This window comes from Schistocerca serialis, chromosome 11 (assembly GCF_023864345.2).
Source record: "Schistocerca serialis cubense isolate TAMUIC-IGC-003099 chromosome 11, iqSchSeri2.2, whole genome shotgun sequence".
NCBI classification, from domain to species: domain Eukaryota; kingdom Metazoa; phylum Arthropoda; class Insecta; order Orthoptera; family Acrididae; genus Schistocerca; species Schistocerca serialis.
Window position 1 is genome coordinate 29,683,504 of NC_064648.1, and position 1,153,433 is coordinate 30,836,936.

General features: G+C 45.0%; 1 protein-coding gene, 2 non-coding genes and 1 pseudogene across 3 annotated transcripts; 3 read left to right on the top strand and 1 right to left on the bottom strand.

Moving 5' to 3' along the window:
* Window positions 1-7,881: 7,881 nt before the first annotated feature.
* On the top strand, window positions 7,882-8,451 carry LOC126427146 (speckle-type POZ protein-like). The gene has a single exon (XM_050089372.1). The coding sequence runs from the start codon at window positions 7,882-7,884 to the stop codon at window positions 8,449-8,451; it is 570 nt and encodes a 189-aa protein (XP_049945329.1).
* A 6,114-nt stretch (window positions 8,452-14,565) lies between these two features.
* On the top strand, window positions 14,566-14,640 carry Trnas-cga (transfer RNA serine (anticodon CGA)). Its single transcript has one exon. It is a non-coding gene; the product is annotated as a tRNA-Ser (tRNA).
* Window positions 14,641-567,299: 552,659 nt separating this feature from the next.
* Trnat-ugu (transfer RNA threonine (anticodon UGU)) lies at window positions 567,300-567,374 on the bottom strand. Its single transcript has one exon. It is a non-coding gene; the product is annotated as a tRNA-Thr (tRNA).
* Window positions 567,375-1,075,348: 507,974 nt separating this feature from the next.
* LOC126427463 (5S ribosomal RNA) lies at window positions 1,075,349-1,075,466 on the top strand (annotated as a pseudogene).
* Window positions 1,075,467-1,153,433: the final 77,967 nt, after the last annotated feature.

Below are 1,153,433 nucleotides of genomic sequence, written 5' to 3' on the forward strand. Positions count from 1 at the left end.
AATGGGGTTCCACAAGGGTCAGTCTTGGGTCCTTTGTTGTTCTTAATATATATTAATGACTTGCCGTTCTATATTCATGAAGAGGCAAAGTTAGCTCTCTTTGCTGATGATACAAGTATAGTAATCACACCTGACAAACAAGAATTAACTGATGAAATTGTCAATACTGTCTTTCAGAAAATTACTAAGTGGTTCCTTGTAAATGGACTCTCACTGAATTTTGATAAGACACAGTACATACAGTTCCGTACAGTGAATGATATGACGCCATTAATAACTATAGACCTTAATCAGAAGCATATAGCTAAGGTAGAATATTCCAAATTTTTAGGTGTGTCCATTGATGAGAGATTAAATTGAAGAAATACATTGATGATCTGCTGAAACGTTTGAGTTCAGCTACTTATGCAATAAGGGTCATTGCAAATTTTGGTGATAAACATCTTAGTAAATTAGTTTACTACGCCTATTTTCACTCATTGCTTTCATATGGCATCATATTTTGGGGTAATTCATCACTGAGGAATAAAGTATTTATTGCACAAAAGTGTGTAATCAGAATAATAGCTGGAGTCCACCCAAGATCATCCTGCAGACATTTATCTAAGGATCTAGGGATATTCACAGTAGCTTCTCAGTATATATACCCTCTTATGAAATTTGTTTTTAACAACCAAACCCAGTTCAAAAGTAATAGCAGTGTGCATAACTACAATACTAGGAGAAAGGATGATCTTCACTATTCAAGATTAAATCTAACTTTGGCACAGAAAGGGGTGAATTATACTGCCACTAAAGTCTTTGGTGACTTACCAAATAGTATCAAAAGTCTGACAGATAACCAACAAGTATTTAAGAAGAAATTAAAAGAATTTCTGAATGACAACTCCTTCTACTCCATAGAGGAAAGTTGTTATATTAACTTAAGTATGTTGTTAAATTAACTTAATTATGTCATGTATTGGAAAATTTGACTCGTTCCACATCATTACGAAATATCGTATTCATGATCCATGGAACTAGTATTAATCTAATCTAATCTAGATCACGTAACTAATGAGGAGGTACTGAACAGAATGGGGAGAAGAGGAATTTGTGGCACAACTTGACTAGAAGAAGGCATCAGTTGTAGGACACATTCTAAGGCATCAAGGGATCACAAATTTAGTACTGAAGGGAAGCGCGGAGGATAAAAATCGTAGTGGGAGACCAAGAGATGGATACGGTAAGTGGTTGCAGTAGTTACTCGGAGATGAAGAGGTTTGCACAGGATTGAGTAGCATGTAAAGCTGCATCAAACCAGTCTCAGGACTAAAGACCACAACAACAACAACAACGCTATTATTGTAGGAGGTAATAAAGTGAGTACATTAGAAAATTTTATTATGAAAGTTTATGATCAGAGTTGGATCTGGCAGGGTCATGTTTGCAGTGCATTTTCTTTGCTTTCGTTATTTGTTATTTGGTAACAGAGGTGCATGGGCTGGAGTGGAAGTGAAAGACGTAGGACACAACAGTGGATCAATATATGATCCAGTCACATTAATGTAGCCACCGCCTGTGTCCGACGTCACTCTACAAAGAAACACCCACAGACGGGGGGCGGCGCCTCTAGCCGTGGAGGGCGTGCAGCACGTGCCGGGGGATGCGGGGAAACAGTGCAGTTTGTCTGACGTCATCTGTTGGAAGGCGGAATAAAGAAGTAGGAAAACAAGTTTTAGGCTCCTCTGTAAAAATCCTTGCTGAAGGACGGCAGCCGTATCTGGGTTACAAGGTTTCTGTTCACTTGAGTATCAGGTACACTCTTGTGATCCATAAAAGTAGTTCGGTACGCAACACATCTGCTTCCCATGACAGGTGACGCTGCCAGTGGGTGGTCTGTTTTTGACGTGTTAAGGGTGTGCACAGACACTGAGGTCTACGTGACATTATTTTTAAACGGTATAATACAGCAGCTTGCGTTTGTAATCCTCAGCTACCACTGCACGTATAGTGTTCAGCTGTTGCTCTGGCAAGTACACGCTTCAGATGCCTCACCCGCTGAAATCTTCTGCTCACGTGTTAACAAGAGACTGCTTCGTCAAAAGTCGGGAGCGACTACGCTTGATGAAGTCTGGTATATTCGAAACAGGATGTAATTAAGTGTCTGACGCCCAAGTGCAGTTCAGCTTGAACTGTTGATGCCAGAGATCTGAGGTCTGTGGTCTACATTTCCAACCTTTTATATCCCCTGAGACCACGTCCAACCGACAACTTATGTTCTCCCTACCATATTGGAAATGCGTAATAAATACATTTTCGTTATCTCCTATACTTCCAGCGCCAAAAGAATTACAAATTTCACACGGAGTATGTGTTCTGTTTAGTCCGACCCACATCATAATGTCCACTCTAGCGAAACAGAACCCGACAACAACCACCTGAAATACGACCACACCAGTTCCCCAGACAGACAGATTGCTACTATTGAGGTTCAGATCCAGACAGAAATGTTCATCCGTGCAGTGCCGAGTTTGTCAGATGCAGGATGCCTTCTGACTTGTCGCATTCTGTGCAACGAAATGTCCGTGCGGCAGTCACCGTTGGCGTTACGTAAACCCACTCGTGTGACGCCCTCCTGATTTCACAGTGTCTCACCTGATGGAACCCACTCGAGATACGAGACAAGGAGATAAACGCCACTCCGTTACAATCACGCGAGGTCACGCGATGGCGTCAGGTGTGAGAAGCTGCCCGCCTACGGTATATGAGGGGAGGTCGGATGTCCCAGCGCACACTGCGACTCCGGCGCCTCAGAAACAAAGACCAGTTCGTGACGTCACTCTTCCCTGGCTCCAGGGTAAGTAGAGGCTCTGCGGGAGCTGCTTGTCCTGTCTACTTTCGCAGTACCTCGATGTACTGAGCTGCCAACGGCATTGTCCCAGTGGCAGCACCGGTTCCCGTCCGACCACCGAAGTTACGCGCTGTCGGGCTGGGCTAGCACTCGGATGGGTGACCATCCAGTCTGTCGAAGGCTGTTGGCAAGCGGGGTGCACTCAGCCCTAGTGAGGCAAACTGAGGAGCTACTTGACTGAGAAGTCTCGGAAACTTGAGACGCGGCCGGGAGAGCTGTGTGCTGACCACATGCCTCTTCATATCCGCATCCAGTGTCGCCTATGGGCTGAGGATGATACGGCGGCCGGTCGGTACCGTTCAGGAGTTGTTTTTTTTTTTTTTTTTTTTTTTTTTTTTTTTTTTTTTTTTTTTTTTACATACTGAGCAGGCTGCTCCGCTGTGCTGACAGCCCTCAATTCCGCCTCCAATGTTTGACGGAATTTAGTCTGTATGTAGTGGCTATGTACTTAGCAAAGGAATACAGTCAAAGCCCGTACTACAGGCAATAGTTGCCACCAAACTGATGCCTGCAAGAAGTTGGTAATCATTATGTTCATGTTTGCGGAAATTTGCTGCTGCCCTCTCCTGCACTCGTACTATTACGTATGTTTCCTCTTCGACCACTCGTATAATCTTGCAAACTGGACATATATGTTTATTACAATAATAGCTTCCTGTTTAATCGTAAACTGTCGTACATGGACACTGGACACAATAAAACTGCATGTTATTCAGATGTAGATGTAGAGCTTCTCGATTTGCGATTTAATTTCTATACTCTTTCATTAAACGATTTTCCTTCATTTGAGTGACTTCCGTTTGCACTCTTGTCTTCTAGAAAATTAAATACAGAAAATTTTATCGTAAACTATCTCTGTTAGCCACACAGACACCAAGTAGTCTGTCTCATATATGCTTTCTTTCGCTCGCTTTCTTCGAGCACTCCTGGACTGCAGAACTACTTACTTCACAGAAACAGCTACATGATAACAGACCTTACTTAGTTTATTTCCAAACAATTCCGCAAGTGTTCCGTGGCATCAATCAAACCGTTTAAAATAAATCAATTATTACACCAGGAAAGTCATGAGTATCAAAAATAATCGTTTAGTCCAGTAACTGGAACACCTCTGCCCGGTGCGTAATCTAGGACGGGCAGCGATCTGTGGCAGATCTGACGACAGACTGCAGCTGTGGTGCAGGCACGAGAGCTTCCGAGCTCAGCACCCAAACACTGAGCACGGCCTCCCCGTGTCCCTGTGTTGACCCGGCGACACCGACGGTTACGACTGCCGTCGGCACACCATCACCGAGTTTTCACCGTGGATCGACAGAAACGTGTCGCCTGTCGAATGAATGGCATTTCTTGCTACGTCAGGTTGATGGTCGGGTCCCTACACACCGTCATCCAGGCAAGGGGCTGCTTGAAATGTCCACTGTGCCACAGGCGGTGGCCAGTGAGAGCGAACTCATGCTGTGGAGCACGCTGGGTTGGGCTTCCGTGGGACCTGTGGTGGTACTCGAAGAGACCGTGACAGCAGTGAATCACTTGCATCCCTCCACGGCTGAGGCCTTCTATGGTGGTGATGACGTCTTCCGGCAGTATAACTCTGCGCGACACGAGATCAGAATCGTGCTGCAGTGGCTTGAGGATCGTGGCAGTGAACTCAAATTGATCTCTTAGCCGGCAAATGCCCCTGACCTGTACCCACTGGAACACGTATCGAGCGCCAGCTTTGTGCGCACGCACCACCGTCCCGTATCTTGCGGGAATTTGATGACCTGTGAGTAGGCTTCGGGTGCCACATACTTCTGGAGACCTGTCGAGGGCTTGTGGAATCCGTCTCAACAGAAATAGCTGCTGTGCAGCGTTTAATAGTGTGTTGCTCCACTTTTCAAACAGGTGGTCTTAGTGTTTTGGCTTGTCGGTGTACATTCCTGCAAGTTGGAAACGTTTGGCAGTAACATTGTCTACTCCTAGGACTGTGTACTCTCTCAGGTTATTCAGAGCTACCTCAAATTCGGCCTTTAAAATCGATCCACCAATAGAAACTAGTTGTAGTGAGTGAATAGAAAGTTACCATCACACTTAAAGGTCATCCCGACCACCTAATTTGGACACTCTATACATTGGTAACGAGTAGTACTGTAAATCAGACTTATTTAGTGGTGCTGTGATATGAGTTACCTAATGATGGCTCGTAAGTAAGTTGGAAAGAACACATGTTGTCTCTGAGGGACTCACATATCGTCTTAAATGTGGATAGGTCTTATCATATTGGGCTATGTAAGGAGTGTTGAGAATAATCTGTCTGCTACCTTTAAGTCATTCTTCCCAGAAAAGCACCCCCATTGACTTATTACGCAACCGAGTAAATCTGGTGGGTAAATCATTGAATAAAGCGTTAATATAGTTCATTCTGCCTTGGTTGAGTTTTTCTAGACTTTTCACATGACAATATGGAAATGAAGTTTCTACCCCTTTTGTACCTTATTGTGCAAACGACGTGCACTGAAACCAATAGGGAATTCCTCAAACTACATTATTAAAGATTTGGGGCAGACCATATGTGGCATCATTCTCACGTGGGATATTAGACACTGATCAGCCAGTACATCATGAGCACCTACCTAACAACCTGTACCTTTGTCGCAGATAACAGTGGTGACACACCATGGCACGGAAGTAATAATGCCTTGGTAGGTCGCTGGAGAGAGTTAGGTGACCTGCGTGTGCAGATGTAGTGTTAATTCTCAGAAATTCCGCGGACGGTGGTAATGAGATCTGATTCAAATTTATCCATGTTATATGCTAGTTGTTTGAGGTCTGCAATTGTATTATAATATTATGTGGAATAATTTTATACTGCTGCAGTCACTTTTTACTAATATTTTGCTAGGACAATGAATTTCGGCAGCATGCTGCCATCATAAGGTGCATTATACAGTTACTTATACATCAGCTGATAATGTAGATAACCATCAGCTGATGTATAAGTAACTATGTAACGCACCTGATGATCTCAACATGCTGCCGAAATGCATTGTCCAAGTAAAATATTAGTAAAAAGTGACTGCAGCAGTATAAAATTATTCCACATAATGAGATGTGATGTCACATTCAATCACATCCCAGATGTTTCAGATCAGGTTCAGATTTGGCGAGTGTGGGGGCCGGCACAACAATGGGAACTCTCCTCTGTATTCCTTGAACCACTGCGTCACATTCAGAACCTTGTAACACGGTACATTATCTTGTTGAAAAATGCCAGTGGCATCGGACAATATTATCATCAAGGGGTGAACAAGGTCTGCAACCAGTGTACATTACTCCTTGCCCATCAAGGTGCCTTGTCCGAACTCAATGGACCATTTGACGGCGACATAAATGTTCCCCAGAGAATAATGGAGCCACCGCCAGTTCGTCTGCATCCTGCAGTACAGGTGTTCAAATTGGTTCAAATGGCTCTGAGCACTATGGGACTTAACTTCTGAGGTCACCAGTCCCCTAGATCTTAGAACTACTTAAACATACTAACCTAAGGACATCACACACATCCATGCCCGAGGCAGGATTCAAACCTGCGACCGTAGCGGTCGCGCGGATGCAGACTGTAGTGCCTAGAACCGCTAGGTCACACGGTACAGGTGTGAAGGAGCTGGTCTCCTAGAGCACGACAGACTCGGGTCCTCCCGACAGCACGACGAGGAAGGTATCGTGATTCATCAGACTATGCAACACTGTGATACTGGGCCAACATCGAACACCGACAGTCACGTGCCTGCACCAGTCGTAGTTGCCCAAGCTCTGGTGTTAATGTCAGGACACGCATGGGTCGTCGGTTGTGGAAGAGTGTTCTGCGCAGCTTGTGTTCAGACGGGCAGAGTTGCCCAGCCTTAAAGTCTGATATCGGTTCCACCACAGATCGCTGCCTGTAGTGTTTTAACAGTCTGCCCAACCTATGATGTGTCTCATGTGTCACGAGGGTGACTGCCCAACCCCACGACATCTGAAGACCGCTTGATCTCGGTTTCACCACGGATCGACGACACTCACCACTCCTCGAACACCCGAGAAGTCTTGCAGTTTCCGAAACGTTGGTGCTGAGCCTCCGGGCCATCGCAATCTGCCGTCGGTCAAACTCCTTCTAAATAATGGTTCAAATGGCTCTGAGTACCATGGGACTTAACTTCTAAGTTGATAAGTCGCCTAGAACTACTTAAACCTAACTAACCTAAGGGCATTACACACATCCATGCCTGAGGCAGGACTCAAGCTGGCCGGAGTGGCCGTGCGGTTCTAGGCGCTACAGTCTGGAACTGGGCGACCGCTACGGTCGCAGGTTCGAATCCTGCCTCGGGCATGGCTGTGTGTGATGTCCTTAGGTTAGTTAGGTTTAATTAGTTCTAAGTTCTATGCAACTGATGACCTCAGAAGTTAAGTCGCATAGTACTCAGACCGTAGCGGTCGCGTGGATCCAGACTGTAGCGCCTAGAACCGCTCAGCCACCCCGCCCGGCCAAACTCCTTCTACACGCAGACGGCACACTCACCGATACCGAGTGCACTGTGCGTGTGACTGACTGGTGGTCATTCCTTGCCGGTGGCAGTGGACTGGTTTGTATCAAAAAATGGCTCTGAGCACTATGGGACTTAACATCTAAGGTCATCAGTCCCCTAGAACTTAGAACTACTTAAACCTAACTAACCTAAGGACATCACACAACACCCAGCCATCACGAGGCAGAGAAAATCCCTGACCCCGCCGGGAATCGAACCCGGGAACCCGGGCGTGGGAAGCGAGAACGCTACCGCACGACCACGAGATGCGGGCTGGTTTGTATCGATAGTAGGTCTGCGGTCGTAATGTCCTGGCTGATCAGTGTATTGTCGTAGTTTATATACAACGAACAACAAACTGTAGCACAGAGTAGGTGATCAGTACACAGCATCCTCCGTGCTTCTACGATCGACAGGCAGAACTGAATCGGGCGACAGTCCTCCACAATGGAGCCGGATCGGACAGTCTCGGAGCCTGCTCCTGCGAGTTTGGGCGCCCTGCTGAAGGCCGGGGACGGCGACATGGTGACTCTGGTGGCGGGCGACACGCGGCTGGTGGCTCACAGGGCTGTGCTGGCCGCCAGGAGCCCCGTGTTCGCCGAGATGCTGCGCCGCGACGCGCTGGAGGCCAGCGGCGGCCGGGCCTCCGTGCCGGACGTGGAGGGCGCCGTGCTGCGCCAGCTGCTGGACTGCCTGTACACCCTGCAGGTGCCGCCGCTGCCCGGCACTGCCGCCCAGCTGCTGGCCGCCGCAGACACGTACGGCGTGTCCGTCGTGAAGGCGGCGTGCGAGCGGCAGGTGGCCGCGCAGCTGAGCGTCCAGACAGCGGCCGCCGCGGCCGTCCTCGCAGTCCGGCACTCCTGCCACAGCCTCGGGCAGGCCGCCGTCGCCTTCATAAAGGACAACCTGGTCGCCGTGATGGCCAGCCCGGGCTGGGCAGACGCGATGCGCAGCCAGCCCGAAGACTTGATCGCAGTGAGTCGGCTGCTCGCTGAGCCACCGGCAGAAACCGGGTAAGCTGAATAAACGTCACATCTCTGTGTTGTCCATTTCCCTGTGTGTCTGTGTACATTATGTGGTCAAAAGTATCCGGACACCAAGCTGAAAATGACTTGCAAGTTCGTGGCACCTTCCTTCGGTAATGCTGGAATTCAGTATGGTGTTGGCCCACCCTCGATGACAGCTTCCACTCTCGCAGGCGTACGTTCAGTAAGGTGCTGGAAGCTTTCTTGGGGAACGGCAGCCCATTCTTCGTGGAGTACCGATGTCGGTCACTGAGGCCTGGCACGAAGTAGACGTTCCAAAACATCCCAAAGGCCGTCTATAGGTTTCAAGTCAGGACTCTGTGCAGGCCAGTCCATTACAGGGATGTTATTGTCGTGTAACCACTCCGTCACCTGCCGTGCATTATGAACAGGTGCTCGATCCTGTTGAAAGATACAATCGCCATCCCCGAATTGCTCTTCAACAGTGGGAAGCAAGAAGGTTCTTAGAACATCAATGTAGTCCTGTTCTGTGATAGTGCCACGCAAAACAACAGGGGTGCAAGCCCCCGTCATGAAAAACATGATAACAACATAACACCATCACTTCCGAGTTTTACTGTTGGCACTACACACGTTGGCAGATGACGTCCACCCGGCATTCGCGATACCCACACCCTGCCATCAGATCGCCGCATTGTGTACCGTGTTCCATCAGTCCACATAACGTTTTTCCAGCATTGAATCGTCCAATGTTTGCGCTCCTTACTCCAAGCGAGGCGTCGTTTGGCATTTAGCGGCGTGACGTGTGGCTTATGAGCAGCCGGTCTCACCTCTCGTCTAACTGGCATAGTACTTGCAGTGGATCCTGATGCAGTTTGGAATTCCGAAAGAACAGAAGCCGTATCGATATAAGTATATAGTTCTGGCAACAACTGCCATGACCTTCTTCTGTGTGGATGCACACATATTCCCCGAACTCTTACGGGACTTGGAAAGAATGAGAGTGCTGGGGTGAGACACTACGAATGTAGTGTGTGGACATACAAGGTGAGAATGTGGGTCTCGCGGGAGGTGGGCGTGGGATAATCCCTGCACTCGCGCTATCCTCTGTGCCGTCGGTGGCTCAGATGGATAGAGCGTCTGCCATGTAAGCAGGAGGTCCTCGGTTCGAGTCCCGTTCGGGGCACACATTTTCACCTGTCCCCATTGATATAGATCAACGCCCGTTAGCAGCTGAAGGTATTAATATAATTCTAATTTCGTCCTAGACGGCTGCAGGTCATCATGTTCTTTCGGGCAATGCATGAAGTCGGCGTTGCAAAACATACCACAGGTGTTGTATGCGATTCAGGTCAGGAACCTGTGCAGCCCAATCCACCACAGCGATATTTTTGTCGTGTAACTACTCCGCCACAGGCCGTGCAATATGAACAGGTGCTCGATCGTGGTGAAAGATGCTGTCGACATCACTCAGTTGCTCTTCAACTGGGGAGCAAGAACGTGCCTGAAACACCAGTGTAGGCCTGTGCTGTGATAGAGCCACGCAAAACAATGGCAGCTAGCAAGCCCCCTCCATGATAAACACGGCCAGACCATTACACCACCGCCTCCGAATTTTACTGTTGGCACTACACACTCTGCCAGACGATTTGCACCGGGCATTCGCCGTACCCACTCCTGCGATCGGATCGCCACATTGTGCACCCTGATTTTTCACTGCACACAAAGTTTTTTCCACTGTGCAATCGTCTAATGTTTACGCTCCTTACACCAATCCAGGCGTCGTTTGGCATTTACCGGCGTGATGTGTGGCTTATGAACAGCTGCTCGACCATGAAATCCAAGTTTTCTCACCTCCTGCCTAACTGACATAGTACTAGCAGTGGATCCTGATGCAGTTTGGATTTCCTGTGTGATGGTCTGGATAGATGTCTGCCTATTACAAAATGGTTCAAATGGCTCTGAGCACTATGGGACTCAACTTCTGAGGTCATCAGTCCCCTACAACTACTTAAACCTAACTAACCTAAGGACATCACACACGTCCATGCCCGAGGCAGGATTCGAACCTGCGACCGTAGCGGTCTCGCGGTTTCGGACTGTAGTGCCTAAAACCGCACAGCCACTCCGGCCGGCCTGCCTATTACACATTACGACCCTTTTCAAATGTCGGTGGTCTCTGTCAGTCAACAGACGAAGTCGGCCTGTACGCTTTTGTGCTGTATGTGTCCCTTCTCGTTTCCACTTCACTGTCAGATCGGAGACAGTGGACCTAGGGATGTTTAGGAGTGTCGAAATCGCTCGTACAGGCGTATGACGGAAATGACACCCAATCACCTGACCACGTTCGAAGTCTGTGAGTTTCTGCAGAAGGCTCCACTCTGCTCTCTCACGATGTATAATGACTACTGATGTCGCTGATATGGAACACCTGGCAGTAGGTAGCAGCACAATGCACCTAATATTAAACATTTACGTTTTTGGGGATGTCCGGATACTTTTGATCACATAGTGTAATTTGCCATATCTGACGTTTCCATGACGTAAATAATGACCTGTACAAATATCAGTTGCAGGGAAGCAGGTAGTCAGAGTAATCGTCATTCCCGTATCAGTACTACAGTTTTGTGTGTTGCGTATTTCTCTATCACTTTCTTGGAAGATGCATGCAGTATGCCTATAACAAATATAACAATGCTAGTTTGTTCTCCCCTAGTAGTACAGTGGAAACTGTACGACTTTTAAGAAATATCCTAGGCTCCACGAAGAACGTTCTCATTTGGAGCTTGTATGGAAGGCATCCAGCAAAGAAAATGATGTGAGCACATGTACAGAGGAATGTAGCTGCTTACACCACACGGCCACTTCACAAGACAAGACATAAACATAGTCCTCAGAGCAACACACGGTACTGGTGTTTGCTTTCCATTTTCTTCCTCTTTCTGTTCTCTTGTTCCTCAGGATGTGTGCCATACTTTGTTACACACCATTCTATTAGCGACAGGGAAAAGGTTTTAATGGATGGAACGATATACTTGCTTCTTGGAGGAGCAGCCATCAAATCTGTACCCACCTGCCTCACTTAAATTCATCTGTACTGGTATTAATGGCCGTCTGGTAATTAAACAATGTATCCTTCTAACAGAACTTTCCCCATTCTATCAATTACAGCTACTGATTAATATCCGACGTCACTATTGGTCGGTCCTTCAAATCCAAGTACCTTTGTTGTATACCAGCTCACAGTATACATACTCTTTTCAAGTATAGTGTCTATTAATTCTCACAATCTTTTTATGTTTCAAATATGTTTAAGAATTTATTCAGTACTTCATGAGCCCTGTAGAAAACTGGAATTTTTGTCTTTGAAACTCTGTTGCCTACAATGTGTCACCTATTTCTCATTTAGTTGTATCTTATCTTTTAATCTTCTGTCACAGTCTCTAATTTTGGCGTTACACTACAAAGAAAAGCAATGTTAAAAACAAAATGTATTAATAATAAGGTATATTGAAAGGGGTGCCGTGGTGCTGTGTATTAACTTCAAACGCAGTTCTATCCTCATTCACAAATAACGTTTGGAAGTGATCTAGATAGTTTTAAACAGAATCCATACGGTAATCTGTAACGGTCATCTTCTTCAGTGCCTCAGCCTTCGCACACCACTGCACAGTAGTTGTCTTCCCGCTTACAACAACACCCGTCTCCTATAAAACTTCCCATTCACATTGTCTGCATGTCCACTCCTGGCTTTGTCCAGTACCAGTCATAACTAGCCTGCCAGAAGAAAGTGTCAGAAATCACAAACGATAAAACAGACACTCCCATATCACAATTTCAGACGTGAAAACTGAAAATTGCGGCACGTCCAGTAAGGTAATCGCCTTTTGACACATGGACATCTCAAATGGATGCATGCATAAAATACTGCCCCTACACGACGCATGGTCCACACAGCTATTAAGACTTCTTTCCACGGCTACGTCTCCACGATGATTAGCCGCATTCGTAAATTCCATGTTTGATGCCAACGTCATCGAAAATTCTTTCAAAGTTCTTTCCACTTGTCAGCATTGGGCATACCAAGTTAGCAGAGTGACTTACTTAACATAACTGCTTAGTCCAATATTTCTGCTCTCTGTCTGGACTACATGCCAGTCCCGTGTCTGATGTCTTCTCCAAACACAACACTAATGTCAATATAATAAACACACACACACAGAGAAATACTGTCCATTGATTATCTTTCAGCTTCCTGGCATTGGCCTGTATCGTATCCTCATTGATTGGAATCACAGCTGACTTAAAGAACTCACATTGCGAGTCTTTACAGAAATACACTTTCCACGTTGCCTTGCGTAGCCTCTTTGTCATTATTTTCACTCACATTGACTCCCTCATTCTGCATGATACAGGCTGTTTCAAAAATGACCGGTATATTTGAAACGGCAATAAAAACTAAACGAGCAGCGATAGAAATACACCGTTTGTTGCAATATGCTTGGGACAACAGTACATTTTCAGGCGGACAAACTTTCGAAATTACAGTAGTTACAATTTTCAACAACAGATGGCGCTGCAAGTGATGTGAAAGATATAGACGACAACGCAGTCTGTGGGTGCGCCATTCTGTACGTCGTCTCTCTGCTGTAAGCGTGTGCTGTTCACAACGTGCAAGTGTGCTGTAGACAACATGGTTTATTCCTTAGAACAGAGGATTTTTCTGGTGTTGGAATTCCACCGCCTAGAACACAGTGTTGTTGCAACAAGACGAAGTTTTCAACGGAGGTTTAATGTAACCAAAGGACCGAAAAGCGATACAATAAAGGATCTGTTTGAAAAATTTCAACGGACTGGGAACGTGACGGATGAACGTGCTGGAAAAGTAGGGCGACCGCGTACGGCAACCACAGAGGGCAACGCGCAGCTAGTGCAGCAGATGATCCAACAGCGGCCTCGGGTTTCCGTTCGCCGTGTTCCAGCTGCGGTCCAAATGACGCCAACGTCCACGTATCGTCTCATGCGCCAGAGTTTACACCTCTATCCGTACAAAATTCAAATGCGGCAACCCCTCAGCGCCGCTACCATTGCTGCACGAGAGACATTCGCTAACGATATAGTCCACAGGATTGATGACGGCGATATGCATGTGGGCAGCATTTGGTTTACTGACGAAGCTTATTTTTACCTGGACGGCTTCGTCAATAAACAGAACTGGCACATATGTGGAACTGAAAAGCCCCATGTTGCAGTCCCATCGTCCCTGCATCCTCAAAAAGTACTGGTCTGGGCCGCCATTTCTTCCAAAGGAATCATTGGCCCATTTTTCAGATCCGAAACGATTACTGCATCACGCTATCTGGACATTCTTCGTGAATTTGTGGCGGTACAAACTGCCTTAGACGACACTGCGAACACCTCGTGGTTTATGCAAGATGGTGCCCGGCCACATCGCACGGCCGACGTCTTTAATTTCCTGAATGAATATTTCGATGATCGTGTGATTGCTTTGGGCTATTCGAAACATACAGGAGGCGGCGTGGATTGGCCTCCCTATTCGCCAGACATGAACCCCTGTGACTTCTTTCTGTGGGGACACTTGAAAGACCAGGTGTACCGCCAGAATCCAGAAACAATTGAACAGCTGAAGCAGTACATCTCATCTGCATGTGAAGCCATTCCGGCAGACACGTTGTCAAAGGTTTCGGGTAATTTCATTGAGAGACTACGCCATATTATTGCTACGCATGGTGGATATGTGGAAAATATCGTACTATAGAGTTTCCCAGACCGCAGCGCCATCTGTTGTTGAAAATTGTAACTACTGTAATTTCGAAAGTTTGTCTGCCTGAAAATGTACTGTTGTCCCAAGCATATTGCAACAAACGGTGTATTTCTATCGCTGCTCGTTTAGTTTTTATTGCCGTTTCAAATATACCGGTCATTTTTGAAACACCCTGTATCATCTAATTCCAAACCGGAGATTTTCATTTCATTGACTACAGAGACACAACAGAACTTTTAATTACACTGGCGTAACAACAACTAAGTGAAACTTCCTGCTAGATTAAAACTGTCCCCTCACAGCTTTACTTCTGCCAGTACCTCGTCTCCTACCTTCCAAACTTTACAGATGCGTGAGTCGTGCTTCGGTAGCTCAGTTGGTAGAGCACTTGCCCGCGAAAGGCAAAGGTCCCGAGTTCGAGTCTCGGTCGGGCAGACAGTTTTAATCTGCCAGGAAGTTTCATATCAGCGCACACTCCGCTGCAGAGTGAAAATCTCATTCTGGAAACATCCCCCAGGCTGTGGCTAAGCCATGTCTCCACAAATATCCTTTCTTTCAGGAGCGCTAGTTCTGTAAGGTTCGCAGGAGACCTTCTGTAAAGTTTGGAAGGTAGAAGACGAGGTACCGGCAGAAGTAAAGCTGTGATGACGGGGCGTGAGTCGTGCTTGGGTAGCTCAGTTCGTAGAGCACTTGCCTGCGAAAGGCAAAGGTCCCGAGTTCGAGTCTCGGTCGGGCAGACAGTTTTAATCTGCCAGGAAGTTTCATATCAGCGCACACTCCGCTGCAGAGTGAAAATCTCATTCTGGAAACATCCCCCAGGCTGTGGCTAAGCCATGTCTCCACAAATATCCTTTCTTTCAGGAGCGCTAGTTCTGTAAGGTTCGCAGGAGACCTTCTGTAAAGTTTGGAAGGTAGAAGACGAGGTACCGGCAGAAGTAAAGCTGTGATGACGGGGCGTGAGTCGTGCTTGGGTAGCTCAGTTCGTAGAGCACTTGCCCGCGAAAGGCAAAGGTCCCGAGTTCGAGTCTCGGTCGGGCAGACAGTTTTAATCTGCCAGGAAGTTTCATATCAGCGCACACTCCGCTGCAGAGTGAAAATCTCATTCTGGAAACATCCCCCAGGCTGTGGCTAAGCCATGTCTCCACGGTATCCTTTCTTTCAGGAGCGCTAGTTCTGCAAGGTTCGCAGGAGACCTTCTGTAAAGTTTTGAAGGTAGGAGACGAGGTACTGGCAAAAGTAAAGCTGTGAGGACGGTGCTTCCGTGAATTTCACACTCAAACCAGTGCAATGGCTACTGCAACACTACTTACTAACTGCGCTTCTGATATCCCAGTCGCTAACACATCGGTATGAACACCGTTTGATAATAATGGCACCATATGAGGCAGATATAAATGTTATTGCCATTTAAATTTCTTGATGGATTTTGTCCTGATATATTTATCTGTGCTGTCTATTAGTTGCCATATCACCCTGACAAAGTGTTGATTCTTGTACGTACCTCTCAGCTGTATTTTATTTTGTACAATATTTTGTTTGGTGTGCGAAGGACTGCAAGAGACAACCCAGCAGAAACTGTTTCTAAACAGTTTAGGTAACAAGTAATTGTACCGTGTTACATTCTTTGTGAGGAGATAAATGAATACAACGTTTTTATGTGTACTTGAAATACTTTCCTATTATAGTAAAGAATTTGTTGACAGCTGAAATATTTATTCTCTGTGTCCAGGAAGATGCGTACTTACTCCATAACTATTTATGCTACAGGGTGAATGAAACGATCACTGAGGCTGGTAACATCTTATTGGAAGAAATTTACCAACAAGAACTGACCAACGATAAGCTGGACATCACTGTGGACAATTCGACGCACATTGCTGGAAGTGATTCTGTGGGACAAGAATTTTGTACTCGTGATAGCTCATTTTGTATTAGAAACAACTGCGGCTTAAAGGAAAAGGAATTCAAAGAGTTCACCTGTAGTTCATGCCAGCAGACCTTTTCATCTGGACATAAGCTTGACGCTGACGGTGTTCATCCAACTCCACATACCTGTACACGGTGTGGTGAGGTATTCTCCAATAATGGTAGCTCAATCACGCATTCCACGAAGGCGCCAGAACTTAATGAAAAGGGATTTCCGTGCGACAGAATCACTAATGTATTTCGTAACACCCAGTCTCATGAAGTAGTGTGTGATGCTGAGAGATCACACAGATTTGATTCTCCTAACAAATCCTTTTCTACTGCAGGTAACGTCAACCTACAGGCATCTGATAATCATGAGATACCCATTACTCAATCAGATCATCTCAAGAAACGAGCTGTAAAACGTACTAGTCGAACTGTCCACAAATGTGATACTTGTGGGAAATCCTTTATTAAGTCTAGTAAGCTCAAAACTCATTTACGAACACACATTGCCAAGAGAACATACAAATGTGAAGTTTGTGACAAATCCTTTACCAACTCTAGTTATCTCAGAAAGCATACTTTAATTCATTCTGGCAAGAAACCATACAAATGCGACATTTGTGGAAACTCATTTACTAGATCTGATAGTCTCAGGAGGCATTTCTTAAAACATATTGATGAGAGACCATAAAAAAGTGACATTGTGGGAAATCCTTAATTAATTCTGGTAATCTGCAGTAGCATACCCTAATAAATGCTTGTGGAGGACCAGAAAAAATCCTGGAAATATATTTGGGTGAAATGCAGTTCATTGTCTCGTAATCTGAAGGTCAGTGCCACAGTTCATAAGAGAGACCCCACAAGAAGAACATATCAATGACGTAAACCATCTCACTATCGTAGAGACAGGTGTCAGAAATAAGGATGTTAACTGCAATGAAAGATTTAATACTGGTTTCCGCAGCCTGTAGATCATTGTTCATTTTGGGGAAACCAAATAAAGCCTTCGATATAAATCCCATATTAAGGTTTGTAATTTGTGTGATAGTGCAATTCTTTGTAGTGTAGGAGATTAAGAGATTTGGTTGTTTTGAAATATATTGTTTTGTTTGTGTTCTAAATGAAAAATGTGCTGAATAGTATTTACAGTAATGTATATGTCTCATATTAAATATGGAAAGGCAGATCATTGATTTAGAGATATTTCTACTTTAAGTCATAAAATTTTACTGCTTGCAGCATTTTAGAAACCTGAATTAACTATTTGCTTCATTCTTGAATGAATATTACTATTGCTAAACTATTAAGATAATGTCCAAGTTTTGTACAAGACATGCAAGCCCTGAAATATACCCATATGCTCAAAATTTCCAATAATATATGGATATAGTTGCTTTGTACTTTAACAAATTATATTAAAGTTATTCACTATACAAATACAGATTCCATTTATACCATAATATTAATGAAACGATGAGAAGATGATTTGCAGTAAAGTATAAGGGGATCAGATATAACACGAATTAAAATTTTTCTTGTTGTGGCATAGTACCCCATATTGATATTATCAGACTGTATTTTTTTAAAACTTTATGTATATTTTTATGTAAGTTTGTAAGTTCTGTGACAAATGTTGTGTATGTAAGTATTTTTATCATACCCTTTTTTATATTTTTGTAAATATATCTCCACATTATACTTCCAATGATAGTTTCACGAGTTTTTTTCACAGTTGCCATGACAACTTACTGTGATATGCACACACTAATTTGAAATATCAGGGCTGTGATGACATGAAAGGACTCCTATATTGTTGCCAATTTACATTAAGGAATGATAGACCGGTTCTTTTAATGTTGCTAGCATAAAGCTTAAGTAACTGTTCCTTTTGTATGTAATAAAGAAAAACATAATAATTGTCAGGATACTTTTTGTCATCTTTGGAAAAATAGAGGGAATTCAAAAATTCATTATGAAGTTTTAAATTTATTGTAATTTTCTAGTGGTAAGGTAGAAGATTTTCCTTCTCCTATTAAAATGAGGAAAGAACTAGCAATCACCTAAAGATTTCCAGTGGCAACAAAAAACAAAGAGGTTATTTACAGGTAAAGAAGAAATACAATGCCACATTTTTCTTCACCAAGATCCTGCCGTTTATTTGGAACAGTATTTAAGAATTACGACTTGCCATGTACTCTTCGGATTTACTGTACCATGTAAGAGTGCTTTGTATAAAAATGCTAAAGGCATGTCAGGTAGACAAAAGAAACTGCTCCGTAAAACTAAAGTGGTTTTCTAATAAAACTAGACTGTAATATAATAATTAGGTCTGTCAATATCAAACACACAATAATGAATGTCTGACTATTGCTGGTGTATTAGTTTTTATACAGTAATAGTTTCTTTCCTGTTACACACATTTCTTATTGTTGTGGTATGTGTTCAACATAGGTACCTCTCTCTACCTTGCTATAACAAAACTGACTACACATGTGTGACTCTACAGACATAGCTGTCAGGTTATCCTGGTGCCTGTTCTGCAGACTCGTGGCTCATACAATCTCATAGCTGGCTCACAGTTAATCACACCTGCAAATTAAACACAAATCAAAAGTAATTCTCATTTGACAAGGACAGGCAGTTACACAAGACTTTATTTACATACACTATATGTTGAATAAAAATTTAAAAAATGTGGAGGGAGGGGGGCGGGGGTTGTGGTGTGTCCACTGCACTGATTCGCCAGTGTGACGAGGAATATGCTTGGAAGCGTGGAAGAAAGTGCGTGTACGCCTGGTCTGCGTTGAAGTGTTCAGCGTGAGAGTCCGCCCCTCTCAGGAGGAATCACGTATGCTCCGGAATCTTCTCTGCGACACGAGACGATTTGTGTGCTTCAGTCACTGTAAGGGCAATGCTTGCCGTAGCTATTAACAGCTGCGTCAAATGTGAACAGGTCTTGGTAAAGGAGTGAGGTAAGTACTTCTTCTGTCTCAGAGTGGACATTGATCTGAACATGTGGTGAACTGAACTTCCCCAAAGGACTGACCCCTGGAATCGAGTCCCAACACATCACAAGCAGAAGCGCGGCAGGCTCGTTACTGGGCTTAAACGGCACAACATGCTGGATAATTCCAAACTCAAAACCCACGTAACACGAAGATGATAAAGACTGGGAACAGACAGGAAAGCAGGGCTCGGAAAGAAAAAAAAAATTGGAGCTGATAGGTCACGTTGGGTGTCATTCATTACTGCTAAGATATATGTTACGAAGAAAGTAACTTGCAAATGGAACTGAAATATTTGAAGGCAATCTTGTCAGTAATATTGCATATTTGAAATAAATTAAAGGTACCTATTGAATGATCTGATTATAATATGAATGTTTTTCTCAAGGTTAATATGATGCAGAACGCTCAGCTGTATTGATTGAGGAGTAATTGTAAAAATAAGCAAATGGAAGTGAATTGCAACAGAGAAAACATGGGAAGGTGTTATCTGACACTATTAAGTATTGACATATCGAAAGATACTGACATCATGGATCAGACTTAACCCATTACTGTCCAAAACTCTATCGGATCATTATTTGCAAACTTTTATACATAAATACGTAACATTGAGTGATTAATTGAATCAAAAGTTGTTTTGAAAATTTTCAGTTTATTAGAACAAAAACTACAGCCCGTCCCATTTTTGGGACATTGGCCAAATGCAATATCCAAATTGACAACCTTATTCTCCGTGCATAATATTGTAAGAAACAACACAAACAATTAATAAAGAATGCTTTAATATTATTGAATGTGTATTCAGTAGGAAATGAAGCAAAACAACTGTCGTGTACACCAACATTGCACCTATCACAAATTTTTTTTTTTCTTGCAGTAAGCACATCTCTTCTGTGTTATACTTGGCACAATGAAATGATTTCCTGGATCTAGTCGTACATCAGTGCTCACCCGTCCTCCCATCAATTTGCTTCCTTGTAGTCCCCTGCGTTTTGGTAATGATCCTGTTTTCTTTGATAGGTAAAACATCACTATTCTCCGTCGGGCATCCAAAAGTGAGAGCTTCTCATTAGCGTTAGCAATTTGGAATGCACGCCATGTGTTTACTATGCAGATATCTATTATCTGTGTGAATAATGGCCACCACCATTTCTTCGACCTTATCTTCGTCCTATAAAGTGATATCTGCTTGTCCAGTAGATCTACGCCACCCATATGGGCATTGTATTCTTCAGTGAGATGTGGCATTGTAACAGATGTTTCCTTTTCCTTTGCCCTTGAGTATCTTTTAGTGGAACTCAGAGCAGTAACAGTACTGTAATTTGTCGCTACACATACTGGTTTGTTGTCACTTCATTTCACAACCAGAACTTCGTTCTCTTTGTCAAACATGTAGTCACAGAATCCTCGTTCCTTTTCTTTTGCCATTCTTTTCGAATCAATCAAAGGACATGCATTAGTTCGGATCTCTCTTATTGTTCCTGTAGCCTTCATTTTACTCTTTCCGACTGTGATCAGTGTGTCAATACTGGTGAAAAAGTTGTCAAAGAAAAGCTTATAATTCGGATACTCTGATTCTGGAATCATGCTGGTAAGTTCATTTATTACCCTCGCACCTAAAGGCTCCTGTTTGTCGTTAGTCTTGCCACAGTATGGCGAAAAATTATAAAGAAAGCCATTGGAACTTGTAAGACACCAAATTTTATATCCAAATTTGATGGGCTTTCCTCTCAGAAACATTTTAGCTGAATGTTTGCCATAATAACGTACCATCATTTCATCAATTGAGAGTTTTGAATGACATACGCCAAATTTACCAAATTCCTTTTTCAGCGTTTCAAAGTACAACCTCAGTTTGTACATCTTGTCATTTCTGTCTATTTTGAAGTTGTCATTGAGATAAATGAATGTCTTTATTTCCCGAAACCTATTTCTTGACATGCAGTTGAAGACTAAAGGAACGCCGACTTCAGGAGCCTGTTCCCAGTACATATTCTCGTGGGGAAGCTTATGATAACCACTCAGAAGTAGTGTGCCAATAAATGATTTTAGTTCTTCTTTGGTTAGCAGAAAATTTATTTTGTTGGGTTGGCAAGCATAGATTTCGCTTTGTTCAATAATAGTGTCCACTACTTTCTCAGAAAAAAAAGTCCTCAGACACCTGGGGCACTGTCTTATTTGCTAGACATTCCGCACCATAATGTTCGTTGCTCTTCCCTGGTTCACTGGTGTTTGTGTACGTTGGTTGACATTTATACTACTTACATATATATTTTTTTGTAAATAACGTACCACTTTCTGCTCCATCTCCTAACGCTTTCCTTGTTTTGGCTTCTGGAGGTACAACTGTAGCATTAGCTTCATCTCGGCTGGTTATGAGCTCTAAAGTACCGGCTACATCGTGTACAACAGACTCATTGTTCAGTACATTTTCGTCAATGTCTTCTTCATCTGTTATTACATCTGCATCAGGTGGAATAATCGCCAGTTCTATGTCATCATTTTCATAGTCACTCTCTTGATGGTCTGCTAGAATTTCTTCATGTGTCTTCATATGTCCACGGGGCACGTTTTTATCCTGTTGGAATCGTAAAATTCTAATAGAATATGAAAAAAGCAGATATAAAGAATGTAAAATGCAATTCTTCTCTGTATAATACGTGTATACAAGAATAGGGCACATCAACAATAAAAGCGTTACATGCCATTGTCCCATTATTGGGACGCATAAACTATACCGATATTGCACTTACTTGAAAAAATCTGAAGTATACTTCATCCATATGTCCATAAAAAACACGCCCAGACAACTAAATCACACCTCATTGTCGTCCAGGAACTACCAGCAGACATACAGTGCTGCCAAGTGCGAGAACAAAAAAATCGGCAAGTTTATAATTTTCCTGACGTGAAGTACTTAGAAAAAAGATATTTATTTTAGATTTACAGGCATTATAGCAGTTAGTTGAACCTACAGGTACAACAATAAAGGCTAAAAAGCTCCATTGCTTACGTAGAAATAAGTAAAATATACGCGCCCTAAAAAAGGAACAATGGCCAGTAATGGGTTAAATTCTAAGGATTTTTCATTTGTTGAAAAGTGTATGCATATAAATACTCGATTTGTAAATTTCGTTACAGAATTTTGTGAAGATGAATGCTGCGAATGTCGTAAAATGGGATGGAGGCTGACTAATATAATTTAGTATTTTTGTGTTAATGAAGAATTATTAATGGCTATTTTGACACGCAAGATTCCTAAATGTGCATTTAAAGCAGTAATGACAATATTCTCTGGTATGCAGCCGGATTATGTAGTGATTTTGACGTAATATTTCTACGGACGAACCGACCGCCATCTTCAGGTGCGTATGCCGATGCACGGACTCGCCGGAAATGAGTTCTCATCAGAGGCCCCCGGCGCGCAGAGCGGCTCTCCTCAGACGCAAGTGAACTAGCAGCGCAGAAGTGGAGAAGTGGACTACAAGTAACTGACTAGAGAGCAATGATTTAGAAAGGTACGCATAAGGTACTACCCCCGCCACCCCCTCCCACCCCCCCTTCCACCTTGGTGTTGTGAGGATTAATGCGCCACACAGTAACTGGGCCGTTCCTTATCGCTGAGCGAAATAGCTTACCTCGACATCTTGGAACATGGACGCACATCAGTTACAAGTATATCGTCAAGTTGGACCACCGCCACACTGTTGGCTATTTGTTAACCAGGTCCTGGATGGTACCTTTCCAGACAGATGGATCAAGAGAGATGGCCCGACATCACAGCCACCATGTTCACTGTGGTGTCACATGGTGAAAATATACCATGTAAAAAATGTGTAACAGATATTGAAAATTTAAAACAGTGTATCGTAAGCATGCAAACAGCGATTAACACTTTAAAGAATGATTTAGGGAAACTTCGAAATGGAAAATACCGAACTGTTAAGTTATCTGAAATCGAGTGCACCAATCAAAACTGTGGTGTCACCGCCAGACACCACACTTGCTAGGTGGTAGCCTTTAAATCGGCCGCGGTCCGTTAGTATACGTCGGACCCGCGTGTCGCCACTGTCAGTGATTGCAGACCGAGCGCCGCCACACGGCAGGTCTAGTCTAGAGAGACTTCCTAGCACTCGCCCCAGTTGTACAGCCGACTTTGCAAGGAAAGGTTCACTGACTACATACGCTCTCATTTGCCGAGACGATAGTTAGCATAGCCTTCAGATACGTCATTTGCTACGACCTAGCAAGGCGCCATTATCATTTGGTATTAATCTTGTGATGCATGTACCGTCAGACCGATGTTCACCAATTATGGATTAAAGTTAAGTATTCCAGAAGCTACGTACTTTTTTTACTAGACTCAACTCCTTTAACTGTTCCAGACCTCACGCCAGCCTGCGTGAGCTTAAACGCGTGCCTTTCGGCTATCTCCTAGTGGCTCGGCTGTCTTGCCAAGTCACAACATTCACCATATACAATCTAACTTGACTTTTTATGGGTTAATTTCGAGGATAGGGTTCAGTTCATCCGTTTGTGATGTTGCCGTGTGAATACAAGAAGCTATGGAGGTGGTGGTGGAAGAGTTGCTGACCAAAACATAGACGAATTGACTGTAGCCTAGATGTTCTACAGGCAAACAGCAGAACACATTGGGAAGTGTATCTTCAAAATAGCTTTACCTATGGGAATCCCTGCTAGATCAAAATACGCTGTTTGTAACAAATTATAGCTTATAAATACTTGTGAGCTTTTCCAGTATGTTTGAACAAAGACTTGAAAAGCTTTAGAGAAACCTCAACCACTGGACAGTAGAACAGGAACAGAAAAACATCGAAGTTTCCACAGCGCAATGGAGTCCAGATGTTTTAGCAAAATCAAATGAAGCCTTTGAGAACGTGCTGTGCAGTCGGGATATTGTAAAAATACTGGAACAGGAGTGATACGCAAGGTAGTAGTAGGACGCCATAGCTGAAAACGTGACGCCCTATAAAAGAGAGGCTGCAACGCTAAGAATGGTAGTTGAGGAAATGAGTAAGGTTTGTTATCCCGCATAAACGATACAGAACGTGATCTTCATGACAGAGAAGAGAAAGCTTATTTCATACGAAGGGAGACGAACGACACGGATACGAATACTTGAAATGTTTAATGACCAGTGAACATAGAAGAGTCAAAGCCACCAAGTAGACCAAACAACTGGAGAGGTAAGTGAACGCTGAGAAGCATTTGTACTCTTCAGCTGGCTGTCACAGCTTCCGACGACGAGACGCATGGCGATGACGTGGGCCACAGCACACCGCGGCAGGGAGCGAGCGGTGCAGCGCACGGAGGAGCAGCCACTGTGCGTTAAATGCTGCGAAATACCCCGCACTTCTGTCCACACGACATCACTCGCACTCAGGAGTTGCTCTCTGCGGCCCTGTCTGCAAGACACAAGCTCTACACTACTGGCCAGTAAATTGGTACACCAAGACGAAATGCAGATGATAAACGAGTACTCATTGGACAAATATATTATAGTACAACTGACATGTGATCACAGTTTCATGCAATTAGGAAGCATAGATAATGAGAAATCAGTACCCAGAACATCCACCTCTGGCCGTAATAACGGCCTCGTTTCGCCAGGGCATTAAGTCAAACAGAGCTTGGATGGCGTGTACAGGTCCAGCTGCCCGTGCAGCTTCAACACGATACCACAGTTCATCAAGAGTAGTGACTGGCGTATCGTGACGAGCCAGTTGCTCGGCCACCATTGACCAGACGTTTTCCATTGGTGAGAGATCTGGATAATGTGCTGGCCAGGGCAGCAGTCGAACATTTTCTGTGTCCAGAAAGGCCCGCACAGGACCTGCAACATGCGGTCGTGCATTATCCTGCTGAAATGCAGGGTTTCGCACGGATCGAATGAGGATAAGGGGCCACGGGTCGTAACACATCTGAAATGTAACGTCCACTGTCCAAAGTGCCGTCAATGCGAACAAGAGGTGACCGAGACGTGTAACCAATGGCACCCCATACCGTCACGCCGGGTGATACGCCAGTATGGCGATGACGAATACACGCTTGCGATGTGCGTTCACCGTGATGTCGCCAAACACGGATGCGACCATCATGATGCTGTAAACAGAAGCTGGATTCATCCGAAAAAAATGACGTTTTGCCATTCGTGCACCCAGCTTCGTCGTCGAGTACACCATCGCAGGCGCTCCTGCCTGTGATGCAGCGTCAAGGGTAACCGCAGCCGTCGTCTACGAGCTGATAGTCCACGCTGCTGAAAACGTCTTCCAACTGTTCTTGCAGATGGTTGTTGTCTTGCAAGGAGACGTGGCTGCTAGATCCGTTACAGCCATGCGGATAAGATACCTGCCATCTCGTCTGCTAGTGATACGAGGCCGTCGGGATCCAGGACGGCGTTCCGTATTACCCTCCTGAACCCACCGATACCATATTCTGCTAACAGTCATTGGATTTCGACCAACGCGAGCAGCAGCGTCGCGATACGACAAACCGCAATCGCGATAAGCAACAATCCGACCTTCATCAATGTCGGAAACGTGACAGCACGCATTCCTCCTCCTTACACGAGGCATCACAGCAACGTTTCACCAGGCAACGCCGGTCAACTGCTGTTTGTGTATGAGAAATCGGTTGGAAACTTTCCTCATGTCAGCACGTTGTAGGTGTCGCCACCGGCGCCAACCTTGTGTGAATGCTCTGAAAAGCTAATCATTTGCATATCACAGCATCTCCTTCCTGTCGGTTAAATTTCGCGTCTGTAGCACGTCATCTTCGTGGTGTAGCAATTTTAATGTGCAGTAGTGCATATACAGACGAAGCCAATTCCAAGGACACGTCTGTACACAGAAGTCCAGAACTTGGGCTCGGAAAATCAGCACACACATCAACCGGTACCACTCCACTCTGCAAAGGTGACTATGTGCTTCCGGTTCACGGCATACTTTACCGTAGGGCCTGAACCGGATAATCGAGATTCAACGAAAACAGGAAGGACTGGGCCTACAAATCAACTGGCCAATATTTCATGCGAATAAAAATGTACTGCTAAGTAAATAAATGCCGTGTGGCGAGGGCCTCCCGTCGGGTAGACCGTTCGCGTGGTGCAAGTCTTTCGAGTTGACGCCACTTCGGCGAGTTGCGCGTCGATGGGGATGAAATGATGATGACAAGGGCAATACATCACCCAGTCCCTGAGCGGAGAAAGTCTCTGACCCAGCCGGGAATCGAACCCAGGCAGTTAGGTATGACAGTCTGTCGCACTGACCACTTTTTTTTAATTTTTTTAATCACGGCCCCTGGTTTACTAGACCAGTGCTCTGCCACTTTGTTTTTCTTTTTTTAAATAGGTTATGAAACTGAATTGCATCTTGAAGACAATGTTAGAAAATTGTAATCCGAATTGATTACGGTGAAAATAACTCTCTCTATAATACTATTGACTGCTTTAACGGAACACAAAATATTCTTCCATTAGAATTTAAACAAAAATGAGAGAGAAGCAAAAGTAAAAATTAAGAGAGGAAATTAAACGTCGTCAGTGATGTACGTCTTATGCATGAGAATAGTTTTTCCCTACTATTCTTATGCTGTGGCATGACTCCTGTTACTTCTTGGGAAAACATGCTTTTTCGGGGTTCTGTTGAGGTCTTCACGGCCACCGTTTCGGCCCCGGGGCACACGAAGTTCCCACCGTACTTCACCCTCAACAGCAATCCCCTACTTTGGCAGTCTATCTTGTTCGGTCGATTTCATATTATTTAGGTATTAACCGATGCCTTGTTTTTGAAACAAAATTTGCATCATATCCCCGAACTTCTTTTTATGATCTTTGTTCCGGTATATTTTGAAGTATTCGTCTTTCATATATTCTCGATATTCTTGTAGATTGTCATTGCCTTTGTTGTTAACAACATAATTGACAAAACTTCAGAATAGCCATAAGATGCTATTGTTTTTTGTGGTGGAAAGGAAATTTCTTCTGGGAAGAGTATATCGTTTAGTGTGATTTCTCTTTCATCGGTCCGTTTGAGAAAAGCCACTTGCAATACAATGTCATTCCAAATATTTTTGTATCCATTACAGATGAAGCGATGCTTTAAGGAGTCCAAATTGTGACATTTTGGGCACACATTGGTTGCATGTAGTCCTATTGAATACAGTTTTTCATTGGTACTAATGATGTTGTTGGCAACTCTGTACCATGACGCTTGCACTTCCGTAGTCAGTGTTTTGTTATTTATATTAGTCCATATTTTTTCCCAGTTTTTGTTGAGATACTTCAGCTCCATTTTATTTTGGTTTTCGCGTGATTGTAACTTCTCTACTATATATTTACTTGTCCTCTTATTTTTGTCTGTTAAAATGCATGTCAAGTAGCTTAATTCTACATAAAATTCGTTAATATGCTTTAGGTTGTAAATTATGTTGTGAACATCTACTGGCGGCTGCATGCTTCCGGATTTGAGAAGGTCAAATAGAGCGGCAGTTATGCTGTTCGGCTGCGTCTCTGTAAGTTTTAGCGTTCTTTCAGTGAAGAGGGCAGTGTTTTTCCTCCGAAGGTCTGTCAGCCCTAGGCCTCCGCTTTCGGGTCTCGATGTAGTCGTTCCTACTGCTAGTCTACAAATATGGCCTTTCCATACGTATCGACAGATTGTGCTCATTATAGATTTCGCTATGTCTGGAGGTCTTGGTAAAATCTGAGCGACATATGCAGCTTTCGAAAGAACAGCACAGTTTATTAGTTTAATTCTTTACTTGATATTTAAGTCTCTCGTTTCATGCAGTATTAAGCTGCCTCTGATTTTTCCTAACAACTGTTTCCAATTAGCAGCCGTTGTTGTTAATGGGCAACTGTAAAAAGTTATGCTCAAAGTAGTGTGACGGTCCACCCTGATGGCCCACGGTAGCTGCACATTGTCAAGACCACGGAGATTTAAAAAGGAACTTTTCGTTTCATTTATCCTCGCACCACTTGCCCTGCTATAAAGCAATAACTTGTCTCTTAGCTGGGCACAGTCATCATCGCTCCTTACTAGAGCTCCCACATCGTCAGCGTATGCATTTGTAACATTCTTTAGCCCAGCTAGTGTTATGTCTTCTAAGGTTGTGTTCAAAAGCCGTAAAAGGGGTTCCAGAGAAACAACATAAAACAACATGGACAGAGGACTTCCCTGAGGAACTCCACTAGATATCAATACTTCATTAGTATGATTATAGTCCATTGATCGAGATTTTGGTTTGTATGCCTCTGACGATATTCATTAAAACCGCTAAGTTGCCATCATTGAAGCCTATGTGTTTCAAGTTTCTGAATAGATATCCGTAGTTGACTCTGTCAAACGCTTTAGCAAAATCAATGAAGTCAATGCCTCCATTCGCTGACGATGATGAGAAAATATAAATAATGTCTCGATATTCACATACGGTCTTAAAAATGGTACGTCAAGGGAGACACGTCTGGTGGCATCCAATGACTTTTTCTAAAATCGGTCCCATCCGTTCTTTAATTACACCTGCAACCACCTTGTAATCTGAGTTCATTAGACTGAGCGGCCTCATTTTAGTAAGACCACTCAGCTACCAGGGGCGGACAGCTGCTAAGTTAAAATTTAACTTAAAATCAAAGTAACAGATACTGCAATTTGAATCTTAAGGCCACGTTTTAAAAGAAATTTAACATGCTTTTAATAACAATAATAATAATAATAAAAGGGCCAGCTACGTAAAACTTCAGATTAAATTTGCAATTTAAATCTAGAGAGCACAGTTTGGAGCAATATAACATGCTTTTAATAGTACACACTTCAAAAAAAGTTTTGCATTACCTCGGTTCCGAGAGTTCCGGAACCTGTACAGAAAATTGGAATACAAATCAACATAAACATCATTTCCACCCTTTTTATTGCTCATGAAAGCCACACATTGCATGTTGTACCTCCATGCAGCGAGACCTTCAGAGGTGGAGGTCCAGATTGCTGTACACACCGGTACCTCTAATACCCTGTAGCACATCCTCTTGCATTGATTCGTCGAGGCATCAAGGCACAGTTGGCCCAGATTGTCCCACATCTCAACGGATATTCGGTGTAGATCCCTCAGAGTGGTTGGTGGGTCATATCCTACAAAAACAGCCCTTTTCAATCCCAGGCATGTTCGATAGGGTTCTGTCTGGAGAACATGCTGGCCACTCCATTTATCCTGAAGGAAGACATTCACAAGATGTGCACGATGGGGGCGCGCATTTTCGTCTATGAGGACGAATATCTAGCCAGCATGCTGCCGATATGGTTGCACTAACGGTCGGAGGATGGAATTCAGGTATTGTACAGCCGTTACGGCGCCTTCCATGACCAACAGAGGCGTACGTCGGCCCCACATAATGCCACCCCAAAACAGCAGGGAACCTCCACCTCGCTGCACTCGCTGGACAGTGTGTCTGCGGCGATCAGCCTGACCGGGTTGCCTCCAAACACGTCTCCGACGATTGTCTGGTTGAAGGCATTGGCATCATCGTGATGCCAATTCTGAGCGGTCCATTCGCCACGTTGTTGCGCCCATCTGTACCGCCCAGCATGGTGCCGTGGCTGCAAAGATGGACCTCGGAATGTACGTCGGGAGTGAAGTTACGCATCATGCAGCCTATTGCGCACAGTTTGAGTCGTAACACGACGTCCTGTGGCTGCACGAAAACCATTATTCAGCATGGTGAAATTGCTGTCAGGGTTTCCCGAGTCATAATTCGCAGGTAACGGTAATCCACTGCAGTAGTAGCCCTCGAGCGACCTTACCGAGGCATGTTTTCTACAGTTCCTGTCTCTCTGTATCTCCTCCATATCCGAACAACATCGCTTTGGTTCACTCCGTGACGGACACTTCCCTTCTTGAGAGCCCTTTCTGGGACAAAGTAACAATGTGGAAGCGATTAAACGGCGTCTAGGTATGGTTGAACTACAGACAACACGAGCCCTGTCGGACCCCGTCCGTCTAATAGGCGCTGAACATGCGTGGTTGTTTACATCTTTGGGGGAGCTTAGTGACACCTCTGAACAGTCAGAGGGACTGTGTCTGTCATACAGTATCCACAGACAATGTTTATCTTCAGGAGTTCTGGGAAGCGGGGAGATGCAAGAGTTGTTTTGATGGTTCAAATGGCTCTAAGCACTATGGGACTCAGGCCATTAGTCCACTAGTCTTAGAACTATTTAGACCTAACTAACCTAAGGACATCACACACATCCATGCTCGAGGCAGGAGTCGAACCTGCGACCGTAGCAGCAGCGCAGTTGCGGACTGAAGCGCCTAGAACCGGTCGGCCACAGCGGCCGGCCTCTTGTTTTGATGTGTGTATTAATAACAAAAGGGCCAGCTACGTAAAAGTTCAGGCGAAATTTGCAGTGTAGATCTTAAAGCCACAGTTCGGAGAAATGTGACTATGAGGTTACTCTTTTTAGACTACTGTAGTCAACGAAGCAACACTTAAAGCTCATCTTATGTAAGGTGTCGGCGTTGCGTCGTTGCAAGAGGTGACTTGAGGTGGTAATTTTTAAACAAACAGTCGGATGGCATATCGGTCCAGGGTGAAGCAGGCTAAACAGGGTGCGAGCAAAGTGAAGCGGCAGTCCATACAATCGGATGAATTGCGTGGTCACTAACCAACGATCGGGCAGCCACAAAGTTGCCCCTTTGCACAGCCGGAGGCCCGCACTAGCTGGAGGACGCGGCGAAGCAGGCCCTGAGGTGTCAGGTCAGAGGGGTGTTCTGAACACAATTTCGACACAAAGCAGCTCAATAGGCTGCGGAGTGGAAGGGGTAGGCATTAATAGAACAGGGCATCACCATTGACTAGACACATTTATAGATCACATAAGTCAGGTATTACAAATCAGTACAAATTACAAAATAATATTCTTTTGCTTTAAGTCTCTCGAACATTGAAACAGGCAAATAGCAATCATTTAACTGAAAGCCTTTTAAGAAAGCAAGACTAGAAAATTTGAATGATGAGTTAAAATCATATTTAAATAGGCTCTGACCGAGCACATATTTTAAAACGAAATGCTTCCTTTAAGGAACCAGCGATCAAAATTAATTATATAATCCTCGACAACCATATTACATCCAAGACATTTAAGATTAAACAGAAATATATAACATCAGAGAGCTGCAGTCTCAAGTTTTCAGCAGCACGTTTCAGATGGACTGCACTGCAAAAGTCCCTCAGAGGATCTCCCCACACGGGAAGTTGTGGCCGCAAATGACAAAATATCAACATCATTCCATGTACAGACCTAAAACAAACTAAAAGCTCTCTTAAGTTTGGTACAGTTAATTCCCTTTCAACATAACACACATCACAAGTCTAGCCCTACGACGGCACCGACACCCCGCAATTTAGCACGCAAAAAACTACAGCGATGCACTCATCACGTATCATTACAAAATCCAAGAACAGAGAGCCGGCTCCCCAATAGCGGAACATTTAACCACGCGCAGCGTGCTGGTTTGCGGGATGCTGATCTCGCCCTTAACCTCAACACCAGTTCAAATACTAGTCAGCCTAGAATCTTGAACCACCATACACATTCCTTCAGTTACTGCATAGAAAGCCAATGTGATAGGCAAACAGACCAGCATATGATAAAAGCTTAAGCAATTTCCTTACTAGACAACCCCTTATAAATAGTAGCCGTAAATATTTTTTAAGCGTGAGCACGCCTACAATCAATAGACAAACAACGCCAATCATAAGGACAGTAGCACATAAGCAAGTAGCAATAGTAACATCTGCTTAGATTCGCTACAAATCAGCGCGTGATTTAACACACCAGAGAACAGTCTTTACAACATAACCATCAATACAATAGCAAATTACTCACACGTTTACTCCCCCACGATTTCGATTGGCAAAGCCACAGACAAAACGTGGAGAACGTATCACTTAGGCCAACATAATGGTGCTCCCTCAGTTACCCCAAGTAACTGACTCCCTTAGTTGCACAGAAAGGAACCAGACCTAAAGAAACCACCACAGTTTTCGCCTCTAAATTGTCACAGTACAAGTGAGACTCAATCGCAAATGTAATTTTACATCACCAGTTGCCGTATAGTCAATACAAGCGCCTGATTTTCACCCGTTTATAACGGCATGCAGCAACATCGTGCGGAAAAGAGCGTAGACACAAGCTCTTACCAATTCTTTTCTCCGAAAGCAGCCACCGCAACTCTCGGGAACCACTGCGACATCCAATGCAAAAATCGTTACTCCTTCACACAAATTACAGGACGCCCGCTTCTCGCTGGTTGCTACGGCGCCTTCCGTTCAGAGCGATAGGTCCGGTCCCACACGCGCTGCGTCAACCCGACAGCCGCCTTCCACCACGTCCCGGAGCACACCCCCACAGGACCTCGCCTCGTTACTCCTCGCGTAGGCCCCAGAAGGCGCTGCTTACCGCCCTGACCGTGGCAGGAAAGATAAACCACCAGAGTGGCACTGTCGATATGAGCCGCCACCGCTCAGGCCCCACCAGCCTACTGAGACGCCCCACACACCACTCGTCAAACAGGTACTTTCGTGTGTGGGACGGGTGCGGCTATCGCAGACCAACGTGGCTCAAACAGCCCAACTCAGCTGTCACGTAGGAAGCCGATGTCACCAGAAAAACTCCGCTGTCTCAGACCGATCCCTCCCAGAAACACCACTCGGCCAGCACTCCCTCCTAGGCCGACTTCGACCAAAGATGCTCGCTGAACAAATAGTAAATCGATGGTGAACTCGAGCCAGTGGGGCCAGACAAGACCCGAGCAAAGGAAACTGTTGGCGCCACGGCTCGGGGTCCTATTTTCTCGAGGAGATGAGCCCTTCGGATTGTGTCACCTGTGCCGTCTCCGGTGAACGCCACGACAGCCTTTAGTGCAGGTGTGGGTGGGACCAAGCGAGACGGCGCTGCGCCGTACATTGCATTGCCGGTGAAGCGGCTGCTGCAGGTGCTTCCCGGAAACTGTAGAGTCGTCAGCCGCCGTTCTCCACAGCCTGGCCGTCCACGTCGCCTAATTTTAACCCGCGTGACTTCTGGCTGTGCGGTTGTCTGAAAGATGCCGTGTCCAGTGCTCCAATTAGGAGCGCAGCTGAATTGAAGGCACGCACTGCGCAACGCATTCCTAACGTGACTCCCGAGATCCTTTGGTCTGTTGCGGAACATGCTGTTTGTCGATTTCAACGTGTGGCAGGGAACGGTGGACAGCGTATGGAACGTATCTTGCGCCAGTCTCACGACAACTGGACACCGATGCCAGTTTATATTTCATGCGGTATTCGGCCCAAGGACCATTAAAAACCTTTTTTTTCCTTTATTGTTATTTAAACACCTTATACAAAGGTGGGCCGGCAGCGGCAATGTTACGCCGCTCTTCAGCCACAGATAATTCAAATAGAAACAAGGGAGACACAGAAAAACAAAACATAATGCTGGACAAGAAACAGTAGACTCATGTGCAAGAAACACGGAGCCGTCCACAGGTGTGGCAAAATAAAAACCTTTAGCACTTGTACACGAACACTGATGACTGAAACGACACACGTGGAGCGTGGGCGGTAAAACACTGAAGCACTAACACGACGGCACACACAAAGAACCGCCGGCCCTTGTGGCTGAGCGGTTCTAGGCGCTTCAGTCTGGAACCGCGAGACTGCTACTTTGGTTCAAATTCAAATGGCTCTGAGCACTATGGGACTCAACATCTTAGGTCATAAGTCCCCTAGAACTTAGAACTACTTAAACCTAACTAACCTAAGGACATCCCGCAGCTCGTGGTCGTGCGGTAGCGTTCTCGCTTCCCGCGCCCAGGTTCCCGGCGGGGTCAGGGATTTTCTCTGCCTCGTGATGACTGGGTGTTGTGTGACGTCCTTAGGTTAGTTACGTTTAAGTAGTCCTAAGTTCTAGGGGACTGATGACCATAGATGTTAAGTCCCATAGTGCTCAGAGCCAGTCAGAGCCTAAGGACATCACACACACCCATACCCGAGGCAGGATTCGAACCTGCGACCGTAGCAGTCCCGCGGTTCCGGACTGCAACGCCAGAACCGCGCGGCCACCGCGGCCCGCAGACTGCTACTGTAAGATGGCAAGAACTATGCCCCTTACATGAAGTCATTAAGGATCACCTAACTCACGTTGAACGAGCAGTAGGGCTGAACAAAATGACTGACAAGGCACAGTACATCTTGTAGAGGGTATAGTATGGACGTATTGGAATAATTAATGTCGGGTGATGGTTTTAAAGTAAGTCACACGACATGAAAACTTTGTGGAAACGAGTCGATTTACTGGACGCTAGTTTACCCCAGGGAAGTATTTAGAGTTGACCATGGCCGGCCGGGGAGCGCCGAAGGGAAGCGACAATAGGCGGCTTAGGGTGGCTCGAGCTCTGAGAAAGCGGTAACGGAACGCAGCCTCCAGCCGCCTTAAGATGAGTGACAGTGAGTGGGTGGTTGACCCTGACTCCATGCTGCTGTACCAGGAAACAGACGGAGAACTTTACGCCTGTTGATAAATGTCCGTCATCCCGTTTTCTGTGAAACATGCGAGAAAGCCGCACAAAGCTACGGTGGAGCAGTCAACAGAGGTCAAAATATGCGTGTTCGTGACTATAGCAACTTCACGGTCAATTCACGGTCTGCAGAACCTGAAGCAAATCAGGTGAAGAGCGACAGCATGAAATACGCCAGCCTCCGATGGGAACGTAGGACCGAGGAATTTGAGGTACTCTCCTGGGAGTCAGAATTCTGGAAAACTTGGTGTTTGTGCAGATGCTAACCTTGATGGGTGGCCTGGGGGGGGGGGGGGGGGGCTAAATACGAGGGTTATTCCAAAAGTAAGGTCCGATTGATTGCCAAATTGAAACCACAGTGAACATCAGAAATGTTTTACTTGTAACAATTAGCTACACCTTTCAGCTACTTCTCTACGTAGTCGCCGTTCTGACTTAGACTTTTGTCATAGCGTTGTACCAACTTTTCAATAGCCTCATCATAGAAGGCAGCCGCCAGTGCTTTCCGCCAATTCTCCACGCTGGCCTACACCTCGTTGTCTGTGTCAAAATGTTGTCTTCAAAGACAGCGGTTCATGTGACCAGAGATGAAACTCAGGGGGAGACAATTGCGGACTGTATTGTGGGTAATCTCACATTTCCATTTGAAAACGATGCAGGAGCATCTTCATTGCCCCTGCAAAATGCGGCTGAGAATTGTCGTGAAGACGAAACAGCACGACAGTTATGTAATGCTGCATTGCTTCAGGCGAAATTTCTCACCAGGCCCTCGTACTTGGCGGCAGACACTATTTTCTAGACATCTTTATGCACTCACTGCGAGCTCAGAAATGAGAAGAGCGACGTGATGCTAACTGGGGTTATACTAGAGACACTACCCAACACATCTGTGCAAAGCTTTATCGGATTTTCATAGTCGTTTCCATTTCGCGACCGATCGGACCTTACTTTTGGAATAACCCTCGTAGAAGAAGTTGAGAGGAAGGGAAATTTTGTGGGAATTTGTTCACGTCCCAGAGCAGGCATTGGGCGGCGCTGGGAAGCGACGCATAATTAACGCGACTTGCGCTGCAATTGGCGTAAGTGATTTTGCTGGAGGCGAAACCGAGGCAAAGATCGGACTGGCAGAAGTCTCAGTAGAGGTCTTCCATTCCCAGATTGCCTAGAGTGCAGACGTGGCGTTCTTGACTCAGTTTGCCTGAGAAAGAGTGAGCATCTCTACAGTTTAGGACTTCGCAAAGGGAACGATTGGGCTTGGAGATAGGAAGTTTTGGTTCAGCTATGTAGTGAGCAAGATAGCTAGGAGTGAATAGACGAGTGCAGCCTTGTAGCACCACGAGGTCGGCCGACATCCACACAATGACGCTGCTCCGCCACGTTGAATTCGGCCACTGATTAATTTGTTGGATCACGTCGGCAAAGTTTCCACGAGGTTTTCATGGGCCGTGTACTGTAGAATTCTTCTCGCACTTTGCATTACGCCTGGGTCAGTTGATAGGAATTACTTTTGAGTTATTGAGCTTTACTCCACACAAACGCAATTTATTACCACTGCCTGGTAGGAGAGTCACGTAATGTGATGATTGAAGGTCATGAGTCAAAATAAATTTGTGATAATCGACTGCATCTGTTTTCAATCAAGTAGTGGAAATCGCAAATCACGTTCTTAATTAATTTTATGTTCAAAATTTGCATCTGGTGTTCAATAGCTGCATATAACATCAATGTGCACCCCTTTTTAATTAAATGTGATCAATTCTGAATCAATTAATGTGAACACTACCACCGCAGTTCAATCAGGAGTCACATGGCCTTATTAATTTCTTTGCGTTATCCGATATTGCGGCAGTTTTGCACTCTCTGTTGATCTGTTAGTCAATTAGCTGGGGTGAACACACGCCAAATGCAGATAAGTGACGGGTGGGGTGTTATGATCTCAGGCGCGCGAATGTTCACTAGACGTGTATGAGTCCAGGGACCTGCCGAAAGGGGAAAAAATGGTGGAGGAGGGTGTAGATGCCAGTGGCAGAGGAGATGGGAGGGGGAGGGAAGAAGTTAGGGGATAGGGGAAGTCCAGGGGGGAGGAGGGGGGAGGAAGGGAGGAGGGAGAGAAGGGAGAGAAGGGAGAGAGGGTGCCCTAAGGAAAAAACACAGGGTGTGGAAGGGGAGGATCAAAGTGAATAGGAGGGGTAGATGGGGGGGGGGGGAGAGGGCATCATCAGGGAGGGGGAGTTGGTGGAAGCCACCTTGGGCGAGGGTGTGGAGGGTGGAGAGATGGAGAGCAGGTGGGATGTGGGAATACAGGCGCGGCAGCGGACGGGGGTGGGAGAGGATGGGAGAGACAAGCGGGTGAGGGGGATCAAGTTTACGAGAGGTGTAGAGGATCCGTATCCGTTCGAGGAAAAGGAGGAGGTGTGGGAAGGGAATAAGGTCATACAGGATCCGTGTGGGGGAGGGGAGACGGATGCGATAGGCGAGGACATTAAAAACCGATATCCTTTTCCTTTCTCCACTGCTTTTGACCTTGGCACAGTTAAAAATCATCTTATCCCACCTGATGTGATTCAACCTCTCCGAGGTGGTACACGAGGCTGGCAGTCATGCAGACTGAGCAGCATGGACGGTGTAACGTGCAGCTCAATCTATATTAATCGTATTGCGATTCATCTGTCATTTGCAGCTCATCCCATTTACGTTAAGACGCTTACAGCGCCATTATTGTTAAAATTTACGTCAATTTTGTTCCGTGACTCCTCCCCCCCCCCCCCACCGCCTCCCCCCTGCGTCAATAATATTCTGTTCAAATCTGATATCATTCTGAGCAGTCGTTCTTATACTACGGCGCTTTGAAACTACAAGTCTAATTATCGATACGCTGTGTATGCTGAGGATGTCTGGATGTAGCTCACAGTAGACAATGTTCGAATTTCGTGGAGTAATGGCAGTGTCAAAATTACGTCATTGATGGTAATACTGGACACTAATAAATCAACACAACATGGAGACGGAATTTCTTAGAACGCCGGCAGCATACGTACTGAAGGATAGTAAAAAATTTTCAAATGTGTGTGAAATCTTATGGGACTTAACTGCTAAGGTCATCAATCCCTAAGCTTACACACTACTTGTCCTAAATTATCGTAAGGACAAACACACACACCCATGCCCGGGGAGGACTCGAACCTCCACCGCGACTAGCCGCACAGTCCATGACTGTAGCGCCTTACACCGCTCGACTAATCCCGCGCGGCAAGGATAGTAACGGAGGCGAACGTAGCAGGTAGGAACTCTACGTGCTTAACATTGTTTCAATACAGTATAGAAAGAGATAGAAGGAATACGTGGTAGGCATGGGAAGAACGAGTGTACTGAAGACAGCATTGAACTATAAAGTAAGTCTTAGTTGTGCACAATAGCTATTTATTTTGTTTTCAAAAAATGGCTCTGAACACTATGGGACTTAACATCTGAGGTCATCAGTCCCCTAGAACTTAGAACGACTTAAACCTAACTAACAGCACACAACACCCAGTCATCACGAGGCAGAGAAAATCCCTGACCCCGCCGGGAATCGAATCCGGGAACCCGGGCGTGGGAAGCGAGAAGGCTACCGCACGACTTTTGTTTTCTTTGAAATTAATTGCAAACAGCTGTATCCCGTTATCCTTACTACTTAATCGATTACAGAGCTCTAAAATATTCATCATCCGGCACCTAGGATATTATCAGAAAATCAGTCCAGTCACATACATAACCATTAATGTGATAAACATAGATTCACAAAGACGTGCAGACAACAGCACGAAATTTTGTTTGGGCAACTATGTTACAATTTTTTGTACACATCAGATATTAAAAACTGAAATATAATCAGAACGAATTGATGTATAGTTACCTGTTAATACCACTGAAATTCAAAAATTAGGAAGGGTGAGGGGTGAGGAGAAGTGTAGAATGAGGATGGAGAACGTACCATCAGTAGTTGTACTAACTAGATGTGACTGGTCGTATACAGTCGCATACTCTGAATAATTGATAGCCATAGGCGAGAGATAATCGTAATACTGTAACGTTGAAAAAATTGTGCCGCTACAGCGTCGGCCCCGGAGCTGAGTGGTCGCCGGCAGAGTAGCTCAGCGTGTTCGGTCAGACGATTGGCTACGCTCTATAATAACAAACTGAGTGCATGGACCGACGAACGACCTGAACGGGTGTCGTGAGACCTCAACCCCGAACATATACAACGAACAAAATGAGGTCAACAAAGAATTAAAAAAAGAAATGTGGTCAGCGCGACAGAATGTCAATCCTAAGGGCCCGGGTTCGATTCCCGGCTGGGTCGGAGATTTTCTTCGCACAGGGACTGGGTGTTGTGTTGTCCTCATCGTCATCATTTCATCCCCACCGACGCGCAAGTCGGCGAAGTGGCGTCAGATCGAAAGACTGGGCGAACGGTCTACCCCGCGGGAGGCCCCAGTCACACGACATTTACCATGGTTCTTGCTGTTATAGCGCGCTATAGTCGTATGATAAAACTTACCTCATCGTGGTAAATGCAACAAACGTCGACACAGAGTGTTGGTGTAAGCAGTGACCACTGCGCATGACTAGGCGAGGTTATCTTGGTGCAGTTGATTTTAAAACAATGATAAGGAGAAGGGACAGGATGAGAGGACATCTGTTAAGACATCAGGGAATAACTTCGAGGGTACAGGGTGGGGCAGCAAGGGCATCCGGCCACGCCTTCAAATTAACACGCCAAATCCGATTTAACCACGCCAATCCCGCGCAAAATGAGGGGCAAAGGCGCAAGCGATAGAATAAATGTGTTTGCTGCAGTTCTTGTTGCAGAGGGTAACGACTGCTGTGTTTCTCCAGTGGACAGAAATCTTTTTAAGTGACTGCCAGTCTGCGTCGGAAAGTAAACACAAGTTACACACTGGAAATTTCTGCTGTTATGAAGCTTTCTATATGTACCCACCTCTGGGTTTCTGGCGCGGCTCATGTTTGTATCTTCCTGGTAAATATGTTTCTCAATGATTGCGAGCAGCTTCGAAGCAATCTCCTCCTCCATTCGAATCAAATTGCGAAACAAATCTCGATCTTGAAATGTCTGCGATGGAGCACGTTATTTCAGAGTGCTGGTAGCGAATTTAACATTGACAGTACGGACACTATGCATGTGCAAACTGACATTGGTCATAAGGTCGTCTGCTCCGCTAGATACAGTTTGAAACGAGACTCGTCCGACCAGGCAACATGTTTCCAGTCATAAACAGTCCGATTTCGGTGTTGCCGGCCCAGGCGAGGCGTAAAGCTTTGTGTTGTGCAGTCGTCAAGGGTACACGAGTGGGCCTTCGGCTCCAAAAACCCATATCGATGACGTTTCGTTGAATGGTTTGCACGCTGACACTTGTTGGTGGCCCATAACTGAAATCTGCAGCAACTTGCGGAAGGGTTGTACTTCTGTCATGTTGAACGATCTCTCCAGTCGTCATTGGTTCCGGCTGCTGCGATGTCGCAGATTTGATGTTTTGGTGGGTTGCTGATACTCACGGTACACTCGTGAAATGGTCGTACGGGGAAATCCCCACTCCACCGCTGTCTCAGAGATGCTGTGTACCATAGATCGTGCTCAGACACGTTGAAACCCACTTAAATCTATATAACCTGCCATTGTAGCAGCAGTAACCGATCTAACAATGCGCCCGACACTTGCTGTCTTACATAGGCCTGCTGACCGCATCGCCGTATTCTGCCTGTTTACATACCCCTGTATTTGATTACGCATGGCTATACCAGTTTCTTTGACGCTTCAGTGCAACAGGAACATCAACTTTCACCACGTAAAATTACCGTTATGTGGTGATACCCTAATTGGCAAAACCTTTACACACTGAAGTCGCCAGTGGAGGATAATAAACCGTAGTCTGACACAAAGTGTTTTGCAGAGATTCTCAGTGCCATGTGAGCCGCAGCTGTGTCCGGCTGTTCGAAAAGCGCGCCAGCCGGATGGCTTTCGCTTCGCGCCTGGTGTTTGCGGTGGCGCTTTCAGTTTGGCGCGCTGTTTGGATCGCTACCGCCCTCTGGCCGGAGGTGGAGCAAGGGTAGGGTCGCGTGACGATCGAGGGGTACGTGCCGGGCGGTGACCGAGAGAGGTGGTGGCGCGAGCTGGGCCCTGCTGTTGGGGGTCGCCACGTGCTTCGGCCGACCTCTCGGCTGTCAGGGGCCGAGTCTGCCTCACCAACATGTACGTGGCTGGCTTATGAAGCTGAGAAGCCGTGGTCCAGGAGATCAGCGCGTGGCACCGCATGTCTTCCCATCGGCCGTTGAAACCACTGGCAGCGGTTGGCTCTGACGAGCATAAGGAAGTGCGACGTGTTCCCGGTGGTCTGGTGGAGTCCGAGAAGTTGAGTACTGTCTTTATGTAACATTTTCAAGTTCTAGTGAAGTGTATGAGTTTCTTCACCACTGGTTTTGTTGGTGTCTTCCCACCACAGCTTTCTTTTGCCTGTCCACGGGAATGTGGTATTTGCTTCTTGGTCGGGCCGTTTCATTCACACCTTGATCGGGTGATATACGGTCGGTGTCGCGAGTCTCTGTGGTTCGGAGTCTGTGCAGGCACCGCCCTTGCCACACCTTCTGGTTTTGGGTAACTCGGGGAGACGGTGACTTGTAATGCAAGTTTTGGGGCTGATCTGCTGTGGCCCTGTAGACCACCAGTAACCATTCCTCCTATTGTGATCTGGGCCCCTTTACACGTGTCACTCCCTCACCGAACTAAGGAAAATTTTTTTGGGAACTGCCTTTAATGTGAAGCTTTGTGTGCTGGCTTATTCACGTTTGTTGTTGTTGTGGTCTTCAGCCCTGAGACTGGTTTGATGCAGCTCTCCATGCTACTCTATCCTGTGCAAGCTTCTTCATCTCCCAGTACCTACCGCAACCTACATCCTTCTGAATCTGCTTAGTGTATTCATCTCTTGATCTCCCTCTACGATTTTTACCCTCCACGCTGCCCTCCAATACTAAATTGGTGCGCCCTTGATGCCTCAGAACATGTCCTACCAACCGATCCCTTCTTCTAGTCAAGTTGTGCCACAAACTTCTCATCTCTCCAGTTCTATTCAATACCTCCTCATTAGTTATGCGATCTACCCATCTAATCTGCAACATTCTTCTGTAGCACCACATTTCGAAAACTTCTATTCTCTTCTTGTCCAAAGTACTTATCGTCCATGTTTCACTTCTGTACGTGGCTACACTCCATACAAATACTTTCAGAAACGACTTCCTGACACTTAAATCTATACTCGATGTCAACAAATTTTTCTTCTTCAGAAACGCTTTCCTTGGCATTGCCAGTCTACATTTTATATCCTCTCTACTTCGACCATCATCAGTTATTATGCTCCCCAAATAGCAAAACTCCTTTACTGCTTTAAGTGTCTCATTTCCTAATATAATTCCCTCAGCATCACCCGACTTAATTAGACTACATTCCATTATCCTCGTTTTGCTTTTGTTGATGTCCATCTTATATCCTCCTTTCAAGACACTGTCCATTCCGTTCAACTGCTCTTCCAAGTCCTATGCTGTCTCTGACAGAATTACAATGTCATCGGCGAACCTCAAAGTTTTTACTTCTTCTCCCTAGATTTTAATTCCTACTCCGAATTTTTCTTTTGTTTCCTTTACTGCTTGCTCAATATACAGATTGAATAACATCGGGGAGAGGCTACAACCCTGTCTCACTCCCTTCCCAACCACTGCTTCCCTTTCATGCCCCTCGACTCTTATAACTGCCATCTGCTTTCTGTACAAATTGTAAATAGCCTTTCGCTCTTTGTATTCTACCCCTGCCACCTTTAGAATTTGAAAGAGAGTATTCCAATCAACATTGTTAAAAGCTTTCTCTAAGTCTACAAATGCTAGAAACGTAGGTTTGCCCTTGCTTAATCTAGCTTCTAAGATAAGTCGTAGCGTCAGTATTGCCTCATGTGTTCCAACATTTCTACGGAATCCAAACTGATCTTCCCCGAGATCAGCTTCTATCAGTCTTTCCATTCATCTGTAAAGAATTCGCGTTAGTATTTTGCAGCTGTGACTTATTAAACTGATAGTTCGGCAATTTTCACATCTGTCAACACCTGCTTTCTTTGGGATTGGAATTATTATTATATTCTTCTTGAAGTCTGACGGTATTTCGCCTGTTTCATACATCTTGCTCACCAGATGGTAGAGTTTTGTCAGGACTGGCTCTCCCAAGGCCGTCAGTAGTTCTAATGGAATGTTGTCTACTCCGGGGGCCTTATCTTGTAACAACTGACAGGTGTAATATAAGTTATTAAATTGGCAAGAGACAACTATTTTAACTTTAGTAAAAACTAGGTACTTCAAGGTTTTTTTTAAGGAACTGATCTTATATATACAGGGTGTTACAAAAAGTTACGGCGAAACTTGCAGGAAACATTCCTCACACACAAAGAAAGAAAATATGTTATGTGGACATATCTCCGGAAACGCTTACTTTCCATGTTACAGCTCATTTTATTACTTCTCTTCAAATCACATTAATCATGGAATGGAAACACACAGCAATAGAACGTACCAGCGTGTCTTCAAACAGGAAATGTTCAAAATGTCATCCGTTAGCGAGGATACGTGCATCCACCCTCAGTCGCACGGAATCCCTGATGCGCTGATGCAGCCCTGGAGAATGGCGTATTGTATCACAGCCGTCCATAATACGAGCACGAAGAGTCTCTACATTTCGTACCGGGGTTGCGTAGACAAGAGCTTTCAAATGCCCCATAAATCAGGTTGAGGTCAGGAGAGCGTGGAGGCCATGGAATTGGTCCGCCTCTACCAATCCATCGGTCACCGAATCTGTTGTCGAGAAGCGTACGAACACTTCGACTGAAATGTGCAGGAGCTCCATCGTGCATGAACCATATGTTTTGTCGTACTTGTAAAGGCACATGTTCTTGCAGCATAGGTAGAGTATCCCGTATGAAATCATGGCGGTTAATCGAGGAAGTACAGTACATACTGACGAAACTAAAATGAGCTCTAACATGGAAATTAAGCGTTTCCGGACACACGTCCACATAACATCTTTTCTTTACTTGTGTGTGAGGAATGTTTCCTGAAAGTTTGGCCGTACCTTTTTGTAACACCCTGTATAATACGTTTAAAATCTTATTACTGGGAAGTTGTTAACGTCATACCTTGCAATATCCTTTAGATAGACAAAATTTGCCAGCTGTTTAAAAGATCTTTTATTGTTGTCTTTTGTATATATATATGAAGTTTAAAATCTTACTATTGTTGTTAACGTCATACCTTGCAATCTCCTTTTCATAAAGAAAATTCGTCAGCGATTGGAAATTGTTTTGAAATTGCGTTTTTAAAAAAATACCAGACTTAAAAATTTATTATTGATAAGGTCTTTAAAATAAAAATGGTATCTTTAGCAGTGTGTGTTATTTCACCAGCACCTCCTAGCCCCTACTTCCAGGATAACGTTTTGGATTAACATGTGTACTTGAGTTGTTGTTTGTGAACCGCCCTGATTGATGGTTCACGATGTATTACTCAAACTACATATTTTCTTAATACACTGTTATTTCGTAAAACTACTGGTGATTCCAGTGCTTGAGGACAGGGTGTGAACTACGTGAAACGTTCTTTTCCAGACGGATACAGGCGATTCGCCATCTCATTAATAGCAGACGCCGCACTGGCGCGCTCGTCTCCAGGCACAGCGGTGTCAGAGTGTCCGTCCCACCCATGGAGGTCACAATCTAACCCACTCCGTACACAGACTGGATTCGAACCTCCAACTCCGCCGAAAGCGGACGGACGAGATGGGACGCACCGTGGCCGAGCTGTGTCGTCCGATGTTGTCGGGCGGCTTCTGGCGGCGGCGTCCGTCGACCGTTGTCGGTGGGACTGTGAACGCAGCCCGAGGTAGGAGTCAGTGGCGAGCAGCTGCCGGGACCGCCGGCTGGCAGCGACACGCGTCCGTTCGCGAGACGGGCGGCGGAGGGTCCAGCCTCCAGCGTGCAGCGTCCAGCGGCGGTTCTGCTTCCAGGCGGGCCCCGCTGGAGAGACTCCGGCGGCAGACAAGGGCAGCCGCGGAAATTGGCCGGTGTTCGCGGAACCGCGCACAAAGCGCTCCTTCTGGGAACCGCGCGGGAGGCCGTAAAACGCAGAGCAGAGGCGGCCACGCCCCCTCTGCGGTTTGCGCTCAGACCGCCCCCCCCCCCCCCCCAGCCACTGTCCAGATCTAGCCTGATGAGTCGAAACGCTACGAGGTATCGCTGCCACAACCGACTGTAAGCATTTTCAAACATTCTCTACTGAACATGCGCGGTTTCCTGACAGTTTCGACGGTCAGAAACCTTTGGATTTACTCGAGCGTATATAGTACTGGCCATTAAAATTGCTACACCACGAAGATGACGTGCTACAGACGTGAAATTTAACCGACAGGAAGGAGATGCTGTGATATGCAAATGATTAGCTTTTCAGAGCATTCACACAAGGTTGGCGCCGGTGGTGACACCTACAACGTGCTGACATGACGAAAGTTTCCAACCGATTTATCATACACACACAGCAGTTGACCATCGATGCCTGGTGAAACGTTGTTGTGATGCCTCGTGTAAGGAGGAGAAATGCGTACCATCACGTTTCCGACTTTTATACAGGTTGGATTGTAACCTATCGCGATTGCGGTGTACCATATCGCGACATTGCTGCTCGCGTTGGTCGAGATCCGATGACTGCTAGCAGAATATGGAATCGGTGGGTTCAGGAGGGTAATACGGAACGCCGTGCTGGATCCCAACGGCCTCGCATCACTAGCAGTCGAGATGACAGGCATCTTATCCGCATGGCTGTAACGGATCGTGCAGCCACGTCTCGATCCCTGAATCAACAGATGCTGACGTTTGCAAGACAACAACCATCTGCACGAACATTTCGATGACGTTTGCAGCAGCACCGACTATCAGCTCGGAGACCGTGGCTGTGGTTACCCTTGACGCTGCATCACACACAGGAGCGCCTGAGATGGTGTACTCGACGACGAACCTGGGTGCACGAATGGCAAAACGTCATTTATTCGGATGAATCCAGGTTCTGTTTACAGCATCGTGATGGTCGCATCCGTGTTTGGCGACGTCGTGGTGAACGCACATTGGAAGCGTGTATTCGTCATCGGCGTACTAGCGTATCACCCGACGTGATGGTATGGGGTGCCATTGGTTACACGTCTCGGTCACCTCTTGTTCGCATTGACGGCACTTTGAACAGTGGACGTTACATTTCAGATGTGTAACGTCCCGTGGCTCTACCCTTCATTCGATCCCTGTGAAACCCCACATTTCAGCAGGATAATTCACGACCGCATGTTGCAGGTCCTATACGGGGCTTTCTGGACGCAGAAAACGTTGGACTGCTGCTCTGGCCAGCGCATTCTCCAGATCTCTCTCCAATTGAAAACGTCTGGTCAATGGTGGCCGAGCAACTGCCTCGTCACAATACGCCAGTCACTACTGTTGGTGAACTGTGGTATCGTGTTGAAGCTGCATGCATGGGCAGCTGTACTCGCCATCCAAGCTCTGTTTGACTCAATGCCCAGGCGTATCTAGGCCGTTATTACGGCCAGTGGTGGTTGTTTTGGGTACTTATTTCTCAGGATCTATGCACGCAAATTGCGTGAAAATATAAGTACATGTCAGTTCTAGTATAATATATTTGTCCAATGAATACCCGTTTATCATCTGCATTTGTTCTTGGTGTAGCTATTTTAATGGCCAGTAGAGTGTTATGCGTAGTCCATTAAATTTCGGGCCTGCAGCTGCGCCTATAAAATTTCTTCGACTGATATTTCGACCGCGTATCGTCCGTCTATCGTGCAAGACCGACGGCAAGGTGCCAAGCGCGGCCTTACATGCTCCACAGCGGCGGGACTGCGCATCCGGGTCACATACGTTGGTCGGCAGCAAGGAGATACGCTACACTCGCGCCGCCTGTGGCGGAGGCGTACAGACATTCGATTCGTTTATCGGAGCATGTTGGGCGGCGGTGATACCATAACGACTTCTCTGTACTTTAATTATGCCAAGAGCCGAATTCCATGCATTTGAAATATTTTTGGCTTAGTCAGCCATCATATTAGGCTCCAAGAAGCTGTTCCCAGAGCAGTGGAGGTGCAAGAAGTATATAGATGACGAAATGTGGTGTGAGGTACCTGTGACAGATGTTGGATTCGGTACCATTACCGTGAGAAAGACCGCCTGCATAATGCTACTGCTCTGTGATTGGCTGCTGTGTTCGGAGCAAGGGCGCCAAAACATTAAAGTATAGTTGTTATTGCCGGCCGGAGTGGCCGAGCGGTTCTAGGCGCTTCAGTCTGGAACCGCGCGACCGCTACGGTCGCAGGTTCGATTCCTGCCTCGGGGATGGTTGTGTGTGATGTCCTTAGGTTAGTTAGGTTGAAGTAGTTCTAAGTTCTAGGGGACTGATGACTTCAGAGCCATTTGAACCATAGTTATTATTATTAGTTAAACTGCACATTGGAATGACTTCACTTTTTAATGCAAATATCTCTCAACAGCTGACTATCAAAATTATTAAAAACAATTTAAATCATAAACAAAAGACTGACCAAATTGCTGACGAAGCACTTCGGAATCGTTCGGGTCCCGCCTTTTGTGGTATCGCGCGCGAAGTTTTTCGGGCTGTTCGTCACTCTGGATTGGGCAGTCGAGAAGAAGAGACATGTTGTCTGTCGTAGGATGTGTTTCCAATTTCTATTTAAGTTCCTGTTCGTCACTCTGGATTAGGTAGTCGAGATATACAGTCATGTTGTCTGTGGCAGGGTGTGTTTGCCAGTATTCAGTATTAAAAGATTCACTCCGGTAGTCTTGAGGCACAGACACGTGCCACAAAAAGAGTAAAGATACATTTTCGTAAACACTGTGTTTGACCGTGTACTTTGCTGTATCAGAAGGTGTTGTATTAAGACCATGTAGTCTTTTCGTGTGCCTATATTAAAATACGCGAGGGGCATCCCGAAGAAGTGATGCATTATTTCATAACAGAACCTCGATAAAAGTCAGTTCCAGCTTGAAGATACAGAACCTACGACCCGCTTGCTGTTTTCTGCGCTGGGGACATCAACCTGAAGACAGCAGGTTAGTGAACGATAACAGAACCTTCGTATTCCACACAGTGCAGTGGAAACAACTGGGCGCCTGACGTGTACTGCATGCACAGAACACATGCGCTCAGTGACACGTCGTCTGCAGTAATGCAGAGGAGGTAAAGGAGGATCATCGTTATTAACACCAACAATCAATAATTCTTCCTTTCTTGCCGTACTTTGTCTAAATTAAAACCACTATCCCTTTTTATTTAATTATTAGCTCATCTAATCTCTATAGCTTCCTTGAAGCCAGAATCGCGAAAGGAAGAGGTGGATGGTAGAATGTTCACATTACTGTACTTCATGGGATGCCCTTTATCAATACAACTTTCGGCGACAGCTGACTTGTCTGGCTGTAATAAGCCTGGTGTGTCTTCGATGCTCCACACATCTCTCATGAACGGTGCGTGCTGTTTGACCCACGTACGACTTCCCACAGTTTCCGCGAGCAGCAAATCGTCCTTTACAGAGCCGAGTAACGCTGCAATCTTCGTGGGAGGCCGGAAGATCACCTTAACACAGTGTTTCTCGAGAATACGGCGTATCTTCTAGGAAAGAGCACCCACATAGGGCAGAAACGCAGTTGATCTGAAGGACTTACTATCTCCTTCCCCGTCACATACCTGCATTCCACGTTTTACATCGAATTTTCTACGAATTGGTTGCGGAGAAAATCCATTCGCTTTAATCAATCAATCAATCTCTTTATTCATCCGTTAACAATATACATTGTATGTATGTAGTCAATTACACTACAGTTTCTTATTTTTAATTCGTTTCAAAAACTTGGATAATAAATACAAATATTTTTTATCAGTATATATAAATAATATTACTTTCCCGTATTTAGATATTCTTCAATGTTATAAAAACTATGTGTTAGTAAAATTTTTTTAAGATTTACCTTGATTTATTACATTCTTTAATTTTCTTTACTTTAGAAGGGAATGCACTAAAAAGTATTTTGGGCTGGTAGTTTACACTTTTTTGGTAGAGTGCTCCTTTGTGGGTGCCTCTCTGAAAATCATCCCTGTTCCTTGTTTCATGGTTATGAATCTGAGTATTCCAGAATGAGATTTTCACTCTGCAGCGGAGTGTGCGCTGATATGAAACTTCCTGGCAGATTAAAACTGTGTGCCCGACCGAGACTCGAAATGGGGACCTTTGCCTTTCGCGGGCAAGTGCTCTACCATCTGAGCTACCGAAGCACGGATCACGCCCAGTACTCACAGCTTTACTTCTGCCAGCATCTCGTCTGCTACCTTCCAAACTTTACAGAAGCTCTCCTGCGAACCTTGCAGAACTAGCACTCCTGAAAGAAAGGATATAGCGGAGACATGGCTTAGCCACAGCCTAGGGGGTGTTTCCAGAATGAGATTTTCACTCTGCAGCGGAGTGTGCGCTGATATGAAATTTCCTGGCAGATTATAAGTTTGGAAGTATGGAAGGTAGGAGACGAGGTACTGGCAGAAGTAAAGCTGTGAGTACCGGGCGTGAGTCGTGCTTGGGTAGCTCAGATGGTAGAGTACTTGCCCGCGAAAGGCAAAGGTCCCGAGTTCGAGTCTCGGTCGCGCACACAGTTTTAATCTGCCAGGAAGTTTCAATCTGATTATTTAATGTTGAAAATTCCTGGTGAGTTTTCAGAAAGCATATACATTCGTAGATGTATAAGCTAGGAAGAGTCATTTATGCTCTTGAGGTATGTGACCTCTTCTTGCAAATTATCTTTATCTATGCACTAAGATCTTAAGGGCACCCCTGGTCTATGAAGGGTGGCGGCAGCTACTGGCATGTATACATGGATTCGTGTGTGTTTGTTTACGATTTACGGCACGTCCTAATGCACCATCGACTTTAGGGCGAACGCTAACATCCAAAATGGGCACGCAGCCGTCTTTTTCTACTTCCACATTAAGTTTGAATCTAGCATGGATAGAATTCAAATGCTGAAGAAATCGATTAACTCATGCATTCCCCGCGGTCATACTACAAATGTCCATTATAATTATCCGGGCTGTTATGCCGTGGTCGGTTGATGAATTCTGTGTCAATTCCCAACGTATCGTGTTGAAGCTGTTTGGGCAGCTGTACCTGTACACGCCATCCAACCTATGTTTGACTCAATACCCAGACGTATCAAGGTCGTTATTACGGGGAGAGGTGGTTCTGGGTAGTGATTTCTCAGGATTTATGCACCCAAACTGCGTGAAAATGTAATCACATGGCAGTTCTAGTATAATATATTTGTCGAATGAACACCCGTTTATCATCTGCATTCCTTCTTGGTATAGCAATTTTAATGGCCAGTAGTGCATACTGTTAAGCAGTAGTCAGAATGCCCAACTCCTTAAACAGATGTCTACAAGATGATCGGTGGGTGAACACCACATATTATTCTTACAGAATGTTTTTGGGCAATTAAGACCTTCTTTCTTAATGATGAGCTACCGCAGAACATTGTTCCGTATGACATTACTGAATGAAAATAAGCAAAATATGTCAACTTACTGATTTCCCTCGCCCCAAAATTTGTTCTGATTCCAAGTACAAATGTGGCTGAACGTAGTTGTTTTAGGAGTTCCAAAATGTGTTTTTTCCAATGTAAATTCTTATCAATATGGACACCTAACATTTTTGGGGTTTCTACCTCATGTATTAGTTCATCACCACGTGTTAGACGTACGAGTGGTGCAGTACCTCTAGAGGTGCAGAACTGAATGTGATTCTTGTCTTTGTGAAATTCAGGCTGAGACAACTCTCAGAAAACCAGTCAATGATACTTTTGAGAACTTTGTCCACCATTTCTTCCATTTCTTTGTGTATACTACGAGTGATTACAACACTGGTGTCATCTCCAAAAAGAACTAATTGTGTTTGTTGTACGTTAGTCGGTAGACCGTTTACAAATATGAGAAACAGTAGTGTATCTGAGATTGAGCCTTGGGGAACCCTATGCAAGATTACCCCCCAGTCAGAATTATGTCCCTGGATTCTGTTGGTTGAATTACTACTAAGTTCAACTTTCTACATTTTTTTAGTTAGATAAGACATGATCCATTGGTTGGCTATACCATCAATCCCATAAAACTTCAGTTTATCTTGGAGTATACTATGAATCAAATGCCTTGGTTACGTCACAGAAAATACCTACCGGTGCTGTTTTGTTATTTAATGCTTGTAATATCTGATGTGTGAGCATGTAAATGGCATTCTCAGTACAGCAACCCTTCTGAACCCAAACTGTGATTTGCTTAGGATATTGTTGTTGTGAGATACTATTCTAAAATATATCACCTTCTTAAAAATTTTGGAAAATGATATCAGCAGTGAAACAGGTCGGTAGCTACTGACGTCTCTCTCATCTCCTCTCCTTAAGAGGGGTTTAACAACGGCATGTTTTAGTCTCTCTGGAAAAACGCCTTGAGTTACTGACACATTACATATTTTGGGGGAACAAATCTTTAGTACTCTGTTGGAAACACCATCAAAACCAGGAGAGTTTTTTATTCTTGAGAGAATACGACCCTCTCAATTTCAGAAGTAGATGTTGGTGGTACATTCGTGTGATGTAATTTTATGAGAATTACTTCTTCAACATATTGCTGTAATCTTTCTCTTGAACTGTTGGTCCTTATGCTTTCTACTATGTGTAAGAAATCATTATTAAATACGTTTGCTACTTAAGATTTGTCATTTATAACCCTTCCATTCCATTCAATAGTAATGTTATCCTCTTCTGTGGTTGCTTCACTATACCATACTGCCTTAAATCTGTTCTCAGACATACTGGTTTCTGACATTAAGTGCATGTTTCTTGGTTTTTTAACAATCTTTCTTAGTAATTTTGAGTAGCTTTTGTAGAAAGCAACTACCGCAGGGTCCCTACTTGTTCTTGCCAAAAGATACGTTTCCCTTTTCCTTTCACCAGATATTTTAATGCACTTAGTGATCCATGTTTTTTTACATGGCTGTTTAATGTCCCTTCTGGTTAGCTTATGCCGAAAGCTGATTTGAAGCACTGATATGAATTTATCATGGAATAGATTAAATTTTATGTTGGCATTTGGTTCTTTATAAATTTCATCCCAAGCTGTTTCTTGTAAACTACACTTAAAAACATTTTCCCTGTAGTCATTAACGATTCTAACTGACTTCGACTGAGGTGAATCCACACTGTAAGGCAGTATGTCATTTACCCTGACTAACTGTGCATCAAGATCAGAGAGACCATTTGTCTCTGGGTAAACAGTCATTCTCTCGCTTCGTGGCCCATCAGAGAAACCATTATCAATTAGAGACCTACTGTATTTATCCACCATTTTTCCTGTCAGAATCCCGTAGAAAATCTACACAGAAGTTGTAACTAACCTGTTACTACGGGTTATTACGTTATTATTGGGAATGGAAATACTTATTGCTTATGAAATTAACGTGGGAAGAGTAGGGTCGCCACCGACTCTAACCATACAACTAATGAAAGGTGTGGTCGAGTCGGAAAATAAATTAATTTTATTACAGACCAAAAACTCACAAAAATGCATACGGTGTGATGTCGCTCATAGGGGATACGATGCAATTAATAGTGTTCCCCGTGCACTGTTCACGACAATCAAACATTTAAAATAAAAAAGCACATGCAAGAACACAGTGCAGAAGATCAGCTCCCAGCAACACACCTGAAAATAAGCCTTAATTTAAGGCATTTGTCTTAAAATAAAGGGAAACTAATCACTGGACCTGTGCGTAAGGAAACGCGTTGGATGTGCTAACAGGAAAGCTACGAGGTAAGTGGCTTAGGTGCAAAAACGTAACCTCGGAAGACAAGAGGAAATTGTGGATAAAATCATTTATTTGTAAGACATGGATGTGATGCATGTACACAATTCCTGATAACATTGAGGAAGCGCGTCGATACGTTCACCGCTATAATCTACACCTGAAATCATTGGTGTGAATCATTCATACAACTGCTGTTGCCTGATAACTGATCACAATAACTTGTGGAACGGTACACGTTTCGCAGTACTCCCGCGTGCCCACGTGGTTTGTGGAGAAGCAATTTCTAGGTATCGTGGCCAAGCTGCAACAATATCACATCACGCAATCACGAACAGTTAACATTCTTTAAAACAAACTTGAGACCGGACAGTTAGTGATGCCGGTAGCCCAACAAACTCTAATGTTCTACCACGTGGTCGGCTCCCCACGGACGAAAGATACATAAAGCAAGGAAAATTTACGAGGAGGCAAAGCTATTACTATGTAGAAAAATGAAAGCGTATACAGGCGCAGCTGAAGGCAAACAGACATTGATACAGAAGCGAGTGCCCACTTCTTATCGACACCTTTGTGTGGCGCTCTTCCGGCGGATCCAAGTCTGCTATAGAAATTTACTAAAAGAAAAATCTGCCAGAGTTTTGCATTCCTTGCTGCGACAAGGCAAAGTAATCTTTCAGATTTGAAAAGCGATACCAAAGGCTAACAGCTCTCCCCTCGCCAAGTAACAACGCGCCACTTGGTCAGTCTAACTCACCCTTCTTCGACTGGAGCACAGCTGTGGACGCTTCCCGTACCGGCGGCAGACTGCCTCCCTTTTTCCTCTCCAGCCTCCAGAAAACCGAAAGATGCCATTTCCGCCACCAACCTAACGCAGGTGGAATTCTCACAAGTAGCGCAAACCTCTTTGCCTACCTGACCACTATGAGAGTTGGCTATTCTGTGCAACTGCTGCTGAATCTGTGCGACTATCGCAGACTTTGTGCAGCAGACTACGCCACCGTCTAGCAGCGTGACAAACAACCACAGTCATTCAATCACACCACTATGAGAGTTATGAGAAAAGATAAACAAGGATAGAAAGAGAAATACTAGTGAAAATGGGCCACCGGACTAATGAAAGGTGGCTACAGGACCCTTTCAAAGTCACCACAGACTATTAACTGCTCGCTGATATCTGAGAGGCAGAACAGTAAGGAATCCAGGATCCTCATAAATAATTCAAAATTTCCCAGTGGGGATCTATATACTGTTACAAATGAAAGTGATCGTTTTTTCAGCATTGATTCACAAGCATATACTTCTATGTGCTGATCACTGTCAGTGCTTTTGAACTTGTTTTCTGCCTTGATATATGCAACCACTCCTCATTTTTCCGTATTAGTTCTGCATGAGTAAGCTGCTAGACTGTAATCTTTTATATGTAACGTATCTAACCCTGTGGTTATGTGGTGCTGACAGGCACAGGATTTCTATCTTCTCCTCTAAATTTTGCAAGCGGGAAGAAGCTCTTTTAACTTATAACGCAACCTCTAATATTTAGGTGGAATAAGATAACCTTACTTTTCTGTGCATTTTTTTGGGGCTCTTCTGTTGCAGTGTTGGGGCGTGTCTGAAACTTGATTCTAACGTGAAAAAGGTGGCCCTCTGACACCAGGGACTGAACTGTGTGATGGTGGCCCCCTGTACATTTCCAGCCAGAAGTTCAGCCAACCTATATTTCCCTCTCCTAGTCACGTGCATGCCATGTCTAGCACAGGGTGACACAGAATGACGGTGACAGCACTGCGGGTTCGTGGCACTCAGCGAGTCAACAGCCCGCCATTTCACTAACCGTGGATCAGTGCAACGGACAACAGCGTGCGTTATCCACAACAATGTTTTACAAAAACAATGATAGTTTGGTAGCGGTGCAGATGGAGTTTCCGACGTTTTTATAAGTAAGGAAATCATGATGCTGCTCCGTCGAAACACGCGATAAAATGTTGGATTAATAACTTTGAAGAGACTGGGTCTGTCCTCAAGCAGAAACCGACAGGACGACCGAGAAGTGTGCGTTCTCCAGCGAACAGTGATGTACGCGAGTCTGTCTTACAGAGCCCACGGCTTTCAATTCGTAAGCAGGCAGCAGTGGTTGGATTGTCCCGGGAGAGTGTTCGCACAATTCATCACCTTCATTTAAAATTTCACCCGTACAAACTATAGATGGCGGAACAATTGAAGGACAACGATTACCGGTTGCGATTAGGATTCTGTCAGCAAATGATAACAAGAACGAACAATGACGACGAATTTCTGAACAAGTTGTGGATATCACATGAGGCACATTTTAATCTCACAGGCTATGTGAATAAGCAGAACTACCGTTACTGGGCAAACACAAATTCTAATGACGTTCGTGGGCGCCCTTTACACGCTAGTAAAGTGACAGTATGGTGTGGTCTTTCATCACATGGGATTATCGGACCGTATTTTTTCGCAGATGAACAGGGAAACACAATAGCTGTCAATGCCGATCGTTACGTGGAGATGTTACGAACTTCCGTTACACCTGCGCTGAACAAGTTTCCAAACGTTTCAGAAGCCTGATTTCAACAGGACGGAGCGACATCACACACCGCAAGGCAATCAATGGCATATGTGCGAGAATTGTTTGGGAACCGCGTGACCTCACGATTCGGTAACATTCCCTGGCCCCCTAGACCGCCAGATTCATCCGTTTGTGATTTTTTTTCTTGTGGGGCTGCCTCAAGAGCAAAGACTATACGACTTGACCAAGAACCCTGGATGAGTTAAAACAGAGAATTCGGGATGAAGTTCACAGTTTCCCAGGTGAGATGTTGCAGCAGTCAATGAGGAATCTCGACAGCAGATTTCACGAATGTATTCGTACAGGAGGACACCCTCTAAAGGACGTAATTTTTAAAAAAATGATAAATGCCATTAGTGTTTCGTAAATGGCAAAGTTATAAGGTTTTAGGAACTATGAATGTAATTTCTTTCCTTCATCACTTCTAGTTTTGTTGGATTATGGAAATGTTACCGTTTTCCTGATGGGACCTGGATAAACTGAAACAACCAGAGGTTGTAGAGAGCTTCAGGGAGAGAATTAGGGAACGATTGACAAGAATGGGGGAACGAAATACAGTAGAAGAAGAATGGGTAGATTTTGAGAGATGAATTAGTGAAGGTAGCAGAGGCTCAAGTAGGTAAAAATACGAAGGCTAATAGAAATCCTTAGGTAAAAGAAGAGATATTGAATTTAATAGATGAAAGTAGAAAATATAAAAATTCTGTAAATGAAGTAGGCAAAAAGGAATACAAATGTCTCAAAAACGAGATCGACAGGAAGTGCAAAATGGCTAAGCAGGGATGGCTAGAGGACAAATGTAAGGATGTAGAGGCGCATATCACTAGGGGTAAGATAGATACTGCCTACAGGAAAATTAAAGAGACCTTTGGAGAAAAGAGAACCACTTGTATGAATATCAAGAGCTCAGATGGCAACCCAGTTCTAAGCAAAGAAGGCAAAGCAGAAAGGTGGAAGGAGTATATAGAGCATCTATACAAGGGCGATGTTCTTGAGGACAATATTATAGTAATGGAAGGGAATGTAGATGAAGATGATGTAGGAGATATGATATTGCGTGACGAGTTTGACAGAGCACTGAAAGACCTGAGTCGAAACAAGGCCCCCGGAGTAGACAATATTCCATTGGAACTACTGACAGCCTTAGGAGAGCCAGGCGTAACAAAACTCTACCATCTACTGAGCAAGATGTATGAGACAGGCGAAATACCCTCAGACTTCAAGAAGAATTTAATAATTACAATCCCAAAGAAAACGTGTTGACAGATGTGAAAATTACCGAACTATGAGTTTAAGAAGTCACGGCTACAAAATACTAACACGAATTCTGTACAGACGAATGGACAAACTGGTAGAAGCCGACCTTGAGGAAGATCAGTTTGGATTCTGTAGAAATACTGGAACACGTGAGGCAATACTGACCCTACGATTAAGGAAAGACAAACCTACGTTTCTAGCACTTAGAGAAATCTTTTGAGAACGTTGACTGGAATACTCTCTTTCAAATTCTGAAGGTGGCAGGGGTAAAATACAGGGAGCAAAAGGCTATTTACAATTTGTACAGAAACCAGATGGCAGTTATAAGAGTTGAGGGACATGAAAGGGAAACAGTGGTTGGGAAGGGAGTGAGACAGGGTTTTAGCCTGTCCCCGATGTTATTCAATCTGTATATTGAGGAAGCAGTAAAGGAAACAAAAGAAAAATTCGGAGAAGGATTTAAAATCCATGGAGAAGAAATAAAAACTTTAAGGCTCGCCGATGACATTGTAATTCTGTCAGAGACAGCAAAGGACCTGGAAGAGCAGCTGAACGGATTGGCCAGTGTCTTGAAAGGAGGGTATAAGATGAACATCAACAAGAGCAAAACGAGGATAATGGAATGTAGTCGAATTAAATCGGGTGATGCTGCGGGAATTAGATTAGGAAATGAGACGCTTAAAGTAGTAAAGGAGTTTTGCTATTTGGGCAGCAAAGTAACTGATGATGTCGGAGAGGATATAAAGTGTAGACTGGCAATGGCAAGGAAACCGTTTCTGAAGAAGAGAAATTTGTTAACATCGAGTATAGGTTTAAGTGTCAGGAAGTCGTTTCTGAAAGTATTTGTAGGGAGGATGCAGGCCTTGTATGGAAATGAAACGCGGACGATAAATAGTTTGGACAAGAAGAGAATAGAAGCTTTCGGAGTGTGGTGCTACAGAAGAATGCTGAAGATTAGATGGGTAGATCAAATAACTAATGAGGAGGTATTGAATAGAATTGGAGAGAAGAGAAATTTGTGGCACAAATTGACTAGAAGAAGGGATCGGTTGGTCGGGCATATTCTGAGGCATCAAGGGATCACCAATTTAGTACTGGAGGGCAGCGTGGAGGGTAAAAATCACAGAGGGAGACTAAGAGATGAATACACTAAGCAGATTCAGAAGGATGTAGGTTGCAGTAGGTACTGGGACATCAAGAAGCTTGCATGGGATAGAGTAGCACGGAGAGATGCATCAAACCAGTCTCAGGACTGAAGACAACGACCCTGCATAACCCCAACTCCTGATTGTCGCAACGGGCACTGCACTCATATGAGAATTCATTTCAGTCGGCAGTAACCTGCTCTAATCAGAGTTAGCGAGGCTCACAGCAGCATTAACCCAGGGCCGGTAATGTCGCCGCAGGACCTACATGAAACTCACATCTGTGTGTGTGTGGTTGATGCTCCTGTGTCAACCCTAAAGCTGTAATTACTGTTCTTAGCCAGGCTGTTTCCTGCTCCACCTACTGTAACGACCTGACCCTGTTTGCCTAAACCTTTGCACAGTTTTCCTATGTCCCCTGTCACCAGGTTGAGGCTAGCGCTTGGTTCCACAATACCTGTGACCTGGTCGGCTGCTCCTAACTTTTCCTGCGCCGCCTGGCCTACACCCTTCCCGCGGCTTCTACCTAGCACCAAGGCTCTTTGGCTCCTACTCTCTTTTGGTAGCGACCTACACTCCTGACTAGACGCCTGCTGCAGCCTACTGAAACCTACAGCTCTATGAGGCTGTTCCCGTCCTACTTCAGGTAACAAGCCAAATTTATTCCATATTGATAGCTCAACTGTAGAAAAAGTTGATGAACTTAGAATGAAGGCTTTGACGGCAGGTGTTGTCATTTCCGGGCTGAGATGCCGTGGTCCATACATAAGACTCTCCCCTGACGTTTCACCTTGGACTGCAGAAGGCATTCTCCGAGGATCCACGGAGGATGCCTTCCGCAGTCGAAGGCGAAACGTCAGGGGAGAGTCTTATGTATGGACCAATGCATCTCAGCCCGGAAATGTTAAGTGATGAAGTTGATGAGCTGTTGCCCTTTTTCCCATTGCTAGTTACCCTTACCCAGTTCCCACAACCTTTTCCCCCCTTCAATCTATATAGTTCCAATTTCGCGTGATCTAATTCAGCCTGAAGGACACAAATCTTTGCCTGTATTTTTTTTTTTGGTCTCGCTGAATTCCGCATTCAGTTAAACCACTACAGTCGCCCCAGTGAGATTCCATCCCACAATCTACACATACCACACCCTCTTTGAGTATCCTACGGTAACATTCACACTTACCACGCATTTCATGGCAGACTACACGCCTAAAGACAGAATTAAATCAGTTAACACGCTTCACATCACACGTATGTTCGTTATTTATAAGCAGCAAAAATTGGGCCTAGCGTTTAGCGCATCAGTTGTTTTATAAAACGTAAAAAGTTATTTATTTCCGCTCACAAAAAGCACTCAGCAGTCACTTAAATTCAATATCAGTTAAATAACGCAATCACAACTGAATGTTATAAGCCCCCCCCCCTTCCCCCCGCTGTTCCTGATCTATATAAGCGATTTAGGAGAGTAACTGAGCAGCCGCCTCAGATTGTTTGCTGATGATGCTGTCGTTCATCGTCTAGTAAAGTCATCAGAAGACGAAAAGAAATTACAAAATGATTTAGGAAAGATATCTGTACCATGTGAAATTTGACAGTTGATCCTAAATAATGAAAAGTGTGAGGCCATCCACATGAATACTAAAAGTAATGCTTTAAATTTCGGTCACACGGTAAATCAGTCAAATCTAAAGGCCGTAAATTCAACTAAATACCTACAAATTACGAACAACTTAAATTAGAAAGAACACATAGAAAATGTGGGGAAGTCAAGGCAAAGACTGCGTTTTATTGGCAGATCTACTAAAGGCACGGCTTACACTACGCTTTGTCCGTTCTCTTTTAGAATACTGCTGCGTGGTGTGGGATCCTTACCAGATAGGATTAATCGAGTACATCGAGGAAGTTCAGAGAAGAGCAGCAAGTTTTGTACTATCGCGACACAGGGTAGAGAATGTCAATGACGCGATACAGTATTTGGGGTGGACATCATTGAAAGAAACGTGCTTTGTCGCGGCGACATCTCGTCACGAAATTTCAATCACCAACTGTCTCCTTCGAGTGCGAAAATATTTTGTTGACGCCGACCTACTTATGGATAAAGGATCGTCGTAATAAAATAAGGGAAATCAGAGCTCGTACCGAAAGATAAAGGTGTTTGTTTTTCCCGCGCGCTGTACGGGATTGAAATAATAGAAAATTTAAATGCGAACATTTTTGGGTTAGGCTTTACCGGGACTGTTACTGACATTAAATGAAACAACAAGTTTACTGTTACCAGTCACCGTTTTATTTTTTCCACGACGCGTTTCGAAGGTTTAAACCTCCATCATCGGGTACATATGTAATACTAACTAATGTAAATCCACCCGATAATGGAGGTTTAAACCTTCGAAACGCGTCGTGGAAAAAATAAAACGGTGACTGGTAACAGTAAACTTGTTGTTTCATTTAATAGAAAATTATTGTGAAGGTGGTTCGACGAACCCTTTGCGAGGCACTTACGTGCCATTTGCAGAGTAGCCATGTAGATGTAGATATCTGTTACCTTCAAAGTGACCGCTAACATCCTAAGTTGTTCACGTCCCTTACACACGCTACCAGGTCTGACAGCAAGACTCAACACGAGCAACACCAGGGAACTGTAGGGTCTGTACTACCTGCCACCGGAAACTGCTGCTCTCACCATTTACGTGTCCGCCTTTTGTGCGTCTACGGGCTTACATCGCCACCCGACCAAGTCTTGTGCACGCTTCACACTGTTGCGTCAGCCGGTGTACGTTCATAAGCAGAGCAGACACGAATTGAAAATGTTCTTAGTGATGAAACGTAGAAGTCCACTGAAGTAGACGTCTTTGACAAAGGGCGGATTTCGCAAAATTACGCCGTCGGCTGTTCGTGTGATGCAAGTGGCAATTCGTGGACGTTCGTTGTATCTGATTGAGCGATAGTATAAGGGGCGCGCAAAAAAAAAAAAAAAAAAAAAAAAAGAGCGTGGCGTGTGTAACGAGGTGTGACCAGGGGCGTGGAAGTTCACAGCCTGTTGCTAGAAGGCTCGCTTGCACGTCACGTGACCATACAGAGCTAGCAGCAGCATGCGTCAGCCGTCCAACGCTGTCAGTCGCATCCCAACCAGGCGCCAAACGAAGGGCAAAGAGGTGTTGTCCGCTTTCTGACAGTGGAAGGAGTCGGAGGAACGGACATTCATCGACGAATGTCACAAGTCTATGACAACACTGCACGTCCCTACGTCCCTTGCAAGGGTCAAGGCGTGGTACAAGCGAGGTTTGGAGCACCACACTGAACTACCGATGACACCGTCCAGCTGGTGGATGCGCTCATTACCCAGGACCGCCGGGTGAGACAGCGAAAGCCGCAGCTCCCGTGGTCGGACTGAGCGTCAGAGGTGTTCACATTATCTTGAAGGAACGACTGGACACGCGCCAAGTGTGGCTGCCCCACAGTCTTCAACCACACTTGGAAGCACGTCAAATGGCCCACCGTCTTGCTCATCTGCAGCGCTATGCTCGGGAAGGGAATGCGTTCCTGGCACGAGTGGTGGCTGGAGGTGAGCCACGGTGTCATCACTTCGAACCAGAATCGAAACCATAAAGCCTGCAGTGGAAGCATGCGGGGTCACCACCACCAAAAAAAGCTGAAGCCATACACACGAGTGCAGAAAAGGTTATGCTGACGTTCTTCTTTGATCAAGATGGTCCCCGTCTGATTCACTTCCTGCAGCAGGGGACAACAGTGAAGGCAAACCTTGATCACCCTTAGCCAAGCGATCAAATCAAAACGACTGGGCAGTCTCATTCTGCTCCACAACAGTGAGAAGCCCCGTACGGCAAACACAGTCGCGGCACTCCCGTAGAAGTTCAAATGGGAAGTTGTCGGCCACCCTCCTACTGTCCGGACCTCTCTTCCTGTGATTACGTCATTTTTGGTCCTCTTAAAAATGTTCTGAGGGGCAAACCATTCACCTCTGACGACTCTACGAGCGGAACTGGTTAACATCGCAGCCCCGGGAATTTTATGAGACAGCCATTCCCCGCCTTGTGTTACAGTGGTACAAGTGTCTCAACAGCCAGGGTCTGTACTTCTAACGTACAGGTACTGCTTTCTGTGATTATGCCTCTTGGTCGTTTCTTTTTGAACGCCCCTTATTATGACAGCAAAAGAAATTATGACGACTGATTCGTAATATCTGACATAATTAAATTTTCCTTGAGGCATTTGAGACTCATCTTCAATAATGACGGACTCTGAAGAAGCGAATCTCAATTTGTCCCGTGAGCCAGTGGTGCAGTGGCTAGCATCTGCCTAGTAAACAAGGAGACTTAGGTTCAAGTCCTGGCTGTGGCACAAAGTTTTAATTAATTTTTTCAACTTATACCATTACCACGGATTGTAAATGTTGGCATCTCTGCCTACATTTTCCCACGGTGACGCAATGACGTCATGAAGTACGAGTGCAGCAGGAACGGGGTCGTCGACCTTGGTCCGTGGATCGATAGAAACGTGTCCGCAGTCGGATGGCTAACGTCACGCGAGGTTGGATGCTGATGTCCCGATAATACGTCGTCCAGGCGAACGGCTCCTGGAAACATGTTTTGCGCCACGGCCACAGACTGGCAGCAGGGGGGGGGGGGGTTGGGTGTGGAGGGGAGGTTGGGCGGCACTACTTGCTGTGGGTTACATTCGTCTGTCCACCTGTAGCAGTAATCGAAGCTACCATGACAGCTGCGTGTTGCATGTACTATATTGCAGACCACGCGTATCACTTCACGCCTGACGCCTTGCCGATTGTGAGCCGAGGTAAAATTTGCTGTTTTCAAGAGCGCGCTGCAGCGCGTAGTGTGAAGCAATCACCCTCCGTTTCTGGCGGTGGCGCCACTGTGGCAATAGCAGCTTTGGTGTCTCCCTCTGGTGGGAAAGGGGAGAGGTTGCCTGTTCACGTGCATTTGAGGGGCGCTATGAGCTCGCTCGCAGAAGAGAATCGAAGCATTTGAGATGTGGTGCTATAGACGGATGTTGAAAATTAGGTGGACTGATACGGTAAAGAATGAGGAGGTTCTACGCAGAATCGGAGGGGAAAGGAATATGTGGAAAACACTGATAAGGAGAAGGGACAGGATGATAGGACATCTGCTAAGACATGAGGGAATGACTTCCATAGTACTAGAGGGAGCTGTAGAGGGCAAAAACTGTAGAGGAAGACAGAGATTGGAATACGTCAAGCAAATAATTGAGGACGTAGGTTGCAAGTGCTAGTCTGAGATGAAGAGGTTAGCACAGGAAAGGAATTCGTGGCGGGCCGCATCAAACCAGTCAGTAGACTGATGACCAAAAAAAAAAAAAAAAAAAAAAAAAAATGAGCTCGCCAGTGGGTAGTCTGGGTCAGTCTCTCGTCCACAGCTTGCTAGTCTGTCTCTCGCCCACATTTGTTAGGCAGTTAGTGTCTGTCTGTCGTTCGGAGTGCTAGTATGTCTGTCGTTCGGATCAACCATTAAAGCCGCCAAGATGAGAGTCTTTCCACTCCGCCAGTAAGAGAACTCAGCGAGTGGTTGCCCTGTCGGGGCTTAGTTCCTGCACCTGAGTCTGCACGTTAGGCCGCCAGTCTGCTCGAGTTGCTCAGGCAACGGTCATTGGCGGTTGGATCGATCGGTTGGTCGGTCGCGCTCTGAGACACGAGACGACTTGTCCGTCTTGAGCGTCGGCGCATGTGAGGTCCCCACATGAGTCCAGTGGGCCGGGCCGTATAGCGAGGGGTAGTGGCTTCGCGGTCGACACGAGAGCAACAGGAGTCAACCCACGACGTCGGTCTGGCCGGTGCGAGCTGCGACGCCGTGAGTCGGGAGATCGGCGCGCCTTCCTGCGTCTGTTGGAGCGGCTGGCAGCGGACGGTTCTGGAGAGCGATTTGGGGGTGCTGCGCCAGGTCTTCTCGAGTTTATTAGAAGTGAAGTGATTGATGATATGTTGTTTGATTTACTTGTTAAATTCTACTTGTTTTCTTGGTGAGGTCACCAGCCGTTTTGCTTTGGGGTCGTCCCACCATTCTTCTCCGTTGCCAACCCGCGGGAAGGTGGTGTTTTATAAATTGGGTGGTCCGTTTTTCCCTTATGGAGTAGGGGCGGGTTAGAGCAACCTGCGGTTCGGGTTGTTCGGTAATCTCCCTGTCAATCTACCGTACGTTAGTAGCTGCCTCTGTCATGTTTGTCGGATTTTGTGTGTTAAGGAATTTATTGCTTGGAGTGTAACGGCCTAATACATGAAATATGTTTTGATTTTTGGAAACATGAACTTGAGAGGCTGTATCTGTTGTTTGGTCACCCTTGAAGAATTTTGTATAACATTGCATTTCATGGGCTTTTATTTAAATGACCAGTTTAGTATATAAAGTTGCGACCCCTTCACTGTAAGACTTTCCTTAGAAGTTAAAATCAAGTTGCACCTTTGGTGGCAAGGTTAATATTTTAATTGTTAGTGTTTTGTACCATTTCCATCCCTCCAAAGGGGGGGGGGGTACATAGTTTGTGTGCTAGTGTACATTGTTAAAACTCTTAGTTTAAAGTTATCTGGTGTGTTGCAGATTTGCAGCAGTGTAGTCTTTCAGAGGCTGTTGTGAGCGGTCGTAACTACGGCCGAGTCAAAAGGGAGCGGCAAGGTTCTCTGCCCGAAAGCTCGTACAGTCAAAACTTGTTTCTTTCTGCCTCTGAATAAATTGTAACTTTGATGTTTAGAGGGTGCTTTCTAATTGTAATTTTAAATATGTTTTTTTTTAAATGCTTTTAGGCACTATTGAAGTGAATAAAATACCCATTTGTTAAAAGGAATTTGGTTATGATTTCATTAGTTACTCCCTGTCAACTACTTCCATGCTTACATATTGTGATTAAATATGATAATGTTCTTAATGAATCGCTAGTGAATAAAATAAATTCTTAAGAATATTCCTTGAAAATAAATCCACAATTCAGATGGCATTGGCAATTTCCAGCAGGATAACTGACTGTGCCACAAGGCGGGAATCGTGCTACATGGTTCTAGGAGCGTGACAGTGAACCTTACGTTCACGTCTTCACCTCCAAATTAGCCCTGTTTTCACCCGATGAAGCTCATCTGGGACGCTGTGGGGTGCCTGCTCCGACCCCGCAAGTGGCCGGTCAGTGATTTGCCGGGCATCTCGCGCCACGTACTTCTGGAAACGCACCGAGCACTTGTCCTATCGGTGCCACGCAGAATGGCTGGTGTCCTACCTTGCGAAGGTGCACGAACACGGTACTGGAAAGGTGGTCACAGTGATATGGACCAAGAATCTACAGGCTGCCAACTATTGTGAAGTGGTTCTACCAGTTATTGACGTTTCTCATCCATTATCAGAAAATGTATCGCGAAATTACACTCCCGACAGCACCCCCTAAATCCGGTTTACACCGGTGCGAATGGAGGTAAACACAGCTAACGGGCATTCGTAGGCAATTCTCCAGTGTTCGCTAACATCCGCCTGTTACCGTGAACGAGCGTCTACGCCTGACGGAACGGCAGAGAACACGAGATAAAGAACATAGTCTATAAACACCGCGTTATTATTTTATAGCGCTAATAATCGCCACACAGGATACGATACTGTACACGAGGGCATCCTCAAAAGCAATCCCGCCGACTATTTTATGTGAGAACCCTTCAAAAATTTTGAATAAAAAACTTTATTAGCATTTTACATCTTTATTCTTCGTGTGTACATGTTTATTTCTCAGCATAGTCAACCTGTCGACTAACACATTTCATCCAAAGAGAGACCAGGTCGTTGATATCATCACCGCAGTGAGTTTGTTGACGGACGCTATAACCGATCTTTTAAGTGAGAACAAAATTATCACGATAATATCGGGAATAATAGCATTGAAAAAGTTTTAATTAAAATTATCGATATATGATCTCTCATCAGAATGGTGCCCGCAGCAAAGTAGCGCCTCAGGGAAGTCAAAGAGGGCTCGACGCGGCTATTTTTGTTTCTAAATTGCACTACATAAACCATCCGGGGGTGTAGTTGGTACTCTTGTCTTGTTTTCTGTGCTCTGAATAAGTCCACGCAGCTGAGGAGTGCGGTATAGCTGGAATTTCCGTGTGATATGCTACGGAAGACAGCAGGGCATTTTTGTTAAACTGCAAGAAAACTGAATATAGTTAATTCACACGGGGCAGACTTTTGCCGTAAGGTCACGGACTAATGAAAAGTAGCGCTCAGTATTAAGTTCTATTACAAGCCAAATAAACGATAATAGGATTTGTGCACTATACGAAGCGACGTTTAATTGAATATAAGAGCCGGCCGCGGTGGTCTAGCGGTTCTGGCGCTGCAGTCCGGAACCGCGGGATTGCTACGGTTGCAGGTTCGAATCCTGCCTCGGGCATGGGTGTGTGTGATGTCCTTAGGTTAGTTAGGTTTAAGTAGTTCTAAGTTCTAGGGGACTTATGACCTAAGATGTTGAGTCCCATAGTGCTCAGAGCCAATTGAATATAAGAATGGAATTGGAAACTTAGCTTTGTGAAAGTAAAAGCGTAAGAGGTTCGATTGATTGTATCGAAGTACAGTAATCGACCATAGTCCTTGCTATAATGTTCTTGAGTGATGAGCTATAAAAATCACGGGCATTTTAGTTGACGTAATTGCTGAGAGTAATTGTAAGATCAGCCCTCCTTTTCCCTATATACAAAACGCAATCATTCGTGATCAATTAATCATTATTAAATGGTGTTAATAAAAATACTAAAGAGATTTCCACCATAGCGGGTGTATTAGTAAACAATAACTAACATCCGAAGACGTTATTAAGTACCTTGCCGCGCGGGATTAGCCGAGCGGTCTGAGGCGCTGCAGTCATGGACTGTGCGGCTGGTCCCGGCGGAGGTTCGAGTCCTCCCTCGGGCATGGGTGCGTGTGTTTGTCCTTAGGATACTTTAGGTTGGTAGTGTGTAAGCTTAGGGACTGATGACCTTAGCAGTTAAGTCCCATAAGATTTGACAAACATTTGAACATTAAATACCCTGCCCTCGGTAACGCAGCAACAAATGAAGGGTGATAGACTGTGCAAAGAGTGAACATGAATTATTATTATGAAAACCCGAAATTTAGTCGTCGTTACAGTGAAGATGTTTGTGGTTGCTCCATCTGATGTGAGATATAACGAAAAGTCGGGCGTGTACAATTGATAACGACGGCGGTATCTGATGTCAGATAAGTCGGGCAGAGTGCATGGACAGATGGCGGCTACGAGGCACCGCTTACATCACTGTCAGTCTCAAGTTCTCCAAGATATTCTTCATGTTTTGTGAGCAGATGAAAATCGGTTGGGGGTCACGTTGGGGCACTGTGTAAGCTTTCTACAAAAATTTATCTACAAATGAAGATAATGACTATTCTTCTTTCAAAGACTTTCTCCTAGCGTAACGTGTGCTTCAGATGTCGTATTCGACCGCTGAGCAATACAGATTGCTGGTTCGCCCTGCGGTGCCCATGTGAACAGCGTCACGAAACGGGAATTTGAACATTACTGAATTTTGAAATAATGAAAACTAATCTAACTGAATGCCAAAAATAGGTAACTAACTGCACACTCAGTGACAAATATTTTACTAAAATTCACTACTGACGTACATTATGAAAGCTACGTGGCGTGATGTGCAATTCCTGACTCGGGATGACCACAAAAATAAAATACTGCTCCACTCAGGAGAAAACTGACTGTTTGAGATTAACTACACAGTGTCCGCCCCCAGTAGCTGAGTGTTCAGCGGGAGAGAATGTCAATCCTAAGGGCCCGGGTTCGATTCCTGGCTGGGTCGGAGATATTCTCCGCTCAGGGACTGGGTGTCGTGTTGTCGGAATAGTCATCATTTGATCCCCATCGACGCTCAAGTCGCCGAAGTGTCGTCAAATCGAAAGACTTGCACCCGGCGAACGGTTTGCCCGACGGGAGGCCCTAGTCGCACGACAAATCACCTCCACAGTTCACTGTAAATTCATCTTCTTGCTTAGCACAACACCTGATAATTCCGGCTCCAAACTGTTCCCTCATACGAATGTAAAGTAATATCTGGCCTGAAATAAAACTTATTTACCTCACCCCAGCATGTTGTTTTGTGTCTGGTGCAGTGACGTTCTGGAAGGCGTTAGAAATCATTAGATGCGGCGGCTAAAGAAAAACTAAACTGCACACTACAAAATGTGTTTGTCGCTTCTCACAAACAATCTGTGGCTTCGTCTGGCGTCAGGTGCAATGCACACACTACGAAATATTCACAACTTTACTAACAAGGGAACCTCCCCATCGCACCCCCCTCAAATTTAGTTATAAGTTGGCACAGTGGAAAGGCCTTGTAAAACTGAACACAGATCAGTAGAGAAAACAGGAAGAAGTTCCGTGGAACTATGAAAAAAAAAAATAAGCAAAATATACAAACTGAGTAGTCCATGCGCCAGATAGGCAACATCAAGGATAATATGAACTGAGGAGCGCCGTGGTCCCGTGGTTAGCGTGAGCACCTGCAGAACTGGAGCTCCTTGGTTCAAGTCTTCCTTCGAGCGTGAAATTTTACTTTTTATTTTCAGACAATTATCAAAGTTCACGCACTGACACATAATCAACTTCGCTCTCCAAAATTCCAGGACCTGTTCAGATCTGCTTGGAGTTATGCAGGATTTGACGCTCTACACACGGAAAAATTTGAAAACGTTAAAAACATATGTTTTGACGGAGCACAGGGAAAAGTGTGGGACTGTGAAACTGTTCGATCCATTTGTTGCTGTTTATGTGACAAACTCTTTATGTTTTCATCACTTTTTTGGGAGTAATTCTCACATCCACAAGAAAACCTAAATCGGGCAATGTAGGAGAATCTTTTTACCCATTCGCCAAGTGTACAAGTTAGGTGGGTCGACAACATATTCCTGTCATGTGACCCACGTGCCGTCACCAGTGTCGTATAGAATATATCAGACGTGTTTTCCTGTGGAGGAATCGGATGACCCATGACCTTGCGATCAAATGTTTTCGGTTCCCATTGGAGAGACACGTCCTTTCGTCTACTAATCGCACGGTTTTGCGGTGCGGTCGCAAAACACAGACACTAAACTTCTTACAGTGAACAGAGACGTCAATGAACGAATGGAGAGATCATAACTTTGCGAAAATAAAGAAAAACTTTTCACTTGAGGGGAGACTTGAACCAATGACCTCTCATTTCACAGCAGCTCGCGCTAGCCACCTGACCACGGCGCTCCTGAGTTCAGGTCTTCCTTGATGTTGCCTATCTTCGCATGGACTATTCAGTTTGTATATTTTGCTTATTTTTTCGTAGTTCCACACAACTTCTTCCTGTTTTCTCGATTGATCCGTGTTCAGTTTTTCAAGGCCTATCCACTGTGCCAGCTAAATCTGAGCGGGGTGCGATGGGGAGGTTCCCTTGTAAGAACGATAGCGGAGGATTTTACTTTAAAGAAAGTCGTTCCTGGAAAACTGAAACTCTGCTCATTGTCAAAAAAGTCGGTGCAACATAACGAGAGTTCAACAATGACGAAATTCTCTCAACACAAGAGTCACAGACATCCCAACCAGTTGCGTTTATGCGACGTAATGAAAACAAAGAGATCATATTGACACTAATAGTGACTGTTATTAGTTATTTGGGAGACAACGTCTCCTGCAATTAATAGTTCTGAAAAACCAACGTTTCATTATTGAGCATGCATACGTATACCTTGAACAATTCAGCCAAGAAATGTTCGCCATCAGCAGAATTAAAAAGAAATAATTCCAAACAAGTTTTCAGGTCTACAATGAATGATTTCTCTCAGATTCACAAATATCGAATCTTCTTCTCTAAAAACGCAACTGCTCGCTACTGCGACTCAAATAAGACTGTACCAGGGCTGCACAACCGACAGGCGAACCACAGATAAACTTGACCACACAGTCAAGGATGTTACACGCTACTCATTCACCTCTGTCCCAGTGCAGTAAAGGTGAATTATTCACTATGGCAGAAGACGTACGGAGACCTTGCAGCTGTACGGAGGACGATCGGTGTCAGTGAAGGCGAGGCGTCGCAGTGCTCGTGTGTGTCGTCTGCCACTGTCCTGCGAGGGCGCTCCGGGTGTCGACCAACTCTCCGATTTCGCGCTTTCAATTTTCTGAGGGTCTCCCGCTGACCAACAACTGCCGTGTCACGCGCTACACAGTGGAGGGTTGCAGCGAAGCGGGCCAGCCGACCCAGTACTGTGCATCCACATCTAATACCACAAACGATGGCCTGAGGACAGAACAAAAAAGTTCGGAGGCATTACTTTTCGGGACTCCTTCGTAATTAGAGCCACAGCGCAAAACCTCGATATTCAGACAGGATTATTTTGCACAGCATGCGGACTGGTTTCTACGAAATGCTCAAAGAGTAGTAGGAAAAGAAGAATTTAGGTGTCTGAGTTTGTATGCAGATGTGAAATTCGTGATTGTAGCTCCAGCTTTCCTCAGTTTTATTCCACAACTTCGCACCTGTGTAGGCTGACGCTTCTCGCTGACTTCTCAGTACAGCTGAAGTGGCAGTTTAACAGCAGATGCGAACAACATAACCTGAAGGACGGCTAGCATTTAGCCTCTCATTCCTGGCAGGTGGAGACATCTGCATTAGTGATTATTTCGCATTTCAGAAGCTGCTTTATATCGGATGCTTTCTGATATCCCCGGCAGCTGTAGTGGGACGAAATTAAGCGTCACCCATCCACCAAAGTCAGCCCAGTTTGCAGGTGACTATAAGTTTAATTTAGTTTTGTTTATGTGTTTTCTTATTATTTGTAATAAGATGTGAATTATCTAAAAGTTTTGTATTTTTTTTATGTGTTTCATGTACGGAGAGATCGGCGCAACGAACGGGGACAGCATCTTCGTTGCCGCGACCAGAGAGGAAATTGCTGGCCGCTATACGTCGCGGGTCGACAGCCAAGGAGCAACAGAAGATCCTGGAACCGAGTTGTTGCGTCGTGTTTCTAAAAAATTAAAAATGAATTTTTATACTCTTTTTGTACAACAATGACATCAAATAGATCTTAGTCTTATTGAAATGTTAGTCACTGTCTGTCAACGCTCAAGTTCACATCTGTATGTGTAGGAAGCTAATAAAATAGTGTATGCTACTAAAGTTGAAACACGTCTCTTGAAGATTTATTTATGAAGAGTTATGTGAACGGATTAATAATATATTTGACAAGATTATTGATTCAGACAGCGTTGGCCGAAACTTTGAATCTAAAAAGTTTATTTAATGTGTGATTCTGATATCGATTAGGTCAAGATAACGTGTGTCGATATAATTTTCTGAGGAGAAACAAACGAAATTTAAATTCGAAAAAGTTACGAAAACCAATTGGCCCAAGTGAGGTAATTCTTTGCATACGACTCAACGGATGTTTTACAGTTTCGTTCAAGAACCATCCTATGACAATTTAAAAGAATATGAATCATTTTTGAAAGTGGGTTGTAACTGACGTAGGTAACGAAGTCTGCACATGGTCATACATATATCAAACGAAAACCTAATACGTCGTTACACCACACCGTGGCGACCTTAGAAACAGGACTTGTGTGCAACTAAGGCACACAGGTACGAAACAAGAAATCAAGAGTCCTTCGGAAGTCAACGCGAGTTTTCGTGGAGCCTTCACCAGCCAGCGGCGACTTCGCGGGTGTGGGCATCTGACGGAGCGCAGCCAAGCAGTACGGTCACGCAGTGGTTCCACGAGAAGGCGCATCTGTTGGGCAGCAGCTGAACGCTGCAAACCTCGACAACTCTTTTTCTCCCTAGACTAATAGGCCCAGTACGTCAGCTGCGGGGCGTTCCTCCGGCTGGTGTTAGAGGTGTTGCTGAGGGCTTCGCCTGTCTACGGCGGTGCCGGGCGTGGTTGCAGCTAGCGACGTTTCCGGTGTTCGACTCAGCGTCCTGCCGGTTGCGGAAGCGGGGTCGCAGCATCTCAGCGGCTGCATCGACGGCTGTTACATCTGCAGCCCATAGCAGCACACTGATCATCGAGAACTACAAATTACAATATTAGTGTCCGGTGAGTTTGTTTCAAGTTGGAAGTGGAGTGTTGTACATAGGAAGTGTGCTTTTATAGGATTGTTGATTACAAGTCTGCGTGTGTAAATAGTTAATATCTTACAATAATGTCGGGAAGTGAAATGTCAGACGAAGAGCAATCTATGTCCGATAGGAGCATGAGATCCCTTTTTAGGGCGATAGCCAAATTAAAACAATCTAACGGGGATTTCCTAGCTGAATTAAAACAGTCTAACGAAGAATCTACTGCTAGATTAAAAGAGGAATTAAAACAGTCTAACGAAGAATCTATGGCTAGATTAAAACAGTCTAACGAAGAATCTATGGCTAGATTAAAACAGTCTAATGAGGAATCTACTGCTAGATTGAAACAGGAACTAAAACAGGAATTAAGACAATCTAACGAGGAATCTACTGCTAGATTGAAACAGGAACTAAAACAGGAATTAAAACAGTCTAACGAGGAATCTACTGCTAGATTGAAACAGGAACTAAAACAGGAATTAAAACAGTCTAACGAGGAATCTACTGCTAGACTTAAAGGGGAGCTAACAAAATCAACAGACAGGTTGCAGGAATATCTTAATGAAACCAGTCGAGAATTAAGTGATAAAATAGAGTCTTCTAAAGTTGAAATGCAGGAAAAATTAGTAGGACTTAGTAATAAGATTGCTGATAATTGTAAAAGGTTAGAAGAACATATCCAGGAATCGCGCGAGGAAAAAGCTCGCATGCGACATGATATTACTGACTTATCCGAGAGACTAGATAGTGTCAATATCTTAGTTGTAAATGAAATACAGGAAAATAACGATATTTTACGAGATGAATTTTCTATGCAAACAGAAACTGTTCGCAGAGAATTATTGAAATCTATTAAAGAGGTCTCTACCAAACCTGTAGAGATTTCTTCAATAGATAATGTAGAATTAGAAACATTAACTCATCAAGTAGAAAAGGACCATACCGAAATCGAAAACATGAAATTTTTAATTACTGAGATATGCAGTAATCTTGAGACTGCCAAAGATAATAATATTGACGAAGGTACAGAGCGTTCACATCGTGAACACAGTGAAGAATCGATATTAGCTAATCGCGTATCCAATACAGAAATGCGGATACAGGAAATTACGAAACGGTTATCGGAATTAGATAATAACGCGAACATTTCAGGTAGCAGAGGTAATAACATAATCAGAGACAACAGTCGCATCGAATTTGCTAGCACGGACGACAACAATATGAATAAGGCAATCACGGCAAGCCAATCCGATGCAACTCCGTCTCTGCAATCTAAACAAAATCCGACTATTTCTCTCGCAGAATGTCTGGATGATATAACGGCAAATTCAAATGTAGCAAGTCGATTTCCTGTATTCAAACCAGGAGGCGAACTTCATCCTATAATCTTTATAAAAGCTTTTGAAACATCATTATCTCCTAAATGGAGTAATGAAAAACGCATTCAATTTGTAATAGGACATTTAGAAGCAGAAGCTGCGGAATGGGCAGTACTGCATAGAAATGAATTCAGGGATTGGGATGATTTTGTTAAGCAGTTTAAACAAAATTATTGGTCAAGACGAAAACAACAACACTTAACTTTAGAGTTGTTAGCCCCTCCTCCATATTCTAAACGGTGGAGAGGTTATAGGAATTATTTTGAATGGAATTTAAACCGTGCTAAATTAATTGAAAGTCATCTAATGCGAGTCCTAATTAGTGGATTACCGTATTACATAAAGGAAAGAAAAATGTTATTCTACGAATTATACAAAACCTTAATAATGGGGACGAAGCAGTTAACACCCGGGGTGTGTGGTTATATTTTAACGACTTGTTGTATTGGAAAGCACAGTGGGAACACCAGAGATGGAAAATCTGCATTCCGAAAACTGTTGTGGACGAGTTAATTACTTATATTCATGAAGGTTACGGGCATTTTCGGAATTCATAAATGTATTAAACATCTAATGAAGTATTATTATTTCAAAAATATGTCACGTATTGTGAGAAGTATTATTAGGGCTTGTGAAACCTGTCAAAAGGTTAAAGTTAATAACAAATCCAAGCGTTATAAATTATATGCTGTAATTCCTCGAGGTTTGTGGGATCTACTGTCATTAGATTTTTTCGGCCCTCTGCCTCGGAATTCAGGAGGATTAACATATGTGTTTGTTGTAATGGAATGTTGGTCCAAACATGTGAAACTATATACTTTGAAACGAGCGAATACAGCAAGCGTTATACGCTGCCTCACCCGAAATTACTTTGTTAACTGGGGCATTCCTAAACGACTTATGTCTGACAACGGTAGTGCCTTTATTAGTCAAAGATTTCAAGATATGATAAGACAATATGGAATCAAACATATCTTAATTTCGAAATATCACCCTCAAAGTAATTTAGTAGAAAGAGTCATGAAAGAATTAGGACGATTATGTAGAACTTATTGTGCACATAAACATACTCGGTGGGCCAAACTAATGCCTGAATTCGAAAAGATATTAAATGAATTGCCTCACCTAACGACGGGATTATCACCTATAGAAATTTTAGGCAAACGAATTATAGGTGAGCCTTTACTAGCTGCTTTACCTTGGCCACCAGTAAATGAGATACAACAATGCATTCCAGACGAAAAAGTTTGCGAACAGATTGTAAAAAATGCCGAACGGAGAATTAAAAGTTATAATCAACAGGCTATAGAACCCTCATTTCAGGTAGGAGATCTTGTGTTAGTACGATCTCATCCTAAAAGTTCTAAGATCGATAAGGAATGTAGAAAATTCTTCTTTATCTTTGAAGGTCCATATGTTGTACATAAGATTGTACATCCCAAAGCATTACTTCTTATGGAACCTTCATCAGGTGTAATTAAAGGATTATATAGTGTTGATCAAATGAAACCCTTCATTCCTAAATAAGTTAATAATTAGTATATGCCACACACGGAAGAGCATTCATAGTTTATTCATGTGAAGTTTTTCGTGATAGTTACGTATTATTTTAAAGAATGAAACAGAAAGCTTAAACAAGTGTTCTACAATAATCTACTGGTACTTCAAAAAAAGAGAAAGATAACCAAAAGGGGGATTTATATGGAGGAAATTTTGCTCTTAGGTCAAAAGGAATTTTGCATATTTTAAATTTACTCGGATAGTAGGAACCAAAGGGGATGGTTAATAGTTTTAGGGACCATGGGCGTCCAGAGCTATATGGCTCACGAGAACATAGCAGAGTGCTTTTAATAGAGGTTTGTAACAGTGTTAATATAGAACACACCCAACGGGGCTCTCTCGCTTGTTTCTCCTAAATAAATTGCCATTACCCAACAAGGTGTCCGAAGGTAAAGAAAGCCGTGCCGAGATTCTAAAAAAAGTTTTGCTTGATTTCTTCTTGACCTCAGGCATAAATAAGGCATTAGGGAAGAGAATGACGTAAAGTAAATAGTACTATTAGTTATTGTGAGAAACTTATTAGTAATATACATTCTTGAAAAGAATAACTCTAGTAAATAAATGAAACTGAAACTAATCTATCACAATTTGAACGCTCTGTCCTAATGTACAACGTTAAAGAACGTACTAAATTAGTATTTATTAGCAACTATTAACTGAAGAGGAGCAATCTCCCTATATTCGGCTACGAATTACCATAATAGCACAATTAAGAGTAAATGACAAATAGTCACAACAATATCGTATTAAAAGGATTAAATCTATCTAAGAGCAAGGGCTCTAGGTTACGTAAAATGTGAGGAAAATGTATTAACAGTTAAATATTGTATATTGAACAGTTTTAATTCCGGTTAAAACCTGACAAACTGAGCTTGTGGGTGGGGTATGTAGTGGGACGAAATTAAGCGTCACCCATCCACCAAAGTCAGCCCAGTTTGCAGGTGACTATAAGTTTAATTTAGTTTTGTTTATGTGTTTTCTTATTATTTGTAATAAGATGTGAATTATCTAAAAGTTTTGTATTTTTTTTATGTGTTTCATGTACGGAGAGATCGGCGCAACGAACGGGGACAGCATCTTCGTTGCCGCGACCAGAGAGGAAATTGCTGGCCGCTATACGTCGCGGGTCGACAGCCAAGGAGCAACAGAAGATCCTGGAACCGAGTTGTTGCGTCGTGTTTCTAAAAAATTAAAAATGAATTTTTATACTCTTTTTGTACAACAATGACATCAAATAGATCTTAGTCTTATTGAAATGTTAGTCACTGTCTGTCAACGCTCAAGTTCACATCTGTATGTGTAGGAAGCTAATAAAATAGTGTATGCTACTAAAGTTGAAACACGTCTCTTGAAGATTTATTTATGAAGAGTTATGTGAACGGATTAATAATATATTTGACAAGATTATTGATTCAGACAGCGTTGGCCGAAACTTTGAATCTAAAAAGTTTATTTAATGTGTGATTCTGATATCGATTAGGTCAAGATAACGTGTGTCGATATAATTTTCTGAGGAGAAACAAACGAAATTTAAATTCGAAAAAGTTACGAAAACCAATTGGCCCAAGTGAGGTAATTCTTTGCATACGACTCAACGGATGTTTTACAGTTTCGTTCAAGAACCATCCTATGACAATTTAAAAGAATATGAATCATTTTTGAAAGTGGGTTGTAACTGACGTAGGTAACGAAGTCTGCACATGGTCATACATATATCAAACGAAAACCTAATACGTCGTTACACCGCACAGCATAGGCGAAACTCTTCAAGGATATTGTTAAACGACCTACCACGAGGATAACGTCAATAAAGTATGATTAATGAAATGTAAAATATCGGTACGAGCTGACACACACGACTTGGGCTACTTCATAAAATCTGCTACACTACTGGCCATTAAAATTGCTACACCACGAAGATGACGTGCTACAGACGCGAAATGTAACCGACAGGAAGAAGATGCTGTGATATGCAAATGATTAGCTTTCCAGGGCATTCACACGAGGTTGGCGCCGGTGGCGACACCTACAACGTGCTGACACGAGGAAAATTTCCAACCGATTTCTCATACACAAACAGCAGTTGACCGGCGTTGCCTGTTGAAACGTTGTTGTGATGCTTCGTGTAAGGAGGAGAAACGCGTACCATCACGTTTCAGACTGTCATAAAGGTTGGATTGTAGCCTATCACGATTACGGTTTATCGTATCGCGACATTGCTGCTCGCGTTGGTTGAGGGCGTTGGTTGAGGTCCAATGACTGTTAGCAGAATATGGAATCTGTGGGTTCAGGAGGGTAATACGGAACGCCGTGCTGGAACCCAACGGCCTCGTATCACTAGCAGTCGAGATGACAGGCATCTTATCCGCATGGCTGTAACGGATCGTGCAGCCACGTCTCGATCCCTGCGTCAACAGATGGGGACGTTTGCAAGACAACAACCATCTGCAAGAACAGTTGGACGACGTTTGCAGCAGCACGGACTATCAGCTCGGAGACCGTGGCTGCGGTTACCCTTGACGCTGCATCACAGACAGGAGCGTCTGCGATGGCGTACTCGACGACAAACTTGGGTGCACGAATGGCAAAACATAATTTTTTTTCGGATGAATCCAGGTTCTGTTTACAGCATCATGATGGTCGCACTCGTGTTTGGCGACATCGCGATGAACGTACATCGGTAGCGTGTATTCGTCATCGCCATACTGGCGTAGCACCCGGCGTGACGGTATGGGGTGCCATTGGTTACACGCCTCGGTCACCTCTTGTTCGTACTGACAGAAATTTGAACAGTGGACGTTACATGTCAGATGTGTTACCACCCATTGCTCTACCCTTCATTCGATCCCTGCGAAACCCTACATTTCAGCAGGATAATGCACGACCGCATGTTGCAGGTCCTGTACGGCCCTTCCTGGATACAGAAAATGTTCGACTGCTGCCCTGGCCAGCACATTCTCCAGATCTCTAATTGAAAACGTCTGGTGAATGGAGGCCGAGCAACTGGCTCGTCACAATACGCCAGTCACTACTCTTGATGAACTGTGGTATCGTGTTGAAGCTGCATGGGCAGCTGTACCTGTACACGCCATCCAAGCTCTGTCTGACTCAATGCCCAGGCGTATCAAGGCCGTTATTACGGGCAGAGGTGGTTGTTCTGGGTACTGATTTCTCAGGATCTATGCGTCCAAATTGCGTAATAATGTACTCACGTTTTAGTTCTAGTATAATATATTTGTGCAATGAATATCCGTTTATCATCCGCGTTTCTTCTTGGTGTAGCAATTTTAATGGCCACTAGTGTACTCGTACATTAGAGAGTAGATAGCGTGATCCAAGGTCGACCACTGTTCTTTAACATCAACGACGTACTGGTAATAACGGTAGGTTTGTTACGTAATACAGCCACCGTGAAAGCAACCAATGAGAATGATAAGGTCTTCGCTATATTTTAATCAGAATAATAGATACTGGGTGATTATAATTGGAGAGCATCTACTCAACGAAGTCCAGTGTTGGCTATAGTTATCGTGTGGCAGCTAAACTTGCTAGGTATTCTAATGCATTAATGCGGAACGGATATACGCTGGAAAAAATAGTTCCACTTTTGGCCACCGGGTGCCATTCTGCCGCAGTGAATACAAGAAAGTCGTATAGAAACGTTGCTGTATGTAATGCACTAGGATCGGGATGTGTGCAGAAAAGGTCAAACAAGTAGGAAAGGCATAATGTTGACGTCACTATCAACAGTTTGTTCAGTATGAGCACTGGAGACGTCGACAAAATGTTGCACACGTAACGCGAGGTGATCGGCGACTGCTCGCAAAGAGTTTCAATGCATTTCTGTACACTGGCCTTCAGATCAGCTATAAACCAATCGTGTCCCTGGTACACGCGTTCTTTCAGATGTCCTCAAAGCCAGAAGTCATGTGAGCCCACATCAGGTGATCTTGCAGGCCGTGAAACTGCAAAATTTCTGGAGATGACAGGTTTGTGAAAGCTTGCACCAAGCATACCTTTGACTGAGCGAGCGACATGAGGTGTTGCCACATCTTGCATCAAAACAGTTGTTTCCACACAGTTGCGCTGCCCCAAAACGGGAATCACAATCTGTACATGGACGCCGCGATTACCTGCATACGTCACGGTACGTCTGGCTGCCCATGTGGGTGTTTTCTCTTCGGAGAAGAACGGACCCAGACTGAAGCTGTTTGTGAACACAGTCACACATGGCGACTGGAATAGCTCTTCGAGCACAACACGCGGCTTGACAACCCCAAACTGGGCAGTTCTGTCCATTGACTGCTACCTGTAGTGTGAAATGTGCCACGTCAGCTCCACAGAGTATTGCTGGCCACACGCCATCAACTACGATCGACGCCGGAAAGAGAAGAGCAAATTCAGAACGTTGCTGCGGACCTGAGGTTTCACCTGCTGCACCGTCTGAACCTTGTACGGGGGGTTTTAGCGCTTTATAATATTTATTACATTAAACTTACAGATATGAGCATGAAAGGCAACTCAAAAAGTTTTACCACGACCCTTATAAGTGTTCAATGTGAGCACCATTTGTCACACGCCACACACCAGGTCTATAGCCGAGTTCTTCCCAAACGTTGATAAGTGTGTCTTCAGTGATTGTAGCAACAGCTGCTTCAATCCGGTTTCTTAATTCAGGGAGGTCTGCTGGTGGCCAGAGACACGTACATACGATCCTTGATGAAGCGCCAAAGGAAAAAAATCGCTTGGCGTTAGGTCGGGTGAACGTGGAGGCCGTTCAGGGCCAGCCCTGTCACTGGGCCCCTTGCGGCCTATCCAGCGCTTGGGTACAGTCAAGTTCAGCCAAACGCGTATTTTGCTATGCCAGTGAGGTGGCGCACCATCTTGCTGGAAAATGAAGTTCTCTGGCTCATCTTCTTCCAACTGAAGGAACAGCAATTGCTCTACGGTAACACTTTGCCGTAATCTCGTTGCATTTGTACCACCTCGTGAGGATTTTCTGAGCCCCAGATGCCCACATTGTGAGTGTTAACAAGTCCACTAAGGTCAAAAGTCGAGTCATCACTGAAGACAATATGATCCAGAAAATCTTCATCGCCGTGAAACAACATTTCGTTTGTGAAGTTGGTACGTAATCCATGCTCTGCTGGCCTTAGAGCCTGTAATAATTGTAAACGGTAAGGACATAGTTGTAAGCATTTTCTTCAAACTTCCCAAGCAGTCGACACGGGAACTTGTAATTGACGACTAGCCTTCCGGACTGACTTCTTTGGGCTACGAGTGAACGACGCTCTCACTCGCTCAACAGTCTCTTCACCAACTCTTGGTCGTCCTGTGCTCTTCGCATTACAAAGGCAGCCAGTGTCTTCAAATTGATGATACCATTCACAAATGTTATTATCACTTGGTGCATCACAACCGAACTTCAGCCGGAACGCACCTTGCACCGTAACTACAGGTTCGGTCTTTGCAAACTGCGAAAAACACAAAACGCTTTCTGTTCACTAGTCGCCATCTTCGCTACTTGAGGCGGAAACATTGCGCGCTGCACATGCGCACTGGTGCCAAACACAACTGTTTGGCTTGCTCTATCATTTGACACATCATTTATAACTGTAAGTTTGATGTAATAAATATTGTAAACCGTTAAAACCCCGATATTCATTTATTAAACACCCTTTATAATACAGAGCAAAAAACCTTCCGTACTGTTGATTAAGGGTTGGACATAGCCCAGCCGGTTGGCCTTGCGGTCTGACGCATGGCTTTCTGGAGTGAGAATGAGCGCCTGGTCCCTGTCACGAATCCGCTCGGTGGACTTGTGTCGAGGTCCGGTGAGCCGGCCAGTCTGTGGATGGTTTTTAGGCGGTTTTCCACCTGACTCAGCGAATGTGAGCTGGTTCCCCTTATTCCGCCTCAGCTGCACTATGTCGGCGATTGCTGTGCAATTAAGTTCTCCACATACACGTACAAACATAGGGGTTAAACTCGTCTGATGTGAGACATTTCCTGGACGGGGGGAGGGTCCACCGGTGGCTGAATCGCACATTAACCCTGGGGTCAGTGTGGAGTGGCAGAGGGGTGAAGTGGACCGCGGTAGTCGTCGTGGGACTGTGGACCGCTGCGGCTGCAGTGGGGACGGAGCCTCTCTGTCGTTTCTAGGTCCCCAGTAAACATACAACATAACAACAACATACGGGGGATGGACAATACTCGTGACACTGCATCAGCACTAGTTCTACACGGGGCACATGCTGCTTACAGCAACAGCAACCCTGTTAACATCTTCCATCGGGACAGGACGCCTTCATCTTCCAGGTACCACACCAACCTCACCCGCGCTTTCTAATGTCTTTGTCATCTTCTTTAAAGAGGTTAATGACGTCGGACGTCGGAGCACCGAGTCGGCGATACTCTCTCAATGCAGTACCGTAATTGCTGCCGTTCACATAAATCAGTTTCACTAACAGATGTGGTAGCTTTCTTCGATAGCCATACTGTTCATTCATGCTATAAAAAACCCGTCTAAAAAGGCCTTGGAAGGCCCAACGGCACCGACCGACCGCCGTGTCATCCTTAGCCCACAGGCGTCACTCGATCCGAATTTGGATGGGCATGTGGTCAGCTCACTGCTCTCCTGACCGTATATCAATTTACGACACCGGAGCCGCTGCTTCTCAATCAAGCAGCTCCTCAGTTTGCCTCACGACGGCTGAGTGGACCCCGCATGCCAACAGCGCTCGGCAGACTGGATGGTCACCATCCAAGTGCTAGTCCAGCCAGACAGCGCTTAACTTCGGAGATCTGACGGGAACCGGTGCTACCACTGCGGCAGAGCCGCTTGTCAAATAGCCGCGCCGTTGGCAGAGGAAGACACGGCGCTCGGTCAGTACCGATGTGCGCGCCTGGTCCTGTGGATGGAGTGCCTTTTCAATAACGAGAAATAGTTTTTCGTTTCGTTCCCACCTGATGTAAGCATCTAACGGGTGTATTGTCCTTTTTCCGGTTGGATTTCTCGGTGCTTTGGAGTTTCCATATTTCTTTGCCTTCAGCACTTGCGCTGTACATCTCTTGCATCGCTGAAGCACGTGAGATACAAGGGGTATTCAATATGTAATGCAATACATTTTTACGTCGACCAATTTCTGTTGGAAAGAAGCAGATTTGTTGTGGAGAAATCGTGGAATATTTCCGCGTCAGGTCCTATCGTTTCATCAAGTTCCAGTAGGTGGCATCTGTAATGGAAGAGTGTTCCAGGCAGAAAGCTGTCATTGAATTTCTCTTGACGAAAACCGGGGCACGGCGGATATTCATAGGCGCTTGCACAATGTATATAGAGAGCTGGCAGTGAACAAAAGCGCGGGGAGTCATTGGGCTAGGCGTCTACGATCGCCGGAACAAGGTCGCGCAAGCCTATCGAATGTCCCGTGTGTCAGCCCGCTGCACACAACTGCGACTCCTGCATCGTTTGAATGTGGGGACACTTTCATTCGAGGTGGTCGACATGTCACAATCAGGCGGTTCTGAGCTGCACATCTCTGTTGGTAGTGCTGACACACTCGTCCTCCAGTTGAAGTACTGACAGGTGTGTGCCCTCTGGAAGACCGTAGTGAGCAACGAATGACCATCTGTGTGGAGTTGTTTGCGTGCAAAGATGTTGATCGTGACAGTTTTTTGACGAACATCGTCACTGGTGATGAAACATAGGTTCACCACTTCGAACTGGAGGCAAAAGGGCAGCTCCAATGTCCACTGAAGAAACAGTTCAAAGCCGCACACTCAGCTGGTAAAGTCATGGCGACGGTCTTCTGGAAGTCTCAAAGCGCTATTCACTTTGATGCCAACCCTGGTGGTGGAACCATCAACTCTGAAGTGAAACTGAATAAACGGCTCCAGCCTGTTTGTCACTACAAAACTGCAAACTGACTTCTCCTTCTCCATGACAACGCAAGTCCTCACAATAGTCTGCACATTTGAGAGAAGCTGACAAGACTTCATTAGACTGTTCATCCTCCTCCAGCCTACAGCCCACACCTCACACTTTCCAACCTCCAACTGTTTGTAACATTGAAGGTCGCAGTCCACAGGTAGAAGTACGTGGATGATGGGAAGGTCACTGATGCAGCGAGACGTTGGTTCCGACATCGACCAGTAGAGTGGACATCGACCAGTAGAGTGGTATTGTATGGACATATAGGCCCTCCCAACAAGGCGGCCTAAGGCAGTCGTACTCAATCTGGATTATGTTGAAAAATTGAGTGGGGAATAAAATTATGTACTGCACTCCTGAATAAAAACAACTTCCAGAAAAAAGTGGTGCATTACCTATTACGCTTGTTTTGTTGTCACAGAGCTGGTCAGTGGAGGTTGCAAGTAGCCAGTTGGATGAAGTGTTCAGAGCTGTCAGTGAAGGACAGATTCCAGTCTATTGTGCGGATATTGGAATACTTCTGACAGTGGTTGCACTGCTGGGCATCTAATTATTGACGTTGACTGTAGTGAGAATCTAACCGTCTCTCACCGTTCGAAGCGAGGCTGCCCACCCTTATTTACAATGTGTAGTGTGTGTCGGTGTGTGTGTGTGTGTCCGTGTGTGTGTGTGTGTGTGTGTGTGTGTGTGTGTGTGTGTGTGTGTGTCAGTGCAAAGTGCAGCAACGCGAAAAAAAATCTATGGAGCAACAGATCGCATAGTTTGTCTCGTGAAACAGGTCGCCAAAGTTCGGTTTACACTGAGAAGAACACAAGTGAACCAACGTAGCCGAACGGTTATTCTAGCTGGTGTTAGCGGTAGACGAGCGCCAGCGAATGGCGTACTTTGGCATTCGCTTTGGTTCCCTCGTGTGACTTATCCTGCTTTTAGCGAAACCTCAACGAAATTTCTCGTCCTCTCCACATAGGCTCTTGCAGTACAGACAGCTTTCTTCCACTTCTTTATCCACTCGTACTTTGCTGTTGTTGACCTGAGTTGCGTGAGCGATGGAGCGATCGGAAGAGAATGTAATGTTGCTGACATGAGAACTTGGCGTTCAATAACTAAAGCAACACTTTTTTTCTGAAAGTAAGTTGGTTTTATTCAAGATTTCAATACACGACACTATTTCCTACTCTTTTAGCCATAAGATTCGAAATTTGTATAAATTACTAAAGGTACTCATAACGAATGACAATATTTTCCAAATTCAATTTTTGCACCTTCTACAGGCAATCTCTTCCTATTTCTTTATCTTCTTTACAATCGTTTTTCTTGAGAATAAAACTACTTTAAACATCTATCACAAGAATAAATTTGAAGTATATTTTTAGTTAATTGTTAACTAATTAATCTAGATACATTTTTATCAAACAATAATGAAAATTACTTTTATCTCTAATTAAAAGAAGATTAACATGTTTTTCTTGTTTATTTTTACTGTGGTAAAGAGGATAAATTTTTCATCACATGCATAAACACTAATTGTAATACTTGCTTATTTTCAAATTTGGAATTGAACAGGAAAATAAATTTTTTCTTTTTCAAAAATTTCATCTAATCCTTTTTTAATATTTTTAAATTTACTTACTCTTTCTCCATCACTATCTGCTGGATATGAAGCTGATTTTATTGAATAAAGAAAATATTTTTGATGTATATTTTAAAATTAATTATAGGTTTTTGTCTTCACTTTCTTTTGGTGAATCGATATAAGCAGAACCAAAAACTGGATTGTGTCTATTAACATTTAATTCTAAGTTATTATATACAATAAAGGCCAACCAAGATTTTTCTTTGTATTTCTTCCATTTAAGTTAATATTTTAATTGTCAGTTTTTGACAGTAATCATGTAAATTAATTAATCTTAATAAAACTTCATTACTTATATTAAAATTCAGTTCTTGAGTTTCGATTTTATTTTTAAAATTGCAATCAAATCAATTTAATTGCTCTTCATTGTATTAAAATGTTCTTTAATCTGTTGATTACTTATTTAATTTGATTAAAAAATTGTTGTGGTTCAACAATATTTGTTCCATAACTTATTATTCTCGAATTAAAAACAGAAGCTTTTCTAGAAATTCGTTTAGGTGATTTTAAAAAATCGTCATCATCAAGAATATTGAAACCTGGTAAATTTTTCAGATAATTTTTTATTAAATTTCCTTGATATTTATCTACTACAAGCTTTTGAAAATAGATCTCATTATCTGTATTATTAATATTACCCTAAAATCTATTGATAAGATCGATGAATTGTTGCTTATTAGGTTTAGAACATTTTTTATCTTTTATAGATTTTATGAAGTTACTTTAAATATCTTTTATTCAATTTGTAATCGCTATTATTAGTATTGCAAGCAGGATTTAGAATAAGATATTTTGGATAATTCTGTAAGTTTTTTGTTTTTCAAATTCATGGAAGTTCTTTTATACTTTTATATCTTCAGTCTCTCTTCTTCATTTCTTTGAAACTAAAATAATCAATACTTCCTAGAAATCTTATTTAGTTACATTTGGTTAACCAATTTCTTTACAATAATTTTCTGAATCTATATAACTCAATCCCTGATTTTAACTACATTAGTTTTATAAGTTTTTAAATAACTCAGCTTTGGAATATATTTTGTTTTAAATTTTTACTTATATAGGAAAAACTTAGATTTTTTATTTTTAAACGGTTATGGTTGAAATGAACCTTTGAAAATTTCAATTAGTGATGTACATTGCTCTAACTGCTATGGGATTTAACATTTGAGGTCATCAGCCCCCTTGACTTAGAACTGCTTAAACCTAACTAAACCTAAGGACATCACACACATCCATGCCCAAGGCAGGATTCGAACCTGTGATCGTAGCAGCAGCATGGTTTCCGATTGAAGTGCCTAGAACCACTCTGCCAGAGTGGCTGGCAATGATGTAAATACATGAGGTTTGGCAGAGCTTATTTGACAAATAGAAAAATTTATTAGCGTTTTATTTTTTAAATAAATGATAATTTGATATGTGGAGATAGGTACACACACTCTTATAAAGCTTATTTACAAAGAAAAAATTTATTAGATTTTTATTTTTGAAATAAATGGAAATTTGATTTGTGGATGTAGATGAACATAATCTCATGAAGTTTATTCATTAAGGAAAATTTTATTAGATTTTATTTTTTAATTAAATGAAAATTTCGTTTGCAGATATATGTACTTTTTATTTGGGGAAACAACATAACCAAAGTCTTGGTTTCATATCGCATAATTTTAAATGGGTGAAACAACAAAACTAAAATCTTGGTTTTAAAGTGATAAATTTTAAAAAATATGCTCTTTGCACCAGAACCAGCATACATATACTACTTGCATGATATGTATGCTATTTAAATAAATGATGTGCATATATGTAATCTCAAACTGTGTTTGTGTTCTATTTCATATCTCTTTCATTCAACTATTACACTTATTACAATCGTGATTTCAATGATGCACCTATAATCATGCAAGTGTGTGTATGTGTTTCTGTATACGCCTGCTACTTGTCAGTACCTGACTCAGTGTCCTGACATTGTGGATGAAATGTCCTCGTCACAAGGACTTTATATTAGGTGAGAAGTCCTGTGGAGATATAAAAGAAGACCTGAATGAGAAGAATGGAGTACTCCGTCCTGATAAGTAGTTATTGTTGGGCCATCCAATTGTGGCAAGACTAATGTTCTCATGGTGCTGCTAACACACATAGATGGAGCCAGACTTGAACATGTTTGTGTATTTTCAAAAATACTGTTTCAGCCCAAGTATAGCTACACTGAAGCACCAAAGAAACCGGTATAGGTATTCGTATTCAAATACAGATATATGTAAACAGGCAGAATAAGGCACTGCGGTGGGCAGTGCCTATATAACACAACAAACGTCTGGTGCAGTTGTTACTTCCGTGACTGCTGCTATAATGGCAGGTTATAGAGATTTAAGTGAGTTTGGTTCAAATGGTTCAAATGGTTCTGAGCACTATGAGACTTAAATTTAAGTGAGTTTTAACTTGGGGTTATAGTCGATGCACGAGCGATGGGACACAGCATCTCCGAGGTAGCGATGAAGTGGGAATTTTCCTTTATGTCCAGTTCACGACTGTACCGTGAATATCAGTAATCCGGTGAAACATCGCTGTGACACCCACATGTCCAGCATTGCCCTAGAGTGGCTCCAGGAACACTCTTCTGAGTTAAAACGCTTCTGCTGCCCACCAAACTCCCCATGCATAAACATTGTTGAGCATATCTGGGATGCTGTGGAAAAAAAGTTCAAATTCTAAAATATTTCTGTTTTGGTTGCCAAATGGGAGCTGATGTGTTTTACGTAAGCCATACATATTCCTCAATCCCATGTCTGCCTCCATAGAGTAGCGATAGCGTTACTACCTATCAAGCAGAGGACCCGGGTTCAGTTCCCGGGAGGGGATTAGGTGTTGTGTGCCCTTCATCATCATTTTCATCATCATTGACTCGCAAGTCACCGAAGTGGCGTCAACTAAAGAGGACTTGCGATACGGCGGCCGAACTCCCCCGAATAGGGTGTCCCACCCAACAATGCCATATAATCATTCCATTTTTTTTCATTTCAATCCGAAATCAGTTGGTCAGATATAATGTAAACCTCATTATTGTTTCCAAACAAGAAATCTGAATTTAAAACACATTTACCAAGCCTGTCGTTCAGTGATTTTGTAAAGATATGTGCTGAATGCTGGAATTATTCACATGTGGGTGTCTTGTTATTGATAAAACAAGAAAACAATCTGAATTTAAAACACATTCACCAAGCATATGTAAGAACAGACAGTTCATTCAGTGATTTTGTAAAGATATGTGTTGAATGCTGGAATCATTCAAATGTGGGTTTCTCGCTATTGATAAAAAAAAGTCAATGATAGTAGGCATAGGCGAAAGTTGCAAGAATTTCTAGATTATCTCCTGGTAAGGGAGATGAGAACATTAGACTGTGAGTAGATCAGTATACGCTGCATATTGGACAAATTTGCAGGCGTGTTTAGTTCTCAACCCGAGAGAATGGGTGTCCATAGACAGGCTTCTTAGCATGAAAGTGCTGAAGGAGGGGAATGTCTACTCAGTCTACAGAAATTCAAGGATCTGCCGTCAATTATCATAACAGACTGCTCAAAACAGAACGAGTTAATTGAATCTGGACTTATAGATGTACGAACTGAATTTGAATCTTCGCCAAATTTTCTGGAACACACTGCAATGTATGCTCTAGTTGTACATGACCGTGTGATTAACTAATGCCCACTGACTGGTGATGTGGAATAATCGGTACAAACGAACAGGTGCTGCGCCATACCCAGTGCATTCCACATATTTCAATATGAGAACATCATTACAGACGCCCAGGTAGACCGTTCACATTTAAAGAAGGTCCCTTCGTAATGTACACAGAAGATATTGAAATAATAGTGACATTCTCAGCAAACTGCAGCCTTTCAAGGATGCTATGCTGCGTGTGCTAAAACTTGGAAGAGTACAATGTGGTTAACACGTTTCTACCATGTTATTCACTGAGATGATCCTGGCATACCCTATAAAGATATGGTGACGGCCCTTCGTTTATTTGGCCACATGGGTACCACCAACTACTGTGAAGCGGAAGGACAAGATTTCATAGATGCATCGAATCTACAAGTTTGCTGCTATTAAAGACCTGGAATTCTCAGTGTGTCCTGTTCTCAATCGACTCAAGAAGAGGATGTATGAAAATAATGTTGCTGTGTCTGCTGACGAAAATTTAAAATTACTTTTATTTTGGATGAGATAAATGAAGTTTTACACCATAATATGTGTGCACTTTTGTTTCTTTACCGATGTCGCCCTTATCTTGTAATTTAGTCCACATTTTGCGCCTGTGATTTTGCTCAAGCACTGGCAATATAGTTTTAGACGAGGTACTGGCAGAAGTAAAGCTGTGTGGACGGGACGTAAGTCGTGCTTGGATAGCTCAGTTGGTAGAGCACTTGCCCGCAAAAGGCAAAGGTCCAGAGTTCGAGTCTCAGTCCGGCACACAGTTTTAATCTGCCAGGAAGTTTCATATCAGCGCACACTCCACTGCAGAGTGAAAATCTCTTTCTGGAATTTTAGACATGTTTGCTGTATATCTCAGAAACGGACATGGTCACTTGCTATCTGCTCCCATAACCCAATACGGGCAGCATGGTAGGCAGAGTCCCATGTCAGCAATTCATGTATTTTGTTTTTCTCTATCTTAGTGATCTCCCTCATGCTTCAGACTAATACCTTGTGCATCTTGCACAGCACTTTTATATATGTTTGTGAGGGTAGGGATTTGTGAAATAACAAAGACGTATGATAGTGAATAACAATTTTTTTTTATTTAGACATAAATATTCACAGTGGTATTTACATTCACAAATCTTATTGTTTTTACAGTGTACAAATTGATACTGCTTTTATATTCACAGTTCTGGTTTTTTACACACACACACACATTCAACGTTATTGGTTTTACAAGTAGTAGAAATAGGTGAATTTTTTTAAACTATATATTGCAATACTGATTCAGTATTCCTACATCACTAACAGTGCTAGGTGAAAATTTCTACATTACATTGCACTGATTACAGCTATTGCAAAGTGGGTGGCTCTAAGATGTCCATCCCAAACATCTGCACTAAAATAAAGTGGGTGGAGCTCACAATTAAAACTAGTAGGACTTGGACAGCTAGCGGTAGGTGGGACTCGGGGCAAGTAAGGCTAGCAACCTGCTTCCCTGGTACTTTAAATATGATGCTGGCAACAATCAGAGCAAAATGCCTCGGACCTTTGGAGGTGACGGAGTCCCGCCTCTAACTGACAAACCAGGGACTCCCAAGATACGACTTGGCAAACAAATGGTAATGAGATGGGGAGCTATTAATATCAATGGGGGCTACTCTGGGAAGAAGGTAGAGCTGGCAGAGGCTGCAAGTAAGATGGGGCTGGACGTTTTAGCTGTTAGTGACATTCGGGTAAGGGGTGAGAAAGAAGAGGAAGTGGGAGAATACAAGGTCTACCTGTCAGGAGCCAAAGCAGGAATAGCACAATGGGGTGTAGGGCTTTACATCAGGAAAGAAATGGAACCCAGCGTAGTTGCAATAAGGTATGTAAACGAACGACTGATGTGGATAGATTTGACAGTGTCTAGCAAGAAAATTAGGATTGTGTCAGTATATTCGCATTGTGAAGGGACAGATCAAGATAAGATGGATCGCTTTTATGAGGCACTCAGTGATGTAGTTGTTAGAGTAAAGGACAAGGACAGTGTTCTGCTCATGGGTGATTTTAATGCCAGGATTGGAAATCGAACAGAAGGGTATGAAAAGGTTATGGGTAAATTTGGAGAGGATATGGAGGCCAACAGGAACGGGAAACAACTCTTGGATTTCTGTGCCAGTATGGGCTTAGTAATCACAAACTCCTTTTTTAAACATAAGAACATTCACCGGTATACTTGGGAAGGCAGGGGAACCAGATCTGTCATTGACTATATAATAACAGATCAGGAATTCAGGAAGGCTGTGAGGGACACACGTGTATTCAGGGGATTCTTTGATGACACTGATCATTATTTAATCTGCAGTGAAATTGGGATTGTGAGGCCGAAAGTGCAGGAGGTCAGGTCCATATGTAGGAGGATAAGAGCGGAGAAACATCAGGATAAGGAAATCAGGCACAAGTACATAACAGCGATCTCAGAAAGGTACCAGTTAGTTGAATGTAGTCAATTACAGTCATTGGAAAAGGAATGGACAAGGTACAGGGACACAGTACTAGAAGTGGCTAAAGAATGTCTTGGAACAGTAGTGTGTAAAAGTAGGATGAAGCAAACAGCTTGGTGGAATGATACAGTCAAGGCAGCCTGTAAAAGGAAAAAGAAGGCGTATCAAAAAAGGCTACATACCAGAATCCAGGTAGACAGAGAAAGTTATGTTGAAGAAAGAAACAAAGCCAGACAGATAATTGCAGCATCCAAGAAGAAATCGTGGGAAGACTTTGGAAACAGGTTGGAGACTATGGGTCAAGCTGCTGGAAAACCATTCTGGAGTGTAATTAGCAGTCTTCGAAAGGGAGGTAAGAAGGAAATGACAAGTATTTTGGACAGGTCAGGAAAACTGCTGGTGAATCCTGTGGATGCCTTGGGCAGATGGGGGGAATATTTTGAAGAGTTGCTCAATGTAGGTGAAAATGCGATCAGTAATGTTTCAGATTTAGAGGTAGAATGGGATAGGAATGATGATGGAAATAGGATCACATTTGAGGAAGTGGAAAAAATGGTCAATAGATTGCAGTGCAATAAAGCGGCTGGGGTGGATGAAATTAAGTCGGAACTCATCAAATACAGTGGAATGTCAGGTCTTAAATGGCTACACAGGATAATTGAAATGGCCTGGGAGTCGGGACAGGTTCCATCAGACTGGACAAAAGCAGTAATCACACCAATCTTTAAACATGGTAACAGAAAAGATTGTAACAACTACAGAGGTATCTCTTTAATCAGCGTTGTGGGTAAAATCTTCTCAGGTATTGTTGAAAGGAAAGTGGGAGTATTAGTTGAGGACCAATTGGATGAAAATCAGTGTGGGTTTAGGCCTCTTAGAGGTTGTCAGGACCAGATCTTTAGCTTACGGCAAATAATGGAGAAGTGTTATGAGTGGAACAGGGAATTGTATCTATGCTTTATAGATCTAGAAAAGGCATATGACCGGGTTCCTAGGAGGAAGTTATTGTCTGTTCTACGAGATTATGGAATAGGAGGCAAACTTTTGCAAGCAATTAAAGGTCTTTACATGGATAGTCAGGCAGCAGTTAGAGTTGACGGTAAATTGAGTTCATGGTTCAGAGTAGTTTCAGGGGTAAGGCAAGGCTGCAACCTGTCTCCACTGTTGTTCATATTATTTATGGATCATATGTTGAAAACAATAGACTGGCTGGGTGAAATTAAGATATGTGAACACAAAATAAGCAGTCTTGCATATGCAGATGACTTAGTTGTGATGGCAGATTCGATTGTAAGTTTGCAAAGTAATATTTCAGAGCTAGATCAGAAATGTAAGGACTATGGTATGAAGATTAGCATCTCCAAAACGAAAGTAACGTCAGTGGGAAAGAAATATAAACGGATCGAGTGCCAAATAGGAGGAACAAAGTTAGAACAGGTGGATGGTTTCAAGTACTTAGGATGCATATTCTCACAGGATGGCAACATAGTGAAAGAACTGGAAGCGAGGTGTAGCAAAGCTAATGCAGTGAGCGCTCAGCTACGATCTACTCTCTTCTGCAAGAAGGAAGTCAGTACCAAGACTGGGTTATCTGTGCACCGTTCAATCTTTCGACCAACTTTGTTGTACAGGAGCGAAAGCAAGGTGGATTCAGGTTACCTTATCAACAAGGTTGAGGTTACGGATATGAAAGTAGCTAGGATGATTGCAGGTACTAGTAGATGGGAACAATGGCAGGAGGGTGTCCACAATGAGGAAATCAAAGAAAAACTGGGAATGAACTCTATAGATGTAGCAGTCAGGGCGAACAGGCTTAGATGGTGGGGTCATGTTACACGCATGGGAGAAGCAAGGTTACCCAAGAGACTCATGGGTTCAGCAGTAGAGGGTAGGAGGAGTCGGGGCAGACCGAGGAGAAGGTACCTGGATTCGGTTAAGAATGATTTTGAAGTAATCGGTTTAACATCAGAAGAGGCACCAATGTTAGCACTGAATAGGGGATCATGGAGGAACTATATAAGGGGGGCTATGCTCCAGACTGAACGCTGAAAGGCATAATCAGTCTTAAATGATGATGATGATGATGATGATGATATTGTGCATAGCTTTATGAAAATTGGAATTATTCATTAATTTACAAAAATCTTTTTCCAAATAACTAACCACATCTGCCCTCTTTTCAGTATTCAATTCAACATACCCCTTCAACCAGGGGGAGTGATTGAAGAAGATAACATGGGTGATTCTACCTGGCTCCATCCATAACCTGAGGCGCTGCTGGAGGTTACGAAAATGAATTATGTACCTCTGCTTGTGTCCAACAGTGCTTGTGTTAGGGGTAGTGCTTCCTCATGGAACTTGTTGCTCTGGACATAAAGGGAAGTCGCTTATCATTTCATGCATACTAACAGAATATATGAGGTCTGCTTCTAACACATAGCATACATCACAATCTGCCGCAAGTCCCATTATTTTTCTACCTAATCCCTCTAATTCATTTTCAGGCACACATTGAAACCCACCAACTGGCAGTGGCTGCTTCATTGCATGCCTGCATAAGTAATTCACATCCAAATGTAGAATATAACTTGAATTGAGGGATGCATTGAACCCGTAGATGGGTTATTTGCCTTGATGTGTCTATGGATATACTGACAAACTCACCCAGGGATCCCGTGTTCAAAGAAAAGAAGCATATCAACGGTGATCAAAAGTTGGATGCTACTCCTCATTTTCTTGATCATTGTGCTCCAGGACAAGGAGATGATAAGAAATAAAAGGCAGAGTTCAGAGAGTAAGTGACCATGCATACACTGTGGAACTTTTCAAAAATATCAGCAAGAAAGTCCACATCAGTGTCCATGTATAGTCTTGTATATTCACCCAGACATTCACGGTATGCTGATAAAATGGGTATGTGTGACTAATGCATGTGTTGTGAGCTGCACCACAGAACTTTCCCATAAGATGACAGTGGTCACTAAAAGGAGTTTCAGCTTTTCTATCTTACGACAGCCCAGAAAGATGACAGGTAACTGCATCATTGTATAATTTTTTATCCTCCTCCAATTCTGTCTTGGGGATGTTGGTGCTGTAAAGCCTGTCAACGTCCCTTGAGAGTTTTCCAAACTCAGTAAGCAACCAAACTGCAGGATTATTCCTGACAGAAGATACGTAGCGGTTAAGAATAATAGGGCAATACACTTTGGTATTCTGCCACATGCAGTCCGTGTTTTTGGGCAAAGGTGGTATGTGAGGCTAAGGGGTTCCTTCCAAAGTGGGTGATAGGGGCAAGAAGGCATTCGAAGACAGTGTATTAAAAAAAAGGACATCACTCATGGTGGTGAGCCTTCTTGAATTTAATGAAGTTGTTTTCTTCCGACGGAATAACAACATGTACCAATTCCTTCGATTCACAGTCCATCAGATGTCTTTTTAAACACTTTCCTTCTAAAAAGTGCTTAGACGCCAGAAGCACATATGTCCTTCACCCTTGTGTTGATTCATCTGGGAAGCGAGAAGGCCTTTCATCCATACATAATGCTGGTTGTCGCCTTCTGAGAAGAGCAGCATGTTCACATGAAGCTCATGCTCACCCACATATTTCCAAAAAGGAGTGGTCAACCACAGCACACTTTTTCTGCTCGTCTAGCCTGCCTTCCTTCTACGGGCCATAAACATGAATTAGTATTTCAGGATTTTGTGCCTCAAATTTTTGCACATCCTGAATCTTTATGGGAACTCCATATGTCAAACTTATAGCATCCACGAATGTTAAGACCTATTTGGTATCGAGGTGTGTGCTGTGCATGTTTTTGTAATTTCTCTGGCAAGACACAATTGACCATGGAAAACAAGCATTATCCTTTTCATTTTGGACATTAATACATGCCTTCTTATCGGCTATATCCTTAGACAGTTTGATATAACTGTACCCTCCTTTTAATGGATACTGGGCATGAATATGGATGTTGAGGTGCGTAAAACGCCCAGCTTAACCCGCAGGGCAGGACAGGTAGTTTAAACTGTGGAAAGGGGCCAAAATAAGAGGCTGTCCGTTACACTCGAAAATACAATTTTATTATTTGATCAAATATTACAAGAGCCGAAAAAAACAATTTTTTAAAAAAAAACACAGCTTTAATCTTTGTAATTTAATTACCGGCTGAAAGCCACTTTAATTTAAAACGCAAGCATAATCATAAATTTAGAAGGCTAGCCTTATCTTACAACAGTTCCTTATTTATGCTGAAGGCCCAAAGAATCTGAGATTTTGAGAGCAAACAATTTAAATTCAAAATCGGCTGAAAGCCTAACACTTAAGCCTAAACAACATTAAATTGTTTTTTCAAAAAAATAAGGCCTTATGTAAAACGGTTCTTAATTAGACAAAACTCAACCAAAACAGAAATTTAAAAGGCAGAGTCTTATCTTGAAACAGTTCTTTAGTTAGCCATAAGGCCCAATGAATCAGACGCTTCAAGAGCAAACAAGTTAAATTCAAATCGGCTGAAGGTCTAACACAAAACTTCATAACATTAATTTTTTTAAATACCAAAGACCTTACGTGAAACAGTTCTTCAGTTTAGGCTGAAGGCCTTAAGAGCAAAACCACTCAAACTGAAAATCGGCTGAAGGCCCAATACTTAAAATTCAACAAACTTAAGACCTTTAAAATGGCAAAGGTCTTACGTGAAACAGTTCTTTAAATTAGGCTGAAAGTCTAAAGAATCTTACGCCTTAAGGGCAAAACAACCTTAACTAAAAAAAAAAAAATATCAGCTAGAAGCCATACAAGTACAAACAATAAGAACAAATAAAAAAAGGCAGTACACACAAGGGCGCTCAGATGGTCTAGGGTCGGCCTGGAATCGAAACACTAACTCTCGCTCAGGTGAGACAGGCAGTCGGGCCAAGCATTCACGATCCGACGACAACCCGGTCAACGGACCCACTGACAAGATAATTTCCGCTTCACCCGACCACGGCACAGCAGGGAGTTCAACGGAACAACGTAGAGGATATTGGTGCCCACAACTGTCAAACTACACACTGTGCTGGACAGCAACAACAGGATGAGGAAACTACACCGCCTGAAATTTACGTCAACGGCCACGTCAGGTAAACGGAACGTTAACGGCTACAAGGCAGAAGATTCCGCTGGCGCACTTCAAACAAAATACAGTGAAACTCCACCGGCAGGTGGCTAGAATTTTCCAACTTGAAAACCACGTTGTTACTCGCGGGACTATCCCAACAGCCGACAACGAACTCAAAACGACACAACGTGAACAGTCTTGACTTGCTGGTAGATTAAATCAAAACTCAACTTTCGTGTCCAGGGTCGGTGGGCCACGGACCTTATAGCGATGGGAACAGCGCCACACACTCTGACACTGCGCAGAGACCGCCAGCGGCCCCAGCCAAACTACGTCCCGCAGCGAATTCCTCGCTGCTCCACGTCAACCGACCGACTGCCCAGGCTCAGAAACGGTGAAAGGACAAAATGTACGTCGGTCGATGAGACGACCAACCGACGGTCGTCCCACTCCAATCTGCCTCCGTCGGAGAGTTCACGTGTGTCGCCAGCGGTCGGCGGGCACTGGCTGCCGGCGCCTCACCGCCGCTCCGCCCCCGACTCCACTGCTGCTGCGCCCCGACTGCACTGCTGGTCCGTCGCCAACTGACTGCCAGACACACGACCAACCGGAAATACTGTCGGTGGCTCTCAGCGATGGTACGGCAGTGCACTTATCGATACGTGCTGCTGCTGCCGCTCACGGGCAAGCAAGGCAGGAAGTTAGTGACGCCAGTAAATGGAATAAGAAAACGAGGCGGCAGTGCCGTAATAGAAGATGACAAACAATAAATGGCATGAACACGAGCCGTGCGCGGCTCATTGTGGTATTTCGCTGAGTGCTTTAGCGGACCCTCTAACTTCAACCTACGAAATTTGCGCCAGTATGGCACCCAAGGTGTATGCACAATACCACTCAACGATTGACAATGCCATTATCACCCCAGATGTAATGCATTTCTATTTAACAGTATCGTGCTGTTTGGGTGGGTGAATCAACTCGCAGCAGAGAACTGTGGTACATTCAACGGCATTATATTTCAGATCATGTAGGGCTCTGAGAAGCTCCGTCTCCAGCAACAGGAAGCGTGCTTCTAGAATCGTGACTGGATCACAATACCCCACTGCCTGGACTCGAAATTCTAGAGAAAGAGATACGCTCCTCAAAGGCCCAAGTATTCAAGAAGGGTCATGACGCCTATAATGTGATGTCCTCCGTTAACTGGACAGGAGAGAGCACTACCACGGGTTCATTACTTTTGACACCACAACTAGGAGACGACTGCGTCCACCCAGTGGATGACGGTGTTGGAGAGGAGATGCCTGCTAGGGTGAAGGGTTTGTGCCAAAGCGCACATGCCTTTCGTTGCCGGCGAGTGTGAATAGTTGGAGCCGGGGTAGCATTAGGTGGAGTCGGTGAGGCCCAGTGGGGCGTGGGGTCCAGCAATGCTCGTGCTGGAGCCTTCACCATCGCCATTCTGGGAAGTGGCCGATCGTTGCTGTTCTTCTTCTTCTTCTTCTTCTTCTTCTTCCTCCAACTACCGACGGACGCTAGAATGTACGCGGTGTACATGAAGTCCAGGAACACTTTCAATATTACTTATTGCACAAGAACCAAACATTGTACAGGTATCATACATACACTCCTGGAAATGGAAAAAAGAACACATTGACACCGGTGTGTCAGACCCACCATACTTGCTCCGGACACTGCGAGAGGGCTGTACAAGCAATGATCACACGCACGGCACAGCGGACACACCAGGAACCGCGGTGTTGGCCGTCGGATGGCGCTAGCTGCGCAGCATTTGTGCACCGCCGCCGTCAGTGTCAGCCAGTTTGCCGTGGCATACGGAGCTCCATCGCAGTCTTTAACACTGGTAGCGTGGACGTGAACCGTATGTGCAGTTGACGGACTTTGAGCGAGGGCGTATAGTGGGCATGCGGGAGGCCGGGTGGACGTACCGCCGAATTGCTCAACACGTGGGGCGTGAGGTCTCCACAGTACATCGATGTTGTCGCCAGTGGTCGGCGGAAGGTGCACGTGCCCGTCGACCTGGGACCGGACCGCAGCGACGCACGGATGCACGCCAAGACCGTAGGATCCTACACAGTGCCGTAGGGGACCGCACCGCCACTTCCCAGCAAATTAGGGACACTGTTGCTCCTGGGGTATCGGCGAGGACCATTCGCAACCGTCTCCATGAAGCTGGGCTACGGTCCCGCACACCGTTAGGCCGTCTTCCGCTCACGCCCCAACATCGTGCAGCCCGCCTCCAGTGGTGTCGCGACAGGCGTGAATGGAGGGACGAATGGAGACGTGTCGTCTTCAGCGATGAGAGTCGCTTCTGCCTTGGTGCCAATGATGGTCGTATGCGTGTTTGGCGCCGTGCAGGTGAGCGCCACAATCAGGACTGCATACGACCGAGGCACACAGGGCCAACACCCGGCATCATGGTGTGGGGAGCGATCTCCTACACTGGCCGTACACCACTGGTGATCGTCGAGGGGACACTGAATAGTGCACGGTACATCCAAACCGTCATCGAACCCATCGTTCTACCATTCCTAGACCGGCAAGGGAACTTGCTGTTCCAACAGGACAATGCACGTCCGCATGTATCCCGTGCCACCCAACGTGCTCTAGAAGGTGTAAGTCAACTACCCTGGCCAGCAAGATCTCCGGATCTGTCCCCCATTGAGCATGTTTGGGACTGGATGAAGCGTCGTCTCACGCGGTCTGCACGTCCAGCACGAACGCTGGTCCAACTGAGGCGCCAGGTGGAAATGGCATGGCAAGCCGTTCCACAGGACTACATCCAGCATCTCTACGATCGTCTCCATGGGAGAATAGCAGCCTGCATTGCTGCGAAAGGTGGATATACACTGTACTAGTGCCGACATTGTGCATGCTCTGTTGCCTGTGTCTATGTGCCTGTGGTTCTGTCAGTGTGATCATGTGATGTATCTGACCCCAGGAATGTGTCAATAAAGTTTCCCCTTCCTGGGACAATGAATTCACGGTGTTCTTATTTCAATTTCCAGGAGTGTATATCATTTTGAAGAGAACCCCTGAAATTTTTTTTTCATGTATACCTCCACAGCATGCATCTACATCTACATCTACATACATACTCCGCAATCCACCATACGGTGCGTGGCGGAGGGTACCTCGTACCACAACTAGCATCTTCTCTCCTAGTTCCACTCCCAAACACAACGAGGGGAAAATGACTGCCTATATGCCTCTGTACGAGCCCTAATGACTCTTATGTTATCTTTGTCGTCTTTCCGCGAAATGTAAGTTGGCGGCAGTAAAATTGTACTGCAGTCGGCCTCAAATGCTGGTTCTCTGAATTTCCTCAGTAGCGATTCACGAAAAGAACGCCTCCTTTCCTCCAGAGACTCCCACCCGAGTTCCTGAAGCATTTCCGTAACGCGTGATGACCAGACCTACCAGTAACAAATCTAGCTGCCCGCCTCTGAATTGCTTCTATGTCCTCCCTCAATCCGACCTGATACGGATCCCAAACGCTCGAGCAGTACTCAAGAATAGGTCGTGTTAGTGTTTTATAAGCGGTCTCCTTTACAGATGAACCACATCGTCCCAAAATTCTACCAATGAACCGAAGACGACTATCCGCTTTCCCCAGATGCTTGTCCCACTTCATATCGCTCTGCAATGCTACGCCCAAATATTTAATCCACGTGACTGTGTCAAGCGCTACACTACTAATGGAGTATTCAAATATTACGGGATTCTGTTTCCTATTCATCTGCATTAAGTAGCATTTATCTATATTTAGAGTTAGCTGCCATTCTTTACACCAATCACATATCCTGTCCAAGTCATTATGTATCCTTCTACAGTCACTCAACGACGACGCCTTCCCGTACACCACAATATGATCAGCAAACAGCCGCACATTGCTACCCACCCTATCCAAAAGATCATTTATGTAGATAGGAAACAACAGCGGACCTACCACACTTCCCTGGGGCACTCCAGATGATACCCTCACCTCCGATGAACACTCACCATCGGGGACAACGTACTGGGTTCTATTACTTAAGAAGTCTTCGAGCCATACACATACTTGGGAACCAATCCCATATGCCCGTACCTTAGTTAGGAGTCTGCAGTGGCGGACCGAGCATAGTTTGGTAATTGGCCGACAGTCAGCGCTAGTCGCAAACATCGCGAGTTCAGGTGCAGAGCGGCCTTTCTGTGTATTGGAGTTCGACGAAAACAAGTCTGCTACAGCTGTTCAACGGATGTTTGGTACCAGATACGGTAAGAAGTCACCAACAAGGAAGGCCATTTACCACTGGCACGACAAATTCGTTATGACGGGTTGCTTGTGCCCGGCAAAGAGAAACGGACGTCCCATTGTGAGTGAAGTGAATATGGAATGCGTACGAGAGACATTCATAAGGAGTCAAAGAAATCAGTGCGTCGTGTATCCCGTGAACTCGAAATGGCTCCAACGACAGTGTGGGAAGTCCTGCGACAGAAGCTGTCTGAGAAACCATTCAAATCTGAGTTAGTGCAGAAGCTCAATGGGGACGACAAAGGCAAGGGTTTCGAGTTTTGTTTGCAGTGGATGGGGATGGCATGGTTGATCGCTTAACTTTCCACACTAATGGGAAAGCGAACAGGCATAATTGTCGAATGTGGGGTGTAAACAATCCACACAAATGCGTTGAATTTGAGCGTGATTCCCCAAAGTAAATGTTTTGTTTTTTTTACCCTGTCATGTCGAATATTGTATGGGCCATTCTTCTTCGCCAGGAGCACTGTCACTAGATATTCCTACTGGCGGCAATGGCTGATACCGTGATACAGTTGCTGAAAGGTTCAAAGAAAACTTGAGTTTGATTTCAAACACGTACCCGAATTATACGATAATAGTTGGTGGTGACTTTAATTTACCCTCGATATGTTGGCGAAAATACATGTTTAATTCCGGAGGTACGCATAACGCATTCTCTGACAATTATCTCGAGCAATTAGTTCATGAGCCCACGCGAATAGTAAACGGTTGTGAAAACCTCTTAGCAACAAATAATCCTGAGTTAGTAACGAGCATCAAAACCGATTCAGGGATTAGTGAACACAGGGCTGTCGTAGGGAGATTGAATATTGTGATCCCCAAATCCTCGAAAAATAAGCGAAAAATATACCTATTCAAAAAAGCAGATAATAATTCAGTTGACGCCTTCGTAAGAGACAATCTCCACTCATTCAAATTAATAATATAAGTGTAGACCAAATGTGGCTTGAATTCAAAGAAATAGATTTATACCAAATAAATTAATAAACGACGGAGCTGATCCTCCTTGGTACACAAAACGGGTTAGAACACTGTTGCAGAAACAACGAAACAAACATGCCAAGTTTAAACACACGCAAAATCCCCAAGATTGGCGATCTTTTACAGAAGCTCGAAATTCAGGGCGGACTTCAATGCGAAATGCTTATAACAGTTTTCACAACGAAACTTTGTCTCGAAACCTGGGAGAAAATCCAAAGCAATTCTGGTCGTATGTGAAGTAAGTTAGCGGCAGGAAACAATCCATGCCTTCTCTGCGCGATAGCGATGGACATACCATCGAAGACAGTGCTGCCAAAGCAGAGTTGTTAAACACAGCCTTCCGAAATGCCTTCATAAAAGAAGACGAAGTAAATATTCCATAATGCGAATCGAGAACAGCTGCCGACATGAGTAACGTAGAAGCAGATATCCTCGGAGTAGTGAAACAACTTGAATCACTTAATAAAGGCAAGTCTTCTGGTCCAGACTGTATACCAATTAGGTTCCTTTCGGAGAATGCTGATGCATTAGCTCCATACCTAACAATCATATACAACCGTTGGCTCGACGAAAGATTCGTACCCAAAGACTGGAAAATTGCACAGGTCATACCAATATTCAAGAAAGGCAGTAGGAGTAATCCACTAAATTACAGGCCCATATCGTTAACCTCAATATGCAGCAGGATTATAGAACATATATTGTGTTCGAACATAATGAATTACCTCGAAGAAAACGGTCTATTGACACACAGTCAACATGGGTTTAGGAAACATCGTTCCTGTGAAACACAACTAGCTCTTTATTCACGTGAAGTGCTGAGTGCTATTCACAAGGGATTTCAGATCGATTCCGTATTTCTGGATTTCCAGAAGGCTGTACCACACAAGCGGCTGAAATTGCGTGCTTATGGAATATCAGTTATGTGACTGGATCGGTGATTTCCTGTCAGAGAGGTCACAGTTCGTTGTAATTGACGGAAAGTCGAGTAAAACAGAAGTGATTTCTGGCGTTCCCCAAGGTAGTGTTATATACGCTTTGCTGCTCCTTATCTTTATAAACGATTTGGGAGACAATCTGAGCCGCCGTCTTAGGTTATTTGCAGATCATGCTGTCGTTTATCGACTAATAAAGTCATCAGAAGATCAAAACAAACTGAAAAACGATTTAGAGAAGATGTCTGAATGGTGCGAAAATTGGCAGTTGACCCTGAATAACGAAAAGTGTGAGGTCATCCACATGGGTGATAAAAGGAATTCGTTAAACTTCGGTTACACGATAAATCAGTCTAATCTAAACGCCGTAAATTCAACTAAATACCTAGGTATTACAATTACGAACAATTTAAATTGGAAGGGACACATAGAAAATGTTGTGGGGAAGGCTAACCAAAGACTGCATTTTTTTGGCAGGACACCTAGAAAATGTAACAGACCTACTAAGGAGACTGCCTACACTACGCTTGTCCTTCCACTTTTAGGATACTGTTGCGCGGTGTTGGACCCTTACCAGATGGGACTGACTGAGTACATCGAAAAACTTCAAAGAAAGGCAGCACGTTTCGTACTTTTAAGAAATATGGGAGAGAGTGTCACAGAAATGATACAGGATTTGGGATGGACATCATTAAAAGAAAGGCGTTTTTCGTTGCCACGGAATCTTCTCACGAAGTTCCACTCACCAACTTTCTGCTGCGAATGATAAAATATTTTGTTGACATCGACCTACATAGGGAGGAACGATCACGACGATAAAATGAGGGAAATCAGAGCTCGTACGGAAAGATATAGGTGTTGATTCTTCCCGCACGCTATACGAGGCTGGAATAATAGAGAGTTGTGAAGGTGGTTGGATGAACCCTCTGCCTGGCACTTAAATGTGATTTGCAGAGTATGTAAGTAGCCTGTTTAGGTTTTTATGTTGGTAACACCACGTAGCGCTCTATGTGAAAATCACTGACTGTGCTGTGTGCAGTCTGTGGCTGGTTCGCATTGTTGGAATATTCGCTATTGTAGTGTTGGGCAGTTGGCTTAAAAATAGAGATGGGGCCCCTCCACGCCCGCACCAACGTGGTGACCAAACCAAAAGTTCTACTGTCACCTCCGTAACCATGTTAGTTGTCTAGTAAGTGGATCACAGGGTGCTGGGCTGTGATGTTGTCCGTGCGTCTGGGTAAGGCTACTCATTAACACGGTCCATCAGGTGATAGAAAGTGGACGAAACGCGAGTGAGGGTAGCGATTTGAAGAGCAGAGGGAAAAAAGTGCCATGGCTCGTGCCGTGGGAAAAAAACCTCTGCGACAGTGGGATGGGTAGTAAGAGCAGTAGTGGCTTACTAGCTGCGATAGTTGATGCAAGACTGGGTTTGTTAGTATGGGAATCATGCATCATTACCGTGGCAGACGATGGCGATGTATCCCAGTTTCTGCAGCCGCTGCATTCCTGGAACAATCAAGATCGTTGTATAGTAGTGGGAGATCGGCCATAGATCATCTCACTGTGTGGGGGATGTGTGGAGCTTGTCTGCATGCAGTGTACGCTACGGCTTCCCTGTGTGGTGCCAGTTATTCGGCAGTGTATTCCAGCTGGATATCCAGTAATGGCGTCTGATTAACAGGGGCTCGCCTGTGCCGTTATGTTTGCGTATGCTTGGCCATAGATGTTAGGTCCTTACAAGTATGTCCTTTGGTCTTTTATGTTTCCATCTATGGTTGTGGTCGTAGTTCCCCAGATTCAGAATAAACGGGTTCTGCGAGTGGTTCAAATGGCTCTGAGCACTATAGGACTTAACATCTATGGTCATCAGTCCCCTAGAACTTAGAACTACTTAAACCTAACTAACCTAAGGACGTCACACAACACCCAGTCATCACGATGCAGAGAAAATCCCTGACACCGCCGGGAATCGAACCCGGGACCCCGTGCTCGGGGAGCGAGAACGCTACCGCGAGACCACGAGCTGCGGACAGGTTCTGCGAGTGTCTGGAGTTTCTGTATAGTCTTCTGGTGAGTTTGTGGATTACCTCCGTGAGAGTCTCAAGTCGATATCCCCGGAGAAGGTCCGCGATGCGCGTTAACAGCGCGTAGCGTTGCGCAGTTGGAGGTGAGCCGCCAGCGGTGGTGGATGTGGGGAGAGAAATGGCGGAGTTTTGAGAGCGGATGATCTGGACAGAGACAGTAAATTTGTAAGACTGAATGTCATGAACTGATATATATATATATATATATATATATATATATATATATATATATATATATATATAATGACTTTTGAACACTATTAAGGTAAATACATTGTTTGTTCTCTATCAAAATCTTTCATTTGCTAACTATGCCTATCAGTAGTTAGTGCCTTCAGTAGTTTGAATCTTTTATTTAGCTGGCAGTAGTGGCGCTCGCTGTATTGCAGTAGTTCGAGTAACGAAGATTTTTGTGAGGTAGGTGATTCGTGAAAGTTATAGGTTAGTGTTAGTCAGGGCCACTCTTTTGTACGGATTTTTGAAAGTCAGATTGCGTTGCGCTAAAAATATTGTGTGTCAGTTTAGTGTAAATCAGAATAAGTAAAAAGAGAAATGTCTGAGTACGTTGTTCTGTCCAGCTGTTTGAAAATCAGATAATGTAAGGGGGTCTATCAGCACAGTAATTCATTAATTTTTCTAAGGGGACGTTTCAAGTATCCATGTGGATGTAGATGTAGATGCCTCAAATGCAATCTTCGACTCTCCATTTGTCTTTCGGCGTGATAGTGCTCCACTCCATTTTTATCGTGAAGTTCGTGGGTACCTGAGCACGGAGCTGCTACGTCGCTGGATCAGCCGTGCTGTAGAAGGGGACAGCTGAAACGGCCACCCCGATGACCAGATAACACTCCGTGTGACTTTTGTCTGTGAGGATACACTAAAGAGCTGGTGCATGTACCGCCTCTACCGCGTGGTGTAGCAGAGCTCCGGGAGAGAACACGGGGAACGACTCCCACAGCCGGCGATGCCGTGCTGGGAATTCGGTTACCGTATTTACGTCTGCCTGGTCACTCATGGTTCGCATATCGAATTCCTCTTCAAAATGGAGTGTGTATGACATCTGCACAGTGTTTAGTTCTTGTGCAATAAGTAACTGAAGCCGACCTCAAGGAAGATCAGTTTGGATTCCGTAGAAATACTGGAACACGTGAGGCAATACAGACCTTACGACTTATCTTAGAAGAAAGATTAAGGAAAGGCAAACCTACGATTCTAGCCTTTTTAGACTTAGAGAAAGCTTTTGACGATGTTGACTGGAATACTCTCTTTCAAATTCTGAAGGTGGCAGGGGTAAAATACAGGGAGCGACAGGCTATTTACAATTTGTACAGAAACCAGATGGCGGTTATAAGAGTCGAGGGGCATGAAAGGGATGCAGTGGTTGGAAAGAAAGTGAGACAGGGTTGTAGCCTATCCCCGATATTATTCAATCTGTATATTGAGCAAGCAGCAAAGGAAACAAAACAAAAATTCGGAGTAAGTATTAAAATCCATGGAGAAGAAATAAATGCTTTGAGGTTCGCCGATGACATTGTAATTCTGTCAGAGACAGCAAAGGACTTGGAAGAGCAGTTGATCGGAATGGACAGTGTCTTGAAAGGAGGATAGAAGATGAACATCAACAAAAGCAAAACGAGAATAATGGAATGTACTCGAATTAAGTCGGGTGATGCTGAGGGAATTAGATTAAGAAACGAGACACTTAAAGCAGTAAAGGAGTTTTACTATTTGGTGAGCAAAATAACTGATGATGGTCGAAGTAGAGAGGATATAAAATGTAGACTGGCAATGGCAAGGAAAGCGTTTCTGAAGAAGAGAAATTTGTTAACATCGAGTATAGATTTAAGTGTCAGGAAGTCGTGTCTGAAAGTATTTGTATGGAGTGTAGCCATGTATGGAAGTGAAGCATGGACGATAAATAGTTTGGACAAGAAGAGAATAGAAGCTTTCGAAATGTGGTGCTACAGACGAATGCTGAAGATTAGATGGGTAGATCACATAACTAATGAGGAAGTATTGAATAGGATAGGGGGGAAGAGAAGTTTATGGCACAACTTGACCAGAAGAAGGGATCGGTTGGTAGGACATGTTTTGAGGCATCAAGGGATCACCAATTTAGTACTGGAGGGCAGCGTGGAGGGTAAAAATCGTAGATGGAGACCAAGAGATGAATACACTAAGCAGATTCAGAAGGATGTAGGTTGCAGTAGGTACTGCGAGATGAAGAAGACTGCACAGGATAGAGTAGCATGGAGAGCTGCATCAAACCAGTCTCAGGACTGAAGACCACAACAACAACAACAACAAGTAATTGAAAGTGTTTCCAGGCTTTATGTACACCACAGCGGCCTCCATTGTCTCTCGGGGAGCGATGGGTGCTTCACCTGGCCGAGCACGCCCCTCAGGCTCGTCTCCCGTCTGCCCCCACGACCACCACTGTAGGAACACATGCCACAGCTAACTGTTGTGGTGCTGGTTGTGAATATGGTGCCTCTATAACGTAGGAATAACGAAAAAAAATTAAGTCCGAAGATCAAGAATTAAAAATAAAGAAACATAAGGCAATAAGGCATAAAAAAGCAACATTGAACTTACGATGTAAGCTTCACTTCAAACTTCCGGGCTGATAGGCCGTGGTCGAAGTATAAAACTCTCTCCTGACGTTTCGTCTCCGACTGCGGGAGACATCCACGGAGGTAAAGCTGTGAACTGCGAAGAGAACTCGAGGAAGCGCTGGTTATATAGGCAGTACAGAGGGCACCACTGTCGATCTGAACAGTAAGGACTATCATGGAAAAATCAATGATATTTTGGTTCCCTCCAATTACAAAAAACAAGATATGAAGATTTTAAGAATGACAAATCGACTGGTGAAAGCGTCTTCATTTGGCTCCGACGATAAGAAGCTGCTTTGTAAAACAGAAGCGTACCCACCTGGACTGTATGGCTTACCCAAAGTTCATAAACCTGGGATTCCGTTGAGGCCAATTGTCAGCGCTATAGGCGGACCAACACACGAGTCAGCTAGACACCTTCCCTCAATGCTGCAGCCTTATGTTGGTAGGACGGACATAAAAACTCAGCTCATTTCATTGACAAGGTAAAGGAAACGAGCGTGGGCCCGGATGATATCCTCGTCAGTTTTGACGTTGTGTCGTTATTTACCACGATTCCGGTAAACGAAGCTATCTTATGCATAGCGGGTATTTTTCCTACCGATATTGTGGCATTATTCCGACACTGCCTCGCCACAACCTACTTTCAATACAATAATAACTTTTATGAACAGATTGACGGGGTGGCTATGGGCAGTCCTCTCAGTCCTGCTGTGGCCAACTTACGAGCTGCATTCAAGTTCTAAGGTCTCCGATTTTTTTTCTCCGGACTGGAAAGAGATAGAAACATGCGCATTGTTTTAAGATGAGGCCGTGTTCATTGTCAATACGTCTCAGAGATGGCAGCACCATACGGCAGTTGGAATTTTACCGCCAGCGACGAGAATGAGAACTGTTTTAAATACTTAAAATGGCGACGTTTTCCTTACTTGAACAGCGTGAAATCATTCGTTTTCTGAATTTGCGTGGTGTGAAACCAATTGAAATTCATCGACAGTTGAAGGAGACATGTGGTGATGGAGTTATGGATGTGTCGAAAGTGCGTTCGTGGGTGCGACAGTTAAATGAAGGCAGAACATCGTGTGACAACAAACCGAAACAACCTCGGGCTCGCACAAGCCAGTCTGTCGACATGGTCGAGAAAGTGGAGAGAACTGTTTTGGGGGCTCGCCGAATGACTGTCGAACAGATCGCCTCCAGAGTTGGCATTTCTGTGGGTTCTGTGCACACAATCCTGCATGACGACCTGAAAATGCGAAAAGTGTCATCCAGGTGGGTGCCACGAATGCTGACAGACGACCACACGGCTGCCCGTGTGGCACGTTGCCGAGCAATGTTGACGCGCAACGACAGCACGAATGGGACTTTCTTTTCGTCGGTTCTGACAATGGATGAGACGTGGATGCCATTTTTCAATCCAGAAACAAAGCGCCAGTCAGCTCAATGGAAGCACACAGATTCACCGCCACCAAAACAATTTCGGGTAACCGCCAGTGCTGAAAAAATGATGGTGTCCATGTTCTGGGACAGCGAGGGCGTAATCCTTGCCCATTGCGTTCCAAAGGGCACTACGGTAACAGGTGCATCCTACGAAAATGTTTTGAAGAACAAATTCCTTCCTGCACTGCAACAAAAACGTGTACTGTTTCACCAAGACAACGCACCCGCACATCGAGCTAACGTTACGCAACAGTTTCTTCGTGATAACAACTTTGTAGTGATTCCTCGTGCTCCCTACTCACCTGACCTGGCTCCTAGTGACTTTTGGCTTTTTCCAACAATGAAAGACAGTCTCCGTGGCCGCACATTCACCAGCGGTGCTGCTATTACCTCAGCGATTTTCCAGTGGTCAAAACAGACTCCTAAAGAAGCCTTCGTCGCTGCCATGGAATCATGGCGTCAGCGTTGTGAAAAATGTGTACGTCTGCAGGGCGATTACGTCGAGAAGTAACGCCAGTTTCATCGATTTCGGGTGAGTAGTTAATTAGAAAAAAAATCGGAGGCCTTAGAACTTGAATGCACCTCGTATTTATGGAGAGTTTTGAACAAGGGGAGTTGCAGACTGCCAGTCAGAGCCAGCCAGATGGTATCGCTATGTCGGTGACACGTTCGTAGTATGGACACACGGAGCAGACGAGTTGGATGCCTTCCTGACACATTTAAACAGCATTAATCCGAAAATCCAATTCACTATGGAGACGGAAAGGAATGGGCAATTCAACTTCCTGGATGTGTCTGTGATTAAACGACGGGACGGAACGTTGGGCCATAAGGTGTATAGAAAGCCCACACATACTGATCGTTATCTACACAAAGATTCAAACCACCACCCTAGACAAAAAAGAGGTGTAATGAAAACTTTGGTAGACAGGGCGCACAAACCTTTGTGAACCTGTTTATTTAAAAGATGAGATTGAACACCTACGGTCAACTTTCGTGAAGAATGGCTATTCTAGCAAGGATATAGATCGAGCACTTCGCTCTAGGCAGAGAATCCGGAGTAACGACGAACAACAGTCGCCCAAGGGCAAAGTTTTTCTTCCGTTCATTAGTAAGGTCACAGGTCGTATTGGGAAAGTTTTACGCAAGTATGAGGTGCAAACTATTTTCAGACCCACCAGGAAAATAAAAGAATTTTTAAGGTCGGCAAAAGATGCACGCCACCCTTTAGCTACACCGGGGGTATATAAAATTCCTTGTAGTTGAGGACAGGTTTATATCGGTAGCACAAAGAGAAGTGTGAACAACCGTCTTGTAGAACACAAGAGGAATTGCCGCGTGGGTCACGCGAATAAATCGGCCGTAGCGGAATATGTTTACCAGGAAGGTGATCATGAAATAAAATACAGCGAGACGAGCGTCATATCAAAAACCTCGCATTATTATGCACGCTTGTATAGAGAGGTTGTCGAGATTGATAAACATCGTAATAATTTTAACAGGAAAGACGAAGGTGTTAAACTGGATAAAATTTGGGTGTCAACGTTGCATCGCAAGCGTGACGGTCAATTACTTTCAATCGTGGTTGGTTGGTTGGTTGGTTGGGGGGAAGAGACCAAACAGCGAGGTCATCGGTCTCATCGAATTAGGGAAGGACGGGGAAGGAAGTCGGCCGTGCCCTTTCAGAGGAACCATCCCGGCATTTGCCTAGAGCGATTTTGAGAAATCACGGAAAACCTAAATCAGGATGGCCGGACGTGGGATTGAACCGCCGTCCTCCCGAATGCGAGTCCAGTGTGCTAACCACTGCGCCACCTCGCTCGGTTTCAATCGTGAATGTTGGCGTTCCCAGAGACAATCTGATAGCCGACGCCACGTGATCAACTGTGGCGCCCTCTGCACTGCGTATATAACCAGCGCTTCCTCGAGTTCTCTTCGCAGTTCGCCGCTTTACCTCCGAGGATGTCTCCCGGAGTCGGAGACGAAACGTCAGGAGAGAGTTTTATACTTCGGCCACGGCCTATCAGCCCGGAAGTTTTAAGTGAAGAAAAGCAACATTCCAGGCTAATAATAATTACACGCTGCAACGATGGCGTTCCCGTTAAATTTCCTTTCCCACTTTGGGTCCAAGGACTGACCAGTTCAGTCGGGCTTTCTGGTAGTTCTCCCATCCAGCACAGTATTTCCTCATGGTCTTCCAAGAGGGCGAGATTGCACTGCCTTTCACCTTCCTCAACAACCGCCATCTTGTGCACCCACTCTGTTATTTCACCTTCGCCTTATGCCCATCCATCTTTCCCACTGATGCTACCCACAGCAATAAAGTATTGAATGTAATTATTTCTTGAATATGTTAGAGACATACTCAGAAAATCCTACTGAAATACAAACAGAAAATCGTATTCTTTAGCTGAGTTGTAGGTGTATTAGCTGCTGTCGCGGCTAATCCGCACATCAGTAGCAGACATATTGCGCGAGAATCTGTCATGCAGTGAAACACCTTGTAGTAATATCGGTAGAACATTACGTAGGAAATCAGCATACATTGCACCATTCAGATTGCCATCGATAAAATGGGGCCAATTATCCTTCCTCCCATAGTGCCGCACCATACATTAACCCGCGAACGTCGCTGATGTTCCACTTGTCGCAGCCATCGTGGATTTTCTGTTGCCCAATAGTGCATATTATGCCGCTTTACGTTACCGCTGTTGGTGAATGACGCTTCGTCGTTAAATAGAACGCGTGCAAAAAATCTGTCATCGTCCCGTAATTTCTCTTGTGCCCAATGGCAGAATTGTACACAACGTTCAAAGTCGTCGCCATGCAATTCCTGGTGCATAGAACTATGGTACGGGTGCAATCGATGTTGATCTAGCATTCTCAACACCGACGTTTTTGAGATTCCCGATTCTCGCGCAATTTGTCTGCTACTGATGTGCGGATTAGCCACGACAGCAGCTAAAACACCTTTTTGGTCGCCATCATTTGTTGCAGGTCGTGATTGACGTTTCTTTGTTTATACATGCGAAGCAAACATTTCAAAACAATGTCAATCGGTAGCTTAAATTATAATTTCCTACTGTACATGTGTATATTCAGCCTGTGATATCCATTCCAGCAGATTGTTTACCAATTTATGTATGACACATGTTGAAGCACGCTACTGTGCAGTAATCTTTCTGAAACTGTTCCTTAAATAACGTAACTATCCGGCGAACGGTTCGGACACTTGGATGATGTCATCCAGGATACCGAGCAGCCTACATAGCACGCGCCCGTTGGGCATTTTGATCACAATAGCCATACATCAACACGATATCGATCTTTTCCACAATTGGTAAACGGTCCATTTTAACACGGGTAATGTATGACGGAGCAAATACCGTCCGCACTGGCGCAATGTTACGTGATACCACGTACTTATACGTTTGTGAGTATTACTGCGCCATCCATGACAAAGCGAAAAAAGTGGTCCAACTAAAACATTCGTATTTCTTTACGTACTACACGAATATGTAATAAAAATGGGGGTTCCTATTTTAAAAAAACGCAGTTGATATCCGTTTGACCTATGGCAGCGCCACCTAGCGGGCCAACCATAGCGCCATCTGGTTTCCCCCTTCAAGCTAGACAAGTTTCGTTCTTCGTAGTTTTTTCGTTTGACGCTTATTTCGTGAGATATTTGGCCCGGTCAGTATCAATGGATCACCCTGTACATTCATATATGCGATGTACAACCTATCACATCATACCTAATAATGTTTGTAGATCACCGAAAAGTATGTGGACAGGTTCTTGTCAGGTGCGATTTTGTAGCCACAGTACAATGTATAATCGAGTGTATTTACATTCATTTACTTTTACGCGATGTCCATTCCACGTGCAGTTGCGAAAGTATTCTGTCTTGTGCGCGATTGTACTTAAGACAAATTGTTTAAAGCAACATTTGTGTGTGCATTGAGGTGTCAAAAATTCTAGCTTATTTGTTTATACACGCGAAGCAAACATTTCAAAACAATGTCAATCGATAGTTTAAATTATAATTTCCTACTGTACATGTGTATATTCAGTCTGTGAAATCCATTCCAGCAGATTGTTTACCAATTTATTTATGACACATCTTGAAGCACACTACTGTGCAGCGATCTTTCTGAAAGTGTATTTAGAGACATATTCAATTGTGCTTAACAACTCCTGAAGCAGCCAGTGCTCAAAGACCGGGGAAGGCTGTGGTATTTCCCACAAAAGCGCGCAAAGTGCCTAAGGGAGGAAGCCTGGATGAAGACTGAGAGACTTCACAAGTAGCCATGACCTTTTCGGAGTCTGTGTTCAAGTGTGGTGGTATTCCTCGGGATAAAAAGTTTAATTACATCCAAATTGTTTAAATATTCTTGCTTTATCTGCAAAGCTCTCTCTCTCTCTCTTTCATTGTGCAATGCTACGTTTAGTTACTGTGACACCTTCAATTTCTAAACTGTGTGAAGTATTTCACACAATGCCAAAATTGTTTAAACAATATACAATATACCTTGTTATTCGTTTGTTTCTTTACTATCCCAAACTAGTTTCGGCGACAAATATCGCCATCATCAGTGGGGTTTTTAAATCAAAAACATGCAGAAAATAGCATGGTTGTACAAACACAGTAAAATATTATTACATTTTTACTATTCGTCATTTGCAATATAGTTTTCTATGTATAATTTCATACTAAATTGTTTATTGTATGTTACAGCACGTTTCAAGCAATTATTGGCGCTCTTTGCAACATATTTTCTGTGCTCTTTTTTCTTTCTTTTGCAGTTTTTTACTTAGCGAAGATGGTTGCAGATGACATGATGTTCGCTAAGTAAAAAACGGCAACAGAAAAAAAGAGCACAAGTAATACGTCGCAAACAGCGCCAGTAATTGCTTAAAACATGCTGTAACATACAATGAATGAGGTAGTATGAAAGTATACATAGAAAACTATATTTCAAAAGACGAGTTGTAAAAATGTAATAATATTTTACTGTTTTTCTACAACCATGCTATTTTCTGCATGTTTTCGATTTAAAAACCCCACTGATGATGGTGATATTTGTCGCCGAAACTAGTTTGGGATGATAAAGAAACAAACGAATAACAAGGTATTTTGCGTTAAGGTGGGCTCAATTTCTGATATTTTTGTTTTCCTATGCAAACACGGACCAAATGGAAGAGTCCCATGATAAAATGATTGACTATCCAATATAACTGCAAATTGTTTAAGTATTCCAACTACAGTGCTCAGTGTTTTGTGTGCAACTGTATTTTGAGTAGTTTTGTGTTACATATTCAGTTTGTGAAACGAATTGTTTAGTTAATATTTCCTGAGGCACATCTTGTGACATTTCCGAAATATGTGTGTGACAATGTTCCACACATTGCTTAAACACCAGCTTACTGAAGCACTTCACGTCCAATGGCAAGGGGTACCTGCGTGTCACAGAGAGAGAAAGTGCTGCACCGAGTAGTCGGAAGGCTGAGGTACTGCCCCGCTCGACAGGAGGTGCTTTGGACAGCCCTACGGCTGCATGGCTCTGGTGGACGGAGCGCGTGGGAGAAAGTTTTCCACATATGCTTAGCGCAGTCTGTGACAGTGTAATTACACTATACAAAATAAAAAACCTTTTTTTCGGGTACAGACATAAAACATGGTGGACGTAACTAATTTGGACTCGCTGAATCTGAAAATGCAGTTATATTTTCGCCATCACCCTCCAATTTTTTGTAAGGGAGGTTTTTAAATGCCTATATCTAAAAACAGAGACTAGGGTGGTCTACGCTAAATTCAGACAATACCCAACATACTTTACACTGTAAAACTATCTTACTCTAGTGTCATGGGTCTAATGTACATTTTTACAAGAAAAATTGCAACATTCATGTGCTCCATAATGATGCTGATGGTGGAGGGTTGAGTCGTTTTGATGACCCTTCTGTGGGACATATATATCATTCACATTTCAAAAACCAACAATAGTCACTTAACATTGAAGGGTTCCATCTACCTTTATAGCGGCTTTCCATTCGCAAAATGTCCTGATGGAACCTTTCTCCGTGTTCGTCACTAACCGCTCCCAAATTGGTAGGGAAGAAATCTAAATGAGAATGAAGGAAGTGCATTTTTAGTGACATTCTGCATCCAAGATTTTTATAGTCTAAGAGAGGAAGCAAATATTCAGAAATGAAAAGAGTGGCTATGGACAGACAAAAGTGGAAGAGGCTTAACCCATGACAAGACCAGCTGTAAGGGAGAATACCATACATACATAAGAGAGTCCCCACTGATACGTCATTGCTTTCTGCTCTTGTATTCCCTAGGAAACCTTCAATGACATCATTAAAAAAATGCCAGGCTGCAAGTTCTAACTGACTTAATTTTTCTTCGAAGTCCTTATCATGCATTAACTTCCTAATTTGTGGCCCAATAAAAATCCCCTCTTTCAATTTGACGTCACTTAATTCAGGGAACACTTCACGCAGATACATGAAACCATTAGCATTTTTGTCAATTCCCCTTACAAAATTCTTCACAAGGCCGAGCTTAGTATGCAATGGGGGAAGGAAAAGATTTTTAGAATCGACCAAAATTCACATGTTTCATATTTTTCTCTCCCTGGAGCCAATTTCCCTCATGGTGGCCACTTTTTCGCTGTATAATGTTTATCTGTTGCACGGCTGACCCAAAGACAAAGGAAACAGCAATACTTTGTGAAACCCCTTTGGAGACCAGTTAGTAAACCCATCACCTTAAGATCACCACATATTCTCCAGTTTTCTTCATTATAATTTACAGCTTCAAGTAACTCTGACAAATTAAGGTAGTTCTCTTTCATAGTCGCAGAGCACCCTGCAGGTACAGATGGAAACGTGTTACCACGTATGCAACAGTATAGCCTTCAGACTTATCTTGGAAGTGTCAATAAACCAGCGCCACTCAGCAACATTTTTCTGGATGTGTAACTGTTTCATTAATCCTACTACATCACTACAAGCACAAACGTTGCCCACCATTCCATAATACGTCATCAGATCTTTCTTACGTTGCCTAAAGTAAGTAATTCTTGTTTCTTCATGAAGCAAGTTCCATCCCTTAAGACGTGAAGATAAAATTTCTGCATGTTCCTTGGATCAGTATAAATCACGAACTATGTCATTCAAGTCTGCTTGTGTAATTGAATGTGGTGTTTGTTCTGGAAAGTGCTCCTCTTCACTTGATTGACATTGTGGTTCCCCAGTGTTTGTAGATTCATTGTCAGAACTAGGAACTTCTTCCCAGACTAGTGCAGGAGTCAGAACTGGCAGGTCTTCACCGCGGGGAACAGGTCTGATTGCTGAGGGCAGGTTGTGACGTGATCAGGGGGTGGGGTAATTAATTTGATACCAAAAGTGGGCCAGAATCCGCTTCATTGCACTACTTACACCTACCTGGTGCACATCCAAAGTTAGTTGATGGCTCTTCTTATTTTTTGGTGAAAAGTCAATTTTATTAGTCAAACAGAGGTAGCAATCATCAACACGATTTTGAGGCACTCGCTAGATCATTGGTATGCCAAATGGTAAGTGTTCTATTTTTCCTTTCAGCCATTGTGTTAGTTTAAAATTGCACCTAGTCTAAGTTATGTGAGGTGCCCAATCTTTATCCTCGTCTCCCAGTTGGCATTTGAAGTACAAATGATACGAAGTCTTCAGTAAGTTAGAAATTGGTCATCTTTGTTTCCTTGTCGTGAATTCACTACATATATAACAAAATGATTCGGGATGGTTTGTACATCCACGTTTTGACTTCTCGATGTTGTGTTTTCAACGCCTACAAAACATTTTTCTGTCGAATGAACTTAGCCAGCTTAATTCCTGAAAAAGGAAAGAAAAATTCAGAGACTTGCGTTAATATAGAAGGAAGAGTAAGCTAATTTATGTGACTGGAGGGTTTAAATACACAATGTAAAATACATGTTACATTTAAAAAGTAATTCACATTAAAGTTAAGAACAAAAAAGTTCACTGCACCAACTTTTATCACACTCCTTTCAACCACAAAGCACTTAAAAATCATACAGTAAATTCAACTATGTTATAAACTTGCAGGTCGTAACTTTTAAACGTGACGTGATGGACACTTTCTGATTTCACATTTTATGTCAATTTACAATTTAGAATTAAGTTTTATATGTGCTTTGTCTGTACCAAAACCACTCTTGGCTAGTGTTACTATTGGAAAAAAATGTACTGCAATTGTATAGCATCAGCTAAATTGTTTAAACACCAGCATCGATTTTGAGGCATATTGCGATTTCAAGAGTAAATAGGTCATGAGGTTCTCTCAGTGGAGCAGCTCGACGCAGGCTGAGCGGATTTCCTGCCACCTTTTCCTGGGCTGTCATTCTGAATTACGTCACAGCAGGGGAGGGGGAGGGGGGTGGGAAGTGAGGGGGCTGGGAGTTCTCTGAGGGAGAGCCATGTGCCGGTTGTGACATCATCAGGGGATGGGGTAATTAATTTGATATCAAAAGTGGGCCAGAATCCGCTTCATTGCACTACTTACCTGGTGCACATCCGAAGTTAGTTGATGGCTCTCCACCCAACATAACGTGCTGCATTTCCTCCCAACCAAAGAATCCTCAATCGAGTCACAAATTCCGGTTGATACCGCATGTGTCCATACTTCAGATAGTAAACTTACATGTGGTACTGAAGCAGATGATTTTCGGAAATCAAGAAAAACAGTATTTACCTGAGTGACTTGATCCGTGGCTTTCAGGATGTCATCTGAGAAAACTGTGAATCGGGTTTCACATGGTTGACCGTTTTCGTGATCCCTGTTAGGAAGTCATTCAGTTGGAGGTATCCCAGTACGTTTGAGCTTGGAATATGTTTTAAGATGGGGTGTCAAGGATAGCGGACGGTAGTTCTGTGGATCACTCCTGCTACGCTTCTTTTTGGAAATACATGATAGGCTCTGTCAAGTGTTGCTTTAGGAAGGTGCTTGGTCATTGTCAGGTGGATGAAGAAAACCTAAACACCATTTTGATAGGAACAGATGCTGCAGTAAGCTCAGGACCCATCATTCAAAGAGAGGGTGATACGGCACTGATGCCAGCTAATTTCATTAAATGGTGGCAAACCAGTAACTGTTCCGTGTGAGCCAGAACGAGCAACTTGCCAAGGAGTTCCGACTAAAACAAAAGGACAGTGAGAACATTCAGCATAGCTGGGAATACCTCACGCTGCTGAGAAGCTACCACGAAATGGAGGGATACCCCTCAAGAGGAAGGCCAGGACTTGGAGAAGTCGTTTTGCTTCAGGAGGATGTCAAACTACAGAGCAGTGGCGGAAGTGGTGCGTCCCGACCGAGCTGATAAAACGAGATGTGTCATTGTCCGGCAGCTGGATGGGACGAAGGTCTGCAGCTGGTGATGGCCCTCGAAACAGAGCAGGGTGGAGAGGGTCTCAGGGAATAAGAGGCTCGCACACCGTGTGTTGGTGCTACGTACACTTTCAACAGCTGTCTCTTATTCCCCATTCATTATTGTAGACGAGAGTGACCTGTGCTTCCTTCCAGTTGCAGGGCACGGTTATATTTTCAAGAGAGCCACAGCAGATTACTGTTAAATGATGGGCTAATTAAGCCACAATTTCACTACAGTATCTGACACATATTCCATGGAGGCCTTAAGATTTTTTTCAGTTTCAACGAGTTCAGCTGTTTCACTTTGCTGCTGCTGAAACAATGTTTTGTTTGTTGTCAACAGGGAAAAAAAAATCACGCAAAAGCGCCCAACTCATAGTTGCTAGAAAACAGACGAAGTTCGTTGCCGTGAGTCAACCCTAGGCAAGTCCATCATCATGTTTATCCAGCGCTAATTCCAATTGTAGTTAATGGCTGCGTCCTCAGTAATCACTGACCGAGAGAAAGAGTGCGTGCTTTCGGCCGCAGCCTCCAGTTGCGTCCAGGTGGCGAGATGCGCGTCCGAGCCTCCAGAGCTCCGGGCCTGCGGGCTCCAGGCTGCGGCGCTGGCCGCTCTCCAGCATGCAGATGGCGCCCCCCCCCTCCTGCCCCCCCCCCCTTTCTCCCTCCCCCTCACCAGCGGGAGCTGACCAGCGGCCGCCTCACACCCCTTGCCTCGCTCTTGCCGCCTGCCTACCTAGCTAGCCCTTCCTCGCTAGCCCTTCGGCTCTTCCTTGCTGGCCCTTCCTCCCTTCCGTTCCAGCCGGCGCTGCTCGCCCGATCGATGGCGCCGTATCTCGTCTCTCCAGACCGCCGCGGCTGGAGCTGGAACTCTCCAGAGCCTGCGTCAGCCTTCCCGCCACCAGCCAGCCCGAGTACTGCTGGCTGGAGGTTGTGGAAGACAGTGGTCCGTCACCTGCCTACCCGTGCCCATTCTTTCTCTCGGTCATCAGTCTTCTGTCTCCAAGAAGCAAATCAGGGTGATTCAGAATGACGTTCTAAAAATTTAGGGACACTTCCTTACACGAAAATAAGAAAAAAATTCCCAGTAAACAGGGCCTCCAAAATACATACGCCAAGAGCGATGAGCACTTGCTCTTATTTGATACTCAGACACACATCTCCTCTGGTGCAAGCACTCCGTGTTTTGAGAAGAGGCAATATGGACCAAACCGACAAAACATGGCCAGTAAAGATGTGTTTCACAATATCGAAGATGAATAAGTGCTTATAGCTATTAAGGTATGCACTGTAGAGACCATTTTTGCTGGACATTTTTCTGTTTTTTTGTGCCTACTGCCTTCTTCCAAAATATGGAAATAGAGAGCTTGCCGAAGCAGAGATGTTTTCCACAGCATCGAGGATGAAAAAGCGCTCGTTGCTGTTAAGATACATACATTAGAGCCTACGTTTAGTGCACTTTTCTTCTTGTTTTGGTGTAAGGAACCTGTCTTAAAATTTTTAAAACGTCATTCTGAAACACCCTATGTATATGCAATATTTTTTTTTTCTTTTTTCATAATGTAATACAACAATATAGTTGTTCAAAGTCTCCTACCTTTCCAATCTCCCACCTACAAATTCCTCTGACTCCCCCTTCCCATGTTGTTTTCTGCCGTCCCCTTATTCTTCTATTAGTTCACATCCACTCAATCATCGTATTAAGCAATCTGTCCTCGCGTAAATGCTTCGATTGTACCCATTACAGAGGCGGCTCGGTTGATTCCCTCACGCGCATCTTCGTTTTTAATTTTATCGCGTAGTGTCGACTTACGGCAACACCTCCAAAATTTCGCCTTCACTGGCAAGAAGTTCCTCTTAATTCTTCCAGTTACTTCCCACATTTCTGCTCTACTCGTCGCTATACTTCTTACAATACTTACAAATATCCTAAACTTCGTTTCTGATCTAATACCAATACTCCGTAAAATTCCATTCAATTGTTTGGTTGCTTGTCTGCCTTCGACAGGTCGGTGAAAGACGCAAGACACGCTTTTGTAACCTCTACTAAAAAACTAAACTTCGTCCGAACAGGCCTGGGAAGGCCCAGCGGCACCGACCAGCCGTCGTGTCGTCCTCGGCCCACAGCAGTCACTGGATGCGGATACGGAGGGGCATGTGGTCAGCACACCGCTCTCCCGGCCGTAGGTCACTTTACGAGACCGGAGCCGCTACGTCTCAAATATATCCTGTTTGTCTCACAAGGTCCGAGTGCAGCGCTCGGAAGACCGGATGGTCACCCATCCAAGTGCTAGCCCAGCCCGACAGCGCTTGACATCGATGATTTGACGGGAACCAGTGTTACCACTGCGGCAAGGACGTTGTCTTTTGTAACGTATGGGGTGCATAAAATACTGTGTATTTATGGGAAGGTTTATATTGGAGCAACGAAAACAAGTGTTAACAACCGTCAAACCTATCCCAAAAGCAACTGTCGTCTGGGACACACTGACAAATCGGCTGCAGCGGGACAGATTTTTGAGGGCGGTGACCGTGAAATACAATTTAATGAAACGAGCGTGCTAGCTAAGGCGTGGCGTTATTACGCACGTATGTAAATCTACATCTACATCTACATCTACATTTATACTCCGCAAGCCACCCAACGGTGTGTGGTGGAGGGCACTTTACGTGCCTCCCTTTTCTGTTCCAGTCGGGTACGGTTCCCGGGAAGAACGACTGCCGCAAAGCCTCCGTGCGCGATCGAATCTCTCCAATTTTACATTCGTGATCTCCTCAGGAGGTATAAGTAGGGGGAAGCAATATATTCGATACCTCCTCCAGAAACGCACCCTCTCGAAACCTGGACAGCAAGCTACACCGCGATGCAGAGCGCCTCTCTTGCAGAGTCTGCCACTCGAGTTTGCTAAACATCTCCGTAACGCTATCACGGTTACCAAATAACCCTGCGACGAAACGCGCCGTTCTTCTTTGGATCTTCTCTATCTCCTCTGTCAACCCGACTTGGTACGGATCCCACACTGATGAGCAATACTCAAGTATAGGTCGAACGAGTGTTTTGTAAGCCACCTCCTCTGTTGATGGACTACATTTTCTAAGGACTCTCCCAATGAATCTCAACCTGGCACCCGCCTTACCAACAATTAATTTTATATGATCATTCCACTTCAAATTGTTCCGTACGCATACTCCCAGATATTTTAAAGAAGTAACTGCTACCAGTGTTTGTTCCCCTATCATATAATCATACAATAAAGGATCCTTCTTTCTACATATTCGCAAAACATTACATTTGTCTATGTTAAGGGTCAGTTGCCATTCCCTGCACCAAGTGCCTATCTGCTGCAGATCTTCCTGCATTTCTCTGCAATTTTCTAATGCTGCAACTTCTCTGTATACTACACCATCACCCACAAAAAGCCGCACGGAACTTCCGACACTATCTACTAGGTCATTTATATATATTGTGAAAAGCAATGGTCCCATAACACTCCCCTGTGGCACGACAGTGGTTACTTTAACGTCTGTAGACGTCTCCCCATTGAGAACAACATGCTGTGTTCTGTTTGCTAAAAGCTCTTCAATCCAGCCACACAGATGGTCTGATATTCTGTAGGCTCTTACTTTATCAGGCGACAGTGCGGAACTGTATCGAACGCCTTCCGTAAGTCAAGGAAAATGGCATCTCGCTGGGAGCCTGTATCTAATATTTTTTTGGTCTCATGAACAAATAAAGCGAGTTGTGTCTCACACGATCGCTGTTTCCGGAATCCTTGCTGATTCCTACAGAGTAGATTCTGGGTTTCCAGAAATAATGATACTCGAGCAAAAAACATGTTCTAAAATTCTACAAGAGATCGATGTCAGAGATATAGGCCTATAGTTTTGCGCATCTGCTTGACGACACTTCTTGAAAATTGGAACTACCTGTGCTCTTTTCCAATCATTTGGAACCTTCCGTTCCTCTAGAGACTTGCGGTACACGGCTGTTAGAAGGGGGCAAGTTCTTTCGCGTACTCTGTGTAGAATCGAATTGGTATCCCGTTAGGTCCAGTGGACCTTCCTCTGTTGAGTGATTTCAGTTGCTTTTCTATTCCTTGGACACTTATTTCGATGTCAGCCATTTTTTTCGTTCGTGCGAGGATTTAGAGAAGGAACTGCAGTGCAGTCTTTCTCTATGAAACAGCTTTGGAAAAAGGTGTTTAGTATTTCAGCTTTACGCGTGTCATCCTCTGTTTCAATGCCATCATCATCCCGGAGTGTCTGGATATGCTGTTTCGAACCCCTTACTGATTTAAAGTAAGATCAGAACTTCCTAGGATTTTCTGTCAAGTCGGTACATAGAATTTTACTTTCGAATTCACGGAACGTTTCACGCATATCCCTCCTTATGCTAACTTTGACGTCGTTTAGCTTCTGTTTGTCTGAGAGGTTTTGGCTGCGTTTAAATTTGCAGTGAAGCTCTCTTTGGTTTCCTAACTTTGTTGTTGAACCAAGGTGGGTTTTTACCGTCCCTCAAAGTTTTACTAGGCACGTACCTGTCTAAAACGCATTTTACGATTGCTTTGAACTTTTTCCATAAACACTCACCATTGTCAGTGTCGGAACAGAAATTTTCGTTTTGATCTGTTAGGTAGTCTGAAATCTGCATCCTATTGCTCTTGCTAAACAGATAAACCTTTTTCCCTTTTTTTATATTCTATTTACTTCTATATTCAGGGATTCTGCACCGGCCTTATGATCACTGATTCCCTATTCTGCGCTTACAGAGTCGAAAAGTTCCGGTCTGTTTGTTATCAGTAGGTCCAAGATGTTATCTCCACGAGTCGGTTCTCTGTTTAATTGCTCGAGGTAATTTTCGGACGTACAGAGAAGCCAAAGAAATTTATAAACACCACAATAATTTTTACAGAAATGAAGAAGGTTTAGTCAGGTAAGACACGGCGGTCCACTTTGTACCTCCGATGTGACAGTCGATTATCTTTGATGGGGAGTAACGAAGTCAGTCAGACATAGTTTGACTGTCGAGTGGTGGTGCCCTCTGCGAGCTGTACATGAACGGGCCCTCCACGGCCCAGCAGCCAGCCGTGGGCTCACCTCGGATAAGGTTGCCCTCAGCTGGCAACGGATCGTCAGGACGGAGAGTTTCTGCTCTTCCACCACGGCCTCTTACCCCGAAGGTTTTAATCAATCGCGAATTAGTGCCCAGCGATTATAATGAACCCACACCTGGGGTGTATTCGTTTTTAAATCGATAGCTTACATTAGACCATTAAAAGACACATTAAGAAGTACCCGTGGTCTAGGGGTAGCGTTTTTCATTCATAATCAAAACGTCTTCGGTCCCGGGTTCGATCACCGCCACTGCCTAAATTTTGATAAATAACCAGCATTGGCGGCCGAGGACTTCCGGCATAAGAAGTCAACCTCATTCTGCCAACGGCCTTGTCAAAGAGGGCGGAGGAGCGGATAGAGGTTCAGGGCACTCTCTTGTCCTAGGGGTGGGAAATTGCCCCTAAAGGCGGAAGAATCAGCAATGATCAACGACATGAGGATGCAGAAGGCAATGGAAACCACTGCATTAAAGACACGTAACGTGTATCCACAGGACATGTGGCCTGTAATTGAAGAAGTGTCATGATGATCTCTCCATTGGCAAAAGATTCTGCAGTAGTCCCCCATAATAATCAACGAAAGGATAACGTTCTACAAGTCGGGGCGTGGAATGCCAGAAGAACGTGGTAGGGAAGCTAGAAAATCTGAAAAGGGAAATGCAAAGGCTCAATCTAGATATAGTAGGGGTCAGTGAAGTGAAGTGGAAGGAAGACAAGGATTTCTGGTCAGATGAGTATCGGGTAATATCAACAGCAGCAGAAAATGGTATAACAGGTGTAGGATTCGTTATGAATAGGAAGGTAGGGCAGAGGGTGTGTTACTGTGAACAGTTCAGTGACCGGGTTGTTCTAATCAGAATCGACAACAGACCAACACCGACAACGATAGTTCAGGTATACATGCCGACGTCGCTAGCTGAAGATGAACAGATAGAGAAAGTGTATGAGGATATTGAAAGGATAATGCAGTATGTAAAGGGGGACGAAAATCTAATAGTCATGGGCGACTGGAATGCAGTTGTAGGTGAAGGAGTAGAAGAAAAGGTTACAGGAGAATATGGGCTTGGGACAAGGAATGAAAGAGGAGAAAGACTAATTGAGTTCTGTAACAAGTTTCAGCTAGTAATAGCGAATACCCTGTTCAAGAATCACAAGAGGAGGAGGTATACTTGGAAAAGGCTGGGAGATACGGGAAGATTTCAATTAGATTACATCATGGTCAGACAGAGATTCCGAAATCAGATACTGGATTGTAAGGCGTACCCAGGAGCAGATATAGACTCAGATCACAGTATAGTAGTGATGAAGAGTAGGCTGAAGTTCAAGACATTAGTCAGGAAGAACCAAAACGCAAAGAAGTGGGATACGGAAGTACTAAGGAATGTCGAGATACGTTTGAAGATCTCTAACTTTATAGATACAGCAATAAGCGCAGTAGGCAGTACAGTTGAAGAGGAATGAACATCTCTAAGAAGGGCCATCACAGAAGTTGAGAAGGAAAACATAGGTACAAATAAGGTAGCTGCGAAGAAACCATGGATAACAGAACAAATACATGAGTTGATTGATGAAAGGAAGAAGTACAAACATGTTCCGGGAAACTCAGGAATACAGAAATACAAATCGCTGAGGAATGAAATAAATAGGAAGTGCAGGGAAGCTAAGACGAAATGGCTGCAGGAAAAATGTGAAGACATCGAAAAAGATATGATTGTCGGAAGGACAGACTCAGCATACAGGAAAGTCAAAACAACCTTTGGTGACATTAAAAGCAACGGTGGTAACATTAAGAGTGCAACGGGAATTCCACTGTTACATGCAGAGGAGAGAGCAGATAGGTGGAAAGAATACATTGAAAGCCTCTATGAGGGTGAAGATTTGTCTGATGTGATAGAAGAAGAAACAGGAGTCGATTTAGAAGAGATAGGGGATGCAGTATTAAAATCGGAATTTAAAAGAGCTTTGGAGGACTTACGGTCAAATAAGGCAGAAGGGATAGATAACATTCCTTCATAATTTCTAAAATCATTGGGGGAAGTGGCAACAAAACGACTATTCACGTTGGTGTGTAGAATATATGAGTCTGGCGACATACCATCTGACTTTCGGAAAAGTCCGAAGACGGCAAGAGCTGACAAGTGCGAGAATTATCGCACAATCAGCTTAACAGCGCATGCATCGAAGCTGCTTACAAGAATAATATGCAGAAGAATGGAAAAGAAAATTGAGAATGCACTAGGTGACGATCAGTTTGGCTTTAGGAAAAGTAAAGGGACGAGAGAGGCAAATCTGACGTTACGGCTAATAATGGAAGCAAGGCTGAAGAAAAATCAGGACACTTTCATAGGATTTGTCGACCTGGAAAAAGCGTTCGACAATATAAAATGTTGCAACCTGTTCGAGATTCTGAAAAAAGTAGGGGTAAGCTATAGGGAGAGACGGGTCATATACAATATGTGCAACAACCAAGAGGGAATAATAAGAGTGGACGATCAAGAACGAAGTGCTCGTATTAAGAAGGGTGTAGCCTTTCGCCCCTACTCTTCAATCTGTACATCGAGGAAGCAATGATGGAAATAAAAGAAAGGTTCAGGAGTGGAATTAAAATACAAGGTGAAAGGATATCAATGATAACGATTCGCTGATGACATTGCTATCCTGAGTGAAAGTGAAGAAGAATTAAATGATCTGCTGAACGGAATGAACAGTCTAATGAGTACACAGTATGGTTTGAGAGTAAATCGGAGAAAGACGAAGGTAATGAGAAGTAGTAGAAATAAGAACAGCGAGAAACTTAACATCAGGATTGATGGTCACGAAGTCAATGAAGTTAAGGAATTCTGCTACCTAGGCGGACGGAGCAAGGAGGACATCAAAAGCAGACTCGCTATGGCAAAAAAGGCATTTCTGGCCAAGAGAAGTCTACTAATATCAAATAGCGGCCTTAATTTGAGGAAGAAATTTCTGAGGATGTACGTCTGGAGTACAGCATTGTATGGTAGTGAAACATGGACTGTGGGAAAACCGGGACAGAAGAGAATCGAAGCATTTGTGATGTGGTGCTATAGACGAATGTTGAAAATTAGGTGGACTGATAAGGTAATGAGGAGGTTCTACGCAGAATCTGAAAGGAAAGGAATACACTCCTGGAAATTGAAATAAGAACACCGTGAATTCATTGTCCCAGGAAGGGGAAACTTTATTGACACATTCCTGGGGTCAGATACATCACATGATCACACTGACAGAACCACAGGCACATAGACACAGGCAACAGAGCATGCACAATGTCGGCACTAGTACAGTGTATATCCACCTTTCGCGGCAATGCAGGCTGCTATTCTCCCATGGAGACGATCGTAGAGATGCTGGATGTAGTCCTGTGGAACGGCTTGCCATGCCATTTCCACCTGGCGCCTCAGTTGGACCAGCGTTCGTGCTGGACGTGCAGACCGCGTGAGACGACGCTTCATCCAGTCCCAAACATGCTCAATGGGGGACAGATCCGGAGATCTTGCTGGCCAGGGTAGTTGACTTACACCTTCTAGAGCACGTTGGGTGGCATTGGATACATGCGGACGTGCATTATCCTGTTGGAACAGCAAGTTCCCTTGCCGGTCTAGGAATGGTAGAACGATGGGTTCGATGACGGTTTGGATGTACCGTGCACTATTCAGTGTCCCCTCGACGATCACCAGTGGTGTACGGCCAGTGTAGGAGATCGCTCCCCACACCATGATGCCGGGTGTTGGCCCCGTGTGCCTCGGTCGTATGCAGTCCTGATTGTGGCGCTCACCTGCACGGCGCCAAACACGCATACGACCATCATTGGCACCAAGGCAGAAGCGACTCTCATCGCTGAAGACGACACGTCTCCATTCGTCCCTCCATTCACGCCTGTCGCGACACCACTGGAGGCGGGCTGCACGATGTTGGGGCGTGAGCGGAAGACGGCCTAACGGTGTGCGGGACCGTAGCCCAGCTTCATGGAGACGGTTGCGAATGGTCCTCGCCGATACCCCAGGAGCAACAGTGTCCCTAATTTGCTGGGAAGTGGCGGTGCGGTCCCCTACGGCACTGCGTAGGATCCTACGGTCTTGGCGTGCATCCGTGCGTCGCTGCGGTCCGGTCCCAGGTCGACGGGCACGTGCACCTTCCGCCGACCACTGGCGACAACATCGATGTACTGTGGAGACCTCACGCCCCACGTGTTGAGCAATTCGGCGGTACGTCCACCCGGCCTCCCGCATGCCCACTATACGCCCTCGCTCAAAGTCCGTCAACTGCACATACGGTTCACGTCCACGCTGTCGCGGCATGCTACCAGTGTTAAAGACTGCGATGGAGCTCCGTATGCCACGGCAAACTGGCTGACACTGACGGCGGCGGTGCACAAATGCTGCGCAGCTAGCGCCATTCGACGGCCAACACCGCGGTTCCTGGTGTGTCCGCTGTGCCGTGCGTGTGATCATTGCTTGTACAGCCCTCTCGCAGTGTCCGGAGCAAGTATGGTGGGTCTGACACACCGGTGTCAATGTGTTCTTTTTTCCATTTCCAGGAGTGTATGTGGAAAACACTGATAAGGAGAACGGACAGGATGGTAGGACATCTGCTAAGACATGACTTCCATGGTACTAGAGGGAGCTGTAGGGGGCAAAAACTGTAGAGGAAGACAGAGATTGGAATACGTCAAGCAAATAATTGAGGATGTAGGTTGCAAGTGCTACTCTGAGATGAAGAGGTTGGCACAGGAAAGGAATTCGTGGCGGGCCGCATCAAACCAGTCAATAGACTGATGAGAAAGGAACACGTTATCATTTGTCTACAGGAGAACGGCGAATACCCCAGGCATTGTCGGGTTACTGCGACGCCGGACATACGAGAGTTGCCTAGAAATTGACGCACCACATTTTTTTTTCTCAGCCGAAAACAACGCTACGAATGGAAAACATTCTATTCTTTCGCTCGAGCCTTGTCCCACAGTTACGCAGGGTTATCCATCGTTAATCAGGTTTGGCATGTTAATGTTTAAGGGGTGGCCGGTTGCCCTTCCGCCGCCACCACGCACCCCCCGGGACGGAATGAGTGTACCCCAACCGTCTGCGTCGAGTGTAATCCGTGGAATAGTGCGAATGTGTTCAGACGACTGCGAGCCGTGTAACTGAGGCAGAACATGGAGACCAGCCCGGTATTCACCTAGCGGGATGTGGAAAACCGCCTAAAAACCACATCCAGGCTGGCCAGTAGGATTCGATCCGTGGCCGGCGCGCCTACCCGAGTCAGGAAGCAACGCTTTATTTAGCCTTCTCGGCTATCTTGGCGGGTCTACGAATGCAAAATATTACGTATGTGTTATTTGAAGTCTCCTCAGCGAACGCGCCAAGTTCCCGTCACTTCCGACAGATAGCGTAGCTGCAGGACAGTTTCAGAATGGTGTCTTTTGGTGACGTACGTTACAAGCAACGCGCCGTCATTGAACTTCTCATTGCAGAGAAAGGAACTGTGGGGAATATTCACGAGCGCTCGTGTAAAGTCTGTGAGGCATGTGCTGTCGACAGAAGTACGGTTAGTCGCCGGGGAGCTCCACGAGTTGTAGCGGTCGGGGAGGCCGTCCACGGCCGTCACACCTGACACGGCAGATGTCGAGGTGAGGCCGGAATTCCCGACGCGCGGCCTCCACACTCGCACCCTTGTAACAGCCCATTAGGGCAAAGGCACGCTGCTCGCCGTTCCATTGCTCCGTGTTTAGTGTCTGCCGAATGGCGAGGCAGTGCGAGCACCCATTCGGCACCACCCACCTCTCACGCCGTTGCCAAAATTCCCATTGATTTCAGTCGCCCTGTATTTTGAATACGAACCGGATTGCAGGCTGTTAACGAAGGCTTATCTTAGAAGCTAGATTAAGGAAAGGCAAATCTACGTTTCTAGCATTTGTAGACTTAGAGAAAGCTTTTGACAATGTTGACTGGAATACTCTCTTTCAAATTCTGAAGGTGGGAGGGGTAAAATACAGGGAGCGAAAGGCTATTTACAATTTGTACAGAAACCAGATGGCAGTTATAAGAGTCGAGGGCGGTGAAAGGGAAGCAGTGGTTGGGAAGGGAGTGAGACAGGGTTGTAGCCTATCCCCGATGTTATTCAATCTGTATATTGAGCAAGCAGTGAAGGAAACAAAAGAAAAATTCGGAGTAGGAATTAAAATCCATGGAGAAGAAATAAAAACTTTGAGGTTCTCCGATGACATTGTAATTCTGTCAGACACAGCAAAGGACTTGGAAGAGCAGTAGAACGGAATAGACAGTGTCATGAAAGGAGAGTATAAGATGAACATCAACAAAAGCAAAACGAGGATAATGGAATGTAGTCGAATTAAGTCGGGTGATGCTGAGGGAATTAGATTAAGAAATGAGACACTTAAAGTAGTAAAGGTGTTTTGCTATTTTGGGAGCAAAATAACTGATGATGGTCGAAGTAGAGAGGATATAAAATGTAGACTGGCAATGGCAAGGAAATCGTTTCTGAAGAAGAGAAATTTGTTAACATCGAGTATAGATTTAAGTGTCAGGAAGTCGTTTCTGAAAGTATTTGTATGGAGTGTAGCCATGTATGGAAGTGAAACATGGACGATAACCAGTTTGGACAAGAAGAGAATAGAAGCTTTCGAAATGTGGTGCTACTAACTAATGAGGAGGTACTGAACAGGATTGGGGAGAAGAGAAGTTTGTGGCACAACTTGACCAGAAGAAGGGATCGGTTGTTAGGACATGTTCTGAGGCATCAAGAGATCACCAATTTAGTATTGGAGGGCAGCGTGGAGGGTAAAAATCGTAGAGGGAGACCAAGAGATGAATACACTAAGCAGATTCAGAAGGATGTATGTTGCAGTACGTATTGGGAGATGAAGAGGCTTGCACAGGATAGAGTAGCATGGAGAGCTACATGAAGACCGCAACAACAACAACGAAGGAAGGTACGACCATATGGAATAAGTTCCCAGGTATGTGAGTGGCTCGAAGACTTCTTAAATAATAGAACCCAGTGTGTTGTCCTCGACGGCGACTGCTCGTCAGAGACAAGGGTATCATCTGGAGTGGCCCAGGGGAGTGTGATAGGACCGCTGTTGTTCTGTGTATACATAAACGCCTCAAAAATGGTTCAAAGGGCTCTGAGCACTATGGGACTGAACATGTGAGGTCATGAGTCCCCTGGAACTTAGAACTACTTAATCCTAACTAACCTAAGGACATCATGCGCTTCCGTGCCCGAGGCAGGATTCGAACCTGCGACCGTAGCGGTCGCGCGGTTCAAGACTGAAGCGCCTAGACCCGCTCGGCCACACCGGCTGGCTCATACAGGATGGGCAGTACTCTGTGGTGGTTTTGGCGATGATGCCGTGGTGTACGGCAAGGTGTCCAAGTTGAGATACAAAACGATTTAAGCAAAATTTCCAGTTGGTATGATGAATGGCAGCTAACATTAGATGTAGGCAAAAGCAAGTTGATGACGGTGATCAGGAAGATGCAACCTGTAATGTTCGGATGCAGTATGCATAGTGTCCTGCTTGACACAGTCAAGTCGTTTGAATACCTGGGCGTAACGTTGCAAAGCGATATGAGATGGAATGAGCATGGCAGAACTGTGGTAGCGAAGGCAAATGGTCGACCTCGATTGATTGGGGCAATTTTAGGAAAGAGTGGTTCACCTGAAAAGGAGCCCGCTTGTAGCACGCTGTTGCGACCTATTCTTGAATACTTCTCCATTTTCTGGGACTCGTACCAGGCCGGATTGAAGGGAGACATCGAAGCAGTGCAAAGTACGGCTGCTAGATCTGTTACCGGGGGGTTCGAACAAAGTTGAGGTGTTACGGAGATGCTTCGCGAACTCAAACGGGAATCCCTGGGTGGAAGGCGGCGTTTTTTCGGGAAACACTGTTGAGAAAATTTAGAGAACCACAGACTCCCGAACGATTCTAGTGCCGCCAACAGACATCGCGCGTAAGGACCAAGAAGATGAGATACGAGAAATTAGGGCTGATACGGAGGCGTACAGACAGTCGTTTCTCCCTCGCTCTGTTTGCGAGTCGAACAGCGAAGGAAATGACAAATAGTGGTACACGGTACCCTCCGCCACGCACCGTACGGTGGCTTGCGGACTGTGCAGATGTAGATGCAGAACCATGTCCGGGATCGTACCACTTCCGCGCTACAGCCGTTTGAAAACATGTTTGCTAGGCAGGTATGCAACAGGGTAACAGGGTAGTCGTGGTGGGGGAAAGGAGGGGGGGGGGGGTAAGTCACGTCGGCTGATGTCATCTGACGTCTGGCCGATGTCTATGACCTGGTTCGAGCCTCATTCACTTGTGTGTGAGAGTCAGGGGTTCGAGGTACGTGGTTGAGTACACGTTTGCGGAATACACCGACACGATCCTCCTTATGAATGGCGGAGCTCAGGGTAATGGAAGAGCTACTCGTCCCCTTTATCAAGATCGTCCTCCACAACGTCCGACTCCATTGCGTTCCCTTTCAGCCACAGTTACGCAGCGGCTTCTGGAAAGGGTGCCTTCACCGTCACCAGGCAGACTCTGGTGCTCCAAGGAGCCGCAAACTGGAAGAGGCCCACCTACTCCATCACGTTGAAGAGAACCCGTCAACGAATAAACGAGAAATTTCTTTGACTATTAAGGACCGGAACTGTGAAATGAGCGATATCCTGATCACACCTAATTAATTACACTACAGGCCATTAAAATTAGTACATCAAGAAGAAATGAAGATGACAGACGGGCATGTGATTACATTTTCACGCAGTTTGGGTGCATAGATCCTGAGAAATCAGTACCCAGAACAACCACCTCTAGCCGTAATAACGGCGTTGATACGCCTGTGCATTGAGTCAAACACAGCTTGGATGGCGTGTACAGGTACAGCTGCCCATGCAGCTTCAACACGATACCACAGTTCATCAAGAGTAGTGACTGGCGTATTGTGACGAGCCAGTTGCTCGGCCACCATTGACCAGACGTTTTCAATTGGTAAGAGATCTGGGGAATGTGCTCGGCAGCAGTCGAACATTTTCTGTATCCAGAAAGGCCCGTCCAGAACCTGCAACATGCGGTCGTGCATTATCCTGCTGAAATGTAAGGTATCGCATGGATCGAATGAAGGGTCGTATGTTCAAAGTGCCGTCAATGCGAACAAGAGGTGACCGAGACGTGTAACCAATGGCACCCCATACCATCACGCCAGGTGATACGCCAATATGGCGATGACGAATACACGGTTCCAATGTACGTTCACTGCGATGTCGCCAAACACTGATCCGACCATGATGATGCTGTAAACAGAACCTGGATTCATCCGAAAAAATGACGTTTTGTCATTCGTGCACCCAAGTTCGTCGTCGAGTAAACCATCGCACGCGTTCCTTTTTGTGATGCAGCGTCAAGGGTAACCGCAGCCACGGTCTCCGAGCTGATAGTCCATGCTGCTGCAAGCGTCGTCGACGGCTGTTGTCTTGCAAACGTCCCCATCTGTTGACTCACGGATCGAGACGTGGCTGCACGATCCGTTACAGCCATGCCGATAAGATGCCTGTCATCTCGACCCCTAGTGATACGAGGCCGTTGGGATCCAGCACGGCGTTCCGTATTACCCTCCTGAAGCCATCGATTTCATATTCTGCTAACAGTCATTGGATCTCGACCAACGCGAGCAGCAATGTCACGACACGATAAACCGCAATCGCGATAGGCTACAATCCGACCTTTACCAAAGTCGGAAACGTGATGGTACGCATCTCTCCTCCTTACACGAGGCATCACAACAACGTTTCACCAGGCAATGCCGGTCAACTGCTGTTTGTGTATGAGAAATCGGTTGGAAACTTTCCTATGTCAGCACGTTGTAGGTGTCGCCACCGGCGGCAACGTTGTGCGAATGCTCTGAAAACCTAATCATTTGCATATCACAGCTGTTCCTCCTGTCAGTTAAATTTCGCGTCTGTAGCACGTCATATTCGCACTTTTCTTTATTCAGGGTCAATTGTCACTTTTTGCACCATCCACATATGTTGTCTGAATCATTTTGCAATTCGTTTTGGTCACCTAATGACTTTACAAGACGATAAATGACAGCATCACAATAAAGATGTGTTTTCGAAATATCTTTATTGTTTGAAGCAGCACGTATTCATGGAGCATAGGTCGTATTTAAAGGCTATCAAATACGAGTTTCAACTATGTGGCGAAATCTAGTAGAGGTTCTCCCAGAACTCGATACGAGCTCGAAAGTCGACAGTAGGTCCCACAATCCTTAGAAAACCAATTGGGCGTATACGCGTCATTCGTCACAGGGGAGTGTGAGCGAAGTGATTCTATCAAAATGGCTCTGAGCACCGTGGGACTTAACATCTGAGGTCATCAGTCGCCTAGAACTTAGAACTAGTTAAACCTAACTAACCTAAGGACATCACACACACCCATGCCCGAGGCAGGATTCGAACCTGCGACCGTAGCAGCAGCACGGTTCCGGTCTGAAGCGCCTAGAACCGCTCGGTCACTGCGGCCGGCAATCTTGTGTGATTTCCTAATTTATGCAACATGGTACACTGACTTTTAGCTGTACTACAGTAAGTAATGTTGATTACATGTGTATTCTTATGTTCCAGAAGTGAAGGTCAATATTCAGAGACGTGACAAGAATGATCATTCGACACTAAAATGTCAAACAAACATGGGCTCTGAAACGTATACCTTAACAACTATGAGCAATACTTGATCTTCGATACTGTAAGACAAAACGCTTCTACTGCAAGCTTTTTGCTTTCCATATTTTGGGAAGTAGTAGTACGGACCAAAACAATTAAAAAAAGTCCACTAACCATATGCAATAAAATGCGTATTTGCAAAGTTGTGAGCACATCTTCATTAGAAGACTTGTGCTTCAAAGTAGCGAAGATGGAGAAGTGATCATAACTTTTAAGGTATCCATTTTAGATCATATGTTTGGTGGACATTTTTTTCTTGTTTTGGTCGATACTGTCACTTCCCAAAATACGGAAAGCAAAGAGGTTGCAGTAGAAGAGAGTTGTTTCGCAGTATCGAAGATGAAGAATTTGTCATAGCTCTTAAGGCATGCGTTTCAGTGCCATTGTTTACTTGATTTTCCCGGGTTCCCGGGTTCGATTCCTGGCGGGGTCAGGGATTTTCTCTGCCTCGTGATGAGTGGGTGTTGTGTCCTTAGGTTAGTTAGGTTTAAGTAGTTCTAAGTTCTAGGGGACTGATGAAATGGTTCAAATGGCTCTGAGCACTATGGGGCTCAACATCTGTGGTCATAAGTACCCTAGAACTTAGAACTACTTAAACCTAACTAACCTAAGGACATCACACACATCCATGCCCGAGGCAGGATTCGAACCTGCGACCGTAGCAGTCGCGCGGTTCCTGACTGAGCGCCTAGAACCGCTAGACCACCGCGGCCGGCGGGGACTGATGACCATAGATGTTAAGTCCGATAGTGCTCAGAGCCATTTGAACCTTTTTTTTACCTGATATTTTTTTTGTTACGAATGATCATTCCTGTCATATCCCTGACTACTGACCATCACTTCTCAAACACCCTGTATTTATAACTCTAACAGTTACGTGTGTACATATTCAGCAAATTGATATTCCCTGAACCGAATATTAATGCCAGATGGTATGACACATAAATTTGTGCCGTCACTGTTGTTGTTTGATCTCTGCCGCTCGATCCAAGATTTTCTTTTTTTTTTTTTTTTTTTACCGTGTGTCGGTTTCTGTGGTGAAATTGTCTTCGTACAGGGACTCTCGCTACAAGTGTGCGTCGCTACCGCCCGCACACAATGCCGTGCGACTTTGTCGCTAGGTGCGTAGGACGCTTTAGATCTACATCAGCATCTGCATCTACACGACTGCTCTGCAAGTGCTCGCCAGAGAGTACGTAGAAACACCGTCACTCTGTTTCTCTTCCGTCTCACTCTCGAATAGCACGTGGGAAAAGCGGACACCTCAGTCTTCCCGTGCGAGCTCTGCTTTCTCTTGCGTATTTTATCACTATGCTCGTTTGCTGACTGCGTAGGTGGGTGTCAACAGAGTATTTTCGCATTCGGAGGAGAAAGCTGGAGATCGAAATTTAGTGAAAATATCTGTTGGCAAAGAAAAGCGCCTTTGTTTCAGTGATTGCCACCCCGAGTCGCGTGTCATATCCGTGACACTATCTGCCCTGTTACGCGACAACATAAAACGAGCTGCCCTTCTTTGAACTTTTTCGATGTCATCCATCAATTCCGCGCGGGATTAGCCGAGCGGTCTCAGGCGCTGCAGTCATGGACTGTGCGGCTGGTCCCGGCGGAGTGTGTGTTTGTCCTTAGAATAATTTAGGTTCAGAAGTGTGTAAGCTTAGGAACTGATGACCTTAGCAGTTAAGTCCCATAGGATTTCACACGCATTTGAACACTTTTGATCTTCCATCAATCCTATCTGGTAAGGATCCCACACCTCGCAGCAATACTTCAAAAGAGGACGGACAAGCATAATGTAGGCAATGTCTTTAGCAGTTTTGTTCAAATAAACTTAACTCCGCCCGAACAGACGATTAAGGCCCAAACGGTACCGACCGGCCGCCGTGTCATCCTCGGCCCACAGGCGTCACTGGATGCGGATACGTGGGGGCATGTGGTCAGCACACCGCTCTCCCGGCCGTAGGTCAGTTTACGGGACCGGAGCCGCTACTTCTCACTCGAGTAGCTCCCCAGTTTGCCTCACGAGGGCTGAGTGCAGCCCACTTGCCAATAGCGGTCAGCAGACCGGATGGTCACCCATCCATTGGCTAGCCCAGCCCGACATCACTTTGGTGATCTGACGGGAACCGGTGTTACCACTGCGGCAAGGCCATTGGCTTAGTAGATTTGTTGCATCTTCTAAATGTTCTGGTAATAAAAACGCAGTCTTTGGTTTTCCTTCCTCACGATATTTTCTATGTAACTGTTCCAATTTAAGTAATGGCTATGTGTTTGCTTGAATAGGCAACCTTTCAATTCGTATGATATTTCCTGTAATGTAAATACAAAAAGATTTTTTCAGCGCTCACATAACAATGCCCCAAGGTCAACTGACACTTTTCGCGCCCTTCGGACATCGTGTCTAAATCATTTTGCAGTTGTTTTTGATCTCATGATGGGCTTACTAGATTTTATGTGACGGTAAATGACAGCACCATCCTACAAACAAACTAAGATGGCTTCTGAAATAGCCGCCTAACTCCTTCATATGGATTAAAAACAGCAGATGGCCTGTAAAACTGCCTTGGGGAGCGCCAGGTAGCACCTCTCCTTCAACCGATGACTTTCTGTCAGTTAGCTACTAACTGTGTCCTTTGTGACACGCAATCACGAATGCAGTCGCACAAAACTGAGATCGTATTCTATAGCCACACAATTTGATTAGAAGTCACTTGTGACGAACGGCGTTAAAAACTTTCTACAATAATAGAAATATTCAATCATTTTGACATTTCGTGTCCGTAGCACTCCTTACTTCGTGCAAATAAACAGTCAGATACGAATCAAAAGCAAGATTTTTTTTCTGAATCCTTTCTAGTTGTGTGTCAATAAATTGCTCTCTCTGAGACATACAGAATGTTGAAACATAATATAGGTAAGTTGCAAAATCTCACCGGAAACTGATAACAATGATGCGACGATCAGTTTGGTTTAGGGAAGGTAAATGTACACTACTGGTCATTAAAATTGCTGCACCAAGAATATATGCAGATGATAAACGGGTATTCATTGGACAAATATATTATACTAGAACTGACATGTGATTAAAATTTCGCGCAATATGGGTGTATAGATCCTGAGAAATCAGTACTCAGAACAACCACCTCTGGCCGTAATAACGGGCTTGATACGCCTGGGCATTGAGTCAAACAGAACTTGGATGGCGTGTACAGCTACAGCTGCCCCTGCAGCTTCAAGACGATACCACAGTTCACCAAGAGTAGTGACTGGCGTATTGTGACGAGCCAGTTGCTCGGCCACCATTGACCAGACATTTTCAATTGGTGAGAGATCTGGAGAATGTGCCGGCCAGGGCAGCAGTCGAACATTTTCTGTATCCATAAAGGCCCGTACAGGACCTGCAACATGCGGTCGTGCATTATCCTGCTGAAATGTAGGATTTCGCAGGGATCTAATGAAGGGTAGAGCCACGGGTCGTAACACATCTGAAATGTAACGTCCACTTTTCAAAGTGCCGTCAGTGCGAACAAGAGGTGACTGAGACGCGTAACCAGTGGCACCCCATACCATGACGCCGGGTGATACGCCAGTATGGCGATGACGAATACACACTTCCAATGTGCGTTCACCGCGATGTCGCCAAACATGGATGCGGATAAGATGCCATGCGGATAAGATGGCTGTCATCTCGAATGCTAGTGATACGAGTGCTTTGGGATTCCTGTTCCAAGATGGCCGCCGAGTAAGTGACGCCAGAAACCATTTCCAGAAAGTTAAGTGATTTAGACAGGAATATAATTTAGTTTAACGCCGACAACAAATTAAATACGTGCATTAGTGTATCGTTTAGTCTTGCCGTTAAAGGTTTGACTTTTCTTTGCGTATTTTTTCAGAAAACACGAAAAGATCGTAACTTCGCGAAGTCGCGCTTAGGCTTAAATTTTGTAAACGTGTTTGTTTCTTGTTTCACGGTAATTTAACTAGTTTCTCGGTAACAAATAAGTAAACTACCGTAAATAGCGTATAACTTCATTGTTTTAATACAGATTTCAGAAAAACAGCGTAACTTTATATCAGAAACTTGCCTATATACATTTGTTTATAGGCCTAATTCTCGTAACGTTTTTGGAGAATCAGTTAAAGTATCTCGTTTAATTGACCTTTTTTTCATTCCATCGAGTGAAATATATAATAAATAGCGTATACCTTCGTTGTTTTAATACAGATCTCAGAAAAACAGCGGAATTTTAAATCAGAAACTTGCTTATATACATTTGTGAATAGGCTTAATTCTTGTAACGTCTTTTTTGATTTTCGGTAATTTAATTGATTTATTCTAGCTAAAGTATTATTTTTGCCATGAGTGAGAAGTGCCTGACTTGCCGTGGAATTGTTAGTTCCGGGGTTTGGTGTGATGGATGCAGTAGTTTTTTTCACTGGGGGGACTGCAGTGGCGTGGGTGTTGGGAAAGTGGATCAGGCTCATCAGTGGTTATGTAGGATTTGCAGCAGAGATAGGAAGATAGTGGAACAGGAGGGGAAAATTGCTGCCCTTCAGGCTGAGCTAGATCAGGCTAGGGAAGATCTGGACAGGTTAAGGAGGGAGAAGGGCAAAGAGAGGTGGGAAGTGGCAACAGGTAGCAGAAGGAACAGGCCTAGGACTAAGTCTGACAGTTTTGTGGTGAATGTCAAAAATAAGTTTGACCTGTTGCTTCAGTTAGAAACTGATGAGCCTCAAGCAGAGGTAGGTGTAGACAGGACACAACAAACTTTCAATAGGAAATTGAAAAAGAATGTAGGAAAGTCATCGAAAAAAAGGAAGTTTTGTTGTTAGGCAGTTCTCATGCCAGAGGTGTAGGCCAACTTCTGCAGGAGGAATTAGGACCAGAATACCAGGTCACAAATTTTTTCAAACCAAGTGCTAGTCTGGATCAGGTGACAGAGGATTTAGGTTCACTCTGTAAAGGATTTACCAGGGAAGACACCGTGGCTATTGTGGGAGGGCCAGGGAACAGCATCGACAGAGATCCTGGGTACAGTATAGAGTGTGACCTGGTAAAGATTGCGTCAGCATCGAGACACACCAATGTTGAATTTGTATCTGTCCTGAGACGCCACGACCGGCCTCATTTGAATTCTTCTGTTGGGAGAGTTAATTTGGAGTTGGAACGGCTGCTTGGATCGGGTGCGGGGGCTCATATTGGTGTGGTTCCTGTTGATTATCTCAGTAGATGGGACTATACCAGGCACGGCCTGCATCTCAACAGGAAAGGGAAGGGGAAACTGGCTGGGGTAATAGCAGGAAATTTAAGGGGGGGAGGCACTGCCATGAATGGTAAAATACCAGTGGTTACAGGTGTTGGAGCAGCACCTTTTTTAGGATAGGTAAGACAGAAAGATGTCAAGTTCTACGAGAGGTCAGGATTGAAACAAATCTTCAGTTTAGGAAAGAAATTAAACAGCACAATTCTAGCACATTGGATCACCAATCACAGCTATCAATTATAAATTTTCACCAATCACCAGAAATTTTATCTCCACCAAGTTGTATCTCAGTCCTAGGTAATTCCATTGATGAATTAAAGTCACCCAACCCAGTTGACATAATCTGCCTCTCTGAACACCATGTGACCACTGGTATAGGAACTAGGCCTAAGCACAATGAGAAACTCAGGCAGGAGAGTACTGCAAATGTTGGAATAAGGAAAGGTTCTCATAAAAGTATAATTAAAAATAATGTAAGTATATTTCATCAAAATATTGGGAGTTTAAAGAATAAAGTAGATGAGCTTCTGGTTTGTTTAGAAGATTTAGAAGCTGAGAATGAAATAGATATACTATGCCTGTCTGAGCATCACATTGTTACTGATATGGATAAGGTAAATGTAAGTGGTTATAAGCTCTCTGCACATGTAATGAGAGAAAATATGGAGAAAAGAGGAGTTGCCATATATGTCAAAAGTTATCATTGTGCAAAAAGTATAGAAACAAAAAAGTTTTGTGTAGAGAAACATATAGAAGCATGTGCCTGTGAGCTTAAATTAAATAAAGGCACATTTATAATTGTAACTGTGTATAGGTCCCCATCAGGAAATTTTCATCTATTTCTGAAAAATTTGGACTCCTTGTTGTGCTATCTGTCAGACAGGGGGAAGCATATTATTATTTGTGGGGACTTCAATGTAGATTCTCTGAAAGAGGGTAATAGGAAAAATGATCTTGAAGTATTACTCGGTTCTTTCAATTTGACACCCGTTATTGATTTTCCTACTCGGGTGGTAAAGGATAGCAGCTCACTGATAGATAACTTCTTTATAGACCAAGATAAGTTTAACCAGATAAATGCTCAGCCTGTTGAGAATGGTCTTTCTGATCATGGTGCACAGCTAGTTACATATATGACATAGCTCCAGTCAGCAATACTAAACAGTCCTCCAAAGCAGTACGTTCAGTCAACGATTTAACAATTGCAAATTTCAGGGAAAGCCTACAGCAGTTAGACTGGGATGAGGTGTACCGTGAACCTGATGCCAATTTAAAATATAATTTATTTCATGACATTTTTGTAAATGCATTTGGAAACTGCTTCCCCAAGAAAATAGTTAAATATACTAGTAAGAAACCTTGTAACAAACCATGGCTTACTAAGGGTATAAAAATATCTTGTAACCAGAAAAGGGAAATGTATCTGACAGCAAGAAAGAGTAGTGACCCAGAAACTATCAAAAATTATAAAAACTACTGTGTTATATTAAGAAAAGTTATTAAAAAATCCAGGAGTATGTGTATCATGTCTGAAATCAGCAACTCTGATAATAAAATTAAAACAATTTGGAATATTATTAAAAGAGAAACAGGTCAACCAAGAGCAGAGGAAGACAGTATTACCATCAAATTGAATGAAAACTTTACGAACAAAAAGTCAGAAGTTGAAAATATTTTTAATAATCATTTTCTAAATGTTGTGGATATAGTAGGATCCAGGTGTTCATTAGAAGATGCTAGGCTGTTAATGGAAGAGGCCATACCTATGCAATTTGATACAATTGAAATCTCACCCACTTCTCCCTCTGAAATTAGGAAAATAATAAACTTGCTTAAAAGAAAAAACTCACATGGAATTGATGGCATTTCCAGCAAAATACTAAAAGCTTGTTCTCAACAGATAAGTAAGATTCTCAGCCACCTGTGTAATAGCTCTCTGGAACAGGGCATTTTCCCTGATAGACTGAAATATGCTATTGTTATACCTTTGCATAAAAAGGGGGATAGATCTGATGTCAACAATTACCGTCCAATCTCCCTTCTAACAGCTTTATCCAAAATTTTTGAGAAAGTAATGTATTCAAGAGTAGCTTCACATATCTGTAAAAATGAAGTACTAACAAAATGTCAGTTTGGTTTCCAGAAAGGTTTTTCAACAGAAAATGCCATATATGCTTTCACCAGTCAAATTTTGAATGATCTGAATAACTGAACACCTCCCATTGGGATTTTTTGTGATCTCTCAAAGGCTTTTGATTGTGTAAATCATGAAATTCTGCTAGACAAGCTCAAGTATTGTGGCATGAGTGGGACAGTGCACAAATGGTTTAATTCGTACCTAACTGGAAGAGTGCAGAAAGTTGAAATAAGTAGTTCTCGTAACATGCAAAGATCAGCACATTCCTCAAACTGGGGAACTATCAAGAATGGGGTTCCACAAGGGTCAGTCTTGGGTCCTTTATTGTTCTTATTATATATTAATGACTTGCCATTCTATATTCATGAAGAGGCAAAGTTAGTTCTCTTTGCTGATGATACAAGTATAGTAATCACACCTGAGAAACAAGAATTAACTGATGAAATTGTCAATACTGTCTTTCAGAAAATTACTAAGTGGTTCCTTGTAAGCGGACTCTCACTGAATTTTGATAAGACACAGTACATACAGTTCCGTACAGTGAATGGTATGACGCCATTAATAAATATAGACCTTAATCAGAAGCATATAGCTAAGGTAGAATATTCCAAATTTTTAGGTATGTCCATTGATGAGAGATTAAATTAGAAGAAACACATTGATGATCTGCTGAAACGTTTGAGTTCAGCTACTTATGTAATAAGGGTCATTGCAAATTTTGGTGATAAACATCTTAGTAAATTAGCTTAGTACGCCTATTTTCACTCATTGCTTTCATATGGCATCATATTTTGGGGTAATTCATCACTGAGGAATAAAGTATTTATTGCACAGAAGCGTGTAATCAGAATAATAGCTGGAGTCCACCCAAGGTCATCCTGCAGACATTTATTTAAGGATCTAGGGATATTCACAGTAGCTTCTCAGTATATATACTCTCTTATGAAATTTGTTATTAACAACCAAACCCAATTCAAAAGTAATAGCAGTGTGCATAACTACAATACTAGGAGAAAGGACGATCTTCACTATTCAAGATTAAATCTAACTTTGGCACAGAAAGGGGTGAATTATACTGGCACAAAAGTCTTTGGTCACTTACCAAATAGTATCAAAAGTCTGACAGATAACCAACAAGTATTTAAGAAGAAATTAAAAGAATTTCTGAATGACAACTCCTTCTACTCCATAGAGGAATTTTTAGATATAAATTAAGAAAAAAAATATTAAAAAAATAAAAAAAATAAAAAATAAAAATAAAAACACACAAAAAATAAAGTTGTTATATTAACTTAAGTATCTTGTTAAATTAACCTAATTATGTCATGTATTGGAAAATTCGACTCGTTCCACATCATTACGAAATATCGTATTCATGATCCATGGAACTAGTATTAATCTAATCTAATCTAATCTAATCAGCACGGCGTTCCGTATTACCCTCCTGAACCCACCGATTCCATATTCTGCCAACAGTCATTGGATCTCGACCAACGCGAACAGCAATGTCGCCATACGATAAACCGCAATCGCGATAGACTACAATCCGACCTTTATCAAAGTCGGAAACGTGATGGTACGCATTTCTTCTCCTTACACGAGGCATCACAACAACGTTTCACCAGGCAACGCCGGTCAACTACTGTTTGTGTATGAGAAATCGGTTGGAAACTTTGCTCATGTCAGCACGTTGTAGGTGTCGCCACCGATGCCAATCTTGTGTGAATGCTCTGAAAAGCTAACCATTTGCATATCAGAGCATCTTCTTCCTGTCGGTTAAATTTCGCGTCTGCAGCACGTCATCTTCGTGGTGTAGGGATTTTAATGGCCAGTAGTGGAGCAGCGAGGCGCTTCTAATTCAGGCATAGCTTAAGAAAAATCGAGACCTGTCGAAACACAGCTAGTGGTGTGACGTAGTCGGTCGCATCCCGTACGCATCGCCGGACCTCTGGAACACTTAGAAGTGAGCATGCCTTTCCCAGCAGGACCCACTGTCTCGCCGTCTCGTTCAACCATGTCCAAGCGCTAACCCTCAGATGCCTATGAGGCTAAGGTAGTCGGTCAGATTTAGCTTGCAACGGCCGTATTCAGTCAGTTCACACCAAAAATATTCTAACAGTTCGCAGATGTTGATAAAGAATAATTTTGAAAATTTTCCGTCGAATGCTGGAACAGGAGTGACTCAATAGGCGTTTTTTTCGCTGCTGGTGTGCGCAATTATTCACACAAGAACTACGTTCGTTCTTAGTGGCACCCACTGGCGAACAATATTACTATATGAACTATTGTTAACGCCACCCATTAGAGTTGTTATATATTTTTGGTTTAGTTAGTAACAGCTACACAACAACGGCAAAAATCAATGTGAGCGTGGAACTACACTGAAGAACCAGACAGACTGGTACACGTGCGTTATACGTGTAGGGCCCCCGCGAGCACGCAGAAGTGTCGCAACACGACGTGGCATGGACTCGACTAATGTCTGAAGCAGTGCTGGAGGGAAGTGACACCATGAATCCTGCAGGGCTGTCCATAAGTCGATAAGAGTACGAGAGGATGGAGATCTTTTCTGAATACCACCTTGCAAGGCATCCGAGATATGCTCAATATTTTTCGGGTCTGGGAAGTTTGATGTCCAGCGTAAGCGTTAAACTCAGAAGAGTGTTGCTGGAGCCACTCTGTAGCAGTTCTGAACGTGTGGGGTGTCGCATTGTCCTGCTGGAATTGCCCAAGTCGCCGGAATGCACAACGCACATGAATGGATGCAGACGATCATACTAGATACTTACGTACGTGTCACTTGTCAGAGTCGTATCTAGACGTATCAGGGATCCCATATCACTCCAACTGCACACGCCCCACACCATTGCAGAGCCTCCACGAACTTCAACACTCCCGTGCTGACATGCGGGGTGCATGGATTCATGAGGTTGTCTCCGCACCCCTAAACGTCCATCGCCTCTATACAATTTGAACCGAGACGTCCGACCAGGCAACAGATTTCCAGTTATCAACAGTCCAGTGTCGGTACTGAAGGGCGCAGGCGATGCGTAACGCTGAGTGTCGTGCAGTCATCGAGGGTACGCGAGTGGCCCTTCAGCTCGCGAAGTCCATATCGATCATGTTCCACTGAATCGTTCCCACGCACTGAAATCTGCTGCAAATTGCTGAAGGGTTGCACTCCTGTCTCGTTGAACGTTCACTTCAATCGTCTTTGGTCCCATTCTTGCAGCGATGTCGGAGATTTGATGTTTTTCAGTACTTCTCACATTCACGGTACACTCGTAAAATGGTTGTACGAGAAAATCCGCACTTCATCGCTACCTCGTAGATGTTGTGTCCCATCGCTCGTGCGCCGTGCATAACACCACGTTCACACTCAGATAAATCTCGATGACCTGCCATTGCAGCAGCAGTAACCGATCTAACAACTGCGCCAGACACTTGTTGTCTTATATACGCATTGCTGACCGCAACTCCGTATTCTTCCTATTTACGTATTTCTGTATTTGAATACGCAAGCCTATACCAGTTTCTTTGGTGCTGCAGTGCATAACTGCGACCACGAGCGTGGTTGGGGCTCGAAGTCAATAAACAAAGTAAACGGTATGGCTTCAAATGGCTCTGAGCACTATGGGACTCAACTGCCGTGGTCATCAGTCCCCTAGAACAGCTTTAAGTCCTATAGTGCTCAGAGCCATTTTTTGAAAGTGATGAAAAATTGCATGATGTGTTGAATGTAATGAACAATCTAATGGGCACGGAATATCGACTGAGAGTAAATGGAAAAACGACGAAAGTAAGGAGAAGAAGCAGTAATGAGGACAGTGGGAAACGTAACATCAAGGCTGATGGTCATGAAGCAGATGGAAAATGGAAATGTCGTGTGGCTAGGGCCTCCCGTCGGGTAGACCGCTCGCCTGGTGCAGGCCTTTCGATTTGACGCCACTTCGGCGACTTGCGTGTCGATGGCGATGAAATGATGACGACAAGGACAACACAACACCCAGTTCGTGAGCGGAGAAAATCTCCGACGCAGCCGGAGCCAAGAGAAATCTACTAGTATGAAACGTAGGCCTCAATTTGACAAGAAATTTATGAGAATATGAGTTTGGAGAACAGCACGCCATTGCTACACGGATTTTGGGAAAACCGGAAGAGAAAACAACGGAAAGATTTGAGATGTGGGTCGCGCTGCAGAATAATGTTGAGAATTAGGTGGACCAGTTAGATAAAGAATGAGGAGGTCCTTCGCCAAATCTGTGAAGAGAGGAAAGTATCGATAACACAGACAAGAAGAAGGGACAAGATGACAGGATGTGTTGAGGGATCAGGGGATAGCCTCCGTGTTAGTAGAGAGGGCTGTAGGACGTAAAGACTGTAGGAGGAAAAGAGAGATGGTACTACATCGTCTAGGTGACTTCTGTGCGGTTCACAATTGCGTACCTCACAGATGGTTCACCGAACGACCTTCAAGCTATTTCGCTACCGTTCCACTGTCGAACACTGCGCGGGAGAAACGTGCACATAAACCTTTCCGTCTGATTTATTTTGTTTAGATGATCATTTCTCCTTATGTTGGTGCACGTCGAGAAAATATTTTCACATTCCGAGGGAAATATTAGTGATGAATTTTGTGAAAATATCTCGCAGCATCGGAAAACGCCTTTGTTTCAATGCTTGCCACCCAAACTCGCGTACCATATTCGTGTCACTCTTTCCCCTGTTTCGCGAGAAGAAAAAACGTCCCGCCCTTTCCTGAAATTTTTCGATGTCCTATCTGAAATAGATCTAACACCTCACAGCAGTACTGCAGAAGAGGGCGGACAAGCGTAGTGAGAGCACTCTTTAATCGACCTATTGTACTTTCCAAGTGTTTTGCCAATTAACCCAATGTTTGGTTTGCTTTCCCCACAGCAATATCTGTGTGATCGTTCCAGTTTACGTTATACGTAATTATAATCTCTAAATACTCAGCTAAGGTTTTATGTTTTTTCTAGTAACCATACACATATCCTGCCTAAATCATTTTGCTATGAGTTTTGATCAACTGATGACTTTACGAGATGGTATAGGACAGCACCATCTGCAAACATTCTCAGAGGGCTGTCCAGATTGATTCCTAAATCGATTATATATATAAATATATAAATATATATAAATATATATATATATATATATATATATATATATATATATATATAGTAACACCCAATATATATATATATATTGTAACACCTTTTTGTAACAGGGTGTTACAAAAAGGTACGGCCAAACTTTCAGGAAACATTCCTCACACACACAGAAAGAAAGTATGTTATGTGGACATGTGTTCGCAAACGCTTACTTTCCATGTTAGAGCTCATTTTATTACTTCTCTTCAAATCACATTAATCATGGAATGGAAACACACAGCAACAGAACGTACCAGCGTGACTTCAAACACTTTGTTACAGGATATGTTCAAAATGTCCTCCGTCGCACGCAATCCCTGATGCGCTGATGCAGCCCTGGAGACTGGCGTATTGTCTCACGGCCGTCCACAATACGAGCACGAAGAGTCTCTACATTTGGTACCGGGGTTGCGTAGACAAGAGCTTTCAAATGCCCCCATAAATGAAAGTCAAGAGGGTTGAGATCAGGACAGCGTGGAGGCCACGGAATTGGTCCGCCTCTACCAATCCATCGGTCACCGAATCTGTTGTTCAGAGAAGCGTACGAACACTTCGACTGAAATGTGCATGAGCTCCATCGTGCATGAACCACATGTTGTGTCGTACTTGAAAAGGCACATGTTCTAGCAGCACAGGTAGAGTATCCCGTACTAAATCATGGCGGTGAATCGAGGAAGAAATTAAAAGGAGCTCTAACATGCAAATTAAACGTTTCCGGACACATGTCCACATAACATCTTTTCTTTATTTGTGTATGTGGAATGTTTCCTGAAAGTTTGGCCGTACCTTTTTGTAACACCGGACCCGTAACACTTCCTTGGCGAACGACAAATATCATTTATGTTTTACTTGATGATTTTCCATCAGTTACTACGAACCTACACAAAAATCACCAATCCAGTCACACAACTAAAGCGATACTTCGAAGGGGCTCAGTTTGATCAGAAGTCGCACTGTGAGGAAAAGTGTGAAAAGTCTTCTGGAAATCTAGAATTTGAGATCCTCTGTTGACAGCACTCATTACTTCGTTTCACGAAAGCAATGTTATTTGAATCCGTGTTGAGTATTTGTCAATAAATCGTTTCCTTCGAGGTAAGCAATATATGTTATAAAAGTAGGTATAAAATGTGTATGCCGCTGAAACTTAAAAACGAGTCCCGGTACGATCAACGGAGGTATATGGACTGAGAGTTAACCGAGAAATGACGATAGTAAGATCTCCCACCCATGAAGATGGTTCGCGTTTTCACGGGCTAGGAAGCTTCACCCTCTAGAAATTTCTAGAACATTCCAGAATATTCGAGAGTACTCGAGAACAGCCGGCCGTTGTGGCCGAACGGTTCTAGGCGCTTCAGTCTGGAACCGCGGTCGCAGATTCGAATCCTGCCTCGGGCATGGCTGTGTGTGATGTCCTTAGGTTAGTTAGGTTTAAGTAGTAAGTCTAGAGGACTGATGACCTCAGGTGTTAACTCCCATAGTGCTCAGAGCCATTTGAACCATTTGAACTCGAGAACATTACAGAACGTTCGAAAGTGTTCGAGAGTATTCCAAAGCATTCCAGAATGTTCCGAAATGTTCTGCAATGACCCTGGAGTTATGGAATGTTTGGCAATAGTCTGCAACATTCAAAAAGTTTCCAGAATGTTCGGGAACATCCCGTAACATCCCAGATCGTTGTGCAACATTCCAGAATACTCTAGAATGTTGTGAAATGTTCTGGAACATTGTGGACCATTCGAAGTCCTTTTGGTATGTTCTGGAATTCGTCACTGGTTGGGCTACCGACTGGTAGGGCACATAAAGCAAGACCCATCGTGGGTTCGAACGTCAGATTCTTGTCGGTGATGAAGGGACGAGCCGAAAAAGTAGTGCAGTGAATGGAAAAAAAGTCTTGATTATTTTGATGAAACAGCAGATATCTAGGTATTTCTGTGTGCTCTATATGTGACATACGTATATGTGGGCAGAGCCGTGGGTAAAACCTGGTGCACATATCACTCACAATCTGGAAAGATACATAAGACTGTGAGGCAAAGTAAAAGAGATTGGGAGAAAGGAGGGAGAGAGAGAATGGGAGAAATGGGGACGAAGATACACTGGAAAAGGTGGGATGGAGATATAGAGAGAAGAGGCAGGGGAGTAGGTATGAAAGCAGAGGATGAGTAGGAAAGCGATGTACAGGGTGGTCCATTGATCGTGACCGGGCCAAATATCTCACGAAATAAGCGTCAAACTAAAAAACTACAAAGAACGTAACTTGTCTAGCTTGAAGGGGGAAAGCAGATGGCGCTATTGTTGGCCCCTCTAGTTGGCGCTGCCATAGGTCAAACGGATATCAACTGCGTTTTTTTAAAACAGGAACCCTCATTTTTATTACATATTCGTATAGTACGTAAAGAAATATGAATGTTTTAGTTGGACCATTTTATCCGCTTTGTGATATGTGGCGCTGTAATAGCCACAAACATACGGCTCACTATTTTAGACGAACAGTTGGTAACAGGTAGGTATTTTAAATTAAAATATAGAACGTAGGTACGTTTCAACATTTTATTTCGGTTGTTCCAATCTGATACATGTACCTTTGTGAACTTATCATTCCTGAGAACGCATGCTGTGACAGCGTGATTACCTGTAAATGACACATTAATGCAATAAATGCTCAAAATGATGTCCGTCAGCCTCAATGCATTTGGCAATACGTGTAACGACATTCCTCTCAAAAGCGAGTAGTTCGCCTTCCTTAATGTTCGCACAAGCATTGACAATGCGCTGACGCATGTTGTCAGGCGTTGTCGGTGGATCACGACAGCAAATATCCTTTCCCCACAGAAAGAAATCAGGGGCGTGCGGGCCACCGTATGGTGCTTCGACGGCAAATCCACCTGTCATGAAATATGCTATTGAATACCGCTTCAACCGCACCCGAGCTATGTGCCGGACATCCATCATGTTGGAAGTACATCGCCATTCTGTCATGCAGTGAAACATCTTGTAGTAACATTGGTAGAACATTACGTAGGAAATCAGCATACATTACACCATTCAGATTGCCATCGATAAAATGGGGGCCAATTATCCTTCCTCCCATAATGCCGCACCATACAATAACCCGCCAAGGTCGCTGATGTTCCACTTGCTGCAGCCATCGTGGATTTTCCGTTGCCCAGTAGTGCATATTATGCCGGTTTACGTTACCGCTGTTGGTGTATGACGCTTCGTCGCTAAATAGAACGCGTGCAAAAATTCGTCCCGTAATTTCTCTTGTGTCCAGTGGCAGAACTGTACACGACGTTCAAAGTCGTCGCCATGCAATTCATGGTGCATAGAAATATGGTACGGGTGCAATCGATGTTGATGCAGCATTCTCAACACCGACGTTTTTGAGATTCCCGATTCTCGCGCAATTTGTCTGCTACTGATGTGCGGATTAGCCGCGACAGTAGCTAAAACACCTACATGGGCATCATCATTTGTTGCAGGTTGGGGTTGACGTTTGACATGTGGCTGAACACTTCTGTTTCCTCAAATAACGTAACTATCCGGCGAACGGTCCGGACACTTGGATGATGTCGTCCAGGATACCGAGCAGCATACATAGCACAGGCCCGTTGGGCATTTTGATCACAATAGCCACACATCAACACGATATCGACCTATTCCGCAATTGGTAAACACGGGTAATGTATCACGAAGCAAATACCGTCCACACTGGCGGAATGTTGCGTGATACCACGTACTTATACGTTTGTGACTATTACAGCGCCATCTATCACAAAGCAAAAAAAGTGGTCCAACTAAGACATTCATATTTCCTTACGTACTACACGAACATGTAATAAAAAATGGGGGATCCTATTTAAAAAAACGCAGTTGATGTCCGTTTGACCTATGGCAGCGCCATCTAAAGTGCCAACCATAGCGCCATCTGCTTTCCCCTTTCAAACTAGACGAGTTTCGTTATTTGTAGTTTTTTGTGTGATGCTTATTTCGTGAGATATTTGGCCCGGTTACTATCAATGGACGACCCTGTAGAGAGAAGGAAGAGGGGGAGGGAGATATAGAAAAAGGGCAGTGGAAGAAACATAGAAAGAGTGTGGAGGGAAAGGGAGAGAAACATAGAGGAGAAAGAGGAGGAATGATCTATAGAGAGCAGGGATGGAGAATGAGAGAGGAGAATGATAGAGAGACATGGAGCGATGGAGAAAGGAGGGATATATCGTTTATAATCAAGTTTTGAGTTGAATATTACAATGAATTTGTATTTTCAAATATTTTTCTTAGCCGGGCGCCGTGACCGAGCGGTTCTAGGCGCTTCTGTCCGGAACTGCGCTGCTGCTACTGTCGCAGGTTCGAATCCTGCCACGGGCACGGATGTGTGTGTTGTCCTTAGTTTAGTTAGGTTTAAGTAGTGCTATGTCTAGGAGACTGATGGCCTCAGATGTTAAGTCCCATAGTGCTTAGTACCATTTGAACCATTTGAATTTTATTTTTCTTAATTTCTATCTACATATACATGGCTACTCTGCGGATCGCACAGAAGTGCCCGGGAGGGTTCATCGAACCAACTTCACAACAATTCTCTCTCGAATTCTGTCACCTAAAGATTTGCACATATTAACGCATATTTATTTGCCTCACTGTTTCAGAATTTCTGCACTGTTTTCACAAATATATGTAAATGAATTTGTTTTCAGTTTTACATTGGAAGAACAGTTTGTTTTTATCGTTTAGTTTTCAGTAGGGGGATGGAATAAATGAGCGAACGGGCAACGCCGGGCGGGTTTCTCTGGCAGTTCACAATGTTTGAATACAGCATACCTGAAAGTTGCAGCGCGTAGTCAGAGACCCATGTTGTTAACCAATTGTAATAATACAAAGAATGTTTATTTTTTGTGCAAAGATACTCTTTTTAAATGGAACAATGCCTACTGACATTAACAGAGTAGGGTAAATTAGAAAGTCAGTGGTGTTTGCTGCAGGATTCTAGTATGAGTCGTTTACAAAGTATTGTATTTTGAAAAGTTTCCACACCGTCACTTGTACAGTACCTGCGGTAGCACACATTAAAGAGCAATACAAGTGCCTGCAATAGTAATGTGGGCTGTGACATGAACGAAACAATTCAGCTTCACAGGTTGTGTTCAAAATGACCACATGCAGCAACAATAGAAGCTTCCAGTCTGCTGTGGAACGACCGCTGCACGCATGCGGCGGGTATGTGTGAACAGGCTGCATTCATATGTCATTGCATATCGTCAGGTGTAGTTGGTATGTCCTTGTAGACAGCGTCTTTGAGCTCTCGCCACGCAGAAAAAGTCTGCAGGTGTCAAGTCCGGGGAACGCACTGCAAGTTGGGGATTGGGCTGGCCGAGGTACAGGTCCTCTGTGTCGAGTCAGACGATTCGGAAACAACTCCTGAAGACCTGCTGTAGTATTTTGTGCAGTATGGGCTGGGCAACCATTACATCGATATCACAGGTGTCCTCCTTGTCTGGAGGGGAACGTCTTCTATCATCTGTGGCCCGTTAGGGGGCTGCAGTATTTGTGAGCGTTCTGTGTTCTGTCTGTGAGGAACGGGCCTGAGCCATCTCTCTCTTTTACTGTGCTGCCACTGTTAATTCAGTTACTGGTGTCGCTGAGTTGCTGCCTTGTCTGCCCCTGAGCGGCAGCACCAGCGCTTATGGATACACGCCCTGCCGTATTATCTTTGCTGGACTGCTATTAGTTCCCGGCTGTCGTGTATTGGGGGGGGGAGTTCGTATCAGGCAGTGAGTTGGAACGCGCCAGTAGTGGAGTTCGGAGCTGGCAGTCGGACGGTTGGGACGCGGCAGGATTCGGTCGGGCTGGAGCGGCAGAGAGGTTCGGATAGCCATGATTCGCCCGACCGTTGCCGGCACACGTGGTTTCAATAGGGACGGTCTTGATTGATCGTCGGTTGGTCGTCTTCGACGTGGATGCTCGCCGATCATTTAAGGGTTGGCACTCTGTGTGTCTCAACTCGTGGGTCGTCCTCGTCACTCCATAGTCACTGCTTTTACCATTGGTACCTGTGATATTGCGTGTAGCTTGTGATGTCGGCTGCCCAGTTATTTCAGTGCTGTCTCCGTGCTGATGTGTAGCAGGTGGTCGGTTGGCGCAGTCGCGTCGTAGCACCAGTGGGGCACGCAGCGCCAGGGAGGCGCGGATAGGCATTACTTACGCGACGACTGCCGACACACATGTTTTGCGTGGGGACGGCTTTGGTTGACCGTCGGTCGGCCGTCTTGTTAGACGACGTGCATTCGGCTGGCGATTGGCTCTGAGCGCCGGCTGGTGGTTCGTCCTCGTTATTGCTGAGTCACTGCCGTGAGCATCGTCTAGGCCTCGTCCAGGTGTACGTGGGGCTGTGTGCAGTTTATGTGATTTTCACTGACAAGTTTATTCAAGTGTTGCCGGCGCACTGCCTCTGAGTTAGTCGGTCGTTTGGTTAAACGACGTGGGTTTTCGAGTCGGCCACCCCTTATTGCTTGTCTGGGATACGTTCTCGTTTGGTTCCACGGTCTCTGCTGTCGGCATCGTTGGAAGTTTGGTGCAAGTGTGGAGCATTGGTCTGTTGACGGTCTGTCGGGTGGGTTGCCGTCGGATTGAGCGTGGTCGGGCCGACCGCCTGCCTCACCTAAGTGAACGTTACTGTTTCAAGCGCTGGCCGACCCCCGAAACTTCTGAGCGCCGTTCGCTGCACTGCCTTTTCTTATTTTCTGTTGTGCGTATTTGTATGGCTCATAGCCGGTGGTTTTGAATTAAAGTTGAATTGTTTTAAGTCATGGACCTTCAGCCGCTTTAAAATTAAAATTCTTTGCTTGTCAAGTGTAAGAGTGTTTGGGCTTTCTCCCTGATTAAAAAATTGTTTATAGATAATGCCTTGAGTCTTCTGCCTACTAAACATTATTTTAGTTGTGTTTTAAGTCATGGGCTTTGAGCCGTTTTGAAATTAAAGTTTCTTGCTTGTCGAGTGTTACATTGTTTGAGGCCTTCAACCTAATTTAAGATAAGGCTTTGTTGTGTACATTTATTTTACTTTGAGTTTTAAGGCATGAGGCCTTGAGCTGTTTATAAAATAAAGTTCTTGTCTTTGAAGCATGAGACTGTTTGGGGCCTACAGCCTAATTGGAAATAAGGCTTTCTGCTGTGTGTTTTTTTTTCTTTTTTTTAAATTTCATTTTACCTTGAGTCTTCAATCATGGGCCATCAGCCGTCTTTAAATTAAACTTGTTTGCTTTTCAAGTGTCAGATTTGTTGGGCCTTCAGCCAAGTTATAGAACTTACTTGTGTGAGGCCTTCTGCCTGCTAAATATTCTGCTTTGGATCTTAATCTTAAGTTAATGGCTTTCAGCCGTTTTTAAATTTAAGTGGTTGTGCTCTTAAGGCATAAGATAGTGTGGCCTTTCAGCCGATAACTAAGTTCAAAGATTTGTGGTGTAATGTGTTCGAGTGTAACTGACAGCAGCTCATTTTGGCCCCTTTCCACAATTCCAACTAGCTGCCCTGCCCTGCAGGGTGTCTCAGGGCCTATGAGCTGATGGTTCACTGCCGCACACCACACGAATGCTGACGTTGCACTTGACGAAGCCAATGTGGATTGTCAACAGACCAATACTACATGTTTTGGCAGTTTGCCTGGCTATGACTGGTAAATGTGACTTCATCACCAGACAAGATCAGCCTACATCATACGACTGGAGTATGCTGTTCTAATGCTTATGTGGAGAAGTTAACACGATTCTCATAATCGTTTCCGTGTACCTCTCGATGGAGCCAGATGTGGCGGGCATGGGACCTATGTCTGTGGCGCATGCCTGACTGATGACACTTCATCCTACGGTTTCGCGAGGGCTAAAGTGAGGCTCAGCCGCAACAGCAGCAAGAACATTAATTTCCTCCTCGTCTGGTGTTACTTGTTTCCTTCTGTTACGTTGTCTAGATGTGAGACTTCCACTTTCAAGTAACTGGTTCAAGAGGTTGACTTGTAACTGCCGAGATGCTTGACGTCTGTTGGGATACCTTGGCGCATACACTGTACAAAAACGAACTGCATTATATCTACAGTCCCCGTATAACATGACCTTGTCGGCTTTTTCTGCATTGGTAAGTCCCAGCGACCACTCAGGACATACTGTTGGCCCCTCACTCAATAACTAACTATCAAATCGTTGTGCACTCAAGGAACACACAAGAAGCAAACAAATGTTGACCACGAAACAAACAATACTTATCCGAATCTGAGAAAAAAATTAATATTTGGGTCAACAATTGTAAAACTCTAATTCCTCTCTGTCAAATCTCACCTTTTGAGGCGAGAGGGAGAGTTTTAGCTTTAGCGAATGAAAATTTAAGAAATAAACAAGTATTTTTTGTTTATCCGTAACCATTTTCCACGCAAAAATGAGAACATAGATTTTCTTGAATTACAGGGCCAGCTACCAAGAATGAAAACAAATGTTTAAGACAAAATGTACGCAGTCTTTTATGTAGAATCTGATTCTGCAATACAAAATGGGGGTTCCCATGTGAAATTTTAAAGTTGCCTCCCGCCGTACCCCCATAGGGCTTGGGTGGCGGGCTCATTTTAGCACCAGCAGATGTCCCCCTCGAAAATAATCAACTGTGCTTTCTACATTTACCTTATTTTTCGAGTAATTCTGGGTTGTCAACTTAAAATTTACACCCTGTATACAAAAGTAGAACTGAAATAATTTTGTAGTACGTAGTACTAAGAAAAAAGTAAACAAACGAAAAACACAGATAAGCTTTCTCACAGCCTTCTAGACTCAAAAAGGGTGCAAATGGCTCTGAGCACTATGGGACTTAAGATCTGAGGTCATCACTCCCCTAGAACTTTAAACTGCTTAAACCTAACTAACCTAAGGACATCACACACATCCATGCCCGAGGCAGGATTCGAACCTGCGACCGTAGCAGTCGCGCGGTTCCAGACTGAAACGCCTAGAACCGCTCGGCCACACCGGCCGGCCTTCTAGACTCATCAGCACTTCGTTTCGACTGTGGGAACGAAAAATTAACGCACGAAAATTTCTAGCCTATGGCGGCCGGCTTCCACTCGTCCTGTGTTTTGGGGAGGCACGGAGGCGCCGCACGTGACGTCACGGCGTGGACAGCCGTCGGCAGTCACCTCAGGCCGCGGCTGTTAGTGGCAGGTGCTACTGGGACGGCAGCGGTACTCCGTACCCATCCTACACTGAGGCGCCAAGGAAACTGGTACAGCCATACGTGTTCAAACTCAGAGATATGCAAACAGGCAAACGTCTATGTAACACAAGTGTGTGGCGCTACAACAGAAGGTTATCAAGATCTAAGTGGGTTTCGACGTGGTGTTATAGTCGGCGCACGAGCGGTGGGAAACAGCATCTGCGAAGTGGCGATGGAGTGGGGATTTTCTCGTATGACCATTTCACGAGTGTACCTCGAATATAAGGATTCCGGTAGAACATCAGATTTCCGACATCGCCGTGGCCGGCCGCAAGAACGGGACCGACGACGACCGAAGAGAATCGTTCAACCTGACAGACGTGAAACCGTTCCGCAAATTGCTGCTGATTTCAGTGCTGGGCCATCAGTAAGTGTCAGCGTGCGAACCATTCAACGAAACATCACCGATATGGGCTTTCGGAGTCGAACGCCCACATGTGTATCATTGATGTCTGGACGACACTTACTTTACCCTCGCCTGGGCCCGTCATCACCGACATTGGACTATTGATGACTGGAAACAGGTTGCGTGATGGGACGAGTGTTGTTTCACATTGTATCGAGCCTATGGACGTGTATGGGTGTGGAGACAACCTCAGGAATTCATGGGCCCTGCATGTCAGCAGGGGACTGTTCTAGCTTTTGCAGGATGTGTAACTGTGTGGGGCGTGTGCAGTTGGAGTGATTTTCGGCCCCTGATACGCCTAGATACGAGTCTGACAGGTGACACGTAGGTAAGCATCCTGTCTGATCATCAGCATCCATTCGTGTCCACTGTGCATTCCGACAATGCCACACTTCCCACACACGCACAATTGCAACAGGGGGGCTCCAGGAACACTCTTCTGAGATTAAACAGTTCTGCTGGACACCAGACTCCCCAGACATGAACATTATTGAGCATATCTGGAATGTCTTGAGACGTGCTATTCTGAGATCTCCATCCCCTCGTTCTCTTGCTGATTTATGGACAGCCCTGCAGGATTCGTGGTGTCAGTTCCCCCCAGTACTACGTCAGACATTAGCTGAGTCCCTGCCACGCCGTGTTGCGGCACTTCTGTGTGCTTGTGGTGGCCCTACACGATATGAGGTGTACCAGTTTCTTTGGCTCTTCAGTGTATTTAAGGGTGTTACCCCCCATGTAACACCCAGTGTGTTACCTTCCATGTCCTCCCCCCATGAACCATGGACCTTGCCGTTGGTGGGGAGGCTTGCGTCCCTGAACGATACAGATAGCCCTACCATAGGTGCAACCACAACGGAGGGGTATCTGTTGAGAGGCCAGACAAACGTGTGGTTCCTGAAGAGGGGCAGCAGCCTTTTCAGTAGATGCAGGGGCAACAGTCTGGATGATTGACTGATCTGGCCTTGTAACACTAACCAAAACGGCCTTGCTGTGCTGGTACTGCGAACGGCTGAAAGCAAGGGGAAACTACAGCCGTAATTTTTCCCGAGGACATGCAGCTTTACTGTGTGGATAAATGATGATGGCGTCCTCTTGGATAAAATATTCCAGAGGTAAAGTAGTCCCCCATTCGGATCTCCGAGCGGGGACTACTCAGGAGGTCGTTGTTATAAGGAGAAAGAAAACTGGCGTTCTACTGATCAGAGCGTGGAATGTCAGATCCCTTAATCGAGCAGGTGGGTTAGAAAATTTAAAAAGGGAAGTGGATAAGTTAAAGTTAGATATAGTGGGAATTAGTGAAGTTCGGTGGCAGGAGGAACAAGACTCCTGGTCAGGTGAATACAGGGTCATAAATACACAATCAAATAGGGGTAATGCAGGAGTAGGTTTAATAATGAATAGGAAAATAGGAATGACGGTAAGCTACTACAAACAGCACAGTGAACGCATTATTCTGGCCAAGATAGGTACGAAGCCCACGCCTACGACATTAGTACAAGTTTATACGCCAACTAGCTCTGCAGATGATGAAGAGATTGATGAAATGTGTGATGAGATAAAGAAATGACTCAGATTGTGAAGCGAGACGAAAATTTAATAGTCATGGGTGACTTGAAACTCGACAGTAGCAAAAGGAAGAGAAGGAAACGTAGTAGGTGAATATGGAATGGGAGTAAGGAATGAAAGACGAAGCCTCCCGGTAGAATTTTGCACAGAGCATAACTTAATCATAGCTAACACTTGGTTCAAGAATCATAAAAGGAAGAAGCCTGGAGATACTGGAAGGTATCAGATCGATTATATAATGGTAAGACAAAGATTTAGGAACCAGGTTTTAAATTGTAAGACATTTCCAGGGGCAGATGTGGACTCTGAGCACAATCTATTGGTTATGAACTGTAGTTTAAAACTGAAGAAATTGTTAAAAGGTGGAAAATTAAGGGGATGGGACCTGGATAAACTGAAAGAACCAGAGGTTGTAGGGAGCTTAACACTGAGTTATTGACAGGCAGTTCCACAGGGAAACCTTCGGTGCACTTAGGTGCGAGCCTCTGGCGCGCCTGCCACAGGTTGTCAGCAAAGCAGCAGCTCTTTCGCACGAATACAGTGTATTTATTTGAAGTGCTTTGGAGTGAAGTAATCTGCCCATATTCCTGTGGTAACGCATCCTTTGGGCACCTTCCATCCATATATCATTAGCTCCGAGGAAATAAAATTTGGTTCCTCGGAACATAACGCTTGCCGAATCGCAACGTAACACTACGCTACTTCTCGAATGATACACTAATTTGTTTCGTTCGTTTGCACTGCATGTTTGTGAAGCACAACATAAAAATGTTCGAAGCAAAGAGATCTCTGGCACCAGCTACGTGTTAGAAACCAGGCGCATCGACGGAGTGAACACCGCACCTTATTGTTGTTGTGGTCTTCAGTCCAGAGTCTGGTTTGATGCAGCTCTCCATGCTACTCTATCCTGTGCAAGCTTCTTCATCTCCCAGTACCTACTGCAGCCTACATCCTTCTGAATCTGTTTAGTGTATTCGTCTCTTGGTCTCACTCTAGGATTTTTTACCCTCCATGATGCCGTCTAATACTAAATTGTTGATCCCTTGATGCCTCAGAACATGTCCTACCAACCGATCCCTTCTTCTGGTCAAGTTGTGCCACAAATTTCTCTTCTCCCCAATCCTATTCAATACCTCCTCATTAGTTACGTGATCTACCCATCTAATCTTCAGCATTCTCCTGTAGCACCACATTTCGAAAGCTTCTATTCTCTTCCTGTCCAAACTATTTATCGTCCATGTTTCACTTCCATACATGGCTACACTCCATACAAATACTTTCAGAAAAGACTTCCTGACACTTAAATCGATACTCGATGTTAACAAATTTCTCTTCTTCAGAAACGCTTTCCTTCCCATTGCCAGTCTACATTTTATATCCCCTCTACTTCGACTATCATCAGTTATTTCGCTCCCCAAATAGCAAAACTCCTTTACTACTTTAAGTGTCTCATTTCCCAATCTAATTCCCTCAGCATCACCCGACTTAATTCGACTACATTGCATTATCCTCGTTTTGCTTTTGTTGATGTTCATCTTATATCCTCCTTTCAAGACACTCTCCATTCCGTTCAACTGCTCTTCCAAGTCCTTTGCTGTCTCTGGCAGAATTACAATGTCATCGGCAAACCTCAAAGTTTTTATTTCTTCTCCATGGATTTTAATACCTACTCCGAATTTTTCTTTTGTTTCCTTTAGTGCTTGCTCGACATACAGATTGAATAACATTGGAGAGAGGCTACAACCCTGTCTCACTCCCTTCCCAACCACTGCTTCCCTTTCATGTCCCTCGACTCCTATAACTGCCATCTGGTTTCTAAAATAATTGTAAATAGCCTTTTGCTCCCTGTATTTTACCCCTGCAACCTTCATAATTTGAAAGAGATTATTCCTGTCAAACTCTTCACGCAGTATCATATCTCCGATTTCATCTTCATCTACATCCTCTTCCATTTCTATAATATTGTCCCCAAGAACATCGCCCTTGTGTAGACCCTCTGTATTATCCTTCCACCTTTCTGCTTTCCCTTCTTTGCTTAGTACTAGGTTTCCATCTGTGCTCTTGATATTCATGCAAATCCTCTTTTCTCCAAAGGTCTCTTTAATTTTCCTGTAGGCAGTATCTATCTTACCCTTAGTGTTAAGTGCTCTCTACATCCTTTCATTTGTCCTCTAGCCATCCCTGCTTAGCCATTTTGCACTTCCTGTCAATCCCATTTTTGAGACGTTTGTATTCTTTTTTGCCTGCTTCATTTACTGCATTTTTGTATTTTCTCCTTTCATCAATCAAATACAATATCTCTTCTGTTACCCAAGGATTTCTGTTAGCCCTCGTCCTTTTACCTATTGGAGCCTCTGCTACCTTCACTATTTCATCTCTCAAAGCTGCAACTAGAATTAATCTTGAACTAGGTCAGGCTACGATGACATATCCGGCTAATGTGACGTAGCAGGCCTATGGACGGAGCCGCCTGCACTGAGCTGTGTGGAAACGTCGGTTGCTCGACGAGCTGCCATCTTCCGTCTCGGTACTCTGAACGAAAATCTTAATAGCCAACTTTCCAGCTTTTTTACTTTTATTCACATTTATTCATTCATCAGTACTGTAGGTAATTACATGTTTGAGAAAAGTATAAGCTATCTTGTAGCGCATACTTTTAGCTATGTTGCGAGAGGTAGAAGGTTCTGCTAAACCACGCAGTAGTTGAACGTTTCTCGAATGAATCAAAGAAGGCGATTCAGGCCACAATGACATACCGTGTGTCACGGTAAGATGACACAGTATGTCATCTAACCCTCATGTGCGCACTAGTTATGTTCTGGGTGATGTCTGATATCAATTAAGCTATTTATTTTATGTATCTGTTCAAAATTAGCAGCTGTGGGTCACTCTATCATAAAATAAATAAAACATTAAACATGAATCGATAAATGTGCGATGATACACAAATGCAATGGATTTTCATGTGCCAGATATAAGTTCGTGAATTTCCCCTTTCAGATGGCAAGCTGTAAAATGAGGAAGTCGTCGATGCGGCAGGCAGAGGCGAGACGGGATGTCTGCGGGCGTCGAAAGGATTCGGAGTTCTCCAGGATTCGCCTGGAAGACGGACCTGCCACACGAAGAAAATCCTCAGTGGTGTCCAAAGTGAACTGGGTTGATTGCAGCCATCTTTTAGCACTGGACTGGACCGTGAACTGAAACTATTCGAGTCGCGCACTCAAATTTTAAACATTTTATTAGCTGTGATCCAGCTACCGTACGCTATTTAATTGCAGGGGCAATCTTCATCAGAATAAGAAGTTACATGTGGTACATGTAATCACACATTGGTTTAAAACGTCTGCTCTCGTCAAATGACCTTTCTGATTGACGGGAGCACTGTGACTACACGTGATATGTGCAACTTTTCATTCTGATGAAGATTCCGCTAGTGGAGTCGAAACAGTGGTCAACTGGCAAAATTTTGTACAACCGAAGTGGCTGTATATATATCCTGCAATTATATGGGTGTCGCCATGTTTCGTATGGCTGCGAAGTACAGGAGACCCCTTGCGTTCGAAACAGCCGCGAAAGTCAAAGCGGAAACTTACTTTTGGAAAAGAAAAAGATCATTTTAGCGACAACAGTGACACTTCCGAAGACTGTCGCCGTTTGGAACTTTACTCGCGTTCAAAACGCGGAGAACACTGGTTAAAGTTCCAGCAGAGTAATTTGTGGGCACACGTTGAATGTGCTGGAGCAATCCACGAAAAAAAAACTTTATTTATGATGTCTGCAAAGATATAGAATTGGTAAGAATTACTTTTTTCGAAAACGGAACTGATTTTCTTTTTTCATCGATTAGCATTCGTAATTCTACTTTGTCTTCATTTTTTGTATGACTGAACTGAGAAATCCCAAGTGATGTTGTTGGAGAATTTTTACAGGAATAGTTTTCAATTTGTTCTTAAGTAAAATTTTATTAAAATATCAAATATGAGACTTTTTTTCAATTTATTACGTTGTCTTACGCCTATGTCGTTTCTGCTGACATCCGTCTACAACGGCACGTTATCCAGTATGTCAAAAACGCGTGGTTTATATTGCTTTAAAAACATGGCACCAAGATAGAGAAACCTACAAGTGAATCAATCGCGATCCTGATATAAATTGTATCCAACATCATTGTTTGTGAAGCAATAATGACCTAAAAACAAATTGGTTCGTCATTTAGGCGGACTTCCCCTACTTCCATCCGCGCCGCTTATATCGTCATCTTGGCGGTCTTCATTCATTAGTCAAGCTGGACCTGCATTCGAGAGAGCGACGGTTCAAACCGGCGTCCGGCCCTCCAGATTTCGGTTTTCCGTGATTTTCCTACATCGCTTCAGGCAAATGCAGGGGTGGTTCCTTTGAAAGGCCAAGGCCTACTTCCTTCCCCACCTTTCCGCAAGCCGATGGGTTCGCTGTCTGGTTCCCTGCCCCAAATAAAGCAACCAACCCTTCAGTGGTCGCGTCCTCCTATTAATGGGGATGTTCAAAGCGGCTCTCGCCGCCCCCGCAGCAGTCTTTGAGGCTACGATACTACACGTAGCGCGCTGTTTGATTACTAACAACGCTGTTCTGAGTTTTTTCTTGGGATTTTTTATCTGGTACTACACTGATGCGCCCAAGAAACTGATATAACTATGCGTATTCAAGTACAGAGACGTGTAAACAGGCAGAATACGGCAATGCGGTCGGCACCGCCTATGTAAGACAACAAGTGTCTGGCGCAGTTGTTAGATCGGTTACCGCTGCTACAGTGGCAGCTTATCAAGATTGGAGTGACTTTGAACGTGGTGTTATAGTCGGCAAACGAGCGATGGGACACAGCATCTGCGAGGTAGGGACGCTGAGTTCCTCGTACGACCATTACACGAGTGTACCATGAATAGCAGGAATCCGCTAAAACATCAAATCTCCGACATCGCTACATCCGAAAAAAAACCCTGCGAGAACTGAATCAATGGCGACTGAAGAGAATCGTTCAAAGTAACAGAAGTGCAACCCTTCCGCAAATTGCTGCAGATTTCAGTGCTGGGCCATCAGCAACTGACAGCGTGCGAACCATTCCACGAATCATCATCGATATGGGCTTTCGTAGCAGAAGGCCCTCTTGTATAACCTTGATGACTGCACGATACAAAGATTTACGCTTCGTCTAGCCCCATCAACACCGACATTGGACTGTCGATGACTGGAAACATGTTTCCTGGTCGGACGAGTCTCGTTTCAAATTCTATAGAGCGGATAAACGTCTACTTGTACAGAGACAACCTCATGAATCCGTGGACCCCGCATGTCAGCAGCGGCCTGTTGAAGCTGGTGGACACTCTGTAATGGTGTGCAGAGTGTGCAGTTGGAGTGATGTGGGACCCCTGATAAGTCTAAATAAAACTGTGTCAGGCGACTCGTACGTAAGTATACTGTCTGACCACTTGCATCGATTCGTGTCCATTGTGCATTGCGACGGACTTGGGCAATTCCAGCAGTACAATGCGACATCCCACACGTCCATAATTGCTGCAGAGTGGCTCCAGGAGCACTCTCCTGAGCTTAAACGCCCCCGATGGCCACCGAACTACCAAGACATGAACGTTATTGAGCATATCTGGAATGCCTTGAAACGTGCTGTTCAGAAATCTCCACCCCCTCCTACTCTTACGGATTTACATACTGCCCTTCAGGGTTCATGATGTTAAGTCCCTCCAGCCCTGCTTCACAGATTAGTGCAGTTCACGCCACGTGAAACAGTTCTTAGTCAGCAATATCAGGAGTTGTGCTGAGGAAGTAGATTAATTTACAGAGAACGATGTAGTCAGTATGAAACAGTTGTTTTTCTTCTGAGTGGAGAAATATTTTACTTTCGTGAAGATTCCGAGTCAGAAATTGCACTTCAGGTCATGCAACTTTCATAACGTACTTCAGTATTGAGTTGCAGTTTAATATTTTTCGATGAGTACAAAGCTAGTTACTTCTGACATGTAATTAGATTACTTTTCATTATTTCAAATTAAAGTTTGGTTCACGACATTGTTCACATGCGCAACACAGAATCGAGCAACGGTCAGTATTGCTCAGCAGTTGACTACGATATCCGAAGCACACGTTCCGCGAGGAGAAAGTCTTTACAAAAAGGAATATTCAGTACTTTCACTTATAGATAAATTTTCATAGAAAGCTTACAAGCTGATCGAGATGTTGGCTTCACAATGATGACGTCATGCGGCGGCGTACACCGTGTACGGTCTAAGCGTGACGCGCGCGCGCAGCGAGTAGTGGTTTTCTGACCAGAAAGTCGCACGTTTAAAACGGGCTCGAGAGAATGGATTGCCGCTTTTTTTTTTGCTCGCAGTGTGTTTTTGTCGCGCCGTGTGAGTGTAGCAGCTTTAATAGCGACGGAGGGCGAAGCGGATGTTATGAAAAGTGCGCCGCTCTAGGTCAGGGGCGGCGTGCGGCGAGGGAGAAAGTGCCGGGGTCGGCGGGGGCGGAGGAGGGATGCCGCCCCCTGGCCGCCCCCGCGCTGGCGGCTGGGGGGGGGGCGGGGGGCCGGGGGGCGCCTGCATGCAGATGAGGCGAGGGGGTGGTCGGCTGCGCTAGCTGACCAGCGTCCACCAGGAAGCGGAGGCGGAGGAGCAAAGGAAGAAGAGGGAAGGGCGGAGGGAAGAGGCGACGGTTGGCGAGGGGAGCGGGGGGGGGGGGGCCGAAGACGAGGCAGGGGTCGATGGCGGCGCCGGCCGCAGGGCGCGCGGTCGATACCGGACCACACCCCGCGGAGCCGAGCCGGAGGCCGCGCTGTTTACACCCCGCGCGCCTTCTTCTCGCCTCTCACTCTCCTTCTTCCTCGTCTCGACGTCACGGCACGGGCAAAAACACGCCGTCCCAATAGAGTTGCACAACTACGTAGGCTACCGCAGACTGCTGTACCGAGCGGCGACCACAGCAGTTTCCCTAGTAGCTCGCACCCGCATTACCTGTATGTTGCGCGTGTAGCATACCTATCAGGCGTTACCTCGTTACGATCGCTTTCTTTATCAATGCGATCAGTGTCTCACTAGACTCCCTCAAAAACAGAAAGTGGTGAACCATCTGGAAACTCAGTAAGGACATACGAGGGTTGCACAGAATGTAATGTGCTGTATTTTTTTCTTCAACAATTTCCTATTCAACTTAATAACATTTACACACACACACACACACACACACACACATAGTGTTTTATCTACACACGCTATTTTTCCTCGTAATCTCCATCCCGTTGTACGGCCTTCGAAACAAGGGCGTTTATGCCCTGTCGGTACCGATCATTCTGCTGGTGGCAAAGCCAGTGCTCCACTGCGTGCACCATCGAAATGTCATTGGCATGTCTTTCACGAATGGCCCAAACAAGTGGAAGTGCGAGGGGGCCAGGTTAGGGCTGTAGGGTGGATGGGCTAACACAGTCCAACCCTGTTTTGCCATGTGTTCGGCAGCCCTCTACTGGTGAGGGGCCGAGTGTTATCGTGTTGCAGCTAAACATCTCCTGGGTTGGTGTGGCGTCGAACTCGCCTGAATCGCATCTCGACTTATGTTAACGTGTTGACGTGTGCTTGTGTATTAATAGTACCGCCTCTTGGCATCACATCAATGAAAATTACACCTTCGCAATCCTAGGACACGGTGATCGTGACGTTATTGGCAGAAGCAGTTGCTTTGACTTTTTTCCTTCTGTGGGAAGTGGGAATGGCGCCGATCCATTCACTGTCGCTTTGTTTCAGGCTCAAAATGGTGAACCCAGGTTTCGTCACCCATCGCAATTCGGGACAAGAAGGCCTCGCCCTCAGCTTCAAAACGTTGAAACAAATCGTGACAAATATTTTTTCTGTGCGATTTGTGATCCATCGTTAGAAACTGTGGGAGTCATCTAGCACTAACTTGTGAATATCCAAGAAGGTGGATACTTTCATCCAGACTTTCTTTGCCAATTCGCAGATGCAGCGCCAACTGCCGAGTCGTGGCGCGCCCTTCCTCGCGAGTGACGCCACCGGCTGGCTGCGACACGTGAGGTGTGACAGCCGGGGGTGGCCCCGCGGAGCTCCGCCGAACCGCCTTCTGATCACCTCACCCTCCGAGCTCAGCGACTAACTGCGCTTCTGTCGACAGCAGGTGCTCCATGGACTTTGCAAAAGCGTTTGTCAATATTCCCTACACTTTCTTCCTCTGCAGTGAGAAATTCAATTACGGCTCGTTGTTTGTAACGTACATCACCTACAGACGCCATTTTGAAAGTGTCCTGCAGCTACGCTATCTGTCGGGAGTGGCGCAAACTTGGTGCGCGCACTCACGTGACTTCAAATAACACTTACGTGACGTTTCGCATTCGTAGCATTGTTTTCGACTGAGAAAAAAATGCGATGCATTACTATCCCGACAACCCTCGTATGTAGAGGGCCAGGTAACGTACGGATCATTTTTCTTCTACATAGTTATTCTCCTGGCTGTGATATAAGAATAAACAGTATATATAGCAAAACTGAAACTGTGAATGTTTAATTCAGGTTTCATTCGAATATTGATTTGTAAAATGAAACAGAGGTATATTACAGTAATAAATAAATTTAACATTGCAGGTTTCTCACCTAGCGCTGGAAAACGCAATTTTCTCACCAAAAACGTAAAATACAGAAAAAAAACAAATATATATCATACATGCCTTCAGTACTTCGTCGAACTTATGTCTCTGCCTGTACACAGTATTTACATCAAGAGTAATTGAATTTCTCGCTTAAAAGTGTAGAAGTTACACGATAAGCTAATTTTTATTACTTATAAAACGTAATTTATGTTCTGTGAGGAAACTGAATAACACAATGGACTAAGGCCGAATGATGTGTCGTTCTAATACCAACCAAACAAACAAAAAACAAAGAGAAGTCGCCTGCTCCCATTTTCTCTCTTATGCGTTTATTAACGTTTCTTTCCCCACCAGTTCTACCAACACTGCCGGTCATCCTACCATTTATTACGTCATTTATTTGTGCACCAAAACTACTAGACCATAGTTTTCACAGAGCGCAACTCGATGTGCGACTGAAATCTCCTTGGGCGTCAGGTCGAGCCATTATGTAAGACACAGCGTTCGGGATAGCTAGGACTAACAAGGACGAGCGGAGATTCGTGACGTCTTTCTCCACATCTACATCGGCGCGAGAATACTGAAGATTACTTGCGTAGATAGAACAATTAAAGAGGAGTTACTGTATCTAACTCGGGAAAGAAAGAAACCGAGCGGTCTAGGGCGCTGCAGTCATGGACTGTGCGGCTGATCCCGGCAGAGGTTCGAGTCCTCCTTCCGGCATGGGTATGCGTGTCCTTAGGGTAATTTAGGTTAAGTAGTGTGTAAGCTTAGGGACTGATGACCTTAGCAGTTAAGTCCCATAAGACTTCACACACATTTGAACAAAGAAAGAAAATTGTGGCGCAACTAGCTAAAGAAGAATAGATCGGTTTATGCAACGGATCCTAGGTCATCAACAAATCGTAAATTTGGTAATGGAGGGAATTATGTGTATGTGAGTTGAAGAAAGTGCTTGCGGAGAAGGAACTGCATCAAACCTGTCTTCGCGCTGAAAAATACAACAACAGCGCTTTTGTTAGATCCATTCATTCGTCTACACCTAAAACTAGGTTTCCTTCATTTGTTTTACAGGCTTCCAGTTTGTAAAGTAAAAATTCGTCTATGCAGTGGACGAATTTTTTAGGTTAGATTTAAAAACTTTGTTTGTTACTAGTCAGACATGATGAAAATTTTTTGTTGATGCGTACTGAACTCCTGCGTGAGGCACTGATAGCTTTAACAATGCATCATCTTTTCCTTTAGTGTTGTCACTATTTTGACGGATTCTTCATGACAACTTTCATCAGCGAATGTACGCATATTGTGGTGGTGCAGTCAGAATGGGTAGCTACATACGGAGATACGTACAGCTAGTGAAAAGTAAATCTTACCATTACTGCTCGCTTTCATGAAATCAGTACGGTCTCAGTAAGTGAGGGAATGTTGTCTACTACAGGTATTTCGTTTCGTCTTAGTTCTTCCTGTGCTCTGTCAAATTCTTCTCGCATTTCCACTTCCGGCATCTCACTTTGATCTACTTCCAACTGCATTACGCCACCTTTAAGCCCATTTTCCTTTGCCCTTTCCATGTAATCCTTCCATATTTCAGTCTTCCGTTGTTTGCTTACAACTGGCTTACCATCTGAACTATTGCTATTCATAATTCTTCATTTCTTTTCTCCAAAGATTCCGGATCATCTTTTGGTTGCTTCATTTACTCCTTTTGTCAATGACATTCAATATTTCGTGTGTCGTATAAGGATTTCTCGTGGTGCTTGAGTTTTTGGGTATTTCATCCCCCGCTACATTCATTTCATTCTTCAAATGCATCAATTCAATTGTATTCCTTTCGAGTTTTCGGTCGGTACTACCCTAATGCTCCCTTCAAAACTCTCATCAACCTGTGGCTGTTTGGATTCGCCCAGGTCCCACCTACTTCACTCCCTACTTGTCTGTAGTTTGTTCGTCCTTAATGCACATTTTATAACTGATAAATTAGAGCGTATCTTCACTAGGAGATGACTACTGGTTTAAAATCTGAATTTCTTGGCTTTTCGAAAGGCATTCTACTGACAGTCATGATAAAATCATACGGAGTATCTTCACAAATGTATGTCTGTTTCGGTGAATGTTTCACCAATAAACTGAGCAGGTTATAGTGATTGGCATATTTTCAACAGACCTCGAAGTAGTGCTGTGTGTACACAAACGAAGAAGAAAGGCACCTGTGATGGTTTCAGTACATAACCAACAATTCATCAGGCAGGATCAGCAGGAGTATGAGGCGGTACACTGACGAGGTTATTGTGTGTAGGAAGGTGGCCTTCAAATATAATATATATATATATATATATATATATATATATATATATATATATATATATATATATATATATATATGCGGCAGTATTTTGACACCTTACAAAGATTCCGTCCCACTCCTATACAAAAGATTATAAACTGATGAGGTATCTACTGATGGGACTGGAACCGTTTATTAAAGGTAATGAATATGAGTAACATCGTCAAGTAAACCTGCATGCTAATAGTTGCAGTTCACTTATTTGTTGGGTGACGAACTTTTATATGGAATAGCTGCGTAAGCTTACAAGGAGAGGTCCCCAGCGGTCGATGCACTTTTGGAAAATACCTACACGGTGATGTAGGTCCGGATCCCATGTATCACACACTGCAGCCTTTCGGCCTGGTAGTCCTCGTTTACGAGTAGTTGACGAAAAAAATTCGAAATTTTGTATAATAGTAGCAATAAGAAAATTGAAATATGTCGTCTGATTGCGTGGTTTAATGAATAGGATAACAGCCTTGCATGCAGTGGGTTATGGGTTCGAATGTTGTCAAAAGCAGTAAATCCCTTTTATTTTTAATTCTTTATCGAAATGACTTTGATTATCGTTTTTAATCACTTAATTGATTTAAATGTAATTTTTTAATTCCATTCCTTTCTTACATAATTTTAATCATAATATCTACTTTCTCATTTGCTCTCAGGTTTCGTCATATCACTCTTTCTGCACTAGAAATCATTCTTCATTTGTTTTTAGTTAATTTTATTTATTAATTTCGAAATAATTTCTTTTGTTTTATCATCCGATTTTTTCCATATTATTGAGTTCATTACATCTATTTCTCATTTTGCTTGAATATCGTTTTACTTATAAATTGTCTTTCATTTAAATATTCATGTGCGTTATTTTGTCCATAGTGCAATAGATATTTGCGATGGTTGCCCAGAAAGTAACGCATCGCATTTTTTTCTCAGTCGAAAACAACGCTACTAATGCGAGGTCTCCTGGGTGAGCGAGCCACGTTTCCGTCACTTCAGACATATAGCACATAGCTGCAGCACACTTTGAGAATGGCGTTTGCAGCTGATGTACGTCAGAAGCAACGTGTCGTCATTGAATCTCTCACTGCAGAGAAAGAAACAGCGGGGAATATTCACGAACGCTTGTGCACAGTCCATGGAGCATCTGCTGTCGACACAAGGGCAGTCAGACGCTGAGCACGGACGGTGAGTTGATCAGAAAGCGGGTCGGCGGAGCTCCACGATTTGCAGCGGTCGGGGAGACCGTCCACGGCTGTCACACGTCACATGTCGTCACTCGCGTCGACAGACGTATTACGACTCGGCAGTTAGTGCTACATATGTCGATCAGCAAAGGAAGTGTGGATAAAATTATCCGCATTCTTGGATGTTCAAAAGTGTGGGCAAGATGGGTCCCGCAGTGTCTAACGGTGGATCACAAAAAAAAAAAAAAAAAAAAAAAAAAATTGCTCTAGGCACTACGGGACTTAACATCTGAGGTCATCAGTCCCCTAGACTTAGAACTACTTAAACCTTACTAACCTAAGGACATCACACACATCCGTGCCCGAGGCAGGATTCGAACCTGCGACCGGAGCAGCAGCGCGGTTCTGAACTGAAGCGCCCAGAACCGCTCTGCCACAGCAGCCGGCGGTGAATCACAAATCGCACAGAAAATAACATTTGTCTCGGTTTGTTGCACCGCTTGGAACCTGAGGGGGAGGCCTTCTGGTCGCAAATTGTGACAGTTGCTGAAACCTGGGTTCACCATTTTGAACCTGAAAAAAGCGACAGTCGATGGAATGGCGCCGTTCCCACTACCCACAGAAGAAAAAGTTCAGAGCGACTACTTCCGCCGGTAAGGTCATGATCACCATGTTCTGAAACATGAATGTGTGATTTTCATGGATGTGATGCCAAGAGCCGGTACCATTAATTCAGAAGCGTATGTCAAAACATTAACATACACGTCCTTGTTTCGCGCTGGAGGAAGGTCCTAGAACGGGATGGAGATTACGTGGAAAAATAGAGTGTGTGGATAAAACACCATTCTTTCGTGTGCATAATTCTCATTATGTTCAATAGAGAGTTGCTGAAGAAAAAAAAAAAAACGGTGCATTACTTTCTGGGCAATCATCGAAGGTTATGTTTTAAATGTTTGTGCGACATTTACTGCGAAAATTTTTTTTTTACGTCTGGTAACAAAATACAATTTTTGCACCATTGCACAAGTGTAAATAGATTATTTCCCCTAATGTTTTTTGACTCGTAGACCGGAATTTTCTTTTAATTGAGTATTACCAGGGACATTCAATAATTAAAGAGACAAACAACACTTTTTCTACTTTTCAACATTTATGCACTTGTTCCAACGGGCTACAGGCTTTTTTATTCCGGCTGCAAAGAACTCTTTTATCTTGATGTTTGAACCAGCTTCTCACCACCTATTTCACGTCCTCGTTGTCCTGGGACGTAATGCCTCCTTCTGTGCACCACACAAATGACTAGGTGCAAAATCAGGACTGTGAGGGGGATGAGGCAGTAATCCCCAGTCCATTTTGTCGATGGTTTCTTGGGTTAGTTGAGCAATATGAGAGCGCGCGTTGTCTTGCTGGAGAATCACACCTCTCCTCTTAGATCCACGACATCTCTCTCTCATGGCTGGCTTCATCTTGTTTAAAAGCAAATCCGAGTAGTATTGGCTGTTCATTGTACGCTGCTCTTCGAGATAATCACAAAAAACTGGACCTTCAGCATTCCAAAACACCGTTAACATGTTTTTTCCTGTTGATGCTTGCGTTTTGAATTTTTTCTTTACAGGTGAACTGGTGTGCTTCCACTCCATGCTTTGTCTTCTTGATTCTGGCTTATAGTAGTTTGATCGCAAGTTAAAATTTTGTTGGGGAAGTGCTCACCTTCTCTTTCATAACATTCCTTTAATTTAACTCCGTGGACACTCTCAACCTTGTTTCCTTGTTTAGCCGCATCAACCCCTTTGGGACCCGTCTTGCGCTTCTTTTGCTGTTCTTCAGCTTGTTACAGATAATGTTAGGAGCTGTACCAGTAGTAACTAGAACCTAATCAACTATCATTTCCACAGTGACACTGCGGTCGGCACAACTAATGTCATCAATTCGACTTTCAAGTCGAGGAGTTGAAACTGCAACAGGTCGGCCTGAACAGTGTTCGTCAGTCGCTGAGCCGCGACCATTTTTGAGCTGCTCCACCCAATTGTGAAAATTGGCACGGTTCATACAACCTTCACCATGAACCTTGGACATTCTACAGGATATAATCACTGGTTCTCCCCTGCAGCAAGTGAGAAACGAATAACAGAACGTTGTTCAAGTAATTTGGACGCTTCAGGCGCACTCGCCATCTTGAAATGTATTTTTGAGGTTATAAACAAAATAATGTTGATACATCAGCTGATCAGGGATCATGCCAGTGATGCCAACTTTTATAGCCATAAAAGTACCAAACATGCCCTACTAACAGTTTTTTTGCCCAGACCAATTTGTCCCTTTGCTTATTGAATGATCCTCGTATAATAGATAAACATAATTAAATTCGTATTGACAAAGATACCGATTCGAAAAGTAATGATGTAAATAAAAAATTAAATAAATGTAAGAAGTTTATAAGGTGACTAAAATGATGTGGCAAAGGTATGGAAATAAAAAAAATTACGCTTAAGCCAATTAACTGTATGAAAATAATGATCGAAGTAATTTCGATAAAGATTTTTATAACAATATAGCTTAGCTCATGAGATTTGAAACCATAACATCGTGCATGCTAACCTGTCAGCCTATCCATTACATAATATAGTGCAACTCTTTTTTATCACTGTTCAATGTGTGTGTGTGTGTGTGTGTGTGTGGTGTTTATTCCAGAGACTGGTTTGATGCACCTGTCCATGGTACTCTATCCTGTGCAAGCTTCTTCATCTCCCACTACCTAATGCAACCTACATCCTTCTGAATCTGTTAAGTGTACATCTCTTGGTCTGCCTCTACGATTTTAACCCTCCACGCCGCCCTCCAATACTAAATTCGTGATTCCCTGATGCCTCAGAATATGTCCTACCAACCGATCCCTTCTTCTAGTCATGTTTTGCGACAAATTTCTCTTCTCCCCAATTGTGTTCAGTACCTCCTCATTAGTTGTGTGGTCTACCCATCTAATCTTCAGCATTCTTCTGTAGCACCACATTTCGAAAGCTTCTATTCTCTTGTTGTCGCCGGCCGCGGTGGCTGTGCGGTTCTGGCGCTGCAGTCTGGAACCGCGGAACTGCTACGGTCGCGGGTTCGAATCCTGCCTCGGGCATCGGTGTGTGTGATGTGCTTAGGTTAGTTAGGTTTAAGTAGTTCTAAGTTCTAGGGGACTTATGACCTAAGATGTTGAGTCCCATAGTGCTGAGAGCCATTTTTCTCTTGTTGTCCGAACTATTTATCGCCCATGTTTCACTCCATACATGGCTACACTCCACACAAATATTTTCATAAACGACTTCCTGAAATTTAAATGTACAGTCGATGTTAACAAATTTCTCTTCTTCAGCAATGCTTACCTTGCCATTGCCAGCCTACATTTTATATCGTCTCTGCTTCGACCATCATCAGTTACTTTGCTCCCCAAATAGCAAAACTCATTTACTATTTTAAGTGTCTCATTTCCTAATCTAATTCCCTCAGTATCACCCGATTTAATTCGACAACATTCCATTATCCTTCTTTTTCTTTTGTTGATGTTCATCTTATATTCTCCTTTCATGACACTGCCCATTCCGTTCAGCTACTCTTCCAAGTCCTTTGCTGTCTCTGACCGAATTACGATGTCATCGGCGAACCTCAAAGCTTTTATTTCTTCTCCATGGATTTTAATTCCTACTGCGAATTTTTCTTTTTTCCTTTACTGCTTGCTCAATACACGGACTGAATAACATCGGGGATAGGTTACAACCCTGTCTCACTCCCTTCCCAACCACTGCTTCCCTTTCATGCCCCTCGACTCTTATAACTGCCATCTGGTTTCTGCACAAATTGTAAATAGCCTTTCGCTCCCTCTGTTTTGCCCCTGTCACCACAATTTGAAAGAGAGAACTCCACTCAACACTATTGAATATCACACAAAATTTCGAATTTTTTTTTTTTTTTCGTCAGTTACTCGCAGACGAGGGCTCGGCAGGGAGAATGGCTGCAGTGTGTGATACGTGGGGGTCTTCCACCTACGTCACAGTACTGATAGGTTCAGAACGTCTATCGCACAGCTGGGGGCATCTCCTAGGTAGTGGCACCGCGGACGCAGGACCAAACGGCTGGCCTAGCGGCTGTGTGAGGGCGGCGGGGCGGCGGGGGCGGCGGGGGCGGCGGGGCGGCGGCTGCCCCGCACCCAGGCGCGGAACAGCGTACCGACGCGGTCGCCGGGCCCGCCGGGGGCGCCAGACGCCGAGTTCCGCTCGGGGCGCAAGCGTTGAGTGAGTGGCGCGGGCTGCTCCGCCGCCGGCAGGTGCCGTGCTGTCTCGCACGCAGATCTTTTCAAACAACTCCGTGGCCACCTGGAAGCGGCCAGGGTACAGGCTGGCGTCTCGAGCCCGTACACCACACTTGTTCCCTGCAAAATTTTGAGTCGGACGTTCCGAACTGGCACATTTGCTTTCGTAGCAGGGATGCATATTGGAAAAAACTTGAGTGTGACTGGCGGGAGCCGTTTAGTATGAGGAGACAGAGAGTATGCACCATGGGTTCTAAGCTATAAGTTGCTCGTCCGTACCTTGGAGGAGGGGGAGACTTTGTGGTAAGTTGCCATGGAGCAGAACTGCTGAGGTCATCCCTCCCTAGCCTGACGCTCTACTTCATATAACTCAAACTAACTTACGCTAAGGACAACCCACACACACCCGTGGCCGAAAGAGGACTCGAACCTCCTAGGGGGGGGGGGAGCCGCGCGAACCGTGGCAAGGCGCCCTTGGACCGTGCGGCTACCCCGCGCAGCTAAGAGAGCTGAGCAGGCGGTTTTAGCTACGGGATTCCTGTTTCACTCTGGAAGCAGCAGAAGACCCTGCCTCAGCTCTCGAAAGAACAGGAAGGTTTGCTTGTCTTTGCTCCCGAGAGCACAGAAGAGTTCTGTTTCAGCCTCACTTCGAACCAGAACTTCTCCCTTAGAGATAAGTTAGGGCCCTGTATTTTGCTTTGTATTTAAACACGATACTGTACTCCCCATTGTGCTGGAATTCACGTCTTACAATACGGCGCTGCGGTCGGCGACGCTTGTATAAGACAACAAGTGTCTGGCGCAGTTATTAGATCGGTCCCTGCTGCTGCTGTGGCAGGTCATCAAGATTTCAGTGAGCTTGATCGTCGTGTTACAGCCGGCCCACTACCGATGGGACACAGCATCTCCGAGGTAGCGATCAAGTGGGAATTTTCCCGTTTGACCGTTTCAAAAGGGTACAGTGAATATCAATAACACCGTAAAATGATAAATCTCCGACATCGCTGCGGCCAGGAAAAGATCCCGCAAGAACGGAACCAACGACGACTGAAGAGAATCGTTCAACATGAAAGACGTGCAACCCATCCGCAGATTTCTGCAGGTTTCAATGCTGGGCCATCAACAAGTGTCAGTGTGCGAACCATTCACCGAAACATCAACGATATGGGCGTTCGGAGCCGGAGGCCCACTCGTGTACCCTTGATGACTGCACGACGTCAGAGCTTGACGCCTCGCCTGGGCTCGTCAACACCAACATTGGGCTGTTGATGACTGGAAACATGTTGCCTGGTCGGACGAGTCTTGTTTCAAATCGTATAGAGCGGAGCGACGTATAGGTGTATGGAGACAACCTCATGAATCTATGGACGCTGCAGGTCAGCAGGAGTATGTTCCAGTTGGCAGAGGCTTTTTAATGATGTGGGACGTTTGCAGTCGGAGCGATTTGGGACCCCTGATACGTCTAGATACGTCTCTGACTGGTGACACATACGTAAGCATCCTGCATGATCACTCCATCCGTTCGTGTCCATTGTGCATTTGTACGAACTTGCGCAATTCCAGCAGGACAGTGCTTCACCCCACACGTCCAGAATTGCTACAGAGTGCCTCCAGGAACACTTCCGCTAGTCTCTTTATTTTCCCATACATGAGCGTTATTGAACGTATCTCGAATGCTTTGCAGCGTGCTGTTCAGAAGAGATCTCCACCCCCTCGTACTCTTACGGATTTATGGACAGCCCTGCAGGGTTCGTGGTGTCAGTTCCCTCCAGCACCACTTCAGACATCAGTCGAGTCCGTGCCACGTCGTACTGCGGCACTTCTGCGCGCTCGCGGGGGCCCTCCACGATATTAGGCAGGTGTACCACTTTCTGTGGCTCGTCAGCGTGGATGGAAGTCTGCTGTCTGAGGTCTTAACTTTTCAGCTGTCATCGCATTTGCGGGTCTGCAGTTTTCTGACCCACGGTAGTTGCATGCGACCATCACGATGCTGTAAACAGAACCTGGATTAATCCGAAAAAATGACGTTTTGCATTCGTGCACCTAGGTTCGTCGTTAAGTACACCATCGCAGGCGCTCGTGTCTGTGATTCAGCGTCAAGGGTAACCGCAGCCACGGTCTCCGAGCTGATACTCTATGCTGCTAGGAACGACGTCGAACTGTTTGTGCAGATGGTTGTTGTTTTGCAAACGTCCCCATCTGTTGACTCAGGGATCGAGACGTGGCTGCACGATCCATTACAGCCGTGCGGATAAGATGCCTGTCATCTCGACTGCTAGTGATACGAGGCCGTTGGGATCCAGCATGGCGTTCCGTATTACCCTCCTGAAGCCACCGATTCCATATTCTGCTAATAGTCATTGGATCTCGACCAACGCGAACAGCAACGTCGCGATACGATAAACAGCAATCGCGATGGGCTACAATCCGACCTTTATCAAAGTCGGAAACGTGATGGTACGCATTTCTCCTTACACGAGGCATCACAACAGCGTTTCACCAGGCAACGCCGGTCAACTGGTGTTTGTGTATCAGGAATCGGTTGGAAACTTTCCTCATGTCAGCACGTTGTAGGTGTCGCCACCGATGACAACCTTGTGTGAATGCTCTGAAAAGCTAATGGTTTGCATATAACAGCATCTTCTTCCTGTCGGTTAATTTCGCGTCTGTAGCACGTCATCTTCATGGTGTAGCAATTTTAATGACCAGTTGTGTAAATTGTACAGTGAACAGTAGTATTTCTCCTTCCAGTTGTGTTATAGTTTACCCTTGTTCCTTCTTTCACTGGTGTGATTATTGTTTTAATTTGTGCTCTAATATTAGCCACAGGGGCTATTTATGATTGAGAGGGCCAGATTTTAAGATCGAGTTAACCTGAACTTTGCATTAGCGCACATTAACACTATTAGCTCTCCCTACCCGCTTACCTCGACACTCCACAGCTGAGAAGTAGAAAAGAAAATCACGCTCGTACCAAACACACAATAACAAACGAACGAAGACTCGTTAGTAATGTAAGATCATGCACACAACATACAGAAGGATGGCTGTGTGTAGCCAACTACGAAATTATTTGCTAACAGTTTGAACATTCCACGTCATTTAAATGCACTGCTGTCGACTAATATTGCAACACCAGAAGTAACGAAATTTTCCCATGTATGCAGAAACACTTTAGTTCGAAGAATAGACGACTAAATTCGTAGCTGGTTTGGGGAATGTATACGAAGCGAAATTTAGCACGCCCAGATACCACATCTAGCAGAACGACGACTCCAACCCGTATGAGCGATGACCCGAACTTTATTTATTTATTTAGCGTGTGGCTTACAAAATTATTTTTTTACAAGTGCAATCATTAAACTGATACAAGAGAAGAAAAAATTATGATAAACAGTAAAATATATACAGAGCGGTCAGAAACAGTCTGAAGAGCTTGTAAAGGTATGTCAGGGAAGGTTGTCCTAAACAATGATTTTAGGAAAAAAATTCAATACGATGCACCATTGCAGGGTTAATTAGCACTGAAGTTAGCCTACGGGGCCGCGGTCCGCTCAGATTGAACCACCCCATCTGAGCCGGCGTCGCCAAACGTGTTCTTCGTTTGCTTTCCTAAAACCAGCGCATACAAAATTGGACACGGGACGGTGGCAAAGACCGATCGTGACCCAAAGGCTGAGCGGCCTCGGGCGTTGTGACAACAGCTGACACTCACTGTATCCGAAGGCCCGCTTGAAAATACTAACGGGAAAAAAATCGCAACATCAAAAATACACTCCGTAACGTTCGTCTAGTTACCCATTAGACTGGACGTGGTGACTTGATGTTGGTCAAAACCGGCTATAAGTCGACAATGATGCCGTTATCAACGCCTCACTGAGTTCGAGGGACGTCATGTAATAGGGCTACGACAACATGGATGTTCCTTCTGCGATATTGCAGAAAAACGTCCGGTCCAGATGGTATACTAATCAGGTTCCTTTCAGAGTATGCAGACACAATAGCGCCTTCCTTAGCAATCATATAAAACCGCTCTCATGACGAAAGGTCTGTTCCTAAAGAAAGGAAAGTAGCACAGGTCACACCAATATTCAGGAAAGGAAATAGGAGTAAGCGATGGAATTGCAGAACCTTATCACTGACCTCAATTTGCAGTAGGATTTTGGAGCATATACTGCACATTACGAATCACCTTGAAGAAAATGACTTATTGATACATAACCAACACGTATTCAGAAAATATCGTTCTTGTGCAACAAAGCTAGCTCTTTACTCCCATGAAGTAATGAGTGCTGTCGACAAGGAATCTCAGATCGATTCCATATTCCAAGATTTCCAGAAGGCTTTTGATACCGTGCCTCACAAGCGACTATTAATCAAATTGCGTGCATATAGAGTATCGTCTCATTTGTGTGACTGGATTCGTGGTTTCCTCTCAGAGAGGTCACAGTTCGTAGTAATAGACGGTAAATCATCGAGTAGAAGATCTGGCGTTCCGCAAGGTAGTGTCATAGGCCCTCTGCTGTTTCTGATTTACATAAATGATCTAGGTAATAATCTGAGCAGCCCCCTTAGATTGTCTGCAGATGACACTGTAATTTACCGTCTAGTAAAATCATCAGACGTTCAATTCCAATTACAAAATGATCTAGACAGAATTTCTGTATGGTGCGAAAAGTGGCAATTAACACTTAAAGCCGGCCGGGGTGGCCGAGCGGTTCTAGGTGCTACAGTCTGGAACCGCGCGACCGCTACGGTCGCAGGTTCGAATCCTGCCTCGGGCATGGATGTTGTGATGTCCTTAGGTTAGTTAGGTTTAAGTAGTTCTAAGTTATAGGAGACTGATGACCTCAGAAATTAAATCCCATGGTGCTCAGAGCCATTTTTAGCACCAAACAAAGAAAAGTGCGTGGTCATCCACATGGATACTAAAAGAAATCCGATAAATTTTTGGTATACGATAAATCGCACAAATCTAAGGGCTGTCAGTTCGACTAAATACCTAGGAATTACAATTACGAGCAAACTTAAATTGGAAAGACCGCATAGATAATATTGTGGAGAAGGCGAAACAAAGACTACGCTTTGTTGGCAGAGCATTTAGAAGATGCGACAAACCCATTAAAGAGACAGCCTACATTACACTTGTCCGTCCTCTGCTGGGATATTGCTGCGCGGTGTGCGATCCTTACCAGGTAGGATTGACGGAGGACATCGAAAAAGTGCAAAGAAGGGCAGCTCGTTTCGCGTTATCGCGCAATAGGGGTGAGAATGTCACTGATAAGATACGCGAGTTGGGGTGGCAGTCGCTGAAACAAAGGCGGCTTTCTTTGCGGCGAGATCTATTTACGAAATTTCAATCACCAGCTTTCTCTTCCGAATGCGAAACTATTTTGTTGGCGCCTACCTACGTAGGGAGAAATGTTCAGCTTAATAGAATAAGACAAATCAGAGCTCGAGCGGAAAGATTTAGGTCTTCCTTTTTCCCACGCTCCATTCGAGAGTGGAATGGTGGAGAAGTAATATGAAAATGGTTCGATGAACCCTCTGCCAGGCATTTAAGTATGAATTGCAGAGTAACCATGTAGATGTAGACGTAGTCACCGTATACGGCTGCTGGCAGCGATGTTCACGAGGATTTTCGGTCGCAAGAAGACCGGCCTCTGGACGGCACTTGGTACTACCGAGAGGGAAGACCACCGTGTTCGTCGCACGGCCCTGGCACATCGTACCCTGAGCAGCAGTTGACATCACAGCCACGCAACGAGCTGCTATAAACCCGTTGTTTCAGGAGCAACTCAGAGCCGCAAGCCCCTAGCGTGCTTCGCGCTGAACCCAAACCAGCACCATTTGTGACTTCAGCGGTGTCCAGTGAGAGAACATCGGAGGGCGGGGTGGAGGTCTGTTGTGTTTTGTGGTTCTGCCTCAGCGCCAGAGCTGGCGGCGCATTCCTTAGAAGTCAGCCAGTTGAGGACCTGTAGCCACACCGGACCTACGCCTGGAGTTACGGTACGGGGTGGGATTTCGTATGGCAACAGGGGCGCTCTGACGCCCCCTGACTGCAGACCTGGGCGTCAGGCTGTTGTGCTGACATTCATCAACAGCATTCCAGGGGGAGTTCTCCAGCAGGATAACGATCGCCCACATACGCTTACATTCACCTGTCATCTTGTAATGTCACTCACTTAAATACTCTACACTAATTATTTTTTGATGTTTCCATTTTCCTTCTGTCAGTGCATGTAAGGGCGCCCCCTCTATGCCACCTCATATGTTTCCAAAACAAAACAAAATGTCAAAAATGCAAAGGGCCGGAGTTCTTCTTCTTCACGGGCTCACACAGTGGGCAGTAATACAGAATTCATAAGTATAAACAAACACCACATTCCACACAAATTTGTGGTTTTTAAATGACACATACATTTTTCTTTCCACGAAAATGAAAACTTGCGGTACAACTAGTGACAGCAGACTTACTTTACTGTCTCAACCCCATACATTCCGAAACACGTAGACTTGAAAAGTACGGAAATAGCGCAACAATTCCTTCTGCAGTGCACAGAACAAGGTTAGCATGTTAGCCGGCTTCAGGAGAGCCCAGGCAATTCGCATTACGGCAGGACTGTAGCTCCGTTTCCATTGTTTAAAATCTAAGTATTTCAGAACGTATAAGGTTTAGAGCAGTGAAACCAAGTTTGCCATCACTAACTGTACGTCTAGTTTTCATTTTGGCATGTATCATTTTAGAAAATACGTATCATTGTGTTTAAAATGGCGTTTGTTCTTCTAGGAACCCTGTACCCCTGCCCAGTTGTGAACCACTCACATAGGTGCATCCCTGGACAATTGCATTTTTCACATTTCGTTACACCGCCTCTCATTCTCCTCCTCTTCCACCCCTCCCCCTCTCTCTCTCTCCATTCCCACCACCTGCTCTGTGTCTCCTCCTCTTCCACACATCCCTCCCTCTCTCCATTCCAACCACTTGCTCTGTGTCTCCTCCTCTTCCACCCCTCCCTCTCTCTCTCCATCACCTCCTCTGCATCTCCTCCTCCTCCATCCCCCACTCTTTCCATTCCCACCACCTGCTCTGTGTCTCCTCCTCCTCCACCCCTCTCTCTCTCTCTCTGCATTCCCACCATCTTCTCTGTGTCTCCTCCTCTTCCACCCCCTCTCTCTCTTCCCTTTCTCCACTCCCGGCACCTGCTCTGTGTCTCCTCCTCTTCCACCCCTCCCACTCTCTTCCTGTCTCCATTCCCGGCACCTCCTCTGTGTCTCCTCCTCTTCCACCCCTCCATCTCTCTTCATTCCCACCACCTGCTCTGTGTCTCCTCCTCTTCCACCCCTCCCACTGTCTCCATTCCTGGCACCTCCTCCGTGTCTCCTCCTCTTCCACCCCTCCATCTCTCTCCATTCCCACCACCTGCTCTGTGTCTCCTCCTCTTCCACCCCTCCCTTCCTCTCTCCATTCCCGGCACCTCCTCTGTGTCTCCTCCTCTTCCATCCCTCCCTCTCTCTCTCCATTCCCACAATCTGTGTCTCTTCCTCTTCCACCCCTCCCTCTCTCTTCCCTTTCTCCACTCCCAGCACCTGCTCTGTGTCTCCTCCTCTTCCACCTCTCCCTCTCTCTCTCCATTCCCACCACCTCCTCTGCATCTCCTCCTCTTCCACCCCTCCCTCTCTCTCTCTCTCTCCAATCTCACCACCTGCTCTGTGTCTCCTTTTCTTCCACACCCCCCTCCCTCTCTCTCTCCATTCCCACCACCCGCTCTATGTCTCCTCCTCTTCCACCCCTCCCTCTCTTTCCCTCTCTCTCCATTCCCGCCACCTTTTCTGTGTCTTCTCCTCTTCCACGCCTCCCCCTCCATTCCCACCAACTCCTCTGTGTCTCCTCCTCTTCAACCCCCCACTACATCTTCTCCAGCCCCTCTCTCCGACCATCTGCTCCTCACCCCTCTCCCTGTCAATCTTCTCCTCCCCACTCTGTCCATCTGATTCTTTTCCCTTTTGTTCCTCTCCTCCTCCCCCCACTAATACCTCCTTTGTGTCCTCTTTTTGTCGATTTCCTGTCTGCTCATCTCTTCCTCCTCATCTCTGTTCATGTCCTCCGCCTCCTCCTCCTATCTGTGCCTATCTCACCTTTTGCCCTGGCTATCTGTCCATCTCCTCCTCCTCCTTTTATCTCTACGTTATCACACTCACCCCATTAAGAGGCAAGTGGTTCTCAACCCTACATTACTTCTTTCTAATTAATACATGAACCAAATTTGGCAGAAATTGTTCCAGGGTTTTCTGATGCTTTTCTTATCGTGGCTTTTCTGGCAGACTCAGATGTCAAATTGTTTCATACATATATAACATATTTTATCCTATCTGCAAACACATTTTACCTGTATGTCTAACGAATTTCGCCTTGGAGTTTCGTTTTCGAGCAGCTTAAACTTAATGACGCCACATCTCCTGATCTATGTGCTGTACAATGGTGTAGTTTTGCACGTACATCCAGTGGTGTACGTGCCTACTGCCTGCAATATGTATTGTGAACGGAGTGTGTAATAAAGAAGTAATAAATTAAAATGTCATGCATGATGTTGCAGTTTTGACATTATATTTGCTGAACTATGTGTTGCACAATGACATATTTTTGTAGGGGCATTCAGTGGCAAGAGTGGGTTACGTCTGAGAAAAGTGTTCCGAATAGTTTTGGTAGTAAAGAAATAGTACATTTAAACGTCTTGGATGATGCGGTAGCTGTTCACGCATTCAGTCTTCATGGCGCCATTTCTTTTGAATTAAGTGTCGTTCAATGATGTATATGTTTTTTTTTTTTTTTGGTACATTCAGTGGTATGTGTGGATACTGTGTGTAAACTGTGTCACGAATACAATTAGTAGTAAAGTAGTTATAAATTATAAGGCCATGCTTCATGTGCCACTTTTTCTGCGTGAGCAGCGAAAATATAGTAAGAAACGACGGTTTTTCCTTTCTTCTTTTTGTAGAGGGAGTCCCCGAGAAAAACTTTCGTAAAGATTTGAAATTATGTGCAAAAGTTAGTTGCAAGTCTCATTCGCAAACACAGGATAACTTAAGTATGGGTACACTGGTGTCGTGGTCTCCACAGATTTTTCACCCCACCCCCAACCCATTGACAAGTAAGTGGTCCTTACCACCACAGGAGGAGATGTGGAACATACATCCATATGTACATCCATTTTTATCATACAGGGTGCTTCAGAAGTGATGGTCAATTCACTCACGGATAGTACAGGGCAGAAATAGCTAGAAAGCTGCAATAAACATGAGTTTGCAAATCATCCATTGCCAGGGTATCGCATTAATTCGAGTTGGGAACCAACTGTAAACACTCCTAGATACACTGTATTTACGTTGGTATCTCAAGGTTTGGGATCGACTATATGTTTGTTTACGTATGTGAAGCTATTAGCCGAGCGGTTCTAGGCGCTTCAGTCCGGAACCATGCTGCTGCTACGGTCACAGGTTCGAATTCTGCCTTCGGCATTGCTGTGTGTTAGTTAGATTTAAGTAGTTCTTAGTCTAGGTGACTGATGACCTCAAATGTTAGGTCCCATAGTGCTTCGAGTCATTTGAACAATTTTTTGCAGCTCTTGCCTTTCCCCCTGTGTGCACTTTGCCGCACCGGCCTCGGAATCAGTTACTAAAGTGGAGGCAGCATGGTCAGAGGTTACACCAATGAAGAGTATGCTGGCATGCCCTTCATGTATGCCAAAGCGAATGGTAATGCCCTTGAGGCTGCAGGATTGTATGATGAACCTTTGAGAAACTGGGTGTTTCTCACACCATGTATGACAAGGTCGATCCAGAGCCATAACACCTGATGTTGAGGACGGGGTGTTACAAAAAATGGCTCTGAGCACGATGGGACTTAACTGCGAAGGTCATCAGTCCCCTAGAACTCAGAACTACTTAAACCTAACTAACCTAAAGACATCACACACATCCATGCCCGAGGCAGGATTCGAACCCGCGGCCGTAGCGGTCGCGCGGTTCCAGACCATAGCGCCTAGAACCGCTCGGCCACCCCGGCCGGCGGGGTGTTTCATTTTTTACCTTCCAAACTTTACAGAAGGTTCGCAGGAGAGCTTGTGTGAACTTTGGAAGGTACGAGACGAGGTACTGTCAGAAGTGAAGTTGTGAGGAGCGGGCCTGAATCGTGCTTGAGTAGCTCAGTTGGTAAAGGAAAAGGAAAAGAAAATGAGTTATACAAGGATACATGAAAAGAATAGTTCATAGAAAGTTAATACAGCAAGAACTAGGAGACAGTGGTACGTGATATTGCCATATATATTCATCCATAGTTTTCTGACATCTTGTCAAAAACTATACATAATTAAAGAATAGAAGTATTTGGAAAAGTGTGTGACCAAGGCACTAAGGTAAATAAATAAGAACATACACTATTTTATTGAAGTGAAAAAATAGGCTCAGCGAACCTAAGAGATTTAATATCTTGAGCAGATAGAAATTAGGTAACAACCAGCTAAGTCACCGTGCATTATGATTGTAATACAATACAGAGACATGAAAGAACAGACTGACTGTTTCCAGTCATACCTGTTGGGACTTCCAGTAATCAACCCAGATCAGAAAGCAAACAATGTTTTCACATCAATACCGGTGGTACTATTTTTTTATAGGACTGTTAGAATATTATAGGACCATTATAAGAAGTGACAAATGAGGAACAGCTGTGCTATAAGGGGAAATAACAGTCCTGTGAAAGTAACTAATTTATCTGTGAGACTTTGTATTCTTTCCTGAGATTAATGTGATTACTGTGTAAATAAAGTTTGCATTTACACATTGGAATTTTATGTTAGTTTGTATAAGAATAATTTTGTCAGCTGTATGTTGTGCATATTTCTGCTCTTGCTCTATTTTATATGCAAAATGGTATTAAAATTACAGTCTGAATGGTTGAAATAAAGAAGTATTTAATAAAAATTTAAAAAAAAAATGGTAGAGCACTTGCCCGCAAAAGGCAAAGGTCCCGAGTTCGAGTCTCGGTCCGGAACACAGTTTTAATCTGCCAGGAAGTTTCATATCAGCGCACACTCCGCTGCAGAGTAAAAATCTCATTCTGGAAGAAACTTTTAATTTTAAAATGGCTGAAGGCCCATAACTCAAAACACAACTAAAATAATTTTTAGTAGGCAGAAGCTCAAGGCTTTATCCTTAACCAATATCTTAATCAGGCTGAAGGCGCAAAAAATCTAACACTTGACAAGCAAGGAACTTTAATTTTAAAGCGGCTAAAGGCCAACGACTTAAACACCACTAAAAACAATTCAACTTTAGTTCAAAACCATCGGCTATGAGCCATAGAAATACACAGAACAGAAAATAAGAAAAGGCAGTGCAGCTAACGGCGCTGAGAAGTTTCGGGGGTCGGCCAGCACTTGAAATACTAACGTTCACTTAGGTGAGGCAGGCGGTCGGCCCGATCATTCTGGATCCGACGACAACCCAACCAGCAGACAGTCAACGGACCCACCGACAAGGTGACTTGCACTCCACTCGACCAGCACACAACCGGGAGTTCAATGCAAAACGTAAAAGGCACGAACACCACAACCAAGCACACATCAAGCTGCCAAAACTACACGCCGTGCTGGACAGCGACAACACGGTGAGGAAACGACACTGCCTGAATTTACGCCAACGGCCAGGCCAAGTTACCGGAACGTTAATGGCCACAAGGCAGAAAATTCTGCTGGTGCACTCGAATTGCAAATAACCAATTGCAGTTAGACTGCAGCGGACGGTGGCTAAACCTTCGCCAACTCGAACACACACGTTGTTGCTCGCGGGAACGTCCCAACAACCGACGACGAAAACCAAACGGCACAATGTGAACAGTCTCGACTTGCTGGTAAATTAAATCCAAACTCAACTTCCGCGTCCAGGGTCGGTGAGCCACGGACCTCGCAGCAATGGGAACAGCCCCACTCACTCCGGCGCTGATTAGAGACCGCCAGCAGAAGCGGCCAAACTACACCCCGCGGAGATTTCCTCGCTGCTCCACGCCAACTGACCGACTGCCACACATCAGCACGAAGACAGCGCTGAAGTAACTGAGCAGAAGGCATGACAAGCTACACACAGTATCACGGACACTTGCACGAAGGACAAGACAATACTAACGGCAGCGGTTGTGCCAAAACAAGGACGAATCACGAGTCGGCACACACAGGCAACCCATAAGCGATCGCCGGCCAACGTACACGTCGTCCGACAAGGCGACCGACACACGACCGACCGAGGTGGTCCGCACTCATGTGCTGTGTATTGGCAACCCTACGGTCGCAGGTTCGAATCCTGCCTCGGACATGGATGTGTGTGATGTCCTTAGGTTAGTTAGCTTTAAGTAGTTCTAAGTTCTAGGGGACTGACGACCTCAGACGTTGAGTCGTGCTCAGAGCCATTTGAACCATTTTTTTGTACTGGGAACCGTCGGGTGAGCCACCGCTGTCCGCACCTCACTGCAGCCTCGCCCCACGTTCTAAGACTGCCACGTCCCAACTGCACTGCTACTGCCTCTCAACTCACTGGCAGATCCGAACTAACTCCCAGCAAACGACAACCGGGAAGTCATAGCAGTGAGCAAACATAATACACCAGGGCTTACATCGATAAGCGCCGCTGCTGCCACTCACGGGTTGGCAAGGTGGCAACTCAGTGACACCAGTATTTTACACTACTGGCCATTAAAATTGCTGCACCACGAAGATGACGTGCTACAGTCACGAAATTTAACCGACAGGAATTAGATGCTGTGATATGCAAATGATTATTCACAGCATTCACACAAGGTTGGCATCGGTGGCGACACCTACAACGTGCTGACATGAGGAAAGTTTCCAACCGATTTCTCATACACAAACAGCAGGTGACCCGGCGTTGCCTGGTGAAACGTTGTTGTGATGCCTCGTGTAAGGAGGAGAAATGTGTACCATCACGTTTCCGACTTTGATAAAGGTCGGGTTGTACCCTATCGCGGCTGCGGTTATCGTATCGCGACATTGCTGTTCGCGTTGGTCGAGATCCAACGACTGTTAGCAGAATATGCAATCGGTTGGTTCAGGACTGTAATACGGAACGCCGTGCTGGATCCCAACGGCCTCGCATCACTAGCAGTCGAGATGACAGGCATCTTATCCGCATGGCTGTAACGGATCGTGCAGCCACGTCTCCATCCCTGAGTCAACAGATGAGGACGTTTGCAAGACAACAACCGTCTGCAAGAACAGTTCGACGACATTTGCAGCAGCATAGAGTATCAGCTCGGAGACTGTGGCTGCGATTACCCTTGACGCTGCATCACAGACAGGAGCGCCTGCGATGGTGTACTCAACCACTCGACGACGAACCTGGGTGCACGAATGGCAAAACGTCATTCTTTCGGACGAATCCAGGTTCCGTTTACAGCATCGTGATGGTCGCATCCGTGTTTGGCGACATCGCGTTGAACGCACATTGGAAGCGTGTATTCGTCATCGTCATACTGGCGTATCACCCTGCGTGATGGTATGGGGTGGCATTGGTTAGACGTCTCGGTCACCTCTTGTTCGCATTGACGGCACTTTGAACAGTCGACGTTACATTTCAGATGTGTTACGACCCGTGGCTATACCCTCCATTCGATCCCTGTGGAACCCTACATTTCAGCAGGATAATGCACGACCGCATATTGCAGGTCCTGTACGGGCCTTTCTGGATACAGAAAATGTTCGACTGCTGCCCTGGCCAGTACATGCTCCAGATCTCTCACCAACTGAAAACGTCTGGTCAATGGTGGCCGAACAACTGGCTCGTCACAATACGCCGGTCACTACGCTTGATGAACTGTGGTATCGTGTTGAAGCTGCATGAGCAAGCGGTACCTGTACGCGCCATCCAAGCTGTGATTGACTCAATGCCCAGGCATATCGAGGCCGTTATTACGGCCAGAGGTGGTTGTTCTGGGTACTGATTTCTCAGGATCTATGCACCCAAATTGCGTGAAAATGTAATCATATGTCAGTTCTAGCATAATACATTTGCCCAATGAATAACCGTTTACCATCTGCATTTCTTCTTGGTGTAGCAATTTTAATGGCCAGTAGTGTAAATTAACTTAACGAGGTGGTAGCACAGTAAAAATAGGATGTCAAATGAGATGTGGCACGAACACAAGCCACGCACATCTAAGGGTGCACTTTGATTTCTGTTAGCGCTGACATCTCGATGCAACGCCATTGCTCTCAGTCGTTATGTGAACGCCGTCAGCCACTGCGTTGTCTGTGGTGAGAGGTAATGCCTGAAATTTGATATTCCCGGCATGCTCTTGACAATGTGGAACTCGGAATATTGAACCTCCTAAAGATTTCCGAAATTGAGCGTCCCATGGTTGTAGCGCCAACTTGTAGTCCGCATTGAGAGGCAGTTAATTACCGTCGTGAGGCTATAATCACTTCTGAAACCTTTTCACATTAGTCACCTGTATACAAACGACAGCTCCACCAGTACACTGCCCATTTGTACCATGTCCATGCGGTTCTACCGCCACCTGGAGCCGGCCGCGGTGGTCTAGCGGTTCTAGGCGCTCAGTCCGGAGCCGCGCGACTGCTACGGTCGCAGGTTCGAATCCTGCCTCGAGCATGGATGTGTGTGATGTCCTTAGGTTAGTTAGGTTTAAGTAGTTCTAAGTTCCAGAGGACTGATGACCACAGATGTTATGTCCCATAGTGCTCAGAGCCATTTGAACCGCCACCTGCACCTGTGCACGGCTTTTGTCAGGTCAGTGTGAGATTCTCTTGGTGGCAGGATCTGTATTTATCCCTTCTGAAACAACTAGAAGATGTTTTGAGTGGATATTTGTACTGTATACATTATTGGGGACAGTAACGTATTGTGTTTGTCGCATATATTTTTTTGGGTGCCCAGCTGTAGATATCGTATACGAATGAAATACGTGGTATTAAGTATCACCAAGTTCAGATGTAAGTTCGTACTGAGTGCTGCATTTAAGACTGGTGTCGACTACTACGGTAATGGAATTGGCCACACACTATTCAGAAACATTTCAGATCCCACCCGGGCCTAACGACACGTAGAGGAAAGGTGCCTAATGTGAGACACACGTTTGTAAACCCCTGTGAAAGACCTAAAAGTAAGTGCAATTGTATTTTTTGTTGTGGTAATAATATCTTGCATTAATTAATTTTATCATACAATTATCGTATTTGTAATAATAAACAATCTTTCAGAGTAGTTATTAAATCTTCACAAACAAGGCATTTCGTAGAAATGAGATCGAGGTTTCCTGATATGAGACAGTAATAATATTCTGCATTACTTATTTTATTACAGAATAATGACTTATGAATAAACAATTTTTACAAGCTCATTCATTTCTGTTATCCTTCACTAACTGCATAATACTTAGGTTTATATTTACGTCAGCCGGCGGGGTAGCCGAACGGTTCTAGGCGCTACAGTCTGGAACCGCGTGACCGCTACTACCGCATGTTCGAATCCTGCCTCGGGCATGGATGTGTATGATGTCCTTAAGTTAATTTTTTTTTTTTTTTGTCATCAGTCTACTGACTGGTTTGATGCGGCCCGCCACGAATTCCTTTCCTGTGCTAACCTCTTAATCTCAGAGTTGCACTTGCAACCTACGTCCTCAATTATTTCCTGTATGTATCCCAATCTCTGTCTTCCTCTACAGTTTTTGCCCTCTATATTTCCCTCTAGTACCATGGAAGTCATTCCCTCATGTCTTAGCAGATGTCCTATCATCCTGTCCCTTCTCCTTATCAGTGTTTTCCACATATTCCTTTCCTCTCAGATTCTGCGTAGAACCTCCTCATTCCTTACCTTATCAGTCCCCTAATTTTCAACATTCGTCTATAGCACCACATCACAAATGCTTCGATTCTCTTCTGTTCCGGTTTTCCCACAGTCCATGTTTTACTACCATACAATGCTGTACTCCAGACGTACATCCTCAGAAATTTCTTCCTCAAATTAAGGCCGCTATTTGATATTAGTAGACTTCTCTTGGCCAGAAATGCCTTTTTTGCCATAGCGAGTCTGCTTTTGATGTCCTCCTTGCTCCGTCCGTCATTGGTTATTTTACTGCCTAGGTAGCAGAATTCCTTACCTTCATTGACTTCGTGACCATCAATCCTGATGTTAAGTTTCTCGCTGTTCTCATTTCTACTACTTCTCATTACCTTCGTCTTTCTCCGATTTACTCTCAAACCATACTGTGTACTCATTAGACTGTTCATACCGTTCAGCAGATCATTTAATTCTTCTTCACTTTCACTCAGGATAGCAATGTCATCAGCGAATCGTATCATTGATATCCTTTCACCTTGTATTTTAATTCCACTCCTGAACCTTTCTTTCATTTCCATCATTGCTTCCTCGATGTACAGATTGAAGAGTAGGGGCGAAAGGCTACAGTCTTGTCTTACACCCTTCTTAATACGAGCACTTCGTTCTTGATCGTCCACTCTTATTATTCCCTCTTGGTTGTTGTACATATTGTATATGACCCGTCTCTCCCTATAGCTTACCCCTACTTTTTTCAGAATCTCGAGCAGCTTGCACCATTTTATATTGCCCAACGCTTTTTCCAGGTCGACAAATCCTATGAAAGTGTCCTGATTTTTCTTTAGCCTTGCTTCCATTATTAGCCGTAACGTCAGAATTGCCTCTCTCGTCCCTTTAGTTTTCCTAAAGCCAAACTGATCGTCACCTAGCGCATTCTCAATTTTCTTTTCCATTCTTCTATATATTATTCTTGTAAGCAGCTTCAATGCTTGAGCTGTGAAGCTGATTGTGCGATAATTCTCGCACTTGTCAGCTCTTGCCGTCTTTGGAATTGTGTGGATGATGCTTTTCCGAAAGTCGGATGGTATACCGCCAGACTCATGTATTCTACACACCAACGTGAATAGTCGTTTTGTTGCCACTTCCCCCAATGATTTTAGAAATTCTGATGGAATGTTATCCATCCCTTCTGCCTTATTTAATCGTAAGCCCTCCAAAGCTCTTTTAAATTCCGATTCTAATACTGGATCCCCTATCTCTTCTAAATCGACTCCTGTTTCTCTCTCTATCACATCAGACAAATCTTCACCCTCATAGAGGCTTTCAATGTATTCTTTCCACCTATCTGCTCTCTCCTCTGCATTTAACAGTGGAATTCCCGTTGCACTCTTAATGTTACCACCGTTGCTTTTAATGTCACCAAAGGTTGTTTTGAATTTCCTGTATGCTGAGTCTGTCCTTCCGACAATCATATCTTTTTCGATGTCTTCACATTTTTCTTGCACCCATTTCGTCTTAGCTTCCCTGCACTTCATATTTATTTCATTCGTCAGCGACTTGTATTTCTGTACTCCTGATTTTCCCGGAACATGTTTGTACTTCCTCCTTTCATCAATCAACTGAAGTATTTCTTCTGTTACCCATGGTTTCTTCGCAGCTACCTTCTTTGTACCTATGTTTTCCTTCCCAACTTCTGTGATGGCCCTTTTTAGAGATGTCCATTCCTCTTCAACTGTACTGCCTACTACGCTATTCCTTATTGCTGTATCTATAGCGTTAGAGAACTTCAAACGTATCTCGTCATTCCTTAATACTTCCGTATCCCACTTCTTTGCGTATTGATTCTTCCTGACTAATGCCTTGAACATCAGCCTACTCTTTATCACTACTATATTGTGATCTGAGTCTATATCTGCTCCTGGGTACGCTTTACAATCCAGTATCTGATTTCGGAATCTCTGTCTGACCATGATGTAATCTAATTGAAATCTTCCCGTATCTCCCGGCCTTTTCCAAGTATACCTCCTCCTCCTGTGATTCTTGAACAGGGTATTTGCTATTACTAGCTGAAACTTGTTACAGAACTCAATTAGCCTTTCTCATCTTTCATTCCTCGTCCCAAGCATATATTCTCCTGTAACCTTTTCTTCTACTCCTTCCCCTAGAACTGCATTCCAGTCGCCCATGACTATTAGATTGTCGTCCCCCTTTAAATACTGCATTACCCTTTCAATATCCTCATACACTTTCTCTATCTGTTCATCTTCAGCTTGCGACGTCGGCATGTATACCTGAACTATCGTTGTCGGTGTTGGTCTGCTGTCGATTCTGATTAGAACAACCCGGTCACTGAACTGTTCACAGTAACACACCCTCTGCCCTACCTTCCTATTCATAACGAATCCTACACCTGTTATACCATTTTCTGCTGCTGTTGATATTACCCGATACTCATCTGACCAGAAATCCTTGTCTTCCTTCCACTTCACTTCACTGACCCCTACTATATCTAGACTGAGCCTTTGCATTTCCCTTTTCAGATTTTCTAGTTTCCCTACCACGTTCAAGTTTCTGACATTCCACGCCCCGACTCGTAGAACGTTATCCTTTCGTAGATTAAGTTAGTTAGGTTTAAGTAACTCGAAGTTCTAGGGGGCTGATGACCTCATAAGTTAAGTCCCATAGTGCTCAGAGCCATTTATACACTCCTGGAATTGAAAAAATGAACACATTGACACCGGTGTGTCGGACCCACCATACATGCTCCGGACACTGCGAGAGGGCTGTACAAGCAATGATCACACGCACGGCACAGCGGACACACCAGGAACCGCGGTGTTGGCCGTCGAATGGCGCTAGCTGCGCAGCATTTGTGCACCGCCGCCGTCAGTGTCAGCCAGTTTGCCGTGGCATACGGAGCTCCATCGCAGTCTTTAACACTGGTAGCATGCCGCGACAGCGTGGACGTGAACCGTATGTGCAGTTGACGGACTTTGAGCGAGGGCGTATAGTGGGCATGCGGGAGGCCGGGTGGACGTACCGCCGAATTGCTCAACACGTGGGGCGTGAGGTCTCCACAGTACATCGATGTTGTCGCCAGTGGTCGGCGGAAGGTGCACGTGCCCGTCGACCTGGGACCGGACCGCAGCGACGCACGGATGCACGCCAAGACCGTAGGATCCTACGCAGTGCCGTAGGGGACCGCACCACCACTTCCCAGCAAATTAGGGACACTGTTGCTCCTGGGGTATCGGCGAGGACCATTCGCAACCGTCTCCATGAAGCTGGGCTACGGTCCCGCACACCGTTAGGCCGTCTTCCGCTCACGCCCCAACATCGTGCAGCCCGCCTCCAGTGGTGTCGCGACAGGCGTGAATGGAGGGACGAATGGAGACGTGTCGTCTTCAGCGATGAGAGTCGCTTCTGCCTTGGTGCCAATGATGGTCGTATGCGTGTTTGGCGCCGTGCAGGTGAGCGCCACAATCAGGACTGCATACGACCGAGGCACACAGGGCCAACACCCGGCATCATGGTGTGGGGAGCGATCTCCTACACTGGCCGTACACCACTGGTGATCGCCGAGGGGACACTGAATAGTGCATGGTACATCCAAACCGTCATCGAACCCATCGTTCTACCATTCCTAGACCGGCAAGGGAACTTGCTGTTCCAACAGGACAATGCACGTCCGCATGTATCCCGTGCCACCCAACGTGCTCTAGAAGGTGTAAGTCAACTACCCTGGCCAGCAAGATCTCCGGATCTGTCCCCCATTGAGCATGTTTGGGACTGGATGAAGCGTCGTCTCACGCGGTCTGCACGTCCAGCTCGAACGCTGGTCCAACTGAGGCGCCAGGTGTAAATGGCATGGCAAGCCGTTCCACAGGACTACATCCAGCATCTCTACGATCGTCTCCATGGGGGAATAGCAGCCTGCATTGCTGCGAAAGGTGGATATACACTGTACTAGTGCCGACATTGTGCATGCTCTGTTGCCTGTGTCTATGTGCCTGTGGTTCTGTCAGTGTGATCATGTGATGTATCTGACCCCAGGAATGTGTCAATAAAGTTTCCCCTTCCTGGGACAATGAATTCACGGTGTTCTTATTTCAATTTCCAGGAGTGTATTTATGACTTCTGGGGCAAACAAAATTGTCTTCTGTGACACCGCAATCTTCATGAGCCCCGCGATAACGCCCGGTACAGAACAGACACTCTGCGTCATCGCCATCACTGCTGTCTGAATCCCCACTGTGATCAAGATTGACATCGTATGCCGAGTCACTAGATGATTCTTCTGCTTTAGGTCTACGATTTTAAGGTTTTCCACTCTTCTCGCCAAATCACTTTCTGGGTGCTTTCTTAGTTTCAGCCTCTGATTTCTTCTGTTTAGATACTTGCAATTGCTTCACATAAGGAGTTCGAGTTAGTAGCGCAGCAGAGCAATAACGCGGTGTTTGACGTGTTTGACTATCTCCAGGTGGTTTTGCGACGTGTGGGAGAAGTCTGGTGTCTGCCGGGCTGACAGCTTGACCATCACCGTCAGTAGTTTCATTTTTGTTTTTGGCATCTCTTTCTTGAAGAACGTCAGCACGGCGATGAAATTTTTATAAGTACTGTGAACGGAGTACTTTGATTTTGGAGTAATACTGATCAACTTCTGAGCAAAATGCTGCCTTGGAAGAGAGTTCGAGAAAACATTCCAATATCCTGTTTATGATAATTTAATCGAATTAAAATAAACGCATTTGCGAAAATTTTACTGCAATAAATGATAAAATATTCTTATCTCATGATAGTATTGCGTAAATTACGTACAACAAACCGTGAGAGAACGAGTTCCCCCAGTATTCGATAGGTATCGCAATATGCGACACTGTCGCGCATTTGGATCCCCATACTATGGCATATTAGGAATTTTGCCATCTTACACAAAGAATCGCGCACTTGCTAACAACTTTCGTTGGAAAATGAACCTAATTCCAGAATGAGATTTTCACTCTGCAGCGGAGTGTGCGCTGATATGAAACACCCTGGCAGATTAAAACTGTGTGCCCGACCGAGACTCGAACTCGGCACCTTTGCCTTTCGCGGGCAAGTGCTCTACCATCTGAGCTACCGAAGCACGACTCACGCCCGGTCCTCACAGCTTTACTTCTGCCAGTATCTCGTCTCCTACCTTCCAAATTTACAGAAGCTCTCCAGCGAACCTTGTAGAACTAGCACTCCTGAAAGAAAGGATACTGCGGAGACATGGGTTAGCCACAGCCTGGGGGATGTTTCCAGTATGAGATTTTCACTACGCAGCGGAGTGTGCGCTGGTATGAAACAAAGGTCCCGAGTTCGAGTCTCGGTCGGGCACACAGTTTTAATCTGCCAGGAAGTTTCATGAACCTAATTGTCAATAATTATAGATAATACAGTCACAAATAACACCGATGTCGCAAAAACTGCAAACAAGAAATTTTGTATCAACCTCTACGTCCTGTGTCCGGCTCGACTATGGCGCCCTATTCGCTGTGTCGTCGTCTGGCTCGCAATAGTGTTTAAGAAACTCTCCACCAGAGTGCAACCCCTAAGGTGAGCACAGTTGGGGTGCCTCGTATCAGGGAACTACCTCATAACAGGCACCTTTCCTCCGTGTTTTCGACACTTCCGGTCGCTTCTGGGCGCCAGGCGCGCCTGCTCCTTGGCCGACGTCAGCCTCGACAGCCGCGAGCGCCACCGCCCCGGGTGACCCGGCGCGCACGTGGCGGCCGCCACCCCCGATCGAGCGGCGCCGCGCCTCCGCCCCCGCCGCCCCCGCCGCCGCCCTCGGCCGCCCTTCACACGTCCGCCGGATGCAGATCGCCCCTCGCCCCTTTCGCTCTCCCCTTCCGTCACCGGCCTGCCGCCCCCTGCCGCTGACCGCCCCTGCAGACGCCGCGCTGCGCAGTTCTCCGGAGATCTCTGCACCCGGCCTACCGACCGGCGCTAACCGCCGGAGCTGGCAAGTCGTAGCCTTCTCCCACATTCCACTCCACTCGTCTCGAACCCCGGCAGCCTGACGCCGTCTTTTATCTCTCCCTGACTTCCGTCTCGTCACGTTCCCCGCCAGCTCTGACTGAAAGTAACATCTGGTATGCTCCAGGGAACCATATCGCGACGCCGTTTATGTAACCGTGAGCGTTGTATCCTGCAACAAGTTTAAAATTTGCCAGCTCTGCAATAGCTTCCCGACACATTGCAAAATAAATGCATAGAGTGTACAGTACAGCCGGCCGGTGTGACCGTGCGGTTCTAGGCGCTTCAGTCTGGAACCGCGTGACCGCTACCGTTGCAGGTTCGAATCCTGCCTGGGGCGTGGATGTGTGTGATGTCCTTAGGTTAGTTAGCTTTAAGTAGTTCTAAGTTGTAGGGGACTGATGACCACAGATGTTAAGTCCCATAGTGCTCAGAGCCATTTTTTTGTACAGTGCCTAGACCGTATACACTGAAGGGCCAATGAAACTGGTACATATGACTAATATCGTGCAGGGCCCACACCAGCATGCAGAAGTGCCGCAACACGACGTGCCATGGACTCGATTGATGTCTGAAGTAGTGCTAGAGAGAATTGACACGTCCAATCTTGCATGGCTGTCCATGAATACGTGAGAGTACGAGGGGGTGGACTTCTGAACAGCACGCTGCAAGGTATCCCAGATATGCTCAATAATTTTCACATCTAGGGAGTTTGCTGGAGAGCGGAAGTGGTTGGAAGAGTGTTTCTGGAGCCAGTCTGTAGCAATTCTGGACGTGTGGGGGACCGCATTGTCCTGCTGGAATTTCCCAAGTCCGTCGGAATGCACAATTGACACGAACGGATGTAGGTGATCAGACAGGATGCTTTCGTAGTGTCATCTGTCGTAACTAGACGTATCAGGGGTCGCACATCACTACAACTGCGACCGCTCCACATCATTACAGAGCCTCCACCAGCTTGAACAGCCGCATGCTGACATGCAGGGTCCATGGATTCATGTATTCCATACCTGTACACGTCCATCGATAAAATTTAAAACGGGACTCGTCCGACCAGGCAACACATTTCCAGTCATCGACGGTACACGAGTGGGCCTTCGGCTCCGAATGCCCATATCGATGACGTTTCGTTGAATGATTCGCACGCTGAAACTTGTTGTTGGCCCAGGACTGAAATCTGCAGCAATTTGCGGAAGGGTTGTACTCCTGCCACGTTGAACGACTCTCTTCAGTCGTCTCTGGTCGCGATCTTGAAGGTTCTTTTACCGACCGCAGCGATGTCGGAGATTTTATATTTTACAGGATATCTGATACTCACGGTACACTCGTGAAATGGTCGTACCCCATGCTGTGTCCCACCGCTGGTGGGCCGACTATAGCACCATATTCAAAGTCAGTTAAATCTTGATAACCTGCCACTGTAGCAGCAGTAAGCCGTCTAACAACTGTGCCAGACACTTGTTGTGTTATACAGGCGTTGCCGACCGCAGCGCCGTGTTATGCCTGTTTACATATCTCTGTATTTGAATACGCATGCCTTTCGCGCGTCAGTGTATGTAATCTCTTACCGTTGGAGTAGCCAGCAGGAAATCTTCTGTTCTACCATCATACGATGTCGTGAGATGTTTTTCTGATGCTGTGTGGTCCTCCGTAATCAGGAAGTGGGGATGGTTGCGTACCCCATTTGTCCAAAAATAAATAAATAAATAAAAATAAATAATAAAATGCACATCTGCCATGTTGTGTTCTAATTGTTTAGTGTTGACCGTGTTTCGTGTGGCAATTCGAATAGCGGTGGTTTTGGGTGACACACGGCTTATTATTATTTTGTTTTCTAGGCTATTCTCGATTCTTAGCGTTAGTAAGGTTGAACTTATCTTGCACAGAGACCAGCGCTGTTATTATTCGTTACAATCTAGAGCGGACGTCTTGATCCACATCCACAACCGTATCTAGTAGATACATATTCGACAAGCCACCGTACGGTGCGTGGGGGAGGGTACTTAGTACCACTACTATTCATTTCCTTTTCTGTTCCCCCACAAACAGAGTCAGCGTGGAATGACTTTCCATATGCCTCTGTATCAGGCCTCACTTCTCGTATCTCTTATCTTCACGGTCCTTACGCGAAATATACTTTGGCTGCAGCAGAATCGTTCTGCAGTCAGCTGCAGTCCACTAAATGTTCTCAGTAGCGTTGATTCAAAAGAAAGTTCTCTTCCCACCCCCCACCCCTCGGGGATCGAAATTTGGGTTCCCGAAGCATCTCTGTAACACGTGCGTGGTGTTCGAACCTACCGGTAACAAATGTAGCAGCCACCCTTTTAAATGCTGATACAGTAGCTCCCTACTTAGCAATCATACACAATCGCTCACTCACCGATAGATCTGTACCTACAGATTGGAAAATTGCGCAGGTCGCACCAGTGTTTAAGAAGGGTAGTAGGAGTAATCCATCGAACTACAGACCTATATCACTGACGTCGGTTTGCAGTAGGGTTTTGGAGCATATACTGTATTCAAACATTATGAATCACCTCGAAGGGAACGATCTATTGATACGTAATCAGCATGCTTTTAGAAAACATCGTTCTTGTGCAACGCAGCTAGCTCTTGATTCGCACGAAGTAATGGCCGCTATCGACAGGGGATCTCAGGTTGATTCCGTATTTCTGGATTTCCGGAAAGCTTTTGACACAGTTTCTCATAAGCGACTTCTAATCAAGCTGCGGGCCTATGGGGTATCGTCTCAGTTGTGCGACTGGATTCGTGATTTCCTGTCAGGAAGGTCGCAGTTCATAGTAATAGACGGCAAATCATCGAGTAAAACTGAAGTGATATCAGGTGTTCCCCAGGGAAGCGTCCTGGGACCTCTGCTGTTCCTGATCTATATAAATGACCTGGGTGACAATCTGAGCAGTTCTCTTTAGGTTGTTCGCAGATGATTCTGTAATTTACCGTCTAGTAAGGTCATCCGAAGACCAGTATCAGTTGCAAAGCGATTTAGAAAAGATTGCTGTATGGTGTGGCAGGTGGCAGTTGACGCTAAATAACGAAAAGTGTGAGGTGATCCACACGAGTTCCAAAAGAGTTCCTCAGCATTTTCCCAATTTAATTTCTAAATCGCGATGATCCTTACCATCCTTAATCCACATACTACACACGTCCTTGTCCAGAGCACGATTTACAATCTGCTTAAACTTTGTCAATAATTCTTGTATGTCCATCACATTGGAATAAAATGATGTCACTTGATTGTCTAAGTGAAATGCTAACAACTGCTTCTCCGCTCTTTCTAGCAGAAACAGTCTCCCTGCCTCCTTAACTCATTTATCAACTTTCGTAACGACAGTCGCTATGATCGCGCCATGATCACTGATCCCCGTCTCTATACTGGTTGTTGTTGTTGTGGTTGTTGTGGTCTTCAGTCCTGAGACTTGTTTGATGCAGCTCTCCATGCTACTCTATCCTGTACAAGCTTCTCCATCTCCCAGTACCTACTGCAACCTACATCCTTCTGAATCTGCTTAGTGTATTCAACTCTTGGTCTCCCTCCACGATTTTTACCCTCCACGCTGCCCTCCGATGCTAAATCTGTGATCCCCTGATGCCTGAGAACATGTCCTACCAACCGATCCCTTCTTCTAGTCAAGTTGTGCCACAAATACCTCTTCTCCCCAATTCAATTACCTCCTCATTACTTATGTGATCTACCCATCAAAACTTCAATATTCTTCTGTAGCACCATATTTCAAAAGCTTCTCTTCTTCTCCAAACTATTTATCGTCCATCTGGTTTCTGTACTAATTGTAAATACCCTTTCGCTCCCTGTATTTTACCCCTGCCACCTTCAGAATTTGAAAGAGAGTATTCCAGTTAACATTGTCAAAAGCTTTCTCTAAGTCTACAAATGCTGCAAACGTAGGTTTGCCTTTCCTTAATCTTTCTTCTAAGATAAGTCGTAAGGTCAGTATTGCCTCACGTGTTCCAACATTTCTACCGAATCCAAACTGGTCTTCCCCGAGGTCGGCTTCTACCAGTTTTTCCATTCGTCTGTAAAGAATTCGCGTTGGTATTTTGCAGCTGTGACTTATTAAACTGATAGTTCGGTAATTTTCACATCTGTCAACACCTGCTTTCTTTAGGATTGGAATTATTACATTCTTCTTGAAGTCTGAGGGTATTACGCCTGTCTCATACATCTTGCTCACCAGATGGTAGATTTTTGTCAGGACTGGCTCTCCCAAGGCTGTCAGTAGTTCCAATGGAATGTTGTTTACTCCCGGGGCCTTGTTTCGACTCAGGTCTTTCAGCGCTCTGTCAAACTCTTCACGCAGTATCATATCTCCCATTTCATCTTCATCTACATCCTCTTCCATTTCCAGAATATTGTCCTCAAGAACTTCGCCCTTATATAGACTCTCTATATACTCCTTCCACCTTTCTGCTTTCCTTTCTTTGCTTAGAACTGGGTTTGCATCTGAGCTCTTGATATTCATACAAGTGGCTCTCTTTTCTCCAAAGGTCTCTCTAATTTTCCTGTAGGCAGTATCTATCTTGCCCCTAGTGAGATAAGCCTCTACATCCTTACATTTGCCCTCTAGCCATCCCTGCTTAGCCATTTTGCACTCCCTGTCCATCTCATTTTTAAGGCGTTTGTATTCCTTTTTGCCTGCTTCATTTACGGCATTTTTATATTTTCTCCTTTCATCAATTAAATTCATTATTACTTCTGTTACGCAAGGATTTCTACTAGCCCTCGTCTTTTTACCTACTTGATCCTCTGCTGCCTTCACTATTTCATCCCTCAAAGCTACCCATTCTTTTTCTATTGTATTTCTTTCCCCCGTTCCTGACAATTGTTCCCTTATGCTCTCCCTGAAACTCTGTACAACCTCTGGTTTAGTCGGTTTACCCAGGTCCCATCTCCTTAAATTCCAACCTTCTTGCAGTTTCTTCAGTTTTAATCTACCGTTCATAACCAATAGATTGTGGTCAGAGTTCACATCTGCCCCCGGAAGTGTCTTACAATTTAAAACCTGCTTCCTAAATCTCTGTCTTACCATTCTATAATCTATCTGATACTTTCTAGTATCTCCAGTCTTCTTCCATGTATACAAACTTCTTTCATGATTCTTGAACCAAGTGTTAGCTATGATTAAGTTATGCTCTGTGCAAAATTCTACCAGAGAGCTTCCTCTTTCATTTCTTACACCCAATCCATATTCACCTACTATGTTTCCTTCTCTCCCTTTCCCTACTCTTGAATTCCAGTTACCCATGACTATTAAATATTCGTCTCCCTTCACTACCTGAATAATTTCTTTTATCTCATCATACATTTCATCAATTTCTCTATACTTACGCCAACGCAAAGGCCCGGCCTGTTTGTAACTACAAGGTCTAAGACATTTCCACTGCGTTGAGGTTGACGTACTACTAACTGCTCAAGACAGTTTTGGAAAACGTCTTCAGAAAGAACTTCGCAAGACTGTCCGTCTGCCCCCAGCAGTTAATCTATAGACGTCTCAGTCTACTCGGCAGGTTAAAGTCGCCTCCAACCAACTTCATAACCTGAGTGTTTAAGCGCTGTTGACAGTAGACTTCCTTTGGATGAGTCTAGAACTATCACACCGGAACCGGGTCACCGGTAAAAACATCCAACAATTAACCATACCTGTCATACGCGACTACATAATTCCACTGTCTCTTTCAGTTTCGATCTGAATAGAGACAACATTTTTTGCAATTGTAATGAACACTCACCCACCTATGGCGTCTGATCTGCCTTTCCGACATACATTTCATGACTGGCTAAATATCTCAGAGCTTTCTTCGGGTTTCAGCCAGTCCTCGGTCTCGAGAGTAATTTCAGCGCGAGAACTTCCCTGGAGGGCGGAAAATTCGGGAACTTTGTTACGAATACTTCGATAGTTTATGGATAAAATTCTGACAATGGAAGAGTATTTACTCTAATCGCAGTCTGATGTCTTCGCTATTCACGTAACGACTGGCGAGTGTTCATCTGAGTACCTCTAAGGGTAGCGCACACCTGACCAACACAGGTCAAACAAAGCTTTGAGTCAGCCCGGTTCCCAGAACTCATGAAGATAGACGTTGACTGTGGATATTGTATGACAGACACAGTCCCTTTGTTCAGAGATGTCACCACCCAAAGATGTAAACAAGCACGCATGAGTAGCGTCTATTAGACGGAGGGGGTCCGACAGCCCATCAGTTCCTGTCATTCAACCAGGAAGGAGGTACACGCCTCGTGTTATCTGTAGTTCAACCATGCCTAGACGGTCAATACCACGATTCGATCGCGTCCGCATTGTTACTTTGTGCTAGGCAGGGCTTTCGACAAGGGAAGTGTCTAGGTTGGTCTGAGTGAACCGAAACGATGTTTTTCGGTCATGGAGGAGATACATAGAGACAGGGACTGTCGATGACATGCCTCGCTCAGGCCGCCCTAGGGCTACTACTGCAATGGACGACTGCTACCTACAGATTATGGCTCGGAGGAACCCTGACAGCAACACAACCATGTTGAATAATGCTTTTTGTGCAGCCACAGAACGTTGTGTGACGACTCAAACCGTGCACAATAGGCTGCAAGATGCGCAACTTCATTCCCAACGTCCATGGCGAGGTCCATCTTTGCAACCACGACAGAATGCGGCGCTGTACAGATGGGTCCAATAACGTGCCGAATGGACCGCTCAGGATTGGCATCACGTTCTCTTCACCGATGAGTGTCGCCTTCAACCAGACAATCGCCGGAGACGTGTTTGGAGGCACCCCGGTCAGGCTGAACGCCTTAGACACACTGTCCAGCGAGTGCAGCGAGGTGGAGGTCCCCTGATATTCTGGGGTGGCATTATGTGGGGGCGACGTACGCCGCTGGTGGTCATGGAAGGCCCCGTAACGGCTGTACGATACGTGAATGCCGTCCTTCGAACGATAGAGCAACCTTATCGGCAGCATATTGGCAAGGCATTCGTCTTCATCGACGAGAATTTGCGCCCCCATCGAGCACATCTTGTGAATGACTTCCTTCAGGATAACTACATCGCTCAACTAGAGTGGCCAGGATGTTCTCGGACTTGAACCGTATCGGACATCCCTGGGATAGATTGAAAAGGGCTGTTAATGGACGACGTGGCCCACCAAACCCTGTGAGGGATCTACGCCCAATCGCCGTTGAGGAGTGGGACAATTTGGACTTACAGTGCGTTGATGAACTTGTGGATAGTATGTCACGACGAATACAGACATGCATCAGTGCAAGAGGATGTGCTACAGGGTATTAGAGGTACCGGTGTGTACAGCAATCTGGACCACCACCTCTGAAGGTCTCGCTGTATGGTGGTACAACATACAATGTGTAGTTTTCATGAGCAATAAAAAGGGCGGAAATGATGATGCAAAACTTTTTTGATGTGTGTATTAAGCGGAGTTCTACAGATCCCCACCCAATAACGCACATCCAGAAAAGGATTGGTATATTTTTATTTTCTATGATATTCTTCTACTATTGATGAGAAAATATATGCGACGTAGTTGAGGATGTGGAATAAGGTTTGGATCTGGCAGCCATTTTGTAGGTGTTGTTTTAATAACGCTAGCAATCATTCTCGTGGCGTTATTTTCTTGTGCATATGGTTTTTTTAGCCAAGTAGGGCACAATATTCAGCGGTTGCGAAGACAAGACCCAGGGCAGATGACGGCGATGCTCTGTGCGTTGTACCACGTAGCTTTTGAATGACGGTTTTTGTTTTCAGTCTTTCGGCCGTTTTTGTTAGATGCTCTGTGAAAGATAGAATACCTTGGTTCTTTTTATTATGAGTGAATGCAGTGCCTTAAAACTGTATACCGAGTTTTTTTTTTTGGCAAGTTTATTATTTTGCGGAAACAGGAAACCTGATGAGAATAAGCGATAAAAATGGTCAAGTGTGTGTCAATTCCTAAGGGACCAAACTGATGAGGTCAGCGGTCCTAGACTCACACACTACTTAAAGTAACTTAAAGCTAAGGACAACACACACACACATGCCCGAGGCAGGACCCGAACCTCGGGCGGGAGGGGCCGCACGAATAAGAGAGAATGAACCTCCATTTAACATATTCTCAGACGGAAAAAAGATAGGACAGAAAAAAAGCTTTCTGTATGTGGGAAATTTAATGACATGGAACAGAAGCTGCTCGGAAGAAATAAGGAGGAGTGTTTATGGGCGACCGAGAGCATCTGAAATGGTGGAGCGGCTAGTGACATCTGCAATGCAGCTGAGGGAAAGATCTGCTAAATGTTATGTCTGGAATGTAGCGTTACACAACTGTGAATGATGGACAGTTGAAAGAAAAGAAAAAAGATTCCAGAATAAAATTCAGTCTTCAGTTTCACACACATTTTTATTTCGCTTTACCGGCTTTGACAAATTAATTTGTTATCTTCAGAAACCCACAAAATTAGGGATATTGTAAAGCATTAGAACTTGGCCATACATTTATCTAGAGCATTGGAAGTGTACTGCAGAAACTTTCTTAGTAATGGTTGAGAACTTACCAAACCTTCTTCACAAAAACGTAATACCATGGTATGTCCAAAAATGTACATGTTGTACGTTGTTATTGAAAACACAGATTGGCAGACTGATAATTTGCAGTGAGTGAATCACATTTATGTACACGTCACTCGGTCATGCTAGCAGTGCGAAAGGTAGATAAAAACATATGAAAAGTGTATGTAAAGTACGTAATGAAGTTCTGTGTAATACACGTGAAAAAATATGGCGCGTAGTTGTACCATCTAAAAAGAATCTGCTAATTTTCACATTTAGTACGAGATACTATACAGTCAAAATGGTAGCGTCTGCCGGCCGCGGTGGTCTAGCGGTTCTAGGCGCTCAGTCCGGAACCGCGCGACAGCTACGTTCACAGGTTCGAATCCTGCCTCGGGCATGGATGTGTGTGCTGTCCTTAGGTTAGTTACGTTTAAGTAGTTCTAAGTTCTAGGGGACTGATGACCACAGATGTTAAGTCCTATAGTGCTCAGAGCCATTTGAACCATTTTGGTAGCGTCTCTTTTTCAATGTAAGCTGATCATGCAACAAATCTTTTGTAGGAATGTTTATATATTTCAAATTCTTCCGAAAGGTTCATTTTGTACCCACGTCAACTGACGACTGAATTTTTTTCTGAAATACATACTACAGCTGCTGAGAAATAAAAAATGGTTCAAATGGCTCTGAGCACTATGGGACTCAACTGCCGTGGTCACCAGTCCCCTAGAACTTAGAACTACTTAAACCTAACTAACCTAAGGACATCACACACATCCATGCCCGAGGCAGGGTTCGAACCTGCGACCGTAGCTGCAGCGCGGTTCCGGACTGGAGCGCCTAGAACCGCACGGCCACCGCGGCCGGCAAGAAACAAAAGCTATGAGTAAAGTAGAGAAGAAAGATATTTCGCAGATTTTAAAATGTGGGTTTGGAGAAGAATGCTTAAGGTGAAGTGCGCTGACAGACTCAAGAAATAATGAAGACTACAGGGGAGGAAAGTAGGTTATTCGAATTAATCAGAAAGAGGAGTGCAACTTAGTTGGCTCTATGATCTCAGCACTAAGGTGTAAGTACAATCGATAGTAGCAATTCTCATTACTTATATTATTCGCATTAATTACGTAAACGACCTGAATTTCCTAGAGCACACTTGAAATGTTCCAAGTAGGGGTACCTCTTTATATTGGAATGCCATTACAGAGAGAGTACGATGTAGCTATGCATTCCACCTCTCGAAAACATTATATGTTCGAAAATGCTGTCGCAAATCGACGTTAATGATATGGGATCAGATCACCCCTATTTTCCTTCTTCATCTTTCCAGTCTTTAGGTACAGGTGTTTCGTCGAGCGAGTGGTTGTATATGATCGGTAAGTATTGAGCTATTGTATCAGCATACCTAATTGGTATACAGTCTGGACCGGAAGACTTGCTTTTATTAAGTGATTTAAACTGCTTCCTTACATTGGTAGTTGTTCTTGGTTCGAATTCCGGAATATTTATGTTGTCTCCTTTGGTGAAGGAATTTCGAAGACTGTGTTTACCGACTTTGCTGTAGAGGCGCCGCCATCGGTGATATGAGCGTCGGTATCGCACAGTGAGGGCGCTGACTGCGTCTTGCCGCTGCACCAGAGGTTCTTTGGATTTTCTTCCAGATTTCGAGTGAGAGCTCCGTTGAGGAAGCCAGTAAACGCGTCTCGCAATGAAGTCCGCGCTAAGTTTCCAGCTCCAGTAAAATCTTGGAGATTTTGTTTCAATTCGGTATGCTTCTGCAACACTTTTCTGACCCGTTCTGAATACCATGGCGGATCAATACACTCTCTTATAATTTCTTCGATGTAAATCTCTCAGTTGCAGCCGGTACTGTTTCTTTAAATTCAAGCAAAACCTGGTCTGCACTTACTTGGATTGGAAGGAATGGTTGAAGTCAAGCGAATTTTTATCCGCTTTTTTAAATAGCAACAGCAACAACTTTTTGGGACTCCATTATCAAAGAATCCGTTGAAATACGCATCGCGAGAAATCTGATGAACCGTGACAGTGGTTACCAACTGAATAACGCGTGGAATACCCTCATCTCCGAAATTCGCTCGAGACGAAGACGCCAGAAGACTTCGATAGCGGCGGCCATCCACAATACCGGCGGCAGCTGACTACTGCAGTCCCACCAGCGAGGTGGTCGGTGTGGCCCTTCTGTCTCCGCGACTGCAACGCATGCGCGGCAGTACCATCAGCACACTATACAGGGTGTTACAAAAAGGTACGGCCAAACCTTCAGGAAACATTCCTCACACACAAAGAAAGAAAAGATGTTATGTGGTCATGTGTCCGGAAACGCTTACTTTCCATGTTAGAGTTCATTTTTTACTTCTCTTCAAATCACATTAATCATGGAATGGAAACACACAGCAACAGAAAGAAGCAGCGTGACTTCAAACACTTTGTTACAGGAAATGTTCAAAATGACCACCGTTAGCGTGGATGCATCCATCCACCCTCCGCCGCATAGAATCCCTGATGCGCTGATGCAGCCCTGGAGAATGGCGTATTGTATCACAGCCGTCCACAATACGAGCGTGGAGGCCATGGAATTGGTCCGCCTCTACCAAACCATCGGTCACCGAATCTGTTGTTGAGAAGCGTACGAACACTTCGACTGAAATGTGCAGGAGCTCCATCGTGCATGAACCACATGCTGTGTCGTACTTGTAAAGGCACATGTTCTAGCAGCACAGGTAGAGTATCCCGTGTGAAATCATGATAACGTGCTCCATTGAGCGTAGGTGGAAGAACATGGGGCCCAATCGAGATATCACCAACAATGCCTGCCCAAACGTTCGCAGAAAATGTGTTGATGACGTGATTGCACAATTGCGTGCGGATTCTCGTCAGCCCACACATGTTGATTGTGAAAATTTACAATTTGATCACGTCGGAATGAAGCCTCATCCGTAAAGAGAACATTTGCACTGAAATGAGGATTGACACGTTGTTGGATGAACCATTCGCAGAAGTGTACCCGTGGAGGCCAATCAGCTGCTGATAGTACCTGCACACGCTGTACATGGTACGGAAACAACTGGTTCTCCCGTAGCACTCTCCGTACAGTGACGTGGTCAACGTTACCTTGTACAGCAGCAACTTCTCTGACGCTGACATTAGGGTTATCGTCAACTGCACGAAGAATTGCCTCGTCCATTGCAGGTGTCCTCGTCGTTCTAGGTCTTCCCCAGTCGCGAGTCATAGGCTGGAATGTTCCGTGCTCCCTAAGACGCCGATCAGTTGCTTCGAACGTCTTCCTGTCGGGACACCTTCGTTCTGGAAACCTGTCTCGACACAAACGTACCGCGCCACGGCTATTGCCCCGTGCTAATCTATACATCAGATGGTCATCTGCCAACTCCGCATTTGTAAACATTGCACTGACTGCAAAACAACGTTCGTAATGAACACTAACCTGTTGATGCTACGTACTGATGTGCTTGATGCTAGTAGTGTAGAGCAATGAGTCGCATGTCAACACAAGCACCGAAGTCAACATTATCTTCCTTTAATTGGGCCAACTGGCGGTGAATCGAGGAAGTACAGTACATAGTGACGAAACTAAAATGAGCTCTAACATGGAAATTAAGCGTCCACATAACATATTTTCTTTCTTTGTGTGTGAGGAAGGTTTCCTGAAAGTTTGGCCGTACCTTTTTGTAACAGCCTGTATACGAGTAAGGCGGAGTGGAGAACGTCATCATACCCCCCATCTCCGGACGATCCAAGCTAAGGCACGTTCCCGACTCCACATCCTCAAACTCCTCTCTCGCCGCACATGGGGTCTGGACCCCTCCATCATCCTCCACACTTATAAATCCCTCATCTGCCCTATCCTCTGCTATGCCCGCCTGGATCTCCGCCCCTCCCACCAACTATAAGTCCATCCAAATCCTGGAACACCACGCGCTCCGCTTCGCCTATCGCACCTGTCTCCCATCCCCCTGGCGGATCCTCTTCGACTTGATTCCCATCCCGCACCTTCTCTTTTTCCTCGAACGGATACGGATCCTTTACGTCTCCCGCAAGCTCGATCCCCCACACACGCTTGTCTCTCCCATCCTCGCCCATCGCAGCCTGCTGCCGCGCCTGTATTCTTGCATCCCACCTGCTCTTCACCTTCACACTCTCCATACCCTTGCCCAAGGTGGCTTCCACCAACTCCCCCTGCCTGATGATGTCCTTGTCCCATCCATCTACACCTCCTACCAGCTCCCCTCCCGTTCCGCCTTTTCCCCCAGGGGTCCCTCTATCCCTTCTCACCTTCATTTTCCCCCCTCCTCTCTCCCACATCTCCCACTTCCAGCCCCCTTCCCCAGGCTTCCAAACCCCCTGCTCTCCCTTCTTTCTCCTACTGGCTCCACCCCACTCCTTCCCACCCTCCTACGTCTCCCTCCTTTGACCTGGTGGCAGCCCCCCCCCCCCCCCGCCCCGTTCGTCAGTGTGAGTGCTTCGCTGATGATTGTCGCCATCCACCTGGATGTCTTCGTCTGTTCAACTGGTGCCACCCTTCATGTACAGTGCCTTCCATCGAACGACATCTAATTTATTGTGCACTGTTCATCATGCTTTTAACATGCTTTTTATGTTTTCTCTGTGTCTATATCTTGTGTCTCTTGGCCGAAAAGCGGCGTATGTAGGCCGCTGCCGGCTCGCCTCACCTGAGGCTAGAAATAACAACAGAGGAAAAAAAAAGTCTTCGTCAGTCCTCATTCGGCTCACCTGAAGATGGCTGGCAGTTGTCCAGCCGAAATATCGTGGAATGAAGTTTACGACGACTGGCTGCAAGCCCGAAATCTTTTTGAACAAGTCTTTCAGTTGTTAAAATCACACCTGAATTAGCTATAAATTAGAAAAACTGCAAGTTTGGACTCAGTTTGGTTAGTGCCATTCCTTATGAGACTTAGGTGTTACTGTCAAACGTTAATACAGCAGAGATAGGGACTTGTACAGTCTGTTTGCGTCTACCATCTATGTTTTGGCAGGACGCTACAAAAACGATTGACTACTGTAGTACTTCAGAGAACGGAAAACAAGAAGGGAGTTGACAGACAAATAAATAAAGAGGTTAGAAATGTGTTGAAGGTCATTTTGGAGAATGGATGCCGCACTACGAGCTAAATTCCCAAATGTGACCTGGATGGACAGTCCCTAACCAATGTACAGCGACAGTACCAACTTACGTACCTAAAACGTGGACGTAGAATGCTCAAAATTCAGTCTGAAAGGGTCTCGGAACGGTACCGACCGGCCGCCGTGTCACCCTTAGCCCACGGGAGGCACTGGATGCGTGTGGAGAGGGGCATGTGATCAGATCGTTGTCAGTTTTGGTGACTGGAGCCGCTAATTTTGAGTTACGTTGGCCTCACAAGGGCTGAATGCAGTCTGCCTGCCGAGACCGCATGGCATACCTGGACGGTCCCCTACCGAAGTGGTAGCCAAGCGCAACAGCGCTTAACTTCGGTGATCTGGCAGGATCCAGTGTGACCACCATAGTGAGGACGTTGGCACGAATGCTCAAACGACCCAGAACAGCTGGCCCAGCGGCCGGTGGAAAGATGAATGATAGGCATAACAGAAGGAGAAAGACAGCCAAACAAGCGGGTAATGTCGGAGTTGACGACGTGGCTACCACCCAAGGTAGGAAGAAATTTAACAGGCACCACATTCGTACATCATATACTGCTAGCGCCTCCTGACTTACTTGTTGAAAAATATCCCATTTCTGATGATCCCTACAGTTTTTACCCTCTGGAACTTCATGTAGTACCATGGAAATTATTTCGTTTATGTTTTAACAGACGTCTCTTCTCCTTACCAGTCTTTTACTTCTTTTCTTCCTTCGTAATTTTCATCTCTCTTCTGTAGCACAGCAGCTCAAACGATTCGAATTCCCTCTGTTCCGGTTTTGCCGCAGTCCGCGATTCACCATCACGCAATGCCGCGCTCCAGACGTACAATGTCAGGAATTTCCTCCTCAAACTAAGCCCTGGGTTTGATAACAGTCGACTTGTGTTGGCCGGGAATGCCCTCTCCGCCTGTGCTAACGCGATTTACATTTTTTCCTTGCTTCGTTCGTCGGTGTCATTTTGCTTCCAATGTAACAGAATTTCTTCACTTCATCTTCTTCGTGATAACCAATCCCGACGTTACTTTAGTAATTCTTCTGTTTACTCTCAGTTCATATTCAGCGCTACAGAGACGGTCCATTTCGTTCAGCATGTCTTATAATTCTCCCTCATTTTCACCTTTTATAACATTGTCACCAGCGAATCTTCTCATTGATATTCTTTCACCCTGAATTTTAATTCCAGTCTTGAACTTTCCTTTTATTTCCGTCCTCGCTTCGTCGATCCATAGACTGAACCACAGTGGGGAAAGATTTCATTCTTTTCTTACGGCCTTTTTAATCCGAATAGTTTTATGTTGGTCTTCCACTCGTTTGTTTCTTCATGCTTCTTCTTAACATTGTACATTACTCCTCTTTCTCTGTAACTTAGTCCTCTTCTTCTCAGCGTTTCGACATCTTGTACCATTTACGCTGTCGAACACTTGTTTTAGGACGAAAGATCTTGTGAATGTGTCTCGATCCTTCTTAACTGTTGCTTCCATTATCACGTTAAGTATTTATTACGCAATACTATTTTGTGAATAGTTTGCGCGAAAGCGGCTGGTCAATAACGGTACAATATTATAGCACAATATTTATGTGCGGAGCGCGTCAGTCAGAATTCTGCCTTCGTAGTGAACATGTTGGCACGACGATGTTGCAGCCGTGTGCATTGAGATTCGGCTGCTTGCCTTGCAAAACGCGAGCAGAAATTATGTGCAACGGCTGAAATTAGTGTCAAAGGTTTCCAGCAAATATCTCATTGGACCAGGGGCTCATTCACTGCAACATACATTTATAAACTACAACAATAGCTATTTACAAGTGAACTGAATAATGTATTGTGTACATGTACTGTTTAGTATGTATTTCTCTGCCGCAACAACTGTTGCAAACGGAATAAAACAACTATTTAGTGGTCACTGAATGAAAGCTTACAAATAACCATATACCCACGGTGTGTGCAAGGAAGAAAAACAACACGTAATCTCCCTCGACAGTGGTTTTCTTATTTGCCAGTTTTGAAAACACACCATGATCTTCAGATTCCTCTGCTATTGTCGACAATATCTGGCGTTTTCAAAAAGAGTCAGGTATTAAACATACAGGGTGAGCACCAAGTCTTTCCCTGATTAAAACAATTTATTACAGAATAACCGTTTGACATAATAATTTACATTTGATGCCGTTACACAGGTTACTGTTACTAGTTTTTTTTAGGACCAGGCTGAAATAAGTGTCAAAGGTTTCCAGCAAATATCTCATTGGACCAGGGGCTCATTCACTGCAACATACATTTATAAACTACAACAATAGCTATTTACAAGTGAACTGAATAATGTATTGTGTACATGTACTGTTTAGTATGTATTTCTCTGCCGCAACAACTGTTGCAAACGGAATAAAACAACTATTTAGTGGTCACTGAATGAAAGCTTACAAATAACCATATATCCACGGTGTGTGCAAGGAAGAAAAACAACACGTAATCTCCCTCGACAGTGGTTTTCTTATTTGCCAGTTTTGAAAACACACCATGATCTTCAGATTCCTCTGCTATTGTCGACAATATCTGGCGTTTTCAAAAAGAGTCAGGTATTAAACATACAGGGTGAGCACCAAGTCTTTCCCTGATTAAAACAATTTATTACAGAATAACCGTTTGACATAATAATTTACATTTGATGCCGTTACACAGGTTACTGTTACTAGTTTTTTTTAGGACCAGGCTGAAATAAGTGTCAAAGGTTTCCAGCAAATATATCATTGGACCAGGGGCTCATTCACTGCAACATACATTTATAAACTACAACAATAGCTATTTACAAGTGAACTGAATAATGTATTGTGTACATGTACTGTTTAGTATGTATTTCTCTGCCGCAACAACTGTTGCAAACGGAATAAAACAACTATTTAGTGGTCACTGAATGAAAGCTTACAAATAACCATATACCCACGGTGTGTGCAAGGAAGAAAAACAACACGTAATCTCCCTCGACAGTGGTTTTCTTATTTGCCAGTTTTGAAAACACACCATGATCTTCAGATTCCTCTGCTATTGTCGACAATATCTGGCGTTTTCAAAAAGAGTCAGGTATTAAACATACAGGGTGAGCACCAAGTCTTTCCCTGATTAAAACAATTTATTACAGAATAACCGTTTGACATAATAATTTACATTTGATGCCGTTACACAGGTTACTGTTACTAGTTTTTTTTAGGACCAGGCTGAAATAAGTGTCAAAGGTTTCCAGCAAATATCTCATTGGACCAGGGGCTCATTCACTGCAACATACATTTATAAACTACAACAATAGCTATTTACAAGTGAACTGAATAATGTATTGTGTACATGTACTGTTTAGTATGTATTTCTCTGCCGCAACAACTGTTGCAAACGGAATAAAACAACGATTTAGTGGTCACTGAATGAAAGCTTACAAATAACCATATACCCACGGTGTGTGCAAGGAAGAAAAACAACACGTAATCTCCCTCGACAGTGGTTTTCTTATTTGCCAGTTTTGAAAACACACCATGATCTTCAGATTCCTCTGCTATTGTCGACAATATCTGGCGTTTTCAAAAAGAGTCAGGTATTAAACACACAGGGTGAGCACCAAGTCTTTCCCTGATTAAAACAATTTATTACAGAATAACCGTTTGACATAATAATTTACATTTGATGCCGTTACACAGGTTACTGTTACTAGTTTTTTTTAGGACCAGGCTGAAATAAGTGTCAAAGGTTTCCAGCAAATATATCATTGGACCAGGGGCTCATTCACTACAACATACATTTATAAACTACAACAATAGCTATTTACAAGTGAACTGAATAATGTATTGTGTACATGTACTGTTTAGTATGTATTTCTCTGCCGCAACAACTGTTGCAAACGGAATAAAACAACTATTTAGTGGTCACTGAATGAAAGCTTACAAATAACCATATACCCACGGTGTGTGCAAGGAAGAAAAACAACACGTAATCTCCCTCGACAGTGGTTTTCTTATTTGCCAGTTTTGAAAACACACCATGATCTTCAGATTCCTCTGCTATTGTCGACAATATCTGGCGTTTTCAAAAAGAGTCAGGTATTAAACATACAGGGTGAGCACCAAGTCTTTCCCTGATTAAAACAATTTATTACAGAATAACCGTTTGACATAATAATTTACATTTGATGCCGTTACACAGGTTACTGTTACTAGTTTTTTTTAGGACCAGGCTGAAATAAGTGTCAAAGGTTTCCAGCAAATATCTCATTGGACCAGGGGCTCATTCACTGCAACATACATTTATAAACTACAACAATAGCTATTTACAAGTGAACTGAATAATGTATTGTGTACATGTACTGTTTAGTATGTATTTCTCTGCCGCAACAACTGTTGCAAACGGAATAAAACAACTATTTAGTGGTCACTGAATGAAAGCTTACAAATAACCATATACCCACGGTGTGTGCAAGGAAGAAAAACAACACGTAATCTCCCTCGACAGTGGTTTTCTTATTTGCCAGTTTTGAAAACACACCATGATCTTCAGATTCCTCTGCTATTGTCGACAATATCTGGCGTTTTCAAAAAGAGTCAGGTATTAAACATACAGGGTGAGCACCAAGTCTTTCCCTGATTAAAACAATTTATTACAGAATAACCGTTTGACATAATAATTTACATTTGATGCCGTTACACAGGTTACTGTTACTAGTTTTTTTTAGGACCAGGCTGAAATAAGTGTCAAAGGTTTCCAGCAAATATCTCATTGGACCAGGGGCTCATTCACTGCAACATACATTTATAAACTACAACAATAGCTATTTACAAGTGAACTGAATAATGTATTGTGTACATGTACCGTTTAGTATGTATTTCTCTGCCGCAACAACTGTTGCAAACGGAATAAAACAACTATTTAGTGGTCACTGAATGAAAGCTTACAAATAACCATATACCCACGGTGTGTGCAAGGAAGAAAAACAACACGTAATCTCCCTCGACAGTGGTTTTCTTATTTGCCAGTTTTGAAAACACACCATGATCTTCAGATTCCTCTGCTATTGTCGACAATATCTGGCGTTTTCAAAAAGAGTCAGGTATTAAACATACAGGGTGAGCACCAAGTCTTTCCCTGATTAAAACAATTTATTACAGAATAACCGTTTGACATAATAATTTACATTTGATGCCGTTACACAGGTTACTGTTACTAGTTTTTTTTAGGACCAGGCTGAAATAAGTGTCAAAGGTTTCCAGCAAATATCTCATTGGACCAGGGGCTCATTCACTGCAACATACATTTATAAACTACAACAATAGCTATTTACAAGTAAACTGAATAATGTATTGTGTACATGTACCGTTTAGTATGTATTTCTCTGCCGCAACAACTGTTGCAAACGGAATAAAACAACTATTTAGTGGTCACTGAATGAAAGCTTACAAATAACCATATACCCACGGTGTGTGCAAGGAAGAAAAACAACACGTAATCTCCCTCGACAGTGGTTTTCTTATTTGCCAATTTTGAAAACAGACCATGATCTTCAGATTCCTCTGCTATTGTCGACAATATCTGGCGTTTTCAAAAAGAGTCAGGTATTAAACATACAGGGTGAGCACCAAGTCTTTCCCTGATTAAAACAATTTATTACAGAATAACCGTTTGACATAATAATTTACATTTGATGCCGTTACACAGGTTACTGTTACTAGTTTTTTTTAGGACCAGGCTGAAATAAGTGTCAAAGGTTTCCAGCAAATATCTCATTGGACCAGGGGCTCATTCACTGCAACATACATTTATAGACTACAACAATAGCTATTTACAAGTGAACTGAATAATGTATTGTGTACATGTACTGTTTAGTATGTATTTCTCTGCCGCAACAACTGTTGCAAACGGAATAAAACAACTATTTAGTGGTCACTGAATGAAAGCTTACAAATAACCCTATACCCACGGTGTGTGCAAGGAAGAAAAACAACACGTAATCTCCCTCGACAGTGGTTTTCTTATTTGCCAGTTTTGAAAACACACCATGATCTTCAGATTCCTCTGCTATTGTCGACAATATCTGGCGTTTTCAAAAAGAGTCAGGTATTAAACATACAGGGTGAGCACCAAGTCTTTCCCTGATTAAAACAATTTATTACAGAATAACCGTTTGACATAATAATTTACATTTGATGCCGTTACACAGGTTACTGTTACTAGTTTTTTTTAGGACCAGGCTGAAATAAGTGTCAAAGGTTTCCAGCAAATATCTCATTGGACCAGGGGCTCATTCACTGCAACATACATTTATAAACTACAACAATAGCTATTTACAAGTGAACTGAATAATGTATTGTGTACATGTACTGTTTAGTATGTATTTCTCTGCCGCAACAACTGTTGCAAACGGAATAAAACAACTATTTAGTGGTCACTGAATGAAAGCTTACAAATAACCATATACCCACGGTGTGTGCAAGGAAGAAAAACAACACGTAATCTCCCTCGACAGTGGTTTTCTTATTTGCCAGTTTTGAAAACACACCATGATCTTCAGATTCCTCTGCTATTGTCGACAATATCTGGCGTTTTCAAAAAGAGTCAGGTATTAAACATACAGGGTGAGCACCAAGTCTTTCCCTGATTAAAACAATTTATTACAGAATAACCGTTTGACATAATAATTTACATTTGATGCCGTTACACAGGTTACTGTTACTAGTTTTTTTTAGGACCAGGCTGAAATAAGTGTCAAAGGTTTCCAGCAAATATCTCATTGGACCAGGGGCTCATTCACTGCAACATACATTTATAAACTACAACAATAGCTATTTACAAGTGAACTGAATAATGTATTGTGTACATGTACTGTTTAGTATGTATTTCTCTGCCGCAACAACTGTTGCAAACGGAATAAAACAACTATTTAGTGGTCACTGAATGAAAGCTTACAAATAACCATATACCCACGGTGTGTGCAAGGAAGAAAAACAACACGTAATCTCCCTCGACAGTGGTTTTCTTATTTGCCAGTTTTGAAAACACACCATGATCTTCAGATTCCTCTGCTATTGTCGACAATATCTGGCGTTTTCACAAAGAGTCAGGTATTAAACATACAGGGTGAGCACCAAGTCTTTCCCTGATTAAAACAATTTATTACAGAATAACCGTTTGACATAATAATTTACATTTGATGCCGTTACACAGGTTACTGTTACTAGTTTTTTTTAGGACCAGGCTGAAATAAGTGTCAAAGGTTTCCAGCAAATATCTCATTGGACCAGGGGCTCATTCACTGCAACATACATTTATAAACTACAACAATAGCTATTTACAAGTGAACTGAATAATGTATTGTGTACATGTACCGTTTAGTATGTATTTCTCTGCCGCAACAACTGTTGCAAACGGAATAAAACAACTATTTAGTGGTCACTGAATGAAAGCTTACAAATAACCATATACCCACGGTGTGTGCAAGGAAGAAAAACAACACGTAATCTCCCTCGACAGTGGTTTTCTTATTTGCCAGTTTTGAAAACACACCATGATCTTCAGATTCCTCTGCTATTGTCGACAATATCTGGCGTTTTCAAAAAGAGTCAGGTATTAAACATACAGGGTGAGCACCAAGTCTTTCCCTGATTAAAACAATTTATTACAGAATAACCGTTTGACATAATAATTTACATTTGATGCCGTTACACAGGTTACTGTTACTAGTTTTTTTTAGGACCAGGCTGAAATAAGTGTCAAAGGTTTCCAGCAAATATCTCATTGGACCAGGGGCTCATTCACTGCAACATACATTTATAAACTACAACAATAGCTATTTACAAGTGAACTGAATAATGTATTGTGTACATGTACTGTTTAGTATGTATTTCTCTGCCGCAACAACTGTTGCAAACGGAATAAAACAACTATTTAGTGGTCACTGAATGAAAGCTTACAAATAACCATATACCCACGGTGTGTGCAAGGAAGAAAAACAACACGTAATCTCCCTCGACAGTGGTTTTCTTATTTGCCAGTTTTGAAAACACACCATGATCTTCAGATTCCTCTGCTATTGTCGACAATATCTGGCGTTTTCAAAAAGAGTCAGGTTATAAACATACAGGGTGAGCACCAAGTCTTTCCCTGATTAAAACAATTTATTACAGAATAACCGTTTGACATAATAATTTACATTTGATGCCGTTACACAGGTTACTGTTACTAGTTTTTTTTAGGACCAGGCTGAAATAAGTGTCAAAGGTTTCCAGCAAATATCTCATTGGACCAGGGGCTCATTCACTGCAACATACATTTATAAACTACAACAATAGCTATTTACAAGTGAACTGAATAATGTATTGTGTACATGTACTGTTTAGTATGTATTTCTCTGCCGCAACAACTGTTGCAAACGGAATAAAACAACTATTTAGTGGTCACTGAATGAAAGCTTACAAATAACCATATATCCACGGTGTGTGCAAGGAAGAAAAACAACACGTAATCTCCCTCGACAGTGGTTTTCTTATTTGCCAGTTTTGAAAACACACCACGATCTTCAGATTCCTCTGCTATTGTCGACAATATCTGGCGTTTTCAAAAAGAGTCAGGTATTAAACATACAGGGTGAGCACCAAGTCTTTCCCTGATTATAACAATTTATTACAGAATAACCGTTTGACATAATAATTTACATTTGATGCCGTTACACAGGTTACTGTTACTAGTTTTTTTTAGGACCACTTGCGTCAGTCAACCTCAGCGTGTGCTCCCTTGGTAGCTCGGAGAATGTCGAGGCGCTATTTCAGTTCCCGACAGGTGTTTCGTAACATGTGTTCGGTCACGTGGACGTCAGCAACTGGTGTGACGAAGACTCTGCCCTTGACATAGCCCCAGAAAAAAAAGTCAAGGGGCGTAACGTCTGGAGAGCGAGGTGGCCAGGGTGTTGGACCTTTCCTTCCAGCTGTGGGACTTTGGTAGTGCATGATTTCCTGGATGAAACATTTCCGGATCGCTGTACTGGGAGGAACTGTCCAACACCCTTGCCACCCCGCTCTCCAGACATTACGCCCCTTGACTTTTTTTCTGTGGCTATGTCAAGGGCAGAGTCTTCGTCACACCAGTTGCTGACGTCGACGAACTGAAGGCTAGGGTACAAGCTGCTCTGGGTGCTGTGACCGAACACATGTTACGAAACACCTGTCGGGAACTGGAATAGCGCCTCGACATTCTCCGTGTTACCAAGGGAGCACACGCTGAGATTTACTGACGCAAGTGGTCCTAAAAAAAAACTAGTAACACTAACCTATGTAACGGCATCAAATGTAAATTATTATGTCAAACGGTTACTCTGCAATAAATTGTTTTAATCAGGGAAAGACTTGGTGCTCATCCTACGTATCCTCCAGTAGACTCCACGATCGCATCATCATTCACTTTTTCCAGTTCCTTGCCGAAATTTTGACGGGAGCGAATTGAGTCTCACCAGGACGTATACTGCACAGTAGTACCCTTACACTGTGAAACTTACTGCGGAATCGGTTCGAATCCTGCCTCGGGCATGGATGTGTATGATGTCCTTAGGTTAGTTAGGTTTAAGTAACTCTAAGTTCTAGGGGACTGATGACCTCAGAAGTTTAGCCCCATAGTGCTCAGAGCCATTTGAATCATTTTTAAGCTGACTCAGTTCAGTGTTTTAAAGCTCGGCAGCCTCCCTTAACACACTGCACGAACCGTCAGCACCGCCGATATTATTGCGCAATGCTGAGTATCGTGCAATAAATATCGAGCGTGTGAGCGCCTCTTGAACTCACAGCTGTCTTTCTTGTGCCTTTAACTTTCCTAAAACCGAACTGGCCGCCATGTAACAGATCTTTGATTTTGTTTTTCAGTTTTCTGTACGTTCACTGGTGTACGCTCAAAACCTGTCCTAATTTAAAAATAATTAATTAATATCCATTTCGATGTGAAATAAACGAATATCGCGTTTAAAATGTCTACTTGGCTCTCACTCCCTTGAAAACACAGGAATTAATTTTACGGTACGAGGACAATTTATAATGTTGGTCATTTCTTAATGTCTCAAATATAGGATGTCAGCAATGAGTGCGCCATATTTTGCCCCTCGAGAACTCACCACGCTTACATAAACGTTCTTTGGTTCTGTTTAAAGAACCTACGTGCTCTTCTGCCTCAGTAAATTTTTGTCTTGGAAGTCCAATTTTCACAGGCAAATAAGAAATCAAGCACAAACTTTTGTCAATCCCCGTGGGTGCATAAGACGTACCCATAACATAAATTTTCCTAAGAAAAATTTTTTTGCTTACGTTTCGGATTAAGATGCCACGTGAACGTGTTAATAGCGTGAATAAGTTCTGCTGTGTGCCCGGTGAAGTGACTTCAAATTGTTCAGATGGCTCTGAGCACTATGGGACTTAACATCTGAGTTCATCAGTCCCCTAGAACTTAGATCTACTTAAACCTAACTAACCTAACGACATCACACAACACCCAGTCATCACGAGGTCATCAGTACGAAAGTTAAGTAATCGAAGGTGTTGTTCAAGTTTTGGAAGCAGATGAGAATCGGATGGGGCCAAGAGGGGCCTCTTTGGAAGATGATGTATGGCAGTGAACCCGAGGCGTCGGATTGTTGCAGACGCCGCAGCGCACCTGTGTGGTCCCGCGTTGTCGTGATGAAGGTGTGGGTGCTCCACGAGGTGGTCCAACTCTTCAAATTCGAAACTCGATTACAACACCTTGTTTCTCACACACAGACACAGTATGCTGCAAATATTTACATTTTAATTCTAAAGGAAATGGAAGAGGACGTAGATGAAGATGAAATGGGAGATATGATACTGCGTGAAGAGTTTGACAGAGCACTGAAAGACCTGAGTCGAAACAAGGCCCCGAGAGTAGGCAACATTCCATTAGAACTACTGACAGCCTTGGGAGGGCCAGTCCTGACAAAACTCTACCATCTGGTGAGCAAGATGTATGAGACAGGCTAAATGCCCACAGACTTCAAAAACAATGTAATAATTCCAATCCCGAAAAAAGCAGGGGTCGACAGATGTGAAAATTACCGAACGATAAGTTTAATAAGCCACGATTGCAAAATACTAACACGAATTCTTTACAGAAGAATGAAAAAACTGGTAGAAGCCGACCACGGGGAAGATCAGTTTGCATTCTGTAGGTAATGAGAAGTAGTAGAAATGAGAACAGCGAGAAACTTAACATCAGGATTGATGGTCACGAAGTCAATGAAGTTAAGGAATTCTGCTATAAGGCATTTCTGGCCAAGAGAAGTCTACTAATATCAAATACCGGCCTTAATTTGAGGAAGAAATTTCTGAGGATGTACGTCTGGAGTACAGCATTGTATGGTAGTGAAACATGGACTGTGGGAAAACCGGAACAGAAGAGAATCGAAGCATTTGAGATGTGGTGCTATAGACGAATGTTGAAAATTAGGGGATTGATAAGGTAAGGAATGAGGAGGTTCTACGCAGAATCGGAGAGGAAAGGAATATGTGGAAAACACTGATAAGGAGAAGGGACAGGATGATAGGACATCTGCTAAAACATGAGGGAATGACTTCCATGATACTAGAGGGAGCTGTAGAGGGCAAAAACTGTAGAGAAAGACAGAGATTGGAATACGTCAAGCAAATAATTGAGGACGTAGGTTGCAAGTGCTACTCTGAGATGAAGAGGTTGGCACAGGAAAGGAATTCGTGGCGGGCCGCATCAAACCAGTCAGCAGACTGATGACCAAAAAAAAAAAGAAATGTTGGAACACGTCGAGCATTACTGACCCTACGACTTACCTTGGAAAATACATTAAGGAAAGACAAACCTACGTTTCTAGCATTTGAAGACTTAGAGAAAGGTTTTGAGAATGTTGACTGGAATACTCTGTCTCAAATTGTGAAGGTGGCAGGGGTAAAATACAGCGAGCGAAACGCTATTTACAATTTGTACAGAAAGCGGATGGCAGTTATAAGAGTCGACGGACATGAAAGGGAAGCAGTGGTTGGGAAGGGAGTAAGACAGGGTTGTAGCCTCTCCCCAATGTTATTCAATCTGTATATTGAGCAAGCAGTAAAGGAAACAAAAGAAAAATTCGGAGTAGGTATTAAAATCCATGGAGAAGAAATTCAAACTTTCAGGTTCACCAATGACATTGTAATTCAGTGAGATACAGCAAAGGACCTGGAACAGCAGCTGAGCGGAATGGACAGTGTCTAGAAAGGAGGATATAAGATGAACATCACCAAAAGCAACACCAGGATACTGGAATGCAGTCGAATTAAGTCGGGTGATGCTGAGAGAACTAGATTAGGAAATTAGACATTAAAGTAGTAAATGAATTTTGGTATTTGGGGAGGAAAATACCTGATGATGGTGGAAGTGGAGAGGATATAAAATGGGGACTGGCTATGGCAAGGAAAGCGTTTCTGAAGGAGAGAAATTCGTTAGCATCGAGTATAGATTTAAGTGTAAGGAAGTCGTTTCTGAAAGTATTTGTACGGAGTGTAGGCATGTATGGAAGTGAAGCATGGACGATAAATAGTTTAGACAAAAAGAGAATAGAAGATTTCGAAATGTGGTGCTACAGAAGAATGCTGAAGGTTAGATGGGTAGATCACATAACTAATGAGGATGTATTGAATAGAATATGAGAGAAGAGAAATTTGTGGCTCAACTTGACCAGGAGAAGGGATCGGTCGGTAGGACATGTTCTGAGGCATCAAGGGATCTCCAATTTAGTATTGGAGGGCAGCGCGGAGGGTAAAAAGCGTAGAGGGAGACTAAGAGATGAATACAATAACACATTCAGGTGGATGTAGGTGGGAGATGAAGAAGCTTGCACAGGATAGAGTAGCATGGAGAGGTGCATCAAATCAGTCTCAGGACTAAAGACCAAAACAACAAGTCTAAAGGAGTAGAATGTTAGTAACGTTGCTTTTATTTGAAACTTTTAAGAGTTTTCACGTAAATTGTGAGGCATTACTCTCCACTACAACAGTGTACTTTTTTTACTTGCGCTGTAAAATGTATGAGGATAAACGTTGGGCACCAGATATTTGCTGTAATTCATGTGCAGTAAATCTCCGTTATCGGTTGAAGAAAACAGAAATAACAAAGAGCTGGAATAACAGTCTAGCTTTTGAGCATGTACCAAGGGCTAGGTCGTAATACGTCGCTCGAGATCTGCCTTTTGGTCTCACAATTCGATTTCTTTCCAAGCAAGTGTAGCGCCGTGAGTGATCAGCACAGAGACGGTTTGTGTCAAGACGTTTCAGCAGTGGACCGACGGTTTCAGGGCAAATGGAATTAATTTTTGCTCTCCGATTTTTTTTCAAAAAAAGGAAAAACAGTAATTCTCAAGTGAATAATTGAAAAGACAAGAGACAAAGGGAGAAATTCCATACATTATCTTCGAAGAAATAATGATAATAATAGCAATAATAATTCTGTTGTCATATTCTTGTACTGCGACCTCAGTTTGATTGGAATTGGCTATAGGTAGAGACACTTTAATTTTTTCGTAGGCCAGTCAGCTGTGTAGCTGAATCTACGATGAATTGGATCATAAAGGTTCGTGAGGAAAATATACGGATTACATTCCTTCAGGTCGAAAAAGTCTGAGATCGCCGTCGCCTTTTATGGTTCGTCCGATTGACATCTGCCCCGAAGGCGCAGACTGGCTGACCAAGGGGGCTGGTCCGTAACGCACGGAGAACACGCGCCCATTTGTGTGTGTGTGTGTGTGTGTGTGTGTGTGTGTCGAACAGGAGAGGTGGATGTGGAGGTGGGGGTGGGGTGGAAGGGATCGATATTCTAGGAGCAGCGGCGGTCGCCAGAACTCCGTCCGCGGCCGGGGGCGTGGGGCGGAGCGGGGCAGCCGGACAGCCGGCCTACGGGGGCTGGGGGCGGCGGGCGGCGGGTGGCGCAGCTGGAGGCGGAGGTGGAGGTGGGCGCGAAGGAGGCGGAGGAGGCGGCGACGTGAGGAGGCGCTGGGCCCGCGTATTGATCTCGCCGGACCAGACCGCCTGGCAGCGGAGGACCACCGCCGCTACCCCGCGCTTCCACACTGCCCCCGTCTGCGGGGGGGGGGAGGGGGCTGCCGGTGACTCCTCTGCCTTTTCTAGCTATAACCAACCGTGTGTACGGTGTGAGCCAACAGTCTGCCACCATTTGAAAAGTAAATACTTCAATTATTAAGGTAGGCAGAGAGGTAAAAAAAATGACCCACGTGCTTAAAACGACATCGGGTTTTATTGAAACCAGGAAAGGTGCTCTAAGTGGGCAACAGACGGCGCTCCATGTGATACAACTGATTTTCAGAAAAGACGATCGTCTTTAAAACAAATGCTCAACATGTCGGCCGTCATTCCTCACCATTACCTGTAGTCGAAGGACAATGTTGTGAACAGCACTGTAGGCGCGGCGAGAAATACTGCCGCCGGATGTTGTCTTTAGGCATGCCTAATGACGTCGGACGATGGCGGTAGACTTGCGACTTCAGGCAACCGCACGACCAACAATGATACTGGCAGGTGGCTGGGGACCTGGCAGGCCGGCTGGCGGCTCAGCCCGCCGTCCTCACCAAGCGGTGCGCGCAGGAGGTCATCCACACGTGCAGCGGTGGGGATGCGCTGGAGCGGCTTCCTGCATGAGACTCGAACCTCCCGGCAGGTGTTGATCAGCGAGGATGATGCGGCTCCGTAACACGTCCACGTACGAGGTGTGTTTTTAAAGTAAGTACCGTTTTGAAATTAAAAAAAGACGTGCTAAGATATCTCAATAATTTCATTTTTGCATGAAAGCCTGTACCTTAATCTACGCACTGGCGCCATTGCAGTCTGGTTCTTCCTTGTTTACGTTGTGTACTGAGTGTTTAAGATGCCTCCGATAATCGTGAGTCCCGCCGACTGTGGAGTACGGGCTCTTATAAGATTTCTTAGTGCTAAAGGTCAAAAAGCGATCGATATTCATCGCGAGATCTGTGCAGTTTACGGAGAAAACATTATGAGTGATGGAATGGTAAGAAAGTGGGTGAGAGCATTTAAAGACGGCCGCACAAATGTGCATGATGAACATCGGAGTGGGCGTCCTTCGGTCGTTAATGAAAGTTTGGTGCAGGAAGTGGACAATAAGGTGAGAGAAAACAGACGCTTTGCGATTTCCTCCATGCGGGATGACTTTCCTAATGTTTCTCGTAGTGTTTTGTATGGCATTGTGACCGAGCACTTGAGTTACCGAAAATTGTACGCACGTTGGGTACCGAAAATGCTGACGGATGTGCACAAAACCAAATGTTTACACAGTGCATTCACTGTCCTTGAGCGGTACCACGACGACGGTGACGATTTCTTAAGCCAAATTGTTACGGGCGGTCAAACACGGGTGGCCTACGTCACACCAGAATCAAAGCAACAGTCCATTGAAGTTGAGCAAGGGCATCGTTTTCCTGCAAGAGAATGCCCGTCCGCATGTGGCGAATCAGACCAAAGATCTCATCACATGGGAAACTCTAGATCAACCTCCGTACAGCCCCGACGTTACGCCCAGTGACTACCATCTGTTCCTGCACTTGAAGAAACACCTGGCCGGTCAGCGTCTTCAAGACGATGACGAAGTCAAAACAGTGGTGGTGCAGTGATTAACAAGTCAGGCGGCAGACTTCTATGAGGAGGGTATTCACAAACTGGTACAACGTTACGACAAGTGCCTCAATATTGAAGGAAATTATGTAGAAAAGTACAGGGTGGTGCAAATGTCCGGAAACACCCTCATAAAATTCAAATGGAGTTGCAAACAAGGAAACAGAGTCCCTACACACGAGGAACGGGAAGCTGGAAACTTTACAGGCTATGCCACCAAAGTGGCGGCCATCTTGAAAGCCACCATCTTGGATTCAACTCCAAAATTTCAAATGGGATGTTCATCAGGACTGGGTTCGGAGGATACCATTAACAATCCAACATAATGGAACCCATATCGAGCCATTCCTTTGACTGTTGGTGGTCTCTTGGGACTGTGTAACATCGGCGTAATGTCTCTTCGGCATATAACACACATGCTGCCAAGTGTCCCACCGCTGCCTCATGTAACTGGCTATAACCCGAGAATGAATAAAGCTGTGTTTAAAATAACAACAGCATTATTTTTCTGGTGAAATTCTCTATCTGTTTGATATGTCACATGACCACATTCCCATTTGAAATTTTGGAGTTGAATCCAAGATGGCGGCTTTCAAGATGGCTGCCATGTTGGTAGTATAGCCTATAAAGTTTCCCCCTTCCCGTTCGTCGTGTGTAGGGACTCTGTTTCCTTGTTTGCTACTCCATTTGGATTTGTTTCCTTGTTTGCTACTCCATTTGGATTTTATCAGGGTGTTTCCGGACTTCTAGACCACCCTGTAGATTAAGGTACAGGCTTTCATGTAAAAATAAAATTCTTGAGATACCTTAGCAAGACTGTTTTTAATTTAAAAACGGTACGTACTTAAAAAAAACACGCTTCATACCCCGCACACGTCACACTGACAGTTGAAAAGCAGCTCCCCGCTGTCTAGCGCCATCTATTGCCTGATTCTTGCCCTCGATTTTGGTTTCAGTAGAACCCCGTGTCATTTCAGGCATTTGTGTCAGTTTTTGCCTCTCTACCGACATCTTTCTGTGAAATATTCAAATGTTCATGGACTTTTACGTCACCCTGTAGATTGATTCAGATGTTTTTCGTATCATACCTTGCTCTTTAGACTATATGCGATAGCAATTGTGTAACACTCAGTTTTGTGCAGGTGTGAAGTTAACATGGCGCAAGAAAATAGAGCATTCACAATGAAAGAGAGTCGTGCTGTGATTGAGGACCTTGTTTTTCCTTCTTTTTTTTTCCAAGAAAAAGGGTCACACGCAAATATTTAATACATATGGCGGTAACTGACTTTCGTACTCCACTATCGAGGATTGGATTGCTACATTTAAAACAGGGCACTGAAACTGAAAATCGCCCTGAAAGGTTATCTCAAGTGACAGTTAGCTGCAAACCGTGGATAATCCTGGATGTAGGATAATGGGTAAAAGGCAGGGGCCTTGGGAATGTCCCGTTAACGTGTGCGTCGTTATTATTTGTGCGATTCTGGACATGACAAAACTTTCAGCCAAACTGGTTTCCCACTGAGTTAACGAGGTCCAAAAGCATCAATGAGTGGTTGCTTCACCAGTGCATTTCTGTCCAACTTCGCAAAACGATTTAGAAAAGATATCTCAATGGTGCGAAAAGCGGCAGTTGACCCTAAATAACGAAAAGTGTGAGGCCATCCACATTAGTACTAAAAGGAACTCGTTAAACTTCGGTAACACGATAAATCGGTCTAATCTAAAAGCCGTAAATTCAACTAAATACCTAATTATTACAATTACGAACAATTTAAATTGGAAGGAACACATAGAAAATGTAGGGAAGGCTAACCAAAGGCTGCGTTTTATTGGCAGGACACTTAGAAAATGTAACATACCTACTAAGGAGACTGCCTACACTACGCTTGTCCGTCCTCTTTCAGAATACTGCTGCGCGTTGTGGGATCCTTACCAGATAGGACTGACTGACAGAGTACATCGAAAAAGATCAAAGAAAGGCAGCACGTTTTCTATTATCACGAACTGTGTGAGAGAGTGTCACAGAAATGATACGAGATTTGGGCTGGAAATCATTAGAAGAAAGGCGTTTTTCGTTGCGACGGAATCTTCTCACGAAATTCCAATCACCAACTTCCTCCTCCGAATGCGAAAATATTTTGTTCACACCGACCTACATAAGGCGGAACGATCACCACGATAAAATAAGGGAAATCAGAGGTCGTACCGAAAGATATAGATGTTCATTCTTCCCGCACGCTATACGAGATTGGAATAACAGAGAATTGTGAAGGTGGTTCGATGAACCCTCTGCCAGGCACTTAAATGTGATTTGCAGAGTATCCATGTAGATGTAGATGTATATCCTGCGGGATTTTAAGGTCATCTCGACACCATGGATGAAACATGGATATACGTTTATGATCCAGAGATCAAAAAATAGACCTTTCCTGAATCCATGTAGTTCTTCCTCAAGCAAAGATTCTACTGTCCTTCTAAATCTCATTTCAATGATTTTTTCTAACAGTTCCAGGGTTTGTGACAGCAGCGTAATGGCCCTGTAGTATCCACATTTTCGCCGATTGCCCTTTCTGAACAAAGCGATGATGACTCCTTCACTCCAATCTTCTGGTATTTTGTTGACTTCCCAAACCACTCATAACACTCAATATAGCCAATGTAAGATTTCAATTAGATTACATCATGGTCAGACAGAGATTCCGAAATCAGATACTGGATTGTAAGGCGTACCCAGGAGCAGATATAGACTCAGATCACAATATAGTAGTGATGAAGAGTAGGCTGAAGTTCAAGACATTAGTCAGGAAGAATCAATACGCAAAGAAGTGGGATACGGAAGTACTGAGGAATGACGAGATACGTTTGAAGTTCTCTAACGCTATAGATACAGCAATAAGGAATAGCGCAGTAGGCAGTACAGTTGAAGACGAATGGACATCTCTAAAAAGGGCCATCACAGAAGTTGGGAAGGAAAACATAGGTACAAAGAAGGTAGCTGCGAAGAAACCATGGGTAACAGAAGAAATACTTCAGATGATAGATGAAAGGAGGAAGTACAAACATGTTCCGGGAAAATCAGGAATACAGAAATACAAGTCGCTGAGGAATGAAATAAATAGGAAGTGCAGGGAAGCTAAGACGAAATGGCTGCAGGAAAAATGTGAAGACATCGAAAAAGATATGATTGTCGGAAGGACAGACTCAGCATACAGGAAAGTCAAAACAACCTTTGGTGACATTAAAAGCAACGGTGGTAACATTAAGAGTGCAACGGTAATTCCACTGTTAAATGCAGAGGAGAGAGCAGATAGGTGGAAAGAATACATTGAAAGCCTCTATGAGGGTGAAGATTTGTCTGATGTGATAGAAGAAGAAACAGGAGTCGATTTAGAAGAGATAGGGGATCCAGTATTAGAATGAATTTAAAAGAGCTTTGGAGGACTTACGGTCAAATAAGGCAGAAGGGATAGATAACATTCCATCAGAATTTCTAAAATCATTGGGGGAAGTGGCAACAAAACGACTATTCACGTTGGTGTGTAGAATATATGAGTCTGGCGACATACCATCTGACTTTCGGAAAAGCATCATCCACACAATTCCGAAGACAGCAAGAGCTGACAAGTGCGAGAATTATCGACAATCAGCTTAACAGCTCATGCATCGAAGCTGCTTACAAGAATAATATACAGAAGAATGGAAAAGAAAATTGAGAATGCGCTAGGTGACGATCAGTTTGGCTTTAGGAAAAGTAAAGGGACGAGAGAGGCAATTCTGACGTTACGGCTAATAATGGAAGCAAGGCTAAAGAAAAATCAAGACACTTTCATAGGATTTGTCGACCTGGAAAAAGCGTTCGACAATATAAAATGGTGCAAGCTGTTCGAGATTCTGAAAAAAGTAGGGTTAAGCTATAGGGAGCGACGGGTCATATACAATATGTACAACAACCAAGAGGGAATAATATGAGTGGACGATCAAGAACGAAGTGCTCGTATTAAGAAGGGTGTAAGACAAGGCTGTAGCGTTTCGCCCCTACTCTGCAATCTGTACATCGAGGAAGCAATGATGGAAATAAAAGAAAGGTTCAGGAGTGGAATTAAAACACAAGGTGAAAGGATATCAATGATACGATTCGCTGATGACATTGCTATCCTGAGTGAAAGTGAAGAAGAATTAAATGATCTGCTGAACGGAATGAACATTCTAGTGAGTACACAGTATGGTTTGAGAGTAAATCGGAGAAAGACGAAGGTAATGAGGAGTAGTAGAAATGAGAACAGCGAGAAACTTAACATCAGGATTGATGGTCACGAAGTCAATGAAGTTAAGGAATTCTGCTACCTAGGCAGTAAAATAACCAATGACGGACGGAGCAAGGAGGACATCTAAAGCAGACTCGCTATGACAAAAAAGGCATTTCTGGCCAATATCAAATACCGGCCTTAATTTGAGGAAGAAATTTCTGAGGATGTACGTCTGGAATACAGCATTGTATGGTAGTGAAACATGGACTGTGGGAAACCGGAACAGAAGAGAATCGAAGCATTTGAGATTTGGTGCTATAGATGAATGTTGAAAATTAGGTGGACTGATAAGGTAAGGAATGAGGAGGTTCTAAGCAGAATCGGAGAGGAAAGGAATATGTGGAAAACACTGATAAGGAGGACAGGATGATAGGACATCCGCTAAGACATGAGGGAATGACTTCCATGGTACTAGAGGGAGCTGTAGAGGGCAAAAACTGTAGAGGAAGACAGAGATTGGAATACGTCAAGCAAATAATTGAGGACGTAGGTTCCAAGTGCTACTCTGAGATGAAGAGGTTGGCAAAGGAAAGGAATTCGTGGCGGGCCGCATCAAACCAGTCAGTAGACTGATGACCAAAAAAGAAAATGGCCTAATAATCCAGCTGCCTTTATCGAGTCTGAGCTGAGAACATCAAAGCCTGTCGATTTTCCATTCCACACTCTCTTTAATGCTGCTTCCACCTGATGCCATGTTAATTACTATACAGTAGCTGATAGTTGTGTTGTCCCCATCTCCGTTTAGCGGCTTGTTGAAGTACTTTTTCATTTCGTTCCTGATATCTTCCTCTGTTCGCATTAAGTTACCATCTGTTTCCATTCAAGGATATTTACATATTCATTTCGCATACTCATTAGTACTTCGTATAGTAATTTACTACTTCCTCTATCCTTGTAGTAAAGTCTTCCCAAAATTTTACCTCTTCTTCCGCGAACAGTATTTTTACAGCTAGATGTTCAATTGCTAATTCATTTCATCTATCTTCCGTTTTCTGATTCTCGTGGTCTAATTTTCTTTTGAGTACGTTCCTGTCTTTTACTGCTGTCTTTCCCCGATTATTCCACCAAGACGTTTCCTTCTCTTTTGGTGTAGCATTTGTTTTTCCGGGGATGTCCTTAGCTTCTTTAACAAGGGTTTCTTGGAATAAGGACCATTCTTCTTCTACATGGTCCGTACTAATATCCACTAAGAGGTGTCCATATACTGTACTTTGGTTATCTGATAGTGTAGATGCAGCATTTCTTGTCTTCCGAAATGCATTGCCTGAGTCTTACTACCCAAAGTACGGCGGTATGGGGCATCAAGCAAAATTTGTGATTATATTGATGATATTTTGATAGGAAGGACGCAGCATTTTATATTGCACGAAGATTCACGACAGACTCAGTAGTAACTTGTACTGTGCCGCAGGGGTACAGACAGGGTTCGTGTTGTATATTAATGGAGTGGTCCCAAACATCAGTCGGAGCCACCTGGGGTGAACGGACTAGGAGACATTTACGAAGGGGTAACGTAGGAGAAGAAGTACTTGAAAGACACAATTTTGAGGAGAAAGTTTTGAAACTGGGAGGATTTCGAAGCTGGAGGGAAACAAAAGTGGCGCAATGTGGTGCAAAGGCAGGTTCAAGAAACATAATGAAACAGTTTAAGAATACTGGAAGAAAGAGAAAGAACAACAAAGGAATAATAACTGAAACTGTATAAAGGTCGTAAAAGGCCTTAAAGTGGGAAGAAATGAGAGTAACCGCAGAGTTTCGGCACGTGGTGGAATTGTCTGGAACGAGGTAATGCCTGAAAAAAGCAAAGTAAATATTTACTCAGATCTTGATAAGATTTCGAAGTGGCCGGCCGGAGTGGCCGTGCGGTTCTAGGCGCTACAGTCTGGAACCGCGCGACCGCTACGGTCGCAGGTTCGAATCCTGCCTCGGGCATGGATGTGTGTGATGTCCTTAGGTTAGTTAGGTATAATTAGTTCTAAGTTCTAGGCGACTGATGACCTCAGAAGTTAAGTCGCATAGTGCTCAGAGCCATTTCGAGGTGCTGGAAAGGTTGGCAGCTTGTTTGGGATGTTTACGAATGTAAAATAGTGCACTTCACAAAAGGAAAATAAGACGTTTCGTACGATTACAATATCAACGAGTTACGAGTGGAGTCAGTTTTCAGTTCATACAAATACCAGGGTGTATGAGTTTGTAGGGATACGAGATGGAATGGACAGGTAGGTGAAGCACGTGGCTGAGTTTGATTCGTCAGTAGGATGCTAGAGAAATGAAAATCAGTCTGCAAAGGAGATCCTGGCCAAACATTGATCGGAAAAACCTGGCAAGTTCTCGTCATACGTAAAATCAGTGATCACACGCACACCTTCCTTTCCACCTCTCGTAGGTCCGTCAGGTGTTGGAACTGGAGACACCAGAAGGTGAACGGATGTATTAAATTCCGCATTTAAAAACTTTATTGACGGAGGAGGTTAGTAACATGCCAATGAGTGATATCGACATTAGTGATCCCAGTATCGATTAGCAAAGAAAGACCGCTTAAGGCGAACAAGGCAGCAGTCACTGACGGTAACTTCGATTAGATTATACATCGAACACGCTACGGATTCAACTCCTTTTTCTATTCACATTTACCGAGAATATATTGTCCGCTGCGAGCAGTCCAGTGTGAGTGAAATAAATACGATCTACCCATCATCACACACCTTCTGTTGGCTTGTAAAGTATACGGAGTGTAAACGATAACTGGTCCAGAATTACATTTTCACACAGCACCGGAGTGTGAACTGATACTAAACTTCCTGGTAGATTGGAACTGTGCGTCGGACCGAGGCTCGAACACGGGACCTATGCCTTTTGGGGGCAAGTGCTCTACCAACTGACCTACCCAAGCACGACTGCCAGGAAGTTTTAACCACAGTGGTGTAGGAGAAGTCGATAGGAACAGTTTGGTAGGGGACACTCTTGTGGTCTAATCAAGTCAGGGAACAGTCTCAAAATGAATTGCTTTTGAATACATTGTGGTAGTGAACAGTGATCAATGTGTTACAAATATTTACTATCATAAACAGTCGTGATCACAATTTATTTACGTACTACGAAAACCGGTTTCGATCACTACTGTGGTCATCTTTAGACCAATGAATAACAACCTCCTTCTGGTGGTAAATCGCTACTGCTCTAAATAAAACCGCCCAAGTTACAGCGCATGCACACTACATGAGATCATTTATTTTTGTCGCTAAAGTAGTCCTTGTATATTGAAAGCAACTTGTTCCCGCACTTACAAATTTTACAATTGACGTTTGTGTAGCTTTCATCTCGAAATGTTGTGAATATTCAAAGCATAAATCTGAAACTTAAATATTGGATTGCTGTGTAAGTTCGTAGCGGTTTTCCTTAAATTCAGTAATAAACACAACAGGTACTTTAGTCATTAATTATACATTCACTATTTCCAAGCCGGCCGCTGTGGCAGAGCGGTTCTAGGCGCGTCAGTCTGGAACCGCACGACCGCTACGGTCGCAGGTTCGAATCCTGCCTCGGACATGGATGTGTGTGATGTTCTTAGGTTAGTTAGGTTTAACTAGTTCTAAGTTCTAGGGGACTGATTGCGTGGTGTCTGTCTGTTCTATGTCGTGTCTCCCTACCACTTTCGCGCAACGACGCTCTGAGCGTGTTTTTTTAGGGAATTGACTAGTTTGAACCTGGGACCTGTTGCTGGTAAGGAGACACCAGACCACACGTGACATGTAGAGTTCAGAAGAGTTCAGTGAGACTAGCGATGATATAACCAAATACTTAATGATTTCAGCGTCAGCTCCACTGCACTCCCTGTAAAAGAATCTTAATAGTAACTAAATTTAGTGGAAGGGGTTCAACGCTTTCCTATTTTTAGTTAGCTGGTAAAATAACGTCGAAAAAGCAGTTAAGTTTACCACTGGAAATTTTATTCTACTCACAAAACGTTGTTTATAAATTGCACTATTGATAAAAGGAAATATTTTAAGACAGGATGATAAAAACCAACTGTGTTCAACAAAAATGTTAACGAATATTCCCTGAATGGGTTTCCAAGTTCTGTAATGGATCGAAGGATGATCTATGCCATATCACATCTATAATCTAGGTTTAAATTAAGTTTCACAAAAGAGAAAACTATGAAAATGGTCTACAGTGACCCTCAATTATCTTTAATTACTTATTTAACTTGTCGCAAATTACAGTGGCTGATGTGGCTTCTCAATAATTATATAACAGAAAAATCATCGCGTTTCAGATTTTAACTTACGTAGCAAATGTGAATACCATAAGCTTTAATTGACGATCGACACTAGTATTACGCAAAAAAAGGGGGTGTAACAGATGAGACTTCTGCAGTTCTGAGTGAAGCTTTATGCGCTGTTATGCGGCATCGCTTGTGTTCATTACCTTGTCGTTGGTTAGGCAGCGTCAGGGGGCGGCGGGCGCCGCAGCTCCATACAGCTCGCCGTCTCGGAAGCAACTCTCTCTAACTTCTCCTTACTACAATTTACCGAAGTTGGTTTAAAAAAAAGCTATCTGGCTGTGTTTTCATCTGACCAATCAGGGTCTCAATGTAAACCTTAAGCTCCGCCTACAAAAATTCTGTCTATCCAATGGGGAACGTTATACTTTTCGTGGTGGGGCAATGTTTTTAAACGTGACAGAGACGCGAAAAAGTCTCACGCTAAAACTTGCAGCTGGTGTGGCCATTTTAGTGTTATCTTAACATCTATACTGGTCTTCTGGAGGGCTCTATCTTTTAACATGGCCTAGGGGGTGGTCCTGGCGGTTGGCTGGCGACGTGGGTGTCCGTCCCTTATCGTGGAGCCTTCTAGCTTAACACGGTTCTGCTCTCGGCTTCTGTTCTCGTTTCTCTTCACGGAACTGCGTCTGTTTCACGGTGGGAAGGTATGACATGCATTTAGGCATTATTGTGTTAGTCTGTGGTATTCCATTTACTCACTCGTATTACTTTGGTTAATTTAATGACGCGATTTATTAGGAGCTATGTGACATACTGCTGGATTTGCTTATCATGTCAGGGTTTTCATGGGAGGTGTTGGATTTGCCTGACACCTTACATGATGACCTCAGATATTAAGTCCCACAGTGCTCAGAGCCATTTGAACCATTTTGAACTATTTCCAAGTCTAACAATGCGTGGTAACTTTTCGATCACATTTGCCAGTTGTAGAATACATTAAAGTGGATCTTTGTGGATTAACACGCTTAAACGATCCTCAGGAAACCCCGAAAGTCTTCCTGAACGTGGAGAGTAACTTCTGTCAAAACGTTCGTCCTTAAAACGAGAAGACAATTTTCATGCCGTGCCCTGTCCCCACACACGATTCAAACGTTTCTGTTAGCCCTCTACTGAACTCAAACCGAAGAATATGTCTAAAATGTTCCGATTTCTCCACCTGGACTCCATTGTTTAGCTGCCAAACCTGCACTCCCTATCTCCAAATGACGACCCGACGATACGTAAACTCAAACAGCCACAGTGATCTGCAGAAAATGACACTCGATAAATAAACCCATGACAGCAGGAATACCAAGATGTAAAACAAAAATGCCGCGATCTTATGCACCAAACTAATAGTTTTGTTTTGTCTGCGTTCTTACAACGAAACTACTGTACTTGTAAGGATGTAGTTTAGGTGGAATTCAAAACGTAAATGGTTTTTCCGTAACGTATATAAAAGGATTTTCCTTTCACTAGTCACAGGGAAAAGTATAAATTACTAATGTTAACGTAATAGCTGACAAAGCAGGTGACGTAAAGCGACCGCCTGCCGGTCAGTAATGTTGCGCTGCACTTCTCGTTGCACACTAATATTGGAACATGTAGCGGTGAAGCTGAGACATCGTGCACTGACATTGAGAGCATCGAAAACTGCCGAAATGTACAGCCCTGCCTTGAATTACTGTGCCGCCTCCGGCCAGTATTGGCAGTATCCTTGACAGGCGCTCCCCGCTGCTGTGAGGTGAGGTTGCGTCACGTTTGTTGACGTTGCGTGGAAAACAAGAACAAAGATCGTTCTTGTTATAGGGCAGCGAAACGTATAAATCATTGCGGCGTTTTGGGATGGTACGACAGATGCCTACAAAAGAAGGCGTGTTAAAAAAGATGAATTCTATAATTTCATGCTTAGCAAATAACGGGAAAGTCCAGGAAGGTAGATAATTTCAAAAAAATTAATTACACGACTGGACATTAAAATTGCTACACCACGAAGATGACGTGCTACAGACGCGAAATTTAACCGACAGGAAGAAGGTGCTGTGATATGCAAATGATTACCTTTTCAGAGCATTCACACAAGGTTGGCGCCGGTGGCGACACCTACAACGTGCTGACATGAGGAAAGTTTCCAACCGATTTCTCATACACAAACAGCAGTTGACCGGCGTTGCCTGGTGAAACATTGTTCTGATGCCTTGTGTAAGGAGAAATGCGTACCATCACGTTTCCGACTTTGATAAAGGTCGGACTGCAGCCTATCGCGATTGTGGTTTATCGTATCGTGACATTGCTGCTCGCGTTGGTCGAGATCCAATGACTGTTAGCAGAATAGGGAATCGGTGGGTTCAGCAGGGTAATACGGAACGCTATGCTGGATCCCAACGGCCTCGTATCACTAGCACTCGAGATGACACGCATCTTATCCACATGGCTGTAACGGGTGGTGCAGCCACGTCTGGATCCATGATTCAACAGATGGGGACGTTTGCAAGACAACAACCATCTGCACGAACAGTTGGACGACGTTTGCAACAGCATGGACTATCAGCTCGGAGACCGTGGCTGCGGTTACCCTTGATGCGCATCCGATGGTGCCCTCAACGACGAACCTGGGTGCACGAATGGCAAAACGTTATTTTTTCGGATGTATCCAGGTTCTGTGTACAGCATCATGATAGTCGCATCCGTGTTTGGCGACATCGCGGTGAACGCACATTGGAAGCGTGTACTCGTCATCGCCATACTGGCGTATCACCCGGCGTGATGGTATGGGGTGCCATTGGTTACACGTCTCGGTCACCTCTTGTTCGCACTGACGGAACTTTCAACATTGGACGTTACATTTCAGATGTGTTGCGACCCGTGGCTCTACCCTTCATTCGATCACTGCGAAACCGTACATTTCAGCAGGATAATGCACGACCGCATGTTGCAGGTCCTGTACGGGCCTTTCTGGATACAGAAAATGTTCGACTGCTGCCCTGGCCAGCACATTCTCCAGATCTCTCACCAACTGAAAACGTCTGGTCAATGGTGGCCGAGCAACTGGCTCGTCACAATACGCCAGTCACTACACTTGATGAACTGTGGTATCGTGTTGAAGCTGCATGGGCAGCTGTACCTGTACACGCCATCCGAGCTCTGTTTGACTCAATGACCATGCTTATCACGGCCGTTATTACTGCCAGAAGTGCTTGCTCGGGATCTATGCACCCAAATTACGTGAAAATGTTATCATATGTCAGTTCTAGTATAATATATATGTCCAATGAATACCCCTGTATCATCTGCATTTCTTCTTGGTGTGTCAATTTTAATGGCCAATAGTGTGATATACAGTTATTTATGTTTGTGTATACATTACTTACCCTTATAAAATGAAATCATATAAGTCGTGGGAAACTTCCTAATTTGTGTTGGACCTGGAGCTGTGCAGCGATTCTCTGTGGCATCGACTCTATAAGTCGTTGAAAGTTCCCTCCGAAAAATGTCTCCACAACCGTCCGTAATTGGGAAAGTGTCGCGGATGCAGCATACTGTGCACGAACTGACCTCTCCATTATGTCCCTTAATATTCGATGGGACTCAAGTCGAGTGATCTGGCTGGCTAAATCGTGCTCTCGATCTGTCCAGATTGTTCTTCAAATCACTCGCGAGCAAATTTGACCCGCTGACATGTCGCATTGTCATCGATGAAAATTCCACTGTTGCTTGCGAACGTGAAATCCATGAATGCCTGCAAATGGTCTCAACAGTTTCCAGTCAATGATCGTTTCAACTGGATCAGAGGATCCAGTCTTTTCCATGAAAAAGCTGAGCACACTAATATGGAGCCACGCAGTGGCTATTACACTGGACTTACATTCGGGAGGACTGCGGTTCAAACCTGCGTCCGGCCATTGAAGTTTAGGTTCCCCGTAATTTCCCTAAATCGTTCCAGGCAAACGCCGGGATGGTTCCTCTGAAAGGGTACGGCCGATTTCCTTTCCCATCCGAGCTTGTGCTCCATGTGCAGCGACCTCGATGTTGACGGGACGTTAAGTCCAATCTTCTTTTCTTCACTCGTTGGGTGTGCGCGCACTCGAACTCTTCCATCGGCTCTTTTCTTTTTAGGGCGGCCTCACTAGTCTTGTCACTGGTTTGATGTGACCCGCCACGAATTCCTCTCCTCTGCCAGCCTCTTCATCTCAGAGTAGCACTTGCAAACCTGCGTCCTCAATTATCTGCTGGATGTATTCCTCTACAGCTCCTTCTAGTATCATGGAAGCCATTCCGTGATGTCTTAACAGATGTCCTATCATTCTGTCCCTTCTCCTTGTCAGTTTTTCCGAATTATTCCTCTTCTCTCCGATTCTCCTCAGAACCTCCTCACTCCTTTCCTTATCAGTACACCTAATTTTCAACATTCGTCTGTAGCACCACATCTCAAATGGTTGGATTGTTTTCTCTTCCGATTTCCGCACAGTCCATGTTTCACTGCCAGACAGTGCTGTACTCCAGACGTACATTCTCAGAAATTTTATTCCTCAAATTAAGGCCTATGTTTGATACTACTAGACTTCTCTTGGCCAGGAATGCCCTTTTTGCCACCTTCTGAGTCCTCCTTGCTCCGTTCTTATTTTGCTGCCTAGGTAGCGGAATACCTTAACTTCATCTACGTTGTTCCCATTAATCCTGATGTCGAATTCGTCGTTGTTCTCATTTCTGCTACTTCTCATTACTTTCGCCCCTCTTCGATTTAATCTCAGTCCATATTCTGTACTGTTCATTCCATTCAGCATACCATGTATTTCGTCTTCACTTCCACTCAAGATAGCAATGTCATCAGGGAATCGAATCAATGATATTCTCTCACCTTGAATCTTAGTTCAACTCCTGAACCTTTCTTTTACTCCGTCATCGCTTCTTCGATGTAGAGATTGAACGCTGGGATGGCGGAAGGCTACATGCCCGTCTTTATAACCTTTTTGATCCGAACGCTTCGTTCTTGGTCGTCCACCTTTATTATTCTCCCTTGGCTTTTGTACATATGTTACCCGTCTCTCCCTACAGCTTATCCCTTTTTCTGTCAAAACTTCGAACATCTTCCACCATTTTACATTGCTGAAAACTTTTTCCAGGTCGAAAAATGCTTTGAACGTGTCTTGAGTTTTCTTTAGTCTTGCTTCCGCCATCAAACGCAACATCAGAATTGTCTCTCTGGTACCTTTACCTGTCCTAAAACCAAACTGATCGTCATGTAACACATCCCCAGCTTTCTTTGCCATTCTTCTGTATATCGGCTCTTACCAACTGAAATCGGGACTCGTCCGACCTGGCCACGGTTTCCCAGTCCTCTAGGGTCCAACCGATAAGGTCACGAGTCCAGGGGAGGCGGTGCAGGCGATGTCGTACTGTCAGCAAAGCCACTCGCGTCGGTCGTCTGCTGACACAGCCCACTAACGCCGAATTTCGCCGCACTTCCCTAACGGATACGTTCGTCGTATGTCCCACATTGATTTCAGTGCTTATTTCTGGCAGTGTTGCTTGTCTGTTAGCACTGACAACTATGGGCAAACGCAGCTGCTCTCGGTCGTTAAGTGATCGCCGTCAGCAAAAAAATGTTCAAATGTGTGTGAAATCTTACGGGACTTAACTGCTAAGGTCATCAGTCCCTGAGCTTAGACACTACTCAACACACACACACACACACACACACACACACCCATGGCCGAGGGAGGACTCGAACCTCCGCCGGGGCCAGTCGCACAGTCCGTGACTGCAGCGCCTCAGACCGCTCGGCTAATACCGCGCGGCAGCCGCCAGCCACTGTGATGTCCGAGGTGAGAGGTAACGCCTGACGTTTGGTAATCTGGGCACGCTCTTGACATTGTGGATCAAGGAATACTGAATTTGCGAAAAGAATGTCCGATAAGTGTAGCTCCCACCGCAATTCCGCGTTCCTGGTCTTTTAATTGCCGTCGTGCAGCCACGGTCAAGTCTGAAACCTTTCCACACGAACCAGCTGAGTACAAATGACTGCTCCGCCAGCACACGCCTTTATACCGTGTGTAAGCGGTTCCGCCGCCACCTGCATTCGTGCATAGCTGCACATCGCTGGCCCATGATCTTGTCACCTCAGTGCATCATAATTTAGGGCACTTACTATTGCATGATGCGTTTCCGTAACTGTTTCTCGAATACTGCAAGGTGAAAATTCCAAGTCCTCGAAAGAACCACCAGTGGCAAAGAAACGTAGCGTAACTGATAAGCGCCGGCCACAGTGGCCGAGCGGTTCTAGGCGCTTCAGTCTGGAACCGCGCGACCTCTACGGTCGGAGGTTCGAATCCTGCCTCGGGCATGCATGTGTGTGGTGTCCTTAGGTTATTTAGGTTTAAGTAGTTCTAAGTTCCAGGGGACTGATGACCTCAGATGTTAAGTCCCATAGTGTTCAGAGCCATTTGAACCATTTTGAACTGATAACGATTTTGAACTATCATTGCAGTAATTTGTTTCTCGATGACAGGCTATGGGTGTGTGGGAAGGCGGGGGATGGGAGGGGTGGGTTTGGGGGGGGGGGGGTTGGGGGAGGGGCAAGAGTCGGGGGGGCGGAATTGTATGACGAGAACCACCTGTAATAATGTACAAAATGTTGGACCATCAACACACAAGTAGGTATGACGATCTCCTGATTTTCGTTCTGTTCTGTTAAAAAGTTTCTGTGAGTGTTGACGCTCTTTGAACCAGCTTTTTATCCACCTTTTTTCTCTGCTCCAACAAAGTGGAGCAGTTATCCCCGCAGTAGCGTCTTTAAGGTCCGACTTTCAGAATCACGGCAATAGCGTCTTTAAGGTCCGACTTTCAGAACCACGGTAATATTTATTGCGCTATATTATTGGCGATGTCATTGTCAATAATGCGTCTAGGAACCGGTTAAGAGTGTGAGAGGATACTGAGGGTCTCAAGCGGCATGCATTACCGATATACCGCGTGATCAAGAAGTTAGTATAAATTTGAAAACTTAATAAACCACGGAATAATGTAGATAGAGAGGTAAAAATTGACACACATGCCTGGAATGACATGGGGTTTTACTAGAAAAAAAAAAGTTCACAAAATGTCCGACAGATGGCGCTGGACAGCAAAACGTCAGTAACTGCTACCGTGACAGGTGAGAAGTACGCCGATATGTTACAGAATCGAATCATCCCCAGCCTGGCTGATAAACACCTGCTGGAAGATGTTTATGCAGGATGGCGCTCCACCCCACATTGCTAGACGCGTGAAAGATCTCTTGCGCGCGTCGTTTGGTGACGATCGTGTGCTCAGCCGCCACTTTCGTCATGCTTGGCCTCCCACGTCCCCAGACCTCAGTCCGTGCGATTATTGGCTTTGGGGTTACCTGAAGTCGCAAGTGTATAGTGATCGACCGACATCTCTAGGGATGCTGAAAGACGACATCCCACGCCAATGCCTCACCATAACTCCGGACACGCTTTACAGTGCTGTTCACAACATTATTCCTCGATTACAGCTATTGTTGAGGAATGATGGTGGACATATTGAGCATTTCCTGTAAAGAACATCATCTTTGCTCTGTCTTACTTTGTTATGGTAATTATTGCTATTCTGATCAGACGAAGCGCCATCTGTCGCACTTTTTTTTTAACTTTTATATTTTTTTTGTTCTAATAAAACCCCATGTCATTCCAAGCATGTGTGTCAATTTGTACCTCTCTATCTACATTATTCCGTGATTTACTCAGTTTTCAAATTTATACTGACTTTTTGATCACCCAGTATATAGATGTATCTATATCACCTTACAGTATATATATATATATATATATATATATATATATATATATATATATACGCCTGCCTAATATAATGTAGGGCCCCGCGAGCACGCAAAAGTGCCGCAACACGACGTAACAAGGACTCGGCCAATGTCTGAAATAGTGCTGGAGGAAATGTACACCATGAATGCTACAGGATTGTCCATGACTCCGTAAGAACATGAAAGGTGCAGATCTCTTCTGAACAGCTTGTTGGAAGGCGTCCCAGACACGCTCAATGATGTTGATGTCTTCGGAGTTTGGTGTTCAAACTCAGAAGAGTGTTCCTGGAGCCACTCTGTAGCAATTCCTGGAAGCGCAGTTTGTCGCATTGTCCTAGTGAAATTGTCCGCGTCCATTGGAATGCGTAGTGGACATGAAGGGATGCAGGTGATCAGACAGAATGCTTACGTACACGTCACCTACCTAGACGTGTCACGGGTCCAATATCACTTCACGAGTCCCACACCTTTCAAGAGCCTCCAACAACTTGAACAGTCAGTCCCCTGCTGACATGCAGGATCCACGGATTCATCCAATCTGAGAGGCGTCCGACTAGGTAACATGTTTCCAGTCACCAACAGTAAAACTTCGGTGTTGAGGGACCAGGTGAGGCGTAAAGCTTTGTGTCGAGCGGTCATCAAGGGTACACGAGTGGGCCTTCGGCTCCGAAAGCCCATATCGATTACGTTTCTTTGAATAGTTCGTACGCTGACACTTCTTGATGGCCCAGCATTCAAATCTGCGGCCATTTTCTGGAAGGTTGGGCACCTGTCACTTTGAACGATTGCCTTCAGTCGTCGTCGGTCCCGTTCTTGCAGGATCTTCTTGCGGCATCAACGACGTCGGAGATTTGTTGTTTTACCGGCTTCCTTATGTCCGCAGTACTCTAGCGCAATGTTCGTAGGGGAAAATCCCCACTTCATAGCTACCTCGGAGATGCTGTGTCCTATCACTCGTGCGCTGACTATGACACCACGTTCAAACTCACTTAAATCTCGATAACTTGCCATCGTAGAAGCAGTAACCAATCTAACAACTGCGCCAGACACTTATATGGGCGTTGCCGACAGCACCGTCGTATTCTACCTGTTTACATATATCTCTATTTCAATACGCATGCCTATACCAGTTTCTTTAGCGTTTCAGTTTATATCGGCATCGTATCCCACCAAGAGGTACAGCTGCTATCAGGCGGTCACTATATACAGTATGTTTGCTGTTGTTTGTGCAAACGATACACAGAGCGTTAAGGTCACCGGTCTCAGACATGGATCAAATGATGAGATCTACGTATTTATTGCTACAAAAGTCATCGCTGTCACCTTTCATTGTCACAATAATGGTTCAAATGGCTCTGAGCACTATGGGACTTAACTTCTGAGGTCATCAGTCCCCTAGAACTTAGAACTACTTAAACCTAACTAAGCTAAGGACATCACACACATCCATGCCCGAGGCAGGACTCAAACCTGCGACCGTAGCGGTCGCGCGGTTCCAGACTGTAGCGCCTAGAACAGCTCGGCCACTCCGTCCATTGTTTTAGTTATGGTATTTTCTTTATACAGGGTGAACGTTTATAACACCGAGGAATTGCAGGGACACTTCAAGAAAGGCGTTACGCAATACGGAGAGGTTTATTATCGAAATTACGAGAGAGCACATTCCGGGAAGAGATGGGCAACATATTACTACCGCCCACATATATCTCGCGTAATGATCACAACGAAAAGATCCGAGAAATTAGAGCAAATACGGAGACTTACAAGCAGTCGTTCTTCCCACGCACAATTCGTGAATGGAACAGGGAAGGGGGGATCAGATAGTGGTACAATAAGTACCCTCCGCCACACACCGTAAGGTGGCTCGCGGAGTATAGATGTAGATGTAGATGTAGACGAATTCCTGACTTGAATTGGAGGAATAAAGGTCTTGTGAAGATGTGTCTGGAAATGGACGGCATGCGTGCAACGACCAGAAATCGTTCTGGTACAGATCTGCATCGCATCCACCTCACATCACGTGTTCAAAGTGGCGTCCATGGGAGTGGAGGGGATAGAGAGAGTACCGACTGTCTTGCAGGACACACGTAATCGTACAGTGGCTTACACCATGTTGGCGGGTGACTTGCCAGGTTTTGTACTGGGGTTCATGTCAGTACCACGTAGAACCCGGTCCTCTAAATCTGGTGCACGCACGGTCCCTGGCCTCCCTGCACGTTCTTCTCAGAGGACTCATGATCACAGAAACGCCCAAGAAAGGCTCGATATGTTGTGTGTAGCGGTTGGCGTCTGTGACGATACCTGTTTTGGTAGAGCCGTGTTGCTTCTCGACCGTTTCCACCTGCCTGACCGTACACAGACTGCTGTCGGCCGCTGTGGTCGAGCAGTTCTAGACGCTTCAGTCCGGAAGCGCTCTGCTGCTACGGTCGCACGTTCGAATCCTGCCTCGGGCATGGATGTGTGTGATGTCCTTAGGTTAGTTAGCTTCAAGTAGTTCTAAGTTCTAGGCGACGATGACATCCGAAGTTAAGTCCCATACTGCTCAGAGCCATTTGAACCATTTTTCGTACACAAACTGCTGCTTGTGTTACGCTGCGTCACTCACACAGCCTGCAGCACACAAAGAACACAGGACTCGTGGTGAGAGCAACTGTCATTTGTCAGCCCATTCTACGAAGGCTACGATGCATTTTAGGACACATGTTCATAGGATCTTTCTTCCTAGATCTCCAGTAGGGAATCCGTCCTTGCAGTTTGTCGGTTTTATTAATCGATATCATTAATGTCCATATGCAGCAAAATTTTGGAGCATATACTGTGTTCGAACATTATGAATTGCCTCAGCGAGAATGGTCTATTGCAACACAGTCAACATGGATTTAGGAAATATCGTTCTTGTGAAACACTACTACAGTAGCTCTTTGCACACACAAATGTGTGTGATATCTTATGGGACTTAACTGCTACGGTCATCAGTCCCTAAGCTTACACACTACTTAACCTAAATTATCCTAAGGACAAACACACACACCCATGCCCGATGGAGGACTCGAACCTCCGCCGGGACCAGCCGCACAGTCCATGACTGCAGCGCCTTAGACCGCTCGGCTAATCTCGCCGCTGTCTGGTCGCTAATCCCGCACACAAAATCTTGACTGATACTGACAACGTATTTCAATTTGGTACCGTGTTTCTGGATCTCCAGAAGGCTTTTGACACTGTACCACACGGATTGTAGTAAATTGCTTTCATACGAAATATCGTCTCAGTTATGTGACTAGATTCGTGATTTCCTGTCAGAGAAGTCACAGTTCGTAGCAACTGATGAAAGTCGTCGAATAAAACAGAAGTGATTTCTGGCGTTACCCAAGGTAGTGCTGTAAACCCACCGCTATTCCTTATCTATACAAACAATTTATACGAGAATCTGAGCAGTCGCTTAGGCTGTTTGGAGATGATGCTGTCGTTTATCGTCGAGTAAAATGACAAAACGATTGCTGGCCGCTTTGGCCGAGCGGTTCTAGGCATTCAGTCCGGAACCGCGCTGCTGCTACGGTCGCAGCATGTGATGTCCTTAGGTTAGTTAGGTTTAAATAGTTGTAAGTGTAGGGGGCTGATGACCTCACATGTACTGAGAGCCATTTGAACCATTTTAACAAAACGATTTAGAAAAGATATCTGTATGGTGCGAAAATTGGCAGTTGACCCTAAATAACGAAAAGTGTGAGGTCATCCACGAGTGCTAAAAGAAATCCGTTAATATTTCGTTGCACGATAAATCGAATATAAACACCGCACATTCAACTAAATACCTATAAATTATGAACAGCTTAAATTAGAAAATGTTGTGGGAAAGGCAAACCAAAAGACTTCGTTTTATTGGCACATCTAGTAAACGGAGTGCCTATTCTACGCTTGTCCGTCCTCTTTCTTTTAGAATACTGCTGCGCAGTGTGGGATTCTTACCAGATAGTATTAAGGGAGTACATCGAGAAAGTTCAAAGAAGGGCAGCACGTTTTCTATTATAGCGAAACAGGCGAAAGAGTTTCACTTAAATTATACAGGATTTGGGGTCGACGTAATTAAAACAATGGCGTTTTTCATTGCGGCGGAATCTTCTCGCGAAATTTCCATCACCAACTCTCTTCCTCCGAATGCGAAAATATTTTGTTGACGCCGACCTATATAAGAAGATACGATCGTTATAGTAAAATAAGGAAAGTCAGACCTCGCACAGAAAGATGTAGGTGTTCGTTTTTTTCGGGCCTTTTTCAGTCTGTCATCTCTGGGGGACATTCTTTTCACTCCACTCGAGGTATGTCGTTATGGTGAAGGAAGTCATTCACAAGACGTGCACGATGGCGGCGAGAATTGTCGTCCATATATGCTGCCATTAAGGTTGCACTATCTGTTGGAGGACGGCTTTCACGTATCGTACAACCGCTACAGCGCCTTCCATGACTATCAGCGGCATACGTCGGCCCCACATACTGCCACCCCAAAACGGCAGGGACTCTCCACCTTGCTGCACTCGCTGCACAGTGTGCCTAAGGCGTTCAGCCTGACGAGGTTGCCTCCAAACACGTGTCGAACGACTGTCTAGTTTCAGAATGAGATTTTCAATCTGCAGCGGAGTGTGCGCTGATATGAAACTTCCTGGCAGATTAAAACTGTGTGCCGGACTGAGACTCGAACTCGGGACCTTTGTCTTTCACGGGCAAGTGCTCTACCACTGAGCTACCCAAGCACGACTCACAGCTTTACTTCTGCCAGTATCTCGTCTCCTACCTTCCAAACTTTACAGAAGCTCTGCTGCGAACCTTGGAGAACTAGCACTCCTGAAAGAAAGGATACTGCGGAGACATGGCTTAGCCACAGCCTGGGGGATGTATCCAGAAAGAGTTTTTCACTTTGCAGCGGAGTGTGCGCTGATATGAAACTTCCTGGCAGATTAATACTGTGTGCCGGACTGAGACTCGAACTCGGGACCTCTGGCTTTCGCGGCCAACTGCTCTACCACTGAGCTACCCAAGCACGACTCACAGCTTTACTTCTGCCAGTATCTCGTCTCCTACCTTCCAAACTTTACAGAAGCTCTGCTGCGAACCTTGGAGAACTAGCACTCCTGAAAGAAAGGATACTGCGGAGACATGGCTTAGCCACAGCCTGGGGGATGTATCCAGAAAGAGTTTTTCACTTTGCAGCGGAGTGTGCGCTGATATGAAACTTCCTGGCAGATTAATACTGTGTGCCGGACTGAGACTCGAACTCGGGACCTCTGGCTTTCGCGGCCAACTGCTCTACCACTGAGCTACCCAAGCACGACTCACAGCTTTACTTCTGCCAGTACCTCGTCTCCTACCTTCCAAACTTTACAGAAGCTCTGCTGCGAACCTTGGAGAACTAGCACTCCTGAAAGAAAGGATACTGCGGAGACATGGCTTAGCCACAGCCTGGGGGATGTATCCAGAAAGAGTTTTTCACTTTGCAGCGGAGTGTGCGCTGATATGAAACTTCCTGGCAGATTAATACTGTGTGCCGGACTGAGACTCGAACTCGGGACCTCTGGCTTTCGCGGCCAACTGCTCTACCACTGAGCTACCCAAGCACGACTCACAGCTTTACTTCTGCCAGTACCTCGTCTCCTACCTTCCAAACTTTACAGAAGCTCTGCTGCGAACCTTGGAGAACTAGCACTCCTGAAAGAAAGGATATTTCGGAGACATGGCTTAGCCACAGCCTAGGGGATGTTTCCGGAATGAGTTTTTCACTCTGCAGCGGAGTGTGGGCTGATATGAAACTTCCTGGCAGATTAAAAGTTTGGAAGTTTGGAGACGAGGTACTGGCAGAGGTAAAGCTGTGAGGACGGGGCGTGAGTCGTGCTTGGGTAGCTCAGTGGTCGAGCACTTGCCCCGCGAAAGGCAAAGGTCCCGAGTTCGAGTCTCAGTCCGGCACACAGTTTTAATCTGCCAGGAAGTTTCTTGACTGTCTGGTTGTAAGCATATGTGACACTCATCTGTGAAGAAAAGTTGATACCAATCCTGAGCGATCCATCTGTACTGCGCTGCACGGTGTCGTGGTTATCAAGATGGACCTCGCCATGGACGTCGGGAGTGTAGTTGCGCATCATGCAGCCTACTGGGCACAGTTTGAGTCGTAACATGACGTCCTGTGGCTCACGAAAAGCATTACTGAACACGGTGGTGTTGCTGTCACGGTTCCTCCGAGTCATAATCCGTAGGCAGCGGTCACCCACTGCAGTAGTAGCCCTCGGGCGGCGTGGGCGTGGCGTGTCATCGGTACGAAATGCACGTCCAGTCCTGGGGGCGTCTCCTGGGGCTACGATGGCGGCGGCGGCGGCGGCGGCGACGGCGGTCCACGTCCATCGGGTCGGAGGCGAGGGCTAGGCGTCCACTGGCGCGTCCTGCGGTGCTGTGGCGTCGACAAGTGCGAGGCCGTTCTGTTCACTAGAGGACCGAAGGTGCTGCGCAAACATCAGCACTGCAACCCAGTAACACTACACACACGCCCAATACGTTTCCGCGAGAAAGTCAAATACCTCGGTGTCTGGCTGGACAGGAAACTACTCTGGGGGGACCACATTCAACACGTGACCAACAAAGCTAACGCGAGGCTCAAACAGCTCTACCCTATGCTTAACAGGCATAGCACACTGAACAGGAGGGTGTCTAGGTCCATGTACATGACGCTTATTCGACCCCTGATGACGTACGCAGCCCCTGTCTGGGGATACGCTGCGCCCACACGCCTGCGCCGTCTGCAGCTCATACAGAACAAAGTACTCGAAATCATAAGCAACGCTCCGCGCTACACACGCATCGCGGACTGTACAATAACACGAGACACTCGCGCAACCCGTTTATCCTTTCTCTGGGTAACTACGACCACAACCATAGATGGAAGCATAACAGACCAAAGACACTACTGGCTAGGAACTAAACATCTATGGTGCATAGAACGCTAACACGACAGTAGAGGCGAGCCCTTGCTACACAGCTACTACTGGTAACCCCAGATGCTCGACCAGCCGAAAAACAGGCAACCGCAGGGAAACCGTACTGCACACAGCACGCAAACCAACCACGCACACCCCCTACACCGTCTGTGAGCCGATCTATGACCGATCGCCCACTAATGTACAACGACCTCGAACTGTTGCAGGGACGCAGCAACTGCAGCAAGCCCCACAACGAACTCCAACAACGACAAAGGTAACGGTGCACGGTACCTCGCACTAACACAACCACACCTTGCATGCACTGTCGCAGCTAGCAAGCCGCTACTGCCCTTACTACCCGTCCTACTGTCGCAGAGGTTTTTTTCCCTTGGCGCTTGCCTTGCCACTTTTTTTCCTCCGCCCTTACAACCGCTACCCTTCTATCGCTTTCGTCCACTTGCTATCTCCTAATGAACCATGTTAATGAGTAATATTACCCAGACGCACGGATAACATCACAGCCCGCATCCTGTGACTCCTGATTCAAAAACTAACATGTTATGTGGAGGTGACAGTAGAACTTTTGGTTTGGTCACCACGTTGGTGTGGGCGTGGAGGGGCCCCATCCTATGGAAAAAGAAAGCTGTGGCGGCACCAGCGTGGGGCAGTGAAGCTGGCGGAAGAAGCGCACCAGAATCACGGGGCAAACGGCAAATGCGAATTTGAGTCCGGTGACGGCGATGCAAACCATGGTGACCTGTAGTTAGGCGCACACACGCGCCAATGCCTTTCTGCATCTCGCCTCGGTCCCAGCGCAGCCGTCGCGCAAAGCCGTACTTGTGGACCATCGGCGGCGCCAGATGCTGCGCTGCGTGGAGCAAGTGGAGCGGGCGTGCACGAAACAGCACGTCCAGACACTCTGGGACGGTGGAGGCACTGAAACAGAGGACGACACGCGTAAAGCTGAAATACTCAACACCTTTTTCCAAAGCTGTTTCACAGAGAAAGACCGCACTGCAGTTCCTTCTCCAAACCCTCGCACGAACGAAAAAAATGGCTGACATCGAAATATGTCTCCAAGGAATAGAAAAGCAACTGAAATCACTCAAAAGAGGAAAGTCCACTGCACCTGACGGGATACCAATTCGATTCTACACAGAGTACGCGAAAGAACTTGCCCCCCTTCTAAAAGCCGTGTACCGCAAGTCTCAAGAGGAACGGAAGGTTCCAAATGATTGGAAAAGAGCACAGGTAGTCCCAGTTTTCAAGAAGGGTCGTCGAGCAGATGCTCAACAGTATAGGCCTACATCTCTGACGTCGATGTGTTGTAGAATTTTACAACATGTTTTTTGCTCGCTTATCGTGTCATTACTCGAAACCCAGAATCTACTCTGTAGGAATCGACATGGATTCCGGAAACAGCGATCGTGTGAGACCCAACTCGCTTTATTTGTTTACGAGACCCAGAAAATATTAGATACAGCCTCCCAGGTAGATGCCATTTTTTTTGACTTCCGGAAGGCGTTCGATACAGCTCCGCATTGTCGCCTGATAAACAAAGTAAGAGCCTACAGAATATCAGACCAGCTGTGTGGCTGGATTGAAGAGTTTTTAGCAAACAGAACACAGCATGTTGTTCTCAATGGAGAGACATCTACAGACGTTAAAGCAGCCTCTGGCGGGCCACAGGGGAGTGTTATGCGACCACTGGTTTTCACAATATATATAAATGACCTAGTAGATAGTGTCGGAAGTTCCATGCGGCTTTTCGCGGATGATGCTATAGTATACAGAGAAGTTGCAGCATTAGAAAATTGTAGCGAAATGCAAGAAGATCTGCAGCGGATAGGCACTTGGTGCAGGGAGTGGCAACTGACCCTTAACATAGAGAAATGTAATGAATTGTGAATACATAGAAAGAAGGATCCTTTATTGTATGAATATATGATAGCGGAACAAACACTGGTAGCAGTTACTTCTGTAAAATATCTGGGAGTATGCGTGCGGAACGATTTGAAGTGGAATGATCATATAAAATTAATTGCCGGTAAGGCGGGTACCAGGTTGAGATTTATTGGGAGAGTCCTTAGAAAATGCAGTCCATCAACAAAGGACGTGGCTTACAAAACACTCGTTCGACCTATACTTGAGTATTGCTCAAGAGTGTCAGATCCGTACCAGGTCGGGTTGACAGAGGAGATAGAGAAGGTCCAAAGAATAGCGGCGAGTTTCGTCACAGGGTTATTTGGTAAGCGTGATAGCGTTACGGAAATGTTTATCAAACTAAAGTGGCAGACTCTGCAAGAGAGGCGCTCTGCATCGCGGTGTAGCTCGCTGTCCAGGTTTCAAGAGGGTGCGTATCTGGATGAGGTATCGAATATATTGCTTCTCCCTACTTATACTTCCCGAGGGGATCACGAACGTAAAATTAGATTCGAGCGCGCACGGAGGCTTTCCGGCAGTCGTTCTTCCCGCGAACCGTACGCGACTGGAACAGGAAGGGAAGGTAATGACAGTGGCACGTAAGGTGCCCTCCGCCCCACACCCTTGGCTGGCTTGCGCAGTATAAATGTAGAATGTAGATGTAGATGAACCCGTCGGTGATGGTCCGTCTCGTAGGTGGGAGTGACAGCATTCGAGAAAGATTTGCAGCGCCTGCTACCGTGCGTGCGGGGTGCGAAGCTTGGCCATCTATTGTTTAGAAGGGCGTACGAAGCGTTGCGCTTCTCCGTTGGACTGGGGGTGAAACGGAGCACTTGTTGGATGAGAAATGCTGTTTCGTTCAAAGTCACGTGAAGTCAACTGTGGTCCATTGTCCGACACAAGTACTTCTGCAAACCTTCAACCAGAAAATTGAGGACAACATTTCAATGGTGCTACGTGACACGGCAGAGTTTATAGTGGGAACTTGCTAAAAGACCCTCCCATTACAAGCTAAAGAGTGTTCCAAAATGGTCCTGCGAAGGCTATGTGCTGTCGTTGCCATCGGGATTGAGTATTAGGTCAAGCTCTGGATGTCTGCAGCGGAACGGATTGGTTTTCCGCGCATGTGCCACACTGTGACGTCATCTGTTCAATGTGAGGGTGCATGCATTGCCCAGTACAGCGCCTGCGCGCTAACTCAAATGGCTCTGAGCACTATGGGACAACTGCTGTGGTCATCAGTCCCCTAGAACTTAGAACTACTTAAACCTAACTAACCTAAGGACATCACACAACACCCAGTCATCACGAGGAAGAGAAAATCCCTGACCCCGCCGGGGATCGAACCCGGGAACCCGGGCGTGGGAAGCGAGAACGCTACCGCACTGAGCCCTAACTGTTTAGTGCGAACAGTTCCCCAATGTCCTTCGTGAAGCAGCTGTAACACATTGTTTTTCAGCACGGTGGGAATGAGCACACACGGTTGTCCACTGTTAGCTTGTACTGAGATCAGTCCCTGTTGTACGGAAAGGTTACGCCGACGAGCAAAGTATGGGCGTACAGCTGAGTTCAGGATACTGTTCAGTGAGCGAGGCCAAGAGGTGCGAATACAGCAAAATACTCAGATCAGAGTCCGCTTCAGTGGCATGCACAATTTTTCTGTTATTCAGGAATATAGCGTCCAGTGAATCGATCTGGCAACAAGATGCGTCAGAGGAAACTCGGGGCTGATCGGCAGTCGAGATAGTGAGTCAACACTGCTATGCTTTGCCGTAGGTCAGTACACAATTTCGTACTGATACTGGGATAAAAGCGAAGCCCAACGTTGCAATTTTACAGCAGTATGTGTACGTACCGGCTTTGACGGACGAAACAAGGACTACAAAGGCTTGTGATCTGTCACTAAACGGAACTTGCGACCAAATAAATAGTGATGGTGTTTTGTCACAGCAAAGCAATTGCGAGAGATTCTTTTTCGGTTTGTGAGTAATTGTGCTGAGTTTGAGTTAACAACTTTGAGGCAAAAGCAATAGGTCTGTCATGTGTACCAATTCTGTGCGAAAGCACAGCGCCGATCCTATAAGAGGAAGGGGTACAGAAATTCATTCGCTATTGCATACCACAGGCTCCCTGATGACGTCCCTCCAAACACTAATGCTGCCCTCAGGGATTGCATCTACATCAGACAGGTGCTGCGCTATTGCATATGCCTTGACGACATTCTCCATGGCATTGTGTAACAGTGTGTTACAAAAGGTGCGGCCAAACGTTCAGGAAACATTCCTCACACACAAAGAAAGAAAATATTTTATGTGGTCATGTGAGCGGAAACGCTTGCTTTCCATGTTAGAACTCATTTTATTACTTCTCTTCAAATCACATTAATTATGGAGTGGAAACACACAGCAACAGAACGTGCCAGCGTGACTTCAAACACTTTGTTACAGGATATGTTCCAAATGTCCTCCGTTAGCAAGGATACGTGCATCCACCCTCCGTCGCACGGATTCCCTGATGCGCTGATGCAGCCCTGGAGAATGGCGTATTGTATCACAGCCATCCACAATACGAGCACGAAGAGTCTCTACATTTAGTACCAGGGTTGCGTAGACAAGAGCTTTCAAATGCCCCCATAAATGAAAGTCAAGAGGGTTGAGGTCAGGAGAGCGTGGAGACCACGGAATTGGTCCGCCTCTACCAATCCATAGATCACCGAATCTGTTGTTGAGAAGCGTACGAACACTTCGACTGAAATGTGCAGGAGCTCCATCGTGCATGAACCACATGTTGTGTCGTACTTGTAAAGGCATATGTTCTAGCAGCACAGGTAGAGTATCCCGTATGAAATCGTGATAACGTGCTCCATTGAGCGTAGGTGGAAGAACATGGGGCCCAATCGAGACATCACCAACAATGCCTGCCCAAACGTTCACAGAAAATCTGTGTTGATGACGTGATTGCACAATTGCGTGCGGATTCTCGTCAGCCCACACATGTTGATTGTGAAAATTTACAATTCGATCACGTTGGAATGAAGCCTCATCGGTAAAGAGAACATTTGTACTAAAATGAGGATTGACACGTTGTTGGATGAACCATTCGCAGAAGTGTACCCGTGGAGGCCAATCAGCTGCTGATAGTGCCTGCACACGCTGTACACGGTACGGAAACAACTGGTTCTCCCGTAGCATTCTCCATACAGTGACGTGGTCAACGTCACCTTGTACAGCAGCAACTTCTCTGACGCTGACATTAGGGTTATCGTCAACTGCACGAAGAATTGCCTCGTCCATTGCAGGTGTCCTCGTCGTTCTAGGTCTTCTCCAGTCGCGAGACAGAGGCTGGAATGTTCTGTGCTCCCTAAGACGCCGATCAATTGCTTCGAACGTCTTCCTGTCGGGACACCTTCGTTCTGCAAATCTGTCTCGATACAAACGTACCGCGCCACGGCTATTGCCCCGTGCTAATCTATACATCAGATGGTCATCTGCCAACTCCGCATTTCTTAACATTGCACTGACTGCAAAACCACGTTCGTGATGAACACTAACCTGTTGATGCTACGTACTGATGTGCTTGATGCTAGTACTGTAGAGCAATGAGTCGCATATCAACACAAGCACCGAATTCAACACTACTTTGCTTCAATTGGGCCAACTGGCGGTGAATCGAGGAAGTACAGTACATACTGACGAAACTAAAATGAGCTCTAAGATGGAAAATAAGCGTTTCCGGACACGTGTCCACATAACATCATTTCTTTATTTGTGTGTAAGAAATGTTTCCTGAAAGTTTGGCCTTACCTTTTTGTAACAGCCTGTATTTGTGGTACTGGTGCTGGCATTGGGGTAGGGCCACTGCATGGTGCCTCTCCGTGGTGTCCAGTAGCTGGTAGTCGGTGCATGGCTGTCAGTTTTCTGTAACACTCCCACCCTCACATAGATGAATGGGAAAGAGAAAATGCTTCGCCATTGCATACTACAGACAGTAATGCTGCCCTCAGGAATTTTTTAGCTGTTGTTGATATCCCTGGCAGTTTTTTTTCAGTTTTGTTGTTAGTCACTTCTAGTTTTCTCATCAGAGCTGCAAATATTTCTTCTGTTTTGAATTCTGTGGCTTTACTTTTGTTACCTATACTTGGCTGTAGTTGTACACCCACCAACAACTACCTGAGTAAACGGTGTTTGATGTTGCTGACCTGCAGTCTACAGTAATTTTTAGATGAACATGCCGCCATTTGACTGTATTGTTCTTTATTTAATTACGACCCAATCTGAGTCTTTTATGCCATTTTGAAGTGACTGAGTTTATGTCATTAACATATATTGCAGAACGTCAAGCTCAAAATTGGCCATAAATTAAGAAAAATATGTAAAATCATGATCTTGAACAAAGATCAATTAATAGTAGTGGGAGCACGTCGTAGTTCATAAAACCGGGTTTGCTTCGGTATATGAAAGATGAAGACACGTTATTTAGTCTCCCACTGTTATTTGTTAATCTTTCTACACGATGATGATTTTACATCTGGCACTTCGTGGGAAGCGAATATTTTTCTTAATTTATGGCCAGTTTTGAGCTTTATGTCCTGCAGTATATGTTAATGGCATAAATGCGATCACTTGGAAACGGCATAAAAGTCCGAAACCTGGGTCGTAATTAAATAAAAAACAAGACAGTCAAATGGCAGAGTGTTCGTGTAAAAATTACCTGAGGGTTTGACTCGGCCATGTTTCCTGTTGGCTTTAAATTACCTACATGGTGTTTCCTGCTCCTCGTTTCCTGCAGTTTCGCTCATTCTAATTAGTGGCCCTTTCCAAATGAAAACATATCACCAGTCTCTGACAAAGTCAAGTTTTATCGAGACGTCCTCTACACCTGGATGACCCGTCTTAATTTTTTGACTTACTCTAGCACTTCTAAGCAACGCTAATTACCATTACGCGATGTTGATCGGACTGAATTTAAACTTACTTGTCGTAAGTCTCAGCACTGTATTTGGCGACATAACACTCCGGTGTCTCGCCGTGACTCGAACGGCGGACCTCGGCTGTGCTGGGCTGCTCCCCGCGAGGCGCCGTCGGTCAGGCGGTTTGCGTCGCCACCCCAGGTGTCGTTATCTCTGCCCTTTATCTGCCACAGCGCCTAATCTAAGACCGTTCGATAAGAGTCGCGGAAGGTTCGTAGTCCTTGGACGCGATGCGCATTTCCCACTAACTGAACTTGTTGCGATAGGCGACGCACTTTTCACATTATTGGTCTCGCTCAGTTTTAATGCCGCTGCTTGCTAATTATAAATTCAGCCACTTTTTTACATTCGCTTCCCGCTCCCTTTTCTGTTGCACTCGATGCCGATCTGTACTTCCTGTTATTCACTCAAATTCGTAATACATAGTCTCTTCAATCTGTATACGGAGCAAGCAGTAAAGGAAACAACAGAAAAAATCGGAGTAGGCATTAAAATCCATGAAGAAGACATTGTAATTCTGTCAGAAACAGCAAAGGACTTGGAAGAGTAGTTGAACGGAATGAACAGTGTCTTGAAAGGAGGATATAAGATGAACATCAACAAAAGCAAAACAAGGGTAAAGGAATGTAGTCGAATTAAGTCGGGTGATGCTGAGGGAATTAGATTACGAAATGAGAGACTTGAAGTAGTTAAGGAGTTTTGGTTCAAATGGCTCTGAGCACTATGGGACTCAACTGCTGAGGTCATTAGTCCCCTAGAACTTAGAACTAGTTAAACCTAACTAACCTAAGGACATCACACACATCCATGCCCGAGGCAGGATTCGAACCTGCGACCGGAGTTTTGCTATTTGGGCAGCAAAATAACTGATGATGGTCGAAGTAGAGAGGATATAAAATTTAGACTGGCAATGGAAAGGAAATCGTTTCTGAAGAAGAGAAATTTGTTAACATCGAGTATAGATTTAAGTGTCAGGAAGTCGTTTCTGAAAGTATCTGTATGGAGCGTAGCCATGTATGAACGATAAATAGTTTGGACAAGAAGAGAATATAACCTTTCGAAATGTGGTGCTACAGAAGAATGCTGGAGATTACGTGGGTATATCACGTAACTAATGAGGAGGTATTGAATAGAATTGGGGAGAAGAGGAGTTTGTGGCACAACTTGACTAGAAGAAGGGATCGGTTGGCAGGACCTGTGTTGAGGCATCAAGGGATCATCAATTTAATATTGGAGGGCAGCGTGGAGGGTAAAAATCGTAGAGGGAGACCAAGAGATGAATACACTAAGCAGATTCAGAAGGATATAGGCTGCAGTACGTACTGGGAGATGAAACAGCTTGCATAGGATAGAGTAGCATGGAGAGATGCATCAAAACAGTCTCAGGACTGAAGACCACAACAACAACAGTTTCTTCTGTCGCAAGTTGTCCAATTGCCGTTACGTTTCACACTCAAAAGATGTCTGACACGTCCACTGCAATCCTTCCAAATGAGACCAGTTCATCTCGAACAGGGATGCCATGTGCAAGAGCCCACCCCTTCCGGAAACCTCTGGCAATGAATCAGTTTAGTCAGCGAAATCCGCAGAGCCGTACAGTATGACTGACCACGCTTTTCTATCCGAGTTTTGCGCAGATTAAGAAGACCTTCGGTCCTAGAACTATCTCAGTGAGTCGCCGTTTCGCGGATAAGTCCTCGAAGTTTATATCCATTGCGGAAGCAGTATCGGCGCCGTCGGGTTCTGTGTGATCACGCAGGTCGCAGTAGTTGTTGCACACGAGAGACAGCACGCGGCATTGCAGCAGCCGTGTGTGGACATGCATTGTCCTGCTGAAAAAGCACATGACCTTCCTGACGAAGAAATGGCAGCCTGTCTTGAACGTGCACCCTTTTCGACTTCCTCCCTATATTCCATGAATAGACAGTCGTATGCATGTCTGAAGGTGGAGTTACGTAACACTGAAATTGGTAACATACTGCACGTATAACGAGTAAAAATATAGCTTGCTGATCTTATCTAACATGCATTATTAATAAACACAGCAGAACCCTTTTCACAAAACTGATCACAGAAAGAAAGAAAAGGACAGAAGCGACAAAGAGTCTATATAAATTTCCTGAAAAGACGAACCGAGAACTTCAGATCTGGAAAACTTGGCAAAATTGTGTATGAAGGACCTATAAACCACGGCAAAAACTCACAATATTTTAATGGTAAATTTGGAGGATCTTGCGCTATACTGCCGCTACAAGAGAGGTTGCGGGGAAACTGGTTGTGAAAAGTTAACAGGAACTCATGCTTCTGTGAGCAGAGAAGACATGCCTGAAGCGTATATGAATTTTGATAATCAGAACACAGCAAAGTAATTATCAGAAAATTCTGGGATGTCCTGGTGAAAGGAAAAGTCAACGATCGGGTCCACGTGTTTCATTCAACGTGTCGTGGAGCAATCTTGTATCGAAACTGAATACACTGAAAAACAAAAATCCGTATTTAAAAAATGAATTCACGAAGGAAAATACTGCAGAACGAATGTCTGAAGAGCCGCACAGTCTCACAAATAATAAACATCGACATGACCACGAACGACATTGGGTACTAAATAAAACTACTTAGAACCGACAAAGGCAGCTGACAGTCACATTGACTACTATTGGTAATCAGCAGCTTCCTACTTTTTTTTTTTTTTTTCTTGACTCATCAGTCTTCTGACTGATCTGATGCGACCCGCCACGAATTCCTCTCCTGTGCCAACCTCTTCGTCTCAGAGCAGCACTTGCAGCCTACGACCTCAGTTATTTGCTGGATGTATTTCAGTCCCATTCTGTGTCTTCCTCTGCAGTTTTTGCCGTCTACAGCTCCCTCTAGTGCCATGGAAGTAATTCCGTGATGTCTTAACAGATGTCCTATCATCCTGTCCCTTTTCCTTCTCAGTTTTTTCCGCGCAGCACCTCCCCATTCCTTGCCCTATCAGTACATCTAACTTTCAACATTCGTCTGTGGCACCACACCTCAAATACTTCGATTTTCTTCTCTTCCGCTTTTCCCGTAGTACGTGTTTCAGTACCATATAATGCTGTGCTCGAAACGTACATTCGCAAAGACTTCTTCAAATGAAGGCCTATGTTTCATACTAACAGACCTCTCTTGTCCAGGAACGCCCTTTTTTTCCAGTGCTAGTCTGCTTTTGCTGTCCTCCTTGCTCCTTCCGTCATCGGTTACTTTGCTGCCTACGTACCAGAATTCTTTAGCTTCATCTGTTTTGTGACCATCACACCACTTGCTCTAGAGCACTTGCCCGCGAAAGGCAAAGGTCCCGAGTTCGAGTCTCGGTCGGGCACACAGTTTTAATCTGCCAGGAAGTTTCATATCAGCGCACCCTCCGCTGCAGAGTGAAAATCTCATTCTGGTAATTACTTTTGCTTCAAAAGCCGGTGTGTTGAATTTTCTCGCTCTTTTTGACTCACAGTTTTCTTCTGTGATTGTAAACGATTTTACTGTTTTCGAAGTTTTATTAATACAGTATATTTGTGTAGTTTTCCCTTCAGCCACAGTCGAGATGGTTTTCTTGGTACGTTTGTCAACTTAGGTAGCTTAGTGGTCAGCGCGACAGAATGTCAATCCTAGTGGCCCGGATTCGATTCCCGGCTGGCTCTCAAATTTTCTCCGCAAAGTGACTTCGTGTTGTGTTGTCCTAATCAGCATCACTTCACCCCATGGAAGCGCAAGTCTGCAAAGTGGCGACAAATCGAAAGACTTGCACCAGGCGAACGGTCTGCCCGACGGGAGGCCCTACTCGCACGACATCCTTCTTACTATACAATGAAGACTTTCACGGCCGGATGGTACTGTTGTTGATAATTCTTCCGGGTTATACGGCCGTGGTCCATGGAATTCTTCTATTCCTAACGTTTCGTCCAATACTACGTTGGACATCCTCAGAGGTATATACGCCGCTAGATGATAATGGTGGCCTTCTACCTTTAACAGAACGAAGTACTTCTCCTATTTTTCTGGTAGGTTTGAATACCGGTTTCACTTTATGTTTCAGCAAAATTTTGCCGATTCGACCTGTAACCTCACTAATGAAAGGTAAAGACACCGTGTTCTTCCATTGCTGTGTACCATCCTTGTCCTTTGGCCTGCTGTAATTATGTTCCGTGTACTTGTGGCAACGTCTATATTGGTACTACGAAAAGAAGTGTGAATACGAGGGTAAAGAAGCATAAAAGTCTTTGCCGACTGGGAAAAATAGATAAATCCGCCTTTGCGGAACATGCACTTCAGTCAGGTGACCGTGTAGTTAAGTTTTCTGAAACTACAGTTTTAAGTGCTACCACGACTGTATAGGAAGGCTATTGAAATTTATAAACATGAAGATAATTTTAATAGAAAAGAAGAGGCCTTGAAATTAAGCGAGACATGGATAGTGGCGTTACAGAATCGATAAGTGATTTTTATCTATGACGGACTATTATCGATAGTTACATTTTACTCTTGACTAGTTTTCTCTCTGCTACTATGTGCGAGCTAGACCACGCCCACTCTCCTCGGTATTTAGGCCGCCCTCAGACGCCCGACTCGTCAATCGGCAGGACTCAGCAGGACCAGCCATACCTCTGAGGATGTCCAACGTAGTATTGGACGAAACGTTAGGAATAGAAGAATTCCATGGACCACGGCCATATAACCCGGAAGAATTATCAACAACATCCTTCTTATTGCATTCCATAGAAGTTCCCTACTGTAATAAAATTCTCGGAGGGCGCTTCGTGCGATCCGTCAAGAGGCCCACCAAGACTGCTTCCGGAAGTGGATACAGCGTTGACAGCGGCGTACCAGTTGCAGTGGAGAGTGTTTCGAAGGAGACCAATGCACAATACGTAAAAGGTAAGGTTAGAAAAATTTTGTGCACAAGGTTCCAAAATTTTTCGAGCAGACCTCGTAAACACCGTAGTTTATGTTCAGGGTAACCTGAATGGATGAAGCCAAGTGATGGTGTGAAAAACACGAGCACAACATCGCAGAACCGCCTCCAGTGTAAGGTGCAGTTTTCCACGGACTGTGGGCTAAACACCTCACTCGGCCGTCGCGTCCTGTGGAGACAGAGAGGCGAAATGGCGACTCTTCGGCCCGCACCGTAAGGCTAGTCGGTCACGCTCCAGCCGCTGTGTTGTCTGGCCCGCCGAACACTGCAGCCCTATCTGGCGCGTCCCTCCGCTGTCTTTCCTAGCTGCAAGTGGTACACCCTTCCTTGTAGAGAGGCTGTGCAGTCCTCGTTGATAAACCGACAAATCAGGGGACCTCACCGGCTGGGGGCTACAGGCAAGTCCGAACACGACGAGACCGCCACTCCACCATTTCTCCAGGTACACTATGTGATCAAAAGTATCCGGACATCCCGAGAAACATACGTTTTTCATATTAGGTGCATTGTGGTGCCACCTACTGCCAGGTACTCCATATTAGCGATCTCAGTAGTCATTAGACATCGCAAGAGAGCAGAATGGAACGCTCTGCAGAACACACGGACTTCGAAAGTGGTTCAAAAAAATGGCTCAGAGCACTATGGGACTTAACATCTGAGGTCATCAGTCCCCTAGAACTTAAACCTAACTAATCTAAGGACATCACACACACCCATGGCCGAGGCAGGATTCGAACCGGCGACCGTAGCTGTCGTGCGGTTCCAGACTGAAGCGACTAGAACCGCTCGACCACATCGGCCGGCTCGAAAGTGGTCAGGTAATTCAACGTCACTTGTGTCATACTTCTCTACGCGAGATTTACACACTCCTAAACAACCCTACGTCTACTGTTTCCGATGTGATAGTGAAGTGGAAACGTGAAGGGACACGTACAGCGCAAAAGCGTACAGGCCGACCTCGTCTGTTCACTGACAGAGACCGCCGACAGTTGAAGATGGTCGTAACGTGTAGTAGGCAGACATCTATCCAGACCATCACACAGGAATTCCAAAATGCATCAGGATACACTGTAAGTACACTGCTGGCCACCGTAAATGCAACACCAAGAAAGACAAGAGGTAGCACAACAAAATTTATTTTGTAGATAACATGTTGACCAAGTATCAAATGATTACGTTTACAGACGTCTGTGACATGTGGTTCCTGCCAGAATCAGTAGCCAGAGTAGCCGCCATTGTTGGAGATCACCGCTGCCACACGTCTCGGCATTGAGTCAAAGAGACGTTGGATGTGTTCCTGGGGTACAGCAGCCCAAGCAGCTTCCACACGTTGCCAAAGATCATCTGGTGTGGCAGCTGATGATGTAATCTGGGTCACTCGTTGAGCAACCATGGACCACATGTTTTCTATCGGCGAAAGATCCGGAGAGCGAGCCGGCCAGGGAAGCACTTCAATCTGGTTATTGACGAAGAACCTTTGGAGAATGCGTGCCACGTGTGGTCGCGCATTATCCTGTTGAAATATGGCTCTGGCCGAGCCCTGAAGGTAAGGAAGGACAACTGGCTCCGGCATCTCGGATATGTAGCGCCGGCTATTTAAAGTACCGGCAATGCGTACTAGAGGCGTGCGAGAGTAATATCCAATACCGCCCCATACCATAATACCCGGTGCAAGACCAGTGTGGCGGTGCATAATGCAGCTGTCCAGCATCCTCTCTCCACGGTGTCTCCACACTCGAATCCGACCATCGTGGTGCTGCAGACAGAAGCGTGCCTCGTCAGTAAAGACAACGTCACTCCATTCTGCCGTCCACATCCGTCTGTCATCACACCATTGGCGACGGAGACGTCTGTGGTTCTGCGTCAATGGTAGACGAAGCAATGGACGTCTCGCGGACAGACCACTCTGCTGTAAACGGCGTCGAATGGTACGCGCCGACACTGGATGATGCGTTACAGACGCAATGTGCTGTGCTATGGTTCGGGATGTCACTGAGCGATCCGTCACTGCCATGCGTACAATTTGCCTATCAGCACGTGCAGTGGTGCACCGAGGTGAATGCGATCGACCACGTCGGTCCGTCGTACCCTCCTGCATCCAACGGTCACATATCCGCATTACAGTTGTTTGGATTCGTCCAACACGACTAGCGATTTCTCTGTATGATAATCCACAATCTCGGTAAGCCACTATCCTTCCTCTGCCGAACTCTGATACTTGATTAAAAGATGTTCGCTGATGTCTACGAGGCATAACTAATCGTCTTGTGAAACAACCACAAGGTAAAAACACGTGCCGAACGTACACTCGTCGAAATCGCCAAGCCTTAAGTGGCGCTATGAGGTGGCGCCACAGGCGCGCGTGATGTGCAGCTTGCGCTCAAATTCTAATCAGTTGCATATCTCATCGCTGCAAACTCATGGTGTAAATTTCACTTGATTCGGATGCTTCCTTCAGGGTGTTGCATTTACGGTGGCCAGCAGTGTATCACGACAGTTAGGCGCGAGGTGAGAAAACTTGGATTTCGCGCCACACATCACGCCAGTAAATGCCAAACGACGCCTCGCTTCGTGTAAATGACTTACAAGTTCGGGGCACCCTCCATCGGTACTGCTGGAATTCAGTACGGTGTTGGCCCACCGTAGCCTTGATGACAGCTTCCACTCTAGCAGGCATACGTTCAGTCAGCTGCTGGAAGATGTCTTGGGGAACGGCAGCGCATTATTCGCAGAGTGCTGCACTGAGGAGAGGTATCGATGTCGGTCGGTGAGGCCTGGCACGAAGTCGGGGTTCCAAAACATCCCAAAGGTGTTGTAAAGGAGCGTAAAAATTGGACGACTGAACAGTGTACAAACGCTCTGTGGAGTGACGAATCACAGTACACAATGTGGCGATCCAATGACAGGGTGTGCGTAAGGCGAATGCCCGGTGAACGTCATCTGCCATCGTGTGTAGTGCCGACAGTAAAATTCGGAGGCGGTGGTGTTATGGTGTGGTCGTGTTTTACATGGAGGGGGCATGCACCCCTTGTTATGTTGCGTGGCACTAACACAGCATAGGCCTAGATTGATGTCTTAACCACCTTTTTGGCTCCCATTTTCTTTTCTTTCTTTGTCTCTTTTGCTTGTGCCTTTTTCCCACAGTGACGACATGGTTAATCGGATTTGGCAAGGTTAATTTAGGGGGTGGCCGAACGCCCTTTCTGCTGCCACGCCGTACCCCACAGGACGGAACGAGTGCACCCCAACTGTCTGCGTCAAGTGTAATCCTTGGAATAGTGCGAATGTGGTCAGATGTCTGCGAGCCGTGTAACTGAGGCGGGACATGGGGACCAGCCCGATATTCACCTAGTGGGATGTGTAAAACCGCCTAAAAACCACATCCAGACTGGCTGGCACACCAGCCTCCGTCGTTAAGCTGCCGAGCGGATTCGATCTGGGGCCGGCGCGCCTACCCGAGTCCAGGGAGCAGTGCATTAGCGCTCTCGGCTAACCTGGCGGGTCCCGTACTTAGTTCCCACTGTTAAATTCGGGGATGGCGATTGCATCATTTAATACGATCGATCACCTGTTCACAATGCTGCGGGGTGGTTTCACGACAGTAACATCCCTGTAACGGACTCGCCTGCACAGTGTCCTGACCTGAAACCTATAGAACACCTTTGGGATGTTTTGGAACATCGACTTCGTGCCTGGCCTGACCGACCGACATCGATACCTCTCCTCAGTGCAGCACTCCGTGAAGAATGGGCAGCCACTTCCCAAGAAACCTACGAGCACTTGGCTCTGAGCACTATGGGACTTAACATCTATGGTCATCAGTCCCCTAGAACTTAGAACTACTTAAACCTAACTAACCTAAGGACATCACACAACACCCAGCCATCACGACGCAGAGAAAATCCCTGACCCCGCCGGGAATCGAACCCGGGAACCCGGGCGTGGGAAGCGAGAACGCTACCGCACGACCACGAGATGCGGGCTACGAGCACTTGATTGAACGTATGCCTGCTAGAGTGGAAGCTGTCGTCAAGGCTAAGGTGGGCCAACACGATACTGGATTCCAGCATTACCGAAGGAGGGTGCCACGAACTTGTAAGTCATTTTCAGCCAGGTGTCCGGATACTTTTGATCACATACTGCACCTCCGTCGATGCATCGTACTGCCCTGACTCCGCACTTCCTACCGTCGCACACGCGCACACACCTCGTCACTGCCGCGATTTACGTCAGCGGTGGAGAGTCACGTGACCACCTACAGCCAGATTGACGTCAGTGGCGGAAGGTCACGTGACCACCTACAGCGCATACATACGTCGGCGGTGGAGGGTCACGTGGGCGGCTACAGCGCACCGTATGAACCGGTGTGCTCTTTGAAGTCGGCCACTAGGCTGGTGAACTTCGCCTAATATCACTCATTATGTCTACTGCGGTCGTGGTCAGACGTTCTCGCTCAGGAGCCAATACTGACACAGTGCGACGACACCTCTGCTGGCATATGTACCGTTCTTATCAATTAGTAACCTACATGAATTAGTGTGTCATTGAGCCGACAATAGACTACCTACGGTAACGGCACGATAAATTGGCGTCCGCCTGCGAAGTGCTGATCGCTAGATACGTTAACCAATCGCAGCACTTAGTGTTGACTGTCGTCTGTTTTGCAATGCTGCCACCCTGAGCGGTATTCGAGTCGGTACCCCCCCCCCCCCCCCCCACACACACACACAAAAAAAACGAAGTATTTATTTAAAAGCTGTATGTTTTTCAGACTGTTTTCAGAACAATCTTGTCCCTTTCAAAATATTCTCCATTATGTTTGTCCCAGCGCTACTTTTCACTGGTCGAAACATTTTTGTACTCATCTTTAGAAATGGCAGACAGTTTCTCCCTCGTTTTTCTCTTGACTTGTTCAGTGTTGTCAAATAGGTGTCCTCTCAAGCCCCTTTCATTTTTGGAAACAAGAAAAAGTCTCACAGAGCCAGGTCAGGCGAGTAAGGTGCATGGGGCAGCGGAACCGTGCTATTTTTAGCCGAAAACTGTCTGACAGAGATGGCTGTGTGCGCAGGTGCGTTGTCGTCTTGGAAGAACCAGCCACCTTTCACAAGCTGCGACATGGTCGCGAACTAAACAGTAATCCGAATATAGAATAAATTTCCTATGGTCACAAATTGTTTGCCATGAGCTACCGGTTTCGGTCTATAATCACCATCTTCAGATCTGTTTTATGAAGACATGTCCTAATATACTGGAGCCATAGCGCCTCGTCAAATGATAAAAACAAAATCAGCGCCAGCATCGTCATAAGTGTATAAATAATGTGCTATGTACAAGACACACCTTCTCAACAGCACTACTGTTCAAAGCAAACCGCCTATGTCAAACTTTTCCAGATTAGGTCTTAAGTTAAGACTCACAAAGATGGAAATCCGGTTCGTCCAACTATGGACAACGTCTCATCACTATGCTGTAAACTAAATAAGTTTGATAACAATGAATCAGTTTACACGTTCGATAGCTATTTTGGGGTCAAAAACACTTCTGAGCTAGAAAATGCATCAAGGACGTAGATATACCAATTAATGCGACATTAGCACCCTTGGATGTAAAAAAGCTCTACAGTAATTTCCCAGTAAATGAAACTATTGACATTATTAGACGTAAAATTGAGGAACACTGTTCTGCAATCTTGACCGTCTAACAAGGCGAAACAAACTCTGAATGAATTACGTCCTTGGCATCAAAAAAGCAAATCAGCATTGTTTTGATGTTAGATGTGACTTGGCGACGTTTTTTTTTCCGAGGTGACGATGATATCTTCCATTATCCTGACTGTTACTTTCTTTCTGGGTCACTCCTGAGCAGGAAAACTACACTCTTAAGAAGCTCTTGACGTTAGTCGACGTTTTAGGATTTACAAACATTGTTAACAAAATTCTCCAATGGTTCTTCACAAATTTACTTGAAATTTTACACGATTCTGTAATAAACGTCCAGACGGGAGTTATGGGCCACACTTTGACGACCGCTGGTCTATTGGTAAAATGTGGGGGGATTGTTCACTGAAGAATATGATGCGGTTAGAAAAAAAAAGGAAAAAAGTACACTATGTGATCAAAAGTATCCGGACAGCCCCAAAATATATGTCTTTCATACTAGGTGCACTGTGCTGCCACCTACTGCCACGTACTCCATATCAGCGACCTCAGTAGTCATTAGTCATCGTGAAAGAGCAGAATGGAGCGCTTGTGGAACTCACGGAATTCGAACGTCGTCAGGTGATTGTCTGTACGCGAGATTTCCACACTGCTAAACTTCCCTAAATCCACTGTTTTCGATGTGATAGTGAAGTAGAAACGTGAAGGGAGATGTACAGCACAAAAGCGTACAGGCCGACCTCGTCTGTTCACTGACGGAGACCGCCGATAGTTGAAGAGGGTCGTAAAGTGTAATAGGCAGACATCCATCCAGACCATCACACAGGAGTTCGAGACTGCATCAGAATCCACTGCAAGTACTATGGCAGTTAGGCTGCAGGTGAGAGAACTTGGATTTCACGGTCGAGCGGCCGCTCATAAGCCCCACATCACGCCGGTAAATGCCAAACGACGCTTCGCTCGGTGCAACGGACGTAAACATTGGACGATTGAACAGTGGAAAAACATTGTGTGGAGTGACGAATCACGATATACAATGTGGCGATCCGATGGCAGGGTGTGGGTATGGTGAATGCCCGTTGAACGTCATCTGCCATCGTGTGTAGTGCCAACATAAAATGGTTCAAATGGCTCTGAACACTATGGGACTCAACTGCTGAGGTCATAAGTCCCCTAGGACTTAGAACTACTTAAACCTAACTAACCTAAGGACAACACACACATCCATGCCCGAGGCAGGATTCGAACCCGCGACTGTAGCGGTCGCGCGGTTCCAGACTGTAGCGCCAGAACCGCTCGGCCACCAGCGGCCGGCGCCAACAGTAAAATTCGGAGGCGGTGGTGTTGTGGTTTGGGCGTGTTTCTCATGCAGTGTCCTTGCATGCCTTGTTGTTTTTCGTGCCACTATCAAAGCACAGGATTACATTGATGTTTTAGGCACCTTCTTGCTTTGGACTGTTGAAGAGCAATTCGGGGATGGTGATTACATCTTTAAACACGATCGAGCACCTGTTCGTAACGCACGGCCTGTGTCGCAGTGGTTGCACGATTATAACATTCCTGTAATGGACTGGCGTGCGCAGAGTCCTGACCTGAATCCTACAGAAAAACTTTGGACTGTTTTGGAACGCCGATTTCGTGCCAGGCTTGACCGACCGACATGGATGCCTCTTCTTAGTTCAGCACTCCGTCAAGAATGGGCTGCCATTCCCCAAGAAACCTTCGAGCACGTGATTGAATTTATGGCTCCGAGAGTGGAAGGGTTGACCAACACCATATCGAATTCCAGCGTTAGCGATGGAGGGCACTACGAACTTGTAAGTCATTTTCAGCCAGATATCCGTATACTTTTGATCACATAGTGTAACTACACCGTAACTGTAATCCTGTCGGAGTGTTTAGGAACTCTACTTAGGCTGCTACAAAAACGAATTGATACAGTTTTCATGCAGGGTGAAAATTAAGAAAACAGGCTAACTGCAGCGTTGGATTCCTCACTAGAATTGGAGGAAAAAAAGGTCCTGTGAGTGTGTGTCCGGTATCGCATCGTTGTCACAGTAGATGGTGGTGACGACTGGAAGTTGCTCTGACCACGTGCCGTGTGCCGCTCGTGTGTCGCAGGCTGTGCGGTTGACGCAGAGTACTGTAAGCACCAGAGTGGCCTGGTATTGATGTCGGGAACAAGCCGAGATGGTGTTTGTGATGGAAACACTCTGGAGAGGCAGCCAGGCTATACCAGAGAAGAGTACCCTCACAAAGCACACAACAACTCTCTGGTCGTTTACGTGATCATGTGTCCCTCCAGAGAGACGGACGTGGTGGGAGGGGGCCGACTGTGCGTACACCACACCTGGACACCCGGATACTAAAGCATACTGAGACGAAACCTACTACGAGTTCCGGCCAAGTGGCCCGCCGCCAACATGGTGTAAGCCGAAGTACGACTATGTGGGTCCTGCATCACAACCGCTACTATCCCTATATCACCTGCAACGATTATCGGCAACGGATTTCCCTCCACAGGAAGGATTTTGTTGATGTTTTTTGCATTACACTTTTTTTTTGGTCATCAGTCTACTGACTGGTTTGATGCGGCCCGCCACGAATTCCTTTCCTGTGCCAACCTCTTCATCTCAGAGTAGCACTTGCAACCTACGTCCTCAATTATTTGCTTGACGTATTCCAATCTCTGTCTTCCTCTACAGTTTTTGCCCTCTACAGCTCCCTCTAGTACCATGGAAGTCATTCCCTCATGTCTTAGCAAATGTCCTATCATACCGTCCCTTCTCCTTATCAGTGTTTTCCACATATTCCTTTCCTCTCCGATTCTGCGTAGAACCTCCTCATTCCTTACCTTATCAGTCCACCTAATTTTCAACATTCGTCTATAGCACCACATCTCAAATGCTTCGATTCTCTTCTGTTCCGGTTTTCCCACAGTCCATGTTTCACTACCATACAATGCTGTACTCCAGACGCACATCCTCAGAAATTTCTTCCTCAAATTAAGGCCGGTATTTGATATTGGCCAGAAATGCCTTTTTTGCCATAGCGAGTCTGCTTTTGATGTCCTCCTTGCTCCGTCCGTCATTTGTTATTTTACTGCCTAGGTAGCAGAATTCCTTAACTTCATTGACTTCGTGACCATCAATCCTAATGTTAGGTTTCTCGCTGTTCTCATTTCTACTACTTCTCATTACCTTCGTCTCTCTCCGATTTACTCTCAAACCACACTGTGTACTCATTAGAATGTTCATTCCGTTCAGCAGATCATTTAAGTCTTCTTCACTTTCACTCAGGATAGCAATGTCATCAGCGAATCGTATCACTGATATCCTTTCACCTTGTATTTTAATTCCACTCCTGAACCTTTCTTTTATTTCCATCATTGCTTCCTCGATGTACAGATTGAAGAGTAGGGGCGAAAGGCTACACCCTTCTTAATACGAGCACTTCGTTCTTGATCGTCCACTCTTATTATTCCCTCTTGGTTGTTGTACATATTGTATATGACCCGTCTCTCCCTATAGCTTACCCCTACTTTTTTCAGAATCTCGAACAGCTTGCACCATTTTATATTGTCGAACGCTTTTTCCAGGTCGACAAATCCTATGAAAGTGTCTTGATTTTTCTTTAGCCTTGCTTCCATTATTAGCCGTAACGTCAGAATTGCCTCTCTCGTCCCTTTACTTTTCCTAAAGCCAAACTGATCGTCACCTAGCGCATTCTCAATTTCCTTTTCTATTCTTCTGTATATTATTCTTGTAAGCAGCTTCGATGAATGAGCTGTTAAGCTGATTGTGCGATAATTCTCGCACTTGTCAGCTCTTGCCGTCTTCGGAATTGTGTGGGTGATGCTTTTCCGAAAGTCAGATGGTATGTCGCCAGACTCATATATTCTACACACCAACGACAATAGTCGTTTTGTTGCCACTTCCCCCAATGATTTTAGAAATTCTGATGGAATGTTATCTATCCCTTCCGCCTTATTTGACCGTAAGTCCTCCAAAGCTCTTTTAAATTCCGATTCTAATACTGGATCCCCTATCTCTTCTAAATCGACTCCTGTTTCTTCTTCTATCACATCAGATAAATCTTCACCCTCATAGAGGCTTTCAATGTATTCTTTCCACCTATCAGCTCTCTCCTCTGCATTTAACAGTGGAATTCCCGTTGCACTCTTAATGTTACCACCGTTGCTTTTAATGTCACCAAAGGTTGTTTTGACTTTCCTGTATGCTGAGTCTGTCCTTCCGACAATCATATCTTTTTTGATGTCTTCACATTTTTCCTGCAGCCATTTCGCATTAGTTTCCCTGCACTTCCTATTTATTTCATTCCTCAGCGACTTGAATTTCTGTATTCCTATTTTTCCCGGAACATGTTTGTACTTCCTGCTTTCATCAATCAACTGAAGTATTTCTTCTGTTACCCATGATTTCTTCGCAGCTACCTTTTTTGTACCTATGTTTTCCTTCCCAACTTCTGTGATGGCCCTTTTTAGAGATGTCCATTCCTCTTCAACTGTACTGCCTACTGCGCTATTCCTTATTGCTGTATCTATAGCGTCAGAGAACTTCAAACGTATCTCGTCATTCCTTAGTACTTCCGTATCCCACTTCTTTGCGTATTGATTCTTCCTGACTAATGTCTTGAACTTCAGCCTACTCTTCATCACTACTATATTGTGATCTGAGTCTATATCTGCTCCTGGGTACGCCTTACAATCCAGTATCTGATTTCGGAATCTCTGTCTGACCATGATGTCATCTAATTGAAATCTTCCTGTATCTCCCGGCCTTTTCCAAGTATACCTCCTCCTCTTGTGATTCTTGAACAGGGTATTCGCTATTACTAGCTGAAACTTGTTACAGAACTCAATTAGTCTTTCTCCTCTTTCATTCCTTGTCCCAAGCCCATATTCTCCTGTAACCTTTTCTTCTACTCCTTCCCCTAGAACTGCATTCCAGTCGCCCATGACTATTAGATTTTCGTCCCCCTTTACATACTGCATCACCCTTTTAATATCCTCATACACTTTCTCTATCTGTTCATCTTCAGCTTGCGACGTCGGCATGTATACCTGAACTATCGTTGTCGGTGTTGGTCTGCTGTCGATTCTGATTAGAACAACCTGGTCATTGATCTGTTCACAGTAACACACCCTCTGCCCTACCTTCCTATTCATAATGAATCCTACACCTGTTATACCATTTTCTGCTGCTGTTGATATTACCCGATACTCATCTGACCAGAAATCCTTGTCTTCCTTGCACTTCACTTCACTGACCCCTATTATATCTAGATTGAGCCTTTGCATTTCCCTTTTCAGATTTTCTAGTTTCCCTACCACGTTCAAGCTTCTGACGTAGAACGTTATCCTTTCGTTGATTATTCAATCTTTTTCTCATGGTAACCTCCCCCTTGGCAGTCCCTTCCCGGAGATCCGAATGCTGGACTATTCCGGAATCTTTTGCCCATGGAGAGATCATCATGACACTTCTTCAATTACAGGCCACATGTCCTGTGGATACACGTTACGCGTCTTTAAAGCAGTGGTTTCCATTGCCTTCTGCATCCTCATGTCGTTGTTCATTGCTGATTCTTCCGCCTTTAGGGGCAATTTCCCACCCCTAGGACGAGAGAGTGCCCTGAACTTCTATCCGCTCCTCCGCCTTCTTTGACAAGGCCGTTGGCAGAATGAGGCTGACTTCTTATGCCGGAAGTCTCCGGCCGCCAATGCTGATTATTTTATCAAAATTTAGGCATTGGCGGGGATCGAACCCGGGACCGAAGACGTTTAGATTATGAATCGAAGACGCTACCCCCTTTTTTTTCCTTTTTCTGAATTTTATTTTAATTTTTTTGTTTTATATTTATTTATTTATTTATTTTATTTTATTTTTTATTTTTTTTTATTTTTTTTTGTGTAATTGATCAGAAGCCTTCTGCGCCCCGCTGGTAATATGTTGAGTCACGTCTTCTCGAAATTGATGTGTTCCGTTCAATTGTTCAGAAATGTTCATTGGTTCAAACAGGAAACCTTCTTCTCTCTTGGCTTAACACATTCCAGCTGCGAGGCGGCTCGTGGAAAGCGCTCCCAAGGAAGTTCGAGAAAAATTGTCTGTATTTTGGGTGACGGACAACGACATAATGACGGTCATTGAGGTATGTCCAAAAATCGAGTACAGAGTCTACGGTTTGTCCAAATAAGTAGTGAATGGCATGTCCGCGAATCCAATTCACAGCATTGGTCTTTGTCCGAGGAAAATAGTCACGTTCCGGAAATAATAATGAAAGGGGAGTAATCCGATCCGGAATGTCCCGCGTTAGAAAAGCCACAATACGTCGAACCAAGTGCCAAACCTCTGCCGCCGGTCCGCAAACAAACCGATGTTCATCATTGTCTGGCACTCCACACGTGGAGCATAGAGGTGATTGGGCGAGGTGGATACGATGAAGGCGAAATTGGTTGATTTGCTTACCATTGACAGTTATGTACCAGACAAATTGAACATTCGTGTCGAGGTAACAGGCGAACACCGCGCGCCATACATGACGCCAGTCAACCTGGGGGAACTTTAGTTCAATCGGGTTAGGTGGACGACCTAATTGGAGGACATTGTATACTGCCTTTGTCTTGAGTAAAAGCTGTCTTGGTAAGGTGAGGCGTAGATAACTGAGTTCCAGAAAGAAGTACCGTATATAATGGAACTGGGCCGGAACATCCGAGATGATCACTGGGGCTGACAGTGAGACCGGCGAGTATGCCGACAGGAGGAGACCAGTGAGGCTCGTTGGGCAACGCGTCCATACCGTCATCTGGGAGCTGACAAATAGGGCGCGAGCTCTATCCGGCACGTGAAACAGACCTATCCCACCTCGTTCACGGGGAAGAGTAAGGGTCGCATAGTTAACTTTGAACAACATCCCAGAGCTGACGAAAGATGCCATCGCTGCCAACATGCGACGTGCCACAGTAAGTGGGAAAGGTAGAACTTGCGCTACATGGGGAACTCGGGATGCGATATATGTATTGACATATCGAGCTCGTTGGAGAATATCTAGGGATCGAAGGCGATGGTCCATAAGACCTGCTCTGATCATTAAATGGAGGCGTCGGCAGTTGATGGTGGCTGAACGCCGGAGATCAGATGGAAAATCTATTCCCAAACAACGAATGGTATCAACGGTGGTGAGAGGTGTAACGCACTCCACGGGATGTCCCGTGCCAATGAACATAACTTGTGACTTACGTACGTTTAAAGAGCTACCCGACGCCTCACCATAAGTCGCTACCCACGTCAAAACAGCTCGAACTTCGTCGGCATTACGTAAACAGATGACGACATCGTCAGCATAGGCCGTGCAACAGAATCGGTAGCGATCTATGGACAACCCTACCAAACGTTGTCTTAGTCCACATAGCAAGGATTCCAAGGAAAAGGCGTACAAAGTTGCTGATAGAGGGCAACCTTGACGTACGGATCGACCTATTATTATCGGTGGAGTGAGTCTGCCATTGTACATAATCCTGGATGAGGCACCCCGCAGAAGGCGCATCACTACCGTGATAACGGCGACCGGGAAACCCATATGGTGGAGAACGGCCGTAAGGAACGAATGGTCAACCCTATCAAAAGCTTGACTGAAGTCCAAAGACGCAAGTGCCCCAGAGAGGCGTTGTGCCTGGGTAACGGCGATCATATCCCTGTAGCGGCATAAAGCCGTGCGAATATTGTTGTCGCCGCCCAAAGATGCTTGGTCTGGCGACACAACATTGCGGGCAACGTTTTTAAGTCGTGCTGCCAAAAGGCGAGCGAAGATTTTCATATCACTGTTAAGGAGGGTGAGGGGCCGATAATCACTGATATTGTTGCCACCGTGCGGTTTATGTACAGGAATAATAATTCCTTCCATGAAAGCGTCCGGCACAGGTACTTCCGGAGACATCAGTTCCCGACAGATGGAGGTGAAGGTGGATTCTAACAAATCACGGAAGGTGCGATAAAATTCGAGGGGAAGACCGTCGGGGCCCGGGGAGCGATTGATGGTTCCTGCCCGGATCGCATCGCGGACTTCCTCATCAGTCACCTCCGACATCAAGTCAATCGCCGCATCTCCTGGGATACCTCCGAAGTTGAGCTGTGAGACTTCCTCGATCAACTCTGGGGAATGTGGAACTGCGGCGTAGAGCTGCCGGTAGTGGGCGTGAAGCACATTCCCTATGGCAGATTGGGTTACGTAGCGACGCCCTTCTTGGTCCGTTAGGACGTGAATCAATTTTCGGCGTCGATTTTGTCGTTCTTGGATGATATGATACATCGACGGATGTTCATGAGGCATGCGATCAGCAGTACGAGATCGTACTATCGCCCCTTCCAAATGCCGTCGCATGAGAGTGGAGATTTGGGCCTTACCTTGGTTCATCCTTGTATGGCGCTCAGGGGAGGCTGGCATCGTGGAACATTCTCGTAGGATCCTGTAGTAAAAGTCCATAGTGCTCTTCCTCCAGGCGACAACATCTTTGCCATACCGGATTAAAGTTTTTCGAAGAGCAGGTTTTGCACACTGGATCCACCAGGATATGGTAGACGGATACGTGGGTCGGCGTCTATTACATGTGATCCAAGTGTCTTCTATTAGAAGTCGACAGTCAGGTGAATTAAGAAGTGCCGTGTTCAGTTTCCATAAACCACGTCCGTGCCATACTGCCTGTCTTGTGAGAACAACATCACAGAAGTAAGCCTCATGGTCTGAGAAAGCAACAGGCCAGATTTCAGCCTGTCGAGTGTGTTGAATTAGGGATCGCGAGATGTAAATGCGATCCAGTCGGCTAGAGGAGTGCGCAGTGTGGTACGTAAAGCCCAAAAGATCACCGTGAACATGTCTCCACGTGTCGACAAATTGTAGCCGCGTGACGACTGTTTCCAGAGCTGCGCATGGTGAGTTACGCGGCAATTGATCCTGAGGTCGCTGGGTGCAGTTGAAGTCTCCACCCATGATCCAGTCATCGTGTGGTCCCGTAAAAAGGGGTGTGACTTCATTCGCGAAGAAGGCATTGCGTTCACGACGGTAGCTGGAGCCCGACGGCGCATAAATATTGATGATGCGTACACTAAAGAGAGTAAGGGCCATACCTCTGCCGCTGGGGAGGTATAGGACATCTTCGGCAGGAAGACCTTCGCGTAACATGATGGCAACACCACTACCGGTGTCCGAAGCGGGAGAAAGATGCACCGTGAAGCCATGTGGTGGTGAAAAATCGGCGACATGCACTTCCTGAAAAAGCGCAACATCTATGTCCGCATCATAAATCATATCGCGGAGCAGCGCTAGTTTGTGGGGCGCACGAATGGTCGCGAGGTTAATCGTTGCGACACGATAATGCTGGTGTTGGAGTCCCACAGGCACAGGCGGGGCTTCTTCTTCAGGAGCGAGAGGTCGTCGATCTTGCCGGTCCGCTGAAGAGGCTGCTATTGTGGAGAGTTTGCGGGCGCGGGCGCAATCGATGGGGGTGTCCCATCATCAGCAGCATCCACCCCAGTCCCTTCGATCTCCACGTCGTCTGCCCAGGAGACTGATACTGCGGTAGGGCATCGGCTGTGCACGTCATCCACGTGGAGAGGAGACGTAGTTTTCGTTTCATCGGATAGGCTCTCTTCAACGTCGACCTGTGGGGGCGACAGCGTCAGTAAGGAGGGGGGTTCGTTGCCAGTGGTCGCCTGTGGCGGGTCTTTCGCATCAGCCTTTCGGTCATCAAAGGTCGGTTTGTCGTCCATCTTCGGGTCTGCATCCCCGGAATCCATCCGTAGAATGGATTCATCAGGGGGTGTACGGCTACGTTTCTTTCTCTTTCGTGTCGACCCTTGTTTTCGAACAACTCGTTCAGATTCCGATTGCGGGTGGCTTTCGTCTGACTCCGGACCAGTCTGAAGGAAAGCAGAAGTAGGTACCACTCCCGGATCAACGTTCATCTCAGTAGCATTTTCAATCACGGTGGCACCCCATAGCATCACGCCGGGTGATACGCCAGTATGGCGATGACGAATACACGCTTCCAATGTGCGTTCACCGCGATGTCTTCAAACACGGATGCGATCATCATGATGCTGAAAACAGAACCTGGATTCATCCGAAAAAATGACGTTTTGTTATTCGTGCAGCCAGGTTCGTCGTCGAGTACACCATCGCAGGCGCTCCGGTCTGTGATGCAGCGTCAAGGGTAACCGCAGCCACGGTCTCTGAGCTGACAGTCCGTGCTGCTGCAAACGTAGTCGAACTGTTCGTGCAGATGGCTGTTGTCTTGGAAACGTCCCCATCTGTTGACTCAGGGATCGAGAAGTGGCTGCACGATCCGTTACAGCCATGTGGATAAGATGCCTGTTATCTCCACTGCTAGTGATACGAGGCCGTTGGGATCCAGCACGGCGTTCCGTATTACCCTCCTGAACCAACCGATTCCATATTCTGCTAACAATCATTGGATCTCGAAGAACGCGAGCAGCAATGTCGCAATACGATAAACCGCAATCGCGATAAGCTACAATCCGACCTTTATCATAGTCGGAAACGTGATGGTACGCATTTCTCCTCCTTACACGAGGCATCACAACAACGTTTCACCAGGCAACGCCGGTCAACTGCTGTTTGTGTATGAGAAATCGGTTGGAAGCTTTCCTCATGCCAGCACGTTGTAGGTGTCGCCACCGGCGCCAACGTTGTGTGAATGCTCTGAAAAGCTGATTATTTGTATATCACAGCATCTTCTTCCTGTCGATCAAATTTCGCGTCTGTAGCACGTCATCTTCGTGGTGTAGCAATTTTAATGGCCATTAGTGTAGGTTGAAGTATGGATCTGTCCAGACTGTTCTTCAGTACTGGAAAAGCTTGGTGATACTGGTCAATGAGTAAGTTATTCACTGTTGACTATGAAGCTGTTACATGTGGAAAGATAGCAAATATTCAAGTTCTTAATTACTGTACATGTGGGCTTCTTCTTAGACCATTTTCCACCAGGTTGGCTGCAAGCGGCTGTCCACGATTTTCTGTCTTCAGCATTCCAATTGAAGGTGGTATGGTATAGTTGATGTATACCAGTCTCAGAATCTGGTACCTCTTCAGTGACATTTTTAATGACACAATCATGTCTCGACAGGTGACCGACCCATGTGTCGCATCTGCGCTGGGTGCTCCACCAAGGACACAACTTCTCTTCTGACTCTTTGTGGAGCACTTATTCTCTTGATACCTTGTCTCGAAACAAACTGTGTCCGAGTTGGCCTCGGAATGCCTAACGGTACCGACCGACCGGCGTGTCGTGCTCAGCCTGTAGGCATCACTGGATGTGGAGGAGGATGCGACCAGCACACCGCTTTCCCAGCCGTTGTCAGTTTTTGTGACCCGAGCCGCTACTTCTCCATCAAGTAGCTCCTCAGTTGGCCCGAGTGGACACCTTTGCCAACAGCACTCTGCAGACCCGGACGCCCACCCCACAGCCAAGCCGGACAACAAGTTCAAATGGTTCAAATGGCTCTGAGCACTATGCGACTCAACTTCTGAGGTCATCAGTCGCCTAGAACTTAGAACTAAGTAAACCTAACTAACCTAAGGACATCACACACATCCATGCCCGAGGCAGGATTCGAACCTGCGACCGTAGCGGTCACGCGGTTCCAGACTGAAGCGCCTTTAACCGCACGGCCACACCGGCCGGCTCGGACAACAAGTCAGTGAACTGCCGGCAACTCGGTTCAACACTGCAGCCATGACACCTGCGTTCTGTGGGACTTCCAAATCTCAAAGGTTATTAGTCTGCGTTGTTCTGTTTCTCGTTCACTCCTGTACACATGTATGGACCATATGAACATGACCTCCTACATCCCTTCACGCTTGACGCCTTCCCCGACGTTGATATAATCTTCCAGCAGGCTGACTGCCCATGTCAAGCCCAGAAAAGTAACGCAAGGTCCTGACTGGTACAGAACGACAGTGAAATCACGTCACTGTCCTGGGCACTAAATGCGCCAAATCTGAACCCGACAGAACACACTTGCGACGCTTTTGGGCGCCAGCTCCATCCTTAAAAACCTCCATCTGGTAAATCATGCCAACTGCTGCACCTCTGCATACACATCTGGCGGTACGTATCCTCAGGCATTACTTAGGATTTATCCTCAGGCAACTACTTAGGATTGTATCAGTGGTTGCACAGAGAACTTGAGCCTAGCCTGAGGCACGGTATAGATTTTTAGAGGGACACCAAGAGATGAATACACTAAGCAGATTCAGAAGGATGTAGGTTGCAGTAGGTACTTGGAGATGAAGAAGCTTGCATAGGATAGAGTAGCATGGAGAGCTGCATCAAACCAGTCTCAGGACTGAAGACCACAACAACAAGAACAAAATCGGAACAGAAAAAGCTAGCGTGACTTGTTTTGTATCTCTCTGAACACGCTGACTTCTTTCGCGGGGTTTTCGCAGGTAACCTCGGCGTATGCTGGGACGTTGTCTAGGGTTTATTCCATCAAAATCGGATCGCAGGAAAAAATACTGTTATTGCGAGTTTTATCCATGCTAACGCTATACTTACGAAAGTAACACTGCTACCATTTTCAGGACTATAGTCCGTTCATGATAATAAACCTCGTGTAAACGTTACAGTGTTTATTCTTCCGCGTTTGCTGGAACCTCGTTGGATTTCGTTTCACACGGAGCGGAAGCCAAGCTGTCTCGAGTACAGTCAGGTACGATAATGAGGACGCGTTTTATGCTGTGCTTCACGCGTACATCGACTCAGCGATAACACGGAGCAACGGCTTTACCAGTGCATTTAACTTGGAGAGCACTGGCCAGGCAAGTGATCCAGCCAACCTGCAGAGGTGTGAACAGTTGCAGTTGTTGTGGTCTTCAGTCCAGAGACTGGTTTGATGCAGCTCTCCATGCTACTCTATCCTGTACAAGCGTCTTCATCTCCCAGTAACTACTGCAACCTATATCCTTCCAAATCTGTTTAGTGTATTCGTCTCTTGGTCACCCTCTACGATTTTTACCCTTCACGCTGCCTTCCAACACTAAATTGGTGATCCATTGATGCCTCAGAACATGTCCTACTAACCAATCCCTTCTTCTAATCAAGTTGTTGCACAAATTTTTCTTCTCCCCAGTTCTATTCAGTATATCCTCATTAGTTATGTGATCTACCCATCTAATCTTCAGCATTCTTCTGTAGCACCACATTTCGAAAACTTCTATTCTCTTCTTGTCCAAACTATTTATCGTCCACGTTTCACTTCCATACATGGCTACACTCCATACAAATACTTTCAGAAACGAGTTCCTGACACTTAAATCTATACTCGATGTTAACAAATTTCTCTTCTTCAGAAATGCTTTCCTTGCCATTGCCAGTCTACATTTTATATCCTCTCTACTTCGACCATCATCAGTTATTTTGCTCCCCAAATAGCAAAAATCCTTTACTACTTTCTCTCATTTCCTAATCTAATTCCCTCAGCATCACCCGACTTAATTCGACTACATTCCATTATCCTCGTTTTGCTTTTGTTGATGTTCATCTTATATCCTCCTTTCAAGACTCTATCCATTCCGTTCAACTGCTCTTCCAAGTCCTTTGCTGTCTCTGACAGAATTACAATGTCATCGGCGAATCTTAAAGTTTTTATTTCTACTCCATCGATTTTAATACCTACTCCGAATTTTTCTTTTGTTTCCTTTACTGCTTGCTCGATATACAGGTTGAAGAACATCGGGGATACGCTAAAACCCTGTCCCACTCCCTTCCCAACCACTGCTTCCCTTTCATACTCCTCGACTCTTATAACTGCCATCTGGTTTCTGTACAAATTGTAAATAGCCTTTCGCTCCCTGTATTTTACCCCTGCCTTCAGAATTTGAAAGAGAGTATTCCGGTCAACATTTGCAAAAGCTTTCTCTAAGTCTACAAATGCTAGAAACGTAGGTTTGCATTTCCTTAAACTATCTCCTAAGATAGGTTGTAGGGTCAGTATTGCCTGACGTGTTCCAACATTTCTACGAAATCCAAACTGATCTTCCCCGAGGTCGGCTTCTACCAGTTTTTCCATTCGTCTGTAAAGAATTCGCGTTAGTATTTTGCAGCTGTGACTTATTAAACTGATTGTTCGGTAATTTTCGCATCTGTAACCACATGCTTTCCTTGGGATTGGAATTATTATATTCTTCTTGAAATCTGACGGTATTTCTCCTGTCTCATACATCTTGCTCACCAGATGGTAGAGTTTTGCCAGGACTGGCTCTCCCAAGGCCGTCAGTAGTTCTAATGGAATGTTGTCTACTCCCAGGGCCTTGTTTCGACTCAGGTCTTTCAGTGCTCTGTCAAACTCTTCACGCAGTATCGTATCTCCCATTTCATCTTCATCGACATCCTCTTCCGTTTCCATAATATTGTCCTCAAGTACATCACCCTTGTATAGACCCTCTACATACTCCTTCCACCTATCTGCTGTCCCTTCTTTGCTTAGAACTGGGTTTCCATCTGAGCTCTTGATGTTCGCACAAGTGGTTCTTTTTTTTAGAAAGGTCTCTTTAATTTTCCTGTAGGCAGTATCTATCTCACCCCTAGTGAGATAAGCCTCTGCATCCTTACATTTGTCCTCTAGCCATCCCTGCTTAGCCATTTTGCACTTGCTGTCACCGAGCGAGGTGCCGCAGTGGTTAGACACCGGACTCGCATTCGGGAGGACGACGGTTCAATCCCGCGTCCGGCCATCCTGATTTAGGTTTTCCGTGATTTCCCTAAATCACTCCAGGCAAATGCCGGGATGGTTCCTCTGAAAGGGCACGGCCGACTTCCTTCCCCATCCTTCCCTAATCCGATGACACCGATGACCACGCTGTCTGGTCTTCTTTCCCAAAACAACCAACCAACCAACCAACCACTTGCTGTCGATCTCATTTTTGAGACGTTTGTATTCCTTGATGCCTGCTTCATTTATTGTATTTTTATATTTTCTCCTTTCATCAATTAATTTCAATATTTCTTCTATTACCCAAGGATTTCTACCAGCCCTCGACTTTTTACCTACTTGATCCTCTGCTGCCTTCACTACTTCGTCTCTCAGAGCTACCCATTCTTTTTCTACTGTATTTCTTTCTCCCATTTCTGTCAATTGTTCCCTTATGCTCTCCCTGAAACTCTGTACAACCTCTGGTTTAGTCAGTTTATCCAGGTCCCATCTCCTTAAATTCCCACCTTTTTGCAGTTTCTTCAATTTTAATCTGCAGTTCATAACCAATAGATTGTGGTCAGAGGCCACATCTGCCCCTTGAAACGTCTTACAATTTAAAACCTGGTTCCTAAATCTCTGTCTTACCATCATATAATCTATCTGAAACCTGCAAGTTTCACAAACTTGCAGTGCAAACGAACGAAACAAATTAGTGTATCATTCGAGAAGTAGCGTAGTGTTACGTTGCGAGTCGGCAACCGTTATGTTCCGAGGAACCAAATTTTATTTCCTCGGAGCTAATGATTAATGGATGGAAGGTGCCCAAAGGATGCGTTACCACAGGAATGTGGGCAGATTACTTCACTCCAAAGCACTTCAAATAAATACACTGTACTCAACTCGTGCGAAAGAGCTGCTGCTTTGCTGACAACCTGTGGCAGGCGCGGCAGAGGCTCGCACCTAAGGACACCGAAGGTTTCCCTGTGGGACTGCCTGTCAACAACTCAGTGTTAAGCTCCCTACAACCTCTGGTTCTTTCAGTTTATCCAGGTCCCATCCCCTCAATTTCCCACCTTTTACCAATTTCTTCAGTTTTAACCTACAGTTCATAACCAATAGATTGTGCCCAGAGTCCACATCTGCCCCTGGAAAGGTCTTACAATTTAAAACCTGGTTTCTGAATGTCTGTCTTACCATTATATAATCTATCTGAAACCTGTCAGTATCTCCAGGCTTCTTCCATGTATACAACCTTCTTTTGTGATTCTTGAACCAAGTGCTAGCTATGATTAAGTTGTGCTCTGTGCAAAATTCTCCAAGATAGCTTCCTCTTTCATTTCTTCCCCGCAATCCATAATCAGCTACTGCGTTTCCTTCTCTTCCTTTTCTTACTACCGAATGCCAGTCACCCATGACTATTAAATTTTCGTCTCCGTTCACTATCTCTCCTCATACATTTCTTCAATTTCTTCATCATCTGCAGAGCTAGTTGGCATATAAACTTGTACTACTGTAGTAGGTGTGGAGGAGTGGGCTTCGTGTCTATCTTGGCCACAATAATGCGTTCACTATGCTGTTTGTAGTAGTTTACCCGCACTCCTATTTTTTTATTCATTATTAAACCCACTCCTGCATTACCCCTATTTGATTTTGTATTTATGACCCTGCATTCACCTGACCAAAAGTCTTGTTGCTCCTGCCACCGAACTTCACTAATTCCCACTATATCTAACTTTAACCTATCCATTTCCCTTTTTAAGTTTTCTAACCTACCTGCCCGATTAAGGGATCTGACATTCCACGCTCTGATTCGTAGAATGCCAGTTTTCTTTCTCCTGACAACGACGTCCTCTTGAGTAGTCCCCGCCCGGAGATCCGAATGGGGGACTATTTTATCTCTGGAATATTTTACCCAAGAGGACGCCATCATCATTTAATTATACAGTAAAGCTGCATGCCCTCGGGAAAAATTACGGCTGTAGTTTCCCCTTGCTTTCAGCCGTTAGCAGTACCAGCACAGCAAGGCCGTTTTGGTTAGTGTTTCAAGGCCAGATCAGTCAATCATCCAGACTGTTGCCCCTGCAACTACTGAAAAGGCTGCAGCCCCTCTTCAGGAACCACACGCTTGTCTGGCCTCTCAACAGATACCCCTCCGTTGTGGTTGCACCCACGGTACGGCCATCTGTATCGCTGAGGCACGCAAGCCTCCCCACCAACGGCAAGGTCCATGGTTCATGGGGGAAGACAGTTGCAGTAAAGATGTAGAAAGAGGCGAGCAGAGAAACAATATAGCTTTGAATGTCACTTAATTTTTAAGCGGGAGAAGACAATATGTGGCAAAATTCAGGCGATACGCTTCTTAGGTGACCGGACGGAAAACAACACGCTCTCTATCAATAAAAACAAGAGTCATAAAAAGTCCTGACCTTACCAAGGGTAATTTTTCTGTATGAGCTCTGTGTGGCGTAAAAACACACCGCTCATTTCCCTTGCAGTTAAATATTTAAGCCAGTGAATGTATTCCAGTCGCTCGTCTGGTAATCTCTGAAGTCTTTCCATATTGGACCCCGTGGAATTAATTTCAGTAGCTACGTTGATAACGAGGCGACCAGCAACATAATCCAAAGCCACCAGAAGATTCACACTTTTATGACGTGCTGTTGTGCACTTGGCCTTCGTTTGCCAGTGACGTGTGACATTGCTGCGTGCAATGGTTTCAGTACGTTTGGCAGCTTAAATGTCTTGTTATTTCTCGGTGCAGATCGCTTAACTTGGGCCCAGATCAATCCCACTGGGTTCAGATACCAGTTTTACGGTGACAACTATAAAAATGCGGCGGCTGTACTGTGTGCTCGACGCCGCGGAAATCATTGTTTTCCACATTTCTGCGACAATCATGACTTTGGCTCGTGTGATATCACGCCCATCCTACAAAACAATGGGCATATTCAAATAAAGAGTATTTGATTTTTCATTTTCCTCAAAATATTTAATTATGTAATGTTTTCATAACTTCATCAATCTCTAACAATCTTTTATGCAATATCGATAACTAAGAATGTATATGTGCAATGAAAACCAGAATTTTGCGTGCGATATCTAATTAGAAACTAGAAGCCGTGCATTTTTCTTAAGAAATGGTTAAGTATGGGTTAAGCTACATATATTTCATGAATTCCACGTTAAACTATTTAGTCATTCAAATAAAAAAAATTATAGCCGACGACTTCCAAACCACCGCACGCCGGCATACACGATTACCATTCTACGACGCTACCGTTTATGCCACACAAGTAATTAAAATACCTTTCCTTATACACACATCAAAAAAAGTTTTGCATCACCTCGGTGCCGCCAGTTCCCGAACCTGTTCAGAAAATTCTAACAGAGATCAACATAAACATCATTTCTGCCCTTTTTATTGCTCAAAAAGTCACACATTGCATGTTGTACCACCACAAGTTCATCATGGCACTGCCGGTCCAGATTGTCCCACTCCTCAACGGCGATTCGGGCGTAGATCCCTCAGAGGGTTTGGTGGGCCACGTCGTCCATTAACAGCCCTTTTCAATCTATCCCAGGGATGTCCGGAGAACATGCTGGCCACTCTAGGCGAGCGATGTCGTTATCCTGAAGGAAGTCATTCACAACATGTGCTCGATGGAGGCGCAAATTCTCGTCGATGAAGGCGAATTGCCTCGCCAATATGCTGCCGATACCATTCCACTATCGGCCGGAGAATGACATTCACGTATCGTACAGCCGTTACGGCGCCTTCCATGACCAGCAGCGGCGTACGTCGGCCCCACATGATGCCACCCCAAAGCAGCAGGGAACCTCCACCTTGCTGCACTCGCTGGACAGTGTGTCTAAGGCGTTCATCCTGACCGAGTTGCCTCCAAACACGTCTCTGACGATTGTCTGGTTGAAGGCATACGCGACACTCATCGGTGAAGAGAACGTGATGCCAGTCCTGAGTGGTCCATTCGGCATGTTGTTGGCCCATCTGTACCGCGCTGCACGGTGTCGTGGTTGCATAGATGGACCTCCTCATGGAAGTCGGGAGTGAAGTCGCACATCATGCAGTCTATTGCGCAGAGTGAATCGCAATACGTCGTCCTGGGGCTGCACGAAAAACATTGTTCAACATGGTGGCGTTGCTATCAGAGTTCCTCAGAGCCATAAGCCGTAGGTAGCAGTCGTCCACTGCAGTAGTAGCCCTTGGGCGGCCTGAGCGAGGCATGTCATCGACAGTTCCTGTCTCTCTGTATCTCCTTCATGTCTGAATAACATCACTTTGGTTTACTCCGAGACGCCTGGACACTTCCCTTGTTGAGAGCCCTTCCTCGTACAAAGTAACAATGCGGACGCGATCGAGACGCGGTATTGGCCGTCTAGGCAAGGTTGAACTACAGACAACACGAGCCGTGTACCTCCTTCCTGGTGGAATGACCGGAACTGATAGGCTGTCAGAGGTGTACTCATTTCATGTACTCCATATGCACTGTCGCAACAATAAATCTTGACTGAAATGGAAATCTCCAAGATAATGTACTATCAATCCACAAAAGGAACTCGACGCAACTCATAAAAATTCTCTGGAAAATGGACTTTCAAGTTTGCCAAGCTCCTTTAATACTGGAACGTCAGCTGTTGTGTCACAGTGGTGCCAACTGATGCAGGAGGTGCAGCACGATGAGTCAGAGATATACGACGAACACTTTGGTTTTCCCTGTGGGTAGTGCCACGTTGGCGCCTGGACACCCTGTTCTTTCTTGGCCACCGCTGCCAGAAATCATGAACAGTGGCTGCATTCCTGCCAAGTCGTTCTGCAGTATCGCAGAAGGAATATCCAGCTTCTCGCAGCCCTATTACAAGACTTCGTTTAAAGTCAGGTGTTGTCGTCTTGAAGGCATTCATGACTAACACCACTCACCACGCCCAACCTCAAAGCTAACTAACGCACACAACCGCTGTAGCGTGTATTTAAAACAAACCTTATTCCCATCCTCACATGGCGCTACTAGCGGCACTCGTATACGACTGGTGCTAAATTCGGATAGACATGTTTGAGATGTAGAAACACGCCTACCAACTTTCATCTACGTCGCACAACATTTACTTTTCCGTCAGTGTATTTATGGTAAGTGAAGTTCAGAAAACAAATGTCGATCCCCAAAAGGAATTGGATGCAACTCTCTAAAACGCTCGAGTAAATCGACTTTGAAGTTTTCCGGGCTGCTGTAATGCCGTAAGATAAGTTGTGGACCTACCCAAGCACGACTCACGCCCCGTCCTCACAGCTTTACTTCTGCCAGTACCTCGTCTCCTACCTTCCAAACTTTACAGAAGCTCTCCTGCGAACCTTGCAGAACTAGCACTCCAGGAAGAAAGGATATTGCGGAGACATGGCTTAACCACAGCCTGGTAGAGCACTTGCCCGCGAAAGGCAAAGGTCCCGAGTTCGGGTCTCGGTCTACCACACAGTTTTACTCTGCCAGGAAGTTTCAAGAGCAGAACAGTTTCTTGGAGCACGACCCCACATCCAGAAAGCTTTACCAGCAGCTATGTTATCTGGCCGTCAAACCCTTCATTCTATGGTAACCACTTGGCTAACAATGGCGACCGCATGTTAGAGGCACAATAAAATGTGTCCGAAGGGTCCGTCGTTCGGTTTCATGACGTACCGGATTTGTCAGAAACACTTCATGTCGAGTTGTAACGTAGCAAGTTATTACCAGATAACATTCAGAAAATTGTAGCAAGCAGAAGTGTGTCACGGAGGCTGCAGGAAGAAGCCTCAGCTATGAATCTCGCGCAGCTGACTCTTGCCTCCGTGGGAACGATCGCAAGTAACGGCTAGTAGGAACGCAAACTCATGCCCCCTACGAATCTAAATAAAATATAATAATTATCAACTGATGTTGTTCACACTTGGTACAGCATCTTCTGTTATTTACTGAAGCGTCTCGACAAAATTCAAAATTTTTATCTATTATAGTCTCGGAGATTTACAAAATTACTTAAAAATCATAAAACCGACACTTAGGTTGCAAGATTCAGTTAGGAAAATAATAGTTTGTCGTTGGTTATCATTTAAAGTCATCCCAGAATTTTCAATGTATAAAATCACTTAAATGGAATTTCCGTTTCAAAACTTCGCAACTTTATGTTATGTAATAGAAAAAATCCATTCAAAATTATTAATTATTATTTTGTTGTGTGAATAAATGGGAATGAATGACAAACTGTATGTGGGACATACGTTAAAACTCAGTATTAATTTTGTAAAACACTATGAAATTGAGGCATTTTTCTCTGATTGTTGGCAGCATCATATTTAAAGTACCAGGGAAGCAGGTTGCTAGCCTTACTTGCCCTACTTCGAGGTAGAATGGGATAGGAATGATGATGGAAGTAGGATCACATTTGAGGAAGTGGAGAAAATGGTCAATAGATTGAAGTGCAATAAAGCAGCTGGGGTGGATGAAATTAAGTCGGAACTCATCAAATACAGTGGAATGTCAGGTCTTAAATGGCTACACAGGATAATTGAAATGGCCTGGGAGTCGGGACAGGTTCCATCAGCCTGGACAAAAGCAGTAATCAGACCAATCTTTAAACAAGGAAACAGAAAAGATTGTAACAAGTACAGAGGTATCTGTTTAATCAACGTTGTGGGTAAAATCTTCTCAGGTATTGTTGAAAGGAAAGTGCGAGTATTAGTTGAGGACCAATGGGATGAAAATAAGTGTGGGTTTAGGACTCTTAGAGGTTGTCAGGACCAGATCTTTAGCTTACGGCAAATAATGGAGAAGTGTTATGAGTGGAACAGGGAATTGTATCTATGCTTTATAGATCTAGAAAAGGCATATGACCGGGTTCCTAGGAAGTTATTGTCTGTTCTACGAGATTATGGAATAGGAGGCAAACTTTTGCAAGCAATTAAAGGTCTTTACATAGATAGGCAGGCAGCAGTTAGAGTTGACGGTAAATTGAGTTCATGGTTCAGAGTAGTTTCAGGGGTAAGACAAGGCTGCAACCTGTCTCCACTGTTGTTCATATTATTTATGGATCATATGTTGAAAACAATAGACTGGCTGGGTGAGATTAAGATATGTGAACATAAAATAAGCAGTCTTGCATATGCAGATGACTTAGTTGTGATGGCAGATTCGATTGAAAGCTTGCAAAGTAATATTTCAGAGCTAGATCAGAAATGTAAGGACTATGGTATGAAGATTAGCATCTCCAAAACGAAAGTAATGTCAGTGGGAAAGAAATATAAACGGATTGAGTGCCCAATAGGAAGAACAAAGTTAGAACAGGTGGACGGTTTCAAGTACTTAGGATGTATATTCTCACAGGATGGCAACATAGTGAAAGAACTGGAAGCGAGGTGTAGCAAAGCTAATGCAGTGAGAGCTCAGCTACGATCTACTCTCTTCTGCAAGAAGGAAGTCAGTACCAAGACTAAGTTATCTGTGCACCGTTCAATCTTTCGACCAACTTTGTTGTATGGGAGCGAAAGCTGGGTGGATTCAGGTTACCTTATCAACAAGGTTGAGGTTACGGATATGAAAGTAGCTAGGATGATTGCAGGTACTAGTAGATGGGAACAATGGCAGGAGGGTGTCCACAATGAGGAAATCAAAGAAAAACTGGGAATGAACTCTATATAGGTAGCAGTCAGGGCGAACAGGCTTAGATGGTGGGGTCATGTTACACGCATGGGAGAAGCAAGGTTACCCAAGAAACTCATGGGTTCAGCAGTAGAGGGTAGGAGGAGTCGGGCCAGACCAAGGAGAAGGTACCTGGATTCGGTTAAGAATGATTTTGAAGTAATAGGCTTAACGTCAGAAGAGGCACCAATGTTAGCATTGGGGATCGTGGAGGGATTTTATAAGGGGGCTATGCTCCAGTCTTAAATGATGATGATGATGACTATGAAATTGAAGGGTGGGAAATTGTGTCATAACCACGAACCTGATGACGTATGTCGAGGTGTGCTTGCTTTTGTAAGAAGGCAGCCAGGATGTCTGAAGTTAAATAAGTTACTAAATTAATTTAAAGATTAATTTTCATTTCGGTCTATTACATTAAACAATATATTAGTATTTGCGTTAGGAATGACGTCAAAGACTTTCTGTTTAGTGATTTGTTCAGGCAAGTTTTGCTGCGAGAATGATCCAGAAGGACCATTTTTCATCAGCGAATCAGAATTCAGATGTTCCCGCGCAACGAAAGTTAGATAAGCAGAGAGTGGGGTAGCATCGAGATAGTCGCTCGCCAGCTATCCGACGTATAGGACCATTGTAGATGTCACTGTACGAATTGCATATAAAATGAAGAATCAGTGAGTTTATTGCGTTTAGTACGAGTCATGACTAAAGCTGTTGCAGTTACGCACATTTTGATGAAAGCGGGACATTTGTCGTTTGACTGGAAAGTTGCACAGCTCACACCAATATTCTAGAAAGGTAGTAGGAGTAATCCACTAAATTAGAGGCCCATATCGTTAACGTCGATATGCAGCAGGATTTTAGAACATATATTGTGTTCGAACATTATGAATTACCTCGAAGGAAACGGTCTATTGACACACAGTCAACATGGGTTCAGAAAACATCGTTCCTGTGAAACACAACTAGCTCTTTATTCACATGTAGTGTTGAGTGCTATTGACAAAGGATTTCAGATCGAGTCCGTATTTCTGGATTTCCGGAAGGCTTTTGACACTGCACCACACACGCGGCTCGTAGTGAAATTGAGTGCTAATGGAATATCATCTCACTTATGTGACTGGATTCGTGATTTCCTGTCAGAGAGGTCACAGTTCGTAGTAAATGACGTAAAGTCATTGAGTGAAACAGAAGTGATTTCTGGCGTTCCCCAAGATAGTGTTATAGGCCCTTTGCTGTTCCTTATCTATATAAACGATTTGGGGGACAATCTGAGAAGCCGTTTTAGATTGTTTGCAGATGACGCTGTCGTTTATCGAGTAATAAAGTCATCAGAAGACCAAAACAAACTGCAAAAGGATTTAGAAAAAATATCTGAATGGTGAGAAAAGTGTCAGTTGACCCTAAATAACGAAAAGTGTGAGGTCATTCACATGACTACTAAAAGGAACTCGTTAAACGTCGGTTACACGACAAATCAGTCTAATCTAAAAGCCGTAAATTCAACTAAATACCTAGGTATTACAATTACGAACAACTTAAATTGGAAGGAACACATAGAAAATGTTGTGGGGAAGGCTAACCAGAGGCTGCGTTTTATTGGCAGGACACTTAGAAAATGTAACATTTGGTAAGGAGACTGCCTACACTACGCTTGTCCGTCCTCTTTTAAAATATTGCTGTGCGGCGTGGGATCCTTACCAGATAGGACTGACGGAGTACAGCGAAGAAGTTCAAAGGAGGGCACCACGTTTTGTATTATCGCGAAATATGGGAGAGAGTGTCACAGAAATGATACAGAATTTGGGATGGACATCATTAAAAGAAAGGCGTTTTTCGTTGCAACGGAATCTTGTCACGAAATTACAATCACCAACTTTCTCCTTCGTATGCGAAAATATTTTGTTGATACCGACCTACACACGAAGAAACGATCACCACGATTGATTGAAATTTCTTGAGGAGGTTCTGCTGCAACGAAAAACGACTTTGTTTTAATGATGTCCATCCCAAATTCTGTATCATTTCACTGACACTCCCTCCCTCATTTCGCAGAAATACAAAAAGTGCTGCCCTCCTTTGAACTTTTTCGATGTACTTCGTCAGTCCTGTCTGGTAAGGATCCCACACCGCACAGCAATATTCTAAAAGAGGAGGGACAAGCGTAGTGTAGGTAGTCTCCTTAGTAGGTCTGTTACATTTTCTAAGTGTCCTGCCAATAAAATGCAGTTGCTTGTTTGCCTCCCCCACAACATTTTCCACGTGTTCCTTCCAATTTAACTCGTTAGTAATTGTAAATCCTAGGTACTTAGTTGAATTTACGGCCTTTAATTTGACTGATTTATCGTGTAACCGAAGTTTAACAGATTGCTTTGACCACTCATGTGGATGACCTCACACTTTGCGTTATTTGTGGTCCATTGCCAATTTTCGCACCATTCAGATATCTTCTCTAAATCGTTTTGCAATTTGTTTTGATCTTCTGATGATTTTACTAGACGACATACGACAGCGTCATCTGCAAACAACCTCAGACTGCTGCTCGGACTGTCCCCTAAATCTTTTATATAGATGAGGAACAGCAAAGAGCCTATAACACTACCTTGGAGAACATCAGAAATCAATTCTGTTATCCTCAACGACTTTCCGTCAATTACCACTAAGTACAAACTCTGACCTCTCTGACAGGAAATCACAAATCCAGTCATATAACTGAGGCGATATTCCACAAACAGCCAATTTCACTACAAGCCTCTTGTGTGGTACAGTGTGAAAAGCCTTCCGGAAATCCTGAAATACGGAATCAATCTGAAAACCCTTGTCAATAGCACTGAGCATTTCATACGCGTAAAGAGTTAGCAGTGTTTCACGGGAACGATGATTTCTAAATCAGCGTTGACTGTGCGTTAATAGACAGTTTTCTTCGAGGTAATTCATAACGTTCGAACACGATATATGTTCCAAAATCCTGCTGCATATCGACGTTAATGATATGGGCCTGTAAAGTAACGGGTTACTCCTACTAGCTTTCTTGAATATTGCTGTGACTCGAGCAACTTTCCAGTCTTTTGGGTACGGATATTTCGTCGAGCGAGAGGTTGTGTATAATTGTTAAGTGTGGGGCTATTGACTCAGCGTGCTCTGAAAGGAACTTAATAGCTATAGTGCCTGGACCAGGAGACTTGCTTTTATTAAGTGATTTAAGTTGCTTAATTATTCCTAGGATATCTACTTCTACGTTATTCATGTTGGCAGCTGTTCTTGATTCGAATTCTGGAATATTACTTCGTCTTCTTTGTGAAGGCATTTCGGAGTGCTGTGTTCAGTAACTCTACGTTGGCAGCACTGTCTTCGATGCCATTTCCATTGCTATCGCGCAGAGAAGGCATTGACTGTGTGTTGTGTCTTTGGAAGATTGCCTACTCACTGCACGCAGCCGCAGCAGCTCTCGAAAATGGTTCAAATGGCTCTGAGCACTATGAGACTCAACTTCTGGGGTCATCAGTCCCCTAGAACTTAGAACTACTTAAACCTAACCAACCTAAGAACACCACACACGTCCATGCCCGAGGCAGGATTCGAACCTGCGACCGTAGCGGTCGCGCTGTTCCAGACTGTAGCAGCAGTTGTAGCAAGTAGCATAGCTCTACACAGGGACAGCTCTACCTGGACTTTGCAGGTCTCCAGACAAAGTGCATTCCGTTGACACTCAGTCAGCACTTGGGCTGCCAATATTGCCGCCAACGTTGGCTTGTATTCCCCTCACACATTATGTCACGCCGGCAATAGCCTAAGTTTGAAAACCGGTAATTTTGGAATAAATGTTGCACTGCAGTCGACTTTGAGATCTCTTCTCCCTTCTCCGTTTTTGGACATTTCGGGACGGTTTCTATACCCCTAAATCTCCACTCTCATCCTACACCCACATCTCAATCATATGTTACGCTGACTAGACTGTTAATTCCATTCAACGGATACTGTAGTTTGTCTTCAGTTTTGCTGAGGAAAGCAATGTGATCAGCAACGTGATCATTGATATTCTTTTATCATGGATTTTTATCCCACTCTTGAACCCATCTTTAATTTCCTTCACTCCTTTTTTGATGTACACCGAGATGACAAAAGTCGTGGGATAGCCACTAATATCGTGCCAGTGCAGCAACTCGATGTTGCACGGATTCGACGTTGGTAGTCACCTCAACACTTATTGAGCCACCCTGCCTCTATAGCTATCCTTAAATGGGAGAGTGTTGGGAGTGCTGGATTGTGCGCACGAAATGATCTCTCGCTTACGTCCCACAGGTGTCCGATGGCATTCATTTCACGACTTCTGGGTGGGCAGTCGTCCAGAATGCTCTCCACACCAGTCGCGAACAACTGTGGCCCGCTGACATGGTGATGGTCATGCACAAAAATTCCACCGTTTCACGGCATGACGAATGGCTGCAAATGCTCTCCATGTAGCTCAACATAACCACTAACAGTCGATGATCGAGTGAGTTGGACCAGAGAATCAAGCCCATTCCATGTAGGCGGTGTCCACACCATTATGGAGGCAACGTCAACTCGCACAGTGCATTGTTGATCGCTTGGATCCCTGGCTTCGTGCACCACATTCCAACTCCACTATCGGCTCTAAACAACTGAAATCGGGACTCATTTTACCAGACCACTGTTTTCCAGTCGTTATGGTTACGAGTATGATGTATCATGCAGTGTAACTTGCTGTGGCAGTGCGAGAGAGAGAGAGAGAGAGAGAGAGAGAGAGAGAGACAAAGATATTGTTTATTACTCTGTGGCGGTCAGCGCTCACATAATTATTCTTAGGAGATAGAGCTTTTGTTCTTCTTAAGAGTAAAAAAAAATTGGAGGAGAGGAGAGCCATTCTTATGATGTAAAAATCGACGCCATTGCGAGTTTTTGATTCACATTGTAAAATATTGTTCATTTCAAGAAGGTACGTGTTATTATACACCCAGCGATATACTTCTACTGTGATTTACTCATAAACACCAGCTTGAGAACAGTTCCGACGGGAGCGTTCAGTTCTAGTGAAATAGTTCGATGTTTTCTTCCGAAAAGAAGTCACTTCATGGATCATTCAAATCCACAATAGTACCTGGACATTTCTCAGAACTGAAAGCAATCTGATTGCTATGCAACAGAGCCCCGAAGAATATTTCTCCGTACTTTGGTTACCACTTTCAGCTCAACACGGTATCTGCGGCATCTGGAGCAGATTTCTACAACAGCGGAAGCGTTTAATGGCTATCAGTTTCACACATCGCCCTGTGTACGCTGTATGTATTTACCCACAACACTGAACATACAAAAATTTTTTTTCTTTTTCTTTCAAAGGAGTCTTTATACGAGTCCACCAGAGGCGCTACAGGCGACGTCGTGTTGTTAGTAACGGCACTCACGTCCGACATCTGCTGCCATAGCCCATCAATTCCGAAATCCCGACCTAACGAATAGGTTCGTCGTACGTCCCACATTGATTTCTGCGGTTATTTCACGCAGTGTTGCTTGTCTGTTAGCACTGACAACTCTATGAAAACGCCACTACTCTCGGTCGCAGGTTCGAATCCTGCCTCGGGCGTGGATGTGTGTGATGATGTCCTTAGGTTGGTTAGGTATAAGTAGTTCTAAGTTGTAGGGGACTGATGACCTCAGATGTTAAGTCCCATAGTGCTCAGAGCCATTTGAACCATTTTCGCTCTCAGTCGTGAAGTGGAGACAGTCGGCCAGTGTGTTGTACATCTTGAGTGGTGATGCCTGAAATTTGGTACCCTCGGCAAGCTCTTGACACTGAGGATTTCTGTGCAGTCGTAAAACTTCGACTGCACGCCGACCAGCTCGGCGAAATGGCATCGAGAAGGCGGTGGCTGGCGCGCCAATGGAAGGAGCGGCCAGCGCCACACCTCCAGGAGGACAGTCTGGCGCCGCCCGTCGCCGCTGACTCATCCAGCCGCCCAGTTCGGTCGCAGACTTCACCAGCATCTGTGCTAACAGAAAGGCGTTATTCTGCCTGCTTCCTGCGAGTATCAATAGAGAGTATCAATAGAGAGTAAAGTACTCGTATGTACGAGGCACAGAAATCAAGGTACGTTTTCTTCGCTTAGCAGAAAGTCTTTTGTACAGGTGATTTTGGATCCTTGCCATCGGCTGTCGTAACTTCTCTACTTCCTTGTTTGTGTTGGTACTGACTCCCACAGTAGCCGACTCACCGGTTTCCAAAATGGGATTTCCTGTGCGTCTAGCTGCACCTGCCATTTTGTGTTCAGTATGTGTTAATTCGAGTCGTGCAGGCAGAATCATGTCGGACACCTGCTCACATGACTCACCTGAGGACAATTGACAGCTCCGTCAAGGCACTGACCATTTATACCTTGTGTATGTGATACTACCGGTATCTGTATATGTGCGTATGGCTAACCCGTGACCTTTGTCACCTCAGTCTGTAGATTGAACAGTAGGGTGAAAGACTACATCGCTTGGTTGATGCTCTTGTTGTTGTGTTCAGTCCAGAGACTGGTTAGATGCAACTCTCCATGCTACTCTATCCTGTGCAAGTTTCTTTATCTCTGACTAACTACTGCTACCTACATCCTTCTGAATCTGCTTAGCGGATTCATCTCTTGGTCTCCCTCTACAATTTTTACCCTCCACGCTTCCCTCCAATATTAAATTGTTGATCCCTTGATGCCTCAGAACATATCCTAACAACCGATCCTTTCTTTTAGTCAGGTCGTGCCACAAATTCCTCTTCTCCCCACATCTGTTCAGTACCTCCCCATTACTTACGTGACCTACCCTCCTAATCTTCAGCATTCTTCTGTAGCACCACGTTTCGAAAGCTTGTATTCTCTTCTTGACTAAACTATTTATCGCTCCGGTTTCACTTCCATACATAGGTACACTCCATACAAATAGTTCAGAAAAGACTTCCTGATGCTGAAATCTATAGGGTGTTACAAAAAGGTACGGCCAAACTTTCAGGAAACATTCCTCACACACAAAGAAAGAAAATATGTTATGTGGACATGTGTCCGGAAACCTTACTTTCCATGTTAGAGCTCATTTTATTACTTCTCTTCCAATCAAATTAATCATGGAACACACAGCAACAGAACGTACCAGCGACACTTCAAACACTTTGTTACAGGATATGTTCAAAATGTCCTCCGTCGCACGCAATCCCTGACGCGCTGATGCAGCCCTGGAGACTGGCGTATTGTATCACAGCCGTCCACAATACGAGCACGAAGAGTCTCTTCATTTGGTACCGGGGTTGCGTAGACAAGAGCTTTCAAATGCCCCCATAAATGAAAGTCAAGAGGGTTGAGGTCAGGAGACCGTGGAGGCCATGGAATTAGTCCGCCTCTATGAATCCATCGGTCACCGAATCTGTTGTTGAGAAGCGTACGAACACTTCGACTGAAATGTGCAGGAGCTCCATCGTGCATGAACCACATGTTGTGTCGTACTTGTAAAGGCACATGCGTGCGGATTCTCGTCAGCCCACACATGTTGATTGTGAAAATTTACAATTTGATCACGTTGGAATGAAGCCTAATCCGAAAAGAGGACATTTGCACTGAAATGAGGATTGACACATTGTTGGATCATTCGCAGAAGTGTACCCGTGGAGGCTAATCAACTGCTGATAGTGCCTGCACACACTGTACACGGTACGGAAACAACTGGTTCTCCCGTAGCACTCTCCATACAGTGACGTGGTCAACGTTACCTTGTACAGCAGCAACTTCTCTGACGCTGATATTAGGGTTATCGTCAACTGCACGAAGAATTGCCTCGTCCATTGCAGGTGTCCTCGTCGTTCTAGGTCTTTCCCAGTCGCGAGACATAGGCTGGAATGTTCCGTGCTCCCTAAGACGACGATCAATTGCTTCGAACGTCTTCCTGTCGGAACACCTTCGTTCTGGAAATCTGTCTCGATACAAACGTACCGCGCCACGGCTATTGCCCCGTGCTAAATCATACTTCAAATGGGCATCTGCCAACTCCGCATTTGTAAACATTGCACTGACAGCAAAACCACGTTCGTAATGAACACTAACCTGTTGATGCTACGTACTGATGTGCTTGATGCTAGTACTGTAGAGCAATGAGTCGCATGTCAACACAAGCACCGAAGTCAATATTACCTTCCTTCAATTGGGCCAACTGGCGGTGAATCGAGGAAGTACAGTACATACTGTCGAAACTAAAATGAGCTCTAACATGGAAATTAAGCGTTTCCGGACACATGTCCACATAACATCTTTTCTTTATTTGTGTGTGAGGAATGTTTCCTGAAAGTTTGGCCTTACCTTTTTGTAACACCCTGTATACTCGATGTTTACAAATTTCTCTTCTTCAGAACCGCTTTCCTTGCCATTGCCACTCTACATTTCATATGCTCTCCGACCATCATCAGTTATTTTCCTCCCCAAATAGCAGAACTCATTCAGTACTTGAACTGTCTGATTTCCTCATACAATTCCCTCAGCATCACCTGATTTACATAATGAGATTGTCAATCTGCAGCGTAATGTGCGCTTATATGAAACTTACTTGCAGATTAGAACTGTGTCGTGAGTCCTGCTTGGGTAGCTCAGATGGTAGAGCACTTGCCTGCGAAAGGCAAAGGATTGAGTTGGAGTCTCCGTCCTGCACACAGTTTTAATCTGCCAGGACGTTTGATCACCTGATTCAATTCGAGTACATTCCATTATCCTCGTTTTGTTTTTGTTGACGTTCATCTTGTATCCTCCTTTCGAGACACTGTCCATTCCATGCAAGTTCCCTTCCAGGTCATTTGCTGTCTCTGACACAATTACAATGTCATTGGCGAACCTCAAAGTTTTATTTCTTCTCCACGGATTTTATTCGTGCTCCAAATCTTTACTGCTTGCTCAATATACAGATTGAATAATCTCACTCTCTTTCCTGCCACTGCTTCACTTCCATGCCTCTCGACTCTTATAACTGCCATCTGGTTTCTGTACACATTGTCAATATGCTTTCGCTCCCTGTATTTTACGCCTGCCACCTTCAGCTTTCTCTAAGTCTGCAAATGGTAGAAACGTCGGTTTGCCTCCCCTTAACCTATCTTTTAAGATATCTCGTAGGGTGAGTATTGAATCGCGTGTTGCAACGTTTCTACGGAATCCAAACTGATCTTCGCCGAGATCGGCTTCTACCAGTTTTTCGATTCGCCTGTAAAGGATTCGTGTTAGTATTTTGCAGCCATGACTTATTAAATTGATAGTTCCGTAATTTTCACACCTGTCGACACCTGCTTTATTCGGGATTGTAATGACTGTATTTTCTGGAAGTCTGAGGGTGCTCCACCTGCCTCATCCATGTAGCTCAACGGACGATAGAGTCTTGTAATGGCTGGCTCTTCCGAGGTTATCAGTAGTTCTGGTGGGCCTTCCTTGTAGTTCTTGTACTGCAACCGTTTCGTTCTTGATCTTCTATTCTCATTTCCCCCCTCCTTTCTTGTTCATATTGATGCAGTGACTATGGCTTGGTACACTTGCACGGGACACTAAGAGAGGGCGTGTTGTCGCCAGTGGTCTGCAGCAGGCGCTACAACTGCTGATATTTTTAAAATTACGGGGATCCGATATATCGATATTTAGAGGATCGGTACGCGGTGCGTAGATAATAAATATCGATGTATTGACGGGAAGGGTATCGACGTGTCGACCAAAAACAATATCAGCTGCACAAGTAAATATACTGCCAGTTTTAGAGCTGTATGTTTAAGTGTCAATTTATTATTAGATATTCTGTACATCAGCAAGGTATCAGCCTGCTCATCGCCGTTAGAGCAGCAATTGAAGCGAAAACTGTGCACCTCCACGGTTGGAGATAATCACATTCCTAACAATGCCAACTGCACGTAAGTAGCAGAATAAGAGATGTCCGATAGACATACCGGATTTGCCCAAACACTTGAAATTGACTTCCCTGTTTCTTCGTTTCTGCCAACGCCGGCGACCTAGCAGTTGCGTTGTCAAAATTGCGTGCTGAAGCCAAAAGTTAATGTCGGTAGTGTCCAGCGCCGATTACGTCACCTCACACGCGTCTGCCCTCCGCAGACCCCAGACCCGTCGTTTAGAGTTTTGTTCATCAGTTTCAGCAACTGTTCTTGAAGACTGTCGATGTGAGGGACTACCACTCTGCCTGCGCTAAAAATTGATTTTTAGCGCAACCGGTGTCTTGTTTCTGCACGTCGGAAATATTGTTATTCCATTCACACCGCCATCCCCCCCCCCCCCCCCCCACCTCTTGTGCCACATATACTTGCTTAACGCAGACAGAGAAAGATCTGACGTGACGAGAGGTCGAAAACTCGTAAGACTACTTCGCACACTGAAAGTGAAATTATGTTCTACTACAATTTGAAAAGCACGACTTGAAATATTTATCGAAAATTGCGAAAAGAGTGTAGAATAAAATAAAAAAATTAAATGATCGTACGGCGTCGTTGGCCGGGAGGCCCCAATCGGGGAAGATTGGCCGCCAATGCAAGTATTCAGAATTTCACTCTGCAGCGGAGTGTGCGCTGATATGAAACTTCCTGGTGGATTTAAACTGTATGCCGGACCGAGACTCGAACTCGGGACCTTTGCGTTTCGCGGGCAAGTGCTCTACCATATGAGCTACCCAAGCACGATTCACGTCCCGTCCTCACAGCTTTACTTCCGCCAGTAGCTCGTCTCCTACCTTCCAAACTTTTCATATCAGCGCACACTCCGCTGCAGAGTGAAAATCTCATTCTGGAAACATCCCCCGGGCTGTGGCCAAGCCATGTCTCCGCAATATCCTTTCTTTCAGGAGTGCTAGTTCTGCAAGGTTCACACAAGAGCTTCTGTGAAGTTTGGAAGGTAGGAGACGAGATACTGGCAGAAGTAAAGCTGCGAGTACCGGGCGTGAGTCGTGCTTCGGTAGCTCAGATGGTAGAGCACTTGCCCGCGAAAGGCGAAGGTCCCGAGTTCGAGTCTCGGTCCAGCACACAGTTTTAATCTGCCAGGAAGTTTCATCTTTGAGATAGCCCCACAGCCAGAAGGCACACAGATTAAGATCAGGGTGTACGGAATGGCGGCTGATAATTCTAGTATTTCCGAAATGGCGCTTCAGCAGCTGCTGAACTGGATTTGCAATGTGCGGAGGTGCGCCATCTTGCATGAAAATGATCCCATCCACACATGCACGCTGTTGGAGAGCTGGAATGACGTAGTTGCGCAAAAGACACTCATAGCGCTTACCAGTGACGGTACAGGTAACAGGACCGGAAGCACCTGTCTCTTCGAAAAAATGTGGATCTATGATAAATGATGTCGTCGCAGCGACCTTTTCAGGATGAACTGGTGGTACTGGTCGACTTGCATGCGGATTTTCCGTTGCCCATATTCGACAATTCTGTGTATTGACATATTCTGTCAGAAGGAAGCGGGTTTCATGTGTCCACAAAATCTTCCACCGCCAGTCATTGTCCACTTCCGTGCGAGCAAGAAATTCTAAAGCAAAGGTCTCTCTTGGTGGCACGTCAACAGGAAGGAAGACATGCACACGGGTAATTTTGAATGGATAGCAAAGAAGGATGTTTCGTAAGATTTTACCTGCCATGCTCATGGGTATGTTCAGTGTTCGGGCAGTTCTCCGTGCGCCACACGTTTGCACCCCACCACTCGTCTCCTCCTGCATTGCTGTGGCCGCTGCTTCCACTGACGTCGAATCAATTCGTTTCCTGCCTCTTCCGGGTTGCACACCAAAACAACCCGTCTTTTCGAATTTCCTATTCATTCTCTCCAGACCCACGCCAGTCATCGAACTGACGCCTTTTTTTCATACCCTTCAGTGCCCGTTAACTGCTGTGTTGGCAGAAGAGCCAACACCGTGTTGCTAGAGGAGGCCGAAATGCACGCGTTTAATTAAACGCAGACTGGCGTGAGGTCTGGAACAGTTAAGGGAATTTTTAGTAACAAATAAAGTACGTAGTTTGTGTAATACTTTAATCCACAATTGGTGAACATCTCTCTTGACTATACATAATTTCCATTTCAATATAAACTGATAATGGCGCCTTGCTAGGTCGTAGCAAATGACGTAGCTGAAGGCTATGCTAACTATCGTCTCGGCGAATGAGAGCGTAATTTGTCAGTGTAGCATCGCTAGCAAAGTCGGCTGTCCAACTGGGGCGAGTGCTAGGACGTCTCTCTAAACCTGCCGTGTGGTGGCGCTCGGTCTGCAATCACTGACAGTGGCGACACGCGGGTCCGACGTATACTAACGGACCGCGGCCGATTAAAGGCTACCACCTAGCAAGTGTGGTGTCTGGCGGTGACACCACAGTAACATCTGCAGAGCGACGTTTCGCACGCCCTGTCCACTGTATTCAGGCGCGTGTGGCTGTGCAGGTGTGATCGTTTGCCGTGTACGTCCTCAAGAATGTGTCAATAAAATTTGCCTCTGCTCAGTAGACGAATTCATGGCGTTCTGTTTTCATTATCCACTAGTGTTTTACTCGTCTTTCCCTATAGCTCACTCCTATTTCCCGAAGAATTTTCATTATCTTGCAGCATTTTAAACCGTCGAACGCGCCTAGATTTTTCATAAGTTCAGCTTCTATCATGAAGCGCAGGGTCGGGAGTGCCTATCTGGTGGCTTTGGCTTTCGTAAGCCCGAACAGATTGCCACCTAATAGATCTTAGCTTTTCTCCTCAGCGTACTAGAACAAGAGCTGTTAAGCTGATTGTGCTCTAATTCTCGCACTCGTCAGCTCTTGCTATCTCCGAATTTGTGTGGATGACGTTTTTCCGGAAGTCTTATAATACAATAAAATAATGGAATAGATGATAATAAAATGTTACAATGCGTGGCTTTTTAAAATGTATTGAATTAATGAGATTAATGACAAGCACAATAAGCTGAGCTTTGCCTGGAAATAAGTTCGTATTAGTTCTTTTTATCTTTTCTGGGCGAACTAGTTTCTTCCTCCGCTGTAGATTTGTGCTTACCATTCTTTATAATGCTACGTTTGTTCGCCGCGCTTACCTTCGAAGTCTTGACTGTGTTCCCATTGAGCTTATCGGATCTTCGTAATTTTCCAAAGTACACAGGTGGACTTCAGTTCTTGTAATTATCGTACTATTTGAAATAACGAATCACCCGACCTTTCTGTTAATAAAACGATACCGTATTTTTCTAAACGGTGCACATATGAAATACTCACTTATTCATAGCGAACCCAAAATGGCGGTCTCCAATTACTCGCTTATAAATGGCGTGCTTCTCACTCGTTCACTAGCTGAGCGCGAATCCTTCCTACCTCCTACTGGTACAAGAAAAACTCCTCTGTTTTTTAACAACTGAAAATCAAAACTATCTGACGGTAGGCCACCGCTTCATCTTTTCTCTTTGCCTTTAAGGAAGACGAGAACATAAAAGAAATGCAAAAGGTTTATCACAGTCTGATGTCGCCAGTATCGTAGATCTGACACACCAACTTCATTAGTCGTTTCGTTAGCACTTCCCCCAATGATGTCAAACCTTCCGAAGGAGTCTCATCTATCCTCTCTGCCTTATTTGCTTGAAAGGCCTCCAAAGCTCTGTTTGCTATATAGACTCCCGTCTCTTCCTCAATCATGCTATCAGACAAGTCCCTCCACTCGTAGAAGCCGGCCGGGGTGACCGAGCGGTTCTAGGCGCTACAGTCTGGACCGCGTTACCGCTACGGTCGCAGGTTGGAATCCTGTCTCGAGCATGGATGTGTGTGACGTCCTTAGGTTAGTTAGGTTTAAGTAGTTCTAAGTTCTCGGGGACTGATGACCTCAGAAGTTAAGTCCCATAGTGCTCAGAGCCATTTGAACCATTTGCACCACTCGTAGACGTCTTCGCTACACCTGTCCGCTCTCTCCATTGCCATCACCTGTGGAACTGCCACTGCACTCTTAATCTTGACCACATTGCTTTTAATTTCGTCGAAGCTGTTTTGGCTTCTCTTCCGACGACCATTTATTCCACAATTACTTTGCTTTCTTCCTGCAGCTATTTCGCTTTGGCTACTCTGCACCCCCTAATTCTTTACTTTAGTTCTCGGCTGAGATACTGCCCACGGCCACAGCTCGGGGCACACCACCGGAGCACGTGCCTGCGCTGGAGGAGTGCTGGAGGGAAGGTGGGGGTAAGTCCAGAAGACGGCGTCCGGCCAGCCGGTGTCGGGTATTGATCCGGCAACCCTTGCCGCACCGCACCGCCGCTCTTGGGGTGGTCCCACCCCCACGCTGGCCCCGCACACCCCCAGGACACGGCGGCGGTCAGCGCGGCCGCGTCTACGCCGCGTCGTCGACGCTCGCACCCCGCCCACTGGCTAGCCACTGGCCTGTTTAGGCCGCATCGCTGGTCCAGCGCTGTACTTGCAGTACTGTGAGACGAAAACAGTGCTCTGGGCGTACTGTCTCACACTCGCTACCAAAATGTCGCTACAGACAAGGGTAGAGAAATCGATTTACGAACTACACCACCTGCGTCTGCAGCGACCACAACGCAAATACTTTCACCGGTTCTGTCAACGGCTCTAAGATTAGCTGCAGCACTTTTTCAGGCATTTAATAATGTAGCAATAAATTTACCACATTTTGTACACCCACACATATTATAAATGTGTGTGTGTGTGTGTGTGTGTGTGTGTGTGTACGTTCAACATCTCCTCCTAAATCAATGAACCAATATCAACCACACTTGCTATACGTATCACTGTCAGTCCACAAACTGTGTTAGAGTTATAACCAGCTGCGTGTCATAGTTCAGGAGTTATGACGTCAAGAACAAAAACTGCCGAATCACGCGTGCCGTTTAATTTATTACTTCTATATTATTAACTCTATTTGCAATAAATTTAGCTGACGTTGTCCACACACGCCTCTGAACGTGCGTACGCCACTACACTGAACATCCAAAGAAATTGATAAACCTGCCTAATGTCGTGTAGAGCCCCCGCGAACTCGCACAAGTGCCGCAACACGAAGTGTCATGGACTCGACTAATGTCTGAAGTAGTCGTGGAGAGAACTGACAACACGAATCCTGCAGGGCAAGAGTACGAGAGGTTGGAGATCTCTTCTGCACAGCACCTTGCAAGGCATCCCAGATATGCTCAACAATGTTCATGTCTGGGGTGTTTGGTGGACAGCGGAAGTGTTTCAAACTCAGAAGAGTGTTCCTGGACCAACTCTGTAGCAATTCTGGACGTGTGGGGAGTCGGAATATCCTGCTGGAATTGCCCACGTCCGTCGGAATGCACAATGGACATGAATGGATGGTGGTGATCAGACAGGATGCTTACGTATGTGTCACCTGTCAGAGTCGTATCTACATGTATCAGGGGTCACATATCACTCCAACTGCACACGGCCCACACCATTACAGAGCCTCCACCAACTTGAACAGGTGCCTCATGACGTGCAGGGTCCACGGATTCGTGAGGTTGTCTCCGTCCGCTCGATACAATGTGGAACGAGACCCGTCCACCAGGCAACATGTTTCCAGTCATCAAGAGTCCAATGTCGGTGTTGACGGGCCCAAGCGAGGCGTAAAGCTTTGTGTCGTGCAGTCATCAAGGGTACACGAGTGGGCCTTCGGTCCCGAAAGCCCGTATCGATGATGTTTCATTGAATTGTTCGCAAGCTGACGTTTATGGCCCAACACTGAAATCTACAGCAATTTACGGAAGAGTTGCACTTCGTTCTTGCAGGGTTGTTCTCAGATGATGCTGTAATTTACCGTCTAGTAAGGTGATCCGAAGACCATTCTCAGTTGCAAAGCGATTTAGAAAAGATTGCTGTATGGTATGACAGGTGGCAGTTGACACTAAATAACGAAAAGTGTGAGGTGATCCACATGCGTTCCAAAAGAAATCCGTTGGAATTCGAATTACTCGATAAGTAGTACAATTCTCAAAGCTGTCAATTCAACTAAGTACCAGGGTGTTAAAATTACGAACAACTTCAGTTGGAAAGACCACATAGATAATATTGTGGGGAAGGTGAGCCAAAGGTTGCGTTTCATTGGCAGGACACTTGGAAGATGCAACAAGTCCACTAAAGAGACAGCTTACACTACACTCGTTCGTCCTGTGTTAGAACATTGCTGGGCGGTGTGGGATCCTTACCAGGTGGGATTGACGGAGGACATCGAAAGGGTGTAAAAAAGGGCAGCTCGTTATGTATTATCACGTAATAGGGGAGAGAGTGTGGCAGATATGATACGCGAATTGGGATGGAAGTCATTAAAGCAAAGACGTTTTTCGTCGCGGCGAGATCTATTTACGAAATTTCAGCCACCAACTTTCTCTTCCGAATGCGAAAATATTTTGTTGGACCCAACATACATAGGTAGGAATGATCATCAAAATAAAATAAGAGAATTCAGAGCTCGAACGGAAAGGTTTACGTGTTCGTTTTTCCCGCGCACTGTTCGGGAGTGGAATGGTAGAGAGATAGTATGATTGTGGTTCGATGAACCCTCTGCCAAGCACTTAAATGTGAATTGCAGAGTAATCATGTAGCTGTAGATGTAGATGTAGGGTGTTTTTCCGGCCGCAGCGAAGTCGGAGATTTGATGTTTTACCGAGTTCGTGATATTCATGGTTCCTTTGTGAAATGGTCGTACGGGAACATCCCCGCATCACGGCTATCTCGGAGATGCTGTGTCCCATCGGTCGTGCGCCGAGTAAAACACCACGTTTAAACTCTCTTACACCTCGATAACTTGCCATCGTAGCTGCAGTAACCGATGCAGCAACTGCACCAGACGCTTGTGGTCTTGTATGGGCGTTGCCGGCCACAGAGCCGTATCCTGCCTGTTTACGTATTTCTGTATCTGAATACGCATGCCTTGTAACCTCCCCGCAAGAAATTAAAAAGTCCCCCCGGCAAGAAATTAGAAAGTCAATGATTATAAAAAAAATGTGCCAAATGTTGTCTTCCCACAAAACTGAATAATAAAAATGAGCCAAGTGTAACCTCCTTGCAAAATTAAAGAATAATAATTGCCCAAAATGTAAACTCCACACAAAAGTTAAGGAATGAAGATTGCTTATTAACCCACAATAATGTTAATTAAATAATGAACCATGAACTGAAGGTAACATCTCAACACAAATAATTAAACCTGATAAATCTTATAAGGGCAGCAACGCTGACCTTTGGCCCTGTGTTCTGAATAGAGAAACCAAAATTCTTACCTCAGTAAAAAATGCATCTAAATCTGCTCTTATTTTTCGGCACAGCTCCGTACAATGCTGGCCTATATTTAATTTTGATTCTTGGAGGAAATGCATAGGAAATATTCTTTAAATTGAAATGAATCTTTTTCTTTAAAAAAAGTTACTTTATAGAAAAATTATTATTGGGGCATTTTTTTAACAAATTAATTACAATTAACATACGTTATTAGCTGAGCGCAATGCTGCTTCATTACCTTCTACAATAATACACATCGTCCACCACAATCCTGACCAGATTCGGAAGAACAGCACGCCGTCGACGCACGCCGACGGCCGCTCAGTGCAACCGTCCACTCGCTACAACTACTGTCGACTGACTACTACAACTGCAGACAGAGTGCAACTCGCAACTGAACACTCGCGCGGTCAAGCGCAGACTAGCAACGATAAATAACTCTCTGGTCAGAGATTCTGGCATGCCTCGCCATCGCTGGTAATGAATACATACGTGTTTCAGCCTTTACCTGTTTCTTTGGAGCTTCAGTGTATATCATTCTGCTTCAGATAGTTCAACGGGTATGACGTCATGAACGCTGAGATGAATGAAAAAGTGCCACATCATGCCTGAAATTTTACTACCAAGACACTCGTACAGTCGAGTCAGGTTGGGGAAATCCCTGACACCTGGCACCGCTCCTGACAGCTTTCCACTGCGAAGCGCAGACGGACAGCAGTCTGTAGAAGAATGAAGAGGCACTGCCATAAAGACGTTTACAAAATCGCGATGTAGACACCTCTGTCGCACAGAAACGGTCCGGCATATTACACTACAACACAGCTGATTTTTTCTTTTTCGTTTCTAACAGAAAACTGTCAAAATGAATAACCGTGCAATGTCGAGTTTGTGAGCCGGTGTTCTTACAACTCACTTTATTTGTACAGTTTGGTCAGAAACAGTGTGAAAAGCTTGCAAGTGTGTTGCAAGGTAGATTTATCTGAGAACTAATTGTCAGAAAAAGAATTACCAAAGTTACACCGTTTTCGATTTAATTAGCTTTGAAGGTACCCATTCAGCCTGCTCCAGGTGCAAACGCGAGAAGCTTTTCAGAGGCGATGTTTCCAAAAGTGTCCTTCCTTTGGTTTCATGAAAGTGAACAGGAGGTCCTTACTACCGTCGAATATCCAGTGTTTGTACCGCTCTCGGTTTGAGGAAACGAAACTAGGAACTCTTTTGGCAGCACCGTCTCTTGCAGGCTGCTTGAAATTGCGCGTACGACACCCTGACTCGCTACCTTCAATGCTAATTAACTCCGAAATGACACAACGTAACAGATTTTTTTCTTAACAATTATTTCTCAGCACGACCTACCCTGCATCGCCCTGTCAAACTTTTCAGACTGTTTCTGATCACCCTCCATACAGATGTATGCATGTTGCACGTCTCTTCCTAAATCCCTGTATCGATTTGAGTCAAATGTGATACAGAGACAAGTTACTATCTGCAAACAAACGCTGCGGTGGTAAGAGCAGTGAATCTTTATAGGGGTGTGCGTGAAAATGTGGCGACACAGAGACATAGCTGAAAACGCGTGGAGCAATTTTAACTTACTGACAGAAGCATGGCATTTATGTACTTTGGATCTAATTGTTATAACGTATCAGACTGAATATTTACAGATATAGACGCATACTGTGTGTAACGGGTAAGAGCGCAGATACACTACTGGCCATTAAAATTGCTAAAGCACGAAAATGACGTGCTACAGACTCGAAATTTAACTGACAGGAAGAAAATGCTGTGATATGCAAATGATTAGCTTTTCAGAGCATTCACACAAGGTTGCCACCGGTGGCGAGACAACAGGCAACTTATCCGCACGGCTGTAACGGATCGTGCAGCCACGTCTCGATCGCTGAGTCAACAGATGGGGACGTTTGCAAGACAACAACCATCTGCAAGAACAGTTCGACGACGTTTGCAGCAGCATGGACGAACAGCTTGGAGACCGTGGTTGCGGTTACCCTTGACGCTGCATCACAGACAGGAGCGTCTGCGATGGTGTACTCGACAACGAACCTGGGTGCGCGAATGGCAAAACGTCATTTTTTCGGATGAATCCAGGTTCTGTTTACAACATCACAATGGTCGCATCCGTGTTTGGCGACATCGCGGTAAACGCACATTGGAAGCCTGTATTCGTCATCGCCATACTGGCGTATCACCTGGCGTGACGGTATGGGGTGCGACTGGTTACACGTCTCGGTCACCTCTTGTTCGTATTGACGGCACTTTGAACAGTGGACGTTACATTTCAGATGTGTTACGACCCGTGGCTCTACCCTTCATTCGATCCCTGCGAAACACTACATTTCAGCAGGATAATGCACGACCGCATTCTGGAGGTCCTGTACAGGCCTTTCTGGATACAGAAAATGTTCGACTGCTGCCCTGGCCAGCACATTCTCGAGATCTGTCACCAACTGAAAACGTCTGGTCGATGGTGGCCGAGAAACTGGCTCGTCGCAATACGCCAGTCACTACTCTTGATGAACTGTGGTATCGTGTTGAAGCTGCATGGGCAGCTGTAACTGTACACGCCATCCAAGCTCTGTTTGACTCAATGCCCAGGCGTATCAAGACCATTATTACGGCCAGAGGTGGTTCTTCTGGGTACTGATTTCTCAGGATCTATGGACCCAAATTCCGTGAAAATGTAATCACATGTGAGTTGTGGTATAATATATACGTCCAATTTCGTGAGATATTTGACCGGGTCATAATCAATGGACCACCCTGTGTACCGAATCGTATATTTATTGAGAGGAATAGACGAGTGTGTGGAAGGGACCTAGGGAAGAAAAGATTTCAAATCCTAGACAATGCGCTGGTCGCCTGCGTTAGAAAGGAACCAACGGATCGCAGGGAATGGAGACGCCAGAGGCGTGCTTGCGCAGCGGGGAACTGATGCCGGTGAGGATGGCGAATTCGACAACAGATCTGACGACCGATGTAGGACCGCGCTCTGAAAACGGCACCGACCTGGCCGGTTTATTTATTTATTTATTTTGAAATCGGTTACTGCGCAGACCTCGGAAGATCTGCTGCTGGAAGCGGCGCAGGTTCATGCGGACAGCACGTGCGGCTCAGATGTACAGCGAGTCCATAAAGTCCCGTTACAACTTCAAAATTTTATTACACCGGCAGTTGCTGAAATATTTTAACAACATTTCCTTTATTGTAATCAGTGTTTATAAAAGTTTTTTTGACAGTGTTCAATTGACCTCTATATGAACGCCTTTAGTTGCACGAAGCACATCAAGACGGTACTCGATTTCTTGCCGTGTTCGCTGTAGCATAGCGTCATCAATGGTGGCAACGGCATTACGAATCAGCAGGGTCTGATTCACGATATCTTTTACACACCCCCATAAAAAAAAAAGTCCAAGGGAGTGATATGTGGCGAACGCGGTAGCCAAGGAACTGGCCCACCCCTCCCAATCCATCTGGCTGGAAATGTTTCGTTGAGGAACCGACAGACATGCAGTCCCCAATGTGGTGGTACACCACGTTGCTGGAAAATCGTAGTTGGTCTTAAGTCAAACAACTGTGGTGCTACATATTCCGTCAGAAGGTCGAGGTAAACATCTGCAGTAACTGTTGACTCGTTGCAGAAAAATGGACCAATTATTCGGTGGCACATGATTCCACTCCACACATTCACTTTTGGACTATCGTGGTTGAAGCTCGGTAGTCACAGGTCCCCAGATTCTCACGTTGTGTCTGTTTAGTGTCCCAGAAACATGAAAAGTTGCCTCGTCACTGAAACAATGAATGCTTCATCCTCCGAAAGGCGCTCCGGCATGTCGAGTGCAAACTCTGTCCGTTTTGGCTCGTCGTTTGGCTCAAGTGTCTGTAACAGTTACACTTTGCAAGCGTACTGCCGTGAGTTCTTGAGGAGGACCCTATGCACAGTGCAACGTGATAGCTGCAACTTACCTGGCAGCAGTGCAGAGGGACTTCGTAGGCGACCGAGTGAAGGCGTCTGAAACGCGATCGATGATTTCCTCGGATGTTCTCGGTCGCCCGCTCCTCCCTTTATCCAACACTGTCCCTGTCTCCATAATTTTTTTGTGCCATGCACGGATTGAAGGGCGCGACGGTGGGTCTTTTTCTTACTCAATTCTTAAGTTCCGTTGAATCTGAAAATCCGATTTTGTCTCAATAAACCACGACACACATTGTGCCTTCTCTTGAGGAGTTGCCATTACATAGAGGTTCAGTTCCTTCCATCAACAGAGTATCTGAAACACAAAGTTTTAGTACATATAAAAACTTTAGCAAACAGTGATTACAATAAACGAAATGTTGTTAAAATATTTCAGCAACTGCAGTTGTAATAAAATTTTGAAGTTGTAAAGGGACTTTATGGATACCCTGTATGTCATCAGATTAAATAGGCTGTGAGACATGGATGTAGTCCCACATCTCTACCTTACCACCTGCCCACTGAAGAAGCAGTGACGGAAATAACACAAACATTCAAAAATGCAATTACAATTCAGCGATGAGATTCGCTTGTGAATTTGTTATCCTCCGTGAAAAATGAAGAAGAATTACTGGACGTGTTAACACGAATGAACAGCGTAATGAGCACAGGATAACGAGTGAGAGTAAACCGGAGAAAGTGATGAGGAATGGCAGAATGAGGTTAGCTACGAACTTAACATCAGAATTGGGGACCACGAAGCAGACGAAGTTAAGGAAGTCTGCTACCTTTAAAGAAAACAACACCCGACAAACGGAGCGAGGACAAGAGAAGAAGACCAGCACAGGAATAATGGGCGTATCTGGCAAAGACGGGTCTGGTAGTATGAACGATCGGCCTTAGAATTCTGAGAGTGTACGTTTGGAGCTCAACACTGTATGGCAGTGAATGATGCACTGTGGGGAAACCGGAAAAGACGGGAATCTAAGCCTCTGAGATGTGGTACTGTACGAGGACGTTGTACAATGACGTAGACTGACAAGATAACCAATGAGGAGGTTCTCTGCACAATTGGTGAAAAAAGGGACACATGAAAAACACTGACGAGAGGGGCGGACAGGATGACAGGACTATCAAAGACAGTGTTGCCAAAGCAGATTTACTAAACACTTCCTTCCGAAATGCCTTCACAAAATAAGACGAAGTAAACATTCCAGAATTCGAATCGAGAACAGCTGCCAATATGAGTAACGTAGAAGTAAATATCCTCGGAGTAGTGACACAACTCAAATCACTTAATAAAAGCAAGTCTTCTGGTCCAGGCTGTATACCAATTAGGTTCCTTTCGGAGTATGCTGACGCATTAGCTCCATACTTAACAATAATATACAACCGTTCGCTCGACGAAAGATCCGTACCCAAAGACTGGAAAGTTGCACAGGCCACACCAATATTCAAAAAAGGTAGTAGGAGTAATCCACTAAATTACAGGCCCATATCGTTAACGTCGATATACAGCACGATTTTAGAACATATATTGTGTTCGAACATTATGAATTACCTCGAAGGAAACGGTCTATTGACACGCAGTCAACATGGGTTTAGAAAACATTGTTCCTGTGAAACACAACTAGCTCATTATTCACATGAAGTGCTGAGTGCTATTGACAAGGGATTTCAGATCGATTCCGTATTCCTGGATTTCCGGATGGCTTTTGAGACTGTACCACACAAGCGGCTCGTAGTGAAATTGCGTGCTTACGGAATATCGTCTCACTTATGTGACTGCATTTGCGATTTCCTGTCAGAGAGGTCACAGGTCATAGTAACTGACTGAAAGTCATCGAGTAAAACAGAAGTGATTTCAGGCGTTCTCCAAGGTAGTGTTATAGGCCCTTTGCTGTTCCTTATCTATATAAACGATTTTGGGGACAACCTGAGCAGCCGTCTTCGGTTGTTTGCAGATGACGCTGTCGTTTATCGACTAATAAAGTCATCAGAAAACCAAATCAAACTGCAAAAGGATTTAGAAAAGATAACTGAATGGTGAGAAAAGTGGCAGTTGACTCTAAATAACGAAAAGTGTGAGGTCATCCACATGACTACTAAAAGGAACTCGTTAAACTTCGGTTACACGATAAATCAGTTTAATCTAAAAGCCGTAAATTCAACTAAATACCTAGGTATTACGATTACGAACAACTTAAATTGGAAAGAACACATAGAAAATGTTGTGGGGAAGGCTAACCAAAGGCTGCGTTTTATTGCCAGGACACTTAGAAAATGTAACAGACCTACTAAGGAGACTGCCCACACTACGCTTGTCCGTCCTCTTTTAGATTACTGCTGCACGGTGTGGGATCCTTACCAGGTAGGATTGACGGAGTGCATCGACAAAGTTTAACAAAGAGCAGCACGTTTTGTATTATCGCGAAATATGGCAGAGAGTGTCACAGAAATGATATGGGTTTTGGGCTGGAAATCATTAGAAGAAAGGTGTTTATCGCTGCGACGGAATCTTCTCACGAAATTCCAATCGCCAACTTTCTCCTCCGGATTGCGAAAATATTTTGTTGACACCGACCTAGATAGGGCGGAACGATCACTACGATAAAATGAAGGGCCGGCCGGAGTGGCCGATCGGTTCTAGGCGCTTCAGTCTGGAACCGCGCGACCGCTACGTCGCAGGTTCGAATCCTGCCTCGGGCATGGATGTGTGTCATGTCCTTAGGTTAGTTAGGTTTAAGTAGTTCTAAGTTCTAGGGGACTGATGACCTCCGATGTTAAGTCCCATAGTGCTCAGAGCCATTTGAACCGTTTGATAAGGGAAATCAGAGCTCGTACGGAAAGATATAGGTGTTCATTCTTTCCGCGCGCTATACGAGATTGGAATAATAGAGCATTGTGAAGGTGGTTCGATGAACCCTCTGTCAGGCACTTAATGTGTTTTGCACAGTATCCATGTAGATGTAGATGTAGATTTTAAGGCATCAGGGAATGACTTCCACGGAACCAGGGGGGCCGGTAGACGGTAACAGCTGCTGGGGAAGAGACTGGAATACACCCAACAAATAATTGCGAGGGCTAGTCTGAGATGAAGAGGTTAGCCGACTCTCCGTCCTGGAACTCGTGAAGTTTCGGTGTTCGTGCAGCGATCGTAAGGACGAACCGTACTACGATATTCAGTAAGGAAACAATTACTCCTTCGAGGGGACAGGTTTGGTGGTTTGGTGGTACAGTCGGTGGCCACTCGCAATGGCACCCTGCGTGTCTGAGTCACGCCGCCGTTCCCACGGGCGCTTGGCCTCAAGGTCAGTCGCCCAAGGACGCTGGAGGCGCAGCTGGAGCCGTAGCGCTGGAGCTGGACCGCACCGGACGTTCCACGGCCCTGGGTCACGCCACTCCAGCGCTCTCCAGCCGCCCGGTGCGTGACTCAAGACGGGTACTGCCACTGCTGGCGCTTGCTGAAGTAAATTCCCTCCTACGACACCTGCTGGCCTTTTAGCAGAAGTTTGTCGTAGTAACACGCAACGTACGTTTTTACTTCGTCCCCTTTTCCCGTAGACGTCTTCAGAGTTGCCATTTCATCTCAGGAAAGATTCCCGCAAATAGGGACCAAACGTCGGTGCTCAGTTTCATATGACGGACAGAATCTCTTAGCCCGAAAGTTTTAACTGAAGTCTGTCGCATTTCGCTACAGCTGCGAAAGCTCACGTCTTGATGTTCTTCTTCTTCTTGTTCTGCGCTTCGCAGATTATGCCTGTCGATCTGTTCTTAACTTTTAACTGGCCGCCCTGTCTCCCTTTTTCCCGTGGGTCTGTATTATACGGCCATCTTTTGAGTGCACACAATTACAGACGTATATCGTTGACGTCAATGTGTTGTAGAATTGTGCAGCATGTTTTGTGCTCAACAACTGTGACATTATTGGAGAATCAAAATCTCCTCTCTGTAAGTCGGCATGGATTCTGCTGAGTTCCCGTGAAACTCAGCTCGCTCTGTTCCTCCGTGAGGTCCACAGCGCAGTGGACAAAGGCGCTCAGGCTGATGCCGTGTTGATTGACTTCAGGGAAGACACCTGACACCGCCCCCCACTGCCGTTTACTGAAAAAAAAAATTACCAGCTTACCGAGTATCGGACCGGATTGGCGGCCGGATTCGAGACTTCTGCGCAGACAGAACTCAACAAATGGCTCTTAACGATACCAAATGGCCAGATGTTGAGGTATTTTCCTAGCACGCAAACGAAATGTCATGTTTAAAGTATATATCGAGTCGAAAATGTCGGAAGCTGTATTCGCAGATGAGGTGGTTTTTCCGCATGAAAGTAGTAACGCCAGAAGAGTGAGGCGATTTGCAAAGTGACGTACGTAGGATTGATGAACGGTGTACGCTTGGGCAGTTGCCTTTGCATGCAAATAAATATAACATATTGCACACGCATAGCAGAAGAAATGCACTGCTCTACAACTACACTATAGATTGAAGAGTTTTTAGCAAACAGAACACCACATGTTGTTCTCAATAGAGAGACGTCTACAAACGTTAAAGTAACCTCTGGCGTGCCACAGGGGAGTGTTATGCGACCATTGCTTTTCACAATACATATGAATGACCTAGTAGATAGTGTCGGAAGATCCATGTGACTTTTCGCAGATACAGAGAAGTTGCAGCATTAGAAAATTGTAGCGAAATGCAGGAAGATCTGCAGCGGATAGGCACTTGGTGCAGGGAGTGGCAACTGACCCTTAACATAGACAAATGCAATGTATTGCGAATACATAGAAAGAAGTATCCTTTATTGTATGATTATATGATAGCGGAACAAACACTGGTAGCAGTTACTTCTGTAAAATATCTGAATGTATGCGTACGGAACGATCTGAAGTGGAATGATCATATAAAATTAATTGTTGGTAAGGCGGGTGCCAGGTTGAGATTCATTGGGAGATTCCTTAGAAAATATAGTCCATCAACAAGGGAGGTTACTTACAAGACACTCGTTCGACCTATACTTGAGTATTGCTCATCAGTGTGGGATCCGTACCAGGTCGGGTTGACGGAGGAGATAGAGAAGATCCAAAGAAGAGGGGCGCGTTTCGTCACAGGGTTATTTGGTAACCGTGATAGCGTTACGGAGATGTTTAGCAAACTTGAGTGGCAGACTCTGCAAGAGAGGCGCTCTGCATCGCGGTGTAGCTCGCTGTCCAGGTTCCGAGAGGGTGCGTATCTGGATGAGGTATCGAATATATTGCTTCTCCCTACTTATACCTCCCGAGGAGATCACGAATGTAAAATTAGAGAGATTCGAGCGCGAACGGAGGCTTTCAGACAGTCGTTCTTCCCGCGAACCATACGCGACTGGAACAGAAAAGGGAGGTAATGACAGTGGCACGTAAAGTGCCCTCCGCCACACACCGTTCGGTGGCTTGCGGAGTATAAATGTAGATGTAGATGTAGATGACAAATTTATGAAAATAGTAACTACCGCAAAATGTCTAGGAGTGCCTTTCCGAAGCGACCTTAAGTGGAACGATCGCATTGAACATATAGTAGGAAAAGCATATGCCAGACTCAGATTCGTAGGAAGAATCTTAAGGAAATGTGACTCATCCACGGAAGACGTGCCTTACAAGACGCTTGTTCGACTGGTTCTTAAGTACTGTTCGTCAGTCCGGGACGCTTGCCAGGTAGGACTCATAGAAGAGACAGGAAAGATATAACGGAGAGCGGCGCGTTTCATCAAGGGACCATTTAGCGGGCTCGAGAGCGTGGCAGAAGTTTTATATTTGAGTATGGAACATATTTTATGCTCAAGAACTGTAACGTTTTTGGAGAAGGAAAATGTCGTCTATAAAAATCAACATGGATCCCGCAAACAGATCCTTCATTTAGAGGATCTCATTTAGATACCTGTTGCCTTACATTTAACACTGAAATGCCAAAGAAACTGGTATTCAAATACAGAGATATGTAAACAGGCAGAATACGGCACTAAGACAAAAAGTGTCTGGCGCAGTTGTTAGATCGGTTGCTGCTCGTACAATGGCAGGTCATCAAGATTTAACTGAGTTAGAATGATGTTACAGTCGGTGCACAAGCGATGGAACACAGAGGTAACGATGAAGTGGGGTATTTTCCCGTACGGCCATTTCACGAGTGTACCGTAAATATCAGGAATCCGGTTAATCATCAAATCTCCGACATCGCTGCGGCCGGAAAAAGATCCTGCAAGAACAGAACCAACGACAACTGAAGAAAATCGTTCAACGTGACAGAAGTGGAACCCCTCCCTAAATTTCTGCAGATTTCAATGCTGCACCATCAACAAGTGTCAGCGTGCAAATCATTCAACGAAACATCATAGGTATGGGGTTTCGGTGCGCCCGTCTGCACCTACATTGGAGTGTTGATGGCTGGAATCATGTTGCCTGGTAGGACGAGTCTCGTTTCAAACTGCATCGGGTGGTTGGATGTGACCGGATATGCAGAAAACCTCATGTATCCATGGACCCTGCATATCAGCACGAGACTCTTGAAGCTGGTGGATGCTCTGTAATGGTGTGGGGCGTGTGATGTGGCACCCCTGATACGTCTAGATACGGGTCAGACAGCTGACACGTACGTAAGCATCCTGTCTGATCACCATTCATGCCCATTGTGTATTCTGCCGGACTTGGGAAATTCCAGCAGGACAATGCGACATCCCACACGTCCAGAATTGCTACAGAGTGGCTCCAGGAACGCTCTTCTGAGTTTCAACACTTCCGCTGGCCACCGAGCTCTCCAGACATGAACATTGTTGAGCATATCTGGGATGCCTTACAACGTGCAGTTCAGAAGAGATCTCGACTGCTCGTACTGTTACGGATTTATGGGCAGTCCTGCAGGATTCGTGGTGTCAATTCCCTCCAGCACTACTCCAGGCATTAGTCGAGTCCGTGCCACGTCGTGTTGCGGCACTCCTGTGCGCTCGCGGGGGCTCCATACGATATTAGGCAAGTGTACCAGTTCCATTGGGTCTTCACTGTTTAACAGGTCGTTCATTTTGCCTTTTCATGCAGATTAGAAGACATACTCTATATTACAAACAGGAATTATTATTTTTAGCAAATGCAAGGACAGCAATAATAAATTAAAAGCACATTACAAACTGAAAGAAAAGAAAGACAAAAGATATTCAAATTTTTAGAACATATGATGATAGGTGATACGAAGGACTTGAATAGAAAGAGCGAGAGAAATATTACCCTGTGTGAGCCAGTCTGGTCAGAGAGCTTCGGAAGTACTTGTAGCCTTGCAGTGCCGCTTCCCTACACTTTAATTTACCGATTAATATTTCTAAACACTATTTCCACAAACTCTATAACTATTATTTACATTGTGGAAAGCGCAATGGTGCGTGAGTGTAAAGTATGTTTTTTGTTGTAGTATTTAACTAACTTTCAATTTCTACATTACCTGTCTTGAATTTTAGTTATTATGTTGCTTACATACTGGTGTTCATTTACAAGTGTTACATCACAACAGCGGTGTAATGACCGCGGAATAGATATGCCTGGTCTTTATAATTAAGGTAGGACAGGTTAACAGAGTTGATTGCATTACACTGTATATTCTAATACAGTTTAATTATTGAAATGGCTCTGAGCACTATGGGACTTAACATCTGAGGTCATCAGTCCCCTAGAACTTAGAACTACTTAAAGCTAACTAATCTATGGACACATCCATGCCCGAGGCAGGATTCGAACCTGCGACTGTGGCAGCAGCGTGGTTCCGGACTGAAGCGCCTAGAACCGCTTGGCCACCGCGGCCGGTCTGTTTAATTATTCCAGATGCTGTGTAAAGTTGTCTGCAGTGCGCGTTGATGAAAGTGTTTGCTGGTTGAGTGAGTGTGTGTTTCGGTACTGCTGTCTGTGTTGGTGTATGAATTGGAACTGGTGTGTTATGTGCTTTGCGTGTGTTGCAGTATTCCGTTATACGGCCGCGTCTGTGTGTATTCGTCATGTAATGTCCTTGAGATACCGGCAGCGGTTTTATTTACTGCACTACTGGCCATTAAAATTGCTGCACCACGAAGATGACGTGCTACAGGCGCGAAATTTAACCGACAAGAAGAAGATGCTGTGTTATGCAAATGATTAGCTCTTCAGAGCATTCACACAAGGTTGGCGCCGGTGGCGACACCTACAACGTGCTGACATGAAAGTTTCCAACCGATTTCTCATACACAAACAGCAGTTGACCGGCGTTGCCTGGTGAAACGTTGTTGTGATGCCTCGTGTAAGGAGGAGAAATGCATCCCATCACGTTTCCCACTTTGATAAAGGTCGGATTGTAGCCTATCGCGATTGCGGATTATCGTATCGCGACATTGCTCCTAGCGTTGGTCGAGAACCAATGACTGTTAGCAGAATATGGAATCGGTGGGTTCAGGAGGGTAATACGGAACGCCGTGCTGGATCCCAACGGCCTCGTATCACTAGCAGTCGAGATGACAGGCATCTTATCCGCATGGCTGTAACGGATCGTGCAGCCACGTCTCGATCCCTGAGTCAACAGATGGGGACGTTTGCAACACAGCAATCATCAGTACGAACAGTTCGACGACGTTTGCAGCAGCATGGACCATCAACTCGTAGACCGTGGCTGTTGTTATCCTTGACGCTGCCTCACAGACAGGAGCGCCTACGATGGTGTACTCAATGACGAACCTGGGTGCACGAATGGCAAAAAGTCATTTTTTCGGATGCATCCAGGTTCTGTTTACAGCATCACGATGGTCGCATCCGTGTTTGGCGACATCGCGGTGAACACACATTGGAAGCGTGTATTCGTCATCGCCATACTGGCGTATCATCACGCGTGATGGTATGGGGTGCCATTAGTTACACGTCTCGGTCACCTCTTGTTCGCATTGACGGCACTTTGAACAGTGGACGTTCCATTTCAGATTTGTTACGACCTGTGACTCTACCCTTCATTCGATCCCTGCGAAACCCTACATTTCAGCAGGATAGTGCACGACCACATGTTGCAGGTCCTTTCTGGATACAGAAAATGTTTGACTGCTGTCCTGGCCATCACATTCTCCAGATCTCTCACCAATTGAAAACGTCTGGTCAATGGTGGCTGAGCAACTTGCTCGTCACAATATGCCAATCACTACTTTTGATGAACTGTGGTATCGCAGTGAAGCCGCATGGGCAGCTGTACCTGTACTCGCCATCCAAGCTCTGTTTGACTCAATGCCGAGGCGTATCAAGGCCGTTATTACGGCCAGAGATGGTTGTTCTGGGTTCTGATTTCTCAGGATGTATGCACCCAAATTGCGTGAAAATGTAATCACATGTCAGTTCTAGTATAATATATTTGTCCAATGAATAACCGTTTATCTTCTGCATTTCTTCTTGGTGTAGCAATTTTAACGGCCAGTAGTGTAGTTATGTCGATAGTGAAGGTTCCCAGCCCAACACACAATGACAGTGGTGTTGAAACCTCCTGACAGCCTTACCAGGGCACTTCTCTGCCCTCGCCGCCCGATCTTCCAATTCGTCACCAGACGTACTCGGTAGGCCCACGTACTGGCTGAAAAATGGACCACAGACTCAAAGAGTGCAGAATAGTAAGTTCTCAGTGTCTGCAATGGTACCATCAAGTGAGTCTAGCCAACTTGTGCATCCTGGCAGCCCTGTCACTCGTCGCTCTGATGTATTCGTCAAGAGACAGTCGTCCGTCGAGATGGACGGCAGGATATCGTGTTTTCCGTTCTCTGCGTATGCGAAGGCCACCACCAGGAGGTCAGCTGCGTATGCTGTCGCCCCGTTCGCGCGGTTATCCCGATCCAATTGATGGAGGAGGGGTTCAAAGACGATATCCCAAAAGCTGGGGTCACAGATCGATCCTTGAGGGCAACCTTCAGTGACTCTTTGAATCACTTTCTGGTCTCCCGCGCTCCAGTCGACCATCCTCTTTCTACAGAACTCCGAGAGCTCATCGTAGAGGGCCTTAGTTACCTGCGGTGGCAAGACGCAAATCAGTACCGTAACTGCAGGGTAACAACGGTGAAGTCGCTGACGACAGTGGCACTAAAGCAGAGTTATTAAACATGGGTTTCCGAGTATCCTTTATCAAAGAAGAGGAAGTAAATATTCCCAATTTCCAGGTTCAAATGGCTCTGAGCACTATGGGACTTAACATCGGAGGTCATCGGTCCCCTAGAACTTAGAACTACTTAAACCTAACTAACCTAAGGACATCACACACATCCATGCTCTAGGCTGGATTCGAACCTGCGGCCATAGCAGCAGCGCGGTCCCGGACTGAACCGCCTAGAACCGCTCTGCCACAGCGGCCGGCCCAGACACTGTCAGAGGCACCCGAAATGTCTATAACACTAGCAACTGTGTATTTGTTTTGTATGTTATTAACAGTGCGTCATCTACAGATTTCACCGCACTAAAACGGAATTGATGCGGCGTAAGGCCGAGGAGCTGCCTGTGCGTTTGCAAGCGATCACATAGAAGTCATTCCTGGACTACACGTTCTTGGATCCGAGGCACCGCGTGTTCTTATTTTTTTATTACGACGGCATTTGTTGTTTTCCAGACAGCAGGTACCCGTCCCAGCCGTAGCGCTTCGTTGAGTACATCCGTCAGGTATGGAGCAGTCTGTGGAACGACAGTTTTCAGTGTCTCCGAGTGGATACCGTCTGGCCCGGACTTTTTTTGTTCTTTGGTTTGGCAATCGCAAGCGTGACCTCCTCACGTGCAAAGGGAGTAACGACAGCACCATTTTCATAGCAAGAGTTTATGAAGGACCGCCGTCCAGTATGAATCTGTTCATGCAGGTTGTTGTTCGTCATCGAGGAGGAGTTGGTTTAGGAGGAATTCCGCAGAACTTCTCCACCCCTCTGTTATGGTACCGCCATCTCGTGGCGTCTTCGGACGCTCCCTTTGTATTTTGAAGGGTTCCCCGCAAATGTTGGTCTGGAGCTGTTTCCGCAAGTGTGTGTTCCAACGTTCTTCTCGTGTTTTTGTATTACTCTTGCTTGTACCTTTGTTTTGCTTCCCTGAACTGTCTGCGTCTGACATCTCCATCTCTTGCCGTTGACGCTCTTTCTACATCTACATCTACATTGATACTCCGCAAGCCACCCAACGGTGTGGCTAGAATCTTTAATACCGTTTCCACCGGCCGGTGTGGCCGAGCGGTTCTAGGCGCTTCAGTCTGGAACCGCGAGACAGCTACGGTCGCAGGTTCGAATCCTGCCTCGGGCATGGATGTGTGTGATGGCCTTAGGTTCGTTAGGTTTAAGTAGTTCTAAGTTCTACCGGACTGATGACCTCAGATGTTAAGTCCCATAGTGCTCAGAGCCATCTGAAACATTGATACCGTTTCCGTTTGTTTCTCGCTCCTTTGCGCAACCTTGTTAGTCTTCTAGTCCACGGCGTGTTCAGCTTTCGTCCTGTGTCAGAACACGCTACGAGGGAAGCGTGCTACATCACGCACACGTTTACTATCGAAATTTATAGAGACTGCTTTCCGGTAAGAGTCGCAGAACATACCGCTTCCCCCTCCCCCCCCCCCCCCCACTAGGGTCTTGAGAAGTGACCTTGAGGAGAAAATACGAGAGAAGATAGAGCCAATACAGGGGATTAGCGACAATCGTTCCTCCCACGCGCCACTATCATTCTTCCCACGCGCCATTCGTGAGTGGAAGACGCAAGGGACGATTAGTTAGTGGTGCGAGAAGTACCCTCCACCACAAACTGTCAGGTGGCTTATGGAGTACTGACGCAGACGTAGATGTTAATGTAGAGTCCCTGTTTCTTCCATTAGTTCCAAGTGTTCCCTCCAGTTTTGTCTTCTGTTATTTTGTGATTTACGGCAATATTCTATCCTTGTCAATTGTTTTCATTAGGAACCACGTCCGTGTTAATGCAATACGTTGACTGGTCGTAAAAATTTCGTTTGAGGACTTGGCTAGAATCTTTTCTCTTCGTAGCACAGGATTCCCCGGCATTCGGTAAAACACGTACAACCATCACCTTACAGAATTTCATTTTGTGCCTCTTGGTGTATTTTTTTGATCTTCTGCTTATAGCTTCCTAGCTAACTGAGGTGGTGAACTTGCTCCAAAATTCGACCTTCAATTACAATTTTGTATCGCGCTGTGTATTTCCCGTGCAATACCATTGACCTAGTTTTATGTACAGCTTCTTTAAAACTACAATCGTTTCCATTCAAGTTTAAAAGATTGATTAATTTTTGTAGTTCGTTTTGACAATTTTGTATTAATACAATGTCGACAGCATATAGAAATGTGTTAATACACATCTTATTATTTGTATGGATTGCTTCTGGCGCTCTTTCCTTCCATTTCCTTTCGCAAGGTGTCTGCATTCCTGAATTTCCTCCATTTCGTAGTCCCCACTTTTGATCGTAAGTTTCTCACCAGTCTCATTCCCGCCAATCCTCATTACTGACGTCTTTCTTCGGTGTACTCTTATGCCATATTCTGTGCTAAGTATCTTCTTTATTCGGTTCAGTTTGTCCTGTTATTGTCACTCACCTTGACGGCGAGCAGAAATCTCATCAGCGAATATGTGCCCGGGAAAATTTTAAGGGATAGGAAAGACTCCCCGTGGATTAGTAGACTAGATAATTCCTACGAAACCTTCAAGAAAGCTATTCATCACAGATGGAAGCGAAGTCAGAATATAAAACAGGAGCTGAACGAAGTGACATGACTGCAAAGAGAGCAACGCAAGAAACGTTCATTCACTTTCAAAATAATTTTTTGCCAATCGACATAACAATCCTAAGGCTTTTCGGTCCTACTTAACAAGTCAGTAAGCGGGCCGAAATAATATGTGTCGGTCTCTCAGTGAAAACAGTGGAACGCAAAACAGGAGGCGACACAGAGAGTTTCTAAAAACAGAATACGATCGTCTGGAAGCGTTTCATTGCGTAACATTGCAACACGGTTCCTCCTTTCATTCACAGAAGGAACATCGAAATGGTAGCTATTGAAGCAATTGACCGTGGAACAGAAAAATCAAGACTCGCTGAATCGTGAAAAGGCATCTGCTCTAGGACAGATACCTGTGAGGTTCTTCACATATTGCGTGAAACTGCCCGCCCGCCTTCTCTAGCAGTAGTTTATCATAGATCACCGGAGCAACGAAGGGTACTTAGCGACAAGAAAAAGAAGCGCGTGTCATTCGCGATTTCAAGGACAGAAATTATACCGCTATATCGTTGATGTGAATCTGTGGTAGAATTATGGCCTATGTTTTATACTAGCACATTAAGACTTTCTTTTTTTCTTTTTTTTGAGAACGCAATATACTCTCGACGAATGGACAACAATTTTCCGCAAGTAAATGTTGCGAAATGGTAACACACTCTTATACAGGATTTCCTCGTGATAGCATGTTACGCTCATGTTAGTGATAGGGAAAAAATTATCTTCGCTGACGGCAGAAATATTATAAACACGGAGAAAGTGAGAGAATTTCGAGCAGGGAAAACAAATGAAAACCTGAAAGAGACTTACAGCTGGTCGATATGAAATGAAGTTACATTGTCTACAGAGAAAACGAGTACCACGAATTTCAGTTTAAAGAGGTAAAATGACAGTGTTACATGAACTCGTAAATGGTTCTTATATAACCTGTGTAAGAAGTACGAAAATTCTAGATATGAATATTGATTCTCAGTGGAAACACACACACACTTGCAAATAAAATGTCGACAGCGTGTAACAGTCGATGTCTTTTACATGTTTGCTATTCATTCGTACAATCAGTTCATGACAGAACATGTTAGTAAACCCGGTCAGTGCAAAGTTCTGTCCGAAACAGTGGTGTTTTCAAACCACGCAAAGGGAGTGCACTTAGCAATCAGTTCCGATCATGACAAACTGCGTTGATAATTACTGCGAAAACAGCTCTGTCCATAACGGTGGGTCAACGTCTCGACTGAATGTACATTTACCGTGAAAGACTACACGTAAAACTGAAAACAGCTGTTTCTACGAAGGAATACAATATTAAGATAAACTGCCGAAGGAGACTAAAAGGATCACCGAAGCTAACTTGTTTAATACAAAGGTACAGTTCAAAAGAATGCGTTTAGCTGAACATCGTATGCGGTAAACGATCACTTATGTAACACATAGTAGAAATTCGGGAAATAAACCTGATGCAAATAAATAAAAATAAAGCAAGTGTTGATTTTACTTTTACGCTTCCCTTTTGTACTAGAATTTTTTTTTCGAGATAACCGTACTGCCAGAGCTATACAGTGTATGACAGCAGTAGTTTAGCCTCCTGCGGTTCACGGAATGGAAACCAAACATCGTCCCTAGGGTCGCGATGCCAGCCGATACTGCGTGTGGCGTTCGCGGTGGTCGGTACTGAGAAATGAACGAACAGTGTTGCGCTGGCGTTCTTCTATGCAAAACAGTGTTGTATGCTAGAGGCAAATTGAATGAGGTTCTGCTGTTGAGTTGGGGAAGGGAATGGCTACAGGCTTTTCATCAAAATAAGTCTGATTTACGTTTGCCGTGGTTTCCCTAAATTACTTCAGGTAAATGCTGGGATGGTTCCCAGGGTAATGCCACAACCGACTATCTGCCGCATCCTTGGCGAACTAGACTAGCCAGCCTGAAAATGTGTGTGTAAATGGCTTACATTTATTTTCTTGTTCCTAATGTGTAATACCATGACACCTTCAGCAATCATGTAAAAACGATGAATAACGATGAATAAAACAACACGGTGAGACAAGAGCACGGTACCCATTTCAGCAACAAATAATTGTTTGCAACCGAATCCATCATATATATTTGCAAACTATAATCGGGGTTTATTTGCGAAAAACACGCGCTAGTATCGCGTACACAGGGTAGAAAAGGGCAGTGCATTGGCGAAGGTGTCATTTGTAGTCAGGTGAGTCATGGGGAAAGGTTTCCGACGCCATTGTGACCCCACGACGGGAGTTAATAGACCGAACGTGGAATGGTAGGCGGAACTAGAAACACGGGACATACCATTTCGAAAATCGTTAAGGAATTCAATATTCCGAGACCCAGAGTGCCAAAAGTGCGCCACAAATAGCAAATATCATTCAGTCACTCTCACTGCGGACAACGCAGTGGCGGAAGGCCTTCATTTAACGACCGAAAGCAGCGGCGTTTGCGAAGAGTTGTCAGTGCTAATAGACAAGCAACATTGCGTGAAATAACCGCAGAAATCAACGTGGGATGGACAATGAACGTATCCGTCGGGGCGCTGCGGCCAACTCTGGCATTAATGGGCTGTGGCTCTCCTGGGCTTCGTTACCGTAGCGGTTGCACCCTACACACCTGCAAACAGGGCCTGGTGCCTTAGATAACAGATTTCAGCTATCAGTAGTCTTTTGGAACTTTTATTGGCAGTTCTAGGTTTAGCTGAAATCTAGATCTGCCAGTAACAATTCCAAAGGACGACTGATACCTGAAATCTATTATTTACAAATCAAACTAACGGTCGGTGCGTGCAATAGCCTCTGAATGGAGGGTAACCTGAGGGCCTGGTTAGATAAGTCGCGATTTCAGTTGAGAAGAGCCGATGGTGGGGTTCGAATGTGGCGCAGACTCCATGAACACCTGGACCCAATTTGCCAACTAAGCACCGTGCAAGCTGGTGGTGGCTCAGTAATGAACTGTGTCCTCTAGTCCAAGTGAACCGATCATTGACTAGAAATGGCTGAGTTCGGCTACTAGCAGGCGATTTGCAGCCGTTCATGAGCTCCGTGTTCCCAGGCAATGGCGTGCCGTGTCGCCAGTAGGGTTCGAGTGGCGCAGACCCCACCCACGAAGCCAAAGACCCAAGCTGTTAACAAGGTACCGTGCATGCTGGTGGTGGCTCGGTGTGGACCGTGTTTCCAAGGAGTGGACCTGGTCGTCTGGATGTTCAGCTACTTGGAGACAATTTGCAGCCTTCTGTGGACGTCATGTTCCCAAACAACGAGGGAATTTTCACGGAATACAATGCGCCATGTCTCCTGGTCTCAGTTGTTCGCGGTTGGTTTGAAGAACTTTCTGGGCAGGTGATTTGGCCACTCAGATCGACTGGCATGAGACCTGTCCGTCGTTTAAGGGACATAATCGAGAGGTCAGTCAGTGCACAAAATCTTGCACCGGACTTTCGCAGTTACGGAAAGAGGTGGTGTGGCTCAGTATTTCTGCAGGGGACTCCCAACGACCTGTTGAGTCCATGCCACGTCGGGCTGCCGCACTACGCCGGGAAAAGGAGGCCCGCCATAATGTTAGGAAGTGTCCCATGACTTTTGACGCCTGAGTGTGTATCCAGCACTCAAGATTTGACATTAAGGAATCAGTAGTACACCATGCTCCGTTACTTTCTGCACAGTCGCTTGTCAAAATTCGTACTGATTATCGTACTGGCCTTGTCTTCGGATGCAACAAGTGTCCGTGCTTTATTACTGCTGACACTGACGTTGACAAAACACCAAACGAGAAAAATCAGGGGCCGAGAGATTCGGATGTCTCGGTGGCCAGCTAATATTTGCGCTACGAGACATGACCTGACAACGGAGCATCCCTTGAAGAAGTACGACTGACTGTCGAAATATGCGGTAGGTTCCACTGTTTCGCTGAAACCACGGATCATTGTTTCCCATAGCGAACAACGGTCTTGAGTACTTGTTTAATGTGGAACTGTAACGTTCACCATTCGCGGAGACACTTGCTCCTCCCGAATTTTCAAAATGAAAAAATAAATATAATAAAAATGGAAATTGGCAAACACACTACGTCACATCATCCCACCCCAGAGTACAACAAATTTCTCGTAGAGAGGCCTTTCATGAGTAATCTATCGCTGTTCTGTGGCCAAAATGTGGCAGTTCAGCTTACTGCCAAAAGTGACGGAGGTCTAAATGAGCTTGACAACTCTTTGTTAGTTTCTTGTGGAAACTTTGTTGTTGTACCGACAAGAGCCGGCCGCTGTGGCCGAGCGGTTCTAAGCGCTTAATTCTGGGACCGCGCGATCGCTACGGTCGCAGGTTCGATTCCTGCCTCGGGCATGCGTGTGTGTGATGTCCTTACGTTAGTTAGGTTTAAGTATTTCTAAGTCCAAGGGGACTGGTGACCTCAGATGTTGAAAAATTCATTTGCAAACTACAGTCTCTTTGTCAAATCAGTAGTCGATACCGGTTGCGAAATCTGAATTTTTACGGATACGGAAATGTTGTAAACATTCTGTGTAACGAGAATTTCGGTACACCAAGTTCTTGAGGCAGGCAACGAACTGAATTTCAGTGAGTGCTTGCCATGCACTGGCGTTTACAGTATTCGCCACGTTTCACATGGACTTTGGATGTCCACACATCGGCAATATTACCGGTGTCAAGCAATCGATTCACGTATCCTCTTAGGTCGTGTTTTGATGGTACAGTGCGAGCATTAATTCCATTTTCTTTTGTGTGCCCGGAGGAGTTGCACGTCACGTGTGGCGTACGGTTCAACTATATCGGTGCGTTGTCTATTAATCCAGTTGTTCCTGATAAATCCGCAAGGTCATGTTACGCATCTGAAACAAACGAAATGCTTATAATTAATACACTGGTGTGCGAAAATTGGTCACGAAAGTATTTTTCGCATTAGATACTTCTGCCAAGTAACATAGCTCAATGAATCTTGGACCATGTATAGAAAGAACTGCTACAGCGTAATACAGGAAGTAATTGAAAGGTGGCTATAATTTCGCACCTCACCAGAACTCATTCACATACTTTCTCATGATCTGCAACCACATTAGGTATTATTTGGTAGTCAGTACATCGTATATAAGAATATAAAGCAGAGTGACACTGTCACGTACGCCTTTTAAATAATTGTTAACGCTTATTGCACGAAAGTTGACGGAGTGTCTTTATTACCATACTAGTAGAGGTGGGAACGACAGTAGAAATGAAAAGGCAGACGAAACTCAAGCCCTGGGTGGAAGGCCCACGTATGTCTGTCGGTCCTGCTTAAACACATGAAGCACGAGACGGACGTCGTAGCACCTGAGCGCTGGAGCACAACAGAGTCGCGACCGGCCAGATTTGTAGCCGAACCAGAAGGATTATACTTCGGAAACGCTGAAAATCTTGGAGGCAGGTGAGAGGAACGAAGAAGCGGCACCTCGGAAACCACGCAAGCTGGGTTATTTTCAAGGATTTTTACTCAAAAGCGTACCATTGTGCGAGTACAGGTCTTTCCTCGCAAACTTTCCGCGCTGGACGGCAAAGGACTCAAATATGGTTGGTCGGCATTCGGAAGAATCTGTAGAGAGGGAGAATATTCCGCGGTTTCGGGAATATGATTCGTTTTCGGAATTACGATGGTGGGGAGCCGAGCCTTGCTGGGAGGCCAGCGGTGGAGAGACGAGGTCTTCCGTTACGAGCGCCCGTGTGTGACGGTCGCTCGATATCAGCTTCTGTTGGTACAGACGGACTTGCTGTCTTTGCTCTCAGGAGAGTTTATAGTTAGAACAGTTAGGCGCTGTACTGTTGCAAACCTATACGATTCTGGGTTGAAATTCGTCGTTGAGTACGCAGCGTTCAGTAATTGAGAGCACTTCCACTGCCTCTACTTACGTTGAGACAGAACACAGAGAGGAGAAGATAGTATTAGAGTGTATTAGTCAGAGGACTGCCTTCTGCCGTCCTAGTGTTTTAAAGAGTTTATTTTGTGACTGGAGGTCTTCCATCACCGCAGACGAGTACGAGAACCATCACTTCGACGCACCGGACGCAGTACATGTGGTGATATCGCAAATGGCTTCGGGTTATTAGGGCTATAAAGCTAAACAGCTGTGATCACATTAGTTTGTTTCCACACCACTGTAGATCATCTTTGAAAGTAGTGTCTTCTAGTGTTTGGTACGTGGATAATGTCAGTAATTTCGCGTTATTTATGTTAGATCGCGTGACCATAAAATGGGGCAGAGTTGGGCAGTTGATTAATAATATTAGGAAATATAGACATTTGTCCTAAAGGGTGTTTTTTTTAAAATCTGCAATAGATGTATAATAAGAAACAATGTTTATCACTTTATAGTATTAGTTGCCTTCATCATTCATTTATATTTAGATTGTTATTTATGGAATTAAGAGATCCTAACAAGGGACCCTCCCCATCGCACCCCCCTCAGATTTAGTTATAAGTTGGCCCAATGGATAGGCCTTGAAAAACTGAACACAGATCAATCGAGAAAACAGGAAGAAGTTGTGTGCAACTATGAAAAAAATAAGAAAATATACAAACTGAGTAGTCTATGCGCAAGATAAGCAAGAACAAGGATAGTTTGAGCACAGGAGCGCCGTGGTCCCGTGGTTAGCTTGAGCTGCTGCGGAACGAGAGGTCCTTGGTTCAAGTCTTCCCTCGAGTGAAAAGTTTACTTTCTTTATTTTCGAAAAGTTATGATCTGTCCGTTCGTTCATTGACGTCTCTGTTCACTGTAATAAGTTTAGCGTCTGTGTTTTGCGACCGCACCGCAAAACCGTACGATTAGTAGACGAAAGGACGTGCCTCTCCAATGGGAACCGAAAACATTTGATCGCTAGGTCATAGGTCAACCGATTCCTCCACAGGAAATCACGTCTGATATATTCTATACGACACTGGTGACGGCACGTGGGTCACATGACAGGAATATGTTGTCGACCCACATAACTTGTACACTTGGCGAATGTGTAAAAAGATTCTTCTACCTTGCCCGATTTCGGTTTTTTTGTGGCTGTGATAATCGCTCCCAAAAAAGTGATGAAAACATAAGAATTTGTCACATAAACTGAAAATAAAAAATTAAACCTTTCACTCGAGGGAAGACTTGAACCAAGAACCTCTCGTTCCGCAGCTGCTCACGCTAACCACGGGACCACGGCACTCCTGCGCTCAAACTATCCTTGTTGTTGCCTATCTTGCGCATAGACTACTCAGTTTCTATATTTTGCTTATTTTTTCATAGTTCCACACAACTTCTTCCTGTTTTCTCGATTGATCTGTGTTCAGTTTTTCAAGGCCTATCCACTGTGCCAACTTATAACTAAATCTGAGGGGGGGTGCAATGGCGAGGTTCCCATGTAAGATCTACTTCAGGGGGTAGTCAGACAGGCCCAAATCATCATTTTAGAGTTTATTATTTTCCGTTGCGCACATTCATTTTTACACCTGCCTGGAGCAGCATCGAATATGGCGACCCTGCCAGGATACAAACCTGGAACCTCCTGTACTGAATGACGGGACATCCCCAACTGTTTGGCATCATCAGTGACAAAATCCACGACAGTTGTAGAAATTACTTATAACTAAAAGAGAAAGCATAGATCGGTTTCAGGATATGTGTCCCATTTCAGGTGCATCTGCAAAATTATACATCAATACTAAGACCTGTCCACATGGTTAATACAATCAGAGCTAAACAGAACCAACAGAAATATTTTCTGTTTTTTTTTGCGTGCTTAATTATACATCAATACCAAGACCTGTCCACATGGTTAATACAATCAGAGCTAAACAGAACCAACAGAAATATTTTCTGTTTTTTTTTTGCATGCTTCTTCGTCCCACACAAACGTTGCGATTTCTTAAGAGGTGATTGCTGTCTGTCTAATATCTAGTGTTAATTCTATGGCTACACTCTGTTCTACAGTTTTGAAAATAGTAGTTCTTACAGCAGCGGTGGAGAAGAGGCGGCGATTGACGCCTATAGACGGCAGCAAGTTTACGGGCTTCCTTACTGGAGGTTACCATGTATCTTATGGCTTTAGTTGTTCAGTGATTTCTATTTTTTTGTTTTATTTTCAATTTTATAGACGCAGTGAGTGCTGCTGAGAGCAATGTTCCTTAAAAATGGTCGTTGTGCTTTTTATTGTAATGGCTAATCTTAATGTGATCAATGATGCGCTCATTATCTGGTTCTGCTATAATGGTTGGTAGGTTATAAGTGTTTTGACGGTTTCCTTCCATTTACATTAGCTGTTCCACAACACTGTACATGTAGCAGTTAGTGACAATATGGTACTATGTTCTCTAGGCGTGCGATATGAATTTTTGAGTGCTATTTCAGGAATTATGTCACGTTACTCTGGTTTGACCCTATTGGTTGGTTTGCAACGAATTCACGTGCAGGGCGGTAATCTGTAATTAGTGGCTCGCTGGAACATGAGAAAAGACCCCTTCTTGGTGGGAACATTAATTCAAATTTTCTTTAGTCCACGTCTATGGTTACAAATTTTATGTCATCGAACTACCGGTTTCCGTCTACGAGGGTGGTTTGAAAAGTTCTCGAAATCACCACGAGAGGTCAGCGCTAGCGCAACGAGTTGTTCACGTGATATTTATTGGACTGTTGCCTGTAAACACGTGCCACGTCAGTGCTCATGGAGCAGAGCTGTGGCGGTGACGTGGCTCTGTTGTTGTTCCCGCACAGTGATTTGCGAATATGGACATAATCGAGATTTCAACAGTGATTAAGTACATCGTAAAAAATGGTATGAAAGCAAAGGACGTTCAAGCCGATTTCCAGAATACACTGGGAGACTCTGCTCCTTCATATTCAACTGTTGGCAAGCGGGCAAATGAATTTAAATTTGGTCAAGAGAGTTTAGATGATGATGCGCGCAATGGTCTGCCAAGATGTGTCACTACTCCAGAAATCATTGCAAAATCGCACAAAATGGCCATGAAGGATCGCCGATTGAAAGTGCGTGAAATTGCTCACGCTTACCAGATGTCATCTGGGGTATATCACAAAGAATTGGAAATCAAAAAATTATCTACAAGATGGGTGCTGCGACTCTTGACGCTGGATCAAAAACGCACGACAACGGACATATTGGAACAATGTTTGGCCCTTTTTGGGAGTAAAGAAAAAGATTTTTTGCGCCGGTTTGTGATCATAGATGTATCATAGGTGCACTACAATACCCCATAGACAAAACAACAGTCAAAACAGTGGAAACATGCTGATTCTCCGCCACCGAAGAAAGCAAAGACATTTTCTTCGGCGGGAAAGTACATGGCATCAGTGTTCTGGGATTTGAAGGGGATTCTGTTCGTAGATTATCTCACAATTGGGCAAATAATTACTGGAGAATAGTATGCTAACCTCCTGGACAAATTGCAACAAAAGATATGCGAAAAAAGGCCAGGTTTAGCAAGGAAGGAAGTTATCTTCCATCAAGACAACACCCGCCCACACACATGCCCCGTCGTCATGGCAAAATTAGACGAAACAAGGTATGAATTGTTGCCACACCCATCTTATTCCCCTGATATGACGTCAGACTTCCATTTCTCCCCAAAACTGATTGCTTTTTTTTTTCTGAACGAAGATTTACTTCAAACAAACGAAGAATTGATAGCCAGAGTTGACGACTATTTTACAGGCCTGGAGGAAACTCATTTTTGAGACGGGATCAAGGCACTGGAACATCGTTGGACCAAGTGCATTAATCTACAAGGAGACTATATTGAAAAATTTTTAAAAAGTTTAAGTGATTTAAATACCTTTTTTTCTATTCCATTCTGAGAACATTTCAAACCATCCTCATATAATGATCATCTTCAGATCCGTTTTATAAAAACATGTCCCAACATACTGGAGCCGTAGTGGCATCATTAAATGCTAAACACAAAATCAGCGCAATACATCAAGACGGGAAGAACACAAATACACAAGTGTACATGAACACATAGCAGAATAACAGAAAAGGGAAGGAGAGGGTTTGTTTTCAGTATAACATTTGGTACTGGAGTCCAAACCAAAACTTCATTCCACAGATCTTTTCTTTTATTTCAACATTTTTTTCCGCAAAAAAATCCTATCTGAGTATGCTTTCTGTATTTATATGTTCACATATTTCTTACCTCATTATTTATTTTCCATTATCTTATCTCATCATTTGTATTCAAGAAAATCCTACCTAAACCTGATTGTCCCTAAACCTTACTACCTCTTTTTCATATCCGCTTTCAAAATAATTATTCTTCATGGTACACTAGTTCTTTGGTCAAACCTTTTTCTTACAGCTTCTCAATGCATTTCTTCCAATTCTTCACAACTCATTCTGTTATGTAGCCCACCCCCTCTTACGCTAACTTAAATCTAATGAGCTCAGATATATATGCTAGATAACGAGGCAATGCAGCAGCACAAAAGAATTAACACAAACAGCAATGACAAAAATATGCAAATTAGCAAAGCAAGCAGCAGTATATCTAAATTAGGCAGGCAAATGCAACATTACAACTAATATGAGCCAATGTGCAGCAATAAGAAACATAAATCAGTAGTAAAACTGGCTTAACAGAGTAATACAAAGTGAATTTCAGTAGCACTATACCTGGCAAACAGCAGCAGCAAATGCAATAACTTATACCTAAACATGACATAGTTCAAGCAGAAAAAATATTACAGTAAAGATAGAAAATGTCTAATACCTATGTTGCATCTTAACACTAGAGTGATGCATCACAATAACTTACTCTACCGAACAAGTTACCAAATCGTTGAAAAAATTATGTATGCAACTCCTGTGAAGGGAAATGTCTATTTGTGCTCCCTTTTTTGAAGAAAGTAGATCATCTAATTATTATTTATTGGGTCCATAGCCAGAAAACTTTTCTATTAGTATATCTATTAAATTTTATTTTAACCATTGCTGCAGTGCAGATATGAACTAGATATGAAACAAAATAGGCATATATATATATATATATATATATATATATATATATATATATATATATATATATATATATATATTTTATGAAACGTCCCCTTTGAACAATTATACATGACTGTGCTTAAACTGACACACAATATTTTGTTAGCGCAACGCAATCTGACTTTCAAAATTCCCTACAAAAGAATGGCCCTGACTAACATTAAACTATACCTTTCACAAATCACTTACCTCACAAAAATCTTCGCTGCTCAAGCTACTGCAATACAGCGAGCGCCACTACTGCCAGCTAAATAAAAGATTCAAACTATGGAAGGCACTAACTACTGATAGGGATAGTTAGCAAATGAAAGATATTAATAGAGAACAAACAATGTATTTACCTTGATATCATCATATATAAATATAGCAGTTCATGACAAATTTCAAAACTCCGCCATCTCTCTCTCCACATCCACCACTGCTGGCGGCTCACCTCCAACTGCGCAACGCTACGCGCTGTTCACAGCCAGCTGCCTAACACTACAATGGCGAGTATTACAACAATGCAAAGCAGTCACAGACTGCACACAGCACAGCCAGTGATTTTCATACAGAGGTGGCGTTACCAATAAAAAAACCTAAACAGCCTACTTACAATATATATATATATATATAAAGCAAAGCATGAAATATCATTCATTAGCCATATGGCACTTCATGAGGCAGTAAAAAAATCTCTCAACTGGACAGACAGTACTCATAATCCAGTGTGTAGACGTAATATTTCTCATTATTTCACTAGGCATTTAGTAAATATCAGAAATTACTAGCTTTAACTATAATCATATGTTTTCAAGTATAGGCATGTCGTATTTGCGATGCTTTCTACAAAGAAATGTCAATTGCGAGATTAATGGCCTCTGCTATTTTCCCTGTGCCTCTGAAAGGCACACACTAATGGCTTTTTTTTTCCAGACAACTGTTACGCAGGTCACCTACCTTCCTTACCGAAATATTTACGACAGCAGTTTCCACTACAGTGACAGTTTGATACCGATAAAATTTCACAGGTCGAAAAATTACAGTAGAAATGTGTAGAAACGAAATCTCATGAATAGCAGTGTCCAAAATTTCTTTCAGCATAGTGGTACTCATCCTTCATAATGATCACAACCACACTTCGACGTCACAATAAGCATCGTCGTCGCAATAATATCATCATAACACCTCAGTCAAATCTCAAAAATGTCGCAACTTTCTTCAATAATCTCAAACCTTTAAAAATGCTCTCTGCTCGTTTCAGGAAAGTCATCTACCTCAAACATACTGCAAAAATCATGATCCCATACAAAATACATCATTCAAAGCTCTCATAGTATCAAAATGGCTCCAAAACAATATGAACAGTTCACAAAGTACAGTCAAAATACAATTTCATCAGTGTAAAGTTATCCAACTGTGTAATTGCGTTAACATAGGTCACTAACAAAGTAAACAAAATGTTTGTTTCTCTGTTAAATAATCAGATAGCTGTGTAATTCTGTGTTAGAGAAATATGGTATAGATGTGTAAAGTTGTATAAGCCAATACCATATTAGCTAGGGCTCCTAGCGCTTGCCACGCGCTTAGTACACGAAGTAGGCATTTACCTCCTGAGGGTTAATGTAATTATACCCTCAGGTTTTATAGATTACAGCAATGGAATGAAATGTATCAACGAAACCCTTCTTTGTGGCTTTGTAATTCAAGAATCTTTCTAAAAAAATTGTTCCAAGTACAAAAATTAATCACTCAGATACGTGTATTGTAGCACTAAACAGTGGGTCTTGCTGTAAGATAATTTCTGTCATTACTTGATGGTAAAAATGTGCCAAGTGTCGTAGTTATCGTCGTCCAAAAGCAAAGTTCTGTAGAAGTCAATGTACTTACCTTATCACAAACAAAAGTGAAAATGCTATACGTATAGATATCGTAGTTGTTACATTACTGTGATCAAGAAGGTACTGTACTGTAATATAGTTGAGCTGTGTATCGAGTCTGCTAATCCTTCTGTTTAGATTGCATTGGTTTTCCTTCTCTTCCCTTGACATGTTTGTTTGATATATTGTCTGTCATTAAGTGGCTGCTTGGTTGTCTTTTCCCTCTGCTATCGATACCTGCGTTTTTGCTTCTGGGAAACTGCTAAGGAGGAAGTTAGATCTTTGACCGGTTGTAACCTCGTGTGGTGGCGCGGAAGTAGGGGCGTTGCGTGCAGAGAGTGTGGTTGACACGGGAGGGCAGTGTGGCTCTCCAGCGAGAAGCAGGCGTGGTCGGCTGTACCGAGTCGCCACGTGATGTGTGTCGGTTGTGTGTAACGAGCGGGTCGAGTTGACGGAAGAGCTCCCCGCGTGTTGGTTGTATACAGAATCGCCCCGCGAGTAGTTGCTGTTCATTTCGCCTCGGTGGGACGTTAACAAGCTTATTTAAGTCCTCCGTTTCAACACTGGAGTTTAAAAGGAGACACCTAACATGAAGGAGCGGTCACTACCCGTCAACGTCGCAGAGAAGACGTGAACTCCTGTGACAGAGCGTGTTGTCGCGTGACCGTGGCGTGTTGGGTACGCTGGCGACGCGTGCGCGGTCGGATGTGTGGATCCTTGCCATCGGAGGTCGTGTGCCGCCTGTTCGAGCATAATTGCAAGTTAAGTTCGTCGAAGGTTTAATCATTCAATAATAATTTTCTGTAACCAGTGTCTCTTCTGTCTTGTGGCCTCCGGCGACCGGGTTTCCTGTCCCCGGCACCGGTGTCATTCAAGACAGTGATCTTTCCTCCTCCTCTCGTTACTGCCCGATGGGAGGTGTAGTTTTGTCACTTTAATTGTTTCTCTATTCTGTCGTGGGTTATGAGTAAACTCATGCTTCTTGTTGGTCGATCATGTGGTCGCTCATTCAGGAATGTGTGGTGTAATGTTTCCTTGCACGAGGTTAGCTCAAATTCTGTCAGCAAGTTAAGCCATCTTGTAACAAGTTTTCGCTGGCTAAAAGTTGGTGAAGTGACCAGCCTGAGAGTGCCAATTGTGATTACGGGCGTATTTAAATTGGTCAGTATTCTGCCTAGCCTGAGTATCCCTGAGTGGGTGATTTGTGGCCGCCTTACACGGGTCCGTCATATCAGTTATATTCTAATGATATTCCAGGACACTTTTGTTTAAATTTTTTTAATTCCTCCAAGTTTGTAAATTCATTTTATTGCCATTAATCGTGTGTTTTCTGAGGCCTGTTTAATTTTTTTAATGGCGGTGTTGGTAGCTTCACTACCTCACCATACCTTATTAACAAAGTTCTGTATTTACTTTAGTAGCCTGTTTACTAATGTTCTTTAAATTTTTTTAAATTGTTGTATTGCTATAAATTACTTTGATTGGCGTTAGCGGCGTGTTTAAAAGGCTGTTTATTGCCGTACTGCTAGTTTCTGTAAGATAGGAATAAAGCATTTGTGAAAATCTCAACTCGACAGTAAACTACTAGAAATTTGGCCCCGTTTCCCAACTTGTGGCGTGGCTTGTAGTAACCGTAACCACTGTGTGTGTCAATGGTACTGTACTGTAATGTATTGTTGTGTTACGAAAAAGGCTGTCTCATTGTAGCTATACCACAAAAATTACTACTGAAACATGTTTTACGTTCCAGAAGAATGCAGAAAAACTATGCAGATATAAAACAGATACAGCGCAAAAGCAATAATATAAATTATATTACTCATTAATAGCGTTATGATATAATCATGTAGTTGTCAAACAAATCAAATACTAAGTCATCTGTAATGTCTCAGAAAGTACTTTAAATTTAGAATGTCTTTTCAAGTAAACCAAAATGTTGCATTAAAGTCTCATTAGCAGTATATGTTCTAAGTATGTGAGCCTTATAGTCGTTACGTAATCGTGCAACTAACAAGCAAGAATGTCCACACACAATAACACTGTGTCGTCTGTTCACTATAACAATGCATTCGTAATTACTGTCTAAATATGTTCCCTAGGTTCTTGACTGGATAGTTAACTTCAAACATTGTTGCATGTTAACAGTTTATAAGTGTGACAAAGTGTACTAGTAACGTGAAGTAGAAATCTTATAGCAACGACTAATTCAGAAAGCAAATTATCTCTCAATAAATGTTGTCTTATGTGGAATGTGGTGCAGTTCTTCTTAGTACGCAGTCGACTGCAAAGCAATTATCATGTTGTATACGTCGGTAAAGAATGCTAAAATTTAAGCGCACGTGGCTGCCTGCGGTGCGAGTCATTGTCTACTGCCTCTTTGTCGTCGCGTGTCACTATTGGGATTAGAAGACCTAACTTCTACAATTTCAACTTGTCGAGAGGGCCCTGCCCTGTTTAAATCACGCAGATTTTGGTTTAATTCTGGTCTGTTGTTGATCGTCTGTCGTTATGTCGGTAGTTTCGATAGTTCCTTTCTTGCCGGTCACGTGGTGGATAATTTCTCCCGGAATCGTAACTGGGCGGTGGACCGTTGAGTCTGATGAAGTTATTCTGTCTCCCTTGATAATTATTTTGGTTCCCATAGTCTCTGTTTCTGTCTCTGCCATAGTCATTACCGTGGAGAAGTTATCTTCCCCTGTAATTATTATTATTCTGCCAACGGTTGTCATACGGGTGGTGACTGTTTTGGTCACGATTTGCGTTATAATAGTAGTCTTGTCGTGTGCAGTTATTGTTTCTGTCGTCATGGAATTGTGACGGACGTGACATGTAATGATTGTTTTCCTGTTAACGTATCCCGTAACTGTCCGTGTCAATTTCCATTTCTTGCAAGAGTCCCTGAAAAGCTTCGATATCGTCTTTGCAACGTCCTGCCAAAATAATGTGTCGTAAATGTTCAGGCAATTTGATTAAGCAAATGCGGATGAGATCTGGGGGGCTGTATGGGTATGACAGGTACTGATTCTTGTGCACCATGCCTTCAAAATATTTTACCGGACTGGAAAATTCAGATTGTTCTAAATATTTCATTATTACGACAATCGCGAATGACAGATCGCATTCTTACAGCTGGTTCAATCTCTAAGTAGCCACACATAAATTCTAATCTATGATCTAATGACCAGTTGGGAGGAAAACAATGAGAGAATTGATGAAGCCATGCTTGTGGATGAATGTCGTTGCCAGAATTCTTAAATGTTTTGAATTTACGTGTAGTAATGAACAGCTTATAGCCAAAGTCATCGTGTCGGCGAGTCGCATATCGGTCATTGTTATGTCATGTCGGCGGTTCCATCTCAAAATTTGGTGTACCTTGCCAATTTCTTTCATAATTTCCTAAATACCTTGTGTTGTTACTTTGTGACTTTTCCTTATTTCTGAATCCCTCTTCCCGTGCCTGAGCGTGAGTCTCCTTTGAAATAATCTACTGGCCATTAAAATTGCTACATCACGAAAATGACTTGCTACAGACGCAAAGTTTAACCGACAGGAAGAACATGCTGTGATATGCAAATGACTAGCTTTTTAGAACATTCACACAAGGTTGGCGCCGGTGGCGACACCTACAACATAGTGACACGAGCCCCCCAGGGGGTCCACAACTCTTTTGTGGACACGTGCGTAGCGAGCACGGGACCCTGAGCTAATGTGGCCCTCCTTACTTTCCGGGCTGCATACCTTCCCTTCCCTTTCCGCATCCCTCCCCGTCCCCCATCTTCCGCCCCCCCCCCTCACCTCAGGCTCTTTCCTTCCCTTTCTCCCCCTCTGGGAGTATGGTTTGTGCCTACGTCCGGAGACGGACGCTCGAAACTGTTCCAAATTCCTTGCTTTCTACACTTACAAGTCCTCGTCCTTCCTCTGTCCGTCTCTTTTCCTTCCCTCTTCTCCTTGCCCTTTTCTCCGCTGCGGCGTTTGAGACCCCCCTCTTCTTTCCTTTCCCTTTCTCTTTTTTCCTCCCTGTGCGTGTCTGAAGGCCGACCCATGCACTTCCATGCGTAGCCGGTGACAGGGTAACGCGTAATTCCCCGCCCCGGGTAGACAGGTAGGACACGTACGTACCCCCTGGTAAAGGCCAGGCCCAGGGAGGGGTGATTACCCGAGCTGATACCTTCCGAAAGTGCCGATTGGTCCCTCCGTCCGTTTGTCGGGAGGTGTGACCTGAGGTGTGAACAATCACCTAAGGCGGGTGTGCCCTCGGTGAGGGCCCCCACAAGGGAGGAGCGCGCCATCGGAGACGCCGGTAATCATGGGGGATTCTTCCGCAATGGTTTCCTCACCTTCCACTATGTCTGCTCACAAACGTAAGTTCACTGAGTCTCAGCCACAGTCGGTTCTTCCATCGTTGCCACGGTTCCTTGTTGTTTCTCGGTCTGACGAAGGTCACGACTTTTCCACGGTCAACCCTTTCATTATTCAGAAAGGTGTCGACGCAATTGCGGGTCCTGTAAAGTCTTGTTCCAGATTACGGAATGGCACCCTGTTGTTAGAAACACACAGTGCCATCCAGGCTCAAAAATTGCTGCGTACTTCTCTGCTCCACACCTTCCCTGTCCGGGTGGAACCGCACCGTACCTTAAATTCCTCACGTGGAGTCGTTTATACACGCTCCCTCGATGGATTGTCTGACGAAGAAATTCAGCACTACCTGTCTGACCAGGGCGTCACGGCTGTTCATCGGGTTATGAAAAGGGTTGACTCGAACATCATTCCAACCCGCGCTGTCTTCTTGACATTTGACAAAGTTCAACTCCCATCAAAAATCAAAGCAGTTATGAGATAACTTCCGTTCGCCCTTATGTCCCAAACCCTACGCGTTGCTATCGATGTCAGCGGTTCAATCACACCAGCCAGTCCTGTTCCAATCCGGCCAAATGTGTTACGTGTGGCAAGGATGCCCATGAGGGTGCTTGTCCACCTCCATCCCCTCGCTGCATCAACTGTATGGGTGACCACGCTGCTTCCTCTCGAGATTGCCCCGTTTTTAAGGACGAAAAGCTCATCCAGGAAATAAGAGTGAAGGAAAAGGTGTCGACCTTTGCTGCTCGAAAATTATTCGCCAGTCGACAGCCCACCGTGCCTCAGAAAGGAAAATACAGCTCTGTCCTTGCTTCTCCTTGGCCAACAAAGGAGGCGGCCACGCAGACTTGCGACCTCACCTTTAGTACCACGGTCGTCAGATCGACCAGCGCAAAGATCGCCCGTTCAACCTCACCACTTTCGCCTGCCCACTCAACGGCTCACCCTTCGTCGGGTTCTGCTAAATCTCGAGCCCAAAAGTCAGACGCCAAGTCTTCGAAAAAAGAGCATTCTCGTGAAGAGTTTTTACGTACCGCAACTTCACAACCATCGGTTCCTCCTTCATCTAAACATCATACTTCCAAGAAGGCTACGAAGAAACAGTTCCTCTCCTTCTCCGCCAAGGCATGTCCCATCTACAGCACCACCTGGCGGCAATCGCCCTCGGCCGTCTTCTGTGTCGCCGAGGCGCACTGCTGGTGGCCGGTCAACCGGCCGATCGCTGGTGGCAGGAGCTGCTCCTGACCAACCTATGGATCAGGATCTTCTGCCTTCGACTGAATGCCATTCCATGCTGTCGGTCGCAAGCTCTGAGCAGTCGTTGAGTTGACAGCACCCTTGGTCACGTTCCTCCATTTCCTGTTCACCCTATGTCCATTATCCACTGGAATATCCGCGGCATTCGAACCAATCGGGATGAATTGTCGATCCTCTTACGATCCTACTCGCTGGTCATCTTCTGTCTTCAGGAAACAAAGCCGCGTCCCCATGACCGCTTTGTTCTCCCTCATTTTCAGTCCGTCCGATATGACCTCCCCTCTGTTGAAGGCACTCCAGCCCATGGAGGACTCATGATTCTGCTCCATGATACTCTCCATTATCACCCACTCCCCTTAAACACTTCCTTCCAAGCTGTCGCCGTCCGTCTTTCCCTTTCTGGATACACGTTCTCTCTTTGTACGGTATACATTCCATCGTCCACACCAATGGCACGAGCTGATCTCCTTCATCTTCTTGGTCAGCTTCCACCCCCCTATTTGCTGGTTGGGGACTTCAATGCCCACCACCCGCTTTGGGGATCTCCACATCCTTGTCCACGTGGCTCACTATTGCTAGACGTCTTCCACCAAGCGGATCTAGTCTGCCTCAACACTGGGGTCCCCACATTTTTGTCTGCCTCCACGACAAATTTATCTCATTTGGACCTTGCGGTCGGTACTGTTCCGCTAGCTCGGCGCTTCGAATGGTTCGCCCTTGATGATACACACTCGAGTGACCACTTTCCATGTGTTCTTAGACTGCAGCCTCAACTGCCATATATGCGCTCGCGACGCTGGAAGTTTGCCCAAGCCGATTGGACACTTTTTTCGTCTCTAGCGACATTCGATGACCGTCGCTTTCCCAGCGTCGACGATGAGGTCACACATGTTACCGACGTTATTCTCACAGCTGCGGAACGTTCAATACCACGCACCTCCGAATTGCCCCGGCGCCCCCCAGTTCCTTGGTGGAACGAGGCATGCCGTGACGCAATACGTGAGCGGCGACGTGCTCTTCGCATTTTCCGTCACCATACAACTTTGGCCAACTGTATCCGATATAAGCAGCTCCGTGCGCGATGCCGTCGCGTCATCCGCGATAGCAAGAAGGCAAGCTGGAAATTCTTTATTAGCTCATTTAACACCTTCACTCCCTCGTCGGAAGTTTGGAGTCGGCTTCGACGGTTCTCAGGCGCGCCTAGTTTCTCCCCGGTCTCTGGGCTCACTGTCGCGCATGATACCTTAGTGGACCCCGTCGCAATTTCTACCTCATTGGGTCAGCACTTTGCTGAGATTTCGAGTTCTTCAAATTATCCGCCAGCGTTTCTCCCGAAGAAACGTGCAGCGGAAGTGAGACATCTTTCTTTCACCTCTCAAAATCACGAAAGCTACAATACTGTTTTCTCCATGCGGGAACTCCAACATGCCCTCTCTTCTTCTCGCTCCTCCGCCCCAGGACCGGATGGTATCCATGTCCAAATGTTGCTGCATTTATCAACCCATAGTCTGCGTTACCTCCTTCGCCTTTATAATCGAATTTGGACCGACAGTACCTTTCCCAGGCGATGGCGGGAAGCTATTGTCGTTCCCGTTCCGAAACCTGGAAAGGACAAACATCTCCCCTCTAGTTATCGCCCCATTTCTCTCACGAGTAGTGTCTGTAAGGTTTTGGAGCGTATGGTGAATTACCGTTTAGCTTGGTGGCTGGAATCCCGCAGTCTTTTAACACCAGCCCAATGCGGATTCCGAAAGCATCGTTCTGCAGTTGACCATATTGTTGCTCTCTCCACTTATATCATGAACAATTTTCTCCGGAAACGCCAAACGGTAGCAATATTTTTTGATCTGGAGAGAGCATACGATACCTGTTGGAGGACAGGCATCCTCCACACACTGTTCTCTTGGGGCTTTCGGGGCCGGCTGCCCCTTTTTCTTCGCGAATTTATGGCAGAGCGCACATTTAGGGTGCGGGTGAACACTACTCTCTCCCGTACTTTCTCTCAAGAAAACGGGGTACCCCAGGGCTCCGTGCTGAGTGTTGTACTGTTTGCCATCGCCATTAATCCGATTATGGATTGTCTCCTTCCTGATGTCTCGGGCTCCCTCTTTGTGGACGATTTTGCGATCTACTACAGCTCTCAACGGACCAGCCTTCTTGAAAGACGTCTTCAAGGATGTCTCGATCGCCTCCACTCGTGGAGCATCGAAACCGGCTTCCGTTTCTCACCCAGTAAGACCGTTTGTGTTAATTTTTGGCGACGTAAGGAGTTTCTTCCGCCCTCCTTACATCTAGGTCCTGTCAACCTTCCGTTTTCCGACGTCGCTAAATTCTTGGGTCTTATGTTTGACAGAAAACTGTGCTGGTCCTCCCACGTTTCCTCTCTTTCGGCTCGCTGTCTGCGTTCCCTCAACACCCTCCGTGTCCTGAATGGTACCTCCTGGGGAGCGGACCGAGTGGTCCTTCTCCGCCTCTATCGCGCCTTAGTGCGCTCGAAATTGGATTATGGAAGCATAGTCTACTCCTCTGCTCGGCCGTCTATTCTTCGGCGTCTCGACTCTATCCATCACCGTGGATTACGTTTAGTGTCTGGAGCTTTTTACACCAGCCCTGTGGAAAGCCTTTATGCTGAGACTGCTGAACCTCCGCTGTCCAATCGGCGGGCAGTCCTTCTGAGTCGTTATGCTAGCCATCTGTCTTCCATGCCTGCTAATCCAGCCCATGAGCTTTTTTTCGACGCCTCCTTTGATGTAGGGTATGCAGGCCGCTCCTCCTCCCTACTACCCCCGGGAGTCCGCTTCCGTCAACTGCTCCATTCTCTTTCCTTCCGCTTTCCTAAAACCTTCTTGACAACTTCGGGTACAGCACCGCCTTGGCTCCGTCCCCGGATCGACTTGCTCAGAGACCTATGTCGATTTCCCAAGGATGGTACCCCTACACTTGTTTACCGTCGGCCATTTGCTGCTCTATGTGCACAAATGACGGACGCCACATTTATTTACACCGACGGCTCGAAAACATCGTTAGGTGTAGGGAGTGCCTATATTGTTGGCGACACCCCAAATCACTTTCGGCTTCCCGACCAGTGTTCGGTTTATACTGCGGAGCTTTACGCTGTTCTCCAGGCTGTCCACTACATCCGCCGCCATCAGCGGATACAGTACGTAATCTGCTCAGATTCTCTCAGCTCTCTCCTCAGTCTCCAAGCTCTTTACCCTGTGCACCCTCTGGTCCACCGGATTCAGGACTGTCTGCGCTTGCTCCACCTGGGGGGCGTCTCGGTGGCGTTCCTCTGGCTCCCGGGACACGCTGGTATCTGTGGGAATGAGGCGGCCGATATAGCGGCCAAGGCTGCAGTCTCTCTTCCTCGGCCAGCTATTCAGTCGATTCCCATTACCGATCTACGGAGCGGTTTATGTCGCCAAGTTGCTCATTTATGGCATGCGCATTGGTCAACACTTCCCCATAATAAATTGCGGGAAGTGAAAGCCCTTCCTTGCGCTTGGACCTCTTCCTCCCGAACGCGTCGTCGGGAGGAGGTAATTTTAGCTAGACTCCGGATAGGGCACTGTCTTTTTAGCTATCGACATCTTTTAAGCGGTGATCCTCCCCCACTCTGTCCCCACTGCTCTCAGCTGTGGACAGTCAGACACCTTTTAATTGAGTGCCCCTATTTTAATCCGTTACGCGCCCGTCTACAGCTATCGCCTGATCTATCGTCGATTTTAGCAGATGACACGCGCTCAGCCGACCGCGTTCTCCAGTTTATTAGCGACAGTGAAATGACGTCAGTCATTTGAAGTTTTTTTTTGGGGGACAACCAACCCTTTTCTATAGTGGATTTTTAAGCATTCCTTCTGCCTTTAGTTTCTCAAATTTTATGACTTTGTTCCCATTGCTGCTGGTTTTAAATTTCGTTTTTTTCCTGTTTCCTACGTCACGGGCTGGGCGCTAATGACCATAGAAGTTTTGCGCCCTAAAACCACAAACAAAAAAAAAACAAAAAAAAAGTTGTGACACGAGGAAAGTTTCCAACCGATTTCTCATACACAAACAGCAGTTGACCATTGATGACTTGTGAAGCGTTGTTGTGATGCCTCGTGTAAGGAGGAGAAATGCGTACCATCACGTTTCCGACTTTGATAAAGGTCGGATTGTAGCCTATCGCGACTGCGGTTTATCGTATCGCGACACTGTTGCTCGCGTTGGTCGAGATCCAACGACTATTACCAGAGTATGGAATCGGTGAGTCCAGGAGGGTGATACGGAGCGCCGTGCTGGATCCCAACGTCCTCGTATCACTAGCAGTCGAGATGACAGGCATCTTATCCGCATGCGTGTAACGGATCGTGCAGCTACGTCTCGATCCCTGAGTCAACAGATGAGGAGGTTTGCAAGACAACAACCATCTGCACGAACAGTTCGACGACGTTTGCAGCAGCACGGACTATCAGCTCGGAGACCGTGGCTGCGGTTACCCTTGACGGTGCATCACAGACAGGACCGTCTCGATGGTGTACTCAACTACGAACCTGGCTGCACGAATGGCAAAACTTCATTTTTTCGGATGACTCCAGGTTCTTTTTGCAGCATCATGATGGTCGCATCCGTGTTTGGCGACTTCGTGGTGAACGCACATTGGAAGTGTGTATTCGTCATCGCCATAGTGGCGTATCACCCAGCTTGATGGTATGGGATGCCATTGGTTACAGGTCTCCGTCACCTCTTGTTCGCATTGACGGTACTCTGAACAGTGGACGTTACGTTTCAGATGTGTTACGCGCCATGGCTCTATCCTACATTCGATCCCTGCGAAACCCTACATTTCAGCAGGATAATGCACGAGCGCATGTTGTAGGTCCTGTCCCGACCTTTCTGGATAGAGAAAATGTTCGACTGCTGCCCTGGCCAGCACATTCTCCAGATGTCTCACCAATTGAAAACGTCTGGTCAATGGTGGCCGAGCAGCTGGTCACTAATATAAGCTGGTATCGTGTTGAAGCTGCATGGGCAGCTGTACCTGTACACGCCATCCAAGCTCTGTTTGACTCAATGCCCAGGCGTATCAAGGCCGTTATTACGGCCAGGGGTGGTTGTTCTGGGTACTGATTTCTCAGGATCTATGTACCCAAATTGCGTGAAAATGTAGTCACACGTCAGATTTGGACAAATGAATACCCGTATATCATCTGCATTTCTTCTTGGTGTAGCAATTTTAATTGCCAGTAGTGTAGTTCGATAAACGTCACCCTTTACCTCCAAATGTTGTGAACACGGTACGGTCAGTGGTCGGCGTTACACTGTACTCCTCCCCTACGTGCGTTTCTCCACTGGTGCAGTCTGGCCTGGCGTCATTTTTGTGGATGCCAATGCGCGACCGCCACTACCAGTATATGTGGAGGAGTGGTGGGAAGGAGGAAGTATTCGGTGAATCGAGTGCCGTGCTCGTTCCCCCGACTTAAATTCAACCGGGCAACGGCCTTCCATCAGGTGTGAACCGCACTGGAGGAGGAAGAAACGGCCTGCTGGCCACATCAACTGCCCTCCACCTCTGTGCCTGGTACGGGAGCACGCCGCAGACTGCGCTTTGCCGTCCTCGGTGATCACACATCCCGTAAAGAGCCGAGTCGCTCCTTTTGGAATGTCCAGCGTACCGTCATAAATCCCGGTCACTTCTCTGTAGTTATTGTCTTCGAATAAAAGTGTCATTTGTCTCCGTCCCATTGCGTATTTCTTTCGCTTACCTTCTTTGCTATACTGGAGTTGTTCTTTCTATGTGTGGTCCGAATTTCAGCGAGCTACGTTACGTAGCAGTGACATATTATGCGAAAGTTACTTTAGACCTTAGGGTTTCCACACGAGTGCAATTGATATACTAAGTTTAAGATGGTTATTTGAGACCACAAGCGGTCTTCAAACCACAGTCACTAAAACAATGAAATTTTTAGAAGTTTACATAACTAGTTTCGCCGCACTGAGTCGTCATTTTCAAACGAAATCACAAATCTGGAAACTTGCATTAATAATTGCTACCACACTTCGTTCAAACATTACGAAAAATACACTCAGACCAGCAAACTGAAGCAAAGGCAGCAGAAACAGGCCATTTTACTAGTTTTACTGTATTTTTCGTAATATTTGAAAAAAGTGTGGTTGCAATTATTATTGCAGTTTTCCTGGTTTGTGATTACATTTGAAAATGAAGCCTGTGCGTCGAAACTGGTTATATAACCTTTTGAAAACTTCACTGTTTTAGTGACTGTGGCTTGACGACCGTTTGTGGTCTCAAATAAACATTTCAAGTTCCATTCAGTCACACTCTTTTATGACAGTCATGTCGAAATATATACTTTATTAAGTGTTTTATTCACATCTCAAATGGATACAGTGCTTTGCGGATAGCTTATATTACATTTCATGTAATTAAAGTGATACGACCTTCGCCAATCCTCACATTGCACGTTTAGTGGATCAGTGAAAGGATTAGGATGATGATTTGTGGCTGAGAGCACTGAACAGCAACGTCATCAGCTTCCTTGCATCAATGGTATCTACATCGATACTCTCAAATCACATTTAAGTGCCTGCCAGAGGGTTCATCGAACCACCTTCACAATTCTCTATTATTCCAATCTCGTATAGCGTGCGGAAAAAATGAACACCTGTATCTTTCCGTACGAGCTCTGGTTTCCCATATTTTATCTTGGTGATCGTTCCGCTCTATGTAGGTCGGTATCAACAAAATACAGGGTGAGTCACCTAACGTTACCGCTGGATATATTTCGTAAACCACATCAAATACTGGCGAATCGATTCCACAGACCGAACGTGAGGAGAGGGGCTAGTGTAATTGGTTAATACAAACCATACAAAAATGCACGGAAGTATGTTTTTTAACACAAACCTACGTTTTTTAAAATGGAACCCCGATAGTTTTGTTAGCACATCTGAACATATAAACAAATACGTAATCAGTGCCGTTTGTTGCATTGTAAAATGTTAATTACATCCGGAGATATTCTAACCTAAAGTTGACGCTTCAGTACCACTCCTCCGCTGTTCGATCGTGTGTATCGGAGAGCACCGAATTACGTAGGGATCCAAAGGGAACGGTGATGGACCTTAGGTACAGAAGAGACTGGAACAGCACATTACGTCCACATGCTAACACCTTTTTATTGGTCTTTTTCACTGACGCACATGTACATTACCATGAGGGGTGGGGTACACGTACACACGTGGTTTCCGTTTTCAATTACGGAGTGGAATAGTGTGTCCCGACATGTCAGGCCAATAGATGTTCAATGTGGTGGCCATCATTTGCTGCACACAATTGCAATCTCTGGCGTAATGAATGTCGTACACGCCGCAGTACATCTGGTGTAATGTCGCCGCAGGCTGCCATAATACGTTGTTTCATATCCTCTGGGGTTGTAGGCACATCACAGTACACATTCTCCTTTAACGTACCCCACAGAAAGAAGTCCAGAGGCGTAAGATCAGGAGAACGGGCTGGCCAATTTATGCGTCCTCCACGTCCTATGAAACGCCCGTCGAACGTGTACCTCACCCCTCATGGTAATGTACATACGCGTCAGTGAAAAAGACCAATAAGAAGGGGTGTGAGCATGTGGACGCAATGTGCTGTTCCAGTCTGTTCTGTACCTAAGGTCCATCACCGTTCTCTGTGGACACCTAGGTAATTCGGTGCTCTCCGATACACACGATCGAAAAGCGGAGGAGTGGTATTCAAGCGTCAACTTTAGGTCACAATATCTCCGGATGTAATTAACGTTTTACAATGCAACAAACGGCACTGATTACGTATTTGTTTATATGTTCAGATGTGCTAACAAAACTAACGGGGTTCCATTTAAAAAAACGTAGGTTTGTGATAAAAAACATACTTCCGTGCATTTTTGTATGGTTTGTATTAACCAATTACACTAGCCCCTCTCCTCACGTTCGGTCTGTGGAATCGATTCGCCAGTATTTGATGTGGTTTACGAAATATATCCAGCAGTAATGTTAGGCGACTCACCCTGTATATTTCCTTAGTAGGTCTGTTACATGTTCTAAGTGTCTTGCCAATAAAACGCAGCCTTTGGTTAGCCTTCCCACAACATTTTCTATGTGTTCTTTCCAATTTAAGTTGTTCGTAATTGTATACCTAGGTATTTAGTTGAATTTACGGCTTTTAAATTAGACTGACTTATCGTGTAACCGAAGTTTGAGTTCCTTTTAGTACTCATGTGGATGACCTCACACTTTTCGTTATTTAGGGTCAACTTTCACTTCACGCACCATTCACATATTTTGTTCAAAATCGTTTTCAGTTTGATTTGATCGTCTGATGACTTTACTAGTCGATAAACGACAGCGTCATCTGCAAGTAACTGAAGACGGCTGCTCAGATTGTCTCCCAAATCGTTTATAAAGATAAGGAGCAGCAAAGCGTATATAACACTACCTTGGGGAACGCCTGAAATCACTTCTGTTTTACTCGACGACTTTCCGTCAATTACTACAAACTGTCACCTCTCTGACAGGAAATCGCAAATCCAGTCACATAAGTGAGACGATATTCCGTAAGCACGCAATTTCACTACGAGCCGCTTGTGTGGTACAGTGTCAAAAGCGTTCCGGAAATCCAGAAATGCGGACTCGATCTGAAATCTCTTGTCAATAGCACTCAACACTTCATATGAATAAAGAGCTAGTTGTGTTTCACAGGAACGAAGTTTCCTAAACCCATGTTGACTGTGTCAGTAGACCGTTTCCTTCGAGGTAATTCATAGTGTTCGAACACAATATATGTTCTAAAATCCTGCTGCATATCGACGTTAACGATATGGGCCTGTAATTTAGTGGATTACTCCTACTACCTTTCTTGAATATTGGTGTGAACTGTGCAACTTTCCAGTCTTTGGGTACGGAACTTTTGTCGAGCGAACGGTTGTACATGATTGTTAAGTATAGAGCTAATGCATCAGCATACTCCGAAAGGAACCTAATTGGTATACAGTCTGGACCAGAAGACTTGCTTTTATTAAGTGATTTGAGTTGTTTCACTACTCCGAGGACATTTACTTCTACGTTACTCATGTTGGCAGCTGTTCTCGATTCGAATTCTGGAATGTTTACTTCGTCTTCTTTTGTGAAGGCATTTCGAAAGGTTGTTTTTAGTAAATCTGCTTTGGCAGCACTTTCTTCGACAGTATCTCCATTGTTATCGTGCAGAGAAGGCATTGGTTGTTTCTTGCCGCTAACATACTTCACATACGACCAGACGAGCACGGTGAAAATCTTTTAAAAAATTGGAAAACCAAATTGCATTCTCACACAAGAATTGAAGAGACAGTGCCAGTTCGGAGTAGCCGTGCGGTTAAAGGCGCTACAGTCTGGAACCGAGCGGCCGCTACGGTCGCAGGTTCGAATCCTGCCTCGGGCATGGATGTGTGTGATGTCCTTAGGTTAGTTAGGTTTAAGTAGTTCTAAGTTCTAGGCGACTGATGACCTAAGCAGTTGAGTCGCATAGTGCTCAGAGCGATTTGAAGACAGTGCCAGTAAGGAGAGCATCAGAAAATCCGCCAATAAGTGTCAGACGAAACCCAGCAGGATACCTAGATAAAATCGAGGATAAAGTAGCACTAAAGACACAGCAAAACGAGAAACAGGGAGTGTCGGCGGCTGACTACTTGAAAGAATCGCTGGGTGAGCCACTCTGTGACGCATTAAATCCTCACACCAAGTATTGTAGGGAGTAATTCCGGACATCGCACAGAAATCTTAAAACTCGCCTAATTATCAGTTAAAGTAAATGGCAGACTCTATGAGGGACCCGCATCAGCCTTCAGATCGTCGTATTAAACACAACTGAAATACGTCGCATGCACAACCGTGTCCCACATGTGACCGCATCGGTGGTTCGTCGCCGCGGCACTGAAAGGCAACACTGCCCTACAAAACCTGTTACACCCCTGTACTGTGAGAGTTGCCGGAACGGTTAACGCTTGTACGCAAAACACAGAAGTGAACGCGTCTGCTGCATCCAGACACGGTCGCCAGCCGCCGCGGCCACCAAACCGCAACTCTGCTGCCCGGACGTTCCACCGCGGAGGTCGTGACCACAGTAGGGGCCGCCACTCGTCACACGAGGACGGCGCATTCCCCGGCCTCGTCCTTCTTCCTCTGCGCAAGGTCGGCGCTCCGCAACCAACAGGTCGCACACCTTCAGGGTGCTTACCGTGACGGGCGTCGAGACATCTCTTTTTCTCGGAAGTTTCCGTTGGAAAAAATGCGCAGATCGTCTTGGCGCAGCGCGGAATACTCCCGCTTCAGGCCCTACAGTTTCCTGAAGTTCCGATAGCCTTCAATATGACGTCTGCAGAGGTGGAGCTGTGCAACAAGAGAGCACTCATCGAGTTTCTTTTGGGGAAAGACCAGATATCCGTAGGCGCTTGCAGGATGTCTTCAGAGATCTGGCACCGAACAAAAGCACGGTGAATCGTTGGGCGTGGCGTGTGTCATAATCGCGAGAACGTCGCGCAGACTTGTCCGACTCCTGCAGTGTTGGAAACCTCGCACAGCCGTCACGCCTGCAGTGTCGGAACGTGCGGACAGTCTCATTGCAGGTGATCGGCGGGTAACAGCCGCACAGCTCGCTGGGCGACTGGCCGCCTATGTTGGTAGTGCTGACGCACTCGTCCGTCACTTTTGTCGAACATCGCAACATCCGATGAAAGGCGGGTCCGTCACGTCGAATCGGAAACAGGACGTCCGTGCGTGCAGTGGCGCCACACCACCTCTGCTCTCGAGAAAAAGTTCAACGCCGCGCCTTCGGCAAGTCGTGGCGACTCTCTTCTGGAACTCTGAAGGGCTTATCCTGTTTGATGTCCTCCCTCGTGGCGCAACGATCGAGATGTATCGTGCTAGTACCCTCAGGAAATTGAAGAAGCGACTTCGCCACAAAAATGCATACGAACTTCTTCTTTCCGTGACAACGCAACGCCTCACTCAAGAGGATTTCGCGGAACTTCATTCAAGTTTTCTTGTTCATCCACACTACAGACCGGTTCTCCAACCTTCCGACGCCCATCTTTTTAACCCAGTAAAAGATGCACTCCGCGGGAACCAGTACGTGGATGCTAAGGAGTCGTACTTTAATGCGATCCTGTCTGTTTTACTTTAAATGCGAACATTTTTAGGTTAGGCTTTACCGTGACTGTTACTGACATTAAATGAAACAACAAGTTCACTGTTACCAGTCACCGTTTTATTTATTCCCACGACGCGTTTCGAAGGTTTAAACCTCCATCATCGGGTGGATTTACATTAGTAAGTATTACATTTGTGTGTGTGTGTTGTGTTACGATTTTTGGAGGAACTTGTGGCACTGCCTTCAGTGATCACAGGTTCCTTTTGCTGTCGTAACACATCACATGTATACTGCCACATTTGTAAAAAAAAAAAAGTGGCAGTATACATGTGATGTGTTAAGACAGCAAAAGGAACCTGCGATCACTGAAGGCAGTGCCACAAGTTCCTCCAAAATACCCCGACTAGCTTTGAAGCATGTCTATCTTTACTATATGAAAATGTTTTCTTTTTTTATATTGCTAAGCTCTCATGAAAATTATCCACTTTTAAATACACTTTACGATATGTTCAGAATTTATCACCTTTTTGAATGAAAATTTACAAAAGCTGCACTTGTGAATGCACAAGATGAAATCTACTATCTCCTTTCATTCTGCGTTTGGAATGCTGTGAAAACAAACACTTTACTATTTTCGTTCACCTCTGCCTGTACGCTTTTTGGATGTGGTCGTTAATGCGATCGTATATTATTAAACCTGCCGCTGCTGCAGACTCCTCGCTCGCCGCGCAGCTCCGCGTCGCCAGCGATATCCAATAAAATGATGACATTTATTAAATAAAATGGCTAAAGTCCGGTGGCAACTTTGCAGTAATTGTGACAAACAGATTTCACTAGATAAATATATTTTAACAGATAAAATTAAAATATTTACACACATTTTACAATCCGAGCTACAAATGGCGTCGATCACCGACTAATGACAAATGAAGACTCCGTAAGGGCCGAGTGCAGCGTCACGGGTACCTCTCGCATTCAGTCCGTGCACAAGACAAGCGATCCTACTGCAATATACTGCCTATTGCCTATTTATATCTTAAGTAATTCTTGGACAGTCTTTGTCATTTTTAATTACATATCGTTTCTTCTGTGAAGGTTTTCACATCCTCCACCACAGATAGTATTTGACACTCTGTGAATAATCATTTATAATATCAAAATTCGTAATTATCTTTTTCCTCACAAAATTAAGTGTCCTTTTTAAATTATATGTTACAGTGAGCATTATACATCGTAATGTTATTTTAAATTTCACTTTGCATGCGTGCTGCCAGAGAACGTTACAGTAGCACGAGAGCACATCAGTTAGTTGGCATTAACCAGTGGCACTCAGACATTATGCTGAGAAATAGGGTTTAGTAGCCAAGAAGTCGGCTATAATACGGTGCATTGAAATCCTTAGTAAAACCAATCTGCTTTCAGAAAAAAAAAGTTTTGCATTATTTGTAGAACGCCCCTAGTATCTTCAGCTGAACGCTGGCCAAATGCACACCTGTCTATTGTTGCGTTCCAAAATCCTCTCTCCGTATAATATTGACCCAAGTTTAGAACCAGAAACATGTAAAGGGAATCCTCATTGGCTGAACTTTTCCTTCCCTGGTGCCTCTCACTGCTGGCTCACCCACGGTTTCCTTCTGGAAAGACGTTCCGCCCGCAGAAGCTTGATTCCTACGTCGCTTTCCAGCGCTGCTCTGATGCCCTTGAGTGTGTGTAACACGTAGTGGTGCTGCGACGCTGTATCCCACCCTGGACTGTCCAGTTTCCGAAGCACGAATCTGCAAGGTAGTCACGATTAATGTTTCACTACTTGATCCAGTTTAGACGGAAAATTATACAGCGGATGGGTTCCCAATTTTGCAGGAACGGTGTTCGGTCTCCCCACTGCAAAGTTTACGATGTTAGTAGTGTTGGTGTTAAGACGCAGGGTTCAAACACAAGCGTCAGTGTGCATTACGGTTGCAGACGGCCAAAGTGGGTCTGGACAAGGCGAGCAGGACGCTACTCGGGAAAATGTTTTATCATAACGGCAAAATGGCTCTGAGCGCTATGGTACTTAACGTCTGAGGTCATCAGTCCACTAGAACTTAGAACTACTTAAACCTAACTAACCTAAGGACATCACACACATCCATGCCCGAGGCAGGATTCGAACCTGCGACCGTAGTGGTCGCGCGGTTCCAGACTGTAGCGCCTAGAACCGCTTGACCACCCCAGCCGGCCATAACGACAGGAACAGGTCTGCTTCTGCTGCTCTTGGCCAGTGTCCGTGTCCTCTTTCCATACCAGGCTAGGCGAATAGGACTGGTAAGACAGAAGTAGCTGGTGATTAATCAACTGCTCCTGCGAGAGGCTCACGGCCAATCGAACCACAAACTGTGGAAGAAGTTATCGCTGCCGTGCTTGAGAATGCTTCACGCAGTGTGCGATCTTCAGGCAGCGCACGGGTTGCGCCACTCCGTCCGAACAGGCCTTGGAAGGCCCAACGGGACCGACCGGCCGCCGTGTCATCCTCAGCCCACTCACGTCACTGGATGCGTATGGTCAGCACACCACTCTCTCGGCCGTATGTGTTTTCGAGACCAGAGCCGCTACTCAATCAGGTAACTCCTCAGTTTGCCTCACAAGGGCTCCGCCACGACACCTGAATATTCCACAGCCTACGTTCCGAAAATACCGCGAGCAATATTGTGGAACGGTGTCTCTAGTGTGGTACAGGTTCCAGGCTATCAAGGATCCCGTTGGCCGCCACTCTGAGCAACGTTTGTTGCCTGGAACGCGATTTATTCGTTCTGTCCTTAGCAATGTCTACGCAATTCGTCATTATCCTGCGAACATCCGTTTATCGTCGGAGCCCTCTCGGGTACCGAAACTTTAATGATAACCACCGTGTACATCTAGATGAGTACTCTGCAATGCACAAATGGCCGTTCGGCAGAGCGTTGGTAGAGCCACATTCACACTATATATCTCCTTCCCACTCTCGAATACTGTTTGAGAAAAAGAACACCTTAGTTTTCCCGTGCCGACTCTGACTTCTCCGTATATTATTGCGATACTCAGTTTTCCCTATCTAGGTTGAAGTCAACAAAAGGTCTTGGTATTAGGAGGATAAACTTGGTGATTATATTTTAGTACTTTCAAAATTGCAGCCCAGTCAGCAGTTGTGATAGTCTAATATATAAGAAACTCAGCCTCGATAGCGGTAATGAAACCAACATTGACCTAGGTTTCAGCCCAAGTAATTGAAGAAGGTTCAATTACCTCGGCTGAAACCTAGGTAAAGGTTGGTTTCAAAATGGTTCAAATGGCACTGGGCACTTTGGGACTTAACAGCTGAGGTCATCAGTCCCATAGAACTCAGACCTACTTGAAGCTAAATAACCTAAGGACATCACACACATCCGTGCTCGAGGCAGCATTCGAACCTGCGACCGTAGCGGTCGCGCGGTTCCAGACTGAAGGGCCTAGAACCGCTTGGCCACTCCGGCCGGCTATTGGTTTCATTACCGCAATCGAGACTGATAGTTTCTTATATATTGGTGATTATAGTTTCGTGAAGACGTCGTAGCAAGCAGAAACGCCTTCGTTTTACTGATTGCCACCCCAACTCGTGTATCGTACCCGTAGCACTAACTCCCATACTTCGCTATAACACAAATGACGTAGTCGATGTTTATGGAAAATGATTCGTTGTTTAAATAAGGAAACGCACTACGAGTGTTTCTTGCATGCCTAGGACAGTGCGGTTCCAGAATTTATTCTCACTGTCAAGTGGAAATGCAGTGAAGAGCCAAAGAAACTGGTACACCTACCTAATTCCGTGCAGGACCTCCGTGAGCACGCAAAAGTGCCGCAGTACGACATGGCAGGGACTCCAGTAATGTATGAAGTAGTGCTGGAGGGAACTGACACCAAGAATCCTGCAAGGCTGTCCATAAATCCGTAAGAGTACGAGGAGGTGTAGATCTCTTCTGAACAGCACGTTGCAGGCCATCCCAAATAAGCTCAATAATGTTCATGTCTGGGGAGTTTGGTGGCTAGTGGAAGTGTTTAAACTCAGAAAAATATTCATGGAGCCACTGTGTAGCAATTCTGGACGCGTGGGTTGTCGCACTGTCCTGCTGGAATTGCCCAAGTCCATGGGAATGCTGGTGATCAGACAGGATGCTTACGTACGTGTCACTTGTCAGAGCCGTATCTAGACGCATCAGGGGTCTCATGTCACTGGAACTGCACAAGTCACACATCATTACAGAGCCTCCAACAGCTTCAACAGTCTCCTGCTCACCTGCAGGGTCCATAGATCCATAAGGTTGTCTCCATACCCGAACACATCAATGCGCTCGATATAATTTGAAACGATACTCGTCCGACCAGGCAACATGTATCCAATCATCAACAATCCAATAATGTTGACGGGCCTAGGCGAGGCAAAAAGCTTTGTCGTGCAGTCATCAAGGGTACACGAGTGGGCCTTCGGTTCCGAAAGCCCATATCGATGATGTTTCGTTGAATTGTTCGCACGTTGACACTTGTTGATGGCCAGCATTGAAATCTGCAGCAATTTGCGGAAGGGTTGCGCTTCTGTCACGTTGGACGATTGTCATCAGTCGTCGTTGGTCCCTTTCTTGCAGGATCTTTCTCCGGCTCAGCGATGTCAGTGATCTGACGTTGCAGTGGGTTGCTGAAATTCACAGTACACTTGTGAAATGGTCGTATGGGAAAATCCCCAGTTGATCAAATGGCTCAAATGGCTCTGAGCACTATGGGACTTAACATCTGTGGTCATCAGTCGCCTAGAACTTACAACTACTTAAACCTAACTAACCTAAGGACATCGCACACATCCATGCCCGAGGCAGGATTCGAACCTGCGACCGTAGCAGTCGCGCGCTTCCGGACTGAGCGCCTTAACCGCGAGACCACCGCGGCCGGCCCCAGTTGATCGCTACCTCGGAGATGCTGTGTCCCATCGCTCGTGCACCGGCTATAAGACAACGTTCAAATTCACTTAAATTTTGACAACCTGCCATTGCAGCAGCAGTATCCGATCCAACGGCTTGTTGTCTTATATAGACGTTGCCGACCGGAGCGCCGTATTCCGCCTGTTTACGTATCTTAGTATTTGAATGCGCATACCTATACCAGTTTCTTCGCCGCTTTAGTCTAGTTACATAACACCACTCTCAGGTAAAAACACACACAATCTACGCACCAAGAAGGTGAAATGATCTGTGGAACACGTTATCAGCTAAGCACCCAGCCAGCTGTATTATACAGGGTGAGTCACCTAACGTTACCGCTGGATATGTTTCGTAAACCACATCAAATACTGACGAATCGATTCCACAGACCGAACGTGAGGAGAGGGGCTAGTGTAATTGTTTAATACGAACCATACAAAAATGCACAGAAGTATGTTTTTTAACACAAACCTACGTTTTTTTAAATGGAACCCCGTTTGTTTTGTTAGCACATCTGAACATATAATCAAATACGTAATCGGTGCCATTTGTTGCATTGTAAAATGTTAATTACATCCGGAGAAATTGTAACCTAAAGTTGACGATGTTCGATCGTGTGTATCGGAGAGCACTGCAACATACATCGCGTTTCTACAGAATGATCTGCGAACGTTGCTCGAAAATGTCCCACTGGAAACGCGTCGACGTATGTGGTATCAGCATGATGGTGCACCTGCACATTCCGCAATTAACACTAGACTGACCCTTGACAGGATGTTTGACGGGCGTTTCATAGGACGTGGAGGACGCATAAATTGGCCAGCCCGTTCTCCTGATCTTACACCTCTGGACTTCTTTCTGTGGGGTACGTTAAAGGAGAATGTGTACTGTGATGTGCCTACAACCCCAGAGGATATGAAACAACGTACTGTGGCAGCCTGCGGCGACATTACACCAGATGTACTGCGGCGTGTACGACATTCATTACGCCAGAGATTGCAATTGTGTGCAGCAAATGATGGCCACCACATTGAACATCTATTGGCCTGACATGTCGGGACACACTATTCCACTCCGTAATTGAAAATGGAAACCACGTGTGTACGTGTACCTCACCCCTCATGGTAATGTACATGTCAGTGAAAAAGACCAATAAAAAGGTGTTAGCATGTGGACGTAATGTGCTGTTTCAGTCTCTTCTATACCTAAGGTCCATCACCGTTCCCTTTGGATCCCTACGTAATTCGGTGCTCTCAGATACACACGATCGAACAGCGGAGGAGTGGTACTCAAGCGTCAACTTTAGGTTAGAATATCTCCGGATGTAATTAACATTTTACAATGCAACAAACGGCACTGATTACGTATTTGTTTATATGTTCAGATGTGCTAACAAAACTAACGTGGTTCCATTTAAAAAAACGTAAGTTTGTGTTAAAAAACATACTTCCGTGCATTTTTGTATGGTTTGTATTAACCAATTACACTAGCCCCTCTCCTCACGTTCGGTCTGTGGAATCGATTCGTCAGTATTTGATGTCGTTTACGAAATATATCCAGCGGTAACGTTAGGTGACTCACCCAGTAGAAACTGGTGCCCCTGGAGGAGGTTTCCACATATCACGTACCAATATTTTGTTTAATCTGTATAGTTTGTTGGAGCATACACGTTTCACTAAAGATAAGTTGCGTACAAAGCGGCAGAGTTTCTGAGGAATGTAGTAATGTACCAGATGGTAGCAGGGGACAGATGTGGGACGTAGACATCTGAACGCCCACAACTGCGTGTTGCTGCAGTGCAGTGCTTCCCACCTGTCGCTACCCGTGTGTGCGGTCCCATACTAACTGGTAACACGCCCCTCCCCCTCCCCCCTCCCCCCCCCCTTATGCACCACGGTCGTCCTCACCGCCAGCGCCCCACCCACTGTAACCAACTACAGCACCTACCTAAATTTTAGGATGAAAAAGTTTTCTTCGTATACTTTTACTCTGGAAGGTCGGAAGAAGAATTTGTGGTGTCACCGCCAGACACCACACTTGCTAGGTGGTAGCCTTTAAATCGGCCGCGGTCCGTTAGTATACGTCGGACCCGCGTGTCGCCTCTATCAGTGATTGCAGACCGAGCGCCGCCACACGGCAGGTCTAGAGAGACTTCCTAGCACTCGCCCCAGTTGTACAACCGACTTTGCTACCGATGGTTCACTGAAATTACGTTCTCATTTGCCGAGACGATAGTTAGCATAGCCTTCAGCTACGTCATTTGCTACGACATAGCAAGGCGCCATTACCAGTTACTATTGATGCTATAAAACATGTACCGTCAAGAGCGATGTTCACCAATTATGGATTAAAGTTAAGTAATCCAGAAGCTAAGTACCTTTTTTGCTAGTCTCATTGTCCCGTTCCAGACCTCACGCCAGCCTGCGTGAGCTTAAACGCATGCCTTTCGGCTTCCTGTGATAGTGGATTGGCTGTCTTGCCAGTCCACAACAGAATTCTATTCAATTTTGTGGGAGTTTTGTTAAGGCGGGAACTATTGAGACAATTGGCACTGCTTACGTGTAACTGTAAGCTTATTTGTCCGTCGCTGACCTAGAAGACCACAAACCTTCTTTCCTTCCCGTCTGGGCAAGCTGTGCAGTGACTAGAGTACGTGTAAAGCTTACTGGGACAGGGCAAATGCTAGCTACAATGAGGTCTATAATACGATTGTAATACTGGCATCTTAATTTAATATTCCCCACAACTGACAAAATTTACAAGAAAAATGTGAATTTCTTTGTCCACCCACACACCCCTGAGAATGGCCCCTATTACCGGCAGCTGCGTTGATAAATACTGGGCACCTCTCAAGGAAAACTTCTAGATCGAGAATATTAGGTATGTTGTTGGAAGTGGTTAGGCGTTGGTGAAAATCTCGCTTATGAGCACACAAAGAGCTCTAACCGCACAATTCTGCACGGAACACGCGTTGGTGCAGTGCTGGGGTAGTTGGAAGACGATAGCCAAGACGCCGTCTCAAAGTCCGTAGCGCTCGATGGCTGGAGGCAAAGTCCACTCTCTCCACAATTCTCCCGTCTCCCGCGCGTACGAAAACGCGGCGGAAGGATGCTCAGTTTCGGCCAATGTCGAAAGCTCTATCATCGCCGAAATCCCTCCAACGGCATTTCTGAGATCTAGCCAATGATCGGGTAGGTCATAACGCCCCTAGGCAAACGAAATTCCCGTCTTGGCCACGTGTTGCCCAGCACAGATGGCTCCGGATGCCGGGCTACCCCCAAAAAGCGCCGTATTGTCCCGCGTTCCCGGTGACCGCTACCTGCCGCCCACGGCGGCCCGGCGAGCTACGGCCATCTGCAGACTTTACATTGCACAGTCCTCAACTTCGGACGCTTTTCACCAACGCTTTAAGTTAGTGGCTCAATCACGCAGACATGCAGGGAGTACTGCTCGAGAGTGCCTCAAATGGCTCTGAGCACTACGGGACTTAACTGCTGACGTCATCAGTCCCCTAGAACTTAGTAGTACTTAAACCTAACTAACCTAAGGATACCACACACATCCATGCCCGAGGCAGGATTCGAACTTGCGACCGTAGCGGTCGCGCGGTTCCAGACTGTAGCGCCTAGAACCGCTCGGTCACCACGGCCGGCGAGAGTGCCTCATATTTATCATAATTCAATAGTCATGCTCTAATGCCCTTGCCAGTCCCTTTATTATTAATACTAATGTTGCTAAGCTAACGTGTAACCGCCCATGTCCTGGCACCTTACGTAACAACCTTCTTCATATTTCAGTTGGACATTCGGATCTTTGTTTTTGTTTACACTGGTATCATAGTCAAAAATATACTTTCACATCCAGAAATCTTGAATGTCACATGTGTGTGTGTGTGTGTGTGTGTGTGTGTGTGTGTGTGTGTGTGTGTGTGTGTGTGTGTGTGTGTGTGTGTGTGTGAGAGAGAGAGAGAGAGAGAGAGAGAGAGAGAGAGAGAGAGAGAGAGAGAGAGAGAGAGAATGTGTGTGTGTGTGTGTATGTTTGTGAGCAAATCATTTCATTCCTGCAATTCTTACCTCTCACTGCAGATGTTGGATGGTTTCAAGCTGTTAATTCTTTGCGTCCGACCTCTAATACTAGTAAATATATTGTGTATTGCGCTGTGGATGCCATTATGTAGTTGCTCTTGTATCGTGCTGTCAATTCATCCGAAATGAGTAGTGAAGTTAGTCTACTGTGGAACACAATATCGTGAGCTACTCAGCATTTGTTACGTATATATCTCACTTTTACTGTCACCGATGTATGGTACAAAGCAAAATGCACATGTCCAGTGGGAGGTATGTGTGAGGAACCTGTAGCGTCCACCCCGTAGTCCCACGCACTAATGTTACTAACTGAGAAAAAGTAATCATTAATAACTTACATGATTAACATTAGAATATTACAAAATTTTCATAATTGTGTCGATTTTCTGAAAATAACTTGGTGTCATGGATAAAACACCGTCAAATACTTTCGGTTTTTATCCATCAGAAAATTTCAGTCTAGCTCTAAGGGTGTAAACAGCCGAGGCTGGCAGCGACTGCTGTTCTGCTGACATCGCCTATCGAAGAATTAGTTCAGCAGATCAGCAGCGAAATGTGAGCATTCTTCTCTGTGCTGCGGCTCAGTTCAACATTCACCACCACACGACAAACTGAAGCAAGGCAACTGAAAATGCTCAGTAAGCACGTTATCTATAATAAACGATACCTAACGACAAAAAATTAAATATGAAAGCGCTACACAAGATCGTGAAAGCAAACTGAAAGAACTGCGCTGGAGCCCGGGCAAATGTGGTATCTTACGCGAAACGGAACTCGCACGAAGTAATGAGTACTACCAATGCTACGGTCGCAGGTTCGAATCCTGCCTCGGGCATGGATGTTTGTGATATCCTTAGGTTAGTTAGGTTTACGTAGTTGTAAGTCTAGGGGACTGATGACCTAAGATGTTAAGTCCCATAGTGCTTAGATTCATCCAGGACTACCAAAGGTGAATCCAGGTAGGTTCCACATTTCTAGATTTTCAGGATTCTTTTGGCACGTACATAAGTCTCTTGTCGGATCCCCTGCACCCATTCACGTCCATTGTGCATTCCGACGGACTTGGGCAATTCGAGCAGGAAAATGCGACACCTCATGCGTAGTGACTCCAGGAACACTCTTCTGATTTTGAACACTTCTGTTGGGCGCAAAGCTCCCCTGATATGAACATCATTAAGCATATCTCGGTTGCCTTGCAACGTGCTGTTCAGAAGAAAGTTGTAACTAACCTGTTTCTACGGGTATTACATTATTATTGGCTGTGAAATTAACGTGACAAGATTAGGGTCGCCACCGACTCTAACCATGCAACTAGTCAAAGGTTTGGTCGCGTCGGAAAATAAATTAATTTTATTGAAAGGTCTCTGTTGGATTCCTTTCATGTTAATTTCTTAAATCTGTTGTCATTTACGGAATGAATTCCTGTTCTAAATTTACTGTGGTGTTTCTGACTATCTGGGAGGAGACTGAGCAGTGAAACGTGTTACTTTTACACATAAACAAGGACGATCTGTCACACTACTACACTTTAAAACACAGTTTATATGTAATTCATGTCACAAAGTCTCATACGGAACCTACATCCGCTTTCTTTTCCATACTGTATATGATAAGATACTGTCATCCCCCTTCCCTTCTGTGTGAGAGGATGAATGAGCAAATGTATTTCTAGTTCCATGCTTGAGGGTAGCAGACAAGCCTGTCTGCTAGAGAACAGTAGGACCAACGTCGGAACAGGTAGCAACGCTTTCTAAAAGCAGAGAGGCTTCTATTCTTAGTATGGTCCTGTCCGTCCCTTGTCATGTTGGTATAGGAAGCTGCCCCTCTGGTCACTTCCGTTTGTATCTGTTAAGCACACTCGGTAGGGGCCCAGGTCAGTCTGTCCGTGGCGAGCGTCTGAAGTGGTAAGATCTCCGGCTAAGCGCGTGTCTGCCAAGTCCGTAGGACAATGGATTTCTTAAGTTCAGCCTAACTGAAAATTTAATCACCTTTATTTCAGGTTTAGCTCTAAAATATCTTCCAGTAGTTGCTTTGTCACTACTTTGTGAGTAAAGTGGAACCACGTGTTGATCAGTAACTCTAAGATCATCAATCTTAAATGCGAATGTGCGTGACATTATAACGTCTCGTCTTGACAATATTTTTCAATATAGCAACTTCTTTATGTTCAACCCACGTGGGGTGTACTTTGTGAGGCCAGTACCACGTACTTATACAATTATTTTACGCATCAGGTTTATAGTAAGACGATAGTAACCAGTTCGAGGTTTTTCTTTTGTAAATTGCTTTTCGATCCAATTTATTTTAATTATCAAAATTATTGTGGAGTTAGACTCTTTTGTGTAAACCAAGTTGACCACGTGAAGCATGTGGTGTAATCATCAAAGCAGACTGCCCCCTTTTTCCTCTCCAGCCTCCGGAAAACCGAAAGATGCCATTTCCGCCACCAACCTAACGCAGGTGGAATTCTCACAAGTAGCGCAAACCTCTTTGCCTACTTGATCACTACGCGAGTTGGCTATTCTGTGCAACTGCTGCTGAATCTGTACGACTATCGCAGACTTCCTGCAGCAGACTACGCCACCGTCTAGCAGCGTGACACACAACCACAGTCATTGAATCACACCACTAAGAGAGTTATGAGAAAAGATAAACAAGGACAGAAAGAGAAATACTAGTGCATATGGGCTACCGGGCTCATGAAAGGTGGCTACAGAACCCTTTCAAAACCTCCACCCCCTCGTACTCTTACGGATTTATGTGACAACCTTGCAGGATTCATGGTGTCAGTTCTCTCCAGCACTACTTGAGACATTAGTCGACTTCATGTTGCGGCACTTGAGCGCGCTCGCGGGAGCCCTGCGTGATATTAGGCAGGCATACTGGTCTCTTTGGCACTTCAGTTTATAAATGATGTAGGAGAAAGCGTCGGATGCTCTTTAATGCTGTTCGCAGATGATGCGGTTTTCTGTAAGAAAGCAGCAACTCCACAAGATAATAACGATTTGGAGAATAACCTTCGGAGAATTGACGAATGCTGTAGGTTCTGGCAGCACGTAAATGAATGTAACATCTTGCGCATACGTAGGAAAAGAAATCCACCATTGTTCAGCTGCACTACTGACGACAAACCGTTGGAAACAGTCTCTACCGTAAAATATCTGGAAGTAACTATCCAGAGCGAACTCAAGTGGCGTGACCACTTAAAACAAATAGTAGGAAAATCAGATGCCAGAGTGAGATTCACAGGAAGAATGTTAAGGAAATGAATCTCATCCACTAAGGAAGCGGCTTATAAGGTGCTTGTTCGCCCGATTCTTGAGTGTTGTTCACCTTCGCATCCCTAACAGGTAGGATTGGTAGAAGAGATGGAGAAAATGTAATGAAGAGATGCGCGGCTCGCCATGGGACCGTTTAGTCGGTGCGAGAGCGTTACGGGGGCGGCAGGCGTTACAAGAGAGGCGTTGCGCATCACGGAGAGGTTTACTATTGGAATTTCCATGGAGCACTTTCCGGGAAGAGTCGGAGAACATGTTACCCACCCACCCACACGCGTCCTGCGTATACCACGAGGAGCAAATTCGAGAAATTAGAGTCAGAATAGAGGCTTACCGACAATCATTCCTCCCACGCGCTATTCGCGAGTAGAATATGGTTGGCGGTCTCAGTTAATGGTACAAAAGTACCCTCCACCAAGCACCATTAGCTGGCTTGCGGAGTATGTTGTAGATGTAAAGAAATGCGTTGTATGACGCGAGAGGTTTGAAAGAGACCTCCCTTCTTGCCAGAATGCTGTCTCGAAATCTGGCTGAAAATCTAGAGAGATTCTGGTCATACGGAAAGTACACCAGCGGCAAAACGGAGTCAACACCTCCACTGCGGAACAGTGATGGCAGTAGCACCAAAGCGGAGTTACTAAATACTTGTTTCCGAAATTCATTGACCGAAAAACAGTAAATAAACATTCCAGAACTCGAGTCGGGAACTGGTGCCTCGGTGCTCAAATCACTTAATGAGAGCAAGTCTTCTGGTCGAGATTGTGTACCACTTAAATTCAGCGCCGAGTATGCTCATACAATAGCTCCATACTTAGTACCAACCTAAAGGATAGGAAGTTGCATAGGTCACACCAGTACTGAAGAAAGGATGTACGAGGTTAAAGAACCTTGCCAGTACGCTGTCGTAAGTCCAGGATATTCCGGGACTATGCTGCTCTTTTGTGACGTCCCAGATAATGTCGAAAACATACGGAGATAGAGGATTTTATGACTGCCGAAGATTTTTTTTTTCTTTTTAATCTAAGACCTACATCTTGGACACTGTGATTTTAAAAACTCTCATACAGCCGTGCTTTACACAGTCGATCTTGGAGCAGAAGCAGATGTCGATAGAAAGGTGTGGCTCATGGTTCCCCCGCAAAAGTGGTTCCCAAGCTTTCTTAGACCATTACCACAGACTACAATTAGATATTAGCTAGTACATCCACCCTCCCTGCCATCTGTGACACCCCCCCCCTCTCTCTCCCACACTATCATCAACTTGAGCACCTAACTAAACTGTGGAACGAAAGACTTTTTACTTGTAAAATGATCAATGATGAATGACATTTAATGTTTGTGTGTGTTTGTTTGTTTGTGTGTGTGTGTTAGAATGAATGATGAAGTAATTTGCTGTGCATTGCAAGCGCTACCCACAACTTGTTCTCAGATAAGAAAGCTAACTACCCACAGTGAGGGCAGACACTTGTTACAAAACATTTTCCCCCTGCATTACTCCTCTCCATTGTGGCACTTGCTTGACCTCCACACTGCAACCCCAATTAAAATTAACCAAGTTGAAATGTGTGCAGTTTACTTACTGTTGTAAGTGACTTGATTGCAATGCTCCTTACTTGTGAATAGGCAGAAATTGGAAGACATCAGGCTGTTAAAGCTTTTTCACTAACCACTCCAAAATAATAATAATAACAATAATAATAGGAGTACTGTGTACTACACTGTGGGCCTTATATAGTTTTTTTCTGTCTCGTGCTGTCAATTAATTCATTTTCTGTTTCAAACCGAGTAATGAAGCAGTTTATGGACTACTGCAGGTATTATCTACAACTCGGACAAGCGATTTTCTCGAGATATTTTGTCACACTTTCATCATCAGCGATGCACGGGACACAGCAAGACGTGTGTGTAGTGGATGAAGTATATGAGGGGCTTGTAACCTCCACTGTATTAATACTACTAAGTCAGAACAAGTAATTCAAAAAATGGCTCTGAGCACTATGGGACTTAACTTCTGAGGTCATCAGTCCCCTAGAACTTAGAACTACTTAAACCTAACTAACCTAAGGACATCACACACATCCAAGCCCGAGGCAGGATTCGAACCTGCGACCGTAGCGGTCGCGCGGTTACAGACTGTAGCGCCTAGAACCGCTCGGCCACCCCCGCCGGCAACAAGTAATTATTAATAACTTAATCAGTATTAAAGTGTTAATTGTGATATAGCAATGATCTTTTGAAAATAATTTAGTTTCGTAAATGAAACAAAATCGAATCGTTTAGTTTTTACCCCTCAGAAAATTCCATTTTACCACCCAAAGGGTATTTACTCCATGCTGGGAACAAGTGCTCTACAACTTTTCCCTCAGATATTTGACAAAAAGACATCGTTAATGTTGTTTTCGTGTGTGTAGTAACTTGTCTACAGGTTTGTGATTAATTTATCTCCATTCGATTTTTTTTTCTGTCAGATCGTGTAGCAATGGGCGAAAGAATGTGTGTTAACCAGCAACAGGAATACAAATTTTTGAAACTGCGCTATGACAGATACAATGAACGTGCTTGCTGCACCCTGTGTCCACTGGAGAATCTCGTGTTGCTTAGAAAGGAAAGAGTGATGTCAATGAATACGTGCAACCAGGGAAACGGAGAAGGAATGCTAACGCCGCTGCTCCGCCACACATATAAAATTGTCGTTAAAGACAAAAGTGGGAATAACAGTGATTTTGCAGCGTGCTACTAAAGAGGATACATTTCCATACTAGTTAAATATTCCCCGAGACATTTAAGTCTCATCTTTATCTGCGATAATGATGGAAGCTGAAGAACGAATTAAAATATGTGTGTCAGGCACGTACTGAACCTGGATCTTGTCGGTCGCTGGGTATAAGCGCTATCCACTCCAGCACCGCACAACTACAGCACATATTGCTGCACGAACTACTCAATTCGAATGCCCTCCCCAGCACAAACTTCTTATGTTCATCTTACTTTCCCCTACATTGTCGTTACTGCCAGGGGTCTCCACCATTGGAATAGCACCCCAGCGATGGACGTAACGGGGAAGTCCTGTAACATAGGTGATCTCATAGGTCTTATAATTAAATATTCCCCGAGACACAGTAGGGGAAAATAAGCTGAAGATACGAAGTTTTTCTTGGAGAAGGCATTTCTACTTTTGTAGTTTGTGTAGCGATATTGACGTTAGTGCAGCAGTGGTGTAATAGTTAGCATTTCTGACCTAATAAACAAGAAGACAAAGGTTCGAGTCCCCGCTGTGGCACAAATTATAATTCATTTCTTGAGCTTCATTCATTATCGTAGCAACTAATGATGTTCCAATAAATTGCTTTAACCAGTCGCAAAACTATGTCGTCATTTGGACCCAAAAAAAAATGTTGGTATGTACTAAGTTGGGCTAAAAACTAAGCAGTCAGCAAACATATCGCTAAGGTGAATTTTGAGTAGCTTTCTGCAACGTACACCGTGTTTGAACATTATGAATCACCTCGAAGGAGACGGACTTTGGCACACTGTAGGAATTCAGAAAATATGGTTCTTGTGCAAAACAACCAGCTCTTTATTCTCACGAAGTAATGAGTGCCATCCAGAGGTGATCTCAGAGTGATTCCACATTCTGGATTTACAAAAAGCTTTTTGGTACACCCCCCCCCCCCCCCCCCCACACACACACACCAGGGGCTTCTAATGCCTGTGGAGTATCGTCTCAGTTGTGCGACTAGATTAATGACTTTCTGTGTGAGAGGTGACAGTTTGTAGTAATTGATGTGAAGTCATCGACTAAAATGGAAGTGATACCCAGCGTAGGGGAAGGAAGTGCTAACGGCCTCTGCTGTAAATGAGTCAGGTGACGATCTCTGCAGGTCTCTTAGACTGTCTGCAGATGACATCGTCATTTACCGCCTATTGAAGTCATCAAAAGATGACAAGCAGTCGCAAAATGATTAAGCCAAGATATCTGTATGGGGCGGAAAGGTGTAACTCGCTTTGGGTAACCGAGCGAGGCCGCGCAGTGGCTAGCACACTGGACTCGCATTCGTGAGGACCACGGTCCAAACCCGCTCCCGACCATTCTTAGTTAGGTTTTCCATGACTTCCCTAAATCGCTTCAAGCAAATGCCGGGATGGTTCCTTTGAAAGGGCGCGGCCGACTTCCTTCCCTAATCCGATGGGATCGAAGACCTCGCTGTTTAGTCTGTTCAAAAAATGGTTCAAATGGCTCTGAGCACTATGGGACTTAACATCTATGGTCATCAGTCCCCTAGAACTTAGAATTACTTAAACCTAACTAACCTAAGGACATCACACAACACTCAGTCATCAGGAGGCAGAGAAAATCCCGGACCCCGCCGGGAATGTTTAGTCTGTCCCCTAAATCAACCAACCAAGTGTAAGTAATGAAAAGTCTGAGGTCGCCCACATAATTTGCCAAGGGAATCCGCTAAATCTCGGTTACCCGATAGATTACACACATCTAAAGGCCGCTAAATCAACTAAATAGCCAGGAATAACAACAACGACGAACAGTTTAACGCGGCCGCGCGATGTGAGGCGCCGTGTCACGGATTGCGCGGCCCCTCCCGCCGGAGGTTCGAGTCCTCCCTCGGGCATGGGTGTGTGTGTTGTTCTTAGCATAAGTTAGTTTAAATAGTGTCTAAGTCTAGGGACCGATGACCTCGGCAGTTTGGTCCCTTAGCAACTCACACACATTTGAACATTTGAACTTGACGTGAATCGATCACATAGGTGACGCTGCGGGGAAGGCGAACCAAAGTCTTCCATTTATTGGCAGAACACTTACACCCAAACTTCCTGATGCGAGGTACCCAGATTGGTACTAAACGTTGTGTGTCAATAGGGTACCAACCAGAACACCGACTTAGTTCGTGCTGTGTGTTGTCGTCCAGTAGGAGATGCGTAAACAGTAATTAAAAGTAACCCCAGAGCTACCGAGTGTAGGCAGTGCGTATCATTTGGTTGTGAGTGTAAAGATCTGTCGTAGGTGAGCCGGTAGAGCGACAGATCGTCTTATTAACGGACCTGAGTTCGACACCCGCAGATGGTGATTTTTTGTTTAACAGATTACGCGTGCAGTTGTTATATGGGAGAGCATTTTTCGCCATGTAAAAGCATGTTTCGGGGTTTGTAGCAATGTTCTTTCTTTTGGCAGTCTGCTTTCGCTTCGTTAGTTGAAAGTAGCAAATCTAGACATAGGTGTAATGTTATCTATACAAATGTACTCTATACGTTTGCTACTTTCAAATAACGAAGCGAAAGCAGACTGCCAAAAGAACATTGCTACAAACCCCGAAACGTCCTTTTACATGGCAGGAAAACGTTTTGCCATATAACAACTGCACGTGTAATCTGTTAAACAAAACAATCACCATCTCCGGGTGTCGAATTCGGGTCTTTTAATAAGATAATCTGACGCTCTGCCAGCTCACCTACCACAGATATGTACACTTACAAGTAAATGATATATCTGTGGTAGCTAAGCTCAATGTAGACAAATGTAATGTGCTGCGAATGCATAGAAAGAAAGATCCCTTATCATTTATCTACAATAGAGCAGGTCAGCAACTGCAAGCAGTTAATTCCATAAATTATCTGGGAGTACGCATTAGGAGTGATTTAAAATGGAATAATCATATAAAGTTGATCGTCGGTAAAGCAGATGCCAGACTGAGATTCATTGGAAGAATGGTAAGGAAATGCAATCCGAAAACAAAGGAAGTAGGTTACAGTACGCTTGTTCGCCCACTGCTTGAATGCTGCTCAGCAGTGTGGGATCCGTACCAGATAGGGTTGATAGAAGAGATAGAGAAGAGCCAACGGAGAGCAGCGCGCTTCGTTACAGGATCATTTAGTAATCGCGAAAGCGTTACGGAGATGATGGATAAACTCCAGTGGAAGACTCTGCAGGAGAGACGCTCAGTAGGTCGGTACTTCAACGAGGAGTCATGCAGTATATTGCTCCCTCCTACGTATATCTCGCGAAGAGACCGTGAGGATAAAATCAGAGAGATTAGAGCCCACACAGAGGCATACCGACAATCCTCCTTTCCACGAACAATACGAGACTGGAATACAAGGGAGAACCGATAGAGGTACTCAAGGTACCCTCCGCCACCCACCGTCGGGTGACTTCCGGAGTAAGGATGTAGATGTAGATGTAGATGTAGATGTAGATAGCCTTTCCCTACACTCGGTAGCTCTGGCGTTACTTTTAATTGCTATTTACGCATCTTCTACTGGACAACAGCACACAGCACGAACTAAGTCAGTGTCCTGGTTGATACTCCTTGGACACACAACGTTCGCTACCGATCTGAGTGTCTCGCATCTGGAAGTCTGCGTGTTAATAGATGGAGCAGGTATACTAAAGAGACCGCCTGTACTAAGCTAGTTCGTCCTCTTGTGGAGTACCACTGTCCGGTGTGGGGTCCTTACCAAGCTGAAGGAGAATATGGAAAAAGTTCAGAGAAGGGCAGCTCGTTGTGTACTATCGCGAAACAGGCGAGAGTGTGTCACGGATGTGATACACCACGTTTTTTGTTGCGGCAGGATCATCTCATGAAATCTCACTCTCGTACGTTCTCCACCGTATGCGACAGTATTTTGTTGACGCACATCTGCAGAGGGGGAACTGATCATCGTAATAAAATAAGAAAACTGCGAGGTGGCACGGAGGTGTTTAAATGTTTATCTCTACGCCGCGCTGTTCGAGAGTGGATAGGCAGAGAGAAAGTGTGGGAAGTGTTTGGATGAGCCCTCTGCCAAGGATGTATGTGGGAACTGCGGAGTAGCCGTGTGGCTGCAGAGGGACGGCTGCAGAGGGTGTCTGCCAAGCCCTAGTGCTCAACCCTTTCCACTCCAATGTCGACTGCCACTCGACACCGCCAGATTTGTTTTCCGCTCGCCGGCCGGAGTGGCCGAGCGGTTAAAGGCGCTACAGTCTGGAACCGCACGACCGCTACGGTCGCAGGTTCGAATCCTGCCTCGGGCATGGATGTGTGTGATGTCCTTACGTTAGTTAGGTTTAAGTAGTTCTAAGTTCTAGGGCACTGATGACCTCAGATGTTAAGTCCCATAGTGCTCAGAGCCATTTTTTTGTTTTCCGCTCCGATGTCGAGCCCCAGTCGACACGACTGTTGGAAGCTCTCAGACGTATTTTGAGTCAACTAGGCATTATTGCTGCAGTGTGCTGCCATCTAGGAGAACTAGTGTTAACTCGGTGTCGAACGGTAGCAGCTGTGTTAAGTCAAAGATTGTAGTTATTACGTTCAAGTGCTCGCGCTCTAAGTGGCTAGTTCTTCACGCACAATCCTTTATGAGGAAGGGATTTTAGATCTTTTAGAGCAATCTCTAAGTGAAAACAAGAGAGAAAATGTTTTTGATTACAATAGTGATTCATTTCAAAACAATGCGAGTGACAATGACGAAGAAAACCGCGACACTGTGCATGTTTCTAGTGATTCAGCAGAGGATTCGTGGCGAATGTGGAGCGACTCTGACGCTGACTTCACAGATTTTCCTTTTGACGAATCAAGGTGTGGTTTTATAACAGAAAGTAGTTGTGTTCCATCATCGCCCATAGGATTCTTTCAATTAATTTTTACAGATAACCTATTTCAACAAACAGCAGATAAAACGAATAGGTATACTACATCAAAACTACGTAAAGTGACACCACCTCCGCAACATTCTGCATGGTGGGACTGGAGAAACGTTACCATGGAAAAAATGAAACGCTTCGATGGTGTGCTACTGAATATGGGATTACAAAAGTGTAACAACTTATAAAGGCACATTTGCATGCCGAGCGTGAGTTTCCTCGGAAACGCGAAATATTAATTAAATAAATAATCAGTGACAAATAAATAAAGCCTATGGCACACAATTGCAGCGCTGTGTCGCTGATAAAACAAAAGCACAATTGCGTTACTCTTATGTTTGATTAAGAAAGGGGAGAGCTCTGGTTGAAGTGGTGCGAGAAGCACGTATTTTATTTGTCTGGCACACCGCCATATTTCATGTTATAGAAGAATACTGCGAGTTGCAACCACACTAGGCACTCGATTCTGTAAAGAATTTATATTTATAAAAGTAAGTAGGATTATGAACTGTAGGCTTATTCATTGAATATATCTGATTTAACTAACTGTGTAACTTTTTTATGTTTAGTAGACAATCACCTCTGTACGACGTATTGGCATGGCTGGCAAATTATTGTAATATTGAGATTTAGATTATGAGTCCGCACCTACCGCAGCAGTCTTTGGAAACGATTTAATTACGAAGTCCGATTATTCAGTTTTTATTTCACGGTCAACTACGAGTAACATTGCCTTTACGAAAAAGCCATTGTCAAGCGTCTGATAACGAATAATTAAACGTCCACGTTCCAGATAAGCAAATACAATTGCAATCACAATCACCATCATACAAATAGAATAATTAACACATTTAAAATAACATTTTTTTATTAATTTTATTTATTTTATAAACTTGCAGGACTTTTTCAAGAGAATGGTTACAATCATCCAACTTCTTTCCAGGCCGTTTCAGTCGCCGACGATTTATGCAAATTTTCTGGTCACTTCGTGTTTCTAATCCGACGAGTGCTACACATGTCAACAGTCAGGTTGTCACGTCTGAGTAAAGTGACAAATGCCGGCCGCGGTGGCCGTGCGGTTCTAGGCGCTACAGTCCGGAACCGCGGGACTGCTACGGTCGCAGGTTCGAATCCTGCCTCGGGCATGGATGTTTGTGATGTCCTTAGGTTAGTTAGGTTTAAGTAGTTCTAAGTTCTAGGGCACTGATGAGCTGTTAAGTCCCATAGTACTCAGAGCCATTTGAACCATTTTTAAAATGACAAATGTACTGAATTACTTGTCTGGCACGTTTCTCGAAATTTATCGACCATATCAGTATTTAGCTGCTGACGAATCTACAGTATCGTTAAAGGGTCGTGTATTATTCCAAGTGTACAATCCGCAAAAACCAACAAAATGGGGACTCAGAGTTTATGTAATTTCGGGTTCATCTAATTGTTATATCTGCAGTTTGATACCCTATTTTGGCGCTGTAACAACTGAGTCATTAATCTGTCCACACTTAAATTTTTTCTGAGAGAATAGTTCTTCAGCTGCTAGCTGACATCAGAAATGCTACAAGGCAATCAGGCTATCATTTGTACACTGACCGTTTTTATACAAGTGTTGCATTAGCTGATGAGCTGTTGAAACAGAAGAGGCATCTCACAGGAGCGATTCAGGCCAATCGCTAAAACCTTCCAGCTGCAATCAAGAAAGGAGGTCTGCGTCTAAGGAAGCACGAAATAAAGTGCCTCCGCAACAACAAAATGATGGTTCTGGCATGGGAAGATAAACGAACAGTTCTCATGGTTCCTACAGAAGCCAATAACTCAGTGTCACTTATAGAAAGGAGAAACAGAAAGGAAAGGGAAGAAATAAAGAAAGAAAATGTGACTATTGATTATACCTCAAAGACGGGTGGAGTTGATCGATCTGACCATTTTATTTCCAGTTACGGTTTTCTAATGAAAAGTCTCAAATGGTGGCGAAAACTATACTTCTCGCTGTTGGAGGTAGGACTTGTAAACAGCTATTTACTATACAAGAACCACTGTGAGAAAAACGACTTGACAATACCGTCTCACAAAGCATTCCGTAAAAGTGTTATAAGAGGATTAGTTGCCGAAGAAGGAACTCGAGGACAGAAACGAGGACGTCGTTCAACTTCTGGTTACGAGGAACGCTTCAATGGAAAGTTTCACTTTATCAACAAGCTTCCTGGGAACAAGCATAAGGATTGTGCAGCGTGGCGTCTGACGTCAGACTCGAGCTGGAGTCGGCCGGACGTGCCGAGGCAGATGGAGACGTCACAGGGACACACTCAGCGCCGGCAGCGAAGGACAAACTCACCGGATTCTACGCAGAGTACGCGAAAGAACTTGCCCCTCTTCTAACAGCCGTGTACCGCAAGTCTCTAGAGGAACGGAAGGTTCCAAGTGATTGGAAAAGAGCACAGGTAGTTCCAGTATTCAAGAAGGATCGTCGAGCAGATGCGCAAAACTATAGGCCTATATCTCTGACATCGATCTGTTGTAGAATTTTGGAACATGTTTTTTGCTCGCGTATCATGTCATTTCTGGAAACCCAGAATCTACTATGTAGGAATCGAAATGGATTCCGGAAACAGCGATCGTGTGGGACCCAACTCGCTTTATTTGTTCATGAGACCCAGAAAATATCAGATACAGGCTGCCAGATATATGCCATTTTCCTTGACTTCCGGGAGGCGTTCGATACACTTCCGCACTGCTGCCTGAGAAACAAAGTAAGACCCTGCGGAATATCAGACCACCTGTGTGGCTGGATTGAAGAGTTTTTAGCAAAGAGAACACAGCATGTTGTTATCAATGGAGAGACGTCTACAGACGTTAAAGTAACCTCTGGCGTGCCACAGGGGAGTGTTATGGGACCATTGCTTTTCACAATATAAATAAATGACCTAGTAGATAGTGTCGGAAGTTCCATGCGGCTTTTCGCGGACTGTGCTGCAGTATACAGAGAAGTTGCAGCATTAGAAAATTGTAGCGAAATGCAGGAAGATCTGCAGCCGATAGGCACTTGGTGCAGCGAGTGCCAACTGACCCTTAACATAGACAAATGTAATGTATTGCGAATACATAGAAAGAAGGATCCTTTATTGTATGATTATATGATAGCGGAACGAACACTGGTAGCAATTACTTCTGTAAAATATCTGGGCGTATGCGTGCGGAACGATTTGAAGTGGAATGATCATATAAAATTAATTGTTGGTAAGGCGGGTGCCAGGTTGAGATTCATTGGGAGACTCCTTAGAAAATGTAGTCCATCAACAAAGGAGGTGCCTTACAAAACACTCGTTCGACCTATACTTGACTATTGCTCGTCACTGTGGGATCCGTACCAGGTCGGGTTGACGGAGGAGATAGAGGAGATCCAAAGAAGAGCGGCGCGTTTCGTCACAGGGTTATTTGGTAATCGTGATGGCGTTACGGAGATGTTTAGCAAACTCAAGTGGCAGACTCTGCAAGAGAGGCGCTCTGCATCGCGGTGTAGCTTGCTGTCCAGGTTTCGAGAGGGTGCGTTTCTGGATGAGGTATCGAATATATTGCTTCCCCCTACTTATACCTCCCGAGGAGATCACGAATGTAAAATTGGAGAGATTCGAGCGCGCGCGGAGGCTTTCCGGCAGTCGTTCTTCCCGCGAACCGTACACGACTGGAACAGGAAAGGGAGGTAATGACAGTGGCACGTAAAGTGCCCTCTGCCACACACCGTTCGGTGGCTTGCGGAGTATAAATGTAGATGTAGATGTAGATGAATGTGGCGAAGTCAAATCTGCGTCTCTGTGTATCACTGCGGTGTCTAGGCGCTTAAGCAGTTGAAAATATTTGGTACCTCGTAAGCACAACGCACGAAAAAAATTTGTCAGCTCTAGTCTTAGAGGACGCTTCTTTGACTATGTCGACTCGCATACACTACTTCAAATTCTCCCAGACAGCAGCGTAAAATACAGGGAGTCAATAGTCATTAACACCTTGCACAGAAAAGAGTGCCATTATAAGACTTGAGAGAAAGTGAGCTTCGTAGCCAAGGTCGGTTGTATATAGAGGTGTACATGTCCCGCTTTTAACCCGCCCATGCTTGCCCGGTGGCCGGGCGGGCAGGCCGCCGCTCGTTGTCAACAGAACGGGCAGGCTGCTTCACTCCCAGCCAAGCCAAGCAGAACCCAACCCGGGCAGGCTGCGGGAAACTTGCTTGCCTGCCCATATTACTGCTGAGCTGCGCTACGCAGCCGTTAAGTCTGCGCGCGTCATTGTCGTATTATGAACGTTAATCAAAAGTTTTTATTTTACCTGAGCACCAAAAGACAAACCCCAACATTATATATATATGTATTAATTTCAGGTAAAAAATATTGGTTTTATTTGTATATTCTTCCTTTACGCGTATATTTCGGGCTTCTTATCTATATAAATAAAAATTAATTGCCAAATGTGTTGATAAGCGTAAAACTCGAGAACGCCTGGACCAGTTCGGCTAATTTTTTTTACTGTGTTCGTAATTCTCAGGACAAGGTTTTTATAAAATAAAATTTTTCGAAAATCGACCGAAAAATTGGAAAATTTGACAATAACTGAAAGTGCGTTTTCATTGTGTCCGTGTGTTTGTATTGTATACAATCTTGATGAAATTTTGCACACTATACCTTGAAACCAAGAGGAAGGTCACAGTCAACATAAAATTTCATATGGTGCATGGCAGAGGTTCCTTTACATAACGGAAGTCGACAAATTGTACGTATTTATTCCGATGTTGATGAAATTTGGCACACTTGATATTCAAAGCAGGATGAAGGGCGCTGCCTGCTTAAAATTCTGAATGGTGCATGGCGGAGGGTACTTTACGTACACACTTCTACACCAACCTACAATTTTATTCCGATCTTGAAGAAATTTTGCACACTTGACCATCAAGAGGAACATCACTGTCTACATAATATTTCGGACAGTACATTGAAGAGAGTACCTTACAAAAGATTTTGACATCGTTTGCAGGTTACCATGAAAGTTCACTATGTACGCATGTTTCCATGGAGAAGGTTTTTGAATATTTACATGTGCATGTATATATATATATATATATATTTCTTTTAAACGAAATGTCTATGATCTTTTTGAAATTTGAGAGCTGTCTGACACATTCACAGTCATCGTGTTGGACAATTCGCGCACAGCAAATGTCGTTTAACAGTTGCAAACCATTTTTGGTTGAGTGAACGTGTTATATTGGCTGCAAAAAACCTTGATGTTAACGAAATGAATTTCAGATTCAAAATATGGCACCTGGCGAATTGCTGACATACAAGTCGGTTTATTCCGTTACTAACTAAGATGATGTAGTCAACTATCCTACGGAATTTTTAAATTCGCTGGATTTCCCCGGATTACCGCCTCCCAATCTGTAATTAAGTCGGATCGGCAATCATGTTGCGAAAGGTAAACCAGCCACGTCTTTGTAATGGCACCCGGCTTGCGGGGAAGAAGTTAAAGAACAACGTAATCGAAGCCACAATTTTAAAAGGAAAGTACAAAGGTGAGGACAGTTTGATTCCAATATCACTAAGATTCCGACCGACATGCCATTCAACTTTAAACGGTTATAATTTCCAGTGCAGCTTACATTTGCCATGTCGATAGATAAATGGCAGGGGCAGTTGTTATATGTTTGTGGCATCAATCTGGAAAATCATGTTTTTCACATGGCTATTTGTATGTCGCATATTGCCCTGTCGGGACACCTTCAACTTCATTTGTTTACGCACCAGAAAACAAAACTATCAATGCTGCGTATCAAAAAGTATTACAATAAATGCTACCTAGCAATAAACTTTGACACTGATTCACTGATCTCCACAAAAGTTGACATATATATATGAGTTTTCATAGATAAGTGAAGAGGAGATGAACTGAGGTGGCGGAATCCAACAGAGAGAGGACGAGGAGAAGGATAGTGGGTGGGGGGGGGGGGGGGAGATGGGCCATGGGATGGGTTCAAAATTGGTTCAAATGGCCCTGAGCAATATGGGACTTAACTTCTGAGGTCATCAGTCCCCTAGAACTTAGAACTACTTAAACCTAACTAACCTAAGGACATAACACACATCCATGCCCGAGGCAGGATTCGAACCTGCAACCGTAGCGGTCGCGCGGTTCCAGACTGTAGCGCCTAGAACTGCTTGGCGACTTCGGCCGGCCAAGGGATGGGGAGTGGGGGGGGGGGGTGGAGGTGATCAAAGAGATAGTGGGAGAGGACTAAATGGATAGAGAGAAAATACGGGAGGGAAGATGGACTACGAGAGTATGGAATAAATAAATGCCCAGGCAACGCAATGCAGTCTGTGCTGCACTTTTCAACACCGAAACGGATGGATATTTGTACTAAAGAAGTGAACCTCCACCCCCCAAAAAGAAGACGGGTCACCTCCCCAGAAGAATAAATTATCTACGCCCCTATTAACCACTGTACTGAAATGAGAACCAAATTAAGATTTTGGAAGTCTAGATTCTTTAACTTTAGTGTGTTTCAGCCAAGTATGACACCAATTATATAAATATTTAACTACGTTTCCAGGATGTATTTTACTGGTTCTGTGAATTAATTCGAAGTTGGAAAAATCATTCTAAATTGCCAAAATGCATTTTAACAAAATCGAAGGACTTGTTTCGTATCCAGTTCGTCTAAAAACTATAGTACTGGGAATACAATGGCGACCCTGAGCCATTTTTCGCGGCTCCTACGTTTGCGTCATGAGAGTCCACACTTGTAGTCTAGGTCTGCATCATGAGGGACCATATTTCGGACCATCATGATGCAGACTAAGACGACGAGTGTTTACTTGCATGATGCAAATCTAAACGACGACTCTAGACCCTCATAACACAGACGTAAACGACGAGTCTGAATCCTCATGACGCAGATATAGACGCTGTGGAGAGTGGCTCAGAGTTTCCATTATATTCCTACTACAATACATTCATGGAAAAAGACGCTCTTCATTTTAGGAGTATTTGTAGTGTCTAGGTCTTCAGCATCTTGACTCTGCATGTGGGATTCCCCTTAATATAGAAATACAAAAATAAAATTACATTTTGCAATGTGTGTGGAACTCAACAAAATAAATTGTAATTTAAACTCATAATGTGTATTGCCTTACTCCACAAATGAATATTTTATTTTGCAGAACACTTTTCAACATAAAATCTTTACAAATTTTCCTTCAGTTCCCCTGAAAGTATTATTTAGGCCAAACCACATACTCCTAAAAATATTTGGCTACTTTTGCAAACCCAAGTAACAGAAAATGGTTTACAAACAATAATTAATGTCACTTGGAAGGATTGAAATCAAAAAGTTTAGTCTAAAATAAAAATGAACTGTATGCATTACAAAATTTCTATCTCAGAAATTGACGCCCAGAAAGCACAAGAAAGAAATCTGCACTCTTAATTAGTAAATTTGCGCTCAAACTCATAGTTTCCCATTCAATGTTCTACTGAATTTTCAATGAGTCTGCTGATTAGTGTTTGAATTAATTATGACGAGATCGTTAAGTCTGTCTGCATTAAGACGTGATCGTTTTTCGCTAATTAGGTTTCCAGCGCAACTAAAAAATTCTCTCACTAGACGCACTAGTGGCTGGTATATTTAATATTTTTCTTGCCACACACGCAAGTCGAGGAAGTCGTTGGGACTTATTTTTCCACCACTGTAGAATATCTCCCTCGTTCACACAGTGTTCTTGCAAGTATCTGCTGACTTCATCATGTAGGAGAGGAGGCTCTTCTGCCCAGTCCTCAAATTTCGCCATTTTGTACGGCCCTGGATTTGTTTCTTGGTTGCTGTGATTGGGCACTTGTACTGAAACTGTACAGGTTCCAATTAATATTTGCAGAATAATGTGAAGATCGTACTACACATAGTTCAAATTATAATAGGTTTTAGATGATGCTATCATTTATCGCCCTGTAAAGTCACCAGAAGATCAAAACTAACTGCAGGACGATTTAAATAAGGTATATATTTTTGGTGTGAAAATGAGCAGTTGGCAATAAATAATGACAAGAGCGAGGTTATCCCTGTGTGTACTAAACTAAGTCCGTTAAACTTCGTTTACAAGATCAACCAGTCAAATCTAAAGGCTGTAGATTCTACTTAATACCTCTGATTACAATTATGACCTACTTAAATAGGAATGGACACACAGAAAATGCTGTAGGCGTTTTAATGACAAAACACTCTTTTGGAGCGTTGCTACGAAGTTGGAGAGCCTTACTATTGACGGAAGAGGTCGAAAGAGTCTAAATAAGGGCAGCTGGTTTGGTATGATCGTAAAACAGGGGAAAGAGTGTCGCGGAAATTACACAAGAGTTCGGGTGGTAATCATTTCAACAATGGCGTTTTTTGACGTGGCGCGATCTATATATGAAATTTCGATCACCAACTTACACCTCCGAATTCGAAGAGATATTGTTGAGTCCCATATACATTGGAAGAAATGATCAGAATAAAATACAAAAAAGCAGCGCTCAGACGGAGAGCTGTAGGTGTTCTATCCCGCGCGAAATTCGAGAAAAGGAGACAAATAAGTTGAAAGTGGTTCGATGAACCCTCAACTAAGCACTTGCGTGTGTCTTGCAGAGTAACCATGTACATGTAGATGAAGAATATATGCATTATCTTAGGAGCTTACCTTCAGCACACATCTGTCGTGCTGCTTGGTAAACTTCAATTTTTTCATCCTCGGTTAACTTTCTTAATGTGCGGTAGTTAGCCACCATAAACGTTGCAATTTTATGCAACATACTAACGTACATTTTCTGTTCTAGGAAGGCATCAGCGGCTTGTTTCAAAGGTTTCATGTCCTGAAAATACATTTTCTCAACATACATATTTCACAAGTGGTTCTATAATATTCAGATGGAATAAAATTACAAACCTCTTCATCGTTATCCCGTACGGTACAGTGAGTTTTTAAGGCATAAAACCGCGGTAGAACTAAATGTAGGGTTGGATCCTTGTCACGCTCTAGATCAACTGTGGCTTCTTTAAACGGCTTAAGAAATTCTATAAGCTGGCCAGTTATATGGTGGTCATAACCCAGCATCTTATCAGAGGCACCTTCATTATGTAAAACAGCCTTCACTGAATCAATCTGAGAATGGACTGATACAAGCATGTCAAAATAACTATTCCAACGAGTTGAAACCCACTGCTTTAAAGATGAGTTCAGTCTCACACAGAGACCTCTTCTCTTGAAGTACGAAACCGTAGCCCGCACTGTATTAAGAATGGCTAATATATTTGGAACATTTTCTTTCAAAAACTGTTCGCTCAGAACATGTTTCAAGACTGTGTTTATACTATGAGCCATGCATGGAAGACGGTGATATACTTCGAGAGCTTTGACAATGTTAGTGCCCTGGTCTGTGACAAACGTAATTTTGGCAATGTCTTCACGAGAAACACCCATAGTTTCTAAGCCATCTTCCAACTCGTTTCGAATATTCGAGCCAGTTTTTGGGCAGTCAGGAAACGCAGAGCACATTAGTAAATATTTATTCAAACGCCAGTCTGAATTTATGTAATGCATTGTCACGGACATGTAATGCACCCCTTTGTAATTGTCTGTCCATAGATCAATTGTACTGGCACATATACCAGAACGAATCGCATGCACTATATCTGGGAGCATTTTGCTGCGCACTTTATCAGCTAAGGTTTGAACTTTCCTAGCTACTGTCACTCGGGAAGGCATAACATTTTTAATATCAACTGAGCCATATTTTTTACCTATGTCGATCAGTGTCTGCCCTAAATTAAGAAATCCTTCTCCCTCTATACTGCTAAATGGTCTCAGGTCCTTAGCACACATTTCGACGCACTTTTCGGCCACTAAATCTTTGTCCTCTTTCAAGATATTTACGGAGTGAGGGAACTGCTTGTCAAATTTGCACACATGTCGTAACATAGTCGAGGTTCCCGAATAAGTACTTAAGAGCTTCTTACATAGTCTGCATTGAGACACACCTACCGATTTATTTGAAGCGGCCTCATAAACACACGAAAACGTTTCCCATGGGGCACTTGTGCTCTGTTTCGTTACCAGCATGTATTCGCCAGTTGTCAATTTTTTTTCAATCTCACTAAAGTTCGACCTATTCATTGTGCTGCCTCCACCGTTGCGATAAATGAACTGCGGGCTAACTACCTGGCTACTCTAGTCACGGTAGCCTGACAGCGCAACCTGTTGTCAGGCGCAGCAAGCTGAGCGGGTCCCGTGAAGCTTGGCAGGCTTGCGGGAACCCAGGTAGCCCGGGCTTGCGGGAGCCCGTATCGCCCGCATTGCCCACTATGCCTCAGTACACGCGCACTCTTGTGTTTACATCGCGGCAGGCTGACCTGCATGAATGGTTGCAGATGTGCTAGGGGCAAGCAGGCTGCAAGGGGAATTTGTACACCTCTGGTTGTAAAGCACTCCGCTCGAAGAGGCCTCGGAAGCCCCAGCAGGACTGACCGGCCGCCATGTCATCCTAAGGGCACTTGTGACACTGGATGCGGATATGGAGGGGCATGTGGTCAGCACACCGCTCTCCCTGCCGTGTGTCAGTTTACGAGACCGGAGCCGCTACACCTCAGTCGAGTAGCTCCTCAGTTTGCATCGCAAGCGCTGAGTGCAGCCCGCTTACCAACAGCGCTCGGCAGACCGAATGGTCACCCACCCGAGTGCTAGCCCAGCTCGACAGCGCTTAACTTCGGTGATGTGACGTTCCGTGTGTTAGCAGTGCGACAGGGCCATTGGCAGATCGGTTGTAAGGAACCTTCATTTTCGGTTCCTGGTATCGGTAAGCAAGGCTGCTGTTGTATCACGGGTGGTCACAACAGTAATTCGTAGGAGTGTTGATATCTCTAAAAGTATCGGGAACCCATACATCGACGTTTAAAACGAGATCATTAACAGCCACCGATATTTCGTGAAAAAGTATCGATATATTGATGTAGCGACAGGAAACATATCAGAAAAAATGTCGACGTACCGACCCCATAAAAGTATCGGCTTGACATGGTAAATGTACTGCGGGTTTTAGGGGTGTACCTTCAAGTATTGATTTGTTATTAGATATTCTGTACGTCTACAAACTAACAGCCTGCCTATCCGCCTTAGAGCAAGAAAACGATGCACGTTCACGCTGGACGATAACCACTTGGCTAACAATGCTAACTGCCTGAAAGTGTCACAATACAACTTGGCCGATGGGTCCGTCGTCTGGTTTCGTCATCTGTCGGATTTGTCCTAAACGCTTCGTGCCGGAGTCCCTGGTTTTTTTTTTTTTTTTTTTTTTTGTTTTGTCTTTCTTCATTTCTGGAAACTCCAGCGACCTAGCAGCTGTAGTGTCAAAATTGCGTGGGGAAGCTAAACGCTGTACTTTAGTGTTGATAACGCCGAGCGCCGATTACGTTAGCATTTCCTCTCACGCCTCCCCGTCCACCACAAAGACCAGTCTTGTCACTTAGATTTTTGTTCATCACTTTCAGTAACTGTTTTTGAGGAATGTCGATGCGAAGAGATAGGACATCAGTTGCGTTAAAAAAAAAAACTTTTAGAGCAACTAGAGCGGATATATCATTATTCAATTCACACTGCCCCCCCCCCTGCCCCCCAGCAGTGTAATCGGATTTCTTCTTTGTGCCATCTATTCTTCCTTCAAGCAGAAAAGAGAAAGTCTGGACGTGATGATAGCTCAGAAAGTAGAAAGAGTCATTTGCACAGTGAAAGTAAAACTGTGATCTACTACAATTTCCAAATATGTAACGAAAATTGTGGAAAAAATACACTCCTGGAAATGGAAAAAAGAACACATTGACACCGGTGTGTCAGACCCACCATACTTGCTCCGGACACTGCGAGAGGGCTGTACAAGCAATGATCACACGCACGGCACAGCGGACACACCAGGAACCGCGGTGTTGGCCGTCGGATGGCGCTAGCTGCGCAGCATTTGTGCACCGCCGCCGTCAGTGTCAGCCAGTTTGCCGTGGCATACGGAGCTCCATCGCAGTCTTTAACACTGGTAGCATGCCGCGACAGCGTGGACGTGAACCGTATGTGCAGTTGACGGACTTTGAGCGAGGGCGTATAGTGGGCATGCGGGAGGCCGGGTGGACGTACCGCCGAATTGCTCAACACGTGGGGCGTGAGGTCTCCACAGTACATCGATGTTGTCGCCAGTGGTCGGCGGAAGGTGCACGTGCCCGTCGACCTAGGACCGGACCGCAGCGACGCACGGATGCACGCCAAGACGGTAGGATCCTACGCAGTGCCGTAGGGGACCGCACCGCCACTTCCCAGCAAATTAGGGACACTGTTGCTCCTGGGGTATCGGCGAGGACCATTCGCAACCGTCTCCATGAAGCTGGGCTACGGCCCCGCACACCGTTAGGCCGTCTTCCGCTCACGCCCCAACATCGTGCAGCCCGCCTCCAGTGGTGTCGCGACAGGCGTGAATGGAGGGACGAATGGAGACGTGTCGTCTTCAGCGATGAGAGTCGCTTCTGCCTTGGTGCCAATGATAGTCGTATGCGTGTTTGGCGCCGTGCAGGTGAGCGCCACAATCAGGACTGCATACGACCGAGGCACACAGGGCCAACACGCGGCATCATGGTGTGGGGAGCGATCTCCTACACTGGCCGTACACCACTGGTGATCGTCGAGGGGACACTGAATAGTGCACGGTACATCCAAACCGTCATCGAACCCATCGTTCTACCATTCCTAGACCGGCAAGGGACTTGCTGTTCCAACAGGACAATGCACGTCCGCATGTATCCCGTGCCACCCAACGTGCTCTAGAAGGTGTAAGTCAACTACCCTGGCCAGCAAGATCTCCGGATCTGTCCCCCATTGAGCATGTTTGGGACTGGATGAAGCGTCGTCTCACGCGGTCTGCACGTCCAGCACGAACGCTGGTCCAACTGAGGCGCCAGGTGGAAATGGCATGGCAAGCCGTTCCACAGGACTACATCCAGCATCTCTACGATCGTCTCCATGGGAGAATAGCAGCCTGCATTGCTGCGAAAGGTGGATATACACTGTACTAGTGCCGACATTGTGCATGCTCTGTTGCCTGTGTCTATGTGCCTGTGGTTCTGTCAGTGTGATCATGTGATGTATCTGACCCCAGGAATGTGTCAATAAAGTTTCCCCTTCCTGGGACAATGAATTCACGGTGTTCTTATTTCAATTTCCAGGAGTGTATAATATAAAACCAAAATATCGGGAGCCGATACTTGTTCTTCTTGGTTGGCTCTACAGTCGTTGAAGAACCTTGGCCTCCTGTATCACCACCTCGATTCTTCTCTGTCCATCGCCTTCCTTCTCCAGTTTCTTCTTCCATATCGTCCAGCCACCTTTTCCTGGGTCTACCTGTTCTCCTTGTCCTGTCAGGCATTCTCTGTACATGTCCTGCCCATCTTATTCTTCCCTGATTAATTTTAACAACGATATCCATCTGTTAGATCCTGCAAGTTGTATATCCTTATCCCCTGGAGAAGTAACAATGGTAATTATCGATATTTTTGGGAGAAGGACGATGTAGCGATAGCTTGTTATCGGCCCTACTGGCAAGCAGGATCTAGACCAGGGTGGTTGGGCACACTGAGGAACACCAGTAGGCAGTCCTGTAACTGAGCAATCGAGCGGTCATGTAGAACATACAGCACCAATCTCTGAAGAAAGCTTTTCCTCAACTCAACAATAAACTATCCCACCAGCTGCGCTGGTGCTAGTGGACCTGACTATGACATGGGCAGCCCGTGTCACGTGCAATTTTGTGTTGGTTGGCATGCACAGCGTGCAGATGCTTGATAAACGTGAACACGGTCGGTAGTAGCCTGTGATGCGATGTTTGTTTAATGGCGCTATTAGCTAATTTCCACTAGCCGTCATTGTCAAAGAACGATTGTAATATCTGTGTTTCAAGTCATTTTTAAACCACTGTAACGTACGAGTGAAACGCAGCCATTTTGCGTCATTTTACGAAAGGATCCACACAACAGCGACGCCTTTTTAAGATCGACAGCGTGGATCCTTTCGTAAAATGACGCAATATGAGTGATTTGAAAGTGACATGAAATACAGATGTTACAAATGTTTTTGACAAGGACGCTTAGTCGAAATTAGCTAATCGCGCGATTAAACAAACATCGCATCACAGGCTACTACCGACCGTGGTCACGTTTACAAAGCTGTACCGTGGAGCTAAGCTGTCTAACTGATCACCCGATCTGCGCTGACGAATTGATTCTCGCCCTCTATGCAGCCGCTGGGAGACGGCACTCATGTATAGTCTTCCCGGCGAGGGAAGGTGCGGGCCCCTGCTTCGAGTATGATAGGGCTGTTCATAGAGTATCGACATATCGGTATAGATATCTTTTCCGGAAAACACAGATATATTTCGATTTTACATCCCCCCCCCCCCCGTTTAGGAGTTTCGATATCAACATGGAAATGTCGATCGCCGATATTTTTATTTTACATTACATTTTTTCGATAAATATTTCAAGTTGTTGTTTTGAAATTGTAGTAGAACGTAATTTTTTTTCACTGTGTGAAGGAGTCTTACTGCTTTTTTAGCTTTCATCACGTCCAGTCCTTCTCTTTCACTGTGTGCAGCAAGTATATGTGACACAAAAGTAGAACTCCGATTGCACTGGGGGTGAATCGAATGTAGTAACAAGATTTCCGATGTGAAGAAAGACCACGCAGTTTGCGCTAAGAAACAAAATTTTAACGCGACTAGTGTGCTGTTTCTTCACATCGACATTCCTCAAAAACAGTTGCTGAAAACGATGAACACAGATGTTAAGTGACAAGACTGGTCTTCGCGATTGACGGTGGCGTGTGAGGGGAAATGCTGACGCAGTCGCCGTTCGGCGCTACGAACAGAAAGTGCAAACGTTCAGCTTCACGGCGCAATTTTGTCGCCACTGCTGCCAGGTCGCTGGCGTTGGCAGAAATGAAAGAACAAGGAAGTCGACATGAAGTGAAGTGTGCCGGACAAATCCCACATGTGACGCAACCCAGCGACAGACCCATCGTACGCCTTTCACTGTGCCACTTCATACAGTTACCATTCTTAGCAAAGTGGTTATCGCCATGCGTCAACGTGAATAGTTTTCCTTTCAGCTCTTGCTCTGAAAGAGGCTGCTAGCTTGTTGATGTACAAAGTATCTAATAACAAACCAGTACTTAAATGGCTGGCTCTGAGCACTATGGGACTTAACTGCTGTGGTTATCAGTCCAGTACTTAAATATACAGCTCTAGAACCAGCAGTATATTTACAACGTCCGGCCAATATTTTTGTAGGTAGGTTCGTCGATGTTTTTTTCTGCCGATATATGATAAATCACGACTTTTTCGATATATCTAGAGCAGACAGTGATATTTTACTAAGTATCGATATGTCTGATACCCGATAGTTTTAAAAATATCGACAGCCCCCGCGTACAGTGCCACGCTGGCGCCACCCATCGGGGTCGGCAGATACTAACGGCCAGCACAGGAGCGGTGACTTACGATGACACCACACATCTCGATAAGAGGCTCTTAAACGTTTGACCAAAACTCTAAAATATTGCCACGTATGTGACGGACGCCATGCACGATGCATCGGCAAGTCATGCCTAAGATGACAGTCTACAGAATAATTGGCCACACTCTCGTGTCCGGTACCACGAGCTACTGTGCACTTCATTGTAGCCTAAGGACTTGAAAGGGAAGCGCCATTTGAGAGAGGGAGTGAGACAAAGTTGTGGCTGATCCCCGATGTCATCCGGTGTGTGCATTGAGCAAATAGTGAAGGAAAACCGGGCAGGATTTTGTGAAAGTAATTGAAGTTCAGAGAGAAAAAAATAAAAACTTTGAGGTAATCAATTCCGTCAGAGACGGATGTAGTTGAATGGAGTGGATGGTGTCTTGATCAGTCGTTACAACACGAACATCGATTGAGCTAAAAAAAGAGTAATCGGATTAGTCGAATTAAATAAACACGACGCTGTTACGGAATGGCACGGTAAAAGCAGTAGATGGCTTTTGTTACTTGGGCAGCAAAATAAACTGATGATGGCGAAAACAAAGTGAATATAAAATACAGAATGCCAGCAACAATTAAAAAGTTTCGGAACAAGAAATATTTGTTAAGATGTCTTTTTCTGGAGTGTCCAGAAGAAGATAAGAAGTTCGGACAGGACGAGGACGTAAGTTTTGAAAAGTGGTGCTGTAGAAGAACGTCGACGAGTAGATGGATGCATCGAATAACGAATGAGGAGGCACTGAATCGAATTCGGGAATAAAGAAATCCATGGGAAAACTTCACTAAAAGAACGGGCCGGGTAACTGACCATAATCTGACACGTCGAGCAATCGTAAGTTTGTGGTGCAGAGAAGTGTGGGGCGGAAGGGGAAAAATTGAAGAGGAAGAGTTAGCGATGAATGCAGTAAAATATAGTAATCGGGTTCAGATGGGGGTAGGCTGGAGCGGCTACGGAGAGATGAAGGGGTTCGCAGAAGATAGACTGGTATGGAGAGCTGCAACAATGCAGTCTGCCGGCTGAAGACCACAATAACGGCACTCTACATCTACATCTACATGGATACTCTGCGGATCACATTTAAGTGACTGGCAGAGGGTTCATAGAACCACCTTCACAGTTCTCTTTTATTCTAATCTCGTACAGCGCGAGGAAAATACGAACACATCTTTCTGTGCGAACTCTGATTTCCCTCACTCTATTATGGTAATCGTCTCTCCCTATGTAGTGCGGCATCAACGAAATATTTCCGCATTCGTAGGAGAAAACTAATGAATGAAATTTCGCGAGAAGATTCCGTCGCAACGAAAAACGCCTTTGTTTTAATGCTGTCCACCCAAATCCTGTACCATTTCAGTGACACGCTCCCCTGTTTGTCGATAGTACAAAACGTGCTGCCCTTCTTTGAACCTTCTCGGTGTACTGCGTCAGTGCTGTCTCTGAACGATCCCACACCGTGCAGTAGTATTCTAAAAGAGGACAGACAAGCGTAGTGTAGGCAGTCTCTTTAGTAGATCTGTTACATTTTCTAAGCGTCCTTCCAATAAAAGCAGTCTTTGGTTAGCCTTCCCCAAAACATTTTCTATTTGTTCCTTGCAATTTAATTTGTTCGTAATTTAGTTGAATTTACCGCCTTTAGATTTTACTGATTTATCGTGCAACTAAGTTCAACGCATTCCTTTTAGCACTCATGTGGATGACCTCAAACTTTTCGTTATTCAGGGTCAACCGCCAATTTTCGCACCACACAGATATCTTTTGTAAATCATTTTGCAGTTTGTTTTGATCTTCTGATGACTATATCAGTCGATAAACGGCAGCGTCATCTGTAAACAACCGAAGACGGCTGCTCAGATTGTCTCCCAAATCCTTTATACAGACAAGGAACGACAAAGGGCCTGCAAAACTACCTTGAGGAACGCCAGAAATCACTTCTGCTTTCCTCGATGACTTTCCTTCAGTGACTGAATCCAATCACGTAACTGTGACGATATTCCATAAGTACTCAATTTCACTACAACCTGCTTGTGTGGTGCAGTATGAAAGGCCTTCTGGAATTACAGAAATGTTGTTGTTGTTGTGGTCTTCAGTCCAGAGACTGATCTGATGCAGCTCTCCATGCTACTCTATCCTCTGCAAGCTTCTTCATCTCCCAGTACCTACTGCGGCATACATCCTTCTGAATCTGCTTAGTGTATTCATCTCTTGGTCTCCCTCTACGATTTTTACCCTCCACGCTGCCCTCCATTACTAAATTCGTGATCCCTAGATGCCTCAGAACATGTCCAACCAACTGATGCCTTCTTCTAGTCAAGTTGTGCCACAAACTCCTCTTCTCCCCAATTCTGTTCAATACCTCCTCATTAGTTATGTGAGCTACCCATCCAATCTTCAGCATTCTTCTATAGCACCACATTTCGAAAGCTTCTATTCTCTTCTTGCCCAAACCATTTATCGTCCATGTTTCTCTTCCATACATGGCTACACTCGATACAAGTACTTTCAGAAAGAACTTCCTGAACTTAACTCTATACTCGACATTAACAGATTTCAATTGTTCAGAAGCGCTTTGCTTGCCATTGCCAGTCTACATTTCATATCCTCTCTACTTCGACCATAATCAGTTATTTTGCTCCCTAAATGGCAAACCTCACAACTGCTTTAAGTGTCCTGTTTCCTAATCTAATTCCGTCAGCATCACCTGATTTAATGAGACTGTATTCCATTATCCTCGTTTTACTGTTGTTGATGTGCACCTTATATCCTCCTCTCAAGACACTATCCATTCCGTTCAACTGCTCTTCCAGGTCCTTTGTTGTCCCCGCCAGAATTACAATGTCATCGGTAAACCTCAAAATTTTTGTTTCTTCTCCCTGGATTTTAATTGCTACTCCAAATGTTTCTTCTTTTTCCCTCACTGCTTACTTAATATACAGATTGAATAACATCGGGGATAAGCTACAACCCTGTCTCACTCCCTTCCAAAGCACTGCTTCCCTTTCATGCCTTCAACACTTTGCTCCCTCTATTTCATCCTTGCCAACATCGGAATTTGAAATAGAGTATTCCAGGCAACTTTGTCAATAGCTTTCTCTAAATGCTACAAATGCTAGGTTTGCCTTTTCTTAATCTATCTTGTACGATAAGTCGTAGGGTCAGTATTACCTTGCGTGTTGCAACATTTCTACGGAATCCAAAGTGATCTTCCCCGGGGTCAGCTTCTACCAATTATTCCATTCGCCTGTAACGAACTGGTGTCTTCCAACACGGTAACGCTCGCACACATGCCGCTGTTGTAACCCGACGTGCTCTAGAGACTGTCGACATGTTGCATTGGCCTGCCCGATCACCAGATCTGTCGCCAGTGGAGCGCGGATGGGACGACAACTCCAGCGTCACCCACAAGCAGCATTAACCCTCCTGTATTGGCCGATCAACTGCAACAGGCATGAACTCCGTATCGCAAGCTGACATCTGGCACCTGAACAGTACAATCATGCGCGTTTGTATGCTTCCATTCGACATTCTGACGGTTACACCTGTTATTACTGTACCACCACTTAACATGTAGAATGACTTATCTCGTGGCTGCATTAAACCGTGGTATTTGCAACGTTAACCACTCAAATATGAAACTTCTTGGCAGATTAAAACTGTGTGCCGGACCGAGACTCGAACTCGGGACCTTTGCCTTTCGCAGGCAAGTGCTCTACAGAATGAGTTAGGCAGGCACGACTCACGCCGCGTCCTCACAGCTTTACTTCTGCCAGTACCTCGTCTCCTACCTTCAAAACTTTACAGAAGCTCTCCTGCGAACCAGGCAAAGGTCCCGAGTTCGAGTCTCGGTCCGGCACACAGTTTTAATCTGCCAAGAAGTTTCATATCTGCGCACACTCCGCTGCAGAGTGAAAATCTCATTCTGGAGTACTCAAATATGTTATCTACACAAATGTATTCTCGAAATTTCATTAGTCTACAGCAATTACTTTTTTGGTGTTGTAATTTCTTTCCGTCACTGTGTGAAGGGCAGATTGCTGTTACCTTCACCTTTTTAATAAAATAATTTACTATCAGTGTCTTCAGTTTTTTGCCATAAGGCAGGCAAATTTAGATCAGGTGTTACAAAAATGCGTTTGTATTCGTCAGGGTTTTTTTATCACAGTTATTAGGTTTTGCTTCTTATGTGGGCTAGACGTGCTGCATCACAACTAGCAGCAGACACTAATAAACAGCCGTTGTCGGTATTACGGTAAAGCTGTTGGGTTGTCTGAAAGACAGACCTTTCTCCGCTTTGTGGCCGTAGGGCAGAGCCGAGTCGGAGGATAGGGAGAGTTATCTGGACCCCAGATAAGCCCACACACACACACACACACACACACACACATACACATACAGAAGCACTTGGGACTCTTTTCTGTTTTAACTTTCGTTTCTCCACACAGCATATACAAGCCGGACGATGTGACATGTACACAGCCGTAGAAAAAAAAAAAATTAAAAAAAAATGCTACGCTCTCCGCTTGCACCTCGTTATATTGACGACTCTGTTGACAGGTGGTTGATCAATGTAGAACTAAGTGATTACAATCTATGTCCAAATGGAATACTCGCGTCACATTAATGGGTGTTCATAGACTGACGCTAACACGCGGCGTCTCCACCTCTGGTGGGGCAGCGCTGGCGTCTTTCTCGCATGCAAACGACCACAACGGAGCCGAAAGGCATCCGGCGGTAGGCTGTCCCAAGCACCGAGCGCCTGCTGTTGCAATTAGGCTGTGGTTCTCGCACATCCTGCAGACCTACGAGGGTCACTCCAAAAGAAATGCACACTATTTTTGTTAAAACACAGTTTTCATTCTGCATGTGTGAAACTTTTACAGTGTGTAGATACATCCTTCCCGCTTGTCTTCAAACTTAGTTCAACCTGTCCCCGTGAGTGGCGCCGTCACAGCATGTCTTCAAGATGGCTGCTACACTTGACGTTCGTCAGAAGCAACGTGCTGTCATAGAATTCCTGTGCTGTGAAAGCGAGACAGTGGGCAACAGCCACGAGAGGTTGGAAAAGGTGTACGGAGATGCTGCTGTTGATCGCAGTGCAGTTAGTCGGTGGGCGAGCAGGTTACGTGACGAAAGCGGGCACGGCAGTATTGAGGACTGCCCTCGCAGCGGCAGGCCTCGTACTGCACACACTCCACACAATGTGCGGAGAGTTAACGAATTGGTGACTGCTTACACACGCATCACAGTGAACGAATTGTCACGCTACGCTGGGATAGGGGAAGGAAGTGTTTGCAGAATACTGAATGTGTTGGCGTTAAAAAAGGTTTGTACCTGGTGGGTTCCCAGGATGTTGACAGTGGCTCACAAAGAAACAAGAAAAACGGTATGCAGCGAAGTTTTGGAACAGTACGAGAATGGTGGAGATGAATTTGTTGGAAGAATTGTGACAGGTGATGATGGCTCCGTCATTTTTCACCAGAGACGGAGAGGCAATCAATGGATTGGCATCATGCAAATTCACCCAACAAAAAAAAATTCAAAACCACACCTTCTGCTGGACAAGTTCCGGCCACAGTGTTTTTCGATTCCGAAGGACTCTTGCTTGTGGTCATCGTGCCAAGTGGAACCACCATAAATTCTGATGTATATGTGACCACACTGAAGAAACGTCAAGCTCAACTGGGTCCTGTTCGATCACATCGGCAAAGCAGGATGTTTTGGTGTTGCACGACAATACACGGCCACATGTCAGTCAAAAAACCGTGGAAGCGATCACGAAACACGGATGGACAACACTGAAACACCCGCCTTACATTAGTGACCTGGCTCCATGTGACTATCATCTCTTTGGGAAACTGACAGACTCTCTTCGTGGAGCAAGGTTTGAAGATGATGACTCCCTTGTGCACGCTGCCAAACAGTGGCTCCAACACGTTGGTCCAGAATTTTACCGTGCGGGTATACAGGCGCTGGTTCCAAGATGGCGTAAGGCAGCTGAGAGGGATGGAAATTATGTAGAGTAATGAAACTATTGTTCCTAAAGGATGTATCTACACGCTGTAAAACTTGACAACATGTAGAATAAAAGGTGGATTTTAAAAAATGTGTGTTTCTTTTGGAGTGAGCCACGTAGTAAGTGCCTGCTCCACTATGTCCGGTGATACAGCGAAGCGAACGCCGCGTCGCACCAGGTGTATACGTCCGTGCATTGTCCTGCTGAAAAAGCACGTTGCCTTACTGTCGAGGAAATGGCCGTACGACTTAGAAACCAGTTTGTGCAATGCAGGGGATCCCGGTTTCTTCATACTGCATGCGACCGCGAGTTTTAGTTGATGGCATGTGTGATATTCGCTATTTTTGGCTTCATTAAAACAGCAAATAGTTACTTTCAGCCAGAAGGCAAATATTTTTTTATAAAGAATGATTAATGTATAATAAAGCGTCGCATAGCGACGGTGGAATTTCCCAAATAATGTAATTCGTCGTCTTTGGGCGGCAATATAAACAGAAAAATACGGATAGATATGCGATCCTTCACTATTTTGTTCGCTGCAGAACAAATGAAGCCTTGAGCGCTAAAAGACTTGTATTCTTTTTCTTAAGTAAGACGGACGCAGATTTGTGGCGGTCTGATCTAACTTTTACTAAATGTATAAAAACGTGTTCCGTCCACGTTTGAGTGAAGTGTAAAGAAAGAATTGTTATAACTTACCGTGACGACGCACGAGCGACTCAAGAGGAGAATGGCTGTCTATATAAAAGAGCGCTCAGTGGACATGATACGGACATAAACATCTACCGTCATTGTAGTACTAAGCTTAAGGTACGATATATGTTTTAGTTATAACAAATATTTGTTCTGGGAATACTGAATCATTTAGCAGTGCTCATTCCTATCATCTCCTCAGGATTATTTTCATTTTAATTATGCATTTTGCTAAGATTACAGACACCAAGATGAGCAGTCCAATGTGCGTGTTACATTGATAAAAAGAAAACTGTTTTATCGTCTTCTTGCATCAGCTGTAATATTGAATTTCGCTTTTGTGTGATGTTACAGTTGTTTTTGCGCCCTTAAGAACTTTCTGGTCCCTTAGGAAATTGTTTTGTCATAACAATAACTTCACAGCCGGGAATAATCGTATCTACGATCATGAAGTAATTAGAAAGACGATAACGCAATTTCTTAATCAATAGCACGCTAGTTGTGACTACCTCAAGCCACGCGAAACTCCAAGTAAAAACTATTCACATTCCATAATGCAATATTTTTGGACAATGGTCAATCCATGATTCTTACGCCAATTGTGATTGATAAAACAGTAAGCGAAATCTCAAACTCCAACTTTTCAATTGAATAACATCACTTTTATTTTGTTACATCACACACGCCGCACCGTGAACCCTGGGATGTGACCTGCGTGCCGTGGGCGACTGTACTCTAGAATAGGCAGCTCACCAGTTTTACGTCACACAGGTGTACTTCCGCCCCTCGCATGCACTCGCATGCACACAGAACAGACCGCCATTCGACTGTCCAGTCAAGTCTTTAACGACGCCAGAGTAGCCGTGGCCGGCGCTGTCGTGGTGTCGGTGTTGTGGCGCGAAGCATCGCGGCGCGCGTCTTCGTGACTTGGCAGGTTCAAATGGGGCCGCGGAAACTGCGACGCGACGCGACGCGACGCGACTGGGACGCGACGCGCGTCTGCGCCAGGTCGCGCCGCGTTGTGGTTGCGGCACAGTTTCTCGTGTCGCGCGTGCCTCGCTAGCACCGTGGGAAATTTGAGGCGGGGAGCGGAAGAGTAGCCCGGCCATATGATCACATCGGAACGGCGCATATGAGCAGTGGTAGCATTGCCCGTACGATAAATTTTACCTTACTGTGTACTAAATTTTATTGCCTTTGCGTAGTGTTTCGTTTTTCGCCATTTAAACGCTCCAGTTTTCTTCGTTAATACATTATACTCTTCTGTTATTTATATCTCTATAGTTTTGTTTTTCTTCTGTCAAGAAAAATGTATACTTCAGTAACTGATGAGCCATTGGCCGCTGGAATTGTCATATGCCTCCGCGATGTTTTCAGATCGCGGGAAAGGGCAGAGGGTAGTGAATAACGAAGCAAGGAATATTATAAAATCATGTGATTAAGAAGCAAGGCAGGAAAGTAGAACAAGGTTATCTCTTCCCTGCCTAGTATGCTGGCGTATCTGTACGATCTGTTACAAAAATTTAGAAAAGGATAATCTCCACAGGTGTGATCCCCTTGTGCTGCTGGTAAAAAGCGTCCAAGATGTGAAGTATAGTAGTCTCACTGTGATTACTCTGATATGGATGTAATACGACACACTGTACTACATGCATGTGAACACCACATTTCTACTGCAAACTAGAAAGAGTCGAAAAGCAGTCACAAATAACAATGTTTTAATAGGTTCGCCGTGATGAGAAAAAGCATTTCAATTGTTGCATGAACATTATCAGCATTAATCAACTAATTATACAACAACAGGCTACACAAATGAAGAAAATGATCGGTATTATTACGAAAATAGGAATATCCTAAAAGAGTGTTAAATTAGATGTATTTAATTTGTTGAAATGTACTGCTGACAGTCAGATCTACTTTCACGACAATCGACAACGTTTTTCGAACTCCAACTCAACGAGACACACATGGCTAGGTTCAGGTCGCTCACATTATCCTCCGCTGCTGACAATACACTGACCATTGTGTTTTGAGGCAGATCAATTGTTTATTCTCAGTAACAACTATTTTTTTCGCGATCAAACATTCTCAGTTTGGTCAGCCGCCGGCCTCTGTGGCCGAGCGGTTCTAGCCGCTTCAGTCTGGAACCGCGAGACCGCTACGGTCGCAGGCTCGAATCCTGCCTCGGGCATGGATGTGTGTGATGTCCTTGGGTAAGTTAGGTTTAAGTAGTTCTGAGGACTGATGACCACAGATGTTAAGTCCCATAATGCTCAGAGCCATTTGAACCATTTGGCAAGCCCTAGGTGAGTAACCAGTATCTGGCATGTGCCTATCATTCCGGCTGAAGGAACGCTCGTCATTGTTTTAATACTGCTCAGATCAAGAGAAGGAATCAAATCCTTTGGTAAGTTTCCATTTCAGTCGCTCAGTATTAAAAATACGATAGGATACGGGATTCCACCAAAATTCCAACAGAGTTGGCAATCTATTTGTATGTGTGTGTTGTTAACCTTTTCTCATTCGAAGAAGCATCACCGTTTGTGAGTAACGGCCACATTTCTCTTGGTGACTGGTTAAATTGAACTTCCTTTGTCAAAACACAGCGTAATTTGCACAAACGCATTTCTCAGCAGCTACTGCGACAGAATTCCGGAACGGAGTGCCTCATGAAACAAATAATTGGCAATCGCAGAGCTCAATAGCCTACGAAAAACCTCATAGTGTCGGTTTGCAGTAACGTAAAAGAAGAAATTTCATGTTTTTTTTCATACTAGGAAGCTTTTGTTTCGCTAGCCGTCGATAACTCTTAAGAAATTACAATCACTGGAGTGAAATAAATAAAAAGGGAAGTACTGATATATCGCTATGGAAAAGAAAGTTGCGTGTGTTTAAAAATTGTCAAAAAAACTGTCTTCCTTGTGTGCTATCATTCTCCAGACTTTCGTTTCGATGTCTCTAGCGGTTTAGGAGATATGAGAGATGTTGCGAGTATTTCATTCTCGCGGGCGAGAGATCGGAAGTGAGCGCGCTACATTTTCTCGAGATCGGAGGCAGATAGAGACCTCCTCCCAAGTCTAAACAAAAATTCAGCATGTTAGCCAAATTTCATACGCAGCAACATATGGTGTAACACGCACCAAACGCAAAATCATAGCGACCCCTAATTTTCGTTGCAAACTTTTTGAGTTTTGCGTAGTGTCTTACTGAAATGTGTACATCACAATAAGAATGGTCATTAGCGAGATGATGGGCACGAAACTGACACATAACGCTACAAGTAAGGCATAGATCAAATATTTTCAGTGAACAGTTATGGAACACGGTGGCTGGAATACAGGCGCGCGCACCTGCGCTCAGACAGTAGCGGCGATTTAAGAGATGCAGCCGGCCCTGTTTCACGTGCGACGCGGTATTCGCCGGCGCTGAATGGACCACGCGAATCACCAGCGGCGGCGTTTCTCGGTTGCTGTCGCAGTGTGTCGCAGACAGGCAAGTTCTGATCCCCAGCAGCGTGTCTTGGTAACGAGATCTGCGCTGCGGATGACATTGTGAGCTGTGCACCCGATTCGCAAAGACTTATTGCACAAGTAGAAGAAAAGGCCACTTGTCTACAATATGAAATTAAAAAAGTACAGCGATCGCAGTATGAAAGAGAAACTGTGGGGAGAAGTGTCTTGTGACGTCGTTCCGAACTGGACCGAATTGTCTGGACCAGAAAAACAATTAAAAAGGGTATTTCGTACATCACTAATTTTATTCATTCGTGTAGACACCGCCTTTACAATAATTTAAATGACTTCATATTGCCAAGGTACTGATCCTTATGTAGTCGCGGAGTAATTTTCGAAATAGTCGCATACCTGCGTACCAAACCTACTGGCACAATTTGCAAAATCAGTTCTGTCGATAACCTATTCTGGCAGTAATCATCCAGTCATCTCCAGGTTTTGTTCTGCCTTATGGAGAGCCTGTAACGTGTCCACAACTGCACGAATGTATGCTTCACAATTTGTCTGACTTTACTGGCTCCCGGCAGATATTAACAGATATTCATAGTGTAGACGGCCGAGGTGGCCGAGCGGTTCTAGGGGCTTCAGTATGGAACCGCGCGACCGCTACGGTAGCAGGCTCGAATCCTGCCTCGGGCATGGATGTGTGTGATGTCCTTAGGTTAGTTAGGTTTAAGTAGTTCTAAGTTCTAGGGGACTGATGACCTCAGATGTTACGTCCCATAGTGCTCAGAGCCATTTGAACCATTTTTCATAGTGTAATGAGTGCTATTAATAGTGTTCCATAGATTTCGTGTTTGTTTTGAATACAGTACGAGAGAGTCCCTTTACTCAGCCATAGTGCCAGTAGTGCTAGTGTTTGTTTCCAATACAGTCCAGAGACAGGTAGTGCTATTTTCTTTGTTTTCAACAAGAAGTGGCTAGCAATCACAGTTTAGTCAATAGTCAGCTGCCTTTAGTGAATTAGCAGTTGTAAATAGGCTGTTTATGTTTTCTTATTGGTAACGCCACGTAGCGCTCTGTATGAAAATCACTGGCTGTGCTGTGTGCAGTCTGTGGCTAGTTTGCATTGTTGTCTGCCATTGTAGTGTTGGGCAGCGGCAGCTGGATGTGAACAGCGCGTAGCGTTGCGCAGTTGGAGGTGAGCCACCAGCAGTGGTGGATGTGGGGAGAGAGATAGCGGAATCTTGAAATTTGTAAGACTGGATGTCATGAACTGCTATATATATTATGACTATTAAGGTAAATACATTGTTTGTTCTCTATTGAAATCTTTCATTTGCTAACTATGCCTATCAGTAGTTAGTGCCTTCAGTAGTTTGAATCTTTTATTTAGCTGGCAGTAGTGGTGCTCGCTGTTTTGCAGTAGTTCGAGTAGCGAAGATTTTTGGTGAGGTAAGTGTTTTTTGAAAGGTATAGGTTAATGTTAGTCAGGGCCATTCTTCTGTAGGGATTTTTGAAAGTCAGATTGCGTTGCGCTAAAAATACTGTGTGTCAGTTTAAGCACAGTCATGTATAATTTTTCTAAGGGGACGTTTCATATGTCGACCCAGAGTCGAAGATACCTCACTGGAATCTTCTGATTTTTTTTCCTGTAGTTTGTGCAATTAGTGTAGCTTTTGTTTATTGCTAGCGCGTAATTGTAGAGAAAATCTCCTTTCTAGTTGCAGTCTTTGCCGGCCGCGGTGGTCTCGCGGTTCTAGGCGCGCAGTCCGGAACCGTGTGACTGCTACGGTCGCAGGTTCGAATCCTGCCTCGGGCATGGATGTGTGTAGTGTCCTTAGGTTAGGTTAGGTTTAAGTAGTTCTAAGTTCTAGGGGACTCACGACCTCAGAAGTTGTCCCATAAAGCTCAGAGCCATTTTTTTGCAGTCTTTCATTGTTGTACAGTAAAACAGGTGTGGCATGCATGTTGATTTGCACCAAGTATTTCGCAGCTGCAATTAACTAGATATTATTTTCAGTGCTATATTAATGTGTTTTCTTATTTTGCTCTTCAAATTGTGCTTTTCTGTGTTATCGTGTGAAATATTGTGACAATAATGGCGTGTGAAAAACGTAACACTAGGCTCCAAAGAAAACTGAGAAATAATAGTGACGACGAGTGTAGCTTACCAGCACCGCCGTGTAGTGAATTAACAGACATTCAAAGTAGTAATTTGGTAACTGTGCATAGGGAAATGGAGCGGGCGGCAAATAATGGTGTAGACAATGAAACAAGTAGTGAACAGGGAAGCATTATCGATCGATCGGTCAGCAACAGCTCGCCTCAGGAATCTGAAATGACGGAACACAATATTGCAAATACTGTAGACTGAGGTTTTGGGTCCTCACCGTTTTCTCAAATAAGTCAAGACACATTTTCTGCTCGTCAAAATGTAAATGTTGCCGGTGCAAATGCACTGCCGAAAAGCATAGAGGAACAGATTCCAGACACTAATACATTATTATTGCAATTAATGCAGCGAATGAAACAAAATCAAAGACAAACACAGCAACAGTTAGACCCAATGGAACAAAATCTTCAAAAGTGAGACACAATGGAACAACACCAGAGACAAACACAGCAACAGTTAGACACGATGGAACAAAATCAGAGACAAACACAGCAACAGCTTCAAAAGTTAGACTCATTGGAACAAACTCTTGAACAAACACGTGAAGATTTAACTACTGAGTTACATAACATTGAATCGAAATGTCAAAAAGCCTGTAATGACGTAAAAACAAAAATTTGTGAGCATTTTCAACCTATTTTTTCGCGGCATGAAAATGCATTACAGAATCACGAAGCAGCCATAAAAGAACTGCAAATTATTGTCCATGAAAATCCTGAGACCTTGCTAGCTAAAATTGACTCAGTTGCATCTACCGATACGGTTACGCAACTTGCAAAAACTCAGGAAAACTTAAAGGACATGGTAGATACGATTTCAACACAAATGGACACTCTGAAACCTGGTTAAGAAAAACACACAGAGGAAATAATTTCACTATCGGATAAAGTAGCCGAACTTTCAGATCAGTTCACTAACTTATCTACGAAGGTAGATGATAATCTAAATGACACAAGACCTGTAGCCTTCACGGACACAGAAGAGTGTGAACAAATTAGGAAATTCAAACAAAATCAGAATCAAATTAATATGCAACACCAAAGAGAAATCCGGGAAGTACAACATCAGCTGACACAGGTAATACAAGAATTACGTATTTCAGAGGACATCCGCACTCCAATATGGGAAGAGGGACATAGAAATACGGAACAGCCACAAAATAATAACACGGGGTACTTCGGAAATTATGAAAGAAATTGGCAAGGTGCACCGAATTTTGAGATGGAACCGCCGACACGAAGTAACAATGACTGACATGCGACTCGCCGACATGATGATTTTGACTATAAGCTGTTTATTACTACACGTAAATTCAAAAATTTAAGAATTCCGGCAACGACATTCATCCACAAGCGTGGCTTCATCAATTCTCTCATTGTTTTCCTTCCAACTAGTCAATAGAACACAGATTAGAATTTATGTGTGGCTACTTAGAGAATGAACCAGCTCTAAGAATGCAATCGGTCATTCACGATTGTCACAGTGAAGGAGAATTTTACCATGCCTTCCTCTCAGTGTATTCGTCTCAAGCTACACAAGACCAAGTAAAACATAGCATCATAATGATGAAACGTTTCGAAGAATCTGAATTTTCCAGTCTTGTCAATTATTTTGAAGACATGTTGCACAAGAATCAGTACCTGTCAAACCCATACAGCCCCTCAGAACTCATCCGCATTTGCTTAATCAAATTACCTGAACATTTACGACATATTATTTTGGCAGGACGTTGCAAAGATAACATTGAAGCTTTTCAGAGACTGTTACAAGAATTGGAAATTGACACTGACAGTCGCGGAACGCGAAAACAGGAACACAACAACTACAGCTCACATCCGTCGCAATTCCGCGATGAAAGAAATACTAACTGGACACGACAAGGCTATTCTCGCAACACAAATCGTGACCAAAGCAGACACCACCCGTATGACAACCGTTAGCAGAGTAGTAATAATTACAGGGAAAGATCGCCTCTCCGCAGTAATGACTATCACAGAGACAATCAGAGAAACAGACAATATGGCAACCAAATTAAATATTATCAAGGGAGACAGAATAACTTTAGACGCAACGGACCAGCGCACAGTTACGATTCAGGGAGACGTTCTCTACCACGTGACCGACAAGAAAGTAACTATGGAATCTCCGACATGACGACAGACGATATGATCGTAACGACAGACCTGAATTGCATCAGAACTGGCGGGATTCAAACAGAGCGGGGCACTCTCGATAAGGTGAATTTGTAGAAGTTAGGTCTCCTAATCCCAATAACGACGCGCGCCAACTAATAGACAGACAATGACTCGCACCGCACGCAGCCACGTGCGCCGGCTGGCTCAGAGAAAAATAACATAGACGCTAACCTTGAGCAAAATTCCAGTATTCTTTACCGACGTATACCACATGATAATTGCGTTGAAGTTGAAACTCTGCGTACTAGAAAGGGTAACGGATTGCACCACATTCCACATATAAAACCGTTTATTGAAAGATAATCTGCTTTTTAACTTATTCTTTGCCATAAAATTGTTCACTTCGCGCTACTAGTACAATTTGTCACACTGAGAAACTGTTAACATGTAATTATGTTCTAAAGTTAACTATCCAGTCAAGAACCTAGGGAACATATTTAGACAGTAATTACGAATGCATTGTTATAGTGAACAGACGACACAGTGTTATTGTGTGTGTACATTCTTGCTTGTTAGTCGCACGATTACGTAATGACTATAAGGCTTACATACTTAGAACATATACAGGTACTGCTAATGAGATTTTCATGCAACATTTTGGTTTACTTGAAATGACATTCTTTATTTGAAGTACTTTCTGTGGGATTAAATATGACTTAGCATTTGGTTTCTTTGACAGCTACACGATTATATCATGACGCTACTAATGAGTGACCATTTACAGTGTTGCCTTTGAGGTGTTTCTGTTTTATATCTGCACAGTTTTTCTGAGTTCTTCTGGAAAGTAAAACATGTTTTAGTACTAACTTTTGTGGTATAGCTACAATGAGACAGCCTTTTTCGTAGCACAACAATAAGTTACAGTATAGTACTTTCTTGATCACGGTAATGTACATAATAACTACGATATCTATACGCCAAGCATTTCACTTTCGTTTATGATGAGGTAACCACATTGACTTCAGCAGAACTTTGCTTACAGAGGACGATAACTACGACACTTCCACAGAATTATCTTACAGCAAGACACGCATTTAGCGCTACAGGACACACATTTGAGTGATTAATTTTGTACTTAAACCATTTATTTTTCAAGATTTTTGAATTACAAAGGAAGTTTTCCGTGATACATTTCATTCCATTGCTGTAATCTGTAATACCTCAGGGTATAATTACATTAATCCTCAGGAGGGTACACGCTTACTCTGTGTACCATGTGTTTGGCAAGCACAAGGAGCCCTAGCTAATATGGTATTTGCTTATACAAATTTACACATCAGTACCATATTTCTCTAACACATAAATTACACAGCTATCTGATCATTTAACTGAGAGAGACAAACATTTATTTTACTACATCAGTGACAGATGTTTACAAAATTACACCGTTGGATAACTTCACACTTATGAAATTGTATTTTGTCTGTACTTTGTGAACTGTTCATATTTTTTTCGGAACCATTGTGATACTATGAGAGCTTTGAATGATGTATTTGGTATGGGATCATGATTTTTAAAGTACGTTTGAGGTAGATGACGCTATTGAAATGAGCAGAGAATTTTTTTTAGGTTTTGAAATTATTGCAGAAAGCTACGACGTTTTTGAGATTTGACTGAGGTGTTATGATGTTATTTTAACGACGATGATGTGTATTATGCTGCTGAGGTATGTTTATGATCAATAAGCTGATGCTGTATAAGGAATTTGATTATGCTACGTATTTGTTATGATGAAATATTGAAGAAGTGTCGACGAATATGTATATGTGTAATAAGGTAAGGAATAATGAGTAGTGGTCAGGGACTCTGGTTTGTGAAAAAGGTTGTTGGAAACCAAGAATCGTACTTTAAGAGTTATGAAATGTATGTAAATGCGTGAATGTATTACAATGCCGATAAAAATTTTTTGGACACTGTTATATCAATAGGATTTTGTTTCTACAGATTTGTAACGCCAATTCTTGACCTGTGAAATTTTTTATATGAGACTGCCACTGTAGTGGAAACTGCTGTCGTAAATATTTCTGTAAGAAAGGTAAGTGACCTTGACGTAATGGTTTTGGGCACCCAGCTGAGAGGTAGTCGTCTGACAAAAGAAAGCCATTAGGTGGAGAGAAAAAAGTGGACCATTAACCTCGCTATTGACATTCCTTTGTAGAAAGCATCGCAAATACGACACACTCATTACTTGGAAAGATACTTACATCTGCAAACCTGATTATGACAAGCATCTTTCTACGAGAGTTGAGAGAATTTCTACTAACTTATGAAATGTCACATGACTATTGAATGATATTTTTATGCTTTGGTTTGCGTAATTGCTTATTTCATTTGCTATCTGGTTTCCAGCTGTGTTGCAGCATTGGTTTTATAAAATAAAATTAAATGCATTTGCTAATGTGAACACTTTCTGTCAAGAGATCTATTAAATAATTATTTTATGATCCACATTCTTCGAAAAAGCTCTTGGAATGGAAAGAACAATAAGAAGGGACTAATAACAGTAACTGCATATATAATTTTCTTTTCAAGTACTTGGTAATTTCTTTTGTAGAAATAGTTGTGGTGCACCACTTTAATTACAAAGACATTGAGATGTGATTATACATTTCCCTTATCTGCATTGTTATCTTCAGTGTAATATTTTTTCTGCTTGAGCTTTGTCATGTTTAGACATAAGTTATTGCATTTGCTGCTGCTGTTTACCAGGCATAGTGCTACTAAATTTCACTTTGTATTACTCTGTTAAGCTAGTTTTACTACTGATTTATTTTTCTTGTTGCTGCACATTGGCTCATATTAGTTGTAATGTTGCATTGCTTGGTAATTTAGATTTACTGTAGCTTGCTTTGACAACTTCCATTTTTTCATTGCTGTTTGTATTAATTGCTTTATGCTGCTGCATTGCCTCGTCCCTTAGTTTAGCATCTGAGCTCAGTAGATTTAAGTTACCTTAAGAGGGGGGATACTATATAAGAAACTAACTACGAAGAATAGGGAAAGAATGCATTGAGAAGTTATATGAAACAGATTTGGCAAAAATGAGTATTGAGCACTGAAGGAAATATGAATAGAATACAGAAAGCAGGTATAGATAGGACTTTTTGAGAATAATGATGAATGAAGGGAGATCTCCAAGAAGTAAAGAAAGTTTTGTTTGCAAAATACTGCAGTAAAACAAACCCTGTCTTTCCTTTTGTATTATTATGCTATGTGTTTGTGTACCCTTGTGTATTTGTGTACTTCCTGTCTTTATGTGTTTATCTGATAAGACTTATGTTGTAGAATTTTTCTAGTACTAAGCTACATTCACTATGATGAGGAATACTGTTATCCTCAAATATAATTTGCATTTATAATATGTTATTGACTTTGTAAAGATGTTTAGACATTATTTATCTGTTCTGTTTTGTTGCTCATGTGTGAAGTTGATGTTTCAAAAGTTATTCTGATCTTTCATGTATGTACTTACGTCATAATTCCTGTGACACTGATGTATATGTTATTTCTATTCTTTTGTAAAGCCCATATTACTACAAATGTCATCTGTATTGTCATGTTCATTAATGATGTATTTTGTACCTTTGTTATTGTATTCTCGTGTTATAAAATTGCAATTGACACCAGTTCATCATATTATTAACTTGTAAGTTAAATTTCACTGCACGCGTTTCTGTTGGTCATAGTATATGGACAATATGTGAGAAGTAGGGACTGTTAGTGTTTGCATGTGTGTTAATAATTCAGCAAGGGACTGGATAACAGCATTGCTGGTTCTAAGGACAATTCCAAACACTTTGTGAGTGCACAAGTGGTGGTTTATGGACTTGCTATATTATCCGCAAGACTCTTCAATGGTGATTGTGCACCTGCACAGTCGCAGCAGATGGCTGCTGGCCGTCTCTACAAGGAGTACAGTGGGTATACACCTTTGATGATCCATTAATACCATTATTTCTACAAGGACTGCAGTGGGTCTGCACCTCTGGTGGCCCACCAATACCATACTCTCTACCAGGACTACAGAGGGTCTGCTCTGTGATGACCTACCTACCAATATTCTTCAAAACGTCAAATGACTCTGCTCTGGGTTTGCTCTGTTGTGGCCCATTACCTGTCTGCATGTGAAGAGTCAGGACTGTCTTTCCATTGTAAGCACAACACTACTTCTTCAAGATTGCATGGAAATCCACTACTTCCGTGTGCATTTTCATTTACTGCTCAGACTTCGAGAAAAAATTAAACACTGCAATTTTACTGCGATGAACGGTCAGGACTGTCTTTATGGACTGTGAGAAAATTTTAGATTTTTGACCAACATCGTATCGATAAGTGTGTGCATTTGATTTCTTTGTTATTGTAATTATGAAACATTTTTCAAATCTGTATTGGCCACTGCCCAAGATAATTTGTAAAATTTTTTGTGGGGAGCATGGGGGCTATGTAAGTAGGCTGTTTATGTTTTCTTATTGGCAACGTTACTGGCTGTGCTGCGTGCAGTCTGTGGCTAGTTTGCATTGTTGTCTGCCATTGTAGTGTTGGGCAGCGGCAGCTGGATGTGAACAGCGCGTAGCGTTGCGCAGTTGGAGGTGAGCCGCCAGCAGTGGTGGATGTGGGGAATCTTGAAATTTGTAAGACTGGATGTCATGAACTGCTAGATATATTATGACTATTAAGGTAAATACATTGTTTGTTCTCTAATGAAATCTTTCATTTGCTAACTATGCCTATAGTAGTTTGTGCCTTCCATAGTTTGAATCTTTTATTTAGCTGGCAGTAGTGGCGCTCGCTGTTTTGCAGTAGTTCGAGTAGCGAAGATTTTTGGTGAGGTAAGTGTTTTGTGAAAGGTATAGGTTAATGTTAGTCAGGAACATTCTTTTGTAGGGATTTTTGAAAGTCAGATTGCGTTGCGCTAAAAATACTGTGTGTCAGTTTAAGCACAGTCATGTATAATTTTTCTTAGGGGACGTTTCACAGTCTAGTTAAAAGCTGATTAACTCTCTTCAGTAAATTGATTCCTTAGGATGGATAGGATGTGTGACTGCTGTGTACGGATGCAGGAGGAGCTGGCCACTGTTGGTAAACAGCTGAACGTGTTATGGCCGTGGTCAGCCGTCTTCAGGCTGCTGCCTCGGAGTGTAGCGGCAGTGGGGAGTCAGGTGCGTCGCACGGCACACCCCAGGTGTTACATGCTTCACCCACTGTCCCTGCTGTCGAGGCATCTTCGCGGATCCCGGGTGTGGCTGGGCCACCCTCTCCCCAAGGGGAGTGGCGGGTTCAGTGGCGTTCGCGGCGCATGAGGTGGAGGGTCAATGTGGAGGCTGGCCATGTGGCATCGCCCACTCTGCCTGTGAGTGGACATGTGGCTGCTCCTTCAGCAAGGTCTGAGCAGCTACACGGGGGGAGGGGTTTATTAGTTATTGGGAGCTCCAACGTTAGGCGGGTGATGGAGCTCTTAGGGAAATAGCGAAAAGGTCGGGGAAGAAAGCCAGTGTTCACTCTGTCTGCTTGCCGGGGGGTCTCATCCGAGATGTGGAGGAGGCCCTGCCGGCAGCGATAGAGAGCACTGGGTGCAGCCGACTACAAATTGTTGCTCATGTTGGGACCAATGACTCTTCCCGTCTGGGTTCAGAGGTCATCCTCAGTTCGTACAGGCCGTTGGCGGAGTTGGCGAAGGCGGAAAGCCTAGCTCGTGGGGTGGAATCAGAGCTAACTATTTGTAGTATCGTTCCCAGAACCGATCGCGGTCCTCTGGTTTGGAGCCGAGTGGAAGGCTTAAACCAGAGGCTCAGATGATGCTGTGGAAATCTGGGGTGCAAATATCTCGACCTCCACTGTCCGGTGGACAAATGTAGGGTCCCCCTGAATAGGTCAGGCGTGCACTACACGCCGGAAGCGGCTACAAGGGTAGTGGAGTACGTGTGGAGTGCAGATGGGGGTTTTTTAGAGAATTCCCTCCCTAGGCCCGACAAGACGCCTCCTGAGACGCGGCAAGGTAGGAGTAGGCAAAATGCAACAGGGAATAACAATATTAATGTGCTAATACTAAACTGCAGGAGCGTCTATAGAAAGGTCCCAGAACTGCTCTCATTAATAAACGGTTACAACGCCCATATAGTACTAAGGACAGAAAGTTGGCTGAAACCAAATGTAAACAGTAATGAAATCCTAAACTCAGATTGGAATGTATACCGCAGAGACAGGCTGGACAGTGAAGGGGGAGGCGTGTTTATAGGGATAAGAAGTGCAATAGTATCGAAGGAAATTGACGGAGATCCGAAATGTGAAATTGAAAGGTTTCAGTACCGCCTGACATTGAAAATAGGTACAACATACTTCATTATTTTTGTCAGAAGAACACATTTTTTTTTGTAAAATAACTCAATTTCAATTAATACAGCGAAGCCGGATACCAGTGTGGGAAAGAATGACTATTTATTTATTTGATCACATGTGCACTCCCACAAAGTAAATCCCTACATCCAGTTTGGTGAGATCTGTGAAATGAATGAATGTATGGTCGTCTGCTAACCGCAGATAGTGAATGTGAATATATGATCATCTTTGAGTCGATCCTTTGACCACCTTTGGTGGGACCCAAGAGATGAAATTTGCCTGAGCTTTGAGCGCCTGAAATGTGGCTGACCAATACGATAGCAAGATGCTTCCCCCACCTCGACAGAGATGGGAGAGGACCTAGAGAACGGCCATGTTTCAGCACTCTGCCACTGGATCTTGTGCTGTTAAGACCTGTTTTAGTTGTGCTCCATAATGACGAAAGAGTGGAGACATAGTATGCATGTGGAATATTTAAGAGTAGTTTGAAATATTAATTTCTCTATTTCAGGAACTTTTGTGGGGAGAATTAAACGTCAGGCAGGTAATATTAATGGGATTGTAGGAATCTTCGGAAGTGACCAATGGTCACAATGAAACCACGTGTAGCATTAAGTTGAAATACTTCCGTGTGCTTAAGTTAAGCTGAATTACTAGCGTGTGTACAATAAGTTGAAATATTTAAGAAATAGCGTGTGTACCATAAGTTGAAATATTCAAGAAATGGCATGTGCAGGACTTGAAATTAGAGACGAGTACTTCCACGTGGTGAGTACTGTGTGAGTCTCAATCTGTGTATGAGACAAACGATAAAGAGAAGTACTCGTCCATGGTATCAGTTGAGGACTCGCGTGTGTGATGAATATGTTCTTAATGTTACTTTGCGTGATATGATTCCGTGTGACGCTAGATTTAAACTCTGAGAGAGAATCAAAGGTGAGTCGGCCGTCTATCCAGCAACGCCACTTGGCTTGCATTGCACAGGAAGACGTGCATATATCTCCAGTGTTCATAGTAGGAAAGTAGAATTACGAAGTGGGGCAGTGTCGTGTGAAACTGGGATAAATATTAATTGCAGTGGGAAAGCTGAAAGTGATAATGTTGTGACCATTCTCTGTGTAGTGTTTCCTATTGTAGTGTGGTGAATGTCATGTAATTTGGGTATGTGTGGTTTGCATGGGAGAGTAGCGAGGTAGTTTCAAAAGATTAGTGGGTTATGCTTGTTCCTTCGGTACTGCTCGGTCTGGAGGAAAGTTTAGTGATGATGATTGTGAGAGTCGAAGTGTGAGGTATAATAAAAGATCCACCATCCTATCCAGAAAGTGCACTGTAGCGTTAAAAATAATTACGAGACCATAATATAGTGATTCACCATTGTAAAGCCATGCCCACTGGGAGGAATTTCTCATGTGTTATTGGTGTAGGTTATAGAATTTGTGTGTTTAGGTTAGAGAATTTATCGGAATAAATAAGATAGTGAAAAGAAAAAGATTGAAGGACTTTTCCTTCGAATTGTATGTTGTCACGATGTCCCGAATTTATAATGTGTGCGCCATTCATATTCAGTGCGGTGGCCACGTGTTGATAAAAGCCGTTATATAATAGACAAAAAAGAAAAAATGTGGTATTGCCAGTGCGTAGTGAACAGTCAGAGTTCGGTAAATCACTGATGGTCAGATGTGCGTTTCCGTTGCGTATTAATCATATAGGAGGATAACTTGTAACTTAAGTGTGAGTACTAGAGTTCATGTTACTCAATAGATAAGCATGAATCCACTCGCTTGGCAGACCACTCATCTTGCAGGCCTGACTGCTTGATGCCACAGTATGAGCAAGGCATGTGGGTGCCTCTCATACTTTCGGCCCTGCCAGGATATTTTGTTGCCAGGATAATTTGGCCAGGATATATTTTGCCAGGATATTTTTTTTCAGGATATTTTGCTGTTAGGGTTTGCTGTTAAGATTTTTTTTATGGAATGTATTGTGATAGCGATAGGAAGTAAAATTTTTTTCTGTGTGCAATTTCTTTCTGGATTGGTGAGGATCTTTTATTTTTTTATGTAATTAATTGCTATATCGTCCAAGGAGGGAAGATCGTGGTATAATATTTTTTGCGTAATATCCGTAGTAACTATGTCGCAGTCGAAAAGTGTAGCCACTATGGAGAATAGCGATTCTGGGGTGGACGTAGCAGTGCAGCAGGAAGTAGCTGTTGACCATGGGTTAATGAGCGGGGATGGCAAGCACTCAGAAGGGGCTGAATTGTTCAGCGGACCGCGGCTAGGTGATCCTTTATGCGGCGGGCTTTGTTCACAATTGGGGGCTTTTCCCGACGACGCGGGCGAGCCGGGACTAGGTCAGGTATGCAGTGAAAGTGCATCTACCCTTAGCGAAGCTACGGTTTCTCAGGCGAACGAGGTGAGCGCGTCGAAAGTAGCAAATGACAATGTGATACTGCAGTTTTTACAGAGGATGGATAGAGATAATAAGGAGAGAGATAGGGAGACTAAGGAGAGAGATAGGGAGACTAAGGAGAGAGATAGGGAGACTAAGGAGAGAGATAGGGAGACTAAGGAGAGAGATAGGGAGACTAAGGAGAGAGATAGGGAGACTAAGGAGAGAGATAGGGAGACTAAGGAGAGAGATAGGGAGAATAAGGAAAGATTTGACGCAACTAAGGAAAGATTGGAAGCGATGGACAGAGATAATAAGGAGAGAGATAGGGAGACTAAGGAAAGATTGGAAGCAAATAAGGAAAGATTGGAGGCAATGGATAAGGGAAATAAAGAGGCAATGAGGAAGCTACACACAGTTATTGATGAGCGTCTGTCCGCAATAATCGGATAGATGAGGGGGAGAAGAATCTGGATGCAGTGAAGCAAGAATGTGGTGCCATGAAAGAAAAAGCCAATAATTTGGAGGTACGAATAAGTGCAATAGAGAGCGGTATTACAGAAGGTAGGAACGTGTTGCCGGATGAGCGAATCAGAGAGATAGTGGAGGACTTACTTGCAGATAAACAAGGGGCATTAGAAAGCGTGGAAGCTCAAGTCACACGGCAGGAAGTGGCGCCAAATAAACACAGGGATGAAGTTGCGGAGGTAGTGGTCAGAATGAATACGATTAGCGCAGATGTAGAAAAGATCAGTATAAGAGGCGAAACAGGCTCTGACAGTACGCAGCGAGAGGTTTATGCTGACCAGGAGGAGATACGATCACTATTACAGTTTAAAGAGGCACAATTAGAAACAAATAGGAAACATAGGGAAGAACTTGTACAGTTGCAATTAGCGTGCAGAAGCGAAGGTGAAACACCACCAGGTAGACTGCAGAGGGAGAGTGAGATAAATTCAAAAAACGAAAATAGGCAGAAAGAGGAAGACGAACTCAGAGAGTTAGAAGAACGGTTGTGTCTGATAAAACAGGTGGCAAACCCAACTGGGTATAGTCCAAGGTCGGAAAACATAAATGCGGAAGAAGAATGTAGGAGGCACTTCGTGTCGGTACAAACGTACACTTGTTTTCCGGATCCTGATAATTACCAATATCCATGCCTGTGGCTGTCTCAGTTTCAAGATTCATTACCTTCATCGTGGGGACCGCTCCTCAAAATGAAGTTTGTGTGTAACCATTTGAGGGACGAGGCGAGAGCGAAAATGCAGGAAGTTATTAAAGACTGTAGTAGCTACAAGATATTTTGTGACAAGTTTTTAAATGAATTCTGGTCGAAAAGTAAGCAGGACCAGGTTAAGCAAAGCATATTGATGATGACAAATTGTAACGAAGATGGTATAAGAGAGCCAGTGTCGTGCTATCAGGAAATGCTGAGACGAAACAGGTATTTGGATGTGCCATACGAAACTGGGGAGTTCATCAGGATCTGTATAACGAAGTTGCCAGTGAGATTGCGCAGAGATATAGTGATAGCAGGCAGAGGCTTGAACGATTCTGCGTCATTTCAGCACTTCTTACAGGAACTGGTAATGAGAGCAACATTGTGAACGGCGACATGACTCATAGGTCAGACAGAGTTGAGGACAGGAATGGTAGAAACTATCAGAATGACAGGAGAGCATGGAATCAGAGGAATGACGGAAATTGAAGATGGCGAGGAAATAGGGGGCAGAATTCATGGGGATATCGACCGGCAAACAGGGAAAATACACTCCTGGAAATTGAAATAAGAACACCGTGAATTCATTGTCCCAGGAAGGGGAAACTTTATTGACACATTCCTGGGGTCAGATACATCACATGATCACACTGACAGAACCACAGGCACATAGACACAGGCAACAGAGCATGCACAATGTCGGCACTAGTACAGTGTATATCCACCTTTCGCAGCAATGCAGGCTGCTATTCTCCCATGGAGACGATCGTAGAGATGCTGGATGTAGTCCTGTGGAACGGCTTGCCATGCCATTTCCACCTGGCGCCTCAGTTGGACCAGCGTTCGTGCTGGACGTGCAGACCGCGTGAGACGACGCTTCAACCAGTCCCAAACATGCTCAATGGGGGACAGATCCGGAGATCTTGCTGGCCAGGGTAGTTGACTTACACCTTCTAGAGCACGTTGGGTGGCACGGGATACATGCGGACGTGCATTGTCCTGTTGGAACAGCAAGTTCCCTTGCCGGTCTAGGAATGGTAGAACGATGGGTTCGATGACGGTTTGGATGTACCGTGCACTATTCAGTGTCCCCTCGACGATCACCAGTGGTGTACGGCCAGTGTAGGAGATCGCTCCCCACACCATGATGCCGGGTGTTGGCCCTGTGTGCCTCGGTCGTATCAGTCCTGATTGTGGCGCTCACCTGCACGGCGCCAAACACTCATACGACCATCATTGGCACCAAAGCAGAAGCGACTCTCATCGCTGAAGACGACACGTCTCCATTCGTCCCTCCATTCACGCCTGTCGCGACACCACTGAAGGCGGGCTGCACGATGTTGGGGCGTGAGCGGAAGACGGCCTAACGGTGTGCGGGACCGTAGCCCAGCTTCACGGAGACGGTTGCGAATGGTCCTCGCCGATACCCCAGGAGCAACAGTGTCCCTAATTTGCTGGGAAGTGGCGGTGCGGTCCCCTACGGCACTGCGTGGAATCCTACGGTCTTGGCGTGCATCCGTGCGTCGCTGCGGTCCGGTCCCAGGTCGGCGGGCACGTGCACCTTCCGCCGACCACTGGCGACGACATCGATGTACTGTGGAGACCTCACGCCCCACGTGTTGAGCAATTCGGCGGTACGTCCACCCGGCCTCCCGCATGCCCACTATACGCCCTCGCTCAAAGTCCGTCAACTGCACATACGGTTCACGTCCACGCTGTCGCGGCATGCTACCAATATTAAAGACTGCGATGGAGCTCCGAATGCCACAGCAAACTGGCTGACACTGACGGCGGCGGTGCACAAATGCTGCGCAGCTAGCGCCATTCGACGGCCAACACCGCGGTTCCTGGTGTGTCCGCTGTGCCGTGCGTGTGATCATTGCTTGTACAGCCCTCTCGCAGTGGCCGGAGCAAGTATGGTGGGTCTGACACACCGGTGTCAATGTGTTCTTTTTTCCATTTCCAGGAGTGTAGAAGATGGGACAGAGATGGAAGAAGAAGGGAAAATGAAAATGATGGGCGAAGAGAGGATAGGCAGTCATTGGGTTCACGAGAGGCCAATCACTCTCACAATGACGGAGGGACAAGAAGGTGACTGCATCATAGACGGGTACAAACCAGGGCTATTAATGACGTAAATATTAGGTATATCGATTACGGAAAACTAAGGGAGAATCTGTTAGAGGAGGTAGAAGATGTGAGGAGTGAAGTCCACCCAATAATTAGCGAGAAATAAATAATATAATCGTACCTTGTGTCATCGACACAGGCAGTGTAATGAGTGTTTTGAGGGAAGATGTGTTTAAGTGTTGTAGTCTTACAAAACCATGGCCAACGTTGCCGTTACAAAGGACAACAGTGAGAGGGGTAGTTACAGGTAAGGGAATTGAGGTGAAGTTACAAGCGCAGGTAGACTTTATGTGCCAGGCGAAGAGGTTTAGTACAGTGTTCATGATTGTGTCATCTCTAACTGTTGAAGGGATATTAGGAGTTAATTTTTTGAACCAATATAAAGCAGTCGTTAACATGAGAAATCGTTCGATGGAGTTGAAACGAGATTCGGAGGAAATTACATTAAGATTCGACGATTGCTTATATGCTAAAGATAACGCACACTTAGCATTATGTCTGGCGGTAAAGTCCGGTAGACAGGCACAGAATACGGGGTTCGACCAAGGGAAGAAGGAAATTCATAAATGTTTGGAGGAGGAGATCAGGGAGAAAATCTGGCATTTACGAGGGACCACGGTCTACGGGGAATTGCAGAAAATTTTATACGAGAATAGAAAGATATTTAAACATGCTGCGGGAAGAATAAGAAATTTTGTGTATAGATTCAAGGTCAAGCCACATAAACAGTTTAGGGCCCAAGTGTACCCGATACCTGTTGTGTACAAAGAAAGAGTGGAAGCTGAGATCGAAAGCATGCTACAACAAGGGATTATCGAACCAGCATCCAGTCCGTACAACAGCCCGTTAGTTTGTGTTGAAAAAAAGGATGGGTCAATTAGATTAGTTTTGGACGCAAGAAGGATTAATAAGATAATAGAGCCAGAGACAGATCGGCCGCTGACACTTGACGAATTGCTACAAAAGTTCCACAGGATCAGAGTTCTCAGCTCAGTTGATTTGAGAATGAGTTTCTGGCAGGTGGAGTTAGATAGGGGGTGTAGAAAATACACTGCTTTCTTGTCCTACGGGAAATCGTATCAATTCCGGAAACTACCATTTGGGTTAAATGTATCATCCGCGGCATTTATCAGAGCGCTAAATACTGTCATCCCTAATGAAATAAAAGATAAGGTAACACAGTACGTGGATGATGTCCTGATAGCCGAAAGAAACTGGGAAGACCACAATAGAACGTTAAGCATATTGCTCGGTGCACTGGAGAGACATGGGGTAACCGTGAATTTGGGAAAGTCAGAATTTGGACGAAAAGAAATAGAGTTTCTAGGTCACATTGTGACACCAGAGGGAATAAGACCAAATCCAGACAAACTCGAAGCAATCAGAGATTTTCCGGTGCCAAGAACAAAATGTCAGCTGCGGGGTTATTTAGGATTAATCAATTTTTACAGGAGGTTCATTAAGATTGGGGGTGAAGCGACACCCAGACTATGTCAGCTGACTGGAAAGAAAACGGTATGGAATTGGGACCCTGTCGCGCAGGAAGAATATGAGGCGTTAAAGAAGGCACTGCTATCAGCACCTCTTCTCGGGCATCCAGACCTAGGGAAAGAGTTTTGTATGGCCACGGACAGTTCCCGTAGTGGACTTGGGGTGACATTGTTCCAAGAGCAAGAGTAAGGAGGAGAAGTAATACAACAAGCTATTGCGTTTGCGAGCCGAGTGCTTAGCAAAGCTGAGAGAAATTACATGGTAACTGAGCTTGAAGCTTTGGCAATAGTATGGGGTTTTAGTAAGTTTAGATACTATTTGTATGGGAGGCATATTAAAATCTATACTGACCACAAGTCACTACAGTTTCTGATGTCGGCCAAACTTAACCATAGACGACTGGCTAAGTGGGCACTCTATTTACAGGAGTTTCAGTTTTCGGTCATGTATATTCCTGGGCCACAGAATATAGTGGCAGATGCGTTGTCAAGGAACCCAGTAGGTCATGGTCAATGCTTTGATGACGAGGTAAACGAGAACAGATATGATATGTTGTATATGCAGGGCGTGCCGTTCGAGAAATACATAGGGGCGGTACTCACAAATATCGCGAAAGAGCAGGATAAAGACGCGTCATGGAGAATGGTGAAGGACAGAGTTAGAGCGAACTTAGATGCCAATATAGCGCGCTTTTATACAATTCAGAACGGGGTCCTTTTCTACCGTAGAAATCCGAATACACAGGACTGGGTGTTCTGTATACCAAATGAAATAGTCAACAAGTTGATCTGGTACACGCACCTAAGTTACGGGCATTACGGGGCAGGGAAATGCTGTAAGAAGTTAAGGGAATCAGTTTATTTCATTAGTGTGGAGAGGAGGATCAAGAACATGCTTGGTAGCTGCAAATTGTGCCAGAAGGCAAAATCGTTAACTATCTCATGCAAAGCACCGCTTTTTCCGATAGTGCCAGGTAGATTGAGGGAATTCGGAGCAACAGATTTGTTTGGCCCGCTACCTAAGTCAGTGCAGGGATATAGATATGTTTTAGTAGCAGTGGAATTGGTGTCGAAGTATGTGACTTTTACCGCATTGAAACGTGCAACGGGAAGGACAGTGTATAAAATAAATAAAATAAATAAAAATAAATATATATTGTTATTTAGATATTGATTATTCTATCTTTATGATGGTGATTGTAATTGTAATTGATATTTGCTTATCTGGAACGTGGACGTTTAATTATTCGTTATCAGACGCTTGACAATGGCTTTTTCGTAAAGGCAATGTTACTCGTAGTTGACCGTGAAATAAAACTGAATAATCGGACTTCGTAATTAAATCGTTTCCAAAGACTGCTGCGGTAGGTGCGGACTCTTAATCTAAATCTCAATATTTCAATAATTTGCCAGCCATGCCAATACGTCGTACAGAGGTGATTGTCTACTAAACATAAAAAAGTTACACAGTTAGTTAAATCAGATATATTCAATGAATAAGTCTACAGTTCATAATCCTACTTACTTTTATAAATATAAATTCTTTACAGAATCGAGTGCCTAGTGTGGTTGCAACTCGCAGTATTCTTCTATAACATGAAATATGACGGTGTGCCAGACAATAAAATAAAATACGTGCTTCTCGCACCACTTCTACCAGAGCTCTCACTTTTTAATCAAACATAAGAGTAACGTAATTGTGCTTTTGTTTTATCAGCCACACAGCGCTGCAGTTGTGTGCCATAGGCTTTATTTATTTGTCACTGATCATTTATTTAATTAGTATTTCGCGTTTCCGCGGAAACTCACGCTCGGCATGCAAATGTGCCTTTATAAGTGGCAGCAGCGATCGTTAACAACTTTTTGCGAGAAGTAGGAACTGTAGAAAAGTTCATAGCTGACAATGGACCGCAATATAGATCCAGACAATGGCTAACCACACTGAAGAGAAGAAGGATAAAACCGGTGTTCATATCCCGATACCATGCTGCAAGTAACCCCAGTGAAAGAGTGGTAAAAGAACTGGGAAAATTGTGTAAGATCTATTGCCATAGGCAACACAGAAGTTGGAGTATTTTTCTCAAAGATTTTCAGGACATCCTCAATGAGCTACCACATGGAGCAACTGGTTTATCACCAATTACGGTACTAAAGAATGAACCACCACCAGATCGAGTCAGGGAGCTGGTAGATTTTCCGCGATCAGGAAAGCAAAGGCACACAGAAATTGTCAAGGTTGCGATAGAGCGTATTAAGAAAGCAGCTAAGGATAGGCAGGATAAGCAGAAAGGAAAGATCCGTAAGATCGAATTGGCAGCAGGAGACAAGGTTCTAATTAAAACTCATCTATTATCAAAGAAGCACAGATTCCTAACTAGCAAATTCTTTACGGTGTGTAGTGGACCATTCAGAGTGAGGCAGATTGTCCATGAAAATGCTGTACTGATTGAGACGATCAAGGGAAAACAATCTCGTGGGCTTCATCACATTTCTGAAATCAAATTATGGAAAAGTTAAGGATAGATCTAAAGTAGGCAATTTATGGTAGATAGTCAGTGTATCTATTTGTGGTGTATAACGTTGTGCAGGGTCAAAATCGAACATAAGAATTTTCAGGCGGGATGTCAGGAAGTATGACGGAATAGACTGGTCGAATGAGCCATGAACAGGAGTCGACAGAGTGGTGTATGTACGTGTTTTTTGTCATATGAATAAGGATCAAGCAGTAACGACGTGATGATTAATGAGTGGATAAAGATGGTAGATAGAGAAGCGACATGATAAATAGTAGTGGATAAAGGTGATATATATAAGGAGAGAAGCGACGTGGAGCAGTGTGATTAATAAAGAGAGATTCGACGTGGTGAAACAGTGGTAAATAAAGGTGAATAGAATTGAATAATGTGGAGATGTCTTAGATGTATGTTACAGAGAGGCCGGTGTATGCTGCAATTGAGATAGATGCGAATGGCGAAGGAAGACCAGGAAATGATGGAGTAATGGACGGACGGAGAGCCGAAATACGAATGAAGAGATGAGGACAACTGCACAACGTGAAAGGACATAAAGGGAGTATGAGATCCAGATGGTGAACATTGTGGAATACTGACGTAAGATGTAATATAAGTGTAAATCTAATTCTTACCATAACAGTTGCTATGTAAAAAAAAAAAAAAAAAAAAAAAAAAAAAATTTTTTGTTGTTGTTGTTGTTGAAGCCTGGTACCAGTATAACTAATCAAAACGGCACCAAGAATGTGTACAGTTATTTTGCAGGAGGAATAATTTGTGTATTTTTTGTTCTTAGATGAAATGTCGCAATTCTAAGTTGATATCTAGCAGGATGAATAATCGGTAAAGCGAATGCGGAGGTAAGCCGATGGAGAGAGGTGCCAGAGTGAAAGGACGAATTTGGAGACTGGAATGCTATCTCCGAAGCAGCTTCATGTGTTATGTGGTTGAGTATAAGGGAGCAAAGGTATGGTATGTTGTCGTGAGTGTGGTGGTGTTAGGGTTAGCTGACTTCTAGACCTATTCTGTTAGTGTATTAATGGATTGAATGAGAAGGAAAATGTGATGTCTGGTGAGTGAGAGTCGTAGAGTAGTGCGATCAATGCGCACACTCCTGTAAAGGGGATGCTACCGATCGGTAACTAAAACATTATTGTGTATTGTTTGATTTGGATGAACCTCGATGGCAGGTCAGGATCTGGCATCATGTGGATGGTACATACATGTCCTAGAAATGTTGTGATATATAATAAAAAGGTAAAATATATAAAGAGACACAAGTTTCAGTCTGTCACAAGCACAAAGGTGCATTGTATGTTGTAGATTTAGAGTCATCAGTTTCTAAAATGTTTATTGTGTTAGGATGTGAAAGTAGTTTACTATTTAATAACATGTGGTAGGTAATTGTGAGCTGTGTAGATTATTTCTTATTTTTCTGTTAGAACGCTTTCAAGGGATATTAATTTCAGTCTGTCACAAGCACAAAGGTTCACTGTATATTGTAGTTTTAGAATAAACAGTTTGTAATATTTTCACTGTGATAGGATGTTAGAGTAGCCTACTATTTGATATTGTAATTATGAGCTGTGTAGATTGCTTATTATTCCTTTTTTTTTTTTTTTTACACTTTCATGTTTTGTATGAGGGACGACAGGTACCATCAATAGCACAAGTGTGGGCTGTGTATAGAAAAGGGATAAATGTTGATGTTGTATGGGTAGAAAACTAGGGGGTATGATCTTATGTTTTCAGAACAAAGATTCTTTTATTACCAATGTATCTAATAGATCATACATGTAATCAATGAGTATTTAAATACTGTAAGAATATCCTTTTGTCTGTAATGTTGCAAGATGCACGGAAGGGTCTGACTGATTGGGTGTCGTAGCGCTGAGGGGCTACGCCGAATGCGCCCGTACCACATAAGCCAAGCAGACGTCGGCAACAGAGCTGGTGCACTCCCCACTCCACTGCCGGTCGGGGTACACTCCACGCGCCCACTACAGCAGGTCAACGACATGGGGCGACACGCACGTACCACTGGCCATTCATAAGTTCCGCCACCCTTATGACTGGGGAAAGTATCCCGCGGAGGCAACAGCAGGTGGTTTCTTCTGCTCAACGGCGGAGCGACGGCAGAATGAACGACGCGCGGCAGAGTCCGGCGGGCATTTTTTACCAGCAGCTATTAACTAGTACTGGACTGTGGAGCCGTGAAACAAGATGACTGCTTGTATGTCTCCATAAGGTGGAAAGTGAAAGACAGGTGTTCTCACGTTGTGAGTGGTGGAAAAGATTTTGTTGTTTTGTTTTGTCTTGACCACTGAACGGTGGGATCCATAAACTTTTGGCAGTGACTTGTTAAGTGTGCTTTGTGAATTGCATGTGGGATGCTTGGTATACTTAAAGAGGACAGTTGTCGTTTGGTGACTAATTATTGTATGAACGCAAGAAACTAAAGTGGGACATTGACATTTGGATTTGTAGTAGGAGACATTTCTTTAATTGGTGTGGGAATAAGTGCTGTTTGTTGGAACTTACGACTTTTAATTACACCATGAACTGAAAGGACAGAACCGTGGGTAATAGTAGTTGTAGGGCCATTTCTGGACGACCAGATTCGTGTGGATGGTACGCTGATAGTGACTATGACATTTGTGTTTAATGTGAGATACAGTTTACTGTTCAGTGCGTGTTCAAAATGCCGATTTGAGTGACTTAAAGACTTTCGTCCGGGTAACCATGGGAGAGCTTTGACACCGAGACAGTGTTTCCAGGAAAACTATCAGCAACTTTTTGACCCCAAGAAAATCACAGAATGAAATGTTTCCATGTGACTCGCAAGATAGGGAATAATGTATTTGTACTTGTAATTGTGTAAATTTTTTATATCTTTCATTCTTGAAGGGACAGCAAGTGTAATTGTATTTCATTAACATTTGTGTTTAGAATAGTTAGGGTTTGTTTTTTGTTTGTTCTGGGATATCAAGTTCACATAGCATGTTTATTAGAATATTTGGTACAATGATACTTTAATTATTAGCCAGTGGCGTAATATTAACGTACCATTGATCAGTAAGGTTGTCACAGAGGACAAGGGTTTGCATTGCACAACAAATATCGGAATTAACTGATGCATTTTGATGTCGTGGACAGTAATGATCTTGTTGGTGTGTTGACTGAAGCCACTTATTTTTATTATCACAGTGGTGATATTTCACATTAAAGTGTAACGAAGGCTAGTCGAAATGCAAGTTCTTGTCATCCAAGTGTGTGACAACAGAGAAATGAGCAGTAGAGTAAGATACGAGAGCTACTGGTGGATTCAAGCACTTATTGCTAACTATTTATTGCGTGTATTGATATGGAGCCTGAATTCTACATGTAACTAGTGTACGCAATTTTTTTCTTTTGTTGATTTTTTTGTATTTATACTTTGCTGTGTAAAGGGTTTTACCCTGCAATTTATGAATGTCAGATTACTTGCTCTGTGTTTGGATGGTGAGCTATTTAAAATTTCATGAGTACAATTAGTATTTTTTTATTTGTTTTAGAATTATTGAAGTTTGGATTACTCCTAAAAATAACGGAGATCCCGGTAGCTAAGCTAATTTTTATCTCACCATTATTTTTTATTTCTATGATGTGATGTTTTATTTGTCATTTGGATTGTTGTAAATATGTATGTGTACGTTACTCCGGATTGTGGAGAATACAATAATGCAACAACTGTGTCAATAATTCGGTAAAGTACCAGCATTTGGTCGTCTATTTGAGGTCACCAGGGGCTAAGGTCTCCTCCTGGTTATTTTGATGACTTGCTATGTTTGTTCTAATACAGTTTTCTTAAAAAAAATGTTCGGAACTACCCTCGCATTGCAAGGATAGTACCATGCCATTTTTTTCTGCATGGGTAGCCGGTGGTGAAAGGGTACAGTACCGCCCGACATTGAAAATAGGTACAACATACTTCATTATTTTTGTCAGAAGAACACATTTTTTGGTAAAATAACTCAATTTCAATTAATACAGTGAAGCCGGATACCAGTGTGGGAAAGAATGACTATTTATTTATTTAATTGATCACATGTGCACTCCCACAAAGTAAATCCCCACATCCAGTTTGGTGAGATCTCTGAAATGAATGAATGTATGGTCGTCTGCTAACCGCAGATAGTGAATGTGAATATATGATCATCTTTGAGTCGATCCTTTGGCCACCTTTGGTGGGACCAAAGAGATGAAATTTGCCTGAGCTTTGAGCGCCTGAAATGTGGCTGACCAATATGATAGCAAGGTGCTTCCCCCACCTCGACAGAGATGGGAGAGGACCTAGAGAACGGCCATGTTTCAGCACTCTGCCACTGGATCTTGTGCTGTTAAGACCTGTTTTAGTTGTGCTCCATAATGACGAAAGAGTGGAGACATGGTATGCATGTGGAATATTTAAGAGTAGTTTGAAATATTAATTTCTCTATTTCAGGAACTTTTGTGGGGAGAGTTAAATGTCAGGCAGGTAATAATAATGGGATTGTAGGAATCTTCGGAAGTGACCAACGGTCACAATGAAACCACGTGTAGCATTAAGTTGAAATACTTCCGTGTGCTTAAGTTAAGCTGAATTACTAGCGTGTGTACAATAAGTTGAAATATTTAAGAAATAGCGTGTGTACCATAAGTTGAAATATTTAAGAAATGGCATGTGCAGGACTTGAAATTAGAGACGAGTACTTCCACGTGGTGAGTACTGTGTGAGTCTCAATCTGTGTATGAGACAAACGATAAAGAGAAGTACTCGTCCATGGTATCAGTTGAGGACTCGCGTGTGTGATGAATATGTTCTTAATGTTACTTTGCGTGATATGATTCCGTGTGACGCTAGATTTAAACTCTGAGAGAGAGTCAAGGTGAGTCGGCCGTCTATCCAGCAACGCCACTTGGCTTGCATTGCACAGGAAGACGTGCATATATCTCCAGTGTTCATAGTAGGAAAGTAGAATTACGAAGTGGGGCAGTGTCGTGTGAAACTGGGATAAATATTAATTGAAGTGGGAAAGCTGAAAGTGATAATGTTGTGACCATTCTCTGTGTAGTGTTTCCTATTGTAGTGTGGTGAATGTCATGTAATTTGGGTATGTGTGGTTTGCATGGGAGAGTAGCGAGGTAGTTTCAAAAGATTAGTGGGTTATGCTTGTTCCTTCGGTACTGCTCGGTCTGGAGGGAAGTTTAGTGATGATGATTGTGAGAGTCGAAGTGTGAGGTATAATAAAAGATCCACCATCCTATCCAGAAAGTGCACTGTAGCGTTAAAAATAATTACGAGACCATAATATAGTGATTCACCATTGTAAAGCCATGCCCACTGGGCGGAATTTCTCATGTGTTGTTGTCGTAGGTTATAGAATTTGTGTGTTTAGGTTAGAGAATTTATCGGAATAAATAAGATAGTGAAAAGAAAGAGATTGGAGGACTTTTCCTTCGAATTGTATGTTGTCACGATGTCCCGAATTTATAATGTGTGCGCCATTCATATTCAGTGCGGTGGCCACGTGTTGATAAAAGCCGTTAAATAAAAGACAAAAAAGAAAAAATGTGGTATTGCCAGTGCGTAGTGAACAGTCAGAGTTCGGTAAATCACTGATGGTCAGATGTGCGTTTCCGTTGCATATTAATCATATAGGAGGATAACTTGTAACTTAAGTGTGAGTACTAGAGTTCATGTTACTCGATAGATAAGAATGAATCCACTCGCTTGGCAGACCACTCATCTTGCAGGCCTGACTGCTTGATGCCACAGTATGAGCAAGGCATGTGGGTGCCTCTCAAAATGATTTGGGTGAAGGTCACGGTTAAAGCAGGCTCAGACATGGTAATAGGATCTCTCTATAGGCCCCCTGGCTCAGCAGCTGTTGTGGCTGAGCACTTTAAGGATAATTTGGAAAATATTTCGAGTAGATTTCCCCACCATGTTATAGTTCTGGGTGGAGATTTTAATTTGCCGGATATAGACTGGGGGACTCAAACGTTCATAACGGGTGACAGGGACAAAGAATCCAGTGAAATTTTTTTAAGTGCTTTATCTGAAAACTACCTTGAGCAGTTAGAGAACCGACTTGGGGCGATAACATATTAGACCTTCTGGTGACAAAAAGACCCGAACTATTTGAAACAGTTAACGCAGAACAGGGAATCAGCGATCATAAAGCGGTTACGGCATCGATGATTTCAGCCGTAAATAGAAATATTAAAAAGGGTAGGAAGATTTTTCTGTTTAGCAAAAGTGACAAAAAGCGGATTACAGAGTACCTGATGGCTCAACACAAAAGTTTTGTCTCAAGTACAGATAGTGTTGAGGATCAGTGGACAAAGTTCAAAACCATCGTACAATATGCGTTAGATGAGTATGTGCCAAGCAAGATCGTAAGAGATGGAAAAGAGCCACCGTGGTACAACAACCGAGTTAGAAAACTGCTGCGAAGCAAAGGGAACTTCACAGCAAACATAAACATAGCCAAAGCCTTGCAGACAAACAAAAATTACGCGAAGCGAAATGTAGTGTGAGGAGGGCTATGCGAGAGGCGTTCAATGAATTGTAAAGTAAAGTTCTATATACTGACTTGGCAGAAAATCCTAAGAAATTTTGGTCTTATGTCAAAGCGGTAGGTGGATCAAAACAAAATGTCCAGACACTCTGTGACCAAAATGGTACTGAAACAGAGGATGACAGACTAAAGGCCGAAATACTAAATGTCTTTTTCCAAAGCTGTTTCACAAAGGAAGACTGAACTGTAGTTCCTTCTGTAGATTCTCACACAGATGACAAAATGGTAGATATCGAAATAGACGACAGAGGGATAGAGAAACAATTAAAATCGCTCAAAAGAGGAAAGGCCACTGGTCCTGATGGGATACCAGTTCGATTTTAGACAGAGTACGCAAAGAAACTTGCCCCCCTTCTTGCAGCGGTGTACCGTAGGTCTCTAGAAGAGCGTAGCGTTCCAAAGGATTGGAAAAGGGCACAGGTCATCCCCGTTTTCAAGAAGGGACGTCGAACAGTTGTGCTGAACTATAGACCTATATCTCTAACGTCTATCAGTTGTAGAATTTTGGAACACGTATTATGTTCGAGTATAATGACTTTCCTGGAGACTAGGAATCAGCATGGGTTTCGAAAAAGACGGTCGTGTGAAACCCAGCTCGCGCTATTCGTCCACGAGACTCAGAGGGCCATAGACACGGGTTCCCAGGTAGATGCCGTGTTTCTTGACTTCCGCAAGGCGTTCGATACAGTTCCCCACAGTCGTTTAATGAACAAAGTAAGAGCATATGGACTATCAGACCAATTGTGTGATTGGATTGAGGAGTTCCTAGATAACAGAACGCAGCATGTCATTCTCAATGGAGAGAAGTCTTCCAAAGTAAGAGTGATTTCAGGTGTGCGACAGGGGAGTGTCATAGGACCGTTGCTGTTCACAATATACATAAATGACCTGGTGGATGACATCGGAAGTTCACTGAGGCTTTTTGCAGAGGATACTGTGGTGTATCGAGAGGTTGTAATAATGGAAAATTCTACTGAAATGCAGGAGGATCTGCAGTGAATTGACGCATGGTCAGGGAATGGCAATTGAATCTCCATGTAGACAAGTGTAATGTGCTGCGAATACAAAGAAAGATAGATCCGTTATCATTTAGCTACAAAATAGGTCAGCAACTGGAAGCAGTTAATTCCATAATTATCTGGGTGTATGCATTAGGAGTGATTTAAAATGGAATGATCATATAATGTTGATCGTCGGTAAATCAGATGCCAGACTGAGATTCATTGGAAGAATCCTAAGGAAATGCAATCCGAAAACAAAGGAAGTAGGTTACAGTACGCTTGTTCGCCCACTGCTTGAATACTGCTCAGTGGTGTGGGATCCGTACCAGATAGGGTTGACAGAAGAGATAGAGAAGATCCAACGGAGAGCAGCGCGCTTCGTTACAGGATCATTTAGTAATCGCGAAAGCGTTACGGAGATGATAGATAAACTCCAGTGGAAGACTCTGCAGGAGAGACGCTCAGTAGCTTGGTACGGGCTTTTGTTAAAGTTTCGAGAACATACCTTCACCGAAGAGTCCAGCAGTATATTGCTCCCTCCTACGTATAAGTCGCGAAGAGACCATGAGGATAAAAATCAGAGAGATTAGAGCCCACACAGAAGCATACAGACAATCCTTCTTTCCACGAACAATACGAGACTGGAATAGAAGGGAGAACTGATAGAGGTACTCAAGGTAGCCTCCGCCACACACCGTCGGGTGGCTTGCGGAGTATGGATGTAGATGTAGATGTAGAAAGCTATTTCCAGTTGCGAGGTGTTTGGAAGAAATAATATTCAGCAACATCATTAATATTCAGTCAAAGCATTATTAGGCTACATACTTACAATACAGTAAGACAACACAGAAAAAGTCTTGCGAGGCTGCAAGAAAACGGAGAAAATATGTGTACTTTGATGCAATTTTGTTTCTTCTCCCTCAAATGTAAAACAGATGGACCACCAGCAACATAGAAATTCTGGCAAGTAGCAGAGAAAACAACGAAGGATATACGCCCCCCATCCCCCCTGGTTGTCTTCACAAAACAACAACAACAGCGACGACGACGGTCCAGCACAGAACTCAAACACAAGGCATTCTACAATAAGAGAACCGAAGATCGTAACTTCATACGACAAACAGAAATTAACGAGGACGAAAAGTTTCCTTTAATGCTTGTCCACACGCTGATGAAGTTGACCGAACAACAACAACATTACATGAAAGTTGACATACAGAATGTGATGAGCAATCTCCGATGTCACCATCTCGCACCAGTTCTGCCATGGCATCCCAGCATCCGTCGTAACGACGTGCCTCAAGTAACTTATTCTCCGGAAAATTCATTCATTCAGCCGTACTCGGCAAACATCGTAACTGAAAAGGAACTTCCCCAAAATGTACACTAAGTGATCAAAAGTATCCGGACATCGCCAAAAACATGCGTTTTTCATATTAGGTGCATTGTGCTGCCACCTACGGCCAGGTACTGCATATCACTGACTTCAGTAGTCATTACACATCGTGAGAGAGCAGAACGGGGCGCTGCGCGGAACTCACGGACTTCGAACACGGTCAGGTGACTGGGTGTCACTTGTGTCACACCTCTGTACGCGAGATTTTCACACTCCTAAACATCCCTAGGTCCAATGCTTCCGATGTGATAGTGAAGTGGAAACGTGAAAGGGCACGTATAGCGCAAAAGCGTACAGGCCGACTTCGTCTGTTCACTGACAGAGACCGCCGATAGTTGAAGAGGGTCGTCATGTGTAATAGGCAGACATCTATCCAGAGAACAATACAGGAATTACAAACTGAATCAGGATCCACTGCATGTTCTATGACAGTTAGGCGGGAGGTGTGAAAACTTGCATTTCGGTCATAAGCCACACATCACGCCAGTAAATGCCAAACGACGCCTCGGTTGCTGTAAGGGGCGTAAACATTGGACGATTGAGCAGTCGAAAAACGACGTGTGGAGTGGCGATCCGATGGCAGGGTGTGGGTATGTCAAATGCCCGGTGAACGTCATCTGCCAGCGTGTGTAGTGCCAACAGTGAAATTCGGAGGCGGTGGTGTTACGGTGTGGTCGTGTTTTTCACGGAGGGGATTGCACCCCTTGTTGTTTTCCGTGGCACTATCACAGCACAGACCTACATTGATGTTTTAAACACCTTCTAGCTTCCCACTGTTGAAGAGCAATTCGGGGATGGGGATTGCATGTTTCAACACGATCGAGCACCTGTTCGTAATGCACGGCCTGTGGCGGAGTTGTTACAGGACAATAACATACCTGTAATGGACTGGCCTGCACAGAGTCCTGACCTGAACCCTATAAAACGTCTTTGGAATGTTTTGGAACGCCGACTTCGTGCCTGGCCTCACAGACTGACGTAGATACCTCTCCTCAGTGGAGCACTCTGTGAAGAATGGGCTGCCATTCCCCGAGAAACCTTCCAGCACCTGACTGGACGTATGCCTGCGAGAGTGGAAGCTGTCATCAAGGCTAACGGTGGGCCAATACCATATTGAATGCCAGAATTACGATGGAGGGCGTCAGGAACTTGAAAGTCATTTTCAACCAGATGTCCGGATACTTTTGATCATATAGTGTGTTCCTGTCCCCTCTGCTGACACAGGAAACAAATTCGCCAGTTTCGACTTGTAGTAGTGATTTTCTTGATGTATCCTCGATAATACGAAAGGGCAATAAAAACTGCTGAATGAAACGATATGCATATCCTTCTAAAGTCACCGGTAAGGCCTCCTCCGGCAGTGTAGACTTTCCCCCATGTCACGTCTTCTTCTGCTATTTTCAGTGTTATTACTTGAAGCACTGAAAGCTGTTCTTAGTTATTCTATAGTACTGAAAGAATTATTCGGGGTGTTTTTGCGACTCTTCGTGTACTTTGTAAAACTGGTCTTTCACCAATGTTTGACTTGTATTTGGGTGCAGCCAGCAACGATATCTGCGCTATTTCACGCTCTTCTTCGTAGTAGGGGAAGTTGGGCTACAGTGACATACCTGGGTAATACGAGGTGTGGCTAGAAAAAAACCGGACTAGTACTGGTGAAACAAAACGAATGCAATAAGGCTGAAAGTGGCGTGGCCTGTCACGTGACTCTCGCTCCGCCTACTGCTCGAATTTCATCTGCCTCCTGCACTCAGTCTGCCCGTGGCGTCTGTTTTAAGTAGTTGACGTTTTGTCTGTGCGTCGGAAAATGTTGAGTGTACAGAAAGAACAGCGTGTTAACATCAAATTTTGTTTCAAACTAGGAAAATCTGCAAGTGAAACGTTTGTAATGTTACAACAAGTGTACGGCGATGATTGTTTATCGCGAACACAAGTGTTTGAGTGGTTTAAACGATTTAAAGATGGCCGCGAAGACACCAGTGATGACACTCGCACTAGCAGACCATTGTCAGCAAAAACTGATGCAAAAATTGAAAAAATCGGTAAACTTGTTCGACAAGATCGCCGTTTAACAATAAGAGCAGTGTCTGAGTTAACAGGAGTTGACAAGGAAAGTGTTAGGCAGATTCTTCATGAAAGTTTCAACATGAACAAAGTGTGTTCAAAAATGGTTCCAAAGTGTCTCACAATTGAACAGAAGGAACGCCGAAGAATGATTTGTTCTGACATCCTGGAAAACATTGAAAGTGATCCCATCTTCTTACAAAATGTTATTACTTGCTGTGAATCGTTGTTTTTTACTTACGATCCCGAAACTAAACGCCAATCGATGCATTGGAAAACTCCTGGTTCTCCACGACAAAAAAAAAGCACGAATGTCAAAATCGAAATTCAAGGCAATGATGATTGTTTTTTTTTTTGACATCAAAGGGATTGTGCACATTGGTTGGGTACCAGAGGGACAAACAGTGAATCAGCATTACTACATTAGCGTCCTGGCTACCCTACATGAGCGAGTACGGAGAAAACGGAACGATTTGTGGAGAAAAAAGTCATGGATCCTTCACCAAGACAATGCCCCAGCTCACAGTGCGTTGTCAGTGAAGACGTTTTTGGCAAAACACAACATTCCCATCTTAGATCATCCACCCTACTCACCTGATTTGGCCCCCTGTGACTTTTTTCTTTTCCCTAAAGTCAAGTCAGCTTTGAAAGGAACTAGATTTGAGACTGTTGAAGCAGTAAAAGAAAAAGCGACGGAAGTAATGTATGGACTTACCGAAAATGATCTGCAGCATTGCTATGAACAGTGGAAAATTCGTATGGAGCGGTGTAGAGACCGAGGAGGAGAGTACATTGAAGGAGATAACATGAAATTGTAAATAATTGTAAATAAATGTTTTTTTCCAGGATCAGTCCGGTTTTTTTCTAGCCGCACCTCGTATGACGTAGCGGGCCTATGGACGGAGCCACCCGAGTGACGCCACCTGCGCAGAGCTGTGTAGAAACGTCGGTTGGCAACCATGTTGCTAGACGAGCTGCCTCCTTCCGTCTCGGTACTCTCAACGAAACTCATAGCCAACCCTCCAGCTTTTTTACGCTTATTCACATTTAATCATTCATCAGTACTGTAGGTAATTACATGTTTGAGAAAAGTATATCTTGTAGAGCATACTTTTAGCTATGTTGAGAGAGGGAGAAGGTTCTGCTAAACCACGCAGTAGTTGAACGTTTCTCGAATGAATCAAAGAAGGCGTTTCAGGCCACAGTGACATACCGTGTGTCACGGTAAAATGACACAGTATGTCATCTAACCCTGATGTGCGCACTAGTTATGTTCTGGGTGATGTCTGATATCAATTAAGCTATTTATTTTATGTATCTGTTCAAAATTAGCAGCTGTAGCGGTGTTCAGAAAGTAATGGGTAGATTCCAGTTGGAGCGTGAACTGAAACTAGTGGAGTCGCGCATGTTTGGTATGACTGATGAATAAGAGACAACTTGCATTCCAAATAGCCGAGAAAAGCAAGCAGGAAACTTAGTTTTGGAAAAGAAATGTTGTACGAAAAACACCTTTTAGGCGACAAGAGTGGTTTTTCCGGGGACTGTCACTGTTTGTACTGCTCGGAACTTCACTCGTTAAGGTGCCAGTCAGCAGACCACAGCCTCCCACAAAATTACCGACCCATCAGCCTTCTGAGCTCGCTCAGTAAGGTTGTTGAGAAGGTGATTCTCAAACGCATCACTAGGCACTGCATAACAAATGACATCCTGAGACCGGAGCAAATCGGCTTCAGGAATCACCACTCCACAACACAACAACTCCTACGGGTCGTTGAACATATAACACATGGCTTCAACATAAACAAAGCTACAGGGGCGCTGTTCCTGGACATCGAAAAGGCTTTCGACCGTCTATGGCACAACGGCCTCGTCCGCAAACTCAGCGACGCGGGATTCCCTGACGGGCTGCTGCGTCTAATACACTCATACCTCACAGACAGGAGTTTCAACACTGACGTGCAGGGAAAACAATCAACACGACACGGTATACACGCGGGAGTACCCCAGGGAAGCATCCTAGGGCCCCTACCGTTTAACCTCTACATAAACGATCTTCCAACCACACACAACACAATGATGGCAATCTACGCGGATGACACAGCCATCCTTGCGCAAGATTGGAAACCATCAAACATTACGTCACGCCTACAGACTGCACTCAAAAAAATGGTTCAAATGACTCTGAGCACTATGGGACTCAACTGCTGAGGTCATAAGTCCCCTAGAACTTAGAACTACTTAAACCTAACTAACCTAAGGACAACACACACATCCATGCCCGAGGCAGGATTCGAACCTGCGACCGTAGCGGTCGCGCGGTTCCAGACTGTAGCGCCAGAACCGCACGGCCACCAGCGGCCGGCAACTGCACTCAGAGTGGCCGAGCCTTGGTTGGAGAAATGGGGTGTTAGGGTAAACGTCGACAAGTGCGAAGCCGTTCTGTTCACTAGAAGACCGAAGCAACTGCGCAAACACCGCTACTGCAGACCAATAACTCTACATGCACGCCCAATACGTTTCCGCGAGAAAGTCAAATACCTCGGTGTCTGGCTGGACCGGAAATTACTCTGGGGGGACCACATACAACACATGACCAACCGAGCTAGCGCGAGGCTCAAACAGCTCTATCCTATACTCAACAGGCGTAGCACACTGAACAGAAGGGTGTCGAGGTCCATGTACATGACACTTATCCGACCCCTGATGACGTACGCAGCTCCTGCCTGGTGATACGCTGCGCCTACACGGCTGCGCCGTCTGCAGCTCTTACAAAACAAAGTACTCAAAATCATAAGCAATGCCCCACGATACACACGCATCGCGGACCTTCACCGGGAATACCGACTTGAGACTCTCACGGAGGTAATCCACAAACTCACCACAAGACTATACAGAAACGCCAGACATTCGCAGAACCCGTTTATTCTGAATCTGGGGAACTACGACCTCAACCATAGATGGAAACATAAAAGACCAAAAGACATACTTGCAAGGACATAACATCTATGGCCAAGCATACGCAAACATAACGGCACAGGCGAGCCCCTGTTAATCAGACGCCATTACTGGATATCCAGCTGAAATACACTGCCGAATAACTGGCACCACACAGGGAAGCCGTAGCGTACACTGCATGCAGACAAGCTCCACACATCCCCCACACAGTGAGATGATCTATGGCCGATTTCCCACTACTGTATAACGATCTTGATTGTTCCAGGAATGTAGCAGCTGCAGCAACTGGGACACATCGCCATCGCTTGTCATGGTAATGATGCATGATACCTATACTAACAAATCCAACCTTGCATGAACTATCGCAGCTAGTAAGCCACTACTGCTCTTACTACCCATCCCACTGTCGCAGAGGTTTTTTTCCCACGTCACGAGCCATGGCACTTTTTTCCCCTCTGCTCTTCAAATCGCTACCCTCACTCGCGTTTCGTCCACTATCTATCACCTGATGGACCGTGTTAATGCGTAGCCTTACCCAGACGCACGGACAACATCACAGCCCAGCACCCTGTGATCCACTTACTAGACAACTAACATGGTTACGGAGGTGGCAGTAGAACTTTTGGTTTGGTCACCACGTTGGTGCGGGCGTGGAGGGGCCCCCCATCTCTCTCAGTGTGTTTTGTGCGCGCACACACTGAATGTGCTGGAGTAAGCCACGCAGCGAATAAAAGCCTCGTTAGTGATGTCTGCAAACCTATATAAATGGTGAGAATTATCATTTCAAAAACGGCACTAATGCTGTTGCTTCATGCAATAACATTCGAGATTCTACTTTGTCTTCACTTTTTGACGACTGGATTGAAACCTTTCATGATATTCTTGAAGAGTGTTTTCATTATTAAGTACAAATTTAATAAATATATCGAATATATGTCTACCTGCATTTCTTTCCTATCTTAGTACCGTGCCATTTTAGCCTGACACCGGCCTGAAATGACATCTAGATTGACTCTCACATAGAAGATAACAGCTACACATTATACAATGTTATTTATTTATTTAAATAGCGCCATTGCCGGTTTAGAACTAGTCAGACGACTAGTTTACGTTTTATATTAGCTTCCGCCTTTTATTTCCCCAACTGACGAAATTTCCTTGGGGTGGCGGTGCCCTACAACCGAAACAAGATGAGACAACGTTTATTAACTGTAATTGTGCCTCACTATGATTTTAAGTAACGTAAACAAATTATTACAGGAAAGATGTTTCGGTTACTTACGATGAAAAATCCACTCTGTTATGTTCCAGTGCAGGCTGCTTATGGTCTTGCAGCAACGAAAACTATTGATACACTTTCTTAGGTATATGCAGGCACATAAGCTAAAGCACCACTTACACACTAAGAAGTTTCACCACATGGAGGTATGTATACACAGATGGCGATATTACAACCATAACAATACCAAAGATTCCCACTCTGAGATATTTCTTTATATACACGTATGTGGCAGAGGAAGTGTTTGTTAATTTCAAGTGCTTCTAGTAGGCTGAGTTTTCTGCCTTTGTTGGCACTTGTAACTAACAAACACTTGGCGCTAAATCCCCAGCTGGTTTTAAATGACCAACTGCAACTGAGCCACATCATGACTCTTAAAGTTTACACAAGAGAGTAAACCTGCTACTGATCACAAAGTGTTCGAATAGCAAACAAATTCACACCCCAATATAATGTAACATCCCTTATGTTTTTACGTGCCTAACTGTAACTCATCTGTAACAATGTAATATTTGGTATTCATTACTGCACAATTTTTCTAATACCAAAATGTAACCCCCAAAGGAAACATCGCTGTTATACAACCAATAATCAGTGTTCAGTGCAACTGTTCACAACAAATACCAAAAAATTGTAATTTTGTAGTAGTGTGTATTCTAAATAATTCTAATTTTTGTCATAGATAGTACTGAGAAACCATAAAATGGTACAGAACAGTTTCACAGAGCAAAAAGTCAAAAGACCCGTTTGACAATTCCAAAGACAATAACACAACTAAAGATCGTATGTAAGTGCGTTGTATCTTAATCCAGAATGTTTGCTTCGTAAGATCACAAGCTCCTTGTAAACAATAGCCAACAGTTAACTGAAGATGACCCAATAAGCCGAAAAGCAGTTCATACAAATAAAAATCAATAGGATAAAAAAACCGTTATTCAACCCCCAATATGGAAATTTTCTATCAAGAAGCGACGGAAGAATCCATAAATAAGACAGAATATTCCTTTTGACGTATTCAGTTTCACCAAAACGTTTGTAAGAAGAGTGGTAAAACTCTCGATTTATACCACTTTTCCGTTCACTATGAGTAAATTTCTTAGAGGAAAAGCGGTATCCCAACTTTTAGGGATTGTGAAAGGGAATTTAAGGTACAAATAACTAAAATGTCTGTAATAAGCGCAATTGTAATATTTCATTTGTACGCTTCAAATGGTTCAAATGGCTCTGAGAACTATGGGACTTAACATCTATGGTCATCAGTCCCCTAGAACTTAGAACTACTTAAACCTAACTAACCTATGGACTTCACACATCCATGCCCGAGGCAGGATTCGAACCTGCGACTGTAGCGGTCTCGCCAGACTGTAGCGCCTAGAACCGCTCGGCTACACCGGCCGGCAATCTTGTACGTTCCATCAAATGATCACAAATTATTGTAAAGCATGAATTTAAATTAACCGAAACGCAAATCTTCTTACTTCTCAGAAGTGTCAAAAACTTTGTTATACTACTTTAGCCCTCAGCTGCTCATATTTGTCACGCTGAAATCCGCAAAAATTCAGAAACCGTACATGTATTGCAACAAGTTGAAAATTCTTGTTCACACGACATAAATCGTATTTCTTTGATCTTCTTTATTCGTATGAGACGTACACTAAAATGAACACATATATCATACATGCAAAAAAAAAACTGTACAGTATCCACCCAGAATCGGGCAACTTTGATAGCGTTGGGTGCTGCAGACGTTAAGGCCTTCATGCTACAGCTGGTTGGGCGTAAGTTACATTTGAGGAGATGCCGGGTTGTCTGCAATTCACCGCATTCGCACAGTGTTGTGTTGGCATTTGGCACTTAGAAGCTCCATTTCAGGTGGTTGTCCGCGATCTTGCGACTTCGGTCCGTAGTCTGTTTAAGGACTTCCAGATGTCCCGCTTCACCATGTGTCCAGGCGGCAGGGATTCATGTGGTGTCATCCAGTTTCATGTCCATTATAATTATCCGGGCTGTTATGCCGTGGTCGGTTGATGAATTCTGTGTCGATTCCCAACGTTTCGTCTCCGACTGCGGGAGACATCTTCAAGGGGGTCCGTAGCTCGATGGCAGGTCCAACACACCCACTGGCTCGCTACGGACCCCCTTGAAGATGTCTCCCGCAGTCGGAGACGAAACGTTGGGAATCCCTCAGAATTCATCAACCGACCACGGCATAACAGCCCGGATAATTATAATGGACATGATATTTCCGGCCGTGAAAGTTTACATTTTAGTGTCATCCAGTTTGACAGGTGTTGGCACCTTTCTTTCCACTTGGTGAGTCGGGGAGCCGCAGCTGATCCTTCGGAGGGGTGTGAGGTTTTTAGGAAACTCTTCTTGGCTTCGGAGTTTGATGTCCAGAGAGTGGATGTGAGGTCACTGTATCTCATTTATGGCTCTCAATGTTAGCGGCGACCTCTCTTCTGAAGTCACATGGAGCAATCCCAGCGAGACATTGAACTTTGTCCATGGGGGATGGCCTTTGGCATCCTGTAACAATCCTACAGCTGTCATTTAAGGCTACATGAACCTGCTTTGCATGTACTGAATTGTACCACACTGGGCTAGCATACTCTACTGCAGAATAGGATAAGGCAAGAGCTGTTGTTCTTAATGTTTGTGGATGTGTACCCCAGTTCGATCCCGCCAGTTTCCGAAGAAGGCAGTTTCTGGAGTATACTTTCTGCTTCAGCCTCAGACAACGTTCCTTTTAGGTTAGTGTACGATCGAGAGTGACTCCCAAATACCTGGGGTGGGAACAGTATTCTAGGACAACTTCATTACAGAATATTTCAAGTTTCCTGTCAGTATGTTTATGTTTCAGATGGAATGAACACACTTGCATTTTCTTAGGATTGGGTGCCAGTTGATTCTTTTCATAGTAAAAACCAACTGTTGTAGACCGTGGGTAAGCATTATCTCTACATCTTCAAACTGATGGCCCTGGGCAGCAAGAGCTGTGGCTGATCGCTAGTGTACACATTAAATAAAATAGGTGACACTACACTTCCCTGAGGGAGACCGTTCTTTTGAGTCCTCCATCGGCTGTGTTTTCCTTGGAAGTCCACGAAAAAACGTCGATCTCGCTTCCCACGCCCGGGTTCCCGGGTTCGATTCCCGGCGAGGTCAGGGATTTTCTCTGCCTCCTGATGACTGGGTGTTGTGTGATGTCCTTAGGTTAGTTAGGTTTAAGTAGTTCTAAGTTCTAGGGGACTGATGACCACAGATGTTAAGTCCCATAGTGCTCAGAGCCATTTGAACCAAAAAACGTCGATTCTGTCGGAGTGTTGGAATTAACCCCATCAGTGCGTAGTCGTTAGTCAGGTTGTAGATTTTGTGCGGTAACACTCTGTGATTCACGGTGTCAAAGGGCGCCGAAAGGTCAACAAAAGCTACACCTGTTATCTTTCTCTGCTCAGAGCCATCTTCTATGAACTGAGAAAGATAAAGGATTTGTGAGGTGCCGTTCTTGCCTGGTCTAAAGCCAGCTTGCTGCGACGTAAGAAGTGGATCAATTACCGCAGTTAAGTGGTGAAGAATCATTCTCTCTAGGATCGTACAGAGATGGCAAAGGAGAGATATTGGCCTGAAGTCCTTCGGATCCGGTGGTGGCTTTCCAGGTTTTAGTATCGCAATCATGCGTGCCATAATTTCGGGACAGTGGTTATACAGTTTTAAGAGCCAGTCTTTGGTTGCGGTGCCAAAATGTTTAATTTGCTCTACACAAATGTCGTCTAATCCTGCTCCCTTGCCATTTTTGCATTTGTGAATGGCTTCTTCTAGTTCACGTAGGTTGAACGGTCTAGTCAGGTTATCATTCTGACATTGTTCCTTAAACTCTAATTTGAAGTGCTATTTTTTGATACGAGATCTTGGTTTAGTATTCTCAAGAATCTGTGTAGCAATCTCATTTGGAGTGATGTCAGCGTGATAGGCATGTTTGGATGGATCGTTATTTAGTTTTCTCCAGAGGTACAAGCAAGTGGTGTCATTCTTTTGATGAGCACGGAAGAGGAATACCTTTTCTTCTACATTACGTAATCGTTTGTAAAATGTAACTCGATATTTTTGTAATAAAACTGTTTGCATTCAACACTGATTTTTTAAAACCTGCAACTGTATTTCTTTATAAACTATGAAACACACTGACGGAAAAATATGGCAGCACCAAAAACTAGTCACTGTAGAGGAACGAAATTTTGGAAATACTTTTGTGTAGGTAAGGTATTCTAGTGATTACCATTGCAAGTTCACAGGATAATGTAAGCGCCAGATGAGTCATGTGCAAATGTGAATGCTGGTACTTTAACAACGGCTCTATCTGCCAGAATGATGTGTTGAGCAGGTGCCGGGTGTCAGTTTGTGGGCTGGACGTCCATGGCTGTTGTACTTGGTCAGTCAATACAGGGGCCGTTCGTGTTGGTTCTGGATAACGCTGGAGTTGTCATCCGGTGATGTGCTCGGAGAGGGACCTGCTGATCGAGCAGGTCAGTGCAACATGTCGCCACTGCGCAGAGCAGGTTGGGTTGCAACAGCAATTGTGGACAAGCGTTATTCTGTCGGAAAATATCCCCTAGAATGCTGTTCACGAATGGTAGGACAACAGGTCGAATCACCAGAGTGCCGTACAAATTTGCTGTCAGGGTGCGTGGGATAACCAGGAGAGCGCCCCTGCTGTCATACGAAATCGCACCCCAGACAATAACCCGTGGTGTGTGCCCAGTGTGTTCTGGCACACAGGCAGGTACGCCGTCATGTGGTCTCCACCTAACCAACGCACGCCTATGGCGGCGGTTTGGGGTCAGCAGAGTGCAGGCTTCTGGCGTCTGGCTCGGAGCTGTTCTGGAAGTAACCGATTTGTAACAGTTATGTTGCAGATGTGCAAACACGCCTACGAACTGTAGGTTATTTCGCATAACTCCTTGATGGTGCGACCTTTTCTTCCGTCAATGTATTTGCTGTCAGCATGCTTTTTTGCGACAGTGTATGTTTTAACCGTAGGGAAATTAAAATTAATCGAAAACGATTAATTGATTCGACAAATTAAAGGAGGCAGATGATTTGCAAACAGATTCAGTTGAAATTGTATCTTGGTCATTGTACTACTGTCGAAGGCTCAGTGTTAAATGTTCTACTGACTAATACTCTAGTAGAATCAGACAGATATAGAGCAACCTTAATTTTTGGACATTGTCTTAAATACGAGGCGTGTTTTTTTTAAGTAAGTACCTTTTAGAAATAAAAAAAAAGACGTGCTAAGATGTCTGAATAATTTTATTTTTTTACGTGAAAGCCTGTACCTTAATCTACGCACTGACGCCATTGCAGTCTGGTTCTTCCTTGTTTACGTTGTGTACTGAGTGTTTAAGATGCCTCCGATAATCGTGAGTCCCGCCGACTGTGAAGTACGGGCTGTTACAAGATTTCTTAGTGCTGAAGGCCTAAGAGCGATCGATATTCATCGTGAGATCTATGCAGTTTACGGAGAAAACATTATGAGTGATGGAATGGTAAGAAAGTGGTGGAGAGCATTTAAAGACGGCCGCACAAATGTGCACGATGAACAGCGGAGTGGGCGTCGTTCAGTCGTTAATGAAAGTTTGGTGCAGGAATTGGGCAGTAAGGTGAGGGAAAACAGACGCTTTACGATTTCCTCCTTGCGGGATGACTTTCCTAATGTTTCTCGTAGTGTTTTGCACGGCATTGTGACCGAGCACTTTAATTACCGAAAATTGTTCGCACGTTGGGTACCGAAAATGCTGACGGATGTGCACAAAACCAAACGTTTAGACAGTGCATTGACTGTCCTTGAGCGGTAGGTACCACAACGACGGTGACCATTTCTTAAGCCAAATTGTTACGGGCGATCAAACACGTGTGGCCTACGTCACACCAGAATCAAAGCAAGTCCACGGCAGTTGAGCAAGGGCATCGGTTTGCTGCAAAACAATGCCCGTCGGGCATGTGGCGAATCAGACCAAAGATCTCATCACATCTTTCGATGGGAAACTCTAGATCATGCCCCGTACAGTCCCGCTCTTGCGCCCAGTGACTACCGTCTGTTCCTGCACTTGAAGAAACACCTGGGCGGTCAGCGTCTTCGAGACGACGACGAAGTCAAAACAGTGGTGATGCAGTGGTTAACAAGTCAGGCGGCAGACTTCTATGGGGAGGGTATTCAAAAACTGGTACACCGTTATGACAAGTGCCTCAATATTGACTGAAATTATGTAGAAAAGTAGATTAAGGTACAGACAGGCTTTCGTGTAAAAATAAAATTACTGTGATATCTTACCTCGTATTTTTTTTTAATTTCAAAACGGTACTTACTTAAAAAACACGCCTCGTAATTGCTCAAAATAATTTTCTCAGAAAGCATTCAGTACAATTTCGGATGACGTTTTATGCCTGCCGCCGGCTTTAAGCGTATAATTTGATCCTCAGGATCTCGAACTACCGAATTGCCTAAGGGTTTCCGAAATGGAATGTCCCAAGCGTCTAGCTCCAACTACCACCCTGAGTTCAAAGGCTGTTAGATGCCGTTGTGCGGCCGTAATCACGTGACTGCAGATGACAGCTCCGCCAACGCACTGCCCTTTTATTCCTTGAGTACGCTAGCTCATTGGCACGCACTCGGTGTCGTTTTGGTAGCGAAAGCCTCGTGCAGGTCTCGTCTCTAGAAACAGAAGCCTCGTGGCATCCATCCCGCCAGGGGCTCAACGAGGAGATCGGTCGCACTGTCGGCCGACGTGATCTGGCGACGTCTGCCGACAGTCTGACGACCGTGGTCGGTGCGACTGTCGAAGCGGGCTAACGCGTGGGCGTTTGTCCGTGTGGAGGCAGTCCGCCTCGAGTACCCGGGTTCGACCTGAACGGCAGTGTGCGTGGGCGGTGCGTGCCAGGTGACTCCGGACGCGTGTGTATCGCGTGTCGGCAGCCGACGCCCCCGCCTCCACTGTGATCGGCCGACCGGAACTGCGCCTGCCCGCTCTTCCTCGGCTCTTCCTCTCCGCCGGCTGGTGGGCGGCGCCGTGGCCACCGCATCTCGCACTTCCTTCCCAGCGGGCGCCGCTTTCCTCAGGGGTGCATACACGGACCACTCGTGAGTACAACCAGCCCGCGCAGCAGAGACCGAAAGAGGTCGATCATCTGAAAAAAATTCGTGTAGTCGGCTTTTCTGTACAGCGGCAGCCACGTGTGCCAGGAACAACATACTAAAAACAATTTTTGATTGATACTGTCGCCATTTGGTTGTTATATGACTCAGATTTCGGGCCATTTTGAAGTACAAAAATACAGTGTGTTCCACCTAAACTCTTCACCGCAAATATCTGTACAACACAATAGATACTGACAAACGGCTTCCACAGGTGTGAATGTATGGCAAGGGCTCACCAAAGTAAATACTATGAGACATTCTAAATAGTGAGTAAATACTTGAGAGGGAACTGTTTGTTCCATCTCATTACAATTATATTGAATATACTTTCAACATTTTTTGTTTGAATAGTGTGATATCTCGAGTGAAGAGGTGGACTACGTGTATATTTAATTCAATTCGTAATTACATAAATGCACTTCCTTTCCGTAATCCCACTGCGTTGCCTCGGGTTGATTAAGTTAGGGGTCTGTTTTAAGAGTACGTCCGCCGGTAGTGCCGAGGCAGAGATGTGGTCACCCTGTAGGTCGGTTAGTGCCAACCTAAGCCTAGAGTAAAGACGGAGACGACGCACCTGCTTGCAGGGGGTAGTGCGAGGTTGGGCAGGTCCCCCTCCCCTCCATGTTGAGAGCCGCCGCGATACTCACTCTTGGGGTAGAGGCTGAACTGAGCGGACAGAATCGAGGGCGATCTCCGTCTTTCCCGCCAATGAGGTGTTATCTTTTCCACTGTTACTCACCCGCTCTTTTTCAGGATTGAAATAGCGTGTCGTTACGGTCATTCATTCATTTTTTGAGAAATTTTTCCTTACAATTACAGTTTTCAGTTAGGGTTTCTTTTTTAGAGGCGAGCATGGGGGCTCCCGTTGTCTATTTATAGTGCTGCAATCACTTGATGCATTCAGCACACGAGAGCAGCAATAGCTCTAAAAAAGAATTGTATAGTTTCACTTTTAGAAGCAGTGTTTTTTGCAATGTTAAGGTAACCGGCGGCCTCACCCCCACTTCGTCGTAACGGCTGATGAGTAATTTGGATGACGATTCCGTGTGAAACCTGGTAGGAGATGCGTGTCTGGCATACTTAAGGTTGTAAGCGTGTGATGTAAAATTTGTCTAGGCCATCTCATAAATTTTGTTCACGGTTCCTTTTTAACCCCCAATTGCAAGCAGCACGTTCTAACTAGTTTCATAAAGACTAGGTTGAGGGTGTGACTGATTGCATAGTATCGAAAGCAAGAACGAACAGAGCGGTGAGTACAGAGAAACTAGCTGTTGGTGTCGGTCACCCACGTGGTGCGGAATTGCACTGCCAGCGAGCCGCCAGTCCATTCTTGAAAATTAGTTAGGGTGAGCATGCTTACGTGTGCTGTTAATTGATTACCTGAGAGTCCCGTATTTCACAGGATGTTTTATTTTTTTTAAGAATTTGCTTTCTTTTGTGAATACGGGAGCTGTGTGTCTGCTTTGTTCCCCCGTTTTCTCGCCGAAGAGAATTTTTGTTGTAAGTAGGCTGTTTAGGTTTTTTTATTGGTAACGCCACCTCTGTATGAAAATCACTGGCTGTGCTGTGTGCAGTCTGTGGCTGCTTTGTATTGTTGTAATACTCGCCATTGTAGTGTTGGGCAGCTGGATGTGAACAGCGCGTAGCGTTGCGCAGTTGGAGGTGAGCCGCCAGCAGTGGTGGATGCGGGGAGAGAGATGGCGGAGTTTTGTAATTTGTCATGAACTGCTACATATATTATGACTATTAAGGTAAATACATTGTTTGTTCTCTATTAATATCTTTCATTTGCTAACTATCCCAATCAGTAGTTAGTGCCTTCCGTAGTTTGAATCTCTTATTTAGCTGGCAGTAGTGGCGCTCTCTATTGCAGTAGTTCAAGTAACCAAGATTTTTGTGAGGTATGTGATTTGGGAAACTTATAGGTTATATTAGACAGGGCCATTCTTTTGTAGGGATTATTGAAAGTCAGATTGCGTTGCGCTAAAAAAATATTGTGTGTCACTTTAAGCACAGTCTTGTATAATTTCTCTAAGGGGACGTTTCAAGTCTTAGCAGTAATGCTGGTTGCGAATTTCGTCCACTGTCCCAACAGTAGGACCACGAGGGCAGCAGCGTAGTCCCATCCTCTTTCCCAGTGCTTAAGTAGAAACGATATGCCTGTTAGTTTTAGCACCTTCAGTACGAGACAAAACTAGAAGTTATTTGACTTGACTGTTTGCTGCAATTATTAAATTTGTAAAGCTTTGGGGAATATAGATAATAAATGTCATATTAAGTTTGTAAAGTCTCCGGGAATCTAGACAGTAAATGTCCTATAAACTTGATGTCATGGATTTAGTGGTCATTACAAACCACAGTCCTGTGTCGAGAGCAATGTTACCAACAAAGTGGTCTCCTTGTAGATCATGATAGGGCGCGGCCTTTACTGACTTGCCCACTTGGTTGCCTGAGCCCTCCCCCGCGTTATCCGTTGCGCAATATTAACATAATAATCATCACATCATTTAACTAAACGTCGGGCCGGCCCCTTAAATTCAATCGTTCCGACCAACGTATCAAGCGGCCAAGCACGTGTCAATGAGGCGACTTGGCCACACACACGTCCGGCACGCTCTGGCGTAGATAGAAGGAAACAGAGGAAGGGAGGTGCATAACCAAACAGAAGGAACCTTTCAGTGTGCCAAGGGCTCACCAAAGTAAGTACTAAGAGACATTCTAAAGAGTGAGGAAATACTGGTTTCGACTCAAACGTGTCCTTTCTTTAATGGACATCACATATTATTCCTTTCGCAATCAGTAACATGAAAAGTCACAGTAATAATGACTATGTCTGCATCGCAATATGTCAAAAGATGGTGAGTGGAATGAACTAAGCGTGCCACTATTGCACTTCCGACGATGCAAGAGTGACCCGTAGGTTGCTCCTATCCGTGATGTTGTAACCTCCCAAGTGTTATAAAATATATATACAATTATATCATTCACATTCAGCGTAACCTACCAACAGATAAATTCCGTAACCTACCAATAACAAAAATGTGGCTAATCTCTCAATAAAATTGTGGCTCACTTATAATCTATCAATAATTGACTGAATGTGAACGTAAACTGGTAAATTTGGACGTCAGCAGTGCTGCGTCATGGCCCTGAAAGATCATACTGGATATATTGAAAATTCTTACCTCAAAGAAGTCGCCGGATAATGCGTATATATCTGCTCCTGTAAGAAATTTTTCTGGCACAGCCCTGTGCAATGCTGGCTGATAGATTTGACATGTATAAAAGAAACAAATGATTTTTCTTTACAATAATCGGGATGACCATGGATTGGAGAAATTAGCAGATTCTTTAAATTGAGATGAATGATTTTCAAAAGTCAATTTTTATAAGAAAGAATATTATTAAGAGATTTTTTAAAAACATTTACATGGGACTCGATATAACAATAGTAGATATGCGCGAGGCTGCTCTTACCTTATACTACATCGCTCAGGCACGGGCATCGCTCCCCGCGACCGGCCCAGCAAACTCCAGACACACCAGACTGCTCGCTGGTACGTACTCCTACTGCCACACAGTTCCTACTGCTGACAACACTGCTCTCTGGCCTGAGATGCTCTTACAGCTTACATATCGCAGGCGGCGCGTGAGCAATCCATCGAAATTACATCTGCTCCAGTGCACTAACAATAAATTTCTTAGTCATGGACCTCTTACATAACACTCCACTGGTGAGGCGGGGGTGGGGAGGGTGGGGGGGGGGGTGCAAAACTGTGGCAGCATGGTGACTCAATTGGACCTGCTATGAACAACAAATTTTTCTATAGAGTTTAGTAAGTCTACAGTCGCAGAGTATATACGTATATACACTCCTGGAAATTGAAATAAGAACACCGTGAATTCATTGTCCCAGGAAGGGGAAACTTTATTGACTCATTCCTGGGGTCAGATACATCACATGATCACACTGACAGAACCACAGGCACATAGACACAGGCAACAGAGCATGCACAATGTCGGCACTAGTACAGTGTATATCCACCTTTCGCAGCAATGCAGGCTGCTATTCTCCCATGGAGACGATCGTAGAGATGCTGGATGTAGTCCTGTGGAACGGCTTGCCATGCCATTTCCACCTGGCGCCTCAGTTGGACCAGCGTTCGTGCTGGACGTGCAGACCGCGTGAGACGACGCTTCATCCAGTCCCAAACATGCTCAATGGGGGACAGATCTGGAGATCTTGCTGGCCAGGGTAGTTGACTTACACCTTCTAGAGCACTTTGGGTGGCACGGGATACATGCGGACGTGCATTGTCCTGTTGGAACAGCAAGTTCCCTTGCCGGTCTAGGAATGGTAGAACGATGGGTTCGATGACGGTTTGGATGTACCGTGCACTATTCAGTGTCCCCTCGACGATCACCAGTGGTGTACGGCCAGTGTAGGAGATCGCTCCCCACACCATGATGCCGGGTGTTGGCCCTGTGTGCCTCGGTCGTATGCAGTCCTGATTGTGGCGCTCACCTGCACGGCGCCAAACACTCATACGACCATCATTGGCACCAAGGCAGAAGCGTCTCTCATCGCTGAAGACGACACGTCTCCATTCGTCCCTCCATTCACGCCTGTCGCGACCCCACTGAAGGCGGGCTGCACGATGTTGGGGCGTGAGCGGAAGACGGCCTAACGGTGTGCGGGACCGTAGCCCAGCTTCACGGAGACGGTTGCGAATGGTCCTCGCCGATACCCCAGGAGCAACAGTGTCCCTAATTTGCTGGGAAGTGGCGGTGCGGTCCCCTACGGCACTGCGTGGAATCCTACGGTCTTGGCGTGCATCCGTGCGTCGCTGCGGTCCGGTCCCAGGTCGACGGGCACGTGCACCTTCCGCCGACCACTGGCGACGACATCGATGTACTGTGGAGACCTCACGCCCCACGTGTTGAGCAATTCGGCGGTACGTCCACCCGGCCTCCCGCGTACCCACTATACGCCCTCGCTCAAAGTCCGTCAACTGCACATACGATTCACCTCCACGCTGTCGCGGCATGCTACCAGTGTTAAAGACTGCGATGGAGCTCCGTATGCCACGGCAAACTGGCTGACACTGACGGCGGCGGTGCACAAATGCTGCGCAGCTAGCGCCATTCGACGGCCAACACCGCGGTTCTTGGTGTGTCCGCTGTGCCGTGCGTGTGATCATTGCTTGTACAGCCCTCTCGCAGTGTCCGGAGCAAGTATGGTGGGTCTGACACACCGGTGTCAATGTGTTCTTTTTTCCATTTCCAGGAGTGTATAACATTATTCATAAATAATATACGTACAGAACATATTAAGAAATTAAACAGAGTGCACATGCACTGTGTACAGAACATGTTAAGAAATGACAAAGTGTATACGCAATGAGTACAAAATATATTAACAAATGACATAAAGTGCACACGCACTGCATAATTCATTAACATTTTTACATGAACTGATCACATTATAGATGAAATAGAGTGCACACACACTGTAAAAGCCATTAGCATTTTTACATGAATTAAAAATATCAAGGAGTGAAGTAAAGTGCACACGCACTGTTGAAGTCTTTAGCATCTTTACATGAACTGATCACATTAAGAGATGAAATAAAGTGCACACGCACCGTATAAGTTTCGAACATTTTACAAGAACTAGGAAAGTAATGGGAAGGATAGCATCATGGTTGTAGCATAGTGGGTTGCACAGACCTGCACTGAAAGTCCATATCTTTCTACAGAAGCACAACACCAAGTGAGACAATCTGAAGTTTTCCACCCTGAAGTATCTATCAGTGTAGCCAAGACACTGAAATGTTGTGTTAATATTGTAGGTTATCATTTTGTAGTACATTAGGTAGACCAAACAGTAGGGCCATAATGACATCTCCTTTGGTCAGAGTGGTGGACAGCTTTACGTCAACACCACATTCTGGTAGAATCCATACTCTTACATCAACGAAGAATTAGTGCAAAAAACAAATATAGTGCTCCATGATCATGAGGACAGACAGGACATACGGATATTGCAGTAATTGCTGGTAATTACGTCAGAAGGTGAAGGACATTAAGTCTTATGCTAGTAATCATTCAGAAATACACTAGTTTATCAACATATTTGAATAATTATTGACACTCATTGGCTAGTTATTAAACATTTATGTACTGTGTATAGAGTATTACAGAACATTATTCATAAGTCATTTCATTACAGTAATTATTGGCATAGCATTTATGCATAAGTCATCTCATTACAGTAATAATTGGCATACATTGGTCAGTTACTTAACATTTATTATGCATTATTCAGAAGTCATCATTCAAAACAGGAGTTATTGGGTGTAGCATCAAGCTGCTAGTGTTCATATATGATATCATGTAAGTGACATAAGACATATTTAAAATGTAAGACATTGCAACTAGTATTCAAGGTGTTTTGTCCAATAATACATAGACATAATGGAATCAATACATTATGGAATCAAGACATAATGGAATCAAATTTGCATTATATTTAGGACTAGAAATATGTCTTAAACTGGTAGCATTATTTAGTTGTATACTACTAATAGTTGGGACTGGTAATAATTTTTTTGTGTCAGCAATGCATTGCGTTGGGATCGATAATCTGTTGGGGCATGAAAATATTTTCTTTTGACTTATTACTGGAAATAAGGATTAATAACGTCATCCGTCATTAGTCAGCTGTAGCAAGGTTATGAAACAAGTACAGTATATCTGATCACATTCATAACTGATAGACACAACTGGGTAAAAAAATGCAAGTACTAATCAGGTTTGATAACTAAGTGCTTGTAGCATATTCATATCACGAATAGCTTATCCTGGAAAAAATACAAAATGAATTATTAAGCTGAAAGAAAAAATGTATATTATGCTGAAAAGTAGTAAACGTCAAATTAACAGGTAATGAAACGTGTACTTAACATGTATGTACTCTAGCTGTCTTTCCTAAAACATTCAGTCATTATGCTATGCGACATAAGACATACTGTCAAAAAGAACTGCAACAAATACTTAAATAACTACATAGCATTTCTTAACTAATATAAAATACACAAAAATCATTTAAAACCTTAAGAACAATAAAGCACCATGGGAAGACATGATAATTGCAGAAATGTGGAAAAGTGTGAATAATACAACTCAAGAAAAACTACTGGGAATAATCAATGAGATTTGGAGAACGGAACGTATACCAGAAGAATGGAAAGCTGCATTAATCCACCCCATCTTCAAGAAAGGGGATAAAACCGATGCAAATAACTACAGAGGGATATCTTTACTTCCGGTAACGTATAAAATTCTATCTAAGGCCCTACAAAACAGATTGGAGAAACAACTTGATCAAGAAATTGGTGAATACCAAGCAGGCTTTAGGAAGGGAAGATCTTGTGTGGAGCAAATTTTAAACTTGAAGTTAATTATTAAATATAGACGATTAAGAGGAAAAGACATCTTTATCACGTTTGTTGACTTCAAGAAGGCGTACGACTCCGTTGACAGAACAACCTTGGTTAACATCCTTAGTGAGTTTGGAGCAGACAAGAAAACAGTCGCAATTGTCAAAGAAACACTTACGGATACCTATGCAAAAGTAAAGTTCCGTGGTGAGGTATCCAGACCATTCAAAATCAGAACAGGATTAAGACAAGGAGATGGGTTGTCACCTACCCTATTCAACTGTGTGTTAGAAAAAGTTATTAGAGAGTGGAGGAAGAAAACGACTGAAGAAGGAATACAAAAAATCAAATTAGGAAGAATAAAGGATGGATTAGAAGTAGATTGCCTCGCTTTTGCTGATGACTTAGCGATTCTGGCAGGAAGTTTGGAAGAAGCAGTCAAACAGATCAATATTCTGAATGAAACAGCAGAAAAAGCAGGACTGAAAATCTCCTTTGAAAAGACAGAGTACCTAACCAATGTAAAAGAGGCACCGAACAATATGATTACAAAGTATGGCCAGATAAAGAAGGTTTCTAATTTCAAATATTTAGGGGAAATCATCCAGCCCAATGCTTCAGATAAAGAAGGAAATAAAACAAGGACAAGAAAAATGGAAATGGCATTCCAGCTAACAAAGAATGTGTACAACAAGAAGTCAGTATCAATTAACGCAAAAATAAGGCACTACAACACTGTGATTAAGCCAGAGTGTCTGTATGCATCTGAATGTTTAGCAATGAACACTAACAAGGAAATGGAAGCTATAGCAAAAAAGGAGCGAAAAATCATTAGAAGAGTACTTGGGCCGAGGTTTGAGAACGGGACTTGGAAGCTTAGAAGTAATAGAGAAGTGTATGACAAAATTGAGAAAGTGGGAGATACTATGAGGAAGAGAAGAGTAAGCTTTTACGCCCATTTGAAAAGAATGAATGATGAAAGGCTGACAAAGAAAATATTCATGTTTTTTGACAAGAACCCCAGAACCCAAATTACCTGGTTCAAAGAAGTCAAAGCAGACTTAGTGGAGATGGGTATAGGAGAAGACGATATAACCAACAGAGACTTAATGAGAGACAAAATTCAACATTTTGAAGGATTTGAAGTGAAGAAGAGAAGAACTGGAGGAACAGTGTGGACAGAAGACCGAAGGGAGCAGCACAGAGAGAGGATGAAGACATACTGGCAGAAGAGAAAAGAGGAGGAGCGCAATAGGAGAAATGTACATTGAAAAATAGTTGTTTAACGCGGTCCCTAGACGGCCAAAATCAGAATAAAAAAAAATACAAACTCCATCATTATCATCATCTGCAAATAAACTTCATTATTCATATTACCATATTCTTCACACAACTAATCATCATTTATTATCATCTGAAAAGAATAGACACTTCATTATTCATTATTCATATTACCATTCTCCTCATACAACTATACATTATCATTCATTACTTCATATATTATAGAGTTTCTTACTTCTAGCGTATTTCATCACTAAAATTAACATGTGTAGTTCTGTTTGACAGCCTGCATCAATCGCCTCGTATTCTGAAAGAAAAATAATTAGTTAAGACTGCTATTATACAGTGTGCATAGTATATTCTTGTTAATGCTTGTTAATTCTGATCCAGTTACTCTTCATGACAAGGTATTGCATTTTCTTTCGTTCATTCCGATGGTGAAATTTCCATTTCATAATAAACCACTGTTTTTGTTCAATTCATTTCTTTTATACATTGTCACTTTCTGAAAATGACGAATAAGGATTAATATCTTGCATTTAAATCATATACCCATTAAATAAAAACTTGTTTCCAGTGATATAACTAAGCATACAGCAGAGCATGACAGAAAACGTATAACATCAAAAACACAGACAGTTTTCAAGTGCGAAAATGTACGCACAGTATCATAATATAGTAGCAAAAACTGTAGAATAGTCAAGATATTGAGATGTCATAAGGAAAATTGTCTAAGTTCAAATGGTTCTGAGCACGATGGGACTTAAATACTGAGGTCATCAGTCCCCTAGAACTTAGAACTACTTAAACCTAACTAACCTAAGGACATCACACACATCCATGCCCGAAGCAGGATTCGAACCTGCGACCGTAGCGGGCACGCTGTTCCACACTGAAGCGCTTAGAACCGCACGGCCACACTGGCCGGCAATGTCTAAGTCAACTGGTGTTTGTTACATCTTAAAGATTTCATAGTACATACAGATAAAATTCTTCTTTTGATCGGAAAACCATCACACACACATAAAAAAATGGAAAATGTCCACGGTCTTATACACAACGACTAGAAAAGCGACCTGCTAACCTTACCTTGCCGGGCATATGCCAAGAAAAAATATAATCATCATCAGTAAGTGGTCATATCAATATCTGGAAATGGCATTACAGTGTGATAAATCATAAAGTATGTTCATTCAATAAACGGTTTCATATTGGAAATATGGTGCTTGCCCTTGCTTGTTCTGGTTCTCTAAGTTTCGATGTTCATTACGTCAAACATTGGGGTGAGGAATGCTACGAATTCTATATGGACCTGCGTATAGAAGCTCCAATTTACTGCATCTACTCTTTCCTCTGTTGGATAAATAGTGTGTGCATACTAATATCTTCTGTTAAATGTGAAAGTCACGGCGGTACAAACCTGTTTTTGCTGTCTTCTCCGGCGCTCTGCCCAATGTCAAATATTTCATGTTGGCGTAGTCGACGAGATGTGGGAAAAGATACTAATTTTGTTGGGTGGTTCAACATTTTTCAATATAACAGTCGGAGATAGCATAGTAGATTCATTTGGTATGGAGTTACTTACATCCTGGAATGAGAGTATGTGTGTGTCCCAATCAATGTCTTTTATGGCAGTATATTCTACATAGTTTACCTATTTCTTTCATCAGTCGTTCAGAAGGGTTCGAAGAAGCTATAAAATAAATAAAATAAAATAAAATATTAATTATGTATTATTGTATGATAGTGATTGGTTGTAATTAATATTTGCGTGACGTTTAATTATTCGGTATCAGACGCTTGACAATGGCTTTTTCGTAAATGTAATGTTATTCGTAGTTGACCGTGAAATAAGACTCAAATAATCGGACTTCGTATTTAAATCGTTTCCAAAGACTGCTGCGGTAGGTGCGGACTCAAATCTAAATCTCAATATTAGAATAATTTGCCAGCCATGTCAATACGTCGTACAGAGGTGACTGTCTACTAAACATAAAAAGTTTACACAGTTAGTTAAATCAGATATATTCAACGAATAAGCCTACAGTTAAATAATTCTACTTACTTTCATAAATATAAATTCTTTACAGATTCGAGTGCCTAGTAAGATTGCAACTCGCAGTGATCTTATATAACATTAAATATGGCAGTGTGCCAGTCAATAAAATATACGTGCTTCCCGCACCACTTATCCAAGACCTCTCTCTCCTTAATCAAACATAAGAGTATCGTAATTGTGTTTTTGTTTTATCAGCGACACAGCGCTGCAGTTCTGTGCCATAGGCTTTATTTATTTCTCACAGATTAATTATTTAATTAAGATTTCGCGTTTCCGAGGAAACTCACGCACGGCATGCAAATGTGCCTTTATATTGCCCCCTGAATTGCGAGGCGAAAGGACACACCTGCAGGCGAGCAATTCACCTAAAGGCACAAGAAAATCTAAGTTATCTACAACTATTTACATGACTTACATTATACTGTATATTATATACAAAATTTGAATGACGCGCGTGCGCCGAAAAAGTTCTTATGTTGGCAAAACAGAGTGCGCGCATGCGCAGAAGCGTCTGTGTAACTACGGCACTGCCGTTATTTCGTAAATTTAGATCACGCGGCACAGTATTGCAGTTCATATTGTTCGTGTGCGCGCGCATTTCTTAGTCGTTGCACAAAGAAAATATTCCACCAAGATTACATATGAAGACTACATTCTATGACAGGTAACTTAGTTTTAAAATTACAATATTTGTTATAATACAATACAACTTTAGATTGTTGAATGTTCTTAGTTACATAGCATTGCAATGAAATGCTTCAACGAAAAATGTTCTGTTGTCTCAGGTGCGTTGACCTATACACATCGTGTCGTTATTACAGTTTATATTCATCTACTGCACAGTACTGTTTCACAGGTTAGTGTCGTCGTGGTAAAGTTTTTTGATCACAGTAACATCGCTGTATAACAACGTGATTGATACATAAGCATGTCCATTTCCTATTTCCATTATAGTCGTTGTGATGCAGTTCGTTGTGACAAAAAGCATTGTTTGTTACAGATCAGACGTGACCCGTCGAGTAATTAGTCCATATGCAGTTCGTTTTCGATATTCCGTGGAAGCTTGGTTGCAGAACCTCGGACGGCACATAGCTGGCGTCGATTCTTGGACAGTCCAGGTAAGAGTGTCCGTCACATTTCGAGAACATTTCATTCCCTGAAGTTCCAACCAGAATTCTTCCACCCGTCGTGTTGTTTTCTGGACAGGCACTTTGTGTCCATTTAATCCAGTTAACATCTTGAAGTTGGGTACTGTAGTAATGTCACTAGACGATGCACGAATTATGCACTTCACATATTCAGTTTTTTTTTTTTTTTTAAATATAGCTCACCTAAATGTTCGTAGTTACTCATCGCGTTTACAAAGGTACGATGCATCATGAATGTCATTAACAGTTTCTTTCACATAGGTTTCTGCGTAGTTGCAGACTTAGTAATGTACGTTAATGTCCGTGAACAGTGGTTCACTACGCATTTTTTTTTAAAAAGTTTTTCACATTTTGGCACTCGTTATCGTTCAAATTTTCACACAGTAACAGTTACATTATACATCAGTTAAAAAAAAAACATAACTAATCATACATATACACGTCACATATTTTCTTAGCATAAACATAATACAGTTACACATAAACATGTTTTCATCATTATTACATAGCTATAAATTATTACATTGTGTCACATTTGATTACATGGATTGCAGATATTTACGTCCTTTTTAACGGTTTTGCTGGGATTTTATCGATGTTTTTTGTGATGTCATCTGAAATTAAAATAGGTTAGACACAACATTCATTACATCAGTAGGCAAGACCAGGCGTTTTCACTACTCAATAAATATTCAAAATAATAAGAGACGGAAAGCTGTTAGATTCCTCGCGTTTTGTGCGTGTGTGTATAGTGTCTGTGTGGCCTTGGCTACTGGTAGATGCTTTTCTTGCTGAGAGATGTGCGTCTAATCTATTTCTCGAAGTAAAAGATCGCTTCACAGATGACGTCTGTCGGTTCGTCAGGTGTCATACCAAGTCAGTGGTACCTACAGTCACAAATGTTCCGTGAAAAATTTATATATCATTCACTGCTACGTAATCATAAATTTTACTTTAATATTCAGTCTTCTCGGTGGTGCCGCGGCGTTGAAAGAAAAGTTCTTCTGTCTTCAACTGCGTCACTGGAACCGCTGAAATGAAAATTTCTATACTGCTTATTATCTGTGTTGTAGCAAACAGAGTTTTGCGAGTTGCTTAGCAATGTTTTCATGGGTATGACTTTGACATTATTTGGCATGAAATGCTCTAAGATCTCGGTGTGCGTATAGCCCAATAATTTTGTTAGTTCTAGGATGTTGTAACAGATACGCACCAGGATGCGGTATGTTAACAATTATATAAGGTCCTTCATATAGCAGACGCCACTTAGCGTTGCGTCGTTTGAGTGCTACAGATTTATGATGAGTACGAAGTAGTACAAGCATTCCTACCTTGAATTTTTGTTTTCTTTTTATTATGTTTGTGTGATGTTTGTTTCGTATCTGTGCGTGATGTGTCAATGTAGTCAATACTTCTTTTATTTTCTGTTCAGGTGTGATTTCCTTGTCTGACAACTTAGGTAATGGTTCTATCCACTGATCGTTCTGTTTGCAATTGAACATGATCTCGTTAGGTGTGTAATTCGTATCGTAAATATTTAAGTTATTGTGTACGTCTTCGAAAAGACTTAGGTAGGACACCCAAGTAGTATGTTTTGATGAAATATAGGTCCTCATGAATCGATTTAGTTTTCGGAAAAGTCTCTCAGTCGCGTTACATTGTGGACTAAACTTTGAAATAAATATACTTTTAATGTTATTGTCCTTCAAGAAATTTCTCCATTTGTACCCAGAGTAGTATGCTGCATTATCTGACAGAATTGCTTTAGGTTTTCCCACGTGCGTCAGGTAATCACTTGAGAATCTTCGTATTATAGCATTTGCAGAGGCGGATTTTAAAGCATAAAGTTTTACATGTTTAGAAAATATATCGTAAAAAGCTAAGATATATTTGACGCCTCCAGAGCTTGCTGGATGCGGTCCACTGATGTCAGTACACAGAATTTCCAGGGGTTTACTAGGTAAAATAGAATGTAAATCTGTTTTTGTGGATAAATTCTGAGGTTTTGATTTTTGACATATGACACATGTTTTTAGTTCCCTATAAATTTTTCTTCTCATATTGCTAAAATAACAGTATGTACTGAGCTTTGCCAAACACTTTTTCGTCCCATAATGACCCCAAACTAAGTGTGTGTGCCAAATTAGATTACGTTCAGACTCTTTGGGAATGCATACACACCAGTTAGTAGCATTTGGATGTCGGCGGTAAAATAACACATCATTGTGTAACTTGTAATACTTAGTCAAAGGATGGTTGTGTTTTTCTACCAGTAATGTTATTATCTTATACCAGTGAGGATCAGATTTTTGTAATTCAGCCATGTTTCTGCACATATCAATATAATATTGGTGATACTGCTTGTCTTGCATTAAGAGAATCCTGTAGTCATTTATATTTTCTAAGTCACTGTTGGTATCATTCATACATTGTGGAAGTCTAGACAAAGTGTCTGCAATGGTGTTGTCCTTACCTCTTATGTGCTTAATTTCAAAACAGTAGTTCTGAAGTGTAACTGCCCATCGTGATAGTCTAGGATGTACAAGTTTACAAGTTAACAAAAATGTCAGGGCCTGGTGATCGGTGTAAATTACCGTATGTTTTCCAAATAAATAATAATTGAATTTCTTGAATGCCCATACTATGGAAAGTGTTTCTAACTCAGTAGTGGAGTATGTACGCTCACATTCAGTTAGAGTGCGACTCGCAAACCCAATAATTCTTATCTGTTCCTCCTCTTTATTCTTTACAACTTGAAATAAGCAACAGCCCAAGCCAGTACGTGAAGCGTCACAAGTCATACAAAAATCTAAATTGAAATCTGGATGGCTCAATATGTTAGCATTCACTAAAGCATGTTTAATTATATTAAAGTCATTCTGGGACTGTTCCGACCAGATCCAAACTTGATTCTTTCTGAGTAGATTTAGCAGATGTTTACTGTTCAAAAGTGGTTGTGGCAAAAAACGTCTGAAAAATGAACATAGCCCAAGGAATGATTTTAACTGCTTTTTAGTTCGAGGGCTAGGAAAGTTTCTGATAGCATCTAATTTACTGGGATCCGGACGTATGCCCTGTGAATTAATGATATGTCCTAAATACTTTATCTCACTGCAACCAAATTTTGATTTTCTTAGGTTGGCTGTGACTCCAGCTTGTGCAAATTTTTTTAAAATTCTTTGAAGAGTGTCAACGTGTTCATTCCAAGATTGTGTAGCTATCAGTATATCATCTACATAGTGTGTGACTGTCTCAACTAAATCGTCGCCAAGCACGGTATCCAGGGCTGTAATGAATACCCCCGAGCTGACATTCAGTCCGAAGGGTAGAACACAAAACTGATAGGTTCGCCCCCCGAACATAAATGCAGTATATTTCCGAGAATCAGGAGTGATACCCACCTGCCAAAACGAATTAGCGAGATCTATTGTGGAAAAATATTTTGCATCTAGAAATTTCTGTAATTGCTCTTCTAAATTTTCAGGTTTTGTGTGAACCGGTAAAATTATTTCATTAATAGCTCGTGCGTCTAACACTAACCTAATGCTTCCATTTGATTTTTTGACAACAAGTAGAGGACTACAATAAGGTGAGGTGGATGGTTCAATGACCTTCCAGTCTAACATTTGTTTTAATTCTTGCCACACAGCAGGTCGTTGAGATAACGGTACGTTATATGTCTTATGGTAGAAGATCTTGTGAGGCTTAACTTCAATCTTGTACACATACGTGTTGATAACACCTAATCGTTTGGTAAAAACTTGTAAATATTTGGATAACACTTCCTGTAGTTTTATACGTTCATGTACACTGAGAGCTGTAGCTTCACTTATCTTATGATCAAGCAATGTTTTCAAGTCCATTAGCTCTGTGTCAGATGAGTGTGTTTGCATGTCTTGAATGTCTTTGTCAAGTACTAACTGAACCTTGTACCCTGTACAGTGTTTGTCATGCTTTAGAGTTCTCCTGTCCAAATCAATAATAATTACACTGCCTTTATCATTTAAAATACATTTACCTTTGGAGAAGTCTATAATGCAGTCCTTCTCGCTCATAATATCTATTCCTAATATGCAATTTGTCACAAGGTTTTGTACAACCAGGAATGGCCATTGTACGGTTCCATTACCTATTTTAACGTTTACAAAAACTTGCTTTGTAACCCTACATGACTTATTACCTAGAGCGGTAGTTATTTTAAAGTTTTGGGCAGGAAACTCAGGCACAGGCTCCAATTCACACATCTTTTTATAGAAATTAAGAGACAAAACGCTCACAGCTGCACCTGTATCTAAGATAATAGTAGTTGGAATCCCACCTACTACACCAGTAGTAGATGCTAAAACAATTTCATTTGTGTTTAAACGACATTGTGTACTGTCTTGCAAAAGTTCATCTGATATATTGTCATTGTGGTTGTATCTTATAAATAAAACAGGTAGCTTTTGTTTAGAATTATTAGGCACATCAATATTTTGTTGTTCAATTGTGGTGTCAAATAACTGATTAACATTGAAGTCGCCAACCCAAAAATTCTTCAGCCACGACCTGGGGCAAAGTAGTGACTGTTTCTAGTTTGTTGGATTATCATTTGTACTAGGTACTGACACAGATTGGGGTTGTGCATCAGGTGTCATTTCTATTATATTCACATTCGGATATTGCCTATTATGATCTCCAAACTTTTGCGGTTGTTGTTGCTGTTGCGCATTATAACTTACCTGTCGGTCGTAAGGTATGCTCCAATTTTGTCCTGGTGGCTGCTGTGGTAAAGCAGTATTTGAATGAAAGTATTGATCGCTACGAGTCCAGCCTTGATGCTGTCTTGGCTCGTAGTTATTATTATTTCTATTTCTGTTTGTGTTTTTGTTGTTACATTTGTATCCGTTGTTACCGTTGTTGTTATTACCGCGGTGCCTTTTGTATGGATTGCCGCATGAAGTGTTATTACTGTTGTAATTGTTGTTTGTATTGGAATACGCGTGTTGATTTTGATTTCCGTATTGAGACGGCATGTGAGTTTGCTGTTTTTGCTGTACCGCGTATCCAACTGTGGGCGCGCCAGAATTGTGTTGGCAAGCCTGCATGTTTTGCATACCACTAGTGTAAACATTGTGGCTGCTGTTTTGCCGCGCGAAGCGTTGATCTTCAAGTAACATGTCAACCGAATCTAAAGCTGTTAAAAAATAATCTGAATCGTCATCCGGGATATGTAGAAGTTTTTCCTTAATGTTGAAAGGCAATTTGGCCTTCAACGCTCGGAGTATATCACGCGTTGCGACTGGTTCGTCTAAAAAATGTCCCATGTTTAAGTATTTTTCAAAATATCTGCGTAAGTTACCATTTTTACTGTTAAAAGTTTCAGGTTCTAAAATTTGTCTTCTGAGTCGCTCCTGGACGGATTGCGACCAGAATTTGTTCAGAAAAGCACGCTCAAACTCACTGTACGTGGTACATACGTCAGCTTGACTGTATGCCCAGACAGCTGCATCGCCTTGGATGTAACCGACAATATATGAAATCTTTTTCCGGTCACTCCAAGTGCGTGGAAATGCGTTACTAAAAGATTTAAGAAAAATCACCGGATGAATGGTTCGTTTTTCTGGGATAAAAGCCTGAAATTGCCTGTGTTTTATTAAGCTTTCTTCTTCCTTTGCATTATGATATGGATTTGTTCCACTGTAATTACTGCAATGCTCAGCTGGCGAGTAATTACGATAATGTTGCTGTAGTTTACCATGATAATAGCTTGTGTTTGTGTTTGGACGTTGTGGTATGTGTTGTTGTCGTGGTGTGTTTTGTTCTTGTGTGTATGTTGTGTGCGGTATGTGTGCGTCACACTCGTATGTATATTGGTTTCTGAACTGTACATTTTGACTGATATTTTCGTTTCATTCAGACTGTGGTTGATCGGTGAATTGTCTCATGGGTGCAGTGACGGATTGTACTGCATCACTAATCAGCTGTTTGTTATTAGTGATGTATTCCGCTACGGAGTCGTGCACAATTGTTGGTAAATTTTCACGTATGCATCTATCAAAATGTTTGTCTTTGTTCTCTACCCAATCATGAAATTCTTTATTAATATTTTGAAAATGAGCTGTGGCATCAGATTGTAAGATGTCAGTCAGGTGTTGATCAACATCGTCAAATTTATTCTGCACGTCAGTAATTCGTTTTTCAAGGTTGTCGTGTACTGAAGGATATGTTTGAATTTGTTCAGTAAGAGCTTCACACGTGACATTAAGGTTTTTTAATTGTGTCTGTAAAAGTGCTACGTCATTTGTAGTCTTTTCTTGTCTCGTATTAAGCTTGGAAAATTTCGTACTGAGTTCAGTCATCTGTTTGGTCAGTGTGGCGTCTATAAGTTCCACACGTTTACACAAAGTGTCATTACATGCCTTGATTGCTATGAGGTCAGATTTAATTTCGTCATTTTGTGTCTTTAAGGTTGCCATGTTTTCCGCGTTCTGTTTCATTAGCACTTGTAACATGTTGGCAATGTTTACTGTTTGCAAGGTCTCTGCCCCCGCCGCGTCATTAGACGTGACGTCATGTATTAACATGGGCTCTGACTGAGACTTTGAAATTTTTGTGGTGGACGGCCTATTGTCAAAACTTCCGTTAACACTTGCGTCAATATTTGATGAATCGTCACTACCGGTTGCTGTCGTAAAGTCATTTTCTAACACTTGTCTCTCGTCCGAGTCGGATTGCGTCTGAATAGTATGTCTTTGCTGTTCCATCTTTGCGTATTGTTTTCTAGTTATGACCATGCCACACGTGATATATATTTCAAGAAATTAATGTTTGACACTGGTTTTAAAATAAAATGCAGTTGAGCATGAATCGCTCGTAGCAACAATGGCTGTTTGTTAATTTAAAAATGTAAACTGAATATGGGATTATTGTTAATGGCTGCTGTCCATGTTACAACGTATCGTACAGAAGTCGGCCATATTGTACACTCGTGTATTGGTATTGTTGCAGAAGTTATTGTTTAAGGAAAAGTACTGAGAATGAAATTTATCACTGAAAACTGCTACGCGCGAAAGAAATACTACAGAATCTACTGAAGAGCTAATACACTGAATTATGCGTCTGGTCAAGCCTGCCAATGCAAAGATGCTGCGTCTTACCTTATTTTGCTGGAAGCTTCATTGCGTCTTCCCGCAAAATTTTAGAATTGGAAAATATCTTCAGATCTTTGTTATTTCTCATACATTCACGTCCAGGTCCAGAAAGTTGATTTTTCACATGAAACAAAGAGAACAATGTAACAAATGACAAAATAACCAGTCCGACACGCAGTCGCCAATATAAAATAAATAAAATAAAATAAAATAAAATATTAATTATGTATTATTGTATGATAGTGATTGGTTGTAATTAATATTTGCGTGACGTTTAATTATTCGGTATCAGACGCTTGACAATGGCTTTTTCGTAAATGTAATGTTATTCGTAGTTGACCGTGAAATAAGACTCAAATAATCGGACTTCGTATTTAAATCGTTTCCAAAGACTGCTGCGGTAGGTGCGGACTCAAATCTAAATCTCAATATTAGAATAATTTGCCAGCCATGTCAATACGTCGTACAGAGGTGACTGTCTACTAAACATAAAAAGTTTACACAGTTAGTTAAATCAGATATATTCAACGAATAAGCCTACAGTTAAATAATTCTACTTACTTTCATAAATATAAATTCTTTACAGATTCGAGTGCCTAGTAAGATTGCAACTCGCAGTGATCTTATATAACATTAAATATGGCGGTGTGCCAGTCAATAAAATATACGTGCTTCCCGCACCACTTATCCAAGACCTCTCTCTCCTTAATCAAACATAAGAGTATCGTAATTGTGTTTTTGTTTTATCAGCGACACAGCGCTGCAGTTCTGTGCCATAGGCTTTATTTATTTCTCACAGATTAATTATTTAATTAAGATTTCGCGTTTCCGAGGAAACTCACGCACGACATGCAAATGTGCCTTTATAAAGCGTGATAACTGTTTCCAGCTCGTAACATACGTGTCCATATCGCAGATCGAAATTGTGGTCCATTGTCGGAAATTACTTTCAATACATGCCCTACATGAAATAAAAATTGTTTTACAAATGCATTCGAAACAGATTTAGCAGTAGCTTTGCGTAACGGAGTGAAGGTAACAAATTTCGAAGTGTGTTCAACAGCGACAAAGATGTAGCAGAAACCTCTATTAGTTCTGGGAATCGGTCCAAAAATGTCTACAGCGGCCTTGTGTCTCAATTTAACAGGTACAATGGGATGTAACGGAGGAATACGTGAAGTCGTATCTGATTTAGCTTTCTGGCTGATTTTACATGACGCTAAAACTCGTCGAATACGTTTCTCCTTGTTGGCAAAATAACAGTTCTGTCTCAGTATAAGAAGACATTTTCTGGGTCTATAATGTGCGTAACTTAAATGAGTATACCAAATTAATTTGTTAACAAGGTCGTCAGGAATGCATAATAACCAGCTGTTGCTGTGAGGGAACAGAATGCTGTTGCGTACAGTATAATGATTTCTAATGGGAATGTTATTCATATCTTGCCAAAGGTGTTTAATTTCTTTCCATACGCTGTCTTTGGTCTGCTCTTGTGCCATGTCTCGTAATGACGACGAAATGAAATTTTCAAATGCAACTCGTTTAATATTTGCTTTGCAGAAGTCGGTTGCAATGTCTGGCTGATTGTTGCTGACAGAACGGGATAGTGCGTCTGCTACAATATTTTGTGTACGGATATACGGAATAGGATAATTTAAATGTGTCATGCTGTTTAACTTGAAATATATAAAACCGGACATAGCACCAGGGATGTTGTCAAAAACTGGAGCTTGCTGCAAAAGAATATCGCGTAGTTGAATACGTTCGTCATGTGTATTTGCACTGCTCTGTTTTACCTTCTCAGAAATCATTAGCATAACGTCATAGTCAGATTTGTCTGCTGTATTGTAGTTGTGTACGTACGTAATGTGAAGAATGTGGAATGACAGTGCGTGTTACGCGATGTAGAAATGACCTGTTCGATTAATTGCCTTTTCATCTGCAGATAAATCGTGCTGAAATTCTAATACCAGTTGTAATTTTTCATCCTTTAACATTAAATAGGAATTTTTAAAGTCAATAATTGCGTCATGTTGTACCAGAAAATTCGTACCTAAAATAACGTCTGTTGTCACATTTACCAGATACTGCTCCTTATAATTTAGTTTTGCCTAATGGTAACGTAGGATAGGTATTTTCTTTGTTACATTCGTTGAAAGTTTCTTCATTTATAACTGACATAGGTGATCCAGAATCGATTACTGCTGGAAATGTGGATGATCCAATCTTTACTTCAATGACAGGGTGGGAAATGGTTTTTTGAATAACTGGTTTTTCATGCAAAAGTGTGTCTCGGATGTCGTCAAAAGTAATAACATTTTCGTGAACAAGATTCTGTGCGTCAAAAGTATTGCTTACGTTTCTGGAAGATGCAACCTGTACCGTATCTAGCCAAATTCTTTCTGACGTGCTGTTATTTGCAGGAGGATGTTGTGGCATTTCGACTATTTGTACCGTTCTGTTATTTCTCCCTGACGTATTAGGTTCGGGATGATACCGACTGTCTGCTTCATTCATGATAATCTGTTGTTGTGGATGATTCTGCTGCTGGTAAGACCGACCGTTACGCTGAAAACTGTGCTCATTACTTTTACGCCTGTCATGATAGTCATTGCTATACGGCGCGTTGCGATAGGAGTTAAAATGTGTTTTCTGTACGTAGTGATTTCCTTGTTGCTGTGCGTTACTATTTGGCAGGGCCGACGCTATACGTGTAGGTGGCGGAACATTTACGCTTGGTTGACCTTGTACACTACATTGTTGGTTAGGTATGCCAACTGGGTGATTTTGTTGTTGTGGGTGGATAAACCTCTATTGTTGCCAAAATATGTAAGCTGTTGCTGACAATTATGACGATACTGATTATTAAAATTTTGACACTTTTTAAATTATACTGCTAGTTCGAGAGTGTCTAATGAAAATTGTCACTTTCAGGTAAAACTTGTCATATCAGGTTTTCTTTACTCATTTTTAATCCTAGATAGATCGATAGTTGAAGAGCTATTTTGATAGATATAAAGGATAGCAAAAGAGTAGGCAGTAGTGCAGAAAACTAAACAAGAAATAGCACTACTATGGCTCGGGGCCCTGTGCACGCCACGGCACATATTCATCGAAGTGTAATGAATCCCCTGAGGTCACTTACACGCTGCAAATAAATTTTTGTTTCTGCGTTACAGGCTAAGCCAGTGGAAATGCAAAAGCAAATTGTTGTATCCATTCAAAAGGGTGAATCTGTGCTCTGTCATTCTTAAATACCTTAAATTTTCTCACGGATAAAAAGTCCTTGTAATCAAAATTAACGTCTCTGAATGTCTGAGCAGATTCATGATTGCATGAGAATCTATTTGTCTGTGTGTGTTCGGAATCTAAGTCACGTACTCTGTGTAAATTATCTAAATTATACTGGCTGTGCGAGTGTGACAAATGTTCAAGATGTGGCGTATGCTGTGACGTGTTAGAGGCTGAAACATTTTTCATTTCTGTCACTTCTTGCTGTAAAGATGACAGTTTTCTACGTAATATATTATTGGACGTACCTATCTCTCTGATTGCCTGCTGTTTATTTTGGAATTCGGGTGTTCGATTGATCGAAACTGGTGACGCATTGCCTAATTTGGTGTCATTGTTATTTTCGATAACGTCAATACGACTGGCCAACTAATCATATTTTTCAGTCAGTGCTTTTACCTGAGCGTCATTTTTAGTGTCACAAACATTAATTTGCGTTTGCATTTTACGTGTGGTTTTGTTCAATTTCTTAACGTCTGCTTTAATGGTATCAGGATCCTGTATTAATTCCTATTTTTCAAGTCTGCTGGTCACTGTCTGAAAGTCTACTGTGTGTGTGTGTGTGTGTGTGTGTGTGTGTGTGTGTGTGTGTCTGTTTTTGTTTTAAGATCATAGATTTCATCATGCAATTCAGTGTTCAACTGTTTGATAGTATTGATTTAGTCTGATACTGTAGCAATGTTGGTATATACGTATGTTTTTGCGTTGGTAAACAACTCACGCTTGTCTTCCTGTCTCTGTGCAGTAATTGTTTCCGTGACTTGTTTCTTTACTTTGTTCTGTTCCTGTATGAATTTACGGTAACGCGTTTCACTGTTTTGTAGGTGGTGATTAAAACGTTCGTCAATTTGACTGCTCTGTTGTTTCAATTTCTTGTCGACTCTCGCATCCAGAGTGCGTGAAAGTTCTGCTGACATTAATTTAAACTCGTCGCGTAACTGTGTTGCGTTTTCAGAACATTGTTTAGCGACTGCACGGATTTCATCTCTAAGTAATTTCGTTGTGGCTGTATGAGTATTACTTAATTCTTGTGCAAGAGATCTAATTTCTTCTCTACTGTTCCTAGCACAAGCCTTAATTTCCTCACGTAATTGCTCTTTAGTATCATGACATTGCACGGCAACGGCTGTAATCTGTTCACTAAGCTGTTTGAAATTGTTGTCTTGTTTTTCATTCTGTTGCAGCAATACTGCCATAACTTGATCCAAGCCAAAATTACCGACTCTTTTCTCTGTGCTGTGTGATGTTGTATCTGCATGTGTCACGTTTTGTGTAACCATTTGGTCATTGTCTGAAAAAGGTTTGCTGATTGGATGTGCACTCTGGGTCACTACATCGGAATCAAATAAATCTGACATATTTTGAGTACATTGTTCATCTTCTTGAGAAACATTTACCTGTTCACTGTGTAAATTTTGCAAATCGGGTGTGTCAAATTGGGCAGCGTACATTGTAACGGAACGTCCGCGTCATCAATTGTCGTTAAATTTACAGTGGACATAATTGAATTTGTTTGTTCATCATTTGAAATAAAATCATTACTTGTGGTCGGCACGCACTGATTATCTGTAATTGGAAGATCATCATAATGACACTGAGTGTTGCTAGTATTATCAGTCAAATTATTTAAGTCGGTTTTTTCACTCATTGCCTCGCATCGTGATGTACTGTTAAAATTTATTCGCGGCACTTTTCAGAACAACAAAGAGCAATAAATTGCCGATGATCTGTGAAATAAGGAGTGACAAATTATTAAATGCGTTGCGCCAAATGCGAACTACATTTAACATTAGGTAAATAAGAGCAGATATATAACTGACTACTTCTCAGAAATTCACAAAAATACGATCCTGGCCGGTTGTCGACAAATGTAACTCCCAAGTGTTAATATATACATATATAATTCACATTCAGCGTAAACTACCAACAGATAAATTCCGTAACCTACCAATAATAAAAATGTGGATAATCTCTCAATATAATTGTGGCTCACTTATAACCTTTAAATAATTGACTGACTATGAATATAAACTGATAAATTTGGACGTCAGCAGTGCTGCGTCATGGCCCTGAAAGATCATACTGGATATATTGAAAATTCTTACCTCAAAGAAGTCGCCGGATAACGCGTATATATCTGCTCCTATAAGAAATTTTTCTGGCACAGCCCAGTGCAATGCTGGCCGATAGATTTATTTTTTTTGCCATCAGTCTACTGACTAGTTTGATGTGGCCCGCCACGAATTCCTTTCCTGTGCTAACCTCTTCATTTCAGAGTAGCGCTTGCAACCTACGTCCTCAATTATTTGCTTGACGCATTCCAGTCTCTGTCTTCCTCTACAGTTTTTGCCCTCTACAGCTCCCTCTAGTACCATGGAAGTCATTCCCTCATGTCTTAGCAGATGTCCTATCATCCTGTCCCTTCTCCTTATCAGTGTTTCCCACATATTCCTTTCCTCTCCGATTCTGCGTAGAACCTCCTCGTTCCTTACCTTATCAGTCCACCTAATTTTCAACATTCGTCTATAGCACCATATCTCAAATGCTTTGATTCTCTTCTGTTCCGGTTTTCCCACAGTCCATGTTTCACTACCATGCAATGCTGTACTCCAGACGTACATCCTCAGAAATTTCTTCCTCAAATTAAGGCCGGTATTTGATATTAGTAGACTTCTCTTGGCCAGAAATGCCTTTTTTGCCATAGCGAGTCTGCTTTTGGTGTCGTCCTTGCTCCGTCCGTCATTGGTTATTTCACTGCCTAGGTAGCAGAATCCCTTAACTTCATTGACTTCGTGACCATCAATCCTGATGTTAAGTTTCTCGCTGTTCTCATTTCTACTACTTCTCATTACCTTCGTCTTTCTCCGATTTACTCTCAAACCATACTGTGTACTCATTAGACTGTTCATTCAGTTCAGAAGATCATTTAATTCTTCTTCACTTTAACTCAGGATAGCAATGTCGTCAGCGAATCGTATCATTGATATCCTTTCACCTTGTATTTTAATGCCACTCCTGAACCTTTCTTTTATTTCCATCATTGATTCCTCGATGTACAGATTGAAGAGTAGGGGCGAAAGGCTACAGCCTTGTCTTACACCCTTCTTAATACGAGCACTTCGTTCTTGATCGTCCACTCTTATCATTCCCTCTTGGTTGTTGTACATATTGTATATGACCCAACTCTCCCTATAGCTTACCCCTACTTTTTTCAGAATCTCGAACAGCTAGCACCATTTTATATTGTCGAACGCTTTTTCCAGGTCGACAAATCCTATGAAAGTGTCTTGATTTTTCTTTAGCCTAGCTTCCATTATTAGCCGTAACGTCAGAATTGCCTCTCTCGTCCCTTTACTTTTCCTAAAGCCAAACTGATCGTCACCTAGCGCATTCTCAATTTTCTTAACCATTCTTCTGTATATTATTCTTGTAAGCAGCTTCGGTGCATGAGCTGTTGAGCTGATTGTGCGATAATTCTCGCACTTGTCAGCTATTGCCGTCTTCGGAATTGTGTGGATGATGCTTTTCCGAAAGTCAGATGGTATATCGCCTGGCTCATACATTCTACACACCAACGTGAATAGTCGTTTTGTTGCCACTTTCCCCAATGATTTTAGAAATTCTGATGGAATGTTATCTATCCCTTCTGCCTTATTTGACCGTAAGTCCTCCAAAGCTCTTTTAAATTCCGGTTCCAATACTAGAACCCCTATCTCTTCTAAATCGACTCTTGTTTCTTCTTCTATCACATCAGACAAATCTTCACCCTCATAGAGGCTTTCAATGTATTCTTTCCACCTATCTGCTCTCTGCTCTGCATTTAACAGTGGAATTCCCGTTGCACTCTTAATGTTACCACCGTGGCTTTTAGATTTGACATGTATAAAAGAAACAACTGATTTTTCTTTACAATAATCGGGATGACCATGGATTGGAGAAATTAGTAAATTCTTTAAATTGAGATGAATGATTTTCAAAAGTCAATTTTTATAAGAAAGGTTATTATTAAGAGATTTTTAAAAACATTTACATGGAACTGGATATAACAATACTACATATGCGCGAGGCTGCTTTTACCTTATACTACATCGCTCAGGCACGGCCATCGCCCCCCCACGACCGGCCCAGCCAACTCCAGACACACCAGACTGCTAGCTGCTACTTAATCCTACTGCCACACAGTTCCTACTGCTGACAACACTGCCCTCTGGTCTGAGATTCTCTTACAGCGTACATATCGCAGGCGGCGCGTGAGCAATCCATCGAAATTACATCTGCTCGAGTGCGCTAGCAACAAATTCCTTAATCATGGACCTCTTACAATGTGATGCACGTACTACGATGCGACAAACACTGTGTTTACGTATAGCTGTGTACACCGTCAGTACATGGCCTGGGAAACATACGGATCTCCAGTCACCCACAATGAAAACAAGGACACGGTTTAGTCGCGCGTGCTTTATTGAGTTTTTCGACAGTACTACAGCGCACATAACGTTAACGACAAACCGATAACAACGGGCCAGAGCAAACAAAATTAATGGCTGTCAAAGTGTCGCACATGCAACGTACAACGTAGTTGAACATCAATTACACAACAGTACATGCCACGTACAGGAAGTGTCACTGAACGTCTTTAATGACTGCAACACTGTTGAAGAGTTGCAGGTTGCGCCGGGCATACACAAACGTAAAGTAGTACCAACAAAACAAACATGTCTTCTCCGTAAAACACAAAATGTACACCGGTGTGCAGTCACATGTCTCACAGGCGATATGCTAGCATGTAGGTAAATACAACACGCATGAAGGACAACATTATAAAGTTAACATTTCATGGTGGGATATTAGTTCTATTTATTTATATTACAAGAATTGCATCAAACGAAATATTTCAACCTAAATCAATTTCTGTAATTATCACCTTTACAATATGAGTCTTTATTATATCGGCATTAATTATCCTAGACATAGCAATATTTGTAGACCTCTTCAAAAATACCGAAACCATAAATATTGATAATTCAATCAATTACTGAGAAATAACAATATCCTTAGAAAAATTATATAATAGACTGACATTTATATTTACAATAATAATAATTATTTATTTATTTTTAGCACTATTAGCAGCAGTTAAAATCGCTAAAATTAACCAGGTGCCTATTCGTAAAATAAGATAACTTACTAATGAATAAATCCTTACGATTAAGACATCCTTTAATTAAAATTATTACAACTCTTTTGTTGATTTACCTGCACCAACAAATATTTCATTTTGCTGAAATTTTGGGTTCCTACTAGGACTGTGTTTGGTAATTCAAATCGTAACTGGACTATTTTTAGCTATACATTATACATCAAATATTGAAATAGCATTTAGCAGTGTAGTACACATTTGTCAGGACGTAAATAATGGTTGTATTATTGAACTTTATATGCAAATGGAGCATCTATATTTTTTTATTTGCATGTAGGACAAGGAATTTACTATGGATCTTATATCAATACGCACAACTGAATAATTGGTACAGTAATTCTACTCTTAGTTATAGCAACTGCATTTATAGGATACGTTTTACCTTGAGGTCAAATATCATTCTGAGGTGCAACAGTAATCACTAATTTACTATAAGCAATTCCATACTTACGAACAGATTTAGTTCAATGAGTGTGGGGAGGATTTGCTGTTGACAACACAACATTAAATCAATTCTTTATATTTCATTTCGTATTACCATTTATTATTGCAGCTATGGCAGCAATTCACTTATTCTTTCTTCATCAAACAGGGTGTAATAACCCATTAGGGCTAAATGGAGATATCGAAAAGATTCCATGTCACCCATACTTCACTTTCAAGGATTCTATCACATTTGTATTAATAACATCATTATTGATTATATTATGTTTAATTAACCCTTACCTTCTAGGAGACCCAGATAATTCTGTACCTGCCAATCCATTAGTAACACCAGTTCACATTCAACCAGAATGATACTTCCTATTTGCTTATACAATTCTACGATCAATTCTCAACAAGTTAGGAGGCGTTATTGCACTATTCTTATCAATTAGAATCTTAATAATTTTACCATTCTATAACAAAACACCATTCTGAGGCACCCAATTTTATCCTATCATTCAGATTCTATTCTGAATTATAGTAATTGTTGTATGTTTATTAACATGAATTGGTAAACGACCAGTTTTCAGAACCTTATATCGTAACAGAACAAATCTTAACAATTATCTACTTTACATACTTCTTAATTAATGTCCATGTTGCAAATGCATGAGATAAGCTAATTAAGGAATAAATAGGTTAATTAGCTTAGGGAATGCTTAGCTTGAATGTTTGTGGTCGGAATACCTATTACTATTTTGGGCCCTCGTCATAATAACGACTACACACGTCAATTATGAGCAAAGTGTGGGTGACTCTTGCATCGCGGGATGCCAATAGCGGTGCGTTTCGTTGGTATCATGCGTCATATTCACGTTCCAGTTTCTCAGGCTGTAACTGACGTACTGCGATGCAGCCAGCGGCACTATTACTGCGTTTTCTCGTGTTATTGGCTGCGTATGGAACAATACTTTTGTGTAGAAACCAGTATTTTCTCACGGTTTAGAATGTCTCGTAGTATTTACTTTGGTCAGCCACTACCGTACATTCATACCCGTCAAAACCGTTTGTCAGTATCTATTGTGGTTCCAGAGATAATGGAGGTGAAACGTTTAGGTGGGATGTCCTTATGTCAAAAGACATCAGACTGGTATGAAATACAAGTCGTCGTCAAAAAAAAATATCTGACCATATATCCCACATCTGTCATGAGTAAAAGTGAAAACATCTCTAAAGGAACTAAATATGTTGCTGACTTTCATTTTTGGGCACTATAGCACAGCCGTTATGCGAGACTCCTAACCAGCAAACAGATATGTCCCGCAGAATTATGCCTGGACAAGAACCGACATGGACGTAGGTTTCATCTACGCCCGTATCAGTCGTCGTTCAGAAATAGTTGTGCGGCGCATACCTGTTTGCTGGTTAGGAGTCTCGCATAACGGCTGTGCTATAGTGCCCAAAAATGAAACTCTTCACTATATTTAGGCGATTTAGGGACGTTCTCACTTTTACTCATGAGACATCCGGTCTATATGGTCGGGTAGACTTTTCGATTAGGACTTGTATTTCATACCAGTCTGGTGTCTTTTGATATATAAATAAGTTCTTGCACTTTAAAATGGCGTAAGGCCGAAAGCTGGAGCGTATAACAACAACAAAAATTATTCCAATCAAATGGTGGTAGCACCAGTGAAAAAAATTATCATGGCTGCGGTTCCAGCCAAAGTAAAAATTAACTTACTAAAAACCCTCCCCTGTAGGATTTGATAGTGAGGACAGGGTTCCTTTATAGATCATTTTCTGTTGTTTTTCCTTAATAACTAGAAAATGGTGTCCTCTAAGGAATATGTTTTCCAGTACAAAACTAAACGTGTTAAAAAAAAGTTGCCATTTCATTTTCTCCGTATGACTAATAGTTTCTACGTTGAAGGGAATGGAAAAATTACAAATTTTTAAAGATATTGTACTAATGTTATGAAAGTAATGTTTTTTTATTAAATCAAGGGGGCTAAGAGCAAATATAAAATGCGTGCACCACATATAAGCACACCAGAGCCGTTTTATGGGATAAATTGAAAGCTGAGGGTGTAACAGGATCGATGCAGGGGGAGGGGAGAGCGTTGGAGGGTACTAGAGTAAGGGAGGTGGACAGTCTCTGGTCACGACGCACTTCTCTCCTTCGTACGTCTCGAAACTGAAAATTTATCAGGCGCTTCCAGGTGCTCTCCTACCACCAACCCCCACCCCCTCCCCTGTGTCACAAGAAGCACTAACAGGCTGGTTCACAGAGCTATAGCGACCCTTCCGAATCACTGCTGACGTATTGCTCAGGCACTCGTAGACAGAGGGAGAGAAAGAGACAGACAGACCGAGGGTGGGGGTTATCTTTCACGAATTGCTTTAATACTACTTCAGTCTTCTGACTGCTTTGATGCGGCCCGCCACGAATTCCTCTCCTGTGCCAACCTCTTCATCTCAGAGCAGCACTTGCAACCTACGTCAGCAATTATTTGCTGGACGTACTCCAGTCTCTGTCTTCCTCAACCGTTTTTGCCCACTTCGGCAGTCTCTAGGACCCTGGAAATCATTCCCTGATGTCTTAGCAGATGTCCTACCATCCTCTCCGTTCTCGTTATCAGCCTTTTCCACATATTCATTTCCTATCCGATTCTGCACAGAATCTCCTCATCACTTACCTTATCAGACTACCTAATTTTCAACAGTTGCCTGTAGCACCACATCTCAAATACTCCCAAGTGTCTTCTCTTCCGGTTTTCCCACAGTCCGTGTTTCACTACCACACAATGCTGTGCTCCAAACGTACATTCTCAAAATTTCTTCCTCAAATTAACACCTATGTTTGATACTAGTATATTTCTCTTGGCCAGGAATATCCTTTTCGCCAGTCAACGTCTGCACTGGAAATTGCAAGGAAAGCGTTTCTGAAGAAGAGAAATTTGTTAACACCGGGTATAGATAAAAGTGTCAGGAAGTCTTTTCTGAAAGACTTGTATGGAGTGTAGTTATGATGGAAGTGAAACATGGACGTTAAAGAGTTTAGACAAGAAGAGAATAGAAGCTTTCAACATGTGGTGCTACAGAAGAATGCTGAAGATTAGATGGGTAGATCACGTAACTAATGAGGAGGTACTGAATATAATTGGGGAAAAGAGGAATTTATGGTATAACTTGACTACAAGGAGGCATCAAGGGATCATCAATTTAGTATTGGAGGAAAGAGTGGAGGGTAATAAACGTAGGAGACCAAGGGGTTAATACACTAAGCAGATTCAGAAGGATGTAGGTTGCAGTGGTTACTCGGAGCTGAAGAAGCTTGCACAGGGTAGAGTAACATGGAGAGCTGCAACAAACCAGTCTCTAGACTGAAGACCACAACAGCTGTCTGCTTTTCACGTTGTCATTGCTCCGTCCATCCCTGATTATTGTGCTGGCTAGGCAGTAGAACTCCTTCACTTCATCTACTTCGTGACAATCAATCCTGGTGATCAGTTTCTCGCTGTTCTCATTTCTGCTACTTCTCATTACTTTCATCTTTCTTCGATTTACTCTCAGTCCATATTTTGTACTCATTAGATTATTTATTCCTTTCAGCAGATCATGTAGCTCTTCATCACTTGAACTCCGGATAGCAATGTCATCATCGAATCGTATCATTGATATCCTTTCGCCTTGAAATTTGATCCCACTCCTGAACCTTTCTTTTATTTCCATCATTGCTTCTTTGATGACTACGGGGGGAAGACTACATTCCTTCGACCCGTTTTAATCGGAGCACTTCGTTCTTGGTCGTCCACTCTTGCTATTTCCTCTTGGTCCTTGTACATATTTACAGCTTACCCCTATTTTTCTCAGAATCTTGAACATCTTGCACCATTTTACATCGTCGAGGCTTTTTCCAGCTCGACAGATCCCTCGAATTCGTCTTGGTTTTACTTTAGTCTTGCTCCCATTATCAATTTCAACGCCAGAATTGCCTCTCTGGTGCCTTTACCTTTCCTAAAGTCAAACTGATCGTCATCTAACACTTCCCCAATTTTCTTTTCAATTCCTCTGTATATTATTCTTGTTGGCAACTTGGGTGCATAAGCTGTTAAGCTGTTTGTCCTATAATTTTCGCACTTGTCAGCGCTTGCAGCCTTCGAAATTGTGTGGTTGATATGTTTCCGAAAGTGAGATAATATGTCGCCACACTCATATATTCTACACATCAACGTGAATAGTCATTTTCTTGCCACATCCCGCAACGATTTTAGAAGTTCTGATGGAATATTGTCAGTCCCTTCTGCCTTATTTGATTTTCAGTCCTCCAAAACTCTTTTAAATTCTGATTATAATACTGGATCCCCTACTTCTTCGAAATCGGCTCCTATTTCTTCTTTTATCACATCAGATGAATCTTCCCCCTTATAGAGGCTTTAAATGTACTCCTTCCACCTATCCGCTCTGTCCTTTGCATAACATTTGAACTCTCGTTGCACTCTATCTTAATGTTACCACCACTTTTTTTTTAATTGCACCGAAGGCTGCTTTGACTTGATACATGAATTACCAATAACCTAAGAACATAAGTAAATCTTTGCACATTGTTCTACACACTGCTATGGCGGCTTGGGTTGCTTGCGGAGTACGTGTGAAAAGAAAAAAATAATGATTCTTAGTCACCCTGCAAGGCAGCTGTAGCGTTCGTCTGACAAAGGCGGCATTCTCCATCACAAGCGCTGCTCGATTTTCAGTTTACGGACAAACTGTATGTGGTGTGCGTACTGTAAGACCTTCGGAACACACACCATCAGATTATTTGACTTGTCGCTCTAACGAAGCAGGCGAGTGTCAGCAATATGTCTCGTGGTCTTATCGTGGCGTGTTTATCTTCTGCCGTTAGGTCAGACAATAGAAATGCCACTTGCACGCTTAGAGTAGCAGATTGACGGTGACCAAATGTAAACAGAACTTGATTAATTTTCACACACATTTATTAAAATAATAACAAGCATAAAAATTACTTAAGTTGGTTCTGGATGCTATTTACAATTGACAATCTAAAGTTCCTTTGGTATTGGTATTCTCACATATATCTCTGATACTTGACAAAAGTGTCTATACATTTCTCTTCATGGCTATGTACAGGAATATGGTAATCTTATTAGGTGCAGACTGAAACTTGACTATAGATTGGTACAAACAAAGGTAGAACTCGTACAGACTAATGCAGACTGGTACAGACAAAGGCAGACTGACTGATCGGAGGTCTGTACACTCGTTATAATACCTTGAGCGTTTAGGTATCACTGCGCGAGTGTGATCCGCGAGGAGAAAAGGTTCTACGTTAGCAGCAATCTAATTGGCTGCGTTACATATTAATACGCGGATCGGCGGAAGCAGAATTTGGTGCGTCTCTAAGGCAGCGCCATATCGTAGTGCGGAGATGGACGAGCGCTTCGCCTGCGCTGTTGTGCTTAGCGGGGCGCGCTCTAGTGGGAAAGTTGTGTACGCGCTGACTACGCGGAACTATGTACACAACACTGTACGTCCGCAGCACATCCTGTCCAGCTCTCTTATGCCAACAGATAAAGCAACTTTCCTGAGCTCGTGTTGATGTACTGAATTTATTTTTAGTTTATTAAGCGGGAGACTAATTTCTCAGCGCGATGTTGTCAGCGAGCAAGGTATTTGATTGGTGACTGTGGCACCTTGCTGCTGCCTATCATTGGGAGCGTATTGTAAAGCCGTGTAATTTGTTAGTGGTGAATTAATAAATGACCGGAAAGTTACAGCACATGAGTCACCTGTAGCTGCGTTACTAGGGAACTGTGCGAATCTCTTTCATCCAGGAACTGCTGTCACTTGCAGAGTGAGCTCACGGACCGCACGTCCACAGTGTTTCTTGCTACGTGGGCGTGAAAATGTCTCATGGAATGATACTGATCGTGTTCAGCTCTACAACAGTAGTCGGCTGCAATCGAACGGTTGACTTGGATTGAAATATCTGTGGTTGCGTAACGCACACGCGACATACTTCCGCCGAGCGGTTCTAGGCGCTGCAGTGTGGAACCGCGCTACCGCTACGGCCGCAGGTTCGAATCCTGCCTCGGGCCGCGCGGGATTACCCGAGCCGTCTCAGGCGCTGCAGTCATGGACTGTGCGGCTGGTCCCGGCGGAGGTGGGTCCGATAACCCCACGTGATGAAACACCACACCATACTGTCACTTTACTAGCGTATAAAGGGCGGAGGTTAGAGTCCTCCCTCCGGCATGAGTGTGTGTCTTTATCCTTAGGATAGTTTAGGTTAAGTAGTGTATGAGCTTAGGGACTGATGACCTTAGCAGTTAAGATCCATAAGATTTCACACACATTTGAATTTTTTTTTTTTTTTCCTGCCTCGGACATGGATGTGTGTGATGTCCTTAGGTTTGTTAGGTTTACGTAGTTTTAAGTCTAGCGGACTGATGACCTGAAATGTTAAGTCGGAGAAGTGCTCAGAGCCATTTCAACGATTTTGACGTACTTCCACTGTGAAGGGAGCCGGTTTAAGCCTCTTAGCCTGCTGGCATGTTGGGGGAGCATTTGATAGCCCTCACGCTGTGTAAAGTATTGCAGATAATGAAATACAGGGTGACACAGAAAAACGGGAATATTTCCACAATGCAATAAACTAGAAGTGATTAAGGAAAGAAATTTCATTTATAGTAACTGAAACGTTACAACTTTGCCATTTGCGAAACACTGATGGCATTTATCATTTTTTAAAAAATTACGTCCTTTAGATGGCGTCCTCCTATACGAATACATTCGTGAAATCTGCTGTCGAGATTCCTCACTGACCGCTGCAACATCTCAGCTGCGATACTGTGAATTGCATCCCGAATTCTCTGTTTTAACTCATCCAGGGTTCTTGGTCGAGCCGTGTAGTCTTTGCTCTTGAGGCAGCCCCACAAGAAAAAAATCACAAACGGATAAATCTGGCGGTCTAGGGGGCCAGGGAATGTTACTGAATCGTGAGGTTACAGGGTTCCCAAACAATTCTCGCACATTTGCCATTGATTGCGGTGCGGTGTGTGATGTCGCTCCGTCCTGTTGAAACCAGGCTACTAAAACGTTTGGAAACTTGTTCAGCACAGGTGTAACGGAAGTTCGTAACATCTCCACGTAACGATCGGCATTGACAGCTACTGTGTTTCCCTGTTCATCTGCGAAAAAATACGGTCCGATAACCCCACGTGATGAAACACCACACCATACTGTCACTTTACTAGCGTGTAAAGGGCGCCCACGAACGTCATTAGTGAGCCATGCGTGGCTAGTGTTTGTGCCACCTCTTACTTAATATTCTGTTTTGTTTTTACCGTACTAGCAGCTCGTTTTGTTAATTCAGTTACTGGTGTCACTGAGTTTCTGCCTTGCCAGCCAATGAGCGGCAGCAGCAGCGCTTATCGAGATATGCCCTGCCGTGTTATCTTTGCTGGACTGCTATTACTTCCCGGTCGCCGTGTGTTGTGCAGTGAGTTGGAACGCGCTCTGACACTCTGCGTGGTGTCTGTTTGTTCTATGTCGTGTCTCCCTACCACTTTCGCGCAACGACGCTCTGAGCGTATTATTTTAGGGAATTGACTAGTTAGAACCTGGGACCTGTTGCTGGTAAGGAGACGCCAGACCACACATGACATGTAGAGTTCAGAAGAGTTCAGTGAGACTAGCGATGATACAACCAAATACTTAATGATTTCAGCGTCAGCTCCACTGCACTCCCTGTAAAAGAATCTTAATGCTGACTAAATTTAGTGGAAGGGGTTCAAGGCTTTCCTATTTTTAGTTAGCTGGCAAAATAACGTCGAAAAAGCAGTTGAGTTTACCATTAGAAATTTTATTCTACTCACAAAACATCGTTTATAAATTGCAGTATTGATAAAAGGAAATGTTTTAATACAGGATGATAAAAACCAACTGCGTTCAACAAAAATGTGAACGAATATTCCCTGAATGGGTTTCCAAGTTCTGTAATGGATCGAAGGATGACCTATGCCATATCACATCTACAATCTAGATTTAAATTAAGTTTCATAAAAGGGAAAACTATCAAAATGGTCTACAGTGACCCTCAATTATCTTTAATTAGTTATTTAACTTGTCGCAAATTACAGTGGCTGATGTGGCTTCTCAATAATTATATAACAAAAAAATCATCACGTTTCAGATTTTAAATTCTAATAGCAAATGTGAATACCATGAGCTTTAATTGACGATCGACATTAGTATTATGCAAAAAGGGAGTGTAACAGATCAGACTTCTGCAGTTCTGAGTGAAACCTTATGCGGCATCGCGTGCGTTCATTACCTTGTCGGTGGTTAGGCAGCGTCGGGGGGCGGCGGGCGGCACAGCTCCACACACCTCGCCGTCTCGGAAGTAACCCTGTCCTAACTTCTCCTTACTACAATTTACCGAAGCTGGTTTAAGAAAAAGGTATCTGGCTGTGTTTTCAACTGACCAATTACGGCCTCAATGTTAACCTTAAGCTCTGCCCACAAAAATTCTGTCTGTCCAATGAGAACCGTTATACTTTTCGTGGTGCGGCAATGTTTTCGACGTTTGCAATGTAACAGAGACGCGTATAGTCTCACACTAAAATTTGCAGCTGGTGTGGCCCTTTTAGTGTTATCGTAAGATCTATACTGTTCTTCTGGAGGGCTCTATCTTTTAACATGGGGTGGCGGTCGGCTGGAGACGTGGGTGTCCGTCCCTTATCGTAGGGCCTCCTAACCTACACGACTCTGCTCTCGGCTTCTGTTCTCGTTGCTCCCCTCGGAACTGCGTATGTTTCACGGTGGGAAGGTATGACATGCATTTAGGCGTTCTTGTGTTAGTCTGTGGTATTCCATTTGCTCACTCGTTGATCGTATTACTTTGGTCAATTTAATGTCAGGATTTATTCGGAGCTATGTGACATACTGCCGGACTTGCTATCATGTCAGGGTTTTCATGGAAGGTGTTGGATTTGCCTGACACCTTACAGCGCCAGCAGCGGAGTTCGGACCTGGCAGTCGGACAGTTGGGACGCGGCAGGAGTTGGATCGGGTCGGAGCGGCTGTGAGGTTCGCATAGCCGTGACTCGCCCGGCCGCTGCCGCCACAGACGGCTAGAGCGCAGACGGTCTTGCTTGATCGTCGGTTGTTCGTTTTACCGGACGACGTGTATTTGGCCGCCGATCGCTTATGGGTTGGCGGTGTGTGTCTCAAACCGTGGTTCGTCCTGGTGATTGCACAGTCACTTGCTTTTAGCACTGGTCGCGTTCTTCGCCCAAGTGTTTGTGAAATCGTGTGTAGCCTGTGATGTCGGCTGCCCAGTTATTTCAGTGCTGTCTCGGTGCGGGTGTGCAGCAGGTGGTCGGTTGGCGCAGTCGCGTCACAGCACGCAGCGCCAGGGAGGCGCGGATAGCCACCACTTACCCGGCGACTGCCGACACACGTGTTTTGCGTGGGGACGGCTTTGGTTGACCGTCTGTCGGTCGCCCTGTCGGACGACGTGTATTTGGCCGCCATTCGCTTGTGGGTTGGCTGTGACCTGGTCTGGTTGTTGTTCCACAGTCTCTGGTGTTGGCATCTTCTGAGTCTTGGTGCAACTGTGGAGCGGAACTGATCTTGATCATTGGTCTGTTGACGGTCTGTCGGTTGGGTTGCCGTCGGATTGAGAATGGTTGGTTCGAGTGCCTGTCTCACCTAAGCGAGCGTTAGTGTTCGAATTACAGGCCGAAACTCGAACATCTGAGCGCCCTTGGGTGTACTGCCCCATTTTTTAAAATTTGTTCTTGTTGTTTGTACTTTTATGCCTTCTATGCGATTTTTTTAAAAATTAGAGTTGTTTTGCTCGTAAGGGCTTCAGCCTAGTTCACAGAACTGTGTCACGTAAGGCTTTTGGCATTTTAAAGGTTTTAATGTTGTTGAATTTTAAGTCTTGGGCCTTCAGCCTATTTTGAGTTGGAGCTGTTTGCTCTTAAGGCCTTCACTGTTTCACGTAAGGCTTTTGGTATTTAAAAAAAATTCATGTTATGGAGTTTTAAGTGTTAGGCCTTCAGCCGATTTTAATTTAACTTGTTTGCTTCAGCCTAACTAAAGAACGGTTTTAAGGTAAGGCCTGCCTTTTAAACTTATCATTATGCGTGCATTTTAAGTTATTGACCTTCAGCCGTTTTTACATAAAGTCGCTTTCAGCCTGTAATTAAGTCCCTAAGATGAAAGCTGTGTGTTAAAAAAATTTTTTTGGGGGTTCTTGTAATGTTCAAATGTGTGTGAAATCTTATGGGACTTAACTGCTAACGTCATCAGTCCCTAAGCTTACACACTACTTAACCTAAACTATCCTAAGGACAAACAGACACACCCATGCCCGAGGGAGGACGCTAACCTCCGCCGGGACCAGCCGCACAGTCCACGACTGCAGCGCCTAAGACCGCTCTGCTAATCCCGCGCGGCGCTCTTGTATTGTTTGATCAAATAATAAAGTTGTAAGTTCGAGTGTAAATGACAGGCCCTTATATTGACCCCTTTCCACAATTTATTGTATCTGTCCTGTCCTGCTGGTTCAGTGGGGCGTCTCAACTAGGATTTGTGTTTGCCCAGTAACGGTAGTTCTGTTTATCCGGGTAGTCTGTGGGATGAAAATGTGCCTCATCTGACATCCACAATTTGTTTACAATTCATCGTCATTGTTTAATTTCGTTATCATTTGTTCACAGTATCGTAATCGTAACCGGTAATCGATGTCCTTCAATTGTTACACCATTTGTAGTTTGTACAGATGAAATTTCTCCCGGGACATTTAAACCACTGCTGCTTGCTTACGAATGCAACGACGTGGGCACCGTAAGACAGCCTCGTGTACAACACCAATGTTCGCTCGACAGCGCACACTTCTTGGTCGTCCTGTTGGTTTCTTGTCGACGGCAAAGTTATTAATACAACATCTTATCGCGTGTTTCGACGGAGCGGCATCATGACGTCCTAAATAACGAAAACGTCGAAACTCCGTCTGTCCGCAACCAAACTGTCATTGTTTTTATAAAACATTTTTATGGCTAACGCACGCTGTTGCCCATTCCACTGATCCACGATTACTAAAATGCCGGACTGTTTGCTTGCTGTCAGGAACACGCAGTGCTACCACCTGTTCATGGCTGCCACTACTCATTTCAAACATTCCTGTTATTCTATGGTGCGCTGTATATATTGGGCTTAATAATACCAACAACTGAAACTGGAATGATCATGTACAGCCGGCCGGAGTGGCCGAGCGGTTCTAGGCGCTACAGTCTGGAACCGCGCGACCGCTTCGGTCGCAGGTTCGAATCCTGCCTCGGGCATGGATGTGTGTGATGTTCTTAGGTTAGTTAGGTTTAAGTAGATCTAAGTTCTAGGGTACTGATGACCTCAGAAGTTTAGTCTCATAGCGCTCAGAGCCTTTTTTTTTTTTGATCATGTAGATAGTGTTTTGGGAAAATCAGAGTAAAGTCTGCGATTTATTGGCTGAACATTTAAGAAATGTATCAGGTTTACTAAAGAGACTGCTTACGCAATACTTCACCGCCTTCTGGAGCACGTCTGTGGAGTGTCGTGTCCGCATCAGGCAGGATCGACGGAGAAAATTGAAAAAGTCCAAACAAAGGCAGCGGGTTTCGTATTATCACGAAATAAGGGACTGAGAGAGCCACGGATAGACTACACAAACTCGCGTGGCAGTCATTAATACAAAGGCGTTTTTCGCTGCAACAGGAGGTTCTCATTAAATTTCAAATACAAACTTTCTCCTCAGAATGCGAAATCAGGGCCACCTTGGATAATGGGGATGAAATCGTCTTCCAAGACCTTCACGTACCGCTCGGTAGTCACGGTGCCATCGAAGAATATCGCATAGATTATTCCATGACTGGACATTGGACACCACACAGTCACCCGTTGAGCGTGAAGAGACTTCTCGATCGCGAAATGCGGGGGTCTCAGTCCCCCAAATACACCAATTTTGGTTGTTGATGAGCCCATCCAAATGGATGTGGGCTTCGTCGCTTAACCAAACCATATTAATTCCCATCATGCCCCGCGCCCAACCGCGCAGTTTGAACGTCCTGACGCAAACCGTTCAGAAGTTGTGACGATTTTATTTCATACAGTTCAGTAAGTGTCACCCTGTAAATACTGGCTCAGTGATGATGTTGTTTCGTCTACTGACGTAACAGTACAGGAGAAAAAGTACTGGCGAGGTGTAGTCAGTCTCTAAACTGAAAATCAGTTTCCCCTGCAGCAGTATAGAACAGAGTGCGAACATTTACGTCTCTTCTTGCAGTAGTATTACTAGTAACTCTTATTTGTATTCCATGTATTGCGGTAAACAAACACCCTCGCGCGTGTTGGAGCACTACACCGCCTGGGTCGCCGTAACTCGGTAAAATAGCCTGTAGGCGCTCCTTGGAACTTAGCGGGATAGAGAGAGAGAGAGAGTGTGTGTGGAATCGCATGCTCGCCCTAAGAAGGACACAAGTGCCGGACCACAAACTGGCGACCTGCCTTCCCCCGTACGTGAAATGTCTTCCCAGTCGCGCATATGGGCAACTGTCATGCGTGTAATGGACTGGCGACAGTGAAAACTCGTGCTGGGCCGTGACTCGAACCCGAATTTCCCACGGCCGCCCTACTTTTAGGAACGATTGCGTGCGTATGCGGAAGAACTTCAGAACAACAGAGGCGCAACAGTACCGTACGTACCTTCCTTCGCACTTCTACCCATCCCCCACCACCCTCACACATCCACACTGTTGCACCCCAGAACACAACTTATCCCTCAGTGCGGCTCTAGTGCACTTAGGAGTGTTATACGCTTTTTGCACTTGTTCTTAACCTACTTCATTTGAGAATCAACATGAAATTTATACCACTGAAACAGTACACTTAAAAATCCACTATTTTTCCATGCCCTTCTACGCGGAAACTATTACTCCTAAACAAGGAACGAATGGGACATTCTTTTTTAGGAAATTTAATACCTTTTCGTTTTGTACTGACAAACATTTCAGCTACAAGGCACGGTTTTCGAGTAATTCCAGAAAAACATAAAAAGTGACCTTTAAACGAGCAGCCACCTCCACGTTCCGCACACCTTCGCTCAGGGTTATTTTTATGTCATTCATAGCACTCCCTTCTACCAGTGTACAAAATTTACGACTCCACGAATTTTTCCCTTAACTGTCCTTCGTTGCCTGAACTAGGGGACAGTGGGGTAAAACCAAGGACACCTGTAATAATTTTAATTCGCATAAATTGTTACCGCTGATCTGTAACTTTCCGGATGGTTTTTAATAAAGAACTGAAAATTTTCAGAATACTAAAGCAATAGGGGAAAAGTCACCAATAAATGGTCCTAAGAAAAAACAAAATCACACGTCATTAAGAAGTCGATGGCGAAATAGCTGTCTCCTCCCTCAGCAGAGGAACAATGTTCATGGGTCCAGCTACCAGAACATGGAACATGGACGCTGGATGGATTCCTCCCCCCCCCCCCCCCCCCCCCTCTGTCGCTTTTCAGTCTGACTACAGCCCATTACAAAACGTGAATGTTTCGTCTGGGTCTCCTCCGCCTGATGAAGTCGAAGAATCTTCTTCTTTCAATTTTTTGAGCTCCTTTAGTGTTTCTAATGTCCTTTCAAATTCTTCTTCTTCTCGGCTTGGCCATTTTGGTTCTTCCGCAATAAAAGTTCTCGTTTTCAGTTCTGCTTAACCTCCCTCATTCGTAGGTTTTTCTTCAGCTACTAAATCGTTTTCGTGTGTAGCTGAGGGTAGGTGACCTTTTTTGTGCTTTCTACCCTGTAATGCAAGTGTAGGTTTGATAACGAATTAAAAAAAATAGGAGCGCGGGTAAGCTACTATGATCAGCATACTGAACGCATTCTTGTAGCCAAGACAAACACGAAGCCCACACCTACCACAGTATTACAAATTTATATGCAAACTAGCTCCGCAGATGGTGAAGAGATTGAAGAAATGTATGATGCAATAAAAGAAATTATTCAGATAGTGAAGGGAGACGAAATTTTAAGTCATGGGGGACTGGAAACAGATAGTAGCAAAAGGAAGGAAAGAAAAAGTTCAAAATGGTTGAAATGCTCTAAGCAGTATGGAACTTAACATCTGAGATCATCAGTCCCCTAAACGTAGAACTACTTAAACCTAACTGACCTAAGGACATCACACACATCCACGCCCAAGGCAGGAGACGAACCCGCGACCGTAGCAGCAGCGCAGTTCCGGACTGAAGCGCATAGAACCGCTCGGGCACAGCGGCCGGCAAAGGAAAAGTAGTAGGTGGATATGGAATGAGGTAAGGAATGAAAGAGAAGCCGCCTGGTACAATTTTGCACAGATCACAGCTTAATGTACATAACACTTGGTTTAAGAATAACGAAACAAGGTTGTATACGTGGAAGAGGCCTGGAGATACTGACAGGTTTCAGATAGATTATATAGTGGTGAGATAGAGATTTAGGAACCAGGTTTTAAATTGTAAGACATTTCCAGGGGCAGATGTGGACTCTGACCACAGTTTATTGGTTATTAACTGGAGATTAAAACTGAAGAAACTGCAAAAAGGTGGGAATTTAAGGAGATGGGATCTGGTGGTGTAACGGCGACCGGAACAGTCACGGGGTTGAAGTGACGGAAAACGCGGCGGGACCCGCGCAGCGGCCCGCGAACAACAACAACACAACGGGAGGGGACGGACGCGGCCAACGGAGGATATAATGAACAACAACAAGAACAGAGTCAAGAAAACCTTACTAGACAACCACGTCCTCTCGTAAACAAAAAAACGGAAGATAATACGCTGTCTAATGCGAGACGATATGACCAGAGACGTACGCAAGGTTAGACTGTTTTTTTTTTTTTTTTTTTTTCTTTATTGACTTTCAATTCCCCCCAAAGAGGATGGGCTGGCAGCGGCTTAGTACACTGCTCCACAGCCGACAGACTTTTTTAAAAAACGGAAGAAGAAAGGAACAAGAAAAACAGGCGATAAAACGGTGACTTAAAGTGTAAAATGGCGGAAAAATGCGGAAAGTTAAAACAGAAAGCAAAAGGGGGGTTGGCAATGTTAATAAAATACACAGGAATCAGACAAGTAACAGAGTAGACACACAATTAAAAAACATGGCGGCAGTCTGGTTTCTGTTCACAAGAGATAATCACACCCAGCGACAGTATGATGGCCGTTCGCAACACATCCCAAAAGACACAACACGGAATACTCACTAATAAAACACTCACTGTAAAACACTGCACGAAAATGGCGGCACATAGATGACACTCCTGAGCCAAAGGCAGATGGGGGGGGGGGACCTGGAGGAGGGGGAAAAAACAAGGAGGGAGGAGAGGAAAAAACAAAAAGGGGGGAACCAAGGAGGGTGAGGACTCATAAGGGGGGAGAGGGGCAGGGCAGACGCGAGAGGGAATGAGAAGAGGCAGAGGAGGGAAATGCTAAAGGACTCAGGGAGAGAAGGGGCAGAGAGAGGGGAGGTGGGGAAAAAAGAGGATGGGGGGGAGACAGAGCCCAGGAAAAGGACAGAGGAAAGGAGGGGAAGTGAGGATCAGAGTTGATAGGAGGGATAAATGGAGGGAGAGAGGGCACCATCTGGGAGGGGAAGTTGATGGAAGTCACCTTGGGAAAGGAGATGAAGGGTGTAGAGATGGGGGGTAGGGGGAACACAACAGTGAAGACGTGGCAGGAGCAACCAGGGGGTGAGGGGGGTCAAGGCGGCAGGAGTTGTAGACGATGCGGATATGTTCAAGGAATAGGAGCAGATGGGGGAAAGGAATGAGGTCATAGAGGATCCGCGTGGGGGAAGGGTGGTGTATATGGAAGGCGAGGCGGAGTGCATGACGCTCAAGGATCTGGACAGACTTATAGATTTTGGGGGGGGGGGCAGATATCCAGGCGGGACAGGCATAACAGAGGATGGGACGGATTAAGGATTTGTAGGTGTGGAGGATGGTAGAGGGGTGCAACCCCATGTCCGGCCAGAGAGGAGTTTGAGGAGTCGGAGGCGATTGTGGGCTTAGGATTGGATGGAGCGGAGATGAGGGATCCAGGTGAGGTGATGGTCAATGGTGAGGCCAAGGTAGGTGGGAGTGGGGGTGAGCTGACTGACCTTTTTCTTTTTTTTCCTTTATTGAGTTTCGATTCCCCCTAAAGGGGGCAGGCTGGCAGCAGCTTATTACGCCGCTCTTCAGCCTACAGAATTTGTTTTAAAAAGATGAAGATAATAAAAAAATAATAACACTTGGCGATGAAATCGGTGACTTAAAGGTAAAATGGCAGAAAATTCTGGAGCTTAAAACATAAAACACAGGGTTGATGATGCTAATAAAATTCACAGGAAGCAGAACAATAATAGACAGACAATTAAAAAACACGGCGACAGTCTGGGTTCTGTTCGCAAGAGATATAAAATGCACACCCAGCGACGGCATGATTTCTGTTCGTAACACTGTGGAAAAACGCACAACACTGAACACTCACTTAAACACTGCACTAAAAAGTTGGCACAAATATGACATACCACACCCGAGAGCAGGTGGGGGAAACTGGTCAGATGACGGGAAAAAAAGGGGGGAAGGAGAGGAAAAGTGAAAGGGGAGGGGGGAAAGGAGCCAATGGAAGATGAGGATTCATAAGAGGGGTGGGGGGTGATGAGCAGACGTGCTAGGGAGTGGGGAAGGCAGAGGAGGGGAGTACAAAAGGACACAGGGGGGAGGGAGAAGAGAGAGGGAGAGGGTAGGCGGGGAGGAAACACAGGATGGAAGGGGGGAGGAAGAGGGAGCCCAGGGAAAGGGCAGAGGAAAGGAGGGGGGGAGGATCAGAGTTGATAGGAGGGATAAATGGAGGGTGAGAGGGCACCATCAGGGAGAGGGAGTTGATGGAAGCCACCTTGGGAAAGGAGATGTAGGGTGTAGGGAGGATACAACAGTGAAGACGTGGCAGGGCGCGGGGATGGGAGAGGAGAGGAGCAACCAGGAGTGAGGGCGTTCAAGGCGGCAGGAGGTGTAGAGGATGCGGATATGTTCGAGGAAGAGGAGCAGATGGGGGAAAGGAATGAGATCATAGAGGATCTGCATGGGAGATGGGAGGCGTATACGGAAGGTGAGGCGGAGTGCATGACGCTCAAGGATCTGGAGGGACTTATAGAATTTGGGGGGGGGGGCAGATATCCAGGCAGGACTGGCATAACAGAGGATGGGACGGATTAAGGGTTTGTAGGTGTGGAGGACGATAGAGGTGTGCAACCCCCATGTCCGGCCAGAGAGGAGTTTGAGGAGTCAGAGGCAGTTGTGGGCTTTGGATTGGATGGAGCGGAGATGAGGGATCCAGGTGAGGTGACGGTCAATGGTGAGGCCAAGGTAGGTGAGGGGGGGGGGGGGGTGAGCTGGCTGAGCGAGAGGCCGGCGCTTAAGTACGCTCTCGAGGACGCCGCTATTGGCCGCTGGGACCACGTGTTCCACTGTGGCGCCCCGACATCAAGAGCGGGCCAGGAGGCGCGCGCCGCCACAGCTTACGGTGCAGAGACCTCTATGGGTCTTCGACGTCCATGACGTCTGGCGGGGATTCAAATTCCGCAGCGCACAGTACCAGACCTGGATAAAGTAAAAGAACCAGAGGTTGTAGAGAGTATTAATTTTAATTTTAATAAACAACAGCCTCAGTTGCACCGTTTACATAGAATCGCGAAGTGTGTACTGGTGTTCCAGTGCATCACTCGTGGCTGCCGCATCCCAGTCGCGAAGTGGGGCCGAGGTAGTTTCAGATAAGTTTTTACATCCTGACGATAATTTATGTTTTGTAGTTTTAGCTTGACGATGTCTACTATGGACAAACGGTAGGTACTGTTATTCCGAAGAAGGTTGGGTTATCCCGACTGAAACCTAGGTAAATTCTAGGTAAACGTGCAACTGAGGCTGTTGATTATTAAAATTAATGGCTCTGAGCACTAAGGGACTTAACATCTGAGGTCATCAGTCCCCTAGAACTTAGAACTACTTAAACCTAACTAACCTAAGGACATCACAAACATCCATGCCCGAGGCAGGACTCGAACCTGCGACCGTAGCGGTGCGCGGTTCCAAACTAAAGCGCTTAGAACCGCACGACCACACCGGCCGGCTTCAAAATTAATATTTATACAGTTGCTGACAGGGCCGCGAAATGATGAAGATATTTAAGTTGTAGAGAGTATCAGAGAGAGCGTTAACGAACGATTGACAAGAACGGGGGGAGGAAATAAGGTAGAAGAAGAATGGGTAGTTTTGAGAGATGAAATACTGAAGGCAGCAGAGGATCAAATAGGTAAAAAGACGAGGGCTTGTAGGTGTCCTTGGGTAACAGAAGAGATACTGATTTTAATTAATGAAACGAGAAAATATAAAAATGCAGTAAATGAAGCAGGCAAAAAGTAATACAAACGTCTCAAAAATGAGATCGAGAGGAAGTGCAAAATGGCTAAGCAGGGATGCTTAGAGGACAAATGTAAGGATGTAGAAGCATGTATCACAAGGGGTAATAAGGATACCGTCTACAGGAAATTTAGAGAGACATTTGGAGACAAGAGTACCTCTTGCATGAATATCAAGAGCTCAAATGGAAAACCAGTTCAAAGCAAAGAAGGGAAAGCGGAAAGGTGTAAGGAGTACAAGGAGAGTCTATACAAGGCCGATGTACTTGACGGCAATATTATGGAAATGGAAGAGGACGTAGATGAAAATGAAATGGGAGATATGATACTGCGTGATGAGTTTTACAGACCGCTGAAAGACCTAAGTTGAAAAAAGGCTCCGGGAGTAGACAACATCCCATTATAAGATAGCCTTTGGACAGCCAATCACGACAAAACTCTACCATATGGAGAAATAGATGTATGAGACAGGCGAAATATCCTCAGACTTCAAGAAGAATATAATAATTCCCATCCCAAAGAAAGCAGGTGTTGACAGGTGTGAAAATTTCCAAACTATCAGCTTAATAAGTCGCGGCTGCAAAATACTGACATGAATTCATTACAGACCAATAGAAAAACTGGTAGAAACCGACCTCGGGGAAGATCAGTTCGGATCCCGTAGAAATGTTGGAACACGTGAGGGAATACCGGCCCTACGCCTTATCTTAGAAAATAGATTAAGGAAAGCCAAAATTACGTTTCATTTGTAGACTTAGGGAAACCTTTTGACAATGATGACTGGAATACTCTCTTTCAAATTCTACAGGTGGCAGGGGTAAAATACAGGGACAGAAAGGTTATTTACAATTTGTATAGAAACCAGATGGCAGTTACAAGAGTCGAGGGACATGAAAGGGAAGCAGTTGTTGGGAAGGGAGTGAGACAGGGCTGTAGCCTGTCCCCGATGTTATTCAATCTGTATATTGAGCAAGCAGTAAAGGAAACAAAAGAAAATTTCGGAGTAGGAATTAAAATCCATGGAGAAGAAATAAAAACTTAGAGGTTCGCCGATGACACTGTAATTCTGTTAGAGACAGCAAAGGACCTGGAAGAGCAGCTGAACGGAATGGACAGTGTCTTGAAAGGAGGATATAAGATGAACATCAACATAAGCAAACGAGGATAATGGAATGTAGGCGAATTAACTCGGGTGATGCTGAGGAAATGAGATAAGGAAATGACACACTTAAAGTAGTAAACGAGTTTTGCTATTTGGGAAGAAAAATAACTGATGTTCAAAAAATGTTCAAATGGCTCTGAGCACTATGGGACTCAACTGCTGAGGTCATTAGTCCCCTAGAACTTAGAACTAGTTAAACCTAACTAACCTAAGGACATCACAAACATCCATGCCCGAGGCAGGATTCGAACCTGCGACCGTAGCGGTCTTGCGGTTCCAGACTGCAGCGCCTTTAACCGCACGGCCACTTCGGCCGGCAAATAACTGATGATGGTCGAAGTAGACAGGATATAAAATGTAGACTGGCAATGGCAAGGAAAGCGTTTCTGAAGAAGAGAAATCTGTAAATATCGACTATAGATTTAAGTGTCAGGAAGTCTTTTCTGAAAGTATTTGTATGGAGTGTAATCTTGCATGGAAGTGAAACATGGACGATAAATACTCGTAGTTTAGACAGGAGGAGAATAGAAGCTTTCGTAATGTGGTGCTACAGAAGAATGCTGAAGATTAGTTGGGTAGATCATGTAACTAATGAGGAGGTACTGAACAAAATTGAGGAGAAAAGGAATCTGTGACACAGCTTGACTAGAAGAAGGGATCGGTTGATAGGACACGTTCTGTGGCATCAAGGGGTCACCAATTTAGTACTGGAGGGTAGCGTGCAGGCTAAAAGTCGTAGAGGGAGATCAGGGGATAAATACTCTAAACAGATTCAGAAGGATGTAGCTGGCAATAATTACTCGGAGATGAAGAATCTAGCGCAGGAAACAGTAGGATGGAGAACTGCAACAAACGAGTCTATGGACTGAAGACCACAACAACAACACCCTGTCAATCTTTGGAGGAGGCACTAGCAGCTTTGACGGCGCAGAGAATGAAGGTGACGTACCAGAAGTTTCAGAAACGGCAACCAGTACGTCCCATGTTTTTTTCAGAACACCCGGGAACAGCGACCCAATTATCTTGAAACTTTAAAAAAAATCTAGTATGAAATTGTTGACTTGAACGAAAAACTTTCGCACTCGTCGGTTAAAGACAAAAGCAGAGAAAACTTAAACACTTCCAAAACATCAAAACTGCAATATATTAACATTCTTTAAAGCCCAAAGCAAAACCGGGTTGGCCGAGTTTTGACCCAGCTGGTGCATCTGGTTTTGCCCCACAGTGAAAAACTGAACAGAACACAGCACTGGGGAACTTAACATTCACATGACATGCATCTTACAAACGTTGAAATACACTGTTACGTGCTGGATGGAAGTAGTTACTCACCTATTCCTTATCCGGTAATGTGTCTCCCCAAAACACTGCTCCAAAATGTGCAAATGTGGGCGAAAAGTGCAGCAAAAACATTAAAAATGTGTTGGAGCAAAAGGAACTGCCGTCCGCTAATTTCTGTAATTCCCCGAAATGGCTTGTTGAGCCGTATCAGACCAATGGCACCACTCGTCACAGAGATCTGGAGGGGCCCGGTTTCATAAATTTACAAATTTGGGTATTATCGGCTGTTCTCTGAGTTTGAGTTACTGTTGGCTACAATAAACGGACTGATGTTATACTAGTTTTCAAAGAGCAGGATCATCCGATTTTTAAAAAAAAAATTGAAGTTCTTACAGAAAACAAGCACATTGCTTCATTTTAGACTTGTATTTTTCCGTTTAAAACTTGCCTAAATCGACTCTCTCTACTCTCTATTGCAGTTTGTTTTTAAAAACAGAGATAAAGACACTGGAGCCGATGGAGTGTATCGACTGTAATGTTCCTTTCTATGGTAATTATCGATATCTCTTTCGATACTTCAAGATTTTTTCTTACGGTACTGTTGCCGACTAACGTACTGACACTTTTGCTCTGTACCGTGACGCTGCTTCCCTCACGAACGGATGACGGATGTGTGGAGGGGATGTCGGTGGGGGAAGGGGCGGGGAAATGTGATGCTGTTCCCACAAGTAACCCCGTCGACACATCGTAAACACGCTACCTACACCTAGATGTAGATGTACGAGGATCGATCAGCAAATTAATCTCCACAGTTTTTTTTCTCTAAAGATAATGGTTTTTAAGAGTTAGAACGTGGTGACCACGAATTCTTCTCCTGTGCCAACTTTTGCATCTCAGAAAGCACTTGCATCCTACGTCCTCAATTATTTGTTAGACGTATTCAAATCTCTGTCTTCTTCTACAGTTTGTAATGGTACTTGAATTACGTAACCATTACGGCACCTCAACTGAACCTTCCGATACCAGCAATATTCTACTGTATTTCTGTAAAGTAGTTGACATATTTCTGAGACAACATTAAGATTTGATTTCATTAATGTAGAGGTACCTTGATACATCAATATGTTTATGTTGCAATGATATTATTCTTATGTGTACTCTTTCTTTTGTCACTATGGTCTTTGACGTACTCTGATTTTTGGGTGCGTAAGCGATTATTAGTTGTTAGAGAGTCGGATCTTGAGAAAGTCAAGTCTTGGACGTCATGTTAGAAAGACGCATAACGTAGTCAGCTTATAAAATGTGAACTTTAACAGTGAAGAAGATGTTTTCAAGTATATTTTGTATTGTGAAGTAATGTTTTGTGTGTTACGAGATGTTGCAACAAAAGCAATAAAAAGGAAGTGTAACTTAAATTCGGAGTGCTGATTATTTTTTTATGTCGCCATTGTGCTAACTTTCAAAGGTTTAATCTTCAAGAATGGTTTGTGAAACACATGTATAAAACTTTTGAATATAGCAGAATAAAACCTACGCCTCTTTGCATCCGAGCTTGGAATCATCACCACCTAGATGTACGACGATTGAGCCATGATTTTACAACGAGACCAGCGTGGGAAACACGAAAAGATGAGTGCCTAGTTTATTCATTATTACGTGAAATGACTATTAACTGTGCTCTAATGACACCTGCCACATAATATGACTGTTGTTGCCCGAAAATGCAGTATTTAGCAGCGTGAGCAACACCACAATCGTTATTAAATTTTGACCTTCGTTGTGGTAGGGTTGTTAGAAGTTGTTGTCCTCCACAGCTGGTCTATACCATGGTCGTTATTCCCTACTGTTCTATCGCCCCGTCCCCTTCTTCTTCTCAGTGTTTTCCATGTGTTCCTTTCCTCGCCTATTCTTCAGAGAACCTCTTCTTTCTTTACCTTTTCAGTTCACCCAATTATCAACATTCCTCTGTAGCACCAGATCTCAAGTGCAACTATTCTCTTGTGTTCCAGTTTTCCCAAAGTCGACGTATCGCAGCCAGGCAATGCTGTGCTCTAGATGTGTATTCTGAGAAATTTCTTCCTCAAATTAAGACGTATGTTTGACACTAATAGACTTCCCTCGGACGGGAATGCCCTTTTTGCTATTTGTCCTCCCTGCTCCGTCCGTCACGGGTTATTTTACTACCGAGGTAACAGAATTCCGTAACTACACCTACCTCCTCAGCACCATTTCTGATTTTAAGTTTCTCGCTGTTCTCATTTCTGCTACTTCTCGTCTTTCTTCGATTTATTCTCGGTGCATATTCTGTACTCATTAGACTGATCATTCCATTCAGCCGATCATGTAATTCTTCTTCACTTTTACTCAGGATAGCAATCTCATCAGCGAATCTTATCACTGATATCCTTTCACCTTGTATTTTAATTCCACTCCTGAACCTTTCTTTTATTTCTGTCATTGCTTCTTCGATGTACAGATTGAACAGTAGGGGCGAAACACTGCATCCCTGTCTGACATCTTTTTCAAACCGAGCATTTAGTTCTTTTGTACACATTGTATATTACCCCTCTTTCCATATTTTTCTCAGAATTTCGAACATCTTGCACCATTTGACAGTGTCGGACCCAGGTCGACCTGTCCTATGAATGTGTCTTCATTTTTCTTCTGTCTTGCTTCCGTTATCAACCTCTATGTGAGAATTGCCTCTCTGATGTCTTTGCCTTTCCCAGAGCCAAACTGACCATCATCTAAAATATGGTCAATTTCTTTTTCATTTCTTATGTATGCTATTCTTGCGGGGAACTTTGGATGCATGGACTGTACGGTAAACCTCGCAGTTGTCGGCTCTTCCGATCTTGCGAATTATGTGGATGATGTTTTCCCGAAAGTATGAGAGCGTTTATCCAATCCCAGACATTCTACATGCTAACGTGAATATTCGTTTTCTTGGCACTTCCCTAAATGATTCTAAAAATTCAGATGAAATGTTATCTATCCCTTCTGCCTTATATGATTTTGTGTCTGCCAAAGCTCTCCTAAATTCTGATTCTAATGCTGGATCCGCTCTGGCATTTCTTCCCACTCCAATTTCTTCTTCTGTTACGTCATAAGGCAAGTCCTCTACCTCATAGAGGCCTTCAATATACTCTTTCCATCAATCCGCTACTTCTCCCATGTTTAACAGTGGAATTCCCAATTCACTCTTAATGGTACTATCCTTCGTTTTATTTTCACCGGAGGTTGTTTTTATTTTTCTCTGCATTGAGTCAGTTTTCCGGACTTTCGTTCCTTTTGTAATTTCTCCACATTTCCCATGTAGCCATTTCGCCTTAGCTTCCCTGTCGATGCATTTCTTTCGTTCCTGAGCGACTTGCGTTTCAATATTCCTCAAAGCACAACAGACACGAATGGATGCAGGTGATCAGACAGGATGCTGACGTACGTGTCACCTGTCAGAGTCGTATCTAGACGTATCAAGGAGAGGATCCGATACCACTCCAAGTGCACACGCCCCACACCTTTACAGAGCCTCCACCAGCTTGAACAGTCTCCTGCTGACATGCAGGGTACATGCATTCGTGAGGTCGTCTCCACACCCGTACACGTCCATCGGATCGATACAATTTGAAACGATACTCGTCCGACCAGCCAACATGTTTCCAGTCATCAACAGTCCAACGGCGGTGTTGAAGGACCCAGGCGAGGCGTGGCGTAAAGCTTTCTGTCGTGCAGTCGTGCGAAAGCTAATATCGATGACGTTTCGTTGAATGGTTCGTACGCTGACACTTATTAATGGTCCAGCACTGAAATCTGCAGCAATTTGTGGAAGGGTTGCAATTCTGTCGAAATTCCCTTCACTCATCGTTGGTCCTGTTCTTCCAGGCTCTTCTAGCGGCCGCAGCGATGTCAGAGATTTGATGTTTTACCGGATTCCTGATATTCACGGTACACTCACTCGTGAAATGATCCTACGGGAAAATCGCCACTTCATCGCTACCTGGGAGATGCTGTGTCCCATAGGTCACGCGCCGACTATAACACCACGTTGAAACTCACTTAGATCTTGATAACCTGCCACTATAGCTGCAGTAACCGATCTAACAACTGCGCCGGACACTTGTTGTCTTATATAGGTGATGCCGACCGCATGTTTACATATGCCTATATTTGAATACGCATACTTATACCAGTTTCTTTGGTGATTCAGTGTAAACTAGTACTCCTTTGATGTCTCAGAATGTGTCCCATCAACTGATCATTTTGACCAGGCTGTGCCACAAAGTTCTCGTCTCCCCAGTAGTTATGTGATCGACGCATCTAATCCTCTACGTTCTTCTGTACCACCACATTTCAAAAGCTTCTATTCTCTTTTTATGTAAACTGTGTATCGTCGACGTTTCACTTCCAAACATTGCAATTCTCCAGACAAATACCTTCAGAAAAGACTTCCTAACACTTAAATCTATATTCGATGTTAACGAATTTCTCTTCTTCAGAAACGCTTTTCTTGTCATTGCGAGTGTACATTTGATATCCTCTCTACTTTTGTCTACCCAAATAGCAAAACTCATCTACTACTTGGAGTGTCTCGTTCCCTGATGAAATTCCCTTAGCATCACCTTATTTAATTCAACTAAATTACTTTACCCTTGTTCTGTTTTCACTAGTGGTCATCTTATATCCTCTGTTCGAGACACTGTCCATCCCGTTCAACGGACCTTCCAACTCCCTTGCTGTTCCTCACGGAATTACAATACCATTGGCAAACTTTTTTTTTTCCTATCTCCCTGAACTTTAAATCCTACTCCAAATTTTCCTTCGGTTGCCTTTAGTGCTCAGACTGCTTCCTTTCCATGTCCTCGAGTTTTACAGCTGCATCCGGTTTCTGCACAAGGTGTAAAGAGCTCCCTGTATTTTAAATCTGCTAGCTCCGGGATTTCAGAAAGAGTATTCCAGTCAACAGACGCAATGGAGCTATCGATGTAGATGTAGGTGGGTCGAAGCCGCGCAGCACCGTGGACGAATAGTGACGGAGGAAGCGCGAGACTTGGCGTTTCCGGACGCCGGTGGCTCCGTCACGTGATTAGGCGCGGCGCGGCGCGAACAGCCGGTGTCCGGCGAGGCCACGCCCCCGCGAGCAACAGGTGTGCTCCTCCGCAGCCTGCCTGCTTTCCTCTCGCTCCGGAAGCGGCCGCTCGGGTTGCGGTGGTGGCGGGGGCGGCGGGGGTGGGGGCTGCGCCGCCTCGCGGGTCCCGTTACACCCCCGCATCGCACCTGCTGCCGGAACCGAAACGCGAAGGGGGTGGGGGAGGGGGGGGGGGGGAGGGTGCTAGAAGCAGCCGGCGCACTTCCTACTGTATCCGGGGCTGCATTCCCACGGCACCGACCGCGGCTCCTCTCTGCCAACTCAACGGCAAACCTGGAAACCTCGGTGCGGTAATGAGCACATTGGACAAAGGATTAAGGCCCCTATTACACGATGCGCCTAAACCGTACACCTATGAACCAGCACCCCGAGCGTGCGTATCCGTACCTACACTACTGGCCATTAAAATTGCTACACCACGAAAATGACGAGCTACAGAGGCGAAATTTAACCGACAGCAAGAAGATGCAAATGATATGCAAATGATTAGCTTTTCAGATCATTCACACAAGGTTGGCGCCGGTGTCGACACCTACAACGTGCTGACATCAGGAAAGTTTCCAACCGATTTCTCATACACAAACAGCAGTTGACCGGCGTTGCCTGGTGAAACGATGTTGTGATGCCTCGTGTAAGGAGGAGAAATGCGTACCACGACGTTTCCAACTTTGATGAAGGTCGGATTGCAGCCTATCGCGATTGCGGTTTATCGTATCGCGACATTGCTGCTCGCGTTGGTCGAGATCCAACGACTGTTAGCACAATATGGAATCGGTGGGTTCAGGAGGGTAATACGGAACGCCGTGCTGGATCCCAACGGCCTCGTATCACTAGCTGTCGATAGAGATGACAGGCATCTTATCCGCATGGATGTAACGGATCGTGCAGTCACGTCTCGATCCCTGAGTCAACAGATGGGAACGTTTGCAAAACAACAACCAGCTGCACGAACAGATCGACGACGTCTGCAGTACCATGGACTATCAGCTCGGAGACCGAGGGTGCGGTTACCCTTGACGTTGCATCACGGACAGGAGCGCCTGCTATGGTGTACTCGACGACCAACCTGGGTGCACAAGAGTTTTCAAATGCCCCCATAAATGAAAGTCAAGAGGGTTGAGGTCAGGAGAGCGTGGAGGCCATGGAATTTGTCCGCCTCTACCAATCCATCGGTCATCGAATCTGTTGTTCAGAAGCGTACGAACACTTCGACTAAAATGTGCAGGAGCTCTATCGTGCATGAACCACATTTTGTGTCATACTTGTAAAGCCACATGTTCTAGCAGCACAGGTGGGGTATCCCGTATGAAATCGTGATAACGTGCTCCATTGAGCGTAGGTGGAAGAACATGGGGCCCAACCAAGACATCACCAACAATGCCTGCCCAAACGTTCACAGAAAATTTGTGTTGATGACGTGATTGCACAATTGCGTGCGGATTCTCATCAGCCCACACTTCGTCTGCAACAGTTTTCTTGCCGCACGGGCTTAGCCGAGCAATCTCAGGCGCTGCAGTCATGGACTGTGCACCTGGTCCCGGCGGAGCTTCGAGTCCTCCCTCGGGCATGGGTGTGTGAGTTTGTCCTTAGGATTAGGTTAAGTAGTGTGTAAGTTTAGGGACTGATGACCTTAGCAGTTAAGTCCCATAAGTTTTCACAAACATTTGAACATTTTTTGAACAGTTTTCTTAGGTTGGTAGCGAAAGTAGAAGTGAGCTTTCTTTACTACCAGAATTCAAACTTGGCGCCGGTTCCTTGGAGGAGGTGGCGGTCGGGTGGATGAGGTTAGTAAAAGCATCCTTTCTTTCCTACAATTCTTTTAGGTTGGTAGTGAAAGCGCAAGTCAACTATCTTCCCACGATTTTCTTAGGTGCGATGCATTATCATGTTGGAAGTTGAACTTTATTTTATTGGGGATTGGGTTAGGTTACTGGAGCTAGGCCAAGTGTACAATCTTACACCACGTGGTGGATGCACTGTATACATGAGTCATGTTCTGACATGAAGGTGGTGCTCTCTGGTGTCACCGATGTGAAGTAGACTGTGGACCTCATGGTGGTGAACACACTGGGTGCAGCCATCTTGAATAACGGTACTTGCGTCATGATCTGACGTTATGGCATCGTCTTCTAGCGGTGGCGCTGTGTACTAAGTCAGTTGGAATCCAAACCTAGTGGTGAATACACTGGGTGTAGCCATATTGGATTATGTCACAGATGAGAGTGCCCTCTGGTGGTGGCGATGTGTACTAAGTCAGTTGGAGCCCTGACCTTGTGGTTAACACACCAGAGTGGAATTGTTTAAATGACGTGTTATGTCTAAGTTCTTTTCCCACGAATCCTTAGGAGGGGGTGGCAGTCTGGTGACTGGGGTTAGTACAAGTGTCTTTTCTTTCGAGCCATTTTCTTAGCTTAGTAAAGATATGGGAATTGAATTTTGTTTACTGCCAAAATTAAAATTTGGTACCGGTTCGTAGGAAGAGGTGGCGGTCGCGTGACAGGTTAGTGAAGGTAGGCCAGGTGAGTTATTTCATGCCATTCTCTTTGCTTTGTAGATCATAAGAAGTCAGCCTCATTCTGCCAACGGCCTTGTCAAAGAGGGCGGAGGAGCGGATAGAGGTTCAGGGCACTCTCTTGTCCTAGGGGTGGGAAATTGCCCCTAAAGGCGGAAGAATCAGCAATGATCAACGACATGAGGATGCAGAAGGCAATGGAAACCATTGCATTAAAGACACGTAACGTGTATCCACAGGACATGTGGCCTGTAATTGAAGAAGTGTCATGATGATCTCTCCATTGGCAAAAGATACCGGAATAGTCCCCCATTCGGACCTCCGGGAGGGGACTGCCAAGGGGGAGGTTACCATGAGAAAAAGATTGAATAATCAACGAAAGGATAACGTTCTACGAGCCGGGGCGTGGAATGTCAAAAGCTTGAACGTGGTAGGGAAACTAGAAAATCTGAAAAGGGAAATGAAAAGGCTCAATCTAGATATAGTAGGGGTCAGTGAAGTGGAAAGAAGACAAGGAGTATCGGGTAATATCAACAGCAGCAGAAAATGGTATAACAGGTGTAGGATTCGTTATGAATAGGAAGGTAGGGCAGAGGGTGTGTTTCTGTGAACAGTTCAGTGACCGGGTTGTTCTAATCAGAATCGACAGCAGACCAACAGCGACAACGATAGTTCAGGTATACATGCCGACGTCGCAAGCTGAAGATGAACAGATAGAGAAAGTGTATGAGGATATTGAAAGGGTAATGCATTTTCTAAAGGGGGACGAAAATCTAATAGTCATGGGCGACTGGAATGCAGTTTTAGGGGAAGGAGTAGAAGGAAAGGTTACAGGAGAATATGGGCTTGGGATGAGGAATGAAAGAGGAGAAAGACTAATTGAGTTCTGTAACAAGTTTCAGCTAGTAATAGCGAATACCCTGTTCAAGAATCACAAGAGGATGAGGTATACTTGGAAAAGGCCGGGAGATACGGGAAGATTTCAATTAGATTACATCATGGTCAGACAGACATTCCGAAATCAGATACTGGATTGTAAGGCGTACCCAGGAGCAGATATAGACTCAGATCACAATATAGTAGTGATGAAGAGTAGGCTGAAGTTCCTGACATTAGTCAGGAAGAATCAATACGCAAAGAAGTGGGATACGGAAGTACTAAGGAATGACGAGATACGTTTGAAGTTCTCTAACGCTATAGATACAGCAATAAGGAATAGCGCAGTAGGCAGTACAGTTGAAGAGGAATGGACATCTATAAAAAGGGCCATCACAGAAGTTGGGAAGGGAAACATAGATACAAAGAAGGTAGCTGCGAAGAAACCATGGGTAAAGAAGAAATACTTCAGCTGATTAATGAAAGGAGGAAGTACAAACATGTTCCGGGAAAATCAGGAATACAGAAATACAAGTCGCTGAGAAATGAAATAAATAGGAAGTGCAGGGAACCTAAGACGAAATGGATGCAGGAAAAATGTGAAGACATCGAAAAAGATATGATTGTCGGAAGGACAGACTCAGCATACAGGAAAGTCAAAACAACCTTTGGTGACATTAAAAGCAACGGTGGTAACATTAAGAGTGCAACGGGAATTCCACTGTTAAATGCAGAGGAGAGAGCAGATAGGTGGAAAGAATACATTGAAAGAATCTATGAGGGTGAAGATTTGTCTGATGTGATAGAAGAAGAAACAGGAGTCAATTTAGAAGAGATAGGGGATCCAGTATTAGAATCGGAATTTAAAAGAGCTTTGGAGGACTTACGGTCAAATAAGGCAGAAGGGATAGATAACATTCCATCAGAATTTCTAAAATCATTGGGGGAAGTGGCAACAAAACGACTATTCACGTTGGTGCGTAGAATATATGAGTCTGGCGACATACCATCTGACTTTCGGAAAAGCATCATCCACACAATTCCGAAGACGGCAAGAGCTGACAAGTGCGATAATTATCGCACAATCAGCTCAACAGCTCATGCAACGAAGCTGCTTACTAGAATCATATACAGAAGAATGGAAAGAAAAATTGAGAATGCCCTAGGTGACGATCAGTTTGGCTTTAGGAAATGTAAAGGGACGAGAGAGGCAATTCTGACGTTACGGCTAATAATGGAAGCAAGGCTAAAGAAAAACCAAGACACTTTCATAGGATTTGTCGACCTGGAAAAAGCGTTCGACAATATAAAATGGTGCAAGCTGTTCGAGATTCTGAAAAAAGTAGGGGTCATATACAATACGTACAACAACCAAGAGGGAATAATAAGAGTGGACGATCAAGAACGAAGTGCTCGTATTAAGAAGGGTGTAAGACAAGGCTGTAGCCTTTCGCCCCTACTCTTCAATCAGTACATCGAGGAAGCAATGATGGAAATAAAAGAAAAGTTCAGGAGTGGAATTAAAATACAAGGCGAAAGGATATCAATGACACGATTCGCTGATGCCATTGCTATCCTGAGTGAAAGTGAAGAAGAATTAAATGATCCATTGAACGGAATGAACAGTCTAATGAGTACACAGTATGGTTTGAGAGTAAATCGGAGAAAGACGAAGGTAATGAGAAGTAGTAGAAAGGAGAACAGCGAGAAACTTAACATCAGGATTGATGGTCACGAAGTCAATGAAGTTAAGGAATTCTGCTACCTAGGCAGTAAAATAACTTATGACGGACGGAGCAAGGAGGACATCAAAAGCAGACTCGCTATGGCAAAAAGGCATTTCTGGCCAAGAGAAGTCTACTAATATGAAATACCGGCCTTAATTTGAGGAAGAAATTTCTGAAGATGTATGTCTGGAGTACAGCATTGTATGGTAGTGAAACATGGACTGTGGGAAAACCAGAACAGAAGAGAATCGAAGCATTTGAGATGTGGTGCTATAGACGAATGTTGAAAATTAGGTGGACTGATAAGGTAAGGAATGAGGAGGTTCTATGCAGAATCGGAGAGGAAATGAATATGTGGAAAACACTGATAAGGAGAAGAGACAGGATGATGGGACATCTGCTAAGACATGAGGGAATGACTTCCATGGTACTAGAGGGAGCTGTAGAGGGCAAAAACTGTAGAGGAAGACAGAGATTGGAATACATCAAGCAAATAATTGAGGACGTCGGTTGCAAGTGCTACTCTCAGATGAAGAGGTTAGCACAGGAAAGGACTTCGTGGCGGGCCGGATCAGACCAGTCGGTAGACTGATGACCAAAAAAGTAGAGATAAGAGTGGTGTGGTGCATTATCCTGTTGGAATTCAAAAATGGCTCTGAGCACTATGGGACTTAACATCTGAGGTCATCAGTCCCCTAGAACTTAGAACTATTTAAACCTAACTAACCTAAGGACATCACACACATCCATTCCCAAGGCAGCATTCGAACCTGCGACCGTAGCGGTCGTGCGGTTCCAGACTGTAGCACCTAGAACCGCTCGGCCACCCCAGCCAGCTATAATGTAATTCAAACTTGGCGCCAGTCTGTAGGAGGAAGTAGCGGTCGGGTGACTTAGTGGAGATAGCCCAACTGACCTTCTTCCTGCGATTTTCTTGGATTAACAACGAAATATCAAGCAACTTACCTTCCAGCGATTTTCTTAGGAGCCACGCATTATCCTGTTGCAATTTGAACTTCCCGCCATTTTCTAGGGGTTTGGGGTTTAGGTTAGTGGAGGTAGCACAATTGACCTTTTTCCCGCCAAAATTCAAACTTCCCGCCATGGGATGTCGTCACGGCGACGATATTAACTAAGCCAGTTGTGCTCTAGAGCTCGTGGAGAACACACATGCTTGAAACTAGTTAAATAATAAAGACAAATCCCTTTTTCCTGCCATTTTTCTTGGTGCATTATCATATTGGAATTTGAACTTCCTGCCATTTCCTTGGGGGAAGGGGAGCTTGGCACTTTCCGGTCAAAATTCAAACTTTCCGCCAAAATCCGCCTTAGCACATACCTTCCAACAACATTCTGGTCCAGCAGTCCAGGGGTTTATGAAAGGTATGTGCTAAGGTCTGATGAGGGTGGATCCAGAAAACAGTCGATAGTTGCCAACCGAAGGTGGAATGAGTATAACATCTTTGAGTAGGAGGATCTGTGATTCGCAGCTAGGTTCCCGGAGGAAGCAGACGTGTGGTGATGGCTTTAAGGTAGGATTCGCGCTACGCATTTTTAGTTTGCACACTGAGCAAACTTTAGCACGTTAATGGGAGAAGCTATATAATGATTTCAAAATGGGTTTTGTTAGATAATGTTCAGAGTTAGGGTTTGTATGTCCAAGGTTTGACGCAGTATGCGTTTTGTAAAAATTTTTTGTAAGAGTGATTCATGCTACTGAAATGTTGGAAATGGTAGTTTTTGTATATGACTTAAATTTTTAACAATACAGGGTGTTACAAAAAGGTACGGCCAAACTTTCAGGAAACATTCCTCACACACAAAGAAAGAAATTATGTTAGGTGGAAATGTGTCCGGTAACGCTTACTTTCCATGTTAGAGCTCATTTTTTACATCTCTTCAAATCACATTAATCATGGAATGGAAACACACAGTAACAGAGCGTACCAGCGTGACTTCAAACACTTTGTTACAGGAAATGTTCAAAATGTCCTCCGTTAGCGAGGATACATGCATCCACCCTCCGTCGCGTGGAATCCCTGATGCGCTGATGCAGCCCTGGAGAATGGCGTATTGTATCACAGCCGTCCACAATACGAGCACGAAGAGTCTCTACATTTGGTACCGGGGTTGTGTAGACAAGAGTTTTCAAATGCCTCCATAAATGAAAGTCAAGAGGGTTGAGGTCAGGAGAGCGTGGAGGCCATGGAATTTGTCCGCCTCTACCAACCCATCGGTCACCGAATCTGTTGTTGTGAAGCGTACGAACACTTCGACTAAAATGTGCAGGAGCTCTATCGTGCATGAACCACATGTTGTGTGATACTTGTAAAGTCACATGTTCTAGCAGCACAGGTGGGGTATCCCGTATGAAATCATGATAACGTGCTCCATTGAGCGTAGGTGGAAGAACATGGGGCCCAACCAAGACATCAACAACAATGCCCGCCCGAATGTTCACAGAAAATCTGTGTTGATGACGTGATTGCACAACTGCGTGCGGATTCTCGTCAGCCCACACATGTTGATTGTGAAAATTTACAATTTGATCACATCGGAATGAAGCCTCATCCGTAAAGAGAACATTTGCACTGAAATGAGGAATTGACACATTGTTCGATGAACCATTCGCAGAAGTGTACCCGTGGAGGCCAATCAGCTGCTGATAGTGCCCGCACACACTGTACATGGTACGGAAACAACTGGTTCTCCCATAGCACTCTCCATACAGTGACGTGGTCAACGTCACCTTGTACAGCAGCAACTTCTCTGACGCTGACATTAGGGTTATCGTCAACTGCACGAAGAATTGCCTCGTCCATTGCAGGTGTCCTCGTCGTTCTAGGTCTTCCCCAGTCACGAGTCATGGGCTGGAATGTTCCGTGCTCCCTAAGACGCCGATCAATTGCTTCGAACATCTTCCTTTCGGGACACCTTCGCTCTGGAAATCTGTCTCGATACAAACGTACCGCGCCACGGCTATTGCCCCGTGCTAATCCATACATCAAATGGGCATCTGCCAACTCCGCATTTGTAAACATTGCACTGACTGCAAAACCACGTTCGTGATGAACACTAACCTGTTGATGCTACGTACTGATGTGCTCGATCCTAGTACTGTAGAGCAATTAGTCGCATGTCAACACAGGCACCGAAGCCAACATTACATTCCTTCAATTGGGCCAACTGGCGGTGAATCGAGGAAGTACAGTACATACTGACGAAACTAAAATGAGCTCTAACATGGAAATTAAGCGTTTCCGGACACATGTCCACATAACATATTTTCTTTATTTGTGTGTGAGGAATGTTTCCTGAAAGTTTCACCGTACCTTTGACAGGGCACGGCCCATATGCTATCCCATCCTTTCCTAATCCGAGCTTGTGCTCCGTCCCTAATGACACTGTTGTCGATTGGGCGTTGAACACTAATCTCTTCCTCCTGCTCCCGCAAACATATATGCTGTCCATGTTTTTAAAAAAGTCAGTAAATCACACAGTGTTACGTTATCATAAAAATCTCCAATTCTAATTCCCTGGCTAAATTAATTACTATGCTTCGATATCTCGGCAAATGCGCTAGATCGGTACCTTTTGAATTCTTCTGAATGTATTTACAATATATCTCTCGATTAACGAAAAATAATATAAGAAAATTATTATCATCACACAGCACTGCCTAAACACATGTTACTGCATCAGAAGATTCAGCTCAATTTCTTCTCTCTCTCTCTCTCTCTCTCTCTCTCTCTCTCTCTCTCTCTGACAGCACTCCACTCACAATCAAAGTTCCACTAACCAAGACCACCTACAATAAATCAGACCTTAAGGCAGATATCGATAGTTGACAATATGGCGGCAATCGTGGGGGAAACAAACCAGCGTGCTTGTGTTTCCATAACGCGTGTGTGTAACATTGTATACGTGACGTTCAAGAGAAGCGAAAGCATTTATTACTAGCTGTTATTTATACTATATGCTGTGAATGTCGTCAAAAGTGCTACGCTAGTATTTATTTTCTATATTCTGTAGTAAGTTCCGCATAATTTAAAGTGTAAACTGTTCTTGCGATGGGTCATAGCTGTTGTGTACCAGGATGTAAATCCAATTACGGCAAAACATACGATACCTCAACATTTAAGTTTCCCAAGGAGACAGCATTGAGGAACAAATGGATTAAACTAATTCATAGAGATAATTTTGAAGTGAACGATAAAGCTGTGGTTTGCATTAAGCATTTTGAACCTAAGTTTGTGGTTAGGGAAGACATTTTTCCTGTGGAACATAGTGAACCAATACGTGTGCCCCGAAAAATACCAAAACTAACAAATGATGCAATTCCAACCATCTTTCCTAATCAACCTTCTTATCACACAGTACCAGTTCCTAAGCAAAGGAAGAATCCTGAAGATCGTGTTCAACAGCTACTGGAACGTGATGAATGTAGTTTCAGTAAGTGGTGCGAAAATGACAATATACCTGACTTTCAGCATTTTAAAAGCGAAGTGCAGAAAAGGAGTGTTTGACCATTTACAATTTTAGTAAAGGATGACTACGTATGTTTCATTAAATTAAAGGATGATTCAGTCAGTGATGTGCCATTAGCTTCAGTGTGCTTCAAGGTATCAAGTTCCTTGGAAGTAAAAGTGTTTCACAAAAATGTGTGTTTGCCTATGGAAACCTTGAAATGGATACTACAGTCTGGGGAAGAAGAGAACTTGAAATGTGACAAGTGGACGAAATTTGATAATCTGGTGAGTCACCTAAATGGTTTCACAGATAACTCTACTGGCACCATTGACAAGATTATAATTTTAGTCAATGTTCTCAAACAAGCACTAAAAGCTGGTATGATTTTGACGCTGAAATAATACCTAAAATAGAATTTGTTTTGGAGCAATTACAACTCGCAATAACAAAGCAAAGTAGATATTCTCCTGACCTTTTTATATGGGCAGCAACCATTTGCTTTTCATTTCCTGGTGCCTACCATCACATGAGAAAAACAAATGTATTAACATTACCTCATCCTGTCTATTTAAGACAGTTTCTATGCAGAATGGGTCCAAATAAACCTTGTATTGGTCCATCACAGGTAGCTTTTTTGAGGGAAAAAAATAAATTTCTTCAGGGAAGTGATAAAGTAATTTCAGTGATGCTAGATGAAGTTTATGTTAATTCAAAATTCTCTTATAAGGCTGGAAAGATACTTGGTGTTGCTGAGAATGCTTCAGATACTACAACCGCAGGTACAATGCAGGTTTTCATGGCATCATCTTTACATTCTGATTATAAAGAAGTGATAGCTCCTTTCCTGTAAGAAATGTTACTTCTGATACTCTACTGAAAATGACAATTGATGTATTAAAGTTAATGCATGAGCTGCAGTGTGATGTTATATGCCTGGTAACAGATAACCATAGCACTAATAGAAAAATGTATCAGCTTATGTGTGGTGGCAGTTTACAGCCGTGTATTACAAATCCAGTAGCTCCATCCAAATTTCTCTTTCTTCTGTTTGACAATGTGCACTTGCTTAAGTGTATCAGAAATAACTGATTGAATGCAAAAAATGAACCCTTCATAATGCCAAATATTGAGGATACATTTGCTTTCACCAGTACCTTTCTACACAGTGATGAAGGGAATGCTGCATGTGAATATACTGTCAGTGAAGCAAAGTTTTCAGATTTGAGGAACCTGTTTCATTCTGAGAAAAATAAACTGTTGAAACTTGCCCCAAAGCTAGTGAGAAAGGCAGTATATCCAACTTCTATTGAGAGACAGAATGTTATCCTTGCTCTCAGTGTTTTTGATTCTAAGAATGTGGCAGCACTAGAAATTTTGAAAAGTCAGGGGATTGAGATTTCTGATGGCAGTATTCAGTTTTTGAAATTAATCATTAAATGGTGGACAGTTTCTAATGTACAGCATCCCATGAAGGGAAAATACACATCAGATGATAATTCTAGCCCAATCACTGGACCTACTGACTCCAAACGTGCGTTTCTTAAAAATTTGAAAACATTTCTTGATATCTGGCATGCATTGCCTACTCATGGAAAATTAACCAATGAAACATACATTGCTTTCTCTCACACACTTGCAGCAACAGTTCAGTTATGCAGATACATTTTTAACACTTACAACTGGTCCTATATTCTTACAGCAAAATTACAAACTGATGCTTTGGAAGCAAGATATGGAGCTTATAGAAGGCTAAGTGGCTGCACATATAATGTTTCAGTTGAGCAAATCTTGGAATCTGAGAGGAAACTGAAAGTAATAAGTCTACTAAAGCTCAGATCTACTAAACATGGTGAATTTACATTAAATGATTTTGCAGCAAAAGTAAATTACAGCATAAAAAACCAAAAGTATGAAAATTTAGATAAATTAGAACCTGCTCTAGAGGAACTAGCAAACATTCCCATGATGGATGAAGACTTGAAAGTCTTGGTTTGTATTGCTAGCTACACCAGCAAAACAGTGCTTGAGAAGCTGCAAAAAGGTGGAAAATGTTCAGGCTGTGAAGAAATGTTGCAGACACAGGATGAAATTTTGTTGCAGTGTGAAACCAAAGAACTCCTTTCCTATTTCAAGCAACTGAATCGTGGGGGACTGAAGTGTCCTTCTTCTATAATGATTTCCTTGTGTCTTAATATATATAAACTTTTTCAAGTTCTGATTAGCAGCACATATGAACCAGAATTCCTAAAACTTGAAAATCAGAGAGATGCAGTACTTGCCTTAGGAACTGAATTGTGTGAAAATGCCATTAGTAACCTCAGTGATGTGTGCAAATGTGGCATTCCCTTAAAGACAATAATCAAGAAAAGTATTAAAGGGCTTTCAAATATTTTTATTAATAATTACACAAAACTGTTGAATGAAAAGAGTGTTTCAAAGGAAATTGCTTGAACACTAGTCCAACAAAAAAGAGGAACTCATGAAGACATTGCAGCAAAAATAACAAAACGCAAAGTGGCCAAGCTGAGCAGCAAATAAATCCAACAGGTACTCAAACTCAAACACTTCTAACATATTACGTAATGACAGTGACTAGAATTAACTGCATATTGTTTAATACAATTTTGTGCTTTAGATACACGCTTCATTTATTATTGCTATGTAGCTTCTATTGTGCAAATTATTATTAGTGTCCAAATATGCCATTTACACGTGTTTTGTAGTAGTTTTTTGGATTTGATTTTGAGTTGCATCTCATAATTTTACTTCGTCATAGTTCTTATTACGTAATTTGTAGCTTTAGTGACAACTTTTTATTTAAGTTTGAAGATAGAAAAATACATAACAATACATTTCTTATGCAATTTAGAATCTACTTTCCATTTATGAAGTTTGTAAATTATTCGTATTAGGGTAGCGCTGAAATACTTGGCCTAAGACGGCCGCCATCTTGGTTTCTGTGTTGTGGTCTGATGTATTGTAGCTGGTCTTGCACTAACAGTCTGTCGCAGCGCAACCTCTTTGGCTTAGATGTTGCCCATTGTTATTCATATGCTACTGAAGCTTTACTTTTCCGCATTACATCCAAAATTAAAGCAACAAACTGAAATTTTGCAAGATTGCCAGAGAACATTATAAACTGGAGATAGTAAAGTAGGAACAATGTAAAAAATACAGAACGCAGACAACTGCATCATGCATAATAGTACACAAAAATGTTCTTCATTTTTCTCCAATTTAACGAATTTCTACGCAGTTTCAGACAACTTGATAAGATTATCAGTATGGGGTGTGACTACCTCTGACACCAATACAGGCTTAAAAATGACGGGGCTTGCTGTTAATGATGTCATCAGTCTCATGTTGAGGCAATAAAGTCCGTTCTTCCTGTAGAGCTGCTCACAGTCTCTTTGAAAAAAAAAATCGGTAAATCACACAGTGTTACGTCATCATAAGAAATCACCAATTTCTGAATCCCTGGCTAAATTAATTACTTCGCTTCGATGTCTCTATGTCTTGGAGAGTAGTTGGTGGATGCTGACGTGATGTAAGCCGTCTCCTTAGTCCATCCCAAACATGCTCTACGGGATTCACATCGGCAGGGCGAGCAGGCCACGCCATGCGTGCAACGTTTTCAGTTTCCAAGAAAACATCAACAATCCGTGCTCTGTGAGGTAGAACACCATCTTCCGTCAGTACGACGTCTGGGTCCACATCACCTCGCAACAACCGCAAATGAGGCTCCAAGACCTCGTCACGGTACCTGACAGCACTTAAGCCTCGCCGATTATCCTGCAAAATTTCATGAAGAGGAGGTCGAGTGGTCAACGTAATCCCTGCTCCTACCATTGGGGTCCTCCTCGATATCGGTCTCTTTCCATAATGTTTGCTCTCTGAAATGGTGTTTCACGTTACCCACAGACACGAATCCATCGAGAATCACTCTCCATACCAAATCGGCATTCATGTGTGATAACAACATTGGCCCACTGTTCGATCGCCCAGGTGGCATGTTGACTACTCGAATCTAGACGGTGGCTCCTGTGAAGACCTCAGAGAGGTAGACATACAGTAGGTCCCCGACAGTAAGGACCAATCTGTCGAAGCTCCCTCTACACTGTTTATCTCGATACAACAAGTCCAGTGGATGCTGCGAGCTCACACGACAGTTGGCGTGTAGTGCTGGGACGCCAGTGTCGTGCCCTTACTGCCAAATAACGGCCTTCTCTTCTGAAATACGTGGTTGGCCCCGCCTGGTCTTTGGGATACAGTATCGATAAACCCTCAACACATCCGACAAACAACAGAATGATTGACGTTAAGCCATCGGGCCACATCATCTTGCCACTGTTCTGGCTTACATTCCTCCTCTGGCCTCCCACTGGAGAGAGGCGTCTTCTCATTGCCGCACTGCACCGCCTCTTACCGTGTACACAGCGACTGTCGATGTGGGACTACCCGGCAAACACTGCGTCGTTTCATAGGTGCCGTGACGTCATTGTTGGCACAGTCGTCAGTTGACCGGAATGCCATCTTCCGTGCAGAATAAGATAGTACCGTCAACTGGTTGACAGTTTGTATGATTATACCGCGAATTAGATGCAGGACGGGGAAATAGTGGTTTGTTGCTTTCATTTTGGACACAAGTGTATTACCGAAATTATTTATTTTATTTATTTATTTATTGATTTATTTAACCTGGCAAGATTAGGGCCATCAGGCACCCTCTTACATCTAACCAGGCATTCTACTTATTTTACATTCATATGATTTAGTAGGCATGTTAAACTACATCTAGTAGAAAAAGTGAAACAAATAATTAGAAAGGTACACCTGGAAAAATACATACATATAGAGTTTATATTCGTAGATGATAAGTGCTGTTATAATTAGACATTATTGAAGAGACAGATTTTAGATAGGAGTGCTGGCAGCAAGGAGTATGAGGGAGACTCATGGTGAAGGGAGGAGAAGAATAGAGAGACATGATGAAATATAATTAAGGAAATATAAAGGAAAAGTAGATTGCGTGGCTAATAGAGATAGAAGAAGAGGAAGGCATCTCAGGAGCAAGATGATTTGACAGATGAGAAGATTGGCCTTGGACATTAATTTTGTGGAGAACTTTATGAGGATGATAGTAGGAAATGCTTCAACTTCTTAAAAGCAGCAGGAGATTGAATTTTGCGCAAGGTAAGGGGCAGTTTGTTCCAGAGGCGGACAGCGGCAACTGAGAACGAGTTTGCAAAAGTTTTTGTTTTGTGAGTGGGCACAGTTAGGATACCAAATAAGAGTGACCTCGTGTTTCGATTATGATGGCATGACAGGTTTTAAATCTCTGAAGCAAGGTACTGGGGTGCTTGCGCGACGAGGAGTCGGTGAAGTAGACACAGAGTGCGGTAGTCACGCAGTTTGTCCGGCCGCAGCCACCATAGCTGGGAGCATGAAGCACTCACTAACACGATCGTAACGGCGAATGTTGCAGGCGAAACGCACACAGGCATTCGTGGTTAGTTCTGACCGTCGTTTGTTTTCACTACTCGTGCCTTGTTGAATTACATCACAATAGTGGAGGTTCGGCAGAACGAGTGCTTGCACGAGCTGGCGTTTCAAGTCCTGTGGAAATATGTTCCGAAACTTTTTGAGAGCATAGAGGCAAGCAGACGTCTTCCGGCACACTGCGACTGTATTCTCCACCAAGTTGAGATGCTCATCCAAAGTTACACCCAAGTTCTTCACCGTTTTCTGATATGGTATTGGAGTACCGTCGAGTAGAATAGGAGGTAGCCGTTCGCGGAAATCTGAACTTATTAATAGCCCATCAGAAATTAATAAGATTACTTGCGTCTTTTTTGCATTTAGTGTAAGCCCCAGGTTTTTCGCCCTTGTCACTACTGAAGACAGATCATCATTCATGTGAGCGATTGCAGTGTTTACATCTTCAAGTCTGACGCTTGGGTAGAGCTGGAGGTCGTCGGCATACAAATGATATTTACAGGAGGATAGAACCGACGAAATATCGTTGACATATAAAGAAAACAAAAGTGGTCCTAAGACTGATCCTTGTGGCACTCCTGAGGAAACATGTTTCCAGGAAGATTTCTCATTTACGCAGACAACACATTGCTGTCTGTCTTTTAAGTAGCTTTCAAACCATCTCATTGCACTATCAGAGAAATTAAGCTGTTGCATTTTTCTGAGCAATATGTCAAAGTTAACAGTGTCAAAAGCTTTGCTGAAGTCCAGTAGCGTCAATATTATTGCCTTTCGATTGTCGATGGCATGTTTCAGGTCATCAGTTACTTTAATTAGAGCAGTGTTTGTGCTGTGATGTTTACGGAAACCGGATTGAAATTTGTCATATAGGCTGAATTCATGCAAGTGTTCAGTGATTTGGTCATGAACGATATATTCAGTGTAACAGCAGGCAGTATGGTAATTGGTCGGTAATCACCAGACAGTTGCGGGTTTTCGATCTTAGGGATGGGTCGAATTATGCTTCTTACGATTTTCTGTGTATAACAATGCCCTTACAACGCGAAATAATACTGTTACACGTGACTTGCTAGTGCGGCACTGTCGTCGGGATAAACAGGAAGCGTTTACAGAGAGCCGTGCAGCCGCGAGGCGAAACCGCTTGATCGGCACGCGCTGGCAGCCCTCAGCCGCACGCGCGCACGCGCTCGCACGCGGCCGCCCCTCTCCCCACGCGCCGCTCACTCAACCGAGTGCGGAGCGAGTGGCAGTTGTGCCGCGTGCCTGCCCACGTTCATTAGATTTTTCTTGTTACGTTTTAATGCACAGTGTAGGAAGATTTTGTGAGGCTACCGAGTGGGTTCTATAACGAATCAGATTTGTCGAACGACGCGCCATATGGTCATATAGCGCGAGAACGGCCTGGCGAGCGGGCGCCTTATCTTACTGGAGCAGTGGGAATTCGTCAGCTACGCTGGGCACCAAGAAGCGAATCTTTTACCATTCATGTTTTCTGGTTAAATATCAACATACAGCTCCAGTTGTGCCGTTCTCTTTACTTGCACTGACAACTTGTTAGTAATACACTACTGGCCATTAAAATTGCTACATCACGAAGATGACGTGCTACAACGCGAAATTTAACCAACAGGAAGAAGATGCTATGCCATGCAAATGATTAGCTTTTCAGAGCATTCACACAAGGTTGGCGCCGGTGGCGACACCTAGAACGGGTTTGACATGAGGAAAGTTTCCAACCGATTTCTCATACACAAACAGCAGTTGACCAGCATTGCCTGGTGAAACGTTGTTGTGATGCCTCGTGTAAGGAGGAGAAATGCGTACCATCACGTTTCCCACTTTGATAAAGGTCGGATTGTAGCCTACCGCGATTGCAGTTTATCGTATCGCGACATTGCTGCTCGCGTTGGTCGAGCTCCAATGACTGTTGAAACACGTCCCCTTAGAAAAATTAGTGAATCACTGTGCTGGTAAACCTCTTACATTATTTGATTTTCAAACAGCTCTTTACCTATTCTGATCAACATTACACTGACACATACTATTTTTTTAGCGCAACGTAATCCGACATTTCGCTCTTTGCCTATTCTGATCAACATTACACTGACACACAATATTTTTTTAGCGCAACGTAATCCGACTTTCAATAATCCCTACAAAGGAATGGCCCTGACTAACTTTAACCTATGCCTTTCATGTATCACTTACCTCACAAAAATCTTGGTTACTCGAACTACTGCAATACAGCAAGCGCCACTACTGCCAGCTACATAAAAGATTCAAACTACGGAAGGCACTAACTACTGATAGGCATAGCTAGCAAATGAAAGATTCTGATAGAGAACAAACAATGTATTTACGTTAATAGTGTTCAAAGGTCATAATATATATAATCTCAGTTCATGACATCCAATCTTACAAATTTACTGTCTCCGTCCATATCATCCGCTCTCAAAACTCCGCCATCTCACTCCCCACATCCACCACTGCTGTCGGCTCACCTCCAACTGCACAACGCTACGCGCTGTTAACAGCCAACTGCCCAACACTACAATGGCGAGTATTACAACAATGCCGACCAGCCACAGACTGCACACAGCACAGCCAGTGATTTTCATACGTGGCGTTACCAATATAAAAACCTAAACAGCCTACTTACACTGCTGGCACAATATGGAATCGGTGGGTTCAGGAGGGTAATACGGAACGCCGTGCTGAATCCCAACAGCCTCGTATCACTAGCAGTCGAGATGACAGGCATCTCATCCGCATGGCTGTAATGGATCGTGCAGCCACGTCTCGATCCCTGAGTCAACAGATCGGAACGCTTGCAAGACAACAACCATCTGCACGAACAGTTCGACGACGTTTGCAGGAGCATGGACTATTAGCTTGGAGACCGTGGCTGCGGTTACCCTTGACTCTGCATCACACATAGCAGCGCCTGCGATGGTGTACTCGACGACGAACCTGGGTGCACGAATGTCAAAACGTCATTTTTTCATATGAATACAGGTTCTGTTTACAGCATCATGATGGTCGCATCCGTGTTTGGCGACATCGCGGTGAAGTCAAATTGGAATCGTGTATTCGTCATCGCCATACTGGCGTATCACCCGGCGTGATGGTTTGGGGTGCCATTGGTTACACGTCTCGGTCACCTCTTGTTCGCATTGACAGCAATTTGAACAGTGGACGTTACATTTCAGATGTGTTGCGACCCGTGGCTCTACCCTTCATTCGATCCGTGTGAAACCCTACATTTCAGCAGGATAATGCACGACCGCATGTTGCAGGTCCTGTATGGGCCTTTCTGGATACAGAAAATGTTCGACTGCTGCCCTGGCCAGCACATTCTCCATATGTCTCACCAATTGAAAACGTCTGGTCAATGGTGGCCGAGCAACTGGTTCGTTACAATACGCCAGTCATTTCTCTTGATAAACTGTGGTATCGTGTTGAAGCTGCATGGGCAGCTGTACCTTTACACGCCATCCAAGTTCTGTTTGACTCAATGCCCAGGCGTATCAAGGCCGTTACTACGGACAGAGGTGGTTGTTCTGGGTACTGATTTCTCAGGATCTATGCACCCAAATTGCGTGAAAATGTAATCACATGTCAGTTCTAGTATAATACATTTGTCCCATGAATACCCATTTATCATCTGCATTTCTTCTTGGCGTAGCAATTTTAATGGACAGTAGTGTAATTGCAGTATCACTCACTTCGTCAAATTGAAGTTACTGTCAGTTCTGATTGACGGGTAGGGTGGCCAATCACAAGTAAGATCCAAGAGAACAGGCGCCACACTGTTAAGATGTCTCACTACTAGTCTGCGATCGATTTTCGAAGTGGCAATGTTCTATCCAGTGTGTGAAGTGTTAACCTGCGTATAGACTGAATCGGTTGCAAAAGTTATGTCGGGAAACGTATTTATGCGTTCTTATGTGGATTCTAGGACTGTGTGAAATATTTTGCGACATTTAATGATTAATCTCTAGAAATCATTTTACTAATTTTGCGATGGAACAAATGAAACAAAATTAGTTGACTTCCTCCCATTTTACGATTATCATTATGCAGTGTTTGTTGCACAAGCGTTAGAATTAGATGCAGAAGGAACTAATTGGGGCTACCCCTACGAGACCCGAGGTAAGTTGACCACAAGATTATTGGGGGGACGACCTGGACTTTCATGTTATGTAAATCACACGTAGCATCACCGTGCGTCTCTGTGTACGTATTTTGACAGACAACATTTCGAACATCCATTCCCCTGTTTGCTGTGACAGTGTCATAACACGAAGCGTGACGAGCGAGCGGTGTGGCACGGGGCTTGTCACACGTGTGTTGCGACGCTTGCAGAAGACAGAAAATAACGTACGTGTCGTTACATCTTCCTCGGACGATGAAACTTTCCTGGCGTTAGTCAACTTAATCAACGTTAATCAACAGACGAGTAACATGCATTGTTGGGCACTGCATTTTATTGACGTTGGCGGTTATGGGTGCCTCACTGACGGGAGAATATTGTAATGAATTCCTTGTGAAGCCGCAGTACATTTCTATTGCGGTATCATTTCGGAAAATATAACGCACCTGTTCTCGAGATTTAATTTTAAAGAAACATATTTTGAAAATTTATCTAGTTTTAATTTAAAAAAAAAACAAGTTTTGAAAAGTTATCGAGTTCTTAACACTAAAATGTCATCCTATAATTATAATGGAATAATGTCTTTTCGTTATGTTTTTAAATTAAATACAGCACTGATGTGGACAATGGCTGCGTCATATTCTCTTTGCCGCGCGGAATTAGCCGAGCGGTTTGAGGCGCTGCAGTCATGGATTGTGCGGCTGCTCCCGGCGGAGGTTCGAGTCCTCCCTCGGGCATGGGTGTGTGTGTTTGTCCTTAGGATAATTTAGGTTAAGTAGTGTGTAAGCTTAGGGACTGATGACCTTAGCAGTTAAGTCCCAAAAGATTTCACACACACACACACACACATATTCTCCTTGCCTCCTTTGCAGGCACGCGTGCGAGTGAATAGTTAGGTGTGTACCAGCGGCAACACGAGACAGCTCTGGATAGCGTCGAACCGAACACCAAAATGTATCTCGTATTTACTGAAGACTGAAAAGGGGTACCGGTTTGCTTCCAGCGCTAAAAACAGTTTAGGTATGTTAGCTACATCTCTTAGCCGCAATATACGCCGTAAAGAGCACCAAACGTAAACTGGCAAGCGACTACATTTTTCACTAAAAACTTTTCAAAATACGCGCGATGCTGTACTTTACTTCAAGTATCACAATAGCTAAGGACAATAATGAAAAGAAAACCAGTTCATTTTCAAGCTGTGATGCGTGACTACACTTTTTTTTATAAATAATTTAAAAGCCAAGATCACTTACATATATTGTTTACTGGATAACCGGTATCAACACACTAAAGGTGCCATCGTCGAATCTGAATGCAGCTTAACATTTATAAAACATTTGGATATAACGACACATGAGGCAGACCAGCTGATATAAAATCATTGTCACAAGAAATAAAAAACGACTGCTCTCATGGTCATTTGTTTTCCATCAGATATGTAAAACCGAAGTCACAAGATAAAAAATTATTTGGTACATGACCTCTGCAGCGTGCTTCTGACCGTTGTTAGTTGAGCAGCGGTCATCTACCAAATAGTTTTATCTTGTGACTTCATATCTGATGGAGAAGAATGACTATCAGAGCAGTTTTTTTTTATTTCTTGTGACAATGATTTTATATCAGCTGGTCTGCCTCAAGCATCGTTATACCGAAATGGTTTATAATGTTAATCTAGATTTAGATCCGAGGATGGCACCTTTAGTGTGTTGAAACCGGTTGTCCTGTATGTGGTGTCACCACAAAGACACCACACTTGCTAGGTGGTAGCCTTTAAATCGGCCGCGGTCCGTTAGTATACGTCGGACCCGCGCGTCGCCACTATCAGTGATTGCAGACCGAGCGCCGCCACACAGCAGGTCTAGTCTAGAGAGGCTCCCTAGCACTCGCCCCAGTTGTACAGCCGACTTCGCTAGCGATGGTTCACTGCCTACATACGCTCTCATTTGTAGAGACGACAGTTTAGCATAGCCTTCAGCGACGTCATTTGCTACGACCTAGCAAGGCGCCATATTCAAGAATAAGAATGAATTCTGAACAAATAATATTGTGAATCATGTATCGTCAAGAGCGACGTTCATCATTAATGGATTAAAGTTAAGTAGCAAACTAATCACGTTCGCTTTCTGAATTCTAATTCCTTGTCATGTTCCAGACCTCACGTCAGTATAGTCCTTCCCTCCTCACGCCAGCCTGCGTGAGCTAAAACGCGTACATTTCGGCCTCCTCTAGTAACACGGTGTTGGCTCTTCAGCCAACACAACACTGTAAACAGTATTTAAGCCATCTTGGCTTGTGAATTATTTCTACAACAGAGTGATCGCCCCACTACGCACTGTGTCTTCACTACAAGACATATTTTTTTTGCTTTTTCCTTTCTGAATACATTCCTCAAAATCGAATGAGAAAGTCTGTGTAGCGTAGAACACGCATGAATTCCGAGACGGTGGTTTTTATTTCTTTATGCCAACAGTAAAAGCCTTACTGAGATACTAGCTACACAGACGGGTGTAGCTTTGCTTCGCGTACGTAATACAAGCTTCTTAGCAAATGGACGACTTGCAATTTGACTCTCTGTTTATCGTACGATGCGAGTTGCGTGGAGCAACCATCATTCTGTGTCGCGCTGGACCACACGACAGACGTACGTATCGATGTCATGTTCTGTCGTCATCCCAAACTGAACCAGTCAGGTCGCTTCCGTTAGCTTTCAATGCACTCCGCCGGTGCGGATTGCTTCTGCGTATCGTATTGCCTCAGTATGAACCCCGCCTGTGCGAGAAGCATTTACTGACAACGACAGAGGCGGATATGGCCCGGCCATACGAAATATTGTGCACACTTGGCGGGCAACACCAGCAACATCCCGACGATACGTCGGCAACCACCTGTATCGGGCAGTTCTGTCTGCAGTACTGTCCGAAGTACGGTAATATTGACCCGTATCGCAGCCAAATTGCAGCAATATTACCGGCAACACTACTGCGACCATACATTGCCGTAAAACATGGGTCGTATAACAGCATCTTGATAGAGGCTAGCGAGATCCAGGGCTGTACATCTCTTGTCGCGTCAGACAAGGAAATATTGGAAACCCTTCGCGGGCCCCCTCCCCCTTCACCCCTTTATATAACTTCAAGCTGAATTTCAACTCGTGGATTTGAACTGGCATTAACGCTACGGGTGCAGTAAAAAAATCGCGGTGGGTTTTAGCATAGTAAGTCTCACTTTTCTCAGTTAAGTACTGCCTCCCTTGGGGAACCAGTCCGCAACAAGACGGAGACGCCCGAAGTTCTCCTCGGAAGCCTTCGGCCCGCCGCTGAGACAGTTGAATGTCGCCAGCCAGCGAGTGTGGCCTTGCCAAGGTCGCGTGACGTCATAAGCGCCGCAGCTGCACCTCTGTGCTGTATTACGGCATCGCATTGTTCCCGCCCGGCATTCTTCACTGTCAAAGAGTCCACGTGAGTTAACTCAACAGCGGGATGCAAGCGCTTAGCGCAGACTTTTCAAAATAACAACTCTATATGTTGGCCCGTCCGCAAAAATGTAGAATGACAACGTAAGGAAACACATCCTCACGGGGTGTCGCGTGACTGTGGCTTATACATCAGATATAATATATATATTAATAAATGGCCGTATCTTACTTCCCTGTCTCAGAAAAGGCCTTCACTAACTTACCCCCTGGATATTGTTTATACTCACACAATTTTAAAGTCCTTGTCTGAACACCAATCTCCTAAACGCAGTTCTAAAACGAACTCTGATAGTATCACTTTTGAAGAGTGGAAGATATTGGAGCACTATTAAGTAAAAAGTTATTCTGGGCATTTTTGGCACTGGCTATAACAGCGAAATCTAACGATCCCGTCTCAGTCCTATGTGAACACTACTTAAAAAATCGCTTGATACGACTTCACTTATTGTGACTTGTAGTGTAAAACGAAGTGTTTTTAATTACATTTTCGGAGAAATATATCGGCTATAGCGTCCAACATTTCTTTTTTGTTTGTCACGTATTTGGGGAATACTAACAGTAATCTAATGCTTATTTCCAAATGCTTGTTTTCTGCTGCTAGTTGGAATCAAATCAGGGGTTAAGTCGTATGCATCTTCAAATGTAAAATGCGTACGCATATGTTAAATGCAAAAAAGCAATGGTAACTGATTACCCGTAACAGGACAAAATGCGTTACTATATTACATTTTAAAGTTATACCAACTGGTTATAAAACTAAGCTGTGTATGTAGAAAACTAGAAAATTAAATTCTAGTGTGTGTGTTATTTTTTCAAAGTACAGAAGTGGCGTAGTAGTGTATTGGTTACTGATATTTTGTGGTTATGTGCGTTAGATATTCTCAGCGGTATTAGGTACAGCGAATCACATTTGACCAACATTTTTAAGAGAAACATTGGACAAAGTGTGGGCTTTAATGTAATTTACGGTACGTACAGAATACCGTCTTTTCATTCCGCTACTGTGGATTAAGTTTTGTAATACAGTAACTGTGTCATTAACGACTACTGTACTATATAGCACAGAAAAGTACCGTAAGTCTCAGACGTGCTCAGTATTTTATCTCATTCATTATCCAAGGCTATGTTCGACATTATTGAACAGTTCTCATTCTTGCCACTCCTTCCTTCACTTATCAAAGGTTCTTACATTTTCCTGTGGGATTTTATTGCTCTACATACTGCATAAACATAACAAAAATCTCTCTTCTGTGGCCCTCCAAAAAACACTGTATTGTAAATGCAGCACGTGTACTATATTCCTCCTACTTTTTGAAGTGTTGTCCCTCTGGCAGCGAAAAATTTACAGATAAGAAATTTGTATAAATAAAAAACAAAGCAAAACCCGGGACGTGCGACTATCGTCTATAAGAACCGTAAACCGTCGGTCCCCTCGACGTTGTAACAAGGATCCGCAGTATTTCCACTTATAGTGTTGCTCCGTTGTAGGCGGACGTGTAACTTTTGCTTCATATATTTTTCATGAGGTCATGCTGGAAAGTAATGCGAATTTTTTGTGTGAATACTTTTAAAGGTTTCTAAATAAAACAAATAAGAAAAAGAAAAAGAAAAAAAACAGCAAATAAAATTTTTTCCTCATTCAAAATATACTCCAACTCCTCAGAAACCATAATTTTATGTTTAAAACTGTTTCTTAAAGCTTTCCTCCGAGCTTACAGACTCTAACGAAAAATATTTCGCGGAACTAATATCCCTTATTTCAATAAATAAGTGTGTGATCTACCATGAAAATATAACTCCAACTGATTACGTCCCCACCACAAAGTAACAGACAGTAATAAAATTAATGCTTTAATTCTGATTATACATTCGATCTCCCAATAAAATTCTACACCAAACTCAGACTGGTAATTTAATTAACTGACAAGTCTACGTAGTGGATCATCGGTTAGAGGTGTGGGGAGGGGGCGGGGGAGGGGAGCAGAAAAATTTTAGCATTCCTCGTTAATTTAATCCTGTATTGTAAGATATTGCCATTTGCCAACAAACCGAAAAATTTACTTGCAGTGTTAAGGAAGCCACTCGTACATGTCAGATGTTGCCGTCTGGCTATACAGAGAGTTTGGCTGCATCGAGCAAGACTGTCTTTAGCGTCATAACGTTGGCATACGTAGCTGAAAATCACCAATCGTTGCTGACTGTCGAGTGTTCGTAAACGTACGCGAAGGTAGCTGAAAGAGTGAATTACTTCTGCCACTTAGAACACATCTAGTTAGATTTTCATACTATCTAAAATGATGCCCAACGATAGTACAGATTACAGTTCCGTGTCTGTGTAAGTAAACGATTAACAATTAAGTCAATATATTCCGTTCCATGCCATACGGCAGCAATCCTAAAACAATGAATAAATCAAAATGGGAACAAACCTAAAGCACTGAATAAATCTAAATTAATCATAATTTCTATGTTCAACCTGTTACACAATATTACGGTATGTTGTTAATCTTTACTTCTGGGCCGTCCGATTACAACTGAATGAAACACAATTTTTAGCCACACCCATTTCGCCTTTATTCTTTGCAAGGTAACATCAGTCGCATGGAATATGAACATAGTTTTGTTTATACTATTCCATTTACATCTACACCTACATAGATACTCCGCTAGCCACCGTACGGTGCGTGGCGGAGAGTATCCTGTACACTACTAGTAATTTCCTTTCCTGATCCACTCGTAAATAGTGAGGGGAAAACGACCATCTACACTCCTGGAAATGGAAAAAAGAACACATTGACACCGGTGTGTCAGACCCACCATACTTGCTCCGGACACTGCGAGAGGGCTGTACAAGCAATGATCACACGCACGGCACAGCGGACACACCAGGAACCGCGGTGTTGGCCGTCGAATGGCGCTAGCTGCGCAGCATTTGTGCACCGCCGCCGTCAGTGTCAGCCAGTTTTCCGTGGCATACGGAGCTCCATCGCAGTCTTTAACACTGGTAGCATGCCGCGACAGCGTGGACGTGAACCGTATGTGCAGTTGACGGACTTTGAGCGAGGGCGTATAGTGGGCATGCGGGAGGCCGGGTGGACGTACCGCCGAATTGCTCAACACGTGGGGCGTGAGGTCTCCACAGTACATCGATGTCGTCGCCAGTGGTCGGCGGAAGGTGCACGTGCCCGTCGACCTGGGACCGGACCGCAGCGACGCACGGATGCACGCCAAGACCGTAGGATCCTACGCAGTGCCGTAGGGGACCGCACCGCCACTTCCCAGCAAATTAGGGACACTGTTGCTCCTGGGGTATCGGCGAGGACCATTCGCAACCGTCTCCATGAAGCTGGGCTACGGCCCCGCACACCGTTAGGCCGTCTTCCGCTCACGCCCCAACATCGTGCAGCCTGCCTCCAGTGGTGTCGCGAGAAGCGTGAATGGAGGGACGAATGGAGACGTGTCGTCTTCAGCGATGAGAGTCGCTTCTGCCTTGGTGCCAATGATGGTCGTATGCGTGTTTGGCGCCGTGCAGGTGAGCGCCACAATCAGGACTGCATACGACCGAGGCACACAGGGCCAACACGCGGCATCATGGTGTGGGGAGCGATCTCCTACACTGGCCGTACACCACTGGTGATCGTCGAGGGGACACTGAATAGTGCACGGTACATCCAAACCGTCATCGAACCCATCGTTCTACCATTCCTAGACCGGCAAGGGAACTTGCTGTTCCAACAGGACAATGCACGTCCGCATGTATCCCGTGCCACCCAACGTGCTCTAGAAGGTGTAAGTCAACTACCCTGGCCAGCAAGATCTCCGGATCTGTCCCCCATTGAGCATGTTTGGGACTGGATGAAGCGTCGTCTCACGCGGTCTGCACGTCCAGCACGAACGCTGGTCCAACTGAGGCGCCAGGTGGAAATGGCATGGCAAGCCGTTCCACAGGACTACATCCAGCATCTCTACGATCGTCTCCATGGGAGAATAGCAGCCTGCATTGCTGCGAAAGGTGGATATACACTGTACTAGTGCCGACATTGTGCATGCTCTGTTGCCTGTGTCTATGTGCCTGTGGTTCTGTCAGTGTGATCATGTGATGTATCTGACCCCCTTCCTGGGACAATGAATTCACGGTGTTCTTATTTCAATTTCCAGGAGTGTATATGCCTCCGTCTGAGCCCAAAATTGTCGCACCTCATCTTCGTGGTCCTTAAGCGCAGTGTACGCTGGCGCCAGTAGAATCTTTCGGCAGTCAGCTTCGAATGCCGTTTCTCTAAATTTTCTCAGTCGTGTTCCTCGAAAAGAACGTCGCCTTCTCTCCAGGGATTCCCATTTGAGCTCTCGAAGCACCTCCGCAACACTTACGTGTTGTTAAAACCTTGCGGTAACAAATGTCGCAGCCCGCCTCTGAATTGCTTCGACTTCTTCCTTCAGTCCAATCTGGTACAGATCCCAAACACTCGAGCGGTACTCAAGAATGGGTCGCAGCAGCGTCGTACACGCGGTCTCCTTACAGAGGAAGAATTCTATCCTAAAATTCTCCCAAGAAACCGAAGTCGACCATTTGCCTTCGCTACCACAGTTCTCAAATGCTCATTCCACGTCATATCGCTTTGCGGCGTTACGCCCAGACACTTAAACCCCTTGTTTGTCTCAAGCAGGACACTAGTAACATTGTAGCCGAACATTACAGGTTTGATCTCCCTACCCATTCTCATCAACTTAAATTTTTTCACATTTAGGGCTAGCTGCCATTCTTCACACCTACTGGGTGTTTCGTCTAAACCGTCTTGTGTTTTCCAACAGTCACTCAACTTCGATACCTTTTCGTACACCACGGCATCATCAGCAAACAAACGCATATTGCTGCCCACCGTGTCCGCCAAATCATTTATGTATATAGCGGTCCTGACCATTCCGTTGTCTCTGATGAACACTCGCCATCGAGGACAACATACCGAGTTCTGTTATTTAGGAGGTCTTCGAGCCACTCACATATCTGCGAACTTACTCCATACGCCCCTACCTTCGTTAACAGCCTGAAATGCGGCACCGTGTCAGATGCTTTCCCGAAATCTAAAAATGTGGAATCTGCGTGTTGCACCTTAATTCATGGGAGAAAAGGGCCAGCTGAGGTTCGCACGGGCGATGTTTTCTACAACCGTGCTGATTCGTGCACATACGCTTCTCAGTCTCAAGAAACTTTACTATATCCGAACTGAGAATATGTTCAAGGATTCTGCAGCAAACAGGATATCGGTATGTAGTTTTGCGGGTCTGTTGTTTTACCTTCTTTACATGCTGTAGTTGTTGTGGCGTAACAAGACAGCTACGCCACACTGAAGTAGCCGAAAGGCACGCGTAATCTCACGTAGGCTAGATAGAGGTCTGAAACAGGATACGTAATAAATGGTAACAAGAAAAGTACGTAACTGCTTTAATACTTAACTTTTAATCCTTCATGTGAATACAGCATTCCTTGATGATCTTAAAATGGTTAATGGTGCCTTGCTACGTCGTAGCCATTGACTTAGCTGAAGGCTATTCTAACTGTCTGTCGGCAAATGAGAGAAAGGCTTCGTCAGTGTAGTCGCTAACAAAGTCGTCGTACAACTGGGGCGAGTGCTAGTCCGTATCTCGAGACCTGCCTTGTGGTGGCGCTCGGTCTGCGATCACACAGTGGCGACACGCGGGTTCGACATGTACTAAATGGACCGCGGCCGATTTGAAGCTGCCACCTAGCAAGTGTGGTGTCTGGCGGTGACACCACATTCCTCCCCCGCAAATCGGCGAACGGTCGTGTTATAAGGCTTCCGCCCGCCGTGGGGAGGACCCCATGTTGACGTATGCGATGAGGTGGGGAGCCTAACAACAGGCGAGGCTGTGCCACCCGCACCCAGCCATTCGGTCCGAGGGGAGCTAGGAAACGCTTGAAAACCTAGTCCAGGGTGCACGTCAACATGCGGCGTATGCGCCCGTAAAGAGACAGGAGGGGCCGAAGGGTCGACCTCCATTGCGTCGGGGTATCCGACGCGCGAAGACGCCATGTGGTCCGGAGCGGGCAAGAGTACCATGGCGGAGGACAGCTGGTCACGGGATGCGAATGCGATCGGCGGCGCGTGACCCAGGGAGGCGCTTGGCGGCTGCAGCGAAGCGTCGAATGCGGGCGGCGACAGCGGGAGAACAGGCGGCGGCGGCGGCGGCTGCGGCGGCGCGTCGCCATGGGGCAGAATGGAAGGCATCGTCGGTAGCACCTGGGGATGAGGCGAGCCAGTAGATGGGTCCCCAGGGCGCTGACCGGACGGCACCGTCGCTGAAAGCAGACGGGGAGCGGCAGAACCCGTGCGACGACAGAGGCGCAGCTGATTGAGATGCCGACGCACCTCACCAGAGGCCCCCAAAACCAAATACATCGCGCGGCCGAGGCAGCGAAGAATGCGCCCTGCGAGCCAACGCCGTGAACCTCGAAAGTGGCGATAGAATACAACGTCCCCTGGAGCAAAAGCAGAAGTCTGCCGCTGCACAGGAACCTGATGCGGCGGGTGCAGCAAAGACATCAAGGTTCGATGAGGACGACCGTGGAGCAACTCAGCCGGCGAGCGACCATCTCGGGGCTGAGAGCGATACGAGGACAAAAAGAGCAATAACGCGTCCTCCCGAGAATGCGACTCTTTCAACTTCAACATCTGTGACTTGAAAGTCCGGGCCAATCGTTCAGCGGCACCGTTTGACTGAGGCGAAAACGGCGCGGATGTCAGATGTTGAATACCATTGGCCTGGCAGAATGACTGAAATTCTGCGGACATGAATTGTGGGCCATTGTCGGAAACAATAGTCTGCGGAAGACCTTCAATGCAAAAGATAGCAGACAACGCTTGGATGGTGGCAGATGACGTCGTGGAAGACATCTGGACAACAAAAGGAAAATTACTGAAGGCATCTACCAGAACCAACCATCGAGCATTCCAGAATGGACCAGCAAAATCGATGTGCAAGCGTTGCCAAGGGGAAGTGGCTTTTGGCCATGCAAAGAGCTGAAAGAGAAGAGGCATTGCGCACATTCAATCACACCATGTGATCCCAAATCGTGAAATGTTCTTGCGACCTCACCACGCAATGCGTGGGGAACATTGCGCGCTCTGAAAAGTTTCGGTTGCGCGTTGACTTGCTGTTCCAAATGTGCTTCATAGTTCTTAACACAACCTAAGCCCGGTGCAATAATGTCTGCAAAGTCTACACACAGACGAGAAACACTGTCTGAAGGCACAGTCTGATTCACTGATAGGACCTGATTTACAATAGACATGTTAAACAACTGAAATAAATCTAAACCAAACACGTTCACTGCAGTAGAAGAATGAAGAATGTAAAATGACAAGTTTTGTTTGTCCCTTGTATGTTGCAAGAAGTGTGCACTGTCCTAATGCAGGGATCTGCTGTCCTGAATATGTAGTGAGCTTAACAGTTGCGGCACGCAATGGAGGTTTGCCCAGTTGTTTGTACGTGTCGTGATTGAGCAATGAAACTGCAGCTCCGGTATCGAGCTGGAATGGTATGACCTTGCCATTAAAGTCCAAATCTACAAAATGTTTATTGCCCTGCTGACGACAAGAGCGACTGTCTTGTGCAATTTGAACAGACACTGGTACAGAATCACTTGTTAATTGACGTGATTTCCTGCGACGTCGACGCACACTTTTTGTGGGACGAACACAGTCACAGTTAGAGAAAGTGGCACTGGGCGGAGTGGAATTAACTACATGAATGTCCATGGGTGAAGGTCCACGAGCCTGAGTGTCCTTGGTTCGATTCCGGCACGAAGCAAAGGGCCTGGAATGATTAAGAGTGTCTGATCTGAGCTTTTTCTGGCAAACACTTTGAACATGTCCTTTCTTATGACAGAAAAAGCAAATAGCTTGGCGTGACGGGCAATTGTCACGCGAATGTCTAGTAGCACACCGCGGGCATGATTTCACTGTATTTGTATGCTGGCGCGGCACAACTGGCTTAGAGCTTGGCGGCAGCTGCGCGGACGTGCGCGAGGGCAGTTTACCGGGCCGCGCAGTGCGCCCGGCGGGCCGGTTAATGTTACACACGGCCGGGCCGGCGAAGTTTCAAAAGATTCCTGAGCAAAGTCAAGCGTGTCTTGTCTATCGAATATGTCTATCGCTTGCTGAAGGGAGGGATTAACTAGTTTCAAAATTTGCTCCCGTATACGAACATCAGAAACGTTCTGTGCAATTGCATCACGTACCATTGTATCTGAATAAGGGAGTCCACATTCACACTCAAAAGCACAATCCCTTGTAAGGCCTTGCAATGTTGCAACCCACTCCCTATTAGTCTGACCGGCTGAACGTTTTGTACGAAAGAAAGTATACCTTTTTGCAACGACATTAACTGTTTCCTTGAAATAGGCGTCCAATGCTGACAGAAGTTCTTCGTAGGACAGAGTTGCTACATCGCGTCGGGGAAACAATTTCACTATCACACGGTAGGTGGACACACCGACACAGGATAATAAGTGAGGCTGCCGCTCATTACCTTGAATTTTGTAGGCGGCAAGATGAAATCCAAACTGGCGTCACCACTCAGTCCATGTCTCTTGGGTTGGGTCAAACTTGCGAAACGGCGGCTGCCGCATCGTGTTGCGTGGCACGTTGACCCTGGACGAGCTGTCGAAGGGCATCCAATAACGCCTGCGTCTGCTGATTCTGCAAGCGATAAAATCTGGACAGCACATCGGGAGATTGTGGCGAAGCCATGACACAAGTAAATCAATTAGAAAGAACAAGACCCTTTCCGTTGCCTCGTCGACAACTTTTGTGGCGTAACAAGACAGCTACGCCACACTGAAGTAGCCGAAAGGCACGCGTAATCTCACATAGGCTAGATAGAGGTCTGAAACAGGATACGTAATAAATGGTAACAAGAAAAGTACATAGCTGCTTTAATACTTAACTTTTAATCCTTCATGTGAATACAGCATTCCTTGATGATACAAGTGAGACTCTATCTTAAAATGGTTAATGGCGCCTTGCTAGGTCGTAGCCATTGACTTAGCTGAAGGCTATTCTAACTGTCTCTCGGCAAATGAGAGAAAGGCTTCGTCAGTGTAGTCGCTAGCAAAGTCGTCCGTACAACTGGGGCGAGTGCTAGTCCGTATCTCGAGACCTGCCTTGTGGTGGCGCTCGGTCTGCGATCACACAGTGGCGACACGCGGGTCCGACATGTACTAAATGGACCGCGGCCGATTTGAAGCTACCACCTAGCAAGTGTGGTGTCTGGCGGGGACACCACAGTAGTCACCTGCGCTGTTAAACAGTTCTGGTGGTTAGCTTTCCTATGATGCAGTAATAAATTAAAATTCTACTTACATATTCCGTCGATGGTGTTCTGCATGTTGTGTTTTTGTCCCATTTTTGACGTTGTTCTTTTTCTTATAATTGCCATTTAGAAATTTATTTTTCAGTTTTCATAGAGAGAGGATGTGTATTTGTTTTCATGTGGCTGCATGTGCAAGTGAAACTATTTTTATCCTATCATTTCTTTTACTGCATATAGCAGAGTCGGTATTGACGCGTGCTTCCTTATTTATCACATGTTTTCAGCAATGGCTTTCTGGATGTGGAAGTTTTCCTGCATTTGTATAAAGTATTTGTCATAGCTCTTTATTCTGATTATTTTCATATGTTGCTCCATGCTTGTACGATGGTGGGTGTGGCGTTTTAACTGCTCTGCAAATGTGCAGTAATTTGTTTCGTATTTCTAACACCAAATGTGTTGTTTGTACTATGTTTTAAGATTCTTGCATGTCCTACTTATCTATACTGGGTCATAAATTTGACATTCAAGCTTGTATACTACTGTTCACTGGAATTTGTCGCTCTCGGTTGTTGACTGCCTTAAGTTCGATTTGAGAGGTTGCGCAGTTTCGTGTGCTATTTGGATACCATGCTTCTTTAGTATTATTGCCATCTATGTCTTAATTTATGGCCATAATGTATCATATCATAATTAATACCATAATGTATAATGTGCTTCTTTTCTCTGTGGTGTTGTCATTCTGTATGTGTGTCGAGTGTGTTTGTGAGTTTGCACTTGTGAGTTTTCTTGGATTCTCGAAATGTTGAGTATGTTTGTTTTATATTTGTGTTGTTTTTCCCTTTTGACTGAGTCTCTATACTGCATGTCTATCATTCCCGTTGTTCCCAGCTATTTACATCGAAAGGGTACAGCACCGCCCGACATTGGAAATAGGTACAACATTCTTCGCTATTCTTGTCAGAACAACATATTTTTTGTAATAATAACTCAGTTTCACTTAATACAGCGAAGCTGGATACCAGTGTAGGAAAGAAGGACAATTTATTTATTTAATTGATCACATGTGTACTCCCACAAAATAAATCCCTACATCCAGTTTGGTGAGATCTGTGAAATGAATAAATGTATGGTCGTCTGCTAACAGCACATAGTGAATGTGCAATATGTGATCATCTTTGAGACGATCCTTTGGTGGAACCAAAGAGATGAAATTTACTGGAGCTCTGAGCGCCTGAAATGTGGCTGACCAATACAGTAGCATGATCTTCCCCGACTTCGGCGGAGGTGCGAGATGACCTGAAGAACGGCCATGTTTTCAGCACTCTGCCGCTGGATCTTGTGTTGGTAAGACCTGTCTTAGGTGTGCTCCGTAAAGACAAGAGAGTGGAGACATGGTATGCATGTGAAATACTTAAAGAGTAGTTTGGAATAATTATTTCTCTATTTCAGGAACTTTTGAGGGGAGAATTAAATTTCAGGCAGGTAATATTAATGGGATCGTAGTAATCTTCGGAAGTGGGCAACGGTCACAATGAAACCATGTGTAGCAATAAGTTGAAATACTTCCGAGTGCTTAAGTTAAGCTGTATTACTGGCGTGTGTAGTATAAGTTGGAAATATTTAAGAAATGGCATGTGCAGGACTTGAAATTAGAGATGAGTACTGCCACGTGATGAGTACTGTGTGAGTCTCAATCTGTGTGTCAAAATGGTTCAAATGGCTCTGAGCACTATGGGACTTAGCATCTATGGTCATCAGTCCCCTAGAACGTAGAACTACTTAAACCTAACCAACCTAATGACATCACACAACACCCAGTGTGACCCCGCCGGGAATCTAACCCGAGAATCCGGGCGTGGGAAGCGAGAACGCTACCGCACGACCACGAGCTGCGAACCAATCTGTATATGAGACACAGGATAAAGTGAAGTACTCCTCCATGGTATCAGTTGAGGACTCGCGTGTGTGATGAATATGTTCTTAATATTACTTTGCGTGTTATGTTTCCATGTGACGCTTGATTCAAACTATAACACTCTGAGAGAGAAGCAAGGTGAGTCAGCCGTCTATCCAGCAACGCCACTTGGCTTGCATTGCACAGGAAGACGTGTATAATCCTCCAGAGTTCATAGTAGGAAAGAAAAGTTACGAAGTGGGGCAGTGTCATGTGAAACTGGGATGAATACTAATTGAAGTGGGAAAGCTGAAAGTGATGTGACTATAATGTTGTGACTACTCCTTGTGTTGTATTCCATGTTGCCAGTGTGGTGTATTCCATGTAATTTAAGTATGTGTGGTTTGCATGATAGAGTAGCAAGATAGGTACAGAGGCAGTGGGTTATGCATGTTCCTTTCGTACCGCTCGGTCTGGAGGAAATTTTCGATGATGGGTGTGAGAGTCGAAGTGTGAGATATAGCAAAAGATCCACCATCCTATCCAGAAAGTGCACTGTAGCGTTAAATAATTACGAGACCATAAGATAGAGAATCACCAATGTGAAGCCATGCCCTCTGGGCCGAGTTTCTCATGTGTAATTGTAGTAGAAAATGTAATGGTGTGTTTAGGTTTATCGGAATAAAAAAGATAGTGAAAAGAAAAAGATTGGTGGCCTTTTCCTTCGAATACTATGTTGCCATGATACCCAGAATTTATAATGCGTGCGCCACTCATATTCAGTGCGATGGCCACGTGTTGATCAAAGCCGTTGGGTAAGAAAGAAAATGCGGTATTGCCAGTGCGTAGTGAACAGTCAGAGTTCTGTAAATTACTAATAGTCAGATGTGCGTTATCCGTTTCCGTTGCGTAATATTCAAACAGGAGAATAATTTGTAACATAATTGTGAGTACTAGAGTTCATGTTACTCGATAAATAAGATTGAGCCCACTCGCTTGGCAGACCACTCTTCTGGCAGGTCTGACTGCTTGATGCCACAGTATGAGCAAGGCGTGTGGGTGCCTCTCAACATGATTGGACTCATTTTTTTCATACTTTCTCTTGATTAGTAGAATCATCTTTAATCTGTACGTCTTAGTGCCACAAGCTTCTGGTCGTGAAGATGACTAGATGTGAAACGTATTATTGCGTCTGTGGTCATCGGTGTTCTGAAAATGTTAAATGTGTGTTTGCCACTGTCCGTTGTTATTGTTATGTCAGGAAAATTTATTTGATCTTTTTATTTTTCAAGTATGAATTTTATGTTCTGATGTGCTTCGTTTATTGCAGAGTGAAGTTCATCTATTTTTTTCATTTGGCACATCTATCAGACAAATACTGCCATCCACGAAACTCTAGCAATATATGATTTTAAATCTTTTATCAGTGACTTTCGTTTCAAATATCTGATTTTCTAAATGACTGATAAAAATGTTGGCTAATATTTCTGACATTGGGGAGACCGTGTGTAGTCCATTACCTTACAGAAAATATTTATTCTCAAAAATGAAAGTAATTTTGATCCGTTATCAATCTGAGCATATTTGTTATCTCTGTTATCGCTTTTATAGTGAGGTCGCTGTAGGATATGAGATTTTGTTATGTGATTTATATTCTTTCTGTGATAGGTATGGAGACGTACATATTTTCCGAAATCAGTGATACTATTTCTCCTGTGTTTATCACATATCCGTTGTTCCTTGTTTTATAGTGCTTGTGATTAGCTTTTGGAGTGTGTGGGGATGTGTTATGTTGGGGCTTTCCTAAAGTTAACAACGGATCTCATTAGTGTATGGTTTTTATGTATCTTTGATTGGGTGCAGATTGTCGCTGCTTGTGGGTTCTTCTGTGTTATGTAGCATTTCTCTTTATCGATGAATGCATGTATAATGTTTTTCAGTGTTCGTTTCAGGTTTACCTGAAATCACATAGTTTGGTCCGATATAAGTTATCGCATAGTGTCGGCATTTATGTATTCTTTGGTTCTTGAGATGTATTGTTCTGTGTCCACAAGTACTGTTACATTTCCATTGTCTGCTCTTGTTAATACAGTGTTATTGTTTATTAAATTTTGTTTCAAGTTTTCACGGTGGCTATTATTGTGTGGTTGTTCTTAATTTCCTTCTCCCAATTCTATTCAGTACCTAGTCATTAGTTACGTGATCTACCCATCTAAACTTCTGGATTCTTCTGTAGCACCACATTTCAGAAGCTTCAATTCTGATTTTGTGTAAACTGTTTATCGTCCATGTTTCACTTCATGCATGACTACACTACATAAAAACACTTTCAGAAAACACTTCCTGACTCTTAAATCGATACTCGATATTCACTAATTTCTCTTCATCAGAAACGTTTTTCTTGCCATTGGAAGTCTACATTTTATATCCTCTCAACTACGACCACCAAATAACAACACTCATCTACTACTTTAAGTGTCTCGTTTCCTAATCTATTTACCTCGGTATCACCTGATTTAATTCAACTTCATTGCATTTGTCTTGTTTTGGTTTTGTTGATGCTCGGCTTATATCGTCCTTTCAAGACACTGTCCATTCCGTTCAACTGCTCTTCCAAGTCTTTTGCTATCCCTAATACAATTACAATGTCATTGGCAAACTTCAAAGTATTTATTTCTTCTCCATGGATCTTAATTCCTACTCGAAATTTTTCTTTGTTTTCCCTTACTGCTTGTTTAATATACAGTTTAAATAACATCGGGGTTAGCCTAGAAGCCTGTCTCACTCCCTTCTAAACCACTCCTTCCCTTTCATGCCTCTCGACTCTTATAACTGCCATCTGGTTTCTGTACAAACTGTAAATAGGTATTCGCTCTCTTTATCTTACCCCTCCACCTTTAGAATTTGAAAGAATTCCAGTCAACATTGTCAAAAGATTTCTCTACGTAGGTTTGCCTTTCCTTAATCTACCTTCTATGTGAAGTCGTAGGGTCAGTATTGCCTCGCGTGTTCCATCATTTCTACGGGATCCAAGCTGATCTTCCCTAAGGTCGGCTTCTACCAGTTTTTCCATCCTCCTGCAAAAAATTCGTATTAGTATTTTGTATTTTTGCGTTATAAAACAGATAGTTCGGTAATTTTCACATCTATCAGCACCTGCTTTCTTTGGAATTGTAATTATTATATTCTTCTTGAGCTCTGAGGTTGTTTCCTCTGTCTCGTTGATCTTGCTTACCAGATTGAAGAGTTTGGTCGTGGCTGGCTCTCCCAAGGCAAGCAGTAATTCAAACAGAATGTTGTCTACCCCTAGGGCGTTGTTTCTACTATAACACCACGTATAAACACACTTAAATCTTGATAACCTGCCATTGCAGCAGCAGTAACCGAAATAATAACTGCGACAGACACTTGTTGCCTTATATAGTCGTTGCCGAGGGCAGCGCCGTGTTCTGCCTGTTTGCATATCTATTTGAATACGCATGCGCATACCAATTTATGTGGCGCATCAGATATATGTGAAAATTATGCGCTTTAAATATGACGAGGCATACCTGTTTTATACGTAGGTTGGAATTTAAATAGTGGCAACTATTTATTCACAACCGATACAAAAGAGTTACATGTTTGCACCTTTTATTGTCCTTGAGAGTAGTCACCAGCGTTGTGTAGAATGTGTTGCCAGCGATGTGGAAGGCTTAGCATACCGTTAGCAGAGCCTGTTGTGTTGATGTTGCGAATGAAGCGGTCCACTACCTGCCGAATATATGCAACAGTTCTGAAGCAAATGCCACGAAGTGGTTCCTTCATCTCCTGAATCAAATCAAAGTCACAAGGACTTAAGTCCGGGGAGTATGGTGGGTGGTACAGTACATCCCAGTCCCATCGACCGAACAGAGCAGCCGCAGCTTGCGCTGTATGCGCCCGCGCACTGTCGTGCAAAATGATGCGTGGGTTGCGTAGGAAGTGTCGCCGCTTCTTTGGCAAAGCTGGTCTGATGCTCCAAAAACGAACAGAAATACTGTGCATTGACGGTCAGCCATGGAGAAACGCTGCTCTGTTCGGTCGATGGGACTGGGATGTACTGTACCGTCCACCATACTCCGCGGATTTAAGTCCTTGTGACTTTGATTTGATTCCGAAAATGAAGGAACCACTTCGTGCCATTCGCTTCAGAACTGTTCGCACTATCAAAAGAACAGGCTCTGCTAACGGTGTACTACGCCTTCCACATCGCTGGCAACGGGTTCTACACAACGCTGGTGACTACTCTCAAGGACAATAACAGGTGCAAACATGTAACTCTTTTGTATCGGTTGTGAATAAATAGTTGCCACTATTTAAGTTCCAACCCACAGTGGCATCGTCAAATGCTGAACGCAAAATCAGCGCCAGCATCGTCATAGGTACATAAATTACAGTTTATACAAGAGCTGCGCGACCGCTACGGTCGCAGGTTCGAATCCTGCCTCGGGCATGGATGTGTGTGATGTCCTTAGGTTAGTTAGGTTTAAGTAGTTCTAAGTTCTAGGGGACTTATGACCACAGATGTTGAGTCCCATAGTGCTCAGAGCCATTTTTGAACCATACAAGAGCTGTGGTTCAAAACAACCGGACGTACAGAGCAAGCTCGCCAGATGTCTCTACTGTAGCTGTACACATATTCTTCAAAGATAATTGTACGATGTAAAAAGAGGAAAACAATTAATAAAATCTGTAGTGCAAAAAAGAGGAAAACAATCAATAAAATCTGTAGTGGACATATAAGCTGTAAAAGTCATTACAGTAATATAATGCAATAAAATAAAACACGACAAAAGCTAGATTCTTAAGAAGGAAAAAGTTAAATGACGTAAATTCTGATACGCTCAAGTGTTAGCGTTCTCGCTTCCTGCGCAAGGGCTCCCGGGTTCGATACCCGGCGGGGTCAGGCATTTTCCCTGCCTCGAGATGACTGGGTGTTGTTGCGTCGTCTTCATCACCATCATTCACCCTCATTACGGTCGGAGGGAGGCAATGGCAAACCACCTCCGCTAGCACCTTGCCTAGTCGGCGGTGAGGGTCTCCCGCATCGAGCCCTACGCTCCTCGGAGTATGGGACCTCACCATCAATGGAGTGGGTGGAGGGGAGGAGGGGGGATGACTGCTTAAGCGGTTCTGTGTGCACTTTAATCAACCTGATCTCGTCTTTATGGTTGCTACAGTAGCATTTTCTAGCGCCCATGATCAAGGGGTAGCTTATTTGGCTGGTAAACAAAACGTCCTCGATCCCAGGTTCGAACCTAGCTACCGCTTAAGTTTTGAATAAAAATCGTCAGCAGTGGCAGTCGATGACTTCTGGCATAAGAAGTCACCCAGTGGCCTTGCGAATGTGGGGGGAGGGGCAGACAGAGCTTCAGGGCACTCTCTTGCCCTTGGGCTGGAAAACTGCCCCTAAAAGGGAGAAGAACCAGCAGTGGTCAACGGCACACGGATCCGGATGGCCATGGAAACCACTGCATTAGAGATACGTAATGTGTAGCCATAGGGCATGTGACATGTAATTCAACAAGTTCATGAAGTTCTCTCCATTGCCAAACGATTCCGGACGAGTCCCCCATCTCTGGAAGGGGATTGCCAAGAGGGAGATGACCACAAGAAAAATATCCAATGAAGAATGAGAGAGTGGTGTTCTATGACTCGGGACGTGAAATGTCAGAAGTTTGAAGGTGGCAGGGAAGCTAGAAAATCTGAAAAGTGAAGTGCAGATGCTTAATTAGATACAGTGGGGACCAGTGTAGTCAAACGGAAAGAACACAAAGATTTTTGGTCAGACAAGTGTAGGGTAATATCAACAGCAGCAGAAAATGGTATAACCTACGAAGGATTTGTTAGGAATACGAGGATAGGGCAGAGAGCGAGTTACTGTGAATAGTCATCAGAATCAACAGCAAACCAACACAGACAACAGCAGTTCAGGTATATATGCAGATGTCGCGAGGAGAAGGTGAAAAGACAGAGAAAACATACGATGATACTGAATGGATATTTCAGTACTTACAGAGAGATGAAAATCTGGTAGTCATGAGGGACTGGGACGCAGTTCCAGGGGAGGAAATACAAGAAAATCTTACAGGGGAATATGTGCTTCCTAGAAGGAACCAGAGAGCAGAAACACTATTTGAGTTCTTCAGTAAATGTCAGTTAGTAATAGCGTAGTATTCAGTTTAGTTAAACAGGAATTTACATTTCTAAGAAGGGCAATCGTAGGAGTCAGAAAGAGAACCACGGGCAGATGGAAGGTAACTGCGAAGAAACCATGGGTAACAGAAGGAATACTTCAGCTGACCGGCCGGCCGGGGTGGCCGAGTGGTTCTAGGCGCTACAGTCTGGAACCGTGCGACCACTACGGTCGCAGGTTCGAATCCTGCCTCGGGCATGGATGTGTGTGATGTCCTTAGGTTAGTTAGGTTTAAGTAGTTCTAAGTTCTAGGGGACTGATGACCTCAGAAGTTAAGTCCCATAGTGCTCAGAGCCATTTGAACCCTTTCAACTTCGGCTGATCAACAATAGATGGAAACACAAAAATGTTCAGGGAAATTCTGGCATACGGAAACACAGGTCACTTAAGAACGAAATAAACAGTAACTGCAGGGAAGCTGAAGTGACATGGCTTCATGAAAAATGTGAGGAAATTGAAAAAGAGGAGACTGTCGGCAGGACTGACTCAGCATGTACAAAAGTCGAAACAACCTTCGGTGAAACTAAAAGCAAGAGCGGCAATATTAAGAGTGCAATGGGAATACAACTGTTAAATGCAGAGAAGAGGCCGGATAGATGCAAAAAGTACATTGGAGGCCTCTGTGAGGACGAACACCTGTCTGATGACGTGAAAGAAGCGGAAGCCGGAGTCGATATGGCAGAGATAGGGGATCCAGTATCAGAAAAATAATTTAAGAGAGCTTTGGAAGACTTAACATCAAAGAAGGCGATAGAGGTAGATGACATTAAACAGACTTTTTAAGTAATTGGGGGAAAATGGCAAAAAACCGAATATTCACGTCGGTGTTAGAATGTATGTGCCTGGCGACATACCATCAAATTTTCGGAAAAACATTATCCACTCAATTCCGAAGGTAGCAACAGCCGACAACTTCAAGAATTGTCGCACAATCAGTTTAACAGCTCGTGCATCAAAGTTGGTGGCAAGAATAATATACAGAAGAATGGAAATGAAAATTGAGAATGTGTTAGTCGACGGTCAGATGGGCTTTAGGAAAGGTAAAGGCAGCAGAGAGGCATTTCTCACGTTGAGGCTGATAATGGAAGCAAGACTGAAGAAAAGTGAAGACCCGTTCAGAAGGAAGTGCACGTTCAGAAGGTTTGTCGACCTGGAAGAACCGTTCGACAGTTTAATGCATTGCAAGAAGTTTTAAATTCTAAGAAAAATAGAGTTAAGCTGTCGGGAAAGACTGGTAATGTACAATTTGTACAAAAACGAAGAGCGAACAATAAGAGTGGAAAACCAACAACGAAGTACTCAGTTTAAAAAGGGTGTAGGTCATGGATTGGGTTGGGATGATTTGGGGGGAAGAGGTCACCGGGGTTATCGGATTAGGGAAGGAAGTCAGCAGTGCCCTGTCAAAGGACCCATCCCGGCATTTGCCTGAAGCGATTTAGGGCAATGACGGAAAACCGAAATCAGGATGCTCGGACGCGGGATTGAACCGTCGTCCTCCCGAATGCAAGTCCAATGTGTGAACCACTGTGGCACCTCGCTCGGTGGTATAGGACATGGAGGTAGCCTTTCGGACCTATTTCACAATCTGCAAGTCGAAGAAGCAATGATGGAAATAAAAGTGAGATTTAAGACTGGGATTAAAATTCAGGGTGAAAGGATATCAATGATCAGATTCGTGGACGCCGCTTCTATCCTCTCTGAAAGCGTAGAAGAATTGCAAGATATGTTGAATGGAATTGTGTAATGAGTACAGAATATGGAGTGAGAGTAAATCGAAGAATGGCGAAAGCAGTAAAAAGTATCAGAAAAGAGAGCAGCGAGAAACTAAACATCAGGATTGGTGATAACGAAGTAGATGAAGTTAAGAAATTCTGCTACCTAAGCAACAAAATAACCCATGACAGATGGAACAAGGATTCCATAAAAAGCAGACTAGCACTGGTGAAAAGGACATTCCTGGCCAAGAGAAGTCTACAAGTATCAAACGTAGGCCTTAATATGAGGAAGAAATTTCTGAGGATGTACGTCTGGAGCACAGCATCGCAAGTAGTGAAATATGGACTGTGAGAAATCCAGAACAGAAGAGAATCGGAGCGTTTGAGATGTGGTGCTACAGAAGAATGTTGAAAATTAGGTGGACTGATAACTAACGAATGAGGAAGTTCTTCAGAGAATCTGCGAGGAAAGAAACATATGGAAAACACAGACAAGAAGAAGAAGCACGATAGGACATCTACTAAGACATCAGGGACTGACTTCCATGGTACTAGAGGGGAAAAAACTGTAGATGAAGACAGAGATTGGAATATATTCAGTAAATGAGTATATAGGATGGAGCTTGTACTCTGAGATTAAAAGGTTGGCACACGAGAGTAATTTGTGGTGGGCCACATCAAAGTATACAGAAGACTTTCTTTCTCTTTCTGAGCATTAATCCCAACTTTGTGGAGTCTGCTGTTATGGTTAACTGGAATTGGCGTGTTAATTTTTAAGGGATGGCCTGATGCCCTTTCTGTCGCCACCCCGTACCCCCTGGGACAGAATTTGTGTACCCCAACTGTCTGCGTGTAGTGTAATCCATGGAATAGTGCGAGTGTGTTCAGATGTCTGTGAGCCGTGTAACTGAGGCAGAACATGGAGACCAGCCTGGTATTCACCTAACAGGATGTGGAAAACTGCCTAAAAACCACATGCAGGCTGGACAGCACTCCGGCCCTCGTCGTTAGTCCGCTGGACGGATTCGATCCGGGCTGGCGCGCCTACCCGAGTCGAGGAAGCAGCGCTACCGTGGCGGGTCAAAGTGTACAGAAGACTGACGGCTCAACAAAAAAAAAGAGCACTGTGGTAGGTTGAAAGGGGTTCATAGTATATTCCTAGAGCCATTATCTAAAGGTGGTTCTTTGTAAGGAGGCTTTGTCACGATAGCTTGCGTCTATTGTTAAGCGTCTATCAGGTCGATTTCTTGAGCATCTCCATGCCACTTAAGCATGTGTCAGGCAATCCTCTGACCATTCATGTTGTCCTACTCTGTAGATGTCCAACATACTCTTCTAGACATATTTGTGAGGGTGCCACACAACTGAACACTATTTTAGACCAGATTGCATGAATGATGCACAAATAGTTTCCTCTCCAAACAGACTGGATTTCCCCACTACGCACTTGAGCGAAGCAGGCTCTGAGCACTTCTTACTAACAGTAGTATTGAGCAAAGCTTTTGGAGTGTCCCCTAGAGTGCTAAATAAAAATGTGCAGTATCTGGTCTGGTTAGATATCTTGGACGATTGCGGCTCTTCTACTGTGAGAAAATGCTCTACTCAGGTATGGGAAAGCTGAATGCAGCAGCCACCGAAAGGAAAATGTTGTTTTTGTCTGAGGTCGTTTCACGGATGAGCGCGTGAAATACATCTGCGTAAACGGCATACGTTCTGTAACAGTTGCATTATCATTCAAATCCTTCTTTTGGTTGGTTGGTTGCTTTGGGGGAGAGGGCCAAACAGCGACGTTAACTGTCCCATCGGATTAGGGAAAGATGAGGAAGGAAATCTGCTGTACCTTTTCAAAGGGACTATCCCAGCATTTCCAGGTAGGCTGGGCAATGTGGCCAGACACATCTAAAATGAATAATAAGAATCATATGAAATGCAATCAGATTTTCTAAGGCTGACGTTTGTTTGTCTCATCCTAAACTGTTTCACCCAACCCTTGCACATCGTGTTCTCCTCTTTTCTCCAGTGGCTGTGGTACTATGGTAGATCATTCCTCTCAGCAAGCTGAAATGCCAAGGGGCGTAATTCAGTAGCTAATATGCCGTAATAGCTTCATTCCACGTAAAAAATACCTTTAAACGATTCTTCCTCTTGGTTGAATACACACCTGGTTTCCTAGAACCTTCTTGTCTTCTGTAGCTTCACGACTTTTTTTTAACAACTCTTCTTTTAAGTGTTTCTTGAAACACTGAACAGTTGGGCTGCTGTAGCAAACGGTGTCTCCTCTTTTCTCCCAGCACCCGGTGCCTTTTGCATGGCTTGCGAATCCCATGATTGTTGCAGCGTTTAGTTACAGTGTCACTCAGGATAACTTCAGCCAATCTAAAAAAAAAAAGGATTTTTCCAATATCTAATGCTCTGGGCAAATATAGATTGCACCAGAAGAAAATCAGGTGTTAATAAGAAGTGAGAACAGTGTTAGCTCAGTACTGCAGGTTTCTCTTGAAATACCAAGATATTTGAATCGACCGGTCACAGTTCAACTTAAACGACTTTCGCCAGAAGCTCTGTTCACATCCAAAGCGATTAAAGAATAATCACAGGCCTAAGAACTTGTAGCAAGTTGGGAACTCAACTGAAATACTAACAAGAAACCACAGAGGTAATAAAACTGTCATTTTTAGTACAAAATAGTGAAAGTAGGTGGAGCAGCAGACATTTGAACTAAAAGTGGCAAGTGGTACAATTGTACCCTGACTGGTAAAAAGTGACCCCGATTGACTGTAATTGGGGAACATAGCTTTTCACCAAGTTGTTAGTTGATGAAATACTCTTGTCTTATTATCACTTCCACTGACGTGATACAAAAGGTAAATCGCAGTAAGAAATTTACGTTGCGGCAAAGTGACTAATTGGCCACAAAGTACTTCAGTGCAGAGATATCCTCACGAGATACTGGCAGACAAAAGCAAAGAAGTGTTTTTGAATTATTTCAAATGTTCGTCACTATGCCGTAGCACTCCCCATGACAATTACAGGAAGCGCCCTCTTCACCTGGTTTGGCCACTATAGCCGGCCGGTGTGGCCGAGCGGTTCTAGGCGCTTCAGTCCGCTACGGTCGCAAGTTCGAATCCTGCCTCGGGCATGGGTGTCTGTGATGTCCTTACGTTAGTTAGGTTTAAGTAGTTCTAAGTTCTAGGCGACTGGCGACCTCAGAAGTTAAGTCCCATTGTGCTCAGAGCCATTTTTTTTGTTTTTGTTTTTGTTTTTTTTTTTTTTTTGCCACTATAGCTGTGCTTACCATATTTGTATGAACTGACCCAATCCAATAGCTATAACTCACTGATACAGTAATTAAAGGGCACTACTTGTTTTCGTATTGTAAAGTGTGCTATTTTTCACTTGTAAACATTTAAGGGAGCCGGAAAATACACTCCTGGAAATTGAAATAAGAACACCGTGAATTCATTGTCCCAGGAAGGGGAAACTTTATTGACACATTCCTGGGGTCAGATACATCACATGATCACACTGACAGAACCACAGGCACATAGACACAGGCAACAGAGCATGCACAATGTCGGCACTAGTACAGTGTATATCCACCTTTCGCAGCAATGCAGGCTGCTATTCTCCCATGGAGACGATCGTAGAGATGCTGGATGTAGTCCTGTGGAACGGCTTGCCATGCCATTTCCACCTGCCGCCTCAGTTGGACCAGCGTTCGTGCTGGACGTGCAGACCGCGTGAGACGACGCTACATCCAGTCCCAAACATGCTCAATGGGGGACAGATCCGGAGATCTTGCTGGCCAGGGTAGTTGACTTACACCTTCTAGAGCACGTTGGGTGGCACGGGATACATGCGGACGTGCATTGTCCTGTTGGAACAGCAAGTTCACTTGCCGGTCTAGGAATGGTAGAACGATGGGTTCGATGACGGTTTGGATGTACCGTGCACTATTCAGTGTCCCCTCGACGATCACCAGTGGTGTACGGCCAGTGTAGGAGATCGCTCCCCACACCATGATGCCGGGTGTTGGCCCTGTGTGCCTCGGTCGTATGCAGTCCTGATTGTGGCGCTCACCTGCACGGCGCCAAACACGCATACGACCATCATTGGCACCAAGGCAGAAGCGACTCTCATCGCTGAAGACGACACGTCTCCATTCGTCCCTCCATTCACGCCTGTCGCGACACCACTGGAGGTGGGCTGCACGATGTTGGGGCGTGAGCGGAAGACGGCCTAACGGTGTGCGGGACCGTAGCCCAGCTTCATGGAGACGGTTGCGAATGGTCCTCGCCGATACCCCAGGAGCAACAGTGTCCCTAATTTGCTGGGAAGTGGCGGTGCGGTCCCCTACGGCACTGCGTAGGATCCTACGGTCTTGGCGTGCATCCGTGCGTCGCTGCGGTCCGGTCCCAGGTCGACGGGCACGTGCACCTTCCGCTGACCACTGGCGACAACATCGATGTACTGTGGAGACCTCACGCCCCACGTGTTGAGCAATTCGGCGGTACGTCCACCCGGCCTCCCGCATGCCCACTATACGCTCTCGCTCAAAGTCCGTCAACTGCACATACGGTTCACGTCCACGCTGTCGCGGCATGCTACCAGTGTTGAAGACTGCGATGGAGCTCCGAGCTCCGTATGCCACGGCAAACTGGCTGACACTGACGGCGGCGGTGCACAAATGCTGCGCAGCTAGCGCCATTCGATGGCCAACACCGCGGTTCCTGGTGTGTCCGCTGTGCCGTGCGTGTGATCATTGCTTGTACAGCCCTCTCGCAGTGTCCGGAGCAAGTATGGTGGGTCTGACACACCGGTGTCAATCTGTTCTTTTTTCCATTTCCAGGAGTGTATTTGCACCTCGCTGACAACTCACCAAGATCTGACTGAATATCTGGGTAGCTTTTCCAAGACAGTACCTCATTACAGGTAACTGCGTCATGTGCTAAAAGTGAGCAGCAAGCACACCCAAAGTCACTTCTGTCGATCGTTCTCCATCCGAGACGCCATGGTACCCGGGTGGTCCCTGCCCAGTAATCCTCAGTCTACCCGCAACCTTCACTCCATACTCGCTACGATCGCACTGAGTTTTCGGAAGTGAAGAAGTAGGGCACCTACGTGACTGCCTCGATGGTGATGGTGATGATGTTTGGTTTGTGGGGCGCTCAACTGCGCGGTCATCTTTACACACTGCAATCTAGCCACTTTCACGAACGATAATGAAATGATGAGGACAACACAAACACCCAGTCCCTGGGCAGAGAAAATCCCCAACCCAGCCGGGAATCGAACGCGGGACCCCGTGATCCAGAGGCAGCAACGCTAGCCACTAGGCCCCGAGCTGCGGACTGACTACTCAGTTTGTATATTTTGCTTATTTTTTTCATATTTCCACACAACTTCTTCCTGTTTTCTCGATTGCTCTGTGTTCAGTTTTCAAGGCCTATCCACTGTGCCAACTTATAACTAAATCTGAGAGGGGTGCGATGGGGAGATTCCCTTGTTAGGCTTCCTGGAGCCTTCGGTACCACCTCAGTAGATGCACTGTGTGTGGTGCTCGGGATATGGCCCATAGATATCACGATCAGATACAGAGCTGCAAGGTACTGCTTAAAGATGGGCAGACTAGATAAGGCACACACAATAACTGGTGTGCCCATAGAGACGATACATGGCAAGGTGAGTGGTATGTAAGTGGTAAGGGACATAGACTGCACGACTTTCTCCCTGACATAAGGGAGCGGTTGAGAATGAGACGTGTCGATCCCAGCCGCGGTATGGTGCATTTGTTAACCGGACACGGACCTTATCCCACGCACTTAAACCGCGTGAGTCTGAGGCAGACACCTACATGCACATATGGGGAAGAAGGTTCTCCAGAACACACTGTCTTTTCCTGCGGGCAATACGCGAACAATAGACATACACTACACTTAGACTAATATATATATATATATATATATATATATATATATATAGAGAGAGAGAGAGAGAGAGAGAGAGAGAGAGAGACGAAGAACAATGGGCACAATTAAACGTAATGACGAACAGAATTTCAAAAACAACACACGAAGAGTACACCACGCGGACACGACATAACAGACGTGCCTATGTGGAGCGTAACAGCAATCTCCAGAGGATGGACAGCGATACCCACAGTGACAGCGAAAATAGTGACAATGAGGAGGAACAGGAGGGGGAAGACGAGATGTGACAGTTAACAAGCATAAGGTGCTGGCGATCTAGCCAAGAAATCACCAAATGCTGTACACGGATGTGCACGTAAAGTTAATACATAGAATTAGTAATAAATAGGTTTAGCAATACTATTTCTCTACTGATAACAATTTCTGTGTGTGTGTGTGTGTGTGTGTGTGTGTGTGTGTGTGTGAGCCGGCCGGAGTGGCCGAGCGGTTCAGTCTGGTACCGCGCAATTGCTATGGTCGCAGGTTCGAATCCTGCCTCGGGCATGGATGTGTGTTATGTCCTTAGGTAAGTTAGGTTGAAGTAGTACTAAGTTCTAGGCGACTGATGACCTCAGATGTTAAGTCCCATAGTGCTCAGAGCCATTTTAACCTTTTTTTTCTGTCTGTGTGTGAGCAGCGGTCAAAACAGCTCGAAGAAACCATTGTCGGATATTCACCGTCAGTCACAATCGGTGATAGTACTAAAATAATCTCTCCTCTATCCTATCATCTTTTTATATTCTTCTTAAAAAAAAAACAACAAAATTATATTTATATTTCAACCTTAAATTATTGTTATTTTGAAAAGTGTTATTCTTTTTAAACGTTGTAGTCAAAAGAAAAGAAAACTTCAAAAAGATGAAAAACAATAACTGTAATATGTAAGACCTGTTTTAAAACATCGGTCTATAATTTGGCAATAAATAAATAGATAAATAAAAGAATTCCAAGTTTTTTGTCGTTCTGTTCGATATGCCTCATTACATTTTAGCTGGGAATATGTTCTCAGACCGTACAACAAGTGGCTGTTGGAGATACTGAACGGTCCTTTTATGGATCGCTTGTGATGTCGATCTTGCAGACGGGTGTGAACTGTGCTCTTCGCGAAAGACTGTGCACGATTTCTCCGTTGAGCGATGTACAGTATGTCATGGCTAACTGATCAGTCGATGTCGAACTGTTTGCACAGTTAAGTAGACTACTAGGCAGTGCTAGAGCTGCTGTGTAGAGAGTACGTGCTTTGGGACACAGCTGGAGTACACACCGACGCTACGTGTACAGGAGTGACTGCACATGGGCGTACGACGTATCACGGTGGAGCGTGACATACCTATGAAACGGCCCGTTACATTATCTCACGAGACACGGCTACGAACTACGTGTTTCGATGACGTCAGTCGGCAGGCAAGGCGCCGGTGCGATAGGACCGCGACGAGGCGGAGGTGCACGAAGCGCGCTTCGGAAACTCTCGGCCCGCTGCCGTGACAATTGAAGCGTCTCTAGCCGAGGCGGCCTTGTCAAGGTCTGGTGACGTCACGAGCTGCACCTGCGTCGCTGCCGCCGCATTGTCCCCGACCCAGGGCAGCGAACACGTGCGGCTCAACTCGGCGTTCGACGCGAGCGTCTGGTGCGGACTCCACAGACGCCAGTGAGTTTGTACACGACAGGGCACTTTACCGACTCGTTCCAGAAACGCGCTCGCGGAAATGCGATTTTTCAGGGGGTTTATATCTCGCTTTCTACTGACCACGGAGATACAAGATCGTTTTGGCTAGCCTTCGGCACAGCGACCATTTACATACCTACCGCAAGAACAGGCTTTCTCTAGGTATCCCAGAGTACAGTGTCAATATTTAAACATTGCACGCTTCCCCGATCCCACGCGAATCGAGCAAGATGATTAGACCTTTTGCATCAGGTGTGGTCTAGGGTGAACATAAGGCGGTTTATAAAAGCACCACTTCTTCAAGGGCGGTTCCTGGGATACTCCTCAAAAATCATGATTTTGGGTACAAAAAGTTCTGAAGATGATGTTCTCGTGGAGCCTTGAAACTTTTTTGATATTATTCATTATCAGTTACCGACAATCAGACGTTCAAAACTACCGTACAATGCGCTTAAAGTATGCACGTAATAGCCAGTGTGAGACGCAAATGTAGTTTTAACGGACGCAGTGAACACATGGCAGAGGTTTTAGGGTCATCGCAAGGTTTCTGACGTCACCAAACTGTGCTTTTAGTCGTCATTGTCTCACCAATTATATTTCATGACGGATTGTTTCTGTGTAACGCACAATGCACGTCTATACGGATATGCCCAAAGTGGTACTACAGTGATGAGTCTGAAAATAACTTAAAATGACTGCCAAAAATCATATAAGACTGGTGAGACTGTAAAGTCAGCAAAGTGTTTCTAATAACATTTTTTCTATTTTAAGATACAAATCATAAGTTGGGCATTTTCAACGAACGTTGAAAGTAGCCACAAAAAATTGTGAAGCAAACAATTTTGTGTTAACCTTATATTATGAGCACTTGTTTATTGTTTATATGTGTCAGTGTTTATAAATGTATCAAAGCGTCAAAATATATGAGGAAAAGTACCGTCACAGTTGTATCTTGAGAGTGTCTTTTCTGTCTCACACGACTGGTTTCGGCGGCACCTAACAGCCATCCTCAGACCCCACCACTGCCGAAAGAGAATTAGATTTCCTTGTCGCATTTACTGTTGAGTCCTTGTTACCAGTACTCGTGGGCTAGCTTTCCTCAGCAGTCTCACCGCGACACCGTCTTGTCTCCATTTGCAACACGGTGCAGCTATTCTCAAGATACAGCTGTGGCGCTACTTTTTCTCATTTATATCATCAGCTGAACTTCCTCGACCATGCAATAGAATGGTAATACTTAAAGTGTTAAAACTTTACTGACCTGTATCATTCGATTTATATGAGCACCACCAGCGGAAAATTGGTCCTTTCGAAGCACTAAGAAGGTGAACATGTTCCTCTTTAAAAGACTGACGGAAAAACGGGGAACCAATTACCACAATCGTCAGTCCACCTTCCTCGCCAAGAATTTAGCCGTGCGGCCGTATTCGTGCTCTTTTAATGGAGATGTTCTAAATCCTTTTAGCATTCTTTCATTTTAGTTGAACCTTCATATTTAGCATTTCCCTCTCACCGCCACCGTCTGTACAACGTCCCTCTCCTGCTGTCTCCTTCTCCGACTCATTATATCCCCCTCCCACTGTCTCCTCTCTCACACTCACCTTTTGTCTTTCTTACCACTTGCCACTGTCTCCAACATACCTCGGCAACTCAAAACTTCTGGGAATCAACCTATTTTCCCCTATACCCACGTGTTTAAAATTTCGACCGAAACTGCGCCCTCCCATATAGCGATTGTGGATCGTCCAGACCCCACAACACTATGTATTGTCTCTACTCATCGCGTTTTTATTCCCATTGTCTCCTATCTCTTTTGCTCTCACAGGCACTGTCTCTTCCCCACATCACTGGCTCTCTGCTACTACATTTCATCACAAAAAAGCACGAAGCTGTTCGCATGTTTATCCCACGGTCATCTCATGCAGCAGCTATTGTGCATCAGGACTATTGGTTTTTCTGTCTTAAGTTTACTGCAATTCTTCTTCTTTTCCTGTTACTTTTTCCTGTTTCTCTACTGGCTGCCACTGCTATATCGGTATTTGTCCAATGTTAGTGACAGTTGGTGGCCGCTTGCCATTTCCTAAAGCCACCAAACGTCCCGGTAGTAAATCTGCATACATCATCTGATGGCACCAACTGTAAATCTTTGTTCAAATGTGGCAATGATTTCTATGTGTTTGTGTAATGTGTACCTAAGGTGAGAAGTGGTGCCAGCCCGGTATTAATCTAGATGGATGTGGGAAACCGACTAAAAAACACTTCCAGCTCACCGGCGGTAGTCGTTAATCTGCAAGGCGGATTCGACCTGGAGCTAAATCAACTCCCTATGTCCCCGGAATCGGCGCGTTTGTGCACTTTTCTTTCGTTATAGGCGCTACCCCCCCCCCCCCCCCCCCCCCGTGGGTTTGAGGGACAGAGTGGGCAGGGGTCGGAACTCAAGGCCAGACCATGCTGTCCCCGCGGCCCTAACCACCGAGATTGAGTTTGGGAATGAAGGAAGGGTAAATACAGGGAACTGAAATTTTTTTTATTTTCGTTTCTTAAATTTGTGTGTGTATTTATTCAGCTATTTTTATTTGTTTTATTTTTGTTTTACGGTGAAAAGCAAATCGAGTCCAGTAAGAAAGGAAAAGAGTAAGAAATAAACAAAGAACGCCTTTCCAGGGGGGTGAGGAATGCTGCTGTGCTCAGCGATCCCTGCCGCATCGCGCATCCGGCACTGTACCTGTCGGCCCGTCTTCACAGAAAGGTTTATCACTTCTCCACGCTGTGGTTCTGCACGTTCCGAAGCTTCAGTTCGTGGACGTGTGTAGTCTCCCACGTGGGAGGCTAAAGCCGCATGGATGGCCGCGGAAAGCACTGTCTAGATGATTGTAATAGAACTGTTGATACTTAGGATTGTGAACAATTTTGACATGCCTCTCTTGCAAGTAACGCCAGAAGTCCAAGTCGTCATTGGTAACGTTCAAAAAAGGTAACGAACCTTGTGTCCTCTGATCCATGTGATAGCATTGGCTTTCGTATCTGAGTAATAGGAATTGTCTGGGAAAATGAGGGTCTATATGTGCCGGAGAAAGTAGGCCAGGGTTTGTTGAACCGGGAGCCAGATGCCACCCACATCTGCAGAGCAAAGATAACGTGCATCCGTGTCCGGCATTCCGCAGGTGGTGCAACTGGCTGAATCTGCCATGTTGATCCAATCAATTCTCGATTGTTTCACCTGTTTGCAATTGGCTGTTACGTATCACATGAACTGAACATCAGTGCTCGGGATTAGCCGAGCGGTCTATTGGCGCTGCAGTCATGGACTGTGCGGCTGGTCCCGGCGGAGGTTCGAGTCCTCCCTCGGGCATGGGTGTGAGTGTTTATCCTTAGGATAATTTAGGTTTTTTTTTGTCATCTGTCTGCTGACTGGTTTGATGCGGCGCGCCACGAATTCCTTTCCTGTGCTAACCTCTTCATCTCAGAGTAGCACTTGCAACCTACGTCCTCAATTATTTGCTTGACGTATTCCAATCTCTGTCTTCCTCTACAGTTTTTGCCCTCTACAGCTCCCTCTAGTACCATGGAAGTCATTCCCTCATGTCTTAGCAGATGTCCTATCATCCTGTCCCTTCTCCTTATCAGTGTTTTCCACATATTGCTTTCCTCTCCGATTCTGTGTAGAACCTCCTCATTCCTTACCTTATCAGTCCACCTAATTTTCAACATTCGTCTATAGCACCACATCTCAAATGCTTCGATTCTCTTCTGTTCCGGTTTTCCCACAGTCCATGTTTCACTACCATACATTGCTGTACTCCAGAGGTACATCCTCAGAAATTTCTTCCTCAAATTAAGGCCGGTATTTGATATTAGTAGACTTCTCTTGGCCAGAAATGCCTTTTTTGCCATAGCGAGTCTGCTTTTGATGTCCTCCTTGCTCCGTCCGTCATTGGTTACTTTACTGCTAGGTAGCAGAATTCCTTCACTTCATTGACTTCGTGACCATCAATCCTGATAAGTTTCTCGCTGTTCTCATTTCTACCACTTCTCATTACCTTCGTCTTTAGGTTAAGTAGTGTGTAAGCTTAGGGTTCAAATGGCTCTGAGCACTATGGGACTTAACTTCTGAGGTCATCACTCCCGTAGAACTTAGAACTACTTAAACCTAACTAACCTACAGACATCACCCACATCCATGCCCGAGGCAGGATTCGAACCTGCGACCGTAGCGGTGGCGCGGTTCCAGACTGTAGCGCCAGAGCCGCTCAGCCATAAGCTTAGGGACTGATGACCTAAGCAGTTAAGTCACATAACATTTCACACACTTTTTTTTTAACATCAGTGTCCATCTGGACCATCCTTATCGCTTTGCACACGACCTTGCATCGAATGTGTGGGTGTTTTGACCCTAAGCCAGTCGGGTGTCGATCCCTTTAGACGACTCGATAAATGTCCCGCGCTGTTATATGACTCATTACTGAGACAGTGAGGTGAACATAGCTAAATTCGACGTAAAACTGGTTTGGATGGTACGAAGAGGGAGTGACGTTTCGTCTCATGAACGGGGGTGCGAGAAAAGATGGCTGAAATGAGTCTAGGAGCAGCCCATCAGGCGTTGTGGGCAAGTCCCCCAGAGCTTTAGTTGTGTTCAGGAAGAGAGCTGCTGCCTTGTCGTGTTCATGAACGCGCTCGCGTCCCCCTCGGTTAGGGGGGAGGGCGAGGGATGCGTAATTGTCCTCGAATAGCATGCCACTGATGGTGAAAGATCCGAAGGCTGTTAAAAAACGTCGTGCTGGCATAGCTAAGATCTGACATGAGAAGCTGAGTAGGTGTTGACAAAATATGTTCGGTGAATGACGTCCATGACTCGCAACCCTTGGTCGATGATGAGAGCCGCGACGTGTCGCAGAAGGCACTGATATTTAAGGGTCGCTCTGCGACATACGTCCCATTGTCAGAATGGGGCGACATACCCCGCATGGAGTCCTGCATCTACTTTCATAGCGACCGGCTTTTCGATATTAAAGACCCTACCATAAGCTACATCGTAAGTCTACAGGGTCGTCCATTCATAGTGACCGGGCCAAATATCTCACGAAATAAGCGTCAAACGAAAAAACTACAAAGAACGAAACTCGTCTAGCTTGAAGGGGGAAACCAGATGGCGCTATGGTTGGCCCGCTAGATGGCGCTGCCATAGATCAAACGGATATCAACTGCGTTTTTTGAAAAAGGAACCCGCATTTTTATTACATATTTGTGTAATACGTAAAGAAATATGAATGTTTTAGTTGGACCACTTTTTTCGCTTTGTGATGGATGGCGCTGCATTAGTCACAAACGTATAAGTACGTGATATCACGTAACATTCCTCCAGTACGGACGGTATTTGCCTCGTGATACATTACCTGCGTTAAAATGGACCGTTTACCAATTGCGGAAAAGGTCGATATCGTTTTCATGAATAGCTATTGCGATCAAAATGCCCAGCGGGCGTGTGCTACGTATCCTGCTCGGTATCCTGGACGACATCATCCAAGTGTCCGAACCATTCGCCGGATAGTTACGTTATTTAAGGAAACAGGAAGTGTTCAGCCACATGTGAAACGCCAACCACAACATCCAACAAATAATGATGCCCAAGTAAGTGTTTTAGCTGCTGTCGCGGCTAATCCGCACATCAGTAGCTGACAAATTGCGCAAGAATCGGGAATCTCAAAAACGTCGGTGTTGAGAATGCTACATCAACATCGACTGTACCCGCACCATATTTCTATGCACCAGGAATTGCATGGTGACGACTTTGAACGTCGTGTACAGTTCTGCCACTGGGCACAAGAGAAATTACGGGACAATGACAGATTTTTTGCACGCGTTCTATTTAGCGACGAAGCGTCATTCACCAACAGCGGTAACGTAAACCGGCGTAATATGCACTATTGGGCAACGGAAAATCCACGATGGCTCCGACAAGTGGAACATCAGTGACCTTGGTGGGTTAATGTATAGTGCGGCAGTATGGGAGGACGGATAATTGGCCTCCAATTTATCGATGGCAATCTAAATGGTGCATGCGGATTTCCTACGTAATGTTGTACCGATGTTACCACTAGGTGTTTGACTGCATGACAGAATGACGATGTACTTCCAACATGATGAATGTCCGGCACATAGCTCGTATGCGGTTGAAGCGGTATTGAATACCATATTTCATGACAGGTGGATTGGTCGTCGCACGTTCACCGCATCTGCCGTCCCCGGATTTCTTTCTGTGGGGAAAGTTGAAGGATATTTGCTATCGTGATCCACCGACAACGCCTGACAACATGCGTCAGCGCATTGTCAATGCATGTGCGAACATTACGGAAGGCGAACTACTCGCTGTTGGAGGAATGTCGTTACACGTATTGCCAAATGCACTGAGGTTGACGGACATCATTTTGGGCATTTATTGCATTAATGTGGTATTTACAGGTAAGCACGCTGTAACAGCATGCGTTGTCAGAAATGGTAAGTTCACAAAGGTATATGTATCACATTGAAACAACCGAAATAAAATGTTCAAACGTACCTACATTCTGTATTTTAATTTAAAAAACCTACCTGTTACCTACTGTTCGTCTAAAATTGTGAGCCATTTGTTTGTGACTATTACAGTGCCATCTGTCACAAAGCAAAAAAAGTGGTGCAGCTAAAATATTCATCTTTCTTTACGTACTACAAGAATATGTAATAAAAAATGGGGGTTCCTATCTAAAAAAGCGCAGTTGATATCCTTTTGACCTATGGCAGCGCCATCTAGCGGGCCAACCATAGCGCCACCTGGTTTCCTCCTTCAAGCTAGACAAGTTTCGTTCTTTGTAGTTTTTTTGTTTGAGGCTTATTTTGTGAGATATTTGGCCCAGTCACGATCAATGGACCACCCTGTATGTCCAGTTGAGTGTATTAGAGTCATCGTCCCCATTTCAGAACACAGCCACCAGAACATCGGTGTACGCTGGACACTGAAATGTAACTCCATGGAACACCAAGTTCGTAATCTTTTGTAAAGGGCGCATTACAGAGGTTCGAGTGCCAGTGCATACAGGACTGTCGATAACGGGCATTCCTGCAGTGCCAAATGTGAGATGGGAATAGTGTGCATGATGTGGCTGTTGATCAGGAGTTTGGGGGTCGCCGTTCGAAGGAGGCGTATGGCCATAGTAATGAAGGGCTGTACCCAATGTTCAGAAGAGTATGCATCAAGTAAGTATAGTCGACCCGGCCGAAAGCCTGGCTAAAGTCCATGGATGCCAGAGCCCCTGATAATCAGTCAGTCTACACCAGGGCTATCACATCACGATATCTACACAAAACAGCCTGGATACTATTTTGTCCTCCTGATGACACTTGGACATGTTAAATGATGCTAGACTGTGATGGAGTCGTGCTGCCAAGAGGTGGCTGAATATTTTCGTGTAGTAATTGAGAAGTGTTAAGGGACAATAATCGTGAATCCGTGCTCTCCCTTTCGGCTTCAGGATAGGGACGATCGTCCCTACACCGAAGTTAGCGGGAATTGATGTCTCTGGGGACAGCACGCCTGACAGGTGTATCGCCAATACGATGCGAGTAAATACTGGAATGTTCGATAGAACCCCAAAGGGAGTTTGTCCAGCCTCGGTGATCTATGTGTCTCGCCTTTACTGATGGCGTCAAGCTCCATCTTCTCAGTAACATCCATCATCAAGGAGTGAGCCATGGTGGGAGTTAACATACCATAGATCTGCTGTGTGGCCTCCATCACCATCAGATGGTCTGGCCCCGTTTACTGTGGTCTCTGGAGGGGGGGGGGGGGGGTGCATTGAAATGTAATCACGTAAGACGTTGTAATAGAAGTCGAGTGACCACTAGGTCCAATCGGTGGCGCCACGACTATATGCAATCGTAGTACACCAGGTGATAGGTTTGGTGCAAGCAATCCACCACTTCTGTGTTCTGGGATATGCTCCTATGCAGTGGATGAATCAGTGCCAGGCATCTACAATGGCGAGATTGCAGTCGGCGGAAGTCAGATGAGCATTGTTAAGCTTTCAGGGGCTTCAGCTTTGCCACACCTACTGGTGGCAGAGGCTGACAGCTCTTGTGTACGGAATATGGTCCACAGAGACAGTTGGCCAGCGATCTGCATCTTGCAACACGCCTGTAAGCATATCAGTGACATACACAAATCAAAAAATGTTTTGCATCATCCCAGTTCCCAGATCTCCTGAACATTGACTGTGGATACTGTATCACAGACACAGTCCCTTTGACTGTTTAGAGATGTCAGTAAAGCTGCCCAAAGATGTAAACAACCATGCATATGCAGCGCCTATTGGACGGAGGGGACACGGCAGCCAATCAGTTCCAGTCATCCCACCAGGAAGGAGGTACACAGCTCGTGTCGTCTGTAGTTCAACCGTGCATCCGTGGAAGCCCGAGAAGATTTCATCAGCAGTATACAGCAGGAAAGCCTACATTCACAAGCTGCATGATGTGCAACTTCACTCCTGACATCCATGGCGAGGTCCATCTTGGTAACCACCACACCGTGCAGCGCGGTACAGATGGCCCCAACAACATGACGAATGGACCACTCAGGACTGGCATCGTGTTCTCTTCAGCGATGAGTGTCGCATTTGCCTTCAACCAGACAATCATCGGAGACGTGTTTGGAGGCAATCCGGTCGGGCTGAACGACTTGGACACATTGTCCAGCGACTGCAGCAAGGTGGAGGTTCCCTGCTGTTTCTAGGTGGCATTATGTGGGGCCAACGTACACCACTGGCTGTACGATACGTGAATGGCATCTTCCGAATGGTAGTGCAACCATATTGGCAGCCGGCCGGTGTGGCCGTGCGGTTAAAGGCGCTTCAGTCTGGAACCGCGTGACCGCTACGGTCGCAGGTTCGAATCCTGCCTCGGGCATGGATGTGTGTGATGTCCTTAGGTTAGTTAGGTTTAATTAGTTCTAAGTTCTAGGCGACTGATGACCTCAGAAGTTAAGTCGCATAGTGCTCAGAGCCATTTGAACCATTTGAACCATATTGGCATTCGACTTCATGGACGACAAATCGCGCCCCCATTGTGCACATCTTGTGAATGACTTCCTTCAGGATAACGACTTCGCTCGACTATGGTGTTCTCCTGACATGAACCCTGTCGACAATGCCTGGGATGGATTGAAAAGGGCTGTTATTGGACGATGTGACCCACCAACCACTCTGAGGGTTCTGAGGCGAATGGTTGTTGAGGAGTGGGATAATCTGGACCATCAGTGCCTTGATGAACCCGTGGATAGTATGCCACGACGAATACAGGCAGGCATCAATGCAAGAGGGCGTGCTACTGATGTTTATGTTGATCTCTATTCCAATTTTCTGTACAGGTTCCAGAACGTTCGGAACTAAGGTGATGCCGGCCGGAGTGGCCGAGCGGTTCTAGGCGCTACAATCTGGAACCGCGCGACCGATACTGTCGCAGGTTCGAATCCTGCTTCAGACATGGGTGTGTGTGATGTCCTTAGGTTAGTTAGGCTTAAGTAGTTCTAAGTTCCAGGGGACTGATGACCTCAGACGTAAAGTCCCATAGTGCTCAGAGCATATTTGAACCATTTGAGCTGAGGTGATGCAAGACATGTTTTGTTTGTATATCCTGTCTATGCGGCTGGATGAATGGTTCATGTAATGGGTGAACCTGGGAGGATCTCCTGTTAGGTGGTCCACAAGTACGTCCCAAGTACGCACCTGTCTGAGGTGCCAAACGAGAGCCCCTAGGTCAGCACACAGAGAGTATCGTCGGAGCTGGTCCTCTGGCGCTAGGACACAATTAAAATAGCTGTTAAGAACGACCTCAGCATGTCTGCCTTGAAAAAGAGAAGCAACTTCCTCTGTAAGAAATTGCGTGAAGTCTCAGCAGCGTGATGAACGAGATGGAGCACACACTTTGTTAAGTCGCATTCCTCCGGTGATGGGGATGTAGAACTCACCATCATTCCGCAGTCCCTTGGTGGGGGCTATGTCAACACTGGTGCCAGTGGGTCAATTATGGGACATAAATCTATTATAACCATATACGTCAGTGAAGTCTCCTATGCTGGCCTCTAGGAGGAACGCTAAAATGACGTCAGGTACATTTAACTTGTCCTGTAACACCTGTAACTTGGTACATGTACATATGTTGTGGACATTGATAGTCGCTATTTTATATAGACGAATTCCATTACCTCTGTGAAAGGTCGCTGTCAGCTAGTAGGATGTGAAGGCGTCGCATCAGGTGTGTGCAACCACTGCTTCCTACTATTGCAGTAGTTGTCCCTGTGTAGCTATCGACAGCCTGGCCCACGAGGTACAGGCAGGCAATGGTTGTGCAGAAATATCATCTGTGATGGTTTACTGCAGAGCCAGAGTCGACTCTAGCAGGGGGTCAGCTGCAAATCAGTTTGTAGGGTGGAGACGTGGCTAGCAGTATTGTGTCCAGGCACACAGAGAATTATGTAGCCCCAGCTCACGCATTGGTCTGGGCGGCAGCATGACGTCCGTCGTCCACAGGTTGATGTTCAGAAGAGACTGTCATCAGAGGGTGTCCGACGTCACTTCTTATGGTTCCAAGGCGCAGTTGCTTATGGACTCAGGATGCAGATGCAGATGGTGGGTTGCCATCGCATCTCCGTCTGAAAGGAAAGCAGAGGTCAGCACAATCTTTGCATCAAAATGTGGAGCCACCAAAGACAGATGTTGAATACCGTCCGGCTGTCACTCTGTTTCCGGCACATCGTTCAAATCTGTCTCTGGTGCATTGTCAGGACGTGATGTCTCACTAGAGACAGCCTGTCCTCCGTCAGGTGAAGTTGCTGGACTCACTGCCCAGAGTAATTGAGGGTCAGGGCCGCAGCTGCATGATCCTGCGACTGGTCGCCCAGTGGGGGTTGCATGAGGCACCGTTACCTAACGTGGTCTTCCTGGCCACATCTGGAACACACGTGTGGCTGTATGCCATGCGTTATTATTTCTAGGTGGTCACCAATGTTGATATGTGTTTATATAGCTCAACCTTAACAATCCTGAGTCCATTAAGGACCGGATATGTTGTGAACATATTCCATTTCTCGGGTATGTTGTCAAGCACTTTCCCATATGGTTGTAAGGCAGCAATGACAATGTGAGGTGGCACTTCAAAGGGTTAATGACTAGCAGAGAGCATAATCGGAGGCCCATGTGATCGACGGCGACCACTGCCATGTTTCTATCGGTCTGTTTGAACTTGAGGCTGCTGGCATCTCTGGACACTGTTATGACAGGCAGTGTCGCTGGTCATTTTGACATATATGACGCTACTGCTGATAGAAAGGTAGAAGGCTATTACGTCCATGGGATCGAGGTCAACTTCATTGCGAAGGAAGCACTCAGTTCAAACGCCGTGGGTCATGCGTAGTCTGACTGAAAACCGAACTCGATCTTGGATTTCGAGACACGTCAGCCATAGCGAATCTATCAACGATTGTAGCACTATGTGGCGGTAAAGATATAAACAGACTGTGTGCACTTGTGTACACAGCAGATGGGACGCAAGCAAGACGTCCTCGCCGCTACCCTGCCGATGGCGCGCTGTATGCTGTCTGGGCAGGTTTTAAACATACTGCGGTTAAAGGCTGTTTTCCACCAGACACGTTTCTCTTCTATTTGTAAAGCATCTGCTGTGGTCATACTGAAAAAACGGTCCACATAATGTGTTTTTACATTTTGGTATTTAAAGATGTAGAATGTAATTTGAAAAATATATTACTGCCTTGAGCTGCTGGTAAAATTCTTTAATTACACAACCAGTTTGAGCCATCTGACCATCATCAGTTCACAAAAGAATTCACAGCACCATGTTATGCGAAATATAAAATCATTATCGTCATGTGATAAAACCACACATTATACACTGTTACCATATCGCAATATAAATTACATCATCGATTTATGAAAGCTGTATAGGTAGTATACTTCTTCATAAGTACGCCACTTATCAAGTTTCATAGACTGGTTCAAAATGACTCTGAGCACTATGGGACTCAACAACTGAGGTCATCAGTCCCCTAGACTTAGAACTACTTAAACCTAACTAACCTAAGGACATCACACACATCCTCGTAGACTGGCAATGTAATTTACACTATATGTTAACAGTTTATAAAAATTGTGATCATATACGAGTGAACGACGGAATACAAAATTGTGCTTATGTTTCTGAAATAAAGGGGTAGTGCGACGTCCAGATCATATAAGAGTAAACACAGGTCACAGAAAACTGTAAGTAATTACTTATTTACAAAAAAAAAAAAAAAAATAAATAAATAAAATAAAATATAAAATAAAAAAAGCGACGTGAACTGCTTGATAATCTAAAATTAACAAAACCCTATCGTTGTAAATCTCGCTGAAGATGTCTTAGAGCAAGAAAGAAGCGAAACGCGCTTGGGAAAATTGAGCTGTAGCAAGAAAAGGCGGTTTTATTTAAAAAAAAAAAAAACTATTCTGTGTTTGCTATGGAAGATGGCCACGCAAACAAAGTTGTGAGTACACGACCTATCACAGCTTTTTTGATCGACGACCTAATTTATATTACAATATGGTAACAGTGTGTAATGCATTGTTTTATCACCTGATAATGATTTTATATTTCCCATAGCATGGTCCTGTGAACACTTTTATGAGCTGGATGGTGGTTAGACGACTGAAACTGGTTGTGGAAATAAAGAATTTTACCAGCAGATCAAGGTTGTAATATGACATTTTTCAAATGTATAGGAGCTGTGGGGCACAACCTCGTGAAAGTAGAATTTAACTGCTGTGTGGTTATCTTTTGTGTATGTATTGTTGAAACGACTGCTTTTTCATTCATTCATTTTTCGTAGTTTTCGTCTTTTATAAATCTGCTTTTTCCTACATGGCTACCGCGTTTTTTTACTTAATATCACATTCGCAAAACTTCGCAACAGGAATAGTGTTGTGGTAGAGCACTTTCCCGCGAAAGGCAAAGGTCCCGAGTTCGAGTCTCGGTCCGGCACATAGTTTTAATGTGCCAGGAAGTTTCATATCAGCACACACTCCGCTGTAGAGTGAAAATTTCATTCTAGAAACATCCCCCCAGGCTGTGGCTAAGCCATGTCTCCGCAATATCCTTTGTTTCAGGAGTGCTAGTTCTGCAAGGTTCGCAGGAGAGCTTCTGTAAAGTTTGGAAGGTAGGAGACGAGGTACTGGCAGAAGTAAAGCTGTGAGTACCGCGCGTGAGTCGTGCTTGGGTGGCTCAGTGGTAGAGCACTTGCCCGCGAAAGGCAAAGGTCCCGAGTTCGAGGCTCGGTCCGGCACACAGTTTTAATCTCCCAGGAAGTTTCATATCAGCGCACACTCCGCTGTAGAGTGAAAATCTCATTCTAGGAATAGTGCTGTAGTTTATTCATCTCAATTGAATATCTAACACACCTTTTCTACAGATACAAACACGCAGACACAAGGTGCGTACACACACACACACACAAAACCAAACAAAATGGCTTTCGCAGGTTGACAGTACTCACAGCCAGTTGAAAAGCGAATGGATAAACAGAAACAGAGTGCTAAGAGCGCAACACTTGAAACCGCTATTACTCTTGTGAAGTTTTACGAAAGTGAGGTGAAATAAAGAAAACTCAATGCAGCGTAAGTAAAAGCATGTTCAAACAAGACAACGAAGTGCGAAAAGTGAATACGCAACAAAGTTATGTCGATCTTAATCTTCGCTAACAACAAAGGAAAAAGCTGTTGACTTCACAATACATAAAAGTTGTCAAAAAGCATAGAGAATTTTATGAAAACGTGCACGGTATGGAAATACTGCTTTTAAGTAGAAACACCAAAATGTTCCATCGTGATGTTCTTTGACGGAGATAAAGAGTTAATTGTTCAAATGAAGATATATTTTTAGCAGCCGCTCCAGTTTGCTTAAGAGACGCTGACCTGTGGGCGCTGCATATAGGACACACACTAGTAGGTGAGTAAGGACAGTTCACGGATAACAAAGGACGCCGCCCGATCTCTATGACATCACTGATCACGTCATCGTAGAGTAAGAGGGTTTCTATACACCCCTCTCCCCTCTGTGACGAACGCGAAGTTAATATTTTGGAGGGAAATTCAGAATGTTGATAGAAAATTCAAGAAATAGCCCAACTGCACTAGTGTGTTTCATATGGGAGTAGAGCTATGGGGTCCTGCCCACTCGTCGCTTATAGGATGCCTGAAGGATGCTGCGTTCTCGAAAAGCTACTCAAAAGTTCAAGCAAATAAGATTAATAGTTTTTATTTCAATGAAGCAGATTGACAATACTTAACTTGCTATTTATAAGATCATGTCGCAAGCGATGGGGGACATGGAAACAGCCAGTGTCTTTCTCTGTATACTATGACCATACCGTATCGCAGTGCCGGACTACTACTGTGCCGGTCCATCACTGTGCTGGCAGGGGCGGTGCTCGTATTCTCTGCTCGTAGAGGCCGCTGCTGTCGTGGTGACGTCATAGCCAGCCGGCTATCGGCTGACGTCGTCTCACAGACTTCCCTGCTCTTGCGTTCTCCATCGCCGTGGCGGCGCTTTTTGTTTCGCCGGAACAAGGGCTGCAGTCGTGAGAACAAATTGGTGGAAATTCAACGTCGTGCTCTGTCATGCTGACTTAAAATATGAGCACCAGCCTAACTACGACGTCAGGATCGAAGACGTCTCACCTACAGTGCAATATAGCGACAGGGATAAGCAGCACATCTCCATGCTGTCAGGTTATTTATACAACTCTGTGCAATTGTGGTATACTGGTCCAGATCTGGAATACTGGCTCTGGTTCTATGACGTCACAAACCTGCACAGACATGTTGAGCTAGATATAACATGGGGAATTCCAGCCCACAGTTCAAGTATTGAAACACGTCCTATGAAGTCATATTTCACTTTCCAGAATATTGGCCCTACGATGTGTGACACAAAGGGTGTCTGTGGCAAGTCCCCCCCTGTAACATGTTTCGCCTGCCTAGTATTCACTCAGAGATGTACGGTTACTGCTTCCCCTAACTCTATGTATGATTCTTTCCACTCCATATCTGTAACACCACAGTGTGAGCGAAAGACTTTCGCTCGGAGATGTGTGGCTAGTTATAGAATCCCTGCATACTGCTCCTGCTAACTCCAATATTCCTCTAACTCACTCTGGGTCGCGGCAGTGACGGTTCTGCGCACACAGACGACTCACTCACACACACTTTTGATTCAGCTACCTTATACAAGTGGAAGACAGCACTGCAGCCACACCAATTCTAAGTTTATTTTCACATTTACTATAATTAAAACAACTGCAGAGAGTAGGACAGTAACAACCATCATTGTTTAAAGTCATGTGTTGGCAGAAGAGCCAACACCGTGTTACAACTGGAGGCCGAAATGCACGCGTTTTAGCTCACGCAGGCTGGCGTGAGGAAGGAATGACTATACTGACGTGAGGTCTGGAACATGACAAGGAATTAGAATTCAGAAAGCGGACATAATTAGTTCGATACTTAACTTCAATTAATTAATGATAAACGTCGCTCTTGACGGTATATGATTCACAATATTATCTGTTCACAATACATTCTCATACATAGCAACTGAATATGGCGCCTTGCTAGGTCGTAGCAAATGACGTAGCTGAAGGCTATGCCAACTGTCGCCTCTGCAAATGAGAACGTAAGTAGACAGTGAACCATCGCTAGCAAAGTCGGCTGTACAACTGGGGCGAGTGCTAGGAAGTCTCTCTAGACCTGCCGTGTGGCGGTGCTCGGTCTGCAATCACTGATAGTGGCGACACGCGGGTCCGGCGTATACTAACGGACCGCGGCCGATTAAAGGGCTACCACCTAGGAAGTGTGGTGTCTGGCGGTGACATCACATAATGAAACATACGTCAGGTCAGGGATAAGTCGCGTTTACTCAGTCGCAAGTACATGATCGAAAAGTCTGTCTATAGCCGCCAAGAGCTGTATCAGCGTAAACCACTACCGACGTCAAATGACTAACTGTGCCACATAACACATGAGAGCTCTGAGGTAAAATGACAAGAAACGAGAGAACACCTGTACATTAACTCAAATGAAAGGTAAGGGGTAACAGCAGTGTGAAGGAGAGGAATGAGGGGACTAAGAAGCGATGGAGAGTTTCTCCAGCCAAGTCCTACCAGTAGAGAATTGTGCTGGAATGCTTCCTATTCATGAGCACTGGAAAATTGTCCCAGCCAAGTATACTGAATATGGAATGTGTCGGGATGAATACTTTTGAGGAACACTAGAGAGTCGCTCAAGCCAAGGCGACTGAATACGGAATGTATCGGGATGATTATTATGAGGAGCTCTGCAGAGTTAACCCAACCAAGTCTACTCAGTACGGAGTTTTGCTGGGATGGTTCCTATTCATGAGCACTGGAAAATTGTCCCAGCCAAGTATACTCAATATGGAATGTGTCAGGATGAATACTATTGAGGAACACTAGAGAGTCGCTCAAGCCAAGGCGACTGAATACGGAATGTATCGGGATGATTATTATGAGGAGCTCTGCAGAGTTAACCCAACCAAGTCTACTCAGTACGGAGTTTTGCTGGGATGGTTCCTATTCATGAGCACTGGAAAATTGTCCCAGGCTAGTATACTGAATATGGAATGTGTCGGGTTGAATACTATTGAGGAACACTAGAGAGTCGCTCAAGCCAAGGCGACTGAATACGGAATGTATCGGGATGATTATTATGAGGAGTTCTGCAGAGTTAACCCAGACAAGTCTACTCAGTACGGAGTTTTGCTGGGATGGTTCCTATTCATGAGCACTGGAAAATTGTCCCAGCCAAATGTACTCAGTAGGGAATGTGTAGCGATGATTACTGTTGAGGAGTACCGGACAATTGCTCCTGCCAACTCTACTCAGTAGGGAATGAGCCAAGATGTTTACTACTGAAAAGCACTGGAGATCTGCTCCAGCCAATTATTCTCCATAGGAGAGGTGAGGGAATGCTGGGACTGAGAAGCACTGGATAATTTCCTCAGCCAAGTCTGCTGAGTGAGGAATGTGTCAGCATGGTTACGACTGGGAAGCACTAGAGAATCGCTATAGGCAAGTGACCTCAGTAGGGAACGAGAGTAGAATGCTGGGATTGAGAAGCAGTGGAATAGCTTTCCCAGCCAAGGAATTTGCCACGATAGTTGGCATTGGGAAGCATCAGACAATCGCTACAGCCAAGTCCAATCAGTATGGAATGAGAGAGGTTTGCTGGGACTCAGTAGCACTGGAGAGTGGCCCGAGCCAAGTCTATTCAGTAGGCAGTGTGCTGGGGTGGTTACTACTGAGAAGCACTGGAGAGTTGTTTCGGCACCGGAGAGTTGCCACAGCCAAGTCTACTCAGCAGGGAACGAGGTAGGACTGTTGGGGCAGCTAGTGAGTAGCACCAATAGCCCATAACCCACATCTGCATACTTCCTGGATGGAAAATGAAAATCAAGAGTTACGCTTTCGTCCCTCTGATGATGAACGGCTGTGAGCTTTCTCTCAAGCCAAGAGAAGAAAAATCGGGTACTATGCTTGTAAATAGCATCACCTAAATGTGAAGGCAGCAGCGGTAGTAACGTAGGTAATTACCTCACAGCCATCGAACACACACACGGTACTTATATGTAACATCGATATTCGAGCATGAAACAGGCTTATCCTCATCGACGTCTGGAACAGGACGTCTGCGTTGAGAAGTAAATATGGAGGCCCCACAGGATAAAGATGTAGAATGAAAGTAAACTTTGTTTTATTTCGTAAGCTGTAAGAGTTTCCACGTAACAAGATTCGGAGGCACGCCTTCATATATAAATAATTAAGAGAGGATGGTTAGAAACTTCATGAGGCTCCGAGCAGACGAGGTGGTTCTCCGCAAGAAGGTAGCAACAACGTCACAAGACTGTGGCGAAACTGGCTGTTGTGTGATGTCCTTAGGTTAGGTTAGGTTTAAGTAGTTCTAAGTTCTAGGGGACTGATGACCGTAGATGTTAAGTCCCATAGTGCTCAGAGCCATTTTAACCATTTGAACTGTGGCGAACAGCTGAAAGACTTCCAGGAGATCGGCGCTGGTTTAGGGAGTGGCAGCTGACGCTGGACGTAAATAAACGTAACGTGTTGCGCACACGTAGGAGAGGGGGTACCACGGCTGTGTGGCCACACTTTAGCCGACGAATCTCTGGAAACCGTGAGTAGCGTAAAATTCCTGTGTGTAACCGTCCGGAGTGGCCTCAAGAGGAATGACCACGTTGAGCCGTGGTAAAAATTTCTGTTTTGCAGAGCGCGCCATAGCGCGTAGTGTGAAGCAGTCGCCCTCCGTTTCTGGCGGTGGCGCCGCTGAGGCAGTCGCAGCTTTGGTGTCTCCCTCTGGTGGGAAAGGGCAGAGGTTGCCCGTTCACGTGCATTTAAGGGGCGCTACGAGCTCGCTAGGAGGCGAGTTGGTCAGTTGGTCAGCCTGGTCAGTGTGGGGTCTGTCGTCTGTCTGTCGTCCGGAGTGCTAGCATGTGTTAGGCCGCCAGTCTGCTAGAGTTTGTTCAGGCAATGGTCATTGCCGGTTGGATCGATGGGCTGTGTAACGCCACTTCCTCGGACGAGAAATAAAAAAAAAAAAAAAAAATAATTTGCTCCCCCCAAGTCCCAAATTCACAGAAAAGTGAATAAGCGAACGAAGTTCCATTTATCACTTTTATTAGGACGATAACAAGTAATTAAATCAGCAATCTATGACTTGACAATTTAGCAATCTGCGAAAGAAAGATTAAATTTCAGTAAAATTAAAATCAAAATCATAATAAATCGCAAAATTTGCATAAATTAACATTTGCAAAGTAGAACCAACGATCCCAAAGAATAGTGAGTAATGACTAAGTATAATTCAGTGCATTCTCACTACGTTACGAGAGTTAGCCGAAGCAGGTCATATATTTGAATGCTCGTACGTGAAGGCGCGCTTAGGTTGTTTTTGAGATTGAATAATTGCGATCTATTATGACGCAGTAATACGGTCTTCTGACTTCAAATATCACGGCATTAGAATTCGGAGGACTTTTACCTGCTAGAAAGAAGTGAACTTTTAACTAGATAATTGAACTTAACATTACTTAGACAGTGATTTAGGCAACGAACACTGATAGACAATTTTCATTCATAATAGCCAGTGGTTTATGGAACTTCAGTGATAGGTCCGAATCATATAATTTAAATCCCTCCAACACCTGGGAAAGTTTTCTTCTCAATGCTCGGTTAGGAAGTGACTGATATTGTGCAATAAAACACCCTCTCGTGCCAAGTCGTGCATTTGTGATTTAAAATTCTATCAAATTATTGACATGAAACTCCCAAGTAATAATTACGTGCAGAGATAATATTTGACTATAGCGCTCGGCGCTTGTGTAGAATCTTTGACTCAAATAACAAGCCCACTGTTAACGATTTCTTAGATACTTGGAATTACGACCAGCTTGTAGGGAATTTGTTGTGGATGTGACTGTATTGGTTTTATCATTAATATTTCATCATTAGTCAGTTGAACATCGATTACGAACGATTAATTACGATTCTTGGTGAAGTAAATATCTCACGCACGTCGACGTTTCGATTCAGCACTGTTATTTTGTGTAACGTCGTCTTAGTAACTTGATAAGGATCTCAACACTCTACCGACTGTCGCCAAGTTTTAGCCGAGGCCAAGTACAAATCAAACCAAATCATCAAGAAGAAGAGGAGTTATAGTTGGTCGGTGGCGCACTGACAAGGGAACCTCCCCATCGCACCCCACTCAGATTTAATTACAAGTTGGCACAGTGGATAGGCCTTGAAAAACTGAACACAGATCAATCAAGAAAACAGGAAGAAGTTGTGTGGAACTATGAAAAAAATAAGCAAAATATACAAACTGAGTAGTCCATGCGCAACATAGGCAGCATCAAGGGCACTGCAAGCTGTAGAGCGCCGTGGTCCCGTGGTTAGCGTGAGCATCTGCGAAACGAAAGGTCTTTGGTTCAAGCTTCCCTCGAGTGAAAAATTTTTTATTTTCAGACTATTATCAAAGTTAAGGCACTCAAACATAATCAACTTCGCTCTCCAAAATTCCAGGACATGTTCCGATTTGCTTGGACACATGCAGGATTTGACGGTCTACACACGGTAAAATTTGAAAACGTTAGAAATATATGTTTTGACAGAGCACAGGGAAACCTAAATCGGCAAGCTAGAATAATGTTTTTACCCATTCGCCAAGTGTACAGGTTAGGTGGGTCGACAACATATTCCTGTCAGGTGACGCACATGCCGTCACCAGTGTCGTATAGAATATATCAGACGTGTTGTCCTGTGGAGGAATCGGTTGGCGTATGACCTTGCGAGCATATGTTTTCGGTGCCCACTGGAGAGGCACGTCCTTTCGTCTGCTAATCGCACGGTTTTGCGGTGCGGTGGCAAAACACAGACACTAAACTTATTACAGTGAACAGAGACGTCAATGAACGAACGGACGGATCATAAATTTGCGAGAATATAGAAAGTAAAATTTTCACCCGATGGAAGATTCGAACCAAGGACCTCTTCCTCCAGAGCTGCTCACGCTAACCACGGGACCACGGCGTTCTTGAGCTCATAATATCCTTAATGCTGCTTATGTTGCGCATGGACTACTCAGTTTGTATATTTTGCTTATTTTTTCCGTAGTTCCACACAACTTCTTCCTGTTTTCTCGATTGATCTGTGTTCAGTTTTTCAAGGCCTATCCACTGTGCCAACTTATAACTAAACCTGAGGGGGGTGCGATGGGGAGGTTCCCTTGTGAGACACGAGACGACTTGTCCGCCTGGACCGTCGGCGCACGTGAGGTCGCCACGTGAGTCCAGTGGGCGGCGCCGTATAGCGAGGGGTAGTGGCTTCGCGGCCGACACGAGAGCAGCAGGAGTCAAACCACGACATGGGTTTGGCCGGTGCGAGCTGCGACGCCGTGAGTCGGGAGATCGGCGCGCCTTCCTGCGTCCGTTGGAGCCGTTGGCAGCGGACGGTTCGGGAGAGCGTTTTGGGAGTGGTGCGCCAGGTCTTCACCAGACATGGCAGTTTATTGGAATTTAAGCGATTGGTGATATGTTGTTTCATTTCACTTGCTAATTTATACTTGTGTTCTTGGTCAGTCTCTCGTCCCCAGCTTGCTCGTCTGTCTTTCGTCCGCATTTGTTAGGCAGTTAGTGTCTGTCTGTCGGTCTGCCGTACGTTAATAGCTCCCTCTGTCATGTTTGTCGGATTCGGTGTATTAACGAATTTATAGAATTAAGGTGTATGGGCCGAATTCCTGAAATATGTTTTTATCTTGCCAATCATCTTGCGAGGCGGTATATGCATAATGTAGAGCATGTTGTACGTTTTATGTAAGTCTAAATTTCATGGGTTTTATTTAAATAGTCGTTTTTATAAAGTTGCCACCATTGCAGCGTAAGAGTCCTTTTAAAAAACAAATTGCACTTTCGGTGGCAAATAATTTGTTAGTGTCAGTGTTTGTACCATGTCCATCCCTCTTACGGGGTGCATAGTTAATGTGTTTGTGTGAGTTGTTAAAATTTTTAGTTTAAAGTAATGTGGTGTGTTGCAGATTTTCACCAATGTACTCTTTCGGAGGTTGTGAGCGGCCATGACTACGGCCGTGTTGAAAGGGAGCGGCAAGCTTCTCAGCTGTCAATATTAGTCTTTCTGCCTCTAAATAAAATTGTGACTTGATATTTGGAGCCGGCCGGAGTGGCTGAGCGGTTGTAGGCGCTTCAGTCCGGAACGGCGCTGCTGCTGCGGTCGCAGGTTGAAATCCTGCCTCGGGCATGGATGTGTGTGATGTCCTTAGGTTAGTTAGGTTTAAGTGGTACTAAGTCTAGGGGACTGATGACCTCAGATGTTCAGTCCCGTAGTGCTTAGAGCCATTTGAACCTTTTTTTTTTTTTTTTGAACTGTCGCTGCTTGCGGCATATTTTCTCTGCTTATTTCTGTTGCCGTTTTTTCTCAGCAGACATCATGTTATCTGCAACTGTGCTAGCGGCTGTTGGTAAACAAATGCTTAAAGGTGGACTTCGTATTTCAGCGTTATACACTCGGGATTGCGGTAGTGTGGAATGCAGTTACGGTGTGTACAGGAAAAGGTGTTTACTTACGGAAAGGCAAATGGCAACAGGCGGCGGGCAGCGAGGTTGTATCAGGAAATCTATCCCCGCCTACAACAGCCACAGCATTCGATGTCTGCGACAGTGTTTCGCCGTTTGTCTGAGACGGGGTCACATCAGGAAGCAGGAAATCGTGAACGACGTACCCTAAATGTTTCGACACCGGCCTTGGAGGAAAATGCGATTAACGCTGAGGAAGGCGACCGCCGTGTCAGTCCCACGCAGCTGGCCCGCCAGACCAGGGTAAGCCAGACGTCCGTGTGCAACGTTCTCCTGCCTTATCCCTTACACTGAGTGCGGAGCTACTAGCGACAGACCTTCGACATCGGGAGCTTTGTCACTGGTTTCTTCACCAGGCAACCAAAATTCCGGGACTTATGTGATCCATCCTATTCAGAGATTAGACCAATTATACTCAGAGTGGTATCTTCAGCTTTCATAACAGACATCTGTGGGGTAGTTAGCAGAAGACCCATGGTATGGTGACAGCGAATCGCGCCGGCCTCGGTGGCCTGGCGGTTCTAGGCGCTTCAGTCAGGAACCGCGCTGCTGCTACGGTCGCAGATTCCACTCCTGCCTTGAACATGCATGTGTGTGATGTACTCAGGTCACGTAGGTTTAAGTAGTTCTAAGTTCTAGGGGACTGGTGACCTCAGGTGTTAAGTTCCATAGTGCTCGGAGCCATTTGAACCATTTTTTGGCAGCGAATCATCAGCATCAGTGCAGCCGGAATGTGTGGGTCGGGTTGTGGGCACGACCGTATTTTGTGTCTGTGGTGTGCGTACTGTAAGACCTTCGGTATACACAATGTCAGATTATTTGACGTGTCGCTCTAGCGAAGTAGGCGAGTGTCAGCAATATGTCCCGTGGTCTTATCGTGGCGTGTTTATCTTCTGCCGTTAGGTCAGACGATAGAAATGCCACTTGCACGCTTAGAGTAGCAGATTGACGGTGACCAACTTTAAGCAGAACTTGATTATATCTGACGGTAGTATCTGTTCCCGAAAGAACAGTTACCGTGGATGACCATGCAGCTTTGCTAGAAATGAAATGATAATTAAATAGACACCCTAGCTGCAAACAGGCGTTGATGTACTTCATTGGGGACGTGTTGAAAATGTGTGCCCCGACCGGGACTCGAACCCGGGATCTCCTGCTTACATGGCAGACGCTCTATCCATCTGAGCCACCGCGGGCACAGAGGATAGTGCGTCTGCAGGGACTTATCCCTTGCACGCTCCCCGTGAGATCCACACTCCCAACATGTCCACACCACTACGTTCGTAGTGCGCCTAATAGATGCTTGCCCATCATACTCATTACTCGTGGTAGGTTAATCTACCAAGTCCCGTACGAGTTCGGACATAGCAGGTGCGTTCGCACAAGAAGGTCAATGGCCGGGAAGCCATATTTTAACTATATTTGCAGCTAGGGTGTCTATTTAATTATCATTTCATTTCTAGCAAAGCTGCATGATTATCCACGGTAACTGTTCTTTCGGGAACAGATACTACCGTGATAGATAGTTAAAATATGGCTTCCCGGCCATTGACCTTCTTGTGCGAACGCACACGCTATGCCCGAACTCGTACGGGACTTGGTAGATTAATCTGCCACGAGTAATGAGTATGATGGGCAAACATCTATTAGACGCACTACGAATGTAGTGGTGTGGACATGTTGGGAATGTGGACCTCACGGGGAGCGTGCAAGGGATAAGTCCCTAAAGACGCACTATCCTCTGTGTCCTCGGTGGCTCAGATGGATAGAGCGTCTGCCATGTAAGTAGGAGATCCCGGGTTCGAGTCTTGGTCGGGGCACACATTTTCAACATGTCCCCAATGAAGTACATCAACACCTGTTTGCAGCTAGGGTGTCTATTTAATTATCATTTCAGAACTTGATTAGTTTTCACACACATTTATTAAAATAATAAAAAGCAAAGATAGCACGTAACTTGATTCTGGATGCTGCTTACAACTGACAATCTGAAGTTCCCTTGGTCTTGGTACGTTAATCTTATTCTCACATATCTCTGATACTTGACAAAGTGTCTATTCATTTCTCTTCATGGCTATGTACAGGAATATGATAATCTTATTAGGTGCAGACTGAAGCTTGACTACAGACTAATGCAGACTGACTAATCGGAGGTCTGTACACTCGTTATAATACCTCATGCGTTCAGGTATCACTACGCGAGTGTGATCCGTGAGGAGAGAAGGTTCTACGTTAGCAGCAATCTCATTGGCTGCGTTACACATTAATACGCGGATTGGCGGAAGCAGAATTTGGTCCGTCTCTAAGGCAGCGCCATCTCGTAGTGCGGAGACGGACGAGCGCTGCGCCTGCGCTGTTGTGCTTAGCGGGGCGCGCTCTAGTGGGAAAGTTGTGTACGCGCTGACTACGCGGAACTATGTACACAACAGGGACCAATCTTCCTTCGCTTAACAGGCTGGAACTATCGCCGTTCCTTCAGGGTGACTTTGGTTCCCCTTGTGGAAGAAGTACCATTGATGATTCGAAGGGTTACGTGGCTGCTACCTGATGGTGCTCCAGCCCACTTCGCCGTTAACGTTCGCACGCATCTCAATCGTGTCTTCCCTGGTTGATGGATCGGACAAGGGGGTCCAGTTGCATGGCCTGCTCGTGCGATTTCTGACTATGGAGCCATCTCAAAAGTATGGAGTATCAGAACCCATTCCAGATGTGGAGACACTGCCTTTGGCACTGTTCGGATGCAGCCTGACCGATGTGAACGTATGAGACAGAACATGCAGTGGCGCCTACACGCATGCGCTGAGACACACGAAAACCATTTTCAGCACATTTTGTAACTGTGGCTGCATGGGTACAGCGCATATTAGCCCTCAGTAACAATGTATGGTTGAATAAACCGTCTCTAGCATGGAAACCATGCATTTCCGGACGTAAGTTCATTACACATTTTTTGTTCCGTATCATCTCATCAATCAATCCCTACATTTTGTACACAATGGAAAAAATCACCCTCTATATTAAGTTATGCATTAATAACCATGTTATACAACTAAAAAGTTTTGAACGTGAAAAATCTGACGAAAGAGATACAGTCTCCCCTATTGCAGTCTCTCCTCCCGTACAGATTATGCCCTCTACAGCTCCATTATTGCCATGGAACTTATTCCTTGATGTCTTAAGGATGCCCCATCGTCCCGTCCCTTCTCCTTGTCAGTGTTCTCCGTATTTCCCTTTCTTCGCCGCTTCTGCGGAGAACCTGCTCATTGCTCATCAGTCGACATAATTTCCAACACCCGTCCACAGCAAAACATCTCAAAGGTTCCGAGTCTCTTCAGTCCAAGCTTCACTCCAACACAACGTTCGCCTCCTCAGAAATTTTCTCCTCTTCGTTCCACATACGTCTCCGTGAAGTGCCGACTACGTCGCAGTCAGAGCAACTGGAGATCGTCGGAGGTTTACCAACAGTCAGTTTCGCCACGCGCCGCTCGCCAGTAGATGAGTTTGTAGTGCGCGAAGTCTCCTCCTCCACACACACTAGGGTGTCCTGCGGGGAATACATGTCTCTCCAGAGAAAATACAGAAAGGCAAAAGATATACTTTGTCAGTTACAAATGCTTTAGAACCCATGACCGTGTATTCAGTATAAATAACAAAAACTGCAAACTGCCACTTTTTTGGATTACTTGTCTATTTAGTTAACAGGTTTCTTCAACCTCTGCAGGCTCGTGTTCAGATTTCTGCACGCGGAAGTTATTTCCATATCGTAATGCTGTATTAGTGGCTCTGTGACACCAAGATACACGTGACCTCTTAGATTTTCTTGGTTTGATTGGTTCATAGCACACAATTAATGAAAATATACATGCGGATTAGTCCGGCAGTCTTTCAGAACCTCCCTACTGAGCAAGCTCGACTCCGACCAGGACGGGACTGCACTGATCAAGTCGTATCTCTAACACCATTTATTGAAGCAGCGTAGCAAATGAAGTAGCATATGACACAGTTTGGACGTATGGAGTGGTTTAAAAATTATTGCTCCTTTTCCCATGCAAAAGGATAGCAAAACTAATTGACACATTTACTGTAACTACAGAAAAAGACACTCGCTGCACGAAAGCATTGAATAATCTCTTGCCACAGGGACCCGTGTTTCTTCCTCTCTTACTTAATTTGTATACAGGGTGGTCCATTGATCATGACCGCGCCAAATATCTCACTAAATAAGTATCAAACGAAAAAACTACAAAGAACGAACCTCGTCTAGCTTGAAGGGGGAAACCAGATGGCGCTATGGTTGGCCCGCTAGATGGCGTTGCCATAGGTCAAATGGATTTCAACTGCGTTTTTTAAAAATAGGAACCCACATTTTTATTACACATTCGTGTAGTACGTAAAGAAATATGAATGTTTTAAGAATGAGATTTTCACTCTGCAGCGGAGTGTGCGCTGATATGAAACTTCCTGGCAGATTAAAACTGTGTGCCCGACCGAGACTCGAACTCGGGACCTTTGCCTTTCGCGGGCAAGCTTCTGTAAAGTTTGGAAGGTAGCAGACGAGGTACTGGCAGAAGTAAAGCTGTGAGTACCGGGCGTGAGTCGTGCTTCGGTAGCTCAGTTGGTAGAGCACTTGCCCGCGAAAGGCAAAGGTCCCGAGTTCGAGTCTCGGTCGGGCACACAGTTTTAATCTGCCAGGAAGTTTCATATCAGCGCACACTCCGCTGCAGAGTGAAAATCTCATTCTGGAAACATCCCCCAGGCTGTGGCTAGGCCATGTCTCCGCTATATCCTTTCTTTCAGGAGTGCTAGTTCTGCAAGGTTCGCAGGAGAGCTTCTGTAAGGTTTGGAAGGTAGGAGACGAGGAACTGGCGGAAGTAAAGCTGTGAGTACCGGGCGTGAGTCGTGCTTCGGTAGCTCAGTTGGTAGAGCACTTGCCCGCGAAAGGCAAAGGTCCCGAGTTCGAGCCTCGGTCGGGCACACAGTTTTAATCTGCCAGGAAGTTTCATGAATGTTTTAGTTGGACCACTGTTTTCGCTTTGTGATAGTAGGTGCTGTAATAGTCACAAACATATGGCTCACAATTTTAGACGAAGTCTTGGTAACAAGTAGGTTTTTTAAATTAAAATACAGAACGTAGGTACGTTTGAACATTTTATTTCGGTTGTTCCAATGTGTTACATGTACCTTTGTGAACGTACCATTTCTGAGAACGCATGCTGTTACAGCGTGATTACCTGTAAATACCACATTAATGCAATAAATGCTCAAAATCATGTCCGTCAACCTCAGTGCATTTGGCAATACGTGTAACGACATTCCTCTCAACAGCGAGAAGTTCGCCTTCCGTAATGTCCGCACACGCATTGACAATGCGCTGACGCATGTTGTCAGACGTTGTCGGTGGATCACGATAGGAAATATCCTTCAACTTTCCCCACAGAAAGAAATCCGGCGACGGCAGATGCGGTGAACGTGCGACGACCAATCCACCTGTCATGAAATATGCTGTTCAATACCGCTTAAACCGCACGCGAGCTATGTGCCGGACATCCATCGCGTTGGATGTACATCCCCATTCTGTCACGCAGTGAAACATCTTGTAGTAACATCGGTAGAACATTATGTAGGAAATCAACATACATTGCACTATTTAGATTGCCATCGATAAAGTGGGGGCCAATTATCCTTCCTCCCATAATGAACCACCATACATTAACCGGCCAAGGTCGCTGATGTTCCACTTGTCGCAGCCATCGCGGATTTTCCGTTGCCCATTAGTGCATATGATGCCGGTTTACGTACCGCTGCTGGTGAATGACGCTTTGTCGTTAAATAGAACGCGTGCAAAAAGTCTGTCATCGTCCCGTAATTTCTCTTGTGCCCAGTGGCAGAACTGTACACGACGTTCCAAGTCGTCACCATGCAATTCCTGGTGCATAGAAATATGGTACGGGTGCAGTCGATGTTGATGTAGCATTCTCAACACCGACGTTTTTGAGATTCCCCGAATTTTCGCGCAATTTGTCTGCTACTGATGTGCGGATTACCCGCGACAGCAGCTGAAACGCCTACTTGGGTATCATCATTTGTTGCAGGTCGTGGTTGGCGTTTCACATGCGGCTGAACACCTCCTGTTTCCTTAAATAACGTAACTTGTAACGCCGGAAATGCATATCCTCCTATTTCCATCTATTGTACTATAATTTTTTTCCCTTATTTTGTTACCTGAAGATATAACATGTCTGTGTCGTCGTATATTGTAGTTGTTTTACTATTTGTATATATATATGCATTTATGTCGATGTATAATTGGTTTGTTTTGTGAATATTTTTTACGCTGGGTGTGGCCTAGGGAAAACTATGCTATCGAACGAATACGTCGATAGGTCGTGTGGAGAACCAAAGTGTTTAGGATCTTTGGTAGTGTTAACTCTGCCGCGTGGAGCGCGGGCAGAGCAGAGTCTGGCTGCAGTAGGGCGGTGGAGCAGGTGTGTTGTGTGACGCTTCCGCGAGTTGCCGCGCTTTCGGGGTTTGGCAGTACGTAATTGCGCTCGACTTGCTGTGATAGTTTCTGGCACGGTGTCGCGGACGGGGACCATTAACTGGCGCACATCAAGAGCCCGTTTCGCCTGGTGACCGTGTCGAGAAGAAGGCGCGCCAACATCCAGCTTCTGCAATAGCTACGGCCGACAATAAGTGACTGTCGCCACCTCCTCGATCGACGACTTAAAACCTTCAATCAACCAACAAGGATGACTGGAAGCACGTAAAGTTTTAGAACTGTATGGCAGACCTCAGCTTTTAAAAGTGTTCAAATCACAAAATTACAGCAACTTAGCATGAACCTTTGTTGCTCATTGTCCCAATTGCATTACCAAGCAGCGTCCCTTCCTTTTCCGGAATGAACCCGAGTGTCGTTGAAATTCAAACGCCACCATTAAAGCAATATTATTCTATTTCACTGCTTCAATTTCAAAGTTCAGTTAAAGTATTCATAGCTGGCTACAATATTTAGATTACACAAGCACAAATTATGAGTGTGATTTTTGTTACCATATTTTAGCTTACCTGTGACTACAGCTCAGCTTGGTACGTACTAAATTTTGCTATTGTTAATTGTTCAGAATCATTTAATTCAAGTTCAAAGTTAAATCTCTTATTTCTAAATTGCGTAGATTCAAGTAGCTTTTGAAATGATTGTTGAGGTAGTCCAAGACTAACCGTATTTTACTGAATTTCGATGTGCTCCAGAAAGAAAGCTCACTATTAACTTCAGTCCCTAAATTAACTTTCGATTTTCCGGTTTTATTAATTCTTTTGCTAAATTAAGTCAGAGTGTAGCGAAATTTATTACTTCTGACAAACTTTCAGTTTTCACACTACACGTGTCAACCTTCAGTTGGCACGCATCTCGTGCTAATTATATGTGTAATAACCTTTCTTTTTCAGTTACTATAGTAATTGTCCTTAGGACTGGCGACCATAATTTCCCCCAAATCTCAAATATCTAATTACCGCTAGTTAATTGTTAACGTAACGGCCGCACATTTACTTCTTTATTAACTTTACCCCTTTTCAAAATTAATTTCCACCAGTTTCATTTGCATTTTTCCTTTCATTTAGATGTAATCCTTTCCTCCCTCTTTACCGACAAATTAACTTCGGTGACGATTGCTTTTCCCAAATTTCCATTAGGTACACGCGGTTTAATTTTTCACTGTCATTAAGGTCAATAAGTGAGGGGGAGGTTACAAACTATCCGGCGAACGGTCCGGACACTTGGATGATGTCGTCCAGGATACCGAGCAGCATACATAGCACACGCCCGTTGGGCATTTTGATCACAATAGCCATACACCAACACGATATCGACCTTTTCCGCAATTGGTAAACGGTCCATTTTAACACGGGTAATGTATCACGAATCAAATACCGTCCGCACTGGCGGAATGTTACGTGATACCGCGTACTTATACGTTTGTGACTATTACAGCGCCATCTATCACAAAGCGAAAAAAGTGGTCCAAGCAAAACATTCATATTTATTTACATAATACACGAATATGTAATAAAAAATTGGGGTTCCTATTTTAAAAAATGCAATTGATATCCGTTTGACCTATGTCAGCGCCATCTAGCGCGCCAACCATAGCGCCATCTGGTTTCCTACTTCAAGCTAGAGGAGTTTCGTTCTTTGTAGTTTTTTCGTTTGATGTTTATTTCGTGAGATATTTGTCCCAGTCACTATCAATGGACCACGCTGTATACCTGATATCCCTCCAACACGGTCTAGAAAGTTTATGTGTGCAGAGGACTGGGCAATAGCTACACAAAACTTTTGAAGGAACCAAAGAAATCATAACTTCCGATCTTAACCCACTATTTCCGAAAATGTTGGTTACAATTAAACTCAAATGAAATATAATTTTCATGATTTCATCTGTCCAATAGATTGAGACCCAGAGTCCTCAATGTCTCTTATGAAGGCAACAAACTTGATCATAATATGCGTGCAAAATACCTTGGTGTCACCTTAGATGGGAGACTTTGTTTTAAGGAGCACTTGATGCGAACATCTGCTGAGCTCAAACCCAGAAACAGCACGCACCATCAACTGTGCGGCTCTCGTTGGGGATCGTCAGCAGACGCTCTCCGGCCACGAGCACTCGGTTTGGCGCACTCAGCACCAGAGTTCTGTGCGCTGCGCCTGTCCGGCTTCACAGTCACGCATAAAAGAGATACACAGAGTGATCAAAAGTATCCGGCCAGTTGGCTGAAAGTGACTCACAGGTTCGTGGCGCACTCCATTGGTAATAGTGGAATTCATTTGGTGTTGGCCCACCCTTTGTCTTGATGACAGCTTCCACTCTCGCAGGCATACGTTCAACCAGGTGCTGGAAGCTTCCTGCAGATTAAAACTGTGTGCCCGACCGAGACTCGAACTCGGGACCTTTGCCTTTCGCGGGCAAGTGCTCTACCAACTGAGCTACCGAAGCACGACTCACGCCCGGTACTCACAGCTTTACTTCTGCCAGTATCTCGTCTCCCACCTTCCAAACTTTACAGAAACTCGAGTCTCGATCGGGCACACAGTTTTAATCTGCCAGGAAGTTTCATATCAGTGCACACTCCGATGCAGAGTGAGAATCTCATTCCAGGTGCTGGAAGGTTTCTTGGGGAACGGCAGCCCATTCCCCACGGAGTGCTGCACTGGGGGGAGGTAGGGATGTCGTTCGGTGAGGGCTGGCACGAAGTCGGCGTTCGAAAACATCTCAAAAGGTGTTCTTTGGGCTTCAGGTCAGGACTCTGTGCAGGCCAGTCCATTACAGGGATGTTACTGTCGTGTAACCACTCCGCCACAGGCCGTGCATTACGAACAAGTGCTCGATCGTGTTGAAAGATGCAATCCCCATCCCCCAATTGCTCTTGAACGGTTGGATGCAAGAAGGTGCTTAAAACATGAATGTAGGCGTGTGCTGTGATAGTGCCACGCAAAACAACAACGGGTGCAAGCCATCTCCATGAAAAACACGAGCATCGACTGAACTCGTCTGACAGTGTCCATCCACCGCTCTGGAGTCACAAGATGACTCTATGGAAGAGTCGAAACCGGTCATTCACTCCAATAAAAAAATTGTGATCAAGACTGTTTTAGATTTTAATTTTAAAAAACACGACCACACCATAACACCACCACCTCATAATTTTACTGTTGGCACTACACACGCTGGCAGATGATGTACACCGACGGTTCGCCATACCCACACCCTGCCATTGGATCGCCACATTATGTAGCGTGATTCGTCTCTCGACACAACGTTTTTTCACTGTTCAGTGGTTCAGTATTTACACTCTTTACACCAAGCGAGGCATTGTTTGGTATTTGTCGGCTTACGAGCAGCCGCTGGAACATGAAATCCAAAGTTCTGTCACCTCCCGCCTAACTGCCATAGTACTTGCAGTGGATCCTGATGCAGTTTGGAATTCTTGTGTGATGGTCTGGATAGATGTCTGCCTATTACTCATTACGGCCTTCTTCAACTATCGGCGGTCTCTGTCAATCAACAGACGAGGTCCCTTCATGTTTCCAGTTCACTATCACATCGGAAACAGTGGACCTATGGATGTTTATGAGTGTGTAAATGTCGCTACAGACGAATGACACAAGTGGCACCCAATCACCTGACCACTTTCGAAGTCCGTGAGTTCTGCGGAGCGCCCCATTCTCCTGTCTCAGGTTGTTTAATGACTACTGAGGTCTTTGATATGGAGTCCCTGGCAGTACGTGGCAACACAAAGCACCTAATACGAAAAACATATGTTTTTGGGGGTGTTCGGATACTTTTGATCACATATTGTAGACGTACAGTTTCACATTTTTAGTGGGTCAATAATAACTACTCCCATGTACTGGCTACCTATAACGAGCGTCCGCAGCTCATGGTCTCGCGGTAGCGTCCTCGCTTCCCGAGCACGGGGTCCCGGGATCGATTCCGACGGGGTCAGGGATTTTCACCTGCCTCCAGATGACTGGGTGATTTTGTGGTCCTCATCATTTCATCATCAGTCATGCAAGTGGAACGTTGGACTGAGAAACGGTCGGGAATTTGTACGGGCGCTGATCACCGCGCAGTTGAACGCCCCGCAATCCGAACGATCATCAGCATCGTCACCTATAAAGAGCCACACTCCACCTCCTGATATGAGACGGAAGAGCGCGCTACTGCGTGAATACCAGAAGATCGCTAATAACACCGACCTTCCAATAGTGGACGGCGTATCCCCTGCGGAGCGAAAAAGACTGAGGTCAAGACACCCCACTCTCATCACAGCCACAACCCTCATGTAAACTGAATTCAACACCATCGATGAATGGAAGCGTTGCTGACCACAAAACTGCTCCGCGCAATGCCTGAGGCAGTCGTGCACGCAGAGGAAACACCCTGGACATGACCAACCTCGGGCTGTCTGGACTGCGTTGAACCGCAACCGAACGGGCCGTCGACGATGTGCAGACACTCTCTACAAGTGGGGCGAGTCTCTATTGTTTTGTGTGACTGTGGTGCGGAGCGGCAGACAGCTGCTCGTGTTGTGTCGACATGTCCGGCAGGTGCCTACAAGGGTCCTTTCAAAGATTTCCTCACTGCGACGAATGATGCTATAAAATACATAAAAGACCTTCATATCCATATCTAGCTGTTGTCACCTGTGTTGTTTTATACTGGAGAGTTGTGCTTAAATGTTAACGTGTAAGACTTCTGGATTCTTTGTGTAAGTATTGTCATGCGGTAAGTAAATAAATATAGTTAAAAAAGATTCCATTGTGTTTGACTATTGACCATTATGACAACAGCTTTATAAAGATTGTCACGTCAAATCAGCCAGCATCCAGCATGTTCTGTACAACTGCCGCATATCAGCAAGAGATTCGCTCAAACATATGACCTATGTCGCTCTGAGACAATTATCTGTATTGTTCTACATGTTACAGAATCTGTGTGTGGGCCAATACTTTGATTTGAAGTAGTATCAAAATGAATGTTGTAAGATAGTGTACCTATGATTGCCGAAAAAAATGGTTCAAATGGCTCTGAACACTATGGGGCTTAACAACTGAGGTCATCAGTCCCCCAGAACTTAGAACTACACAACTGGCCGTAAAAAATGCTACACCAAGAAGAACTGCAGATGATACACGGGTATTCTCTAGACAAATATATTATACTACAACTGACATGTGATTACATTTTCACGCAATTTGGGTGCATAGATCCTGAGAAATCTGTACCCAGAACAACCACCTCTGGCCGTAATAACGGCTTTGATACGCCTGGGCATTGAGTCAAACAGAGCGTGGATGGCGGGTACAGGTACAGCTGCCCATGCAGCTTCAACACGATACCACAGTTCATCAAGAGTAGTGACTGGCGTATTACCTGCAACATGCGGTAGTGCATTATCATGCTGAAATGTAGGGTTTCGCAGGGATCCAATGAAGGGTAGAACCACGGGTGTTAGCACATCTGAAATGTACACGTCCACTGTTCAAAGTGTCGTCAATGCGAACAAGAGGTGACCGATACGTGTAACCAGTGGCACCCCATACCATCGCGCCGGGTGATACGCCAGTATGCCGATGACGAATACACGCTTCCAATGTGCGTTCACCGCGATGTCGCCAAACACGGATGAGACCATCGTGATGCCGTTAACAGAACCTGGATTCATCCGAAAAAATGAGGTTTTGCCATTCGTGCACCCAGGTTCGTCGTTGAGTACACCATCGCAGGAGCTCCTGTCTGTGATGCAGCGTCAAGGGTAACCGCAGCCATGGTCTCCGAGCTGATAGTCCGCGCTGCTGCAAACGTCGTCGAACTGTTCGTGCAGATGGTTGTTGTCTTGCAAACGTCCCCATCTGTTGACTCAGGGATCGAGACGTGGCTGCACGATCCGTTACAGCCAGGCGAATAAGATGCTTGTCATCTCGACTGCTAGTGATGCGAGGCCGTTGGGATCCAGCACGGCGTTCCATATTACGCTCCTGAACCTACCGATTCCATGTTCTGATAACAGTTATTGGATCTCGACCGACGCGAGCAGCAATGTCGTGATACGATAAACCGCAATCGCGATAGGCTACAATCCGACCTTTATCAAAGTCGGAAACGTGATGGTACGCATTTCTCCTCCTTACACGAGGCATCACAACAACGTTTCAGCAGGCAACCCCGGTCAACTGCTATTTGTGTATGAGAAATCGCTTGGAAACTTTCCTGATGTCAGCACGTTGTAGGTGTCGCCACCGGCGCCAACCTTGTATGAATGCTCTGAAAAACTAATCATTTGCATATCACAGCATCTTCTTCCTGTCGGTTAAATTTCACGTCATCTTCGTGGCGTAGCAATTGTAATGGCCAGTAGTGTACTTAAACCTAGCCAACCTAAGGACATCACACACATCCGCAGGATTCGAACCTGCGGCCGCAGCAGCAGCGTGATTTCGAACTGAAGTGCCTGGAAGCGCTCGTCCACTGCCGCCGGCTCTGGTTGCCGACTTATGGATTATAACTGATGAGCCACATTAATTTCAAGTCCTGTAGAAAGCGTGAAGAACCACATTTCGCACCTCGGATCCCTGCGAGACGTGGAGGAAGAGCGGCAGTGAGGTTGTGGAAGATAGTGGCAGGGATGTGGAGCGACACCAACTACTGCAGTGGACAGCTACTCTAGGGTTCTCGGTTGAGGGTGCGTAGAGCGAAGAGCCACAGAATCTCGACTGGGTTTAATTCTGGGGACCTGGTGGACGGAGGCGTGCGGTAAACTCGTACTGGCGCTCCCAGAACCACGCACGTGCACTGCACCTAGATGTCAAACAAAGACTGCATGTAGCGGTGGACGTGGTCCCCAAGGCTAGATGTGTTCTTGTCGTGGTCCATTGCGCCTACCACAATGACGAGATTACGCAGAAAACGCTTCGAAAACATCCTGCACACAAAAATGCTCCCTCCTTTTGGACGTTTTGCACCGTACACGCCAACGGCTACCTGTCCGATGATGGAGCATAAAACGGCCTACGTCTGAAAACCCGACCTGTCGCTACTCAGTTGCACTGGTTGCATGCAAATCCCACCCTTCGTCGCTGATGAGAAGCATTGAACGTGGGTGCGTGAACCAGTCGCTGCTGCAAAGCCCCACACGCAGCAGCAGTCACAGAGCACCCATTGAGGAGATGCTGCTAGCAGCTCCGTGGTTCATTCGGGAGGTCTATTCCTCCGTGCACACATCCCCGCAGCGATTCTTAACCCTATGGTGCACCATACCTGTGCTCCTGCTGGTTTTGTGAACCACCATTTTGCCGCGTGCACAGTGCAAGGTTCACGCGGCTCCCCCCCCCCCCCCGCCGCTCCCCCCTCCCCCCCCCTCCCCCCGCACCGAACACCCTCCCCGTCGGAGGTGGTCCCATAGCAACTTTTTTTGTTAATGTGTGTGAAATTTTATGGAACAACTGCTAAGGTCATCAGTCTCTAAACTTACACAGTACTTAACCTAAATTATCCTAAGGACAATCACACACAGGCATGATCGATGGTGGAATCGAACATCCGCCGGGACCACCCGCACAGTCCATAGCAACTTACCACGAACGTGCACAGTTTACTTTCATGTACGGCACTTCAGAAATGCTTTCCCCTTGGCCTGAAAGCCAATGGCCATGCTGTTTAGGACGCCAGAGTGGTTGTTGCACGTTGACGTCGGACATAGGCAGTGGTGACATTAATGCGACTGGACTGCATATTTAATGCACATTGCCTCATCGTGATATCTCATATTTTTGAGTGAATGTAACATCCAACAGTTACCTTAGCATTTACTCGATGCTGGTAGACATATCATGGCAAACTGTATGTAGTGAGTGGTTGTAATTAAACTACAGCCACTCACATAGCTCCACTGTGCGCTGTAATCGTCGTATGCCAGCGACACTTGGTAAATATTCTAAAGCATTACTGTGGAACCAATTTACACTGGAAAAAAATATTAGTGCGAGTTTTCGTCAGCAGGTGCAGATGTAGCGTTGCATAAGGAGGAAAGACATACGGTTACTATACGAATAGTTGAAATGGCTCTGAACACTATGGGACTTAACTTCTGAGGTCATCAGTCCCCTAGAACTTAGAACTACTTAAACGTGACTAACCTAAGGATATCACACACATTCATGCCCGAGGCACGATTCGAACCTGCGTCCGTAGCGGTCGTGCAGTTCCAGACTGTAGCGCCTAGAACCGCTCGGCCACCCCGGCCGGCATACTATACGAATGCTTGGTCTCTGTTCTTTCTTACATGTGCGAGAGAACAGACACCCTGTGTTCATATAATTGATTCACCTAGATGGGCATGGAGCCATCTCCTTCGGTGTGGATGCACAAGTACATTCAACCACCTGCCGGGATCTCAGAGCAGGGAGCATGCAGGAGAGAGATAGGGACTGCAAACGGGTGGTGCTCGGTGGGATTAACGGAGCTGTGTCCCGGATGGCCAGGTGGTTAACACACCTGCCTACTAAGCAGGTGATCCCGGGTTCGAGGCCTGCTCCCATACACATTTTCAGTCGTCGCCGCTGATTTCGAGTAATGTGGAGACGCAGATAACATAATTAATCACTTCCCTTTCCTTTCGATTCTGCCCGCTTCCCCCGCTCCCCGCCGCCCTTGCACTTTCTGTTTACATATAACCTATGGCTATGTTTCCATATGCATTGCAGAAGGTATAGGAAAAACAAGTGAGAAAGACATACTGTTGATTTTATTGCTGACTGCAGCTGACACAGTTTGTTCTTTATGAGCACCAGACACGTCGACGAGATAACGTAGAGCGCCAGATTTCCAAGTGGTGGCCAAAAATTAAACTAATTTTCTTTTCCGGTGTAAATCGGTTTCGCATTAATGTACTTGAATATCTGTCAAGATTCGCTGCCTTACGAGATTGCAATCCAAACTGTACCTCTGCGAATAGCGCTGCACTTTAATTAAAACTGGCTTTTACCCGTGATTGCACTCACGTAGAAGCAGCTATTTTTCATGATAACTAATGTTGAATAAGTGTGTTACTGCAGGTGCAACACGTCGACTGCCATCAGTATCCGCCTGATCACGTGAGCACTGCCCCCCCCCCCCCACTCCCCCCTCTCATCTACAACTACCAAACGCAAAACAACGCGGCGATACGCGCAGAAGCACGCATCTGTGCATTCTGCTACTACAGTACCTACATATTGGGCAATGTGTACATCTTGCAGCAAATTTATAGTTTTTAATATGGGTCAGCAAGATGTATGAGACAGGCGAGATACCCTCAGACATCAAGAAGAATATAATAATTCCAATCCCAAAGAAAGCAGGTGTTGACAGATGTGAAAATTACCGAACTATCAGTTTAATAAGTCACAGCTGCAAAATACTAACACCAATTCTTTACAGACGAATGGAAAAACTGGTACAAGCCGACCTCGGGGAAGAACAGTTTGGGTTCTGTAGAAATATTGGAAAATGTGAGGCAATACTCACCTTACGACGTATCTTAGAAGAAAGATTAAGGCAATCCTACTTTACTAGCATTTGTAGACTTAGAGAAAGATTTTAACAATGTTGACTCGAATACTCTCTTTCAAATTGTAAAGGAGGCAGAGGTAAAATACAGGGAGCGAAAAGCTACTTACAATTTGTACAGAAACCAGATGGTGGTTATAAGAGTCGAGGGGCATGAAAGGGAAGCAGTGGGTGGGAAGGGAGTGAGACAGGGTTGTAGCCTCTCCCCGATGTTATTCAATCTGTATACTGCGCAAGCAGTAACGGAAACAAAAGAAAAGTTCGGAGTAGGTATTAAAATCCATGGAGAAGAAATAAAAACTTTGAGGTTCGCCGATGACATTGTAATTCTGTCAGAGACAGCAATGGACTTGGAAGAGCTGTTGAACGGAATGAACAGTGTCTTGAATGGAGGATATAAGATGAACATCAACAAAAGCAAAACTAGGATATTGGCATGTAGTCGAATTAAGTCGGGTGATGCTGAGGGAATTAGATTAGGAAATGAGACACTCAAAGTAATAAAGGAGTTTTGCTATTTGAGGATCAAAATAACTGATGATGGTCGAAGTAGAGAAGTTACAAAATGTAGACTGGTAATGGCAAGGAAAGCGTTTCTGAAGAAGAAAAATTTGTTAACATCGAGTATAGATTTGAATGTCAGGAAGTCGTTTCTGAAAGTATTTGTATGGAGTGTAGCCATGTATGGAAGTGAAACGTGGACGATAAATAGTTTGGATTAGAAGAGAATAGAAGCTTTCGAAGTGTGGTGCTACAGAAGAATGCTGAAGATTAGATGGGTAGATCACATAACTAATGAGGAGGTACTGAATAGAATTAGGGAGGAGTTTGTGGCAGAACTTGATTAGAAGAAGAGACCGGTTGGTAGGACATGTTCTGAGGCATCAAGGGATCGCCAATTTAGCATTGGAGGGCAGCGTGAAGAGTAAAAATCGTAGAGGGAGACCAAGAGATGAATACACTAAGCAGATTCAGAAGGATGTAGGTTGCAGTAAGTAATGGGAGATGAAGAAGCTTGCACAGGTTAGAGTAGCATGGAGAGCTGCATCAAACCAGTCTCAGGACTGAAGACCACAACAACAATTGTAACCACGGGTGTTGCTATTCATTTCATTCTCTGACAACAACAATATGGGTTATCTCCAGTAATGTAGAAAGAGATATTGCATTCCCACTTGACCTACACTGATGACCCAAAGAAACTGGTACACCTGCCTAATATCGAGTAACTCAATAATGTTCTCGTCTGGTGAGTTCGGTGGCCAGCGGAAGTGTTTAGACTCAGAAGAGTGCTCCTGTAGCCACTCTGTACCAATTTCGGAAGTGTGGAGTGTCGCATAGTCCTGCTGGAATTGGCCAAGTGCGTCGGAATCCGCAATGGATATGAATGGATGGTGGTGATCAGAGAGGACAGGATTTTTACGTACGTATCACCTATAACAGTCGCATCCAGACGTATCAGGGGTTCCATATCACTCCGACTGCGCACCACCCACACCATTACAGAGCCGGCACTGGCTTCAACAGTCCCGTGATGGCATGCAGAGGACGTCCTTGAATTGATGAGGTTCTCTGCATACCAGTACACGTCCATCGACTCAATATGAAACGAGACTCGTCCGACCGGGCAATGTGTTTCCAGTCATCAACAAATGTCGGCGTTGACGGGCCCATGCTAGGTGTAAAGCTTTGTGTTCTTCGGCTCCGAAAGCCCATATCGACGATGTTGAATGGTTCGTACGCTGACACTTGTAGATGGAGCAGCTTTGAAATCTGCAGCAGTTTACGGAAGGGTTCCACTTCTGTTACGCTGAACGATTCTCTTCAGTCATTGCTGGTCCCGTTCATGCAGGATCTTGATCCGGCCGCAGCGATGTCGGAGATTTGTTGGTCTGTCGGATTCCTCATATTCACGGTACATTCGTGAAATGGTCGTATGGGAAAATATCTATTTCGTTGCTATCCCGGAGATGCTGTGTTCCAACGCTCGTGCGCCAGCTATAACACCATGTTGAAACTCGTACGTCCTGACAGCCTGGCGTTGGAGCAGCGGTAACCGACCTGACGACCGCGCCGGACACTCGCCTCGTATAGGCAGCGCCGTATTCTGCCTGTTTACATCTGTCTGTGACCGAATATGCGTGCCGAGACCCGTTTCTTTGGCTCTTCTTTGTGTTTGGAGTGAAATTTTTTTGTTTCATTTTCTTTTTTTTTCTTTTTCTTTTTTTCTTTTTTAATCGAAATCGATTCGGCGGTTTAACCGTGAAAACATAAGTCGTAGTTGCTTCGGCGTTGACTATATTGGCATGGAATCGTAGTGAATGGTGAGCAACCTCTAGACAGTTGAAGCTGACACCACCAGAATTCGTATTACACTACCGGCCATTAAAATTGCTACACGAAGAAGAAATGCAGATGATAAACGGGTATTCATTCGACAAATATAGTAGAACTGACATGTGATTACATTTTCACGCAATTTGGGTGCATCAGTCCTGAGAACTCAGTACCCAGAACAACCACCTCTCGCCGTAATAACGGCCTTGATACGCCTGGGCATTGAGTCAAACAGAGCTTGGATGGCGTGTACAGGTACAGCTGCCCGTGCAGCTTCAACACGATACCACAGTTCATCAAGAGTAGTGGCAGGAGTATTGTCACGAAACCGTTGCTCGGCCTCCATTGACCAGACGTTTTCAATTGGTGAGAGATCTGGAGAATGTGCTGGCCAGGGCAGCAGTCGAACATTTTCTGTGTCCACAAATGCCCGTACAGGACCTGCAACATGCGGTCGTGCATTATCCTGCTGAAATGTAGGGTTTCGCAGGGATCGAATGAAGTGTAGATCCACGGGTCGTAACACATCTGAAATGTAACGTCGACTGTTAAAAGTGACGTCAATGCGAACAAGAGGTGACCGAGACGTGTAACCAATGGCACCCCATACCATCACGCCGGGTGATACGCCAGTATGGCGATGGCGAATACACGCTTCCAATGTGCGTTCACCGCGATGTCGGCAACAAGGATGCGATGATGATGATGCTGTAAACAGAACCTGGATTCATGCTAAAAAATTACGATCTGCCATTCTTGCAGCTAGGTTCGTCGTCGAGTAAACTATCGCAGGCGCTCCTATGTGTGATGCAGCGTCAAAGGTAAGCGCAACCACGGTCTCCGAGCTGATAGTCCGTGCTGCTGCAAACGTCGTCGAACTCTTCGTGCAGATTGTTGTTGTCTTGCAAACGTCCCCATACGTTGCCTCAGGGATCGAGACGTGGCTGCACGATCCGTTACAGCCATGCGGATAAGATCCCTGTCATCTCGACTGCTAGTGATATGAGGCCGTTGGCATCCAGCACGGCGTTCCTTATTAGACTCCCGAACCCACCGATTCCATGTTCTGCTAACAGTCATTGGATCTCGACCAACGCGAGCAGCAGTGTCGCAATACGATAAACCGCAATCGCCATAGGCTACAATCCGACCTTTATCAAAGTCGGAAACATGATGGTACGCATTTCTCCTCCTTTCGCGAGGCACCACAACAACGTTTCACCAGGCAACGCTGGTCAACTGCTGTTTGTGCATGAGAAATCGCTTGGAAACTTTCCCGACTTGAGTATGTTGTAGGTGTCGCCACGGGCGCCAACCTTGTGTGAATGCTCTGAAAGGCTAATCATTTGTGTATCACAGCATCTTCTTCCTGTTGGTTAAATTTCGCGTCTGTAGCACGTCATCTTCGTGGTGTAGCAATTTCAATGGCCAGTAGTGTACGATAGAATTCGCAGTTTCAAGAGTGATGGCATCTATACACGAAATTTTATCTATCTTCTTGCCAAAGAGCGACTATCCAACATCAGGCTACCAAAACGAATACGTAACTCGTATCTGCCCCACATGGAGCTGAGCCCGGAATGGTTGGAAAACGGGACTGCGCAACACATTTAAAGGATTACTTTTGGGAAACGCGCTGGTTGCCTCCCATTGGCTCAAAGCCGGCTGCGAGCTTCCTCTGCGGTGGCGCCAAAGCGTGGCGCGACCTGGCCGGCGCTTCACACACACCGTGGCACCGAGCGAGGCGGCGCGGGGCTCAGCAAGCCGGGATGGCATTCGGAAGGACGGCGGTTCAAACCCGCGTCCCGCCATCCCGATTTGGGGTTGCCGTGATTTCCCTAAATCGCCCCAGGCAAATGCCGGGATGGTTCCATTGACAGCGCACGGCCGGCTTCCTTCCCCGTCCTTCCCTAATGCGATGGGTCCGACGGCCTCGCTGTCTGGTGTCCTTCCCCAAGCCAACCAACCGGCAGCGTGTTGCGACATGCGGAAAAAAAGGCCACAGCTCAGAAGTTAATGGCCGGCCGCGGTGGTCTAGCGGTTCTAGGCGCTTCAGTCCGGAACCGCGCGACTGCTACGATCGCAGGTTCGAATCCTGCCTCGGGCATGGATGTGTGTGATGTCCTTAGGTTAGTTAGGTTTAAGTAGTTCTAAGTTCTAGGGGACTGATGACCACAGATGTTAAGTCCCATACTGCTCAGAGCCATTTGAACCATTTTTGATTGGGCAGGTCAGTCCAGAAGCTCGATGTTATTCTCTAGGACGCCAAGTTTATGTACGGACAGATGTATGACAGGTTGCGTTATTGTGCTGGAATTTACCGACGTTCATGTTTGAGTCGCCAAAAACGTTTGCAAAGAGGGCAGTAATGCAGATTCTAGGAAGCCTGAGTACTTTGTGGAATCCATGCGACCATCACATGCGATCATTTCTCCTCCTGCAACGCTCACGCAGCCTGAGATCCAGGCGCCCCCTCCACCGAGTTTTACAGTCGTCACCACACACCCCGTGCTCTCGTATAGTCGCCCTTCCAGCGACTGATGTAGGTCACACCCGGTGCCCCAAAAACCTGAAATATGAATAAATTATATCAAGGGTTTTTAAATTAAAACATTTTGTTTTCAATCTAGGCAACGGCCTTGCCGCAATGGCTACCGTGACATCACCGGATTTAAGCACTGTCGGGCGTGGTCGGCACTTGGATGGGTGACTATCTAGACCGCCATGCTCTGTTGCCATTTTTCGGGGTGCACTCAGCCTCATGATGCCAATTGGGGAGCTACTCGACCGAATAGTGGCGGCTCTGGTCAAGAGTACCATCATAACGACCGCGAGAGTGGTGTGCTGACCCTCTGAGGATGACACGGCGGTCGGATGGTCCCGATGGGCCACTTGTGGGCTGCAGAAGGAGTGTTTTTTTTGTTTTCCATCCGCATGAGTACGTGTTGTTAGCGCATCGAGTTGAGAAAGCTAGCGCATCGAGTTGAGAAAGCTAGCTGAATGTTTGCTTTGTCAGACAAGAAATCTCGGTCGTTGACCGTTTGGTGTAGTAGAACCCACCAATACCGTGCCTATCTATTTTTGTCAGAGAGGCCTGCTTCTTCCTGTCCCTACAGCCTTTTAGGCCAGCTTCTTGAAGTCGTCTAAGAGTGGAGCGAGCAGATATTGTTTTCTTAATGCTTTCAAACGTCTCAGCAAGAGGCCTAAAGAGATTTTTTACCTATTTTTTTCCGGCTCCCTCGCTATCATTCGCTCCTCGCGGCCTGTTGTGATCCGCTGGCGCCCGGTTCAGGACGTATTAACACGGTCATAACGAATCGCTGAGTAGCATATTGTACAGATCGGCGTGAACATTTCATAGTTTTCGAGGTCTCCACCTGCGATTTCCCTCGCTGATGCAGAGGTTTTATCTGAGCTCTTGGTTGTAAACTAAGTTCGTTTCTTTCCAGTATGAGATTTTCACTCTGCAGCGGAGTGTGCGCTGATATGAAACTTCCTGGCAGATTAAAACTGTGTGCCGGACCGAGACTCGAAGGCAGAGGTCCCGAGTTCGAGTCTCGGTCCGGCACACAGTTTTACTCTGCCAGTAAGTTTCATATCAGCGCACACTCCGCTGCAGATTCAAAATCTCATTCTGGAAACATCCCCCAGGCTGTGGCTAAGCCATGTCTCCGCAATAATACTATATCAGGAGTGCTAGTTCTGCAAGGTTCGCAGAAGAGCTTCTGTAAAGTTTGGAAGGTAGGAGACGAGGTACTGGCAGAAGTTCGTTCCTCTTGGGCACAATGCAGCACTATCACCGATGTCACAGACCTCAACAGCAAAACAGCACTAGATTAGTGGCGTGTGTCCACAACGAGCGAATGCAGCAAACTGGCTAGTGCGCAGAAAAACATTCGAATGGCAAATTTTATTACGCCAGATATTCTATTGGTGGCTTTAAAGTCGATCATTATTTTTGGCCTTTTGCAATGCCGACATACTAGTTTTTAAACCAAAGGGTTTATTCACTGTCATGTGTATCGGACACGTACAAAATGTGTAGACTGCTCAGTACTTTTGGCCAAGTGTGTACAAAGGCAAAAATTACGAAAGAAGTAGCGCTGCACACACGAATGGACGTGACGGGCAGTGCGGCCTGAGGTGGCAGGGACCGAGCCTCTCCGTGCAGCGCCGGTGCGAGCAGGCAGATAGGAAACGCAGCCAGCCGCCGCTTTCCCAGGGTTTCCCGCCGCCGGCGGCAGACATCTGGCGCCTGTGACGTCACCACTCCCTCCCCTTCGGTATCCCCCCGCCATAGCGCCACAGAGCCATTGCCGGCACTCATCTCGTTACGGCGGGCATGAAACCCGATACCTGTGTGAGCCAGGATGTGCGTGCGTGCGTGCGTGCGTGCGTATGCCGCTCATATGCGTGCGCAGAGACACGCATCGGAACCTGGCGCAGCCTCCGACGTCCCCGGCTCTTATAGCGGGACCACCTCCGGGTGCGACAAAAGCACACTGCTCCTCCGTTCTTCGCAGTACCGCCGATCCAGCGTTGCGACACTCGCTAAATACAGTCTGTAACCCTACCACTACCACTGTACGCAACTGGCCATGAAAACTGCTACACCAAGAACAGATTCAGATGATAAACGGGTATTCATTCGACAAATATATTATACTAGAACTGACATGTCATTACATTTTCACGCATTTTGGGTGCATAGATCCTGAGAAATCAGTACCCAGAACAACCACCTCTGGCCGTAATAACGGCCTTGATACGCCTGGGCATTGAGTCAAACAGAGCTTGGGTGGCGCGTATAGGTACAGCTGCCCATGCAGCTTCATCATGATACCACAGTTCATCAAGAGTACTGATTGGCGTATTGTGACGAGCCAGTTGCTCGGCCGCCAATGACCAGACTTTTTCAGTTGCTGAGAGATCTTCAGAATGTGCTGGCCGGGGCAGCAGTCGAACATTTTCTGTATCCAGAAAGGCCCGTACAGGACCTGCAACAAGCGGTCGTGCATTATCCTGCTGAAATGTAGGGTTTCGCAGGGATCGAATGAAGGGTAGAGCCACGGGTATTAACACATCTGAAATGTAACGTCCACTGTTCAAAGTGCCGTCAATGCGAACAAGAGGTGACCGAGACGTGTAACCGATGGCACCCCATGCCAACACGCCGCGTGATACGCCAGTATGGCGATGACGAATACACTCTTTCAATGTGCGTTCACCGTGATGTCGCCAGACACGGATGCGACCATCATGATTCTGCAAACAGAACCTGGATTCATCCGAAAAAATGATGTTTTACCATTCGTGCACCCAGGTTCATCGTCGAGTACACCATCGCAGGCGCTCCTGTCTGTGATGCAGCGTCAAGGGTAACCGCAGCCGTGGCCTCCGAGCTGATAGTCCATGCCACTTTAAACGTCGTCGAACTGTTGGTGCAGACGGTTGTTGTCTTGCTAAACGTCCCCACCTGTTGACTCAGGGTTCGAGACGTGGCTGCACGATCCGTTACAGCCGTGCGTATAAGATGCCTGTCATGTCGACTGCTGGTGATACGACGCCGTTGGGATCCAGCACGGCGTTCCGTATTACCCTGCTGAACCCACCGATTCCATATTCTCCTAATAGTCATGGGACCTCGACCAACGCGAGCAGCAATGTCGCGATACGATAAACCGCAATCGGGATAGGCTACAATCCGACGTTTATCAAAGTCGGAAACGTGATGGTACGCATTTCTCCTCCTTACACGAGGCATCACAACGACGTTTCACGAGTCAACGCCGGTCAACTGCTGTTTGTGTGTGAGAAATCGGTTGGAAACTTTCCTCATGTCAGCACGTTGTAGGTGGCTTCCCGGCGCCAACCTTGTGTGAATTCTCTGAAAGCTAATCATTTACATATCACAGCATCTTTTTCCTGTCGGTTACATTTCGCATTTGTAGCACGTCGTCTTCGTGGTGTAGCAATTTTAATGGCCAGTAGTATAATTTAGTGTGCTTTTACCTAAATGACAAAAAACCCTGTCTCTATGTTTACTAAAATTTGGTTTAGTTTCCAAATAAAGTACACTATGGGAGGATAGTCCTGTTTATATCAAAAGCTGATCAATGGCGTTACCCTTTCTACAGGATTTGTCCGTGTGCTGTGTCTAATGGACAAGTAAATCAGACTAGTTACTTCTTTTCCTAAGATCCTACCCAGCTGTTAGATAGAAATAGAAATGCAATATGAATAGTATTATATTGAAGCTAGCAGAACTCAGTTCCAAGTTCATTTAGTGTTTCAGAACATGAACTAATGGTCACTAGCCTATCCACGCAATGAAACGGTGAAGTATTGGAAAAGCAGAAGTGTGTGATCTGGCTACTTTCTTGCTATTGTTTGAGTTGCTTCTGCATTTAATATTCCTCCGCGTAAACAATGTTGCGTTACACACCTATACATTACGATTTTAAAAGAAAAAGGAAACTAAGAAAAAATTTGACCACGGGAGACCTTTAGAAATGCACTTTTCATAATTCACAAACTTAAATACTAAAATTCTTAGATACTAAAGTACACACATTTTATACTGAACATTTCACTTCAAGAAAATCTCATTCTTACTGGAATTTTCTTTCAAAAGCTATTGTTCTTTGACAAAATCTGTATAGTCATTTAACAGATTCTAGTAACTTGGCTTCACTCTGATTGAATTTTTCGGAACCAAACTTTTGGTGTAACATTTTGCAGTAGTTAAGAAAACACAAAAACAATTTAAATGGTGCCTCTTTATATCAACTTGGCACTTCATAAGTCTGTAAAACAGGATACTCGGATTAATCAAACACCAGGAAGGAACCCTATGTAGGTGTATGATTAGGATGAAATAACAGGGTGAACCAGTTTCTTTAAAGTTCAACAATTATTATTAAAACACATTTTAAGTTAATGGTTCATGCTGTACAGAAGTAAAACTACAAAAAAATCTTTTATGGTGACTGTAAGCTCGGGTGTGGCAAAGAATTACGACGGCTATACTACCCACAGTGTGGCCTACTATTATCTTACTGTATGAGCCCAATTTCTCTTCTTGGCGTCGTTCAGTTTTACATACAGTAGCCCAACAACTCGCAGGTATGCCGTAAGCCGTTTGCAGTCTTCGTCCGAAGTAATTTTGTGCAAATTTGCAGGCAAGGGTGTTGCCTCAGTCACTGCTGCTTACGCACTGTGTGACTTTCTTCCTGCGCTTGCTCCAGGTGGCGCGCCAATCCGCCCTTGCCACCTTTTCCATTCTCCAGGTTTGAGACAAAAGCACACTGGCTTTTACATTACACCCATTTCTTACATTGTTCCTTTGCGTGACCATTTCCTACAATTTTCAAATTTACATCAACACACATATTTTTAAGTATAAATGTCATCAGAAAATTATTTAACGTAATAGACAAATTACATAGTACGTTACATACATTACTCACATACAATGCTAAGAACTTCAGTCTCTTGTGTATTACACTTTACTACACATATACAAAAAATATAGTACAGTATCAATATGCGAAAATTTTAAAGCAAGAAATCATAAAAATTTAAATGAACGATAAACAAATAATGTTATAAGTCGCCTTATGAATGCTCGGCAACTGGATGATTCTCTCGACCACCAGCACCAGCTCTAGGTACAACAAAAAAATTCAGAAGAAACTTTAGTCCGCTTCAATGTACACTTGCCCAATCAGTAACTGCCGGAGCATTCGCAAACGGGGGTGTCAGAAAATGAAACACTCCTCAAAAAAATTAAAAAATAAAAGCGTAGGTGTATCTGTTGAATTAAGTGTACATCGGTAGGAGAGGCTGATGACAAATGGAGAAACTCGAATCCGCCGACACAGAAACCGAAACTGCATGCGATGTTGTCTGATCAAGATTCAGTTGGCAAAAAATCATGACAGGATCCTTCTGTCTACTGCCAGACTCACTTCACTTCAAGGTGTAACCAAAAACATTCAGACGAAATCTATTCGGAAAATATACCTATTGAAAAAAGCAGATAAAAATTCATTCGGCTCCTTCGTGAGAGACAATCTCCACTCTTTCCATATTAGCAATGTAAGAGCAGACCAGATGTGGCTTGAATTCAAAGAAATAGTATCGGCAGCAACTGAGATATTTATACCAAATAAATTAACAAACGACGGAGCTGATCCTCCTTGACACGCAAAACGGGTCAGAAAACTGTTGCAGAAACAACGAAAAAGAAAATACGAAATTTATTTAAACAGACGCAAAATCTCCAAGACTGGCGCTCTTCTACAGTAGCTCGAAATTTAGCGCGAACTTCAATGTGAGATGCTTATAACAGTCTCCAACACGAAATTTTATCTCGAGACCTGGCAGAAAATCAACAGAGATATTGGTCGTAAGTGGAGTATGCTAGAAGGAAGACACAGTAAGCGCCTTCTCTGCGCGATATCAATGCGGAGACTATCAAAGACAGTGATGCCAAAGCAGAGTTACTAAACACAGCCTTCCGAGATGCCTTCACAAGAGATGACGAAGTAAATACGCTACTGGCCTTTAAAACTGCTACACCAAGAACAAATGCAGGTGATAAACGGGTATTCATTCGACAAATATATTATACTAGAACTGGCATGTGATTACACTTTCATGCAATTTGGGTAAATAAATCTTGAGAAACCAGTACCCAGAATAACCAACTCTCGCCGTAATAACGGCCATGATACGCCTGGGCACTGAGTCAAACAGAGCTTGGATGGCGTGTGCAGGTACAGCTGCCCATGCAGCTTCAACACGATACCACAGTTCATCAACAGTAGTGACTGGTGTATTGTGACGAGACAGTTGCTCGGCCATCATTGAACAGACGTTTTCAATTGGTGAGAGATCTGGAGAATGTGCTGGTCAGGGCAGCAGTCGAACATTTTCTGTATCCAGAAAGGCCCGTACAGGACCTGCAACATGCGGTCGTGCATTATCCTGCTGAAATGTACGGTTTCGCAGGGATCGAATGAAGGATAGAGCCCCCGGCCGTAACACATCTGAAATATGTCCACTGTGCCGTCGATGCGAACAAGAGGTGACCGAGACATGTAACCAATGGCACCACATACCATCATACCGGGTGATACGACAGTATGGCGATGACGAATACACGCCTGCTATTGGCTTTCACCGCGATGTCGCCAAACACGGATGCGACCGTCATGGTGCTCTAAACAGAACCTGGATTCATCCGTAAAAATGACGTTTTGCCATTCGTGCACCCAGGTTTGTCGTCGAGTACACCATCGCAGGCGCTCCTGTCTGTGATGCAGAGTCAAGGGTAACCGCAGCCACGGTCTCCGAGCTGATAGTCCGTGCTGCTGCGAACGTCGTCGAACTATTCGTGCAGACGGTTGTTGTCTTGCAAGCGTCCCCATCTGTTGACTCAGGGATCGAGACGTGGCTGCACGATCCGTTACAGCCATGCGGATAACATGCCTGTCATCTCGACTGCTAGTGATATGAGGCCATTGGGATCCAGCACGGCGTTCCGTATTACCCTCCTGAACTCACCGACTCCATATTCTGCCAACAGTCATTGGATCTCGACCAACGCCAGTAGCAATGTCGCGATACGCTAAACCGCAATCGCGATAGACTACAATCCGACCTCTATCAAAGTCGGAAACGTGGTGGTACGCATTTCTCCTCCTTACACGAGGCATCACAACAACGCTTCAGCAGGCAACGCCGGTCAACTGCTGTTTGTGTATGAGAAATCGGTTGGAAACTTTCCTCATGTCAGCACGTTGTAGGTGTCGCCACCGGCGCCAACCTTGTGTGAAAGCTCTGAAAAGCTAATCATTTGGATATCGCAGAATCTTCTTTGTTAAATTTCGAGTCTGTAGCACGTTATCTTAGTGGTGTGGCAATTTTAATGGTCAGTAGTGTAAATACCTAGGAATTACAATTGCGAAGAACTTAAATTGGAACGAACGCATGGAAAATGTTGTGGAGCAGGCTAACCAAAGAGTGTGTTTTATTGGCAGGACACTTAGAAAATGTAACAAAGCTGCTACAGAGACAGCCTACAGTTCGCTTGTCCGTTCTGTTTTAGAATACTGCTGCGCGGTGTGCTTACCGGATAGGATTGACGGAGTACATCTAAAAAGTTCAAAGATGAGCAGCACGTTTTGTATAATTGCGAAATAGGGGAGAGAGTGTCACTGAAATGATACAGGATTTGGGATGGCTATCAGCAAAACAAAGGCATTTTTCGTTGCGACGGAATCTTCTCTCGAAATTCCAATGCCCAACTTTCTCCTCCGAATGCGAAAATATTTTGTTGACGTCGACCTACATTGCGAGGAACGATCACCACGATAAAATAAGGGAAATCAGAGCTCGTACTGAAAGATATAGGTGTTCGTTCTTTCCGCGCGCTATACGAGATTGGAATAATAGAGAATTGTGGTGGTTCGATGAACCCTCTGCCAGGCACTTGAATGTGATTTGCAGAGTATCCACGCAGATGTAGACGTAGAAGCCTCAGTTTGCTGCTACCTACGTTTCCCAATCGGACTGTTATCCTGGGAGACGTTCGGCGCATACGGCAATCAGTCGGTGAGAAATTACACTTTAACTGGAGGACGGGCCTTCCGAGAGATTGCTAAATGCCTTCTCTGATAACTAACTACAACAGGAACTTCGGTAGCCGAGTCGCGATGGAAATATATTAGATCTAACGGCAACAAACAGACCTGTCTCCCGTAAGGTTGTCCACACTGAAACTGGTGTCAATGACCACAAGGCAGTTGTACCAAAAATGCTTACTAGAGAGTAAAGCGTAGCCAAACAGGTTAGTTAGTTAGTTAGATGTGCAACAAGTCAGTTTACAGGATTAGTACTAACATTAATGAACATACACTCCTGGAAATGGAAAAAAGAACACATTGATACCGGTGTGTCAGACCCACCATACTTGCTCCAGACACTGCGAGAGGGCTGTACAAGCAATGATCACACGCACGGCACAGCGGACACACCAGGAACCGCGGTGTTGGCCGTCGAATGGCGCTAGCTGCGCAGCATTTGTGCACCGCCGCCGTCAGTGTCAACCAGTTTGCCGTGGCATACGGAGCTCCATCGCAGTCTTTAACACTGGTAGCATGCCGCGACAGCGTGAACGTGAACCGTATGTGCAGTTGACGGACTTTGAGCGAGGGCGTATAGTGGGCATGCGGGAGGCCGGGTGGACGTACCGCCGAATTGCTCAACACGTGGGGCGTGAGGTCTCCACAGTACATCGATGTTGTCGCCAGTGGTCGGCGGAAGGTGCACGTGCCCGTCGACCTGGGACCGGACCGCAGCGACGCACGGATGCACGCCAAGACCGTAGGATCCTACGCAGTGCCGTAGGGGACCGCACCGCCACTTCCCAGCAAATTAGGGACACTGTTGCTCCTGGGGTATCGGCGAGGACCATTCGCAACCGTCTCCATGAAGCTGGGCTACGGTCCCGCACACCGTTAGGCCGTCTTCCGCTCACGCCCCAACATCGTGCAGCCCGCCTCCAGTGGTGTCGCGACAGGCGTGAATGGAGGGACGAATGGAGACGTGTCGTCTTCAGCGATGAGAGTCGCTTCTGCCTTGGTGCCAATGATGGTCGTATGCGTGTTTGGCGCCGTGCAGGTGAGCGCCACAATCAGGACTGCATACGACCGAGGCACACAAGGCCAACACCCGGCATCATGGTGTGGGGAGCGATCACCTACACTGGCCGTACACCACTGGTGATCGTCGAGGGGACACTGAATAGTGCACGGTACATCCAAACCGTCATCGAACCCATCGTTCTACCATTCCTAGACCGGCAAGGGAACTTGCTGTTCCAACAGGACAATGCACGTCCGCATGTATCCCGTGCCACCCAACGTGCTCTAGAAGGTGTAAGTCAACTACCCTGGCCAGCAAGATCTCCGGATCTGTCCCCCATTGAGCATGTTTGGGACTGGATGAAGCGTCGTCTCACGCGGTCTTCACGTCCAGCACGAACGCTGGTCCAACTGAGGCGCCAGGTGGAAATGGCATGGCAAGCCGTTCCACAGGACTACATCCAGCATCTCTACGATCGTCTCCATGGGAGAATAGCAGCCTGCATTGCTGCGAAAGGTGGATATACACTGTACTAGTGCCGACATTGTGCATGCTCTGTTGCCTGTGTCTATGTGCCTGTGGTTCTGTCAGTGTGATCATGTGATGTATCTGACCCCAGGAATGTGTCAATAAAGTTTCCCCTTCCTGGGACAATGAATTCACGGTGTTCTTATTTCAATTTCCAGGAGTGTATTATTACTTTTAGTCCTGCTCATGCAACTGCGCTTAACTTTTTTAAGAAATCTAGATAAAATGCAAGTAATGTAATATCATGTAGAGGATCTCAAAACATCTTCCCCTGGGCAGGAGCATGTGGAATAACTATGGCTCATGTTCAAAGTAATAGTTGTCCACGCACGGGATAGAGATTCATCTAGTGGAACAGTATGTGGTCGGAATGACACTCTGTGGTGTACAGTCACTGTAAAGAAACTTGTAACAACACAGACCTCTACACAATGTGTGTAAAACTAAACATAAGGCTGCAGATAGAGAAATGTTGAATGAAACGCGGTTGCCTCTCAGGAGGACAGTGCGCGAAGCCTTCAACAGGTCCGTGCGGGAATTCTCGATACACCTCCCACAATACCCAAACAAATTCTGATCATACGTAAAGGCGGTCAGCGGTGCCAAACTCATTGTTCAGACACTCGTGGACGAGACAGAAGCTGAAATGGAGGGTACCAAAGCAGAAGCAAAAATGCTCCTTTTCAAAGGAAAATTCAGCAGTGTTGCGCCAGTTACGTTCTCTGAGTGGTCCAGATATTACCGTAAGTACTGTTGAGAAACCGGTGATATGGCTCCTGTTTAACAAGGCTCCAGGGTAGGACTGTTGATAAAACATGGATATGTAGAAAGTTCCCAAAAACTAGCGATATACATGTCGGCGACACAATTTTCCTCGCTGTCGTATGTATCGATATCAAAACGGGACTATCGAGTACCGATATTTTTTTTATATTATATTATCATTTTCGCAATTTTTGATAAATATTTAATACTACTCTTCTGGAACTGTAATAGAGTATAACTTCCCTTTTGCTGTGCGAAGGAGTTTCACGACTTCCTGAGCTTTCATCACGTCCTGTCTGTCTCTTTGACTGTGTGGAGCAGGTATGTTGTAGGTGTTGTCGTTTTCAGTCCTGTGGGATCCTGCCCACTTGTCTAATGTAGGGTGCCTAGGAAGTTGTTTCCTCTGATAGCTAGACAACATTCGAGTCAATCTTATTACTGTTCATTACAGTAAATTAAATTGACAATACTTAACTTTACCTTTTCACAAAGACGTGTCACAAGCAATTTGCAACATGCAATTAATAAATGTCTTTCGATATACGCATGCAAGCAATTAATATAGATCACAAGTCATGGCTGAATCGTTTGGGACACGCCTCGTCTTCCAGTGCGACTCTTCCAGTTCGGCCGAGGCTGGATGGAGCGGCGTGGAGGACGATCCTGTCTTGGAGTCGCCCTAGTCAGCCTACTATTGGCTGAAGTCGTCTCACAGCCTTCTCTTCTGTGACGTTCCAGGCCGACGTGCCGGCGCTTGATGTTACGCCGGAACACTCCGAAGACTGGTTCGATGCAGCTCTCCATGCTACATTGTCCTGTGCAAGCTCCTTCATCTCCCAGTACCTACTGCAGCCTACATCCTTCTGCATCTGCTTAGTGTATTCATCTCTTGGTCTCCCGCTACGATTTTTACCCTCCACGCTGCCCTCCAATACTAAACTCGTGATCCCTTGATGCCTCAGAACATGTCCTACCAACCGATCCCTTCTTTTGGTCAGGTTGTGCCACAAATTCCTCCTCTCCCCAATTCAATACCTCCTCATTAGCAACGTGATCCACCCATCTAATCTTCAGCATTCTTCTGTAGCACCACATTCCGAAAGCTTCTATTCTCTTATCGTCCATGTTTCACTTCTGTACATGGCTACACTCACTGCTAATACTTTCACAAAAGACTTGCGACACTTAAACCTTCGGAAACACTTTTCTCGCCATTGTCAGTCTACATTTCGTATGCACTCTACACCGACCATCCTCAGTTATATTGCTCCCCAAATAGCAAGACTCATATACTACTTTATGTGTCTCATTTCCTAATCTACACTACTGGCCGTTAAAATTGCTACAGCACGAAAATGACGTGCTACTGACGCGAAATATAACCGACAAGAAGAAGATGCTGTGATATGCAAATGATTAGCTTTTCAGAGCATTCACATAAGGTTGGCGCCGGTGGCGACACCTACAAAGTTTCCAACCGACTTCTCGTACACAAACAGCAGTTGACCGGTGTTGCCTGGTGAAACGTTGTTCTGATGCCTCGTGTAAGGACGAAAAATCCGTAGCATCACGTTTCCGACTTTGATAAAGGTCAGATTGTAGCCTATCGCGATTGCGGTTTATCGTATCGCGACATTGCTGCTCGTGTTTGTCGAGATCCAATGACTGTTAGCAGAAAATGGTATCGGTGAGTTCAGGAGGGTAATACGGAACGCCGTGCCGGATCCCAACGGCCTCGTATCACTAGCAGTAGAAATAGGCAATCTAATCCGCATGGCTGTAACGGATCGTGCAGCCACGTCTCGATCCCTGAGTGAACAGATGGGGACGTTTGCAAGACAACAATCACCTGCACGATGCAGTAGCATGGACTATCAGCTCGGAGACCGTGGCTGCGGTTTCCCTTGACGCTGCATCACAGACAGGAGCGCCTGCGATGGTGTACTCAACGACGAACATGTGTACATGAATGGCAAAACGTCATTTTTTCGGATGTATCCAGGTTCTGTGTACAGCATCATGATAGTCGCATCCGTGTTTGGCGACATCGCGGTGAAGGCACGTTGGAAGCGCGTATTCGTCATCGCCATACTGGCTTATCACCTGGCGTGATGTTATGGGGTGGTATTGGTTACACGTCTCGGTCACCTATTGTTCGCATTGACGGCAATTTAAACAGTGGACGTTACGTTTCAGATGTGTTACGACCCGTGGCTCTACCCTTCATTCGATCACTGCGAAACCCTACATTTCAGCACGATAATGCACGACCGCATGTTGCACGTCCTGTACGGGCCTTTCTGGATACAGAAAATGTTCGACTGCTGCCCTGGCCAGCACATTCTCCATATCGCTCACCAATTGAAAAGTCTAGTCAATGGTGGACGAGCAACTGGCTCGTCACAATACGCCAGTCACTACTATTGATGAACTGTGGTATCGTGTTGAAGCTGCATGGGCAGCTGTACCTGTACACGTCATCGAAGCTCTGTTTGACTCAATGCCCAGGCGTATCAGGCCGTTGTTAAGGCCAGAGTTGGTTGTTCTGGGTACTGATTTCTCAGGATCTATGCACCCAAATTGCGTGAAAATGTATTCAAATGGTTCAAATGGCTCTGAGCACTATGGGGCTTAACTGCCGAGGTCATCAGTCCCCTAGAACGTAGAACTACTTAAACCTAACTAAGCTAAGGACATCACACACATCCATGCCCGAGGCAGGACTCGAACCTCAGCCGGTAGCGGTCTCGCGGTTCCAGACTGTAGCGCTTAGAAAATGTAATCACATCTCTGTTCTAGTATAATATATTTGTCCAATGAATATCCGTTTATCATCTGCATATCTTCTTGGTGTAGCAATTTTAATGGCCAGTAGTGTAATTCCCTGAGCATCACCTGATTTAATTCGACCATATTCCCTTGTCTCGTTTTGCTTTTGCTGGTTTCATTTTATACCCTCCATTCAAGACACTCTCCATCCAGCTCAACTGCTCTGCCAAGTCCTTTGTTGTCCCTGACAGAATTACAATGTCATCGGCAAAACCTCAGGTTTTTTATTGCTGCTCCGTTTATTTTAATTCCTACTCCAAACTTTATTATGGTTACCGTTACTGCTGGTTCAGTGCACAGATTGAATAACATCTGGGATAGGCTACAACCCTGTCTCACTCCCTTCTCAACCACTGCTTCCCCTTCATGCCCCTCGACTCTTAAATCTGCCATCTGGTTTCTGTACGAATTTTAAATAGCCTTTTTCCCCATGCCACCTTCAGAACCTGAAAGAGAGTATTCCAGTCAACATCGTCAAAACCACTCTCTAAGTCTATAATTGCTATAGATGTAGGTTTGCCTTCCGTTAACGTAACTTCTAAGATGAGCCGTAGGGTCAGTAATGCCTCGCGTGTTCCAACATTTCTACTGAATCCAAACTGTGCTTCCCCGAGGTGGGCTTCTACCAGTTTTCCATTCTTCTGTAAGGAATTCGCGTTAGTGCGAGTATTTTGCAACCGCGACTTATGAAACCGGCAGTTCGGTAATTTTCATACCTGCTTTCTTTGGGATGGTAATTATTATATTCTTCTTGAAGTCTGAGGGTATTTCGCCTGTCTCATACATATTACGCACCAGATGGAAGAGTTTTGTCGTGGCTGTCTCTCCCATGCCTATCAGTAGTTCTAACGGAATGTTGTCCACACCTGGATCCTTGTTTCGACTCAGGTCTTCCAGTGCTCTGTCAAACTCTTCAAGCGGTATCGTATCTCCCATCTCATCTTCATCTACATCTTCTTCCATTTCCGTAATACCGCTCTGAAGTACCTCTCCCTTGTACAATTCCTCCACATACGCCTTGCACCTTTCGGCTTTCCCTTCCTTGCTTAGGACTGGTTTTCCATCTGAGTTTCTGATATTCATAGAGATAGTTCTCTTTACTCCAAAGGTCTCTTTAATTATTCCGTAGGCGGCATCTATCTTACACTTAGAGATACATGCTTCTACATCCTTACATTTGTCCTCTAGCCATTCCGCTTAGCCGTTTTGCACCTTGTGGTGATCTCATTTTTGAGACGTCTGTATTCCTTCCCCTGCTTCATTTACTGCATTTCTATATTTTCTCCTTTCATCAATTAAACTCAATATTTTTGTGTTACCCAAGGATTTATAGTCGCCCTCGTCTTTTTACCTACTTGATCCTCTGCTGCCTTTACTATTTCATCTCTCAAAGCTACGTATTCTTCTTTCCCCCGTTCTTGTCAATCGTCCCCTAATGCTCCCTCAGAAACTCCTTACTACATCTAGTACTTTCATTTTGTCCAGGCTCCATCTCCTTAAATTCGTACCTGTTTACAGTTTCTCACTTTTAATCTACAGTTCATAACCTATACATTGTGGTCGGAGCACACATCTTCCCCTGGAAATGCCTTACAATTTAAAACCTAGTTCCTAAATCTCTGACTTACCATTATATAATCTATCTGAAACTTTGTGTAGCCGGCCAGGGTGGCCGAGCGGTTGTAGCCGCTTCAGTCTGGAACCTCGCGACCGCTACGGTCGCAGGTTCGAATCCTGCCTCGGGCATGGGTGTGTGTGAGATGTCCTTAGGTTAGTTAGGTTTAAGTAGTTCTAAGTTCTAGGGGACTGATGACCTCAGCAGTTAAGTCCCATAGTGCTCAGAGCCATTTGAACCATTTTTTGAATCGTTGTGCTGGCTCCATACCTTCTTTCATGGTTCTTAAACCAACTGTTAGCTTTGATTAAGTTAAGCTCTGTGCAAAATTGCATCAGGCGGCTTCCTCTTTCATTCCTCACCCTCAGTCTATAAACACCTACTACTGTACTTTTCCTTCTCTTCCTTTTCGTACTATGGAATTCCAGTCTCCCACGACTACTAAATTTTCATGTGCCTTAACTATTTGAATAATTTTTTTTTATGTCATTATGCGTTTCTTCAATCTCTTCACGTCTGCGGAGCTAGTTGGCATATAAACTTGTGCTACTGTGGTAGGCATGGGCTTCGTGTATGTCTTGACCACAGTAATGTTTACACTATACTGTTCGTAGTAGGTTATTCGCGTTCCTATTTTTTATTCATTATTAAACCTTCTGCTGCATTACCCCTATTGGATTTTGTGTTTACAACCCTGTATTCATCTGACCACAAGTGTATTCCTCCTGCCACTGAGCTTCAATAATTCCCACAGTGTGTAACTTTAACCTATGCATATCCTTTTTTTAAATTTTCTGACTCGTCTGCCCGATTAACGGATCTGACATACCATACTACGGTCCGTAGAACAGGTTTGGTTCTACAGGTGGCGCAAAGAAGAAGTTGGATTGCAGTGGGTGGTGGCGGTGTGAATGGAACAACAAGATTTCCAAGGTGATGAAATCGGACACCAGTTGCGTTAGAAAACAATTTTTAAACGGCTCTAGTGTGAGGTGTGCTATTTCTTCACGTCAGCATTACTCAAAACAGTTTCTGGAAATGGTGAACTAAAGTCAAAGCGACAAGATTGCTCTCTGCGATGGGCGAAGAGGAGTCACCGGAAATGCTGACGCAGTCGACGCTCGGCGGTGCCAGCACAGACTGCAACGTTTAGCTTCACCACGCAGCTTGAGAAAAAAAAAAAAAAAACAAAAAAAACAAAAACACGCATAAGTCGACGTGAAGTGTTCCGCACAAATCCGACATGTGGCGAAACCGAACGTTGCACCCCTCAGTCACCTACCTTTTATGTTGCCACTTACACACACTTACCAAAGTTAGCAAAGCGGTTATGCCAAGCGTCAACTTGGATCGTTGTCCTTTCAATTCTTGCTCTAAGGGGGAAAGGCAGGCTGCTAGCATGTTGATGTACAGAATATCCAATACTAAATGAGTACTTAAATATACAGCTCTAAAACTGGCAGTGTATTTACAGTGGGCAGCCGATATTTTTATAAGCCGGCACATCGATGTCTCTCCGTCTATATATATCGATATGTTTTCGATACATCGCGAGTCATAATGTTATCTTCTAAATATCGATATATCGGACTAGCGATATTTTCAAAAAATATCCAGATGCTACGCACAGTTTTCAGATGAGTTAGATCCCATTTTAATACAAGAATACAGTCCTCAGTGAGTGGAAATAAGAGGAGGCTACACCCGTCTACAACAAGTAGAAGTGATGCTCAAAACTACTGCCCAGTCACCTTCACATCCACCTGTCACAGTCTCTCAGAGAGTAATTGGAGCACCAACATGGTTATCTGTCTCCGAGAACAAGTAACTCTCTCAGTGGCGTCGGATTATGTTCGCCATGGTTCTGCGCTACTCCAGGGTGACCTCAGGAAATGTCCCAGTCTTTCAACGTTTCTCGACAAGTGCAGCGGTGCTCCAGTCCCCGTGTCGCCAGAGTCACCGGGTACAGCTTCAGGTTACAACTGGCAGTGACTGACTGTACTGTGATGGCACACGTGTTCGTCACGGACACCCTGCATAACCGCGTGTTACGTCTTATACGACTGCATCGCGGTGCCATTTTCCAACAGCACGATGACCGTGCACATGGCACGGGTCTCCGTGAACAGTCTGTGTGGTGGTGCAGAGGTACCTTTTTATGTCGTCGCGTTGCCTCTGTAGAATTGTACCATGGCAGCAAGGAAAGGATGTTGTTTGGTGACCAGTATGCTCTTTCTATAACACAAACTGCACGCAAGATTGTCTGCAATCTTTATTCATAAGAATGGAAATTTACTTACCTCGAGATCTTCATTGTGGTACAAGCTCTTCTGTACAGTCCACGTTAGCCTTATTGCTGGTGAAGTAGAAAGTCCACTACGAACACTTTTACGGTTGCTGTATGCTGCCCTCTTCCGAGCTAGAGGCTGTCACCGGAGCTCCGACTCGGTCACACCCTGTAACTCACTCGGTGCGGCAGACTCGAACAGACTACAGCTAACTGGCCCTCCGGTCCGCGGCGGCCATTTAAATACTGGCGGCCGAGAGCGTGTTGGCGGCGCGTTTCCTGCCAGTCTGTCGTTGGCCTCTGTCGATATCCGCACAACCTCTGTGCCACACGGTGTGCCGGCGCCAGCTTACGGCAGCACACTTTCGTAGTCGGCAGGATCCCCAGGTCTGCCCCCGATAGGACGTATTTGGGACCAGCTTGAATGTCAGTTCCGTCCCAGCGCCAGTATCCACAATATCGGGGGCCAGATGCGAGAGCTCTGGGGCAGCTCACCTCGGGAGACATATGATGGGCCTCGTGAAACCCCTTCCCGACTGAATCGGCCCACTTATCCAGGTGAAATCGAATGCAAAGTCATACTGACAAGTGAGATCTTACTACAAAGTTTTCTTCGTAAATTTCAGTCGACTTCATAGTCACTGAAATAAAATCACACACTCTTTGAACCTGTCAAGTCTCAGATGGTTTGTCTTCCCCACTAGATGATTCACCATCTTGTCAGGCAGTTACGATAGTGTGTGTCAATGGAAAATGGGTCACAGCTGTCATAAAAATTCCATTGTTGTTTGAGAACATGACATCAGCATGATGTAGGCAAACATAACAATTTCCAATAAATTTTTCGTCCAGTTGGACCAGAGGACCATGTCCGTTCTCTGTAAACACACCATTATGGGCCCACCACTAACTTGCACAACTTGGGTTCGTGCCCTTGTGGGATCTGGGCCACAGTCGAACCCTACCATCAGCTCTTACCAGCTCAAATCAGGACTCATGCGACCAGGCCACACTTTTCGACTCTTCTCGGGTCCGATCAATATGGTCACGAGCCCAGGCTATGTCCCACTGTCAGTAAAGGCACTCACGTCGGTTGTCTCCTGCCGTAGCCCATTAGCGCCAAATGTCACCGTACTGACCTAACGGATACGTTCGTTGTATATCCCACATTGATTTCTGCAGTTACACTACTGGCCACTAAAATTCCTACACCACGAAGATGACGTGATACAGACGCGAAATTTAACCGACAGGAAGAAGGTGCTGTGATATGCAAATGATTAGCTTTTCAGATCATTCACATAAGGTTGGCGCCGGTGGCGACACCTACAACGTGCTGACATGAGGAAAGTTTCCAACCGTTTTCGCATACACAAACAGCAGTTGACCAGCATTGCCTGATCAAACGTTGTCGTGATGCCTCGTCTAAGGAGGAGGAATGCGAACCGTCACGTTTCCGACTTTGATAAAGGTCGGATTCTAGCCTATCCCGATTGCGGTTTATCGTATCACGACACTGCTGCTCGCGTTGGTCGAGATCCAATGACTGTTAGCAGAATATGGAACCGATGGGTTCAGGAGGGTAATACGGAACGCCGTGCTGGATCCCAATGGCCTCGTATCACTAGCAGTCGAGATGACAGGCATCTTACCCGCATGGCTGTAACGGATCGTGCAGCCACGTCTCGATCCCTGAGTCAACAGATGGGGACGTTTGCAAGACGACAACCATCTGCACGAACAGTTCGATGACATTTGCAGCAGCATGGACTATCAGCTCGTAGAGTATGGCTGCGGTTACCCTTGACGCTGCATCACAGACAGGAGCGCGTGCTATAATGTACTCAACGACGAACCTGGGTGCACGAATGGCAAAACGTCATTTTTTCGGACGAATCCAGGTTCTGTTTAGAGCATCACGATGGTCGCATCCGTGTTTGGCGACATTGCGGTGAACGCACATTGGAAGCGCGTATTTGTCGTCGCCATAATGGGGTATCACCCTGCGTGACGGTATGGGGTGCCATTGGTTACATTTCTCGGTCACCTCTTGTTCTCATTGACGGCACTTTGAACAGTGGGCGTTACATTTCAGATGTGTTACGACCCGTGGCTCTACCCTTCATTCGATCATTGCGAAACCCTACATTTCAGCAGGATAATGCACGACCGCATGTTGCAGGTCCTGTACGGTCCTTTCTGGATACAGAAAATGTTCGACTGCTGCCCTGGCCAGCACATTCTCCAGATCTCTCACCAACTGAAAACGTCTGGTCAATGGTGGCCTATCAACTGGCTCGTCACAATACGCCAGTCACTACTCCTGATGAACTGTGGTATCGTGTTGAAGCTCCATGGGCAGCTGTACCTGTACACGCCATCCAAGCTCTGTCTGACTCAAGGACCCAGGCGTATCGAGGCCGTTATTACTGCCAGAGGTGGTTGTTCTGGGTTCTGATTTCTCAGGACCTATGCACCCAAATTGCGTGAAAATGTAATCACATGTCAGTTCTAGTATAATATATTTGTCCAATGAATACCCGTTTATCATCTACATATCTTCTTGGTGCAACAACTTTAATGGCCAGTAGTGTATTTCACGCTGTGTTGGTTGTCTATTAGGACTCACAAGTCTACACAAACGGCACTGCTCTCGGACGTTAAGCGATGTCCTTCGGCCACTGCGTTGTCCGAGGTGAGACGTAGGGGAGAGTGGGGCACATTAAACCATAAAAAATATTTCCCCGTGTTACCCATCCAATAATTTTATTACAGAGTAGTGATTTACAGATTTTTACAGTTTAATCCTTCAACTATCAAATGACCTTATACGATTGCATTGTCATTAATTGCTTTTTAGCTGCACGCCTTTGAAGAAAATTTGGTAAATGGTTCATTGTGCCCCACATGTGGGGTACAATGAGCCACTTTAAACAGGTTCATTGAAAGAACCTATTTAGCATACAAAGTAAGTGTAAATGTACTTTAAACATAATGTTTATATATATTCCACGTGTGAATCATATAATTAAATCTGTAGGCACACATCATGTAAATTATTTTGGAATTACCGAACATCAATGGACTCGAAGCTGATTCCAGATTTTAAATATGATTTTTGTCTCTTACTCACACCATCAGTAGCAGGTCATAGAAGCATGTAAAGTATGTTGCTAGCTGGAACAAAAGCTTCACCCTTTACCTCAGGAAAATAAAACTTCCCTCCCATTTTTTCACCTTTTCTCAAAAATGATACCTGATATTCTCCTGCGTCATCCTTCGGTTTCAAAATCTTCCCCTCATAGTAAACCGGTGTTTTGTTTTCCAGTTCAAATTTGGTCAAAACAAAATCATCTGTTTCTGTTAATTTGTCTAAGTCTTCAAAGTTGTATTCAGTTTCACCAGACACATTCACAAGCCTTAAACACAGACACTTGTATTTTTACCCTTGCTCAGGAAATAAAGTACAGAGTGCTTGTATTGGACAATTAAAAGAGTCCTGGGGCACAATGGACCACCCTGGGGGCACAATGGACCATGGCTCATTGTGCCCCGGGAGAGATTGGTTCGATGTGCCCCAACGGTACATGTTTGAAACAAACCTCATGTGAGGTTATGTATGAACATTGTTAATACTGGAAATCTATATAATTAAAATACAGTATTGATATTGTTAGAATGACTTACTTTCTCTAAAATTTGGTGACAAAGGATTGAACAAAATTCAGTCTATCTATGTCTCCAAAAATTACTTCGCTCTTACAAAACTAACAGATCACCGGTACAACACTAATGGCGGGAACTAGATCCTGCAGAAAACAAATGGCAGTCGGTAGAGCAGTACTGACGACATATGCCCAGAGGAAAAAATAATTTACCACGTTATACTGAAGATATGCTACCTGATTCATTGTGCCCCATGGTTCACTCTCCCCTAATGCCTGTAACCTGCTGTGTGTCTCTAGCTCCAACTACCATTCCGCGTACAGAGTCTGTTAATGCCCTTCGTGTGGCGGCCGTCACGTCGGGAACCTTTCCACGTGATTCACCTTAGAAAAAATGACAGCTCCGTCAATCACTGACCTTTTATACCTCGTGCACTTGATACTAACGCCATCTGCAAATGTGCGTACCTCTACCCCGACACTTTCGCCATGGCAGTGTATATGCAACATAGCGCCACTCCGATGCAGGTGTATAAGCACCGACCTGTAGTGAAGGGACTGTCGTTACAGTATTTACGACGTGCGTGCGGCAGATCCGCAACCTTGAACTATGGCGACGTTACTACCAAATGCGTCCAAACAGGATCGTCGTTCTGTTATTCATTCCTTGCCTGTTGAAAGACGAACACCGGTAGGCATTCCTCAGAGAATGAACAATGTGTAATGGGCAGCACGTTTGTGGAAAACCACCGTTGTGGAATGGTGCCCCGAGTTCAGTGTTGGTCGCGATTCACCAGAAGAGGCCGGTCGATCTGGCAGGACAGTCTGATTCGTTACGGTCAGCAGCAAGCAGGCAGCTGGTAATGCCCTACAAACCCCATTTCTCAACACGCCTCTACCACGCCCACGGTCTCTCAGAAAAGGCACCGTAGGCAGTCGTGGACTGTTTCATCAAACGGATACCTTCGACCTCGTGCGTCGGTGTGATGATTGCCTCAATGCTCACGATTATTTGTCTGATTGACGTACAAATTCTAAACTGTACAGCCATCGAACTATAATATTTGATAGCCCCTTTTCCTGTCTTGTACAAAATGATTTACTTGTTTTCGTCTCCTCGTCAGTGTATTTCCCATGTATTTACGGACTTACTGCGTTCAGGGCGTGGGGGGAGGAGGGGGGGGGGGGGACATCATTCCGTCCCGTGTAACGTTTTCGCAGTCATTCATTATTTTTTTTTTTTTTTTATCAGCACTCGTCAAGTTCCGTAGGACCAAATTGAAGAGCAAATCTCGAAGGTCATGGGACGGGTCAGTACATGAAATTAAAACATAAACGTAATAACAGATAAAAATACATGTTAATGAACCTTAAAAAAGTCACTCCATAAGTTTAAGTAAACGCTATCAGCAATACAATAAAAATCAGCTTAATTTTTCAAGAAACTCCTTGACAGAATAGAAGGAGTGACCCACTAGGAAACTCTTCAGTTTTGATTTGAAACCGCGTGGATTACTGCTAAGATTTTTGAATTCGAGTGGCAGCTTATTGAAAATGGATGCAGCGGTTTACTGCACACCTTTTTGCAAAAGAGTTAAGGAAGTCCGATTCAAATGCAGGTTTCATTTCTGCCGAGTATTAACCGGGTGAAGGCTGCTTATTCTTGGGAATAAGCTAATATTGATAACAAGAAACGACAATAAGGAATATCCATATTGAGAGGCCAATGTCAAAATACCCAGACTCGTGAACAGAGGTCGACAAGAGGTTCGTGAACTCACACCACTTATTGCCCGAACCGCCCGTTTCTGAGCCAAAAATATCATTTTAGAATGAGAAGAGTTACCCCAAAATATAATACCATACGGCAACAGCGAATGAAAATAAGCAAAGTATAATTTTCGTGTCGACCGATCACTCACTTCTGATACCGTTCGAATAGTAAAAATGGCAGTATTAAGCCTCTGAACAGGATCCTGAACGTGGGCTTTCCACGACAGCTTGATACTATCTACCTGAACACCTAGAAATTTGAACTGTTCAGTTTCACTAATCATATGCCCATTCTGTGAAATGAAAACGTCAGGTTTTGTTAAACTGCGTGTCAGAAACTGTAAAAACTGAATCTTACTGTGATTTAGCATTAGTTTATTTTCTACAAGCCACGAACTGAAGTCATGCACTGCAATTTTTGAAACCGAGCCAATGTTGCACACATCCTTTACTACCAAGTGTAAGTAGGCTGTTTATGTTATCTTATTGGTAACGCCACGTAGCGCTCTGTATGAAAATCACTGGCTGTGCTGTGTGCAGTCTGTGGCTGGTTTGCATTGTTGTCTGCCATTGTAGTGTTGGGCAGCGGCAGCTGGATGTGAACAGCGCGTAGCGTTGCGCAGTTGGAGGTGAGCCGCCAGCAGTGGTGGATGTGGGGAGAGAGATGGCGGAGTTTTGAAATTTGTCATGAACTGCTATATATATTATGACTACTAAGGTAAATACATTGTTTGTTCTCTATTAAAATCTTTCATTTGCTAACTATGCCTATCAGTAGTTAGTGCCTTCCGTAGTTTGAATCTTTTATTTAGCTGGCAGTAGTGGCGCTTGCTGTATTACAGTAGTTAGAGTAACGAAGATTTTTGGTGAGGTAAGTGATTTGTGAAAGGTAAAGGTTAATGTTAGTCAGGGCCATTTTTTTGTAGGGATTTTTGAAAGTCAGATTGCGTTGCGCTAAAAATATTGTGTGTCAGTTTAAGCACAGTCTCGTATATAATTCTTCAAAAGGGGACGTTTCACAAGCAAACAGAAATGTTTTAGAGTTACCTGTAATACTAGAGGGCATATCACTTATATAAATAAGGAACAGGAGTGGCCCCAACATTGACCCCTGGGGCACCCCCCACTTGACAGTACCCCACTCAGACCCCACATCACAGCCGTTATCAACATTGTGATTAATGACCTTTTGCTGCCTGTTGCTAAAGTAAGAGGTGAACCAATTGTGAGCTACTCCCCATATTGCGTAATGGTCCAACTTCTGGAGCAATATTTTGTGATCAACACAATCAAGTCTTGCTAGATCAAAAGTGTGTTAAGCTACTTAATGATATCTTAAGTAAATATCATTTGCGATTGGCACAAATCTCTCACAACTGATGCAAAAGCGATCTATCACTCTCCACTCACGACCACAGGGTCCTGGGTTCGATTCCCGGCCGGGTCGGCGATTTTCTCTGCCCGGAGATTGGGTGTTTGTGTTGTCCTCATCATTTCATCGTCATCATTCGTGAGAGTGTCTAGATTGGATTGTGAAAAAAAATTGGACTGTGAAAAAATTGGTTCTTTGTGCGGGCGCTGATGAACGCGCAGTTGAGCGCCCCAAAATGAAAACATAATCATCATCAACTCTCCATTCAGGTCACCAATAGCCACATGCTGGCTAGAAACGGTTTCACTTCGTTACATTACATTATTAATACACACCAAGATAGAAAGAACGGTGCACAACGGTGCAGTTAGCGGAATAGGACGAAAATCGGTAGATGTGATGTAGATGTACAGACAAATAAATGGCTGCAATTTCGGAAAAAGGGCATATTTTGTTTAAGAGAAAAATCTTCACAAATTGTGCAATGGTCGACGTGTAGCCCTTATGGAAGAAATTATTCGGCTTCGCATTGATTGACCAAGTTGTTGAATGTCCTCCTGAGGGATATCGTGCCAGATTCTGTCCAATTGGTGCGATCGGTCGTCAAAATACCGAGCTGGTTCGAGGACGAAGCCCATATTGGTCCAAACATTGTCAACTGTGAAGAGATACAGCTAGCCTGCTGCCCAGGTAGGGTTTGCCAATCACGAGACAAGTAACAGAAATTATACCTGTGGAAGGGCATCATCTTGCTGAAATGCAAACCTGGGATGGCTTGCCATGAAGGGCAACAAAACTGGGCGCAGAATACCTTCGACGTACTGCTGTGCTGTCAGGGTCCAGCGGATGACAACCAGAGGAGTCTTGCTATGAAAAGGAATCACTCCAGACTGTCGGGCCCTACGGCGTGCGGCAGACGGTTGTCCTGGAGCGAGTAGAATTGTCTTCAGTGGTGAGTCACGCTTCGAACTGAGCTCTGATGACCAGCAGAAACCAGCATACAGACGCTCCTGACATGATTGGGATACCAACTTGTCTGTCACCCACCATGAGGTTCAAATGGCTCTGAGCACTATGGGACTTAACTTCTGAGGTCATCAGTCCCCTAGAACTTTTTTTTTGTTTTACCTGACTGGTTTGATGCGGCTCGCCACGAATTCCTTTCCTGTGCTAACCTCTTCATCTCAGAGTAGCACTTGCAACCTACGTCCTCAATTATTTGCTTGACGTATTCCAATCTCTGTCTTCCTCTACAGTTTTTGCCCTCTACAGCTCCCTCTTGTACCATGGAAGTCAATCCCTCACGTCTTAGCAGTTGTCCTATCATCCTGTCCCTTCTCCTTATCAGTGTTTTCCACAAATTCCTTTCCTCTCCGATTCTGAGCAGAACCTCTTCATTCCTTACCTTATCAGTCCACCTAATTTTCAACATTCGTCTGTAGCACCACATCTCAAATGCTTCGATTCTCTTCTGCTCCGGTTTTCCCACAGTCCATGTTTCACTACCATACAATGCTGTACTCCAGACGTATATCCTCAGAAATTTCTTCCTCAAATTAAGGACGGTATTTGATATTAGTAGACTTCTCTTGGCTAGAAATGCCTTTTTGCCATAGCAAGTCTGCTTTTGATGTCCTCCTTGCTCCGTCCGTCATTGGTTATTTTACTGCCTAGGCAGCAGAATTCCTTAACGTCATTGACTTCGTGACCATCAATCCTGATGTTAAGTTTCTCGCTGTTCTCATTTCTACTACTTCTCATTACCATCGTCTTTCTCCGATTTACTCTCAAACCATACTGTGTACTCATTAGACTGTTCATTCCGTTCAGCAGATCATTTAATTCTTCTTCACTTTCACTCAGGATAGCAATCTCATCAGTGAATCGTATCATTGATATCCTTTCACCTTGTATTTTAATTCCACTCCTGAATCTTTCTTTTATTTCCATCATTGCTTCCTCGATGTACAGATTGAAGAGTAGGGGCGAAAGGCTACAGCCTTGTCTTACACCCTTCTAAATACGAGCACTTCGATCATGATCGTCCACTCTTATTATTCCCTCTTGGTTGTTGTACATATTGTATATGACCCGTCTCTCCCTATAGCTTACCCCTACTTTTTTCAGAATCTCGAACAGCTTGCACCATTTTATATTGTCGAACGCTTTTTCCAGGTCGACAAATCCTATGAAAGTGTCTTGATTTTTCTTCAGCCTTGCTTCCATTAGTCCACAGCTCGTGGTCGTGCGGTAGCGTTCTCGCTTACCGCGCCCGGGTTCCCGGGTTCGATTCCCGGCGGGGTCAGGGATTTTCTCTGCCTCGTGATCACTGGGTGTTGTGTTCTGTCCTTAGGTATGTTAGGTTTAAGTAGTTCTAAGTTCTAGGGGACTGATGACCATAGATGTTAACTCCCATAGTGCTCAGAGCCATTTGAACCATTTTTTTGCTTCCATTATTAGCCGTAACGTCAGAATTGCCTCTCTCGTCCCTTTACTTTTCCTAAAGCCAAACTGATCATCACCTAGCGCATTCTCAATTTTCTTTTCCATTCTTCTGTACATTATTTTTGTAAGCAGCTACGATGCATGAGCTGCTAAGCTGATTGTGCGATAATTCTCGCACTTGTCAGCTCTTGCCGTCTTCGAATTGTGTGGATGATGCTTTTCCGAAAGTCAGATGGTACGTCGCCAGACTCATGTGTTCTACACACCAACGTGAATAGTCGTTTTGTTGCCACTTCCCCCAATGATTTTAGAAATTCTGATGGAATGTTATCTATCCTTTCTGCCTTATTTGACCGTAAGTCCCCCAAAGCTCTTTTAAATTCCGGTTCTAATACTGGATCCCCTATCTCTTCTAAATCGACTACTGTTTCTTCTTCTATCACATCAGACAAATCTTCACCCTCATAGAGGCTTTCAATGTATTCTTTCCACCTATCTGCTCTTTCCTTCTGCATTTAACAGTGGAATTCCCGTTGCACTCTTAATGTTACCACTGTTGCTTTTAATGTCACCAAAGGTTGTTTTGACTTTCCTGTATGCTGAGTCTGTCCTTCAACAATTATATCTTTTTCGATGTCTTCACATTTTTCCTGCAGCCATTTCGTCTTAGCTTCCCTGCTTTTATTTCATTCCTCAGCGACTTGTATTTCTGTATTCCTGATTTTCCCGGAACATGTTTGTACTTCCTCCTTTCATCAATCAACTGAAGTTTTTCTTCTGTTACCCATGGTTTCTTCGTAGCTACCTTCTTTGTACCTGTTTTCCTTCCCAACTTCTGTGATGGCCCTTTTCAGAGATGTCCATTCCTCTTCAACTGTACTGCCTACTGCGCTATTCCTTATTGCTGTATCTATAGCGTTACAGAACTTCAAACGTATCTCGTCATTCCTCAGTACTTCCGTATCCCACTTCTTTGTGTATTGATTCTTCCTGACTAATGTCTTGAACTTCAGCCTACTCTTCATCACTACTATATTGTGATCTGAGTCTATATCTGCTCCTGGGTACGCCTTACAATCCAGTATCTGGTTTCGGAATCTCTGTCTGACCATGATGTAATCTAATTGAAATCTTCCCGTATCTCCCGGCCTTTTCCAAGTATACCTCCTCCTCTTGTGATTCTTGAACAGGGTATTCGCTATTACTAGCTGAAACGTGTTACAGAACTCAATTAGTCTTTCTCCTCTTTCATTCCTTGTCCCAAGCCCATATTCTCCTGTAACCTTTTCTTCTACTCCTTCCCCTACAACTGCATTCGAGTCGCCCATGACTATTAGATTTTCGTCCCCCTTTACATACTGCATTACCCTTTCAATATCCTCATACACTTTCTCTATCTGTTCATCTTCAGCTTGCGACGTCGGCATGTATACCTGAACTATCGTTGTTGGTGTTGGTCTGCTGTCGATTTTGATTAGAACAACCCGGTCACTGAACTGTTCACAGTAACACACCCTTTGCCGTACCTTCCTATTCATAACGAATCCTACACCTGTTATACCATTTTCTGCTGCTGTTGATATTACCCGATACTCGTCTGACCAGAAATCCTTGTCTTCTTTCCACTTCACTTCACCGACCCCAACTATATCTAGATTGAGCCTTTGCATTTCCCTTTTCAGATTTTCTAGTTTCCCTACCACGTTCAAGCTTCTGACATTCCACGCCCCGACTCGTAGAACGTTATCCTTTCGTTGATTATTCAATCTTTTTCTCATGGTAACCTCCCCCTTGGCAGTCCCCTCCCGGAGATCCGAATGGGGGACTATTCCGGAATCTTTTGCCAATGGAGATATCATCATGACACTTCTTCAATTACAGGCCACATGTCCTGTGGATACACGTTACGTGTCTTTAAAGCAGTGGTTTCCATTGCCTTCTGCATCCTCATGTCGTTGATCATTGCTGATTCTTCCGCCTTTAGGGGCAATTTCCCACCCCTAGGACAAGAGAGTGCCCTGAACCTCTATCCGCTCCTCCGTCCTCTTTGACAAGGCCGTTGGCAGAATGAGGCTGACTTCTTATGCCGGAAGTCTCCGGCCGCCAATGCTGATTATTTTATCAAAATTTAGGCAGTGGCGGGGATCGAACCCGAGACCGAAGACGTTTAGATTATGAATCAAAGACGCTACCCCTACACCACGGGTCTAGAACTTGGAACTACTTAAACCTAACTAACCTAACGACATCACACACATCCATGCCCAAGGCAGAATTCGAACCTGCGACCGTAGCGGTCGCGCGGTTCCGGACTGTAGCACCATAAGGTGCGAGAACCAGGAGTGATGGTCTGCATTGCCATTTATTTTCATAGCAACACCCCTTCGCTTGTCATTCTCGCCACCGCCCTTCGCGACAAGCCATCCCGGACTTACACTTCAGCAAGGCGCTGCCCCGCTGCAAACGACGAGATTTTCTAGCGCTTGTCTTCGTCCTTGCCAAAATCAATCTCGGCCAGCGATGTTACCCGATCTCTGCCCAACTGGTAACGTCTGGAACATTACGGGCAGAGCCCACGAAGCAGCTCACATTTGTACGACCTAACGTGCCAGTTGGACACAATTTGACATGATATCGATCAGGAGGTCATCTAACAACTCTTATCAGCCAATGACATGCCCAATAACTTGTTGCTTAAGGGTCAGAGGTGGACCAAGGCGTTATTGACATGCTCAGTCTGTGAAGCTCTTTCTCTTGAATAAACCATTCAACTTTTCTCAAATTGTAGTCACTTGTTTGTTTGTAGATATACATCACAACTACCGATTAGCGTCCCATTCGGATAATTCCTTCGTGGTGCGTCGTTTCCTTGTCTTAGAGTACATGTGAGTTGCAATTTCATTACTCATACTAATCAACAAAGCAAGAGGCCAACAAGCTGATGTGGTGAGGAATGCAGAGGCACTGAAACAATCAATTTTGATGTTCATTTAAACAAGCTCCAACTCTTCCCCGTGTCTACCCCACTACAACCTATTTTGACCACATAATATAATCGAACGAGTTACTGTTAACTTTTCCTATTAGGATCTGTATTAACGATAGCTTACAAACATACTTGCAATATCTCAATAAATTAGGAAAATACTGCTATCATCTACAGCCAGCAGAGACATTTAAGCAGTTACTCTTCCTGCGCTCCACAAGCAATTAAAGCAGGAAAAAGCGCTTATATTGGCTACCATGACAAGTACCCTCTGCCAATCACATAACACGCGTTTGTACGGTATCGGTATGGACGCAAGTCACTTCTGATCAACGTCACCGCTGCCATTTAATTCGCATTTTCAAGAGGTATTGAGGGTAGTACAGGGCAATCTGGCCGTGTGTAAGCGTTATGCTTAGACAAGATGCCCTAGAAGAAGTGAACGAATTTTAACGCAACGGTAATCGCTTCACGTGCACACACAGAGATAGTGAAAGATACGTGGGGTAGCGACATCCAGCTACCACGCCCGGATCTGGGGGGGGGGGGGGGGGGGGGAGGGCAAACTGGGGTATCTCAGGGCGCGCCAAATTCATATTCTTCAAGAAAAAAGTCTTGTTTCACAAAGCGCCTAGCATCCAGGGCACGTTCGTCTATAGATTGTTCATATAATTTTGAAACGCATTCCCGTTGGTTTTTGGACATTTTCAACACATTCTCAGGGAATCATAAGTTTATTTTTGAAAGCGTTGATAGTGTACTTGGTGTCTCTGCCAGGGGAATCCCCGTCGTATCTGGAAATAAAAGAAACTTTCCCGCAGACAAAACCAGACGAGGCTATACGAGCTGCGCTGAATAAACCCGAACGGGTGAATGGGAGTCGCTGTTTCCTTAAATGGTTGAGTGGGTGAGCGAATGATCACACCGTTGGTGTAATTACTAGCGAAATCCATTGATTGAGACTACCAGTGTGAAAATAAACGACAAATAGTTGAAACTTCCCGGCTGAGATGGAAGAACACGACCATTCCAAATTTATATGAAAATTTCGTACTGCTAATACCTCAGAAGATGTCTCCCGCAGATGGAGACGAAACGTTAGGTGGAAATTCTATACATCGACCACGGCCTCTCAGCCCTACAGTTTCAACTGAAGGCAACACCGGCCGTGAAAGCCTACATTGTATGATTAAACGACAAATAGTTAATAATACGTAAGAAAGACTACATGTTACCTTCTCGGTGTAGCCAAGAAAATGAAATTTTGACAGAAATTTTTTGCCACATCGCTACACTAATAAAGGCCAGTTGCACAGTCCCCAGTTAGAAGCCGCTTAAATTCTGTTCTCGGAATAGCGCGAACACGTAATAAACGCCTAACCTGACAATAAACGCGGGGTAACTAAACCGGTGATACTCGCAGGGTTAGCGAAGTTACAAAAGCACTCCGTGTTCAGGCCACAAGTGGCCCATCAGGACCATCCGACCGCCGTGTCATCCTCCGTGGAGGATGCGGATAGGAGGGGCGTGGGGCCAGCACACCGCTCTCCCGGTCGTTATGACGGTTTTATTTGACCGAAGCCGCTACTATTCGGTCGAGTAGGTCCTCAATTGGCATCACGAGGCTGAGTGCACCCCGAAAAATGGCAACAGCGCATGGCGGCTGGATGGTCACCCATCCAAGTGCCGGCGACGCCCGACAGCGCTTACCTTCGGTGATCTCACGGGAACCGGTGTATACACTGCGGCAAGGCCGTAGCCTAGCGAAGTTAACTGGAGAGTAAGTTTTGACAATGGCAGCAATAGTTACAGAGTTAGCAATAGTTACACAATTAGTGATGACCAGATTGTTTGTTAAAATGAGGAAGGAGACGAAACAGGGACGTCACACAAATTGTATGGAAGAACACAAGCAGTCCAAATTTATATGAAAATTTTGTACAACTAATACTTTTCCATCCCATTCGTGAGAAAGTGGAGCATAAGAATGGAATGTCAAACTATTTTCTAACATAAAGCTTTTTGCTTGTAATAGGCTTAATAGGCATTTGATATTGGTACTTCGTGAATTACATTCTGTCCTGTTATGAAAATGACCATTTGAGCGAAAACAGTCACGGTTATTTGATGTGTGTTACATTTGCGGCAATACTAGAAAGACCTATTTCGTTTTATCTAGGAGACAGTCAGAAAATATACGTATCGAAATCGAGAAACCACACCAGTTTTGGATACTATTCGTATTGACAGGTTTTTCAGTATTAGACAACGACATTTTGATTTTTCATGTGGCAAAACGTTTGACAAACTTCGATGAAATGAAATGCCGTGTGGCTAGGGCCCCCCGTCGGATAGATGAGTGGCGTGGTGCCAGTCTTTTCACTTGACGCCACTTCAGCGACTTGAGCGTCGATGAGGATGAGATGATGACAACACAACAACCAGTCCCTGAGCGGAGAAAATCTCCGATCCGGCCGGGAATCGAACCCGCACCCCTTGGCATAACAGTACGCCGCGCTGACCACTCACCTATAGGGGCGGACACCAACTTTGATGGGATATCAGATGCTTTCGCAGAAAGGATGACGCACCCTGCAATGCTATAGCAATATTAGAGACAAAAAAATGTTTGGGACCTAAGGATCGAATAAATATGTACTGTCTAGCTTGTCTCTTGTCTTAATTTTACGTCACACAATAAAGAAAATTATTAACTAGTAGGCAATAAAGGGAGCAAATTTTCTGAAGAGTTCTCATTCTCCCGATCACAAATAATCCCATCCAGTAGTAATTGTGGGGTGTTTTTTTAACGGGGCTGGGATGTCAGACCGTCCGACTTGGAGTAGGACAGCCACCACAGGACATTTTAACTTCCACTGACCTGAATATGGCTTTGATTGCTTCCATAACAAAATATACACTTTTGGATTACACAGAGCGAAATACAGTGACGTGCATAGAAGAATACTGCCCGAAGAGGCGTGGCACTGCACTTTGGCACACTTAATAGCATCTCTTACATTGCCTCGAAAATATATTGTTTAAATATCAAAGTCTTCAGAAAAATGTGCGCTACAAAATGAACATATTTCTGAAAGATCGAATTTTTTAAAATTTTTGACGTCTTATGTCAAAGGCTATAGGGGGAGAGTAAGGGGGTGCGGGGCCCCACTGTCAAGTTTTTGTCCAGGTTTGGAAACGTAGATCCGGGACTAGCACGCATACAGAATCGCGTACACAATGTGTAACATAACAGCGCATAGGCGGAGGTGTCACCTGTACTCAGGTGGTAGATGTGAGGACGTGTCCGACGTTATCATGGCCGCACCATGCGAAGTAACACGCTTTGAACGCAGAACTGTTGTTGGATGGAGACACATGGGACATTCCATTTCACAAATAGTTAGGGAATTCAGTATTCTGAGATACACAGTGTAATGAGTGTGCCGAGAACACCGAAGTCCGGGCATTGGGAGAACCAGGCCTAACAAAACTCCACCATCTGGTCAGCAAGATGCATGAGACAGGCGAAATACCCTCAGACTTCAAGAAGAATATAATAATTGCAATCCCAAAGAATGCAGGTGTTGACAGATGTGAAAATTACCGAATTTAATGGGCCACGGCTGCGAAATACTGACACGAATTCTTTACAGACGAATGGAAAAACTGGTAGAAGCCGACCTCGGGGAAGATCAGTTTGGATTCCGTAGAAATCTTGGAACACGTGAGGCAATACTGACCCTACGACTTACGTTAGAAAATAGGAAACAAAAGAAAAATTCGCAGTTGGAATTAAAATCCATGGAGAATGAAATAAAACTTTGAGGTTCGCCGATGACATTGTAATTCTGTCAGAGACAGCAAAGGACTTGGAAGAACAGATGAACGGAATGGACAGTGTCTTGAAAGGACGATATAAGATGAACATCAACAAAAACAAAAGAAGGATAATGGAATGTAGTGGAATTAAATCGGGTGATGCTGAGGGAATTAGATTAGGAAATGAGACGCTTAAAGCAGTAAATGCGTTTTGCCATTTGGGGAGCAAAATAACTGATGATGGTCTAAATAGAGAGGATATAAAATGTAGACTGGCAATGGCAAGGAAAGCGTTTCTGAAGAAGAGAAATTTGTTAACATCGAGTATAGATTTAAGTGTCAGGAAGTTGTTTCTGAAAGTATTTGTATGGAGTGTAGCCATGTATGGAAGTGAAATGGTTCAAATGGCTCTGAGCAGCATGGGACTCAACTGCTGACGTCATAAGTTCCCTAGAACTTAGAACTACTTAAATCTAACTAACCAAAGGACATCACACACATCCATGCTCGAGGCAGGATTCGAACCCGCGGCTGTAGCGGTCGCGCGATTCCGGACTGTAGCGCCTAGAACTGGAAGTGAAACGTGGACGATAAATAGTTTAGACAAGAACAGAATAGAAGCTTTCGAAATGTGGTGCTAGAGAACAATGCTGAAGATTAGATGGGTAGATCACATAACTAATGAGGAGGTATTGAATACGATTGGAGAGAAGAGAAGTTTGTGGCACAACTGGACTAGAAGAAGGGATCCCTGGGTAGGACATGTTCTGAGGCATCAAGGGATCACCAATTTAGCATTGGAGGGCAGCGTGGAGGGTAAAAATCGTAGAGGGAGACCAAGAGATGAATACACTAAGCAGATTCAGAAGGATGTAGGTTGCAGTAAGTACTGGGAGATGAAGAAGCTTGCACAGGTTAGAGTAGCATGGAGAGCTGCATCATACCAGTCTCTGGACTGAAGACCACAACAACAACAACAACAACAACAACCTCTCACCACGGAAAACGCAGTGACCGACGGCCTTCACACAAAAACAGAGAGCGGCGCCGTTTGCGTACAGTTGTCAGTGCTAACAGAAAAGCAACGCTGCGTGCCATAACCGCAGGAATCAATGTGGGACGCACAACGAACGTATCCGTTAGGGCAGCGCGGCGAAATTGGGCGTTCACGGTCTACGGCACATGACGACCGGCGCGAGTCGCCTCCAGCGCCTTTCCTGGGCAAGTGACCACATCGTCTGGAGCCTAGACGACTGGAAAACCGTGGCCTTTCCAGGTGAGCCCCGATTTCATTTCCCAAGGGCTGGCAGTAGGTTTAAAATGTCGCGCAGACCCCACGGCCAACTTGTCAAAAAGATACTGTGCAAACTCGTGGGATGTGTTTACATGGACTGGACTGGGTCCTTTGCTCCAACTGAACGGATAATTGAATGGAAATGGCTATGTTTGGCAACTTGGAGACCTTCTGCAGCCATTCGTGGATGTCATGTTCCCAAACAACGACGGAATTTTGGTGGATGACAGTGCGTCGTGGCACTGGGAAAGGCTCGTTCGCGATTGCTATGAAGAACATTGGAGGAAATGGCGTCGCCACCCAGATCGCCCGACATGAATCTCATCGAACGTTTATGGGACACGATGTTTCGTGTACAAAATCCTGCACCGAGAACACTTTCGCGAGTATGGAGCACTACAGAGGCAGCACGGCTCAGTATTCCTGCAGGGGACTTCTGTCCACTTGCCGAGTCCACGGCACGCCGAGTTGCTGTGCTACGCCGGGCAACAGCAGCTCCGACACGGTATTAAGGCAGAATCCCGTGAGTTGTTTCATCTCAGTGTAGAAACAAGAAGATAGTCAAAGACAGGAAAACAAGGTTAACCGAATGTAGTCGAATTGAAGCAGGCGATTTAGTAGGGAACACATTGTGCTCAGGTGGGAGCGGTCTACACTACTGGTCATTAAAATTGCTACACCAAGAAAAAATGCAGATGATAAACGTGTATTCATAGGACAAATATATTATACTAGAACTGACATGTGATTACATTTCACGCAATTTGGGTGCATAGATCCTGAGAAATCAGTACCCAGAGCAACCACCTCTGGCCGCAATAACGGCCTTGATACGCCCGGGCATTGAGTCAAACGCAGCTCGGATGGCGTGTACAGGTACAGCTGCCCATGCAGCTTCAACACGATACCACAGTTCGTCAAGAGTAGTGACCGGCGTATTGTGGTGAGTCAGTTGCTCGTCCACCATTGACCAGACGTTTTCAACTGGGGAGAGATCTAGAGAATGTGGTGGCCAGGGCAGCAGTCGAACATTTTCTGCATCCAGAAAGGCCCGTAGAGGACCTCCAACATGCGGTTGTGCATTATCCTGCCGAAATGTAGGGTTTCGCAGTCATCGAATGAAGGGTAGAGCCATGGCTCGTAACACATCTGAAATGTAACGTCGACTGTTCAAAGTGCCGTCAATGCGAACAAGATGTCACCGAGACGTGTAACCAATGGCACCCCATACCATCACGCCTGGTGATACGCCAGTATGGCGATGAGGAATACACGCTTCCAATGTGCGTTCACCGCGATGTCGCCAAACACGGATGCGACCATCACGATGCTGTAAACAGAAACTGGATTCATCCGAAAAAATGACGTTTTGCCATTCGTGCACCCAGTTTCGTCGTGGAGTACACAATCGCAGGCGCTCCTGTCTGTGATGCAGCGTCACGGGTAACCGCAGCCATGGTCTCCGAGCTGATAGTCCGTGCTGCTGCAAACGTCGTCGAACTGTTCGTGCAGATGATTGTTGTCTTGCAAACGTCCCCATCTGTTCACTCAGGGATCGAGACGTGGCTCCACGATCCGTTACAGCTATGCGGATAAGATGCCTGTCATCTCGACTGCTAGTGATACGAGGCCGTTGGGATCCAGCACGGCGTTCCGTATTACCCTCCTGAACCCACAGATTCCATATTCTGCTAACACTCATTGGATCTCGACCAACGCGAGCAGCAGTGTCGCGATACGATAAACCGCAATCGCGATAGGCTACAATCCGACCTGTATCAAAGTCGGAAACGTGATGGTATTCATTTCTCCTCCTTACACGAGGCATCACAACAACGTTTCACCAGGCAACGCCGGTCAGCTGCTGTTTGTGTATGTGAAATCGGTTGGAAACTTTCCTCGTGTCAGCACGTTGTAGGTGTCGCCACCGGCGCCAGCCTTGTGTCAATGCTCTGAAAAGCTAATCATTTGCATATCACAGCATCTTCTTCCTGTCGGTTAAATTTCGCCTCTGTTGCACGTCGTCTTCGTGGTGTTGAGCAATTTTAATGGCCAGTAATGTAGATGGTTGTAAAACAATAAACTGATAGCCAAGATCGCAGGAATTATTTTTATTCCATATTTACCGGTTTCGCCGAAACTAAAGCTTCCTTCATCGGATCTTAGGATACATACAGGTTACAACATCAACGCAAACAATGGTGATATTAATTGTTGCCTATAACACGCAGGCCTTACAAAATTGTCTTAAGTAGCACATAGGCGTCCAAGAGAGATGACATTATAAATATTAAGTGTCTCCATCACATACAAGTGCAATTAGATTAGCAAAAGAGACTGTAGTGGTAGAAGAAAACTTTTGGTATGTGGCTAGTATAATGAGTGTTGCTGTTTGGGGAGCACAGTAAGTGTTGGTGGCCGAAGTAGATAGAAAGTAAAATGAAAACTGGCTGGGTAAGAAAATTATTTCTGGAAAAGAGTAATTTATTAATATTGAGAGTAAATTTAAGTCTTAACAAGTCTTTTTTGAAGGTATTTGTGTCGAATGAAGTGTTGTACTGGCGTGAGATGAAGAAGAAAAGCAGTTCAAACAAGAGAGGAATAGAAACTTTTGAAATGTATTGCTACAGATTTATCCTGTAGGTAGTAGGCGGAATAAAAATGAGGGGATACTGAATAGAACTAGGGAAAAAACATAACTGTGGGACAATTTCAGAAGGGAATCAGTTGACAGTAGACGTTCTGATCATTAAGCGATCTTCGGTTATCGAGGGAACTGTGTGTATGTGGGGAAGAGGAGTGGGAGTAAAAGTGTGGAAAGAAGACTCGAATACAGTAGGCAGGCTCAGATGGTTGTAGGTTGTTATTTGGAAAAGAAGTGTTGCGACCAGATGAAACTAGAATCGTCCAGCCATGGCTGTAGGTTCTTTGATTGCCTTGTGAGATGGCTCATTGGAAATACAGCATATGGAATATTATTACACTTTATTACATGAATGAACAAAAAGATTACCCGCCAGGTTAGCCGAGAGCGCTGACGCGCTGCCTCCTGGACTCGGGTAGGCGCGCCGGTCCCAGATCGAATTAACGACGACGGCCGGTGTGCCGGCCAGCCTGGATGTGGTTTTTAGGCGGTTTTCCACATCCTACTAGGTGAATACCGGGCTGGTCCCCACATCCCGCCTCAGCTACTCGGCTCCCAGACATTTGAACACTTTCGCACTATTCCATGGATTACAGCCGTCGCAGACAGTTGGGGTACAGTAATTCCGTCCCAGACGCTACAGGGTGGTGGCAGGAAGGGCATCCGGCCACCCCTTAAACTAACATTGCCAAATCCGATTAAGCATGCCGATCCTGCCTAACTGTGGGACAAGGCACAAGTGAAAGAAAGAAAGAAAGACATGAATGAATGAAAAGGTTGACCTAACTTGATAGAGTCGTTTGCCACTGGAGCACTCGAATATTTACAACTTTCTGTGACAATTAAAGCACCGCTCGATGCACACAATGAGAAACTCTTCTCTCACAGTACAGTGCCCAACATTTACAAACGTACATTTCTATTTGTTACTTGAACAGTTTTTACTACCACTCGATGACCGGAGTGGCCGAGCGGCTCTAGTCGCTACAGTCTGGAACCGCGCGACCGCTACAGTCGCAGGTTCAAATCCTGCCGCGGGCATGGGCGTGTGTGATGAGCATAGGTTAGTTAGGTTTACTTAGTTCTACGTTCTAGGCGACTGATGACCTCAGAAGTTAAGTCGCATAGTGGCCAGAGCCATTTGAACCATTTCACCGACCCTGGGAGCAGCAACACGCAAACAACAGAGAGACCTCAAGCAGTGGAGGTTTCAGTACTGGACACGGTTCACTCAACTTCAAACGTCCTGGGCTACAGCCCCTCGGTTCGACAGTGCCTTTGCACTGCAGATCTCCTCGCTGCTCGGTCCGAAGCCGAACTGATGTGCTTTCGCAACTCTCCTCTAAATCCAGTACGTAGAGAGCATTAAAATAACTGCACATTCAAAACCACACGAAACACACGGATCCGGGAAAACAATTTCACCAACAACTCTCAATACTAAAAGCAGTCACTGTAAAACAACATGGACCAATTGTAAATCGGCACAAACATAGAGAAGCCAGAAGCGGTCGGAAGACCAAATGCACGTCGTCCGCTGGGACGACCGACCGAACTACCAACCAATGATCGTCCCCACTCAATTCAGACACGGGAAAGGTCCCAGTATAAATCGTCGACTGACAACTTATTGTCATGAGGTCACTTCGACTGGCGGACACACACACACACACACACACACACACACACAGGTGACAGTTGCGCAACTCGAATATCACGGTCCATACAAGTAACACTCGCTGAATCCGGTCCTTGACGTGGTCGTGCACTCTGGCGACCACATCCTTCCGTCGGACAGCGCATGTGTGTCGCCAGCGGTCGGTCGAGTACTGGCTGTCCGGAGCTCACTGCTGCACCGTCCCAACTCCTCTGCCTCGACACACGACGACCCGGAAATACTAGAGGCCGCTCCAAAGATGGTACCACAGTAGGCGCTAACGATACGCGCTGGTGCTGCCACTCACGGATAGACAAGGCGAGCAGATGTAGTGGCGCCGGTGAACACACTACGAAAAAGAGACGCCACTATCACTATAACAAAGTGCCAAGCTACGAACGGCATTCAACATTCTGGCAGCTACAGTGGATATAAATGTGTAAGGACTGCACATTTTCAGTGGCTTTTCTGCTTACATTAACTTGTGATCTTGTAGTGTGAATCACTTAAATATGTTAGCTAGGCAAATATATTCCCAAGTTTCATTACACTATATCAATTATTTTGTGGCGCTCCTTCAGTTTAGTCGGCGTTCGTTTTCGGTGGACTAACAGCATTCTATTGTTTTTCTATAGTGCAAGTAGAGCTTGAAGACCAAATGGAATTACAATACAGCGAAAACAACATATAATCGCGATGTCGAAAACAAAGCAGTACAAATCAACATCGGCGAAATGAAACCATTATATGGGTTGCACATGGCTGAATGGATCAAAAAATAAAGGTAGGACTAAAAAAGGATTCTGAAGTAGGACAGAGTGTTGCATCTTGGAACACTTCTCAGACTTTCTCCCCCAGCCAGTCGTGTAATAGAACTTTAATTTTTTAATTCCATTTCTGAAGGATAGCATTCACTTTTTATGTGCTGAAATCTCTTTCTGAAATTAAAAGAATCCTCCGGGAAATTAAGATTTGTCTACGTGTGACAATGAATTCCAACATAGAACATGGTCATGTACCTAGGAAGAAACATTGTACTGAAATGTAGAAGCGTTGCAAATGGAGAAATTGTTGTTAATGTTCTGTTTAAACGTCGGTTCCGTTATTACTAGCATTAATCAGTCAGTGAAATCAAATTAAACAGGAGTACTATCAAAAACCAGTTACAAGTGAAATACGTTTTGAAACTGAAGATACTGCAAAATAACACAAATTTCCATATTCAAAGTAGGTAAAATTGTTTAGATAGTAACGAAACTCAGACAGTTTGCAAATGTCACAGTTCCATAGTAAGAGACGTTCTTCTGTTTGAAGCTACAAGACGGTGCACGATCGACGAAGTAGGGCTTAATCGCCATACGGTATCCTTACATAACTAGTTTTAAAACATGTACAGAATTTTGCTACCGATAACAGACAAACAGACCCGAACTTTTCGACTCTGTAAGCGCAGAACAGGGAATCAGTGATCATAAGGCCGTTGCAGCATCCCTGAATATGCAAGTAAATAGGAATATAAAAAAAGGGAGGAAGGTTTATCTGTTTAGCAAGAGTAATAAGAGGCAGATTTCAGGCTATCTAAACTAAAATTTCTGTTCCGACATTGACAATGTTGAGTGTTTATGGAAAAAGTTCAAGGCAATCGTAAAATGCGTTTTAGACAGGTACGTGCCGAGTAAAACTGTGAGCGATGGGAAAAACCCACCGTGGTTCAACAACAAAGTTAGGAAAATACTGCGAAAGCAAAGAGCTTCACTCCAAGTTTAAACGCAGCCAAAACCTCTCAGACAAACAGAAGCCAAACGATTTCAAAGTTAGCGTAAGGAGGGCTATGCGTGAAGCGTTCAGTGAATTCGAAACTAAAATTCTATGTACCGACTTGACAGAAAATCCTAGGAAGTTCTGCTCTTACATTAAATCAGTAAGTGGATCGAAACAGCATATCCAGACACTATGGGATGATAATGACACTGAAACAGAGGATGACACGTGTAAAGCTGAAATACTAAACACCTTTTTCCAAAGCTGTTTCACAGAGAAAGACCGCACTGCAGTTTCTTCTCTAAATCCTCGCACGAACGAAAAAAATGGCTGACATCGAAATAAGTGTCCAAGGAATAGAAAAGCAACTGGAATCACTCAACAGAGGAAAGTCCACTGGACCTGACGAGATACCAATGCGATTCTACACAGAGTACGCGAAAGAACTTGCCCCCCTTCTAACAGCCGTGTACCGCAAGTCTCCAAGTGATGGGAAAAGAGCACAGGTAGTTCCAGTTTTCAAGAAGGGTCGTCGAGCAGATCCACAAAACTATAGACCTATGTCTCTGACATCGATCTGTTGTAGAATTTTACAACTTGTTTTTTGCTCGCGTGTCAAGTCATTTGTGGAAACCCAGAATCTGCTCTGTAGGAATCAACATGGATTCCGGAAACAGCGATCGTGTGAGACCCAACTCGCTTTATTTGTTCATGAGACCCAAAAACTATTAGATACAGGCTCCCAGGTAGATGCCATTTTCCTTGACTTCCGGAAGGCGTTCGATACAGTTCCGCACTGTCGCCTGATAAACAAAGTAAGAGCCTACGGAATATCAGACCAGCTGTGTGGCTGGATTGAAGAGTTTTTAGCAAACAGAACACCACATGTTGTTATCAATAGAGAGACGTCTACAGACGTTAAAGTAACCTCTGGCGTGCCACAGGGGAGCGTTATGGGACCATTGCTTTTCACATTACATATGAATGACCTAGTAGATAGTGTCGGAAGATCCATGTGACTTTTCGCAGATACAGAGAAGTTGCAGCATTAGAAAACTGCAGCGAAATGCAGGAAGATCTGCAGCGGATAGGCACTTGGTGCAGGGAGTGGCAACTGACCCGTAACATAGACAAATGTAATGTATTGCGAATACATAGAAAGAAGGATCCTTTATCGTATGATTATATGATAGCGGAACAAACACTGGTAGCAGCTACTTCTGTAACATGTCTGGGTGTATTTGAAGTGGAATGATCATATAAAATTAATTGTTGGTAAGGCGGGTGCCAGGTTGAGATTCATTGGGAGAGTCCATAGAAAATGTAGTCCATCAACAAAGGAGGTGGCTTATAAAACACTCGTTTGACCTACACTTGAGCATTGCTCATCAGTGTGGGATCCGTACCAGATCGGGTTGACAGAGGAGATAGAGAAGATCCAATGAAGAGCGGCGCTTTTCGTCACAGGGTTATTTGGTAAGCGTGATAGCTTTACGGAGATGTTTAATAAACTCAAGTGGCAGACTCTGCAAGAGAGGCGCTCTGCATCGCGGTGTTGCTTGCTGTCCAGGTTCCGAGAGGGTGCGTTTCTGGATGAGGTGTCGAATATATTGCTTCCCCCTACTTATACCTCCCGAGGAGATCACGAATGTAAAATTACAGAGATTCGAGCGCGCACGGAGGTTTTCCGGCAGTCGTTCTTCCCGCGAACCGTACGCGACTGGAACAGGAAAGGGAGGTAATGACAGTGGCAGGTAAAGTGCCCTCCGTCACACACCGTTGGGTGGCTTGCGGAGTATAAATGTAGATGTAGATGTGTAGCTAACGACCAGTAACTAAATAATTAACAATACATTTGAAATAGTTTTAACACTTTACAGGTATTTACAAACGCTGCACAAAAGTCAGCCTTACGTCTAACGACAACAATAACTGAAGAACATGCCGGACTCTGCTTACGGCAGTCTCCAGTGCGCATTCCCTCATGTCATTCAAAAATAATTCATTAAATTGAAGCATCGACCAAAAAACACCGAGTGTTTCAAGTAGACTTCCTCTACTTTTAGTTATCTGTACAGTAATTTCAGATATTTCGGCGTATCTGAGGGGATAAGCTAGCAATCAGTTTGTGTTTCCAGTTACGAATGAGAACAGTGAGACAGGGGGTTTCTCTACGTAACCGTTTAATTTCGGTCAAATTCAAAGCAAGGGCGCCAACATTACCATTGCGGTGGGAATTCCACTGTTAAACGCCGCGGAAGGAGCGGACAGGTGCAAAGAGTACAGAGGAAGGGCAGGACCTGTCTGATGTGGCAGGCGAAGAAACGAGTGCGGATTTGGAAGGAGTAGGGAAACCACCAATAGACTTGAAGAGAGCTTTGCGAGACTTAAGATCAAATACGGCAGAAGGGATAGATATCATTCCATCGGAATTTCCTAAATCATTAATGGGAGTGGCAACAAAACGAAAGTTCAAGTTGTTACGTGAAATGCAAGAAAGAGACGACGCACTGTCGGACTGTCGGAAGAATTTTGTCATACACAGATATGGCTGGAGACCGTGTTAGTATTCTTAATGAGAAGACTGAATTGAAAAACACTGCTTTCCTGAAAAATTTCTAAAAGATACTATCTGGTCCAATATAAATAATTATTTGTACACGTATATGCAGAACAAGTAACATATCTTATAATATTTGATGTACCTACAATAGTCCGTATTATTTAGGGCACTGAATAAATGCCAATGTATTTCCATTACCGATGTTCAAACACAACTTAAGAATTCGCAGACGTCTTCCCCACACTTGTATCTCTATCGTTGTATAAACTTAGTTTGTAATGTTATAATTCACATAATCCAATGTATTTATCGTTTCTGTCTCCATTAAATGTCCTACATTTAATGTTCAACACTATTTAAATGTAACATCGCAGTAATTTTTGTTTCCTCCTTCCCCCCTCCCCCGTCCCCCCATCCAGAGAAATATGCCGTATATTTTTGTCATTACATTGTAGCATCTTCGACATTCACGTACTTTGCAAATTGTGTATTTGTTTTCGTGTGCTATAAATCAAAACATGTGCTGCACATTGAAAATTCGTTTTGTGACCGAACGAAAGCAGTTTACAGTGCAGTGCAACGTTTGTGAATGTGCAAATACGAACATCCTTGAGAACGTATTTCATTGCAAGAAAACTGCTGATACAAATGCGCCAGATGGACTTTCACGTAAGGTGCATTCCAACGCAAATATGTAGCGCAACACGTTTGTAATTTGTAAATATTTGTAAATTATTGTTTATCCTAGGGCAACTCACAGGAAACCAATGTGTAATGGCTACTGACGGAAATATTAAAAAACTGTCTGATGGCGAGATGAAAAAAAAAAAAAAAAAAAAGAGTCGAAACCACCGGTAACAGTAATTATTGAATAAAGTAACCTAAAACCAATTTGTGGCTCGTTGCCGTACACCACAAACAATTTACGGAATACTATTCCACAATCTCGAAGATAACAATGATAGGTACCTGTGAGAACTACTGCACAATAGGATCAACTGTTCATGCACCAACTCGTTGACAAGAAGAATATACAAAACAGTGGAATATGAAACTGAGTATATGTTAGATGACAATCAGTTTGGCTTTAGGATATGTGAAGGCACCAGGGAGGCAGTTGGGACGTTGCGCTTCGTAACAGAGGCGAGGGCGAAGATAAACCACGACTCATTCGTTAGATATGTTTAGCTAGAAAAAGCGTTCAACAGCACACAAGGGCACAAGATGTTTTAAATTCTGAGAAACGAAGGTATAGCTATGGAGAAAAGCGGCTAATTTACAGTATGTACAAGAAGCAAGACATTTCCAGGGGCAGCTGTGGATTCTGACCACAATCTACTGGTTATGAACTGCAGATTGAAACTGAAGAAACTGCAAAAAGGTGGGAATTTAAGGAGATGGGACCTGGATAAACTGAAAGAACCAGAGGTTGTAGAGAGTTTCAGAGAGAGCATAAGGGAACAATTGACAGGAATGGGGGAAAGAAATACAGTAGAAGAAGAATGGGTAGCTCTGAGGGATGAAGTAGTGAAGGCAGCAGACGATCAAGTAGGTAAAAAGACGAGGGCTAATAGAAATCCTTGGGTAACAAAAGAAATATTGAATTTAATTGATGAAAGGAGAAAATATAAAAATGCAGTAAATGAAGCAGGCAAAAAGGAATACAAACGTCTCAAAAATGAGATCGACAGGAAGTGCAAAATGGCTAAGCTAGAGGACAAATGTAAGAATGTAGAGGCTTGTCTCACTAGGGGTAAGATAGATATTGCCTACAGGAAAATTAAAGAGACCTTTGGAGAGAAGAAAACCACTTGTATGAATATCAAGAGCTCAGATGGCAACCCAGTTCTAAGCAAAGAAGGGAAGGCAGAAAGGTGGAAGGAGTATATAGAGGGTTTATACAAGGGCGATGTACTTGAGGACAATATTATGGAAATGGAAGAGGGTGTAGATGAAGATGAAATGGGAGATACGATACTGCGTGAAGAGTTTGACAGAGCACTGAAAGACCTGAGTCGAAACAAGGCCCCGGGAGTAGACAACAATCCATTAGAACTACTGATGGCCTTGGGAGAGCCAGTCCTGACAAAACTATACCATCTGGTGAGCAAGATGTATGAGACGGGCGAAATACCCACAGACTTCAAGAAGAATATAATAATTCCAATCCCAAAGAAAGCAGGTGTTGACAGATGTGAAAATTACCGAACTATCCGTTTAATAAGTCACAGCTGCAAAATACTAACGCGAATTCTTTACAGACGAATGGAAAAACTGGTAGAAGCGGACCTCGGGGAAGATCAGTTTGGATTCCATAGAAATGTTGGAACACGTGAGGCAATACTAACCTTACGACTTATCTTAGAAGAAAGATTAAGAAAAGCCAAACCTACGTTTCTAGCATTTGTAGACTTAGAGAAAGCTTTTGACAACGTTAACTGGAATACTCTCTTTCAAATTCTGAAGGTGGCAGGGGTAAAATACAGGGAGCGAAAGGCTATTTACAATTTGTACAGAAACCAGATGGCAGTTATAAGAGTCGAGGGGCATGAAAGGGAAGCAGTGGTTGGGAAAGGAGTGAGACAGGGTTGTAGCCTCTCCCCGATGTTATTCAATCTGTATATTGAGCAAGCAGTAAAGGAAACAAAAGAAAAATGCGGAGTAGGTATTAAAATTCATGGAGAAGAAGTAAAAACTTTGAGGTTCGCCGATGACATCTACATGTACATCTACATTTATACTCCGCAAGCCACCCAACGGTGTGTGGCGGAGGGCACTTTACGTGCCACTGTCATTACCTCCCTTTCCTGTTCCAGTCGCGTATGGTTCGCGGGAAGAACGACTGTCTGAAAGCCTCCGTGCGCGCTCTAATCTCTCTAATTTTACATTCGTGATCTCCTCGGGAGGTATAAGTAGGGGGAAGCAATATACTCGATACCTCATCCAGAAACGCACCCTCTCGAAACCTGGACAGCAAGCTACACCGCGATGCAGAGCGCCTCTCTTGCAGAGTCTGGCACTCGAGTTTGCTAAACATCTCCGTATCGCTATCATGCTTACCAATAACCTAACAAACCAAAGGACATCACACACATCCATGCCCGACGCAGCATTCGAGCCTAAGATCGTAGAAGCAGCGCGGTTCCGGACTGAAGCGCCTAGAACTGCTCGGCGACAGCTGCCGGCCGTTAAGTAGAACTGGAACACTGACTTCTATATCTTTGGACACGGCACACTCACAGGTTGCTCCCCGTGTGCGGCTTTTCAGGATGACAACGCGCGACCTCGTCGAACTGAGGATATTCGGCGTATGGAATGGGCTGCAGGTTCCCAGCATGCCCACAAACATGCTGTTACCATCGGCGCGCTGTATGAAAATGTCCCACCTGTTGTAATGCCCGGGGACCATCATAAATCGTGGTGACCTCGGTATAACTACTGTCTTTGAATAAAAGTGTCATTTCTGTTCGTCTCGCTGCGCATTTGTTTTGGTTACCTTGTGTACTACGCCGCTGCTGTTCTTTCCATGTACGGTCCAGGTCTCAGCGAGGTACGTCAACTGGCAGTGATACGCCACGTGAATGTGACTTTGTAGTGCTGCGGTTCCCAATCTGAGGGTAGTCACGCCCTGAGGGACAACATGAAATTTGCTGACGGGTAATAACTGAATGTTTCGAGTCTGTTTGAATCACGAAACTAAATTATTTTCAACAGATCATGATTGTCACAATTTAGCAAGACTCTAGTCATTACACAAGTTATCAATAATCACTTTTCTCAATTAGTGGCATTAATGCGACGGAGGTTACAGGGTCTTGACATAGCCCACCTACTACGCATTATAAAATTATACGTGGTCACGTTGGAAGTCAGATCTGGAATTTGGAGAGATCTGGAGAGGTGGAATGAGAGTCCCTAACTGTTGTTTCCACGAATCTGTCGACATCTAAAGCTGTTCCGAAGCGCAGAAGACAGTTCGTCGGTCGTGGGATCTTCTTCGGCGGAGGCTCCTATGCTGTCATCTCGAAGTGAACCTGTGTTTGGGACGCCACTTGCCCAGCTTAGTCTCTGTCTCCGCAGAGGGCAAGATCTGTAGCACTCGCAGTGATGGTGGGCGACACCTCGTTTATATGTTAAAATACCACTTTTTACACTGTTTTATACAACACTCGACATAGCTTTCTTAATAGTACGGTAACTTTTCTGACAACTTCCGATACAGAGTACGACCTGTCCGTCCGAAACAGACATAGACGATCGTCTCTGAAGAACACACGGAACAGACTTCGTCTCCCCGGCGCGCCGAAGCGTCCCAAAAGTGTCCGAAGCACTTCGGTTGTGGTATCATTATTCTTATGTTTCTCAAAACTAGTGAAACATTGTAAACAAAAACGGTAGACTCATAGGGTAACCATGAGAGACTGTCATACTGAAAACTGGTTTAAATACAATGAAGAGTATCTAAACAATTAATAACAGAAGTTAGGTGTTTTGGCGCCCAACACCCGACTGTGGCGACCGATCAGAAGGAAGTTCAGTGCAATTGGCGGACTCTCCCAGGGGACTGGTACATACATACTGTACCATCTGCTGCTGGTACCTCACTCCATTTTTGTACCATGTGCTACTTCACGTATAACAAGCTGTATTAAGGCGAGCTTCTAGCAAGATAAAATTCTGGCGGCCAGTGCCAGGAATATCGCAGTATGTATGTTGTGCTTTGTCTCGTACATCGCTGATGATAAAAGTGAGACATATGCGTAACAAATACTAAATATCTAAAGAAAATGTCTTCTCCAAGTTGTAGGTAGCATCTGCAGTAGTCCAGAAATTGTTTCATTACTCGCTTAGAAACGGACAAATGAATTAATTGACAGCACGACACAGCAGCAACTACACAGCGTCTCCCACTTTAATCTATACCTGCCAATATCTCTAGAGCGGGACAATTCTCCAAAAAAAGTCTCTTAGTAGAAGTTGTAAGGTTTGAAGGGGGTCATGGTATGATTACCTCGAAACGGCCTTGAACCCTGTTTTCAAGGTCAAATCAATGTCAAGTTAATTCTTGAAAATGGTAACCTCTATTTTTTATCCATATTCGTATTCTACGTGAAAAAACGTACTGTTTGTAGGGTACATTTTTTTTTTCAAAAAATCAGTCGTTTACCGCCAGAGGGCACTTCATTGTAACTTTCCCAGGTTACCAGTATCTCAAGAACGAAGCAAGATCGGGAAAAATTTTCAGTGCAAATCTCGTATGGTTTCTGAACTCCGTCCACAGGTGAAATTTTCGTGATCTTGAAATGGCCTTGAAATTACTTTATCTCGATAACGAAGCGAGATCGCGAAAAATTTGCAGTGAAAATCTTGTACGGTTTCTGAACTCTGTCCACTGGTGAAATTTTCGTGAACTTGAAATGGCCTTGAAATTCTTTCTCGACATACTGGTAACCTGGCAAAGTTACAATAAAGCGCTACCTGGCGGAAAACTATTGGTTTTGAGAAAAAATGTTCTCTACAAACAATTCGTACTTTTCACGTAGAATACCAGTATGGAATAAAAGATGGGGGTCACCATTTACAAAAATGAACTTGACCTTTGTTTGACCTTGAAAACAGTGTTGAAGGTCATTTCGAGGTAACCACCCCACGACCCCCTTCAAACTTTACAACTTTTACTAGAGACTTTTTTGCAGAATAGTGCCGCTACAGAGACATCGGCCGGTATAGATCAATATGGGACGCCCTGTATAAGATATACTATAGTGATGTACAATATATTATTATTATTATCATTATTATTACTATTATATTAGTGGCTGTGGTCAGAGACAAAGTATTAACAGCGTGAAGCCTTTCAGTTTTTACCAGCTCAGAGGTAAGAAGTGTAGCAATCAAGCTGTTTACCAACAGTAAGTGCAGTGCACACATTTCACCTGGTTTGATTTGAAATGGGGTTGCAGTGTGCAGATCAACCAACTGCCACACTGGAGAGGTGTAACGCAGGGGAAGCATGTTTTGTAGCAAGTGAGCCCCTCACTGTGGATAGTTAGCTTTCTTATCTGAGAACAAGTTGCGGGTAATTGCTTCGACATTCATTTTAATAGACAAATACACGCATACACACACACACACACACACACATTCACTCACTCACACATACACACACACACCACAAACAAACAAACACACAAACAAGCTGAATAACATTGATCTTTCATCATTTTAAAGATAAAAGTGTTCCAAGAAAAGTGTTTCATTTTACAGTTTAGTTAGGTGCTAAGGTTAGTAATAATATGTGAGTGTGGCACATACAGCAGGGGGGATAGGGGGGGGAGGTGTTAGCTAGTTTCTAATTGCACTCAGGGGTAATAGTCTAACAAGGTTTAGGAACCAGTGTTCGAATGTATAAAATTAGCCTTATGGAAGACTTAACAAGTCGAGGACATTGGCACGTTGGATTTCATTTCATCCTTGTAGAATTGTATGTAGTTCTCAAAAAGCCGTCCTAGCATGATTATTTTTTCGTGTTTCTCCGGTACGCGTGGTGCGTAGGACATAGTCGTGAGTTGCGGTGCTTCTTCGCCTGTGCGCGCTGTGGGCGCGCGGCGTTAAGCTTCGCGGGTCACATACACGGCAGGTTGTAGGCGCCACCCTAGCGCTGTCTGCTTCACCTCCAAACGATTTTATGTCTGGCGGACAGTTTCGAACATTTCGACGGCTTAATTACAGCAATAGTAGCTACAAGCAGCTGGAGCTGTCACTGTGGGAAATATCACTTATTTAACCTGCTGCATTCCAACTGAGGCACTGTGGACTACGAACTGACGATCATTTTTCCATTTTCAGCTGCTGTTCGGCTGTCAGATTTAATGTGCCACGCGTACCTCACTCGCTGCGTGCTTCCCGTTTTCTGACGGAGGCCACACGTAGCTTGAAACCCCGACAGTTTTCTACCATTTTCCTAAATTCATTCCTGTCCACGGTTTTGACCTCTGGGAAACCTAACTGGTTTGAAACCATTACCACATTTTCTCATTCTGCTGTGTTCATGATTTCCCACCAGAAACACCAAAGTTCTTAGTAACTGACGGCGACTCATAGAGTGAAACGGAAGTGACATCTGGTATTCGCGAAGGCTGTAGGCCCCCTGCCGTTTCTAGTCCCTATACACTGTCACCAGTCCTCTTAGACTGTTTGTGGATAATGGTGGCGTTTGGCGACTAGTAAAGTCTTCAGAACTTAAATTACAAAAATGTGCGAAAATATGCAATCGGTCCTGAACAATAAATGAAAAGTGTAAAGTCGTCCAGGTGGGTACTAAAAAGAATCCGCTAAATTTCGGATACACGAGAAATCACACAAATCTTTATGTTGGCGATTCAGTTTAATCCATTCGGATTACAACTGTGAACCAGCTTAAATTGGAACAATCACCTGCAAAATGTTATGCGGAAGATGAACCAAAGTTTGCGTTTGTTTGGCAGAACATTTGCAAGACGCAACAGAACCGCTAAAGCCATCGCCTGCGTTAGGCTTGTCTGTCCTTTGCTGGTGGCATGGTTACCAGGTAATATTGCCGGAGAACATCGAAAGAGTTCAGTGAAGGGCAGATCGTTTTTATTGTCTCGAGATAGGAGGGAGAGTGACGGATGTGATACGTTCGATGGGGTGGTAATGATTGAAACAAAGGCGTTTCTGACGTTTTCCAAACTTTCAGTCACCGACTTTCTCCTACGAATGCGGGAATGTTGTCTTGACTCCCACCTACGTACGAATAAATGACCATTGCAATAAAATAAGAGAAATCAGAGCTCACGCGGAAAGACTTAGACGTCCGCATTTCCCACGTGCTTTGGAGGGTGGATCGGTCCAGAGATGGTCTAAATGAGCTTCTGTAAATCGCCTCCGAGAGAAGTCATATGTATGGGGCAACAATCCTATCTCTTTAACCGAAAATGTTAATGGCACTGTCTTTCTGCAAAGTAGCGCATTTGATATCAAAAGTATCTGCTGATTCATTCATCTGTTGCCTAAATCTTCCTTAATATCCTGCTTTATCGTTTGACTAACAGTCCCCGCCTACTCACAGTCCCCGAAGCATGTAATCCTTCTAGTATGGAAACTGCGCTGTAGCGTCTTAACTTCGCTCCACCGCTCAGCGACTTCTAATTATAGCAGTTTTCGTCGGGTGACAGGTTGAGTCCAGTTTGCAGATAATCGCTTCCTGCTTTAACCTGAGTTAGGTACCTGGATTTCGGGTCACGCGATTGTGGACGCGCCACAGAGAGAGAGAGACCAGTTTAACACGGCTGCCGACGCATTGCAACACCACGTAAAGACCGACATCTGTCCAGCTCTTCGTTCCGGCGTCCCACGGATACGCCAGGGCGCTGGAAGACGGTCTCAGAATGTCCGCTGGAGCCGCTGTGTCCGGTCAGACTGTGAGGAACAGGCTACGAGAAAGGACCTCATGACCCACACACCCTATTCCAGTTCGACGCGACAATATTTTGCAGCTCGCCTTCAGGTCTGCCGTCCCCATGTTGAAGGGAAACGAGCGCTGTGGCACAGTGGCGAACAAGTGCGCCCCAGCTCACCCCAGTTCACTGCTACTACTAGCGCCCCGTCATCGTGACGCGCCTATGCGTAGCGTACAGAGGATTACAGCATAATCTATGAGTAAAGTTAAAAATTACAGTAACTTTTCCAAAGTTCTTCAGTGTACACCTCAGCATATTAATGATTGCATTGTGAAGTCCCAGAACGATCTTATGAAAATGTTTTGATAAATATATTATATTAAGAAAAAAACAGTAACGCTAGATATGAAGCTTGAAAGCTAAAGAAACTATTCAGAATATGCAAATCTATGTCACAATCAAAAGTGACAAGTCTCAACTTGATCAGAGGAATATTTTCGTCAACAATGGTGTTTTTAGAAAAATTGAAGGCACTAAATATTACATTCTCGAACAAGAAAATTCGTATGTAGCCTCAGTTTGATCTAGCAACATTATATCTGTGACACCAATACGCTACCTCCATTAGTTTTCAAGTTATTTACAAAAAACCAAATTTGTAACAAGCACTTTCTCGTCCACAGTAGATTATTATTTGTGTTCGTTATAGGAAGTTCTAATTACAGCACTCGGTTACATTGATGAAATACACTTAAGCGGCAAAGAAACTGGTATAGGCATGCGTATTCAAATACTGAGATATGTAAACATGCAGAATACGGCGCTGTTGGCGGCAACACCTGTATAAGACAACAAGTGTCTGGCGCAGCAATTAGATCAGTTACTGCTGTTACAATGGTAGGTTTTCAAGCTGTAAGTGAGTTTGAACTTGGTGTCACAGTCGGCACACGAGCTATGGGACACAGCATCTCCGAGATGGCGATGAAGTGGGGATTTTCCCGTACGACCATTTCACCAGTGTACCGTGAATATCAGGAATCCGGTGAAATATCAAATCTCCGACATCGCTGCTGCCGGGAAAAGATCCTGCAAGAACGGGACCAACGACGACTGAAGAGAATCGTCCAATGTAGCGGCAGTGCAACCATTCCGCAAATTGCTGCAGGTTTCAATGCTGGGCCATCAACAAGAATCAGCTTGTGAACCAAACGAAACATTACCGGTATGGACTTTCGGAGCCGAAAACACACTCACGTACCCTTGATGAGTACACGACGCAAAGCTTTACAGCTCCTCTGGGCCCGTCAACTCCGACATTGCACTGTTGATGACTGGAAATATGTTGCCTGGTCCGAAGAGTCTCGTTTCAAATTGCATCGAGCGCATGGACGTCTATGGATATGAAGACACTGTCACGAATGCATGAACCCTGCATGACTGTTGCAACCCTTGTTCACAGTACGAGCAGCCCTTAGCGGCTCGCCATCTCACAACTATTCAGGACGTCGCCTCTCCGGCTTAGATCATTTTTAATATGTGACTTCTAAGTACTGCATCTTTTCCGGTCAGTACAAACTTTAATTTTATTAATGTATTATATAAATAATATGTTTTAGACCAGTTAGTCTAATTCTGAAGACGACGCTCATAGTAGCGTCGAAACCTGGTCAATTCTGACTTAATATTTGTGACCGAGGGCTTATTTGTTCTAATATAATTCTGACACGGTCACTGAACCTTGGCAGCTATGTTCAAAGATTTACCAAAAGTTTTCCTTCGTACAAACAGTGTCCCGACAATAATGAACACAAAAAGAAAATATCAACTAAATCGGACAAGCCGTTCTCAGGGATGATCTGTCGTACAGGTGACAAGTGATTTTTATTTATATAGATATTGAAAATCAAATTTTTGTTGCGCCTGCAGGCCGGTAGATAGGCAGTCTGCAACTGAAGCTGGTTGCTCGTGAGCTCGTTTAGCCATTAAGTAACAGAGATGATTGAAACCAGTTGTTTGTAAAGGCACTAATTCTGTGATATTCGCTACATCAGCGATATGTAGGGGAATGAAGAACACAGTTTGTTTAAGGAATGCCAGCACTGGATGATTGTCTTTTAGTTCGTCTACTCTATGTGTGGTTCAATGGACAGTAATGGATTTAGTGGAGGGAATAATTCCAAACGGTACGTAGAGAGAAGCAATGAGATGTGCACTGAATACTGATGTCTGTGTGTGTGTGTGTGTGTGTGGGAGAGAGAGAGAGAGAGAGAGAGAGAGAGAGATAGGCTACTGGGGGAGAGATTGGAGGGAGGGATATATAGCGACCTCTGTTTTCTACCAGCGCTCGCTATAATGTCGCGAGAATGACGAGAGAGAGAGAGAGAATAAAAAGAAAAGGTACAAAAGGAAAAGCCAAGACAGGATAAGTGTGTGTGAGGCGGGAGCATCCGGTGGCGGTCCGGCTCCAATCACCCCTGTCGGACAGTTAGGGGTGGCGGCGGCGGTAATTTTAAATTGTAATTCTGGCAATTTTGCTACCCCCTCCCCAACCATCGTCCCGGAGCCATCAAGCTAACAGCATCGGCGGCGGGATAGCAGCGCGCTGTCTGAAGGGGGACCGGCTGAGGGGGTGGCAATAGAGGAAGAGAGGGGGTGCCGCAGGGGTGGGTGGCGTGCCGCGAGAAAAAAAAAAGCGCTGGCTCCGCTCGAGGAAAATAAGGCGCAGAAAGAGGCGGCGACGCTACAGGGGTGTCCGGTCCGCCGGGGACTCGAGCTTGTGGTGGCAGGGTTCGATGCCTGCTGTTAGCACTGTGGGTCGAACTTTCCAGCGCAAGAGGGGCGGGAGGGGGGGGGGGGAGTGGAGGGTCCGTGGATCTCGCCGCCGAAAGGCGAACAGTGACGTCACAAGAGTAACAAAAACATAGTCCAACAACTGAAAACACAAATTGCTGTAATCAGTCACGTTCGTGTACGCATCCCGCTATTAGCCTGCCCTTGCCTGTTAGCCGGGCAGGCAAGCTGCGGCGCGTAGTAAGCAGAACGGGCGGGCCAAGCTGTGCCCAGGCCAAGCACGCTACAGGAAACCTGCTCTCGCCCGTCCGCATTCCCGCCGTGCTACGCTATGTAGCAGCTTCTCCGGTACGCTTCCATTGTAGTTTTATGAGCATGTTTCGGAAGTTGATGGAAAAGCTTTCTTTTACCCGATTCTCAAAATATATATACAGGGTGGTCCATCGATAGTGACCGGGCCAAATATCTCACCAAATACGCATCAAACTAAAAAAGTACAAAGAACGAAACTCGTCTAGCTTGAAGGGGGAAACCAGATGGCGCTATGGTTGGCCCGCTAGATGGCGCTGCCATATGTCAAATGGATATCAACTGCGTTTTTTAAAATAGGAACCCCCATTTCTTATTGCATATCCGTGTAGTACGTAAATAAATATTAATGTTTTAGTTGGACCACTTTTTTCGCTTCGTGACAGGTGGCGCTGTAATAGTAACAAACATATGGCCCACAATTTTAGACGAACAGTTGGTAGCAGGTAGGTTATTTAAATTAAAATACAGAAAGTAGGTACGTTTGAACATTTTATTTCGGTTGTTCACATGTGTTACATGTACCTTTGTGAACTTATCATTTCTGAGAACGCATGCTGTTACAGCGTGATTACCTGTAAATATCACATTAATGCAATAAGTGCTCAAAATGATGTCCGTTAACCTCAATGCATTTGGCAATACGTGTAACGACATTCCTCTCAACAGTGAATAGTTCGCCTTCCGTAATGGTCGCACATTCACTGACATTGCGCTGACCCATGTTGTCAGTCGTTGTCGGTGGATCACGATAGCAAATATCCTTCAACTTTCCCCACAGAAAGAAATCCGGGGAGGTCACATCCGGTGAACGTGCGGGCTATGGTATGGTGCTTCGAAGACCAATCCACCTGTCATGAAATATGCTATTCAATACCGCTTCAACCGCACGCGAGCTATCTGCCGACATCTCTCATCGTCCCGTAATTTCTCTTGTGCCCAGTGCCAGAACTGTACACGACGTTCAAAGTCGTCGCCATGCAATTCTTGGTGCATAGAACTATGGTACGGGTGCAATCGATGTTGCTGTAGCATTCTCAACACCGACGCTTTTGAGATTCCCGATTCTCGCGCAATTTCTCTGCTACTGATGTGCGGATTAGCCGCGACAGCAGCTAAAACGCCTACTTGGGCATCATCATTTGTTGTAGGTCTTGGTTGATGTTTCACATGTGGCTGAACACTTCCTGTTTCCTTAAATAACGTAATTATCTGGCGAACGGTCCGGACACTTGGATGTCGTCCAGGATACCGAGCAGCATACATAGCACACGCCCGCTGGGCATTTTGATCACAATAGCTATTCATGAACACGATATCGACCTTTTCCGCAATTGGTAAACGGTCCATTTTAACACGGGTAATATATATATATATATATATATATATATATATATATATATATATATATATATAATGATGCTCCATTGATCGTGACCGGGCTATATATCTCACGAAATATATATATATTCATTTTGGCTCATTGTAGGCCACAAAATGGTGCATTTTATTTGTCCTTTTCGCCTTAAGTAGGGCTCATTTTTTTTCTATATGGACAGTTGTCTCCACAGTTTCATCGTCTTTCGACCAGTACCGGCTATCCTCACTTCCAACTGCCATCAGGCCACATCTAACACGTGTTTCTACAGTATGTCTCCGAGAGTGGACAACTTTTGCAAATGCGACGCCAACTAACGTAATGTTTGGAAAGTCTACTTCCTGTAATCCTAGTGTGTTTCAGCCAAATATGACCCCAATCACGCCAATTTTAATTACTTGTCCAGGATGAGTATTCCGAACTGAATTCGTCCTAAATGGCCAAAATAGTTCGTTCAAAATGCCCCAAAACCATTTTAGCAAACACGATGTTCGTTTTTATATTATGTTAAACTAAAAAGTAAGTGTCTGAAAGAAGAAGCTTTTCTTTCGTACTAAGCTTACTTTGCACTGCGTTGCATACCACCCGAATGTGTTTTTAATATCAACCGATGCATATTTTTTTCCTATTTGCATGTTTGCTCTTAATTTAGAAAGTCTATGTTCTGCTAACTTCCTCAAGTCCTTAGCACACATTTGCACACACTTGCTAGTTACTAAATGTATGTCCTGTTTTAAAATGTACTACGGAGTGCGGAAACTGCTAGCCAAATTTACAAACATATTGGAATACACTCGAGGTTTCCGAATGAGTGTAAGCTTGTAGAAAATTTTTGCACGAAGTGCATTGCGAGACAACTGCTGATTTATCTGAAGCTGCCTCATAAACACACGAAAACTTTTCCCTAATTCTCAGTTTCTCTTCGGTGTGCTTTAAAGTTTGGTTTGTTCATTTTGCTGCTCCCACCATTACTGTAACTCAGCTGCAGTGAAGCTGCCTAAGCAAACACACAGCTGACTGTCGTTCAGTCACGCTTAAAACACGTGGTTCGGTACACGTGCACGCTCTTGCGTCCGTTGCGGCAGGTAGATGTGCTGTACCGGTTGCGGCCCACACAGGGGCAGCCAGTCTCGAAGGAGAATCTGTACACCTCTCGTTCGTTATTACTTCCAGTACTTTTGAGCAAGTAGTAAAGGAAACAAAAGAAAAAATCGGAGTAGGTATTAAAATCCACGGAGAAGAAATAAAAATTTTGAAGTTCGCCGATGAAATTGTAAATCTGTCAGAGACAGCAAAGGACTTGGAAGAGCAGTTGAACGGAATGGACAGTGTCTTCAAACGAGGATATGAACATCAACAAAAGCAAAACGAGGATAATGGAATGCAGTCGCATTAAGTCCGGTTACGCTGAGGGAATCAGCTTACGAAATGAGACACTTAAAGTAGTAGATGAGTTTTGCTAATTGGACAGCAAAATAAATGATGACGGTCGAAGTAGAGAAGGTATAAAATGTAGACCGCCAATGGCAAGGAAAGCGTTTCTGAAGAAGAGACATTTGTTAACATCGAGTATAGATTTGAGTGTCAGGAAGTCGTTTCTGAAAGTATTTGTATGGAGTGTAGCCTTGTATGGAAGTGAAACATGGACGATAAATAGTTAGACAAGAAGAGAATAGAAGCTTTCGAAATGTGGTGCGTCAGAAGACTGCTGAGGATTACATGGGTAGGTCACATAACTGCTGAGGAGGTATTGAATAGAATTGGGGACAAAAGAAGTTTGTGGCACAACTTGACTAGAAGAAGGGATCGGTTGGTAAGACATGTGATGAGGCATTATCGGATCACCAATTTAGCATTGGAGTGCAGCGTGGCGGGTAAATATCGTAGAGATGAATACACTAAGCAGATTCAGAAGAATGTAGGTTGCTGTAGGTACTGGGAGATGAAGAAGCTTGCACAGGATAGAGTAACATGGCGAGCTGCATCAAACCAGTCGCAGGACTGAAGACCACAACAACAACAACTCGTAAAATTACCCCTCCGTCATTGTACGGTCTTGGGTCATTAATCAGGCACCGGAGTACTGTCCGAACGACTTTTTTCTGACATTTGACACTGTTTTACAGCAGGAGAACAAAGAAAGCTATACTATGTGATCAAAAGTATCCGGACGACCCCAAAAACATACCCTTTTCATATTAGGTCCATTGTGCTGCCGCCTACTGCCAGGTACTCCATATCAGCAACCTCAGTAGTTATTAGACATCGCGAGAGAGCAGGATGGGTCGCTCTGCGGAACTCACGGACTTCGAATGTGGCCAGGTGATTGGGTGTCACTTGTGTCATTCGTCTGTACGCGAGATTTCCATCCCTAGGTTCACTGTTTCCGATGTGATAGTGAAGTGGAAACCTGAAGGGACACGTACAGCACAAAAGCGTACAGGCCGACCTTGTCTGTTGATTGACAGAGACGAGCCGTCGAAGGCGCTGCAGTCATGGACAGTGCGGCTGGTCCCGGCGGAGGTTCGAGTCCTCCCTCGGGCATAGGTCTGGGTGTTTGTCCTTGGAATAATTTAGGTTAAGTAGTGTGTGAGCTTATGGACTGATGACCCTAGCAGTTAAGTCCCATAAGATTTCACACACATTTGAACATTTTTTTGACTGACAGAGACCACCGGCAGTTGATGAGGGTCGTAATGTGTAATAGGCAGGCAGCTATCCAGACCATCACACAGGATTTCCAAACTGCATGAGGATCCACTATAAGTACTATGACAGTTAGGCAGGAGGTGAGAAAATTTGGATTTCATGAAACACAAATCATGGCGGTAAATGCCAAACGCCGCCTCGCTTGGTGTAAGGTGCGTAAACATTGAACGATTGAACAGTGGAAAAACGTGTGTGTGGAGAGACGAATTACGGTACACAATGTGGCGATCCGATCGTAGGGTAGGGCTTTGGTGAATGCCCTGTGACCGTCATCTGCCTGCGTGTGTAGTGCCAACAGTAAAATTCGGAGGCGGTGGTGTTATGGTGTGGTCGTGTTTTTCATAAAGGGGGCTCGCACCCCTTGTTGTTTAGCGTGACACTATCACAGCGCAGGCCTACATTGACGTTTAAAGCAACTTCTTGCTTTCCACTGTTGAAGAGCAATTCGGGGACGGCGAATGCATATTTCAACAGGATCGAGCAACTGTTCATAATGCACGGTCTGTGCCGGAGTGGTTACATGACAATAACATCCCTGTAATGGACTGGCCTGCACAGAGTCCAGATGTGAATCGTACAGACCACCTTTCAGAGATTTTGGAACGTTTATTCGTGCCAGATCTCACCGATCGACATCGATACCTCTCGTCAGTGCAGCACTCCGTGAAGAATGTGCCGCCATTCCCCAAGAAACCTTCCAGCACCTGACTGAACGTATGCTGCGAGAGTGGAAGCTATCATCAAGGCTAAGGGTGGGCCAACACCATATTGAATTCTATCATTACCGATTGAGGGCACCACGAACTTATAAGTCATTTTCAGCCGGGTGTCCGGATACTTTTGATCACATAGTGTACTTTAGTACCAAGCCCAAAGCTACTAAAACATACTCGTGTCTCTGTTAGTGTTGCATTTCGCTAAATCGCATCAACAACCGCGTAATTGCACTGCACTCAGAAAATAATGGTAGGAAAGTTGATCTGCTGGAACAGTTATCAGCACTTTTACACAGAGAAAAATTTTCTGAAAACATACTACATGGTCAAACCGAGTTCAAAAACGACAGTTTTGTCAGCATTTTCAAAAGTTTGCTTTTTCCCTAGACAAATTATTATTTGCATCCGTTTCAATCATAAAGTCAGATCTCATATTTGCACAAATAATTCTTTTGGATACGACATCTACGCAGGGTGTTAAAAATGTCTATTATTTTTTGAGGTTGTAGTACCCACTAAAAAAAGAAAAAAAGTCTAGTAAACCTTAGGAGGCAGGAGTACTTGTTCATCTTTGATACTGTGAAACACATCTGTTGTACTGAAAGGTCTTTGCTTTCCATGTATAGAGTGGTGATAGTATCAACCTACTGTCAAACACATCTTTCCCACTGAACAAGTGTTTATAGTTCTTAAGATATGCAATTTTAGCGAACATTTTTAACAGACTTTGTTTTTGTTTTTCTGTCGGTTCGCATCCACCCCCGATAATATTCGACACATTTTATTTTAACACCTGTAAAGAACATTGTAACATACAAGAGGGCACATCGAACGCCGACTCAAAACATGCCCATATGTGGCAATGTCACGTGCGCCAGTGACGTCACAGCCGGCAGCTAGCGTATATAAGGGCGCACCAACAGCCCACTGGCAGTCATAACACTTGACAATGGCCAAGGAGTGCTTGGCCGAAAGTTCTACATCTACATCTACATCTACATGACTACTCTGCAATTCACATTTAAGTGCTTGGCCGAAAGTTCTACATCTACATCTACATCCACATGACTACTCTGCAATTCACATTTAAGTGCTTGGCAGAGGGTTCATCGAACCACAATCATACTATCTCTCTACCATTCCACTCCCGAACAGTGCGCGGGAAAAACTAACACCTAAACCTTTCTGTTCAAGCTCTGATTTCTCTTATTTTATTCTGATGATCATTCCTACCTATGTAGGTTGGGCTCGACAAAATATTTTCGCATTCGGAAGAGAAAGTTGGTGACTGAAATTTCGTAAATAGATCTCGCCGCGACGAAAAACGTCTTTGCTTTAATGACTTCCATCCCAACTCGCGTACCATATCTGCAACACTCTCTCCCCTATTACGTGATAATACAAAACGAGCTGCCCTTTTTGCACCCTTTAGATGTCCTCCGTCAATCCCACCTGGTAAGGATCCCACACCGCGCAGCAATATTCTAACAGAGGACGAACGAGTGTAGTGTAAGCTGTCTCTTTAGTGGACTTGTTGCATCTTCTAAGTGTCCTGCCAATGAAACGCAACCTTTGGCTCGCCTTCCCCACAATATGTGGTCTTTCCAACTGAAGTTGTTCGTAATTTTAACACCCAGGTACTTAGCTGAATTGACAGCCTTGAGAATTGTACTATTTATCGAGTAATCGAATTCCAACGGATTTCTTTTGGAACTCATGTGGATCACCTCACACTTTTCGTTATTTAGCGTCAACTGCCACCTGCCACACCATACAGCAATCTTTTCTAAATCGCTTTGCAACTGACACTGGTCTTCGGATGACCTTACTAGATGGTAAATTACAGCATCATCTGCGAACAACCTAAGAGAACTGCTCAGATTGTCACCCAGGTCACTTATATAGATCAGGAACAGCAGAGGTCCCAGGACACTTGCCTGGGGAATACCTGATATCACTTCAGTTTTACTCGACGATTTGCCGTCTATTACTACGAACTGCGACCTTCCTGACAGGAAATCACGAATCCAGTCGCACAACTGAGACGATACCCCATAGGCCCGCAACTTGATTAGAAGTCGCTTGTGAGGAACGGTGTCAAAAGCTTTCCGGAAACCTAAAAATACGGAATCAACTTGAGATCCCCTGTCGATAGCGGTCATTACTTCGTGCGAATAAAGAGGTAGCTGCGTTGCACAAGAACGATGTTTTCTGAAACCCTGCTGATTACGTATCAATAGATCGTTCCCTTCGAGGTGATTCATAATGTTCGAATACAGTATATGCTCCAAAACCCTACTGCAAACCGACGTCAATGATATAGGTCTGTAGTTCGATGGATTACTCCTACTACTCTTCTTAAACATTGGTGCGACCTGCGCAATTTTCCAATCTGTAGGTACAGATCTATCGGTGAGCGAGCGGTTGTATATGATTGATAAGTAGGGAGCTATTGTATCAGCGTAATCTGGATGGAACCTAATCGGTATACAATCTGGACCTGAAGACTTGCCCGTATCAAGCGATTTGAGTTGCTTCGCAACCCCTAAGAAACTCATGCTAGCAGCTGTTCGTGTTTCAAATTCTGGAATATTCCATACGCCTTCCCTGGTGAAGGAATTTCGGAAAACTGCGTTCAATGACTCCGCTTTAGCGGCACAGTTGTCGGTAACAGTACCATCGGCACTGCGCAGCGAAGGTATTGACTGCGTCTTGCCGCTTGTGTACTTTACATACGACCAGAATTTTTTCGGATTTTCTACCAAATTTCGAGACAATGTTTCGTTGTGGAACCTATTAAAGGCATCTCGCATTGAAGTCCGTGCCAAATTTCGCGCGTCTGTAAATTTCAGCCAATCTTCGGGATTTCGCGTTCTACTGAACTTCGCATGATTTTTCCGTTGCCTCTGCAACAGAGTTCGGACCTGTTTTGTGTACCATGGGGGATCAGTTCCATCTCTTACCAATTTATGAGGTATGAATCTCTCAATTGCTGTTGCTACTATATCTTTGAGTTTGAGCCACATCTCGTCTACATTTGCATAGTCAGTTCGGAAGGAATGGAGATTGTCTCTTAGGAAGGCTTCTAGTGACACTTTATCCGCTTTTTTAAATAAAATTATTTTGCGTTTGTTTTTGGTGGATTTGGAAGAAACGGTATTGAGCCTAGCTAGCTACAACGACCTTGTGATCACTAATCCCTGTATCAGTCACGATGCTCTCTATTAGCTCTGGATTGTTTGTGACTAAGAAAAACTGGTTCAAATGGCTCTGAGCACTATGGGACTCAACTGCTGACGTCATAAGTCCCCTAGAACTTAGAACTACTTAAACCTAACTAACCTAAGGACAACACACACATCGTAGCGGTCGCGCGGTTCCAGACTGTAGCGCCAGAACCGCTCGGCCACCAGCGGCCGGCGTTTGTGGCTAAGAGGTCAAGCTTGTTTTCGCAACCATTTACAATTCGCGTGGGTTCGTGGACTAACTGTTCGAAATAATTTTCGGAGAAAGCATTTAGGACAATCTCGGAAGATGTTTTCTGTCTACCACCGGTTTTGAACAAGTATTTTTGCTAACATATAGAGGGATGGTTGAAGTCCCCACCAACTATAACCGTATGAGTGGGGTATTTATTTGTTACGAGACTCAAATTTTCTCTGAACTGTTCAGCAACTATATCATCGGAGTCTGGGAGTCGGTAGAGGGAGCCAATTATTAACTTAGTTCGGCTCATACAATGTAAACTTTCACGGCCGGTATTGTCTTCACTTAAAACTTCCGGGATGATAGGCCGTGGTCGAAGTATAAAACTCTCTGCTGACGTTTCGTCTCCGACTCCGGGAGACATCCTCGGAGGTAAAGCGGCGAACTGCGAAGAGAACTCGAGGAAGCGCTGGTTATATAGGCAGTGCAGAGGGCGCCACAGTCTATCACGTGGCGTCGGCTATCAGATTGTCTCTGGGAACGCCAACATTCTCGATTGAAAGTAATCGATCGTCACGCTTGCGGTGCAACGCTGACACCCAAATTTTATCGTTTAACACCTTCGTCTTTCCTGTTAAAATTATTACGATGTTTATCAATCTCGATAGGCTCTCTATACAAGCGTGCATAATAATGCGAAGTTTTTGATATGACGCTCGTCTCGCTGTATTTTATTTCATGATCACCTTCCTGGTAAACATGTTCCGCTACGGCCGATCCGTGTGACCCAGGCGGCAGTTCCTCATATGTTCGACAAGACGGGTGTTCACACTTCTCTTTGTGGTATCGATGTAAACCTGTCCACAACTACAAGGAATTTTACATACCCCGGTGTAGCCAAAGGGTGCCGTGCATCTTTTGCCGACCTTAAAAATTCTTTTATTTTCCTAGTAGGTCTGAAAATAGTTTCCACCCCATACTTGCTTAAAACTTTCCCAATACGATCTGTGACCGTACTAATGAACGGAAGAAAAACTTTGCCCATGGACGACTGTTGTTCGTCGTTACTCCAGATTCTCTGCCTAGAGCGAAGTGCTCGATCTATATCCTTGCTAGAATAGCCATTCTTCACGAAAGTTGACCGTAGGTGTTCAATCTCATCTTTTAAATAAACAGGTTCACAAAGTTTGTGCGCCCTGTCTACCAAAGTTTTCATTACACCTCTTTTTTGTCTAGGGTGGTGGTTTGAATGTTTGTGTAGATGACGATCAGTATGTGTGGGCTTTCTACGCACCTTATGACCCAACGTTCCGTCCCGTCGTTTAATCACAGTGAACGTCACCTTTGGACAATTATAAAGGACTGTGCTTAAACTGACGCACAATTTTTTTTTTTTTTTTTTTTTTTTTTTTTTTTTTTTTTTTAGTGCAACGCAATCTGACTTCAGAATCTGACTAACATTAACCTATGCCTTTCACAAATCACTTACCTCACAAAAATCTTCGTTACTCAAGCTACTACAATACAGCGAGCGCCACTACTGCCAGCTAAATAAAAGATTCAAACTACTGAAGGCACTAAAAACTGATAGGCATAGTTAGCAAATGAAAGATTTTGATAGAGAACAAACAATGTATTTACCTTAATAGTCATAATATATACAGCGGTTCATGACATCCAGTCTTACAAATTTCAAAACTCCGCCATCTCTCTCCCCACATCCACCACAGCCGGCGGTTCACCTCCAACTGCGCAACGCTACGCGCTGTTCGCATCCAACTGTCCAACACTACAATGGCAGACAACAATGCAAACTAGCCACAGACTGCACACAGCACAGCCAGTGATTTTCATACAGAGCGCTGCGTGGCGTTACCAATAAGAAAACATAAACAGCCTACTTACAACAGTTCGGCTGTTAAGTATAACCTCCACCCATACCAATTCGCACGAAGTATCTACTTCGACTTCACTACAAGATAAACCACTACTGACAGACACAAACACTCCGCCACCAATTCTGCCTAATCTATCTTTCCTGAACACTGTCTCAGACTTCGGAAAAATTTCTGCAGAACTTATTTCAGGCTTTAGCCAGCTTTCTGTACCTATAACGATTTCAGCTTCTGTGTTTTCTATTAGCGATTGTAGCTCAGGGGCTTTCCCAGCACAACTACAACAATTTACAACTACAATTCCGACTGTTCCTTTATCCAAGCACGTCCTGTATTTGCCATGCACCCTTTGAGATTGCAGCCCACCCCGTACTTTCCCGAGGCCTTCTAACCTAAAAAACCGCCCAGTCCATGCCACACAGCCTCCGCTACCCGTGTAGCCGCCAGCTGAGTGTAGTGAACTCCTGATCTATGCAGCGGAACCCGAAACCCCACCACCCTATGGCGCAAGTCAAGGAATCTGCAGCCAGACCCTCCTCCCGGCTCTGCACCAAAGGTCCGCAGTCGGTTCTGTCAACGATGCTGCAGATGGTGAGCTCTGCCTTCATCTCGTAAACAAGACCGGCAACCTTCACCAAATCAGATAGCCGCTGGAATTCAGAGAGAATTTCCTCAGATCCAAAGCGACGCACGTCATTAGTGCCGACATGTGCCACCACCTGCAGCTGGCTGCACCCTGTGCTCTTCATGGCATCCGGAAGGACCCTTTCCACATCAGGAATGACTCCACCCGGAATGCACACGGAGTGCACACTGGATTTCTTCCCCTCCTTAGCCGCCATATCCCTAAGGGTCCCCATTATGCGCCTAACATTGGAGCTCACAACTACCAATAAGCCCACCCTCTGCGATTGCCCGGACCTTGCAGTCTGAGAATCATCCTCTGAAACAGGGCAGGCAGCTGCATCTGGCTCAGCCAGAGACAGTGCCTGAAACCTGTTTGTCAGACGCACCGGGGAGGCTTTCTGATCAGCCTCTGGGGACGTCTTTCGCTGCCTGCCACGCCTTGGGACGACCTCCCAATCAACCACAGGCGAGGGCTCAGCCCCACTGCGGGCAGCAACCGGGGCAACCACAGCGGCAGACCGATCTGGGGACAGACGGGACGAGGTTGACATCCCCGTGATACCAATCTTAAAATGGGTGAGGGAGTAGATGCGGTACTACTGAACACTTCGACTGTACCGCACCGCACTGAACAGCAGTACCATGGGGTAGACAAGAGACAAACCAACAACTGTTGCAAGGCAGCCTCAGCAAAGGCAGTAAGAAAATATTTGGGGCTTTAAACTCTCGGGAGGGCCACACCACACCACAGAATGACGTCCCAAACTAAATTATGGAAATACTATCGGCGATTTCGCCACGACAAGTAGAACCGTGAAATACCATAAGTAGTGAACTGCAATTAAGACGATTCATAAGCGTCCCACTGTAAAGCTGCACAGTCAATCTTTCCATTGCTACAAACACTTAACAGTACCTCCAAAGCTCACTCGTGGACACTACCAGAGTGTCAAATTACTCAATATCCTCGTTTTCCTGTCAGAAAGGTCGCAGTTCGTAGTAATAGACGGAAAGTCGTCGAGTAAAACAGAAGTAATATCCGGCGTTCCCCAAGGAAGTGTTATAGGCCCTCTAATGTTCCTGATCTATATTAACGAATACGAAACAATCTGAGTAGCCCTCTTAGGTTATTTGCACTTGAAGCTGCTGTTTACCGTCTTGTAAAGTCATCAGATGAACAAAACGAATTGCAAAACGATTTAGGTAAGGTATCTGTGTGGTGCGACCCTGAATAAAGAAATGTGTGAAGTTACTTACATCACTACTAAAAGAAATCCGCTAAATTTCGTTTACGCGATAAGTCACGCGAATCTGAAGGCTGTAAATTCAAGTAGATACTTAGGGATTACGATTACAAATAACCTAAATTGGAACGATCACATAGATAATGTTGTGGGTAGAACAAACCAAAGACTGCGATTCATTGGCAGAAGATTTAGAAGGTCCAACAGGTCTACTGCTTACACCACGCTTGTCCGCCCTATTCTGTAGTATTGCTGTGTGGCGTGGGATCCGCATCAGGTGGGACTAACGGAAGACATCGAAAAAGTACAAAGAAGGGAAGAGAGCCACAGACATGATACCCGAATTGGAATGGCAGTCATTAAAACAAAGGCGTTTTTCGTTGCGACGGGATCTTCTAATGAAATTTCAATCACCAGTTTTCTCCTCCGATTGCGAAAACATTCTGTTGGCACCCACGTACATAGGGAGACATGATCATCACGATAAAATATGAGAAATCAGGGCTAGCACAGAAAAATTTAAGTGCTCGTTTTTCCCGCCCGCCATTCGAGGGAACGGTGGTTCATTGAACCCTCTGCCAAGCACTTTATTGTGAATAGCAAAGTAATCACGTAGATGTTATAACTGTAGATAATAGAATTTAACACGCTTAAGGCAAGCAGTGATTCGGTCCCTCACTTGGATGCACCTTCGATCGAAAACAGTCATTTACTTGAAAGCAGCTAGGTAGATGACAGTGCCGACATCAACGCTCTCCTCCCAGGCGGCGCTCTAACTGGAGACTGCAGTACCGAAGCAAAGCTTACACCACTCACAAGTCTACATTTACATCTGCATCTACATATATGCTCCGCTAGCCACCAAGCGGTGTGTGGCGGAGGGCACAACTCGCGCCAAAGTCATATTCATCGCCCCCCCCCTACCCCTCTGTTCCACTCGCGGCTCGCGCGAGGGAAAAGCGACTGTCTGAACGCCTCAGTACGAGCTCTTATTTCCCTTATCTTTGAATGATGATCATTACGCGATTTGAAAGTTGGTGGTAATAATACATGCTTTACATCCGCGGCGAAGATCAGATTTCAGAATTTAGTGAGCAGCTCCTTCTGTTTAGCGCGTCGTCTATCTGCAAATGTGTCCCACTTCAAACTTTCTATGAGATCTGTAACGCTGTTGCGATGGCTAAATGTACCACTCACGAATCTTGCCGCTCTTCTTTGGACCTTCTCAATCTCTTGAATCAGACCAAACTGGTAAGGGTCCCATACAGACGAACATTACTCAAAGACTGTACGAAATAACGTATTGTAAGCTATTTCCTTTGTTGAAGGACTGCATCGCTTCAGGATTCTACCAATAAACCGCAATCTAGAGTTCGCCTTACCCGTTACTTGTGTAATCTGATCATTCCAGTTGAGATCATTTCGAATAGTCACACCCTGATACTTGACTGATGTCACCGCTTCCAAAGACTGATCATTTACTTTGTACTCGTACATTAAAGGGGATTTTCGCCTTGTTATACGCAGTAGATCACACTTACTGAAATTGAGAGATAACTGCCAGTCATTACACCACGCATTTATTTTCTGCAAATCCTCACTGATTTGTTCACAACTTTCGTGTGATACTACTTTCCTGTAGACTACAGCATCATCGGCAAACAGTCTAAGGCCGTTGTCAATACCATCAACCAGATCGTTTATGGAAATCGTAGAAAGGAGAGGACCTATTACGCTGCCCTGAGGCACACCTGAAGTCACTCTTGTTTCTGTTGAAGTTACCCCGTTCAGGACGACATACTGCTCCCTGTCTGTTAGAAAACCTTCTATCCATCCGCATATGTCACTGGACAGACCGTAAGCGCGCACTTTTTGTAGCAAGCGACAGTGCGGAACTGAGTCGAACGCCTTTCGAAAGTCGAGAAATATGGCATCAACCTGGGAGCCGGTATCTACAAACTCGCACAAAGAGGCCAGCGGTGTCGCGCATGACCGCTGTTTCCTAAAACTGTGCTGGTTTCTGCAGATGACCTACTCAGAGTCTACAAAGGTCATTATGTCTGAACACAAAATATGTTCCATGATTCTACAAGAAATTGAAGTCAGTGAAATTGGCCGGTAATTATGAGCATCCGATTTTCTACCTTTTTTATAGATTGCTATGACCTGGGCCTTCTTCCAGTCCCGTGGAACTTACCGCAGTTCCGATGATCTCTGATAGATGACGGATAAGAATTGTGCTATATTTGTAGCATGTTGTTGTTGTTGTTGTTGTTGTTGTGGTCTTCAGTCCTGAGACTGGTTTGATGCAGCTCTCCATGCTACTCTATCCTGTGCAAGCTTCTTCATGTCACAGTACCTACTGCAACCTACATCCTTCTGGATCTGCTTAGTGTATTCATCTCTTGGTCTCCCTCTACGATTTTTACCCACCACGCTGCCCTCCAATGCTAAATTTGTGATCTCTTGATGCCTCGGGACATGTCCGACCAACCGGTCCCTTCTCCTTGTCAAGTTGTGCCACAAGCTCCTCTTCTCCCCAATTCTATTCAGTACCTCCTCATTAGTTATGTGATCTACCCACCTAATCTTCAGCATTCTTCTGTAGTACCACATTTCGAAAGCTTCTATTCTCTTCTTGTCCGAACTATATAGCGTCCACGTTTCGCTTCTATACATGGCTACACTCCATATAAATACTTTCAGAAACGACTTCCTGACACTTAAATCAATACTCGATGTTAACAAATTTCTCTTCTTCGGAAACGCTTTCCTTGCCATTGCCAGTCTACATTTTATATCCTCTCTACTTCGACCATCATCATTTATTTTGCTCCCCAAGTAGCAAAAGTCATTTAGTACTTTAAGTGTCTCATTTCCTAATCTAATTCCCTCAGCATCACCCGACTTAATTCGACTACATTCCATTATCCTCGTTTTGCTTTTGTTGATGCTCATCTTATACCCTCCTTTCAAGACACTGTCCATTCCGTTCAACTGTTCTTCCAAGTCCTTTGCTGTCTCTGACAGAATTAAAATGTCATCGGCAAACCTCGAAGTTTCTCCATGGGTTTTAATACCTATACCAAATTTTTCTTTTGTTTCCTTTATTGCTTGCTCAATATACAGACTGAATAACATCGGGGATAGGCTACAACCCTGTCTCACTCCCTTCCCAACCAATGTTTACCTTTCGTGCCCCTCGACTCTTATAACTGCCATCTGGTTTCTGTACAAATTGTAAATAGCATTTCGCTCCCCGTATTTTACCCCTGCCACCTTTAGAATTTGAAAGAGAGTATTCCAGTCAACATTGTCAAAAGCTTTCTCTACAAATGCTAGAAACGTAGGTTTACCTTTCGTTAATCTTTCTTCTAAGGTAAGTCGTAAGGTCAGTATTGGCTCACGTGTTCCAACATTTCTACGGAATCGAAACTGATCTTCCCCGAGGTCGGCTTCTACCAGTTTTTCCATTCGTCTGTAAAGAATTCGCGTTAAAATAAAATCTTACGGAGATGCCGTCTGGGCCAGATGCCTTTCTGGCGTCTAAGGATCTTAACTGTTTTACAATCCCAGACAGACTAAACACTACGTCAGGCATCCTTTCGTTTGTGAGATAGTTGAAAGGGGGAATGGTGCTGCGGTCCTCTATCGTAAACGAGTTTTTGAAAGCTGGTTTTAGAATTTCGGCCTTCTGTTTGTCATCATCAGTTACACTACCCGTACTGTCAGCAAGAGAATTCTGAAAAAGGCGCCACCAACGTGCACCTTTTTAGAATTCTCATGTTCACATCATACACCAAACTTGCCGTAATTCTTCGTCGGAAGCCAAGGGCAGAATCGAGAAATCACTTCTCAGCGCTTGAATGAACACACGATGACGGTCATCGGGACGACGTCGGCCCTCCATAGAAGGATCTCCGATTGGTTGGTTGGTTGAAAAGAAATTTGGGGGGGGGGGGGGGGCTGGAGGGACCAAACTGTGAGGTGATCGCTCCAGGATTTTGGAGCCCACGGCGTTCTGTCCCCCAGCGACTGCCTCCCGGGGGCGCACCGACAGCCGGCGTCGCTCTCCGACACTGGTGTCGCTCCCCACGCATTGTCCAGAGCTGACTCGCCCTTCTTCCTCGTTCTGCCGCCTCGCTATGCGCGGGAAGCCGACCCGCCAAAGGTATGCGGCGACCAGAGTCCGATATCGGTACTGACATCGCGGCGACTACTGAGAAGCCGTGTGAGATCAAAAACAAAAAATATTTAAGTAGCGAGCCGTATTGGCTCAGTGACGATCACTCGAAACTCATCATAAGCAAAGAACACTACTGGCAATTAAAATTGCTACACCAAGAAGAAATGCAGGTGATAAACGGGTATTCATTGGACAAGTACATTATACTGGAAATGACATTGATTACATTTTCACGCAATGTGGGTGCACAGATCCTGAGAAATCACTACCCAGAACAACCACAACGCCTGGGCATTGAGTCAAACAGAGCTTGGGTGGCGTGTACAGGTACAGTTGCCCATGCAGCTTCAACACGATGCCACAGTTCATCAAGAGTAGTGACTGGCGTATTGTGACGAGCTAGTTGCTCGGCCACCATTCACCAGATGTCTTCAGTTGGTGACAGATCTGGAGAATGTGCTGGCCAGAGCAGCAGTCGAACATTTTCTGTATCCAGAAAGGCCCGTACAGAATCTGCAACATGCGGTCGTGCATTATCGTGCTGAAATGTAGGGTTTCGAAGGGATCGAATGAAGGGTAGAGCCACGGGTCGTAACACATCTGAAATGTAACGTCCACTGTTCAAAGTGACGTCAATGCGAACAAGAGGTGACCGAGACGTCTAACCAATGGCACCCCATACCATCACGCCGGGTGATACGCCAGTATGGCGATGACGAATACACGCCTGCTATGGGCTTTCACCGCGATTCCTCCAGACACGGATGCGACCATCGTGATGCTGTATAGAGAACCTGGATTCACCCGAAAAATGACGTTTTGCCATTCGTGCACCCAGGTTCGTCGTGCAGTAAACCATCGCAGGCGCTCCTGTCTGTGATGCAGCGTCAAGGGTAACCGCAGGCACGGTCTCCGATTTGATTGTCCATGCTGCTGCAAACGTCGTCGAACTGTTCGTGCAGATGGTTGTTGTCTTGCAAACGTCCCCGTCTGTTGACTCAGAGATCGAGACGTGGCTGCACGATCCGCTACAGCCATGCCGATAAGATGGCTGTCATCTCGACCGCTAGTGATACGAGGCCGTTGGGATCCAGCACGGCGTTCCGTATTACCCTCCTGAACCCACCGATTCCATATTCTGCTAACAGTCATTGTATCTCGACGAATGCGAGCAGAAATGTCGCCATAGGATAAACCGCAGTTTCGATAGGCTACAATCTGACCTTTATCAAAGTCGGAAACGCGATGGTACGCATTTCTCCTCCTTACACGAGGCATCACAACAACGTTTCGCCAGGCAACGCCGGTCAACTGCTGTTTGTGTATGAGAAATCGGTTGGAAATTTTCCTTATGTCAGCACGTTGTAGGTGTCGGCACCGGCGCCAACATGTGTGAATGCCCTGAAAACCTAATCATTTGCATATCACAGCATGTTCTTCCTGTCGGTTAAATTTCGCGTCTGTAGCACGTCATCTTCGTGGTGTATCAATTTTAATGGCCAGTGACCAAGACCATTCCAGGTACCAGTTGGATGGCAATGTGGTGTTATTTCAGTGATGACGAAATCGAGTGATATTTACGTAGGTGATCCCCCTTTTACCGGCACCGCGTTGTGCTCCCTCTGGCCGTGGTGCGGTTGGGAGGTGCGAAGCAGCTGAGCCGTCTCCTGGGGCGACCTGGCCCACACCTGTTGTAGCTGGCCCTCCGTGCCCTGGACAGTGCGGCTGGCCGCTGCAACACGGCTCGAGTGCCAGCTGGTGGGTCACGTGTTCCACCAGGGACACTGTTCAGTCACCAACTGCGGCACAATCGCGGGCTCAATTAACTGTTTAGAGAGACCTTACCATGAAGAAGGTTGATAACAGACATAAATTTCCGATTTTCAGAAAGTGTACATGTACAGATACGCAGGGGAGAGAGTGTGGCAGATATGATACGGGAGTTGGGATGGAAGTCATTAAGGCAAAGACGTTTTTCGTCGAGGCGAGATCTATTTACGAAATTTCAGTCACCAACTTTCTCTTCCGAATGCGAAAATATTTCGTTGAGCCCAACCTACATAGGTAGGAATGATCATCAAAATAAAATAAGAGAAATCAGTGCTCGAACAGAAAGGTTTAGGTGTTCGTTTTTCCCGCGCGCTGTTCGGGAGTGGAATGGTAGAGAGATAGTATGATTGTGGTTCGATGAACCCTCTGCCAAGCATTTAAATGTGAATTGCAGAGTAATCATGTAGATGTAGATACTATAATTGGAGCCAGTTCATGCCATCCGCCTCGATATGAAAGGGCTTTTTTCACCTCTATGATCCACCGACGTTTTAGATTACCATTGGCCGACAGTGAAATACACCAAGAACTTAGTATATTAAAGCAAATTGCAGTAGCCGACGGTTTTTCAGCTAAAGATGTTACGCGCCTATACAATAGGATAAAAAAAACAGAAAGTAAATAATAGGCCGACCCACAATCATATAGAGAAAAGAAAGAATAAAGCAAACCTGAAAACTATTCCAATGAAATTTTACGGAAAAATGTCCCAACAAATGGAAAAGTGTTTGAACAAATTTAAGGTTAGATGTCGTTTTCAAGTTAACAACACTCTGAAACTCCGTTTAAAACGCAGTTTGAGTAAATACTCTGATAAATTTGACGGTTCTGGGGTTTACAAAATCATTTGTAGTTGTTGTGGCAAATTTTACATCGGTCAAACTGGCCGCTCTTTTAAAATTAGATTCAGGAAGCATTTGCAAGCACATAACAAAACTTCATTAGGAACGCATTTAGCAGAAACCGGCCACACTGTAGACAATATCGAGAGTTGTATGCGTATTTTACACAGGGCAGAGAAAGGTCGCGCTCTCGACTTGTCGGAAGAGTTAGAAATTTACAAAGCCAAAAGACATGAGCCCACTAGAGTACTCAATGGACAAAGCCATTTTGAACACAACGCCTTCTTTGCTTTATTTGATAGCATACTACGATAACTAAATAATGCCTCGCGTATTTATACGTAGCCTTACTTGATGAGTTATGTTGAGAACAGAAGGCATTTGCCTTACTTCCGCACAGTAGTCGCTCTAATCTTGTAACTGATTGTCTCCTACCTACTCATGGAATGTATAGCCAAACTATATAATTTTATTTATTGAATGCTTATATGTTGTTCAAACGTTCTCTGTGGGAGACATGTCACGATGTACGTAAAGCCATCTATTGGTGAAGTTCTTATGATCGGTGCGCGCCTACATGAGATCCTAGCAGCCGACCCAACACAGCGCGCTGGTCATTAATCCGTCTCTCTTTCAGCTGTCACATACACATTTTATCTTTCATAAGTAACTTATAGGATACCACAGGCAATGTATTTCGCTATATTAATTCTTGATCGTAAATTCACCATAAAAAAGGGTCGGATTTACACTCTTCATACATTTTCTTTTAATAGTTTTACATGGGTACCTGCACTCATATTTTAATGTATCACAATTACTTTCTATACTTTTATCTAATGTGCTTTTATCAGATTATGTTTTTGCGTAAATGATGACTACATATAAGCAAGCCCACAGTAGCGACATCAAGAGAGGGTGTAGGCAAACAGGTTTCTCGATGCTGCTGTACCTCAGTAGCTAGTTGGCAGTAATCACCATGTGGACGATGTGGCCTATTCTACACCATATCTTAAATATATGTGACGATGCTATGCTGATTATATTTATATGTTTTGACGATGCCATTATGGCCGTATCACTTTAGGACATGGTCTAAAAAATGTACGTTATACCATATTTTATCTGTACATTTCGCTGGTGTGTGACAGTATATTGTGATACATATTGCTGTTTTATGTTAAAAGACACACTGCGCACTAGTTGTATATATTTATATATTTTAGATCTGAAGATGGTCATTACAGACTGAAACCGGTCATCGTCTAAAGAATTCATTTGTGATCAGAGACTGGAGTAAAGAAGCATCATGGAGGCACCCGCCACGTGTGGGCCAGCTCCGTCCTGTTGGGGAGTGGAACCTCACTCCTGTCGCATGAGGCACCAGAGCCCTCAGCCACAGCCGGCCGTCGCCTCAAACCACGCGTCATAGTTTCGCCACACGAGGGCGCCTCGAGTGATACCGTTATGTGTCCAGAGCAGAGGTCACCACATTTTTTCTTTCTCTTATACCACTTTCAAAATCTTACTGTTTTCGGTAGACCCCCTTGTGCTACGTTTCTACTATATTCCCAAAATTCCTAAACACATTCACGGTCGAGCCCCAACCCTAAATTCGGAGTGGCAAAAATAAACAGAAAAATAGCACATTTTCTTGTGTCCTATTTATTAAAATAGTACTTATGATTATATGCTTAATAAGATTAAAAATAAACATTGATAACGTACTAATCAGAAATCTACAAAACATTAACAATTAAGTCAACAATGCAAATAAACAATTTAAAAATACAGTCATAATTTTAATGAGACGGATGTACTTCATGAATTGACAGTAAATTATCAATATTTGGCTTCAATATTGTAAGGAATAACCTCAAATCTCACCGTTCTGTGATGTTCAACCTGCTCCTTTTTTTTTCGACAATATATGACGAGGGGAAAGCTATCAAAAAATTTTCTCGCAATTTCCTACAGCCCAGGATATTTTTCGGGTATTTCTGCCTGCAGCCAAAATGTTTGATAGCCCTTCTTAAATTTCACCTTCAGTTCCTCAATGGTACTACGCTCAAGTAGTTCCTCTTGTAATACCACATTCGCCACTTCCGTTTCATCAAATGGATTTATGATCCATGGTGGTATTTCCATAGAATATCTTCAAATCTATTTTTGAAGTCTTCATGCTGTGTAATTATATGTTGAGCATATGTATGAATATCCTCATCAAGACATTCTGCCTGTGACAAGTTTGGAAACTGGCAGCATTCACGCTGACTAATATTTTGCTTCATAAATTTCAATTTATCAAGAAAAACCGGAATTAGACCCTTTCTTTTTATTAAATTTAGGGTCCCCTCGTAACTGCAAGTTAACGTCATTAAATTTGTTGAACAAACATGTCAATTATGCAATGTCTGCTTTAAATCTGATCACATTTTCTTTTAAATCTGGATCTTTAGTTTCCAGAAATTCTATAACTGATTCGAAAAGTCAGTAAAATCTTGATAAACATGCACCATTCGACAACCAGCGTACTTCAGTATGCAAGAGCAATCGTTGGAAATCTTCATCATTTTCTTCGTACAATAGTACAAATAAACGATTATTCAACGCATTACTTCTTATTTTGCTAACTGCGTTAATCACAAACTGAAGCAACTGGTGCAATTTATAACTCGAATTTTTCGCTATAGGTGTTGTCGGTGGATGACACAGTGAACTGCAGTAAGTCCTGATATCATTCTTTTAAGGTGGCTTATAAACCCAAGATATCGCCCGAACGTGGCCGGAGCTCCATCTGCAGCCACCGAAATAATGTCTGCAGATGGAATCGATTTTTCCTTTAAAAAAGGTCGCTCAGGACATTAAATACTGTGTCGCCTTTAATGTATGTTTTCATAGTTTCCGCGAATAGCAGCTGTTCATGGATTTCTTCGTCCTTAACAAAACGACCATATGCCAACAATGATACTTCATTATCATATAAAGTCGACTTGTCCAGCTGAATAGAAAAATGAGTGGTTTGCAGGTAATTACACAAGAAGTTTTTAATATCAGAGCTCATTTCATTAATACATCTTTGTACAGTGTTGTTATTTAAAAGAATTCTTTTTGAAACGTCCCCTTAGAACTATTTATACACGAGACTTCCCCTTACAACAATTATACATGACTGTGCTTAAACTGACACACAATATTTTGTTAGCGCAACGCAATCTGACTTTCAAAATTCCCTACAAAAGAATGGCCCTGACTAACATTAAACTATACCTTTCACAAATCACTTACCTCACAAAAATCTTCGCTGCTCAAGCTACTGCAATACAGCGAGCGCCACTACTGCCAGCTAAATAAAAGATTCAAACTATGGAAGGCACTAACTACTGATAGGGATAGTTAGCAAATGAAAGATATTAATAGAGAACGAACAATGTATTTACCTTGATATCATCATATACAAATATAGCAGTTCACGACAAATTTCAAAACTCCGCCATCTCTCTCCCCACATCCACCACTGCTGGCGGCTCACCTCCAACTGCGCAACGCTACGCGCTGTTCACAGCCAGCTGCCTAACACTACAATGGCGAGTATTACAACAATGCAAAGCAGACACAGACTGCCCACAGCACAGCCAGTGATTTTCATACAGAGGTGGCGTTACCAATAAAAAAACCTAAACAGCCTACTTACATTTTGAGTACGACAAATGGAGGTCTGTGCATAACAGTTTTTAAAACCTCTTCGATATCGGGTAAAACTTTCTCCGATGGTATGCGGTTTTCCAGATTTCGCAATAAGCAACGAGATACTGTAAGATACCCTCAACCCATCATCATTACTTTGAGATGTTGAAGTGAACATACTGTGTCTTTTCATATTTTTCCTTTATGTTTGAAACTATTTCAAATCTTTACCTATTTCATTAGGATGACACCTTCTTAGATAATCTTCGAGGTTCGATGGTTTCATAGAGTCATTGCTCAAAACCTTGTTGCATAAAAACATAAGGGCAATCGTTTGTCTGTCTTTGACGAAAGAAAACCAAATTTCAAATAATCAACACTGTATTCTCGACATTTATTCTTAGATTCCGCCATTTTCCGTATCAGTTGTAATCTGCAAAGAAAAAAATGTGTTTTTTTAGTAGTAATGATGCAATTTTAACGGGATATGGCTAATTTAAAAGAACAGAATAGAATCACTTACTGCAATGAAGAAACTAAAACATAGAGGAAACACTGTTTTTAATTGTTAAAACCAATAAACTTCTAAGAACTATTATTCAATCGTCGAAGCTTTAGCAGCCACGAGATTAAATAACCGGTTGTTAATTCATGATTAAAGAAAATGTATACCTAATTCACGAGACCAGTGCTTCGTTTCATAAGCATAGAGTCTCTTTATTACTGGACTGTATTAGTACTTAGATATACTGCACTCAATAAGAGCATCGCCTTATTGTTTAGTGTAGGTTCTTATTGTTAATACAAACAATAAGACTGAGAAGTTAGAAAGGCTTTTTATTATAAATTTAATACATCGCTAACAAATGGGCAGGTACTTACTTTTTTCGGCACAGGCAAACACCGACGTCGATTCACCCACACTTCTATTCTAAAAATTCTGGAAACAAATGAGTAACGATTTGTCCTCCGCATTCGTATTTACATTAGTGAAGCCTGCAAGCACAGCACCAGCCGTATTCCGTCCCACTGCACGTCTAAGCAAGCACTCTGGGCGAGCGGGCGACGCTCTGCGAGTCTCTACGTGCGTCGTACTGAATATCGTATATGCTTGATTTTACAAGCAGCAGTCGCTGACCACCTTGAAATACACAAGCTACTCAAAAAAAAAAAAAAAAAAAATAAGGTGCTTAAAAATTTTCGTGGACCCCACTTACAAGTTGCGAACCCCCCTTTATTTTTTTCACGGCAGCGTAGACCCCCGGCTGGTCTCCCATGGACCCCTGGGAACTGCGTGTCTAGAAACTATAGCTGTTGATGAAATATCGATATGACCACAACTGTTCCAATAGACATCGAAATACACTACTGGCCATTAAACTGCTACACCACGAAAATGACGTGCTACCGACGCAAAATTTAACCGACAGGAAGAAAACGCTGTGATACGCAAATGACTGGCTTTTCAGAGCACTCACACAAGGTTGGCGCCGGTGGAGACACCTACAACGTGCTGACATGAGGAAAGTTTCCAACAAATTTCTCATACACAAACAGCAGCTGACCGGCGTTGCCTGGTGAAACGTTGTTGTGATGCCTCGTGTAAGGAGGAGAAATACGTACCATCATGTTTCCGACACTGATAAAGGTCGGATTGTTGCTTATCGCGATTGCGGTTTATCGTATCGCGACATTGCTGCTCGCGTTGGTCGAGATCCAATGACTGTTAGCAGAATATGGAATCGGTGGGTTCAGGAGGGTAATACGGAACGCCGTGTTGGATCCCAACGGCCTCGTATCAATAGCAGTCGAAATGACAGGCATCTTATCCGCATGGCTGTAACGGATCGTGCAGCCACGTCTCAATCCGTGAGTCAACAGATCAGGACGTTTGCAAGACAGCAACCATTTACACGAACAGTTTGACGGCGTTCGCAGCAGCACAGACTATCAGCTCGGAGACCGTGGCTGCGGTAACCCTTGACTCTGCATCACAGACAGGAGCGTCAGCGATGGTGTACTCGACGACGAACCTGGGTGCACGAATGGCAAAACATTACTTTTCTCGGATGAATCCAGGTTCTGCTTACAGCATCATGGTGGTCGCATCCGTGTTTGGCGGAATCGCGGTGAACGCACATTGGTAGCGTGTATTCGTCATCGCCACACTGGCGTATCGCCCGGCGTGATGGTATGGAGTGCCATTGGTTACACGTCTCGGTCACCTCTTGTTCGCACTGACGGCACTTTGAACAGTGGACGTTACATTTCAGATGTGTTACGACCCGTGGCTCTACCCTTCATTCGATCCCTGGGAAACCCTACATTTCAGCAGGATAATGCACAACCGCATGTTGCACGTCCTGTACGGGCCTTTCTGGATACAGAAAATGTTCGACTGCTGCCCTGGCCAGCACATTCTGCAGATCTCTCAGCAACTGAAAACGTCTGGTCAATGGTGCCCGAGCAACTGGCTCGTCACCATACGCCAGTCACTACTCTTGATGAACTGTGGTATCGTCTTGAAGCTGCATGGGCAGCTGTACCTGTACACGCCGTCCAAGATCTGTTTGACTCAATGCCCAGGCGTATCAAGGGCGCTATTACGGCCAGAGGTGGTTGTTCTGGGTACTGATTTCTCATTATGTATTCATCCCAATTGCGTGAAAATGTAATCACATGTCAGTTCCAGTATAATATATTTGTCCAATGAATACCCGTTTCTCATCTGCGTTTCATCTTGGTGTAGCAAATTTTAAAGGTGAGTAGTGTACTATCTCCGCGGCTCGTGGCCTCTGGATTACAGGGTCTGGGTTCGATTCCCGCCCAGGTTTTGGATTTTCTCCGCTCGGGGACTGGGTGTTTGTGTTGTTCTCATGATTTCATCATCATTCAACAAAGTGGTGAGGTCGGACTGAGCTAACATTGGGACTTTGTACGGGTGCTGATAACCGCGCATTTGAACGCCCTACAAACCAAACATCATCATAATCGATATACAATGACGACACATTTTCCACCATCGATGTATCGATATCAATAGGGCCTCTTCGAGGGCCGATATTTTTATTTTATATGACATTTTTCCAATAAATTGTAACATCCCACCCGTCACTTATCTGGTTTTGGCGTGTGTTCACCCCAGCTAATTGACTAACAGGTCAACAGAGAGAGCAAAACTGCCGCAAAATCGGATAACGCAAAGAAAGTAATAAGGCCCTGTGACTGCTGATTGAACTGCGGTGGCAGTGTTGACATTAATTGATTTAGAAATGATCCCTTTTAATTAAAGAGGGGTGCACATTGATGTTATATTCAGCTATCGAACACCAGATGCAAATGTTGCACATAAAATTAATTAAGAAAGTGACTTGGGATTTCAACTACTTGATTGAAAACAGATGCAGTCGATTAGCACAGATTTATTTTAACTCACGACCTTCAATCATCACATTACATGACTCTCCTAACAGGCAGTGATAATAAATTGCGTTTGTGTGGAGTAAAGCTCGATAGCTCAAAAGTAATTCATATCGACTGACCCAGGCATAATGCGAAGTGCGACAAGAATTCTACACTACATGGCCCATGAAACCCTCGTGGAAACTTTGCCGACGTGATCCAACTAATTAATCAGTGACCGGAGCGGGCGCAATATCACCGAATACAGCGTGGCGGAGCGGCGTCGTTGTGTGGACGTCGGCCGACCTCGTGGTAGTGCAAGGCTGCGCTCGTCTATTCACTCCTAGCTATCTTGCTCAGTACGTAGCTAAACGAAAACTTTCTATCTCCAAGCTCAATCGTTCCATTTGCTAAGTCCTAAACTGCAGAGATGCTCACTCTTTCTCAGGCAAGCTGAGTAAAGAACGCCACGTCCGCACTCTAGGCAAGCTGGGAACGGAAGACCGCCACGGGGACTTCTGCCAGTCTGCTCTTCGCCTCGGTTTCCCCTCCAGCAAAATCACTTACGCCAATTGCAGCGCAAGTCGCGTTAATTATGCGTCGCTTCCCACTGCCGGCCAATGCCTGCTCTGGAAAGTGAACAAAATCCCATAAAATTTCCCTTCTTCTCAATTTCTGCTATTTAGCTCCTCCCAGGTCACCCATCGAGGTTAGCGTCAGCACAAACACCAATTTTTCCGGAATTCTGACTCCCAGGAGAGTACTTCAAATTCCTCGGTCCTACGTTCCCATCGGAGGCAGGCGTATTTCATGCTGTCGCTCTTCACCTGATTTACTTCAGGCTCTGCAGACTGTGAATTCAGCATCAAGTTGCTATAGTCACGAACACGCATATTTTGGCCTCTGTTGACCGCTCCACCGTAGCTTTGCGTGGCTTTGTCGCACGTTTCACAGAAAACCGGAGGACAGACATTTATCAACAGGCGTAAAGTTCTCCGTCTGCTTCCCAGTACACCAGCCTGGGGTCGGGGTCAACCACCCACTCACTGTCACTCATGTTAAGGCGGCTGGAGGCCGCGCCCCGTTACCGCTTTCTCAGAGCTTGAGCCACCCTAAGCCGCCTATTGTCGCTTCCCTTAGCCGCTCCCCCGGCTGGCCATGCTCAATTCTATATACTTCCCTGGGGTAAACTAGCGTCCAGTAAATCGACTCGTTTCCACAAAGTTTTCATGTCGTGTGACTTACTTTAAAACCATCACCCGACATTAGTTATTTCACTAGGTCCATACTATACCCTCTACAAGATGCATTGTGCCTTGTCAGTCATTTTGTTCAGCCCTACTGCTCGTTCAACGTGAGTTAGGTGATCTTTAATGACATCACGTAAGGGGCATAGTTCTTGCCATCTTACAAAATCTTTGAAATTGTTGTTTTAAAATTGTAGTAGAACATGATCCTGTTTTCATTGCGTGAAGTAGGCCTAGTATTTTCTGAGCTTACGTCACGTCCAGTCTTTTTGACTGTGTGGAGTAAGTATAGGTGGCACAAAAGAAGAAGCACGTTTGCACTGGGGGGGGGGGGGGGGGGGAGGGTATGGAATAACAAGATTTCTGATCAATGTGAAGAAACAGCACAAGTTGTGTTAAAAGAAATTAACACAACTAGTGTGCTCTTTGTTGACGTCGGCATTCTTCAAAAAATGAACAAAAATCTAAACAGTAAGGTCGGTTGCTGCGTTCAGGGGACAGGTTTGAAGGGATGCGCTGACGTAATCGGCGCTCGGCGCTACCGGCAGAAACTGCAACGTCTAAACTCACTACGCAGATTTGACACTAGAAATGCTAGGTCGCTGGTGTTGGCAGGAATGAGAAAGACAGGGTAGTCGACATGAAGTACACACAGAAAATGCAGCATTAGAAAATTGCAGCGAAATGCAGGAACATCTGCAGCGGATACGCACTTGGTGCAGGGAGTGGCAACTGACCCTTAACATAGACAGATGTAATGTATTGCGAATACATACAAGAAAGGATCCTTTATTGTATGATTATATGACAGCGGAACGAACACTGGTAGCAGTTACTTCTGCAAAATATCGGGGAGTATGAGTACGGAACGATCTGAAGTGGAATGACCATATAAAACTAATCGTCGGTAAGGCGGGTGCCAAGTTGAGATTCATTGGGAGAGTTCACAGAAAATGTAGTCCATTAACAAAGGATGTGGCTTACAAAACACTCGTTCGACTTACACTTGAGTATTGCTCATCAGTGTGAGATCCGTACCAGGTAGGGTTGACAGACGAGATAGAGAAGATCCAAAGAAGAGCGGCGCTTTTTGTCACAGGGTTATTTGGTAAGCGTGATAGCGTTACGGAGATGTTTAGCAAATTCGAGTGGCAGACTCTGCAAGAGAGGCGCTCTGCATCGCGGCGTAGCTTGCTGTCCAGGTTTCGAGAGGGTGCGTTTCAGGATGAGGTATCGAATATATTGCTTCCCCCTACTTATACCTCCCGAGGAGATCAGGAATATAAAATTATAGAGATTCGAGCACGCACGGAGGTTTTCCGGCAGTCGTTCTTCCCGCGAACCATTCGCGACTGGAACAGGAAAGGGAGGTAATGACAGTGGCACGTAGAGTGCCCTCCGCCACACACCGGAGTATAAATGTAGATGTAGATGTGTGCGAAAGTGAACGTGGGGCTCATCGGACACCTCTTATCGTGCCACTCACATGCAGTTATCATTTTTTGTAAAGTGGCTAACATGAAGAATGAATGTGCATCTTTTTAATTTCGTTTCTTGCTCTGAGGGGGGATAGGATGAACAGAATATGAATTAATAAATGAATACTTCAATATACAGCCCTAAAACCTCCAGTGTATTTAAAATGTGGGACTGATATCCTAGGTTGATATTTGTGGTACGCCGATTTATTGATGATCCGTTGCGTTCTCCATATATCGAGAGACTATAACGGCATTGCTGTAAAAAATATCGATATAACTTTTTTCGGATACTTTTGAAATATCAACAGTGTGTTGGCTTTCAAAAAAAATGTGATTGTGGCCCTCAGCTACGTACTCTGTGACTTAGAATTGAAATATTAAAAGTTTTGGCTGGTTTCGTTGTCCAAGGGCTGCCGCATTAGAAGCCAAATACTGCTGGGTCTGCAGTACACGATAAGAATACACACAAGAATAGAATTGTCGACGAAAATGTAACATAGAAATTTATAAATGAAAGATTGCAATTAAATAAAATCTGCAGAGACTATTTTTAACGACTTTACATGATCAGTACGATAGCAGAAGTACCTTTAAGAATGCCGTTTATTACTGCACAACACTTATTGGTGTCGATGGCGCAGCAATGAAATAAAATGTAAGTTGCATAAGAGGGAAACAACACATTCCTACTTCACGTGATTAGTCATGAACAACACCATAGCTTGTGAGATATTCACTTCTAAACGCATACTACGTCTTCACTGCAGAAGCCGCGGAAATCTCACAAGTGCCGCAGTCGGCACTACGAAGTGTTTCTGTCTCCCGCGACCACGCGCCAACTGCTCCACACTCTGCAAGTCCTCCCAGCGACCCACCGTCGCTGCTTTTCCATCCAGCTCTCCCCCGTCCTCTGCGAGCCGATCGTATCGCGCCGTGCTGTTCAGTACCCCTCCCCCACTTCCATGCACTCTCCCATTAACGAGCGCTCTGATTGAGTAGAGCGCTTCCGCTATTTCTCCAAGCCAACGCACACTAAAAATGGCTCTGAGCACTACGGGACTTAACGTCTCAGGTCATCAGTCCCCTAGAAACAACTACTTAAAGCTAACTAACCTAAGGACATCACACACATCCATGCCCGAGGCAGGATTCGAACCTGCGAACGCTGCGGTCGCGCGGCTCCAGACTGTAGCGCCTAGAACCGCTCGGTCACCCCGGCCGGCCAACGCGCACTCACAAACATATTGAAACACATACGAAACGCTCGATTTACATTTGAATAACTTGAAATTAAATAACTATTCCTACGGCTGGACCATAAACACTTTCTAGCACAAATTATTAAATACATGTGGTGTGCGTACTGTAAGACCTTCGGTACACACACCGTCAGATTATTTGACTTGTCGCTCTAACGAAGTAGGCGAGTGTCAACAATATGTCTTGTGGTCTTATCGTGGCGTGTTTATCTTCTGCCGTTAGGCCAGGCGATAGAAATGCCACTTACACGCTTAGAGTAGCAGATTGACGGTGACCAAAATTGACAATCTGAAGTTCCTTTGGTCTTGGTACGTTAATCTTATTCTCACATATCTCTGATACTTGACAAAGTGTCTATTCATTTCTCTTCATGGCTATGTACAGGAATATGATAATCTCATTAGGTGCAGACTGAGACTTGTGTATAGACTGGTACAGACTAATGCAGACTGATACAGACTGGTGCAGACTAATGCAGTCTGGGGCAGAGTAATGCAGACTAATGCAGACTGACTAATCGGAGATCTGTACACTCGTTATAATACCTCGAGCGTTCAGGTATCACTGCGCGAGTGTGATCCGGGAGGAGAAAAGGTTCTATGTGACATATTAATACGCGGATCGGCGGAAGCAGAATTTGGTCCGTCTCTATGGCAGCGCCATCTTGTAGTGCGGAGACGGACGAGCGCTGCGCCTGCGCTGTTGTGCTTAGCGGGGCGCGCTCTAGTGGGAAAGTTGTGTGCGCGCTGACTACGCAGAACTATGTACACAACAATACACAAATAAATCAAATAAATGTATATCAAAGGAATAGCAACAAGAGCTAGGCCAGTAGCCTAATGTCTCTGTGCTTTCTAAAACACAGTAAATATTTAACCAATTTCTTCATGAATAGTATATATCGGATATAAACAAAGCCATAGGCGAATAAATGTGTTTGTAAGCATGCTGCTACCATTTTTTCGTGTAACTGTGGAGTGCTTATGGCCTGACGCAATGAATGGTAACTGGCAACTTTGACCTCCAATAACACATGTACTTTTCAAGTTACATGTCTGTAATTCATATCAATTCAGGTTTACACTAATAGCTTTCTAAAGACCCATCGATCGACAAAATCGGATGAACCGTTTAGATTTTGGAAATTCGTTGCTGGGTGTTACTTGTATAACTTACAGTGAGGTACTAATATTTGAACTAGTAAAGATATTGAAAATCTGATTACAGCATCAGAATTGTCGTGCAAATAATGGTAATGTACATGTTTCTTTTTTAAGGTATCATGATTCCTCTGGCTGTTTTTAATTTCTACATGAACTGTGAAATATCTGCCGTTATGGTTTCACAAAGTCGGCCGCCTTTGGTACTCCCGGTACACAAATCTCCTTCATCGGCATAAAGCCCATTTCTCGACACAGCGCCAACACGGAATTCCCGTGCAGCCCGGGCTGGGGCTGTCCCTCTTGCTCCGGCTAATGCTCGGCACCACGCGGTTGCTGACGAGTCCCAGCTCGCCGAGAGGCCCGTGCTGCCAACTCCGAACTTACAACATTTCCAGGCCGCCACAACTCGTACGTTACCTCACAAGTTCTAGCCTGAAGTAACACCGTCACGCCTCCAGAAACCATTGTAAGAGTGGGACCTCTGACAAGGTCACCGCTGTACGCACAGAGGACGGTTGTCAGACGTGGAGCAGAGCCACGCTTCATCGCTGAACACAGTGCGATGCCAATAATTGACAGTGCGTGCTTTCTGATCACCACACCACTCCAGACGCGGCCGTTTGTGTTGTGCTGACAATGGCAGCCTAGGCGTCGGACGGTAAGTTTGGCAGTGCGGTTGTCGCTAGTGTCCCAGCAATTGGTTGGGGGATAACGCAGAGTGTTGCAGGAGGGGAGTCCTCTGCACGTCCTCGGATGTCGCTCGCGGGTACGGAGAGGCTACGGCGCGCTCTGTGCTCAGTACAGCGGTCCTCCCACCCTTCCGCCGTGCTGGTTCAGGCGTCGTCGGTCTGCACCTTTCACGACGATTACGCCTGCCTCAAGTCCTCACGCACTCCGACACCGGTGAACCGTGGATTTATTTTCAAAGAATGTTCTTAAGAATTTATTTTATTTACTACCGATTCATCAAGAACATTAACACATTTAATCACACTATGTGAGCGTGGAAGTAGTTGCCAAGGAGTAACTGATGAAATCATAAGTAAACTCCTTTTTAACAAATGGTAATTTTATTCACTTTAATAGTGCCTAAAAGCATTTTTTTAAAAGAAACAGATTTAAAATTACAATCAGAAAGCACCCTCTAAATATCAAAGTTACAGTTTATTCAGAGGCAGAAAGAAACAAGTTTTGACTGTTCGAGCTTTCGGGCAGAGAACCTTGCTGCTCCCTTTTGACTCAGCCATAGTTACGAGCGCTCACAACAGCCTCTGAAAGACTACACTGGTGCAAATCTGCAACACACCAGATTACTTTTGAAACGTCCCCTTGGAAAAATTATAAATGACTGAAACTTCCTGGCAGATTAAAAAATGACTGTCCGGATAAACCTCTTACATTATTTGCTTCTCAAACAGCTGAGCAAAACTGAACGTACTCAGACATTACCTTCTTTACTTATTCTGATCAACTCTAAACTGACAAACAATATTTTTAGCGCAACGCAATCTGACATTCAATAATCCCTACAAATGAATGGCCCTGACTAAATTTACCTATACCTTCCATGAATCACTTACCTCACAAAAATCTTCGTTACTCGAACTACTGCTATACAGCGAGCGCCACTACGAGGTGCATTCAAATTCTATGGCCTCCGATTTTTTTTCTCCGGACTGGAAAGAGATAGAAACATGCGCATTGTTTTAAAATGAGGCCACGTTCATTGTCAATACGTCCCAGAGATGGCAGCACCATACGGCAGATAGAATTTTACCGCCAGCGGCGAGAATGAGAACTGTTTTAAATACTTAAAATGGCGACGTTTTCCTTACTTGAACAGCGTGCAATCATTCGCTTTCTGAATTTGCGTGGTGTGAAACCAATTGAAATTCATCGACAGTTGAAGGAGACATGTGGTGATGGAGTTATGGATGTGTCGAAAGTGCGTTCATGGGTGCGACAGTTTAATGAAGGCAGAACATCGTGTGACAACAAACCGAAACAACCTCGGGTTCGCACAAGCCGGTCTGACGACACGATCGAGAAAGTGGAGAGAATTGTTTTGGGGGATCGCCGAATGACTGTTGAACGGATCGCCTCCAGAGTTGGCATTTCTGAGGGTTCTGTGTAGACAATCCTGCATGACGACCTGAAATTGCGAAAAGTGTCATCCAGGTGGATGCCACAAATGCTGACGGACGACCACACGGCTGCCCGAGTGGCACGTTGGCAAGCAATGTTGACGCGCAACGGCAGCACGAATGGGACTTTCTTTTCGTCGGTTGTGACAATGGATGAGACGTGGATGCCATTTTTCAATCCAGAAACAAAGCGTCAGTCAGCTCAATGGAAGCACACAGATTCACCGCCACCAAAAAAATTTCGGGTAACCGCCAGTGCTGAAAAAATGATGGTGTCCATGTTCTGAGACAGCGAGGGCGTAATCCTTACCCATTGCGTTCCAAAGGGCACACGGTAACAGGTGCATCCTACGAAAATGTTTGGAAGAACAAATTCCTTCCTGCACTGCAACAAAAACGTCCGGGAAGGGCTGCGCGTGTGCTGTTTCACCAAGACAACGCACCCGCATATCGAACTAACGTTACACAACAGTTTCTTCGTGATAACAACTTTGAAGTGATTCCTCATGCTCCCTACTCACCTAACCTGGCTCCTAGTGACTTTTGGCTTTTTCCAACAATGAAAGACACTCTCCGTGGCCGCACATTCACCAGCCGTGCTGCTATTGCCTCAGCGATTTTCCAGTGGTCAAAACAGACTCCCAAAGAAGCCTTCGTCGCTGCCATGGAATCATGGCGTCGTTGTTGTGATCTTCAGTCCTGAGACTGGTTTGATGCAGCTCTCCATGCTACTCTATCCTGTGCAATCTTCTTCATCTCCCAGTACCTACTGCAACTTACATCCTTCTGAATCTCCTTAGTGTATTCATCTCTTGGTCTCCCTCTACGATTTTTACCCTCCACGCTGCCCTCCAATGCTAAATTTGTGATCCCTAGATGCCTCAAAACATGTCCTACCAACCGATCCCTTCTTCTAGTCAAGTTGTGCCACAAACTTCTCTTCTCCCCAATCCTATTCAATACCTCCTCATTAGTTATGTGATCTACCCACCTTATCTTCAGCATTCTTCTGTAGCACCACATTTCGAAAGTTTCTATTCTCTTCTTGTCCAAACTAGTTATCGTCCATGTTTCACTTCCATACATGGCTACACTCCATACAAATACTTTCAGAAACGATTTCCTGACACTTAAATCCATACTCGATGTTAACAAATTTCTCTTCTTCAGAAACGATTTCCTTGCCGTTGCCAGTCTACATTTTATATCCTCTCTACCTCGACCATCGTCAGTTATTTTACTCCCTAAATAGGAAAACTCCTTTACTACATTAAGTGTCTCATTTCCTAATCAAATTCTCTCAGCATCACCAGATTTAATTTGATTACATTCCATTACCCTCGTTTTGCTTTTGTCGATGTTCATCTTATATCCTCCTTTCAAGACTGTAAATTCCATTCAACTGCTCTTCCAAGTCCTTTGTTGTCTCTGACAGAATTACAATGTTATCGGCGAACCTCAAAGTTTTTACTTCTTCTCCATGGATTTTAATACTTACTCCGAATTTTTCTTTTGTTTCTTTTACTGCTTGCTCAATATACAGATTGAATAACATCGGGGATACGCTACAACCCTGTCTCACTCCCTTCCCAACCAATGTTTACCTTTCGTGCCCCTCGACTCTTATAACTGCCATCTGGTTTCTTTAAGTCTACAAATGCTAGAAACGAAGGTTTGCCTTTTCTTAATCTTTCTTCTGAGATAAGTGGTAAGGTTAGTATTGTCTCACATGTTCCAACATTTCTACGGAATCCAAACTGATCTTCCCCGAGGTTGGCTTCTACTAGTTTTTCCATTCGTCTGTAAAGAATTGGTGTTAGTGTTTTGCAGCTGTGACTTATTAAACTGATAGTTCGGTAATTTTCACATCTGTCAACACCTGCTTTCTTTGGGATTGGAATTATTATATTCTACTTGAAGTCTGAGGGTATTTCGCCTGTCTCATACATCTTGCTCACCAGATGGTAGAGTTTTGTCAGGACTGGCTCTCCCAAGGCCATCAGTAGTTCTAATGGAACGTTGTCTACTTCGGGGGCCTTGTTTCGACTCAGGTCTTTCAGTGCTCTGTCAAACTCTTCACGCAGTATCATATCTCCCATTTCATCTTCATCCACATTCTCTTCAATTTCTGTAATATTGTCCTCAAGTACATCGCCCTTGTATTGACCATCTATATACTCCTTCCACCTTTCTGCTTTACCCTCTTTGGCTAGAACTGGGTTTCCATCTGAGCTCTTAATATTCATACAAGTGGTTGTCTTTTCTCCAAAGGTCTCTTTAATTTTCCTGTAGGCAGTATCTATCTTACCCCTAGTGAGACAAGCCTCTACATCCTTACATTTGTCCTCTAGCCATCCCTGCTTAGCCATTTTGCACTTCCTGTCGATCTCATTTTTGAGACGTTTGTATTCCTTTTTGCCTGCTTCATTAACTACATTTTTATATTTTCTCCTTTCATCAATTAAATTCAATATTTCTTCTGTTACCCAAGGATTTCTATTAGCCCTCGACTTTTTACCTACTTGATCGTCTGCTGCCTTCACTACTTCATCCCTCAGAGCTACCCATTCTTCTTCTACTGTATTTCTTTCCCCCATTCCTGTCAGTTGTTCCCTTATGCTCTTCCTGAAACTCTCTACAAACTCTGGTTCTTTCAGTTTATCCAGGTCCCATCTCCTTAAATTCCCACCTTTTTGCAGTTTCTTCAGTTTCAATCTGCAGTTCATAACCAATAGATTGTGGTCAGAATCCACATCTGCCCCTGGAAATGTCTTACAATTTAAAACCTGGTTCGTAAATCTCTGTCTTACCATTATATAATCTATCTGATACCTTTTAGTATCTCCAGGATTCTTCCACGTATACAACCTTCTTTTATGATTCTTGAACCAAGTGTTAGCTATGATTAAGTTATGCTCTGTGCAAAATTCTACAAGGCAGGTTCTTCTTTCATTTCTTCCCTCCAATCCATACTCACCTACTATGTTTCCTTCTCTCCCTTTTCCTACTGACGAATTCCAGTCAGCGTCAGCGTTGTGAAAAATGTGTACGTCTGCAGGGCGATTACGTCGAGAAGTAACGCCAGTTTCATCGATTTCGGGTGAGTAGTTAATTAGAAAAAAAAATCGGAGACCTTAGAACTTGAATGCACCTCGTACTGCCAGTAAATAAAAGATTCAAACTACTGAAGGCACTAACTACTGATAGGCATAGTCAGCAAATGAACGATTTTGATAGAGAACAAACAATTTATTTACCTGAAAAGGGTTCTAAAGTCATAATATAAATATAGCAGGTCATGACATCCATTCTTACAAATGTACTGTCTCTGATAGACACACGTCCAGATCATCCGCTCTCAAAACTCCGCCATCTCTCTCCCCACATCCACCACTGCTGGCGGCTCACCTCCAACTGCGCAACGTTAAGCACTATTAACATCCAGCTGCCCAACACTACAATGGCAGACAACAATGCCACCCAGCCACGGACTGCACACAGCACAGCCAGTGATTTTCACACAGAGCGGTACGTGGCGTTGGCGTTACCAATATAAGAACCTAAACACCCTGCTTACACTTTAAACTAAGCGTTTTAACAATTTACACAAGCACACCCCCCTCCCCCTAGGAGGATGGAAATGGTACACAATACTAACAATTAAAATTTTAACCTTGCCACTGAATGTGCAACTTGATTTTAAGTTCTAAGAAAAGTCTTACAGTGAAAGGGTGGCAACTTAATATACTAAAATGATCATTTAAATAAAAGCCCATGAAATGCAATCTTATATAAAATGCTACAAGGTTGGCCAAGCAATAGTTAAGATGCTCTACATTACACATGTACCGCCTTACACAGATACCGCCTCTCAAGATCCTAGGCAATAATATCAGTTTCCAAAGATCAAAACATATTTCAGGTATTAGGCCGTTATACACCAAGTAATAAATTCGTTTGGACACCAAATCCGACAAACATCACAGAGGCAACTACTAACGTACGGTAGATTCATAAGGAGATTACCGAACAACCTGAACCGCAGGTTGCTCCAACCCGCCCCTACTCCACAAGGAAAAAACGGACCGCCCAATTTAAAAACAGCCACCTTCCCGCGGGTGGGCAAACGGAGAGGAATGGTGCGACGGCTGGTGACCTCACCAAGAAAACAAGTAGAATTTAACAAGTAAATGAAACAACATATCACCAATCACTTAACTTCTAATAAACTCGAGAAGACCTGGCGCAGCACCCCCAAATCGCTCTCCCGAACCGTCCGCTGCCAGCCACTTCAACGGACGCAGAAAGGCGCGCCGATCTCCCGTCTCACGGCGCCGCAGTTCGCACCGGCCAGACCGATGTCGTGCGTTGACTCCCATTGCTCTCGTGTCGGCCGCGAAGCCACTACCCCTCGCTATACGGCGCGGCCCACTGGACTCACGTGGCGACCTCACATGCGCCGACCCTCAAGGCGGACAAGTCGTCTCGTGTCTCAGTGCGCGACCGACCAACCGATCGATCCGACCGCCAATGAACATTGCCTGAGCAACTGGAGCAGACTGGCGGCCTAACGCGCAGACTCAAACGCAGGAACTCAGCCCCGACTGGGCGACCACTCGCTAAGTTCTCTTACTGGCGGACTGGAAAGACTCTCATTTTGCCGGCTTTAAAGGTTGATCCGAACGACAGACACTAACTGCCTAACAACTCCGGACGAGAGACAGACTAGCACGCTGTGGACGAGAGACTGGCCCAGACTGATCTACTGGTGACTTTTTTTTTTTTTCCTTTATTGTAATTTTAAACACCTATACAGGCGGGCTGTCAGCAGCATAGTACGCTGCTCTTCAGCCTTAAGTGGAACAATAAACATGACAGAGAGGTGATATATACAATACAAAAAACGGCGGGCAAAAAATGGAGATACAAAAAAACAATAAACAAGAAGCTGTTCACGTTGGACGAAAAAAACACTAACACTTGGAGACACGGCGCACAAAACACGGAGAACGGCGACGGCACATGTGAACAGTTGAGTTGTAACTGCACGAAACACAAAACGATGCACACACACTAAACATTTAGGGCGATGATCTCCGGCGCGCGAATGTTCACTGAGCGTGTACGAGTCCGGGGACCTGCCAAGAGAGGAGGTGGAGGAGGAGGAAGGGGAAATGGGAGAGGGGAAAGCAGAGATGCCATGGGCAAAGGAGAGAGGGGGAGGGAGGAAGGGGAAGCCCGGGGGAGAGGGTAGGAGGGAGGGGGGAAAGGAAAGAGAAGGGAAGGGAAAGGGGGGGAGGGAGCGTGCCTAAAGGAAAAGACGCAGGAGGTGGGGGGGAGGACCAAAGTTGATAGGAGGGGTAGATGCAGGGGAGGAGGACATCATCAGGGAGGGGGAGCTGGCGGAAGCCACCTTGGGAGAGGGTAAGGAGGGTTGAGAGATGGAGACCGGGTGGGACATGGGAATACAGGCGCGGCAGTGGGCCGGGGTGGGTGAGGATCGGGGAGATGAGTGGGTGAGGAGGGTCGAGTTTACGGGAGGTGTACAGGATCCGTATCCTTTCAAGGAAAAGGAAGAGGTGGGGGAAGGGGATGAGATCATACAGGATCCGCGTGGGGGAGGGGAGACGGATGCGATAGGCGAGGCGGAGAGCATGGCGTTCAAGAATTTGAAGGGATTTATAAAAGGGAGGGGGGGCGGAGATCCAAGCCGGATAGGGCGGATGAGGGATTTATAGGTGTGGAGGATGGTGGAGGGGTCCAGACCCCACGTACGGCCGGAGAGGAGCTTGAGGAGACTGAGTCGGGAGGGTGCCTTGGCTTGGATTGTCCGGAGGTGGGGAGTCCAGGAGAGGCGATGGTCAAGGGTGACGCCAAGGTACTTAAGGGTGGGAGTGAGGGCGATAGGACGGCCATAGATGGTGATGTAGAAATCAAGGAGGCGGAAGGAAGGGGTGGTTTTGCCTACAATGATCGCCTGGGTTTTGGAGGGATTGACCTTGAGCAACCACTGGTTGCACCAAGCGGTGAACCGGTCAAGATGGGATTAGAGAAGGTGTTGGGAGCGCTGTAGGGTGGGGGCAAGGGAAAGGAAGGCGGTGTCATCGGCAAACTGGAGAAGGTGGACGGGGGCTGACGGTGGCGGCATGTCCGCCGTGTACAAAAGGTACAGAAGGGGGGAGAGGACGGAGCCTTGGGGCGCACCAGCAGAGGGGAAAAAGGTGTAGGAATCTGAGTTATGGACGGTGACATAGAAAGGACGGCGGGAGAGAAAGGAGCCGATCAGACGGACGTAGTTAATGGGAAGGGCGAAGGTTTGGAGCTTGAAAAGGAGACCGGAATGCCATACGCGGTCATAGGCACGTTCGAGGTCCAGGGAGAGGAAGATTGTGGAGCGACGGGAATTAAGCTGTTCGGAAAGGAGATGAGTGAGGTGAAGGAGAAGGTCGTCGGAAGAGAAGGACGGCCGAAAGCCACACTGGGTGACGGGAAGGAGGCGGTGCTGGCGGAGATGCTGGTGGATGCGGTGGGTGAGGATAGATTCCAGGACCTTGCTGAAGACCGAGGTAAGGCTGATGGGGCGGTAGGAGGAGACGGTGAACGGTGGTTTGCCGGGTTTAAGGAACATGAGGATACGGGAGGTTTTCCACAGGTCGGGGTAGTAACCGGTGGACAGGACTACATTGTAGAGCCTGGCAAGGGTGGAGAGGAAAGAGACGGGAGCTTCACGAAGGTGACGGTAGGTGACATGATCGTGACCAGGAGCGGTGTTGCGTTTTGTGCGGAGTGTAGCAATGAGATCCTGTGTAGTGATAGGGGCATTGAGTTCCGTGTGTGCAATGTTGTCCAAGTACTGGAAACCAGGAGCGAGGGGAGGGGAAGAGGTGTCAGTTCGATCGTGGATATCCGGGAAGAGGGAGTAATCGAACTGGGGATCATCGGGGATGGAAAATATATCGGAGAGGTAGGAGGCAAAGTGATTGGCCTTACTAAGGGAGTCAGGGAAATGGTGATCATCATGGAGAAGAGGATAATAGGGGGAGGGTTTAGTTCCGGTAAGGCGATGGAAGGCCGACCAGAACTTGGACGAGTTGATTGGTAGGGTAGCAGTTAAACGGGTGCATGTCTGTCGCCAGTCCCAGCGTTTCTTAGCCGCGAGCAAAAGACGAATGTGTCGCTGGAGTTGCCGGTGGCGTCGTAGTGTGTCCGGGTCACGTGCGGAGGAAGGCACGGTAGAGACGACGGGATTCACGGAGGAGGAGGATGGCCTGTGGGGGTAAGGTAGGACGGTGGGGGTGGATGGCGACAGTAGGGACGTGGGCCTCCACGGCTCCGGACAAGGTCTGCTGGAGAAAGGAGGCGGCATGGGTGACATCGTCAGGGTGGTGGTAGGTGAGAGGGTGGCTATCGACCTGGGTGGAAAGGGTATCCCGGTAGGCATTCCAGTCGGCTCGGGAATAGTCGTGGACATACTTAGGGGGAGGGTCAGTACGAGGGTCAGGGCGAGGGCGACGACCGTCTGAAACGGTGAGGAGGACAGGGAGATGGTCGCTACCAATAGGCTCCAGGACATCCACCGTTATGCGGCCAAGGAGGTTGGGGGAGGAGAGGATAACATCAGGAGTGGAGTTGGATTCGGGACGGGTGTGCTGGGGGATGGGAATGAGGTCACCTTGAGGGAGGAGAGGAACCGATGCCACTGCCGGAACTGGGCGGCAGAACGACTATGGATGTTGAGGTTGGCGGCGATCACGTAGGAGGAGAAGGTACGGTCAATGTGGGAGAGGAAGTCGAAGGGAATAGGGGCGTTAGGGCGGACATAGATGGTGGCGCAGGTAACGGTAAGGCCAGGAAAGAAGAGACTAAGGATCAGGTGTTTGGTGGGGTCGGGAAGGAGAGGTTGGAGCCGAACGGGGATCTGGCGACGGTGCCCAATGGCAACTCCGCCACGCGCAATTGGGAGGGGATTATTGGAGCGGTGGAGGAGGTAGGGCAAAGTGTGGATGGTGTGGTGGGGTTGGAGGAAGGTTTCATTAAGGAGGAAGGCGTCCACGCGGTGGGTGGCAAGGGTATGGAGAAAGAGGTTCTTGTTGGCGGGAAGGGAGCGGATGTTGTTGAAAAGGATACGTTGCTGTCGCGCCATGACAGGGATTTAAACGAGGGTGTCAAGACGGGTGAAGGTGAAATGGGCCTGGTTGTTAGAGTAGGTGGCGTACATTTTGAGGTGGAAAACGGATCGGGCGGCGAGGGAGATCTGTTGGAGGGTGTGTGGGCGCTGAAAAGGATGTACATTCTGCAGGACAATGGTGAGGAATCGGATGATGACCTCACCGGTAGGGGGTGGGCGAAGGGAGTTGCCGGGAGGGGTGGGGGCGTCCAGAGGGCGGAAGGAACGGTGAGTTCAGGAGTGGTAGGAGGGGGTCGGGCCTTACACTTCTGGGAGTAGGTGGGATGAGGGAGGTTACAGGTATTACAGGAGGGGGGGGACTGGAGATTGGGGCACTGCCGTAAAAAGTGGGCTTGCCTACAGTGCGGGCAGGTGGGGGCCTCGCGGCACTCAGATGTTGGGTGCACATTATATCGCAAGCACCTTTGGCAGCGGAGAGATTGAGGAGGGGAACGGGAGGGGTCAACTTTATAACGCTGGTGAGAAAGGAGGGCACCCTCCTTCAGGAGACGGTCTATGGAGGGGGCGTGCTTAGAAAAAACGCCTATAAGGCGGGTGGGGCCGGCTCTACTGGTGACCTCATAGCGCCCCTTAAATGCACGTGAACTGGCAACCTTTCCCCTTTCCCACCAGAGGGAGACACCAAAGCTGCGACTGCCACAGCGGCGCCACCGCCAGAAACGGGGGCGACTGCTTCACACTACGTGCTGCGGCGAGCTCTGCAAAACAGCAATTTTTACCACGGCTCAGCCGGAACGGAACAAAGCGGCGCAGCGGTTAGCAGACTGGTCTCGCATTCGGGAGGACGGCGTTTCCAACCCGCATCTGGCCATCCTTATTTAGATTTCCCGCGATTTCTCTAAATCGCCTCAAGCAAATTCGGGGATGGTTCCTTTGTAAAGTCGCGTCCGACTTCCTTCCCCTCCCTTCGCCAATCCGATGGAGCTGGTGACGTCGCTGTTTGATTCCGTACTCCCACCCAACCAACCGACCAATACCGTATCGCTGTCATATCGGAATGCGCCACAAATCGGGATATCGCGCGACTCGACCAGCCGGCCACACGGAGACCCGCAATGAGGCCACTTTCAGGTACTGATAACGCTATCTCAGGCGAGTGCTCGGCATCTCCGCGTCTTTGACCGTGCTCACTCGACGTATGACACTCCTTATGCCCCTCACATGCTCTACCAGGCCTAGTAACAACATTAAACACTCCTTGTTGGAGAATGTAGCAACCAGCCACAAATACTTCTTGAATATTTTGTTTTGCTGCCATAACCGGTTTCGACCTACCATGCCCATCATCAGGTGGCTAATATTTTTCGTTGCATAGATGTTTTGGTTAACAGCATATGATCTGCTCCACACTGTTCATATTCCCAACACGCATGTTGAACATGGCACATGTGATATACACCTGATGTTTTTCTTTACAATGTAAAGATTATCATTAAGCAAAGATACAAAAATATCCTATAGATCAAGACTGTAAACAGTACGAAGATGATGTATGGTGTCAGTAGCCTGTCTATTTGTTTGTATGTTGGCAGCGCTTTAGACTGCATTAATATTACTGACAGCGGTGTGTGTCCTTTGTAAGAGACTCAGTGAGTGGTCGAACATGCAGTTAGAATTTAATAGTTAGCAGTGATGGATGATGATGATGATGATGTTAGGTTTGTGGGGCGCTCAACTGCGTGGTTATCAGCGCCCGTACAATTATCCAATCCTTGCTCAGTCCAATTTCGCCACTTTCCTGGATGATGATGAAATGATGAGGACAACACAAACACCCAGTCATCGCGAGGCAGGTGAAAATCCCTGACCCCGCCGGGAATCAACAGCAGTGATGGAGGTTGGAAGCAGTGTTAGCGCGAACGGTTCGTCTGGACGTGTGTCTGTGATGGAGATTTAATATTGGTTGGACGTGGATTGTAAAATGTAGCCGGCCGTTGTGGACGAGCGGTTCTAGGCGCTTCAGTCGGGAACCGCGCTGCTGCTACTGTCGCAGGTTCGAATCCAGCCTCGGGCATGGATGTGTGTAATGTCCTTAGGTTAGTTAGGTTTAAGTAGTTCTAAGTCTAGGGGACTGATGATGTTAAGTCCCATAGTGCTCAGAGCCATTTTTTGTAAAATTTAAGTAATGTAATTATTGGCGATTATATAATTTTTGGGACTGAATGTCACATGATTAAGGTAAAAATGTGCTAAATACATTGTTCGTTCTGCATCAAAATCTTTCCTTTGCTGACCGCATGCCTATTAATAGTTAGAGCCTGCAGTAGTTAGAATCTTTTTATTTAGCTGGCTCTAAACTTGCTGTATTTGCTGTAGTTCGTGTCATGAAGATTTACTGTATGGGTTATTGATAGATTTTCTTCTAATTCAGGGCCATTCTTTTGTGTTAATTAATAGCCAGATTGCGTTATCCTTGTATATTGTGGCTCATTAATGAATAGAATAAGTCTGATATATACTTGTGACGGAAAACTCTGTAGGTCGGTGTTCTAACGATAAAGACAAGCTAAGTGACTGTACGTCAGTTTCACTCAGTAGTTTTAGAAGGTTCAGTTGCATTAAGCAATTTAAGTAAAAATGTAGAAGTTCCACCTTCTCAGTTATTTCAGTTTCAGTAAAAATATATTGAGAAGTATCAGTGGGACATGCAGAACGTAACATGTTAATGACAAAAAAATACTAACACTTTAAGGATAAACTTATTATTAAAAGACAGTAGGATGAACAGCAACAGCAAGAAATGCCTGTCACGGAACCTTTAACTTACGCACTGTAGATCAGTCATACGACCAGTAGCGCTGTATACCATGGAATGTTTTCACATGAGCCGCGCGGTTTAAGGCGCCTTGTCACGGCTCGCGCTGCTCCCCCCGTCGGTGGTTCGAGTCCTCCCTTGAGCATGGGTGTGTTGTCCTTAGCGTAAGTTAGTTTAAGTTCGATTACGTAGTGTGTAAGCCTAGGGACCGATGACCTCAGCAGTTTCGTCCCATAGGAACTTACTACAAATTTCCAAACTTTCTTCCCATGAACTGGAAGTCAGGGAGAATTGAATCCTCGGGAAGATCCTACACGTATCATATCGAGAGGCTCTCTGACTGTGCAAGAAAAAGAAGTGTAGCTCTCTATATCCATGTTGGAAGACTGCCTCCAAAGAGATTGACCAACCGTCTGTCCACCTTCTGGCAAAACAAGAAGCTTCGCACCACTTGGCTGACAGAATCTGAAAGAACTGGAAATAACTGACCTCTAGAACAGACAGTCTGTGAGACGCACCCTGAAGGAAGTCCGAGGATTTGACGCGATTGTCTTTCTCCTAGTGGTGAGACGGTTAATGGACTCTGGATACCAACATTATTATGTACTTCTGCCTAATTTTTTGCCCTGGACTAGGGCTGGAGCTTACGTTCGCAGTGGAGATACGCGCATTTTCATGTTTTTTATTCGAACTTGTACTGAAGTCCTGTGATGGAATCAACCCACAGTTTGTGGTGCTAGTCGCCGCCACGGATTTATTTATGCAGTTAACTCTTTGTAATCGGGCCACCATTTTATGGCACAGTTCACATATCGTTCGAGTACCATTTCTAATTTCATGTGCACTACTAGCCATTAAAATTGCTACACCAAGAAGAAATGCAGATGATAAACGCGTGTTCATTGGACAAATATATCATACTACAACTGACATGTGATTACATTTTCACGCAATTTGGGTGCTTAGATCCTGAGAAATCAGTACCCAGAACAACCACCTCTGGCCGTAATGACGGCCTTGATACGCCTGGGCATTGAGTCACAGAGCTACGATAGCGTGTACAGGTACAGCTGCCCATGCAGCTTCAACACGATGCCACAGTTCATCGAGAGTAGTGACTGGCATATTGTGACGAGCCAGTTGCTCGGCCACCATTGACCAGTTGGTGAGAGATCTGGAGAATGTGCTGGCCAGGGCAGAAAGGACCATACAGGACCTGCAACATGCAGTCGTGCATTATCCTGCTGAAATGTACGGTTTCGCAGGGATCGAATGAAGGGTAGAGCCACGGGTCGTAACACATCTGAAATGTAACGTCCACTGTTCCAAATGCCGTCAGTGCGAACAAGATGTGACCGAGACGTGTGACCAATGGCATCCCATACCATCACGCTGGGTGATACGCCAGTATGGCGATGCCGAATACACTCTTCCAATGTGCGTTCACCGCGATGTCGCCAACCACAGATGTCACTATCATGATGGTGTAAACAGAACCTGGACGTTTTGCCATTCGTGCACCCAGGTTCGTCGTTGAGTAGACCATCGCAGGGTCTCCTGTCTGTGATGCAGCCTCAAGGGTAACCGCAGCCACGATCTCCGAGCTGATAGTCGGTGCTGCTGCAAACGTCGTCGAACTGTTCGTGCAGATGGTTGTCGTCTTGCAAACGTCCCCATCTGTTGACTCAGGGATCGAGACGTGGCTGCACGATCCGTTACAGCCATGCGGATAAGATGCTTGTCATCTCGACTGATAGCGATACGAGGCCGTTGGAATCCAGCACGGCGTTCCGTATTACCCTCCTGAACCCACAGATTCCATATTCTACTAACAGTCATTGGATCTCGACCAACGCGAGCAGCAATGTCGCGATACGATAAACCGCAATCGCGATAGGCTACAATCCGACCTTTATCAAAGTCGGAAACGTGATGGTACGCATTTCTCTTCCTTACACGAGGCATCACAACAACGTTTCACAAGGCAACGGGGGTGGGTCATCTGCTGTTTGTGTATGAGAAATCGGTTGGAAACTTTCGTCATGTCAGCACGTTGTAGGTGTCGCCACCGGCGCCAGCCTTGTGAGAATGCTCTGAAAAGCTAATCATTTGCATATCACAGGATCTTCTTCCTGTCGGTTTAATTTCGCGTCTGTAACACGCCATCTTCGTCGTGTACCAATTTTAATGGCCAGTAGTGTATAATGCATGTATCCTTATTTATTGTGATGTACATTAATTTAAAAACCTCTACGATTTGTATGTATTTGGTAAGAATCTTGGTAAGTGTCAGTTGGATTATGATAGAATTCCTATTAAATAAAAATACTTGTTTTGGAATGATAAATGATGGATCGAGTTGGGCCACCCTTTGGCGTGTTTTCCTGAAATTAATTCCGTTCCTTGTTGTGCATGTCGAAGACGAATAACACTGGTCTGCGGTTCCCCAAGGAATTAATGCAGACCCTCTGTTGTTCCTAACCTGCACAAACGACTTGGGAAACAACTTGCGCAGCCCTCCCGCATTGTTTGCGGATAACGCTGTCATACAGCGTCCAGCAAAATCATCTGAAAATCAAAAACAGCTGCAGAATAAACACGATATCTGTATGGTGCGAAAACTGGCAAATGTCTGTCAATAAGGAACTGACAGCTACGAAAAAAAGTCAAATTTTGGTTACACGATAGATCACACAAGTGACGGCTGTCAGTTCAACTAAATACGCAGCAATTACTGTTACGAACAACTTAAATTGTAACGATCGCGTAGATAAAGTTGTGTGGAAGATACACTAAAAAACAAAGACTGCTTTGTCTGAACATTTTCGATATGTAGTTCGCTTGTCAGTTCTCTGCCACAGTGCCGCCTGTGCAGTATCGGCTCCTTAGCAGACAGGACTGACGGAGGTCATCCAGAAGGTGCAAAGAGGGGCAGTTTGTGTTGTACTGTCACGAAATAGGGGAGGAGTGCGGCGGATGTGATATGCGAGTTGCGGTGCAAGTCATTAAAACAGATGCGATTTTCGTTACGGCGTAATCTCTTCACGCAACTTCAGTCAACAGCTTCGCGCCTAAACATGAAAGCATTTTATTCCCGCCGAGCTACATAGGGAGGAACAATCATCGTAATGAAATAAGACAAATCGCAGTTCGTACCGTTAGACAGTGGCACGGCAGAGAAATAGTCTGAAGGTGGTTCGAAAAATCCCCTGCCAGGTACTTTAGCGTGGATTGTTGGGTAATCTGTAAATGTAAGAGGGTAATCCGAAAAGAAAGGTCTCCTATTTTCTTATAACTACGTAGACCTGTTTATTTCTACAATGGTTTACATCAGTTTACAGCTTCCACATTTAGCTATTTTTCGACAGATCACCATTTCTGCCGATGCATTTTTGTAGACGCTGTGGCAGTTTTTGTATGGCCATGTCATACCAGCTCGCCGCCATGCTGTTGAGGGAGTTATGAACCTCTTCTTTCACCCCGTCGTCGGAGCTGAATCGCTTTCCGGCCAAATGTTCTTTTAACCTAGGGAACAGGTGATAGTCGCTGGACGCGAAGTCAGGACTATAGGGTGGGTGGGTGATTATGTTCCACTGTTGCAGCAGAGCAAGAGCTTGCCGAGCGATGTGTGGGCGAGCGCTGTCACGGAGAATGTGTTCGCCCTTGCTCAACATTCCGCTTCTCCAGTTCTGAATTGCCCGTTTGAGTTTTTTTCAGAGTCTCACAGTACGTGTCAGCGTTAATTGTGGTCCCAGCGAGTCAGCTCCGACGACGAGGTCAAAGAAGAGGTTCATAACTTTCTGAACAGCATGGCGGCGAGCTGGTATGACATGGGCATACACAAATTGCCTCAGCGTCTACAAAAATGCATCGACAGAAATGGTGATCGTGTCGAAAAATAGCTAAATGTTCAGGCTGTAAGCTGATGTAAACGACTGTAGAAATAAACAGGTTTACGTACTTATAAAAATATAAGAGACCTTACTTTTGGTGTTACCCTCGTAGATGTCCCCCGGATGCATTCACTCCTTTTGCCAGTCACCGTAAACGGCCGCCAGTGGTGTCAGCAAACGACGCGCCCGCCGTGGCGGCTGCAGACGCAGTGGCCGGCCACGCGGACGCAACTTCCGGCTGGCACACGCACCGTACCGCCGCGCACCCGGCCAGCGGAGCGCCACGCGCGGCGCGCCGCCCGCTGCTCGGACACCCCTGCCGCTGCCGCTGCCGGCCTGTTTGCTGTCCGCTCGCCGCCGGCTGTCATCGGAAACACACCACCCCCTCCCCAGCACCACCCCCACCCCCGCCCCCACCACAGCCTCTCAACTCCTCGTCCGGAGCTATTCCCTCCGCCCCGAGACTTCCTTCGAACGAGATGGGGTCGTGACGTACCACGCCTTGCCCTGTCCGAACAATACAGTCATCTGGAGAGGAAGGCAAATTTACCTCCACAAGGCCACACTCCGCAGTTAATTTCGTATCCCTGAATATGTTGTACCTTTTCGAAGGATGCTGCAATAGAATGAGATTTTCACTTTGCAGCGGAGTGTGCGCTGACACGAAACTTCCTGGCAGATTAAAACTGTACCGAGCGAGGTGGCGCAGTGGTTAGCACACTGTACTCCCATTCTGGAGGAAGACGGTTCAATCCCGCGTCCGGCCATCCTGATTTAGGTTTTCCGTGATTTCCCTAAATCGCTCCAGGCAAATGCCGGGATGGTTCCTCTGAAAGGGCACGGCCGACTTCCTTGCCCGTCCTTCCCTGATCCGACGAGACCGATGACCTCGCAGTTTGGTCTCTTCCCACAAACAACCCAACCCCATTAAAACTGTGTGCCGGACCGAGACTCGAACTCGGGAGCTATGCCTTCCGCGTGCAGGTGCTCTACCAACTGAGCTACCCAAGCACGACTCGCGACCCCTCCTCACAGTTATAATTCCGCCAGTACCTCGTCTCCTACCTTCCCGAATTCGAGTCACGGCCCGGCACACAGTTTTAATCTGCCAGTAAGTTTCGATACTGCAATAGTCCCACATCAACTGCTGCTTACCTGACAAGTATTCCCTATTTTGCCGAAAACAGACATTTTGTGCCTGTGCCTGTGACTGTGTACAAAACACGTGTTGACTCTTGCAGAGAAGATAACCGCAAGCAGCCATTTTTATAATGATGCTTATTTATATAGATTGCGCCGTTAGCGTTTTCCAACGGACAGGTTCAAAGAAAAAAAAAGTGTGTTCAAATGTGTGTGAAATCTTATGGGACTTAACTGCTAAGGTCATCAGTCCCTAAGCTCACACCCTACTTAACCTAAATTATCCTAAGGACAAACACACACACACCCGTGCCCGAAGGAGGACTCGAACCTCTGCCGGGACCATTCATTCCCCCTTATGATGAAAACTCCTTGAGGTGGTGCTGCCCTACGACAAAATCGTAACGTGAGAATCTCTCTATTTAACCCTAACTATGCCACATAACGATTTCTGACGATGTAAACAAATTTGTTTACACCGTTCGAAGTCGCTTTTAACCCACAATTCTAGTTTCTCATATAATATTTCCGTTTCAGGGCACCAGACTGTCTATTTAACTTTAATTCTTGCTCAAAACAAACTGCAATTGTGTCTCATTACCATTTAGAAGGATGTAAACAAATTTGTTTACATCGTTCGAAATCGGTATGAGGTACAGTTTCAGTTAAATAGACAGTTTCTCACATTACATTTTCGTTGTAGGGCACCACCACCCCAAGGAATTTTCATCATATGGGGCAATGAAAACTGAAAACTAACGTAAACTACAAGAAATATTCTTAATTTTTGTGGCCGTAGTGTCCGTAATTGCTTAATAATTTCTGAGGGTATTTTTGTTCTGTCGTAGTTGCAACGACAGGACAGAAATACCCTCAAGAAGTACGAGAAAAATGTATCTTAACCTGAACAGTCCTCTGATTATGAACCTGTCTGTTCGAAACCGGCAACGACGTTATTTATATAAATAAACAGCTCTATAAAAAATGACTGGCTGCCGTTAACTTCTCTGCAAGAATCAACCTGTAAAAAATAGTTCGTGTTTCCGTAAGAGCGTGCTAAAATTTAACAGGGCATAGAGGATGCTCCAGTGGACAAGTTGAGGTAGGGAACCTGGGTTCAGAGAAGCCAGCCACATAATAGGAATAAAACCGCATTACTCTGTACTTTTTATTTACGAGGGTGAATCAATTGAAAACCTTAAATTTCTAATAACAAATGGAAATATCACGCCGTTATCCTGTAAGTCGGTGAGCGTGCTACAAACATCGTGCAGAATGGCCTGTAGCTGGCAGCATAGTGCAGATGCACACATACCGTCGCAGTATCAGTATAAAGATGGCCGCCCCACTTGCGACTTGCACCGGGGAAGAACAGCGTTCTGTTATTCGGTTTTTGCGTAGTGAAGGTGTGAAACCTGTTGAAATTCATCGCCGAATGAAGGTTCAGTACGGTGATGCATGTTTGTCACAGTAGCAAGTCCACGAATGGAGTAGGAAGATGCTCCTCGTGCAGGTCAGGCACAACGAGTTGTGATTCCATAGAACATTGCAGCAGTTGAAGTCATTGTGAAGGTAAACCGCCGAGTGACACTGAATGACATTGCAGCATGTTTACAGATCGGTCATGGGTCAGCACACCACACTGTGCATGATGTGCTCCAGTTTCGCAAAGTGTCTGCAAGATGGGTGCCACGGCAGCTGACTCCTGAAATGAGAGAACGACGTGTTGATGCTTGTGAAGAACTTCTTCGGCGCTTTGAACGAGAAGGTGATGGTTTCCTTGCAAGAATCGTTACTGGGGACGAAACCTGGGTTCACTTCCTCCAACCGGAAACGAAGGGAGCGAGCAAGAATGGCGCCATTCCTGAGCACCAAAACCGAAGAAGTTTCGAACAGAACCATCAGCAGGGAAGGTTATGCTCTCTCTTTTGGGACGAAAAAGGCGTCATTTTGGAGCATTACATGCCTACAGGAACCACTGTCACCAGGGCATCATACACAAATCTCCTAAAAAATCATCTGCGGTCTGCAATCAAATCGAAGTGTCGTGGATTGTTGTCAGCAGGTGTCCTTTTGCAAGATGGCAATGCAAGGTCCCACACTGCCCGTACAACACTTGCAACGATCACAGACTTGCATTTTGAGTGTCTTCCACATCTACTATACTCACCACACCTTGCCCCAAGCAATTTCCATATGTTTGGACCAATCAAAGACGCAATGGGAGGAAAGAGGTTCCGTTCTGATGAAGAGATACGCCACGCGGTGCATGAGTGGTTGCCCGGACTACCAAAAGAATTTTTTTCTAAAGGCAATTATGCACTTTGTTAAGCGCCGGAGGACTTGCATTGAGCGTGTGGGAGATTATGTTGAAAAGTGATACAGCTTTGTACCACTTCTGCACAATAAATAATATGTAAAAAAATATTTAAGGTTTTCATTTGATTCACTGTTGTATATTAGTTACAGTTAACTGCAGATAACATCACTGACACAATGAACGTACCATTTGTAGAGTGCCTTACAAAATGTGCTGAAACTGACGGCCATCAACCTCAATGCAAGCATGGCGTCGGCGAATTGGATTCTGACGCACCCTGACAAATACCCCAGTGTATTTCGAATCGCATCACAGGGAGCTACAATTCTGGCAACTAATTCCATCTCCTTATCCACTGGGGTCTCATACACAAGTGACCTTCGATATCCCCACAGCAAATAATCAAGGGAATTCAGGTCAGGTGACATCGCAGGCCGTGCAATAATACATCCCTTTCCAGTGCAGGAAATCCAGCAGACATCCATAGTGAAGGGAGCCGGTGCAACGTCGTGTTGCAGACACGTCCTCTCACGTACAGCCAACGGTACGTTCTGTCAACAACTGAGGTAGGGCTCTCTGTAGGAAACTTAAGTACAAGTGGCCATTCAGACGGCCTAATTCACCATGACTTACTAGTAATCAGGCTAGTCCTCCATGTTTCCTTGCAGGAAATAAAGGATGTACATGTAAATAAAGAGCACACTACGTGTAAACTTGTACGCTTTTCAGTCGTAAATACGCCGGAAAACAGTAGTGCTACCCAAAGAGGTAGACAAGTTTACTTCCACATCTCCTTAAGCTGGCTTCTCCGGCACCAGGCTCGCTACCTCGAATTGTTCAGTGGAGCATTCTCTGCGTTCTGTTACATTTTTACACACTCTTACAGAAACACCCAGTATTTTCTTTTTTACTTTTCGTGCGATTGGTTGGTTTTGGCCTTACAGGCACTTATCGAGTGCTACAGGCTCTTATCGAGTGCTGTCTGTAAGAGACAGGAAAGGAAGTAAGTAACCTGTTCATTATTTCAAAAAATAATCATCGTAACTCTTAATACATGTATCCCACTGTGACGCAAGACGGTCAAAGCCGCCATAGTGTGCAGGCCCACATCTCGCCAAGATTGTTCCGACTACGTTGCAGAAATTTCCCTGGGTAGCCCTTACACATCCTCCATACGATTTCCATATTTTTTCCATATTTTAGGAGCCCTGAAGAGAGACATTCGTGACCGTCCTTTGCTTCAAACGAGGAGATGCACACCTGGGTACTATCAGGGTTGCGTAGGCAACTACAAACGTTTTTCCGCACTGCACTGGCCGTCTTCTCTCACAGTGAGATGTATGTATTTACTATTATGCAGATTGCTTTTGTAATGCTAAACAGTTTACTTACTTTTTGGGGTTCCGTAGTGCAGTCGGCAAAACCGGAACCTTCCGTAATCTCTTTCTCAATCCGCAGGTCTGTCTCTCTGTCCACCCGACTATCAAGAACTACATTTCCCAACAATGGCTAGATGTATCAAGTTGAAATTTACGTCACACATCTATGGTCCCTTGCTGGTGGAATAAACGCTAGCTTCTAAGTCGGTGCAGTCAAAACATACGGGCGTTTACGTCACGTGTTTTGATACTCGCAAACTTACTCATCAAAACCTATAGGGTGCCTCTCGTTGGTCTAGAATCATGAAATCTGATAAAAATCAAGGTTTTACAGTAGATCTGAAGAAAATAATCCGAAAACTGTGAATTTATATCACACGAAAAACGCTTATTGCCATTTGTTATACGACTATCTGTCTGTCTATTCGTCTGTTAAGACCCATATTCTCAGGAGCGAGTAGACGTATGAAGTTCAGATCAATGTCACATATCAACGTCCATAGTCCCTTGGTGGCTGAAATATGGTAAACTTGTAAATCATTGCAATGTTAATATATGACGGTTTGTGTCACACATTTTGATACTAGTTAACTCTCTCATTAAAACCTACACGGAACCTTCCGTTGAAGTAGAGTCAAGAAATTTGGCAAGAACGAAGCTTTCATAGTATAAGTAAAGCAAGTAACCAACAAATTGTTAGTTTGTAACTATAGAAGAATAGAAAAATATTTCTTCTTCCATTTGTTATCCGACTTTAAACTGAAAACATTCTCGAAATTCTTGGAATTTCCTGAACCGATGTTTTGCCCATATTACTATTGATAACAGGCAAAATCGATCCTTGGATCGACAAACAGTCTGAATATATAATTAAGTTAGTACGGAACCCTCAGTCCTACTCAAACCTGGCCAGTTCTTTTCCATCTGCCTCGTTTTCATTTCACTGCCCCTTATGTAAGTATCGCATATAAACACAAAACTCCATTATTCCAGAATGAGATTTTCACTCTGCAGCGGAGTGTGCGCTGATGTGCAACTTCATGGCAGATAAAATGTGTGCCCGACCGGGACTCGAACTCGGGACCTTTGCCTTTCGCGGGCAAGTGATCTACCATCTGACCTACCGAAGCACGACTCACGCCCGGTACTCACAGCTTTACTTCTGCCAGTATCTCGTCTCCTACCTTCCAAACTTTACAGAAGCTCTCCTGCGAACCTTGCAGAACTAGCACTCCTGAAAGAAAGGATACTGCGGAGACATGGCTTAGCCACAGCCTGGGGGATGTTTCCAGAATGAGATTTTCACTCTGCAGCGGAGTGTGCGCTGATGTGAAACTTCCTGGCAGATAAAAATGTGTGCCCGACCGAGACTCGAACTCGTGACCGTTGCCTTTCGCGGGCAAGTGCTCTACCATCTGAGCTACCGAAGCACGAATCACGGCCGGTCCTCAGAGCTTCTGTAAAGTTTGGAAGGTAGGAGACGAGGTACTGGCAGAAGTGGAGCTGACAGGACCGGGCGTGAGTCGTGTTTCGGTAGCTCACTCCCTTCCCAACCACTGCTTCTATTCCTCGTCCCTCGACTCTTGTAACTGCCATCTGGTTTCTGTATAATCTGTAAATAGCCTTTCGCTCCCTGTATTTTACCTCTGCCACCTTCAGAATTCCAGTCAACATCGTCAAAAGCTTTCTCTAAGTCTACAAATGCTAGAAACGTAGGTTTGCCCTTCCTTAATCTATCTTCTAAGATGTCATAGGGTCAGTATTGCCTCACGTGTTCCAACATTTCTACAGAATCCAAACTGATCTTCCCCGAGGTCAGCTTCTACTAGTTTTTCCATTCGTCTGTAAAGAATTCGTGTCAGTATTTTGCAGCTGCGACTTATTAAACTGATAGTTCGGTAATTTTCATATCTGTCAACACCTGCTTTCTTTGGGATTGGAATTATTGTATTCTTCTTGAAGTCTGAGAGTATTTCGCCTGTCTCATACATCTTGCTCACCAGATGGTAGAGTTTTGTCAGGGCTCGCTCTCCCAAGGCCGTCAGTAGTTCTAAGAATGCTGTCTACTCCCGGGCCTTGTTTCGACTCAGGTCTTTCAGTGCTCTGTCAAACTCTTCGCGCAGTATCATATTTCCCATTTCATCTTCATCTACCTCCTCTTCCATTTCCATAATATTGTCCTCGGGAGCATCGCCCTTGTATAGACCCTCTATATACTCCTTCCACCTTTCTGCTTTCCCTTGTTTGCTTAGAACTTGGTTTCCATGTGAGCTCTTGATATTCATGCAAGTGGTTCTATTTTCTCCAAAGGTCTCTTTAATTTTCCTGTAGGCAGTATCTATCTTACGCCTAGTGAGATAAGCCTCTACATCCTTACACTTGTCCTCTAGCCATCCCTGCTTAGTCATTTGCACTTCCAGTCGATCTCATTTTTGAGACGTTTTTGTTCCTTTTTGCCTGCTTCATTTATTGCATTTTTGTATTTTCTCCTTTCATCAATTAAATTCAGTATCTCTTCTGTTACCCAAGGATTTCTACTAGCGCTCGCCTTTTTACCTACTAGATCCTCTGCTGCATTCACTATTTCATCTCTCAAAGCTACCCATTCTTGTTCTACTGTATTTGTTTCCTCCATTGGCGGCTGGAGTGACCGAGCGGTTTTAGGCGCTGCAGTCTGGAGCCGCGCGACCACTACGGACGCAGGTTCGAATCCTGCCTCGGGCATGGATGTGTGTGATGTCCTTAGGTTGGTTAGGTTTAAGTAATTCTAAGTTTTTGGGGACTAATGACCTCAGCAGTTAAGTCCCATAGTGCTCAGAGCCATTTGAACGATTTTTCCCCCATTCTTGTCAATCGTCACCGTAATGCTCTCCCTGAGCCTCTCTACAATCTCTGGTTCTGTCAGTTTATCCAGGTCCCATCTTCTCAAATTGCCACTTTTTTGATATATTTCCATAATATTTGGAATCCCATGGAAACTCGCTACCAGTTCTTGTAACATCTTGCATACTGTTAAATATAGCCATGTAGACTGATCGAAAAAAAGTCGCAACACCAAAAAAATAATGTAATGTAAAGTAATTTCGAGATTGCAGTTGCCTAGGTAACATGTTTAAGTGATTAGCATTAGAACATCACAGGTTAATGTAGGCCATTGGAAAAGTGAAATGCTGGAACACTAATGACCAGTGTAATCGGCAGAAAGTTGAATGCAAGCATGGAATCATGCGTGCATTGTGTTGCAGCGGTACCGGATGCCAGTTTGTGGGGGGCAGTTCCACGCCTGTTGCACTTGGTCGGTCAATACAGGGACGGCAACACTGGTTGTGGCTGACGCACGAGTTGTCGCAAGGTGACGGCCCCTGTGTGCTCGACTGGAGACACATCTGGGCCCGCTACGGTCGCAGGTTCGAATCCTGCCTCTGGCATGGATGTGTGTGATGTGCTTAGGTTAGTCAGGCTTAAGTAGTTCTTAGGCGACTGATGACCTCAGAAGTTAAGTCCCATAGTGCTGAGAGCCATTTGAACCATTTTGAACCAGATCTGGGGATCGAGCAGGTCAAGGCAACATGTCGACACTCTGTAGAACACGTGGGATTACAAAAGCGGTATGTGGGCGAGCGCTATCCTGTTGGAAAACACCCCTTGGAATGCTCTTCATGAATGGCAGCACAACAAGCCGAATCGCCCGACTGACGTACAGATCTGTAGTCAGGGATAACCGCGAGAGTGTTCCTGCCGTCATACGAAGCCGCACTCCAGACAATGACTCCAGGTGTGTTTAGCACGCTGGCTGGTTGGTTGCACGCTCTCAACTGCTGTACTTCTAACCAACGGATATCACCGAAGCACCACCAGATGTCATCAGAAACCACAGCACACCTCCACCCTGCCCTCCAATGAGCAGTCGCTTGACACCACTGAAGCTACAAATGGCGTCGGTTTTGGGGTCAGTGGAATGCGTGCTACAGCGCGTCTGTGCCCGAGCTATCCTGGAAGTAACCGATTTGCAGCAGTTGGTTGCGCCACTGCGGTGCCAACTGCTGCTCGAGTTGCCGCTGCAGATGCAGAACGTTGCGCCAGAGCCGTACGCCGAACACGAAGGTCTCGGCTCTCGCTGGTGCTACGTGGCCATCCGGAGCCCCGTCTTCTTGCGACCGTACATTCTGGTGACACCTCTACCTGCAGTCGTGCACACCGGCTACATTCCTGCCAAGTCTGTCCGCAGTACCGCAGGAGGAACATCCGGCTTCTCGTGTCGCTATTACACGACCGTGCTCCAAGTCAGTGAGGTGTTGATAGTGGCGCCCTTGCCGCCTTAGAGCCAATTTCAAAGATGACTGACGCTCACACCGGTACGACGTGTGGTTGAAGCACATCTGATTTGCGCTACTAGCGGCACTCATATGCGGCTGGCGCGAAATGTGAATTGAGATCATGTTCCAGATACAGAAGGCGGCCTACCAACTTTGGTTCATGCCGCACAACACCTTGTTGCTGTTGTGTTTTTTTTTCCGTCAGTGGAGCTCGCTCATAAAATGAGCGTTCGTGCACCATAGTGTTAAATTGTCCTAATGTGGTTAACTTCTCTGTTTAGTGACCATTAAATTGTGAGCCTGTGAATATACTTATAAGGAATGTTGACAGATTTTATATGGGACAATGTTTCTGCTGAATGTGATAAACAGGAAGTATGGAGAGAAGATTCGAGGGGGTGGAGCGCACCAGGACAACAATGGTGATGCTTTGTGGCAGCTTTAGGTAGTCGCGTCAGTCGCGGCTGTCACTGCTGTCGAAACAACACTGACTCACTCGAAAGGCAGCTGCTGGTAGGACGAAAACAGGATGAGTGTAGAACTGTGGAGACCAACCAGATCGCCACGCCCGAATCTCTAGTCCTTGCTGATATCAGCACTGCACCTACCGTCACTAGAGCACTGGTTGTTCGGGCCGACATACGTCGTCTGGTCCAAAAGGATTCGTACACGATTGTTGTTGTTGTTGTCTTCAGTCCTGAGACTGGTTTTATGCAGCTCTCCATGCTAATCTATCCTGTGCAAGCTTCTTCATTTCCCAGTACTTACTGCAACCTACATCCTTCTGAATCTGCTTAGTGTATTCATCTCTTGGTCTCCCTCTACGATTTTTACCCTCCACGCTGCCCTCCAATGCTAAATATGTGATCCCTTGATGCCTCAGAACATGTCCTACCAACCGGTCCCTTCTTCTTGTCAAGTTGTGCCACTAACTCCTCCCCAATTCTATTCAGTACCTCCTCATTAGTTATGTGATGTACCCATCTAATCTTCAGCATTCTTCTGTAGCGCCACATTTCGAAAGCTTCTATTTTCTTCTTGTCCAAACTATTTATCGTCCATGTTTCACTTCCATACATGGCTACACTCCTTACAAATACTTTCAGAAACGACTTCCTGACACTTAAATCTATGCTCGATGTTAACAAATTTCTCTTCTTCAGAAACGCTTTCCTTCCCATTGCCAGTCTACATTTTATATCCTCTCTACTTCGACCATCATCAGTTATTTTGCTCCCCAAATAGCAAAACTCCTTTACTACTTTATGTGTCTCATTTCCTAATCTAATTCCCTCAGCATCACCCGACTTAATTCGACTACATTCCATTATCCTCGTTTTGCTTTTGTTGATTTTCATCTTATATCCTCCTTTCAAGACACTGTCCATTCCGTTCAACTGCTCTTCCGAGTCCTTTGCTGTCTCTGACAGAATTACAATGTCATCGGCGAACCTCAACGTTTTTATTTCTTCTCCATGGACTTTAATACTTACTCCGAATTTTGCCTTAGTGGTCTTAGTGGACACTTATATGATGTGTGTTCCACCCTTCGCTTTCGTGATACACTTTCAAAGATGTACGGGAACACCTGAGGGGGAATGGCGGCCCGTTCCTCCTGAAGAGCCGAAACCACTGTCTAGACAAGAGGGAAGTCGGCGGTCTAAATCGTTGCAGAGGTCTTCCATTGCGTTCCACAAACGATTGCTGCTCGAAGGAAGGGCACATCGTAATGGTGATACAAACAGTCGCCTCTGAACTGTTGCTCTCCTGTATGGAGTCCGCAATGCTATAAAATGTGTTGACATCCTTCCCCACTGAGAGGTTTCTTATGCACGATAAGGGAAGGACACCCTAACTGACAGCCCCACACCTGACAGATACTCCACTGGTGACGCTACAGCCGATGCCAGGTAAGGTTCTCTGCACGTTCGTCAAGCCCACACCCCTCCATTTGGTTAGGACAGCGTACAGCGGAATTCATTTCTCCGAATCACTCATTTCCAGCCATCGACAGCGCAGAGGTGTCGCCCTTTACGCCACCTTGCGAGGTGGCTGCAATACACAGTGTCCGATCAAACAGATCGATAAATTGATGAACAGATTCTACGAAGAATGGCAAATATCTTGACGTGTGACAACAGAAGATCCCCACAGCCGCCATCTCACTCAAGCCCATGTCCAAATCTAATCCTCATAAAGCCGAATGACAAGTAAGAACACCTACACTTCAAAACATATCACCACATCAACATCAAATGCTCTGTCTCTGACAGCCTGGGCATCCACAGCAGACATCTTCTTCTCCACAGAATCCTGTACTGGCACGGTCTCGCACAACTACCCACACAGGTATTATGCACAAACTCTTGCCCTCGTGTCAGACACCCCCATCATCCAGTACCTCATACACCTCGAAACTGTGTGGCTTATGACTCCACTGTACCCATTCTTTTCAAGTGCCCACGCGAAGTCAGAGTATTGTGTGAGGTTCTGATGTCACTTTTTAACTCCTGGGTGATTCCGTCCTCTGATTTGATGCGATTTTTTTAACCCTCCCCCGTAATGCACGACGGTTCGTGTCGTCACTACATGAAGTCTGGCTGGTTTTGTTTTAGCTGTGCTCGTTCCTTAGAGCTTCCACTTGACAGTCACACCACCAGCGACTGACTTGGGGAGCTTTAGAGCAGTTGATATGACCCTGAAGTATCTGTTTGTCGTGTGGCATCCAGTGAGCAGTCCAGCTGCAAAGTCACTCATCTCTCGTGACTCAGCCGCTGTGGCGTTACTGCTTCTCCGCTGACAACAGAACGTCTGTCTCACAGAAGAACCACAGGGCTGTGCCCCTCTCATTTCCAGTAAGACTTTAACGATTAATTATCTACAAAGTTGAAAATTTGAATTAAACGCTGTGCCACAGCTGGTAGTTGGGCCTGGGTCTGCTTGCTTACTAGCCAGGTTGTTATTGTTGTTGTTGTTGTTGTTGTGGTGGTCTCCAGTCCTGAGACTGGTTTGATGCAGCTCTCCACGCTACTGTACCTTGAGCGAGCCTCTTCACCTCTGTACAATTACTGCAGCCTACATCCCTCTGAATCTCGTTACTGTACTCATCTCTTGACGTCCCTCTACAGTTTTGACCCCCTATGCAACCCTCCAGTTCTAAATTGGTGATCCCTTGATGCTTCAGAACGTGTCCTAGCAACCTCTCCCTTCTTCTAGTCAGCTTGTGCCACAAATTTCTTTACTTCCCAATTCTGTTGAGTACATACTCATTAGTTACGTGATCTACCCATCTGATCTTGACCAATCTTCTGTAGCACCAGAGTTCAAAGGTTTCTATTCCGTTCTTGTCTAAACTGTTAACTGTCCATGTTTCACTTCCATACATGGCTACACTAGGCAGCTATAGCATGGCTGCATGGAGTACCCTAGTCCAATGCCCTCCCTAACACAGACTTCTATTCGCATCTTCATCTTATTTTCCCCTCATTAGATCGTCACTGTTGCCGAGGTTTTCCGGTACTGGAATAGCACCACAGTGTAGGACATAACGGGCAAATCCTGCCTATATCTGAGGCCCAGATGTAGATCCGACGCTGTCCTGCTATTCCGGTACCGCAGAAGCACGACAGTAGTACATCTATATCTACATTTATACTCCGCAAGCCACCAGACGGTGTGTGGCGGAGGGCACTTTACGTGCCACTGTCATTGCCTCCCTTTCCTGTTCCAGTCGCGTACGGTTCGCGGGAAGAACGACTGCCGGAAAGCCTCCGTGCGCGCTCGAATCTCTCTAATTTTACATTCGTGATCTCCTCGGGAGGTATAACTAGGGGAAGCAATATATTCGATACCTCATCCAGAAACGCACCCTCTCGAAACCTAAACAGCAAGCTACACCGCGATGCAGAGCGCCTCTCTCACAGAGTCTGCCACTTGAGTTTGCTAAACATCTCCGTAACGCTATCACGCTTACCAAATAACCCTGTGACGAAATGCGCCGCTCTTCTTTGGATCTTCTCTATCTCCTCCGTCAACCCGATCTGGTACGGATCCCACACTGATGAGCAATACTCAAGTATAGGTCGAACGAGTGTTTTGTAAGCCACCTCCTTTGTTGATGGACTACATTTTCTAAGGACCCTCCCAATGAATCTCAACCTGGCTCCCACCTTACCAACAATTAATTTCATATGATCATTCCACTTCAAATCGTTCCGTACGCGTACTCCCAGATATTTTACAGAAGTAACTGCTACCATTGTTTGTTGCGCTATCATATAATCATACAATAAAGGATCCTTCTTTCTATATATTCGCAATACATTAAATTTGTCAATATTAAGGGTCAGTTGCCACTCCCAGCACCAAGTGCCTATCCGCTGCAGATCTTCCTGCATTTCGCTGAAATTTTCTAATGCTGTGTATACTACAGCATCATCCGCGAAAAGCCGCATGGAACTTCCGACGCTATCTACTAGGTCATTTATAAATATTGTGAAAAGCAATGGTCCCATAACACTCCCCAGTGGCACGCCAGAGGTTACTTTAACGTCTGTAGACGCCTCTCCATTGAGAAAAACATGCTGTGTTCTGTTTGCTAAAAACTCTTCAATCTAGCCGCACACCTGGTCTGATATTCCGTAGGCTCTTACTTTGTTTATCAGGCGACAGTGCGGCACTGTATAGAACTCCTTCCGGAAGTGAAGGAAAATGGCATCACCCTGGGAGCCTGTAGCTAATATTTTCTGGGTCTCGTGAACAAATAAAGCGAGTAACGACCTAAGAAGGGGAAAATGATGATGTGAACTGGTTTGTGTTAGGTAGGGCTCTACACTAGAGTAGTCCGCGCACCTGTGGTAGCTGTACTGCCGTGTGGTGTAGTGGGTGGCATACCTGCTTGGTAAGTATACCTGGGTTCAGGTCCTGGCTGTGGCAAAAATTTTAATTCATTTCTTCAGCTTCGAAGCTGAAGGTGAGACTCAAATTCCTTGAGAAAAATCCAAAAATGGCGATGTTTACGTATCTCAGATGGAAACCGAGTTCTAAGCAAAGAAGGGAAAGCAGAAAGGTGGAAGGAATATATAGAGAGTCTATACAAGGGCGATGTACTTGAGGACAATCTTATGTAAATGGTAGAGGATGTAGATGAAGATCAAATGGGAGATACGATACTGCGTGAAGAGTTTAACGGAGCACTGAATGACCTGAGTCGAAACAAGGCCCCCGGAGTAGACAACATTCCATTAGAACTACTGACGGCCTTAGGAGAGCCAGTCCTGACAAAACTCTACCATCTGGTGAGCAAGATGTATGAAACAGGCGAAATACCCTCAGACTTCAAGAAGAATATAATAATTTCAATCCCACAGAAAGCAGGTGTTGACAGATGCGAAAATTACCGAACAATCAGTTTAATAAGTCGCAGCTGCAAAATACTGACACGATTTCTTTACAGACGAATGGAAAAACTAGTAGAAGCCGACCTCGGGGAAGATCAGTTTGGATTCCGTAGAAAACTGGAACACGTGAGGCAATACTGACCCTACGACTTATCTTAGAAGCTAGATTAAGGAAGGGCAAACCTACGTTTCTAGCATTTGTAGACTTAGAGAAAGCTTTTGACAATTTTGACTGGAATACCCTCTTTCAAATTCTAAAGGTGGCAGGGGTAAAATACAGGGAGCGAAAGGCTATTTACAATTTGTACAGAAACCAGATGTCAGTTATAAGAGTCGAGGGACATGAAAGGGAAGCAGTGATTGGGAAGGGAGTGAGACAGGGTTGTAATCTCTCCCTGATGTTATTCAATCTGTATATTGAACAAGCAATTAAGGAAACAAAAGAAAAATTCGGAGTAGGTATTAAAATCCATGGAGAAGAAATAAAAACTTTGAGGTTCGCCGATGACATTGTAATTGTGTCAGAGACAGCAAAGAACTTGGAAGAGCAATTGAACGGAATGGATAGGGTCTTGAAAGGAGGATAGAAGATGAACATCAACAAAAGCAAAACTAGGATAATGGAATGTAGTCGAATTAAGTCGGGTGATGCTGAGGGAATTAGATCAGGAAATGAGACACTTAAAGTAGTAAAGGAGTTTTGCTATTTGGGGAGCAAAATAACTGATGATGGTCGAAGTAGAGAGGATATAAAATGTAGACTGGCAATGGGAAGGAGAGCGTTTCTGAAGAAGAGAAATTTGTTGACGTCGAGTATACATTTAAGTGTCAGGATGTCGTTTCTGAAAGTATTTGTATGGAGTGTAGCCATGTATGGAAGGGAAACATGGACGATAAATAGTTTGGACAAGAAGAGAATAGAAGCTTTCGAAATGTGGTGCTACAGAAGAATGCTGAAGATTGGATGGGTAGATCACATAACTAATGAGGAGGTGTTGAATAGGATTGGGGAGAAGAGAAGTTTGTGGCACAACTTGACCAGAAGAAGGGATCGGTTGGTACGACGTGTTCTGAGGCACGAGGGATCACCAATTTAGTATTGGAGGGCAGCGTGGAGGCCAAAAATCGTAGAGGGAGACCAAGAGATGAATACACTAAGCAGATTCAGATGGATGTAGGTTGCAGTAGGTACTGGGAGATGAAGGAGCTTGCACAGGATAGAGTAGCATGGAGAGCTGCATCAAACCAGTCTCGGGACTGAAGGCCACAACAACAACAACATATGTATCTCAATGATTGTGTGGACCTATGGCCTTTTCTTGCAATCTGTTGGAGCATAAATTCCAGTTGAGTATGGGTACAGGCGTCTTATTTGAGATGTCGTAGCTGTACTGCTGTGTGGTGTAGTGGGTAGCATACCTGCTTAGTAAGTAGACCTGGTTTCAGGTCCTGGCTGTGGTAAAAAGTTTAATTCATTTCTTCAGCTTCGAAGCTAAAGGTGAGACTCAAATTCCTTGAGAAAAATCTAAAAATGGCGATGCTTACGTATCTGAATGATTGTGTGGACCTATGGCTTTTGCTTGCAATCCGTTGGAGCATAAATTGTCAGTTGAGAATGGGTACAGGTGTCTTATTTGAAGTGTCGCGCTAATGTGGTCCCAACTAATGAATGAGATGAGAGTGGAACCCTTCTGAGTTCCTCTCTGTGTCACGCGGTACCCTGACGGTCCCTTCATGCTGGCATTTCCGCGTCCCTTGACGCCCAGTGGTCAGCCAGGGGTGTCCGGGTCCCTGCGACGCTGCAGGCAGGCGCCTCTTCTCTGCGGAGTTGGAGGCGCCTTCCCAGCGCGCTCTTCGCCGCCTCCGCCGCCCCTACTCGCCTCGCCCTTCCTTCTTCTTTTTCTTCTTTCCCTGCCCACTCCTCCCTCTCTGTGCTCTCGCCCCGCCGCTGCGACTGCTCACTCGCTGCTCGCTGCCGCCGCCGTCTAAAAATAGCCTCTCTCGGGGTGGCCGTCCCAATTACGCGCCGCCGCCGCCTCCTGCGCCCTCGCTTTTGCTACCCCTGAGAGCCGGTCGCGTTATAAGCGGCCGCTGGCTGACCCAGTGGTGCGCGCGCCGCGACAAAAAAAGCCGCACCGGCGCGCCGGCCGCGCGCAGTGAAAGCCCAGCCCGTCCCCAGCACAGCACAGCACAGCACAGCGCAGCGCAAGCGGACGCCGCTTGCCCCAGGTCAGGGACGGCGCACAGCGAGGAAGGCGGGCCGCCGCCTGGGTACGGGACACAGCACGCGGCAAACGTCCACCTTCACGATCAAACGTGTCTGTAGACTTGGCCACTGTTTCTATGTTTCGATACAGTGTATCGATACGTGCAACTGTTTCAGTGTTTCGGAGCGGCTGTGGTTCACTGTTTCGAAACAGTGGTGTTTCATTCCACCCCTGTCTCGGATAACCGGACCAGATTCGATCTCGAGCCAGACACAGAAACTGTATCGTTGTTTCAAAATAAGGCTGTTTCAGTCCACCTGTGCTCGGAACGGACTAATTGTATCGAAACAGTGATGTTTCATTCCGCTCTGTGTCGGACGAGATTCGGGCTCGGCACAGGTACTGAAACACAACATACCACTTCGTGAAACTCTTTCGAGAGTGTCGAAATCTTTTTGACAAGCAATAGCATGAAGCTTAAGATATCCGAAAATAAAGCTTCGTTTCTAGCTGACTGTCCTATTCCGAAATGGCGCAACATCTGCTTTATAAACACTAACCAAACAATAAAACAACGCATACTATTCACATTCAAAATAATAAGTATGTGAAAATCATTCAGTTAAGTTACACTTTTTTATAACATACGCTTCTGTGTTCATGTACAGTAATCACATTAAGAAACGCAAGTAAGCCTACAATATTTTGAATAGAAAATATACATAAATCTGATGTAGGTATAATTCCAAGTAATCTGTTTGACATATGACTGGTAGTGTAATGGTGAATGGGAAGGGCTGGGAAGCATGGAGAATTTATAGTAGCGATTCGAAATACCTTGAAAGACAAAAATTTTTTCTGTTATATTTTGTTATTTATTCGAATTATTTCGCGTTATTTGTGAGTCTATAGGCACTGTGCCTATTATCCACAATGATTCCCTATGTGTAGATGGAAATTAGCAGGATGGGTATATTACCCATACTAACGGAATGCAGTTTGCTCCCACCTCCAGTTCCGTTCGTGGTGGTTCTTCTGTCTTCAGCTATGGCTGTCCTCAGCCAATTGAAAAAGTATGAAAGTCACACGACACGGAAGCAGCGCATTTGCTGCAGGAAATACGAAACTGCCAAGACGCCTAAGTGATAGTTTCACACTTTCTGCGACATGATTAGCGCTCTCGCACCTCATTTGTGTTTATATGGACATACTTATACAGTAGACATTCAAGATGATAAAATGTGTAGGTTTATTAGATTACAAAACATAAACTGTTTCACTGTTTCGAAACAGCGTATCGGAACATTACACTGTACTGTTTCATTTGTTTCGAAACACTTACATGTTTCAGTTTGCCCATCTCTACGTGTCTGGCAAAATCGCACGGGTTTTCCCACCGAGCCCGTACACCTCCGAACAATGTATGCCGCCTAATTTTATCCATTGTCTGCAGTGTTTCTTCTGCGGCTGTATTACTTTCGAAAAAATAAAGAACAACCGCCTTCAGCCACAAATCGTGACTTTATTAAAATGCGCGGTGCGTTTCGAGCCCTTGGGGGCTCATCTTCAGGTGCTGTGATAGTCTACATAACCTGTACAGTCCGTTTAATTCTGGCTCTGACAACATGACCTTATGAAATACACTGAAGAGCCAAAGAACCTGCTACACCTGCCTGATATCGTGTACAGCTCCCCGCGAGCACGCGGAAGTGTCGCAACACGACGTGGCGTGGACTCGGCTAATGCCTGAAGTGGTGCTGGAGGGAACTGACACCACGAATCCTGCTGCAGGGCTGTCCATAAATCCTCAAGAGTACGACGGGATGGAGATCTCTTAAGAAGCACGTCGCAAGGCATTCCAGATATGCTCGATAATGTTCATGTCTGGGGACTTGGGTGGCCAGCGAAAGTGTTTAAACTCGGAAGGGTGTTCCTGCGTTCAGTCTGTAGCAATTCTGCACGTGTGCGCTGTCGCACTGTCCTGCTGATACTGCTCAAGTTACTCGAAATCAGTGTTGACTAACTGAAACCCTCAGCTGCCGACAGGTGTTGTTGATACACCTCGATGAGGACAGCTGAAAATGTGTGCCCCGACCGGGCAAATGTCTATAAGGTACAATACATATGTAGAATTGCTGACAGTTGGGAATGTGCATCTCACGAGCAGCGTGCACAGTCATCAATAGCAACTTCTTTCGAGAACAGTTACTATCTTCGTATATTACTCGAAATCCGCAATGGACATGAATGGATGCAGGTGATCAGAGAGGATGCTTACGTACGTATCACTTGTTAAGAGTCGTATTTAGACGTCTCAGGAGTCGCATATGGCCTCAACTGCAGACGCCCCACACCATTACAGAGAATCCACCAGCTTGAACAATCCCCTGATGACATATAGGGTCCACGGATTCATGAGGTTGTCACATACCCGCTCGATACAATTTTAAACGAGACACTTCCGACCAGGCAACATGTTTCCCGTCATCAATGTTCATGGGCCCGCCGGCCGTTGTGGCTGAGTGGTTCTAGGCGCTACAGTCTGGAACCGCGCGACCGCTACGGTCGCAGGTTCGAATCCTGCCTCGTGCATGGATGTGTGCGATGTCCTTAGGTTAGTTAGGTTTAACTAGTTCTAGGGGACTGATGACCACAGCTGTTAAGTCCCATAGCCCTCAGAGCCATTTGAACCATTTTGTTCGCGGGCCCAGGCGACTCGTAACGCTTTGTGTCATGCAGTCATCATGATGGGCCTCCGGCTTCCAAACCCTATACCGACGATGTTTCGTTGAACGGTTCGGACGCTGACACGTGTTGACGGCCCAGCATTGAAATCTACAGCAATTCAACGATTCTCTCCAGTCGTTGTTGCTCCCGTTCTTGCAGGATCGCTTTCCGGCCACAGCGATGTCGGCCATTCGATGTTTTACCCAATTCCTGACATTCACGACTACAACACCACGTTCAACCTCACTTAAATCTTTATACCCGCCATTGTAGCAACAGTAACCCACTAAAAACCGAATCACAGAAGCTGGATGGAAAAACATAGGTACAGAGAAGGTAACTGCAAAGAAACCGTGGGTAACAGAAGAAATACTTCAGCTGATTGATGAAAGAAGGAAGTACAAAAATGTTGCGGGAAGCTCAGGAACACAGAAATACAAGTCGCTGAGAAATGAAATAAACAGGAAGCTAAGACGAAACGGGTGCAAGAAAAATGTGAAGAAATCCAAAAAGAAATAATAGTAAGAAAGTCAAATTAACCTTCGGTGAAATTAAAAGAAAGAGTGGTAACATTAAGAGTGCAAACGGAATTCTATTGTTAAACACAGAGGAGATAGCAAATAGGTGGAAGGAGTACATTGAAAACCTTTATGAGGGCAAGATTTGTCTGATGTTATAGGGGAAGAAACAGGAATCGATTTAGAAGACATAGGGGACCCAGTATTAGAATGAGAATTTAAGAGAGATTTGGAGGACTTGATATGAAATAAGGCATAAGGGATCGATTAAATTCCATCAGAATGTCTAAAAACATTAGGGGAAGTGGCAACAAAACGACTATTGACGCTGATGTGTGCAATGTATGAGTCTGGCAATATACCGTCTGACTTTCGGAAAAATATCATCCACACAATTCCCAAGACTGCAAGAGCTCACGAGTGCGAGAATATCGCACTGTCAGCTTAACAGCTAATGCATCCAAGTTGTTGACAAGAATGATATACGGAAAAATGGAAAAGAAAATTGAGGATGTGTTAAATCACGACCAGTTTGGCTTTTGGTAAGGTAGAGGCACCAGAGAATGAATTCTAAGGTTATGGTTGATAATAGAAGGAAAACTGAAGAAGAACCAAGACACTTTCAAAGGTTCTGTCGACCTAGAAACAGCGTTTGTCATTGTAAAATGGTGCATGATGTTCCAAATTGTGAGAAAAGTAGCGGTACGCTATAGGGAGAGACGGGTAATATTTTATATGTACAAGAACCAAAAGGAAATAATAAGAGTTGACGACCAAGAACGAAGTGGCCACACGACATCTGTGCTTGCCAGGACGACGGTTGGAGAATCTGCACAAACGCCGACACTCCAGGTACCACAGCTTACCTACCAAAGACCGGGAACTCCCGGAATCGAGCAGGCCACAGACCGGCTCACTTCCCAGAGACGCACATACGTAAGGGCCGCCTCACGCCTCCCCCACTCTGACGTCACTTGGACGCACGCTCACGACGCTGCACCGGGCACTGCCGGACAAGGTGGTCTGCAGCTTGACAGCGGAAACAGCGTCGGGCGTCAGACACGTTCTGCGTAAGGTTCGTCGACACCTGTGGCTCGGCGATTCGCGGGGAGCGCGTTTCGGAGACTAAGTTTGGTCTCTACTCATCGGCGAATCTTAAGGCATCCACCGTAATAATCAGACCTTGTTAGAAACTATCTGGCCTCTCCCCATGAACCATGGACCTTGCCGTTGGTGGGGAGGCTTGCGTGCCTCAACGATACAGATGGTCGTACTGTAGGTGCAACCACAACGGAGGGGTATCTGTTGAGAGGCCAGACAAACGTGTGGTTCCTGAAGAGGGGTAGCAGCCTTTTGAGTAGTTGCAGGGGCAACAGTCTGGATGATTGACTGATCTGGCCTTGTAACACTAACCAAAACGGCTTTGCTGTTGTGGCACTGCGAACGGCTGAACGCAAGGGGAAAGTACAGGCGTAATTTTTTCCGAGGGCATGCAGCTTTACTGTATGGTTAAATGATGATGGCGTCTTCTTGGGTAAAATATTCCGGAGGTAAAATAGTCCCCCATTCGGATCTCCGGGCGGGGACTACTCAAGAGGACGTCGTTATCAGGAGAAAGGAAACTGGCATTCTACGGATCGGAGCGTGGAATGTCAGATCCCTTAATCGTGCAGGTAGGTTAGAAAATTTAAAAAGGGATAGGTTAAAGTTGGATATAGTGGGAATTAGTGAAGTTCGGTGGCAGGAGGAACAAGACTTCTGGTCAGGTGAATACAGGGTTATAAATACAAAATCAAACAGGGGTAATGCCGGAGTAGGTTTCATAATGAATAAAAAAATAGGAGTGCGGGTAAGCTACTACAAACAGCATAGTGAACGTATTATAGTGGCCAAGATAGACACGAAGCCCATGCCTACTACAGTAGTACAAGTTTATATGCCAACTAGCTCTGCAGATGACAAAGAAATTGAAGAAATGTATGATGAGATAAAAGAAATTATTCATGTAGTGAAGGCAAACGAAAACTTTAATAGTCATGGGTGACTGGAATTCGACAGCAGGAAAAGGGAGAGAAGGAAACATAGTAGGTGAATATGGATTGGGGCTACGAAATGAAAAAGGAAGCCGTCTGGTAGAATTTTGCACAGAGCATAACTTAATCATAGCTAACACTTGGTTCAAGAATCATAAAAGAAGGTTGTATACATGGAAGACTCCTGGAGATACTGAAAGGTGTCAGATAGATTATATAATGGTAAGACAGAGATTTAGAAACCAGGTTTTAAACTGTAAAACATTTCCAGTGGGAGATGTGAACTCTGACCACAATCTATTGGTTATGAACTGTAGGTTAAAACTGAATAAATTGCAAAAAGGTCGGAATTTAAGGAGATGGGACCTGGATAAACTGACAGAACCAGAGGTTGTACAAAGATTCAGGGACAGCATAAGGGAACAATTGACAGGAATGCGGGAAAGAAATACAGTAGAAGAAGAATGGGTAGCTCTGAGCGATGAAGTAGTGAAGGCAGCAGAGGATCTAGTAGGTAAAAAGACGAGGGCTAGTAGAAATCCTTGGGTAACAGAAGAAATATTGAATTTAATTGATGAAAGGAGAAAATATAAAAATGCAGTAAATGAAGCAGGCAAAAAGAAATACAAACGTCTCAAAAATGATATCGACAGGAAGTGCAAAATTGGTAAGCAGGCATGGCTAGAGGACAAATGTAACGATGTAGAGGCTTATCTCACTAGGGGTAAGATAGATGCAGCCTACAGGAAAATTAAAGAGACCTTTGGAGAAAAGAGAGCCACTTGTATGAATATCAAGAGCTCAGATGGAAACCCAGTTCTAAGCAAATAGGGGAAAGCAGAAAGGTGGAAGGAGTATATAGAGGGTCTATACAAGGGCGATGTACTTGAGGACAATATTGTGGAAATGGAAGAGGATGTAGATGAAGATGAAATGGGAGATACGATACTGCGTGAAGAGTTTGACAGAGCACTGAAAGACCTGAGTCGAAACAAGGCCCCGGGAGTAGACAACATTCCATTAGAACTACTGACGGCCTTGGGAGAGCCAGTCCTGACAAAACTCTACCATCTGGTGAGCAAGATGTATGAAACAGGCGAAATACCCTCAGTCTTCAGGAAAAATATAATAATTCCAATCCCAAAGAAAGCAGGTGTTGACAGATGTGAAAATTACCGAACTATCAGTTTACTAAGTCACAGCTGCAAAATACTAACACGAATTATTTACAGACGAATGGAAAAACTGGTAGAAGCCGACCTCGGGGAAGATCAGTTTGGATTCCGTAGAAATGTTGGAACACGTGAGGCAATACTGACCTTACAACTTATCCTAGAAGAAAGATTAAGGAAAGGCAAACCTACGTTTCTAGCATTTATAGACTTAGATAAAGCTTTTGACAATGTTGATTGGAATTCTCTCTTTCAAATTCTAAAGGTGGCAGGGGTAAAATACAGGGAGCGAAAGGCTATTTACAATTTGTACAGAAATGAGATGGCAGTTATAAGAGTCGAGGGACATGAAAGGGAAGCAGTGGTTGGGAAAGGAGTGAGACAGGGTTGTAGCCTCTCCCCGATGTTATTCAATCTGTATATTGAGCAAGCAGTGAAGGAAACAAAAAAAAATTCGGAGTAGGTATTAAAATCCAGGGAGAAGAAATAAAAACTTGGAGGTTCGCCGAGGACATTGTAATTCTGTCACAGACAGCAAAGAATTTGGAAGAACAGTTGAACGGAATGGACAGTGTCTTGAAAGGAGGATATAAGATGAAGATCAACAAAAGCAAAAGGTGGATAATGGAATGTAGTCGAATGAAGTCGGATGATGCTGAGGGAATTAGATTAGAAAATGAGACGCTTAAAGTAGTAAAGGAGTTTTGCTATTTGGAGAGCAATAATAATTGATGATGGTCGAAGTAGAGAGGATATAAAATGTAGACTGGCAATGGCATGGAAAGCGTTTCTGAAGAAGAGAAAATTGTTAACATCGAGTGTAGATTTAAGTGTCAGGAGGTCGTTTCTGAAAGTGTTTGTATGGAGTGTAGCCATGAATGGAAGTGAAACATGGACAATAAATAGTTTGGACAAGAAGAGAATAGAAGCTTTCGAAATGTGGTGCTACAGAAGAATGTTGAAGATAGGGTGGGTAGATCACTAATGAGGAGGTATTGAATAGAATTGGGGAGGAGTGGAGTTTGTGGCACAACTTGACTAGAAGATGGGATCGGTTAGTAGGACATGTTCTGAGGCATCAAGGGATCACAAATTTAGCATTGGAGGGCAGCGTGGAGGGTAAAAATCGTAGAGGGAGACAAAGAGATGAATACACTAAGCAGATTCAGAAGGATGTAGGTTGCAGTAGGTACTGGGAGATGAAGGAGCTTGCACAGGGTAGAGTAGCATGGAGAGCTGGATCAAACCAGTCTCAGGACTGAAGACCACAACAACAACAACAACAACAACCTGGCCCTTCTGCCAAAACTAAGTGTATGCGATCTTGCGGGCGTATTCCCTCCTGTATGTGGTTAACGCAATCATGCTGCGAAACAGTTAAGCCCAGAGCGAATACTGCCACCCGTATGCGCTCAAAATACTCACTTAAACTTTCGTTACTAGCCTGAACTCGCCAGTAAAAATTTTGATCTAGAGCCACCCTCGTACGCCTCGACAACCTACTATCAATAACCCGCTGTCGAAGTTGCGCCAACGAACCCTCACCTTGTAAGACTTCTGCCACCAAACTACTAAGGCAGCCTTTCGTCACTGGGTACAAGGCGGCCAACACAAGGCCCTGTAACAACCCACGGAGAGGCTGGGGTATCTTGGAGAACTGATTCGACAACTCCACCTGCGCATCCACTACAGGGATCGTTTTGTGCGTGCTGCTATCTGGCCCTGCAGTTCGAGTACTCCGTCCGGGAAGATCACCTCCACCGCCCAAAGACACCGCCGGGGCGCGTGGGTGCAGTGCCTGCACTTGGTCTCTGCGGTGAGCAAATGACTTATCGACGGGCGGAGCCACGGCTACTGTGGCTGAATCGATAGGACAAGAGTTGTGACGGGCTACGTGGGCCTGAATGCGATACTACTGTGTAGGAGTAGGTGGATCAGGCTCAAAAAGGGAAATAGTTGCCGCTAATTCAGCCAGGGAAGGTAGACAGACGAGAAAGAAACTCACTCTGATGGGGGAAAACGTCCGTGCACAACAACACTGGAGCGTCGGCCGCGGCAGGAAGTCGGGGCGATAAATCGGCTACGCTGCCCTCGGTTGGCAGGTTGAGGATACGTAACTCGTGCACCAGACGATCCCGACGCAAATACGCCATGGCGGCGAAGATTCGACTGGCAATGGCGACAAGGAAGTGCTCAAAGCAACAAGTCCACAGTATTAACAAAAGACAAGTCAGAAAAGAGACAAACGAAACAATATAAGGGGAAGCGTAGCAACAACAAACAGACGAAAGCCGTCAGCGGAAGGAGTGCTCCGCTCCCAGTGGTGTTGCGATTGCATACTAACCTTGTATACCAGTAACACGACCAGTTTGTAGTTGCAACACATACACATGAATACATCAGCAATACTAATCACCTAACGACATTTGCATATCAAGGCCCTATCCACAATTAGTATTTACAATATTAACCGTCACACTTGTGACAACGGCCCATTTACGTGCCGATAAAAACCAAAATAACGGATGAAATCGATAACCAAACGTTAACAATGTCGTCCATCGCCTTTCTCACTCAGTTTTACGCTTACTGCAAAGTTAAAATTACTTTGATGCTATCTGACCTGAAGGGTACTCTTAATTGTTCCGTTTACACTTGGCATTCTGTTACACTCAACGTCCGGAAGATTCTAGACTTTATGCAAGCTTAAGGCAAAACGTCAATTTCATGCACATGACATGGACGCGAGAAAACGTTAATCTATTACGATCTCACAACCACACGATCCAAAGGGTGAACTTATACTCAGCTTTGGACATTAGGAAATCTTCTGCTTAAAACAAGCCTCTCGTTGAATGGAATAGAGAAATCGCGCGTTAAGAGAGTCCGGACGGCCCTGAGTTCAAATCCTGAGATTTCCGTCACACTGTAAGCTCGCGGGGCGAGGTTTGCTCGCGTCGACCACTATACACGTTTCTGAAGACAGGAAAATATGAGCGGCAGACACACTGTAGTATACACAAGTTACAAAAATATACTGGGTGAGTCACCTAACGTTACCGCTGGATATATTTCGTAAACCACATCAAATACTGACGAATCGATTCCACAGACCGAACGTGAGGAGAAGGGCTAGTGTAATTGGTTAAGACAAACCATACAAAAATGCACGGAAGTATGTTTTTAACACAAACCTACATTTTTTAAATGGAACCCCGTTAGTTTTGTTAGCACATCTGAACATATAAACAAATACGTAATCAGTGCCGTTTGTTGCACTGTAAAATGTTAATTACATCCGGAGATATTGTAACCTAAAGTTGACGCTTGAGTACCACACCTCCGCTCTTCGATCGTGTGTATCGGATAGCACCGAATTACGTAGGGATCCAAAGGGAACGGTGATGGACCTTAGGTACAGAAGAGACTGGAACAGCACATTACGTCCACATGCTAACAGCTTTTTATTGGTCTTCTTCACTGACGCACATGTACATTACCACGAGGGGTGAGGTACACGTTCGACGGGCGTTTCACAGGACGTGGAGGACGCATAAATTGGCCAGCCCGTTCTCCTGATCTTACACCTCTGGACTTCTTTCTGTGTGGTACATTAAAGGAGAATGTGTACCGTGATGTGCCTACAACCCCAGAGGATATGAAACAACGTATTGTGGCAGCCTGCGGCGACATTACACCAGATGTACTGCGGCGTGTACGACATTCATTACGCCAGAGATTGCAATTGTGTGCAGCAAATGATGGCCACCACATTGAACATCTATTGGCCTGACATGTCGGGACACACTCTATTCCACTCCGTAATTGAAAACGGAAACCACGTGTGTACGTGTTCCTCACACCTCATGGTAATGCACATGTGCGTCAGTGAAAGAGACCAATAAAAAGGTGTTAGCATGTGGACGTAATGTGCTGTTCCAGTCTCTTCTGAACCTAAGGTCCATCACCGTTCCCTTTGGATCCCTACGTAATTCGGTGCTCTCCGATACACACGATCGAACAGCGGAGGAGTGGTACTCAAGTGTCAACTTTAGGTTACAATATCTCCGGATGTAATTAACATTTTACAATGCAACAAACGGCACTGATTACGTATTTGTTTATATGTTCAGATGTGCTAACAAAACTAACGGGGTTCCATTTAAAAAAACGTAGGTTTGTGTTAAAAAACATACTTCCGTGCATTTTTGTATGGTTTGTATTAAACAATTACACTAGCCCCTCTCCTCACGTTCGGTCTGTGGAATCGATTCGTCAGTATTTGATGTGGTTTACCAAATATATTCAGCGGTAATGTTAGGTGACTCACCCTGTATATATACAGAAAAGCAATACCTTAATATAAACATATTACAAGTTCTCCAATGAACACAATAAAAGAGCTTAGTTTCCTTTGACCCAAAAAAAAAAAATTTAGGTTACTACGTGGAAAGATGTGCACACCCAATGACTTAAGGTCCACGTTACAAGACAATCCGTCTTTGCTGAATGGCCGATACCACTGAGAGGCACCCACATGTCTTGCTCATACTGTGGCATCAAGCAGTCAGGCCTGCAAGATGAGTGGTCTGCCAAGTGAGTGGATTCATTCTTAATTTATCGAGTAACATGAACTCTAGTACTCACACTTAAGTTACAAGTTATCCTCCTATATGATTAATACGCAACGGAAACACGCATCTGACTATCAATAATTTACAGAACTCTGACTGTACACTACGCACTGGCAATACCACATTTTCTTTTTGTCTTTTATTTAACGGCTTTTGTCAACACGCGGCCACCGCACTGAATATGAATGGCGCACACATTATAAGTTTGGGACATTATGACAACATACAATTCGAAGTAAAAGTCCACCAATCTTTTTCTTTTCACTATCTTATTTATTCCGATAAATTCTCTAACCTAAACACACAAATTCTACAACCTACAACAATAACACATAAGAAATTCCGCCCAGTGGGCATGGCTTTACAATGGTGAATCTCTATATTATGGTCTCGTAATTACTTTTAACGCTACAGTGCACTTTCTGGATAGGATGGTGGATCTTTTATTATACCTCACACTTCGACTCTCACAATCATCATCACGAAACTTTCCTCCAGACCGAGCGGTACCGAAGGAACAAGCATAACCCACTAATCTTTTGAAACTACCTCGCTACTCTCCCATGCAAACCACACATACCCAAATTACATGACATACACCACACTACAATGTGAAATACTACACAGGGAATAGTCACAACATTATCACTTTCAGCTTTCCCACTTCAATTAATATTTATCCCAGTTTCACACGACACTGCCCCACTTTGTAATTCTACTTTCCTACTATGAACTCTGGAGATAGTTGCACGTCTTCCTGTGCAATGCAAGCCAAGTGGCGTTGCTGGATAGACGGCCGACTCACCTTGCTTCTCTCTCAGAGTTTAAATCTAGCGTCACACGGAATCATATCACACAATTTAACATTGAGAACTTCACACACGCGAGTCCTCAACTGATGCCATGGACGAGTACTTCTCTTTATCCTTTGTCTCATACACAGATTGAGACTCACACAGTACTCACCACGTGGAAGTACTCGTCTCTAATTTCAAGTCCTGCACACGCCATTTCTTAAATATTTCAACTTATGGTACACACGCTATTTCTTAAATATTTCAACTTATTGTACACACGCTAGTAATTCAGCTTAACTTAAGCACACGGAAGTATTTCAACTCAATGCTACACGTGGTTTCATTGTGACTGTTGGTCACTCCTGAAGATTCCTGCAATCCCATTAATATTACCTGCCTGACATTTAATTCTCCCCACAAAAGTTCCTGAAATAGAGAAATTAATATTTCAAACTACTCTTAAATATTCCACATGCATACCATGTCTCCACTCTTTCGTCATTACGGAGCACAACTAAAAACAGGTCTTAACAGCACAAGATCCAGCGGCAGAGTGCTGAAACATGGCCGTTCCTGAGGTTCTCTCCCATCTCTGTCGAGGTGGGGGAAGCACCTTGCTATCGTATTGGTCAGCCACATTTCCGGTGCTCAAAGCTCTGGTAAATTTCATCTCTTTGGTCCCACCAAAGGTGGGCAGAGGATCGACTCAAAGATGATCATATATTCACATTCACTATCTGCAGTTAGCAGACGACCATACATTCATTCATTTCACAGATCTCACCAAACTGGATGTAGGGATTTACTTTGTGGGAGTGCACATGTGATCAATTAAATAAATAAATTTTCATTCTTTCCCACACTGGTATCCGGCTTCGCTGTATTAATTGAAATTGAGTTATTTTACAAAAAAAATGTGTTGTTCTGACAAAAATAATGAAGTATGTTGTACCTATTTTCAATGTCGGGCGGTACCGTACCCTTTCACCACATAAATCAAATGTGCAGTACCTAACGTACACAATCAGCCTTCAGATAGGTATTTGAAATTGCAATAGAAAACTAATGTCACTTCAGTAGGTCGCTAATGCAATAAGCACGACCGAGCGAGGTGGCGCAGTGGTTAGACACTGGACTCGCATTCGAGAGGACGACGGTTCAATCCCGCGTCCGGCCATCCTGATTTAGGTTATCCGTGATTTCCCTAAATCACTCCAGGCAAATGCCGGGATGGTTCCTGTCAAAGGGCACGGCCGACTTCCTTCCCCGTCCTTCCCTAATCCGATGAGACCGATGACCACGCTGTCTGGTCTCCTTCCACAAAACAACCAACCAACCAACCAATAAGCACGGCCCCTACGGCTACAGAGCAAAATCCACACGGCCTCTATCCGACCGTAAAACACAACGTGACCCATATCTATCATGGCCACTTGCCTTCCATACACACAAGAAATTATTAAGAAACAACAACTACCACTAATTCGTAAAACCAGAAAATTCTAAATCTGTAACTAAATTAAGAAATAACGTTCAAGTGAACCAGCCATCTCCAGCGTCGCACTAAACACCAAATTCAAACTTACAAATGCGAGGCGCTATTTCTAGCCACTTTAGTAACATAATTTCATAGCCGTTCCAGAACGTAACTCGCCTCGCCACCACTGCAGTGAATGTTTCGCTGCCCACTAGCACGAGCAACTGCAACAGTCAACTGTCCTTTAGTACGCAAACATTCACTATACAGGATGGTCCACTGATCGTGACCGGGCCAAATACACTCCTGGAAATTGAAATAAGAACACCGTGAATTCATTGTCCCAGGAAGGGGAAACTTTATTGACACATGCCTGGGGTCAGATACATCACATGATCACACTGACAGAACCACAGGCACATAGACACAGGCAACAGAGCATGCACAATGTCGGCACTAGTACAGTGTATATCCACCTTTCGCAGCAATGCAGGCTGCTATTCTCCCATGGAGACGATCGTAGAGATGCTGGATGTAGTCCTGTGGAACGGCTTGCCATGCCATTTCCACCTGGCGCCTCAGTTGGACCAGCGTTCGTGCTGGACGTGCAGACTGCGTGAGACGACGCTTCATCCAGTCCCAAACATGCTCAATGGGGGACAGATCCGGAGATCTTGCTGGCCAGGGTAGTTGACTTACACCTTCTAGAGCACGTTGGGTGGCACGGGATACATGCGGACGTGCATTGTCCTGTTGGAACAGCAAGTACCCTTGCCGGTCTAGGAATGGTAGAACGATGGGTTCGATGACGGTTTGGATGTACCGTGCACTATTCAGTGTCCCCTCGACGATCACCAGTGGTGTACGGCCAGTGTAGGAGATCGCTCCCCACACCATGATGCCGGGTGCTGGCCCTGTGTGCCTCGGTCGTATGCAGTCCTGATTGTGGCGCTCACCTGCACGGTGCCAAACACGCATACGACCATCATTGGCACCAAGGCAGAAGCGACTCTCATCGCTGAAGACGACACGTCTCCATTCGTCCCTCCATTCACGCCTGTCGCGACACCACTGGCGGCGGGCTGCACGATGTTGGGGCGTGAGCGGAAGACGGCCTAACGGTGTGCGGGACCGTAGCCCAGCTTCATGGAGACGGTTGCGAATGGTCCTCGCCGATACTCCAGGAGCAACAGTGTCCCTAATTTGCTGGGAAGTGGCGGTGCGGTCCCCTACGGCACTGCGTAGGATCCTACGGTCTTGGCGTGCATCCGTGCGTCGCTGCGGTCCGGTCCCAGGTCGACGGGAACGTGCACCTTCCGCCGACCACTGGCGACAACATCGATGTACTGTGGAGACCTCACGCCCCACGTGTTGAGCAATTCGGCGGTACGTCCACCCGGCCTCCCGCATGCCCACTATACGCCCTCGCTCAAAGTCCGTCAACTGCACATACGGTTCACGTCCACGCTGTCGCGGCATGCTACCAGTGTTGAAGACTGCGATGGAGCTCCGTATGCCACGGCAAACTGGCTGACACTGACGGCGGCGGTGCACAAATGCTGCGCAGCTAGCGCCATTCGACGGCCAACACCGCGGTTCCTGGTGTGTCCGCTGTGCCGTGCGTGTGATCATTGCTTGTACAGCCCTCTCGCAGTGTCCGGAGCAAGTATGGTGGGTCTGACAGACCGGTGTCAATGTGTTCTTTTTTCCATTTCCAGGAGTGTATCTCACGAAATAAGCGTTCAACGAAAAAACTGCAAAGAACGAAACTCGTCTAGCTTGAAGGGGGAAACCAGATGGCGCTATGATTGGCCCGCTAGATGGCGCTGCCATAGGCCAAACGGATATCAACTGCGTTTTTTTAAACAGGAACCCCCATTTTTTATTACTAATTCGTGTAGTACGTAAAGAAATATGAATGTTTTAGTTGCAACACTTTTTCCGCTTTGTGACAGATGGCGCTGTAATACTCACAAACCTATAAGTACATGGTAAAACGTAACATTCCGCCAGTGCGGACTGTATTTGCTTCGTGCTACATTATCCGTGTTAAAATGGACAGCTTACCAATTGTGGAAAAGGTCGATATCGTGTTGATGTATGGCTATTGTGATCAAAATGCCCAACGGACGTGTGCTATGTATGCTGCTCGGTATCCTGGACGACATCATCCAAGTGTCCGGACCGTTCGCCGGATAGTTACGTTATTTAATGAAACGGGAAGTGTTCAGCCACATGTGAAACGTCAACCACGACCTGCAACAAATGATGATGCCCAAGTAGGTGTTTTAACTGCTGTCGAGTCTAATCCGCACATCAGCAGCAGACAAATTGCGCGAGAATCGGGAATCTCAAAATCGTCGGTGTTGAGAATGCTACATCAATATCGATTGCACCCGTACGGTATTTCTATGCACCAGGAATTGCGTGGCGACGACTTTGAACGTCGTGTACAGTTCTGCCACTGTGCACAACAGAAACTACTGGACGGTTACAGATTTTTTGCACGCGTTCTATTTAACGACGAAGCGTCATACACCAACAGCGGTAACGTAAACCGGCATAATATGCACTACTGGGCAACGGAAAATCCACGATGACTGCGACAAGTGGAACATGAGCGACCTTGGCGGGTTAATGTACGGTGCGGCATTATGGGAGGAGGGATAATTTGCCCCCAATTTATCGATGGCAATGTAAATGGTGCAATGTATGCTGATTTCCAACGTAATGTTCTACCGATGTTACTACAAGATGTTTCACTGCCTGACAGAATGGCGATGAACTTCAAACACAATGAATATCCGACACATAGCTCGCGTGGGGTCGAAGCGGTATTGAATAGCATATTTCTTGAGAGGTGGATTGGTCGTCGAATGTCACCGAATGTGACGTCCCCGGATTTGTTTCTGTGGGGAAAGTTGAAGGATATTTGCTATCGTGATCCACCGACAACATGCGTAAGCGCATTTTCAATGGATGTACGAACATTACGGAAGGCGAACTATTCACTGTTGAGAGGAATGTCGTTACACGTATTGCCAAATGCATTGAGGTTGACGGACATCATTTTGAGCACTTTTTGCATTAATGTGCTATTTACGGGTAATCACGCTGTAACAGCATGCGTTCTCAGAAATGATAAGTTCACAAAGGTACATGTATCACAATGGAACAACTGAAATAAAATGTTCAAACGTACTTACGTTCTGTATTTCAATATTAAAAACCTACCGGTTACCAACTGTTCGTCTAAAATTGTGAGCCATATGTTTGTGACTATTACAGCGCCATCTATCACAAAGCGAAAAATTGGTCCAACTAAAACATTCATATTTCTTTACGTTCTACACGAATATGTAATAAAAAATGGTGGTTCCTATTTAAAAAAAAACGCAGTTGGTATCCGTTTGACCTATGGCAGCGCCATCTAGCGGGCCAACCATGGCGCCATCTGGTTTCCCCCTTCAAGCTATAGTAGTTTTGTTCTTTGTAGTTTTTTCGTTTCACGCTTATTTCGTGAGAGATTTAGCCCGGTCACGATCAATGAATCACCCTGTATATAGAAGGAGGAACGTACCACGAAAGCTTGGCGATTAATTTTTTCTTCTTCGTGTGAAATCCACACGCCGTCCTTCCACATAGCCCTCGAGGTATTGGCAAATGCTGGCCGCCACTGGCCAGCCGTGTCAACGCAACTGCAATACCTGCCGGCAGCGGCCCACGCTTCTCCTCTGCTGCCACTCTGCTGGTCCTCACGGCACACGGCGTCGCCAGCTCCCCACAGCGACGACACCGAAAGCACGTCACGTCACGGACTGACTCGCCTCACGCGCGGACCCGCTCTCCCGGACTCGCGCACGCGCGCCACCACAAATAGCCTGCCTCAAAGACGCAAAGAGAACAAGGCACAGGGAGAACGATCAAAAATGGAAGTTAGAATCGATATCGCCCGGCGCCAGAAACCCACCGGCTCCACGGGCATTTCCATCGCTGACGGCTGGTTCTGGTGCTGCTCTTCGGCCTTCAGATCGCTGCTAATGGTGGTGGCAGGAGCCCCGAGTGCGGCGTTCAGCCCTGCAGAGGCTTTGGGCAGCTGTCGTCCTCCTATTTGTCGTCACATTCCTCTGCTTCCTGGCTTAGCGAATGATGTTTCTCCGCTTTCCCTATGTGAGCTAAAGATTTCGACACTGTGCCACTTGAAACATCACACACTCGGGCCACCTTGTTTCGAGAAGCACCCCCCACGCCCGCACCAGCAATTTCCAACCATTCGAACCCATCTAGCAGCTCCGACATGGTGAACTCGTGAACACACAGAGCAGCTTCCTAACGAGGATTATGAATCGCAGTGTCGTTAGAGAATCTTATCGCTGGTATCCCTCCGGCCTGAATTTCAGTCCCTCTCGTGAACTTTCCCTTTATCGATGTCGAGTTCTATTGGGAAGCGTGTGCACCACGACCGTATTATTCTCAATATATTTTGGATGAGGTGGCAGGAGTCAAATACAGGGAGTGAGCCGGCCGGAGGGGCCGAGCGGTTCTAGGCGCTACAGTCTGGAACCGCCCGACCGCTACGGTCGCAGGTTCGAATCCTGCCTCGGGCATGGATGTGTATGATGTCCTTAGGATAGTTAGGTTTAAGTACTAAGTTCTAGGGGACTGATGACCTCAGAAGTTAAGTCCCATAGTGCTCAGAGCCATTTGAACCATTTTTGAACAGGGAGCGAGAGGTTGTTCACATTTTGTACAGAAACCAGATGGCATTTATAAGAGTCGAGTGGGACGAAAGGGAATCACTGGTTGGGGAGGGAGTGAGACAGTGTTGTAGTCTATCCCCGATGTTATTGAGTCTGTATGTTGAGAACGCAGTAAAGGAAACAAAAAAAACAAAACAAAAATGTGGAGTAGAATTAAAATTCAAGGGTAAGAAATAAAAACTATGAAGTTTGCTGATGACATTGTAATTGTTGCATTCATTTTCAATAAGCTACCACAACAATTCAAAATTCTTAGCAGTAATCCACGCGCTTTCAAACCGAAACTGAAGATACCCCATGGGTCACTCATTCTATTCTGCCGAGCAGTTCCTTGAAAAATTAAGCTGATTCTTATTCTATTGTTCATTGGGTTTACTTAAACTTATGATTGACTTTTTTCGGGTTCATAAACATTTTATTTTTTATCTGTTATTACTTTTATGTTGTAATTTCATGTACTGACGTGTTCCGTGATCTTGGAGACTTGCTCCTCCATTTGGTCGTACGGAACGTGGCATAAATAAATAAGAATTTAATAATTCACACAATCAAAAGCCTTTGAAAGATCACAAAATTTCGGAATGGGTGGTGTTTTGTTATTCAGAGCATTTAATATGTGATCATTGAAACCAAATATAGCATTTTCTGTTGCATATAAGATGCAGCAATGTCGTCAAACTGAGACGTTTTGATCGCCCCTTGTGTTGCTCTGTGCGCCCCACGGCTCTGACCTAGATGTACGTACCACATTAATGAAGGACGTGGCTGTGCCGTTCGCCTGCCTCTACGCCTGACATCTGGGTGTCAAGCAAACCATATGTGCAGTATTTTTCCAACCGAAGTGAAACGGTGCCCTGATTGCGAGGAGTGGCACAATAGCCCCGTCGACAAGAGACACGGGAAGCAACAACAGCGTCAGGGGCAGGCGTGGCCCGGCAACACGGAGTATTCTCCACACTTGATACTGTAGCTCTCCGTCAAGAACACACAGCGCAATATCGCCGTCTTTGCCAGCGGCAGCATCGCATCGCCGAAGGCACCGCTACTGCGGAGACTCGTTACCGCATAATGTGGCTGCAGTAAGCTGAGCTTCCACGCTGTAGAGTGGCGTACTGACTTGGGACGCCCGTGGCCGGTCTGTTTGGCCGGTTTGGCCCGGTCGGAACGGCGGCCCCCGTCTCCGGCTGACCTTGGGCCGCCCCTGCCACCCCCGCCCCCGCCGCCAGCCCACACAACAAGATGGCGCCACGCACACACACACACACACACACGCACAAAGCCTCCCGCCCCCGGCCGACGCTTCCCTCACGAGGCTCCTGCCGTACATCCGCCGACCCTGCTGGCCCATCTGTGTTTCCCCGTACGCTCCTCTGTGCAAGAGCCCTGTGGACTGCTGTAGAGTGGGTGGCAGGGGGTACTTCCTCACTGAACCCTAGTCCCAAGTGCGTCTGCACGCGTTTTGCACGGGGAAATATATATTTTATTTGTTGTTTATTTATTTAACCTGCCAAGATTACGTCCATCTGGCCCTCTCTTACCTCTAACCAGGCGGTCTACATATTTTGCTTTTATACACTAGTGGCCATTACAATTACTGCACCACGAAGATGACGTGCTACAGACGCGAAATTTAACCGACAGGAAGAAGATGCTGTGATATGCAAATGATTAGCTTTTCAGAGCATTCACACAAGGTTGGCGCCGGTGACGACACCTACAACGTGCTGACATGAGGAAAGTTTCCAAAAGATTTCTCATACACAAACAGCAGTTGACCGGCGTTGCCTGGTGAAACGTTGTTGTGATGCCTCGTGTAAGGAGGAGAAATGCGTATCGTTTCCGACTTTGATGAACGTCGAATTGTAGTCTATCGCGAATGCGGTTTATCGTATCGCGACATTGCTGCGAGATCCAATGACTGTTAGCAGAATACGGAATCGGTGGGTTCAGGAGGGTAATACGGAACGCCATGCTGGATCCCAACGGCGTCGTATCACTATCAGTCGAGATGACAGGCATCTTATCCGCACGGCTGTAACGGATCGTGCAGCCACGTCTCGATCCCTGAGTCAACAGACGGGGACGTTTGCAAGACGACAACCATCTGCACGAACAGTTCGACGAGGTTTGCAGCAGCATGGACTATCAGCTCACAGACCGTGGCTGCGGTAACCCTTGACTCTGCATCACAGACAGGAGGATCTGCGATGGTGTACTCGACGACGAACCTGGGTGCACGAATGGCAAAACGTCATTTTTTCGGATGAATCCAGTTTCTGTTTACAGCATCAAGATGGTCGCATCCGATTGGCGACATCGTGGTGAACGCACAATGGAAGCGTGTATTCGTCATCGCCATACTGGCGTATCACCCCGCGTGATGCTGTGGGGTGCCATTGGTTACACGTCTCGGTCACCTCTTGTTCGCATTGACGACACTTTGAACAGTGGACGTTACATTTCAGATGTGTTACGACCCGTGGCTCTACCCTTCATACGATCCCTGCGAAACCCTACATTTCAACAGGATAATGCACGACCGCATGTTGCAGGTCCTGTACGGGCCTTTCTGGATACAGAAAATGTTCGACTGCTGCCCTGGCCTGCACACTCTCCAGATCTCTCACCAATTGAAAACGTCTGGTCAATGGTGGCCGAGCAACTAGCTCGTCACATTACGCGTCACTACTCTTGATGAACTGTGGTATCGTGTTGAAGCTGCATGGACAGCTGTGCCTGTACACGCCATCCGAGCTCTGTTTGACTCAATACCCAGGCGTACCAAGCCCGTTATTACGCCCAGAGGTGGTTGTTCTGGGTACTGATTTCTCAGCAACTGAGTACCCAAATTGGGTGAAAACGTAATCACATGACAGTTCTAGTATAATATATTTGTGCAATGGATACCCGTTTATCATTTGCATTTCTTCTTGGTGTAGTCAATTTTAATGGCCAGTAGTGTAGTTTGCAGTCATTGTATTTTATCTTCTACTCCTGTAGAAGCGGTGATACAAATGACTTAATGGCCAGTAGTGTATGTTTTATTGGACATATTAAACTACATCTTGTAAAAAAAGTGAAATAAACGATTACAAAGGAATACTTGGGAAAATACATAAACATACATTTTATACAGTTTATACACGATACTAATGCAATAAATAGACATTATGATACAGACAGAGTTTAGATAGGAGAGGTACAGGCAGTGGGTATGAGCGAAACTTGGTGAAGGCAAGGGAAGAACGGGGAAGTGATGAAAAACAGTTAAGGAAATAAGAAGGAAAACAAGATTGCGTGGCTAATGGAGATAGATGAAGAGGAAGAGGAGAAAGGAGCAAGATAGGAGACACTAGCTTTGCTATTAGACAGAGGGGAAGATTGGCCTTATACATTAATTTAGTAGAAAACGTTATGACGATGATAGCAGGAAATGCTTCAGCTTTTTCTTAAAAGGTGCAAGGGATTTAATGTTGCGCAAACTAAGAGACAGTTTGTTGCAGAGGCTCACAGCGGCAACTGAGAAGGAGTTTGCAAATGTTTTTGTTTTGTGAGTGGGTACAGTTAAGATACCAAATGAGAGTGACCTCGTGTTTCGATTACGATGGCATGAAAGGTGTTTAATCTCTGAAGCAAGGTCCTGGGGTGCTTGCGCGACGAGGAGTCGGTGAAGTAGACACAGAGTGCGGTAGTTACGCAATTTGTCCGGCCGCAGCCACCCTAGCTGGGAGTATGAAGCACTCACTAACACGATCATATCGGCGAATGCTGCAGGTGTAACGCACACAGGAATTCGTGGTTAGTTCTGACAGTCTTTTGTTTTCAGTACTCATACCGTGTTGAACTAGATCACAATTGTAGACGTTCGGCAGAATGAGTGCTTGCACAAGTTGGCGTTTCAAGTCCTATGGAAATACGTTCCTAAACTTTTTGAGAGCGTGGAGACAAGCGGAAGTCTTCCGGCACACTGCGACTGTATTCTCTGCCTAGCTGAGATGCTCATCCAAAGCTACATTCATGTTCTTAACTTTTTTCTGATATGGTATTGGAATGCCGTCGAGCAGAACAGGAGGCAGCCGTTCGCGGAAATCTGAGCTTTCTGATGAGCTGTTAAGATTACTTGTGTCTTTCTTGCATTTAGTGTAAGCCGCAGGTTTTTCGCCCATATTACTACTGAAGACAGACTATAATTCATATCAACGATTGCAGTGTTTATATCTTCAGGTCTGACGCTTAGGTAAGGCTGGAGGTCATCGGCATAGAAATGATATTTACAGGAAGCCAGAACGGACGACATGGCGTTGGCATATAAGGAAAACAAAAGTGGCCCTAAGACTGATCCTTGCGGTACTCCTCGGGAGACATGTTTCCAGGAAGATTTTTCGTTTACACCGACACACAATGCTGTCTGTTTTTAAGTAGCGTTCAAACCACCTCATTACACTAGCTGAGAAATTAAGCTGTATCACTTTTCTGAGTAATATGTCAAAGTTAGCAGTGTCAAAAGCTTTGCTGAAGTCTAATACCGTCAATATTGTTGCCTTCCGGCTGTCGATGGAATATTTCAGGTCATCATTAACTTTAATTACATCAGTGTTCGTGCTGTGGTGTTTAAGGAAACCGGATTGAAATTTGTTCAAACGTTCAAATGTGTGTGAATTGCTGAGGGACCAAACTGTTGACGTCATCGGTCCCTCGGCTTACACACTACTAAAACGAACTTGCGCTAAGAACAACACACACACCCAAGCCCGAGAGCGTACCCGAACCTCCGGCGGGGGGGCCCGAGCAGTCCGTGACATGGCGCCTCAAACCGCGCGGCCACTACGTGCGGCTTTGAAATTTGTCATATGGATTGAATTCATGCAGGTGTTCAGTGATTTGATGATGAACAATATATTGAAGCGCTTTGGAAACAGCAGGCATTATGCTAGCTGGTCAGTAATCATTAGCCAGTTGAGGGTTTTCGATCTTAGGGATGGGTCGAATTATGCGTCTTTTCCATGCAGTGGGGTGCATTTCATTCACGAGGGAACAATTAAATATGTCAGTTAAGACAGGTACTAAGACACTGGCAACATTCTTAATCACGGTTATACCGATACTGTCGTTGCCTATCGCATCAGAAGAGATTCTCATTATTACTTTTCTTGCCGATCTATTGTTACGTATTTTAGATGGAAGGATTTTTTAAGTTATAGGAGTCGAGTCGTATGAAAGGGAAGCAGTGGTTGAGAAGGGAGTGAGACAGGGTTGTAGCCTATCCCGACGTTATTCATTCCCTATACTGAGCAAGCAGTAAAGGAAATAAAAGAAAAATTTGGAGTAGAAATTAAATCCAGGGAGAAGAAATAAAAACTTTGAGGTTTGCCGACGACATTGTAATTCTATCAGAGACAGCAAAGGACCTGGAAGAGCGGTTGAACGGAATGGACAGTGTCTTGAAAGGAAGACATGAGATGAACATCGTGAATATCATCAGAAGCAAAATGAGGATAATGGAATGTAGTCGAATTAAGTGAGGTGATGCTGAGGGAATTACATTAGAGAATGAGACGATTAAGACAGTAGATAAGTTTTGCTATTTGGGGAGCTAACTGATGCCGGTCGAATTAGAGACGGTATAAGATGCTGAGTGGCCTTGGCAAGGAAAGAGTTTCTGAAGAAGAGAGATTTGTTAACATCGAGTATAGATTCAAGTGTTAGGAAGTATTTTCTTAAAGTATTTGTGTGGAGTGAGGACATGTATGGATGTGATACATGGACGATAAACGGTCTAGACAAGAAGCTTTCGAAATGCGGCACTACAGAAGAGTGTTGAAAATTAAATGGGTGGATCACGTAAGTAATGAGGAAGTACTCAATAGGTTTGGGGGGCCAGAGGAATTTGTGGCACAACTAGACCAAAGGACAAAGCCTGAAGCATCAAGAGATCACCAATTTAGCACTGGAAGGGAGCATGGTGGGGGGAGGGGGGCGGAAAACTCGCAGAGGGAGAGCAAGAGATGAATACACTAAGCAGATTCAGAAGGATGTAGGCTGCAGTAGGTACTGGGAGATGAAGAAACTTGCTCAGGATAGAGTAGCATGGAGAGCTGCATCAAACAAGTCTCAGGACTGAAGACCACAACAACAATTGTAACCACGGGTGTTGCTATTCATTTCATTCTCTGAAGTCAACAAACCATTTATTGGTCAGAATTTAAGCAAATGTCATTATTTATATTTGTGGTGTCTGTAGTTTTGGAGCCGGCCGTTGTGGCCGAGCGGTTCTAGGCGCTTCAGTCTGGAATCGCGCTACCGCTACGGTCGCAGGTTCGAATCCTGCCTCGGGCATGGATGTGTGTGTTAGTTAGGTTTAAGTAGTTCTCAGTTCTAGGGGACTGGCGATCTCAGATGTTAAGTCACATAGTGCTCAGAGCCATTAGAACCATTTTTAGTTTTGGATATATCCGAAAGAATAGACGCCCCAAATGTACAGTACACTTAAGGCGGTGACGCTCGGTGAAGCCTTCGGTGTAGATGCGCACCAGACTCGAACTCTTACGCCAATCGGCGATTTGCGGCGAGTACTGAGGCTGCTGACCAGGGGCACTGCGTCAGTGCCGCGTGCCGTAAGCTCAGAATTTGGCTCTGACCGGGGGCGTTCTAGGTAGGACTGTTGATATTTGTAAAAATATCGGGAGTCCGATACATCGATATTTAAAAAAGTATCGTTACCGGCCATCGATATACCGGAAAGAAGTATTGACATATCAAGGGGAAAAGAAGCGATGTACAAAATATCGGCTCCAAATTACAAATTTACTGCCGGTTTCAGAGCTGTGGATTTAGGTATTGATTTGTTATGATATATTGTGTACATCAGGAAACTAGCAGCCTGTTCATCCCCGGAACCGCGCGACTGCTACGTTCGCAGGTTCGAATCCTGCCTCGGGCATGGATGTGTGTGATGTCCTTGGGTTGGTTGGGTTTGAGTCGTTCTAAGTTCTAGGGGACTGATGACTTCAGACGTTAAGTCCCATAGTGCTCAGAGCCATTTGAACCATTTTTTTTTTTTTTTGTCTATCCCCATTAGAGGAAGAACTGAAAGGCAAAAGATGCACGTTCCGGGTTGGCGATAACCACTTTGCTAACAATGGTAACGGCAAGCAAGTGGCACAACAAAAGGTGTCCGATGGGTCCGCCTTGCAGTTTTGTCCGGAACACTTCATGTCGACTTCCCTCTTGCTTCACTTCCGTAAACTGCCAAGGATTGGAAAAGGGCACAGGTCATCGCCGTTTTCAAGAAGGGACGTCGAACAGATGTGCAGAACCTATATCTCTAACGTCGATCAGTTGCAGAATTTTGGAACACGTATTATGTTCGAGGATAGTGACTTTTCTGGAGACTAGAAATCTACCCTGTAGGAATCAGCATGGGTTTCGAAAAAGACAATCGTGTGAAACCCAGCTCGCTCTATTCGTCCACGAGACTCAGATGGCCATAGACACGGGTTCACAGGTAGATGCCGTGTTTCTCGACTTCCGCAAGGCGTTCGATACAGTTCCCCACAGTCGTTTAATGAATAAAGTGAGAGCATATGGACTATCAGACCAATTGTGTGAGTGGATTGAAGAATTCCTAGATGACAGAACGCAGCATGTCATTCTCAATGGAGAGAAGTCTTCCGAAGTAAGAGTGATTTCAGGTGTGCCGCATGGGAGTGTCATAGGACCGTTGCTATTCACAATATACATAAATCACCTTGTCGATGACATCGGAAGTTCACTGAGGCTTTTTGCAGATGATGCTGTGGTGTATCGAGAGGTTGTAACAATGGAAAATTGTACTGAAATGCCGGAGGATCTGCAGCGAATTGACGCATGGTGCAGGGAATGACAATTGAATCTCAATGTAGACAAGTGTAATGTACTGCGAATACATAGAAAGAAAGATCCCTTATCATTTAGAAACAACATAGCAGGCCAGTAACTGGAAGCAGTTAATTCCATAAATTATCTGGGAATACGCATTAGGAGTGATTTAAAATGAAATGATCATATAAAGTTGATCGTCGGTAAAGCAGATGCCAGACTGAGATTCCTTGGAAGAATCCTAAAGAAATAAAAATCCGAAAACAAAGGAAGTAGGTTACAGTACGCTTGTTCGCCCACTGCTCGAATACTGCTCAGCAGTGTGGGATCCGTACCAGACAGGGTCGATAGAAGAGATAGAGAAGATCCAACGGAGAGCAGCGCGCTTCGTTACGGAGAGGATAGATAAACTCCAGTGGAAGACTCTGCAGGAGAGACGCTCAGTAGCTCGGTACGGGCTTTTGTTGAAGTTTCGAGAACATACCTTCACCGAAGAGTCATGCAGTATATTGCTCCGTCCTACGTATATCTCGCGAAGAGACCGTGAGGATAAAATCAGAGAGATTAGAGCCCACACAGAAGCATACCGACAATCGTTCTTTCCACGAACAATACGAGACTGGAATAGAAGGGAGAACCGATAGAGGTACTCAAGGTACCCTCCGCCACACACCGTCAGGTGGCTTCCGGAGTATGGATGTAGATGTAAACCTAGCAGCCATAGTGTCAAAGTTGCGTTGTGATGCTAAACGTTGCAGTTTCCGTTGGCATCGTCGAGCCCGGATTACGTCAGTATTTCCCCCTCACACGTCAACCGCGAAGACCAATCCTGTCATTTAGATTTTTGCAACTGCTTTTGAGGCATGTCGATGTACAGAAATAGCACATTAGCTGACTCCAAAATTCTTTTTTTAACGCAAATGGTGTTCTCTCTCTTCACATCGGAAATGTTATGATCCGTTCACGTCGCCAATTATTCAAAATGACAGTCGCAGTCGCATTATTTATTTTGCCGCCAACGGGTTTCAACCCGCGATCGGGTCATTTTGAGGGCAATTTACTTTTGGTCGCTCGCTGGAGTCGTCACCTTGCCTGTGGACGGTTGATAGTTACCAACCGGCAAAATAAATATGCGATGACTGTCATTTTGAATAGTTGATAGCTGTTTATCTCCATACAGCTATAGTCTCTAAAAAAAGCCGGCCGTAGTGGCCGAGCGGTTCTAGGCGCTACAGTTTGGAACCGCGCGATCGGTACGGTCGCGGGTTCGAATCCTGCCTCGGGCATGGATGTGTGTGATGTCCCTAGTTTAGTTAGGTTTAAGCAGTTCTAAGTTCTAGGGGAGACTGATGACCTCAGAAGTGAACCATTTCTCGTCGTTCACATCGGCACTCCTCAGTGCAATTAAACTTCTTCCACACTTGCTTCACACAGTCAGAGAGAAAGATTCGACGTGATGAAAGCCCAAAAAGTAAAGTTACGGTCTACAACGTTTTCAGAAAAACAAAAAAGAGGAAATTTTTAAAAAATATAATATAAAATATAAATATCGACACTCGACATTGCTATTTCAGTATCGATATATTGATATATCGGTTAAGGAATCATCGCCAATTTATCTCGATATATTTTGCAAAAAACGTCATTATCAGCGTATTGATATTTTATCAACAGCCGTAGGGGTAGGGTAGTCGGTGAGTCTGCGATGAACGCTGTGTGCGGATGGCGCAGTGAGCGAATCCCCGTGCAGCACAGATTTTCAAATTTCTCCATTGATTCGAATCAACACCACTGGGAACTAATGTCTTGAAATATTATTATTGTTTTCATTAAGAAATTAGCCTCTCGTGTGCTTCTTGTTTCTGAGTGATGCTTATTACGAGTGGTACGGTAATCGTTAGTCGAATTGATGGTCTTCGCAATTAATTACCAGAATTACAACTGACAAAACGAAAATAAATATCATCGATACTAATCGTCAATTCGACGTGCAAGTAGACGGACTGTATATAGTGTGATACAGCGTTAGTCGTGAAGCCAAGACCTTTTTTTAAATAAAAAAAGGAAAGAAGTCTTTGTCTCAAAGATAATTCAAAATACAGAGCACTTGGATAGGCGTCCACAAGGTGCGGGGAGGAATCTGGGTACAGCCTCTTTACTCGCACCAGAATTCCCCACGAATTTTCACCTGTCATTGTCTGCGACTGCTCTAAACTGTACATATAACAGTGACGACCGCTATGAGAATTATTACAGCTCCAGAAGTCACTGTGAGGGTGTTAAGAAGAATTCTGTATTTTGAGGGGTGCTAGTATGGACTGAAGCCAGCAAATAAGGGCAGTAAACGTAGCCTTAAGATCTCCGACCGCTTGTTCATCTTCGCTGTTGAGCAATACTCATCTTCTTCTACTGCAGGCTCTTTGCTATTACGAAGGACCTACAGACTGCAGTGAACCAATGAGAACATGTAGTTCTGTCACTGTGAAAGAGATGAGCTCCAAATGTAATGTGCTTGCTGTTACATGCGACCTGCCCTTGTGAGCCATCGCTGAACCATGGAACTGTACTCGGGTTGGTTCACTACCTATTTTTCACGTGGCTCATCTGCGAAGGGGGTGGGTAGTGAACGGTTGCATTTGCACCCTGTAATGGTTCTTTATTTACGAGACCATTGCGGCACTCCAACCCCAGTTCTCGGTACCAGTAATATCGTACTACTTTTCTGCGAAGTAACACACATATTTTTGTGACAATATTCACACTTGGTTTTATTAATATATATGTACTCCGATGTATCGATATATTAGACCAATATGGTTCTTGTGTGTATTCATTTCTGTGAGACTGTCATAATCTTTGACTTACTTGTAACCGTTTTGTCGCGAATGTGCACAGGCAGTCTTTGTTTCACTTTGCAGAAGTTAAGTTGTTATTTCGCTTTGTAAAAGAACAGTCAAGTCTTGTGTTTGGTTAAAGTGGAAATTAAATATATGAAGATTGATACAAAACTGTTTTCTTGATGATGTGACAATTAAAGAAGTTTAATAAAGATGTGGATCGTGAACACCATGTAAAAAATTATTTCTACCATACCATTGTTCTGATTTCGGATTGTTTGATCATTAAGAATTTCCTGAAAAACGCATTGGTTAGGTCTTCGAATATTGCTAAAATACAAATCTGGACCATCTAGCAGTCCAAATGGAACCACCCTAGAATCAACAAGATGAGCCATAACAACTTCGACGAAATCTACGTGGGAATCCATTCAAGATAACTGCCAAAATTAATGACTTTTTTGGAGTGACTTAATTATTTCCATTCTGACGATGCCATCCACAGTCAATAACTTTGTTGTTGACCCGACAAAGCGATAAAGCTGCGTGAGCAGCATTATTAATCTGATTTCTAACCTACTTTGCAAGTGGTGGTATTGTTAGAGCCCCTACTATTGAGTCATATATTGGGTAGCTTTTGAGCAGCAGTGTATTGAGTTATACACGTTCAGATTGAAACTTATTTATTCAAAAGAAACGCTTTAACTTTGTGGCCATGCATTTTTAAGTTCACAAATAAATCCTATCTGTACAAACAATAATCGGTGCAATTCGTACACTGTTTATTGTCTCGCACCTACACACTTCCACGTTGTTCCTTCACACACACTGGCGTCCATGCTTACACTAGCGGCACTTTGCTGCTGCCAACTTGCCACCACAACGGACAACCACCAAATACCCGATTTTCCCCCCCCATATACACAGTCCTGAGTCGGGTCACGTGACACTACATTAGTCGAAATAAACCCTAAACATGACCACAATTGGTTTACAATTTTTTATAAGATTTAAACACTTAAATCTAAATACATTATATAATTTTACACATTTATCACCACAATTTTATAATTCGTTGCAATTAAAAGAACACCAAAACACTATGCAACGGAACTACAACTCCCATCAAAACACAAAGCAAGTATTTTCCGGTCTATTTTGCCCAACATATTATCTCTGCTCCTGTGCTTTAAATTTAAATTACGAACTACTTGAAAGAGCACCATATTACCCCCGTTAGTTTACAAGCAGGGCTCAGTATGGTGTCGTTCCATAGTGATGCTTTCTTCTGTCGAACGGCTTACGCATTACGCAACCACGCTCTCTCTGAGAAACTCCAGTTTCATCACGGATGCACTGGCAGCCATCGATGACGCGCTACTCTACTACTTCTAGCTCATTAATGGGGCTCGTATACACCAAAGGTGTGCGGTGTAAAAAAAAAGAAAAGAAAGAAAAATCGAAAGATTTGAGATCGGGGGGACGAGTTGACGAACGTACTGGATTTCCCATTGCGCTTTGAATAACTTGCAGTAAAAGATATGTGTTTCACGATGAAAGGTTTGTACATTAACGGTGTTTCCGTAAGAGCCTGCAAAAATGTAACAGGTCATAGAGAATGCTCCACTCAACAATGTTAGGTAGGAAACCTGGGGTCGGAGAAACCAGTTTAGGGAGATATGGAAGTAAAGTTGTCTACCGCTTTTGTGCCATTTCTCTGGCGCGTTGCGTATCCGGCACTATCGACAGCGACTTGCATTTCTGTTTCCGTGTGGTTCGGCCTGCGCAGGCGCTGAGTCGGCTGCTGCCCTCCGGAGCGTTTATCGCGGGGGGCCGCGCGCGCTCGGCTCCGCAGCGGGATTCGCACCGAGCTGGCGGCACTTTGCCTTCCGCCCCGGCACGGAGGTGTGGTCTCGTTGATGGCGGGCCCCGCTGATTTGGCCGCTGGGCGGTGTGGGCGTGACGTGCTGCAGTGGACAACTGACGGATCCCCGCACGCGATCGCTCGAGGTTCTCCGCCTCTGAAAAGGGTGCCACGATATCGCCAGGGTTTCCGCACCCGGGAGTTGTAAGGACTACAGGGCAGGTTTTCTGCGTGTTTGCTCTGTCCGGCCTGCGTGGCGGGGTTCGTTTCACCTTACTTCAGCTGTTGTTTATATTTTCTGCGTGATTCCGTTTTAGCCGGAGTCTAGGTGTCGAATTTTCTGCTGGTGTGTACCAGGTCGTCGCCCCTGTTTTCCCGCCCGGGGGGCAGCCGTATCTGTTGGTGGGAATTATTTGGCAGTGTGCGTTTTGCGTGGACCCGGTGTGCTCACGCGCCCTGATTCTGAGTTGAAATTAGTGTGGTCAGGCTGGCTGGGTTGCTGGAGTGTGTGTTATTGGTTTTCTGGCTTGCTGGGGACTGCGTGCGCGCCTGTTCCGTTTTGTGATGTGGCAGCAGTCTGATATTTTTATGTGTGCTTGTTAAGTTGCTAGCAATTGCTTTTAGCCTTGTGCTTATTTATTTTTATTTAAATTGCTAGGCATTGTCATTTGTCTGTTCTTTTACCTTTATTTATTTGTAGTGTCAATTAAGCCTAACACGATGTCCGAGGTGCTAGCAATTGATTTTAGCCTCGTGTGTACTTCTTAATCCTATATAAATTCTTGGGCATTAGCGTTTGCTTGTTCTTTTACTCTTATTTATTTGATGTGCCAGTTAGCCCTAAGATGATGTCAGACGTTGGTATCTGTCAACCTTATTTTGGCTACTAGCACTCAGGTGCAATATTGTTGGGCCTATCCCAGATTTGTCATTAATTGAGACCCTTTTATACTGTATTTTTAGTAGTAGGTTTGGCAAGTGCACTTGCGTATGGAATTTATTGTGTGTGTGTGTGTGTGTGTGTGTGTGTGTGTGTGTGTGTGTGTGTGTCCCTGCTTCCTCCTTCGTGTAAACTGATTTTGGCAAGATTGGTAGGTGGCCTGTGTTATTACCTACGTAAGTTTGCCCGCTGCTGTAGTCGTAACATGTTTTGACCGGAGAGCGGCCCATGTTGGCGAAAGTTTGAATGTGTTTTGCGCTGTTGGTGTTTGGCCTTGCCGTACATACTGTATATTTAGTCATGTACGTGTTGTTGTGTTAAGGATTTTAGGGCATTTTTAACTGAGATACCTGTTGAAAATTTTGTCACTCTTTTAAAGAAGGTATAGCAAGGAGTAACTTGAACTGAAAATTTAATTGTAAATTATACATTTGCGCTTCACATTTAAAAATTTAACTGTATTAGGTGAAAGTATGTAGTTTAATGCACAATAATTATTTCTTAATGTATCAAATTCTAAACAGTTGTGAAGTTTTTCTGTTTACCTGTGCTATATAACATTTTCATTACCTCATATTGTAAGCAGCTTGATTTGTTTGTGTCACGTAATTTGCAAGCCACAGTGTAAGTTATTACAATTAATTAATTGTTTTGAGGAAATAACCCTTTAATTGTATGTCCCCTTTTCATTAACCGAATCCCATCCAAATCGTCCGCTCAGCTTTCTCTAGCATTACTGTTCTCCAGTTTATTTACAGTTAACATGTGTACAAGCATACACGTACTGTGCTGTTCATTTACATGCACATTCTTGATTTACTGCAAGGAGACACGGAGGACGAGCCTGATCAGTAGGGAGTCATGATGCAGGTTTTGTTTACTTTACTTGTCCATAAGGTGGCGCTGTTGTGCTGTGTTTACAGTGTCCCTCGACAGAACGTGCTGTGAATCGACGACAGACCCATTGATTACTCAGTGCTGTTCGGAGACGTACAGCGCAGTACGATGCAGCAGTACCGGGACAGTATCGTAGAGCTCAGTGACACGCGCCTCCTGTATGGAGAAGTCCGTTGTAGTGCTCTCGCTCCTGAAGGCTGTACGGGGGACGATTTCCTAACAGGCATCATGCGTCACGACGAGTCTCTATTTCTCTCGACCGACGAATGCGGGAGACACGTGGGACCCGGCAATGTGAGGACCACTCCCACACCCGGTTCTGAAGCTGCTGCAACGTGTTGCAGCGGACCCCACTGCAAGTACTCGTCGTACTGCACGTGAAAGGGGCGCTGCACGTACCGGCGTGTGGCGAGTACTCCACGAACAGCAGTTACACCCGTATTACCCACAACGAGTCCATGCGATGCTTGCGACTGACTTTGCACCAAGGGTCGCATTGTGTCAGTGGTTGCTCCAACAGTGGATTCATCGTCCAGATTCCCTCCGAGTAGAGCTGTTTACTGAAGAGGCCTCATTTCATCGTGATTGTATTTCGAACAGCAGGAACAGCCATGTGTGGGAGAGGAAAACGCTCACGCTGTAGTAGAGTCACACCATCAAGTACGTCTTGCTGTGAATATCTGGGCCGGCACTGTAGGCGACAATCTCGCTGTGGCGTATCTTCTACCTGTTTGAATGGCCACCACTACTTGAGGTTCGTGGAAAGTGTTCCACCCGAGCTGTTGCAAAACGGCTGTTCGTGAGAGGGTGTGGATACAACATGACGGTGTGGACGTCTGCGACCATCTCAGTACTGTATTTCCTAGACTCGAAGGAGAGGTCCTATCCCATCGCCTGCGAGGTCACCTGACCTGAATCCGCTGGATTATATCCTATGGGAATATCTAAAGTGGATACGGAGGTGGAACTAGTCGCCAGAACTGCAGCTGCCTGCGATGTGATTCGAAAGACGCCAGGGATATTTTTGAGGGTACGTCACAATCTTGTTCCCCAATGTCACGCTCGCATTGAGGTTGCCGACTGGCAGTTTCAGCGCGTATTGTAAGATACAGTACGAATCATACGTTCATTGTGTGAATGATGGTACCTGCAGTTACCTGTAACTAATGTACACCACGAAGATGACGTGCTACAGACGCGAAATTTAACCGACAGGAAGAAGATGCTGTGATATGCAAATGATTAGCTTTTCAGAGCGTTCACACAAGGTTGGCGCCGGTGGCGACACCTACAACGTGCTGATACGAGGAAAGTTTCCAACCGATTTCTCATACACAAACAGCAGTTGACCAGCGTTGTCTGGTGAAACGTTGTTGTGATGCCTCGTGTAAGGAGGAGAAATGCGTACCATCACGTTTCCGACTTTGATAAAGGTCGGATTGTAGCCTATCACGATTGCGGTTTATCGTATCGCGACAATGCTGCTCGCGTTGGTCGAGATCCCATGACTGTTAGCAGAATATGGAATCGGTGGGTTCAGGAGGGTAATACGGAACGCCGTGCTGGATACCAACGTCCTCGTATCACCAGCAGTCGAGATGACGGGCATCTTATCACCATGGCTGTAACGGATCGTGCAGCCACGTCTGGATCCCTGAGTCAACAGATGGGGACGTTTGCAAGACAACAGCCATCTGCACGAACAATTCGACGACGTTTGCAGCAGCATGGACTATCAGCTCACAGAGCATGGCTGCGGTTACCCTTGACGCTGCATCACAGACAGGACCGTCTCGATGGTGTACTCGACGACGAAGCTGGGTGCACGAATGGCAAAGCCTCATTTTTTCGGATGAATCCAGGTTCTGTTTACAGCACCGTGGTGGTCGCATCCGTGTTTGGCGACATCGCGGTGAACGCACATTGGAAGCGTGTATTCGTCATCGCCATACTGGCGTATCATCCGGCGTGATGGTATGGGGTGCCATTGGTTACACGTCCCGGTCACCTGTTCGCAGTGACGGCACTTTGAACAGTGGACGTTACATTTCAGATGTGTTACGACCCGTTGCTCTAGCCTTCATTCGATCCCTGCGAAACCCTACATTTGAGCAGGATAATGCACGACCGCATGTTGCAGGTCCTGTACGGGCCTTTCTGGACACAGAAAATGTTCGACTGCTGCCCTGGCCAGCACATTCTCCAGATCTCTCACCAATTGAAAACGTCTGGTGAATGGAGGCCGAGCAACTGGCTCGTCACAATAAGCCAGTCACTACTCTTGATGAACTGTGGTATCGTGTTGAAGCTGCATGGGCAGCTGTACCTGTACACGCCATCCAAGCTCTGTTTGACTCAGTGCCCAGGCGTATCAAGGCCGTTATTACGGCCAGAGGTGGGTGTTCTGGGTACTGATTTCTCAGGATCTATGCACCCAAACTGCGTGAAAATGTTATCACATGACTATTCTAGTACAATATATTTGTCGAATGAATACCCGTTTATCATGTGCATTTCTTCTTGGTGTAGCAATTTTAATGGCCAGTAGTGTGCATTGATGTAGCATTTGATAATGACAGCAGTTGGCGGCTTCGGACTAACGCTTAACGTAACGTAAAACCTTTTCCAAACTTTTTCTCTCTCATACGCATAACGTAAAATATGTAGCACATTAAATCCTTCCTGAAGTAAGACTTGTAATCAAGCGTTTGAAGTTGTCTTATATAGGAGACTGCGATTCTTTAAAAAAGCGGGGGTGAGGATATCACTGGACTTCGCGAAACGAAACGGACTGAAGAAATGGGAAAACGTTTGCCTCGCGGAAGGACTGAATTTCAAAACGGCTGCACATTTAGCGGTCTGCCCAACTACTCGAGTGTTCGCCTCGGACGTACGCCATAGAGGAACACACACAGCCCGCGCTTGCGTCCCTCTGTGTCGTGTTGAGGTCTCAAACCGACGTCTTTGTGACGTCTCGGAGGCCCGAGAACAGTCTCCGCCATTATGCACCATTCAAACTGGATCCGACAGTTGCAGTTTTTCTCGTTCGTAGCGTTGATTTTAACATCTGAACGACTTGTTGTACTAGCATGAGACACACACTTATGCTGTTACCGTGATTTCTCCAGAATTAGCAGATCAGTATGGCGCTTGCATTGGAGGGCAGCGTGGAGGGTAAAAATCAATACACTAAGCAGATTCAGAAGGATGTAGGTTGCAGTAGGTACTGGGAGATGAAGAAGCTTGCACAGGATAGAGTAGCATGGAGAGCTGCTTCAAACCAGTCTCAGGACTGAAGACCACAACAACAACAACAACATATGGCGCTTATCGTTTTTTTCCATTTGGCGAGGTGAAACGCTAACGAACAGTTTGAAACATTGCACTGGCAGTTCTTTCTTTTCGCAAACGGCACAACTACATTTCTTCAGAGATCTACTGTATTTGTTGCACCGCGAGTCATTTGTGTCACCGCTTGTACAGGAGTAGAAGACAAAATACAACTTCTGAAATGTAATCAAAATAGCAGCATAAACAAAAATATGTTCATATATAAATGCCGCTGAAGATCCCTTGCAAAAAGAATAAATGCGAAACGTGTACGACAGTAAAAACTGTATTTCATTCAGTTGTAACTAGACAGTCCCACACAAACGAAGTCTACAGGAATCCAAAAGCTGGACACGTTACTACAGCGATGTCAAGTTTTCCCTGTCAACAGGCACAAGTTCAAAAAAATACATCCGTGACTCCGTAACAAGATACATCACACAAAATTCAAGAAAACTAGCCAAAAGAAGGACCAAAACCCAATTCACTTTAATACACTCCTGGAAATTGAAATAAGAACACCGTGAATTCATTGTCCCGGGAAGGGGAAACTTTATTGACACATTCCTGGGGTCAGATACATCACATGATCACACTGACAGAACCACAGGCACATAGACACAGGCAACAGAGCATGCACAATGTCGGCACTAGTACAGTGTATATCCACCTTTCGCAGCAATGCAGGCTGCTATTCTCCCATGGAGACGATCGTAGAGATGCTGGATGTAGTCCTGTGGAACGGCTTGCCATGCCATTTCCACCTGGCGCCTCAGTTGGACCAGCGTTCGTGCTGGACGTGCAGGCCGCGTGAGACGACGCTTCATCCAGTCCCAAACATGCTCAATGGGGGACAGATCCGGAGATCTTGCTGGCCAGGGTAGTTGACTTACACCTTCTAGAGCACGTTGGGTGGCACGGGATACATGCGGACGTGCATTGTCCTGTTGGAACAGCAAGTTCCCTTGCCGGTCTAGGAATGGTAGAACGATGGGTTCGATGACGGTTTGGATGTACCGTGCACTATTCAGTGTCCCCTCGACGATCACCAGTGGTGTACGGCCAGTGTAGGAGATCGCTCCCCACACCATGATGCCGGGTGTTGGCCCTGTGTGCCTCGGTCGTATGCAGTCCTGATTGTGGCGCTCACCTGCACGGCGCCAAACACGCATACGACCATCATTGGCACCAAGGCAGAAGCGACTCTCATCGCTGAAGACGACACGTCTCCATTCGTCCCTCCATTCACGCCTGTCGCGACACCACTGGAGGCGGGCTGCACGATGTTGGGGCGTGAGCGGAAGACGGCCTAACGGTGTGCGGGACCGTAGCCCAGATTCATGGAGACGGTTGCGAATGGTCCTCGCCGATACCCCAGGAGCAACAGTGTCCCTAATTTGCTGGCAAGTGGCGGTGCGGTCCCCTACGGCACTGCGTAGGATCCTACGGTCTTGGCGTGCATCCGTGCGTCGCTGCGGTCCGGTCCCAGGTCGACGGGCACGTGCACCTTCCGCCGACCACTGGCGACAACATCGATGTACTGTGGAGACCTCACGCCCCACGTGTTGAGCAATTCGGCGGTACGTCCACCCGGCCTCCCGCATGCCCACTATACGCCCTCGCTCAAAGTCCGTCAACTGCACATACGGTTCACGTCCACGCTGTCGCGGCATGCTACCAGTGTTAAAGACTGCGATGGAGCTCCGTATGCCACGGCAAACTGGCTGACACTGACGGCGGCGGTGCACAAATGCTGCGCAGCTAGCGCCATTCGACGGCCAACACCGCGGTTCCTGGTGTGTCCGCTGTGCCGTGCGTGTGATCATTGCTTGTACAGCCCTCTCGCAGTGTCCGGAGCAAGTATGGTGGGTCTGACACACCGGTGTCAATGTGTTCTTTTTTCCATTTCCAGGAGTGTATAAAGGCTAGAATCAGTTCTGCGTAGGCACAGGAGTCGAAATTATATGCAGAACGGTATAAGTTACTAAATTAAATTAACATGCTGTATTCGAAAAAAAACACTACCTAAGCGTGATAATGAACGAAACTGATTTAGCGTTAGCACAGCACATAGGAAAACCCGCAATCGTCGTGCCACCAATAGAAAAGAAACTCAACACAGTGTTTACACAGCACTGAAACGAATAGGGGACAAACAGGAACATAAAATATTGAAACTGGTGATTAAAACGTAGTCAAATGCAAGTAGGACTCGCGCACTTAAAGAGTTCTGCGCAAACTTATTTGTGTGTACATCCATCCAGGGAATCGATAATCTCATCAATTTCCTCGGAAATCCAACACCGTGTCAAAATCTCTACAGTAGTTTCTCTGACTAACCAAGACACACGGAAAGAAGGGGCTTCATTTTTTATATACAGGTACAGCAGATTTATAACCTAATTTTTATCTACTCACTACAACTGTCATTTTATGTTTCGATCCACTGTTGTTCGTTTCATACGCTTTTGCTGAATGATCAATGCAGTCTATGTTCATATGGGAAAAAGATATTTTGTATCTGGTATCAAAACGTCGAAGCAAAAGTTTGTAACCGATAACATTATAATAACGAGACCGAAGAAGGAAAATGAAACAGTACTTAGGGAGAAGAACAATACACCATAACAACCAGGGAATAAATAAATGCCAACACCACACAAACACTGAAATCAAACCCAACCACACAGTTGCAGCCAAAACTGAAAAAAAGCACTGAAAAACATTAAACACGCACTTGCTGATAAACAGAGAGATTACACCAGACAGAAGAACCCACAAGCTCCAAGACTCTGCAGGCAATCGATAATATGAAATCACGATGCACCTTGGAAAGCATGAAGGCGAAACGGATACAGTAAAACAACTGTGCCTCATTCACTTGTAATTAGGCAGACCCAAAATAAAAATTATCAACATACCGATATCGAATTATCAGTTTCGCAGGAAGCATTCACTTTTCTGACTATTCGTCTTCCTTGAGGCAGAAAAGCGCCTGCCCACATGTTAGAAGAGATTCAAATGGTTCAAATGGCTCTGAGCACTATGGGACTTAACTGCTGAGGTCATCAGTCCCCTAGAACTTAGAACTACTTAAACCTAACTAACCTAAGGACATCACACACATCCATGCCCGAGGCAGGACTCGAACCTGCGACCGTAGCGGTCGCGCGTTTCCAGACTGTAGCGCCTAGAACCGCTCGGCCACTCCGGCCGGCAGAAGAGATTCAGAAAGCACCACTCATGGATGCCATAGGAGAGCGGTAATCCACTTCAGCTGTCTCTTTCCGTAATTATTTACTTTTTTATACACTGAAGCGAAAAAGAAAGTGGTATAGGCACGCGTATTCAGATACGGAGATATGTAAACGGGAAGAATATGGCGCTGCGGTCGGCAACGCCTATATAACACATCAAGTGTGTGGCCCAGTTGTTAGATCGGTTACTGCTGCTAGAATGGCAGGTTATCAAGATTTAAGTGAGTCTGAACGTGGTGTTACAGCCGGCGCACAAGAGATGGGACACAGCATCTCGGGGTGGCGATGAAGTGGGGATTCTCTTGTACGACCATTTCACGAGTGTACCGTGAATATCGGGAATCCGGTAAAATATCAAATCTCCGACATCAATGCGGCCGGAAAGCGATCCTGCAAGGATGGAACCAACGACTGGACAGAATCGTCCAACGTGTCAGAAATGCATCGCTTCCACAGATTGCTGCAGATTTCAGTGCTGGGCCATGAACAAATGTCAGCGTCCGAGCCATTCGTCGAAACATCATCGATGTGGGCTTTCGGAGCCGAAGGTCCACTCGTGTACCCTTGACGACTGCACGACACAAAGCTTTACGCTTCGCCTAGGCCCATCAACACCGACACTGGAGTATTGCTGACTGGAAACATGTTGCCTGGTCGGACGAGTCTCGTTTCAAATTGTATCGAGCGGATGCACGTGAACGGGTATGAAGACAACCTCACGAATCCATGGACCATGCATGTCAGCAGGGGACTCTGTTATGGAGCGGGTCGTGTGCAGATGTAGTGATATGTGACCCATGATACGTCTAGATACGACTCTATCGGTTACACGTACGTAAGCAACCTGTCATGTCCATTGTGCATTCTGCCGGACTTGTGCAATTCCAGCAGGACAATGCGACACCGCACACGTCCAGAATTGCTCAGAGTGGCTCCGAGAACACTCTTCTGAGTTTAAACTCTTCCGCTGACCACCAAACTCCCCAGATATTATTGAGCACATCTGGGACGCCTGACAATGTGCCGTTCAGAAGAGATCTCCACTCCCTCTTACGGATTTATGGACAGCCCTGCGGGATTCATGGAGTCAGTTCCCTCCAGCACTGCTTCAGACATTAGTCGAGTGCGTGCCACGTCGTGTTGCGGCACTCCTGCGAGCTCACGGAGCCCTACACGATATTCGGAAAGTGTAACAGTTTCTTTGCCTCTTCAGTGTAATTATGCAGTTGCATAATGTGATCAGAAATCATAGATTACATAGGCGCGGATATGAGATTAACTATTACAAAGATTTGTTTTTATTACAGTGGTTGATCAAACCGATTTTCAGTTTCCAGTTAATACCGCAAATAGCTTGGTGGTGGTAACTTTTCCTTCTGGCAGCGAGCTGTGAGTTCCGTGGGAGCTGAGAACGGACTAACGGAGCGTCTCAGACTGGTTTGGCGGACGCGACCCCCTGGACCTCCCTGGAGTCCTTCCGGGAACTGCGCTCTGGAGAGGGGGACAGTGACCACGCTTTCCAGCGGGGGCCACCAGACAGCCTTCAATTCTGGAAACCACACAGCAATCGTCTGAAGCTAGACGTGTGTTTGCCCCTCTGATGAGATCTGCCGACTGTGGGTTGTTGCTGTGGTGGTCTTGAGTCCAGAGACTGGTCTGATGCGGCTCTCCGTGCCACTCTGTCCTGTGCAAGCCCCTTCATCTCCGAATAACTACTGCAACTTACGTGCTTCTTAATCTGCTTACTGTATTCATCTCTTTGTCTCCCTCTAGGATTTTTAGCACCCACGGTTCCATACAATACCGAATCCGTTGATGTCTCAGAACACCTCCTATCAACCGATCCCTTCTTCTAGTCAGATTGTGCCACAAATTTGTCTTCTCCGCAATTCTAATCAGTACCTATTTATTACTTATCTGATCCACTGATCTTATCTTAAGCATCCTTCTGTTTTCTTCTTGGTTGGTTTGTAGGATTAAAGGGACCAGACTGCTACGGTCATCGGTCCTGTTTTCTTCTTGTCTGAACTGTTTGTCATCCATTTTTCACTGTCATACGTGGCTATATTTCATATCAACGCTTTCATAAAAGAGTGCCTAACACTTAAGGCTACGTTCCATGTTAACAAATTTCTCTTCATAAATGTTTTTCTTGCCGTTGCCAGCGTACATTTTATGCCTACTCTGCCAGATTACAATGTCGTCGAGAAACCTCGAATATTTTTTTTGTTCTCCCTGAACTTTAATTCGTACTCCAAACCTTTCTTTGGTTTCCTTTACTGCTTGCTCAATATGCAGAATGAATAACATTGGCGGTAGGCTACAATACTCTCTTACTCTCCTGTCAATCACTGCTTCCTTTTCAAGCACCTCGAGTCTTATAGATCCCGTCTGCTTCTCTACAAATTGTAAATAAGGGGCCCTGTATTTTTCAGGATTTCAAAGGGAGTATTACAGTCAACAATGTCAAAAGCTTTCTCTACAACTTCAGATGGTACAAGGGTTGCAGTGCTCAGTAGTGCTGTGTCGACCTGTGATTGTATCTGTTGGATGAAGAATGATTTATTGTGATGAACAGGAAGAATGAATATGATGTATATATTGGAAAGCGAAGAGAATAAAAATTTTGAATGCTTATGAAACTTCCTGGTAGATTAAAACTGTGTGCCCGACCGAGACTCGAACTCGGGACCTTTGCCTTTCGCGGGCAAGTGCTCTACCAACTGAGCTACCCAAGCACGACTCACGTCCGGTACTCACAGCATTACTTCTGCCAGTATCTGCTCGCAGGCTTCTGTAAAGTTTGGAAGGTAGGAGACGAGGTACTGGCAGAAGTAAAGCTGTGAGTACCGGGCGTGAGTCGTGCTTGGGTAGCTCAGATGGTAGAGCACTTGCCCGCGAAAGGCAAATGTCCCGAGTTCGAGTCTCGGTCGGGCACACAGTTTTAATCTGCCAGGAAGTTTCATATCAGCGCACACTCCGCTGCAGAGTGAAAATCTCATTCTGGATTTTGAATGCTGTTATTATTTTTTGAAGAGAAGAAGTCAGAGGTAAGACTGCAGCACTGTGCAGCTAGAAATGATTGTTGTCAGCCAATGAACATTGTTCACTTGCTCAGAGCTGAGAGAAAGACCACAACACTTCCCTGCGTCACGCAATAACATATCGACTGATTAAGCTGTTTGGTTTTCATAGAAATTCTCTGTTCAGATTGTGCCCTTTTCAATCATTGTTCACTTTGTTAAGCGCAGTATTGCTCATACCAGTGTTATGTCAGAAGATCATGTGAAATTTTATTCTGTCTCTTTGACTACATATTTCATTCTAATACCACTGTCTTGGAATATTTCACAGAAATAATTACTCTCTCCACCCCACTGTTTATCATTACACATTACCACATTGCACCATGTGGTATGCAATAGCATTAATAATTATTGCCGGCCGCGGTGGTCTAGCGGTTCTAGGCGCTCAGTCCGGAACCGCGCGACTGCTACGGTCGCAGGTTCGAATCCTGCCTCGGGCATGAATGTGTGTGATGTCCTTAGGTTAGTTAGGTTTAAGTAGATCTAAGTTCTAGGGGACTGATGACCACAGATGTTAAGACCTATAGTGCTCAGAGCCATTTGACCCATTAAATAATTATTTAGATATGGAAATGTGTCTCATCCGCTGCCTGCTTGATGATTGCTGTTATGCTTCGGAGAAATCTGCAACAGTGTGGTCAACAGCTGAAATTTTTATTGAGACCAGATAATTGCTTTACTTCAGTTGTGCATTTAATATAAAGACAAGTTTTATTCATACCAGTTACAGTTAAAGTTTAAATAAGGGTTCAGTCAAAGGTCAGCATATGAGTTTCAGTTGGATAACAGTTTGTGAGCACATATCATTTTAAAGACTGGGAGGTTAATGTGAGCTACATTTCCTCCAGAAACCTATACTGGGGCGGTTACAGACTTAATGCTAGGACCGCGACCTTCTTTTCATGTTGATTTTCACCAGCATAGGTCGAGTCCCCGTTATGACCAGGTCCAATTCACTTACCTTACCAAATCACCCTTTTCTGCCACGACATATTACGGACCCTGGATTAACGCCAACGTCCAGACTCGATAGTCTTGGATTTCCAGAAAGTGTTCAACCTGGTGCTCTACTGCAGACAGTTAACGAAGGTACGAGCATACGAGTAGGTTCTCAGATATGTGATCAGCAAAACCTAGTACTTCGCCCTCAACGGCGACTGTTCATTAGAGACAAGTGGTCAGGTGTGTGTGCCAGGGAAGTGAGAGAGGATCCCTCTTGTTCTCTGTACAAACAAAACATCTGACCAACATCGTGAGCAGCAATCTGTTCGGATCTAGCATTGACACAATTTGGGCGTAACGTAGCAAAGTGGGATGAAATGCGACGAGCATGTGACAACTGTGGCAGGGAAAGCGAGTGGTAGACTTCGGTTTATTGGGACGATCTTAGGAAAGTACAGCTCATCTATAGAGGAGAAATCGTACACAATACTAGTGTCACCCATTCTCGAGTACTGCTCGAGTGTTTGGGATACCCACCGGGTCGAATTAAAGGAAGACGTCGAAGCAATTCAGAGGCGGGCTGCCAGATTTGTCTCCGGTAGGCTCGAGCAACAGACGAGTATACAGAGATGATTCGGGAACCCGAATGGGAATGCCTGGAGAAGAGGCGACGTTCTTTTCGCGAGGCATTATTGAGAAAATTTAGAGAATTCTCTGAATTCAACGTACATCTCGCGCAAGTACACGAAGACAAGAAAGGGAAATCCGAGCCCGAACAGAAAGGATATAGGCTGTCGTTTTTCCGTCTCGCCATCTGCGAGTAGAACAGGAAAAGAAACCACTGGTAGTGGTGCAAGGTACCCTCCGCCACGCACCGTAAGGTAGATTTCGGTCTATGTGTGTAGATCTGGCTGTAGATGCAGATGTAGAATACATTTGAAATGTTTTATTATGCTTCTATAACACGTGAGATCAGTTTCCGTCGATAAATTCGTTTCCTTTTCTTTTTTCTTTCAAACTAAGCGTATACGTTTTACGATTTTTGCTTAACACTGTACACAGACATTGAAACAGCATCAAGTTAAGAAGCACAATATATCATGGAACTTCGTTAAAATGAGAACTTTTACAGTGAGTTGGACTTCAATCTTGCGTTGTGTCAAAATCTTTGTCATTTATCGAGTTTTACAGTTGATGACCGGCGTTTGTTTACGAGCTGCACATACGAGGGGCGTTGGAAAAGTCCGTGCAAAAATAAAAACTACTTACGTGTTTGGGGTAAACCTTTTTTATTTTTCGACATAGTCTCCTTTTAGACTTATACACTTCGTCCAACGCTGTAACAATTTGTTGATCCCTTCCGAATAATAGGAATGGTCCAAGTCTGCAAAATAGCTGTTAGTTGCTGCAATCACCTCCTCGTTTGCACAAAATCTTTGTCCCGCCAGCCATTTCTTCAAATTGAGGAGCAAATAGTAGTCCGAGGGAGCCACGTCTGGAGGATAGGGGGGATGTGAAACGAGTTGCAATCCTATTTCCAATAATTTTGCAACCACAACTGCTGAGGTGAGTGTCCTGGTGCATTGTCGTGATGGGAAAGGACTTTTTTGCTGTCCAATCGCCGGCGTTTTTCATGCAGCTCGGTTTTCAAACGGTCCAATAACGATGCATAATACGCACCTGTAACGGTATTACCCTTTTCCAGATAGTCGATGAGGATTACCCCTTGCGAATCCCAAATGACAGTCGCCATAAACTTTCAGACGGAAGGAATGGTCTTCGCCTTCTTTGGTGCTGATTCTCCCTTGGTAACCCATTATTTAGATTTTTGTTTGGTCTCAGGAGTATAGTAATATATCCATCTTTGATCCACAGTGACGAAACGACGCTTAAAGTGCTGTGGATCCTTCCTAAACAGCTGCAAACCATCTTTGCAACACTAAATACGATTGCGTTTTTGGTCAAGCGTGAGCAATCGCGGAACCCATCCTGCGGATAGCTTTCTCATGTCCGAATGTTCATGCAAAATATTATGTACCCGTTCATTCGAGAGGCCCACAGCACTAGCAATCTCACGCACCTTAACTCTTCTGCCATTCATCACCTGGATTTTATCAATGATTTCTGGAGTCGTAACCTCCACAGGGCGTCCAGAACGTTCAGCATCACTTGTGCCCATATGGCCACTTCGAAAATTTTTAAACCACTTATAAACTGTTCTATTCGAAGATGCAGAGTCACCGTAATGTTTATCAAGCTTCTCTTTAGTCTCCTGAGGCGTTTTGCCTTTCATAAAGTAATGTTTAATCACCACACGAAATTCTTTTTCGGCCATTTTTTGACTTCACTCGACTTTCTTGATTCACACGAATGCCAAACACAAATAAACAGACCAATATGGCTGAAACTTGGTGTGCGTTCTTTCCAAAGATGCTACTAATTAAACATGACCTCGATACCCTCCGGTGGTGCCATCTCTCGGACTTTGCACGGACTTTTCGAACGCCCCTCGTGTAATAACCCTTATCATTCAGTTCGTAAGATTTATACACAGATAAACAATCTAAAACGCCTGCTTGGCAATGATATCATTCCTTAACTTCGGCGTGTAAATTCACTGACTTTACCTGGAGAAAAGTGTTCGCAATCATTTTTGGGTTTTTCAAAGTACTTTAGCTGAAGAACGAAATATTACTTCTATTCACATATCTTTTGGTGCAACCATCGCGGCACTAGATCTCAGCATTCTATTAAAGAAAACGTTGCTGAAAATTCTATAGTTAAGACAAACTGAACAGTATTCCAGAATCCACTTACAGACGGGTGCTACCACCAGTGGCCTAGTTCGCTTCAGGATAACGACGTCACAGACGGTTTATATCATCTACGGTCTGACTTTGCACACAGGAGACATTTAAGAGTGGCCACCGACGAGGAAATTGTACAGATATTAACAGAAGGTGGTCAATACAGCCATTCGAGAAACATTACAATGTCCCATGTTTTAAAAAGCAAGGATTATTACTCCCTCACAGTAGCTCTTAGTTCCATGGACAGGTCCACTGTCAAATGTATTTACCATCGTCGTTCTGTAAAAGTGTGCTCTAAAATTTGAGGTGATGTTCTTGTGTTGCATTATATAGTCTATGTGTATTGTGTGATTTTATATTACAAATTTGTGGCGCTTACGGTAATGGTGCACTCAGACTAATGTACTTTGTAGACTAATTATCTCGTAAAGCTGTTATAAAATGCGTCCTAGAAATTGCGACAAACTTCAAGGGGTTGTGGGGGGGGGGGGGGGGGGGGTGTTTTGAGGGACAAACCGAGGATAGGAATCCGTGACCGGAAACCTTATCCAACATCGCTTAAGTTGTAGGCTCCTGCATCCAGACATTAACCCACGCCTTCGAGAGCAAACGTGACTTTGTATGCTGTAGGACCGTAGGCAGAAATACTCCCTATGATGTTCAGTGATTGCGACTGATTGCCATTAGTGCCCGTGGAAAAGATTAGGTTCTTCATAGACAGGCATGTCTCCTATAAATAGAATGCTTTGTTGCCTTGCTGGGTGATGGTTTCAACAACAGGTTTCCATCTGCAGTTCATTTTTCTCCTGGAAGCGTCCAAACCCTCCAAAAACCTCCATGTTCTTCAGTACACAGGAGAAAAATAAAGTGTACATGGAAACCCCTATCTGAAAGCGTCATCTGACGAGGCAACAGAGCATTGCATTCATAGGGGGCAAGACTATCCATGAAGAACCTAGCTCCATCTTTTCCACTGGCGTTAATGGCAATCAGTCGCAATCACTGAAGAGCAAACAACATTTCGCAAAGCTATTCTTTGCGCTTTCTCTGTGTACTCCACCACTCCTGTCTGGTAAGGATCGCACACTGCACAGCATTTATCTAAAGGAGGACGAGCGCAGCGTATGCAGTCTCTTTAGTAGATGTGTCACATCTTCTGCCAATAAAGCGCAGTCTACGCCTACGTTCCTTCACCGTACAAAGTCACGTTTGCTGCCGAAGGGATGGCCTAGAGGCGGAGGCCGTCGCTTTGCCCGGCGTGCATCAGCTGACATATTCTCACACTAACTATACTCTGGCTAGGAGATACCCGAAACTTCGATGTCGAATTTTTTATCCTATAACTGTGTATTAACTATTTTTGTTTACTTGGGATATTAATGACATAGTATTATAACAAGATGAGCAAATAAAATACTATGTTTAAGAGAGAAAAGTATTTCTAGCAGTATTTGTAGATTTACAGAAGACTTTTTGACACTGTACCGCACAAGCGCCTCGTAGTGAATTGCGTGATCATGGAATATCGTCTCAGTTACGTGACCGGATTTGTGATTTCCTGTCAGGGACAGTTCGTAGTAACTGACGGGAAGTCGTTGAGTAAAACAGAAGTGATTTCTGGCGTTCCAAAAAGTAGTGTTATAGGCCATGCGCTGTTCGTCATCTACACACATAAAAAAAAGTTTTGCATCACTCCAGTTCCCAGAACTCCTGAGGACAGACGTTGACTGTGGATATTGTATCACAGACAAAGTCCCTTTGACTGTTCAGAAATGTCACTAAACCCGCCCAAAGATGTAAACAACCATGCATGAGCAGCGCTTATTACTTCCAGTCATTCCACCAGGAAGGAGGTACACGGCTCGTGTTGTCTGTAGTTCAACCGTGCCTAGACGATCAATACCGCGTTTCGATCGAGTCCGCATTGCTACTTTATACCAGGAAGAGCACTCAACAAGGGAAGCGTCCCGGCGTCTCGGGGTGAACCAAAGCTATGTTGTTCGGAGATGGACGAGACACAGAGAGACAGGAACTATCGATGACGTGCCTCGCTCAGGCCCCCCAAGGCATACTATTGCAGTGGATGACCGCTACCTACGGATTATGGCTCGGAAGAACCCTGACAGCAACTCCATCATGCTGCATAATGCTTTTCTTGGAGCCACAGGACGTCGTGTTACGACTCAAAGTGTGCGCAGTACGCTGCATGACACACAAAAAGTGGTTGAAATGCCTCTAAGCACCATGGGACAACCTGTGAGGTCATCAGTCCCCTAGATTTACAACTACTAGAACGTAACTAACCGGAGGACATCACACATATCCATGCCCGAGGTACGATTCGAACCTGTGAGCGTCAGCAGGGCGGGTCCGGACTGAACCGCCTACAAGCGCTCGGCCACATCGGCCGGCCATGACTCACAGTTTAACTGCCGACGTCCATGGCAGTATGCCGGTCCATCTCTGCAACCACGACAACATGCAGCGCGGCACAAATAGGCCCAACAACATGCCGAATGGACCCCTCAGGACTGGCACCACGTTCTCTTCACCGATGAGTGTCGCATATGCCTTCAATCAGACAATTGTCGGAGACATGTTTGGAGGCAACACGGTCAGGCTGAACGCCTTAGACACACTGTCCAGCGAGTGCAGCAAGTTGCAGGTTCCCTATTGTTTTGGGGTGGCATTGTGTCGGGCCGACGTATGCCGGTGGTGGTCATGGAAGGCGCCGTAACAGGTGTACGATACGTGAATGCCATTGTCTGACCGATACTGGAACCATATCGGCAGCATATTGGCGAGGCATTCGTCTTCATGGACAATTCCCACCCGTATCGTGCACACCTTGTGAATGACTTGCTTCAGGATAATGACATCGCTCAGCTAGAGTGGCCAGCATGTTCTCTATCGAACACCCTTAGGATAGATTGAAAAGAGCTGTTTATTGGACGTCGTGACCCACCAACCACTCTGAGGGATCTATGCCGAATCGCCGTTGAGGAGTGGGACAATCTGGACCAACAGTGCCTTGATGAACTCGTGGATAAAACTGAAACAAGTGAGACCTCGGTGAGAATTTCTAATCTTATTAACCAGGTTTGTGCCTCCATCAGAATTTAAACGTTTAAAGTGGCCTATAAAAAATACAAATTTTTTAGGAGAAACAAATCTTTTATATAAAATTGTAAGTACTCACTGACAATGCTAGACAGAGACAGTACTTACATGTGACGTACAAAATAAATAACAGGCCAGAAGGGAAAGCATGAAGGCGAGCCACTATGGGCTGCTCGAAACCTGCACAGCCTCAGGCAGCCACTCCAATGGAATGTTTCTACATACATAAATTAAAATTTTGAGTAACCATTATACTTGATTTTCATCCATCAGTTTTGAGAGGCCTGCTTCTATTTTATCACGCCCCACAGCTTTTCCGTCCTTCCTCTGACTCTTCGGACTTCTGCTTCTAGTATATCTGTACCACTCATTTGATTTGTACTTGAATAAAAAGCCACATCTGTTGTGATAAAATGAAGCTCTACCGAGAGCAAACAGACCACGTGCCCATATTTTTTTTTTTTTTTTTAAATCTTATGGGACTGAACTGCTAAGGTCATCAGTCCCTAAGCTTACACACTACTTAACCTAAATTATCGTAAGGACAAACACACACACACACACACGCCTGAGGGAGGACTCGAACCTCCGTCGGGACCAGCCGCACAGTCCATGACACGTGCGGAATGGTACCCATAAAAAAACTTACGAGTTTGGCTGCCATCTGTAACAAACCACGCCGGCCGGAGTGGCCGAGCGTTTCTAGGCGCTTCAGTGTGGAACCGCGCGACCGCGACGGTCGCAGGTTCGAATCCTGCCTCGGGCATGGATGTGTGTGATGTCCTTAGGTCAGTCAGGTTTAAGTAGTTCTAAGTTCTAGGGGAATTGATGACCACAGATGTTAAGTCTCATAGTCCTCAGAGCCATTTGAACCATTTTTTGTAACAAATAGACTTTTGCAACCAGGGAAAGACTTTGCTCCCGCCTGTACTTTCCGTGCGGACGCACGGGCTACGCGGCGATCCCTAACACGCGTATTGGCTTACGAGAGGAGACAGCCTGTTGGCTGCAGCACACCTCGTGCTACGGGCGGCGGGCGCACTGTGTCCTTCTGGACGCGACACAACGGAGCACGGCAGAAGAGAATAGGCTCTGACTGAGGCCAAAAAGCGCGCGGCTTGCAACGGCGGGCTAGCTTTGAGCAACACCCCTAGCCCCCCCCCCCCCCCCCACCATGCCTCGACACAAGCAATGTTGCCGCGTATCTCTGATCCCTGCTCTCTCTCTCTCTCTCTCTCTCTCTCTTCCGACCTCCCCTCTCTGCCCCCCCCCCCCCCCTGGCAGAGCCGAGTATTTACCCCCCTGGGAGGCTGGTTCCTGACCAAGGTCAACGCAGCGATGCCTCGCTCCATCCACCGCGGCGACCATAGACGCAGCTCCTCGCCCCACACTGTATAACGGCGGCTGCCACAGTAACACCGGCGCAGACAACCTTCAGCACGGCCTCGCTCAGTGACACCCAATTTAATCGACAGTCAGAAATGGCGAATCTCGTTTTATCCATTCTGCAATGCCCAACTAAACGAGTTTACTGCCGACAAACCATATCTCCCCAGACACGCATTTGTATCTGTTTTTTCTTCTCTACGAGTCAAGGCATTTTCTTCTCCCTTATCTTCACTACGTTGTGAGTGTGGTGTCACCGCCAGACACCACACTTGCTAGGTGGTAGCTTAAATCGGCCGCGGTCCATTTAGTACATGTCGGACCCGCGTGTCGCCACTGTGTGATCGCAGACCTAGCGCCACCACAAGGCAGGTCTCGAGATACGAAATAGCACTCGCCCCAGTTGTACGAACGACATTGCTAGCGACAATACGGACCAAGCCTTTGCTCTCATTTGCCGAGAGACAGTTAGAATAGCCTTCTGCTAAGTCCATGGCTACGACCTAGCAAGGCGCCAATTGTAACAGTGCATGTATCTTACGAGTCTCATTTGTATAGTCAAGAGAGATGTATCACAAGGAGTGATTAAAAGTTAAGTATATTCCAAAGCTACGTATTTTCTTTATAGCAGTCATAACGTATCCTGTTCCAGACTTGACGCCAGTCGGCGTGTGTGTACGCGTGCCTTCGGTTCCCTTCTCAGTGTGGCGTAGCTAGCTTGTTACGCCACAACAGTGAGTTGTAACGTTCTGCTTTCTCCCTGCCTTCCACCACTTGACCTCATCCCCAGTTCTCTGATCTAAAACACTCTTAAATTGCAGTCCGCTTAAGACTGGAAAAAAATTGATACTTGATGTACAGAACGGTCCATTGATAGTGACTGGGCCAAATATCTCACGAAATAAGCGTCAAACGAAAAAACTACAAAGAACGAAACTCGTCAACCTTCAAGGGGGAAACCAGATGGCGCTTTTCTAAGTAGGAACCCCCATTTTTTATTACATATTCGTGCAGTACGTAAAGAAATATGAATGTTGTAGTTGGAACACTTTTTCCGCTTACTGACAGATGGCGCTGTAATAGTCACAAACATATGGCTCACAATTTCGGACCAACACTTGGTAACAGGTAGGTTTTTTAAATTAAAATACACAACGTAGGTACGCTTGAACATTTTATTTCGGTTGTTACAATGTGATACATGTACCTTTGTGAACATATCATTTCTGAGAACGCATGCTGTTACAGCATGATTACCTGTAAATACCACATTAATGCAATAAATGCTCAAAATGATGTCCTTCAACCTCAAGGCATTTGGCAATACGTGTAACTACATTCCTCTCAACAGCGAGTAGTTTGCCTACGTAATGTTCTTGACAATGCCCTGACGCATGTTGTGAGGCGTTGTCTGTGGCTCACGATAGCAAATATCCTTCAACCTTCGCCACAGAAAGAAATCCGGGGACGTCAGATCCGGTGAACATGCGTGCCATGGTACATACCGCACGCCCGTTGGGCATTTTGATCACAAAAGCCACACATCAACACGATATCGATCTTTTTCACAATTGGTAAACGGTCCATTTTAACACGGGTAGTGTATCACGAAGCAAATACCGTCCGCACTGGCTTAATGTTACGTGATACCACGTAATTGTACGTTTGTCACTATTACAGAGCCATCTATCAGAAAGCGAAAAAAGTGGTCCATCTAAAACATTCATATTCCTTTACGTACTACACGAATATGGAATAAAAAATGGGGGTTCCTGTTTAAGATAACGCAGTTGATATCCGTTCGACCTATGGCAGCGCCATGCAGCGGGCCAACCATAGCGCCATCTGGTTTCCCTCTTCAAGCTAGACGAGTTTCGTTCTTTGTAGTTTTTTCGTTTGACGCTTATTTCGTGACAACAGTAATGGGATAGCGACATGAACATATACAGATGGCGGTATTACGGCACGCGCAAGGTATAAACACGTAGTTCATTGGCGGAGCTCTTATTTGTACTCAAGTGATTCGTATGAGAAGCTTTCTGATGCGACTAGGCACGCACGGCGGCAATTGACAGACGCTGAACGCGTGACGCTAACTGGTCCTAGACAGTTGGAACACTCCATTTCGATAATCGTTAAGGAATTCAACATTCCGAGGTCCACAGTCTCAATAGTGTGCCGAGAATGTCACATTTCCGGCGGCCGCTGCCCCGAATCTTACCGCGGTCAGAAAATGGTACCGAATCTGCCCAAGCCCGCAAGGGTCTGAAAAACGACGGGACTGAATCCTCCCGTTTGAAGCAGGTAGCAGTTATAAACGTTATGAATACTCCAAGCAGGCAAAGGAAAGCATATGAAGTTACAGTAGAAGATGTAAAAAATTTTCGCGTGTATTCTATGTTTAGACATTTTATCTTTTATCTTATTTACATATTTATTTTTAGAAACTGGAGTCATTTATAGCCTTGATTTCTTCATAATTAATTTATTAAAATAGAAAATCAAAATTTCGCAACACATATTCTATCTGAGCGTTCATTTTATGAATTATGGTTACATTTCCAGCAAGTCTATACATACAACAAATTGATAAGTGTCCCATGTCTGAATATAGGAGATGGTTGAGAAACCTTAATTTGAATGGTCTATAGAAGCGCAATAGACGGCGAAAAATATTTTTATTATTTCCTCTGAGTGCTTGTACTTGTGCAATCGCCAATGTTTGCATTTTTCGCCACCAGCTCTGTCTTAAATGAAATTTGCATCCTTGGATGCGAATTTCAGGCCAGACCTCACTTCCAGCTTTCATTACGCTCTCTTCAAAGTCAGAAAACATTGTTGATGGCGAAAAGTTCAAACCTGCATCACTACATTTATCAACAACGCTTTGAAATACATACTGATACGACGAAGTTTTCTTGTCCTTCAATAAAGAGAAGACCAATGGAACGCAATGGCCATTTTCTAACTGAAGTATTGTAAAGAGTTGAGGAAAAACTTTGGACAGCACTTGAATGTACCATCAACATATATACATTCCTGGAAATTGAAATAAGAACACCGTGAATTCATTGTCCCAGGAAGGGGAAACTTTATTGACACATTCCTGGGGTCAGATACATCACATGATCACACTGACAGAACCACAGGCACATAGACACAGGCAACAGAGCATGCACAATGCCGGCACTAGTACAGTGTATATCCACCTTTCGCAGCAATGCAGGCTGCTATTCTCCCATGGAGACGATCGTAGAGATGCTGGATGTAGTCCTGTGGAATGACTTGCCATGCCATTTCCACCTGGCGCCTCAGTTAGACCAGCGTTCGTGCTGGACGTGCAGACCGCGTGAGACGACGCTTCATCCAGTCCCAAACATGCTCAATGGGGGACAGATCCGGAGATCTTGCTGGCCAGGGTAGTTGACTTACACCTTCTAGAGCACGTTGGGTGGCACGGGATACATGCGGATGTGCATTGTCCTGTTGGAACAGCAAGTTCCCCTGCCGGTCTAGGAATGGTAGAACGATGGGTTCGATGACGGTTTGGATGTACCGTGCACTATTCAGTGTCCCCTCGACGATCACCAGTGGTGTACGGCCAGTGTAGGAGATTGCTCCCCACACCATGATGCCGGGTGTTGGCCCTGTGTGCCTCGGTCGTATGCAGTCCTGATTGTGGCGCTCACCTGCACGGCGCCAAACACGCATACGACCATCATTGGCACCAAGGCAGAAGCGACTCTCATCGCTGAAGACGACACGTCTCCGTTCGTTCCTCCATTCACGCCTGTCGCGACACCACTGGAGGCGGGCTGCACGATGTTGGGGCGTGAGCGGAAGAAGGCCTAACGGTGTGCGGGACCGTAGCCCAGCTTCATGGAGACGGTTGCGAATGGTCCTCGCCGATACCCCAGGAGCAACAGTGTCCCTAATTTGCTGGGAAGTGGCGTTGCGGTCCCCTACGGCACTGCGTAGGATCCTACGGTCTTGGCGTGCATCCGTGCGTCGCTGCGGTCCGGTCTCAGGTCGACGGGCACGTGCACCTTCCGCCGACCACTGGCGACAACATCGATGTACTGTGGAGACCTCACGCCCCACGTGTTGAGCAATTCGGCGGTACGTCCACCCGGCCTCCCGCATGCCCACTATACGCCCTCGCTCAAAGTCCGTCAACTGCACATACGGTTCACGTCCACGCTGTCGCGGCATGCTACCAGTGTTAAAGACTGCGATGGAGCTCCGTATGCCACGGCAAACTGGCTGACACTGACGGCGGCGGTGCACAAATGCTGCGCAGCTAGCGCCATTCGACGGCCAACACCGCGGTTCCTGGTGTGTCCGCTGTGCCGTGCGTGTGATCATTGCTTGTACAGCCCTCTCGCAGTGTCCGGAGCAAGTATGGTGGGTCTGACACACCGGTGTCAATGTGTTCTTTTTTCCATTTCCAGGAGTGTAGATTCACACTGCGTTAATGTATTAAGGTTTTCAGAATCAAAAAATATGATCACTTTTTTCTCGGCGTTATTTTCTAATAAACACTTTGTCCCGTCTGTGGTTTCCACATTCAGCGTGTTGATAACATCACGAACATCTGCAGCATTAATGGGCAGTTTTGTCAGAATTTTGCGCCTAGCTTTGTAAATAGATTTACGAAAATTGTTGACATATCTCGTAGTTATATCTTGCGTATCTTCTCCTTTTAACTTCTGATAGATTATTTTTGACGGTGGCTACCAAGTCTTTCGCAACGTATTTCTTGAAAAATCTCTCGGTGTACATGCCGCGTCAGTTCAGGATAAAACTCTAAGCTTTCGACCACTACCTCCATGGTCGTCGTCAGGGCTAAAACTGACTGTCGTGAACTAGGGAGGCTCCTCCTTTTATATGCAAAGGACGGCTTCCGAATGGCTGGAGTACGTCATAGCAACAGCGATATGGCGCGTAGTGAAGTGGTGCCCTCTACTTCCATAGATGTAGTTTCTATCCCGCGTCCCTCACAAATATCTTCTATGGCTGTTCTCTATAGGTCAGAAATGATTTCTTGCCTCTGAATTTTGTTACGAGGCATTTCTTAATGGTCCTGCTCTTCTTGACACTCCAAGACATCCAGCTCCTCAATAGAAATAGTTTTAACAAAACTTCTGCAGCCATTAACGTTGCTCGTCCATCGCGCTAGACCACCTTTCAGCAGTTTTTGAAAACCGAAGGTGTTACCTTTGAAAACCGACATTTTCCTTCCCTTCCTATTTCCTGGAAGTGTAAGCTCTTCTGAGGACATGTTCACTCTACAACGATCTGCCGCGAACCGCGAAGTGGCCGCAGGCAGCTGTGGTCATCAGCGCACACAATGCTCTGTGGCAGTGTGTCAGTGTGGGAGGATTCGGTCCTGTTACCTGCTTACCTGCCTGCTTTCGGGAGGATTCGGGGTTGCGCTCATTCAGGCCTCACCTCTCACCACGGACATCGCCTGCAGCGCCTCTCCTGCGCCCCGCTACCATACCAGTTCGACCCCAAACGACTGGAAAACCGTGGCCCGGTCACACGAGTCTCCGTATCGGTTGGTAGGAACTGATGTTGGGGTTCGAGTGTGGCGCAGACCGCACGAAGCTGTCGACCCAAATGGTCAAGAACGCACTGTGCAAACTGGTGGTGCCGGCCGATGTGGCCGAGTGGTTCTACGCATGTCAGTCTGGAACCGCACGACCGCTACGGTCGCAGCTTCAAATCCTGCCTCGGTCATGGATGTGTGTGATGTCCTTAGGTTCTAACATACTGCGTGGTGTCTGCTTGTTCTATATCGTGTCTCCCTACCACTTTCGCGCAACGACGCTCTGAGCGTGTTTTTTAGGGAATTGACTAGTTTGAACCTGGGACCTGTTGCTGGTAAGGAGACGCCACACCACACATGACATGTAGAGTTCAGAAGACTTCAGTGAGACTAGCGATGATATAACCAAATACTTAATGATTTCAGCGTCACCTCCACTGCATTCCCTGTAAAAGAATCTTAATACTAACTAAATTTAGTGGAAGGGGTTCAAGGCTTTCCTGTTTTTAGTTATCTGGTAAAATAACGTCGAAAAAGCAGTTAAGTTTACCATTGGAAATTTTATTCTACTCACAAAACATCGTTTATAAATTGCAGTATTGATAAAAGGAAATGTTTTAATACAGGATGATAAAAACCAACTGCGTTCAACAAAAATGTGAACGAATATTCCCTGAGTGTGTTTCCAAGTTCTACAATGGATCGAAGGATGACCTATGCCATATCACATTTATAATCTAGGTTTAAATTAAGTTTCACAAAAGAGAAACTCTCAAAATGGTCTACAGTGACCTTCAATTATCTTTAATTACTTATCTAACTTGTCGTAAATTACAGTGGCTGATGTGGCTTCTCAATAATTATATAACAGAAAAATCATCACGTTTCAGATTTTAACTTACGTAGCAAATGTGAATACCATGAGCTTCAATTGACGATCGACACTAGTGTTACGTAAAAAGGAGATGTAACAGATGAGACTTCTGTAGTTCTGAGTGAAGCTTTATGCGCTCAAAAATGCGGCATCGTGTGCGTTCATTGCCTTGTCCGTGTTCGTCAGGGGGCGGCGGCCGGCACAGCTCCACGCATCTCGCCGTCTCGGAAGCAACTCTCTTCTAATTTCTCCTTACTACAATTTACCGAAGTTGGTTTTAAAAAAGCTATCTGACTGTGTTTTTATCTGACCAATCAGGTTCTCAATGTTAACCTTAAGCTCCGCCAAAAAAATTCTGTCTATCCAATGAGAAACGTTATACTTTTCGTGGTGGGGCAATGTTTTTAAAGTTTGCAACGTAACAGAGACGCGAAAAAGTCTCACTCTGAAACTTGCAGCTGGTGTGGCCCTTTTAGTGTTATCGTAAGATCTATACCGTTCTTCTGGAGGGCTCTATCTTTTAGCATGGTCTGGGGGGTGGTCCTGGCGGTTGGCTAGCGACCTCGGTGTCCGTCCCTTATCGTAGGGCCTTCTAGCTTAACACGGTTCTGCTCTCGGCTTCTCGTTTCTCCCCTCGGAACTGCGTCTGTTTCACGGTGGGAAGGTATGACATGCATTTAGGCATTATTGTGTTAGTCTGTGGTATTCCATTTGCTCACTCGTTACTCGTATGACTTTGGTTAATTTAATGTCACGATTTATTCGGAGCAATGTGACATACTACTGGATTTGCTTATCATGTCAGGGTTTTCATGGAAGGTGTGGGATTTGCCTGACACCTTACAAGGTTAGTTAGGTTTAAGTAGTTCTAAGTTGTAGGCGACTGATGACCTCAGTTGGTAAGTCCCATAGTGCTCAGAGCCATTTGAACCATTTGAAACTGGTGGTGCTTCCATAACAGTTGTGCTAATACTGACCTTTGACTGGAAATGGTTATGTTTGGCATTTCGGCCATTCCTGCGCTTTGTGTTTCTAAACAGCGATGGAATTTCTGTGGATCACTGTGCGCCATGTCGCCACGCCAGGCCACAACTGTTCGCAGTTAGTTTTTGGACAATCCGAGCGAAAGATCTGGCCACCCAGTCGCCCGACATGGACCCCGTCGAACATTTACAAGACATCGAGACGTCGATTCGTGCACAAAATCCTGCAGCGGCAACTCTTTCGCTATTATGGACGGCTATAGAGGCGGCACGGTTCAGGGGACTCCCAACGGCTTGTCTAGTCCATGGCACGTCGAATTGCAAGGACGTCCAAGGTATCCAATGACTATAGTCACCTCGGTGCAACTCTGCAGCTTTAACGGCCTCGTCATTGCACAAAAATAGATCCTCTGCTGTACAGACCAACTCCATCCGTAGACACATGAGCAAAATGTTCGATGGTCTGTGTTTCTCCATACTGGTTACCTTCAGAGCAGCCCGTCTTAACCCTGTTTACTTTGTATCCTCTGACTCCTGTTCTTAATCTATTCACTGCCCTCCATGTACTATCCTGTATTGTAATGTGACATTAAAGTCGCTCAGGAAGAATTCAACCATACTGCAAATTAGTTGGTCGCTAAATGAAATACCACTATGAGCCGTGGTAAAATTTGCTGTTTTGAAGAGCGCATACTGTGAAGCAGTCGCCCTCCGTTTCTGGCGGTGGCGCCGCTGTGGCAGTCGCTAGAAGGCGAGTGTGGTCAGTTGGTCAGCCAAGTCAGCCTGGGTCTGTCTCTCGTCCGCATTGCTGAGGCAGTCAGTGTCTGTCTGTCGTCCGGAGTGCCAGTGTGTGTCAGGCCGCCAGTCTGCTCGAGTTTGGCTCAAGCAATGGTCATTGGCGGTTGGATCGATGGGTTGGTCGGTCGCGCACTGAGACACGAGACGACTTGTCCGCCTCGAGCGTCGGCGCGTGTGAGGTCGCCACGTGAGTCCAGTGGGCCGCGCCGTATAGCGAGGGGTAGTGGCTTCGCGGCCGACACGAGAGCAGCAGGAGTCAACCCACGACATCGGTCTGGCCGGCGCAAGCTGCGACGCCGTGAGACGGGAGATCGGCGCGCCTTCCTGCGTCCGCTGAAGCGGCTGGCAGCGGACGGTCCGGGAGAGCGATTTGGGGGGTTCTGCGCCAGGTCTTCGCCAGAAATCGCAGTGTATTAGAAGTTAAGTGATTGGTGATATGTTGTTTCATTTACTTGTTAAATTCTACTTGTGTTCTTGGTCAGTGTCTCGTTCCCTCCTTGCTCCTCTGTCTCTCGTCCGCATTTGTTAGGCAGTTAGTGTCTGCCTGTCGTTCGGAGCTGCCTCTGTCATGTTTGTCGGATTCGGTGTGTTGACGAATTTATTGCTTGGAGTATAACGGCTAATTCCTGAAATATGTTTTGGTCTTGCCTATGATCGTGAGAGGCGGTATCTGTGTTAAGCATGTTAACTTATTTGGCAAACCTTGTATAATTTTATATAAGACTACAATTCATGGGCTTTTATTTAAATGGTCATTTTAGTACATAAAGCTGCCACCCTTCCACGGTAAGACTTTTCTTAGAAGTTAAGATCAAGTTGCACCTTCGGTGGCAAAGTTAATATTTTAATTTTAGTGTTTTGTACCATTTCCATCCCTCCTACGGAGTGCATAGTTTGTGTGCTTGTGTGAGTTGTTAAAACTTTTATTTTAAAGTAATCAGGTGCGTTGCAGATTTGTACCAGTGTAGTCTTGCAGAGGCTGTTGTGAGCGGTCGTAACTACGGCCGTGTGAAAAGGGAGCGGGAAGGTTCTCTGCCCGAAAGCTCATACTGTCAAAAATTTGTTTCTTTCTACCTCTGAATAAATTGTAACTTGATATTTAGAGGATGCTTTCTGCTTATAATTTTAAATCTATTTCTTTAAAAAAAATACTTTTAGGAATAAAATTTCCATTTGTTAAAAGCAATTTGATATTGATTTCATCAGTTACTCTCTGGCAACTACTTGCACGCTCACATAGTGTGATTAAATGTGTTAATGTTCTTGATAAATCGCTAGTAAATAAAATAAATTCTTAAGAACATCCTTTGAAAATAAATCCACCGTTTACACTAATTAAAAAAAATAGAATCACTTTATCTGACACGTTTCAGGAGATAGCCATTATAAGATAGTATGCAAACAGAGACACAAATGACAGAAAATATACGAAGGTGTACAGACCAACGTGGCAAGAGTACAAGCATTACAAAGTTTCGATATATTGAGAGCTTACATACTCACAATGACCATCTGACCATCTAGGTAGGAATGTTAAGTCTCATAGTGTTTAGAGCCATTTGAATCATTTGAACCACCTAGGTACTCGGATGCATCAAGACACTATAGCTGTCATGGCAGACTAATTTCAGAAAGAAACATCGTGCGTCCTAGGTAGACAAGAGGGTAGTGAAGCACGCACAGGTGGTGCCGCATAGCGGCGAAAACAGAACGATAAATTTTAATTTATTTACAAACAATTTGTTGAATATCAAACATAACTTTGAGAAAGATGCACAAAGCAAGAAAGTTAAACGACAGGCCATAAAACAATTTTTACATTGCTATAAAATGCCGTAGATACAATAGACATATAAAGTACAGTGCGTAAGGCATACAAACCAATAATATAAAGTCAAAATTATGCAGAAATCACGTGTTGATAAAAGGTGTGAGCCAACCGCATAGTGGCATACAATAAAATACATGAAATTCCAGTATGAGAAAAACAAGAAAAAAGCGGTTGTGGTATACGACCCGGATACAAGCACTCACAGGATCAGATAATGGAACAAATACCATTACAAGTTACTAAAAGAAATCAAGAGAAAGCTGAATACATAAAATAATGTAAAAAAGCCCCAGGAGTAAGGAGCAGTATGGCGTAACAATGCTTTGGAAATTCTGAAGAGTTAACAGAACAAAATATTATAATAAATAAGCAAAAAGTTTTTACACTTAAAAGATATCAGCAGTGACTCAAACCCTTCAGAAAACACATCACTATGCGGAAGTAGGTTTTCCGTACATACTGCACTTGATTTTTTTTCTCTAGCTAGGCCAGTCAGTTGCAAATTTAGAGACTAATCCAGAAGCATACAACTATCTCACTAATTCTTGTTCAATGTAAAGTCGAAGATAGAGATAATGTGTGTGTGTGTGTGTGTGTGTGTGTGTGTGAAACAAACGTTTTCATTCGCTGTAAAATAACATTTGCCGCTGCCGCACACGATTTTCTTCTGTTCGTTTTCCACACCGCAAGTTCCTGTAAATAATTCCCATTACGAAGAGAGTTTCTCATGTTCCACGGTAGTTCTAGCGAAAACGAACATTATCATGCGAATTACTTCCTGGAACGCCTCGTGCAGAGAATAAATAGAAGAAAATCGTTACTGGAAGAAGCATATGTCGATTTCTAACAGAAACCTATCAGTTGCAAAGGAGAATGGTAAGACTTTCTGGGCGTGTTTTACATCTTAGTAGCCATCCTTAACTTTACAATAAGCTTAGTACATGACTAATATATAATGATACTGGGATGAATTCTTCTCGGGTTACCAACCGCGCCAAGACGTCGTTCTGCGGCAAGGTTTCGACAAGTTTCTTATTGGTCATCTTCAGGCGAAGTCACTTTAGATAATAATACACTATGATGGGTACGTAAACTAAACAGTTGTAGGAGCTATAGAGTATGAAAGGGAAGCGGTGGTTGAGAAGGGAGTGAGACAGGGCTGTAGTCTATCCCCCATGTTATACAGTCTGCACGCACATTGAACAAGCTGTGAAGGAAACCAAGGAGAAATTTGGAAAGAGAGGAGAAATAAAAACACTTAAGGTTTGCCAATGATATTTAATTCAGTCAGAGGCGTCAAATGACTTGCAAGAGCAGCTGAACGGAACGGATAGTGTGTTGAATGGAGGTCATAAGATGAACATCAACAAAAGTATAAGAATCATAGTGGCAGTCTAGTCGAACTAAATCAAATACTCGGGGAATTATATTAGCACATGAGACAGTAAAAGCGGTAGATGAGTTTTTTATTTTGGCAGCAAAATAACTGAGGATGTGAGTAGCTGAGAGGATACAAAATGTAGGGAGAGTATAGCAACAATATCATTTCTGAGCAAGAAAAATGTGCTAATATCGAAGTTAAATTTTGGCGTTAGGAAGCCTTTTGTGAAGGTAGCAATCTGAAGTGTAGGCTTGTACGGAAATCAAACGTAGACAGTGAACTGCTCAGACAAAGAAAATAAAGAGAGGCTTTTCATATGCGCCGCTAGATAATAATACTTACGGTGAGGTGGGTAGGCCACAGAACGCGTGAGTACGTACTGAATCGAACTGCGAAAATAAGGAATTTACGGGACAACGTAACTGCAAGAAAGGATCGGCCGCCGGCCGGAGTGGCAGAGAGGTTCTAAGCGCTTCAGTCTGGAACCGCGCGACCGCTACGGTCGCAGGTTCGAATCCTGCCTCGGGCATGGATGTATGTGATGTCGTTAGGTTAGTTACGTTTAAGTAGTTCTAAGTTCTAGGGGACTGATGGCCTCAGATGTTAAGTCCCATAGCGCTTAGAGCCATTTGAACCATTTTTAAGGTGCTACAGTCTGGAGCCGCGTGACCGCTACGGTCGCAGGTTCGAATTCTGCCTCGGGCATGGATGTGTGTGATGTCCTTAGGTTAGTTAGGTTTAAGTAGTTCTAAGTTCTAGGGGCTGATGACCACAGCAGTTAAGTCCCATAGTGCTCAGAGCCATTTGAACCATTTTTAAACATTATAGTGAGATGATAATAGCCTCTCGAGGTTGCATGAATTTCGGATTATAAGTATTCACTTGTACAAACTAACAACAATTAGGTGTTAAATTTTGCTTTAGTTGACATACCAGGCCGAGTGGCTACCGCCAGTGACTACCGGCAACATACCATAACGACTCGCAGCACTAGCAGTGGAGGAGTGCAACTGTTGCTATTTTTAAAAATATGGGAAATTTGGAAATTTGTGGTAAGGTCTTATGGGACCAAACTGCTGAGGTCATCGGTCCCTAGGCTCACACACAGTTTAGTCAGACTAACTTACGCTAAGGACAACACACACACACACACACACACACACACACACACACACCGATGTCCTCGAGCTCTGGTATACAGGGCGTCACAAAAACGTCCGGCACTAATTGAAGGGCGCATTGCTCACGTGTAGACGAAGAAATTGTGTTATTTGAACATAGCTCAGGAAATGCTTAGTTTCCATGATACAGCTGGTTTTCTCTGACGAGTTTCTGTTGGATCAGACTGTAAATTTTCACAATTGGCATGGATGAGCAGAGGGCAATCCTCACGCATCTACTGAAGCACGTCATCAACAAAGATTTTCCGTCAATGTCTGGACCGGGATAGTTGGTGACTGTCTGGTAGGGCCTTACTTTCATCTAGCCACACTCAACGGACAAAGTTATCACAGTTTCGTAGAGAATGTTCTTGCTGATATGTTAGCAGATGTACCTTTAGCTGTGCTCCAAAAAATGTTCAGATGTATGTGAAACCTTATGGGTCTTAACTGCTAAGGTCATCAGTCCCTAAGCTTACACAATACTTAACCTAAATTATCCTAACACACACACCCATGCCCGACGGAGGACTCGAACCTCCGCCGGGACCAGCAGCACAAGCTGTGCTCCAAAACATGTAGTACTTCATGCACTATGGAGTACCTTGTAAGTAGCCTGTTTGTATGTTGGCAGCCCTGCAGACTGTGTTAATATCGCTGACAGCGCTCTGCGTCCTCGGCAAGAGAGTCTCTGGTCGGGCGGACCAGCAGCTAGCGAGTGGATAGGGAAGTGTGTGGACGTGATATTCTTAGTGGAGACTTTGTGTAGGCAGGACAAGCAATGTAAAGCGGGATAAAATTTCTTATAAGAAAAGACGCAGGGAAAGATATGATATGGATATATGGTTCATAATATTTGCGTAGTGGAACAACTATATAATTTTTTAAACTGGATGTCACATCAATAAGGTAAAATTTTCTAAATACACTATTGGCCATTGAAATTGCTACACCAACAACAAATGCAGATGATAAACGGGTATTCATTGGACAAATATATTTTAATAGATCTGACATTACATTTTCACGCAATTTGGATCCATAGATCCTGAGAAATCAGTATCCCGGGCAATCATCTCTGGCCTTATTAACGGCCTTGATACGCCTGGGCATTCAGTCAAACAGAGCTTGGATGGCGTGTACAGGTACAGCTGCCCATGCAGCTTCAACATGATACCACAGTTAATCGACAGTAGTGACTGGCGTTTCATGACGAGCCAGTTGCTCGAACACCATTGACCAGACGTTTTCAGTTGGTGACAGATCTGGAGAATGTACTGGCCAGGGCAGCAGTCCAACATTTTCTGTATTCAGAAAGACCCGAACAGGACCTGCAACATGCGGTCGTGCATTATCATGCTCAAATGTAGGGTTCAGCAGGGATCGAATGAAGGGTAGAGCCACGGGTCGTAACACATCTGAAATGTAACGTCCACTGTTCAAATTGCTGTCAATGCGAACAAGAGGTGACCGAGATGTGTAATCAATGGGACCCCATACCATTACGCCGGGTAATATGGCAGCACAGCGATGACGAACACACGCTTCCAATGTGCGTTCACCGCGACATCGCGAAACACGGGTGCAACCATCATGATGCTGTAAACAGAACCTGGATTCATCCGAAAAAATGACGTTTTGCCATTCGTGCTGCCAGGTTCGTCGTCGAGTACACCATCGCAGACCCTCCTGTCTGTGATGCAGAATCAAGGGTAATCGTAGCCACGGTCTCCGATCTGATAGTCCATGCTGCTGCAAACGTTGTCGAACTGTTCGTGCAGATGGTTGTTGTCTTGCAAACGTCCCCATCTGTTGACTCAGGGATCGAGACGTGGCTGCACGATCCGTTACAGCCGTGCGGATAAGATGCCTGTCATCTCGACTGCTAGTGATTCGAGTCCGTTGGGATCCAGCACGGCGTACCGTATTACCCTCCTGAACCCACCGATTCCATATTCTGCTAACAGTCATTGGATCTCGACCAACGCGAGCAGCAATGTTGCGATACGATATACCGCAGCCGCGATGGGCTACAATCCGACCTTTATCAAAGCCGGAAACGTGATGGTACGCATTTCTGCTGCTTACACGAGGCATCACAACAACGTTTCACCAGAAAACGCCGGTCAACTGCTGTTTGTGTATGAGAAATCGGTTGGAAACTTTCCTCGTGTCAGCACGTTGTAGGTGTCGCCACCGGCGCCAACCTTGTGTGAATGCTCTGAAAAGCTAACCATTCGCATATCACAGCATCTTATTCCTATCGGTTAAATTTCGCGTCTATAGCACGTTATCTTGGTGGTGTAGCAGTTTTAATGGCCAGTAGTGTAGTTGTCAACTCCGACTATCAATTCTTCTTTTGAAGTGAATCTTCGTATCCTCCAGCACACAACAAGTTCCCATGCGCTGTTGTTGGCTTGCAGGAAGTTCAGAAACTCTGTTGGATTGCTATTGTGCCAGTCTCTCGTCCGAGATACGTGGAGATTGAAGTTATAGTTTGCCAGGTCGCTAGCTGTTCTGGGTGGAGAATGTCTGGAGTGGGGCCTGATGTTTCAGATAGCGGGCACGTCCTCACATGCTGCTCGTTGTTGCAGATGTTCTTTTATTCCCTGAGAACATTGCCCTTTCCTCTCAGGTTAGGTGGTGGGAGTGCGGCCTCAGGGCGTGCAGCCAGAGTGGACTTGATTACGCCAGTAAGAATCCGCATAGTTCGGTTGGTTGGTTGATTGATTTGGGGGAGGGGGACAAACAGCGAGGTCATATGTCCTATCGGATTAGGGAAGAAGGGGGAAGGAGGTCGGCTGCGTTCTTTCAAGAGAACCATTCCAGTATTTGCCTGAAGCGATTCAGGGAAATCACGGAAAAACTAAATCAGGATGGCCGGACGCGGGTTTGAACCGTCGTCCTGCTGAATGCGAGTCCAGTGTGCTAACCACTGCGCGACGTCGCTCTGTCGCAGTGTCTGATTTAGTTGTGGATCAAAAATGGTTCAAATGGCTGTGAGCGCTATGGGACTTAACATCTGAGGCCATCAGTCCCCTAGAACTTAGAACTACTTAAACCTAACTAACCTAAGGACATGACACACATCCATGCCCTAGGCAGGATTCGAACCTGCGACCGCAGCGGTCGCGCGGTGCCAGACTGTAACGCCTAGAACCACTCGGCCACTCCAGCTGGCTCTTCGTTTGGAGTGAATCTTCGTCCACCAAGAAAAATTTTCAGTTTTGGGAAGAGATGGAAGTCGGTCGCGCGGTTCCGGACTGACGCGCCTAGAACCGCTCGGCCACAGGGCCGGCGCGATTTAGTTGTGTGTCTACCAGCCTTGTGTGGCCGCCGTTCAGCCGGACAGCTCTTCAGTACTGTGCCCGCTAAGTACACCAGACCGAAGGCAGGTGATCGAAATGTCGGCTATTATTTATCTTTATAAATAAAACTCAATTGCCGCATATCCGAAAAAATTAGCACTTGAGGACGACTCGACCGATTTAGCTGATTTTTGTTGTTGTGTTTACAACTGCCTGGACAAGGTTTGCACAAAAGAGCATTTTTGGAAAATCCACCGGAAAAGTCGGAAATTTGGATGGTATTTCTGTATGAAAATCTCAATGAAATAAGTGTGACGAACAGATTGACAGTTCTACTCTCATATGTTTTAATGACAAAAAAAGTGATGTTCAGTTTCATAGTTACGTTGTCGCATTTTTTCATAAAAACAGCAAATTCCGAGTTGGAATGTGAGAGAATACGAATGTTTTGCGATAATCCGAACGGGATCGCTTTTTCCCTTACGAGGGAAACTCGCCAAGGCACCCCTCCTCAGATTTAGTGCTCAACTGACCCAGTGAACCGCCTTCCAAAAAGTGAACACAGATCAAGCATGAAACGAGGCAGAAGGTGTACTGGACTGTGAGAAAAGAAGCAAAATAGAGACACTAAGTGGTGCAAGCTCAAGATGTGCAAAGTGTAGCGAGCTGCCACAAGCGTTACGTCGTGGTTGTGTGGTCACTGTGTTGGACTGTAACGCGGCAGAGCCGTGGGCACACCTCTGACGTGGCTTGTTTTTGTTTTCCGTCCGGTCACTGACGTGTCTTTCCCGCCTTCTGTAGTCTTCTCAGTTGTCACACCACACATTGGTCACAGAATGCGAGGCACGTGGTCGCTGGTAAATGTCGTGAATAGTGAGAGCACGCGCGATGTCGCTTAGACCTCTCACAGAAATGAAAGCTACAAATGAACAGATGTGAAATATATTACAACGAAGGAATTCAAGCGTCAAAGACACAAAGAGTCAGACCATGTGGTACTCGTGTACGTATGGAGGTTCAAAAAATGGTTCAAATGCCTCTGAGCACTATGGGACTTAACATCTGTGGTCATCAGTCCCCTAGAACTTAGAACTGCCTAAACCTAACTAACCTAAGGACATCACACACATCCATGCCCGAGGCAGGATTCTAACCTGCGACCGTAGCAGTCGCGCGGTTCCGGACTGAGCGCCTAGAACCGCTAGACCACCGCGGCCGGCCGTATGGAGGTCCCCCGCTGTTGCAAACGGACGTTACACCACGGCACAGACACAAATTTGAACACATCGAACACACACGTCAGTGACTGCAAGGATAGTTCATAATTTTGTGAAAAAAATAATGATTATGGGGCACGAGGGAGATTTTAACACGGATCTCCCCCTTCGCAGCCCAGCAGTGCGCTCACATCTTCACGCCACTGCGGTTCTTGGAATGCGCTCGATGTTTGCACATTTTGAACTTGGATCGTTGACTATTTTGCTTCTTCTTTCACACTTCAGTACACCCTATTCCTATTTTCGTGCTCGATCCGTGTTCAGTTTTTCACGGGGCCGTCTTGCCACTAAATCTGAAGGGGCTGAAATGGGGAGTTCACGGCGTTAGTAATGAATTTCGTGTAGAATTCCCAAGAACTGCTGTTACTCGAGAAAGATCTGCAGAAGCCTTGTGATCTCATCAGCATGACAATGGACACTGGTATAAGTCAAATGCATAAACGTTTTATATCAATAGTTGGATGTGAGTAAACTTTGTCGCCGAGAGATTCCACATAAACGGTGACGAAAACTCTGGTCATAATATGTACATTTGTTTCGGGATATCGTTATTGAATCTTTCATTTATTGTTATGACCCTGAAAAGAAAAATCACTCGGCCGGATAGGTCTTTGGAACGGAACCTAAGACAGCAAAACTGCGACTAATTCGCAATGCTTGTAAGAATATGGTTGCGAGATATTTTTTTTCCAAAACGTGCCTTATTGTTACTGTAAGGCTAGCATTAGAGTAGCGCCACTGCCGGCTGGATCATCAATATCTATCTGTAGCAAATTTTCGGAAATGTTAGTAAAAAGAAAATAATTTTCCATCACGACAACACATCGCCGCATACAGCGAAACCAGTAAGTGAAGGTCTCGATGGTCTAAACGTCACCCCCACGGACCCAGACGTGGCACTTTGCCATCTCATTTTGTTTAACATAAAAAGGCCTGGAATCGATTTTGTGTGTTCAGATGAAGTACTGGTACTCAGGAATAGCCGCATCATTGGTCTAAGGACTGGTTTTATAGAATGCAGAAATGTATCGATGTGAAACGCGAATGTTTACATGGATGTCTCAAAGAACAGACATTGTTGACGGTCCACCGAGCTATACGAGATACTTCGAAATTATAGTAAGCAAAGTCCCAATATCACTGCTTAAAACATTTATGGATTGTTACGACAGCTGTTACAGACAATTTCCGCTTTCAAGTACAACGACGTTGTCCTGACGCATATGTATCATGTGGTATGACTGTACCTGGTGATTTTTCTCCTTATATTTCACATAAATTTCTAAAATTTCGATTTCACTTCGATTTAGTGCTGTTTCGTCCAGTATGGCGCAACATTTTGATATGATATTGTAAATATTTCCTGTAATTTTTCGGCAGTTCACATCACAGATGTTTTATATTTACATAATAACAGTGTGGAGTAATAATTTAGTATGACATTCTAAGTATTTCCTCTAATTTTTTTTTGGACAGTTCGTACCATAAATGTTCTATATTTACTTAATAACAGACTGTTAATATATAAATATAAAATGCCTATGATATGAACTGTAAAAAATCGACGTGAAATCGATATTTTAGAATTTCACATGAAATATAACGAGAGCGGCACCAGATACTTTCACACCAGATGTTTTATACATGGTGGACCACTGATCGTAACTGAGCCAAACATCCTACGAAACAAGCATCAAACGAAACTCGTCTAGCTTGAAGAGCGAAACCAGATGGCGGTATTTTTGGCCCGCTAGATGGCGCTGCCATAGATCAAACGGATATCAACTGCGATTTTTTTAAAAATAGGAACCACCATATTTATTACATACTCGAGTAGTACGTAAAGAAATATGAATGTTTTAGTTGGATCACTTTTTTCGCTTTTTGATAGATGGCCCTGTAATAGTCACAAACATATGGCTCACAATTTTAGACAAACAGTTGGTAACAGGTAGGTTTTTTACATTAAAATACAGAACGTAGGTACGTTTGAACATTTTACTTCGGTTGTTCCAATGTTGTACATGTATCTTTGTGAGCTTATCATTTCTGAGAACAGATGGTGTTACAACGCGATTACCTGTAAATACCACATTAACGCAATAAATGCTCAAAATGATGTCCGTCAATCTCAATCCATTTGGCAATACGTGTAACGCCATTCCTCTCAACAGCGAGTAGTTCGCCTTCTGTAACGTTCGCACATGCATTGACAATGCGCTGAAGCATGTTGTCAGGCGTTGTCGGTGGATCACGATGGCAAATATCCTTCAACTTTCCCCACAGAAAGAAATCCGGTGACGTCAGATCCGGTGAACGTGCGAGCCACGGTATGGTGCTTGGACGACCAATCCACCTGTCATGAAATATGCTATTCAATACCGCTTGCTTCAACCGCACGCGAGCTATGTGCCGGACGTCCATCATGTTCGAAGTATATCGCCATCTGTCATGCAGTGAAACATCTTGTAGTAACATCGGTAGAACATTACGTAAGAAATCACCATACATTGCACCATTTAGATTGCCATCGATAAAATGGGGGCCAATTATACTTGCTCCCATAATGCCGCACCATACATTAACCCACCAAGGTCACTGATGATGTGTCGCAGCCATCGTGGATTTTCCGTTTCCCAGTAGTGCATGTTATGCCGGTTAACGTTACCGCTATTGGTGAATGACGCTTCGTCGTTAAATAGAACGCGTGCAAAAAATCTGACATCGCCCCGTAATTTCTCTTGTGCCCAGTGGAAGAACTGTACACGATGTTCAAAGTCGTCTCCATGGAATTCCTGGTGCATAGAAATATGGTACGGGTGCAATCGATGTTGATGTAGCATTCTCAACACCGAGGTTTTTTAGATTCCCGATTCTCACGCAATTTGTCTGCTACTGACGTGCGGATTAGCCGCGACAGCAGCTGAAACACCTACTTGGGCATCATCATTTGTTGCAGGTCGTGGTTGACGTTTCACATGTGGCTGAACGCTTCCTGTTTCCTTAAATGACGTAACTATCCGGCGAACGGTCCGGACACTTGGATGATGACGTCCAGGATACCGAGCAGCATACAGAGCACACGCCCGTTGGGCATTTTGAACACAATAGCCAGACAGCAACACGATATCGACCTTTTCCGCAGTTTTTTTTTTCTTTATTGTGATTTTAATACCCGTAGAAAAAAAAGGTAGGCTGCCAGCAGCACAAGACGCCGCTCTTCAGCCAAAGATATTACAATGATAAAACAGAGACGACACATGAGTTGGAGCAAAACGGTGGGGAAAAACAGGAGACACATGAACATAAAAAACATGAAGCTGTTCACACTCGATGACAATCCACACTACAAACTGTTGACACGACGCAAAAACACTGAAGATGTCGATGGCACTGGTGAATGATGGAGTGTGACGGTGAACACTGAACACTAAACACGATGGCACACACGAGACACTAATGGCGATGATCTCCGGGGCGCGAATGTCCACATAGTGTGTGCGAGTCCGGGGACCTACCAAGAGCGGAAGAAGGGTGAGGGGGGGGGGGGGAGAGGGGAGAACAAAGATGCCAATGGCTGAAGAGATGGGCGGAAGAGCAAAGGGGCAGGGGAGGGGAAGCGCAGGGGAGAAGTGGGGAGAAATGGAGCAGGGAGGGAAGGGGGGAGATAAGGGAGGGCGGTGTCCAAAGGGGCAAACACAGGAAGAGGGAAGGAGGATCAAAGTTGGTAGGAGGGGTAGATGGTGGGGAGGAGGGCATCATCAGAGAGGGGGAGCTGGCGGAAGCCACCTTGGGAGAGGGTAAGGAGGGTGGAGACCGGGTGGGACGTGGGAGTACAGGTGCGGCAGCGGGCGGGGGTGGGAAAGGATGGGTGAGACAAGTGGGTGAGGAGGATCGAGTTTTCAGGAGGTGTACAGGATCCGTATCCATTCAAGGAAAAGGAGGAGGTGGGGGAATGGAATGAGGTTGTACAGGATCCGCGTGGAGGAGGGGGATGCGATAGGTGAGGCGGAGAGCATGGTATTCAAGGATCTGAAGGGATTTGTAAAAGGTAGGGAGGGTGGAGATCCAGGCAGGATGGGCATAACAAAGGATAGGACAGATGAGGAATTTATAGGTGTGGAGGATGGTGGAGGCGTCCAGACCCCATGTATGGCCGGAAAGGAGCTTGAGGACACGGAGTCGGGAGCATGCCTTGGCTTGGATTGTCCGGAGATGGCGGGTCCAGGAGTGGCGACGTTCGAGGGTGAGGCCAAGGTACTTAAGGGTGGGAGTGAGGGCAATAGGACGGCCATAGATGGTGAGATAGAAATCAAGGAGGAGGAAGGAAGGGGTGGTTTTGCCTACAATGATCGCCTGGGTTTTGGAGGGATTGACCTTGAGCAACCACTGGTTACACCAAGTGGTGAACCAGTCAAGATGGGATTGGAGAAGGTGTTGGGAATGCTGCAGGGTGGGGACGAGGGCAAGGAAGGCGATGTCATCGGCAAACTGCAGAAGGTGGACGGGGGGTGACGGCGGCGGCATGTCCGCCGTATGCAAAAGGTACCGAAGGGCGGAGAGGATGGAGCCTTGGGGCACATCGGCAGAGGGAAAAAAGGTGTAGGAATCTGTGTTATGGATGGTGATGTAGGAAGGACAGTAGGAGAGAAAGGAGCCGATCAGACGGACGTAGTTAATGGGAAGGGCAAAGGTTTGGAGCTTGAAGAGGAGACCGGAATGCCATATGCAGTCATAAGCACATCCATGGTCCAGGGAGAGGAAGATTGTGGAGCGACGGGAATTTAGCTGTTCGGAAAGGAGATGAGTGAGGTGGAGGAGAAGGTCATCGGAAGAGCAGGACAGTCGAAAGCCACACTGGGTAACGGGAAGGAGGTGGTGCTGGCAGAGATGCTGGTGGATGCGTCGGGTGAGGATAGATTCCAGGACCTTGCTGAAGACCAAGGTAAGGCTGATGGGACGGTAGGAGGAGACGGCGGACGGTGGTTTACTAGGTTTAGGGAACATCAGGAGACGGGAGGTTTTCCACATTGTAGAGCCTGGCCAGTGTGGAGAGGAAAGAGACAGGAGCTTCACGAAGGTGGCGGTAGGTGACACGATCACGACCAGGAGCAGTGCTGCATTTTGTGCGGAGTGTAGCAGTGAGATCCTGTGTAGTGATGGGGGCATTGAGTTCCATGTGTGCAATGTTGTCCAAGTACTGGAAACCAGGAGCGAGGGGAGGGACAGAGGTGTCAGTTCGATTGCGGACATCCAGGAAGAGGGAGCAATCGAACTGGGGATCTTCAGGGATGGAAAAGACATTGGAAAGGTTGGAGGCAAAGTGATTGGCCTTACTAAGGGTGTCAGGGAAGGGGTGATCATCATGGAGAAGAGGATAGTAGGGAGAGGGTTTAGTTCCGGTGAGGCGATGGAAGGCTGACCAGAACTTGGACGAGTTTATAGGTAGGGTAGCAGTTAAACGGGTGCATGTCTGTCGCCAGTCCCAGTGTTTCTTAACTGCGAGCAAGTTTCGGATGTGTCACTGGAGTTGCCGGTGGCGTCGTAGTGTGTCCGTGTCACGCGTGTGAAGGAAGGCACGGTAGAGACGGCGGGATTCACAGAGGAGGAGGACAGCGTGTGGGGGTAAGGTAGGACGGTGGGGGTGGATGGCGACAGTAGGGACGTGGGCCTCAACAGCCTCAGACAAGGTCTGCTGGAGAAAGGAGGTGGCAGGGGTAACATCGTCAGGGTGGTGGTAGGTGAAGGGGTGGCCTTCGACGTGGGTGGAGTGGGTATCCCGGTAGGCATACCAGTTGGCACGGGAATAATCATGGACATACTTCGGTGGAGGATCATTACGAGGGTCGGGGCGGGGGCGATGACCGTCTGAAACAGTGAGGAGGACAGGGAGATGGTCGCTACCAATGGGATCCAGGACATCCACCGCTATGCGGCCAAGGAGGTTGGGGGAGGAGAGGATGACATCGGGAGTGGAGTTGGATTCGGGGCGGGTGTGCTGAGGAATGGGGACGAGGTCGCCTTGGAGGGTGGAGAGGAACCGATGCCACCACCGTAACTGGGTGGCGGAGTGACTATGGATGTTGAGGTCGGGGCGATCACGTAGGAGGAGAAGGTACGATGAATGTGGGAGAGGAAAGGAATAGGGGCATTAGGGCGGACATAGATGGTGGCACAGGTGGCGGTAAGGCTGCGGAAGAAGAGACTAAGGATCAGGTGTTCGGTGGGGTCAGGAAGGAGAGGTTGGAGCCGAACTGGGATCTGGCGGTGGTGGGCAATGGCAACTCCGCCACGCACAATCGGGAGGGGATTATTGGAGCGGTGGAGAAGGCAGGGCGAAGTGTGAACGGTGTGGTAGGGTTGGAGGAAGGTTTCATTGAGGAGGAAGGCATCCACATGGTGGGTTGCAAGGGTGTGCATGAAGAGGTTCTTGTTGGCGGGATGGGAACGGACGTTGTTGAACAGGATATGGTGCTGTCGCACCATGACAGGGATTTAGACGAGGGTATAGAGACCGGAGAAAGTGAAATGTGCCTGGTTGAGGGAGTAGGTGGCATACATTTTTAGGTGGAAGACAGAACAGGCGGCGAGGGAGACCTGTTGGAGGGTGTGAGGGCGTTGGAAAGGGTGGACGTTTTGCAGGACAATGGTGGGGAACACAATGTTGTCCTCAGCGGGGGGGGGGGGGGGGACGGAGGGAATTGCCAGGAGGGGTGGGGACATCCAGAGGACGGACAGGGATGGTGAGTTCAGGAGTTGTCGGAGTGGGTCGGGCTTTACACTTTTGGGATTAGGTGGGATGGGGGAGATTGCAGGTATTTCAGGAGGGAGGGGATTGAAGGTTAGGGCACTGCCTACAATGCGGGCAGGTGGGGGCCTCGTGGCACTCAGCTGTTGGGTGCGCGTTATAGCACAGACACCTCTGCAGCACTGGGATTGAGGAGGGGAACGGGAGGGGTCGACCTTATAGCGCTGGTTGAAGAGGAGGGCACCCTCCTTCAGGAGACGGTTAACGGAGGGGGCGTCCTCGGAGAAAACCCGCATAAGGCGGGTAAGGCCGGCCGAGTTGAAAATGCGGCAGACCGCCCGCACCTCCAGCAAGGGATGCACCTCGAGCTCCGCCAACACCTCCGTAATCGTCGGACTGAGCTGAGTGATCATGGCAGTGAGGGTCGGCGGGCGACACGGGGGTTGGGGTTGGCGGGTAGGAGATGGAGAAGGAGCAGGGGTGAGGGAGGCGTTGGGGCCAAACCGGGTGATGGGAAGGCGAGAGAGGTTGTCAGTATGGAGGGTGGGGCTGTGGGAGGAGATGAGAACTGGATCCCATCTGGGAGTGAGGAGTAAGATGAAGGCACCAGGGAAGCATTGGCAGAGGAGGAGGGAGAGGTTCCAGGCCTCGAGAAGGGAAGGATCGGGATGGGAGAGGAGGTATTTGTATAAAGAGGGGGTAAGGAGGAGGAGGCGGAGGGAGCAGGGCCTGGCGAGGATACATCCATGGCATCCTGGGGGGGGGGGGGCAAGGAGGACGGGGTAGGGCCTTTTTGGGAGCGGAGTAGGTGGTGGTGCCACTAGGGCGTTTAACGGCGGCAGAAGGGTGGGTGGTGACATGAGGGACGGGAGTGATAGGGAGGTGGCGGAAAGTGGCAGGTCCCGGCGTGGGCGCAGCAGTCGGCGCCGGAGATGGTGAAGGCGACGGCGACGGCGATGGTGGTGGCAGTGGCGGTGATGGATGAAGGTGACGGGGAGAGCTAGGCATGGGCAGTTGCCTGACGGGCCACCACCCTAGCTGTGGGGAGTGGGGGGAAAGGATCAGAGAGAGGAGGGGGAGGAGCGGGAGCAGCGGGAGGATGAAGCTGGGGAGGGGGCGAAAAAGAGCGAGGGTGAAGGGAGACTTAGAAGAGGAGGGATGGAAAGAGGGGGGGGGGGGTGACTGGGCACACCATGTAATGGTGGTAGTGGCAGCAGAGGGCGAATTGTACACAATGGCAGTGGTGGTAGTAGTGGCAGTGGTGGTGGGCGCTGACATGACAGCAGGGATGAACGAAAATAGCACAGGACGAAAAGGAGGAAAAAACTGTGGACGGACGAAGACGGACGAAGATGGACGAAGATCAGAGTCCCACGCTGCTGGCGCTGGCGACGGCTGGCAGGAACGACGCAGCCACTGCTGCTGCTGCTGCTGCTGCTGTTGCTGCGGATGGGGCTGGGGCCGCTGCTGCTGCTGGAAGGCCGGCTGGCTGGAGCGCTGCTGCTGGCTGGACCGCTGCTGCCGGCTGGACCGCCGCTGCTGGCCGGGACCGCTGCTGCTGGCCGGGACGAATGCTGCTGCTGCTGATGATGATACTCGGCTGGACCGCTGCTGCTCGGCTGGCTGGCTGGCTGGCTGGCTGGCACCTGAAACCCTAACGCTTCGATTGGTGCTGGAATGGTACAATCGAAGTGCGGTATCCTTTCGGAGTACCGCCGGAGATGCTTTTCCACAATTGGTAAACGGTCCATTTTTATGAAGCAAATACCGTCCGAACTGGCGGAATGTTACCTGATACCACGTACTTGTAGTTTGTGACTATTACAGCGCCATCTATCACAAAGCGAAAAAAGTCGTCCAAGTAAAACATTCATGTTTGTGTACGTACTATACGAATATGTAATTAAAAAATGGGGGTTCCTATTTAAAAAAAACGCAGTTGATATCCGTTTGACCTATGGCAGTGCCATCTAGCGGGCCAATCATAGCGCCATCTGGTTTCCCCCTTCAACCTAGACGAGTTTCGTTCTTTATAGTTTTGTCGTTTGATGCTTATTTCATGAGATATTTGGCCCGGTCACTGTCAATGGACCACCCTGTATAGGTCGGGACAACGTAGACGTACTTGTAATCAGATATCTTCTGATACAGCTGTCGTAATAATCAACAAATACTTTAAGTGGTGGTACAGGAACCTTACTTACAACATCCTTACGGGATATATATCTCACTGCAAGCGCAATCATCGACAAAATTCTTGATCGTCATGCACTCCGCCTCGCCTTCCGTATACGCCTCCCGTCCCCCACGCTGATCCTCTATGACCTCATTCCTTTCCCCCATCTGCTCCTATTCCTCGAACATATCCGCATCCTCTACACCTCCCGCCGCCTTGATCCCCCTCACCCCCTGGTTGCTCCTCCCCTACCAACCATCTCTACACCCTTCATCTCCTTTCCCAAGATGGCTTCCATCAACTCCCTTCATTTATCCCTCCTATCAACTCTGATCCTCACCCCACCTCCTTTCCTCCGTCCTTTCCCTGGGCTCCCTCTCCCCCTCTTCCCTCCTCTTTCTTCACCACTTACCCTCTCTCTGCCCCCCTTCTCTCCTCCGAGTCCTTTTGCATTTCCCTCCTCTGCCTTTTCCCATTCCCTCTCGCGTCTGCCCTGCCCCTCCTTCCCCTTATGACTCCTCTCCCTCCTTTGGTGCCACCCCCCTTTCGTTTATCCTCTCCTCCCTCCATGTTTTCCCCCTCATCTGTCCAGGTCCCCCCCCCCCCCCCATCTGCCCTAGGCTGTGGTGTGTCCTCTTTGTGCCGACATTTTAGTGCAGTGTTTACAGTGAGTGTTCAGTGTTGTGTGTCTTTTCCGAAGTGTTGTGAACGGCCATCATACTGTCGCTAGGTGTGATTTTATATCTCTTGCGAACAAAAACCAGACAGTCGCCATGGTTTTTTTTAAATTGTGTGTCCACTATGTTACCTGTCAGCATCCTGTGTATTTTATTGGCTTTGCCAACCCTTTGCTTTATGTTTTAACTTTCCACAATTTTCGACCGTTTTATAATTTAAGTCTCAGTTTTATCGCCTGCTTTTATTGTTTCTGAACATCTTCTTACGTTTTAAAAAGTCTGTAGGCTGCAGAGCAGCGTAATAAGCTACTGCCAGCCCGCCCCATTAGGGAGGAATCGAAATTCAATAAAGGAAAAAAAAATCATTTCGCTGACTCCGAATTCCTTGCCAGTAGCTGTATCGAGTAGTATATCTACCGCCAGTTTGTGCCAGCACAGGACTCGAACCCGTCACTAATTTCCTCACGTCTCTACTGATGGCAAGGAATTCGCTGTCAGGCAATTCATTTCGAAGTATTTTAAAGGGGAATGTATTGAAAAAACAATTAAGATACACTCCTGGAAATTGAAATAAGAACACCGTGAATTCATTGTCCCAGGAAGGGGAAACTTTATTGACACATTCCTGGGGTCAGATACATCACATGATCACACTGACAGAACCACAGGCACATAGACACAGGCAACAGAGCATGCACAATGTCGGCACTAGTACAGTGTATATCCACCTTTCGCAGCAATGCAGACTGCTATTCTCCCATGGAGACGATCGTAGAGATGCTGGATGTAGTCCTGTGGAACGGCTTGCCATGCCATTTCCACCTGGCGCCTCAGTTGGACCAGCGTTCGTGCTGGACGTGCAGACCGCGTGAGACGACGCTTCATCCAGTCCCAAACATGCTCAATGGGGGACAGATCCGGAGATCTTGCTGGCCAGGGTAGTTGACTTACACCTTCTAGAGCACGTTTGGTGGCACGGGATACATGCGGACGTGCATTGTCCTGTTGGAACAGCAAGTTCCCTTGCCGGTCTAGGAATGGTAGAACGATGGGTTCGATGACGGTTTGGATGTACCGTGCACTATTCAGTGTCCCCTCGACGATCACCAGTGGTGTACGGCCAGTGTAGGAGATCGCTCCCCACACCATGATGCCGGGTGTTGGCCCTGTGTGCCTCGGTCGTATGCAGTCCTGATTGTGGCGCTCACCTGCACGGCGCCAAACACGCATACGACCATCATTGGCACCAAGGCAGAAGCGACTCTCATCGCTGAAGACGACACGTCTACATTCGTCCCTCCATTCACGCCTGTCGTGACACCACTGGAGGCGGGCTGCACGATGTTGGGGCGTGAGCGGAAGACGGCCTAACGGTGAGCGGGACCGTAGCCCAGCTTCATGGAGACGGTTGCGAATGGTCCTCGCCGATACCCCAGGAGCAACAGTGTCCCTAATTTGCTGGGAAGTGGCGGTGCGGTCCCCTACGGCACTGCGTAGGATCCTACGGTCTTGGCGTGCATCCGTGCGTCGCTGCGGTCCGGTCCCAGGTCGACGGGCACGTGCACCTTCCGCCGACCACTGGCGACAACATCGATGTACTGTGGAGACCTCACGCCCCACGTGTTGAGCAATTCGGCGGTACGTCCACCCGGCCTCCCGCATGCCCACTATACGCCCTCGCTCAAAGTCCGTCAACTGCACATACGGTTCACGTCCACGCTGTCGCGGCATGCTACCAGTGTTAAAGACTGCGATGGAGCTCCGTATGCCACGGCAAACTGGCTGACACTGACGGCGGCGGTGTACAAATGCTGCGCAGCTAGCGCCATTCGACGGCCAACACCGCGGTTCCTGGTGTGTCCGCTGTGCCGTGCGTGTGATCATTGCTTGTACAGCCCTCTCGCAGTGTCCGGAGCAAGTATGGTGGGTCTGACACACCGGTGTCAATGTGTTCTTTTTTCCATTTCCAGGAGTGTATTTCGTACACAGTTTTTGACGTTGCTGAGCAACAGTCGTACAATAATTTTTAAAAGAACACACCGCCATTTGAATCTATTGTTGTTTATTTAATTATGACCCAGGTTTCGGCCTTTTATGCCGGTTTCACGTAATTGTGTTTAAGTCAATAATATATATTGCAGGAGATCAAGCTCAAAATTGACCATAAATTAAGACAAATATTCGCTCCTCACGAAACTCATTTCTTGCGGACCGAATATTTCTCTTAATTTACGGCCAATTTGAGCTTGATGTCCTGCAGTATACACTGTCGAGCCAACGAAGCTGGTACACATGCCCGCGAGCATGCAGAAGTGACGCAACATGACGTGGCATGGACTCGACTAATGTCTGAAGTCGTGCTGAATCAACACAATGAATCCAGCAGGGCTGTCCACAAATCTGTAAGAGTACGAAGGGATATAAATGTCTTTGGAACAGCATGTCGCAAGGCATCCCAGATATGCTCAATAATGTTCACGCCTGGGGAGTTTGGATGCCAGTGGAAGTGTTTAAACTCAGAAGAGCGTTCCTGGAGCGACTCCATAGCAATTCTGCACGTGTGGGGTGTCGCATTGTCCTGCTGGAGCTATTCAAGTCCGTCGGAAAGCACAATGGACGCGAATGGATGCAGGTGATCAGAGAGGATGCATACGTGTGGGGTGTCGCATTGTCCTGCTGGAGCTACTCAAGTCCGTCGGAAAGCACAATGGACGCGAATGGATGCAGGTGATCAGAGAGGATGCATACGTGCGCGTTAGCTGTCTACCCGTATCAGGGGTCCCACATCACTCCAACTTCACCCGCCCCACACCTTCACAGAGCCTCCACCAGCTTGAACAGTCTCCTGCTGACAGGCAGGATCCACGGTTCCCGACGTTGTCTCCATATCCGTACCCGTCCATCCACACGATACAATTTGAAACGGGACTCGTCCGACCGGGCAACATATTTCCACTCATTGACTGTCCAATGTAGTTGTTGGCGGGCCCAGGCTAGGCATAAAGCTTTGTGTCCCGGAGTTATCGAGAGTACACAAGTGGACCTTCGGCTCCGAAAGCCCATATCGATGATGTTTCGTTGAATGGTTGACATGCTGACACTTCTTGATGGCCCAGCGCTGAAATCTGCAGCAATCTGCGCAAGGGTTGCATTTCCGTGAGGTTTAACGATTCTCTTCAGTCGTTGTTGGTCCCGATCTTGCAGGATCTTTTTCCGGCCGCAGCGATATCGGAGATTTGCTGCTTTACCGGATTTTTTATATTCATGGTACACTTATGAATGGTCGTACGGAAAAGTTCCAACTTCATCACAACCATTGCTCGAGCGCCAACTGTAAGACCACGTTCAAAACTCACTTACATCTTGATAACTTGCCATTGTAGCATAAATAATCGATCTAACAACTGCACCAGACACTTGTTGTCTTATATATGTATTGCTGACCGCAGCACGGTATTCTGCCTGTTTACAAATCTCTGTTTTTGAATGCGATGTCTGCACCAGTTTCTTTTGCGCCTCAATGTATATACGTCAGGACAAGGTAGACATACACTAGTGGCCATTAAAATTGCTGCAGCAAGAAGAAATACAGATGATAAACGGGTATTCATTGGACAAATATATTATACTAGAACTGACACGTGATTTCATTATCACGCAGTTTCGGTGCATAGATCCTGAGAAATCAGTACCCAGAACAACCACCTCTGGCCGTAATAACGGCCTGATACGCCTGCGCAATGAGTCAAACAGAGCTTGGATGGCGTCTACAGGTACAGCTGCCCATGCAGCTTCAACACGATACCACAGTTCATCAAGAGTACTGACTGGCGTATTGTGACGAGCCAGTTGCTCGGCCACCATTGACCATTACGTTACCAATTGGTCAGATATCTGGAGAATGTCCTGGCCAGGACAGCAGTCGAACATTTTCTGTATCCAGAAAGGCCCCTACAGGACCTGCAACGTGCGGTCGTGCATTATCCTGCTGAAATGTAGGATTTGGGAGGGATCGAATGAAGGGTAGAGCCACGGGTCGTAACACATCTGAAACGTAACATCCACTGTTCAAAGTGCCGTCAATGCGAACAAGAGGTGACCGAGACGTGTAACCTATGACACCCCATACCATCACGCCAGGTGGTACGCCAGTATGGCGATGACGAATACACGCTTCCAATGTGCGTTCACCGTGATGTCGCCAAACACGGATGCGGCCATCATGCTGCTGTAAACATATCGTGGATTCATTGGAAAAATGACGTTTTGCCATTCGTGCACCCAGGTTCGTCGTGGAGTACACCATCGCAGGCGCTCCTGTCTGTGATGCAGCGTCAAGGGTAACCGCAGCCACGGTGTGCGAGCTGATAGTCCGTGCTGCTGCAAACGTCGTCGAACTGTTCGTGCAGATGGTTGTTGTCTTGCAAACGTCCCCATCTGTTGATTCAGGGATCGAGACGTGGCTGCACGATCCGTTATAGCCATGCGGATAAGATGGCTGCCATCTCGACTGCTAGTGATACGAGGCCGTTGGGATCCAGCACGACGTTCCGCGATACCCTCCTGAGCCCACCGATTCCATGTTCTGCTAACAGTCATTGGATCTCGACCAACGAGAGCAGCAATGTCGCGATACGATAAACCGCAATCGCGACAGGCTACAATCCGACCTTTATCAAAGTCGGAAAGGTAATGGTACGCATTTCTCTGCTTACACGAGGCATCATAACATCGTTTCACGAGGCCATGCCGGTCAACTGCTGTTTGTGTATGAGAAATCGGTTGGAAAGTTTCCTCATGTCAGCACGTTGTAGGTGTCGCCACCGGCACCAACCTTGTGTGAATGCTCTGAAAAGCTAATCCTTTGCATATGACAGCATCTCCTTCCTGTCGGTTAAATTTTGCGTCTATAGCACGTTATCTTCGCCGTGTAGCAATTTTAATGGCCAGTAGTGTACTTGAAAATTGAAATCTTCCGTAACCGTTGTGTTAATAATTAATAAATGTTTTAAGCGGTGATACTGAAACATTACTTACAATGTCTTTCTGGGATATACTGTATATTTCACTGCAGGGCCAATCACTAATAAATTTCAAAATTAATTCGCTGACAGAATTCCATGCCATCAGCTGTATTGGGTAGTAGTTCTACTACACATGACTCGAATCCGGCACAAATATTCATATGTCTATGCTGGGTAGTAGACCTGAACCTAATACGGCTTACTCCAAGGAATTCGCAATCAATGAATTAATTTCGAAGGAAATTTAAAAGTGAAATATTTTGAAAAAAATAATTAAGACATTTCAGTATCTTATAACTAGCCCTTGTTCGATGGTCTGGATGCCGCCAGCGTTGCCCTTTGAAACAGAGATGAAAAACGCGTCTCCCGGAGAGTTAGAAGCTACGCCAGGAATGGAATTCCGGAAGTGTTTCAAAAAAATTCAAATGGCTCTGAGCACTATGGGTCATCAGTACCCTAGAACTTAGAACCTAAGGACATCACACGCATCCATGTCCGAGGCAGGATTCGAACCTGCGACAGTAGCGGTCTCGCGGTTCCAGACTGTAGCCCCTAGAACCGTTCGGCCACTTCGGCCGGCGGAAGTGTTTCGCGAATTGGAAAATGCAGCTGAGCTTAAGTGTGTGGTATACATTAGGAACAGCACTGAATGGGATAAGAGTGATGTAAAATTCTGACCGATGAAACGAAACTTGCCTTCAGCTTTCTTCAAGAGAGCACGCCACGCCGCCGAGCACTGTGCATCGCGCCGCGACCGAGCAACAGATAGGGTAGCGGGCGGCCGGGCGACGCAACAGGTGCCGGCCCGGCGTCGTTTCTTGCTTTCTTTCTGCCGCGGCCTGCCCTCTGCGGGCCGAAATAACGGGACACTCCTCCCCCTCCCCCTACCCCGCCGCAGCCCTCACCCCTACCCCCTCGCAACCCCTTCGACAAACCCCGTCAGCGGCGGATAAAAAACACCTCGCCGCTGCGCTTCGCCCGGCGCCGATTCATTATTTGGCGCGCGGCGCGGCGCAGCTCGGACAAACAGGTGGCCGCCGACTGGTGGTGCGCCGGCGTTCATTCACAGGCGGCGACGGCGGTCGTCCGCTGGCCGGCCTTTCCCTGTCCACTGCGTGCCGAGGCGTGCTTACGGCTGTCTCCCGAGCATCCGGTTTTACTCCTTACTACCGCACTCGGAGCAATAATATTCGCCTTTAAGTCTTTCACTCTGCCCTTGTTGGAAGAAGAAGAATGCACAGGTCACACCCGTTTGCAAGAAGGATAGTACACCACTGGCCATTAAAATTCCTGCACCACGAAGAAGACGTGCTATAGACGCGAAATTTAGCCGACAAGAAGAAGATGCTCTGATATTGCAAATGATTAGCTTTTTAGAGCATTGACACGAACTTGACGCCGGTGGAGACACCTACAACGTGCTGACATGAGGATAGTTTCCAACCGATTTCTCATACACAAACAGCAGTTGACTGGCGTTGCCTGGTGAAACGTTGTCGTGATGCCTCCTACAAATACGTACCATCACGTTTCCGACTTTAATGAAGGTCTGATTGTAGCCTATCGCGATTGCGATTTATCGTATCGCGACATTGCTGCTCGCGTTGTTCGAGATCCAATGACTGTTAGCAGAATATGGAATTGATGGGTTCAGCAGGGTAATACGGAACGCCGTATTGGATCCCAACGACTTCGTATCACTAGCAGTCGAGATGACAGGCAAACTTATCCACATGGCTATAATGCATCGTGCAGCCACGTCTCGATCCATGAGTCAACAGATGGGGACGTTTGCTACACAACAACCATCTGCACGAACAATTCGACGACGTTTGCAGCAGCACGGACTATCAGCTCGGAGACCGTGGCTGCGGTTACCCTTGACGCTGCATCACAGACAGGAGAGCCGGCCGAAGTGGCCGTGCGGTTAAAGCCGCTGCAGTCTGGAACCGCAAGACCGCTACGGTCGCAGGTTCGAATCCTGCCTCGGGCATGGATGTTTGTGATGTCCTTAGGTTAGTTAGGTTTAACTAGTTCTAAGTTCTAGGCGACTAATAACCTCAGCAGTTGAGTCCCATAGTGCTCAGAGCCATTTGAACCATTTGAACAGACAGGAGCGGCTGCGATGGTGTACTCGACGACGAACCTTGGTGCACGAATGGCAAAGCGTCATTTTTTCGGATGAATCCAGGTTCAGTTTACAGCATCGTTATGGTCGCATCCGTGTTCGGCGACATCGCGGTGAACGCACAATGGAAGCGTGTATTCGTCATCGCCATACTGGCGTATCACCCAGTGTGATGGTATGGGGTGCCAAGTGAAAACGTCTGGTCAATGGAGGCCGAGCAACTGCCTCGTCACAATACGCCAGTCACTACTCTTGATGAACTGTGGTATCGTGTTGAAGCTGCATGGGCAGCTGTACCTGTACGCGCCATCCGAGCTCTGTTTGACTCAATGCCCAGTCGTATCAAGGCCGTTATTACAGCCAAAGGTGGTTGTCCTGGGTACTGATTTCTGAGGATCTATGCACCCAAATTGCGTGAAAATGTAATCACATGTCACTTCTAGTATAATATATTTGTCCAATGAATACCTGTTTATCATCTGCATTTCTTCTTGGTGTAGCAATTTTAATGTACAAGTTATCCACAAAACTACCGTCCAATACCCTTGACATCGATTTGTTCAATTAAGTCTACAACTTTGCTTCCGCAGTTTTGCAATAGATGGGAGTAGCGGCAAATGGTGACCGAGGTAGGTCGCAAGTGTAATGATGGTGATGGTGTTTGGTTTGTGGGGCGCTCAACTGCGCCGTCACCAGCGCCCTTACAAATTCCCAATTTTTACGCAGACCAATTTTTTTACACAGCACAATCTAGCCAGTGTCACGAATAATGAGGATGGTGTTGAAATGATGAGGACAACACAGATACCCAGTCCCCGAGCAGAAAAAAATCCAATTTTTTTTTAAATTTTCTTTTTAACCGGTACCTCATGATCCAAAGTCAGGAATGCTACCCACTAGACCCTCGTACCGCAAGTATAGCACAATTACCTGAGGCATTTGTAAAGAAAACGCCATCAAACTTTCAGTCGATTTGCGATTGTATCACCGGATGGCTTGTGCTACTGCTAACAGGACAGTTTCCTTAAATTTAACACAAAGCACTGTACTCCAGCCACGAGCGTTGGAGTACACAGTTTAATGGGTGCATTATTATTTAACTTTTGCATTTCAGATCACTTTTCAAGAATTATGAGATTACATACTTCGTCTTTGTTTGATTTACAGAAAGGCCTCAGGCTTCTAGTACTAGAACTTCATCAGGAAGGAAAATAATAACTGGGATAGACCACCAGCAGACGGTTTCAATTCTGCACATGTGCAGAACTTTGACTATTTCGGCTCTGGCATTAACAGGACAAATTCCATGACAACTGAAATAATTCTGTGCATCCTAAGTGGTCATAGATGCTTGCACGCCATTAAGAAATTGTTGGACTCCACGTTATTAAACTGGCAGCTGAGGCTGCAACCATACAAGGCCATGATCAGGCCATTTGTAACTTACGGACGCGAAAAATGGACGCTAACGAGTGTGTCATAAGCAGCTGCTCAGGATATTCGCCAGCCGCTGTGGCCGAGCGGTTCTAGGCGCTTCAGTTCGGAACCACGCTGCTGCCACTGTCGCAGGTTCGAATCCTGCCTCGGGCATGGATGTGTGTGGTGTCCTTAGGTTAGTTAGGTTTAAGTAGTTCTAAGTCTAGGGGACTGATGACCTCAGATATTAAGTCCCATAGAGCTCAGAGACATTTGAACCATTTGAGTCAGGATAGTCAAACGTAGTGCTGAGCAAAATCTGTGGGGCAGTTCAGGATGATAATCATTTCTGGAGATCTAGGACGAATACCAAGCTAGACCGCCTCATACAATGAGCTGACATCGTAAGAATTATAAAAGTCGAAGAACAGCCTGGCTTGGACACGTCCTCAGGATGGATACTGGAAGAACGACTGAAAAGATTTCTGAATGAAGCCGAACCGGAAGAAGACAGAGGAAGGCCACGAAGACGGTGGATAGATGATAACCCTGTGTTCACCTGACCAGAAGTCTTGTTCCTGCTGCCACCGAACTTCACTAATTCCCACTATATCTAACCTATCCATTTCCCTTTCTAAATTTTCTAACCTACCAACCCGATTAAGGGATCTGACATTCCACGCTCCGATCCGTAGAACGCCAGTTTTCTTTCTCCTGATAACAACGTCATCCTGAGTAGTCCCCGCCCGGAGATCCGAATGGGGGACTATTTTACCTCCGGAATATTTTACCCAAGAGGACGTCATGGTTATGGTCTGGGGTGCGATTTCGTATCACAACAGGGGCACTCCCGTGTTTATCCAACGCACACTGGCTACAAAACTGTACGCCATTCTGGTGATTCGACCTGTTGTGCTGCAAGTCATCAACAGCCTTCCGGTGAGTGTTTTCCAACAGGATAACGCTCGTCCAAGCAGCGCTGTTGTGACCCAACATGCTCTACAGACTGTCGACGTGTTGCCTCGGCGTGCTCCACCACCAGGTCTGTCTCCGATCGAGCACACGTGGAACATCATCGGACAGCAAGTGCAGCGTCATCCACAACCAGCCTTGATCGTCCCTGTATTGCCCGACCAAGTGCAACACGCATGGAACTCCATTCCACAATCTGACATCCGGCACCTGTGCAACACAATGCATGCAAGTTTACATGCTTGCATCAACACTCTGGCAGTTACACCGGTTATTACTGTGCCAGCATTTCAGATTTGTAACTGCTTATCTCGGACCTGTGATCCTACAGCGTTAGGCACTGACGTATGTTACCTATAGAAACGTACTCCCGAAATTTCATTACTCTACATTTTTAATTTTTTTTTTTTGTTTCGATTTTTTTATGTCAATGTATTTTGTATGCTACTAGCTTCGGTGACACAATACGCCATTGTCTGGTCCTTTATTCTAGATAGTGGCTGAATTTTTCAATGACAAAATGTGTACAGCTAGCGTTCTAGTTGTTGACGTCGCGAAGCGCCGCCGGGGTTGGGCTCAGCCTCTGTAAACATGTAGCGTTGTAAGAGTGCAACTGTCAAGCTACTGTCACACCGTGATTGACGTTTTATTTTCGATGTACTACGCCATTTAAGGCCTTATTAAGTCAGTGACAATTATAAAACAGTTGGCTGACGCCGTAATATGGACGTCACATCGGGCTAGACGTACTTGACAATGGCGATTAATGGTGAAACAGCCTGTCGTAAATAAAGATCTGTTATTACAAGCAGCTGTTTTGCTGCATCTGTTCTAATAATTATGTCGCTGTCAGCCCTCGTATTTGTAGCAAGCGATATGAAAACGAATGAATCCTCTTATAAGACAACGCAATTAGTAGAAGATAAATACCGTTCAAACATTTAGGAAATTTGTGGTAAGGTCTTATGGGACCTAACTGCTGAGTTCATCGGACCCTAAGTTTACATACTACTTAACCTGACTTAAACTAACTTACGCTAAGAACACCACACACACACACACACGCCCGTGGAGGACTCGAACCTCCGACGGGGAAAGCCGCGCGGACCGTTACAAGACGCCCTGGACCTCGCGGCTACCCCGCACGGCAAATACCGTTCAAAACATGTATTACAATTCTGTCACGATAGTGCTCATTCTACATAATGCGTACGAATACGAGTTACTGACATTCATCGGTTAATCATTCGCTCACACAGACAACACACCAGTGCTTCGTCACACAGTCGCAGCTTCACAACTTTGGGGTCCGTGTGGGGTGCAGGAATCTGAAACAGAGAACAGTCGACACGAAGTGTTGCAAATGAAAGCGTTTTTAAGGCTCACCACTCGGGGGTCCGGCGCCCAACTTTTTCGCGCCATTACTGTAGCTACTCTACTGCAGATGCATAACTTACTCATTTGTCTAGGTTAACGATCAATAATGAGACCGATACATCTGTGGCCCGAGATGGCACACCGCAATGCAGTATTGGTTCTTCTACACCTGCATCTACGTGGATACTCCTCAAACAAGACTTAAATGCCTGGCAGAGTGTTCGTCGAACCATCTTCACAATAATTTTCTATTATTTCCAATGTCGAACAGCGCGCGGTAAAAAGAACACCTATTTTACTACGATGATCGTTACTTCCTAGATAGATCGCCGGCAACAGAATATTTTCGCATTCGGAGGACAACGTTGATGACTGAAATCTCGTGAGAAGATTCCGCCGCAGCTAAACACCCAAAATCATGTATCATGTAAATGACATTGTCTCCCCTATGTCGCGATAATACAAAACGTGCTGCTCTTCTTTGTTCGATTATTGCTAAGGACCCCAGACCGAGAAGCAGTACTCCGAAAGGGCACGGACAAGCGTAGTGTAGGCAGTCTCCTTAGCAGATCTGTTGCATCTTCTAAGTGTCCTGCTAATAATACGTAGTCTTTGGTTTGCCTTCCCGACAACATTTTCTATGTCTTCTTTGCAATTTAAGTTGTTCGTTGTTTCTAGGTATGTAGATGAATTTGCGGCTTTTAGATTTACCGTGTAACCGAACTTTAACGGATTCCTTTTAACATTCATGTGGATGTCCTCACACTTTGCATTATTTAGGGTCAATTGCCAATCAGCACCATAGTCATGTCTTATCCAAATCGTTTTGCTCTTTGTTTTGGTCTTCCGATGACTTTACTAGACGATAAACGACAGTATCGTCTGCGAAAAAGCGAAGACGGCTGCTCGGATGGTCTCACATATAGTTTATATAGATAAGGAACAGCAAAGGGCCTATACCACTACCTTGGGGAACGCGTGAAATCACTTCTGTTTTACTCGATGACTTTCCGTCAGTTACTAGGAACTGTGACCCCTCTGACACGAAATCGCAGTCCGCAGCTCGTGGTCGTGCGGTAGCTCTCTCGCTTCCCACGCCCGGGTTCCCGGGTTCGATTCCTGGCGGGGTCAGGGATTTTCTCTGCCTCGTGATGACTGGGTGTTGTGTGATGTCCTTAGGTTAGTTAGGTTTAAGTAGTTCTAAGTACTAGTGGACTGATGACCTCAGATGTTAAGTCCCATAGTGCTCAGAGCCATTTGAACCATTTTTGAACAGGAAATCCCAAATCCAGTCACATAACTGAGACGATATTCCATAAGCAGGCAATTTCAGTACAAGCCGCTTGCGTGGAACAGTGTCAAGAGCCTTCCGGAATCCAGGAGTACGGAATCGATCTGAAATCCTTTGTCAATAGCACTCAACACTTCATGTGAATAAAGAGCTAGTTGTGTTTCACAAGAACCATGTTCTCTAAACCTATGTCGACTGCGTGTAAATAGACAGTTTCCTTCGAGGTAATTCATAATGTTTGAAAACATTATATGTTCTAAAATCCTACTGCATATCGACGTTAACGATATGGACCTCTAATTTAGTGGATTACTCCTACTACCTTTCTAGAATATTGGTGTGACCTGTGCAACTTTGCAGTGTTTGGGTACGGTTCTTTCGTCGAGCGAACAGTTGTTGGTTGGGTTCGGTTTTTTGGGGAAGGAGACCAGACAGCGAGGTCATCGGTCTCATCGGATTAGGGAAGAACGGGCAAGGAAGTCGGCCGTGCCCTTTCAAAGGAACCATCCCGGCATTTGCCTGGAGCGATATAGGGAAATCACGGAAAACCTAAATCAGGATGGCCGGACGCCGGATTGAACCGTCGTCCTCCCAAATGCGAGTCCAGAGTCTATGAACGGTTGAATATGATTGTTAAGTATGCAGCTAATGCATCGGCGTACTCCGGAAGGAACCTAATTGGTACAGAGTCTGGACCAGAAGTCTTGGTTTTCTTTAGTGACTTGAGTTGATTCAGTAATCCGAGGATTTCACTTCTACGTTACTCATGTCGGCAGCTGTCCTCGATTTGAATTTTGGAGTACTTGCTTCGCCTTCTTCTGTGGCGGCATTTCGGAAGGCTGTGTTCAGTAACTCTGCTTCGGCGGTACTGTTGTCGATAGTGTTTCCACTGCTATCGCGCAGAGAAGCATTGATTGTGCCTTGCCGCTAGCGTACTTTACGTACGAACAGAATGTCTTTGGATTTTCTCCTGGGTTTGGAGACAAAATTTCATTGTAGGGACTGTTACAAGCATCTCGCTAAATTTCGAGCTTCTGTAAAAGATCGCCAGTCTTGGAGATTTTGCGTTCGTCTAAATTTTCCGTACGTTTTTCATTGTCTCTGCAACACTGTTGTGACGTTTTTTCGAGCGGAGAAGATTTTTGGCGGGCGGTGCTCCAGCAAGTGTGACCGGCCACCGACGTGCAGCCGGGGCGGCCGCAGAAAGTTCGCCCGCCGCGTCGGGGGACTGCGCGCGAGGACACGGACAGAAGGGCCTGGCCCCAGCACGTGGGGTGCGGCTGCGTGCCCCGACTAAACGTTAATAACCGTCGAGTGCGCAGCTACTGTAATCAAACAACAATTAAAAATCGCATACTTTTAATGGTTGCAGATCGAATGATTGCTCAAAACAAACATGCAGACATGGACGCGTGAGAGTTACGGATCTATGGAAGAAAAGGAGCGGAAAAGTGCTCGTACAACAGGCCGAACTGGTAAAAAAAAAAATCGCATTAACTTATCTACTAACTGATCACTGATCGCGAAATTGACAGTGATGATGGCATCGGAAGGAGAACCCCGAAAGGGTGACGTCAAAGCCGAGAAATCAGTGATTAATTAATCTAAAAGAAGACGCCGCTATTGCCCAGTACCAATTACGTACGCCGTTTTGCTGCGGAACTTACACTAAGGTCGCAGGAGTAATGGGACAGAGATACGCACATTTACAGGTGGCGCTAGTGTCGAGTACACGAGGTGTAAACAGGCACTGCATGGCGGAGCTGTCATCTTCTTCTTCTTCGCGGATGGATCACTTAGGACCACGCGTAATCAACATTTGTTCGCCTTCCTTTTCGCCCGGTATTCCTTCATAAACAACGAATGGGCTAGCTTTCGTTCCGTAGACCATGTATGTCGGTTAGTTTTTCTCTCTTCTTCCGCAAAATCCTGTGTGCTTGTGATTTTTCTGATTTCATTTCTATCACGTAGATTTGGAGACCCTAATTCTCTCAGGTCTTTTTCCGTCTGTTCGTACCAGTTCGGTCTTGTAGTTTTGTTCTTTAAAAATTTATGGATTTTGTGCGTTAACCTGTTTGAGTCCATTCTTTCTAAGTGCCACATGAATTGGATTCTTCTCATGCGCATTGTGTCTGTTATCTTGGTGATATTTTTATATATTTCTGCATTGGGTTTTGGATAATGTACCCCATCTTCAGTTCTTGGTCCTAGGATTTTCCTCATTATCTTACGTTCTTTCACTTCTAATTCCTCTTTTAGTGTTCTGTGTTGAAGGTTTAGTGTCTCAGATGCGTAGAGAGCTTCGGGTTTAATTACTGTGGTGTAGTGTCGTATTTTGCAGTTCCACGAGACACTTTTCTTGTTGTAAATGTTTTTTGTTAACTGAAACGCCGTCTCCATTTTCAGGACTCTTGTCCTGACAGATTTCTTTTCATTACAATTTTCTGCAATCCATTCACCTAAATATTTAAATTCTTTTACTCGAGAGATAGTTATATTAAAAAAAAAGTTCAAATGGCTCTTGTTGTGACTTGACAAGACAGCCAAGCCACTATGAGGTGAAGCCGAAAGGCACGCGTTTAAGCTTACGCAGGCTGGCGTGAGGTCTGGAACAGCTAAAGGAGGTGAGACTAGTAAAAAAGGTACGTGGCTTCTGGAATACTTAACTTTAATCCATAATTGGGGAACATCGCTCTTGACGATACATGAATTACAAGATCAATAGCAACTGATAATGGCGCCTTGCTAGGTCGTAGCAAATGACGTAGCTGGAGGCTATGCTTACTATCGTCTCGGCAAATGAGAGCGTAATTTGTCAGTGAACCATCGCTAGCAAAGTCGGCTGTACAACTGGGGCGAGTGCTAGGAAGTCTCTCTAGACCTGCCGTGTGGCGGCGCTCGGTCTGCAATCACTGACAGTGGCGACACGCGGGTCCGACGCATACTAGCGGACCGCGGCCGATTTAAAGGCTACCACCTAGCAAGTGTGGTGTCTGGCGGTGACACCACAGATTCCTTGGGCAGATGGAGGGAATATTTTGAAGAGTTGCTCAATGTTGGTGAAAATACGATCACTAATGTTTCAGATTTCGATTGTACAATGGGATAGGAATGATGATGGAAATAGGATCACATTTGAGGAAGTGGAGAAAATGGTCAATATATATATATATATATATATATATATATATATATATATATATATATATATCAACTGTGTTTTTTAAAAATAGGAACCCACATTTTTTATTACATATTCATGTGGTACGTAAGGAAATATGAATGTTTTAGTTGGACTACTTTCTTCGCTTTCTGATTCATGGCGCTATAATGGTCACAAACGTATAAGTGGTATCACGTAACATTCCATCAGTGCGTACGGTATTTGCTTCCAGATACATTGCCAGTGTCAAAATGGACCGTTTACCAATTGCGGAAAAGGTCGATATCGTGTTCATCAATAGCTATTGTGATCAAAATGCCCAACGGGCGTGTGCTCTGTATGCTGCTCGGTATCCTGGACGACATCCAAGTGTCCGGACCGTTCGCCGGATAATTACGTTATTTAAGGAAACAGGAAGTATTCAGCCACATGTGAAACATCAACCACGACCTACAACAAATGATGATGCCCAAGTAGGCGTTTTAGCTGCTGTCGCGGCTAATCCGCACATCAGTAGCAGACAAATTGCGCGAGAATCGGGAATCTCAAAAACGTCGGTGTTGAGAATGCTACATCAACATCGATTGCACCCGTACCATAGTTCTATGCACCAGCAATTGCATGGCGACGGCTTTGAACGTCGTGTACAGTTCTGCCACTGGGCACAAGAGAAATTACGGGACGATAACAGATGACGGCACATAGGTCACGTGCGGTTGAAGCGGTATTGAATAGCATATTTCATGACAGGTGGATTGGTCGTCGAAGCACCATACCTAGGCCAGCATTTTCCTTCTCATAAATGGTTCAAATGGCACTGAGCACTATGTGACTTAACATCTGTGGTCATGAGTCCCCTAGAACGTAGAGCTACTCAAACTTAACTAACCTAAGGACATCACACACATCCATGCCCGAGGCAGGATTCTTACCTGCGACCGCAGCAGCAGCTCGGTTCCGAACTGAAGCGCCTAGAACCGCTCGGCCACACCGGCCGGCACTGTCCTTTGTACTCGTGTGATTCATTTGAAGAGGTTTCCCACGTGATTATGGCCGCAAGGCGGCAATTAACAACTTTGAACGCGGAACAGCAGTTGGACCTAGACGCGTGGGACGTTTCATTTTGGAACTCGTCGGGGAATTCAAATGTCCCGAGACCCACAGTGTCCGTACTGTGCCGAGAACACCAAATTTAAGGCGCTACCTCTCACCACGGGCAACGCAGTTTCCGACGGCATCCACTTAACGACCGAGAGCAGCGCCGTTTGCGTACAGTTGTCAGTCGTAACAGACAAGCAACACTACGTGAAATAACCGCAGAAATCAACGTACGAAGAACGTATCCAGTAGGCGATATTTGGCAGAAACGGGCTATAGCAGTAGACGACCAGTGCGAGTGCCTCTGCCTGCAGCCCCTCTCTTCGGCTCATGACGGTACTGGTCGGAGCCTCTACCACTGGAAAACCGTCGCCTGGTCAGACGAGTCCCGACTCCATTGGGAACAGCTGGTGGTAGGGTATGACTGTGGTGCAGAGCCCACCGAGGCATTGTGCAACAGGTGGTGGCCTCGTAACGGTGTGGGCTGTATTTATAGGGAACGGACTGGGGTGCTGGGATGTTCATCTACTTGGACACCATTTGCAGCCATTCATGGACATCGTGTTCCCAAACAACCATGGTATTGTTATGGATCGCAATGCCCCATGTCGCTGGGCCGCAGCTGCTCGGGACAATTCCAGCAAGTGATTTAGCCACCCAGGTCGCCTGACATGAATCCCATTCAACATTTACGGGACGTAGTAGAGATGTCAGATGGTGAACAAAGTCCTACATCGGCGACACTCTCGCATTTACGGACAGCTGCGGAGACAGCACGGCTCAGTACTTCTGCAAGTGACTCGGGACGACTTGTTGAACGCATGCCAGATCGCGTTGCTGCACTGTGCCGGGAGAAAAGGTCCGCGGCGATTTTCGATGGCATCTGACGACTTTGGACACCTCAGTGAAAATCGATTGTGGGAGAAGAGCTGGAGGCTGATCCTACCCACTCTGTCGTGAACCGCCTGCACCTTCCCAGGTCCCCCTATGCCTCCCGGTGAAACAGTATCCTCTATCTGCCCCACACCCTGAAGGAGTGTTGTGCCTTTGTTGCTTTGTCTCCGGCTCCCCCGCTGTGTGAGCCCGACAAAACAGCCAACCAGGCCAACCGCAGGACGTGTACTTTATTTCTCCACTGCGAAAGCTGGAAACAGTTTTGTTCTGGAATGCTCGCTCCCAAAACTTGCGAGTGCAATCACCATGCACTCCCGCGGATGATACCGCCCTTTCCATGTTGTTGTTGTTGTCGTCTTCAGTCCAGAGACTGGTTTGATGCAGCGCTCCGTGCTACTCTATCCTGTGCAAACTTCTTCATCTCCGAGTAACCTAACCTACATCCTTCTCAACCTGCTTCATGTATTCATCCCTTGGTCTCCCTCTACGATTTTTACCCTCCATGCTGCCCTCCAATACTAAATTGGTAATCCCTTGATGCCTCAAAACGTGTCCTACCAACCCATCCTTTCAAGTTCTGCCACAAACTCCTCTCCTCACCAATTCTATTCAGTACCTCCTCATTAGTTACGTGATCTAGCCATATAATCTTCAGCATTCTTCTATAACACCACATTTCGAAAGCTTCTATTCTCTTCTTGTCCAAACTATTTATCGTCCATGTTTCACTTCTGTACATGGCTACACTCCATACAAATACTTTCAGAAAAGACTTCCTGACACTTAAATCTATACTCGATGTTAACAGATTTCTCTTCTTCAGAAACGCTTTCCTTGCCATTACCAGTCTACATTTTATATCCTCTCTACTTCGACCATCATCAGTTACTTTGCTCCCCAAATCGCAAAACTCCTTTACTACTTTAAGTGTCTCATTTCCTAATCTAATTCCCTCAGCACCAACTGATTTAATTCGACTACATTCCATTACCCTCGCTTTGATCTTGTTGATGTTCATCATACATCCTCCTTTTAAGACACTGTCGATTCCGTTCAACTGCTCTTCCAGGTCCTTTGCTGTCTCTGCCAGAAATACAATGTCTTCGGCAAACCTCAATGTCTTCATTTCTTTTCCATGAATTGTAATTCCTATTCCAAATTTTTCTTTTGTTTCCTTTACTGCTTGCTTAGTATACAGATCGAATAACATTCCATCGCGCCTTCCAACATTTCTTCGGAATCCAAACTGATCTTCCCCGAGGTCAGTTTCCACCAGTTTTTCCATTCGTCTGTAAAAAAATCGTGTTAGTGTTTTGCAACCGTGACTTATTAAACTGATAGTTCGGTAATTTTCACACCTGTCAACGCCTGCTTTCTTTGGGATTGGAATTATTACATTTTTTTGAAGTCTGAGGATATTTCGTCTGTCTCATACATCGTGCTCACCAGATGGAAGAGATTTCCATATACGTCGGATTTTATCGATCAGTTAGACCTATCGTATCGAGAAATCAAGTCTGCAGAGTGAAGGAGAATGAAACACGATGCTGACTACAACGTAGCACATTCCGAGGTGTGCTAAAATAGTGTGTACATAAACTGGTGCGAAAACTGCCTACTTTTCGTACCTGATGTACGTAGTTCAAGAGCTCAGCCACTATGTAGAACAGAGGGCGTGATAGTCGAAACCGGTAGCCTATAAAATAATTTGGACATTTGGTACAAGTTTAAATACAGTTTTTAACCATTCCTGAGCTGTTTATTGTTTATGGTCATTCCGCACATTAATTTATTTCTAAAGTAAATTCTGAAGCTGTTTTACGCGTGGGGGTTCGACTGTTTAAGGAACCGAAGTTTTGCTTGTGTGTTCATACGACCCAGGTTATATTACAAACATGGGCTTCAAAGCTACGAAAGTAGTGAGTGCTATCGACAGGGGATGTCAGACTAGTTTCATATCTTTAGATTTTCACAAGTTTACTGACACTGTTGCTCACTAGCGACTTCTATCAAATTGTGTATCTGTGGTGTATAGTCTCAGTTGTGCGACTGCATTCCTGTTTCCGTGTCAAAAACATCACAATTCGTAATAACTGACGGAAATTCATCGAGTGAAAGGGACCTGATTTGTTAGGGGACATTCTGAGCATCCCTCCTAGATGGTTTGCAGGTGTAGCTGCCGGCCGCTGTGGCCGAGCGGTTCTAGGCGCGTCAAAAACGAACACCTATATATTTCTGTGCGTGCTCTGATTTCGGTCATTTTATTATGATGATCGTTTCTCCCTATGTAGGTCGGCATCAGCGAAGTTGGTGACAGAAATTTCGTGAGAAGATTCCGCCGCAACGAAACACGCCTTTGATTCAATGATGTCCAATCCAAATCCTGTATCATGTCTGTGACACTCTATCCCCCGCCCCGTTTTTATTTTTGTAGTCATCAGTCTTCTGACCGGTCTCATGCGGCCCGCCACGAATTCCTCTCCTGTGCTAACCTCTTCATCTCAGAGTAGCACTTGCAACCTACGTCCTCAATTATTTGCTTGACGTATTCCAATCTCTGTCTTCCTCTACAGTTTTTGGCCTCTACAGCTCCCTCTAGTACCATGGAAGTCATTCCCTCATGTCTTAGCAGATGTCCTATCATCCTGTCCCTTCTCCGTATCAGTGGTTTCCACATATTCCTTTCCTCTCCGATTCTGCGTAGATCCTCCTCATTCCTTACCTTATCAGTCCACCTAATTTTCAACATTCGTCTATAGCACCACCTCTCAAATGCTTCAATTCTCTTCTGTTACGGTTTTCCCATAGTCCATGTTTCGCTGCCATAGAATGCTGCACTCCAGACGTACATTTCTTCCTCAAATGAAGGCCTCTGTTTGATAGTAACAGGTTTCTCTTGACCAGGGATGTCCTTTTTGCCATTGTCAGCTATTCTTGATGTGCTCCGTGCTCCGTCCGTCCCTGGTTATTTTGCTGCCTAGGGAGCAGAATTACTTACCTTCATCTACTTCGTGACCTTCAATCCTGATGTTAAGTTTCTCGCTCTTCTCATTTCTGACACTGTTCATTACATTCGTCTTTCTTCGATTCACTCTCTGTCCGTATCGTGTACTCATTAGACTGTTCATTCCCATCACCAGATAATGCATTTCTTCTTGACTTTTACTCAGGATAGCAGTGTCATCAGTAAACCGTATCATTCACATCTTCTTACCCTGAATTTTAATTACACTTCTGAACTTTTCATTTCCATCACTGCTTCTTTGATGTACAGACTGAACATTACTACAATTTCGAGAATTTCGTTCTTGGTCGCTCTCTCTTATTACTCCCTCTTGTCTCTTGTACACATTGTATATTACCCGTCTCTCCCTATAACTTATCCCTTTTTTCTCAGAGTTTGGAACATCTTGCACCACTTTACACTGTCGAACGCTTTTTAAAGATCGACAAATCCTATGAAGGTGTCTTTATTTTTCTTTAGTCTTGCTTCCATTATCAACGACAACGTCAGAATCGCCTCTCTGGTGCCCTTACTTCCCCTTTTTCTCCCCTATTCCGCGATAATACAAAACGTGGTGCTGTTCTTTCAACTTTCTCTATGTACACACATCAAAAAAAGTTTTCCATCACCCCAGATCCCAGAACACTTGAAGATACTGTCTCACAGACACAGTCCACTTGGACTGTTCAGAGAGGCCGACGTACGCCGCTGGTGGTCACGAAAGGCGCCGTAACGCCTGTACGATACGTGAATGCCATCCTCCGACCGATAGTGCAACCATATCGGCAGCATATTGGCGAGGCATTCATCTTTATGGACGACAATTCGCGGCCCCATCGTGCAGATCTTGTGAATGACTTCCTTCAGGATAACGACATCACTCGACTAGAGTGGCCAGCATGTTCTCCAGGCATAAAACCTGTCGGACATGCTTAGAATACATTGGAACGGGCTGTTTATGGACGACGTGACCCATCAACCACTTTGATGGATCTACGCCTCATCGCCGTTGAGGAGTGGGACAATTTGGACAAACAGTGCCTTGATGAACTTGTGGATAGTGTGTGACGACGAATAGAGGCATGCATCAATGCAAGAGGACGTGCTACTGGGTATTAGAGGTAACGGTGTGTACAGCAATCTGGACCACCACCTCTGAAGATCTCTCTGTATGGTGGTACAACATGCAATGGGTGGTTTTCATGAGCAATAAAAAGGGTGGAAATGATGTTCATATTGATCTCTATTCCAATTTTCTGTAGAAGTCCCGGAACTCTTCGATCAGAGGTGATGCGAAACTTTTTTTTTGATATGTGTGATTCGTCAGTGCTATCTGGTAAGCATTCCACAGCGCGATGCAGAACTCCAAAAGAGGACGGACAAGCGTAGTGTAGGGAGTCTCTCAAGTAGATCTGTTACATTTTGTTAGTGTTCTGCCAATAAAAGGCAGTCCCTGGTATACCATACTTTGCCATTCTTTGTGTGTTCTTTCCAATTTAAGTTGTTGGTTATTGTAATTCGTTGGTAATTAGTTGAATTTATCGGCTTTAGATTAAACAGATTTATCGTGAAACCAAAGTTCAACGGATTCCTTGTAGCACTCAAGTGGATGGCCTAATAGACCGTTCCATTGGAGGTACACTACTGGCCACTAAAATTGCTACACCTCGAAGATGGCGTGCTACAGACGCGAAATTTAACCGACAGGAAGAAGATGCTGTGACATGCAAATGATTAGCGTTTCAGAGCATTCACACAAGGCTGGCGGCGGTGGCGACACCTACCACGTGCTGACATGAGGAAAGTTTCCAACCGATTTCTCATACACAAACAGCAGTAGACCGGCGTCGCCTAGTGAAACGTTGTTGTGATGCCTCGTGTAAGGAGGACAAATGCGTACCATCACATTTCCGACTTTGATAAAGGTCGGATTGTAGCCTATCGGGAGTGCGGTTTATCATATCGCGACATTGCTGCTCGCGTTGGTCGAGATCCAATGACTGTTAGCAGAATATGGAATCGGTAGGTTCAGGAGGGTAATGCGGAACGCCGTGCTGGATCCCAACGGCCTCGTATCAATAGCAGTCGAAATGACAGGCATCTTATCCGCATGGCTGTAACGGATCGTGCAGCCACGTCTCGATCCCTGAGTCAACAGCTGGGGACGTTTCCAAGACAAGAACCATCTGCATGAACAGTTCGACGACCTACTATCAGCTCGGAGACCGTGGCTGCGGTTACCCTTGACGCTGCATCACAGACAGGAGCGCCTGCGATGATGTGCTCAACGACGAACCTGGGTGCACGAATGGCAGAACGTCATTTTTTCGGACGAATCCAAGTTCTGTTTACAGCATCATGATTGTCGCATCCGTGTTTGGCGACATCGCGGTGAACGCACGTTGGAAGCGTGTATTCGTCATCGCCATACTGGCGTATCACCTGGCGTGATGGTATGAGGTGCCATTGGTTACACGCCTCGGTCACCTCTTGTTCGCATTAACGGCACTTTGAACAGTGGACGTTACGACCCGTGGCGCTACCATTCATTCGATCCCTACATTTCAGCAGGATAATGCACGACCGCATGCTGCAGGTCCTGTATGTGCCTTTCTGGACACAGAAAATGTTCGACTGCTGTCCTGGCCAGCACATTCTCCAGATGTCTCATCAACTGAATACGTCTGGTGAATGGTGGCCGAGCAACTGGCTCGTCACAATACGTCAGTCACTACTCTTGATGAACTGTGGTATCGTGTTGAAGCTGCATGGGCAGCTGTACCTGTACACGCCATCCGAGCTCTGTTTGGCTCAATGCCCAGGCGTATCAAGGCCGTTATTACGGCCAGAAGTGGTTATTCTGGGTACTGATTTCTCAGGATCTATGCACCCAAATTGCGTGAAAATGTAATCACATGTCAGTTCTAGTATAGTATATTTGTCCAATGAGTACCCGTTTATCATCCACATACCTTGTTACTGTAGCAATTTTAAGGCCAGAAGTGTAATTCGTAATGTTCTGACACAATGTACATTCGGAAATCCTTCCGCGTTTCGGTGTTAATGACATGGGGCTGTAATTTATCGGATTACTCCTACGGCCTTTCTTGAATATTGGTGTGGCCAGTGCAGCTCTCTAGTCTTCGGGTACGCTACGGGAGGCTGTGCCCGTGTGGGGGCGGCTGGTCGCGGCCCTCCGCTCTTGAGCGCTGACCTCGCCGGCCGCAGGAAGACAGGGGCAGCGCTTCTCGGAAAGCCCAGACATCAGACAGAGCCTGCAATTTCCGTCTGAGGTTCAGACTGCCCGACCGACGACTGTTGCCGACCGCAGCGGCTCTGCAGAACCGCTCTGCCGCACAGCACTCGCCACGCCGCGCTGGCTGCCTCGGTCAAAGCGAAACGCAAGTACACCGGAGTACGGGGGGGAGCATTCGGAAAGTAGTGCAACACTTCTATTTTCGGCCACTTGCGGCTAGAAAGAAAGCTGCAGTTCCTTGTGGGACGTCGTGGCATATTCCCACTGCAGCCCCTACGGTTTCGTGGGGTTCCGATAGGTGGTGGCGCTCAGCAAATCGCTTCTGTAACTTGCAACGAGAGACCCCCAGTGTTGCGATCGACTTCTCCGAGACTGGCTGAACTGTCATGTTGGCTAACAACTCAGCCTTCACGGGGCAGTGTGTTGTGCTGCCCTCAGGAAACTGAAGAAACGACTTAAGCAATTTGGTCGCCACAAAAGGTGACAAGGAGCATCTCCGCGACAAGGCAAGGCCACACACATTGTGAGCGTGTGGGTTTTATTTTGTCAAGTTGCGCAATGGATCGATCCAACAAGTAACCTTTGGCTCCTGCAAGGAAAAATTTCCACCTCAACTGCTACAGAAGTCAGACAGACGCTCCTAATGTACCAACAAGAACTGCTTGAAAAACATTCAGCAACAAATATCTTCTGGAGTCGTCCGCTGGTGTATTGCTAGTAAGTATAAGAAAAACATTAAACGAACGAAAAATATAATTTATTCAAAAAAATATTCTGAGAAATCAAGTCAAGCTTTTTCTTATAAATTCATAAATTTCCGGTTTTTTTCGGAATAGTAGATTGCCTCTTATGGATAGGAATGCTATTATTTTACGAAGTATGGGAAGGTTCTTTTCTCCTTTTTCTTTAAGAACGTTATTTACTCGGTAGAAAGGCTGAGAGCCGAGCCTACACAACTTGAATAACTCTTCTAGGTACGGTCAAGGCTGTCCCATGAGAAATGTAATGCAGTGTACTGTTGTGGAGGAAATATGGGGCTCGCATACACTGTAGCACGCAATACCGTGAGCTGCGACAACTGCTGTCTGCACCACTCGCTGCTGACAAATGAGATATTTTCTATCTGACCTTCGCCAATCAAACTCTCCCTACACCTTGATGAAGTCGAGGACTCCTATTCGCCCCTAGTCTAACTATTGGCGTGGTACACCGGTCGATAACCAGTCCACCACGATGCCACTCAAAAATTTGCTCGCAGGCATTTAAGTGGTACTCTGTCCACGTTCACACCGCACAATAAGTGTGGCGGCCAACACAGTGAACAACATCTAATTGCAAGCGACTTCAATATAGAGTCGCACTCCGATTCGTTCTCGACGGAGGTGCTCTCCCAGTGAAGTACTGAGGAGAGACTTTGTTCCTCACTCTTTGAGTACACGTACGAGCACACTCGCTCTCGTTACGTGTTCCCGCTCCAAGAGCGACAACGAATGGCCCTTTTTTCTGGAAATGTTTCAAGGGTATATCATTCGCTGTCTTCCCTCACTCCTCTTGCTCTTTGCATCAGAAATATTCCGCCAATCAGCGTTTCATTTAAGTCGACCAATGCAGAAATAAGTAGCATCTCCATTAGGTGTATACCGTCCTCCTGTGAGAACTCCGTAGCTACGCAGTCGGTCCGTCAAAATATGCATCTTCTGGGTGCTCTCACACAGTGTAGTGGAATTTGTTTTTAAGTCAAACACGGGGTCGTTATCCCTTCACTCAGCCAAAAGCTGTCCTCTCTCTCTGGGCAGTCGCTATGGCCAAAGTAGGTCTCCGCCGACCCACCCCTCTGAAGGGGCCCTCATGTGGTGCACGCCAACCTCGACTTTTTCAACCTCGGTGTGCACTTGCAATTTACTTATTAGATTTGCATATCGCTTACACGAATTCATACAAAATTGACTCTACCTTATCGAGCTTGGGTTCAAATGAAGCATCTCGATGTGCAGAATACGATTGCGAGGATGGAATATGTAATAAATCAAGGCCAGGGGACCACGCCACCTTATAACATGTCTGCTTACTGGAGTGGAGCTCACAAGACTCGATCAGACTGTTCTTCTTCATCCACCCTACAGTACAGCCCGGGTCTCGCAGCTTACGACCTCCATCTGTTCGACCCAGTGGAGGATGCGCTCAGTGGCGAGGTTACTGATGCAGCGAGACGTTGGCTAAGACTTTGAACAGTAGAGTGGAAGTATCCGGGCATACAGGCTGTCCCCTTAAGGTACCGTAAGGCCGCCTCATGTGAGTGTCCGAGGTGCCGGGGCTAGCAGTGTATTTAACACTAAATTCTTCTAGAATCTACATATGTAAATGATGCTCTAAGCCCCCCTATTCTAACTCCGAATTTTGCTGTTGCACATGGATTAAGAAGAAACGTGAACTGACTGTAATCGACCATGCAAGTGGAGTAGAAAAGAGTTTGGCACATGCAATAATTTAATATGATAAATAAGTTAAATAAAGGAAAGTTTCATTAATGTTGTGAGAAATGATAGGGTTGCTCTACCGATTAACAGAATGAAAATTCTGTCCAAAATAACAATATGATTTATTATGACTAAACTCAAAATAATAAACAAAACACATGAAACATTTACAATACATCAAATTCGCTCAAATTAGATACTCAAATAAATGCTGCGAGGGTGAAGTTGTCCCTAAACTAGATTGTGACATTTATGATGAAGTGGTACGCGGAGCCAATTCCTTGCAACTCAAATCTTAAGAGAAATCCACAGCCAACCCAACATTCATTGCTGCTACAGTAGTGAGAACTCAGGCAATGAACATCCAAGACAGAAGCACGTAAGAAAAGACGGGAACAGGCGTGCTCTGCTGAGCTCTGATTATCACAGAGCAAAATTGCCTGCTTTGCCAATGCTGCGGACGTACATTACCAAGCTGTCTTCTTAACTGCAAGGACACGTCGTCCCGTCGTGGTGATGATAATGTCGCGAGTATAGCCCGAAACAAATTATCCTGGTCTGGTTGTTCCAGACTAAAGACTTCCTAGCAATACAAATGCGCCTCTGAGGGAGACAAAGAAGGCCCACCCCCACGACAGTGGCCGTGGTTAAACGTTCCAATCAGCAACTCGAAAACCGGCCGAAAATTCCGCTCTGTTGCCGACGCAGTACTATTCCACCAGTGGAGATACTTGGCGCAAATTTCTGCTCCGAATTTGCTACGTCATGGAGCTATGCCCTGAGCAAGCCAATCACAGTTACGATTTTGCAGAAAACGCGGGAATTTGCCCGCCAAGAGTGCCTGGGAACACAAGTCATTCCCACGCCTCACTGGTAGCCCGCCAGAAAGTGTTTTCAGCAAGTTCCTGCGAAGTAACGGAATCTCTAGCCCAGCCGCTCCTTTAGGCCCCTGCGGGCGTGTCTCCGCCGCTCTTATGACAATGTCAGCGTCTGGAAAGCATTCACTCGACTCCCTCACACCCGTCGGCTTAACCCTCTCAAGATCAGCAGTGCCCGCCTGTCACCGGACCACCCGGGTGACGAGAGATGCTACGTGGGAAGTCCACGTGGGGAGGAATAGCGACTTTTCACCGCATGCAGTTAGAGAGGAAGATCGAATTACTCAGACTAAGATAGAAATATGAGACGGGGCTCATGCCACCTCTCAAATGTTATGTCGAAAAATATAATTTTGTAGCAAGAAGAAGGCAAATATTAAGCTGTACTGGACTCCTGAACAGTACCAACCTGCCATCAGAAGAAAAATGTGTTGCATTACTTACTGAATGCCTCCCATGACTTTTGCATGAAGTGTCACTACCAAGTAACATAGCTCAATAAAACTAGTACCAGAAACATAGAAAGAACCAATTTGTGCTACAGTATGCTTCAGTTCAGTACACTTTGTTCAGTTCAGAAGGTATGCTAAAGAAATATGCAATGAGACGAACAGATGCCACACTTCTGCTCAGTGACATCCAAGTTGCCGGTTTCATGATGATCTGCTGAACTTTACAAAATGCTGGACACTGTACATAATAGTACTGTGTTGTGTCAAGCTGGCCGGGAGTTCTGTTCCTGGACCAGAGTAGCTGACAGCTGCCGGCTGATCGATCGTTGACGCACGTTCACCTCCTGCAATATGTCTCCCCAACCCACGCCACACGTGCTGGAACGGACATGTCGGTGGAATGGGCAGGCCAGTCCATTACCACTACGTAATCGGCGATGGGTCGGGTGTTACAGTGTGCCGAACACATGTTACGTTGAACATGGTACATTAGACGGTCAGCGTTATCGTGAGACCGTACTCCCTCAACATGTGCGTCTTTTCAGCGCTGTACTCGGCCCTCACTTCATTTTCATGGATGACAATGAGCGACCGCTTCGACACGTTAATGAAAGGAAAGAAACACTGTGTAATTTTAGTATCTTCAGTAAGATACAATTTACCAAATGAGCGCAGATTACCGACACAGCCAATAAATTTTGAAAACAAGCCCATGTGATCACAATCAGAATTTTAAAGCAAGTAACCACTATCACTGCTGAAGGCCTTTAACGCCCAAAATGGCTTTTATTTAAAAAATGGCTCTGAGCACTATGGGACTCAACTGCTGAGGTCATTAGTCCCCTAGAACTTAGAACTAGTTAAACCTAACTAACCTAAGGACATCACAAACATCCATGCCCGAGGCAGGATTCGAACCTGCGACCGTAGCGGTCTTGCGGTTTCAGACTGCAGTGCCTTTAACCGCACGGCCACTTCGGCCGGCGGCTTTTATTTAAAAAAAAAAAAAATTAACAAGCATTCATAAAATACATACACAGGAAATAATTTTTGAAAACAAGCCAATGCGGTCGCAATCAGAATTTTAAAGCAGGTAACCACAATCACAGCTGAAGGCCTTTAACGCCCAAAATGGCAATTATTTTTAAAACAAATTTAACAAGCATACATAAAATACAGACACAGGAAATAATTTTTGAAAACAAACCAATGTGGTCGAAATCAGTACTTTAAAGCAAGTAACTACAATCACGGCTGATGTTCTTCAACCCCAAAAATGGCAATTATAAAAAAAATTTAACGTACTGTCAAACGGCAAATAGAATGGCATGGTTAATTTAAAAGACAAGCAACAGATCACCAAACAGGTGCGACCAATGATGGTAACTTGCTAATACGATAATACAATAGTAAAACACAAGGGCCAGTGACAGACGGTGCTCCAGGAATCGACCTCTGAGTAGATCAGGCCAAAACACTTTGCGAGCGATGAGGGAGGCAGTCGAGAGTTGCATTCAGATCACAAGATGGTAACTCGGGCTAGTGGCAGTGTAACAGGTGACACGGTAATCTTGGTGAGGCTACCTGACGTCCAATAAAACAAACGCAAACCCGAACAGGCGGTCTGGACTCTGCCCACAGAATACTGTGCTTAGGGAGCCCGGAACAAGAAGGAATGACTGCCACCAACGTAGAAGGATCGCCAACCAATCTCCAGCGCATGTAAGCGGGGCGTTAGCGGCCACAAGGCAGAAAAATACCGCTGGTCCAGCTTAACACTGTAACAAGATCAAAATTGTAAGTAGTAATTAGAAGCCCAGGAAGGCTACTCAGACCCACCTCCCCCAAACTCTCCACTGGCTGCTCTTTGCCTCGGCGACACCACGAGCAGCAACACGAACCCGAGTCACTGGAGAATCGCGAGACTTCAATGGTGCAGGTTTCTCTATGCGAATTGAAATGCATTCAACTTGCAGGATCCGGTTTCGTGCACCCTCGTGACCACAGCCCTTCGACCCCGCAGTCCATCCACACTGCCAGCGGTCCCGGCGTGTTCTCGGTGTGAGCGGACCTGGCTCCCCCTGAGTCCCCAACCGAACTGCCACACTCACAGAACACGGAAGAAACACGACGTCGCCCCAGAGATAGGGCAGCATTTACTACCTATCGGTAAGTGCCACTGCTGCCACTAGCGGACAGGCAACGCTAGCGAAACGGAGAGGCGCCAGTGAAGACGAGGAGAAGACAAACAACCGCAGCCATGCCAACTAAACTATACAGTCTGACAGAAACCTACCAACAACACCAACACGCGCCGTAGCACAGCTCATTTATGTTCTGTACTATACCTATGGCAGGTAATCGAGATTTAAATGAGTTCGATCGCCGTGTTACAGCCGACGCACGATCGGTGGAACACAGAATCTCCGAGGTAGCGAAGAAGTGGCGATTTTCCGTTACGACAGTTTCAGGAGTGTACCGTGAATATCAGGAATCTGGTAAAACATCAAATGTCCGATATCGCTGCGGCCGGGAAAAAGATCCTGCAAGAACAGGACCACCCACCACTGAAGAGAATCAGTAAACGTGACAGGAGTGCAACCCTGCAGATTTCGATGCCTGCTAACGAAGGCCCTCTCGTGTACCCTTGGTGACTCCAGGACACAAAGCTTTACGCCTCGCCTGAGCCCTCGACTCTTGATGAATGCAAAGATGTCACCTCGTCGGACGACTCTCGTTTCAAATTGTGTCGACTGGATGGAAGTGTACGGGTATGCAGACAAACTCATGAATCCACGGATCCTGCGTGCCAGCAGGGGACTGCTCAAGCTTCTAGAGGCTCAGTAATGGTGTGGAGCGGCTGTAGTTGGAGTGATATGGAACCCCTGATACGCGTAGATAAGTGACAGATGACACGTACGTAAGAAACACGTGCATCGTGTCCATTATGCATTCCGATGGACTTGGGCAATTCCACCAGGACAATGCGACACCACACACGGTCAGAATTGCTACAGAGTGGCTCCACGAACACACTTCTGAGTTTAAAGACTTCCGCTGATCACCAAACTCTCTAGACACGAACATTATTGAGCATATCTGGGATGCCCTGCAACGTGCTGTTCAGAAGAGATGGTTCAAATGGTTCAAATGGCTCTGAGCACTATGGGACTTAACATCTATGGTCATCAGTCCCCTAGAACTTAGAACTACTTAAACCTAACTAACCTAAGGACATCACACAACACCCAGTCATCACGAGGCAGAGAAAATCCCTGACCCCGCCGGGAATCGAACCCTGGAACCCGGGCGCGGGAAGCGAGAACGCTACCGCACGACCACGAGCTGCGAACTCACAAGGGAACCTCCCCATCGCACCCCCCTCAGATTTGGTTATAAGTTGGCACAGTGGATAGGCCTTGAAAAACTGAAAAAAGATCAGTGGAGAAAACAGGAAGAAGTTGTGTGGAACCATGAAAAAATAAGCAAAATATACAAACTGAGTAGTCCATGTGCAACATAGGCAACATCAAGGAGACCGTAGCCACAGTAGCGCCGTGGTCCGGTGGTTAGCGTGAGCAACTACAGCGCGAGAGGTCCTTGGTTCAAGTCTTCCCTCGAATGAAAAATTTACTTTCTTTATTTTCGCGAAGTTATGATCTGTCCGTTCGTTCATCGACGTCTGTTCACTATAATACGTTAAGTGTCTGTGTTTTGTGACCGCACCGCAAAACCGTGCGATTAGCAGACGAAAGGACGTGCCTCGCCAATGGGAACCGAAAACATTTGATCGCAAGGTCATAGGTCAACCGATTCCTCCACAGAAAAACACGTCTGATATATTCTATACGACACTGATGACGGCATGTGCGTCACATGACAGGAATTTGTTGTCGACCCACCTAACTTGTACACTTGGCGAATGGGTAAAAAGATTCTTCTACCTAGCCCGATTTCGGTTTTCTTGTGGATGTGATAATCACTCCCAAAAAAGTGATGAAAACATAAGAATTTGTCACATAAACTGAAAGTAAAAAAATAAACTTTTCACTCGAGGGAGGACTTGAACCAAGGACCTCTTGTTCCGCAGCTGCTCACACTAACCACGGGACCACGACGCTCCTGTGCTTCTATTATCCTTGATGTTGCATATCTTCCGCATGGACTACTCAGTTTGTATATTTTGCTCATTTTTTCATAGTTCCACACAACTTCTTCCTGTTTTCTCGATTGATGTGTGTTCAGTTTTTCCAGGCCTATCCACTGTGCCAACTTATAACTAAATCTGAGGGCGGTGCGATGGGGAGGTTCCCTTGTTAGAAGAGATCTCCACCCCCTCGTACTCTTACGGACTTATGGACAGCATTGCAGAATTCGTGGTGTCAGTTCCCTCGAGCACTGCTTCAGACATTAGTCGACTTCATTCCACGTCGTGTTGCGGCACTTCTGCGTGCTCGCGGGGTCCGTGCACGAAATTAGGCAGGTGCACCAGTTTGTTTGGCTCTTCAGTGTATGCATCGTCCAAAACTCATCGAGCTGTATTACGAGGCAGTGGTAAATCGTGAGAAAGTTGCTTTCGTCTTTAAGTTTTCGATACCAGCGTATTACTTCTGTTAATCTTCAATATATGACCTCTTTTAAGACACCACACACAAAACTGAGGATCTATTAGCTGACGATCAGTTTGGCTGTAGGAGAGGTAAAGCTACCACAGAAGTAGTTCTTGACTGCGCTCGATAATCGAAGCAACGCTTACGAAAAACGAAAACCTATTTACATTATTTCATGACTAATGAGAAGCATTCGACGATGTAAAATGTTGCATAGTGCTCTAAAATAGGAGAAATACATGTGCAGTCAAACATAAAATTATAAAAAAATTTAAAAGTTTTCTACAAAACTATTTAAAATTTTTACAAGTCTTCTACGTATTGTCTCAGTAGCATTTTACATTAATTTTTTGTTACAAAGTGATGACCAATTTCGGTAGCTTAAGTACCATCTTCATATCACGTGCGGTATTACAGATGCAACCAGCTGTGTACAACACCTTTGCACCGTCCATAACATTCTAACTTTAAATCTTCGGGTAAAATTTGTTATACTCAGGAACAGTAAATATGACAGCAATTGAATCATAGAACCTACATAGTGAAACGTCAACTTAATTATTTCCATTACAGTCAGTAACTGCAAACAGAGATTTGCGATGTGAGCTCTACTTGAAGCCAAAGTAAAATGTAATACATATAGAGAACATCATAGCGCTGGGTAACCTGTCCGAACAGTAAAGATGTGTGTACAGTGGGTGACACATGAGACCCCACGCACTGACAGTTACAACACTACTCCACTTGCTGTAAGTTTTGTAGAAAGTTTTCATATCAATTATAATTTTGTATTTCGCTTCCTGCTTAAGATCGTTTTCTCCTATTCTGAGGCCGCCCGGGGTAGCCGCGCGGTCTGTGGCACCTCGTCACGGTTCGAGCGGGTCCCTCCTCAGAAGGTTGGAGTCCTCCCTCGGGCATGGGTGTGTGTGTGTTGTCCTTAGCGTAAGTTAGTTTAAGTTAGAGTGAATAGTATGTAAGCTAAGGGACCGATGATCTGAGCAGTTTGGTCCCATAATATCTTACCACAAAATTTCCAATTTCCTATTGAGACAATGTCAGATAAATACAGGTGTAACCTATAACGAAACGCCGGTATTGTACAAGAACCAAGAGGCAGCAATAAGAATGGATGACATAAGAAGCAAGTGCTCGCATTAAGGGGAGTACGTACGTCCTATACCCACAGTGTTAAATTTGCAATATTGATGACCCATTATCCCAGAACCTGTGACAGATAGAGATCTGAAATTTTTGAGATGTATAGTACCACTCCTTTTCTGATTACTGAACCAGAGTCAAAATGTACAGAGAAATAATTAGCTAGTTTTGATTTTTTTTAAAATGTTATTCAATATTTTGTTTTAACAGTCCACTTCTTCTTCCGTAAGTAAAAAACCGTTAGAGGTAGAGATGTTTTGGGAGGTTCAGTAGCTGCAGTATACTAAGTGGTAACATAGTGTAAAATTAGAGGTATGTATCTGTAATAGTTCCTGAGATAATGGGTAAAATATTTTTAAAAATGTCATTTCCGGTAAATAAAGTTCAAATATTTGATATTACACATGGAGGCATGCCAGCTTCTAGAAACAGCCAGGCCCATAATCAGCATTATCTGGATCCTGTTCTTGACTATCCTGCAAACCTAGAAGCTTCCTTCTCTTCCAGCCCCTTGCTTCTTTAGGCATTTCCTCTGCTGCACGCTGGGCTTTCATGATCCTAAGTCGATCCATTCGCTGAAAGGCTTGCAGCGTGTTGGCACCTGGAGTGATACCAAGTTTCTCTAGTACCACAATTCTTCCCTTTACACCACCATTAAACGTTATCACAGCATCACAAACACCCAAGCATATTTTCCTTCCTACAAAGACATTTTCTGGTATGCGGGTCCGAATTACAGTATTGAAAGACTCATTCGGGTTTTGTGTTCGACCATGGAGACATTTGGAAAGAAGGTCAGGATGAGCTAATTCTCTATGTATTGGTTTAATAGCTTCCACCACTGCAGATGGTATGCTATTTTTTTGCCCAAACTGTTCCTCGCTACCCGCTGCCTGAGCTTTGCGCTACTTGCACCACGTATCAGCACCAGGTGGACAAAGACCATGTATATGTGTATCATCAGTGGAAGATTTGTGGAAGAATGTAGCCCACACTGCTCGTTTCATCCCTTGTAGGTCATGTGTATTGTTTCTTATTGCCATTCCATAATAATGCTAGAGTTCATCAATGTTTTTGTCTGTAAGTCTTCCTTTACCATTTAGAGTCTTTCCATCTGATAACTTCTCTTTTCCTTTTGTCTGCTTCAATTTTCAGAGACGTGTTCCCATCCGTTTTTGAACGTGGCCCACACATTCAATCTTAACAATCTGCTTATTACCATAAGGTTGGCTTTCCACTACTGATTTGTAAGCATTTGAATCACCATCCCCCAAGTACTCAGTGTAACACAAACCTCTCTCCTGTTCTGAACGTCTGAACATAGAAACAACTGCAGCAGCCTCCATACCCCCACTAGTTCCCTCATAATTCTTAGCACAATTTGTTTTATGGCTTTCACTTGTTTCATCAACTGATTTACACTGATGACAGCATTTAGTTATCACTTCAGTGTCTAAAACTTTACCTGTGTCAACACTAGTAACAGTTGCAACTGCATTTGTTGATGTGTGATCTCTCTTCAGCCATGTGCCATCACCTGTCACAGATAAGTCTGTTGTGTTATTTAATTCTACTGCTTCTTTAGCAGCAGCTTTCATAGATGCAAAAGCAACAGATTTGTCACATTCACCAATTACTTCTGTGTACTTACTTGATCTGGTTGGTGGGTTTGACAAGTTCAGCGTTGCACATAATACTTCAGCTGCAGTCAGTCCTTACCCAATGCACCTCATTCCATACAGGAATCTAACATCGCTCTCAAACAAGTCATTCTTGCACTTTTCAGAAGTCCAAAATGATGTCGAGAGCCTGCAAACTTCGCACTGAATATCAAGTTTGTTACCCAGTCCAGTCTTTGCAGATGAGTCCTCAGAGATGCTAATTTGCCCACCACAAACCTTACATGACACAGTATTTTGCAAAACTTGTCCTAACACACTCAAATCTAAAAGAACATAACCTAAACTATTTTGATCTTTGCCAATAAATAAATCCTCATGGTCTCCAAGTTTCTTCTTCGAAGCGCTAGCAGGCGTGTCCTTATCACGGGTCTGTGAAAAACCTATTTCAGGATCAACACTGGATTCAGATTTTGTGATATGCTGATTTCAATGGAAACGTCGCTTCTTGAAACATCCCTTTCTTTTCGTCATGTTGAAAAGAGGTATAAGAGCGTATAATAACACACCAAACCACCATGTTTTCAGTTCAAAACTCATGAAACACGACAACCACAAAGTAAATAAACAAAAGACGTGTGCTATACCGCCATTTCTGTTTACACAGTGCATCCAACCTCTTAACACGAACATTAACATGATTTCAAGAAATAAATAGCTAAAAACCACAGCCTTCTAGATTCAATAGTTCAAGAGAAAGAGATACTTAAGCAAGTCAGTGTAGAACGACCGGATAATTTTACACACGCACTATTTATTAACTTTGAAATAATAAAAACTACACTTCCAATTGGAATTCTTCGACAAATAAGGCATCAAATTATCCAGGAGAGATTAAATATTAATAAGAGATAATAATCCGAAAATGTCACTTTTTGATCAATTCCGGCATACGTACTCCCCTTAAAAAAATGCTGTAACAGAGGGATGAATGCGTTCTGCCGTACTGTTCGATCTACATATCGAGGACGCAATTGCGGAAATAGGAGAAAGGTTCGGGTATGGGGTTGAAATTCAGGTTGAAAGGCTATCAGTGATAAGATCCATTGATGACCATGCTGTGTTTAGTGAGAGCAGGGGAAAACTGCAGGACATACTGAATTAAATGGAGAGTGCAATGAGCAAACACTATGGATTAAGTGTAAACAGAAGAAGGACGAAAGGGATGAAGCTAATGGGCTTAGTGATAAACTTGGACATCAAAATTGGGGGACCACAAAACAGACGATTTTAAGGAATTCTGCTACCTTTGAACCAAAGTAACGCACGACATGCAAGGGGGACATAAGGAGCAGACTAGTACAGGTGAAGAGGGACTTCCTTGTAAAGAGACCTTGAACGTAAATAAAAGTGACGTATTGCGCATACACAGGAAAAGAAATCCACTGCTGTACAGCTACACTGTTGATGACAAACAGCTGGAGACAGCGTCTGCCGTAAAATATCTAGGCGTAACTCTCCAGAGCGACCTCAAGTAGAATGACCACATAAAACAAATAGTGGGAAAATCAGATCGCAAACTCAGATTCATAGGAAGAACCTAACAGAAATGTAACTCACCCACGAAAGAAGTGGCTCATAAGGCACTTGTTCGACCGAATCTTGAATATTGTTTATCAATTTGGGATAGAAGAAGAAGAAAAGATCCAACGAAGAGCGGCGCGTTTCGTCACGGGATCGTTTAGCTGGCGAGAGAGCGTTACGGTGACGCTAAACAAACTACACTGGCAGGCGTTACAAGAGGGGCATTGTGCGTCACGGAGAGACTTACTATTGAAATTTCGAGACAGCGCAGGACTCGGATAACAAATCACATCCCCCCACATACGTCTCGCGTAGTGACCACGAGGAGAAAATGCGAGAAATTAGAGCCAGTACAGAGTAGGTATTAAAATCCATGGAGAAGAAATAAAAACTTTGAGGTTCGCCGATGACATTGTAACTCTGTCAGAGACAGTAAAGGACTTGGAAGAGCAGCTGAACGGAATGGACAGTGTCTTGGAAGGAGGGTATAAGATGAACACCAACAAAAGCAAAACGAGGATAATAGAATGTAGTCGAATTAAGTTGGGTGATGCTGAGGGAATTAGACTAGGAAGTCTAAAGTAGTAAAGGAGTTTTGCTGTTTGGGGAGCAAAATAACTGATGATGGTCGAAGTAGAGAGGATACAAAATGTAGACTGGCAATGGCAAGGAAAGCGTTTCTGAAGAAGAGAAATTTGTTAACATCGAGTATAGATTTAAGTGTCAGGAAGTCGTTTCTGAAAGTATTTGTATGGAGCGTAGCCATGTATGGAAGTGACACATGGACGATAAGTAGTTTGGACAAGAAGAGAATAGAAGCTTTCGAAATGTGGTGCTACAGAAGAATGCTGAAGATTAGATGGGTAGATCACATAACTAATGAGGAGGTATTGAATAGAATTGGGGAGAAGAGGAGCTTGTGGCACAACTTGACTAGAAGAAGGGACCGGTTGGTAGGACGTGTTCTGAGGCATCAAGGGATCACCAATTTAGTACTGGAGGGCAGCGTGGAGGGTAAGAATCGTAGAGGGAGACCACGAGATGAATACACTAAGCAGATTGAGAAGGATGTAGGCTGCAGTAGGTACTGGGAGATGAGGAAACTTGCACAGGATAGGGTAGCATGGAGAGCTGCATCAAACCAGTCTCAGGACTGAAGACCACAATAACAACAACAAGACAGAGGCTTACCGACAGCCACTCTTCCCACGCGCTATTCGCGAGTGGAACGGGGCTGGAGGGCTCAGGTAGTGATACAAAAAGTACCCTCCACCACATATCATTAGTTGGCTTGCGGAATGTGATGTAGATGTAGATGTAAGAATGTTGGCAAGCTTGTAGCGGCTGGTGTATGACTGAAAAGGCTGGACGAGTGTGTGAGTGAGAACAACTCACAACCCACACAACCCGGAGAGAGTGTCAAAAAATTCATGTAAGTAGCGCTGCCATCGGAGACGTGTATCAAATAGTTGTCTGATGTTACGAGGAACCTCTCAAACTCGGACGGAGTGTGGAAAACATCCAAACAGCTCACGTGCCCGGAGCTGTAAGTTTCATTCGCCTGAAGAAACGACTGAACGAAAACAGAATCGACCGGCCACACAGTTATTAAAACCAGTTGATTGTTCGATAACTAGCTGCGATCTGCTATGTCAGCATTTTTTTTTATCGGAATGACGTCTACGACTTCTGACGTTGCGACCGAGAGCAGCTGTCGCTCGTTTGCGCCGAGTCTTGGAGAGCACACATTATTAGCGTGTGACCTGTGCGCCCTCTACCCCTTCACAGCGACAGGTTGTAGTTGTGGGGTCCGAGTGTAACGAATGGCCGGCGGACGGGGCTCCACACTTGTTTGAGAAGTCGCCAGTTTGCAGTACCCCCCGCCCCTCACCACGCGCTGCGCACCGAAGCCTTTCAGACGGCGCGTGTGCCTCGTCCGAAACCGGCCTCCAATTACGACGGCTAATCGCATTAGGGTCACGTGTCCCGCACGTGGCGCGCCGCTGGTCAGCCGCAGGCGTGCAGCCGTCCCCCACCACGTGCTGACCGCGGCGCCCCACCTGTCTGCTCGCCGCTGCTCTCACTGCACGGGCAGTGCACGGGCGGTTGCCGCCCCCAGTACCGGCTGCGGCGTGTGGCACCGCGCCGATGAATATCGTGACCGCGCACCCAGGAGGCGAGGCATCAGCGCAGGCAGCCCGACTGCTACGTTCGACCAGCTCTTCCAGTCATTTCAGATCGGGTTGTTCACTGGACCAGTCGAGATACGATGGAGGTCGTGAGTGTCCGTCAAACTGTGAGCGCAGCCCTGCGAAGACGCCTGTTGTCACCCTCAGAGTTCATTGATGTTCATTTTACAACCTCCCGTCAAAAGATTATCCAACGAAAAACACAATCAAACATGACAGGACCACCTTGGCTTGACTCTACCCTCTACCTGACGCATTGTCATCCACAAAGATCCCATCGTTGTTTGGGAACATGAAGTCCATGAATCGTTGCAAATAGTCTCCAAGTAGCCGAATATAACAATTTCCAGACAATGACGCATTCATTTGGACTAGATGCCAACAGAAACTATACTAAACCCCATCCGAACCGCCCAGCCCACATACGTCACTGGACGCGGATATGGAGGGGCATGTGGTCAGCACACCGCCCTCCCGACCGTATGTCAGTTTACGAGACCACTTGTGTAAACACAGCCCACAGCATTATGGCGCCCCCACCACTTTGCACATTGGCTGTTTGTAACTTAGGTCCATGCCTTCGTAGGACTTGCGCCACACTCGAACGCTGCCACCAGTGGATTTAAAGCCAAGCCGGGCCGTCGGCGTTCCCAGTTCCTCATGTAATTTGAGAAAAAAAGGAGAGTCGGAGAGTGGTCGGACCACACTACACAGCCACCGTCCACCTTCTGCATCGCTTCGCCCTCTGAAGGTATGTAGAGTTATTTGCCACTGTGAGCACCAGCCACTTCTCAGGCCTTTTATCGTTTAGTAGAGGAGGGAAGGAAGATTAGGGTTTGACGTCCCATTGACATCGAATTCAACGGAGACGGTGTTCTTTGGAGCACTGGGTATTTCCGTAACTATGTTACAAACTTTGAGGGGCGATTGTGAAGGGGCGAGGGATCGTGATCCGGCAACGACCGAATCGAAAACTACGGGCGAAAGTCGTCCTGATACCTCTGGCAGTGGTCCTCTTGTACTACAGGCTCACTGCTTCCCATTTCTAGCAGGAAGCAGTACCGACCAGAACAAGAAACAAGTGTCCAGTAAACACGGGCTCTAAAGCGCACACCTCAGCAGCGATCATCACTTGCTCGTCTTTGCTACTGTGAAACACATCTGAGACGCCCTGCTAAGCCCGCAGGATAGGACAAGTGGTAGGAATTGTGGAGGCGGGCCAGAATGAGCGGCTGTCAGTTACACTCCAAACGTAACACTTTATTCAGTGCTGCAAACATTACAGCACAACTTCTAAGCTTGACTGTCGACAGAAAACGTCTTTACTTCCAAAAGCGGCTGAAGGCCCATAAATTTAAAACAACATAACTACAATAACCTTTCAATAGGCAGAAGGCCCAAGCTTTATGACCAATAAGAAACCTTACTTCAAAACGGCTCAAGGCCTTTGGTTAAGAAAAACTGCTACTATTTTGCCGAGACAGAAGGCCCAAAGCCTTTAACCTTAAATAGGATTCAAGCCCAAGTGACCTAAGACTTGATAAGTAAGAAATCACAATTTTAAAGAGGCTGAAGGCCCATCATTTTAAGAACAACACAACTAGAATAAATTTTTAACAGGCAGGAGGCCCACAGCTTTACCATCCAAAAGGTAATACTCCTAAGTAAGATACTTAAAACTTAAAATGACTGAAGGCTGATGCTTTTAAAAACAATACACTGCAATAACTTTTCAACAGGCAGAAAGCCCACAGCTTTATCTTCCAAAACGTAATACTTGAAAAAATAAGATCCCTAAAACTTAAAGCGGCTGAAGGCCGATCCTTTTAAAACCAATACACTACAATAAATTTTCAACAGGCAGAAAGCCTTTGATTTTAAAAACACAAGCATACAAATTCAAACCATCGGCAATGAGCCATTAAAAACACACAATTAAACGCCAATAAGTATGGTAGTATTGGCAACGGCGCTCAAGGGGCATGGCCTGACCTTGAAATCTTAAGGTGCGCTTAGGTGAGGCAAGAAGTCGGCGCAACTACACTGGATCCGCCGGCAGCACTACCAAGAGACAGCCAGGGACCCACTGGCAAGACGACTTGCTAACCACCGACCAGTACACGAGGATTCCAAAGCCAAAACGTTGCAGCCATAGCCGCCCACAGCCAAAAATACATTAATAGAATTTTCTCGGGCTTCAAGACGCGCCAGGTGGTTTTAACCACCTGACGCAGCAGGAAGCCCGAGCAAATTTTATTAATTCCTATCGCCGCGAAACCATGCATTCAAAAATACACTAAGGTGACAAAAACTACACACCATGTTGGACAGCGACAAAAGGTGAGGAAAGGACGCTGCCTGAGTTTACGTCGGCGACCAGGACAGGTTACCGGAACACTAACGGCCACAAGGCAGAAAATTCCACTGGTGCACTTGAATCTGAAACATAGTTAATTCCACCAAACGGCAGCTAAATCTTGACCAAAGAATGCCGCCAACAGCGAACCACCAGCCAAGGGGACACCGTGAACAGACGTGGCTTCGGTAATTAAATCACCACTCTACTCTGATGTCCTGGGTCGGTGAGCCACGAACCCCGTAGCAATCGGAACAGCTCCCCACACACTCCGACACTGCGTAGAGACCGCCAGCTGGCCCGGCCGATTGCCACGCGCGGAGACTTGCTTGCTGATCCGCTCCAACCGACCGACTCACTGCCGGTACTCCGACAACATTTAAAACAAGTTGTCAGTGGCAATGACACCAACTACACACACAGTTTGACAGACACTTGCACGAAGACACTCAGCAGTGGCTGTGCAATCACGAAAACAGATCGGGAGTCGATACACACACACACACAGCCAACCCACAAGCGATCGGCGAACTAATCCACGTCGTCCAGCAGGAGGACCGACCGACAGTCCACGAAGACCGTGGCCCGGCTCAAGTGATGCGTGGCGGCAACGGTCGGGCGAGCCGCGGACACCCGGGCCCCACTGCTCACTGCTGCTCCAGGCCGACTGAACTGGTGCCGCGTTCCAACTCCACGACTCGCAGGTCCCAACTGCCCTTCTGGCTCACTCCGTGGCAGACGACAACCGGGAAGTAATGGCAGTGGGGATATAAAATCACAATGGCGCAGGTAGTGTCAGGCGTTCCCCAAGGCTCAGTATTAGGTCCTATACTCTTCTCTCTTTATGTCAATGATGTGTCATCAGTCCTGACCTATTGCAAATACCATATGTATGCTGATGACCTTCAGTTGTATCTAAGTGCGAAACCAAGCAATCTCAAGAAAGCTATTGAAAATTTCAATACTGACCTCGATGCACTGTCAAAATGGGCACAGGACATAGGTCTAAAACTAAACCCATCTAAAACCCAAGCGGTACTTGTTGGTCACTCTAAGCTCATTAGCCCAAAACATCGGGAATCCGTACCACCTCTTATCCAAAATGGAACAATTATTAACTTCTCTCCCTCAGCACAGAGTTTGGGAGTAATAATAGATGAAAATCTAAATCGGACAGAGCACGTAACTGCAGTGTGCAAAAAAGCATCAGCATCCCTTCATGTCCTACAAAAATATAAAAAACTCTTCCCTTTCGATCTGAAAAAGAAATTAGTACAAACGCTTATACTCCCAATCATTGACTACAGCGATATTATCCTACAAGGCCTCTCTCAGGAAAATTCCCGACGTCTAGAACTGGTCACGAATGCCTGCGTCCGATATATCTGTGACGTTCGACTTTTTGATCACATTTCACCAGCATATGCAAAATTGTCCTGGCTGCGTGCAGACAAACGCAGAGATTTCCATACACTCTGTCTCATCTACTGCCTTATAAATGTACACTGTCCCTCATATCTCTCCTCGTCCCTAACACTAATGTCGGAACAACATGACAGAAACACACGTTCCCATCATAATAAAATCCTCTCCGTTCCACTGCATCGCTCAGTCACCTTCTCCAAGTCCTTTACAGTAGCGGGAACCCGACTCTGGAATAACCTCCCTCGTTATGTTAGAGAACTTAAAAACATGACCGGCTTCAAAAAACAGTTAATGACGTATCTACTTAGGCAACAGTAATGCCTTCCTCTGTACATGAGTGCACTTCACCTCATTACTTCCCTCTCTCCCCCTCCTTAAACCTCCCTTACACAAAACTCGCTATACTAGTAAACATCTACTTTACACACCAAAATATTAATGTACATCTGCACAAACCTTCATTACTATTGCGAATCTTTCTCATGTTTGTCATTATTATTTGATTTTTTTTTACTGTTATTATTATTGCTTTCACCATAATCTGTATGTATAGCACCTGATGTAAAAATACTGCCAGCATTTACTTTTTTAGGTCTTAGTCACGTTTATCATTATTATTTGATTTTTTGTTTTACTGTTATTATTATTGCTTTTATCATCATCTGTATGTATAGCAACTGTTGTAAAAATACTTCCGCATTCACGTTATTAGGTCTTAGTCACTAGTCTTTATTCATATTGTCATTAGAGTAAGCTAATTTTCTCATTTAAATTATGTTCATGATGTTACTCTGATGTCTGAAATGCTGCATGTGTGGAACACTGGTCCGATGTAAGAGAGGGCCTGATGGCCCTAATCTGATCAGGTTAAATAAATACATAAAATAAATAAAAATATATCGATAGGCGCTGCTGCTGCCGCTGATAGGCAGACAAAGCAGGAACTCAGTGGCAACAGACATTCAAACTGACATATCGACGTGGCAACACCAACAAACAGGATGTAAAATAAGAGATGGCATGAGTGTGAGCCACGTATGGCTCAACATTTTTTCTACTGAACAAATGTTCATAGCTGTTAACTTGTTTGTAACATCACCACAGAATCGTCCCACTTATGTATTCTGACGGCTTTCAACTGGACGTTTTTCGTTGTGTTCTGTTTTGAGCATTTTCCTTCATCTCTGTGTCTGTCCTCTTCCAATGAAGCCCGCCATTGCGATTCTCTTCCTACCTCTTCCTCTAATTCCTTCCACTTTCCCCTCTGGAGTTCTTAGTCGTAGACAATTCCTACACAGGATATCCTCCAGCATATATTTCTTTCCTCTTTCTGATCACTTTCAATAACCTTCTCTCTTCCCCCATTTTCTTTTATTACTTCTTCATTCTTAAGTCTTTCAGTCCACTTCACCTTTCGCATTCTCTAAGCATTCTTCTCCAAAGCCACATTTCAGAACTATGTAAATATCTTTCTTCTTTGTTTATAGGTACCATGATTCACTGTTCTTAACACTACACTCCAGATGAAACATTCAGCAAATCTTTTCTTCGGCTCCACTGCAATTCTTCTAGCTGTTCGTAGCTGCTCAGCCTGTTCTAATCCTCTCCTTCCCGTAGACGCCCTGTTCCTTGTTTCTTCTGGACAGAATCAGTTGATGTAGTGGACTTTTGACTCCAAATGTGCACTGCATGACGTTCCCCCTGGAAAACTCGCTGGTTGGGAAGGGCATGCATTGTCTCACAGTGGCAGTTCCTCCCTAGTTTGAAACCGATGGTCAGTAACAAGGGATGAGACTTCTCGCCAGTCCATGTCCAATAGTGTCTTCTTACGACCAGTGCTCTTAGGGCTAGTTACGTGACTATGATTGCAACACCATTTCTTATAGGCATGTCTGAAAGCCCACACTGATGCACCAATAAATCAGGCACCTTCATTGATGAAATGGTCATGGCGTCACAGCCACACCTCTTGGTCATTCTGTCATGTCTCCACGTCGACCCATCTGACTCTTACATGCGACCGTCACACAGATACCACAGCACTGCCATGACATACAGAGGTGACAAAACTCATGGACAAGCTCCTAATATCGAGGCGGGCCTCGTCGTGGGCGGCGCAGTGCAGCAGCTCCACCTGCCATGCACCCAACAAGTCGTTCCAAGTGCGCTGTAGAAACCTCGAGCCATGCCGCCGCTATAGCCCAACTGTTGTCGCTGCAGGATGTTCTGCACCAACTGCCTTCTAGGAGATCTCCCACTAATGTTCGATGGCATTCATGTCGGACGATCTGAGTGGCCAAATCATTCGCTCAAAGTGTCCAGAATGTTCTTCAAACCAACCGCGAACGGTTGTCGCACAGTGACATGTCTCATTGTCATCCTCAAAAATTCCGTCTTTCTTTGGGAACGAGAGGTCCACGAATGGCTGCAAATGGTCTGCAAGTAGCTGAACTGTTGTGTGTGTACTGTAAGACCTTCGGTGCCCACACCATCAGATTATTTGACCTGTCGCTCTAACGAAGTAGGCGAGTGTCAGCAATATGTCTCGTGGTCTTATCGTGGCGTGTTTACCTTCCGCAGTTAGGTCAGACGATAGAAATGCCACTTGCACGCTTAGAGTATCAGATTGACGGTGACCAACTTTAAACAGAACTTGATTAATTTTCACACACCTTTATTAAAATAACAACAAGCATAAAAATTACTTAACTTGGTTTCAGATGCTATTTACAATTGACAATCTGAAGTTCCTTCGGTATTCGTACGTTAATCTTATTGTCACATATTTCTCTGATACTTGACAAAAGTGTCTATACATTTATCTTCATGACTATGTACAGGAATACGGTAATCTTATTAGGTGCAGACTTTAACTTGACTGTAGACTGGTGCAGACAAATGTAGCACTCGTACAGACTGGTACAGACTAATGCAGACTGGTGCAGACAAATGCAGACTGACTAATCGGAGGTCTGTACACTCGTTATAATACCTCGCGCGTTAACGTATCACTGTGCGAGTGTGATCCGAGAGGAGAAAATGTTCTACGTTAGCAGCAATCTCATTGGCTGCGTGACATATTAATACGCGGATCGGCGGAAGCAGAATTTGGTCCATCTCTATGGCAGCGCCATATCGTAGTGGGGAGACGGACGAGCGCTGCGCCTGCGCTGTTGTGCTTAGCGGGGCGTGCTCTAGTGGGAAAGTTGTGTACGCGCTGACTACGTGGAACTATGTACACAAAACGAACATAGCCATCTCCAGTAAATGATGGATTCATTTGGACCACAGGACCCAGTCCATTTCATGTCAACACAGCCCACACCACTATGAGGTGCATTCAAGTTCTAAGGCCTCCGATTTTTTTTCTCCAGACTGGAAAGATATAGAAACATGCGCATTGTTTTAAAATGAGGCTGCATTCATTGTCAATATGTCCCAGAGATGGCAGTACTGTATGGCAGATGGAATTTTATCGCCAGCGGCGAGAATGACAACTGTTTTAAATACTTAAAATGGCGACGTTTTCCTTACTTGAACAGCGTGCAATCATTCGTTTTCTGAATTTGCGTGGTGTGAACCCAATTGAAATTCATCGACAGTTGAAGGAGACATGTGGTGATGGAGTTATGGATGTGTCGAAAGTGCGTTCGTGGGTGCGACAGTTTAATGAAGGCAGAACATCGTGTGACAACAAACCGAAACAACCTCGGGCTCGCACAAGCCGGTCTGACGACACGATCGAGAAAGTGGAGAGAATTGTTTTGGGGGATCGGCGAATGGCTGTTGAACAGATCGCCTCCAGAGTTGGCATTTCTGTGGGTTCTGTGCACACAATCCTACATGACGACCTGAGAATGCGAAAAGTGTCATCCAGGTGGGTGCCACGAATGCTGGCGGACGACCACACGGCTGCCCGTGTGGCACGTTGCCGAGCAATGTTGACGCGCAACGGCAGCACGAATGGGACTTTCTTTTCGTCGGTTGTGACAATGGATGAGACGTGGATGCCATTTTTCAATCCAGAAACAAAGCGCCAGTCAGCTCAATGGAAGCACACAGATTCACCACCACCAAAAAAATTTTGGGTAACCGCCAGTGCTGAAAAAATGATGGTGTCCATGTTCTGAGACAGCGAGGGCGTAATCCTTACCCACTGCGTTCCAAAGGGCACTACGGTAACAGGTGCATCCTACGAAAATGCTTTGAAGGACAAATTGCTTCCTGCACTGCAACGAAAACGTCCGGGAAGGGCTGCGCGTGTGCTGTTTCACCAAGACAACGCACCCGCACATCGAGCTAATGTTACGCAACAGTTTCTTCGTGATAACAACTTTGAAGTGATTCCTCGTGCTCCCTACTCACCTGACCTGGCTCCTAGTGACTTTTGGCTTTTTCCAACAATGAAAGACACTCTCCGTGGCCGCACATTCACCAGCCGTGCTGCTATTGCCTCAGCGATTTTCCAGTGGTCAAAACAGACTCCTAAAGAAGCCTTCGCCGCTGCCATTGAATCATGGCGTCAGCGTTGTGAAAAATGTGTACGTCTACAGGGCGATTACGTCGAGAAGTAATGCCAGTTTCATCGATTTCGGGTGAGTATTTAATTAGGAAAAAAATCGGAGGCCTTACAACTTGAATGCACCTCGTATGGAGGCTTGCGTAACGCCTTGTTGCCAACTCGTGTCCGTGGCTTCCTGGCGCCTGCGCTACACTGGAAGCCCACCATCAGCTCTCACCAACTGAAGTGGGGACTCGTCTGACCAGGCCACGGCTTTCAAGTCGTCCAGGGCGCAACCGATGTGGCCACGAGTCCAGGGGAGGCGCTGCAGGCGGTGTCGTGCTGTTACCAAAGGCACTCGCGTCGGTCGTCTGCTGCCACAGTCCATTAACGCCGAATTTAATTATCTTAACGAATAAGTCCGTCGTATGTCCCACATTTATGTCTGGGGTTATTTCGTGCAGTGTTGCTTGCCTGTTAGCACAGAAAACTGTGCCGCTGCGCTCGGTCGTCAAGTGAAGGAGGTCGCCCAGTGAATTGTGCGTAGAGAGAGGTAATGCCTGAAATTTGGTACTCTCGGCAAGGTCTCAACACTATGGATCTCGAAGTAAACGTAAATCGTGCTTTACTTTAACCTCGTACAGTTTTGCGATAGTTTCATATTACCAAAGTCGCCAAATTTCAGGCAAAATCTGTCAGTACTTCTAATGGAATGTTGTCTACTCTCGGGGCCTTGTTTCGACTTAGGTCTTTCAGTGCTCTATCAAACTCTTCACGCAGTACGATATCTCCCATTTCATCTCCATCTACATCCTCTTCCATTCCTATAACATTGCCCTCAAGCACATCGCCCTTGTATAGACGCTCTATATACTCGTTCCACCTTTCTGCTTTCCCTTCACTGCTTAGAACTGGGTTTCCATCTGAGCTCTTGATATTCATACAAGTGGTTCTCCTTTCTCCAAAGGTCTCTTTAATTTTACTGTAGGCAGTATCTATCTTACCCCTAGTGAGAAAAGCCTCTACATCGTTACATTTGTCCTCTAGCCATGCCTGTTTAGCCATTTTGCACTTCCTGTCGATCTCATTTTTGAGACGTTTGTATTCCTTTTTGCCTGCTTCATTTACTGCATTTTTATATTTTCTCCCTTCGTCAGTTAAATTCAATATTTCTTCTGTCACCCAAGGATTTCTACTAGCCCTCGTCTTTTTACCTACTTGATCCTCTGTTGCCTTCACTACTTCATCCCTCAAAGCTATCCATTCTTCTTCTACTGTATTTCTTTCCCCCATTCTTGTCATTTGTTCCCTTATGCTCTCCCTGAAACTCTCTACAACCTCTGGTTCTTTCAGTTTATCCAGGTCCCATCTCCTTAAATTCCCACCTTTTTGCAATTTCTTCAGTTTCAATCTGCAGTTCATTACCAATAGATTGTGGTCAGAGTCCACATCTGCCCCTGGAAATGTCTTACAATTTAAAACCTGGTTCCTAAATCACTGTCTTACCATTATATAATCTATCTGAAACGTTTTAGTATCTCAAGGGTTCTTCCATGTATACAACCTTCTTTCATGATTGTTGAACCAATTGTTAGCTAACTTGTGCTCTGTGCAAAATTCTACCAGGCGGCTTCCTCTTTCATTTCTTACCCCCAATCCATATTCACCTACTGCGTTTCCTTCTCTCCCTTTTCCTACTACCGAATTCCAGTCACCCATGACTATTAAATTTTCGTCTACCTTCACTATCTGAATAATTTCTTTTATGTCATCATACAGGCATATAGACTTGTACTACTGTCGTAGGCGTGGGCTTCGTATCTATCTTGGCCACAACAATGCGTTCACTGTGCTGTTTGTAGTAGCTTACCCGCATTCCTATTTTCCTATTCATTATTAAACCTACTCCTGCGTTACCCCTATTTGATTTTGTATTTATAACCCTGTATTCACCTGACCAAAAGTCTTGTTCCTCCTGCCACCGAACTTCACTAATTCCCACTATATCTAACTTTAACTTATACATTTCCCTTTTTAAATTTTCTAACCTAGCTGCCCGATTAAGGGATCTGACGTTCCACGCTCCGATCCGTAGAACGCCAGTTTTCTTTCTCCTGATAACGACATCCTCTTGAGTAGTCCCCGCCCGGAGATCCGAATGGGGGACTATTTTAGCTCTGGAATATTTTACCCAAGAGGACGCCATCATCATTTAACCATACAGTAAAGCTGCATGCCCTCGGGATAAATTACGGCTGTAGTTTCCCCTTGCTTTCAGCCGTTCGCAGCACCAGCACAGCAAGGCCGTTTTGGTTAGTGTTACAAGGCCAGATCAGTCAATCATCCAGACTATTGCCCCTGAAACTTCTGAAAAGGCTGCTGCCCCTCTTCAGGAGCCACACGTTTGTCTGTCCTCTCAACAGATACACCTCCGTTGTGGTTGCACCTGCGTTAGGACTGTCTGTATCGCTGAGGCACGCAAGCCTCTCCACCAACGGCAAGGTCCATGGTTCATGGGGGGGACTTGTACAATAACATATTAAAATATTTGAATATGTTCGTGAATTACCCCGTATATGTGCATGTCACTATCCAATGACTTTCGTCAACTCAATGTACGTCAGCACTGGAGCACCCGATGACTGTCTGCCATTAAATTTGGCCATCTACTGCACTCCAAGAACGTCGGTTTGGTATTTTAAGAGGTAAGCTTATTCACGGAGGGAGTTTGCAATACGGTGACATCCGAATATTTTCTGAGCAAGAAAGAGAAACGGAAACATCCCCCCAAAGTAGACTGTGGTAACAAACAGCGATAGAGTGCTGTTCTTTGCAGTCGTGAATCTTCCGAAGAATTTCAGGGGAAAGAAGTATTAGTATCTGTGACGCTATCCGTGGAAGGAGTGAGTATTGATCTGGAAAGTGTACACTCCAAGAATATCCAGCGCTCCCCTCGCAAGAATTCTTTAGTGAGAATGGAGGTGAGAACAATATGAAGAAGAAGAATCTAGAGTTACGTATTTTGTGATCGACCGCTGTGGCCGAGCGGTTCTAGGTGCTTCAGTCCGGAACCACGTTGCTGCTGCGGTCGCAGGTTCGAATCCTGGCCTCGGGCATGGATGTGTGTGATGTCTCTAGGTTAGTTAGGTTTAAGTAGTTCTAAGTCTAAGGGGCCGATGATCTCATATGCGCTTACAGCCATTTGATCCATTTTTTTTACGTTATTTTGTTAACCGTTTTGTTTCTTTGCTGCTGTTACCTAAAGTCCGTGCTAATCATTACATGAAAAATGAACATAACACATGCTGACAGTTTTAGAAAGAACATCTGATTGTCTGGTACAAGCTATACTTTTCCAGTAAAAGTATAAGCTTTAAGGTTAACCGACAGCACTGTAATTCTGTAATACACGGCAAAGGAAAGAGCACATGAACGGACTGGATCGTAGTACAGAGTTAACAGAATTCCGCGTTTCAATCTGTTGAGACGCAACCCTTGCAGGACACCTTTTTTCCTCTCTGCCTGTCTTTTCAAAGCCGTTCTTCTCAGGAACAAGTAGACGCATCCAACTGAAATTTATATCACGTAGTAAGATCTACGGTTCGCTGGCGGTGTAAAAAATTGAAGTCAATGTAGTCAAAAGATACGGCTATTTGTGTCACGCATTTTGATACTCGAAAACTCGTTCATCAAAGCTTACGGGGTACTTCCCGTGGGCCTAAAATCATAAAATTTGGCAACAAGCAGGATTTCACGCTGCAGCCACAGGAAAAATCCGAAAACAGTAAATTTGAAATTATATCAAATGAAAACTTTTTTTTTCTTTTTTTGTAACTTCTTATCTAACTCTCCATCTGTTTAGATCTCTTTTCCTAAGGAGCTGCTAGAGGTACCAAACTGAAATTTAGGTCGCATGCCGAGATCTACAGGCCCCCGTCTTTGTAAAAAATGCAGGCTTCTGAGTCAATGCAGCCATAAGATGCGACCATTTGTGTCACATAATTTGATTTTCGCAAATTCACTCAAACCTTCCAGGGTACTTCCCTTTGGACCAGAATCGTGAAATTTGGCATCAAGCAAGATTTCACGGTGCAGCCAAAGGAACAAATCCGGAAACCGAAAGTTTGCAATCAAATCACACGAAAAAATAATTTTTTATTCATTTCTTGTGCGACTCTCTCTATCAGTCTCTGTTCCCATCGGCTAAACGTATCAGGTTCCAATTTATATCGCGTACTTAAGTCCACAGACCTTCGGTGGTGTAACAAATGTAAACTGCTATGTCAATCGAACGGAAAGGTACGGCCATTTATGTAGCATATTTTGACACCCGCAAACTCACTCATCAAAATTTTATTTTGACTACTAACAGTTTCGGAATTCCAGTATGCCGTCTTCGGGCCCCATATGCATCTCTGCAGTTGCTATCAAGTATTCGAAAGAAGCGCTTGTGAAACGGTTTGAATTCACGACATGCAGGGCTATATGGCACTGTATGGCATTATCGTTTATTTAGGGAGATGCATGTCCGCTCCGATAGCTGAATGGTCAGCCTGACGGAGTGCCGTCCTAAGAAGCCCGCGTTCGATTCCCGAGTGGGTCGGGGATTTTCTCCGCGCAGGGACTGCGTGTTGTGTCGTCTTCATCATCATTTCATCCCCATCCGGCGCGCAGGTCGCTCAATGTGGCGTCGTACGTAGTGAGACCTGCACCGGGGCGGCCGGACCTGCCCCGTAAGGAGACTGCCGACCAACGAAGCCAAACGCTCATTTCCATTTCCAGAGAGACGCGTAACGGGCCTCAAGATGACGCAATGGAATGCCGAAACTGGTAGTCGTCATCATCATCATCATCATCTTGGACAGTTTCCAGCCACTGGCTGGGTCTGTCGGGAACACAAGCCTCTCCATCGTGTTTTGTCTTTCCACCATTCCCCCTCTTCCACCTTCGTCCAGTTCTCTCCTCTTCTCGCCACACATTCCTTCACTCCCTTCACCCATCTATCTCTTGGTCTTCCTCTGGGCCTCTTCCTTTTGTCGCTTTTGTGCATTACCCATGTCTCACTTCCGTATGCCAATATGGGGACAAAGTAGGTTCGGTATATAATTCCCTTGGATTTCTGTGGCACCTCCTTGCTCCAAATAAGCCCCCTATTGCATTTGTAGAACTGCCCTGCTTTTCTGCACCTTTCATTTATTTCCATTGCGTTTCCCCCCTTACTTTCAATCATGCTTCCCAGGTACTTGAAGTTCTCTATCAGTTGTACTTTTTCACCTCCACAAGTTATATCCACATTTGGTCTTTTCTTCTTCCTTGTTGTGACAATTATTTCACTTTTCTTTGCAGAGAAATGCATTCCATATTGAGCTGCCGTTGCCTCCCATGCATCTAACTGCTCTTGCACCTCCTTCTCGCAATTTCCCCATAACATCAGGTCATCGGCAAAAAGCACTGCTTTCATTTTATGATCTCCAATTGCATCTGATACTTGCTGTAGGATTTCATCCATAACAATAATAAACAATAAAGGCGAAAGTGCACTTCCCTGTCGCAGCCCATTTTCCAGCTTGAACCATGCAGTACGTTCCCTCCCCACTTTCACACAACTCTCACTTCCCTCATACATTTTTCTGACTTTTCGTGTTATCTCTTCGTCTACCCTTTTGCGTTCAGCACATCCCAGAGCTTGTGCCTACGGATACTGTCATACGCCTTCTCAATATCCAGAAAGGCCATGATTAAGTCCTTCCCGTACTCACAGTGCCTTTCCTGCAGTTGCCTTACCGCAAATATGAGGTCCGTTGTTGATCTTCCCGGTCTGAAACCATACTGCTCCTCTTGCAGTCTACTTTCAATACTGCTTCTTATTCTCTTCTCCAGGATCTTTTCATAGATTTTTCCACAGTGGCATAGCAGGGTGATTCCTCTGTAGTTCTCACATCTCCTTTTATCCCCTTTCTTGAAGATCGGGACTATAATTCCTTTCTTCCAATCCTCAGGAATTCTGTTCTCCTTCCACACCACCCTCAGCACTCTGTATAGCCACTGGGTTCCTACTTCTCCTGCTGCTCGTATCATATCCACTGTTACTTCGTCCCAACCTGGTGCCTTGCCCCCTTTCATCTTCTTTATGGCTTCTTCAACCTCATTCCAAGTTAGATCATCAATTTCCCCACTATTGTAATCGTCTGCTGCCTTAGGCTCTCCATCGCTGTTAGTTACCCGCTTGGCGGCATTCAACAGATCTTCAAAGTACTCCTTCCAAATCTTTTTGAGCTCATGCATTTCCTCCACAACTCTTCCATTATTATCCATGATCCTCAGGCACTCGCTTCTGTCGTTCCTCTTATTTCTTACCATGGTGTAAAGTACTTTTTTGTTCCCTTCACTGTCCTCTTCTAACATTCTTGTCCATTTTTCCATCCACTTCTTCTTCTCCGCCCTTACTATGGTCTGTGCCGCTTTCTTGCTTTCCTTATATTTTACCCTAGCTTCCTCTGTTCGGGTCTGGAACCATTCTCTGAAGGCTTTGTTCTTTCGAAGTACTGCCTCTTTACATATGTTGTTCTACCATGGGGTTTCCTTACTTCTCCTCTTTGTGCTAGTTCTTCCGCACACTGTCCCAGCTGCCTCAACTAGAGCCCTCTTAAAATCTCCCCATTCTTCTTCCACTGTTCTCTGATCTTCCTTTGGCAGCTTCTTCCTGATCAGTGTCTGGTACTGGGTCCTCCGTTCATCCTCTTTCAGCGTCCATGTCTTCAACCTTTTCTCCTGTATATCTGTGGCCCTCCTATCTTTTTTCTCTCTCAGGGTGGCTACCAACAGCTCAGTTACACGGCTGTTGGTGATATTCATTGATATTGACAATTACTTAAGCAGCTGATGTCCCCTCTTTGTGATGGATCAACAGAGATTGAAATTAAAAGACTCAGTAGTTTTACATTCAGGCTGCGAATGTTTGTTTCATACACAACTTGTTTCAAGATTAGGGATGCCTACGCGTCCGTGTAGCAATGGCTCGTGGAAACCTGATGATGGATTCATTCCGAAACGCATCACATGTGCGATGAAGTCATTCCTTGCCCGGTGTTTGACTTTTTACCACAGCGATCCAGTCAGCCCGAATGCAGAACTGCCGATTATGCGCCTGCCCCTTGCACGACTGTAAGTCACACTCGTGCTACTGAAAATAAAACATTCCCGCAAATCTTGGAATCCCCGGGGCCGGTAACTTGCCAGTAATAATGTCGACGATGGACAAAAATCACCAAGATTCTCGATTCCCGGAATGGATAAACTGCCATAATTAAGTTTGCACGGAAGCCTCACAGCGCCAATGCTACCCGCAGCTGGCCATCTTTTTTTTATTTGATCTGTAATATCCCGTACGCCGAACAAGAACATCAATTCATAATGGGTCTCATATGTGATGTACTGACGGTAAACAACTCTGTATTCATTATGAAATAATATACTGGGTGAAGCACCTCAAACGTGCACCGCAAATGTTTCTCAAATGAAAAGTGCTATTGATGTGCGGTTTTCACATGGGTTTGTATTATTAGCCAATAAACAGATTGTAATAAAACTTAGAAAGCGTATTTTTTGCGCAAACACACACTTTTAATGCCTATTGAGATTAACAAACTAAAAGTAGGGTAAAGTGGAACGCCAGTGATCTTTGTTGAAGGATTCCAGTGCGAGTCGTTTACGAGACATCGCATTTCGAAAAGTTCCCACACCGACGCTTGTACAGTACCTGCGCTCGCACACACAAAAGACAACAGAAGTGCATACACTAGCTATGTGGATTCTCACCAGCACCGAGAGAATTTACTTCCACAGGGTGTGTTCATAATGACCACCGGCAGCGGCAGCCCTCGCCTTCAGGCTGGTATGGGACGACTGCTGCACTGGAACCAGCATTTCATTGGATATGTCCAAGCTGGCTGTGGCAACACGTCGTCACGTATCTTCGGGTGCAGTTCCTATGTCCGTATAGACAGCGTCTTTCAGCTTTCCCCAGTAAAAGATGACGTCATAGGTTTTCCCCAGTCGGTTCCTGGGTCCCCGCCCCTCCCCTCCCCTCCCCCCCTCCCCTCCTTCTCTGCTGGAGGGAATTTCGAATTTCAGTGGGAATTGTCAAACTCGCTGGAAATACAAAAACGATGGGAATTTCAAAAATGGCGGGAATTTCTTTGTCCCAAGTCTTTGCTAGTATTATATTGTAACAAATAAGCCCTAGGTCACAAATATTAAGTCAAAATTGACCTGGTTTCGGCGCTACTATGAGCGTCGTCTTCAGAATTAGACTAACTGTACTAAAACATTAGGTATATAGTACACTTATCGTGTTAACTATAATATTAATATTGACGACATGTGGATGCAAAGTAACGAACATCTAGAGATTTGTAAAATAGGTATAATGCAGAAACACGAGAAGAAGCTGAGCAATCTTTTTTGTTTGCTTTCTAATGAAAAATGCTCTCAGAATACATTTCAAAAAAGTAGTCACGTCTTTCATGAAAGAATTTTAAATAAAACCAACATCGTGTTTACTGAGAATGAAAAAGTCATGTTAGGAAAAGAACTAAAATACAACGTCAGGCCTAACCTGTCAGACAGAAATGTAAGAGAAAATATGCTTGTTGATTTAAAAATCGATCTCGATTATAATAAGATAGATAATGCTTCTCAAGCCAGAATTGCGTGTGATGTAACCCGCATGCTAGAGAAAAATGCAGCTACTTTGCCTAATGCTACGCATAACGGCAGAATTTTAGTAACTTCCATCTATAATAAACTTAAAACAGCAAATGCTTTAATAACTAAATCCGATAAAGGTTGTTGTCTAGTCATTGCTTATATTTCTGAGTATATTTCTAAAACTGAAAATTTCTTCAGTGAAAACAACATATCGGAGCTGCATGAGGATCCGACTCCTAAATTACAGAAAGAAGTAAGGTCAGCCATTAACAATGCAAAATTTCTTATAAAACCTTTCCAAAAGAAACTACTCACTAATATGAACCCTCAGCCCCCTAAACTTCGGTCCCAGTTCAAAATTCATAAACCTAATCACCCAATACGTCCAATTTCCAATAGCATGAATAGCGCATATCACAATTTGGCCCGATTTCTACACGAAACTTTGAAAAAATCTTTCGTTTTCGAAAATAATTATTCCGTTCCTAACAGCCACGTTTTGGTCCAAAATATTAAAAACTTAGTATGCTGTTCAGACACCAAGCTTTTTTCCTCAGATACTAAAAAACTTTATACCAATGTCCGGTACATGAGACGCTCATAATTGTGGAAGAAAATTTACGTCAATTTAAAGAAGATGAACAGATTACCGATTTTATGAATCTCATTAATGTCGTTGTCAAGTAAAACTACTCTGGATTCAACGCACAACTGTACCAGCAGTCTGATGGGCTCGCTATGGGCAACCCTTTAGCCGGCATCCTTGCCCACATCTTTATCAATTCCTTGGGAAAAAAGATGTTTAACCGTTTCTCAGCCGGTTCACTACGTATCATTTCTTACACAAGATACGTTGATGATATTCTAGTCATCTATAACCGACCCGCCGATAGCACTGATCATATATTTAAACTTTTTAACGACCTCCATGAAAAAAATTCTTTCACTATTGAACTCGAAAACGAAAACCGCCAGTTACATTAGTTAGACTTGACGGTTACAGTAGAAGACAATATCACTTGCAATATTTTTCGGAAAGAAACGTATACTGACCAAATCGTGCCTGCTTCCTCTTTTCACCCACAGTCTCAAAAAATGACCCTTTTTCACTCTGCCGTCCACCGAGCCACCTCTATACCACTTTCAACAGAAACGTTTAATGAGGAGATTAATTTACTTAAAACCATAGCAGTCAATAATGAATATACGCCTAACATAGTGGACGATATCCTACAAAGGAAAACTGCAAGAACTACTACGCACAACACCTCACGCGCGGAAGTTAATCCAACAAAACGTTCTTCTATTCCTTTCGTAGGACCCATTTCCTATCAGATTCAGCGCATGATTCGCAATAAATACAACTGCTATGTTGCCTTCTCTACTAATAACAATCTGCCGAGAAACTTCATTCATAATTTGAAATCCATTCGCTCCCCTACAGAAAGTTCTGGCGTTTATAATATCATCTGCGATACCTGCTCCTCCTATTATAAAGGGCAAACTGGACGTGCTTTCACCGTCAGATATAAAGAACATCGTTTGAGAAAAACGGCACCAGTCCCCTAAATTCATCCTTTGCCGATCATCTCTTAATTACTGGACACGTTCCTAAAGCCATTGGCGATAACAATATTTTGCATACCGAAAGGAAGGGGCGTAGGTTAGATGTTTTAGAGGAATTGGAGATTTTCAAACTTCTAACTCGTCATGATGGCGTCATTTGCAGCGAACAGCTGCAAAATAAAAACTTTTTCCACTGTATAAAGCCGTTGCTTGATCTTTGATTCAGATTTCCTCGTGCAGTTTACCGAAATGTTGTTTTCCAGTCAGATCTTTGCTGTTTTCTTGTATGTCATAACTAATGTTTTTACGTTACAAAATGTATCTCTATTTAAAGCAGATAAATATGTAACTTCGTCCTGTTATTATTAATGCTTACGTTATGCCTGAATCAGCTTCGTTACAATTTGATGTGTGTAATTTTTAATGTACAGTAGCGTAGTTGTTTCTGCGGCTACTAGGTGGCGCTCGTAGCAACATCACGTTTACTTGCCCACACTTTCTAAAGTGGGCACCTCGGTCTTGTTGCAACCCTTGTTCACAGTACGAGCAGCCCTTAGCGGCTCGCCATCTCACAAATGTTCATGACGTCGCCTCTCCGACTTGATCTTTTTTAATATGTGACTTGTAAGTACTGCATCTTTTCGAGTCAGTACAAACTTTAATTTTATTAATGTACTATATATCTAATGTTTTAGTACAGTTACTCTAATTCTGAAGACGACGCTCATAGTAGCGCCGAAACCAGGTCAATTTTGACTTAACATTTGTGACCGAGGGCTTTTTTTTTACAATATAATTCTGACACTGTCACTGAACCTTAGCAGCTACGTTCAAAGTTCTATGCTTTGCTAGTATCCAACACCACCGCATCCCCAGCCCCCAACCTGGAAATTGGCAGGAATTTCAAGATGGCAGTACCCTTTCCAGGACTGGGAAAGGTTAGGAGAGAAAGGTTAGGTTAGCCTACTGAGCCGCGCTCTCTCCCAACTATGCGTTCTCGTGAACTTCGCTGTCTGTCTGCTTCCCACCCTTATCTTCTTTCTTCTGTGTGTGGCAGCAGTGATGTGTATCGATATTTGCGACGTGTACCATCTTTGGTTTGGTGCATATAGTTTCCGGCAAGTGGGTCTAAGAGGGAGTCGGTCGGTCGCTGCGGACCAGGGATGTTATCTCCGCGCGGCGCAGTCGGCTGAGTCCGCTGGCGCTCCCTGCGCAGTGTCGCAGCGTGTGTGGAGCTGTCCGATCGCCACGAGCTTCGTGGTTCACCGGCCCAGGACGCCAAAGTTCAGTAGTTGTTTCAACTACCCGCGTCGGCCGAAGTGGCCGTGCGGTTCTAGGCGCTGCAGTCTGGAACCGCGAGGCCGCTACGGCCGCAGGTTCGATTCCTGCCTCGGGCATGGATGTGTGTGATGTCCTTAGGTTAGTTAGGTTTAAGTAGTTCTAAGTTCTAGGGGACTGATGACCTCAGAAGTTGAGTCCCATAGTGCTCAGAGCCATTTGAACCATTTTCAACTACCCACGTCACGTCATGTTGTGGTGGTTCGTTCCTGTGGTCTGCTGTTGGGGAGGTTTTCCGGTGAGCAACACCGAGTGGTTCTTCTGCTGAGATTTAGCCGCCATTTAGTGTAATTGACTATTTTGGTCGACTACGATTTGAGTGAACCAGTGAAATTTTCTGTCTTGTGGCCCTTAGTGTTCTGGTTACCTGCCCTGGCCACTGACGTATATACAGGCAGTGTTCTTTTGAGTGGAGTTAACTATATTACCGTGTTTCAAATTCAAGTTTACCAGCGGAATTTTCTGCCTAGTGGCCCTTAGTGTTCTCGTTACCTGCCCTGGCCACTAACGTAATTTCAGGCAGCGTCCTTTCCTCACCTTTTGTCGCTGTCCAACATGGTGTGTAACTTTGACAGCTAATACATACTCTTTTGTGGATTATAACGTTTGTAACCTTTTCTGTTTGAGTTCTCATGTACCGATTGGTGGCAAGCAAGTCGTCGTGTCGGTCGGTCCGTGGCTGTCCCCTGGTTGGGTTCTGACAGATCAAGTGTAGTTGGGCTCACCACCTGTCTCACCTAAGTGGACGAGTGCAGACCGACCTCCCTGGAGGCTTTCTGAGTGCCACCTGTGTTTAGTTATTGCTGTCAGCTATTTTAAATTTTAGGCTTATGGTTATTTCTTGTTTCTTAAAACTATGCAAAATCAATTTTTTAATTTATCTTTCAAGCTTACACAGTGTGGCCTTCTGCCTTTAAAGATTACGGTAATATATTTCGAAATTTTGAAGTTTAATTGTGGCCCTCAGCCATTGGTATTGCACCTTGCATATATTGCTTCTTTAAATTATTTGATTGCTATCTTAATTGGATTTTTATCTTGTTGACTTTACGATTTCTTGTTGTTAAGCAAGCTGGCCTTCTGCCATAAGGGTCGATGGTAATATGTTCTCAAGTTTTGAAATTCAATTGTAGCCCTCAACCAATTTTGTTGCACCTTGCATATTTGCCTTTTGGGTTTAAAATTATTTTATCGCTATCTTAATTGAATTTTTGATTTTTTTAAAGATTTCTTGTTGGCCTTATGCCTTTAAAGGTCTATGGTAATATATTCTAAAATTTTGGAATTTAATTGTGGCCGTAAGCAATTTGTATTGCCCTTTGTGTATGTTGTTTTTTGAAATATTTTATTGCTATTTTAATTGGATTTTTGTCTTGTTGAGATTTCTTGTTGGAGGCCTTCAGCCGTGAAAGTTGATAAATTACAATAAATGACAATCAGAAGCAGAAACTGACCTCAACCTTTGGCCCTTATCTGTTCTGCCGAGCGGGTTTAGCGGGCGTATCATGTACGTTATTTATTTTGGGTGAGAAACTGATGTAAAGATCGCTCCTAAATACGTAATTAATCGTAAAGGTCAGATCTAATTACACTTGTATATGTATAGCGCTACACAGGAGCCCCTAAAATTGCTGTACACTCCAACAATTGACGATGACATACAATTGGTGTTATCCTGTTAAAAAAAAAAAAATTCACGAAACGAGTGACAGAAGAACTCAAACCCTACATAGGACGATCCATTCACGTACAAACTGGTGGGAAAAATGCTGAAGTTACCATCTTTATCTTTGGGGGGACATGTGTTCAGCTGGTGTTTTAACCTATGCTAGATGGCTCCCATGACCCAGGGTCGGCCTGGGTTTGTGTTGAAATGTGGGCCCATCCTGTGTTATATCTGCAATGGTGTCTACAGGTCAGTTCACTATGTATTACGTCCAGGACGGGGTTCAAGGTGATTCCAACATGCGTTATATCCAAAACAGTGTGTAGACAAGGATCCGCTACGTGTTACATCTGGGATAGAGTATGAGGGTGGATCCATGAAGGACAGGACTGGGTCAGCTTTATTGAAGCCATCCACGACACTCCCGTAGATAGGGACACACAGTTAATAGAGAAACTGTACTGCATCTGTAGAACACATGACTGTGAGTGACTGAGTGCATTCGAGTGCAGTGCTCTACTACACGAGTCGACTAATGTGCTGTTCCGTACCGCATATAACAATAATACTCACGTAGGACTGTCTCCGTCTTTCCAATGGACATCTAGCACACAAAATAGTGGAACTGGTATGATTATGTGCCATCGTTGTGAATCTTTAAGAGTATAAAAGGAGATGTGAGACGTGCAGCAGGCTGCCTTGGTTTCTTGCTATTATGGAGAATCTAGATAATCTTGTTGCAAAATATTGGTAATATAACTTGCATCAAAGTTGTTACAGTGTTTATCAGGAGAAATTTAAATGTGCTTACATCCCCTACAGAATCGATTTGCGAAGTGTACTTCGCTATTTGCTGGGCTGTAACACTGTCGAAAATAATGTGCAAATGGTTGCAATTGAGCTTTTGCGATTGGTAACACGTATACAGGGTCTCTATGTGTATGTGTGTAGAGCTGTCACTAGTGGACGCTTGTGGTTTGAATGCGTAACTTGCTAACTGTTCGTCTGTATGAGTTTATTACAGTACACCACCCAATATCGATGGTGTCTTTTCCATACCATTCGTCCGTTGGTACGCTGTTGACTACCACATAATGTTTGACAGACACCGCTTGCCTTAGGTGTGGAGAGCCTTGGCGGAGCACTAAACATCAGCTACTTGTCACTGTACAACACAGCACTAAATGTAGAGGTCGTCACCTTCAGACAGCTGTTTGGAGATGTTCCTCAATGCTGCAGACTCTTCCTATTTCCATATGCTGCAATTTCCGTCACATTTCTTTCACCAATAGGACAACAGTACCTCTTTTTATTTGTGCTACCCCACAGCACCTTCCAGGGATGGTCAACACGGGGACACAGATGATGTACATGGCTACAGTATGAGGAGACAATGGTCTTGGTCTCTTCGAAATGGAGCGCCGAAACATTTGCTACCTCCTCACTGTGGAAGATGAGATTAAACATGTAGGTCATCACCTTCAGAAACAATGCCACAAACTCTTCCAGGTTCCATATGTTGCGATGTCTCCCACGTTTCTGTCAATAATTAACATCACCACTGTGTTCGTTTCTTGGGGCAGCAGCATAGTTTAAAGCATGCGATGTATATCTCTCTGTGAGAGCCAATGGATCGAAATATGTTAATGTCAGTCTAGCACCTGACACTTGATAATTCAGAAATCTAAAAAGAATGTAATACCCTCCTGCACGACAATTTACAATTTGAACACAAGAATGCTCTCAAACTACACTACTGGCCATTAAAATTGCTACACCAACAGGAAATGCAGATGATAAACGGGTATTCATTGGACAAATATATTATACTAGAACTGACATGTGATTACATTTTCACGCAATTTGGGTGCATAGATCCTGAGAAATCAGTACTCAGAACAACCACCTATGGCCTTAATAAGGGCCTTCATACGCCTGGGCATTGAGTCAAACAGAGCTTGGACGGCGTGTACAGGTACAGCTGCCCATGCAGCTTCAACACGATACCACAGTTCATCAAGAGTAGTGAGTGCCGTATTGTGACGAGCCAGTTGCTCGCCTACCGTTGACCAGACGTTTTGAATTGGTGAGAGATCTGGAGAATGTGCTGGCCAGGGCAGCAGTCGAACATTTTCTGTATCCGGAAAGGGGCGCACGAGACCTGCAACATGCGGTCGTGCATTATCCTGCTGAAATGTAGGGTTTCGCAGGGATCGAACGAAGGGTAGAGCTACGGGTCGTAACACATCTGAAATGTAACGTCCAATGTTCAAAGTGCCGTCAATGCGAACAAGAGGTGACCGAGACGTGTAACCAATGGCACCCCATACCATCACGCCGGGTGATACGCCAGTATGGCGAAGACGAATACACGCTTCCAATGTGCGTTCACTGCGATATCGCCAAACACGGATGCGACCATCATGATGCTGCAAGCAGAACCTGGATTCATCCGATAAAATTACGTTTTGTCATTCGTGCACCCAGGTTCGTCGCCGAGTACACCATTGCAGGCGCTCCTGTCTGTGATGCAGCGTCAAGGGTAACCGCAACCACGGTCTCAGAGCTGATAGTCCGTGCTGCTACAAACGTCGTCGAACTGTTCGTGCAGATTGTTGTTGTCTTGCAAACGACCTCATCTACTGACTCGAGACGTGGCTGCACGACCCGTTACAGCCATGCGGATAAGATGCCTGTCATCTCGACTGCTAGTCATACGAGGCCGTTGGGATCCAGCACGGCGTTCCGCATTACCCTCCTGAACCTATCGATTCCATATTCTGCTAACAGTCATTGGATCTCGACCAACGCGAGCAGCAATGTCGCGATATGATAAACCGCACTCGCGATAGACTACAATCTGACCTTTATCAAAGTCGGAAACGTGATGGTACGCATTTCTCCTCCTTACACGAGGCATCACAACAACGTTTCACCAGGCAACGCCGGTCAACTGATGTTTGTGTATGAGAAATCGGTTGGAAACTTTCGTCATGTCAGCACGTTGTAGGTGTCGCCACCGGCGCCAACCTTGTGTGAATGCTCTGAAAAGCTAATCATTTGCATATCACAGCATGTTCTTCCTGTTCGTTAAATGTCGCGTCTGTAGCACGTCATCTTGGTGGTGTAGCAATTTTAATGGCCAGTAGTGTATGTTTGACAGCTTACAGGAAGAGTCCTGTCCATCTGATTTCCGTAAGAGACAGTATATCACTGCCACCAGATGGATCTGCTTGTGAACCATCAGCAGCAGGACAGAATAAGCCAGTATCCCTACGTACAGTGAGGAGAGGGAGGGATGGGCTGTTCTTCTCGGAGGGGAGGTAATACTGGCCCTATACTAGTTAGACCGTGACCACACACCGATGTGAGTACACGTGCAACTGCCGCTCCACTCTCCTGGTGCGATCTTTTAGGGTGCGTTTTTGTGGTTGCTGTGTGATTTTCCTCAGTTCCGAGTACATGTGTTGCATTATGAAACATTGTTTACAAGTCCTGCTTTTTTCACGACAATGTCGATGTGTAGTTTGAAGAATGAACTGTGGTGTTGTGTACTGGCCATCCTACATTTCAGTGCTGCCCTATCCCTTCTTCTATGTACAAGATCTGCAGCAGCTATAACAAGGTGCCGTTTCGGCAGCAGTGGAATAGGTCCAAGTTGACGTGAAGATAGCACCGTTTATTTGAATTTCGACCACCAGGGTGTTTGTCGAGCAATGCAGTGGGAGACGTCTGTAGCGAACTCCAACGTCAAACAGCGATAGACACAGTCCTCCGCTGTTTGCTTAGAGGCAGTACAGTCATTAAACTCCTCTCTGTCCAGCATCAACATTTCATCAGTTCAACACATTTCCTGCCATTCAAGCCTTTTTCCCGCCAGCTTGTAGGTGAAGCGATCATCCTCTGTAGAGTTTATTTTAAGTATGCCTCCCACTAGTTTCGTATGGTATCGTGAATTTTTTCCCAGCAGGGTAACAAGTGTGATGTCGTCAGTTTTTAGCTGTATTGCAATTTTAGGCGCTCCTTGTGTAGAGTTGTATATATATATATATATATATATATATATATATATATATATATATATATATATATATATATGTGTGTGTGTGTGTGTGTGTGTGTGTGTGTAATTAGACCCAGTCTTTACTTCAGTTTCCCACCAAAAATGAATAACGTGCACTAATCCCACCACCTCCGTCCCCTGCATCTGGACAGTTCCCCTGTGTAGGGAGGTGGGTTGCACTTCGGCCTTCTGCCCATAAGGACTGGTGTTCTAGTTCAAATGGTTCAAATGGCTCTGAGCACTGTGCGACTTAACATCTGAGGTCATCAGTCCCCCAGAACTTAGAACTACTTAAACCTAACTAACCTAAGGACAGCACACACATCCATGCCCGAGGCAGGATTCGAACCTGCGACCGTAGCGGTCGCGCGGTTCCAGACTGAAGCGCCTAGAACCGCTCGGCCACTCCGGCCGGCGGTGTTCTAGTCCTCGAAATTTCCGCCATTTTTGAAATTCCCACCATTATTTGAATTTGTCGCCAAAATTCGAAATTCCTGTCAAAAAAGGAGGTAGGAGAGTGAGAGGGGGAGGGGCCAGGGGAGAGGAGGCGGCTGGGGAAAACTGATGATGTCATCTGGGTGGGTGGGGACACTTAATTAATCAGTCAATTTGATGTAAATTTGACATCAAAAGTGTTCTTGTTAATCCACTACTCACGTTACATCTCCTGTGTGTCCAGTCCAAAGATTTGGAAACAATTCGTGAAGACATGCCGTACTACCTCGTGCACTGTGTGCTTGACAGCCGTGATGTTGGTACCACAGATTTCTCCTAGCCTGCAGAGGAACGTTTTCTAGCATCTCTTGAAGATGGACTACTTGTGCACATTGAGTGTTCCGTCTGTGAAACAAGGACCTATGAGCAGATGCGTCACTGTCCCACACCACACGTTTACACTCCACGGAAGCTGACATTCCACCCGACGAAGCCAACGGGGGTTGTCAGCAGACCAGAAGTGCATGTTCAGCGGTTTACCTAGCCATGACATGTTAATGTTGCTTAATCACTAAAAACAAGCTAGGTCTACATCATACTTCTGGACTCTTCTTTCTTTCTTTTGCTACTGCCTCTATCCTGCATTGTGCGCAGGGTCGGCAGGTTTAAGTACGCAATTGGCATGGTTAATTTTTAGGCCGGATGCCCTTCCTGCCGCCACCCCGTACCCCCTGGGACGGAAGTAGTGCACCCCAGATGTCCGCATCCAGTGTAAACCGTGTGAATGTGTTACAAATGCCTGTGAGTCGTGTAACTGAGGCGGGAAGTGGGGACCAGCCCAGTATTCACGTAGTAGGATGTGGAAAACCGCCTAAAAACCACATCCAGGCTGGCCGGCACACCGGCCACCGTCAGTAATCCGCCGGGCGGATTCGATCCGGGGCCGGCGCGCCTACCCGAGTCCAGGAAGCAGCGTGTTAGCGCTCTCGGCTATCCTGGTGGGTTACATCATACTTAGCCGGCCGCGGTGACTGAGCGGTTCTAGGCGCTTGAGTCCGGAACCGCGCGACCGCTACGGTCGCAGGTTCGAATCGTGCCTCGGGCATGCATGTGTGTGATTTCCTTAGGTTAGTTAGGTTTAAGTAGTAAGTTCTAGGGGACTGATGACCTCAGATATTAAGTCCGATAGTGCTCAGAGCCATTCGAACCTTTTGATTTTACATCATTCTTCTGGAGTATCCTGTCCTAATGCCCATGTACACAAGTTAATACGATTCTGATAATTGTTCCATGTACAGTAGCTCTTGATAGGGTGACAGGGATGGAACCTACGTCGATGGAGAATGCATGGGACGCTTGCCTGACTCTTGCCACTTCCTTGGGCGACTGCACGCGATCTGAATTCCGGATAAACTGTAACAGCAGCAAGAGCATTAATTTCCCCATCTTCTGTCATCACTTGTTTCCTTCTGTTACGTTGTCCAGGTGGTACGCTACCACTTTCACGTAACTGTTTGAAGAGACTGATAAATAACTGCAGAGATGGTTGATATCTTTTGGGATGTTTTGCCGTATACATTGTACAAGACGTAACTGTACTCTTCCTACACTCTCCATACGCCATGAGCATGTCGGCTTTTTCTGCGTTGGTCCATTCGCAACGGACTGCTCGGACTGTGACAAACTGACTGACTGCTGAGTTGTAACGCACTCAGGGGAAACACAAACACACTCTGAAGCAAACATATCGACATCCTACACAGCAGCTATGCGGGTTGACTGGCACAAACAAGAGTCAGTGTGAAAAATTTTCAAAATACGATAGATATCTCTCGTAAACGACTCGCATTAGAATCCTGCAACAAACACCACTCACGTTCTAATTTACCCTACTTTTAGTTTGTTAATGTCAATAGGCATTGTTATATTATTTGTTTTCAAATGTATGTTTGCCAGAAAATACACTTTCTAGGTGGTAATACAATTTCTTTATTGGCTAATAATACAAGCATCTTACTACCAATGTGTGAAAAACGCGCATCAATAGCCCTGTCCATTTCCGCAATATTTGCGGTGCAAGCCAAGCAAGTGAGATGTGCGATGCAAAAGAAACCAGCTCTTACATAAAAAACAACTATATCTGTGGCGATTATCTACTCTCCGAGATTGTTCCGTAATTGTCCTTCTTCTCTCTCTGGATGCCCAATAGATCGAAGGAAATGCTATGTTGCTATCGCAAATAATAACCATTGTGTGAGCTAAAAATACTTTTATTTCAGTCTTGATTATACCAACATTGCGTTCCAGAGAAATGGTATGCGAAGGTATAGAATTCGGCATTTCAGACAGAGATGGGGATTGTACGCTTGATGACGCAACGGTCAGCCATCTTAAGAGCTTTATTCTTAAATAATCTGTTGTTAAAAGTGAACCTCCATTTTCCAACCAAGCCCGATAACCTTGTCTGCAAAGTATTTCTACATGTGTGTCGTAATGTTACGCCGCCAAGCGCCACCGAGAGAACTGCGGACCAAAATGGCACTCTGGCCTGTGCAGTGTGGAACTGATAAAAATTTAAGAAAGGACAGTAACTAAACAGGAAACGTTAAAAGCAAAATCCTAAATTTAAATGATTCCAGCATGCTGTTAATAAAAAAAAGTCAGTTCCATGGAATTCTTGAACTTCTTCTCTTCGACTATTATTTTAAATTTCGTAATTAGTCAGAACTGAAAGATAATAAAACACGGAACGAACGCTTTATTGTCTTGAGAAGAAATTATAACGTCAGCATAAACAAAACTAAAAGAAGCCTTCTTCTGCAGGACCACGTTTCGAAACGCTGTATTATCTTCTTGATGAAACTGAATACCATTCACGTTTCACGTCTGTTCAATACTAAAAAAAAAAAAAAAAAAAAAAAAAAAAAAAAAAAACCTGCTGCCTTCAGAATGTCAAAGAGTGTATTCCAGTCAACACTGCCAGAAGTTCTTTCTCAATCTACAAATGTAGTTTTGCATTTCTTTTACCTTTGTCCTAAGAAGTCGTCATGTCAGTACCGCCTCGCGTGTTTGAACAGCAAATCAGGATATCATGCCACGACTTGACCAGCACCTCCGACTGGGCCTGAGAGGAAGAAACGCCTTTTGTCGCCTGGAATACTGGGAGTTTCGAGTTAACACAGTTGGTAGACCTGCAAGGTCGTTCGGCAGTGAGTGTGCAGTTTGTGCTGCGCCGTGTTGACATGTTGTGCCGCGCTATCTCTAGCAGCGACGTTGTCTTGTGTAAACAGTAACTCATGATCACCACAAACTCCGGCTGTGTAATATGTACCTCATCTGAAAGTGTCCACTCCCCGTCTCGAGAACAATGTCACTTCTTGTCGCCCTGGAACTTGTCTTCGATCATCATTAGTTCGGGAGTCATACATACAGTTTTTCGGCGCCGATGTTGCTGGAAACACGCTTCTCGGTTTTTCTCGTCACATCGACTTTTTTCTGTACACTGAAGCTTTCAACAACTTGCTCTGTCTTCGTCATGCCCAGTTCACTGTCGCACAAACTAACAACCTGTGCAGCACTTCCGTTCACCAGCTGATCACCCACCAGTGAACATTAATACGGGGTGGGTCCGCACTTCACCCTTACGACGGCTTCACGTCTCGTGTGCACACTTTCGGTGAAGTGTCTCAGTGCCTGTGAACGAATGGCAGCCGTCTCTTCCTCGAGAGCCAAAGTCATGTTGGACTGTGGGGTCTGGAGCGAAGTCAATAATTCGTCCCAAAGGTTTTCCATTCGCTTCAGTTCGGGACCCTGCGAAGGCCAGTCTATTCCACGGTTGTTATTGTCTACAAATTATTGCATACCAGAGTCTCATTTATGACAGGATGTGTTGTCAAGATGATACAAATAATTACTTCGTAAAATTTTTTAATGTATTAACTACTTGGTCCACTTTGTTTTTGTAAATTCCGGGCAATTGCACAAAGTTTGCAACAGAAGTTGTAGAGAATTTTTTTTGAAAAAATGATGGTAATAACGTTAACTGAAATTGTGTGAATGTCTCATACAATCTGCTTTCGTTAATACCGTGGCACACGTGACTTCATGTTAGAACCGAAAAAAAAAGTTCCCTGTTAAGGAAATTGTACAGTGTACATACTACTTCACAATATATTTACAACATATGTTCAAAAATGTCTCCACCCAGTTCTATGCATTTAGATGCAGGTGTTTGAACAGATTTTGTTACTCGTTTCAGTTTCACAGAGTTGTTCTTAATTTCATCGATTGCATTCATAATGCAAGAAAGTAAGGTCTCACGTCTATTGACTACTGCAGATACACGCGTGGGACATATTTTATTCGATTCACCAGAACAATAACAACAAAATAATAGGAAATCCTGCTTTACTTTAACCTCGCACAGTTTTGCGATAGCTTCATATTAGCAAAGTCGCTAAATTTCAGGCAAAATCTTTTAGTAACCGTAACTCCGTAACTAAACATTTCCCGACCTATGTTTATTTAAACGTTTTTCTTCAGTTCCACTTATAGAATTACGTATTAAAATATTTGCATATCTTCGTCAGTCACCCTCTATACGTGCGTGTGATCAACCCCTTCCCTCAAAAAACCTCTCTCTCCTTCACACCTCCTATGTGCTACCGACCTCATTTGTGCTGAGACTGCAGTACACGCTCGAGGTGCTGTGAGTGGAATGCACAAATTCTAGGAAATGTTCACCAACCTGCGATCTTCTGCAGTTATCGTCCACTGCGCAGGAAACAGCACGTAGGGCGTGAATCCGCTATCTTGAGGCTGTAAGAAACTGTTAGCGAGGAACTGTTGCTTTAGAAATAATTAAATTTACAATCAGTTTGTTTATAGGTATGCCACTTACTTTTTGTTAGCACAATGCGAGAAACTACGCAATTATTCCACTTCATGAATCATAAATATTATCCAATCTTCTCACTTTCATAAAAAAGAAACGATAACTCCATATCTGCCTAATTCTTATCAAATTGACTTCAGTTACACGTACAAATAACCGGAGATTGCATATGAAGTCCTTAAACGATACCGACTAAAGTAGACAACATGTCTGTCCTCGGAGACTGTCGAACCGGCTCTGACCTTACAACCGAAGCCCTTCGCCCACCATCGAAGTTACACTACTGGCCATTAAAATTGCTACACCAAGAAGAAATGCAGATGATACACCGGTATTCATTGGACAAACACATTATACAAGAACTGACACGTCATTACATTATCACGCAATTTGGGTGCATATAACCTGAGAAATCAGTACCCAGAACAACCACGGCCTTGATACGCCTGGGCATTGAGTCAATCAGAGCTCGGATGGCGTGTACAGGTACAGCTGCCCATGCAGCTTCAACACGATACCGCAGTGCATCAAGAGTAGTGACTGGCGTTTTGTAACGAGGCAGTTGCTCGGCCACCATTGACCAGACGTTTTCAATTGGTGAGAGATCTGGAGAATGTGCTGGCCAGGGCAGCAGTCCAACATTTTCTGTATCCAGAAAGACCCGTACAGGACCTGCAACATGCGGTCGTGCATTATCCTGCTGAAATGTACGGTTTCGAAGGGATCGAATGAAGGGTATAGCCACGGGTCGTAACACATCTGAAATGTAACGTGCACTGTGAAACGTGCCGTCAATGTGAACAAGAGGTGACCGAGACGTGTAACCAACGGCACCCCATACCTACACGCCGGGTGATACGCCAGTATGGAGATGACGAATACACGCTTCCAATGTACGTTCAACACGATGTCGCCAAACACGGATGCGACCATCGTGATGCTGTAAACGGAACCTGAATTCATCCGAAAAAATTACGTTTTGCCATTCGTGCACCCAGGTTCGTCGCCGAGTACACCATCGCAGGCGCTCCTGTCTGTGATGCAGCGTCTAGGGTAACCCCAGCCACGGTCTTCGAGCTGATAGTCCATGCTGTTGCAAACGTCGTCCAACTGTTCGTGCAGATGGTTGTTGTCTTGCAAACGTCCCCATCTGTTGACTCAGGGATCGAGACGTGGCTGCACGATCCGTTACAGCCATGCGGATAAGACGCCTATCATCTCGACTGCTAGTGATAGGAGGCCGTTGGGATCCAGCACGGCGTTCCGTATTACCCTCCGAAACCCACCTATTCCATATTCTGCTCACAGTCATTGGATCTCGACCAACGCGAGCTGCAATGCCGCGATACGATAAACCGCAATCGCGATAGGCTACAATCCGAACTTAATCATAGTCGGAAACGTGATGGTATGCATTTCTCCTCCTTACACGAGGCATCACAACAACGTTTCACCAGGCAACGCCGGTCAGCTGCTGTTTGTGTATGAGAAATTTGTTGGAAACTTTCCTCATGTCAGCACGTTGTAGGTGTCTCCACCGGCGCCAACCTTGTGTGAATGCTCTGAATAATCATTTGCATATCACAGCATGTTCTTCCTGTCGGTTAAATTTCGCGATTGTTGCACGTCATCTTCGTGGTGTAGCAATTTTAATGGCCAGTGTGTAAATTTCGAAAATATATCGACACAAGTCACTGAATGATCGACACGATACACCGATACGAAAACAGCAAATTCGTGTGTCTATATTATTATTTATCATTATTTTCTTCACAATTTTCGGTAAATGTCTGAAGTTATCCTTTCAAATTGTAGTAGAACATAATTTTAATTTCACTGTGCGAAGTATCTTACAGGTTTTAGAGTTTTCATCACGTGCAGCGTTTCTCTTCCAGTGTGTGAAGCAAGTATGTGGCACGGTGCGCGGCCGGCCGGAGTGGCCGAGCGGTTAAAGGCGCTACAGTCTGGAACCCCACGACCGCTACGGTCGCAGGTTCGAATCCTGCCTCGGGCATGGATGTGTGTGATGTCCTTAGGTTAGTTAGGTTTAAGTAGTTCTAAGTTCTTGGGGACTTATGACCACAGAAGTTGAGTCCCATAGTGCTCAGAGCCATTTGAACCATTTGGCACTGTGCGGAAGGAGGGTGGGAGGGGGGGGGGGGGGGGGAGGCCGAAGGCGGTGTGAATGGAATAACAAGACATCCGATGAAAAATAACACACCAGTTGCGATAAAAAAAAAAACAATTTAAGCTCTACTAGTGTACTATTTCTTCACATCGGCATTCTTCAAAGAGAATTGCTGAAAATTATGAACGCAAATCTAAATGACAGTGATTCGGAATGCTGACGTAATCGGCGTTCGGCGCTACTAGCAGAAACAGCAGCGTTTAACTTCACCAAGTATTCTGACGCTGCAGCTGCTACGTCGCTGGCGTTTGCATAAGTGAAAAGTCAGGAAAGTCGACATGAAGTGCTCCGAGCAAATATGAGGTGAGGAAACGGAACGACGGATCCCTCGGACACGTTCTATTGTGCCACTTAAGCGCAGTTACCCGTTCAAAAATGGTTGAAATGGCTCTGAGCACTGTGGGACTTGACAGCTATGGTCATCAGTCCCCTAGAACTACTTAAACCTAACTAACCTTAGGACATCACACAGCACCCACTCATCACGAGGCAGAGAAAATCCTTGAACCCGCCGGGAATCGAATCCGGGCGCGGGAAGCGAGAACGCTACCGCACGACCACGAGCTGCGGACTGTTAACCCTTGTTACAAACAATTCTGTCTGAGGAACATCCGCAACTGAGCACTATACCAGAGGTTGAAAATACCTCCACAGTTGTGAGATTCTTTTATTTAGGACACGGCTGGTTTTGCGCTCTTATACGCCCATCTTCAGGAGCTGTAACTTGGTGCTGTGACTCCGAGAGCCGCGTTGGATGAGTACAAAACGCTGTGTGCTGCCAGCGACATTTTTCTCTCAATTCTTGCTCTGAGGGAGATAAGCAGGCTGCTAGCGTGTTGATTTACAGAATATATGATAATAAGTCAGTACTTAAATGAACAGCTGTAAAACCGCCAGTATATTTATAATGTGAAACCGACGTTTTTAAACGCAGGTAAGCCGGTATATCGATACATTTTCTCGATATTTCGAGAGCCGATAATGACATTTTTTTTAAAAATATCGGTGCATAGGATACCCATATTTTTAAAAATATTAATAGCCCTACTTCGAATTCCTATTGCTTTTTTTTTTTTTAAGTCTACTGTGATAATTTCCCCGACGTACCGTTTACTATTTCCAATATCAATAGTATATATTCGGCATCCAGGCACACATCGCAAGTTTCGAAAAAAGATGTACGTTAATTCGAAGTCAGTGCTAGGTTTCCATGCCTGGAAGACGTGCTGGTGTTTTCGGAATTGAGCTGGACTCTGGGTTTTATGGCGCTGGCCGTCCCGGGATTGGGGTCGTTCCTGTACGGTGTGAGAAGAGAAAGCGCTGTGGGGTGGACGGGGGTCTGTTGATGAGGGCTGAGGGGGGTGAGTGAACGCCGCTCACAGAGGGCGCCAGCTCTGACTCCTCTGGCACTGGACTGGTTCAAATGGTTCAAATGGCTCTGAGCACTATGCGAATTAACTTCTGAGGTCATCAGTCCCCTAGAACTGAGAACTACTTAAACCTAGCTAACCTAAGGACATCACACACATTCATGCCCGAGGCAGGATTCGAACCTGCGACCGCTGCGGTCGCTCGGTTCCAGACTGTAGCGTCTAGAACCGCACGTCCACTCCGGCCGGCTGTTCTCTATCAAAATCTTTCATTTGCTAACTATGCCTATCAGTAGTTAGTGCCTTCTGTAGTTTGAACCTTTTATTTAGCTGGCAGTAGTGGCGCTCGCTGTATTGCAGTACTTCGAGTAACGAAGATTTTTGTGAGGTAAGTGAGTCATGAAGGATATTGGTTAGTGTTAGTCACGGCCATTCTTTTGTAGGGATTATTGAAAGTCAGATTGCGTTGCGCTAAAACTATTGTGTGTCAATTTAGTGATGATCAGAATAAGTCAAGAGAGAAATGTCTGAGTACGTTTAGTTTTGCTCAGCTGTTTGAAAATCAAATGACGTAAGATGTTTACCGGCACAGTAATCCATTCTTAATTTTTCTGAGGAGATGTTCACACCAATGTATAGCACATCCCTAGGAGTTTAAAGGAACACCTCATTTGGGCTGGAGAACTGAAGTATTCTCAACGACTCATCACATGAAGGCCGCTGCTAAAACTACGACATGTCTCATACGGGTAGCATAGGTGACGCTTAAGAGCTATGAACCACACTCACCAACAGTTGACAGCAGACCGACACTCTGCTCAAAGCAGCCCGAAAACCCTAACAGGCAGACAACTACCGAAGAAAAGGAATAGACACCTCTTTGCCGAGGTAAGAGTTGATGATTGAGCCGTGTTCCCAGTAGACGAAAAGCAACTCAACCACTAAACATAAAACAAACCCAAAAGTCACATTCGAGCACACACACGGTAAGGTGAAGGAAGGACATGACAAATATTGGTCTAGATTACAAATGGGAAAGAAATGGATCACATAAAGTATTGAGAAACTGATGCAAACCACTAATTGCTTGCACTTAACTCAAATAGCACACCATTGTATGGTGGTGAAGCATGGACTGTGGGAAAGAGAATCGAAGCATTTGAGGTGTGGTGCTACAGAGGGATGCTGAAAATTAGGTGGATTGATAAGGTAAGGAATGACGAGGTTCTCTAGAGAATCGGCGAGGGAAAGAATACATGGAAAACACTGACAAGAAGAACGGATGGCATGGTAGGACACGTGTTAAGACATCAGGGAGTGACTCGCGTCGTACTAGAGGGGGCTGTAGAGGACAAAAACTGTAGAGGGTGACAGACATTGGAATACATCCAGCAAATAATGAGGACGTAGGCTGCAATCGCTACTCTGTGATCAAGAGTCCGGCACAGAAATTCGTGGCGGGCCGCAACAAACCAGTCAGAAGACGGATGACTCAAAAAAACAGAAAAATCTCCTATAGCATTACATCGCAAACGCTTCGATTCTTCTTACCTCGTCAGCTTCGTCCACAACTCATACTTCTCTTCCATGCAACGTTGTGCGCTAGCCATACGTTCTCAGAAAACTCTACCTCACATTAAGGCCATTGGACCGGAATGGCTTATTTAGACAGCTAGTTTAATTTAATGTCCATCTTGTTTCTTCCATCGTGGATTAATTTCCTTCCAAGGTAGCAAAATTCTTTGACATCTCTACTTGGTGATTCTCAATTTTGTTGTTAATTTTGGCGATAGTCTTATTTCTGCTATTCCTAATCACTTTAAATTTTATTCAGTTTCGATGTATATTCTATATTCAGTAGCCTCTTCATTCTACCTACATCTACATTTATACTCCGCAAGCCACCCAACGGTGTGTGGCGGAGGGCACTTTACGTGCCACTGTCATTACCTCCCTTTTCTGTTCCAGTCGCGAATGGTTCGCGGGAAGAACGACTGTCTGAAAGCCTCCGTACGCGCTCGAATCTCTCTAATTTTACATTCGTGATCTCCTCGGGAGGTATAAGTAGGGGGAAGCAATATATTCGATACCTCATCCAGAAACGCACCCTCTCGAAACCTGGTCAGCAAGCTACACCGCGATGCAGAGCGCCTCTCTTGCAGAGTCTGCCACTTGAGTTTGCTAAACATTTCCGTAACGCTATCACGGTTACCAAATAACCCTGTGACGAAAAGCGCCGCTCTTCTTTGGATCTTCTCTATCTCCTCCGTCAACCCGATCTGGTACGGATCCCACACTGTTGAGCAGTACTCAAGTATAGGTCGAACGAGTGTTTTGTAAGCCACCTCCTTTGTTGATGGACTACATTTTCTAAGGACTCCCCCAATGAATCTCAACCTGGTACCCGCCTTACCAACAATTAATTTTATATGATCATTCCACTTCAAATCGTTCCGCACGCATACTCCCAGATATTTCACAGAAGTAACTGCTACCAGTGTTTGTTCCGCTATCATATAATCATACAATAAAGGACCCTTCTTTCTGTGTATTCGCAATACATTACATTTGTCTATGTTAAGGGTCAGTTGCCACTCCCTGCACCAAGTGCCTATCCGCTGCAGATCTTCCTGCATTTCGCTACAATTTTCTAATGCTGCAACTTCTCTGTATACTACATTTCGTTCAGTATGTCCTGTAATTGTTTCTCGTTGCCATTGTGGGTAGCAATGTCATCAGCCCACTCCAGAATCTTTGTTTTTTTTCCCTCACTGCTTCTTGGATGTAAGGGCGAAAAACATCCTTTTTATTGCGAAGACCTTGCTATTCCAATCTTATTCTTCTTTCTTCAGCATATTCTACGCTACGCGACTTTTCCCAGAGCTTACTCCTATTTCTCTTACCCTTTCTAACAGGTTGCGCCATTTTACATGGTGGAACGCTTTTTATGGTTCACCAAATCCCATGAAGGCGTCTTGAAGTTTTTAAAATCTTGCTACCTTTATCAGTCACAACGTCAGAACTGATTCTTAGGTGGCCTTACCTTTAATGAAGCTAAACTGACCCTCATCTACTAGATCCTCAGTTTTCTTTTCCGTTCTTCTGTATATTATTATTGTCATCAATATTGATTCATGAGCTTTTACTCTAATTGTACGACATCTCTCGCACTTATCTGCTCTCTCCGCCTTTGATCCTGTAGATGACATTTTTCCGAAAGTCTGGTGGTAGTCTGGCGTCACAGATTCTGCACACCTTCCTGGTTACCATTTCCCCCAAGTTACTTCATAAATTCCGAGAGAATGTTTTCCATCCCTCCTACTTTATTTGACCACAGGTCTTTTAACGCTCTGTTAAACTCCGAGTCTGCTGACTACTCGATACCCTGCCTCATTCATATCGGTTCTCAACCCTTCACATCGACCCGTCCTTCACATCGATTCCCAATCCTTCGTGCCTACTCCCAATCCTTCTTGTATCAAGTCATCAGACAGTTCCCCCCCCCCCCCCCCTCGTAGACGCCCGCACTGTGGACTTTCGATACATCCTCTCCCCTCTGGGTTCGACAGTGGAAATCGCTACCTGCTCGGTACTGGCGGATGTGCCGCTGAAGGGGTCGGCCTCCCGTGTCAGGTGTTATGTGCGGAGCCCCTGCTCGGTGGCAGGGCTGTGCCTGAGGGCGGCACCCTTACGTACAGTGCGCAGCCCTTTGGCAGGTCGGCCCCCTTCTGCCCTGTCGGATGGAATCAGTCGCAGATTTGCGTGTCGGCTGACAGCGGCAAATCCGTTGCCGGAAGATGTGACCGTTCAGCGGCGCCTACGACCACAGAGCACTGAAGAGGGCTCAGTTTTCAGAGAACGCCCCGTTAAACTGATTATAGAAACTTTTCGTAATATATTACACGGCTAATTACTGGTTGTGTAAGAACCTACCTCACGCTGGCAAGGGAATATACAGGGGAACGGTCAACTGTTGGATGTAAGGTCCGCCAGTTATACAAAACACCGTTTTTTCAAAGTTCCCAAATATGTTTCAGCACTTGTGTGCCATCATCAGTGAGTTTCTGTTTTATTTTTTACACCTCACACCGCGTTTTGCGTGCAGAAAATTTTTGCATATAGTTGAACACTATGACGCGGGATTTCCGGTACCCTTCAGATGATAACGGACACACCTTACAGTATATTTCTCCGTGCTACGTCACCTTATAATTTCTTTACACATGATTTTACGTGCATATTTTGTGTGTACAAGTAGGATGACTTTGAGTGACTGTATCTCGGAAATGGATAAACCTATCACTAAAATTTTCAAGGTTGTTCGAATTTCAGCCTTCTGCTGTGCGTAGCTATCCTGGAAACCGCGGCTCGGTTCGGATACAAAAAAAAAAAAAAAAATTGGGGGGGGGGGGGGGGGGGTTTGTCGGGAACCGTCGATGAACTAAATGGACACTTTAACGTGGACTGTAGACCACATCTAACGCACATCTACATCTACATTTATACTCCGCAAATCATACCTAAGTGTCTAGCAGAGTGTTCATGCAACCACCTTCACAATAATTCTCTATCACTCCACTCTCTAACAGATCGCGGAAAAAACGAATACCTAATTTCCCTTCTGTTATTATCATAATCGTTTCTCCGCAAGTAGGTCGGCCTCAACAAAATATTTTAGCATTCGGAGGAGAAAGCTGATGAATGAAATTTCGTGAGAAGTTACCGTCGCAACGAAAAGCACCTTTCTTTTAATAATATCCACCACAAATTCTGTATGATGTCCGTGACCCTCTCTCCCCTATTTCGGAATAATACAAAAACTGCTGCTCTTCGTTGAACTTGAACTTTTCGATGTAGTCCTTCAGTGCTACCTGGTAAGGATCCCACACCGCGCAGCAGTATTCTAAAAGAGGACGGACTAGCGTACTGTAGGCAGTCTCCTTAGGAGGTCTGTTACATTTTCTAAGCCAATAAAACGCAGTCTTTGGTTAGCTTTCCCCACAACATTTTCTATGCGTTCTTTTGAATCCAAATTGCTTGTAATATTAATTTCTAGGTATTTAGCTGAATTTACGGTCTTTACATTTGATCGATTTACCGTGTAACCGAAGTTTGACGGATTCCTTTTAGTATTCCTGTGGACGACCCCACACTCTTCCTTATTTAGAGTCGATTGCTAATTTTCATACCTTAAGAGATATCTTTTGTAAATCGTTTTGCAATTTGTTTTGATGTTCTGATGACTTCACTGGATGATAAGCTACAGCATCATCTGGAAACACCGTAAGGCGTCTGTTCACATTGTCTCGTAAATCGTTTCTATAGATTCGGGCCCGCACAGGACCTATAACACTACCTTGGAGAACGCCAGAAATCACTTACGTTTTACTCTATGATTTTGCTTCACTTACTACGAACTGTGACCTTTCTGACAGGAAATCACGAATTGAGTCACATTAGTGAGACGATATTCCATAAGCACGCAATTTCACTACAAGCCGCTTGTGTGGTACAGTGTCATAAGCCTTCCGGAAATGTAGAAATACGCATTTAATTTGGCATCCCTTGTCGATAGCACTCAACACTTGGTGCGAGTAAAGAACTAGTTGTGTTTCAGAAGAACAATGTTTTCTAAATCCGTGTTGATTGTGCGTCAATAGCCCATTCCCTTCGAGGTAATTCATAATGTTCGGACACAATATACGTTCGAAAACCCTGCTGAATGACAACGTTAATGATATGGGACTGTAACTTAGTGGATTGCTCCTACTACTCTTCTTGAATACTTCTGTGACCTCCGCAACTCTCCAGTCCTTACGTACGGATCTTTCGACGAGCGAGCGTCTGTATATGATTTTCATGCGTCAACATACTCTGAAAGCAAACTAATTGGTATACAGTCTGGACCGGAAGACTTGCTTTTACTTACGGATTTAAAATGGTTCAGCACTCTGAAGATATCTACGGAAAACGATCCAACCGATTTGCTCCATTTGCTTAAGCTGGAGGAAGGGTGTAGCATTCAAAATTTGACACTGCACTGTAGGGTAATTTCAGTAAGACGATCCCTCTGCTGTGCAGGCAACTGGTCCCTGGCCCAAGCGCCAATCAGACCGCCCTACCATGGCTTACTCTCAGCTACAGAACCCGAGATCCGCTCAAAAGACCCTATGTTATGCGCGACGTTTCGGAACATACTAGGTTGGTGCCGACATCAGGGGCCGTGTTTTCAGGGCTGCAGGCTTTGCACTGCTGGCAGCCTGTCGTACCCCGAGTGCCCCGCCAGCTCTCAGTCGAATCGAAGTTGTCTGACAGCGTTTGGGAGAGCGGGTGGGCTGTAGAGATGAGCATCCCACAATTTGGTGGTTGTAGAAGCTGTAATCAGCAGGCCGTCTTCACCTGGACACAGCACACCTGAAGAAACTTACGGTTTCTCTTCCTTGCTCAGTCAAGAATGCAGGAGATAATAATTTTATTTCCGAACTCTTCCATTGGTCCGTCTTTGCACACTACAGCAACAATATCGGGTTATGCGTCCGCCTCGATGCAAAACACTTTATTTCTTTATTTGTATGTTGCCCCAAACTAGTTTCAGCGACCAATATCACCATCATCAGTGGGTTCTTTGGTTCTAAAACATGCAGAAATAGCATACTTATAAGACACTGTAAAACATTATTATACGTGTCATATTTTGTTCCAGATATTGATTTCTGTGGATACTTGCATACTGAAACGTCCCCTTAGAAAAATTAGTGACTTACTGTGCCGGTAAACATCTTACGTTGTTTGATTTTCAAACAGCTGAGCAAAACTGAACGTACTCAGACATTTCTCTCTTTACTTATTCTGATCAACACTAAACTGACACACAATATTTTTAGCGCAACGCAATCTGACTTTCAATATTCCCTATAAAAGAATGACCCTGAGTAACAATGACCTATACCTTTCATGAATCACTTACCTCACAAAAATCTTCGTTATTCCAACTACTGCAATACAGCGAGCGCCAATACTGACAGCTAAATAAAAGATTCTATTGAAGCCACTAACTACTGATAGGCATAGTTAGCAACTGAAAGATTTTGATAGAGAAGGAACAATTTACCTTAATAGTGTTCAAAAGTCATTATATATATATATATATATATATATATATATATATATATATACTCCTGGAAATGGAAAAAAGAACACATTGACACCGGTGTGTCAGACCCACCATACTTGCTCCGGACACTGCGAGAGGGCTGTACAAGCAATGATCACACGCACGGCACAGCAGACACACCAGGAACCGCGGTGTTGGCCGTCGAATGGCGCTAGCTGCGCAGCATTTGTGCACCGCCGCCGTCAGTGTCCGCCAGTTTGCCGTGGCATACGGAGCTCCATCGCAGTCTTTAACACTGGTAGCATGCCGCGACAGCGTGGACGTGAACCGTATGTGCAGTTGACGGACTTTGAGCGAGGGCGTATAGTGGGCATGCGGGAGGCCGGGTGGACGTACCGCCGAATTGCTCAACACGTGGGGCGTGAGGTCTCCACAGTACATCGATGTTGTCGCCAGTGGTCGGCGGAAGGTGCACGTGCCCGTCGACCTGGGACCGGACCGCAGCGACGCACGGATGCACGCCAAGACCGTAGGATCCTACGCAGTGCCGTAGGGGACCGCACCCAGCAAATTAGGGACACTGTTGCTCCTGGGGTATCGGCGAGGACCATTCGCAACCGTCTCCATGAAGCAGGGCTACGGTCCCGCACACCGTTAGGCCGTCTTCCGCTCACGCCCCAACATCGTGCAGCCCGCCTCCAGTGGTGTCGCGACAGGCGTGAATGGAGGGACGAATGGAGACGTGTCGTCTTCAGCGATGAGAGTCGCTTCTGCCTTGGTGCCAATGATGGTCGTATGCGTGTTTGGCGCCGTGCAGGTGAGCGCCACAATCAGGACTGCATACGACCGAGGCACACAGGGCCAACACCCGGCAGCATGGTGTGGAGAGCGATCTCCTACACTGGCCGTACACCACTGGTGATCGTTGAGGGGACACTGAATAGTGCACGGTACATCCAAACCGTCATCGAACCCATCGTTCTACCATTCCTAGACCGGCAAGGGAACTTGCTGTTCCAACAGGACAATGCACGTCCGCATGTATCCCGTGCCACCCAACGTGCTCTAGAAGGTGTAAGTCAACTACCCTGGCCAGCAAGATCTCCGGATCTGTCCCCCATTGAGCATGTTTGGGACTGGATGAAGCGTCGTCTCACGCGGTCTGCACGTCCAGCACGAACGCTGGTCCAACTGAGGCGCCACGTGGAAATGGCATGGCAAGCCGTTCCACAGGACTACATCCAGCATCTCTACGATCGTCTCCATGGGAGAATAGCAGCCTGCATTGCTGCGAAAGGTGGATATACACTGTACTAGTGCCGACATTGTGCATGCTCCGTTGCCTGTGTCTATGTGCCTGTGGTTCTGTCAGTGTGATCATATGATGTATCTGACCCCAGGAATGTGTCAATAAAGTTTCCCCTTCCTGGGACAATGAATTCACGGTGTTCTTATTTCAATTTCCAAGAGTGTAGTTATATATGAAAATAAATAAGAAAAGTGTTTTGGATCTAGGCGGAACCACAAATCCATATTGTTGTAATACAGAATGTGTTATCCGGTATTAGCCTTATTGTATCTCCTAGGCGCAGCTACCACATTGCACTATGGGACTTAACATCTGAGGTCATCAGTCGCCTAGAACTTAGATCTACTTAAACCTAACTAACCGAAGGACATCACACACATCCATGCCCGAGGCAGGATTCGAACCTGCGACCGTAGCGGTCGCGCGGTTCCAGACTGGAGCGCCTAGAACCGCTCGGTCACACCGGCCGGCGCCCGGTGCGTCTCGCACATTTGTGAGTGACGATCGAGGCTGTATCGAATGTGTGATACGACGTCAGGCGCAACAGTTCATGGTTGACGATTCGTTATACAGCGCCCGATGTGTTTTCCGAAAAACTTGCCGCTACCGTGCGAGAATTGTTGTAGCAGTGAGTGACGTTCTCGAGTGTGTCTGTGTGTGTGAGTTGGAACTGTGGCTGTTCCCAAAGGGTTGGCTTTTGTGCGCCGCGACGTGATTGATTCCTGGAGGGGCAGAGACGTCACTTCTACCTGCCCACCTGGCCGCCTGCTGGAAATTACAGCGTCGCAGTGCGAGCGTGGCAGCCGGAGACCGTTGCGGCTGCAGCTGCGGCGCCGCCGCCCCTTCTACGAAGGGAGCTTCGAGGCGACAAGGCGAGAGGTTGGCGGGGCCCATCCGACACTTATCCCGCGGCCGCCTCTGCGGCACCTCGTACAAACATGGCCGCGGCAGCTCGCAGACATACGCGGCAGGGGTAAGGCCGGTATTACACTATCAAATTTCTTTGTCCAATATCTTTGTCCAATATCTTTGTCAAAGATATTTGATAGTGTAATAGGGATCTTTGACAAATGTCGTCCAATATTTGATCAAATCTAGGCCGAGGCCGTATATTTGATCAAAGAAATCGCTTGTCTTCTGTTCACTGCAATGTGACATGTTACCACATGGAGCGCTAGCATCGCTGCAGCGTTCTGTCGTCTGTAGTGTTTTTATAACCATTGCCGGCAAATACAATTGGTGTGTGCCGACAACTACAACATTAATAGAGATGTCTGAAGCTGATGAGGCGCTTTACAACGTGAGGCACCCTGAATAAAAAATAGATTAAGAAGATTGGAGACCTAACCTGACCTAACCTAACCCAACCTAACATAACATAACCCTCTCCTGTAGCAAGGAATCGGAGTGTTATAGTGAGCCTGTCGTCTGAAGATGTAGCAGTTCTTAAGTGAATATTGTGCTTTGTGATATGAGGATACACTTCACTGAGCACATACAGAAATGTATGCTCATCCATTCTTAAGTAATTGATGTACGATTTCACGTCTTCCACTGTAAGCTCACGTAACAAGTTTTGTTGAATGCTTTTATCGTGTCGTCGTAAAACCCACGGCTTCACCCAGATTAGATTAGATTTTCGTTCCATAGATCCGTACTGAGGAGATCCTCGTGGATGTGGAATATTTCGATTTTTTTTAAGCTGAAATAAAAATACTAATAGTATGAATAAATACATCATTTGTTTCTATTAAAAATTTCGCCAATGGAGTAGAAGGAGTTGGCCAGTAGTAAGTCTTTCAGGCTCCTTTTAAACTGATCTTTATTTCTAACTAAATTTTTTATGTTTCCTGGCAAATTATTGAAGATGAGTGTTCCTGAGTAGTGGACCCCTTTTTGAACTAAAGTAAGTACTTTTAAGTCCTTGTGCAGATCATTTTTGTTCCTGGTATTGTATGTATGAACTGAGTTGTTTGTTGGAAAAAGAGATATATTATTTACGACAAATTTTATTAAGAAGTAAATATACTGAGATGCAGTAGTTAGTATACCCAGTTCTTTGAAGAGGTTTCTGCAGGAGGTCCGTGAATTTACTCCACAAATAATACGTATTACACGCTTTTGGACCTTGAAAACTTTTGTTTGACTTCAAGATTTACCCCAAAATATTATCCCATATGACATTATGGAATGAAAGTATCCAAGCTTTTTCATTTTTATGTTGCCTATGTCTGCTAACACTCGAATTGCAAATACAGATTTGTTAAGGCGTTTCTGCAGTTCTGTGGTGTGCTCCTCCCAACTGAATTTATTATCAAGTTGTAATCCCAGGACTTTTAAGACTGCCAGCCTCGTATGTATGGTTCCATTCCCCCCCCCCCCCCCCCCACTTCTTTTCCACATGTGCACACAATGCAATTGGAGTACGTAGAACTGCTGCGGTTAATAACAAGTTGTTGTCAGCCATCTTGAACTTTGACGAAAAATTGGATGACAGTGTAATACCCCTTGTAGCGCTACGTCAAAGATCTTTGTCAAATATATTGGACGCAATATTGGATCACATCTTTGATCAAATCTTTGACAAAGAAATTTGATAGTGTAATACCGGCCTAAACGACGGCCCTGGAGCTGCCGGGGCAGCCACACTGCAGTAGCCGGCTGCCGTCAGAGCATCCCATGAACGGGCGACAACCCAACCCACAACGGCTAACGTCAACGGAAAGATCCGTCAGAACATGGGAGAAACTAACAGCTGCGGACTGTACCGAAGAAGGAAACACTCCTAAGAATCTTAGACCTATCGCACTACTGTGCCATCTTCACGAACTGCTACAGAGAGTGATTTTAAACCGGCTGTCACATGTTATTAATCCCTTGCTTGTGCCGGTCGGTGTGACCGAACGTTCTAGGCGCTACAGTCCGGAACCGCGCGACCGCTACGGTCGCAGGTCTGAATCCTGCCTCGGGCACGGATGTGTGTGATGTCCTTAGGTTAGTTAGGTTTAAGTAGTTCTAAGTTATAGGGGACTGATGACCACAGATGTTAAGCCCCATAGTGCTCAGAGCCGTTTGAACGATTTTTTGAACCCTTGCTTGTACCTCAGCAAGCTGGACTGCGCCCTGGTAAAAGCTGTACAGGACAATTAGTTGGCTGGTTGCTTGGTTTCGGAGAGGGGACCTAACAGCGGATTAGGGAAGGAAGGTCAAAAAATGGTTCAAATGGCTCTGAGCACTATGGGACATCTGAGGTCATCAGTCCCCTAGAACTTAGAACTACTTAAACCTAACTAACCTAAGGACATCACACACATCCATGCCCGAGGCAGGATTCGATCCTGCGACCTTAGCGGTCACGCGGTTCCAGACTGTAGCGCCTAGAACCGCACGGCCACACCGGCCGGCAAGGAATGTCAAGGAAGTCGGCCGTGCCCTTTTCGAAGTAACCGTCCCGGCATTTACGTGAAGCGATTTGGGGAAATCACGGAAAACCTAAATCAAAGATGGCTGGAGGCGGGTTTAAACCGTGGTCCTCCCGAATCCGAGTCCAGTGTGCTAAGCACTGCGCCACCTCGTTAATCACTCAGTCCCACACAGTTCATAGGAGATGATTAAGAAGCCCATAACGTGACGGCAGTGGTATTCGTGGACTCGAGGGCAACGCTCGACACCGTCAACCACTAGTTACTATTTGATAAGGTCTGCAACCCAACCTAGAATTTCAGCCTCATCGCCAATCTTCTGCAGAACCGAGGGTCTCCAAGGACAGCGTAGCCGATGGACGCTACAGAAAAATGTCCTTCCCCAGGCAGGTGTGCTGGCTCCAGTTCTATCCAGTATATATACCAACGACCTTGGTCCCCAACTGCAGGAGTTTCTTGTATGCTGATGCTCTCGCTGTGGCAACCCAAAGCTCAGACCTCGGTTCAATAGAATTCACACTAAGGAATGCTCTTGTAGATATGTCAAAATACTACTGAATAAACCAGCTCGAACTAAACACATCAAAAACACAAGTGCCCGCTTTCCATCTGAGAAATAGGGAAACCACACGCAAGATGGAATGGTCGGGGGTTAAACTGAAACACTGTGAAGCTCAAAAATACCTAGGAATAACACTCCACAGGTCTCCAATGTTCAAAAAACACTGTATGAATTTTAGATCAAAAGTCTCGACAAGGAACAGCTTATTGAGAAAACTGACCGGATCAGAGTTGGACAGTCAGGCTAAAACCATCCGAACTTCTGCAATGGCCTCATGCTACTCCGCTGCAGAGTCTGTCTGTCCTGTCTGGTACAAGTCTACACTTGCCAAACACGTGGATATTGCCCTGAACGACACGTGCAGAATTATAACAAGCTGCTCAAAGTCAACTCTAGTCGAATGGCTCTGCCACCTTGCAGAGCTGCACTACCTCCTTTTCGAACAGAAATAGCAGACAATGGGGAAAAATGTTCAAATCTTGTAAGTAGGCTGTTTAGGTTTTCTTATTGGTAACGCCACGTAGCGCTCTGTATGAAACTCACTGGCTGTGCTGTGTGCAGTCTGTGGCTAGTTTGCATTGTTGTCTGCCATTGTAGTGTTGGGCAGCGGCAGCTGGATGTTAACAGCGCGTAGCGTTGCGCAGTTGGAGGTGAGCCGCCAGCAGTGGTGGATGTGGGGAGAGAGATGGCGGAGTTTTGAAATTTGTCATGAACTGCTATATTTATATATGATGATATCAAGGTAAATACATTGTTTGTTCTCTATTAATATCTTTCATTTGCTAACTATCCCTATCAGTAGTTAGTGCCTTCCATAGTTTGAATCTTTTATTTAGCTGGCAGTAGTGGCGCTCGCTGTATTGCAGTAGTTCGAGTAACCAAGATTTTTGTGAGGTAAGCGATTTGTGAAATGCATAGGTTAATGTTAGTCAGGGCCATTCTTTTGTAGGGATTTCTGAAAGTCAGATTGCGTTGCGCTAAAAATATTGTGTATCAGTTTAAGCACAGTCATGTATAAATTGTTCTGAGGGGACGTTTCATATGGCGACCCTGCCAAGTTATTTCATTTTCTGCTGCTGGTTGCCAGGCATAATGCTACTCAATTTCACTTTGTATTATTCTGTTAAGCCAGTTTTACTACGAATTTATTTTTCTTGTTTGCTGCTCATTGCCTTATATTAGTTGTAATTTATGCTGCTTGCTTTGCCTTTTGTATTTTTTATCATTGCTATTTATGTTAATTGTTTTGTGCTGCTGCATTGCCTCGTCAGTTTAGCATCTGAGCTCAGTAGATTGAAGTTGGCTTAAGAGGGGGTAGTCTATATAAGAAACTGACTATGGACAATAGGGAAAAAATGCATTGAGAAGTTATATGAAAAAGATTTGGGCCAAAATGAGTATTGTACACTGAGAAATAATTATTTTGAAAGAAATATAAATAGAATACAGAAAGCAGGTATAGATGGGACTTTTTGGGAATAATGATGAATGAAGGGAGATCTCCAAGAAGTAAAGAAAGTTTTGTTTGAAAAATACTGCAGTATAACAAACCCTGTCCTTTCCTTTTGTATTATTATGCTATGTGTTTGTGTACCCTTGTGTATTTCTTCTCTTCCTGTCTCTGTGTACTGTTTCATAGAAATTTTTTTCTGTTCTAGTACTAAGCTACATTCACTATGATGAGGAATACTGTTATCCTCAAATATAATTTGCATTTATAATGTGTTATTTTCTTTGTAAAGATGTTTAGACATTATTTATTCTCTTCTGTTTTAATGCTTAGGTGTGAAGTTAATGTTTCAAAAGTTATTCTGATCTTTTATGTATGAACTTATGTCATAATTCCTGTAACACTGATGTACATGTTTATTTCTATTCTTTTGTAAAGCCTGTATTACTACAAATGTTATCTGTATTATTATGTTTTAATGATGTTTTCTGTATCTCTGTAATTGTATTCTTATGTTATAAAATTGTAATTGACACCAGTTTATCAAATGAAGTAACTTGTAAGCATTCATTTCACTGCACACATTTCTGTTGGCCATAGTATATGCACAATATGTGGAAAAAAAGAGGACTGTTAGTGTTTGCACGTGTGTTAATAATTCAGCAAGGGACTGGTTAACAGCATTGCTAGTTCTAAGGACAATTCCAAAAATTTCGTGAGTGGACAAGTGGTGGTTTATGGACTTGCTATATTCTCCACAAGACTCTTCGATGGTGATTGTGCACCTGCACAGTCGCAGCAGATGGCTGCTGGCCGTCTCTACAAGGACTACAGTGGGCCTGCATTTTTGATGACCCACCAATACCATTATTTCTACAAGGACTACAGTGGGTCTACACCTTTGATGATTCATCAATACCATTATTTCTACAAGGACTGCAGTGGGTCTGCACCTCTGGTGGCCCACCAATACCACAATCTCTACCAGGACTCCAGTGGGTCTGCTCTGTGATGACCTACCTACCTTTATTCTTCAAAACGTCGACTGACTCTGCTGTGGGTTTGCTCTGTTGTGGCCCATTACCTGTCTGCATCTCAAGAGTCAGCACTGTCTTTTCGTTGGAAGGACAACACTACTTCTTCAAGACTACATTGAAATCCACTACTTCCGTGTGCATTTTCTTTTACTGCTCAGACTTTGAGAAAAACACTGCTATTTTACTATGATGAACGATTACGACTGTCTTTATGGACTGTGAGAAAATTTTAGCTTTTGACCAACATAGTATCAATAAGTGTGCCTTTGATTTCTTTGTTACTGTAATTATGAAAAATTGTATCAAATCATTATTGGCCACTGCCCAAAACAATTTGTAAAATTTTTTGTGGGGAGCATGGGGGCTATGTAAGTAGGCTGTTTATGTTTTCTTATTGGCAACGTTACGTAGTGCTCTGGCTGTGCTGTGTGCAGTCTGTGGCTAGTTTGCATTGTTGTCTGCCATTGTAGTGTTAGGCAGCTGGCTGTGAACAGCACATAGCGTTGCGCAGTTGGAGGTGAGCCGCCAGCAGTGGTGGATGTGGGGAGAGAGATGGCGGAGTTTTGTAATTTGTCATGAACTGCTATATATATTATGACTATTAAGGTAAATATATTGTTTGTTCTCTATTAAAATCTTTCATTTGCTAACTATGCCTATCAGTAGTTAGTGCCTTCCGTAGTTTGAATCTTTTATTTAGCTGGCAGTAGTGGCGCTCGCTGTATTGCAGTAGTTCGAGTAACCAAGATTTTTGTGAGGTAAGCGATTTGTGAAATGCATAGGTTAATGTTAGTCAGGGCCATTCTTTTTTAGGTACTTCTGAAAGTCAGATTGCGTTGCGCTAAAAATATTGTGTGTCAGTTTAAGCACAGTCATGTATAAATTGTTCTAAGGGAACGTTTCATAATCTGTGCCAATTCCAAAGCGACCAAACTGCTGAAATCATCGGCCCTAGACTCACACACTACTTGAACTAACTTATGCTAAGAACAACACACACACACCCATGGCCGAGGGAGGACTCGAACCTCCGCCGGGAGTGGCTACGCAATCCGTGACAAGGCGCCCCAAACCACGCGGCCACTCCGCGCGGCTAAAAAAACGGGGAAAGAGCGAAAATGGAGCAGGAAAAAAGTATCCCACTCACAACGACTAAGGTCAAGGAAAAGTTCCGTCAGAACATCGGAGAAACTAACAACCACTGATGAAGATGCCAGGCTGCCACTGTGGAGGACTGGGACATCCCACCCTCGTGGTTTGAAAAGATTTTCGGGATCTTCACCCTCTGGTCCCGATGAGAATTGGCCAATCTGGAAATCCTTAAATAAACTGAAGACAGGAGTGGGCGGATCACGGGCTAACCTGGCAACATGGGGACACACTGAAGCAGACAAAACCGAATGTGACTGCGGGGAAGAACAGACTGCTCAAGATACGCTTCAGTGTCGACTGTGTCCAGCCGCGTGCACGAAAGATGACCACCGGGGAGCGGAAAATGCACTGGAAGTGGCCAAATTTTGGCCAAAGATTATAAACTGTATTGGTCTGTCAACAATAGTGCAAACCGTGTTTCTGACACGAGAGTAATAACAACATAGCTAGCGACCACGGTAATACTTTGCAATGGCTGAACATGTGTGGTAATCGGATGCAAGTCCAAACCCCCCCCCCCCACCTCTCACTGTCCATCTCCTCTCTCTCTCCACCTACTGCTCCCTCTCCCCCCTGTCCATCACCTTCCCCTCCCTCTCTCTCTGCGTCGTTGTGCTCCTCCTGCCTCTCCATCTGGTCCTTCCCCCTCTCTACGTTCATTTTCTCCACCCTCTCTATTCACCTCCGCTACCCCCTGCTCTCTTGTTTTGAGCTCTGTTTATTTGTACTCCAAAGAAAACCTGAAATCGCTTAAAATGACTGGTTTAATCATTTGAGGCTATGCGAGAGCTGCTGGTTTTCTGAGGATAGTAACTGTAGCGACAATATTTTGTATGGCTTCCATCTGTGATCGGATAGAACTATAAAGTTTCGGAAGATTTAGATTCTGTAGTACTATTCCGATCATAAACCGATAAGCCATAAATACAAAAATACAACTTTCCTCTTTTCCGTTAAAACAGACTGCGAGGAATTAAACGAAACGGCACACTGTTCTGTATGCGAAAACTGTTTAAAAATTACATGCAGTATACAGTGAAGCGCCAGAGGAACTGCTATAGGCATGCGTATTCAAATGCAGAAATATGTAAACAGGCGGATTACGGCGCTGCAGTTGGCAATGGCTATATAAGACAGCAAGTGTCTGGGCGCAGTTGTTAGATCGGTTATAGCTGTTACAATGGCAGGTCGTCAGGATTTAAGTGAGTATGAAGGTGCTGTGATCCACGGACCCTACGTGTCAGCAGAGGACTGTTCAAGCTGGCGAAGGCTCTGTGATGGCGTGGGGCGTGTGCAGTTGGAGTGGTATCGGATCCTCTCCTTGATACGTCTAGATACGACTCTGACAGGTGACACATACCTCACCATCCTGTCTGATCACCTGCACCCATTCACGTCCATTGTGCATCCCGACGGACTTGAGCAATTCCAGCATTGCAACGCGACACCCCAGACGTCCAGAATTGCTACAGAGTGGCTCCAGGAGCATTCTTCTGACTTTAAACTCTTCCGCTGGTCGGCAAACTCACCATACGTGACGATTTCTGGGATGCCTGAGGACAGATGCACCCATCTGACTTTCAGAATGAACAAAGCAACAAGGTAATGCCCATTGGAGCTGACCCTTCCGACGATTGTTGCAGCGTCTTTGCTTTCAGGCGTTTCACGACGTACACGCCAACGGCCATCTGTCCGACGGAGCATGAAACATGATACTTCTGAAAAGGTGACCTGCCGCCACTCTTCGGTCGTCCAACAGGTGACCAAAATGGTTCAAATGGCTCTGAGCACTATGGGACTTAACATCTGAGGTCATCAGTCCCCTAGAACTCAGAACTACTTAAACGTAACTAACCTAAGGACATCACACACATCCGTGCTCGAGGGAGGATTCGAACCTGCGACAGTAGCGGTCGCGCGGTTCCGGACTGAGGCGACTAGAACCGCTCGGCCACTAGTTCCAATCTTCGTCGGCAATGAAGAGCACTTGTCACGGGTACAGGAACCAGACGCCTGCTGTGGAGGCCCATTCGCAGTAACGTTCCCTTCGTTGAAGGGACACCGTTGGTAGTCCTTTGGTCCAGTTTGGCGGTCAGCTGCTCAACGGCCCCATTCGCCCACGTACATCTGCACAGCCGTCGTTCACCCCTGTACTGTATAGCCCACGATGTACCACAGTTGCCTTGGACAGTGCCTATTTGCCATGCACACTACACTGTAACCACAGAGGCACGCAATAAGTTTACAAATTTAGCACTTTCTGAAATCCACCCTTCGACCGAAACCCAATAATCATGCCCTTTTCACATAAATCGCACCTTTTCCACATTATGACAACGACTGGGTAGTTTTCCGGATCTGCCCCGACACGTGTTACATGTCCTCCGCTACTACCGCTGCCTCCTGCCGTATGACGAAAGTGGGCGGTGTTCACGTTAACGGGACCGGACCGCCTGTTAGTTTCACAAATGCGGTACATCTACGACCCGAGTTATGGGACGTACAAGACATGTACACAGCGTAATAAAACAGACAGTTGGCAAGTTACTACCCATGATACACACACGTGATGGATCTCCAAAAAAAGTTCATACGTCATCAGAACATTTATCGACCTGGCTCACTGCTGCAGATCTTCTACGCGATGGTAGCGGCGAGCATTTCGTTTTTCAGATATTTTCTGTGTTCGATAGTTGTCGTAGATATACGTATCGTATCAATATTCAAAAGAGAAACGTGCTCGCACAGCCAGCTCCTGTCTCTTCCCTTCCCGATTGCAGCATATCCATTTCTCATGCACCCTTGGAACAAGTGGACCATTTCCTTTATCTCAGAAGCATATTGTCATCTAATTGCTCCTCTGAAAAAAACGTGAAGAATACGTGCTGCCCATGTAGCATTTGGTTGTCTCAGAAAACGTGTCTCCCTGAATAACGACCGAACACTATACACCAAACTGGTGGTGTATAAAGCTGCTGTCATCTCAACGTTGTTCTATGGTTGCGAAACCTGGACATTATACCTCCGCGATGTGAAGAAACTAGAACGCTTTAACCAACAGAAGGTAAGATACATTATCTACATGAAATGGGATGACTTTATATCAAACACCACTGTTCGTGAGAAAGCGAAAACGAATAGTATAGAAGCTCTCATTATTGGGCACTTACAAGATGTAAGTTACGTTACGTTAACGTGAACACCGCCCACTTTCGTCACACGGGAGGAGGCAGCGGTAGTAGCGGAGGACACGTAACACGTGTCGGGGCAGATCCGGAAAACTACCCAGTCGTTGTCATAATGTGGAAAAGGGGCGATTTATCTGAAAAGAGCATGTCCAGCGGATGAGGGATGACAGATTTCCACGTCAAATGATGAAAAGTGGAGTGAGCACAGGTAAAAGACCGCGAGGTGCCCATCTTAAATGCTATAAGGATCAGTACAAGAAAAATCTAAAAACCTTGAACATCGATCCGAGTAACTGGTCCACCATAGCAGAAGATCGCAGTGGCAGTCGCTGGCGCTCAGCTACCTCAAATGCTTCGTGCGGGAACGTCGAAGACTGGAGAAAGACAAACGCCGGGGACGTGAACTCCTCCAGGCCCAGCCACGTCCTCCACATTCTGTCATTTGTAATTTCTGTGGTCGCATGTTCCATGCTACGATTCGACTGCTAAGCCATCAAAGACATTTCGACGCTTGAACCGTGGCAAAGGAAATCTCAGGAGAGAAACGAAAACTCTGATACGAGTATCAGCCGAATTCGAAGACCTATCGCGTTCATGGAATTCATGTTTGTCTCGGTTGCGCACTTCTACAGTCCTTTAGACAACATAGAAATCGACTGCTTCTACGTTTGCGCGTAATCTCCGGAACTGAAGGGAAACGATATTGTTTTACGAAAGTTAGCACAGCAGCTCCTCCGACGAGGCAAAGAGGAAAAAGTAATAGTGAGAGGCAAGAATTTACGTAGTACACTTGGCAATACGTCGGAAGCTACTTTTAACAGCCTGTTCTAACAGCCGTACCTCAGTATTGCCGTGTACTGCAGCCACATTGGAGCAATGTTGTAGTTAATACAATTGCGGCTGCACACTGCCGTACGAATATCCCCAATGTAAACGCACACCACGGCAATACGTCGGAGGCTGCCTCCTGCAACATTGCAATGCCACGCAGCTACATTGCTCGAGTGTTGTCATCGACACTATTGCGGCCACACACTGCCTTCTACACGCACGACTCTACAATACGTCGGCAGCTACACTATGTGATCAAAAGTATCCGGACACCTGACCGAAAATGACTTACAAGTTGGTGGCGCCCTCTATCGGCAATGCTGGAATTCAATATGGTGTTGGCCCACCCTTAGCCTTGATGACAGCTTACACTCTCGCAGGCATACGTTCAATCAGGTGCTGGAAGGTTTCTTGGGGAATGGCAGCCCATTCTTCACGGAGTGCTGCACTGAGGAGGGGTATCCATGTCGATCGGTGAGGCCTGGCACGAAGTCGGGGTTCCAAACCATCTCAAAGGTGTTCTATAGGATTCAGGTCAGGACTCTGTGCAGGCCAGCCCATTACAGGGATGTTTTTGTCGTGTAACCACTCCGCCACAGGCCATGCATTATGGACAGGTGCTCGATCGTGTTGAAAGATACAGTCGCCATCCCCGAAGCGCTCTTCTTGGAAGCAAGAAGGTGCTTAAAACATCAACGTAGGCCTGTGCTGTGATAGTGCCACGCAAAACAACAAGGTGTGCAAGCCACCTCCATGAAAAACAAGACCACACCGTAACACAACCGCCTCCGAATTTTACTGTCGGCACTACACACGCTGGCAGATGACGTTCACCGGGCATTCGCCGTATCGACACGCTGCCATCGGATTGTCACATTGTGTACCGTGATTCCTCACTCCAAACAACGTTTTCCACTGTTCAATCCTCCAATGTTTACCGCCCTTACACCAAGCGAGGCGTCTTTTGGCATTAACTGGTTTTGATGTGTGATTTATGAGCAGCCGCTTTTCCGTGAAATCCAATTTTTCTCATCTCCCAGCTAACTGTCGTAGTACTTGTAGTGCATCCCGATGCAGTTTGGAATTCCTGTGTGACGGTCCGAACAGATGCCTGCCTGTTACACATTACGACCATCTTCAACTGTCGGCGGTCTCTGTCAGTCAACAGACGAGGTCGGCCTGTACGCTTTTGTGCTGTACGTGTCCCTTCACGTTTCCACTTCACTGTCACACCGGAAACCTAGTGATGTTTAGGAGTGTGGAAATCTCGCGTACAGACGTATGATACAGTGACACCCAGTCACCTGACCACATTCGAAGTCCGTGAGATCCGCGAAGCGCCCCATTCTGCTCTCTCACGATGTGTAATGACTACTGAGGTCGGTGATATGGAGTACCTGGCAGTAGGTGGCAGCACAATGCACCTAATATGAAGAACGTTTGTTTTTTGGAGGTACCAGGATACTTTTGATCACATTGTGTACCCGCAAAGGCCTGCTTCATCAGCAACATTGCACGGCCATGCCGCCATATTGCCGACTATAGCACTCACATCGCAGCAGTGCTAATGCGACACTATTGCGTCCACTCATTTGTGCCAGAAATGACCGCAGTAGACGCACACCTGAGCAATACGTCGGCAGCCACATTTCAGCATTTTTGACTGCAACACCACTGTGGCTGCACCTTGCCGTAAAATACGGCCCCTGGAAACGCAGCAGCCGGAAGTTACGCACGTGTCCTGGGAAGTGAGCGGGCATGTTATTCTCTTCCGGACGGCATGCGTGCTCGCAAAGTCGTTACGCATTACGACGACGCAGCCCTGGACGGCTGCTCGGAGGGGAGAGGACGCAGCGAGAATAGAGGGCGGCCTGAGTAATGGCACGCAGCTGCGCGAGGTGTGCGTAAGGTGGCAAGGGCGTGGCGCGCAGGGCTCAAAGGGCTGCAGGTACGCTCGCACGCACCCCGCGCCGATTGATTCCGACTGCCGCGGCTTGGGTTGGGGTGGACCAGTTGAATAGCTACCGGCGTCCGAGGGCAGTTGGCAGGCAGTGGGGTGGAGAGGAAGTTGGGGGGGGGGGGGGGGAGTGCTCGCAGGTCTCACACGTCTGTCTGTGGCGCCTCCAAGTACCTAGGACCACTCCAGGTTCAGAGTGGCTTTGGAACTGCAACATCGGGAAGAGCACGAGGAGACCAGAAACGCGCCTCAGTCGTAGGCCCAGGTGAAGAAGTCACGGGATACAGCGTCGTATCGGACCTCGTTTTCCCCAGCGCAGTGCAGCAACCCGACGTCGCCTGGACTCAAACACCTCGTTGCAAGTCCTCGAGCCATCCATAACTCTGAAAGCGCTGCCGGTGCACGATCTTGTGCACGAGCTCACCTCTCGATCATGCCCCCGAAATGTTCGCTGCGATTCACGTCGGTAGATCTCGTTGGCCAAATCAGTGGTTCCAACAGTCCAGAATGTTGTTCAAACCAGTCGCGAAAAGTTGTCGCCCTCTGACATGGTACCCATAAAAATTCCATCATTATTTGGGAATATCAAGTCCGTGAACGGCCGCGAAGGGTCTTCAACGCAGTTCCGATGGACCAGAGGATATGAAGCCAATGCTGATTTACTCGGCGCCTCGTTGACAACTCGGGTCAGTGGCATCTGCGCCACACTCCAAGCCCGCCATCAGCTCTTACCAACTTAAATCGGGACTCGTCTCACCAGGTCACGCTGTTCTAGTTGTCTACGGTCCAACCGATATGGCCACTAGCCCGAGAGACGCACTGCGGGTGATGTGTGGTTAGCAAAGGCACACGCGTCGCTCGTCTGCTGCCATAGGCCGTTAATGCGAAATTTCGCAGCACTGTCGTAAAAGACACGTTCGTCTCACGTCGCACAATCTGAAGTTACTTCGCGCTGTGTTGCTTGTCTGCTATCACTGACGACTCTACGCAAACACTTCTCCTCTCGGTCGTTAAGTGACGACCGTCGGCCACTGCATTGTCCGTCTGAAATTTGGTATTCTCGGCATACTCTTGCCACTGTAGGTCTCGGAATATTGAGTTCACTAACGATTTCCGCAATGGAATATCCCATGCGTCTAGCTCTAACTACTATTCCACGTACAGAGTCTGTTAATTCCCGTCAACGGGCATAATAACATCGAAAATCTTTTCACATGAATCGAGTAAATGGAAATGACACCTCCACCAACGCATAGCCCTTTTATAAATTGTGTACGCGACATTGCGGCCATCTGTATATGTAGATATCGCTCTCCTGTGACTTTTGACACCTTAGTACGCTACTGGCCATTAAAATTGCTACACCAAGAAGAAATGCTGATGATAAACGGCTATTCATTGCACAAATATATTATACTAGAACTGATATGTGATTACATTTTCACGCAATTTAGGTGCATAGATCCTGAGAAATTAGTACCCAGAACAACCACCTCTGGTCCTAATAACGGCCTTGATACGCCTGGGCATTGAGTCAAACAGAGATTGGATGGCGTGTACAGCTTCAACACGATACCACAGTTCATCAAGAGTAGTTACTGGCGTATTGTGACGAGCCAGTTGCTCGACCACCATTGACCAGACGTTTTCACAATTGGTGAGAGATCTGGAGAATGTGCTGGCCAGGGCAGTTGTCGAACATATTCTGTATCCAGAAAGGCCCGTACAGGACCTCCAGTATGCGGTCGTGCATTATCTTGCTGAAATGTAGGATTTCGCAGGGATCGAATGAAGGGTAGAGCCACGGGTAGTAACACATCTGAAATGTAACGTCCACTGTTCAAAGTGCCGTCAGTGCGAACAAGACGTAACAGAGACGTGTAACCAATGGCACCCCATATTGTCACGGCGGGTGATACGCCAGTATGGCGATGACGAATACACGCTTCCAATGTGCGTTCACCGCGATGTCGCCAAACACGGATGCGACCATCGTGATGCTGTAAACAGAACCTGGATTCATCCGAAAAAATGACGTTTTGCCATTCGTGCACCCTGGTTCGTCGTTGAGTACACCATCGCAGGCGCTCCTGTCTGTGATGCAGCGTCAAGGTAACCGCAGCCATGTTCTCCGAGCTGATAGTCCGTGCTGCTGCAAATGTCATCGAACTGTTCGCACAGATGGTTGTTGTCTTGCAAACGCCCCCACCTGCTGACTCAGGGATCGAGACGTGGCTGCACGATTCTTTACAGCCGTGCGGATAAGATGCGTGTCATCTCGACTGCTAGCGATACGAGGCCGTTGGGATCCAGCACGGCGTCCCGTATTACCCTTCTGAACCCACCGATTCTATATTCTGCTAGCAGTCATTGGATCTCGACCAACGCGAGCAGCAATGTCGCGATACGATAAACCGTTATCCCGATAGGCTACAATCCGACCTTTATCAAAGTCGGAAACGTGATATGGTACGCATTTCTCCTCCTTACACGAGGCTTCACAACAACGTTTCACCGGGCAACGCCGGTCAACTGCTGTTTGTGTATGAGAAATCGGTTGGAAACTTTCTTCATGTCAGGACGTTGTAGGTGTCGACTCCGGCGCGAACCTTTTGTGAATGCTCTGAAAGGCTAATCATTTGCATATCGCAGCACCTTCTTCCTGTCGGTTAAATTTCGCGTCCGTAGCACGTCATCTTGGTGGTGTAGCAATTTTAATGGCCAGTAGTGTATATTGCAGCGGCGCTACGGAGCCTTAAAGTGTTCTGAATAGATGAGGTTTTTCAACAAGATGGACTCTTCTCGGTTCTCAATCTGCGTCATTTTGCATAAAACATTGGAGCTTTCGAGGACAATCTCCTCATCGGCATCGGGTGTAAAAAATCTCCGACCAAAGAACAGCAAAATATCTTAAACACAAGGCCTATGTTACAATGTGGAACCAGGGACCGACTGTTGCGCTCTTCGTGGCCTGGCAGCGGACTTGAAATTCGGGAAAATATTCATGATAGTGTATATTCTTTCTTTGCGAAATACGGTTACTAGAATATAATGTTTTTCATTTATGTATCTGGCAGGTTGGTGGTAGTGTATTTACGTGGGGCGGTCGTTGTGGAATTCGTTGTGGGACATCATGGGATATTCGCGCTTCAGTTCCTATCGTTTTACGAATTTCCGATGAGTGCAGCTCTATAGGTAGCCTTTAAAATGGCATATATAATGGACGTCCTTTCCAAGCAGAGAGCTATCAGTGAGTTTATTTTGTCGGAAACCTTGAGTATCGCAGATACTCATAGGCGCTTGCAGAATTCTAGGGAATCCCACCAGCGAACAAAAGCACGGCGGCTCGTTGGGCGAGGTCGCGCAAACCCGGCCGGTGCGCGCGCCAGCCGGCCGCAGACGGCATGGCTGACGCCCAGCAGACTGCAAAACTTGACGGGGCTGCTCTTCCACACCCACCCTACAGCCCGTGTCTCACGCCTTCGGACTTCAAACTGTTTGGCGCAGTGAAGGATGCACTCGTGCTGGGAAGCAGTAAGCGGATGATGTGGATGGAGGTTGTTGATACCGCGAGACTTTGGCCGGCCATTGACCTTCGTCTGTTGCGGATGCGCACGGGTTGCCCGGACTCTTACGGCAATCGTCACCTTAGTGGGCGCGAGTAACGAGTGGTTGGGCAAGGTATCTACTAGGAACATTACGTGATGGGTCTCGCGGGGCAGTCGAGCTGTTCATCTGTGTCCTCGTTGGCTCAGGGAACGCTGTAGACACTATTTATGCGGTAGTACAATAAAATGTATGTCAGCAAAGGTTGTAAGTCTGACATTCAATAAAACAAGAGAGTAGCGTCGAAGTCTCAGTGTGACCTTCAAACAACCTTTACCCCATTTTTTCTGACTTTAATGCATTAAAAAAAAGGGGGGGATAGAGGGTGTGCCATGTAAGCAGGAGGTTCCGGGTTCGACTCCCGGTCGGGACACACATTTTCAGCTGTCCCCATCGAGGTATATCAATAATACCTATCGACAGCTGAGGGTTTTAAGTAATTATCATTTATTCTGGAGGATCTGCACGGTCATCAATAGTATCTGTTCTTTCGAGAACAATTACTATCTCTATATTATTTTCTTGATCTAGACAGTGTAAGCTGTAGTGTGTGTGAATTTTATCGTGATCGCAGCTTTATAAGTGCCTTTAAATTGTTAAACTGATCAACTGGCGGCCACTCCCACCTTTTCCGACATTTGGGAAAGTGCTTGCTTCAGCGGAATTTTTGTCAGTGTGAAGATGTCTTTGGCTGATATCTATGTCTTTGCCTGAAAACATTCTTGCACGTGGTTTATTTACAATTTGACAATACTAACACATGTTAGTAGATGGAAATTTGAATTCGCAAACCTTTACGCCGTAACACCATGCGTTCTCAGAAATGTTAAGTTCACTAAGGTACATGTACCACATTGGAACAACCGAAATAAAATGTTCAAACGTACCTACGTTCTGTATTTTAAAAAACCTACCTGTTACCAACTGCTCGTCTAAAATTGTGAGCCATGTGTTCATGACTATTACAGCGCCATCTATCACAAAGCGAAAAAAGTGGTCCAACTAAAACATTCATATTTCTTTACGTACTACACGAACGTGTAATAAAACATGCGGGTTCCTATTTTAAAAAATGCAGCTGATATCCGTTTGACCTATGGGAGAGCCATCTAGCGCGCCAACCATAGCGCCATCTGGTTTTCCCCATCAAGCTACACGAGTTTCGTTCTGTGTAATTTTTTCGTTTGACGCTTATTTCGTGAGATATTTGGCCCAGTCACGATGAATGGACTACCCTGTACATATATGAATATTACGTGGACTGATTAGGTTCTGCGCAGAATTGGACAGGAAAGGAATATGTGGAAAACGCTCAAAAGGAAAACGGACAGGATGACAGGACATGTGTTAAGACAGTAGGGAATGAGTTGCATGGTACTAGAGGGAGCTGTAGAGGGCAAAAAGTGTAGAGGAAGGCAGAGATTGGAATACATCCATCAGATAGCTGAGGACGTAGGTTGCAAGGGCTACTCTGAGGCGAAGAGGTCGCCACAGGAGTGATATTCGTGGCGAGCCGCATAAAACCAATCAAAAGAGCCATGACTAAAATAAATCAAGAATTAAAGTAAAAAAGAAGTGGCGCCGAGAAGGGTGGAAAGTGACGGTGGAGAACGGCAACTATGGACTACCATGCGCAGTAGTTATCTCCTGTGTTGCGACCTGTTGATCTCTTTTTCCCTCCTTTTCTTCATGTACTTTCTTGATGCGTTATTTTATAATTTTCTTGTACATATATATATATATTTCTTCTTGTAGGCCAGTTAAAGCAAGAGACGGTGATGATTATGACAAAATCGTGGACGCACCTGTATTGCTGTGACTGCTCCTAAAAATAGCGATAAAAGAAAAAGTACAAGCAGCAGAAACGAGGTTTGTTAGAGACGTGAGAGGTTTTAGCGGGGAACAAGACAGCTTGACGTGACAGACGGCACGGGGACACCTCCCAACACCGCTCGCTGTAGTGCAGAAACTACACGTGGCGTGGACTCAACAAGGCGGCGGGAGTCGCCTGCAGAAACATCCAGCCACGCAGTCTCCACAGCCGTACGTAATCCCGAAAGTGTGGCCAGTGGAGAACTTTGTGCACGGGCTGACCTCTCGATCATGTCAGATAAACGTTCGGTTGTAACACTCCTGTCCGCTACCGCTGTACCATAACCTCAGAGCGGGAAGCAGTTTTGTAAAACGGAACTATTCTGTTAAAGCAATTACGGTATAACGCAACAGAGCAGTGTTACCCTCTGAGAGGAATTTTGTTGTGTTGCTAACGGGGGTGGCTTATCGGAAATGAAAGTCAGAATTACGTAAATATTTGAACAGTACAAAAAATATAAATACCTGTCTACACTGTTGAAGGAACAAGCAAAACGGTCGCCAGCCTAATTAGGCGAGAGAATGATTGACATTCTTGTTCAAGAAATCAAGTATGAGTAACCTATATTTTGCCACACGCGAGTGCAATGAACTCATGCACTTGCATATGTTAACGTTAAGGTTGAAAGTAACAGCTAGAGCAGCACAAACTATTTGCCAAAATATAACAGATAACAATGCACTCTATCACTTTCAGGGCTTATTCAAACTGCATGGTCTTTATAACATTACTGTTAATACACGCTGTAGAATCACAAATTGGACGTAGGTTCAGTACTACTTTTCAAAGATTTTCATAGCTGACATACAATTGTAAATGTAGTTCATTGCAAAATTATGAGCTGGTAACAGGTTAAGTTTCTCTCAGTTACATACTTTTCTATTAAGAAAGAAGGTTAAATGGAACAAAGAAATTATGGTTTTCATAAATAGTGGTCTTCCCGTTACTTGTTACCTAGCATTAGCACAATAGACAAACTGTGGATCCTGTTATACTGTTAATATGCACTTCCAATACACAAGAGAGACAAACACTTAGCAATCATGAACATATAATTTCCTACTGTTGCAGTTTTCCACTTTTACTACAGTGAAACACAATGTTGACAAATTTGCTAGAAACTGACTCACCTTTTAAAATTTACTGCAGGCAGCACTATGATCATTAACTAAGCAACACTTTATAAGCCTCAATTTTAAGAGCTTTTAATCTTTAAAGAAACTGCAAATTGTCTTTATTACCACAGTCTTCTGCGAGGGCAGTTCAATAAGTAATGCAACACATTTTTTTTTCTTGGCCAATTTTGGTTGAAAAAACCGGAAATTTCTTGTGGAATATTTTCAAACATTCCCGCTTCGTCTCGTATAGTTTCATTGACTTCCGACAGGTGGCAGCGCTGTACGAAGCTGTTAAAATGGCGTCTGTAACGGATGTGCGTTGCAAACAACGGGCAGTGATCGAGTTTCTGTTGGCGGAAAACCAGGGCATGTCAGGTATTCATAGGCGCTTGCAGAATGTCTACGGTGATCTGGCAGTCGACAAAAGCACGGTGAGTCGTTGGGCAAAGCGTGTGTCGTCATCGCCGCAAGGTCAAGCAAGACTGTCTGATCTCCCGCGTGCGGGCCGGCCGTGCACAGCTGTGACTCCTGCAATGGCGGAGCGTGCGAACACACTCGTTCGAGATGATCGACGGATCACCATCAAACAACTCAGAGCTCAACTTGACATCTCTGTTGGTAGTGCTGTCACAATTGTTCACCAGTTGGGATATTCAAAGGTTTGTTCCCGCTGGGTCCCTCGTTGTCGAACCGAACACCATAAAGAGCAAAGGAGAACCATCTGTGCGGAATTGCTTGCTCGTCATGTGGCTGAGAGTGACAATTTCTTGTGAAAGATTGTTACAGGCGATGAAACATCGGTTCATCACTTCGAACCTGAAACAAAGCGGCAATCAATGGAGTGGCGCCACACCCACTCCCCTACCAAGAAAAAGTTTAAAGCCATACCCCCAGCCGGTAAAGTCATGGTTACAGTCTTCTGGGACGCTGAAGGGGTTATTCTGTTCGATGTTCTTCCCCACGGTCAAACGATCAACTCTGAAGTGTATTGTGCTACTCTTCAGAAATTGAAGAAACGACTTTAGCGTGTTCGTAGGCACAAAAATCTGAACGAACTTCTCCTTCTTCATGACAACGCAAGACCTCACACAAGTCTTCGCACCCGAGAGGAGCTCACAAAACATCAGTGGACTGTTCTTCCTCATGCACCCTACAGCCCCGATCTCGCACCGTCGGATTTCCATATGTTTGGCCCAATGAAGGACGCAATCCGTGGGAGGCACTACGCGGATGATGAAGAAGTTATTGATGCAGTACGACGTTGGCTCCGACATCGACCAGTGGAATGGTACCGTGCAGGCATACAGGCCCTCATTTCAAGGTGGCGTAAGGCCGTAGCATTGAATGGAGATTACGTTGAAAAATAGTGTTGTGTAGCTAAAAGATTGGGGAATAACCTGGTGTATTTCAATGCTGAATAAAACAACCCCTGTTTCAGAAAAAAATGTGTTGCATTACTTATTGAACTGCCCTCGTACTTTCAAGTAAATGATTAAATTGGTGACTTAGAAACTCCACAAAACTTTAAATTAGACTGTTTCCATCCCTGGGAGGCTTTCACAAGACTACATTTACTACTTCCCACAGTTTCACTAAATCCACAGTAAATCTGAACACTCCCTTCTTACCAAAGATAAAACAACATTATTTAATGTTCTGACGCCTTCATTTTTTCCACAAACTAGGACACTTGGTAATCATAGTTTAAATGGAGAGGAACCTGAGAGGTGTTGTGATGGGGAAAAAATCAAGGTAGGTACTTAAATTCAGTAATAAGTTACCTTATATTTGTGCACACTAAATCACCCAGTAAGCTGATCCTTCACTGTACATTATTATAGCACTCCTTTACAGTGATTGCGCAATGTGGTGGCAACTGCATGCTGGTATGCGGATTTGCAGGCAGAATTGCTGGACTCTGTCCCTTCTTGGTGGCGATGATGAATACCAATTCCAGAATGGTTCCAGCTATTTATCCATCCATCCGAGACATTGGAAATTCGCAGAAAAAGCCTCTCTCGGAACCAGCACAATATACAACTTTTACATGGGCAGTGCACAGTTCGGTAGTTCGTCCCCGACTGACTCTTGTTCCACTTTTTCTACCTAGGCCAACCGCAATTTGCGCGCGCTACACCGTTCCGTTCCCGAGGGGAACCCCAAGATGTTTTACATATAGGATAACTAAGAACCCTAAGTGAGTATCAGCAATTTACTTAACAGTAACCAAACATATTAATTAAAACAGAACATTTGCACATATTATTATTTCTACAAAATTTATTTAAATAAAATTATTGAATTTTAAAGATAACCAAAGAGATTATGTAAGAAAGACAAAACATATCATTACAGAGATTATACTTCATTGCAGTATCAAATTAACCGTACACTACTTACAGAAGTACAAAACAGAAAGCTAAATGAATCAACAAAAGGTATGTAATGTCTAAGCTATGGTGTGCATTTGTGCATTTATGTCGATGTATAATTGGTTTGTTTTGTAAATATTATTTGTATTTTTACGTTGGGTCTTGCCTAGGGGAAACTATGCTATTGAACGATTACATCGATAGGTCGTCTGGACAACCGGAGTGTTTAGGATCAATGCGAGTGTTACCTCTGCCGCATGGAGCGCGGGCAGAGCGGAGTCTGGCTGCAGTAGGGCGGTGGAGCAGGTGCGTTGAGTGACGCTCCGGCGAGTTGCCGCGCTTTCCGGGTTTGGCAGCAAGTAATGGCGCTCGACTTGCTGCGATAGTTTCTGGCACGGTGTCGCGGACGGGAAGCATTAGCTGACGCACATCAAGAGCCCGTTTCGTCTGGTGACCGTGTCGAGAAGAAGGCGCGCCAACATCCAGCTTCTGCAACAGCGACGGCCGACAATGAGTGACTGTCGCCACCTCCTCGATCGACGACTTCAAACCTTCAATCAACCAACAAGGAAGACTGGCAGCACGTAAAGTTTTAGAACTGTATGGCAGACCTCAGCTTTTCAAACTGTTCCATTTGCATCACTAAAATACAGCAACTTAGCATGGACCTTTGTTGCTCATTGCCCCAATCGCATTACCAAGGAGGGTCCCTTCCTTTTCCGAAATGAACCCGACTGTCGCTGAAATTCAAACGCCAGCATTAAAGTAATATAATTCCATTTCACTGCTTTAATTTCAGAGTTCAGAGAAAGTATTCACAGCTGGCTACAATACTTAGATTACACAAGCACAAATTAAGAGTGCGAGTTTTGTTAGCATATTTTAGCTTACCTGTGACTGCAGCTCAGCTTGGTACGTACTAAATTTTACTACTGTTAATTGTCCAAAATTCATTCAAGTTCAAAGTTGAATCTCTTATTTCTAAATTGCGTAGATTCAGGTTGCTTTTGAAATGATTGTTGAGGTAGCCCAAGACTAACCTTATTTTATTTAATTTCGTAGTGCTTCAAAAACAAAGTTTACTATTAATTTCAGTCACTAAATTAACTTTCAATTTTCCAATTTTATTAATTCTTTTGCTAAATTAAGTCAGAGTGTAACGAAATTTATTACTTCTGACAAACATTCAGTTTTCACACAACACGTCTCAAACTTCAGTTGCCACGCTTTTAGTGCTAATTATATGTGCATTAACCTTTCTTTTTCAGTTATTATAGGTAGTTGTCCATAGGACAGGGGACCGTAATTTTCCCCAAATCTCTAATATCTAATTAACGTCAGTTAATTGTTAACGTAACGACCGCAAATTTACTTTATTTATTAACTTTACTCTTTTTCAAAATGAATTTCCACCAATTTCATTTGCATTTTTCCTTCCATCTAGATGTAACCCTTGCTCCCTCTTTACCGACAGATTAACTTCGGTGACGATTGCTTTCCCCAAATCTCCATCAGGTACACGTGGTTTAATTTTTCACTGTCATTAAGGTCGATAAGTGAGTGAGAGGTTAGAGGTGGGATTCATGTCGTGCGACATGAGTGGCCACATCGTTCTCACCATCTGGCCACAACGTTCTTCAAACCAATCGCGAACAACTGCGGGCCCGCTGACATGCCGCATTATTATCCAGAAAAAGTCCGTCGTTGTTTGGGAACACGAACAGCTGCAGACGGTCTGCAAGTAGCAGAACACGACCACTTCCAGTCAATGATCGGTTCATTCCACGTAAGCGCAGCCCACACAGTTATGGGGCCGCCACCAGTTTGGACAGTGCCTCGCTGGCAGCTTAGTTTCGTGGCTTCGTGGGATCTGCGCCACACTGCACCCCTACCGTTGTCTCCCACCAATTTGAAACAGGGGCCCACGTGACCGGGCCACGGTTTTGCAGTCCTCTAGGGTCCAACCGATAAGGTCACGAGTCCAGGGGAGGCGGTGCAGGCGGTATCGTGCTGTCAGCAAAGCCACTCGCGTCGGTCGTCTGCTGCCACAGCCCACTAACGCCGAATTTCCCCGCACTGTCCTAAAGCCGTCGCCACACGGACCGTGCTGTCGAACGTGAACGTTGAGCGTGCCGAGTCCAACGCGCTGCTGAACGCTCACGAACGATGCGACTTGTGCACACGGTACGTGGGCCCCAACGTGGTATACGCGATCGCAGCGCACTCCAGCGGCAGCTGAGGGATGTTTCTAGTTCGTAAATCACACTGTTTACTCGACGGGCGCGCGTTAAATTCCCACGTTAGCTCTATTAAAACGCACATTTCTTCCATCGTCCATGGAAAGGGAAGTACCATGTCCAATCAATAAGGACACAGGCTTTTAAAGGTCCATTACAAACAGTGCGGCACAAATTTGGAATACCTCTCAGCATAAGATAAACATTATTTCATCATTCCCACATTTTAGCAAAAACCCAATAGTCCCTACTTGATCACTGTTCCTACCCAGTAGCAGACTCTTTCCAACATGTGAATTACGAAGCGTAAAAGAAGAAGGAGCCAAATATCTTTATACAACTAGCGCAAGTTGTTCGGTAGACTAAGCCAATCGAACAAAGTCACCCCTCAAAAAAAGGTGAACTTATATTTACGTAACATGCAATATTATAGCATATAGTTATATTAAACTAATAATAGAGTATCAGAACCCAATAAAAACGCCAATATTACGAAAAGAACTTTGGAACTGTTAAGACGCGTACCGCCGCCCTAGCAAAAACTCATTTTAAAAAAATGGCTCTGAGCACTATGGGACTTATCATCTACGGTCATCAGTCCCCTAGAACTTAGAACTACTTAAACCTAACTAACCTAAGGACATCACACACATCCATGCCCGAGGCAGGATTCGAACCTGCGACCGTAACTCATTTTAGTTTAGAGAACAACTCGTTCTTTAAACGTAATCATATTGTGATACCCGTTGCTATAAACGTTAATCGTTCATAATTATGTTACTAATTGAAATTTTATTATAACAAATTGTACCAAGGACAATGCATTTGGATGGATCTTCACTGTCTTCAAATAGCCTATTCTCTTAATACGCAACTTACAATAATTCTTTTACCACGAATACGATGTTTCTGATTATTTTATTGGAACAAATCACACAACTAACAACGGGTTTTCCAGTGATTCTCGATTTGCTGGTGCTCAGAAACGGCATACATATATACATATAGGCTTGAAATGAATGCGAATATGGCGCCTCACAACTCTGTACTGAAGGGAGACGGCGTGCGTGTGACGTAGTTGGCGTTGTGCCATCTCATTGGTCAACGCTCAGACGCACGCTCAGAATATCTGACATGCCAGATACAGCTCTGCACGATCGGAAAGACTCCCGAAACTGTTATTCCACGCTACGACGTCAGAAACTCGGCACGCCCAACGTTCAACGTTCGGATGCACGGTCCGTGTGCCGGCGGCTTAAGGGATGCGCTCGTATTTCAGGCAGTCTCACTTGTCTGTTAGGACTGACAGCTGTACGTAAACGCTGCTGCTCTCGATCGTAAAGTGAAGTCCGCCGGCCTCTGCGTTGTCCGAGGGTTGAGGTAATGTCTGATGTTTTCACCACGCTCTTGACACTGTGCAACTGAGAATACTGAATTCCCTAAAGATGTCCAGAAAGGAACATCCCATCCGTCTAGGTCCAACTACCACTCCCGTTCAAAGTGTATTAATTCCAGACGCGCGGCCATAATCACGTCGGTAACCATTGCAAGTGAATGAGATGAGTACAAATGACAGCTGTCACAAAGCACTGCCCTTCTATGTCGTGTGTAGCGATACTACGGCCGTCTGTATATGTCCATACCCCGCTGTGGCATGACTTCAGTCAGCTGAGTGTATAAAACATGAAGGTATTAGGAATAAACTTGGTATTTACAGTATTAATGAAAACATAGAGCAAAAGTGAATACACTACTGGCCACCACGAAGATGACGTGCTACAGACGCGACATTTAACCGCTGGGAAGAACATGCTGTGATATGCAAATGATTAGCATTTCAGAGCATTCACACAAGGTTGTCGCCGGTGGCGACACCTACAACGTGCTGACACGAGGATAGTTTCCAACCGATTTCTCATACACAAACAGCCGTTGACCGTCGTTGCCTGGTGAAACGTTGTTGTGATGCCTCGTGTAAGGAGGAGAAATGCGTACCATCACGTTTCCGACTTTGATAAAGGTCGGATTGTAGCCTATCGCGATTGCGGTTTATCGTATAGCGATATTGCTGCTCGCATTGGTTGAGATCCAATGGCTGTTAGCAGAATATGGAATCGGTGGGTTCAGGAGGGTAATACGGAACGCCGTGCTGGATCCCAATGGCCTCATATCACTAGCAGTCGAGATGACAGGCATGTTATCCGCATGGCTGTAACGAATCGTGCAGCCACATCTCGATCCCTGAGTCAACAGATGGGGACGCTTGCAAGACAACAACCATCTGCACGAACAGTTCGACGACGTTTGCAGCAGCACGGACTATCAGCTCGGAGACCGTGGCTGCGGTTACCCTTGACGCTGCATCACAGACAGGAGCTCCTGCGATGGTTTACTCGACGACGAATCTGGGTGCACGAATGGCGAAACGGCATTTTTTCGGATGAATCCAGGTTCTGTTTACAGCATCGTGATGGTCGCACTCGTGTTTGGCGACATCGTAATGAACGCACATTGGAAGCGTGTATTCGTCATCTCCACACTGGCGTATCACCCGGCGTGGTGATATGGGGTGCAATTGGTTACACGTCTCGGTCATCTCTTGTTCGCATTGACGGCACTTTGAACAGTGGACGTTACATTTGAGATGTGTTACGACCCGTGGCTCTACCCTTCATTCGATCCCTGCGAAACCCTGCATTTCAGCATGATAATGCACGACCGCATGCTGCAGGTCCTGTACGGGCCTTTCTGGATACAGAAAATGTTCGACAGCTGCCCTGGTCAGCACATTCTCCAGATGTCTCACCAACTGAAAACGTCTGGTCAATGGTGGCCGAGTAACTGGCTCGTCACAATAAGCCAGTCACTACTCTTGACGAACTGTGGTATCGTGTTGAAGCTGCATGATCAGCTGTACCTGTACACGCCATCCGAGCTCTGTTTGACTCGATGCCCAGGCGTATCATGGCCGTTATTACGGTCACAGGTGGTTGTTCTGGGTACTGATTTCTCAGGATCTGTGCACCCAAATTGCGTAAAAATGTAATCACATGTCAGTTCTAGTATAATATATTTGTACAATGAGTAACCGTTTATCACCTGCATTTCTTCTTGGTGTAGCAATTTTAATGGTCAGTAGTGTACTACTGAAACATAACTTACGAAGAATGACTGGAGAGAGGATCCCACGTCAGGCCAGGCTTCAACAGCCAAGGGGAAGAAGGGGCGTAGGGGGACGCTGAACGAGGTGGCTGTGGAAAGGGAAGATGGAACAGGAACTGCTGACTAAACCTTGAGGTACTCAACTACAAGAAGTGGTCTGCATGGCAGGCAAGTAGGGACTCGCTCGGGAAACGTACTGACCGAAATAGGTCGCACTACGCTGTCTCATGTTCCTCTTTTCGTGGAGCAAGTTGACAACTGGGCATTCTTGTAGCCGATAGTCTCGGAAGACGAGGAAAATGTCGCGCAACGGTCCTGCAACTCGTCCCCGCGACTTGTGTTCTCCAATGACATCAAACGTTTTGGTAAGCCCGCCAAGCAACAGGACGGTGTAGGTAAGGTTTCCGTACGGCCGGCTCGGACAACTCACGGGAAAGAAGCTAAGGTGCGTCCATTTTATCCTCCTACGTATCTCCAGAGGCGGCGCGCGCCACCTGGCCTGAGGATTCGGCCCTCACCTGGCCACCCCAGCACCCCCCCTCCATCTTACCCCCCCGCCTCCTCCCAGCTTGCCCCCCCCCCCCCCAACGCCCAAATCACACCGCCCTCCCACGCAGCATCGATGGGCTCTTCCGCTACCCCTGAGCACACACAGGGAGGGAGACGTGGGAAGTGGGTCACATACATACACACACACGTGCGCACGCCGCCCTGTGACAGGGGAAGACGTGCGTGGGAGTCTGATTGAGAAAGACTGCCCGGAATAGCGCGTCCACAGGGCTGACAAAACTTAAAACACTTCGTTGTTGCCAGACCGAGGGGTCCAACATACACGAGGACCTTACACGACGGCGCTCTTCAATACTATTCGCACTAGAGGATTAGAAGCTCAGCAATAGGACGAAATAAAAAAAAAATAAAATAAAATAGCGCGGAGGAGGTGCAGTAAAGGAAAAATTAATTTTCACTTCACCATCCTTGTCAACAGAAGCACCCTGAGTACACATTTTGAATCTACATGTTATAAGATAAAATATTATGTATCTTCAACTGAAAAAAATGGTGCAAGATGTTTGAAATTCTGAGACAAGTTGGGTTAAGCTATACGACAAAACGGGTAACATACAATATGTACATGGACCAAGAGGGAACGGTAATACTGTAAAACCAAGAACGAAGTGCTCGGATTAAAAAGAGCTTAAGACAGCGATATAGTCTCTCGTCCCCAATGTTCAATCTGTACATCAAAGAAACAATGGCGGAAATAAAGGAAGGGTTAAAGAGTACGACGAAAATTCAATGTGAAAGGATACCAGTGATAACATTTGTATCCACACTGAAAATGAAAAAAAATTACAGACGCTCTCGAATTATGTGAACAGTCTATTGACTACAGAACATGGATTGAGAGTAAATCGAAGAAAAACGAAAGCAATTATAAGTAGCAGAAATGAGTACAGCGAGAAACTTAACATCAGAAATAAGGAGCACGAAGTTACGATATTCTGCTAGCCAGGCAGTAAAATAACCAATGACGGACGGAGCATGGAGGACATCGAAATCAGACTAGGACTGACAAAGGCGGCATTCCCGACCAATAGAAGCCTGTTAGTATCAAACATAGGCCTTAATTTGAGGACGAAGTTTCTGAGGATGTACGTTTGGAGCACAGCATTGCATGGTAGTGAACCATTGTCTGTCGGAGAATCGAAACAGAAGAGAATCGAGGCATCTGAGATCTGGTGCTATAGAACAAAACTGGGTGGACTGATAAGGTAAGGAATGACGAGGAACTGCTCACACTCGAAGAGAACAGGGATATATGGAACGTCACAACGTCGAGATCTGATGGAAACTCGATTTCCTAAAGTCGGATTAAATTCAATAATTACGGAAGCGGAGAGAAAAGGAATACATCGATAATGCCGACGAAAAGAATGGATAGGGTGTGATCCGTGCTCTGGCCCGTGTTTGTGCCGTTGACAGTTTGGCGTCGTGTTTTCGGATTGTGACCTCTCGTTTTCTTAAAGCGTTCCCTGGCGCTACTATATTTGGTCACTACGTCTGTCCGTGAGTGGCAGCAGCGGCGATTATCGATAACGAGTACTGTGGTAATATCTTCAGAGCGACCTCTAGTACACTACTGGCCATTAAAATTGCTACACCACGAAGATGACACGCTACAGACGCGAAATTTAACCGACAGGAAGAAGGTGCTGTGATATGCAAATGATCAGCTTTTGAGAGCATTCATACAAGGTTGGCGCCGGTGGCGACACCTACAACGTGCTGACACGAGGAAAGTTTGCAACCGATTTCTCATACACAAACAGCAGTTGACCGGCGTTGGCTGGTGAAACGCTGTTGTGATGCGTCGTGTAAGGAGGAGAAATGCGTACCATCACGTTTCCAACTTTGATAAAGGTCGGATTGTAGCCTATCGCGATTGCGGTTTATCGTATCGCGACATTGCTCCTAGCGTTGGTCGAGATCCAATGACTGTTAGCAGACTGTGGAATCGGTGGGTTCAGGACAGTAATACGGAACGCCGTGCTGGATCTCAGTCGAGATGACAGACATCTTATCCGCACGGCTGTAATGGATCGTGCAGCCACGTTTCGATCCCTGAGTCAACAGATGGCGACGTTTGCAAGACAACAAGCATCTGCACGAACAGTTCGACGACGTTTGCAGCAGCACGGACTGTCAGCTTGGAGACCGTGGCTGCGGTTACCCTTGACACTGTATCACAGACAGGAGCGCCTGCGATGGTGTACTCGACGACGAATCTGGGTGCACGAATGGCAAAACGTCATTTTTTCGGGTGAATCCAGGTTCTGTTTTCGGCATCATGATGGTCGCATCCGTGTTTGGCGACATCGCGGTGAACGCACAATGGAAGCGTGTATTCGTCATCGCCATACTGGCGTACCGCCCGGCGTAATGGTATGGGGTGCCATTGGTTACACGTCTCGGTCACCTCTTGTTCGCATTGACGGCACTTTGAACAGTGGACGTTACATTTGAGATGTGTTACGACCCGTGGCTCTACCCTTCATTCGATCCCTGCGAAGCCATTCATTTCGGCAGGATAATGCACGACCGCATGTAGCAGAAAATGTTCGACTGCTGCCCTGGCCAGCACATTCTCCAGATCCCTCACCAATTGAAAACGTCTGGTCAATGGTGGCCTCGCAACTGGCTCGTCACAATACGCCAGTCACTACTCTCGATGAACTGTGGTATCGTGTTGAAGCTGCATGGGCAGCTGTGCCTGTACATGCCATCCAAGCTCTGTTTGACTCAATGCCCAGGTGTATCAAGGCCGTCCGCAGCTCGTGGTCGTGCGGTAGCGTTCTCGCTTCCCACGCCCGGGTTCCCGGGTTTGATTCCCGGCGGGTCACGGATTTTCTCTGCCTCGTGGTGACTGGGTGTTGTGTGATGTCCTTAGGTTAGTTAGGTTTAATTAGTTCTAAGTTCTAGGGGACTGATGACCATAGATGTTAAGTCCCATAGTGCTCAGAGCCGTATCAAGGCCGTTATTACGGCCAGAGGTGGTTGTTCTGGGTACTGATTTCTGAGGATCTATGCACCCAAATTGCGCGAAAATGTAATCACATGTCGGTTCTGGTATAATATATTTGTCCAATGAATACCCGTTTATCATCTGCATTTCTTCTTGGTGTCGTAATATTAATGGCCAGCAGTGTAGGTCTACGTCAACCAGCCTGTAGTTACCGATATGCACGCTTGGGGCGCTGGTGCATAGGTGTACGGTCTAGGCGCATCGTGTAATTGCGGCTTCACGCTCCTTGGTAAACAGAGAGAATCGGCCGCGCGTCTTTTTAAGGCCGGTTCCCACTAGAGCGCGGCAGCGCGTCGTGCGGCAGCGGCAGCGGCAAGCGTTTTCCGCTTTGACGCGGAGGCTCGCGGAATTGGCGTTCCCATCTGGAAGCGGCAGACGCTAGCGGTAGCCAATGACGGACAGCCACTGAGGTACGGGGCAGGACCCACTTAAACGCGCGGTGCGTTTGATTAGCTACATCTTACACCTACATGAAGGAAAGACGAAGTTGGGTGAAGACATACCAATTTTTCATTTTCTGTACAATGTGCTCTTTCACATATTTCGTTATTCATGTTTTCTCATTTCACCATAAACAGATTTCATGACTACCGTTCACGATTGTTCACTATCTCCTAACACATTGAAACAATGTACGACAAAAGAGATTATTCAGATAGTTAAGCGAGACAAAAATTTAAAATGTGATACGGTAGCAGGTACACGAAAACAGTAAGAACACAAAGGCTAGGTGGAAGGGATGAAAGTGGAAGCCACCTGATAGAATTTCCCACAGAGCATAATGTAATCATCGCCAGCACCTTGCTTAAGAATCACGAAAGAATAATATATATTTGGAACAGTTTTCGAAACCAGATTTTAAATTGTAAGGCACTTCCTGGTGCAGACGCAAACCTGACTGAAGACTGTCAATAGCAAGAAAAGCGGTCTGAAAAAGAAAATTTGTTCACACCGAATATAAATGCTAATGGTTGGATACTATTTTACAAAGGTATTTGTGTAAAGTGCAGCCTCGTATGTAAGTGAAACGTGGACGATGAACACTTCTGTCAAGAAGACAATGGACGCTTTCAAAATGTGGTGATTCATAAGAATGCTGAACTTTAGATACGATGATCGTGTGACTAAAGAAGAGGTACGGAATTAAATAGAGGAGGAAGAGGAAATTACGGTACAACTTCGACGACAATAGGGGTTAGCTGACAGGGCGTATTGTGGGGCGTCAAAGAGTGAGGACAAAGGGGTTGGGTGATAGTATTCTAATAATAATCATCTGTTGAAATACTATTCTACTATTTTATCTATTAATGTAAGCAGTGAATTTACTCTTCCATGCACTCCTTACAACATTTAAACCAAAACTGAAATCAGCTGAACACCAAATCTTTCAACCACTGTCTGACAACTACTGGATTCACTTTCAACTTTCTATAACTATCACTGGCTAGCCACACACACATACAGATATAAGGAGAACAAAAATAAACAAACATTAGTTTTCAGCATATAATTCTGCAGGTTGGCAACATGTACATAAACAAACCAGACAGGAAGGGACATGAGGTGAACACACTGTAGTTACGACTTTAAATCAGAGTTTTCGGTAAAACGTCTACTGCTAGTGACAGAAGAAAAAAGAGCGAACATGAAAATGTGCTTATGTTCCATAATCTAAGTTTTAGTTCAACCTCCAGCATGTGAGCAGGTGAGGGGAAACGTATATGTCCGCCAAAAACTCAATTCACTGTAAGTAATCAGTCATTCACGTAAACAAAGATGTGAACTGTTTTATAATCTCCAAGTATCACAGATCAAAACAAAACTGAGTCATTCTAGATTCCACCGAAGATGCCTTAAAGTAAAAGGCGAAACGCGTCTTGAATCAGTAAAGTACACTGGATAAAGAAAAAAGAAAGGAAATAATCAATAGCTCTACATATTTAGTAAATTACATCTTATGACATACCAGCAAATTAGTTTCGGTTTAACTTCTCATTCGACATGCTATTAATGCCATTTAAAAAAATTCATCTATCCCTTCTGAAAAACTGTAGTTATTTTCATATCTTGGTAGATAAACAGATTTAGGATATTTATCATGCGACGAAATACATGACTTTTCACAAGTTATCGTTTGGCGCGGTCACGGCATAGCCCGTCCGCCGACATATCAGACAATATCTCGAGAACGGTGATAGCTATCGATCTGCTCTCAGCTTTAAAAACAATTTCGATATGTTGACTAAATTTCATACGCAATAATGTATTACCTAAAATGAACTGTACGCAAAGTCCACGCAATGCGTTTTTACCTCTGCACACTCATTAAAATTTCGTGTAAAGGTTTACCTAAATGCGATACAGCAAGTAACCACGACGAATAACGAAAAGAAATTCGGTCCTTTATCGAGAGAAGATATCAGGCTGTAACATGCCCAAGAATCAAATTTTTCTACCGAATAGTTTCCTTGGAATCGGATGATAAGTATTTCATAGCTGCCGCCGCGTCCGCGCCAGCGGTTCGGCGAAAGTTCGTGTGGCCCGGGAGTCCGTACCTGACGTCACGCTCAGCGCGTTCTGTGATTGGCGGCGCGCACCTGGAGCGCGGCACGCGGCAGCGGAAGCGGTTCGACATGGTCAAACCGCGACGCAGAGCCCGCCGCGCCGTGCCGCTGACGCCATTTCCATGGCAACCACGCCGCTGACGCGCCGTTTTGACGCGCGGCAGCCCTAGTGGGAACCGGCCTTTAACGGAGCAGCATTCGCTCCCCGCATCCGGCCCCCGCCGGCTCAACACGGAATGCCTTGCCGGCGGGATAAGAGATTCCCCGGGAAGTATTTACGACCCCGCCGCTTGTAAAACTCCCCTGGGAGCGCAACTTTCCCCGTGACGTCACCCCAGTCTTCCGGGGGTTGGGGGGTGGCCCTCTCCCTCCGCGGACAGGGCGGCCCGTCGCTTGTGCTCGTCGCCCAGCAACGCAGTGTTCGCGTCTAGCAAGGCGGGGCCACGGCGTTTGGAACGCGGATTTACTGCAAACCTCGTACACTCGCAGTTCTCCACGAGGACAACATAATGTGTGAGCAGTAGCGCGGACTTCTCAAGCGTTACTGAGGAAATCGCAAGGTAATTTCGGTCGTCTAATATATATATATGAGTGCGTGGCCATTCGAACCATGAAGCGGCTGCAGCCAAGTGGTGCTGGGAACGAACGGTATCTCACCGTGTTTGGTCAGAGGGTTTAGCTATCCTCTGTAATAAAAAAACTGACTCAACGGATCAACGAACAACCAGAACAAGTGGCATAGGACGTCCGCCACGATCAAAGTCAACGAACAATATAGAACTAAATAAGATTAAAAAAAAAAAGGGTGTTCGGTAGGAGCGTAAGCTACCCTTTATAGTAAGAAAACTGAGTGAACGGATCATCGAACAAACTGAACGGGTGTCATACGACGTCCGCCCTGAACAAATTCCACGACAAATACAGAACAAAATGTTCTGTCCCTTAAAAACAGTGTTTGGCGTTGAAGTCGCTGGATCGCTGCGTCGAGTTCTGGTCGTCAGTTTTTTTTTTTTATTTTCAACACAGTCATTTTCCTTACTATTTATTTTACAATTCATATAACTGGGAAAATACGTGTAATCGGATGAACTTTTATTAAATTTACAATGTTATTTGGCAGTCTACTAATTTTTACTACCACAAATAATGTAATATTCATAATTATTGAGTAGTTAGTAAACGACCAAACCCATAAAGTGATACTGAAAATGTATGCTTGTCCGTGTCTTCAAAACTGTTCGTATTTACTCGAAAGAGAACGAGAAATTGCTTCTCGTAAGATGCTATTACATACACATACTTTCAGAAAAGACTTCCTGACTCTTAAATCGATACTCGATGTTAACAAATTTCTCATCTTCTTGCCATTGCCAGCCTACATCATCATTTATTTCGCTCCCCAAATAGCGAAACTCATCTACTATTTTAAGTGTCTCATTTCCTAATCTCATTCCCGCAGCATCACCTGATTGGATTCGACTACATTCCTCGTTTTGCTCTTGTTGATGTTCATTTTGTATTGTCCTTTCAACATTCTGTCTATTCCGTCCAACTGCTTCTCCAAGTCATTTGCTTTCTCTGACGTCGGCAAACCTTCTTCTCCATAGATATTAATTCCTTCTCCGAATTTTTCTTTTGTTTCCTCTACTGCTTGCTCAATATACACATTTAATAACATCGGGGAGAGGCTACAACCCTGTCTCACTCGCTTCCCAACCACTGCTTCTCTTTCATGCCCCTCGACTCTTATAACTGCTTTCTGTACAAATTATAAATAGCCCTTCACTCCTTGTACTTTACCCCTGCCACCTTCAGAATTACAAAGACAGTATTCCAGTCAACATTGTCAAAAGCTTACTATAAGTCTATAAATGCTATAAAAGTTACTTCGCCTTTCCTTAACCTAGCTTCTAAGATAAGTCGCAGGGTCAGTATTGCCTCACGTGTTCCAAAGTTTTACGGAATGCAAACTGATCTTCCCCGAGGTTGGTTTTTACCAGTATTTCCATTCATCTGTAAAGAATTCGTGTTAGTATTTTGCAGCTGTGACTTCTAGAACTAATAGTTAGATAATTTTCACACTTTCCAGCATCTGCTTCCTTTGGAACTGGAATTATTATATTCTTCTTGAAGTCTGAGGGCATTTCGCTTATCTCATACATCTTGCTTACCAGGTGGTAGAATTTGGGTCAGGGCTGGCTCTCCCAAGGCTATCAGTAGTTCTAATAGAATGTTATCCACTACCAGGGCCTTTTTTTGGCTTAGGACTTTTAGTGCTCTGTCAAATTCTTCACGCAGTATCGTATCTCCCATTCTCTTCAATTTCTATAATACTGTCCTCAAGAACATCACCCTTGTATAGACCCTCTATATACTCCTTCCACCTTTCTGCTTTCCCTTCTTTGCTAAGGACTGCTTTTTCATCTGAACTCTTGATATTCATGCAAGTGGTTCTCTTTTCTGTAAAGGTCTCTTTAATTTTCCTGTAGGCAGTATCTGCCTTACCCCTGGTGATATATGCCTCTAAATCCCACATTTGTTCTCTAGCCATTCCTGATTAGCCATTTTGCACTTCCTGACGATCTCATTTTGAGACGTTTGTATTCCTTTTCACCTGCTTCATTTACTGCATTTTTGTATTTTCCCCTGTCATCAATTAAATTCAGTATCTCTTTGGTTACACAAGGATTTCTACTAGGCCTCGTCTTTTCACCTATCTTGATCCTCTGCTACCTTCACTATTTCATCTCTGAAAGCTCCCCATTGTTCTTTTTATTACAGACAAACTACGGAAGATAGTGACACACTCTATATGCCACTGGATAGAGGAAGGTTCAAGAGTTTTACGTTCGCACAGACACAATACCACACAACATTAGCGCCGTCCGTTTCTAGAGGCACTTGGAAACGGTGGTCCACACCATTCCCCACACGAATCAACAGGTCCGCTGTTTGCTGAATCGACAGCTTCAACAATTCGATTTCTGATCTGTTGAAGACTACGTGCCACACGTGGTACAGAGAATCTGTGTTCCATATACAGTCACAGAAAAAAAACCGCAAGGTGTGGACCCCGGTGACCTGGCAAGCCAAAACCAGCGAACGAGACCCCGTCCACCGTTTTCATTGCAACGTTGTGGGACGGTGCTGTTAAGATGAGGCCACACCTCGAGGCGAAAGCGGGGCAGGGCACCGCGACGCATAAGAATGAAATCACTGGAATCTTTCCGAAGTCGAGGAAACTAGCATGTCCAGGTATGACATCCCTGTCGAAGTCTCTACCGGAAAGAAGTAAAGTCAATAAAATTCGTGAACAGAAACGCATTCAGTATCCGCGAGTCTCATTTCCTGTCGTCGACGACGCCGGGACTTTGTGACCCCTCTCAAGTCTTGGATTATGGCGGTTTACTTTACGCGAACCGTCCGAAACGGCGAGTCGCTCGGAGAGAGTGTCCTCTCTCTGCCATATCTTAGGGAACTGAAATGCTTTTGCCGGGAGCGAATTACTGCAGAAGCTGCAACTCGTAAGGCTTCATATGTACGCATCGTTTCAGAAGACGCCACGCCGTCGTTTGAGGAGGTTCAAGTTCCCCACCGCCTGCGCGTCTCGTGCACTTCCGCGTGGTCCGTGGGAACGCATCTCGGATACGCACGGCATTTCCATTAGCGCAAGGCCGACCACTGCCCTGTACATTTGCAACCACCAAGATACTAAATAAACGTAAATATTGTCGATAGCAGGCTGTAATGCGACTTTTATTTGATCGTACCATGTCTTTGCTCAATATTAGACGCTTATACATGATTCCCTATCTGCAGGGTGGTCCATTGCTACTGACCGGGCCAAATATCTCACGAAATAAGCGTCAAACGAAAAAACTACAAATAACAAAACTTGTCTAGCTTGAAGGGGGAAACCAGATGGCGCTATGGTTGGCCCGCTAGATGCCGCTCCCATAGGTCAAAAGGATATCAACTGCGTTTTTTGAATAGGAACCCCCATTTTTCATTACATAGTCGTTTAGTACGTAAAGAAATATGAATGTTTTAGTTGGACCACTTTTTTCGCTTTGTGGTAGATGGCGCTGTAATAGTCACAAACATATGGCTCACGATTTTACACGAACAGTTGGTAACAGGTAGGTTTTTTTAAATTAAAATGCAGAGCGTAAGTACGTTTGAACATTTCATTTCGGTTGTTCCAATGTGATACATGTAGCTTTGTCAACTTATCATTTATGAGAACAGCGTGATTACCTGTAAATACCTCATTAATGCAATAAATTGTCAAAATGATGTCCGTCAACCTCAACGCATTTAGCAATACCTATACCGACATTCCTCGGTGGATCACGATAGCAGATATCCTTCAACTTTCCCCACAGAAAGAAATCCGGGGACGTCAGATCCGGTGAACGTGCGGGCCACGGTATGGTGCTTCGACGACCAATCCACCTGTCGTGAAATATGCTATTCAATACCGCTTCAACAGCACGCGAGTTATGTGCCGGACATCAACATGTTGGAAGTACATCGCCATTCTGCCATGCAGTGATACATCTTGCCGGTCGTGATGGCCGAGCAGTTCTAGGCGCTATAGTCTGGAACCGCGCGACCCCTATGGTCGCAGTTACGAATCCTGCCTCGAGCATGGATGTGTCTGATGTCCTTAGGTTAGTTAGGTTTAAGTAGTTCTAAGTTCTAGGCGACTGATGACCTCAGAAGTTAAGTCCTATAGTGCTCAGAGCCATTTGAACCATTTCTTGAAACATCTTGTAGTAACATCGGTAGAATATTTCGTTGGATATCAGCATACATTGCACCATTTGGATTGTCTTTGATAAAATGGGTTCCAATTATCCTTCCTTCCCTAATGCCGCACCATACATTAACACGCCAAGGTCGCTGATGTTCCACTTGTCGCAGCCATCGTGGATTTTCCGTTGCCCAGTAGTGCATATAATGACGGTTTACGTTACCGCTGTTGGCGAATGACGCTTCGTCGATAAATAGAACGCGTGCAAAAAATCGTCATCGTCCCGTAATTTCTCTTGTGCCCAGTGGCAGAACTGTACACGACGTTCAAAGTCGTCGCCATGCAATTCCTGGTGCGTAGAAATATGGTACGGGTGCAATCGATGTTGATGTAGCATTCTGAACAGCGACGTTTTTCAGATTGCCGATTCTCGCGCAATTTGTCTGCTACTGATGTGCGGATTAGCCGCGACAGCAGCTGAAACACCTACTTGGGCATCATCATTTGTTGCAGGTCGTGTTTGACGTTTCACATGTGGCTGAACACTTCCTGTTTCCTTAAATAACGTAACTATCCGGCGAACGGTCCGGACACTCGGATGATGTCGTCCAGGATACCGAGCAGCATACATAGCACACGCCCGTTGGGCATTTTGATCACAATAGCCATACCTCAACACGATATTGACCTTTTTCGCAATTGCTAAACGGTCCATTTTAACACGGGTAATGTATCACGAAGCAAATACAGTCCGCACTGGCGGAATGTTACGTGACACCATGTACTTTTACGTTTGTGACTATTACAGCGCCATCTATCACAAAGCGAAAAAAGTGGTCCAACTCAAACAGTCATATTTCTTTACGTACTACGCGAATATATAATAAAAAATGGGGGTTCCTATTTAAAAAAAAACGCAGTTGATATGCGTTTGACCTATGACAGCGCCATCTAGCGGGCCAACCATAGCGCCATCTGGTTTCCCCCTTCAAGCTACATGAGTTTGTAGTTTTTTCGTTTGATGCTTGTTTCGTGAGATATTTGGCCCGGTCGCTATCAAGGGAGCACCATATATATATATATATATATATATATATATATATATATATATATATATATATATATATATACACTCCTGGAAATGGAAAAAAGAACACATTGACACCGGTGTGTCAGACCCACCATACTTGCTCCGGACACTGCGAGAGGGCTGTACAAGCAATGATCACACGCACGGCACAGCGGACACACCAGGAACCGCGGTGCTGGCCGTCGAATGGCGCTAGCTGCGCAGCATTTGTGCACCGCCGCCGTCAGTGTCAGCCAGTTTGCCGTGGCATACGGAGCTCCATCGCAGTCTTTAACACTGGTAGCATGCCGCGACAGCGTGGACGTGAACCGTATGTGCAGTTGACGGACTCTGAGCGAGGGCGTATAGTGGGCATGCGGGAGGCCGGGTGGACGTACCGCCGAATTGCTCAACACGTGGGGCGTGAGGTCTCCACAGTACATCGGTGTTGTCGCCAGTGGTCGGCGGAAGGTGCACGTGCCCGTCGACCTGGGACCGGACCGCAGCGACGCACGGATGCACGCCAAGACCATAGGATCCTACGCAGTGCCGTAGGGGACCGCACCGCCACTTCCCACCAAATTAGGGACACTGTTGCTCCTGGGGTATCGGCGAGGACCATTCGCAACCGTCTCCATGAAGCTGGGCTACGGTCCCGCACACCGTTAGGCCGTCTTCCGCTCACGCCCCAACATCGTGCAGCCCGCCTCCAGTGGTGTCGCGACAGGCGTGAATGGAGGGAGGGACCAATGGAGACGTGTCGTCTTCAGCGATGAGAGTCGCTTCTGCCTTGGTGCCAATGATGGTCGTATGCGTGTTTGGCGCCGTGCAGGTGAGCGCCACAATCAGGACTGCATACGACCGAGGCACACAGGGCCAACACCCGGCATCATGGTGTGGGGAGCGATCTCCTACACTGGCCGTACACCACTGGTGATCGTCGAGGGGACACTGAATAGTGCACGGTACATCCAAACCGTCATCGAACCCATCGTTCTACCATTCCTAGACCGGCAAGGGAACTTGCTGTTCCAACAGGACAACGCACGTCCGCATGTATCCCGTGCCACCCAACGTGCTCTAGAAGGTGTAAGTCAACTACCCTGGCCAGCAAGATCTCCGGATCTGTCCCCCATTGAGCATGTTTGGGACTGGATGAAGCGTCGTCTCACGCGGTCTGCACGTCCAGCACGAACGCTGGTCCAACTGAGGCGCCAGGTGGAAATGGCATGGCAAGCCGTTCCACAGGACTACATCCAGCATCTCTACGATCGTCTCCATGGGAGAATAGCAGCCTGCATTGCTGCGAAAGGTGGATATACACTGTACTAGTGCCGACATTGTGCATGCTCTGTTGCCTGTGTCTATGTGCCTGTGGTTCTGTCAGTGTGATCATGTGATGTATCTGACCCCAGGAATGTGTCAATAAAGTTTCCCCTTCCTGGGACAATGAATTCACGGTGTTCTTATTTCAATTTCCAGGAGTATATATATATATATATATATATATATATATATATATATATATATATATCAAAAAGTCAGTATAAATTTGAAATATGAATAAATCACGGAATAATGTAGATAGAGAGGTACAAATTGACACACATGCTTGGAATGACATGGGTTTTTATTAGAAGCAAAAAAAATGTCTGACAGATGGCACTTCATTTGATCAGAATAGCAATAATTAGCATAACAAAATAAGACAAAGCAAAGATGATGTTCTTTACAGGAAATGCTCAATATGTCCACCATTATTCCTCAACAATAGCAGTAGTGGAGGAATAATCTTGTGAACAGCACTGTAAAGCATGTCCGGAGTTTTGGTGAGGCATTGGCGTCGGATGTTGTCTTTCAGCATCCCTAGAGATGTCGGTCGATCACGATACACTTGCGACTTCAGGTAACCCCAAAGCCAAAAATCGCACGGACTGAGGTCTGGGGACCTGGAAGGCCAAGCGTGACGAAAGTGGCGGTTGAGCACACGATCATCACCAAACGACGCGCGCAAGAGATCTTTCACGCGTCTAGCAATAAGGGGTGGAGCGCCATCCTGCATAAACATGGTACGTTGGAGCAGGTGTTTATCAGCCAGGCTGGGGATGATGCGATTCTGTAACATATCGGCGTACCTCTCACCCGTCACGGTAGCAGTTACAAAACCAGAATCACGCATTTCCTCGAAGAAAAAAGGCCCGATAACGGTAGATGTGGTAAATCCAACCCATACCGAGACTTTCTCGTCGTGCAATGGAGTTTCCACGACAGTTGTAGAATTTTCGGTAGCCCAAATTCTGCACTTGTGGGCGTTGACAGACCCTCGGAGCGTGAAATGAGCTTCGTCGGTCCACAACACGTTACTCAACCAGTCGTCATCTTCCGCCATCTTTTGAAACGGCCACACCGCAAATGCCCTCCGCTTCACTAAATCGCCAGGTAACAGTTCATGATGCCGATGGAACAGTAGTGTACGGAATGCCGGTGCGACGTACGACTGCACGAGCGCTGACCTCCCCGTGCGTAGACGAACCCGCTACAGTCTCCATTTCTTCCTGAACTGAACTGTCTCAGCAGCATTACGCCTCGTGCTTGGTCGGCCACTACGGGATCTATCGTCTAAACAACCCGTGGCTTCGATCTTCGAAATCATTCTCGCCACAGCTGCATTTGTCAACGAACCTTTACCCGTTCGAATCCCCTTCCTATGGCGATAGGATCGTAACGCTGAACTAGCACATTCCCCATTTTGATAATACAGCTTCACTAAAGGCGCGCCTTTTCAGGTAACGTCAACATGCTGCGACTGCTGGCGCATCTGATTCTCTCTCTCCTTACAGCTCCTTTTATACACGATTGTCATGCGCTGTCACTGACGTTTTGCTGTCCAGCGCCATCTGTCGGGCATTTTGTGAACTTTTTTTTTGTTCCAATAAAACCCCATGTCATTCCAAGCACGTGTGTCAATTTTTACCTCTCTGTCTACATTATTCCGTGGTTTATTAAGTTTTCAAATTTATACTGGCTTTTTGATCAGCCGGTATATCTGTCCATATAAAGAATATTTGTAGGATTGACAGCACGCCAGTACGCGCCCTCAGACGGTCAGTGCGTGGACAGTGTGGCAGTACTACTGAAGGTGTGAGGCGTGCAGGGACGCAGGATGGCCGCCGAGTTCCAGCAGGGGGAGCGTTCTCCAGCTGAAGGCCACCCTGTCCCGTCCCGGGCTGGAGCGGCCGCGTTGCCAGTTCGTCCAGGTCCAGAGACTCGGGGTGCTGGAGCCCCCCCCCCCCCCCCCCTTCCTGCTGCTCCGCTCCACACACCACCTCGCTTCACCTGCCCCTGCCCGGCTCCCCAGCGGCCCAAACGGCGCGCACACGGTTCCTTCCTACGCTGACCAGCCCCACGCAGCCGCGCCACCGTAAATATTACGGCATGTCGATTATTATTACTGCGGAACCGTCTACTCACAACTGAATAAAACACCATTTTTGTGCTATTTCGTCAAAAACTGACATTTTGAGTGCGTGGCTGTGTACATAACATAGGCTGACTCTTACATGCAAGATAACAGCAACCAGCCACTTTTTACAGTGCTATTTATTTATTTAAACATCGCCGTTACAGGTCCATCTTCAGACGGCTAGTTCATTTTCTACATCAGCTTTCGCCTTTTGTTTCCCCAACTGACGTAATTTCCTTGGGGTGATGGTGCCCTACAACCAAAACGCGATCTGACACGACATCTTTTTAGCTCCTAATTGTGCCTCACATCGATTTTAAGTGACGTAAACACGTTGTTAGAGGGAAGATGTTTCCATTACCTACGACGAAGAATCCGCGTCAGTATGTTCCAATGCCTATGATCTTGCAGCAGCGAAAACAGTATAATGCACTTTTTTTCATGCACCGGTACATGGATGCACGTAATTTAAAGTACGTTGGATACATACCTCCGTATGACGAAACGGCTTAGTGTGTGAGTGGTGCTTCACATGTACGTGAAAAAAGGGCATTATTCAGTTTTCGCTGCTCCAAGATCACAAGCAGTCTCCATTGGTACGTAATGGTGCGGATTCTTCGTCGTAAGTAATGGAAACATCTTCCCTTTAATAATGTTTACCATCACTTAAAATCGTTCTGACGCACAATTACAGTTAAAAAGACAGTCTCAAATCTTCTTTTGGTTGTAGGTTACCACAACCCAAAGAAATTTTGTCAGTTGGGGAAACAAAAGGCGAAAGCTAATGCAGAACGTGAACTATCCGTCTGAAGATGAACCTCTCGGTTCGAAACTGGTAACAGCACTATTTAAATAAATAGCATTGTAGAAAGTGGCTGGTTGCTGTAATCTTCTATGTAAGAGTCAAACATTTTTGTCCCATGCGCGTTTCTTAAGTGGTTGGAATGAGCACTTATTTTTCTTTACACTACACTGCTCAAAAAGAATTAGAACATGACTTTCGGCGTCCGCCATACTCCACTGAGCAGTAATTGCGGGCTGGGTATGCTACGAAATTATACCTTCAACTTTCACAATTTAAGAACCTTAAACAGGGTAGTGAGAAAGCAGTAAAGGAAACAAAAGAAAAATTTGAAGTAGGTGAGGGGAGAAGAAATAAAAACTTCGAGGTTTGCCGATGAGATTGCAATTCTGTCAGAGACAGCAAAGGACTTGTGAGAGCAGCTGAACGGAATGGACAGTGTCTTGAAAGGAGGATATACGATGAACATCAATAAAACAAAACGAGGGTAATGGAATGTACTCTAATTAAATGAGGTGATGCTGAGGAAATTAGATTACGAAATGAGATACTTAAAGTAGTAAATGAGTTCTGCTATTTGGGAAACAAAATAACTGATGATGGTCGAAGAAGGGAGGATATAAAATCCAGACTGGCAACGGCAAGAAAAGTGTTTCTGAAGAAGAGAAATTTGTTAACGTCGGCATGGATTTAAGCGTCAGGAAGTCACTTCTGATAGTATTTGTATGGAGTGTAGCCATGTACGGAAGTGAAACATGGACGATAAATAATTTAGACTAGATGAGAATATAAGGTGCTACAGAATAATGCTGAAGATTAGGTGGGTAGATCATGTGACTAATGAGGACGTTCTGAACAGAACTGGGGAGACGAGGAATTTGTGGCACAACTTGACTAGAAGAAGGGATCAGTTGGTAGGTTCGCCAATTTAGTATTGGAGGGAAGCGTGGAGGGTAAAAATCGTAGAGGGAGACCAAGAGATGAATGTACTTCAAATGGTTCAAATGGCTCTAAGCATTATGGGACTTAACATCTGAGGCAATCAGTCCCCTAGACTCAGAACTTCTTAAACCTGACTAACTTAAGGACATCACACACATCCATGCCCGAGGCAGGATTCGAACCTGCGAGCGTAGCAGCAGCGCAGTTCCGGACAGGGCCGTCATGAATGTACTGAGCAGATTCAGAGGGATTAGGCTGCAGTAGTTACTTGGAGATGAAAAGGCTTCCACAGGTTAGAGTAGCATGGAGAGCTGCATCAAACCCGTCTCTGGACTGAGGACCACAACAACAAACAGGGTGTACTTTGACGGCCGTGGTTTCTTTGGCCACCCACATACCAAAAGTTTCACAGCTTTCTACTAGCTCCGTACTGGGTGTTTAGTACATACCGTTTGATGGTTAAGTTCCATCACTACGTCACCGCCCGTTAATTGGGTTTAGTTACTTTACTTGCAATTAACATGGAAGGTTATTTCTGGTTGTGAAGTATTTTTACATATTAAAATGAAAAGCAGTGACGGCAACGTAATAAGAAACTGTAACCTCCTTCATTAAATGACTGACTTAATCCTCAACTTTTACGGAAGTTGATGTAGTTTCTTCTGAAAGTAGCAACGGCCCACAGTTCTGGCTTGGATTTAATCTTTTGGTAAAATTTGTTACAGACCATGAATTTAAATCCGTCTCCTTGGGGAAATTAGTACTAAATTGTTCATCGAATTTCCTAATATTAAAATGGTGGCAGGTTCCATCGTATTTGACAAACAAAAGAATACGGCGCATGAAACGGCGGACGCGAACTATAATAACCAAAAGAAATGCTTCCGTATCTAAGAAAACACGAAACTATGAATCTGTAAAGAAAGGACAGGTTTGTAATTGAAATATGGCTAAACTTTAGCAGTGTATTTTACTGAAATGCAAGTCAACTTACACTATTACACACAGCAAACATTTGAAGCCTAACATTTAAAACAAAAGTTCCTGTACACGGAATGTGCGATATTCAAATGCACGCACTTGATATAGTGATTACTGATACCAGTTACAGTTGCAAGTCATTCAGTAACTGTCCAAGAAAGGTCTCGTATGACAATTTCATCAAATCCGAAGAATTAATTGCGTAACATGAATCGAGCTAACCAAAAGAGACAAGCAGAATGGAAATAGAGTAAAAATCAGAAAGAAAAGAGCAAAAGATAGAGGCGCCCCTGTTTCACTACTACTTATACTAATTGCACATTACGACCTTCGTATAATAATCGATATATTATCCAGACGTGTCTGACATACGCACACTGCTTTGGGTAAATTTTGTGTAAAAATTTGTGACGTTATAGGCCACAGGTAGTGCCGATTCTCTTGCGCAACATTTGGCACACCTGTTGCGACTTATAATTGTATACGAAAAAGTGTGTTGAAATCAGGCTGTGCAAAATTCACCGATAGCATTTAGCTAAAATGTGATTGGTGGTTTCAAGTATACCACGTACGTTAGTCGATTAATTTTCTTAACAGACTGCTGATTAGTTTCTCCTTCACATCTGTGTACCGGCGAGTGTATTACATTTCCGAGGTTCCTCTGTATCGGCATTGCTTTGACCACTGGTCATTGTTACCCCAGGATTGCAGGCGCACAATTTATAAAACACTGTTGATGCCAACGACAGTCTGGAACTATGAAATGCAAACATTAGCCATAGATATACAGACGAGGCCTCATTTGTCTTTACGGGCCTACAACTAAGAAAAACAAATGTCAGTCACATACTGCTCAAACTGCAAGCTGCAGTGGTTCAGACAGTGATTTAGTTCCAACATATGACGTCAAATATTTTCGGAAACAAGGAGTGAAGTTTATTTGATCACAAGTGCAGGATAATGTCTCGGTAAGTGAAGAACAGACGATCTCAATTCTAACTGCATGTTTCTTGCACAGCTAAATTTGGAGCTACGCGTGTAGTATTCTATCTAACTACCTTTCACTGCACATCGAATTCTGATAATTGATCACATTGATTTGTGTACCATACTAAGGTTTTTTTTCTTTTGTGAGTCTTAGTAAAGCGCTTAACAAAACTTTAGATCATTGTAATTTTATCCATGTTTTGCAGTTTCAAACATGACTGTATTCGATACACTTGAAGTATAAATTAATTCGTGTTTTATTAAATGCACGATGCATTTCGGACCCTGTCATGAGGTGTAACTTGTCTTAGAACACGATTTATTTTTTTTCTTTTGAATGAAGTGAAATGTGTATTGCTGACACGAAAAGGTTTGATGTCAGGTTATAAACTTCGTACGTCAAATGCGGAAAATATGTGCGGAGTAGTGGAAAAATGAACACTTTACACTTAACACATAACCCAAGAAAAGCGCTTTTTAACTTTTTGGTTAAAAAAAAAAGTATGATGGCGCGAAAAAGTTAAAAACGCCCTTCTTGGATTAAGTGGTAAGTTTAAACTGTTCATCTTTCCCACTATTTCGCACATATTTTCCGCGTTTGACTTACGAAATTCATAACCTAATTTCGAACGTATTCATGACAGAAATATACATTCCACCTCAATCAAGAGAAAAAATAAATCATGTTTTAAGACAAGTTACACCTAATGATGGAGCCACAGGGTGCGAAAAGCATCGTGTGTTTAATAAAACACGGAAATTTGTGACTGAAGGCCTTTTTTTAATTCATACTTACAGTGCTTGATCATTGTGATTTTCAGTCTTGACCACACGCAAATGCAATGGTAGCTGACACTTATGCTATGAGTATAGCGCAGTTAGTTTATCTCCAAATCCGTGGTAACTAAGACAACCTGCGTTTTTTTTCTTTTTTTTTCATTACTTACTCTGCATTTCAGAAAATGTATTGTACTAATGACCATTTCACATAAGTCCCTACGTTCACTAACATACGAGGGTGGTTCAATAAGTAATGCCCCACATTTTTTTCTCAGAAGATATTTATTGTTAAAGGTCAACATGTCTTGTTCACGTCCTCTTTTTCTATGTAGTCTCCACCACCTTCTATGGCCGTACGCTGACGTTGTGGAAGAGCATGTGTTCCCTGCTGGTAAAAGCTCTCGCCCTGTAGGTGTAGCCATGTTTTCAATGCATGACTGACACTCTCGTCATCTTCGAAGTGTGTTCGCCGTAGAGAATCGAGCTGTGATGTGCCGGTCTGCACGAATAATTGCATCCGCACGATTCAGCACGTGTGGAGCAGGGGCTGTGACAGGACGTCCAAAGCGTGGCTGATCGTGGAGCTCTGTTCCTCCATTTCCCGAGGCTGTGACTTTCTTTAGCCATCGCCCAGCTGCACTCCTATCAACTGCGGCATCGCCACTCACTACACCCAAACGTTTATGGGTGTTCACCACCATGAGCTGCATAACGCATTCACGTTCACAGGAGCTCCTGTGAACGTGAACGCGTTATGCAGGTCTTGGAGTCACTCTCGTCCATCTAGAAAGTATTTACTGAGGTTAACGAAGGCCTGATGTACTCGACGATGCCCTTTAGGTACACTGTCAAAGATCGTCCTAAGAAATACAAAATTAAGATCAGCCTGAAGATGCCTAAACTTAGGTGAAACGCGTAAATACTATTAGTTGAAAACAGTCTTGGTTGCAATTTTAGTTTTTTTTATTTATCAGCTACGCGTTTCACCTAAGTTTAGGCATCTTCAGGCTGATCTTAATTTGCTTTGCTGATTCATACCACAGATGGATTGGAAGAATTTCGAAAATTTTGAGGTTTTGCCGATGGCACCGTAATTCTGCCAAAGACAGCGAAGAACTTGCAATAACAGCTGAATGGAATGTGCAGTAGCTTGAAATAAGGGTATACGAAGAATATCAGTAAAATCAAAACAAGGCGAATGGAATTTAGGCCAAATAAAAATCAGACGATGCTGACGTAATTACATTAAGGAATGCGATACTAAAAGTAGTAGATGAGTTTAGCAATTTAGAAGACAAAATAACTGACGACATTCAAAGTACAGAGGATATGAAATGTGGATTGACAATAGCAACAAAAGCATTCCTGAAGGAAGAGAAATTTGTTAACATCGAATTTAATTTTAGTGTCAAGAAGTCTTTTCTGAAGGTAATTGTGTCCAGCGTGGCCTTGTCCGGAAATGAAACGTGTCTATAAGCCGTTCAGACAAGATGGGAATAGAAGCTTTTGAAATGTCTATCTAGAGAAGAAAACTGAAGATTAGATGCGTAAATCATGTCACTATTGAGGAAATACTGAAAAAAAAGAAACCAAAAGAAAGTTATGGTACAACTTGAGTCAAAGGAAGGACTAATTGATAAGGCAGATCCTGAGACAACCACAAATGCACTTATGTTCAGAGAAAAACAGAACGCCTTGAACGACTAGAAATTTTGGAAATTTGTGGTAAGTTCCTATGGGACCAAACTGCTGAGGTCATCGGTCACCAGGCTTAAAGACTAGTTAACCTAAGGTAAACTTACTTACGAGAAGGACAACACACACGCACACCCGTGCCGGAGGGAGAACTCGAACCTCCGACTGAAGGAGCCGCGCGAACCGTGGCAAGGCGCCTAAGACCACGCGGCGAACGACCAGAGACAAAATGTTCATATTCACAGGACTTGTACATTAGTATGTTCTGCAGAAATGATTAGCACTAGAAACATGTCGGCGAGCGGGTTCAGGATCAACATCGATATCGCGGCGCAACACAACCTGTTGTTGTTGTTGTTGTTGTGGTCTTCAGTCCTGAGACTGGTTTGATGCAGCTCTCTATGCTACTCTATCCTGTGCCAGCTTCTTCATCTCCCAGTACCTACTGCGACCTACATCCCTCTCAATCTGGTTGGTGTATTCATCTCTTGGTCTCCCTCTACGATTTTCACCCTCCACGCTGCCCTCCAATACTAAATTGGTGATCCCTTGATGCCTCAGGACATGTCCTACCAACCGATCCCTTCTTCTAGTCAAGTTGTGCCACAAACTCCTCTTCTCCCCAATTCTATTCAATACCTCCTCATTAGATATGTGATCTACCCATCTAATCTTCAGCATTCTTCAGTAGCACCACATTTCGAAAGCTTCTATTCTCTTCTTGTCTAAACTATTTATCGTCCACGTTTCACTTCCATACATAGCTACAATCCCTACAAATACTTGCAGAAACGACTTCCCGACACTTAAATCTATACTCGATGTTAACAAATTTCTCTTCTTCAGAAACGCTTTCCTTGCCATTGCCAGTCTACATTTTATATCCTCTCTACTTCGACCGTCATCCAGAGGTCCTTTACTACTTTAAGTGTCTCATTTCCTAATCTAATTCCCTCAGCATCACCCGACTTAATTCGACTACATTCCATTATCCTCGTTTTGCTTTTGTTGATGTTCATCTTATATTCTCCTTTCAAGACACTATCCATTCCGTTCAACTGCTCTTCTAAGTCCTTTGCTGTCTCTGACAGAATTACAATGTCATCGGCGAGCCTCAAAGTTTTTATTTCTTCTCCACGGATTTTAATACCTACTCCGAATTTTTCTTTTATTTCCTTTACTGCTTGCTGAATATACAGATTGAATAACATCGGGGAGAGGCTACAACCCTGTCCCACTCCCTTCCCAGCCACTGCTTCCCTTTCATGCCCCTCGACTCTTATAACTGACATCTGGTTTCTGTACAAATTGTAAATAGCCTTTCGCTCCCTGTATTTTACCCCTGCCATCTTCAGAATTTGAAAGAGAGTATTCCAATCAACATTGTCAAAAGCTTTCTCTAAGTTGCTTTCTCTAAATGCTAGAAACGTAGGTTTGCCTTTCCTTAATCTTTCTTCTAAGACAAGCCTTAGGGTCAGTATTGCCTCACGTGTTCCAAAATTTCTACGGAATCCAAACTGATCCTCCCTGAGGTCGGCTTCTACCAGGTTTTCCATTCGTGTGTAAAGAATTCGCGTTAGTATTTTGCAGCCGTGAGTTATTAAACTGATAGTTCAGTAATTTTCACATCTGTCAACACCTGCTTTCTTTGGGATTGGAATTATTATATTCTTCTCGAAGTCTGAGGGTATTTCGCCTGTCTCATACATCTTGCTCACCAGACAGTAGAGTTTTGTCAGGACTGGCTCTCCCAAGGCCGTCAGTAGTTCTAATGGAATGTTATCTACTCCCGGGGCCTTGTTTCGACTTAGGTCTTTCAGTGCTCTGTCAAACTCTTCACGCAGTATTATATCTCCCATTTCATCTTCATCTACATCCTCTTCCATTTCCATAATATTGTCCTCAAGTACATGTACAGATCCTCTATATACTCCTTGCACCTTTTTGCTTTCCCTTCTTTGCTTAGAACCTACCGGTAAAATATGCCTGCGGCTCCCGTCGTCGCCATAAACCGAAGGTGATGGGTCACCGTGTCTTTAGCAGACGTGCAGGTTAGCTCAGAGACATATGCGCGAACCGTACCGTCAAAATCAGTGGGTTTGAGAGAGGGTGCATTATTGGCACGAGTGAATGTGCCGCACCCATCCGGGAAACTGCTACTCGTGTGGGGCGAAGTGTTTCGGCAGTGCAGCGGGCGTCTGCAGAAAGGTTCGCGGAAAACCGTGCAACACGACGAGATGGGTCAGGTCGCAGAAGCCGGACCACCCCCCGAGAAAATCGACACCTCGTCCACATGCCATGACGGGACAGATCTGCGTGCTCCTCGGCTCTGGCGCAACACTGAAACACGTGTCAGGGCTGACAGGCCGTCGCCGTTTATTACGGCAGTGGACTGCATGCGCGTCGCCCGCTTCTCTGCCTACCTTTGACAACTGTGCAGAAACACGCTAGATGCCAATGGTGCGTGGAACGACATCACAGAACAGGTTCTGTCTGTTTGAAAATGATGGCCGCCTTTCGGTTCGTCGCAGACAGGGTGAGTGCCATCGCAGTGACTGTATTCGCACAAGACATACGGTACCAAGTGGAGGACTTGTGGTGTGGGTGCTCTTGGGTACAACCAAAATAACTGAGCCCTGGCGCCAGCGTTCTCGCGCTTAGGATGGCATCGCTGCCGACGATTTTAGGGTCACGATCTCTCCCTTCCGCCATTCAGGGCGGTGGTCGGGTAGTTAACGGGGAGAGAGAAGAGACAGCGGGGTGGATATTCTCAGGGTGGGAGGTGGCTTGTTGACGTTTACCGTGAGGCCCGTGGTACGACGCCTGTGCGCTACGGGCAGGGTCAGCGAGAGATCCCGGCAGTGGCTTGGTGGGAGCTCGCGGTTTGGTACGCGGTGGTGCGCTGTTGCGTTTTGGGGCTTTTCTGCTGCGAGGGCGTGAATAGGTTCTTGTTAGTGGCCATTGAAACTGAGATGTGTCTATGGCGTTACGGAGGAAATGTGTGATGCATGCCGCTGTTGCATGTGAAAACTCTCCGTCTGCCTTGTGTCTGTGCAGGAAATTATGTGAAGTAAACAGTTGACACCACGGCGACGTCTTGCTCTCACGCGTTGTTGTATATTTCGGAATTACTGAATGTTGAAGATATCCCACGAGTAAAGCAAATGACGCCATTTGCGCCATACTATGGTACTGTGTCAGTTATATGTGTGAGCCGTGGTAAAATTTGCTGTTTTGAAGAGCGCGCCGCAGCGCGTAGTGTGAAGCAGTCGCCCTCCGTTTGTGGCAACAGCAGGTTTGGTGTCTCCCTCTGGTGGGAAAAGGGAAAGGTTGCCTGTTCACGTGCGTTTAAGGGGCGCTACGAGCTCGCCAGTTGGTCAGCCGGGTCAGTGTGGGGCCCTCAGTGTCTGTCTGTCGTCCGGAGTGCCAGTGTGTGTCAGGCCGCCCGTCTCCTCCAGTTTGCTCAGGCAATGGTCATTGGCGGTTGGATCGATCGGTTGGTCGGCCGCTCACTGAGACACAAGATGCCTTGTCCGTCTTGAGCGTCGGCGCGCGTGAGGTCGCCACGTGAGTCCAGTGGGCCGCGCCGTATAGCGAGGGGAAGTGGCTTCGCGGCCGACACGAGAGCAGCAGGAGTCAACCCACGACGTCGGTCTGGCCGGTGCGAGCTGCGACGCCGTGAGACGGGAGATCGGCGCGCCTTCCTGCGTGCGCTGAAGCGGCTGGCAGCGGACGGTCCGGGAGAGGGATTTGGAGGGGTGGGGTGGGGGGTGGGGGTGCTATTGCAGATTATTAGAAGTTAAGTGATTGGTGGTATGTTGTTTCATTTACTTGTTAAATTGTTTTCTTGGTGAGGTCACCAGGCGGTTTGTTTTGGGGTCGTTCCACCATTCTTCTCCATTTGCCCGCCCGAGGGTAGGTGGTTATTTATGATTTGGGTGGTCCGTTTTTCCCTTGTGGAGTAGGGGCGGGTTAGAGGAACCTGCGGTTCGGGTTGTTCGGTAATCTCCCTGTCAATCTGCCATACGTTAGTAGCTGCCTCTGTCATGTTTGTCGGATTCGGTGTGTTAACGAATTTATTGCTTGGAGTGTAACGGCCTAATTCCTGAAATATTTTTTTATCTTGCCTCTCATAGTATGAAGAGGCGGTATATGTGTACTGTAGAGCATCTTAACTCGTTTGGCCAACCTTTTATAATTTTATATAAGATTGCATTTCATGGGCTTTTATTTAAATGGTCATTTTAGTATATAAAGTTGCCACCCTTCCACCGTAAGACTTTTCTTAGAAGTTAAAAACAAGTTGCACCTTTGGTGGGAAGGTTAATATTTTAATTTTAGTGTTTTGTACCATTTCCATCCCTCCTACGGGGTGCATAGTTTGTGTGCTTGTGTGAGTTGTTAAAACTTTGTTTAAAGTTATCTGGTGTGTTGCAGATTTGCGCCAGTGTAGTCTTTCAGAGGCTGTTGTCAGCGATCGTGACTACGGCCGCGTCAAAAGGGAGCGGCAAGGTTCTCATCCCGAAAGTTCATACACTCAAAAAAATTTTTCTCTCTGCCTATGAATAATTTGTAACTTGATATTTAGAGGGTGCTTTCTGCTCATAATTTTAAATCTGTTTGTTTAAAAAAAAGGCTTTTAGGAATAAAATTCCCATTGTTAAAAGCAATTTGATTTTGATTTCATCAGTTACTCTCTGGCAACTACTTCCACGCTCACATAGTGTGATTAAATGTGTTAATGTTCTTGATGAATCGCTAGTAAATAAAGTAAATTCTTTAAGAAAAGGTTTTGAATGTAAATCCACGCTTCAGTAGTGTTATTCATGTGTCCTCATCTCATGTATGCTTATTTATCTTGTTATAGTTAATGTCAGTGAAATGTAAGTGTTAGCAAAGTTGTGGAAAAAAAATTTAAGTGATTTTATTCCCTTTTTAAGTAGCCTTTAGATGCGTGCCTTTTGCCTCCATGTTTAATTAAAATTACAATAAAGATAAATTTGGCTACGGACGCTTTCGTGTATTTATTAGTTGCTAAGTGCGTGCTAAGTTAAGTGCAGGGACCGTATCAATGACAGTTGGTGCGTGTCCAGGATACTTTGACCAACATGAGTATACTGCGACCTGTAGCCCTACTCTTTCTGCACAACACTCCCGACACCATTTTCCAACAAGACAATGCACGACCAGATGTTGCTCCACGAACACAGGCCATCTCGGTGTCACAGGATATCAGCTTTTTGCCCTGGCCCAACGGATCACCAGACTTGTCGTCGGCCGAAAATGTGTGGGATATGGTGAAATGATGGCTGCAGTGCTGTGACTCAACGCGAACCGTCACAGCTCACCTCTGCAACCAGGTGAAGGCACCACGGATGGCTATACCAGAAGACGCCACTCGCGCCTTATACGCGTCGCTGCCATCACGTGCGGAACAAGTTACCAGAACCCACGGCGGACCCTGTGCCACCTGGGCAACAGGGCGCATGCTGAACCGACGTGACTGAAATGCTAATCATTTCCGCAGAATGGTAATTACTGGTATTAGGGAACGGAGGACCCACCAATGCAACTTTCTTTTCAGACAACCAGTTTATTTAACAATTTATAATCATAAATTTGTTTTCCTTACAAATTGACAAATTTGTGAAATGAATAAGCTTTTACAAGAGAAATCAAAACAGGAATAACGTGAAATAATTACAAGGGCCCCGACCTGCAGCCCGCCCGGGATTGGGTCAAACGGCGGTGTTTACTACGGCGCTGGGTACTGTTTCTCTTATTAAACACATGAAAACACGTAGGTAATATTTATGACAAGATTGTTTCAATTACTCATACAAAATTCGTAATTTTTTTTTTATTTGGAAACTGTATGTCGAAAGGTTCGGGTTTAAGATGCGTACCTATGAATCAGGAAACAATTATGACAATGATAAGACTTGCTTGAAAGCGGGCAACCTCTTCATTTCAATCAGCAACATCTCTGCGCAGCCCGTGGCTTCGGCCGCTCGAACCTCGTGACCGCCAATCCCCGAACGTGGTGCCTCCTCTCTCGGGTCAGCGAACCCGTATATACGTCGACAAGCAAAGAGCTTCTGAGGACTACCCCCAGATACCAACTCTTCCTCATAGATATTGGCAAGAGGGATAGTCGATACTAACCTCGGGCTAGTGACTTCAGACAAAAAATGGTTCAAATGGCTCTGAGCGCTATGGGACTTAACATCTGAGGTCACCAGTCCCCTTGAGTCCAGGGATCGAATGAAGGGTAGAGCCACGGGTCGTAACACATCTGAAATGTAACTAACCTAAGGACATCACATTCATCCATGCCCGAGGCAGGATTCGAACCTGCGACCATAGCGGTTGCGCGGTTCCAGACTGAAGCGCCTAGAACCGCTCGGCCACACCGGCCAGTGGCTTCAGACAGAACAGTCTACACACTTAATGGCGCCACGGCTCACTAATGTACATTTCCTGTGAATATGAACGTTCAAGGTCCTCTGTTTTTTTTTCTGAACATCAGCGTAATTATACTACTGGCCATTAAAATTGCTACACCAAGAAGAAATGCAGATGATAAACGGGTATTCATTGGACAAATATATTATACTAGAACTGACAGGTGATCACATTTTCACACAATTTTGGTCCATAGATCATGGGAAATCTGTACCCAGAACAACCACCTCTGGCCGTAATAACGGCCTTGATACGCCTGGGCATTGAGTCAAACAGACCTGCAACATGCGGTCGTGCATTATCCTGCTGAAATGTAGGGTTTCGCAGGGATCGAATAGAGGGTAGAGCCACGGGTCGTAACAAATCTGAAATTTAACGTCCACTGTTCAAAGTGCCTTCAATGAGAACAAGAGACGTGTTACCAATGGCACCCCATACCATTACGCCGGGTGATACGCCACTACGGCGATGACGAATACACACTTCCAATGTGCGCTCACCGCGACGTCGGATGCGACCATCATGATGCCGTAAACAGAACCTGGATTCGTCCGAAAAAATGACGTTCTGCCATTCGTGCACCCAGGTTCATTGTTGAGTACACCATCGCAGGCGCTCCTGTCTGTGATGCAGCGTCAAGGGTAACCGCAGCCATGGTGTCCGAGCTGATAGTCCATGCTGCTCCAAACATCGTCGAACTGTTCGTGCAGATGGTTGTTGTCTTGCAAGCGTCCCCATCTGTTAACTGAGGGTTCGAGAAGTGGCTGCACCGTCCTTTACAGCCATGCGGATAAGATGCCTGTCATCTCGACTGCTAGTGATACGAGGCCGTTGGGATCCAGCACGGCGTTCCGTATTACTCTCCTGAACCCACCGATTCCGTTGACAGTCATTGGATCTCGACCAACGCGAGCATTATGAAAGTCAGAAACGTGATGGCACGCATTTCTCCTCCTTACACGAGGCATCACAACAACGTTTCACCAGGCAACGCCAGTCAACTGCTGTTTGTGTATGACACATTGGTTTGGAAACTTTCCTCATGTCAGCACGTTGTAGGTGTCGCGACCGGCGCCAACCTCGTGTAAATGCTCTGAAAAGCTAATGATTTGCATATCAGAGCATATTCTTCTCGTCGGTAAATTTCGCGTCTGTAGCACGTGATCTTCGTGGTGTAGCAATTTTAATGGCCAGTAGTGTATTTATCCTTTATTTTATACATTACTCTGAACCGTTGTTCCCATGGTACAGAAAGAGTAATCGGTTATCCATTACGTTTCAATACCATGCTGCTGAGAACTCTTTCGAAGACTTGAACTTTACAAGAGCATTTTCACGTCAATGTACTTGACACTAAGTTGGGAAACATGCCATACAGTAACACACGCGGTAAAGTGCTATATAGAGGTAAGTAACATATACAAACACATATACTCGGAGGTGACGAAAGTCATAATATCGTGGCGGACATCCCTTTGCTCGACGTAGCGTAGCAGCTGGACATGGCGCGGGCCCAGCAAGTCGCCAGAGGTCGCCCGCACAGATACTCAGCTGTGCTGCCCCTACAGCGCTCCATAACTGCCAAAGTGTAGCCGGTGCAGGATTTTGTGCACCAACTGATCTCTAGTTTATGCCTCGTAAAAGTCCGACGGGGCTTATGTCGTGCGATATGTGTGGCCAAATCATTCACTCGGAGTGTCCAGAATGATTTTCAGACCAGTTGCGAACAAGTGTGACCCAGTGATGATGATGTTTTGTTTGCAGGGCGCTCAACTGCGTGGTCACCAGCGCCCATACAAAGTCTCGATTTTTACACAGTCCAATTTTTACACAATCCTGTCTAGCGACTGTGAAGAATGATGATGATGATGATGATGATGTTGATGATGAGGTAATGATAAGGACAACACAAACACCCAGTCTCCGGGGAGAGAAAATCCCCAACCCGGCGGGTATTCAAAGCTAGGACGCCGTGATCCAGAGGCAGCAACGCTAGCCAGTAGACCACGAGTGTGGCCCAGTCACATGGCACTTTTAGGAACATGAAGCCCATGAATGGTTCCAAATGGTTTCGAAGTAGTCGCATATAACCATTTCCAGTCGGTGATCGGTTCACTTGGACCACAGCACCCAGTCCATTCCATGTAACCACAGTTGTCATCATTCTGGAGCCACCACCAGCTTCCACAATGTCTCATTGGCGACTGGGGGTCATGGCTATATGGAGTCTGCGCCACACTCGAACCCTACCATCAGCTCTTCAGCTCTTGCCAATTGGAATAGGGTCTCGTCTGACCAGGCTATGCATTTCCACGTGCCTAGGGTCAGACTGGTACGGTCATGAGCCCAGGCGATGTCGCGCCACTAGCAAAAGCTGCCGCCTCAGTCGTCTCCTGCCGCAGCCCATTAAGGGAAAGATTTCTACCCACTGTCCTAAAGCATACGCTCATCGTACGTCCCACATCGATTTTTGCGGTCATTTCGAGCAGTGTTTCTGGTCTGTTAGCACTGACTATGCAAATGGCGCTGCTCTCGGTCATTAAATGGAGGCTGTCGACCAATGCACTGTCTGTGCTGAGAGGAGGCGTCGCGCCAGTTTGCACCCTTCTTATCCGCAGCACGTCTCCAAAGCGAAGAGCCTCTAGTCGACGGAATAACGTAGCTAAAGGAAGCCGGCATATTGGGTTCATAACTTCAGGATAAGGACTGGTTGTGAGGATCGGGGCATGTCGGCTTGGTACATATTTGGTATTCTCGGTACTCTCTTGACACTGTGCATCTCAAAGTAATGAATTCCGTAACGACTTCAGAAATGGAGCGTCTCATGCGTATGGCTCCAACTGTCATTCTGTGATCACAGTCTTTAAGTCCCGTAGAGTGGCTGCAGTCACGTTGAAAACCCGTTCACATGTTTTATGTCGTCTCGTTGTCTCTGTAGAGCTGTACCTAGGGAAGCTAGGAGAGCATGTTGATTGGTGGTGGTTATCCTCTTTCTATAATACAAACTGCACGCATATATTAACTGGGTTCTTTATTCATAAGAACAGAAATTACTTAACCCTAGACAGTCGTTGTGGTACAAGCTCTCTGTAATAGCCCACTTTAGGCTCAGTGCTGGTGAAGTACAAAACCACTACGCACACTATTCTGGGTGCTATGTGCTGCCTGATTCTGAGCTAGGGGCTGTGACTGCGACTGCGACTGGGTTGCGACTGATGACGGACTCCAACTCACTCGGTGCGTCAGACCGCAACTGACTCGCCCTCCGATCCACAGCGGCGATCTAAATACTGGTGGCCGAGAGGGCGTTGGCGGCACGTTTCCTGCGAGTCTGTCAGTGGCTTCTATCGATCTCGTCACAGTCTGTATGTGCCCTGGTGTGCTAGCGCATCAGCTTACACCAGCACATTCTTTGCCCCCAGAATGCTGTGTCGTTGCCTTATAGTGGGGTTGCGAACGTCAACGGGTGGAGGAAGGGGGGGCCACAATGCTGGAGATTAGCTGGGAGCCGTGACTGTAGAGGACGGTATACTCCCGACCCTACCCCGCCATCTGGCTTGTGAGGCTCCGGAAAACTGCTGCCAGGGCACACGTCCAGCCCTGAGGGCGTGTGGTGGGGCGGCGACGGCGATGCCAGGTCCACGGGGTCGGCGAGGGCACACCGTCCATCCACTCCTCGCGGGGAGCCCTGGTGGCAGGAGCGGGCGGCCGCGAAGGCCGCGTGGCCCCGTGAAGCCGTGAATCTGGGGGGGGGGGGGGGGGCGAGAAAAGCAGCAGAGTCACGGGGCACAAATCATATTCTGGTGAGGGCGCGGCAACCCATCGGCACCTGCAATTAATTTCATATAGGAACAAATCAGAATCTACAGCAGACCAACACCGACAACGATAGTTCAGGTGTACATGCCGACGTGGCAAGCTGAAGATGAGCAGATAGAGAAAGTGTATGAGGATATTGAAAGGGTAATGCAGTATGTAAAAGGGGACGAAAATCTAATAGTCATGGGCGACTGGAATGCAGTGGTAGGTGAAGGAGTAGAAGAAAAGGTTACAGAAGAATATCGGCTTCGGACGAGGAATGAAAGAGGAGAAAGACTAATTGAGTTCTGTAACAAGTTTCAGCTAGTAATACCGAATACCCCGTTCAAGAATCACAAGAGGAGGAGGTATACTTGGAAATGGCCGGGAGATACGGGAAGATTTCAATTAGATTACATCATGGTCAGACAGAGATTCCGCAATCAGATTACTGGATTGTAAGGCGTACCCAGGGGATAGGGGATCCAGTATTAGAATCGGAACTTAAAAGGGCTTTGGAGGACTTACGGTCAAATAAGGCAGAAGGGATAGATAACATTCCATCAGAATTTCTAAAATCATTGGGGGAAGTGGCAACAAAACGACTATTCACGTTGGTGTGTAGAATATATGAGTCTGGCGACATACATCTGAATTTCGGAAAAGCATCATCCACACAGTTCCGAAGACGGCAAGAGCTGACAAGTGCGAGAATTATCGCACAATCATCTTAACAGCTCATGCATCGAAGCTGCTTACAAGAATAATATACAGAAGAATGGAAAAGAAAATTGAGAATGCGCTAGGTGACGATCAGTTTGGCTTTAGGAAAAGTAAAGAGACGAGAGAGGCAATTCTGACGTTACGGCTAATAATGGAAGCAAGGCTAAAGAAAAATCAAGACACTTTCATAGGATTCGTCGACCTGGAAAAAGGGTTCGACAATGTAAAATGGTGCAAGCTGTTCGAGATTCTGAAAAAAGTAGGGGTAAGCTATAGGGAGAGGCAGGTCATATACAATATGTGCAACAACCAAGAGGGAATAATAAGAGTGGACGATCAAGAACGACGTGCTCGTATTAAGAAGGGTGTAAGACAAGGCTGTAGCCTTTCGCCCCTACTCTTCAATCTGTACATCGAGGAAGCAATGATGGAAATAAAAGAAAGGTTCAGGAGTGGAATTAAAATACAAGGTGAAAGGATATCAATGATACGATTCGCTGATGACATTGCTATCCTGAGTGAAAGTGAAGAAGAATTAAATGATCTGCTGAACGGAATGAACAGTCTAATGAGTACACAGTATGGTTTGAGAGTAAATCGGAGAAAGACGAAGGTAATGAGAAGTAGTAGAAATGAGAACAGCGAGAAACTTAACATCAGGATTGATGGTCACGAAGTCAATGAAGTTAAGGAATTCTGTCTGCTACCTAGGCAGTAAAATAACCAATGATGGACGGAGCAAGGAGGACATCAAAAGCAGACTCGCTATAGCAAAAAAGGCATTTCTGACCAAGAGAAGTCTACTAATATCAAATACCGGCCTTAATTTGAGGAAGAAATTCCTGAGGATGTACGTCTGGAGTACAGCATTGTATGGTAGTGAAACATGGACTGTGGGAAAACCGGAACAGAAGAGAATCGAAGCATTTGAGATGTGGTGCTATAGACGAATGTTGAAAATTAGGTGGACTGATAAGGTAAGGAATGAGGAGGTTCAACGCAGAATCGGAGAGGAAAGGAATATGTGGAAAGCACTGATAAGGAGAAGGGACAGGATGATAGGACATCTGCTAAGACATGAGGGAATGACTTCCATGGTACTAGAGGGAGCTGTAGAGGGCAAAAACTGTAGAGGAAGACAGAGATTGGAATACGGCAAGCAAATAATTGAGGACGTAGGTTGCAAGTTTTACTCTGAGATGAAGAGGTTAGCACAGGAAAGGAATTCGTGGCGGGCCGCATCAAACCAGTCAGTAGACTGATGATCAAAAAAAAAAAAAGTAACAAATGCGTTTTCGGATCACGCCTCTTTCTCAGCTCGCACGGTTGGCGTAGGTGCGTTCAAGGGGTGGCCAGATGTCGTTTATGTTGCCTGTGGCTGGCGGGCCTCCGTGTCCAAAATGTGGCAGTTTAACACGCGCCTCTACCTGGGTGGGACTGAAGTACAATCAGTATCGTTCCTGGGCCATCTAAGAAGCACAATACCCTCACAACATGAGCACGAGACTCTCTCATTTTGCGTTTAAGGTGTTTACGCGAGATAAGGATGGGGGTCGAGGGGGCTGAGCCGTAGTTGTGTCCGGCTGTTCGAAAAGCGCGCCAGGCGGAGTGCTTTCGCTTCGCGTCCAGTCTTCGACCATAGATACTGATAGACTGGGCAAGCAGTGCAGCGGCTATACATCTGCCGTGGCTGCAACATAGAATCACGTGACTGTTGGCAGAACGTCGGCGGGAGTTCAAGGCAGCATTCTGATTCCTGATTTCACTTCCAGTATTTCTCAGTGGATTTCCTGCTAACTTCACCACATTAAATGTAGCTTATGTAAACACAGCTAGAAGTGATAAATTATTGCGTAACCACGGTACAAATTTAGTTTTACAGCCATTACTTCACAATGAACTTTGTGAACTGCTGAAACACTTTCGATGTTCGGCAATATATTCGCCGCGAATATTTCAGTGTTACCAATTATGAGATGCATTCTCTACTAACAATACGCGTTACGCACTGCATAAAATGTAAATATTGCGTGTGTGTGTTTTAGTGCCGTGGTTGTAGAAAGTGTTATAGACTTCATAAATCGGCATAAACAACGAAACCTGTAACGTAAACACACGTGTTCACATCGAATGTAACGAACTCAATTGTGTCGTTCACCCACAAAACGTAAAGCAGTTTCATTTGAAAGCTCTTTTTTGGTTTAAACAGTTTGTTTCGTAGATGTATCAAATAAGATATCTACAAGATCAGTGCCTACTTACATGAATATTTGTTCCACAGATCATGAATACGATACTTCGCAATGATGTGTCAGTTTAATGAAAGGCAGACCTATCATTACGTGATAATTCTTCCAATCACTTATTTATACCTAAAAAAATCGTCTACTGAGTAGGAGCTGTCATTCATAGATTATTTTAGTTTGATTTTAAATGCTGGTTGGCTATCTGTCAGGCTTTTAATGCTTTTTAGTAAATGACCAAAGATTTTTGTAGCAGCATATTATTTATCCCAAACATTACAGCTTATTATCTGGAAACTAACATAGGCCATACAACTACCTTTTTGCAAATTGTATTCAGTATCTGTTTCTGATATTCGTATGTTCTGTAACTGGGAAGTACAAAATAAAACTAAACCCTGATGAGAAATCAAACCCCTAACATGTTTTTGCAAATTGTTCTTTAAAATAATACCAGCATAATTCACCCCTTTTTTGTACCAAAGTCAGATTTAATCCAGGATAGTAAAAATCATCCTTTCTTCTTGTGTAGTAGCAATGCACATTGCCATTGCTTTTGGAGTGGGAAGGGTTATTGGTAATTTGGTAATAAATATCTCTCTCTCTCTCTCTCTCACACACAATATATGTATAAGCTTTGTAGCTTACCATTTCAAGAAATATATACGATTGCAATGTGCGCCTGGAAACACACACAGCACTTCAAACCGCCAATTTACGTAACTGTGGCGTTCTGGGTAAGGATATGATACACACAATAGCTTATCAGTATTCAAGAATTGCCGCTAAATTAAACTAATAATACTTACACGTGAAATTTAATGTTACTTCCCTTCACAAAACGCTCGGTACAACCATAAGCACAACAGGATACCACCATTGTTTTGCCAATAGTCACGTGGTATAGCAGTAGAGATGTTGGTGCCACGAAATATACGTCATGACCAGTCTACCAATATCTATGGTCGAAGCGTCCAGTGTTTGCGGTGGCGCTTTCGGTTTGGAGCGCTGTTTGGATCGCTACCGCCCTCTGGCCGGAGGTGGAGCAAGGGTAGGGTCGCGTGACGATCGAGGGGTGATCGAGAGAGGTGGTGTCGCGAGCTGGGCCCTGCTGTTGGGGGTCGCCACGTGCTTTGGCCGACACCTCGGCTGTCGGGGATTGAGTCTCCCTCACCCGCATGTACGTGGCCTATGAAGCTTAGAAGCCGTGGTCCAGGAGATCAGCGCGTGGGACCGCATGTCTCCTCATCGGCCGTTGAAACCACTGGCAGCGGTTGGCTCTGACGAGCACAAGGGAGTGCGACGTGTTCCCGGCGCTGTGGTGGAGTGTGAGAAGTTGAGTACTGTTTTTATGTAACTTTTTCAAGTTAAAGTGAAGTGTATGCGTTTCTTCAGCAGTGGTTTTGCTGGGGTCTTCCCACCACAGTTTTCGTTTGCCTCTCCGCGGGAATGTGGTAATTGCTTCTTGGTCGGGCCGTTGCATTCACACCTTGATCGGGTGATATACGGTCGGTGTCCCGAGTCTCTGTGTTTCGGAGTCTGTGCAGGCACCGCCCTCGCTACATCTTCTGGTTTTGGCTAACTCGGGGAGACGGTGGCTTGTAATGCAAGTTTTGGGGCTGATCTGCTGTGGCCCTGTAGACCACCAGTAACTATTCCGACTATTGTCATCTGGGTCCCTTTACATGTGTGACTCCCTCACCGAGCTAAGGAGAATTTGTTTTGGGAACTGCCTTTAATGTGAAGCTTTGTGTGCTGGCTTATTCACATTTATCTTGTAACAAATGACAGGTGTAATACAAGTTATTTAATTGGCAAGAGACAACTATCTTGACAAACTAGCTACTTAAAAGTTTTTTTAAACAATTGTTCTCTTATATATATATATATATATATATATATATATATATATATATATATATATATATAAAGTTTAAAATCTTATTATTGGGAAGTTGTTAACGTCATACCTTGCAATACCCTGTACATAGAGAAAATTTACCAGCTTTTTAAAAGCGTTTTTTTTTTAAATTGTTGTGATTTACACATATATATGTCAAGTTTAAAATGTTATTATTGGGAAGTTGTTAACGTCGTACCTTGCAATCTCCTTTTATAAAGAAAATTTGTCAGCTATTCGAAAGTGTTTTTGAATTATTTTTTTAAAAAGCCAAACTTAAAAATTTATTGTTGAGAAAATCTTTTAAAATAAAAAAGGTATCTTTAGCATGTGTGTGTTATTGCACCAGCACCTCCTGGCCCCTACTTCCACGATAACGTTTTGGAATAACATGTGTAACCTGAGTTGTTGTTTGTGAACCGCCCTAATTGATGGTTCAGCGGCATTGGATTGGTTGACTCCTATAGTAAAGCACACGGCGATGTAGAATGCCTCTCCTGTAGTATTTGCCCCTGGAATTGGCTGAGAATCTCCGTAGCTTTTCCGCGCTTGCTAAGTCAGTCTGTAACAAAACGCGCTGCCACTCTCTGTATTTGCTGTGCCAGTCCCGTGTACAGCAGGGCGATGGACGGTCGAGGAGAACGAACCTTACCCGAGTGCATTCGCCACCGTACCACCGTACTGGCCACTACGCACTGTCGATTCAGCAGCCCAGAGACGTGCCTGGCCTCAATGTTTGGCTGCGTTTTTCGTCATACGGTGCCAGCTCACACCTGTCGTAAACTCAATTTTCGAGCTGAAATAAAAAACACAAGAAACAATGCAGCCACATACTGCACTGAAATCTAACAAAGTATTGAGTAACTCACGTTGATTTATAATTTGAACAAGTTTCACGAACAGTCTTCGATATATTGACTAAGCACTTAAAATGCAGTCTGAGGGGCTTTTACATAAGGGCAGCCGTAAATAAAATGCTACAACGCTACACTATAGAATTGATATGTCGCGATCACGGCACTCGACAGTCCGTTCACAGTTCACAAAATACACTGTTGTCTGCTGTCCCAAACCACTGTGTTGCGCTCAACTCGATCGTTTTCGAACGCCACTACGTACACACTTGTCCCCGATCGTGGCTACCGACCCAATACTCTGTCCCAGATGAGCGGCACGTCCGGCGCTTAGGGCCGATCAAACCCTACTGTCCTCAAAGAAGGCCGCCCTATGCACCCCCGAAACGACTGCCTAAGTCGAAACAGTGTTTGGCAAAAGAATTACGAATACTCCAAAACTAAACACAAAAACACATCTGATATGGAATTTTTCCGGGCATTAACAACTTAAAGTCCAGTTTTTTGTATCTGCCACCAATTTTCAGGCCGGCCAGTGTGGCCACGCCGTAAAAGGCGCTTCAGTCTGGAACCGCGCGACCGCTACGGTCCCAGGTTCGAATCCTGCCTCGGGCATGGATGTGTGTGATGTCCTTAGGTTAGTTAGGTTTAAGTAGTTCTAAGTTCTAGGGGACTGATGACCTCAGATGTCCCATAGTGCTCAGAGCCATTTGAACCATTTTGAACCAATATTCACAAATAATGTTCTTGTGGTGTGATTTCGCTTTTCCCAGATTTTTGATGCTAAGCATAAATAAAATATAAAAATACATACTTAATCACTAACCTAACTCTTTAAACTTTAGACTGTTGTCGCCAGTTTTGTCTCTTTACATTTATTTATTACCAGAAACCCAGTTTGTCTCAGTCGAATACTATATTCCAGCCTCTCATTCAGAAATGGTACATATTCTGCTAAATCGGCTATGGTTGCTCGATCCAGCTCTACTAGCCCCACTTTGTTCATATCAATTGCCAAAAGCGTTTCCGAGATATTTGCTTTTTAACTTTCATAAATTTACAATTTTTAAGCCAACAATAACTTTTAAACTATTATATATTTTTTTGGTTCCTCTAGATAATATAGCTTTACACATTTTTCTGTCCGTGAGTGCCAATTCGCACCTCCGTGACACTCTTAGTTCTGTTTCTGTCAGTTTTTATCTGGCATATAAATTTCTACAAGCGCGCAAACGCGGCCACATGCGTCCCTGCCAAGCGCCCACCCGGGTTTTTCCAGGGCCGCGTAGTCGCCAGCAGCTCGCCACGGCCCCATAGCGAACGCCAGGCACGTGATCTACGGCGGAAAACTGTCCTCTAATCTGCCCCCACAGCCTGTACGCTGACATCAGACGAGTACACTGAAGCGCCAAAGAAGCTGGTACAGGCATGTGTATTTAAAAACAGAGATACGGAAACAGGCAAAAATACGGCGCTGCGGTCGGCAACATCTATATAAGGCAGAAAGTGGCGCAGCTGTTAGATCGGTTCCTTCTGCTACAATGGCAGGTTATCAAGATTTAAGCGATTCTGAACGTCGTGTAACAGTCGGCGCGCTAGCGATGGTACACAGCATCTTCGAGGTCGCCATGAAGTGGGGGTTATCACGTACGAGGCCGGCCTGTGTGGCCGAGCGATTCTAGTTACTTCAGTCTGGAACCGCGCGCACGCTATAGTCGCAGGTTCGAATCCTGCCTCGGGCACGAATGTGTGTGATGTCATTAGGTTAGTTACATTTAAGTAGTTTTAAGTTCTAGGGCACCGATGACGTCATGTGTTAAGTCCCATAGAAATTCAAATGGCTCTGAGCAATATTGGATTTAACATCTGGGGTGATCAGTCCTCTAGAATTTAGAACTACTTAAACCTAACTATCCTAAGGACATCACACACATCCATGCCCGTGGCAGGATTGGAGCGCCTAGAACCGCTCGGCCACTCCGGCCGGCCTAAGTCTCGTACAGTTCAGAGCCAATTGAACCATTTTTTCACGTACGACCATTTCAAGAGCGTACTTTGATAATCAGGAATCCAGTAAAACATCAACTCTTTGACATCGCTGCGGCTGGAAAAGGATCCTGCAGGACTGAGACCAACGGCGACTGAAGAGAATCGTTCAACGTGACAGAAGTGCAACCCGTCCGCAAATTGCTGCAGATTTCAATACCGAGCCATCAACAAGTGTCGGCGTCCGAACCGTTCAACGAGGCTTTCAGAGCTGAAGGCCCACTCGTGTACCCTCGACGACTACACGACACAAAGCTCTACGCCTCGCCTGGGACTGTCCTCCCGGACATTGGACTGTTGATGACTAGAAACATGTTATCTGGTCGGACGTATCTCGTTTCAAATTGTTTCGAGCACATGCTCGTGTACTGGTATGGAGACGACCTCATGAATCCAAGGACCCTGCATGTGGAGGCTCTGTGATGGGCGCGTGCAGTTGGAGTGATATGGAATCACTGATATGTCTAGATAAGACTCTGACAGGTGACACGTACGTACATAAGCATCCTGTCTGATCATCTACATCCATTGATGTACATTGTAAATTCCGATGGACTTGCGAAATTCCAGCGGACAATGTGACGACAGACACGTTTAGAATTCCTACACAGTGGCTTCGGGAACACTCTTCCGAGTTTAAAACTTCCGCTGTCCACGAAATTCCCCGGGATGATCGTTATTGAGCATATCTGGGATGCCTTGCAGGGTGCTCTTCAGAAGAGATGCCCAGACCCTCGTACGGATTTATGGACAGCCCTGCAGGATTCACGGTGTCAGTTCCCTCCAACTCTATTGAGACGCTAATCAAGTTCATGCTATGTCATGTTGCGGCTCTTGTGCGTGCTCGCGGGGGCCCTACACGGTATTAGGCAGGTGAACCAGTCTCTTTGGTTCTCCAGTGTAGATTGTCAGTGCAGGAGTAGCTCTGAGCAGGCGACACCCCGCCGCTGGTCCGCAAAGCCGCTAGATTAGGCAGCAGCGCCCACCAGCAAGCGAACTTCCGAAGGTCAGTGAAAACAGTTTCTTGCACCTTGCTGCAAGCACTCGCCGAACTGGCCAGTTGCTGGAAATTTTGCCCAAACTTGCTGAAGCTCTGTGTGTTTAGTACTGCCACGACACTGTCAATGCCGAAAATGAGACAGATAGGTCGAAACAAACGTGCGTCAGCCAAAGAAGTGTGAAATGAATTTACCGATTACTTTGTTCCACCAAACGGGGAGGTACAATGGCGGCAGAGATACCTTAAATTTTAGCCCTCTTTAGAATCTTAGTGTAAATTTAAATACGTAGGGTTTGTAATAAATACCGTTTGCAATAACAAAATAGCATTTAAAAGGCTATCTCCTGGTGATAATACACTACTGCCCATTAAAATTGCTACACCAAGAAGAAATGCAGATGATAAATGGGTATTCATTGGACAAATATATTATACTAAAACTGACATGTGATTACATTTTCACGCAATTTAGGTGCATAGATCCTGAGAAATCAGTACCCAGAACAACCACCTCTGGCCTTAATAGCGGCCTTGAGACATCTACATCTACATTTATACTCCGCAAGCCACCCAAAGGCGTGTGGCGGAGGGCAATTTACGTGCCACTATCACTACCTCCCTTTTCTGTTCCAGTCGCTTACGGTTCGCGGGAAAAACGACTGTCTGAAAGCCTCTGTGCGCGCTCGAATCTCTCTAATTTCACATTCGTGATCTCCTCGGGAGGTATAAGTAGGGGGAAGCAATATATTCGATACCTCATCCAGAAACGCACCCTCTCGAAACCTGGACAGCAAGCTACACCGCGATGCAGAGCGCCTCTCTTGCAGAGTCTGCCACTTAAGTTTGCTAAACATCTCCGTAACGCTATCACGGTTCCCAAATAACCCTGTGAAGAAACGCGCCGCTCTTCTTTGGATCTTCTCTATCTCCTCCGTCAACCCGATATGCTACGGATCCCACACCGATGAGCAATACTCAAGTATAGGTCGAACGAGTGTTTTGTAAGCCACCTGCTTTGTTGATGGACTACATTTTCTAAAGACTCTCCCAATGAATCTCAACCTGGTACCCATCTTACCCACAATTAATTTTATGTGATCATTCCACTTCAAATCGTTCCGCACGCATACTCCCGGATATTTTACAGAAGTAACGGCTACCAGTGTTTGTTCCGCTATCATATAATCATACAATAAAGGATCCTTCTTTCTATTTATTCGCAATACATTACATTTGTCTATGTTAAGGGTCAGTTGCCACTCCCTGCACCAAGTGCCTATCCGCTGGAGATCTTCCTGCATTTCGCTACAATTTTCTAATGCTGCAACTTCTCTGTATACTACAGCATCATCTGCGAAAAGCCGCATGGAACTTTCGACACTATATACTAGGTCATTTATATATATTGTGAAAAGCAATGGTCCCATAATACTCCCCTGTGGCACGCCAGAGGTTACCTTAACGTCTGTAGACGTCTCTCCATTGAGAACAACACGCTGTGTTCTGTTTGCTAAAAACTCTTCAATCCAGCCACACAGCTGGTCTGATATTCCGTAGGCTCTTACTTTGTTTATCAGGCGACAGTGCGGAACTGTATCCAACGCCTTCCGGAAGTCAAGGAAAATGGCATCTACCTGGGAGCCTGTATCTAATATTTTGTGGGTCTCATGAACAAATAAAGCGAGTTGGGTCTCACACGATCGCTGTTTCCGGAATCCATGTTGATTCCTACAGAGCAGATTCTGGGTTTCCAAAAACAACATGATACGCGAGCAAAAAACATGTTCTAAAATCCTACAACAGATCGACGTCAGAGGTACAGGTCTATAGTTTTGCGCATCTGCTCGACGACCCTTCTTGAATGCTGGAACTACCTGTGCTCTTTTCCAATCATTTGGAACCCTCCGTTCCTCTAGAGACTTGCGGTACACGGCTGTTAGAAGGGGGGCAAGATCTTTCGCGTACTCTGTGTAGAATCGAATTGGTATCCCGTCAGGTCCAGTGGACTTCCCTCTGTTGAGTGATTCCAGTTGCTTTTCTATTCCTTGGACACTTATTTCGATGTCAGCCATTTTTCGTTTGCGCGAGGATTTAGAGAAGGAACTGCAGTGCGGTCTTCCTCTGTGAAACGGCTTTGGAAAAAAGTGTTACTTTTAGTATTTCAGCTTTACGCGTGTCATCCTCCGCTTCAATGCCATCATCATCCCGGAGTGTCTGGATATGCTGTTTCGAGCCGCTTACTGATTTAACGTAAGACCAGAACTTCCTAGGAATTTCTGTCAAGTCGGTACATAGAATTTTACTTTCGAATTCATTGGACGCTTCACGCATAGCCCTCCTTACGTTAACTTTGACATCGTTTAGCTTCTGTTTGTCCGAGAGGTTTTGGCTGCGTTTAAATTTGCAGTGAAGCTCTCTTTGGTTTCGCAGTAGTTTCCAAACTTTGTTGTTGAACCAAGGTTGGTTTTTCCCGTCCCTCACAGTTTTACTAGGCACTTACCTGTCTAAAACGCATTTTACGATTGCTTTGAACTTTTTCCATAAACACTCAACATTGTCAGTGTCGGAACAGAAATTTTCGTTTTGATCTGTTAGGTAGTCTGAAATCTGTCTTCTATTACTCTTGCTAAACAGATACACCTTCCTCCCTTTTTTTATATTCCTATTAAATTCCATATTCAGGGATGCTGCAACGGCCTTATGATCACTGATTCCCTGTTCTGCGCTTACTGAGTCGAAAAGTTCGGGTCTGTTTGTTACCAGTAGGTACAAGATGTTATCTCCACGAGTCGGTTCTCTGTTTAATTGCTCGAGGTAATTTTCGGATAGTGCACTCAGTATAATGTCACTCGATGCTCTGTCCCTACCACCCGTCCCATATTATATCTGGTAAATTGAAATCTCCACCTAAGACCATAACATGCTGAGAAAATTTATGTGAAATGTATTCCAAATTTTCTCTCAGTTGTTCTGCCACTAATGCTGCTGAGTTGGGAGGTCGGTAAAAGGAGCCAACTATTAACCTAGCGCAGTTGTTCAGTGTAGCCTCCACCCATAATAATTCACAGGAACTATCTACTTCTACTTCACTACAGGATAAACTACTACTAACAGCGACAAACACGCCACCACCGGTTGCATGCAATCTATCCTTTCTAAACACCGTCTGTGCTGTTGTAAAAATTTCGGCAGAATTTATCTCTGGCTTCAGCCAGCTTTCTGTACCTATAACGATTTCAGCTTCGGTGCTTTCCATCAGCGCTTGAAGTTCCGGTACTTTACGCCTGGGCATTGAGTCAAACAGAGCTTGGATGGAGTGTACAGGTACAGCTGCCCATGCAGCTTCAACACGATACTACACTTCATCAACAGTAGTGACTGGCGTATTGTGACGAGCCAGTTGCTCGACCACCATTGACCAGACGTTTTCCATTGGTGAGAGATGTGGATAATGTGCAGGCCAGGGCAGCAGTCGAACATTTTCTGTATCCAGAATGGCCGTACAGGACCTGCAACATGCGGTAGTGCATTATCCTGCTGAAATGTAGGGTTTCGCAGGGATCGAATGAAGGATAGAGCCACGGGTCGTAACACATCTGAAATGCGAACTAGTGGTGACGGAGACGTGCAACCAATGGCACCCATCACGCCAGTATGGCGATGACGAATACGCGCTTCCAATGTGCGTTCACCGCGATGTCGCCAAAAACGAATGCGACCATCACGATGCTGTAAACGGAACCTGACGTTTTGCCCTTCGTGCACCCAGGTTCGTCGTCGAGTACACCACCGCAGGCGCTCCTGTCTGTGATGCAGCGTCAAGGGTAACCGCAGCCACGGAGCTGATAGTCCATGCTGCTGCAAACGTCGTCGAACTGTCCGTGCAGATGGTTGTTGTCTTGCAAACTTCACAATCTGTCGACTCAGGGATCGAGACGTGGCTGCGCGATCCGTTACAGCTGTGCGGATAAGATGCCTGTCATCTCGAGCGCGAGTGATACGAGGCCGTTGGGATCCAGCACGGCGTTCCGTATTACCCTCCTGAACGCACCGATTCCATATTCTGCTAACAGTCATTGCATATCTTCCGACGCGAGCAACAATGTCGCGATACGATAAACCGAAATCGCGATAGGCTACAATCCGACCTTTATCAAAGTCGGAAACGTGATGGTACGCATTTCTCCTCCTTACACGAGGCATCACAACAACGTTTCACCAGGCGACGCCGGTCAACAGCTGTTTGTGTATGAGAAATCGGTTGTAAATTTTCCTCTTGTCAGTACTTTCTAGAAGTTGTCACGTAAAAGGTTACACAGTCGGAGTTTATCTGTTGGTAGATTTTCGATCATTGGAATCATTCTGTCTGTTTGTTGAGTCGCGGGGCGACGTATAGAGACGCCCAATGGGTGACTCCGTCGTGCTGCCAGCCTTTGTGCAGTCTGAAAGACTCCTTTCTTCTCCAGGCGACTTAGGCGCAAGTTCTCTTCGATGTCATCGCAGTCTATTTTGCTTCTTACTTCATGGCTTTGTAACTCTGTTTGATGTACTGGGTCGTGGTGTGTATCTCTTGATGTAGTTTCCCGTTGATGGTGATGCGATGTCTCGTCAGCTGAAGATTGTTGTGATTTTTCCGACTGTGTTTTTCCCGTGTTCATTTGGTTTTCAGTACGCATATATGGTGTGTACTCACTTTTGTAGTTTGAAGTCTTCCGTTTGCATTTCTTGCTCATTGATAACAGTTTCTTGCACCTGAGCTGTCTTTTCGTACGTATTGCCACCGTAGACGAAACGTACAGTTTGCATGTATGGTTTACATTTTGATGTGTCATACTCTTCTTCTGCTTCTTTCTTTCTATATTTCTTCGCTTGAGGCATCTAAGGACCACGCACCAATTTCAATGCTTCCTTCTTTGTTGTTCTTTGTTTTTCCTCCAGTATTCTTTCATCTTTTCACTATGCATCCCTTCTCTCTCCTCAGACCATTTTGACCCTGCCTTCTTCTCCCTGTTGCCCTGGAATCCTCCCATTTTTAACACTGTCCTCTTGAAAATCTGTCTTTCTGTTGCATCTTTTCCACTTATTTTTTTCTTTCCAAATCTTTCCTATCTTCTTGAATCCAGGCTATAGTTGACTTTTTGTCCCAAAGATATGGTTAACTTGATGCTGTTCATTTTGTATAAGTCTCGAAAAACTAGCAGTCGCCTCTTTCGTAGTGTTTCATTAACGTTTTCTAAGTTGCGATAAACTTCTTCATTGCTTCTTAATTTCCATATCACTGCATTGTTTGGTGGCCCAAGTATTTTTCGAATGATTTTTCTTTCTAGGACTTCAAGTTTGTGTAATTTGCAGTTCACTTGCATAAAAGTATGCTCAAATGTGTGTGAAATCTTATGGGACTTAACTGCTTAGGTCATCAGTCCCTAAGCTTAGACACCACTTAATCTAAATTAGCCTAAGGACGGCCGGCCGGTGTGGCCGAGCGGTTCAAGGCGCTTCAGTCTGGAACCGCGCTCCTGCTATGGTCGCAGGTTCGAATCCTGCCTCTGGCATGGATGTGTGTGATGTACTTAGGTTAGCTATGTTTAAGTAGTTCTAAGTTCTAGGGGACTGATGACCTCAGAAGTTATGTCCCATAGTGCTCAGAGCCATTTGAACCATATCCTAAGGACAAACACACACCTATGCCCGAGGGAGGACTCGAACCTCCGCCGGGACCAGCCGCACAGTCCATGACTGCAGCACCTGAGACCGCTCGGCTAATCCCGCGCGGCCCACTTGCACAAAGACATTCTGGTTTTACTACTGTGTTGTAGTGCTGTATCTTCAAAGTTTAGATAGACACATTTTGTTGTAGACATTCCTAGTTATTGCATAAGCTCTCTCAAAATGGTTCAAATGGCTCTGCGCACTATGGGACTTAACTGCTGAGGTCATCAGTCCCCTAGGACTTAGAACTACTTAAACCTAACTAACCTAAGGACATCACACACATCCATGCCCGAGGCAGGATTCGAACCTGCGACATTAGCAGTCGCGCGGTTCCGGACTGAAGCGCCTAAGAACGCTTGGCCACCGCGGCCGGCTAAGCTCTCTCCATTTTATGTACTCTTTTTTCTACAGTGAATTTTTCTAAGCTATTTTCTTGCATAGTTTGGCAATCTTTTGGCTCTGAGCACTATGGGACTTAACATCTATGGGCATCAGTCCCCTAGAACTTAGAACTAATTAAACCTAACTAACCTAAGGACATCACACAACACCCAGTCATCACGAGGCAGGGAAAATTCCTGACCCCGCCGGGAATCGAACCCGGGAACCCGGGCGCGGGAAGCGAGAACGCTACCGCACGACCACGAGCTGCGGACTCTTGCATAGTTTCTCCCAAATATTTAAATTGATTTACCCTCTTTATCTGGCCAATATCTGTTGCTAGGGATTCCGGAGCATATTTTTCTGAAGCTGTGGTTTCATTATACGGTAACCTTTCCTCTGGCCAGTGAATGATTAATTTGCGTTTATGTTGTTTCGGTGTGTCCGGATGTGCAGGTGCTATGCCCGTGTCATTATCCTGCTCTGGATGGGCCTGGCCGTGTGTCGGGCGTCTGTTGTCATTGTTATGTGCATCTGGTAAGCGCGGTGTGTTGTGTTTAACGACTGCGCCATTGTCCTCCTATTGATGGGCATGACCGTATCTTCGATGTCTACCGTCATCTATGTACTTCTGTCGTGTGTGGTGTGTTGTTTTTAAGGTCTTCCTTCACTCAGGGCTTCCCCTTCCACCTCTTCTGCTCTAAGAATGGTCGCCGTTTGGAGTGTTGCCCGCTGGAGATGTCCGTGTTTGATGTGCCACATTGTAGCCCACGGCACCGTAGAAAGATGCATGTGTCAGACTAAAATATTTTTGTTGCACAGTGTTGCAACTATTAAGGGGATTGATGTGTGCTGGAGAGTTTGTGGCCAGCATCAGCCCGAGGTGTTGCAACCAGGTTACCACTCATCGCGACGCTCTTGTCTTGGTTGCTGGTGGTTTGTCTTTGCTTCTGCTGCTGTTCGTATTCGTGTTTCGTTGAGGGGACGTCTGCACATTTCCGTAGTTCGTACTTGTGTTCATGTCCCTTCCTAGATGTCCCAACACTGTTGCCTCACAGCTCTTGCTTTGGTTTGTGCCGGTTCACATTGTTGATGAGATCACACTCCGTTTTTTCTATTTGACTTTTGAAGCGTTCTTTCTAAGTAGAGCATTCTAATGCCCCAGCCTTGTTACATTTTCTTTTCCTGCTCTTGCAAGGAATACACCCAACAGTTGTTTCTTCATGACATTCGAATTTTTTATAATCGGTTAACCCCATATTTCCCGCAGATAGCTTCCCGGTCGCATCTTCTCGACGAATGACCAAAATCCCAACAGCTGAGGCACTTTTCTACTGATAAATAGTAAATAGCAATATAAACATATATAGTCTAGTACTAGAATCAGAATTTAAAAGAGCTGTGGAGGACTTGAGATCAAATAAGGGAGAAGGGATAGATAACATTCTATCAGAATTTTTAAAACCACTGGGTGAAGTGGCTACAAAACGACTCTTCACGATGGTGTGTAGAATGTATGAGTCTGGCGACATACCATCTGACTTTCGGAAAAGCATCATCCACACAATTCCGAAGACGGCAAGGGCTGATGAAAGGTCTCTGTTGGATTCCTTTCATGTTAATTTCTTAAATCTGTTGTCATTTATGGCATACATTCCTCTTCTAAATTTACTGTGGTGTTTCTATCTGGGAAGAGACTGAGCAGCGAAACGTGTTACTTTTACACATAAACAAGAACGATCTGTCACACTACTATACTTTAAAACACAGTTTATATGTAATTCATGTCACACAGCCTCATACGGAACCTACATCCGCTTTCTCTTATATACTGTATATGATAAGATACTGTCATCCCCCTTCCCTTCTGTGTGAAACAATGAATGAGCAAATGTATTTCTAGTTGCATGCTTGAGGGTAGCAGACAAGCCTGTCTGCTAGAGAACAGTAGGAACAACGTCGGAACAGGTAGCAACGTTTTCTAAAAGCAGAGAGGTTTCTATTCTTAGTATGGTCCTGTCCTTCCCTTGTCATGTTGGTATAGGAAGCTGCCTCCCTGGTCACTTCCGTTTGTATCTGTTAAGCACACTCGGTAGGAGCCCAGGTCAGTCTGTCCGCGGCGAGCGTCTGAAGTGGTAAGATCTCCGGCTAAGCGCGTCTCTGCTAAGTCCGTAGGACAATGGATTTCTTAAGTTCAGCCTAACTGAAAATTTAATCACCTTTATTTCAGGTTTAGCTCTAAAATATCTAATGTTATCTTAAATTGCAACGCAGTGTAATTCGAGTGTGAAGTTCAGAATATATTCCGGTAGTTGCTTTGTCACTACTTTGTGAGTAAAGTGGAACCACGTGTTGATCAGTGACTCTAAGTTCATCAATCTTAAATGCGAATGTGCGTGAGATTATAACGTCTCGTCTTGACAATATTTTTCGATATAGCAACTTTTCTTTATGTTCAACCCACGTGGGGTGTACTTTGTGAGACCAGTACCACGTGCTTATACAGTTGTTTGACCCATCAGGTTAATAGTAAGATGATAGTAACCAGTTCGACGTTTTTCTTTTGTAAATTGCTTTTCGATGTAATTTATTTTAATTATCAAAATTATTGTGGAGTTACACTCTTTGTGGAAACCAAGTTGACCAAGTGAAGCATGTGGAGTAATCATCAAAGTAGCCCTCAGCTATTCTTTGGGTGAAAATTGAACCGGTTGGTTGTGGTTAATTTCCTCTTGCATATGTTTCAACGTTCTTCGTGTGTTATTTCATGAATGCAGTGTTGTATGGAGTCTCCCAATCTTGGCTGCATATTTGATGTGTTCTGTAAGATTACAAACTTACATTTTCACAATCCTAAATAAGGCACCAGTTTAGTTACGAATCAAGTTTAATGTGCTGAAATTTCAATTATCACTGTTAAAATAAATTTTCAAATATAAACTGATTTATTTCTTTTTATTTAAATTCACTTATATATATATATATATCATCGGTTGTCGTATGAAGATTAAAAGATTATAATTAACGTTAGTCTGGTTGGGAATTCAGTAAGCTAGACCGGATACCTGGTGAAACAGTTGCTCAGTAATGCAAGGTTAACTTCCTCAGATAGCTCGCAGCTTTTAACCCACTTTTATGGTCTTGAATATCAGCACCGCTTGCACCTCAAATTAATGCAACAACATTACACTGACAAGTGCGAGAATTACCGCACAACCAGCTTAACAGCTCATGCATCGAAGTTGCCTACGACAATAATATACAGACGAATGGAAAGGAAAATTAGGGATGCGCTTAATGACGATCTTTTTGGCTTTAGGAAACATAAAGGGACGAGAGAGGCAATTCTGACGTTGCGGCTAATATAGAAGCAAGACTAAAGAAAAATCAAGACACTTTCATAGGATTTGTTGACCCGGAAAAACCGTTCGACAATGTAAAATGGTGCAAGATTTTCGAAATTCTGAGAAGAGTAGGGGTAAACTATAGGGAGAGACTAGTCATACACAATGTGTGCAACAGCCAAGAGGGAATAATAAGACTGGTCGACCAAGAACGAAGTGCTCGTATTAAAAAGGGTGTAAGACAGGGGTGTAGCCTTTCGCCCCTACTGTTCAATCTGTATATCGAGGAAGTAATGATGGAAATAAAAGAAAGGTTCAGGGTTGGAATTCTAGGCAATGTAGATGAGGTTAAGGAATTCTGCTACCAACGCAGTAAAATAACGAGTAGCTGACGGAGCAAGGAGGACATCAAAAGCAGACTAGCAAAGGCAAAAAGGGCATTGCTGGCCAACAGAATTGTACTAATATCAAATATCGGCCTTAATTTGTGGAAGAAATTTCGGACAATGTACGTCTGGAGTACAGCATTGTATGGTAGTGAAGCATGGACTGTGGAAAAACCGGAACGGAAGAGAATCGAAGCATTTGAGATGTGGCGCTATAGACGAATGTTGAAAATTAGGTGGACTGATAAAGTAAGGAATGAGGAGGCTCTGCGCAGATTCGGAGAGGAAAGGAGTATGTGCAAACCACTGACAAGGAGAAGGGACAGGATGGTAGGGCATCTGTTAAGGCATGAGGGAATGACTTCCATGGTACTAGAGGGAGCTGTAGAGGGCAACAACTGTAGAGGAACAGAGAGGTTGGAATACATCCAGCAAGTAATTGAGGACGTAGGTTGCAAGTGCTATTCTGAGATAAAGAGGTTGGCACAGGAGAGGAATTGGTGACGGGCCGCACCAAACCAGTCAGAAGATTGATGAGCCAAGAAAAAAAAAAAAGAAAGAAATAGTCGCTAAGCCGTAAATATTCAAACTGTACGCATACCCTACCCTTCTGTAATAACAATAACCAGACCCTTCACGTCACCTCTAGCATATTATTTACCGTGCTTATCCCTCTCGGACCCGTCTTCAATATAATTTTGACTTCTTGTTGAAATTGCTCTTTGGTGATGTGGACGCTGGGATTTATTTCAAACAGTTGCTCCAGAAACGCTTGATCTGTGAGTTTTGTTCGTGTGTACTGCTTAGTTTTGTGGGTTCTTCGCATCGAATGATGTTTGATGTTTTTTCAGTAACTGTCCTCTTCTCTGCGCGTGTCACAGTTACAAGAGTTACTGTATTTGCTGTATTCCTTATTGCTTTAACTTTTATTTTATCAAGTCTATGGTTTATTGCTTTAGTTAAGGTTTCGCCTGGTTGTCCTCTGAATTTAAAAAAAGACGACAGTTGGCTGTTTATTTTTTTGCTAATTCAATTTGTTCTTCAGCGGCTGTTTTCGGCTTGGTGACAGGACCGCCGGTCGTTGTGACCGAGCGGTTCTAGGCGCTTCAGTCTGGAACCGCGGGACCACTACGGTCGCAGGTTCGAATCCTGCCTCGGGCACGGATGTGTGTGATGTCCTTATGTTAGTTAGGTTTAAGTACTCCTAGGTTCCAGGGGACTGATGACCTCAGATGTTAAGTGCTATAGTGGTCAGAGCCATTTTTTGAAAGGACCACGTGTCGCGACCGCAGCAAATGTCAGCAGTGTCGGCCCGGTTCAGTACGTATTTTTTGATTTTCTTCCTTTAGGGCTGCGATCTCCATTTCCAAACTCTGACTCCCGTCTGCGATACTCCTTGGCCGTCGTAGTGCCTTGCACGAGCTCCACTGGACCCATGGAGCCGCGCGGGATCAGCCGAGAGGTCTCAGGCGCTGCAGTCACGGACTGTGCAGCTGGTCCCGGCGGAGGTTCGAGTCCTCCCTCGGGCACGGGTGTGTGTGTTTGTCCTTAGTATAATTTACGTTGTTGTTGTTGTTGTTGTTGTGGTCTTCAGTCCTGAGGCTGGTTTGATGCAGCTCTCCATATAATCTATCCTGTGCAAGCTCCGTCATGTTGATGTTCATCTTATATCCTCCTTTCAAGACACTGTCCATTCCATTCAACTGCCGTTCCAAGTCCTTTGCTGTCTCTGACAGAATTACAATGTCACCGGCGAACCTCAAAGTTTTTATTTCTTCTCCATGGATTTTAATACCTACTCCGAATTTTTCTTTTGTTTCCTTTACTGCTTGCTCAATATACGGATTGAATAACATCGGGGAGAGGCTACAACCCTGTCTCACTCCTTTCCCAACCACTGCTTCCCTTTCATGCCCCTCGACTCTTATAACTGCCATCTGGTTTCTGTACAAATTGTAAATAGCCTTTCGCTCCCTGTATTTTACCCCTGCCACCTTTAGAATTTGAATTTGAAAGATAGTATTCCAGTCAACGCTGTCAAAAGCTTTCTCTAAGTCTACAAATGCTAGAAACGTAAGTTTAGGTTAAGTAGTGTGTAAGCTTAGGGACTGATGACCTTAGCAGTTAAGTCCCATAAGATTTCACACACATTTGAACTGGACGCATGGATGCCCACGTGAATGTTCCCCAGAGCACAATGGAGCCGCCGACAACTTGTCCGTGTGTGGCAGGTGTCACGGACCTGTTCCCCTGGAAGGCGACGGATTCGCGCCCTTCCACGGGCACGATGGAGCAGGTACCAGGCATTCATCAGACCGTGCAACGCTCTGCCACTGCCAGTGTCATTGGTCACGTGTCCATTTCAGTCGAAGTTGGCGATGCCGTGGTGCTTAGATTGGCACATGCTAGGGTCAGCGGCTGCGCAGACCCATCGTTAGGAGTGTTCGGTGCACCGTGTGTCCAGGCAGACTTGTACTCTGCCCAGCACTACAGCATGACGTCAGTTTCGCCACGGATTCCCGCCTGTCCTGTTCCACCACACTGCCCGGCACACCAGGTCCGGCATCTGGATTGAGAGTTGGCCGCCCACCCCCACGACGTCTGGACAGAGCTTCTTCACCTTCGTTTTCCCACACGTTGAAGGCACTCACCTCAGCACTCCTCGAACACCCGAAAAGTCGTGCACTTCCCGAAACGTTCGTGCTGAACCTCTGGGCCATCACAATCTGCCCTCGGTCAAATTCACACAGATCGCGCGCCTCCCTCATCCTACACACGGACGGCGCGCTCACTGACACTACATGCACCTTACGTGTGTGTGTGTGAGTGGCAGCCATTCCCCGCCAGGTGAAGCGGCTACCGCCTGGACGTGCCACAGCGGAGTGTTATGGGACCATTGCTTTTCACTATATATATAAATGTCCTAGTACATAGTATCGGAAGTTCCATGTGGCTTTTCGCGGATGATGCTGTAGTATACAGAGAAGTTGCAGCATTAGAAAATTGCAGAGAAATGCAGGAAGATCTGCAGCCGACAGGCACTTGGTGCAGGGAGTGGCAACTGACCCTTAACATAGACATATGTAATGTATTGCGAATACATAGAAAGAAGGATCCTTTATTGTGTGATTATATGATAGCGGAACAAACACTGGTAGCAGTTACTTCTGTAAAATATCTGGGAGTAAGCGTGCGGAACGATTTGAAGTGGAACGATCGTATAAAATTAATTGTGGGTAAGATGGGTACCAGGTTGAGATTCATTGGGAGAGTCCTTAGAAAATATATTCCATCAACAAAGTAGGTGGCTTACAAAACACTCGTTTGACCTATACTTGAGTATTGCTTATCAGAGTGGGATCCGTACCTGGTCGGGTTGACAGAAGAGATAGAGAAGATCCAAAGAAGAGCGGCGCGTATCGTCACAGGATTATTTGGTAAGCGTGATGGCGTTACGGAGATGTTTAGCAAACTCGAGTGGCAGACTCTGCAAGAGAGGCGCTCTGCATCGCGGTGTAGCTTGCTGTCTAGGTTTGAAGACGGCGCGTTTCTGGATGAGGAATCCAATATATTGCTTCCCCCTACTTATAACTCCCGAGGAGATCACGAATGTAAAATTATAGAGATTCGAGCGCGCACGGAGGCTTTCCGGCAGTCGATCTTCCCGCGAACCGTACGCGACTGGAACAGGAAAGGGAGGTAATGACAGTGGCACGTAAAGTGCCCTCCGCCACACACCGTTGGGTGCCTTGCGGAATTAAATGTAGATGTAGATGTAGGCCATAATGTTCTGGCTCGTTAGTATGCATTGAACGGGCGACCGCCACAGAGCAAGATATCCGTTTTGTTTACCACGATGACACGTAGTCTGCAGCAAAGAATGTCGCTTCGAGTCACAACATTGACACACACACACCGAAGCGCCAAACAAACTGGTATAGCCATCCGCATTCAAATACGGAGATATGTAAACAGGCAGTGCCTACAGGGTGTTTCAAAAATGACCGGTATATTTGAAACGGCAATAAAAACTAAACGAGCAGCGAGAGAAATACACCGTTTGTTGCAATATGCTTGGGACAACAGTACATTTTCAGGCGGACAAACTTTCGAAATTACAGTACTTACAATTTTCAACAACAGATGGCGCTGCAAGTGATGTGAACGATATAGAAGACAACGCAGTTTGTGGGTGCGCCATTCTGTACGTCGTCTTTCTGCTGTAAGCGTGTGCTGGTCACAACGTGCAAGTGTGCTGTAGACAACATGGTTTATTCCTTAGAACAGAGGATTTTTCTGGTGTTGGAATTCCAGCGCCTAGAACACAGTGTTGTTGCAACACGATGAAGTTTTCAACGGAGGTTTAATGTAACCAAAGGACCGAAAAGCGATACAATAAAGGATCTGTTTGAAAAATTTCAACGGACTGGGAACGTGACGGATGAACGTGCTGGAAAGGTAGGGCGACCGCGTACGGCAACCACAGAGGGCAACGCGCAGCTAGTGCAGCAGGTGACCCAACAGCGGCCTCGGGTTTCTGTTCGCCGTGTTGCAGCTGCGGTCCAAATGACGCCAACATCCACGTATCGTCTCATGCGCCAGAGTTTACACCTCTATCCATACAAAATTCAAACGCGGCAACCCCTCAGCGCCGCTACCATTGCTGCACGAGAGACATTCGCTAACGATATAGTGCACAGGATTGATGACGGCGATATGCATGTGGGCAGCATTTGGTTTACTGACGAAGCTTATTTTTACCTGGACGGCTTCGTCAATAAACAGAACTGGCGCATATGGGGAACCGAAAAGCCCCATGTTGCAGTCCCATCGTCCCTGCATCCTCAAAAAGTACTGGTCTGGGCCGCCATTTCTTCCAAAGGAATCATTGGCCCATTTTTCAGATCCGAAACGATTACTGCATCACGCTATCTGGACATTCTTCGTGAATTTGTGGCGGTACAAACTGCCTTAGACGACTCTGCGAACACCTCGTGGTTTATGCAAGATGGTGCCCGGCCACATCGCACGGCCGACGTCTTTAATTTCCTGAATGAATATTTCGATGATCGTGTGATTGCTTTGGGGTATCCGAAACATACAGGAGGCGGCGTTGACTGGCCTCCCTATTCGCCAGACATGAACCCCTGTGACTTCTTTCTGTGGGGACACTTGAAAGACCAGGTGTACCGCCAGAATCCAGAAACAATTGAACAGCTGAAGCAGTACATCTCATCTGCATGTGAAGCCATTCCGCCAGACACGTTGTCAAAGGTTTCGGGTAATTTCATTCAGAGACTACGCCATATTATTGCTACGCATTGTGGATATGTGGAAAATATCGTACTATAGAGTTTCCCAGACCGCAGCGCCATCTGTTGTTGAAAATTGTAACTACTGTAATTTCGAAAGTTTGTCTGCCTGAAAATGTACTGTTGTCCCAAGCATATTGCAACAAACGGTGTATTTCTATCGCTGCTCGTTTAGTTTTTATTGCCGTTTCAAATATACCGGTCATTTTTGAAACACCCTGTATATAAGACCATAAGTGTCTGGCGCAGTTGTTACAAAGTTTACTCCTACTACAATGGCAGGTTATCAAGATTTAAATAGTCGACCCACGAGCGATGGAGTACAGCATCGCCGAGGTAGCGATGAGGTGGGGATTTTCCCACACGATGGTTTCAGGAATCAGGTAAAATATCAACTCTCCGATATGGATGTGCTAGAAAAAAAATGCTGCAAGGACGGGACCAACGACGACTGAAGAAAATCGTTTAACGTGACAGAAGTGAAACCCATCCGCAAATTGCTACAGACTTCAATCTGCGCCAACAACAAGTTTCGGCGAGCGAACCATTCATCTACATCTATATGGATACTCTGCAAATCACATGTAAGTGCCTGGCAGAGGGTTCATCGAATCACCTTCACAATTCTCTATTATTCCAATCTCTTATAGCGCGCGGAAAGAATGAACACCTGTATCTTTCCGTACGACCTCTGATTTCCCTTAATTTATCGTGGTGATCGTTCCTCCCTATGTAGTTCGGTGTCAACAAAATATTTTCGCATTCGGAGGAGAAAGTTGGTGACTGAAATTTCGTAAATAGATCTCGCCGCGACGAAAAACGCCTTTCTTTTAACGACTTCCAGCCCAAATCCTGTATCATTTCTGTGACACTGTCTCCCATATTTCGCGATCATACAAAACGTGCTGCGTTTCTTTGAACTTTTCCGATGTGGTCCGTCAGTCCTACCTGTTAAGGATCCCACACCGCGCAGCAGTATTCGAAAAGAGGACGGACAAGCGTAGTGTAGGCAGTCTCCTTAGTGGATGTGTTACATTTTCTAAGTGTCCTGCCAATAAAACGCAGTCTTTGATTAGCCTTCCCCACAACATTTTCTATGTGTTCCTTCCAATTTAAATTGTTCGTAATAGTAATACCTATGTATTTATTTGAATTTACAGCTTTTACATTAGACTGATTTATCGTGTAACCGAAGTTTAGCGAGTTCCTTTTAGCACTCATGCGAATTACCTCACACTTTTCGTTATTTAGGGTCAACTGCCAATTTGCGCACTATACGGACATATTTTCCAAATCGTTTTGCAGTTTCTTTTGATATTCTGATGACTTCATTAGTCGATAGCCAACGTCCTTGCCGCAATGGTAACACTGGTTCCCGTCAGATCACCGAAGTTATGCGCTGACGGGCTGGGGTAGCACTTGGATCGGTGACCATCTACATGTACTACATCTACATGACTACTCTGCAATTCACATTTAAGTGCTTGGCAGAGGGTTCATCGAACCACAATCATACTATCTCTCTACCATTCCACTCCCGAACAGCGCGCGGGAAAAACCAACACCTAAACCTTTCTGTTCGAGCTCTGATTTCTCTTATTTTATTTTGATGATCATTCCTACCTATGTAGGTTGGGCTCAACAAAATATTTTCGCATTCGGAAGAGAAAGTTGGTGACTGAAATTTCGTAAATAGATCTCGCCGCGACGAAAAACGTCTTTGCTTTAATCCATCCCAACTCGCGTATCATATCTGCCACACTCTCTCCCCCATTACGTCATAATACAAAACGAGCTGCCCTTTTTTGCACCCCTTCGATGTCCTCCGTCAATCCCACCTGGTAAGGATCCCACACCGCGCAGCAATATTCTAACAGAGGACGAACGAGTGTAGTGTAAGCTGTCTCTTTAGTGGACTTGTTGTATCTTCCAAGTGTCCTACCAATGAAACGCAACCTTTGGCTCGCCTTCCCCACAGTATTATCTATGTGGTATTTCCAACTGAAGTTGTTCGTAATTTTAACACCCAGGTACTTAGTTGAATTGACAGCCTTGAGAATTGTACTATTTATCGAGTAATCGAATTCTAACGGATTTCTTTTGGAGCTCATGTGGATCACCTCACACTTTTCGTTATTTACCGTCAACTGCCACCTGCCACACCATACAGCAATCTTTTCTAAATCGCTTTGCAACTGAGACTGGTCTTCGGATGACCTTGCTTGACGGTAAACTACAGCATCATCTGCGAACAACCTAAGAGAACTGCTCAGATTGTCACCCAGGTCATTTATATAGATCAGGAACAGCAGAGGTCTCAGGACGCTTCCCTGCGGAACACCCGATATCACTTCAGTTTTACTCGATGATTTGCCGTCTATTACTACGAACTGCGACCTTCCTGACAGGAAATCACGAATCCAGTCGCACAACTGAGACGATACCCTACAGGCCCGCAGCTTGATTAGAAGTCGCTTGTGAGGAACGGTGTCAAAAGCTTTCCGGAAATTTAGAAATGCGGAATCAACTTGAGAGCCCCTGTCGATAGCGACCATTACTTTGTGCGAATAAAGAGCTAGCTGCGTTGCACAAGAACGATGCTTTCTGAAACCATCCGGTCTGCCGAGCGCTGTTGGCAAGCGGGGTGCACTCAGCCCTCGTGAGGCAAACTGAGGAGCTACTTAACTGAGAAGTAGCGGCTCCGGTCTCGTAAACTGACATACGGCGGGGAGAGCGGCGCGCTGACCACGTGTCCCTCCATATCCGCATCCAGTCACGCCTGTGGGCCGAGGATGACACGGCGGCCGGTCGGTACCGTTGGGCCTTCATGGCCTTTTCGGGAGGAGTTTATCAGTCTTTAAAGACAGCGTCATCTGCAAACAATCGAACACGGCTGCTCAGATTGTCTCCAAAGTCGTTTATATAGATAAGGAAGAGCAAAGGGCCGATAACACTATCTTAGGGAACGCCATAAATCACATCTGTTTTACTCGATGACTCCCCGTCAATTACTAAGAACATTCGACGAAACATCGTCGATATGGGCTTTCGGAGCCGAAGGCTCACTCGTGTAACATTGATGCCTGCACGACACGAAGCTTTACGCCTCTCCTGGGCCCGTCAATACCGACATTGGACGTTGATGACTGGATACATGTTGCCTGGTGGGACGAGTCTCGATTCAGATGGTATCGAGAGGATGTACGTGTACGGGTGAGGAGATAACCTCACGAATGGATGGACCTGCATGTAAGCAGGGGACTGTTCGAGCTGATGGAGGCTCTGCAGTGCTGTGAGGCATGTCCAGTTGGAGTGATATGGGATCCCTGATATGTCTAGATACGACTCTGACAGGTGACTCGTACGTAAGCATCCTGTCTGGTCACCTGTATCCATTCAGGTCCGTTGTGCATTCCGACGGACTTGGGCAATTCCAGCAGGACAATGCGGCACCCCACACGTCCAGAATTGCTACAGAGTGGCTCCAGGAACACTCTTCTGAGTTTAAACTCTTCCGCTCGCCACCAAGCTCCCTAGACATGATTTTATTGAGTATATCTGGGATGCCTTGCAAGGTGCTGTGCAGAAGAGATCTCCACCCCCTAGTACGCTTACGGATTTGTGGACAGCCCTTTGGGATTAATGAAGTCAGTTCCCGCCAGCACTACTTCAGACATTAGTTGAGTCCATGCCACGTCGTGTTGCGGCACTTCTGCCTGCCAGCGGGGGCCCTACACGATATTAGGCAAGTGTACCAGTTTCTTTGGCTCTGGGGTGTAAATGGTGCATGGATTAAAAGAAGAAAGCTCCAGACCTGTACACAGCTATGGACGAATTGATCGCTGTAATATGTAGGAGACACATCTGCAAGATAGACAACTCTGGCCCTAACCAAAAAACCGCTTGATACAATAAATTCAAAAGAGATAAAAATTACTTGCTTTGAAGAAATTAAACACCACTTGCTAGAAACGAACGCTGAGAAAGCTAACAAGTAAGCTGGAAAAGAGTCGGTAGAGAAACGAAAGATACAACACAGCAAGAGATTATCGGAAGCGTAGGAGAAAAAGAAGATGTCAGATCATACTAACAAGTTTAATTGTCCTCTGCAACTCGTCATAACGAAGAAAGAAAGACATCTATACCTATGTCTCCTTCTTGATTTACAGTGTATCTTTCTTTTTCTACATCTTTACTAATAACAAAGCTGAATACATTCGTGTGTGCCTGTTTTTTTGTTTGAACACACTAATCTCCTAAACAACTGAACGAATTTCATTTTTCGCAGGTAACGTGAGCGTAGCTCTATTTCGTCAAATCGTATTAAAAAAAAAAAAAAAAAAAAAAAAAAAGATATCGTCCTTTAGTTTTATCTAAAGCCGTCATAACTGTTTATTTGAACACGCTGATCCCTTCATATCGTTCTCAGAAGAAACTTGAGCGTAGTTTGCGATAACGCCTAGGCTTTATTTCTCCAAAATAGGGTAACGAGGCGCGGGATTAGCCGAGCGGTCTGGGCGCTGTAGCCATGGACTGTGTGTCTCGTTCCGGCGGAGGTTCGAGTCCTCCCTCGGGCATGAGTGTGTGCGTTTGTCCTTAGGATAATTTAGGTTGAGTAGTGTGTAAGCTTAGGGACTGAAGACCTTAGCAGTTAAGTGCCATAAGACTTCACACACATTTTCTGAGGGTAACGGGAAAAAAAGAACGAAAACAGATATTGACGTCCGTGTTAGTGAATCAACATTTCCTCTGTTCATGTCCCCAGTCACGCTCTTTCAGTAGTTATGTACAAAAAATCTTTTATAAGTCAAAACTAAATTCCACGCTTAGGAAGTCTCAGCAAGTGGTGTAAATACTCTGACGGAAATATTTACAGCAGCAAAAGCTGATTAATGTAGAATAATGAAATTTCGGGAATACATTTATCTAGGTAATACACTACCGGCCATTAAAATTGCTACACCAAGAAGAAAAGCAGAAGATAAACGGCTATTCATTGGACAAATATATTATACTAGAAATGACATGTGATTACATTTTCACGCAATTTGGGTGCATAGATCCTGAGAAATCAGTACCCAGAACAACCACCTCTGGCCGTAATAACGGCCTTGAAACGCCTGGGCATTGAGTCGAACAGAGCTTGGATGGCGTGTACAGGTACAGCTGCCCATGCAGCTTCGACACGACACCACAGTTAAGAGTAGTGACTGGCGTATTGTGACTAACCAGTTGCTCGGCCTCCATTGACCAGACGTTTTCTATTGATGAGAGATCTGGAGAATGTGCTGGCCAGAGCAGCAGTCGAACATTTTCTGTATCCAGAATGGCCCGTACAGGACCTGCAACATGCGGTCGTGCATTATCCTGCTGAAATGTAGGGTTTCGCAGGGATCGAACGGAGGGTAGTGCCACGGGTATTAACACATCTGAAATGTAGCGTCAACTGTTCAAAGTGCTGCCAATGCGAACAAAGGGTGACCGAGACGTGTAACCAATGGCACCCTACACCATCATGCCGGGTGATACGCCAGTACGACGATGACAGATACACGCTTCCAATGTGCGTTCACCGCGATGTCGCCAAACACGGATGCGACCATCACAATGCTGTAAACAGAGCCTGGATTCATCCGAAAAAATTACGTTTTGCCATTCGTGCACCCAGGTTCGTCGTCGAGTACACCATCGGAAGCGCTCCTGTCTATAATGCAGAGTCAAGGGTAATCACAGCCACGGTTTCCGAGCTGATAGTCCATGCTGCTGCAAACGTCGTCCAACTGTTCGTGCAGATGGTTGTCGTCTTGCAAACGTCCCCATCTGTTGACTCAGGGATCGAGACGTGGCTGCACGATCCGTTACAGCCATGCGGATAAGATGCCTGTCATCTCGACTGCTAGTGATACGAGGCCGTTTGGATCCAGCACGGCCTTCCGTATTAGGCTGCTTAACGCACCGATTCCATATTCTGCTGATAGTCATTCGATCTCGACGAACGCGAGCAGCAATGTCGCGATACGATAAACCGCAATCCCGATAGATTACAATCCGACCTTTATCAAAGTCGGAAACGTGATGTTACGCATTTCTCCTCCTTACAGGAGGCATCACAACAACGTTTCACCAGGCAACGCCGGTCAACTGCTGTTTGTGTATGAGAAATCGGTTGGAAACTTTCCTCACGTCAGCACGTTGTAGGCGGCGCCACCGGCGACAACCTTGTGTGAATGCTCTGAAAAGCTAATCATTTGCATATCACAGCATCTTGTTCCTGTTGGTGGATGCATTGTGTTGCACAGGTCCCGGATGTCAGTTTGTGCCGTGGAGTTCCTCGACTGTTGTATTTGGTCGGTCAACACGGGGACGGTTGATGCTGGATGTGGATGACGCTGTAGTTGTCGTCCGATGATGAGCCACGTCTGCTCTGTTGGAGACATGTGTGGCCAAGGCAACATGTCGACACACTGTAGAGCATGTTAGGTTACAACAGCGGTATGTGGTCGACCGTTATCCTGTTGGCAAACACCCTCTGGAGTGCTGTTCATGAATGACAGCACAACAGGTCGAATCACCAAATTGACGTAACAGATTTTCAGTGCGTGGGCTAAATGCTGTCGTACGACATTGCACATCAACTGTAACCCCAGGTGTAGGTTCAATCTGTCTAGGATGCAGATAGGATGGTTGGAATCCGTCAACTGGCCTCCTACTAACCAACACATGCCCGTCACGTGCACCGGGGCAGTACCGGCTTCCATCAGAAAACCTAAAAAACGTTTTGAACTCTCGCTTGACACCACTGAAGTCTCACATGGCGATAGTTTGGGATCAGTGTAACGCACGATACACGGCGCCTGGATCGGATCCTTCCTTGAAGTAACCGATTTGTAACGGTTCGTTGCGTCACTGAGTGGTGCCCACTGCTGCTGAGACTGCTGCAGCCACACGCTGGACACGGTGGTCTGCAGCCGTCTGGAGCCCGGTCTTCTTGCGACCGTACTTTCCCGTGACCACAGCTTCCAGCAACCGTGTACAGTGGCTGCATTCCTGCCAAGTCTTTCTGCAGTATCACAGGGGGAACACTCAGCTTCTTGTAGCCTTGTTACACGACCTCGTTCAAACTCACCGACGTGCTGATAACGGCGTCTTTGTTGCCTTAAAGCCATTCTCGACCAACATCCACTCACCACGTCCAGTCTCAAAAGTAATTAACGCTCAGAACTGTTACAGCGTGTACTTAAAACAAACTGGCGCGTAGCTTGGATAAACATCACCTTTCAGACGTAGAAACACATCTACAAATTGTCGTTTGTGTCGCACAACTCCTTCTTGGCGATGCATCATTTTTTTCCAGCAGCGTAAATACCTGGGCAACCACTGGTTTCTCAGTTAGTAGTAGTAATAACGTATAGTCGCTGCTACTGTGTTTTCGCACAATAAGTAAAATTTCCTTGTTTTCTGCCCTTGGTGGAGTCGCTGCTTTAATGGTCAGCATTGTAAATCAAATGTCTACGTCAAATTTTTACGCTGTTTTTCTTTGAGATGTACGTACTCTTCTTTTCGTGACGATGAACTTGTTCGAGTTCGCTTCTTTGACTGTGTTTAGAAATGCGTGGTCCAGTAACGAGAGAGTGACTTCGCGAATAATGCGTGGTGTGCTAAAGGGCAGCCCCCAATTCAGTCGTGGTAGGGAGAGTAATTTCTGGCAACGGATTTCCCGTCACGAGTTGTCAGGCAAATCAGCGAGCCTGATGCCTTCTGACAGGGGGTGGGGCCCTGCACGCCTGAGACCCCGCCGCGCCACGCCCCCCGTCGCTGTCACACCCGATCGGGCCCCGACATCACAAAGCGCCGATAACAAGTCGTGACACGTCAAAAGCAACCCCTTCGCTACTACTTAGTCCCGCCGACACGTCAGCATCGGCCAAATCGGGGTCTTTAAATTGCACACGCAGGTTGAAAAACCGGCGGACCGACGTTTGTAGCATTTGTGTGGTGTTTAGAGGAAGCTTTCCACAATGTCGACTGGAGTACGGTCTTTGAAGTTCTAACCGGTAAAATGCAGGGACCGAGGGGTTGCCTACAGCTAGTACAGAAAGCAGACTGCAGTTATAACAGCCAGAAGGCATGAAAGGCAAGCAGTGGTTGGGAAGGGAGTGAGCCAGAGTTATAACCTAACGCCCTCATGCTATTCATCTGTACATTGACGAAGCAGTAAGGGAAACCAATGACGAATTTCGAAAGGGGAATAAAGTTTAGGAAGAACTAATAAAAACTTTGAGATATGCTGACGATGCAGAAATTCTGCTAGAGACAGGGAGGTACGTGTTGCTCGATCAGCTGAACGGAATGGATGCTCTCCTAAATATAAGTTACGAGATGAATGTTTAGTGGAATCTATTTGAATTTAGCGTAATCATTCCGCTGTACAATTTCTTCCTCACTCTTACTGGTTGGCTAACTGTCATAAGGAAATCGTACTCTCTACCTCCTTACAATAAATATTTGCTGAGTAGCCAGCATTGATCAGGCATGTATTTATTCTATTTCTATTAGTCCGTCTCCTTCTTCTTCTATTAGTCCTTCTCTTCCTTCCACCTCTCTCTTCGTTTCCTTCCCCCTCCCCCTCATTCACTCTGTTGTCCAACTCCTCCACCACCACCTTCTATCCATCTCTCCCTGCCCCTCTCTCTCACCATCTGCCACCCCCGCTCTCTGTCGATTTTCCCCTCCCCCTCTCACTGTCCATCTGCTCCTTCCACCTGCCCAATCACCTCCTCCTCCCTCTGAATCCACCTCTTCCTGCCCCCTCTACTCTCTTTCTTAATCTCTCTATCTGCTCCTCCTCCTACCTCTCTACCCTTTCTTCATCTCATATTTTCCCCTGTCTTTATCCATCTCCTCGTCCCCTTTCTCTCTGACCATCTTGTCTTCTCCTTCTGTATCCATGTCCTCTTTTCTCCTCTATGTCTATCCATCGCCTCATCCCTCCTTCTCTCTTTAGGTTGTCACCCCCACCCCAATAGCTTACCCCCACAGTGTTTCTTTCCAGGTAGTAAGTTTGCCTGAAATCGATCCACAGGTTTCGAAGCAATTTTTTACTTGCGGGTTTGCGTTAACACAAACATGTCACATATATTTCACTTTTTTTTTTTTTTGGTCATCAGTCTACCCACCACGAATTCATTTCCTGTGCTAACCTCTTCATCTCAGAGTAGCACTTGTAACCTACGTCCTCAATTATTTGCTTGACGTATTCCAGTCTCTGTCTTCCTCTAAAGTTTTTGCCCTCTACAGCTCCCTCTAGTACCATGGAAGTCATTCCCTCATGTCTTAGCAGATGTCCTATCATACTGTCCCTTCTCCTTATCAGTGTTTTCCACATATTCCTTTCCTCTCCGATTCTGCGTAGAACCTCCTAATTCCTTACCTTATCAGTCCACCTAATTTTCAACATTCGTCTATAGCACCACATCTCAAATGCTTCGATTCTTTTCTGTTCCGGTTTTCCCACAGTCCAGACGTACATCCTCAGAAACTTCTTCCTCAAATTAAGGCCGGTATTTGATATTAGTAGACTTCTCTTGGCCAGAAATGCCTTTTTTGCCATAGCGAGTCTGCTTTTGATGTCCTCCTTGCTCCGTCCGTCATTGGTTATTTTACTGCCTAGGTAGCAGAATTCCTTAACTTCATTGACTTCGTGACCATCAATCCTGATGTTAAGTTTCTCGTTGTTCTCATTTCTACTACTTCTCATTACCTTCGTCCTTCTCCGATTTACTTATTTCACATAGAAATATTTAATTTATTTCACACCTATTTGTGCACATATTTCACCTGTATCTCTAGCGAATTTTCCCCTGCAGTTTCGTTTTCAAACAGCTCAATGTTCATCTTTCTTGAATGAAGTGTCGTATATTGATATAATTTTGTAGATACGTTGGCCAACGGCCTTGCCACTGTGGTAACATCGGTTCACGTCAGATCACCGGAGTTAAGCGCTGTCGGGCTGGGCTGGCACTTGGATGGTACATTGAGCGTCATATGAGAAATGTGTTGCGAGTAGAACTTGCAGCAAACTAGTAATAAATTTCAAAGTCAGGCACGTTGCAGCAGTTTCTCACGATTCTCGTTCTTTATGACGACATACCTCCTGAAAAATGTGCCGCACACTGGTATGTTTTGTAGATATTTTCAGCGGCATGTTTGGATACTGTATTTAGTGTATGTTGCGAGCACAGTTGGTAGCAAAGGAGTAATAAATTTAAACGCCATGAGTGATTCTGGTCAGCCGGAGTGGCTGTGCGGTTCTAGGCGCTACAGTCTGGAACCGAGCGACCACTACGGTCGCAGGGTCGAATCCTGCCTCGGCCATGGATGTGTGTGATGTCCTTAGATTAGTTAGTTTTAAGAGTTCCAAGTTCTAGGCGACTGATGAGCTTAGAACAAGTCGCATAGTGCTCAGTGCCATTTAAACCATTTTTTTAAGTGACTCTGGAATATTACTGCATGAACAGCGAAAATGTAGTACATGTTAAACTTTTTTTTCGTTTCAGTATTTTGCGGGTCTTGGTAGCGATAAAAAGGTTTCGTAAAGGTTTGAAATAATGTGTGAAGTTTCTTACAAAGTCATTGAGTATTCTCATTATCAGATACTGGAAGAATAAAATCTTGGAACTCGCGATTCGTAGGTTACACACCGTTTTCAGCTCTAGCCCTGACATACGAAGGTTGTTTCTTAACCCAACAATGTTTCCATATATTAACTGACACGTGTGCCAAGTTTGGTTGAAATCGGTCAAGCGGTTTAGGAGGAGATGTGGGAATACACACGGGATACAAACATTTTTATAAAATGTATGGATTACAAATGTTCTGACAATCCCACTTCATTCTTATGAGGAAATCGGAAAAGCGGATTCACATGCACCATTCGTTGTTGCGCTGTACGATTTTAGTGACTGCATAATCAGCTTTTTTTTTCACTGTTTACAGGGCATTGTCTCAGAAAGAAAAGTAATTAGAGCAACAGATCTAATATAGCATAATCACCTTTTTACTCTAAGACTATTTATTTATGTGAATTAACATAATTGTATGTATGTACATCCTTTCCAAATCGCTTCTTAAAACCAGTCGGCCGATTTCAGCCAGACTTGGTACACATAGCACTTACTCCGCGGGAAGAAGCTGTATCAGAATAACAACCTCATACGTGCCATACGGGTGGTGGTATGAGGTGTGACATACATGCATAATTCAGGAACGCCTGGAGCAGTTTCTACCAAATTTTGCACATACATTACTCATTAAATTTTTTAAAATTGCTTGCTGAAAAATAGTGTGGGGGTGATACAGCCTTACTTCCCGTAGGGATGGAGTTGCGGGTGAGAATCTGCGACATGTAAAAGTTTCCGATATCGACCGATCTCTGTATTGAATCCGTAGTTTCCGTGGGCTCTACGCTCACTGGTGAGAGCCCTGGTAACCTTTCAGCTCTAGGGGTGGGGACTGGAGGAGGTGAGGGGTGGAAAGATATCAGCGAAGAAGACGCAATGAATATTCGACAATTCGACTCCAGAACTGCTGGAATTATGTGTATTTTCAAAGCAGATGTCCTCGGTATAGGCACGCAGTTTAAAGCACTTAGCAATGGCAAGTCCTCCTGTCCAGACTGTATACTAGTTAGATTCATTTCAAAGTACGCTAATATAACAGGTCCGCTTGTGCGACGTAAGAACCGTACCGGTAACTGAGACTGGAAAGTTGCACAGTTCACGCCAGTACCCAAAAAATGAAGCAGGAGTGATCCGCAAGGTTACCGACACGTGTCACGGACGTCAACTTACAGCAGGATTTTGTAACGTATGTTGTGTTCAAACATTATGAACCACCTCGAAGAAAACGATCTGTTAATACACCATCAGCACAGACTCCTAAGATATCGTTCTTGTCATTCCCAACTGGTTCTTTATATTCACGAAGTAATGACTGCTATGGACGAGGTATCTCAAACTGATTCCATATTTTTAAATTTCCAGAACGTTTTCGAGGCCGTTCCTGACAAGAAAGTTCTAATCAAATTGCGTGCCTATGGAGTATCGCTTCAGGTGTGCAACTGGAATTCTTGTTTTCCTCTCCGAAAGATCACAGTACGTACTAATCGACCGAAAATGGTCAAATAAAACGGAAGTGATATCCGGTGTTCCCCAGGCATGGCCCTCTGCTATTCCTGATCTACATTAACGATTTAAGGGAGACAATCTAAGGAGCCGTCTTAGATTGTCTGAAAATGCAGCTGTCAGTTATCCTATACGTAAGTCATCAGAAGATCAAAAAACAGTTGCAAAATGACTTAAGCAAGACATCTGTTGAGGTGAAAAATGGCAATTCACCGTAAATGACGAAAAGCATGAGGTCATCCACATGAGTACTAAAAGGAATCCGTTAAATTTGGGTTACATGATGAATAACATAAATCTAAACTGCCTACATGACTCTTGATTGTCCTGTGCTAGAGTACTGCTGTGCGTTATGGGATCGTCACCTGACAGGATTGGCGGAGGACACCGAAAAAGTCCAAAGAAAGACAGGTCGTTTCAGGATTCATTTGCTGAGTTTTCATCTTACACGGCCGTCATCAGCCTTTAACTGACTGTCGTCGCCAAGGATTTACTATGTTTGAAAACAACATTGGAAAAATGTTACACCTACAGACTGAGGTTAAAAAACACAGTACATGACGATTTAGAAAAAATATCTGAATGGTGCGAAAAGTGGCAGTTGACCATAAATAACGAAAAGTGTGAGGTCATCCACATGAGTGCTAAAAGGAACTCGTAAAACGATAAATAAGTCTAATCTAAAAACCGTAAATTCAAGTAAATACCTAGGTATTACAATTACGAACAACTTAAATTGGAAAGAACACATAGAAAATGTTGTGAGGAAGGCTAACCAAAGGCTGCGTTTTATTGGCAGGACACTTAGAAAATGTAACAGACCTACTAAGGAGACTGCCTACACTACGCTTGTGCGTCCTCTTTTCGAATACTGCTGCGCGGTGTGGGATCCTTACCAGGTAGGACTGGCGGAGTACATCGAAAAAGTTCAAAGGAAGGCAGCACGTTTTGTATTATCGCGAAATATGGGAGAGAGTGTCACAGAAATGATACAGGATTTGGGATGGAAATCATTAAAAGAACGGCGTTTTTCGTTGCGACGGAATCTTCTCACGAAATTCCAATCACCAACTTTCTCCTTCGAATGCGAAAATATTTTGTTGACACTGACCTACATAGGGCGGAACGATCACCAGGATAAATTAAGGGAAATCAGAGATCGTACGGAAAGATATAGGTGTTCATTCATTCCGCGCTCTATACGAGACTGGAATAATACAGAACTGTGAAGGTGGTTCGATGAACCCTCTGCCAGGCACTTAAATGTGATTTGCAGAGTATCCATGTAGATGCAGATGTAGATGTAGATATAGATATCTGACAGCGTGGTGGTAATGCAGTTTAAAAGGTAAAATGGCGAACCAAAATTACATATGCCAAATGGAGCAGTTCGTTTTGTATTATCGCCGAATAAGGGAGAGGCTGTCAGGGATATGATACTGGAACTGGGTTGGCAGTCATTGAAGCGAAGGTGTTTTTCCTTGCGGCGAGATATTTCACGAAATTTCAGTCTCCATCTTTCTCCTCCGAATTGAGAAATATTTTGCTAACACCTCGCTACATAGGAATGATGACCGTGATGAAACGAGAGAAATCAGAGCTCGCACGGAAATATGTTAGTTTACCCCGCGTCCTGTTCGACAGTGGAACGGTACAGAAATAGTGGTTCGAAGAACCCTCTGCCTGGCACTTAACTGATGAATTGTAGTCATGTAGACGCAGATGTGCCCACGGGCGTACGCGGAAATTTACGCAAGAGGGGCGAAGTTTCTAAAATCGCCATTTTTTACATCAGAAAACCGAGAAATGTCTGTTGATTAAACGCAAAAACAACGACCAAAACTGCTTCTGATTATCAAGCCCAAAAGAGGAAAAAAAAGAGAAGATAAAGATTAAAAACGCTTATTCAATTTGAGAATATTTATTTGGTTAAAATACTTCACATGTGATATTGATAATGCAGTTATTGCATTGTTTTCATGACTTCCATATTTTGAAGTTGACTGACATAATTAATGTTCAGTACAACGTTTTTTGAAAACTCTTTTTGGTTGTTTGGGTAAAGTTGGGCCAGCATTCGACGAGGTGAACGTGGGAAACCTTCAAAACAGCCACAAATTCCCCTTCACAGCCTTGGGTTGGACAAACAAGACGTTTGTTCCCCAGCCTGACATCTCTGCTACTGATTTAGTAGCTCGATAACTACCTGTTACGCTATATTCTACCACTACGGAGGTTGAGAAGGCTCCGTTTTTTGAAGTGAATGTCTTTTCGACCTTGACTTTTTTCAGCTTTTTCCCTCTCTTCGGGTGCAGCAAACGGTATATGTCTGACCTCTGCTTAAGACAGCATTACTACTCAGGGCACATATTGGTTGTAAGCACCGATGATGGCTGTTAATGAGTTTAAATAGTTTGCAAAAGTGAATAAATAAAACATGATTTTGCGACTGGTTGCTGCATATTTGGTAATTTTATGGTTTACGGTCGCTGCACGACTTGGTAACCACATGGAGCCCACCATTCAGTGGCTCAGTGTTTTACGATTATGAACGAAGCGTGAAAGTCGTGTTTTTCTGTGTGTAAAATTAGCTGCTAGCCGTCCAGCGAACGTGAGCGGAACGACAAACTACGTAACAACCTGGTAAACACCAAAACTGTATCCACAGCACTATCGCAATTCCGGTTGCATAGTGGTCACATGCGTATGATCACGTTTTTGTATTTGTTTACTTACAGCCGCTCACACAGCTGCAGACGACATGAACGCCGAGAAAAACGGCAACAGAAAAGCACAGAAAATGTGCCGCAAAAGGTGACAATAATCCTCAAACCATGCTGTAACGTACAGTAGATAACGTGGTGCCAGCCGGGATGGCCGAGCGGTTCTAGGCGCTACAGTCTGGAACCGCGCAACCGCTACGGTCGCAGGTTCGAATCCTGCCTCGGGCGTGGATGTGTGTGATGTCCTTAGGTTGGCTAGGTTTAAGTAGTTCTAAGTTCTAGGGGACTGATGACTTCAGAAGTTAAGTCCCATAGTGCTCAGAGCCATTTTTTGATAGGGTGGTTCGAAAGTATTCACAGAAAACAATATTTTAAAAAGCAAACAGTACAAATGCAAAAATGTTTTACAGTGTTTTGTAACTACGCGATTTTCTAAATGTTTTAGGTTTAAAGAACCCACTGATAATGGCAATAATTGTCGTTGAAACTAGTTTGAGGAATAAATGAAATAAATGATAACCTCCCCCCCACCCCACCCACCACGAACCATGGACCTTGCCGTTGGTGGGGAGGCTTGCGTGCCTCAGCGATACAGATAGCCGTACCGTAGGTGCAACCACAACGGAGGGGTATCTGTTGAGAGGCCAGACAAACATGTGGTTCCTGAAGAGGGGCAGCAGCCTTTTCAGTAGTTGCAGGGGCAACAGTCTGGATGATTGACTGATCTGGCCTTGTAACACTAACCAAAACGGCCTTGCTGTGCTGGTACTGCGAACGGCTGAAAGCAAGGGGAAACTACAGCCGTAATTTTTCCCGAGGGCATGCAGCTTTACTGTATGGTTAATGATGATTGCGTCCTCTTGGGTAAAATATTCCGGAGGTAAAATAGTCCCCCATTCGGATCTCCGGGCGGGGCCTACTCAAGAGGACGACGTTATCAGGAGAAAGAAAACTGGCGTTCTACGGATCGGAGCGTGGAATGTCAGATCCCTTAATCGGGGAGGTAGGTTAGAAAATTTAAAAAGGGATAGGTTAAAGCTAGATATAGTGGGAATTAGTGAAATTCGGTGGCAGGAGGAACAAGACTTTTGGTCAGGCGAATACAGGGTTGTAAATACAAAGTAAAATAGTGGTAATGCAGGAGTAGGTTTAATAATGAATAGGAAAATAGGAATGCGGATAAGCTACTACAAAGAGCATAATGAACGCATTATTGTGGCCAAGATAGACACGAAGCCCACGCCTACTACAGAAGTACAAGTTTATATGCCAACTAGCTCTGCAGATGACGAAGAAATTGAAGAAATGTATGATGAAATAAAAGAAATTATTCAGATAATGAAGGGAGACGAAAATTTAATAGTCATGGGTAACTGGAATTCGGTAGTAGGAAAAGGGAGAGAAGGAAACGTAGTAGGTGAATATGGATTGGGGGTAAGAAATGAAAGAGGACGCCGCCTGGTAGAATTCTGTGTAGAGCATAACTTAATCATAGCTAACACTTGGTTCAAGAATCATGAAAGGAGGTTGTATACATGGAAGAACCATGGAGATACTAAACGGTATCAGATAGATTATATAATGGTAAGACAGAGATTTAGGAACCAGGTTTTAAATTGTAAGACATTTCCAGGGGCAGATGTGGACTCTGACCACAATCTACACTCCTGGAAATTGAAATAAGAACACCGTGAATTCATTGTCCCAGGAAGGGGAAACTTTATTGACACATTCCTGGGGTCAGATACATCACATGATCACACTGACAGAACCACAGGCACATAGACACAGGCAACAGAGCATGCACAATGTCGGCACTAGTACAGTGTATATCCACCTTTCGCAGCATTGCAGGCTGCTATTCTCCCATGGAGACGATCGTAGAGATGCTGGATGTAGTCCTGTGGAACGGCTTGCCGTGCCATTTCCACCTGGCGCCTCAGTTGGACCAGCGTTCGTGCTGGACGTGCAGACCGCGTGAGACGACGCTTCATCCAGTCCCAAACATGCTCAATGGGGGACAGATCCGGAGATCTTGCTGGCCAGAGTAGTTGACTTACACCTTCTAGAGCACGTTGGGTGGCACGGGATACATGCGGACGTGCATTGTCCTGTTGGAACAGCAAGTTCCCTTGCCGGTCTAGGAATGGTAGAACGATGGGTTCGATGACGGTTTGGATGTACCGTGCACTATTCAGTGTCCCCTCGACGATCACCAGTGGTGTACGGCCAGTGTAGGAGATCGCTCCCCACACCATGATGCCGGGTGTTGGCCCTGTGTGCCTCGGTCGTATGCAGTCCTGATTGTGGCGCTCACCTGCACGGCGCCAAACACGCATACGACCATCATTGGCACCAAGGCAGAAGCGACTCTCATCGCTGAAGACGACACGTCTCCATTCGTCCCTCCATTCACGCCTGTCGCGACACCACTGGAGGCGGGCTGCACGATGTTGGGGCGTGAGCGGAAGACGGCCTAACGGTGTGCGGGACCGTAGCCCAGCTTCATGGAGACGGTTGCGAATGGTCCTCGCCGATACCCCAGGAGCAACAGTGTCCCTAATTTGCTGGGAAGTGGCGGTGCGGTCCCCTACGGCACTGCGTAGGATCCTACGGTCTTGACGTGCATCCGTGCGTCGCTGCGGTCCGGTCCCAGGTCGACGGGCACGTGCACCTTCCGCCGACCACTGGCGACAACATCGATGTACTGTGGAGACCTCACGCCCCACGTGTTGAGCAATTCGGCGGTACGTCCACCCGGCCTCCCGCATGCCCACTATACGCCCTCGCTCAAAGTCCGTCAACTGCACATACGGTTCACGTCCACGCTGTCGCGGCATGCTACCAGTGTTAAAGACTGCGATGGAGCTCCGTATGCCACGGCAAACTGGCTGACACTGACGGCGGCGGTGCACAATTGCTGCGCAGCTAGCGCCATTCGACGGCCAACACCGCGGTTCCTGGTGTGTCCGCTGTGCCGTGCGTGCGATCATTGCTTGTACAGCCCTCTCGCAGTGTCCGGAGCAAGTATGGTGGGTCTGACACACCGGTGTCAATGTGTTCTTTTTTCCATTTCCAGGAGTGTATTTGTTATGAACTGTAGATTAAAACTGAAGAAACTGCAAAAAGGTGGGAATTTAAGGAGATGGGACCTGGATAAACTGACTAAACCAGAGGTTGTACAGAGTTTCAGGGAGAGCGTAAGGGAACAATTGACAGGAATGGGGAAAGAAATACAGTACAAGAAGAATGGATAGCGTTGAGGGATGAAGTAGTGAAGGCGGCAGAGGATCAAGTAGGCAAAAAGACGAGGGCTGGTAGAAATCCTTGGATAACAGAAGAAATATCGAATTTAATTGATGAAAGGAGAAAATATAAAAATGCAGTAAATGAAGCAGGCAAAAAGGAATACAAACGTCTCAAAAATGATATCGACAGGAAGTGCAAAATGGCTAAGCAGGGATGGCTAGAGGACAAATGTAAGGATGTAGAGGCATATCTCACCAGGGGTAAGGTAGATACTGCCTACAGGAAAATTAAAGAGACCTTTGGAGATAAGAGAACCACTTGTATGAACATCAAGAGCACAGATGGAGACCCAGTTCTAAGCAAAGAAGGGAAAGCAGAAAGGTGGAAGGAGTATATACAGGGTCTATTACAAGGGCGATGTACTTGAGGACAATATTATGGAAATGGCCGAGGATGTAGATGAAGATGAAATGGGAGATATGATACTGCGTAAAGAGTTTGACAGAGCACTGAAAGACCTGAGTCGAAACAAGGCCCCGGGAGTAGATAACATTCCATTAGAACTACTGACAGCCTTGGGAGAGCCAGTCCTGACAAAACTCTACCATCTGGTGAGCAAGATCTATGAAACAGGCGAAATACCCTCAGACTTCAAGAAGAATATAATAATTCCGATCTCAAAGAAAGCAGGTGTTGACATATGTGAAAATTACCGAACTATCAGTTTAATAAGTCACGGCTGCAAAATACTAACACGAATTCTTTACAGAAGAATGGAAAAACTAGTAGAAGCCGACCTTGGGGAAGATCAGTTTGGATTCGGTAGAAATATTGGAACACGTGAGGCAATACTGACCCTACGGCTTATCTTAGAAGCTAGATTAAGGAAAGGTAAAGCTACGTTTCTAGCATTTATAGACTTAGAGAAAGCTTTTGACAATGTTGACTGGAATACTCTCTTTCAAATTCTGAAGGTGGCAGGGGTGAAATACAGGGAGCGAAAGGCTATTTACAATTTGTGTAGAAACCAAATGGCAGTTATAATAGTCGAGGGGCATGAAAGGGAAGCAATGGTTGGGAAGGGAGTGAGACAGGATTGTAGCCTCTCCCCGATGTTATTCAATCTGTATATTGAGCAAGCAGTGAAGGAAACAATAGAAAAATTTGGAGTAGGTATTAAAATCCATGGAGAAGAAATAAAAACTTTGAGGTTCGCCGATGACATTGTAATTCTGTCAGAGACAGCAAAGGACTTGGAAGAGCAGTTGAACGGAATGGAAAGTGTCTTGAAAGAAGGATATAAGATGAACATCAACAAAAGCAAAACAAGGATAATGGAATGTAGTCAAATTAAGTCGGGTGATGCTGTGGGAATTAGATTAGGACATGAGACACTTAAAGTAGTAAAGGAGTTTTGCTATTTGGGGAGCAAAATAACTGATGATGGTCGATGTACAGAGGATATAAAATGTAGACTGGCAATGGCAAGGAAAGCGTTTCTGAAAAAGAGAAATTTGCTAACATTGAGCATTGATTTAAGTGTCAGGAAGTCATTTCTGAAAGTATTTCTATGGAGTGTAGCCATGTATGGAAGTGAAACATGGACGATAAATAGTTTGGACAAGAAGAGAATAGAAGCTTTTGAAATGTGGTGCTACAGAAGAATGCTGATTAGATGGGTAGATCACATAACTAATGAGGAAGTATTGAATAGGATTGGGGAGAAGAAAAGTCTGTGGCACAACTTGACTAGTAGAAGGGATCGGTTGGTAGGACATGTTCTGAGGCATCAAGGGATCACCAATTTAGTATTGGAGGGCAGCGTGGAGGGTAAAAATCGTAGAGGGAGACCAAGAGATGAATACACCAAGCAGATTCAGAAGGATTTAGGTTGCAGTAGGTACTGGGAGATGAAGGAGCTTGCACAGGATAGAGTAGCATGGAGAGCTGCATCAAACCAGTCAGCTGAAGACCACAACAACAAAACAACAAGTGACTAAAAGTGTTTTGCATGAAAGCGGACGCACAATTTCCATGTTGTTGCGTACTTTCCCGTTAAGAGCCTGTGTGAGAATCCTGTAGCCCGGATTGCAGGAGGGGAGACAACTGCGCCCTCTTGCTCCGCCCCCCCCCCCCCCACACTCCACCCCTGGGTTTACACTAGCAAGTCGCTTGCAGAAGTTATTGCTAGCCTCTTGCAGCTGTGTTTACACAGCAGCGCAAGAATTAAGCAAGATTCTTCCACAAGTTCTTTGGCAAGAAACTTGCGTCAACAACTTGCTGATACCGTTTACATATGCTTTCAGTACCACTACGAGTGTGAGCCGAAGTGTAAAATGACAAGTAGGCTGGTGAGATATGCTGCAGCTCTTGTAATTGTAATGTAAAACGTGAAAAAGAAAAAAATTGGTGTCTTTTGCAAGAACTTAGTATCGAGAGCATGGATACTTTTGAAAACTTTTGCAGAATGTCCTCAAATGATCTGGAATATTTGTTGATGTTAATAGCGCCCGTCATATCAAAACGAGACACGAACTTCGGTACTGCTATTTCCGCAAAACAACGTTTGCTAGTCACTCTATGATCTATAGCTACCAGTGTGCTACGAATAAAATAGGCATTTCATTTATTTGTGTGAAACATACAATCAAAAAAGTTTCAATTTTGAAATCTTTTCTTTGTAGGAGACCCATACAACTCCCTAATGTACTTAATTTCATATTCCCGTCAGCACGATTTCTCTGATCGTACCCGACGTACGTAGAGCCATTTTTGACGTCTTGAAAAGGGAAAATTATTTGAAGGTATGTGAAAACACAACAACGAAATTAAATTTGTATTGAAATAAACTGCATTTTACAGAATGATATGCTTATAAAAATGTTTTTTTTTTCTTGTAACGCTCATAAAATGGAAAGTGACAAGCTAAGTAAATAGAACATGTAATAATTACACATCGTCTTTTTTCTAGACTCCTAAAACAACAAGCAAGTGGATGCAGGTGGCTAAGGGGTTGTGTCTTCAAGTTATGCTACTTTCTATGTACTTCTTTTATAGACCGCGCAGCAGTATTCTACAAGAGGACGGACAAGCGTAGCGTAGGCAGTCTATTTAGTAAATCTGTTGCAGCTCATAATTGTTCTGCCAATAATAAATCACGGTCTTCGGTTCGCCTTCCCCACAACATTTTTTGTGCGTTCTTTCAAGTTGTTCGTAATTGTAATTCCTAGGTATTTAGTTGAATTTACGGCCTTTAGATTTGATTCATTTGTCGGGTGGATAAAGTTTAACGGATTCCTTTTAGCACTCATGTGGATGACCTCACACTTTTCATTATTAAGTTCAACTGGGAATATTCACAGCATACAGATATCTTTCTTTACAATTTGCTTTGATTTTCTATACTAGGCGTTTAACGACAGCCTCACCTGCAAACGGTCCGCAGCTCGTGGTCTAGTGGCCGGCGTTGCTGCCTCTGAAACACGGGGTCCCCGGTTCGATTCCTGGCCGGGTTGGGGATTTTTCTCCGCCCAGGGCCGGGGTGTTTGTGTTGTCTTCATCATTTCATCGTCATTCGTGGCAGTGGCGAGATTGGACTGAGTATTGTTGTGGTCTTCAGTCCTGAGACTGGTTTGATGCAGCTCTCCATGCTACTCTATCCTGTGCCAGCTGGTTCACCTCCCAGTACCTACTGCAACCTACATCCTCCTGAATCTGCTTAGTGTATTCATCTCTTGGTCTCCCTCTACGATTTTTACCCTCCACGCTGCCCTCCAATACTAAATTGGTGATCCCTTGATGCCTCAGAACATGTCCTACCAACCGGTCCATTCTTCTTGTCAAGTTGTCCCACAAATACCTCTTCTCCCCAATTCTATTCAATACCTCCTCATTAGTTGTGTGATCTACCCATCTAATCTTCAGCATTCTTCTGTAGCACCACATTTCGAAAGCTTCTATTCTGTTCTTGTCCAAACTATTTATTGTCCATGTTTCACTTCCATACAAGCCTCCACTCCATACAAATACTTTCAGAAACGACTTCCTGACACTTAAATCAATACTCGATGTTAACAAATTTCTCTTCTTCAGAAACGCTTTTCTTGCCATTGCCAGTCTACCTTTTTTATCCTCTCTACTTCGACCATCATCAGTTATTTTGCTCCCCAAATACCAAAACTCCTTTACTACTTTTGGTATCTCATTTGCTGATCTAATTCCCTCAGCATCACCCAACTTAATTGGACTACATTCCATTATCCCCCTTTTGCTTTTGTTGATGTTGATCTTATACCCTCCTTTCAAGACATTGTCCTTTCCGTTCAACTGCTCTTCCAAGTCCTTTGCTGACAGAATTGCAATGTCATCGGCTGGACTGAGTAAAGACTGGGCATTGGTAGGGGCGCTGATAATACCGCAGTTGAGAGCCCCACAAACCAAATGTCAGCATCAACATCGACACTTGCAAACAATCTAAGATTGTCTGCTAAATCGTTTATGTAAGTAAGAAACAGCAGACTGCCTATAACGTTACCTTGGGGAACGCCAGAAATCACTTCTGTTTTACTCGATGATTTTCCGTCAGTTAGTACGAACTGTGAGATCTCTGCGACAGGAGATCAGGAATCCAGTCTGGCAGCCGAGACGATACTCCGGGGTCGGTGTTTGGGAGCTTTCCCGCTGGCTGGTGCCGGGACGCCCCGTGTGGTCGGCAGACACCGGCGTGTCTGGGAACAGGGACAGGCGATGAACGCTCCTCACCCCCCCTTCTACTGAGACGCTCGCACTTCCCAGAAGCGGCGCTCCCTGAGGGACCCTTAAGGGCCCCACGCCCTCAGCACAGTGCCGGCGCGTACCGCACACCGGGGGACCCACAAAACGGCGCAAAGCTGCCGCCTTCCCACAGCCGCACCGGCGGCCGTCGTCCCAAGTCGCCCCATCCCATCGGCCGGCAGAGTGAGGTTCGTTTGAGCAGTTGCCAGACAACAGGCTGTACTGCGCATGCGCAGCTACGATGACGTAGCCAGCCACTCCTTGCTCTGCTCAAACGCTTTTCGCCGCATTTCTGGTGGAATTTCGTGCGTGGTGGGGCATCACGTGACCATGTGCAGTCCTGCGGCATGTTGTTGAGAGGACATGCAGAGTCGTACTTAGAGCAATTGTTTTATCACACCCCACCCAGATACAGGATGCAAATAAGGAAGCAGTTCTTGGCAAAATATCATTTCAAAATTGGACTCCGCAGCTCGTAGTACCATAACATTTTGCCATCTGGTAAATTTGACAGACATTTTTTTTTTTTTTTTTTTAATTCGTACTCTGCAATATTGTTATGTAGCATTTCCAACAGGTTTACATCTACACAGCACTGCAAAAAGCTCGGATGGAATTCAAATTTCTTGCAAAAAGAAGAAAAAAACAGTTTCTTGTGTAGCTTAAACCGGAATAAATGACAATAAATTTCACGACTATTTCAAAATGTGCGAAAAATTAACAACGTTGTCTGTGAGGCGAAGAAACTGTACAACTGACACTTTATATTCTACTCTAGGAATAAATATGAAACCACGTGGGGAGTTAAAACGATAAAACACGGTATGCTGCCAGTCTACAATTTAGCACAGATTGGCATTCTACAAATTTGAGACGTAAACACAAATTAAGAAATAAATTCAGGCCTAGAGGAAGTACTAGACAAGTACCTTGTTTTCGAAAAACACTGTTTCACAGAAGGCAGATCTGTAAAAACCTGCTACACCTATCATTATATTTGAAACAAAATATTTAGTTCAAAACTACTGACCAAATTTGCGTACTTAGTGACCTTCAAGTCAATGTTTACGTATCTTCGTACGTATATAAGCATTAAGAGATCTTACAATGTCATAAAAGGAACAGGACTTCAGAGACTACTCCAGCAGCGTCGGAATTTCATAAACCATAGTAAAATGCTTCATTCCGCTCTAATTGCACATTTCTATGTCCAGATGGACACTGAAGTACCTGATATTCAGCTTTTCATGTGGTTCTCGTGATACCAGTTTTCTTGCAGGTCCACTACTGTATTCTCATGTTTGGTTATTTATTATGGTATAATGTCATTCGTCCCAGAAAATGAAAATCTGCACTTGAAATTGAACGAGGTTGAAAGTAGCCAATAGTGCGGAATGAAATACTTCGTTTCAAATAAACTAACTGCCTCAGCGGAGAAAAAAATTAACAGAAGCAAATTTCTCTATAAAGCAGGCAGAAATAGCTTCATTAAGACGTTAATAGTTCGTTGCTAATAACGTGAAAATAATATAAAATCACAAAATTGAAACAACTAACTTATTTTGGTCTATCATGGTTATGAAAATGTATGTTAATTTACTTGATGGCTCCCGGCCACAGAAATCTGTTTTGATTTCATTTGACGTGGGAGCTGTAAACGAAGAGACCAGCAATATTACGAAGACAAGTTACACACACACGGGTCACGTGGGGAAGGACCCCCCCCCCCCCCACTATAACTCAGCTTGCTCTGCGCATGCGCGAATCTGGCGGCTTGGGCGCGCCAGGAAAATTTTTCCGGGTAGCATCTGGCTACTTGCCGCTACTGGTGATACGGCAAACAGCCACGCTCCAAGTAGCCAGAAGCGGGAGGGAGGCGCTGCTCACGCGCGATTTCAGCTCTGCGCATGCGCACGAGCCCGCTAGCAACTGCTCACACGAACCTACTGAGTCCCATCTCCTTCGTCAGTTTTTGGCGGAATCAAGAAATCTGGGTTGAAAAATGGTTCTAAGCACTATGGGGCTTAACATCTGAGATCATCAGTCGCCTAGACATAGAGCTACTTAAACCTAACTAACCTAAGGACATCACACACATCCATGCCCGATGCAGGAATCGAACCTGCGACTGTAGCAGCAGCGCGGTTCCGGACTGAAGCGCCTAGAACCGCTCGGTCACAGCCGCTGGCTCAAGAAGTCTGGGTTAGGACTTTTCTATCACGGAGGCTAAAATCTGTAGGATGAATGTTATTTTATCGACGTTGGATGCCTTTAGACTAAAAAAAAAAAAGAAATTTAATTACTCCGCAATAGCCACTTACATGAACGAAATGAACTAATATGGACACTCTGTTTCTAACATTAATGACGAACCTACAGATATTACATACCATTAACAAAGGCAACAAAATGGACCTCTTAGAGGGACTGGAAATATGTATTCACACCCTCATCTCGCCCTAGTACAGTCTAAACGAACAACTGGAGCTAGCCAGTAAAACATTTTCTAAATAATTTGCTTGGGCTGTTCACAGAAATCAGCCTCAAATTCCACCCCTAATAGTCACACCACTGCAGTTTGAGATACCAGTATGTAACCGTGAAAATAGAAGCTACCACGATGAACAAATATGTTGCTCCCATCCTGTCCTCCTACTTTTTAATTTTGCATTTCCTGCTATTGACTTATGAATTGTAGTGATATCCAAATATCCGTCTATGTAAATTTATGTACGTATATGTTATCTTTATAATATGCAATCGGTTGGCTGTGAAGTATTTCGTTAATAATTACCGCTGATAGTATTTTTAAAAAAATCCTATTGAAAATAAAAATATCCTACTGTATTTCAATAATAAGCTTGTGCTTAAGGTGCAAATGTTTTTCTGTAATTAACATGTTACATTTTGCACATACCACACATTATCTTTGCTCTGTTTACATCCTTGGTCGCTGTTTAATGTATCATATCGTTGTATCTTTGCTTAATAATAATCTTTGCATTGTAAATAAAAACATCAAGTGAATAACGAATGTGCGATACTCAACATGCATTTTGAGAATATTGTGAAGTTTGCCACAGAAATTTATTTACAAAATGTGTGTTGTGGTGGGATTCAAGAGCATATACATCGACCTTGAAAACCTTATGGACCACAACAAAACGAACCACCACCTACTGCTTAATATACGTAAGTGAACACGACTGTTTTGCATATTTAATACTGCGTAGTGTAGTTTTATTCCCTCTAAGGATTTTCCTGCAGAAATAGGGACTGTGTTATTAAAGCAAAAGGATCTCGCTATTCTCTGTTAACGTCTCTTTCAAAATGAATAGGTTTTCTCCCTTCCACAAGAGGATCCGATCACAAGAGTCAATAAGTGGGACTCGCATACCATACTCATTGCTATAAATGACACACGCACATTGAGTCACTTCGAGAGAAGATGGCACAGGTAGAAATGAGTATGCTCTGCCGTTACACATACATTAGCGAAATTAAGCTGTATAGCCGATTCATAACCAGTGGACACGTTGCAGCCGCTTCCTACCAACGATAGTTTTTCTTCAAATTTGATAATTCTCGGCATTTGTAATGTTTGGGCATTTACTACATTGTTTGTTTATTAACACCGGTACTAATTATCTGCAATGCTTTGTCAATCAGCAACAAAATTTGTGTTACCAAAATCAGCGAGACAATCTTATCTATTTTTTTTTTCTTTTCGTGCCCATTTAGTCCTGATATGTAAAAGAAAGCAGGATGTCGATGATGAAAGTGGAGTGAGGAATAATTGAGAACGTCTTCAGATAATATTTTGTGTCAGTGGTTGTCCAAGAAGTGCCGACTGCAAGTGCGAAGCACTAACGATTGACTCAGTTCCATTCATCATAGTAGATGTTTTTGGAAAGCCTGCAACTGTCATTCATTCTTTAAATGCGGTTATGAAACACTGCACCGCTTACGTATTTTTTTCTTGCTTGGCACTCCGCATTTAGAGAATTTCTCATCCTCATGATCACATACATATTTGCAGCAGTATGTGTGCGTTGTGCTGCCTGCCTCGCACTGCTTGCGTCTTTTCAAGGTTGTACCATACCGTGCCTTCTGCATTAGGCAGAAGACCGCAACGCATCATTCATATTCGTTGTGAAGTTTCACACCCTCTGTTTTTGTTTTTCTGCTCGAAGCAGGAGGGACAGTGCGCTACCTTCCAAGCTCAAAAAGACGACACAGTCCAGTGCAACATAGGCAGAATACACATACAAATAGCACACAAAATACTTACGTAAATATTTGCACTTCACAAATTAGAATAAATTGCCTAAACTGCAGAGCTAAGCATGAAAAAAAAAATACGTACCCGGTGCACTGTTTCATTATTTAAACCAGAAACATTTGAGCAATGCGAAGACAGCAGAGGTGTCAACTAGCGCTGCAGGTGGTCAGACAACGAAACACGCGAAATGTGCGTCCGAGTAAACCCCCCGCCGACACGGTAGCACAGCGTGTTCGGTCAGAGGGCTGCGTGCTCTCTGTAATAAAAACACCGACTCTAAGAATCAACGATCAACTTAAACGGATGTCTTGTGACGTCCGCCCAGACCAAACGCAACAAACGATGTCGAACAAAATGAAAAAAAAAAGAAGTAAACCCAAAGGGTCCTGACGGTCGAAACTATCACGAAGTTGCGAATGCGCAGTAGAGACAGAAATCCGTTACATTCGGTTGTGATAGCTTTACTCGAACGAAATGACCTGCACACGTTCAGTATTTATTGGCGATACTAGTCCCTCAGATCTTCAATACATTGAATCGACCTCGCACCACCAACAACACTGCCAAAAACCATCACTTGAAATCGCGGGTTTACAAGGTTAAGTTGTCGGACACCCAAAACAAATATAGGTTGCAAGCAACAGAAAACAGCGGAAAAGAGGAAATGGGTCAGAACTGCTGAAAAAAAAGAAGCGACTGGTCACATGTTAACTTACTGACATTCAGAACCACAGGCCCAATACATTTCATCCTACAACAAGTTATTAATGTTGAAACGAGATAAAACAGAGAAGTAAAATACGTTAGTAAGAGAGGCAATCGCAGTCGATGAGAAATTAGGAGCTACTTTTAGATTTGCGGCGACAGGCAGGTCACTCGGAAGCTGAGGTTTAGTCCTGTAATATCAGCAAATACAATTAGCAAATTGCTACGGAAACGTGTGAAGCAATTACATCTGCCTTACAAGTATATGTCGAGGCAACTGACCTTTATTTTTTTACGTCTTGTAACAATTTGGTGAAACTGACAAGCATTTCGTAGACCTCTTACTAATTACTGCAGCTATAGCAATGATGAAATCTGCAAAACGGAAAAAATCCCAGAGGAAAGGAAAGTTATTTTGATACATCCGCTCCACAAAAAAAAGATAATTAACAGGACGAGAACGTCTACAGAGAAATCTCTTTACTGCCAGTGGAGAAATTTTCGAGATTTTATTAAGCCTAGTAGAAGCAACGCTAGACAGCCATTTGGGTGAATATCAAGGCAGTTTTAGGAAGGGAAAGTCACGCTCAGAACAAATATTTAATCTCGACTCAGTAATTCGACAAAAATTACTTAAGGACACTGTAGTTATATATGTGGATTCCAAAAAGGCTTTTGATAAGACGATCGATAAAATAATTCGAGAATTTAGCGTAAAGTCTAAACTGGCAAACCTAATCCGGGAAACACCTACGGATAAAGTCTGTAAAGTAAAATTTATGGGAGAAATTTCACAGACATAAAAAAAAAGCAGCTGTACGACAAAGTGACGGCCTATCTCCAATTCTTTTTAGTGTGTTGGAGAAAGTAGAGGGAATTTGAAACGAAAAACTTCTTGTACTCAACACTTCGCCGACAAGGTTAGGAAGAGGAAGCAAAAAGACCGAAATCAACTGCCCTGCATTTGCGGATGATTTTTTCTATACTCTCCAAAAATGTGGCACCTGCTATAACACAAATAAATCCCCAGGAAGAAATATCCAGCAGAAAAACAAAATTTTTAACTAACGTAAAGGATGCTCCAAAATTCATGAAAACAGATACTGGTCAAACAGCGAGGGTAAATAATTAAAATATCTAGGGCAGTTAATCCAAGAAAATCCTTTCGAAAAATGTGCAACAAAGAAAAGGTTGCATAAAGTGGGGAGAGCGTATGGTAACACCAAAGACCTCTGCAACAGTGCCTATCCAAAAACGCAAGAATAAGGCATTACAACGCAATGGCGGAACCAGAATGCCTTGCATTAAACCGTAATCTAAAAAAATTAGAAGTATTAGAGAGGTGAATTGTAAGGAAAATATCAGGACCACAAAACACAGCAGAAGGTTAGAAATTACGAAGAAATGCGAAAGTATACAAAAATATAGAAAATATTTCAAGCGTAATGAGAAAAAGTAGACTTATATTTTTGGACACTTATTTCGAACGCAAGACAGTATATTAACTAATAAGATTTTCAAATATTTGTGGGGTAAGAAGTCACAACAAGCTGGGACAAGGAAGCAAAAAAGGATATAGAAAGAAACAAAAAAAAAAAAAAAGATGTAAACAAGACAGGATCCTTTCCGGAAAAAGTAATGAAAATGGAAGGATTCGAAGGCATGGAAGCTAAAAAGACGGGTTCAAAACTATATGAAGATGGAAAGAAGAAACGCAGTGAACAGATGAAAGAATACTGGCAGAAAAGAAGAGGTCAAAGAATGAAGAACTGACATTGGAACGTGGTACTCAGATGGCCTACGCGTAGTAATATACAGGGTGGCGCACTGATAGCGACCGGGCCAAATACCTCACGAAAGAAACATCAAACGAAAAAACTACAAAGAACGGAACTCGTCTAGCTTGTAGGGGGAAACCAGATGGTGCTATGGTTTGCCCGCTAGATGGCGCTGCCACAGGTCAAACGGATATCAATTGCGTTTTTTTAAAAATAGGAACCCCCGTTTTTTATTACATATTCGTGTAGTACGTAAAGAAATGTTTTAGTTGGACCACTTTTTTCGCTTTGCGCTGTAATAGTCACAAACGTGTAAGTACGTGGTATCACATAACATTCCGTCAGTGCGGACGGTATTTGCTTCGTGATACATTACCCGTGTTAAAATGAACCGTTTACCAATTGCGGAAAAGGTCGATATCGTGCTGATGTATGGCTATTGTTATGAAAATGCGCAACGGCCGTGTGCGATGTATGCTGGTCGGTATCCTGGACGACATCATCCAAGTGTCCGAACCGTTCGCCGGATAGTTACGTTATTTAATGAAACAGGAAATGTTCAGCCACATGTGAAGCGTCAAACACGATGATGACCAAGTAGGTGTTTTAGTTGCTGTCGCGGCTACTCCGCACATCAGTAACAGACAAATTGCGCAAGAATCGGGAATCTCAAAAACGTCGGTGTTGAGAATACTACATCAAGATAGATAGCACCCGTACCATATTTCTGTGCACCAGGAATTGCATGGAAACGACATTGAACGTCGTGTACAGTTTTGCCACTTGGAACAAGAGAAATTAAGGGACGATGACAGATTTTATGCACGCGTTCTATTTAGCGACGAAGCGTCATTCACCAACAGCGGTAAAGTAAACCGGCATAATATGCACTATTGGGCAACGGAAAATCCACAATGGCTGCGGCAAGTGGAGCATCAGCGACTTATGGGAGGAAGATAATTGGCCCCCATTTTACAGATGTCAATCTAAATGGTGCAATGTATGCTGATTTCCTGCGTAATGTTCTACCGATATTATTTCAAGATGTTTCACTGCAGGACAGAATGGCGATGTACTTCGAACACGATGGATGTCCGGCACATAGCTCGCGTGCGGTTGAAGCGGTATTGAATAGCGTATTTCATGACAGGTGGATTGGTCGTCGAAGCACCATACCGTGGCCCGCACGTTCACCGCATCTAACATCCCCGGATTTCTTTTTGTGGGGAAAGTTGAAGGATATTTGCCATCGTGATCCACCGACAGCGCCTGATAACATGCGTCAGCGCACTGTCAATTCATGTGCGAACATCACGGAAGGCGAACTACTCGCTGTTGGAGGAATGTCGTTACACGTATTGGCAAATGCATTGAGGTTGACGGACATCATTTTGAGCATTTACTGCATTAATGCGGTATTTACAGGTAATCACGCTGTAACAGCATGCGTTCTCAGAAATGATAAGTTCACAAAGGTACATGTATCACATTGCAACAACCGAAATAAAATGTTCAAACGTACTTACGTTCTGTATTTTAATTTAAAAAACCTACCTGTTACCAACTGTTCGTATAAAATAGTGAGCCATATGTTTGTGACTATTACAGGGCCATCTATCACAAAGCGAAAAAAAGTGATCCAACTAAAACATTCATATTTCTTTACGTACTGCTCGAGTATGTAGTAAAAAATGTGGGTTCCTATTTTTAAAAAAAAAAACGCAGTTGATATTCGTTTGACCTATTGCAGCGTCATCTAGCGGGCCAACCATAGCGCCATCTGCTTTCCCACTTCAAGCTAGACGAGTTTCGTTCTTTGTAGTTTTTTCGTTTGACGCTAATTTAGCGAGATATTTGGCCCGGTCAAGATCAATGGACCACCCTGTGTATAAACAGTGCACGCTAATGCCGTGTGGCTGGTTTACGAAGCTGTGTAAGAAGCTGAGTGGAGAATGTTGTCGAACCGTCAGCACTTGACCTCATACGTACAGTGTGTATTGTCAACACTGAGAATATTTCGAAGGCCTTCAGTGTTGCTCGTCAGTATCTCTAGTATTGTCAATAAGTCAAGACGCGCGCTCAGACGGTGAATACATTAACGGTTTGAAAATATTATTGGACACGTGGGGGCCCGTTGAACCTCCTTAGGCCGGCCGGATGGATGCCACGATGCTTGGAGATGAGTTGTTCATAGTGGCTCTTGCTGTTCAGAAGACGCATGTGAATAAGTTATATCTGTCCAGAACAGAACGTTTCGAGTACTGTACCCTCTTTGTTGAGTTACTGGAAATACCAGACTAGTTTTACGACGAGGAGATAGAAACGTCGTATTGTACAGCGTGATTTTTTTTTTCCCCTTGAGACAGCGAAATATCCGAGAAATTACGCACCGGATTGCAAAACGGAAAAATACGCGTCTAGTATTTTAGCATTTTTTTTAAATGCTATCTGGCGATACAGGTCTTCTACTCCCACTGCCCCCTCCCCTTCCGTACACGGTGTGGGGTGGAGGGCTACTTTGAAATCTAAAATGGGAATATCACATTTCTATTTTAGATGCGGATTCTATGGGGAAAAAATGTAACTTTTGTGTGTAACATTTGAGTAGTTGCGCGATAGATGGCTCTGTAATAGACTGTTAACGTAGTTGAGCTCCAAAACGATATTTTCTCGAGAAAAATGCACTGGATGTAAAACGAGAAACATGCGTGTTCAGTAATAGCGAATAAAGCTTGTTTGAGACTGTAACACGACAGTCTAAAGGAAGAGTCACTTTGTTCGGTCACAGACAAGCGACCGCGGACGCGCAGGCGTCGGCTAAGAGCGGGTCCTGCTCGTGCTGACAGCTGAAAGCAGCTCGACAGGAGCACGTGGGGGGTCAGTTTCGCACTGTGCTCCACAGATGGGGTTGTCTCTGCACTTCCGCCGGCCGCTGCCGTGAGCGCGTGGCCGGGAAAACCCGCCCGTTGGGCACCACAACGGCTGCAAATTCCTCATGGCCGCTTTTCGAGTCCAGTGCGAAATTACAGCTCGCTCCAAAACTGGTGAATAGTGAACCACATGTGTCACCGAGGAGCCATGAGGCTCATTCGAAGCTATAAAGACGGACAATTACGAGTGTGAAGACGCGCCGTCGACATGCGCAACAGTCTATTAGCTTTTGTAAGTTAAAAGTTACAAATAATTGCTGGACTGTAAAAGTGAATATCTCGGCAACACATTTTGCTATTGCTACAAACTAGATGTCTATGGATACCTCTCGTAGAACTGTATCGGACCGTGGTAGTATAATTACTTAACTTATTCAAACATTTAAATGCGAGGCCTAAAAGTGGATTTCGTGCAATTAAAAATAGATTTTCTTACCAAATAAATAGAGAAACATTAAAAGTAGGGGGAGTAGTGTAAACTTTAGATATAGAGCAAGTTATTTAATTATAATTTCTAATCATTTCTTAATATTTACACCCATAACTGCAAAAATTGAGGAAAACCATATAAATTATTGTTTATAAATAAAATATGGCAGATAAAAGAAAACTGGTGACAGCATATTATTTCTCGGAAAATTTCCGTCTGATTTGATGTGTCATATGTGTGTAAAAGGTTAACATTAAGAATTTCAGCAATTTTCACGTTCAGTAGTTTAAGTGACTTCAGTGGTGCTTGACCGAGGTTTCCAGGGTGAACATGGACATTTCGGAGGAGAGTCTTGTCGATGTATGTCCAGACGCCATTGCAGGTCGTCGGAAGTTTCATCTCATGAACGGTGGAATAGCCGCTAGTCCGTTTGTGTGAATCATTCAGTGTTCCTACTTTTGGACATAGAAATTTTTCTGCGTCTGACGGACTTGGTTACTTTTCAGGTTGCGTGTCACACAAGCAGCGCATAGAAGGGTTCAGTGCGTAGCCATTGTGGAATTTATAGTCTGAGGCACTGTGGAACTTTTCCGGTTTTCTAAAGATAACTCATGCAATTAATGGTGGTTTATTGAACCGCCTCCAAGATCTTAGGAAACCCGGCCGGGCTCTGAAGTTAATTTACTGTGAACTGCAAGTTTCGATTTTTCTACGTTGATATTGGCAAAAATCTGGAATTATTGAAATATTTAAAAAAGAGCGTAAGCGATTTTTTCATAGCAAATCCTATCTGTATTTAAGCACTGTTGTGGAATGTTGGATACTTTGCAACAAAGTGAGCGGGCGCCCCATAGACGAAACGTAGCCAACCTTTGGTTTTCGGCGAGTTGGTGAGAGAGATTGTATTTTATTTCCTCGTCCACACCACGTGCACATTCACATACAACCCGTGCGGTGGTAAGGGGTGTCCTTTCGCCCCTTTCCAGTGGGCTACTCGTGTTAGTTGTGTCCGCCCACCTATCACAAATGGTATGCCTATTTGTAAAGATTTGTGGGGACGTAGAACCACTGGCTCTACATGCATTGTGTATACGCTGCGAGAATAAAAGTATTCGTGGCAAGTGAAGAGAATGCGCGTGATTATTTATCGTCATAATTACCACCCCCCGCTCTCCACTACCCACAAATTATTTCCTAGTAAGTGCTGAAGAGAAGTTACCGCCTGCTCCGTTGAACTTATTTATCTGCAGATGGAAAAAAATTGTTCAAATGGCTCTGAGCACTATGGGACTTAACTTCTGAGGTCATCAGTCCCCTAGAACTTAGAACTACTTAAATCTAACTAACCTAATGACATCACACACATCCATGCCCAAGGCAGGATTTGAACCTGCGACCGTAGTGGTCGCGCGGTTCCAGACTGTAGCGCCTAGAACCGCTCGGCCACCAGAGGCCGGCAATCAAACTAGGATTAATTTCCGAAACACCCCAGCAGAGTATAATGAACAATAAACAGGTGGGTCAGGAACAGACGTTCTCCCAGCAGAAAACCAAGTCGTAACATTACGTATTAAAACAGGTCGCCAGCCTAATCAGGCATTCTTCTGTCAATAAAAACGATAAAGCAGAAGGCAGTGCTAAGGCTAACCTAACCTTCCTTGACACACACATTAAACTCTTTGCTTATATCTGTTCAAACTACAGCACAGTAATATGATCGTGCAGCTACATTCCGTGCTACACTATGTGATCAAAAGTATCCGGACACCCCTAAAAACATACGTTTTTAGTATTCGGTGCATTGTCCTGCCACCTACTGCCAGGTACTCCATATCAGCGACCTCAGTAGTCATTAGACATCGGGAGAGAGCAGGATGGGGCGCTCCGCGGAACTCACAGACTTCGAACGTGGTCAGGTGATTGGGTGTCACTTGTCATACGTCTGTACGCGAGATTTCCACACTTCTAAACATCCCTAGGTTCACAGTTTACGATGTCATAGTCAAGCGGAAACGTGAAGGGACACGTACAGCACAAAAGCGTACAGGCCGACCTCGTCTGTTGACTGACAGAGACCGCCGACAGTTGAAGAGGGTCGTAATGGGTAATAGGCAGACGTCTATCCAGACCATCACACAGGAATTCCAAACTGCATCAGGATCCACCACAAGTACTGCGACAGTTAGGCGGGAGGTGAGAAAACTTGGATTTCACGGTCAAGTGGCTGCTCATAAGCCACACATCACGCCGGTAAATGCCAAACGACGCCTCTCTTGGTGTAAGGAGCGTTAACATTGGACGATTCAACAGTGGCAAAACGATGTGTGGAGTGACGAATCACGGTACACAATGTGGCAGGGTGTGGATATGGCAAATGCCCGGTGAACGTCATCTGCCAGCGTGTATAGTGCCAACAGTAAAATTCGGAGGCGGTGGTGTTATGGTGTGGTCGTGTTTCTCATGGAGGGGACTTGCACCCGTTGTCGTTTTGCGTGGCACTATCACAGCACAGGCGTACGTTGACGTTTTAAGCAACTTCTTGCTTTCCACTGTTGAAGAGCGCTTCGGGGATGGCGATTGAATCTTTCAACACGATCGAGCACTTGTCCGTAATGCACAGCCTGTGGCGGAGTAGTTACACGGCAATAATATCCCTGTAATGGACTGGCCTGAACAGAGTCCTGACGTGAATCCTATGGAACATCTTCGAGATGTTTTGGAACGCCGACTTTGTGCCAGGCCTCACCGATCGACATTGATAGCTCTGCTCAGTGCAACACTCCGTGAAGAATGGGCTGACATTCGCCAAGAAACCTTCCAGCACCTGATTGAACGTATGCACGCGAGAAAGGAAGCTGTCACCATGGCTAAGGGTAGGCTAACACCATATTGAATTCCAGCATTACCGATGGAGGGCGGCACGGATACATTTTCAGCCTGGTGTCCGGATAGTTTAGATCACTTAGTGTATTTGTGGGTGCCGTTCGCAAATAATATTGCAAACACAGTTATCAGTGAGGAAGTAATAAACTAAAATGACGTGCCTAGCGCTGAAATGTCGATCGATGAACAGTGAAAATGTAGAAAGCGATAGAGGTTTCAGCTTCCATCAATTTTGGAAGTTTCGAGAATGAGATTTTCACTCTGCAGTGGAGTGTGCGCTGATATGAAACTTCCTGGCAGATTAAAACTGTGCGCCGGACCGAGACTCGAACTCGGGACCTTTGCCTTTCGCGGGCAAGTGCTCTACCAACGGAGCTACCCAAGTACGACTCAGGTCCCGTCCTCACAGCTTTATTTCTACCACTACCTCGTCTCCTACCTTCCAAACTTTACAGAAGTTCTCCTGCGAACCTTGCAGAACTAGCACTCCTGAAAGAAAGGATACCGTGGAGACATGGCTTAGCCACAGCCTGGGGGATGTTTCCAGGAGAGCTTCTGTAAAGTTTGGAAAGTAGGAGACGAGGTAGTGGTAGAAGTAAAGCTGTGAGGACGGGGCGTGAGTCGTGCTTGGGTAGCTCTGTTGGTAGAGCACTTGCCCGCGAAAGGCAAAGGTCCCGAGTTCGTGTCTCGGTCCAGCACACTTTTAATCTGCCAGGAAGTTTCAATTTTGGAAGTGTCGGCGAAGAGAAGTTTCGTAAAGGTTTTAAATTTTGTGTAAAGTTTGTTCCCAAATGCTGGACAAATATAGTCCAGGTCATTTGTAAGCGTTGTGTTACGCCATCTGAAGACAGGTATATAAGTTTATTGCTCTGTATTATGGCAGCGTTTTAGATTCGGTCAATAATTATATGAAATATTGAAACTGTAATTTTCGTTGAGTGTGTAAGCGTCAGACGGGCAACTTACAACCGGGATTTGCAACATGAACGGTGGACAAATTATTACGCTATCGGCAACTGTTATTTCAATGTCAATTTATTTGCAGCCGCTTTCGACGACTACACTTCGTCATCATCGGGCCTCTTAAGTACATAGTGGATAAATTTTCTCGAAAGACGTAAATCAGAAAGTCCCACGTGAAATGACAACTGACTGTAGAGTTGAAAACTTGTAATATTCCCGCCGGCTGTGATCCTCTGCTAGTACTTAGCGGGTGTGCACCTGCCGGAATATGATAGAGGCTAGTAGTTGAGTGACAGAGATATTAGCCAGTGGCTGTTGGTTGTTAGTTGTTACTAACCACACAGTAATACCGCGATGGTAAACGACAGCAGGAACAAGTTACACGTCGGCGGAGTGCGGAGGGATATAGGTCGTGAATTCCCGAATTTTGATTTAAAACTGTGACAAATCGCAACTCAGAATACCAGTTACGGTGGCAGCGCTAACTGTTATCGGAAAGTGACAGGTTAGCCAGTCCCTAATGGGGCGCGCGTGGGTCCGCCGCCAGTGTGGAAGCGGGCAGACCAGTCGCGTCGCAGAGCCTTTGTTTGCTGGAGAGGTCCGTCTGGAGGCCAGCGCCCCGGGCAAGGCCGCGCCGCAGACTCCAGTTCCACTGCGGCCAGCTCCAGGCGCGCAGATCGCGTGCGCCGCCGCCTCCAGGCTGGAGGCTCCGGTCACGCACGGCGCGCGGCTGGATTTTCTTTCTCCGGCAGCCGGTACGCAGTACTCGCTTTCCTGCTGGCGGAGAGCTAAAGCGCCCGGCACGCGTTTTGGGAGCGCCGTCGAACGGCCCACGGCCGTAGCAGAGAGGTGCGGTGCGTGCTCACCACCTCACAGCTACACCCCCTCTGCCGCGAGTAACAGACAGTCTCTTCTGCCCGAATAAGAGGTCTGATCTAATGTTGTTAGTGCATTACTATCTGACGTTGGCGTTCTCCTCGGGACATCCAACCACGGCGAAATTGTTGTTCTTATATGCGAGATATTTGAGGCAAACCAAATAGCCGCATACTCCTACAACAGTACGCGGTGTTCCTCTTAAAAGAGTTGTCAGGCGCATTTCCTCTGCAGTTTCGGCAAGCAAATCACAATTTCGCTTTCCCAGTGTCTAACTGGAGTCAGTACAGAGCAACGCCGCTCGTCACGTAGTTTCGACTCCCGGTGTCCACGCAAAAACTCCGTTTATTTCTTCTTACAAACAGATACGTAGACGACACTTTCATGCTTATAGAGGGTAACATTACAGATACAGACGAAATGCATGAAGCACTGAATCAGTTAACGCCACAATGGATTTCACCATACACCACGAAACTAACAAAACAATTACACTACTGGCCATTAAAATCGCTACACATCGAAGATGACGTGCTACAGACGCGAAACTTAACTGACAGGAAGAAGATGCTGTGATATGCAAATGATTAGCTTTTCAGAGCATTCACACAAGGTTGGCGCCGGTGGCGACACCTACAACGTGCTGACATGAGGAAAGTTTCCAACCGATTTCTCAAACACTAACAGCAGCTGACCGGCGTTGCCTGGTGAAACGCTGTTGTGATGCTTCTTGTAAGGAGGAGAAATGCGTACCATCACGTTTCCGACTTTGATAAAGGTCGGATTGTAGCCTATCGCAATTGCGGTTTATCGTATCGCGGCATTGCTGCTCGCGTTGGTCCAGATCCAATGACTGTTACCAGAATATGGAATCGGTGGGTTCAGGAGGGTAATACGGAACACCGTGCTGGATTCCAACGGTCTCGTATCACTAGCAGTCGAGATGACAGGCATCTTATCCGCATGGCTGTAACGGATCGTGCAGCCACGTCTCGATCCCTGAGTCAACAGATGGGGACGTTTGCAAGACGACAACCATCTGCACGAACAGTTCGACTACGTTTGCAGCAGCACGGACTATCAGCTCGGAGACCGTGGCTGTGGTTACCCTTGACGCTGCATCACAGACAGGAGCGTCTGCGATGGTGTACTCGACTCAGTTCTAGTATAACAAATGGGTCAAATGGCTATGAGCACTATGGGACTTAACTTCTGAGGTCATCAGTCCCCTAGAACTTAGAACTACTTGAACCTAACTAACGTAAAGACAGCACACACATCCATGCCCGAGGCAGGATTCGAACCTGCGAGCGTAGCGGTCGCGCAGTTCCGGACTGTAGCGCCTAGGATCACTCGGCCACTCCGGCAGGCTACAAACAGAAAAACACAGCGTAAATGCTATAACGGAGCATTACAAATATTACATAGTACGCACAAGGGAACTTTCATGAACATACTTGAGGAATAAGAGATATATTCACGTGCACACAGTATCCCTGCAAATTTACTGAACGAACAAACCGAGCTAAAGCACAAAAAGTACATACAAGACTTTCTTCATGTTATAAATCAGTAATAAATCAGGGAGCCTAACAATAGACATAACAACATGAAGACTATAAAACAATGACAAAACGCCAACATAAATCAAAGACAATAACGAAATTATTACGAAAAAAATTAAAAATGTAAAATAAAAATGTGAAATATAAGCAAAACAAACTTCAGACAAAAACATAATTAGAATCGAACCTATAAAAATAATTAAAAAAACTGAATTTCACATATTATTTAAAATGGTAACTACGAGGCGTGTTTTTAAAGTAAGTACCGTTTTGAAATTAAAAAAAAAAGACGTGCTAAGATATTTCAATAATTTTGTTTTTACATGAAAGCCCGTACCTTAATCTACGCACTGGCGCCGTTGCAGTCTGGTTCTTCCTTGCTTACGTTGTGTACTGAGTGTCTAAGATGCCTCCGATAATCGTGAGTCCCGCCGACTGTGAAGTACGGGCTGTTACAAGATTTCTTTGGGCTAAAGACCTAAGAGCGATCGATATTCATCGTTCAGATCTGTGCAGTTTGCGGAGAAAACATTATGAGTGATGGAATGGTAAGAAAGTGGGTGAGAGCATTTAAAGACGGCCGCACAAATGTGCATGATGAACATCGGAGTGGGCGTCCTTCGGTCGTTAATGAAAGTTTGGTGCAGGAAGTGGACAATAAGGTGAGAGAAAACAGACGCTTTACGATTTCCTCCTTGCGAGATGACTTTCATAATGTTTCTCGTAGTGTTTTGTATGTCATTGTGACCGAGCACTTGAATTACCGAAAATTGTGCGCACGTTGGCTACCGAAAATGTTGACGGATGTGCACAAAACCAAACGTTTACATAGTGTACTGACTTTCTTTGAGCGGTACCACCACGACGGTGATGATTTCTTAAGCCAAATTTTACAGGCGATGAAACACGTGTGGCCTACGTCACACCAGAATCAAAGCAACTGTCCGTGGAAGTTGAGCAGGGGCATCGTTTTGCTGCGAGACAATGGCCGTCCGCATGTGGCGAATCAGACCAAAGATCTCGTCACATCTTTTCGATGGGAAACTCTACATCAACCTCCGTACAGCCCCGACCTTACGCCCAGTGACTACCATCTGTTCCTGCACTTGAAGAAACACCTGGGCGGTCAGCGTCTTCGAGACGATGACGAAGTCAAAACAGTGGTGATGCAGTGGTTAACAAGTCAGGCGGCAGACTTCTATGAGGAGAGTATTCAAAAACTGGCACAACGTTATGACAAGTGCCTCAATATTGACGGAAATTATGTAGAAAAGTAGATTAAGGTACAGGCTGTCATGTAAAAATAAAATTATTGAGATATCTTAGTACGTCTTTTTTTTAAATTTCAAAACGGTACTTTCCTAGAAAACACGCCTCGTATGTAAACATGTAACATCGCTGATCCACTGTCATCCAGGCTGTCAGAAAAGTAGCATACATGGAAACGAAGTAAAATCAAATATACCCCTCCAGTATGCACCTAGGAGAAAGTAGTGATTCTAAAAAATAATAGGATATGACAAGAACGATGTTATATATAAGACGCTGTGTTATAGCTTTCCACTTCACAGTTACAGACCACTGTATTAAGACCATTGCTTACTTTTGTATTTACAGGGCACCTGATAATGGCAATATGCCGAATTGGGCTCATCGTGCGTGAAAGATATAAAACTAAAGCAATTTACAGAGCAGTGTATATGGCTATTATTCGGAATACTGTTGAATTGCTGGCCTGTGTGGCCATGCGGTTCTAGGCGCTGCAGTCTGGAACCGCGCGACCGCTACGGTCGCATGTTCGAATCCTGCCTCGGGCACTGATGTGTGTGATGTCCTTAGGTTAGCTAGTCTTAAGTAGTTGTAAGTTGTAGGGGACTGATGACCTCATAAGTTCAGTCCCATACTGCTCAGAGGCATTTGATTTTGTTCTAATGAATTATTTTTTAACCCTCTAACGGTAAGGTGAAGTTCCCTGACGTAAACGGTAAGGTGGGGTTGGATCAGACCCCTACCCTCCAAATATCGATATTTTTAGGACACCACTGATGAAGAGAAGGCCCATCAACCATTTTATTTCAACGCTCTCTGTTGGTGAATGAAACCACTGGACCGTATTGTACTTTTGCCTAGATTTCTCGATTTTAAGATTTGTGTACAAAACAATTTTTTCTATAATTTTCGAATCTATAAATAATGAAAATATTTCCAATTCACTAGTGAGCCCCGTTGCTTCCCCACGTGGACCAGGGAAATGAGTAATAATATTTGAGGCTGGTGTCGTAGAAAATTTTGAATGGATGGGTTTGTTGGTCCATATTGTCTCTAAGTCTTTACCTAGTTCAAAATTTTTCTCATCATCTACATCTGACTGACAATTATCAAACTCTACTGCTCCTGCCGCACAATGAAATACATCATCCTCGTCATCGGTAATAGATAATACACCCAACTCGTTGTATATCTCCTCAGGAGTTCTAAGGAGTTGATGCGCCATTCTAGTAAGATACTAGAAGAGAAAAGAAAACTTAGACGTAATATAAACATCAATATGGGGTTGAATGCTCCCCACAAAAAAACTAGTAAGTGTGACGTAAACAGTAAGGTGGGGTCGGATCCAAACCGAGCGCGGGTAATGTAGGTTTCGGATAGAGAGGGTAGCTGCAGGTCACTCACCAGACTGACGCGGCCTCCTCGGCGTTCTCGGGACGTCTGGCTGGTAGGGTAGCTGGAACCACAGCGCTCTCAGAAAAGGGAGTGGGCAGTTACAAACAAAACAGACCCACTGGGGTCGGATCCAACCCCAACCTTACCGTTAGAGGGTTAATGCGGAATTTTATGTGCCCATTCGATAGATCGGTCCCAAATCACTCTAGTGCGATTTTAATTTTTTCGATGTGTGTTAACAGGAACAGTGAAACAACGCAAACAGTGAGCGGTACTCCAGCACCGCCCCGGGCCGCGCTAAGTTCTGCCGCCGTGCAGTAGCAGCGCTGCCCAGCCGCTCCACACTCGAACCCTGCAATCAGTGATAACCAACTGAAACCATCTCTGGACAGCAGGTTGCGAGGCATCCCAGGTATGCTCAATAATGTTCATGTCTGGGGAGTCTGGTGGCCAGCGGTGTTTGAACTCAGAAGAGTGTTCCCGGAGACACCCGGAAGCAATCCTGGACGTGTGGGTTGTCGCATTGTCCTGCTGGAATCACCCAAGTCCGTCGGAATACACTATGGACACGAATGGATGCTGGTGATCAGACAGGATGGTTACGCACGTGTCACCTGTCACAGTCCTATCTAGACGTAATTGGGGTCGCATATTACTACAACTGTACATTCCCCACACCATTACAGAGCCTCCACCAGCTTGAACAGTCACCTGCTGACATTCAAGGTACATGCATTCATGTGGTTGTCTCCATACCCGTACACGTCCATCCTCTCGATACAATTTGAAACGAGACTCGTCCGACCAGGCAGGCAACATGTCTCCAGGCATCGACAGTCCAATGTCGGCGTTGACGGCCCCAGGCGAGGCGTAAGACTTTGTGTCGTGCCGTCATCAAGTGTACACGAGTGGGTCTTGACTTCTGGAAGCCCACATCAATGACGTTTCGTTGATTGGTTCGTACACTGACACTTGTTGATGGCTCCGCATTGAAATCTGCAGCAATATGGGGAATGACCTTGAACGATTCTCTTCAGTCGTCGTTGGTACCGTTCTTGCAGGATCTTTTTCCGGCCGCAGCTTTGCCACATATTTGAACTTTTACCAGATTTCTGATATTGACGGAGCTCTCGTGAAATGGTCGTGTGGGAAAATCTCCATTTCATCGCTACCTCGGAGGTGCCGTGTCCCATCGCTCGTACGCGGACTGTAACGCCACGTTCAGACTCAGTTAGAGCTTGATAACCTGCCATTCTAGCAGCAGTAGCCGATCTACCAATTGCGCCAGACACTTGTTGTCTTCTAGAGGCGTTGCAGACCGCAGCGCCGTATTCTGCCTGTTTACATGTCTCTGTACACTAATACGCATGTCCGTACCTGTTTCTTTGGCGCTTAAGTGTATTTAAACATAGAAGCCCTGCCAAGGCGCCGTCATATATGAAGCCAGCTGCAAACTTAACCGCCATGGTGACTGACGCTTCTCGCCTGTTAGCACGGATCTCACATGGTTGGTTCTGTTTGTTACACACCATGTCTTGTCGCCAATCACAACTTTTCTTTATTTACTGCCCGCACGACGCGTTTCGGGAAACAATTTCCAACATGAGGTGCGTTTCTCGTGGCACTTACACACCACAGGCGTGATGTTTTCCATGTTCGAGCTGTTGCAGTATTGTGGCGACATTCCTGTACTGTAAACACGCGCATTTGTGTAATTACCGACGGATCTTAGTAGATAGTGGCGATATTCCTTCTAACTTTTACTTACAGTTAGTGCAGCTTTAACTGAATGACGCTTCACTAACTTTCACGTTAGGAAGTATGGGACAATTAAATGAAAACGAGACGGATGGTAAAAGTTGCAAGGCTTCCTACGTATTCTGCGATTGTGAATAATTCACCTTTACTGCAGTGCGACAAAGAACCCGCCAGGGTAGCCGAGAGCGCTAACGCGCTGCTTTCGGGACTCGGGTAGGCGCGCCGGTCCCGAATCCAATCCGCCCGGCGCACTAACAACGCGGCCAGCCTGGATGTGGTTTTTCGGCGGTTTTCCAAATCCCGCTAGGTGAATACCGGGCTGGTCCCCAAGTACCGCCTCAGTTACAGGACTCACAGACATCTGAAACACGTTCGCAGTCTTTCACGATTCACACTAGATGTAGACAGCTGGGGTACACTGACTACATCGCTGGGGGGTACGGGGTGGCGGCAGGAAGTGCATCCGGCCACCCCTAATGCTAAAAGTGCCAAATTCGTTGTAACCACGCCGACCCTGCGATTGCTGCGGTACTATAGCGTAAGCGAAAGAAAGAAAGAAACTGTAGTGGGACAAAGATGAATGAGCGCGTGTGTGGTGAACAACACTCTCGACTGTGTTCATCTGTGAGCTGCATCTGAGCTGTGTAGAGGTGGTGCATTCATATTTGAGGCACAGTAGCGAGCAGTTGCCTTTTTAGAGAAGAAGATCTGATATTCGTTAATCTGAGAGAAATTATCTGGAATACTTTACTATGGAGATGAACACTTGTTTGTAAACATACCCTATCGATTCTATTGATGGAGAAGGTCTTTGGAGGAATTTTTCAAGGTAACCAATGCATGCACAACAGTGCAATGTTTGTTTGTTACAACGATTTTTTATTATTTCGTGGCCTTCATTGGACCACTCTAGTCACTTACACAAAGATTTATACAAGTTTTTATTATTCAGTAACACAGTAAAGTACAATAACAATTCAGTACGACAATTCAATTGTGGAGTGGTTATACAGGGATTATTACAATTTGTTACTATACGAAGGGTGTTTTGCTCTTCTGTTTGCCCAATACTTCTTCATTCTCTCGGATATTGTCTTTCATTCTTCATCTGAGATCACTCTTCCTGTAGGCCTTTTATTGATCTTCGCTTCTAGCGTGGTAAGTCATCTACTGTAATTTCAAGTCCTCTTATATCTTCCTTAATTTCTGTGATCCATTTCATGTTGCTCTCACTATTCCACAATTTTTCTATTATTCACTTACTAATTCTGTTTTTTACTGGTGTTCTCATCAGTCGTCCGAAGAATGTGATATGCTTATTGCTCATTGTCCTCTTTACTGGATGTGCTTTCTTGTATACTGTTTCATTTGAAACTGTTCTCCAATGCCCATTCCCTTAATATTGTTTACTAATGCGCGCCCTAATTATTCATCTTTCTGTCTTTCGTATTTTGTCATTTTCTGCTATATGAGTTGTTTTGAATACGGCTTCACCTGCGTAAATCAATACTGGTCGTGTGCAGTTTTGTCATATGATGACATAAAACATTTAATGCTCTATAGTAATTTACTTTTGCATCTGTAAGTAGGCTTCTAGTTGTATGTGTTTTTGGTAATGTACACTACTGGCCATTAAAATTGCTACACATCCAAGATGAAGTGCTACAGACGCGAAATTAAACCGACAGGAACAAGATTCTGCGATATGCAAATGATTAGCTTTTCAGAGCATTCACACAAGGTTGGCGCCGGTGGCGACACCTACAACGTGATGACATGAGGAAAGTTTCTAACCAATTTGTCATACACAAACACCAGTTGACCGGCGTTGCCTGGTAGAACGTTATTGTGATGCCTCGTGCAAGGAGGAGAAATGAATACCATCACGTTTCCGACTTTGATAAAGGTCGGATTGTAGCCTATCGTGAATGCGGTTTATCGTTTCGCCACATTGCTGCTCTCGTTGGTCGACATCCAATGACTGTTAGCAGAATATGGAATCGGTGGGTTCAGGAGGGTAATACGGAACGCCGTGCTGGATCCCAACGGCCTCGTATCACTAGCAGTCGAGACGACAGGCATCTTATCCACACGGCTGTAACGGATCGTGCAGCCACGTCTGATGTGATGGTCGCATCCGTGTTTGGCGACATCGTGATGAACGCACATTGGAAGCGTATATTCGTCATCGCCATACTGCCGCATCACCCGGCGTCATGGTATGGGGTGCCATTGGTTACACGTCTCGGTCACCTCTTGTTCGCATTGACGGCACTTTGAACAGTTGACGTTACATTTCAAATGTTCAATCCGTGCGAAACCCTACATTTCAGCAGGATAATGCAAGACCGCATGTTTCAGGTCCTGTACCGGCATTTCTGGATACAGAAAATGTTCGACTGCTGCCCTGGCCAGCACATTCTCCAGATCTCTCACCAACTGAAAACGTCTGGTCAATGGTGGCCGAGCAACTGGCTCGTCACAATACGCCAGTCACTACTCTCGATGAACTGTGGTATCGTGTTGAAGCTGCATGGGCAGCTGTACCTGTACACGCCATCTAAGCTCTGTTTGACTCAATGCCCAGGCGTTTCAAGGCCGTTATTGCGTCTAGAGGTGGTTGTTCTGGGTACTGATTTTTGAGGATCTATGCACCCAAATTGCGTGAAAATGGCCGGCCGAAGTGGCCGTGCGGTTCTAGGCGCTGCAGTCTGGAACCGCGAGACCGCTACGTTTGCAGGTTCGAATCCTGCCTCGGGCATGGATGTGTGTGATGTCCTTAGGTTAGTTAGGTTTAACTAGTTCTAAGTTCTAGGGGACTAATGACCTTAGAAGTTGAGTCCCATAGTGCTCAGAGCCATTTGAACCATTTTTTTTGCGTGAAAATGTAATCACATGTCAGTTCTAGTATAATATACTTGTCCAATGAATACCCGTTTATCTTCTGCATTTCTTCTTGGTGTAGTAATTTTAATGGCCAGTAGTGTAATTTGTTTTGTTCCATCTTTTTATTCTATTTTGCCGATTGTTACTCATCTAGACTGTAACTTACAATTCCGCCTAAACTTTTAAATTTATCAACGATTTTGATTTCTTGTTCTCCTATTGTAATTTGTTTGCAACTGGTGTGTCAGTCAGCACAATCTCTGCTTTTTCAGGTGATATTCTGAGGCCTTTTTTCTGAGCCACTTCTTATAGTTATATAACTTGTTGCCTGGTTTCTTGGACATTGTTGGTTAGTAAGGCAAGATGACTATTTTTATGAGGTGTGGTTCAAAAATTTCTCGTCTCAACCTAACTTTCGATTTGCTGTTGATTCTAGTAAGTCCTATTAATGTAATTACTTTTGGATGCAGTCCCAGGTTCCTTAAAATTTAGTACTAAAAGTCTATAGGGACACTGGTATGCCTTCTTGAAATCTACAAATCTTATTGCCAGAGATCTGTTCCGTTCAATGTTACTCCTGTTCTAGTCGTCCCTTGATTCTTGGATATAGGATCTTGGACAAAATCTTGTACGTGCAGTCTAGTACAAAGATTCCTCTCTAGTTGTCTGGACTGCTCTTCTACCCCCTCTTGTGCAGCGGGTGGATGATGGGTTTTGGATTTTGTAACCAATTCAGGGATTCTGTTATTAATTTAATAGAAGTGGAAGTGTGTTGTGTAATATTCGATGTTATATAGCTTTCAAAGCGTTCTCTCTTAGAAATGAGTATATTCCACTTCGTGATCATGTCTGGGAACACTTTCATCTCCACTGTCTGAATCGATCGCACATCAGTATTTATTTATTTATGTAGTCATTAAAAACTATTCCCAGACTGTGGGATACATAATTCCTTTATAAATGTTGTGTGTGACTGTGTGCATAAACACCGCACGCGGATGGACTACAGAAAACTTAACAATAGCATTGCAGTAAATAAGGTTTTTTTTTCACTAGAGCTTGCACTATAGGTAGCAGGAGATTTTTCACTTTGGTAAAATGTAGTAATACTCTTTCTCTTCTTAGCGATCGCTGGCCCTGTAGACCACGCGCTGCATCAACTATCTGCTTCCACCGCGTTCTGTCTCTCGCAGCCTCTCTCCACCCTGTGGAAATTCCTAATGCTGCGATCTCCTTCTCCATGTCATCTTTCCACCTAGAACGAGGTCGGCCCAATGGTCTTGTTGCCTGGAGAGTTCCTTCAAATGCTTTTTTGGTGATTCTGTTGTTTTCCATTCTGGCCACATGTCCAGCCCATTGCTGTCTCCTACTTTTTAATTTCTGGATGATAGTGGGTTGCTTCATTAACTGATAAACTTCATTGTTCTTTCCAATTCTCCATACGTCATTCTCCAACAAAGGTCCCCAGATTTTTTCTCATTACTTTTCTTTCGAAAAGATTCAGTTTTCTCTTTCATTCTTCGTAAGCGTCCAGCTTTCTGAACGATACAGTACTATGGGGCAGATAATAGTTGGCGAGTGTGAAATCTTATGGGGACTTAACTGCTAAGGTCATCAGTCCCTAAGCTTACACACTACTTAACCAAAATTATCCTAAGGACAAACACACTCACCCATGCCCGAGGGAGGACTCGAACTTCCGCCGGGACCAGCCGCACAGTCCATGACTGCAGCGCCTGAGACCGCTCGGCTGATATCGCACGGCCAGATAATAGTGTTGTATATCTTCATCTTTGTGGTGACTGACAAAGGTTTACTACTAATACTAAAAAGTGAAAACTGAGAAATAGTTAGTCTTATGTGGCAGACGCTGTAAACTTGTATCGCAGTGGAACTGGAAGGAATGGTACGTCCCACGCACTTGACAGAGGTTAGTTAGCAGAGCACGGATGTAGGTCCGCGGGATGATGCTGCGTGTATTCGAGAAGAGACAGCCGGTATCTGCAGACGACGCGGCCACACAAAGCGGCTGAAACTCCGTGTCGCGTGGTTTGCGGTCTCTCCAATGCAGTGGCGATGATCCGGCGGCCGTATTCACGTGGGAGCTTCGCGAGCACCACAATGAGCGGGCAGCGGCACTATACCGAGCATGAGATCGCAGAGGGGGGCCGAAACGTGTCGGGGGGTTGTGGCGGACGTTGGGGGGGGGGGGGGGGGGATACGGGACCTCTCGAGAGCTGAGGACTGCCGTGCCGGCATGCGTGCGGTGCGTGACGCAGCAGTGCGGGCCGAGGATGAGCGCCTCACGCACTTGCGTGACTCGGCAAAAGAGCAGGTCCAGCTGCAGCTCGCGCGGGGCGCATCTGCACTCCGCGGAGCGAGTGGCCGTGGGTGCTTCTGACATATGGCCCGCGCGGCGCTGGGGGGCGACGTTGTTTATACAGGCGCACGTGCGGTCGCGGGCAAGAGCAGTCGTAGGGTTCTCAGTAGCTTAGGAGGAACACAGTGCTCATTTTGCTTGTCTGTTATTGTTATACAGGGTGGTCGATAAATCCCCGTACCCCCCGAGCCCGTGTTTTGTATCGGATGTTATTATGCAGGACGGCAGCTATGTTACTTCTTATCAATTGTTGGAGTTCGTATTTATATGTCTTCGCAGTCTCACAAGGGGAGGCCGCCAATTGTGAAATTCAGATTCGATTCATACTGCGCATAATAAAAGCTCATGGCCAGAGGTGTAATGTGACAAAGCACCAAGACGCACTTCTCAGCCGTTGTCGTGAAAATCGACAGTTAAAAGAAACCGTTGCGGTGAAATACTCTCTACGATTAATAATTTTCCACAGCGTCGTGGCGCAGGGGTAAGCGCTCGGGTTCGTAATCCGAAGGGCGCCGGATCGAATCTCGCACCATGCAATTTTTGTTTTTTTTAGTATTTGTTTTTTGTAATTGACATGTATATATATATATATATATATATATATATATATATATATATATATATATATATATATATATATAAAATTCCTGGCAATCAGTTGCAACAATTATGCATATAATAAGTTGTTGAAAGTCGTTTGTCGTGGAAAAACTGGCGAAATCCTAAGGACAAACACACACACCCATGCCTGAGGGAGGACTCGAACCTCCGCCGGGACCAGCCGCACAGATTATGGGAGCATTCCAGGAGATATGTACTAAAGTGCCACAGAGGAAAGACGTGCATTTGTTCTTGTTAAAGGCAGGCCGCGGAGTGGAAGGAGGAAGATACGAGAAGAAACATGTGCCGGAGTCTCTGCTTCGATGAAACTATTCCATATGAAGTCGACACGTAAACGTACGTCGGGACTCGGTATGGCGAGCTCAGCAAAGCGAGATCATATGAAAAAATTTTAAGGGCAGACCTTCTCGACCGACGCATACAGATCGGAACGGGCGCTGGTGTGCTTTGTTACTCAATTTCCGAATGCAGTGAGTCGTGCCGAGATAACGCTTTCAGGTGAATATCCCATTTATCGCAGGTCACGTGATCAAAATAATGTCGTTTAGGGCAAAGAGAATCCTCATTACACAGTCGTGTCAGAAAGGAACACCCCTCGCGTAATGATGTAGCAGCGATCACATCACATCCGCCTGGATACTTTTTTGAAGGTAGTATGACCGGCGCAGATCATTTGCTAATGCTGCGAACGTGGTTAGTACCTCAGCTTGAGGGAAGGGGCCTCAAAGGACGCAAACGGTTGCAGCAAGACGGAGCGACTCTTGCAGTGCGCCTCTTCCTCAATAAACACTTTCTAGGACAGCGCATAGGTTTTGGCTCATCAGCAACGACAGCTCCCTTGAAATGGCCACCAAGGAGTCCTGACCTCACAACACCTGGCAGCTAGTTTTGTGGACTCATTAAGGTGCACTTCGGTACCCACAAACGAAGACCTGCACAATGGTCTTGAGGATGCATTTCGCACTGTAACACCGGACACGGTCAAACAAATGTCAAAACGAATATGGGGGCGCATGGAAATGTGTTTAAAACATGATGGGGAACATACCGATGTATTTCACATTTAAAATGTGTGTAAGTATTTGTGCCAAGACAAATCAAATCAGTTATCATTCTGTACAGGGGGGCACGGCGACTTTTCGCCCACCCAGTATATTTCATCCTCAGGTCTGTCAGATAGCATCATCATAGTAAATCATCGTCAGATGGTGTCTATACGTGTCACAGACTGAAGTGCGAGAGAAACGGGTAGAAGTGGCTAATATCGTGCAGGGCCACTGCGGAACACGACGTGGCATGGACTCGACTAATTTCTGAAGTAGTGCTGGAGGGAACTGACACCATGAATGCTGCAGGGCTGACCATAAATCCGGAAGAGTACGAGGGGGTGAAGATCTCTTCTGAACAGCATGTTGCAGGGCATCCCAGATATGGTCAATAATGTTCATGTCTGGGGAGTTTGGTGGCCAGCGTTTGAACTCAGAAGAGTGTTCCTGGAGCCACTCTGTAGCAATTTGGGATGTGTGGGGTGTCGCATTGTCCTGCTGGAACTGCCCAAGTTAGTCGGAATGCACAATGGACACGAATTGATGCAGGCGATCAGACAGGATGCTTACGTACGTGTCACCTGTCAGAGTCGTATCTAGACCTATCAGGGGTCCCGTATCACTCCAACTGCATACGCCTCACACCATTACAGAGCGTCCACCAGCTTGAACAGTCCCCTGCTGACATGCAGGGTCCATGGATTCATGACGTTTTCTCCATACCCGTACACGTCCATCCGCTCAATTTTAAACGAGAGACGTCCGACCAGACAATATTTTTCCAGTCATGAACAGACCAATGTCGGTGTTCGTGGACCCAGGCGAGGCGTAAAACTTTGTGTGGTGCATTCATCGAGTGTACACGAGTTGACCTTCGGCTCCAAAAGCCCATATCGTTGATGTTTCGCCGAATGTTTCGCACGCTGACACTGGTTCATGGCCCAGCGTTGAAGTCTGCAGCAATTTGCGGAAGGGCTGCACTTCTGTCACGTTGAACGATTCAGTCGTCGCTGGTTTCGATCTTGTAGGATTTTTTTCCGGACGCAGCGATGTCCGATATTTGATGCTTTACCGAGTTCCTGATATTCACGGTGCACTCGCGAAATGGTCGTACGGGAAAATCCACACCTCGTCGCTACCTCGGAGATGCTGTGTCGCATCGCTCGTGCGCCGACTGTAACACAACGTTCAAACTCACTTAAATCTTGATAACCTGCTATTGTAGCAGCAGTAACCGATCTAACAATAGGCCAGACACTTCTTATATATACGTTGCCGACCGCAGCACCGTACTCTGCCTGTATTCTCTGTATTTGAATCCCATGCCTATACCAGTTTCTTTGGCGGTTCAGTGTAGTATCTATTGCTGACATAGCTGCAACACTTTTTAAGTTTGGATACGCTAATGACTGGGGACGAGCTACACAAGGGAATGAAGAAAATGGAGGATTGTTTAACAAATTGTTTGCTCGCAGTGGGTATCCACAGTGGTGTGCAAAACTTACGGACGGAAGTAACTTACGCACGATGTGTCCCTGCCAAAAGATATAGCGCGGCGAAACTCGGACCATATATAGGAAGAACTACTTCAGTATCGGACAGAAGGTAACTGAAAGTAATAAGCAGTGAGGTGAACAGCTATGACGTTTTTGTCCAAAGACAATAATTATCGCGATCTACGATCGTACCCTGGACATTACAAAAAAGGCGGGGCATGATTTTTAATGCGAGGTGTGGAAGCCGGCAACGTGCTCCCATTCTGGCCACAAAACTGGCCAATGTCCTACAGTGTCCTGGCAAACAAACTTTCGGGGAATTGGATTTGATGCGTGCCCTATTTTCTACTTCTTTGCAGATTCAATACTTACGCTCGAATAAAGTTTGCGCTCTTTGTCCCACCTACGTCCTTGTTGATTCTGAACAGCGCATCAGCTACTCCAACTTTGAGCTCATAAACGCTCTGGTTGTTTTCGGGTACACCAAGGGTGTCACAGTTCCTCCTGTGCAACAGCCATGCATTTACTACCATCGTATCGAGCAAGTGAAAAAAAAATGCGGATGGCATTACTGTCTCGACCTGAGGTTTATTCTATATAATTTAATTAGCGAATCCAAAAGATCCACGCCTCACACAAAATCATTGAGGGAAAGAATAACTGACGGGCAGTCAACTTCCTTTGCCCTTCTCACCCAGTCGATTCACCTTGCTCAGTGGTATCACTAGAAAAGGCAGACATGCGACGATCATCACTGTCTCAAAAGCGACGATACTCGTCTTCTTCGCATCAAATACTTCAGGATTCACTGTCTACAAAAGAACAGCACGCCTGCGAATGCCAAAGTGACCCTAAAACGCTTAGAAAATACGCTCACAAATTCTAGGAGCGGTCTCTACCGTAATCTTTTTTTACCGAGATATACCTCAGGATTTCATCTACCACGTAATAATTTAGAGTTGATAACTTAGGTTTCTCAACTTTGGTAACAATATATACTAGTGTCGCCTGTGGACGTCAGGGGACCTCATATGGAGCAGCAAATGTCATGTCTCTTAAAGTGTGTGGACTTTTGACCGCAGAACTGATCCGTGGCAAATGGTACATTGTAGCTACGTGATTCCTTGAAATAATTCTTTGATTTGTCTGTAACTATACGATAATTTGAAGGGAGTCTTTGATACAATGCGTTCAAACATAAATTTTGTGTTAAAGGCGGCAAATTAACTGTTACTTTGTGACAGCAGAGTGTGAATGCCGTATCATCGCGTGAAGTCGCATCAGATGCGAAATGATTTGCGTTACAAATTATGCACTGTAAATTCATCAAAACCGCAATCACAGTTCTCAAAATGCTTTGGAATTACGTTCAGTGCGCATTTAAATGTATCTTTCAGAACCACAATAAGAATTATCGTTATCAACATCTCCGTTATTCCCATTACTTTCTCTACGCAAAAATTGTGTCTCTCTATCTATTCGTCTTTCAGTCTGACTCGTTAACATTCCTCTTCGAGACGGCCGGCCGCGGTGGCCGAGCTTTTCTAGGCCCTTCAGCCCGGAACCGCGCGACTGCTACGGTCGCAGGTTCGAATCCTGTCTCGGGCATGGATGTGTGTCATGTCCTTAGGTTGGTTAGGTTTAACTAGTTGTAAGTTCTACGGGACTGATGACCTCAGATGTTAAGTCCCATAGTGCTCAGAGCCATTTGACCCATCTTCGAGATGTAGCCTTAAACAAATACAGTTTCCTTATAATAATGAACGTTCTAGCTACTCAAAATGAAGATGCTGAAATCAGGAACACTGTAAATTTTCTCGTGAAAGGCATCAAACGGACGCAGAGTTAGCTCCGTCTACTCTTAGACCAAGATAAGTGAAAAAAGGACGATAATAAACAACGTTTGTTGTCTCCGACGGCTTCGTTACTACGTTTCGTTTTCCGTTGTTGACAACATCAACGACATAGTAATTGTAGCATTGTAGCTGTCCGATATGCGTGCGTTACTGCAAATGAACTACATGGGATAGGCAAAATAATGTGAACACCTGTACTTACTTCGGGAATGGTTTGTTGATAAAAGGTTGGACTCCCATTTTCCCATAATACTGCTGTGATTCTTCTTGGAATATTGGCATATAATAATTGAATAGTCCCCAGTGGAATTTTATGCCACTCTTCGATCAGAACTTTTAACTCCTATAGTGACGAGGCAGGCCAAAATCGCTCCCACAAGGGTTCCATATTGTTCAAGTCCGGGGACTGCGCTGGCCAGGGAAAACGCTGCAGTTCAGTTGTACTGTCCTGGCTGTGTGTATGGGTGCACTGCCGTCCTGAAATAGGGAATCATTGTGGGGGAACAACATTTGAATTTTTGGGTGTCCTGATCACCTAGAATGTTCGCATTATCGTTGGCTGGAACACGGCTTTTGAGAGTAATTATGGGACCACCAGAATACCATGATATGGCTGCCAAATGGTTGTATGGTACTATCGGAATTAACATCTGAGGTCTCAAAAATGGTTCAAATGGCTCAGAGCACTATGGGACTTAACATCTGAGGTCATCAGTCCCCTAGAACTTAGAATTACTTAAGCCTAACTAACCTAACGACATCACACACATGCATGCCCGAGGCAGGATTCGAACCTGCGACCGTAGCGGTCGCGCGGTTCCAGACGTAAGCGCCTAGAACCGATCGGCCACAGCGGCCGGCTATGGCTGCCCACACCATCACACTTCCACCTCCACGCTTAACCGTTGGAATCGAGCAATCAGGTCTGTAGGCTTCTTTCGGCGTTCTCGAGAAGCAAACCGGCCCGATGCTGGAAATGACGAAAACCTTCACTCGTCGGACCATATGACGCGTGTCCGCTGATCAGTCGTCCAGGATTTATGCTCCTGACACCGTGTTTTACGCTTCTTAGCGTTTCGGTATAGCAGCTCCTCCACGAACACTCGCTTTATGGAGTTCTCGGCGCACATTGATCTCTGCACTCACTTTAACCGCCATAGTTTTGCGTTGTTTTTACATAATTCGTGTTAGCGTACGACGGTCTCTGTCATATAGATCTGATTTGCGCCCACTATTACGTTTACACGATCATGTCTTTCCATGTTTTGTATAGGCTGTAACGAACGTTGAAACAGCTGCTCTTGAAACATTCAATAAGTTGGCTGTCTCGGTCACTGACGCTCCAGCTCATTGGGCCCGCACAATGTGCCCTGTTCCGGATTCTGTTGCACAACGAGCTCGCTCTCTGAACGCAAATACGAAGTGTATACAACCTGCACAGATGCCCGGTCCGTGCTGAACACGCACAGTGCACTGCGACACGTGCCTTACCAGCGCTGTTGACCGTCAAACACAGCCGTCCCGTTACTGCCGCTGTCCACATTATTTTGCCTATTCCCTGTATCTCCAACATTCAAACATGAACGTCGCTAGAATGCAACTTCGCGAAACGTTGTTACTATATTGTGTCGTTTCTACCACAGCACGTGATCTTTACGCGTGGTCGAAGTTGGCAGCAATGTAAGAGACAAACGAAAAGTTTTCTCTTGTGTTTGTGTCTACCTCCTCTTCTAACGATTTTCTATACACATGATTCTTTTTTATTTTGCCACATGTACGGCAAAGTTCCTCTGGAATTATGTAAGTTTCATTGGCCTCTTTACATAATTAATTTCAAAAATCGGTACTTCAGTTTTCGACGCTCACGTATTAATATTATGGTCGCTAAATAAAACGTTATCACAATGAACGTCCACATTGCTATTACTTTCTCTATGCAACAGTTGTGTCTACCTGTGCGTCTTCCACTCTGAAACGTCAGCACTCTCTTTCTAAGCATACCCTGACACAGATATGGTTCCCACATAATACGGGAAGTCGGAAGTCGTAGTTATTCAAAATGAACAAATTAAAAATCAGGAACTTACTTCAAATTTTCTGACAATGGCAGTAAATGATCACGCAGCTACTCTCAGAGAAAAGTAAGCGAAATAACGACACCAATACACAACATTATTTACAGACTTCGTTACTACGATATGTTGATTTTCACTGCTGACAACATCATCGATCTAGCAGCTGTCGCATTGTAGCTGCCCGCTATACATATTGTACTGCAAATGAACCATCTGAACAAGACAGCCCCTAGAACGCAATCTCACGAAGTGTTGTTACTTTCGTATGTAATTTCTACCGTAGCACCTGACGGGCGCGCAGTGCAGAAGTTGGTAGCTCTCCAATGTCGATGTTCAGGTATTGGAGATTTTAATGCGTGATAGAGAATGTAACTTCAGTGCTGTGAATGTAAAAGCTTCTGTTTCGTTTTACCACTGTTAAACGGCTACATACACACGTTATTTTTGGTTTGGCAGATCTATGGCAAAGTACCTTTGGAATTTATGTAAGGATCATTGGCCACCTTCTACAATTAAGATTAAAAATTGGTTCTTCAAGTTTCGTGTTCACGTACTAACATGACGATCAACGCTACACACAAGATGCAACAGTTAAAGTAATTGCACAAGTTCTCACTCTCCACCGCAGCTTCCTATGATTTAGTCCGGAGCGTTACGAATCTGCTACGCACAAGGCGACTGCGAGAAAATGCTTCTTGCTATTCAAATACAGCAACGTATTGTAAGCGTAACAAATTTGTCGAGCTTGTCCATAGAATGCTGATGACGAGGTGCTGAATGAAACTAGGGGAAAGATAAATTTTTGGCACAACCTTCGCCACGAACATTTGTAGTCTGATACCTGTGCAGGTTGTAGACGACTCATTAAAGTAAATATTAAACGTGTAAATATTAAATCTGTCAGGACTTGCCTTCTCTGAAGTTGTAATTATTACAGTCTTCGTTAAGTCTGAGGGTATTTCACCTGTCTCGTAAATCTTGTACCTCATGCAGAATAGTTTTGTCTTGGATGATTCTCTAAAGGTTCTCAGTAATACTGAGGGAACTTTGCCGACTGTGGGGTCCTTGTTTCAAATTAAGCTTGTCGCGATGTCATGTCTCCCGTCTCACGTTTATCTACTGCATTTTCTCTTTTTAAAATACGGTTTTAAAATTTCTTCCCTTGCTCAACCTTTCTACAGTTCCTTCCATTTGTTAGGTTTCCCCTCTTTGTTTAGTGCTGGCTTGTTATATAAGGTCTTGCTATTCGTCCAGCTGCGTCCCTTTTCTCCTACAGTTTGTTTTATTTTCCAGTGCACTCTTCTACGGCTTGCATTTATCCTGTAGACATTCATGTTTTGCATTTTGCATTACCTGTCAACTTTTTGGACGCCCGTGTTTCCTTCCGCCCGCTTTACTTAATGCGTTTCTGAATTTTTCCTTCCATAATTTAAATAAGTATCTCGTGTCCGATCCCACTACTTCTTCTGTACATTGTCTTGTTGAGTATTTCATCGTCTGGTGCCTTCACTACATTTCACAAAGCTCCTCATTCGTCTTCTTTTGTATTCGTTTCCCCTGTTTCACTAAGTCAGTTACCTCGAGAACCTCTGGTTCTTTCAATTTATGCAGCTTTCATGTCCTAAATTTCCTATTTCTTAGGATTTAATCTCCAGTTTATAACCAATAAATTACAGTGAGGGTCAACGTATCAATCTGGAAATGTTTTGAAATTTAAAACCTGGTTTCAAAATCTTATATAAGCACTCCGTCTTCATGCCACAAGTGGCCCATCGCGACCATCCGACCGCCGTGTCATCCTCAGATGAGGAGGCGGTTAGGAGGCTCGTGTGGTCAGCACACCGCTCTTCCGGTCGTTACAATGGTTTTCTTTGACCGGAGCCGCTACTGTTCGGTAGAATACCTCCTCAATTGGCATCACGAAGCTGAATGCAATCCCGAAAAACGGCAACAGGGCATGGCGGCCCGTATGGTTACCCACGCCCGACAGCGCTTAACGTCGGTGATCTGCCGCGAACCGGTGTATCCACTGCGGCGAGGCCTTTTATCTCAAATTTTTCCTTGTCTTTTCCAAATGTGCAGCTTGCTTAGTACTTTTTAAACGAAATAATGGGATTGTTTAAATTATGTCTTTCATTCGTTTCCTTATTCCATATTCACCTACTATTTTTCCTCCTCTTCGTTTTCCTACTATCGATTTCCAGGCACGCATAGAATTAAATTTTCGTATCTCTCAATCATCTGAATAATTTCTTTCGTCTCTTCGTGAATGCTCTCAATCTCTTCATCTTTTGTGGAGGTAGTTGGCATATGAACTTGAATTAGTGCGGCGAGTGTTGACTTTGTGTGTATTTTGACTACTATAATGCGTTCAGTGCGGTGTACATAATAGCTTACCCGCATTCTTATTTTCTTATTCATTATTAGGTCTACTGTTGCATTACCCCAATTTGAGTTTTTGTTGATAATACTGTACTGACGTAAGCGGAAGTCTTGTTCGTCCTGCCACCACAGACCAATAATTTTCTCTTTTCAAATTCTCCAACTTTCTCAGCCGATTACGGGATCTAACATTCCACGCACCGACACGCAGAATGCGAGTTTTCGTTTTCTCAATGATGGCATTCTCCTGAATAGTCTGCGCTCAGAACTCCGAATGTGAAACTGGTTTACCTCCGGAATATTTTATCCAACAAGCTTCAGTCCTCGTTAAGCCATGGCGTAGAGTTGCATGCCATCGGAAAAGAGAGGAGATTTGTTCAAAAACTTCCGGAACATTCGTATATTCGCGTCAATGGTATGTTGGAGCGAAATGTGGTTGGCATCGCTCTAAACGCCTGTGTTTCATATGTAACTGCCGGACGTTTCATTGTTGTACGTCTGTTACATATTGTTCATTGTTGTACGTCTGTTACATATTGTTCATTGTTGTACGTCTGTTACATATTGTTCATTGTTGTACGTCTGTTACATATTGTTCATTGTTGTACATCTGTTACATATTGTTCATTGTTGTACGTCTGTTACATATTGTTCATTGCTGTATTGAATGCAACGTTGTGTCGCGCAGTTTGCGAATCTCGAGGCGGCAGAGTTAGAGGAGCAACGCGTCTGCAAGAAATTTTGCGTGAAACTCGAGGAAACCTGTGCAGAGACACACCAGATGGTGCAGGAAGCCTACGGTGATGGGTACTTAAGCCATATTCGGTGTTATGAACGGTTCACACGGTTTAAAAATCGCAGGATGAAATTTAAAGATGACCCTCGCTCAGGACGCCCTTCGACTTCCACCTGCGATGCTCGTGTCAGGAACGCCTACGAAATTGTGCGTGCCAGTCGAAGACATGGAGAAACGTGGACAATGGCAGAAAGGGACTGGAGCAGACTGCAAGCAGGGGAAATGAAATTTCTCAGTGCAGTTAAGGGAAAAACAAGAATGGACACAGTAAGGAATGTATAGATTAGATGAAAGTATGAGAGAAGAAATTGAAAAGAAGAGATTAAGATGGTATGGGCATGTTAAGAGGACGCATGGGCAGAGACTCCCCAAAATTATGGAAGATCTAAAAATGGATGGGAAAAGACCTAGAGGGCGTCCAAGAACACTGTGGAAAATGGGAGTGAGAATGTCTGTGGAAAGGAGATGTGAGACCTGGCAGCAAGTGGAGGAAGAAAAGTGGTGGGAGGACTGAGCCAAATGGAGAGGACTCGTCAGCACCCAGACCTGGCAGTAGCTGGAGCGGGATTCGGATATAAATAGACAGATAGAGTCGAAGACTGACTGACCGAGAGATTCCAGAAGAATGTAACATTTCAGTTAGATCGTTCCTGACACAGGATCTTGGAATGAATCGTGTTGTCACCAAGTTCGTCCCATGTCTGGAGAGTCAATACCAGAAAGACCTTCGCCTCGCCATCCCTGAATAGCTTTTGCATCGCGCAAATGAGAACGAGATGTTCCTTAAGAGAACCTGAACTGGTACAGTTATGATGTTGAGACCGAGGTCCAGTCTTGTAAGGTCAGATGTGAAAGCCACGCTGACAGTTTTCTTTGACTCTGAAGGATTAGTTCATCATGAATTCGTGCCATAGGGACTAACTGCAGTCGATGGTGGTAATGTTGCGGCGCCTGCGAGAAAATGTGAGAAGAAAACGGCCTGAAATGTGGCGAGACAATCCGTGCCTCTTGCAACACGATAGCGCAGCCTCACATTCATCCCTGTTGGTGCGTAAGTAACGCACAAAACACGAAATCGCTCCGCTGCCCCATCCTCCGTAGTCTCCAGACCTGCCCACTGTGGACTTTTTTTTAACACGTTTCTTGTACTGGCATTTTCGCAGCAGCTGTACATAAATTGCAGTTGTTTCAAAGAAAATGCCTTTTTTGCCTGCTGCACATCGAAATTTTTATTTTTATTTATGCACCCAGACGCGTTTCGCCTTTCTTACAAGGCATCTTCAGTGGGTGTCCTGAAATATTACTGTACATGCTTTGTCCATTTTTACACATAGGTTATCGTTTCACATGTAGGATATAGATTTAAAAACAGTTCCTTAGCGTTTTTTCATGAAATGGAAAGGTACTTACAGGTAACTTCTAATTCATTGCATCTAAGCAAACTACTTTTTCTCATCTGGCAACCAGGTGGACATTTTACATACACTGCTCCCCTCCTTCCCCCCAAATGCCACACCAGGAGCTACAGTAAAAAATAATGTACGAAGTGTTCTAGGATAATCTAGTTTAAGACTCTTTATTTTTAAGTACACTTCTCTATGTATGTATGTATAAACGCCTGAAGATGAACAGAACATGTTCGAAACGCGTTGCATTATGTTAGATTAAGCATAAAATAAAATGTGATTGGTGGCAGAAACTTGAAACAAATAATTATCCCACACAGTCACGGTTCACAGACATAGCCATTATGGCTGAAAATAATTTTACAGTTCACTTTCAGTTCACTGTTTACGTTACACACCACTGTAACTGCCATCTTTTTAATACAGAGTTTCACTTGTTTTTCTAAGTGTTACCAAATTCTCAGTTTTCCGCATTCAACTGTTTTGCGAGTGTGTATGTGTGTGTGTGTGTGTGTGTGTGTGTGTGTGTGTGTGTGTGTGTATTAGAGAGGGACAGAGTTTTTTTAATAAAATAAAAATTTTCTTAAAAATAATAATTATTATTATTATATTTTCCTGTGTATACTTACGAGAGGAATCAGATGTGTAATCATTTGTTGCAATTTCTGTCTATTATATGATCAATCAGTGTAAACAGTGAGTTGTTAGTCATATTTGCTTGGTCATTTAGTAGTTGTTTCTTTTCTGTCTTTGTTTTGTATATATGATAGTTTTCCTGTAATGTTAGGAGATGTCTTTCATTACTTATTCTAATTATTTTCATATCATTTTCTCTTGTAGTAGGTTTGTGGTTATCTTCTCTCAAATGTTCTGCAAAAGTTGAGTGGCTCGTTCCATGTTTCCATGTTCTGATATGTTCTTTGCACCGGGCGTCAAATGTTCTGCTGGTTTGTCCTGTGTACCTTCCATCACACGTGTTGCACTGTAGTTTGCATATTCCTGCTTTTTGGTAGATATCTGTGTTTTTTGTTATTTTTGGAATGTGCCTTTCGATTGAATTGTCTGTTTTGAATGCTATGATTATCCCTTGTCATTTCAAAATGTTTGTTATTTTAAGTGTGAGTTTGTGTACCATCTTGAATGTTCTTTCTTGTTTTCCTTCACTCTTTGTGACGTTGTTGTTCTGTCACTGTTTGTGCCTGTTTGTGTAGTGTTTTGTTGTACTGTTGTCTGTGGGTGTTTATGTACCGTGTTCACTGACTGTATTTGTTTTTTAATTTTTTTTTTTTTTTTTTTTGTGTAACGTAGTGACTAGGTTCCTATTGTACCGATTGTTTGTTGCTATTTCTGTGATGATGTCTACTTCTATCTGGTGATTCCGGAAGTGGAAGCGGCGATGGGAGCGGTGCACCAGTTGTGGAGGAGAGTGTTTCGAAGGAGGCCACGCACGGTAAGCGTAGAAAAGTTTTGCGGACAAAGCTCCGGAACTTTTTCAACAGACCTCGTACAAAGGCTGAAGTTTGCCCTTGCCAGCGGTACGTCCACGTGTATCTGTGAGCCACGCAAGTCGCTCCACCTCGGCTGTGTAATGCCTCGCGTGTTCCTAACATTGTCCGGAAACGAAACTGATGTAGCCCAACCTCGACTTCTACCAGTTTTCTCGTCTGTCATTAATTCGAGACAGTATTTTGCAAGGATAGCTTAGTAAACTGATGATGTAATAAGACTCACAAGAGTCTGCACCTTAGTTCTTTGACACTGTGAGTATTACTTCTCTGACTGCTGACGGTATCGCTAGATGCAGGAATCAGATGGGTGGTAGTCGGTCACCGGAGAGGTGTTCAGTGAATGGACCCAACCCGGCTCTCAGCCACCTGCAGCTGCCTGCCGGCTCGCGCAGCTGTGTCCTTATCAGACCGCATCTGGCCGCGGCCCAGGGGTTCCCTATCAGCAGAACCAAACAGCGACATTAGGGCCAGCGTGAGTCTGTACCCTTATGGGACTTAACTGCTAAGGTCATCACTACCTAAGCGTACCCACTACTTAACCCAGTTTATCCTAAGGACAAACACACAAACCCATGCCCGAGGGAGAACTCGAACCTCCACCGGGACCAGCCGCACAGTCCATGACTGCAGCGCCCTAGATCCCTCGGCTAATTCCACGCGGCAAACAACTCAAAATCGCCTGAATTTTGCCCACACGTATCCCATTTTAGTTGATTCATTCATGGCAAATAAAATTCAGAATCTGTTAGTAGAAGCTCAGTTTGGCTTCAAGTACGGAAAAGGCACCGCGGAGGTGGTTCTCACGTTGCGACGCATATTGGAAGATAGGACGAAGAAAAACAAAACACATTCGTAGCATTTCTCCGTCTGGAAAAAGCGTCCGGCAATGTAAAATGGTACGAGATGTTCGAAATTCTGAGGAAAGTAGGGGTAGACTATAGGGAGAGATGGGTAATGCACAATGTGTACTCGAACCAACAGGGAACAGTAATTTCATTTGATTCATTATAAATGGTTTTGAAAGCCTGTGACTGTGAAAACAGTAAGTTTGTTTATAAATAATTCTTCTGCTACCACTCACGATTTTCTTTATCTACTTTTCACGCGTTTTAGGAAATGATTCCCATTTTCAAGTGCGTTTTTTGTGCGTATTATGCCATTTCTACAGACACACTACATCAGTCATAGCAACGCACGTACATAGTACAGGACACCAATTTGGAAAAACAGAGCAAAATGTCAAAGCACTCCACCGACTAAATAAAGGACATAAAATGGATTTGCTAGAAGAACTGGAGATATATTCACATTACAGGAAATATGAAGACAAAGTTTTAAACGAAAAACGTGAAAGTGAATCAGTGAGTTTCTTCGGATGTTTCAATAGTATACTTAAATAAAAATAGTAACACAAGAAATAAGTACAACTGTAAGATCGACGTAAGTAAATTGTGATCCAAATTATTACGATAGATAACCTCTGTACAAAAGCATATCATACTCTGTGGAAGACATGTAATGTTATCTCTGTTCCACACTTGTAGAAATATCTTTGTAACTGTTTTGTTTATGTACGATATTTTCGATGTTTAAAGTGTACAGCAACTTGTGTGTGGTGTTTACTGTGTGTGAGAATTTGCACAAATGGACCATAAGAAAACTCCAAGTACAAATTTTTCCAAATTTCGCCACTAACTTCACAGAAAGATCGATAACCAACTAAAAATCGCGTGTTTCGTATATATTGCAGTAAAGTCAACGAAATGAAGCAGACTCACATACATCGACAACATCACATAGAAATGGCATAATACACACAAAAAACGTACTTGAAAATGGGAATCATTTCCCGAAACGGGTCGTGTGAAAAGTTTATAAACGAATCTATTATAGGGAACAATAAGAATGGAAGACCAACAACCAATTGCTCTGATTAAAAAGGCTACAAGACAAGGCTGCCGTCCTTCAGCCCTATTGTTCAGTCTGTACATCGAAGAAGCAATGACGGAGAAACGGAAAGGTTCGAGAGTGGGATTAAAGTACAGGTTGAAAGTACATCGATGATATGATTCACTCATGACATCGCTCTGCTCCGTGGGAGGGAAGAATAATGACAGGATCTGTTGAATGAAATGGACAGTCTATTAAACACACGATACGGATAGGAAGCAAACCGGAGGAAGCTGAAACTAATGAAGAGAATCGGAAATGGGATTATGTAAATGTTGGGGATCGCGAATTACACGAAGCTGAAGAATGCTGCCACCTTGGAAGTGAAATAACACATGGCAGACGAGGCAAAGAGGAAATAAAAACTAGACCAACTCAGACAAAAAGGGCACCCCTGGTCTGCTAGTAGCAGATTCCCTTAACCTGAGGAAGAAACTTCTGCGACTGGACGTGGGGGGCACGGTATTGTGCGGCAGTGGATGATGGACTGTGGGAAAACCGGAAGGGAAGAAAAATAATCCAAGCACTTGAGTTAGGGTGTCATAGAAGGATGTTGACAAATAGGTGGACTTATATGACTAGCAATGCAGAGCTTGTCCGCAGAATGGGAGAGGAAAGGGATAGATGCAAAACACTGGCAAGAAGAAGGGACAGGGTGATAGAAGATGTGTTAAGACACCAGCGAATGACTTGAAGGGTACTGGAGAGGGTAAAAACCCTACGGGAAGACCGAAAACAATTAACTGATTAATTGTGGATTTAGGGTTAAAGTGCTACTCTGAGAAATCGTGGCGGGCCACATCATACCAGTGTACCAGTCGCAGGTCTCAAGACTAAAACGAAATTTTCAAGCTACTACGTGGGGCAGAGTGGCAAGAATTTTCAAATTAGATACAACGAACACATCAACTGTTACACACTTAGCCAATTTACAAAATCAGCAACAGCAACACATATGACAAACACTGGACACCCATCTGAAAACATAGAAGATCTTAAGATACTCCATCCCTTCCAAAAGTCACATCTAATGGATTTTTAGAAGGAGTTTGATATTGAGTCGGTTAACTTTTTCAAGGGTTTCTGCTGCATATGATACTTATTTCAATAAATAGGTACACTTCCTCATAGATTTCTATAAATAATATATCAGTAGTCAACAGTGGTAAAAATAAATTTCATAACTGACAACTACATAACATGATCCAAAAACACTATAACAGCCCTGTGTATAAGCTCTTTCTGATACCACAGTGTCGTAATATGTTTGTAGCACGTTTTGATTACTAAAACAAACTGTGTAAGTGATGATCTGCGTGCGGGTGACATGTGTAATGCGAAAAGCACAATACATGTAAATACACAAACAAATTGTAACATTGAAACTTCGTGGCAGATTAAAACTGTGTGCCGGACCGAGACTCGAACTCGAGACCTTTGCCTTTCGCGGGCAAGTGCTCTACCATCTGAGCTACCCAAGCACGACTCACGCCCCGTCCATACAGCTTTACTTCTGGCAGTACCTCGTCTCCTACCTACCAAACTTTACAGACGCTCTCCTCCGAACCATTGCATGGGGGCTTAATTAAATATAATGCAAATATTTTTAGTTTTTCGTAGCTGTATGTCCGATTACGCTGTGTCTCGTAAACGGTTGGCCCTGACTAGAATTATTACGCTATCTGACTGCAAAGAACAACAACAAAGAATGAAATGAAAATTTTCATAAACACAATTAATTATTAAGTCTCCAGCAACTATAAAACCTACAGAACCAAAGCACAAATGTAATTGTTCTGTGTGTGGGAGTGTGACTCAACGCACACATCTGGCACGGTTCTTCTTCAACAAGACAAGAAATTTCAAATACCATTTATACTGACGTGATAAAAGAAAATTACAAATACTGTAATTGCGTAAGGAAAGCAGAATTAAACTCTAATACCAGAACATATGCCAGATGCTTTGTTGACTGAACCTGTAATGACGCATTATTTAGGATACTGAAATAAAAAGATACGGAGTTTATTACCTCGTTTATATTGATGAAAATCACTCTAATCCTTACAATATATCTCTACCAGAACTCTCCAATATCACATCTCAGCAAGCACTGCCTAATAGCACATCTCAACAAACACTCTCTGCTACAACATCTCAGCACAGACTACGACGAGCTCTCGACAAGCACTGACTACTACTAGTTCTTAACAGGCACTGACTACTACGAGCTCTCTCCAAGCACTGACTTCTACGAGCTCTGCCCACGCACTTACTACTACGAGCTCTCTCCAAGCACTATCTCCTACGAGTTCTTAACAGGCACTCACTTCTACGAGCTCTCTCCAAGCACTGACTTCTACGAGCTCTGCCCACGCACTTACTACTACGAGCTCTCTCCAAGCACTATCTCCTACGAGTTCTTAACAGGCACTCACTTCTACGAGCTCTCTCCAAGCACTGACTTCTACGAGCTCTGCCCACGCACTTACTACTACGAGCTCTCTCCAAGCACTATCTCCTACGAGTTCTTAACAGGCACTCACTTCTACGAGCTCTCTCCAAGCACTGACTTCTACGAGCTCTGCCCACGCACTTACTACTACGAGCTCTCTCCAAGCACTATCTCCTACGAGTTCTTAACAGGCACTCACTTCTACGAGCTCTCTCCAAGCACTGACTTCTACGAGCTCTGCCCACGCACTTACTACTACGAGCTCTCTCCAAGCACTATCTCCTACGAGTTCTTAACAGGCACTCACTTCTACGAGCTCTCTCCAAGCACTGACTTCTACGAGCTCTGCCCACGCACTTACTACTACGAGCTCTCTCCAAGCACTATCTCCTACGAGTTCTAAACAGGCACTCACTTCTACGAGCTCTCTCCAAGCACTGACTTCTACGAGCTCTGCCCACGCACTTACTACTACGAGCTCTCTCCAAGCACTATCTCCTACAAGTTCTTAACAGGCACTCACTTCTACGAGCTCTCTCCAAGCACTGACTTCTACGAGCTCTGCCCACGCACTTACTACTACGAGCTCTCTCCAAGCACTATCTCCTACGAGTTCTTAACAGGCACTCACTTCTACGAGCTCTCTCCAAGCACTGACTTCTACGAGCTCTGCCCACGCACTTACTACTACGAGCTCTCTCCAAGCACTATCTCCTACGAGTTCTTAACAGGCACTCACTTCTACGAGCTCTCTCCAAGCACTGACTTCTACGAGCTCTGCCCACGCACTTACTACTACGAGCTCTCTCCAAGCACTATCTCCTACGAGTTCTTAACAGGCACTCACTTCTACGAGCTCTGTCCAAGCACTGACTTCTACGAGCTCTGCCCACGCACTTACTACTACGAGCTCTCTCCAAGCACTATCTCCTACGAGTTCTTAACAGGCACTCACTTCTACGAGCTCTCTCCAAGCACTGACTTCTACGAGCTCTGCCCACGCACTTACTACTACGAGCTCTCTCCAAGCACTATCTCCTACGAGTTCTTAACAGGCACTCACTTCTACGAGCTCTCTCCAAGCACTGACTTCTACGAGCTCTGCCCACGCACTTACTACTACGAGCTCTCTCCAAGCACTATCTCCTACGAGTTCTTAACAGGCACTCACTTCTACGAGCTCTCTCCAAGCACTGACTTCTACGAGCTCTGCCCACGCACTTACTACTACGAGCTCTCTCCAAGCACTATCTCCTACGACTTCTTAACAGGCACTCACTTCTACGAGCTCTCTCCAAGCACTGACTTCTACGAGCTCTGCCCACGCACTTACTACTACGAGCTCTCTCCAAGCACTATCTCCTACGAGTTCTTAACAGGCACTCACTTCTACGAGCTCTCTCCAAGCACTGACTTCTACGAGCTCTGCCCACGCACTTACTACTACGAGCTCTCTCCAAGCACTATCTCCTACAAGTTCTTAACAGGCACTCACTTCTACGAGCTCTCTCCAAGCACTGACTTCTACGAGCTCTGCCCACGCACTTACTACTACGAGCTCTCTCCAAGCACTATCTCCTACGAGTTCTTAACAGGCACTCACTTCTACGAGCTCTCTCCAAGCACTGACTTCTACGAGCTCTGCCCACGCACTTACTACTACGAGCTCTCTCCAAGCACTATCTCCTACGAGTTCTTAACAGGCACTCACTTCTACGAGCTCTCTCCAAGCACTGACTTCTACGAGCTCTGCCCACGCACTTACTACTACGAGCTCTCTCCAAGCACTATCTCCTACGAGCTCTTAACAGGCACTCACTTCTACGAGCTCTCTCCAAGCACTGACTTCTACGAGCTCTGCCCACGCACTTACTACTACGAGCTCTCTCCAAGCACTATCTCCTACGAGTTCTTAACAGGCACTCACTTCTACGAGCTCTCTCCAAGCACTGACTTCTACGAGCTCTGCCCACGCACTTACTACTACGAGCTCTCTCCAAGCACTATCTCCTACGAGTTCTTAACAGGCACTCACTTCTACGAGCTCTTTCCAAGCACTGACTTCTACGAGCTCTGCCCACGCACTTACTACTATGAGCTCTCTCCAAGCACTATCTCCTACGAGTTCTTAACAGGCACTCACTTCTACGAGCTCTCTCCAAGCACTGACTTCTACGAGCTCTGCCCACGCACTTACTACCACGAGCTCTCTCCAAGCACTATCTCCTACGAGTTCTTAACAGGCACTCACTTCTACGAGCTCTCTCCAAGCACTGACTTCTACGAGCTCTGCCCACGCACTTACTACTACGAGCTCTCTCCAAGCACTATCTCCTACGAGTTCTTAACAGGCACTCACTTCTACGAGCTCTCTCCAAGCACTGACTTCTACGAGCTCTGCCCACGCACTTACTACTACGAGCTCTCTCCAAGCACTATCTCCTACGAGTTCTTAACAGGCACTCACTTCTACGAGCTCTCTCCAAGCACTGACTTCTACGAGCTCTGCCCACGCACTTACTACTACGAGCTCTCTCCAAGCACTATCTCCTACGAGTTCTTAACAGGCACTCACTTCTACGAGCTCTCTCCAAGCACTGACTTCTACGAGCTCTGCCCACGCACTTACTACTACGAGCTCTCTCCAAGCACTATCTCCTACGAGTTCTTAACAGGCACTCACTTCTACGAGCTCTCTCCAAGCACTGACTTCTACGAGCTCTGCCCACGCACTTACTACTACGAGCTCTCTCCAAGCACTATCTCCTACGAGTTCTTAACAGGCACTCACTTCTACGAGCTCTCTCCAAGCACTGACTTCTACGAGCTCTGCCCACGCACTTATTACTACGAGCTCTCTCCAAGCACTATCTCCTACGAGTTCTTAACAGGCACTCACTTCTACGAGCTCTCTCCAAGCACTGACTTCTACGAGCTCTGCCCACGCACTTACTACTACGAGCTCTCTCCAAGCACTATCTCCTACGAGTTCTTAACAGGCACTCACTTCTACGAGCTTTCTCCAAGCACTGACTTCTACGAGCTCTGCCCACGCACTTACTACTACGAGCTCTCTCCAAGCACTATCTCCTACGAGTTCTTAACAGGCACTCACTTCTACGAGCTCTCTCCAAGCACTGACTTCTACGAGCTCTGCCCACGCACTTACTACTACGAGCTCTCTCCAAGCACTATCTCCTACGAGTTCTTAACAGGCACTCACTTCTACGAGCTCTCTCCAAGCACTGACTTCTACGAGCTCTGCCCACGCACTTACTACTACGAGCTCTCTCCAAGCACTATCTCCTACGAGTTCTTAACAGGCACTCACTTCTACGAGCTCTCTCCAAGCACTGACTTCTACGAGCTCTGCCCACGCACTTACTACTACGAGCTCTCTCCAAGCACTATCTCCTACAAGTTCTTAACAGGCACACACTTCTACGAGCTCTCTCCAAGATCTCACTTCTACGAGCACTGCCCACGCACTTACTACTACGAGCTCTCTCCAAGCACTATCTCCTACGAGTTCTTAACAGGCACTCACTTCTACGAGCTCTCTCCAAGCACTGACTTCTACGAGCTCTGCCCACGCACTTACTACTACGAGCTCTCTCCAAGCACTATCTCCTACGAGTTCTTAACAGGCACTCACTTCTACGAGCTCTCTCCAAGCACTGACTTCTACGAGCTCTGCCCACGCACTTACTACTACGAGCTCTCTCCAAGCACTATCTCCTACGAGTTCTTAACAGGCACTCACTTCTACGAGCTCTCTCCAAGCACTGACTTCTACGAGCTCTGCCCACGCACTTACTACTACGAGCTCTCTCCAAGCACTATCTCCTACGAGTTCTTAACAGGCACTCACTTCTACGAGCTCTCTCCAAGCACTGACTTCTACGAGCTCTGCCCACGCACTTACTACTACGAGCTCTCTCCAAGCACTATCTCCTACGAGTTCTTAACAGGCACTCACTTCTACGAGCTCTCTCCAAGCACTGACTTCTACGAGCTCTGCCCACGCACTTACTACTACGAGCTCTCTCCAAGTACTATCTCCTACGAGTTCTTAACAGGCACTCACTTCTACGAGCTCTCTCCAAGCACTGACTTCTACGAGCTCTGCCCACGCACTTACTACTACGAGCTCTCTCCAAGCACTATCTCCTACGAGTTCTTAACAGGCACTCACTTCTACGAGCTCTCTCCAAGCACTGACTTCTACGAGCTCTGCCCACGCACTTACTACTACGAGCTCTCTCCAAGCACTATCTCCTACGAGTTCTTAACAGGCACTCACTTCTACGAGCTCTCTCCAAGCACTGACTTCTACGAGCTCTGCCCACGCACTTACTACTACGAGCTCTCTCCAAGCACTATCTCCTACGAGTTCTTAACAGGCACTCACTTCTACGAGCTCTTTCCAAGCACTGACTTCTACGAGCTCTGCCCACGCACTTACTACTATGAGCTCTCTCCAAGCACTATCTCCTACGAGTTCTTAACAGGCACTCACTTCTACGAGCTCTCTCCAAGCACTGACTTATAAGCTCTGCCCACGCACTTACTACTACGAGCTCTCTCCAAGCACTATCTCCTACGAGTTCTTAACAGGCACTCACTTCTACGAGCTCTCTCCAAGCACTGACTTCTACGAGCTCTGCCCACGCACTTACTACTACGAGCTCTCTCCAAGCACTATCTCCTACGAGTTCTTAACAGGCACTCACTTCTACGAGCTCTCTCCAAGCACTGACTTCTACGAGCTCTGCCCACGCACTTACTACTACGAGCTCTCTCCAAGCACTATCTCCTACGAGTTCTTAACAGGCACTCACTTCTACGAGCTCTCTCCAAGCACTGACTTCTACGAGCTCTGCCCACGCACTTACTACTACGAGCTCTCTCCAAGCACTATCTCCTACGAGTTCTTAACAGGCACTCACTTCTACGAGCTCTCTCCAAGCACTGACTTCTACGAGCTCTGCCCACGCACTTACTACTACGAGCTCTCTCTAAGCACTATCTCCTACGAGTTCTTAACAGGCACTCACTTCTACGAGATTTCTCCAAGCACTGACTTCTACGAGCTCTGCCCACGCACTTACTACTACGAGCTCTCTCCAAGCACTATCTCCTACGTGTTCTTAACAGGCACTCACTTCTACGAGCTCTCTCCAAGCACTGACTTCTACGAGCTCTGCCCACGCACTTACTACTACGAGCTCTCTCCAAGCACTATCTCCTACGAGTTCTTAACAGGCACTCACTTCTACGAGCTTTCTCCAAGCACTGACTTCTACGAGCTCTGCCCACGCACTTACTACTACGAGCTCTCTCCAAGCACTATCTCCTACGAGTTCTTAACAGGCACTCACTTCTACGAGCTCTCTCCAAGCACTGACTTCTACGAGCTCTGCCCACGCACTTACTACTACGAGCTCTCTCCAAGAACTATCTCCTACGAGTTCTTAACAGGCACACACTTCTACGAGCTCTTCCCAAGCACTCACTTCTACGAGCTCTGCCCACGCACATACTACTACGAGCTCTCTCCAAGCACTATCTCCTACGAGTTCTTAACAGGCACTCACTTCTACGAGCTCTCTCCAAGCACTGACTTCTACGAGCTCTGCCCACGCACTTACTACTACGAGCTCTCTCCAAGCACTATCTCCTACGAGTTCTTAACAGGCACTCACTTCTACGAGCTCTCTCCAAGCACTGACTTCTACGAGCTCTGCCCACGCACTTACTACTACGAGCTCTCTCCAACCACTATCTCCTACGAGTTCTTAACAGGCACTCACTTCTACGAGCTCTCTCCAAGCACTGACTTCTACGAGCTCTGCCCACGCACTTACTACTACGAGCTCTCTCCAACCACTATCTCCTACGAGTTCTTAACAGGCACTCACTTCTACGAGCTCTCTCCAAGCACTGACTTCTACGAGCTCTGCCCACGCACTTACTACTACGTGCTCTCTCCAAGCACTATCTCCTACGAGTTCTTAACAGGCACTCACTTCTACGAGCTCTCTCCAAGCACTGACTTCTACGAGCTCTGCCCACGCACTTACTACTACGAGCTCTCTCCAAGCACTATCTCCTACGAGTTCTTAACAGGCACTCACTTCTACGAGCTCTCTCCAAGCACTGACTTCTACGAGCTCTGCCCACGCACTTACTACTACGAGCTCTCTCCAAGCACTATCTCCTACGAGTTCTTAACAGGCACTCACCTCTACGAGCTCTCTCCAAGCACTGACTTCTACGAGCTCTGCCCACGCACTTACTACTACGAGCTCTCTCCAAGCACTATCTCCTACGAGTTCTTAACAGGCACTCACTTCTACGAGCTCTCTCCAAGCACTGACTTCTACGAGCTCTGCCCACACACTTACTACTACGAGCTCTCTCCAAGCACTATCTCCTACGAGTTCTTAACAGGCACTCACTTCTACGAGCTCTCTCCAAGCACTGACTTCTACGAGCTCTGCCCAAGCACTTACTACTACGAGCTCTCTCCAAGCACTATCTCCTACGAGTTCTTAACAGGCACTCACTTCTACGAGCTCTCTCCAAGCACTGACTTCTACGAGCTCTGCCCACGCACTTACTACTACGAGCTCTCTCCAAGCACTATCTCCTACGAGTTCTTAACAGGCACTCACCTCTACGAGCTCTCTCCAAGCACTGACTTCTACGAGCTCTGCCCACGCACTTACTACTACGAGCTCTCTCCAAGCACTATCTCCTACGAGTTCTTAACAGGCACTCACTTCTACGAGCTTTCTCCAAGCACTGACTTCTACGAGCTCTGCCCACGCACTTACTACTACGAGCTCTCTCCAAGCACTATCTCCTACGAGTTCTTAACAGGCACTCACTTCTACGAGCTCTCTCCAAGCACTGACTTCTACGAGCTCTGCCCACGCACTTACTACTACGAGCTCTCTCCAAGCACTATCTCCTACGAGTTCTTAACAGGCATTCACTTCTACGAGCTTTCTCCAAGCACTGACTTCTACGAGCTCTGCCCACGCACTTACTACTACGAGCTCTCTCCAAGCACTATCTCCTACGGGTTCTTAACAGGCACTCACTTCTACGAGCTCTCTCCAAGCACTGACTTCTACGAGCTCTCGACAAGCACTGACGTCTACGAGTTCTTAACAGGCACTGACTACTACGAGCTCTCTCCAAGCACTGACTTCTACGAGCTCTGCCCACGCACTGACTACTACGAGCCCTCTCCAAGCACTGACTTCCACGAGCTCTCGACAAGCACTGTCTTCTACGAGTTCTTAACAGGCACTCACTTCTACGAGCTCTCTCCAAGCACTGACTTCTACGAGTTCTTAACAGGCACTCACTTCTACGAGCTCACTCCAAGCACTGACTACTACGAGCTCTCTCCAAGCACTGACTTCTACGAGCTCTGCCCACGCACTGACTACTACGAGCTCTCTCCAAGCACTATCTCCTACGGGTTCTTAACAGGCACTCACTTCTACGAGCTCTCTCCAAGCACTGACTTCTACGAGCTCTCGACAAGCACTGACGTCTACGAGTTCTTAACAGGCACTGACTACTACGAGCTCTCTCCAAGCACTGACTTCTACGAGCTCTGCCCACGCACTGACTACTACGAGCCCTCTCCAAGCACTGACTTCCACGAGCTCTCGACAAGCACTGTCTTCTACGAGTTCTTAACAGGCACTCACTTCTACGAGCTCTCTCCAAGCACTGACTACTACGAGCTCTCTCCAAGCACTGACTTCTACGAGTTCTTAACAGGCACTCACTTCTACGAGCTCTCTCCAAGCACTCACTTCTACGAGCTCTCTCCAAGCACTGACTTCTACGAGTTCTTAACAGGCACTCAGTACTACGAGCTCTCTCCAAGCACTCACTTCTACGAGCTCTCTCCAAGCACTGACTTCTACGAGTTCTTAACAGGCACTCACTTCTACGAGCTCTCTCCAAGCACTCACTTCTACGAGCTCTCTCCAAGCACTGACTTCTACGAGTTCTTAACAGGCACTCAGTACTACGAGCTCTCGACAAGCACTGTGGAGGCGGCTTAATAAGACTCTTTGGCGCAATCTCTGGGGCAGTGGCTCAGTGTAGCCACCTTTCATATGCCCCTCCTCCACAGGCCAGAATTTCATGGTATTTTTGCCAGCATTGGTGGTGAAAATACCACCAAATTCGTCCACAAAAATACAGACAAAAATAAAAAATAATATTAATAACTAAATATCACATAATTAGTTAAAATTTTAGCTTTGCACTGACCTTTCAATTTCCTAATATATAAAATACAGTAGGCAATACAAATCCTTTTCATACATGTGGCTTTACATAATAGTTTGCACAATACACAAAAAATCAGTTTATACAAATGTTCACATAAAATTCTTTTAATTATTCAAAAAAAAAAAAAAACAAATAGTTGATAATTCCAGCCCAGCAATGGTCAACAGGTGCAGACACCAACAAGTGACATCGTTTCAGCAGAAGCAGTCCATCAGTTGCACCCAGCAATGTTGAGCAGGTGCAGACACCAACAAGTGACATCATTTCAGTAGAAGCAGTCCATCAGTTGCAACTAGCAATGTTGAGCAGGTGCAGACACCAACAAGTGACATCATTTTAGTAGAAGCAGACCATCAGTTGCACCCAGCAATGTTGAGCAGGTGCAGACACCAACAAGTGACATCATTTCAGTAGAAGCAGTCCATCAGTTGCACCCAGCAATGTTGAGCAGGTGCAGACACCAACAAGTGACATCATTTCAGTAGAAGCAGTTCCATCTGTGGCACCCAGTAATGTTGAGCAGGTGCAGACACCAACAAGTGACATCATTTCAGTAGAAGCAGTTCCATCTGTCGCACCCAGTAATGTTGAGCAGGTGCAGACACCAACAAGTGACATCATTTCAGTAGAAGCAGTGTATCAGTGGCACCCAGTAAAGTTGAGCAGGTACACACAGCAACAAGTGACATTATTTCAGTAGAAGCAGTTCTAACAGTGGCACCCAGCAATGTTGAGTAGGTGCAGACACCAACAAGTGACATCATTTCAGTAGAAGCAGTCCATCAGTGGCACCCAGCAATGTTGAGTAGGTGCAGACACCGGCAAGTGACATCATTTCCATAGAAGTAGCTTCATCTATGCACCCAGTAATGTTGAGCAGGTGCAGACAGCAACAAGTGACATCATTTCTGTAGAAGCAGTTCCATTAGTGGCACTCAGCAATGTTGAATAGGTCCAGAGAGAAGTCCATCAGTTGCACCCAGCAATGTTGAGCAGGTGCAGACACCGACTAGTGACATCATTTCAGTAGAAGCAGTCCATCAGTTGCACCCAGCAATGTTGAGCAGGTGCAGACACCGACAAGTGACATCATTTCAGTAGAAGCAGTTCCATCTGTGGCACCCAGTAGTGTTGAGCAGGTGCAGACACCAACAAGTGACATCATTTCAGTAGAAGCAGTTCCATCTGTGGCACCCAGTAAAGTTGAGCAGGTACACACAGCAACAAGTGACATTATTTCAGTAGAAGCAGTCCATCAGTTGCACCCAGCAATGTTGAGTAGGTGCAGACAGCAAGAAGTAACATCATTTCAGTACAAACAGTTCTAACAGTGGCACCCAGCAATGTTGAGTAGGTGCAGACACCAATAAGTGACATCATTTCAGTAGAAGCAGTCCATCAGTGGCACCCAGCAATGTTGAGTAGGTGCAGACACCGGCAAGTGACATCATTTCCATAGAAGTAGCTTCATCTATGCACCTAGTAATGTTGAGCAGGTGCAGGCAGCAACAAGTGACTTCATTTTAGTAGAAGCAGTTCCATTAGTGGCACTCAGCAATGTTGAATAGGTCCAGAGAGCAGTCCATCAGTTGCACCCAGCAATGTTGAGCAGATGCAGACACCGACAAGTGACATCATTTCAGTAGAAGCAGTCCATCAGTTGCATCCAGCAACGTTGAGCAGGTGCAGACACCGACAAGTGACATCATTTCAGTAGAAGCAGTTCCGTCTGTGGCACCCAGTAATGTTGAGCAGGTGCAGACACCGACAAGTGACATCATTTCAGTAGAAGCAGTCCATCAGTTGCACCCAGCAATGTTGAGCAGGTGCAGACACCGACACGTGACATCATTTCAGTAGAAGCAGTCCATCAGTGGCACCCAGTAAAGTTGAGCAAGAACAGACACAGCAACAAGTGACATTATTTCAGTAGAAGCAGTCCATCAGTTGCACCCAGCAATGTTGAGTAGGTGCAGACAGCAAGAAGTAACATCATTTCAGTAGAAACAGATCTAACAGTGGCACCCAGCAATGTTGAGTAGGTGCAGACACCGGCAAGTGACATCATTTCCATAGAAGTAGCTTCATCTATGCACCCAGTAATGTTGAGCAGGTGCAGACAGCAACAAGTGACTTCATTTCAGTAGAAGCAGTTCCATTAGTGGCACTCAGCAATGTTGAATAGCTCCAGAGAGCAGTCCATCAGTTGCACCCAGCAATGTTGAGCAGGTGTAGACACCGACAAGTGACATCAATTCAGTGGAAGCAGTTCCGTCTGTGGCACCCAGTAATGTTGAGCAGGTGCAGACACCGACAAGTGACATCATTTCAGTAGAAGCAGTCCATCAGTTGCACCCAGCAATGTTGAGCAGGTGCAGACACCGAAAAGTGACATCATTTCAGTAGAAGCAGATCTATCAGTGGCACCCAGTAATGTTGAGCAGGTACACACAGCAACAAGTGACTTCATTTCAGTAGAAGCAGTTCATCAGTTGCACCCAGCAATGTTGAGCAGGTGCAGACACCGACAAGTGACATCATTTCAGTAGAAGCAGTTCTATCAGTGGCACCCAGTAATGTTGAGCAGGTACACACAGCAACAAGTGACTTCATTTCAGTAGAAGCAGTCCATCAGTTGCACCCAGCAATGTTGAGCTGGTGCAGACACTGACAAGTGACATCATTTCAGTAGAAGCAGTTCTGTCTGTGGCACCCAGTAATGTTGAGCAGATGCAGAAACCGACAAGTGACATCATTTCAAAAGAAGCAGTCCATCAGTTGCACCCAGCAATGTTGAGCAGGTGCAGACACCGACAAGTGACATCATTTCAGTAGAAGCAGTCCATCAGTTGCACCCAGCAATGTTGAGCAGGTGCAGACACCGACAAGTGACATCATTTCAGTAGAAGCAGTACCATCTGTGGCACCCAGTAATGTTGAGCAGGTGCAGACACCAACAAGTGACATCATTTCAGTAGAAGCAGTCCATCAGTGGCACCCAGTAAAGTTGAGCAGGTACACACAGCAACAAGTGGCATTATTTCAGTAGAAGCAGTCCATCAGTTGCACCCAGCAATGTTGAGTAGGTGCAGACAGCAAGAAGTAACATCATTTCAGTAGAAACAGTTCTAACAGTGGCACCCAGCAATGTTGAGTAGGTGCAGACACCAACAAGTGACATCATTTCAGTGGAAGCAGTCCATCAGTGGCACCCAGCAATGTTGAATAGGTGCAGACACCGGCAAGTGACATCATTTCCATAGAAGTAACTTCATCTATGCACCCAGTAATGTTGAGCAGGTGCAGACAGCAACAAGTGACTTCATTTCAGTAGAAGCAGTTCCATTAGTGGCACTCAGCAATGTTGAATAGCTCCAGAGAGCAGTCCATCAGTTGCACCCAGCAATGTGGAGCAGGTGCAGGCACGGACAAGTGACATCATTTCAGTAGCAGCAGTCCATCAGTTGCACCCAGCAATGTTGAGCAGGTGCAGACACCGACAAGTGACATCATTTCAGTAGAAGCAGTTCCATCTGTGGCACCCAGTAATGTTGAGCAGGTGCAGACACCAACAAGTGACATCATTTCAGTAGAAGCTGTTCCATCTGTGGCACCCAGTAATGTTGAGCAGGTGCAGACACCAACAAGTGACATCATTTCAGAAGAAGCAGTCCATCAGTGGCACCCAGTAAAGTTGAGCAGGTACACACAGCAACAAGTGTTATTATTTCTGTAGAAGCAGTCCATCAGTTGCACCCAGCAATGTTGAGTAGGTGCAGACAGCAAGAAGTAACATCATTTCAGTAGAAACAGTTCTAACAGTGGCACCCAGCAATGTTGAGTAGGTGCAGACACCAACAAGTGACATCATTTCAGTGGAAGCAGTCCATCAGTGGCACCCAGCAATGTTGAGTAGGTGCAGACACCGGCAAGTGACATCATTTCCATAGAAGTAGCTTCATCTATGCACCCAGTAATGTTGAGCAGGTGCAGACAGCAACAAGTGACTTCATTTCAGTAGAAGCAGTTCCATTAGTGGCACACAGCAATGTTGAATAGCTATAGAGAGCAGTCCATCAGTTGCACCCAGCAATGTTGAGCAGGTGCAGACACCAATAAGTGACATCATTTCAGTAGAAGCAGTCCATCATTTGCACCCAGCAATGTTGAGCAGGTGCAGACACCGACAAGTGACATCATTTCAGTAGAAGCAGTTCCATCTGTGGCACCCAGTAATGTTGAGCAGGTGCAGACACCAACAAGTGACATCATTTCAGTAGAAGCAGTCCATCAGGGGCTCCCAGTAAAGTTGAGCAACTACACACAGCAACAAGTGACATTATTTCAGTAGAAGCAGTCCATCAGTTGCACCCAGCAATGTTGAGTAGGTGCAGACAGCAAGATGTAACATCATTTCAGTAGAAACAGTTCTAACAGTGGCACCCAGCAATGTTGAGTAGGTGCAGACACCAACAAGTGACATCATTTCAGTACAAGCAGTCCATCAGTGGCACCCAGCAATGTTGAGTAGGTGCAGACACCGGCAAGTGACATCATTTCCATAGAAGTAGCTTCATCTATGCACCCAGTAATGTTGAGCAGGTGCCGACAGTAACAAGTGACTTCATTTATGTAGAAGCAGTTGCATTAGTGGCACTCAGCAATGTTAAATAGGTCCAGAGAGCAGTCCATCAGTTGCACCCAGCAATGTTGAGCAGGTGCAGACACCAACAAGTGACATCATTTCAGTAGAAGCAGTTCCATCTGTGGCACCCAGTAATGTTGAGCAGGTGCTCACACCAACAAGTGACATTATTTCAGTAGAAGCAGTCCATCAGTGGCACCCAGTAAAATTGAGCAGGTACACACAGCAACAAGTGACATTATTTCAGTAGAAGCAGTCCATCAGTTGCACCCAGCAATGTTGAGTAGGTGCAGACAGCAAGAAGTAACATCATTTCAGTAGAAACAGTTCTAACAGTGGCACCCAGCAATGTTGAGTAGGTGCAGACACCAACAAGTGACATCATTTCAGTAGAAGCAGTCCATCAGTGCCACCCAGCAATGTTGAGTAGGTGCAGACACCGGCAACTGACATCATTTCCATAGAAGTAGCTTCATCTATGCACCCAGTAAAATTGAGCAGGTACACACAGCAACAAGTGACATTGTTTCACTAGAAGCAGTCCAACAGTTGCACCCAGCAATGTTGAGCAGGTGCAGACACCGACAAGTGACATCATTTCAGTAGCAGCAGTCCATCAGTTGCACCCAGCAATGTTGAGCAGGTGCAGACACCCACAAGTGACATCATTTCAGTAGATGCAGTTCCATCTGTGGCACCCAGTAATGTTGAGCAGGTGCAGACACCAACAAGTGACATCATTTCAGTAGAAGCAGTTCCATCTGTCGCACCCAGTAATGTTGAGCAGGTGCAGACACCAACAAGTGACATCATTTCAGTAGAAGCAGTCCATCAGTGGCACCCAGTAAAGTTGAGCAGGTACACACAGCAACAAGTGACATTATTTCAGTAGAAGCAGTCCATCAGTTGCACCCAGCAATGTTGAGTAGGTGCAGACAGCAAGAAGTAACATCATTTCAGTAGAAACAGTTCTAACAGTGGCACCCAGCAATGTTGAATAGGTGCAGACACGAACAAGTGACATCATTTCAGTAGAAGAAGTCCATCAGTGGCACAAAGCAATGTTGAGTAGGTGCAGACACCGGCAAGTGACATCATTTCCATAAGAGTAGCTTCATCTATGCACCCAGTAATGTTGAGCAGGTGCAGACAGCAACAAGTGACTTCATTTCAGTAGAAGCAGTTCCATTAGTGGCACTCAGCAATGTTGAATAGGTCCAGAGAGCAGTCCATCAGTTGCACCCAGCAATGTTGAGCAGGTGCAGACACCGACAAGTGACATCATTTCAGTAGAAGCAGTCCATCAGTTGCACCCAGCAATGTTGAGCAGGTGCAGACACCGACAAGTGACATCATTTCAGTAGAAGCAGTTCCATCTGTGGCACCCAGTAATGTTGAGCAGGTGCAGACACCAACAAGTGACATCATTTCAGTAGAAGCAGTTCCATCTGAGGAACCCCGTAATGTTGAGTAGGTGCAGACACCGGCAAGTGACATCATTTCCATAGAAGTAGCTTCATCTATGCACCCAGTAATGTTGAGCAGGTGCAGACAGCAACAAGTGACTTCATTTCAGTAGAAGCAGTTCCATTAGTGGCACTCAGCAATGTTGAATAGCTCCAGAGAGCAGTCCATCAGTTGCACCCAGCAATGTTGAGCAGGTGCAGGCACGGACAAGTGACATCATTTCAGTAGAAGCAGTCCATCAGTTGCACCCAGCAATGTTGAGCAGGTGCAGACACCGACAAGTGACATCATTTCAGTAGAAGCAGTTCCATCTGCGGCACCCAGTAATGTTGAGCAGGTGCAGACACCAACAAGTGACATTATTTCAGTAGAAGCAGTTCCATCTGTGGCACCCAGTAATGTTGGGCAGGTGCAGACACCAACAAGTGACATCATTTCAGTAGAAGCAGTCCATCAGTGGCACCCAGTAAAGTTGAGCAGGTACACACAGCAAAAAGTGACATTATTTCAGTAGAAGCAGTCCATCAGTTGCACCCAGCAATGTTGAGTAGGTGCAGACAGCAAGAAGTAACACCATTTCACTACAAACAGTCCATCAGTGGCACCCAGCAATGTTGAGTAGGTGCAGACACCGGCAAGTGACATCATTTCCATAGAAGTAGCTTCATCTATGCACCCAGTAATGTTGAGCAGGTGCAGACAGCAACAAGTGACTTCATTTCAGTAGAAGCAGTTCCATTAGTGGCACTCAGCAATGTTGAATAGCTCCAGAGAGCAGTCCATCAGTTGCACCCAGCAATGTTGAGCAGGTGCAGGCACGGACAAGTGACATCATTTCAGTAGAAGCAGTCCGTCAGTTGCACCCAGCAATGTTGAGCAGGTGCAGACACCGACAACTGACATCATTTCAGTAGAAGCAGTTCCATCTGTGGCACCCAGTAATGTTGAGCAGGTGCAGACACCAACAAGTGACATCATTTCAGTAGAAGCAGTTCCATCTGTGGCACCCAGTAATGTTGAGCAGGTGCAGACACCAACAAGTGACATCATTTCAGTAGAAGCAGTCCATCAGTGGCACCCAGTAAAGTTGAGCAGGTACACACAGCAACAAGTGTCATTATTTCTGTAGAAGCAGTCCATCAGTTGCACCCAGCAATGTTGAGTAGGTGCAGACAGCAAGAAGTAACATCATTTCAGTAGAAACAGTTCTAACAGTGGCACCGAGCAATGTTGAGTAGGTGCAGACACCAACAAGTGACATCATTTCAGTAGAAGCAGTCCATCAGTGGCACCCAGCAATGTTGAGTAGGTGCAGACACCGGCAAGTGACATCATTTCCATAGAAGTAGCTTCATCTATGCACCCAGTAATGTTGAGCAGGTGCAGACAGCAACAAGTGACTTCATTTCAGTAGAAGCAGTTCCATTAGTGGCACTCAGCAATGTTGAATAGGTCCAGAGAGCAGTCCATCAGTTGGACCCTGCAATGTTAAGCATGTGCAGGCACGGACAAGTGACATAATTTCAGTAGAAGCACTCCATCAGTTGCACCCAACAATGTTGAGCAGGTGCAGACACCGACAAGTGACATCATTTCAGTAGAAGCAGTTCCATCTGTGGCACCCAGTAATGTTGAGCAGGCGCAGACACCAACAAGTGACATCATTTCAGTAGAAGCAGTTCCATCTGTGGCACCCAGTAATGTTGAGCAGGTGCAGACACCAACAAGTGACATCATTTCAGTAGAAGCAGTCCATCAGTGGCACCCAGTAAAGTTCAGCAGGTACACACAGCAACAAGTGTCATTATTTCTGTAGAAGCAGTCCATCAGTTGCACCCAGCAATGTTGAGTAGGTGCAGACAGCAAGAAGTAACATCATTTCAGTAGAAACAGTTCTAACAGTGGCACCCAGCAATGTTGAGTAGGTGCAGACACCAACAAGTGACATCATTTCAGTAGAAGCAGTTTCATCTGTCGCACCCAGTAATGTTGTGCAGGTGCAGACACCAACACGTGACATCATTTCAGTAGAAGCAGTCCATCAGTGGCACCCAGTAAAGTTGAGCAGGTACACACAGCAACAAGTGACATTATTTCAGTAGAAGCAGTCCATCAGTTGCACCCAGCAATGTTGAGTAGGTGCAGACAGCAAGAAGTAACATCATTTCAGTAGAAACAGTTCTAACAGTGGCACCCAGCAATGTTGAGTAGGTGCAGACACCAACAAGTGACATCATTTCAGTAGAAGCAGTCCATCAGTGGCACCCAGCAATGTTGAGTAGGTGCAGACACCGGCAAGTGACATCATTTCCATAGAAGTAGCTTCATCTATGCACCCAGTAATGTTGAGCAGGTGCAGACAGCAACAAGTGACTTCATTTCAGTAGAAGCAGTTCCGGTAGTGGCACTCAGCAATGTTGAATAGGTCCAGAGAGCAGTCCATCAGTTGCACCCAGCAATGTTGAGCAGGTGCAGACACCAAACAGTGACATCATTTCATTAGAAGCAGTCCATCAGTTGCACCGAGCAATGTCGAGCAGGTGCAAACACCGACAAGTGACATCATTTCAGTAGAAGCAGTTCCATCTGTGGCACCCAGTAATGTTGAGCAGGTGCAGACACCAACAAGTGACATCATTTCAGTAGAAGCAGTCCATCAGGGGCTCCCAGTAAAGTTGAGCAACTACACACAGCAACAAGTGACATTATTTCAGTAGAAGCAGTCCATCAGTTGCACCCAGCAATGTTGAGTAGGTGCAGACAGCAAGAAGTAACATCATTTCAGTAGAAACAGTTCTAACAGTGGCACCCAGCAATGTTGAGTAGGTGCAGACACCAACAAGTGACATCATTTCAGTAGAAGCAGTCCATCAGTGGCACCCAGCAATGTTGAGTAGGTGCAGACACCGGCAAGTGACATCATTACCATAGAAGTAACTTCATCTATGCACCCAGTAGTGTTGAGCAGGTGCAGACAGCAACAAGTGACTTCATTTCAGTAGAAGCAGTTCCATTAGTGGCACTCAGCAATGTTGAATAGCTCCAGAGAGCAGTCCATCAGTTGCACCCAGCAATGTGGAGCAGGTGCAGGCACGGACAAGTGACATCATTTCAGTAGCAGCAGTCCATCAGTTGCACCCAGCAATGTTGAGCAGGTGCAGACACCGACAAGTGACATCATTTCAGTAGAAGCAGTTCCATCTGTGGCACCCAGTAATGTTGAGCAGGTGCAGACACCAACAAGTGACATCATTTCAGTAGAAGCTGTTCCATCTGTGGCACCCAGTAATGTTGAGCAGGTGCAGACACCAACAAGTGACATCATTGCAGAAGAAGCAGTCCATCAGTGGCACCCAGTAAAGTTGAGCAGGTACACACAGCAACAAGTGTTATTATTTCTGTAGAAGCAGTCCATCAGTTGCACCCAGCAATGTTAAGTAGGTGCAGCCAGCAAGAAGTAACATCATTTCAGTAGAAACAGTTCTAACAGTGGCACCCAGCAATGTTGAGTAGGTGCAGACACCAACAAGTGACATCATTTCAGTGGAAGCAGTCCATCAGTGGCACCCAGCAATGTTGAGTAGGTGCAGACACCGGCAAGTGACATCATTTCCATAGAAGTAGCTTTATCTATGCACCCAGTAATGTTGAGCAGGTGCAGACAGCAACAAGTGACTTCATTTCAGTAGAAGCAGTTCCATTAGTGGCACACAGCAATGTTGAATAGCTATAGAGAGCAGTCCATCAGTTGCACCCAGCAATGTTGAGCAGGTGCAGACACCAATAAGTGACATCATTTCAGTAGAAGCAGTCCATCATTTGCACCCAGCAATGTTGAGCAGGTGCAGACACCGACAAGTGACATCATTTCAGTAGAAGCAGTTCCATCTGTGGCACCCAGTAATGTTGAGCAGGTGCAGACACCAACAAGTGACATCATTTCAGTAGAAGCAGTCCATCAGGGGCTCCCAGTAAAGTTGAGCAACTACACACAGCAACAAGTGACATTATTTCAGTAGAAGCAGTCCATCAGTTGCACCCAGCAATGTTGAGTAGGTGCAGACAGCAAGATGTAACATCATTTCAGTAGAAACAGTTCTAACAGTGGCACCCAGCAATGTTGAGTAGGTGCAGACACCAACAAGTGACATCATTTCAGTACAAGCAGTCCATCAGTGGCACCCAGCAATGTTGAGTAGGTGCAGACACCGGCAAGTGACATCATTTCCATAGAAGTAGCTTCATCTATGCACCCAGTAATGTTGAGCAGGTGCCGACAGTAACAAGTGACTTCATTTATGTAGAAGCAGTTGCATTAGTGGCACTCAGCAATGTTAAATAGGTCCAGAGAGCAGTCCATCAGTTGCACCCAGCAATGTTGAGCAGGTGCAGACACCAACAAGTGACATCATTTCAGTAGAAGCAGTTCCATCTGTGGCACCCAGTAATGTTGAGCAGGTGCAGACACCAACAAGTGACATTATTTCAGTAGAAGCAGTCCATCAGTGGCACCCAGTAAAATTGAGCAGGTACACACAGCAACAAGTGACATTATTTCAGTAGAAGCAGTCCATCAGTTGCACCCAGCAATGTTGAGTAGGTGCAGACAGCAAGAAGTAACATCATTTCAGTAGAAACAGTTCTAACAGTGGCACCCAGCAATGTTGAGTAGGTGCAGACACCAACAAGTGACATCATTTCAGTAGAAGCAGTCCATCAGTGCCACCCAGCAATGTTGAGTAGGTGCAGACACCGGCAAGTGACATCATTTCCATAGAAGTAGCTTCATCTATGCACCCAGTAAAATTGAGCAGGTACACACAGCAACAAGTGACATTGTTTCACTAGAAGCAGTCCAACAGTTGCACCCAGCAATGTTGAGCAGGTGCAGACACCGACAAGTGACATCATTTCAGTAGCAGCAGTCCATCAGTTGCACCCAGCAATGTTGAGCAGGTGCAGACACCCACAAGTGACATCATTTCAGTAGATGCAGTTCCATCTGTGGCACCCAGTAATGTTGAGCAGGTGCAGACACCAACAAGTGACATCATTTCAGTAGAAGCAGTTCCATCTGTCGCACCCAGTAATGTTGAGCAGGTGCAGACACCAACAAGTGACATCATTTCAGTAGAAGCAGTCCATCAGTGGCACCCAGTAAAGTTGAGCAGGTACACACAGCAACAAGTGACATTATTTCAGTAGAAGCAGTCCATCAGTTGCACCCAGCAATGTTGAGTAGGTGCAGACAGCAAGAAGTAACATCATTTCAGTAGAAACAGTTCTAACAGTGGCACCCAGCAATGTTGAATAGGTGCAGACACGAACAAGTGACATCATTTCAGTAGAAGAAGTCCATCAGTGGCACAAAGCAATGTTGAGTAGGTGCAGACACCGGCAAGTGACATCATTTCCATAGGAGTAGCTTCATCTATGCACCCAGTAATGTTGAGCAGGTGCAGACAGCAACAAGTGACTTCATTTCAGTAGAAGCAGTTCCATTAGTGGCACTCAGCAATGTTGAATAGGTCCAGAGAGCAGTCCATCAGTTGCACCCAGCAATGTTGAGCAGGTGCAGACACCGACAAGTGACATCATTTCAGTAGAAGCAGTCCATCAGTTGCACCCAGCAATGTTGAGCAGGTGCAGACACCGACAAGTGACATCATTTCAGTAGAAGCAGTTCCATCTGTGGCACCCAGTAATGTTGAGCAGGTGCAGACACCAACAAGTGACATCATTTCAGTAGAAGCAGTTCCATCTGAGGAACCCCGTAATGTTGAGTAGGTGCAGACACCGGCAAGTGACATCATTTCCATAGAAGTAGCTTCATCTATGCACCCAGTAATGTTGAGCAGGTGCAGACAGCAACAAGTGACTTCATTTCAGTAGAAGCAGTTCCATTAGTGGCACTCAGCAATGTTGAATAGCTCCAGAGAGCAGTCCATCAGTTGCACCCAGCAATGTTGAGCAGGTACAGGCACGGACAAGTGACATCATTTCAGTAGAAGCAGTCCATCAGTTGCACCCAGCAATGTTGAGCAGGTGCAGACACCGACAAGTGACATCATTTCAGTAGAAGCAGTTCCATCTGCGGCACCCAGTAATGTTGAGCAGGTGCAGACACCGACAAGTGACATTATTTCAGTAGAAGCAGTTCCATCTGTGGCACCCAGTAATGTTGAGCAGGTGCAGACACCAACAAGTGACATCATTTCAGTAGAAGCAGTCCATCAGTGGCACCCAGTAAAGTTGAGCAGGTACACACAGCAACAAGTGACATTATTTCAGTAGAAGCAGTCCATCAGTTGCACCCAGCAATGTTGAGTAGGTGCAGACAGCAAGAAGTAACATCATTTCAGTAGAAACAGATCTAACAGTGGCACCCAGCAATGTTGAGTAGGTGCAGACACCGGCAAGTGACATCATTTCCATAGAAGTAGCTTCATCTATGCACCCAGTAATGTTGAGCAGGTGCAGACAGCAACAAGTGACTTCATTTCAGTAGAAGCAGTTCCATTAGTGGCACTCAGCAATGTTGAATAGCTCCAGAGAGCAGTCCATCAGTTGCACCCAGCAATGTTGAGCAGGTGTAGACACCGACAAGTGACATCAATTCAGTGGAAGCAGTTCCGTCTGTGGCACCCAGTAATGTTGAGCAGGTGCAGACACCGACAAGTGACATCATTTCAGTAGAAGCAGTCCATCAGTTGCACCCAGCAATGTTGAGCAGGTGCAGACACCGAAAAGTGACATCATTTCAGTAGAAGCAGATCTATCAGTGGCACCCAGTAATGTTGAGCAGGTACACACAGCAACAAGTGACTTCATTTCAGTAGAAGCAGTCCATCAGTTGCACCCAGCAATGTTGAGCAGGTGCAGACACCGACAAGTGACATCATTTCAGTAGAAGCAGTTCTATCAGTGGCACCCAGTAATGTTGAGCAGGTACACACAGCAACAAGTGACTTCATTTCAGTAGAAGCAGTCCATCAGTTGCACCCAGCAATGTTGAGCTGGTGCAGACACTGACAAGTGACATCATTTCAGTAGAAGCAGTTCCGTCTGTGGCACCCAGTAATGTTGAGCAGATGCAGAAACCGACAAGTGACATCATTTCAAAAGAAGCAGTCCATCAGTTGCACCCAGCAATGTTGAGCAGGTGCAGACACCGACAAGTGACATCATTTCAGTAGAAGCAGTCCATCAGTTGCACCCAGCAATGTTGAGCAGGTGCAGACACCGACAAGTGACATCAGTTCAGTAGAAGCAGTTCCATCTGTGGCACCCAGTAATGTTGAGCAGGTGCAGACACCAACAAGTGACATCATTTCAGTAGAAGCAGTCCATCAGTGGCACCCAGTAAAGTTGAGCAGGTACACACAGCAACAAGTGGCATTATTTCAGTAGAAGCAGTCCATCAGTTGCACCCAGCAATGTTGAGTAGGTGCAGACAGCAAGAAGTAACATCATTTCAGTAGAAACAGTTCTAACAGTGGCACCCAGCAATGTTGAGTAGGTGCAGACACCAACAAGTGACATCATTTCAGTGGAAGCAGTCCATCAGTGGCACCCAGCAATGTTGAATAGGTGCAGACACCGGCAAGTGACATCATTTCCATAGAAGTAACTTCATCTATGCACCCAGTAATGTTGAGCAGGTGCAGACAGCAACAAGTGACTTCATTTCAGTAGAAGCAGTTCCATTAGTGGCACTCAGCAATGTTGAATAGCTCCAGAGAGCAGTCCATCAGTTGCACCCAGCAATGTGGAGCAGGTGCAGGCACGGACAAGTGACATCATTTCAGTAGCAGCAGTCCATCAGTTGCACCCAGCAATGTTGAGCAGGTGCAGACACCGACAAGTGACATCATTTCAGTAGAAGCAGTTCCATCTGTGGCACCCAGTAATGTTGAGCAGGTGCAGACACCAACAAGTGACATCATTTCAGTAGAAGCTGTTCCATCTGTGGCACCCAGTAATGTTGAGCAGGTGCAGACACCAACAAGTGACATCATTTCAGAAGAAGCAGTCCATCAGTGGCACCCAGTAAAGTTGAGCAGGTACACACAGCAACAAGTGTTATTATTTCTGTAGAAGCAGTCCATCAGTTGCACCCAGCAATGTTGAGTAGGTGCAGACAGCAAGAAGTAACATCATTTCAGTAGAAACAGTTCTAACAGTGGCACCCAGCAATGTTGAGTAGGTGCAGACACCAACAAGTGACATCATTTCAGTGGAAGCAGTCCATCAGTGGCACCCAGCAATGTTGAGTAGGTGCAGACACCGGCAAGTGACATCATTTCCATAGAAGTAGCTTCATCTATGCACCCAGTAATGTTGAGCAGGTGCAGACAGCAACAAGTGACTTCATTTCAGTAGAAGCAGTTCCATTAGTGGCACACAGCAATGTTGAATAGCTATAGAGAGCAGTCCATCAGTTGCACCCAGCAATGTTGAGCAGGTGCAGACACCAATAAGTGACATCATTTCAGTAGAAGCAGTCCATCATTTGCACCCAGCTATGTTGAGCAGGTGCAGACACCGACAAGTGACATCATTTCAGTAGAAGCAGTTCCATCTGTGGCACCCAGTAATGTTGAGCAGGTGCAGACACCAACAAGTGACATCATTTCAGTAGAAGCAGTCCATCAGGGGCTCCCAGTAAAGTTGAGCAACTACACACAGCAACAAGTGACATTATTTCAGTAGAAGCAGTCCATCAGTTGCACCCAGCAATGTTGAGTAGGTGCAGACAGCAAGATGTAACATCATTTCAGTAGAAACAGTTCTAACAGTGGCACCCAGCAATGTTGAGTAGGTGCAGACACCAACAAGTGACATCATTTCAGTACAAGCAGTCCATCAGTGGCACCCAGCAATGTTGAGTAGGTGCAGACACCGGCAAGTGACATCATTTCCATAGAAGTAGCTTCATCTATGCACCCAGTAATGTTGAGCAGGTGCCGACAGTAACAAGTGACTTCATTTATGTAGAAGCAGTTGCATTAGTGGCACTCAGCAATGTTAAATAGGTCCAGAGAGCAGTCCATCAGTTGCACCCAGCAATGTTGAGCAGGTGCAGACACCAACAAGTAACATCATTTCAGTAGAAGCAGTTCCATCTGTGGCACCCAGTAATGTTGAGCAAGTGCTGACACCAACAAGTGACATTATTTCAGTAGAAGCAGTCCATCAGTGGCACCCAGTAAAATTGAGCAGGTACACACAGCAACAAGTGACATTATTTCAGTAGAAGCAGTCCATCAGTTGCACCCAGCAATGTTGAGTAGGTGCAGACAGCAAGAAGTAACATCATTTCAGTAGAAACAGTTCTAACAGTGGCACCCAGCAATGTTGAGTAGGTGCAGACACCAACAAGTGACATCATTTCAGTAGAAGCAGTCCATCAGTGCCACCCAGCAATGTTGAGTAGGTGCAGACACCGGCAAGTGACATCATTTCCATAGAAGTAGCTTCATCTATGCACCCAGTAAAATTGAGCAGGTACACACAGCAACAAGTGACATTGTTTCACTAGAAGCAGTCCAACAGTTGCACCCAGCAATGTTCAGCAGGTGCAGACACCGACAAGTGACATCATTTCAGTAGCAGCAGTCCATCAGTTGCACCCAGCAATGTTGAGCAGGTGCAGACACCCACAAGTGACATCATTTCAGTAGATGCAGTTCCATCTGTGGCACCCAGTAATGTTGAGCAGGTGCAGACACCAACAAGTGACATCATTTCAGTAGAAGCAGTTCCATCTGTCGCACCCAGTAATGTTGAGCAGGTGCAGACACCAACAAGTGACATCATTTCAGTAGAAGCAGTCCATCAGTGGCACCCAGTAAAGTTGAGCAGGTACACACAGCAACAAGTGACATTATTTCAGTAGAAGCAGTCCATCAGTTGCACCCAGCAATGTTGAGTAGGTGCAGACAGCAAGAAGTAACATCATTTCAGTAGAAACAGTTCTAACAGTGGCACCCAGCAATGTTGAATAGGTGCAGACACGAACAAGTGACATCATTTCAGTAGAAGAAGTCCATCAGTGGCACAAAGCAATGTTGAGTAGGTGCAGACACCGGCAAGTGACATCATTTCCATAGGAGTAGCTTCATCTATGCACCCAGTAATGTTGAGCAGGTGCAGACAGCAACAAGTGACTTCATTTCAGTAGAAGCAGTTCCATTAGTGGCACTCAGCAATGTTGAATAGGTCCAGAGAGCAGTCCATCAGTTGCACCCAGCAATGTTGAGCAGGTGCAGACACCGACAAGTGACATCATTTCAGTAGAAGCAGTCCATCAGTTGCACCCAGCAATGTTGAGCAGGTGCAGACACCGACAAGTGACATCATTTCAGTAGAAGCAGTTCCATCTGTGGCACCCAGTAATGTTGAGCAGGTGCAGACACCAACAAGTGACATCATTTCAGTAGAAGCAGTTCCATCTGAGGAACCCCGTAATGTTGAGTAGGTGCAGACACCGGCAAGTGACATCATTTCCATAGAAGTAGCTTCATCTATGCACCCAGTAATGTTGAGCAGGTGCAGACAGCAACAAGTGACTTCATTTCAGTAGAAGCAGTTCCATTAGTGGCACTCAGCAATGTTGAATAGCTCCAGAGAGCAGTCCATCAGTTGCACCCAGCAATGTTGAGCAGGTGCAGGCACGGACAAGTGACATCATTTCAGTAGAAGCAGTCCATCAGTTGCACCCAGCAATGTTGAGCAGGTGCAGACACCGACAAGTGACATCATTTCAGTAGAAGCAGTTCCATCTGCGGCACCCAGTAATGTTGAGCAGGTGCAGACACCAACAAGTGACATTATTTCAGTAGAAGCAGTTCCATCTGTGGCACCCAGTAATGTTGGGCAGGTGCAGACACCAACAAGTGACATCATTTCAGTAGAAGCAGTCCATCAGTGGCACCCAGTAAAGTTGAGCAGGTACACACAGCAACAAGTGACATTATTTCAGTAGAAGCAGTCCATCAGTTGCACCCAGCAATGTTGAGTAGGTGCAGACAGCAAGAAGTAACACCATTTCACTACAAACAGTCCATCAGTGGCACCCAGCAATGTTGAGTAGGTGCAGACACCGGCAAGTGACATCATTTCCATAGAAGTAGCTTCATCTATGCACCCAGTAATGTTGAGCAGGTGCAGACAGCAACAAGTGACTTCATTTCAGTAGAAGCAGTTCCATTAGTGGCACTCAGCAATGTTGAATAGCTCCAGAGAGCAGTCCATCAGTTGCACCCAGCAATGTTGAGCAGGTGCAGGCACGGACAAGTGACATCATTTCAGTAGAAGCAGTCCGTCAGTTGCACCCAGCAATGTTGAGCAGGTGCAGACACCGACAACTGACATCATTTCAGTAGAAGCAGTTCCATCTGTGGCACCCAGTAATGTTGAGCAGGTGCAGACACCAACAAGTGACATCATTTCAGTAGAAGCAGTTCCATCTGTGGCACCCAGTAATGTTGAGCAGGTGCAGACACCAACAAGTGACATCATTTCAGTAGAAGCAGTCCATCAGTGGCACCCAGTAAAGTTGAGCAGGTACACACAGCAACAAGTGTCATTATTTCTGTAGAAGCAGTCCATCAGTTGCACCCAGCAATGTTGAGTAGGTGCAGACAGCAAGAAGTAACATCATTTCAGTAGAAACAGTTCTAACAGTGGCACCGAGCAATGTTGAGTAGGTGCCGACACCCACAAGTGACATCATTTCAGTAGATGCAGTTCCATCTGTGGCACCCAGTAATGTTGAGCAGGTGCAGACACCAACAAGTGACATCATTTCAGTAGAAGCAGTTCCATCTGTCGCACCCAGTAATGTTGAGCAGGTGCAGACACCAACAAGTGACATCATTTCAGTAGAAGCAGTCCATCAGTGGCACCCAGTAAAGTTGAGCAGGTACACACAGCAACAAGTGACATTATTTCAGTAGAAGCAGTCCATCAGTTGCACCCAGCAATGTTGAGTAGGTGCAGACAGCAAGAAGTAACATCATTTCAGTAGAAACAGTTCTAACAGTGGCACCCAGCAATGTTGAATAGGTGCAGACACGAACAAGTGACATCATTTCAGTAGAAGAAGTCCATCAGTGGCACAAAGCAATGTTGAGTAGGTGCAGACACCGGCAAGTGACATCATTTCCATAGGAGTAGCTTCATCTATGCACCCAGTAATGTTGAGCAGGTGCAGACAGCAACAAGTGACTTCATTTCAGTAGAAGCAGTTCCATTAGTGGCACTCAGCAATGTTGAATAGGTCCAGAGAGCAGTCCATCAGTTGCACCCAGCAATGTTGAGCAGGTGCAGACACCGACAAGTGACATCATTTCAGTAGAAGCAGTCCATCAGTTGCACCCAGCAATGTTGAGCAGGTGCAGACACCGACAAGTGACATCATTTCAGTAGAAGCAGTTCCATCTGTGGCACCCAGTAATGTTGAGCAGGTGCAGACACCAACAAGTGACATCATTTCAGTAGAAGCAGTTCCATCTGAGGAACCCCGTAATGTTGAGTAGGTGCAGACACCGGCAAGTGACATCATTTCCATAGAAGTAGCTTCATCTATGCACCCAGTAATGTTGAGCAGGTGCAGACAGCAACAAGTGACTTCATTTCAGTAGAAGCAGTTCCATTAGTGGCACTCAGCAATGTTGAATAGCTCCAGAGAGCAGTCCATCAGTTGCACCCAGCAATGTTGAGCAGGTACAGGCACGGACAAGTGACATCATTTCAGTAGAAGCAGTCCATCAGTTGCACCCAGCAATGTTGAGCAGGTGCAGACACCGACAAGTGACATCATTTCAGTAGAAGCAGTTCCATCTGCGGCACCCAGTAATGTTGAGCAGGTGCAGACACCAACAAGTGACATTATTTCAGTAGAAGCAGTTCCATCTGTGGCACCCAGTAATGTTGAGCAGGTGCAGACACCAACAAGTGACATCATTTCAGTAGAAGCAGTCCATCAGTGGCACCCAGTAAAGTTGAGCAGGTACACACAGCAACAAGTGACATTATTTCAGTAGAAGCAGTCCATCAGTTGCACCCAGCAATGTTGAGTAGGTGCAGACAGCAAGAAGTAACACCATTTCAGTAGAAACAGTCCATCAGTGGCACCCAGCAATGTTGAGTAGGTGCAGACACCGGCAAGTGACATCATTTCCATAGAAGTAGCTTCATCTATGCACCCAGTAATGTTGAGCAGGTGCAGACAGCAACAAGTGACTTCATTTCAGTAGAAGCAGTTCCATTAGTGGCACTCAGCAATGTTGAATAGCTCCAGAGAGCAGTCCATCAGTTGCACCCAGCAATGTTGAGCAGGTGCAGGCACGGACAAGTGACATCATTTCAGTAGAAGCAGTCCGTCAGTTGCACCCAGCAATGTTGAGCAGGTGCAGACACCGACAAGTGACATCATTTCAGTAGAAGCAGTTCCATCTGTGGCACCCAGTAATGTTGAGCAGGTGCAGACACCAACAAGTGACATCATTTCAGTAGAAGCAGTTCCATCTGTGGCACCCAGTAATGTTGAGCAGGTGCAGACACCAACAAATGACATCATTTCAGTAGAAGCAGTCCATCAGTGGCACCCAGTAAAGTTGAGCAGGTACACACAGCAACAAGTGTCATTATTTCTGTAGAAGCAGTCCATCAGTTGCACCCAGCAATGTTGAGTAGGTGCAGACAGCAAGAAGTAACATCATTTCAGTAGAAACAGTTCTGACAGTGGCACCGAGCAATGTTGAGTAGGTGCAGACACCAACAAGTGACATCATTTCAGTAGAAGCAGTCCATCAGTGGCACCCAGCAATGTTGAGTAGGTGCAGACACCGGCAAGTGACATCATTTCCATAGAAGTAGCTTCATCTATGCACCCAGTAATGTTGAGCAGGTGCAGACAGCAACAAGTGACTTCATTTCAGTAGAAGCAGTTCCATTAGTGGCACCCAGCAATGTTGAATAGGTCCAGAGAGCAGTCCATTAGTTGGACCCTGCAATGTTAAGCAGGTGCAGGCACGGACAAGTGACATAATTTCAGTAGAAGCACTCCATCAGTTGCACCCAGCAATGTTGAGCAGGTGCAGACACCGACAAGTGACATCATTTCAGTAGAAGCAGTTCCATCTGTGGCACCCAGTAATGTTGAGCAGGCGCAGACACCAACAAGTGACATCATTTCAGTAGAAGCAGTTCCATCTGTGGCACCCAGTAATGTTGAGCAGGTGCAGACACCAACAAGTGACATCATTTCAGTAGAAGCAATCCATCAGTGGCACCCAGTAAAGTTCAGCAGGTACACACAGCAACAAGTGTCATTATTTCTGTAGAAGCAGTCCATCAGTTGCACCCAGCAATGTTGAGTAGGTGCAGACAGCAAGAAGTAACATCATTTCACTAGAAACAGTTCTAACAGTGGCACCCAGCAATGTTGAGTAGGTGCAGACACCAACAAGTGACATCATTTCAGTAGAAGCAGTTTCATCTGTCGCACCCAGTAATGTTGTGCAGGTGCAGACACCAACACGTGACATCATTTCAGTAGAAGCAGTCCATCAGTGGCACCCAGTAAAGTTGAGCAGGTACACACAGCAACAAGTGACATTATTTCTGTAGAAGCAGTCCATCAGTTGCACCCAGCAATATTGAGTAGGTGCAGACAGCAAGAAGTAACATCATTTCAGTAGAAACAGTTCTAACAGTGGCACCCAGCAATGTTGAGTAGGTGCAGACACCAACAAGTGACATCATTTCAGTAGAAGCAGTCCATCAGTGGCACCCAGCAATGTTGAGTAGGTGCAGACACCGGCAAGTGACATCATTTCCATAGAAGTAGCTTCATCTATGCACCCAGTAATGTTGAGCAGGTGCAGACAGCAACAAGTGACTTCATTTCAGTAGAAGCAGTTCCGGTAGTGGCACTCAGCAATGTTGAATAGGTCCAGAGAGCAGTCCATCAGTTGCACCCAGCAATGTTGAGCAGGTGCAGACACCAAACAGTGACATCATTTCATTAGAAGCAGTCCATCAGTTGCACCGAGCAATATCGAGCAGGTGCAAACACCGACAAGTGACATCATTTCAGTAGAAGCAGTTCCGTCTGTGGCACCCAGTAATGTTGAGCAGGTGCAGACACCAACAAGTGTCATCATTTCAGTAGAAGCAGTCCATCAGTGGCACCCAGCAATGTTGAGTAGGTGCAGACACCGGCAAGTGACATCATTTCCATAGAAGTAGCTTCATCTATGCACCCAGTAATGTTGAGCAGGTGCAGACAGCAACAAGTGACTTCATTTATGTAGAAGCAGTTCCATTAGTGGCACTCAGCAATGTTGAATAGGTCCTGAGAGCAGTCCACCAGTTGCACCCAGCAATGTTGAGCAGGTGCAGACACCAACAAGTGACATCATTTCAGTAGAAGCAGTTCCATCTGTCGCACCCAGTAATGTTGAGCAGGTGCAGACACCAACAAGTGACATCATTTCAGTAGAAGCAGTCCATCAGTGGCACCCAGTAAAGTTGAGCAACTACACACAGCAACAAGTGACATTATTTCAGTAGAAGCAGTCCATCAGTTGCACCCAGCAATGTTGAGTAGGTGCAGACAGCAAGAAGTAACATCATTTCAGTAGAAACAGTTCTAACAGTGGCACCCAGCAATGTTGAGTAGGTGCAGACACCAACAAGTGACATCATTTCAGTAGAAGCAGTCCATCAGTGGTACCCAGCAATGTTGAGTAGGTGCAGACACCGGCAAGTGACATCATTTCCATAGAAGTAGCTTCATCTATGCACCCAGTAATGTTGAGCAGGTGCAGACAGCAACAAGTGACTTCATTTCAGTAGAAGCAGTTCCGTTAGTGGCACTCAGCAATGTTGAATAGGTCCAGAGAGCAGTCCATCAGTTGCACCCAGCAATGTTGAGCAGGTGCAGACACCGAACAGTGACATCATTTCAGTCGAAGCAGTCCATCAGTTGCACCGAGCAATGTCGAGCAGGTGCAAACACCGACAAGTGACTTCATTTCAGTAGAAGCAGTTCCGTCTGTGGCACCCAGTAATGTTGAGCAGGTGCAGTCACCAACAAGTGACATCATTTCAGTAGAAGCAGTTCCATCTGTGGCACCCAGTAATGTTGAGCAGGTGAAGACACCAACAAGTGACATTATTTCAGTAGAAGCAGTCCATCAGTGGCACCCAGTAAAGTTGTGCAGGTACACACAGCAACAAGTGACATTATTTCAGTAGAAGCAGTCCATCAGTTGCACCCAGCAATGTTGAGTAGGTGCAGACAGCAAGAAGTAACAACATTTCAGTAGAAACAGTTCTAACAGTGGCACCCAGCAATGTTGAGTAGGTGCAGACACCAACAAGTGACATCATTTCAGTAGAAGCAGTCCATCAGTGGCACCCAGCAATGTTGAGTAGGTGCAGACACCGGCAAGTGACATCATTTCCATAGAAGTAGCTTTATCTATGCACCCAGTAATGTTGAGCAGGTGCAGACAGCAACAAGTGACTTCATTTCAGTAGAAGCAGTTCCATTAGTGGCACTCAGCAATGTTAAATAGCTCCAGAGAGCAGTCCATCAGTTGCACCCAGCAATATTGAGCAGGTGCAGACACCAACAAGTGACATCAGTTCAGTAGAAGCAGTCCATCATTTGCACCCAACAATGTTGAGCAGGTGCAGACACCGACAAGTGACATAATTTCAGTGGAAGCAGTTCCATCTGTGGCGCCCAGTAATGTTGAGCAGGTGCAGACACCAACAAGTGACATCATTTCAGTAGAAGCAGTTCCATCTGTGGCACCCAATGATGTTGAGCAGGTGCAGACACCAACAAGTGACATCATTTCAGTAGAAGCAGTCCGTCAGTGGCACCCAGTAAAGTTGAGCAGGTACACACAGCAACAAGTGACATTATTTCAGTAGAAGCAGTCCATCAGTTGCACCCAGCAATGTTGAGTAGGTGCAGACAGCAAGAAGTAACATCATTTCAGTAGAAACAGTTCTAACAGTGGCACCCAGCAATGTTGAGTAGGTGCAGTCACCAACAAGTTACATCATTTCAGTAGTAGCAGTCCATCAGTGGCTGCCAGCAATGTTGAGTATGTGCAGACACCGGCAAGTGACATCATTTCCATAGAAGTAGCTTCATCTATGCACCCAGTGATGTTGAGCAGGTGCAGACAGCAACAAGTGACTTCATTTATGTAGAAGCAGTTCCATTAGTGGCACTCAGCAATGTTGAATAGGTCCAGAGAGCAGTCCATCAGTTGCACCCAGCAATGTTGAGCAGGTGCAGACACCAACAAGTGACATCATTTCAGTAGAAGCAGTTCCATCTGTGGCACACAGTAATGTTGAGCAGGTGCAGACACCAACAAGTGACATCATCTCAGTAGAAGCAGTCCATCAGTGGCACCCAGTAAAGTTGAGCAAGTACACACAGCAACAAGTGACATTATTTCAGTAGAAGCAGTCCATCAGCTGCACCCAGCAGTGTTGAGTAGGTGCAGACAGCAAGAAGTGACATCATTTCAGTAGAAACAGTTCTAACAGTGGCACCCAGCAATGTTGAGTAGGTGCAGACACCAACAAGTGACATCATTTCAGTAGAAGCAGTCCATCAGTGGCACCCAGCATTGTTGAGTAGGTGCAGACACCGGCAAGTGACATCATTTCCATAGATGTAGCTTCATCTATGCACCCAGTAATGTTGAGCAGGTGCAGACAGCAACAAGTGACTTCATTTCAGTAGAAGCAGTTCCATTAGTGGCACTCAGCAATGTTGAATAGGTCCAGAGAGCAGTCCATCAGTTGCACCTAGCTATGTTGAGCAGGTGCAGACACCGACGAGTGACATCATTTCAGTAGAAGCAGTCCATCAGTTGCACCCAGCAATGTTGAGCAGGTGCAGACACCGACAAGTGACATCATTTCAGTAGAAGCAGTTCCACCTGTGGCACCCAGTAATGTTGAGCAGGTGCAGACACCAACAAGTGACATCATTTCAGTAGAAGCAGTTCCATCTGAGGCACCCAGTAATGTTGAGCAGGTGCAGACACCAACAAGTGACATTATTTCAGTAGAAGCAGTCCATCAGTGGCACCCAGTAAAGTTGAGCACGTACACACAGAAACAAGTGACATTATGTCAGTAGAAGCAGTCCATCAGTTGCACCCAGCAATGTTGAGTAGATGCAGACAGCAAGAAGTAACATCATTTCAGTAGAAACATGTCTAACAGTGGCACCCAGCAATGTTGAGTAGGTGCAGACACCAACAAGTGACATCATTTCAGTAGAAGCAGTCCATCAGTGGCACCCAGCAATGTTGAGTAGGTGCAGACACCGGCAAGTGACATCATTTCCATAGCAGTAGCTTCATCTATGCACCCAGTAATGTTGAGCAGGTGCAGACAGCAACAAGTTACTTCATTTCAGTAGAAGCAGTTCCAGTAGTGCCACTCAGCAATGTTGAATAGGTCCAGAGAGCAGTCCACCAGTTGCACCCAGCAATGTTGAGCAGGTGCAGACACCGACAAGTGACATCATTTCAGTAGAAGCAGTCCATCAGTTGCACCCAGCAATGTTGAGTAGGTGCAGACAGCAAGAAGTAACATCATTTCAGTAGAAACAGTTCTAACAGTGGCACCCAGCAATGTTGAGTAGGTGCAGACACCAACAAGTGACATCATTTCAGTAGAAGCAGTCCATCAGTGGCACCCAGCAATGTTGAGCAGGTGCAGACACCGACAAGTGGCATCATTTCAGTAGAAGCAGTCCATCAGTTGCACCCAGCAATGTTGAGTAGGAGCAGACAGCAAGAAGTAACATCATTTCAGTAGAAACAGTTCTAACGGTGGCACCCAGCAATGTTGAGTAGGTGCAGACACCAACAAGTGACATCATTTCAGTAGAAGCAGTCCATCTGTGGCACCCAGTAATGTTGTGCAGGTGCAGAGACCAACAAGTGACATCATTTCAGTAGAAGCAGTTCTATCTGTGGCACCCAGTGATTTTGAGCAGGTGCAGACACCAACAAGTGACATCATTTCAGTAGAAGCAGTCCATCAGTGGCACCCAGTAAAGTTGAGCAGGTACACACAGCAACAAGTAACATTATTTCAGTAGAAGCAGTCCATCAGTTGCACCCAGCAATGTTGAGTAGGTGCAGACAGCAAGAAGTAACATCATTTCAGTAGAAACAGTTCTAACAGTGGCACCCAGCAATGTTGAGTAGGTGCAGTCACCAACAAGTGACATCATTTCAGTAGAAGCAGTCCATCAGTGTCTCCCAGCAATGTTGAGTAGGTGCAGACACCGGCAAGTGACATCATTTCCATAGAAGTAGCTTCATCTAAGCACCCAGTAATGTTGAGCAGGTGCAGACAGCAACAAGTGACTTCATTTCAGTAGAAGCAGTTCCATTAGTGGCACTCAGTAATGTTGAATAGGTCCAGAGAGCAGTCCATCAGTTGCACCCAGCAATGTTGAGCAGGTGCTTACACCGACAAGTGACATCATTTCAGTAGAAGCAGTCCATCAGTTGCACCCAGCAATGTTAAGCAGGTGCAGACACCGACAAGTGACGTCATTTCAGTAGAAGCAGTTCCATCTGTGGCACCCAGTAATGTTGAGCAGGTGCAGACACCAACAAGTGACATCATTTCAGTAGAAGCAGTTCCATCTGCGGCACCCAGTAATGTTGAGCGGGTTCAGACACCAACAAGTGACATCATTTCAGTAGAAGCAGTCCATCAGTGGCACCCAGTAAAGTTGAGCAGGTACACACAGCAACAAGTGACATTATTTCAGTAGAAGCAGTCCATCAGTTGCACCCAGCAATGTTGAGTAGGTGCAGACAGCAAGAAGTAACATCATTTCAGTAGAAACAGTTCTAACAGTGGCACCCAGCAATGTTGAGTAGGTGCAGACACCAACAAGTGACATCATTTCAGTAGATGCAGTCCATCAGTGGCACCCAGCAATGTTGAGTAGGTGCAGACACCGGCAAGTGACATCATTTCCATAGAAGTAGCTTCATCTATGCACCCAGTAATGTTGAGCAGGTGCAGGCAGCAACAAGTGACTTCATTTCAGTAGAAGCAGTTCCATTAGTGGCACTCAGCAATGTTGAGTAGGTCCAGAGAGCAGTCCATCAGTTGCACCCAGCAATGTTAAGCAGGTGCAGACACCGACAAGTGACATCATTTCAGTAGAAGCAGTCCATCAGTTGCACCCAGCAATGTTGAGCAGGTGCAGACACCGACAAGTGACATCATTTCAGTAGAAGCAGTTCCGTCTTTAGCACCCAGTAATGTTGAGCAGGTGCAGACACCGACAAGTGACATCATTTCAGTAAAAGCAGTCCATCAGTTGCACCCAGCAATGTTGAGCAGGTGCAGACACCGACAAGTGACATTATTTCAGTAGAAGCAGTTCCATCTGTGGCACCCAGTAATGTTGAGCAGGTGCAGACACCAACAAGTAACATCATTTCCGTAGAAGCAGTTCCACCTGTGGCACCCAGTAATGTTGAGCAGGTGCAGACACCAACAAGTGACTTCATTTCAGTAGAAGCAGTACCATTACTGGCACTCAGCAATGTTTAATAGGTCCAGAGAGCAGTCCATCAGTAGCACCCAGCAATGTTGAGCAGGTGCAGACACCAACAAGTGACATCATTTCAGTAGAAGCAGTCCATCAGTGGCACCCAGCAATGTTGAGTAGGTGCAGACACCGGCAAGTGACTTCATTTCCATAGAAGTAGCTTCATCTATGCACCCAGTAATGTTGAGCAGGTGCAGACAGCAACAAGTGACTTCATTTCAGTAGAAGCAGTTCCATTAGTGGCACTCAGCAATGTTGAATAGGTCCAGAGAGCAGTCCATCAGTTGGACCCTGCAATGTTGAGCAGGTGCAGACACCGACAAGTGACCTCATTTCAGTAGAAGCAGTCCATCACTTGCATCCAGCAATGTTGAGCAGGTGCAGACACCGACAAGTGACATCATTTCAGTAGAAGCAGTTCCATCTGTGGCACCGAGTAATGTTGAGCAGGTGCAGACACCAACAAGTGACATCATTTCAGTAGAAGCAGTTCCATCTGTGGCACCCAGTAATGTTGAGCAGGTGCAGACACAAACAAGTGACATCATTTCAGTAGAAGCAGTTCCATCTGTGGCACCCAGTAATGTTGAGCAGGTGCAGACACCAACAAGTGACATCATTTCAGTAGAAGCAGTCCATCAGTGGCACCCAGCAATGTTCAGTAGGTGCCGACACCGGCAAGTGACATCATTTCCATAGAAGTAGCTTCATCTATGCACCCAGTAATGTTGAGCAGGTGCAGACAGCAACAAGTTACTTCATTTCAGTAGAAGCAGTTCCATTAGTGCCACTCAGCAATGTTGAATAGGTCCAGAGAGCAGTCCATCAGTTGCACCCAGCAATGTTGAGCAGGTGCAGGCACGGACAAGTGACATCATTTCAGTAGAAGCAGTCCACCAGTTGCACCCAGCAATGTTGAGCAGGTGCAGACACCGACAAGTGACATCATTTCAGTAGAAGCAGTCCATCAGTTGCACCCAGCAATGTTGAGTAGGTGCAGACAGCAAGAAGTAACATCATTTCAGTAGAAACAGTTCTAACAGTGGCACCCAGCAATGTTGAGTAGGTGCAGACACCAACAAGTGACATCATTTCAGTAGAAGCAGTCCATCAGTGGCACCCAGCAGTGTTGAGCAGGTGCAGACACCGACAAGTGACATCATTTCAGTAGAAGCAGTCCATTAGTTGCACCCAGCAATGTTGAGTAGGTGCAGACAGCAAGAAGTAACATCATTTCAGTAGACACAGTTCTAACAGTGGCACCCAGCAATGTTGAGTAGGTGCAGACACCAACAAGTGACATCATTTCAGTAGAGGCAGTCCATCTGTGGCACCCAGTAATGTTGTGCAGGTGCAGAGACCAACAAGTGACATCATTTCAGTAGAAGCAGTCCATCAGTGGCACCCAGCAATGTTGAGTAGTTGCAGACACCGGCAAGTGACATCATTTCCATAGAGGTAACTTCATCAATGCACCCAGTAGTGTTGAGCAGGTGCAGACAGCAACAAGTGACTTCATTTCAGTAGAAGCAGTACCATTAGTGGCACTCAGCAATGTTGAATAGGTCCAGAGAGCAGTCCATCAGTTGCACCCAGCAATGTTGAGCAGGTGCTTACACCGACAAGTGACATCATTTCAGTAGAAGCAGTTCCATCTGTGGCACCCAGTAATGTTGAGCAGGTGCAGACACCAACAAGTGACATCATTTCAGTAGAAGCAGCCCATCAGTTGCACCCAGCAATGTTAAGCAGGTGCAGACACCGACAAGTGACATCATTTCAGTAGAAGCAGTTCCATCTGTGGCACCCAGTAATGTTGAGCAGGTGCAGACACCAACAAGTGACATCATTTCAGTAGAAGCAGTTCCATCTGTGGCACCCAGTAATGTTGAGCAGGTGCAGACACCAACAAGTGACATCATTTCAGTAGAAGCAGTTCCATCTGTGGCACCCAGTAATGTTGAGCAGGTGCAGACACCAACAAGTGACTTCATTTCAGTAGAAGCAGTACCATTAGTGGCACTCAGCAATGTTTAATAGGTCCAGAGAGCAGTCCATCAGTAGCACCCAGCAATGTTGAGCAGGTGCAGATACCGACAAGTGACATCATTTCAGTAGAAGCAGTCCATCAGTTGTACCCAGCAATGGTGAGCAGGTGCAGACACCGACAAGTGACATCATTTCAGTAGAAGCAGTTCCATCTGTGGCACCCAGTAATGTTGAGCAGGTGCAGATACCGACAAGTGACATCATTTCAGTAGAAGCAGTCCATCAGTTGCACCCAGCAATGTTGAGTAGGTGCAGACACCAACAAGTGACATCATTTCAGTAGAAGCAGTCCATCAGTGGCACCCAGCAATGTTGAGTAGGTGCAGACACCGGCAAGTGACATCATTTCCATAGAAGTAGCTTCATCTATGCACCCAGTAATGTTGAGCAGGTGCAGACAGCAACAAGTGACTTCATTTCAGTAGAAGCAGTTCCATTAGTGGCACTCAGCAATGTTGAATAGGTCCAGAGAGCAGTCCATCAGTTGGACCCTGCAATGTTGAGCAGGTGCAGACACCGACAAGTGACATCATTTCAGTAGAAGCAGTCCATCAGTTGCACCCAGCAATGTTGAGCAGGTGCAGACACCAACAAGTGACATCATTTCAGTAGAAGCAGTTCCATCCGTGGCACCCAGTAATGTTGAGCAGGTGCAGACACCAACAAGTGACATCATTTCAGTAGAAGCAGTTCCATCTGTGGCACCCAGTAATGTTGAGCAGGTGCAGACACCAACAAGTGACATCATTTCAGTAGAAGCAGTCCATCAGTGGCACCCAGTAAAGTTGAGCAGGTACACACAGCAACAAGTGACATTATTTCAGTAAAAGCAGTCCATCAGTTGCACCCAGCAATGTTGAGTAGGTGCAGACAGCAAGAAGTAACATCATTTCAGTAGAAACAGTTCTAACAGTGGCACCCAGCAATGTTGAGTAGGTGCAGACACCATCAAGTGACATCATTTCAGTAGAAGCAGTCCATCAGTGGCACCCAGCAATGTTGAGTAGGTGCAGACACCGGCAAGTGACACCATTTCCATAGAAGTAGCTTCATCTATGCACCCAGTAATGTTGAGCAGGTGCAGACAGCAACAAGTGACTTCATTTCAGTAGAAGCTGTTCCATTAGTGGCACTCAGCAATGTTGAATAGTCCAGAGAGCAGTCCATCAGTTCCACCCAGCAATGTTGAGCAGGTGCTTACACCGACAAGTGACATCATTTCAGTAGAAGCAGTCCATCAGTTGCACCCAGCAATGTTGAGCAGGTGCAGACACCGCCAAGTGACATCATTTCAGTAGAAGCAGTTCCATCTGTGGCACCCAGTAATGTTGAGCAGGTGCAGAGACCAACAAGTGACATCGTTTCAGTAGAAGCAGTTCCATCTGTGGCACCCAGTAATGTTGAGCAGGTGCAGACATCGACAAGTGACATCATTTCAGTAGAAGCAGTCCATCAGTGGCACCCAGTAAAGTTGAGCAGGTACACACAGCAACAAGTGACATTATTTCAGTAGAAGCAGTCCATCAGTTGCACCCAGCAATGTTGAGTAGGTGCAGACAGCAAGAAGTAACATCATTTCAGTAGAAACAGTTCTAACAGTGGCACCCAGCAATGTTGAGTAGGTGCAGACACCAACAAGTGACATCATTTCAGTAGAAGCAGTCCATCAGTGGCACCCAGCAATGTTGAGTAGGTGCAGACACCGGCAAGTGACATCATTTCCATAGAAGTAGCTTCATGTATGCACCCAGTAATGTTGAGCAGGTGCAGGCAGCAACAAGTGACTTCATTTCAGTAGAAGCAGTTCCATTAGTGGCACTCAGCAATGTTGAGTAGGTCCAGAGAGCAGTCCATCAGTTGCACCCAGCAATGTTGAGCAGGTGCAGACACCGACAAGTGACATCATTTCAGTAGAAGCAGTTCCATCTGTGGCACCCAGTAATGTTGAGCAGGTGCAGACACCAACAAGTGACATCATTTCGGTAGAAGCAGTTCCATCTGTGGCACCCAGTAATGTTGAGCTGGTGCAGACACCAACAAGTGACTTCATTTCAGTAGAAGCAGTACCATTAGTGGCACACAGCAATGTTGAATAGGTCCAGAGAGCAGTCCATCAGTTGCACCCAGCAATGTTGAGCAGGTGCAGACACCGACAAGTGACATCATTTCAGTAGAAGCAGTCCATCAGTTGTACCCAGCAATGGTGAGCAGGTGCAGACACCGACAAGTGACATCATTTCAGTAGAAGCAGTTCCGTCTGTGGCACCCAGTAATGTTGAGCAGGTGCAGACACCGACAAGTGACATCATTTCAGTAGAAGCAGTCCATCAGTTGCACCCAGCAATGTTGAGTAGGTCCAGACACCAACAAGTGACATCATTTCAGTAGAAGCAGTCCATCAGTGGCACTCAGCAATGTTGAGTAGGTGCAGACACCGGCAAGTGACATCATTTCCATAGAAGTAGCTTCATCTATGCACCCAGTAATGTTGAGCAGGTGCAGACAGCAACAAGTGACTTCATTTCAGTAGAAGCAGTTCCATTAGTGGCACTCAGCAATGTTGAATAGGTCCAGAGAGCAGTCCATCAGTTGGACCCAGCAATGTTGAGCAGGTGCAGACACCGACAAGTGACATCATTTCAGTAGAAGCAGTCCATCAGTTGCATCCAGCAATGTTGAGCAGGTGCAGACACCGACAAGTGACATCATTTCAGTAGAAGCAGTTCCATCTGTGGCACCCAGTAATGTTGAGCAGGTGCAGACACCAACAAGTGACATCATTTCAGTAGAAGCAGTTCCATCTGTGGCACCCAGTAATGTTGAGCAGGTGCAGACACCAACAAGTGACATCATTTCAGTAGAAGCAGTCCATCAGTGGCACCCAGTAAAGTTGAGCAGGTACACACAGCAACAAGTGACATTATTTCAGTAAAAGCAGTCCATCAGTTGCACCCAGCAATGTTGAGTAGGTGCAGACAGCAAGAAGTAACATCATTTCAGTAGAAACAGTTCTAACAGTGGCACCCAGCAATGTTGAGTAGGTGCAGACACCAACAAGTGACATCATTTCAGTAGAAGCTGTCCATCAGTGGCACCCAGCAATGTTTAGTAGGTGCAGACAGCAACAAGTGACATCATTTCAGTAGAAGCAGTTCCATTAGTTTCACTCAGCAATGTTGAATAGGTCCAAAGAGCAGTCCATCAGTTGCACCCAGCAATGTTGAGCAGGTGCAGACACCGACAAGTGACATCATTTCAGTAGAAGCAGTCCTTCAGTTGCACCCAGCAATGTTGAGTAGGTGCAGACACCGACAAGTGACATCATTTCAGTAGAAGCAGTTCCGTCTGTGGCACCCAGTAATGTTGAGCAGGTGCAGACACCAACAAGTGACATCATTTCAGTAGAAGCAGTCCATCAGTGGCACCCAGTAAAGTTGAGCATGTACACACAGCAACAAGTGACATTATTTCAGTAGAAGCAGTCCATCAGTTGCACCCAGCAATGTTGAGTAGGTGCAGACAGCAAGAAGTAACATCATTTCAGTAGAAACAGTTCTAACAGTGGCACCCAGCAATGTTGAGTAGGTGCAGACAGCAACAAGTGACTTCATTTCCATTCAAGCAGTCCATCAGTTACACCTAGCAATGATGAGCAGTTCCAGAGAGCAGTCCATGATATTCACTATCACGGATCACACTGTTCATCAGAGTATATAAGCACAAATTAAACATGTCCTAGTGGCACCAATCATGTAGAAAAGTACAAGTAACAGTCCATAATATTCACTATCCCTGATCACACTGTTCATCAGCAGAAATGAAACATGCCCTAGTGGCACCAATCATGTAGAAAAAGTATAAGTAACAGTCCCTAATATTCACTATCACTGATCACACAGTTCATCAGCAGAAATTAATCATTCCTAAGTGTCACACATTATGTTGAAAAAGTGCAGGTAACAGTTCATAATATTTACCATCGCTAATCAGACAGTTCAGGCATGAACAATAGTTTGAATGCACATACAAATGCTTTTACGCTAAACATACAAATCATAACAAACACACAAATGATGTCAGATAATTTTCATATTAGCTATTACAAATACTCAAATATCAGTAAACCTATAATATTTATGGGTGTCAGTGCAAGCCACAACAAACAATAAAATAATATTTAGGAGATAGGTGGGTAGGATTAGGAAAGGAAAACACACAAAACACACCCACTCATCTTTCATCCACATTAAGTACTACTGTGTAACTGAATAGTGTTAACTGTGTAAATGTAATTCTGTCAAAATCTGATGTTCATCATGTGTATCAAGTAGTAGTGGCAGCAATGTATAACAGTCAATAATAGTTAGGTCAATGTCATAGTCATCATGTCAAGACCAATGTTTGCCAAGCCAGATCAAATGTACTGTTGTTGAACAACTGTCAGTGAACCAAGATATGCAAATACTTCCTCTCTTCAAAAAAAATATATACTGATTAGTGATTTAACAAAGTGTGTGTATAGACTATCTTCCTTCTACTTTAGTGTTCTAGTCTGCTATCTTCATCCTCCTTGTTCCATAAGACCAACAAAAAAAATATGCATCTCACTTACTTTACCTCTTATCCACCAAAACTCCAATAATCATCAACTTCACACAATCTCAATAATACCTTAATAATACCTCTTCAATACGTCGATACATATAAACCTTATTATTAATAGCATTTACCTTACCTCTTGTCCACCAAAACTCCAATAATCATCACTTCACATAATCTCAATAATACCTCGATAATACATCGATACATATAAACCTTATCGCCAATATCATTTCACTTCCATAACAACTCTTTCCTGTAGTCAGTCTGCTCGAACAAGTACAGATAAAATCCTAATGCAAACTTCAGTTCATCATCCCATACAATCCTAAGACAGATTGTCAACACACAACCTCTGTGTAATCCATCTGACCCAAATCTTCCACTCATTATGAATTATAAACAAAAGAAATGCATACCTGACCTCTAACAGACTTAGTTCGAATAACTCTCAGTAATTAAGTACGATTACGGAGTGTGAATAATCATAATTTTTCACAGTGTGTACACCACTTCAAGAATAATGGCAGAAGCAAACATGTGGAGTATTTCTTGTGTCAAGTGTCACTTCCTATTTCAATTGCTCACGAAAAATGCAGTGTAATAACTGTTAATGGTCTAAACCTAGTATTGGTATGTCATGTCGTTAGCCTCCTTCCTATTAGCATAAATTTATACAGCTTCCATAAAACCTCAGCTCATGTGACTTCTATGAAGTTTCTTGTATTAATGTCGTTCGTCGAATTATAGCAGTTCATTTTCTTATCTTAAAAATATAAGGCACTTAGCGTAAGCAAAACAAGCAATAGCGAGTAAATATATCAGTAGAGAACACAATGTCAACAAGTGGATGCAGCACAATCCTTACAACGAGGCTCTGCCAAGCGAACAATCTATAATTAATCCAATAGTGTGACCTAAACTCTCTGTTTGTACACAGTATATCAGCATTTCTATACACCAAATTAAAGAGTAGTTATGACAACAACAGATATGTACACTCCTGGAAATGGAAAAAAGAACACATTGACACCGGTGTGTCAGACCCACCATACTTGCTCCGGACACTGCGAGAGGGCTGTACAGACAGTGATCACACGCACGGCACAGCGGACACACCAGGAACCGCGGTGTTGGCCGTCGAATGGCGCTAGCTGCGCAGCATTTGTGCACCGCCGCCGTCAGTGTCAGCCAGTTTGCCGTGGCATACGGAGCTCCATCGCAGTCTTTAACACTGGTAGCATGCCGCGACAGCGTGGACGTGAACCGTATGTGCAGTTGACGGACTTTGAGCGAGGGCGTATAGTGGGCATGCGGGAGGCCGGGTGGACGTACCGCCGAATTGCTCAACACGTGGGGCGTGAGGTCTCCACAGAACATCGATGTTGTCGCCAGTGGTCGGCGGAGGGTGCACGTGCCCGTCGACCTGGGACCGGACCGCAGCGACGCACGGATGCACGCCAAGACCGTAGGATCCTACGCAGTGCCGTAGGGGACCGCACCGCCACTTCCCAGCAAATTAGGGACACTGTTGCTCCTGGGGTATCGGCGAGGACCATTCGCAACCGTCTCCATGAAGCTGGGCTACGGTCCCGCACACAGTTAGGCCGTCTTCCGCTCACGCCCCAACATCGTGCAGCCCGCCTCCAGTGGTGTCGCGACAGGCGTGAATGGAGGGACGAATGGAGACGTGTCGTCTTCAGCGATGAGAGTCGCTTCTGCCTTGGTGCCAATGATGGTCGTATGCGTGTTTGGCGCCGTGCAGGTGAGCGCCACAATCAGGACTGCATACGACCGAGGCACACAGGGCCAACACCCGGCATCATGGTGTGGGGAGCGATCTCCTACACTGGCCGTACACCACTGGTGATCGTCGAGGGGACACTGAATAGTGCACGGTACATCCAAACCGTCATCGAACCCATCGTTCTACCATTCCTAGACCGGCAAGGGAACTTGCTGTTCCAACAGGACAATGCACGTCCGCATGTATCCCGTGCCACCCAACGTGCTCTAGAAGGTGTAAGTCAACTACCCTGGCCAGCAAGATCTCCGGATCTGTCCCCCATTGAGCATGTTTGGGACTGGATGAAGCGTCGTCTCACGCGGTCTGCACGTCCAGCACGAACGCTGGTCCAACTGAGGCGCCAGGTGGAAATGGCATGGCAAGCCGTTCCACAGGACTACATCCAGCATCTCTACGATCGTCTCCATGGGAGAATAGCAGCCTGCATTGCTGCGAAAGGTGGATATACACTGTACTAGTGCCGACATTGTGCATGCTCTGTTGCCTGTGTCTATGTGCCTGTGGTTCTGTCAGTGTGATCATGTGATGTATCTGACCCCAGGAATGTGTCAATAAAGTTTCCCCTTCCTGCGACAATGAATTCACCGTGTTCTTATTTCAATTTCCAGGAGTGTATAAATATGCAATCCATACGCATAGCAGCAAACATATGTTATCTAACATAATAAACAGGTCATTAGCATCATATCAGCATAAGCAAATAAATGTTCATATGTCATCTTAATAAGTAAACATGAAGGCGCAAGCAGATAAATCACAAAGTATAACCTACATACCTAAACACATCAGCACAATAAATCAGGTTACAATTATAATTTAAATAAATAAGCACAGCAGGCACATAATTAAAAAAAATATGACATCAGTGAAAAAGCAGTGCAGCCAAGCGATGCATAATATACACAAGTTACAACCCAGTTCATTAATAATCATTGTCAAAATCAGTTAACGTACGCAAGCACGTCGCTTCACAAGTAAATTCATAGAACATGAAATTAGCACAAAGTATGAATCACGTAATCGCGAGCAGCAAATTACGTCTAAAGTACGTACCTAAGTGGAAATATGTTACCTGAAAAATGAACTCAATTAATAGTTACCTTTTTTAGTTTATTAGTTTCTTCTTCGAAATTACATTCATCCTGAAAATTTCTCGATAGCAAGTCCTCTTAACGTCGGAGACACACAGAATTTACCTGAAGTTCTTAAATATTTTATAGAACCGTATCCTGAAAAATACTGAATGTTAATAACATAATTCATCAAGTCACTATAGCTTTATACTGAATTTAATCGGAGAAATTAAACTGTGTGTTTACGGCTGTCAGTGCATTCGCACTGAGCGCTCGATCAGCTGTAGGCTTGTGACGTAGGAAGCAATTGTTCGCGGTCAACGACTACCTTGTGCGGCGCGCAGACTTGACTGTTGCTTTGAGTATGTGCCGCCGCCAAAACACAGCGCTGTATCCTTGTATTCTCCGCATGTTTACATGTAGCTGTTAGTTTCTCACAAGTATATCATTCCACAAAATTCTTTTAAAAGTATATCATTCCACAAAAATTTTGAAAACTACGAACCTCACGTTTTGTGATAGGTACAGCATAATTACGAATAGCGTCTAATTTTTTTTGGATCAGGAAGAATACCTTCTGTAGAAATAAAGTGACCGAGAAATTTCACCTGAGAACGACCAAATTCAGATTTTTCTAAGTTCACTGTAATGCCAACTCTTGCAGAAATACGTAATGATGAATCCAAAATTTTGTTATGCTCACTCCAAGAACGTTTAGCAATAAGAATATCGTCAACATATGAAGTAATATTGTCACGAAGATAAACAGGTAAAATTTCATTTAAGCTACGAATGAATGCTGCTGAAGGTACAATAAGTCCAAATGGTAATTTACGAAATCACTTTTAGGTACAATTAGTCAAATCCGGTTATTGTTTACTTACTCACTAAATAGATTGATAGTCAAAGAGTTGTTTTGACAGATGCAAAGAATAGTAAAAGAGTAGGCAGCGGTGCAGAAAACTAAAAGAGAAATAGCACCACTACAGCTCGGGGCTCTATGCTCGCTACGGCACATATTCACTTAGAGTAGTGAATCCTCTGAGGACTTTAATAGCCGCACATAATTTCCAGTTTGTGACTTAATGGCAACTTTGGCGGAAGTGCGTACGTAAATTGATCTAACCATGCACATGGATATATGTCATTCTTAGAATTACGAAAGATCTTAAATTTTCGAACAGTCAAAAAGTGTTTATAGTCAAAGTTTTCGCCTCGTGGCGACAAAGACCTACCGCGTCTGTCCCAGTCCCAATGACGATTATTGTTAAGTTCGCGCGCCTGGCGCTCTCTTGTTGCATCCCGTAAATGAAACAAATTATTTTCTTCAAATCCCTCCGCTATCTGTGATTCCAAATTTCTTCTACTGTCTTTTCCTACAATTTCGCCTTCGATTTGTTTGACTTGCTTTCTTAAAGCCTCAAATTCCCTTTTCACGCGTTCATTAAATTTTCCCTGATTTTCAACATGGTTATTTATGTTCTGATAGTCTTCGGTTTCTGCAAATGGCAATGGAGCTGTATCATCCGAATCTCTGTCCCCATGTAAACTAAGATTTGACAATTTATCTGACATCTCCTCAACTCTTTCCGCTAAATCACCTATTTTTTCTTCCTGTTTATTTACGTCTTCCGTAAGTGTCGCGACTCGGGTTTCAGTGTTGACACATTTGGTAGCTAGCTGTTCATATTGTTGTGTTAGGTTATTTAATCTGTCATTTGGTACGGATTCCTCGATTCTCTCAAATATTTCTTCCTTATCCTTTCCATGTTGTAAATTTAACTCTGAAAATTTCTGTACTATCACGCGATGTCTTTCTTCCTGTTCTCTATCCTGTCCCCTTTGTCTGATTTCTACTGCAATTAATCTATTATTGTGAGCATTCAAAATTGGTTGTACTTCTTCTCTGATTTCTTTCTTTAATTCATCTTTCATATTTTTGAAACATGTCCCTATTCGTGAGTCTAACCGTGTTTCCAAAGTTCCCATCTCTGATTTAAATTCAGATCGTAAAGTTCCCATCTCTGTTTTAAATTCAGATCCTAACCGAGTTTCCATTGTTCCTATCCGTGTTTCCATTGTTCCCATATCAGTTTTTAATTCAGATCGTAAAGTTCCCATCTCTGTTTTTAATTCAGATCGAAACTGTGATCCCAAATTTAATATTGCACTCATTAACTGCTCCATTTCTTCTGTCGTTAACCTCGTATTCTGTGAATTTTCTGATTGAGAAAAATTTCGAAATGGTTCCGGACTATTTTCCCGACTTATTACATTGTTTTCCCCGTCATTATCCATCATACTGTTTTCCTCTGTCGGCGAGTTCGCCATGTTAACAATTTCGTCATTCTCACTATTCATCATTTTTGCCTTTTTCATAGATCGCGTAATCATTTACAAAACATAAAAAATTCGTCACAGTCGAAAATTACACACAATGACTCTTCATCTCCAACAATACCATTTACATGAAATGTTTCCCTCAAACACGATTAACAAACAATTGACATAATTGCACTAGATTGTCAAACGCGTAAACAAGACAACAAATCAAATTCTGAGAAAAAATACCATTAGAAGAATGACAATTACCAAATCTACACATGCAAAATAGACTACAGTTACTAACTACAAATTACTACAACAATACTACCGTCTACTATTTTTACAATCAGGAGAATCCAAGGCACGATCCGAAGCAGCGGTCGCCACGTGCATGGGGGCTTAATTAAATATAATGCAAATATTTTTAGTTTTTCGTAGCTGTATGTCCGATTACGCTGTGTCTCGTAAACGGTTGGCCCTGACTAGAATTATTACGCTATCTGACTGCAAAGAACAACAACAAAGAATGAAATGAAAATTTTCATAAACACAATTAATTATTAAGTCCCCAGCAACTATAAAACCTACAGAACCAAAGCACAAATGTAATTGTTCTGTGTGTGGGAGTGTGACTCAACGCACACATCTGGCACGGTTCTTCTTCAACAAGACAAGAAATTTCAAATACCATTTATACTGACGTGATAAAAGAAAATTACAAATACTATAATTGCGTAAGGAAAGCAGAATTAAACTCTAATACCAGAACATATGCCAGATGCTTTGTTGACTGAACCTGTAATGACGCATTATTTAGGATACTGAAATAAAAAGATACGGAGTTTATTACCTCGTTTATATTGATGAAAATCACTCTAATCCTTACAATATATCTCTACCAGAACTCTCCAATATCACATCTCAGCAAGCACTGCCTAATAGCACATCTCAACAAACACTCTCTGCTACAACATCTCAGCACAGACTACGACGAGCTCCCGACAAGCACTGACTACTACGAGCTCTGCCCACGCACTGACTTCTACGAGCTCTCTCCAAGCACTGACTACTACGAGCTCTCTCCAAGCACTGACTACTACGAGCTCTGCCCACGCACTGACTACTACGAGCTCTCTCCAAGCACTGACTACTACGAGCTCTGCCCACGCACTGACTTCTACGAGCTCTCTCCAAGCACTGACTACTACGAGCTCTGCCCACGCACTGACTACTACGAGCTCTCTCCAAGCACTGACTTCTACGAGCTCTGCCCACGCACTGACTACTACGAGCTCTCTCCAAGCACTGACTACTACGAGCTCTGCCCACGCACTGACTACTACGAGCTCTCTCCAAGCACTGACTACTACGAGCTCTCTCCAAGCACTGACTACTACGAGCTCTCACCAAGCACTGACTACTACGAGCTCTCTCCAAGCACTGACTACTACGAGCTCTGCCCACGCACTTACTACTACGAGCTCTCTCCAAGCACTGACTACTACGAGCTCTGCCCACGCACTGACTACTACGAGCTCTCTCCAAGCACTGACTACTACGAGCTCTCACCAAGCACTGACTACTACGAGCTCTCTCCAAGCACTGACTACTACGAGCTCTCTCCAAGCACTGACTACTACGAGCTCTGCCCACGCACTGACTACTACGAGCTCTCTCCAAGCACTGACTTCTACGAGCTCTGCCCACGCACTGACTACTACGAGCTCTCTCCAAGCACTGACTACTACGAGCTCTCACCAAGCACTGACTACTACGAGCTCTCTCCATGCACTGACTACTACGAGCTCTCTCCAAGCACTGACTTCTACGAGCTCTGCCCACGCACTGACTACTACGAGCTCTCTCCAAGCACTGACTACTACGAGCTCTCACCAAGCACTGACTACTACGAGCTCTCTCCAAGCACTGACTACTACGAGCTCTGCCCACGCACTGACTACTACGAGCTCTCTCCAAGCACTGACTACTACGAGCTCTCTCCAAGCACTGACTACTACGAGCTCTGCCCACGCACTGACTACTACGAGCTCTCTCCAAGCACTGACTTCTACGAGCTCTGCCCACGCACTGACTACTACGAGCTCTCTCCAAGCACTGACTACTACGAGCTCTCACCAAGCACTGACTACTACGAGCTCTCTCCAAGCACTGACTTCTACGAGCTCTGCCCACGCACTGACTACTACGAGCTCTCTCCAAGCACTGACTACTACGAGCTCTCACCAAGCACTGACTACTACGAGCTCTCTCCAAGCACTGACTACTACGAGCTCTCTCCAAGCACTGACTACTACGAGCTCTGCCCACGCACTGACTACTACGAGCTCTCTCCAAGCACTGACTACTACGAGCTCTGCCCACGCACTGACTTCTACGAGCTCTCTCCAAGCACTGACTACTACGAGCTCTGCCCACGCACTGACTACTACGAGCTCTCTCCAAGCACTGACTACTACGAGCTCTGCCCACGCACTGACTTCTACGAGCTCTCTCCAAGCACTGACTACTACGAGCTCTGCCCACGCACTGACTACTACGAGCTCTCTCCAAGCACTGACTTCTACGAGCTCTGCCCACGCACTGACTACTACGAGCTCTCTCCAAGCACTGACTACTACGAGCTCTCACCAAGCACTGACTACTACGAGCTCTCTCCATGCACTGACTACTACGAGCTCTCTCCAAGCACTGACTTCTACGAGCTCTGCCCACGCACTGACTACTACGAGCTCTCTCCAAGCACTGACTACTACGAGCTCTGCCCACGCACTGACTACTACGAGCTCTCTCCAAGCACTGACTACTACGAGCTCTCACCAAGCACTGACTACTACGAGCTCTCTCCAAGCACTGACTTCTACGAGCTCTGCCCACGCACTGACTACTACGAGCTCTCTCCAAGCACTGACTACTACGAGCTCTCACCAAGCACTGACTACTACGAGCTCTCTCCAAGCACTGACTACTACGAGCTCTCTCCAAGCACTGACTACTACGAGCTCTGCCCACGCACTGACTACTACGAGCTCTCTCCAAGCACTGACTACTACGAGCTCTGCCCACGCACTGACTTCTACGAGCTCTGCCCACGCACTGACTACTACGAGCTCTCTCCAAGCACTGACTACTACGAGCTCTCTCCATGCACTGACTACTACGAGCTCTGCCCACGCACTGACTACTACGAGCTCTCTCCAAGCACTGACTACTACGAGCTCTGCCCACGCACTGACTACTACGAGCTCTCTCCAAGCACTGACTACTACGAGCTCTCACCAAGCACTGACTACTACGAGCTCTCTCCAAGCACTGACTACTACGAGCTCTGCCCACGCACTGACTACTACGAGCTCTCTCCAAGCACTGACTACTACGAGCTCTCTCCAAGCACTGACTACTACGAGCTCTGCCCACGCACTGACTACTACGAGCTCTCTCCAAGCACTGACTTCTACGAGCTCTGCCCACGCACTGACTACTACGAGCTCTCTCCAAGCACTGACTACTACGAGCTCTCACCAAGCACTGACTACTACGAGCTCTCTCCATGCACTGACTACTACGAGCTCTCTCCAAGCACTGACTTCTACGAGCTCTGCCCACGCACTGACTACTACGAGCTCTCTCCAAGCACTGACTACTACGAGCTCTCACCAAGCACTGACTACTACGAGCTCTCTCCAAGCACTGACTTCTACGAGCTCTGCCCACGCACTGACTACTACGAGCTCTCTCCAAGCACTGACTACTACGAGCTCTCACCAAGCACTGACTACTACGAGCTCTCTCCAAGCACTGACTACTACGAGCTCTCTCCAAGCACTGACTACTACGAGCTCTGCCCACGCACTGACTACTACGAGCTCTCTCCAAGCACTGACTACTACGAGCTCTGCCCACGCACTGACTTCTACGAGCTCTCTCCAAGCACTGACTACTACGAGCTCTGCCCACGCACTGACTACTACGAGCTCTCTCCAAGCACTGACTACTACGAGCTCTGCCCACGCACTGACTTCTACGAGCTCTCTCCAAGCACTGACTACTACGAGCTCTGCCCACGCACTGACTACTACGAGCTCTCTCCAAGCACTGACTTCTACGAGCTCTGCCCACGCACTGACTACTACGAGCTCTCTCCAAGCACTGACTACTACGAGCTCTCACCAAGCACTGACTACTACGAGCTCTCTCCATGCACTGACTACTACGAGCTCTCTCCAAGCACTGACTTCTACGAGCTCTGCCCACGCACTGACTACTACGAGCTCTCTCCAAGCACTGACTACTACGAGCTCTGCCCACGCACTGACTACTACGAGCTCTCTCCAAGCACTGACTACTACGAGCTCTCTCCAAGCACTGACTACTACGAGCTCTCACCAAGCACTGACTACTACGAGCTCTCTCCAAGCACTGACTACTACGAGCTCTGCCCACGCACTGACTACTACGAGCTCTCTCCAAGCACTGACTACTACGAGCTCTGCCCACGCACTGACTTCTACGAGCTCTGCCCACGCACTGACTACTACGAGCTCTCTCCAAGCACTGACTACTACGAGCTCTGCCCACGCACTGACTACTACGAGCTCTCTCCAAGCACTGACTACTACGAGCTCTGCCCACGCACTGACTTCTACGAGCTCTCTCCAAGCACTGACTACTACGAGCTCTGCCCACGCACTGACTACTACGAGCTCTCTCCATGCACTGACTACTACGAGCTCTCTCCAAGCACTGACTTCTACGAGCTCTGCCCACGCACTGACTACTACGAGCTCTCACCAAGCACTGACTACTACGAGCTCTCTCCAAGCACTGACTACTACGAGCTCTGCCCACGCACTGACTACTACGAGCTCTCTCCAAGCACTGACTACTACGAGCTCTCACCAAGCACTGACTACTACGAGCTCTCTCCAAGCACTGACTACTACGAGCTCTCTCCAAGCACTGACTACTACGAGCTCTGCCCACGCACTGACTACTACGAGCTCTCTCCAAGCACTGACTTCTACGAGCTCTGCCCACGCACTGACTACTACGAGCTCTCTCCAAGCACTGACTACTACGAGCTCTCACCAAGCACTGACTACTACGAGCTCTCTCCATGCACTGACTACTACGAGCTCTCTCCAAGCACTGACTTCTACGAGCTCTGCCCACGCACTGACTACTACGAGCTCTCTCCAAGCACTCACTTCTACGAGCTCTCTCCAAGCACTGACTACTACGAGTTCTTAACAGGCACTCAGTACTACGAGCTCTCGACAAGCACTGTGGAGGCGGCTTAATAATACTCTTTGGCGCAATCTCTGGCGCAGTGGCTCAGTGTAGCCACCTTTCACCATGCAGAACTTGCACTCGTGAAAGAAAGGATTTTGCCAGGAACTTTCATTGAGCGAACACTCCGCTGCAGAGTGAAAATCTCATTCTGGAAACATCCCCCAGGCTGTGGCTAAGCCATGTCTCCGCAATATCCTTCCTTTCAGGAGTGCTAGTTCTGCAAGGTTCGCAGGAGGGCTTCTGTAAAGTTTGGAAGGTAGGAGACGAGGTACTGGTGGAATTAAACCTATGAGGACGGGGTGTGAGTCGTGCTTCGGTAGCTCAGTTGGGGTCGCAGGTTCGAATCCTGCCTCGGGCATGGATGTGTGTGATGTCCTTAGGTTACTTAGGTTTAAGTAGTTCTAAGTTCTAGGGGACTGATGACCACAGATGTTAAGTCCCATATTGCTCAGAGCCATTTGAACCATTTTGTAAAGAAGTGCGCAACGAATCAACGGCGGCACGCGATTCATTTGGCAGACACTCCACTATGTTTAGGCTGCGCAACAGTGGACACTGATGAACATCGTTTAACATGTAGTGGGACGGCTCCAGTGTGGCACTTGGCACAACAGATATTGGCGTTCCTGTTACGCTCCGCCCCTCACACAATTTCATCAGACACGCTTTTTTTCCCCCAAGAATATTATTTCCCGGTCCAAAAAACCAATGCAGTGACATGGGTGCGGGGAATGGTGGTGGGCTACGTGTGTAATGAATCGGAAAAGGACAAAATTGATTTTTGGCATTTTCTCCTGGATGGACACACGAAGCTGCAACAGCATAAGAAATATAGACAAGACTTCGCTAATTACTTGCGACTTACATTTACCGACCCGCCGGCCAGATGGGGTGTGACGGGTGAGAGATGAGATAGACGAAGAAGCCGAGATAGACATCGATCATACTTACGGACCCTTAGTTCATTTCGAGAAGACGACCCAGTCTTACACCAACGTCTGGAGAACGAGTCGATAGATGGCTCTCTTGCTCTATCGAACGTCGGGTCGTGAGCAGGTGTCGCCCCCGACACGAATTTCATTTCATTGCTACAGGAGCATGTTTCTTTTGTATTTGTACTATCCGCAATGTCTTCATGTCTTTCATTTGGGAATTTTCAGTTTTATTCATTTCATTAATTAATTAATTTTCTAAGTAGCCACTATTTGTCAAAATATGGACTTTGTAGACACTATTTATGCGATAGTACAACAACATGTATGTCAGCAAAGGTGGTAAGCCTGACATTGGATTAAAAAAAAAAAAAAAAAAAAAAAAAAAAAAAAAAAAAAAAAAAGATGGATAGAGAAAAAAAAAAAGTTGGTAGAGCATTTGACCGCGAAAGGCAAAGGTCCCGAGTTCGAGTCTTGGTCCGGCACACAGTTTTAATCTGCCAGGAAGTTTCATATCAGCGCCCACTTCGCCACAGAGTGAAAATCTCATTCTGAAATCGTAATATTGGCATATAAAAGTGCGCCAAGATACATTTTGTCCGATTTTACGATTGCAGTATAATCTCAAAAACACATTTACAACGTAAGAGAGGCGAAAATCATACATGTAGAACTCACCAAAAATATTCGTGTGCACAAATACTCTTCAAAATGAGACTAGGATCTTGAAATGCCTTGTGCCAAGCATGAAAAAATAAATAACTGATGATGTTTTACATTATTTAAATCATAAAGTCACGAAGTCCATGCACGAGACAGTGATCGTATTTGGCACTTTGTTAGTAATATTCGTCTTGAGTGCACTACGTAATGCAATTCATAATATTACCGGTTTCGGTTTTCTGTACCGAAAGCTGGCTTGCGGAATGCAGCTGTAGATGTAGATGCAGATCAAGTGTGCCCCTGGACTACCCCCGTGTTTGTGCTGGTGGCGAGGAGTACACACGGTGCGCCTGGGTAAACACGAGGAGAGCGAGGTGTGTAGGGGCAGGGGCGAGCATTTAAGTGGGACCAGCAGCTGATGGAGGTTAGCTTGATTTCCTGCCCCGGAGCTGGAAGCTGGAGGAGATGCTGCGGCGTGGGAGACTGGAGTTTGGTGGGGTGGGGTGGGGTGGTAGGGGGGAAGATGGGACGCCTCAGACGGACGGCAGATGTTTGACAGGGCTCGGGCGGGCCGCGTGGGAAATTGTCTGCCGGTCTCTGGGGAGCTGTTTGTAGGTCTGCTCACTGCTCAGCGCCAGCGGCGGCCGGCAGTCGTGTGCCGGGACGCGGCGTACCCAGCGATGGGCATCAGCGGTATCCTAACAAAATACCGTACTCGCGAAAGAATCGAGAGGAAAATATCGACACCGTCAAGCATCGATGCATCGAGGAAATCTTCTCGCGTCTTCAGCCGAGTTGTGGCGTCAAGTTGTCGCAACGTGTCGTCGAGTTTCCTACTGGCCATCTTCAGGCGAAAACTCGTCGAATCGTTTGCGGCAACAGGACGCTACGACTCGCCTGATAAGCCAAGAAGGATTCTTGAATGTAATTCCCCGAGAAAGCCTACAACATTCTCACACAGCACACCTTCATGGGGAGGATAGCTAGCGCAGCTTCGAGAACCTGAAGATGACGAGTATGGAATTCGTCGAAACGTCAACTCGGCGACATGACTCGGCGGATGCTCCGAGACGATTTTATCAGCGAAATTTGTCGAAAAAGCCGCAGTTCCTTATGTACCCATTCTTATCTTTGATAAAAGATTGATGTATACACACTGCACTGGCTCCAGTATCTCTAGCTCCGCTTTTAAAGTGTATCTGTAACAGAGAAGAGAGAGAGAGGGAGAGATAGTCCACTTGCGCAAGTTTTAAATGGAATCATGACAGTAACCCCTTCACCTCCTATTCTTTCAAGAATCAAGTCCTATGTATAAAACAGCTTCACACCTTCGATTAATTCACGGCGAATTAATGTGTTAAATATGTCATGTCAAGCTTGAAGAACCTTTACGTATGAGGCGCAAAATCCTAATTATGTGTGTTTTATTACTTTCGATTTACTCACTCCTAATACAAGCTCGCTAATTTGCACTCCGATTTAAGGAAAACTAGTTTTCCGCCAATCTCAATGTTTATGACGTCATATTCTCTGAAGAATGTGTCGCATAATAGTTTAATTTTGCAGAAACATTCAGTGGAAAACGTGGATACTGTCTGCCAACCAATTTAGTAGTAAAAAAGTGATATATTGAAACGTCCAGACTTGTACTGAATTTTGACTGCATGAACACCGAAAATGTGTAAAATGATAAAATTTTCTCCTCTTGTTATTTTACGGCCGTGTGAATGAGAAGTCGTTTCGAAAAATTATGAATTTATGAGCAAAGTTTACTGAAAGTGCTGGAACCGACTGAATCATGCGGTGAAAATTTTGGGTATACATTACTGACTATTAAAATTGCCACAGCAAAGAAAAAAAACGGGTATTCATTGGACAAATATATTGTACTAGAACTGACATGTGATCACATTTTCACGCAATTTGGGTGCATAGATCCTGAGAAATCAGCACCCAGAACAACCACCTCTGGCCGTAATAACGGCCTTCATACGCCTGGGCATTCAGTCAAACAGAGCTTGGATGGCGTGTACAGGTACAGCTTCAACACGATACCACAGTTCATCAAGAGTAGTGACTGCCGTATTGTGACGAGCCAGTTGCTCGGCCACCATTGACTAGACGTTTTCAATTGGTGAAAGATCTGGAGAATGTGCTGGCCAGGGCAGCAGTCGAACATTTTCTGTATCCAGAAAGGCCCGTACAGGACCTGCAACATGCGGTCGTGCATTATCCTGCTGAAATGTAGGGTTTCGCAGGGATCGAATGAAGGGGAGGAGCCACGGGTCGTAACACATTTGAAATGTCAACTGTTCAAAGTGCCGTCAATGCGAACAAGAGGTGACCGAGACGTGTAAACAGTGGCACCCCATACCGTCACGCCAGGTGATACACCAGTATGGCGATGGCGAATACACGCTTCCAGCGTGCGTTCACCGCTATGTCGCCAAACACGGATGCGAGCATCATGATACTTTAAACAGAACCTGGATTCATCCGAAAAAATGACGTTTTGCCATTCGTGCACCCAGGTTCGTCGTTGAGTACACCATCGCAGGCGCTCCTGTCTGTGATGCAGCGTCAAGGGTAACCGCAGCCGTGGTCTCCGAGTTGATAGTCCATGCTGCTGCAAACGTCGTCGAACTGTTCTTGCAGATGGTTGTTGTCTTGCAAACGTCCCCATCTGTTGACTCAGGGATCGAGACGTTCCTGCACGATCCGTTACAGCCATGCGGATAAGACGGCTGCCATCTCGACTGCTAGTGACACGAGGCCGTAGGGATCCAGCACGGCGTTCCGTATTACCCTCCTGGACCCACCGATTCCATATTCTGCTAGCAGTCATTGGATCTCGACCAACGCGAGCAGCAATGCCGCGATACGATGAACCGCAATCGCGATAGGCTACAATCCGACCTTTATCAAAGTCGGAAACGTGATGGCACGCATTTCTTCTCCTTACACGAGGCAACGCCGGTCAACTGCTGTTTGTGTATGAGAAATCGGTTGGAAACGTTCCTCTTGTCAGCACGTTGTAGGTGTCGCCACCGGCGCCAACCTGTGTGAATGCTCTGAAAAGCTAATCATTTGCGTATCACAGATCCTTCTTCCTGTCGGTTAATTTCGCGTCTGTAGGATGTTATCTTCGTGGTGTAGCTATTTTAATGGCCAGTAGTGTATACAGAAAAGGAACGAGTCGGTTAAATAATTAATGCAGCACATTTTTTTCCCTCGGCCATTTTCGGTTGAAATATGCGGAATTTGTTGCGGAACATCGTCGAATTTTCCCACTTAAGCTCCTATAAGTTCACGAATTACTATAGTTGGTGTGTGTAACGGAGCTGCGTTCCCAGCAGAGAGCTGAGTTCCTTCCTGCGGAAAACCAGAGTACCACAGACATATTCATGGGCGGTTGCGCAACGTGTACCCGGTGGTCAACAAAAGCGCGCTGAGTCGTCGTGCGAGGCGTCTGTCACATCGCAACAGAACTGCCCGACCTCCCGCGCTCCGGCCGGCCGCACACAGCTGTGACTCCTGCAGTGTCGAGCGTGCGGACACTCGCATTCGAGGTGACCGACGAATCACAATCAAATACCAAAAAGTACTTTAGTGGGTACTAGGAGGGCTTGCGGCCGAAGCCCCAGGGGTATGCACTGAATATACACCACAGTGGTTACACCTAGGATTTCGTATGGGGCCGTAGTGCGGTGGAAGAAGGTAGAACAGTGGGTTGCTACTAAAGAGCTTGCTAAGGTGCAGAGATTGGCCTGCTTAGCCATAACGGGCGGAATTAGCAGCACACCAACCACTGGAATGGAACCGATGCTGGATATGCCTCCACTTCACCTTTGGGTTAAGATTGAGGCAGCAGCTGCGGCACACAGAATCCAGAATCACACACTAACGTAGTGAGTGAAGTAAATATAGGTAAGGCTGGGAAAATGCCTGCCGACTATATAATAACTCCCAACTGCTTCGACAAGCCTTACAACATAATAATTGGAATTAGGGAGCAGTGGGAGAAAACAGTTCTACACCGTATGGGGGACATCGTTTGGTTCACCGATGGGTCGAAATCAGACCAAGGCGTTGGGGCAGGGGTGTACGGGGTTCAGCCAAGATTGTAGAGAATCATCTATCTAGGGAAACTGGCCTCTGTATTCCAAGCCGAAATTACTGCAACCAGGGCATGTGTGGAGGAGAGTGTGAGCAGGTGCTACAATGGCCGTAGAACCTACATCTATTCAGACAGCCAGGCAGCCCTGAAATCATTAGCAGCTCCTGCAACGAGATGTGAGATTGTTGCAAATTGCCACAGGGCTCTGGTGGAGCTAGGGGAAAGCAATATGGTGTACCTAGTGTGGGTCCCTGGCCACTCAGGAATCTGTGGCAACGAACAAGCCGATAGATTGCTTAGGATGGGGCCAAAAACTCCATTTATTGGACCGGAACCTGTCCTGACAATCACCAAGGCTATGATCAAATTAGAACTACGGAACTGGCTTGGGAAACAGAACGTAGGATATTGGACCAAGGTCCATAAACAAAAACATGGTAAGGTAATGATGCCCAACCCATGTTTTAAAAGAAGCTGTTTAATCCTGTGTCTGAACAGGAAAGAGATCAAACTCATGACTGGACTGATGACCGGCCATAGGAACTTCAAAAAACACCCACACACAATGGGTATAACGGAAGAGAACCCTAAATGTAGCATCTGTGATGAGGGTGAAGAAACTGCACCACACCTAATCTTCGGATGCATGGCATTGGAGAATGAAAGATATAGAATCTTCGGGACAACTAGACCTGAAGAAATTGTGTCTAACAAAAAACTGGTAGAGGGACTCCTTGCACTATTTAAGTGCACTGGTTGGCTTTACTAGATGTACAGGGAGCGATACCGCACAATAAACCTAGTTTCGGTGCGGGCAGTGGCGGGTCAGACCTAAACTGTTTTATCTCTCCTGTTAAAATCAATCAATCATTCAAATAGCTCGCTGCCCGACTGGCAACGCGAGGATCATACACGTCTGCGCACCAGAGAAGGACTCACAAAACTTACTGGACTTTTCCCCCTCATTCACCCTACTGCCCCATCTCGCACCTTCCGACTTCCGTTTCCTTGTGTACACAGGCCATCCCGGTAAAGTGGCGTAAGGCCGTCGCGTTTAACGGAGGTGATGTTAAAAAACAGGATTTTGCAGCCCAAAGAGTCTAGAAAAGTATGGTCAATGGAAAATGCAGCATAAAACTAACCTGCTTTCAGAAAAAAAGCTTTCCCATTAGTTATTGATACGATACGATACGATACTTCATATTGATATGAGTAAAGGTCTTTTTGTGTGTTACCGCTCCTCTGACCCGTTTTATTGGCATTTATTGCTCCGGCTAAAAGTTTTCACGTTAATATTATAATCTCCGACATTTTACAAAACTGTGTGCCGTAGCCAACAGCGTACCGTAACGTGACAGAATATGGAAATGAAAACCTCTCTTTCGGGCATACACTACTCTTTGAAGACATGTCTCTGACTATAAATGATCCATTTGGTGTTGATGACGATAATGCTTTTGAGGATTTATGCGTTAATCGCCGTCATGCGACCTGATCATTTAGAAAGCCTTTTCGCATGAGTCACCTGAGTATAAAAGACAGGTGTGGCAAGACACTGCCCTACTATACCCTGTGCACCCGCTACTACCAACGTCTGTGTATGCGCATTTCATTGTTGAGGAAATGCCTAGTCTTAAAGAAAATGTGTGACTTGCGGAGGCAACGGCCTTGCCGCAGGGGATACACCGGTTCCCGTGAGATCACCGAAGTTAAGCGCTGTCGGGCGTGGCTGGCACTTGGATGGGTGACCATCCAGGGCGCCATGCGCTGTTGCCATTTTTCGGGGTTCACTCAGCCCCGTGAAGCCAACTGAGGAGCTACTCGACCGAATAGTAGCGGCTTCGGTCAAGAATACCATCATAACGACCGGGAGACCGGTGTGCTGATCCCACGGCCCTCCTATCCGCATCCTCCAGTGAGGATGACATGGCGGTCGGATGGTCCCGGTAGGCCACTCGTGGCTTGAAGACGGATTGCTTTTTTTTTTTTAAAAAAAAAAAAAAATTTGCGAAGGTGTGCTCCTTACCGTACTCTCATTCAGGCACTTCCCATTGCTGTTGTGCAGAAGGAAGTACCCGCAGTGTACTATTCCGTGCGTCCCTAGATCATTCTGGCTTCATTCTGTTAAACAGTACAGTAGCGATGTATTTGTGGTCGTGCTGTTAATGCACTTACTGCCGGACCCCTCCCCAATTGAGAACGTTTGGAGTTTTGCGGACAGGGCAGTCCAGTCGGCTCGGGATTGTCACGATCTAACGCATCACTTGGACAAAATTTGGTGATGTCGCTCAGGAGGATAGCAGGGAGGACAGAGTTTGAAATACATCCAACAAACCGTCGAAAACGTAAATTTGTTTCAGGAACAAAATGGACAATTCCCACAGGTGAGACAGCTAATAACACAGTAAATTCCGTTCAACATATTTGTCGATGCTAGTACGTGTGGTAAACTTACAAGAAACTGTGCCATCCATTGATTAAATAACGCTTTCACTCCAGGTACGGAAGAAAACACCTTAGTGTTGTTTGACTCTTCGATTGAGCAAGCGGATGGAGCTAGATTTTAAGATCCTGAAATTCGGAAATCCTTAAATGGAAAACGTATTCGCACACAAATAATCCGCACACGAACGAGTAAATACATACAGTCTTTAGACGTCTACTTTTGCAGGCAATATACGACACTGAAGGCTGCACTTGAAATAAATTTATTACGGAGGCATCGCAAGTTACATTATATGACGAAGTACTAATAATGAAACTCCACTTAAAACTTTTTTCAACAGACGTCTTCGCCACTTTTCAAGGACGTGGTCGTTTACAACTAGCAGATCTATAGATATGTGACAGAGGAAACTGTAACGAATTCCCACAGTATTTTAAAATCAATGTTACAAGTAAAAATGGCGATAGTGGTATTAAATATTGTGAAGACAACGCGGTTATTAATTGTTTGTACCGTTCTCAAAAGTCCTGCCCGGAACATTTTGTAAGAAGACCTCATTATCACATACTAGCACTGTCGTACGATGCGGCAAAAGACACCAGGACAGAAACGCCAGTGTACAATAGGCAAGTGCAAGTCCGTATTTGTAAGAACGTTATTTGCCACACTGGTTGTGAATAAATGTAATCAGGGTCTTCGGAAATTGCCGTTACATGCTTCTGTTGCTTCTGGAAAATGGAAATGAGCGTTTGGCGTCGTTTCCCGGGAGGCTCCTTGAGGGGCAGGTCCGGCCGCCGTGGTGCAGGTCTTATTAAATTGGACGCCATATTGGGCGACCTGCGCGCCAGATGGGGATGAAGTGATGATGAAGACAACACGCCACCCAGTTCCTGAGCGGAGAAAATCCCCGACCCAGCCGGGAACCGAACCCGGGACCGTAGGACGGAAATCCGTCACGTTGATTTAGTTTTCATTTCTTCGATTTTGATCGTTGTGTTTGGTCGTTGCGGACGTCACATGACATCCGGTCAAGTTCGTGTGCTGATCCTTCCACTCAGTTTTTTTTTTTTTTTTTTTTTTTATCACAGAGGCCAACCGGCTCTCTGACCGATAAGGTCTTGATAAGGTGACGGTGACGCGACCACTTTTACAAGTTGTTGATTAGGCGTGACCAGGACATCACTGCTTTTACTATTCCACTCATTGATCGCCAGAGAAATTACTCGAGTAATCGTGACGGGTTCTCTTGAACGTGATGCAGTAGGTGGCCTCTTCCAGTTTGCGGCTCCTTGGAGCACCAGAGTCAGCCTGCTGACGGTGAAGGCACCCTTTCCAGAAGCCGATGCGTTATTCTGGCGAAAAGGGTATGCCATGGAGTCGGACGTTGTGGAGGACGATAAAGGCGACGAGCATGTCTTCAATTACAGTGAGCTCCTGCATTCAGAAGGAGGATCGTGTCGGTGTATTCCGCAAACCTGTACTCAACCACGTTGTTCTAACACTTGCAGACACGTAAAGGAGGCTCGAACCAGGTTCAAAATTGGGGCTCTGAGCACAATGGGACTTAACACCTGAGGTCATCAGTCCACTAGAACTTACAACTACTTAAACCTAACTAACCTAAGGACATCACACACATCCACGCCCGAGGCAGGATTCGAACCTGTGACCGTAGCAGCAGCTCGGTTCCAGACTAAAGCGCCTAGAACCGCTCGGCCATGGCGGCCGGCTCGAACCAAGCCAAACGTCAGATGAAATTAGATGATCCTATTAGCTGATCACCCCCCTCCCCCCTCGCCATCGCTAACCTGTTGCATACCTCCATAGCAAACATGCTTTCACCAGACATGACTTTCTGTTCAAAATATTATCTATGTGCCCACGTGCTAGCTGCAAAGCTGAGTACTGATTCGAAGAGCGCACAGTGGTCTGTACGTATGACTGGTAGAGGTAGTCTGTACTGTTTTAAATTTAGCCTCACCAGTTTGTGTAGTATTTTTCCTGCTTTGTCTGTTGTTAGCCTTATTTGTTCGTGCAAATTCAATTTTTCATCTACGTATACCCCAAGATAGCGCGTAATGCGTGCTCGATGTTTGTGTCCCCATTTTTAACCGAAGGATTCCTTTGGAGTGATCCTTTCAGTAAAGTGTATGTTGTTTTGTTTTCGGCTATCCTGAGTTTGTTGTTGTGACACCACTGAGAAATTGTTTGTAGTAATCCACTGGCTTTCTCTTCTAACTGGTATCTGTTGTTTGCAGTGACTACAACTAATAGGTCATCTGCGTAGGTGACAATTCTGTCTGACCTGTCATCCCCATCCAGAAGTTGTAGGAGGGGTTCGATTGTTATGTCCCAGAAGATGGGGCCGCAGATCGACCCTTGAGGAGAGCCTTCGGTAATTCTTTTAATTACTTTCCGGCCGTCCATCTGCCATTCGACTACTCGGTCTTTACAGTAGTCTAGAAATCTGTTGTACCGTGATTGCGGTAGCTCCAGATGTCTTAGCCTCTGAAACAGTGCTGGCCACCACAGATTATCAAATGCTCCGGCAATGTCAATCATTATTGCCATGGCGTATTTCTGTTTTGTGGTGCAGACATACAACAGATCTCTGACGGAGCCTTCTGTACGCCGTTTGCCTCGATGCAACACGTCCTGTGGATGCTGCGGCGTCGGATGCCAGTTTCTGTGCAGTACCGAGGCGGTACCGCCGTGCCCTTACGGCCAAACAACGCCCCCCCCCCCCCTTCCTGATGTCACACATGGTCGGCACAGCCCTGGTCTTCGAGATACACTACTCTATAAACTGTCGCCACATCCAAGAAACGACATTACGCCACCGGGCCACATCTGTTTGTGACTCTCCGTCTTCCATTCTTCCTGTGGCTCTCCACAGCAGAGACAGTCTGGTAGACGTGTTCCCTGTGCCAAACTGCACCGTCTGTGAGTGTGTACACAGCGGCTGTGGATGTGGGGTTACCCGGCGACCACTGCCTCGTTTGGCAGGTGCCGTGACGTCATCGCTGGCGTGGTTGTCCGTTGACTGGAATGCCACCTTCCGTGCAGAACACGACAGTACGGACGTCTGTTGACAGTTGATTACGAGGTGCGACAATAAAGCAATGAGACCGATATGAAAAAAAAAATGTTGCTTGCCGTTTTAGTCAAGTTTAGTGTTGTCTCCTTCAAAGTAGTTCCCTTCTGATTGCACACACTTTTTCCAGCGCTTCTGATGGTAACATTTCTGGAACTCCTGTAATATCCTCCAAGACCCACGTCACAGCTTTTTGGACATCTTGGGTTGTTTGAAAATGGTGTCCCTTGACCGCCGTTTTGACTCTCGGAAATAGAAAGTTGGACGGAGCGATATCTGGTGAATAAGGTGGCTGTGGTAGTACTGAAATTTGTTTTGAGGTTGAAAATTGCTGTACTGACAGAGCAGTATCGGATGGCGCATTATCGTGACGCAGAATCCAATTATCAGCAATGTTGGCGCGGACACGAAGAACTGTTTTACAAGTCTTTCTAAAATTTCTTTCTAGTAATATCGGTTAACTATTTGTCCAGGTGGCACCCACTCTTTATGAACAATTCCCTTGGAATCAAAGAAGTACACAAGCGTGCATTTCGCTTTTGACTTTGACATGCGAGCTTTTCTTGGTCTGGGTGATCCCTTTGAACACTATTGCGAACTTTGGCGTTTTGTCGCTGGATCGTACTGAAAAAAAACCAACTTTCTCACCAGTGATAACACGGCTTAACAATTCTGGGTTGATTTCCATTTGCCTGGCTGCCACATTTTTCCGTGTTTCTCGCTGTTGTGGTGTGAGATTTTTGGGGACCATTTTTGCACAAATCTTTCTCATACCAACATCTTCAGTTATTATTAGATGAACCGTTTCTCGATTGATGTTCAGTTCTTCTGCAGTCATTTTCATGGATAATCTTCGATGAGATCGTACGAGTTGACGCACCCTGGCCAAATCAAATGGTTCAAATGGCTCTGAGCACTGTGAGACTTAACTGCTGTGGTCATCAGTCCCCTAGAACTTAGAACTACTTAAATCTAACTAACCTAAGGACATCACACACATCCATGCCAGAGGCAGGATACGAACCTGCGACCGTAACGGTCGCGCGGTTCCAGACTGAAGCGCGTAGAACTCCTTGGCCATCCTGGCCAAGTTCACATCCGTCTGTGAGGTTGATGGTCGTCCACTGCGGTCTTCATCTTCAACATTCGTTCTGCCTTCACTAAGTATTTTCTGCCAACAAAAAACTTGAGCTCTTGACGTAAACTCCTCTTCAAAAGCCTTCTGAAGCTTACCGTAAGTTTTCGTCGCGTTTTCACACAATTTAATGCAAAAAGAAATGGCATACCGTTGCGCAATATTATGCGGTTCAATTTCCGTGACGAGAGACAACTCAGGACAGAAAAGTTGCACTGATGTGCCGCTCGGACTAGAAGCAGGTTATACACCGAGGTCAAAGATATTGTGCCTACGCAAGCCTGCAGCGTTGCCACATCCTGCAAAGAAAATCAGTCTCATTATTGTCGCACCTCGTATATCGTGAATCAGACACAGAATGGGGAAATTGCGGTTTGTTGCTTGAATTTTGGATGCGAGTGTATTATCGTAGAAGGGGAACAATATTGAAACGAAAAGCAAAGAAAATCGAAAACTGTACCGCCAGATGGCGCCGTAAGAGGCAGAAAATGCGAAATAAAAACGCGAGTCCGTTACTGTGTGTCTGAGACGCCCAGCATGGCTGTCTCCAAGACCAGTGACACACTGTTGCTAAAGTTCGTCTGCAAGAACGGTGACTGTGTGTCATCGGTAGCCCTGGAGAAGTTCCGGACACTTGACGGTGTGAAAAAAGGCGTTGGTCCCATGTCGGCCAAGAGTGTGCAGAACACGGCGAAGGGAGTTGGAAGAGGCAGGCTGTTCTGACACACACCGCGGCTGGGGGAGGCAAACACTTGATCCGACTCTGACGGAGGTGCGACCAGAGCAGTGCAGGCGAGGTGGGGAGCGCTGGTGTGCGGTCAGCCCACTGCCCGAGCCTCGCACGTGCCTGCGGACGCGGCGGACAAAACCCTACCAAACACGTCGCCTTGCTTCTCGATACGAAATCACCCATTTTCAGGAATTGCCTACTGTTGATCTGTCAGCAATGCAAACGTTCGTTGGGGAATTTCTTGTTCGCGTGGAAGTGACTAAGGAATACCCTGTTGACAGACGAAGCCCATTTCCATCTCCAAGGACATGTCATTGCACAGAATCGCAGGATATGGACAACGGAAAATCCGCACGGGCATCGGCCGCTACAACTTCATTCCTCCATGGCGACTGTTTGGTGCGGCTTGACGGCATCTTTTATCGCTGGGCCGTTTATTTTCGAGATGAGCTCTACAGATCTTGTTATCTGTAGCGTCATTCGTAAATGCAACGGGTCTCTATAGAATTCTGCAAGAGCCTATGACTGAATATCTGGAAATGTTCTGGTTTCCCGCCAGACTCAGTGACAGCTCTATGTTTGGAAAGCAACTTAGAAGGCTGCATTTTTTATTTTTTATTTTACACGTCTAATTCCATAGGACCAAATTCAGGAGCGAATCTCCAAGGTCATAATCGCACCTTTGAGACCAAAGCAATGTCTTTTTTTTTTAGGGAAATCGCATGGGGAGTGATCTACATCAACACCTACCACTACGGATATCCTGCAAATCACACTTGAGTTAAGGTTTCATCGAATTACCTTCACAATAACTCTGTAAGAGTGCGCGGAAATGTCGAACACCCATATCTTTCGGTCCGTGCTCTGATTTCCGTTCTTTTATTATGATGATTGTTTCTCCCTAGTAGGTCGGCTTGCACAAAATATTTTCGCATCCGGAGGAGAAAGTTGGTGACTGGAACTTGGTGAGAAGATTCCTCCGCATCGACAAAAACCTTTCTTTTAATGATGTCCATCCCATATCCTGTATCATTTCACTGGCACCCTCTCCACCATTTCGGGATAATACAAAACGTGCTGCCCTTCTTTGAACTTTTTCGATGTACTCCGTCAATCCTATCTGGTAAGGATCCCACACCGCGCAGCAGTATTCTAGAAGAGGACGGACGAGCGTAGTGTAGACAGTGTCCTTAGCAGGTCTGTTACATTTTCTAAGAGTTCTGCCAATAAGATGCACTCTTTGATTAGCCTTCCCCACAACATTTTCTTTCTGTTCTTTCCAATTAAAGTTGTTCGTAACTGTAAATCCTAGGTATTTAGTTGAATTTACGCCGTTTAGATTTGTCTGATTTATCGTGTAACCGAAGTTTAACGGATTCCTTTTAGCACTCATGTGGATTACCTCACACTTTTCGTTATTTACGGTCAATTGCCAACTTTCGCAGTATCCAGATATCTCATCTAAATCGTTTGGTAATTTCTTTTGATCTCCCGATGACTTTACTAGGCGATAAAGGATAGCGTCACCTGGAAACAACAGAAGACGGCTGCTCAGATTGTCTCCTGAATCATTTGTATAGATAAGGAACAGCAAAGGGCCTGTAACACTACCTAAGGGCAGGCCGCGGTGGCCGTGCGGTTCTAGGCGCTTCAGTCCGGAACCGCGGGACTGCTACGGTCGCAGGTTCGAATCCTGCCTCGGGTAAGGATGTGTGTGATGTCCTTATGTTAGTTAGGTTTAAGTAGTTCTAAGTTCTAGGGGACTGATGACCTAAGATGCTAAGTCCCATAGTGCTCAGCGCCTTTTGAAGCATTTGAACTACCTAAGGGAACTCCAGAAATCACTTCCGTTTACTCGATGACTTTCTGTCAGTTACTACGAGCTGTGACCTCTCTGACAGGAAATCACGAATCCAGTCACGTAACTGAGATGATATTGCATAAGCACGCATTTCACTACAAGCCGCCTGCGTGGTACAGTGTCAAAAGCTTTCCGGAAATCTAGAAATACGGAATCGATCTGAAATCCCTTGCCAGTACCACTCAATACTTCCTGTAAGTCAAGAGCTAGCTGTGTTTCACATGAAAGATGTTCTCTAAATTTGTGTTGACTGTGTGTCAATAGACTGCTCTCTTCGAGGCATGTCGTAATGGTCGAACACAATATATTTTCCAAAATCTTGCTGCATATTGACATTAATGATATGGTCCTGTAATTTAGTGGATTACTCCTATCTCCTTTCTTGAGTATTGGTGTTACCTGTGCAACTTTCCAGTCTTTCGTTACGGATATTTCGTCGAGCGAGCGATTGTATGTGATTGCTAAGGAAAGGAAGCTAATTGTATAAAATCTGGACCGGAAGACTTGCTTTTATTGAGTGATTTTAGTTGGTTCAATACTCCGAGGGTACCTGTTTCTAAGATACTTGCATTGGCAGCTGTTCTTGATTCGAAGTCGTCATATTTGGTGAAGTATCGCCTGCACTGGTTCGGCTGAGCGTTAAGTTATCCGTCACACCCGTGCACCCAAGTTTCGGCAGCTCTTACGCAAATGGTTCAAATTGCTCTGAGCACTATGGGACTTAACTTATGAGGTCATCAGTCCCCTAGAACTTAGAACTACTTAAACCTAACTAACCTAAGGACATCACACACATGCGTGCACGAGGCAGGATTCGAACCTGCGACCGCAGCAGTCGCGCGGTTCCGGACTGAAGCGCCTAGAACCGCTTGGCCACCGCGGCCGGCTGCTGTTACGACACGTTTCAATTGTGCACCGTTCTCCCGCACAGCATCCGTTCGCCGCCGTTTCTGCTCGAAATTCAACACATTTGGTACAGCTCTTACTGTAACACGTTATGTACTCACAACACCCGGAAAAGATTTCACGGCATGAACCAATTGACACGTCAACATCATGAGTAACTTACCTATTTGTGATTCGGCAATCGTCGTTAATCATTTCTTTCACTTTTTCCGCGTTTTCGTCGGTTGTTGGTGTGTTGGAAATTGGAAATTTGTGGTAAGGTCTTATGGGGGCAAACTGCTGTGGTCATCGATCCCTAAGCTTACGCGCTACTTAATCTAACTTACGCTAAGGACAACACCTGAGGCACGACTCAAACCTGTGACGGGAGGAGTCACCCGGACCGTGACAAGGCGCCTGAGACCGCGCGGCTGATGTGCTCGGGCGTCCAGGACATCCGTCACCTTCAACTTCTTCGCAGCTGTCTTGGAAATGCTTACACCACTGGTAAAACTTTTTTCTACTCATAGCAGACTCACCAAAAGCCATATTTAAAATTTCTAAAACTCTATTACAGTTTACTCCACTTTTATAGCAAAATTTAATGCCAGTCCTCTAATCCAGTTGTAGAACCAATCAATAATCGCCACTGGTAACTAAACTGTAGACCGACTAAACATCCAATGTGGCTTCCAGTACATAGATACGTTCCACACGCGTTTACCAACTCACCAAAGAACAATCGAGCGAATCGGTTTAGTACACCCCGCGAAATTTCCGGTATTCTTTGAACACACCTTCTGTTGTACAACACACCTCCGAAAACCTTTCGAGATCTTCTCGAGCGCTTGCCATTCACAAGCGCTGCTCTTTTGCTTTCCAAAGTGGGAGCAACACGCTAAGAAAGCAGTTGATCCTCAAGTGTTCGCAGGTCACTGTATGTATTCCCTAAAGCGCTGCACAGCATCTGGCGGCGTGTAGGCCCACTACATACAAATACACTGACGGAGAAGGATGTTAACACTGTCAGGTATCAGGCCTTAATGAGCGCATACTGCGGGACTACGGGGCTGTCGATATTCTTAAAAACACCGGGTACCCGATATATCGATATTTATGAGCCCTCCATACATCGAAGCGGGCGTCTACATATTGATATATCGGAGGAAAAGTATCGACGTAGCTATCAATAAAAATGTCGGGCAGACGTTGTAAATATACTGCCGGTTCTAGAGCTGTAGAATTAAGTATTTATTTGTTATAAATAGTCTTTACGGGTGTGCCGCCGGATGACGTTGTGCAAATCTCACAACATTTCCTCGGAGCAACAGTCCGACGTCATCAGGTGGTTGAACCTCGCTGGTGGCGAGGTACGACTGTCGTCAGGAAATGTTGTGGGAGTTGCACAACGTCATCCCATATTTATTTGCTATTAGATACTCTGTACATCAATAGCATACTAGCCTGAATATCGCCCTCAGAGCAAGCATTTAAAGAAAAACGATGCACGGTCATACTTGGCGGTAACCACTTTGCTAACAGTGGTACCTGCATGTAAGATGCAAAATGAAAGAGGATCCATGCTTACGCCGTTCGGTTGCATCACATGTCGGATTTGTTCGAAACACTGCATGTCGACTTCCCTCTTTTTTCATTTGTGCCAACACCAGGCAGCTAATAGTTGCATTGTCAAACTTGCGTCGTGAAGCTGTACGTTGCAGTTTCTGTTGGTGGCGCCGAGAACCGCTCGGCCACCCCGGCCAATCAGAGACAGCTTTCCCGTGACATCGAACATATGGCCATTTTCAAGAGTTTCAAGAATTTTAAATCTGGCACTGGACATTTAAATGCCGATTTCGAATTACGATGCACTTGAATTCTGGAGGCAGTTTTTGGAAGAAGAGAAAAGTGCTTCTTATTGTACTTAAAACACTGTGCGTAGTCTCTCTTCCGAGGATTCCAGTGACGTTCCCCGTACACTCTTGAGTGGGCTGTAGTGACCTGTCAAAACCCCGACGAGTCGGACGGACGCCTTGCCACGCCTGCCTGATAAGAGAACCTGGACAGCCGGCGTAACAGCGTGGGGAGGCAGGAAACGCAGCAAGCAGTTGAGCCCAAAGTACGGACCTCTCGCATCACGCCACGCTGTACGGCCGCCTTATCTGTCAGTATCGGCAGCTACGGCTGGACGGAATCCAGGAAGCACAGAATCAACACCTCCAGCCGCTGCGGTAGCTGGTGACGGTGGAGTAGTCCGCCGCCACAAGGGAACTCTGTCCGCTGCGAAACACTTTCGGAGGTGAAGCACACCGTACGTAGCTCCCTGGCTACCATCGTCCGTGGCGGTCAGAGTCACGTCGCAGAAGCGCAAGATGAAACTCGTCTCACCGATCTCTACAGAATCCGTGCTCGTCGGCATGCTGGAGACAAACTGTGTGAGCTCAGATTATGTTCCGGGACTCTACAACAGGTGGATCTCAAAAATGTTCGTTCTCCTGACCTTCCATGTGGTTCGCGTTCTCTGTGGCCATGCTTTCTTTCGTCGCTCCACATCGTCTTGTCTTTGCGTAATTTTCTGGCTATTAAAATCCACGGAGAACAAATAAAAGCTTTGAGGTTTGCAGACGAAACTGTAATTCTGTCAGGGCAGCAAAGGACCTGGAAGAGCAGTTGAACGGAATGGACAGTGTCTTGAAATGACGATAAGAGGTGAACATCAACAAATGCATAACGAGGATAATGGAATGTAGCCGAATGAAATCGGGTGAAGCTGAGGGAGTTAGATTAGGAAATGAGACACTTAAAGTAGTAAATGAATTTTGCTATTTGGGGAGCAAAATTGCTGATGATGGCCGAGGTAGAGAGGATGTAAAATGGCAAGAAAAGCGTTTCTGAAGAAGAGAAATTTCTTAGCATTTAAGTGTCAGGAAATCCTTTCTGAAAGTACATATGTGGAGTACAGCCATGAATGGAAGTGAAACATGGACGATAAACAGTTTAGACGAGGAAAGAATACAAGCTTTCGAAATGTTATGCTACAGAAGAATGTTGAAGATTAGATGGGTAGATCACGTAACTAATGAGGAGGTACTGAATAGGATTGGGGAGAAGAGGAGTTTGTGGCACAACTTGACTAGAAGAAGGGCTCGGTTGGTAGGACACGTTCTGAGAGATCACCAATTTAGTACTGGAGGGAATCGCGTAGGGTCAAAACCGTAGAGGGAGACCAAGAGATGAATACACTAAGCAGATTCAGAAGGATGTAGGCTGCAGTAGGTACTGGGAGATGATGAAGTTTGCACAGGATAGAGTAGCATGGAGAGCTGCATCAAACCAGTCTCAGGACTGAAGACCACAACAACAACAACAACAACCCAACAGTTCAGCTTCTGATTGACCACGCCCCTGCCTCCTACGTGTGGCATTTGTCGATTACCTTTTTAACTTGTTCGATCCGTGCTGTGTTTCATTTAAGATAGGTTCCGCCTTGTGCAGACAAATGTTGTTGTTCTCCCCCCCTCAGACATATTTCGCTGATGTTTCAGCATCACCAGTGGTTTTTATATTTTTATTTCTATTAAATAAGAGGAAAAATGTTGTTTACTCCTTTCTTTCCGCATTTGCAGTTCGATTGTAGGATAGGAATTCCGCGTTTTTGCAAAGACACTGCTTTTCCTTTTTATCCTAACATGTTTCAGCACCTCTGTGACATCTTCAATGGGTTTTTCGTTTACTGAAAAACTGTACAAAGTGAAAATATTTTTGATTATAATTCATTTTAAAAAGTGAGGTCTAAAGAAAGTTTTTTTCATTTTACTTCTTACCGTGATTTTACATTATGTCGTTTTGCAGGACCAACTATTTGGTGTCCCGGACGTTTCTAAAAAGTAAGTGATGTATTAAACAGCTGATGAAATTTACATTTTCACCGTTTGCTTTGCAGATCACAAGCTATTAATGCAAGACACTGTACAGTCGGTCCTGCAAAACCACATAATGTAAAATCACGCTAAAAAGCAAAATGAACAAAAACTTTATTTAGGCCTGACTTTGTTAAACCAATTATAACCTAAAATATTTTCACATTCTACAGTTTTTCAACTAAGAAACCCACTGATTATGACACAGAGGTGCTGAAACAAGTCTGGATAAAAAGAAAAAGCAGTGTGCAAGAAGGCGGACGCCATATCCTACGATATTCACAAACTTAAAAATAGACAAATCTGTATGTGCTACGTTGTAAACAAATGCTGTCATTTTGGTGGGTTTCTCTATCTTGCGTGACATCTGTCTTTCTTCACAATCGGTCAATTGCAACAACACAGAACTTTATGAATAAATCAATTTACATCCAAAATTTACGACTGCGAATGTTTTAATTAACATTATTAACTTTCTACATTGCGTTCTGGAAACTGCAGATGACAAACTGTGTAGAAAAACAAGTACGACGCAAAATGCTGAAAATCAGAAAAACCGTGGCGTGTTGTAACGAACTGCGTATGAAATTTCTTTATGTAGAGATACTAAAGAGCTACATTCCTGTAATTTAATAGAAACGAAATTAAAAAATTCTCTAACGATGTTGTATCTTCAGCAAAACATATCTACGTGAGAGAAATAAAAAAGATTGTTTGCTCACAGGGTAACTGATCCGAAGACAAATTTATTTGTAAGCAAACACGGCTCCAAGATTGAGCTTCGAATATCTTATATACCTTAAATTTCATTTATATCGCATCATTTTTTGTGAACCTCTTTCTTTGGAGCATTTCAAAACATCCGTAAAAATCTTATAATTAAATTTTCGTCGAGACATTTAAGTCTCATCTTCATCTAGATAATGGCGTAAGCTGAATAAATGAATTAAAATTTGCGCTACGCCATGGCTCGAATCGCGCACTCCTTTACTCGGCACAAATGCTGACCACTGTACATCTGTAAAATTTCAATATTCGTTTCCTAATGCTTCCTGCCAGGATTGACAATTTTTCTGTCGCTTTGTGGCATTCAAGACCCTATCCACCATTGCCCAAGAGTTTATGTCATGATTGTTGTATTCCTTTTTCCTTGAGGATGTTGTCCAGATCGCCCTTTCTGCTTTCGCTCATTCCTGTAAGGTTGTCAGAAGATGTGTCGCCATGAGCGGTACTGCGAAGCTGCGTGCCAATTGACAAAGGTGGTATCGTGTCGTCAGGGTAGCGTAAACTCCATACGAACTACAAATGATACGAATTTGTGTGAATATTCTGAAATAAAGCTGATGTAAATAACATGTCTGTAAGCGTGGTCATCTTCCGTAGTAGCTATAATACAAAAAAATAGAAACGCACCACGAAGGAATTATCGGAATGGGATGGTAATCACCAGATACGACGAGCACGTGCAGACAAATGACTGCAGTTTCAGAAAACTGGATGATTCATTCAAAAGGAGTCTTCACAAATTTAGCACACTGGTAACGCTTTCATTACCCTCTGGCCCCTATGCAAGCATTTATTCAGCTTTGCATTAGTGATAGAGTTGTTTCGTGTATGTCCTCCTGTGGGATTATTGTGCCAAATTCCGTGCAGTTAACGAGGTTCCTATATATATATATATATATATATATATATTTTTTTTTTTTTTTTTTTTTTTTGAGTTATCAGTCTTCTGACTGGTTTCGTCCAGTCCACAATGAATTCCTCTCCTGTTCCAAACTCTTCATCCCACAGTAGCACTCGCAACAAATGTCCTCAATCATTTGCTCTGTCATGGTCTACAATTTTTGGCCTCTACGGCTCCCTCTAGTGCCGTGGAAGACATTCCCTCGTGTCTTAACAGCTGTGCTATCAACCTGTTCCTTCTCCTTGTCAGTGTTTTCCACATATTTCTCTCCTCTCCGATTCTGCACAGAACCTCCTCCTCATTCCTTACCTTATCAGTCCACCTAATTTTCAACATTCTTTTATAGCACAACATCTTAAAATGCTTCGATTCTCTTCTGTTCCGGTTTTCCCAGAGTCCATGTTTAACTACAATACAATATTGTGCTCCAAACGTACATTCTCAGAAATTCCTACCCGAAATTAAGGCCCATGTTTGATACTAGTAGACTTCTCTTGTTCAGGAATGCGCTTTTTGCCGGTGCTTGTCCGGTTTTCATGTCGTCTTTGCACCACCCTTCACTGATTGTTTTGCTGCCTAGGCAGCAGAATTGCTTAACTTCATCCACTTCGTTGCCATCAATCCTGATGTTAAGTTTCTCCCTGTTCTCATTTCTGCTATTTCTCATTACTTTCTTCTTTCTTCGGTTTACTCTCAGTCTATATTCTGTAGTCATTAGACTGTTCATTCCATTCAGCAGATGTAAATCTTCTTCACTTTCACTCCGGATAGCAATGTCATCAGCGAATCGTATCATTTGAATTTTAATGCCCACTCCTCAATCTTTCTTTTATTTGCATCACTGCTTGTTCTAAGTACAGATTGAACAGTAGGGGCGAAATATTACATCCCTGTCTTACACCTTTCTTAATCCGACCAATTCGATCTTCGTCGTCCACTCTTACTATTCCTTCTTGGCTCTTGTACATATCGTATGTTAACCCGTCTGCCCCTACAGCTTACCCCCATTTTTCTCAGAATTTCGAACATCTTGCACCACTTTACGTTGTCGACCGTTTTCTCCACGTCGAAAAATTCTATGAACGTGTCTTGGTTTTTCTTTAGTCTTGCTTCCATTGATAATTGAGGAGTTGGTTCAAATGGCTCTGAGGACCATGGGACTTAACTTCTAAGGTCATCAGTCCCCTAGAACTTAGAACTACTTAAAGCTGAGTAACCTAAGGACATCACACACATCCATGCCCGAGGCAGGATTCGAACCTGCGACCGTAGCGGTCGCGCGGTTCCAGACTGTAGCACCTAGAACCGCTCGACCATTACGGTCGGCTACTCATTCCAAACATACCCGTTATTCTGTCTTATCCTGTACTTCCAATAACAGATTTATTATTCTCATAATCTTTATTCGGAAAAATAAAAAAAAATGACTTGGTAAGGTGGCAGGAAATAGAAAGACGATACTGGGTACTTTTCAATCAAATCAATACAGTCATTTTGTGTATATTACTTTATGTGCATTTGTGACAAGTATGATGTGTAACATGCGGAGCACTGCACAAATCAGGATGATGCTGATCGTAGAAGCATGGAAAGCCACTACTTCTGCGACATACAGCACAGGTAATGAACACCGAGTATCAGCGTGTGCATGCTTCAATGTGTCCACTCCAAAACAAACTTGATTTACACCCGTAAGCGGTTCTCGGTCATCGCACAATTTCGTGGTGTACAACACATAGTTGTTATTGGAATTACGACGAAATGAAGAAAAGGAAGTAGGTTCGATCTAGAGATCTCAGATTTATGAACCTAAGCGCTTAGTCGCCGGGCTGTGCAATCCTTGTACACTAGTTACCTTGTAAAGTATATATGCGCACGCAACATTTTCAAGCTCGATTTTTTCCTAAAACTGTTCGAAGTGGCGTCTTCCTGTTTACATACGTTCAGGTCCTAATCGTGCCCTACACACCTTGTTAACAAGAATGAAATAGTTGTTGGGAAGTCCGTACGGTCCCCTTCTTAGGTGGTTTTGGTGGCCCGGTTTGAGAAATTTTTCCGACTCGATAGACCACAAGCGTCCCATATCAAACCGTTTCTCTTGGCGTCTTCTGCACCGCTGTGGTACGTTGCAAACACCTATCGCTTACACGTTGTATTAAAATTTTTCAACTTATTCGTGTGACTGGGAAAGCTGACTCGTGAAACAGTGAACCCGTGCGAGTGTCTTAGCGAGAGCTGTTGGTACAGTCTGCAGTTGTGTGTGACATCGGACGCCGATATGTGGAAATATCGATATGTCGGAATCAACAACACGATATTGTTAATCGATATTTGCCAACCTGATCTGTCAGTAACATCGATATTTTGTGGCGATATAATCGAATAGTATTAGTATTAGTATTAGTATTATCATCATAATCATATGAGTTTTAACGGAGAAAACTCAGCTCTACTTTCTTTTTAATATCGAAATACGGCCAACGTAAGAACGATGTGTACAGTTCATACTTTGAATTAGTTAGATAATGTTTGACTGGTGTCAACTGTGTATTTGAGTAACCTCCCCTGAAATGTGGGAGCTGAAAAAAATAAAATAAAATGAAAGAACAACTCTAGACACTGAAGACACTTCTGCAGAATAGTCGGTATATTTTCAAATACCGCCCCCCAGACTGTTAGGAGATAACTCAAACACGATATCCAGCGAAATGTCTCAACCTAGCACGAATCTGTATCAGATAGCTCTGAAGTATTAATCCGTTGTAGGGAATTCAGTTGCAGCAGAAAGACTGTTTTTAAAAGCTTGGTGAACCGATTTCTGGACAAAGAAGTAGATAAAAAGCAGAAAATACTAACGAATTACGTAAGTCTGCAGGCTTTCGTGGCCGTTGTCTTCGGGGTTATTAGGCCGCATCATGTTTCTTCTAAAATGATCCACGTTGCGACCCCAGTGCTGGGATCTAGCTCAGGATCTTCTGGTGTCCACTACTGCCAAGAACACTATAAAGGGAGAGTTTTCAGGCTTTCGTGCTGGAGAAGTGATAGTATTGGTTAAAATTCATATGGCTACCATTGGTGGGCTATAGTCATAGGCTGATATTCCCGCTCTGATGCAGAAGAAGGGGCCGTTGTTAGCCAACGAATTATTCTAAGTTTCTTAGAAAATAACTTTTGTAACTGACAATTTTTTCATTACTCTGTCCGTATCTTGAGTGACAATTTTTTTCTATTTTTTTATGCTGTAGTATAACTTCTTTTCAATTTTTTCCTAATATTTCTCTATTGATATGTAAAATAGTGATTAATTAAATTCTGCTTTCCTTAACTTTCTTGTTAATTAAACCCATTCCTCGCACTTATAAATAACAGATGCAATCTTAATTAACTTGAATTTGAAAACTAAAATTCTGGCACCTGTGTATCGAAATATCGATATTTCACGTACGATGTGTTGTCAATATCAGAAAGTTAGCTCTGTTGACGGGTTGTCGAAATATCGATATTTCTGCCACAACATAGCAATACACAAAGTCCAAAGTTTTACCCCATAAACAGATATCTCGATACAAACATTGCATTGTCGAGTGCCATTATTATTTTATATTACCTCGTTCTCGCAATTATCGCTACATATTTGAAGTTGTGTTTTCGGAAGTGTAGTAGAATATAATTCTGTTTTCACAGTGTGAAAGAGTCTTACCACTTTTTGAGCTTTCAGCACGTCGAATTCTATCTCTTTGGCTGTGCATAGCAAGTATACGTGGCACAAAAAAGAAAAATACGTCCGATTCCATTGTTGGTCGGAAGGAAAGGGGGGGGGGGGGAGAAAAAAGGGTGGGCGTGTGGATGGAATAACAAGGTTTCCGATGTGGGGAAATAGTACACAGCAGCATTAAGAGAATAATTTTTAACATAAATAGCGTGCTAGTTCTTCACTTATTCACATCGGCATTCTCCAAAAACAGTTCTGAAACTTATACTACAGCATAAAAAAATAGAAAAAAATTGTCACCCAATTGTGAAAATGAACAAAAATCTAAAGGACGAGATTGGCCTTTGCGGTGGGCGGAGACGTGAGAAGGGAAAGCCGGCCAGAGTGGCCAAGCGGTTCTAGGCGCTACAGTCTGGAACCGCGCGACTGCTACGGTCGCAGGTTCGAATCCTGCCTCGGACATGGATGTGTGTGATGTCCTTAGGTTAGTTAGGTTTAAGTAGTTCTAAGTTCTAGGGGACTGATGACCTCCGATGTTAAGTCCCATAGTGCTCAGAGCCATTTGAACCATTTTTATGAAGGGAAATGTTGACGTAATCGGCTCTCGGCGGTACCAACAGAAACTGCAACGTTTAGCGTCAGCACGCAATGTTGACACTACGACTGCTAGGTCGCTGGCGTTGGCAGAAATGAAAAAACAGGGAAGTCGACACGAAGAGCTCCGGACAAGTCCGATGTGTCACGAAACCGAACGACGGACGCACCGGACACCTTTTATTGTGTCACTTACATGCAGTTATGATTGTTAGCAAAGTGCTCATCGCCGAGTGTGAACGTGCCTCGTTTTGCTTTCAGTTGTCGTTCTAAGGAGGATAGGAATGATGCTAGCTAGTTGATGAACAGAATATCTAATAATAAAACAAGCAGCTGTAAAAGCGTAAGTATATTCACGATGTGAGGCCGATATTTTTATGGGTGGATACGTCGGTATGATTCTCGTCGATATATCCATATCTTTCATCGATGTATCGAGCGTATGTTACGATATTTTTTAAATATCTCTGTATGATATTCCCGATATTTTTAAAAATATGAGTAGTCCTAGGAAGTACGGAGGTATCTGATTATATCGATATCGATATTTATCTTCCGACGTCCCAGCCGTGGCCCAGCCATCCGGGACGTCTTCGGCGTAGGAGCACCTGCCTCGCCCCTGCAGGCTGTAAGGCCGCGGGCCCGCTGGAGCTGGAGGCTTCAGATGTGTGAGCCGTGGGAACCCGGACAGCTGTCTGCCAGCGCGCCTCATTGTCTTTTTATGGCGCCTCTGGCTGGCTGTGTGCGTGCGTGTGTGTGCGTGTGCGTGTGCGTGCGTACACAGCCCGAGCTGAGTCTTCCTGCCGGCAGCGCACTGCTCCCAGAGAATGGCCCCACCATTACGTGCGCTACTGCACGGGGACTCCCAGCAGAGGCGGCGGGAGGCTCGCGAACCCCCAGCACGGGCCACCTGGTAATACAGAGTCTCAACGAAGAGCGCATGCAGTTCTCCGTGGGTGGCGGCCTAAGAGCATGCGCATATCGGCACATACAGGGTGATTCTGTGATGGCGTCACAAACTTTCAGGAACGTTGGAGACGGGTAGATGTATCAGTTTGGGGTAACGCATCCTGATGCGGAAACGACTGAGTCGAAAGGTATATGCGAAAATCATTCAGACACCTCTGACAGTAGAGTACATCTACCGGTACTGTTATTGCTAAGAACACTACTGCCTATTAAAATTGCTACACCAGGAACAAATGAAGATGATGAATGAGCATTCATTGGACAAATATATTATACTAGAACTGACATGTGATTACATTTTCACGCAATTGGGGTGCATAGATCCAGAGAAATCAGTACCCAGGACAACCACCTGTGGCCGTAATAACGGCCATGATACGCCTGGGCATTCAGTCAAACAGAGCTCGGATGGCGTGCACAGGCACAGCTGCCCATGCAGCTTCAACACAATACCACAGTTCACCAAGAGTAGTGACTGGCGTATTGTGACGAGCCAGTTGCTCGGCCACCATCGACCAGACGTTTTCAGTTGGTGAGAGATCTCGAGAATGTGCTGACCAGGGCAGCAGTCGAACATTTTCTGTATCCAGAAAGTTCCGTACAGGACCTGCAACATGCGGTCGTGCATTGTCCTGCTGAAATGTGGGCTTTCGCAGGGATCGAATGAAGGGTAGAGCCACGGGTCGTAACACATCTGAAATGTAACGTCCACTGTTCAAAGAGCTGTCAATAGGGACAAGAGCTGACCGGGACGTGTAACCAATGGCACCCCATACCATCACGCCGGATGATACGCCAATACGGCGATGACTAATACGCTTCCAATGTGCATTCACCGCGATGTCGCCAAACACGGATGCGACTATCGTGATGCTGTAAACAGAACCTGTATTCATCCGGAAAAATGACGTTTTTCCATTCGTGCACCCATGTTTGTCGTCGAGTACTCCATCGCAGGCGCTCCTGTCTGTGATGCAGCGTCAAGGGTAACCGCAGCCACGGTCTCCGAGCTGATAGTTCGTGATGCTGGAAACATCGTCGAATTGTTCGTGCAGATGGTTGTTGTCTTTCAAACGTCCCCATCTGTTGACTCAGGCATCGAGACGTGGCTGCACGATCCGTTACAGCCATGGCGTTGGGATCCAGCACGGCGTTCCGTATTACCCTCCTGAACCCACCGATTCCATATTCTGCAAACAGTCATTAGTCGCAATCGCGATAGGCTACAATCCGACCTTTATCAAAGTCGGAAACGTGATGGTACGCATTTCTCCTCCTTACACGAGCCATCACAACAACGTTTCACCAGGCAACGCCGCTCAACTGCTGTTTGCGTATGAGAAATCGGTTGGAAACGTTTCTCATGTCAACACGTTGCAGATGTCGCTACCGGCGACAACCTTGTGTGAATGCTCTGAAAAGCTAATCATTTGCATATCATAGCATCTTCTTCCTGTCGGTTAAATTTCGCGTCTGTAGCACGTCATCTTCGTGGTGTAGCAATTTTAATGGCCAGTAGTGTAGGACGCTAGGTAAAATTCACAGGTGGCGGTACGGACAACAAAAATAAAAAAAAGTCCAGTAAATATCCGCACTGATCATCTTTCCTACTGTGAAATATACTGAAGTTGCAAAGAAACGGGTACACCTGCCTAATATCGTGTAGGGCCCCCGTGAGTACGCAAGAGTGCCGCAACACGACGTAGCATGGACTCGGCTAATGTCTGAAGCAGCGCTGAAGGTAACTGACACCACGAATCTTGCAGGACTGTCCGTAAATCCGTAAGAGTACGAGGGATTGGAGAGCTCATCTGAACAGCATGTGGCAAGGCATCACAGATATGCTCAATAAAGTTCGTATCTGGAGAGTTTAGTAGCCAGCGGAAGTGTTTAAACTCGGTAGAGTGTTCCTGGAGACACACTGTAGAAATTCTGGACGTGTGGGTTGTCACATTGTCCTGCTGGAATTGCCCAAGTCCGTCGGAATGCACAATGGAAGCAGGTGATCAGACAGCACGCTTACTTACGTGCCATCTGTCAGAGTCGTATCTAGACGTATCAGGGGTCCATATCACTCCAACTGCACACGCCCCACACAATTACAGAGTCTCCATCAGCTTGAACACTCCGCTGCTGACATGCTGGGTCCATGGACTCATGAGGTTGTCTCCATACCCGTATACGTCCGTTCACTCGGTACAATTTCAGACAAGAATCGTCCGACCAGGCAACATGTTTCCAGTCATCAACTTTCCAATGTCGCTGTTGATGGACCCAGGGGATCCATAAGCATTGTGTGGTGCAGTCATTAAGGGTACACGAGTCGGCCTTCTGTCCCGAAAGGCCATATCGATGATATTTCGTTGAATAGTTCGCACGCTAACACTTGATGGGCCAGCAATGAAAGCTGCAGCAATTTCCGGAAGGGTTGCACTTCTGTCATGTTGAACGTGTCAGTCGTCGTTTGTCCCGTTCTTGCAGGATCTTTTTCCCGCGGCAGCGATGTCGGAGATTTGACTTTTTACCGGATTCCTGATATCACGGTACTATCGTGAAACGGTCGTACGGGAAAATCCCGAATTCATCGCTACCTCGGAGATGCTATGGTTCAAATGGCTCTGAGCACTATGCGACTTAGCTTCTGAGGTCATCAGTTCCCTAGAACTTAGAACTACTTAAACCTAACTAACCTAAGGACATCACACACATCCATGCCCGAGGCAGGATTCGAACCTGCGACCGTAGCGGCCGCTCGTTTCCAGACTGTAGCGCCTAGAACCGCACGGCCGGCTGGAGATGCTATGTTCCATCGCTCGTGCTCCGTCTATAACACCACGTTCAGACTCAGTTAAATGTTGTTGACCTGCCATTGAAGCAGCAGTAACATAACTTAGATACGCGCTGCCGACCTCAGCTCCCGCCTGTTTACAGATCTACGTATTTGATGATGTTTGGTTTGTGGGGAGCTCAACTGCGCAGTCATCAGCGCCTCAGATCTCTGTATTTGAACACGCATGCCTACACCAGTTTCTATGGCGCTTCAGTGTACATCCGAACGAAAAGACCAGAAAGTTGCTCACGTCACACATTACTGAAGAAAGCAAATACAAATAATCCGCTGAATTACTTACCCATACCACCAACGTCGGCCCGCAGTAGGATTTTATTACATATACTGTGTTCGACCATTACGAATTATCTCAAAGATAAAGTTATGTATATGAAGATAGTAACTGTTCTCGAAAGAACAGATAGCATTGATGACCGTGCAGCTTCTCTAGAATAAATAATAATTAATTGAAACCCTCAGCTGCCGACAGGTGTTGTTGATATGCCTCGATGGGGACAACTGAAAATGTGTGCCCCGACCGGGACTCGAACCCGGGGTCTCCTGCTTACATCGCAGACGCTCTGTCCATCTGAGCCACCGAGGACGCAGATGAATAGCGCGACTGCAGGGACTTATCCCTTTCACGCTTCTCGTGAGCCCCACATTCCCAACTGTCCACAATCTACGTAAGTAATGTATCTATAACATATTTGCCCATCCACTCATTACTCGCACACACTAAGGTGACGAATTCCGTAAGAAAGAGTTATTCATCTGCGTCCTCGGTGGCTCAGATGGACAGAGCGTCTGCGATGTAAGCAGGAGACCCCGGGTTCGAGTCCCGGTCGGGGCACACATTTTCAGCTGTCCCCATCGAGGTATATCAACAACACCTGTCGGCAGCTGAGGGTTTCAATCAATTATCATTTATCAAAGATAAAGGTCTATTGACACACAATCACGACAGATTCAAAAAGTACCGTTCTTGTGGAACACAACTACTGACGAAGTAATGAGTGCTATCGACGGGGTATGTCAAAATGATTCCATAGTTCTAAATCTCAAACTGATCCCATATTTCTAAATCTTGTTACCGCTCCTCACTAGATACTTCTAATCAAACTATGGAGTATCGAATCAGTTGTGTGACTAGGGCCGGGATTTCCTCTCACAAAGGTCACATTACGAATTAATCGACCGAAAATCATCGAGTAAAACAGAATTGATATGTGGCGTTCCCATGGAAGTGTTACAGGCCCTCTGCTGTTCCTGATCTACGTAAACAATTTTGAAGGTAATCAGAGCAGCACCCCTCTTAGACTGTCTGCAGATGATGCTGTCATCTGCCGCCTAGTAAAGTCATCATGAGATCAAAACCAGTTGCAAAAAGACTCGGGCAGTATAGCTGAATTTGAGGTCATGCATTTGACTACAGAAAGAAATCTGTTAAATTTCGATTACACAATAAATCACACAAATCTAAGACCTGTCAATTCGACTAAATATGTAGTAATTATGATTAGGAACTACTGAAGCTGGCACGATCACAGACGTAATGTTGTGGGAAAGGCAAACCCAAAGACAACGTTTTGTTTCCAGATTATTCTCTCCTTTATCGTATAATAAAGTCATTGGAAGATCAAAACAAATTGCAAAACGGTTTAGAAAAGATATCTGTATGGTGCGAAAATTGACAGTTGAGCCTAAATAATGAAAAGTGTGAGGTCATCTACAAGACTGCTAAAACAATCCTTTAAACTTCGGCAACACGATAAATCAGTCAGGTGTAAGGGCCGTAAATTCAACTAAATATTTACGAATTACAATTACGAAAAACTTAAATTGGAAAGAACAGATAGAAAATTTTGTGGAGAAGACGAACCAAAGATTATGTTTTATTGGCAGATCATTTAGAAGATGCAACAGGTCTACTAAAGAGACTGCCCACAGTACGCTTGTTCGTCTCCTGCTCTACTGTTTGTCATCGTTACCAGATATAATTGACGGAGGACAGCAAAAATATCAAAAACAGAGCAGCTCGCCTTTTATTATCGCGAAGTAGGGGAGACAGTGTCACGGATATGCTAAGCGAGTTGGGATGGCAGTCATTAAAACAATGCCGTTTTTCGTTGTTGCGAGATCTCGCCACGAAATTTCAGTCACCAACTTTCTCCTCTGAATGTGAAAATGTGTTATTGTCACTCAACTACATGGGGAGAAATGACAATCATTATAAAATTACAGAAACCAGATCTCGAACAGAAGGATTTAAGTGTTTATTTTTTCGACACACTGTTACAGAGAGGAATGGCAGAGAAATGGTCTGAAAGTGGTTCCAAGAACCCTCTGCCAGGCACTTAATTGTGAATTGCAGAGTAATGATACAGATGCACATATCTTATAATGAGCGCTCACAGCTCTTAAGGCAGGTATTTTACAGCACACGTTTACTAGAATTTTTTTCATATTTCGGTCCATATCAGCACCTCTGAGAGTTGCCTACCCTACTATCCTAGCAACAACAGTACCGGCACATTTATTCTTCTCTCAGAAGGGTCGGATCGGTTTTCGTTCTAAGTTTCAACTCCATCGTTTCCGGACTCTAGTCGCTTATCTCCAGTTGATACATTCATAGTATGAAATTTTCTCTCTGTAGCGCAATGTGCGCTGATACGAAACTTCCTGGCATATTAAAACTGTGTGCCAGACCGAGATTCCAACTCTGGACCTTCGCCTTTCGCAGGCAAGTGCTCTACCATCTGAGCTACCCAAACAAGACTCACGCCCCGTCCTCACAGCTTTACTTTTGCAGGAGAGTTTCTGTGACGTTTGGGAGGTAGGAGACGAGGTACTCGAGGAAGTAAAGCTGTGAGGACGGGGCGTCACTCGTGCTTGGGTAGCTCAGATGGTAGAGCACTTGCCTGCGAAAGGCGAAGGTCCAGAGTTCGAGTCTCGGTGTGGCACGCAGTTTTAATCTGCCAGGAAGTTTCATACATTCACACTTCCCCATCGTCCCTGAAAGTCTCCAACATTATCACGAAATCATCCCGTATGTCCGCGGAAATCTGCATCAACAGTCACTTTGCAGATAAAAGTCCGCTCTCGTGGGGATATCGCCGGGTACACTGCCTGCTCAGAAGTGCCCTGACGCCTGTTAGTGGCTGTTGACAGGGGGCGTGTCCAACCCTCCCCTTCATCACGACTTGACCACGGTTGGGGAGACTTCCAGTGAAGTGTCTGAACGTCTGTGGGAGAATGACGGCCCATTCTTTCTCAACAGCCGAAGCCAGAGAGCGCATTCATGTTGGACACTGGGGTCGGAAGCGAAGTCGGCGTTCTGATTCATCTGAAAAGTGTTCCGCTGGGTTCACGTCTGGACAGTGAGCACGCCAGTCCAGTTCAGCAACGTTATTCTCCGCAAACCACTGCCTCACAGATGCTGAAAGCAACGGTCATCCTCTCCGTAGTGTTCTTCTACTGCACGCAATACGTAACTCTGCAAAATGTCTTCACATCCTTCTGCATTTAGCGTTTTCTTAAACCACAATAAGGGGACCATACCTAACCACGAATAAACACCAACATACCACGAGGCAACAATCTCCGTACTTCACTGTTGGCACCAAACGTGACGAAAGGTAACATTTTCCAAGCAATCGCCAAACCAAACCGGCATAGCGTCATTCATCACTCACATCACCCGATGCCAGTCATCCACTAGGCAGCGCTGCCGTTCCTTACATCACAGCCGTCCGCTGTGGCCGAGCGGCTCTAGGCGTTACAGTCTGGAACCGCGAGACCGCTACGGTCGCAGGTTCGAATCCTGCCTCGGGCATGGATGTGTGTGATGTCCTTAGGTTAGTTAGGTTTAAGTAGTTCTAAGTTCTAGGGGACTGATGACCACAGATAGTCGCATAGTGCTCAGAGCCATTTGAACAATATTTGTAACCATCGCGGTCAAATAGTTACAGCACTGAGGAGCACTTCAGAGCCTTGTTACCAGCTATCGATGTGGAAGGATTGAAATGTCCCTGATGGATCTGAAACTCAGGTGAGATCCAGTGACTAGACCACATTCGAAGTCTCTGAGCCATCCTCATCAACACATAGTGCTGCTACCGCTTCTCTAGTAATGCCACAGTACTGACCTGTCATGACAACTAGTGGTCCGTTCCACGTTACATGCGAGGTGTGCGGGAAAAGTAATGAGACTGACTTTTATCTGACAAACTTTTATTTTATTTTCATCAATTAACACTATTGTTCCCCTCAGCAGCTATACACTGGCGGAGTCTTTGTTCCCAGTCTCGGTAGCAGCGCTGAAAGGCCGTGACCAGCACACCAGTCGCCAAACATGAAGCGCGAAGATCGATAAGTAGGCGCAGGATCGAGCGCGACTGTCATAGGAGAGGCCAGAGACACATCCACAAGCAACATGCCGCCTACGCCCTCTCAACAACGTGTAATTTGGCCGCCGCTGCTGACTGGAGGGCTCACTCACTCACTCATCCAGTTTGGAGACTGTCAGTCTACTCGCAGAGCGGGTGTAGTTCGTCACAGGCTACGACAGTACGTAGCGACCAGATCAGTGACCGTAGCAGAACTAGTTTTACTGACATTAGAACAGTCTGCAGACCGCAAACCACACGACACGGAGTTTGAGCCGCTTTATGCGGCCGCGTCGTCTGCAGATACCGGCTGTCTCTTCTCGAATACACGCAGCATCATCCCGCGGACCTACATCTGTGCTCTGCTAACCTCTCTCAAGTGCGTGGGACCTACCGTTCCTTCCAGTTCAGCTGTGATACAAGTTTACACTGTCTGTCACATTTTTTTTTTTTTTTTTTTTTTTTGTCATCAGTCTACTGACTGGTTTGATGCGGCCCGCCACGAATTCCTTTCCTGTGCTAACCTCTTCATCTCAGAGTAGCACTTCCAACGTACGTCCTCAATTATTTGCTTGGCGTATTCCAATCTCTGTCTTCCTCTACAGTTTTTGCCCTCTACAGCTCCCTCTAGTACCATGGAACTCACTCCCTCATGTCTTAGCAGATGTCCTATCATCCTGTCCCTTCTCATTATCAGTGTTTTCCACATATTCCTTTCCTCTCCGATTCTGCGTAGAACCTCCTCATTCCTTACCTTATCAGTCCACCTAATTTTCAACATTCGTCTATAGCACCACATCTCAAATGCTTCAATTCTCTTCTCTTCCGGTTTTCCCACAGTCCATGTTTCACTACCATACGATGCTGTACTCCAGACGTACATCCTCAGAAATTTCTTCCTCAAATTAAGGCCCGTATTTGATATTAGTAGACTTCTCTTGGCCAGAAATGCCTTTCTTGCCATAGCGAGTCTGCTTTTGATGTCCTCCTTGCTCCGTCCGTCATTGGTTATTTTACTGCCTAGGTAGCAGAATTCCTTAACTTCATTGACTTCGTGACTGTCAATCCTGATGTTAAGTTTCTCGCTGTTCTCATTTCTACTACTTCTCATTACCTTCGTCTTTCTCCGATTTACTCTCAAACCATACTGTGTACTCATTGGACTGTTCATTCCGTTCAGCAGATCATTTAATTCTTCTTCGCTTTCACTCAGGATAGCAATGTCATCAGCGAATCTTATCATTGACATCCTTTCACCTCGTATTTTAATTCCACTCCTAAACCTTTCTTTTATTTCCAACATTGCTTCCTCGATGTACAGATTGAAGAGTAGGGGTGAAAGGCTACAGCCTTGTCTTACACCCTTCTTAATACGAGCACTTCGTTCTTGATCGTCCACTCTTATTATTCCCTCTTGGTTGTTGTACATATTGTATATGACCCGTCTCTCCCTATAGCTTACCCCTACTTTTTTCAGAATCTCGAACAGCTTGCACCATTTTATATTGCCGAACGCTTTTTCCAGGTCGACAAATCCTATGAAAGTGTCTTGATTTTTCTTTAGCCTTGCTTCCATTATTAGCCGTAACGTCAGAATTGCCTCTCTCGTCCCTTTACTTTTCCTAAAGCCAAACTGATCGTCACCTAGCGCATTCTCAATTTTCTTTTCCATTCTCCTGTATATTATTCTTGTAAGCAGCTTCGATGCATGAGCTGTTAAGCTGATTGTGCGATAATTCTCGCACTTGTCAGCTCTTGCCGTCTTCGGAATTGTGTGGATGATGCTTTTCCGAAATTCAGATGGTATGTCGCCAGACTCATGTATTCTACACACCAACGTGAATAGTCGTTTTGTTGCCACGTCCCCCAATGACTTTAGAAATTCTGACTGAATGTTATCTATCCCTTCTGCCTTATTTGACCGTAAATTCCGATTCTAATACTGGATCCCCTATCTCTTCTAAATCGACTCCTGTTTCATCTTCTATCACATTACACAAATCTTCACCCTCATAGAGGCTTTCAATGTATTCTTTCCACCTATCTGCTCTCTCCTCTGCATTTAACAGTGGAATTCCCGTTGCACTCTTAATGTTATCACTGTTGCTTTTAATGTCACCAAAGGTTGTTTTGACTTTCCTATATGCTGAGTCTGTCCTTCCGACAATCATATCTTTTTCGATGTCTTCACATTTTTCCTGCAGCCATTTCGTCTTAGCTTCCCTGCGCTTCCTATTTATTTCGTTCCTCAGCGACTTGTGTTTCTGTATTCCTGATTTTCCCGGATCATGTTTGTACTTCCTCCTTTCATCAATCAACTGAAGTATTTCTTCTGTTACCCATGGTTTCTTCGCAGCTACCTTATTTGTACCTATGTTTTCCTTCCCAACTTCTGTGATGGCCCTTTTTAGAGATATCCATTCCTCTTCAACTGTACTGACTGTTGCGCTATTCCTTATTGCTATATCTATAGCGTTAGAGAACTTCAAACGTATCTCGTCATTCCTTAGTACTTCCGTATCCCACTTCTTTGCGTATTGATTCTTCCTGACTAATCTCTTGAACTTCAGCCTACTCTTCATCACTACTATATTGTGATCTGAGTCTATATCTGCTCCTGGGTACGCCTTACAATCCAGTATCTGGTTACGGAATCTCTGTCTGACCATGACGTAATCTAATTGAAATCTTCCCGCATCTCCCGGCCTTTTCCAAGTATACCTCCTCCTCTTGTGATTCTTGAACAGGGTATTCGCTATTACTAGCTGAAACTTGTTACAGAACTCAATTAGTCTTTCTCCTCTTTCATTCCTTGTCCCAAGCCCATATTCTCCCGTAACCTTTTCTTCTACCCCTACATCTGCATTCCAGTCGCCCATGACTATTAGATTTTCGTCCCCCTTTACATACTGCATTATCCTTTCAATATCCTCATACACTTTCTCTATCTGTTCATCTTCAGCTTGCGACGTCGGCATGTATACGTGAACTATCGTTGTCGGTGTTGGTCTGCTGTCGATTCTGATTAGAACAACCCGGTCACTGAACCGTTCACAGTAACACACCCTCTGCCCTACCTTCCTATTCATAACGAATCCTACACCTGTTATACCATTTTCTACTGCTGTTGATATTACCCGATACTCATCTGACCAGAAATCGTTGTCTTCCTTCCACTTCACTTCACGGACCCCTACTATATCTAGATTGAGCCTTTGCATTTCCCTTTTCAGATTTTCTAGTTTCCCTACCACGTTCAAGCTTCTGACATTCCACGCCCCGACTCGTAGAACGTTATCCTTTCGTTGATTATTCAATCTTTTTCTCATGGTAACCTCCCCCTTGGCAGTCCCCTCCCGGAGATCCGAATGGGGGACTATTCCGGAATCTTTTGCCAATGGAGATATCATCATGACACTTCTTCAATTACAGGCCACATGTCCTGTGGATACACGTTACGTGTCTTTAATGCAGTGGTTTCCATTGCCTTCTGCGTCCTCATGTCGTTGATCATTGCTGATTCTTACGCCTTTAGGGGCAATTTCCCACCCCTAGGATAAGAGAGTGCCCTGAACCTCTATCCGCGCCTCCGCCCTCTTTGACAAGGCCGTTGGCAGAATGAGGCTGACTTCTTATGCCGGAAGTCTTCGGCCGCCAATGCTGATTATTTATCAAAATTTAGGCAGTGGTGGGGATCGAACCCGGGACCGAAGACGTTTTGATTATGAATCAAGGACGCTACCCTTTTTTTTATATACAAATAGATAAAAGGAAGGCCGTTCCTCTTCGGCTACATAAACAGAATAATAGGAAGTTGTCCCGTTACGACAAAGGATGCTCCATACTATAGCCCGCTGCGAATTTTTCGATGACTGTCTTCTCGTTGCTGTGTTGTTTCCGTTGTTTGTTCAATCTCATAAAAAAAAGGAACTGGGAAGAGGTGCTATGGTTATCTTCTCATGTCATCGATAATCCAGCTGCGAGGCGGATTATGAAATACGCTCCAAAGAAAATTAGAAAAATATTGCCTATATTTAGGGTTCTTGACGATCGTACAATGTCGTTCGTTGAGGTAATACCAAAAATCAGGTACTGTCTTTTCGCCATTACCGAAGAAGTGGTGAACAGCGTGGCCGCTGATCCACGTCACAGAGTTAGCTTTTGCTCTTGGGAAATAAACCTTATCGGGGAGAAGAAGTGATCGGGTAGTTATCCTGTCGGGAGTACTGCGTGTGAGAAAAGCCAATATCTCACGCACCAAATACCAAACGTCCTTTGCCGACCCGCATTCGAAACGATGTTCATCCGTGTCAATCACTTGGCATGTGGCACATAAGGGTGGATCAGGGAGGTGGATGTGATGTAGGCGGGACTGGCACAACTGTTTCCCATTAACAGTTACGTACCATGCAGATTGCACGTCAGTATCAAGGGTGGTGGCATTCACTGCGTGCCACACAGCACACCACTTTATAGTGGGGTGTTTGCTTTCAATCACATTCGGCGTCCTGTTCATTTGCATGGCAGCATATATCGCCCTCGTCATCATCAAGCGTGTGGGTAGTAGTGCGGTGCGGATGTAGCTTAATTCAAGGAAGAATTGGCTAATGTAGAAGAAAGGTGCTGGCATGTCCGATATCATCACAGGGGGTGCGAGTGAGATTGGTCGTAAGGCCTCCAGTAAGAGACTTGTGAGGCACGTCGGACTTCGTCGCCACAGTTGCAGGTGACAGCTGACGAACAGGGCCTTCGCTCTGTTCTGAACATGACAAAGGACTAAACCCCGCCTGATCTTCGGAAGGGTTAGGGACTCGTCATGAATCTTAAATAACATGCCCGTATTAACAAAGGATCCCAAAACCGCCAACATGCGGTGAACCAGGGTAGGTGGTATGGGGAGTATCTGTGCAAAATGGGGGATACGTGACGCCAAATAGACGTTAGCATATCGTGTCCAGAGGAGTGGTTCCAAGACGAGGACGTACAATATCGCCGAAAGAGGGCAGCCTTGTCGCACCGATCGCTGGATCTGTATCGGCGGCGTGAGACGGCCATTATATAACACCTCGGACGTCGCGCCGCGTAGGAGACGCATCAGTACATTAACTGTGACGTCCGGATACCCCATGTGTCGCAGTATCTCCATCAAAAATGTGTGGTCGACTCTGTCAAAGGCCTGGCTAAAGTCGAGTGAGGCCAAAACTCCTGGCAGTTGGCGAGCTTCGGCTAGTGCGATCATATCTCTATATCGGCACAAAGCAGTGCGAATATTATGGGCCGGCCGGTGTGGCCGTGCGGTTAAAGGCGCTTCAGTCTGCTCAGAGCCATTTGAACCATTTTTTTGAATATTATGGTCTCCACCTAACGATGCCTGGTCCTGCGACACAACACATCGTACTGATCGCTTTAGGCGTGCCGCCAGAAGCCGGGTGAAAATCTTCAAGTCACTGTTGAGTAAGGTCAAGGGCCGATAGTCACTGGTCCTGGATCCGCCTCGTGATTTGTGTATGGGCACAATCAGTCCTTCTAGGAAGGCCCCAGGTATCTGTGTCGTGGGAGACATAAGATCGCGGCAAATATCAGTCCATGCTGGTGCCAGCAATTGTTGATACGTCTGATAAAATTCCAGAGGAAGGCCATCAGGTCCCGGGGACTTATGAGCAGCCCCAGCCTGTATTGCTTCAATGATTTCCTCTTCCGTTACATCTGCAGTCAAATCCACCGCCGCTGTCGGAGAGATCGAGCCATAAGTGAGTTGAGAGACTTCGGCGATCACCTCTGGGGGATGTCGATGTTCCGAGTACGGCCTAGTGTAGTGAGCATGGAGGGCGTTTCCTATGTCGCGCTGGGTATCAAGGCGTCGTCCGTCTTCCGTCGTGGTAGCTTGGATCAGTGTCCTGCGTCGGCGCCGTCGTTCTGCAATGACGTGGTACATCGACGGTTCCTCCTGGGCCACTCTGTCTTGACGATCGCACCCTCAAGGTGGCAACGTGTTAATCTGATGATCTGCGGCTTGGCACGGTTGACCGTCATCTACCTTGCAGGTGAGTACGGCAATGTTGTAGATTCCTTTAACATGCTTTAGGAAGAGTCCATGGTATGTCTCTTCCATACTGCAACATCTCGGCCGTAGCCTATCAAGGTCTTCTGGAGGGCTGGTTTGGCGCAGAGTAACCACCACGACAGTGTAGACCGGTAGGTGCCACGCCGGCGGCTACAAGAGTCCCGCGTGTTCTCTATAAGGCGGCGGCATTCCTGAGAAGCGAGGTGGGCGACGTTCAACTTCCAAGGACCACGGCTGTGCCATACCTTCTGGCGGCCGAGGGTAATGGCGCAGATGTAGGCCTCGTGGTGAGAAAAAGCTGTGGGCCAAACTTCGGCAGCTCTTGTCCCACAGCTATGGAGCGCGAGATGTAAATCCGGTCGATGCGGCTGGAGGAATGGCTGGTGTAGTGAGTAAATCCGGGCCGATCGCCACAAACATGTTCCCACGAGTCCACCAATTGAAGATTATTTATAATTGTCGTAAGTTCTGCGCAGGGAGAATGATGTGGTAACTGATCCTTAGGTGCTTGGCTACAGTTGAAGTCCCCTCCCATTATCAAGGCGTCCTGACGGCCCATAAAGAGGGGCGTGATTGTATGAGCGAAAAAGGTGGATCGTTCGCGACGCCGACCAGATCCTGACGGTGCATAGATGTTAATAAGTTTGACTCCTTGGATAGTAAGAGCCATGCCTCTGGCGTCAGGGAGATACTCGACGTCTTCTACGGATATACCTTCGCGGAGGAGGATCGCCACACCACCCACACCACTGCCATTGGCAGACGCATGTGAGACCCAAGTCTTGTAGCCATAGGGTCCCTTGAAGTCTGCGACATACACTTCTTGAAGGAGCGCAATGTCGATGTCTGCTGCGTTGAGTAGATCCTGTAGCATCGCTAGTTTATATCGGGCACGTATGTTGTTGATGTTAATCGTCGCTAGACGGTACGTTTGGTCAGCCAGGTCGGCAACTGGGTTGTGTAGGAGGCCAGGTGTGGGCGGCAGGGGCGGCCCCACAGAGGCTAACGATAGAGCCGTAGTCACTGTGGTTGGTCGGTGCTGGGTACAGCCGAGGGAGCATCTCTGCCTTCGGCATCGTCCTGGTGCTGTGGCTCATCCTCGACGTCATCCGCCCAAGAATCAGATGCAGCAATTGGTAACTGTTGAGTAGTGCTGTCAGCAGAGCGCTTGCGCCCATGTTCAGTAGCGGAAGTGATGTTGTCAGACCGAGGCTCAGAAACAGTATTCGCCGTAGAATCGTGACGGGAAGGGTGAGTTGTGATGGAGTCCCGAGTGTCGTCCGACGCCGGATGTTCGTCCGCGTCACACATCCGAAGAAGGCAATCGTTGGATGGCGTATGGCGCCGTTTCTTGCGTTTTCGAGGGGACCGTTGTTTCCGGACATGTTGTTCTGTGTCAGAGTGCTGGCGGCAATCATCTGATGCGATCTCCATTGGTAGGAAGGCAGAGGTCGGGACAATTTCATTTTCTACTTCCATCTTCTCTTTAGGTTCGTCTCGGTGGCACAATTGATCGCCGTCTTGAGGCAGGTCTGCCGATGACGTCGTAGAGGGGGGTATGCTGTCCGCCACACTGTCATCGACCACTGGCTGCAATACGGTGCTACGATCCTGGGCAGGAACAGCTGCTGCGGTTGCAGCCGCTGCATACGTGATGGGGAGTGAAGTAGGCGACGCCGGGGATGGAACTTCACCAACCGGTGTCTGAGTGAGTCGGCGTTGAATGCAGGCTGATCGGACATGTCCTTCCTGGCCACAGCCGGCGCAAGTACGCGGTTGTCCGTCGTACATGACAATGGCTCTGCAGCCGCCAATTACTAAATAGGATGGCACACGCTTCGTCAGTGCAATCTCAAACGTTTGCCATTTTTCAGCCAGGTGGCTTAGCACGTTGCCGTACGGTTTGAAAGCTGCCATCACAACACCTGGCGGGACTTCGAATGGCAGCTCGAAGACCCTCAGAGTGCGAAGGCCTAATCCAGCGTGGTCGATCGTGACAGTTCCTATGTGACCATCAGGATGCTTAAATTTAAGTCCATGAGCGTGTCGGCACACAACATCAGTGCACGCCTTTTCAGTGATCAGTTTTATGTAGACGACAGTTTGTGTTATAGAAAAGTGGATCCCAATTATGTCTTGAGGTGCAATATGAAGATCTTCCCGGATAAAACGTTCAATGTCAAGTGCTCGAGGTCTTGCGTAGTCCGCTGGAAATGTGATCTTAATTGTGGACTTGCGGTACGAGTGCACCATGGCACTACCGAGACACGGACGCGTGACACTCGCCGCAGCGGAAGGTAAACAGTAAACACTCGCGCGCGCGGTGCGCTAACAGGGGGACACAGGCACGACGACCTTGCCCCACCGCTGCTAATAGCGGACTACCCCTAGACCACGGGTACCCTCCTCAGGGAGTCTATCCAAGTTAAGTAAATGTCTCCATTTCACGTAAATAAAGAACCGTATTAATCCACGTGCGCATTTGTTGTAGAAAGAGGATTCCGGCCACCCATAAGAACGTCCTCTCCCTTGCTTCCTTGCTGTACTATACTCTACAGCTTCAACTAGTAGAGCAGTTACCATCTCGATACTACCCTTTGCATGTTCTCCAGGGCCCTAAAATTACATCCTTTTATAACTTTTTCAATTCCAGCAAAACAAAAAAAGTCGCAAGGGTTCAGATCAGGTGAATTGGCAGCTGTGCAACAACAGGAATGACACGTGAGGTAAAAAATTCCGTGATGGAAGTGGTCACGTGACTCGAGCATTGTCATCATGAAGCATCCACTGCCCGCAATGTCTAGCCTCAATCATTCACCCTCTTCCCGAACGCCGGCCAGTGTGGCCGTGCGGTTCTAGGCGCTACAGTCTGGATCCGCGCGGCCGCTATGGTCGCAGGTTCGAATCCTGCCTCGTGCATCGATGTGTGTGATGTCCTTAGGTTAGTTAGGTTTAAGTAGTTTCAAAGGTCTCTGTTGGATTCCTTTCATGTTAATTTCTTAAATCTGTTGTCATTTACGGCATAAATTCCTCTTCTAAATTTACTGTGGTGTTTCTGACTCTATGTGGGAGGAGACTGAGCAGTGAAACGTGTTACTTTTACACATAAACAAGAACGATCTGTCACACTACTATACTTTAAAACACAGTTTATATGTAATTCATGTCACACAGTCTCATACGGAACCTACATCCGCTTTCTTTTATATACTGTATATGATAAGATACTGTCAACCCCCTTCCCTTCTGTGTGAGAGGATGAATGAGCAAATGTATTTCTAGGTGCATGCTGGATGGTAGCAGACAAGCCTGTCTGCTAGAGAACAGTAGGACCAACGTTGGAACAGGTAGCTACGCTTTCTAAAAGCAGAGAGGGTTTCTATTCTTAGTATGGTCCTGTCCGTCCCTTGTCATGTTGGTATAGGAAGCTGCCTCTCTGGTCACTTCCGTTTGCATCTGTCAAGCACGTTCGGTAGGAGCCCAGAGCAGTCTGTCCGTGCCAAGTGTCTGAAGTGGTAAGATCTCCAGCTAAGCGCGTGTCTGCTAAGTCCATAGGACAATGGATTTCTTAAGTTCAGCCTAACTGAAAATTTAATCACCTTTATTTCAGGTTTAGCTCTACAACATCTAATGTTATCTTAAATTGCAACGCAGTGTAATTCGAGAGTGAAGTTCAGAACATATTCCGGTAGTTGCTTTGTCACTACTTTGTGAGTAAAGTGGAACCACGTGTTGATCAGTAACTCTAACTAAGATCATCAATCTTAAATGCGAACGTGCGTGAGATTATAACGTCTCGTCTTGACAATATTTTTCAATATAGCAACTTTTCTTTATGTTCAACCCACGTGGGGTGTACTTTGTGAGACCAGTACCATGTGCTTATACAATTGTTTGACCCCTCAGGTTAATAGTAAGACGTTAGTAACCAGTTCGAGGTTTTTCTTTTGTAAATTGCGTTTCGATGTAATTTATTGTAATTATCAAAATTATTGTGGAGTTGCACTCTTTGTGTAAAGCAAGTTGACCACGTGAAGCATGTGGTGTAATCATCAGAGTAGCCCTCAGCTATTCTTTTCGGGAAGATTTCACAGAGAGTTTGCATGAATTTAGTATACCAGTGTGTGGTAATTACATGACGGACAGGATTGCGCTACGAACGTAACTTCTTTGGGTGAAAATTGAAACGGTTGGTTGTGGTTAACTTCCTCTTGCATATGTTTCAACGTTCTTCGTGTGTTATTTTATGAATGCAGTGTTGTATGTAGTCTCCCAATCTTGGCTCCCTATTTGATGTGTTCTGTAAGGTTACAAACTCACATTTTCAGAATCCTAAATAAGGCACCAGTCTAATTATGAATCAAGTTTAATATGCTGAAATTTCAATGAACAATGTTAAAATAAATTTCCAAATATAAACTGATTTATTTCTTTTTATTTAAATTCTCTTCACATACATATATATCACCGGTTGTCGTATGACGATTAAAAGATAATAATTAATGTTAGTCTGGTTGGGAATTTGGTAAGCTAGACTGGATACCTGGTGAAACAGTTGCTCAGTAATGCAAGGTTAACTTCCCCAGTCAGCTCACAGCTTTTAACCCGCTTTTATTGTCTATCAGTACCGCTTTCATAGCAAATTAAAGCTACAACGCTACAAGTTTAAAGTTTAGGGGACTGATGACCTCAGCAGTTAAGTTCAAAAACGGCTCTGAGCACTATGGGACTTAACTTCTGAAGTCATCAGTCGCCTAGAACTTAGAACCAATTAAACCTAAGTAACCTAAGGACATCACACACAGCCATGCCCGAGGCAGGATTCGAACCTGCGACCATAGCGGTCGCTCGGTTCCTGACTGTAGCGCCTAGAACCGCACGGCCACTCCGGCCGGCAGCAGCAGTTAAGTCCCGTAGTGCTTAGAGCCATTTGAACCATTCTTCCCGAGCCTTTCGAGGACATCTTTGTAAAATACTTCTTTGACAGTCTGTCCTGCAGGAACAAATTCTTCACGCACGATATCCTTACCGCCAAAACAGCAAATGAGTGTTGTCTTAATCTTTGATTTGTTCATTCGGACTTTTTTCTGTCGAACAGATGTTTCAGTGTGTCACTTTGAATCAGGGTCGTATTCACAAGCCCAGGATTCATCGCCTGTGATCACCCGACGCAACCATTCGTGATCACTGGCATTTCTCTCAAGAAGATCAACTCGCACGTTTCTTCGATTGCCCTTCTACTTAGCTGTGAGGCTTTTAGGCACAATTTTGGCACAAACATTTTGCACGTGCAAATCTTAGATTACTGTACGGTGAAAGTGTTCAACAGGTCACGTGTCATCCTTATTGTTAAATGTCGGTCTGATAGCTCAAGAGCACGGACACGTTCGACATTTTCGTCGGTTTTTGAAGACGAAGGTCTTCCAGAGCTAGGTTCATCTTCAGCATGTCCTGGGCCTTCCAAAATGATTTGTGCCAGCGAAAAAGTTGTGCTCTCGATAAGGGATGTTCCCCCATAGGTCTGTTTCAGCTTTTCAAGGGTTACGCTGGCGGATCGCCCATGTTCCACTCAAAACTTGATGGCATAACGTCGCTCTTAATTCCGTTGTTCCATTTTCGTAACACGACAACAAGAACACATCTTCACTGATGGCGCTCTCAAAAATCACCTACTGGCTGTGCTTAGCTGAAACTCGGACTGAGCATCTGCATGGGATGAGCATACCGCACTTCACAAGCAGAACGACACACCGCTGCCAGATCGCTCGCACTGTTGTCAACCTCATTACTTTTCTCGCACAAATGGTTCAAATGGCTCTGAGCACTATGGGACTTAACTTCTGAGGCCATCAGTCCCCTAGAACTCAGAACTAATTAAACCTAACTAACCTAAGGACATCACACACATCCATGCCCGAGGCAGGATTCTAACCTGCGACCGTAGCGGTCGCGCGGTTCCTGACTGTAGCGCCTAGAACCGCTCGGCCACACGGGCCGGCCTTTCTCGCACACCTCGTATGTAAATCCAGATACGTTTGTTGAGTTAGTGCATACTTCTACATATCCGCAATAAATATTCATTACCGGTTAACTGCATACGGCGCTAGACGCCGTCACACAGACTCCCGAGACTCATGCCGTCTTCTTTGACTACTGGGGGCGATAATAAAATGTTCCGGGCTATTATGCCGTGGTCGAATGGATTTCACATTAAAACTGTTTAAATATTGCCTCACAATCACTTATTTCAAATGGAACGAAGAGTTCTATGAACGGACGGATCGTGTCGCTATGTGGAGCCCATTATGCCCGGTTATAGGGAACTTCTTTAAGGAAAAATTCGAGCAGCAGGCAATCGAAACTGCGAACAAGGAACCGCATATCTGGTTCCGTTAAATGGATGATACGTTTGTGTTGTTGAGGTATGGCAAGGAGGAACTGGATCGTTTTCACTATCCACAGCAAAAGCGAGGCGTCATAGAAACGTTGGCAGATAGAGCAAGGAACATCTGCGAACCAAAGCTACTTGACGCAGAATTAAAACATCACGCCAATGCATTGCTCATGAATAATCCGTTCGTTCAGGTGAAGAGAGCGTTAAGCCCGTCGCGTAGAAATGATAGCGATGCTCAAGCGCATGCGTAATCGAACGTTTTCCTCCCATTCATTAAGGACGTGACTGACTGAGTGGGAAAAATCTTGAAAAGGCGGAACGTTGCGGTAATTTGCACACCCACGCGGAAGATGTAAGATCACCTAAAACCGGCCAAGGATTCTCGGCAACCGCCGGAATTTATAGGATTCCGCGTAGTCGTGGGGAGGAGTACGTGGTACCACAAAAAGACCTGTCAGAAAACGACTCGAAGAGCACGAGGGCAGTTGCAGAAGAGATCAGCTGTTGCCGAACATGCTTTACGAGGTGCATTCAAGTTCTAAGGCCTCCGATTTTTTTTCTCCGGACTGGAAAGAGATATAAACATGCGCATTGTTTTAAAATGAGGCCGCGTTCATGGTCAATATGTCCCAGAGATGGCAGCACCGTACGGCAGATGGAATTTTACCGCCAGCGGCGAGAATGAGAACTGTTTTAAATACTTAGAATGGCGACGTTTTCCTTACTTGAACAGCGTGCAATCATTCGTTTTCTGAATTTGCGTGGTGTGAGACCAATTGGAATTCTTCGACAGTCGAAGGAGACATGTGGTGATGGAGTTATGGATGTGTCGAAAGTGCGTTCGTGGGTGCGACAGTTTAATGAAGGCAGAACATCGTGTGACAACAAACCGAAACAACCTCGGGCTCGCACAAGCCGGTCTGACGACACGATCGAGAAAGTGGAGAGAATTGTTTTGGGGGATCGCCGAATGACTGTTGAACAGATCGCCTCCAGAGTTGGCATTTCTGTGGGTTCTGTGCACACAATCCTGCATGACGACCTGAAAATGCGAAAAGTGTCATCCAGGTGGGTGCCACGAATGCTGACGGAGGACAACACGGCTGCCTGTGTGGCATGCTGCCAAGTAATGTTGATGCGCAACGACAGCATGAATGCGACTTTCTTTTCGTCGGTTGTGACAATGGATGAGACGTGGATGCCATTTTTCAATCCAGAAACAAAGCGCCAGTCAGCTCAATGGAAGCACACAGATTCACCGCCACCAAAAAAATTTCGGGTAACCGCCAGTGCTGAAAAAATGATGGTGTCCATGTTCTGGGGCAGCGAGGGCGTAATCCTTACCCACTGCGTTCCAAAGGGCACTACGGTAACAGGTGCATCCTACGAAAATGTTTTGAAGAACAAATTCCTTCTTGCACTGCAACAAAAACGTCCGGGAAGGGCTGCGCGTGTGCTGTTTCACCGAGACAACGCACCCGCACATCGAGCTAACGTTACGCAACAGTTTCTTCGTGATAACAACTTTGAAGTGATTCCTCGTGCTCCCTACTCACCTGACCTGGCTCCTAGTGACTTTTGGCTTTTTCCAACAATGAAAGACACTCTCCGTGGCCGCACATTCACCAGCCGTGCTGCTTTTGCCTCACCGATTTTCCAGTGGTCAAAACAGACTCCTAAAGAAGCCTTCGCCGCTGCCATTGAATCATGGCGTCAGCGTTGTGAAAAATGTGTACGTCTGCAGGGCGATTACGTCGAGAAGTAACGCCAGTTTCATCGATTTCGGGTGAGTAGTTAATTAGAAAAAAAATCAGAGGCCTTAGAACTTGAATGCACCTCGTACAGCCAGGAGAGCAACATATTCATTTCGATAGGACTCAAGTACTGGCCGCCACAAACGAGAACAACGAAAGGCTATACTGAGAGGCCACGGAGATTGTGAAACACCCCAGGAATTTCAGTAGGAAGGAGGAGAGCGCGAAATTGAATGAAATTTGGATTCCGGTGCTGGAGGAGACGGGTGGCAGTCTTCCGTCACGGGGTGATGGCAGCAGCAGACGACGGCCAGTTGCGTTCGCGTCACGCCAGTGCGCGGAAGTGGAATTTTGCTGTCGTCAGTGCCGAGCCAGGGTGTGAATCTGACATTCAACAAAGCTACGATCCTCCTCGAAAATGTACTCCGCAGGTGGGGTTTTAAACTGAAATCCATTCGACCATTGTATAATAGCCCGGGACATTTTATTAACTGAGACATTTCCGGCCGGGAAAGTTTACATTTTGGGTTCGTTATAGTTCCGCACTGCCGCCCAATGAACAAAATACGAACTACGAAATCAGCTCTCCTATTCGACTGCAGAGTTCCTAGTAAACACAATGCAGCATGTTTTTTGTTTCTTGTTAACGGAGACGAAGCTTCAGACTTGAAAGTAACTAAGGCCATTCCCCGAGGAAGTACTATATAACGATTTCTGTTCACCATACATAAAAATGACGTAGTGAATAATGCCGGAACTTCCCTTGAAACCTTCCCGTCTCCTCTACATCTCTTTTGTTACGCAACCTTCCCTTCTACAATAACCTATGAAACCTTCCCTTAGGATTTCTATCTCTTGCTTAAGAATAACAAATGAAATCTTCCCTCTGAAATTAATTCTCTTTCTCAGTCTTCGCATACAAATTTAAATGCTGCTTATTAAAAGTGATTTGCTGATTACTTCGATCAAACATAGAATGTGTCGTCGTCGTGGTCCTCAGTCGTTACCTGCAATAACCCAAAACTGTTCCTTACCTTTTTTTTACTGTTACTGGATCGCCATCTGACTGCTACATCGAACTGCTACACGAATATACTTACTCTGGTTTACTACACTCTATTAGCTGCTGGTGGGCTGTCATGATAAGTGGCTGTATTTATTACCAAAGCTGACGTTATTCTTTAATAGTAAAGCTGACGTTATTCTTTAAGTAATTTGACTGAAGTTTTGTAATTCATAGTTAAACTTTTTCTTGACAACAATAAAATTTTGCAGAGTTTTACGTTGATGGTTTTTGGAATGGATTATAATTAGAAATGCAATATTGCTGGAAAAATTTAATTATATTCTGAAGGAATTGATTTTACAAACGTTCAAATGGGACTTACTTTTTACAATAATCTTACAACTAGCAATGTGCAAACATACATAGTCTTGAATTTCTAAAAAAAATTAATTAAATAATATTAGTTCCTCTTATTATAATAGTTAGCTGATGTCTCTGTACATCCGTTTATAATCTCTTGTAAATCATAGCTAACGGCCAACAATGCTTTCTGGTGCAGACAAATACTGCTACCGTTACAAAACGTATCAATGCGCGGTCTTTCCCGCTGTTTTCTTAAAATGTATCCATACGCTGTCTCTCCCGCCCTTTTAAAAAGTATATCAATTTGCGGCCTCTCCCGCCAACAAAACTTTGGTGCAGACATTCTCTGCTACCACAGTTATTTCCAACATGACAAATATTAATTACTCCTACTTAATCCTATTAATAAAATATAAATGTCTTTCGTAAATTGTGGTTTCACCATAGACAAGAGATATATACACGTCTTACACCCTGAAGCTTCCCAAGCGTGATGCCTGCCGTTGTACACAGTGAAGTCTGAGTGCTAGAAAGTTCTACCCACACTGAAATTCTCAACAGCAAGAAGGGGTTCCGTCAGATAAACCAAAGCTGGTAGTCGTGTTTCTACGTCTGAAAGATGACGTCTATTCAGATTTGACGCCACTCACATAAGAGTGGCGCTAGTGGCGCCACTTTGAACATGCTGATCAGGTTTGCTTTCAGTACACGCTGTGACGGTCCTGAGTGTTAATTACGTTTGAGCTTGGACTTGGCGGGTTGATGTTAGTCGAGAAGACACCACTACCAGCACCTCACTGAGTTTGAACGTCGTCGTATAATATCTACATCTACACTCCGCAAGCCACCGGACGGTGTGTGGCGGAGGGTACCTTGAGTACCTCTATCGGTTCTCCCTTCTATTCCAGTCTCGTATTGTTCGTGGAAAGAAGGATTGTCGGTATCCCTCTGTGTGGGCTCCAATATCTCTGATCTTATCCTCACGGTCTCTTCGCCAGATATACGTAGGAGGGAGAAACATACTGCTTGACTCTTCGGTGAAGGTATGTTCTCGAAACTTCAACTAAAGCCCGTACCGAGCTACTGAGCGTCTCTCCTGCAGAGTCTTCCTCCACTGGAGTTTATCTATCATCTTCGTAATGCTTTCGTGATTACTAAATGACCCTGTAACGAAACGCGCTGCTCTCCGTTGGATCTTCTCTATCTCTTCTATCAACCCTATCTGGTACGGATCCCACACTGCTGAGCAGTATTCAAGCAGTGGGCGAACAAGCGTACTGTAACCTACTTCCTTTGTTTGCGGATTGCATTTCCTTACCATTCTTCCAATGAATCTGCTTTACCGACGATCAACTTTATATGATCATTCCATTTTAAATCACTCCTAATGCGTACTCTCAGATAATTTATGGAATTAACTGCTTCCAGTTGCTGACCTGCTGTTTTGTAGCTAAATGATAAGGAATCTTTCTTTTTACGTATTCGCAGCACATTACACTTGTCTACATTGAGATTGAATTGCCATTCCCTGCACCATGCGTCATTTCGCTGCAGATCCCCCTGCATTTCAGTACAATTTTCCATTGTTACAACCTCTCGATACACCACAGCATCATCTGCAAAAAGCCTCAGTGAACTTCCGATGTTATCCACAAGGTCATTTATGTATATTGTGAATAGCAACGGTCCTATGACACTCCCCTGCGGCACACCTGAAAATACTCTTACTTCGGAAGACTTCTCTCCATTGAGAATGACATGCTGCGTTCTGTTATCTAGGAACTCTTCAATCCGATCACACAATTGGTTTGATAATCCATATGCTCTTACTTTCTTCATTAAAAGACTGTGGGGACCTGTATTTAACGCCTTGCGGAAGTCAAGAAACACGGCATCTACCTGTGAACCCGTGTCTCGTGGACGAATAGCGCGAGCTGGGTTTCACACGATCGTCTTTTTCGAAACCCATGCTGATTCCTACAGAGTAGATTTCTAGTCTCGAGAAAAGTTATTATACTCGAACATAATACATGTTCGAAAGTTCTACAACTGATAGACGCTAGAGATATGGGTCTATAGTTCTGCACATCTGTTCGACGTCCCTCCTTGAAAACGGGGATGACCTGTGCGCTTTTCCAATCCTTTGGAACGCTACGCTCGTCTAGAGACCTACGGTACACCGCTGCAAGAAGGGGGGCAAGTTTCTTCGCGTACTCTAGGCTACGATAAGCTGTATCTTCATTGTGCGATATTGTAGGAACACGTGGCAGGAACGCAGCCACTCTACACGATTGCTGGCAGCGATGGTTACGGGAATGTACGGTCGCAAGAAGACCGGGCTTTATCTACAGCAGCAATCCGCGCAGCAGTTGGCACCACTGTCACAGAACGAGCTCTTGAAAGTGGTTACTCCAAGGACAGCTCTGAGCCAGTGCCCCATTCCACTGACTCAAAACTACCGCCGTTGGCCACTTCAGCCGAGTCGAGCGACAGCTCATACGAGGGCGAATTAGAGGTCTGTTTATGTTTCCTGATGAAAAACGGTTCTCCCTCGGTGCCAGTGATAGCTGTGTGTTGGATAGGAGGCCAGTTGAAGCCCTACAACCAACCTGTCTGCGTGCTGGACGCACTGGACCTACAGCTGGAGTTATGGTCTGGGGTGTGACTTCGTATGACAGCAAGAGCTTTCTCGTGGTTATCTCACCCACACTGACTCCAAATTTGTACGTCGATCTGGTGACTCGATCCGTTGTGCTGCCATTCATGAACAGCATTCCAAGTGGTTTTTTCCAGCACGATAACGGTCGCCCACATAGCGCTGTTGTAACCCAACATGCTCCACAGAGTGTCGACATGTTAGCTTGGCCTGTGTCAGCCCGCGGTAGCTGAGCGGAAGGCGGCACGGTAGCTCAGCGTGTGCGGTCAGAGAGCTGGTTGGCCTCTGTTATAAAAAAACTGAGTGGAACGATCAACAAACGAACTAGAACGAATGTCATGTGACGTCCGCAACGACCAGGCACAACGATCAACAACGAACAAAATGGGAAAAAAACAGAAAAGTGGTCAGTGTGAGAGAATGTCAGTCCTAAGGCCCCAGGTTCGATTCCCGGCTGGGTCGGAGATTTTATCCACTCAGGGACTGGGTGTTGTGTTGTCCAAATCACCATCATTTCATCCCCATCGACGCGCAAATCGCCGAAGTGACGTCATCTCGAAAGACCTGCACCAGGCGAACGGTCTACCCGACGGGAGGCCCTAGTCACACGACATTTATTTATTTATTACCTTGGCCTGTTCGATCACCAGATCTGTGAAACGACTGACATCCGACACTGTGCGACAAAACGGATGCACGATTGCATGCTTGGATTCAACATCGTGGCGGTTATACCGGTTGTTGGTTTACGAGCGTTTCACATTTGCAGTAGATTGTCTCGCCTGTACATTGACCAGTGATCTTGCAGTGTCAACCACATAAATGTGTTACCCAGACAAAATATTAACCGGAATTTCATTACTTCCACACTGATTGTTTCTTGGCGATGGTTATTTTTCCGTCAGTGCAAATGTAGGAAGATATCCTCATTCGATAACTAATCAGTCCATCTAATTTTCAACATTCTTCTGTAGCAGCTCATCTCAAATGCTTCTGTTCTCTTCTGTTCCGATATGCCCACAGTCCGTGTTTCACCTCCATACAACGCTGTGCTCCAACGTACATTCTCAGAACTTCCTTCCTCAAAGTAACACCTGTGTTCGATACTAGCAGACTTTTCTTGGCGAGGAATTTCGTCTTCCCTCTGGCAATCTGTTTTTTATGTCTTTGCTTTGCTTCGGTCGCAGGTTCGAATCCTGCCGGGGGCATGGATGTGTGTGATGTCCTTAAGCCGTCGCCACACGGACCGTGCTGTCGAACGTGAACGTTGAGCGTGCCGAGTTCAACGTGCTGCTGAACGCTCAGGAACGATGCGACTTGTGCACACGGTACGTGGGCCCCAACGTGGTATACGCGTTCGCAGCGCACTCCAGCGGCAGCTGAGGGATGTTTCTAGTTCGTAAATCACACTGTTTGCTCAACGGGCGCGCGTAAAATTCCCACGTTAGCTCTATTAAAACGCACATTTCTTCCGTCGTCCACGAAACGAAAGTACCATGTCCAATCAATAAGGACACAGGCTTTTAAAGGTCCATTACAAAGAGTGCGTTACAAATTTGGAATACTTCTCCGCATAAGATAAACATTACTTCATCATTCCCACATTTTAGCAAAACCCCAAGGTCAGTCTTGCTTGATCACTGTTCCCACCCAGTGGCTGAATCTTTGGAACATGTGAATTACGAAGCCTAAAAGAAGAAGGAGCCAAATATCTTTATACAAGTAGCGCAAGCTGTCCTTTAGATTAAGCCAATCGAACAAAGTCACCCGTCAAAAAAGGGTGAACTTGTACTTACATAACATCAAATATTATAATCTATACTTATATGAAACTAATAATAAAGTACCGGAACCTAATAAAAACGCGAATGTTAGGAAAAAAAATTGGTTGTCAGGTCGCGAACCACCGCCCTAACAAAAAAAAAATAGTTGTTGGACAGTGATTCTATTCATTACGCTTCTTTTTTTTTTTTTTTTTTTTTTTTTTTCGTTGCGGACGTCGCAAGACATCCTGTTCAGGTTCGGTGGTTGATCGTTCCACTCGGTTTTTTATTACACAGACCAACCGGCTCTCTGACCGAACTAAACCAACATCACACCTCTCGACTCTCATCATAGTAACTTACCGCTTGCTAAAGACCTTAATCGTAGATATGGTACTAACTGAAATTTAATTATAACAAATTGTATGAAGAACAATGCGTTTTGGGTGGATCTTCAGTGTGTCGCTGCCTTCAAATAGCCTACTCTCATTATACGAAAGTTACAATAATTCTTTTGCCACGAATATGATGTTTCTCATAATTTTATTGGAACGAATTACGCAGTCAACAACGGGTTTTCCAGTGATTCTCAATTTCCTGGTGCTCGGAACGGCACAATACATGTAGGCTTGAAATGAATGCCAATATGGCGCCTCACAACTCTGTGCTGAAGGGAGACGCCGTGTTTGTGACGTAGGTGGCGTTGTGCCATCTGATTGGTCAACGCTCAGACGCACGCTCAGAATATCTGACATGCCAGATACTGCTCTGCACGTTCGGAAAGACTCCCGAGCGTGCTATTCCACGCTATGACGTCAGAGACTCGGCACGCTCAACGCTCAGCGTTCGGATGCACGGTCCGTGTGCCGACGGCTTTAGCTTAGTTAGGCTTAAGTAGTTCTAAGTCCTAGGGGACTGATGACCTCGGACGTTAAGTCCCATAGTGCTCAGAGCCATTTGAACCATTTTGTCTTTCCCTCGTCAGTCACGTATTATTTTGCTTCCAACTTAGCAGTCTCCCTTCACTTTGTCTACTTCGTGCTCCTCAAATTTGCCGTTAAGCCTATCGCTAATTGAAATTCTGTCACTTTTCATTATTTTCGTGATTCCTCGTTTTACTTTCAATACACGTTCTGTACTCGACAGACTCTTCATTCCATTCAACAAGTTCTGTAATTCCTTTTTAACTTTGAGTGAGGATAGAAAATGTCGTCAGCGAATCTTACCATTTCTGTGCTTCACACTCAATTGTAATCCCGTTCTTGAACCTTTCTTTTATTTCCGTCATTGCTTCTTCGATGTACACCGACGCGACAAAAGTCACGTGAGAGCGATACTCACATTAGAGATGGCGATAATATCGTGTACACAAGGTATAAAAGGGCTGTGTATTTGTGGAGCTCTCATTTGTACTCACGTGATTCATGTCTGAAGGCTTCCCACGTGATTAAGGCCGCACTACGGCAATCAACCGACTCTGAATGCCGAATGGTAGTTCCAGCTAGACTCATGGGAGATTCCATTTCCAAAATCATTAGGGAATCCAGTATTCCGAGAACCACGATGTCAAGAGTGTGCCAAGAATACCAAATTTCACGCCTTACCTCTCACCTCGGACAACACAGTGGTTTATTAAAATTTTCGCTTTTAATACCGTAATGATTTTTTTCCTGCGCTCTCCTTTTGAAACTAACTTCCTGAAGCTGCTTGCATAACTGCATATCATATTAGGTGATGATGCCCATGTTCAATGGAACACCGATAACCTCTGAAATGTCGTTAACTTAGACGTTGTCGAAGCTCAATCACGTCAATATTGCTACAGACATACACTGGCGCGAAAACAAATCCCAACACCGAGAAGGAGTCTTGCGACACACACAAAAGTTGGTAGGCGTGTTTCTACGTCTGCAAAAGGGACGTCTACTCAAATTCCGCGCCAGACGCTTAAAAGTGGGTCTAATAACGCCACTATGAGGATGCAAATCAGGTTTGGTTTAAATACACGCTGTAACGGTCGTGTGCGCTAGTTACCCTTGAGATTGGACGTGGTGAGTTGATGTCAGGCAAGAATGACAAAGAGTCCATAACCAGCAGCTCCTTCAACTTGCACGAGGTCGTGCAACAGTTCTACGAGAAGCCGGATGTTCCTTCTGCGACACCGCACAAAGTCTTGGTCGGGAAGTAGGCACTGCACGTGACTGCTGGCTGTGATGGTCACCAGAAAGCACGGTCGCTCTGGGGCAACGTACTGCATCTGCAGCAGCAATCTGAACAGAAGCTGACATCACAACGAACTGTTATAAATCGGTTACTTCAGAGACAGTTCCAACACAGACGCTCCGAACCGTGACCCCGAATGTCCACCATTTGCGACTTCAGTTCGTCTCAAGTAAGAGCTCGTTGGCGGACAGATCTGCTGAGTTTCCTCGTGAGAACTGGTTCTGCCTCGGTGCCAGCGATGGCCGAGTGTTGATCAGAAGGGGGCCAAGTGAGGGCGTGCAACCGGCCCGCCTACACGCCAGACACACTGGATTCCGGAAACAGCGATCGTGTGAGACCCAACTCGCTTTATTTGTCCATGAGACCCAGAAAATATTAGATACAGGCTCCCAGGTAGATGCTATTTTCCTTGACTTCCGGAAGGCGTTCGATACAGCTCCGCACTGTCGCCTGATAAACAAAGTAAGAGCCTACGGAATATCAGACCAGCTGTGTGGCTGGATTGAAGAGTTTTTAGCAAACAGAACACAGCATGTTGTTATCAATGGAGAGACGTCTACAGACGTTAAGGTAACCTCTGGCGTGCCACAGCGGAGTGTTATGGGACCATTGCTTTTCACAATATACACTCCTGGAAATGGAAAAAAGAACACATTGACACCGGTGTGTCAGACCCACCATACTTGCTCCGGACACTGCGAGAGGGCTGTACAAGCAATGATCACACGCACGGCACAGCGGACACACCAGGAACCGCGGTGTTGGCCGTCGAATGGCGCTAGCTGCGCAGCATTTGTGCACCGCCGCCGTCAGTGTCAGCCAGTTTGCCGTGGCATACGGAGCTCCATCGCAGTCTAACACTGGTAGCATGCCGCGACAGCGTGGACGTGAACCGTATGTGCAGCTGACGGACTTTGAGCGAGGGCATATAGTGGGCATGCGGGAGGCCGGGTGGACGTACCGCCGAATTGCTCAACACGTGGGGCGTGAGGTCTCCACAGTACATCGATGTTGTCGCCAGTGGTCGGCGGAAGGTGCACGTGCCCGTCGACCTGGGACCGGACCGCAGCGACGCACGGATGCACGCCAAGACCGTAGGATCCTACGCAGTGCTGTAGGGGACCGCACCGCCACTTCCCAGCAAATTAGGGACACTGTTGCTCCTGGGGTATCGGCGAGGACCATTAGCAACCGTCTCCATAAAGCTGGGCTACGGTCCCGCACACCGTTAGGCCGTCTTCCGCTCACGCCCCAACATCGTGCAGCCCGCCTCCAGTGGTGTCGCGACAGGCGTGAATGGAGGGACGAATGGAGACGTGTCGTCTTCAGCGATGAGAGTCGCTTCTGCCTTGGTGCCAGTGATGGTCGTATGCGTGTTTGGCGCCGTGCAGGTGAGCGCCACAATCAGGACTGCATACGACCGAGGCACACAGGGCCAACACCCGGCATCATGGTGTGGGGAGCGATCTCCTACACTGGCCGTACACCACTGGTGATCGTCGAGGGGACACTGAATAGTGCACGGTACATCCAAACCGTCATCGAACCCATCGTTCTACCATTCCTAGACCGGCAAGGGAACTTGCTGTTCCAACAGGACAATGCACGTCCGCATGTATCCCGTGCCACCCAACGTGCTCTGGAAGGTGTAAGTCAACTACCCTGGCCAGCAAGATCTCCGGATCTGTCCCCCATTGAGCATGTTTGGGACTGGATGAAGCGTCGTCTCACGCGGTCTGCACGTCCAGCACGAACGCTGGTCCAACTGAGGCGCCAGGTGGAAATGGCATGGCAAGCCATTCCACAGGACTACATCCAGCATCTCTACGATCGTCTCCATGGGAGAATAGCAGCCTGCATTGCTGCGAAAGGTGGATATACACTGTACTAGTGCCGACATTGTGCATGCTCTGTTGCCTGTGTCTATGTGCCTGTGGTTCTGTCAGTGTGATCATGTGATGTATCTGACCCCAGGAATGTGTCAATAAAGTTTCCCCTTCCTGGGACAATGAATTCACGGTGTTCTTATTTCAATTTCCAGGAGTGTATATAAATGACCTAGTATATAGTGTCGGAAGTTCCATGCGGCTTTTCGCAGATGATGCTGTAGTATACAGAGAAGTTGCAGCATTAGAAAATTGTAGCGAAATGCAGGAAGATCTCCAGCGGATAGGTACTTGGTGCAGGGGGTGGCAACTGACCCTTAATATTGACAAATTTAATGTTTTGCGAATACATAGAAAGAAGGATCCTTTATTGTATGATTATATGATAGCGGAACAAACACTGGTAGCAGTTACTTCTGTAAAATATCTGGGAGTATCCGTGCGGAACGATTTGAAGTGAAATGATAATATAAAATTAATTGTTGGTTAGGCGGGTACCAGGTTGAGATTCATTGGGAGACTCCTTAGAAAATGTAGTCCATCAACAAAGGAGGTGGCTTACAAAACACTCGTTCGACCTATACTTGAGTATTGCTCATCAGTGTCGGATCCGTACCAGATCGGGTTGACGGAAGAGATAGAGAAGATCCAAAGAAGAGCGGCGCGTTTCGTCACAGGGTTATTTGGTAACCGTGATAGCGTTACGGAGATGTTTAGCAAACTCAAGTGGCAGACTCTCCAAGAGCGGCGCTCTGCATCGCGTTGTAGCTTGCTATCCAGGTTCGAGAGGGTGCGTTTCTGGATGAGGTATCGAATATATTGCTTCCCCCTACTTATACCTCCCGAGGAGATCACGAATGTAAAATTAGAGAGATTAGAGCACGCACGGAGGCTTTCCGGCAGTCGTTCTTCCCGCGAACCATACGCGACTGGAACAGAAAGGGGAGGTAATGACAGTGGCACGTAAAGTGCCCTCCGCCACAGATGTAGAGGTGCGACATGGAATGACAGTGGGACCACTCCCGTGGTTATCCCACACACCGTGGCTGCAAGTTTCTACGACAGCTGGATGATTCGACCTTTAGTGCTGGCATTCACGAACAGCATTCCAGGGGTCGTTTTCCAACAGGACAACGCTCCCACACATACCGCTGTAGTATCCCAGTATGCTCTACAGTGTGTTGAAATGTTGTCTTGCCCTGCTTGATCACCGTATCTGTCTCCAGTCGAGCACATATGGGACATCATCAGATGATAACTCCAGCGTCATGCAGAATCAACATAAACCACCACTGTGTTCGCCATCCAGCTGCAACGGGCAACGAATTTCCCACAAATGTACATCTGGCACTTGTACAATACAACGCATGCGCGTTTGTGTTCTTGCATTCTGGTGGTTACGACGGTTATTATTAACGTACCATTTCACATGTTCACATTTGCAAAGGCTTATCTCGCCCTTGCAGTAACATATCACTTAGGTATGTTACCCAGGCAATTGTATTCCCCCAATTTCATTACTCGACATTCAATATTTTTGTGCTGCGATTTTTTTTTCCATCAGTGTACAAGCTTAGCTTGACAACATGGCGTAACTTAGCAGATAATGCTGCCAGTTACTAAGAACCGCTGTAAAATCTCCAGCTGGCATTTCATGGAAAGCCAAAATTTTCTTAATTTACGGCCAACTTGAAGCCTGACAACATGTTAAGTGTCCTGCTATGTATGTTACAGACACAAAATCAAATACTTGAAAACGGCATAAATGGCCGAAACCTGGGTTTTATTTAAATAAACAATAAAACAACCACGTTTCTTGTAGTGGCCATTTTCACAGCAGCTGTATATAAATTGTAGTTGTTTCAAAGAAAGTGCCTTTTTTGCATGCTGCACATGGAAATTTTTATTTATGCGCCCAGACGCGTTTCGTCTTTCTTACAAGGCATCTTCAGTGGGTGTCGTGAAATATAGCTTGATTTGTCCATTTTTACACATAGGTCATGGTTTCACATCTAGGTTATAGATTTAAAAACAGTTCCTTAACGACCTTTTATGAAATGGAAAGGCACTTACAGGTAACTTCTAATTCATTGCATCTAAGCAAACTGCTTTTCCTCATCTGGCAACCAGATGGGCATCTTACAGTTCACTTTCAGTTCAGGGTTATAATTACAAAATCAAATAGGGGTAATGCAGGAGTAGGTATAATAATGAATAAAAAAATAGGAGTGCGGGTTAGCTACTACAAACAGCATAGTGAACGCATTATTGTGGCCAAGATAGACACAAAGCCCATGCCTACTACAGTAGTACAAGTTTATATGCCAACTAGCTCTGCAGACGATGAAGAAATTGATGAAATGTATGACGAGATAAAAGAAATTATTCAGGTAGTGAAGGGAGACGAAAATTTAATAGTCATGGGTGACTGGAATTCGTCAGTAGGAAAAGGGAGAGGAGGAAACATAGTAGGTGAATATGGATTGGGGGGAAGAAATGAAAGAGGAAGCCGCCTTGTAGAATTTTGCACAGAGCATAACTTAATCATAGCTAACACTTGGCTCAAGAATCATAAAAGAAGGTTGTATACCTGGAAGAATCCTGGAGATACTAAAAGGTATCAGATAGATTATATAATGGTAAGACAGAGATTTAGGAACCAGGTTTTAAATTGTAAGACATTTCCAGGGACAGATGTGGATTCTGACCACAATCTATTGGTTATGAACTGCAGATTGAAACTGAAGAAACTGCAAAAAGGTGGGCATTTAAGGAGATGGGACCTGGATAAACTGAAAGAACCAGAGGTTGTAGAGAGTTTCAGCGAGAGCATAAGGGAACAATTGACAGGAATGGGGGAAAGAAATACAGTAGAAGAATGGGTAGCTCTGAGGGATGAAGTAGTGAAGGCAGCAGAGGATCACGTAGGTAAAAAGACGAGGGCTAATAGAAATCCTTGGGTAACAGAAGAAATATTGAATTTAATTGATGAAAGGAGAAAATATAAAAATGCAGTAAATGAAGCAGGCAAAAAGGAATACAAACGTCTCAAAAATGAGATCGACAGGAAATGCAAAATGGCTAAGCAGGAATGTCTAGAGGACAAATGTAAGGATGTAGAGGCTTGTCTCACTAGGGGTAAGATAGATAATGCCTACAGGAAAATTAAAGAGACCTTTGGAGAGAAGAGAACCACTTGTATGAATATCAAGAGCTCAGATGGCAACCCAGTTCTAAGCAAAGAAGGGAAGACAGAAAGGTGGAATATTGTCCTCAAGTACATCGCCCTTGTATAAACCCTCTATATACTATATAGAGGGTTTATACAAGGGCGATGTACTTGAGGACAATATTATGGAAATGGAAGAGGACGTAGATGAAGATGAAATGGGAGATAAGATACTGCGTGAAGAGTTTGACAGAGCACTGAAAGACCTGAGTCGAAACAAGGCCCCGGGAGTAGACAACATTCCATTAGAACTACTGATGGCCTTGGGAGAACCAGTCATGACAAAACTCTACCATCTGGTGAGCAAGATGTATGAGACAGGCGAAATACCCACAGACTTCAAGAAGAATATAATAATTCCAATTCGAAAGAAAGCAGGTGTTGACAGATGTGAAAATTACCGAACTATCAGTTTAATAAGTCACAGCTGCGGAATACTAACGCGAATTCTTTACAGACGAATGGAAAAACTGGTAGAAGTGGACCTCGGGGAAGATCAGTTTGGATTCCGTAGAAATGTTGGAACACGTGAGGCAATACTGACCTTACGACTTATCTTAGAAGAAAGATTAATAAAAGGCAAACCTACGTTTCTAGCATTTGTAGACTTAGAGAAAGTGTTTGACAATGTTGACTGGAATACCCTCTTTCAAATTCTGAAGGTGGCAGGGGTAAAATACAGGGAGCGAAAGGCTATTTACAATTTGTACAGACACCAGATGGCAGTTGTAAGAGTCGAGGGGCATGAAACGGAAGCAGTGGTTGGGAAAGGAGTGAGACAGGGTTGTAGCCTCTCCCCGATGTTATTCAATCTGTATATTGATCAAGCAGTAAAGGAAACAAAAGAAAAATTCGGAGTAGGTATTAAAATCCATGGAGAAGAAATAAAAACTTTGAGGTTTGCCGATGACATTGTAATTGTGTCAGACACAGCAAAGGACCTGGAAGAGCGGATGAGCGAAATGGACAGTGTCTTTAAAGGAGGATATAAGATGAACAGATGAACATCAACAAAAGCAAAACGAGGATAATGGAAAGTAGTCAAATTAAATCGGGTGATGCTGAGGGGATTAGATTAGGAAATGAGACACTTAAAGTAGTAAAGGAGTTTTGCTATTTGGGGAGTAAAATAACTGATGATGGTCGAAGTACAGAGGATATAAAATGTAGACTGGCAATGGCAAGGAAATCGTTTCTGAAGAAGAGAAATTTGTTAACATCGAGTATAGATTTAAGTGTCAGGAAGTCGTTTCTGAAAGTATTTGTATGGAGTGTAGCCATGTATGGAAGTGAAACATGGACGATAACCAGTTTGGACAAGAAGAGAATAGAAGCTTTCGAAATGTGGTGCTACAGAAGAATGCTGAAGATAAGGTGGGTAGATCACGTAACTAATGAGGAGGTATTGAATAGGGTTGGGGAGAAGAGAAGTTTGTGGCACAACTTGACTGGAAGAAGGGATCGGTTGGTAGGACATGTTTTGAGGCATCAAAGGATCACAAATTTAGCATTGGAGGGCAGCGTGGAGGGTAAAAATCGTAGAGGGAGACCAAGAGATGAATACACTAAGCAGATGTAGGCTGCAGTAGGTACTGGGAGGAAGAAGCTTGCACAGGATAGAGTTGCATGGAGAGCTGCATCAAACCAGTCTCGGGACTGAGGACCACAACAACAACAACAACATCAATATTCTCAGTTTTCTGCATTGAACTATTTTGTGAATGTGTGTGTGTGTGTGTGTGTGCAAAATACAGGGTGTGTGTACACCGTATTTTGCAAAATCGGGACAAAATAGGGTCTTGTCGGGATGCCGGCCCGATATATTGGGACGGCTAGCAACCCCAAATAATAGTAACGGGCGTGGAGAGTAGCTGTCACTGAGAAGAATCGCAGAACCACTCATGCATCGATTTTCTATCATATGTACCCCACATTTTTCCTTTTATTGTTGGCAGTGTTATCATACCTATTAAAATTTCGTAAGAACAAATTTTCAGGAATATCTGTAGCGGGCACGGAATACATATTGGGCGACGAGAAATTGTTTTATACTTTTTAGTTAATTTAAGAACGTGATGTAAATAGGGCTATATGTAAGTGATACGCAACATTCTGACAAAATGCAGAAATGAAATTGGTCATTCTTATACAAAAAAAAAAGAAAAGAATTAAGACCCTGTCGATAGCTGAGGGAATTTTACGGAAATCGAACAATTTTTCAGATGACACATAGCATTTTACTACCATGCTGTCAATTTTCTCAAATGGTTAACCTGTACTGTAGTAAACGAATCTACTTTGAGTTTTGTGTTGTACTTCATAGCCCTTGTGTATGAGACACCGATAACCTTTCAAACAGCAACTGAAATGTTATGGACAGTTATTTGTCTACGATTACGACACATTCCCGCCAGTTCTCAGTTTTAATTATACTGGTAAACTAAGATGACGAATTATCCATCTTTTTGATTTGCAACTCCTTGTATTGGTCGTGTTTGCAGTTAAAAATTTTTTGGATGTGAAGTCCGCCAGTTAGGCAAAACACCGTTTTTCTCAGTACCCAAACATGTTTCAGCACCACTGTGCCATCATCTGTGGGTTTCCGTTTCTATTTATTCTGCAAAGTGAATATTTTTGTTAAATGATTATGAAATTATGTGCATTTTTAGTTCAAACAACAGATCATTTATTTTTGTAGATACCTTTACATTTGGTGTGCATGAATTTTCTGGATTACTGCAGGTAGCTTGTCATCTGCAACGAAACGATGCTGATGTTTTTCGCTGGGAGTTAACCTATCTTCTAGAATGTAATTTAGTTTTTCGCGATGTTCTCGTGCCTATTTTCGTATTTACTTACGTTTTAGTGTGGCAAGCACTTCTATTCTCCACATCTTACTGAGATGTTGTGATGCATACGTAACTCTAACAAGTATTTTCCACAAATAACGTAGTACAACACGTTTCAACTACACCAGAACACAGCGTGATTGTGGTTTGTTGTGTGTCCCAGCCCAGTCAGTGTGCATTTGTTCACCAGAGAGTTCGGCGCCAAATCTGAATTTTGTTTGCATTTTATCTTGGTGTGTGTGTGTGTGTGTGTGTGTGTGTGTGTGTGTGTGTGTGTAGACTTTATCTGTTTGTGCTGTTTTTATTTGTAAAGTTCCTCTAATGTGTTAAATAGTGTGCCCTAGCAGAGTGTACTCAGCATGATCCGGAGAATGGAAGTGCTTGCCACACGGAAACGTAAGTAAATACGAAAATAGGCGCGAAAACATCACGAAAAACTAAATTAGATTCTAGCAGATAGGTTAACTCCCAGTAAAAAACTTTGTCATCAGCATCGTTTGGTTGCAGATGACAAGCTACCTGTAGTAATCCAGAAAATTCATGCACACCAAATGTAAAGGCATTTACTAAAGAAATGATCTGTTGTTTGAACTAAAAATGCACATAATTTTATAATCATTTAACAAAAATGTTAACGTCACAGAATAAATAGAAACGAAAACCCACTGAGGATGGCACAGTGGTGCCGAAACATGTTTGGGGTACTGAGAAAAAACGGTCTTCTGCGTAACTGGCAGAGCTCACATCCAAAACATTTTTAAGTTGACGAATTCCATTTACTTAGTTATTTAACCGACGAATTCGGCAGTAAAATAACTGATAGTTATAAGTAACTTGTGAAAGTATAAGAAATAACCGTAACCGCGATAACTGATACTTGCGAATAACCGTTTTGCTCATTATCGCGGGAATGGGAGGCGACGGTTGCAGAGGTATTGGCGACGAAGGACGAACGCTCGGTTGCGTTTGTGGGGCGGCTGGACTGCGACCGGGGGAGGGGGTAGAGAGGGGTGGTCTGGCAGGGGGGGGGGGGGTGCACTCGTGGACAATGCGGGGCCCGTGCTGCCACAAGGGAGGAAGATTTGGCAGGAAAGCAGCAGGTAGGGCCTGCTGTGGCCGATCCAGACAGCGACAACACCGCCCTCCCTGTGCAGGCCGCGACCGCCACTTCCTTTGCCGAGGAACACACTGCGCCGTGCACGGCCGATGCTTTCGCTTCACTTCTAGTCTGACCTTAAAATAAACGTTAAGGTTCGTTTGAGCAGTTACCAGACAGCGCCAGACAACAGGCTGTACTGCGCAAGCGCAGCCGCAGCTACGATGACGTAGGCAGTCCGTGCTTGGTGCCTGCTCTGGTTTTCGCCGCATTTCTGGTGGAATTTCGTACGTGGTGGGGCATCACGTGACCATGGGCGGCCCCGCGGCATGCTGTTCAGAGGACATACAGAGATGTACTTAGAGCAATTGTTTTATCATATCCCACCCACATAAGGGATGCAAATAAGGAAGCAGTTCTTGGCAAAATATCATTTCAAAATTAGACTCCACTGCTCGAATTGTTATGTAGCATTTCCAACAGATTTACATCTACACAGCACTGCAAAAAGCTAGTAGAATGGAATACAAATTTCTTGCAAAAAAAAATTAGACAGTTTCTTGCGTAGGTTACATCGGAATAAAATACAATAAATTTCACGACTATTTGAAAATGTGTAAAAAATTAACATGGTTGTCTGTGAGGCAAAGAAACTGTACAACTGATAGTTTATATTCTACTCTAGGAGTAAATATAAAGCCATGTGTGGAGCTAAACCGATAAAACACGGTATGCTGCCGGTCTACAATTTAGCACAGATTGGCGTTCTATAAATTTAAGACGTAAACACAAATTAAGAAATAACTTCAGGCCTAGAGGAAGTACTAGACAAGTGCCTTGTGGTCGAAAAACACTTTCACAGAAGGCAGATTTGTAAAATTCTGCTACAGCTGTCATTATGTTTGAAACATAATATTTAGTTCAAAACTACTGACCAAATTTGCCTACTTAGTGAGCTTCAAGTCAATGTTTACGTATGGTATATAGCATTGTGAGATTTAACAGTGCCATAAAAGGAAGAGGACATCAGAGACCTACTTGAGCAGCATCGGAAATTCATAAATCATACGAAAAAGTGCTTCATTCCGCTCTAATTGCTCATTTCTATGTCCACATGGACTCTGACGTACCTGATACTCAGCTTTTCATGTGGTTTTCGTGCTACCAATTTTCTTGGCACGTTTGGTTCTTCATTATGGTATAACGTCATTCGTCCCAGAAAATGAAAATTTGCACTTGAAATTGAACGAGGTTGAAAGTACCCAATAGTGCGGAATGAAATACTTCGTTTCAAATAAACTAACTGCCTCAGCGGGAAAAAAATTAATAGAAGCAAATTTCTCTATACAGCAGACAGAAATAGCTTCATTAAGACATTAATCGTTCGTTGCTAATAACGTGGAAATAATATAAAATCAGAAAATTGAAACTACTAAATTATTTTGGTCTATCATGGTTATGAAAATGTATGTTAATTCACTTGATGGCTCCCGGCCGCAGAAATCTGTCTTCATTCTATTTGACGTGGGAGCTGTAAACGAAGAGACCAGCAATATTACGAAGACAAGTTACACATACACGGGTCACGTGGGAAAGCTCCCCCTCCCGACCCGGATTCCCTGACTTGTCCCAGCTGAAGCTTCGTTGCCAACCGAATTTCAGATGCTTCTTTCACTACTGAGTCCCGAAAAGATGAAGTTGAGGCTATAATTTGGACATTATCGTACACCATAGAGTGGCCAGTGTCAATACAGTGCTCCGCTACCGCAGATTTAGTAGGTTGTAAGAGACGGGTGTACCTGCGGTGCTCTGTGCATCTCTGCTGGACTGTACGTGACGTTTTGTTGCAATCGATTAGGTCGAGTTTATGGTGGCGGGCGGTCGGGGTTCATTGCCTGGAGGTGGGAGGGGGTGGGAGTGTCGTTATTCTGTATGTGTAATTGTCTTGCGTGTTCGTGTTGGTGTATTGTGTCAGGAAAGATGTGGAGGGTGTTGTTTATGATTGTTCTTGGTGGGTAGGTGTATTTGTGTTTTGGTTTGTTTCTGTGTCTGGTTCTGTGTGTGTATATTGTGTGTAGGTCAGGACGGGAGGTGAGGATGGTTTTCCCATAGCGGGCTCTCAGGATGGCTAGCCTTGTTTGAACGGGGGTGACTTTAGCTTCCTCAAAGACCTCTTGTCTGGGGGTGGAGGGTGGGAGGCGAAGGATGCTGCGTAGTATTCGTCTCTCGGTGCGGAAGATTCTTTCAGCTTGGGTTTTGGAGATGCAGGCGAGAGGCGCTGCTGCATATTCAAACAGTGGGCGGACGAACGTTTTGTAGGTGTTTACGGCTGTCCTGTCACTGCAGCCTGTAAATTTTCCTTGAATACGTCGTATGAGTTGTTGTCGTTGACGTACTTTGCTGAGGGTCTCCTTAATATGGTTGTTCAGGTTGAGATACTTGTCGAGGTGGACGCCCAGGTATTTTGCATTAGGAGAGGGGAGGAGCTGGGTGCCCCACAGAGTGAGGGAGATGTGGTCGGGATTTTGGTTTGTCTTTTTGGGGATGTTGCGGTGTTTGAATAGGATGAGTTGGGTTTTGGTGGGGTTGGGATTGATGCGCCATTGTCGCATCCAGTCTTCTAGTTTTGTCAGGTAGGTCGCTGTCTGGTTGTTGATGGTGTTTGTCGAGGGACCAGAATTCCAGTATGCTGTGTCGTCTGCGTATAATTGGAGTTGTTCGTTAGTTCTTGTCGGGGTGGGGATGTCGATGGTGTAAAGGGAGTAGAGCAGGAGACCCTCTCTCCCGTGGAGATCCTCGATCCCCCCAAGGGTCACAGGAGGTGCTAACGAAGCGGGAGAAGGTCTAACCCACTCTACTGCGACCACCCCCCCAATCCGTCCTTCCCCCTCCCACACCCTACATGGCGAAATACCAACCTCGTCAACCCAAGGACAAAGGCAACCCCCCAGATGCCAACATGGATCCTTCAAGCAGCGCAACACCAGCAACTCCAACCGACCCCACTCCTACCACATCCTCAAACCCCCAAAGACTATCCCTCACACTTCATCTCGACCCAGCACTGCAAATTGACTCCACCCAAGAAAGCCAACTACCAGAAGAGGTAGGTTGGCAAACAGTTCACCGCAGAAAAAAGTTCTCCAGAAAGCATACCTCACTGGAAGACATATCCCTCACCCCCTCCTCCCCCCCCATCAACGACTCCATGCTGGGAGATCCCAGACTCCGACGTAACAGCCTCCCCACTCCCCCCATCCCCTCTCCTATCGCCCTCCGTCCCTATCACCTACTCAACACAACATCATCCCCCACCCACTCCCCAATCCAAGAACCCTTAAAACCCTCTGTCCCCTCCATATACTTCCTAAAGAACCTCCCAGACAATTCCACCAACAAGACCCTATCCCTCACCCTCAGAGAACACCTCCCCTCATTCCGGAATTTCAATGGCTCCCTCAATGTTTTCAGAGATGGCAGGACGGCCAAGCTAACATCATACAAAGATATGGACCCGAATCAACTGCAGCAAGAACTCAGGAAACTCCTGAACTCCAGGGTGACAGTGGAGAGAAAATCCGTTAGGGAAACCGTGGCCCCCCCACACCAACCGAAAAACCCCACAGTCAGCGCAGTGATCAAGGATGTCGGCTTCGACATTCTTCCTGAAGATGTCAAAGCCGAACTCCAACGCCAGGGAATCCCAATTCTAAACGCATGGAGAATTAAATCCTGTAAGACAGGAAATTTTGGCCCCATGATTCGAGTCCTCTCGAACAGTCAGAGGGACATCGATTTCATGCTCGAACATGGAGTCCACATCTACTTGTCGCACCATAGGGTAGAACCTTCAAACCCACCCAGTCCCCTACCAATTCAATGTCAACGATGCCAGCAGTTTAACCACAGAACCGAACAATGCTCCTCTCCTCACAAATGTAGCCGCTGTGGCAAGAACCACCCCCTATCTTCCTGTGAACTAGACCCTTCCGTCACTCCCACCTGCGCCAACTGCGGCGGCCCACACTCCTCCCGCTCCTTCCGTTGCAAAAACCGCCCCCAACAGGCCGTAAACGAACACCTCCAAGCCCCCCTCCACCTCGCTGACACCCCCGCCACCCAAGGTCCTCACCTTCTCATCGAGGACTTCCTTAAATCCATTACATTCACTCTCGCGTCCCTCTTCCAAGGCCGGCGGCAAGAGATAATATCTACTCTCCGACAGGTGGCCCAAAAATTCTTTCTCAAAGACCTCAAGTACAACCAAGCAGGCAATAACGTCACCACAACGATAATCAAAACTCCGTATTCGCAAGCACTGAGCAGTTAAACACACTTGCCAACACCCTCATCCCCCCCCCCTATTTCATTCATGGCAGTACATCCCATTAGAGAACCCACCAACCTCCTTTTTGTCAACATAGAAGGCATCCACAGCCGCAAAGCCCTCCTCAACGACTGCCTCTGCAGAAACGACATAGACATCCTTGGACTAGCAGAGACCTGGACCAAACCTACCGACAATATGAGACTCAACCGCAACTACGACCACTACGCCAAACACCGACCTGACGGCAGAGGCGGCGTTGCTATATACACCAAGACTACCCTGGCCACCCAAGAGGTTCCACTCCCGCCTCAATATCAACATCTAGAGGCAGTCATGATATCCATACCCCGCCCCAGACGTAGACGCCTCATCATAGCCTGCCTATACAACCCACCAAACACTCCACTCCCAAGATCCTTCCTCCGCTACCTAACAACCTTCAAAGAATACTTCCTCCTAACTGACCTGAACGCAAGACATGAACTACTAGGAGACACAACACACAATCAAAATGGAACCGACCTACTTGACTTTCTCACCACTGAAAACGCGACAAGACTTCCCATCAATACCTTCACCTTCATAGGACACAACGGTTGCTCCCTCCCCGATCACATCCTATACAGCCCCTCCCTCTCTGATACCATCACCCAGTATTCAATAGGTGACACCCTTACCAGCCCCCACCTACCCATCCTCTTCAGCACCTCTGCCATCAACCCCCCTCCCCCAGCTCCCACATCCCGGACGATAAAAATCTATAGCAAAGCTGACTGGGCAAAGTACAAAGAGACCATTAACAACAACCTACTAGCCCCACTAACCATTACCGACACCGACGACCTTAACCGCATCAACGACAGAATAACAGACACCATCAAGACAGCCATCGACACAGCCATCCCCACCAAAACCATCGCCTCCTTCAAACCCCACCTTCCCCCTGAAATTCTCAGACTTATCCGAGAAAAAAGAAAACTCTACCGCGAAATCAACAAAGACAGAAACCCCGACCTTAAAACAATCTGGAACAGGCTAAACAATGAGATTAAGCGACTCACCTCCGAACACCGACAAAAACAATGGGACGAAACCTGTTCCAAACTTGACTACAGACAAGGACGCAAATTTTGGAACAAATTCAAGACACTCACGGGACAAAACACTGACAGGACATTCAAACTAAAGGTAGACGACTCCCCCACCACCGACCCCACCCAAGTAGCAGAAGCCTTCAAAACCATCCTAGGAGGCGAGCTCGCGGCCGCAGACTATATGTACCTGGCGCGCCAACGTGCGGGAGCTTCTCCGCGGTCATTTCCGGTGCGGTTCTCCTCTTGCTACCTGCGACGGTCATTCGCTACAGGTTCTTTGTTGAAGCTGATTTGGTGTTTGTGTATTTGTACAGCTTCTCTGAACAAGCGGATGTGATAGCTCTTCTGTACAGACGAATTTTAGGGCATGATCGGCCTGTCTCAGCGCGTGCTCTGCCACGGCCGATTCCTGCACCTGCCCCAACCTGCAATGCCGCTTATGTGCTGTGTTCCGGGTGTTGATTGATTGTCCATTCATTCCAACATATTGCGCAAACACGGCGCAAAGACTGTTTATAAACACACGAAGAATATCAAAGACTGTCTCAGATCGCCAAAGGAGAAAAGCGACCCACTTCCAATGTGGGCAAGTGCATAACGTGGACATGCGGACAAGTTTCTGTCGCAATGACTGGACGATCAATCAGCACCAGGATCTGAGAACACAAGCGAAAAAAATGGTTCAAATGGCTCTGAGCGCTATGGGGACAACATCTGAGGTCATTAGTCCCCTAGAACTTAGAACTAGTTAAACCTAACTAACCTAAGGACATCACACACACCTATGCTCGAGGCAGGATCCGAACCTGCGACCGTAGCGGTCGTGCAATTCCAGACTGTAGCGCGTAGAACCGCTCGGCCACTCTGGCCGGCGAACACAAGCGACATTGCAGCTTGGGAGAGGCGGAGAAATCGGCTGTGGCACATCACGCGCTGTAGCAAAATTCGCCGACACGGAAGTTCTGCCTGTAGAGAAGAACTACCACGTCCGCTTGTTCAGAGAAGCTGTAGCAATACACAACACGAAAATAGCTCCAACAAGAAACCTGCAGCGAATGACCGTCGCAAGTAGCAAGATCCGCACTGAAAATGACCGTGGACAACTCATCCGACGTTGGCGCAAGCTCGGTTCCAGTGCACCACCACCAACGGAGGGGGGGGGGGGGTGAAATTTTTTGACAATTCCAACCTATCACACTGGCGAAAAGTCAAAGAAAAACCATCAAACACGACGGACGAAGAACCAGAAACAGAAGTCAATAGGCAGTTTTTAAGCCTTTTGTGTTCAAGACAAGCTTAAAAATACAAAAGAAACTTGTCGATATTTTTGCTCCGATCTTGTCGAGGTTTCGCTGTATTTTATAGGTTAGTTGGGTTGTGTTATTTGGGGGGAAGAGACCAAACTGCGGGGTCATCGGTCTCATCAGATTAGGGAAGGACGGGGAAGGAAGTCGGCCGTGACCTTTCCAAGGAACCATCCCGGCATTTGCCTGGAGTGATTTAGGGAAATCACGGGAAACCTAAATCAGGATAGCCGGGCGCGGGATTGAACCGTCGGCCTCCCGAATGCGAGTCCAGTGTGCCAACCACTGCACCACCTCGCTCGGTATATATTTTATGAATAGTACAATCTGTTACGTAATAGGGCATGCTTTTCAAATCATCCTATGGATTCCAGAACTGAGGCCCTTTACTTGCTAAGTTACCCAATGGTCCTCATGGCGACTTACCCCCCCTCCCCCCCCCCCCTTTCCCACCTACCCCCTTGCCTAGTTGAACAGCTGACCGGTCACCAAAACTCCTCAGAACAAGATCTCTCCATACCTAATGGGATTCGACAAAAATATGAAAACGCCAAAGACACCACAGAGTACCGTGCCTTCTGTGACGTATGGAACCTGTTGTCATCCAAAACTGCTTGCAGTTGCCTCGGAATGGATAAATACAGCTCTTGTATGGTTTTCAAGTGAACCTTACACCATTCTTACAGCAAAAGAGTGGCGAGTTCGGTTAGCGATCACGTGCCCTTGTCTCCGAAGCAGACCACAAACGTTCAATAAATATTGAGGTCTGACGACTGCGAGAATCCATCCTTGTGCTCAAGAAACCAGTCCTGGACGAGGAGATCTATGAGAGCAGGGGTCCTCCCGTCATGGAACACAACATTGCCATTTGGGAGCCAACACTGTACTATGGGATGGATCTGATCAGCCAAAATGGTCACATAATCCTTGCAGAGTACCCGCGGGGTCCATGGAATAGCGCGATGTGACTGCCCAAATAATCACGGAGTACCCGCAATGTTGCAACCACGGGAAGAACTGGCCAGGTGCTCGAAACAGTGTGAAACACAGCTCATCCGAGCAAATCACTTTCCTTCATAGCTCCACAGCCCAAGTGTTCCAGTTACCAGCATTTGCATCACTGGATGGATGGTTTTGTAATTCCAGCTGACCCTGCAATTCCCTGCTTCTGGAAGACCCTTGGTGGTGTTTTGGAGCTGACAAGGTTCACGAGACCGACATTTAGTTCTGGGGTGACTTTCTCGCTACATCCCTCTTCAGTGACCGACTCAGAACACACATTCGTCCGCGTTGTGCCTTAGCGGAATAAACCTTCGATACGGTGCCTCTTGAATCAGCACCAAAATCCCTTCGGCTACCTCGGTTACGGACACACCCTTCCTGCGACCACCAACCATTTGCGCCAAGTTCCAGGTGACGCAGCTCCGACATCTCCAGTCGTGCTGCATGGAGTATAAGTCCTCGATTCTTTGTTGAAGTTGAAACGTCTCTGTGGAGTCGTTTCATAAGACTCTTGACTCACTTCATTCTGTACATCCTATTCCGTCCACCGCCTGATTGCGATTTAATTTATAAACCCACCACGAAAGACTGAGCAATCAAACTAAGGCATGTTAAATGATATTACACTACTGGCCATTAAAATTGCAATACCACGAAGATGACGTGCTACAGACGCGAAATTTAACCGACGGAAAGAAGGTGCTGTGATATGCAAATGATCAGCTTTTCAGAGAATTCTCACAAGGTTGGCGCCGGTGGCGACACCTACAACGAACTGACACGAGGAACATTTCCAACCGATTTCTCATACACAAACAGCAGTTGACCGGCGTAGCCTTGTGAAACGTTGTTGTGATGCCTCGTGCAAGGAGAAGAAATGCGTTCCATTACATTTCCGACTTTGATAAAGTTCGGATTGTAGCTTATTGCGATTGCGGTTTATCGTGTCGCGACATTGCTGCTCGCGTCGGTCGAAATCCAATGACTGTTAGCAGAATATGGAATCGGTGGGTTCAGGAGGGTAATACGGAACGCCGTGCTGGATCCCAACGGCCTCGTATCACTAGCAGTCGAGATGACAGGCATCTTATCCGCGCGGCTATAACGGATCGTGCAGCCACGTCTCGATCGCTGAGTCAACAGATGGCGACGTTTGAAAGACAACAACCATCTGCATGAACAGTTCGACGACGTTTGCAGCAGCACAGACTATCAGCTCGGAGACCGTGGCTGCGGTTACCCTTGACGCTGCATCACAGACAGGAGCGCCTGCGATGGTGTACTCGACGACGAACCTGGGTGCACGAATGGCAAAACTTCATTTCTTCCGATGAATCTAGGTTCTGTTTACAGCGTCATGATTGTCGCATGCGTGTTTGGCGACATCACGGTGAACGCACATTGGAAGCGTGTATTCGTCATCGCCATACTGGGGTATCACCCGGCGTGATGGTACGGGGTGCCATTGGTTACAGGTCTCGGTCACCTGTTGTTCGCATTGACGGCACTTTGAACAGTCGACGTTACATTTCAGCAGGATAATGCACGACCGCACGTTGCAGGTCCTGTACGGGCATTTCTGGATACAAAAATGGTCGACTGCTGCCCTGGCCAGCACATTCTCCAGATCTCTCACAAATTGAAAACGTCTGGTCAATGGTGGCCGAGCAACTGGCTCGTCACAATACGCCAGTCACTACTCCCGATGAACTGTGGTATCGTGTTGAAGCTGCATGGGCAGCTGTACGTGTACACACTATCCGAGCTATGTTTGACTCAATGCCCAGGCGTATCAAGGCCGTCATTACGGCCAGAGGTGGTTGTTCTTGTTACTGATTACTCAGGATCTATGCACCCAAATTACGTGAAAATGTAATCGCATGTCAGTTCTAGTATAATATGTTTGTCCAATGAATACCCGTTTATCATCTGCATTTCTTCTTGGTGTAGCAATTTTAATGGCCAGTATTGTATGTTTGATTTTTTTGTGTTCCATAAGAAATCATGACTTGTATTTATTACGTTTTTTCCTTCAGCCTACTCTATGTGTTCGTAAATGTGATTGAATGAGTGTTTTTACGTGTGGTTTCGGGTTTCTTTTGAGGGGGATGCTTAGTTGGTTGTCGTCTTCTAGGAGCAGGTGACGTTTGCTTGTCATTTGGAGGGTAGCACGGGATGACCAAGTTAGGATCCCAGTACCTGGACAGAGAAGTTTACCCCTTTTAGTCTGAGGTTGGTTTGTCTGTCAGGTTGGTGGCGGAAGCCTGTCCCTCTGGCAGCTTCCGTTGCACCGGTAGTTAGGCGAAGCCCGGTGGAGGCAGGACACTCTGCAGCTAGCGGTTGGCGAGTACAGTTCAGAGAGTTTCTGCCTTGCCGAGTTAATTTTATTTCGTGACGGCAAAATCATTCTGCTATTGCACCATTAAAATATCTTACATATGTGCCTGGTTTAATGTCTAATTTCTGAACAGTTAACTCGTAATCAAGTTTAGCACGTGCCGAAGTTCGGCCGTTCGTAAGCGGCAGGCGCGGATTCCATGTCGTATATCTAGTGTAGAAACCTCGCGAATCGGATAAACCTCTTTCCAAGCTAGTGCATGAGCATAATGGTGATAGGTATCTCTCTGAACTATTTCTGTCGTGGGTATGTAGATGGAATGATTCAATTATTGTGTTCCACTTCGCTTTTGTGTGTTTTTTCCTTTTTTTAATGCGCTATTCTACCGTTTTTTTGGCTAATTATTTAGTTAAATTTTTCATTCAGGCAGAAGTCATGTGTATTCATAGGATGTGCATTAAATTCAGTAATGAAATAAATATGCTACGTCAAAGATAAACTCTGCGTCCTTTATATTTCTCATTGATGCCAGTCTTCAAATTAATTTTCTATTTCCTGATTTTTTTAAGTTAATCTGCTTGCTTGTGATGGACAAAAATGGGAGGGAAAAATCAATTTAACTAAACAAGCTCACTGATATACAATGCCGTCGGCCTGGCTCGTTCTGTTCATCTGCGCTGGCGCTCTTTTGTTCTCGTTTCGTTTCTTATGATGGCAAGTTCAAGTGAACAACGTACAGCTGTGAAATTTTGTCTTCTGCTCGGTAAAAATATTGCTGAAAATGTTTTTATGTCGGAAGCAGCTTACCCAGGTGACGCTACGGCTTTCACTCGAGTGTACGAGCGGCTTGGTCGATTTAAAAATGGCGACAAGTCGGTTGATGACAAACCTCGCTCTGGACGTCCATCAGCTGCCTGAATCAACGAAAATATTGAAACAGTTCGACAGCTGGTGTTCACAGACCGTCGACAGACAACTGATCAACTGTCAGAGACTAGTGGGTTACCTTGGAGCTCGGTTCAGACAGGCGGCTGGCTCTTCCACCACGACAACGCAACTGCACGCACGGCCATCTATGTTAGACAGTTATTGGCTAAAAATGGCACGGTTCCGCTGCCCCACGCACCTTACTCGCATGTCCTGGCTGTGTGAGTCTTTTTTCCCATGCATGAAAAGGGACATAGAAGAAGACCGATTTGACAGCAATGAAGAAGTCAAGGAAAAAAAAAAAAAAAAAACAGGGAGCTGCTGTCAGCCATTTGTAAAGATGACTACAAAGAATGTTTTGGACAGTGGAAGCACCAATGGGACAAATGTATCAGTTGCAATGGAGACTCTTTTGAACGCGTAAACAGTTTCAAAGGATAGCTTTTAAAAAATAATACTCTTTTTTTGGGTGGCTCCTGGTATTGAGGTTTTACTAGGGCTTTTCCGCGTTCCGTCTAGGCATGGAACGCGGCAGAACGAGTGTTGAAATGGCACTGTGCGTGCTGTAGTTAGTCAGTCTTGGCTCATTGTCTCCACGGGAGCGATTCGTAGGGGGTTGTAGTGTATTCCTAGAGCCACCAGTTAGAGCCGGTTCTTCGAACCTCGTAAGTAAACTTTCTGGAGATAGTTTACGGCTATCTTCAAGAGTCTGCCAGATCGGTTTCTTCAGCACCTCTGTGGCGGTCTTCCGCGGGTCAGACAAACCTGCGACCATTCGGGCAGCCCTACTGCGCATACGTAAAAAAAAAAAAATTTAAAAGAAGGTATTTGTATGAGCTGGCCGACTCCGACAGTGACTCATCAATATTATGGGATGCAACGGTTTTTGTTTTGTGAAGTTGTAACACTTGCATCGATTAGAAGTAGGTTGGCATTATGTAACTATGTATCTGCAATTATGGAGTGTGTATTCTTTGTTATTTAAAGTCCTTGCTTTGTGATAGGAAAATTAGAGTTTTGTAATGTATATATGAAAAAAGCAATATGATTTGTTAAATTATTGTAATATGTGTACGTTAATAAGAAGGACATGTTTATTGATAGCTGGTTCATGCTTAGGGCACGTGCATTTGTAACACATAAAAGATGTAGGGAAGTCCCTCCGCAAAGGAAGTGGCATGGTCCGATGTAAAAGGTGGTTTTGGCGGTCGAATTGACCGGCTCCTTGGTGTGTCTGTCATGCAGTGTGTGGCTAGCCATAGCACGGTACACTTCGACGCTACTAAGAGAGGCAGTTGGAAGTTCCTTCACAAAGTCTTTGCCTCGGATATGAATCTGGCTATTATTTGGCATTCTCGGCAAAAAGGAATGGCTCTTATATGGTGAAAATCCGACTCCAAGAAGAGGTTTTATAGAGCATTCGGACATCAAGAGGCGTGAGTACAGTTAGCTGCCATGTCGCTTGCCACCGATCTTCGCCACTGCTTCACTAACTTCACACATTCAGTAATGTATATGGGCATCGACCAGTTAATCCGTGTGTGGTTTGAATAATAATCACAAAAAACTGTGTCCAGGACCATATTTTCTATCCTGATCGCGAACCTATGCAGGGTCCTCACCTAAGTGCTATTAAAACCGAGTATCCTGATTTAAATGAACAACTCTTACATTCAAGCGTCTAAAAGTTATTTTTTTCTGTGGTGTAAAAGGAGTAGTGAAATTTAAAGTTCAAACCACAAAAGTGAAGTTGATAGGATTTTGCTAAAGCATCCTTAATTTATTACAAAGTATAGTTTTGTAGGAATACAGCGCAACATTGTGTAAATATTATTGTCTAAAATACCTGCTTCACAAGTGATATAATAAGTTAAGCTAATTTTCAAAAACTAGTGTGGTTATGATTTCTATGATGAATGGTTACATTTTTTGAAGTTAATTAAGCCCAGTGTTGTGTTTTATTGTCTTACAAAGTAAATCATGAATTGCTCCAAATGAAGTGGATGATTAGCTGTTTAAATTAGTCTTTTCTACTATAATAATCAGAGAGCGTTGACTAGTGAAACTATACTAGTCTATGGGTCCCCGTCATATTCTCCACTTATTAGAAAATAATTGAGCTGTTACTATTGTCTAGAAAAACTGATATGTAGTAGAGTTTAGACACTGCTTTTATGATATTATTTATCTTCTTAGTTCTACACTTCATGCAGTAACATTTCAGTATTTGATTGAGTGTAGTTGTCATTAGTATGAGTTTGGCACAAATTTGCTTCCCATAATTTGCTGGTGTTTGTGTATTGTGTTATTGGTAACTGCTGCTGCACACAGTTCAGAGTGCAATGTGTCAGTTTGTATCCTGTGTGCTATTCAGAGGGAAATATCAACGAAAGTAACTTCAATAGCCAATATCCAATTTTCTTAAACATATATTTCCAAATAAATATGCCTAATTGGGCTGGCGACCGTTCATTTTTTTTCATTCCCTTATGATTTTACCACTTTCATTAACTCCCACGGTTAGAGTCGGTTTAGTTTTTCTGTTAATTTCACCATATTCAGAATTATAGTCCGATATCTTTGGCCATTACACACGCGTGGTCAATTTTCGAAATCCTCTCAGATGGTAACATTAGTTTGTTTCACGGCCAGTTAGTGTTATACATGGCTTTTCCTGTGACAGTACTAACGGTTGGGTTGTTAGGAAAAAGTGACGTATAACACTAGTGTTATAAAGTGCACTATTTTACATTTCTGAACGATTAAAGCAAGTTGCCAATCTTTGTACTACAGATATCACTGTGAAAAAACCTGCCAAAAAGTTGCCGCCAGGAAAAATATTTTAAGAAAACTGACGAATAGTAAATGGGGAGCTAGTGTGACTGTATTACGAACAACTGCTGAAGCACTTTGCTTCTCCACGGCAGAATGTGCATGCCCTGTATGGTCCCGCTCCACACATGCCAAAAAAGTCACTACAGTCCTTAATGAAACATGCAGGCTAACAACAGGATGCATGAAACCCACTCCACTTGGGAAAGTATACAAAGCAGCTGGATTCTCATCTCCTGAATCCCGAAGAATTGCGCACGAACATACAGAAAAATTTAAACAGATTTTCGACGAGCGCCACCCGCTGCGTGGTTCTTCGTGTGGACGTAGCAGACTTAAATCCCGCAAGAGATTTCTCACTAGTGAATTGAACCAGCCTCCGAAGGACTACCCTGCCTCACGAGAAATACCCAGCGGCAGCACATCAAGCTGGAGGATTTGGAGTACACTGAACCGCATCAGAACAGGCGTAGCACCAGTTAAAGCAAAGCTAGTCAAATGGGGCTTCAAGGACGAAGGAGACAACAAATGCGACTGTGGTGAAGTTCAGGATATAGAGCACCTTCTACAGCGTTACATCTGCCCCACAAGGTGTACCCTTGACGAACTATGGCTTGAGAAGAGAGAAACATTGGACTTGGCCCGACATTGGGCTGAACGGCCACGAAAGGACACGAAAAAGTAAAGTAAGTGTACCACTTTGAAATCTTATCAAGATTTGATTTAATATTTATGCAGCTTCTTTCGATAGCTGCATCATCATCAAAATGTCTGAGGTTGTTATTAATATTGTGCTCAGTGTCACTGCTGAGCGACGTGAACAGCAAGGGTCCCAACACACTGCTGTGGGCCACATCCGAAGTTATTTCTACATCTGATGGTGACTCCGCTGTATCTTGCCCATCAAAAAATTCCAAGTCCTGTCATAGATTTCGCTTGACACCCCATGAGATCATACTTTTGATAAACGTGGACTGAGTCAAATGCTTCTCAGAAATCGAGAAATGCTGGATCTACGTGGCTGCCTTGATCCAAAGCAGTGGAACAGGTAGTATACCTCAAGAGCATTCTGAGAGGTAGGGCAACAGGGGACCACAACACATTAGTAAATTTTGTCTGCTTTGGACGAAACGTACGACTCGATTGAAGGACGAACGTTATTTTGGGTTTTTGAGGTATTCAGAGTTGATAGGAAGGCGAGGGAGATGGTAGAACAAACCCTCAAGCCCTACCAGACACCATCCAGAAACTTAACTTTTTTGGAGAAATCTCTGACCCTATGAGCCCGTCTGGCTAGGAGACGGATTACCCTCAATTCTCTTCGGTATCGCCCTGGAGGAAATAATGAAAATCTGCGACGAAGCTCTGACGTTGGAAGGAGTAAGTGGAACACACCTCGGGAAGAAAGGGGACAATCTGGGAATGAGGTGTGTAGCTGTCGTCGATGACCTTGCCCTTTTAGATAAAAACTGGTAGGATGTGCAAAGAAAGCTAGATATCTTGCATAAACTCGCTACATAAATGAGACTCATAGTCTCACATTGGAACACAGAATATATGGAACTCAGACACCAGCGGCATAAATACTTGTAGGTAAACTCTGGGAAAATTCAGTTCACAAACAAATTAAAACACTTAGGAGAATGGATCTAATCCGATGGATTGGATAAAGAAGCAGTCAAAGGAAGAGACACAAAATTAAACGTAGCTTACAAACCAATTCAGAACAGGTACAAGAAACAAATTCGAAATCAGGTATTTTAAGTCAGCTCTAGAACCAGAAAGACTCCATGCTTCGGAGTGCCTTACTTTCAGTGAAAACACACAATTGGGAAAACCTGAAACGGAGGAAAAGCAGTTTCTCGCGAAAATTCTGGGCTGTGCAATATTGTATTTAGTCAATGACCACTTTGATATATTTGAATTGTATATTGAAATTTTTTCAGAAACAGAGTCAACAGCATAAAATCACCTGAAGAGAAATCATTAAAATGGAGGTCCATGCATTATAATTCCACCGGCTGACCAAACGTCCCGGGTTTGCCGGGGCTGTCCCGTATCTCACATATGCCAGCGCGTTATGTTGTTGATAAGGACTTATAGTCAACACTAGTAAACTTGCAGAATTCCTTTAACATATGGGTTTTAACAACATGTGTTTTAAAATACGTGTAAATTTTGAACAGAATCTTCTCAATTGCAATTCGCAGATCGTGTCTCTGAGTGAACATTACTGTGCAAAACGGAGAATTTTGTTTATTTTATTATTGTTTGATTTTGCTCGAAGTCTGTGGTAAACATTCTGTCTTCCATTATGGGTGGCTCCCCCTAAATTGTTATTGACACTGTATGCAGGAAACGCAATTACTATGCCCATTAAACCATATTTTGTCGAAATTTTCTCAATAAACTGAATATGTGCATCATATGTTTACTTTTGAACAATACTAATATCCAAAAATTTTACCTTTATGCCGAAACCAGGAATGTAATATCGAGCCACTGATGGGACCACTTTCATTGCTCTGTGATTCGATGCATCAGTCATCATAGAAACATATTCTGCTCTTTGTAATTATTAACTGTGACTGTAAGAGCATGGGAAGGCAAGAACATTAGCAACAATTGCATCACTTTTAGTTCAGCACAACAATAGCAAGGCCTGTCGAAAAGCTTAAGGATCAACGATGTGGTCATTTAATCAAAACTGTGATTGTGATAGAATGCGTGATACACAAACTTCTTCAGGAGGCAGTTTTAAAATGGGCACTCGGATAAAGTTTCTCTTAAAAACGAATTAATCTTCTTGCTACTTGTAGACGCCGAAGACTCTTCCGTCAGTTTCTTCTTTTGGAGGTAACCTTTGGTCACATCTCCCACCGTGACCGATTAAAAACACCTATCTGCATACGGTACACCGAACTTAATCATTCATGTCATTTTCTTTAAGAAATGGAAATTCTTTCTTTAACATTCCATTAAATGAACAGCTCCGCTTGGACATTTTCATCAGAAACAACACTTCCTGAGTTTAATATCCACATTCGTTGACTACTAACAATAGCAGGTAGTACCTTTCGTCATCCGCCAACTTTGGTTTTCAAGTCTGAATTGTCAGTTTTTCCAAAAGCCGATCGATTTGCAGCTAGTGAAATTTGCCAGCAATGCGAAGCCCTCTTATTTCAGTGCTGAGTGTCAAACAGTACTCAGTAGGCACTGCCAACACACGCCGCGTGCCTCACATTCTTCACAAAACTACACTACTGGTCATTAAAATTGCTACACCAAGCAGAAATGCAGATGATAAACGGGTATTCATTGGACAAATATATTATGCTAGAACTGACATGTGATTAGATTTTCACGCAATTTGGGCGCATAGATCGTGAGAAATGAGTACCCAGAACAACCACCTCTGCCATAATAACGGTCTTGATAGGCCTGGTCATTCAGTCAAACAGAGCTTGGATGGCGTGTACAGGTACAGCTGCCCATGCAGCTTCAACACGATACCACAGTTCATCAAGAGTAGTGACTGGCGTATTGTGACGAGCCAGTTGCTCGGCCACCATTGACCAGATTTTTTCAATTGATGAGAGATTTGGAGAATATGCTGGTCAGGGCAGCAGTTGAACATTTTCTGTATCCAGAAAGGCCCGTACAGGACCTGCATCATGCGGTCGTGCACTATCCTACTGAAATGTAGGGTTTCGGAGGGATCGAATGAAGGGTATAGCCACGGGTCGTAACACATCTGAAATGTAACGTCCACTGTTCAACGTGTCGTCAATGCGAACAAGAGGTGACCGAGATGTGTAACCAATGGCACCCCATACCATCACGCTGGGTGATACGGGAGTATGGCGATGACGAATACACGCTTCCAATGTGCGTTCACCGTGAAGTCGCCAAACTCGGATGCGACCATCACGCTGCTGTAAACAGAACCTGGATTCATCCGAAAAAATGACGTTTCGCCATTCGTCCATTCATGCACCCAAGTTCGTCGTTGAGTACACCATCGCAGGCGCTCCTGTCTGTGATGCAGCGTCAAGGGTAACCGCAGCCATGGTCTCCGAGCTGATAGTCCGCGCTGCTGCAAACGTCGTCGAACTGTTCGTGCAGATGGTTGTTGTCTTGCAAACGTCCCCATCTGTTGACTCAGGGATCGAGACGTGGCTGCACGATCCGTTACAACCAGGCGAATAAGATGCTTGTCATCTCGACTGCTAGTGATGCGAGGCCGTTGGGATCCAGCACGGCGTTCCGTATTACCCTCCTGAACCTACCGATTCCATGTTCTGATAACAGTCATTGGATCTCGACCAACGCGAGCAGCAATGTCACGATACGTTATACGCAATCGCGATAGGCTACAATCCGACCTTTATCAAAGTCGGAAACTTGATGGTACGCATTTCCCCTCCTTACACAATGCATCACAACCACGTTTCACCAGGCAGCGCCGGTCAACTGCTGTTTGTGTATGAGAAATCGGTTGGAAACTTTCCTCATGTCAGCACGTAGTAGGTGTCTCCACTGGCGCCAACCTTGTATGAATGCTCTGAAAGGCTAATCATGTGCATATCGCAGCATCTTCTTCCTGTCGGTTAAATTTCGCGTCTGTAGCACGTCGTCTTCGTGGTGTAGCAATTTTAATGGCCAGTAGTGTAAATTCCCTGTGGCTGCAGCCCAGTTACGAGAATTGCTTTAAGTGACGCTCCCTTATAGTTTCTTTGGTTTTGGTTTTACTTGTCTCTTGGGCCAAGCGGAAGGTCGGCAAGTTAGACACGGAGGATCTTTTCATCATAATATGTCTTACTCTTTCTTTAGCCATAAGACGAGTTAAACAAAATGCGATACATGTTTTGTAAATATAGGCCTATTTCTACATGTCTCTCTTGTAGGAAATTTGTTTCTCACAAATACTTTGTTACACGAGAGCTGTTATTGGAATCATTTTGTTTCTAGTTTAAAAACCGGAACAGTTATGTGTCCCGAATAATTTTCACGGGACGGGGAGAAATGAATGTGAAAATCTGTACCGTGCCAGCAAAACTGCGCCGTCTGGTCAGTCTATGGAATGGTCTCCATTTTAGTCATTTCTCTTCAGATGATTTTACGGTGTTGACTCTGCTTGTGAATTTGTTTTGGGTTATGTCTAGTGTAATACCAGTTTCTTCTACATCTCTTCTGTCCTACCCACTTATAAGTCGTCTCGGGTCATCTGATATAACGGTACATCTTTTTGGTCTGTGGCCTTTAATCCATTCTCTTTCGTTTTAAAAACATGTCATGTTTTTAGAAAGGTTTGAGACATTTGATCACACTTCTCGTATGTTTTCCTTCTCTCTTTGTATCCCTTCCTACATTTGCTCTGTCCTCCTCCCCCTCACCTCTGTATAATAGTGCAGGACGATCTTTTAAATACAGTCTTGTTACCATTCTGACTGTATGTACATTCATTGAAATATGTTTAATTACTTCTTGCTGTTTAAAGTACCCAACAATATATATCTGTTATAATTAAATGTTTCCCTGAGACATTTAAGTCTCTTTTTATTACCTACAATAATGATCGAGGCAGACGAAATGAATTAAAGTTTGTGCTGCGGCCGGGCCTCGAACCTGGGTCTCGTTGCTTGCTAGGCAGAAATGCTAACCATTACTCAGCTTAGGTAGATCGTGAAGCAATGTTGATCATTGTGCTGTGGTAGTGTAAGGGTTAGCATTTCTGCCTAGCAAGCAAGAAGATCCGGGCTCGAGTTCCGGCCACAGTGGAAATTGTAATTCATTTCGTCTGCTTCGATCATTATGGTAAATATATATTTGATGTGAATCTTCAGGTTTTGGCGGCGCAAAGACTGTTCCATTAAGTTTCGGGTGTGCAGCCGCAAGAAATCTCCTTCTTCTTCTAATATTTCGGCTGTGTAACGTTCAGCCACCTTCAGAGTGAGCCGCAAGACTGCCGCTCCAGTGTTTTTTTTTTCCTTTATTGTAATTTTAAACACCTATACAGGCAGGCTGTCAGCAGCATAGTACGCTGCTCTTCAGCCTTAAGTGGAACAATAAACATGACAGAGAGGTGATATATACAATACAAAAAACGGCGGGCAAAAAATGGAGATACAAAAAAACAATAAACAAGAAGCCGTTCACGTTGGACGAAAGAAACACTAACACTTGGAGACACGGCGCACAAAACACGGAGAACGGCGACGGCACATGTGAACAGTTGAGTTGTAACTGCACGAAACACAAAACGATGCACACACACTAAACACTGATGGCGATGATCTCCGGCGCGCGAATGTCCACTGAGCGTGTACGAGTCCGAGGACCTGCCAAGAGAGGAGGTGGAGAAGGAGGAAGGGGAAATGGG

Bases quoted from the DNA above. Each gene is read 5' to 3' on its own strand.
- LOC126427146 (XM_050089372.1), top strand. From the start codon at position 7,882: ATGGAGCCGGATCGGACAGTCTCGGAGCCTGCTCCTGCGAGTTTGGGC.